At 41.8% G+C, this 1,140,342-nt stretch overlaps 6 protein-coding genes, 1 long non-coding RNA gene and 2 pseudogenes across 19 annotated transcripts; 5 read left to right on the top strand and 4 right to left on the bottom strand.

The window, feature by feature from the left end:
* Positions 1–34,891: 34,891 nt before the first annotated feature.
* Positions 34,892–47,442, bottom strand: THAP10 (THAP domain containing 10). The gene is made up of 3 exons (XM_045810683.2): positions 46,786–47,442; positions 36,772–36,919; positions 34,892–36,663 (listed from the first exon to the last, which is right to left on the bottom strand). The coding sequence occupies exons 1-3, from the start codon at positions 47,212–47,214 to the stop codon at positions 36,467–36,469; spliced, it is 774 nt and encodes a 257-aa protein (XP_045666639.2). The 5' UTR covers positions 47,215–47,442; the 3' UTR covers positions 34,892–36,466.
* Positions 47,443–47,558: 116 nt separating this feature from the next.
* Positions 47,559–202,176, top strand: LRRC49 (leucine rich repeat containing 49). Of its 4 annotated transcripts, none has more exons than XM_045810682.2 (17): positions 47,559–47,847; positions 48,495–48,551; positions 50,481–50,568; positions 54,881–55,078; positions 55,436–55,538; positions 59,367–59,570; positions 65,793–65,859; positions 74,816–74,959; positions 92,781–92,842; positions 148,667–148,721; positions 150,318–150,401; positions 155,427–155,590; positions 169,535–169,772; positions 177,949–178,134; positions 180,863–180,972; positions 191,863–192,016; positions 201,542–202,176. In XM_045810682.2, exons 1-17 carry the CDS (start codon positions 47,800–47,802, stop codon positions 201,743–201,745), a joined length of 2,166 nt encoding a protein of 721 aa, XP_045666638.2. In that variant the 5' UTR covers positions 47,559–47,799; the 3' UTR covers positions 201,746–202,176. The 4 variants fall into 4 exon arrangements, with proteins under 4 accessions (XP_045666638.2, XP_087712943.1, XP_045666636.2 ...); XM_045810680.2 differs by lacking the exon at positions 148,667–148,721 and adding an exon at positions 139,181–139,328 and having other exon boundaries at positions 47,562–47,847; XM_087856817.1 differs by lacking the exons at positions 54,881–55,078; positions 148,667–148,721 and adding an exon at positions 139,181–139,328 and having other exon boundaries at positions 47,561–47,847.
* LOC123800811 (ras-related C3 botulinum toxin substrate 1 pseudogene) lies at positions 69,372–72,636 on the bottom strand (annotated as a pseudogene).
* A 48,812-nt stretch (positions 202,177–250,988) lies between the features above and the next one.
* On the top strand, positions 250,989–797,267 carry THSD4 (thrombospondin type 1 domain containing 4). Of its 2 annotated transcripts, XM_087856815.1 has the most exons (18): positions 250,989–251,243; positions 272,991–273,098; positions 284,967–285,036; positions 331,612–331,982; positions 359,005–359,452; positions 371,313–371,415; positions 496,607–496,743; positions 696,369–696,573; positions 755,735–755,910; positions 758,276–758,372; positions 763,072–763,347; positions 769,514–769,643; positions 770,560–770,764; positions 771,323–771,496; positions 779,825–779,998; positions 786,266–786,445; positions 790,606–790,750; positions 795,212–797,267. In XM_087856815.1, exons 2-18 carry the CDS (start codon positions 273,070–273,072, stop codon positions 795,352–795,354), a joined length of 3,063 nt encoding a protein of 1,020 aa, XP_087712941.1. In that variant the 5' UTR covers positions 250,989–251,243; positions 272,991–273,069; the 3' UTR covers positions 795,355–797,267. The 2 variants fall into 2 exon arrangements, with proteins under 2 accessions (XP_087712941.1, XP_045651248.2); XM_045795292.2 differs by lacking the exons at positions 250,989–251,243; positions 272,991–273,098; positions 284,967–285,036; ... (2 more) ...; positions 371,313–371,415; positions 496,607–496,743 and adding an exon at positions 602,236–602,373.
* LOC148107590 (uncharacterized) lies at positions 594,975–602,205 on the bottom strand. Its single transcript, XR_015722141.1, has 3 exons — positions 602,118–602,205; positions 596,103–596,306; positions 594,975–595,231 (listed from the first exon to the last, which is right to left on the bottom strand). It is a non-coding gene; the product is annotated as an uncharacterized LOC148107590 (long non-coding RNA).
* A 24,136-nt stretch (positions 797,268–821,403) lies between the features above and the next one.
* Positions 821,404–826,337, top strand: NR2E3 (nuclear receptor subfamily 2 group E member 3). Its single transcript, XM_045795307.2, has 8 exons — positions 821,404–821,497; positions 821,972–822,098; positions 822,300–822,403; positions 822,491–822,739; positions 822,825–823,000; positions 823,876–824,122; positions 824,350–824,455; positions 826,205–826,337. The coding sequence occupies exons 1-8, from the start codon at positions 821,404–821,406 to the stop codon at positions 826,335–826,337; spliced, it is 1,236 nt and encodes a 411-aa protein (XP_045651263.1).
* Positions 826,338–830,457: 4,120 nt separating this feature from the next.
* On the bottom strand, positions 830,458–1,113,104 carry MYO9A (myosin IXA). Of its 9 annotated transcripts, XM_045795283.2 has the most exons (44): positions 1,112,359–1,112,437; positions 1,102,129–1,102,193; positions 1,072,298–1,073,208; positions 1,057,369–1,057,463; positions 1,052,312–1,052,374; positions 1,045,843–1,045,942; positions 1,044,303–1,044,359; positions 1,041,056–1,041,153; positions 1,037,326–1,037,452; positions 1,030,176–1,030,265; positions 1,025,589–1,025,705; positions 1,022,162–1,022,296; positions 1,006,537–1,006,658; positions 1,001,123–1,001,264; positions 986,931–987,126; positions 975,754–975,873; positions 962,860–962,935; positions 953,754–953,897; positions 951,904–951,943; positions 947,023–947,145; positions 944,106–944,186; positions 941,553–941,663; positions 940,158–940,280; positions 938,407–938,556; positions 936,574–936,893; positions 934,380–935,984; positions 931,315–931,414; positions 930,595–930,810; positions 922,085–922,197; positions 917,144–917,286; positions 914,378–914,601; positions 913,747–913,863; positions 912,010–912,198; positions 910,685–910,732; positions 885,991–886,102; positions 883,616–883,677; positions 868,513–868,705; positions 866,655–866,783; positions 865,748–865,853; positions 864,808–864,939; positions 863,954–864,077; positions 838,291–838,493; positions 835,856–835,998; positions 830,458–835,185 (listed from the first exon to the last, which is right to left on the bottom strand). In XM_045795283.2, exons 3-44 carry the CDS (start codon positions 1,073,135–1,073,137, stop codon positions 834,722–834,724), a joined length of 7,893 nt encoding a protein of 2,630 aa, XP_045651239.2. In that variant the 5' UTR covers positions 1,073,138–1,073,208; positions 1,102,129–1,102,193; positions 1,112,359–1,112,437; the 3' UTR covers positions 830,458–834,721. The 9 variants fall into 9 exon arrangements, with proteins under 9 accessions (XP_045651239.2, XP_045651238.2, XP_087712940.1 ...); XM_045795282.2 differs by lacking the exons at positions 1,102,129–1,102,193; positions 1,112,359–1,112,437 and adding an exon at positions 1,112,985–1,113,104; XM_087856814.1 differs by lacking the exons at positions 1,102,129–1,102,193; positions 1,112,359–1,112,437 and adding an exon at positions 1,112,837–1,112,903.
* On the top strand, positions 1,008,407–1,008,503 carry LOC123790739 (U6 spliceosomal RNA; annotated as a pseudogene).
* SENP8 (SUMO peptidase family member, NEDD8 specific) lies at positions 1,113,033–1,127,455 on the top strand. The gene is made up of 2 exons (XM_045795290.2): positions 1,113,033–1,113,143; positions 1,126,129–1,127,455. The coding sequence occupies exon 2, from the start codon at positions 1,126,165–1,126,167 to the stop codon at positions 1,126,801–1,126,803; it is 639 nt and encodes a 212-aa protein (XP_045651246.1). The 5' UTR covers positions 1,113,033–1,113,143; positions 1,126,129–1,126,164; the 3' UTR covers positions 1,126,804–1,127,455.
* The last annotated feature ends 12,887 nt before the right edge of the window (positions 1,127,456–1,140,342 follow it).

Raw genomic sequence — 1,140,342 nt, 5'->3', positions numbered from 1 at the left:
GGGGGAGGGCAGGCACGGACGGCACCTTAAAGGACTTCTGTGCCTCCTGGTGTCTCCCCACACGGACCTGCCAAGACGACCTGAATCTCCACCGTTCGTCTCTTTGGCACAATCACTCTCGATTGTGCGCCCTGTGAGGTCAGGGACTTGGTTCCTTTCGTGCCCTAAACCCTGGTCCCCAGACCAGCAGCACCAGCCTTACCTGGGAACTTGAGAGAAAGGCAGATTCTCAGGGCCTAACCAGATCTCCCGAAATCAGGATCTAGGGTTCTGAACTTTGTGTTCTAACAAGCCTTCCAAGTGATGCCGAAGTTCACCAAAGTTTGAAAGCTACTGTCTTGTAGTGCCCTTTGCATTTGCTTCTTAGATTATGCCCTGCATACAGCAAGCCTTCAAATATTGTCGAATGAATAAAGGGAGCTATCGAAATGCCAGTATGTTCGAAAACTCTGTTCATATTCAGCTTTAAGTAAGTTCCATAGCAACCCTGCACAAGTGACCCAGAAACGAGGGACATAAGCATAGACATAAATAAAACCTGAATGTGCTTTCATGAAGCTCTTCATTTACCTCCTTGAACATCATTATTATGTTAATTTGCCAACCTAGGGCTTTAAGCGGACAGAGCCCTGGACCAATATGTTTTGATAGAGGGAAGCAGATCAGAGAGGCTCAAGAAGTGGGGTCTCTTGGAAAGCACCGTCCTTGTAAAAGAACCCCATGCATGGGACCCTGGGGGTCTGGGCTGGGGCCAGGAGAGACCCCCGGGGGGGGGGGTGCAGCAAGGGCAGCCCTTCTTTTTAAGATTTGACTGGAAACCCCTTCCGTGTCTTGGTCAGATTTCTCTTTTGATTGAAGGGGCCAGAGAATGAGTAAGTCAAGGAAGAGAGAGCCCCCTGGGGTCCGTACCAGAACAACTCACAGCCTGCGTCTAAGCTACAGGGAGGAAGGAAGAGGCAGGAAGTCCCCAGGGTCTGCTCCAAGCAAGCGGTGCCTCCCGCCGGGACTGTGGAGTTTGTAGAATGCTCTACATCTGGCCCACTGCGATGAAGATCCGGAGGACAGAGGTTTGCAGCCCTGTCCACACCTCCCGTTCTGATAACCTTAGCTCCTGATTTTCACAAAGCAATCCATATTATCTCATTTAAACCTTCCTGTGTGGCGAAGACAGCAAAGATTATTATCCTTACCCACAATAATGGCTCATATTTGCACCAGATTCTACGGCTCTTGAAGAATTCGTACATACCTATCTCAGAGTTTCCAATTGCCTGATAAGAGTGCCCTGGGGAATGTTCTGAAAATATAGACTCCTAGGCTCCTACTGTTTAAGAACTGGCAGTTGGGGGGTGAATCTTGTCTGCGGCAGTGTGGTATTTGGTTGGAGTTCAGAAAAACTAAATGGAATGATATGTCCTTAGGCTCAAATGTATCTACCTAAGCTGTCTCTGATATTATTTCTTTCTGACTTCTCATAAAAGAATTTTGAATCTAGAAAGGATGTCAGACATCATTCAGTTTTGAGCTCCTCCTTTTAGGGACTGGGGATCCCCAAGAATAAACCTTGCTGCCAGGCCTCCCCTGAGTGAAGAACCATACACACACACACACACACACACACACACACCCCACCTGTTGGAATATATACTTGGAATTGAATGCAAAACTCGCATAGAATTTTTAAAGCAACTTCACATACGTTTCTCATTTGTAGTGATGGGCTTAGCATGATGCCTTGGGGTGGGGAGGACGGACACCCCCATTTGCATTACTGGTAGTGTCTCATGGGAGGAGTCCAGCTCAGTCAGTCACTCTTCAGATGAGGAAAGTGAGTTCTAATAAGGCTCACTGGTATTTGCTGTATGCTTAAACACATGATTCAGTGGGTAAATTTATTCCTGAGAGAAGGACCTCTCTGTCCTTGTTACAGCCCCATCCTGTCTAGCAGAAAGCCCTGCATCTAGAAATGTGTGTTGATTTGATTTGATTTGTCCCACCCACACACCCATTCTCTGTGCCGCTGGTGAAGGAGCTTTTAAAGGGCCCCTCTCCTTTCCAGCTCTTTCCTTCACAGAGCTGAGGCCCTGGCTGAGGCCAGCCCCACCCAGGCCTGTGCTGAGCCTCACTGCGGGGGTTCGCACCGGCATCGACTTCATTAGCAGAATCTCCTTCAGCAAAATCATGACCTCAGCTTGGAGTTGGCACCATTCCCTTCCCCTGGAATCCTGAGGGCTCATCTTTATAACAAACTCCGAGTGGGAAATAGTTTTTCCCCTATGGCTTCTGAAGATGAAACAAAAGGAAATACTAATTAACAAGTCATCGGGACGGACTGAGGTTAGGTTGAAGCAAAAAGTCAACCCCGGGGAGACCTTTTCAGTAAAGGAAAGATTGTTGTTTGAGAATCAACTGGAAATAGTTTTGAGTGTCCCTGGCACTAGAGTTGCAAACCGAGGACTTAGAATAAGATATTGATGTGGGGAAATTGGCAGTGGAGGCTAAGTATTGAAAGGAAAAATTGGTAACATGGGGGTGGGGGCTCAGCAAAGGGTCTGGTTTTAACTGTAGGGAAAGGAGGCTGACTTATTTACTCACGTAATCATTTGTTTCAGCGTGTAACAAACACCAGGCCCCGTGCTAGCCTTAATTTTGTAAAATGACTAAGACATGATCCATGAATACCAGGAGATGGAGAGAGCCTGGAAAAGATGGCCTTCAGTAATAAACGTGTCTCCTGCGTTCAATGCCATGGTGGAAATCTGTACAAAGAGGCCCAGCCAGTGAAAACATGACTGAGGATGTCTTGAAGCTCCCACATCCGCAGTGGTGTGCGGTGGAAACCACTCGCTCCTGAAACAAGTACACTTGGATCCCGCCGCCAGTCTTGCCACGCCTTAGCTCCATAGGCTTTCTGCTGTTCAGTTTTCGTACCTGTAAAATGCTCGGAATGATCCTTACCTCATTGAGTTGGGTCTGTGGGTCAAATGAGATTGAGGAAGACGTCTAGCGCAGCACGTGGCCCGGATTAGACGCTCGGGATCTGCCAGCATACACTGTGATGTGGCCTTCTAAGTACCTCCATACAGGGGAAATCTCAGCCTGAACGGGGAACACAAACACTCCTGTTGCGGATATGTGTCTTCGTCCATTGTCAATTAAGTAATTGGTATTTTGGGGGGTCAGTCTGGCAAACTTTTATAAGTCGAAGTAGCCTCTCAGAGCCAACTTAATTCTGAACACACTGACCAAACAAAGGACCTCTCTGGGCAGGAAATCAGCATGATTCTAGAATCCATTTCTAGCTTCAGTAAGAACGAAGATACCCATCCACGGGCATGAGATGTTTTATGAGACGTGTCCATCAATATACAGTCTCCCTTGCCTAATAAAACCAATCCCCAGTTGTAGATGGATACAGAGCCCCCCAATTAGAGATTACATTTCCCAGCATGCTTTGCCCATCGTTACAAACACACAACTGAACTCCGGCCAATAAGATGTGAGCAAAAGGTTTGCTCCCATTTCTGGGCTGTGTTTCTAGAAATGTGGGTGTGTTTCCCCGGCCTTTTCCCTCTACCTGTAGCTGGAGCAGCCATGTAGGAACCGAGGACGAAAGCACAGGAGCAAGTAACCAGAGCACGTTAAAGACAGCAGAACCAACAGCCAAGCCCTGGGCTTGTTCAGTGGACCATAATCTGGACCTTCATTTAAGAGAAAAGCTCACAGCCTGTTTGATCCTGTATTTTGAGATATTTTTGTTACAGCATCTTAGCCTGTATCCTCACTAATACCTGAGGATTTACTAAGATTGAATGAGATAACGGATGAAAGTACCTAGTTCAGGATCCAGGACATAGTAGCCGCCCAATAAATGGGTGTTGAACTTGAATTTGAAAAATTTGATAACTCAACATGTATTGCATGACGAAAGTATACACATTACGTGGTAAGAACGATGTAAAATTCAAAAAGGAATAGAATGTGGTGTCTCTTTCTAGGAGTTCATATTCTTCTAGGAGAATTGGATTCTTTCTTCTTTCTTCTCATCCCTTCATGACAGTAGCATTACCAGCATTATTAGTAGAAGTCCAGCCATTGCCGCAAGTGGAAAAAACAGTGGGGGCTTCCAAAAGGCCCTCAGCTACTGTCTCCCACTCCCCTAAGTTTGAGGTCCCTCCCCGCCCAAAAGAACCACGTATCAAGTTTGGGTCCCACCATGTAAAACTAACATCTTGCTGTTATGACACATTATCCAATTATGTTGGCGCCGACTTCAGAGAGAGTATTTAAGCTTTGCCTGCCGTGTATGACTTGTGGAAGATTAGCTTGTCAAAGGGATGTGGAGTATGAAGCATTAAAAGTAGATGGAGTTGATGTAGGGGGGAGGGAAGCGAGCACAGGACTAGGGGAGTGTCCAGAAACGGCAGGGTTGTGGTCATTGGCAGAAATGCCAAGAAGCACAAACAAAAGTGCTCATTATCTTATTGAGGAAAAGCCTGCAGAACGTACGCAAAGCTGGACCACACAGAGCGAGCGAGTCAGCTGCATTCTCGCGGAAGCGTGAGCCCACCCTTGGTCCTCCAGTTCTTAAGAAGACACACAGCGGCCAATGCATTTGTCTGATTGGGGTGAGGGCTCTAGGAGGTCAGAGAGCCTGCATGTTAGAGTCACCTGGGGGGCTGTAGAGCACTCTGATGCCCAGACTGCATCCCAATCCACTCAGTTCTGATGCCCGGGCGAGACCCGGGCGCTAGAATCTTTCAAAGCTCCCAAAGTGAGACGTGTCCATCAATCTGATCCAATATGCAGTAAAGGTGGAGAACCTCTGTGTAAGATCTTTCGAGCTCCTGTTCTCCAGACCCCTGGAGAATCACTGGCTACCGGCTCACTGATCTCCAAGAGAAAGTAACCAGCACAGTACAACCTCAGAGTTTTCCTCGAGTTTCCTGAGACACTGGGTGACTCAAAGTTGAATTTCTCTGTTGTAACATTCCTTAGCAGGAGCGGGCTTCAGACCAGGTTGCTGCAAACAGTTGCGTGTGTTGTGCACAGCACAAGAATGCTTGGCGAAGGGGATGAAGGGGCCGAAATTACAGCCTAAACTCTGCTCACCAAGTCGCACCCCTGGCCTTGAACTTGGTGCAACTAGAAAGGGAAAGGGTGCATATTCCTAATTCTCACAAAGGAGCTGAAGGTCTAGTAGAGTTCCTGGTTCAAGCCTGCCCAAGGTAGAGGCAAAGAGAAATTCCAAGACCATCTGTATCATGATTACCTGGGATCTTATTAAAACATAGGTTCCTGGGCCCCCACCCCAATCTAATGAATCAGGGGATGGGAGCCTAGAAATCTGTGTTTTAAACAATATCTGAAGTGGTCTCCATCTGAAGTCAGGTGACTGCTGGACTAGTATGTGGGATGGTCTTTCAACAAAAATAAATTGAATACCACTTGCATGGCAGGCCCATGGCACCTTTCAGGGATTTTATTTTATTTTATTTTATTATTATTTTTTTAAAGATTTTATTTATATATTTGACAGAGATAGAGACAGCCAGCAAGAGAGGGAACACAAGCAGGGGGAGCGGGAGAGGAAGAAGCAGGCTCATAGCTGAAGAGCCTGATGTGGGGCTCGATCCCATAACGCCAGGATCACGCCCTGAGCCGAAGGCAGACGCTTAACCGCTGTGCCACCCAGGCGCCCCAGGGATTTTAGAGCAAAAAAGACCCTGTCTCTTACTCAAGCATCCCCATCTAACGGGAGACATGAGCAGAAAGTGTAGGCCCAAGCTAGGGTTCAGATGGAGCTGGCATATACAGAGAACAGGAGAGCAGACCCAGAGATCTCTCCAGGAGGGACTGAAGCTCCTCCCAGGAGGACAGTCATCCCAGGGAAGAGGGAGCCAGGCACCACAAGCCAGACCCACTAACAAAGGCTCCATTGTCAGAAAGGAGGAGTGAGCGGTGGTGGGGGGGGGGGGATAGCTTAGTGTCTGACGTGTGTTTGCATGTGGGCCAAGGCCCGACTGCCCAACCCTGTTTATGCTCCATGATTATTATCTGAGTATGGATGAAAAGCTGGGGCTTGTGCATGAAAACTGAAAGCATTGAGGGGCGCCTGGGTGGCTCAGTCAGTTAGGTGCCTGACTCTTGATTTCAGCTCAGGTCATGCTCTCAGGGTCCTGGGATCAAGCCCCTCGACTGGCTATACCCTCAGTGAGGAGTCTGCTTCTCTCCCTCTCCCTCCACTCCTTTCCCCTGCCTCTCCCTTCTCTCAAATTAAATATATAAAATCTTAAAAAAAAAAAAAAAAAAAGAAACCTGAAAGGTTTGCTTCCCTGTAACCCATTTAACTATCCAGGCAGAAGGAATATGACTTTAGGACCTCCCTGATTGAACATACACGCAAAGGGGGAGGCAATCTTGCCAAGGCATACAACATCTCACAGCTCTGGCACTTCCTGTGCCCCTCCTTGGCTGCAGGAAGGAGTCTGTGGCACCTGGTGGACACAGCTGTGTCCAGGGCAGAGGGCATTATCTAGCAGAGAAGTGCTGAGACGGTAGAAGAAGGATAATCCGTAGATACCAGGCGATGCCTAGCTACACTTGTCCATTCAGACACGTGAGACACCCCAGGAAATGTCCACAGATACTTGGGGAGTGTCTGAGGGGCTGAGATCCTACTAATCTTTCAGATTTCAGCGAAAATATCACTTACTTGGGCAGACCTTCCTTTCTGGAGTTACCAGTTTAGCGCACAAGACAATAAAATCCATAAACTCAGATGTGGAGAAAATGTAACTCTTTGGGGTGACAGAAACTGAGGATCAGTTTGAGTTCAGGCTCTTCCCATAACTTGAACTTGGATAAAGATTCCAGACAACTGGTCACCAGCCATGTGTTTGCTCAGGAATCTGTCTACTGAGATGTCTGTATCATCAGTCAGGGGCTCTCTTGGCTGCTTCAATGCCAAGTCTGGGGTATGTGGGTCTTTGCTAGGCTCGCTATGATCCCATGTGCCTAGAGTCAACAGCACCTACACACAGTTATCCTCCTTTTTAGTCTTGCTTCCATTCTAGAGGAATCATTTTCTCGTTCAAGGAGAAGTTCCTTCATCTCAAACTCTGTCCTGCTCAATGGTTGCTGGCTTCTTTCCCAAACCTTTGTATTACTTTTATACAGAAAGGTTGAAAGAATAACACATACCCATCCCTGGAAATTCTACTGGATCAAGAATTGTTAAAATTTTGGGGCGCCTGAGTGGCTCAGTCGGTTAAGTGTCTGACTCTTGGTTTCGGCTCAGGTCACGATCTCAGGGTTGTAAGATCGAGCCCCGCGTTGGGCTCTGAGCTCAGCAGGGAGTCTGCTGGATATTCTCTCTCTCTCCCTCTGCCCCCCATCCCCCTTAAAATAAATAAATAGGTATTTTTTAAAAATTGTGAAAATCTTGCCATCATTGTGGCCTGACCTCTGCGCAGTCCAGCCTATGTCTTCTAAAAGGCAGGGCATTTACCTACATAACTGCAACACCACGGCCACATCTAACAAAATTATCTGCAGTTGCACAAAACCACCAAATATCTACTTCATTTTCACATTCCCCTGGAATGTTCCATTCCAATAATTTTTTATGCTTAAAAATAAGCACCAAGATCCAACGAAGAGTCACACATGACATTTTCCCTCTAGGTCCTTGTAGTCTACTTTAATCCGGAAGGTGCCTCCAGCTTTCTATGTTGCTGCTGCTTCAAGGCATTGACCTTTTTAAAGCATTCGGGTCAGTTAACCTAAAGGACTCAGGCTTTTGGTAACAAAAGCCGGAGAACTCTGCTTCAAACTTTTTTTTTTTTTTTTTTGACAGAGATAGAGACAGCCATCGAGAGAGGGAACACAAGCAGGGGGAGTGGGAGAGGAAGAAGCAGGCTCATAGCAGAGGAGCCTGATGTGGGGCTCGATCCCATAACGCCAGGATCACGCCCTGAGCCGAAGGCAGACGCTTAACCGCTGTGCCACCCAGGCGCCCCTGCTTCAAACTTTTTGTGAGGCGTGAAGCGTAAATAACCCATCCTGGTTTTGCCCAGGACTGAGGGTTTTCTCTGACCATGCGACTTTTAGCGCCCAAACCAAGAAAGTGCCACACGAGCAAGGACGAGCTGGTCACACTAGAGGCAAGGAGGCACAAAACTGGGTATTTGCTTGAATGGTTGCGAGGCACAGGGAAAACTCTAAAGACGATAACCCAAACGGTACGGCCACACTTGATCAATAAATGCTTTTGTTCTGTTCTCTGCTGACCCCTTCAGAGAGCTCATGTATAATTTCGACTCCCCGTTTGATGTCTAAAGTTCCCAATAGATAATAAATGCCACGAAGGCAGGGACGTGTATGTCCTCCTCGTGACTCTAATCCTAATATATCCTCATACTTCTGGTACACATTAAGCGCTTATTAAATAGTTATTGAGTGAAGGTATATTTGAATGATGGCAAAGAATTTCAGAAGTGAAGGTACAAAATAAAATTCAACATCTATTTTTGGAAGGACTGGCTAAGAAATTTTTAAACCGTAGGACTGCAAACTCTGGTTGGGAATTTCCAGACCTTAATTACTGAGTATTATGATTAGGTTATGCTGTCTGCATACAAGTCTTTTTTTTTTTTTAAGGATTTTATTTATTTATTTGAGAGAGAAAAGAGAGAGAGAGTATGAGTAGGGGCGAGGGGTGGAGGGAGAAGAAGCAGACTCCTCACTGAATGGGGAGCCCAACGCGGGGCTCCAACCCAGGACCCTGGGATCATGACCTGAGCTGAAGGCAGACAGTTAACCGACTGAGCCACCCAGACGCCCCTCTGCATGCAAATTTTAACAATTATCCTGTGCAATTGTCTTGGCCTTACAGGTGAGACTCTGGAAGTTTAAATAATCTTCAAGATTAAATTCAGACCTTAGCTCCTAAGTTCTCAGAGGCTTCAGGCAATGAGGGGACAGATAAGGGGGGCGAGTATCTGGAAATGTGGAGGCACAACCCATTACTAACACTGGTCCATGTACCAGGGTCCTAAGGAAATCAATCACACTCTAAGAAATTTCCATTAAATCAGGTAGAAATTAATATAATAATTGTCCTCAGTCTTTGTCCTGTTCTCCAGATCTGAACCCCTCAGTGCCATTAAATGTTGGTCCCTGAGAGGCCAAGAAGGAAGGGTTGGAGTTGGGAGGGCGGTTGAAATCTGGTATAATTCTGGACATGGCCTGAGCTTTAGGTCAAGTCTGGCCTTGGGGAAGTCTCCTGGACCAGGGATTTTGAGACAGACTTGAAGTAGCATGGGGTACGTGTTGGTAAAGAATTCAGTTGGCAGCTGAGCTGGGCTGGAACCCTGAAGGCCCAGTGCCCAGGACCGGCAAGGTCCAAGCAGATGACTCCACAATGCCTGCTTTCTCATTCCTTGCTCCCCCCCGACAGGAAGCGTGGTTGCAACCCAGGCTAATTTCTAAAAGGATGGTTTTTTGCAGAATTCTTAGTTCAGATGCTCACCCGAGCAAGAGGTGTTGGGGTCACCGTGAAGTATCAAAAAGACTGATAGACAAGAGCGTTTAGAGAAGAAAAGAACTTCCTCGCTCTGAAGGGATCTCGAACTGCATGATGATGAGATTGTGTGTGTTTTTTTCTGAGGTTCAACAGAATATTTTTTACGGGTTCCCCATACGAGGGCGGGGGCTGACATACTGAGAAGACATCAAGTCCTGTAAGGAGATAAAGGGAATGACCTTTCATGAAGCAATGACTGTCCGCTGCGCACGTGATCTCATTCGGCCCTCGCAGCGGTCCCAATGCGGCACTGTCCAGAAACAGAGGTTTAGCAAAATTAAGTGACTCGCTGAAGGTTATGCGCCTGGAACGTGGCAGAACATGAAGATTGACACGTGTGCTGTCTGACTTTTCCCGCTCTCCCAGCTTGCATTGTTCTAGAGGAACAACGGGGCTAAGGCCCGAACGACCTCGTTGGGGGGGGGGGGGGCTGTGCGGAGGGTCTTATCAAATCCAGGCGAAGAAGACAGCCATAGCTGCCATGCCGTCTGAGGGCACTGGAAAGACTGAAAAGCCCGTTTTTTCTATCGCACCTCCCACACTGCCTTGACATCCTGGCATGCATCGCTTTGAGATGAAGATCGGGGGTCGTGCCTCCCACAGCCGTTCCAAAGAACGAATTTGACTCAGAGGTGATGGGGCGAGGTGCTCTGCGCTCCTCCCTGTCACCTCTATTCTGATGCATTCCAGATGCTCCAGCAGCCCCATTGCTCAGTATCAGCCGTGAACTTGAGAGCATTGTGTTTTTCCTTCTCTTTGGCTTGATTGTCCTTTGCCCTTGGGGGAGGGGGGAGGGTAACTAATGGCCTGGAGGGTAGCCAGAGTATTCCATTTTGCAATCTCCAGCCACAGCTGCTAAAGAAAACTTATATTGTGTTTTCATTCAGCGGGGAAAACATGTTTTGTTTTGCACTCTTGCGTAACCATGAAACATCTGGGGTAACTTAGCTTAAAACTTCCCTCCAGTGTCTCATTTAGGATAAATGATATAGAAAAATGTCCACGTTGAAATGTAAGCTACAACAGTGTAATAAGTCATTATTACATGTATCTGGACGCACACCCAATAGGGAGTCTTACAGGACTTATAACCCGGGCCCTCTTAACGGAACTACTGCCTTTATCCCACGTTATTCTGTTCCTTATAAATGATCAGGGCCCAGAAAATGGCACTCAGAAGGGGGTGACACTTGGGAGGGCTTAGAAAGGGCTCTTCAATGCTTTCAACTGATGGTTCTCAATCTTGACCGGGCATCAGAATCACCTACAGGACTTACTAAAATGCAGGTTGGCTCCATCCCCAGAGTTTCCAACTCAGTAGGTCTAGGGCAGAGTTCAAGGCTTTGCATTTGCAATAAACTCCAAGGGATGCTGATGTTACTGGGCTGGGGACCGTATCTTTAGACTTTGGTCAACCTACGTGAGGAATTAAATACGATACATGGGACTGGCAAAGACTGTATACAGTGGCAATGTCCAGTTTCATGCTTTGTTTTCTTTTTCTTGTTTTTTTAAAAGATTTTATACATTTATTTGAGAGAGAGAGAGCATAAGTGGGGTTGGGGTGGGGGGAAGGGCAGAGGAAGAAGGGGGCTCCCCACCGAGCCGGGAGTCTGACCCAGGGCCTGATTCCAGGACCCCAGGACCCCAGGATCATGATCCGAGCCAAAGCCAGACGCTTAACCAACTGAGCCACCCACACACCCCTGTTTTGTTTTTCTAAATGGGTAAGAGCTGGTGCTAAAATGAGCTGACCACACAGCCATTGCTAATGGGTGGACATGTTGGTACAAGCTTTCTAGAAAACTAATTGGAAGTAGAATAATATTGGGGCACCCTGCTCTGCTGGGAGCCTGCTTCTTCCTCTCCCACCCCCCCTGCTTATGTTCGCTCTCTCACTGGTTGTCTCTCTCTCTGTCAAATAAATAAATAAATCTTAAAAAAATACAAGGAAATGGAATAATATTTATGGGCATTGATCTAGTAATCGCACTTCTAGGTCTCTCTGAGGAAATAATCAGAAATGCGCACAAAGATTAAGGTACAGGAATGTTTATTGCAGCTTTATATTAAGTAGTGGAGACTTGAAAATCACATAAATATGTAATAGTTCGTGTATATATATATACACACAAATATTCATACAATGGAGTATTGCACAACCGTCAAAGTACTTGGAGAAAATTTTTAATGATGAGAGGAAATGCTTATGATATACAACTAAACAGAAAACCCAAGGCACGGAGATGCATATATAGAAATATGAAGCATATTAATACATGTAGACTGTTTCGGTGTTTTTTAGTTATAATGTCGCATCTCTTTTATTCAATCGTAACATAATGTGGTTCAAAACTTAATCACATCTATGGTTTCCTTTAGTACTTAGATGTGTTTGAGCACTGAAGACATTTACTGATTTTAATAGACTTAAAACATTGAAAGTTCTTATTGCCTATTGCTTTTTAAATCTGTATTTTTGGGGATGCCTGGGTGGCTCAGTGGGTTAAGTGTCTGCCTTCGGCTCAGGTCATGATCCCAGGGTCCTGGGATGGAGCCCTGCTTCGGGCTCCCCGGGGAGCCTGCTTCTCCCTCTGCCTGTTGCGTCCCCTGCTTGTGCTCTCTCTCTGACAAATACATATAAAAAAAATAAGAAAAAAAGATGTTTAACCAACGGAGCCACCCAGGCACCCCACCAAAAGGGGATTTTGGGGCTCCCTTCCAGTGATAGATGACTGGACCCTGTATAGACACCTGACCCAAGGTGAACCTCTCAGGGACTCCCTCACAAAACTAGAGTAGTACCCCCAGAAAGTGTTTGATAGCTGTGGGATGGGTACATGCAGACTTAGGGCTGTGGCCATCTCGGGTGGCGTGTCAGTAGAGGGGCTGGCTAGTGCAGATCTCCATATCTGTTAGTATTACGGTCTATAATTCAGGTTCAGTAGCTCAGTAGCACACGCAGGTATGTACACACACACACACACACACACACACACACACACACATTCTCCTTGAGGGGCGCCTGGGTGGCTCAGTTGGTTAAGCGTCTGCCTTCAGCTCAGGTCATGATCCCAGGGTCCTGGGATGGAGCCCCACATTGGGCTCCCTGCTCAGTGGGGAGTCTGCTTCTCTCTCCACTCTTCCCCCCTGCTCGTGATCTCTCTCCCTCTCTCTCTCTCAAATAAATAAATAAATCTTAATTTTTTTTCCTTAAAAAGCACAGTGGGGAAAGATCGTAAATATTATGCTGTAATGCTTTGTCCCTGCTATGCTTCCAATGATCTCCCTTTTGTGCCCGAGCTAATTAGAGAGGGTTTCTTTTCCTTGTAATTGCATCTTAAATTAACAGGTGACTTTTATTTGGGTATTCATACAGGATTGTTTTATCCTAATCTCCCACACTGGATGTATTGCTGCTTTTCTTACAGGAAAATATTGAAATGAAAACACTCAGCTGGGCTGAAAACTAATTACTTACTAGAAAGCTTCCTAGTTGATTACTAGCCCTCACTGACAAACCTTCCTATTTTTGACACTCCGACCTTCAGAGGTTTTCCTGGGTTTCTCTCAGTTTGGTTCGAAACCCAGGGACAGTTAATTTTAAGTTTGGAAATGTCCATGCAAAATTTGTAGCCAGTACTGAGCTAAGCTCTGTCACTTCCCCCAGCAACTCTGAGGATTCCAGCAGCAAAGACTGATGTCCAGTGAAAGATGCAGGGAGTGCATCTTTCCCCACCGCCTTGAAGACCGGAATGGGTGAGTCATCAGCAAACTGAATTGGGAGGGATTGCTGTAGAACAACCCACACTTTGTCATAAAAATTTTACTGCAATATCACACTAGTTCAACTGTGGTTTTTCATTTTTAGAATATGAGTGAATGCCCTAGAGTTGCTTACCACTGTTTCGTGACACGTCAGATTCATGTGAAGTTGTATCAAGCAGCCCCAAGGGTAATACGGTTCAGGACAGGACTATCTTATCTGGAATAAGCCTATTAGGTAATTCTGTTCCCTCTCAAGGTCATCATCTCAACCTCTCTTTTCCACTGGGAATCAAATTCTAACTAACACATGGCTGGAATTGGTTTTCAGAATTTTTTGATATGCTGTGAGATATTTAAGGGAAGGGCTGATTCTTCTACGTTCATTGAATGAGCGAGAAACTATTCATATTGTGCTGAGAGCTGAACTGAACGGGCGAGCACTTGCAAGTAACGGCCTGAGGGGTCCAGGGGACCCAGACTGTGGATTAGAAGCCTGGGATGATGTTGGAGATAAAGTCATACTATAATGTAGGGTTTCCAAAAGTGTGTGCTTTCTGAAAGGATGAGAAGACTGTCAAGAAGGAGAACGTTATTAGCACTTCAGTAAGAGAGGAAATTCAGGGCGCCTGGGTCGGCTTGAGCGTCTGACTCTTGTTTTCGGCTCTGGTCATGATCTCGGGGTCCTGGGATCAAACCCCACATGGGGATCCCTTCTCCGTGGGGAGTCTGCTTGTCCCTTCCCCCTCTCCCCCTCCCCCTACTCACACCCTTTCTCTAAAATAAATAAATCTTTAAAAAAATAATAGAGGAAATTCAGGCAGAGAAGTTAAGTTCCATTGGCAGAGTCTAAAAAAGCTGTCACATCCACGAGGAGAGTGGTCTGGATCTGAAACCATGCAGTGGATCTGATGAGGGAGCAGAAGGCAAGCGGAGAGCAAAGCCCAAGCTGACACCCCACAACCCCTCCCCTCACCCCTACTCCCAGGTGGGATCTGTGTGACATTCCTCAGGCACTCCTGGCTGCCCTAAACCTAAGGGAAGGAAAACAAATGGTTAACTTAGATTCCAATTCTGCAGGACACCAGTCTCCCTCCCTTTACAAAAGTCTTAGTGATTTACAAGAAAAAAAGTATTCTTATCAATAGCCTAACTTCCAGAAGGAAGTGTAGATAGCATTAAATGTCCTTAAAACCTGCAGCCCATTGACAGATACTTGAAGCTGGCAGAGTGTGCTGTTCCTCCAGGAAACTCCCAACTGGCTTCATGGAATGCTCTGCTAGGGGGAAAAACAACCTTAACTTGACAATGGCAAGGCCTCCAGTATCTTGTAGGCCCTCTTTAGCATAGGAAAGTTCTTTTGAAGACCTCCCTTTTTCCTTATCTCCCCCACTTCCCAAGTATATAATCAGCCACCCCTCACAACCCTGGGACAACAGCTCCTTCTGCCCATGGGTCCTGTGGCTGTACTTTCATGAAACCACCATTTTGCACCAAAGACATCTCAAGAATTCTTTCTTGGCTGTCGCTGCTGGACCCCACAAATTCACTAATATGCCAAAAACTGCATCATTTGGCACCCAATGTGGGGCTTTGAGTCTTTACATCTGGACTCAGCTTTGGTACAAACTTGGTGAGTACTTTCTCTTCTCTTCCTTTACTCCCATTTCAGGGGTTTTTCAAGGAGTATGGTCTTATTGACATTGCTCCGGCTGTAATCCTCTAGCCTGTGGCTACTCACTGTGGGGGAGAAGGCCTGCCTTTTGGCTGGAAGTTAGCACCCCGGCTGGGATGGTAATAAGACCCAGAAACTTGATATCCTCTCTTCATTTCTGTCCTTATACAAAGTTGTCTGTCTTGGGCATGGGACACCCACCTAAGTCACCAGGACGGCTGCCAATCTTAAGACTCCTGCGTGAGGTTTCTTCTTCATTGGTCTAATGTGCTCCCCCTCACATTCCTGCTCCAGCTGCTTCTGACCATGAGACATTCACTGGGAGCTGACTGAAACCGGTACCCGATTGAATTACAACCCAACCGGGGACTCTTTCCTTGGGAAGTGGGCTGTAAAGACACATGCGTTGGAATGTCACTTAGACCATAATGGATTTCTATCTTTACTGTCTTCTGTCAATATCCTCTAACTACTTGAGTTACAAAATTAGGTAATTTCCCCTTGTAAAAAGTGCTAGTCTTCTCCACGGGCTAAAAATGGTGGGTTCTTCAAGGCCAGGTAAAATAAGGCATGACCTTCAAGGCACGACCTTCAAGGCACAGTATTTCAGTCCGTATGCCAGGCACCCATTTGTAGCCTAGGATGCAATGGGGAAGCAGGAGGACCTAGCATCCCTCCTACAGGGGCCTTTATCAGCGGTGGTGGTCATAGCAATTTTGTTCGGGGGATGCCTGGGGTTGCTTTGACACCAGCAACCTCTGACATATCCTGCACGTGGGACACCACCTGGGAGTTGGGGGGAATTTTCTAGGTAATGGACATTCTCTACTTTTCTTCTTCTCTTTTCTTCAGTTTCCAAGGAATCTCCCTTGGGGTGCCTTTTAACCCACTGGAAACAATTCAGATTGCAAAATTTAGGAAAGGACTGAGCTCCTGTAACACTGCATAGCCTCGGTGGGATCTATCAGTTAGATCTCTTCTGCAGAAAATAGGGCAAATGGACCTAGAGTATCTTTGATGAAGGATAGTTTGAAGAGGGGCAGGCAGGGATTAGAGGCCCCCACTCTAAGAGGAAATCACCCTTACAAGGATATTACAGCACCCTGGAAGGAGCCCTCCACCCTTTTCCATGTGATAGATATGACAAAGCCTGATTGGGTGACAGGTGCAGGGAGGGTTAATCAGATGAAAACAGCCCTCCAACAAGCCCATAAAAACCCCCAGACTTAGATACTCTGGTGGCAACCCTCTCGGGTCCCCTTCCTCTTCAGGAGCTTTGTGCTATCACTTTGCTGTCACTCGGTAGACTTTGCTTTACTGCCCACCACTCTTCTCATCTACCTCTTCATTCTTCGAAGCAGCATGACCAAGCACAGCGGGCATCGACAGAGAAGAAATCCGGGAACAGCTTCATAGCTTGCGCCTAGGCCTTCGTTGCCCTACACCAGGACCCCAACCTAAGGGCCTCTTGTAGAACATGTTTGGTCAGGAACCAGGCTAGTAAACTCCCTCCTGACATATTAGATGATAATTATCTAAATAGGCCTCCTCCAAATAAACCCAGGCCATCCCTAGCAAAGGGGACACTGACTTTCTCACTGTTCCTCCTCCTAATAGATGTGGGGGCTTCTCCCTCATTTTCTAGGTTAATGGCTATAATTGGAGCCAACTGTGGTTAGTCTACCACAGGACGGGGACTTTAAGGAATATTCCCAAGCAGCGACTGAAACTCCCTTTGTTTCGGGGAAATTCCCCATCTTCTCTGGTCGAGCATGGACTGAATATTTCCACTTTGGTGGAAAAAACCACTGTGTCTGCTCATCTGTCTGAGCTGATGAGGTTTAGAACTGGGAACTCTTTTTCTTTGCCTTCTGGTGGCGTCTCACCTCTGTTGCCTTCCCCTCCCCCTCCTCCTGTTTCTGCCACCTTGGGTGGGGCCAGTGTAGCTGGTCCCTATACCTCAGGCATACCTCCTATACCATGACTCCTACCCTTGCTATCAAGTAGCAAAGAGCACCCTCTGGACTTAACACCCCCAACTTCAGACTTCCCCACCAGTGTCCCAGGTAAAAATTGACAATGGGGAGGATCCAGGTGGAACATATGCAGTATTAGTAAATATTCTTTCTTCCATGGCAATCATAGTCATTTGCATGAGTTCAATAAGAATCTGTTTTCCTTAGCCAAACTATAGAAAGATCCCAGATGTCCATCAACAGATGAATGGATAAAGATGTGGTTCATATATACAATGGAATGTTACACAGCCATCAAAGAAAAAAAAGAAGAAATCTTGCCATTTGCAACAACATGGATGGAACTAGAGGGCATTATGCTAAGCGAAATAACTCAATCAGAGAAAGACAATTATATGATCTCACTGATATGTGGAATTCAAGAAACAAGGCAGAGGATCGGAGGGGAAGAGAGGAAAAATTGAAATAAGATGAAACCAGAGAGGAAGATAAGCCATAAGAGACTCTTAATCTTAGGAAACAAACTGAGGGTTGCTGGAGGGGAGGGGTTGGGGGGATGGGGTGGCTGGGTGATGGACATTGGGGAGGGTATGTGTTGTGGTGAGCACTGGGTGTTATGTAAGACTGATGAATCACAGACCTGTACCCCTGAAACAAAGAATACATTATATGTTAATTAAAAAAATAACATATAAAATAATAAACAAACAAAAAAAGAATCTGTTCTCCTTGTAACAGGACACCATTGGAAACATGGGCTATTTTACCAAGGCTTTGACTGGAATGTTATATTTGAGAGACATGCAGACTTAGATATGACCGAACAGCTTTCAGGAGCTAAGGTTGACTTGATGAAACATAGAGCCAATAGAGCCCCTTGGAACTGTTGGCCTGATACCTTGCAGTATCCCAGAGTTCCCAGCAGCCTCACCAGGTGAGCAAAGAATGTCACTTCCTGGCAGGTGCAGGAACCTCAGGATACTTTGGGGACCTTGAAAAGTGGAATTTGCCTAAATCTGCAGGTATTGCACGCATGTCTGTTGGCAAGTACCTGGCCTGGCTTCTGGCCTGGAGAGGCTACTAAAAGTTCAGCCTGGAGATTCCTTATAAAAAGTTCCAGCAAAGCAGGTTCTAAAAGATTTATGTGATCCATCATTCTTGCTGAGCTTATGAAAATGATTAGGCCAAGTTTGTTAAAACTGGACTTGTTTTGCAAACAAATTAGTCTTGATTTGGCTATCTCTAGAAATGAGGGTTATTTTAGAGAGACAAACTGTGTGTCAATAACCCACCTTTGCAGATGTTAAGTCCTAGTTTGGATTTTCCTTGAGTGATGTTTGCCTAAGCTAGACCACTTGAAGTAAACTGCAGAGCAGTTCCCACAAAGTTCATGTATAGATAATCTTTGCGCTTTTTATTCTGTGAGGATAATAACAGGAGCCCATGGGCATATGATTAAACAACTAGAAACGCAGATCCCCCAACAATTGTGTAACTGTCACTTTGACCAATTCTGTGAGGCTGGGATGACAAAATTGCTGCTTAAAATCCAGAGCGCACCCCACTCCATGGGGTTAACTGTGGACTTGTGGAGATAACGGATGACCCCACTTTCCTCATGATTGGACTGGATGATGCACTTGGGGATGCCCTCGTCTCTTAAGACAAGCCTTCTCCCACTTGCCAGTGATTTCCTTATAATTAGGACACTGTTAAGGCTGGACCTCAAACAAAAAGGGCTTCTTGATGGTTTCGTCCCTCAAAGTCATATTTGTCCTACAAGCCACCTCTATTGATGTTCAATTGCAAACAAAGGTTTTAGCCAAGCATATAACAGCCCTCCTGATAAAAGGAGCCCCCAAACTCACGTTACAATTCCTGACTGTAATGACTTCACATCAGGTCCAGAGTGTCTTAGAGACCAAAGGCCACCAATAGATGATGGGAGGCAGACTTATTAAATACCAGGCAATGCTTATAGATATGCCTGAAATAATATTTAAAACCTGTCGAACTAAACCCAGCTCCCCTTACGCCTGGACCAGGCCATCGTACTTCTATGGGGCATAACTGTGCAGTGGTTATTGATCTTGTTTATTCTAGTCGACCAGATATTTTGTTTGTTTGTTTTAAAGATTTTATTTATTTATTTGACAGAGAGAGAGACAGCCAGCGAGAGAGGGAAACACAAGCAGGGGTAGTGGGAGAGGAAGAGGCAGGCTCATAGCGGAGGAGCCTGATGTGGGGCTCGATCCCAGAACGCCGGGATCGCGCCCTGAGCCGAAGGCAGACGCTTAACGACTGCGCCACCCAGGCGCCGCTCTAGTTGAGCAGATTTAAAATGCAGATGACAGTTGGCTCAGCAATGGCAGCAGCGGAGTTTCCTGGAAAGGGGAACGAGGAAAGCTGGGTGTGCTAGAGTCAAACTCAGTCTGTTGAGGCAAAGCTCTGTCAGCAAATACGTCTGCCCCCAAAGTAGAGTTGTTAGTGCCCGCCTGTGCTTTGCAGTTGGCAAAAGCCTAAAAAATTAATATTTACACTGACTCCAAATATGCCTTCCTAGTCTTACGTGCCCAGGGAGCAATTCCAAGCAAAGGGGATATTGTCAAGCCATAGACCCCCAATCAAATATGGGCCTGAAATTACTACACAAGTCAAAGGATGGCCCTCCAACACCGAGGAGCCCTTGATATCCTGACTGCACTGCAAGGAGGCCCAGTATTAGATGGCTGCCTCCTAACGGGACCCAATGGCTATGCGGCTCTAACTTGTGGCCATGGCCTCCCCCAGGCTGGATAGGCCGCTGTGCTCTGGGTTTTGCCTGGATGCACAGACGTAGTATTAAAACTATTACCAACCCAGCCAAGCTTCCAAATTTAAAATGATGGTGGACATGTCTGATTGGTACGACCACCTAACATCCATTTTTGTTCCCTCTTTGAGACTGGAGGGTATTGTTCAGCACATAGAAACTCTTATTAAGTACATGGTCAAAGCCCTAAATGACCCTCAAAATGACATTACTAAAATACTAAAATACTGAAGTAATACAAATGTGTAAAGCAGCTTTACAAAATAGAATGGCCTTAGATGTTTTAACTGTTGCGAAAAGTAGAACTTATGCTATCGTAAAAACAATGCCGTGTATACATTCCAGGTTACCACGAAATGCTTCTGAGACATCAATGCTCAAATCGGCACTTTAAACAATCTCTCTCTTTCCTTTAATGATTGGTTAAAACTTCTGGACTGGAGGAAAATTATGGTTAACTATCAATGGGTATTTTTATCAGGCTTCTTTTTCTCATTATTAACCTTATTTTGTTGTCTTTTGCGGTGTCTCCCTGCCTGGTGTCAAGACTCCTTCACTGACGTAACTTCCAGCTGACAGATGATCCTTTCTACTCTAGGAGGTTCGTATATGCTGTCCGTGTTGGATTCAGCTGCCCCCAACTTTCATAACTCCCCTATACATTTCCTCACTGACCAATATGGACCCATCAGTAGGGACATCTCTACGCCCCTATTCAGCAGGAAGAAGTTACAGAAGATGAGACCTTCCGCCTTCCACAACTTTAAAGATTTCAGGGTCAAAAATTGTTCAAGGGGGAAATGATGAGGTAGCAGAAGGCAAGCGGAGGACAAAGCCCAAGCTGACACCCCACAACCCCCTCCCCACCCCCACTCCCAGGTGGGATCTGTGTGACATTCCTCAGGCACTCCTGGCTGCCCTAAAGCTAAGGGAAGGGAAACAAATGGTTAACTTAGATTCCAATTCTGCAGGACACCAGTCTCTCTCCCTTTACAAAAGTCTTAGTGATTTACAAGAAAAAAAGCATTCTTATTAATAGCCTAACTTCCAGAAGGAAATGTAGATAGCATTAAATGTCCTTGAAACCTGCAGCCCATTGACAGATACTTGAAGCTGGCAGAGTGTGCTGTTCCGCCAGGAAACTCCCAACTGGCTTCATGGAATGCTCTGCTAGGGGGAAAAACAACCTTAACTTGACAAGGCCAAAGCCTCCAGTATCTTGTAGGCCCTCTTTAGCATAGGAAAGTTCTTTTGAAATCTCCCTTTTTCCTTACCCCCAGCTCCCAAGTATATAATCAGCCACCCCTCACAACCCTGGGACAGCAGCTCCTTCTGCCCATGGGTCCTGTCCCCGTGCTTTCATAAAACCACCATTTTGCACCAAGACATCTGAAGAACCCTTTTTGGCCATCACCTCAGGACCCCACAAACTCACCAACATGCCCAACACTACATCAGAGCTGTGCCTAGAGAGATAGGACTTTAATTCCCAAGACATCGCACCACCTGTGAAAGACACGACCCTTGATGATGGATTGCCAAGTGGAAGGCACCGAAGTCTAAACTGGCAGCTGACCCACTTTAAGAACAGCCATACTCTGCTATTCGTCCCCTTGGGTAAAATACCACATATAGTCAGAACGGCTAACTAAGCCTAGATGATAGAAGATAGGAGGATGGTTAAGACCATGAGGGAACTAGAAAATACTCATTGCCAGTTCTTTAGGGAGTCTTTACCACTGCATATATATGAGAGAGTGTTTCCTCTGTACTACTCTACCCCACAATGTAATGACAAAACACAACCACTAATTTACCTCCCAGTTCCATGGGTTGGTTGAGAAGTTCTGTGTGGATGGGCGTGGCTGATAAGCTCAGGCTCACTCATGTTTCTCCATTCAGCAGGCAGGTCAGCGGTGGCTGGATGATCTAGGATGGCCTCGCACGTATGTTTGATATTTAGATAGCTCTTGGCAAGGGTCTGGCTGCCTTTCCTCTCACCCTCTAGCAGGCTAGATTGGGCTCGTTCCCATGGTAGTTCCAGGGTTCCAAGCACAGCCAGAGGACAGCCCCAGTGCTCCAGCACTTTCAAAGCCCCGGCATGACACCTTTGCTAATATCCCATTGGCCAAAGTGAGTCATATGGCCAAGTCAGGCTTACGGAGTGGACAAATAGATTTCACCTCTTGATAGGGGTAGAAGAGTTTATGACCATTTAAAAAAATCTACCACGACAAGATCATAGGGTCTGTAACGAAAGAAACCAGTAAGTCCTTAGAACGCTAGAGAAATGGTTAAAAGGAGACAGTGCTTGGCTCTAGAAAGTCTTCATTTCCTGGTGTTAGCAAAACAGAAGCCGAGTGTCATTCAGCGCAGCCAGGGAACAGGGTGTTGAGGGATTGCCCTGGGTTATGTTATCTCAGTGCCCAGCACACTTTTGAGCTCTAAATAGAACGTAAACCCCATCTTGGAACAATCCTGGAAGTGTCCTAGATGTCTGGGGTCCTTTGTTCTAAACAAAACATTCATGGCAGCCATACTCTCGTCTCCATTTCGAAGAGGAAAAGACACTTGACGGATATTATAAAAACCTAATAGAAACAGAAACAGGAAAAGGGAAATCTGTGGATAGATGAGAGCAATAGTAAGCAGTAAAGGACAAAGTGACATCAAATTGGGTACATACAGCCTCCAACCTCATTAGCTGGGGAAGCCCCATGGAGACAGCCAGGCTGGAGTCGGATTGAGAGGCCGGGGAGGAGTGTCCTCCCTTCAGGTGAGACGTCTAGCTGACAATCCCCCTAAGGGCCACATTTATAGGGCAAATGACAGGGTCCGAAGTTAAACATCTGTTTGCCCACGTGCAGTTTGGATCGAGCTGCATTCCTATGTTATCCTGTCTTTACATGTTCAAGGAGCCTGGGCTGGGTGTGTTTGCCTCCCCTCCTGGATTCCGTTGGGGGGTGGGTGGGCCCCCCAGCCTGGAGCCTTATGGGATGTAAGGCAAGATTTTCAGCTCTTGGCGTCCAGACCAGAAGGGCCAGTTCTGACCAGGAAGCCAGCTAACGTCAACTAATCAGTTTCCCAAGGTCACTTATGCAGCACAAGTCTCACAATGTCTCACGATGTCTCAGAAACAACATTCTTTAGCCTGCCTGTGTCCCTGCGGCCTGGGTGGTCGTTTATGCAGACAAATCACAGAAACCTCCATCCATATGATACATCCGTCTATTTTGCAACTAACCAGGCAGGGACAATTTCCTTGGAATATCTGAAAACCCATCCCTGCTGGTCCAGGTGGGAAAGAGGATCAACTTTTTCTTCTCAAGGACAGGGATTAAAAACCAGGAGGGGCAGGGGCGCCTGGGTGGCACAGCGGTTGAGCGTCTGCCTTCGGCTCAGGGCATGATCCCGGCGTTCTGGGATCGAGCCCCACATCAGGCTCTTCCGCTATGGGCCTGCTTCTTTCTCTCCCACTCCCCCTGCTTGTGTTCCCTCTCTCGCTGGCTGTCTCTATCTCTGTCGAATAAATAAATAAAATAATAATAAAAAAAAAAACCAGGAGGGGCAAATCATAGATGGGTGAGTAGCAAGGTTGGTTAGTTGTCCTGGAATCAGGAAAGGAAAGATAGGAATGGTAAGCCTGCTCCCAGTGGGAAGTAATAAAAATTAATAATATTCTGGAGAATATGATCTGGAGGAAAGCTTAGGGAACATTTAAAGGACAGGTGGAAGAAATTTGATAGTATTTTGAAGCAGATTGAATTATTTTTTAAGGAAGATAAGCTAAGGGAGATTCTCATCTCAGCTCTGCCACTGACCACTTTATTACATGATCATGGGCGTAGTTTAGTTTTTTCTTTTTTTTTAAAGATTTTATTTATTTATTTGACAGAGAGAGAGACAGCCTGCGAGAGAGGGAACACAAGCAGGGGGAGTGGGAGAGGGAGAAGCAGGCTTCCAGCGGAGGAGCCCCATATGGGGCTTGATCCCAGGACTCTGGGATCACGCCCTGAGCCGAAGGCAGACGCTTAACGACTGCGCCACCCAGGCACCCTGTAATTTAGTTTTTTCATTGACAAAATGAAAATTTCGCCTGGGTGATTTTTCCAAAGTCCTCTCCAGCTCTAACACCTTCACAGAAACCGGAAAAAGAAGAAAAGCATTGATTGACATATACATGAAGGGAATGAGGATGTGTTAGAAGGAATCCCCTTCGGAGATTATTGGAGCAAGTACTAAGGAAGATTTGAAATCTCTAGAACTTTTAAAATGTGATAAATCCCTAGCATTCATTCAACGGATGTTAAGGGGGGATCTACCATAGGCCAGACAGAGCAGTCAGTGAGTGACGGCAGCTTGGTCCTCCTCCTGCGGAGCTTACAGGATCCTTTGGGTTTGATCAAATGATTGTAGAAAATTAGGATTTATAAGCACATCCAGCTTTATTATTCAGTCGTTTCTGATGAAGAGTGGGATTGGGTTTGCCAGAAATGGGGACACGGGGTTGCTGAGACAACGGTAGGCAGGGATTACATCAGATAACTTCTCTGATCCTTAGTTTCTTCATCTGCAAAATAAAAAGGGCTGACTAGAGCATTCCTGAAAGTCTCATTCAGCTCCAAAAATGTTGGGTGCTTTGGCTCAGCAGCCCCATCTAGTGTCACTGTATGAACTTAGTAGAAAATGTCCACTGGTCGTCCTGCCACTGACGGAGGAGGGGCAGTGAAGAGAACAGACCTAGCTGGAGACGGGCTTGAGAATCAAGATACCAGAGTAAAGGAGTGATGGTAATCCATTTTTTAATAATAATTTTTTATTATGTTATGTTAGTCACCATACAGTACATCCTTAGTTTTTGATGTAGTGTTCCATGATTCATTATTTGCTTATAACACCCAGTGCTCCACGCAATATGTGCCCTCCTTAATACCCATCACCAGTCTATCCCAATCCCCCCCCAAAGCCCTCAGTTTGTTTCCCTGAGTCCATAATCTCTCGTGGTTCATTCCCCCTTCTGTTTACCCCCCCTTCATTCTTCCCTTCCTTCTCCTACCAATCTCCCTGCTATTTCTTACGTTCCATAAATGAGTGAAACCATATAATTGTTTTTCTCTGCTTGACTTATTTCACTTAGTATAACCTCCTCCAGTCCCATCCATGTTGCTGCAAATGTTGGGTAATCATTCTTTCTGATGACTGAGTAATATTCCATTGTATGTATGAACCACATCTTCTTTATCCATTGGTCTGTTGAAGGGCATCTCGACTCCTACCATAATTTAGCTATTGTGGACAATGCTGCTATGAACATTGGGGTGCATATGGCCCTTGTTGTCACTACATCTGTATCTTTGCAGTAAATACCCAGTAGTGCAATTGCTGGATCATAGGGTAGCTCAATTTTTAACTTTTTAAGGGACCTCCACACTGTTTTCCAAAGTGGCTGTACCCGCTTGTATTCCCACCAACAGTGTAAGAGGGATCCCCTTTCTCCACATTTGTTGTTTTCTGCCTTGTCTATTTTTGCCATTCTAACTGGCGTAAGGTGGTATCTCAGTGTGGTTTGGATTTGAATTTCCCTGATGGCTCATGATTTTGAACATTTTTTCATGTGTCTGTTAGCCATTTGTATGTCTTCATTGGTAAAGTGTCTGTTCATATCTTCTGCCCATTTTTTGATTTGATTATTTTTTCCCATGTATTGAGTTTGAGAAGTTCTTTGTGGATCTTGGATACCAGTCTTTTATCTGTAGTGTCATTTGCAAATATCTTCTCCCATTCCGTGGGCTGCCTCTTCGTGATGGTAACCCTAAGGAACACGGACATGACGCTTGCTATGCGTCAGCCAGTGCTCTAGGTGGCTACTGTTCATGCAATTCTCATAACAAGCCTGTGATAGAGGTACTAATACACTCCTGCTTTCCAGATGAGGAAACAGGGCACAAAAACATAACTTGCCCAGTAAGTGGCAGAGGCGGATTCAAGCCCAGGTAGTGGTCGCCAAAGGTCACCCTCTTCTCCACCAAATTTTCCCGCCTCTAGCTAAGAGTTGTGGCATGCTTCCCAGGTGGCAGGCACTCTTCTAAGAGTTCTGCATATTCAACCTCATTTAATCCTGTCAACAAAAATATGATGTAGGTACTAAAACCACAGGTTTTCGGATGAGAAGATGTAACCCCAGGGAGATGAAGTAACTTGTCTAAGCTCGTACAGTTGATTAGCGGTGGAGATTAGTATTTAATCAGGGTGAAAACCCAGAATGTCTAGTCACGCCGCTAGAATTTTTCTCCCACTTTCTCATATGTCCCTGCTTCATTATTCTCGGTACAAAAGGGAAGAGGCAAACACCAAATGCCAGGCAAAGCAGTGTGTGTGTGTGTGTGTGTGTGTGTGTGTGTGTGCGCCAATTATCTGAAGAGCCAATTCCTGAATATTCAGAAGTTGTTAATTTGACTAATGGTGAATGCAGGCTTGCATGTATTTTCTTGGTCTCTCCTGCTTCTCATTTTGGAGCAAATTTGCCAGGTAAGTAATGAAGACATTAAGTGCCACAGGATGTTTGTTTATAAGCTGTCCTTTAGGAATCTTCCATCATGGTTTCAACAATCGCTTTTATGTAAATACCTCCCCAGACTATACCCTAAACTCACCACTCTAATCGCCTGAGGAACACATCCCCGTCCCGTTCCTTTATCCTCTCAAACTCAACATTCGGTATGTATTTAGCAAATTCCTACAAGCACAAAACGCAAAACACTTGGGCTCTCAGAACAATGCTTGGCACAGGGGAATACTAACGAAAGATAGTCCTTACTTTCAAGTTTTATGGGAGATGGGTAGACAGTCACAACACAAGGTGATAAATGTGATGGGCTAAGCATGACACTCTTTGGTATATGCAGCGACATTTCTTTTCTTTTCTTTCTTTTTTTTTTTTAAAGATTTTTTATTCATTTATTTGACAGAGAGAGATACAGCCCGCAAGACAGGGAACACAAGCAGGGGGAGTGGGAGAGGAAGAAGCAGGCTCCCAGTGGAGCAGGGAGCCCGATGCGGGGCTTGATCCCAGAACACCGGGATCACGCCCTGAGCCTAAAGCAGACGCTTAACGACTGAGCCACTCAGGCGCCCCTGCAGTGACATTTCATCCAGTCTTAAGACAGAGGTAAGAATTGGGTCAAGGTTGGTTTCTCAGATAATTGACTCCTAAAACTGAAATCAGCATCTTTCTCCCCAGACTGGCTGCTTCTTATCTCTATCATTGTCCTGCCATTTTAGCTACCCAGGCTTGGAAACTCATTGTTTACTCTGTCCTTGTTCACAAATCCAGAGTCTAACCTAATACTTGTGGTCAATTCTTCCTTCTCTGTATCACCTCCTTTCTTTGCCTTCCTCACTCTAGTTCAATCTTTGATCTTCTCAAGCCAGGACTACTGCAAGTCTGTCATCTGAACTCCAGCAAATTCTCTGCTTGCTGATTCTTCCTGCACCACAATCCAGGTTCATTTGCCTAACATCCTCCCCTGCTCAAAAATCTCAAAAGGTCATTCAGGACCCAAAGGATAAAGATCCATCTCTTTGTTCTGGCAGCATTCTGCCCCTAACTTTCTCCTCGTTCCATCTGAATCTCCCACAATTCCCTGGTAAGAGTCTCTCCCTTCAGTCTAATGATACCACCACCATCCCTTCAAGCCACCCACTCTGCTCTTTCTGCATTCATGCCGGTGTTGACTTTTTCTTTGCTCAGATTTTTTTCTTTTTTAATGTAGCATATCTATATCCTATCTCTCCTGAAAGGGCAACTCCAATTTTACCTCTTCTGTGAAGCCTAGCTTGAAAAACTACAGGATTTATTGTCTGTACTAGTCATTTGGCAATTAGCGTGTATTGGCCTTTTCTTTGGTCAACTTTGTAAAGGTATAATGTACACAACTACACAGATATGTAGGGTACAGCATTTACTGTCTCTACAACTACAAGGATACAATGTAACTATCACCACATCAGGATCTAAAACAGCCACGTTACTCCAAACATTTCCTTCTCTCCTTTGCAGGTAGTGTCTTCCCTGCTCCAGTCCTAGGCAACTGCTGGTTTTCTGTTACTACAGATTAGTTATCTCTCACTCTCTCGTAGCAAATGGGAATACAGGATATGTACTCTTATCTGAATCTGGACTTTTTCACTCAGCATGTTTTCAAAATTCATCCATGTCGTTAGAAACGTGCTTGTTGGGGCGCCTGGGTGGCACAGCGGTTAAGCGTCTGTCTTCGGCTCAGGGCGTGATCCCGGCGTTATGGGATCGAGCCCCACATCAGGCTCCTCTGCTATGAGCCTGCTTACTCCTCTCCCACTCCCCCTGCTTGTGTTCCCTCTCTCGCTGGCTGTCTCTATCTCTGTCAAATAAATAAATAAAATCTTAAAAAAAAAAAAAAAAAAAAGAAACGTGCTTGTTCTCTCTTATTGCTGAGATCATTCCATTGTCTGAATATACTGTGATTTGCTTATCCATTCACCTGTTGATGAATACGTGGGTTGTTTTCAGGTTTTGGCTCTTATAAGCATTTGTGTAAAAGTCCTTGTATTTTAATTTCTCTTGCATAAATACTTAGGAGTTGAATTGCTTGGTTGAATGATATGGGTATGTCACCTTTATAGTTTGTCAAACTGTTTTCTAAAATGGTTTTAACATTTTACGTTCCCATCAGCCATGTATGAGAGTTCCAGTTGCTCCTTCTCTATCCAACACTTGGTTCTTCCAAACCCTTTGTTTTTCCATACTGTAAATTGTTTTGATTTTTTATTTTGCTTTGCTAGTATATAGGAATACAATTGGTTTTTATACATGACTTTACTAAACTCACTTATTCTATTAGCTGTTTTATAGATTCCATAGGCATATCTATGCACATGATCTCTATTTAAAAAGACAGTTTTATATCTTCCTTTTAAACTTTTTTTTTTAAAGATTTTATTCATTTATCTGACAGAGATAGAGACAGCCAGCGAGAGAGGGAACACAAGCAGGAGGAGTGGGAGAGGAAGAAGCAGGCTCATAGCGGAAGAGCCTGATGTGGGGCTCGATCCCATAATGCCGGGACCACGCCCTGAGCCGAAGGCAGATGCCCAACCGCTGTGCCACCCAGGCGCCCCCTCTTCCTTTTAAACTTCTATGCATTTTTTTTCTTTTTGCCTTTATTGCACTAATTAGGATCTTCAGCACAATGTCCTTGCCTTTCTCCTGATCCTTGTTCCTGATCAAGTTTTCAGCCCTTGAACATTAACTATGATGTTATTGATGGCTGCTATTTATCACACTGAGAAAATAAGTCCCCTTCTATTCCTAGTTTGCTGAGAGTCTTTATCGTAAATGGATGTTACCTTTTGTCAAATGCTCTTTCTAAATCTAATGAGATGATCATGTGATTTTTCTCCTTTATTCTCTTAATTTGGCGATTGCATTGATTGAATTTTGAGTGGGAAGCCAACCTTGCAGTGTTGAGTTAAACTATACTTGGACATTATGTATTATTCTTATAATATATTGCAGGATAGGTTTACTAATAGTTTGTTAAGGATATTTGCATCTACATTCACATTAGGATATTGCTTTGTAATTTCTTTAATGGCTTTGCCTACTTTTGGTAATAGGATAATGTTGAACTCACGAAATGGGAAGTGTTCCCTAATTCTTTTCTCTTGAAAGAGTTTATGTAACATTTTCATTTTTTCCTTATGTGTTTGGTAGAAGTTAAAAGTGAAGCCATCTGAACATAGACTTTTTTGTGTGAAAGGATTATAATCCAATTCTTTAATAGATATAGAGCAATTCAGGTTTTCTGTTTCTTCCTGTGTCAGTGTTGATAGCTTGTCTCTTTTCAGCTCCAGAATTTCCATTTGGTTCTTTTTTATATTGCTTTTTCTCTTCTGAGATTCCTCACCTCTTCATTCAATATTGCTGTATTTCTGTGTTTGAACACATTTGTGACAGCTCTTCTAAAGTTCTTGTCTGCTAAATAAAATCTTTTAAAAAGTGGAGGGGGGGCACCTGGCTCAGTCGCTTAAGTGTCTACCTTCAGGTCAGGTCATGATCCCAGGGTTCTGGGGTGGAGCCCTGCATCAGGCTCCTGGCTCAGCCGGGGGTCTGTTTCTCCTTCTGTGCTCTCTCTCTATCAAGTTAATAAAAGATTTTTTAAAGAAATAAAGTTCTTGTCTGCTAATTACAAGTTCTGGTTATCCTGGGGTTGCTTCCTTTTTGTCTTGATTATTATTATTATTTTTAAAGATTTTATTTATTTATGTGACAGAGAGACAGCCAGCGAGAGCGGGAACACAGCAGGGGAGTGGGAGAGGAAGAAGCAGGCTCCCAGCGGAGGAGCCCCATGTGGGACTCGATCCCAGCACGTCGGGATCACGCCCTGAGCCGAAGGCAGACGCTTAACGACTGCGCTACCCAGGAGCCCCTGTCTTGATTATTGATCACACTTTTCCAATTTCTCCACATGACTAGTAATTCTGAATATTGTACTGGGCATTTTAGATGATAAGTTCTGTCATCTTATTTTAAAGCGATGGATTTTGTTCTAACAGCCAACTAACTTGGCTAAACTCATAAACTCCAAATTCTGCTTCCTCTATGATGGCTAGCCGCTAAGCCAAGGCTTCCAACTGTTACTTTCTGCTGAGACCCCTGAGGTCTCTCCATGCAACACATGTATACTTCAGTGATTAGTCCAAGATTTGGGTGGTTTGTAAACACATTTGGGTCCTTTCCCTGTGGCTTCTACTTTTCCATGGCTTGCCCCACCACTTTTCACTCCAGTTGCCCTTCATCTTCAACTCTGACTCCTCAAGCCAGTAAGATGGCAACTTTCTGCTTGAGTTCTAGCTGCCCCTCACAGCATGGAATGGGGAGTGCACTCAGGTGGGAAGGCACACAAAGGACATCTCACCCACTGCAGTTCACCTCTTTTAAGGCTGACTTGCTGCTTCTACTTGCTTTTGACATTCCCCAGGTCCATCAAAGTTATTTGTTTTCTATACATGTTATCCATGGGAGGGTTAATTTGATACAAGCTTCCTTGCCACTAGCAGAATAGGAACTGCTCTATTTGTTTCCATGGGGAGATTTAAAAGAAAATGACACCATCACCACCATCAACTCTCCAGAATTACCAGTATTTTCGACAGGACAAGCTTTATATTCACACACTCTTTTTTTTTTAAATTTTTTATAATGATTTTTTATTATATTATCTTAGTCACCATACAGTACATCCCCGGTTTCCGATGTAAGGCTCGATGACTTATTAGTTGCGTATAACACCCAGTGCACCATGCAGTACGTGCCCTCCTTACTACCCATCACTGGTCTATCCCATTCCCCCACCCCCCTCCCCTCTGAGGCCCTCAGTTTGTTTCTCAGAGTCCATAGTCTTTCATGTTTCATTCCCCCTTCTGATTACCCCCCTTCTTTATCCCTTTCTTTCCCTACTGATCATCCTAGTTCTATGTTCCATAGATGAGAGAAATCATATGATAGTTGTCTTTCTCTGCTTAACTTATTTCACTTAGCATTATCTCTTCCAGTGCCGTCCATGTTGCAGCAAATGTTGAGAACTCGTTCTTTCTGATAGCTGAGTAATATTCCATTGTATATATGGACCACAACTTCTTAATCCAGTCATCTGTTGAAGGGCATCTCGGCTCCTTCCACGATTTAGCTATTGTAGACATTGCTGCTATGAACATTGGGGTGCATATGGCCCTTCTCTTTACTACGTCTGTATCTTTGGGGTAAACACCCAGTAGTGCAATGGCTGGATCATAGGGTAGCTCAATTTTTTTTTTTTTTAAAGATTTTTTATTCATTTATTCAACAGAGATAGAGACAGCCAGCGAGAGAGGGAACACAAGCAGGGGGAGTGGGAGAGGAGGAAGCAGGCTCATAGCGGAAGAGCCTGATGTGGGGCTCGATCCCATAACGCTAGGATCACGCCCTGAGCCAAAGGCAGACGCTTAACCGCTGTGCCACCCAGGCGCCCCATGGTAGCTCAATTTTTAACTTTTTAAGGGACCTCCACACTGTTTTCCAGAGTGGCTGTACCAACTTGCATTCCCACCAACAATGTAGGAGGGATCCCCTTTCTCCACATCCTCTCCAACAATTGTTGTTTCTTGCCTTGTCTATTTTTGCCATTCTAACTGGCGTAAGGTGGTATCTCAGTGTGGTTTTGATTTGAATTTCCTTGATGGCTAATGATTTTGAATATTTTTTCATTTGTCTGTTAGCCATTTGTATATCTTCATTGGAAAAGTGTCTGTTCATATCTTCTGCCCATTTCTTGATTTGTTTATTTGTTTCTCGTGTATTGAGTTTGAGAAGTTCTTTGTAGATCATGAATACCAGTCCTTTCTCTGTAGTGTCATTTGCAAATATATTCTCCCATTCCGTGGGCTGCCTCTTAGTTTTTCTGACTGTTTCCTTGGCTGTGCAGAAACTTTTAATCTTGATTAAGTCCCATAAATTCATTTTATCTTTTGTTTCTCTTGCCTTTGGGGATGTGTCATGAAAAAGGTTGCTTTGGCCGATGTCGTAGAGGTTGCTGCCTATGTTCTCCTCTAGAATTTTTATGGATTCCTGTCTCACATCGAGGTCTTTCATCCATTTGGAGTTTATTTTTGTGTATGGTGTGAGATAGTGGTCAAGTTTCATTCTTTTGCCTATAGCTGTCCAATTTTCCCAGCACCATTTATTGAAGAGACTGTCTTTTTCCCAGCGGATATTTTTTCCTGCTTTATCAAATATTAGTTGCCCAAAGAGCCGAGGGTCCTTTTCTGGGCTCTCTATTCTGTTCCATTGGTCTATGTGTCTGTTTTTGTGCCAGTACCATGCTGTCTTTGTGATCACAGCTTTGTAGTACAGCTCGAAATCCGAAATCCGGCATTTTGATGCCCCCAGCTTTGTTTTTCCTTTTCAACAGTTCCTTGGAGATTCGGGGTCTTTTCTGGTTCCATACAAATTTAAGGACTATTTGTTCCAGTTCTTTGAAAAATGTCCTTGGTATTTTGATCGGGATAGCATTGAAAGTGTAGATTGCTCTGGGTAGCATGGACATTTTAACTATGTTAATTCTTCCGATCCATGAGCATGGAATATCTTTCCATCTTTTTATGTCTTCCTCAATGTCTTTCAAGACTGATTTATAGTTTCTAGAATATAGGTCCTTTACGTCTCTGGTTAATTCCAAGGTAACGTATGGTTTTTGGTGCTATTGTAAATGGGATGGATTCCCTAATTTCTCTTTCTTCGGTCTCGTTATTCGTGTATAGAAATGCAACTGACTTCTGAGCATTGATTTTGTATCCCACCACGTTACTGAATTGCTCTATAACTTCTAATAGTTTGGGAGTGGCTTCTTTTGGGTTTTCCATATAGAGTATCATGTCATCTGCGAAGAGAGACATTTTGACTTCCTCTTTGCCGATTTGAATACCTTTGATCCCTTTTTGTCGTCTGATTGCTGTTGCAAGGACTTCTAGTACTATGTTGAATAATAGTGGCGAGAGTGGGCGTCCTTGTCAAGTTCCTGATCTTAAGGGAAAGGCTTCCAGCTTTTCCCCATTGCGAATAATATTTGCAGTAGGCTTTTCATAGATGGCTTTTATGAGATTGAGAAATGTACCTTCTATTCCTACACTCTGAAGGGTTTTAATCAGGAAAGGATGCTGTATTCTGTCAAATGCTTTTTCGGCATCGATTGAGAGGATCATATGGTTCCTGAGTCTTTTCTTGTTGATATGATGTATCACGCTGATTGATTTGCGATTATTGAACCACGCTTGCATCCCAGGTATGAATCCCACTTGATCGTGATGGATAATCCTTTTAATGTACTGTTGGATTCTATTAGCAAGTATCTTGTTGAGGATTTTGGCGTCCATATTCATTAGGGAGATCGGTCTGTAATTCTCCTTTTTGAGGGGGTCTTTGCCTGGTTTGGGGATCAAGGTAATATTGGCCTCATAGAATGAGTTTGGTAGCTTTCCTTCTGTTTCTATTTTATATTCACACACTCTTGATAGTTCTCTCTTTTCTTGCCTAAAGTGCAATGACTTTATGTGTGAATCCAATTATGTTTTTTAAGTGTAAGAAATAAATACTGGCAGATAAGCCAGCCATAAAATACATTTAAAATAGAATTTAAGCCTAGAATAAGATAAAAATTCTTGATAGTGACAGCAAATGCCTTACATGATCTGGTCCTGTATACCACTTCAATCTCATCTCTTACCATTCTCTGCTTAGTTCATTATCTCCAGCCACCCCAGCCTCTTTGTTGTTCCTCAAATACCAGAGCACCTGCCATTCCTATTGTGTGGACTGCTCTTCCTCCAATCATCACACGATTGCTTCTTCTGATCATCAAGGTCTCTGATTAAGTATTGTATCTTCGGAGAGACCTTTCCTGATTACCCTAACTAAAAGAGCAAACCCTCTTCCCCACCCCAATTATGTTCTAACATCTTACTCTGCTTTGTTTTCCTCATAGCACGAATCACTATCTAAAATTATTCATCCATTTCCTTGTTTATTGTCTGGCTCCCCTCTAAAAGGTAAGCACCAAGAGGGCAGAATTTTTGTCTGCTCACCAATGTATACTTGGTGGCTAGAACACTTATCTGTCACAGAGTATGTTTAATAAGTACTTATTACATAAACAAATGAAAAATAATGGCAGGGTTGAGGTATATCTCATCTTCCCCCATTAAACTCATCTGGCAACAAAAGAAATTAAGATAATTGAAAATATGCAAAAAGTAATCAATATTATATAAACTGTAAGTTCCTCACATTTAATTTAAAATAAAAGCAGTGGGGCACCTGGGTGGCACAGCGGTTAAGCGTCTGCCTTCGGCTCAGGGCGTGATCCCGGCGTTATGGGATCGAGCCCCACATCAGGCTCCTCTGCTATGAGCCTGCTTCTTCCTCTCCCACTCCCCCTGCTTGTGTTCCCTCTCTCGCTGGCTATCTCTATCTCTGTCGAATGAATAAATAAAATCTTTAAAAAAAATAAAATAAAAGCAGTATTTCATTTTACTTTAGGACAGTGAAGCATTGTGCAATACATTATAAAACCATGTGAATCAACAAACCAAACATAAATTCTCAACTGGTAAGAGACAAAAACCTAACTGAATAGGAAGGAAGGAAGGAAGGAAGGAAGGTAGGTTATGGTTGTCAAAGTTGTTTAACACATGGAAATGAAGTAAACTCATGGCAGTGAAATTTGGGGATGAATGGGCATATAACATTCATTATAATTTGAATTAAGGCAATAGGCTATTCAAAAGCTCAAGAAGCAATAGATATTTACTGACAGTATTTAGCTTCAGAAGATTTATATTCTTAATTTTAAAACACAATGCTCTCTCAAAACATCAAATAGTCATCTGAAATTCAAGCCAAAGCAGCAATAACAATAATAACAATAACAATAATAGTAATAGTATTATGTGTTTACATAATCATTGTTCAGGCCCACAACTTCTATTAATATTTTATTTATTATTCTTTTTATTAAAATTACACTGTTCAAATTGAGTCACACATGAAATTAGCTTTGGAAGAAAATCACTTTGGTGTATTATTTAAACCTTCTAGGATAAAATGCATGCAAGTTCTTCCAATCATGCGCAACTAACGAGACATGTGAGGTATAAAATGGACATTTATTTTTATTATTCTCAATAGAAGATTAGAGTTATAGTAAGTTTTTCAGAAACAATTGTAACAAATTACTTCACGGTACAAAATTGCCATAGAAATTTTCCTGGTGAATGGCAGATGGGGCAGCTATTTCTCACACACTTATTTCCCAAACGTAGAATTCAATAGAATGGTATTAATAAAGGAAAACCTAATTCTTGAAATGGGGATATGTTAGAAATATAATACTTTTTTTTGCATGATGTTAATAATTTCAATCTAAATTAGGCTAATTGGTTTATTGTAATAGGAACCAATGCAAATAGATTGCATTAACAAGGCAATCCAAGTATATGAAACTCTCTCTCTATTTAAATTAATTCCTTTGAAAATTTTCTGTAAGAGCCATTACTTCACCAGAAATGCTCACAGGGACTGATCCCCAAGTCCAATAGTATTACAAATGGACAAACTAATAAATATACAAGATAAAAAAATAATAATCAAGGATAAGTTTCCTGGCTCCCAAATCATGTAATAGTATCAGACTTGGTTGTGCTTACTATTATCTTCAAATTATTTAGAATAGTGACGTTCTAACCTGTGAATGTCATACAAGTCCCATATGAGTGCTGCTTCTGCAGTAAGCTTAAACATTCTGTGCTTAATCTCCATCTGGAAATGCTGCTATTGTGGTTTTGTCTTATAACTCGATTTCCACCAAAAGGATAAAAAGAAAACAAGATACAAGTCGTGCAAGTGGGGGTGGGGAGGATTATCTTCATTATTGTGGCAGGCGGCCACATTTTTGCCTTAGAGCTGAGCAAATTTTGCTGAAACTCAACTATCCCAAAGTGAAAGATTTACAAGAACAAAGAAGTAATTATGTGAGTGAAGATTTGAAAATCTATAGGACATCAAGTCACTTGATGTTGCAGTTTTAACAAGATTCTTCTTTCACCCGCACAGCTACGTAAGACACATCGCTCTGCTCACTCTTGACATCCCAGTCTGCATCTGGCTCTGAGTCACTGGAGTAAATGTCAAAGAGAGAGGCACTTCTAGACTGCAATCCGTCGGTCTGAGTCATGGCATTACACAGTTGTTTTCCTAACACTTTCACTTTGGCCTGAATACCTGAAAGAGAATAAACACATTTGCTTGTGAATTACATTTTGCTTGTCATTATCTTTCATATACAAAAGATCAATTCAATTATCGATCAGTTGAAGAGTCTAAACATACCAACACTGCGGTGAGGGGGCCTTTTCAGAGACATTTGTGTACTTTTATGCACTGGGCCTTCTTCACAGTGAGTAGGCACTGAAGTGACACCATAAGATAGATTATTAGCAGGGACTTGTGTTTGTTTAACTTCATTTTCACATGTAATCTAAAAATATAAATCAGAGGAGAACTATATCAAAGGTAAGTCTAACTAGTACGGTTTATCTTTCCAAAGTGAGTGGTAAAACAATATAAATAATAGTTTTCAAGGTCACATATTAGGAAGACTGGAATTCGAACCTAGGCAAGCTGGCTCCAAAGTCCAAGTTCTTAAGAACTCTGCCATACTGTTCTTTACTATTTGTAAATCATAAAATGCTAAGCATTCTGGTCAAACAGAAATTTATAAGTTATTAATTTCTTACAACTCATTATTTTCCCCCTAAATCAATAGCTATACGAGATAATACTACTAGTATTAAATACTGGATATCATAGCAGTAGCATTATTCTAGAAAGCCTAATCATTGGTCCTTTATACCTTACAGAGAAACACTTAAATAAAATAATATGATTGCCTTTAATGTTTTTATACTTCCCTGAGAAAAATTACAACGTGAAATGGAAATTTTGATTTGCCAGGGAAGTAAGAGGCAGAAAGGAGGAGGATTTGGATACTTAGAAGGTAACATAAACAATTGTACTACTAGGTATTTATCCAAAGAATACAAACATAGTGATTTGAAGGGGCACCTGCACCCCAATGTTTATAGCAGCAATTTCCACAATAGCTAAAATATGAAAAGAGCCCAGATGTCCATTGACAGATGAATGGATAAAGAAGATGTGGTATGCATATATATGTGTGTCTGCATATATATATGTATGTATGTATATATGTATATGTATGTATATATATATGTGTGTATATATATGTATATGTATGTATATATATGTGTGTGTATATATGTATATATATGTATATATGTATATATATACACACACACACATATATGCATATTACTCAGCCATCAAAAAGAATGAAATCTTCCATTTGCAATGATGTGGATGGAACTAAAGGGTATTATGCTAAGCTAGATAAATCAGTCAGAGAAAGACAAATACCATATGATTTCATTCACATGTGGAATTTAAGAAACAAAACAGATGAACATGGGGGAAGGGAAGGAAAAATTAAATAAGATGAAAACAGAGAGGGAGGCAAGCCATAAAAAACACAAGTCTTAACTATAGGGAACAAACTGAGGGTTGCTGGAGGGGTAGGGGGTGGGGGGATGGGTAACTTGGTGATGGGCATTAAGGACGGCATTTGATGGAGTGAGCATTAGGTGTTCTACGCAACTGATGAATCACCAAATTCTACCCCTGAAACTAATAAACAGCAGATGTTAACTAAATTGAATTAAAATAAAAAATTTTTAAAAAGAAGGTAACATAAGACTGAGTACCTAGAAATTATGTGGAAGACGCTAAGAAAGGATATCTGGAATATGTGAGGAGGCCTGCGGGAAGAAGTAAGAAGTGATAAAGAAAAAAAAAAAAATTAAAGTGCTTTGCAGTCTTATCTAGCGCCCTGGTCGTGGCAACTGTCTTTGAACCAATGAAAAAATATTTAGTTGGCATTCATAGTTGTTGTAACATAGGCTATTATCACCCAAGTTATAGAAACTTCGTGAAAAAACTTCTGTGAAGAATCCCTTTGCTTTTTGTGTTTAAGATTTTATTTATTTATTCATGGGAGACAGAGAGGCAGAGGCTGAGGGGAAGGAGAAGCAGGCTCCCCACAGAGCAGGAGCCCGATGTGGGACTCGATCCCAGGACCCTGAGATCATGACCTGAGCTGAAGGCAGACGCTTACCTGACTGAGCCACCCAGGCGCCCTGAAGAGTCCTTTGGAACAGGAATAATTACACCTAATATTACTGAGGACTTAAATAAAAATATAAGTCTTACCTTTTTATTTGTGTTTGTAAAATTATGACCAATTTCCACTGGCTATATCTACTTCTAAGACAAGCATTATAAAAGTCTAGAATAAGTACATATTTCTTTACAAAATGGGTTTATGCTTTAATTAGGCTATTAAAAATAACTTCTATTCCTGTTAGAACAATAAAACTTTTTATCACTGAGAAAAATTTGCACCATACAGAGAAGCAGAATAAAGTAAAAATTAGCCATAATCTCTTGATCTGTAGTTAACAACTTTGTATTTTGGAACCTTTTTGTTTTTTTCCATGTGTTTTTTTAAAAAACTGGGATCATCTGTTTTGTAACCTTGTTTTTTCCTTTAATATATCATGTTTCTATGTTATTTAATATTCTACATAATTTTTATGGCTATATACACTCTATTGTACCGATACACTGTAATTTATTAAAACAATCTATATTGGAAATCTTTGAACATAAATCTTTTGTGCACATATCTGATTATTACTTCTTCATATTAAAAGGTTAAGAAGCAGAATTTCCAAATATATATTGATCAACTGGAACACGAGTCAAAGAAAATATGTGAAATGAGGCACAGAGAGACAAAAGTTTGGAAAATAAAGAAAAGATCACAAGAGACAAAGCAGATAAGATGAAAAAGTATCATAAATGATATTAATTGTAGTACCAGAGGAAGAGAGAGAAAATGGGACAGAGGCACTATTTGAGCAAATAACATCTGAAAATTCACCAAAATGGAGAGAAGACATTAAGACATGGTTTTACAAAAGTACTATTTGTATTTATCCAAATGAAAACAAAGGAAGCCATACCTATGCACTTTACAGTAAAACTGGACAACAAAGAGAAGACATTAGAAGTAGCCAGAGGAAAAAGATACATTCTCTTCAAAGGGGCAATCATAGGACGGTAATGGCAAAACTCTTAGGGATACAGAAAGATTGAAAATAAAAAGATATAAGAAGACATTCTATGCCAACACTATCCTAAAGAAAGCCGAGGTTGCTATATTAGCACTATGTAACACGAAAACTGTTAGAATTACAAGATCAAATATGTAAATTCAAAATCACAGATTTTTAATATGCCTCTCCCAGTAATTAATACAGTAAGTAGACAAAAATTCCAAAAGGATAGAGAAGCTGTAAACATGATTATAGACATGTACATAACACGTACTCAACCGCAGAACACACATTCATCTCAAGTACATATGGAACTTTTATAAAAACTGACCTATGTTTTGGCTAATACAAGTTTCAATAAATTTCAAAGGATTAAATTCATATGCTGTATATTCTCTGGCCACAGGGTAACTGACTTAGAAATTGATAACAACAATAGAACTACAAAATGCCTGTATGTTTGGAAATTTAAAAATCTACTTCTAAATAACCCATGAAAAGATGAGATAAATTTATAGTGAAAATAAAAAGATATTTTAAGCTAAATAATACTATTCTATATCAAAAACTTGTGGGACTCAGTGAATGCCATGCTTACAAAGGAATTTATAGTCATACGCACAAAAGAGTATAGAAAAATTAATTAGGCTTAATAAATTTAGATTGGAATTATTAACATTGCACAAAAAAGTATCCCACAAAATATTTCTAACATATCCTCATTTCAGAAGTCAATTTTTCTTTTATTAATACTACTCTAGGGAATTCTACAATTGGGAAATAAGCATGTGAAACTCAGATGCCCCTTTGTCCATTAATATGAGAATTCTGAAAACCCATGATCCAATTTAACTTCTCAAGAAGTTAGAAGAATAGTAAATAAAAATTTTAAAAGTAGAGGAACCAAGAGTGAACTATAATGTAAACTATGGACTTTGGGTGATAGTGATGAGTCAATGTACGTTCATCAGCTCTAACAAATGTACCATTCCTGTGGCGTGCTGATGTTGGGGATGCCTACCCATGTGTGGGGGCAGTGGGAATATGGAAAAATCTCTCTATGGTCCCCTAAATTTTGCTGTGAACCTAACATTCCTAAAAAAAAAAAAAAGTCTTACAAAAATAATTTAAAAAATACTGGAAAAAATTTTTTAATGTTATTATTTATTTGACAGAGAGAAACAGAGATAGCAACAGAGAGCACAAGTGGGGAGGAGACGGAGAAGCAGGGTCCCGCTGAGCAGGGAACCAGACACTGGGCTTGATCCCAGGACCCCGGGATCATGACCTGAACTGAAGAAAGACACTTAACCAACTGACTGAGCCACCCAGGTGCCCCAGAACTGGAACTTTTTTTTAAAAATTTAAGCAGCTGGGCACAATTTGAAGTGTTTGGTAATTCAGTGTTTTGTCTTCACATAAGCAAGTTGGTTATTCTTAACAATATTCTTTGCATGAAATACCACATCTTAATATGTAAAGATAACTTTAAGTCAAGTTTTCACTTTTTACCAAGCTTGTTTAATGGAAAAATAGATAAGAAAATATCTGTTAATCATTTAGCTCAGGAATATATAAATCTAATCTATCAACTAAAAAATCAAAGTTGAAAAAATTAGTTAGAGGGAAGGAAAAGTGACAAAAAATAATGCAAAAAAAAAAAATAGCAGAAAGAAGACCAAGAAGGCAGTTTATTTTTTGAAAAGACTAATAAAAACCGATGAATACCAGGTGAAGCAGATCAAAAACAGAATGAAAAAGCAAAAATTACTAAAGATCATATAGAATTTTAAAAGGTCAAAGATTATAATTTTGTGTCAATATATTTGAAAATTTAACAAATTTTTAGAAAAATATAATTTATCAAAATAAGTGTAGAAACAAAAAATTGAATAACCCCATAACTATTAAAAAAAACAGATCCATCATTAAAAATCTTCTCACAAGGGGGCACCTGGGTGGTGCAGTTGGTTGAGCATCCAAATCTCGGTTTCCTCTCAGGTCGTGCTCTCAAGGTCATGAGATAGAGCCCTGCGGCGGGCTCTGAGCTTAGCGTGGAGTCTGCTTGAAATTCTCTCTACCCCTCCCGCTTGTGTGTGAGTGCTCTCTCTAATAAATAAATAAATCTTTTTTTTAAAGATTTTATTTATTTATTTGTCAGAGAGAGAGAGCGCGAGTGCACAAGCAAGGGGAGCAGAGGCAGAGGGAGAAACGGGCTCCCTGCTGAGGGAGGAGCCCCACGTGGGACTCCATCCTGCGACCCTGGGATCATGACCTGAGCCGAAGGCAGATGCTTAACTGACTGAGCCACCCAGGTGTCCCTAATAAATAAATAAATCTTAAAAAAAGTCTTTCCACAAGGAAAACTCCAGGACCAGGTAAGGACTAGGTATCTTTATCATCAAACTCTACCAAATATTAATACCAAATTTATTAATGAATATATAATGTCAATTTATAGAAACATTTCCAGAGAATGCTGTAAGAGGAAATAACTCCAAACTGGTCAGCATAATCTTGATACCAAATCTGAGAAAGACATTTCAAGAAAGAAAAATTATAAACTGTGTTTGCCCATAAACACAGATGTAAAAATCCTAAGTATTATCAAATGAAATTAAGCAATATGTAAGAGTAATACACCTTGACCAAAATGTGTTTACTTCAGCCATGCAAATTTGGTTCTATATTTCAAAACCAGGTAATATAATTCACAATAACAGAATAATAGGCAAAATATATGATCATGAATAGATTCAGAAAAAGCACTTGATATAATTCAACATCATTTATGATTTAAACCTGTAGCAAAAACTAGGAATAGGTGGGAATATTTCTATTTATGATAAAAAGCAGCGGCAAAAAACCCACAAAACTGTAGCAAAAAATGGTAAACTTGTAAAGGCTTTCCCTCTGGAAATAAGAATGAGAAAAAGGATTCCTCATCACCTCTTTGGTTCCCAACACTATACTGAAGTTTCTAGTTAGTGCAGTAGGAATAGGAAATAAAAGCACAAACATCAAAAACTACTTACTGAAATGTTTTAGACATGTAGAAAATTGAAAAATATCAACAAATTATTGGAATAAATAGATTTACACAAGGTTTCTGGATATAAGGTCAACAAAAATAAATTTATCTACATAAATACATAAAAAACAAAATTTTAAATACTGTTCATAATAGCAAAATCTAATAGGAATAAATCAAACAAAAAATGTACAAAACCTTTACATCGAATGCCATAAAATATTTTTACGAGGAACGTAAAAACCCAGATAAATGTAAGGATACACTGTGTTTGTGGACTGGAAGAACTGCTATTGTCAATATGCTATTTCTCCCCACATTCATTTATAAATTCAATGTAGTCCCAATCAAATCCCGGTAGATAATTTGTGGAAATTGACAAACCAATTCTAAGATATATATGGAACTTTAAGGAGCCCCAAATAGCCAAGACATCCATGAAAATGAACAAGGTAAGAGAAATCGATCAATTGAATATTGATTCTTAATATAAGCCACAGTAATTAAGGTACTGTGATAATGGTGCAAAAATACGCAAATGGATAAATGGACAGCATTTTAAAACGTGGAAACAGACTTCATGTCTACATAGAAACTTAACTTATGACAAAGTTGACGCTGTAGGATAATGAGGAAATACTAGCCTTTTCAATAAAAGACGCTGCGTCAATTGGGTATTTATATGGGAAAAAAATGAAACTTAAACCCTACCTCACATCATACACAAAAGTCAATTCTGAATGGGTTGTAGATCTGAATGTAAAAATTTAAAACAAGTTTATAGAAAACAGCCTAATAGAATGTTTAAGCATTAAGCATATAGAAAAATACCGGTAAGTTGGTCTACATTAAGAATTTCAGTACATCAAAAGACACTATACGGAAGAGGGAAGCCACCGCAGGAGAAGATATTTGAAACATACTTAACTGACAAAGGAAGCCAGAATTTATTAAGATCCCAAAACCAACAAGAGTAAGATAAGCCAACAGAAAAATGGGCATATCATCAAAGAGGCTACCTACGTGTTCAATTAACATTTGAAAAGGTGTTCCCTTACTAATTTCATTTACGAAATGGGAAATGCAAAGTAAACCACCACTACACACCTCGCAAAAGACCTCGAATGTGAGTCTGACCAACCAAGTGTAGGCAAGAATGAGGAACAATGTGAACGCTTATACGCTGCTGGTAAATGTGAATTGGTACTACTATTTTAAAAAGTCACTTGGAATTATTTATTGAATTTTAACATACTACTATGTCCCAGCAATTCTAGGTATATACCATCAGGATTGTGTGCACCTATGAAAAAGACATGTTCAAAAATGCTTATAGCAGCATTACTTATAATCATAACAACCCTAATGTCCAAATAGAGAACAGATAAATTTTTTGGCATATTCATACAACGGACTGCTACATAATAATGAAAACAAATTACTGCTATATGCAACATGAATGAATCTCACAAATATAAGGTTGAACAAAGAAGCCAGATGCAAGAAATGCCTACATTTCTTTATACTTTATGAAGCTAAATAAAAAAGCAAACTTGGTTTCTTTGAGGAGGAGGGAAGGCTACAGCTCAGGTGATATAGGGGCCCCTGGATTGCTAGCAGTGTTCTATTTCTTTGAGTTATCTAGGGGTTACACTTGTTCAGTCTGTGATCATTTAATGACAATATTTATGCACTTTCCTGCATATGTTACACTTTGTTTAAAAAATACAGTTGGATAAAAAATAAGAATGCAAGATTAACAGTTAAGGAAAATAATCACAGCCTCATGAAGCAAAATATCAGATCGTGTATAGTGCTCCTCCGAGCCCCTTTTCTCCTGGGAGATAGTCCCTAATCCTTTCTCAAGCTCCCTACAGGTAGAGAACATTCAGTGATATTTATCTATAGAAAGCACCAAGTACCCAGAACAGTGTCTACAACAGCCCTTCAATAAATGTCGTAGAATGCCTGGAAATTTGATTTTTAGTTAGTTGGTCCTGGAATTGGAAACACAGTGAGTGGGGAAAGGAGCCAGAGGTGGCACAAGCAAACGTTCTTAGCAGTTACGGGGGTTCTCAATCCAGACCTGGCTAAAAACGTATTGCTGTCAACTCTAAACTCTTTTTAACCTTATATACTTTTAAAGTAACTATTAATAAAACGAACACATAGTTTCCTAATAAACAGCAAATATATTAATGTAATATGGATTGTTAGAAATGTTGGCTGGACGTATTATTTTAACATATATAGTATTCTAATTGCAAAGTAGGTTTGGTATGTACTCTGGATTTCCTCAAGGTTAGCCTTTGTTATAAAATCTTTGATTGTTTCACTAGCTTGGCTTTTCTTCTCCCAAGTTTTGATTAGACGGTATAATTATGAGGAAGTAAAATGGCATAAAGGCGTGCATGGCATGTTTAATGTTCCTCTCTTTTACTAGATACTTGCATTTGTGTATTATATATGTGCTTAGGTAATGGTTGGATGGGTAGTGATAGTGGACAGATGATTAAAAGAAGAGACAGATGTCTTGACTGGTATATAGCTTGGTGAGAAGGGTAGCTGGCAGAGAACTGAAAATTCTATTGTAGTACAAAAAAGTGTTCTTAGAGTCACATAATCACTCCACAAATATTTATTGAATTCCTAAAATTTGCAAAACATTGTCTAGGTACTGCCAATAATGAACGTGTCAGATAGGATCCCTGCTCTCATGGAGCTTACATCCTAATGTGAAGACAAACATTAAGCAAATGACACAATTATTTCATGACAACTGTGATGCGTTATTGAAGTGTATGTGCTACGGAAGCATATGAAATAAATGAAGAATGAAAATACATCATTAGGGGATCAAAAGGAAAGGATGCTTGAATTGATTTTTAAAGTAAAAAGACTTAATTGATGATTCCAGGGTATTACATGAAACATAAACGAGTGAAGACTTGTTGGTAGGATAGAACAGAGCATGTTCAAAAATGGAAAAGATCAACATGACTGGTGTATACTGAGCAACAAAGACAATGGCCTTGGATAGGCCTAGTATGGTAGGCAGGGGCAAAAAGCACACAGGGACTTGCAGGTTGGGTCATTAATTTTGCTCTTTATCCTAGTAATTTCAGGACACCTTAAGTGTCTTAAGCACCCACTCCCATATAGGAAGCAGGCTGGTATTTCAGAAAAAGTTTTGATCTGGCAGTTGGACCTACAGCAAATATTAGAGGCCCGTGAGGAAATTCTTAATCTCCTGGATTGACATCCTTGCATGTGAAGTGTGAATCTGGACTAGAGGAGCACTTAGTTTCCCTTCAGCTCTAGAATTCTACCAACCCATCTGAATATTCAAAGTCAAAATGTCAGTTACAGATCGCTTCACTTATTGGTGAACTCTTCCCATCTCTAGAAACGAACACCTTTTAGATCCAATTAAAGTCATAATTTAATCTATGTAATGGTGATAGGGCTGAAGTTTGATTATCTCCAAGAAGGATGGGAAGTCTTCATTAAGATGGTAAGTGGGGGAGAAGATAGCAGTGACCGGATGCAAAGTAAGTCTAGTCAATGCTTAAGAGGATTAGTAAGGTAACAGAAGAGCAAGGTGGGAAAATTCAGCTCGCAGCGATGTTTTAACCAACAGGAAGCCAGTCAAGAGAAAGTTGAGGAGCGGGAAGGGATTGTTTATCAGCAATCCCCCTCTTCACCCATAGCTCCGCATTCCCCTTCCCTTACCATTTTGGCGGTTACAATGGACATTTCCTCAAGCTCAGGTACTATGTTATGCAAAAAGTTTCAAGCACCCCTTGCCTTGAGATTTGCTCAGATGGAACCCTTTCTATTTAAAAAGTCTGCGGCGGGCTGTGAAGGCGACTCTAGAATCTAAAGGACGAGTGTGTGTTTGTGTGAGTCTGGGGCAGGAGGAGGTAGAAGTGTAATTCTAGAGTGTTCATGTTAAATGGAACCTGGAGATCGCCGCTACAGCACCCTCCTAATTTTACTGATGGGAAGACAGAACCCTTCGAGGTGAGGTGACCTTCCCCAGGTGACACTAGTGGCAGAGCCGAGCCACAGTCCGGGGGTCCTTCCATGACCCTCGGCAGACTCCTGATGTCCCTTTACCTGTGAAGGCGCAGCCCTCTTCCTGGCCCGGAGGAGCGTGCAGGAGGCTGGCCCCGGGGCGGCTTCTGCCTGCCTGACTGCCTGGGGCGCTCCTCCCTTTTCGGGGCCGCCCGCGTGCTCTCCCTCTTCTTCCCCCTTAGGTGCTGCGGCGGACACCCGGTGCAGGGTGGGCACGGCGCCCGCTACGAGCCGCAGGCGCTGGGAGAAGCGCAGATTCTTCTGGATAACCGAAGAGACGTCAAAACAGGCCGGGGCGAAGTGGTCCGAGCAGATGACAGAGCGGTCATTGCCCCCGTACCAGTCGGCGCGGCGGCCCCGCACAAAGCGGTCCCACAGCAGCCGCACGGCCCGGTCCTTGGGAAAGCGGAACAGTGACTTCCCGGATTTGGTGGTGTTACCGCAGTGGGCGGCCACGCAGCGGGCCGGCATGGCGGCGACCTCGGCCTCCGCACGCCCGCGCGCTCCCAGCCGGGGCAATGCGGTGCCCCTGCGCCGGTCCGGGCGGCGCGGCGCCTCGTCCCGGCCCCTACCTCCAGCCACCGGAAGTGCCGAGCTGGGGCCCCACAGGGGAGTACGCGGTGCTCGGGTGTCGGCCTCCGCCCGCTCGCAGCGGTCCTCCCCCGAGAGCGGGTGGCCGCCGGCAGAGGGATCCAAATTTCGCGCGGGCCGAGCTGAGGTGGGCCGTAAAGAGGAGCGGACCGGAAGTGGTTGTTGTCACAGCTACCGAGGCGGCCGGCCTCCTCCCCGTCTCCTCCCCCCACAGTCCCGCTCCGTTTGTACGAGGCCAGGAAAGTAGGACGAGGAAGTGCGGACGCACCGGACCCAGGCAAACATCACCGGAGGCTCTACCAACCGGGTTGGCCCGTCGATTTAGGAGAGGACCAGACCGGAAATGGTCGTCTCCATGGTAACCCCTGAGCGGGTTGCCTGGGAGATGACCCCTTTCGGTCTCTGAGTCTCCGCTGTATCGTCGCTTCTAAGGCAGCTCTAACAGATCCTGGACTGTCTCCTGCCATGATTCCCGGGAAATACCGCTCTGTATCTGGCCGGGCTGCGAACAACGTAGGTTGGGTCTCCTTTCCCTTTTTTCCCGTTCGTATCGTTCTTTCTGATTGGCGTCTTTGTCCTAGGTGATGGGCTGTATTATTGGGACCAGGACCCGTGAATCTACTTAAGCTATTGTCTGACCGAGGCTTGAGATTCGTGGACTGGACCAAGGCACTTGGAGGGTGTTTAATATTGTATGATGGGTATTCAAAGTCTTGTCCAGGTTCTTGGCTTCCCAGAAGGTGGAGCTGGTCTGCTGTGAAAGGCTAAGGTTCATTTCAATTCTTTTAATCAATCTCTCACCCTTTTTTTAATTAAGAAAAAATATGTATTATGAATAGGCACTTCACCTCCTTAATCTGTCCCATTGAGATATTTACGTAGACTTAAAATGGCAAGTGTCAAAAACCTGAGTGCTAAGATAGAGTGTTAAATCGCTGCAGACATTTTGGAAAATGAATCACAGTGAAATCTTTTAATTCTTAGTCGTGATTTTATTGTTTTCAGTAGATCCTCAGAACATGATCATTTACCACAAACAAAAAGCAAGCATTCTGTTTTCTTCTAAGTGTTTGTTTTATCTTTATCTGTACCAGTTTGGGGAGAAATATGTGTGTATTTAAATTAAGAGCATATTTTATGCTATAATTTTTACATTGCAGGTGAACTGTGGGCTTCATCTGGTTATTCAAACATCATCGCTTCCTGAAAAAAGCAAAGTAAGATTTAAGCAGATTTGTATTTAAATCGAAGATAAATTATTTTATAACGTACACAATTAATAGCTTGATTTAAAGAGTAGAGCTAAAATAATTTTTATTTTCTGCCCACATAAAGTCAAAAAGCCTCTTTAAAAAACTCATTCTTATTTCACCAATTACAAGAGGTGAGTTTGGTTTTTTGTTTGTTTGCTTGTTTTTTTACCTTTAAATATTTCTTAAATCAGGATTCTTCTTAAAATTGATGGCACATCATAATTGAGTTAGGAAAGTTTTTTCTTTCTTAGTAGTCGGTAAAATGATGGTATGTCTTACTACTGATGGCATCTTATAATGGATAAAATGTGATAATTTAGGGGGATACCTCTACACCTTCCATTTAAAATCAGGGGAGAACATAATAGATTAGCAATGAAAATATATTGGGCTTAATGCTATTTAGCAGTTAAGATATGAACATAAGATTCTTTTTTCCCAAATTTGCACACAATATCCCCTGGCATTTCCATTATTTCTAGCTTTAGATTTGATTTTTGAGATACACATGTTTTTCTTTCCCTCCTGTCTCAACTCAGCCCTCATATACTCATCTACCTCCCACGGAACTGTCTCAAGACACAGAACATTTTTTCCCACTTTGCCCAAGTTGGATACCTCCAACCATCACAATTGAGTTTTTTTCCTAAAGATTGTTTAGTAGATGTCACTGGGGGAACTCTAAAGTGAAGGACAGAGTTTACAAACAACAGCATGAGGAGGATAAGGAGGGGCATGAGGAGGGTTGATGGAAGGACACCATTAGTCAAGGAGGCAGTAGTTGATTACAATACATGTGAAAATAAACACTTGGAAAATAGACCATTTGATCGTCTTGAATAAATAGCAATTAGCTAGATTAATTGAAAATATTCTTTATTATAATTGGGCATAATGGATTCCCTCCAAAGTTTTGCTAATTGATTTCAGTGGAAAAATCCTGTTTTATCATTATAATGTATTTCAAGGAACGATATGCCTTGTCCAGATTTTTTTCAAACGTATTTACTTTCTCTAGTGTAGACTTATGCTCTGAGAAAATACCTTTAGCTCATATAATTCGTAAAGCTATAATGCAAGTGCTGTTATAATGTTTACAGTATGGATGAATCAGAAGCATCATAACTCTTTTAAGATACGTACTTAGGGTTTTTTGGTGGCTAATCATGAGTGGCTGTTTTGGTTTTGTTTTTCTCAGTCTTCCTATCAAATAATTTAAAATCAACTTAGAGGAAACCCTGATTAGAAGGTTTAGATATATAATTTTATTATAATTGGATTCTTAAAAGGAATTCTGATGATAAAAACATAGTGTTGTTTTTTTCCAACAGAATTTACTTTTTGTCATATGGTTTTTGCTTTTGTTTTCTAGAAAATGGTTCCTTTAATCATTGTATTTGTGGTGGGGGTATGGAGGAATTGCAAGTGGTTTGGAGCATGGTTTCATCTGACTTCATGAAATTGATTCTGATTGTGTGTGTGTGTGTATGTGTGTGTATGTTAAAAAAACTCATAACATAAAATTCACCATTTTAGCCATTTTAAGTTGTACAAATTAGTGGTATTAAATACATTCACAAGGTTGTGCAGCCATCATCACTATGTAGTTCCAGAACTTTTTGTCACTCAAAAGAGAGTCATTAAACAATCACTCCCCATTCCCTCTTCTCATCCCCTTTAAAAACGACAAATCTGTTTTCTGTCTCTGTAGACCTTTTTATTATCAGTATTTCATAGATGGAATCCTACGCTATGTGCCATTTTGTGTCTCGCTTCTTTCACTCCGCATGTTTTCAAGGTTCATCTCTGTTGTGGCTTGTGTCAGTATTGTACATAATTTTATAATTATCTTCGTTACTTACTATTAAATTTTTCCTCAAATATGTTTTTTAGGTTGAATTCAAGCTAAATAAAGAAACGCCATCGTTCTCTGGTCGACTCTTACAACATGATCTTGAAAGAAACTACTCAAGTAGACAAGGTATTGTCAGCAAGTAGAGATCAGATATGGCTTATCTTATTTGAATAATATTGTTTAATAATCTTGACTACCTAAATCCAAATAGACCTAATTAAAAATGAAATGGTTCATTAAACAATGGTTCATTAATCAAATTGGTTTGGTATTTATTTGGATCAGAATTGATTTTATATACACAGCATAGTAGATTATTTCCAATACAGAAAAAGCAGTTGGACTGTAGTTTGAGGGTGGGCTATGCACAACAGAAGAGGAAAGAAGCTTCCAAATACTGTCTTAGAACTAGGAAAAATAGCTAGTTAATGAGGGTAAGAGTATGGGAACACAGATATCTAGGAAATAAAGAAATAATGGAAAGAGTGAAAAGTCAGGAGTAGAAAAGAAAATCTTTCCCTTACTAGTGCATATAATTGTAGATATTTTATATCAAAGGCCTTATACTTCAGTGCGCATCACCTGAGATTTTATTAGAAAGGCAGATTCTTAGTATTACCCTTCCTTTCTTCCTCTTCCCCATTCTGATTTTATAGGTCTTGAGTGGGATTTGGAAATGTGCATTTTAATGTCTCGAGTCATTCTGATGGATGTGGTTTGTGGATCACCCCTTGAAAACCACTGCCTTATATGATCTGGTTTTATTTCTGAAATGTAGTTTTCAGTCCAAGGAGAAATTTCCTTTAGCACATGTGAGTTGTTAGTTGGTTGTTAAAAACTGCTAGCCATCTGTACTGGGCTAGTGTTAAGCACTATAGAATCCTTATATACTGTACCATCCCCGCCTCCCAGAAGTTTGTATGAGGGGGTTGATGTGTATAGGCCTGTCCAGGTTGTTCATCTCATTACTGCATGAACATGTGATCATCTTGAATATTGGGTTAGTTTTCTTTTTTTATTTTGTTACTTCTGGACTTTCCTCTTGGGCCCATCTAATTTGACATGACTTTTCTCTGGTATTGTACAGTCTCGTCTTGGCCAACTGCTAGGTATGGCATCAGCTTAGCTGCAGTTCCACACTACGGGAAGGCACCTGTCTTGCTCTCTTTGATTCAGTTCAGTACATATTTATTGAGTATACTATGTGCTAGACACTGTATTAGGAACAGAGTTATAGACGTGAACCTGAAAATTTTCAAGTAGGGTTTTTTATGTTAGCATTATGAATTTCCTTTACATTTTTTATAATAATGTATTTGTTTTCTAAATCGTGAGTCAAACTTACATACTTTTCCCAAGCTCTTCTCGAGTTAGAAGAGGAGGTTGTTGTACAGATTTCTGGATGACTGGCTGGGTAAATTTATTTAAGTGCTAAGGTATTACTAGATATTTGCTAATGATTACTAGATATTGCTAGAAATAGTATGAATTTTGTGAACCTAAGAGATGAATAGAGTTTTATACATAAATAATGACTCATGAAATACAGAATTCTTTAGGGAAAAATAAACCTTTTTTTTCATTGAAGGATTTTATTCAAAATCATTCTCTGTAACAGGCTATTCATTTGTGCCCAGTTGTTTCCAAATGTGCCTTCTCCGTAGTTCCAGGCAATTTCATGCAAAGAAGACCATGTGGCTGTAGCTGTTTTTTTTTTACTTCTGTACTCACCATTCTACCTGTAAAGGCATACAACTTTGGAGAAATTATAAGTAGCACTTTATCAGGAAAGTTTGGGAATCTTTCTCTAATAAACTGCATCCTGATACCTAATCATTATAATTTCACCCTATTTCCTTTTTTACTCTATTTTTCCAAAAGTAATTAAACATAATAGTCCATTAGCATAAATTAATCAGTGGTACTTTCAGTCTAAAGGAAAGAAGCTGAATGTTTAGTTAGGCTGGTAAATCTAAAACTTGGCATGTGATTTCTTTTGGGCTTTTTGGATTATTGTTAAGAGTTAATCCCTGTATCCTTGAGATTTGTAAGAGCCAGATATTCCAGGGATACAATAAAATCTCAGTTAACCAGAATTTAATTTATTAGATCCCTTAAGTAAGAATTCTAAAATGTGTATATAGAGAGGAAGAGTCAGTACTTCACTCTTAAGATCATGATAAATCAGTGGGAAATCTAGAATCAGTATCTCAAAGATAAGGCTGAGTGGACACACACCCATCACCATGTACTATATCATCCTTCCACACATTTTCCCATCCATCCACCTACCCATCTGTTCATCCCCATATGTAGGGTGCAGTGCAGTAAAGATTCTTCTTGAGTATAGACCATTATTGAAAGAATCAAGATGATGGAGGTGGGTGAAGAGGGAGAGAGAATCTCAAGCAGGCTCTGAACTGAGCACAGAACTTGACATGGGGCTCGATCTCACGACCCTGAGATCATGGCCCTGAGATCATGACCTGAGTCAAAACCAAAAGTTGGACGCTTAACCAACTGTGCCACTCAGGCGCTCCTGATCAGCATTTTTATACCAAAATACAAGACTTTGATTTTCTTTTTTTTAAAAACAGAAATAGTATATGCAAAATAAATTTCCAATTAACTTTTAGTAAATTGGAGAATCAATTAATTAATTTATTGATCGCTTACTAAATTTGGATTTGGCCAAGAATATAAAGAGATTAAAATGAGGTCTATCTCCCAAAGAGCTTATAAATTTAATTGGGAAAACAGGAGCTTCAGATCTGGTAATTAAATAGTGACATATGAAATAATAGGAAATGTTTCAATTAAAATTTTGCCATATAGTACTGTGGTTTATATAGGGTGAAACATCCCACAAATATATATGAGTGTTTGATATACAAATATATGTGTATATATGTGGGTGTTTATATATCCATATAAGTATGTGGATGTGTCAATCATAGATCACTCTGGTTTCCAGTCATTTAGGGGATATTGTTGTGGGTTTTAAGGCGTTTCTCCCTAATCATTCTCATTCCTTGCTCTTTCTTGTAAGGTATATATCATTACTGACCATGATAGTAAGCTCATCATGGGGTAGGGATTATGACTTTTGTGTATAATAGGAACTGAAAAGTGTGAAGATAAAACTCCTTTAGGCATAAATGAAACTACTCTTTGATTATTTCCTGTATACCCCAAGTCTTCAAGGTTAAATCTGCCTCTTAAATTGAGGATTGGCTTGAAGCCTTAACAAAATGATTTAAAAACCTAACTCTGACGCTAATAAGAGAGATCCAGGTTGTCTGTTGTTTGGAGTTTTACCTTTATCATCTTTAGGTGACGAGTTACACCTTCATCAGTTAATCCTTGGACCAATTTTTGTTTGTTTCTTTTTTTTTTAACCATCTGAATTTTGATTTCCAAATCAGTTTACTGAATCATGGTTGCTTTGGTATCCTGCTAGGAGCTGAATCCTGTCACAAGAGCCGTTCATTGGTGAACATGATGGCAATTCTGAGTGAATATACTCTAGAATATCATTAGTAGTTATCTTGATGTTTCATGATATTTAGAAAAGTGGACTATGAACACTGATTATTTTGCACAAGAGGAAGGGTGTGTGATAATTCGGTTTATGCTTTGTAGACCCATAGAAGCTAGCAAATATCGTTGCTTGACAGCTTTTAAATAGTGCTATAGGGAACTTGGTTTTAAGTTGTCATCATATTGTCTGATGGTCTCCCAGAGAGTATGTTAGCATCCTAGATTTTGTTTTTTCTTTTCACCTTACTGGTCTGTTTAAGCAGAAGAATACTGTGGTAGCCATAGTTTCTATTTTACTGCTTATCGCTCCCTTCAACATCAATTGCTTCTTTCAGGAAAATTTCTCTTTATAGAAGAAAATACGTAGAGTCCTCTGATGTTCAAACTGACCCCTTTGACCCATTACTCAAATCTTACCTCATTTCTGGAACTTTGCAGCATCTCTTCTTGACCATTCTACATTCTTCTGGTTCTTTAGAATAGACCTTAATATCCACCTCCCACCAAACCCATCTTCTTAAGTGGAAAATAACGGTCACATTTATGTGTGAATATATAGCTGATACTATTTTTTATTCTGCATTTTGTTTACATTGTTCTCTATGGGCTATTAATTTCACATGTGTTTGCCAGTTTGCCGTAAGCTACTTAATGGCAGTCAGGTTTATAGGGCCAACAGCCTATAAACCTCGTAGGGGTATCATACACCCTGTGGACCCTAATTACAAATGTACAGTATTTATCCACATCCACTGGTCTCTGCAATATTTCTACTAATAGCAGCTGAACATATAAAGAAAAAGTGATACATCTGCTATCCAAAACTACTTTCTCTGTATTTCCAGTAGCAAAGTCATGTACTGTGTAGCTTTGTGATAAACTTTTTGATATTTTGAAGGAGATGGAAGAGTAATAAGCCCTTCGCCTCGTAATAAATCATCATGCATCTCATCCACGCCAAACGTGACAGAACTATGTGGGCTGGAAATGAAAACTGCCATGAGCTCCTTATCAGCATTTGGAGATTCTTCCATGCAGACACCTTCAAAGTCCAGAATCCGGCAGGGCTGTCATAGTGCTGGCCCAAATGTATCTGGTAATGAGGGACTATCATCTCAGTTTTAAGAGACTTAACATTTAGTATTAGGAGTCAGCCTTATAAAGGGGTAGAGATAGCGCTAGAGTAGTTCTGTACTTTCAGCCGATCTGTAGGGCAAGGGAAAAATGATTTTGTATATACGGAACATATATACAGAACACGGAGTTTAGGGTTGAGGAGGAAAGAAACAAACTCATATATAGTAATTAATTTTAAGTGTAGAGAGTCTATGGAAACTGTACTTTCCAGAAAAGATATTTGTAGATGCCAAAGTTCTCTAAATATAAGGTGACTTTAGTTTCAAGATTTTAAAGGTTTTTCTTAATCAAGTAATTTGTATGTCCTTTTCAATAGGTGATCATATTACTCTGGCAAGCTCATCAATGCCATCATTTCCCATTCTGCAACGTTCTTCTGAAGAGAAAATTCTTTACTCAGACAGGTTGACCCTAGAAAGGTGAGGACAATTTCTTTTCTTTTCGTTTCTTCTTTTGGCTAGATAATACATAAACATGGTACAGGATTGGAAAGATAGAAAAGTCGTTCTCTCATCTCTTGTTCTCCAGCTCCCCAGTTCTCCCACATAGGTGTAATCACTGTTACCACTTTTTTTTTTTTCTTCCAGGGGGGTGGGGACGGATTTTATAGCCATGTAATATAACGGAGCTTACCTATACCCTGAAAGAGTAGTATAGGAATTCTAGACTATGACATTGATAAAAATGGATTTTAGGATAGAAAAATTTATGATATAGACCTCATATGGGCCCTTCTGGGCCCTATCCAGTTGAGTTCCTGTTAACGTCACTGGCCTGACCTCCTAATTTCTCCTTCATTCACTCTGCTGAAGTTACACCTGTCTCCTTGGTGCTGCTTGAATACCGCAAGCATGCTTATACCTCAGGACTTCTGCACTTGATGTTCCCTTTGCATAGAATGCTTTTCCCCCACATACCTGTAGGTTCACTCCCTAACCTCCTTCAGGTCTTTACTCAAATGTCATCATGTCGGGGATAACCTTCCCCGCCACCATCTCCAAAGCTGCTACCCCTTCCACCCTGACACTCCCCCCAACCCCCTTCTCTGCCTTATTTTTCTTTTTAGCATTTATCACCCTCCAACATACAAAGTATTTTACTTATCAGGTTTATTGTTTGTCTCCTCCTACGGGAATATAAGCTCCACAAACACTGAGAGTTTTGTACAGTTCTGTATCCTGAGCACCTAGAACAGAGCCTGGGACAAAATAGACTAAAAAATTGTTGAACAAGTGAATATATTTAGGATTTGATTCCTAGTTTTAAATCTAGGAAGCCCTCGAACCTTCTTACACTGCTGGTGGGAATGCAAACTGGTACAGCCACTCTGGAAAACAGTATGGAGGTTCCTCAAAAAGTTAAAAATAGAGCTACCTTATGACCCAGCAATTGTACTACTAGGTATTTATCCAAAGGATACAAACATCATGATTCAAAGGGGCACATGCACCCCAATGTTTATAGCAGCAATGTCCACGATAGCCAAAATATGGAAAGGGCCCAGATGTCCACCAACAGATGAATGGATAAAGAAGATGTGATATATATATATCACATATATATGTAAAATATATATGTATATATAAAATCCAAACATATATAAAATGGAATATTATATATCTATAATGGAATATTACACAGTCATCAAAAAGAATGAAATCTTGCCATTTGCAACGATGTGGATGGAACTAGAGGGTATTATGCTGAGCTAAATAAGCCAGTCAGGGAAAGATAAATACCATATGGTTTCACTCCTATGTGGAATTTAAGAAACAAAACAGATGAACATAGGGGCAGGGAAGGAAAAATAAAATAAGATGAAAACAGAGGGAGACAAACCATAAGAGACTCTTAACTATATAGAACAAACTGAGGGTTGCTGGAGGGGAGGTGGGTGGGGGGATGGGGTAAGTGGGTGATGAGCATTAAGGAGGGCACTTGATGTAATGAGCACTGGGTGTTATATGCAACTGATGAATCACTGAATTCTACCCCTGAAACTAATAATATAGTGTATGTTACCTAAATTGAATTTAAATAAAAAAATAAAACAAATCTAGGAAGCCCTTGGCAGTAGAATGGTGGATGAAGCACCCTTATCCTATGTTAGTGCTATAACCAGTCTAGAAAAACCAATGCTGCTATGCATACCTTTAGCTTAGCAGTCGTTTCCAAGAGCATATTTGTTTTTGTTTTTTTTTTAAGATTTTACTTATTTATTTGAGAGAGAGAGAGAGAGTGAGTGAGAGAGAGAGAAATGGAGCAGGGGAAGGTCAGAGGGAGAAGGAGAAGCAGAGCTGTACATGAGGCTTGGTCCCAGTACTCCAGGATCACGATCTGAGCCTAAGACAGATGCTTAACTGACTAAGAGCAAATAGTTAAGCAAACTTCTTACATTAGCAGGACACAACTGACAGTGAATTGTCATAGACCATCTGTGTGTGTGGTTGGGAAAAAGCTCTCCGGAGGGTGTGATGTGTTGTGTTGTAGGCAGAGCACCACTTGAGGGCACTAACTCTCATGACAGTTTTGCAGTATTGTTGTTCCAGTATCAAGTAGGATATGCAGAGGCAAAAGTATTGTCCAATATGCATCTGGTATTGGGACAGGAGGTGCCCTGAGCAACTCAGGGATTTTGTAGGCAGAACAACCCCCACCCCGCCCGGCCCCGCCTTACCACCTCGGAAAGCACTGGCTTATTGCGTGTGTGTGTTTGCTTGTTTTACTGCATGGCAGGGACTTAGGGGGTTAGGGGGTGGACAAGTGAGCCTTGCAGTTGGACTTAGTCACTGGATTTGGAATCTAAGAAAGTGACTTTATTTCAAGCTATAGTAACTTATATAAGAGAGAAGTCCGAGATTATTTATTTTCCTTTCTCAGTGATGACTGACTCAAAAATTGGATGAACTAGAAGCTGGGGTATTGGTAAGTTTAACTGAGAAACAGAGGAAGACTGAAGCAGGAAAAAGGAGACAAAGTTATTTGCTAAGCTGATAAAGATGTAAATTTTAAACTAGAATACTTGTCATTTATTAATTTATAATTTATAAGACAAGAAGCAAATGTGGTAGTATTGAGTGCGTGAAATGAATTCTAAATAAGCACACAGAAAAGAATTAAACTCTTGTCTATTATGTTTTACTTTTCTTCTATTTTAAACTGAGTTTTTCAGGATCTGTATTTTTAAACATCGTATCTTTGTCAACTGTTTGCATTCAGTCATTTCTTTGTGCCAGTCATCTTTATAAATGAGGATGATTCTGATCACCTCCACAATTTCACTCATGCTTGTAGCATTCTGATTTATTTTCTTTCAAGGTTACGTTTGCTTGGTTTTTACTGAAAGGAAGTACTAATAAGTCTCTCCTATAGTTGTTCACACACTGATCAATACAGTGACATTTTCCTTGAACACTGTTGAAAACGTCAGAGTGGAATCACTCCTCTCTGGCCATTTTATCACAAGAGTGGAATTCTTAAAGGACCCTGTATGTATTTACTTCACATGTAGTACATAATAACTTTTTGCATAATAGAGGCTTTAGTGTTTCAAAGACAGCTGAAAGGATGTAAGGTTTCATCCTATCCACTAGCATTCTAAATGTTCTGCAAAGTCTAAAGTTAATGTTGAACATGTAAACATTCTTAAAGTCTAAGCTTCTGAGGGAATGTGTTATAAGGACCACCTTTCCATTAATGGATTTCAGGATGCAGCTGTTTCCATCATAGTGAACTGTAGATGTCTGAATTTCTTGCTTTTCCTAAGATGTAGTCCAGCTCAAGAGGCTGTGGTTCTCTGAGAGACCTGTGTATAAATTGTTGTTTTTTCCCTTATAACTTAGTTGCCTGGGCAGTGTTTGTATCAGTGGATTGATAGCAAGGACATCTCTTAGGTTATGTGACATGGCTCTTTGAATCATTGCAGTCTTCAGAAAGCAATTACATTGAGTGTTTTCTGATAAGTCAGTTTTATGTGAAATAACTGATATTGGAGATTTTTTTAAATATAATGAGATCTTAGACTTCATTATAATAATTGCCTTTGTCAAAGTATATTGTCTTTTATAGAAGTGATTTACAATTAGATCTAGGATGCTCCATTCCTGGAGCCAAGAAGTGGTTCTCTTTAGCTTTTTTCTCCTCACAGCATGGGAGCACAAAGATACTATTAATAATATTTGTAATAATAAAAAGAAGAGGCAGGTTGTCACATCGAAACTTTATTAACCTTTTAAAATGTTTTCTAGGCAGAAGCTGACTGTATGCCCTATCATTGATGGAGAGGAACACCTTCGTTTGTTGAACTTCCAACACAATTTTATAACTCGGATCCAAAATATTTCTAATCTACAGAGGCTCATATTCTTGGATTTATATGATAACCAAATTGAAGAAATCAGTGGGCTTTCTACTCTGAGATCCCTCCGTGTCCTTCTGCTGGGGAAAAACAGGTAATCTTTGTAGAACAGATTTGTTCATTTACTCAGGGCTAATATTGAGACTTCTGGTTTAAGATGGCAACTCAGAACTGAATATACTTAAGAAACGAACACACTGAAAAAAAAAACAAATTGACTAAAATTGGTAAGATTATTTGAATGGATTAAGATGCAGTCATAATTTGTTTTACGAGATTCAATCTGACAGTCAAACCAAATAGTATTTGTTGAATGGGTATTTTATTATTTCCATTGCTTCCCAGTGCCATATCTTATATGGAAGTAAATAGCAGACTTTGGCCTTAACTTTATGTTTTCTTGGGCTATCTTGTAAGTGTGGATTCACTTTAGGTTTATGTGTGTTTCACTTATCATTCCTCCCAGTGCTTGACTGCGGGCGGACGTTTGCTATTTCATGTTTGTCAAATTACTGATTGATTCTTGTTTAGATGGTGTTTTCAGTATGAATTTAACATTACATCCTATAGGAACTTCCCCAGTTCTTTTTATAAGGCTGTATTATGTAGTGCAGTTACACAATTTCTGACTAATTTCCTTGATATTTGTCTATGACTTTTCTCTCCATTCTGTTTTGCTGGATAGCTTTTGCAGTGCCTACAAAGAAGGGCTGTTGAGCATACTCCAGAAATAACTTTTATGGTATCAAATGTTGAATTTTAGATACAGCATTATACCCAAGCTTGGTTCCCCTCTCCCCTTCCCCCACCTCCTCCCTGATAGCATGGATCTCGAATTACCTCTTTATTCTCACTGGCCAGTGGTAATATAAGGTACTTTTTCTAAGATCATGCCCCAGAATCCTAGGCTCTTGTCCGTTCTCTGTGGTTTCTTGAAAGTTCCCACCAATGTAGTTTATCGCCTCTACTTGGTTCCAGCGTTACACCGAGCATTATGGTAGCTGGAGGGAATTTGGGGAAATGGTAGGAGCATGGAGTGTTAGAGCAGAAAGTGACCTCAGAGACCAGTTCTCTCATCTCAGAGATGAAGAAATGGAGATGTAAAGGGACTTTTGCAAGGTCAGATATGTATAACCTGTATGCAGTAGGAGTACCCCAGTGGAGCAGTTGAGGGAGTAAAGTGAGAAGTCAACTTTTCATGCATTGAAGGCATTCCCTTCGAGGTGCTCCTGTTCTCTCTCCCAGAGATTTCTTAACTAGTCCTGACCCTTGGAGTTTTGATTTGTTTGAGTAGCTTCCATTCACGCTTTAGCACTATTGCCTTATGCCCTCCTTTCAGTCCCGGAGTCTGTCCTAGTGGCATTTGTGATCTCCTTTGCTGGTTTTAAACAGAGTCTCTAAGAGCTGCTCCTGGCTCCCAGTGTTTTAAATCAACTCAGTCTCCTTTTCTTCCTGCTTCTACTTGCAGCTTTCCTGGCTTCTTGGAAATAACCTCTTTAAGTTTTTTAAAAATGAAGTTGTGGGCTCAAAGACACCAGTCCATCTGACCTTCTGACCTTTTCAGAGGTCTCTTTGCTCCTCCAAGTCTAAGGGACCTAATGCCCTTTGCTGTAGCCTTACCTTGGTCAGGTAAAAGCAACCTAATGCAGTCTCTTCTTCCTCTTTCTACTTCACATTTTTGTTTGTTTTGTTTGCGTTTGGTCATGTTTTACTTTATTTTTTCACAAAAAGAAAATAGCCATTAAGCAATTTTAGAGCCGTTAGTGTACTCGAATAAAAAAGAAAGACAAGTTTCCACATTCTCCAAAATGCGTGTTTCTGAAGTATGCACGGTTCTGAAGTATTAACAGTGCCCATCCGCCTTGTGTTTTTAGGTCAGCTGTGTGAGCCTGGAAGATGCAAGTCTAACCTGAGGCAGTACCTTAGTGAACTTTAGGCAAACCTGGCTGGGAAAGTGCTCAAGGAGAGAGCAGCTCCTTTGCTAGCCTGTCTCCCCTGGTTTGTCTTGGATGAACTGTTGCCCCCTGCTGGGGGAGTCCCGGAAGTTTTCTCCCTCTCACTTTGCAGAGCGCTGCACCATCTTTTAGTCCAAGACAATGGAACCAGATGTTAAAATCAGGGCAACCATATTCTTCTAAGTTCAAGCAGCTCCCACAAAGATTTCTGCCCCAAAGCTACAACGACTGTGCTCAGATTCTGTATGTGAGGTTTGCGTTGCTACCGAGGAACCCCCGGTCCTTCTGTACCACTGCGTTACTGAAGTTCTTGCCATCTCACTCTTCTGCTTTTTGTGTTCCTGTTTGTCCTTATGAGATCTTCTGGTGCCCTCATGATCACAGGCTAATGGGTGGAACTTCTATGTATTTTTTTTCTGATCACCCAGGACTATAGATACAAAACTCTCCACCAGGCTCTGGGATTCCATATTCCTTTCCTATTGCTTCCTTGAAGGTCTCCACTTAAGGATTTGCCTCTAACACCTGAAAAGCTTAGCCTTCATATAGATTCTGAGGTGAGGGCCTCACGCAGGCCTCAGTATCATAACGTAGCCTGCAGAGATGGGCTCTGACGTACCCCTCCGGGTCTGTAACTGCTGATGTGATGGGCGAGGCTTGTGTTTTCCTAGTTTTAGTCCATTTAATGGGAGAACTTCCTTCTAAAAAATCTTTCAGGTCATTTCGGGAACTGACTAGGATTCTGTGGATTCCTCAGATCAATACCTAATCTAAGCAGTGGTCTCCTGGTCAGCTGATACCTTCATCTCCCTCTGAATTCTTTAGAATTGGATCTTTTTTTTTAGGTCATTAGGTGTTGCGGGTGGGGAAAGAATCTGTGATAAAGGTAGTTCACGAAGACAAGACACCGAGATGTTTGATTGGTCTTGGGTTTAACTGACAGCGAGCTACTTACCTATTTTTTTTCCCTATTCACCTGGGCAATCCAAGTCTGAAATGAGAATAATAAAGCCACTATATGTCAAAGCTAAAAGAATGCTTGAAGTCACAATATATAGGAACTGTTTTACTGGATAGCTTAATAGTATGTGAGGCCCTGGTGGAATTCTGTGGGAAGGCTTACTGCACATGAAGGTCTCTGGGATTGAAGTACCTTAAAACTGCCCAGGGTTTCTGATAGATACAGAAACAAAGCATCGATCCTCCAAATCAGAGAACTTTAGGCTGAGACCGTCTCCATCCCTTGTGTATAATTTTCAAAATGTTAAAAATACAATTCTCAGACAAATAGTAATTAACAGGCCAATGTTTTAATTAACTCAATAATGAAGGAACCAGTAGGATGACAAAGCTGATTCAAAAGGAGGATAAGAGAAACTGATCAATGAAAAGTAAAGAGTGCCAGAATACGCTTAGGTTATAAAACAGGTTGATGTCCTACAAAGCAATAAAATCATAACCCTCTGGGTTATTTTTCTAACACAAAGGACTAAATTACATTCCTACCTGGCAGAAATCATCATTATATCTTAATCAGTTTTCTACCAGTTAGTATATAACACTACAGAGTTTGGGCTCTAATCACTAGTGTTAGGTGACCCTTAGATAAGCTTGCTCACAGTGCTCTGATATGAATTGAAAGGACATGCAGTTATTCCTTTGCCTTATTTACACATTTTGGTTATCTATGCTGAGTAGCACTCTTTCTTCTTCTTTTTTTTTTTAATTTTATTTATTTGAGAGAGAGAGATCATGAGCAGGGGGGAAGGGTAGAAGGAGAAGCAGACTCCCTGCTGAGCAGGGAGCCCTATGTGGGACTCATCCAGGACTTTGGGATCATGACCTGAGCCAAAGGTAGATGCTTAACCGACTGAGCCACCCAGGCACCCAACACTCTTTCTTCTATACCCACCATATCACAGTTTACAAAATCGGTTTTTATACTGTGTGTTTTTCACTTGAATATATTTTATTATTTACATCTTCCCATATCATTAAATGTTGTTTGAAAAAACATTTTTTGAAAATACATTTTAAGAGCTGCATAACGTAGATAGATGGATGTGTAATAATTAGTTAATATTTCCATGCGTTAGACATTTACGTTGTGTCCTTTTTCTTTGCTGTGATATTGCTGTGATAAATCTCCTCATCCATAAATCTTTGCCTGTCTGATTATTTCATTAGAACATGCTTTAGGACTTTCAAAGTAGGTGAGTTCATCCTCATGAAACTCATATGAAAAGAGAGTTGAGATTTGGTGACGGAGGTCTGTATTTTAAGGTAATACTTCTCAAAATGTGATCTCTGGCCCAGCAGCATCAGCACCACCTAGGAACATGTTAGAAATGCAAATGTTTGGCCCCTGGCCCAGAAACTCTGGAGGTGGGCCTCAGCAGTCTATATTTTAGCAAGCCCTCCAGATGACTGTGATACTCACAGAAGTTTGAGAACCACCGTTTTAGGGAATGTGAGCTTGGCAGTATCAAAGAGTTGCATAAAAGGCTTCTCTAATAGCTGGGAGGTCAGAGTGCTGTTAGAGAGCATCACTCTTTCCTAAGCCATATTATTAGGGTATTTTAATTTTCTCTAACTGTTCTAGGTATTTCAAGAGCAAAGCAGGCAAAGAACAACTTTGCTAACAGTCTTGTCTCTTTTCCTATCTGATAGTGTCAGCATAAGCTTGAGAAATTCATTTAAACTGCTAAGGAAAAATAGGGATAGGAGGAACAAAAGATAAGATGAGGGGAGTGGTGTGTGTGTGTGAGAGAGAGAGAGAGAGAAATAAGGGGGAGAAGAACTGCTGTCATATTGTGATGGGCCATAGGTGTGTGATAAATATTATTATATACCAAATTGGATTGAATTGGTTGTGGTGATATAGTTCTGGAGTTGGCAATGATGTAAGATGGCTGAGATCACATGGAGATGGAAATTCTCGAAGTTTAAACTGGGATTATGTTTACATGGCAGTCAGCGTATATGAAGTTTGAAGGGATGATCCACGTTCTGGAAACATTTAGGAAGGTAGAAATGGTTCTTTGAGGCAGTAAGCACTGACAACAGAAATAAATAGTGATAGGCAGATGGTGATCGAGATGGATTGCATGAACTTCATTTCTACCCTTTCTTTGCCATTGCTCCTTTCCCTCTACTGAATTATGGCAGTACGAAAAAATAGGATCTGTAGGAGGGAAAACAATAAAAAGGAAGTAGTTTTTGTTTTGTTTTGTTTCATTTTGTTTGAACTGTCCAGTTGGAGGCAGTTGGGTAGATAAGGTAGCCAGAAAAGATAGCAATGAGGGAGACAATGGGTGGGCCCTAATCATTAAGGCATATAAGAAGGAGCATTTTAGAGATAAAATGCTGTGTTTTAAAATTTATAGCAAAGTGTAGCTTTTCACAAGATGGCAAATCAAAAATTCCAAATATTCACAAACTGAGCAGGTCCAGTAGAAAACATTTAACTGGTGTCTAATTTATCTCTGTGATAAATAATCCTCCTATGAATACTCTTGTACATAAAACTCATCCATTTAGTTAGTGTATGTTTATTTATTCATTAAACAAATATTTCTTGGGTTCCTGCTCAGTGCCAGCCCCTTTTATAAGTGCTGGGGATGGAGTAGAGAATATGTTGAAATTTCTGCACTCTTGAAGCTCACGTTTTAGTTGAGGAAGGAGATCATAAGAAGGTAAACACATAAGCAATAAAATTTTAGGCAAAGATAGGTGCAATGAAGTCAATTAAAGCGGGGGAAGGAGAGAGTATTGGAGATAGGAAGGGGGAGTGAACCATGCTAAGTTCTGGGTGAAGAACACTGAGGAAGAAGGAGCAGAAGGCTAAACACCCAAAGGCAGAAATGAACTTGTCAGGTTAGAACTGGCAAGAAAGCCCCTGTGGCTAGAGCAGAGAGCGCCTGAGCCATGGTAGGAGATAAGCCTGGAGGAAGAGTCAGCAGTGGCAAGGTTTAGAGCCTTGAGAACTGAGGTAGGGGGTTTAGATCATATTCTGAAGGGAACTGCCTTGAATAAGTGCCTTGTCCTAAGGCTCTTAGAAGTAGAATTGCTTTTTCCTAAAGATACGACTTTTAAGCTGTCTTTGGGACATTTCCCCCAATGGGATTGCATCTTTAACGTGCTAATTAAATCAATGGGAAATACGTTTTTGTTTTACATATAGTTACATATAATCTCTCTATGCGTGCGTGTTTATATGGAGATAGCTATAGCTATCTCTATGTCTGTCTACTTATCTATAGAGAGAAAGAGTAAATTAAGATGAGTTAAGCCTTAGCATGTTTTGATTTACAATAAATATGATACATCCATATTTCTACTCTACTTATTCTGAATTTCAGAATCAAGAAAATTTCGAATCTGGAGAACCTCAAAAGCTTAGATGTCTTGGACCTTCATGGAAATCAGGTATTGTAAAGCCCTTTTCTTTCTTTTCAGGAAAAAAGTCTAGGAAAATTTGGTATTATAAAATTTTAACAATGATACTTGTGTTGAAGTACTTCAAGAGTTACTTTACTGATTCACTGAAATTTCTAACGTATTAAGCCTGTTTATTTAAGATATGGTAATTCCTTAGCAGTAAATGACAGATGAAGCTTCTAAAACATTTGGAATCCTTAATAGTTATGATAATTTCATTTCTTATTTAGTCTTTTTGAAATTTTATTTATTTTATTTTATTTTATTTTATTTTATTTTATTTTATTTTATTTTATTTATTTGACAGAGAGACAGAGAGAGCACACAAGCAGGGGGAGTGGAAGGCAGAGGGAGAGGGAAAAGCAGGCTCCTCACTGAGCAGGGAGCCCAACACGGGGCTCGATCCCAGGACCCCAGGATCATGATCTGAGCAGACACTTAACTGGCTGAGCCACCCAGGCGCCCCTAGTCTTTTATTATTTTTAAAATACCTGTTTTCCAACCATAGCCCAACAACTTGAATATTACTAATGATTTTTTTCTACTTAGGTATTCCTCCTATATTCTGAGGTCACCACTATCCAGGATTTCACATTTATCATTCCCTTGTGGATTTTTTTTAAGTTGGTTTTATCACATATGTGTGTGTAAATAATACCTTGTTTAGTAATATTGTGTTGTAATTTAAAAAGGTATCATACTATATGTTGTCATCTAGTGTTTGCTTTTTGCATATAACAGTAGCTTACTGAGATTAATCTATTTAGATTAAGTAACTGTAGTTTACTCCTTTTTGCTGTTGTAAATTCCGTGGAATGATTATATGAAAACCTTTTTCTCCAGTTTATTATTAATAGACATTTGGGTTGTTGCCTTTTGTTTGTTTGTTTCCTTTTAGGAATAGCACTTCTGAGAGCATTCTTATATGGGTTTCTTCTATATACCATATGTATTTTAGGGTATATATCTGGGAGTGAAACTGATAGAACAGAAGTTATTTAAATTCTAACGTTAAAAGATAATGTCAAATTGTTTTCCAAAGTGGTTGTACCAGTTTATACTCCCACCAGTAATGCAGGATAAATCCTGTTGCTTCACATTCTTTTCAACATTTGGAATTGTCATACTTTTTTTTTTTTTAATGACTCAAGGATTTATTAAGTCATAGATGCAAAACATACTACCAATTACATTAGCAAAAGATCAATGTAAAAATACCCCACAATTCTACAACTGTCAATTTAAAAAATGTTGTTCGAGTAGTTGAAAGGTCCAGCTTTATATTCTTGCCAGTGGGTAAGTTATACAGAACTTCATTAGCACAAGCACAAGCTTCCAGAACCTCACAAATCCAGAGGAACCTGGTTAGGCAGAGCAGACGGAAGTGTGTGTCCAGGGGGGTGAGACAAAGAGGAGGGTCAGCGTTAGCCAAGGTATGGTGTTGGTGATCTGGCAAGACAGTGATGTGAAGAAAGTTCATAGTCTAGGAATATCTAAAATATTTCAAAAACTGTAAAGCTGCAACATGTAATTTTACACCTAGTTACAGAAAACTAAGAAAAATGCTTATTAGCTTTGAATAAAGTAACAAGGAAATAGGAATGCGCTTTTATTAATCTACAAAAAAAATTTCTAATGCATTATCAATCAGAAAGATTTTATAATACAAGAAGGCATATCGCTCATCAAGAAGGGATTCTATAAGAAAAGCACTAAGTTAGCAACTATGGCAATGACCAGTTCAAAGATTAATTAAATGCCCAATTTCAGGAGGGATGGCCAGTCTAAGAAAAAGCTTAAAACGGTGATAATACCGATCTTTCCTCATCATTTACTGCATTTCACAGAGATGAACCTTTTAAAATTTTATCAGTGACACTTTTACTCAGTTTAATTATGATGTGTATAGTGTAGTGTAAATTAACCTCCATATTTTGTCAAAATAGCTGTCTTCATTCTTTGATCACATCCATGCTGCACACACTCCACCCCAGTGCGCCCACGGCTAGAGCAGATGCTTCATCAGAGGGATGTGGGAGTAAGAGGTCTGTTCAAAATCTCAGCAATAGCGTATCACGAAGTTTTTTTTTTTTTTTTTTTTAAATCTCACCACGGGGGCGCCTGATTGCTGCAGTGAGTTGGGTGTCCAACTCTTGGTTTCGGCTCATGTGGTGATCTCAGGCTTGTGAGATCAAACCCCCAGTGGTGCTCCATGTTCAGCACAGTTTGCTTGAGATTCTCTTTTCCGTCTGCCCCTCCCCCCCCAAAATAAATAAATCTTTTTAAAAATCTCACTACAAAATCAGAAAGATTGATCCAAAGAATTTGGAGTCCTTACACTCATTCCATTAGGACGTAAAGTCCAGTGTTAGGGAATGGATGCAGACTGATAAATTACTGGTACATTACATGGCAACATTTCATGAAGGAGGCTCTGCTGCTTTCTTATCAGAAACTAATTAGGAAGTGTCTGCATTTCCAAACTTGAGATGTTGCAGTCTCTTTTTTTTTTTTAGAAATAAAAATAAGATTTTATTTGGTAATGAAATATACCAAATGTAATCAGGAAATATCTTTAGGTATTAGAGTTTTAGGGGATTTGTTTATTCTCCTTTATACTTTTTTGTGTTTTTCAGGTTTTCTGATATAAACAAGTCTTTTTTTTTTTATTATGTTAAGTTAGCCACCATAGAGTACATCATTAGTTTTTGATGTAGTGTTCAATGATTCATTAGTTGTGTAGAACACTCAGTGCTCATCACAACACATGCCCTCCTTAATACTCATCACCCAACTACCCTGTCCCCCTACCCCCCTCCCCTCTGAAACCCTCAGTTTGTGTCCCGGAGTCTAGAGTCTCTCATGGTTTTTCTCCCTCTCTGATTTCCCCCCCTTCAGTTTTCCCTCCCTTCCCCTCTGGTCCTCTGTGCTATTCCTTATGTTCCACATTTGAGTGAAACCATATGATAATTGTCTTTCTCTGCTTGACTTATTTCACTTAGCATAATCCCCTCCAGTTCCATCCATGTCGATGCAAATGGTGGGTAATCATCCTTTCTGATGGCTGAGTAATATTCCATTGTATATATGGACCACATCTTCTTTATCCATTCGTCTGTTGAAGGGCATCTCTGCTCCTTCCACAGTTTGGCTATTGTGGACATTGCTGCTATGAACATTGGAGTGCATGTGTCCCTTCTTTTCACTATATCTGTATCTTTGGGGTAAATACCTAGTAGTGCAATTGCTGGGTCATAGGGTAGCTCTATTTTTAACTTTTTGAGGAACCTCCGTAGTGTTTTCCTGCAGTCTGTTCCTAAAGTCAAAGATCTTGAGTGGTTTAGAGCCTAGTGTTCTCAGCACAACAATGCAACTTAGTTCACAAGCATTGTGAACTTAGTTCACAAGCATTGTGAACTTAGTTCACATTGAAAAATAGGACTTTAAGAGAGCCTGCCATTTTAGGGCTGAGTTTTACTATAATGTGAATATTTGAAGTCTTACACTTTAAGCAAATAAAACCTAAAAATGATTGATTGGTTCAAAATGGTTTTATGGAAAAAGTAATCTGTAACAAAAACTTGGCACTGTGTGCGAAGGTTCCACCATATTTGAGCAAAGCATATAAAGGTTCCGAGGTGGACAGGGCAGGAGAGGGGCCCAGACATTTGCCGCAGCAGGCATTTTCTCTTCCTCTTCTTGACCGGTGGAGGGCAGAGAATCCTCGAAGAGCTTCATCCGACTCTGCCATGAGGCCTCGCTGCGGGAGAGCTGAGCACTCAGGTGCTTTCCAGCACCGATCTCCTTAGCCCTGGCCAAACCCCGCGGCTGCTGATGGGAGTCAGCTTCTCCTGCAGGTGCTCAATCACGTCTTTGTTGTCCTTGAGATCAGGTTTAGTCTCCACCAGGATGATAGGGGTGTTGGGACAGTGGTGTCGCACTTCAGGTACCACCATGCTCGAACATTTTCAAATGATGAAGGACTCAGGAGAGAAAAGCAAATTATGACCATATCTGTTTGTGGCTAGGATAAGGGACGTAATCTGTCATAATCTTGTCCAGCTGTATCCCATAAGCCCAGATTCACCCGTTTTCCATCTGCCATAACATTGGCAGAGTAGTTGTCAAAGACAGTGGGGCTGTATTCTCTAGAGAATCATTGGTTTAACCGATCAGTAGGCAACTTTTACCTGCAGCTCTGTCTCCCACCACCACACGCTTGGTGGCTGCATCTGGGCCACTTGCTGGGCTGCCGTGGCAGCGGGGTGCTGAGGAGAGAAGGGTGGGCTTGGGGCGTGAGGTGACAGATCTGCTGTCCAAGCCACGTCGCCCTCCCCCGGCGGGAAGCCAGAGCCAGCAGCGGCCACCACCCAGAGCTCCGGAATTGTCATACTTCTTAATTTTTGCCAATTAGATTGGTATAAAGTAGTGTCTCTTTGTAGTTTTGATTTCTGTTTCCGATACTTCATAATCTGGACTCTTTATTCTGTTGGGTCAGTTTGTTTGCCTCTGTCGGTCTGTCTGAATTTTTCTATCTGGTTTGTTATATTCCCCCTCCTTCTCTCTCCGAGCACCTTGACTGTTTTTTAGTCCTTTGCTCTCCCATTGAAATTTTTGTCTTTGAAATGTATTTATTTATGAACAGCAACATGAGCTACATACTCCCGCAGAAGGCAGAGCCTCTCCTGAGGTGGTAAGTGTACATTCTGGAATGATCCATGAGTCCCCGCCTGTTGACTAACAAGATCTGTCACTGCCACCTGCAGCTGGTCAAGTGCAGACTTCAGTGTGATCTCTCTAGGCTTTCTAACAGCTGCTAGTCCCAGTCGTTCTGGTGAAAAGCTAATGTAATGAATGAAAACCTTGATGGATCTAGACAGACCACATCCGCTAGGTTTTAATCTCACCCAGCCCCATCTGTGTGTGTCTGTGTGTGCACGGAATGGGAGGAATGTTGGTGGCTTGGGAACTGTCCAGCTCTGCAGGCTGGTTAGTGTCACTCTAGTAGAGAAGCTAGCCAGTTAGGTGAGGGTGGAAGGGGAAGAAGAATTAAAGAGTTTTGTCAGTAAAAGAATATCATATGCAAAAGCGCTGAGACGAAAACCAACACGGTATTTTTTTACTGCTTGAGAATTTAGCCTGTGTTGAAGAACAATGAGAAATGAGGGGAGAGAAGTAGGAAAGGCCAGATCGTGGAGGGCTTTGTATGCCACACCTGAGGAATTGCTATTTTATCTTGTAGCCCACTATTTTTATTTTATTTACTTATTTTTTATTTTTATTTTTTTATAGCCCACTATTTTTAAAACTATTCATAACTAATTGCAATATTTTATGGTAACGATTTTTAAAGTTTATTTTTCAATGTATATATGATTAAACATATATAGTTTTCACATTATAATATACCTTTAAGAATTCATTTTATTTATTTTTTATCATATATATATACATATATTTTTATTTTTAGGGCAAGAATTGGGGGTGAGAGGCAGAGGGAGAAAAAGAGAGAATCTTAAGCAGGCTCCACACCCAGCTTGGAGTCTGATGTGGGGCTTGATCTCAGAAGCCTGAGATCATGACCTGAGCCAAAATCGAGAGTCAGATGCTTAACCAACTAAGCCATCCAGGCGCCCCTACCTTTAAGAATTCATTGGGCATTACCCAAGATCTGTGAGGGATCCTGGTATATGAATAACATATCACTTGATCTATATGTATTTACCAACCGTTAAGTTGATCAAAAATGTTCTATTCCTTGTTAGCTGACCTGTGTTATGTCATATAATTTCAGCTTTGTGTTTGTACTTATTCCATGTATTGAGATTAAATATTTGTATCACACAAATTATTTCTCAAGGCTCTATAACTACAAGAAGGAAGTTTCACATGAAAATCCAAGTCTTGTTTCAAAATATCTAAATCCACTAAGCAGAAATTTGGAATATTTCAAAGCAAAGACAGCATTGGTGACTTTAGGCTTCTAAAAAGTCAGGAGATAAAGTATTCAAGGTGAAGCAATGTCCAATTCTTAAAAAAAAAAAGCATCAGGTAGTTAAAGAAAATTAAGTGAATATTTTTTGTTTTCGGAGCTTACTTTCATTAGAAATAAAAATGATATTTGGTGTACATTGTGAAATAAACCGTAATTGGTTTCCAGATGTGAGAATAGTCTGAGGAGTGATAATATTGTTCAAGAGATAGATTGGCAGATGGAAAGAGGTGCAGGAAGGCGAAACTGGAGACAGAACAGTTGAGAGACTAATCCAGTAATCTGTGTGAAAAGTGGTGGTGGCTTGACCTGAAGTAGTAACAATAGGGATTCAATAAGGGGGCAGATTGGATAAATATTTAAAAAGTGGAAACATCAAGATTTAGCCATTGATTATATTTGAATAGTGAAGAATATAGAGGAATCTGAGAGGTTGGCTCTCAATTTCTGACGTAGATTTTTTTTTGGTCTTCCAGAATTTGTTCTCTTGGTAAAAGCTTGCTTTAACATGGACACAAATGTGCTTCCGGAAGGATCTGTTCTTTCAAGGCCATCTTTTCCTTCAGGGAGAGCTTGCCCTTTCTGTGACTGCTTGACTGAAAGCAGACACTTGCCCTTTCAGCATTGCTGAGTCGGAAGGTTGTCTTTATCCAGACAGAGCAGTCTGGGTTACTCTTCTCCATAAAGATGAGCCTGGAGTATCCGGCTTTCCTAGATGCATTAAGAAGTCCTGCAGTCTCCTGGAGACCCTCTCTCTGATCAGTATGACCCATGATTGGGCTTTCGGACATTCCCATCATTTCTTCTTCTTGCTATGAAGTTTATTAACTAATCAAGAGCCTACACCACCCTACACCACCTTTCGCTGAAATTTTTATAACGTACTGTGACTTTGTCCATGGCTGCAATGCGTAATAGGCTTCATCAGAGACGTTGCACACAATTCTGGCCTGATTGCAAACCAAGAAGCCGAACAATATCCCCAGTGACTTTTTAAAAATTACTTCTTGATACCCATATTTTAGAATTAGTAATGTTCCTTTTCAGAGTTACCAAACTAAGAAAAGGTAACTCTGCAAGGTAGGCATTCTAATTATCAGTCCCACCATGACCAAGGAATTAGAGTAAGGTAGTTTTCTAAAAGAAATGCCCCAGGTTTAGTAGCAGAAGGGGGAAGACACTCCATGTATGTCATGTAACAAAGGTGCCCCTTCATTCTATATATTTTTATTTTTCCTGTTCTCAGAAAAGTTTTATTTTATGTATTTAAATTTTGCTTTTCCATTTGTGTTTGTTACATCTATATTATTTGTCTTCCACATTCCCATCTTATCTTTTATTCTTCCTATCTCCATTTTTCCTTAGTATTTTAGGAGAATTTCTCAAGCTTATGATGACATTGATTTTTCACAGTGTCTATTTTGCTTTTTGCTGATTCTGTACATTTAAAATTCTATCACTTATTTAGTTTTGAAATGCTTTTGTCCACATCTCATTGTACAGAATTCTATCATCTACGAATACTGATAACCTTGTTTCTTCTTTTATAATTTTTATTTATTTTCATTTTACATTAGTTAGACCAAAAATCTTAGGACAAATTTTAAAGCATGGTCAGATGTCACCTTTATGTATTACTGAATTTATAATAAACACAGGTTTTCCCTTTTGAACCTAGATGGAATCTAGATGGTATTTCTTGAATGTAAGAGAAGGTCCAATAACAACATGCAAACTGGATTATAAATCTAAGCAAACGTTCTTTTAGCCAACATCCGCTTTGAAGTGTTAAATAAAAAATTTCAAATTTTTTCTCATCTGTACCGAAATGACAGTACAGATGAGAAAATCTCTAGTGATGGTGAAAACTTTTTTTAATGTTTGGAAGAAAAGTGTTACTTGTATGACTCATTGTTAACTTTAAGTAGTTGGTTGACGAAGTCGCCCGCAAGGACCCCTACTTATGTGTCATAGAGAACCATCTCGCTGTGCTTGCTCTCTTACACTAGTGGGGCTTAAAATCCTTTGTAGCTTTTCCTTACCCTACCTTACTGTGCAAGTCAGGGCTCCTCAGCTGCAGGTCAGAGTTTGTGTGTATGTGCCCGTTCCATGACTCAAGTCCTCTTGTTCTGAACACTTAATGTCCACCATATTGCACTCTGGCTAAAGGTTATCTGTCTCTTCCCTTAAGCACTTCCACTAATAAAGTATATCCATCCTCACTCTCCACTCGGGATCCTCGCTCTTTGTATCTTTTCCATTTAGACTCTTGACGGCTTTCAGGATCCTGCGGTATAAATGGAATGAACAGGGGGGGTGTGGTAGCATTCCTTTTCCTTGCCTTTCCTCTCAGAGGGCTGTCGTGCTTGGTCGAAACATGGTGAGCTTCTGCCTGGGACTCACAGTAAGTTTTTATTTGGCAGAGAGTTCTTGTCACCTTGATCTAGACCTGGCACAGTATTGGGCAATTAGAGATGCCCCCAAGGATGGCCTTGCTGATTATTTGATAAAATTTACTTCAAACATTTACTGTGGTGCAATTATAAAATATGTTCCTTTAGTTAATTTTCACAAGTTAAATGACTTCTTATCTACAGCAGAGGAAATTGGAAATCCATTTTTTAAAGGATTTTATTTATTTATTTGAGAGAGAGAGCAAGAGAGTGAGAGAGAGCATGAGAGCAGGGTGAGGGCCAGAGGGAGAAGCAGACTCCCCGCTGAGCAGAGAGCCTGACGTGGGGCTCCATCTTGGGACTCTGGGATCACGACCTGAGGCAAAGGCAGGTGCTTAACTGACTGAGACACCCAGGAGCCCCTGGAAATACATTTTTAAGTATCTTCATATAAAACTGTCACTGAATCCAGTGACTAAGTATTTTATTTTTAGGGTTTTTATAACATGCATATATGCGAATTTTGCCTGCTAATCATCCCTTTCTCATTTTTTAACAGATTACCAAAATCGAAAACGTCAGTCATTTGTGTGATTTGAGAGTTTTAAATCTTGCCAGGAACCTTTTAAGTCACGTTGATAATCTTAATGGGCTGGATTCACTAACTGAACTTAACCTGCGACACAATCAAATCACTTTTGTGGTGAGTATTAAAATGGAATCGATATATGATTTCTGCCTTTTCTTCTAAGGAAATGAAATAAATGTTATGGCATTGCTTCATGCAAAGTAAGAATCTATGGTAACTTACATTCTTTTCTGAATTTAATTGTGGATATAATTATTAAGCTTTATATTTTGATTTGAGAAATGTTAAGGTGTTTTTCATTTTAAAAGATAAATGTAAAATTAGAAACAGAAGTATTATCAATAAATGAATTAGCTAATATGAGTAGTGAATTCTTTCCTGTTTTATCATGGGAGTAGAATTAATAAGAAAGAAGGTTATTGGTGACTTGAAGTTGGTAAATTGTTGGACCAGGAGGGAAAAAGGCACAGAGAGGAGAGGCTGAGGGCTGTGAAGACATGCATATCGTTTCCTTTGCCGTGGTGAAAGAGGCAGGCTGGTATAGTGGAGAAAGCATTGCGCAGGGCATCAGAGACTCGTTCTCTCACAGCTTCAGCTCTCATTAGCTGGGTGACCTTGGGTAAATCGTCAACTCTGTAAGTGTCCGTTTACTTTTCTCTAAAGTGACGGCCTTGGGCTAGATTATTTCTAGGATCCTTTTTAGCTTGTTGAATCTTAAGAAAGACATAAAGGTGATCAAGAGATGGCATGTGAGCAGGAGGAAACAAGTTCACACTGTGGGGGCAAAACTACAGGAAGGCGACTCTGGAACTCTGAAGATGAACTGTGTTAGATTTATAGCTGAACTCAAGTTGAGTAACGAAATAACAGCCTGATGCTCGGGTGTTTTGTACTTGTGCACATGTGAGGAGCACTAGAAATAGGACTTTTGGCTGTATGATGTGATACGGGCCAAGAAGACTTCTAATGATATATAAAAACATTTGTTCTTTTTTTTTTTTTTTAAACAAGCTTCCTTTCTTTACGTGCAATAGGAAAATACTAGGTTCTCTGTGGATATCATTCAAGTAGTTTTAAAGGCACAATCTAACTCTTCACTTTTTTGAGACATTGAGTTCCCTAGTAAATAATTAAGTGTAATATAAATGGCACACTTGGAAAGGTTGACGGACAGTTGATGCCTTGTCTCTAGGCCTCATTGTACAGATTGGTTTCATTTTGAAGTTTTCCCAGAAGATCAGAGCTCAGTAATGCTCCTCACATCTTCTCGGAGGTTGGGATAATTTCAGAACCTTTTTCCAAGACATGGATTTATTCCAGAGCCCCTAAATTCTGTCAGGCCCTCCCCAAATTGGATTTAAATATTGGAAATGGCTTGTTTATTTTAAAAGACATCCAGATGGAGTTAATCTGTTACATTGCTGAGAGTCTAGGAACTGCTCACGCTGGACTCGATCTGTCCTCAGGACATTGGGTATGGTAAGAATCCAAAAAGCTTTGGTAGAGTGGGGCACGGACATCTATTGACTTTTGCATATTCCTGTCTTGTATTCTTACATTTGGAAAGTACATAATGTGTATCCAGGAAATTGCTTAGTGAATTTCCCAGTGAGTATGATGTGTGATCATTACTGTTATAGCTTAGGCAGCAGCCAACATCTATGAAAAAGGAAATTGTATTAGCTTCTAAAAGTTAAAAAGATTTAAAAAGTATGATGCATATGGTATCATCATGATGATAAGTATCACGCATATTAATTTATAGGAAATTTGAATATACATGTAAGGATACATAAGACTGGATCCAACTTTCGTTTCTTTTTCAAAGCATCCTTTCCTAAAACAGCCAAGAGACTTTTAAATCTGAAGATTCATTTTTTTTTTTTCCTCCAGTGTCTCTTCTTTTCTCTAGGGTCAGTTATCACACTTATTCTTTTGCTTTTCTTTTTTTCTTTCATGGTTTTGATTTTCTTCAGTGGCTGGTAATCCTTAAATGAAGGACTGTGTTAAGTACTAACTGGGTCTCCTGCACAGTCGAATAGGTCTTTTTAACTCTAAGCTCTCTCCCTAGAATGATCACTGGATTTGTGTAAGTTGTTGAATCCCACACGTTGGCAGGCTTCCCTTTAGAGTGAGCGGAAGGGAAGAGGGAGGCTCACTCTGTAATTGCTAAAATAAGAGAACGACTATTTGGGGGATAGAAGGACTTTACTATCTTCTCTGCCGGGTGAAACTGCCATTCCTTTTCCGCCGCTGGTTCTAATGCAGCAGTTATTAACCGTCTCCATGGATGAAACACCCACACTCTCCATCCTTCCTGGACAGATCCTCTGCTTTGCTGAGAGAACAGACCCCGAGGCTCCAGCTGAGGGTTTCTGCAGCCAGCTGCTCTGTACATTGCCTATGTGTGTGCGTGGCCGGGGTGGGAGTGGGCTGAGGCTGAGGTGGGATAGCTGCTGCTCTGGGAATAGTGGTTGAGTAGACAGACCTTTAATTACACGTCTGCCTAATTAGCCACAGTTAACTACTGTCCACTTCCGCTCCCTGCGTGTACTGAGTGTGAGCACGGGGTAAGACGGCATTTGGTCAGAGAGGACTGCTGTGGCCGAGGTGCAGCATGCCTCTGGCCAGTTCGGAGCTGTGGGTTTCTCGGGGGTTATCGCTGATGAGATCCCGTCTACTTTCCAGCTCCCTGAAATTCACCAAAAGTGGGGATCGCTTAACGATGACTCTCTTGTTTTTAGCATTTCCGTGGATTTACCCATTTTGCGTATTTTTATTGTTGCCCATCAAATCATATAGGAGGAAACAAATGCGTTACCTACTTCACTATCTTATCAGAAAACTTCTCTGATGTTTTTGATGCAGAAAGGTTTTTGTTTGTGTGTTTATTGTAGTTTAAAGTCACTGATCTTTTTCTGGGAGATTTTATAAATTTCAAACCAAATGTTTTTTTTGTTTATATGGTAGCTTTCCCTTTTAAACAATTGTGAAACCTTTCAGACATTCTGAAAAGAATGGGAAATATTACCAACATGGGTGTCTGTCTACCAATCAACTTAATAAATAAAAGCCCTTCAAGTATAGTTAAGGCCTAATGCGTAACCCTCCCCCATCACATTCCCTCCCTCCTTTACAGAGGTAAGCACAATTCTGAGTATGGTGTTTATTCCCATGAATGTCTGTTTCCTTTGCCATAAATGTATGTACCCCTCCCGAAACAATAGCAAGTAATTTTTTGGTATGCTTTTAAATGTTCATCATACCGTACTTTTTTCCTGTAATTTGCTTTTATTAAGATGGTTTGAGATTTGTCTGTGTTATTATCTGTAGCTCTGGTTCACTAATTTTCATTGTTATGTAGCATTCCATTGTAATATTGTAATTAACTATTCATTCTTCTACTTATGGACAGTAGTATTTCCAATTTTTTATTTTTAAAAAGTGTCACCAATAACATTTTTGCACATGTCTTTTGGTGACTATGTATAACAGTTTCTCTAGGACAGTGGCTTTCAGACCATAATCTATGGTAATAAATAAAATTTACATGAAAACCCAGTTATTAAATACCCAGTTATTAAATATTTATGTGGGCACGTTATAAATAATAGAAGCAAGCATTTCAAGAAGCTATGCCTACCCTTGCTCTTCTATCAAAAACTTTGGTTTCAACCTACTGAATTGATTTCTTAACCAATGAAAAGCTGGTCGCAACCTGCATTTGTTGAACAATGAATGCTCAGTGGTAGAGCTTGGGAGAGGCATTGCTGGGTGCCAGGGTTATGCTCATCATTTCATTTTATTAGATATCATCAAGTTTTGTCCAAAACTTGATACAAAAATTTGGTACAACCAAACTACATTTCCATCAGTATTACCTGGGAGTTCCTTTAACTTGACGTTTTTGTTGATACTTGATATTGTCAGACCTTCTATTTTTTGCCAGTCTTTTAACTCTGAAATTACATTGCATTGAGATTTTAATTTGAATTTCCAGTGAGGCTGAATGCCTTCCCTCTTTCTTCTTTTGTGATAATTGAGACTGCTTCTCATTTAGATTGCCTGAACGGTCTTATCCTTTGCCCGCTGGAATGACAGGTGTTTTTTCCTTTTTTTTCTTTTTCTTTTGTTTCTGCTGTATTTTGAGGAACAGAAGTAAAAATCAAATAGTTTTCTTTATGGTTTCTGGTTTTTTTGTTTGAAAAATCCTTCCTTAAAGGTTGAGGACATGAAGATATTTTTCTGTGTTGTCTAACAGAAGTTTTGAAGTTGCTCTTCACATGTTTTATCTATTTGGAAATGATTCTTTTCTTGTGGTGTAAAATTTAAATCCAGCTTTGTTTTCTTTTTTTCTCATATGGATTGCTAATTGTTCCAGCACCATTTATTGAAAAATGGATTATTTCCGTCCTTCCCTCTCCCCTGGGCAGTGTCTCCCTCTAGCAGATTAAATATCCACATATGCACGAGTCTGTGCCTGGCCTCTCTGGTCTGTTGGGTCTCTGTCTAATGTTCCAATATAACACTATCTTAGTAACTGTAATCTCTATTACACACTAAGAACTAGTAGCATGAGCTCCCCAATCTTCCTTTCTCTTCCCTAGCCTTCCTTTCTTCCTTTAAAAAAAAATGTTATTTATTTTCTTTTTCTATATACATTCTCGAAATAGCATGTCAAGTTTCATGAATAACCCTACTGGTCGCTTGATTGGAATATCTTTGAATTTGAAGACAATTGACATTTTTGATACTGAACCTTTACTATCATAATATGAACATGGCATATTAATATGAAGACATATATGAATACAGCATATCTCTCAATTCGTATATGTCACATTTAATGATTTTTGTTCTTCTCTGTGGATAGCTTGTTTTTGTTAGATTTCTTTCCAGATTTATACTTTTTTTTGCTATTGTAAATTGTTTTGATCAGAAATAGATTTCTTACTGTTGTTGCTAGTATATGGAACCACAGTTGGTTTTGGTTCATTTAGCAACCATGCTCTGACACTTAATAATTCTAATAATATATCTGTAGGTTATCTTAGATTTTCTATTTAGAAAATTTTAATTTTTTGTGAACAATTATAGTTTTTCCTTAATCATTATATGTTTTGTTTCTTCTTGTTTGACTGAGCTAGACTGACCTTCCAGTTTGACCATACCTCCCTTACAAAGCTGAATAAAGAAGCAAAAGTGGGCATCCTGGCCTTATTCGTGATTTTAAAGGAAACATATCACTAGCTATGTTTGCTAAATGCCATTTATCAGTCTGAAGAAATTATCCTTTATTTTTAGTTTGCTTAAGTTTATTTATGAATGGTTGTTGTATTTTATTAGATGATTCTTATACAGCTCTTAGACTGATCATATGGATTTTTTCTTCTTTAATTTATTAATTTTGGAAATTACAAGATTTCATAATGGTAAGTCATTCTAGCATTTTTGGTTATTATGTATTTTATGGGCTGCATTTCATATACATTCCTGGATTTTGTTTATTAATATTTTATTCACAATATTTACATCTATGTTAAGTGAGATTTGTCTGTAATTTCTTTTTATTGTTCTTTTCTGATATCAAGGTCACACTAGCGTCATAAAATGAATTGAGTGCCTCCGATTTTAATGTTCTGTGATTCCCTATTTTGGTTTCCTATTTGGTATAAATCTCACTTTATATGAAATTAAAGATGATCTGCTCCTTGTATACTTGGAGGAATTTATCTGTAAAATAGTCTGGGTAGTTTTAAACTATTGGCTGAGTAATAATAGTGAGTGTCAATTTTGATATGTTATAGTTTCCTTTCATCTAAATTCGTTTTTTTTAGCTATTCTCTCTGTCGTCATGTTCCTGTTGTTTCTCATAATGCTTATTTATACTTTATTTCTTGATTAGTATTGCCTGAGGTTTGTTTATTTTACTAGTAGTTTCAAAGAACTGGCTTTGGCTTTTAAAAAATACTATTCTATCGATTTTTGTTCCTAACTCTCTTACTTTCTCTATTTGCTTTTTCTTTCTAAAGTTTTGTGTTGGATATTTGATACATTAGTTTTCAGTCCTTTTTAGTTTCTAAGAGAAGCACTTCAAGCTATACGTTTCCCTCTAAGAACCACTTCAGCTTCTTCCCACAAGTTTTGAAATTTAGTATTTTTATTCTACATATTTTCTAAGTTCCATTGTGATTTCTTCTTTGATCCATGTGCTATTTAGAAGTATATTTGAAAATTTTTGATATGTATGAATTAATTATTCTTTTTTGGTCATTCTTTTCTAATTTAGTTGCATTGTGGCCAGTGAGTGTGAATCATATGTAATCGGTGAGGTTTGTTGAGGTTCGCTACATTGCCGAGCATACATGCAACATTTCCAGTCAATACGCACTATCAATATGTTTCCCTAGTATGTGGTCAGTGTTTGAAGCTGTTTCTAGGTGCACACAAGGTTAAAATTGCTGTATCTTCCTGGTAAATTGTTCCTTTGATCATCGTGTTTTAACTGTCTTTATTACTGACTCCTTCATCGAGCAAGTGTTGTATGAGCATGAACTATATGCATGCCAGGCACTGTCTAACTACGTAGTATAGGTAAAGAAGTTAATCATACTTTTTTGCCTTAACATTTATTTCGTCTAATGTTAATACCAACTTTCTTTTGGTTATTTTTTTCCTGGTTTATTCATTTTATTCTTTAACCTTTTTTAATTTTTAATTTGGCATGATTTCAGAAAAGGATGCAACAGTAGTATAAAGATTCCTGAAATGGTAACATTTTAGTACATTTGCTTTATCCTCTCTCTTTCTCTTTTAAGATTGTATTTATTTATTTGATAGAGAGCTTGCACGTGCACAAGGGTGATGGAAGGGCAGAGGGAGAGGGAGAAGCAGACTCCCCACTGAGCAGGGAGCCTGATGCGGGGCTTGATCCCAGGACCCGGGGATCATGACCTGAGCTGAAGGCAGACGCTTAACCAACCAAGCCACCCAGGTGTCCCGCTTTACCCTCTCTTTTGATTATTCTGTGTGTCCTCTATCTACAAGTCCCTCTCTCTTTTTTTCTGAGCCATTTAAGAGGAAGGTGAGGCATGATGCCCCTTCATCGCCACTTCAGTGGTGTATTTTCTACTTCAGTGTGTATTTTCTAAAAACAAGAAGCCTCTTATATAACCACATTACAATAATCAAAATCAGGAAATTAACACTGATAAGATACTGTTATCTGATCGGTAGATCCCATTCAGGTTTTCTTAATTATCTCACTAGCAGGGATGCCTGGGTGTCTCAGTCAGTTAAGCGTCTGCCTTCGGCTCAGGTCATGATCCCAAGGTCTTGGGATCGAACTCCATGTCATCGTGTTCCCTGCTCAGCAGGGAGCCTGCTTCTCCCTCTGCCTGCCCCTCCCCCTGCTTGTGCTCTCTCTTTCTCTCTCTCTCTCTGACAAATAAATAAAATCTTAAAAAAAAATGATCTCACTAGTGTCCTTTATAGCAAAAGAAAATCCAAGATCACGCATTGCATCCCATAGTTATGTCTCCCTTGTCTTCTTTAATCTGCAAGAGTATGTGCATCGTTCTTTGTATGTCATGACATTGACATTTTTGAAGAACAGTGGTTTATTATTTTGTAGAATGTCCTTCAGTTTGAGCTTGTCTAATGATGTGTCCTCATGATTAGATTCAGATTAGGTACGTTTGGCAGGAGTAGCAGCAGAAGTGATGCTGAGTTCTTCTCATTGAGCCATATTACATATTCTTTTATTTTCAACCTTTTTCTTGTAAAGATGCACAACTTCTTTTTTTTTTTTTTAAAGGTTTTATTTATTTATTTATTCGACAGGATAGAGACAGCCAGCGAGAGAGGGAACACAAGCAGGGGGAATGGAAGAGGAAGAAGCAGGCTCATAGCAGAGGAGCCCGATGTGGGGCTCGATCCCACAACGCCGGGATCACGCCCTGAGCCGAAGGCAGACGCTTAACCGCTGTGTCACCCAGGCGCCCCGCACAACTTCTTTTTTAACTATGAGAATCCTTCTTCTGACTAGAGCCTTTAGTCTATTGTACTAATTGTGATTACTGATAAATTTACCACTTTGCTTTTATTCCATGCTATTTGTTCTGCACTTCGTGTGTGTGTGTGTGCGCACGCGTGCGTGTGTACCTTACTGTGGGTTGATGGAGTTTTCTCTGTTCTTTCTTATTCACTCTAATGGTTACTCTTAACGTTTTAAAATACACACTTGGCTTAAATTATAGAGTTAATACATGTCCCTACCCTTTTCTTAAATAAGGACCCTAGAATCATTTAATCCGGTAACCCTGTGCCGTTTTAGATGTTTTTGTTTCCTAGGCTTTTCTTTTTATCTTTTTACTCCCAAAATTAGATATTTTAATTGTTGGTGTTTTCAGTCAGTGCTTATTTGGATTCACCCACACGCTTGTTTGGGTGTACCACTCTTTTGAAAATATATAATTTAGAAAAATTTCCTTTAAAATGACTCTGGTGGTAAGCTGTCTCAGTCTATGTTTGTCTAATAATGTGTTTATTTTGCCTTTATTCATGATGGATGGTCTGACTTGATTGACAGTTATTTTTCTCCCAGGTGTTTGAAGCTCATGTTTCATTGTCTTTGAACTCTATTGTTATCATTAAACTGTCTCCTATCTTTTTTGTACATGGTCTTCTTTTTCTTTGGTAGCTTTTGAGATTATAAGATTTCTTTTTGAAGTTCTTCAGACTCACTAAGATGTGTAGGGATGTGGAACTACCATATTTCACCGATTTGGAATGCACATTTTTCCACATTTCACCAACTTAGGAATCTGAATATGTTTTAAAATGCATGGCTTCTTAAAATCACTATTGGATAGGCTACGACAATTTCATTGCTAAATATATGTGACCTTGGTCATAACTTTATACTACGCTTGTTTCATGTTATTGGTACTATATGCTTTGAGTTTAATCACTGTTCAAAATGTATTTAAAAAGATTACACCAATGGGGCCCCTTCGTGGCTCAGTCAGTTAAGTCTCTGATTTCAGCTCAGGTCCTGATCTCAGGGTCTTGGGATGAGGCCACCTCAGGCTCCTTGCTCAGCAGGGAGTCTTCTTCTCCCTCTTCCTCTGCCCCTCTCCCTGCCCATGCTCTCTCTCTCTCTCAAATAAAATAAATAAGATCTTTTTAAAAAGGAGTTATGGGGCGCCTGGGTGGCTCAGTCGTTAAGCGTCTGTCTTCAGCTCAGGGCTTGATGCTGCCATTCTGGGATCAAGCCCCGCATTGGGCTCCTCCGCTGGGAGCCTGCTTCTTCCTCTCCCACTCCCCCTGCTTGTGTTCTCTCTCTCGCTGGCTGTCTCTCTCTGTCAAATAAATAAATAAAAATCTTTTTTAAAAAAAGGTTACACCAAGATTTGGCATGGAAATGAAACATTTCTGTATTCAAAAAGGCATGAACAACAGACATAAATCTAATATTAGTGAAATATACTTTTCTTTGGAGGCATAACTGCAATTCCACATTTTCTTGCAAATTAACAATCAAATACTTTAAAAGGAAGAAAACCATATTTGGCAAAGCTGTGTTATATTTTGCTACTGGGATAGATTCAGAGAGTTTGCTTATCACATGCCAAGCAATGCACCCAAAGGCAGGAGAAATTGAGCAAACTCCTTGGAAGAGACGAAAGCATTTCAAAGCAACAGGAAGCTGTGGTATAATTCACACTGGTGTCTCACACCATTTGGGCTGCTATCTATCACAAAATACCACAGACTCGGTAGCTTATAAACAGAGAAATTTATTTCTCACAGTTCTAGAAGCTGGGAAGTCCAAGATCTAGGTGGCAGCATGGTTGCATTCTGGTGAGAGCCTTCTTTCCGGTCCATAGCTGGCACATTTTCTCTGTGTCCTCACATGGTGGAGGAGGCTCGATCTCTTTCATAAGGCACTGATCCCACTCATAAGGAACCACCCTTGTGACTGAAGCCCCTCCCAAAGGCCCCACCTCCTAATACCATCACCTTTGGGGTCAGGATTTCAACATATGAATTTGGAGAAGAGACAAACATTCAGAACACAGTACTGGTGTTTCTTTACTTTAACAATATAAAAATACACAGAATGGATGTCACTAGTTTGGAAGAAAATTCTGTGCACCATATCAGAGCACACTTTTAGGATATCCAGCATCACCAATGTTCTTGATGGCACAGAAGACAATATGGTGTGAAAAGCATGGACATTATTAGTTGAATAGAGATTCAGAAGTTGGACTCTAGGGGTGCCTGGTTGGCTCAGTAGGTTGAGCGTCTGCCTTGGGCTCAGGTCATGACCTCAAGGTCCTGGGATTGAGCCCCACATCAGGCTCCCTGTTTGGTGGGGAGTTTGCTTCTCCCTCTCCTCCTGCCCCTCCCCCTGCTCATCCTCTCTCTCTCTCAAATAAATAAATAAAATCTTAAAAAAAAAAAAAAGGAAGTTGGGCTCTAAATGTGAAGACTTTTCCTCCATACTTTGTTGAGGTGTAATTTGGATACAGTAAAATGCACAAATCTTAACTCTACGGTTCAGTGATTTTTTTTTACATAAATGTACTTTCATCTGACTACCACTCAGATCAAGATAGAAAACATTTCTTTCTCTTCAGAAAGCTCCCTTGTGCCCCTTTCCAGTCAGTACTTTTCCTTGCCCTGGAAGTTTCTGACTTCTGTCTTCATAAATTAATTTTGCCTGTTTTTGAACTTTTCATGAAGTATGTATAAAATATATGTGCTCTTTGTGTACTAAACATGCTTTGATATTCATCCATTTTGTGGTGGGTGTCAGTAATTCTTTTTAATGAACTGAGTTGCATTTATTTTCTAATTATAATACAATTTGTGTTTTCATTCTTCTGTTCATAGGCATCTTTGTTATTTCAGTTTTGGGCCTTCAGAAAATAAAGCTGCTATGAATATTCTTGTAGTCTTTTATTTATACATGTATTTTGGTGGACATGTACCTCATTTCTCTTAGGTGAATACTGAGAGCATCATTACCGAGCCATAAGGTAGTGGATGTCTACATTTATTAGAAACTGCTAAACAGTTTTACAAAGTGATTATGCCATTTTACATTCCAGCAGCGATAAATGGGAGTTCTAATTGCTCCACATCCTTGCCAACATTTGATATTGACAGTCTTTATAATTTTAGTGATTCTATGATTCTCGTTGTGGTTTTAATTTATAGTTCCTTGATGAATAACTAGGGATGCTGAGCATCTTTTCAAGTACTTTTAGGCCATTCTAACATATGAAGTATCAGTTCAAGTCTTTTGCCCATTGAAGAAAAAAATAGGTTATCTTTTTATCATTGAGTTGTAGTAGATCTATATTCTAGCTTCAGGTCCTTTGTTTGGTATATGTATTGGGTGTATTTTCTGCATGGCTTGCTTTTTTGCTTTCTTAATAATGTTTCTGATATGTAGAAGCTTACATTTTAGTGAAGTACGGTTTATCAACTAGTTTTCTTTTATCATTAGTTCCTTTTTTTGCCCTGAACAAGACAGCTCTGCCTATCCCAAGATCATTAATATGTTCTCCTCAGTTTTCTTCCAAAAGGCTTATACTTTTACCTTTCACTTAGGGCCTTTGACCCATCTTCAACTAAATTTTGTGTGTGGTGTGAGGTAGGGATCCTGGTTAATTTTTCCCATATAGGGATGTCTATTTGCTCCACACCTTTTGTTGAGAAGATCTTTCTTTACTCATTGAATTGGTATCTTTGTTGGAATTGAGTTATAATCAAATGAGTCTTTTTGTGGACCTTCTCTTCTGTTCCATCTATTTGTGTACACCATTATGCCAGAACTACATCGTCTAACTTTATGGTAAATCGGGATATTTTGGAGTTCATTTATTTAATGAATTTGTTTTGCTTAATTTTTATGTATGTATAAGGATGATATTTGATTAAAAATATGGTTAGACAAATCTGAAAGAACTCTTTGAGGAATAATGAAATAAAAATTCTAAGTGATATTTTATTATTGGTAAATTATTTTATTATTGGGTGTTTTATTATTGGTAACACCAGGTGTTACTTAAAATAATTTTAAGATGGTATCTTAGATTTGATCAAATATGGTAATTTTACTAGCATACCTAGTATTTGTCTTTCCTGAATTGCAGATTCCTATCTTTTATTAATTATGGGAACTTATTGAGTCTTTATATTTTCAAATATTGCCTCCTTCCATTTTCTCTCTTTCTACTTCTTAAATACCTGCTAGATATAGTATGGACCTTCTTGTTCTATCCTTTTTTTTCTTAAAATTTCTATCATCTTTTTCCTCTCTGCTACATTTCTGCATTCTTTTTACTTCTTTAGTGCTATCTGCTAATTAACTGTCTCTTCAGTTTTGTCTAGTCTGATTTTCAGTCCATCTACTGACTTTTTAATAATGACCATAATTTTTTGTTTCTAGAAGTTCTGCATGATTTTTTTCATAAATGCCCAGATCTCCTTATTAATAGTACCTTATATTTTTTCATGTTTAGATTTCTTTTATTTCTCTAATAATTTTAAACATAGATCTTCCATAGTCTTTATCCGGTTACTATATTTTCTTAATATTTGAGCAGTTCTACATTTGCTGCCTGAAGTTTTTGCTGACTCTTGCTCATACTAACTTTTCCCCATAGGTTAGTAGTTTGGGATAGTCAGAATGCTGTAAACCCTGAGTTGAGTTTTAGGTCTTTCCAGAGAATGTTGCCAGGAGTGTTAGGAGCATGGAATCATTGTTTATGACAAGTCTTGTTAGATCATGCATGTGATGGAAATTTGAACTACAGATTCAAGTGAGCAAAGGCCTATGATTATGAAATTGAGGTCTTTTCTCTTTCCTCATAGCTGTTATATCTAGCTCTCCTAGATTATAAAGACTGGAAATCTCCATATTGGTGCCTGCTTACTAGTCCGGTTTTTAGTTTCCCTCTTTCTTTCCCCTGTGGGGATTAAATTGTGTGTAGAAAAAAATCAGACTGGAAAAATAGCTTGCAACTAGATTGAATATATATATATATATACATATATATACCCCCCCCACACAAAATGGGTGATAAATAAATATAAAAGGATATATATATGTGTGTGTATATATATACATATATATATACATGCTTTTGGTAACAGACACAGAAAATAGACTTTTTTATTTTTTAATATTTTTAAAGTTTTTTTTATTTGAGAGAGAATGTACATGGGGGGGTGGGCAGAGGGAGCGAGGGGGCGAGGGAGAATCTCAAGCAGACTCCCTGCTGAGCACAGGGGTGGATCTCATGACCCTGAGTTCATGACCTGAGCCAAAACCAGGAGTTGGATGCTTAACCGACTGAGCCACCCAGGCACCCTGAAAATAGACTTTTTTAAGTTGGCATTTAAATGTATGATTGAACTTGTTGATATGATGGCTTGCACATATAATTTCTCATATAATATGTTTCTATGTCAAAAGTGATGGCTGTAGCTAGTAGTTATTTTGGAATTAATAAATCTTTTTATAGAAAGAAGTATTTTTTTGCTTTTTTTCAAACTTATTCAATGCTTAATAAATCTCTTTTCAGTTCTCAAAATAATTACCCTATATATTTATGTATTTATTTTTATTTATGACAGAATAGGTAACAAAGTGAGAGTAGCTGTGATGTTTTTTTAGTCCTCTTTGTCCTACTTGATGCATGCCAAAGCCTCCATCTCTTCACCTTTCTTCCTTATTCCTCTGCAGGAAGCTACTCCAAAAATAGCTTCAGTAATAGATGTTCTACACATGGTCAGATTGCTGAATCATTTAGTTCTTTTGTCAAGTTTAAGAATATGGAAAATCGTGTCTAAGCAGAGTAGGACAAGTGTGTTTTTCAAATGGCAAATCACTGTTCTTTTGAAAAAGAAAGAACTATAATCCTCTCAATAATCTGTAGTAATTTTATTGAAGTCTAATTTGAAAGGATTATATTTTAAAATATATAAAATCGTTTTGAATCTTCAAAAAACGTTTTGAATGTAATCTTAGAATTGTGTTTTGTTAAATGTAATTTGAGACTGTGAGCAGATTAATAATACACAAAGTATAAATATTCCCTTATATGTAAATGTTTGATTTTGTCTTGTTTTTATCATCGTAGGTATGTTACCATTGTTGCTACTTTGCAATAGTTTCTCTGCCTCTGAAATAGTTCCCTCCAGAAAAGATTTGTTGGGAGGGCTTAGCAATTGACAATTAAACTAATGTGCTGACTTTCCCTTCAAGTTATGAGGATTTAGCTTTCTTACATTATCCTTAAACCTCCATTTTTCCTTTCCCCATCATTCCAAAATAATTATATTTTTTGGATAAGTAGATTGTCAAATGCTGGCTCGCCCAGAATATCACCGGGATACGTGTTGATAAAGAAAAGCTGAGATTATTACTTACTGGCAAGAAGAGCACACTACCTTGACATAGTCTTAGTGATGTCTTCAAGGGGAAAGCAGGATTTTTATTTATGAGATTTCTTGGGGGGTTTGGTTTAAGGTGGGTCTTTCAGTGAAGGGGCTTGATTCATACTGATGAATCGATTAGGGTTGTCCAGTACAGCAAGGTGAGCTTTGCAAAGTGAATATTGGATCAGGGTATTAAACCATGAGATGTCATCCTAAGATTTCTCTTTGTGTCTCTCCAATGGTGAATCCCCTTCCTGGATCTTACTTATCTCCATCTTTGGTTTCTTCTCTCATATTAGAGGAGTCATCTTCCAGTGGCTTTCAATGAGTCTTTTTTTTTTTTTTTACTGTAAATAACTCACAAATAATTGATATGATAAATATGTTTTCTTTTTGTTTATTATAATGCTAGAAATTCATTACAATGTATATCTTAAAATTGCTGGCAAGATTAAAGTTACAATTTTCTTATAGAAATGAAATTTGGAACAGCAAAAATGATTGTGGGTATTTGCTTTTTAAAGTTCTTGGAAGGGCTATCTACTTAACTGGTTATAGGGATATATGTAGTTAAATTCTAAGTTTAGTTTTCCAGTTTGTTGTAAATATTTGACGAGGGGCTCAGTCTCATGACCCTGAGGTCATGACCTGAGCCAAAATCAAGAGTTGGATGCTTAACCGACTGAGCCACCCCGGTGCCCCTGTTGTAAATATTTTTTATAGCTCTATCAAGTAATGACAGCTAATGATTTTGAAAATTTGATAAAGACTTCTGGTAAAATTTTATTTCATAAATGAAGATAAATACAAAACATTATAATTTAATCAAGTAAGCTTTAAAAAACCTTTTTTGAAGCCTGATGTAATTTGAATTGGCAAAAACTTATGTCTTGTGCGTGGAAATATCTCAGGTAGATTTCAGGAAGAATTTGGGAAAAAAACCCCCGAGAGTACAGAGAGGGCTTTCAGTTTGGCTATGACCCATACTTTTTTTTTTCCCCCCAAATAAATACATATATTTAAGCTTTTCTTTATTTATTTGAGAGATAGGGAGAACATGAGCAGAGTGGAGGGGCAGAAGGAGAGGGAGAAGCAGACTGCCCCTTGAGCAGGGAGCCCCATGCAGGGCTCAATCCCAGCACCCTGGAATCATGACCTGAGCCGAAGGCAGAATGCTTAACTGACTGAGCCACCCAGGCGCCCAGCTATGGCCCATACCTCTAGAGACCAGATAGGAAGCAAGCCACCATTTATTTCTTTGGAAAGTAGGGCCCTGGAATAAAACGAGACCTACCACTGGTCCATCACTCCTCCACCCCACTCTGCTGTCATTTCTGGCAATGTCAGAGAGAGGAAGCTGTAGAGATGATTCAAGAAGTTGGCCAACATATAGAGCTTATCACCCACTGTGGGGAATTTGGCTGCCTTCCTGTTTTCTCCAGACTTATTCCTTGGCCACGGTTGAAAAACTCTAAAAACCTCTTACTCAACATCTATGGAACAGGCTTTTCAGGGGTGGGCCTGAGAATGGTAGTGCCAAGTGAATGGTACACATAGCCCATGTTCTGATCACTGGCAGTTGTATTTGTTTTACGCTGTTTAGGGTCTGCGAGATTGAGAAAGTGTTGGAGAATGGTGTACAGGGAAACTCCACGGGAGAATGTCTTAAGCCAGATTCATTTCTCCTGTGCCCTCTCAAAAACCAGTGAGATGTGGCCGTGCCACAATCCCACCACTTTTATATTTTCTTTGTATAACAAGCTTTCAAAAATAAATAAGTGAGGCATTTTTGGAAAAGCTAGCCTTGGTTGTCATTTTAATGTACTTGCCTTAATTCTTACTGAGGTCTTGGAAATGGTAGTTTTAAAAGGGTGGAAGGAAAAAGGGAAGAAGAAAGATAATGACTCATAGAAACGTAAAACAAGTTTGGATTTGGGTTTAAATATTGGGCACAATAATATGTAAAATATATATATACTTATATTAGCATTATTCCAACTCATTATTGTAAATGATATTGTCCTTAAAAATGAAAAACATTTCTTGTACACCTGAAACTAATAAAACACTGTATGTTAATTATGCTTCAAAAAAGAATCAGTCCTAGGGGCGCCTGGGTGGCACAGCGGTTGGGCATCTGCCTTCGGCTCAGAGCGTGATCCTGGCGTTCTGGGATCGAGCCCCACATCAGGCTCCTCCGCTATGAGCCTGCTTCTTCCTCTCCCACTCCCCCTGCTTGTGTTCCCTCTCTCGCTGGCTGTCTCTGTCTCTGTCGAATAAATAAATAAAATCTTTAAAAAAAAAAAAAAAGAATCAGTCCTAGAGGAAAAAAGAGAGAGAGAGAGAGAGAGAAATGTCTCCCGAAGTTTCATACTCCATATTAACAGCAGATATTTTAGCTGGGTCATCATCCAGCAAATTAAAGTGAGTCTTGAAAAAAAAAATTTAGTGAAAAAAAAAAGAAAGAGAAAAACATTTTATATGAGAAGTGCCAGTGTGTAGAGTTTTAATTGAAGTCAGGATAACAAATCTTGTCCTGTCTCAGCCTCTAGGACACTATGTAGTCCTGGGTCACCTTTCCACCCCACTCCCACCCTGTCTCTGCCACAGCCTCAACTGTTCACTTCTCATGTGCAGAAGGAGGTTGTAGACTAGGTCATCACGAAGCTGCTTACGGTGCTATTACTCCAGTGTATGCCAGACTTTTTGGAAGTCTGTGTCTTTTCATTTAATGAAGCTAGGTAGCTTCGTATTTATTTTAGGATCTAAAAAAAAAAAAGTCATTTGAGCCAAAACATCTCAATATTTGCTAAGGATAAGAGTGCATTTAAACAGCCATGGTTGACTTTGGGACGCCGTACCTAAACAGAACAGGGGTGATTTCCAATCATAAGAATGTCTGATGTTTGCTTAGTTGGAAATTGCCCTTCAGTGACACTCATGATCTGCTTTTCGTTTTATGGGGAAATTGTCAGCATATTGGTTCATTTATAACTGGGTGGTGTGTTTCCAAGGGTTTGAGAAGAGTGAGGAAAATTGCTTTGAAATTCTCAGCACTGTTGTGAAAGCTAATTGCATAAATTTAAAATTTAAAACATTTGAACAGTTTCCTTTTAAAAGTGATTTTTAACAAATGTTTGGTCATACTATATTTGTGCTACAGTTGAATTGCTGAAGTAGCATTTTGGCTTCTTTCCCAAAAGCATGCTTAAAGAGGCTAGCAGCAGCATCTCTCCCTGTTCTCCTCAGTGCTTTTTACCTTGCGAGTGGTGCAGCTCGCTCTGCGGATGAACTGCCACCCTCCCATTTAATCTGCAGTGGAGAAGAATGGAGCTCAACGTCTGGTAGAAAACAGTGCTCTAGCAAGGTTGCCGGAAACAGAAGTGAATGTGTATTGCAACAGCTGAGCAAGAAGACATGTATGATAGTTTTTTTTCTTTCAGCTGATCAATTTTTGCTTTCTGTTTCCTTCTAGAGAGATGTGGATAATTTGCCCTGCCTCCAACGTCTGTTTCTCAGCTTCAACAATATCTCTACGTAAGTGGAAACTCCCAGTTTGTCATTTATTAATAACCTGGCTGTGTGGGTTCTCGTGCTTTAAATGAAGATTGTAAGTACCTTGGAAAATCTTGTTGTCATGTAAGATTTTAAATTTGAAAATGATGGGGCCATATGACAAAGTTCTTCGTGGAAAAACAAAGCTCTGGTGCGGGTGAGAGCCTCTAAAGCTAAAATGATGAAATTAGTATAGCATGTGCTTTTTATTTAATTATACTTTGAGGTTGCTCTTTTGCAAAATGTGTATGTGGAAATGTCAACATATATTTTGCTGTTCTTTGTTTGACACTTACTGCACCAGTCAGTTGAATTAGAATTTCTTCCATAAATTATCTTCTACAAGCTGTGTAGCTACTAAGCAATTTTGATATAGCAGGCTATATTTGTCCCTGAGCCTCTTGCTAATTGGGCCATAACTTCTAACTTGCTATCCCTACTTAGAACTATGGCTGCTAAGAAACAGTAGATCAGAGTGTATAAATACATACCTTTTGTTTTCCAAAGATCTGAAGCCTGTTCTCCTTTACATTGTGATGCTGTCTCATTCAGTGTCAGTGTGGACGATTTCAGAACTAGAGCTGAGACAGGCAGTCAGGCTTTTCGATGCAAAAGGACCCCTCTACTCCTTCCCTCATTCTTTCCTTCTCTTTCCCCCAGCCACTCAGTTTGAACTATGCTTTATAACTGCTCCTCTGTTCTTTAGTTTAACTACAAGGCTGTACTTTGCACCAGCTTTTGTAAGAAGGTAAGAACTGAGTATAAAAGAGTTCAGAACACATCTCTTCCTGAGCTCAAGGTCTATGCTTCTGATTATTAAGGACCAGATTAGGGTCACCTGGCTGGCTCGGTCGGTAGAGCACGTGACTCTCAATCACAGGATCAGGAGTTCAGGTCCCACATTGGACATAGAGTTTACTTAAAATAAATAAATAAAACTAAAAAAAAAAAAAAACCAGTTTAGCTTTCGTGCATTTTTTTTTGTTTGCATATTTTTCCTCCCCTATCAGATCTAAGTGTTAACTCCTTATCTCTGTGCTATCTCTCGAAGTTAGAGATTAAATCCAGATAGTGAACGTTGCATTTAGGCATTATTTCGAAGAAAATACCCTTACTCTGTCTCTCTTCTCTTCTGTGGAAAAAATATTGACGTTTTCTGAAAGACTTTTCATACTCTTTTCAGTTTATGCTGAGTGCTATTCCAGTGGTCTTTGCATCTTGTTGGGAAGGTAGGATTTCTTTTCAATGGCAGTGTAAGGGACACTTAATTTTCTTTAGGGAATTTCTACCTGAAGACCATTAGCAACTATTTTCAGCAGGTAGTTTTCATTCTCACAATATTTGCTGTTTAAGGTGCTGGGCACCCTTAGATTTCCCCAACTTACAGTGGAACACATTGCTTTTGCTTCTTGCCTCGATTGTGTTGAGTATTTAAAGAGAGTTACAAGTTTGGGTGTATAGGGGCTTTGATGTTCCCAGGTCCCCAGGAAACTTGAACTTCTGAACTCCTGGCTCTGTAGGGAGTTGGTTTGAATTGCTTATATAGAGGGAATTTTCTTCCCAACCTGGAAAGGAGTTTTACTCACTGGCAAAATAAAGATATGATTAATGGGATTAATATTGATAACTTTCTTTTTCTTAAAAAACATTTTTAGTTTTATTTCAACCATGATAGGTTTTCCATGAGCTGTGAAAAGCTATGCTACTTGATGATAAACCTATCGGTTCGATATACTGCTTTGTAAATTGGACCTCTGATTTTCATGTACCCCAAATCAATGATCTTTTGTGCCTTAAGGAGAAAAATTACCAGAGGAAAATTGTATCTGTCACATATATAATATATCCTTTGGTCATTGTCACATTGTCATTAAGGAATATTTGCTTTGAAGGGGCAATTAAAGGTAATCAATGCCATATGCTTCACTGTCCTCCTCCCTGTCTTATAACTTTCTTTAAAAAGCCTGATTTCCCAAGAAATTGAGCTAGTAGTGAGTCAACAATTTTAGTGGTTTCATTTTCTTACTAATTGTTTTCTCTGTGTTTCTACATAGGCTTAGCCCTTTACCTTACTCTAGTAATTCCAGCTCGTTGGCTTTTGAGGCTCAGTACATCTTCCGTTCTGTTTCTGTTGACACATGTAGTCCAGGAGATGGCATATAGATTAGATTTGATCTGCTGGGCGAAAAAAAATCAGAGTGCAATCCTTGAAAACATTCTGTTAGCTTTACTCACGACACAGATATCTCAGATAGCTGGGCATCAGATGATTTGTAGTGATAACTGTAGTATCTTTTCAGGGCCCCTGTGTCCTGCTGTAGTCCTGGCGTAATAGATTTGTCTGGTTTTACAGTTTAGTGGCCCAGGAGTGACAGAGGTCAAGAAGAGTAGAAACAGCAGCATAAAGCTGAAAGTACCTTTTAGGACTCCCTCTGGGAAACTCACAGATAATATTAAGCCAATGAGAACATCTAGTTAATTGTATATCCATTTCAGGGAGACAATAATGTATTGACTGTTTTATAGTAGGGCTTCCTAATTTTTGACCAAATTGTTGGATTCTTAGAGGGCCATTTACATAAACTATTAGGTACCTGGTGGAAATTCAGAAAGTTCCAAAATGTGATGGCACGCTGTTGAATACAGAGAATTCCAACATGGGTTAAATAGGTAACTATGTTTAATGTCATGTGTACAGAACCCCTTTTGTATATTTTCCTGCAGCTATTAGAACAGTTCATTTAGCACTAGCAGTAGGCATGAAAGATGTATTTAGAGAACGAATGACATGCATCCATGTCTATGTAGCTGAATAGAACCAGTGCTTCTGAGGTTAAACTATCCCTCAAAGCTGAGGAAGGCAGAGACACAAATAGGTAATTATTATGCAGTGAGTTAAACTTAGTTGTGATGAACTGTGGGGATATTAGAAAATATAAATCAGCCTGAGGAAGGGAAGTGAAGGAAGCCTTCCCAGAGGGAAATGGTACCTGGACCCAGTGCGAAAGGAAGAGTAGGCCTTAGTGGAGCAAAGGGTACTTGGACATCCCAGGTGGAGGGCACAAGCTGGACAGAGTTGATTCAGAAGGCTCAGGGCAGACTCACTACATCTGCCCTCTCTGGACTTGCAGTGAGGTCCTTGCTCTCCCTTTCTCCTGCCCCGCCCGGGCCCTCCTCCAGACCACAGAGCACTGGAGGGACCTGCCAGAGTACATTTTATGATGATCACCCTGAAAGTAATATTCTGTGGTTAATCAAGGGGATCCGTTATATCTAATTCAGTCTTCAGACATGGTCATTCCATTATTCACCTCTTCTTCTGAGGTACTGTTTGTCTGGTTGATTTGTTTTGTTTTTCTTTGCTCTCATGATCTTAGTTTCCAAGCAGTCTGATTGCATTTTTTTCTAATGGCTATTCTTAGTTTATGGATGAGAGAAGGATTTCTTTGATTTCTACAATTTACTTTTTTCCCTCAGAGTTAATCCTGTATTTGTTCTCCAAACAAAACCAAACAAACAAAAATGCTCTTTTTTTTGTTTCTTTATTTCTTTGATTTTTGGGTGGCAGTTCGTATTTACAAGTGAGAGTCTAGATGGATTTTTTTTTTGTCAGCAATGGTTGAAAAAATCACCGTGAATGCAAATTATGAGTATAGGATCTCTGCAGAGGACATAAGATAGGGCGGAGGGAGGATATCAACCCAGTTGGACTTTCCTTTATGATGTGCACAAGAAACTTGCCTTCTGGAAATGGAGGCTCCTTTTTCATCTTGGCCACCAGAATTTACCCAGAACACTGCCTTTCCTTTCTCATCTTGTTCAACCTTGGGACAATTCACAAGGCAGCTACTCTGAGAGTGAGATGCTGGAAAACTTTTACCAAACTCTTCAATAATTACCGGTCAACTGACCCACATCTGCTGCCAACACTGTTGCCTCTGATCTAGGGAATATTCTAAGGTTCTGCTGGCAACACTTACAGTATAAATGATCCTGTTCATTTCAGGATTTTAGCAATTTGGGGTTTTACTGATTCCATCTGCTTTATATCTTCCAGAAATTCCTTAGTGTTCTGGTCTGCCGATGGAACTCTTCCTGGTTTTCTAGTACAGCTATGGATATTTTCATACTTTTATGTTCATTCATTTCAAAGAGATTTTGAGAGGGTGGAGAGAGGTAAGTGCATGTGCCCAGGCAGCCTTTCTCATAACTGTCTTTTCTTTGAGTGATTTTCCCAAATAGGCTACACAAAAATATCCTTGAAAACTTAAAAAATACGTAGTCACTGGTTCACTGCTGGGTAATCTGCTCCAGGAGATGTGGAGTGGAGCCAGAGGTCTGTAATTTTTTAAGGCTTCTCAGAGTATTCCCAATCCCTCGATTTGGGAACCAGTGAGTTACGGCGCCCCGAAATGAGAATACGTGTTAATGTAGACATCACGCAAAATTTTCCTTCACGAGGAAAAGCTTTATAGACAAAAATATTTGTCAAGGATCAAGGAAATACTTGTGACCCTCGGGAGGTACTTTATGATCCTTAGCCGAAAACTGGAGTGTTCCATCAGCTTCATCTCTTCCGCTGAGACGGCTATAGGGTGCTGTCTTCAGCGCAAGGTTAAGTTGGAATTGATTCTTCTCTCTGGTCTCTCTGTCCTTTCATTCTCCAATGTAGAAAGTTTTAACAAGCTTTTTAAACAAACAAACCAAAACCCAAAAGGAAGAAGGGTTTATAATTCTAGTGTCTTGATTGCCTCAACGGGAATGGTTGCCGTTGCTTCTAGAACTGAGGGGAATTCAGTCTCATTGAGTCAAATACTAGTGAGGATCAAATATCAGCTCAGGACTCTTGGTCTTGTGTATTCTTTATTAAAATCGTGGTAAAATACATATAAATGTCCTATCTTAATCATTGTTAAGTATACAGTGCAGTGGTGTTACGTTCACGTTGTTGTGCAGCCAATCTCCAGACCTTCTTCATCTTATGAAACTGAAACTCTGTACCCATTAAATAACATTTCTCCTTTCTTCCCTCCCCCAGCCCTGGCAGCCACCGCTCTGTTTTCTGTTTCTGTGAATGTGATTGCCCTAGATATCTCATCTAAGTGGAACCATACCGTATTTCACTGTTTGTGTCTGGCTCATTTCACTTAGCATAATGTCCTTAAAGTTCATCCATGCTGTAGCATTTGTCACAATTTCCTTCCTTTTAATTATTCTTGAGGTAGTGTGGAACATACTAGAAAAGGGAACTTGCAGAATGAGCCATGTCTACCTCTCCATCCTCATTGCCTTCCCGTAGTGCTCTGGACTCTGTTCCACTGAGCTTCCTTAAACATAGCATGCTCCTCCTTGTCCACTTGCTCTTTGCATCTGCCATGGCTTCTGGCAATAATATTTTCCTGCCTGCTCGGTGCCTGAATAACTCCTGATCATCCGTTAGATTGGAGATGAAATGATAACAAGAGTTCTCAAACGTTAATATGCCTAAGAATTATCTGGAGAGCCTGCTAAAATGCAGCTTTCCGGGCCCAACTTCCATGGATTCTAATTCAGTAGTTTAAGGTGGGGCTCAGGAATTTGCATCTTTAGCAATAATGTCGCTGACTTAAAAATACCATCGGTCTGTGTTTTTCAGTCTCTGGGTCAAAACCCATACGGGGCGGGGCGCCTGGGTGGCACAGCGGTTAAGCGTCTGCCTTCGGCTCAGGGCGTGATCCCGGCGTTATGGGATCAAGCCCCACATCAGGCTCCTCCGCTATGAGCCTGCTTCTTCCTCTCCCACTCCCCCTGCTTGTGTTCCCTCTCTTGCTGGCTGTCTCTATCTCTGTCGAATAAGTAAATAAAATCTTAAAAAAAAAAAAAAAACAAAACCCATACGGGGATCCTAAAATCAATCTCATGGTTAAGGCTGGGAAAATAAAAATGGAATAGAAAATATCAGTTTGTCCCACATTTTCAGGACAAGCATTGTTTCATGAAAATTTTCCAGTTTTAATTACATATGGGTGTGTCTATGCATGAGCTTGTGTGTGTACATTATTTTACTATAGGTATGTGGGGACTGGGTTACAATGTAAATATATTTCTTAGTATGTCTTGAGTTTACAAAGTGAACAATGCTATGGGGTCTTGCTATATGCTTTCCTCATAGCTTCCTATACTTCTACAGGAAGTAAACTATTGCAGTTCCATAGTTTATTGAACTTTCTTTTTATTTATTTATTTTTTAAAGATTTGTTTATTTTAGAGAGAGAGAGAAAGAGAGCACGAGTGGGAGGGGCAGAGGGACGGGAAGAGAGAATCTCAAGCCGACTCCACGCTAAGCTCGGAGCCCTGACATGGGGCTCTATATCATGACCCAGAGATCACGACCTGAGCTGAAACCGAGTCAGACACTCACCCAGGCACCCCTGAACTTTCTGTTTAAATTGTTCTCCCTGCTAGACTGTAAACTTGACAAAGGCAAAGGCGCATATCTAAAGTGCTCACTGCAGTCTCTCCAGCATCTACTTTGTAAATAATATTACTATTTTAGCAAATATTTTTCCGGGAGAATTAATTTAATCCTTCAAGTAGAAATATTTTTCTCTGTGGTTTCCGAACTTGTTTTGGTGGGTCCTCTTTCACGCCATTACTAAGTCGTTTGGACTATGTTTAATGCCTGGACAGGTGAGGTTTAAAGGCTTACGCAATCAAAGTTCTCTTGGCGATCGTTTCTGGCTTCTAGGTCAATCTATTTATTTGTCAGTAAAGATCTTGCCCAGAACTTCTACAATAGAGGAAAATCTGTAGAACCTTCCCATTAGATGAGTTGTAACAAGGGTAGGGTCATGGGTGTCTTCGGCCCCAGGGTACTGGCAAGGAGTTGCAGTATCTGTAGGGCATTTGAAAACAATAATAAAACTGAATAATAAAAACTGAATAATAAAAACTGCCTTTGTGGACCTCTTGTACCTCCTTCCTTCTCTTAGTAAAACAATGCTATTTGGATTCTGCTTTCTCTTTGTGATGTCACTGAAAATTTTAAGCTAGGATTCTATTTTCTTTTGGAGGGCAAGAATACTGTTACAAGTTCTTTAATGATCTCTTTTAGTAATTGTATTACTTAAGTTCACCAGACTGTAAGTTTTTGGGTGTGACTTTTCCTTCATTATGGTTCTTCTCTAGGGCAAGAGTATCCTCTAGGCTATTTTCAATATTTGTGAAAAATGGTTCATAATTTTACCTTTATTAGGAAATCATTCTCTTTGCATTTTTTTCCAAGCTCTATTTCAACTTGGTTAGGCACACCATATGAATTCTATATCCAGGACGAAACCAAGTGAGAGAAACTCAGACTACCCTGCAGTTGTCACTTTTAGTGCCAGTTGATGTTTTAAGGAGGAAATTATTTCACTGACCTTCAGAATGTATTGGTAGTCGTTAGGAACTCAGGTTGTTGCATCAAGTGCTCCTATAGCTGAGGCTTGACTCTCGTGCTTTCCAGGACTGGGGTATTGCTTATGTTACTTTGGCTCGAAGGAAATTGAACTTTCTTAGTTCTAGTATCCAGCAAACTGTCAAAATGGCTTCACGTTTTTTTCCTTTCTGCCTCAAGTTAACAGATAACCAACAATAGGCCTATCTTCTTACTAACCGAATAAAACAGAAATCAACAGAGTAACACAGAAACCAACTATTATTGACAGATCATTTCTGACCGCCTACTAAGAAAAGTTGTAAATTTAAGAAATGACTACATACTTGACAAGGAAATTTCCTATTTGACTCCTCTTCAAGGTGTCTGCCTGATGGCTGACACGTGATTCACCTTCACACAAACTTTAAATTGCATTTTTCTTTTATTTTTTATTACTTTTTTATTTTTTTATTTTTTTATTTTTTTTTATTTTTTAAATTTTTTTATATTATTTTTTTATTATGTTAGTCACCATACAGTACATCCCAAGTTTTTGATGTAAAGTTCCATGATTCATTACTTGCGTATAACACCCAGTGCACCATGCAATACGTGCCCTCCTTAATACCCATCACCGGCCTATCCCATTCCCCCACCCCCACCCCTCTGAAGCCCTCGGTTTGTTTCCCAGAGTCCATAGTCTCTCATGCTTCATTCCCCCTTCTTTTTTTTTTTTTTTTTTTTGATTTTAATGATTTTTTATTATATTATGTTAGTCACCATACAGTACATCCCTGGTTTCCGATGTAAGGCTCTATGATTCATTAGTTGTGTATAACACCCAGTGCACCATGCAATACGTGCCCTCCTTACTACCCATCACCGGTCTATCCCATTCCCCCACCCCCCTCCCCTCTGTAGCCCTCAGTTTGTTTCTCATAGTCCATAGTCTCTCATGTTTCATTCCCCCTTCTGATTACCCCCCCTTTCTTTATCCCTTTCTTCCTCTACTGATCATCCTAGTTCTTATGTTCCATAGATGAGAGAAATCATATGATAGTTGTCTTTCTCTGCTTGACTTATTTCACTTAGCATTATCTCCTCCAGTGCCGTCCATGTTGCAGCAAATGTTGAGAACTCGTTCTTTCTGATAGCTGAGTAATATTCCATTGTATATATGGACCACAACTTCTTAATCCAGTCATCTGTTGAAGGGCATCTCGGCTCCTTCCACGATTTAGCTATTGTGGACATTGCTGCTATGAACATTGGGGTGCATATGGCCCTTCTCTTCACTACGTCTGTATCTTTGGGGTAAATACCCAGTAGTGCAATGGCTGGATCATAGGGTAGCTCAATTTTTAACTTTTTAAGGGACCTCCACACTGTTTTCCAGAGTGGCTGTACCAACTTGCATTCCCACCAACAATGTAGGAGGGATCCCCTTTCTCCACATCCTCTCCAACAATTGTTGTTTCTTGCCTTGTCTATTTTTGCCATTCTAACTGGCGTAAGGTGGTATCTCAGTGTGGTTTTGATTTGAATTTCCTTGATGGCTAATGATTTTGAACATTTTTTCATTTGTCTGTTAGCCATTTGTATGTCTTCATTGGAAAAGTGTCTGTTCATATCTTCTGCCCGTTTTTTGATTTGTTTATTTGTTTCTCGTGTATTGAGTTTGAGAAGTTCTTTGTAGATCTTGGATACCAGTCCTTTATCTGTAGTGTCATTTGCAAATATATTCTCCCATTCCGTGGGCTGCCTCTTAGTTTTTCTGACTGTTTCCTTGACTGTGCAGAAACTTTTAATCTTGATGAAGTCCCATAAATTCATTTTATCTTTTGTTTCTCTTGCCTTTGGGGATGTGTCATGAAAAAGGTTGCTTTGGCCGATGTCGTAGAGGTTGTTGCCTATGTTCTCCTCTAGAATTTTTATGGATTCCTGTCTCACATCGAGGTCTTTCATCCATTTGGAGTTTATTTTTGTGTATGGTGTGAGATAGTGGTCAAGTTTCATTCTCTTGCATGTAGCTGTCCAGTTTTCCCAGCACCATTTATTGAAGAGACTGTCTTTTTCCCAGCGGATGTTTTTTCCTGCTTTATCAAATATTAGTTGCCCAAAGAGCTGAGGGTCCATTTCTGGGCTCTCTATTCTGTTCCATTGGTCTATGTGTCTGTTTTTGTGCCAGTACCATGCTGTCTTTGTGATCACAGCTTTGTAGTACAGCTCGAAATCCGGCATTGTGATGCCCCCAGCTTTGTTTTTCCTTTTCAACAGTTGCTTGGAGATTCGGGGCCTTTTCTGTTTCCATACAAATTTAAGGACTGTTTGTTCCAGTTCTTTGAAAAATGTCCTCGGTATTTTGATCGGGATAGCATTGAAAGTGTAGATTGCTCTGGGTAGCATGGACATTTTAACTATGTTATTCTTCCAATCCATGAGCATGGAATATCTTTCCATCTTTTTATGTCTTCCTCAGTGTCTTTCAAGAGTGATTTATAGTTTCTAGAATATAGGTCCTTTACATCTCTGGTTAAGTTAATTCCAAGGTAACGTATGGTTTTTGGTGCTATTGTAAATGGGATGGATTCCCTAATTTCTCTTTCTTCGGTCTCGTTATTCGTGTATAGAAATGCAACTGATTTCTGAGCATTGATTTTGTATCCCGCCACGTTACTGAATTGCTCTATAACTTCTAATAGTTTGGGAGTGGCTTCTTTTGGGTTTTCCATATAGAGTATCATGTCATCTGCAAAGAGAGACATTTTGACTTCTTCTTTGCCGATTTGAATACCTTTGATCCCTTTTTGTCGTCTGATTGCTGTTGCAAGGACTTCTAATACTATGTTGAATAATAGTGGCGAGAGTGGGCATCCTTGTCGTGTTCCAGATCTTAAGGGAAAGGCTTCCAGCTTTTCCCCATTGAGAATAATATTTGCAGTAGGCTTTTCATAGATGGCTTTTATGAGATTGAGAAATGTACCTTCTATTCCTACACTCTGAAGGGTTTTAATCAGGAAAGGATGCTGTATTTTGTCAAATGCTTTTTCGGCATCAGTTGAGAGGATCATATGGTTCCTGAGTCTTTTCTTGTTGATATGATGTATCACGCTGATTGATTTGCGAATATTGAACCACGCTTGCATCCCAGGTATGAATCCCACTTGATCGTGATGGATAATCCTTTTAATGAACTGTTGGATTCTATTAGCAAGTATCTTGTTGAGGATTTTGGTGTCCATATTCATTAGGGAAATCGGTCCGTAATTCTCCTTTTTGAGGGGATCTTTGCCTGGTTTGGGGATCAAGGTAATATTGGCCTCATAGAATGAGTTTGGTAGCTTTCCTTCTGTTTCTATTTTTTGAAATAGCTTTAGGAGAATAGGTATTATTTCTTCTTTGAATGTTTGGTAGAATTCCCCAGGAAAACCGTCCGGGCCTGGAGTTTTGTTATTTGGAAGGTTGTTTATCACTGACTCAATTTCTTCATAACTAATTGGCCTGTTTAAGGAATCAATTTCTTCCGGTTTCAATCTTGGTAGTTTAGAGGTTTCCAGGAAGGATTCCATCTCTTCCAGATTGCTTAGTTTATTGGCATATAGCTGTTGATAAAAATTTCTAATAATCCTTCCAATCTCAATGGTGCTCGTCGTGACCTCTCCTTTTTCATTCATAATTTTAATAATCTGGGTCCTTTCTCTTTTCTTTTGGATAAGTCTTGCCAGTGGTCTGTCAATTTTATTGATTCTCTCAAAGAACCAGCTTCTTGTCCTGTTGATCTGCTCTACTGTACTTCTGGTTTCTGCTTGATTGATTTCAGCTCTAATTTTGGTCAACTGCTTCCTCATGCGTGGATTAGGCCTGTCCCTCTGTTGCTGTTCCAGCTTCTTGAGGTGAGAATATAAAAACTGCATTTTAGATTTTTCTATTCTTTTGAGTGAGGCTTGGATGGCTATGTATTTCCCCCTTAGGACTGCCTTTGCAGTATCCCATAGGTTTTGGACTGTTGTATTTTCATTCTCATTGGTCTCCATAAATTGTTTAATTTGATTTTTGATTTCCTGGTTTATTGAGTCATTCCTGAGCAGGATGGTTCTTAGTCTCCACGTGTTTGAGTTTCTTCCAAATTTTTCCTTGTGGCTGAGTTCCAATTTCAGAGCATTGTGGTCTGAGAATATGCAGGGGATAATTTCAATCTTTTGGTATCGGTTGAGACCTGTTTTGTGTCCCAGAACATGGTCTATTCTTGAGAATGTTCCATGGGCATTAGGATAGAATGAGTATTCTTTGGTTCTGGGGTGTAGTGTTCTATATATATCTATGAGGTCCAACTTGTCGAGTATGGCATTCAAAGCCTTTGATTCTTTGCTTAGTTTTTGCCAGGGTGTTCTGTCTATTTCTGATAGTGGAGTGTTGAGGTCCCCTACTATTAATGTATTTTTATTTATATGTCTCTTTATTCTGGTTAAGAGTTGGCTTGTGTATCTTGCTGCTCCCCTGTTGGGGGCATATATATTTATAATTGTCATATCCACTTGTTGAATACTTCCCTTAAGAATAATATAGTGCCCTTCTGCATCTCTAACTATAGTCTGTAGTTTAAAATCCAATTTATCTGATATGAGAATTGCTACCCCAGCTTTCTTTTGAGGTCCATTTGCGTGAAAGGTGGTACTCCATCCCCTTACTCTCAGTCTGAATGCATCTTTGGGTTCGAAATGAGTCTCTTGTAGACAGCAAATGGATGGGTCATTTCTTTTTATCCAATCTGCAACCCTGTGTTGTTTATGGGATGGTTCAAACCATTTACATTAAGACTGATTACTGAGAGATATGATTTTAATGATGCCATGTTGCCAGTAAAGTCTTTGTTTGTATTGGCTGTGACTTTCTGATCTGTATCACTCTTGGGGCCTTTTTACTTTTATAGAACCCCCCGTAATATCTCCTGTAGGGCTGGTTTCGTGGTTACAAAATTGGTTAGTGACTGGCGATTCTGAAATGTCTTTATTTCTCCATCAATTCTGAATGACAGCCTTGCTGGATAAAGGATCCTTGGCTGCATGTTTTTCTCTGAAAGAGCTTTAAATATGCTCCCCAACCCTTTCTCTCATTCCAGGTCTGTGTAGACAGGTCTGACGTAATTCTGATGCCTTTGCCTTGGTACGTGAGAAATTTCTTTGCTCTGGCCGCTTTCAATACTGTATCCTTGGATCTAATATTTGCGAATTGCACTATGACGTGACGTGGCGTAGGTTTGTCGTGGTTGAGCTTGGGAGGGGTCCTCTCTGCCTCTTGGACACGAATGTTTGTTTCCCTCGCTAGATTAGGGAAGTTTTCAGCTACAATTTGTTCAAATATCTCTTCTAGACCTCTGTTTTTCTCCACCCCCTCGGGGATGCCGATGATTCTAATATTGGATCGTTTCATTGAGTCAGTAATCTCCCGTAACCTACATTCGTGGGCGTGGATTTTTTTAAGACCATCTTCTATTTTCATTTTTTCCTCTATTAACCCATCCTCCAATTCACTAACCCGTTCCTCTGCTTCTGCGACCCTGGCCGTCAGAGCCTCTAGTTTTGCCTGCATTTGGCTCATAGACTTTTTAAATTTCTGTCAGATTCGTTCTCATTTCTGTCCTTAGGGATTCTATATTCTCAGTAACCTTTTCGTTAATAGTTTTTTCAATTCTACTCATCATTTTGACCATCGTTACTCTGAATTCCATTTCTGATAATTTGGTTACATCCATATCCATTATTTCTGTGGCAGAGGCCACAGACTCACTGTCTTTTCTTTGCTGGGGGGGGCTTCTCCTTCTTGTCATTCTGATGAGGAGAGGTTGTGGGATTTCCAGAGCCCAAATTATTGACTGGGTCCCAGGCCATGCCCCTTGTTTTATAGGGATCTTAGGGATGTGGGCTTCTTCTTTAAAGATTTTATTTATTTATTTATGTGGCAGCCAACCAGCGAGAGAGGGAACAGAAGCAGGGGAGTGGGAGAGGAAGAAGCAGGCTCCCAGCGGAGGAGCCCGACGAAGGACTCCTTTCCCGAATGCCGGGATCACGCTCTAAGCCGAAGACAGGAGCTCAATGACTGCGCCACCCAGGCTAAATTGCATTTTTCTAAATGTGATAGGCACCATCTAAAGAGGACCTACAAAAAAAGTTCCAAAAATAGGGGCTCTTTTCCTTTCTTTTCTTTTCTTTTTCTTTTTTTTTATCCATTGCTGTTTTACTCCTCACAGTGAGCAAAACCCCTAGGGTATGCTAAGGCATAATCCCTTAGCGTCTGATCCTAAGCCCAACTGTAGCTTTTTGGTCCTTTCAGAAAGAAAATAGGTGAACAAAAGTCCACAACTAATGGTTGGTTCCATCACTTCAGAAAAACAGACTTGAAGTAAGATAAATTTGTTTAATCATGTTTTGAGTTGACATAATTATTGGATCTAAATTTAGAGCATAGAACTTTAACTAAAATTTTATATAATCTCCCATGTATACCTTATTTCAGTATTGCCTTATTACAGGTGACTTTTCCATTTAGATATCAAAAGTAGAAATTATTCTAAAACACCATAGAATATAAAAATGTTTAAAATGGATCTACCTTATTTTCTTCATTGTTTTTAGGACAGTTTGTTAGATGACCATGATATTTGTAATACTCTGCATTCTAATACAAAGTCTTATTTGAATTTTTCTACCCTAAGCGAAGGGTTACAGTTAGTTGATTTTCTCTATTATTTTTTTGTCATAGTCAAAATGGCTTTTTCTTTATGTCAGTTTTAAGTATTGGTTGATCTCATGCTAGACAGATTAGTGCCTTACGGGTGGAATATTAATGTTATGATACCATGTACTCTTGTCAAGTGGCAGTACTATTGAACATATTGGAGATTTTTTTCTCATTTAAGGAAACTAACATTACTGCTATTCACACATTGACATTGTAAGATTATCCCATCAGTATTCTATAGATAAAGGAGCATTAGAAACCAGTCTTTTGGGGCGCCTGGGTGGCTCAGTCGTTAAGCGTCTGCCTTTGGCTCAGGGCGTGATCCCAGCGTTCTGGGATCGAACCCCACATCAGGCTTCTGCGCTAGGAGCCTGCTTCTTCGTCTCCCACTCCCCCTGCTTGAGTTCCCTCTCTCGCTGGCTGTCTCTCTTTGTCAAATAAATAAATCAATCTTTAAAAAAAAAAAAAGAAACCAATCTTTTTTATATATGCCTTATATACCTTTATAGTATTTTGTACAGTTATAAATTCTATAATTTTTTTTGGTTTAAGCAGCATTTTTTAGTGAGCAGAGTATATTTGCTTTCTATCTTCCTTTTTTTTATAACGTTTTTTATTTATTTAATCTCTACACCCAACATGGGGCTTGACCTCACGACCCCAAGATCACAAGTCACATACTCTTCCAACTGAGCCAGCCGGGTGCCCCTGCTTTGTATGTTGTAATTTACTACATTGCATATAAATTTTACTGCCAAGGGAAAATTACTCAAGTGACACAAATAGAGATTAAAGGCTTCATTCAGATGTATTGTCAGGAGCACCTGAAAATCAGGTGGCTCTCCAACTGAGGCAGGATCAGAGATTGTGTAGGATTGGAAAGGTGACTATGGGATCTTGCCGTTTTACTGTAGGCAGCAGTTTTCCACTTCACTCTCCACTAGTGCTTGGGGGTTGTTCCTTTCTTCATGCTTCTTGTTTGAGGATTCCATAATAGGCCGTATTTTCTGAGAACTATTTTTGCAAACCTTGTGGTTTATTGGAGAGCCCAAGTTCGTAGGGCAGCGGTGGTAGATAGTAAAGAAGAAAGAAAAGGGGGCAAAGGTACAAGGCAGTAGAGAAACTTGGGACCCTCTATATGTTTGTGGTAATTATTTCTTTTGTATAACCTTTGAAGGAGGGAAGGGCAGAAAAAAATCAAGTGGATAGCAGTTCCTTTTTATTATTATTATAGCCTTATGTTCTTATTGTATTTGTATCAGCATCCATAATCACGTAAAACATCAATTCTGTGGTACAAAAATATATACAACTGCTATCATGGATTTGATTTATAACATTATGAGGAAACTTCACTGGAAGCTTTCCAGATACTTATTATCATCATAAAGTTTGATTTTCATTAGTGTGGAGGTAATATTTGTGTGCATATGTGTGAGAGTTATTCTCAGAGGAATGATTCTTGAACTCACATTAAACTAAGGCCCTGTGAGCAGGTTATTTGCACACCTCATCTCAGTCTGGGCTCACACATAGACAGTTGAGAGGCTGATAGCTGTTTGGGGAAGTGAATCAATATATTTTTTTTATAATATATATATTTTTAAAGATTTTTTTAATTTATTTGAGAGAGAGAGAGCACGAGAGAGCACAAGCAGGGGAGAGAGAGAAGCAGGCACCCCGCCAAGCAGGGAGCCTGATGCGGAGCTTAATCTCAGGACCCTGGGATCATGACCTGAGCCAAAGGCAGATGCTTAACCGACTGAGCCGCCTAGGCGCCCCAGGAATTAATATTTTTAAAAACATTGATGTATCAAAGGCCCTATTGGGTTTTGTTGTTGTTGTTGTTAATGTAATGGTTCTAGAAGTTGCAGGAAAATTTTTGGTGCATATTAGTAAGGGGAATTTTGAGTCTTAAAATTACTTATGATTAAATATTATATTGGGTGGTTGTTTCTAGGTTCAGAAATAAACAAGTATGAGAATTGAGACCAACATGTGCTTTGCGATTTCCTTTTTATTCTACAAATGCAGGGAAATACAAAGTATATTCAGAAACAAACTTAAGGTTATAAGTAGATTAAATCCAAAATGCATTTAAAAATAAATTTAAGGTACGTAAGTAGCTTCCTCTAGTGCTATTCCTTGTACTTGTCTTGTAGAAATATTTCCAAGAGGGGTTTGAAGTAGTTTACAATAAAAATCCCAAATACAGTGAACATCAACATTTAAAACAAAGGTAAATGAACAGCTATTGAAGGGACTGAGCACACTGGTCAGTTCACTTCAGGAAAAAAACCAGTTCAAAATTAATTATGCCAGGGGTGCCTGGGTGGCACAGCGGTTAAGCGTCTGCCTTCGGCTCAGGGCGTGATCCCGGCGTTATGGGATCGAGCCCCACATCAGGCTCCTCCGCTATGAGCCTGCTTCTTCCTCTCCCACTCCCCCTGCTTGTGTTCCCTCTCTCGCTGGCTGTCTCTATCCTGTCGAATAAATAAATAAAATCTTTAAAAAAAATTAATTATGCCAGAACCCCAAATGCCTGCTTCTACCCGGAGGAACTTCTGTTAATCCTTTATCATCCAATCCACATCCCAAACAAGGAGAATTGTTTCCTTTTTCTGATACCTCTACAGCATCTCTTAGTGTACTGTGATAGCTGTTTTTATATGTGTCCCATTAGGCCACGTTTCACTTATCTTTGTATTGGTCATATTTTGCACATTGTAGGCATGTAATCATTATTGTTTTAATTAATGAATAAATAGAACCCAAATCTGAAGCTCATGTTTTCCAATATTCATGGATAATTCTTAACAGCCCTGTTCACTATGTTATTTAGCTGTCCGAGGATTCAGTTTGCAGCTACTTCATCATGGCTGTCCCCTGGGATGCAGACTGCTAAAAAGTAAATAAGACAAGGAAGCCAAGTTAAGACTATTTTATGCAAGAATAGGATGATTAGTAACACCTGTCACAAGATATTCCAGCCCAAAGGCTGTCTTCACTGATTTAAGATTCCAGTGAGATACTTTTTAAAAATTTGAGTAGGTTCAAAGTTGCTTCTTGGAGAAAAACTGAGACTTTGCTTGAGGAAGTTCCTAAATCATCTGGTGCAAAAATAAGATAGCCTTCTATTTGAGCAGAAATATGCACCTGATTTTCATATATATATGAAATATATAGAAATACATATATTAAATAGAGATAGAAATATATATGTGAAATATATATATGGAATCTATAGAAATATATATGAAATATATATGATATGTATAAATGAAATACAGAAATATGTTGTTATTAATCTTGGGTCTTGTATAGGAGCTGCTTTCATAGCTATACGTCTTCTCTTTTAGAGAAGAAGAGAGAGAGAAGGAGAGAGTGAGAGAAAGAGCAAAAGAAGGCTCCTTGGTCAATTACTCTTTAGAATGTAAACATATGACTCCATATTTTATTATTTTTTGAAATGTAAACACAGAGCTCTGGGAGAGAAATTTCTTTGTCATTCCAGAGTTATCTATCTACATAATCACCCTTGAACCCAGGTGCCAACATTCTTTTCTCAGAAGACCCTGGCCATACAGAAACACGAACAGCTTCACCTTGTTTCTCCGTGTAGAGTAGCCCTTACACCTAAAGCATAGCCTTCCTTGGGGCCTCAACTATATAATCTGAGTGTTCAGTGAGGTCTTTTCACTGTGTCTGGTTGGAACCCCAGCGTCTCCCACCTCCACGTGGCCTCTAGGTACTCTCTTCATCTCACAGCCCCTCAGTAGTTATATTTCGCTGGGCTTCCTGGAGCCTCGCCCTGTGGTGGGGCGTCCTAATATTCAGCCAAATACTTAAAAGACCCCAATGCAGATTTCTAGAGTTTCTTTTCTACAAAACTCCCTCTTCTCCCTGCAAATCCCGGCAGCCTCAACAGACCCAAACTCTGATTCTTTTTCATCCACCCAGTGAAACCTCTGTTCTCTTTTTGACTCCACTTCCTTGTGCTGCGATCTGGAAAGTGCCTCCAGGCAGAAAGCCAAGATGAATGTGGCTTTCTTGTTTTTCTCTTCTCCAAGGATCACAGCCCTTCCTGTCTGATGTTCAGTGTTTGCTTCAAATATTTTGTCCACTTTCATAGTTGTTTACATTGGGAGAATAAGTCTCATACCATCATTGCCAAATTGCAAGTTCTTTGTATCAGATTTTCAAATTATCATGTTATGTATCATCTGTCTGGTATTTAAAGGATATGAATTCCCTTTAAATTAACAATACTGTGTTCCTGTAGCTAGGAACCAATTATATAATCTAATCCTGAGTTGACAGGTGTCCAGTTTCTCTGAAAAGACTTCCTGATATTTAAAATGAACAGTTTTGAAATGGGCTAAAAATAGATTTAGATTCTTTAAACTACATTCTAGTATCATATCATTTGTTCAGAAAACTTCATGTTTTGTCTTTATTACTTTATCTTCCTGTAGAAATAGTTTCAAAAACTATGGTTTAGCAGATCCTAATCTTTACTTAAGAGACTGAGGAAGGAACTAATTAAACCAGAAAACTCTGGCTGGTGAAAGATACAGCTGAGCATAGATTTTATTATGGGTCAAAGTGAAAAGGAAACAATACAGATGTATGATCCAATTATTGGGATACTTTTTCATATGCACACACAATAATAATGTCTACACTTAGTCATTCTTGAGTCCATGTCTGAGATTGCAGGATCAATGTCATTTTCAAAAGAAAAGTATTTTCCCTAATAATTTGTGATGGAAAAATACGGGTGGTTTAAAAGCTGTGTTAAATTAGGAGCGAATTTATAAGGATTGTGTATTTCTGCGGAAGCTGCTGACTCTCAATGTTTGAAGGGGTGATCGATAATCATACTCTTTCTCTTCTTCTCTAAGTTTTGAATCAATTGAAAGATGCAGGAATCAGACAACTGGAGTGCAAAATAGCGGAATGTAGTTTAGATATACATCTACAATAAGGCTTCCTAATACGCCTGTCCTGAATTGGATATTTGACTCACTCTGCCACTGGCAGAGGAATTGAAAAACTGAGAGCAACCCCTCTAGGAGGGGTGGAGCTGAAGAGAACACCCCCATCCTGGAGACTGGGTGGCCTGAAAGAAAGAGAATCCACAATTATGTATGCACTTTTGAGGAGTTTATCTTTTAGAAAGTGTGTGTGTGTGTGTGTTTGCGTGTGTGTGTGTGTGTGAATATGTTATTAAATGGATTGAATTAGTTGCTTTCTCCATATTAGTTTTTAGAATTAAAGATGACTTTTATGAAGGGCTGAAATGTAACTTGGTCAGGAAGGAAAATTATTGCTTGATCTTGAAAGTCAGTGGATTTCTAATCAAGCCTTGGTTGAAGGAGGAGGCTATTTAAGAAATCTTGTTTATAGCCAAGTAAGGGAGTTGGGAGTTGGGATTCCCCATAAGGAGGATACTTCTGGATTCTTGCCTTGGAGGGAAGTGAATCAGTTAGCCTTGTTTGTCCTGGGCACATAAAAAAGTATTACACTGACTTACAGTTCAAAACTGTCAACTACTCTCTAAGAATTGTTTTTGGTAAAAGTTCCTTCTTATGGTTTAAAAAGAAATTGACAGTGTCACTTATAGACCTCATGTTAAGGGCCATAGTTTTTAGGTTAGGTATTTCCTAGACATTTTTCACAGCTGCATGGGCTCAGGATCTAGGACTATCTTGCGGCTATCCAGAGGATGGTAGCTAAAAACTGGTCCTCCTCCTCCTCTACAATTTCATTAAAATATCTTCTTCGTTTCTTTCATCTAAGAATTTAAAAATTTTCCCCAGTTGGTTGTTGAACATTAATGATGCAGTTCTGTATGTAAAACACTAAATAAGGCATTGTGGGGAGTGACAGAGACACATTTATGGCTTCTGTTTTCTATGAGTGTATATATAATCTAATGACAGAGAACACACAAAGAACGGGATGATAGAAATGTAAAACAAACGAACCCCGGGGCACTTGAGTGGCTCCCCTTTGCTCTTGCCTGCCTTCAGCTCGCCGTGTCGGGCTATGGCTGGGTGGGGAGTCTGCTTCTCCCTCTCCCTCTGCCGCTCCCCTTGCTTCTGCTCTTTCTCTCTCTCTGTCAAATAAACAAATAAAATCTTAAAAAAACCCCAAATGAACCCTGCATCTCGTAGACAAGCCAACAGGCCCAGAATCACAGTCTAGCAGCTTTGCAGCTCTGGTATAAAGAGCAGTTCTTCCCTGATAACTCCGGCAGGAAGTTTCTGAAGGACCTTAATGTTCACAACTGTGACCCTGGACTAGCGGCATCAGCGTTGCTGGGGAGCTTATTAGAAATCCAGATTCTCAAACCCTGCCCTAGGCCTACTGGATCAGAATTGTCATTTTGAAAAGATTCAAATGTACCTTTCAGCCTGGAAAGCACGACTGCAGAGGATTCTGATGGTGCTTATTCAGGTCAGGTGCCCAGTCAGAAGTCATCACTCTGGCCAGGGGCATATAACGCACTCCGAATGCTCAAGCCTGGGACATATGTTCCCTATTTCCTAGGACAGTGGGGGTGGGATCAGTATGTGGATTGGGTTTGCTACAGAACAGAGGTGTTCTGTTGCTAGGGGAAGGGAAGCTGAGCAGGAAGATAATAATAATAGGTACCCAATAAACTTATTTCCTCTTTCATGCCTATGCTCACATTAATGTTAGGACTAGCTGCTCACTAGCCCCTTCATGTTGGGCTGTTTCATCCCATTGTGTGTGTGTGCACGTGCACGTGCTTGAGTGTTCTACTCCCAGCCTCACCTCACAATGCCATCTGTCTGCTTGGCCTAGATATCAGAGCTCTTTCATTCTTCCACAGCACGGTGCTTCTGCCCCGCCTCAAAAACATATTAACGCTTTAAGGATAAGCACACACGAACCTGTGCCTCAGTCTGACTTCACTTCCTTGCGCTCTCAGTCAGCATGTGTGCCTCCCTCGCTGCCTTTTGACCTACTCCTAGCGTATTCAACCTTGGAGTCATGCCTTTGCAAGTTGTGAACCGTTAAAATGCATTTGTATTTAAGAGGGAGTCATACTTTTAGCCCTAAGGAATTAAAATCCTAAGTGACCACTTTTTAGAACATTTTTACATACAGGGAAAGACAAGGTTATGATCATTTACTATATTCTTCATTTAAAAAAAAAAGATTTATTTATTTATTTTGGAGACAGAGAGACCGTGCACAAGCACAGGTGGTATGGGCAGAGGGAGAGGGAGAGAGAGAATCTCCAGCAGACTCCCTGATGAGTGCGGAGCCAGGCACAGGGCTCAGTCTCACCAACCAAGATCATGACCTGAGCTGAAATCAAGAATCTGATGCTTAACTGACCAAGCCACCCAGGTGCCCCTATTATTATTCATTTTGATGCTCAAATTTCCCCAGAATTGTCAAGCTGGCTCCTGTTGTCTTTTGATATGTCCTTATCATTTCTTAAACTCTTCCTTACTTTCTAGCACATCAAGATATTTCAGGCTTATCTTTTGCAGACCTGGCTTTGGAATCAAACAGTTTTCATTCCTTTTAGTGGCCAATGGTATTTAGAAAGCAAGACTTGAGTTATGATCATGGTTACTGTGGCATCGTTGCTTCTAAGCCTTCTCAGTGGATATTAGGTATTAGGTATTAGGTAGTGTTGTGTGCGTGTGTGCGAGTTTATTATACATCTTTATTTATCTGTCTGTGTATGTTAAAAGCTGTGGCTTTATACTGACACCCTCCATGAATTCAATCACGAAACTTCCAATTACAGTCCACTACCACTGGACTTACTTTAGTCATCCACCATCACCCCCTTTCCATATTTATAATTACTTTCTCTGACATTGACTCCCATTATATATATTTATGTATTTGCTCAACATTTGAATATATAGAAAATAGTTTCAGAATTGCTAACCCATACTTCTCTGGGAGGAAAAAGGCTACTAACCAGGGTTCAATATTTATTTACACTTTTTTATCTTTAGCCGAAAATATAATCAAAGACCTGCATTCAGAATTTGCTTGGGTTAGTTCTCCTCCACTGTTTTCAGGGTGTTCTTCATTTGAACAGTAAAATTTGTTTCTTTTTGTATTTTATTTTTTGTTGTTTTTCCCCTCAACCTTGCTATAATTTGATATATTTATTTTTCTGTTTGTGTAATAAAACATGGTCCCAAAACTCAAAAACTGTACAAAAAAGTATCACTCAGAGATCCTTCACTTTCCCATTCTTTCTACCCCTCACCCAACCCCACTCCTTTCCATTCTGTTTTCGCCAACACCTATAGGAAACCAATCTCATAAGTTTCTGGGTTAGCCTTCTGTTGTCTTTTTTTGTAGAAATCAGCAGATACATGAGTACCAGAGAGGAATTCGCACACGGTTTTTTTAGTTCTTGTATGCTTTCAATATTTGCATTACAGCCGTGATCCACTTGGAGGTTATTCTTGCATAGTGTGAAGTTCGGAGCAAATTTAATTGTTTTTCACATGTCTATTCAGTTGTTCCAGAGCCATTTATTAAAACGCCCATCTTTGGGACGCCTGGGGGGCTCAGTCTTAAGAGTCTGCCCTGGGATTGAGCCCTGCATCAGGCTCCCTGCTCAATGGGGAATCCGCTGCTCCCTCTGCCTGCTGCTCCCTCTGCTTGTGCACCCTTGCTAGCTCGCTCTCGCTGTCAGACAAATAAATAAAATCTTAAAAAATAAAAGCCCATCTTTACTCCAGTGATTTGGGGTTCTCTATCAACTTGTCTAACTCCATTAAGAAGCTTTTGGTATTTTTATTGGGATTGCATTAAAACTATAAATTAACTTATAAATTACAAATTTACATTCTGCTACTTTACTTAATTCTTTTACTGGGCTAGTTTTATCATTGATTCCCTCGGGCAGCACTGTCCAGTAAAACCTTCTGGGATCAAGCCCTGAGTCGGGCTTCCTGCTCAGCAGGGAGCCTGCTTCTCCCTCTCCCACTCCCCCTGCTCGTGCTCTCTCGCTCTCTCTGTCAAAAAAATGAAATCTTTAAAATAAATAAAAACAAATAAATAAAATCTTTTAAAAAAACTTGATTTATGGATACTGAAATTTGGATTTTACATAATTTTCATGTTATGACATGTCAATCTTTTGAGTTTTTGCAGTGATTTTAAAATATAGACTATAATTTATGAGATGGACAAAAACAGGTGCTGGACCATGTTTAGTCCAAGAGCTGTACTTTGCTGACCACTGCTGTTTCTGAAACGCTTTATTTTTGTCATCTCTCTCCAAACAGTATGATGGGGTTTTGTTTTGATAGCCAAATTGAAATTCTTTTTCTCTTAATAAATGAGTTAAGCCCATTGACGTTTATTCAGATGATTGAAGTCTTTCTGTCACATAATCTTACATTATAATTCTAATGTGTGTTATGCTTATACTTGCTATGTTTCTTTGCATGATGTGTTTTCTTTTCTTTTCAAATTTCTTTTGGTATTTGGGAAGTTTTGTATTTTTGTTCTCTTGGTTGCTTTTTACTTAATGTCATTTAATTGCCTTTAGTCCCAGCTATTTTTAACTGACATGTAATCGACATGTAACATTGTATGAAAGTTTAAGTGTACAAAATGTTGATTTGATGCACTTACCTCCTGCAAAACGATTCCCATCGTAGCATTAGCTACAACCTCTGTCAAGTCCCATAGTTATCATTTCTGGTTTTGCGGTGAGAACAATGAAGATCTAGTCTCTTAGCGCTTTCGGTGATTACTTTCACTGTGCTGTGCCTTAGGTCTCCAATCACCCGTTTTCTTAGTTCCTCCTTTACTAGGATGTCATTTTTAATGGTACCCTTTAACTTTTATTGTCCACACAATAATCATTAGCTTATTTTCCTTTCCTCTTTCCTGCTCCAACCTTCCATTTTTTAGCTGCATTACTTGTACTTTCCTGCACATAAAACACGTGGTACGTAATACATAACATCTCGGTCTTCCGCTTAGCTTCCTGTCTTTATTTCACTCCCAGAACGACAGTCATTTCTTGTGTGCTCATCACTAGTCCTCTCACTCAAGCTCACTCAGTCATCTCTCAGCGGGGGCAGCCCAACCAGAATATTCCTCAGCAAGGGCTCATAGGAACTGCATATTCCCATATCTTGCCTGCTTAAAAGTTTGACTATACCTTTGGTACTTGAAGGATAGCTTGTCTGAGCATGGGATTTTTGGTTCACTCATTATGTCCTTGAGTTGTTCAAAAGAATACAGCTGCATTATTTCTTTGCATTGTAAATTGTGCTTACGGCATCTGATGCCAGTCTGAATTTCACTTTTGATCCTTGTGCTTAGACGTCCTAAAGGTTTTTTCTTTTTTTTTTTTTTAAAGATTTTTTATTTATTTATTTGACAGAGATAGCCAGCGAGAGAGGGAACACAAGCAGGGGGAGTGGGAGAGGAAGAAGCAGGCTCATAGCGGAGGAGCCTGATGTGGGGCTCGATCCCATAACGCCGGGATCACGCCCTGAGCCGAAGGCAGATGCTTAACCGCTGTGCCACCCAGGTGCCCCCTAAAGGTTTTTTCTTAATTTTTTTTTAATTTTTAAGTCTAATAATTTGTTAGGGTATGTTTTCAAATGGATCATTCTGGTTCAGTTTTCCCAGGTACCTGTTGGATCTTTTCAACATGCACATTTTGGTCTTTTCTTATTTCCAGAAAGTTTTCTTGGGTTATAGTTTTTTTTTTTTTTTAAGATTTTATTTATTCATTCCACAGAGATAGAGACAGCCAGGGAGAGAGGGAACACAAGCAGGGGGAGTGGGAGAGGAAGAAGCAGGCTCATAGCAGAGGAGCCTGATGTGGGGCTCGATCCCATAATGCCGGGATTACGCCCTGAGCCGAAGGCAGACACCCAACCGCTGTGCCACTCAGGCGCCCCTCTTGGGTTATAGTTTTAAATATTAGTTCTGTTCAGTTGCTTTGTTTTTATATTTAGGATCTCAAGTTGCACGTACGTGTTTTCTTCTAGTTCAACCACTTTATTTATGATCCATTTTATTTCTTTGCTTCATTTTCATTCTCTTGGGTGTTTTTCTGGCTTTCTTTGGTGTTCCTTAGTAACATTTTATTTGTATCTATTCTCCCTTGGGGACTTTGTAATTTAACCTTTGTGTGATGATTTTTTTTCCTTTCATTTCTCTCCTAAGTTCAGTCACCTCTTTTGTCATTTCTTCCTGTTTATTGTCCAAATCTGCATTTAAGTTTTGAATTTCTTACTTAAGGTGGGTTTTCCCAGCTCCAAATGCTTACTTGAGGATATTTAATTCAGTGTGGAATGTTGTGTTACATGTTTCTTTTGGGGGGTGGTGAATTTGATTTCTATTCTTAAAATACTTCGTATGTATTTATTCTGGTTTTGCCAGTTCATTTGTGGGTTTGGGTGGTCTGTAAGAATCTTCCATTAAGGGACGCCTGGGTGGCTCAGTTGGTTAAGCCTCTGCCTTCGGCTCAGGTCGTGATTTCAGGGCCCTGGGATCGAGCCCCACATCAGGCTCCCTGCTGAGTGGGCAGTTTGCTTCTCCTTCTCCTCCTGCCCTCTCCCTGCTCATCCTCTCTCCCTCAAATAAATAAATAAAATATTTTTTTTAAAAAAAGAATCTTCCATCAACTGTGTCTTCTGTCAGTGTAGTGAAGCACAGTTGGTGTGTATGTGTGTGTATAAAAGGAGTTGTATATCTGTTTTAATCTTTAAATTTTTGGTTCTCTTTTATCTTGCAAATCTCTAAATTTCCCCCTTTGCCTCTTTTCACTGTCACCATCCAATCTCCAAAGAGCTCTACTTTCCTTTCTATCTTCTCAAAAGCAATGACTTTTTGAAGACTACCACCCCGAATCATGTGCTCCTCAAAGTCCCTTCCTTGTAGTACGAGCTCAGATCTACCAGTACTCTTCCAATATGGTTGTGCCTACTGTGGACTTTCTGCTGGCGATTAGATGAGTTTTAAAACCACTATTAGCTCCCCTTTTCTATCTGCCTACTACCTACCTAGTGCTAGCTCCCCTTTTCGTTCTTCCACATAATTTTTTCGTATTGCCCTTCCATATTACGTGCTTACAGGTAATTTGATACTTGGGTCTTCTCTGTCTTTTAGTTATGTTATGGGCATTGGTTTTATGTAACTGGTTTTTCTTGGTGGTTCTGTAATTTGCTCTTCTTGGTAGGTATTGTTTTTTGGAGGGTGAGTTTGGGAAATCTAGTTTGTCTCTCTCTATATATATACCTCATGTATATGCATATGTTTGTATACATGTGTGTATATTATACATATATATTCTCTCTCTTGCTCTCGATCTCTCTCTCTCAAATAAATAAATAAAATCTTAAAAAAAAAAAAAGGCTGAGGGAGATGACCATCTACAGTCCAAGGAGAGAGGCCTCAGAAGGAATCAACCCTGCTGACACCTTGATCTTGGACTTCTAGCCTCTAGAACTGTGAGAAAATACATTTCTGTTGTTGAAGCCACCCAGTTTGTGACAGCCCTAGCAAGCTAATACTACAAGGACATTCATCATAGAATTTTGAAATAACAGCTCAACATGGAAACAACACAAGTGTCCAACAATGGAGGCATAAGTTATATTGATCTCTAAAACTGCCTATCCCAGCTGCTCTGGCATTCTCTTTGATGGCAGCAAGGGACAACAAGAGTAGTCATGATGCAGACTGCTGCCATCGGAAGTAACCTGAGCCAAGTCATGAAAATTATTAGAATAAGCTCCACTGTCTTTCAGTTTACGGCTTCCTCTGCGCAATGGGTAGAATAGAAAGGTACCACAGATTAAGACATTAGTTTTATTTGTCCTGATCATGAACATGCCAAAGAGAAAAAATTGGTGCCTACAAATTTTAAACTGCATTGGATCAATATATTCCTTTTCCCCCAAATGGTTTTATTCTCCTTTCTACACAGATTCCCACCAAACTCTACTTCAGAGCGTCCTTTGAAATAAGATTTAAACCATTCAGTATTTTTTTTATCAGTATTCTTTTTTATTTTCTCTCCATTATTATCCATAATTACCACGCCAAGACCAAGATATACTTATTTATACCTGATAGATAATTCTGTTTTTGCCGGCGAAACCTTACAATATAGTCCCCAAAACATTACCACAAACAAATTCTCTGTCAAGTTTACTTCTCATATGTTATTTTTTATAATTTCTCTCCATTTTAATATAGTAGATTCCTCCCACAGATGACTAGAATTCAGCAAGAAAATTAGAATATTCCCCCAAATATTGAAATATTATGCACTTATTAAAAATAATAAGTTGATGGTTGTTTAGACAGTTTGTCATTTTTTATTAGAAGCAATATGGCAATACACATTTTTGTACATATTATGTTTATGAACGTGGGCTGGTATATTACAATGTCACTTTGGAGAAAACATCTTTCTCCTTAGAACTGTGAATGTTAATATTTATTTCTTAGTATTAGTGAGGAACTGTAAGGCCCACGTTAGAAATCTTTAAGGGTGTACCGAAGTTTACATCAGTGATCTCAAACCTGACTCTGCACTAAAATCACTTACAGAACTATTCGAATAATATAACCAGGACCCTGGGGCCCCTAGCAATTTTGGTTTAGATATGGATGGGTTCAAGGTATTTGTGTTTTATATTAAGCTCCACAAATGATTTTGATGCCCAAGTCAGTATTTGAAGCTATTGAAATGTGGAGGAATTAATATTTTAAAATAGGACAAGATTATACGATTTGGTGATATGTAACATTTAGATAAAAAAATATTGGTGAAGATGTGAAGCTGCTAGAGCCCCCATACCTGCCAGTGGAGATGTAAATCAATAAATTATTTTGTAAAGCTCTGGAAGTGTCTATTAAGTCAACTTTAATACTATACTTTATGACTCAGCAATGCCACTCCTAGGTTTAAACTCCACAGAAATGCTTAATGTGTTCACCTGAATGTTCTCATTGCACTATTTAGAATAACCTCACATACAAACAATCTGAATTGTCCTCTCATAGTAGAATAGAGAAAGTGAGTTTAATGAGAGTCCTTGAACTACAGCTACGTGTAATATGGATGAATTTCAAAGCATATGTGAAGCCTAAGAAGCCAGATTCAAGTAAGTGCATATGAATGATTTATTTTACATAGAGTTAGTAGATAGGCAACCCTTATCTATAGTTAGAATCAGGAGAGTGGTTACTTCGGGGAGGCGTAATGGCTGTAAGGGGACGTGGGGGGCAGGGGGACATCAGGGTGTGTGTTATGGGGGAGGAAGAATTTTCTTTCTGCTTTTCTAGTATCTTTTGCTTGTTTAATAATTACATTGACATAAGACAGATTAACAGGAGAAAAAAATTTAATCACATATGTACAGGAGCCTCATGAATATGAGACCCAAAGGCAAATTGAGCAGTAGAGGCTTATATGTCATCTTGAGCTAAGGAATGGGATAGGGGCGTGGGACTTCAGAGGGGAGGAGGATGACTCACAGGATGATAAGAAGAGCAGATGTTTGGTAATTAGATGTTTGCCCTGCCATACATATAGATTTAAGTGCCATACATATAGATATAAATGTTTCAGATAAAAAACTTTCTCTGATAATAGCTCTTTCTGAGCCAGGCCTCTTATCTAAGTTCTTTTAGGGTAGTTAAGGGAAAGGTAAAAGTTTTTCTTGGATCTCGTGGGTCTTAATTACCTTCAGCTCAGAATAATCCATGCACAAAGTGGCATATTTTGGAGTCATGTATTCTGTTCCCCACCAGTCCCACTTTTGAAACTTCTCCAAGAAGTTTCACAGTCCAGAAGTTGAGTTGGTAGATTGGTCCATCTCATTGAACCAGTCCCTTAGTCCTGAGAGTAGGTCAGTTCAGTTAGACAGCTGTGTCTCCGTTCAGAAAGCAGCTGTGCATGTGCGCTCCCAAAGTTAGGTCTGTGGTGCAAGCAATCAGGTATGTAGTAAGAGGAATTTCTATGGAAACAAAAGAAAAACAATTGTTGATGATTGGAGTTCCCAGTTTCTGGGATTCTGAAGGCAGCTAGCCAAGAAGATATGTAGATATTTGGCTCAAAGCAAACATCTTTAGATGTTTAGTAAGGGCAGGGGTGGCGATCTGATAGATTTTCGGGATTTGTAGTTGGAATGTCTGGGGTGATCTTTCTGAGTGGTATAGCAACAGGCATGAAGATTGTCCATACATGTACTGTTGGGGTGATTTCTTTAAAGTTTATATCAAATTGTCCAGCTTTAGTTTACATGCTTCAGAAAAAGAGCAGTTTCAGTTAGTGATTCCAAGTCAGAAGGGTGGGAGAAAAGTTGGAAATGTTAGTTTGGGGAGTTGCAGCTAAATATTGGAAGAAACTAAAAATTCAGGTTCTAATCCAGTTTACCACTAGAAAGCAAAACTTCAAAGACAATTAACAGTTAGAAACTAATCTCCAGAAAGGTGTATCACTGAAGCACAATTTTTCTCTCTATAGTCACACCACGTCAGAGATAGCTTCAATAAGAATAGTGTGTTTGCAAATCAAATGTAGTTTTAGTAAACTTGGCCTGATTCTTTACATATAAATGCAGCAAGAATGATGATGGATCATGTAGAATCTTTTAGTCTGTTCTCTTGGAACTTTTCATAAGGAATCTCAGACTTGTCTTTTTAAAAGCCTTGTGAGGCTAAGAAGCCAAAAGAGGGCTCACCATCAGCCTTTGTGTGCGATACCTATAGATTTGGGTAAGTTCCTCTCCTCATGAGGTCTCCAAAATATCCTGAGGTTTCCGAGTGTGCCAGGAAGTAGCCTTCTTTTCTCACCTAGTGGGACTGCTGGGAACCCTGTAAGAAAGGTACCGGGCCAATTTTTCCAAGGGGTTTTATTGGCTCCATAAAGTCAACCTTAGTTCCTTAAAGCTGTCTGGCATATTTGATTCTGTGCACATTCTCAAAATGACATTCCAGCCAAAGCCTTGGCAATATAACCAATGTTTCCAATTGTGTCCTATTACAAGGAGAATAGATTCTTACTGAATTTATGCAATTAACTATATTGACATGAAAATAAGAATTCTAAGTTTCTCAATTCTAGAGCGATCAGGTAGAGAGAAAAAGTAATTGTTTCATTTGTTCACAAAGATGTATCTTACTGAAATTGTTGATAGCTTAAGAAAAAAGAGAAAAAGTTTTCCTTAAACCTGGAAAAACAAAACATAAAAGAACCAGCAATGTCTCAATGAAAAAATCATAAAGATTATTAGTCATCCTCACCAGCTCATTTAGTCTCGTGTTATTAATTCTTATTCTACTTGAATCCAGTTTTTCCATTAGTTCTGTAAATTGTTACCCAGTTCAGTTTTATGATCTTAAAGTTATTAGAAACCTGTACATATCAAAAGTCCTTTCCTTGAATCTCTTTGAAAATGAAGTACTTTTGAAGGAATGCTTTTGCAAAGCATCAGAGTAAAACAATAATTATCTGTAAATGACAAAAACCTTTAAAATGCTCATTGTTAAAGATCTGACGAAATTCATTTTAATGGAATTGATAAGGAAATATGTTTATTTTTGTGGCTCACAACATTTTGAGATAATAACTGGAATTATGATGATAACATAATCAGCAGTGCTCATACCAAATCTTTACTAGAGTTGCTGTATCCAAGGAAGTAGTTCCACAGATGTTTTCTCCTGGTAATGTGCTAATATAGAAAATGGAAAGGACTCTCACCACTCTCGCTTCCATCAGATCCTGTAGGCAGAAATCTGGGAGACTGACATAGTAAGAATTCTTTTTTTTTTTTTAAGATTTTATTTATTTATTTGACTGAGAGAGACAGCCAGCAAGAGAGGGAACACAAGCAGGGGGAGTGGGAGAGGAAGAAGCGGGCTCCCAGCAGAGGATCCTGATGTTGGGCTTGATCCCAGAACGCCAAGATCATGCCCTGAGCCGAAGGCAGACGCTTAACGACGGTGCCACCCAGGCACCCCTAAGAATTCTTAACCTTATGCTGGCTTTTGTCAGAGGTCCCAGCATCTCTCAGCTACAGTATCTTGGAGCAAGCAATGTCCAGCTAGTAAAGGTCCCTTCATGGTCACCAACTGTAGGAGGAAAAATTTTCCTTCTACCCTGCTAGGTTCTTTAGCTGGTTTAATAATCAAATTGACACAACAGATTAACAGGAGAAAAACAAGTTTACTTACATATGTACAGGAGCCCCATGAGAATATGAGGCCCAAGGGCAAGTCAAGCAGTTGAGGGTTAATATGCCATCCTGAGCTGAGGAATGGGATAGGGGCATGGGACTTCGAAGGAGAGGAGGACGATTCACAGGATAAGAAGAGCAGATGTTTGGTAATTAGATGTTTGTCCTGCCATACATATAGGTCTTAGAGATTAAGAGTTATCTGTGATAAAGCTCTCTTTCTGGTCCAGGCCTCCTGTCTAAACTCTTTTAGGTAGTTAAGGGAATGGTAAAAGTTTCTCTTAAATTTACTGAGTCTTGATTGCCTTCAGCTCAAAATAATCCACATTCCAAAGGTTATGTATTTTGGGGTCACATATTCTACTCCCCATTAGGGTAATAATGTTTTGTTTCTTAATCTGGAGACTATTTACATGGGTGTGTTCCGTTTGTGCAAAGTCATCATGTTGTGCACTTATGATTTGTGGAATTTTTGTATGCATAGTACATCTGATAAAAAGTTCAGAAAATACTGTAAAATCATCAACAGAAGGAAGTTCTTTTATTGAAATACATGAGTATTTCATGTATTTCATGAAATGTACAAAATTATTTCATGACAGAATAATAACTATCCTTCCATTAACTTTAAAAGAGGAATTTGGTCTGCAGTGGTATGCTGGAGCCGGCTTGTGTGGCTCACTAGACCAGTTTATGTGCATCTTTGCAATTCAGCAACAACTTCTTTGTAGCTTGAAATCAGCCATGTTGGGAACATTTACACCATGGAAATTGGCAAATGCTACATCAGTCTGTTGTTTTCCCAGAGAGCTTCTTACCTACACAGTACAGAACTTAGATCTCTTTGCACATGGGACTGTTATTTGGCTTGCATTACAAACAGTGTAATTTTTAAACAATTAGTATAAATGTTGAAAGTGGTTAAGATGAGCATGCTTTTTAGAATTGTTATCACACTTTGAGACTGCAAAGAATCCTTCTCTTTTTCCTCTATAAATTTGAGGAGACTTATTTGCATTCACCTGTCAATTCGTAAGAGGCAATATATCATCAAGAACTTTGTTGTCACTTTAAATTTGGTTTCAGTGTCACAAATTAGCATTACAAGAATATTACCATGACTTGAAATCTACTCTTGGTAATTAGAGTCATTGTAAATCTCCTGAGACTGAAGCTATGTTCCTTTTTTTCTTTTTACTGCCGGAGAATGAATAAGGTAATAGAGAAAGCTAATAGAATTGTCACCTGCAGTTCTGAGATACTCAGTTCTATGCCGGTGTTTTTTGTCATCAGGTGCATTCAGACATAATAGATAGTCTCCTTGTTGAACTGTTGTCAATGGCATCGTTGCAGCAAAAGATGCCTAAAGAGTTTAACATTTTTCTCTATTCTGTTTAATTCTTTATGTCTCTACCTCCTCCTTCTCACTTTCTGTTTGTTTCTGTCTATAGCCATAGTCTTCTATTCATTTCTGATATCATTTTAGCTTCTCAAATATTAAAATCTTTAACACACTGTGACAGGTGGGTTCTAGTAGGTTCCCCAAGGGAAATTTGGAGGTCTTTTTCATGTATGTAAAAAATTTTTTTGATTGTTTCAGTCGTATTTTTGCTTCATGACAAAAAAATAATGGCTTATGATTAGAAAGTGTCTTTAGATTCTTTAGAACCATCTTGTTTCTAAGAACCCCTACTACCATCATGCATTAAAAATAATTTTAGTGACTAAGTAACTAACATTACTTAACAGGTATCAAAATAGATGATTATTTGTTAAAGAGCACCAAAAGAGGGAGACAAGAAAGTGAAAGCATTGTAAAGGGAAGAAAACAGGTGTGCTAGTTTTGCTTACTGTAATGTCAAAACTAGTTATTGGGTTCAGCTGTTGTTCACCTCTTTCATTTTTAATAAAGCATCATCTTTTCAGTGTTTTAGCAGTCATTGATGATCAGTGTCTGGATCCACTGTTTCTTTAGGGATTACAAAATGATGATATTCCATCACCCCTCATCTTTTTCAGCTGTATTTCTTCTATAAAGAAAACTTTGATTGACTTTTTGATTACCCTGAAGGACACTTTATGCGGGAAAGGCATGTAAATGCTTGATTCCCTTTATTTCCATCGACTGCCTTTGACTTCTTTTAGTTTAGTTTTTAAAATATTTTTCTAGTCAGTAGAAGTTCTATGTCTTTTCAGATCTTCTTGGAGTTTACTTATTTTCAAACCTGTTTTTCTTTCTTTTTTTAAAAAAGATTTTATTTTTTATTTAGAGAGAGAGAGAGAAAGAGTGCTAGCAGGGGGAGGGGTAGAAGGAGAGGGAGGAAGAGAATCTCAAGCAGACTCTGTGCTGAATGCAGAGCCCCACCCCGGACTGAATCTCACGACCCTGAGATTATGGCCTGAGTCGAAATCAAGAGGCAGAAGCTTAACCCACTGAGACACCCAGCTGTCCCAACCTGTTTTTATTTCTTGAAATATAGTGTTTTATATCCTATGTTTCATAATCCAATTATATGAAAAAGTCTTAGCCAATCTATGTCACCTGTTGTTTCTGCTGCCTGTCAATCAGTGTTTTATTTCCTTTTGAACTATGAGCTATATATTTTTGGTACCTTATCTTTAGAAATTCTTTGGGGGTCTTTTATGAAGGTAGGTTCCTCCATGAAGGAGTTTCTTTCTTTCTTTTTTTTTTTTAGATTTTTATTTAATTAGTTACTTTCTTTATTTGAGAGAGAGAGCAGGAGCTAGGAGGAGAAGCAGAGGGAGAAGCCGACTTCCTGCTGAGCAGAGAGCCCGATGCGGGGCTTGATCCTGGGACTCCAGAATCATGACCTGAGCTGAAGGCAGACACTTAACCAACTGAGCCACCCAGGTGCCCCCATGAAGGAGTTTCATTTGTTTCTATCAGAAGCCTATAGGCATAGCCAGCTTTAGACATCTTCAAAATATCAGTTCCCTTAAAATATTTTAGACCACCCATTCAGCGTGGATTCAGGCTGCAAATTGCGGTTTGTGGTTACAAGTAATCAAGGAAGAATTCTCCTCTCCTTCCTAGCCCCAGGTTTTGAGATGGGCTATATATCTTGGGTAGTGGGTAGGAAAGTTTATAACTAATTAACTCTATATTGATAGTTTAGTCCTTGGGTCTCAGACTTACGGACAAGTCTCCAGTTAGGCTTTCCAACTTGGGTAGCCCCTGGGATTTGTCTTCTATCCTCCAGCTTTGAAGATTGTATGAACCAAAGTTCAAGTTCATTGGGTTCAGTAAATGCCCTCATAGCAAAAAGGTTAGTTTCAATATTCTGGTTACCTCTTAGGGTTCCCAACTTTACTTCTTCTTCTTCTTCTTTTTTTTTTTTTTTTTGTAACCTGTATATTTCTCATTTTTTTTAGCAGGTCATGGATGCACTTGAGAAGATTTTTAAAATATATCTTATGTAGCATTTTTAGTTGTTTTTAGCAAAAGCCTCAGTCCACAAACTTCATTCTATCAGACATACAAACACCTTCATTATGTGCTCTTTTCTTTAACTGTGCTTCATTCTTTAATCCTTAATTATGTTATTGTTCAGATTTTTCTAGGTATTTTATATTTGTCAGTTGTGTATATTTTAGTTCTTGTGAGAACACTTCATTTATTCTACTGTTCCATTTTATTTCAGCCTGCTAGATACATAGTAACTATCCAGTAAAATTTTCACTGATCAATATAAAATAAGTGAGGTTTTGTTAAGATTATTTTAGAGTGTATGGTACTTAAATGGTATGAAAGAGTAAAACCCTTTTTCTAAAGTAATTGGAGAAATTTAACTGATATTTGGGGATTGCTATTTAAATATCTATGTGGTATACATGCATATATGGGTATTTTATTTTCTCTGTATTTTATTAAGTAAGTGTAAAATGGACTGAAATATGTTCTTTTCCTTTTGAAATGTGAATTTTGGTCAGTAGGGACACATTGTTCCTCTGTAGGTTCTTTAGCAGATAGGAAGCAGATGTGGCATTGGGAGGAGACCACTAGGGGAAGAACAAATGTATGAGTAATCTGGAAAAAGATTAAAGTCAACTTATGAATTAAATGTCAGCCTTTGGACCCAAGCTTTTCCATTCTTGGTACTCAGAAGAGGCAAGCAACTGAGTATTCTTAAAAAGAAAGAGATTGTTCTTAGAAGCCAGTAGTATTTCACTATACTTAACTGTCCTATTTCCAGGTGTTTTTGTTTTTATTTTACAATCTGATTTTGATTTTCTTTGGTTAGGTACAATGTAACCCTTCATTAGCCTGGATTTGTACTTAACGAGTCTTCTTTCATTTGGTTAGAGAATGTCTTTAAAATCATATGTACTTTGTCAGTGCATTTCTAGGAATGTATGGCATGTTTATTAGTCAAATGCCTTGCAGATGGAAATGGAATTTTGTGAGGAATCTGGATCAAATATAGATTTACTTTTACTTGAATAAAACTATTCTAAGCATAAAGACTTTAGTCTGAATATCAGTGCTAGCAGCCGACCTGGGAAGGGTTGCCAGAACAGTACCTGCTAAAGATGGTAGTGATTTTCCTACTCCTGGTGCTTCTTTGGTTGTGCTTGAATTATAGACATAGACCAGGTGGGCATCAGCAGGTCTCCTAGATCTCTGAACAGCTTCATAATGACTACATTCACTGGACATAGTATTTTCTTCTGTATTCACTAATGTGCTTTATATTTTAATCCAGTGAAGATACTGTGTAGTTTTGTGTTTAACACCACCCATTTGGTAATCATTGGACTAATTACATCCCCCAAAGGAATACTTGAGCATTTGGGCTAGGAAAAGCTACAGTCATTTTAGTTTAAAATTATACTTGCAGTAAGAAATAAATCATTGACTCATAGGCGCCTGGGTCAGTTGAGCATCCGACTCTTAGTTTCAGCTCAGGTCATGATCTCGGTGGTGGGATTGAGTCACACGTCAGGCTCTGCACTCAGCTCAGAGTCTGCTCAGGATTCTCTCTCTTTCCCTTTCCCTCTGTCCCTCCCCCCAACTTATGCTCCCTCTCTCTAAAATAAATAAATAAATCTTTTTTAAAAAAAAAGAAATAAATCCTAGACTCTCTGCAGTCCGACTTGTAAATAAATATTAAATAACAATAGGGGCGCCTGGGTGGCTCAGTCAATGAAGCATCTGCCTTTGGCTCAGGTCATGATCTTGGGGTCCTGAGATCAAACCCCATGGTGGGCTCCCTGCTCAGTGGGGACATGGGAGGCTGCTTCTCCCTCTCCCTCTGCCACTCCCCCTGCTTGTGCTCTCTTTCTCTCTCAAATAAATAAATAAAATCTTAAAAGACTAAGTAAATAACAATAAAATCAGGATTTACCTACAATAAAATGAAGTTTTCCAACTTCTCTATGCTTCTGGACATATTTTTTCCACTTTTCAGTACACTTACCTGATTAGTGACAGATATCAGATCATAATGATTCCTGATAACATGATATCTTTTAAATAATTCTAAGACTAATGTAAGAAAAATTATTTATTAATTTTTATATCAAGGATAAGCCTTTTGAAGTCATGTCCATTCTTCATATTCTTTCATTCATTCACCAAAACTTTATCGCACACTTACTAGATGCTAGGCACTGTGTTAGGTTTTGGGATAGTGTTCACAGCACATTTCTAGCCCTCAAGAACTTTACAGTTTAATTCTGTTTAAATATGCTGGGCCATTGAAGGAAATTGCTCTTCAGCATAGAAGGGTTTGCTTGCCTCTACTGGCTCTGTTGCCTCTGCTTTTCACATTACTTAATTTCTTGAAGGTTGAACTTAGTATCCCATCTTGTGGTAGTTGGAGGAAAACTTAATGAAAGCCTTTTTGAAACATGTCCTAATAACCATGGGTCACCATTATAACATACTGTCCAGGGGTGCTGGGGTGGCTCAGTCGGTTAAGCATCTGCCTTCGGCTCAGGTCATGATCCCAGGGTCTTGAGATCAAACCCCATGTCAGGCTCCCTGCTCAGCTGGGAGCCCTGCTTCTCCCCGTCCCTCTGCCTGCTGCTCTGCCTGCTTACACTCGCTCGCTCTCTCTCTCTCTTTCTGACAAATAAGTAAATAAAATCTTTAAAAAAAAACAACAACAACATACTGTTCCAAATAAAGGAGACCTGATATATGAAAAGATGACCTGTCAAATATGTATTTTTTGTATGTTTAAATTTTTGTATTTTTTTTTTAAATGATTTTTTATTATATTATGTTAGTCACCATACAGTACATCCCCGGTTTCCGATGTAAGGCTCGATGATTCATTAGTTGTGTATAACACCCAGTGCACCATGCAATACGTGCCCTCCTTACTACCCATCACCGGTCTATCCCATTCCCCCACCCCCCTCCCCTCTGAAGTCCTCAGTTTGTTTCTCATAGTCCATAGTCTCTCATGTTTCATTCCCCCTTCTGATTACCCCCCCTTTCTTTATCCCTTTCTTCCCCTACCGATCATCCTAGTTCTTATGTTCCATAGATGAGAGAAATCATATGATAGTTGTCTTTCTCTGCTTGACTTATTTCACTTAGCATTATCTCCTCCAGTGCTGTCCATGTTGTAGCAAATGTTGAGAACTCGTTCTTTCTGATAGCTGAGTAATATTCCATTGTATATATGGACCACAACTTCTTAATCCAGTCATCTGTTGAAGGGCATCTCGGCTCCTTCCACAATTTAGCTATTGTGGACATTGCTGCTATGAACATTGGGGTGCATATGGCCCTTCTCTTCACTACGTCTGTATCTTTGGGGTAAATACCCAGTAGTGCAATGGCTGGATCATAGGGTAGCTCAATTTTTAACTTTTTAAGGGACCTCCACACTGTTTTCCAGAGTGGCTGTACCAACTTGCATTCCCACCAACAATGTAGGAGGGATCCCCTTTCTCCACATCCTCTCCAACAATTGTTGTTTCTTGCCTTGTCTATTTTTGCCATTCTAACTGGCGTAAGGTGGTATCTCAGTGTGGTTTTGATTTGAATTTCCTTGATGGCTAAATTTTTGTATTTTTTGATTTAAAAATTGATAGATTGATATATAGTTTACATGTAATTTCAAAAAGCACCCATTTTAGACTTCAAGGAATTTTGACAAAGTACATGTCCTCGTAACCACCACCCAATCATTAACCCAAGAGAGAAACCTGGGTGTTATTCTAGATTCCTCTCTTCCTCACATCCAAAGAGGTACTAGTTTCTGTACATGCTACACCCTGGTTTCCGTGGAACCTATCCTTTCCTCTTTACTCTCATGGCTTCTACCTTAGTTTTTGATATGTTAGAGCCTTTCTCCTTTTTTACCTCTACTTATTGCAATCTCTAATTAGTTTTTTGCTCTTAAATCATTTCTTTCCTTTCTACCTCCTATAATGTTAGTAATTATTCTAATAATTACTAGTTATTCTAATCCTATTAGAACCCCCCTCCCTTGCTTAAAATCTCTTGATGACTCTTCCCAGTTTGTATTCTCAGGCATCAATTTCTGAGTAAGAGATTGTTTCTCAGCAACTGACTTGGTGGTGACATTACTTATCATATAGGAAATATACATAGAGAAGCAAATTTGTGGATGGAAGATGATGACTTCATTCACTTAACACTGTAGAAGAAAAACGAATTTGCCTTGTGTTTCAGTTTTGAAATGTCGGAAGCATCTTTATTTGATTTTAGCTTTATGGAAACAACTGTCAGGGAAGAAGAGAAGCATTTTTTAAACATCCTTTAAACACCAGAAACTATTCTGAGATATTTTATATTGATGGGGGAAAATAATTTTGTTAATGCTAGGTGGGAAAAATTACAATGTTTGTTCAAGTTTATTTATGCTTGTAATAATTGTTAAGTTTCAGTTAGTGGACTCTCATTTTCACCTGTATGCAATGGCCTTTTAAAAAATGTCTTCCCAATTGATACTGTTCAAATGTCAATACTACCAAAAGCCATATATAGATTCAGTGCATTCCCTATCAGTATTCCAGTAACATTTTTTACAGAAGTCAAAAAACAGTCCTAAAATTTATGTAGAAGCACAAAAGACCCTGAAATAGCCAGAGAAATCCTGAGAAAGAATAACAAAACAGGAGGCATCACGTTTCCTGATTTTAAGCTACACTATAAAGCCATAGTCATCAAAACAGTATGGTACTAGAATAAAAACAGACAATTAGACCAATGGAATAGAATTAAGAGCTCAGAAATAAACCTAAGTATAACAGGTCAGCTTATATTTGACAAGGGAGCAAAGACTACTCAATGGAGAAAAGACAACCTCTTCAATAAATGGTGCTGGGAAAATTGGATACTCACATGTAAAAGAATCAAACGGAACTCCTATCTTACACTACTCACAAAAATTAACTCAAAATGGATTAAAGACTTAAATGTAGGATCTGGGGGGCCTAGGGAGTACCTGAATGGCTCAGTTGGTTAAGTGTCCAACTCTTGATCTCAGGATTGTGAGTTCAAGCCCTGCGTTAAAATATGTCACATAAAGCATATGCAACAAAATAAAAAATAAATAAGAAGTACTGCATCGAACTAAAAAGCTTCTACACAGCAAAAGAAACCATCAACAAAGGGAAAAGACAACCTATGCAATGGGAAGAATGTTTGTAAACCACTTATCTGAGAAGGGGTTAATATCACAAATATATAAAGAACTCATATAACTCAATAGCAAAAAAATAAATAACCCCCATTTAAAAATGGGCAAAAGACCTGAATTGATATTTCTTCAAAGAAGATATACAAAAGGCCAAAAAATACATGAAAAGATGCTCAACATCACTAGTCATTAGGGAAATGCAAATTAAAACCATAAAGAGTTATCACCTCATGCCTGTTAGAATGACCATCATCGGAAAGACAAGAGATAACAAATGCTGGTATGGATGTAGAGAAAAGGGAACCCTGTGCACTGTTGGTGGGATTGTAAATTCATATGACCACTACGGAAAACAGTATGGAGGATCTTCAGAAAATTAAAAACACAGCTAACATAAAATGCAGCAATTTCACCTCTTGGAATATACCCAGACGAAATGAAAAATTTAACTTGAAAAGATATCTGCACTGTTCTGTTCACAGCAACATTATTACAGTAACCAAGCCATGGAAACAATTGTCCATTGATGGATGAATGGATAAAGAAGTTATGGTTTATATACATCCATGAATATATACATAAATATATATATCTGAATATTATTCAACCATAAGAAGTAAGGAACTCATACCATTCCGTGGATGGACCCTGAGGCATTATGCTAAGTGAAATAAGTCAGGCAGAAAAAGATAGATACTGTATGATCTCACTTATATGTGGAATCAAAAAGCAAAAACAAAAACCAAGCTCACAGAAAAAGAGATCGGACTTTGTGGTTACCAGAGGTGGAGGATGGGGAAGAGGGAATTGGAGGAAGATGGTCAAAAGGTCCAAACTTCCAGTTATAAGATAAATCGTACTGGGGCACCTGAGTGGCTCAGTCAGTTAAGCATCTGACTCTTGGTTCTGTTTATTGGGTCATGATCTCATGAGTCCTGGGACTAAGCCCCGTGTTAGGCTCCACACTCAGCACGGAGTTGCTTGAAGATTCTCTCTCTCTGCCCCTCCCCCCACTCATGGATTCTCTCATCCTCTCTCTGTCTCTCTCTAAAATGAATAAATAAATCTTAAAAAAAAAAGATAAATCAGTACTAGGGGTGTAAAGTACTATACAATGATCACAGCTAACACTGCTGTATGATATATAGGAAAGTTGTTAAGAAAGTAAATGCTGTGGGGGTACCGGAATAGCTCAGTTGGTTAAGCGCCGGCTCTCGATCTCAGCTCAGGTCTGGATCTCAGGATTGTGAGTTCAAACCCCACATCGGGCTCCATGCTGGGCATGGGGCCTACTTAAGAAAAAAAAAAAAAAGTAAATGCTATGAGTTCTCATCACTAGGAGGAAATTTTTTCTTCACTCTTTTGTTCTTTCTTTTCTTTGTATTGCATCTGTATGAGAAAATGGATGTTAGCTGACCCTATTATGATCATCATTTCACAATATATATAAATCTAAGCATTATACTGTATGTCTTAGACTTATATAATGATGTATGTCAATTATTTCTCAGTAAAACTGGGGGAAAATGTCTTCCCATAATTATCTAATAAACACGTTTCAAAAACCATAATGAGCGCATGAATTGTGAGATTTACCTATTAGATGGTAAAAATAATCTCTACAGTAAAATAATTGATAAGAGAGGATCTTTTTACCTTGAGTGGGAGGAAAACATAGAAGAAATATTTAAATGTGACAATAAAAAAATAATGAACTTTATTCTTGCTATAGACCTTGCCTTGACCTTACTTGTCAACATATTATTTATTTTCTGTACCGTAAATATTCTATACCCTCTAGCTTTTTTTAACACGGGAAGAAGAGACATTCAATATATTGCCTGAGTAAAGGAAGTATTTTTAGGTCTAAATGTTTACATTAGTTATTTGAACAGTCATTGAATGAGGATGATTCTAATATAAATGATTTTTACTAACCTGCTCTGGGATATTATTTAGAAAGTTGAGTAGTCCTTTTAAAAATTGAAAGTCCTCAAAAAATTAAAAATAGAACTACCGTATGATTGAGTAATTCCATTTCTGGGTATTTATCCAAAGAAAATGAAAGCACTAACTTGGAAAGATATCTGCATCTTCATTGCAGCGTTATTTATAGTAGCTAAGATCTGGAAGCAGTCTAAGTGTGCATGGACAGGGGCGCTTGGGTGGCTCAGTTGGTTAAACGTCTGACTCTTGATTTCGGCTCAGGTCATGATCTTAGGGTTGTAAAATCAAGCCCTGTATCGATCTCCACACTGGAGTGTACACTGTACACTGCTTAAGATCCTTTCTCTCCTCCCTCTGCCCCTCACCACCACTTGTGCGCTTTCTCCCTCTTAAAAAAAAAAAAAGTGTCAATGGACAGATGAATGGATAAAGAAAATGTAGGGTGGATGGCTAGATAGATGGATAGAGAGATAGAAAGATAGATAGATAATGGGCATTTATTATTCAGCCATAAAAAAAGAATGAAATCTTGCCACTTGCGACTATATGAATGAACTTTGCGGCATTATGCTAAGTGAAATAAGTCAGACAGAGAAAAACAAATACCATATAATTTTGCTTATATGTGGAATCTAAAGACAAAAACAAAAACCAACAACAAAAAAAGCAAAACAAAGTAATAGATACAGATTGGTGGTTGCCAGAGGCAGAGGGCTGGCAGGGAATGAAATGGATGAAGTCAAAACGTACAGACTTTCAGTTATAAAATAAATTAGTCATGGGAATATAATGTACAGTATATCGACTATTATTAATAATACTTGGGTTGCATATTGGAAAGCTGCTAAGAGAGTAGATCTTAAAAGTTCTTACCACAAGAAAAAAAATTCTGTAAAAAATCTGTAACTGGATGTTATACTAGACATATTTCACAATCTATGCACATTTGAATTATTATGTTATATACCTGAAATTAATAGAGTATATCAATTATACCTCAATTTTTATAAAGTCCCAATCAAAATCCCAGCAAGTTGGTATCAGTGAATGGATTCTAAGGTTTGTATGTGAGAGCTAAGACCTAGAATAGCAACACAATACTGAAGAACACAATTGGAGGACTCACACTAACCTATTTCAAGACTTAATTATTAAGGTACAATAATCAAGACAGTGTGGTATTGATGAAAGAGTAGACATATATATCAGTGGAAAATAATAGAGAGCCTAGAAATAGATTCACACAAATAGAGTCAAGCAATCTATGACAAAGGAGCAAAGACAATTCAATAGAGAAAGGGTAGTCTTTTCAAGATGATACTGGAAATATTGGATATTCACATTAAGAAAAGAATCTAGACATAGACCTTATACCTTTTACAAAATTTACTCAAAATGGTTTGTAGATTAAATATAAGACACAGAGCTATAGAACTTTTAGAAGAAAATTTAGGAGAAAATCTTCTTGGGTTTGGTGATGAATATTTTTTTAAAGATTTTATTTATTTATTTGACAGAGGGAAAGACAGCCAGTGAGAGAGGGAACAGAAGCAGGGGGAGTGGGAGAGGAAGAAGCAGGCTCCCAGCGGAGGAGCCTGATGCGAGGCTCAATCCCAGGACCCTGACATCACGCCCTGAGCTGAAGGCAGACGCTTAACAACTGAGTCACTCAGGTGCCCCTGGTGATGAATTTTTAATAACACCAAGACCATGATACATGAAAGAAAAAATTTATTAGCTGGGCATCATTAAAATCAAGAATTTCTGCCGAGTGAAAGGCACTATTAAGAAAGTGTGAAAAGACAAGTCACAGCATAGGAGAAATATTCACAAATATTATATCTGTTAAATTATATGTATACAGGTATATTTTTATACATATCCATGATATACAAAAATTCAACAACACAAAAACAACAGGTGTTGGCAGGGTGGAGAAAAAGAACCCTTGTACACTGTTGGTGGAAACGTAAATTGGTGCAGCCACTAGGGAAAACAGTATGAAGATTCCTCAAAAAAGTTAAAAATAGAACTACCTTATGATTCAGCAATTGCACTACTACGTATTTACCCAAGGGATACAAAAACAATAATTCAAAGGCATACATGCACCCCTATATTTATAGCAGCATTATTTACAATAACCAAGATATGGAGCAACCCAAGTGTCCATTGATTGGTGAGTGGATAAGAAAGATGTGGGATACACACACACACACACACACACACACACACACACACATATAAAATGGAATATTAGCCATAAAAAAGAAGGAAATCTTGCCATTTGCAATGACATGGATGGCGGTAGAGAGTATTATGCTAAATAAAATAAGTCAGAGAAAGACAAATACCATATGATTTCAGTCTTAATGTGGAATTTAAGAAACAAAACAAGTGAGTAAAGGGAAAAAAGAGAGAGGCAAACCAAAAATAGACTTTTAATTATGGAGAACAATCTGATGTTTTCCAGAGGGGATGGGCTGTAAAGAGGGTTAAGGAGTGTCCTTGTCATGATGAGAACAAGGTGATGTATGAAAGTATTGAATCACTATATTGTACACCTGGAACTAATATAGCACTGTATGTTAACTAACTGGAATGAAAATAAAAACTTAACCATCCCCCCCCCAAAATTCTTAAAACTCAAAAATAAGGAAACAACTCAATGAAAAAATGGGCACAAGAGCTGAAAATGCAAAGAAGATATACAGGTGGCAAATATGCATATTGAAAAAATGTTCAACGTCCTTTGACATTAGGGAATTGCACATTAAAACAATGGGACACCACTACACACCTATTGGAATGACTTATATATAAAAAAAAAAAACCTGACAAATACCAAATGCTCGTGAGAATGTGGAACTGGCAGGAATGCAAGATGTAACAGCCACATTGGAAGACAGTTTGGCTATTTCTCACAAAGCTAAACTTACTCTTACAATATGATCCAGCAATTGCAATCTTAAGTATTTACCCAATTGAGTTGAAAACTTATGTTCACACAAAAACCTGCAGATAAATATTTATGGCAGCATTATTCATAATCACTAAAATGTGGAAGCAACCAAGATGTCTTCAGTAGCTGAATGGGTAAACAGACTGTGGTACATACATACAATGGAATATTACTTAGTGATGAGAGAGAGCGTGTGTGCTCTGAAGACACAAAAAGACATGGAAGAACCTTAAATGCATATTGCTAAGTGACCAAAGTCAGTGTGAAAAGGCTATATTCTGTATGATTCCAGCTATATGACATTCTGGAAAAGGCAAAACTATAAAGACAGTAAAAAGATAAGTGGTTGCCAGAGATTGAAGAAGAGAGGAGGAGGGTTGAATAGGATTGTTTAGGGTCATGGAGCCATTCTGTATGATACTTCTGCATTTGTCAAAACCCACAGAACTTTACAGCACAGGGAGAACCTTAATGTATACAAATTAAAATATTTAGGAGGTTAGAGGATCCCAGGAAGAAATGAGTATAGACTATGACAAAAGAAGCTAAGTATATTTCAACTGTATGAAACAACTATGCTGAAGGGATAGCAGGAGGGGAGGTGCTGACCTAAGTAACATTGGAATGAATGTGTAAGACTAAATGCTAAAGGAATTACACATAGTGGTTGTATTTAATAGTTGTTTCCCATGGGGATTCAGTTTGAAAATTCTGATACCACTACGCATATATTCTGGACTTGAACAATTAAGTAAATGGATGAGAGCTGGTGAGAGTCACGTTTCTCTTTGTTGGAGTAGGAATTTACAGATAAGCAAGGGAAAGAGGCTACAATGATCCTTTTGATAATAGATTAGAGTTGGGAAACATCAGTGTGAACTAATGTTTAGCCTAATATAGACATAGATGGTTACATATCATAGATAATATATATATACACAGGTTAGTGTACACACACACATTTCCTTGCTCTGTCAGGAGAGGGCATGAAAAAAATGACACCCCAGGGACGAAAAGTGTACTTAGCCACCAGATCTTTGGTTCTAATACCATTCTCCAATAAAAGGAATCATGACTCCTTGGAGAAATGTCTGATTCTAGGAGTGGGGTAGGAAATATATGAGTCTAGAGAATCTTACAGTGCCAGAAAGTAAGGAATGAATGAATGGATTCTAAATGATTTGTAAATAATTGTAAATCAATTGTAAAAAATGTACAATACTACTACAAGATGTTAATAATAGGGAAAACTGAGTGCAGAATATGTGGGAACTCTATACTATCTTAATTGTTCTGTAAATCTAAAACTATTCTAAAATAAGAATGTATATTCAATAAATGAAAGTACTGTTGGAAGGTCTCACAATAATCCAGTGGTTTCTGTCTCTCCTGCAGTTTTGAAAGTGTTTGCTGCCTTGCTGACTCTTCTTCTCTCTCAGACATCACCTTTGATGGCAATCCAATAGCTCAAGAGTCATGGTACAAACACACTGTCCTTCAGAATATGACGCAGCTGCGCCAGCTAGATATGAAGAGAGTCACGGTGAGAACTCTTGAAGTGCTTACCATATTGTCTTCCTTACTGTGGATTAGGAGACTGGGGGGCCTATTCTTTGCTTGAAATGCTTCTTAGTTTTAATAAACTATCATAACTATATAATTGACAATTATAATTACACATTTTTTACCACCTGTCCCTTATTCCCAATTTCACTGAATAGGGCTGTTAAGTAACAAAAAATCCAGCTGAGTAAATTAAAAAGATCAAATTGGCTTTATTAGTCAGTTCATGAATTCGGCAGCATCCCGTGTAGCAAGTGGAGGGGTGCTCGCAATGACTACAGAAAAGGAAAGGTTCTTAAAGGTAGAGAGGAAGTGGAGAAAGGGTAATTATTAGCAAAGGATCCATTGTTTTAGGCAAGGTCACCCTCCGGAAGGGAAGGGAAGGGGCCTATCAGTAAATTTCCGAGTCCTGACCAGGAAATTCCCAGGTTGACTGGTTACAGATTACATTTCTGGGCATAGACGCCTAAACTACAGTTAGGTGAGGTAGTAAGTCTTGGTTTATTGGCTTGTGGCCTTGACCTAAGTGGTGCCGTTTTGGGCCTGTGGTTTCCTTTTTAACAGGTTTTTTAAAAAAATTAATTTAAATTAATTAGCCATCATGATTGTTTAAATGAATCATCACGATTGTTTTTCATTCTGGCTAATACCCAACTGAAAATTTCTTGTGGGATGGATGAGTAAGAATGGCATTCATTAAGTTACGTAATGTAATGTTACAGAACAAGGGTGCCAAAGCCAGACTGCTTGACATCAGTCCGGGCTTGACCATTTTCTGGCCAAATGACCTTTGGCCATTTACTTAACCTTTCTGTATCTCATTTTCCTCGAAGTAAAATGGGGGGCAAGGGGGTCATAATTATGTCATAGGGTTGTTGTCAAGATAAAATAAAACACTAAACCTTAGAACAGCATGAGGCTCATAGGAAGCATCACGTGGAGCTGTTGGGCTTGTTATTGGCGCCATACCTCTCAAATAGCTCTTTTTATTCATTCGGTCTGCATGTTAGATATTTTCTGTTCTTCGGGGTTTTAATATGACCCCTGATCTAAGTGAAATGCTGTCTCCACACCTTCTGGGTGCACACTGCACGTTTGCATTTTACAGGCTTCAAGAAGTTCTGTAATAAAGACATTTGCCTTAATTTGTTTCAGTGCATATCCCAGATTTATTTGAATATTTTACTATCTCAGATACCACCTATTAATGATCTCAGTTTGATAATCTCAGAGCTCGAAAAATATCTTAAGCTTCCACTTGTTTTCTAACTTCTAACTCTGTGGATTCTGAGTGGTCAGCTAGGTTTATTCAGTTGCGAATTGACTCATTGCCTGTAGCCATTTTCACAACCTGTGCAATTTACATTTCTGGCTCAGCCTTATCACGGACATCTCAGGTGACCAGCAGATAGCTACAAGTGTGAATGAGTTTGTTAATGCCAGGGATCTTCTGGGGGCTCTGCCTCTTTGTTCCAGCATGGAGATTCAGTTCTTTGTCCTCAGTTTGTTCAGATCTATCCTGCAAACACTGTTTTTCATACTTTCACCCTTATCTCCACGTGTTTCTTTCTTTTTTCCCCCAAAGCTTTTATTTATTTGTCAGAAAGAGAGAGAGAGAGAGCACAAGCAGGGGTAACAGCAGGCAGAGGGAGAAGATGACTCCCCACTGAGCAGGGAGCCCTATGCGGGACTCGATCCCAGGACCCTGGGATCATAACCTGAGCCAAAGGCAGGCACTTAACCAACTGAGCCACCCAGGCACCCCTCCATGTGTTTCTTAATTGAGCATTTTTGGTACTTAATAATTACTCTTCGTGGTGAGGTTGAGATGGGTGGGGTAAGAAGTGAAGCTAACTCATTTATATAAATTAGTACTTAATTATATATTATGTTTCTCATAGTGAACTTATATGTCAGTCTTGCCTACCCAACTGATATATACAATCCTTAAGGGCAGAAGCCATTCTTCTTCCTTGCCTGATATATACAGATGTCCTATACATGTTTATTTCCTTTCCTTCCCTATCTCATACAGTGCTGAGAATGTAGTAATGTTCATTAAAGTCTTAATTGAGTGAAATTTATCTACTTTCATGCCCGAAATAAGGGAGAATGATGCTATATATAATCATTGTCTTTGTACATCCCATGAGTTGTGTTTGCCTGGTGAAGAAATGAGGGAAAATCACCTGGGATGGGAGCAGGGCCTGCTGTTCTGCTAAACACAGAGAAGCAATCCTTGTACATCTTCTCCTTCACAGTTTAATTTGAGAAATTAAAAAAAAAATAATGTCTTACTAAAAGCTTTACTTGAGGTATGATGGGCATAAAATTAATTGCACATGTTAACTGTACAAGTTGATAAATTTCAACATGTATATCACCTGTGAAACATCACCACGGTCATGCTTTTTCATAATCCACCACCAAAAAGAGTTTCCTCATGCTCCTTTGTTATCCCTCCTTTCCACCCCTCCCCATCCAACCTCCATGCCCAAGCAACCACTGATATACTTTTTGTCATTATAGGTTAGTTTCCATTTTCTAGAATTAATGGAAACAATTTCAAAGTTACAGAAAAGTTGTAAGTACAGTAGCAAAAACTTTTTTCTTGAACTATTTGAGAGTAAGTTGCTGATTAGATTACCCAAAAATCCTGAACACTTGAGTATGTGTTTCTGCAAGCAAAGACATTCTCCTATATAAACACAATATAACCAAAGAAATTCGGAAGTAAAAAATGAATAACTACTAGTGTCTAATTCTCACACCACTCTCAAATTTTACCAATTATGTCAATAATTTCTGTGTAGTGAAATGATCCAGTTTGGAATTATATATTACATATGGTGCATTTGATTGTCAGGTCTCCCTCATCACTATTTTTCAGGAACAGTTTCTCAGTCTTCCCTTGACTTTCATGACTTTTAACATTTATGAAGATTACAGGTCAGTTTGTAGAATGACCCTCAATTCAGGCTTTTTGATGTTTCCTCACGATCAATTTTTATAGATTTTTGCATAAATATCACAGAAATGATTTTGATTTTTCTCATTGCATCCTATCAAGTGGTATATAATTTCTGTTTATCCCTTTATTGATGTTGACCACTTCAATTAAGATGATGTCTGCCAGCCTTCTCCATAGGAAGTTTTTCTTTCCCTTTGTAATCCCATTCCTCATAACAATTTCAGTTTATTCATTTATTCATATCAGTATGGACTCATAGTATTTAGTCTTACCTTTTATTTATGACTTTTTAGTAACTTTAGTGTAGAAACAGCATACCTTTTTTCTCAGTAACTTTTTTTTAAATGATTTTATTTATTTATTTGAGAGAGAGAGAGTACGCATGCAAGAGAGGGGAGGGAGAGAGACAAGGAGACTCTGTGGTGAGCATGGAGCCTGACACGGGGCGAGGTCGTGACCTGAGCCGAAATCAAGAGTTGGATGCTTAACCTACTGAGCCACCCAGACGCCCTAAAACAGTATACCTTTTAAAAAACTTTCTGTTAACAGCATTGGCAAACAATGGCACATGTTCTGGCCATGTGTTTTTGTAAACAAAATTTATTGGAACACAGTTGCGTCCCTTCGTTAATACGTTATCTCCATATGCTTTGGTGCTACAGTGGCAGAATTCCATAGTTGCTAAAAGAAACTATATGGCCTATAAGTCTAAAATATGTACCATCTGGCTAAAAAGTTTGCTGACACCAGTTCTATACCAATTTTTGTCTCTTTAAAAATGGTATCTCAATTTTTATGTAATTTACTATATAAACATTCTTTGTATTTGTATAAACATGGATTATACAAATAGTTAATGAATCTCTGTGCACTAGAGCTGTGTGCTGAGGACGCAGTGAACTCGGGCACTGTGGAATATTTATAATTTTCAAGGGAAATGCAGTGATATTTGAGACCTTTGAGACACTGAGAAGACTACTAGCTCAAGGTCATTTACCATTTCAGCATGAGGTCACACTCTGTTTACTTCCATGGCATCAATTCTTTGCAAAGCTGAGCTTTCAGTGGTGGTTTTGCTAAAACCAAATACAATGCCCAAATCAGTATGGAACAGGAAATGAGGATGCCAGGGTCCAGTCTAAATACAACATTTGAGAAGTTGTATAATGCCCTCCAGATATACAGATTTCATTGGTAAGCAGTTGTGGTTCTTGAAGAATGGTGTATTTTTTTCTTTCAATTTATGTGTATCATTATTTTTTTCAAATGGCTCCTAAGTTGCTAGAACACGAGCACTTAATAAGTTGTTTACTAACTACTGAGTAAACAGAGCTATTAACACATTTCAAAAGAAATGTGTTTCACTTAGAAGCACCATGAAAAAATTCCTGAGCATTCTTAGGCACATTGAACTGAAAAGTTCCTGTACTAGGATCTGTATTGGATACTAGAGATGATAAGATCAGAATCTAATTCATGCCCTCAAGTTACTCACTGTCTAGTGCAGACAGGTTATAATGCAAAATGCCAAGCTAGAGAAGATCAACTGATAGATATGTATATGTACGTACACACATTCACATACATGTGCGCATGCACACACGCATAGCGCAGTGACATTGAAGGGTAAAGACACCCTATGTCTACCAGAGAAATAGAAGTTCCAAAGGAGAAAATACTTGACTTGGGCTTGAAGAATGGTTAAAAAGAAGGAGGATATATCTGTGGAGAGTGTTCCAGGGAGAATGAAGGCATGCAAAATGCAGAGAGATGTGAGGGAATATAGTAACCAAGAGCAGTTCAACACGGCTGAGCCCTGAATATACATGGAGGAGGGTAGCAGGACAAAGGGTGTCTGACAGGCAAGGCCTAGGCCACAAAGGGCATTTTATGTCATAATGAAGAGTTTAGCTTTTTGTCTTGGACATAATAGGAAGCCCTTGAGGAGTTTAAGGTGGTTAAATTACATTTGCCTATTAAAAAAATTGTCTCTCCGGATAGCAGCCCAGGGGGATGAATTGGGGAGGATAGGATGGGTGAGATGAGAAGCAGGGAGATTAGTTAGAGTGAGAGTTTTGGGGGGGGGGGGGTGGCCGATCCAGAGGAATGGCAGAAGATAATATGAGGCCAAGAGAGTATGTAAGTTGATGGCCTCAGTTCCCATTTTACTTTTGTTATCTCTGTTAAGAATGGCTTTTAGTCTGTAAAGAGTGAAATAAAAATAAGATGAAGAAAGTGAAGCTTAAGTGAGTAGATAAGTTTGATGTAGAGCAGGGGCTGGCAAACTTCATCTGTAAAGGGTCTGATGGTAAATATTTTAGGCTTTGGAGGCTATACAGTCTCTGTTGAAAACTACTAAACTCACTGTAGTGTGAAAGAAAGCATAGACACTACATACATGAATGAGCATGGCTGTGTTCCAATAAAACTTTATTTACAAAAATAGGTGGCAGACTGGATTTGGCCTGTGGACTGGAGTTTGCCCGTCGCTGATCTACAGCACTGAATAAATGTAGTGGATAAATTGCTAGACCTCTGAAAGTTGTATCAGAGAAGCAGTGTCGAATGATAGAGGAGCTGCAAGTTAAGATGAACTAATCTGTCTTTTTACCATAGAAGGAAAGAATATAAATTTCCCAAATTGTGACAGTAAACTTGATGCTGAGTATGAAAGAAATCTAAATTAGATTGTTAGAGGAGTTGTGAGTATTAAGGAAATTGGTCACTAGGAGGCAGCATTAGTTCACTAAAAACAACTCATGCCAGACACAATTAATTTTCTATGTTAGCTATTGTCAATAGGCCCCCTTAGAGGGGTGTTAGAGATAGTGTTTTGGTATTTAAGCAAAGCTTTTGACAAAGTCTTTTATGATACTGCTTTGAGTAAGTTGTATGACAACATAGTTAAGTGAATTTGTGATTCGAGCCAGCCTCTAGAAAAATCTATATTGGCATGCCTTGAGGCTTTATCCTTGGGCCCCTTTGATTCAACATTTTTGTTAATGACTGAATGAGAATATTTCTGTTATTCTGATAAAATATATGATTGACAGGAACTGGAGAACTTGGAGATCCTGATATACTGGTTAATCAAAACAGAATCCCAAAGTAGCTCAATGATCTACAGCCAGGTAGCCTGTGGACCAAATCCATCCTGCAGACTGTTTTTGAACAAGAGAATGGTTTATATATTTTTAAAGCATTGTATTAAAAAAGTAAAGAAAAACAACATGTGATAGACATCTTTTGTGGCTCACAGAGCCTAAAGCATTTACTCTCTGGCCCTTAAGAGAAAAAAATTGCTGACCTCTAGTGTAGAAAAACAAGCAGAATTTGGCAAGATAAAAATAGATACATTGAAAAGCCTGGACTTTTCTCCATGACAACAAACAATTCTCAGCCCAAATGCAGATTTATGTGAGATGAGACTTAGCAAATTAAGTTCAGATTGAGTTAATTGCGAGAGGTGATCGTTAGAAGTTATACGGTTTAAAATAATATCATTTATCAAAATAGAGAATTCAGAAAAATAGAGACAGTAGTCCCCATTTTTTTTCTTCAATGGTCAGATTATACCTGAGCTATTAATCTTAGAGAGGTGACAACAAACTGAAGTATTTCCAGAGAACCTGGCACAATTCGTTGACAGAGGAGAAGACATAGGAAGATATTATAGTGGTCTTCAAATATATCACAACTATCCATGAAAAAAGACAAGACATTGTAGAGACAATTATAGAAAGAGAGCAGACATTGTATAGACAGTTTTAGGACAGGCAGAAGTTTTTCGTTTTAATTTCTAAGGCAGTATTTTGCTAACCCAGGCACTATTCTCAGAATTCCGAAACAGACACAGTTTCACAATTTCTCAAGTTTTCCCTTCAGATGCACATTTAGTTGCCTTAATATGACCTTGTTTACAATTTCCCTCCAAAAACTGCAGCAGTCTACCTAGGACAGAAGTGAGTTTTCTGTTGCGGCAGCGGTTACTAATGCTCGCCGATACATTTTGATTCTCCTGTTTTTCTCAGGTGGGAGGACTGTATTTCCCTTCCCCTTTGAACTTAAGTGTAGTTGTGCATCTTGCTTTGGCCAATGACATGTGAGCAGAAGTAATGTATGTAATTTTCAGGCAGGAGCGTTTAAAAGCCAATGTGTGATTTTCACTGCTTTTCTCCGGTATGGTGGCCATCATGGGAGCATGTATTGAGTTGGAGATGCCATCGGACCACAGCACCCAGGATTACGTAGGCACTACAAGGAGGACAGCTGCAGGGTTCTTTGCGTGATCAAGAAGTAAACTTTTGTCGTAAGCCAGTGTAAATTTTGAAGTTGTTCTGGCAGCATCACCGAGCTTGTTCTGGCTTTTCCCCCCATCTCATATTTAACAGCTAATATCTCCAGGCCAAGAGAAGTCAGCTGATGTGGCTTCCATCCTTCGCTCTGACATTAACTAGGACCTAGAAAGATCAGTTTTCTCCATTAAAAAAAAAAAGATTGTGTGAATGAAAAATAACGGACTGTCTCTTCTAGACAAAAACTCTGATTTTAGTCTGTTTGAATATTTGTTGTAGTCAGGGAAAACAATGTCTTTTATAACTAACTGTCCTAAAGTATATGGTTAAAAACCCACATTGCCATTTCTTTTCTTTTTAATTCCACATACTAAATTGCTGCGTACTACTATTATTTATTTGGAGCAAAACTTTTTCTCACATAAAATATGCATTGTTTTAGAGCCTTAATAGTCTGCTAACAGAGTATAGTCTAAGTTATCAAACACCTATTAAATCACTGTGCTTATTAATTACTTTGAAATCATTTCTACATTTTATCTTTATAACAGACTGAAGTACGGAAAAAAGATTTTTTGGTCCTAGATAGATCCTTTTGCTTTGCTATATAAAGGGTATGGCTTTTATCCCAGAAATGGAGCTATTATCATGAAGATGCCAGAAGTTTACAGTTTTTTTCCTTCTTACCAACAGATTTATAGCTTATGTTCATAATTAGAGGTTTATTTTTGTTTCCAAGTTTAGTTACTCTGTAATTATTTGGGCTGAATATAGTCATTGGATGTATAAATTCCTTAAAACACTCAATATTTGAGTTGATTTGGCGTGTATCCAGTTTTCTTAGGTTTAGCCTTCCTTTTAAAGTCCTACTGCCTTTAATAGAAGCTCAAATTCTTTTTGAAAATCTGATGAAATCATCTCTTAAGTATGTGTAGGACGTGATCCATACAGTTTCCAGTACTGTTTGAAATTGGCTCTTTGAATAACCAATCTGTTTCTAGTTCACATTTTATAGATGAGTCAACAATTGAACATCAATATATTTTGCTCTTTTAAAAAGTTTGTTCTGAAATAGGTTATACTTAATAGGTACCAAATCAGTACTTACTGAACAAAAGAGTTTAATATAGTTGTCAGTCCAGCTACGTTGTGAAGCTAGAAATCAAGCTTCTGAATGTTTTGTGGAGTTCGCCTCAGAAGCTCTACCTAGCCTTCGAACACCAAGAATAACTATTTTCCATATCGTAAAAGATTTTAAATTCACCACTAGTCACATTCAGTTTCCATTCCCTTTAAAACAATTAAATCATATAGCAGATTACTATTGAATTTTAACCTTACCTTTTATATCTTTCTAAAATCAGTAAAATTCATTTAAACATGTTCTTATTATAAAAAATACAAATTCCATTTCTCACAAGCTATGGCTTCTGGTCCTGATCCTGGCTTTGTCACTAGCTGTGTGACCTTGTATAAATTATTAACCTTCTCAGAGTATTCATTACCTCGTTTCTAAAATTAGAGTCTTCCAGTGGATGCATTTCTAGTTTTCTTTCTAACTTCCTGGTAATTTCTCCTTGTGCATTTTTTAAAAAGAGTTTTTGTTTATTCATTTGAGACAGAGAGAGCATAAACAGGGGGAGAGGGAGAAGCAGACTCTCCATTGAGCTGGGGCCCGGCATGGGGCTCAATCCCAGGACCTAGAGATCATGACCTGAGCTGAAGGCAGATGCTCAACCATCTGAGCCACCCAGGCGCTCCTCTTTGTGCATTTGTTGTGTCCTTCTTTAGTCTAGGACTTTTCTTTGTTTTCAGAAGCATTTATAATGGCTCACCCCCTAGAATACATTTTCATGGCCTCTTTGACCTTTAATTCTAACATGATATATATACTGGTCAGGATAGCCTGGATTATGCTGTAGAAACAACTTCTCTGACCTCAGTGGATTAAAGAAACAAAGTTTATTTCATTCATACTGCCTGCTTGCAGTATGTATGTATGTATGTATGTATGTGGTCTGGAAACTTTGCTGTGTGTTGTCTTCATTCCAGAACCAAGGCCTTGAAAGTACCCATCATGTGGAGCTTTGCAGATTCTATAGAAGAGGTGAGAGAGAGAACAACTATCCCATACATTGTCTTTGAAAGCTGCTTCCTGAATAAACTCCCTCCAGAAATAAACACATGTCGCTTTTGTTCATCTAACATTGGTCAAAGAAAGTCACATGACAGCACCTAACTGATAAGGGGCAAGAATTGCTATCTTACAATATGGCCTGGATGTGGGAAGACACAGGAATATTTGGTGAACAGCTGTTATGTTCTATCTATTATGTACTGTCTAATATGTTTTAAAGCAAATGCTGACTTCTGGTAGGGAGGAAATCAGTACCACACTTATGGAGAGCAATTTGTAAACATATAAAAAGTCCTAGAAATATGTCTTCCGTTTGATTTAGTGGTTCCAGTTTTAGGAAATTGTTGAACAGATATATGAAGATGTATATTTAATAATCAGTTCTTCAAATATACATTTATTGACTATCTACGATGTGCCAGGAGCTGACATGGTCAGCTTCAAGGAGCTCTTGGGGTAGGAGAGGGGAGAGAGAGTAGCAGAGATTAAACTGAAACAGGTTAAGTGCTATAGTGGGGAGTACAGGGTGCTATGAAAGCATATGGGAAGGTTTCTTCTGACCTGTTCTTCAGTTGCCAGAGTCTCGCTTCGGCTGTGTACAATATGGTCTTCAGCTCCCCTCCATTGGATTTTTCATTTCAGTTTGTATAATTTTTCATTTCTGTAAGAGTTCTCCTTCAAATGTGCTAAATTACTTTTTATGGTTTCCTATCTCTGAAGATATTTTCAAGCTCACCTTTTAGGAAGAAATTGTTTTTCTCAAATTGTGACATCATTTTGAATACCTACAAATCTTTTGATATTAAAATTTTAAATTACATGTTTATAATTGACTTTACTAAAATTTGACAATCTTTAGGGGAAAAAAACATGATCCACACTGTATACAGATTGCAACTTGAAAAAATGTGTTTATAGTGAATACTGTAAGATGATACAGAAATGATAAGACGTGAGTTAGCGTGTTGGAATTATGGCTGATTTTTAAAATTTTTTCTAAACTTTAATGTTGTTTTATAGGTTTTAGAATTTAAGAAATTAGACTGGCCAAATCAACTTAAAAACAAAGTAAAAGTAATAATAAAGAATAATTTATTAATATTAGTGGAGAGCTTCAAAAGGCTTTCATACTTGTTTTAGTATTTAAAAAGCTGTGATTTACATCCTAGGTCAAATAAAGGTTGTGAGAGGTATAATCCTTTAGTTTTTATCATCATAGTAGAAAGTTTTAAGTCTTTTTATGTGGAACTGTAGTACATGGCATACAAAGAAAAACTATGTAAACCTTCTCCCCCCTTGCTTCTTGCTCTTTTCCTTCTGTTTTCTTTCTTGTATTAGCAAGGTACATCTCACAACTAGAGTTGGCAGGAGAGTTAAGAACACACAGTTCTTTAGAATTGGGAAGGGAAAAGAATAAAGAGGAAATGGCTAACTTTCTATGAGGGGCATATTTTCGGTTAGCAAGTAGTATGCTTCTCACAAAGGAAACCACACTTGTAGAACCAAAGAAATCGCATAGAAGAGGTTAAACCCTTACTAATACTTGTAAACTTTTTTTGCCTTTAGGAAGAAGAAAGGCGTATGGCATCTGTTGTAGCCAAAAAGGAGGAAGAGAAGAAGCGGGAAAGTCATAAACAGTCCTTGCTTAAGGTACTTTCCCTAATGCCTGCATGCGTACGTGTGTGCGTGCGTGCGTGTCCGTGTGTGCACGCACGCGAGCGCGCGCACTGAAACTAGATAGCTAGTCAGCTGGAAAAGCAGTTTCCCAACTTTGTAAAGTTTTCATTCCTATTGGTAGAATTTTTTTATAAATAAATACCCTTATAACTTTTATAAGTTACCTATAAATAAGCCTGTACTTGTGAAATGCTACATAATGTACGTTATAAAACACATGCAAAAGCTACAGATTTTAAAAGGAAGGGATAAAAAATAGAACACAAGTTACGGTTTTTCTTCCACACCAGTGCCTCACCTTGTGTATCCTTGTGCCATGTGCTCTTCATTTTGGAAATCACCGTAATCGACCATCATCTTTACTGAGATATTTTAATGAGCTCTGATACATGGGTTTCTTTTTTAAAATTGCTTTTTAAATTGAAAAGCTTTCTCTATTAGCTTCTCTTAAATAGAGGTGGTAAAGATTTTGAGGATTTAGGAATTAAAATTTGTTTTAAACTAGTTTTAAATGATTTAGCATATCGTTATTATTTTCCTTAGATAAAATATTTTTTCTCATCACAACTATAGTAAATAAAGACAGCTTAAAGTTTATAGCTTGTATTATGCTCCTACTGTGTTCTAAAACCAAGGATATCATGCTGATTATCAGTACTCATTCTTGTCTTATGTAGGTGCTTTTCTTTTTAAAGTGAAAATGCCATTTAGAATTCAAAAGATGACTAGTAGGGATATGAAGCTGTACAAGATAAACTTTGGAAACAAGGACACTTGTTGGGGCAATGGAAATGTAGATTTTTTTTTTTTTAATTTTATTTATTTATTTGACAGAGACAGCCAGCGAGAGAGGGAACACAAGCAGGGGGAGTGGGAGAGGAAGAAGCAGGCTCCTAGCAGAGGAGCCTGATGTGGGGCTCGATCCCAGAACGCTGGGATCACTCCCTGGGCCAAAGGCAGAGGCTTAACGACTGCGCCACCCAGGCACCCCGGAAATGTAGATCTTGATAGGGGTATGGGTTACAGACGCATATGCCTTCCTCAAAACTGGTCAAAGACTACTTGAATCTGTCTGTTTTATTCTATGAAAACTAATTCTAAATTAACAAAACAGAAAAACAACTGGGTCCCGAGCCCTCTCAGCTCAAGACTACTACTTCAAAAGTATTTAGAACTCTTGACCTTGACCTGTTATGCTACAATTTTCTCATTTGCTATTATTTCTAACCTCCTGACTCCTCCCCAACTTTATCTGTTTTCCCTTATCCCATTAATTAGATGTACTATGCCCCCTCTTGATATCTCTATCTTTATATTGATTTAGATAATAGAGTTTTAGTCTTTTTTTCTACTGGAATATTTCTAAGCGTTGGTCAAAAACACACTTTGGTTTATAGGAAATATAGTTGTAGGCAAAATTTTTAAAATGTGTAGTTATGAGCAAGATTTACCATTGCCAAATAATACTATTGGTAAACTTTCTGAATGGCTCATTTGGAAAAAGTAGTAGAGTTGATCGTTGAACGATATGAGTTTGAACTATGCAGCTCCACTTGTTACACAGATTTTTCTTTCAATAAATACGGTACAGTACTGTAAATGTATTTTCCTTATGATTTTCTTAATAACATTTTATTTTCTCTAGCTTACTTTATATGAATACAGTATATGACGCACCTAATATACTAAGTATGTGTTAATCAACTGTTTATATTACTGGTAAAGCTTTCAGTCAACGGTAGGCTATCAGTAGTTAAGTTTTTGAGGAGTCCAAAGTTTTACACAGATTTGCAGCACCCCTGACCCGACTCCCATGTTGTTCAAGGGTCAACTCTATTTCCTATCATACGGCTCCTATACATATGCTGTGTAAGTGAATGGACGAATAAATGAATAAAAATATATAAGTAAATAAATAGACTAAAGCTCTCAGACCAAAAGAACACTTTTGTATGAGTCCTAGAGCATGGGAAGGAAGGATAAACAAAGAAACTCCATTGGTTTAGCTTTAAAGCTACCAGTGTAAGTTGAGCCCGGTATAGGCAACAGATTGCTCTTGACTCCACCTTTGCACTGAGATTTTTTTCTTGGATACCCAATTCAGATGCTGTTCACTATCAGCATTTTTGGAAACATGCCATTAAACATTTAGCCAACATGGTTTTTCCATGTTTGGAAAATTTGAAAACTTCCAAAAATAGTGAATGCTTCTCTTGAAGTCACTAAATAGAACTCTTTCATTATGGGGGTTATTTAGCTTTAACATGTTTTAATTAGAGGAGAAGCATGGGAAGTCAAGAGACCTGGATTCTAGCCGTAGCCCGGATTTGAGATCATGATACCGAAGACCCTTAGCATTTGCTGGCTATTGTTTCATTTGACGGCACATACTGATAATATATTAAGAAAAGTGGGTGGATGGGTGGTTATGAAGGGACCAGAAGAGTGCATTGACACGTATCTTCTGTTGATTTCTATCTTTCTGTTCTTCTTGCAACCTTGGAAATGAATGGAAGTGATAGTTACAGGGTATACTGGTGCGATATTGCTTGGACTATGAAGAGGAGACTCTAGTGGCAAAACCCGCAAATTTGGAATCTTCTAAAATAATTGTCACCTTAACACAGACTTGGCAATGTACTGTTACCTAGCTTTAGAAACATGACTATAACTGATACACCAAATGCATCCATGATCTTTGAGCAGAGGATTTTCTTCTGTCTTGCAGAATCACTAGCCTTTCTCTGGCTTCTTTTTTTTTCTTGCACCACAGATACCTCGAGCCCTTATGTGGCCCTCTGGCCAGCCAGTGACTGACCCCCATCTGAACCCAGGCTGTACTCCTATTATTTATTTATTTATTTATTTATTTATTTATTTAAGATTTAATTTTTTGACAGAGAGAGAGACAGTGAGAGAAGGAACACAAGCAGGGGGAGTGGGAGAGGGAGAAGCAGACTCCCCGCTGAGCAGGGACCCTGATGCGGGGCTCCATCCCAGGACCCTGGGATCACGACCTGAGCCGAAGGCAGACGCTTAACGACTGAGCCACCCAGGCACCTATACTCCTATTTTAAAATACATCTTCCCTCTTCCTGGCCCCAGTAAAAATATCCATTCTCTTAGCGAACCTGCTGTTTGTTGATCTAATTCCAATAATCCAAATAAAGGAAGCTTAACTTTGGAGTGGTTATAGGAACGCGTTTGTATTTTCGGAGTATCTTATAAATTTGCTAACATACTCAGTGGTATAAAGATACTGTATATCTTTTTTCTCAGCACAGCTATATCTACCCTATTAAGAATCTTTCTTTCTGTCAACTCCCCGTCAGCCAGAAAGCCAAATGCGTGGAGCCAGCATGACAGCCATCTGCCATTAACTCACTGCCCCTGCCTCTTTCAAAGTGGTCTGCTACTGAGCAAAAATGACACTACTTAGGTTAAGAATTGGGTTGTACCAGTTATCTATGAATAACTAACATAGAGTTCCTTAAGGTAAGATGCCTTTTAGTACAGATTTGGGACAAAAATTTTTTTTACAGTAGAATAGCAGGTTCCTACTTGCTTTAGATAGGGAAGACCTACATAAAATGTCCAAAAGTCTCAGAAGTGTATGCATATTAAGTATAACCCATTTAACGGTATAGACAAATTTGAAATACCAAGCAGTAGACAAAGAACCCAAGCTAAAAACATTTTTAAACACAAACAGAACTTTTAGAAAGTTTAGTTTTAATGAAGCTTTGTCATCACTTTTCATTCCTACCCAATGCCACTTTTCCATGCTAAAATTTTAGATACCCACATATAGGCAGAAAGATGGAACTGAAACTTTATTCTGCGTGTATATATGCACTGAGGAAATGGGCAAAGAATTTTCCTAACAGCCCTCCCTGAGTCCGGAGGCAGCCGGTGAGGAGGGGTCAGTATCACACAGTTCATCTGTCATTGGGTGAGTGCTCTTAGTAAAGAGGAAAGGGAAGAGGTCTGTTTTCAGCACTCTGACCATATTGACATGCCATTTCAAGATGTTAACTTTCTCTAATGGACACTTCACCAGAATATTGATTATTTTCCTTATCAGTTTATATAAGCTGAGTAGAAACATTTCAACCTTGCACATTTTCTTTCAGTAGTCTAGATCTGCTTTTCTCAACAGATCTCTGTGAGAGAGTGGAGCTCCGGTACGCTTAGTCAGTGGTTCTCACAGTGAGGTCCATGGAGCAGTAGCCTGAACAACAGCTGGGAGCTCTTAGAAATGTAAATTCTCAAGCTCCTCCTCAACACACTAAATCAGGATGGGGTGAGAACCAGCAGCTGGTGTTTTGATAAGTTCTCCAGGTCATTCGAGGCACCCTAAAGTTTGAAAACCGCTATCCTAAGACATCCATTGCATATAATGAGTTAACTTCTTTCCTATTCATCTGGGATGATAGTAGTTGCCTAGAAATATTTCAACTTAGTGCAATTTCTTTTAGTCGTCTTTATGTAATTATTGGTTTTCAGACATTGTAATTCATGCTCTGAAGCTTGGAACATCGATCGATCCCTCTTCTTCTCCCCACCTCTCAACCGAGATTATTCCATCATACTAGTCTGAATTATTGGGTAGGAAAATTAAAATATTATTAGTTTTCTTCTTGCTATGTTTAAACACAAAGGCATATAAATTTCTTTCAAATTAAAATCTTAGATAACAAGTATAAAAATTTCTGTCAGATTAAACTTTCAGATAGTGAATTTCCATATCTTCAGTGGGACTAATTATTGTTTGTGTGTGATTTTTTCTCTTTAAGGATAATAGATCTCTGTTGAGATGTTTGAATGCACAGGGTAAACGAAGGCTACTTGTATTTTTATGGTACCTATTTGTAGCTAGTTTTAAGGAATAGACTCCTTTTAAAAGTATGATAAGTAGTATAAACAACGTGCTTTGGGGATACTCTCCTGCTACAAAAATTGCATTATATAATTCTGTCACACTGAACTTTTTCATAGGAGAAGAAAAGGTTAACAATTAACAACGTAGCTCGACAGTGGGACTTGCAACAGCATCGAATATCCAGTATTGCTCCAAATCAAGATGGAAAAGTTTCTGACTGTCCTCAGGACCCCTCTCAGCTCCGTGGAAGCACCGTCTCTGCATTTCCAGAGGAAACAGGGTATGCAATGGTCTTCTTTCCAGGTACTAGTGTCTTTGGAGAACTGAATTTGGAGCAGAAATGGGAAACCATTTCACATACAGTTATTTAAAAATAGTTTCCTTAAGAAAACCTACTGAGATTAGAAGTTTAAAAGTGAATATGGAAAAACTGCAAGTGTAAGCTGACCCCTAATTAAAACACCCTTCAGTGGTTTCCTATTTTTCATAGGAAAAAAAAATCTAGGTTACTTCATGTAGCCCAGGAGGCCGTCTAGCCACCTCACCTATTTCATCCCATCCCGTCAGCCACTGTTGCGATGCTGCATCAGTGGTTTGCAGTTCAGTTCAGTCCCTACCTCACAGCCTTTCTCCTAAAAACAGTTGTACTGTCCTCTGCCACTACTTCCCTCCCCCTGCCCTAGCTAACACCCAGCCTTAGCGTCTTAGAGGTAAACCGCACCTCCCCTGAAAAGCCTTCCCTAACTACATCCTGGAGACTAGGCTAGATCGGATACGTCTTCTCTCTCAGTACTGTGTACTTCCCCTTCACAGCACTTACCATAACCATAATTAAATAACTAGTGGGGAATTAGTTGTTTCATATCTGTCTTCTCCATTAGAGTGTAAGCTTGAAGAGGAAAAGAATCCTGATTCTGATTCTCGATTGTCTTGACCTCTTTCGTGTCCCCAGCAGCCAGCATAGAACCTTACTCCTAACTAGTAGTAATTAAGCAAATTTTGGCATAAAATCTGAATAATTACTCCAGTTGTGTTCTATAATAACCTTCTATTCCAGTGGCTCACAACCTCTTTTCTTCTATAGCAAATGTGTCACATAATATATATCCCCTCGTTTATGAGCAAATCTGAGCACACTATGTAGATTTTACATATTTCTCTTCCTCTTAAGAAAGTATATTGGAATCAAGTAAATGAGAGAGCTATAAAGCAAATATATCTTTATAGTTTATTTATAATTTTAAAAATGTATAATAATCTATATATTTATATAATTTAAAACAAAGCCTAAAAATCAAAGACAGAATGCATTTCAGTTTTTTTTTTTTTAAGATTTTATTTATTTATTTGACAGAGAGAGGCAGCCAGCGAGAGAGGGAACACAAGCAGGGGGAGTAGGAGAGGAAGAAGCAGGCTCCCAGCGGAGGAGCCTGATGTGGGGCTAGATCCCAGAATGCCGGGATCACGCCCTGAGCCGAAGGCAGACACTTAACGACTGTGCCACCCAGGTGCCCCATGCATTTCGGTTTTGTTTCACTTGATGAAGCACTGTTATCTAATGACCTTAACCAAATTCTGAAGCACACTTCAAACTAAATACAATGTAGCTTTTCTTTCAAGTTTTCAGGTCATATTCTTTAACCTTTTCATGTACAAAGAATGTCATGAAGAAAATAAGAGGCATTAGACTAATATTGTGGAAGTTTTCTTGGAGTTAGAGAGTGTGACATATATTTAGACAAATATACTTCAAAATTTTAATTATAGGATTAATTTGTATTGATCAGTAAACTTCCTTCAGCTCACTTGGGTATCATATCCACATGTCGAACTTCTCAGCTCTTTGAACTAGCAAAATAAAGCAAAAAGAATAGAAATTTTATTTATAATTTATATAACAAATATATATCATTCTTATATTGCCCTAGAGCTTTATTTAATATCATTTTACTTGGTCAGAACTATAACACTTTATAAAGTTAAAACTTTATAGCCCTGAGCTTTAGATTTATGAAATCCTATACAGGTCAGTTTCTGATTGCTGTTTTCTAAAAAACATTTTTTCCTGTCTTCCTTAAGAAGTCTTCTTAGGTCCAAGTTTATTGAAATAAGCTTATACATTACATTCTAAAATTTTAATAAGGTTTTAAAAGTCCTTTCTACATCAACTTTATTTTTATACATAATGTTAGGTAAGAATCTAACTTGATTTTATTTCAGTTGGTTAATTTGATAATAGCATTTCTTAATTAAAGTATTCTCTTTTTTAATGAGAATGCTGTTTTCATCTTATATTAAGTTCCTATAAATATTTGGATAGATTTCTAGACTCTTTCTTTCTTTCTTTCTTTCTTTCTTTCTTTCTTTCTTTCTTTCTTTCTTTCTTCTTTCTTTCTTTCTTTTTCTTTCTCTTTCTTTCTTTCTTTCTTTCTTTCTTTCTTTCTTTCTTTCTTTCTTTTTAAAGATTTATTTGTTTGAGAGAGAGAAAGCATGAGTGGGAGGGGCAGAGGGAGAGGGAGAATCTCAAGCAGACTCCATGCTAAATGCAAAGCCGGACTCAGGGCTCGATTTCCGGACCCTGAGATCATGACTGGGGCTGAAATCAAGAGCTGGACGCTCAACCGACTGAGCCACCCAGGCACCCCTCTTTCTGGATTTTCTATTCCATTTCACTCATCTATTTATCTATTTTAATGCCAATACCAAAACTGCTTGATTATGGTAGTTTCATAGTAAATTTTAATACCTCTGTAGGGGAAATCTGCTTTCACTATTCAAAGTTTTAATCCTTATACATTTGTTCTTCTGATTTAATCTACTGATTAAAATCATTTAATCTACTGATACAACATTGTATATTAAAGTCATTTAATCTACTGATACAACATTGTATATTAACTATACTTCAGTAAAAAATTATTTAATCTAAGTGGAAATGTTAAGAATTGTTTTCAAATGACACTTCCGTTATTCATTTCAGAAGTATTGACATTCTTAAGATAATAAATCATCACTTTAAAAATCATGGTATATCTCCATTTTTTCAGGTCTTGTTTGGTATCCAGAGGGAGCTAATTAGGGAAGTGTTGAAAGATTGAAGGAAAATTCTGAGGAACTAAATGAGTAGAGACCATGAAATTGTAGCAACTATAGTCAGAATTGTTGAATGAGTATTCCAGGAACACAGAGTAGGTAGGTACAACAGTAGAGAAGCTATTTGTTTGATAAAGAGTAAGGAGAAAAAGGATCAAAGATAAAGAATAAAAAATTCAACTGTAATGATAAAAGAAAGAAATTGGGTCATATGATCTAGGCTAGATTTTTAAAGTATTAAAAAATAGAAGATTGCCAGCAGATTAGGAGAAAATTCAGTATTTCTGAGACTGGAAGTCTAAATGAAGTTGAAGATGAGAAGCATATGAAGGAGTGAGTTGAAATAGTGGGAATTTATGGTCAGACTTAAGTTTTTGCAGTTGGAGATTTTAAAGGTGGAACATACGTAAGAGCAATTTGGAGGCCATTATTGTGGCCATGGGAGTGGGTTGTTGGCGAAGAATGGAAGTAAGAGTCATCAGAGAGAGAGCAGTTGAAGCTATTATTGTAGATATTGAAGTTAGTGATGGTAGAGCTAAGTGTGGAACTAGGCCCAGTGTATTCAACAGTGATCAGCCTTATCTCCTTCTAGTCTAAGCCATGCATCCTGTGCTCTTGTTACAGGGCCGTTCACTGTTCACATTTTACTAGTGTTGGCAGCTACAGTGAGCGCAGAAGTGTCTTTGTTTATTAATTGGCTCTTTACCTGGCAAAACGATCTCTGATAGGTATGGATTGCACACTGTTAATATGATCTTCCCAACACTTTGAACTTTTAGGCAGCTTATGGCCAAAAATTCTGTGACCCTCTAAAATAATTTAAACTTATAGAGTCGTCACTTTTATGGTCTCAAAAACAAGTATTCAGTTCCAAGAGAAAGAGGAAGTATCTGTTAGTGAAAATTGTTATGCCTTGTAGTTACTGCCAAGAGTTTCAGAATTTTTATTAGAAGTTCCACAAAGTCAAAGGCCTTTCAAGCAAGAAGCACAAAGGGAGAGTTTGGGAGAGATGGGAAAAGTGATGTATGGTTCAGTGGAGAGGATGTGGAGAACAGTAATGAATCATTGGAAAGGGATCCACAATTTCTGGCAAAAGATTTATTTTTTACTGATGTAAGTTCAAAGTGCCATGGAGACACCATGACATTATCTTGGTCTGACCCTTTTAATGACTTAAAAACTATGAAGTCAAGGAGGCAAAGATGATATTTGAAGTCAGAAAAGTAAAACTCTGAAGATAGTGAATTATTGGTAAAACTTTAATGCAAAATTACTTATAACTTTTAGTGGGAATAGATGATTTCTTCAATTTAGTTTGTGGTTGTCTAATTCATATAAAATCTCTTACATCAGAAAGAAATATTTCTAAAAGAGCTGATTATACCTTGTACGTGTGTTCACCAGGGACTCTTAGTAGAGTATCCAGACTGACTTCTTGAACTTGGAAGTCCTTATTTTATGCTTGAACCTTCCACACCATTTGACATAGTTGACAGTCTTCATCTGAAAAGCTCTTTGCACTGATTTTTCTTTTTTCTTTTTTTTTTTTTTTAAAGATTTTATTTATTTATTTGACAGAGATAGAGACAGCCCACGAAAGAGGGAACACAAGCAGGGGGAGTGGGAGAGGAAGAAGCAGGCTCCTAGCAGAGGAGCCTGATGTGGGACTCGATCCCAGAACGCCGGGATCACGCCCTGAGCCAAAGGCAGACGCTTAACCGCTGTGCCACCCAGGCGCCCCGATGCACTGATTTTTCTGATAGCACATTCACCTGATTTTCCTTTTACTTATGTGGCTACTGTTTTGTTGTTGTTTTTTTTTAAATAATATCTTGCTAGCTCCTTTTTGACCAAATCTCTAACTGTGTATTATGCTTTCTCAACTTACAAGATTTAGAAAGACTTTTTGCTATAACAGACAAGGATTCACTCACTCACTTCTTATCCCCCCAACGCTATATACCTAGAGTTCTTTTACTGATAACTTCCATAATTTATTATAATTAAATCTCTGTTTCTTGTTCCATGTGCTATAGATAGTAGCTTTCAAGTTTGCATTGTGCAAGATGAATCTACCCTTTACTTGTCCCACTTTTTTGCATTGCAACTTTCTATGAGCTATGTTTTTTTAGTTTCCCTTGTGATTTCTTCCTTGACCCATTGTTTAAGAGTTTATTAATTTCCATACATTTGTGAATTTTCCAGATTTCTCTCTGTTATTGATTTTTAGTTTTATTCCATTGTTTCCAGAGATGTTTTATGTGAGGCTTGTTTTGTGGCTTAACATGTAGTCTATTATGAAAGTGTTCCATGCCCACTTGAGAAGAACATACATTCTAATGTCTCTGGGTAGAGTCTTCTATGTATGTTAGATCGAGTTGATGTATAGTGCTCTTGAAGTCCTCTGTTTCCTTAGAGATTTTTCTGCCTAGTTCTACCCATTATTGCAAGTAGGGTATTGAAATCCCCAACTATGATTGCAGAACTATTGCTCCCTTCTGTCACTTCTTGCTTTATGTGTTTTGGATGTTCAGTGCAATATGTTTATAATTGTCACACCTTCCTGATGGATTGACTCTTTCATCGATATAAAATGTCCTTCTAGGTCTCTTGTAACACTTTTGACACGATGTCTCTTTTGTCTGATATTAGCAGCCAGCCACTCAAGCTCTTTTGGTTATCATTTGCATGGAATATCTTTTTCCATCTTTCCAATTTCAATCTGTCTGTGTCTTTTAATCTTGTAGACAGCATATAGTTCAGTCTTGTTTTCTTAATCCATTCAGCTAATAACCACCTTTTAGTTGGAGAATTTAATCGATCAAATCCTGATAAGAAAGCACTTCATTCTGTCATTTTGCTCTTTGATTTCTGTCATATATCTTTTTTGTTCCTCAATTCCTCCACTACTTTTTTTATGTTCAAGGACTTTTTAGTGTGCCATTGTGATTCTCTTCTCATTCCTTTTACTGCATGTATTTCTTAGCTATTGTCTCAGTTGTTACCCTGGGGATTGCAGTTAACATCTTAATTAATAACAATTTAGTTTGCATTAATACCAACTTAGTTGCAATAATATATAAAAACTTTGTTCCTATATAGTTTCACTCTGTTTATGTTATTATTGTCACAAATTTCATCTTTATACATTAAGTGCACATTAACATAGATTTATAATTATTTTATGAATTTGTCTATTAAATCATATATAGAGAAAGAAGATTTACCAGCCAAAAATACAGTTATACTGTCTTTTATATTTACGTATGTAATTGCCTTTCCAGGTATTCTTTATTTCTTCATATGGCTTTGAGTTACTGTCTAGTGTCCTTTTATTTCAATTTAGGTGACTAGCATTTCTTATAGGGCAAGTGTACTAGCAATGAATTCTCACAGCTTTTGTTTATCTGGGGCTGTCTTACTTTCTCCATTTCAAAGTGCAGCTTTGCTGGATATAGAATTCTTGGTTGAAAGTTTTTTCTTTCAGCACTATAAATATGGCATCCCACTGCCTTCTGCCCTCCATGGTTTCTGATGAGAAATTGGCTGTTAATTTTGAGGGTCCCTTGACCAGTCACGTCTCTCTTGCTGTTTCAAGAGTCTCCCTTTGTCTTTGCCTTTCAACTATTGGAGATGAGTGCTTACAAAAGAACTTAACAAAGCCCTTATTCCCCCAACCATCTCCTTCCTCAGCCTCTTTTCTTTGCCTCAGGCTTTTTGCTCTGTCTGTTGTTTGCCACGTGTGGTGCACCTAAATACACTTTCATGTTTAAGTGTTCTCAACAAATGCCACCTAGGAAGCCACCGCTGCCCAGGGAAAGTTCTGAGACAGATGAAACAAAGGCAAGCTCTTTAGTTGATCCTTCAGGGAACCACTAGACAGGTCAAAACACGCAACCCCAAGTTTTTGAGAGCAAAGTATGTATTGCTGTTTCTGGTACCAGCAACCTGCACAAAGAATATGGGCTCCCATCTTCAACACCGCCGCTGAGTTGGGGAGTAGGGCATGTTAACAGGGTAAGTTACAATTCACAGAACTCTCTTACTGAAATTTGGCATGGTTTTTCTTTGTTACACATTTCTCTGGTGGTTGTAAATTTTTGTTAGATGCCAGAGTTCTGAAAAAGTTGATTCTGACAGCTTTTGCTAGGATATTTGTCGCTTTTGTGAAGGAGAGGAGTTTTAGAGTTCTACTGCTTTCTCTCATTTGGAACCCCAGTTTTGCTATATTCTATGAGCTATACTTTTACATTTCAATTTTAATATTATTTATATCTGTTCTATAACCATAACGTTGTCAACTGGTAGTCTCTAAAGGTTGAAAACCAGTAGCAGTGTTTACGTTGCTGTGCTTATGCAACTGTCTTTTACTTGAGCATTAAGTAGTGTACTGTGATTACGTCTCATTTTCTGCTTCCTAAACCATTCAAGGAAAATACTCTTAGCATCAAATTCAGATGGCCCCCTCCTCATCACACTTCAAAACATGTTCAAAACCATACCACACTTTAGTTTGCTTCCCACTTGAGCCACGCTTTTCTTACATGGTTTGTTTTTATCTGGAGTTTCTGATTGCCTGTCTTTTATTCTTGTTGTTGTTATTATTATTATTTATTAAACAAAGAAATGTGTGCTGCCTTTACTACATTCCAGTTTCTTTGAACTTCTTGTTTATCTGTTGAATAGGGTTTACTCTTCTTGAAGCCTGCTCTCTCCCTGACCTTATAAACTTCCTTTTGGACCATTGTTTACAGTTTATTATTTTACATCATATTACTAGTAGCCTTTTCTTGCCTTATGTATCTTTCTGATATCCTCAAGTACTTCTGTCCTCTCAACCTCTAGATAGTAGAGTTACTCAGATTTTAGTGCTGAGCCTTCTTTTCACTCTCTGCTTTCCCCTAAGCAATCTCATAATGTCTTTGCCTTTAAATAACATTTGTATTTTGAAGATACCCAATATATATATACCTTCTCTTTTATGGTTCATCCATTTGGATTGTATTTAAGAAAAATCAATCCTTTACTACATTGAGATTATAACAATATCCTCCCATTTTGTCTTCCTAAAGGTTTAAAATTTGGCTTTTCATATTTTAGTTTTTATTACACTTGGAATTGATTTGTAAGTTTGAGATTGAGGTCTGATTTGTTTGTTTTTCTCATATGGGAATAACCAATTGCCCCAGTGCTCCATATTGCGTATTCTTTCCTTCTCCCACTGATCCACAATGCCACTCGGCCTGACTGTTTTATTGACAGTGGGAGAAGTAGGTGGTAGGGCCCTTTTACAGATCTTCAATTAAAGCCCCTGTATTCAGTCTTACTTCTACTCCCATCTTCTATCATATCTACTGTTCTTTCCTTTCCAAAAGCCCTCCTGGGCAGTTTGGCTGTCATCTTTGTTCTTGTCCCCAGTGCATATGCCAAGCAATAACTTCCTTTGTTTTTCTTCGTCATTCAACATTCTTTACTTTCCAGCTTCCAGAAGTTTTCTAAACTTACAGCAGATTGTCCCTCCCCCACCCCCAACTGTTGTACTACTCGTGGGTTTACATCAGTCCAGTTACTTTAATGGGGTTTTAGAGGGAGATTTCAAGCACATGTGTTCAGTCTTTGTGCTAGTTTATCTGAAAGTACACAGTGAAGTGTTTTAAGTTTTAGAAGGTGCGTTACTATATTCTCTGTCTTTAAAAATATAATTAAATTTCATCTTTCTAAATGATATAAGCCTGACTCTTTCTGAAAGTAGAGAGCTAGAGGGTCACAAAGTCCCTTCCTTAGGGTTCCAATTTGTTTTTTAATACCGCATAAGTTTTTCCATTTTTAACAATCCCATTTATAGTCTTAAGTTTTTCATAATGCCAAAAAAGTGGCTAATTCTTGTGTTAGAGTGTCTGTGACCTTTGGCTTATGGGTGTGTAACTAAATGCCTGGAAACAAGTACCCATGAAAAAATTATAGGCACATAAAGAGAAGAAATTCTGTAAAACTTTGGTATATCCCATTAATGATTTCACTGTTCACTGTACTTGGGACAGCTCTACAGTAAAGTGACATATTGCAGGTTTCTTTCCTCTGCCAGAAATGGGAAAGTACTTGGTGTAATGTTTTCTTTGCTTACATTGGATGCATGCAGTGAAGCTGGTTTATTTTTGGTCATTTCCTGTCTATGAAGACTGTGGTACTTTAGCCAACACTACCATAATAAAATATAATGCATAAAATGAATTTCCACACCTACGAATGTTGTAATAGAAATTCATAAAATACGTTATTATAGGAATCAGCACCACTTATTCATCGGGAAAAGAATCTTCCGAAATATTTTAAGTCTTTCTGTTCTAGCCTGTTATAGAAAGCCTAAAGATTTTTAAAAACACACCAAAAAACCCCATAATCCTCTGAAATATTGTCTTTTTTTTTCCATTTAGGCGTTTAAGAGTATATTCTTTTTTTCAGCCTGGCTTTCAGGGACTTGTTACTTTATTGCATTAAATTAATTACTCTGTCTTTTCTTAGAGTTCTATACTAATCAAGAAGGCATAGAATATTTTTCTGACCCATTCTGTATAAAGATCAAATTGATTAAATGAACATTTGTACTTGTAATTAACCACTTGATTGTGAAGATCTTGAAGAGAATTCCTATTTGATGGCAGATATTTGAGGTGGGAAATATACATGGAATGTATTGGGCTTCATGGGAAAACAAATTTTAAAACATGGATCCTCCATAGAAGAATGCCACATTTCTTAGAGTTGTTAATTTAGACTAGACAGGGGCTGAAAACTAGACCACTTGACCCAGTCGCCTATTATAAAAATTTGAGCCACATTTGGTTCTTTCTTCTCCTTTATTCCCCAATATCAGTCACTAAGTTCTGCTTTTATTTTTTCTTTAACATGTTATATCATGTTCTCTTCTTTTATTAATAATAGTCACTAAATTGTATTGAGCTGACCATGAGATATGGTTCCGAATATTTCTAGTCTATAACAACTTCGAAAAAATATGTATTATAATCACCATTTACGTACAAGGAACCAAAACTACAAAGAAACTAAATCACTTGCTCCCTGAGTCCTCTGTTTATCAGTGGCAATCTGGGATTTGAACTAGGGTCTGTCTGGTGTTCTTGCCAACTCCATTTCTACTACCATGACCTCCTTTCTGTTATGCCCTTATATGATCTAGTCGACACCATAGCACTGCTTTTCCTATTAATGTCCCTCCATCCAGCCTCTCCCTGCTATATCTTCCACAAAGTTGGCCAATTTATCTCTCCGAGGTAGATCCTTAAGGATCAAGAAATGCCTTGCTCGTCTTTGTAACCAGCACCAGCACCTCGCTCCACGCATGGTGCATTGGAGGTGCTTAAGAATGTGCATCAAATATGGTCCTGTTACCTTTTTATTTTGCTCTTTTATTATTTTTTCTGCCCTTCAACCTTCTAGGATAAAATCTAACTTTTCAGCTTCATCTTCAGCTACGACTCTTCCATGTGTTTCAGTGTTTTAGCCATATTGAAATTGTTCTTAACTGAATATGTTATATGTAATTAGGCTTCTATGGCTTTCTTCATTTAGTTTTTCTTACCTGAAGTGTGCTTCCTCCTTCTACTTCTGGTGAAATTCTACTGTTCATCTTTCAAGGATCAGTTCAAATGCTGCCTCCTTTTGAAAACTGACTTCTCCCCGCTAGAAGAATTCCTTCCTCTGTGTTCTCATAGCATATCATTTAAGTACTCATTATATGAAAATGAGCACATTGTATTACCATTAATATATATATTTGTCTTGTTCTCTACCCTCCATCCATATTGGGAGCTCTTTATTGGGAGCAAGTAAGTCTTAATTTATCTTTATATCCCCAGCACCTATCCTAACACCCAACACATACTAAGCTCTACAGATAAACCTATTTGTTTAAGAGAGGTTGAGGTCATTTCAGTTTAATTATATTTCATGTGTTTATTAAATTAATTGCAGAGTATGATTAGAGCAGTTATATTTATGAGACTATAGCCCTATAAAAGTGAGGAAAAGGTTTGATATACTCAACACTTGCACGTGATCTCTACACTGACTGTCCTTATCAATACAGGTGGGTTAATTGCCTATGCCAGAATCCTTAGCAGTGCCCTGTATATAATGGGCTTTCAGCAAATGTTTGCTGAATAAATGAACAAATGAAATAATATGTAGGTATGAATGAGTACAAAATTGTGGACACACCAACCAAGCATACACGGAAAACTGGAGGGACAATGCCCAACATACACAAGCATTTTTAGCAAACTTTCCAAGTAATTTTTTGTGCAAATCAGAGCATACCTTCCCCCAAGAACAGGTTCCTCTACTCTATATTGGCCAGAGTTTGAGGCAAAACTCAAGCCTCATTCAGAAAACAACTGAAATGGGTTAGCTGTTGTGTGACCTGTTTAACAGGGGCTACATTTCCTGTTGAGAAAGACGAACCTTTCTATAGCCCAGAAAACTCACCATTCGTTTTTTACAGAATGCCCATGTGAAATCTATGTAAGTTAGAAACTACTTCTGCTTTCTTTTGTAGCCATATTACTATTTTGCCGAGTGTAGACTTACTTATTATTTCACTTGTTTTCCCAATAGTTTGCTTGACAAACCTTTATACAAAATAAATAATCCCTTTCTGATGAAAGGCCTTTTATCTTGGAGTTTATATTCTTTAACTTTTAATCATATGGAAAAGAAAAAGAAAGGCAAGACACTTCCAAAAGATTTATTCATAGCTCTGATTCCCCATCGTTTCTACATTAAAATGAACTTGGTTTGCTGGGTATCGTGGCCATTAGGCATCACTACATCAACTAGCTAGGTTTTTTTTTTCCTTGCCTTGACCTTATTTCTTCATTATCTGCCTTTGCCTCACCTGAGAAGACCTTGCTAACCCTTACAGTCTGTATCTGTATCACTGATTCTGCCCCTTTGCTCAAACCACAGCTTATACTTTGAACATCCTTCTTAAGATTCAATAGACAGTCATTAAAAACTTCGTCATTGTCTCACTTCATTAATTCATTCAAGAAATATTTACTGAGGGGCGCCTGGGTGGCACAGCGGTTAAGCGTCTGCCTTCAGCTCAGGGCGTGATCCCGGCGTTGAGGGATCGAGCCCCACATCAGGCTCCTCCGCTATGAGCCTGCTTCTTCCTCTCCCACTCCCCCTGCTTGTGTTCCCTCTCTCGCTGGCTGTCTCTATCTCTGTCAAATAAATAAATAAAATCTTTAAAAAAAAAAAAAGAAATATTTACTGAACACAGCATGTGCTAGGAGCTGTGCTAGGTGCCACATCTACTAAGGTGACGAAGTCGAAGCGCTCAAGGATCACAGCGTTTTGGTAAGAGAGACAGACAAGCAGGTAATTGCCACGCAGTGCAGTAAGTGCTGTAACAGGGGTGTGCGCTCTTTCCAGCAAGCCTTCTGTATTGTAGTGGCAGTGAAATAGAACTCGTATCCTGTATCTTATTCCAGAAATGACTGTCTGCTTTACATAGCTCAACACAAAGCTGGCACACAAAGTACAATACAAGGAACTCTTAATTCTGTCTTATTTTTGTTCTGTTATCAGCCTTTACCTTTATAGGATTATAGGTTATTCAAATACTACTGCTCGTTGAATGTCTAACTACTGTCATATAATAATCATTGTCTTAAGCACGAGTCTGGCAGAAATAAAAAGACTCTTTGTATTTTCTTAGTTGCATATTCACTTCAAATTGACCGTTATTACCTAGCTTGTTACTTTACACATAGATGCGTTACAGGTTAACCAGTGCCTCTGAGAGAAATGCACGTAAGTCCAGTAAAACATAATAGAACAACAAGGCAATGGCGTGTCGGTCTTCTCCTCCAGTATCGGCATTATAAAAAATCTGAAGCTCTTTAATAATTCGTTTATTCAACATACATTGCGAAAAGCCCATCATTACCAGGCCCCAGAGCCCCAAAGATGAGAAAATATAGCCTCTAGCCTCAAGGAATTCACTGATAGAGAAGGCAAATTGTATGTTATGATATAGTAAGAGAAGTGAAATATTGGAGGAGTATATAGAAGTTCATAGGAGCACGAAAGAAGGCAAAGTACTAATATTAGTAAAGGCAAATAAATACTGCTAGAAAGCAAAAATAGCAGAACAAAAACATAAAGAACAAAAGCCAAGCCTTGTTTGAATTTTGAGATTGGGTAAAATAAATAGTTATGTCTCTATTCACAAATCAGAAAATTCGAGTTGGATTGAGCTATTTTTTTTCTTCTCTGGCTATCATTTGGGTACCTTTTGCAGAAAATGTGGCCCCTACTTTGGAAATAGTAACAATTATCATTTTCAGTAAAGTATGTGAAGTGATTTTGTGTATATTATATATGTATATGTGTGTGTATATGTATACATATGTAGAGACAGATTTTAAATAGTGAATTATTTTTCATCATCTTAAGTTTCAAAATGGGGAAGAAATCTTCATTAATTTCACTGCTTGTAATGTAGTATGCAATTGCAAAAGGTCCGACAACATTGAGGTATTCAAAAAACAGGAAGTCAAAGTTACCCCTTTATCTAGCTTCTGAGAGGTAAACTATTGTTAACAGTAATTACGTGTCTTCCCACGTGTTTTATAAATATATTTTTGTATTATATGGTTCTTAATATAGAAATAGTGTTCTGGAAAATGCAGGTTTTTTTTCTGCTAGACAGTGGGATACTTTATAGATTAGGAAAACATATTTGTGCTAACATGAAAAGATATCCAAAAAAAAGAAAAGATATCCATGATATACTAAATCAATTGTTTTAAAACTAAATAAGATATCAATTACCTTTAATTGGTATAAATAATTTGGGTTTAAAGTGGTATTTTTTTGTTCACATGTGCCTCTTTTTTAATTAACATTAAAAACATTAAAAAACTAGAAGAATACAAAACTTCCCAATATTCTGTTGAAATTTAATCTTTGGTGCTCTGGGTTTAATTATTGAAACAAAAAATGGATATAAAATTTCAAATACCTTTGCCAACAGGTTTTTATTGTCTCTTATTTACTTTTCATGATAAGACTTTCATTTAAAATTGTATGTTGCATTTTCCAGGTCTCTGGACTCAGGACTCACCAGTGCTTTACAAGGTTTATCTGTCACAGACACACACCTTGTTGAAGTGGATGGGGACACACTTTCCCTGTATGGTTCAGGAGCACTGGAATCTCTAGATCGGAACTGGAGTGTTCAAACAGCAGGAATGGTGACAACAGTGTCCTTCACCTTCATAGAATTTGATGAAATCGTCCAAGTGCTTCCCAAATTGAAGATTAAATTTCCTAATTCTCTGGTAAACATTTCCTTGTAGTAGTATATTGGAATTATTCTCAGTCATGACGTGCGTATTCAGGCCGAAGACCTGTTTTCACTTTTATTTATGCAGTTTCTATCTGGCCGGGAAACTAAGTTTTTGTGTTGATTTTCCGGATCTGGGATTTAAATTAGTATTCATAAATGGCCTTGCAGTTTTCTGTTAATATTAGAAATTATCTCTCTATAAAATGATTCTTTATGGAGTATAAAGAACTAATATAATTCTATTCAAATTATGTATTTCTACTTTATAAAGCATTCATCAGGACCTCACCTAATATATATTATATATTCATTTATCCTACCCGGTATTAATGGGACATGTACATTTATATATAATTTTTATAGTAGTCCCCTAACAACATCTAAAATAATTTGAGTAGCTCATTTAAAATTAGTTCGAGAAGGGGAAATGGTGGAATAGGAAGATCCTAAGTTCACCTCATTCTGTGGCTACAGCTATGTAACACCCACATCAATGTAATAACCCAGAAAATGACCCGAAGACTGGCAGAACAGACTCTCCGTGGCTTAATGTAAAAAAGAGGCCACATTGAAGAGGGTAGGGAGGGCAGAGATAGGTCGGAAGATAAACAGACCTGCGGAACTGTCCATAGGAGAGGAGAGGAGCAGACCCCATGTCAGGCATCCCAGGCATGGGGACGTGCACTGGGAAGATGAATCCCTATAACATTTGGCTTTGAAAACCAGAGGGGCCTAACTCCATGAATTCTTACAATCAGTGGGGCTTAACACCTGGAAATTTAAAAATAAGTGAACTCGGCTCTGGGAGAAGAGGAAACTGAGTTTCCACCCTTAAAGAAATAGCACAACAAACCTCTCCACTGACATACAGTATAGAAACAGCAGTTTAAAAAATACCTGGGATATATGGGAAGGAGATTTATTTACTGGTCTCAGAGCAAGTGGTGGAGGGGCAGAGATCTTTTGGAGCCCTTTCCAAGAGCAAAAGAGCTGGCAGGTGCCATTTCCCTCTCCCACTCCACAGCCTAGGTACACAGACACCTGCAGGAGCGAGCACAACACTAACACTATCCACGTAGATTGTGAGCGGCATGCCCCATCCCTGCACACTCCCGTGAACATGCCCCCTCCATCCTGGCCTGGGCAGGAGGTTTCCTGAGTGTCAGCAGGTCCCTTCCTGCAGTGGATGGATGCAGACCTTGCTGGCACCATGAGCTCTGTACCCGCACTCTCCTATGGGACCTGCCCCTTCTAATCTACCCTTGACCAGAGCCCATCCAAAGCAGTGCCGCAAGCCTGGTACTATGCAAGCAGCCCCCAAAGGGGCCAACACCACTCCAAAATGACTCCTGCCCTGGGCAGAGGGGAAGATAACCGTACACACAAGTCTGACTGTGACACCAGCAATGGGCTGGAGGCAGATAACGGGTCTGACTGCAGGCCTCACCCACCAATGAAAGCTTCTCAGGGGACAGCACAGGGAAAGTGCCCTGCAGTTCAGTGCTACTGCATCTCTGGCAAGCGCCTGGTCTGACTCAACTCAAGCCCACTAACAACACAGGGACCAAACCCTGCCCATAACAGACAGAGAGAGCCATTGCAGATGACTGGACTGAAGGCAAACACAGCTTAGCCACAATAGTGGGGCACACGCAACACACATAAGAGACACCACTGAAGCACTGGGTTCCGGTAAACAGGGGGCACTGCTCTGCAAGGGCACTACAGGACCTCTCCTTAAGGCTGCTATTTTCAAGAGCAGGAGATGAGCTGACTTTTTCAACACACAGAAACAGACACAGGGAGTTAGACAGAATAGGAAACAGAGAAATATGTCCCAAATGAAAGAACAGGACAAAATCACAAGAGAGCTAAATGAAATGGAGATAAGTAACGTATCTGATAGAGAATTTAAAGTAATGGTCATAAAGATACTCATTGGGCTTGAGAAAAGAGTGGAGGACCTCAGTGAGACCCTCAACAAAGAGGCAAAAAACATAAAAAAAAAAAAAAAAGAACCAATCAGAGATGAAGAACTCAGTAATTGAAATTAAAAATACACTAAATGGAATAAATGGTAGGCCAGAAGAACCAGAAGAACAGATCTGCAATCTGGAGGACAGAGTAAGGGAAAGCAATCAGTCTGAACAGGGGAGAGAAAAATAATAATAAAAAATGGAAATAGACTAAGGGAACTCAGCAACACCATCAAGCATAATAACATTCACACAGTGGGGACCCCAGAAGAGGAAGAGAGAGAAAAGGGGGCAGAAAATTTATTTGAAGAAATAATAGCTGAAAACTTCCCAAATCTGGGGGGAAAACCAGAAATCCAGATTCAGGAGGCATAGAGAGCCCACAACAAAATCAACCCTAGGAGGTCCACACCAAGACACATAGTAATTAAAATGGCAAAAAGTAGTGGTAAAGAGAGAAGTTTGAAAGCAGCAAGAGAAGAGAAAACAATTACATACAAGGGATACCAGCTGATTTTTTTCAGTAGAAACTTTGCAAGGGCAGAAAGGAGTGGCATGATAAATTCAAAGTGCTAAAAGAAAAAAACCTGCAACCAAGAATGATCTATTCAGCAAGGCTATCATTCAGAATAGAAAGAGAGATAAATAAATTCCCAGACAAACAAAAATTAAAAGAATTCATCACCACTAAACCAGCCGTTCAGGAAATGTTAAAGGGGACTCTGAGTGGAAAGGAAAGACAATAAGCAGGAGTAAGAAAAGTAGGAAGCACAAAAGCAGTAAAATTAAGTATATCCATAAAAATCAGTCAAAGACTCCAAAAAAGGATATGAAGTATGACCCAATACACCTAAAATGTGGAGGGGAGAGGAGTAAAATTTTAGTGCTTTTATAATGAGTTCAAACTTAATAGAGACTGCTATGTGCATAAGATATTATATATAAATCTAATGGTAATCACATAACAAAAACCAGTAATAGATATGCAAAAAATAGAAAGAAATCCAAGTATATCACTAGAGAAAATCAGCAAACCATGAGAGATGAAAGCAAGAGAAGAAAGGAACAGGAAGAACTACTAAAACAAACGTAAAACATGCAACAAAATAAGTACTACCCGTCAATAATTACTTTGAATGGGAATGGACTGTGCTCCAGTTGAAAGACATAGGGTGATGGAATGGATAAAAAAGAAAGACCCATCTGTATGCTGCCAACAAGAGATTCTTTTCAGACCTAAAGATACCTGCAGATTGAAAGTGAAGGGATGGAAAAACATTTATCATGCGAATGAAAGTGAAAAGAAAGCTGGGATAACAATACTTATATCAGACAAAACAGACATTAAAACAAAGACTGTAACAAAAGGCAGAGACACTATATAATAATAAAGGGAACAATCCAACAAAAGATTTTAACAGTTGTAAATATTTATGCACCCGACATGGGAGCACCCAAATACATAAAACAGCTAAAAACAAACATAAAGGAAGTAATCAATAGTAGTACAATAATAGTAGGGGATTTTACACCCCATTTACATCAATCGATAGATCGTCCAAATGGAAAATCATCAAGGCTTGGAAGGACACGTTGGACCAGATGGTTCTAACAGATATATTCAGAACATTCCGTCCTAAAGCACAGAATACACATTCTTTTCAAGTGCACATGGAACATTCTCTGGAATAGATCATGTATTAGGCCACAAAACAAGTCTCAACACATTCAAAGAGACTGAAGTCATACCATGCATTTTCTCTGACCACAACACTGTGAAACTAGAAATCAACCACAAGAAAAAATCAGGAAAAGACACAAATACATGGAGGTTAAATAACATGTTACTAAACAATGAATGGGTCAACCAAGAAATCAAAGAGGAAATAAAAAAAATACATGGGGACAAATGAAAATGAAAGCACAATGGTCCAAAATCTTTAGGGATGCAGTAAAAGCTGTTTCTTGAGGGAAGTTTAGAGCAGTACAGATCTACCTTAGGAAGGGAGAAAAATCTCAAACAACCTAATCTTACACCTAAAGGAGCTAAAAAAGAACAAACAAAACCCAAAATGAATAGAAGGAAGCAAATAATAAAGATTGGAGCAGACATAAATGAAATAGAAATAAAAAACAGTAGAACAGATGAATGAAACAAGGAGCTTGTTCTTTGAAGAGATCAACAAAATTAATAAATGTTTAGCCAGATTCATGAGAGAGAGAGAGAGAGAGAGAGAGAACTCAAAATCAGAAATGAAAGAGGAGAAATAACAACTGAAACCACAGAAAGAACAAAGGATTACAAGAGAATATTATAAAAAATTATATGCCAACAAACTGGATAACCTAGGAGTAATTTACAAATTCCTAGAAACATATAAACTACCAAAACTGAATCAGGAAGAAATAGAAAATTTGAACAGACTGATTACCAGCAGCGAAATTGAATCAGTAATCAAAAGGTCCCAACAAACAAAAGTCCAGGATCAGACAGTTTCACAGGTGAATTCTACCAAACATTTGAAGGCAGATGGGGGAATGAACCATGAGAGACTATGGACTCTGGGAAACAAACTGAGGGTTTCAGAGGGGAGAAGGGTGGGGGAATGGGATAGGCTGGTGATGGGTAGTAAGGAGGGCACGTATTGCATGGTGCACTGGGTGTTATATGCAAGTAATGAATCATGGAACTTAACATCAAAAACTAGGGATGTACTGTTTAGTGACTAACATAATATAATAAAAAAATATTTTAAAAAATAAAATGTGAGAATCAGAAAAAAAAAATAAAAACAAGTTAATACGTATTCTTCTCAAACTATTCCAAAAAATAGAAGAGGAAGGAAAGTTTCCAAATTCATTCTATGAAGCCAGCATTATCCTGATACCAAAACCGGATAAATATATACAAAAAAAGAGAGCTACAGGCCAATATCTTTGATGAACATAGATGCAAAAGTCATCAACAAAACACTAGCAAACCAAATGCAGCAATACATTAAAAAAAAGTCATTCACCACGATCAAGTGGGATTTAATTCCAGGATTGCAGGGGTGATTTAGTATTCACAGATCAATCAACGTGATTCATCACCTCAACAAGAGAGAGGTTAGAAATCACATGATCATTTCAATAGATAGAGATAAAGCATTTGACAAAGTGCAACATCCACTCATGATAAAAACCCTCAACAAAGTAGTTTTAGAGGGAACATACCTCAACATAATAAAGGCCATCTATGAAAACCTATAACTCACATCATACTCAATGGTGAAAAACTGAGAGCTTTTCCCCTAAGATCAGAAACAAGACCAGGATGTCCACTCTCACCACTTTTATTCACGAGTCCTGGAAGTCCTAGCCACCACAGTTAGACAGGAAAATAAATAAAAGGCATCCAGATTGGTAAGGAAGAAGTAAAACTTAAACTGTTTGCAGATGACATGATACTATACATAGAAAACCTAACAACAGACTCCACCAAAAACTACTAGAACTGATAAATGAATTCAGTAAGGTTGCAGGATACAAAAGCAATATACAGAAATCCATTGCATTTCTATACACTAATAATGAAATAGTGGAGAAATTAAGAAAACAATCCTATTTACAATGGCATCAAAAATAATAGAATATCTAGGAATAAATTTAACCAAGGAGGTGAAATACTTAGACTCTGAAAACTATAAATTTTCTTTCTTTCATGAAAGAAATTGAAGATGACACAAAGAAATGGAAAGGCATTCCGTGCTCATGGATTGGAAGAAAAGTTAAAATGTCCATACTCCCCAAAGCAATCTACAGATTTAATGCAATCCCTATCAAAATACCACCAGCATTTTTCACAGAGCTAGAATAAACAATCCTAAAATTCGCATGAAACCATAAAAAAACCCAAATAGCTAAAGCACTCTTGAAAAAGAAGAACAAAACTGGAGGTATCACAATCCCAGATTTCAAGATATACTACAAAGTTGTAGTAATCAAAACTGTGTGGTATTGGCACAAAAATACACACATAAATCAATGGAACAGAGTAGAGAGCATAGAAATAAACCCATGATTATATAGTTAATTAATCTTCGACAAAGTAGGCAAGAATATGCAATGAGAAAAAGACAGTCTTTTCAACAAATGTTGTTGGGAAAACTAGACAGTTACATGCAAAAGAATGAAACTGGACCACTTTCTTACACCATAAACAAAAATAAACCCAAAATGGATTAAGGACGTAAATGTGAGACCTGAAACCATAAAAATCCTGGAAGAGAAAAAAGGCAGTAACTTAATTCACATTGGCTGAAGCAACTTCTTTCTAGATAGGTCTTCTGAGGCAAGGCAAACAAAAGTAAAAATTATTGGGAATGCATAAAAATAAAAAGCTTCTGCACAAAAAAAGGAAACATTCATTGAAACTAAAAGGCACCTACTGAATGGGAGAAGATATTTGCAAATGACATCCAGTAAAGGGTCAGTGTCCAAAATGTATAAGGAATGTATACAACTCAACACCAGATGCACAAATAATCTAATTAAAAATGGGCAGAAGACACGAACAGACATTTCTCCAAAGGCAAACAGTAGCCCACAGGCATATGAAAAGATGTTCAACATCACTCATCATCAGGGAAATACAAATCAAAAACACAATGAGATATCACCTCACACGTGTCAGAGTGGCTAAAATTAAAAAGACAAGAAACAAAGGTGTTGGCTAGGATGTGGGAAAAAAGGAATGAACCCTTGCATGCTGTTGGTGGGAATGCAAACTGTTGCGGCCACTGTGGGAGGAAGTATGGAGATTTCTCCAAAAATTAAAAATAAAACCACTCTACGATCTAGTAATTGCACTACTAGGTATTTACTCAAAGAATATGAAAAGACTAATTTGAAAAGATATATGCACTCCTATATTTATTGCAGCATTATTTATAATAGCCATACTATGGAAGCAGCCCAAGTGTCCATCCACAGATGAATGGATAAAGAAGATGTGAGTCCACAGATGAATGGATATGTGTGTGTGTGTGTGTGTGTGTGTGTGTGTGTGTGTGTGTGTGAAAGAGAGAGAGAGAGATGGCAAGATTTCATTCTTTTTATGGCTGAATAATATTCCACTGTGTGTGTGTGTGTATATATATATATATATATGGATATATGTGATATATATAAAGGAAAAAAGGGGCAAATCAAAAAACAGACTCTTAACTATAGAGAACACACTGATGGTTACCAGAGGGGAGGTGGCGGGGGGGTTGGTAAGTGAAATAGGCGAAGGGGATTAAGAGTCCCCTTACTGTGATGAGCACTGAGTAATGTATAGAATTGTTGAATCACTGAGTAGTACACCTGAAACTAATATAATACTGTATGTTAACTATACAGGAATTAAAATTTTTAAAAAATAAGGTTGAGAAATTAGCTTTTTCCAGTTTTTCCAATTTGCTGTTTGTGGTACCATTATATTACTTATTAGTATGTATTTGCAGAAACTGTGAGTTCTCCCTTGAGTTTTTATTATTGTGTTTTTCTCTGTTAGCCAAGTGATTTCCTTCACCTGCCCTCTTATAGTTCTTTCTCTTTTTGCTACATCATCCTCCCTAAAGAAGATAGAAATGGAGACAATATGTTCAGAAAAGAGCATCCAATTTCACAGAAAGAACACTTACATTAGCATTTCAGTTTCAGTGATTTTCTTTTCCCATGGCGAGTTTAACTAGCCTGAATAGCAATTGGCAAGATACAGGTGGTAATGACTAATTAGTTCTTCTCAGAACCATTGTGAGCCCTGTATTTATAAAGCTCTGGAAGTTTTATTTCTCATCTTTCCTTTGTAGATTTAATTTCAGTTTAAAGCATATGAAATTATTGTAATGCCTAAAAGTCTGAATTATTGTATATTTATTTAATTTTAAGGATCTTAGTTTGCTCATAAATGGGGGATATCTTTTGCAGATGGGAAATCACTTCAAATTCAATTCTGGGTGGATTAATGGATTCCATCCATGATGTATCAGATGGACTAAAATTATGTAAGTTTAGTAGATTCAGTTGATTTAAGGTGATTGAAAACATATTAGTTAGGCCTAAAGTTTACAGACTTCTTGGGGAATGATCAGTGAAGCTTTAATGTGAGTATTTTAAGATGCTTAAATTCAATGTTCAGCTCTTTTTTGTGCTTTATTACTGCAGCACCTGAAATTCAAGGAAACAAATCTTGTAATGCTGCAGCAATTTAATGCACTAGCGCAACTCCGCCGTGTCGACCAGTTGACAGTTGATCCTCAAGGAAATCCAGTTGTCAATTTTACACTCTGGAAATACTATGTACTGTTTAGGCTGAGCCATTTTAGTATGCAGAAAATAAACGGGACGGAGGTAAGCTTAAACTTAAGTCAACTGTAGAATTAAAATATTCCTTTTTAGGGGAAATAGTCATAAAAATGGTTAAGAATTTCAGGAACCATGGTGGAACTTTTGAGAAATATTGTGGGTTTTTCCCAAATCTTGACATTTACAATGTTAAAAAGCTAAAAGTCCATCAAAAATCTCTAAAGCACTAGACAGACTTTAAAAATAGCAATGAAATAATGGTGAATAGCAAATACTTTTACTGTTCTTTGTAAACATTCAGAGAAGTAAAAGGTTGATAGGATGACAGTTGAGGAAAAAAAGAACACTTATGTAGGTACTTGATCTTTGTATTCTTCCAAGTGTTTTGCAGACTGCTGGACACATAAGAAGGATGGGGAAGTAGTACCCAAAGGTCAGCTGATAAGGGTCATGGTAGAGGAAGGCAGGAATAAAGTGAGAAAAAAAAGAGAATGTATGCAGGGAAAGAAGAATAATTTAAAAAAGAAAAGATGAGAAAGAGAAATAAGGAAGAAAGGTAAAAGAAGAGAAAATAAAAATGAGAAGAAAAGGTAATAAAACAAGCACTTACAAATGTCTGGACTGCTTTGTTAATAGTTTGTAACAGCTGCCAGTGGATTACCTGCACTGTGTAACTCACCCTGGAATATTATTAGTGAAAGGTTATTTTTCGGATTCATTTTGCTAAGCCTGTCACAAGGGTAATCTTCCTGCTGTCCAAAGACCATGTTCTCTAAATGCTCTTTTGGAAGAAAAGAGAAACTATGCATCTTCCTCTCCTGTGGAATTCCTGCACTGAATTTAAATAATCCTCCAAAGAAAGAAGATCTCTAATATGCTGTTAGTATTATTACTATTATCTCTTAAAATTCAGAAGACCTCCTTATTGTAAAACGCGCTGTAATCAAGTTTGCCAGCATGGTGGTAATAGCCACTGTATTTCCCTGCAGCTGATGCACTGCAAGTGCTCTGAAAATCTAGCAGAGCGTTGAGACACTGGAGCTCTCTGCGTCAGTGTACAACAGCCAAGTGAAATTTGCATCAACCACGGTAGGCTCGTGACCACAGTATCAGCTGTCTGTTGAAGATGCAGGACAAATCTGGAACCTTCAGACTACTAATTTCTCCAGCTAGTTCCCAAGAGATTTGGTTCAGTCTTCTGTACTCTTGTGCGTTCTCTTGATACTTCCCAGAAAGGTTGTGAGTCATTGATCAGACCTAATAATTAGTCCCACATTTTCCAAAGCTACCCTGGACTGGAAGTAGAATAGTTATTTTGGCTCTGGGTGAGTTTTCTCCTTCATTAATGGCCAAACTGTTGACCCCGTTAACCTAAGTAGTATATTTACCCAGACATGGATCACTACTAGAGATGTACTAATTATGGTAGAACCTTGAAATGGGAAGGAATGGTACAGTATAATTACATAAAATAGAGAAGAATTAGAAAGAACCAATATAACTTATTCTGAGATAAAGTTCCTAAAATGTCAATATCCAGGATATTTGACCCTTTATTAACAGCCTAAAATAAAGCTGCTTATCTCAACCTTGACAATATGTAGTTATGTTACACTATATACCTACTTTTCTTTGTATATGAGAGAGAATAATACCACTCGAGGTAGAATTAAATTTGAATTGTGAGCGTCGAGAAGAAAAGATGGAGTAGTGGCCTGCACTGGCCACTAGGTGACTATGTTAGACCAAATAACTTAGTTGTCGGCTAAAGGAAAGAATTGAGGGAACAGCAGCCTCCTAACTCTGAAGGTCTTAGGGCAAGTGTGAGGCCGCCCTGAGTCCTGTGTATAAGATGCTAGTGAACTATGGGTTTATTTTTTGGAAAATGCTGTGAAGTGTATTACAGCTAGTATTAATGAATTTTTTTAAGTTCCAAAATTTAACTCTACCAGGGTTTCTCAACCTCAGCTCTGTTGACACCTTGGGCCAGGTCATCCTTCGTTGTGGGGGCCGTCCTGTGCAATGACGGATGTTTAGCCGCATCCCTGGCCTCAACCCACTAGGCTCTAGTAGCACCCCCATGCCAGTTGTGATGACCAAAAATGTCTTCAGACATTGTCAGATGTTCCCTAGGGGCCAAAATGGCCCCGGTTGGGAACCACTGATTATATAGACAAACGAACAGTATTTAAAATGCAAGCAACCGTTTCTTATATTAAAGAAAATATGCCCAGATAGTAATCCAAGTCCCACTTTCAGCTTTTAGTACCTTCTTGGTTAACATAGGAATAAGCCCTCACAGAGAATACCTGTGACAGTTGTTCCTTGTGGAGAGAAAGGTAGACATAATTTTAGAATGAACAGGAGTATCCTTGCTTATCTAATGTTCCATCTCTCAGAAAGGGACAATGTTATTCTCAATGTTATTGAGAATTTTCCCCCTAAATCAATATACTCCAAGAAATTACAGGCTTTCTGGAAAAAATTCATTAAGAATTTAAGTTGCCTCAAGTATAATTCTCAGGGAACATTGCTTTGAGTTAGAGCTAACTCCCCACCGCGGTCATCCTCCGTCACCATGAGCCACATTGGTACATCTTCATTTCAGTTAAGTTAGGGAAGAAAAGGATGTCAATGAGAACTCTCCTCTTACAGCCCAGGAGAAGGTACTTCCCTGGACTAAAGAAAATACGTTAGAAATTTCTTTGGAATTGTGTTAATTATATCAAGCTAGAGACTGTCATTTTGACCCCTCTCCGTTGCATCTCTTCAGGTGACGCAGAATGATATGATAATGGCTGAAAGGCTCTTTGGAATCCTAGCACATGTCGCATCTTCCGAGTTACCCCAGTACCGTCTGATTTCAATTCTGGGTGATGCCAGGTAATCTCTAATTTCTATCATTTTTATAGAATTTCTGTTGCACTAGGAAAAAGGGATAAATTTCACGCACCTCTTAACTGGCCTTGTGCGTCCCACAAACATGGATCCTAAATTTGTCTGTGGCTGGCGCTCTTCAAAGTGTTGGGGTATAAAAATATAAGACAAAATTCTTGCTCTTCTGTGGCTTATAAACTAATAATTTAAAAGATATATGTAAGCACTTAAGATGTAGACGCCTCCGATTTCAGAGAGGGCTGTGGGGTGTGGGGACCAGATGCACTCTGGAAGAACCTAAGGGAAAGCTTCACAGAAGAGGCAACATTTTGTCTATCTCCTCAGGAGTGAGAAGGAGTTTTTCAGGTAGAGGATATAGGGGAAAGAGATCTGCAAAGGTGCAAGGAATTGTAACAAGCTTGTATAATTGGAGCATAGGATAATTGTGAATAGTGACAGGAAATGAAGCTAGAAAGATTATGGTCTGATTTTGAAGAGCTTTGCAATCCATTCAAAACAAAACTGAATACTTGTGCTTTGTAATTAAGCACAACAATCATGTGATTAGATGTATATTCTAGAAAGGCTGCCATTTGAGCAGACAGAGATGGAAGGACTGGAGACTAATCAAGAGGCTCGGTATAGTCCAGGAGGGAGATTTTGAAGGCATCAACTAGGACAGTGAGAGTGGAGGGAAGGATAGTTTGATAAATACTTAGGAGAGGTGTACCTGACAGAACACACTGAGAAAATGTGCATGGATGCAAGGAGAAAAGTCGAGGATGCTGTCAGTCATGATTCAGTTACAGATAAGAGAATTCACTCTGGCTAGAATAAGCAGAAAACGACTGATACACAAGGAATTCGTTGTCTATAAAATCATCGGAAGGGGCAGGGAAGCAGTCTGATGACTCCCAGAATGGTACCACAGAACCAGCCCAGCAAGGAAGCAGCCACCCCCGCTCAGGCAGCTGGCTGATCAGGACACTGTCATCCCAGTTGCAACCTCCAGGATCGTACCGCTTTCCCTACATGGGGGATCAGGAAGTTCCCCACTCCTGTCCCTGGAACTTGGTTGCAGAATTTACCATTACACGTTTGTAATTTGTACCCCAAAAAATGGTCATCTGTGTGCTACCTCTGCTTCCCCACTTGGCTCAGTTCTGATTTCAGATCCTACCCAAGTGTGTCTGATTGGTAGAATCTAAATCCCATAAAAAACCTATAGAATCACTTAAGAAAAAAAGTACCGAAGGAGGGACTGCTACAAAATGAACAGTGAGCGCAAGAAATAGGAAGCATTGAGTTCAAAAACTGATGGTGTGGAAGTAAGTAAAAATTAGAGGAAAAAAATGAAACAAGACAAAACCAGAGAGGGAGACAAACCGTAAGAGACTCTTGATCTTAGGAAACAAACTGAAGGTGGCAGGAGGGGAGGGGAGGGGTTGGAGGGAGAGGGTGGCTGGGTAATGGACACTGGGGAGGGTATGTGTTGTGGTGAGCGTTGGGTGTTATGCAAGACTGATGAATCACAGACCTGTACCCCTGAAACAAATAATACATTACATGTTAATTTTTAAAAATATGCTCATTAAGGAATTAAAAATTAAAATAATAATAAAAAGTAAAATACAAATCTAAAAAAATTATGGTTATCAAAAAATATTTAGTATTAAGTACAAAAAAAATTTAGTAACCCTGAAAATAAAAGTCCCAGAAATTCTTAAGGGAAAGGAAGTTAAATTTGCCTAAGTTTTTTTCCCCCTTGGGAGTAATAATAGGTACTAATTAGTACCAAAAGTTGATGGAAAAATACATGTTTAACTGTGTATATTAAAATTTTAAGGACTACCATTAAGAAGAAAAGCTAGATGTACAGATTCTAAATCACTAAAAAGAAAAATCTGGAGGGAGGAAAAAAGAAAAAGAAACATGTTAGTTATAATAAATATTAATAAATGGAATTCTCCTATTAATAGATAGTGGCTATCAGGGTTAAAAATTGAGTTACATGTTGTATTTGAAAAATACCCCTGAAGAAAGCAATATATAAAGTTTGAAAATAAAGGGATGAAAATACATAGCAAGGAAATGCCATCAACAACAACAAACAAATCTGGGAATATTAATATTAGTGGTAATAGAATTGGTGGCACCAAAAGCTACAATCTACCAAAAAATATGATAATTATGAAACTTAATGTAACTAAGCTCCTAAATATATTAACAAGTACAAGTATACATTGACAAATTCATAATTATTGTAATAGATATTAATCTAATAGGTCAATATATCAAATAAACCCCCCCAAAAAAAGAATATGGAGGATTTGAATAACACAGTTAATGCAGTTTATCAAATAAATGGATTTATAATTTTATTCCCAGACTCTTATTCCCAATTCAAAACCAAATTCTATTTAGATTTAATTTATTTATTTGACAGCGAGAGAGGGAACACAAGCAGGGGGAGTGGGAGAGGAAGAAGCAGGCTCCCAGCTGAGGAGCCTGATGTGGGGCTCGATCCCAGAACATTTGGATCACGCCCTGAGCCGAAGGCAGATGCTTAACGACTGCGCCACCGAGGCGCCCTCAAAAACAAATTCTATTTAAACACCAATGAAATGTTTGCAAAAATTGGACATATATTAAACTCAAAGAAAATCTCCATGTTTCCCAAAAAACATATGCAAACAGATCACTTTCTCTAATGATACCATAAAATTAGAAAATAATAAGCCAAAATTTTATGCGGTTGAAATTGGAAACACAAACAGGAGAAGCAGTTTCCCGGAAAACAAAATACAGGTGCCTTTAAACTTAAAAAAGATGTTTAACCTCAATCAAAGTCATAGACATGAAAATTTTAAAACAATGAGAGAACCTTGTGGGGGAAAGGCTAAAAGTTTGGTGGTGTACAGCATGTTGAAACAGAACTCTTACACACGGTGGTATAAGTTGAGGCAATTCTTAACAATACCTAACAAATTTTAAATTTATGTCCCCTTCGACTTAGTAATTTCGCTTAAAGGAATCTTTTTCAGATAGTGTTTTTTACGTGAGCACAAATAATGCAGCCAGTGTTTATAATAGCAAAAATACGAAAAGTCACTCGATTTCAACTAATAAAGACCGATGACTTGCAAGTCAAAAAATAATTAGAGGTTCTGATATGAAACAGTCTGTAAGATGTCTTAGAAAATAAAAATGCAAGTTATAGGACAGTTGTATAGTGTGCTGTGATTTATGAGATATGGGGCAGACATTTCAAAGATGTCCTTGTGTAATTTTAAAATATTTGATTTTTTAAAAATGACTGTCTCTAGGAGTTGAATTGAGGACTCTAGGGTTCCAAAGTATGTAGAAGCTTACCTTTTACTGTATGCTTATAGATAACTGCTCAAATTACCTTTTCGGTTTTGTTCTGTTTTGGCTTTTGTTCTTTTTTCATTTTCATTATTATTATCATATTCCTTTTTTAAGGGATTTTAAAGAATACTTTAACTCTTTTGGGTTGAAGAATAAATTAAAACCAAAGTTATAAATAACATAAATGAATTTGGTAACAAGGACACTCTGTGTCACAGCCTGTGGGATTTTGCTAAAACAGTACTGGGAGGAAATGCTAGATCTTCTATATACATGTTAGGAAACAAGAAAGATTAGAAATTAATGAATGAGGCTTTCAACTCAAGAAGCTAGAAAAATACCAAAGTAAAGTAAAAGAAAATGGAGGCAAGAAATTCAAAAAGATAAAGCAACTTTTAAAGAAATAAGAAAGAAGAATCGTTGACTAGTAAAAGCAAAAATTGACTCTTTATGAAGACCATTTTCTAAAGAAAATCCAAGAATTCAATTATTAAACTTTTTTATAACTTATCAGAATATATAACAAGGAAACCAGACACTACATCAGCATACAAAAATAATTGGCATTTCTTCACTTAAGTAGTAAATTCTTGAAAATAGTATTAGAAAATTATCCCATTTATAGAGGCAATAAAAATGATAAAATATCAGGAAATCCACCTGACACAAAGTTAACTATGAAGCAAACAGCGAAATTAGGCGTTAAAAAAAAAGTCTAAAAAATGGAGAGATGTACATTGTTAATGAATTCTGCTTAATAAAAATGTCAATTTATTTTAATTAAATTATGTGGTTATTAACTTTCCAATCAGCAATCCCAGTATGATTTCTCAGTAAACTAAACAAGATGATTTTTGTATCTTAGGAAGACATTCATCAGTTCAAGTTTATAAAAGCATCCTACTATACTTTCTAATACTTTTGTATGATAAAAGACATCATAAAGTCCAAAGACATGAGCAGACAGGGAGAATGTATTTGCAACACATTTAACAGATTTAAGAAGTCCTACGAATTTAGTATTAAAAAGACAATCAACATGAAGGTAAAAGCAAAGGATATAAAGACTTTACAAAAAAAAAAAAAAAGGCCAAATATTGTAAGAAAAGATCCAACTCACTTGTAATCAGAGAAGTAAAAATTAAATTAAAACAATAAGATTTCATTTTTGCCAGTGAGATTGACTAAAAAATTTAAGAACGAATAATATATGCTTTACAGTACGGGCGGACGTATAACTTGATGCAGACTTGTGAAGGAAGCAGTTTAGCAATACCCATCGTATTTTTGAACCCAGAAGTTCCAGTACTAGGAATATAGCCTATTGAAATGCACATATATGGGCACAAAAAACTTATGTACAGGCTGTCATTGCTTTATTGTTTGTGTAACCCAACTTTGGAAAGTACTTAAATGCCTAACAATAGGGAAAGTCAAATAAATCATGATACTTCTAAATTATGAATGTAGTATCTATATGATACCACGTACATTACAGTTATTATAAATCTATAAGAAAAAGAAGAAAAAGGAAAAAAAAAAGATTAAAGTAGATTTTCTGTTCTGATATGAAATGATCCAGAGACAGATTGTTCATTAAATAAAATAAAGTATAAGAGAGCATTTATATTATGACCCGATGTTATTTTTGAAGGCAACAAAATAAATGTACATGTATAAATATGGAGGCATAGAAAGGGAGCTAAAAAGATGAACACCTGGTAGGATGTGGGTGTTAGGAGTGGTGGTTGAGTAAAGAGTGGTTTTCAAGTTTTACTGTATGTATGTTTGTACAGTTTGAAAGTTCTTATTGAGAATACATTGGACTTCTCCAATAATGGTGAGTTAGGTTGTTTTGACAATTCCTTGCACTAAAAACAACTAAAAATTTGGATAAAATAAAAATGAAAACTCCATAAAAGTACTGAAGAGCTGATAAGATATAACATAATTACTAGGCCAAGATCTATGGGAAGAACATTGAGAAGTAAGGTGAGCATGTAGACTGAGTTTAACCTGGAGGCATTTAAGGGAAACTTAAATTTTGCTTTTGTTAGCTGCAAAGAGGGAAGGCTAGAAATCAAAGCCCAGGACCTCCTCTAAAATGGTGACTATAAATTGAGATCTTCCCAAAATTAAGCTAGAATCCCTATGGCTACACCATCAAGATGGTGTCAGAAATAAACTTCCCTTTCTTCACCTGGATTTTCCAAGAAAAGTTGTCATGGTATGAGCAGAAAAGGGGTAAAATTGTCTCTAAGAAATGTAACCAAAAGCCAGTCCTCATATAGATTTGCAGCCTAAATTCATAATGCATGGATAGTTTAAAATAATATCAAAGTTTAAATGTTACTATCTCTAGATACCTGGGAAAGCAAATGCACTTCCTCTCTGGAGGGTTTACTTTCCACCTCTCTCGAAGAATTTCCATAAGTAATTTTTAAGGACAGCGACCAGGACACAATGGAAAAAAAGTAAAAATAACCAAGCACACAAGGAAATAAGCTACCATATAAAAGAACTAGCAGGAAAAAAAAATACGCTACAGAAACAGACCCACAAATACTTTGGATTTTGGCATTATTTCTTAAAGATTATAAAACGACTATGCATAGTGTATTTCATGATATAATAGACAAATTTGAAAATATCTGGAGATAACAAGAAAATTTAAAAAGTGATCCGTCAGGTCTGGAAGGAAGCCAAAAGAAGTTCTGTAAATGAAAAATGCAACAAACACAATTAAAACTTAAGAGGTTTAACAGCCAATTAGACCTAGTTGAAAAGAGAATCAGTAAATTGGGAAATAGCCAAGAGAGAATTTTTTGGGATGAAGCATAAAGAGAAAAGAACATATGGAAAAGCAGTTAAGAAATGTGGGGATAGAATGAATTAAAAGGTTTAAAATATGTTTGATTGGAATTTCAAAAAGATAATAAAGAAAGTGGGGTAGAGGTAATATGTAAAGATAATGGCAAGGAATTTTTAAACTGATGAAATACCCTAATCTATACATTAGACAAGCTCAACCAATTCCAAATGTATTCAATTAAAAGAAATCTACCCCAAGTCACCTCACAGCGAAACCACAGAGCACCAACTATAAAGGTGAAAAATTCTAAAATGGCCAGGAGAAGATTATCTTTAAAGGAGTGCACATCAGCAGTTGACGTCACAACAGCAGCAGTGGAACTCAGAAGACAGGATAATAAATGATATGTTCAATTACTGAAGGAAATTAATTGCCAACAACCTAGAATTCTATACACAGTAAAAATGTCTTTTAAGAATGAAGATAAAATAAAGACACTTTAAAACAAAATAATATAAAACAAAAGCTAAGAGATTTCCTGCCAGTATTACTGCACTAAAAGAAATTATAAAGCCTGTAATTAAGCAGAAGGAAAGTGATCCCAGATAGAAGGTCTGAGGTGCAAGAAGAGCTAAATAAAGAACAAGGAAAATACCAAATTTGTGGGATAAAGCTAAATGAGCATTGACTGTATAAAGCAACAATAATTATGTGTTATGGGTTTTAAAATATATAGAATTAACATAGACTACAACAGCGTAGTGTAGGAGGAGGTAAAGATACGGTGTTCTAGATCCTTGTATTATCTGGGAAGGAGCTATAGTAATTAAGGCTAGATGTTAGTAAGTTAAGAGTACATGTTCTAATTTCTATGGTAACCAAAGAGTAAAGAGTGTACAGTTTCTAAACTAATAAGGAGGAATGGAGGAAATGGAAAAGAAGAGAAAGAGAAAAGAAACACAGAACATGTGGGTCAAAATGAAAGAAAAGAAAATGTCAGATTTAACCTAAATGTGACTGTATCCGCAATTCCGTTCGTACCAAAAGTCAGTGGCTTAGAACAAGAGTCATTTCTCCCGAGTCTGCAGGCCAGCTGGATGGCTGTGCCTTCAGCTGGGGTCCTCACGCATCTGCAGTCCCTTGTGGGTTGGGTAGGCAGCTCTGCTGATCTAGCCTGGGCTCTCGCTTGTTTGGGGGTTGGCCAGCTATAAACTGGTCTAGGGCGGCCTTAGGTATTTGGTCAAGTTGTCTTTGGTAAAGTTTGTCTTAGGTTTTTAGGTAAAGTTGTCTTTGCTCCACCCGGTCTCTCATGCTCTAGAAATCTGCCTGGGTTTGTTTTCATGGGAGAGGCAGGATTTAAAGAGAGAGAGAGAAAACATGCAAGGACTCCTGAGGCCTGGTCTAAATACTGATACTATCATGGAGGTAGTCTGCTTAGCTGCGGAATCACATTGTAAAGGGCATGAATCTAAGGGAGCTCGTAATTATGACCATCAATGTTATCAATGATAAAATACAAAGGTACTAATTGTTCTGGTTAAGAGTCAAAGATTGTCAGATTGAGTAAAAAAATAAAGTTCAGTTATATGTTGTTTACAAGGGACACATCTGAAACATAAGTTACATAAAGTTTAAAAAGTAAAAAAGTGGGGCACCTGGGTGGCACAGCGGTTAAGCGTCTGCCTTCGGCTCAGGGCGTGATCCCGGCGTTATGGGATCGAGCCCCACATCAAGCTCCTCTGCTATGAGCCTGCTTCTTCCTCTCCCACTCCCCCTGCTTGTGTTCCCTCTCTCTCTGGCTGTCTCTATCTCTGTCGAATAAATAAATAAAATCTTTAAAAAAATAAAAATAAAAAGTAAAAAAGTGAGAAAAGGTAACAACATCAATACTAACCAAAATAAAAACAGAGTAGCCATTGAGGACTAAATACACTAAGGTTAGAAGCAACACTAAAAATAAAGAGGATCATGTGAAAATGATAAGAGGTTCAGTTCATCAGAAATAGTCAGATAAATTTGCTAATTTAATTTGTATGTACCTGTTAGCATAACCTTAAAAATCTATAAACCAAAAATTGACATTACTACAACTCCACAATTACAGTGGGAATTAATATACTTTTGAGCTATTAATTTAAAAAGGATATAAAATACATGAACATGATTAACAAATCTGATTTAATGGACATCCAGAAAACATTACCCCCAATAACCGTAGAACACATGTTCTTTTCAAGCATGTGTGGAAATTTATAAAAATTGACCAAATGCTACCCATAAGGCAATCATCCACAGATTCCAAAGAATTTACATAGCCCATGTTTTCTGTTCAAAATTCAATTAAGCTTTAACTCAGTTATTCAGTGTTAACCAGGAAATCTCCATATATCTGGAAATCAAAAAACACATTTCTGAATAACCCACAGATTAAAGACAGTTTTATAATGGAAACTACCTTGAACTGAAATATAACAAAAATACCACATTTCAAAACTTGTGGAATCAAGTTACATGATGCTAAATGAAAGCATTTTAGCCTTTGACATGCATGTATTAGGGAAGAATCAAGGCTGAAAATGAATGAGCTCAATATTTATCTAAAGGAGTTAGGAAAAGAAAATAAAGAAGTTAGAAAGAAAAAAGCAAAATAATCCTGAAGGAAGTTGAAAGAAATAATGACATTAAGAACCAAATAATAAGGGGCGGCTAGGTGGCTCAGTCAGCTGGGCATCCGACTCTTGGTTTCGGCTCAGGTCGTGGGCTCAGGTTCCCGAGATTGAGCCTCAGGTCAGACTCCACTCTGCAGGGAGTCTGCTTGAGGATTCTCTCCACCTCCATCCCACCTCTTCCCCCACTTGCGCACACACTCTCTCTCTCTCAAATAAATAAATCTTAAAAAAAAAAAATAAAAACATTGGGTCCTGCTCTAAGGATTTAGAAAAAGAGATTCAAGTGTTATGTAAAGAGAAGACAGGGATAGCATTTCCTCATTATGGAAAAAATCAGATCCATGATTTCCTTTTTTAATTTTTTTAGATTTTATTTATTTGAGAAAAAGAAAGAGCAAGAACAGAGGGAGGGGCAGAGGGAGAGAGACAAGCAGACTCCCCATTGAGTGTGGAGCCCAATGCAGGGCCAGATCCCGGGACCCCGAGATCATGACCTGAGCCGAAGTCAGGTGCTCAACCAGCTGAGCCACCCAGGCATCCCCAGATCCTTAATTTCTAAGGTAGTGTGGCTTATTGAAACACACAAGGCAATGAAGACCAGATTCTGGAACGACGTGATGCCAGGGGAGGAGAGTCCTACAACTCAACAACAAATCTGTTCTAGGGGACAGATGGCATTAACAGCATTAAAAGTTTATACTCTAGAACATCTGAGTTTGAGATTCTTCAAACAGCAATAGCCTTGTTTCTTTGTATGACAATTAAAGCTGCCTGACAGTGAATAAGGGGAAAAAAAATAAAAATAAAAATAAAAACAGAATTAATGAAAAATGATCATTTGAAAAGACTAATGTGAGAGATATAAAATGTATATTTGCATTGCTTTGGTAATTGAAAAGTCTAAAGAAAATGCAGGTGAAGATCTATATGTTACTTTCTTCTTTATAAAAGTTGAGAAAATTATACTACTAAATATCTAAAACAAGGGCCTGGTTAGGTATATTGATTAACATCACAATTGAATTTTATTCATTCATTCAGTTTTAATGACATAGAAAAATGCTTACTAGATAGCACTGAGTGAAAATAAGTGTACAAAATTGGACGTTTAGTATGATCTTAACTTTTTACAAAAATTCCTAGAAAAAGCTGCAAAAAAATACGTTGAATGTGAACAATGTTATAGTTTATATAGATTTATGAGCTATAGATTTATGGGTGTTTTTTATCTGTTTATACTTTTCAAAATGTGTACTCCTTGAAATTTCTAAAGTTGTTGTTTTATACTTTTAAATTGGGAAAGGAAAAAAAATTTAAAAGAACTATTCCTCTTCTCTTCCCAATCTTTAGTTCAGTTTAAAGTAAAATAGTAATAGCCCTTCACTTAGAGACACACTAAGTCTGGTGGAAACCAGAAATCAACCTTCATGGGAGGTGAGTTGCAGCACTCTGTCTAGGCTTATGGGTCTGCCAGGGACGCTCTGAGCACTGTTTATGTTCTTCATAATCAAATGAAGTTTCCGGTTTCATTATTTACCTCCTACTAGGATCTTGCCCCAGTGTGCTAACACTTTTGTTTTCGGGTTTTGTTTATTTTGGTTTTGCCTAAAGTTAAACCAGTATCCCATTCCGTTTTCTATCTCTGGGTAGTACTACTGAGCTGCATAATGGAATTATGAACTATTTGTGTGATTTGTAAGAGGTAATATATATTTTATGAAAGATAAGGACTTAGAAAGTTTGGGTTGTTTTATGCTCTTGATTATTTAAATTTTGTATTGATTTCTTTAAGGTAGAGTTTGCTCACTCTAGAAGTGGTTGAGACGTTTATGTTGATGATTGGTAGTTATGAAACGAAAGAATTTGAGTTGACTAGCTTAATAGTAGAAAGATTGGGGTATTGACCTGAGTTCAAATAAATAGCTCAAACTCATAAAACAGACATTCCAAAGAGCATATGCTTCCCTCGAAAGTCAACAAAACAATAGGCACATTTTAATAAATCTCATTGGTAACTCTCTACATCTCTTGACTGTCTTTCTACAGAAAGAAGCAATTCCGGTATCTGCTAGAAACCAAAGGAAAAAAACCTGGTCTTGTCAATGAAGAAAACAGCGATAGCAAAAGACTTGTGGGAGAAAACACAAACCGTGCTACACTAAATTATACCACGAGAGACTTTTATAACGAAAGGCTAGAGGTAAAACCACCATCGGTCTTTGGGATCTGGTGCCTGGATATCTCCCACCTGGCGTGGGACTTGGCGGTTGTACATTTCTCCCTTTTAATCAGTGAAGATAACATGTTTGTGTCCTGGAAAGTTAGCCAGCCTTATGTTACATACAGCTGGAGACAGGAGGCACCATGGCCTTAGGAAGAAGTAGAGCCCATAGTTCCAATATCTTTATTTCAGCAGAAAAAAAAGTTCCAAAGAAATCTGTGCCAAAAATTTAGACCAAAGTGGACGAGGGGTTCTGATCTGTCTGAATTAAGACAAAAGATACGGGCTTGCTGTGAGTACCTAGGTAGCCCACGTCGGGTTGCATCCTTGATGCTCTCGTTCGCTGCTTTCATTCTCCTACACCACTAACTTCTGCATCCTTAATCACATGATATCGTTTTAACCTATCCTGTTTCCACTGTAGCTACTTAGCCAGCAAAGCTGGAGCTAATTCGTTACTTCTTCGTGTTCGGAGGTTTGTTGGAGAAATGCAGTGTTAGGGTGCCACAGGAGCTACGAAGAAGGGCAGCATGCAGTGCCTGCCTTAATGGAACTCCTAAGGAAGCTGAAGAAACAAATCCTCTAAATAACAGTGGACTGTGAAGATTCTGCGAGAGATTTTGAGGGGACTGAAGGGCAAAGAGCAAGACAAAGAGAGCAGAAAGCCCTCACTAAGCATCTTTAACTGATGTGCAAGGCACCGTGAGTTATATTTATATAACTCACACAGGTTTTAAATATGTATCATATATATATCATATATATATCATTATATCACATATATCATATATGTATGATATATATCACATATATGACATATGTCATATCATATGATATATATGATACATATATGATATATACGTGATATATGTATATGACACACACACACACACACACATATGGCAGTGAAATGGCCAGGCAAGTGGTTTTCAGATGTTTTTTAACAGCCATGGGACTCTATTCAAACCATATTGTAGCTGAAGCCCCGTACGTCAAAACAAAGCAAAAACTGCAGAGTAGCTGTTGTTGTTGAGGGAAAGGAGGGCTTCAGAGCTTCATTTGATTGGATTGTCTATTATTTTCCTTTCTCCTCATCTTATCCCCAGTCCTGAAGCATCTCTGGAACCCATAGAGCTCTAAGGATTACAGCTTGAAAATACCTTGAAAGCTCAATGCAATCGATATTTTTATAGCATCCTCAAAGATGTTCAGATTCTGCTTTAAATTCTTCTAGTACAGAAATCACTGCTTTGTGAGGTAGCTCTTGATTCTTTATCACTGAACAATTCCACTGGTGAAAAAATTCTTACCCATGTGAAGCTGAAATCTGCCTCCTAATAACTTTTAATTCATGACCCTAGTACCACCTTATGTAGAAAAGAGAATTAGTCTCTTTCTCATGAAAACTCTTTAAATACTTGAAGTCAATACCTTGAAGTCATCCCCCACCCCCACATTCATGCGTTCACTCATTCAAAAATCATGGGTGAGGCCCCTGTCACACGCATTACTTGGGCTGCAAGAAGTCACTGTCCTTATCCTCACGGATCTCACATCCTAACGGAGGAGATACACATATACGGGGATGGTTATAAATCAGTATATCAAGAGAGTACAGGTGGGATATCTCAGCCAGGTCAAGGGAGGCTTTCCAGAGAAGAAGCTTCCTGATACCAGTCTTAAATGATAAAATGTAGCTACACGCAAAGGGAAAGGGGCGATTCTGAGAGAGCACAGTTTGAATAAAAGGCACAGAAGCACAGAAGAGACAAGGAGAGAGCCAGGAGCTATGAGCAATTCACTCTTCAGAAGCACAGAGGTTGAGGTAGATGATGTTAAAAGAAGAGACTAGAAGGGTAATAAGAGGGCTGTGTGAAAGGATTGAATTTAATCTTTGGCCAGTAGGGGCTTCCTGGTATGGCCAAAGGAGGAAAATGAAAGCCAAACCGACAGGATTGCAAGTCTTTGTCTTCCTGAAGGCACTCAGTTCCATGAGCCAAAAGTTAATACTAATTTCAATAAAAGACATTTAGAAAAATATCAAAGAGCTGAATGCAAAACAAGAACACTTTCACAGAGAAATCAACCAGCTCTTGAAAGAACAGACAGACAATTCCAGTGATTTTTAAACTGTGTAAGAGTATTGCAAAGGAAGAAACCTTTTCCATTTTTTCAAAGGCAGACATCATAACATTACCTGCCAGGTTTGGCACAGAAAAAGAAAAGCCAGACCAAAAACCTAAGAATATAGATGGTGCAAAAATCCTTTAAAAAAGGAGGGGGAGAATTTAAAGGAGACTGCAGCAGAACGTTAAATGAATACATTACAGCCAAGTGTAGTTTATTCTCGGAATGCGAGAAGATTCCTATCAGTAGATCGATCTAAGGTGAAAAGTTGTGATTATTTCTTTAGACATTGAAAAGGCATTTCACACAATTCAACATCCATCCTTAATTTTTTTAAATCAGCAAATAAGATAAATAGAAATTGAATAGCAAATGTCATGCTTGATGGGAAAACTCTAGCAACATTAGCATTAATGGTTGGCAGAATTCTGAATGAGATGTCCTCCACGATTCCCACATCCTGGTATCCCTCTCTTCAGTGCCGGTAAAACATGTGACTTGCTTCTAACCAACGGAATAGAGCAAGGGTAAAGGGATTTTGTAAATATAGTTAAGGTCTCTAATCAGTTGACTTGAGTTAATGGAAAGGGAGATTTTCCTGGGTAAGTCACCAGGTCCTTTAAAAGAGGATTCAGGCTACTGCTGGCCTTGAAGAAGTAAGCCATCATGTGAGAGGGTACGTGGGCAAGAACTGCAAGAAGCTTCTAGGAGCTGACAGCAGTCTCCTGCTGGCAGCCAGCAAGAAAATGGGGCTTCAGCTCTACAACTGCAAGGAACTGAGTTCTGTTCAAACAACCACCTGGGTCTGGAAGAGGATCCAAACTTTAGAAAGGAACACAGCTTGGCTGACACCTCGACTACAGCGTTGTGACATCCTGAGCAGAGCTCCCGGCTAAGCTGTGCCTGGACTCCTGGTGCATGGAACCTGTGAGATGATAGATACGTGTCATCTTAAGCCACCAAGCTTGAGATAATGTGCTGCACAGCGACAGAGCCCTAATGCATCACTGAAGTCAGCTCGCGACAAGGATGTCCAGTATTGCATTATCATTTATCAATACAGACAATGCAAAAAGGCAAGAGAAAGAGATTAGTGGTAATTTGAAAGGAAAGGAGTGAACTTATACTTGCAGATGATAGTATCAAATCTCTGAGATTCCCAAGATAATTAAACTATAAAAGCTCTAAGAAAATTCAGTAATGGAGCAGAAATCAACAGCTTCCCTGTAAGTAAATAACCACCAGAGAGAAAAGACCCAGCTCACAGCAGCAACACAAAAAGATAAACTACCTAGTAATAACTAATAAATATGCATGATTTCTGTGAAATAAGCTGTAAAACATTAATGAAGCACACCACAGATTTATACAAATGGAAAAACCCACCATGTTTTGGATAAGAAGGATCTAAAGCAAAATGTCAGTTTCCCTTAAGTTAATTTAAAATTTTAATATGATCTTGGGGCGCCTGGGTGGCTCAGTTGGTTAAGCATCTACCTTTGGCTTGGGTCATGATCCCAGGGTCCTGGGATTGAGCCCCGAGTTGGGCTGTCTGCTGGGCGGGGAGCCTGCTTCTCCTCTCCCTCGGCCTGCTGCTCCCCCTGCTTGTGCTCTCTTTCTCTCTCTCTGTCAAATGAATAAATAAATAAATCTTTAAAAAAATAAAAATTTAATATGATCTTAATAAAAAGGCCAAAAATTTTTGTTGAGGGTTTTTTGAGACAAGTTGATTCTATGGTACATGTGGGAAAATAAGCATAAAAACTCTTTTGAAAAAGAACAATATTGAGAATACTAGCACTAGGTATTAAGGTATATTATAAAGTCATAGCAATTCAAAGAGGATGGCCATAAAGAGATAGTCTAATGGATAGAATGGAAAATTCAAGTGTATATCCAAATACAAAAGAGAATTTATTATCTGATAAAGAATAATCCAAGTCATGTGGACTGTCCAATAAATGATTTAGGAATAATTAGGGAACTGAGGGGAAAAAAGCTAGATTCAGACATTATATCAGCATAAATTCCAAATGGGTCAGAGCTTTTAAAGTTTATAATAAAAGTATAAAGGTTTTTCAAGAAATCCTGGAAAATATGTGTGTGGCGTTGGCATGAAGAAGACCTTCAGTTGGGTAGAATAAGCAAAGACAAAAAAGAAACGAAAAGATGGTTTGCAACTAATCTTCGTAAATGATAAAGAACTTTTATAAATCAGTAAGAAAAGGGGCTGATGACCCAATATAGGCTATGTTACCTATTTAAAAATAAATTTAAAGTAATATACCATGTAGTGTAACAAAAAATACTATAGGAATGAGCAATAAAATATGTATAAGTCCTCTATGGAGAAAATTATGAAATTTTATTGCAAAACATGGAAGAAGAACTAAATAGATAGTTCATGTTCAAGGACAGGAATGTTCTACATGGGAAAGATTCTTCCTAAATCCATCCATAAATATAAGGCAGTTCTAATCAAAATTTGTAGAATGTCACCAGCTGATCCAAAAGTTATCTGATAGAGCAAAGAACCTAAAATACACAGGACTAGAAGTGGGGAGAACTTGCCTCAGCAGATGTCAGGTAGATTGTAAAGCTGTAGTGACTAAGGCAGTGCAGGAATAGACAAACAGACCCGAGAACAAAGTAGAGAGCTGGAGCCCTCCCACGTATATGACATACAGATACCCCACGTATATGGGGATGTAGATAAGAGGTATTGCAGATTAGTACAGACAATTTAATAAATGGTACTGAGGAAATTGAAGATCAAATCAGAAATACATATTGAGCCCTTACTTCACACCAAACAACAAAAATTAACTCCAGGTCAATGGAAACCCAAGTATGAAAAAGCAAAACTTTAAAGTTTTCATTGAAAAAGTAGGTGAAAATCTTTATGACCTTGATTGAAGAGACCGTGATTTTCTAACACCTGCAGGTTACAAACAGAAGAAAAAGATGTCATAAATTTGACAATCAAGATCATGGTTTGTTTGTATTTGAAACAGGAGTAGTTTCAGTGGAGTCATATAAGCAGCATCTCAAAATGGTTTGAGCAGTAAACAAGCAATCAGAAAGTTAGGACAGAGAATGTCGACTCTTGTTTTGAGAAATGTCGAAGGGATTTTGGAAAGAACACTTGGCCGCTAGGAGACCTGGATCTGAGCCCCTGATTCTGCCACTTAATACCTGAAAGACCTTGTCCTAGTCCCTTAATCACTCTCTTGACTTACAGTCTAGCATTCCTTCGCCCAGACCACGCTCCTCACCTCTTGAAAAATATTTATTTTTAAGATTTTATTTATTCATTTGAGAGAGAGAGAGACAGCCAGCGAGAGAGGGAACATAAGCAGGGGGAGTGGGAGAGGAAGAAGCACGCTCATAGCAGAGGAGCCCAAGGTGGGGCTCGATCCCAGAACGCCGGGATCACACCCTGAGCCGAAGGCAGACGCTTAACCGCTGTGCCACCCAGGTGCCCCTTGAAAAATATTTTGATCACTGCAGCATAGAGCGCTCAGTCTCTCTCTCCGGTGTATTCTGAGTTGTTGAGGGAATTAATTATAGTGAGTTCCTCACAAATCAGGCTAAGCAGACCCTTCCATTATACATACGACATGTATAATTATACATACGACATGTGTGATTCTGTTGCTTGGTAACTGCCCATCCATGCTCCTGACTCATTTCAAAAAAGATCTAAGGCAGAAGTCGAGTCCTCGAGCTGAAAGGGACTAATGATTCCAGTCCTGTTCTTAGACAGATGAGGAAAACTGGAGGCTCAGAGGAACTCCTCAGGATCGCACGGCCAGTTACTGACCGAGCTGCCTCTAGAACTCAGACCTCCTGATTGTTGACCTTGGACTCTTTCAGGGCGTATCATGCCACTTTCTGAAGTCTTCCTGACCACAAAGTGCTGTCTCTTTCTGAACACTGATTAGATTTGCTGTCTAAACATCTCGTTCAGCACTTAGTTACTGTTAGTATTTTTTTAGTTAGCTTTTCGTATGTGTAGGCCATCTCTCCAACTAGACTGCGGGTCCTTCAGAGACTAGAGTTTCCTCTGGGAAAGTATTAGTAGTGATGTGTAATCCTGAGCGAGTCTCTCCACTTCTGTTGACCTTAGTTTCCCATTTATGAGATGGAGATACGGATTGTACCCCAGTACAAGTACCATTATAGCCAAAATCGCTCCACAACAAATCCCACCTTTGACCTACTTTTTCCCCCAAACCATCTTCATGACAACAACGTTTTAGTTTGATGAAATAAATAATATTGTACAGAGTTCATCTCATCAGGATTGAACTTGTACAATACTTGCTTTATGAACCCCACAGGGATATTGTGGGATAGGAAAAAAAGAAGTGTATGAAAGCATTTGAGAATGGAAAAAGCATTATTCAACGAGCAATAACTCCTTGACGGGTCAGGGCAAGAGAGGTATCTCTAACGTGCTTTTCACAGGATCGTTCTGGACAGGCAGAGTGAGTCGTCCTGGCAGATACCCGAGGAGTTGAGAGTATACTTCACGGAGATGGGAGTAATTGGCGTGGAGGAGAGAAGAAATGATGAAGTAAAACTGCTTTCCAACTGTTCTGAATTAAGGGTTATTATGGCAGATGCAATTCTGCAGCAACATGTTTATAAAGAAGTAATGGAAGGAGCTATAGCAAGAACTTTTAAAGCACCAAAAATTGCACTATGCCACTTACAAAGAGTTTAATTTATATTATGTATAAATTATTTAACAAAATACATCATTTAAAAATTCTTTACGTTTTTGTTATTCCTTAAGTACTATAAAAATTTTCCAGTCTTGCTGCCAGGACTTTCTTTTTTAAAAAGCTCAAAATTGTGGGGTGCCTGTGGCTCAATCAGGTAAGTGTCACACTCTTGATTTCAGCTCAGGTCATGATTGTGGGGTTGTAGGATGGAGTCCAGCATTGGGCTCGCGCTGGAAGTGAAGCCTGCTTAACATTCTCTCTCTCTCTTCCCCTCCCCCTCTCTAAACTAAATAAATAAATAACTCAAAATTGTGTTTTAAGAAACTCAGCAATGTGTAAAAGAGGCATTCACTAAATATGCTGTGTGCCTTCTGTTTGTGTAAATGTCTTGCACATTGTAAAATATTGCTCGTTTCAGCTCTTGATCGATCTCTGGTGATTCACACTTGTCTCTCTCCCTGGTAGTCCCTGTGTAGCCCAGATTTACTGAGTGTTAAAAGGGAACGGCTCAATGCTGTTCTCATCAACAAGCTAACTTAGTGCAGGTGACTAAGTCCCAGACCATATTTCAGAGTTAAAGAAAATGAGGTTCATCGGAGAAGTAGCCAGCTGGAACCATTTGTTATTTATCGCCCATCACAATCTGTACATATTTTTATGCGAGGTCAACTCATGACCAGTTGTTTTTAGCGCATGAACTAAATCAGGTCGGCGTGTTGACCCCTGAATGGTGAGTGATTATTTAGAGAAATTTTATATGTCATAAGAAAATTTCCAAAATATGCCTGTGTTAGTGACAATTGGGACTCATCATTAACTTACGTTAATTAATCAAGAATCCAAAACATGTTTTGTTGTTTTAAAAATTGTAAAAATTTGGAAAAGGAAGAGAAATAGAAAAAAGGAGGAAAAAACTCTCATGGTCTCAACAACCCAAAGACAATATTAATGATACTTCAATATGGGGCGCCTGGGTGGCTCAGTCGTTAAGTGTCTGCCTTCGGCTCAGGTCATGATCCCAGGGTCCTGGGATCGAGCCCCGCATCGGGCTCCCTGCTCCACTGGGAGCCTGCTTCTTCCTCTCCCACTCCCACTGCTTGTGTTCCCTCTCTTGCTGGCTGCCTCTCTCTGTGTGTCAAATAAATAAATAAAATCTTTTAAAAAAATGATACTTCAATATATTTTCTTCCACTCATTTTCTTTATACTTTTTCTAACTTTTTATGAAAATTTCAAACATAAAGTTGAAAGAATTTTACAGCGAATGCCCATACACCCAAACCTAGATTCTGCTGTTAACATTGTGCTGTTGTGTCCTTGCCTTGTCCCATATCTATACATTGACCTATCCTCTATTCATCATCAATCCACCTTCTATTTTTTAATTCACTTCAAAGCAATTGCAGACATTAGCATGCTTCCTAAGTAATTCAGCATACGTATCATTAATCAGAGTTCAATATTTGATATAGTTTCTTCTTTTGGGGTAAAACGTATATAAAATGATATACAACTCTTAGGTGTACAATTGCTAAGTTTTGACTTTTACATCCATGTGTATAACCCAACCTCTATCAAAATTTTATTTTGTATTTTTGTTTTTCCATTGTGATGTATTTTTCTTGTTATTACAAGTCTTTATAAGTATAATTTTAATGACAATATCTGTTGATATTTTAAATTTAACTCTTTAATTCATCTTGAAATTATTTTGGTATTTTGATTTGAGTTGGAGGTTTGAATAGATTCTTTTCCAAGAAGTTAAACCTATTGTCTCATTGACGTTTATTATCTCTTTCCTCTTTCACTGATGTGAATTTTTCCTATAATTCTGATGGTCTGATCTATTCCATTAATTTTTCCATATCTGTTATGGCACTCTCCATCGTCATGCCTCGATACTCCTCACAAGTATGAAGAGCCAAAATAAATGTTGAATTCTTATATTGAACATACGGCTTTGTGTCAGCCGCTAGGGTGAAATTGGGGTCCAGGGCCTGAATAGCTTTAGGCCCAAAACTTCCACTGTAATGTTTTGGACCCAGATTTTTCATTTGCAAACTTCCAAACCCAGAATTTGAGTGGGAGCACTGTTTCTCTCAAGGCCAAGTTCTGGGTCCTAGGCTCATGTACATTTCCTCTTTTCTTCTTGTACACTTTTCCCCAACTTGGTCCAAATGGTCTAGCTAATGAATCAGTGTAGTGCCGCGACACAGTCTCCTAACATACGGGCTGAATTCAGAGTACGGTATTTCCAGGATGTGTCTGGCTGTTAACTGACCTGATACCAATTAAGATTGTCGGTGTCGGTGCCCTGATACGCTTACCACTAGCAGCCGTGAATCTGCATTCCTCTGTCTTGCGTGAGCTAAACTCCCTTAACTGAGAAAGGAGTGACAATCCAGGTGATCCCAGTAAAGAGACGTCCTCTAGCAGAGCTAACAGGCAGGAGTGGCCTGGGAAGTAGAGAGCTCCTCGCCACTGTCTTTACTCAAGCAGAGCTCTGTGTCCAGAGTGTCTAGGAAACTACCCCTGCTCTGGAGGACTGGGCTCAGGGCAGGTGCTCTCATGTTACTCTCCTTCAGCTGGTGGTGTGGTTGGCTCTTGGATTAATTACGATTCAATGCAAACTTTCCTTTTTTTAACAGGAAATAAAGGAAAAAAAGAAATTCTGCAAGATGTATATGGAGGACCTCGTGAAGGAAGCCACAGAAATCAACATGAAAAACGAGGCCCTGCAGAAACTTTGGCCGCAGATGTTCATCGAGCTTGTTAGGGATGCCGTCATAGAAATCCGCAATAAAAGTTCCTACATGAAGCTCTGCCTACAGCAGATTACTGACCAAAAATAGAAATGACTTTTAGTTCCAGTTGACTTTAGCAGTTTTGTGTTTTTGAAGGTTGAAAACAAGTAGGTTAACCCCGTTGAAGCCACACTATCCTACAAACTAGAGAGCTAGCATCAAAGCACTCTACAGCCTGCCGTTCCCGCAGTGAGAGGTGGGGAAGAAGGAAGGAGGGCAGGGAGAAGGGAGGGTCAGCTTCCTGCGTAAGCTGCCCAAGCAGCGTCTGGGAGCTAAGCGGTCTTGAGAGCCAGCGGGGCCCCCGCCGGCACCGCGCCCCGGCTCCGCTTCGCCCGCCCCTGCTCTGGCCCAAAGCAGCGAGTGCTTGCTCAGGGGTCAGCAGGAGTTGCTCCCACCTACTTGCGGCTGATAATTCCCAGTTACTTGCCTTTTTATTTTATGTCATGATTTCAAAGCCAAAAATACGTTCTTTTTTATGAGTGAAGAATAAACTTACTAATAAATTAGTAAAAAAAGAAAAATGTGTTTGCCTCCTTCGTCCAGTCAGAAGTGGCCTGTGACTGGATGTTCCTCTCGAGCTGAGCGGGAGCCCTTCTCTTCCCTTAAATAGGAAGAGGCCCCATCCTTCCAGGGGTGCGTCCTCAGGGCACCACAGGGCGTCGTGGGGTCACCGCGGATAGAAAATACGAACGTGAGTACAGCGGGCGCAGGAAGAGAATGCTGGGTCTGAAGGGCCCCCAAATTGAGCGCAAAATGCAGTCGCACGTCGGTAAGTCCGCTTCTCCGAAAGGGGTGTCTTTGCGTTGCTAGCGGTGCGGGGGCTCTTTCTTCGGGTAGGCGTGCGTCCCTGCGCCTCAGAAGTACTAGGGACTCGTGGGTGACAGGTTCTCATTTTTCTAATTCCCTTCGAAGATCAAACAGGTAGATAGGACGCAAGCAGGGGTTTGTCCTAGTTCGTGCTGGTGGGGAGGGTGTTTCGAGGCCATTAGCGTAGCTGGAGATAATACAGCTTCAGTAAAACAACCTTCCAGGTCGATAAATAGGAATTTCCCGTCTTGCTCAGATTTCGCCTGGCAGCTCTCACAGCAGCGGGACCGCCCGGGGTGGGACAAGGAGAGTGGAAGTTACAGGACAACGAAGTCATACAGAAATGCTTGGAAGGAAGCTAGGCAAGCTGCTTGTGCAGCTCTCAGGAGCTCCCCCAAGAAGGCATGCTCAAGTTCGATGTTAGCATAACGTTTCAGAATGCCACCTCGTCAGTCCTACTGTCCTGGGTTTGTACCTTGGTGCTTAAGCTTCCAGTTTACTAGCTCGTGACCCGTCTGAACCATACCCGCCTCATAATACAACCTACCTTGAGTAGTGGGGTGAGGAGCGAATGAGATGATGCGTTTAAAGCATTTACCACAATGCCCGGCACACAGCGAACACCGTAAACGAAGCTATTCTTCTTCTAGAAACAGGTGGAACCACAGAAGTGGTGCTCCTGGACAGGAAGAACTCTTAGGGTTTCTTGAGGATCCTTCAGCCTTTCGAAATTAAAACATGAACCATCTCTTACCTGGCTGGCAAAGGGTGATCTCTCCGGGTTTTCTTGTTTGATATGGAAGTGAGACCCCACCTGGAGGGTGATGTTGGGAGGAGAGACAATGATGTCTTGTTCCTGGGCTTCCAGTACTAGGAAAGGCCAGACCTTGTGATGCCTTGGGCACGTGGAGAACCTCACTCAAGGTTTTGCCGGAGAATGGTCTGGCTGTGTGATAGGTCATGTCTCTGGCTTCCTGAATGCTGCCTCTTCTCCCCTAGCCCTCCCATCCCCGATGCTACAGGCATCTGACCCTCATATTCACATGTATTCTTGGCTCTCCCCAGTTATTCTGGGAATTGGAGGGACCTTGGGTCAGCACTCAATGACTTGGCAGCAAGCCTACAGGCCCTGCTGGCTCTACGCAGACCTAGTAATAGGGTTTCTGTCTTGTTCTTGAAACCAATCTTTTTATGCCCCAGCTCTAGTCACTTGGTCTCATATCCTTTTGTACTTAGCCCTCTCTTGCCTGCCCCCACTATCCATAGTAGATGGATTTATACTTCTTGAATCCTTATTTTGCCTGGTCCCAAACTCCCAATGGCTATGTCCTGGACCCCATATAATTCCTATCCCCTCCAGCTCAACTTCCTCCCAACCCATTTTGCTTGCTGGAGTTCCTGGGTGTAGATAATTCCCCAGGTGAAAGGACGAGGGGACCTGAGTGAGGGTGTGGAATCAAGTGAGGGTCTTATGTTGTTAGCGTTGATTCCTGGAACAAGTTGTCCGCTCTACTTGGGGTTTTCCAGGGTCTTTGGGAAAGGGGAAGAGAGGCATACCCCACAGTCTGAGACTATCTAGTGTGTGCTGAAGGATTGCTTTTTTCCAAAAGGAATCTCAAGCAGAAACAGAATATTGTGGTTGCTTCAAAAGCAGAAATGTCCAGTATCCCGCATTTAGGGAGACACTGCCCTCCCGCATCTCTGGTCCAGCAGTTAAATGGTTAAGTGTGCTGCTGGATCTGGGGATGGCTGCTAGGTGTACCATTGGATCTGAGGCTAGTTCACTGTGTTGTCTGAGGATGGGGCTGGTATCCGTCTCCCCCTTGCTAAGCTTCACTCTGCTGGAGGCTGACACGTGAGCCAGCAAAGCCTTACCCTCCTGCGGGCTGTTCCTGAGCAGGGCAGGGAATCCACTGGGATTCATGTTCTCCTCCACTGATTAATAATAATAATCATAACAACTAAGATTGATGAATATCTTGTATTACTAAGCTCTTTACATGCATTATCTCCTTTAATCTCCCAATGTGAGTATATGATAGTTAACCCCATTCGAACATTTGAAAACGGAGGCACAGAGAGGTTGAAAACCTCATCTCAGGTTATTTCAACCAATAAATAATAGAGAGGACCTGCTTTCATAGACACTGTTAGTTTTAAGGATCTGGCATCTGAGTAAAATAAATGAAAGAGTGAGAAGAGAGAAAGGAAAGGAAGAAAAGGAGGGAGAGAGGGTGGGAGGCAGGAGGACAGAAGAACAAATGAAAGAAGAAACTGGCTAGTCAGCAAGACAAAATGCAAAACGGAATACATAGCGACTGCTCAGAAAAGAACGCAGTTGAAATCTTGAAGAACAAAGGTTGGTTTTTGTAACCTGCTTTTCTGGGTCAGCTGCGGATGGAATGGGTGCCATTGCCAAGTTCAGAGCCAAGTTTGAAACCTGATCACAGCAACTGTGGTTAACCAGGATCGATGGAGTATTTATCCTTGATCCTGATGTTTTACTTACGTTTGTGTTTTTCCGGCTCATTGTATATGTCTTTTGTTGCAAGCCGCCTTGAAGCCCTTGTGCAAAGAGGGTAAGGATATATAACAGATCGAAAGTGTGCTCAAAGCTCCAAAGAATAAATGGCTCCTGTATTTCTTGGGCAATAGGACAGTTTGCAGTTTCTCTTCAGGAGACGATGAAACGATCTACCCATCCCGTACCCCAGTGTCTCTAAGCTTGAGCTGGAGAGTTGACTTCTTCTCCTTGTTTCTCTTGAAATATCTCAGCATGCGGAAATGCATGGAGAGTAGTAGTATCTCAAATAAATACCCTGTATCCACCACCCATCATATCAGATATTAATATTTTTCCGCAGCGGCTTCAGATTTTAAAAATAAAACATTGGAAGCACAGGTGGAGTTTCTGTGTGCTTCATGCCTTCGCTGGGGGTAACCCCTGTTCTGAACTTGAAGCTCATGATTCATTCACGTTTCATACCATTTGTGTTTACGCACTTATGCCTAGGGAGTTTATCGAGTAGATTTTTAAAGATTTTCAAATTTTATAGAAATTGTCTCATTCGGTGTGTATTTTTCTGTGCCTTCTTTTTTCCCACTCAGTTTTCTGTTTCTGAGTAGGGGGCTACTCAGGAGCATAACTGATGGGAGTAATCTTATTTATTTATTTATTTATTTATTTATTTATTTATTTATTTTACTGCCGTTTGATACCCAGTTGTATGGCCAATGTGGGGTTTATATATCCCTTTTCCTATTGGTGGGTATTGAGTGATTTCTAGTTTATAACTATTACATGCTTCCTTGAATATACTTGAATATACATGTGCGTTTGGGGAGGTACATAATTACTGGAGTTTCTGGGTCATAGGCGCACACTCAACTGTATTAAATATTGTCAAATCGCTCTCTGAAGTGATTCGTATCAATTCACATTCCCATAGTAGAGAATCCAAGTTCCAGTTGTTCCACATACACAATGAGATTTTCACATCTGGAATCTGATGTATTATGCGAAGGATATGTGTACTTGAGGGTGGCCATTGTGCACAGAAGACATTGCTCAAGGGCTTTTTTATTTTATTTATTTAATTAATTAATTAACTTATTTATTTTTAAAGATTTTATTTATTTATTTGACAGAGAGAGAAACAGTCAGTGAGAGAGGGAACATGAGCAGGGGGAGTGGGAGAGGAAGAAGCAGGCTCCCATCGGAGAAGCCTGATGTGGGGCTCGATCCCATAACGCCGGGATCACACCCTGAGCCGGAGGCAGACGCCCAACCGCTGTGCCACCCAGGCGCCCCAACTTAAGGGCTTTTTTAAAAGATGAAATTTATGTATAATGAAATGCACTGAAGAGTATAATTTGATTAATTTTAAAAGTCTAATCAACATCCCGATTAAGATACAAAACATTTTAATCATATCAGAAAAATTCTTCTGGTCGGTCCTTTCCCTTCCCCATGAGCGACTGCTTTTCCTAATTTCTTTCACCACTGATTAATTTTGTCTGTTCTAGAACTTCAATAAGTGTAACAATACAGCACTTACTTTTTTGTGTTTGGCTGTTTTTACCCAACATAGTGTTTTTGAGAATATCGTTTCATGTATCCGGAATCGATTACTTTTTTATTGCAAAGTATGAAGATACCACAACGTATTTACCCATTCTGTTGGGTAGTTTCTAACTTAGGGCTATCGTGAATAAAGGCATTTTTCACACAAGTCTTTTCGTTCAGTGGACCTGAACGTTTTTAAGGTTAACTTTATAAGAAACTGCTATACATTTTTACAAAGGAGTTGTATAATTTTATACTCCCTCCAACAATGCATAGAGAGTTCCAGCTGCTCCACAGATTTGCTAACATTTGTTATTGTAAGACTTTTTTTTTTAAGCTATTCTAGGGTGGCTTTTTCAGCCATCTTTATTTATTTTATTTTATTTTATTTTTATTTTATTTTATTTATTTTTCCTGGTGTCTACTGATGTTGGTCACATTTGTGTGTGCTTTTTGGTTATTTATATATCTTCTTTTGTGAAGTAAATGTTCAGGTCTGGTACCCATTTAAAAAATTTGAGTTGTCTTTTTATTATTGAATTATATGAGTTATTAATATGTTCTAGATACAATACTTCTTTTTTGAACTATAATGAGGTTCAATTCATCAACTTTTTTATGGCAAGTGCTTTGTAATGTTCTCTCTGAAATGGTTTGCCTGGCCCAAATTTGCAAAGATCTTCTCTTCTGCTTTTTTCTAGAAGCTTTATAGTTTTAACAATTACATTCAGAAATATGGCCCTTCTTGAATTAATTTTCATGAATGCTGCAAAGCAGTGTTCAAACTTCATTTTATTATCCATATGAGAATCCAGTTGTCCCAGCACAATCTGGGGCAAAGAGTGACTTTCCTCCATTGAATTGTTTTGGCAACTTGCTTCTGAGAACCGGTTGACCTGCGTATATGTGAGTCTCTTTCTAAACTTACATTCTTTTCCATTTTTCTATTCTTACATAAATACCACCCTGTCATGATTCCTGTAGCTCTGTAGTAAGTCTTGAAATCAGGTAATATAACTCCTTAAACTTTTCCTTTTACAAAATTCTTTTAGCTAGTCTAGCCCTTTGCATTGCTATATAAATTTTAGAATCAGCTTGCCAATTTCTATAAAGAAAATGACTTTGGGGATTATTATTGGGATTGTATTGAATCAATAAATGAACTGGGGGACATAGACATCTTAATAATATTGAATCTTTCAATTCCTAAATATGAGATATATCTTCATTTATTTAGATCATTTTTCAGCAAAATTTTGTGGGTTTCAGTTTAAATTTTATTCTGAAATAAATTTATTCCTGAGCATTTCTTTCTTTTTTTTTTTTTACATCTTAAAGGTATTTTAAGTTCTCATTTCTAATTTTTTGCTAATATAGTAATAAATTTATTTTTATTTACAGTTGATCCTCATTATTTACAGACTCTGTATTTGCAAATTCATCTCATTGCTAATGTTTATTTGTAACCCCAAAATCAATACTCACACTGCTTTCATGCTCATTCATGGACATGAGCAGAGTGATGAAAAATTTGAGCCACCCAACATGACCTCCAGCTAAGGTCAAGGAAGGCAACATTCTTTTTCAGTTGTCATAATGTAAACAAGTGTCCTTTCCATGGTATATTTAGTGTCACCTTCGTTGCATTATTATGTTTTTTGAGGGTGATTTTGTTATTTAAAATGCCCCCAAGGATAGTGCTGACCTGCTTTCTCATGTTTTAAGTACAAGAAGGTTGTGATGTGCCTTACAGGGGAAATAGTGTATTAGATAAGCTTTGTTCAGGCATGAGTTATAATCTGTTGGCCATGAGTACAATGTTAATAAATCAACAATATATATTTTAAAAGGTGTCTTTAAACAAAAACACATGTAAAATAAGTTTACATATTGATTGATAAAAATTTGCTAAAAGGCTCACAGGAATCTAACCTACTATTTTCCTTAGGAGCAAATGTTCAGTATTCACCAGTTCATTGTTCTCAACAACTTTATAAAACATAACTACAGTGAATAATGAGAATATACTAGATTGACCTCATACCTATGTTCTATGCTATATTAATTTTGACAGTTTCTTTTGTGGATTCCTTAGGATTTTCGACATGAAAAAGCAGTTCGTCTACAAATGCAAAGTTATAACTTCCTTTCCAGTCTTTACACCCTTCATTTCTTTTTCTTGCTTTATTGCCCAGGCTAGGACTCTCAGTTCAATGTTTATTTATTTATTTTTTAAAAAATATTTTATTTATTTATTCGACAGAGATAGAGGCAGCCAGCGAGAGAGGGAACACAAGCAGGGGGAGTGGGAGAGGAAGAAACAGGGTCCCAGCGGAGGAGCCTGATGCGGGGCTTGATCCCAGGACACCGGGATCACACCCTGAGCCAAAGGCAGACGCTTAACGACTGAGCCACCCAGGCGCCCCATCTCAGTTCAATGTTTAACAGAAGTGGTAAGAGTGTACATCATTGTTCCTAATCTTACAGTAAAAGTGTTCCATATTTTACCATTATAAGGTTAGCTGTGGGTTTACATAGGTAGCCTTTGTTATACTGAGGAAATTCCCTTTTATTCTTAATTTTCTGAAAGTTTTTATCATGAATTAATATTCACTTAATCAAATATTGTTCCACATCTATTGAAATAATCATATTGCTCTTTTCCTTCATTCTACCAGCATTATTAATTACATTGGTTGATTTCCTAATGTTAAACCTACCTTGCATTACTAGGATAATAGAACAATATTCTTTAACATATTAGCAGATTTTATTTGCTAGTATTTGTTTTAAGATATTTGTGTCTATGTTTATTAAAGATATTGGTCTGTAATATTTTTTCTGTTGCATCTTTTTCAGGTTTTGATATTAAGATTAAGCTGGCCTCATAAAACAAGTGAGAAAGTGTTCCCCCTACTCTATTTTCTGAAAGAAAAGAAGAACCATAACCTTTGAAATACATTATAAATTTCCTTGTGACCTATTCTTTGACTCAGAGGTTATTTAGAAGTGTGTTGTTCAGTTTCTAAGTATTTGGCCCCATTATGTGATTAATACACCTTTTCATGTCCTGTTAGTATGTGTGTGATGTCACCAGTACCAACATCTGAACCAAAGTCTGGCTGACAGCTCCACCTTATTTCTGAAAGGTGACTATAACATCTGTATATATCAACTTAGGTCAAAATCCTTAAGCATGTTGTTCAAATCATCTATCTTTTTCTTTTTTTCCCTAAGTTTGGCCTACCAATTACTGAAAGAGTCAAAATCTCTCCCTAAGATTGTGGATTTGTCTATTTCTCTTTGTGTTCTATCATTTTTTGCTATATGCATTTAAGGGCATGTTATTAGATGCATACAAATTAAAAACTGACACATCTTACTGGTGAGATGATGTTTTTGACATTATGAGTAACTTTCTTTCATATCTAGAAATCTTTTTTGCCTCAAAGTCTATTTTGTTCAATATTAGCTTTCTTTTCATTAAGATTTGAATGACATTTTTTTTATGCTTTAATTTCAACCTTTCTATATCCTTATGCTTTAGGTAGTGTGTTTCTTGTAACCTGCATATAATTTATATTTCTATCCAGTCCAACCATCTCCCACTTCAATTTGTGCTTTTACTTATTTCACCTATTACATGTTTTGTAATCTTTTCCTTTTCAATTGCTTCCCTTTGAATTACTGGGCATTTTTTAACCACACATTTTCCCCATATGGATTTAGATGTTATACAATCTGTTTCTACTTTTTGAGGGATTTCCATAGAACTTTCAACATATATAATATAAATATATTTGATATTTATATAATAGACAATGAACTGAGAGCTAGAGGTAAAAGCATTACCAGTTCAATAATTTTATATAGACTTGCTAATGTACACACTTCACAGTCACACTTTTATTTTTCATCTGTTCATGTCAAATCATTTTACACGATTCCATTTGCCTAGCATATTCATTTTCTTATCCCACGTTTGCACTGGAATCAGCTCACTATTTAATTTGTTATTTGCATTAGTTTAATATGTCCATCGTTATTCTTGACCTTCAATAAGCCTTTTTTGTGATTTGAAGCTAGACACATCATAATAGAAATGACAAGTATGCAAATTCAGGAAACCCGCTCATTCAGTAGGTATTTACTGAGTACGTATGAGTATACGCTAGGCTGTGCTGTGCCTAGGGTTGTGAGTAAGCAATACGAGGTGCAGCCTCATGAAATTTGTAGTCAAGTGGACAACAGACTGTGAAGGATGAGAAGCTACAGTGGCTCAGAGGAATTATACTGACTCATTCTCAGCAGAAAACAGCTGATGGGAACATAGATAATCTTTAAGAATAAAAATGAGAACATTTCTATACGACTGTGAAAATAATGTTATGTTTCAAATTTGTGGAATATATATAAAAACTTCAAAGTATTTTGACCTGTCTGAATCTCCCAAACTATCTGCAGGCCACTCCTTCAGACTGCCTGGGTCCGCCAGTGGTCTAGAGAAAATGGTTTGAGAAATAAAGTTATAGTTGTGTTTTTTTAAATATTCCTCTCCAGCAGAATTTTGGCTGGTGGGATTGGCTTCACTTCCTTGTTCCAGGATGGGCCTTGATTGGCATAAGCTGGTTAACATAGTTGCATGCCTCTTGCTACAGTCATTGTGTACTGAGTAAGGTCTAAGCTGATCAACACATGGAATTTCTCTAGCATCAGTAACTGGCTTAGGTAGGACCAATCGGAGAGAAGTGCAGGTTTTGTTTTGTTTTGTTGACGTGATTTGTTTTGAATGGTTGGGAACAAGACAGCTCTCTCTCTCTTTTGCTCTGAATACAGGATGCACAAATGTGAAGCCTGGAGTTTCTGCAACAATTTAATACCACGGAAGAGACCAGCCACACCCAGAAGGGAAAAGCTGAGAACTTGAAAAGAAATGGAAAAGGAGTCCTGTTCAAACCATGCTTGAAGGTTTCTCTACTGCTGAACTTTTTCTCTGTTGAGTGGCCTGAGCGAGGACGATGCAAAGGCTGGAGTCTGGCATAATCTGAAGGTTTATTCACTCATGTGTCTGCTGGTTGATGCTAGCTAATGACCAGGACATCCGCTGGGGACTACCCAGATACCCACATATGGCCTCTTCAAGTGGCCGACTGGGCTTCCGCATAGCATGGGGGCTGGGTTCCAAGAGCAAGCACCCCAAGTTCTATCATCTTTTCTGACTTTACCTTAGAAGCCACATAGCATTACTTTCAGATCTGAGATCACAGAGATTCAGCTCTGGACCAGTGGAGTACCAAAGTCATTTTGTCAGAGAAGCGTGTAGAACGAGAAATACTGTTGCAGCCATTTTGAAAACTATCATTTGCCACACATACCATCTACTCGTCTCTAAGGCCTTGGATGTTTGGTAACATTTCCTTCTACCTTTTTCACCTGGCTACACCATACTCAACGTCCTCTGGGTGAGGTGTCCCTATGAACACGCACACAGCACCCTGCATTTCTGTAATAGAGTTTGCTTATCCCTTACCTGCCTGTGTCCTCCACCGTCTGTGAGTCCTCGGCCGTGCATGTTTTCACGTTTCCGTTGTTGTATCTCCAGCATATATAGCAAAATATGTAGATGAGTGATAAAGCTTCATCTAGGCCTTCATGCAGTAAGCCAGTTTCATCTAAGTTGGATCCTCAGCTTAGCAACAGCCCCCCACTTCTAATACCCTTACATCCTGCAGTTTTGAGCACTTTGTGCTGACACCTCGATGCAAAGTTCAGGCTTTTAGAAGCCAGGCAGCAAAGAACATTCCGAGCTACCTCATGGTGGCTTTGCTTGGCCGCCAACCGTTCAGTCTTATAAGCATCACCATGTGTGCACAGCAGAGTGAGTGGAAGAAGGAAAAATATGGAACTCTAATGCTCGTGATAAGAAGTGAAACCCCACAGCTACTACAGCAGAGTCAAAGATGGAAACCATTAAGCATGATGAAAATGCCGTAAAGAACAAGAAAACGACGACATGTAAAGACCATATACAAAATGATGAAAATATATCATCAAAGATAGACTCTATAAGGCGGGGCATTACTAAGGATTTTATAATTTTCTTAAGCTTTCTGGGAATTAAAGCCACTCATCGTATATAAATTCTCCTGGTGAACTTTTGCTTTTCTAGCAGACTTATAGGGACATATTCTGCATTAAAAGAGTGGACTACCTATCCTAAATAATACGTGAAGCCCATAGTTATATTACACCAGCTCTTCAGGCCAAGTCTAAGAGTGTATCCAGGCTGAGACATGATGTTGAATATGGCGATAGCAGCCTATGCGATATGGAGGAAGACTTGAGGACGTGACGTATCTGTGGCTGACATAAGCAGGTAAGATATCTTCTAAAACATAAGCAAAGACCTACTGACATCACTCTGGGAAACGTTTCTCAAAAATGGCATGGGGATGCCCACATCCATTCAGACCAAACCCCTGCAGGTGGATCCCAGCACTTTTTTTTTTTTTTTTAAGATTTTGTTTATTTAGTTGACAGAAAGAGAGACAGCCAGCGAGAGAGGGAACACAAGCAAGGGGAGTGGGAGAGGAAGAAGCAGGCTTATAGCGGAGGAGCCTGATGTGGGGCTCGATCCCATAACGCCGGGATCACGCCCTGAGCCGAAGGCAGACGCTTAGTGACTGTGCCACCCAGGCGCCCCGATCCCAGCACTTTTAATAGGCTCCCAGATGACTCTTGTTCATACCAAATTTTGGACTAATGCTTCGGTAGATGCTGACATTGAGGCAATGAGTCCCTTGGCTTCTTCCTGCAGTCCACTTTAGCCGCATCATCATGAGAAAACCAATCCCCGGATGATATAAGCCCACCCATATGAACAAGAAGAAATGGCTTATAACGAGAAAAGAAGAAGAATCCAAGGAAAGTTTTTGTAATCAGCTTTGAAAATGCTAACTTTGTGCATTTTCAAATGTCTGAGGCCTCTGCCTTTCTCCTCAAGCTGACATTGGGATAGCAGGACTGGGTAGTCATTCTTCCAACAAGTTTCTTTGCCAGAGTGGTCATGCAATCCATCTGAATGGGAAACTGGGCGGTGGGAAGAGACTGGTGGCCAGTGGCAGACCATTTCGTAAGATTGTGAGGCAGAGACTGTAGGCTTTGAGTGTTTGTAAGGATAGTAACACTCTGGCTTCTGCCCTGGGGAATGGATTGCTGGCAACAATGGAAATGGTGACAGGATAGGACTGATAGCTGCGTGGGGGGCAGGTGAGGTCGTTGACTTCCAGGTAATTCCAGCACTTGATGGACAACTGCAGAGATCTTCAGCACTACAGGTTGCATCCAGAAGCTGAACTTACAAAGCCCATTCCTCTCAGATGATCAAAAGATGAACAGGAAGGTGCTGTAGCAAACATGAGGACTCAATGACCAATGCCCCAAAGAATCAAGCAAAACCAAAAATGGAAATACGGTGCTAATCCCATAGAGCTTAGTTCTTCATTTGAGTTCAACTAAAACCCCTCAAATTCTGCTGGTTTTTTCTGTCAGTAAATCTGTGGCTTGGATTTACTGTCTAGGAAAGAAATTGTATGAACGAGCTTCTCTCTCTACCTTTCTGCCTCCTCCTGTCCATTTTTTCCCCTTACGGTCCCCACATCTCTCCCAACTTCTCATATCTTACTGTAAATCCTTTCTCAAAACCAATCATTTTCTTCAGATCTATCTTCTCTCCCTCCATTTTCCCCCTTTTTGTTCCAAATATTTCTGTAATCCCCTCGCTTTTTCCTGCTCCACCTCTCAGTGTTCTCTCTCTTCCCACACTTCTCATCACTAAGACACATCTCCCCCCTCCCTCTCATCCATTAACCTTTGTGTCTTTCTTGCTTGTTTCTGAATGTCCCTATCCACTGTCTTTCTATCTCAGTCTTCCCAGACCTCTGTGGCTATTTAAAAAAAAATGTTTTTATTATGTTTCAGTTAGCCAACATATAGTACATCATTAATTTTTGATGCAGCGTTCAACGATTCATCTGTGGCTATTTTTAAAAATATCTGTGTTGCAGCGGTTAAGCGTCTGCCTTCGGCTCAGGGCGTGATCCCGGCGTTGTGGGATCGAGCCCCACATCAGGCTCCTCCACTATGAGCCTGCTTCTTCCTCTCCCACTCCCCCTGCTTGTGTTTCCTCTCTCGCTGGCTGTCTCTGTCTCTGTCGAATAAATAAATAAAAAATCTTTTAAAAAAATATCTGTGTTGATCTTAATCTCTATGAAGTTATTCTCAGGAGTACTATTTGCCAAGGGAGAGGGAAGAGTCTGACAAGTAATGTCTAAAGCCCGATGGCAAAGAAAGTAGAGACATGTTACATCTAGTTTGTCTCCTACTAGACTGCGAATTCCTCGAGGTAGGGACAGTACTTGGACTGTATTAGGAATATATCTACTTAATGAACTGGTTGCTGTTACTAGGGGAAATCTTAGTATCAGGAGATACCATAAGAAGAGAAAAGCACTGGAAACGATGGTTTATTTTTTAAAAGTCACATTTTCCAGTGCAAATGGCTAAACTGCAATGGTGGAACTTTCACTCATCTTTTATATGCATCCTGCCATGGCCACTATTTTAATCTGCTAGCAAGTAAAAGAAAGCAGGGCTTCCCAGAGGACAGATAGCTGCTTGTGCTGGAAAGGGGCGGCGGTGGGGGGGGGATCAGAATGAGCCTGGAATATCCTGTTGCCACCAGAAAGCAAGAATCTTATTTTTTAAAAATGTTAGGGGCAATCTCAAAAGGCCAAAGGACCCAAATTTAAGGGCTTCCATTGACCAAGTTGTAACAATTTGAACACAAACTACTATTGTTATTATGGTTATCCAGAGCAAGTTGAGTCTATGAAAGAACATGGACTCATAATTATTCTCAAAAGAGAAAAATTAACATAATGAGTACAAAAATAGAGTTGTAATGCAAAAAATTGGATAACCAATTATGGATTTGCTTCTTGTTAATGGATTTTAACAAATGGCTATTGTTTATATATGGATAGGGTGTTTCTCCCACTAAATTACTATTTTTTATAAAAAATATACAAATATTTATGCATATATTTGTTTCTGAGGAAAAAATAAAATTTTGGGACTAAGTAAACCAATAATCTAGGAAAAAACAGGAACTCTATCAAGAAGAGAGAGAACTGGCTTGGTTGGCACTAGGATTAACATATAATAATTTAGGTGGAAAGAAGGTCTAACAATCAGGATCAGTGATTACACAAAATTACCAAGTAGGAGAAAGTTTTAACAGGGTCTTCCAAAAAAGATGAATTAGTCAAATGTCCCAAAAAAGATTATACTACCCAGACCCAATGCCCAATGCCTTATCTCAGGAAATGAACCCACTAGATGGCCCTACTCATTTTAATAAAACAGCAATAAGGACTACGAGAATTTTTGTTAAAGATAACAAACCAAGTCAATATATCACACCAGTAAGCCATCGGGGTTTGTAAATCTGGCAAAGTGAGACTTAAAAGTCCATCATTTCCTGAAAGACACCAGGTTGTAAAAATAAATAAATAAAGCCCAAGTGGAAGTGTGACTTGAAAAATCATGTTGTGGTAACAGCGGACGTTAACGCAGCCCGATGATGAGTCCTGTGCTCAGACCCAAGCTGGATCAGCCAGTCACCCAGGTCCCGAAGCCCGGGCTGAGCTGAGCAAGTGTACTTTTTCTTTCAGGTCTGGTAATATTACTCCACCCCTGGGAAGAAATAAAAATATATTACTGAAACTCTAGGAAGATATTAAAATAAGTATACTAATATCCCCTAGGAAGGTATAAAACAAGCACATAAATTATCAAAGAAATGAATAAGTCCATTGTTCTGAGGATTTAGAATACATTCAAGTGTAAGCAGAATAATAAGCTTTGTAGCCACTGCGTTTGTGAAAGGTTTATGATATTTCAAGAAGTCAGCCATAGTAAACATGTAATCGCATTTTAAATGATTTAAGAGAATTTAATCAAATATAGCTTAACTTTTCAAGATTATTTGTTTTTTAAATAGTTGTTTATTAGGTAGATGAGTTCAATACTTCGAGCATTATACAGAATGCAAGTTTCCAGTTCCTGACGGGAAAATTAAAAAAACCTGGGCTGTGAGGTCCCTTCCCCCCCCAGAATCATCCCAGAGGAAATCAGAGACAGTGATTAAAAACATCTGTGACAAGTTCGAATCCTCCAGGGAGCTTTAAAAACTATTGATGATCGGGGTCCTCCTTGGACCAATTGTATCAGAATCTCCAGAAACAGAGCGTGGGCACTAGCATTTCTAGAATACTCTTTAGGCCCGACTAACACGTAGGCCAGGTGGAGAAACTGGTAGAGGAGAGAAGGCAGAGTCTGTGGGATTCACATACAAACTTTGAGAAGGCTTTAAGGAACCCAAAGACAGTTGCGAGCTGGTGCAGAAGCTCGTGGCGGTATGGGGTGGGGGCACGGAGGGGCAGTGGGTGCAGCTACGGAGGCAAAATTTTGCTGTTCCCCTACATTGCTTGGGCAGGAGCTTTTCTGGCTCTATCACTTCTGTGGGATGGGAATTTGCAAGAGCAGCCCAGATGCCAGGCGTGCATGCGGGGGAAACAAGTGTTGGGGGACGTGGGGAGACTACCAGGGCAGCTTCGGGACCCCACTAGGTTGAGAATCTGGTGAGAACTCATGACTACCTGCGTTAAGGCATTTGCCTCCTTGTTCCCTTTCTCTCCATCCCCTCAATGACAGTGGGCTGTAACCTAAGATAACCTGCTTTTTCCCAAGAATTTAAGGGAGATTCTCTGAATAGAGACAATGCTTGATGAAGCAATGGAAATGGCCTTAGTCTGCAGCATCCTCCTGGCCCACATACTCTCGCGGGACTTGGGAGGCAAGGGGAGCCAATCAGAAAGCGAAGTGATTAAGTCCTTTGTTTCTGATCTAGGAGGCTCATGTCTTCTGCCAGCATTTCTGAAACTGTGACTGGGTACTTGTTAGCTTCCAAGTAGGGTAAAATCTAAGACTCTTCATGATTCTTGCTAATAACTTCTAAAAATCCCTGAAGTCTGGGCACGAAATAGTGTACAACTAAATAATTAGATTAAAAAGGAACTCAGGAAGATATTACAGAAAACAGAATAAACAAAGTATTTTAAGGTAAAATTTATGGACATAGCTAAAACAGGATTTGGAGGGAAATTTATATATGGAAATGAATGTATCAGGAATCAAGAAAGATTGAAAACTGGGGTGCCTGGGTGGTTCAGTCGTTAAGCGGCTGCGTTTGGTTCAAGTCATGATCTGATCCCAGGGTCCGGGGATCGAGGCCCGCATCCGGCTCCCTGCTCAGCCAGAAGCCTGCTTCTTCCTCTCCCACTCCCCCAGCTTGTGTTCCCTCTCTTGCTGTCTCTCTCTCTGTCAAACAAACAAACAAAATCTTAAAAAAAAAAAAAAAGAAAAGAAAAGAAAACTAGTGAGCTAAGTGTTTAATTCAAGAAGGTAAAAGAAAATTAGAGCAAAACTAAAGAAATCAGAAGGAAATATTAAGGGCAGGAATCAAAGTACACAACAAGAAAAATAATACTAATGCAATATATAAAATAACAACAAACCACGGAGATCAGCAAAATTAAAAGCTGTTTGTTTTTTTTTTTTAAAGACAAGTAGGATAGTCTTCTGGAAAGACTGGCCAAAACCAAGGAAAGATCATATAAAGAAACAAAATGCAAAATGATAAAAAAAAAAGAAATAACTACAGATGCATAAGAAATTTTAAAATAATAAAATATTATGGACAACCACAGTGTAACATATTTGAAACTGTAGATGAAATAGACTTTGTTCTACAGGATGGTGTATAAATTAATCCACAAGGCGCTGACTCATCACCATGGATACCGACCAATCAGAAAGGTGCTGCCAGGATGCGCACTGGTGTATCCCGGCCAAATAACACCTCCGTATTTCTGAGATAAAAATAAAATGGCCAATTGGAGAAATCTAAACATTAAATAGGCCAGTAAGCATTAAAGAAGTGAAATGGTAGTCAAAACTTTCCTCTTCCGAAAAGCTGTAGTCCAGAAAGTTTTCTAGATGAAAGCATTACAAACTTTTAAGGGACAGATTAATTCCCTCTCTCATGCATTCTCAATGGGATAAAAATTCATTGGTTTTTGTAGAGGGACAGAAACATCTTAGACATCAAAAGAGTTTGTGGTCCTCTAAAGAGTTACAGTACAGATATACAGGGTGTCTGTGGTATTAAAATTTTATGGTGGGGAATTAGAAAAAAAAAAATCTAAAAAGACTCCAGGAAGAGTGGGAGGCTGTAACGAAAAAACAAGTTGAGACACGCTCCTTAATTTTCTTCAAGAAAATGGAAAAAGAACAAAAGCTTTTCAGATCATTTTAACATTTTAAGAGGCTCGTATAACTGAATCCAAAACTGGACGAGAAGGACACACATGTGTGTATAGACAGTTATCCTCTGCTTCTTGAAAGTTCACGTTACATCACTACGCTTTTATGAAAGATCGACATTAATGCCTGATTCACTAATGGAAAAAATCCGAAGAGGATTTTCACTTTTACAACAAAAAAAAGAAAGAAAGAAAGAAAGAAAAAGAAGGGGAAATAGCATTCAGGGTTCGTTTTGCAGCAGTGGCGCGCACCCAAGGAGCAGCGAGGGTGGCCCCACCAAGCTCCTTCCCTGAAACCACACTCAGCATCCCAACATCAAGTCACCAGAGCTTCGAACTGTGTCTGTGAACATCTGTGCTTTATCCCGATTCATTTTGGGCATTTGTTAACAAGATGTGTGCTAAGCTGTCAGAAAAGCCTAAGAGAGGTTATTTTTGAGGTCTGAGAATTCTCCAAAAAATTTCCATATAAATTAATGGTAAGCGCTTCTTTGCTTTATGCCATTTTGGCATATGAAAGATTTCATAGCCATGTTCTACTTTTGCATAGTGGGGGAAATCTATACTTATAGACACATATGTAGGCATTTATATTCATAAGTGAAATGTGCCTCTTTATATATACAGAGTCATGTTCAGTTATAAAAATGAGTGCAAAAATCCTCCATAAATATTAGTTACATGAATCCAACAGAGTATTAAAAATATATCATGGAACTAGCGTTACCCTCCTGTCTTAAACAATGAGAAAAGCCGGACAAAATATATGGAGCGACTGTTTTAAGATACTAGATGATAGAAAGATCAGGACTGTGATTTCAGAGAAGAGGAAAACCAGTGCGATGAGTCCTGCGGCTTTCTGACTGGAGGTGCGTTCCAGACAGCAGAGCAGCAGGGAGTTCTCAAGCTAAACACAGTGGTCTCTGAATTGAGGGGCAGAGACTGGAGTTCTGGAATCTGAGGTGGCTGGAAGTTGTAGGGCAGAGTTCCAGAGAGGAGGAACCTCGTGGAAAAACAGCTCAGTCTTCAGTTAATGGTAAGATGTGTAGACAGAGTGAAACTGCATATATACACAGAGGGGTGTATAGATATGTATGCATATATGTATACACGTAAGTGTAATATTATTAGAAGGTAGGCTGTGATAATCAAAGCTGTTTACTATAAACTCTAAAACAACCACAAATACAAAACAAAGAGTCGTAACTAATAAGTCCTCAAAGAAGAAAAAACAGATTCATAAAAATATTCAATTAATCTGAAAGAAGTGAATAAAATAGGGGAAAGTTCACAAATAACAGATGGAACAAATAGAAACCAACTAGTGAGGTGGAAGCCTGTCACTAATGGCATAAGATACAGATGGTTGGATTTGAAGGCAGAAACTGGATAACAAAACCACATCCAGCTATATGCTGCCTACAAGCAACCCACTTTAAATGTAAAGACACAATAGATTCAAAATAATAGAACAAAAAGATACACGGAAGTAACTGATCACAATAAAGTGGGAGTGGTTATGCTAACATGAGACCAAGTAGAGTTCGGAGCAAGTCTTAGCAAAGATCAAGAGGATCATTCATATGATGAAAGAATCATTTCACCAAAGGACATAACAATTCTCGATGTTTTTGTACCAAGTAGCAGAGGATCAAAATAGATCATCAAGTAAAAAACCCGATAGACCTGAAAGGAAGAATTGGCAGTTACAACTATAGTCAGAGATTCCAACATGCTCTCTTAATAATTCATAGAATAATAAGTAGAAAACCTGAAGGACATAGAAGACTTGAAAAACACAATAAACACTATACACCAAACTATTTGTATATTGATAGAACGCTCCCCCCACAACAACATAATTCTTTACAGGTGTACAGGGAATATTCACTAAGACACTATTCTGCGATGTAAAACAAGCCTTGATAAATTGAAAATAATTCAACTCATTCAAAGGATGTTTTCTGACTTCAATGGAATTAAATCAGAAAACGATAAGAGAGAAATACCCGAAAAAAAGTCCAAATGTTTGGAAACTACCATACTTCCAAGTAACCCACGGATCAAGAAGAAAACAAAAGTGAAATTAAAAAGTATTTTGAACTAAATGAAAATGAAAACACAACATATCAAATATTGTAGGATGCTGTAAGATAGTGCTGAGAGGGAATGTGTTAGAAAGCTTTTAAATTAAAGACCTGAGTTTCCACCTTAAAAAAGTAGACCAAATTAAACCTCAAAATCAAAGAGAAAACCAATGAAACCAAACATTTGTTTTTTAGAAAGTCAATAAAATGGATGAATCTCTAGTCAGACTAAGAAAAAAGAGAAGACACAATTTATAAATATCAAGGAGAAGGAAGTGACATAATTACAGTTTCAACAGACATTAAAAGAAACACTATGAACAATTCTATACACATAAATCTGACAACTTAAATGAAATGGACCAATTCCTTGAAAGACACAAACCGCAAAAGCTCATTCAAGAAAAGAATTAATAACCTATATAGCCCAAAATTAAAGAAATGGACTTTTGGGGCACCTGGGTGGCTTAGTTGGTCAGTGCCCAACTCTTGGTTTTGGCTCAGGTCATGATCTCATGGGTCATGGGATTGAGCTCCTAGTCCGGCTCTGCACTTAGCAGGGCATCTGCTTGAGGATTCTCTCCCTCTGCCCCTCCGCCCACTTGTGCTCTCCCCCTTTCAAATAAATAAATACATCTTCAAAAAATAAAAATAAAAAAATAAAGAAACTGATTTTTTTACTTAAAATCCTTCCCCCAAAGAAAACTCTCTGCTCAGATGTCAACCCTAGTGAAGTCTATCAAATATGTAAGAAAAAACCCACTAATTTTTTTAACCCCCACTAATTTTAAATAAACTCTTCCAGAAAATTAGAGAGGAGAACACAGTCCCCAATTTAATATTACTCTGGTAACAAAACCAGACAAAGTCATTGTAAGAAAAAACATTACAATCCAAAATCCCTCATGAACATAGATTCAACAAATTCTTAACAATATTTTAGCAAATCAAACCCAGTACTACATAAAAAGATAATACATCATGACCACGAGGGTTTCCTCCCAGGAATGTAAGTTTGGTTCGACATTTGAAAAATTAATCAATGCAATTCGCCACATTAAGGACTAGAAAAGAAAAATCAGATGATATCTGACAGATGCAGGAAAGGAACTTTGTGCGGGAAACATCAGGGAACAGCATCCCTAACAGCTTGGGTGTGACAACAAGAGTCATCCCTCCACGTAGACATCCAGATTGCTCCTGCATTCTTGCCTCTGGGCTGGCTCCAGGGATGGACAGAGAGGGCTTCTCTCTGCCTCATTACCAGCACTTCCCAGACCTGCTCTGTGTGATGGCCCCCCCTGCTTCCTAGTCCATCAGAATTTTAGTCCCTAGTTCAGGCTACTGATTTCATCAACTGACCTGACAGGATTGTAGGGCTGGTTTCTGCTAGGCAGGTGCTTCTCCCCCAGTCACTGGCACTGACACCCCCTCCACCACCACTGAGTACCCCCCCACCCTGTTTGCTTGATGATGGGTGAGCGGTCATTTTAGGGCTTTGCTATATGGCAGATGAATAGTGTTTACCGTTCTACCCACCTGACTCTTTGGTCATCCTGCATGCATTATAAAAGTGGGTTTATAGTTTAGTTCCTATGTGCTCCAGGGCCAGTATCTACCTACCTTCTTGCTTTTACTCTTAAATCCCCCATAATTTTTCACACAGTAATCTCCATACTCTAATATTTCCACGGCATGCCCTCTCTAACCCAAGTTCACTGTTAGCACAGTTTCTTCAGTGAGGAGAGGCAGCCTGCTGCTCTACGTTACAAACCTCGCAAGCACTATTTGACTTTTAAGACTGTATACGTGTGGGGTGCTGGGGTGGCTCAGTCGGTTAAGCATCTGCCTTCGGCTCAGCTCATGATCCCGGAGTCCCAGGATTGAGCCCCGCATTGGGCTCCCTGCTCAGCGGAGAGTCTGCGTCTTCCTCTGACCTCCCCCGTCTTGTGCTCTCTCTCTCTCAAATAAATAAATAAAACCTTTAAAAAACACAAAAATTTTAAAAATTTAAAAAAAGAAAAGAAATATTTTAAAAAGACTATATACGTGTAATTCTTTTATAAAATAAAATAAAATCTAAAACAAAAAAAAGAAAAGACATAGCATACTTGCTGCTCCTCCCCAACCTGGGCCTAATGCAGGCATCACTAATCCATAATGACACTCCTTTCTGCTGACCTCCAGCCTCCCAACCCCTCTTGATACCAGGCAGGCACTACCAATCGAACTAGGGTTGACTTGCAACCAGTTTTCCATTCCTGATCTTTTCCACCGGCTCTGCAAACAGATTTTGCTTTTGCTTTTCTAGCTCTGCTCTTTGCGCCTTTTCCAGAATGACTCCAAGCTCCAGCCCCCGGCAGCATCCACCATAGCATAAGATATATACTGTTCCTAAACCAAGCCATGCCTTACTGCCAGGGAACCTTCTCTGGCCACATCCTGTGGCCTCCCTGCTCAGAGGGGAGGGAGTGTGCAGGAGCAGATTGACCTCAAGAAGTCCAAACCGCCATTACCCCTGAGAGAAAGCCCCTCTGGGAATAGTGAGTGCCGCTGATGGGACACCTTATTGCTTCAAAGTTCTTCAATCCCCTCTCATTGGTCCAGGGAGTGACCTCTAACCTTTCAACACTTTCCTCTTTAAGAGAAGCAGCACTTCCTACAGCCCTTCCAGCGGTGCTTGGCTTACACCAGGTAGGAAGACCTTGCCTTGTATCGGGTGAATGTGGCTGGGGGAAGGGTCCAGCTGTGAAAGCTGTTACCCCTTACTCCCTCCCATCAGGAAGAGCACTGACATCCCCCCCACCCCATTTCCCCTTGCAAATCTTCAGTCTCAGAAGCAAAGCAATCAATCACGTTGTCAACACAAATAGGCCTCATAAAATTCAAAGTTAAGGTCAGCACTGACAGTTTCTTCGCCCATAAAACGAGGGGGTTAGACCAGGTAATCTCTAAGGGTCTTTCCAGCTCTCACGTCTAGTGACTTCATGGCTTCAGTCAACAATATAAAACAAGAGTGGAAAGCAAAAGACTTCCTCTAAAATTTAGCACAGGTTCTGGAGAAAAGGAGAGTTGATTTGAAAGGTAAGAAGCTCAAATGGGTTCTGAAATGGAGCGAGACGATAAGAATGTGCTTGTAAAGTGTATCACCACCCATGTGCCTTCCAACTGGCTCTGCATGATTTTCCAACAGTGGTATCTGACTGATAAGCATCTTTCTTCGTTAGTGTGGTAACCATGGTTTGGTGTGTTTGCCAAAGGTTGGAAGGAAACTGAGCCAACAGCTGGAGGCCAAATTTCCCCGCTCCTGCCCTACACATCGAGACTGTGGGCTTTTTCATTTTCTACTACATTGCAAGGCAAGTAACTCTAATCTTTGCTTCTCTGTCCCCTGTGACTAGGAAACACCACATCTCCATGGCAATCGGGGATGCATTTACCTTTACCAACCCTTCCAAAAATCCTTCTAGAACATGCTATAGCAGGAGTTAACTCTCATTGGGAAGGTTCAGCATGCAGCCTATACCAGAGTGGCTTGTTCCTGGAATGCATACCCCCCTTGAATCCAGAGAGGCAAGAGCCGGCTCGCGGAGGAAGGGGGCGCTGTCCCAATTTTAGTGACAAAGCCGTGGGCGAGAGAAGCTTGTCTGAAGTTTGGCATAGAATTCAGGACCATTGCTTTGGGAGTCAGTGGCCCTGAGAGGGAGCAGAGGCCTCTGGGAGGGGTGAGGCGGCTCAGGGAGAACAGATGTGTGAGGAGAGGAGAGGACCCGGGGCAGGAGGCTGGTGGGGTGGTGCCGTCCAGGGTCTGCTCCCCAGCAGCGTGTCTCCGGCCTCTTCACGCCCCACACACCTGCACCGGGCTGGCGGCGTGTTGCATTTCTTCCGTCGTTACTGAGTTACCCGCTCCGTCGCGCACTCGCTTGTTCCTCCACTCAGGAAGCATTCCTTCAGCACTTCCCTCGTGCCACGTACTGTCACAGGTACTGAGCTCCCACCAATGACTAGGACGCGGTTCCTGCCCACCGGGACCCACAGCCCCGGCTACACAGACAGATGGCGCTCCGCACGGTCCGTGCCGTGGTGAGCAGGCCATGCGGTGGGAGCACAGGAGAGGGGCAGCTAAGCCACCTTCATGAGGGGTACGGTGGGCTTTTCAAAGGAGGGCCTGCTTTCAGGATCCTGAGGATGTGCTGTTGTATTCCATGGGTGAGGACGGGGCAGGGAAAGAGACACAGGATCTTCTAGACTTGGGGGAGGGGGGCGCAGCGTTCACAGTGGCTCAGAGACAAGGAGGAGCATGTGGGGGGCCGAGAAGTCCAGAGAGTTCAGCTGATGAACTGACCCCACGCTTCATGGTGGGCTGGACCCCATCTTCCCTCAAGGGTTTACTGAGCAGCTTCTAGGAAGAAATTGGCTCGCTGAGGCTGGCCACGTGGAATGAGTTCACTCGATTTGATTGTATTTAACTCTACACAGTTAGGTTTAATGAAATGTTGCCTCTTTCAGAAGGAGCGTGAGGATTGATGAGCCAGAGAATAAGGTGAAGGAGTAGTGTGGTCATAAACAAGGCGATTGCTCAGTGAGGGGACTGGAGGCCGAGAGCCCGGGAGAGCCTGGCAGCCCTTGGGAGCGTTCGGAAGGCACAGACACAGTAGGGAAGGGACGTGGTGTTAACTGAGCCCCTGCAAAATCAGGCACCAGGAGAAATGCTACTGACAGGTCACCTCACCACCCTCCCAATAACCTAATGGAAGGCGGTGGTTTTACGCCCACTTTACTACTGAGGAAGCGGAAGGGTGGAGTTTGTCAAAGCCATTGGCCTTGCATGGCTTTGAGAGACTTGCCATGGCTTTCTGACTTGAGCAGAGACTGAGGTAAGTCATCAGAAATAAGACCCCTGTTGGGCGAATTAGCAGCACCACTGAGCGTCTGGTCTGGCGGCGAGCGGCTCAGGATGATGGGATGAGTAGTGGTGTCGGTGTTCAGAGCAGGGCACTCCGGAGTGGTTGGGGGTTTTTAGCACGGAACTTCAATTCACTCATTCGTTCTATTTATTCAGTAAAAGTTCTGCTCGAGTTGCAGCTGCAAAAGCAAACAGAAAGAGACCAAGATCTGTGCCCACATGGAGCTTCCGTCCTAGCCGGGAGGCAGATAATAGGCAAGATCGAGGGATGCCTGGGTCCACTGAGCCTCAGACTCTTGATTTCAGCTCGGGTCATGAGCTCAGGGTCCTGAGATGGAGCCCCCGATGTGGGGCTGCGCTCAGCAGGGAGTCTCTCCCTCTGCCACTCCACCCCTGCTCACACATGCGCTCTCTCTCTCTAAAACAAAAAACGAAAAACAAAAAACAAAACAAAAAACGAGATGAAGTATTTACTCACAGGATAAATGGTGATAAGCACTAGCGAGAGAAATAAAGGAAGGAAAGAAGCACAGAAACGTCAGGGTGGCTGCAGTTTTACATGGAGTGGTCAAGAAAGTGGCATTTGAATAGAGGCCTGAAGAAATGGAAGGAGGAAACCTGAGGACATCTGGGGAAAAGTGCTTCTGGAAGAGGGAAGCGCAAGGGCTGGCGACAAGAGTGTGCCTGGTGAGTCCGAGAGCAAGCCCGGAGCCCCTGCGGCTAGCTGGGAGGGAAAGGGCCAGAGAGAAGAGGCTGGACCTTGCAGGCCTCGAAGGTCATCCCAAGGACTGCAGCCTTCCCTCCAGGTAGGACTGGAAGCCTCTGGAAAGTCCTGAGTGGAGGGTAACCCCATCTGACTTCTCTTTCAACAATGTCCACCTGGTTTCCGTGTTGGGGTCCATGGTCCAAAGGGGCAAAGGCAAAGCAGGGGGAGAATCAGGCAGCAAGTGCAGTGATCCAGGTGACAGCTGATGGGGGTCCGGACAAGTGGGGAGCCATGGAGGTGGTGAAAGTGGTCCAACCTCAGCATATTCGGAAAGTTGGACCAACAGGTTTTGCTCACGGATTGGATATGGAGTGTGAGAGGAAGTGAAGGATGACCCCGGTGTTTTGGTCCAGAACCGGAAGTGATTAACTGAACAAGGGCGGTGGGGTGGGAGAAGAGGAGGTGAGGTTTGGGACCCAAAGCCAGAGCCTCTGGTAAGCTTGGAGCAGAGACGTGGGAGACACAAAGGTAGGACAGCTCCACAGAGGCTGGGGCAGAAGGACTGTGCTAGATCCCACAGAAAAGACAGGGGACATGAGCTCAGAGGGGAGGTCATTGGATTTGCAAATAAACAGCCCTGAGATCATAGAAGAGGCACGCAGTGTGGGGTGTGGATTTCCACCCAGTCCCACATGCCCCATATATACGTGTACGGTTCTTTGGGCCAGTTTCTTTTTTTTCTATTCTCCTTCCCAGCTCTTTTCAGACCAGTGCTGGCCTGTGCCTATCCACTTCTCCAATACTGGCTTTGAAGCCTGTTTAATTTAATGGTCCCTCCAGGGATCTCTTGGTAATGGGTGGGAGGGTACCCTGTCCCCTGCATGGTTTTTTTATGTTCATTTTTATGGAGCATTTATTTTTCATGCTAAAAATATCCTGTGCCTTTCTGGAGGTAGGGGAGGGAGGGAAGTGGAGTGGGAAAATTATTTTAGCATTTCACTTACAAATCTGCTCAGTGGACCAGAGTCCTCACCTACCGTGCGTTTGAGCACTGAGTTTCCATGCCCATTTCTGGATGTCCTCACTAACATATTCCAGCCCAGGCCCTTCCTGTTTTAATGAAAGGAAAGCAGTGCAGTCCCTCCCACTCAACTTCGAAACTCCCTCCGGATGGCCTGGTGAGTTTCCATTCCAGTGGATGGCACGGAACTGAGTTCATGGAGCATGGAGAGCCTGAACATCTGTTTCTACGGGGCTCCATGATGTCATTCGTCCTGAAACACCCCCAGCCTCACACACAGACAGCCCAGATTCTAAATTTGGAAGGAAACAAAAACCAGAAGGGGAATTCCTACTGGGACAATGTTCTGGGTGTGGAGAGGCACCCAAACCTGGCTTCCATGAATGGACTGATTGAGCCAGTAGACTTTAGAAGGCTAATCTCTTCTCACTGCTTCCCTAAACTCCGTCCTTTGAAAAAGAAAAGAAAAATAAACTGGGCGGAGTCATTACTGTGTGAAATGAGCCTGGGGATTAGGATTTCCTTGGGTCTAAGAGCAATTGAGTCATTACCATCGCGTAGATTCAAGGTTGACTTCAGGGTAGTTGAGTTCATAGATCACAGGATATTTGAGAGACCATCTAAAGAAAATTTCACTGTGAACTAGCCTGAGCCAAGGTAATAGTTTGCTTCAGAAAAGCAAAAATAGGTAAATAATGTGTCTGTAGAAGGATGTGGGAGTAGAGACTGTTGTATGGAGAAGAGAAAGCTGTGTGAAGGAGCTTTTATGTGGCTCAGAAGGAAGGGCTTGTCCCTGAGCTTCCCTGTGTGCTGTCCCCAGGAGAGTCCCTGAAACAGTCCTCCAGGGTGAAGAGTGTGACTCTCTCCAGGTCTGGGAACCAGGACTTGGGACCACCATGCTGGGCGTTTTGGTTTGGGGAAGGCTGAGAAAGGGATGGTTTGTGACAGTATTTAGCACTCCGAGTCCCATGGGCTCCTTTAAAGCTTGCTTCAGTGCGGGTCCGCAGTGCATGGTGACGGTAGAGGGCGGGGGTGTGGGCTGATTGGCATGGGTATGTTCTGTTTTGCCAACTCGAAGCACTGGAATCTTGATGACAGTAGCACATGGGGTCCTCCTGGTAGAAAAATATGTCCACATCAATATCTGGAAGAGTGCTTTGCCTTAGGACTTTAAGAAGACAGCAAAGGAATGGTTGATGACATTTGAACCTATACTCTTTTTTTTTTTTTTTTGAACCTATACTCCTGAATGAGAACTTGATGTTGTTACTCTGTGGATGACCTGTTTGATTACATACACCTGGGCAGGAGAGTTAACACAGCCGGCCTGAGACTGCTCTCCTTAGGAAGAGCAAGGTTGCAAGTTTGTCTGCTTGCAAGGTTGGCCCTTGGCTGGCGTGGGAACTTGGCCAGTAAACTGTCTTCTGAATGGATATTAAAGCTTTTCCTAAATGATAAGGGTAGCTCACTGTACCTATCCTATTTATACAGTGGTGGTTTATGCTGAACAGCTGGTTTCCTTCTGGGAGTCTGGAATTTTAGTACAGTTGGGTACCTGTATGACCAGTCTCCAATAAAAACCTTAGACACTGAGTTTCTAATGAGCTTCCCTGATAGATAGCACTTCATATGTGTTGCTATAACTCGTGGCTGGAGGAATTAAGCTGGGCCCCTGTGACTCTACTGAGAGAGGACTTTTGAGAGCTTACACCTGGTTTCCTCCAGATTTCTCTCCATAGCTTTTCCCCTTTGCTGATTTTGCTCTGTAGCCCTTCGCTGTAATAAAACCCACAAGTGTGCTGTGAATGCAACCATATGCTGAGTCCTGTGAGTCCTTCTAGCAAATCGCTGGCCCTAGAGGTGGTCTTGAGGATTCTGACAGAACACTAAACCACTATGTGCTACAGGGTGGGGTTCTAAAATTAATGGCCAGATTCCTCTGCACTAAATAATTTAAAAAGTTCTTGAACCAGGTGGGATTTTAAAGGAAGGTGTTGATTCCAGCCTGGATAGTTTTGTTGACCCTGTTTTTGATGACCCCTACTGATCCTGGCCCATACCTCATTTCTCGAGTGTAATTACGTCCCTGTACTTAGACCTTCCCTCCTGTGTGCACAGCATTCTCAGTCTTGATTTACTTGTCCTGGAGCAGAGGCAGATCAGAGACAAAGAAGGAGTATTGGGGTCTATCAATGGTTGTTGCTGGGAACTCCCTAGCTGCTTGCAGGTCACCTCCTATGCCAGCAGGAGGGTGATGCTGAGGAACTGGCCACGGGAAATGTTCAGGACAGATGCCCTCAGCAAGGCATGGCGGTGCACTTCTCAAGTGTGCCTTTCTCATGGAGGTTTTTCTAGATTCCAAGTTGACCTTCTTCTACTTGGTTTCCACACGTTCTTTCTTTAGATATGCTGATGTAATCAGGTAACTTATACAGAATCTTGCTCTGGCCTGTGGGTTCACCTGCTGTAAGATGGCAACATCTGTCTCTAACCCGATGTGTTGACTTGGCAATTGAAGAGCAACTTGATCCAAGTTTGGGGGCACTCCTCACTCATGGTCCTTTCCCCCAGCTCAGTTACCAGCTTGCATGCAGAATTGCATTGATGCTTGGTGCCCTCTTTGGACATCCCATAGAGAAAAGCAAGTTTGTATAGGCTGTTCTGGGTTAGAAAGCAACTTGCCATGTACCCAATTCTGGGTTCCCATACAGCCACTCAGAGGTGGAGGTTTTCCTGCTGGGACAGGTCTATTTCTCCAGCCTCACCCCCTTCTGCACTCATAGCATACACCAATGAGGATGTGAGAAGGGGGCTTGGGAAGTATGTAGGAGGTAATTCTTAGAAGTATGGAAGATTCGATTATGTTGTGGACCTTTGACTCTGAGGGCTGGTTTTCTGCATTTGCTAGCCCTCATTAGCTCGTCCTTGGGTAAAAAATAGTCCATGGGTCTGACAGCCCTCATAGAGGGTCAAAGAGGAGTGGGACTCCTGGGTATGGAGGTGAAGGGAATAAGGGAGGAGAGTGTGTCAGTGGCAACAGGACCCATGGGAGTGGTGGGAGAAGGAGGGAGACAGTGTCTATGGATGAGGCAGTTCCCAAGGGACCAGGAAATCCTAAGGGCATTTTTTTTTTCCTGATTAAAAGTCTTGTCATCCCACTGGATCATGGGACCATTCATGATTGTTGACCTTGTGTGGACCCTTATGAGTTGCTAAAGGTTGAGTTGTTGTAAGTGGCTTCAGATACAAAGTGAATGTTCTGCTTCAGCATGATGGGTAGACTGAGAGTAAAATTTTGGGGTAAAGTATTGCCCATCCTCCCAACATGGTGAGCTTAGTAGGAAAATCTCATAATCATCACTGCAGGAAGTGCTGGGTGATCAGGGAAATATACCAGAACTCCAGACTTTCCTATATGGGAGCTATTTCTCATTGTTAACTTCAGAAGCCTCTTTATTTGGCATCTAGGATTTGGGTTACAGTTAGAGGCTTTTAAGGGAGCATGATATGAAGAGGGTCTCCTTTCATAACCAAGGGATCTGCTCTTCATCTTGAATGACTAAGAGCAGCAGGCCTCACCATGTCCACTGACATACGTTGGCTACACACCTGGGTGGTTGGGGGAAGCCATAGAGTATTGACTAAGACCTGGCCTCTTTTTTCGGGGAGTTTGCAATCTAACACATTAAGATTGGTAAGTGGGACTAAAAAGAGAGCATATACTTTTTCAATACAAACATCATTATTATCATCAAATGTTCCAGCCTGTGGTGATTTCATTACCAAAATGTTTTGCTTCAATTTTTAAATTTTTTTAAAAATTTTAATTCCAGCGTAGGTAACATACAGTGTTATATTATTTTCAAGTGTACAATATAGTGATTCAACAATTCTATACATGACTCAGTGCTCATCACGGTAAGTGTGCTCTTTAATTTCCATCACTTATTTCCCCCATTCCCCACCCCACTCCCCTCTGGTGACCATCAGTTTGTTCTTTATAATTAAAAGCCTGTTTCCTGGTTTGTCCTCTTTTTTTCCCCTTTGCTTGTTTGTTTTGTTTCTTAAATTCTACATATAAATGCAATCATACGGTACTTGTCTTTCTCTGACTTATTTCGCTTAGCATTCTATTCTCTAGATCCATCCGTGTTGCTGCAAATGGCAAGATTTTCATTCTTTTTTATGGCCAAATGATATTCCATTGCATGTATATACCACATCTTCTTTATTCATGTATCGATGGACACTTGGAGTGCTTCCATATCTTGGAATAATAATAATATAACAATAACAATATAATAATATTATATTAATATAATATAATAATAATATAATACTGCAATAAACAGAGGGGAGCACATATCCTTTCAAATTAGTGTTTTTGGATTCTTTGGGTAAATACCTAGTAGTGCAATTACTGGATCATGGTGTAGTTCTATTTCTAATTTTTTGAGGACCCTCCATACTGTTTTTCACAGTGGCTGCACTGATTTGCATTCCCACCAATAGTATACAAAGGCTCCTATTTCTCCACATCCTCGCCAACACTTGATGTTTCTTATGTTGTTGATTTCAGCCAGGCGTAAGGCGGTAGCTCATTGTAGTTTTGGTTTGCATTTCCCTGATGATGAGAGATGTTGAGCATCTTTTCATGTGTCAGTTGACCATCTGTTTGTCTTCTTTGGAGAAATGTCTGTTCATGTCTTCTGCCCATTTAAATTGGATTGTTTGTTTTTTGGGTGTTGAGTTGTACAAGTTCTTTATATATTTTGGATACTAACCAAAAGGATGCCATATTTTTGAACAGAGGTCAAGTTGGTGAACCAGTCCCAGTTCTCCATGGTTGAGGGTTCCATCCTTCCACGTTTTCCATCCCCAGACAGATTTGTTCAGAAGACTGTGGAAGCTGCGTTAATTCCTCAGAATAATGGCTTTCTGCACCGTCTGTGAGTGTCTTTTAAGCAGGTCTTCAACAAATGAATCTTAATTTCTCATAATTCAAGTCAATCCAACATTTATTGAAGGCCAGCAAGGATGGGAAAAAATGTGTTCTCTGACCTCACGTCCTCTGTGCTTACTGTCTTGGGATTGGCCGTGAACCCCAGATCATTGCTTGGCAGGCAGCACAAAAGCTCCAGCCCCAGCTGAGCCATTTAATAGGTGCTTAAGTTGAATTTGGGGGAATTTTTTAGAAAAAAGAAGCAGTTGCCCTAAGCATCCAGGAATATTTCATGCAGCTATATTTCTAACCTCTGCATTTTTTCCTGTTGCAAAGGATGACCTGTCACTGCCTCTGTTCAGGGCACCCCACCACTTATGCTCAGGTTCTTATCCCTTTTTCCCATTCAAGGACTTTGCATCTTTCTTTTGTATCATTGATTTTTCCATTTCTAGTGTATCATCCCATTGGCATACTAATATATTGTAACATCCCTTCTTATATTTAAAAATAGATCCCTCCTTGACCTGCAGTTCCTCCTTTATCTATTACTTTATTTTGCTCTCTTTATAGCAAAACTCCTCAAAACAGCTGTTGCTACTAGCTTTACTTCCTCTCTTCCTGTTCTTTCTTTGACCCTTATCAGTCAGGCTTTAGTCTCCACAATAATACTGAAACTAGAATTTTCAAGTCACCAACAACCCCTATTTTGCTAAATATACTGGTCAATTCACACTTTCAAATCAGTTGACCTCTTACTAGCATGTACAGCATGTCATTTCCTTCTTCTGGAGACCCTTTCTTTGCTTGAATTTTGGGGTAGCCCATTCCCCTGGCTTTCCTCCTACTCACTGGTCACTCCTTCATGCCCTTTGCTGGCTCCTTCTTCTCTTTCTTTCCCTCTCAATGTCGGGGTGTTCAAGGGCTCAGTCTTCAGACTTGTTCTTTGTCTTCTCTCACTCCTTAGGTGATCTTATCCAGTCTCTTAACCATACTCTAATGACCCCAAACTTTTCTCCAGCCTAGACCTTTCCTCTAAGCCAGCCACCTTCCTACCATGTCCACCTGGATGCTTGTTGGACAGGTCAAAGTTTACATGTTCAAAATTGAATTCTGAATTTCCTGCAAGGCCCCCTCCTCATACCTGTCTTCTATAGTTTGCCCATCACTCAATCAGGAACACCACCATTTACTCCAATACTCAGGCTCCAAGCCTATACACTGTAACTGAATTTTCTTTTTACCCTACACTCCACATCCAAACCATCAGTAAATGTGGTTGGTTCCATCTACAAAATATAAGCCAGATTCAACCACAGCTCAGCATCTTTTGACCTTTACATTGTCACCCATCAGAACCACTGCCATCTCTCCCTGGACCTACTCCAGTAGCCTCACAGTTCATCCCGCTGCATCCCCTGTTGCTATCACTCCCCCAGTTTATTCTCTCCATGGCCAGCCAGGAGATATTTTATTTTTTTTAAAAAGAATTTAATTTAATTATTTGAGAGAGAGAGAGAGTACAAGTGGGGGGGGGCGGGGGCAGAGAGAGAGAGAGAGAGAGGGAGAAACAGACTCCCCACCGAGCAAGGAGCCCAATGCAGGGCTCGATCCCAGGACCCTGGAATCATGACCCGAGCCCAAGGCAGACACTTAACCAACTGAGCACCCAGGCACCCCCAGGAGGTATTTTATTTTTTATTTTTATTTTTTCAAAGATTTATTTATTTATTTGACAGAGAGACAGCCAGCGAGAGAGGGAACACAAGCAGGGGGAGTGGGAGAAGAAGAAGCAGGCTTCACACTGAGCAGGGAGCCCGTTGTGCGGCTCGATCCCAGGACCCTGGGATCACGCCCTGAGCCAAAGGCAGACTCTTAATGACTGAGCCCCCCAGGCGCCCCCCAGGAGGTATTTTAAAAGTGCGAATCAAATCATGTCAAACCCTGCTCAAAACTTAGAATGAAATCCAAATTCCTTACCACAGCTGCCTCTCGCTCTCACCTTCTCTCTTGCCCTCCATTCTCACCACACCAACCTTCATGCTTTTTCTCAACCCACTAACTTTATTCTCACCTCAGGACGTTCATATCTCCTCTACCCACTGCCGAGGGTCTTTGCAGGTCTCAAACACTTACTATCGCCTGATACTATAATGATTATTCATGTGTTTGCTTGTTTGTTGTTGGTCTCTAAGGCGGTAGAATATATATTTCATGGCAAGAATTGAGTCTGTTTTGTTCACTGATATACTGCTGGTGCCTGAAATAGGATCTGACACATGGAAGAGACTCAATAAATACTTGTTGAATGAGTGAGAAATTAGAGGAGCTAGAATTCGTCGAGTATTGGCTGTGTGCCAGGTATCATGATAAGGGCTTTGCATGTCTTGTCTCATTTAGCTCTCAGGCAACCCTATGAGAAGTTTACTATTATTTTACTCAGTTTCCCAGATGAGTAAAACATCAGCATAAAAAGATGAAGAAATTTGCTAAGGTTACACAACTGATGGATGCACCCAGCTTGGTTTCACCGAGACTATACTGCCCCCGATGAAGGCTGCTCTTCGATCAGTTAAAGTCCCAATGAAACCATTTTGAAATCCCCTGCTTATGAACTCTGCATGTGGCCACCATAATGCTCCTTCCAGTCTAATGGCAATGGAAAGAGCTGGCCCTGCTTAGGGAAGAGTTGTGAAGACACTCTCAGCCTCCAGTTCTCCTGCCCAGCCCCTGTAAATGGATTCATATTTCAAATGTGGGTGGGGGAGGGGAAGAGGATGGGCACAGGTGGAACGGGACAGAAGCAGTCTACCCTAGAAGCTCAAATGTCTGATCTTTCAAGTCTAGGCTTTGATGTGGGGCAAATGCCTCAAGTTTTCCTGCTGTCTTCATCCTTGAGCTTTACCTTGCTCCTGCTGCCCTCCCTTCCTCCTCTTCTGGATGGTGGGGCGAGTTCTCTCTAGGAGACACCCTTGGTCCCCCAACCATATGCCCTGGGTCTGCCCTAGAGCTCGTTCCCCACCCAGGAATGTTTTCCTGCCTCTCTCCACCTAAGGGCGGTCTCCAGCCCAGGAGCGCACTCCCTCCTGATGGGCTTTGGGCCAGATGTGTCAGTGCGGTGGCACTACGAGAGTGACCCACCACCACTGAGGGACGGAGTTGGTAGATAGAAACGTCTCCCCTGCCGCCCTCAGCAGGACACTCTGCAGTATGTCTCATAGTTTCCCAGAAGGTCCCCAGCAGGACTGAGCCCCACTTGTCCACAGCAGTCGTCTATTCATCAACACATCCTCCATGGCTTTCCTTTCTTCCTTGTCCCCTCCCCACCCCCTCATGTGCTTCCCAAGATCACCTCCCGAGTAAATTACACATCCTGGACTCCTTGTCTCAGGGTCTGCCTTTGGGGGAAACCCCACCCAAGATAGTGTTTAACCCCCTGAGGTTTGCTTTTCTCTTCTTTTATTATTCCAGTCAATGGCCTTCAAATCATTTCGTCAATGGAGTTTGGTCCATGCTGCAAAGTAAAGAAATAGATGCACTTCAGTGTTTCCTTCTCCTCGGTGAATAGGGGCACCTGGTTCCGAGATTCTTCACATTTCTCCCCTGCTCTCCAGAAATAGGGGTCAGCTCCTGATCCCGGGGTGGAGCTCATCTCCCCATCCAACAGGTCCTCACCGTGGGTCTGCAGCCGGGAAGTTGGTCTGCGTAATGCGTGCATTCGGAAAACGTGGCAGCTACCTGACTATGGCTTCCTCAGGGGTGGAGTGTGTGCTCTGCCCGTTCATGTTGGGTTTTCCCCATGACTCCTTCCTTTGCTATTCCACAATACAGCTGACCTGCCATAGCAACGCCTACGGACAGTGGTTCCATGCAGGCTGTTCCTTCTCAGCTGTGAAATGTTTCCTTAAAGAAACACACACCTGGAAATGGAATTTCTGGAACGATTCCTGGATGCTTTCCAGAGGAACCCTGGCAACATGTGCAAATACCCTTTTATTTTCCAACATGGGAACAAATAGTTCCTATCTTTCTTTAGTGCAGAGGCTGGTCTCAATACCTACCCAGGGGACACGTTTCTGGGTGGCAGGGGTGGGTGATGGGAGTGAGGCTACAGCAATACCTCAGGCTGGGTCAGTTCCACTGGCACTGAGTGGGTTATTCTTTTAATATCCCAGTGGAGATTATGGACTGGAACTCAGGGAAAAAAGATGGAGATGAACATTCTGGAGTTATCTTCAAAGAGAATTTTAAATTATGAGAATGGATGCAATCTCTGTGGAAGAGAAGAGAGAGAGAGGAAGATCGGGACAGATGGGAGGAGATTGGGCTTAGGCAGCTTGATCATAAAACTTGTTGCCCAAACTGGAACAGCTTTGGGAGGGAAAGGGACCACTATTAATAATGACACTGGGACCTAAAACAGGATTGTCTTGGGCACACATATGGTCGCCTGACAGGGTCACCTCTGTTGAAGGGGCTGGGTGATGACTGCCTTTGCCACAGCCCTGACATGTGTTATATGACAGCAGGAAGTGGCGAAGAGGTGGTCACTTGCTATAGTCCAGAACATGTGTCCTTTTGGTAGGGTCTCTGGAGGGGCTATCGAGAACTCCTGCAAATTGTCTTCCCTTGGCTGGCAAAGGTCCCAGTCTTTGGCTTGTTTTCACATCCTTCCTTGGGGATGGGGAAGGTATGGTGAGGAAGGACACAGAGGTGTGTGTGCTCTCCAGATGTCTTAGGGGAAGTGTGGAATAACTATTGGAAAATTGATAGAATCATCAAAGAATATGATTACCTACATAATTTGTTTAACCAAAGTTACAATTGTGTGATAAAAATTAAAATTTTTATATGATATTAAAACTAATCGTTACCACATCTATATAATTCCCCTCTTCCCCCAATTTAATTACAATATACCTTTGTCCCTACTTTGTTTCTAATCCCTCTATTCTATGCCCTCTTACCTCATCTGGGGCCTTGATCCATATTTAAAAAAAAAACATTTTTTTTTTAAAGATTTTATTTTATTTTATTCGACAGAGATAGAGACAGCCAGTGAGAGAGGGAACACAAGCAGGGGGAGTGGGAGAGGAAGAAGCAGGCTCATAGCGGAAGAGCCTGATGTGGGGCTCGATCCCATAACACCGGGATCACGACCTGAGCTGAAGGCAGACGCTTAACCGCTGTGCCACCCAGGCGCCCCTTAAAAAAAAAAATCATTTCTTGACCCTGGCTCTCCATTTTCACTTCTATCTAGAAGAGTTAGGTATGGCACCTTCCATCCCTGCTCCCCCCTCCCCACCCTGCTTTCTCCCTACCCTGTGAAACCTAAATTTACACCATCCCCATTTTATTCAAGTTTATCAGACTACATGGAAGAATTCTAACAACTGACTTCATCTGGGTCAGTATGATTCACAGTAGGCTCACACTAGCTAAGCATTTCTGAATGTCAGGTTTCTAAGGGAAACTAGCTATCATAGTAGCAACTGGATTCCAGGTTGGTTAGAATCAGTTTTTAACTAGTTGTAACCAGGTCAAATCCAACCTTCCTGGATCAAATTGGATAAGGCCAGCTCAAGTAGAATAAAGCATTCCAAGTTGAGACAAATCAAATTGAGAGCAATTCACGCTGGCTGAGACCAGAAAACCTGGTTCCCACTCGTCCTTACTGGGTCAGACCAGCATGAATCACAATGGTTCAGAAAGAGGAAACTGGATTCAGCCAGGTGATACTGTTCTTATTAGGGGAAAATGGTGTAAAATGATTCTTGGCAGAGAGATTAATGATTCTTTTTTTTAAAAAAGATTTTATTTATTTATTAGAGAGAGAGACACAGCGAGAGAGGGAACACAAGCAGAGGGAGTGGGAGAGAGAGAAGCAGGCTTCCCAGCGGAGCAGGGAGCCCGATGCGGGGCTCAATCCCAGAACCCTGGGACCACGCCCTGAGCCGAAGGCAAACACTTAACGACTGAGCTACCCAGGCGCCCCAAAAGGGATTAATCATTCTTAACAAGGGAATTCTAACTAAATCAAACCAGTTTAAAGTCACTTTTGTCAAAGTAGCCTAGTTCAAACTGGATCAAATCAGCTCTAATGTCCATAGTTTTGCTTTTGCGGATTAAAACCAGCTTTGGCCAGTTTAAACCAGATCAATCTGACAGCATTGCCAGATGGCTTCAAAAATATATTAGCTATTTATTGAGGGAAAAAAAGAGAGATGGATAGGTTATAGATGCCATTATCCATCGTATCTTATTTACATTTTGCTTCCATAGATCATTCAAAGGTATATATTGTTTAAAAAATCCAAAGCAAGCCCTTTACTGATTCAGCACATTATTTGTAATGTTCGTTGGTCTATAGCTTACTCATACCATTAAAATGACTTCTTACACTGTTGAATGTCTCAGATTAATCAAATTGGGACAGTTTCTTTGTAAAAACAAAGCAAAAAAATTTTTTTTCCAGATTATCTAGAGATGAGAGTCCATGAGTGGAAATGAACTCATCCCCCCCACCTCAGATTTTGCTTTCCATTACTCTTGGTCACCTGTGGTCCAGAAGCAGATACCCTTCCTCTAATGCAGGTCAGAAGGTGAATAGTAGCCTAACGTTATGTCGTAACGTCTGTCATTCATCTCACTTTATCTCATCATAGAGGCTTTTATCACCTCACATTGTAAGAAGAAGGGTGAGTACAGTACACTATTTTGAGAGAAAGACAGTGTTCACATAACTTTTATTACACTATACTGTTACCGTTGTTCTATTATCATTGTTAATCTCTTACTGTGCCTAATTTATAAATTAAACTATATCATATGTATGTATAGGAAAAAACAAGATATTTAGGTTTCAGTACTGGCATTTCAGGCTTTCCCTGGGGCCCTCGGAACACATCCCTGTGCATAAGGTGTGGGCTACTGTGCATGACCAGGCATCAACCTTCTCACAAAGTTTTTTTGGGGGAAATCTCTTTTTTCATGGGGACAACACTAAGATTCGAATTACTTTATCAAAAGCAGTTACTGAGGAGCCAGATCCACAATAAGAGACATTTTCAAAGAGACAAGATTTCCCCAGCTCTGTGAGGGCTCTGTCCTGAATGGTGCTGTTTCTGTGGAAAATATGTTGACTATATTGACCTGTTAACCATCCTCCCATAATCTGATAATAACTTTCCAAAAAAACACTTTCATATTTTTTTCTTCAAAGAATTTGCAAATTAAATCCTAACTCGAGATAGGGATATTTGACACTTTGCTTAGTTACAGACTTCCTGACCGAGGGACAGTGCAAACAAGAATGAATTCAAAACTATGTTGACTGCCTATATGCCACCTAAATGGATGTATAATCATATTTATTTATCCAAATGGCAAACCAATACAGAAGCAGAAAGAAAAGATGTAAAGAATGAATGAGACTATAAGTTGTACTGCAATGAACAGGAAAATTGAAACAGAAAGGTGATTTATGTGAACCACACTTAAAACAAATATATTTCCCAGACAAAGAAAATGTTGGAATTTGTGTTTCAAAACTGGACACATACAAGACTGCACACCAGGTCTGATAGATCAAACTTGTTTAAACAGTTCTATGCAAATGACATTTGTTCTCAATTGTTTAAGCTAGCAGCTTAATTTTTAATTTTTATTGATTTATCCTTAAGTCATCTCCACTCACTGACTTTATTTCAGTTATTGTACTATTCAGTTCTAAAATTTCCATTTGGTTTATCTTTATATCTTCTTTTTTTGCAGAGACTTTCTATTTTTCCATTTGTTTCAAGAGTGCTTGCCCTTACTTCTTGGAGCATGGTTATAATCACTACTTTAAAAATCTTCTCAGGGTTGACATCTGTTCTTCGTCTTTTCCCTTGTCAGTTGAGACTTTCATGGTTCTTTATATGCTGGGTGATTTTGGTTTATATCCTGGACCTTTTGAATATTACATTATGAGACTCTGAGTCTGGTTTAAATCCTAAATGGAACATCGATTTTTTTTTTTTTAAAGCATGCTGTGGACCAGGTTCTATTCTGGCTGTGAGTTCCAACATTCCTCTGTGGGCTCTGGTTCCAATGTCTGTTCTGTTTCCAAAGTGCAGTGCCATTCAGATGAGTCCTGTGTGTGCACTACCCAGTGGCCAGTCTTGGGCCTGGATCATGGTCTATCCTCTAGTTGAGTCCTCAAAACCCCTGTGGTATGCTGTTTAGGGTCAGATCCACACATGTGCAGCTTGGAGGGGAACCCCCCCCTCCTTGGAGGGGAGCCCTGCTTCCCTTGGGTGGCAGCCCCCCACTGCCACCCCCTCCACTGCTGCCACAATATTGCCTGTGGGCAAGGCTGGAAAAAAAGAAACAAAATCCAGAGGATGTCCCCCTCTCTCTCTGACTCTTAGGAATCCTCTTTCCTGTTTCTTGAACTGGACAGAGAGGACTTCTCTTGGAGCTCTTTCTATCTGCTTCTGGAGCATACATCTAAGTTTCTGACTGCCTTTAAGTCCCAGCTGGGCAACACTGGGGGAAAAGAAAAACGGCAAACTCACTGCTGGTTTAGCGGAACTTTGCATTCTGGTCTCTTTCCCCAACCTGCCTGCTACCTTCTATGCTTTGGAGCCCTCAGATACCTGCTCCATCTATTTTGTCCAGGATTTATAGTGGCGTTTAGTGTGTCTTCCCTTCTTTTAGCTTTTCTAGAATTAATGTCTCCTTTTGCTTCTTAAATCATTGATCATTTGCTATTTGAAAAATGCTATCTTTATATATGGCATTTATTGCAAAAAAAAAAAAGTTGCATTTAAAAAATTTCAGTAATAGCTCTTTGTTATGGCCTAAAAGAGTTAGACTGTCCACATCCTATTTTCTTGAATCTATAATTAGAGACATTTTTTCCCAAAGACAAATTCTCAAAGGAACACATTCACACTAATATTGAACCACAACCTCATTAGGCCTGCAAAATACTTTCAGTGGTTTTTCTTGTTTGTATCCTCCCCTTTCACATTAATGAGGGAAAAAAATGCTCTGAGAAGACTGTAATAACTCTGAGATTTTGAGCTTGAATGACTGGGAGAGGGTGGCTTTCACCCAGACATAGAGTGTAGAGTGGGAAACGGGTTCGGGTGGCGGGAGGGGAGGGGATATGTTCTGTGTTCTGTCCATAACACATCAATGGGAAGAGCCTGCCAAAATATCTAGGAAATGGGAGCCTGGGGTTGAGGGTTAGAGGTCAGATTTGGGTGGCATCAAGAATCACTCCTCAGGAAGTTATTGTGGAAGGTGTGAGGAAGAAAATGCTCATGGGAGGGAGGACTAGCTGGCATGGCGAGAGAGGAGAGGCAGGGACCGTGTACAGGGGTGTGCTTAAGCCTCCCATGACCACGGACTTCACACCGCAGTTCCGGCCTCACTTCTGCCTCACTGCCCTGCAAAGCGCTCTCACCACTGTGCCCTCCCACCCTGAGTTGCGCTGCACTCCCCAGAGCCTGGTGAATTCCCCCTCCCAGCCCCCTTTCAGGGCCCTCTATCTTATTCAAAGGCAGACATGGTATTTTGGTCACCATGGGAGATCCAATTGGGGAGATTTTTCAGAAGCTTCCTGATATCCAGCCCCTGGCGGAGACAATCTGGGGTGAAGCTGCAGCCCTCTGCGGCCTGCCTAACCCATGCGAGAATTTGCTTGGGCCTCCTAATCAGCACAATTAGCTCTGTAGGGTGAAGTGACAAGACTGTTCCAGCACTTGGCCATTGGCTAATTGTGTCTGCAGACACCAGCATATTTTACTGTAGCAACCACCGTAGCGATCACAGTACGCTAGGCTTTGCTGCAGCAATAAGCCCACATCTCAGTGGCTTAACACAACATAAGATGCTACACATGCTTACCCAATAAAGGGTGGTGGGTGCTTTGCTCCTCAGAGACCTCTGAGACCCAGGCTAACCAAGGCCTCATCTTAACCATGGTTTCCACGATCCCAGCACCAGTGGGAAGAGAACATGATTTGTACACTAAGACTTAAACCTTCTTCTAGCCCTTCTTCCCTCCTTCCTTCCTCCCTTCCCCCTTCCCCCCTTCCCTCCCTCCTCTCTCCCTCCCTCCCTCCTTCCTTCCTCCCTCCTTCCTTCCTTCCTTCCTTCCTTCCTTCCTTCCTTCCTTCCTTCCTTCCCTTCTTCCTTCCCTCCCTCCTTTCCCTTTTTAGAAAGAGAAGTCACATTCCATTGGCCAAAGCAAGTCACATGGGCACACTTAACGGTGGGACAAGGGGACAGGGAAGTTAAATCCTCTCTTCCCCCTAAGGGGGACATGTTGAACCTCATTAATGACTATCCAAACCGTGCCCTGAAGAATTATTATCTCCACTTAGGAGTTGAAAAACTCAGACTCCATTAAGTTATTTTTCCAGAGTCACACAGTGAATAAGTTAGCAGAGCAAGGACCCAGGAGCTCGCTTGTTTAACTATAAACCCCCACATCTTCCCTAAGTCAGATGTCTCCTCTTCACGAAACCGTCACATGGAAGATGGTTCTGATTAGCTTCAAGGGAACTTCAGATGCTGACAAGTAAAGAGTTTGAGCCCCAATTAAAGTTAATCTTGCGAAAATGTGTTTCTTTTCTCTCTCTTCTTGAAACAACCTGTAAAAAAAAAAAGAAGGAAGGAAAAAGGAAGAAAGAAAGAAAAAGAAGAAAAGAAAAAGAAAAACAGAAAAGGAAAAAAACCCAAAAAGCAAACAAGCCCTTTGGGTTGACCTCTGACCTGCTCCACGACGGTATCTAATTGCATGTCAGGGTGATTTGGACTTTTCTCACTGCGTGGTATTTTCCACTCATAGAACTGGCTCAGTCGGTTAAGCATCTGCCTTCAGCTCAGGTCGTGATCCCAGGGTCCCGGGATTGAGTCCTGCATTGGGCTCCTTGCTCAGCGGGGAGTCTGCTCTCTCTCTGCCTCTCTCTCTCAATATCTCTCATGAAAATAAAATCTTAAAAAAAAAGAGTACTCTCAACCCATTTCCCCCCTTGAGAGAAGTCAGCAGTGAGTGTTTAGTCCCACTCTGCAGACGAGGAAACTGAGGCACAGACAGGTTAAGTGATTAAACCAGATTGAAACAGGCTGCTATTATTTTTTTCTGAATTGTAAGTTAGTTTCCTGTTCCCTCCACACTGAAGACTTCCATTTACCCCCCAGCTCCTGGGAAACGTGCCCTTAAGTATCCCAGCTGATGCAGGGGGAGCTCTGCCTTGTTTAAAGACGTGTGCCTTCACATGGCTTTTTCTGTGATGGATACAAAACCCGAGAAGAGAGGCAGTAAACCCCCTCCCCCGCTCAGGCAGCTGGTCCCTGGAGGCAGCAGTCTTCCAAACGCTTTAGAAGAAATGCTTCTCAGGTCTCAGAACTCTTCCTTCTGTGTCTCTAACAACAGTCTTTAGTTTCAAATCTACTCTGTCTGATATGAGAATTGCTAGTCCAGCTTTCTTTTGAGGTCCAATAATGAATCATGGAGCATTACATCAAAAACTGGGGATGTACTGTATGGTGACTAATATAACAAAATAAAAATTATTTAAAAAAAAAAGAACTCTTCCTGAACAAGTCTGAAATCCATGGAAAAGTTCTAGAAAGAGTCAGAAAGAGTAGTAGCAACTCATGTCCATACTGCTGGGCTGAGCCTCTGCACAAGCCCATGTAGGAGACTTAGCAGTGTCCCTGCTTTCACCCCAAAAAAGGAAAGAACACCACTCGATTAGATTAAATGTGCCTTGAGTAGGCCCTGGAATCCTCAGCTTCCGTGTGGATGAGATTTGGAACTCAAGGTGATGTTGGTGGTTGTGAAGGCTGTTTCTGAAGGCACGAGAGCCCTAGTTTCCTCCATCCGTGGACTTACGAGGGGTGGAAATGAAAGAAACCATTTCAAATGCAGCTTGAAATTAAAAAAAAAGAAGTCACATACTTCTCTGTGTATGTCATCTTTTCCCAGATGGATCCGAAATGAGCCACATAATTTCCCTGTTGCAGAGTTTCTGAGAGAATCATAGATCTGAGAGCTGGAAGGGGCTTCAAGGCTTGGGGTGAGCCAGTCCCCTTTCCTTCCAACATATCAATACGTTCTTCCCATTTTATAGACGAGGTGACTACAGGTCTCGGCTTGGTGATTGCTATGATGACATGGCCAGTGGGTGATGGTGGGATAGAGGCTGGGGAGCTGAGTGCTTGCTTTTAATGCACAGAACGGCTCCTTGCAGGTAGAAGACTCCTTCATCATGCAGAGAACAGTGACGCAGGAAACATTGAAGGAAAAAAAGAAAAAAAAGAAAAAGGAACATAGGAGCCATGAACATCTTGGCAGCAAAGTCTGGCAAGATGTCACAAGTGGCACCCGATGGGGCCTCTGTATACCGAAGAGAGGCAAGATGAACGTGAGTAGGCAAGGTAAAGCAATGAACTTCAGACTGACTTTGTGAGCCCATAGTGGCCTGGGTTCCTAAACGAACCATGTCTGGCCAGTGGTCGCTGGCTAGGCAGTTATCTCTGAGACTTAAAACAATGAATTAATTCAACAAGAAAGCCAGTTTCCTGAAGAGGGAGAATTGCCAGGGAGGCCAAGGTGACAGCAATTTCAGGCACAATGTAAGCCGATTAGGCTCAAAGAGAGAAGCAGCTTCGTGCACCCCTCACCCCCAGGCCATCTGGGAGGCTTGTAGCACTGGTGGCAAGGTCAGCACGGGCAAGGGGTGAAGGACGAGACCTTAGGAGGAGAGTGTCCCAGGAGGCAGGGGAAGGCAGACAGGGCATTCCTCTAGGATGATGGATTTGTTTTATTTTGCATTTATTTTTTTCATTACAATAGAATTGTGGAATGATGTGTTTGCCTTACCTTTTTTTTTTTTTTTAAATAAAGTGGATTTTTTTCCCTCTCCCTTTGGATAAACAGATCTGATTATGTCAGCCCCTGCTTAAACCCCCTCAGAAGCTTCCTCTTGCTCATTTGAAAATAACCCAACTAACAAAAATGGGCATAAGCATCACCAGACTTTAGCAGATTTGTGCAATATCATTTACAAATGATATACTGCTGTATTGGTTGAGTAATGGCCACTACCCAAAGCTGTCCCTTCCTTCTTCCACTCTGGAACCCCCGGACTCCCCCAATCCAGCTTCTAGGGCAGCAGGGGGCTCCAGGACCCCACTCCTTGTATCTGTTCTGATGGGACACCCCTGTGCCTCTGTGGTGCCTGTAGTCAGACCTCAACCCATCCCCGCGCCGCTTCCCTCCTTTCTTGGGTTCTGAGTCCTGGCCGCCCTCCCCTCCCTTCTGCTCCTTGTGTGTGTCACCCCTCTCCGGGGCCCCTGCAAATGTCTTCCTTCTGTCTAGAACGGTCTCTCCAAACCTGGCTTCTTTTTACTCTGGCTAACTTTTCTCATCCTCCCTGTGACCAATCATTCATTGTTAGCTTCAGTCAGTATAGGTGGGGTGGATGAACAAAAGGATGATCGATCAATCGTGTCCGAGAGGAGGCACCTGCACGTGGACTTCGTCCATAAGTGGTGATTGTCGTCATCTAGGTGATCGGTGCCAGAAGGAGAAAGGGAGCCCGTGACCCTGGGGCTGTGATGTCCACTCTCTTTCGTGCTCAGCGTTGCCTCTCCTGGAGAGAAGCAGCTTCGGTCTGGGTGATGCCTTTGGGCTGTATTATCACTCTCCAAGAGGGAAAAGAGAAATAATCTGAATATTTGGGATTCCAAAAGTTGTCTTGTACCAGGTAACACGAAGTTTCCTATCTCCTTGGTCCAGACATGGGGCAGGAAGGGATAAGAGTGAAGGGAGAGAAGGAACAAGAATGAGATCATCTGAAATGTGGCCTGTCAACTCTGACGCTGGATAGGAAACCTTGATGAGCCATCTAGAAGGCATTTACCGTCTGTCTCCAAGCTGGTGGCCACAGCTCCTCTCTTGCACGCCTGTGGATTACAGGTCAAGGAGGGGGGCAGCCCCAAGCCAGGGGCATGCGAGCTTGGGACTTGGTTTTTGGGTTGACATCCCAGACCCCCTGGAGGAAGAAGAGAATGAAGTGAGTTAAGGAAACAAGCAGGGGAGGAAAGGCTCCTTCATACTCACCCGAGACACTTGGAAACAGCTTAGAAGCAGAGATGACAAGTTTACCAGCTCACGACAGACAGGGTGTGTTGTGTTTTTGCGTTTTTGTGCTTCCCTTATTTCCTTATTATTTGTTGGGCACAAACTTGCCTGGACTTTACAGTCTGCAAAGCCATACAACCAAGAAAATAAAGGAACAATTTTATAAGCATTGTGATGGATCCTGGTACCTCGCTGGAGCCTGAAATTAGGGGTTTGAATGTGTGTCTGTTTCCCTTCCACCTCCTGATGTTGACAAAGGAGGGATAATACAGGGGTTTCCTTCCCTGCTGGGACACAGCCCCCAGAAATGCCATTAGGATGAAAACACTAGTGTTTGTCAAAAGAGCGTAAAGCAGTGTTTTTCAAAGTGTAGTTTTTGGAATTCTAGCCCCAAGAAATGTTCTGCTGGAAAAAGGTTCGTGGTCGGAGCTTATTAGTGAAGTGCAGAAGTTGTGTTAAGTCTCCCCCACAAAGGTCTGCTTGTCCTGGGTTGCCTTCCTGGATCTCTTTTGTTTGTTCGTTTGTTTTTTTTTTTTAAGATTTTATTTTTTTGACAGAGAGACACAGCGAGAGAGGGAACACAAGTAGGGGGAGTGGGAGAGGAAGAAGCAGGCTCCTGCTGAGTGGGGAGGCCGATGCGGGACTCGATCCCAGGACTCTGGGATCATAACCTGAGATGAAGGCAGATGCTTAACCAACTGAGCCACCCAGGCGCCCCAGCCTTCCTGGATCTGTTCACCCTCTGCTCTTACTCCGGTTCTGCACGCTCTGACGTCCCAGGAAGTGGCTCTCAGCGGTAGGCCGTTCTTCCTCAAGGGTTCAGGGGCCTTGACCATGTGCCAACGCTGTGCTGGGGGAATGGCTGGCCGCCCAGGACGCGGCTCTAGGGAGGGGACGCACTCAGCGGGGCGGGGCAGCGGAAGTCCTCTGTGGGATGTTCGGAGCATTTCTCATCACAGCTGAGACAAGCAGCGGAATGAAGGGGCACTGTTAATATTAGTTGAGAATTACACCAGGACCACAGGTATAAACTCGGACTGTCCTACATATCGCAGGGCTGACACATGCCTGAAGAGCTATGTTTTTTGTCTGTCATTTCAGGAGGTATGGGCAGTAGCTACAGAGAATGGTTTCAGTTCAAAATGAAAAGGGGCTTTCTAACAGAGCCTCCGACAACAGTATGAGCTATTTTATGAGGTAGTGAGCACCTTGTCACTGCAGATATGCAAGAGGGTAACTACCAACTCATGCTCCAAGATGTTGTGTATAGAAGATACTGACGTGCCAGGAAGTCACCGGGGCTAGATGACCCCTACTAATCTGAGACACCTGCTCTTCTTTGCCCTCTTTATCGGTAAGGGTTAGTAGCTTATCTCATATGCAAGGACCAAATCCTGTCAGTCGGATTTATGCATGCATACCCACTTGGATAAAAGGAGAAATGCAGCAGGACTGAAAGATGAAACCTGCTGTTTTACCATAATTGATATTCACTGTGCCTATATATAATGTAAATATCTCTGTTTAAAATGAGATTGGATTTCACAGTATAGCCTTGACTTTTTTTTTTTTTAAAGATTTTATTTGACAGAGCACAAGCAGGGGGAGTGGCAGGCAGAGAGAGAGGGAGAAGCAGGCTCCCTGCTGAGCAGAGAGCCCAAAGTGGATATATATTTTTAAAGATTTTATTTATTTATTCGAGAGAGCGAGAGAGAGCACAAGCAGGGGGGAGAGAGAAGCAGGCTCCCCGCCAAGCAGGGAGCCCGACGCAGGACTCGATCCCAGGACTCTGGGATCATGACCTGAGCTGAAGGCAGATGCTTAGCCGACTGAGCCACCCAGCCTTGACTTATTAACATTTGGGGCGCCTGGGTGGCTCAGTCAGTTAAACGTTCAACTCTTGATTTATGCTCAGGTCGTGATCTCAGGGTCCTGGGATCGAGCCGTGCGGTGGGCTCCACACTCAGCACAGAGTCTGCTTGAGGATTTACTCTCTCTGCCCCTCCCCCCACTGGAGCGCACACTCTATCTCAAATAAATAAATGAATTAAAAAAATAAATGTCTATAAAAAATTAAGAGAATATTGTCTGACAGGTAAGCAAAAAACGGTCACTACGATTTGACCAAGTGTGAATGAATCAGATTCTGTTCTAAAGAAGCAGCCTAGGTCAGCCGGGTCAGGTCTGCTCAATAATGAGGGCACTTCGGTTATGCAAGATGTTGACATTAAGGGAAGAGGAAGATACAACGGAATTCCTTATACTATTCCTGCAATTTGTCTGTAAGTCTAAAGCTTGTTTTTACAAAATCCATATCCTTGCTCTAACGGCCCGTTCATACCAGGCCCTGCCTGAAGAACTCCCCTCATCCTTGACTCAGCTCAAGCAGAACATTGTAGATTTCTGCTCCCCTCTCGGATTACACCACCCGCTAGTATAATTTCCCAACTATACGACACCTCTCCCACCCGACTCAGAGCTTCTTTTCGACGGGAACATTTGTTCATCTGTAGCACTCAGTATATGGCTTTTAAATGAATTAATGCATCAGTCCAATTTGAACCAATTTTATTAGTTTGGTTTGCTTTGTTAAAATTGTGGTAAAATACGCATTACATAAAAATGACCCTTTCCACCATTTTTCGGTGTACAATTCAGTGGCATTAAGTACCTTCCAATGTTGTATACATTTTCTATCATTTTAAATGATTTAAACTGGTCAGAATTTACTCGAGCTGTTAGATCCCCTTTATCTGGACTTATGGGACCTGCGACATTGGGCATGAATTTAATCCCACTCACACCAGGTGCCTCCCCTCAAACTCTGCCTGATCAAGTGTGAAATTAGTTCCACCGGTTTGAACCAGCGCGGATCAGTCAGAACTGGCTCCGCCCAGGCTCCTGGCCAGTAGCAGGCGCTCAGAGTTGCTTCTCTTTCTTTGGCCTGATCTCTTGGGTTGCCACCTTATCTTTGTTAATTCTTGCCCTGGGGCTCCCTGCCGCGTGGCTCTCCTTTCTGCCCCCACACACTGCACCCATCCCCGTCCAGCCTGGCTCTGGGGCAGAGAGCTTGCCTCCAGCAGCCACCTTCGTTGTCCCGCTGTGCACCTGCTCTTTCAGGAAACAGCTCCGGCAACCAGGCTTTAGAGGCAGGAGCAGCAAACAGGCTGACTCATACTGCCTATAGCTGGAGAGCCTCTTCAAATGTTTAAGGTCATCCCCACCCCCTCCTGGGAGAGGAGGCACATTTTCACCGCTTCCTACCTCATCAGCTGTAATCATCTTGGTTTGAACTTAAGGAATAGAGCGCTGCGTTAGGAACCACAAAACGGGGCTCCAGCCCTTGCTTCACTCATGCCCTCCTTGGGACAATACTGCCCAATTAGTAAAAGGAAAGCCTTGGATATACAGACCAAAGCTTGATGATGGTGGTGGTGGTGGTGGTTTGCAGCAGGCTTTTTCCTTCCCACACTGGTAACTTGAGTAAGACAAGCAACAATGCTCAATCACTCTGGGGTGTGTTACATGTCTACCTCATGCCCTTGATGAGAACTTGAGGGCACTGGTCCTTTTCCCTTGACTGTTGGAGCCCAGTGAGTCTTAACCTTGTGCGTGCGTGTGCGAATGAGGGTGACTTCTGTGCCCTTTAGAGGAGGGCTCCTTCCCTAACCTTAGAATCATGCCTTCTTCCCTGTTTTGGTTTACTGGGACATTTTGCTTGCTGGCTCCCTGCTTCAGCCTCAACCCCATCCTGTTGCAGCCAGAACGATTGTTCCAAACACAAGGATGCGTCTGTCCCTCTTGGATCTCAGCCCTTCAATGGCCCCCACAAACCTCGGTACAAGATGAAGCCGCAATTCATGGCCTTCCACCATCTGGCTCTCGCTTACCTCCTGGTCTCAGCCCTTTTTCCTCTCCCCCAGCGGGTCCTGGCCGATCCGGACCACACTTCATTCCACTTTCACCACCCTCCTGTCTAGACTGTCCTCCTCTTTACGGGACGATGTCTGTTCTCCCGGTACCCAGGGCTTAGTCCCCCTCCTGTTTGCAAGGGGCCCCTATGGGGTCGCAGGGGTGGATCGGGGGCCGGTCCTTCCCGAGGCGGCCGCCAGGGGGCGACAGGAGCGGCTCCAGATGACAGCGGGAGGCCGCGAGTGGGGGAGGGAGGAGGGACCGAAGGAGCGCGGATCCCGGTTCTCCCGATCGCAAACTCCGAGCCACAGCTTTCCGCGCGCACCCGAGCCGCTGGCCGCCCGCTCAGCCCGACGCCGAACCGGGGCGCAGCGGGAGCCCGTGCAGGGCAGGCGCGGGGCGGCGGCGGCAGCCGTCCATGCGGCGTGCTCGGGGCTGCCCGGCGCCGGGAAGCACGCGGGGGCTAGGCGAGGCGGCCGCCGGCCGATCCGGGACGCGGACCGCCAGGTGAGCAGAGCCGCCCGCGCCGCGCGCCCACTGCTCCCCTTGCGCCCCGCCCGCGCCGCCCCGACCCGGCCGGGCAGCTGCCCTCCTCTCGGGCCCGCTCTGGACCTCGGGACACGATGGCGCGGGCGGCGGGGCGCAGTGGGTGTGTCCGGGGCGCCGGGGGGCTGCGCCCACACCGGACTTGGGGAGCCAGCGCGCGCTATGTCCGTGCCGACGGCTGTGCCGCCTCTCCTCCCGTTCGCTTCGCTTCCCTTCCCTTCCTTCCCTTCCTTGGGGATTTGCTCTGTCCCGGCGCCAGCACTCACCCCTCCACCCTCCAACTCTGAAACTCTAGGGACAGCCAACCTGGAGCCGTTCCGTAGTCGGGGCCCCGCGCTCCCTGGGCCGGGGCCGAGGGGGACAGGCGAGTGCACACCCAGCCCGTGCGCCCCGACCGCAGCCTCGCCTCCCTTCTGCGTCGGGGCGGGAGAGCGGGTCAGTCTCGGTCGGCGCGCATCGAGCCCCAGCCTGAGGCCTCGGCCACGCCGTTTTCTAGAAAGCCTCAAATCCTTGTGTGTGTCTGAGCTAAGCCGCTGCAGCCCAGCGCCTCTGGGAGCCTGAGTGGATGGGTTGTTTCCGCCAATTCCGGACACTTCCTCAAGTGCAACCCAGTACCTGCAGTCCCTTGGCGCGCTTATAGACTTGGCTGTTACAGAAATAGCGCGTGGAGCTTTGGAGATCTGGAAGTTAGTTTTTTTTTTTTTTTCTTTGAAATAACATCAGCCCTAACTTGGGAGTGGGATTTCAGGGCGTTCTCAGGCCCACTTAGCATCTGGAAATTGTGGGTCTGGTGTTTCCTAAGCAGTCCACACCCAGCAACCCCCCCCCCCCCGCGCCTCCCCTACTGCCAATTAAATGTGCATGCTTGCGTCTCTTCAAGTCTCCTTTGTGACACCCCCCCCCCCCGCCCACGCCGCACAGTAAGTGAATCTGAAGTCTTAGACCTGGGTAGCTGAAATGACTGTGGGATGCCTGTTGGAATTGGGAATACGAGGCATGGAGGGAGACCCGAGAGAGGGCCAAAGAATCATCTTGTCCAAGTGTCTGCACAGCTGAAGGCACCCAGGCACAGAGTAATCGTCTAAAGGTTTTTCAAAGCTCACACGGCTCTTAAAACCTGCATACCCTGCGTATGTCTTTACTTCATTGATGAAGGGCTTAATAGGATCTTACTGGGTCTCCATATACAAAGAAGCAAACATTTTAAATATGCGATTTAAATACGGTACTACTCAATTCCTACAGATTTTTGTTGGCACCATAGTTGAATTCCTTAGAAAACAAAATCCTAGCCCTGGAATTAACACGAGGAAGCAGATGCGAGTCCTGGGACTTTCCTATAAACCTCTGCAGGGTTGGAGCAGGGATTTCCCAGAGGTCCCGGCCTGGGAAATGAGTCTGGGTGATCAGAATCCTGGAGCCCCTACGGAATAAGCCACCTGGCCGGCCTCTCTTGAGGAGGGCTGGTCAGATGCGTTCACGTGACCGCCGCCACGCCCAGCCCGAGGCGGGCACCCGGTTCTTCATCATCTCCATGTCAATATCTCCTGACCTGAAGAAATCTTTCTAACTGGCTGCTAGGAAAAAAATGAGTAAAATTAAATACAGTCCAGAGTTTGGGAGTAAGATCAGGGTTGGACGTTTTGACTGAGAGTTTTTTTTTTTTGGGGGGGGGGGGTTGTTTTGCTGTGTTGCCTGGAAATGCTTATTGTGATTGCATCAATTATCCTAAAGAGTGGTGGCGAACTCCCCCTCCCCCTTTCTCACCTGGCATTTCCCTCCACGGCACCATTTGCCTCCTAATTGGCTCAGTGTTTGAGTGCCCTCGATGTCCCCTTCCCGTCCCCCACATTTACAGCGGGTTCATTACCAAGTTCCTTCCACATTCTTTTGTGATATCACAGGAGATCATTTTCCTGTCCCCCTTCCCTCTGCCCCCTCCATAAACCATGTCCACAGTAATAATCTCCCCTCTTGACTCCCAGCCACGAGTCACTTTCCTCATTTTAATCCATCTTCTTTCATGCTGACAGATTAATATTCCTTAAATTCTGATTTCGCCACATCATTCCTCTCAAGAAATCACAATGGCTCCCCAGTATGCACTTCTATTTAATTCTTCTCCAACTCATATCTTTGGGCATCTGTTGTGTTCTAGGGACTGCTACCATGTGCTGGGGCTTAAACTCAGAGCAGGACAATATCCATGCCTAGGATCTGTTGACAGGCTAACAGATGATAAACAGCCACCCTGGAGAGAAAAAGATGTTAAAAAAAAAAAAAAAAAGGTAACCACGAAACAATGCAGCACCTTGGGGACGCAGATGAGGAAGAGGCTTTTTCTGCGTGGGAGGACCTAGGAAAATCACAGCTGGGCTTTGAAGCATGAGGAGGAGTTCAAGGAGATGGGAAAGGCTGGAAGGAGAGAGGGCATGCCAGGCAGAGGGAAGAGCTTGAGCAAAGACGTAGCAACGTGAATGTGCTGATATGGACATGGTAGACAAGGACAAGGTCAGTCTTCGTCTGGGCAGTTGGAATTGTCTTAATTCAAGTTTGCTGATCTAAGAGCAGCCCACCTCTTCCCTGCCTGACATACCCAGCATCTTTATGACGGTCTTGTATGCACTCTTACTGCAGCTCAGAAATTCACACCTCCCCTCTGCTCCTCTCCATTCTGCCAGGAAGTGTACCCAGCCTCTCTTGCACATACCCGTCTCAGTCCTCCCTGAACCCAGCTAAAGTGCTCCCTGCCTCCTTTACATTTACTGTGTGTACAGCCTGGATACGTCCTAGGGGGCCAGCCTCATCTCCCAGGCACCCTGAAGTGTCTCCTGGGTGGCCCCTGGGCCTCTCCTTCCTGAGCCTCTCCAAGCTGTGTAGCCCGGTGCCAGCCCACGGCCAGCTCCCGCAGGCTTGCCAACACGATTGGGTTGGACCTTCCATCCCACCTTCCTTCCTTTCTCTTCTTCTCTCCCCACCTTTTATCTCTCTTTTTCTGTGCGTGCAGAATTGCTATAGGTATTTACATCTGCGTGGTTTTAAGGCTTCCATATGTATTTATTGACTCTTCTCTGTGAAAATAATGGATGAGCCGTGTTAGGCCAGGAGCTGCAGTGTGACATGGGCAGGCGCTGGGAAGGGGGAGCCATGGTGGGGGGCTCTCTGGCTGGAGGATGCTTTGTGGACTCTTGCCCTCTTTCGGACCCCCCTCTTCCCTCCTGCTCTGCAGGACCTGTGGGCTGATGCTGGGACCCCTCCTCACTTCTGGGCCTGTGTTGCCCTTTCTTCTCTCTCCAGCCCTTCAGAGCTGACTTCTCCGGTTTCTGGAGCCTCGCTGGCCCGATGAACGCATTCAGGTCGCGTTTAGTGAGCACTGGGGTGTGCTATGCCTGATGCCTTAACCCTCCCACCAGCCGGTGACGGAGACAGTATAATGCACATTTTACAAGGAGAAAACTCCAGCTTACTTGCCTTAGGTCAACCACTCAGGTTCTGAACTTAAATCTTAGAACCAGCTCTCTAAGTCAGGCGCTCTTTCCACTATCTCACTGTTTCCTGAAAGGATCGTCCGTGGAACATCTGAATCCGAATTCGGATCTGCTGGGAAGACACTCAGATGCCAGGTGGAGGCCTGGCCTGGGAACTGGCATTTTTTGAAGACTGCCTCAAGCGACTGATCGTTCGGGTTTGAGGACCCCTGCCCTGGGCTGCTTAACAGTGAGGCTCTAGTGACAGGTGGTGAGCTAATAAGCCACTTTGTCCCAGGTCACAGGGTCCTTTTTAACAGAGGCCTCGACCTGAACGCTAAGGGGTGAGCAATGGCGCATCGTGGGCCCAGCCAGGCGGGCCCAGAGAGCCCTGTTTTAGTCAAAGGGGTCCTCAGTTCAATCCTGAAAGCATGCTCCCCGTCCCCTCCCTGCAAAGGTACATAAGGCCAGCCCCTACCAGGCTCCCTGTGAATTTATTTCTGGGCCTGAGCAAGGCTAAGGGAGAAGGATCAGGTAGGTTGGTTTCAGAGCCCCAAGTTTTCTGAGGGAAAAAATGGGCTGGGACACCCCCCCCCCAAATACGGCCGAACACGTCACGCCAGCCACTCCGTCCCTGCTGGCGTGGTGAGTCTCACCTCCCTCCCCGGAGCGGGGTCTGGTCGCCCACAGATCTCCTTTATTCTACAAGCCCTTATTTTGCCCTCTTTCTCAGTTTCTGCCATGTGTGACGAAGGGATGGCCAAGGCTTGGGGGGCTGGTGTGGGGACCGGGACGCAGGCCCCCTGAGCATTAGGGAGAGGCCCAGCATGGAGTAGGGGCTCAGTGCCTGTACTCGTCCTGTTTCTCCTACCTTCTCTGTACCTGGTCAGGGCTTGGCAGGCAGTCGGCCCTCAATATGTGTGCTGTAAATATATACATATAATCTCAGGCCCCCTCAAGTCCAGGGGGTTTGTGTCGGAAGGACTGAATATTACAACCTTATATTCCAGCCCAGCAAATCAACACTTGCAGCTGCACAGTAATAATAATAATAATAATAATAATAATAATGAATTATCCATTCAACCTCCTCTCCCCACCCCACTCCCTTCCCCGGTTCCCTTGAGATTCCTCGAGGAAGACCCTCAGAAAGAGATGGGCAGCTGTGTTCTCCGTTGATGGTTAGCTGTTCTGGAAGAGTGGCCTCTTTCTGCCCATCTCTTTCTCTTTTTACCTCATCTTTCCACTGAACGTACTGTGCACAGGGCTGTCCCCTCCAGGGAGCCCTGCAGAAGCAGGGGGTGCCCCGCGGTGTTCTCCCTCAGCCCCTCTCCTCTCGGGCGTGGTCCAGAGGACAGAGAGCCAAGCCATCGATGCAGAAAGGTGACCCTGGGCAGCTCAGGGCCTGGGCTGGGCAGCAGGCGGGCCCGCCCCACCCTCCCCGCCAGCTGGCTGGCTGCCCGAGGGCTGGCCAGCAGTGAGGACCCAAGTAATGAGTGATTAATGGGCGCCCCATCTAATCTCCTGCCAGGGGAAATGAAGGGCCAGCCGTGGGCTGGGGCTCGTCATGACCTGCTCCAGGTGGGCTTGGAATGCACCCAGCTCTGGATGGGGATTAAGGCTTGAAAGACAGAGGAAATGAGATGTTAACCCTTTAGGCCATGGTCCTCTGAGCCCCAGCAGGGAAATCGCCGGGGAATTATCTGCAGGCATCCGATGAAAGGGGAGCATGGCCTTTGATTTATGGCCGGGATGCAGCCACATGACCACCAGGGGGTGGTGGGGGCACGGGGTGACAAGCCACGCCTTTGACGTAACCATTTTTCCTGGAGGCTCAGTCAAGAGAGATTAATTTCCTATGAACAGGGATACATGGACAGCTGGGAGGCTGCTCTAACCTGATTCCTTCTTGGAAACCTTCGATCCTATCAGCAAGTTACAAATTGGTAGTTGCCAAGCAGACTTTTCCTCCTGAAACGCAGTGCCTTTGACCACATGTCACTTCAAGGCAGAGAGGAGGGCGTGGGGCCCTGGCTGGTCCACATCCCTAGTTGTATGGTCCACCTCTTCCTGGGCCGGGCGGCACGCAGGGGTGCTGAGGGTGGGAGCCCCGTGCAGCCAGCTGCCTGCATTCCGGCCTGGCCTCCACTAAGCTGCGGCTTCCTGGACAGTTTCCTTTTGTGCTGTAGTCTTCCGGTGCGTGAAATGAGGGTGATGATAGTGCAGACCCCGGGTGAGATGCATGAGAGTGCAAAGTGCTCACAGCAGTTTTACACCCGTGGCTGAGCCTGGGACCACGGCTCCTCTGGGAAGGGCGCGAGCAGCTTCTCCTGCGGATCTCTAAGACTTGCTGTGGGGGAACTGACAACGCTCTCTCTGATTGATCTCGCTTGTTTGACCCCTGACACTCACATGCCTTGAATTCTGGCCCCCCTCTCCCCTCCCTCTGCTGCTGGCTCTCTGGCCTCCAGATGCCCTTTGGATGACACTGCCCTGCCCCTCGCCCCTTGCCTCCATGCTCTGTGGCCAGCCGTGGTGGCCAGGCAGGGACGCCTGCCTGGTCCTCTTGCAGCCTGCCGGCTTCCTCGCCAGCTCTGCCCACGGCCAGCCTTGGTGTGACCTGATGGCCCCAAGGGAGGCGGCTGAGGGTAGAGAGGGCAGTTGTCTTGTGAACAGAATTAGGAACAGTGGAGACAGTCTGATCCAGATGTAAGTCGCAGCTCTGTCCCCTGTTCTGGTTTCTCTGAGCTATCATTGCCTCATCCTTGATTGAGGCTAATAATAGTAACACTTATCTAATGGTTGAGAGGAGGGTCACAGCCGACACTGGACAGGAGGCCGTTTGGACTGCGGGGGGGCGTTTACTGCCGGTGATGAGGCGAGCCTTCCGCGTGGGGCTGTGTCTTCAAGCTCTGAGTCTCATTACAGGGTGTGCAGTGACATCCTAGCCTCTGGCTCCGTTTAGTGTCTTTGCCAGAACAGACAAGTACCAGGGCCTGCTTGATGTTAGTGATGTTTCAGTCAAGGCACAGGGTTTCATTCTGCTTGAAGTTCAAGGGATCTTCTGGCCTCCTAAGGAGAAGGAGCTGCCACTTACAGAGCTCCATATCAGGTCCTGGGACCTACCTGCATTAATTTATTGCATTCTCTCAATGATTCATGTGAGCTAGACATTGTCATTCCTCTTCTACAGCCTGGAAGAGTGAGGCGCAGAGAGGTTAAGGAACTTATACCTGCATGCACAGCAAGTAGATGTCAGAGTGATGTTTGAATTTCCGGTCATCTGACTCCAGACCATGTGCTCTGGGGAAACTAGTGGGCTAGTTAGTGCCTCGGTCTGATTGTAACCCATGGGCAAGTCTAATGGTAACCACTTAAAAGTCTAATTGTAACCCACTTACAATTTTTTGAAAATGGAGATGTAATTCACATACCATAAACTTCACCATTTCTAAGTGTACAATTTGGTAGTTTTTAGTTTATTCACGGAGTTGTGCAATCATCACCTGTTACGTAATTCCAGGATATTTTCGTCACCTTCAAAAGAAACCCCATACTCCTTAGAAGTCACTCCCCAGCCTCCCTCCCCACCAGCCCCTGGAAACCACTCATCTCTTTCTGTCTCTCTGGATTCTGGACAGTTCAGATTAGTGGAATCCCACAATAGGTGGTCTTCTGCGCCTCGCTTCTCACTAAGATCAATGTCTTCATCCCTCTTGAAGATGGATCAGTACCTCGTTCCTTTTTATTACCACGTAACTCCACTCTTAGGCGATTTTGCTCAGAGAAGGGGGGAGTTGAGCCTCGAAACAGATGCAGCATACGGGGTGCTCATTTTTTACTGTGGGCAGATGTGGGAGGACTGGAGACGTTGGGGCAGGTGGAGCACGTGTTCCTGCCGAGTGTGGATGTGGAGGCAGGTGCAGGCCTGGCTGGCTTCCCGCACCCGGGAGTCCCGGGAGTCCCAGGAGTCGCAGGGATGCCCAGCTGCTCTCCTCCGGGCACCTTGCTGCACTGCCCTTGGCTTATGCGGTCGGTGGAGTCTGTCGGGAGACGTCCTGGCGAGGTGGCGCAGGTGCAGCGCACCTGTGCCCAGGAGAAGCGGGCTGGGGGGTTCGGGAGTGACCCTTGCCGTAGTCGGGCCAGTGTGGGCGCTGCATGGACGTGTTAGTGGCTGTGCGGTCGGCTGCACTTGTAACCCAAGTGGACTGCGGTGACAGCACCGCTGATTTGCTGGTTAAGTTTCTCAATATCAAACTTGATTTTTTGATTACAAAGATAAGGTGTATTTATTGTAGAAAACATAGGAAATAATAGAGAAACACAAACGATCCATAATTCCCCAACCAGCGATGACCATTATTTGTAATGTGTGCCTTTGTAGTCTCTCTCCACACACACACACACACACACACACACACACACACACACACAGTTTTATAAAATTGGTATCATGCTGAACATATTGTTTTGTTCACTACTTTTTTCACGTCACAGTAAATCATAAACATTTTCCTAGATACTAAATAATTCAGTATTCTTCCAAAACATGGTTTTCTTAATGGCTGCAGAGTATTTTTAAAAACGTTACCGTTTGCTTAAACAGCCCCCCCTTTGGAGACATGTGATTATTTTCGGTTTTTCAATATTATTTACAAATAAAACTGCATGTTTGGGGTACTTCTGTTAACGCATTAGTGCTGTTTGGGGGACAAAAGATACAAATACTCCAAAGGTGTATGGTACATATGGGCCAACTGGCCTTCCAGAAAGACTGTATAATTTCTGATTCCACAAATATGGTTTTTTAAAACTTGGCTTTACTGTAATGTAACTTTACCAAAACATCCCCTCCCTCCCTCCTCTTTCTCCGTCTCTTCCTCGGCCCCTCTCGCGTCTGCACAGGACACTAACTGCTTATACCCTTCTGTTTTCTCTTTGATATTTGCCTGGAAGCAGCACATGAACATCTGTCTCTTTTACCGACTATGATTTTGTGTAAACACTTCTCTTGACCTAGTCAGGCTTCCCATTTTGAGGCATAGATGACCATTTCCATCATTTCAGTTTGTGGCCTGGGTTGTTTCTAGTTTTTCCCTAATCAAAAAATTAGTCACTGCCAACGTCACTGTTCAACTTGCAGTCATTTTTCTCCCGCCACCTCACCACCCCCCCAGTCTCACGTTCTGTTTGGAAATTCAGTTCCCAGACACGTAATCACCAGGTCCAAAGCCGGAGTCATTCGCATAGCGTTCCGTGCTGCTCAGGGACGCTTCAGAGAAAATGCACCTGGGAGGCCCGGGTGGGAATGCTGAGAAACAGCAGGGGGCTGTTTTCTGTCTTCCCTTCCTTTCCCCTGTTCTGCGCTCAGGCTGGCACTGGAGGAACTCGGCAGCGCACCCCTAGCAAGAGGCGCGGGGCGGTGCGGACTTCCTGAGTTCCACCCAGGGAATGCTCTCAGTGTCCATACGGTGCTCACCTGGAAATGGAATCGTGCAGTGCGTGCTCTTCAGTGCCTGGCTGCTTTCACTCAGCACCATGGGGTGGAAGGTCTCGGTCATCTGAGATCGTGGTCATCTGCCGGGGGGGTTCCGTATGGGCAGCGCCCTGCCTTGTCAATGGTGTGAATTCCGGTCCTGACTCTGCCACTTACTGCCCGTGCGGCTGGGAACAGCTTAACCTCCTTGAACTTCAGCTTCCTCGCGTGTGAAATGGACCAGGAATCACCGTAGGCGCTGTAAGAGTTAGAGGAGACAGTGTTTGTTCATCTCCGCGATGAAATGAAGGGCCTCCCTGGAACATCTGTCCATCTTAAAAATAAAGAAGATGCCTTGGGGGGTCGTTGCAGCCTTGGGGAGGGGGCAGGCAGAGAGGATGATCGGTGTGATAACATTATGCAGTGGGAAGGCTGGGGGGCCAGGAGAGGGGCATCAGCCTCTGGTGGGAGTTCAGAGACTTGAGGGGGCCCTCACCTTAGCAGGGAAACAATGCCGGTGGAGGGGATGGAAATAGAAGCCTGTTGGGTTTTACGGGAGGGCTGCGTTCTTCAAGACCTCACAGGATTCAGATCTCTCGTAATTGACTTTCTTTGTTCCCATAAAATAAATATAAAGAGCGTGCCGTGTGCTTGACACCTTCTCAGAAAGTGTAGCTTTGCTCAAATGTTGCTTTCCCGCGGAGGGTCAGCATTATCTCCGACGTGGCTCAGTGGGCTTGCTCGTCAATGGCTCGCTAAGCATCTCAGGACGGCTCTTTGGCTCCCGTGAGAGCCATGCCAGTGGTTGTTCACCATCATCATCTTGGGGGGTTTTAATCTGGCACCGCCACGTGACAGAGGGCCTAGATCAGGGCTCGGCACACTTGTGTTTGGAAAGGGCCAGAGAGTTCGTATGTCAGCTCTGCAGGCTGGATGGGCTTTGTTGCAATGAACCACCTTTGTTGCAATGAGCGTGAGAGTAGCGAGAGGCCGTACACACGGGCCAGGCTGTGCTCTAGTAAAACCTTTTTTTTTTTTTTTATGGGCATTGCAATTTGAATTTCATATAATTTTTATGTCATAAAAATAGTATCCTTCTGAGTTTTTCTTTTTTTTTTTTTAAAAGATTTTATTTATTTATTTGACAGAGAGAGACAGCCAGCGAGAGAGGGAACACAAGCAGGGGGAGTGGGAGAGGAAGAAGCAGGCTCCCAGCGGAGAAGCCTGATGTGGGGCTCGATCCCATAACGCCGGGATCACGCCCTGAGCCGAAGGCAGGGCGCCCCCCCTTCTGAATTTTTCTATTTTTTTATTTGAAAATACAACAAAATGGGCAGTGGGTCAGGGTTGGCCTGCTGGTCAGTTTGTTGACCTAGATGACTCTAATGTTTGGAAATTGTTTTAAATTATAAAGAGACTGAATGTTAAAATATCCCGATAGTTGACAAAACCACTTGTAGGAGTTCGAGTGCTAGGAAGAGTATGTAGCTTAATTGACGGGTTCTCGCAAACGATTGTGGGTATTTATCATCTTGGGTGATACCGAGGTAGGCGATTACTTCAACACAGCTTGTAATTCTTTAAGTAGTTTTTGTAACGAGTGAACAATTTTTAATTGTATTATTTCAAAATTTAGGCATCCAATGACTTTATTCACGTTGTTATGTCATTCTGTCTCCTGATCCCCGTTGTATACCACGAAATTGTTAATTATCGTGCACTGTTGTGGCATCTGGCCGTTCTGCCTGACTCTCAACAGCGTGATGACCTATGGTGAGGGCCTTGGAACTTGACTTTGGCTGGAATTTGTACTACAGAGGCCAGGGGAAGGCATGGAAGGAGGACCCAGGCGTAGGTCTGGCCCATGGTGAACGCAGAATAAACTTTTGTTCCCCTGCTTCCCTTTCTTTTCCTCCCCACCCAAAAATTCTGTATATTTGGTCAGCCCCCAAACCTGCTGAGCCTCTTTGAAACTGTTGCTTCGGTTCTTTCCACACGCAGTAAAGTCACTAACCTTTTTAAATGGAAATGAAAACAAAGGCTGTCAGAAAACAGTTTCCCCTCCCGGGTCACCAGCTTTCCCTTGCAGAAGAAGAGGCAGTGCTGTGCTGAGACCACCGGCCGGCCAGCCGGGGCCAGACCAGAGGCCCCAGGTCCGGGGAAGGCGCCTCCAGCTGGGTGCAGACCCGGCTCTCCAGGCAGGAGGGGGGCGCCTGGCCTGCTGGCTGCTCTGAGTTCTGCGGCTCCTGGGTGTATCTTGGTTTCAGGGATTCTAATGGTAGGAAAGGCAGGATCCTCTCCAGATGGAAGACCACCGGCCCCGAAGGTGACCGTGATCCTGTAGTTCTTGGCTCGAGAGTGTGCTTTTGCTGTGTGTGTTGGACGGAAGGCCTGTCTTGAGTAGACATATGTTTGTGTTGTGTAGAGGGTAATGGCGCATAACCACGTGTGCTTTCTGGCCTGGGGTCTGGCAGGACGTGAAAGGAGGCAGCCACTATCCTCTGGCCAGTGAGACTTTTCATTATTGCATTGGCTGGGGGCTGGCATTCTTCCTGTGCTTTAGGAGCTCTTTGGTTCACAGACCAATGATCTTGGAGCCAGGGGCATGGGTGCTGAGTCCTGACTTTGCACGAACCTTCCAGATGACCTCCAGCCATACGTTCTCCATCTCTGGGGTCACAAACTCTTCATTCCTAAGTGAACGGTGACAACCTAGACCATTTCTGAGGGCTCTTTTCTCAGTTGAGATATGTGGGGAGCCTGAACTTTCACTCCCACCCAGCGTCAATAAGACATCCCTCCCTCTCCCCACTGAGGTGTTCAGAGGTAGCCTAGTGCGGAGTCCGGACTCTTCACACGATCTGGTAGTAACGAGGCTATTCGCGTCCCCCTTTCCTTCCCACCAGTGGTGCCAATGGAGGCCACATAAGGCACGGTAGTGAGGCATTCCTACCCCTTCCAGCCAGGGAAGTATCAATGGGACCTGCTGGAGAGCTGGGACTCCCATCCCTGCTCAGAAGTTATGATGTGTCCCCCCCTTCCCCTGCCATTGTCAGTGGAGGCCAAGTGGCAAATTTGGGCTTCTGTCTCCCCCGACCATAACGTTATGCGGTCCTCCTTCCCCTGTGGGAGCGGAGTCAAAGGCAGCCAGATACAACGGGAGGTTTAAATAAGATCTAGAGCCTCATAACATGGTACCTAAAACATCCAGGTTTTGACTGAACATTACTCATAACAAGAACCAGGAAGATCTCCAACTGAATGAAAAAAGACAATCAGTGCCAACACCAAGATGATGCAGACGTGAGAATTATCTGGCCAAGCTTTTAGAGCAGCCATCCTAAAATGCTTCACCGAGCAACTATGAACGTGCTTGAGACAAATGAGGAAAAAATGGAAAGTCTCAGAAAAGAAATAGCAGACCTAAAGAAGAACGAAATGACAGCTTTCGAACTGAAAAATACAATAACCAAAATAAAACCTCATGGGGATGGGCTGAACCGCAGAATGGAGATGAGGGAGGAAAAAAATCACCGAATTTGAAGATGTAACAATAAAAATTACCGGATCTGAGCAACAGAGAGAAAACAGACCGGGGGAGGGGAAAAAAGGGGCAGATCCTCGGGGAGCTGTAGGACTATAATAATGTCTCTGAAATCCTCAGACCGAAGAAGGAAAGTGGGACTGAAAACTACTCAGTGAACTAAAACTTCCTGGGGCTAGGCTAAGATATGAACCCGCAGAATCAGGATGCTTTAGTGAATCCCCAACAGGATGAACCCAAAGAAATCCCTGGCGCAATACATCACCGTCAAACTTCTAAAAATAATTTTGCAGAAGAAGAATGAAGTGAGAGGACTCGGGTCTGCCAGGTTTCAAGCCCCCCGTAGCTGCAGAAATCCAGACCATGCGGTGTTGGCGGTGGGACGGGCACGTGGGTCAGTGACACAGAATAGAGAACCCAGAAACACGCCCCTCTGATGGTTGGAAATCAGAGACACACTCTAACGATCTCAGTGAGGAGCGGGGTGATGCTGGTGGAAGATGGAGTGGAGAGGAAAGAGTCCTGAGATAATAATCAGAGAGGTCAGAGTCCTTCCCCGGCATGCACAGCTCATTCGTGGAGGCAGAGTTATTGTTGGTATTTTTCTAGGCCCAGTTTGGGTCACAGGGAGCTTCAACAAAGCGGACACAAGAGACGGGAAGAGAACAGATGTGCACGGGCATTGAAGTGAGAGAAAAAGGGTGTGGCAACACTTTCATTCTGCTAAGCCCGATTGCCTTGTATTTTCCCCTTGACCTCTGCGTGATCTTTGACTCCAATGACTTGCTTCTCTTGGTTTCCTTAAATATATTTCCTAATTCATGACATGGTGGTCTGTTTCACATTATCCTACTCTTTTAATCACAGCACCTGATTTCAGCTTTACCTAATCCCGACCGGCTCATCACAGAATTGTGGAAAGGAAGTAAGACGAATTTGCTAGGCTTCTGCTTCTTTCTGTGGGGCTGTATGGAGCCTCTCGGCATACACGGCCCAGCAGTGGTTGCTACAAATCATTGACTAGATTTCTATCACTTAAAAAAATAATGACATAATTCGAATGTCAATGCAGAAGCCCCAAGAGCCAAGCAAAAAGAAAAAAGGCAGATCCTTTCCCCTGATGGTCAGAAGCACCAAGCGCAGAGCGTGTGGCTGGCTGATTTATGGTGGCCGAGGCGTACTGAGCCCGGACGTGTTCTGGAAGGGCAAACGCGTGCGGGTACTGAGGAAAGCTCCAGGACTCAAGGCCAAAGCCGCCCCGGAGTGAGCAGGGCAGAGCACAGCCTCACGCACAGCGGCTCCCCCGGCTGGAGCCCGTGCTGCAGACTGCGTGTTGTGCACAGGGTAAGTGTGACCGCGAGCGGCTCTCCTGGAAACGGGTATTTGACGTAGCGTGTCAGGAGGCCCGAGAGCCAGCTAGCAAGTGGCCTGGGTTCAGATCCTGCCTCTCACTTACCAGCTCTGGGACTGCAGACATACTGCTTCACTGCTCACAGGCTCAGTTTCCTTTTCTGTAAAATGGGGAGATCGAGGGCACCTACCTCCTGGGGTTGTCTTGAGAACGTATATAAACATGCCTGATTTTATAGATAACCTTTTCCTGAAAGAATACCATAGGCACTATGTTCTTCCCAGCCCTGAAGTCTCACCTGGACCCATTTTGTAGATGAATATGGTATTTGTCCTCTACGAATCTGTTCTTTTAGTGTTGGTGCATATGGTGCACTCTCCTTCCCTGATACGTGCACACACACACACACCTGTGCGCACAGACGTACGTACACACTGCTTGCTGGAGTGGCAAGAGGTCATTCGCAGGTGGCAGGACCTGAGTTTGTATCAGAAGGAAAGGAGGTGGACCAGGAGGTTGGCTCAGCCTGAGCCAAAGCTGCAATTGGTCCCAGGGCCACCTGCCTTTGACTAAGGTGGGTTTTGAAATGAGCTGGAACATCATCTTGGGAGAGGGCCTGGGCAGCAAATCTGCGGTTCCCTTGCAGAGCTCATCTGTGGGAGTCTGAGCTTGTTTCCTCTGATAACTACAACCCAGGGATTACAAACTGCTCTTGGCAGAGGGTGCTGGGGAAAGATCGAGTCCTCGGAGTGGGGAGGAGGGCTGGGGCTGTCTCTGGGTGTTTTTGATCCCTAGGTGGGGTGGCCGGCAGCCCATCACAGCTGTTCATTTGCATGTTGGAGGCTTCCGGAGGGGGCTGGAGAATATCATCAATAGTGTTAATTTCAGAAAGCTTAGCAGTTACTGTGGAAGCAGAGTGGCTGTTCAGAGGCTGGGCTGGGCAACGTGACCTTGGAAACACAGTGTGGTCGCTGGGAGAGAAGGCCCTCCAAGTGAGACTCAGTGTCAATTCTTTCTGTCCCCACAGAGCACCTGCTGTGCCCCAGGCGCTGTCCTGGGCTTCAGGAACACAACAAATCTTTTAGAAGAGTTGTTATTCTTCTGTAGTCTTGTGTTAGGGGGTTGAAAGACAAACACAAATCACAGGATACACTGTGACAATTGCTAGATTGGAGTTCTGCTGGAGACTTACATTTAACTGGGTTTATCAAGTGCTGTAAATCAAATGACTGAGTAATATTTGGGGGAAGAGCAAAGGTCTTCCTCCAGAAGAATCTCTGCCTTTGATCCCTAGTATCATGTCATTTGAAATCGGAAAAGCAACTTTGTACAGAAGCAGGAACAAATGGCTCATTTATTTTAAATATCTTGCCTTCCCGATTTTTCTGACCCTGAGTATTTTCCTTAGTTACCTGGGAAACGTTTTTTAGGTCTGAAAACAAATGTAAACCCCATCAGTGTTAATGACCCTGAAAATGATGCAGTTTGTATTGAAATCCTTAACTCATCTGTGCTGATTACCAACTCCTCCAGGTAAGAAAGGAGAGGGAGATGTTTTCTTAATTGAGTAACCAAGCCTGCTGTAATGTGTTTGCTTGAAAGTATCCAGGGAGTTTCAATGGCTCTTCAAACATTTTTTCCTAAACCGGATTCTGTGGGTTTGCAGGTTGCTCTGGGTAAATCAGCCAGTTTGCAGAATGGAGGCTCATTGGGAAGTTATGAATTATGTGGCTGAGTTTGCCTATGACCGAGAGGAGAGGACAAGCCCTGCAAGAGGGAGCACAGAGGAGCACGAGGGGAATGTTCCTCTGGCTGGCTTCGCCCAGCTGGAAGAGGCTGGAAGTGTGACCTGGCCAGGGGCTCCCTGGGCCCTGGCCCTGAATACCCTGCTGCCTGGGGCTGGATTCCCTGCAAGGGCTGTGGGGCGTGATGACAGCCACCAGAGGGCTCCGGAGGGTCCACCCCTTTGTGGAGGCAGCACGGGTCTGCGGTGGGTCAGCACCTTCCTTCTGCTTCTAGGGCATTCTGCAGTATTGACCGCGTATCAGCAAGAGCAGAGAGAAATCAGACATGGGCTCTGTCTTCTAAGAAGTGAGAGTCACACATCTCTGTTCTGACCATGTAAGCCAGCCCCGTCCGGATGAGGGTAGAAGGCAATGTCAAATGACCATGTAGTGCATGAAATCCTGGCTGGGGCTGCCTGGGTTTGAGTCCTAACTCCCCCACCTACTAGCTGGGTGGCTTGGAAAAGTGACTTAACTTCTCTGTACCTCCATTTCCCAACGGTACTCCCTTCATGAGACTGTCATGAGGATAACATGAGATAATGTATGTCAAGCATGGAGAACGCCATCTGGCACGTGGGAGCCACTCAGTAGATGTCTGCTAGCATCCTCAGCCTCATGATTATTATTATCTGAAGTAACAGATGACTAAGTGGCTTGTCTTGGCTCACGTTGGTCTAGACGATATTCATGGCACTGTGAACAGTCTTGTCCTGAGGTGTTTCATCTCCCAGCAAATCCGTGAGGCACACCCAATCCCTTAGGAGATCATCCATCCATCCATCCATCCATCCATCTATTTACTAAATGTCTGGCTGAGCATGAATCTGCTAGGTGGGAGGCGGTGAGTCTAATAGAGTGAAAAGAGGACCAGCTCTGGTGTCGGTGATCTGTGCTCAAGTCCCAGGCCTACCCTCCACCCACCGTGTGGCCTCAGCTTTGCTGTGAGGATTACATCGCATGATTCATGTCCCATGTCAGGTGCGCAGTAAAAGCTGGTTCCTGACTCTTCTTCCCCTTGACTGATAATGGAAGACGGTTGTGGGTTGGATACGGGTGTGGGGAGCCTACATCCTGGTACTTTCGTCCACAGACAACTGGAACGTCAGGTAGGGGGCGCTGCAAATGGCCGGCCGCGGTTCTGTGAGAAGAAAGTTGGCAGCAACGGTGGTGGAGCAGGAAAAGGTGTTGGTGACGTTGGTAAAGACAAGATGGGGTGGAACGTAAGCCCAGTGCGGAGGCTCTTGTCTGTCAGGACCTTCAGGGGGCGGCTTTCACAAAGGAAAGGGCAGGTTCTGAGACCTGCCCCCACCACATGTTACTGGGTCCTGATTTGGGGTCTGGAACTGCCTCCTGAAATCTCTGGTCCTCGTTCTTGAGGTGGTGAGTCCCTTCCACTGCCCCAGGGAGAAGGGCTTTTGTTTGTCTCTGCGGTTTTCCAGGGGGAGAAGCCCACATGTGGGGGGAAGGCGGGGAGGTGGAACTGGACCCTGGAGTTGGGGTGTAGCCTCGGGGTGGGCCTCTCCGAACCGACACACAAGAGGCTGAGCAGCTCCTTCTCTTCTGGGGTATGCAGAAATCAGATGGGTTTTTCCAGGAGATCTGGTCAGGCCATGAGAAGAAGGGGCTGGAAAGATGCTCAGAGGTGGGCCTGTGGGGAGGGGCAGCAGAACAGTGCCATTGTCCAGGACACAGTGGCCTCTTCTGGGGTCAGGAGGCATTTTCTGCCTTGGGTTAGATCTGTCATGGCTCCTCTTTCTGTCTCCACCATCCCGAGCCTCGGAACGCCCTGACACTTCCTCCTGGTGTGTGGGGACTGTGCCTTTAGCCTGACCCGAATCAGGTGACTCTTCAGCCTTCCTGCAGGACTTTTATGGAAAGGAGACAGGGTCAGGCCTCCATCCCCCTGGGAGCATAGGTCCTAACAGAAACTAGATTGTTGGATTTTTTGATCACCGTCAAGAAAAGTTATAAATCAACAGAAGCAAACCTCAAAAAGCAGAATCAGCCCCACAGATAGCATGTTTACTCGGCTTGCTAGCTCGGCACAGTGTTGCCAGACGAATTTTCGGGAAACCTCACTTTCATCAAAGCTCCCTGCTCCAGAACTTACGGTGGCTTGTTCTCGGCCATCTCATCAAAATTCTGCTGGTGCGGCTTTTCAGGGGCTTGGATGATGTGGCTTTGCCTCATCTTCGTGATTTTATTCCCCCTGATCAGTTAGAACCCTGCCGTGCCTTCTGGTCTTCCTCAGCAAGGACGTTTAAACAATTCCGTGAGCCTAGCGAGACATGGCAACCCTCGCCGTGTGCGATGGACACCAGGGTATTTCTCTGCTCTTTCGTTCTTTTCTCTTTCCACTTAAAAAGTGCAGGTTATGGGGCGCCTGGGTGGGTCAGTTGGTTAAGCCTCAGACTCTTGATTTCAGCTGGGGTCGTGATCTCAGGGTTGTGAGATCGAGCCCCGTGTTGGGCTCCCCACTTGGTGGGGAGTCTGCTTGAGATTCTCCCTCTCCCTCTGTCCCTCTCTCCCCTAAAATAAATAAATAAATCTTAAAAAAAAAAGTGCAGGTTATGACCCACAAAACTGGTTCCATGACAGACCAAGGGGTTGTGAGCCACAGATGGAAAGGCGGAACTGATTTGACACGATAGTAATCATGGACGCACGAGTGAACGGCAGGAAATGGCAGAGCTGCCATCGAGCTCATCAACCGCATCGTGAGATAAGAGGAGTGATTCAAATCGGATGCAACCGTTGGTCAAGACACATTCTAGGCTAGTGGCCTCCAAAAAGTTGTTTTGATTGCACACTCCATCAGTGAAAAATGTTTACACGTCTAAGTCCCGTGGACTGTTTGGTTATCCTTTTTTAACCAATGTGTGATATGACCACATAAACCATGCACCCCAAATATACATTTTAAAAGGATGAGATTGGGGCACCTCGGTGGCTCGGTTAAGCGTCTGACTCTTGATTTTGGCTCAGGTCATGATATCAGGGTTATGAGATGGAGCCCGACATTGGGCTCCGTGCTGGGCGTGGAGTCTGCTTGAGGTTCTCTCTCTCCCTCTCCCTCTGCCCCTCCCCACCCTGTGGGAGTGCTCTCTCTCTCTCAAAATAAATAAAATAAAATAAAATAAAATAAAAGGATAAGATGAAGATGAAAGAAACCCTATTTTAAGATGACATGCTAATCATGGCGGCTTCGTTCTGTTCTCAGCAAATACCTGAAGGCAAAACACACATGGAGGACGGGGACCATGGTTCTTAGCAGTGGCCGTCAATCTGTTTTCAAATTGTTTTGATAATTGAAGCTGTTTTTTCGGTTGACTTCTTGTCAGATTTGGAAACCATTGCTTTGCAACACACCTCCTTTCCTCAACATTGCCCTTCCTTTCCTGACAAAACCAGAAAAACTCCATTGGTACCTTGTTTTGATACTTCCATCCTCCAGAAGTCTGGAGGGGGTCCTCATTGGCACGTCTCTTTCCTCATGCACTCGGCCATTCGTTTACTGTATTCCGGGGATGTTTTGCTTTCCATAGGGGGTCAGGTCCTTCCATGTTCGCCTTCCTTTGCCATGTTGTGCCAAACTGTTTCCTTCTTCCTCCCGGTTCCTCCCACGCCTGTCCACACGGGGCTCCTTCCTCCTGCGATGTCCCTCTCCGCACCTGGCTGACACCTGCTTACCCTTCAAGCCCGAGCATGACGGTCGCTTCCTCAGAGGGGTCCTTCCCTGATAACTGCCCGGTATGCTTTCTAAGGCACCTTGGTCTTCTTTCCTGGTGCTTATCACAATTGTAATTTCATTCTTACTTCTATTTCGGTTTGTTTGTACAGTCCTTCAGCATCTAGACTCCAAGTTCCCTGAGGACAGAGACCATGGCTGCGGTTCCGTGTGTGTATGTGTCCAGCACCCAGTTCATGCAGTCTTAATAAATATTTAACAACCCTATGGGTAGTTCCAAACAGGATCCCCACTTTACAGATGAGGAAACTGAGAGACAAAGTGGTAATGCCAAAGGTCAGCTGGTTCATGAATGAGGATGTTGGTCTCACACTTGGCCGTGCAGGTTACAGTATGTATACTTTTACGAGCTGCTTGAGATGGTTCCTTTGTAACCTGCATAGACTAAAGGCTGATCTTACATCCCATCTTCCTTGCTGACGTCTCACCAGCCCTCTATAGTGATTCTTCTTTTGAACTAGCTTCATTTGTGCGAAGGGTCTCTCTGTATGACACTAGTTACCCTATGCTGTTCTAGATAACACCGTCCTTTTCTCAGACAAATCTGTCTCCCTAAATCTTATCTACTAAAGCTAGACTATAAAGCCAGACCGTGCACTGACTCATCCTTTTCTTGAATCTCATCATAAGTAAATAATTATTGATCAGTTGATTACCATGAGGAGCTCGGCAAAGATTTTGTCCTACTCCCCAGTCAAATCCTGTCCTTGCCCATACCCACTGCCCAGCCAAGAGCAAGGCCATGCCTTGGATTCAGAGGAGTTTTAACTGTACCAATTTACACTCATTGGCCTTCCTCCTGGTGCATCTCAGTGTAACGTCTGGCTGAGCCCCAAGAATTTGAGGATCTTCAATGCCATGAGTAATTTCACGAGTTGCTGATGGCTAATTAGGGGTGATTACAGTTAAGAGGCTTTACTTTCTTAATAGCCTCCAGAAAGAGCTGGTGGTAACTTTTAAAATCTTGATGATTTTTCCCTGGAAATGGAATGTTCTGATTCTCATGACCATCTTTCCTTAAGTCCTTATAATTTCTCTCCCCCTCCTCTACCCACCCCGCTCCCTTTCTAGTAGGAAGGAAATTTGAAGTCCTGGGAAGAATGTGGAAACCAGTGATTTTGGAAAACTGGTTTTATTGGAGAGGACCCCGGGGCACGCCTTGAAACCTTGCTTCACTTATTTGCCTTGCCCTGAAAGGAGGTGCAGGAGGAGGGGAGGCCGGGCCATAGGTGTTCTGCCCAAGTTCTATTACATTCCAACCAAGCCTCCTCCCATCCCAGGCTTTCTGAGCTGTTTATAATTTACCTTTGAAACTGTCGGCTCATCTGACAGTGTTCAGACATTCTGTTTAGTAAGGGCTTCTGAGTAAAGGGGTAGTTGTCGGCGAGGGATTCTACCGTCCTGTTTTTACTGTGATCACACGTTTGAAGTGTCTCTTGACCTCTTCTTACATCGATATCAGCAGAGCGACTTGGGGATGGGTGTCGCTCGGTGCCAGGCACTGGGCCGAGCACAGCACGTGCGTCCACTCCCGGATTCCCCACCACCTGTGGCAGTCCTTCAGGCTGTATTTTTAAACAGTATCATTGAGATATAATTCACATTGCATACCCTTCACCGATTTAACGTCTACCATTAAACGATTGTTAATACATTCACAGGATTGGGCAGCCGTCAGCACAATGTAATTGGAGAACATTTTTGTCACCCCAGGAGGAAACCTTGTACCTCCTGTTAGCCTCTCCTCACCTTCCTGACCCTGGCAACCGCTAACGTGATTTTTGTCTCTGCAGATTTGCTTATTCTGAACATTTCCTGTAAATGGACTCATGCACGATGTAGTCTCGCATGGCGGGCTTCTATCACTTAGGGTAATGTTTTCAGGGTTCATCACACTGTAGCAGGTATTGGTCCATTTCTTTTTATTGTTAGGCAGTGTTTTTAGCTCTACGGTACAGTTGGGGAAACCAAGACCCAGAGGTGAAATGACTTTCCTATGGTCACGTAGCCTTTAGTAGAGGGAACTGGATTTCCAACACCATCTTTTGCCCACTGCCAACTCTGCTATTAGCCGGACGCTGAGATAATCGTACTAATAGTAATTTATGGAACATCTTTTATGGGTCAATCCCTGTGCTGACTGTCCTATCCATTTCTTACCTCATGTGCGTACACAATCGGATTTCGATTGGGAAATCTTGTAACCATAACAAGGCATTGGCATTTTTGTTTTAATGTCTTCCGTTTGCTCGCTTCTGGTTTCATTGGCCCACTTAGGCTCTAGGATCTTCCTGAGCAAATGATGCTGAAAATAGTATTGTTGTTCGTTCTGTAGGAGCTGGACGCCACATCCATCTGCAGAAAATTGGTAACATCTCAGAGGAGCCCTTGCTTCTTCAGGAACGCCCAGCATCATGGTTTCTCATTTCATGGAGTCTCTCAGGTACGTGGAGAACCTTTTAAAAAAGAAAACAGGAAAATAGGAAATTCGATACTTGCGTGTTACTGTGTAGTCTTTATAGTAACTAGCCTCGCGGGTCTGCACGTCAGAGATCTCTTCGATACACTCTGTAGTACGTGTGGTGAGTTTGCCAATCCCGAGGGCCGCCGAGGCCTAGGGAGCTGTGTGCTGTGGGGAGAGGCGCTCAGACCAAGAATCAAGTGGCTTGTCTTCTACCCTGTGCTCTGCTATTTCCCGGGAGACCTCCAGGATTCAGATTTTTATTTATAAGTAGAGACATTCTTGGATCTGCGGATCACCGGCATTTTTTGTTTGATCCTGATATCAACCTTGTGAGGCAAATAGAACGAGTAGTGGTATCTCTGTTTTGTGCGTAAGAAGACCGTGCGGCTAACTCCTGGGGGCCACGTTCCTTTAGTGCGGGGGTGGGAAGAGAGCGCCGTGGTCTGGAACTGTCGTCGGTGCCGCCAAGGCTGTTTTCAAACTTTTCTTTTTTTTAATTTAATTTAATTTTTATTTATTTGAGAGCGAGTGAGAGAGAGCACAAGCAGGGGCAGAGGGAGAGGGAGAAGCAGACTCCCAGTTGAGCAGGAAGGCTGATGTGGGGCTCGATCCCAGGACCTTGGGATCATGACCTGAGCCGAAGGCAAACGCTTAACTGACTGCGCCACCTAGGCGCCCCTTCCCCCAAACTTTTCTTTAAGCTGATGGACCCTTTTAAAAATTCATCAGTCCAAATGCTATGTAAAAACTCGATATACAAAATGGCCAACGGCAGTATTTCATCAAGAGAAATTTATCTCCTAAGTTTGAATCTGTAACATTTACACATTATGAGATCAATGGGTCTGTTTTGATAAACACCAACATTTGCAATCAGGATTTATGGACGAGAGCTCGTACATCAGCCTCGGTATCTGGATTGTTCTGCCCTTGTCTTAGCTGCGTAGTATTAAGAGAATCTTGATGCCCACAAGTAAGCCCTTGAGTTCCCCGAGGAAGTTCGTCTTGCCGTCTCAAGAGACTCTTTAAATAGACTCAGAATCTAGAAAGCGGGGAAGGAAGAACTTTTTGTTTAAAAGCTGAGGCACTAAGGTTATCTTGTACTTTTTTTTTTCTTTCATAACTATACATTAGCCCCAAATGCTTAGAACTTACAATAAAAAAATAAAATGGTCTCTACTAGGTTATTGTGGTGGTGTCACATATGATTGCCCAAGTAGGGAGCTCGACCATTGCGGGGCGGATGCTCTTAGGCCAACGCCTGGCATTTAATTGAGTGTGTGTGTGTGTGTGTGTGTGCGTGCGTGCGTGTGTGTGTGTGTGTGTGCTTTAGTCTGTAGTTGCTTGTATAATTTTACATGAGCAGACATGTGCAGCTCTGAAATCCAAAGACCCGTGCAGAGCTACAACGTTCTTCATTAATGTCATTCGCAAGCGTGTCACAAAGAGAGAAGGCAGGGAAAGCTCCATTCTGAGATCTCTGCAAAATCCAGCCCTTCACAGGGCAGCCCAGATCTGCTCAGGGTTAGTATTTGGTAACTAATCTAAATCACTGTTTGTCTTTTTAAACCATAGTTTGAAAAACAATTTAAAAGGTATTTCAAGACATGAGCTATGCATCCTGTTTGAGGAAGCTCCGCTATCCCGCTGTCTAACCACAGGGGAGTGAGGGATGCACATGGCCCCTGGGTCAGTTCAGAGCCACAGTATACCTGAGCACCAGGACCCAATGCGGGGCAGAGAAGAGGTCATAGTCACATATCGAACTGGATTGAAAAGAGCAGCAGATGACCAAAGGTGGGTTCACATGTGGGAAGCAAATGTAAGTCTGGCCACCATCAGCAAGGCCCCTGCAAGTACTGAGGGTCCTCAAAAATCTGGCCACCAAGGCACACAAGGAAGGCCACTGCTTGGGAGAACTCCCTTTTGCAAAGTTTTTTTCTTGATGGAATTTTGGAATTTTAATTGATGCCCCTGCAAAAACAGGTAACCTCTCGTAATGACCTGGTCGGTGGTTGGAAGCCATCTGTCTTCGAGGGAGCCCTGGTGGGCTCACCTCCAGGCTGTGCATTCTCTTGGACAAATTGCCCACAGGTTAGAAATGAGCAGGGTGGGCGTAGTTGAAAGCTAGATGTGGCCTTGCTACCCTTGGGATGGAACTCTGGAAGTCTCTCCAGGCTTCCAGCGTTAGGGTCCTTCCGAAGGGGTGGTTTGAACAGGGCTATTCAGTAGGATGTTTCTTCAACAGTTCGGCTGTAAGGAGAGAGCAAATGTGAGCCTTGAGGATGGGTGATTTCTTTGCAAGAGCTCAGCTGGAGCGTTCTGTGAGGTCTCGTCCTTCCAAAGCCAGGTACTCATAAACCATCTGCATTCTGCTTCTAAGGCCTCGTAAATCTACTTTATTCTGAAAGAAGCAAAACAAAACTAGAGTGACTTTTGTATGAACGCTTTAGAAAATGTTCTTGGGGAAAGGGCTACGTTTCCTTTAAGAGCGAGATGTCTTTGATAACATTGGCAGATGACACATACATGCAAACACCCAAATATTAAGGGCTTGTTAATATTTATCGATGCAACCAAGTGCATAGAGATCAATTGGAAAAGCTGGAGGATTTCTCTACGTAAAGAGAAAACAGGTCAAAATTAGAAGTTAGCTCGCCAAGAGAATCCCTGAGAGGAAAAACCATTTAAGGGGATTCGCAATTCTGATAGGCAGGGATTTTGTTTTAAAAAATCCCTCCCCAGTTTTTGCCAAGCCACAGAGAAACAGAAAGCCAGCTTCTCCCTCATTGAAAAAGACAGAGAAGCCCTGAGTATTAACATAGTAAGAGTATCTCTGCCCTGCTCAGAGTCTGCAGTCATAAAGAGAATCACCGTTAAACCCAGGAGCAGAAAAACACACTAAAACTTTAACTCTTGCTGGAGCTCGTTAGTGAGTTGTCTGCGAATGTGGGACAACCCTGGACGCCATGCCAAATTCAGGGCAAGGAAAATCCATTTGGGCCAAAGGGTTGGTCAAGGCTGCATTAGGGAGTCTTTGTCACCTGTTACAACTTAATGAGGAAAGGATACTAAGTGAAACAGAAGTACATACATTTCTTAAAGTCTTGCTCCAAATGGTGCACCTAAAAAAAAAAAAAAATATATATATATATAAAATAAACATAAAAATATATAATATAAATATGAATATATATGTTCACAGTTATAGCTTTATGTGTTTGTTTAGTGTTTGAGTGGAAGCAAACACAATTTTCCGTAGAATCAGTACAAGAGGGAGGACCACCTACCATGGCCAGCCAACAAAAGCTCTCCCGAGCCGGTCTGCTTGGTCAGGGGCTCATTTTATACCTCGCGGTGTGTGTTAGCATAGTCGACAGTGCTGGTGTTCGAGATGAAAACACAGAGGAAAACAAAACGGTTGAAAATGCCAGACAAGTGGTTAAGTTGGCAGGAAATAACATTGACTCGGTGATCCTTATTTGGAATGGTAGGTTTTGAAGAAATGCAGATGTAATTAGAGAGATTACAGAGGGTAGATGGTGATTTTTATAGATCTTATGAAGTAGGGTTCTGGATCGTTTTAAGGGGTTTGCAGGTTGGTGGCCCTAGGTCAAGTGTCTGGTGTTAGTCTTCTGAAACGTAAGGCTTTTCTTTGCCATGATATGCACTTCAGGAAAGTAATATTACTGTAACGCCTGTCAGCTATTTCACTTAGAAATACAACCAGAAGGAACTGAGGAAATGAGAAAGAGAAGGGTGGCCATTTTGGGGGCAACTGAAAAAGATTCCAAATACAGAAAGGAAAAAAGAAGTGGGTTGAGAAGATGTGTTTGTAGGAGAATGCCCAAAACGGTGATGTTTGAGGTATGATGGATCAGTGAAAATGGAGACTCCCCTCGGGGATCAAGAATTCTGTGGTAATTGGGAAGGATTGTGGGCTCAATCCGTGTCCCTATGCCACTGACCAAGAAATGGGGTGGAGGAGGGGAAAATAAGGGAAGGAAGAAGACAAGAAAAAGGAGGAAGAGGAGGAAGAGGAGGGGGAAGTGACAGGGGGAAGGAGGAGGGAAGGGGAGGGAGGAGGGGATGGAGACTGGGAAGGGGAGTAGGGAGAGAGTGGGAGGAGGAGGAGGAGGGAAAGGAAGGTCGAAGAAGGAGGGAGGGCGGAAAGAGAAGGGCCCGGGTTTGACTATTGGTATTAAACTGCTGGTGTTAATAAGGCGGAGAGATTTTGGGTAGTCCTCATCTAAACCGCTCCCCCGTTGTTGCTTAATAAATATTTGTTGACTATTGCATGAATAAGTTAATAATTATCTTTCGTGTAAAAGAAAGTAGAATATTTTTCTTTCCTGATGAGGATTGTTAATTACAAAAGCAGGTTAAAGCAGAAAATCATACAAATGATACACACACACCTTTAACAGTTTATTTTTAACTTAAAACACATGTGCATTCACTCACTATTTTTTGAAGTGGGGCCAAGGACTTTTCTTTGAGCACGAGCCCCTGATGGTCCTTCTTGCCCAGACCACACCCATAAGCATTATCTAAGGTTTCCATTTGTGTTTCTTTAACGTGGAGTGAGAATCTAATGACATTTGCAAAGCAATCCGTGTTCGGATGATGTTCGATTTTTATTATTTGTGCCCCTTAATCATTTACAGTTGTCTCATCCACGCCTAATTTGCCAGCAGTTTTTTTTTTCCTGACTACTTGCCTTATTGAGCCAAAGCATTCAGCTTCATTTTTGTAGAAACAGCTAACAACCCCTCTCTCTTTTTGTGCTGTTTCATGGGCTTGTGTACCATTCGAGTGTTTGTAGGTACTTAGAAAGCCGTTGGCATAAACAGGTTTGGGGACATGGTTGACTCTGTAGGAACACAACTCAAAGTACGAGGGTACCGGGGAAGAACCTGCTGGAATCTTTTATGGGAAGCCTGGTAGGAGAGCCATCTGAATGGTAGGCAGAGAGGCTAGGAGGAAATAAAATCGTTTTTTGGAGGACTGCCCTGGCAAACCCCTACCTATAAAATGATGGCAGGCATTCACACAGTATTGATTTTTCTTTCTGCCTGGCACAGCCCTGCACCTGGATCATGTCCTCTTCACTCAGTACTTGACTGTGGGATTTGCTAGAACATTCTGTACCAAAAAAGGGTTCAATGGCGTCAAGGTGTGATCACTGGGCTGCCAGCGACCCATTCCGTATGGACTCAAGTGGATTGATAGGCCTCAGGGTAATATTGCCCCCTCCCCAGGGGGGCTAGAACCCGTACCTGCCAACGTGTGGAAATCCTCCTTTTAGGACTGGCTTCCTTTTGCCAGTTCTTTTATTTTCCCAGCAGAGAATTCTGGGATGCACTTCGAAAACACTTCCATTGCTGGAGTGTGGCTGACGGCAGCACTTTGCCTTCCTTTCGAGACCGACCATTCGTCCCTCCCTCTGGTTCGTTTTCTCTCTCACGTCATCCCGTCCTTCCATTCTTGCATCCACTGGCGATTTATTGGCCCTGAGCTGGGCCCAGAGCTGTGTCAACTGCCTGCTCGCTGCAAAGATGTACCAGAAACCATTTCCTCAACAGAGCCACCATCGAGGGGGGCATTTACCAAAGGGTGTTGTGTCTTAAAAAGCGGGGCCGTGACAGACACCTCCTTTTCCAGAGGCCCTGGTCCAGAAAACGCAAAGGACCGCAAGAGTCGAGAACCTGGAAATAAGCAATAAAAGCCAATATGCATAGAATAGGTGTCTGTAAATCCAGGCTCCAAATCGGAAACATTCACCGCATGAAAGCCAGGCGGGCCCTTTCCCCGAGGGAAAGGTCTTGCTTTGGCTGCAGGGTGGTTCTGAGGCCAAGGGCGAGCCGAAGGGAGCTGAGTTAGGAGGAACACGGGCCCCTCCATAGCGCACTAAGCAATGCCTGACAGCTGGGAGGAGACAGCAGAGGGCCAACTGCATTCAGGAAACCCCGGACGTCTGCACCTCTCAACCCACCCTGCTCCAAGGCCATCCCCCTGTGCTCCGCAAATGGTTTGACATTCACGCTGATGGTTCGGAGCCATCCAAAAAAGGTGACTTAAGCTCAGCATGCTCCGTAGAAGGAAGCAGGAAAATAAATAGAATGCGCTTTTTGTTTTTTTTTAAGTTTGGGATTGAAATGGTTAGCTTCAATTATTTTAAAATTCAGAAGGTTCTCTAGTGAGGCTGGATAAACTAGGTTTTATCACATGTACTTACTTTCTGATTATTTTTGCAAGCAGGACAGAAAGTGAAACAGATGTGTGAAGCCACAGCCTCCGAAGACTGGGGAGGGAAATCGATGCGATGAAACGCAAATGCTTGGCATAAAGGGGTGTCGTGTTAATGAGGCCCCCGAGCACAGTGGTTAAGCATCCAGGCCAAGGGTCTGACTGCTGGCATCGAAATCAGCCTTTGGCACTTAGTAGGTGTGTGTGGCCTTCGATAAACAGCTTAGCCTCTCTGTGCCTCAATTTCCTCACCTGCAGAGTGGGTATAATAAACGTGTCTGGTAGGATAGTTGTGGAATTTCAATGCAATTATACCCGTAAGCATTGAGATCAGTGGTAAACCATCCAGTTCCTTTCCAATGTCATTTGTAGCCCATCTCCCTCTCTTGTCTGCCTCTACTCTTAACTGCTGCCAGAGGAAGGCCGAACATGGCGAGAGGCATGCTGGCAAACCTTTTTCATCTCCGGAGCCCGGTAGGGGGAGATGTCACTTTAGTGCTAAGATTTTGGCTCCCGTTTGCTAAGGTCAGTATAATTTTATCAGTTTCCAGGTTGCCCCCCAAATATCTCTAGGGTTGTACTAACTGAAGAAGAAAAGAAGTAAGGTTTTTGGGTTTCGGTGGTGGTTTTTCCTGTTTTCCTTGTTTTGTTACTTGGTAGGGTCAAGTGGTGTTGAGTTCATGGAGGTGATCCCAGGTACACGGCGGCTGTGACGGGGTCCACCACCCCTACCCCCGACCCGCAGTTGAGGATGGGTGGTGTGGGGGGTGGGAGGGGTTCACCTAGGCCGATCCAGAAGCCCAGAGGGGAGCCCCAGTTCCATGCTGTAAATCTGGTGTCAGATTTCAAGGAGCGTTATTTTCTACGTGAGGAGATGAGATGATGCAGTGTTTAAAATCTAACACAATACTGGGGAGACGGCATTTTCTACCCCCTGTGTGTTCTGGTGTGAACTGTTGGGTTGTTTCTACTGCAAGGTGAATCGGAAAGTCTTGGTAGGAATGTGGCTTCCCCCGCCGCTTGGAGCGGAGGGTGTGATTTGTTTGCCAAAGGCCCTGGTAGCCTTCAATCTGTCAAAACGTTGCAAGCTGGGAGCAGTTTGCCAAAGCAAACTATCAAAGTGAAATAACACACGAGTTGCACACACACAGACACACACATGCTCTCCCATTCCCCAAACGTTAATTTTGAGTCGGGTCAGGAGGAACAAGGATTTGGGCTAGATTGTTGGTGTTTTGAAGCGGTTGTGGGCACAGCTACGGACTACCAATTACATAGGTATGTGTGAGCAGGGTGGGGTATCCTAAAACAGACTCTGCTGAGCAGGGGTGGGAAACTTCCAGCCCTTGGCAGAGGTTCATCTGGCCCCTGGGGTTATATATTACTCTGGCTGCTGTTATTGCAGCCCAAAGAATAATTTCCCCTCTGGGGGAATTTATTCTATTCCATTCAGAGCAGAGCCCATTTAATAACGAAGAGTTTATTCCAGAATGAATTTTATTGGGTACCCCTATGCATTTTAGTTCCACTAGGACCCAGCTCAGTGAAGAAAAGAAGCATTTGAACATCGAAATGTAATTTGTGTTGCGTTTTCGCAACAAGAAGCAACAACAAAATTTTGTTGACATACCTCATGTCCATCCTAGGAGCATAAATTTGGGGGGCATCACATGGAAATTCAAAAGCACAACTGATTTTCATAATTCCCTCATAAAGTAACTTTTAACAGCTCCCAAAGTGACTCTGGGCATTTTTGAATCTGTTAATTCGCACTATTCCCATTTATCTTGAAATTTCGTAAGTCGTCAGGATGATGTGACATCATGCATTCGTTCAGTAAATTAAGCTTTTACTATATAGCAGACACTCGCTAGATGCTGGGGAGTAAAGTAGGGACAGAACCAACTCCTTCATCTCATGGAGCTTGCATTCTAGTGGGTGGAGGGAGAAGTTTAAATGAATAAAGCCTCAGCCAGTGAGATAGTAAGTGCTGTGGAAAAAAAGAAATAGGTTCTTTTGTGCAGGCCGGGGAGGCTTTATGGAGAACGGACAGCTTTGGGCAGACACCGGAAAAGAGGGGTAGAAGTATCTGGGAGTAGAGTTCACCAGGCCACTTGGAATGCCCTTCTTCGGAGACAGGAACACCCAGAATCTTCCCTCCTCTAATCTTGCACTCCCTGTCCTGCCCCAAGTCCCCTGGAAAGTTATGGAAGTACAGCCTGGGATGAGTGGTTATGCGAAAGTGCTCCTGATTGCATTACAAATATGTGGCTTAGGCGTCGGCCAAGAACTTGGAGGGGCTGAGGTGTAACACGTTTAGGGAGCTGCTGTTTGTTTTTTTAACAAAACCACGCCAATCTGGTTTTTTTTTTAAAGATGAGTAAACAGTGCCAGAATGCGTTGCCGTGATTCAGAGTTGTAGGCACAGGTTCATGAGAGGCTGTCTTTCACCTTGAGTCATTTGAGGGAGGCAGGGCAGGTCATATCGTTCCCATTTTACAGATGGGGAAACTGAGGGAAGCTGAGATGATTTGTTTGTGCAAGCTCATGTAACTAAAGAGCCTAGACTCCCCAACTGTGATGTGCGTGCTCCTTGGTTTGCAGGACAAACCGGATCCTGTAAGGATTCAACTAGAAAATACCTGTTCTCTCCCCACCAGCGTGTTCACACCCACTCCTTAGATGCCCCCGCCTCATGGCTGGAGGACATCTTGGGCAGTTTTCTGGTTTCTTGTAGGTTCATTTGTTTTCAAGTATCAGAAAGTCCAAAGAAAGAGTGCCTGGGTGGCTCAGTCCGACTCTTAGGCGTCCGACTCTTGATTTTGGCTCAGGTCATGATCTCGGGGTGGTGAGATCGAGCCCCGCATCAGGCCCCGAGCTCAGGGGGGAGTCTATTTAAGATTCTCTCTCTCCCTCTACCCCTCCCCCTGCTCGCTCACTCTCTCTCTCAAATAAATAAATCTTTAAAAAGAAAAGGCCAAAAAAGCTGTATGTGTATTAAGGGAGAGCTTGATTGGTTGAATGCCTGTCCTTTTAGAAGCTTTAGTTGTAGTTTTCTTTCAGTAGTTTTTGGTATTCGTCTAAGACACGAGTCCCTTCACCATCAGATCCATGTACCTGTGCACTGGACGGTGCAGAAATAGAGCATTTCCATCATCATAGAACATTCTTCTGCATGGCACTGACCTAGATCCTCAGCAAATTACAAACCAACTCTGATTCTCTTCATGACTGATTTCATATTATATGTTTCTGATTAGATCCCCTGTTTGGAAGGATTTTATATAGAGATATGCCACATTAAAAAGAAAGTCTAGTTAGGGAAAAAAAAAGTCTCATCAGATATAAAAATTTTAGGCTCTCATCCCATTGAAAGTGTCTCTCCTCGCCCAGAGTCTCTCCTCCCCCAGACAGGGAGGGCGGGGCCTCAGACACCTGCCGCAGGAGGAGGGTATGGGCTGGTTTCTTCACAAGCCCAGGTCTCCGCCCAGCCCCTCCCTCGGCCACTGGTGGCTGGAGCAGGGGAGGGCAGGGGAGAGGAGAGGTAACTAGGCAGAGGGTTTCCATGCGCTTGGTGACCCTGGTGATCCGGTGTTGCTGACCTTGGGTCAGCAGATGTCCGAGTTCTATATTCTCCTCTCCTGGGGCACTTTGGGAGACCCTCCCAAAGAACCTCCCCCTCACTTGGGGTCTCCTGCTGCACATCTCTTTATGACCCTTCCCCAAGTCCCGTACTCCATGGGTACCCACCACACATCACCTAACCCCAGCAAGCAGCCTTGATGAGGTTCTTTCTAGAACACCTAAACCCAGCGTTCCACGCACGGTGCCTGCATGCAGTTGACAGGAAAAAGCCAGCATCTTCTGTCCCTGCAAGTTCCAGAAATGTAGGCTGTTCTCCCTCCAGCCCTCTCTCCACTCTGCCCTCCCAGGCACTCCAGCTAGGATTTGTCCTTTAGATACTTTCCAGGGGAGAATCTGGTGCCAGTCCTTATCCCTGACATGGGGGCTCAGGTACAGCTCTCTACGTGGTAGTCCTTGCTGGTCTGGGGAGGGAACGCTGACTTTTCTTCTCCTACAGGAGAGGAGGGGGCTGTGCTCAGCATCCCTGCATCTCTCTACAGAGAAGTCCACACGGAGTAAACTTCTCTCATCCTCCGCCCGCTCCTTGTACAGGCTGGAGGTGGTGAGGGGTGACAGTATGGGATGAGGGTGGGGCAGAGGGGGCCCCTCCTTTCCTGGACCTCAGTAGATGGTGCAGCCCTTCCTGTTTGCAGTGGGTGTGTATGTACTACCCTTGGGCAGCCCCAAGTCCTAGACAACCATGGAGACAGGGCATCTGACGCTCATTACATGTTCCCTTCCCCTGCTTCCCTCCCCATTTCCGTCTCTGACCAGTCTGTTCACATCCATTCTGGGTGGTCTGCCAGGGCCTGGCTAATTTTCATACAAAGAGGGGCTTAGGGTGGCATTTAGGATACTTGGACATGGTGGGAGCCTTTTCTAACTCCACACGCCCTGACCCCCATGTTCAGACAGGTTTCCTCATGTTCACCTCCACACAGTGAGTTCTGCTTGGACTGGAGCAGGGTTTCACGTCTCACAATTGTGTCGGAAGCCTCAAAAAAGGGTGAGAACCACCCGGGTCACTTAACTGTCATCAGGGTTAAACCCTAAAAAAGGACCCAAAAGACAACTAAGTAGGACAAGTGACCTCTTTGCAGGGATGCTTCAAACAATGGCGTTGGCGATTTCAAGTCCGGGGACTTCGGGTTTTAGTTAATTGACAATGTTTGTCTCTCCTCTGACTAACCAGCTCTGTGGGTGTTTCCACCTGTGTCATCCTCAGCGGTCCTTACAGAAGGTGAGGACATTGAGGGTCAGAGACGTTAGCTTGCCCAAGTTCACCCAGATGGGAATGGTGGAGTTGGGATTCTAGCCTCAATGTGTTTGAATCAAAAGCGTCTTCCCTCCCAGCACACCCTGCCGTGTCAGGGCCAGCTGGCTCCTGTTCCACACCTTCCCTTTATTTGATGACAAGTTCTAATCAGGGCTGGTGACAGTAGGGCTTAGCACAGCTAATCCCGCCCATGGAGAACATCTGTGACACTAGAGGGCCAAGAATGGGCAGAGGGAAGGTTCCAGGGGAAGCATGGGGTGTAGGAGAGGAGTTTCCCTGGCCAGGCTCAGAGCCCCACACGTAGCCTGACCTGGCCAGCTCCACTAAGACCAAGCACACACTAGCACTTTCTCTGCGTCCGTCCTCCCCAAACGTCCGAGCCAGCTTCTGTTGTTGGCGCCATCTTACGCGGGAGGAGACTGAGGCTTCTGAGGTTACATGTCCTGACCTATGAACCCTGCTGGTGAGTTGGAAAAGGTTTGATCCCAGATCTGCCCCCTGCCTTGGCCCAGCCCACAGCCCTGTGCTGCCTCCCCTCCCTTGAGGCTGAGCCTTGGCACCTTGGCTGGGTCACATCCCCGGATAGGGGTGGGTTTGGGCTGTCCTCTCCTGGTGAGGAGGGGGAGCCCCTGCCTTGGCTGGATGCTGCTGCCAGCGACATACTCATAGCCCTGCCTGTTGCTGTTTTTCCTTCTCAGCGTCCTGGGTTCCCTCCTGCTGCTTGGACTCCAGCTCGTCTGCCCACAGCCCTCCACTGAACACAGAAAGGTAAGCCATGGCCATTCAGAGGCTTTGCTTCTCTGCACAAGGGGCTGGGGGCACACCACACATCGCCCTGAGTTTGGTTCTCTTTGGAGGGGAGTCGCCGCTAATCTTGAGAGGAAGCACCATTTACAGAATGGTCACCAGTCCTCCTGTCCCTCCTAAGCCCTTGGAGCTTAAAAATGAAGCTGGTGCCCACAGTCAGTGGCCAACCTGAGAGCATCGCTGGTGTTGCTGGCTGTGTCCTTGAGAATGGGACCACGAGGGAGAGGCCGGTGAGAAGACGACCCACCCGGGAGTGGTGGAGCCCCAGCATGGAGCTTTGACCCCCTCTAGGGGCACCGTCAGGGGCCGCGGGTACTGATGGTTACAGAGAGAGCTCTAGCAAAGCCGTGGCTGTGGCTGGTAGCTATATGCAAGAGGAGCCCCGATGGGGAGCCCTGAACATGGGGAGCCCTGAATGTAGCCCCTGGCAACCAGCAGCCAGGCAGGGAGGGAGCAGAGAAATAAGGACCTGGCCCTCTCTTTCCTTCCCTCCTCCATTTCCAGCTGGGGACTCCCTTGAGCTGAGCCCAACCAAAGGAAGACAAAAATCCGTTGGTGCGGTCCTCAGAGGCCAGCCTCCGAGGCAACAGGGCTGGATGGGAAAGGGTGGACAGAACATCCAGGGGGGACATACGGACAGCATCAAACATGCTCACCTTCAGGCTCTCTGGGTTTTGTAGCAGGTGAGCTCGTCACTGCTGCCGAAACCAGACAAACCAGAACAGGTGCACAATAGACGATGCCTTAGAAGCACATGCATGAGGCGACTCTGAGAAGGTCCCTAAGACCACTTTCTGCTACCTAGGAACTCCTCCTGTCTACATGTCAGGAAACGCAGACACTTCTGGGAGGAATGGTAGGTCAGGCGTTTGTATCTGAGCGTGACCGAGTTGGTTGGACGCTTTCCCGAGCGAGGGATTTCATAGGGGAAGTCCAGGAGAGAAGGGAGCGGACAAGAGTATGCACAAGGGTTTGCCTGGATGTGACCCTTCTTGCAAGAGCCTTAATACTCTTGTCTGAACCGTCGAACTTCTTTCAGGTCTGTGGCTTACATTCTGGCTTTGTTTTTCCGGGCCAGATATGAACCTGTATTGTATTGTGTGCCCCACTAGGATGTCAGCTCCATGAGACTGCTGTCTTCCCAGCTCCTGGAATATACAGCCTGGCATGTTGTAGATGCTCGATAAAATACTTGTTGAGTGACCAGCTGAATGAATGAATGAATGAATGAATGAATGAATAGAAAACCTGGCCAAGGTCTAAGCATCATTTTGTTAGCGTCACTGGAAATTTATATCCCTCTCACTTCACTGCATTATTTGCATTCGTAATTTCAAGAAGTCAGAGAGGACCACTCCTGTAGACTGAATGTTTGTGCCCCCCACCCCCGAATTCACGTGTTGAAACCTAATGTCCAATATGATGGTATCTGCAGGTGGGGCCTTTGGCAGGTGCTTACGTCAGGGGAGGGGAGCCCTGATGAATGGGGTTGGTGCCCTTATTAGAGTCAGGAGAGAGCTTGCTGCCTGCCCTGGGAGGATACAGTGAGAAGTCTGCCGCCCAGAAGCAGGCACCGTGATCTTGGATTTCTAGCCTCCGGAGCTGTGAGGAATAGGTTTCTCTTGTTTATAAGCCACCCCGTCTCTGGTACTTTCTTTTAGCAGCTGATTCTGACAAAAACAGGCACTGAGAAGTGGGGTGCTGCTCTAGCGAACGCGTGACATGGCGGAACTGGCTTTGGAACTGGGTGCGGGCAGGGACCAGGAGAATAGGGAGGTGCGTGCTAGGAGCAGCCTACGTTGCCATGAGTGGACTTTTCAAGGTGTTTCCGGTGCAAGCTCAGAAAGGGAAGAGGAGGGCTATAGAGAAAGCCTCAGCTGCTCAGAGAACAGGGACCCTGAACAGAAAGGTGGTGGGCTGCAGATGGCGAAGGATGGGGTCTCAGACAGAAATGAGAACATGTTTTTGGAAACTGGAAGACAGGCCATGTTTGTTATAAAGTGGCAAAAAACAACTTGGCTGAATTGTGTTCGTGTTCTCGTGTTTGTGGAAGGTAGCACTCGCAAGCATTGAAATGAGGTATTTAGCTGAGGCGATTTCGAAGCAAAATGTGGAAGGAGTGGCCTGGTTTCTCTCGCCTGCTTGTGGTAAAATGTGAGAAAGGGGAAATGACTTAAAGATGGAATTGTTAATTGGAAAGAAAGCAGAGCACAGAACTTAAAGATTTGGAAAATTCTCAGCTTATCCATATTGAAGAGAATGAGAAAGACTTCAGGAGAGAACACTAAGGGTGTGGCCAAGAGACCTTTTGATAATGAGACTAGTCAGCCATCTCACAGAAGCCGGGAACTGTTTTCCAGGACAATGGGAGAATGCAAAGAAGGGGTTGCTTGTGCTTGACCCTCCACGGACCTCCTCACTGGGTGGTCTCCACTGCCAGCCCTCCGTCCTCGGCTGCCCCACGTGCTTTTCCAGCAACCGGGTCAGGCGCGGGCTGCATCCAGCGAGCCTCAGGGGCATGGCTGCCTCCATCTTGGTTTCAAAGGACCAGGCCTCCCAGCAGAGCTGTGATCCCAGGCCCTAACCCTGGAGAGCCACAGAGGGGACAGGGCTGCCCAAAGCTGTGGGGGCAAGGCAACCAGGAGCCTTGTAGCCTCAACCTTACTCAGCAAAGCTGTAGGCAGGAGCACTGTCCCACTGAGTCTGGAGACCCAGAGCATCAAGGCAAAGAGAATATTATTCTTGAGCCTTAAGGTCTAAGGGAATTTGCCCCCTTGGGTTTTGGACTTGCTTGGGACTTGTCACTCCTTTCTTCTTTCCTCTTTCTCCCATCTGGAATGGGAATGCATGTCCTGTGCCTGTTTCACCCCTGTATTCAGAAGCACGTGACAGGTTTGACTAAGCAAGTTCACAGTTGGAGAGCAGATTGCCTCAGGACGAGTTGTGCGAATTTAGGTGATATTTAGATGGGACTTCAGACCTAAACTCTCAAGTTGATGCTGGAACCAGTTAAGAATTTGGGAGCTATTCAGATGGAATGAATATATTTTGCATACAAGAAGGACATGCATTTTGGGGGACGAAGGTGGAATGTGCTAGACTGAACACATCCCCCCAGATTTTTATGTTGAAACTTAATCCCCAGTGTGATGGCATTTGGAGGTGGGACATTTGGGAGGTGATTTGGTCCTGAGGGGATTATTACCCTCCCCAAGAGATCCCTGGCCTCCTCTGCTAGGTGAAGGTACAGCGAGAAGCCTGCTGCCTATCAACCAGGAAATGGGCTCTCCCAGACACCAAATCTGCCAGCCCCTTAATCTCAGACACCCCAGTCTCCAGAACTGTGAAAATAAATGTATGATTTTCATAAGCCCCCTACCCCTGTCTATGGTATTTTTGTTATAGCAACTGTCATGGACTAAGACAACTGTCTTTTCATTACTAAGTTATATTATTACTGTTTAAAAGTATCAGGGTTGTTAATCCTAATAGTTGAGTTTTTGAGTCAATTATTGAATGAATTGCTGAATGAATTGTTGAATAGTTGAATCAATTTGTCAGTGTTTTGTTCTTGTTGCTCAAACAGACCATCATAGCTGAAAATATTTATAAATGATCAATTTACTTTGCTATTTCTCTAAATTTTTCAAGTTAGCCTGATGATATATATATCCTGAACGAAAGGTTCACAAATGGGTGTTGCCTTCATCTTTCTTAAGTATTTGTTCTGAGAAATGAAAGGAAAAAGGCTTGTAAGTTACTTTGGAATGTTGAATTTTATTTTGTTTATTTACTTTTAAAGATTTTATTTATTTATTTGAGAGAGAGAGAGAGCACGAGTGGAGGGAGGGGCAGAGAGAGAGGGAGAAGCAGACTTCCCACTGAGCAGGGAGTCCGATGCGGGGCTCCATCCCAGGACCCTGTGATCATGACCCCACAACCCTGAGCTGAAGGCAGACGCTTAACTGACTGAGCCACCCAGGCACCCCTAAATGTTGAATTTTAAAATTGAGCAAAAAGTCTCCCATCTTGGCATATGGTACCTCCTCAAAATATTTTAAGAACTTTGCAGTAGAAAGATAGATGAATTTTTTTTCAAAATCATTTACAGATTAATTTACTTGGAGAACTTACATTTTAGGACAGTTCTCAAATATAATTATATGCATTTTGGCTGCCAGAGTCATTGTCATTCACCCTAGAGAAGAAAGGATTCGATACTTTCTTGGGCGTTGAATTTCTTCTTGCTGTTTCATTAGAGCTTTGTGGAGCTCTGGCTGTCATCCTGGCTGCTTAGATCCTAAAAATCCTGGCTGAGCTACTGACAGTGGTTGCGTCCATTTATTTCTGCAACATGAGAAATAGGTACTTACTAAAACAGGGGTCAGAAATGCTTTTTCTGGGGCGCCTGGGTGGCACAGCGGTTAAGCGTCTGCCTTCGGCTCAGGGCGTGATCCCGGCGTTATGGGATCGAGCCCCACATCGGGCTCTTCGGCTGGGAGCCTGCTTCTTCCTCTCCCACTTCCCCTGCTTGTGTTCCCTCTCTCGCTGGCTGTCTCTCTCTCTGTCAACTAAATAAATAAAATATTAAAAAAAAAAAAAGAAATGTTTTTTCTATAAAGGACAAGTTTTAGGCTTTCTGGGCTACAAAGTTTCTGTTATAACTACTCAACTGTGCTTTTGTAGCACAAAGGCAGCCATAGACAGTAGGTAAATGAATGTGCGTGACTGTATTTCAATAAAACTTTATTTACAAGAGCAGGAGTTTAGCTGCACTTGGCCCATGCCCACGGTTGGCAGACCACCACTCTGAAGTCTGATAGAGAGGAGTTACCTGCACGTATATGTGTTTTGGAATTTGAAGTTGGAAGTTGTCTCCTCCCGGAACTTGAAGGAACACAAAAGATTGGAGAAAAAAGTCTATTTTTTCATTAAAACATAAGAATTATGACTGCTATCAAATTGCTTTCATTGCTTGGATAAATCATAATTGAATTCCTGCTGACCCATTGTGTTAAGACAAAATCCACTCCCGATCTGTAGCAGAGAGCGGCAGAAAGAATTAGAAAACCATTTATGGTAAATTCTTAAGGGACAGCATTACTAATTTGTGCATATTGCAGTTTAGTATGTATATGAAAACTACCCACTAAAAGACATATCTTTTTCTTTTTCATTACAATAGCATGTCCAACTTTAGCATATGGAAGCATTTCTGCAGTGTATGTTATTCAGAGGAAAAGACATAATTTGTAAATGCTGTCAAGTAAACTATGCTTTTCTAAATGCAGCTCGGGTGACTGGATACATCTCTGTCCCATAATGGTGCAGGAAAAGAGGACTCTGGCGCAGAGTGTCAGTAGCTCTTTTCAGATATTTCTATCCAGATGTCTTCCTCTTGCTCCTGCAACAAGGACAGTATCACAAAAGATTGCTCAACCTCTGTTCTTGGTAATTTTTAATGACACTTGGCAAATCATTATATTTTTAAAACTTTCTGCGGCTTCTTTTGCAGATAAGGTAAGACCAAGAGCAGGAAAAAAAAAAACTTGATCAAGACTTTAATAAAAACCATACGTTATTAATAAGGGAAACTATGGAGATTGTAGGAAGCTTTTAAGTTAATGAAACTGTTCGACTGTGTCTGCCCAACAGACATTGACCGTGCAAGTTGCTTTTATAAGTCATAATGTGTATAGTCAACATAATCTGTTTAGGAAAGAGCTGTGAAACGTCGTATTTTATTCCTACAAATGCAAAAACATACGTATACTTTCATCGCAACTGCTCAATGTGGTTTTTTTTAAGTTTACTTTTCAAATTAAAAGTATGCACATGTATTATAAAGAACTTAGAAAACAATGAAAAACTAGAAGAAGGAAATAAAAACTCACTCCTTGGGCCCCCAGCCAGAGAAAAGTGCTCTTCAACCTGTTATTTATAGAAACTCTCAAACAAAAAGAACAGAGACACTACAGAATGAAGTAAGGGTGAAGTAAAATATTTGTTTTGCTAACTGATTAGCAAGTCATGATGTGAACAGCAGGGGCCCTTGTAATGGGTTTAGAGCCTACTATTAGTGTAGTAGGATGTGCAGCCAATGACTTCACATTGCCCGTTGACAGTGTCATACAGTTGGGTATTGAACGGAAGGCCGATAGAAAGGCAAAAGAAATTTTTAGGCTACATAAAATTTCTCATATCGTTGATGCCGTATTCAAAAAGGAAGGAAACAACAGTAATGCTTTTAGAAGAAAATATATGAAACTATCTTCATGATTTGTGGTGGGTAAGAATTTCTTTAACAAGACCCCCAAAGAACTGGGCTACGTTGAAATTGATGACTTTTGTTTATCAAATACATCATAAAAAAAGAGTGAAAAGATAAGCCATAAACAGGCGAGGATACTCTCAGTAATATATTTGGCGAAAGATTCATGTTCAGAATACATATTAAAAAAAACCCTACTGACCATTAAGAAAATTAAGCAATCCAATTTTATCGTGGACCAAAGACTTGAAAACACACTTCACGTAAGAGGATATTCTTATGGCCAATAAGCATGTGAAAAGGTGCTCAATCAAAATCATTAGTCCTTAGGGAAATACAAATTAAAATGAGATACCACCAGAATAGCTTCAAATGAAAAACACCAACAGTACTAAGTACTGGTGAGGATGTGGAACAACTGGAATTTCTGTACAAGGCTGGTGGGAGTTTAACATAGCAGACCCCTTTGGAAACTGTTTGGCAACATCTCTTAAAGCTAAACATATACCTATTCAGTGACCTGGCTATTCTACTCCTGAGTATTTGCCCAAAGGAAATGAGTGCATGTATCCACAAAGATATGCATAAAAATGTTCAAAGCAGTTTCATTTACAATTACTCAAAATTGGCAATAATGCAAAAGTCTATCAATAACAGAATGGGTAAATAATTATAGTGTCTCCATTCAAGATAACACTAAACAAAATTAAAAAATAAACCTCTGATTCCAGCCAAGATGGACCAACAGGTATTGGATTTACCCTCCCATCAGGGACACGAGCAAAATGGCCAGGATAGAGCAACAGGGACTGGATTTCCCCTTCCCTCTTCCCTGAAACATCCCAAACAAAACATGACCAGACAACATATATGAAGCACTGTTTTGCAGAACTATGGATATTGGTCAGCATAAGACCATGATATCTCAGAGATGGGAAACAAATGGGTTGAACCCTAAAATTTCCCCAGGTAACTGCATTGAGAGAAGGCACCTTGGAGTGAAGTGGACATGGGAACCCAGGCAGAACCTGTTGGACTCCTTGATTTGAGGAGCTTGAGAGTCCAGTGAGACCATGGTGGCAAGAATCTGCAGGACAGAGTACCAGAGAGTGGAGTGACACTGAGAGAAGACACGGAGACTGCAGGAGTCCTCCTCAGGGATGCAGCACAGGACCGAAGAGCACATGCATGGGACGCAACCGCCTGAGACTGGGAAAGAACCGTCCAAAACAATTGAAGGGAACAGTGTCCAGCACTCGTGCAGTACCAGAAACAGTGACTCTTCCTAACAGGCGGACTTGTAAAACTCACAGTCCAGGGGACATTGGAGAGAATATTCAGGAAACTCTTGCCCTGGTCCTCGGGGAATAATTGACCCTAGAGTGTGTATTGCTCTGGGCCTAACTAACAAACCATAAATGTACTACTGGAAAGGATCAAACTGTTGCTGAATGATGTAACTATTCTAGCACAAAGCTCATGAATATAGGAATATAAAAATATCTAGCACCCAAAAAAGGTACAATTCAAGATGTCTGACACTTGGTCAAAGATTACTGAGCATACACAGGAGCACAAAAATAGCACTGTTCTTTATAAAGAGGAGAACAACCAATTGAAGCCAACTCAGAACTGACACAGGTTTTAGAATTTGGAAAAAAGGATATTGAAAGTTATTAAGGCAATATTTCACAGATTCAAAAAGTTAAATAGAACCATGGATGATATAAAAACCCCTTATCAAACTTCACAGGTTGAAAATGACAAAGTCTGAAATGAAAAATGCACTGGATAGGATTAATGGCAGATTTGACAGTGTAGAAGAAAGATAAATGAACTTGAAGATGTAATACTAGAAACTTTCTGAAACAAAACACAGAATGAGACAAATTTTTTTAAAAAATGAATAGAGCATTCATGAGCTCTGGGACAACTTCAAGTGGGCTTATATCTGTACAATTAGAATACCAAAAGGAGAGGTGGGGAGGGGGTGACAGAAAAGATACTTTTTTAAAAATTAGAAGATGTTCCAAATTTCATGAAAACTATGAACTCAGGAATATCAATGAATTCCAAGCACTAGCAACATGAAGAAAATAGCACCAAGTCACACCATAATCAAGTTGTTCAAAGCTAGTAATAAAGAGAAAAAAAAATTTTTTTTTTAAGATTTTATTTATTTATTTGACAGAGACAGACAGCCAGTGAGAGAGAGAACACAGCAGGGGGAGAGGGAGAGGAAGAAGCAGGCTCCCATCAGAGAAGCCTGATGTGGGGCTTGATCCCAGAACGCTGGGATCACGCCCTGAGCTGAAGGCAGACGCTTAATGACTGCACCACCCAGGCGCTCCAAAGAGAAAAAATTCAAAAGCCCCTGGGAAAAAAGAGACACGTTACACACACAGAAACAAAGATCAGGATACAGCAGATTCCTTGGCTTCTGTCACTCGTGTGAGGGAAACAACATCTTTAAAGCACTGAAGGAACAAAACTGTCAACCTAGAATTCTCCACTCAGAAAAAATATCTTTCAAAAATAAATGTGAAATAAAGATATTTTTTCAGACATACAAATGCTGTACTAACACTTGCATCTCTAGAATTGTTGTAGGAAGTTCTTTAGGGAGAATGAAAATGTATCAGATGGAAATATGGATCTCCGCAAAGGAAATGAGTGCACCAGAAATGATAACTACATGGGTAAATGTATAAAGTTTTAAAGATTTATTTATTTATTTTGGGGAGAAACAATGCACGCACGCAAGCCAAGGGGGAGTAAGTGGGGGGGGGCAGAGAAAGAGGGAGAGAGACAGACTTCCCATTGAGCGTGACCCTGAGATCATGATCTGAGGCAAAATCAAGAGTTGGGTGCTTAACTGACTGAGCCATCCAGCCGCCCCAAGAGGGACTCATCCAGGATTTGAATAAATATATAAGGTTTAAAAAATGACTCAAATCTCCTTTAAAGATTGACTCTTTAAATAAAAAAAATAATAACCTGTTGGGGAGTATACGTATAAGTAAAATGTTAATGCCAGAAGAGGATAAATGGAAATACAGTATTGTTAAGTTTCTTATAATATATGTAAAGTGGCATCCTATTACTTGAAGGAGAACTGATGAGTTAAAGATGTCTGCTATCAACCCTAAAACAACCATTAAAGTAACAAAACAAAGAACTTTAGCTCACCAGTCAAAAAAAGGGAAACAAGAGAATTTATTATTATTATTATTATTACTCTCAAATAATTCAAGAGAAGACAGAAAAAGGAAAAGGGGTCAAATAATAGATGGGACAACTAGAAAACAAATAGCAAGCTGGTAGACTTAAAAGTGATTATATTAATATTCACAAAAACAACTCAACTCAAAGGCAGAGATTGGCAGATTGGATAAAACACGAGACACATGACTGTGTACTGTCCACAAGAAACACACTTAAACATAAAGACACACATAGGTTAAAAGGACGGAAAAAGATAGACCATATTAACAGTAGTCAAAAGAAAGCTGGAGGGACCTTGTTATCATCAGATAAAGTAGATTTTGGAGCAAAAGATATTACCAAGGATAAAGAGGGTCATTTTATAACAAAAGGAGTCAATTTATCAAAAGGACATAATAATCCTAAACATTTATGCACCTCATAATAGAGCTTCAAATTACTGAAGCAAAGCTGATGTAACTGCAAGAAGAAACAGACAAACCTGTGAGTGTAGTCAGAGATGTCAGCACTCCCTTTCTAATATTGATAGCGTGCATGGGCAGAGAAGTCAGTAAGAATGCAGAAGACTTGGGTGACTATCAACCAGCTTGACCTAGTGACATTTGTAGAACATCCCTCAAAGAAAATCAGATATGCATTCTTTCCGGGTGCATGATGAACACTTATCAAGATAGGTCATATTTTGGGCCCTAAGACAAATCTCAATATAACAAGATTCAAGTCTCAGACAGTTTGCTCTCTGATCACAATGGGATCCAATTAGAAATCCATAACAGAAAGATATCTGGAAAATTCCCCCAAATTTGGAAATAACACACTTCTAAGTATGATCCATGGGTCAAAGAAGAAATGAAAGGGAAATTAGAAAGTACTTTAACTAGAATGAAACTGAAAACACGAAATATCAGAAATTGTAGAATGCTGCTAACACAGCATGTAGGGGGAAATATATGTAACTAAATACCTATAAAGATAAAAAGACCTCAAATCAATGACCTCAGCTTCATAACAACTAGAAAAAGAGGAGCAATTAAACTCAAACTAAGAAGAAAGGAACCAATAAAGATCAAAGCAGAAATCTATAAAATAGAAACAGAAAAACGATAGAGAAAACCATTTAACCCAAAAGCTGGTTCACTGCGAAGACCAATAAAATGGATAAATCTTGAACCAGGGTGATTGGGGGGGGGGGGGAGAAGAGGAATGAAGACACAAAGTACCATTATCAGGAGACAGAATGGTGACGTCACCACAGAGTCTGTAGCTAGTAACAGGAGAATAGGGAAATGTTATGAATACATTTATTCCTATGAATTCAACAACTTAGATGAAAAAGACAAATTATTTGAAAGCTACAAACTACCAACGTTCCCTCAAGAAGAAATAGGTCAACAGTTTAGTTCTACACGGAATAAATAAATGGAATTTGTAATTAAAAGTCTCCCTCCAAAGAAAATGCCAGGTCCTGATGTCTTCACTGGTAAATTCTCACAAACATTTAGGGAAGACATAATGCTAATTTTATACAATCTCTTCCAGAAAATTGAAGAGGAAGAAAACTTCCCAACTCATTGTGAGACCAGTATTACAGACCAAAGCCAAGTAAAGATACTACGAGAAAACTATAGGTGGTTATCCATCAGGAACATAGATACAAAAACTCTGAATACAATTTTAGCAAATTTAGTTCAACCTTACAGGAAATGGTAATGGTCACGGATAAGTGGGCTTTATTACAGAACTATAAGGTGAGTTTAACATTTAAAATGAATCAATGCATTTCGTCATGTTATCAAACAAACAAAAAAACCCAAACACCATACGATTATCTCACTACGTGCAGAAAAGGTTTGACAAAATCTGACTTCCATTCCTGATAAAACTTTCAGCAAAGTCGAAATAAAAAGAAACTTGCTTTATTTATTTATTTATTTTTTAAATTTTATTTATTTATTTGACAGAGATAGAGACAGCCAGCGAGAGAAGGAACATAGGCAGGGGGAGTGGGAGAGGAAGAAGCAGGCTCATAGCGGAAGAGCCTGATGTAGGGCTCGATCCCACAACGCCGGGATCACGCCCTGAGCCGAAGGCAGACGCTTAACCGCTGTGCCACCCAGGCGCCCCAAGAAATTTGCTTTAATCTGATAAAAGACATACACTAAAAACCTAGAGCTAAGCCTACTTAATGGTGAGGGACTGAATGCTGTCCTTGAAAGACCAGGAAAAAGACAAGGATGTCTTCTCTCCCCACTTCTATTCTACATTTTACTGGAAGTTCTAACCGGTGAAATCAGGCAATGAAAAGAAATATAATGCATCCAGATTGGAAAGGAGAAGTAAAACTGTCTTTACTTGCAGACAGCAAAATTGTATACAATCTGATAAAATCTGTAAAAAGGCTACTGGAATGAGAGAGTTTAGCTAAGTTATTGGATATAAGATCAATATGCAAAGAATCAATCATATTTCTACCTACTGCCAATGAACCATAGAAAAATTAAATTGATAAGAGCGTGAAAAATATGAAATATGTAGGGCTAAATCTAATAAAGAGACGAAAGACCTGTATACTTACAATGTTGAGAGAAATGACTTAAAAAAGTAGAGAAGCATACCATGTTTATGAGTTGAGAAAATCAACATTGTTAAAATAACCATTCTCCTCAAATTGATCTCTAGATTTAACACAATTCCAATAAAAGTCCCAACAGACTTTTTGCACAAGTTGACAAACTGATTTAAAAACCCGTATGCAAATGCAGAGGATCTAGAATAGCCAAAACAAATTTCAAAAAGGAGAACAAAACTGCAAGAGTTATACTACCTAATATTTATACCATTATAAAGCTACAGTAATCAAGATAGTGTGTTACTGGTGTAAGGATAGATAAATAGAGAGTAGAACAGAATAGAGTACAGAAATAGACACACAAAGAGATGGACAACTTTTTTTGGACAAAGATGCAAAGGTCATTCAGTAGAGAAAGGATAATCTTCAACAAATCGTGTTGAATCAATTGGATATTGGTAAACGAAAGAATGAACTTTGATCCATACCCTCCTTGTACAATATATAGAAATTAACTCAAAATTGATTACAGATCTAAATGTAAGACCTGAATCTTTAAATCTTCTAGAAGAAAACAAAGGAGAAAAACTAACCAAAGATTTTTGTTTCTAGATACAGCTCCAAACTCAAAATCCATAAAAGAAAAAGTTGACCAATTGGACTTGATCAAAACTAACTTCTACTTTCTAGGACACTCTTAACAGAATGAAAAGACAAGTCACAGACGGAGAGAAAATATTTACAAATCAATATAATTGATAAAGGACTTGTATCCAGGATATATACGGAACTCCCAGTAGTCGGAGTAAGGAAAAAACAACCCGATACAAAAGCAAGCAAAAGATTTGAAATGACGCTTCACCAAAGAAGGTAAATTGTTGGCAAGTGAGCTCATGAAAACATGCTCCACATCTTTAGTCATTAGGGAAATACAAATTGACAAAATGAAACCACAATGAGATATGACTACACACGCAGTAGAGTGGCTAAAATTAAAGTAGACCGATCATCCCAAGTCCCGATGGGGATGTGGAGGACCTGGTTTCCTCGTACACTGCTGGTGGGAATTAAAAATGGTAGATTACTTTGGAACACAGTTTGGCAGTTTCTTAAATAGTTACGTGCATATCTATCAGAGGATCCAATATTGACCCAAGAGGAAAGGAAATTTGTGTCCATACATAGATTTGTCCATGAATGTTCATAGCAGCCTTATTTGCCATAGACTGGAATGAACCCAAATGTCCATCAACAGGTGAATAAATCAACAAACCTTAGTTTACCCCTACTAAGAAATAGTGCCGCACGATGAAGAGGTAGGCGCTATTGGTACAAGCTGCAACGTGGATGGATCTCAGTGTAAGTATGGTAAGTGAAAGAATCCATACAAAAAAGCAGACATACTGTATTAGTCCATTTATATAAACTTCTAGAAGATGTAAACAAATGAGTAATGACAGAAAGCACACCAGCGTTTGGGGGGATAAGGGAAGGGGAGGAAGGGAGGATGGCCAAAGGGTACAAAGAAACTTGTGGGGTGATGGATATGCGCATTATCTTGAGGATGGTGATGGTTTCATGGTGCATGTGTGAGTAATCTCATCAAGCTGTACACTTCAAGTGTGTACGATTTATTGTGTGTCCGTTACACCTCCACAAAGCTGTTAGAAATAAACGGACATAAGCAACAACTGAATGATTTCACGTGAATTCCTTCACTGAACTCACTGTACAAGTTTTTCTTATCGAGCGTACGAAGCCAACCACAAAATCACCTATGGGATGACTCCATTTATATTTATTCAAGAACAGGCAAAGCTAATTTGTGCTGAAAAGAAAATCGGAGTAATGGATAGCAACAGAGGGGGGTCAGATTGACCAGTGAGGGGCACAAGGAAACCTCCCAGGATGTTGGAAATACTCTACTTCTTGACCCAGGTGGTGGTGATTTAGCCCTTAAAAGTATACAAAGTCATTTATTTGCAGTAGTCGTACTTTCTGCACTTTATATACGTCATACCTCAATAAAAGGAGGAAAAAAAGGAAGAAGCCATGACACAGTGCATCGAACTGCATGTGTGGAAGTGGTGATGGGAGGCTTTGGAGCAGCGTGGGACTGTCCTCTGAGAGCAACCGGGAAACAAAGATGCTCTTCAAAGAACAGCATAGGGCACATTCGTGAGTGTCCAGCACAGAACACTTCCAGAACTGGGAGCCGACTCTAAAGCAGGCACTGTGTTGTTCCCAGCTGGTATTTGTCAGGCCGTCTGTTTCTAATGGCATAAATATAACTGCGGGCTTCTGAAAAATTGGGAGTATTTTTACTTATGAGCAATGAAGAAATTAAAGTAAAAAGACCTTATTAAGGACTGGGAAGAATGTCAGTGTTCACTAATTTATGCTGGGCCAGATCTCTTGGATTCAAATCCCAGGGCAGAAAAATCGCATTTGCTTCTGTTACAAATGGAGCTGCAAGCTTCAGACTTGGTATTTGGAAAGCCCTTTGCAACAGAGCAGAAAGAACACATCGTCGGGGTTTGGTTTGGGCGCGATGGGGCAGTCCTGGCCTCTTAGCCTCTTCCTTGTTTAGGGCCAGGATGCCCCTTCAGATCTCTGATGTTTTTCTGAGTATGTTTATTACCCGTGGGTAGGTGGCATGAAGTGGAACATAGAGTAAACAAGTCTGCCTGGAACCTGGCTTTGATGTTGGCCGGTGCTTACTGACTTCCTTGACGGTGGACAGAGTCAGCCTGCGTGGCCTTCGACGACCTCTTTGCCTTCTCTGTCCTTGGAGGACTGAACTCGAATTGGTTTTTCATCCTCCCTGTCTTGGTGCTGGCCATGTCACCGGCCCATGCCTGGTGCCCGGAAGTCTAGAAGGAAGTCCTAGCCATCCTCTTCCCCGGCCTGGTGGCTCTGCCCTCAACTGTTTTGTGAAACTTTGCCTGCTTCAGATCCCTCCATCTCTAGATTTGAAAGGAGTCGTTAGCTTGAGGGAAAATGCTGAATCAAGAAATGAAACATGAAAGACCTAGAAAAACTTGGGTCACACACTATTTGCAGAAGTTTGTGACGATGCCGAGGGACCATCAGAGGAAGCAGTTGCTGGGGATAATATAAGCTGGGGAAACTGAGGCAACCACCCCACATGTTTAGTGGTAAAATGATACCCACTGAGTTTTGAGTGTTCCTTCTCCATGACGCCCCCTGCCCTAATTTCTTTAAATAACTCTTTTGGTGTTTACCCCTAAGTTCAGGGGCAAAAAAACCCCTTCGTTTTCTATATTGTGAATATTTCTTGTGTTCTAAGTATTTTTCCTGCTTCACAGAAACACACACAGCCCAAGTTTATAAATTCTTTCCTTTGGAAATTTCTAATTGCATTTGTACTAATATTTAAAAATGTTTGTTATTATTGTCTGAACAAACTCTAATACCCATATCTCAAATGTGATCTTACTATAAACAAGCAGTTATACAGAATAGATTTGTGTGTGTGTGTGTGTGTGTGTGTGTGTGTGAGTGTGTGAGTGTGTGTGTTTTTGACCCTAACAAAGTGGCTTTGGGACTATAAAAGGTCCTAAGAAAAATGAGTATTTTATGTACTTTGATTCTTTTTTTCTTGAAATTTCCATTCCCTCCTACACTTATACACACAAAACCCAAACCATAAAAAGGTGTTTTTAAAATAACTTCTAAATTCCCCACTATGTTATGTTTCCAGGCCAGATTACAGTTAAAACAAAGCTTTGACAGACAGAATAACTTATCACTCAGGCCACAAATCTTGGTCTTTGGAAAAGAAAACGACTCAGCGTACAGATCTTCCTTGACTTACAATGGGGTTACGTTCCGGTAAGCCCATCCTAAGTCAAAAGTGCATTTGATACACCGAACCTACCGAAAGTCATAGCTAAGCCCACCTTAAAGTGCCTCGAACACTTATGTTTGGACAAAACGATCTCACACAAAGCCCATTTTATAAGGAAGTGTTGGATATCTCACGTAATTTATTGAATACTATACTGAAAGTGAAAAGCGGGATGGTTGTCTGGGTACAGAATGGTGGTAAGCTGTTTATCCTCGTGATCTTGAGGCTGATTGGGAACTGCCCCCGCCCCTGCCCAGCATCACGAGAGAGGTCTGTGCCTCCGATCACTAGCCCAGGAAAAGATCAAAATTCAAAATTCAACATACAGTTTCTACTAAGTGCATGTCTCTTTCACACCATTGTAAAGTTGAAGAGTTGTAAGTAAGGGACTATCTGTAAAGTCTTAAGGCACTGTCCTTGTGTGTATGTTAGTGGTTCACCTTCTTCTTGGAATGATGATGCTACCTGATTCTTAATGATGGAGGAATTTCGCAAGTGGAATCCTTCCCATGCCAGCTGGCTTCTTTCCTCACCACAGGATATTCACCCCTTGGTTAGTTTGGAAATAGAGAAGTCAATGTCCTTTTGTTCATAATCGTACCCTCTTTGTGCTGTTTATATATTTGGTGCATGTTTTTACTTACGGCCGAGTTCATTTTTTCCCTATGGACTCATCAGATACTTATCAAGTGCTTGCTATGTGAACTTGGACTCTGAAGTCAGAGTGCCTAGTTGATATCTGCTGCTTGCTTAATTCTGAACCTTGAGCGGGTCCTGTGCCTCAGTTTTGTCATTCGTAAAATGGGATGATAATAGTACCTATTGCATCGGTTGTTTTAGAGGATTACATGACTCGTAGGTGAAGAGTTCAGGATGTTGTCTGAATCATAGTAAATACGACGGAAGGGTTGTTGTCATTGTTTGCTGTTGTTATGACAGATGGCAGCCTGGTGCTTCATGCTGGGTACCCAGACATGCTCCTTCTCAAAGTGTTTTCCTTCTAACGTCACGCATGGCCACCATCTCTACCCAAGCCTGATTTATCTAGCCGGGGGTTTCTTAGCCTTGGCTCTGCTGGTATTCAGGGACAGATGATTCTTTGTTGTGCGACTGCCCCGTGCACAGCATTCACTAGACGCAAGAAAGATGCTCCTCCAGTTAGGACAACCCAAAATGTCTCCAGACATCCTCCTGCAGAGGCGACACTGTGGCTCCGCCCACTTTCTAAGGAGCCTCTGGTTACATTCTCTGTTGTCATCTTCTCCCTGAGCTTGCATTTGAAGATCCACGTTCTATGTGCCTCTTACCCACATGTTGGGCACCCCAGGGACAATTCTGTTGTTACTACTGAGGCCTCCTTAGCAGGAGGGCCTCCTCTTTAAGATAGCCTCCTCCTTCTCAATGTCTTGGGCTTCTTTAGAAAGAGAGTGGGGGACATAGTCTTCCCAGCACTTCTGTTCAGGGCTGCCCTTGAAAACAAGCCCCCAGCCCTTTGCCGCTGAAGGACTGTGCCGCTCATCGCTATGGACGGGGTCGCTGGATCGTAGTGTGTGAGATCGCGTGGCCGGGCCCTTGGTCCATGTCTTCCTGCTTCCTGCGCCCAGTGGGCACGGATGGCGAACAGTGAGAGAATACTGCACACCAGGCTCTGCACTGAGCCCTTGATGAGGATTGGCTGTCATCGTTCACACTCACCCTCGAAGGCAGATTTTTTTTTTTTTAAGATTTTATTTATTTGACAGAGCGAGAGAGCACTAGTAGGGGGAGTAACAGGCAGGGGAGAGGGAGAAGCAGGCTTCCCGCTGAGCGGGGAGCCTGACATGGGGCTCGATCCCAGGACTCCGGGATCAGGACCCCAGCCGAAGGCAGACGCCTAACGACTGAGCCACCCAGGCGCCCCTCGAAGGCAGATATTTTTATTCCCATTTCACAGATGAGAAAATGTCAGCTTTGAGACCACGTGCCAAGTAGCAGGGGCACAGAGTCAAAGCCAGGTAGCGGATTCCAGAGCTTGTAACCCCTGCAATGCTTGTCCTCGTGTCAGCTCAGGTGACGGCTCCCCCTGGTCTCTAGAAAGCAGTGTCTCACTCCTGGCCTGTCCCCTGTCTGAGCCCTGACTCCTAGATCCCATCCTGGTCACATACAGCTGTCCATCAGTAGCCTCATGCTGTGACAGGAGTGGTGAGGTTTGGTTTTCAGGTTAGTGACGTCACACCCGAGACCTGCCCTTCCCCCAGCCCTCTTGCGTCACTCCCCGTGCTGGAAACCATACTCTTTTCTTCCCTGCATGTAGGCTGACGATGGGCTTCTGCTGTCAGGTCTCAGGGGCCATAAACTGACCTTGTTAACTGGATTTGAATTTTTCAAGCTAAGCCCTTAGGCCACAGAACTTACCTTGCTGGCACCAGGTGTCCTCACATCAAAATTTCCTTAATGCTAATCTCTTTAAAATGATTAATTCTTTTTTTTTTCCAAAAAAATTTTTTATTGTGTGTTAGTCACCATACAGTACAACCTTAGTTTTTGATGTAGTGTTCCATGATTCATTGTTTGCGTATAACACCCAGTGCTCCATGCTATACGTGCGCTCCTTAATACTTGTCACCGGGCTAGCCCATTCTCCCACCCCCCTCTCCTCTAAAACCCTCAGTTTGTTTCCCGGAGTCCACAGTCTCTCATGGTTCTAAAATGATTAATTCTATAAGTAAAAAGTGATCGCTTTGAATATACCTTCAGTTGTGTCCCAGACACAGGACTCCCTATAAGCCAAAAATAAAGAACTTAACCTAATTGAAAGGGCCTTTACTAGAATTTCATTTTATCGAACACTGTGTTGGCCACTAGAAGGTATGGTGTCTTTTTCCCCCCATTACATTGATAGTTTATGCTACCAAGTTATGATTTGGGCTATAAATTCGTATATCACCTGATTCCTTTTTGGCCTTCCTTGCTTTCCTCCCCCCGTTCCCCACCCCCGCCAAGGCCACATGGATCTGCTTTAAGTTTCCACTTTGTATTTAAACCCTCGGCTTGAAGACCATTGTCCTCTAACAGTTTTAGTAAAAACATAAGCATCTGTAGAAAGCACTCAGAGAAAATGAAGGTCATAAAATGTCAAAATACAAATGAATAATGTAGAATCTTTGCCTGGGAATATTTCTGAGTAGCATAGAGAACATCCTGTTCTCTTCTTCTCTTCTCCTCCTGCATCCTTCATAGGGAAGACACGGCACATACACAGACCCACAGGAGGAGGGCTTACAGATCGCTCTGGAATTATTCACGATTCAAATAGTGCAGGAGGGTTATTGACCACCTGCCATGTGCCAGGCCCTGTCCGACGAGGCAGCAACATATGGGCCCCTCCCTGGAAGAGCTCAGCCTAATGGGGGAGAGCAAGAAGAACCGGCTGCAGGTGGGGGAGATGCTGTGATCGAGGCTGGCGTTGGGCTTGGGATCACAGAGCAGCACGTTGCTGGTGGTGACAGCTAACATTTGCTGAGCACGCTCTATGTGCTTGGCACTGTGCTTTCTACACCTTTATTTTTTAATCCTCACAACTGTGTGAGGTAGAGGTCCTATTATCCCCATTTTACTGTCGAGGAAATTAAGGCTCCAAGTTCCCTAAGCTGAGTTGTGAAAGCCAACTAAGAATTATGTAGGAGGAAGAAGGAGAAGGCAGATATTCTGGAATGAGGGAGCAGCAGGTACAAAGAGGGGTGTGGATGAGATGATCTCTGTGTATCAGGGGGGCATTGGGAGCTGGGGTCACACCATCCACTTCTGCCCATGGTTAAATGATTTCAACCGTGGGACCAGTTTTCAATGAAAAGCAACCTATGTCTCGTAGCACCCCACTCCCCTTAAACCACGCTCAAGTGACAGGCCACTTAATTATGTAACGCACCTATGTGGCTGGGGTGAACGACTGCACCTCGAAGGGCTTGTTCATGTGACTTTGAACTTGGGCCTGGGGCTAATGACACCTGGGGCCTCTCTGGGCAAGTCACAGGACAGTCTTCCAAGCTGGACTTCAAGTGGCCTTGGGCAACTCAACCTCTGTGACATTTGCTTTGTCCCTGGGACACTCAAGTCCATATCTCTGGAAGCTACTGCAGAGACTAGTCCTTTATAATCCTTAAAATGGGAATGCCAGTTATTGCAAGGCATTTCGGGTGATTGATTATAGTTAAATGAAAGCCTTTAAACTGCTCAGTGAAAGGTAAGGAATAAATAAATAATCCCACTTCTCAAGATTCCTTAATTAACTCGTCATCGCTGGTCTAAGTCCTTATGTGTAGAGTTGGCCGATGTACCAGTTGTACTAGGAAACCCATGTTGGCCTCCGCTCCATGCAATTTTAGCTCACAGCGGGTGGGGACAAATGAGAGCAAACCAGAGGTGGAATTTTTTTCCATACCTGGGGCATGCCCTAGTGGAAAAGCAGCCTTTCCAGCAGCGGAAGGCACGTTGCGTGTGCAGCAGGACGGAAACGCCCGGAGTCCCTGACTGTGCCTTGTCTGATGGCTTCTTTGCAGGAGCTGATCCCTGACACTGAGTGGGGGGAGGGTGATGACCGCATTGAAGTATCCGCTAATAGGCAAGACCCTGCCTTCCTCCACACCCTCTCTCCTCTTCTAAAGACTTTCTGGAAAACAGAGCAAAAACAATGAGGCGACCCCAAGGGTTGATGAGAATTGCATTCCCCATGCAGCCCCGATTACCCTGTGCCTTTGTGCCTGTGGACTCCGTGAAGGGTACGGCTGTCAGGTGTCTCTCCTCCCCGTGCAGGGTAATCTGCACTGATTGACTTGTCCATTGTCCTTCCCCTGGAGCTAAAAACAAAACAGGAAAGGCTGCTTGGTGGGGATAGAGGGGAACTTGGTGGCCAAATGCTGTTGATTTCCAGGCGTTGGACACAGGCTCATTCTCTCTGAGAAACTTACATCCAAAGGCAGTGACTTTGAAAGGACCGTGGCTGGGAATTAGAGACAGATGCTTAGCTGGCCATGAGTAGATATTAAATTGTATTAAACTATGCAAACCGCATTTCTCATGCAAGGCCTGTTTCAACCTTACATCAGTCCTTGGGCTGCATTTGCATTTCTATAGAGAACGAAATAAAAGCAGCATGTCACTTTCTCATTTCTATTCATAACTGTGGGCTGTTATTATTCTAGCTCTCGTCTCCGTCTCCCCTACACAGCACGGCCAGATTAATCTTCCTAAACCTCCATCAAGAGCTAGTTTAGTTCCCAGCATTTCACTTTATCAACTCATGTTTATAAGGCCCAGGCACTGAGAAGAATTTAAGGATGCATTAGATGGGGCTAATTTTAAGGTCACCAGACATCCTGCTCCGTCTGGGACAATCCTTGTTTATGCCTGTTATCCTGATAAAATTATTACTAGTACCCCGTTTCACTCTCAGAGGCGATCCGGTTGTAACGATGAATTACACTCATGCCTGTCAAGGGCCTAGAAGGGGTGGAGAGTATGAATGGAAATAATTCCAGAACGAGGTAGAGTCTGGAAGCAGAGGAGGGGAGACGGTGGAGGAGGGCTGCCGCCCCAGGGCTGGGATTGACAGGAGAGGCCTGTGCCCGCCTGGGCTTCAGAGGATGGAAGGACCCAGACAAAGGGGGAAGGTGAGGGAGCAGCGTGAGGAGAGGTGTGTGTTCTGGGTTGTTAGAGGGCCACAGAGACACAGACAGGGAAGTTTCTTTCAAGGAGGGTGGGAGGGACAGATCTGGGGGCTTAAAGGGCAGGTGGGGAAATGTGAGCTTGACCCTGAGGTTAGAGGAAGCAAGGCACTGGCATGAAGAGCCCCAGGTGAGTAGGAAGTTCAGTGGTCCTGGTTGAGGGCTGGCCTCTCCACGATGAGTGGCTGATGCAGCCTTTGGACCGCGGAGGCTGCCCCTGGACCATGCTCCCCACCATCCTGCCTGCCACTCTCCCATGTCCCGCACGATTAACGAGGGAAATTGAAATTTCCACACATGATGGGGTGAGGCAAATGGGTGTTCTGGTGTTCTCTCTACGCAGAAGCCTCCAGCCAAGAGCTGACATGAGCTCGCTGTTGTCACATCAGTTAAATTACGTTAGTGTAATCTCTGACAGGAAAAACCCAGAAGCTTGCGTTTGCAGGAGCAAGCTGTGCAGTTAGGACAGGTACAGTCCTTCAGGGGCCGTCAGAGAACCACGCAGCGTGACGTGTTTGTCTGGGCTCCGGGTGGGTCATCCTTTCACTAGTAATTTCACTGGACTGCAGTCAGCAGTAGGGCTCCGTGGTGCCGCACGGCTGTTCATTTTGTCCTGTGTCTGCTTCTATCTCCTTCCTTCATTCCTTTCTTGGTTCCAGTGCCCAAAACATGGCCATACTCTAAGCTTGCTGTTGTCACGACAATCCAATCCCGTGAGATCAGAGCCTGCCCATTCCACAGATGAAGAGAGTGAGCTTTGGAGAAGTTAAGGCAGCTGGGCATGGTGACCAGCCAGGTGTGGTGTTGAACCCCCTCCCGGGAGGATTATCCCCAAGCAGGTGTCTGTGAATAGTCTGATTATTCCCAGGGATGCTGTTGAGGAAATTCCACAGCAGATAGAAAGCAATACCAGGTTAGTGGTGCCCAAGCCCGAATGTGCTTTAGCACCCACTGGAGAAGCTTAAAAAAATCCAGGTTCCTGGGCTCTATCCGCCAGAGATTCTATTTTGGGTCCTGGTGAGCTTAAGAATCTGTGTGTGAGTGTGTGTGTGTGTGTGTGTGTGTGTGTGTATGAATGTGTGAGCGTGTGTATGTGTGTGTGAGTGTATGTGTGTGTGTGTGCATGTATGTGTGTGAATGTGTGTATGTGTGTGTGTGTGTGCGAGTGTGTGTGCGTGTGTGTTTAAAGTTCCCTAAAGTCCTGGTTCTCAGACTATAGATGGTTCAGCATCTCCTGGAAGGCTTGTTATAACACAAATGCTGGGCCCCACCCTTAGAGTTTCTGATTCAGGACATCTGGGAGGGGGCGTTGAAAATTTACATTTCAGGTGGCACTGCCACTGCTGGTCCGAGGAGCACACCCTGAGAATCGCCGCTCTAGGGGTGGCCCATGCTCATCCAGGCCGGGGGCTGCTGTACTGGGGGTGGCTCGTGGTTTCTGGCTGAGGCCCACATTGCCTGAGTCTGTGTTGTGGAGGTCATAAGAGGATGGACCCAAGATGCCCACCCAACCAGCCACTTCCCCTTCCTCCCAACCTGGGAGATCACTGTGCCCCTTTCATCTGAGTCTGGACGTGGGCTCAGGATCCCTCTTGTCTCTCTGCAGCCTGCCAATCCCAACCAAATGGACTTGGCTCACAGGCTGAACTGATTTTTGTTTGCTAAGCTGGACAGCCTAACCGGCATCCCCCAAGTCAATGATTTAAAAAGTCTGTTTGTTTCTGGAACTTGTGCCATCTGTGTTCATTAGAAGGAACCCCTCAGGGAGTGGTTAACCTTGGTTGAGCAGTAAAATCACCTAAGAAGTTACAAAAAATAACTCCACTGTTGATGCTGGGCCCCCTCGCAGACCAGGTCGATCGGTGTGTCTGGAGGTGGGCCTGTGCCTTGAGAGCATCCCAGGTGATTCTCAGGTGCAGTCAGGAGCCGGCTGTTCTGTCAGGCCCCTAATTAACCAGGTGTCATGCAAACTCCCCATGTCTGCCTGCACATTCCCCTTGCACAGCGCCCCATCTCTCCCTACCCCATCCCGCACACCTCTTCATTTTCCTGCCACACAAAATGGCAGGGGAAGCGGCCAAAGGCCCACCAACACCACTGTTGTCTTGGAGGATCCCTGACAAGTGGCCAAGATGGGTGGTGGCCACTGTCCCAGAGTGGTCAGAGGAAGCTGTGTTTCTGGAGCAGTGCCAAAGGAACCAAGCTCCAACCCAGAAGGTGTCGCTTCTCCTCGCTCACCTTATTTTACGCGAATCCAGGGATGCGTGGTGACCCCTGGAGAGGACGTGTTTCCATGTAGAGACCCTCCGGTTCTCAGCCCCTTAGTTTGCTCTCTGCACTCACGTCAGGCTCCTCCCGCCACCTGTGTCCAAACACTCTCTCCCTCAAGGCTGCCCCTCATGCTTCCCTGAACGGCCTTTCCCGAAGTCACCAGCACGCTCCTACGTGGCACTGCTCCTTCTGTTTGCTCTCCCCGAATCACCTCTATTGGCCACTCTCTCCTCCCCCAGTATCCTAACTTTTCTGCCTCCTCTTTGTTCCTTCTCTGTTTTCTTTACTAACTTCTTCGCCTTCTCTTGCCCCTTAAATGGGATCATGTCCCCAATGCTGCCATCTTGGACCCTTCGCACTTCTCTGCACATCTTGGGATTTCTTCCCCAGACTCAAGGCACTGGTCTGAGCTATGCTGAGTACCATTCTCCCAACAGAATCCATAAACAGAAATGTGTCCACCAAATCAACCCTGTTTTCCCTATTTCTATCCCAGGTGCCACTGTCCCTTCTGATTTCCCAGGTGTGGGATCTCACGGGTACTGAGCTCTGTGATCCACCTGGTAACTGCATCTGGTCCACACTGCCTTCCTGAGAGGCCTCTCGCTATGGCCATACATACCTTTGCCTCTGCTACTTCGTGCTGGATTATTGAGATAACCTTCCAGCCAGCTGCCCACTTTTCCGGTCTCACTCCCCTCCCACCCGCACACCGTTCTTAGAGACCCACTTCCAGTATGCCCTTCTTCCTCTCTCTGGCTGCAGATGTCCAGGAAGCATCTGCTATGTGCCTGGCACAGGGCTGAGCACGCTACATCTATGCCCATTTCAAACTGACAGCAAACTCAGGGATCAGTAAACACTTATTATCCCTCTCCCGCGTGTAAGGACTCAGATTCAGAGATGCGTAGGAATGGGGCCAAGGCTCCTAACCACTGACAAGCGTGGAACAGAAATTAAAACTCAGTCTCCTCTGAGCCCTCACTCTTAACCACCATACCCCGCTGTCTCTCCCCTGACCCCCACTGCTCCGCCGCTGCCCAGCGCATGTAAAATAAAGACCAATCTCCTTGGGTCAGCAGATGAGGCATTTCTAGATCTGCCCTTGCCCACCTTTGTGGGCTTACCTTCTTTTTACTCCTGCCCCCCCCCCCCCCCGCCCGTCACTCCCTCATTCTCTTCTGTATGTCTTCGTCCAGACTTTTGGTGACATCCAGTACCCCAGGGCAGGGCCCCTCCTCGAGCTCTCTTGACCTTCTGAATTTCAGAAGCCTTTGTGTATTCTCGTATTTTATTTAATATGACAGTGTCGTGGACCCCTTCTCGGGTTTTTCAGTGTAACCCTCACGGGTTCTAAACCCTTGAGGGCAGGAACCGCGTCTCGGACATGGCTCGGCTCCAGCAGCTCCCAGCACCCTTGCTCGCAAGCGGCGCTGGTGCGCAGCCGTGTTGGGTGTTTGGCCATCTCTCGTCCCTTCCGCGGCCTGGGCGGGGCCCCGGGAGTAAGGCCGTGAGGTGCTGCCCGCCCTCCGGGAGCTGTTCTGTGAGGGTGCCCCGCTCCCCTACCGGCGCTCTGCGCAGCCATAATCGCTTGTTAGATTAGTTTTCCATCCTTCATGGGAATCGTTTTTCTTCATACGTTTCTGTTTTTCAAGTTTGAATAAAATGGAGACTTGGCTGTACACCAGGGAGGTGCAGGAGAGAAATGAGCAGGGGGAGCTCCCCAGCCCAACCTGGCTGCAAACCGCCGACGGCGCAGGAATACAAATGACTTCCGGCGGAGCGCGCGGGCCTCCCGGGGGCCCAGCCGCCATTGCTGCTTTGGCTCAGCGCCTGGGCCGGCAGGCGGCTCTGTCCTCGCGCACGCCTGCGGAGGGCTCCCTGCTGAGGGCGAACTGAGTGTCCCCAGTCAGAAGGGGCCACCCTGGCTTCAAACGGCCTCTCGCTGACGGGCACAAGTGGGTGACGGGCTGGCAGCGTGGGACGCGAACATACGGAACTATGTGAGTAATAGTAACGAGCCCTGAAACAGAGATCAGCCGTAGGGACACAGCTCACCTGGAGAGCTGACGTAGTGAAGCGAACATCTAGGTCCGATCGGTACGATTCTAAGGTTCCTTAACTGCCAGGATTTCTGGATCCTTCTCCGCCTGGATTCTGGTTCTAGGCCAGTGTCACACAATCTCAGCTACCTAAAGGAAAAGCTGCTGGGGTTGGTGAGAGTGCCGAGGGGCGGTGAAGGACATAGGAAGGACATATGCCGTCTCTGTGTCTCTGTGCTGTTTTTTTCTTCCCTTTAATGATGAAAAGTGATACCCACATCCCTGTCCCACACGCTGGGGTTGCTTGCTTTTCATGCCACTGAGTAGAAGTCGCCTCCTTTGACTTAGCCCCAGCTGGCTACTAGCTGTGGCAGCTGAGGAGCACGGCCGCCCACAGCCTCGGCACTAAGCACAACGTGGAAGCGTCTGGAAATAGTCTGCCGTTTCCACCCTCTGGACCTGGGGGATGAATTTAGCCCCTCGGGGCGCCTGTAAATGGCAGGACCAACAGTTAAACTCAGCACAGCCTTCTTTCAAAGCCCAGGCTGAAGTAGGTGGGGGTTTCTATTATGAATTTGGGGATCAAATTAGGGGAGTTATAATCCAGTTGAAAGGAAGGGTCAGGAGGGGGATTGGAGGAATCAAGAAAGCTTGAGAACTGACCAGGTTTGAGGGGGCCAAGGACCCTCAGAGGGAAAAGTCATGACTCCATTTTGTAGTCTTGGCTATTGGCTGAGAGGCAGGACAGCCCCGGGCCCCCAACCCCCAGGAGGAGGCAATCTGGAGGGGTGAGGTAGAAGGTATTGAGATGAGTTTTGGAAATGTGGCGATTGGAGAGTTGCAGACATACCAGGTAGCCATTGTCTGTCACATCCTCTGACTCACATTCTAGATACGCTGTGAGTATGGATGAGCAAAAACACAGGAAAAAGAAAGCCTCTTAGGTTGGGAGAGACTCTGGAGGAAGTAGAATGAGGGATGGCAGTAGAAGTAGCTGTCAGAGAAGTCGGAAGAGGAATAAAAATGGTGTCATGGCATGCATGGCAGAAACCAGCAGGGAGCTGGTTCCAAATGAGTTGTCAAGGCCGCCCTACAACGTCAGAGAAGTCAAGATGGATGCCCCTGTGTGGACTTGGGAGGGCTCAGTTCAACCCAGGCACGTTCACTAGGAAGCTTTCACAGGCCCGGCCTTATGTTTGGTGCAGGGGTAGAGAAAGGCAAGTCTCTGCTCTCGAAAGTCTCAGGAAATCACCTTGAGACAGACTTGAGTTGAAATGTGTCTTTTCCACTTAGCCCAAGATTGTCATTCTCTGAGCTTCTGGTTCCTGATATGTAGAACGGGCACACTAATCCCGGCCCCCAGGCAGGTACTGTGGCTGAGGATGTTTCTGGGACTCCGAACTGTTGCATGTACAATACTCACACGGTGCTTGGAGCTTAATGGTGCTTGTTCGGTTGTGCTTAGGACACGTGATGACAAGAGAACAAAGGGCAGTTTCTGGGGGCCTTCCTGCCAGCCGCACGGAAGCCTGCCTTCCTCGGGAGTGGCATCCTTTCTTCAGTGGTTTGGGCTGTTGAGTCAATCATGCCTGATTTTTGCCGCCTCATGTGGCTTTTCAGTACTAAAAAGAATCTCCTATTTCTAGAACTTTCCGCCCTTTAATGTGCTTTTTGGCCCAGATGTTCTGACACAGCCCTCTTTCATTTTTCTTCTCCCCGCTCGGGCAGAGACCGGAGGCCCCTTCTGTTGGCTGGTGGTGTTCTCGCTTGCCCCATCACGGGGAAAACACACGGTGTTGTGCTCCATAGCAGACGACAGGGTTCCTAGATGGCTCTGAAGGTTACGACACCACAGATAACCTGTGGGGACTGGCCCCTCACCCTCTGGGGGGCCGGGGGCTGCAGGGTCCAGTGCGTATCTGCCTGGAGGCCTTGCTGCCTGCCTGCATCCTGTCTGTCCCCCCCGTAGCCCTCCTAGGAACTGGGGGGTTGGGAGGTGGTTAGGGATATGGCCCTATGTGTGTTTGGCACTCTTAGGAGACTGGGAAGTCCATGTTGCAAAGATAGGGCTCCTGGAGAAATACACGTGTGACTTAGAAGCTGGAGGATGTGGTGGGGGAAAGAGGTCAAAGCAGGGACAGGAAAAACCAACAAGGTGTGGCCCGTGAGGCTGACATAGGTTGTGCCGCCCCAGTGCTGCCTCATGCCCGGCTCCTCCTGGCAGGCTGCTCTGCTCCATGTGCTTGAGATCAGTCTCCCCTGGGCCTCCATCCAGGGCACTGAGATTCTTTTTTTAACAGATTTTATTTATTTGTCAGAGAGAGAGACAGCACAAGCAGGGGGAGCAGGGGGAGCAGCAGGCAGAGGGAGAAGCAGGCTCCCCACTGAGCAGGGAGCCCAATGAGGGACTTGATCCCAGGACCCCGAGATCATGACCTGAGCCAAAGGCGGACGTTGAACGGACTGAGCCACCCAGGCGCCCCAGGACATTGAGATTCTTGTATGTCAAACTGGGAGGGCCTTCTGGGGTCAGCTGTCCCCCCTCTCCCTCTGTCTTCCCCACAGTGGGGCGGTTGCCTCTGTTTGCCTGGATGGTTGGAGGAAGGTAAATCACAGTGTCTTGGTGTCATAAACTTGGGACTAGGAGGGCAGTGTGGATCAGAAAGACGCTCACATCCAGGGCAGGAGGCTTGCTAACTGGGCATGGTCGACCTCTTCTACCTGGCCGGTATCCCTAGCAGCCAGGAAGGCCAACCGGGATGTGCAGGCTCTAGATAGGGTTAGCTCTGTTGGCCAGGCGTGTGGAGGCACACTGCCATCCACTGCTATGGGTGACACGATCATTCCTGCCTCAATCATTTAATGAGTCAGAGCAGCATTGCTTTCCATCCCAACTGACCAGTTCCAGTCGGGGTGTCTCCCCAATTTAACCTCAGGAGTAACAAGTTTAATTAACTGGCACAAGAAATTCCCCTATTAATAGATTCACTGGAAATCCCCTGATGTGTCATCTTATTCATGATCTTGTTTGAAATGAGCCCATGTCAACATTCACGAGTCACGAACCAAGAACCACACTGACCTACCCAGGCTGTTTGCCCGGGTACCATGACGCATTAGGGTCAGGGCCAGAGGTGCCATCTGGGGTCCCACAAAGACACTCCCACATTCTCATTCACTTTGGACCTTTGCTCCCTCTCGCTTTGTGCCCCACCCCCTTCCTCCTCTCAGTTCTAATGCCGATAGTTCTGGGGACTGGATTCTTTTGCTCTGTATCTGCCAGAAATGGGCCTCCGCAGAGAAAAAGCCTGGGAGGGGGCTGTTAAGGTGTCCCTGGCTTCCTCTAGGGCAGGGTTTCTTTACCTCGGCACCACGGGTATTTTGGGACAGATAACTGAGCAGGGGGTGGGGAGGGGACAACTGTCGTGTACAGGGTAGCTTCTAGCAGCATCCCTGGCTTCTGTCCACTAGATACCAGTAGCTGCCCCCACCCCTCCGCTGTATTAACTAAACATGTCTCCAGGCATTATCTGATGTCCCCTGGCAGGCAGAATTGCCCTCATTGAGAACCACTGTTCTAGAAGCGGCAGCAGCAGTAGGTACAGGAGGTGTAGAGGCTTCTGGAACCTTCCCCACGTGTCTCCTTCAGTTGGGAGTTTCAAGGGCAGCTCCTGCTGGGGGTGATGGAGGGCAGTTCCTGGAATTCTCGCCATATCCCTGGGCCTAGCGTGCTTCTCTTCCATTTCTGTGGCTATTTTTTCAGCCAGAAACCCCCTCACTTTTCACATCGTTCTGTTGCTCGCTGAGTCCCGGTTGTGCCGGACAGGCCTGTGGCAGCATCGCTGACCTTGCCTGTCAGGTTGACTGGGAGGAGGCGGTAGACAGAACCTGAGAGATCCTGGCTCGGCCCCTCCCTGGCTGTGTGACTTAGGGCACTTGGTGCATCATGTCAGCCCTGTGTCCTGGTGAGCTCGTCACATCACCCAATGATATGATAGCCAGAGACCCTGAAATGCCTGGATCCTGCCTGTGGCCTTCCCAGGGGGGAGAGGGCCCAAGAACACTAGCAGATGGGTGACAAAGTATGGTGTGTCTTGTTCTAATGCATTAGTTTTGTCCTGGCAAGTTCTTGTGCTAAACATCAGTGATCAAAGCCATTATTCCAAAGGAAGTAAAGGATTAAGTTTCCTCAAGAGTTTTATGCTTGCAATAACAAAGTCATTTCTTTCTGTAAGAATGTAATTAATACAATGTTTGTAATGGCCACAAGGTATATTTTGGTAATATTTTTAGGCCATTGTCATCTAATCCATTGTTGTAATCAAGAAAGTACAGAACTGAAATAAGACAGCGGGGGTGGGGAGCACAAAATCAAACCCCAGTGCAGCTCCATTCATAACCACCACCAACAGAAGAATGAGACGCCGTGTTGGTCCCCTGTTATGGGAGCCGTGGTTTCTCCCGTGCCCCAGGCTGGCTTCCCACAGGAATCTCACATGGCCAACATCTGGGCAATAGTGTTTGCGCTCACTTTTAATCATTCCTGTTATACCCAGTTCACAGTGTAAAGATTTATGTTGTGAGTAAAATGCCAGAAAACATTTTATCTGGGTTAGCGCCCCATGACTCCCAGTGCAGAGTTCTGATGAAGCTCCAAGGTACAGCTTGGCCGTGAGGCCTGCATGGAGCCTCTGACCTCTTTGAACCCAGAGCAGTGACCCGCACTCTCAGGTGATTGTAAAGAAAGAGATGGAGGATCCCATGGGGTGGAGGAAACAGCCAGAAGGATGGAGGCTTTCAAAGGGGCACTTCTGGTGGCTGATAAATGTGGTCCAGTCGGCATCTGGGATTCTAACCAATTCGATTAGCAACCTTCCTCTGACTAAAATGAGGACGGTGCTGCTATCACAGGCTTGGGGTGTGGATTAAGTGGCCTTGTACACGGACCAGTGTAGTAGTAGTCTTAACTTTACACGCTCAGTTTCAAGGCTCAAGCGGCTAAAAAATGCAGAGGTGCCTCTAGTTTCCCCAAGCCGGTACTGCCTGCACAGGGCAAAATCAGCTTGCCCTCACGGGGCTCCCAGCAGCGCCTCTGCTCTCCCATGTAATTGACTGTGAGCATTGGAAATAGTTGTGGTTTTTAATACAGTGATATTTCCTCTTCAGAGACTCTAGCCCCTAGTCCAGTTTCAACAACTGCTAGCTTGGTCCCAAGACGTGGTTCTTGTTTCTTCCTTGTCTAGTGGAGAGAGTGTTTGCATTTGCACAGGGTTTTAATGGGCTGTAAGCTGTTGGCTCTGAGAGGGATTCTTGGTTCAGAGCCAGGGAGACTTGAAATGTTTGGGGAAGCCTCCTAGTGCTACGGAGAGGGCTTCCTTCTCTACCACACACACGACCTGCGCCAGCATGGGCAGGTGCTGCTCCTGTTCACCTGATGCTCAGGGAGAGCTCCTCTGGTGGGATGGGCACTGCTGGAATGTTTGGTTCCCTGCCAGAGCGAGGACTCTAGACCAGGAAACCTTGTCTGCGACTATCCGGGGTGGAAGTTTCTGATCAAGCCAGCTACTATAAAGAGGGGCCCTTTTAAAAATCATTCCAGAAACAATGGGGGGAGCTCTCAATTTGGCTGCCATGGGTGGTCTAGACCATAGAGTTCTTGAGACGGAAATAATTTCCAGAGATTTTCTCTTTCAGGCAAGACCACACCTATGCCATCCCAGAAAGACAAATCTGTTCTATTTTGAACTGCTCTGGGGAGGAGACTTTACAGCCATCCCTGGAAGCAGAGTCTATTTTTAATGATGTCTGTGCTTTTGCCTTCTTGCTCAAACCCCGTCAGCTGAGGTCTGGTGACCTTTCTCTTTGCCAAACCGCCCTTCATGGCCGTGAAGGTCATCATTGAGGGTGGTTGTCCCTTGATGACTTTCCTCTCTGCGAAATCATTTCAACCCCAGCACTTTTGGGTAGCAGCCAGCATAGTTCAGGCTTTCCACATGTCTGCCATACCAGTTTTCCACCAGCAGAAGAGTGTGAGCATATGCACACGAGTACACACCCACGTACACACCCACGTATGCATACAGCCTTTGGGGTAGCCTACTGAAGTCTCAACATCTCCCTGAGGTCTGTTTCTTTAAACATTCATGCAAATGTGGCATTCTGTCCCAAAATATAACTGATTGTTTTATTTATTTATTTATGATTTCATTTATTTACATGAGAGAGAGAGAGCGAGAGCGCACATGAGCAAGTGGAGGGGCAGAGGCAGAGGGAGAAGCAGACTTGCCGCTGAGCGCGGAGCCTGATCTGGGATTCGATCCCAGGACCCTGGGATCATGACCTGAAGCGAAGGCAGATGCTTAACCGACTGAGCCACCCAGGCGCCCCTGATTGTTTTATTTTTATTTTTTTTAAAAGATTTTATTTATTTATTTGACAGAGAGAGAGACAGCCAGCGAGAGAGGGAACACAAGCAGGGGGAGTGGGAGAGGAAGAAGCAGGCTGCTAGTGGAGGAGCCTGATGTGGGGCTCGATCCCAGAACGCCGGGATCACGCCCTGAGCCGAAGGCAGACGCCTAACAACTGCGCCACCCAGGAGCCCCAATTTTTAAAACAATACTTTAAATTACTTAACATCAGGACAAAATTCACATGAACACATCCCCCCCCCTTTTTAAAAAAATAATCCTTGAGGAATTGATAGTTTGAGAAGATGCCACACATTTTTTTCTGGGATGTCTGGGGCCCTTGGCACACGCTAACACCTCCAGTTAAAGAAGCCTAGGTGGTGGGCATCCTGACTCCCAGAGCAGGTAGATCTGAGTTTGAATTCTACTGATACTGCTTCCTAGCTGCATAACTTTCGGCAGATTCTATCAGCTTCTCGGTTAAAACAGCAGGGTAGTATTTCCTACCTGACATGGGTGCATTCATTCAGCAACCATTGAGCAGGCTCTGTTATAGGGGTGGGGAATAGAGGTGAGAAAAGCTCCACAAGGACCTTCACAGAAAGTGAGGCATTTCCATTCCAGATGAGAGGAACAGATAATAAACAAGTATGCGAGTAAGAGCAATTCCAAGTAGGATAACTTCTACGAGGAGAATGAAATAGGGCAATGTGATAGTGACTGGGTGTGTGTGTGCCTGCCCATATGTGCTCACAACTTTAATTGGTGTGGCTCGGAGGGGTAGGCTCTTCAGGGAGGTGAGATTTGGATTAGGATTTGGTTGATAAGAGGAAGCCAGCTTTGCAGATTAAGTGAAGTAAGCTAGTAAGTGCCTACCGCGTGGTAGGGGCTTGGTAGACACTAATCACCTCTCTTTCTTCAAGAATCAGAGAAATACTACTTAACCATGGGGAGGTAGGTGTTATAAGTTGTTGGAAATGACTAATATGTAGCCAGGAATGTGGATTTTGGAAAGGATACAGCGAGAGTTTGTTTGCATCCCCGATTCTCACACCCCATCCAGAGACAGTGGCTCCGTGGTGCTCCCGAGTAAGCAGAGGGCTTCTGTCACTGCCTTCCTCCCTCGGGCCCTGATTATCTGCATCCTTTTCTTTGCTGCAAAAACCTAAGTTTTCTGCTCACCTGTTGCCATCACCTGCTTTCAGGGAGCACGTAAATAAGATCTTCACCTTCTTAATACCAGGTTTGAGTTCGAACCTATTCAATATATGGGAAGAGTGGATAATGAGTATTTCCTTAAAGAGGCCTGATATGTGCAAGATCGCTGTTTCCTAAAGTATACCAGCTTCTTTTCTAAAGTATTTTGTCTGTACATATATGAATATTAATGACCAAACCCTAAACCAACCATCGTGTAGGACTTTATGGCTTACAGAGTCTTTTGGTACCCAGGAAGTGGGCCTTACAATCGCATTCTTGAGAATGAAGCACCATGGGGCAGAGAGAAGAGTTTGAGCTTTGGAATCAGCCCAACCTGGGGTCAAATCCTGGCTTTGAGCCTCATTCTGTAAAATTAAAACTGCATTTTAGAAGCTGAGGGCCCATAGCCTCCTGGAGTCTTGGATGTGTTAGATTATGGTTTTTTTAGTTTAGCATTTTCATTTGGATGACAACCTAGAAATATTGGCCAATCCAAATGACAGTTTATTAATTGAGTACTTTCATTTTGGTGAGAAGAGATTTTTACATTTTTGAATCCTAAAAGGATGCGGAGATTGAAATACCATGCAGGGTCCCCATCTCCAAAGACCCTGTCCTGTAGAGGTCAGAGCCGTGTCCACCTTCAGCCGTCATGCTCGGGTTCTGTCTCTGTGACCCAGCTCACACTAGCTCATTAGCAGCAAGTAAATGGTAGTGAATTGTTTTCATTAAGCAGTATTTAAAATGTTTCAGCCTTATAGATTGGCCCTTCAACATCATGGGTTGATGGCTTAAAACAAGTTTATTTTTCAAAAGAAAAAATAACTAAATTATGGTCCATTGTGCTCAAATTCAAAAGAATCTAGAAAATAAATGTAATGTCAGAGTCTTCATTAATTACACCCAATAGTCACACCCGGCAATGTCTACTTAATTTTACTAACCATCATGTTAAATTAATATTGTGAATTTGACTTTTTTTGGTTTTCAGTTTTATACTTACTCTATTTGTAAATCAGCATAAAAAATTTAGACCTGGTTTTGTTTCACAACTTGGGGTACAGGACACATAAAAGCAGAAATTATAATGGACTATAGTAAAGTGTGCCCCAAAAGCTGTAGGTGCCTAAAGGACAGAGCCATGGTCCCTGCCTGGGGAGTTCGGGCAGTCTGCAAAGAGGGTGTACCATTCAGTAGGCCTTGAAGAATGAGCAGGAGTTTATCAGGTGAAGTAAGGTTGGGGTGAAGCAGGGCTTTTGAGATCAGTGACGTGGGTTGTATGAGGCTCAGAGTAGTTTAAAGGCTTGGTATGGTTGAGTGAGTAGTTAAGAATAGGGAAGTGCGGGCCAGAGGCTGCAGGGACCAAAAAGTGAAGGGCAGTGTCAGCCAGGCTGGCCAACTAGATTGAGTCCTGGAAGCAGAAGGGACCTCAGGGAGATCAGTGAACATGGGACTTGGATGATGTGATTTTTAAGAATGTAATTCTGGAAATAAATAGTGTGAGAAGGAATGTTGGATGGACAGAGACTGGGTAAGAGCAAATGGGAATGAGGCCATGAGCCAACTATGGGCTGTGAGGTTAGAGACAAAGGGACAGAATGCAGAGAGTTCTGTGGTAAAACTGTCAGAATTGTGTGCCTAGTTGGAGGAAAGGAGTATGGGATGGGACCACATCTGCATGAACCAGAAGATAGAGCGGGTAGTCAGGTTCTGGTTACATGACACATTGAGTATGGAGAGCCCATGCATCATCTGGGTGGATGCGTCCAGTTGGTTACTAGGAATGTAAATCTAGAGCTTGGGAGTCTCTTAATAAGGGAGACATCAACATGAAGATTAATTGCTGACGCTACAGTATTTCTCTGTAAGAAATTTTGGGTAAGATTGGAAGGCCAATAATGGAACCTTAACACTTGAGGAGCAGATAGAAGAGGAGAAGCCAGCAGATAGAAGGGTTATATAGACAGAAGAGGAGAAGACAGCTAGAAGTTGAGGAGGAAAACCAGGATCGTATGGTGTCCTGGAGTCAAGGAGAGAGGAAGTTTCAACCAGCAGGAGATGGTCAGAGGAGCAAATACTGAGGGCATGACTTTGAAGAGACAGGAGAACTGTCATTCAGATTGTCAGCCTCTTGTCGTTAAGGGACATGGAAGGAAAATTTAAGCATCAGAGACCAGCCAAGTGGCTGAACAGCCATGCCATGTGCTGCTGTCGAGAGAGAGGAAGGGTTTGACATTTAACAAAGCAAATGGGCTAGGAAACTGAGCAGTTGGTACATTTGTCATTCATTCATCCATGTGCTCATTCATCCACCCATCAAATATTTCCTGAGGGCCTGCCAGGGGACAGACTCTGTATGAGGTGCTGTTCGCGTAGATGGAACACAGAGATGAAGAAGACAAAATCCCTGCCTTGGGGAGTTCAAAGTGTTGTTGGGGGAGATGTGTATGTATATAGATAATTATAGTGTCAGGTGGTGCGTGCTAGGGAGAGATGTGTGTGATGGCCCCGGAGCAGGGAGAGAGACCCCTGGATGCGGGTCTTTGGACCTTGGACCTGGTTGGAGCTGAGTAGGAGTTCACAGGCAGAGCAGAAGGGGAGAAGGGAGAGAATATTTGAGCTGAGAGCACAGCAGGGTGAAGGCAGGAGAGGAGAAAGGGCACATCCTGCTTCGTGGATGGTGTGAACTTTAGGGGGGGTGTCGGGGGAGCAGTGGTAGAGTTCAAGCCAGAAAGGAAGGGTGAGCACAGATGATGGAAGGCTTGGGACGCCACAGTGAAGAGCAAGTTTGGATCTCATCTTCTGGAGAGTGAGAATTCCAGAGACATTGGTAAGCAAAAGAGTAACACAGTAGGGCTAGATTTCGAGAAAATAGTTTTGGTGGCACGGGGAGGCTGAGCGGGCAGGGGAAAGCCGGAGGCAGGGAGTCCGGGTAGTATCCAATCTCAGGCCATTTGCACTGTCACTCATTCAGCGAAGTATTTATAGAATGCCTACTGTGTGCTCTACCCTGTGCTGGATGGTGATGTCTTCCAGGAAAATCCTTTTGAATCGCCTGTCTTGCAGGAGCCTGCTTTATCTTAACCCAGATGCAGATGGCCAACGCACCACCAGGCAGAATTCTCTGCTGGAGAATTGCTGATCCCCCAAGTCAACCTCTGGGTCCGGAAGCCGGCACTCTTTACTGTGCGCATTACTCATTATTTTGACTGTCCCAGTTGGCTTGGGTTGCAGATAGGCGATTGCTGTTGAGCGCAGGAGGCCAAACGGACCAGCCACCAAACAAAAGAACACACACACACACATGCACTGCACCCAGACATCTGCTTCTGTTTCCCGAGTAACTGCGCAGCAACGCAGGGCGGACTCGGTACCCGGGCACATGCTCTGCGTTCTATTCTAGTTATAAGTTGAGCACAGTTTCCATGTGGCTGGTGATGAAAGAGTCAGGTCAATTTCATAACGGGGATTGTTTCCGATTATGCAGATCACATCCAAATATTTACCTCATTCCATCATTTTGGCCGGGCCCTGCCTTTGAATAGCGTGGAAAAGCATCCAGGCCTCTTTTGCCCTGCCTTTAGGAAAGGAGATTTTCTGTGCCTAGAGCCTGCTCTTTGCTGGCAGTGGGGAACCCGGGGCACAACCTGTGGGCTTGCCTCCTTGTGTTGTGGTCCTCAAAGTGAATCAATACGTGGCAAGGAATGTCGGAGCTCTTCCAGGCAAAGTCAGAGCCTGTTAGCACTGGAAGGGACCCTGGCCCTCATCAAGCCCAACCGGCTCATTTTACTGATATGGAAACTGAGGTCCAGAGCCGCAGACTGACTTGCCCCAAATCACAGAGTGAGCTAACAGCAGACTTGGGACTAGATCACAGGGACCCGTCCAGGGTTTCCCACGAGTCTTCCCTTCTCCTCTTTCATCTTTCCGTACTTCCCGCTGCTGCTCTGCTTCTGTTGTTAAAAGTACATTTCAGATGGAGTCCGCTTCATTCACGTGTGAGCCCCACACTGGGCAGGTGCCATTCCGTGAGTGTTTTCCTGTCTCATACGATAAACTCCAAGCTGGCCTCAGCTTGAATGGCTGAAGTGGAAGGGGTGGGCCAAAAAGCAGGGAATTTGAGGGTAATAAAACAATGTGGCTAGAGCATATGGGGCTAAGCACGTAGCAGTGTAGGTAGAGGTCCCAGGCCTAGGGGGTAAGTTGAGTGCTTTCCTGTTTGAGTCTCACCTGGAGGCATCCAGTGGCCAGTGATTCTCCAACCAGAGGATGCATTCAGATCACCAGGGGAGCTTATTTAAAATTCATATTCCTTCCCCCCACCTCTCCCCGCCAGAGGTTCTTATTTACCAGGTGTGGAGTAGGAGCCAGGACTCTGCATTCTCAGTAGATGTGAGGTTGGTTGTGCGGTAGGTACCCTGTGGGTCACACGTGGGGCAAGAACACAGACCAGGAGTAGGAGGAAAAGGGTATGTCTGTGTTCTCCAGTGTTTGGGCCAGAGTGTATATACTCAATATTGCATAAGCAGGTGAATGTGGAAGGGTTTGATGTGTCTGAGATCGTTTGCTGCAAGGATTCACCAACTATAAGGACACTGTATTGAGAGAGAGCCTTAGGGCTGGGCACACAGAGCTGGAATTTGCAGGGCGACCAAACTCACACGTGCTTAGCTTTTGAGTGACTGCATGACAATGGTTTTTCCTCTCTATGGCTCTGGCTTTTGCTAGGGCTTAGTATTACTCTTTCCACCTATCTCTGCCTCTCCTTTGGCCTCCACTTACTCCTCCTTTGTGATGGCTTTGTGCAAACGCCTCCTTTTAACTGTTCCTGAAATGCATTTGTAGAACTCATTCCGATGAAAATTACCGTGTGGGGAATTTGGTTACAAGGATCAAGGCTGAACACGTTTTGCTCCAGTCTCCATATATGGGGGGGTTCTTACACTGATTTTTGCAGCTGTTGACATTGATATTATGCTCAGACATAAGGCTAGGGGGCCTTTACAGTGTGTTGTCGGAGTCAAGATAAGTGATGAAGATGTAAGGTTGAATTTGAGAACACCGTTGTGGTGGTCCTTCATTTAGATCTGGTTCGAGTTTGGAGCTTCTTTATCAAAGTGCACCGTCCTCCCCGTGCTCCTGCCCAGGGTCCCAGGTTAACAGATGCCCCGCTGAGCTGCCGGCTATATGTTCCTGCTCCCGTGTGCTCTCAGCTGTCCAAAACTGTGCTCTCTGGGCTCAAACTCCAAGGTGTATTTTTGTAATTTTTGCATTAGGGTGTTGACTTGGTTATGTGGCTAAAACCAAACCTACTTTTTCCAGCCTCTTCTAGAATGAGACTTTAGAATTTCAGACTTTGCATGTGACTTGTTTTCTATGAAGAACAGATGGTGGGTTTAATTTCACAGTAAGAAAATTAGAAACCAGTGAAATCTTACATGATTTCACATTAGTACTGAAACCAAATACATTCAGAGCTGTTCCTAGTTACAGATATACTGGTGACGATGAGGAATTCCCAGGGCTTTCTCTGACAAGGACTGCCCCCAACTCTTGGTTTACTACTCGGTGCCTCCCTCCTCCCATAATCTGTTCTGAATCTTTTTTCATTTAATCTATTTATTTTTATTTATTGAGCCAGCAGTATTGTAACCATCACTGGACTTTTTTTTTTTTTTTTTTAATTGCAAGAAAACCTACCCTGGGTCCAGCTTCAGTAACACGTTGTATGTTTTCATTTTTCCACATCCCCTTCCAGGCTTTGTTTAGTATATGCCTACAGAATCTTTACATTATTGTAATCATGGTCTAGTTACAAGTTTGTATCTGGCAGTTTCCACTTACTGTTCTATTACAAGACTATTTCCATATTGCTCTGGATTGCTCATGGTTTTGATATTTCACGGAGTTTATCAAGCCCTGGTTTGTTCGACCATCCTTCTATTTTGGTCATATGTGTTCATCCCGCTTAAAAACATCACAATGAAGGAAGACGGCCCCAAATGCTCGGATTATTTCTTCTACTCTTTTTGGAGCTCACACGCTGTCCCTGTAAACCTCCTATTCTGTCAGCCCATCCTGTTTTAGGGAGACCTCAGTTCTCTGGTTACACTGACTGTGGTCATCTGTTGTCTCCATGAATCCCAGAGCCCTGGACTCCCCTCAGCCCGAGGCTTTTGCCAAGTCTGGACCACTCTGGTCATCCAAACCGCTGCTTTCTCTCCCCCAAATCCTGTGCCAAAGGCAGACCCAGTTTACTTCATATTACCTTGGTTACCACACTTGACATTATAATGTTTATAATCGTTTGGCTATCATTTAGGCTTCTTCGCTGCAAGCGACAGAATTTACTGGAACCAGCCTGGGAAGCAGGTGGGCATTGAGACATGCCAGAAAACAAAAGAAATGGTCTCAGAGCATAAGCAGTGGGGTCAGGATGAAGGACTGCAAGCCATTTGTGGTCTCTTGGCCCTTTTACTGGATATTCAAATTTCAGGGAGGGAGCATTCGATTGGCTCACATTGCTTACCTTGGCTTCCGCTGGCAGGGCGCCTGAATGCATTCCCACCACACTTCATCCAGCGTGGAGGGGTGATTTCCTAAAGGACCCAGAGAAAGGGGAGTGACTGCCAGGCTGCCCTACACACACGTCTTACTGTTGATATACATTTACACAAAAATCCCTGCCTAACATTAACTTCCGTACGATTGATCCCAAAGTTTTGTTAGTACAGTGTCCGGCTCCAAACCCAAAGTCTTCGGGGGATTTCAGTTCTCCCTCTGGTTCAGCTACCACCTCTTCTCATGCGTGGCCCAAGCTGAGTTAAATAGGAATGTAACCACCCCGATGCTCTCACTTCCCTGAATGCCTTCCCTGGTTTCCTGCTCCCTGGCTCATGCCCCAGTATTGACTAGTTAGAGAGGCACCATAATATCAAATAGTCACTTTTAGATGACGAAGGGGATATGAACAGGTCTGGAGGATTTTATCCAAAACGCACCTTTCTTCTTTGACCCCTGCCTCCTTCCGGGCAGGACGTGTCATAATGTCTGGGGAAGGGGCATGGCATGCCATATGTACTCTGAGAAGCTTCTCTTTTAATTCTTTATCTCACCCCTGCAGCCACCCTGCCCACCCTTCAGAACCTCCAGTGGAACTGGAGCACGGGTTAGGTTCGAGGATTGGATCAGCTTACACATTATAAAACTTTCGACTGGTGATGTAAATGCTTCCAGGGAAGGGATGAATGGAGGGCTACCAAGCCCCCGCTGGGTGACTGGGAGTATGCTAGATGATTTATTTACTGCATTTCATCTACCAAACAGCGTTGTCAGATTTGCACTATTTTGTCTCCTGTATGTATTTTCAAAGCCCGTGTTTCATCCATGAGGACGCTCTGTACCTCAACGACCACATCTGCAAAATGGAAACAAAAATCCTTGAAATGAATCTCGTCAGTTTCAGATCGGAGCTTGTGTTAAAGCGGTTCAGGCAGATAAAGCATATTTCCTCTTCCTGATCACCTCTTCTTTCTATAAGCCTCCAGTGTATCTGTCCCTTCTTTCACTGGCAGATCTTCTCTCTTTCATACAAGGCTGAGGCCATCCAATACGGACTGCACCAGCCACTCCTTTCCTTACAGCACAATATGGCTGTCTGTCTGGAAGATCAAATGTCAGCAGTTGTTTATATTTCAGCCTAATGCTTAGAGAGAGATCTGTAAATAGATTTATTCTTCTCTACTTTTTGGTATTTTTTTCACCAATTAATATGTCATGGAGAGCTGTCATTTTAACACGTATGAATCTACCTCATTCTAACAGATAACTTGTATTTCATTGTTTGGAGGGATCAGATTCCATTTAACCAGGTTCCTCTACATGGATATTTAGGTGGTTTCTAGATTTTGTTGTTGTTGTTGTTTTGCTCTTTACAACAAATGATGCAATTAAAGTCATTTGATGTACAACTTTACGCACCGGTTTTAAGTATATCTATAGGTTGAACTATTAGAAGCAGAGCCGCTGGGCTAAAGGGAATGTGCATTTAAAATTGTGACAGGTATTGCAAAGTGCCCTCCAAAGAAGTTGCCCCGATTTAGACTCCCACCAGCCGTGAACGTTCTTGCCGCATCAGTATTGTCAAACTTTATATTCTTTGCCAATCTGGCGGGCATGAAATGGAATTCTGTTGTTTTGTTTTGCATTTGTTTGATTATAGGTGATGTTCAACAGTTCTCATATGTTGCATTTATTTCCCTGTTGTACTGGTCAGCCCGAGCTGCTATGACAAAATACCACTGACCAGGGGGCTTAAACACCAGGCATTTCTTTGTCACAGTTCTGGGGCTGAGAAATCCAGGATCAAGATTTGGTTGCCCCTGAAGGCTCTCTTTCAGGCTCGCAGACACTGGCTTCTCACTAATGTCCATGTTCTCTCACATGGAGAGAAAGAGAGATTCCTGATCCTTCTTCCTCATCTCATAAGAACGTGAATCCTGTCATGGGGTCTTACCCACATGACATCACCTAAATTCAAGGAACTCCTGAGGCCCCACCCCCAAATACCATCACATTGGGGGGCAGGGCTTCACCATTGGAATTTTGAGAGGGACACAAACATTTAATCCCTGAGGACTGTAAACCACCCGTTTATGCCCTTTGTCCCTATTTCCATTGGGTTGTTCATGTTTTTCTGTTTGGTTAGAAATCTTTTTAAGTAAGGAAATATAGCAGTTTGGGGTTTGAGAAGTGCCTCAGGTTTTCTGCTTCAGTTTTTTTTTTTTTTTTAGATTTTATTTATTTATTTGACAGAGAGAGAGCAAGAGAGAGTACCAGCAGGGGGAGGGGTAAAGGGAGAGGGAGAAGCAGGCTGCCCGCTGAGCCCGGAGCCTAATGGAGGGCTCAATCCCAGGACCCAGAGATCATGACCTGAGCTGAAGGCAGACGCCGAACCGACTAAGCCACCCAGGCATCCCTTTCTGCTTCAGTCTTAACATGACATGTGTGTCCTGGGGAAGGAGCAATGTGCTGGCAGGTTATAAGGCTTTAAGGTTCTATTCTTTCTTTGTTTTTTTCTTTTTCTATTCTATTCTTTCTTTGGTTTTGTCCAATCATGATTTAGTCCTTGGTTTTGATGCTTGTCACTAACAGGTCGTGTTAGTTAGTCATGATTTGGGGAATATTATATCTCAGGACACTTGAAAGTTTTCCCATCGTGCCTCCCAGAAAACTCCTAGACTGTCAGAAAACAAGGAGGGAGGTGGTCACCAGGAGGGCTGGGGAGGAGCGGGCCTAGGATGGGGGTCTGATGCAGCTGGAGGCCCACATCCAGGCCCCCTTCACTTTATTTTTTCTTTTTTTTTTTCCCTTTCTTTCTCTTTCTTTGCATTTCCCCTCCCTTCCTTCCTTTTTCCCCCCTTGTCTCTTTTTTTCTTTGTTTCTGGCTGCGTACTATAAAAATACAATTTTGAAGCATGTGGTTGGATTCCTACCATGGGGATTGAGATGGAATTTCAAGTCACTCACCATAATTCAACTATAAATTAGAGAATTCTTATGAATAGAATAGGATGGAATGTGGTTTCATGTTTTCTTCCCCCAGGGACCCTGCCCAATTTGGCAATGGGAAGCTCAATTAAGGGTGGGATTAGTTCTAGGAAGTGGAGTTTCAGTGTAGCGGCATATCTCATGCAAATGTTAGCGACAGTGCCTTCCTTCTCTATATTCATGAGAAATCAGGAGGTCCTGGATACCTGGAATTCCCGGATGTGCCAGACACGTACTTCTGCCCTTGTTTGTTTATCCCAGTGATCCTTCTAGAACTATCAAAGGGGATTTATTTTGACTCATTTTACCCTTCGATTTTCCACCAAAAGCAGTCAGGGAGGCAACATGCTGCAAGGGAAAAGAAAAAAGAACCGGGGAGTTGGAGTGAGCAGGCTTCAGCGTCGGTGCTGCCTGTGCCCCTTACCAGCCTGCGTCTGGGCAAGTCACGCAGCCTCTGGAGGTCCCAGTTCTTTCCCGGAGAAGGGACAAAATGACCCCAACCCCTCAGGGTGGCTGAGGTGCCCTGTAAATTGTGCCGCGGAGCTAATGTTGCCTACGCCAGACAGCCAGTCCCTACGTGAGGCGTTCGCACAGTGCCAGACCCAGAGAAGGTGCTCAGCAAATGCTGGCCCACTTTCCTTCCTTGTCCCGAAAGTACCAAGCACTGCGTTAGTGTCCTTGGGCTGTTGTAACAAATTACCACGAACTCGATGGCTTAAAACAACAGAAATTTCTTCCTCACAGTTCAGTAGGCCAGAAGTTCAGTATCAAAGTGTTCCTAGGGCCATACTCCTTCCAGTTACTGGAGGGACATCCTTCTGCCTTCTCCTAGCTCGTGGTGGCTGTTAATCTCTCCAGTCGGCCTTGGAGGTCACACAGCCTTCTTCTCCTCTGTTTTCTCTTCTGTGTCTTATAAGGACACTGGTCATTGGATTTAGGGCCTGTCTGGAAAATCCAGGATGTTCTCATCTCAAGATCCTTAACTTAATTACACAGAGAATGACCCCTTTTTCCAAATGAGGTCATATTCACAAGTTCTGTGGATTACGGTATGGGACATATCTCTTAGGGAGGGCCACCATTCAACTCACCATACACGCTTCAGTGATTACTTTCCATATCAAGACTGTGGCCCTGATGAAGCGCATTTTTTCACAACCACCTCAGTGAATCCATGATCAGTTTGATTTTTAAAAATCAGGACATGTAAGAGAGGAGAAGAAAGAACAAAAGCTTGTTGTTTTTTTTTTTTTGTTTTGTTTGTATTTATAAGCAGGCAAGAAGCCTTCTTTCCTGGGTCCCTGACTTAGTAGCGATGCGTTGAACGTGTTCGCTATTCACACAGCCATCCACCCTGCTGCTGCTCACATCCTGGTGGTAAGGAATCGTAGCCCTCCTGTCACAGAACCTTCTGTCTTGCCCTCGCTCTGACCCCATCTCCTGCTGGCTCCAGCTCATGGTACCTCTAGCCTTTTGCCTTGGCTCTCTGAACATGGCTCCCAAAGGCCGGCTGTCTGATGTCCAGCTCTGGGCTTAACCCTCTGGTTAGGTGCTTATTTCCTCCCTGGGTTCCCTCAGCTCTGTCTCATCCTGCCTTGGTTGCTAGAACCTTCAGGAACTCAACTTCAGCTACAGAGGTCATCCACAGACGACTCTGCATTGGAACGTAGTCAAAGGAAAATGGCCTCAATTAAACAATGGCTTCAGGGTGACTGACTGCCTGGGGGCAAGGACTCTAACCAAGGCCTGAGCCCTCACTTTTAGTTAAGACTACAGTGCCAGCTACAGCAGGGACCAATGCTTCCTGAGCACATCAAGTGGGTTTCCTCATCAAGTCCTTACATCCCTCCTCTGAGGTAATCTTAGCTCCGCCTCTCATTTCCATGTGGTGTGAAGGGGCTCTGCCTTCTTGGATTTGTTCCACACAAAGGGGAGGATGGTCCTGGACCTTCTCACAGCTCAGTGGTACTGTGGGGACAGAGGACTTTGAGCTTTGAACTTTGGGCCAAAAAATGCTGTCAAAAACCAAGATCTAAAAAAAAAAAGAAGACCAAGTTAATCATGGCCTTTTGTACTTCAGATGGAAGCATGAGGTTCACTGAAAAACTCATGTTCTAAGGAAAGTTACAGTGTTGGTCAGTGCCCCACAGGTAAGGAGGACATTCTAGTCGAAGGATCCAGAAACACAAGGGCAGACTGCTAGGGGAGAGCAGGGAGTGCTGGAGCTGTGGGACTGGGAGTTGGGTGCATTTGACTCCAAACCTGGCTGCAGCAGCATGACTGGGGCAGGTCACACGTCTCTGAGCCTCAGTTGGCAAACCTCCCCTCTGAGAGGTGAGAATGGTAGCCATCAAGGCCACGGTGAAGCCTGGAGATTACATGTGTTACCTGGTACTAATGCACACCGGCCTATTACAGCTATTATGACTCCTCCTCTGAGGCCTTCTTAATCCCTTTCCCCTCCCCACCCACCCAGCCCAGGCAGCCAGTCCCCCCAGGAGGCTCCCCAATCTTGTGCTAGCTGCATAGTGCTCTTCCGTTGGGGCCAGGCCATTTGTGTGGATCTGGGGTGCTTTTCTCCTGGTCCTCAGGGCCTACCTCTGCGCAGGGTCTATAGCTGGTGCTCAGGGCATGTCTGCATAATGAAGGAACACTGTGTCCCCACACTGAGCGCCATGTCTGGCATAGTCATTCTCTGTGAAATGACCGGTTAAAGGAATAGGAATGCACAATCACCCTCGAGGTAGAACTTTAAAACTTTCTGACATTTCTCACTTCTTCTGATTTACCAGGGAAGCAGGAAAATCATCATTATGGTTACTTAACAAATATTTAGTGCCAGGCTCCCTGTTCTGCACACGCATGACCTGACTTAAAGTCCTTATGCCCCGTGAGGTAGGTACCATCCTTCTTTAGAACACAGTAGGGCTCAGAGAGATTCAGAAACTTCCTACTCACACTGCTAGAAGTGGTGGCAGGGAGGTGACGTGAGGACAGGGCCTCTAAACTGCGGCGTGCCATGCGGCCTCCCCAGCAGCTTAAGGGAAGTCCAGTCCCTCTGGCCTGCATCCTGAGGACCTAAGTTGGAGGTTAAGGGGGACTTCTGAGGGGTAAGCCTCAGTAAGAGCTGAGGGCGCCACACTGAGCTCTCCAAGGCCGTGGCGTGGAAGCAAGGACCCTGTGAGCCTTAGGCACTTTGATCTTTGTGTGGCCCTTCCCCTGTTAAAAAAGTTCAAGTTCTATTTTATGAGTGCTTTGGTATAAAGACGAATATAACCCAGGCTGGATTATATTCATTTCGTTCTTCTGATTTGAATAACAGCCCCGTGCCTTCTAGTGCCTAACGGGTGGGCTTTTGGGTTATCCAGAGCCTGGGCGGGTGACGCAGGAGCGGGCGTTCGGCCCCCTAACCGGCCTCTGTCTCCGCAGGTCCCGCAGCGGATGGCGGCGGCCCAGGGCGTTCCCGAGGACGGCGGCGGCGGCGGCGCCCCGGGCGTGTGGGGCGCCTGGGGGCCCTGGTCCGCCTGTTCGCGCAGCTGCAGCGGCGGCGTGATGGAGCAGACGCGGCCCTGCCTGCCAGGCTCGTACCGCGCGCGTGGGGCCCTGCGGCCCGGAGCGCCCCCGCGCGCCTTCGCAGGCCACGTGGTGTCGGCCGTGCGCACGTCGGTGCCACTGCATCGGAGCCGCGACCGCGAGGAGCCGCGCGCCCCGGCCGGCCCCGACGCCGGCCGCCAGGGCCCGGGGCAGCGGGGCAGCCGGCACCCGCAGGCGCGGGTCCGCGAGCCCACGGCGGAAAGAAGGTACGCGCCCCCGCCCCCGCCCCATGTCCCGGCGCCCGCCCCGACCGGCCGCGCGCTGCTTGGCGACCCGGCCAGCGCGGTGAGCGCATGGCTTCTGCCGGCTGGGGAGGAATTCTTGGCTCCGCGTATTTCCTTTCATCTTTTGATTTATTTTGCAGCCCTTTAAAGCGTTCAGGCCACTCCCACGCCACTCTGTGGTTCTGAATAGTCTTCAAAGTGAAGCTAAATCCGAGAAGGCCCTTCGGCATCAACCTTAGGGAGGCCCTGTGGAGGGAGGGGTGAAAGAAGGCGGGCAGTGGGGAGCCCTCCGGGCCAGTGCGTGCTGGGTGCAGGGGGAAAGGGAGGTCCCTGGCCGCTGGGGGCGGGGGGGGGGGGGATGTGAGCAGAGGACGCAAGACAAACTGCCTTCCAGTGCCGGGGTTGATACGAGTTTCGAATCTTTGGACAAACAATGTCTGGAGTCACACGTGCTCCCAAACCGTTGGTTTCAGGATGCAGTTTTCTAGGTTTCTCCAGAGAATTGAGTGAACTCGCTGCTTTGAGGATATGTCTAATGAAGGACCTAGACATTTGTTTGCAGTCTGCGTAGTCTGGTTGCATGGCAGCATTAAAACAGTTGTGTAGCTCTAGAATGCCTCCCGTGGCTAGGCCCTCAGGAATATGCCAACTGGGCTGTGCCCAGGGGAAAGGTAGCAATGTCAATGAATTAATCAACAGATATTTACAGATGACTCAGCATTCATTCAGAAGTATTTATTGAGTGCTCCTAGGTCCACGATAGATTCTGAGAGCTTATTAATACAAAGGCAGGAACAACAATAAAGGAACAGGGGAAGAACGGGAAGTATAAGATATGACCCCTGTGCTTCGGAATTGTGTACTTTAGTCATCAAGCCGAGTTAGTGTTCATCCCAGGCAGGGCAGGTGGAATGAGCTGTCAGGTGGGCTGCCTCACCCCTCCTGTCACTGTGGTTCAGACATCAGCCTCGGTGACCACCCTTTCCCACTGTGACTAGATGCTTCAGGAGGGTCCTTCTCAGCCCAGTGCAGTAGGCTGTCAGTGCCAGCCACCTGGAGGTGTAGAGGAGATGGAACCCAGCATGCTCCCAGCCACATGCTCTTGACATGGTCAGTAGGAGTTCAGAGAGGACCGTTTCACAGGGAAGGTGCTTCAGCCGAGTTCTGAAAGATATACCGAATTTGGGTCAATAGAAGGGAAGAGCTGTGGGTTCTGAGGCCTGGCATGGCCTGTCAGGGGAAGGGGAAAGAGAGATCCACTGGAAGGATGCTTCCTTCCTTTTATCCGATCACAACCCCATGAAAGGATAGCTCCCCATTCCCTTACCTGAAGTCCTATGGCCAATGCATTTTAGAATCCAGAACTTCTCAGATTTTTTAAAGGTAATTCAGGGCATATTTCACGTATTAATGGCATTCCTTCTGTGGTATGGGGCAGCGTCCCATAATTGACTGCGTTATTACTTCTGCAGTGAAACATCTGAAAGTTCGTATTAAGTAGGAAAAAAAAAGATCCTGCTAGTCTTTTGTCCCTTAAGGTCAGGTGTGCCGCCCAGTGAATTTTGGTACCAAACCAACAAAAACATAAGGAGAAAAGGAAAGACGAAAGCTTGGTTTTCAAAATCTCTTGGTTTGAGGTTTGCAGGTTTATTAACAGCTAAGGTCTATTGAATGCCTCTTCTATAGCAGGCACTGTTCTTGTCCCTTGACATTGACAATTCTATGAAATAGCTCTAATATCCTCAGTTTAGAGGTGAGGAAAAGGAGGCCCAGAGAAGTGGAGAAACTTGCCCAAAGCAACACAGCCAGTGTGTCAAGAGGTGGGATTCAAACCCAGGCAGTCATGGCTCTAGGGACCCAATCAAGTAGCTGTTACACACGAGGAATCTGAGGGCCTACGAGATGAAAGGACTCCCAGAGCCCTAGAGCGGTGGAAAAGCTAAGAGTTGAAGGTGCCCTGGATCCTGGGTCCCTGGAGTGCTCAGGGCCTTCTCTCAGAGCCCCTGTGGTCGAGAATCCAGAGGGGCTACTCAGGGAACAGGCTCTCATTGGCTGCAGGCCTGTACTAGGGGCATTCTGGCCCCTGTGTTTTGGCAGCGGGAGATTTTTTTCTCCTAACATATTGACAGGGAGCCAGTTACTGTTTACTATGAAGTTCCTACAAGTTTTTATCATGCTCTTGTAATTTGACAGTTTCAGATGGAACAATCCAAATATTAGGCTGGGAGGTCTGCGCTGCCGACAACTGTCACGCTCTTCCCGGCTGATGAGAATCATATTTGCTTATATTTATCAGTCATTAGGAACTTGCATAGTATATGTGACCCCAGAAGAAATGTCAGTGTGTTCGCTGGATGGCTGTCTGCCCCACTTTCTGTTTCAGGTTTGAGGTTTGAGGCAAAGGCTGTTAAGGCTTAGATGTTTAAGAAACTGTTAGGTTGTTATGCTAGGCAACCGAGAACTTAATTGGAGCCAGATAACAAATAAAACAGAACTATTCAACCTTCCAACAAATATTTATTAAGTATTTACTATGTTGTAAGGTCCCGGGACAGACACAAAGGTGAATGAAAGCCAGGTTGGGGGCCGAAAGCTCTTACTGACAGGCTAGACCAGCTGTTTGCAAACTCACTTTTTTTTTTTCTTTTAGCATAAGAGTCCTTTTGTAAAATCAGTGTCATAATGGGGCTCAATTTGTCACAGAGGGCATGCAGATGGACCAGTAATTTTCAACCTTGGCCGACTGACCGTTAGAATCTTCCGTCCACCTTTGAGAAGTCTCAAAACCCTGGTCACATCCCAGACTGACATCTGAATCTCTAGGAGTTGCAGTCCAGCCAAGGTTGGGAACCACGGGTTTGGAAGTACCTCTTTGGAACCTTAGGGTTCTATGGGGAAAAAAATTTGGAAGTTGAATATTGTCTAGCTGAATTTTCCAGGCTTGGAGAGCACATGTCAGAATCACTTGCAGTGGGCTAGGGAGGCTTGTTTAAAGTGGAGCTGCCCAGGCCCCACCATCTCCGCTGCCTACTGGGGATTCTGTTTTGTAGGTTTGGGGTATGCCCTAGGTAGCTTCATATTAGGTGATTCTGACAGACTCCAGAGTTGGAGAACCACTGATCTAGAAGGTTAGAAAAGACATGCATGTAAATGCCTTCCCTGTAAGACAGTGTGATGAAATAGTAATAGTAATGATGCTGGCTACCATTTTGGATCATGGCTTATGTGGAGGCACTATATCGAATGCATTGTAACATTTACAGTTCACACAACCCGATGAGGCAGGTGTATATTCACATTTTTACAGATGAGGAAACTGAGGCTGGGAGGGATGGAGTGACTTGCTCAAAATCACCTGCTTCAGGAGCGACAGAACCAGAATTCTAAGTAGGTCTGTTGGGGTCTGGCCCTCAGGTTCTTTTCGCTGAAATGGGTATTTTGAAAGTGAAGCTGCTCACTTTCAGCAGGTGTGGTCAAAGAAGCTGCTGGCAGCCTGGACAGTTTGAGCCACGTCTTGAAAAGTGGGTGGGATTTGGAAGTCACGGCTTAGAATGAATTGCATCTCTTCCTCACAGGGTTCAGCTCTTGTAGCCGGGAAATCTTTGCAGCAAGGGGGTTCAAAAAATTTGGAAATAACAGTCCCTGTCCTTGGTGGCCTGACACTGTGGTGGTGGATGAGTGGCAAACCCACAAAATGCTGCACGAGCTGGAAAGCTGTAGAGATAGGGCCAGGGTTCGGAACACGGGACACCCTTGCGGGATGGAACAGTCAGGGCAGACCACACAGAGCAGGTAGGATTTGAACCCAACCTTGAAAAATAAGTAAAATGCACTTAGGTAGGATATATTTAGGAACTTCTTGAGTCTACTTGCTTCTGTGTCAGACCTTTGTCTCATTAAAGCATACACATACATACTGCAAATCACACTCTAAAAAGCCTTAGAAATCATGGGGGCGCCTGGGTGGCTCAGTCGGTTAAGTGCCTGACTCTTGGTTTTGGCTCAGGTCATGATCTCAGGGTCATGAGATCATCTGCTTGACATTCTTTCCCCCTCTTTCTCCCTTCCCCTCTGCTCCTCCCCCCACTCATGTTCTCTCTCTCTTTCTCTCAAACAAAATTTTTAAAAAGATTTTATTTATTTGAGAGAGAGAGTGGACAAGTGAAAGAGAGCAGGAGTTGGGGTAGGGGCAAAGGGAGAGGGAGAAGCAGACCCTCTGCTGAGCAGGGAGCTTGATGTGGGGCTCAGTCCCAGGACCCCAGGTTCATGACCTGAGCCCAAGGCAGACGCTTAACCGACTGAGCCACCCAGGTGCCCCAATACATAAAATCTTAAAAAGAAAAAAAAAGAAATCATGTCAGTATTTATTAGAGGTTCCCCAAGGATCTGATCCTAGTAAAGCTAATAATTTTTCTGAACCTCAGGGGCTTCATCTTTCAAATGAGAGTAATAACAATGCCCAGCACATGGGATTGTTGAGTGATTAAATGAAATGATGTGATCATATTTCCTGGCCTGTAGTAGGTGCTCAGGAAATTGTAGCTGTAACTCCCTTTAGGGCTTAAAGGCTGGGTGTTCATGCGTTGGAGTTCCAGTTAGTATTCTGGTTCCTCAGGAAGGATCAGGTGGAGAGCTGGGGCCACAGAGGAAGCCAGGGAGCCAGAAACTGAGGTCTAGTCCAGGACGGCAGGACTCTGGGCAGTACAGCCCGGGTACAGCCAGGATCCCAGGGCCAGGGCACCCTGCCCTTTGCCCTCTCTTGGTGTGACCTGCTTAGAAAAGCTTTCCACAAAGTGTGGCCTCCCCTGGGATTTAGTCAGAGCACTGGCACCTGGGGAGGCCCTGAACTGGGCAAGTTTAGCCTGCGGGTCTTGGCCAACAGATTCCCCAAGTCTTCCCTCTCTCCATATGGAAGGCCACGTCCTGGTGATGGCTGAAGGGGGAGGGGTGGGGCGAGGAGGGCACTCGGTGAGCCCGGCCACCTGTGCCACAGTGCAGCCACTTACCTGTGCAAGTGAAGGGCCCCTTCCCCCCACCCAATTTCTGGAAATGGGAGCCTGCAGGCTGGAGGGAGCTGGAAGGAGCCCCTGTGACTATAGGATTTTCCCTTTCATAGTGCTGAAACCAAATGGATTTTTTCTCATTCCCAACATGTCTGGTGATGATGAAATCCAGAGAGCATGCTGCTGCCTAGAGTCCAAGTACACAACCCAACAGAAATCTGTTGCAAATGTCTATTGGCCAGTTTAAGTCAGCTTCCACAAAGACAGGATATAGGAATAGACCCCACTCCTGTTTGAGGACGACGTCAGATAACTCTCCCTGCTCTGGTTGCTGGAGAGCCTGCTAACAGGCGTTCCTTCCCTGTGGGCTTCCTAAGGCTCACCTACCTCAGCCAGTTTTCCTCATCACTGCACATGGGAACCAGCTGGAATCTGGGGACTGGGATGCTTGATGGCTTTAATGCCGAGATTTTTCAAGATAGGAAGCACTCCTCCTCTCCACCAGTGGGCATGGCCAAGTTGAGAACTTTCATCCATTGGAGACAGTTGTAGGAGCCAGGAACCATGGATGTTACAATGGTGAAAATCATGGCCAGTGTTTCCATTGTGTGTGTGACACGCCGAGTACCCCAGCCCTCAGATGTCAGAAAGGTCGGGAGGGCGGCCTTCTCAGAACCTGCTGGAGAGGTGGAGCTAGTTTCCTGTCGGGAGGTAGTCTGGCTGGAGGAGGGGGGGTGCCCTTGCCCATACTTCGCACACTCACATCTCAGGAGCAGTTTGTGGCTGGTACTCAATTATTGCTTTTTGTTTTGTGTCCAGTATTCGTCTTCAGTCTCAACAAACATTTGTTTTCAGTCTCTTAACCAGACCTTCAGGTGACAGGTGGGAGCGGGAGCCCTCACATCTCGAGAGGCCTGCGTGGCAGTGAAGAGTTTAGCTCTGGAGTTGGCAGGACTGGTTTCTCTGTCTAGCCCCGCCACTTCCCAGCTGTGTGTCCTGCCACATCGCTGTGCGTCCCCCCCAGGGGGATAGTTACGCACCTGCTTCGTTGGGCTGCTGTGAATGAGATAATTCATACAAAGTGCTTATGCACAGCGCTGGGCCACTCCTAAGCACTCAGGAGAGGTGGCAGAGCCCCTGCCCCCGGCCAGGCACATCGGCTGGCATTTTACATGCAGCATTTTATCCCGTCCTTATCACAGTCTTGTGTGGTAGACTGGTATGGTTCCCAGGGAGGGATGACAGACTCGAGGGTCAGAGAGAAAGTGCTAGGTTAAGGTCACACAGAAGGAGAGCAACAGGGTCAGGGTTTAAACCCATCGGGGCTATGTTATGCTCCTCTCAGACTTGTACTTCTAGAAAGTCTTTTTCAAAATTAAAGGTAGCACTGATTGATTAAGCTAAGGTTTATAAGCTAATACCTCTCTGAGATGAGGGAAAGTGGGATCTTTCTCCAATATTTGCTCTAAAATTTTTAGTATGGTTGTATATAGAGAGTTATATAACTAAATATCTATATCTATATAACTAAAAATATATAGTGTGCATATATATGTGCGTATACGTTGTATATATACACTGAAACTGTCTCCACCATGAGCTTTAAAGTCTACGTGGGAAGCCCAGGGCAGACACCAACTAGGGACAGTTGGCAGCTGGCCAGACAAAATCTTAACATAAATGTACTTTCTTTTAAAGGCTGCTTCTGGATTGAAGTGCTTCATCAGTAGAGATGACCTAGCAATTATGTTTTTTTTCTTTTTAAAGATTTTATTTATTTGAGAGAGAGATTGAGAGCACAAGCAGGGGCGTGGCAGAGGCAGAGGGAGAAACAGACTCCCTGCTGAGCAGGGAGCCTGAGATCAGGACCTGAGAGGAAGGCAGATGCTTAACCGACTGAGCCACCCAGGTGCCCCTAGCAATTACCTTTTGTGTTCTGTTTCCATTTTAATTCAGCCAGCATTCTTTGTGTATTTGCTGTGAATGAGGCACCCTGCTAACAGAAAAGGGATAGAAAGGTGAAGGAGGTGTGGTTTGGAGGAGCTCCGTGTTTGCTGAGGAAGTAGCCCAGGGATGACCACCATGATGGAGTATGATGAGTGTTTCACCTGTGGGGGAGCAGAGGGCTGTGAGAGCACAGAGGTGCAGCTCATTCTTGGGGAATCAAGGTAATTTCATGGTGAAGGATGATTTCCTTAAAGGATGGGTTTGCATCTCTCGGGGGAAGTTGCTGGGAAGTACTTTATGGATGGGGTATGGCAGTGGTTTGGTGACACAAGGGGAACGAGAAAGTCTCCTTGTTCCCAAGGGGCTCATGCTGGTGGGGTGGAGGAGGAAGTCAAGCAAACAGACATTTACAAGCCCAGGAGGGAAAGGGAAAGGGAGAGGACTGGAGAAGCCAGGGAAGGCTTCACAGAGGAAGTGATGACTGAGCTGAGCTGTGAAGAAGGATTTTAGCAGAGCCCAAGAGTGAGGAGGGCGTTTCCCCCAAAAGCAAACTGTAGGGGTGGAGACCTGAAGGCATGTGTGAGCCTGTCACGTTCTGGAAGTCATAAACAGTCTGATGGGGCTGGAGCTCAAGCTGTATATGAGGAACATCCAGGCAAGGCCGGGGAAGTCCAAAGCCTCCTTTCTAGGGAGAGACTGTCAAGCAGGACTACGCGGATTGCGTTAGATTGTCTTTGAGAAAGATAGTTCCTGTTAATACAGATGACCAACACTTTTCTGTTTTAAAGCCTGATGATGTCTCCACTGTATAGTCAGCCTAAATCTCTCCTTCATGCCCTGGTGATTTCCAGAATGGCTATGCCACCCCCCCACCCCATCTTCATTCAGTTCAAGGAGCCAGGGTTTACTGGTTGGGGAGCTGAGACTTGAACAGCACAAATTTATTCTCGTACAGTCTGGAAGCCAGAGGGCTAAAATCAGGGTGTCAGCAGGGCTGTGTTCCTTCTGGGGGCATCAGGGGAGGATTTGTTTCCTTCCCTTTCCTTTCCTAGAGTCTGCCTGCCTTCCTGGGCTCATGAGCCTTTCCTCCCACTGCTCCACCTCTCATCAGCTTCTGCAAGTGTCAGCCACCTCCCCTTCTTGTAAGGACTCTTGTGATTGCATCACACATGCTCCAGTAATCCAGGATTACCTCCTCACCCTGAGATCCTTCATCACATCTGCAAAGTCCCTTTGCCACATAACATTCACAGGTTCTGGGGGTTCAGACGTGGGCATCTTGGGGTGGTGGGAGCACGATCCAACCTATCATAAAGTACTTGCCTTTTGGGGGTCTTAATAACACCCTAGTCATAGGACAGTTTTTGTGTTAGCAGGACCACCGGCCCCTGCCCCACATCGTAACTGATAATTTCCGTGGGAAATTTAGCAGCACTGTTTCCCAGAAAAAAAGAAGAAAATCCATGCTTTCCCCACCCCTCCCTTAAGTGTCCTTTGGACATGCAGTATTAATCAAGGACAGTGACATTAATCAAATGAAAGGTAAGGGATGCCCAAGGCAACTGGTGTGGAATAAAGGGCTCTGTCGTCCAAATCTAGAGTCCAAGGTCCAGTTCCCGTTTCTCATGAATGCTTTTTTTTATCTTTGGGCAGGTCACGTCTCTGGGCCTAGCTTTGCATATCTGTGAAATAAAGAGATTCTATTCCAGCCGTTAGGGTCTCCCGCTCGGTATTGGCACGTTCCCGAGGCCCAGTTGCTGTTTTAAATGTTCCCACCACTATTCTGCCATGCAGAGTAATGGAAAGAGAAGAAGGTGGCTGGAAGACACAGCTCTCAGTCATGTTTCTAGATACACTCAGGAATGTGATGGTGTTTCTTCTCTCTAGATGCATCAACCGCGCTACCCTTCAAAGCGCTCCGCTGAGACTTCTGTCTCGTAACATGACTTTTTCTTAAGAGTGCCATCCACATGTCTGACCTTCTCTTGGTGGTCTCTCCCTGGGGCTCGGCCCTTTTCCATTGAAAGCATTCACATTTCTTACCTCAGAGGGAGGAAGCCAGGGGCTGGGAGTCATTAGACCCCCCTTTCTGTCTCTACTCCATCATCTGCTAACTGGATGACCTTTGGGAATCACTTAATCTAATCTATAAAATGTGGATAATTATATGTCCTCTGTCTACCACACAGGCCTGTTGAGAGGGTCAAATGAGGTAATAGCTGTACAAATACTTTGAAAAACATAAGACATGTTTTAAAACATCATGTCTCTTTCTATAATTTCTTATACGTGTGTGCACATGCATGCATTTGTGTTTGCACGTGCGTGTGCATATGTGTGCGTTTTTACTGGGAAGGTCCATTAGTTTGGGAAGAGGGCAGACAGGATCAGGCCTAGATCACAGGCTTTCCCTACCATTTCCAGCCTCCCTGGGGAACTGTCCTTGGCTGTGGGTAGGAATCATTTGTTTTTTTTCAACTCTTTCTTTCCTGCCCACCTTCTTGGAGGCTATTTGCATTTCATCATCAATAATTCTGGAGCAGTATGTTCTTTCTGTCCTGAGGGCCCCTGGAGCCCAGTGGACCCCTTCATGATGCTGGATAAGAAAACTTGCTGTTAATTAAAGTTCACAAAGCCACATGGCATTTTCCTGACCCTCAGTTGTTACCTAGGGAGTCTTGTTACGTACAGGGTGGCAGAAACCACATGGCAAGGAAAAGGGAAATCTTTGGCCTTGTCTGTGTTTCTTCTTGGAAAACCTCCCCGCTGATCCTGAACAGTTAGCAGAGCAAGCGGGTATGTCTGTCCGAAATGCACACTCTGCATTTTTCGTGCTCTTTATTTCCTCCTGCAGGGAAAGTTTTGTTTCTTTACCTTCCGAAGCAGGATTTCCACTTAGTCCCTGAATTGTTTGACAAGAGGTTACCCGCTGATGCTAACCAGATAAACGGTGTTTTAATACGCTTTGGTTTCTAAATCATAAACCTTGGCCCTTTTCAGTCAGAGAGCTTTGTAGCAGAGCCGGGCCCACTGGTATGTACATTTCTGCCTGTAGGTTAGGAAAGATTGGAGCCAGATTTTAAGCTTGAGTTACTCTGATCTCAGACAAGGCTCCAAAGAGCCCTTGTTCATTTCTTGTGGCATTTCATTAAGTGTCAGAAGTATTTCATTAGTTATCAGAACAAAGATCACATTCGCCATAAGAATGCTGCGTTGAACTTCCTCCAAGTCATTCATAACTCCAGGTTCCAGAAGAAAGATATGATGGGCTATGGAAAAAATCTGACTACAATATGTACGTCCCAAAAAGGGGATCTCAATTTTGCAACTGGGACCCCTAGGGTTTCTCCTTGGACGCACGCCTGGTGGCAGCCAGAGATGCCTTTGCGTGAGGACAGGGATGGGGGACACATCCTGATGCATGGGGTACTGTTGTCTCCTTTACAGAGCCTCCCTGCACATTGCTGATTCAGCCGTCCTGATGACGACCATTTTAGGGCACCTACTATGTGCCACGCCATTTACATGTGTCATATGAGCCTCAACCAGCCAGCCCCATTTCACAGTTGAGGACTCTGAGCTGAGGTAGAAAACTCCCCAGCATCGTGGTCCTCCTGTAAGGGGCACAGTGGGGTCTGAAGGCAGCGTTGCCTGACCCCCATGTCCCTACTCTTCCCACTGTCAATCCAGACTGTGGGACTGTCCCACACACTGTGGCACCAAGTGATTTAGCTGTAGGTGAGCGGGTTTGGGGCCCAAGTTCTATGGCCTCTCTGTGGGTTCTTGTGGCCAAGTGCTCACCGCTCCTCACAGGCTTCTTGAGTCCTCCCTTGCTTCTCCATCCATTGGCTCTTTCCCGAACGAATAGTTCTTCTGGTTCTCCCCTCTGTTAAGCGGAACAGGAAGAGTCACAGCTGGTGTTTATTGAGGGTGGGCTGTGTGTCGTGGGCTGAATAAAGGTACCAGGTCCTCATTCCTGGAGCATGCAAATGCCAGCTTGTTTGGAAAAAGGGACGTTGTGGATGTGATTACGTTAAGGATCTGGAGATGGGGAGATCATGCTGCCTGATACAGGTGTCCTTATAAGACAGAGGCAGAGGGAGATTTGATACCCAGACACACAGCAGAGAAAGTGCTGTGAAGACAGAGAGAGACTTGAGGATACTGTCCTTGAAGGTCGCCATGTTGGGGCCCCTGGCTGAGGAACCCTACAGCCACAGAAGCCACAAGTGGCAAGGAGACAGATTCTCCCCTAGAACCTCCTGAGGGACCACAGCCCTGCCGACTTCCCATTGATACCGATTTTGAACTTCTGGCTTCCAGAACTACGCGAGGATACATTTCGGTTGTCTTAAGCCACTGGGTTTGTGGTAGTTTGTTTTGGCCGCCATGGGAAACGAGGTCTATAACGCTCGGAGCTAAACCTCAGAGGGCCCTTGTGAGTCAAGTGTCCGTATTGTCCCTTTTCTGTATGAGTCGAACTCTGTACTGGAGAGTCGAAGGACGAGCCTGGGGCCCAGAGCTCAGAGGCTACAGAGTAGGGACTCTGAGGAGAGTCTGCCTCCAAGCCCGTTCTTCACCACTGTGTTTTTCTCCCTTCCTGCCCCAGTTCTTCTCTCACGCCAATGACCTTTAGGTCAGGCCTGGGTCAAGATTAGGACTTACCCCTCGAGCTTTCCTTTTCCTCTTTATGGTTTGACTTCCAGGTGCACAATACTGTCTGTATTCCCTCCCGAATCTCCTGCCTACAGAAACATTTGGTCCCCTGTGGGCCACGTGCACCCAGGAGTAGTGAGCTGAGATTTCCCTTTCCCTCCACGACTGGAACGCAGGTCATTGTGGGCTTGTGCTGAAAATGTTTTCTTTCTGGATTTGGAGGGAAACAGTAATTTCTTCCCCCTGTTTTCCAGTAAATTATCATTCCAAACAGTCCGTCCCCCTAATCCTTTGTGAATGGCATTTGGTATTTATAAGCTATGCTGTATTGCAGCTGTTTGAGCTCCTGAAGAGCTTACCATTCATTCACTCGGTCACATTTGTTAATATTACAATAATATCCGTTCATGCAGACTTACAGCTTGGACAGGTTGTTTAATGTCTTGTGGACTCAGTTTCCTTGTGTATAAAATAGGAGTAATGACCCACTTGGCTGTTTGCAGTGGTGGTTGAATGGGGTAACGTGCATAGACCATTTGTCGGGCGTTCTGTAAAATCACTGCTATCTGAATACTGAGTTTATGTAAATACACGATAGTCAGTATTTTGGGGGATGGAGTAAAACTGTAGAACAAATCCCTCTTTCTTCCAGTTAACTGAGGGTAACAGACTTGCACCTAAATAATTTCCCCTAATGCAAGGAAGAAAGTTATGCATCATTTTCACACATGGTTATTATGCTGGAAATATTTCATATTTATGATAAAGAAAAAAAATGAAGTGGTGTATGGTATGTGGCTACATAGAAAGTGGCTTAAACATTTGGAGCAGGAGAGGCATCCAGAATAGAGAGAAATACCATTGCTTCCTTCATGGGCCTTTCACATAAAAGATGTTCAAGAAATGTAAGTTGCATTATAATCACGATTGCTGTTATATTAATGAATTCAGCAGGACTTAGAGAAAATCGTTCTTCAACCTGCTCCAACCTGCTGGGGGTCAGCCTCTGGGGCGGGGGGCACTGTTTGAGGGTCCCTGGGGGAGAGGGGTTAGGATCTCACATTTGTTTAGCACCTGCCCGGGCCCGGCACTGTGCCCCACAGGTAATCTCACTGGGTTTCCCCTAAGCCCCTGAGTCCTGGAGGGCAGCTCAGGTTCGGATTACATCCCACACCAGCCACGGGTTTGACTCCCAAGAGGACTCCTCTCAGTTACGCTGGAGAAATGAATGCATTGACTGTTCTCTCACACAAAATCAGCTCCGTAACCACTCAGCCCACATTTGGCTCTCTGCCTCCACGGTGACCGTCATGTGTCAAGGTCGGAGGCTCTGTGTCTCTCACCTTCGGGAAGTGCGGCCAGCATGGTAACCGCCATTTACGGAGGGCCACTGAGGGCCACAGCCTGTGCTAGTCACTTTCCCTTCATTATTTCACTGCCTCTGCACGCCAGCCACTGAGATGGGCACTGTTAGCCCCATCTGAGTGCTGGGGATGAGATGCGGAGTGACTTACCCATGATCACACAGGTAATAAGTGGCTGACCCGGCTTGTTTGATGGAATACCTGGGCTTTTGTCCCAGTTGATCTCTTACCCTCCTTGCTTTTCAGGGATGCCCTGCCCAAGAGGGTGGCGCTGTTGTGTCGGCCCTGAGTTCTCTAGTGTTCACTTAGCCCCAGCTGGAAATGCCTCTCTGTTGGACCGTCACTAGTTCATTTTTCACTTTTATGTGAATCTAAAAAGATTCCCCTTCCTCTAGCCAGATTCTTCTCTCCACTGGTGGGGGGGGGCACACTGGATTTCAACCCCCAGATGTCCTTGTGCAGTGAATAACCTGCTCAACTGTGAGTGGTGTTCCTCTAGCCGCTGGACACCGTTGCTTTCTGTTCGTCTGAAATTGGTTTGCTTGAACACCCACTCAGTTGCCTTTATTCTACCCTGTCTGAGTCCACACTGAATAAAGCACTTGAAGATTGGTCCTGGCCACCCAGGATCACTCAGAGGCCCAGGGGCACCATTGAGCACAATGATGACTTACTCCTGGGGACACTCGACTGATTTTCAAACACTCTAAGCAAGAAGAAGCAGCCTGATGATAATATCCTAAATCAGAATCTAAGTCCTTTCCCAGGATTGCCCTAGAAGGGCTGGGTCTGTTCTCAAGACTTCTCCTCAGTTTTATTTTTAGGGGTGTGTGTGGGGCCGCCCTGTGGATCTCCCCTCCTAGGAGACTAGTGAGTGTGTCACTGAGGATAGGGTCTTCTTGAGGCTTGGCTTCCTGGTACAAAAAGAGCCTTTCAAACTCAAGACTCCTCTACAACCACCCTTCGGCATCCTGTGCTAGCTTGTTTGCTTCTTGGCTCCTGGTGGTGTTGCTGAATGCCTTTGTGAAAAGACTTCTTTCCTTTCTCTTGTTAGCACAAACTCATCACTTCCCCATGTCCCTTCTCCCTCTTCTTCCCTCTGTCTTCCCTCCCCCATTTAGAAGCCTTCCAGATCCTTCTTTCCCGAAGGCCCAGAGCAAACCTGTCCGCTGACTCTCACGCAGGTCTTTAGCTGGCGGTCTGAAACACTTTGTGAGGCCCAGCAGCAGATCTGTTCACGCTGGCTAATGTCTGTGACAGTGTGTGCCGCACAGTAGGCTACCAGGAAAGCTTTTGTTTTCATCGTCTTAATTTTTATTTTCCTACGTGGTCAGAGTCTTGCCTCTTACCTTCCGTAGACACCAGATCATTTATTGCCCGGAACAACTCTGGCAGGAGCTACAGTCTTCTGAACCTCTAAGAAGACATACGCACTCAATCTAAACCACTTGTTCACAGCCTCTTTGAACTTCACATGTGCTCTCCTCTCTCCCTTTGGCAGGTTGCATTGTTCACAATGGGACGGGGTGAGTTTCAGGACCCTGGGCCTCTCTTTCCGGTTTTAGATGACTCCTTTTGGTCCAGCTTGCCTTGGACCACATGGCTTCTTGGTGAACACACAGTTCTGCTCTCCAGGGGCTGCTCCCTTGTGTTCCTCTTCCCCTGCAATTCGGGCTCTTGGGGTTTTCTCAGTGGTGGCGAATGGTAACCAACTTTCAATTTCACCAGCTCCCTTTGCTTCCCACCAGATGTGTGGGGCTGCCTTGCTTTCTTGTTTCCTGGAACTCAGAGCCTTTTCATCTGTACTGATTGATCCAGAAAGGTAGGCTTTATTGACGCATTGGTTAGAATGTTGAGCAGTTAAGCTGTGGTCTCTCACATATGTTATCTCAGCAAACGTTCACAGAATGTCTGGGAGCAGAGCTGCTGCTGGTCTCAGGGATTATCCACACAGCGTAAGAAACTGGGTAAGCGCTGCTCTGAAGAACCAGAAGACTCATGAAGGAGGCAGGCCCCTTGCCTAATGATGTTACCCAGATGCGGTGTTCCTGCAATGGCAGGGGGGTATGCCACCTGAGCCCCCGAGTGCACTAAGTGTGTGGGGCGCCTCGGGAAGCACGCGAGGCGCTGATATTTATGTTGAACTTGGAACGCTGCTCCAGTGCAGGAGCAGGTAGCATACGATTGCAGGCAGGGCCTTCAAGGCACAGGAGCTCAGTGTGTTGGGGAAATGCAGAGTGATCCCTGATGCCTGGAAAGTGTAGGGTTGGGAGGAGGCGGGGGAGAGGGAGCTGAAGACTGGAGTTAAATCAGGTAAGACAGACTGAGACCAGATGATGGAGAGCGGAACAGGGCACCAAACTGAATGTACCTTCAAACCGCCTAGGTTTGAACTTTATTTTTTCTAGACAGAGATGAGCCATGAGGGTTTTAATGAAATTGAGGGTAATGACCAGGGCCGTGTTGAGAAAGACAAATCCAGTGGAGAGAGAAGTCAAAAGTGCATGAGCTGGCTGGTCCTGACTTGGGATGTGTTGGGCAGCCTGGGAATGTGCACTGGCGTGTTTGTCATCACCGAAGTACCAGATAGGCGTGATCGTCGCTGCCGTTCCTTACAGACTGTGGTGCCCGAGACTCCAAACAAGCTTCCACCTGGACGTCAGGCTGGCCATGGCCTCCACTGATCTCAGATCTTTCCTGGGGTATATGACTTTTCCTATATGGACAGTGACATTTCAGAGGAACCTTTGGTCCCCTGATGATTTCTGCCTCTTCGGTCTCTGGGGCTCACAGCCTGCTTTTAAGTGGGTATTTTACATCCAGTCAAAATGTCTGCATAATTAAGTATTGAGGGTCCTGATTTGGTTTCTCTTTGTGATTTTTAAAAAAAGATTTTATTTATTATTTATTTGACAGAGAGAGAGCACGAATAGGCAGAGTGGCAGGCAGAGGGAGGGGGGAGGCAGGCTCCCTGCCGACCAGGAAGCCCAATCCCAGGACCCTGGGATCATGACCCGAGCTGAAGGCAGACCCTTAACTGGCTGAGCCACCCAGGCGTCCTTGTGATGTTGTTTGTACAGCAGATGCAGCCTTAGCGAGGCTGAGGGGAGGGTTCTGTATTTGCTCCTTACGATGCTCCCACATCCATACACAGTTATGTTCTAAAAAATTCAGTGGAAGAACAGGTTGGCATTTTCCTTTCTATATTGCTTCCGTATATTGAAAGCCTGTACAAAGGGCAGGAAAAAAAACATTTTCTCAAGTTTTTATTTTAATCCCAGTGTAGATAACATACAGTGTTAGATTAGTGGCAGATGTGCAATACAGTGATTCAGCACTTCCATACATCACTGGTGCTCGTCGCGACAAGTGCCCTCCTCCATCCCCATCACCCACGTCACCCGTCCCCCACCCGCCTCCCTTCTGGTACCCACCAATGTGTTCTCTAGAGTTCAGAGTCTGTTCCTTGATTTGTGTCTGTCTCTCTCTTATTTTTTCCCTTTACTTGTTTGTTTTATTTCTTTTATTCTGCACGAGTGAAATCATATAGTATTTGTCTTTTTCTGAACTATTTCACTTAGCATCATGCTCTCTAGCTCCATGCACATCGTTGCAAATGACAAGATTTCATTCATTTTTTTTTTTTAAGATTTTATTTATTTATTAGAGAGAGAGAGAGTGCACACGAGCGGGGGTTAGGGCAGAGGGAGGGGGACAAGCAGACTCCCTGCTCAGTGGGGAGCCTGACATGGCCTTGGATCCCAGGACCCGGAGATCATGACCTGAGTCAAAGTCAGATGCTTAACCAACTGAGCCACTAGATGTCATTCTTTTTATGGCTGAGTAATATTCCATTGTAAATATATATCCCACATCTTCTTTAGCCATTCATCAGTTGATGGACCCTTGGGCTGCTTCCTTATCTTGGCTATTGTAGATAATGCTGCAATGAACATGGGGGTGCATGTATCCCTTTGAATTAGTGTTTTTTTATCCTTTGCGTAAATACACAGTAGTGCAATTGCTGGGTCGTAGGGTAGCTCTATTTTTAACTTTTCGAGGAAACTCTATACTATTTTCCAGTGTGGCTGCACCAGTTTACATTCTCACCAACAGTGCAAGAGGGTTCCTCTTTCTCTGTGTCCTTGTTGACTGTGTTGTTGATTTTAGCCATTCTGACTGGTGTGAAGTGGTATCTCGCTGTAGTTTTGCTGTGTATTTCCCTGATGATGAGAGATGTTGAGCATCTTTTCATGTGTCTGTTGGCCATCTGGACGTCTTCTTTGGAGAAATGTCTGTTCATGTCTTCTGCCCATTTTTAAATTGGATTATTTGGTTTTTGGGTGTTGAGTTTTGTAAGTTCTTTATACATCTTGGTTACTACAGAAAAGACATTTTTTTATGGTAGTACAAAGGGTAAGAAATGACAAATGAGTCTGTCTCGGCTCCTCCACTCCTCTTTCTTGAGCGATTCCCCTTCAGAAATGTGTCCTGCCTATGTGCATTTTCATATACTATGTACATTTTTTTTCTCTGTTCTTTTTCTTCTTTTTTCACACAAACAGGAGCATGGACATCCTCAGTTCAGTGTCTTTGGCATCTTGTTCTTTTTTACTTAACCGTGTTTTGGAGGCCACTCTGTCTCAGTATATATGCATCTGGCTTGTTCTTTTAAGCAGCCTCATGGTCCTCCAGTGCCTACATGTACCATCATTTAACTCTCTCCTCATTTCCCCATTTAAGGACGCATGGGTTGTGTTTCACATTTATCATTTGTTTATTTGTAAGAATTTATTTATTTATTTGACAGAGAGCAAAAGTGGGAGGGGCAGAGGGAGAAAGACAAGCAGAGTCCCCACTGAGCAGGGAGCCCAATGAGGGACTTGATCCCAGGACCCTGGGATCATGACCTGAGCCGAAGGCAGACATTTAACCGACTGAGCCACCCAGGCGCCCCTCACATTTATAATTTATAAGTCACAACTCAGATACCCAAAATGCAGTTGATTTTTCTATAACCAGACTTGGTTCATGAGCCCTTGTTTCAGGACAACTGCCAGTTCTAGGAGACCCCGATGCTCAGACACTCCGTGTTCAACATGATCGGTTCAGGGTTTATGTGAGGATTCTCCCCCTTCTTTGCATTCTAGCCTTGCCCCTGGGGGGGGGTGGGGCTCCTGGATGAGGGGTTCGCGCACAGTCTTGGTGAGGGGAGCATGGTGTCTGCTCTGTCTCACTGTCTGCTTTCCACCCTTTTCAGTAACTGCTGCCAAAAGCCCCACAAACTCTCCTTTGGGATGGCCCCTTGGGTGGGCCCCTCCGCCATGACGCCTCTCTCCCGTGGCTTGGTCATGTGGGTGGCATGTTGGACGAGGGCTTCCCCACAAAGCTGGCAGGTCCCTTCTGTCTCAGGCTCCTAGACGGATCTGGAGTTTGTATCGTACCCCACCCCAGGCCAGAGCTTTCCGGCCTAATCCCTGCTTGCTGCCTCTCACTTCCTCCCTCATCTGCCTGCTATTCAAACTCATCATTTCCTTTGGTTTGAGAAGATAATTCCAAGGCCCTAGCATCTTCTTCATATTCATAACCTATACCTCTGCTCTTTATGCCCCACACTTCGACTCCTGACAAAGCTTAGCTTTTCAGATTCTCTCCCGGTGGTGATCTTCGGGTTTTCTCTGGTGCTGTGATCAGCAAGGTCATTCCAGAAGCACTGTATGGAAAAGAAGGGATTACTAAGAGGGAGAATTGCACTAGGGGCTGGTTCCGGAAAACATTGTCCTACCAGGTTGTTTCTGGTGTCCTGCCGTTCACCACGGCTGCAGGGAGGACCCTTGAGCCCACGTCTCTGTGTACTTTTTTTTTTAAGATTTATTTATTTATTTGAGAGAGAGAGTGTGTGTGCATATGTACGCAAGTAGGAGAAGGGTCAGAGGGAGAGGGAGAGAATCCCAGTCTCCATGGCCAGTGCGAAGCCTGACACGGGGCTCGATCTCACGACCCACGGCATCATGACCTGAGCCGAAACCAGGAGTTGGGACACTCAACTGACTGAGCCACCCAGGCGCTCCTCCGTCTATTTTATAAGCACGTGAGAAGATGACTCCTACATATGATTCCTACTGCCCAGTATCTTCTTAAATGTTTTTAAAAACCTCTTCAAAGATGCATTTGGTCATACCAATGGATTTTGGAAAAAATGTTTCACTTGATGGTAATTGCAAATGACAGCTCCTTCCCTCTCTCCCGGCTTAAGGTGCCAAGTGGAAATGCCTTGTTTCCTCAATGAGGGGAGGAAGGGAGGAAGAATGTGTGTATCTGGGGGGCTTACGTGGAGGCAACACCCCCCATTTGTAACCAGGAGTCCATGATACTTAGTTTTGTATTTCCTCAGGCCTGTCTCAGGTCTGGAGATGGGCCAGCCAAATGTGCCCCAAAACATTGGCTTTGTAAGAGTTTCGTTTTGATATGTAGTAACAGTGGCAAGTGCGAATATGGCATCAAGGATTCCTTAAAATCATGTGGAGATGATTTATTGGATGCAGTAGGAGTCCGTAGGAGCTCAGACTTTCTCAGCAGCGTCTGGCATGGGGACTCCCCAGCACCCCTGATTCTGCCTGGCATCTCCAGCCTTCAATAATCTCCCATCTTCCCTACAGAAGAACTGATTTCTGCTTCCCTAGCGGTTTAGCTCAGGTACCTCAAAGGAATGCCACTTCTCTAAATGCCGTGAGAGTTAGAGTCCCTGGGATCAAGCAGGGCAGGGAGACCTCCCCCTGGAGCAGGGGGAGCTGGCCTCACTGCCAGCCTCCTTCGTGGAGGTCCAGCTTCCCCACGGTGCCCGGGCTCAGACTCCCGGGGGCTCCTCGCTGGCCCATCCCAGGGGCTGCTGCTCTGCTGGCCGCGGTGGCCCGTGTGTGGTTCATGTTAGCACAGCTGAGAGAGGCCAACCCCTCACAGAGACTTGTTTGAGCTCTGCGGCCAAACAAAAGGGAAATAAACATGCAGAGTCTAAGAAACGCAAACAGCCTGGCCCATCCTACTCAGTGCTCAGCAAAGAGGAGGCAAGCCGTCCTGTGGCCACAAGCAGCTGCCAGCCAGCCTTGCCCGCTGGCTCTCCAGCTCTGATGGACAGGCGTGGAGGCGCCCCTGACCCCTGACTTCTTCCCTCCTTTTGAGGATAAAGGCCGAGTCCCAGCCCCTGCTGGGTCCCTCTTTCCATTCCTATAACCTGTTCCTTCTCCAGGGGGTTGAGACCAGGAATGACGTCTCCCAGCAGATGAGACTTTTATTCTTACGTAGAAGGAGGTGGCCTTATCCTCAGCACCACACCAGTTTAACAGTCTTTTCATAAAAGACAATATTTTGTAGAGCAGAAATAAAACAGATGCATTAATGGGAAGGGGGGATTTTCCTTCCTTTGGTAGTTGTGGTATGAGCCATTTATTCCTTCCGTATTTCAGTTCTTCAGCACGTCCTATGTCATTGTGCCAGGTTCTCGTGGTACAGGACAAGAGGCATCCCCTGCCCCTACGGAGCCTGCAGCCTGGTAAACTAAGGCAGACGAAACAAATCATGCTGAAACTAAACAGTTACATGGGGTCCAATGGGAGGATGACAGAAAAGGAGGTGGATTTGAGGCAGTGAAGGGTTGGGGCGGGCTCGCCCCAGGAAGAGCATTACTGGGGAGGTAACGCTTCAGCTGAGTCCCGGAGGGGGAAGAGGTCGTCAGTCCAGGACGTGGCGGGGGAGAAGGCAGCCTCGAGAGCAAATAGCACGAGCAGAGCATGAGAAATGAGTGCACGGAGTGTGGTGTGGGTGGTCCGTGTGGTGCTGGGGTCAGGACAGGAGAGGCAGCGGGAGCCGTGTCGTGCAGGCTGGATGGCAAAGCCAAGGAGTGTGCATTTGAAATGAAGATGTAGGGAGAGTGGACGAGCCAGCCGACTTCAGGGGGTGGTGGGGTACGTGGGGCTGAAACAGAGCAGTGGTTTTCACAGCGTGGTCCCCAGACCACTGGCATCAGCAACGCCTGGCAGCATGTTGGAAATGGAGCTTCTCAGATCCCACCCCAGATCTCTTGGGTTAGCCTCTGCAGATGGGTGCAGTGGCCCGTTTTAACAAGACTTCCTGGTGATCCTGATGCTTCCTCAAGTTGAGAATTGCTCAAGTGGAGACTAGAGGAACAACTAGAAGGAGAATAGTCTTGTAGGGGGAAAGGTGATGAATTTGGGCTTGAATGTGTGGTTTCAGATGTCTCTGGGGATGAGTAGGCAGAGTGTGGTCCCAAGACCCACGGCATTGGCATCACCTGGGAGCTTGTTACAAATGCAGAACAGAGGTCCAGCCAGACCTCTTGAATCAGAAGCTGTATCTTGATAGGACCCTCAGGTGAGAAGCAGACTCTGTAGTCTAGAGGTCAGTTGGATATATGCGGTTAACACTCACGAGAAGGGTCTGGGCCGGCAGGAGAAGTGTGGGTGTTGTCAGTTACGGGTGACAGTTGTAATGACACATTTCCCGGGCACGTGCATAGGGTTGAGAAGAAGGAGACTAGATGTGGCGTCTGTGCTGGAGTCATCACACTGGCCGGGATGAACGTCACCAAGCTGCACAACCTCACACATAATGAGGCCCTGGATGGCAGCCAGCCTGTTGTAAGGAAGACATTTTATGTGCTTGTTGCCCTTTCCAAAATGCTATTTGCAGCCACTATCTTGAGAAACAACAATTTCCGAGACACCCACAGTAGGTCACCCACTGGAAGAACTGGGACCGGAACCTGGTGTCAGAGCCCTGACTGTCAGGTTCTTGTCACTGAGCCATCCTGTGGGGGAGGGAGGCTCTGCATTTACTTCTGTTACCAGGGCCTGAAGGGTGAGCGAGCAGAGAAGACATCACACGTGATGTTCGATAGATGTTCGTAGAATCTGCTCAGTGAAGGTTTCTCGATGGTTGTTGGAGCAAATGATGGAAAACGAAAGGACAGAACTGCTTCCAGATTAGAAAGTGCATTCCTATTGGTAACCTCAATCTGATCCTTAAAACATCATTATAAGTAGATAACGCCGGAATTATTCATGGTCTAATTTTTTAAAAAGTAACAGCTTTATTGAGATATAATTAATATGCCATAAAGCTAATCATTTACAGTGTAATTCAGTGGGGCGCCTGGGTGACTCAGTCAGTTAAGCGTCTGACTCTCAATTTCAGCTCAGGTCATGATCTCAGGGTCCTGGGATCAAGCCCTGTGTTCGGCTCCCAGCTCAGCAGGGAGTCTGCCTCTCCCTCTCTGTGTGTCCCTCCCCCTGCTCTAGTGCTCTCTCTCTCTCTTTAAAATTGATAAATCTTAAAAAAAAAGTGCATTATTCAGTGGTTTTTATTATATTCACAGGCTGTATTACGATCTCCACTGTCTAATTATAGAACATTTCCATCACCCCAAAAAGAAACTCCATACCCTTCAGCTGTCCTTCCCTATTTTTCCCTCCCCCAAGCCCTGGCAATTGCTAATCTTTCTTTTTTAATTATTATTTATTTTTTTAAAAATTTAAATTCTAGTAAGTTGACATACAGCTCAATATTGGTTTCAGGAGTCGAGGTCAGTGGTTCATCACTTACATACAACACCCACTGCGCATCACAACAAGTGTCCTCCTTAGTGCCCATCACCCATCTAGCCCATCCCCACCCACCTCTCTCCATCAAGCCTCAGTTTGTTCTCTATCATTAAGAGTCTCTCATGATTTCTCTCCCTCTCTTTTATTCCCCCCTCCATTTTGTTTCTTAAATTCCACATATAGTGAGATCATATGGTATTTGCCTTTCTCTGATTGACTTATTTCACTTTGCATAACACACTCTAGCTCCATCCACCTCATTGCAAATGGCAAGAGCTCATTCTTTTTTGATGGCTGAGTAGTATTCCATTGTATATATACCACATCTTCTTTATTCATTCATCAGTAGCTGGGCATTTGGGCTCCTTCCATAGTTTGGCTATCGTGTAACCCACTTTCTTTCTCTGTGGATTTGTCTCTTCTGGGTAGTGTGTATCAATAGGCTATGTGGCCTTTTGTGTTTGTGTTCTTTCACTTAGAATGTTTTTGAGGTTCGTCTCTATTGTAGCATATCTCAGTACTCTGTCCCTTTCATGGTTGAATAATAACCCGTTCTTTGGTTATACGATGTTTTGTTTGTCCACTCATCACTTGATGGACATGGGTTGTTTCTGTCTCCTAGCTGTCATGAAGAAAGCGGTTATGTACATTCACGTACGCGTTTTTGTGCGGACATGTGTTTTCATTTCTCTCGGGTATATGGCTAAGATTGGAATTACTGGGTCGTGTGGTAACACTACATTTACCTTTACTGAGGAACTTCCAGATTGCTTTCCAAAGGGTAAGAATGTCGAAGACATTCCCTCCTGTTCTCTGCATCTTCTCCCACACTTGCTGTTATCTCTCCTCTTTATTACAGCCCTCCTAGTGGGTGTGCTCTCATTTTATAGGTAAGAAGATGGATACTGCATTGTTCACCGAAGTTCATAGAGCTAGTAAGTGGCCAAGTTAGAACTTTTTTTTAAAGCAAATACTTATATGATGCATGCTCTGTGCTAGGCATTCTTTAAGTCTTTTGCTCTTACTATTTATTTTTTACAACAACCTGTAAGGAAGGTACTATTATCATCTTGGTCCCAAGAGTGGGGGCCCTTGGGCACAACGTTCAAGGAGACAGCACTCTGAGGTTCCACCAGCACCTGCACGACCCTTTCGTGCTGCATCCTGTGCACCTCACGGTCCTCATCCACGTCCTGGCCCCGTGTGAAGAAACTGACGCATCAAAAGATGGAGTAACTTACTCAAAGCTGCATAAGTTAGTAAGTGGCAGAGCTGGGATCCTAGCCCAGGAAACCTGGCTTCAGGGCTCAAGTCAATAACCTCTATGCTGTGCTCACGCCTAGGCCTTTGATGGCCAAACTGGGCTTTTTTTCTATTTCTTTCTCAAGACCTACGTTCCCCAAATTTGACAAGTGAGGAATGCAAAGTAAAATCCCAAAGATGGATTATGGGGAGACCTAACAGAACTAATGGAGCCTGTAGCCTCCCAGGTACCTATTGCATGTTCCCTGGAAGGGTTAACTAGCCACACAGTTTCCCTTGGCAACATCTGTGCTTATTATCCCCATGCTGCATAAATCTGCCTAGTTCGTGTCGGCCACCCTGCCAGTGTCCAGATGGACTCTGTCCTGCTGGGGAAGAGGCCATCCTGAACCGTCAGGATGATCAGCTCTGCCCGCTGTAAGAAAAACACATGGTGTCTGGGCCAAGGGGGGGATGAGTCTGCCCCTCGTTCCAGTGTCCTGACTCAAGGATGCAGAAACCCCGTCTTGCACAATCACACCCCAACCCGCTGCTCATTCTCGTTGGCCTGTTCATCAGAGGTAGTTGCTCGTTTGTTTTTGAAACATCGTCTTTCCAGCAGTGCTGCTGTTCCTGTGGGTTGTGCCTTGTTCTCTAGTTTAGGCCGAGATTCCTGGAACGCAGTGTGGATATGAAAATGTCCATTGGCACGTGTGTAGGTTACCTCCTTGGGGTGATGGGCGGCCTTTGGAAAGACGCTTACTCAAGTCATCAGCCAATAGTAGGTTCTCCCTCTGCTGCCTCCATCCCTCAAGAGCAGGATCAAGTCAGTCCTGATTCAGTGGCTCATCGCAGCGCTGCAGTGGGGCCCAGGCCAGCAGATTTCTGTTATGTCAGAAGAAAATGTTATAGCTCTTGTTCTCCATTGAAAATGATCACTCCTGGGCTGCCTGCATGGCGCAGTCGGTTAAGCGCCTGACTCTTGGTGTCGGCGCAGGTCATGATGTCAGGATCAGGAGATCGAGCCCCTCTCCAGGAGTCTGCTTGAGTTTCTCTCTCCCTCTCTCTCTGCCCCCTCCCCCACGGCTCTTACACTCTCGCTCTCTCCAATCAATCAATAAATCTTTGAAAAAGAATGATCACTTTTATGGTTGCACTCTTACCCTTTGGTTTGGAATTTCAGTTCCTCAAAGCTGCGGGACTCGGGACCAGCAGCACCTGGGAGCTTCTTGGAAATGCAGAGTCTCAGGCCCCACCCCAGACCAACTGAATCAGAATCTGCCTCTAAGGAGATCTCTAGCTGATTCCTGGGCACGTCCAGGTTTGAGATGCACTGCTCCACGTGTCCTCATTTCTGTATTATCTTCAGCTGGTGTCTCCGCCCAGCCCTTACTTTGAGGTTGGAATTCTTGGTAGGCTTTCAGATCTTAAAAAGAAAGACGCACACACATACAGAAATTCGTTCCCTCGCCCTTACATTCATTTTACCTGGCCTGCCACAAGAGAGAAAAAGGCAGATTACATCCAAGTTATATATATATTTAAGACTAACTTCTTAATTGCGTCTCTTAAAGCAGCACGCTGGATCCCCCATCATTAACAGAGTCCTAAGTGTTGCCAAGATTAATCGAGAAATGCCTCAAGGCAAAATAAACACTAGCACAGTTTAATTCAAAACCGTATCAGCTAAGAATGAAGGTGCAATTAGTGATAAAGATGTTAATAATTAGTTGTGGTTTGTTAAATTTTATATTCAGTGGTTACATAGAGTGAAGAAAGAATTTCCTCATGAGGACAGAAATTAATGTTTCACCTTGATTGCTGTTTTAATGTGCTTATTTTTAATGGGGCTATCCTGTAGAAACCCTTGGGCACGTTTCCAATTTTACATAAATGTAGAATTAATTATTATGGAAGCATATAATTTTAGAGCTGGAATGACCTTCATGGTCATTAGATCCAGCTCAGACATTTTACAAAGAAGTAAGAAATGATTTCTTCAGGTCCTTGCACAGAGTATCGGAACCTTGCTCTCCAACTCGGACCAGTGACAGTGAAACCCTTTTCACATCCCTGCAGACAGAAATGCTTCCTCTTGCCTCAGAATTACCAAATTATCCTGTGTAGTTGCTTGCAAGGCCCTTACCCCACCTTGCGTGATGTTCTGGTTGCTTTCTGTTGTGAGGCTGGGGATTTGGGAACCATATCTGACTCACTTTTATATTCTTGACCATTCGTAGCTCTGAGTTTTGTAAACAGTAGTCGCATAATAAATTTACATCCAATGTGGTGTGCTGGAGCTGTTCTCTCCCATTCACTAGAGCTGATTATGTCTTCATGATGGTGGCTTGTGGTCGGCCGTGGCCGAAGCGTTTATACCCTGCATGTAGATAAATGTCACAAACCAGGGCTCCCCCCCCCCAGAAAACCAGTCATTAAACATTTACCAGCACACAACTCTTTATGTGATTTTTCTAAGGTCTCACAAGGCAACAGGTCTTAAAATCTAAAGATTCTACCAACGTGAAGATGCTGGTTCACCCAGCGTTCCGTGTGGGCTGCCTCAAGAGTGATGGATAGCCAACTGTTTGACCTCTTTTAATTTCTTCAGGGATTAAGTTTGACCCAGTGCAGGTCAGGCCTCAGGGCAGCATTAGGGTGTGGTTGCTTAGCTAAATTCCACTTACCTGGAAAAGCTATTTGGGCATGAACGGTAATGGAAACCGGTCTGAAATATCAGGCACAGTTGAGTGAGAAAAAAACCCCACAGATTATTTTCAGAGAAAACAAATGAACAGGAAGTTACTGTAGCCGAAATTACAATTATGTCCTTATACTTCTCAAAAAACCTCAGTGGCTCCCTACAGCCTACGAACTGGCCCAAAGGCCCTGCCGTCAATCACATACTGACCACAGTTTATGGTTCCAACCTCATTTTCCACCACTCACATGGCCCACCTTCATTCGACTTTCCAGCCTCCGTGGAGCCTCTCTGTGCCAGCTTCCATTACGTCCCCTTCTCCTGGAATGCCCTCCCTCTACCTCCCTGTTCCACCGTAGGCTCTCTTCCAGAGTTTCCATCCCTGTCCAGTCCCCTCCACCATGGACCACAGCTTCCGGATTAATATGGAACTTCTATGACTCCGTTCATCTAATCTTTTGTGTCTTTCTTTAGGAGCAGGACCCGTGGTCCCATCGGCCCTGGCAAGTATGGCTACGGTAAGGCCCCGTACATCTTACCACTGCAGACGGACTCCGCACACTCGCCGCAGAGGCTTCGGAGGCAGAGGCCCTCGTCCGGACATTCCAGGTCGCAGGGGCCATCCGGTCCTAACCACAGCTACAGCCTGCCGGCCCACCGGGCCCCCCAGCATGGGCCTTTGTACCAGAGTGACAGTGGCCCTCGTTCTGGACTGCAGACCTCCGAAGCCTCCATCTACCAGCTGCCTTTGACCCATGACCAAAGCTTTCCTGCAGCTTCCAGTCTCTTCCACAGCCCGGAAACCAGCAGCAACCATGGCATGGGGGCCCCCAGGGCAGCTCAGAGCTTCTCACAGCCCGCCCGGTCTGCAGCCATCTCCTGCATTGGGGCCTATCGGCAGTACAAGCTGTGCAACACCAACGTGAGTACACACTGCCCCACGCAGGGCCGGGACGGCTGCCCCTCCTCCTCTTTCTCCTTTGCCAGTGAACACGTGAAGACAGCAAGGGCCCGGTCCTTTAGGCCATGTTAACGCACCTGTATATCTTCTCACCCTCACGCTTCTCTCCATGAGCTCTCCATGGATGCTTCTCCTTTTCCTAAGGTTGTGACTTCAGTAACTTAGGAATAACTTCTTGACGGTTGCTGTTGCCGCGTATCACACAACCTCCACGTTCTCAGGGACTTTATATCAACAATATTTATTCTTTGTGCACTGGTCGGTGGGTCAAGGGCAGTTTGGCTAGTTTGGGGCTGTCGGTGGTGCCCAAGACTTGGCAGTTGGGGGAGGTTTGACCAGCATCTGTATGTTCCACTCAGTGTCCTGCCATTCCAGGCGTGAGCACTTTGGATAGTGTATGATGAAGTCTGAGAGTGAATGACTTGCTGAAGATTCCATAGCTAATCAGTAGCAAAGCAAATTATAAATGGGAACTACCCAGGATGACCAAATGTGGTTTTTAAAAAAATATATCAGTTTAAAGACTATATGTAAAGGAGAAAGGAGTAAGAGGATGTTCAAAGGTTAAATTTCCAAGTTGCTATATTTTTCATTAATAATTTAATCTGCCTTAATACTCCGTTACTGGGCAACAGGACAGCTGTTACATATTAGCTTCAATTTCCTCATTAAAAATATATTTCCTGCTATAGAATCCATAGAAATGACTTAATTTGTGATTTTAATAATTCCTCTGAATGCCTGGATTGCTTTTGAGCCTGTTCTTCCACTGACAGTCTTCAGGAATTATTAATTTCTGTAAAGCAGTAATTTTTCTAAAGCCATTACAAATCAGTCAGCCATTAAGTCTTAATTAAGCATCACTGCTTGTCTTGTAACGGACCAGGTGCCATGGAAGATGAAAGAAAAGTCGTATTATCTGTCTTGTAGAGTCGTTAGGAGGATCAAATGAGGTGATGTTAAGACAAGGTTTTATAAAACGAAAAGAAATACTTGTGCCCGTGATCATACATGGTCCCTATTCTTGAATATCATCACTATCCTTTAAAGGATCCTTAAGATTCAGGGGCGCCAGGGGTGGGGGTGGGGCTCAGTCAGTTAAGCGTCCAACTCTTGATTTTGGCTCAGGTCGTGATCTCAGGGTCATGATCTCAGGGTCCTGAGATCAAGCGCCGTTGGCTCCATGACGGGCTCCGCACTGGGTGTGGAGTCTGCGTAAGATTCTCTCTCTCCCTCTGCCCACCCCCTCACACACTCTCTCTCTCTTAAAAAAATTAAAATTAAAATCTTTAAAAGAATAAATAAAATGAAATGAATTCATCTCTAATGTAGAACACATTCTCCCATTGACTAGTATGTTTCTTATTTTTGAAGACCACATAATCATGAAGAAAAAGAAAAAGAGTGAGGGCATTTGGCACATATGTGGACCCGATATCTACTTAGTATTTCTGTCACTTCACCTACATTTTTCAAGGATGCACATTTTGCTAGGCCTGTACTGCTGACAGCAGGGCCACCTCTCTCCATGTAGACATTGTGGCTTCTCTGGGTGCTGGGATGACTCCACTACTATAGACATTGAATCACAAGGCACCTTAGAAAATTCCTATGAATTTATGATGGCTGCCATCATTTGGCAGTGGGCAAATTAACACCTCAAATCCAGGACAGAGAGGTGAAAGCTGACAAAGAATTATATAGCTTTAGTTCCTTTTTCTTGGCTGTAACATTTCACAGTGTCCTCCCCAGTGCACCCCATCATCCCAAGTCCCATCCTACTTACCCTTATTGAGAGATGCCATTCCTTAGAGGTCCCATGACTGCCTGTCTTCTTTTTATAAGCCCGTGGCTTCTGGGCACTTGGGCCATCCCCTAACCTCCATTTAAACTCCTACCATTAGGGTCCCTAAGACCTCTCCTAGGTTTGATGATTTCCTGGGAAGACTCATAGCTATGATTTATTACAATAAAAGCAAAATCAGTGAAGAGAAAGGTACATGGGGCAAAGTCTAGAGGAAAGCAGGCACACGCTTCCAGGAGTCTTCTCCCAGTGGAGTCACACAGGATGTACTTAATTCCCCCAGCCATGAGTTGTGACAACACATGTGATGTGTTGGCTATGAGGGAAGCTCATTAGAGACGCGGTGCCCAAGATTTTTATTGGGGGCTGGTCACATAGGCACCCTCTGCCTGCCTCATACCAAAATTCCAGACACCTAGGAGGAAAGCAGGGGTTGAACATAAACTATATTGTTAATACAAATAGTTTGGGCATAGTGAGTCACTCTTGTCACTCAGGGAGTGATGGAAGCCCTTTTGAAATCCAAGTTCCCAGATGCCAGCCAAGGCCCAATCTTTCAAGCAGGCCTTTCTGAAGAGAGCTGTTTCAGTCCTGCTGTGTGGACTCTGACTTGCACACTTCCTGTGCGGACCTGTGTGCTCTGACACCTTAGCGTGGATGACCTCAGGTGGACATTTATGTACCCCTCCCCCAGTGGGCAACATGAAGAGATAACATGAATCACCAAATTGTATAAATCTTCCTACTCCAAGAGGAAAGAGGTGAAGGGAAGTATTGTGAAAAATCGTACTAGTCAACTAGGGAGTACAAATTATCACTTTTGTCCTCTCCAAAGATTAAAAAGGAATACATGCATTTAGAGATCTCTCCCAGTTTCTATCTGGGAGAAGAGAAAGAAGGGAAGGTAGGCCAGGGTGGGTTGGAAAGATCCCCTGATTTCAGAACTCCATCCTTTAAACTAAATGCCCAGTAGATCCCACACAAGTTCTCGATGGAATACCCCTCTTTCTAAGACTGCCCCCACAGGAGAGGTCTTAGTTGTGAGATGTATGGTAATGCATATGAGGGGTGGTGTGAATTAGGGGAAATGGTCTGGCAGGCTTCCAGATCTGGGAACACTATCTCATCACTGCTCACAGTCCCTCCTGCAACACCCTTGTGGTCCAGGGGTAGAGATGGTGCCCAGTGCCGCAGCCTGGACATCATTGCCCTTGGTGCTGGAGCACTTGGGGATGGGGAAGATCTCTGGGAGCATAGAGCAGGAAGCCAGTGGGTTGGGGAAGACTCCACTGAAGAGGGAACAGTTGAGCTGGGCTTCTAAGGATGGCCAAAAGAGAAAAGGGCATTTGGAGGCAAAAGAAACAGCTTAGTCAAAGACCAGGAGGCAGGATTGTGCCAGAGTCTCAGGGCGCCCCGACACCTGCCAGATCGTAGGGCCCCTCCTTCCTTTCCCTCTGGCCTCCTCCTATCCACTTTAAATCATCGCAGTTCTAGTGGGCATTTTGTTTAACATCTCACAATACAGAGATTTCACATAGGCCTTGCTTGACCTCCATACATGAGATAGATGCGTGAGAGCCTTTGAGAAACACAGTGCAGAGTCGGAAAGCCATCTACTCAGCTGGTTTAATTGGAGGTTAGTCTGGAGGGCGTCTGAAATAGTGGGCTCGGGGAGTGGCTGTGCGGGATGCGAGCCCCGGTTTCCTCGGGCGAGGCACTAACCCCCTGGGAGCATCTGGGAAGCGGGGGTAATAACAACACCTGTTCCACAGGGTTGATGGTGCACACCAGGAGCTGACACATTCGGAAATGTGGCGTTTTGATCTGGAGAAGCAAATGTGGCTTCTGTGCCTCTCAGGAGCTTGGAGCAGGGCAAAGTCTGTCCATGTCACTGTCCAAATGCTCAGTCACGAAATTGTGGTTGAGGTGGTCAGACTTCCTCAGAGTCTCCTTTTGTCCCCTGGATTAGGCGGGGTTCAGAGTCCTTTCCCTTTGCCCAGCAATAAAACACGATTGCCGGGGCACCTGGGTGGCTCAGTTGGTTAAGCATCTGCTCTCAGCTTGGGTGACGATCCCAGGATCGTGAGATCGAGCCCCTGTCGGGCTCCCAGCTCCTTGGGGAGTCTGCTCCTCCCTCTCCCTCCGCTGCTCCCCCTGTTTGTGCGCTCTCTCTCTCTCATTCTTTCTGTCAAATACATAAAGAAAATCTAAAAAAAAACCCAAAACAAAACACGATTGCTGAGAGCCCCAACATGTCAAGTGTGATGTAGCTTCCGTGCAGTCACCCTTGGGTCAGGTGTAAAGTGATGAGAAAGTGAAACTAGAGATAAGTTCCTGCCAGTGAATGCTTAACACCCTCAAATGTGCATGTTTAATGTGAAGCCCTACCTTGTGATGTCATCTGGGAATTTTAAACATCTAGTGTGTCTTTAGGATTGTTTGGCTCCTATTAAGTTGTCCTCTATGAAATACTAGAAAATAAATATTTAATAAATGCAGTCCTAATGATCTCTCCCTGTAGACTTTAAAGATAAGGAAGGGGTTTTTTTTGTTCTATTTTTTGTTGTTGTTGTTGCTTGCATTGTATGTGAGAAAGTTAAGGTGACAAGCCCCAGTTAGAAATAGAGAGTCTTAGGGTCTTTTAGAGCAGACACCAATCTTCGACATCTACTGGTATAACACGCCAGGCCACTCGCTAGTGTGGGGTCTTACTTGGAGTCCATAAACAGCATTGACATTGGCGGTGGGGTCAGGTGGTAGGCTGTGGGTCAGGAACACTGAGATGAATGCAAGCTCCGCCTCTCAGTGGCTCACAGGCCAGTGGGAGAGACTCATAATCAGGTCATGACAAGTAGAGAGCACAGTCACCCCTGCACGGGCTGGGAGGCACTTTGAAATCCCCCTGCAGTGGAAATGAGCTTGGCTTGGCTTCCTGGAGAAGTGCAGGAGGGTTTTCTAGGGAGGGCAAGTGACAGGGGTTCCCAGAGGGGCTGAGGAGCAAGAAGGGGACTCTTGGGGGACTTCTCGGTAGAAACAGATGTGTTTCCTGTGATTGGTGGCTTCCCCTGTGAGTGTGTCCTCCAGAGCAAAGGGGCAGCATGGGGAGGTCTCTGTGGTTTATCCACACCCCTGCGCTTTCTCAGCTGTGGCTAAAAATAATGAGCGCTCAAGGAATCAAGTAAATAGATTTCTTCTTCATGGAAGTTCATGGACAGCCAGGAGTTGGAAGCCAAAGAACTTGAGTCTTTATAAGGGTGCCACGGGGAAAGAGAAAACCAAATCTCAGTCCCTCTAGTGCCTGAGGGGATGCTGTTAAAATCATTCTACTAGCCGTTTCTGGGGTTTTGTATTATTATTTGCTAAATGCATTAACAAACAAGACTGTTTATGCCGTTTGTTTGTCGGGAGGCTGAGGTGTCTCTCTCCCCACCTTCTTCTCTTAAGCACTCAGAATTCAGGCTTTCTCCCTCAGGGACACGGACACTCTGGCTCCTTCTGGAGAAAGGAGGCTGGAGTGAGTCAGCTGGTGCAGGGTGGGGACGGGGTTATGACTTTAAAGGGCTTCACTGCCAAAGGAGACGTGATCCTGAGTTTAGACAGAGTGCACTTAACGTTGTGGGGAAAAACCCTTGGGGCTAAAAGCAGCTTTTAGCATACACCAATGCGATGAGTTCTGGTATCAGTGACTCTCTGGTTAATTTCCCTGGAGTGGGACTGCCTTCAGACAATGGATTTGTCCGTGTGGAGTTGTTTCTGTCTCCAAGTAAGTGCAAATGAAGGGAAGATGTTGGACAAATCCCAAATATAGCTAAGCTCTCTTGAGACAGGATCTACTTCTATCCCATTTCTAGTCTCCTATTGAATGAAAGAGGAGCTGACAGACAACCTCCTGACTGTACTTTAAGGAGGAACTTAATAAATAAATGGGCCAGGTCAAGAATTCAGAACAATTCTGTAAGATGTGAAACTTGCCAGGAACGATGGGGTCATTTACGGGATGGACAGGCCATCTAACTGGAGGCTCAATGTAAATTTCTCCTTATCATGAGGTTATCACCAGCCTCTTCATCTGGGAAATATATGTGGTGTCAGCGCTTTTTTGTATCAATTTCTGCTTTCCATCTCCTCAGACCACTTGGGATTTCCCATAGAAAGTTCTCTTACTGACTTATTCTATCAGTGACCTTTCATAAATACATATGAAATACTTATATGAATATATGCGAACATATAAATAGTAAAGATATTTTTTGTATGTACAATATTTACATGTTTCATATAAACATATTTCATATATTTTCATATTTCTTCTATTTGAGTAACATGCATATATATAAGCCTTAGAAGTTGAGCTACCTGTATTAAATATCTTAAGCTATTTCACAGTATTCACGAGTTATCATTGTTTTACAGTTTCTAGATTGAAATCTACTTTGTTAGATAGCCTGGGACTCCTGCAGTTACCAAATAGAAGCCTTTGCTCATCTGATTTTAGGATCATGGTAAACTCCTTGAAGATATACATGTGAGTCAAACAGACACACATACACATATATATGAGTTGTTCCCAATTGTCACTTCTAATAAGTATAAAGAGTAGTGCAAATAGTAAGAAACGTCACAGTGGCAGAGAGAGCTGTATCCCAGCCCCTCTTCCTGGATATAATTGCAGTCATTTTTAATTTTTAGTTCCTAGGGTCATTCTCCCCATTAACTCTAATAGCATACTAATACCTCTGCTTCTTGATACATCAACTTCAAATTTTCTCTGTTAGCTCCTCACTCCAAAAGATGAAAAATGACCCCTCTTTCCTCCCACACTGCCGATCCCTCTTAGCCATGTTTTTATTTTCTGTTATATTTTTAATTAGATATAGTATGTAAACAATTTCTATTTTCTTGATTTATCCACATTAGGGAGGATCTGTTAACTCCTTGTTTTGCAAGATTAGAAATTTAGCGCCCGGTTTGCCAACTTCTTCTCATTGCATTACATGTTTCCACTGATGTATTTTTCTCCCCAGGGCCTGTAAAATCCCCGCAAGAGACTATTAACGAGGGCTTCTTCTCTGTCTCCTTGATAGTCACAACACCTGATGCACAGTAGTAGGGGTACAGTGAATATTTGGAATTTCTTCCCCTGTCCTAGCAGATGGCAGAGGGTCAAGAGGCCACTCTTACTAACATGATCTCCAGGGTAGCAATTAGAGGGGAGTAGAAGTCTTAAATGTTTTAAAAAGTTTACATTTGGCCGTATGCTTTCTGATTAGTTAGGAGAAAGATGTTCTTGTTTAGATCCTCTTATAAGCATAGAAATATATAAATCTAAGGAGGGAGAAATAAATAAGCAATCCTGGGATAGGCCTAGATTTGTATGAACATTTATCCAGAGTACTTAAAAATATGTGGTTTTTCTGGGTGAACAGATAGGCTTAGTCATCTTAATATCCATTGGGTCTTTGATGGATGTACTGAATGAGAGAAACACCTTTCTCTAGGAGAACATTATGAACTTGGATGGGGCAAAAAAGGTGTTTGAGGACTAAGAAAACCTCAGGATTCTGGAGGGGTTTTTTGTTGTTGTTGTTTTAAATCCAAAACCTTGACCCAACTCTTACTGACTGTCCAGAGAACGCTAGGAGTGGTAGCAGGTGGCAAGAGTTTTTGCGAGGTTGAATTTGTTCCAAGTGACTTGAGAAAGCAGATATGAAACATATTTGAAAAATGTGCTGGATAATTTCTAAGCAATTTTGATCCATGGTTGTATTATCCTGCAGCTGGAAACCCAAACCCCTTTTTCCAGCTGGGAAAGAGAGAGGAGGACATTGCTCAGAACACCTACCTGTCAGTCACTGGAAGCTTCTGGAACTGCTGGGGTTATCTTTGATGTCCACTTAGATTCCAGCTCAGCTAGCATTTACTGAGCATTATTACGAGCTAGAAATTTTAATGTATTACTAAGCCGGTCTTCACAAAAAGTCCCTGCGAGTGCCGCGGAGCTTGCTACCAACATGCAATAATTTCGGTTTAGAGAAGTGAAGTGCTTTGCCCAGGGACACACAGCCACTTTCCCCTAGCAGTTCAGGGATGTTAAATACATCATATGTTGTAGGCTGGTCTCTGGTCTTTTGATTGAATCCAGAGCAATGCAAAGGATAAAAATAATGCCTGTCGGACCCAGGCAGACTTCAAGGTCATGTTCCTTGGTGCCACCTTCATTGGGTATGATGCCCTTCCCTTGACTGAAGAACTGAAAGTAATTAATTACCAAGAGATAAGTATGCAATCACCAAGAATGGCCTCTTGAGCAATGAAGTTAGGTGCAGGCACTTGTCATCTCACATTAACCGGGGTCTCTAGGAACATAGCCCGAGTTTCCATAATACTCTTTGTAACTCATAGCAACCCTGGGCAATTGTCTAGATGGAACATTGGATAGGGTCTGAAGTGCTTTATAAAGATTCAGCTCATTATATTAAAGTACATCTTTATTCCTTTTCCCATAAGAGACCAGTGGAAACATTCCTCCCTCTTTTGGGTGGAAGGAAGTCATTTGAAGGGAGGTTATCTCCCAGAGGCATTACATGGAGATGAAGCTCCGGGCTTTGCTAGCCCCATCCTGCATGAGCCTGATCTCTATCTACATGGCTCTTTCCCTGTCCCACTTTTCTGGCCTGAAGATTATAAGAATCTGTGTCCATGGAAAGGATTAGTGTCTGCAGGAAATCTGCCCAAAGCCAACTCACAGTGTAAACTAGAGACAGCTACTGATAAGGTGAGGCTGAGTCAGTCTATGGCATCAGGAAACAGCCCACTTAAAATGTAACAAATGTAAAATGATCTGTAACCTGGAAGTTTTAACTTCAGAGAGTCTGTTAAAATGAGAGGAGATCGTATACTGATAATAGTATGACAAGTACAAACAGATGTAACCCACAAAAGACATGAAGCCGCGTTTCCCTAGCCTGCTTGGTTTTCGTCCTCAATCTGCAACTGCCTGATCTTTACAGCCAAGGTCACTTCACCAGGCCTCGTAGGCTGAATCCGACCTCGGCCGCTAGGACTTCTCGGGCAAGGCGTCAAAGCCCCCTTGTCATAAAGCCCCCCTGCCTCAGGAGAGAACTGGGCCAGGCTCAGATATAAAGAACTTGTTGGTGACCTGGGACAGGATGCCCTGAATGATCCCTCACAGGTGACTGGTTGGCTTGGCGGATGCATATGGATGGAGTAAGAGCATTAGTGGGGCATCAGAACATACCCTAAGATTATAAACTACAAGCACGTGTAAAGCTGGCGAAGGGCCAAAGTGTTTGGAAGGACTTAGTAATGATACATGTTTATTACATAAAAACTACATATTTATTGCAGAAAAATTAGACAATGCAATACACAAAAAAGCTTTCTTTTCTTGTGAAAAGAAAAAAATCTATAACCCACCTTCCAGAGATAATGCCTTTAACCTCTCTTTCTCTGTGTGCACACGCACACACACACACGCACACACAATCAATTAACACTTTTTTTTGCTTAGTGGGTTGTGGACTACGTTCCATGTCATGAAATATACATTTATATCATCAAGTACTGAGCAATTCAGAATGATTCTACAGATCCATTGGTTCATGGTCCAGCCTCTTGGCATATTGTGCTGTTGGAAGAGAAAGGGGTTAAGCAGACTGGCTGAGTTTTTGTGGTCTGTAGCTTCCAATTCTGATAACTGCTACCAGACTAATTAAGGGTGGCTTCTGGCTGGAGCCTCACTGCAGAGCAGCTTGGCTTTCCATAGGTGTGGCTATTTGAGGAACAGGACATTTGCCCACTTGTTCTGGTCTGTTTCCAGTATGAAAAAATGTAACCCAGTAGCTAATCTCTAGTTTCTGATTAGGGCTAGAGTGGGTGGTCAGTGCTCTGGGCCCTGTCCCTCTGTCACTGTGACCTCTGGCAAGCTGCGCCACTTCTCCAGGCCTCAGTGTCCTCATCTCTAAAGTAAAGGGTTGGATTTGATTGTCACTACTCTAACACTGTGGCTGCATGTTAACCAACACAGAGTAAGACTGAGGCTCGGGTGTGGCCTTTCACTGCTGCTGTGGTCTGGTGCCAGGCTGGCGGGGCCAGAATCAGCAAGGGAGTTCTTCAAGTATGTATTCCTGGACCCCTTCCCTCCCCTCCCACTGGGGTGAGGCCTGAGAATCTGTATGTTTAAAAGATTTTATTTATTTATTTATTTGAAAGAGAGAGAGCACCTGTGAGTTGGGGGAGGAGCAGAGGGAGAAAGAGAGAATCTGAAGCAGACTCCGCACTCAGCATGGAGCCTGATGCGGGGCTTGATTTCACGACCCTGAGATCGTGACCTGAGCTGATGAAGAGTCAGATGCTTAACTGAGCCACCCAGGCACCAAAGAGAATCTGTATTTTTAGCAAACCCCTTAATGATTCTTTCTCTTTGCAAGGATGGTGACTTCTCCCAAGTCACCCAACGGATCACATCCTTGTCAAACTCTGGATCTGTCCTAAGGGTGGTCAAAAAAATCTCAGTGCCAAATCCTTCATGGAGACAGCTGGTATTGCTGGACGCCTACACGGTTCTGGCTTGGGGGCTGCCGGCAGCCTGGCTTCCAGAGCCCAAGGAGACAGGCTTCCCCGGCCTGTTGGCTTCTCACTGATGGTCACAGCTCAGCCCACCCTGTCCATCCACCGGGCCCTTTTTCCCCCACCAGTTTCTACCACATTCTGCTTCCCATGGCTTCCTGCTCCATATGGTTTGGTTCAGGCTACAGCAGCGTAATGACCACCCGCGTGTTTGTAGCAGCAGCCTTGCCTGACTGTCCTTTATCAAGCAAGAGACACTTTTCCTTCACCAGGTTTTATTCTTCCCTTCGTTCCCTCCTCTTCAAAAGACCTGATAGATACCATAGATTTCTTTATAAATCCTTCAGGACTTTGAACTACCTTATTAGCAGTTTATTCCAGAGACCTCTTATACACAGGGTTTTTAATATTTAAGAGGCCAGATTCCTTTTCCTCCGATTATTAAAACACACACACACACACCCCCCACACTTAAGTAAGAGCGTACTTAGGTTTTAAAAAGGTAGATCATGCTTTATCCATGATTTGAATTAGAGATTCTGATCTCATTATTATATTTCATATTTATTTCTTTCATGTCACACTTTGCTCATATTTATCATTTATAAATAAAGAAAGAAACCACAGGGAGCTGGATGTTTTCTTTGAGTAGTGTAGTGTATCAGAATTACCTGGATAATTTGATAAAATATAGATTCCTGGACCTCATCCCAGACTTACTGACTGACCATCCTTGGGGGAGGGAAGGACTTTGCATTTCCCATGAGATCTCTGGGTGATTCTTTTTCATGCTGAAGGCTGGGTGCTGTGGCTTTAGATGGTGGAGAGAATTTAGACAAGATAGGACGGACGCTGACATGCAGCCTGGTGGCCACCAGACCACTTAGCCTCAACTCCAGCCTCTGTGCCTCAGTTTGCTCATCTGTGAAAAATCTGCAAAACTAGCGGGTTGGCCTCATTGGTCACTGTGAGGATTAAATGCATTAGTAAGTGTAATATGTTTAAAGAAGTACCTGGACATGGTAAGGATTCTGTACATGCTTGCTGTGAATATTATCCCATGTCCAGAAATGGCACGAACAAAGTCAAACAGATGGAAATGGATGGCCTTTGTGGGGGAGGTGAGCAGACCAATTTGTCAGGAGCAGAAGGTTTCGGTTAGTGGTTTTCAAATTATGGTGCAAAAGCTTAACCTGGGGAGCTTGTTAAAATTTTAGTGTCCTTCCAAAGATTCTGATTTAGTAAACTTGGACTGAAGCCTTGAGATCTGCATTTTAAATTTTTGATGCAGGTGATCCGCACAGTTTGAGAAACACTGCTTTTGGTGGAGGAGGACCGGCATTTAAAGTTGGAGAGGTCTCCTGGGGTGGAGCTGGGGCTATAAAAAGATGCAGACATTAACTGCATATTTAATACCTGCTTTATTAGGTGTGTCCAGAAAGCAGTAGAAGTATCCGGGAGGTCCAGTGTGCATCCTACAACAACAAGCCATTCATGGGCCGCTTCTATGAATGGGAACCATTTGCAGAAGGTAAGACTAGACCCAGCTCTGTCCAGAGGAGTTATTATTGTGATTCCCCAACCCTGTTCCTTTCTGCCTGATGCTGGAAGAATTGTGATCCTGATTCGAGTGGCAGTAGGGAGCAAAGTATGGCCCCAGGATGCAGGAGAACCAGCAGGCAGTTTAGCTCAGAGGACCCTTGGACCATCAGTCAGACAGATGAGGCATTGATAGAAAAGAGTGGCATCTGAGGATGACCAGGTGAGTGGGACAGAACAGCGTTTGAGGAACTGGGGGGAGCGAGAAGTTCAAATCAAGGTTGTGAGGATTGAGTGGACAGTTTCCCTTTCCCTTGGTTCCTGCTCCAGGCTTGTGTGGTGGCTTCAGAGGATGCATAGGGTTGTAGAGTTGCCAGTTGTTTGGCTTTCGTGAGTGTGTGTGTGTGTGTTGGGGCGGGGGGGGGGGGGGCTTCGCATGCTGTTTCCAAAGCTGAAATGCTATAGGCAGGCATTGTCCTTGGTACCAAGGTTCCTGCCATTTCAAAATGGCAGCAGATCTGATGTTGATAGAACTTGGTAATACTGCTCTGGATTCCAGAGTCACTTTTCTTAGTTGAAACTGAGGTGATGACACGCCTTTCGAACTGAGAAGTATTACATTTTGGGAGATTCCTTCCATTACAGAGAAAGTGGGCTCCAAAGAGAGGATGGGTCAACCAAAACTTGTGGGGTTAAGTACTGGCAGTCAAGGTGACCAGAAGGGGAGAGTCCAGCCACCCTCAGTGTCCACTGTCGGCCCAAGGCAGTTGTCGGGATCCCTGGGATTGGCCAAAACCCAGAGTGCAGAGCACTGCCGCCACATTCAAGAGCTGGAGAAATTGTCCTGGGAGAAGGCTTCATAGTGATTTCATCACAAAACCAGTGCCTGTGGAAGCCAAACTGTGGGAAGTCGTGTCTCAGTGGGGACCCTGGGGGAAGAGGGAGGCCTTGATATCTGCTCTGAAATTGGATGCAAAATGGTTTTTGTCTGTGCATTTTCTTCAGAGGAGAGTCTGTAGCTTCTTGTGGATTCTCAAAGTGGTCCTATGACCTCAAAACTGTTAAGAACTCACTTCACTAAAAATTTGGGGTTACCAGATCCAAACAGGAAGGAAGAAGAGATGAAGCACAGAGTCAGCTGGATGCAAATGTGAAGCGGCCTGAGAGGCTGGAGGGCGAGCTCGGGAAGGATGCCTGCAGTGAAGTTTTGATGCCGTGAATCAGAGCTTGGCCGTGGCCCTTTTCATTCTGAAAAGCATTGTGTTAAATGCAAGCTGGTATCCTGATTTGGATCTCAGAACAGGAAAAGGGCATGGGTGGGAGACCTGGTGAAAGATGCATGAAGTATATAGTTATGTCAACAATATTGTCCTCGTGGGAATTTCTTAGTTTTTATAAGTGTATCATGGTCTTATTGGATATTAACATTAGGGGAAGCTGGGTGAAGAGCATACAGGAACTCTGTATGATCTTTGCAACTATTCTAGAAGTCTAAAGTGATTCCAAAGTAAAACATTTTTTAAAGGGCATTGTGCTCCCAGCTAGGTCTTAGATGCATTCTGATGAAGATAAAGTCTAAGAGTTGCTCTATATGGGTGAGTAAGAGCGCCCCAGATTGAAAGTTGTGCTTCCTGGAACCTCAGAATGTGTCCCCATCTGGAGACAGGGTTCCTGCAGATGGAAGGCGTTGAGGTCCTCCTGGAGTAGGGTGTGCTCTTAATCAAGTAACCGATGATCTTATAAGAAAACAAGAAAGGACACAGACTTCCAGGGAGAGAGCCAAGTGACAATGAAGGGAGAGATTGGGGTGATATGTCCACGAACCAAGGAGGGCCAGCAACCACCAGAAGTTAGTAGAGGCAAGAAAGGATCCTGGCGTAGAGTGGCCTGCCAACACCTTGCTTTTGCACTTCCAGCCCCTAGACCTAAAGTCCTGGGAGTATACTTCTGTTGTTTTAAGCCACCAAGTTTGTGGTATTTTGTCATGCAGCCCTAGGAAACTACTAGAAGGAGGAAAGAACTAGGTTCTGGAGTGATTGAGGTCTGCCCACACGAGTAGATCAGAAAGTGGGGGTGGTCCGAGCAGCAGCGGGGGAGGCCCAGAGAAGTGAGGCACGGATCTACGGTGAATGAGCATCTGATGGGTCCTGTCTACCTGAGGCTGTGCTTCTCAGCCCGAGCTGATCACTAGAATCATCGAGGAGCCTTCCGGAAATACTGACGCCTGCGCTCTGCTCCCAGAGACTGTGATTTCATCGGTCTAAGGTGCAGCCTGGACACCAGCGTTTTTCTAAAGATCCCAAGTGATTCTGATGGGCAGCCGGGGTTGAGAACCTCTAATCCCAGGGGAAGGCAGGACCCCAGAAGTGGTGGTGGCTCTAGCCTAAATGAAGAGACAGAATCGTGGCTGTGTTTATAAACTGTGAGAGATATTGTTGCGTCAGAACAGTGGTAGTTGTCAGTGAACATTTAGAGAAGAGGTAACCCAGGCCTTTGTCTGAGCCACACCCGCACTTTATTGCCAGTCTTTGATAATAGCTGCTTTATTGGGATTACCTGGGAGGAAGGGCAAATTCTTCCAGCAGGGCGATGTCTACTCCATTGTTTTGCCTGGAGCTGAAGTACAGGGCCGGACCTTGTCTGCATAGTTCGGGCTGGTCATCTGCCAGCCATGGCTGTCCAAGGCCCCCTGCTCCTGTCAGGCCTTCATAGAGCCAGGTCTCATATCCAAAGCCCTGCGTATTGCAAAGAATTCTTGCGCTGAAGTTTTCATGTATTATAGCTATGCTCTTTACATGTCTGATATTGTCTGGTTTATGATAGATTCTGCTTCTTTTGTTCCTTGGTTTGCCCTGATTTGTGCTGGACTTGAAGTATGAGGCCTGTGAGATTTTTTTTTAACACTTGCTTTAACATATGTAGACAGAGAGAGAATAGGTTGATAGTTGATAATAATAAGCTCCTTTACTTATCACTCAATTTCAACAGTTATCAGCTCATGGCCAATCTTTTTTACATATACCCCACCCTCTCTTCCCCACCCAGATTATGGGGAACTATTTGAATTCACATTATATAGCACTATTCCTTGGTAGATATATTAATTAGAAGTCTTGGTTGTGAGTGACAGAAACCCAGTGGAAAGTGGGGATTGGGACACAGAAAAACAGCTTTTTCAAAAATCATTACATACTTCTTGATCATAAGCCATAAGATTTTGAATGAACCAATTAGAATCGTGGTGTTTTACAAAGTAAAGGAAAATGCAAAACAGCAGATTAGAGAAATCATTTACCATCTGCGATGTGTTACTCTGTCTAGAAGATTCAGCATTCTTTGAAAATATTTACCGACATTAATATGTCTCGGGTGCCCAGGAGAGGAGGAGCCCATGGTTCCTGATATTGCATTTACTTTGACTTTGTTTCCATCATTCTTTCTGCTACTAAGATTGTTTTCTTGATTTTGTCCTCCTTCCTTGTAAATGACTCCCAGGCTGACCTGCGGGAGGAAGGCGCTCTTAATGCTTCTGCACGGTGCTCAGACTTCCCGGCTGGATTTTGCATTGGGCTCTTGGTTTTGTTTGCGTGTCTACCGCTATTCGCATGTGCCTGCTTAGAGAAACAGCTGCGCTCACTCAGTGCAATGCCACATAGAATAGTAAAAGCAGAGTGCACTCTGATAAACACATTAATTTTACCACATGCCTCGGCTTCAGCCTTTAGTCACATTTCCTGGATATGGCGATCTCTCCCGAGATAATGCCTCTAGGAATTTTTCTCAAACTCCTAGACCTCAGACTGTAGAGATGATGGTGTTAGAGTTAGGGTGCCTGGGACAGCAGAGTTTTATACCTGTTGCCCAGTCCCCTTTCACTCTCAAAACCATCTGGGACAATAAATTCTGCCGCCAGCCTAGCCAGCATGAGCCGCAGTAATAGGAAGACTCTTGTTTGGATGCTGACAGCGGGGAACGTGGTACTGCTTTCATGATTAGGGCGCTGGGGTTGGGCAGCATTAGAGGCCGAAGTTTTGCCGGGTCGCTCTGGGCTACCCAGCAGCAGGTATCAGTCTTCATCCATGAATCAGGAGACAGCTTTGTGTGTGGGTAGCTTAAGTCCACTTTGTGGCCCTGAGGGCTGAACTCAGCAGAGGGGAAATCTCGAAGCCAGAGGTGAGGAGGAGTTAGAGTTGGAGGTTGCCAACCGGTCATGGGGTCGGGGCCGCGGTATCTGTCAGGATTGCCTAGACGGTGTGCAGTAACAGAGAACCCCCCAGTCCCAAGGACTTCACGAAGCCCCGTTGGTCTCTTGCTCATGCTACACATGTAATGGAGTATGTGTTCTGCTCATTCGGGGCCCCAGGCTGGCAGAGGCTGCCTGTCGCCCTATGCTCCCACAGAGGTGGGGTCAGGGAACAAGTGAATCATGCACGGATTCTTGAAGCTTCTGCCAGAAGCCATCCCTGTTGTTTCTGCTCACATCTCATTGGCCAGAGCAAGTTGCCTGTCACACTGAACTTCAAGGGCAGCAGGGAGGTGCCATCCCACCCTATGCTCAGAGGAAGAGAAATGGAGTATCTGTGACCCGCCCTCACGACTAGCGCAGGCAGGAAGCTGCGACGCAATTCCCCGAATGCCTTCCTTAGACGTCCAGGGGACTTCGATCAGGCTGCTTGCAAGACTCGTTGGTTTTGCTCCAGGGAATATTAAAGGTGCCACACAGCCTCTCATAGGCACAGGGCCCTGAGCCATTGAGCTCAAGTTCTTCCCCTTGAGTAGAGCTCGGAGGTGCAGAATGGAACATTGACGCCCAGGTGCCCAGGGGTGCTGCTGCATCCCCCGCCGGTCCTGCAGGCTGCCCTGGCACGGACACCACGTTCGGGCATGGGGCAAGGGCTGCCAGATAAAAACACTCACAGTGTAATCAGAACTGTGGGACGTGAGGTGCAAAGGCTTGGGACCAAGTCCTGCTGGACCCGGGATGAGGATGCTTGTGTTTTAATGAAGCTGCTTCCTTCCCAGGTACCTGCATGTTCACCCCCGCAGCCCACCCCTCCTGCAGAGTCTGTAGTCATTATGAACCTTTCCAGGTGGACAGGACAGGCCGTAGGGAAACAAGAAGAGTATTCCAGTGATACCCTAACAAGATCCGTTCTCAGGCTCTCTCATACAGGTCTAGGAGTAACTGGCAAGACTAGGCCATATGTATTTGGTATATGAGTATATCATTGAGGACAAAGAGAAATCCTGAGGGTAGCCTCTTTGTGAAAACAAAACAATGATTTCAGTTTTATACATGTTGAGTTTGAATGGTAGCAAGATGTCGAGCAGAAAGTTGGGGATGAGACACTGAAATTTAAGGATCGTCGACCTGTATTTGAAGTCATTGGCCTTGGTGTGATAATTAAAGCCACCAGAATGGATGAAACCTTCAAGAGAGCATAGAATCATAAGGACAGTGACGTCAAGGAGGCAGCTTTGCAGTGTGTCCGTATTAAAGAAGCAAGGGAAAGAGGCTCAACCATTAAAGAGGGCTGCAAGGGGAAGGCATCATAACGCCATGGTGTCATTTCTTGTATTAATGAAGTCAACCATGCTTTATAAAGTTCTCTTATTACATACACCACAGTGAGGATCAAATAAGATAGTAGAGACTGCTTGTCTTTATTGAGCATTTACTATATACCAGGCACAGTTGCAGGTGCTAGCTCATTTAATGCCCACAATAACCCTGTGAGCTGGGTCCTATTATCAGCCTCATTTTACAGAAGAAACAAAGGCACAGAAGGGTTAAATAACTTGCCCAGGGTCGCCCAGCTAGCAGGGGATAGAGCCAGGTTCAAACCCCAGAGTCTGGCTGTGGAATCTCTCCTGTCAATGAGTATGGAAGCCAAGGGGAGGAGTTGTACAGTTGTGAGCATTTAAGACCAGTCTTTGGCTACCTGTTTTCACAGTAAAAATTAACTGAGTAATTAAAGTTCAGCTTTTCTTATAAAGCAAGATAGGGAGAGAAAGAGCGAGTGAGCACCAGTCAACACAGCTGAACACTGCAAGAGGTCAAAGAGAGAATGAGAAGTGAAAAATAAAACCATGGTAGGCTGTTGGGAATACGACTGGGAATTTTAAAAAAATTGCCATGAAAAAGGCGTATTTAGAATGTTTGCTAGTTTAAGGGGAGAGAGAAAGGTTTGTTTGGAACGGTTGAGAAACAAGGGTGTGTGCAGATGGAAAGAATGAAGCTCTTGGAGAGGGAGTCGGGGGTTAATAGAATGGTATCTATGAACCTACCCTGTCCTAAAAGAAAAGTAGGCATTTTCTTTTTCCCCTGCAGAAAGTATATTATTGTTTCTCTGCAAGGTATTATAATAAGAAAGCTTCTTCAGCATTTAATAAAAATTCATTTATTCAAGAGAAATGAAAGCAGTCATATGTCCATAAAAAAGATTTGTTTAAGAATGTTCATAGCAGTGTTTTCCTAATAGCCCCAAAGCTGGAAACAACCCAAATATCCATCAACAGGACACTGAGTAAACAAACTAAAGTACATTCATACAATGGAGTATTACTCAGCAGGAAAAAAAAGAACACCCTACTGATATGTATAAAAACCTGGATGAATCTCAGAAACATTAAGTTGACCAAAATAAGCCAGACGCAAGAGTACATTCTGTCTGATTACATTTACATGATGTTCTAAGAACAGGAAAAATTAGGCTGGGGTGATGGAAATCAGAACAGTGTTTGCCTATGAGAGTGGGGGGCAGTCAGCTGGAAAGGGACATGATGGAACTTTCTAGAATATGGCGATGTTCCTTTCTTTCTCCTTTCTCTCTTTTTATTTTTCTTACTCTTTCTTCCTGACCATGGAAGAACAAGAGTTTTAGGAAGAATAGACTCAGATGCATAGTATCATTTTTAGAATCATCTAGAATTACATAGGGCTTTGTTGGGCCTGGAAATCCTCAGATAGGTCCAGAAGCTAGACATCTGTATTAGTTAATATTCTTTTTTTGCAAGCAACAGATACGCATTTTGGCTAAGTCAAAACAAAAGGATTTTTTTTGGAAGAATATCCAGGAGGTCAGAGAATCAACAGGAAGTGTGCAGAACCAGGCTTGGTGAAGGACCGAAATCGAGGAAGCTTCTGGGGGTCCAGGTGGATAGAACTGATGGTCTTCCTTGTGTGCTACTGCTGCAATGGCTAAGTTCCAACAGGTTTCTCCATCCAAGATTCAAAGCCCTGGAAACAACTAAGCTTTGTTGGTTTGGTGTAAATCACATGCCTCCCTCTTGGCCTGAGGGGTGAGGGGTGGGTCCCCTGATTGGCATTCCCACCAAGACTGTACACAGGGGGGGGTGGGAATTAATTCCCCAGAAGAAAATCCAGATGCTGAACTAAAAGAATGAAGGGCGGATCCTGAATGGCCCCAACCAAGGTCCCTAACAGAAACTCATGACAAGTCAAGGTACCCACCTGACTTGTCAACCCTCATTTCATCCATAGGCTCACGGGGCTTCTTAATACCTTTGAGGAATTATTGGAATTGGAATATAACATACGGGTATCACTCTTTCATTCTTGTGATGTTTACATTTCCAAAGATTTCTACAGATAGGCCCCCTTATGTATGCATGACCTGTAACTGTGTGGATCCCCCTTGCTCCTAGACATTCTGCTAACATGATTCAAGTTGATCAGGGAACATTTACACAGGGGCATGGGAGAGAGGCTGGGGTTCTGTGGTGCCCTTTCCACCCCACTGCGTCCTGTGTCGGGGGTGATCTCAGGGAGAAGTGAAGGGCTAGTAGTGACTCTTCCTACCACCCCCGATCTCCACAATCTGGGTCACTGGGCTAGCCTTCCTGCTCCCCAGTAGGATTATGTGCGTGCGGAACATGGCTGCTTCTCACAACCATGCTGTTTTTCCCTCTCTCTCTCTCTGAAGAGTAAGGAGAATGTAGGAATGGCGCAAATAAGAATCACACCTCCCTGTTCATCTTTTCCATGGGAAATTTAAGATTTCTAAAAGGAAAGATTGTTTGAGGGAGAAAATCGTCCCTGCTGTAGGGTCTTCCAGAAAGTGCAAATGGTTCCTGTAAAAGCAGTTTTCTTTCCTGGCTCTTGAGCCAGTGTCATTCTGAGTAATTAGTAAAGAAGAGCCTCAGGGTATATTTCAACATCTAGTGAGCAGATTCATCTGAACATGGAATAACTTTAAGGATTTGAAACCTAGTGTGGAGCTTAAACCCATTGCAAAATATTAAATCATGAGACTCAGTCCTATTATCTCTCTCTTCCCAGAAGCTGTTTTCCACGAAGACGGTCTCCGTCCTATAGTATGGCTGGGGGGGGGGGTGGGGTGGGGTCAGGGGTCACTGCTGTGTGCCTATTCCACAGATGCAGGAACTGAGTCTCAGGGATGGATGGTCTGCCCCAGGGCGCAGAATCATATAGAAGTATCAGATGAAAAAAGGACTTACATAACACAGCCCGCTGGGCTGGGAGCCGTGCTTTGCCGCAGGGGCTCCGCTCTGTGTAACCAAGCTGGGACAGATCTCTTCCTCTAGAAACAAACAAATGTGTTTTTACAGCAAGACTACCAAGACTTCTCCAGGAAATCCTGGGACTGTGTCTTCGTCCTCTGTTGCCCCCCTGAGCAGAGGGGGCTTGTATTATAGATCGGTAGGGGCGTGTCCTGAAGGAGCAGTCGGGACGTTTTGTTGCACCTTGCGCGGACATTGAGAAATTAGCTCTGGGAAGACATCGAGAGGTTTGTAGACTTAGAGGGTTTAGGGCTAGGAAGTAATCAGTGAATATGCAGTTTATACTGAAGTTGCAAATTCAGCCTGCCCTTTTCATATTTACTGAAGAAATTCTCCCCTATCTGCATAGCCCCTCCCCCACAGCTATTAAACTGCAGCCGTACCTACCTGTCCATCTCTATTTCTTAGACATCTCAGTGAGAACATTCCATGGATCAGTGGGCCTTGTTTACAGAGGATTAAAGGAAAAATCTGCGGTTGGGCGGGAGGAAGGGAGAGAGCGTGCATCAGCTCTGCCTCTTTTTCCCCAGTCTGCTTTATCTACCTCCTCATACTGCCTGCGCTGCCTCAGCATACTCTTGTGATGCCACCATTGTTTACCCGGGAATGATGCTTATTGCCTGGCTACCCTCTGGAACCACATTGAATGAAAGGCCCAGTTTCCCCCTTCAGATATTTGAAAGCAGCCACCTTGTCCCCCGGGACCTTGCTTGACCAGCCCGTTGAATACTTGTTTCCTCCCATTGATCCCGTAGGCGTTGGGGCATATGTTTGTTTATCAGTGTGGCTGTGCTCTTTAGAATATAGCATGTGAGTTCTACCAAGCAGGTCTCCTAGCCTGTGCCAGCCCTGGCCCTGGCTGAGTGTAGCTGTGCTGTGCTGGACTCAGGAACGAGGGTGTCATTGCATGGGCTAGCAATGTCTTGCACAGGTACGGAAGGGAGATGGCCACGCATATGCTGCCTTGTTGCTGTCTGCACCATTTTCCAGTCTTTCAAACTGTGGCTACATAGGTGCCAATTAACCCTTTTAGTTGCTTGAAAGTTTGGGATGAGTCCCTGTTCTTTATTGAAAAGAGATGAGGTTCTTGAAGCCTTCATAAAGTGTACCAAGCATTGCATAGGTGTTCGTACAAATGCCTGTATAAATCTTCTCTAATCAGGGAAACGATGCAAATAAATGTGTTGGACGCATATCATTGTATGTTATCTCTAAAATATGTTCACATTTAACAAGTAACTAAAAACCAAACAATAGGTAACTGCTTATAATTTTCCAAGAGAAGACTTTAGGATAGCTGCAGTAGTTGGGGGCAGGCCTGATTTCCAGAATGATCCTTTTTTTTTAATTATTTTTTAAAGATTTTATTCATTCAAGAAAGAGGGAGCGAGAGCATGCACAGGGCAGGGAGGGACAGAGGGAGAGGGAGAAGCAGACTCCCTGCTGAGCAGGGAACCTGATGATGATGATGATGATGATGATGATGATGATGATAATGTGGGGCTTGATCCCAGGACCGTGGGATCATGACCTGAGTCGAAGGCAGACACTTAACTAACTGAGCCACCCAGGTGCCCCTGGAATGATATTTTAAAATAGGGGTATCATTTTAAAATAAAGTATCATTTTAAAATATCATTTTTAAATGATACTTTAAATTAGGGGTTCCTTCAGGGGTTCAAAGTATCTAGAGGTGGAGAAATTAAATCAGGAATAATTTCTAAAAACTGGATTTCCTGCTATCTATGTATTAAATAGTTTTCATTCTGTTTTTGGAATTGAACTTCCTGTCTGTATCTGAGACTGTGTCTCCTCCAGCAAAACAAAATTGCAATAGAGGCAATTATTTGTGTCCGGATTATCCTGCTTCCAAACCCAGCTATCTTCAGCCTGAACTGTGGAGAGCACTTGTCATCAGATCCAGAGTTCACATGCGTTATTGTCACACCTCTTCACTGCAAACCCAGGCTGCAATAACAGCTCACTATTTGAGATCCTTTCAATCACAATACTCTGCCACTGAGTATATCCTGGGATATGTTTTTCTTTAAGATTACTAATTGTGGTATATATTATTACCCTGAAATATAAGGCTTTTGTTCATTCACAACCATTTCTGTTCATGTAGGAGAAATGTCTGGATTTTTACTTGACCCTCTCTTTTCTGTTCGGGGTTGTCTCTTCTCCATTCTTGCCCCTGATGGCGTCCAGTGATCTCTGGGCAGCCCACTGAGGAAGATGCACCTTTCTGGGCCTGTGGTACTGGGACTAAGACGGTGGAGGTTCAGTAGCTCCCCCAGGGCAAAGCCGAAGGGGTCATCACTACTTCACGATACCAGCTTCCCCCTGTTCAGCTCACCCTTCCATGGGCCGTGCCTAGTTTTTTTAATCTGGATTTTTTTTCATTCTCTGCATTGAGGTGTCCAGATACATACACACCACCACACCACCCAACAACTGCTGTGAAGAAACCATGTCAGCCCTGTTGCCAGACTTGCGTTTGGATATGTTTAATTGGCCCAGAAGTAAAACAAGGGCCCCATATGAATTCTAGTTTGGAACTAAAGGCGGCAAAAAGCAGGGAACAGTTTTGTAAATGGAGGTGATTAATAACTGAACAGCAGCTTTGGATTTGGTCAACAGAATTTCCAACTCAAGATTGCTCCTTAGTAATTAATAAGAAAGGCTTAGGAAAACAAAGTTCTACGTTATGTTCAGTTACTTTATTTTCTCTTAAACCTTGCTACAGACAGCATTTCACTGGGAGGCGAGGAGAAGGGTGAGTGGTCCTTGGCTGGGGGGGAGGAGACTAAGCAGCATCAGGTTAGGGGTGGGGAGAGCCAGCTCTAGCCGGGGTCAGAGGCGCGAGGCAGACAAGCCGTGCCCTTTCGTGAGGCTGGAAGTCAGCAACAGACAGAGCAAGAGACTGGCAGGGCGACCATAGATTTCACGTGGTTACTAAATTAACTTTTGTTTCAAAATTTTATGGAGGGAGCCCTAATTTATGGGACTGAGTCAAGTTTTGTCCAGGGGAGTGATGTGAAGTTTGGGTTAATCCCTGAAACAGTTTTCATCTAAAGGCATGCTCTAACAAATGATGTTTTTTGTTTTTGTTTTGTTTTATTTTTAAATTGAGCTGCCCGTTAAAAATAGGTCAGATGTAAACAGGACAGTGGGGCTTTCGGTGTGGGGGGAAACTTACAGGAACTTGGATGAGATGTCTGCTGCGATCATGAGGCCTGCCTGTTACAGGGAAGGGGAGAAAATGGAGAGGAGGGCTCTTGCCTTCCAGTCCATACAGGTTACTTCTCGATGCCAACTGTTTAGAAAGGGAAGCAGATCAGATGCATACAGCCCCCTTTCCACTTGTCCTTAAGGTTACGCAAATACTCATCACGTAAGAGCTTTGGCCCTTGTCTGGTGAGCGTGTAGCTGTGGGCGCCTTGGCGTACTTAATAGCGCCCCATCCATCAGGCGTGATGCCTTGTCCTACACCTGCTTGCCGTGTTTGTTTAAGCTGGCTCTAGAGGTTGTACAGAGATCAGGAGCAACCTGCTTGCAAACCCTCAGTGAGAAATGCTACCTTTCAAAAGCCCTTCAGCATGTTCTTCAGATTCAGAGGAGGACTCAAGCCATTGACATTTACGATGGTTATCCATTCTTCTCCTGAGGCTGTGCTCATGACGTCTCCAGGCGGGGAGTGCCGTGGGACGTCTGGGTTATCAGCTCCCACCCCAGCCCCCTGGACCCGTGGGGCTTCTGCCTTTGGAATCAGCTAGTGTGGTGTCCTGCCTCCTGGGCCCTGCCGAGGGGCTACCCAATGGAACTGTGCTTCAGAACCGGACGAGTTCATGCAGAACAGGACAGTGCACCTTTTCTCCTTTAAAAAACATTTTTTCTGCATCACGTTGGCATTAATTTATGCAGCCACCTTTTGTTCTGTGTGAGAGAGAGAGCCTTGGGGAAGCAGGAAGAGAGTGGGCAAAGGACACAGCCCTAGAGGCACCAGCTCCAGCCTCCTTGGACCACAGTCAGAAGTTACTTCCTCCTCTTGTGAGGATCCAGTGACTTGATGGGTATAAAGCACATGTATAAATGTTGCAAAGTCCACTACTGATAACCAAGTGCCTGCTTTGTGCCTGGCATCCTCCAGGTGAAGTCTGGAATGGTGAGGAGGATGGGGCATATGCAGATGTCAGGAAAGGCATTCCAGACAGAGGGACTAGCGGGAGCAAAGGTGCAAGGACAGAAAACCCAGAATGTGTGCGGGGGAACATCAGGGACTGTATTTTGGCTGGAGCGAAGGATGTATAAAGGGAAGAAGAGCTGAGTAAGGTTGGGCTAGAAGTTTGGGGCCAGATTATGGAGGGCCTGAAACAGGAGGCTAAGGAAATTGGAGTTCATTTTACAGGCAGCGAGGAGCTATTGGGGTTTTTTAAGTAGGGGAGTAACTTGATCAGAGTTGAGCTTCAGGAAAATTAATCTGGCAGCAAAATGCTGGAACAAGAAGGGGTATAAATAAATAAATAATTTGAAAATCTGGCAGTAGTATTTTCAAATATGTTCTGAAACGTATAAGCTGTATATTTTGAAATGATAATGTCTTTCTTGTTCTTTTTTTTTTTTTTTCTCCTGCACGGCAGCCAATTTTTTTTATCCTCTTCTTTCTTTCATTTCTCTTTCTGTCTCATTCACTCATGCTTTCCCTTTGTCCTGCCTGTTTTTCATGGTTAGTGGTGTTTTGGGTGGGGGTTTCAACTTGTTCAAGCTTTTTCAGTCAGAGGCTGAGAGTCTCAGGACAGTGCTTTGAGAAGGTCCGGCTGTCAGGCTCTGTGTCCAGTGTACCAACTGTGACCCGGTTCCATTCTGAAGGCAGAGAAAGCATCCAGCTGTGATTTTCACCAACCCCAACCACACAAAGTGTAGGTATTTTGAATGAGTGGGCAAATTCCTGTCGTTCATGTGGCCAAGGTTTTTATAATCCCATTTTCTGGACTCATCACCAAAATGCTCAGCAGAGTTTTGAAACTCTTGGGTTAGCAAGAACAGTGGGATTTCTATGGATTTTGTAGATATGCCCCTTTCCCCCGCCCATGCAAACTTCATAAATGTGTTTAGATCCTAGGTGTTCGTGGGTTTAACTTGCAGGTTTGTGACTCTCTGTGAGTTCCCCTGAGGGCCCATGGCACAAATTTTGACTGAGATATGGCTCTGAAAAGTTATCTTGCAAGATACACGTACAGAGAAGGGCATTTAGCTTTGCTGTTCCCTACTTACTTGTGCATTGGCAATAATACTCATTAATTAATTAGAATTTTTCTTTTCTGTGAAAAATGGCAGCCAAGTGAGAGATATACCTCAAGTGAAATGTGAAAGTGTGATTCATTTGTAGTGTGTAGCGTAAGGCTCGGAACAGGAAATTTATATGACTCTCCATGGAAATGTGATTCGCAAGAAGCTAGGAGCCTCTATAAACATTTTTGTATTTGTGAATCTGGGAATTCAAGAAGGTTCCGGATGTGTGCCTCAGGAATGTCAAGAGTGTGCTGTAAATCCAAATTCACAAAACAGATAAATTGAGTGACTATTCAGATTGCAAGATGATTTTTCATTTTATTAACTATTTATTGCTTGTTTACCTTAGAGAAGCCTTTCAGTAAATGTTGTTTGATTTACAGAAATTCAATGTACACAACTATTTCTGGATAAATGTATTATGTTAAGTGGAATCTCGTTTTCATAGCATTAGGAAATTTTAAGATACTCATTTCTCCACTTGAAAAATTAATTTGCATTGATGAAAGGTATTTATTCAGTAATTACCAATTTGTTTTTTACCACAAGAAATTTCGTATTGGTGATTCTAATTTTCAAAGCTGTTTAATAACAAAGGTTCTTCTTTGTTGTGCTTGGTCATTACCATATTCACTGTCTTTTGGCTTAAAATGTAGAATAGCCTTTAAAACCCTGACTCTGATGGTTACCTGCTCTGGGACCAAAGGCCTCAGATTCTCCATCAAGAAAATGGGGATAATAGTAGTATCCCCTCAAAGGTCTTTGGAAAGATTAAGTGACATGATCCATGCATCTTGCACCCAGTAGGTACTCAAATAATGTTAGCTATTATAGTATTACTCTTATTTTTCCAGTCCCAGAGATGAGATCAGTTAACTCAAGCTGAGCAGTTTTTTATTTTCAAATGAATGTTTTTTATTCAATTTCTTTTTTTTTTTTTTAAAGATTTTATTTATTTATTCGACAGAGAGAGACAGCCAGCGAGAGAGGGAACACAGCAGGGGGAGTGGGAGAGGAAGAAACAGGCTCCCAGCAGAGGAGCCTGATGTGGGGCTCGATCCCAGAACCCTGGGATCACGCCCTGAGCCGAAGGCAGACGCTTAACGACTGAGCCACCCAGGCGCCCCTTTTTATTCAGTTTCTGTTCTGTATCTAAACTATTGTACATTTCCCCAAATGAGGAAGTTTTGGGCATTTCACTTAAACTACTGGTGTCTAGCAGTTATCAGGAGACGATACCATTGATGGAAATAGGAATATACTATTGTTTGGATATTTTAAATTTTGTGTTGAATAATAGGTTCTGGTTCCAGACAGCTTCCCCTTCTTTCTTGGTGTGATAATATTTTGAAAACTTAAACTCATACAAATAAATGTTGCGGTACTGTGTGGAGGGGCGGAGATGCCCAGAATGTTGCCAAAGAAGTGTTTCCATGCTACATTTTTAGGCTGCAGGTGATAGAAGTTTCAGTAAGCAGTTCTTGCTGGGAGTTCTATAATATGGTGGACCCAAAGCATTTTTGAGCTCAGTGATGGAAAAAACTGGTGTTCTTTGTTTTGAGAATTAATGTAAATAAACTATCACAAAGACACATAGTCTCTGGGATCCATGCTCTTCATATAACTCAAAACTTTTTTTTTTGCTGGAGGTGCCTGCCCTGCCTTGTAATGGTGAGCTGAGAGATTTCAGCCATGAAAAAAAGTTTCCTAAATAAGTCACCTTGTGAATATGAAAATAATTCAGGGTATCCAAGTCTTTTCCCTTTATTTTGAGGAAAATTATTCCTCCATTAAGAAAAACAACAATTCAATATTTAGTGTAAGAACACTAGCCATGATCTTTCTCCCCTCCCCCATAGCTGGGATTCAACTGGGTAATAGAGCTTTTGGGTGTACTTTTTATTACACTGTGTCTAGAAAAGTTGAATAGTCCACAGAGTGCATTGCATTCTCTCCTTTTACGAGTGAGCTGTTCTCTGTGGAAGCCCCAACATTTTAGGGCACAGTCACCGGCCCCCGTCCTGGCTGCCCTTCTTAGTGTTAGGCATGGTCTCTACATTTTCAGAGACCTGAGCGCCATCCTTACTATGAATGGGATGGAACAGAATGGAATGGGATGAAATAATCTTCCCTTATTAAAAATTACTTTTTCAGATATCCCACAGCTAAGCATTTTGCACATTAACAAGCCTTTACAACAACATTATTAGCAGAACAAGTGAAGACCATTAAATGCGCTAATCTTTCATGCCAAACTTCTCAGCTGGCTGGAGAGTCCCTTCACTGCTCCTTCATGTGTGTCTTAAGTGTGTTGTTTGGTTTTTAGCCTGGCTATCTCTTTTTGAGCCAAACAAGAAAAGTTTATGTGTACGTAGTATCAGGGCGTCGCCAACGTGCTCTTCATGGAGCTTTGTTCACCTCTAAGGGGTTTCTGAAACTGACCCCAAAGGAAACTTCAAGCTAATTAGTGCTTCATGAATCAGATTGTCCAATGGATTGTTCCAAATCCCAACTTCTCTGTTAAATTGAAAAAAATCTGGGGTGCCTGGGTGGCTCAGTCAGTTGAGCATCCGACTCTTAGTTTCAGCTCAGGTCATGTTCTTACAGCCCTTGGATCGAGTCCTGTATCAGACTCTGCACTCAGCATGGAGTCTGCTTTAGATTCTTTCTCCCTCTCTGCCCCCGCTGCCCCTCCCCCATCATGAGCAGGCACATTTGTGTGCGCGTGCTCTCTCAGATAGATAAATAAATAAATAAATAAATAAATAAATAAGTATAATATAATATTTTTAAAAATCCTAGTGAATTTTCTTTAAAAACTTGCATAGTTTTTAAAATAAATATCATTGCCAGAAATTATTTTCGCAGCTGAAAGTCAGATTTTTTTCCTACCACAATTAAAAAAAAAGGTCAGGTTTAGGCCCGTTTGTATCTCTGCAATGGTAAACTTTCATTTGACATATACATAGGACGCATTGTTAAAAGTTGACATGTACATATAAGGGCATCCTTTGCATTTTAGATTAATTGTGACCTGTTTGCTGTAAGTTGGGTTTGGGATCATCCTGTTATTGTTGTTGTTGTTTTGCTATTGTTATTATTATTTCTTGTTGATTTTATAGTGAGAAAATCTCAACTTGTGTTGATTTCAGATCATTTTGATCTGAAAAACTTCCAGGTTTCTTCCCTCCCTCCCTCCCTCCCTCCCTCCCTCCCTTCCTTCCTTCCCTTCTCTCTCTATTTTTAGGTGTTTTTTTTTTTTAAAGATTTATTTATTCCTTTATTTGAAATAGAAAGAGAGCATGAGCGGGGAGAGGGGCAGAAGGGGAGGGAGAGGGACAATCAGATTTCCTGCTGACTTCGGAGCATGATGCAGGGACTCAGTCCCATGACCCTGAGATCATGACCTGAGCTGAAATCAAGAGTCTGGTGCTCAACTGCCTGAGTCACCCAAGCACCCCAAACCTTCAGTTTTTAACAAATGATTGCCATTTCTGGGCTATGTGGACTCTCATTTGAGAAGCATGACATTAGAATTAAAGTCATAGTCACAATTAAATTAATACTAAAAATTGTGACTTCCTAGAACGTATCCCAGAGAAAAGGAAATATTTAGGAAGCAAAGGAAAGGTACACTTTTGGGTGGTTGAACACAGCAGTGTCAGATGCTTGTATTTACAGAAGGAAGTGGAAGGAATCTCAGCATCTTAAAGAATACCATGTTAATATTTAATATTTAGAAAATCATAATAGTATCCAAGAAAAACTGAAAATAATATGCTTATTATCCCATAGTGTTTTTATATAAACCTGCAGGCCTAGAATTTTACCCATTGTGCTATCTGTAATAAGCATTATGGGATAATATTAATGTCCTTACATTCTTCTTTGATATGCATGAGGATATTTTTAAATTTAGATGTTTTATATCCAAAGCAGTTCCAGACAGTACCCGAAAAAACAATCAAATTTCATGTGGTGAAGAGAAATAGGAACATGTCCCTGGGAAACAGATAGATAGAGACTATAAAAACAGCTTTGAGTGAGGCAAACATAACTTGTGGAAAATAGTCTCGCACGCTTTTGAAATTAGGACGAGCCCCAGCCACATAGGAGGCAAGGACCACTGTGGGGTCAAATGCCAAGAGGATGAACTTGCATATTTCAGATGCTTCATATTTTGCGTTTGATGTTCTGAGCTGCTGGAGTTGGGTGCAGCCCTTAGGTTGATAAACTGTGTTAGGAGATGTTGAGTTCAAGAAGGAATTTTAACCCTTCTATGTTTCAAACTGAATGACTTCTATAGCCAAGGGCTGATACGATCCCTACAATCAAGTCGGGAAGACGTTTTGAGAAGAAATCAACTCCCTTCACCTTTGGGCTGTTTTATACGATATATGCAGCACGCCCCATAAATACAGAGAGGTCACCTACAAAGTGCACTGGCTGATACTTCCTACTGCAGACGCCCTTGTTTATGCCCAGTGAGACGTACACAATGTTTAGAAAAAAACTGAACTCTACAGTCCTGCCTGTTTGCTTGGTAGTTACTAAATGCAGTTCTGGGTTTCGACGATAAAAAGGAGTCAGTCCATAGTAAACACCTCATGTGGAAGGAGATGAAAACAAATTGGAAACTTTTTTTTGTCTTGTCGTTTTGATCCACTTTTTTTTTTTTTAAAAGATTTTATTTATTTATTCGACACAGAGAGAGACAGCCAGCGAGAGAGGGAACACAAGCAGGGGGAGTGGGAGAGGAAGAAGCAGGCTCAAAGCAGAAGAGCCTGATGTGGGGCTCGATCCCATAACGCCGGGATCACGCCCTGAGCCGAAGGCAGACGCTTAACCGCTGTGCCACCCAGGCACCCCATGTTTTGATCCACTTTTGAAGAGGCATCCTGACAGCAACGAGGGAATGTCAGCTTGGAATTCATCCCTGTTGGATTTGGCAGATGTGAATAACTATTCTTTCCGAGGATCTAAGAAGTAAAAACAGCAACTGAAAAGCACCTCAGAGATTATCTTACTAAATCCTCCATTGTACAGATGGGGAAACTGAAGTCTGGAGGTGTCTCAGGACCAGCCAAGGTCAAAGGGCAGGTGAGCGTGAGGGTGGAGAGAACAAATAGCTTGACTTCTCTCACCATTGCATCTCCTGTTGGTCAAGTCCAACTAGAAGCCAAAGGGCAAAGGCTCCTTCCTGAGACACAGAGCAGGACAAAGAAAGGCCGAGAATGGGTCTGGGAAGGCAGGCAAAGAATGACCAGCATATCTATTACATCCTTAATGAAAACAGCTCCTTTGAATGGAGAGTCAGCTCATTGAGTAGATTTCAGTATCTAATTAATCACAACAGCATCTGCATACTTTTGAAACAGTGCCTTTGCACATGTGTGAAATGTGTTATGCACATAGTCTGCTGACAACCCGTGGTAGAGCTCATGTATTCAGGCTCCCCTCACCACAGTACCAGATCCTTCTAGGGGTCTGCAGTCTTCTGTGTGGGGGATAACCTGCGTAAAGGAACGAACACTTTCAGTGGGCAAATCCCCAACTGGCATTGGTCTCTATCTGTTAGTGCCGCTTTTTGAAAATAAAATCAGCTCTGCCTTTTAAGAAGACAGCTAAATATTCCCAGAATTTTTGAATTAGGACTTTGATGGTTACCCAGACACAATGTGAGGCATCTTACCTTCGATTCTCTTGGCTACACCTGAGGGTCTTGGCTCAGTCACTGCCATGCCTATCCCGCTGTGGACACCACCCAGCAGCTCCCAACTTCTCGTCTGCCACCCTGGAGCTTTCCTGTCCACTCTGAGGGGGAGACTCCGAGGAGCGCTGAGGCATGTGCCACAGAGAATGTGGGGAGGTAGCATGGCGAGAGTGACCCTCTCCTGGTGGGAGGTGGGTGTCCTCCTGAGACACATGGTTCATACTGTCCCTAGGGATCTGGTTCTGCATGGTCCTAGGGTGAGTTGCACTGCCTGGCAGGCAGAGGTCAGCTTGGGAAGACGCCCCGTCTCATTTTCTGTCTCTCCTTCCCTACCTCACTCTGAGTATCCCCCCATTCCAAATAAAGTAAGTAGCTCTGCTTCAGGTAACCCAGGCCAGGATAGAGACCTTTGTGCCTTCCTTTTTGAGGTCCAGTTTTCAAAGGAACTAATTAAGCAATTGTTAAATGAGTATGAAGGACGTTAAGTGGACCGATCAGAGGCCTAATTATTATGAATAACCGGATGCCTCTGTGACTCAGAAAACAGACAAACAACGACCTATCTTAAAAACAAAGAATAATAGAAGGTAGAGTTCTAACCCATCTGGCATTGCCTTACCCTGACAGCTTCTTAGCCCTTGTTTGGGACTCATCTTTTATCACAAGTCTTATCTCTTGCTTCCTCCTGACAGGGGACGAATGACCAGACTTCACTTTCCTATTTTCCTAGCTGGATGATCCCTCCCTGCCAAATAATCCAGAATAAGGGGATGGTGCCAGTGTGTTGGGGGAGTGCCCACACATGCTGAACACCTCCTCCCCCACTGTTCCCCAGAGCAGATATGCAGCAGACTTCCCCCCCCCCCCCCCGCCAATATTGACTAGTTCTTTCTTTCCAGCGATAGAGTAGGGAGAAGGGCGTAAGTTCTGCTCCGGATCAGACTGCCTCAGTCCCTTGGACCATGCCTGTCCTGCTGGTAGTCCTGAAGGGGCCAGCTATGCATCGTAGGGCCAGGGTATGTCGTCTTAGGGCTTCCCAGGAGCAGGTGCTGGGATGGCATGGCCTCTGTTCCTGGCTGAGTGGCTTCCAAGCTGGCTCTCCTGGAGATTCTGTCAACTGCCTAATATCGTCGAAATACCTTTTCTGCTTAAACCAGCTAGGGTGCGTTCTGTGTTCACAGTAGCACAGCAGAACACTTTTAAAATCCATGAACAATGCTGCCATTGGAGGTTTTAGCTGAAGTCCCAGGCTTTCATTTATACATCATTTAGACTTTTCTCCATCTGTCCTATAACGTCTTTTTGGGACCTCCATGCGTATCAACTTACTGGGCTGCTTTTAAAAATGATCTTGTTTACAGAGACATCCAACACTTGGAAAAGCTCTTTGCTTCCAAGAACTGAATTCCGAGAAAACTGAATGCGTGGTAATTAGATTTATTTCAGGCTTTGATTACCAAGAAGAGCCGAGCTACATCATTCATTAGTGCTTAATTTCAAAAATATTTATATTATAAAAATATCTATTTTAGTCATAATATAGAAATTAGTTAACTTCATATTTTGTTTAAAACCTGTAAAACTCTTGACTGCACAAAAAAGATGTTGGGTGCAAATAAGTAACCTTGTCATCACGTGTTAAAGGTGGCAGGAAGGTTTGTTTCTGCTGCCAATTCCAATCAAGTTATTTTTAACGTGTATAATCATATCCTAATTGATCTGTCTTGAAAATCTGGTTTCCTTTTTTTCTTCTTAACTTTTATTTATGAACACATGCACATAATTTAAAACTCAGATAGTTCTAAAAGGCTTATAATGAAAAACAGTATTCCCCCCAAATCCTAGCCACTCCTCAGAGGCATCTCTCTTCAGTTTCTTGAGCTGTTTCTTTTGGCATTTAACTCCATATTTCTAGGCAATGTGAGGTATCCATTTTGGATATTCCTTCTTGACTTCTTGTAAGGGAATTGGATTTAACAGTCTTATACCAGCCACCCCCAGCTTCCCTTCCCTTCCCTAACCTGCTCCATGTAGTTACAAGTGAACTTTTAAGTAGTCATTATTTACATGATTATGACTATGGAAATACCGTTCACTACACCTCTTTCATGTTACCATAGTATTTTCTAAATAATATATCTGTACTAGTCAGGAGTCTCCGGAGAAACAGAACCGATAAGATGTATGTATACATTTCTGTATGTGTGTGTATGTTTACTGTGAGAAATTGGCTCGCACAATTATGGAGACTGGAAAACCCCAAGATGTGTGGTTGGCAAGCTGGAGACCTAGGTAAGCCAATGGTATAGTTCCAGTCTGAAAGCCAGCAGGCTCAAGACCCAAGAAGAGCTGATATTTCTTTTTGGCTCCAAAGGCAGGAAACAACTGGTGCCCCAGCTCAAGGCAGTCAGACAGAAGGGGTTCCTTTTTACCACGAAAGGTGGGGGTCAGCCTTTGTTTCTGTTTGGGCCTTCACCTGATTGGATGTGGCCCACCCACAGTAGGGAAGGGAAGGTGATCTTTTCTCTGTTCTATTCAGTCTACTGGTTCAAATGTTAATCTTATCCAGAAACACCTTCATAAATGCACCCAGAATAACATTTGACCAAATATCTGGGCACCCCATGACCCAAGTGAGGTGACACATAAAATTAACTCTAGTGATATTTTTCTGACATCTATCAGTTTTTCCAAGTGCTCATTTACATTTCACTTTCTCTTGGAGACCTTATCTGACTTGGTCTTCCTCCTCCACCTCCTGCTCCAATGTGGACTGGTTGTGTTCTAGGCTGGGGGCACCACTAGCATCCTCTGTTGTGATAGCCCCTGTCTACCATATCCCATGTCTTCTGCTTTCTTGGTTTACTCTCTTGCTTGGCTGAAACACATCCTTTAGCAGCTTTCTAAGGAAGAGTGCAGGGGAAATAGTTTTGGTTTTTGCATATCTAAAAACTGTATACATTCCACCCCCATAGTTGACTTATAATTAAACTAGTTTTAAAAATCAGTATTGGAAATCATTTGTCTTTGAGAATGTCCCTTGTGATCTATGCACACGTCGTGATGGGCCTTTCAACCTAGAAACTCATTCCTGTGTAGTTTCTTTTAATATTTCTTTGATGAGTTTCTTCTCTGTATTTACTCTGTTTTTTGATTTCTGGAACTCCTTTTTGTCTAGTGTCTCAAATTTCCTTTCCTGTTTTCCATTCTTGTGATTTTTAGGTCTGTTTTCTCAGGAGTTTGTTTGGCTGTCATTTAGATTCTCAGTCGAGCTTTTTAATTTTTATGATTGTGTCATTTCCAAGAGCTCTTTCTTAGTCTCTGATTTTTTTCTTTAACGTCATATTCTGTTCTTGTTTCATGGATGCGATATCTTAATGTATTCACTCTCTAAGAAAATAATAGGATTTTAAAGGCTCTTTTTATTTTCCCTGTATTTCCTCCACTTCCAGGTTATTTTACTATTTCTTTTGACTGTTCCTTTCATGTCACAGGCTTTCCCTGAATGTCTGTTGACCATAGTAAGTATTCATATTTGACAGTAAGGCACTAAGACCCAGGTTGTAATTTCTTTTCTTTTTTTTTAATAATAATTTTTTATTATGTTATGTTAGTCACCATACAGTATATCCTTAGTTTTTGATGTAGTGTTCCATGATTCATTATTTGCGTATAACACCCAGTGCACCATGCAATATGTGCCCTCCTTGAATTTCTACGTGCATGGGTGGGGTGGTTGGCTGATGAGCCTTCCTTGAGGAGAACAGAGTTTGAGCTGCCTTTGTTTTTGAAGCCTCACACACAGATGTCAGCATCTGGCTATCTTTCCTCTGAGATTGTTCTTTTTCTCCAGAGAAGAATCCTTTAATCTCCTGCCTGGAGAGATGGACGTGTAGCTGTGTTGTGGGAGCCCCTTGCCCCTCACCACTGTTCACCAAGTCTACTTGCTGAGTGTGCAGCCCCTCCTCAGTTTCTCCAGAGGAGACACCTCTTGACTGCTTGGAGAAGAGGGTGGGGTCTGGCCACTTAGAGGGTGCTCGGTACCTGTGTTCCGTCATGTACCTGGGCGCCATCTCTCATGAAACCGTGCCTCCAAGGGCTGAGCTGCTGGGTGATCAGGCCAGTTGGCGCTGGCCCCAGCAGGACCCTTCATCACAGACACTGAGTTTGCAGCTTACTCCCTTACAACTGTTCCATCCGCTTCTCTCCAAGTTTGCTGAAACCTTGTGTTTGCTGGTGTCTCCTTCTGTTGCCTTTATCCTTGTGGTTTAAATGATTTGTAATTGTTTTACTGACATTTTAGTAGGGTTTGGGGAGGGAGAGAAGGTAAAGGCAGATGGGTACTCCTGTGTGTTTATTTGGAAGTAAAAGTCTAGGCTTTCCCTTCAGGCCTGAGAGGTTCACAAGGAACATACTTCTGGTGGCTGCCGGGGGGATGTTTGGGGGACTCTGAGGCCCACCATGAATCCTAGGTGGGGTCATTTGCAGCTCATTTGCTAAATATTTGCCATTCCTATTTTGGATGTTTGTCGTCCTAGCCTTTGCTTTGCTTCATATTTTTCCTGCCTTACTCCTTTCCCCCTTCTAATTCCTTCTGTTCTCATTTATGCTCCGCTGCTGCTTAAAATTACATTTTCAGCAAGTCTTTCACACCTCTCTGAGCTAAATGCTCTCAAGTGAAGCTTGCCTTCTGCCAGCCTAAGCCAGCTCCACTGTCGTGAGCCACGTGCCTCTGTTTCCTTTGTCTCCTTGCCTGTCCCAAATGACCTTTTGCAAAGAATGCCTGTTAGTCACTGTCTGGTTCAGTTACCAGGCGCTGACTGCTCAATGACACAAACAGGTTCCTCCAAGAAGTCAGATTTCCCTTGGAATGAATACAGCAAACCCACTGTGGCCTAAGCAAGCAGAGTTGGACGGATCCCTTCGTCCCTTCACCTTCTGCCACGTTGACATTCTTATCCGATCGTACAGGCTGAGAGCTTAGGATCCTCTGAGATGGAGTCAGTGCGGGACATACCAGCGTTTCCATTTTTTCTTCTAATAAAGCATCCTGGCCTAAATGTTCCCTGACACGGGCTGCACGTCTCTCTGTTAGTGCCGAAGCTGCCGTGACCTGTCTTGGTAACTCACGGTTCTCGGTCTGTGAAGTCTGTATTCACATCAGGGCTCTCTGATTAGTCCATAATGTAAACGCCTGGCCCAAAACTTATGGCCTGAGTTTATCCAAGGCCCAAACAATTACCAAACATTCCTCTTAGATAGAATACAGATTTCTTTCCCTTGGCAAAGATTTTCTGCTGAGATATATTACAGGATGTTTTACATTCTCTTGGTCTTGTAATAACACCACGCCCAATCTAGTATTCGATGCGTCGGTGGCCACTTGGAAAGTTGTTATTTTTTAAACATATATTGTTCTCAGTCTGGGGCTGTCGTATCTGTAAAGAAATACAATGCCGTCTCCCCTTTCCAGAGTTTTATGACACCTGGGAACTTGGATCATGCTGGGGCTGGGACCAAGATCAGAGGGTGCCTGCGTCAGGGAACCTTGAAAGGGCCTGCGGGTGCCCAAAGGCTGGAAGGGATGCTCTAATTGTGGCATCTAGATAAGCAGATTGGGCCGGACATCTGTGGTTTCAGTTAGGCAGGGAGGAAGTCATCTGGAATCATCTCTTGCCCAGATGACTCAGTGTCTTCCTTACCAGTGTCATGGTGATCCTGGAGGGTGATGTTATCAGCTCTGTTTACAAATGGAGGAATAAGATGAGACCCAGGAAGACGGAATGACCTGCCCGGGGTCACCATTAACTTTGGGGGTCAGGATTGGAACTCAGGCCTCCTGACTCCAGGCCCCTGGTCCTTCCACTGCCTTCCAGCTGCTTCCTGAGCCCCTTTCCTGGCTCGTTCAAGCAAAACAAGCTGGCTTCCTGCTATTTGTGGGGGAAAAGGGTTTAGTGGGGACTGACTCATTGAGGTTGGCTGTCCCCTTTGAATCATTTTACCAGGTCATCCCCCAGCCCTCCATTTCCTTATGCAGAGATACAGATCAGAGGTCTTCTGGCTCTGTATAAACTCACTTTGTGACCCTGGGTGAATCATTTCCCTTTCTGCGTTTTAGTTTCCTCTTTGTAAGATAAGTGTATTGGAATTCAGTGGCTCTCCAATCTACTGGTAAAGAAACGGCTCTGTTGAGGTGTACTTTACATATTATAAAATTTACCCATTTAAATTATACAATTCAGTTGTTTTTAATACATTTACAACTTGTACGACTGTCCCCATTCATAGGTTTTAGAACACTTTCATCACTCCAGTACCATCCCTCGTGCCCCTGTGAATCCCATTGTCATCCCCCGCCCCTGTCTCTACAGACTTATCTTTTCTGGACGTTTTATAGAAATAGAACCATACAATATGTGGTCTCTTGCATCTGGCTTCTTTTACTGAACGTGAAGTCTTTCAGGTTCATTGATGTTGCCATATGCATCGGTATTTTGTCCCTTTTTAATGTACACTGCGTTTAGCCTGTCCGTTTGCCAGTTCATGGACGTGGGGTCCAGCTGAAGGACTTAGCAAACAGCAAGTAATGCTGCCCAGAACATTCATGCACAGGTTTTCGTGGGGATGCATGTTTTCATTTTTCTTGAGTATGTACCTAGAAGTGGAATCGCTGGGTCATGTGGTAATTCTGTGTTTAACTTTTTTGGAAACTGCCAACCTGCTTTCCAAAGGGGCTGTTCCATTTTATGTTCCCACCACCAATGTGTAAGGGTTCTCCTGGGGAGCTTTTTAAAAATTCTCATTTCTGGGCCTTACTCCCCAGAGATCTTGGTCTGGAGCGAGGCCCAGGAATTTCCTAGGTGACTCAGGTGCGTCTGGCGGGTGGATGTGTGGTTAGATCCACTAAGACCAGATAACCTCCGAAGCTTCCTGGAGGCCAGTTGTCTCTGTCAGTTGGTGCCTCTGGGGCAAGATGCGTATTCCTGCCAAGTCTTTCTTGGTGTTTGTCTTTGGATCAGGGAAGCAGTGATGCAGAGTGGGGTGGAGGGAGTTGGCCAAGCAGCATGCATAAATCTGTGAGCACCTGTCCTGCATTATCCTTAACACGGGCCAAAGCTTTGTGTCCATGGCTTCACAGACATAAAATTTTATCACAGGTTTTTAGGTGTTATCACACTGTAAAAGTGCCATAAAATCAAGGGTGCAATTTTCAGTGTGTCTGAAAGTATCCTATTCCTTTAAGTCAGGCTCTTGGCGCTGCCATTTTGGTAACTTATTGAGAAGCCTTGTCCCAACCTTGCCATTTAGGAGGTGTGACGAGTTCCTTCATGGCTTGGGGTCTCTGTTTCTTATCTGTACAATGGGATTAATGATATCGATATCAGGGGTCTCCGTGAGGATTCAATGAGATAACATTTGAAATGTAACTAGAATGGGCCTTTCCTCCCTCTTTCTTTCTAGTACTAGCACACCGGTGCCCTCTTCCATTATTTTTTAAAATTGTATTTTGTTGTAGCAAAAACACGTAATATGAAACATACCCTCTTAAATTTTTATTTTTATTTTTTTTTAAAGATTTTATTTATTTATTCGACAGAGAGAGACAGCCAGCAAGAGAGGGAACACAAGCAGGGGGCGTGGGAGAGGGAGAAGCAGGCTCATAGCAGAAGAGCCTGATGTGGGGCTCGATCCCATAACGCCGGGATCACGCCCTGAGCCGAAGGCAGACGCTCAACCGCTGTGCCACCCAGGCGCCCCCCTCTTAAATTTTTAAGTATGTGGTAGAGTATTGTTAATTACAGAGATTGTGAACTTACTCATCTTACGTAGTCGAGACTTTATGCCCATTGATTAGCAACTCTGCATTTCTCCCTCTCTCAGGCCCCCGGAAACCACTGTTCTACTCTCTGATTCTGTGAGTTTAACTCTGTTAGATATGTCCTATCAGCACAAGCATGCAGTATTTATTCTTCTGCGACTGGCTTATTTCACTTAGCATAATGTCCTCCAAGTTCATTCACGTTACCACACATTACAGAATTTCCTTCTTTGTCTAAGTTTGGGTAACATTCCATTGTATTTATATACCACAGTTTCTTTATCCATTCATCCATCAGTGGGCATGTAAATTGTTTCTACATTTTGGCTATTGGTGAATAGTCCTGCAAGAACAGGGAAGTACTAGTGTCTTTTTGAGATCCTGATTGCATTTCTTTTAGACACAGACCCAGAAGTAGCATTGCTGGATCATATGGTAGTTCTGTATTTAATTTTTTTGGGAATCTCTGTACTGTTTTCCCCAGCAGTGTACCATTTTGCACTCCCACCAACAGGGTGCTAGAGTTGCAATTTCTCCATGCCTTTGCCTACACTTGTCTTCTGTTTTTTTGAAAATAACCATCCTAACAGGTGCAAAGTGATATCTCATTGTACTTTTGATTTATATTTCCCTGATGATTAGCGATGTTGAGCATCTTTTCGTGTACCTAGCTGACTATCTGGGTGTCTTCTCTGAACAATGTTTATTTGAGTCTTCAGCCCCAATTTTTAATTGAGTTATTAGTTTTTACGCAAATGAGTTCCTTATATATTCTGGGAATTAATTCCATATCTAATATATGGTTCACAAATATTTTCTCCCATTGTATAGGTTGCCTTTTCACTCTGTTGTATGCTTTGCTGTACAGAAGCTTTTTAGTTTGATGTAGTCTCACTGTCTATTTCTGATTTGTTACCTGTACTTTTGGTGTCATATCCATGAAATCACTTCCAAGACCAATGTCATATAGCTTTTCCCCTATGTTTTTTTCTAGGAGTTTCATAGTTTCACTTCTTACACTCAAGTCTTTAATTCGCTTTGAGTTGGTTTTTGTATATGGCGTAAGATGAGGGTCCAGTTTCGTTCTTTTGCATGTAAATATCCAGTTTTCACGACACTATGTATTGAAGAGACTAGTCTTTTCCCCTTATGTATTTTTGGCACTCTCGTGAAGGATCAGCTGACGATACATATGCGGTTTGATTTCTGGACTCTCTATTTTGTTCTGTTGGTCTATATTATGCCAGTACCTTACTATTTTTTTTTTAATATTTTATTTATTTTTTTAATTTATTTGAGAAAGAGAGAGAGGGCAGGGGAAGGAGCAGAGAGAGAGGGACAAACAGACTCCACACTAAGTGCAGAACACAACACAGGGCTTGATCTCAAAACTCTGAGATCATGACCTGAGCTGAAATCAAGAGTCAGATGCTTAACTGACTGAGCCACCCAGGCGCCCCACCTTACTATTTTAATTACAGTAGCTTTGTAATATATTTTGAAATCAGGAAGTGTGATGCCTCCAGCTTTGTTCTTTCTCAAAACTATTTTGGCTATTTGGAGTCTCTTGTGGTTCCATGTGAATTTTAATACTGTTGTTTCTATTTCTGTAAAAAAAAGGTAAAAAAAAAATGGGATTTGGATAGGGATTGCACTGAATCTGGAGATTTCTTAGTGTAGTGTGGACATCTAAACAATATTAAGTGCTCCAACCCAGAACACAGAATGTCTCTCCATTTGTTTGTGTCTTCCTTAATTTGTTTCATCAGTGTTTTGTAGTTTCCAGTGTACAAGTCCTTCATCCTCCCTAGTTAAGTTTATTTCTAAGTTTTGGGGGTATTTTTTGGAGCAAATGGGATTGCTTATTTTCCTTTTCAGATAGTTTATCGTTAGTGTATGGATATGCAACTTATTTTTATGTATTGATTTTGTATCCTACAACTTTACTAAATTTATTTAATAGTTATAACAGTATTTTGTGGAGTCTTTAGGCGTTTCTATTTGCAAGATTATGTTATTTGCAAACAGGGACACTTTTACTTCTTTCTTTCCAAATAGGCTGCCTTTAATTTCTTTTTCTTGCCTACTTGCTCTGGCGAGGACTTCCAGTACTGTTTTGAATAAAAATAGCAAGTGAGCATCCTAGCCTTATTCCTGATCTTAGAGAAATAACGTTCAGTTTTTCAACATTGAGTATGATACTAGCTATGCGTTTTCCACATATAGCCTTTATTATGTTGGGGTAATTTCCTTCTATTCCTAGTCTGTTATTGAGTTTTTACAATGAAAGATGTTGAATTTTGTTAGAAGTTTTTTCTGAATTTCTTAAGACAATCATGTGACTTTTGTCCTTTATTCTGCTAATGTGGTGTATCACATTAACTGATTTTTTTTTTAAGATTTTTATTTTTATTTATTTGACAGAGAGAGACAGCCAGCGAGAGAGGGAACACAGCAGGGGGAGTGGGAGAGGAAGAAGCAGGCTCCCAGCGGAGGAGCCCGATGTGAGGCTCGATCCTAGAACGCTGGGATCATGCCCTGAGCCGAAGGCAGACGCTTAAGACTGAGCCACCCAGGCACCCCACATTAACTGATTTTTGTATGTTGAACCATCCTTGCATTCCAAGGATAAGTCCCATTTGGTATGATCCTTTAAATTTTGGTAGTGTTTTGTTGAGGATTATTGTATCTGTATTCATCAGGTATATTGGCCTGTAATTTTATAGTCTTGTAGTAGCTTTGTCTGGCTTTGGATATTAGGGTAATGCTGACCTCATAAGATGAGATTGGAAGTGTTATCTCCTCTTCAGTTTTTGGGAAGGATTTGAGAAGAGTTGGCATTAATTTTTCCTTGACTGTTTGGTAGAATTCACTGGTGAAGCCATCTGATCTTGGGCTTTTCTTTGTTGGGAGGTGTTTTTTTTCCTGCTTTAATCTCCTACTAGTTATAGGTCTGTTCAGACTATCTCTTTCTTCATGATTCAATCTTGACTTATGTGTTTCTAGGAATGTATCCACTTCTTCTGGGTTATCCACTTTGTTGGTATGTAATTGTTCACAGTGCCTCTTATGATTCTTTTTGTTTCTGTGGCATCAGTTGTAACGTCTCCTCTTTCATTTCTGATTTTATTTGAATCTTCTCTTTTTTTCCATTATTTTTTTAAAATGAGGTGAGATTCACATAACATAAACTTAAGCAATTTCCTCCACATTCTCACTGCACTTACTATTTTCCCTTTTAAAACAGATTATAATATCTTAGTGTATGTGAAGTGGTATATCATTGTGCTTTTGATTTACATTTTCTGAATGACTGATGATATTGAGATTCTTTTCATGTGCCTACTGGCCATTTGTATATCTTATCTTAAGAAATGTTTCCTCAAGTCCTTTGCTCATCTTTTAATTTTTTTTATTTGTCTTTTTATTGCTGAGTTGTAAGAGTTCTTTATATATTCTGAATACTAGACCCTTATCAAGTGTATCATTTGCAAATATTTTCTCTTCTTATTCTTTAGATTGTCTTTTCACTGTCTTGGTAGTATCCTTTGTTGCAGAGAAATTTATAATTTTGATGAAGTCCACTGTATGTATTTTTTTTTCTTTGTTGCTCATGATTTGGGTGTCTTATTGCCAAATCCAAGGACATGAAGATTGACCCCCATGTTTTCTTTTAAAAGTTTCATAGTTGTAGCTCTTAAATTTTAGGTCTTTGATCCATTTTGAATTAATTTTTGTATAGAGTGTGAGATAGGGGTGTAACTCTTTTTCGCATGTGGCTATTCAATTGTTCCAGCACCATTTGTTGAGACTATTTTTTTCTCTTTGAATGGTCTCAGTACCTTTTCCAAAATCAATTGACTGTATGTATACAAGTTTATTTCTGGACTCTTGATTCTATTCCATTGACCTATATGTCTAGCCTTATGATAATACTGCATTGTCTTCATTACTGTAGTTTTGTAGTAAGGTTTAAAATTGGGAAGTTTGAGTTCTCCGATTTTGTTCCTTTTCAAGACCCTCTTCCATTAGTAACTGGCCATTCCAGTATTCTGCAGTACCCACTTAAAAACACATTTAAAAAAAAGCTCAACACATTCATTATTTTGCTACTGGACCAGGGTATCGGCTATGTGTACTGTAAAATCAGCTACACATGTCTGATTTCACTACTTTCTTTTCACCTGATGAGGCTTCATTTCTTCTCTTCTAGGATCCCCTTAGATATTCCTTCCTTCAAAATGACGGACTCCACCTCTCTATCAATCTGGAGTTTTACACCTAATTTTGTTTTAAGGTCCTGGTCCTCTTTAAGCCTTTTTAAGCCCCTGCTGACCTTTTTATTTTGATCCCCACCATGGTTGGAGAAGCAGAATCTTTGTTGTTGGGTTTCAAGGATGACTTTGGCTTCAGGCCTCAGTTCTCCCCTTGTGACCATCCAGCCTGGTTAGGGACCCTTATCTCAGGAGCCCTCTTCAAGGTGTCCAAGACCCCATTCAACAGCTTCTACCTTCCTCACTTTCCCTGATACTGGTGCTCCTCCCACAGACTGGGCACCTCTGCATCAGATCTCAACGAGCCTCTTGGGTTTTATTATAATCAGAATTGTCATTTTTACTATCACTGCTCTTGTACCTTCCGAATTGATCCACATATGTACTGTTTCCCCCAGAGAGATCAGGTGACCTTCCCAGTGAGGAAGAGTTGAAACCCATGATAGAACCCTGGTCTCCTGATACCAAGTTCAGTGACTCTGCCTTCTTTCTCAATGGCTATGTTTTCTGTCTGTCTCTTGAGAAGAGCATGAACACAGTTCAGACAAATGTAGGTTTGATTCTAGCGAAGGCCCTTGCTAACTTCACAAACTTGAGGCCATTTCTTAAACCCTGGGAGCCTCAGATTCTTCATCTGTAAAATGGGGGTAGCCGAGCTGACTGTGCAGGATTAATGCTCAGATCAAATGAAATAAGGAATGAAAACTACCTAGCACAATACTTGACACAGGTGCTGGATATCTTTAAAGGACTCCAACCTCCTTAACAATGATGTCTCCATTGTGTGGACTTTCCAAATTCCCACAGCGTACTGCGTTACTTCACAGATGGCCTTCAGTCTACACACTAGCCAGTTTGGTGCCAGACATCTCCATCATCCCTTCCCTCTGCACCAGCCTGGAGCTCTCAGATTCTGCCCTGGCCTTCTGTGAGTCTCTGATCTGAGTGTGCTTCGTCCTACTGAGTGGGACGGTGGGGATGAGAAACACAAAACAGAACAATAATCGAAATAGGGGGATTGGAGTTGGGTGACTTTTATGGAACTGTTTTAAATATTTTACTGTGTTTTCTTATTATTAACATATAATGTATTATTTGTTTTAGGGGTATAGGTCTGTGATTTACCAGTCTTACACAATACACAGCGCTCACCATGACACATACCCTCCCCAATGTTGATCACCCAGCCACTCCATCCCACTCACCCCCCTCCACTCCAGCAGCCCTCAGTTTGTTTCCTGAGATTAAGAGATTCTTATGGTTTGTCTCCCTGTCTGGTTCCGTCTTGTTTCATTTTTTCCTCTCTTCCCCTATGATCCTCTGCCTTGTTTCTCAAATTCCACATACCAGTGAGATTGTATTATAATTGTCTTTTTCTGATTGACTTTTGCTCAACGTAATACCCTCTAGTTCCATCCACGTCATTGTAAATGGAAAGATTTCATTTTGATCACTGCGTAATATTCCATTGCGTGTGTGTGTGTGTGTGTGTGTGTGTGTGTGTGTGTGTTCTTTATCCATTCCACTGTTGATGGGCATCTGGGCTCTTTCCATAGTTTGGCTACTGTGGACATTGCTGCTATAAACATTGGGGTGCAGGTGCCCCTTTGGATTACTACATTTGTATCTTTGAGGTAAATACCCAGTAGTGCAATTTGGTGGGTCGTAGGGTAGCTCTATTTTCAACTTTTTGAGGAACTTCCATATTGTTTTCCAGAGTGGTTGCACCAGCTTGCATTCCCACCAAGAGTGCAGAAGAATTCCCCTTTCTCCGCATCTTTGCCAACATCTGTTGTTTCCCGACTTGTTAATTTTAGCCATTCTGACTGGTGTGAGGTGCTATTTTCATTGTGGTTTTGATTTGTATTTTCCTGATGCTGAGTGATGTGGAGCACTTTTTCATGTGTCTGTTGGCCATTTGGATGTCTTCTTTGGAGAAATGTCTGTTCATGTCTTCCTCCCATTTCTTGATTGGACTTTTTGTTCCTTGGGCATTGAGTTTGATTAAGTTCTTTATAGATTTTGGATACTAGCCCCTTATCTGATATGTCATTTGCAAATATCTTCTCCCATTCTGTCCGTTGTCTTTTGGTTTTGTTGACTGTTTCCTTTGCTGTGCAAAAGCTTTTTATCCTGATGAAGTCCCCATAGTTCCTTTTGGCCCTTGCTTCCCTTGCCTTTGGCAATGTGTCCAGGAAGAAGTGGCTGCGGCTGAGGCCAAGGAGGTTGCTGCCTGTGTTCTCCTCAAGGATTTTGGTGGATTCCTGTCTCACACTGATGTCTTTCATCCATTTTGAGTCTATTTTTGTGTATGGTGTAAGGAAATGGTCCAGTTTCAATCTTCTGCATGTGGTTGTCCAATTTTCTCAATACCATTTGTTGAAGAGACTTTTTTCAATTGGCTATTCTTTCCTGCTTTGTTGAAGGCGAGCTGACCGTAGAGTTGAGGGTCCATTTCTGAGTTCTCTATTCTGTTCCATTGATCTATGTGTCTGTTTTTGTGCCAGTACCATGCTGTCTTGGTGACTACAGCTTTGTAATAGAGCTTGAAGTCCGGAATTGTGATGCCTCCAGCTTTGCTTTTCTTTTTCAACATTCCTCTGGCTATTTGGGATCTTTTTTGGTTCCAACATTTTATTGTATTTTGAACGTTTTTAAAACTTAGGTCCTGTTAGAGTTCTTATTTTCAAATGTTCAGTTTCTTGAGGGGCGAACTAGGGACTGTGTATGTTTTGATATTCTTCAAATATTTGTTCCATGCTGTTTAGAGGAGAAGCTGATCTGAGTGATGGGGGAGAGAGGAGGACCACTGCGGGGCAGCAGCTCTTTTGTTGTTCTGTCTGTTTCACTGCTGGCCTCAAACTTGCCTGCCACACTGAGCAAAATAAAAGTGATGCCTTAAACAGGAACCACCTACCTGACGAAGCGTTTTGGTGACCAGCTACTGTCACCTAAGCATTCTTCTTGTTGTCATGGCCACCACTGGCCCCTTCCTCAGACAACTTTCAACCATTTACAGATCCTCTTTGAAAGAAGTTCTGGCAAATACTATCCCCCCCCCCCCAGTTAGGTTTTCCTTATATATTGCATCTTGGCATCTTCCTGGTTAGCCTGCCCCTTAATCTGGCACTAGAAGAGACCCTTACCTTTTTAAAAAGTAAGTTTTGAAGAGCATTGTAGCTGAGAGCCCAGGATGGGGGTAGGAGATTCTATAAGAGAAAATTGCTGAATGTACATGCTCTCTAGACCCAGAAAGCCCTAAACTAATGGAGGTTAACTCTCACACTCCCAGGGGATAAGAAATGGAATCTTCATGTATGTGCCTTTTGATAGTTTTTTTTTTTTTTAAATCTCTTGGGAATATATTCTTGCACATTGGAGCAGTCTATAACATACTGATGAATTCTCACCCCTGTAGTAAAGTGAAGGCCAAGCTTTCATATAAAAAAAGGTTTTCTATCCATAGATGTTTTCTTCCAAATACTTAATAGAGCCTTTTCTTAAATATTGTTTTTATGTACTCTGTCCTCAAGGATACACCACTCGTGTGTGTGTGTGTGTGTGTGTGTGTGTGTTTTCCTTCAAAACCTACCCAAGTTAACAGAAGAACAGCACCTTTGATTGGAATCCGAGGAGTATCTCTCCAGGACAAGGATTTTTTTGTCTAGAAGGAGGTCTCAGAGCTGCACGGGATGGCTGGGAACTTGGGATGGATTAACTAATGCTGATTGTTAGAATTTGGCTTAGTTGTTATTTCTGGACCACATGCTGTGTTCTTACAAGTTTCTCATCACTTCACCCACTAAATCACTCAGTGCCTATCCTAGGCAGAGTTAGGCTTTTTATAGCCCTAACACTTATCAATCCCCCCAAATTATCCATGAACTTAAAAGTATAAGAGTAAGAGGTAACAGTATAAACCTAGAGAGTATAATGTGCTCTTTTTGATTGCTTTTTCTGCTTTCAGCTCTGTGTGTAATGTCTGGCAGTAGTGAGAGCATATGAAAACTCAATTAAGTTCCAAATTAAGAAATCATAAACCAGATAATAAAATAAATGGATCGTGCTGGCAAGCTTTAAGAAAGCAACAAAGAGCCTTGATAAACATCTTCTTCCCAGAGAACCATCTCCCACCTTCTGAATCGCAGCCAGGGGAATCTCTTTGCTCTGAAATTTTACCATTGTCTGAAACAGTATCTGTTTAATTGGATAACCCCTTTTAGGACATTTGGGGTCTTTTCTGGTTCCAGTATTTTACTGTATTTTGAATTTTACTGTATTTGAGTTAATTTCTTTTTCTTTCTTTTTTCCTTCCTTCCTTCCTTCCTTCCTTCCTTCCTTCCTTCCTTCCTTCCTTCCTTCCTTCTTTCTTTCCTTCCTTCCTTCCTTCCCTCCTTCCTTTCTTTTCTTCTTTTCTTTTCTTTTCTTTTCTTTTCTTTTCTCTTCTCTTCTCTTTTCTTTCTTTCCTTCCCTTTCTTTTCTTTCTTTTCTTTTTCTTTTCTTTCTTTCTTTCTTTCTTTCTTTCTCTTTCTTTCTTTCTTTTTCTCTCTCTCTCTTTCTCTTTCTCTCTCTCTTTCTCTCTTTCTCTCTCTCTTTCTTTCTTCCTTTCCTTTCCTTTCCTTTCCTTTCCTTTCCTTTCCTTTCCTTTCCTTTCCTTTCCTTTCTTTCTGATGGGGGCAGTGGCAGAGCGAGAGGGAGAGAATCTTAAGCAGGCTCCATGCCCAGAATGGAGCCCAGTGTGGGGCTTGGTCTCTTAACCCTGAGATCATGACCGGAGCCAAAATCAAGAGTCAGGTGCTTAACCAACTGAGCCACCCAGGTGCCCCAGGAGGTAACATTTTCTAAAGAAGATAAAGTCTGGACAGAGCTTATTTTATTTAAACTAATCTGTGCCTTTGCTGTAAGACAAGGACAACTTCTCTGCCCTGAGGTTATTTTCCCCTAAATACCTAAAAGTTTTCTTTCATTAAAGGTTGGGGGGTTTTTTGTTGTTGTTTGTATGTGTGTATTTTGTTTTTTTTGTTTTTGTTTGTTTTTTTAATAATTTTTATTTTGTTATATTAGTCACCATACAGTACATCCCCAGTTTTTGATGCAATGCTCCATGATTCATTATTTGCGTATAACACCCAGTGCACCACGCAATAGGTGCCCTCCTTACTACCCATCACTGGTCTATCCCAATCCCCCACCCCCCTCCCCTCTGAAGCCCTCAGTTTGTTTCCCAGAGTCCACAGTCTCTCAATGTTCATTCTCCCTTCTGTTTACCCCCCTTCATTCTTCCCTTCCTTCTCCTACCGATCTTCCTATTTCTTATGTTCCATAAATGAGTGAAACCATATGATAATTGTCTTTCTCTGCTTGACTTATTTCACTTAGCATAATCTCCTCCAGTCCCGTCCATGTTGCTGCAAATGTTGGGTAATCGTTCTTTCTGATGGCTGAATAATATTCCATTGTATATATGGACCACATCTTCTTTTTTTTTTTTTTTCAAAGATTTTATTTATTTATTTGACAGAGATAGAGACAGCCAGCGAGAGAGGGAACACAAGCAGGGGAGTGGGAGAGGAAGAAGCAGGCCCCCAGTGGAGGAGCCTGATGTGGGGCTCGATCCCAGAACGCCGGGATCACGCCCTGAGCCAAAGGCAGACGCTTAACCGCTGTGCCACCCAGGCGCCCCTGGACCACATCTTCTTAATCCAGTCATCTGTTGAAGGGCATCTCGGCTCCTTCCACAATTTAGCTATTGTGGACAGTGCTGCTATGAACATTGGGGTGCATATGGCCCTTCTCTTCACTACGTCTGTATCTTTGGAGTAAATACCCAGTAGTGCAATTGCTGGATCATTAGCCGTCAGGGAAATTCAAATCAAAACCACCTTGAGATAACACCTTACACCAGTTAGAATGGCAAAAATTGACAAGGCAGGAAACAACAAATGTTGGAGAGGATGTGGAGAAAGGGGATCCCTCTTACACTGTTGGTGGGAATGCAAGTGGGTACAGCCACTCTGGAAAACAGTGTGGAGGTCCCTTAAAAATTTAAAAATTGAGCTACCCTATGATCCAGCAATTGTTTGTATGTTTTTAAGCAGAAATAGGGACTGAAGGTAAAAGAGAAAATATCAGCTCTGATTCCATCACTCAGAAATAACTGCCATAATTATTTTATTTTATAGATTATTTAACTTTTTAAATTAAAACTGAGATCATATTATTTATAATGTTGCTTAGCCTGTATTGCTAGGTCCACAGAGAGACACTAAGATCATGATTTTTTGGTTGCTCCAAGTACCCCCATTTAATGGATAGGTCGTCACGTTTTATTAATCACTTACTGATGGCCGTCTAGGCTGTCTGTAAGATCTTGCTATTTAAAACAAAGCTTCAGTAAACATCTTTGAACATACACTTTTGTGCATTGGGGATAATCATTCTTTTCCATCTTTGCTGTTCTAAAAATGTGGTGTTTCTTAGTTTCTTTTTGAGCACCTTCCCAGGTCTTCTGGACATTTATATTCTACTTTTATGAGTTTTGTTGGTTAATGTTTTTTGATAAGTACAACTTCTCTTTAGATTTCTATTAAATTTTTATTTACCCTCATTTCTCGGGGTGGGAGATGAAGCCTGGCTCTCTTTGGATTCCTCTACCTGGCTCTGAACCCTAGCCCAGAGGTTCCTAAACATGACCGAACACTGATATCAGTTTCCTGGCGAGTTCTGCAGACTGCAGCAGCCCGGCTCCCACTCCCAGACACTGATTTGGTGGGGATGACATGGGCCGCTGCTCTGGGGACATCAGTCATCATGCGTGCTTCCAGGGATATGTATATTTTTCCAGTTTGTTCCCTTTATATTTTGTCTCGAGTTTACTCCGTGTCTATCTTTTATTCTGCCTTTCTAAAGATTTCATATTGCATCATAAGCCATTTTCCAAACTGCCTCTTTGTTTATTAACCATCATTTTAGGTCCACACAATACCATTTTGAATTTGTTGACAATAACTTATTTAAAATTTGTATATATAAAGATATATACTTTAAAATTTTTTCACATTTATATTATATGAGATATATTTTTAAACTGTCTCTTGTAATAAATAAACAAACAAACAAAACTTTTTAAAAATGGGGTGCCTGGGTGGCTCAGTTGGTTAAGCATCCGACTCTTGATTTTGGCTCAGGTTGTGATCTTAGGGTTGTGAGATCAAGATCGCAGGGTTGTGAGATTAAGATAGCGGGGTTGTGAGAGGGAACCCTGCATCCGACTCCATGCTGGGTGTGGAGCCTGCTTGAGATTTTCTCCCTCTCCCTCTGCCCCTCCCTCCCTCCCCCTCTCTAAAAAAATAATAAAATAAACTGTCTATCGCATCCACTAATACAATTCTATTATAATTCTTTTGTACTATGTGTTAATATCTGGAACAATAGATTTCCTTTTATTGCGCTGCCTTTTCCAAAATTCTCCTTGCTGTTCTTGGGCCATCCTTTTTCCAGATTGACATTAGAGTGATTCTTGTGCTTTCCTTTGAGAAGAAGTTTAATATTTCTTTTATAGCACTTTTTCTTGGGGCTACCTGGAGATGTCCTCCAGTGATTTGAGGAGACTCAGTTTACAACTCAGGGTCTCTGATTTTAATGTGTGCTTCACCATAGCTGAACTGTATTCTGCCTGGACACCTGCAGGGTAAGTGTCCACTCTTCTAGCCAGTGGAACTTGGCAAGAGCAGAGGATACACCACTTGCTGTTTGTAGTACACGACATCAGAGTTGTGGGGTGCCTTTTGATCCCTCTTTCTGGGGGTGGGGGTTGTCGGGAGCTGACCTCTGCTGCCTGATGTCCACACGGGTCTGCCACAGAAATTCCAGGATGCTCTGATTTTATATGGTCAAGCAGGAACTGGACGGTGTGTCTGTGGGAGCAAGGTTAGAACTGGTTTGTTTTGGGACACATTTCTGAAGACTGAGGTTCAAAGTAGTAGGTTCAAATCCAGAAAATCTTTCCACACACAATTTGTAAGCTTCCAAGTATCATTGTCTGAGTCTCCCTTTCCTGGCAAGATTTTCAGTCCTTATTTTGGATGGAATTCCATGGGCCTGAGACCACACAGACATTGTCTTCCCCAGGTTGGAGAGAACACCAGAAGTGGCAGAAGGTGGGGGTAGGCAGAGCAGAGCTGAGACCCAAATAGGGAAGCCAAAGTCTGATGACCTCAGGAGGGAAGGCCAGTGAGTCACCAGAACCAGGAGGTCCAGAAACAGGCACGGAAGCCAGAACACAGCTGGAAAGGCCATAGTCAGGGAGGTGAGCCAGGCCAGCAGTCTTCTCCCCAGGGGAGGCGCTGGGCCGCTGCTCAGAGCAGGCCCCATCTCTGGCTTCATGCACACCACCTGCAAAGGGCCTGCCAATAACCAAGACCCAAGTGGGATGGCCTGGGGATGCCCAGGGGGAATGAGCCAAAGCCACAGGTAATGAAGATGCAGGGCTGCTGTCTCCAAACACACTCATACCCGTGCTGAGCCCAGTGGGCACATCCCTTCTTTGGGCCAGCCGGACATCCCCTTGGCTGGAGGAAGGTGGCACGGGATGATCTGTCACTTCCCCTCATCCGATCGAGATTGTACCCCTTCCCCCCTTATTGCAACACCGTGGCCCCCTGACGTAAGGTCTGCATTTATGAGTTGTGTAGTTGTGTACCTGTTACAACTCCCTCACCTAGAAGGACACTCTGATCTGCCAGTTCGGGGGAAACAATGGTATCTGTGTTGATGAAGGCTCCCCAGGTGACTCTGGCAGTCAGCACGTGTGGGTGTCACCAGCTGCGGCACCAGTACCTCCCCCGTCAGCCGGCACAGAGACTGAAGCTCCGGCAAGGCCCCCCAGAGCCTCAGATGAGAGGGCTGTAGGGCAGGAAGCGGGCAGTCAGCATGCGCTGGTTTTACAAATCTCTGGCAGACAGTCTTGTCGGCTTTGGCTAAAGAGGGAATGGAGAGGCAAATGATAAATGGCCTCTCAAGTTGTCATGAATAATGTGATATGTGCTAGCTTGGCAATGTGGCACTCCTACAAGCCAGGTCTCTGGATAAAGCAAGACATTTTAGATGGGTTTCTGCTTGTTTGTTTTTGTTTTTGTAGGAAGGACCACGGCTATGGGCCTGATAGCAGTTGGTGTTGGGTCTTGACTGTGTCACCTCTTCCAGAACGTTCTCTTTCAGGTTTTTCCATGTTACTATCGAGACTCCTTCCGTGGAGTCTTGCGTTTAGTGCCATTCATCTGGTGGACACTGCCTCATCACTGGCTGCGGTGCTGGTGCCTGGGGTCCTCAGGGAGGATATTTTGCTGGTGTTTGGGTTAGTCTGAGCCTGACATTGTGGTGTGGTTGCTGCAAGGATGTTTACCTAGAGAACAGCACCAGGCAGCTGCAGAAGGCCTTCTAATACTCACTGGGGCTGTTATACTTCCAGACTCCTCTTAGTTGCTCCTCACACTAGAAACTTTGGGCAGCTCCACCTTGGTTCACAAGGACCCCTTGGCTTGGACCAGGAGCAGGTTCCTTTGGTTCCCTTTTCCTGGTTGGTTCTAGATGGGCCTTCAGGATCAGATAGCAGAAATCGAGAAGGGCATGTTTCTGAGGAAGAGCACTAGGGACTGAAGAGCAGAGCTGGCCCAGCTGCCATTCCATTTATTCCATCTGTGGGTAGAATGCCTCCCACAGCGGCAGCTCATCGCAGAAGCCACTCAGGAGGGGAACTTCCTCTAGAAGGCAATCCAAAAGGACTGTCATGCAAAGGCTGGGACCTCTCGTGCTTTGTGAAACATGAAAAAGCCTGCCCGGTCAGGCTTCCATCAGACTCTTCAGTGGGGACTGTCTAGGCTGCCCCTCCCAGGTGAGGCCTGAAGGGAAAAAAGAAAGCCTTCTGCTCCTTTCAGAGGTTGGGTGGTGCCTTGACAATTGTTCCTTCGGACCATAAATCCTCCTGGATGGCCTTCAAGGGGGACATCACTTATCCTGAAGTTGGCCATATAGAGAACAGCATTTCTATTCCAGTGTATTCCAATGTATTCTATTTCCAGTGCAGTTATAATGTATGGTATTATACTGCATATTTAAAAATATGTTTGGCAGTAAATTGTTTAGTCTTATCACTAAAATTTCAGCCCAAATTCTCTTTCCTCCTTTTTTTGTTTCTCACTCAGTTTGATGATTATAGCAATATTTCCCCTTGGGAAAACATAAGTACATTACCTAAGAACCTTGAAATTATTCTCCAAGAACTCAGGTGCTGCTAATTTGGAAAGAACCAAAATGCATATTTGCCCCATTTCAGATAATTAATCTCCCCAACAGACGTGTGGATTTATGCAAAAAGAGTGGTAGGATATAAAAGATCATTAATCATCCTGGCATCATGATCTCATGTTGTTATGAAATAAATATGCTTACTAAATGGATCCAGATGCTATCAGATACGTGTGTCCAATGAAGACTATTTTCTTTCCTTGGCTCGGGCAATAAACACACCAGGCTTGTTTGTAACACCTTTCTTCCATCTATCACCAGTGGTCCCACACATATTTTTTGAACCTCTTTCCCCAACTGCTCAGTTGCTGGTTAAAGGTGGCTAAGTGTTTTCTGATACAGTTTCTGGGGAAAACTCTAAGGAGGTAGGAGACTTTTCCCCATGACCCGGAGCTGATGGATGATAGGGGAATGAAAATTACATGGCCAGTCATCTACCAACCTGGAACCAAGAAGTTTTTCTTCATCAATCTTCTTTCCTAAAACATCAAAGTACAAATTCCAGCTGAAGACATTACCAGTCCCCAGAGGACATTCTTGAGTCTTCGAGGACCCCCTGCAATCTGCCGTGTAAGGATAGAATGATAGAAAGATGAAGACGTTTTCAATTATCAGCCAACACCAGGTTCTTGATGTGGGTGAACTTTCCTCCTAAGACCACCCCCAGGAGTTGGCTGCAGGACTGCAAAGCAGAGGGGCCCACAGTGAGAAAAGCTGGAGCTCATTGTGAGTGGAGGGAATTTGAAGCCGGATACATCCCAGTTCCAAGCTTGTGACTTTCAAAGATACTCTACCTCTCTGAGTCCGTTTTCTTTATTTGTTAACTCTGAGTTGCTGGGAGAGTTAATGAGGTTGTTATTAGAAGCTGCCCAGTGCCCAGGATGCACCTACAATGTGGTAGCTCTTATTACCCTATTTACAAGACTACCGCTGATGCAGAATGAGGTTGTCCAGAAGTCTATGAGTGAAAGCTATTTAGTCTAACAGCCGAGTGATGCTTACATGTGCCACTAGCCACAGGGCCTCCTCTGCTGAGAAAGGCCTCCCCTCATGGCCAGTTCCAGATCTGTCCTGGAGTTCCCACTCACTGTCATCCCCAGTGTCCCTGGTTCTCTGGGTCCTGGAGTTGGACAGGCTGCCACCACTGCTATGATGGCCAACGTGCATACCTTCCCATTAACACTGGAGGAAGTATGAAGATGCCTACTTTGCCCCTCAAACAGAGCTATAAGATCTTGAAGTCTCAAAGATAAGGAGGGAGACAGAGGGAATTACATATTTATTGTTACCTTCTCTTATGGTCAGCCCCTCACTAGGTAATTCAAAAATTTTATCTCATTGTTACCCTCCTAACAACCCTGAGGAGTGTGATCACCACATCTGGAGAAACTGAGGTCACACTCAGGTTTATCTTCCTTAAAAGCCTGCACTCGTTCCGACATACCTTCCCGCTTCTCAGGTGCTTTTACTGAGAACCTGAGGTAAGCAAAGCATCACACGTGCAAAAGGGTTTCATAGGAGAAAGTTTTGAAACAAACATGCTTGTGTTTTGCTGAGTATGGGTTTCCATTTCCCTGGATGAACAGTATTTCTCAATCTGGTGTTTGATCGAGTGGATCTCTGAAATCCTGCTTGGAAGGGAATTCTGTGGTCTGATACAGTTGGGAGTGCTGCGTTATGTATATAGTCCTACCTTGACAATTCATCTTGCAGATTAGCATGTTGAAAGCTCTGAGAAAGTCCTGCAGTTAAAAACAACAACAAAAAATAGTTATAATTGTTTAACCCACTGTTTTCCAAAATACTGTAGGTCTCTGTGAAACTCATATTAACATCCTGTTGCACTTCTCCTTCACAGATCATTCTATGGAAGTAACGGTCTGAAGTACAAGCATAAATTCCTTAGATCTCTAAGTTGGCACTATTTTCACGTCTGGAAGGATATTTAGGCTCCATGCCAGAATTTTCTCCCTATGCTCTCTCCTGGTCTTGTTCTGTGGCCATCCCTCAGATCCCACTCTTGAGGAAACCACGTTTCTTCCAGGCTTTGGGATAACTTTGCCTCCTTTGTTTCTTGATGATTCTCTGGAGTTCTGGTCTGTAAACGTTGCTCTTCTCAACTGGGACCCCTTTTCCAGTAGCTGGTTGTTAAGGCTGGCCGAGTAAATGTGTTCAAGTCCTCGACTCAATCCCTAGGTTGCCATCTTGCCCCAATTACAGCTGTGGCCTCCATGTCAGGTTCCATCTTTCCCTCATGTTACAGAATGTTGAACTCAGTTTCTGCACCTATGTGATTTGCTTGTACGTTAAGTACACTGGATGTGCCACATACTGAACCTTCAAAACTCAATGTGTTAGGGATTCCCAAGACCCCCCTCATCTTGGGAACAAACCTTGATGGTTTGTTGGATGGAATCGCTGCTGGATGGAATCGCTGGACTCAGGAACGCTGTCATATTCACAGTGATGGTTTATTGCAGTGAGAAATTACAGATTAAAAGCAGTGAAGGGAAAAGGTGCCTGGGGTGAAGTCCAGGGGAAACCAGGAACAAGATTCCAGGTATCTCCTTCCAATAGAGTTATGCAGGGATACACCTCATTCTCCCAGCAAGAATGTGGCAACTCGTGAGAAGTGCTGCCAACCTGGGAAGCACAATTCAAGCTTTGGTGTCCAGGGTTTTTATTGGGGTCACTCATGGGGGCATACAGCACCTACATGACTGACCTCAGCTGCTTAGACTTCAGCACCTGCCCACTCCCCCTCCCCAAGCAAAAACAGGCATTCATCATGAAATCACAGTGCTAGGATAAACTTGTGTGGTCACACTGTACAGTACGGCCAAGGCCTCGGGCATATGTAAACACTCTCATTGGAATATATTCCAAGGGCTCGGGGCTTATCTTCCAAGGAGCCTGGCCAAGGGCCAGTCCTTAAGGCAGGCCTTTCTCTGAAATGTACAGAGTTGGGGCATCACAGGCCTCCTGAGGGAGCCCTTTCTTAACCCTTTACTGCCTACTAAGGTTTAAATTGTTCCTGTAAGTTACTACTTTGTCAGAATGACTAAATGCTAGTAAAATGACAGATACTTCACACTGATTTTTTTTTCTGCCTGAGTCTTATTGAAATATGGCAGAGACCATTTTTGGCCTTGGTTTGAAGGTCAGGATAGCCCTGTCTGCTTTCCTTCTCTTTATTTATTTTAACAGATAAAATGCACAAAATGTTAAATTCACTCTTTAACCGTTTTACAGTATACAATTCAGTGATTTATAGCATACTCACAGTGTTGTATAACTATCATCACTACCTAATTCCAGAATGTTTCTGTCATCCCCGAAAGAAACCTCTTATCTCCCACTTACCCTCTCCTCCTGCCTCTTGTGGGTACTAATCTACCTTCTTTCTCTGGACATCTCATAAATGGAATCATACAATATGTGGTGTTTTGTGACTGGCTTCTTTCCCTCAGCATAATATTTTCAAGGGTCTTCCATGTTGTAGCATGGCTCAGTTCTTTATTTCTTTTTACTGACAAATGACATTCCACTGTATGGATATGCCACATTTTTATCCATTCATCTATAGATGGACATTTGGATTGGTTCCACTTCTTAGCTAACATGAAAAATACTGCTGTGAACATCCATGTACAAATTTTTATGTGAACATGTGTTTTCAATTCTCTTGGGTATGTACCTAGGAGTGGAATTGCTAAGTCATATGGTAACGGTAACTCTATCATTACCTTTTTGAGGAACTTCCAACTGTTTTCCACAGCAGCTGCATCATTTTACATTCTTACCAGCATGTAAGGGGGTTCTGATTTCTCCACATCCCTGTCAACATTTGTTATTGTCAGTCTTTTTCATTTCAGCCATCCTAGTGGGGGGCGAAGTGGTATCTCATTGTGATTTTATTTTGCTTTTTCTTAAGAATGAATAATGTCGAATATCTTTTCATCTGCCTGCTTCACATTCGTGTATCTTTTTTTTTTTTTAGGAATATCTATTCAAATCCTTTGCCTATTTTATTTTATTTTTTTTTTAAGATTTTATTTATTTATTCAACAGAGATAGAGACAGCCAGCGAGAGAGGGAACGCAAGCAGGGGGAGTGGGAGAGGAAGAAGCAGGCTCATAGCGGAGGAGCCTGATGTGGGGCTCGATCCCGTAACACCGGGATCATGCCCTGTGCCAAAGGCAGATGCTTAACCGCTGTGCCACCCAGGCGCCCCCCTTTGCCCATTTTAAAAGTGTATTGTGTTTTTATTGTTGTAAGAATTAAGTTGTAAGAATTCTTTATGTAGTCTAGATACTTATCAGTTATATGGTTTGCAAATATTTTTTCCTATTTTGTGGGTTGTCTTTTTGCTTTCTTTATGGTGTCTTTTGAAGCACAGAAGTTTTTTATTTTGATGATGTCCAGTTTATGTATTTTTTTTTTCTGTTGCATGTGCATTGGGTACCATATTTAAAAATCCACTGCCTAATCCATGGTCATGAAAATTTATACCTATGTTTACCTCTTTCTACCTTTGGCTCTTTGATCCATTTTGACTTAATATTTGTAAATGGTGTGAGGAAGGAGTCAAACTTGATTCTTTTGCATGTGGATATCCAGTTGTCCCAGCACCATTTGTTGAATGGATTATTATTCCCATTGAATGATTTGGTGCCTTTGTTGAAAATCAGTTGACCATAGATATATGGGTTTATTTCTCCTTTTTTTTTTTCCCTATCACCTTTCTTCTTTACAAAAAGCTATGCTTGACAGATGAATGGATAGCATGCAGGCCCCTCTACACTGACAATACAGGATACCCTGTCAGCCCAAATACCGATCTCCTGCTTTGCTCTCTGATACATGTACACTCAAACAGACCTCCAGCTATTGATGCCTCCCCACCTGTGTAGCTTGTCCTAAATATTTACTCTTTATATGACTTCCAAAATATAACTGTTATCAGCTTTGGGGGAGAACTTTAGCTGGTAGACCATAGAAAGATATCAGTTCAATAACTCTAGCATCACTGTCATTCAGGGCAGTGGTTTTCAAATAGTGGTCCTTGGAGCTCTGCCCCTTTTAATCTAAATAGTTCTGCTCTTAAAATTTTACCTACCTGTCTACCTAGCATGATTTTATCATTGGAACCCAGCACTCTTGTATACCATGGGATAGGGAGAGATTCTTTGGAAACCAATTGTCACTAAATTGAAAGGATGCCTGGAACAGTATGTAGTTGCCTCCACCACAGTGTGCCAATGACTATCCCTCTCACATTGTATCAGCTCAGATTTAGTTCAGTGTTAAGCACAGACTGAAACGAAGTGGCTTAAACAAGATAGAAGTTGATTTCTCCCTTACTTAAAAGTCCAGAGGAAGAGAATCTGAATCTTCTGGCATGATGGCTCAGCTCCACATAGTCTCCAAGAGGTTCTGGAACCTTTCACCTCGTCACAGTTCCATCCCTAGAATTTGGTCCTAATTCTTAGATTCCAAGAGACAATTAGAGTTCCAGCCATCATACTTCAATTCCAGGCGGCAGGATATTGAAGAAGAAAGGAGAGTAATGAGCAAAGCGCATAGACCTGCCTTTTGACGTTAGATATCCAGGAAGTTGCCATATGACACCTCCACTTATATTCCATTGGCCAGAAAGGCATCTTGTGGCCACACCTAGCTGCAAGGAAGGCCCAGAAATGTAGTCTTGGGAGGTGGTAGCCTTAAGCTCATCTAAAAATTCTATAATCATGGACGATCATGGGTTTTGGAAGACATCCAGGATTCTCTGGCACACCCATGATTTGAGTAACTCCTAGAATCCAACCTCTTCCAAGAAATTGTTTGAACTGATTAGAAAAGTACTGTGCTCTGACCCTTCTTAGTCTGATTCAGGGATTTCCTGATTTGCTTTCTAACTGGCCACTTGGCCCTGCTTTGTATCTTCACACATCTGTTTTCGAGACTTCTGATGATGAACCTAGCATCATGTGTTGAAGTCACTTTCCTCTTTTATGCATGTGTGTAATATAATAAAATCTGCTTCCATCTCAGTAAATGGCATTACTGCCTACCCAGTTGCTCAAGCTAAGCACTTGGGAGTCAAGACTTGGGAGCCTTAAGGCCAGTCTTCCTCTCATTGCTCCTGTTCAATCCATTCACAAGTCCTATCTTCTCTACCTCCCACATACATTCTGTATCTGGCCTCTTCACTCTAGCTCTGTGCCTCCTCCCTGGTGCACACCATCACTGGTTCTTGTCAGGGTTGCTGTAAATACCCTCCCACATGGCCTTGCTTCCACCTACAACAGCTGCTCCCCACAGTCCGTTGTCCACACAGCATGGCACGCAGTTACTGTTTGTGATGCTACCCTGCTTCAGACCCTCCTTGGCCTTCCTGGGTACTCAGGCGAAAATTCAGAATTCTTTTTGTTCCTGTGACCTCTACTGTGGGCAGAATTATTTCCCCCTGAAATTCCTATATTGAAACCCTAACCCCCAGTAGCTCAGAATATGACTGTATTTGGAGATAGGGCCTTTCAAGAGATGAAATTAGGATGAGGTCTTCAGGGATGGGCCCCAATCCAGTCTGAGTGGTGTCCTGATAAGAGATTAGGACACGTGGGGAGCAATACAAGTGGATGCGTATGCACAGAGGGACCGTCCTGTGAAGCGGCATCTACAGAGTGGACATTGGCAAGCCAAGGAAAGAAGCCTCAGAGGAAACCACCCCTGCCAGTATGTTGATCTTGGACTTCTAGGCTCCAGAACCATGAGAAATAAATTTCGGTGGTTCATCCCCCCCAGTCTGTAGTGTTCGTATGGCAGTCTCAGCATGCTAATGTAACCTCCTGTGCACACATGATCAATGCCTCTGGCTTCGTACCTCTTCTCCCTCTCTCGCTCTCCTCCAGCCACGCTGGTGTCTTTCTGCATTCTCCTGGCAGGACCTTTGCACATGCTGCTTATACTACTTGGCATGATCTGACCTCCAGATCTTCTTACAGTTCCTTCTGTGTCATTCAGGTCTCACTTCAAGTCACCTCCTATCAGGGGCCTTCACGATCATACCCCACCACTCTCTAACACATCACCCTGTTTATTTTCTTCAGAGCACAGGCAACCGTCTGAGATTTATAGAATGGGTTTACTTATTTGCTGGAATGAAAGCCCCATGAGAGCAGGGACTTCCTCTGTCTTGTTCGTTGCCATATCTCTACCAGCTAGAATAATGCCTGGCACATAATGGGGGCTCAGTAAATATTCGTTGGAATGAATGAGTAGAAGTATGATAAAATTAGTTTTAATGTAAGAATAATTTAAAAGTTTTAAAGATACTGCTTTGAGGGAGGAACAAGTCCACCTTTTTGCAGTAGTTTCTTAGGAGAGTCAGGTCATTTTTGACTTCCGATTTGTCATACTTACCCTTGTCCCCACGCAACTGACCTCTTGGCTGTGGTGTACACACTCCCCTCCATCTCAGCAGATTCGTACTGACACCCACTCTCTGAGGCTTTGATGCTGTTACTAGTATCGTTTTTCTGCACGACCATCTCTTTAGCTGAAATTTCTCTATTAGAACAAAGACTCTGGTGGTGAGAAAAAAACATAGCACAGGCGTCTACTAACAAAAACAAATGAAATCTATCATTTAAGTGAGCTCTGATGTTGAATCACTGTATTGTACACCTGAAAATGCTGTATCTTAATGGGAATTAAAGGAAAAACTTAAGAAAAATCAGTTAGCTCTAAATGTCCCAATACAGGTGATGAGGCATATAGAGGGAGATTTACTGGGGAATTCTTTCATTTCGAGGGGCTTTGAATACAAACTTGCTGAAAGTCCCATGCTTTACCCAGTCTTTAGAGACTGTTGACCCTAAGAATGTTTCTGGGTGAGTTAGAAAGGATCACTTTAGTCATATGATCGTAACTCTTTTTAAGGGTTTGGAAACAGTCATGATTTATTGAGAAAGATTGAATGTCTCCCCTTGAGAGCAGGGAGGCCTTGTGTGTTGTTTGTAAGTGTGTTTGTTTTGAACAGGGGGATTTAGTTTTAGATATACTTAATTGGAAGTAAAGTTGAGATATTAAAGAAGAGCTATTGAGCAGAAGCTGGAAATCTGAGAATGAAAAGCAGGGTAAAGGCCAGGAATGGCAACAGGGATCAATTTCTGCATTGGCAGAACCAGGTTATGGATGGCTTCAGTCCTAGCCAAGAGCCTGTCTTGGAACCAGATTCCCATACAGGCTGAGTGTCAGACCTGAGAATTTTAGAAATGTACCGGTATGGTTTACCAATAAATGCCTACCTTTGTTATTTTTGTTCTGTACCACCAAGGATGATTTCTGCCTAGTATGGAAAACCATTGGTTTGTCCCCAGAGAGTTTTATCTCCATTTCCAGACCAGTCCCTGCTTGAAAATGGCCTTTGGGTCTACAGAAAAAAAATAACTTGAAATCAACATGAAAGTTAGCTTTCCCTTATTTGAATTCCATTAACGCTACTTTAATCACAACTATTCGATGACACTGTGGCTGAAGGAATCCATCCTCTATACAAGTAAGAGACACTGAAACTGTTCAAAGCAACTTTCATTTTGAAATTTCATATCTAAGTTTCATTTCTAAGTTGGATATCTTCATACTTTTCCAGCACCACATTTCTGTTCTTTGGGGAATTTAAGCTATTGTGTCCTTATGAAAAATGTTCAGAGCAGGAATCGTGAATAATGTGATATCCATCCATTATCTTGTACACTTTCAGGATGGCAGCATATTTGGGTGATCCTATTGGAACCCTCGTTATCCCTGAATACGTTTTCCAAGAAAGGATTGTATTGAAATCCATGATTAAATATTTACATGATTGGCTCTGATTAATTGGCTGATATTTAGTTACATCAAAGCTTGCGGGGATATCTTGCAGCACATCTTCACTTTGCTGTTCAAACAATTACTGTTTAAAGGTTCTTTTTGTTAACAACCCCAGAATTTGTATTATGGCTTTTTGATAGATTTTTTAGGAATAAAGGACCAGATGTATAGAAAGGAGAGAGATTTTGAGAGCCTGCTAAAAATTTCTGGGCTGAATTATCTTTTTTATGGTATCAGGATGAAGAATAAGTAGAATTACGACCATGAGAAAGGCTTTGTTTAACACGTTCTAACAGAAACTACCTTTCTACTTTAGCAGCGATGGTCCTGTGTAGCTGTTGAAGGAGAAGTAAGAGGTGCTTGTTGACGCTTGTGCCAGCTAATTTGTGCCACCATCTTTTTGGTTTGTGGAGTCAGGTCCTGCCAGGTTTGCAGATGTAACCTAGAAGTGTCATATGCCTTGCTGGGCTAAGGGGTGGTACTGTGTAATGGTCGCTCATACTCCATTGTGAGCCCCGCTTCCTCTGCGTGGACCATCTTCTTTCTCTCCACTTGCCCTGATTTCGTAGTCGGTGTGCTAGACCTGAACAATATAGCAATGTCGGAATAGGAGAAAGGGAGACCGAGCAGCTACTCTGACGGTACCCTTAAAAAGAGGATGCTTGTCTGAACCCAGCATTTACAAAGCCTGGTTCTCCCCTGTGGAAGGAGGCATTGGATGTTAGTGACTTGGATTACATGAGCTCTAAATTATTAAGAGTAATTAAATGTATCTGCCATGTGACCTAAAGACTCAGGGTAGTGAGTCCCCACGTTCTTCTCCCTGGGGGAATATGTGTAGGGGAAGCCAGTTATTATTCTCGTTGAAGAGCAGTTATCCTAATATGATGTAATGAACATGAACTGTTTTGCTGGACAAGGATAACTTAAACATAAGTTGGCAACGCAGCCCTACCATTTACAGTGTGCAGCTTTGTGTAATCTTATTAAATTCACAGAACCTCAGTTTTCTTATTTATAAACTAGGGTGGCAGTCATTCATTCTACTGAATTGTACTGAGGATTACATAACATATGTAAATGCCAAGCACCAGGGTCATTACCGATATTGCAGTGTTTTATTAAAAGGTCGCTTGACCATTGAATTTGAGCAGAGGCACCCTAAGAGGGTATCATGTTTTGGAGTTTGATGTTTCTTGTTTCATGATCCGAAAGCCTGTGTCCAAAAAATAGACACTCATCCGATTTGCCCAGGACGTGCTCTCCCAGGGTGCAGCTGGGGGTAATTCATGCTCCAAGGCCTCCCCTTCCTGAGACTCCAGGTGGACAGGCCCCCTTCTACAGATGCAGACCTTCTGTACATCGTGAATTGCTTTTCATAGACCACTTTCAAAAATAAATTTGGCCAGGTTTTACTTCCAGTTTTGATAAACTTCCTGCCTTTAGGGTAAATTATGATTAATGCGGTCTTACTCAGTTTTTTTTTTGCATTGGTTGTACCAATTTATGCTTAGAGAGGGCTTTACTTACAATAATAAAAATAGTAATTATAATACCTGTCATTCATTAAGCAATTATGACATGTCTGCATTGTGCGAAGTGCTTTACATGGATTATCTCATTTAATTCTCAAAACAAACCTATGAGGTAGATATTCTCTGTATTCTCAGAGTGAGACAAAGGGGCGTAGAGGGTTGGAGCAACAGCTGGTAAATATGGCAGAGCTGGTGTTACTGCAGACCCACACTACTCCCATGTTTGAGGGACACACTTGTCTTTGCCTTATAACTTGGTAGCTGCATGTAAAAGGTTTATCCATTGATTTGGACCTTTTTATACTCTCATATTATTGTTATTCAAATTAGAACACTTTAAATGTAGAGAAAAGTACAGAAAGTAATACAATGTGGCGTACTCACCACTAATATTTAATTCATGCGACCATTTTCCTGTATTTAACACAAAATTTTAAAGATACAGAAGTAACTAAAGCTGCCTCATCCTTTCTTCATATTCCTTCGTCTCCTCAGCAGAAACTACTGTGCTGAAGGCAAGGAGTATTTTCTCTGCATGTTTTTATGGTTTATGACTTGTGTACATCCCTAAACAATAGGTGGGGTATTTGTTCCATGTGTTTTAAAAATGATGTCATGTTGTATGTTACCTTTTGCGACTTTCAGTTGAAATTTGCCTTTGTCGGTACATGCAAACCTAATTCACTCCTACCATGTATATTCTAGTGTGTAAGCGCTTCACAGTTCATCTCTTCCCCACACTGACGGGCGTGTGCGCTGTGTTCATTTATTAGCCCCTGTGGACAATGCCTCCTTACACGCACGCATGAATTGAACACATACTAATCTTTGGTCAGTTATGTGTGTTACAGATAATTTCCTCTAAACCAGGGGTCAGCAAGCTCTTTTTGCACAGGGCCAGCTAGTAAATGCTTTAGGGGGGGTAGCCCGCAGAGTCTCTGGGGCAACGATCCGACTCTGTCATTACAGCGTAAGAGTGGCTATTGGCAGCAAATGGACATATAAGCTTGGCTGTTCCAGTAACACTGTACTCACAAAAAACAGGCAGAGCGCCAGATTATGGCCCAGGGGCTACAGTCGGCTGGCCCCTGTTCTAGATTATCCTTACCTTTTTGTTTATGAAGCCTTTTGTTATACTGAACTCTTTATTTGAATGTAATCAGTTTTCTTCCGGTCTTTTCCTGTTTGGTTGTGCTTTTGTGTCCTGATCAAGATACTCTTCCCTACAGCTCGTATTAAAGACTTTGTCCTATTTATACCTCTGAAAGCTTTAAGTTTTGGTTTTTACATTTCAGTTTTCAGTCAGCCTGGAATGTATTTTTGCACGATGTGAACTATGAATTCAGGTTTTATTTTCATCTTCTGGGTCACTTGTCCTAGCTGCTGATTGAATGGTCCATCTTCCTTCACTGATTTGTCAGACTGCCTCTGCCTATACCCATTTGTTTAGATATAACCCTTATTAAGTTCTGCAGAAACAACACTAAGCTGCTACCCATTGGTTGCTATTTACATGAAGAATTAAGCCCAGCTTGAGACCTCTTATTTGGGCAAAATTTAAATACCCTGTTGAGAGATACTTCCTTAGGATCCTTGCCCGAGAAACAAGGTATAATTAGTAACTTAATCTCATGACTGAATGCTATCACACACAACCCCCAGATCTCAGTGGCTTACCCCAATCAGGATGTATTTCTCACTCACATCACAGACCAGGATGAGTAGGTGGTGGGTAGGTGGGATTGCTCAGTTCCACAAGGTCGTTCAAGGACTTTAGCTCCTTCCACCTTATGGATTCACTATCACTTAGTGCCTGGAGACCTCCAGTGGGCGCTCTGCCAGAGGACTGTTTATGATGGAAGAGAGAAAGCATAATGGGGTTTGGTGGGAGGTTTCATCTGCCAGGTCTGGAGGTAATGTACATGGCTTCTCCCCACATTCCATTGGCCAGAACTCAGTCAAGTCATGTCACTGCACCCAACTATGGGAGGTCCTGGGGAATTTAGTTGAGACCCAGATACGATTCATAGTAAGAGCAGGACCATATTGGTTATATCCCCTACATTTAAAACAGTGCCTGGCTTATGGTAAGGATTTAATAAAAAGGAAGGAAGGAGGAAGGGAGGGAAGGAAGGAAGAAAGGAAGGAAGGGAATGAGGGATGGAGGGAGGGAGGAAGAAAGGAAAAAAGGGTAGGGGAGGGTGGGGGGGTGGGGGAAGGAGAGAGGAACGGTAGATTGATAGGAGAGTGAATGAATGAATGAATGAATGAATGAATGAATGAATGAATGAATAGGGAAGCCCAACAAGTCACTGAGGTGATTGTTCCAGACTTTTGCAGAATCTGTCAAACACGGGTCTACCTTTATGAGCGCAAGTGGTAGTGAACTGTGACCCTGCGGGGCCTGGATATCATTTGGCTCTTTAAATGCAACACACCCCAGTCTAAGCCCATTGCAGTTAGGGCTGGGGACCCACCCTGCTTCTAGGCTTGGTTCCCAGGAGCTGAAGGACTGAATAGGAGGGAACCTTCATTTCTAGCTGCCAAGCAGAGTGGGGCTCCCTAGGCCTAGGGCATCTCCTGGGTCCCCAGTGAGCTACAGAAACGGCCTGGAAGTCTTATGTTCCAAGCCTCTCAGTGGAGTTCTAAGAAGACAGTGTAATGGATGATAGGGCCAGAATCTGAGGATTCTCAGATAAACCATTTTTTTCCTGCCTCTTCTGGGAGAGCCCATGTTGGGAAAATACCCAAAGTATTATACTTTGTAATTATCAGTGGGACCTAATAAACCATTGCCAATCTGACATTTATATTTTCATGCAACCCACAATGAGCCATGGGAACTGCTTTCCATGGCCCCTTCGAAAGTGCTGGCAGAACCCAAGGTTTTTAAAAGATTGGGTGGGATATAAATGTTTGGACAGATTAGATTACCTAAGTGTTTGCTGTGTATAAGAATAGTCTGAATAAACCGCGCAGGGGTAGTTCTCAGGGTTGGGTAGGAGTGTCTAAAGCAGCCGCTCTGGAAATGACTAGCTCTCTAGGCTCTTCACTTCTGAAGCAGACTTGTGGTCCAGAGAATTAGGAGTGACGGAAAAAAGATGTTTGTCTTCTGTGAACCCATTTCTGGGTACATACAATGGAAGTTTGGGGAAGGTGATAAAATAGGCCCTTTGGGAAATTTGCTTTTCCTTAAGATTCCAAGGGAGAGGTTGCCTGCAAAAGGGGGCAGCTGAATAGTTGAGGACTGGGGATGGTCTGGTTTCAAGTCCTGGACCCACCAATTAGCACTGACATTTGACAAATTGTGCAGACTTTCAGAGCTTTCTTTTCCTCCTCTGTACACATGGGGGAAACCATAGTGCCCACCTTCACAGGGCTCTTATGGTGTTGAGCCCCTTGTCGGCCACCTCAAATACTTGATGACCAAAATGCCTGATAACATCCCAAAGCCCTTCTTGAAATTTCCAGGAAATACTTTTACCTTAATTCCAGAGTAAAACCACTCTTCCTTAAAGCATTTAAGAAAATAGAACATTTGTTCTTCCTCTTTATTTTCCTTTGTCCTGGTTCCAGAGTGCCCAGTTGGTGGTAGTGCCCCATTAGAAATCCATTAGGGTGGCCCTGAATGTGAGTTTTACGAGGTTATGAATGAAAGCTTGTTTTGTCAACAAATTACAAACACGATCAAACAAAGGTGAGCAAATTCTTTATTATAGGACTTCTCAGAGCTTTTACTGTACTAATGTGGATTATAGATTTTTAAGAGGATGATATAGTAAGTGGACTTTATCAAAAGGGTCACAGAAACTTTTTTAAATTTGGAGGATTTTTTCACAGAGTTCTGTTGGTGCTGACATTCTTGAGAAAGTGCTTTGGGAAATGCTGACTCAGGGATTCATGTTTGCTGAGCTCAAAGTTGGCTGGGTCACCCCTAAATGAACTCCCAGTTTCTTGAAATTGGCTTTTGAATGAATCGCCTTCCCACATCAGGGTGAACTGCGTAAGGGTCATTCTGCTGTCATTCATAATAACCACATCACAGTCTAACGGGATAATGCCATAATGCCTTACATTTGGTGTAAGATTTGAGTTCATAAAACACTTTTTTATATTTGGAATGTACTAAAGACCATCAGTTATCCCAGACTGGAACAACCTCTACATTATTTCTGAGTGTCTCTGTATTGCAGCAAATCCCCTTCTCCCAAGCTCTTCCCTTTTCCTCTTTCCATGGGGGAGCCACCTTCTAGCAGAGGGGACTCTCCTTTGCAGCCACAATTACTCCCCTTCCCAAAGTCCTCTGATATTACTAAGCTTTAAAATAGGGGTGCCTGGCTGGCTCAGTTGGTTGAGCGTCTGCCTTAGGCTCAGGTCATGGTCCTGGAGTCCTGGGATCAAGCCCTGTGTGGGGCTTCCTGCTCAGCGGGGAGTCTGCTTCTCCCTCTCCCTCTGCCCCTCCCCATGCTCCTTCTCTCTCACTCTCTCTCTCTCTTGCTCACTCTCTCAAATAAATAAATAAAACCTTAAAAAAAAAAATAGATCATAGATCAGCTCACATTTCTGGCCTTTTAACAGAATACCTTCCATCTTGGATTGGTAAAGAGACAGCACATAAAAGAGAAGATCTGAAGAGCCAGGAAACCTGTTCCTGGAATATCATTAAACGTTTTGTTCCACGACATACCTTACACCGGGTTTTCAGAAAGTATGAGACTACTCACTGTTGGCAGTAGCTCGCCCTTGACTTTAGACGAAACCAGAAACCTTATTAAACGACACTGAATCATAGAGTGAGAAAGTCATGCTTTCCAGTTCTCTTTCAACCCCATGCTACATCTTTTTTTAACATCAAGAAAAATACCTCAGTTGCGTACCAGTTATGCCTTTAACAATTCTCAAACTGGGCCAGCGTTCAGTAGCGTTTCACTAGAATTTGATAACATTGCTGGTTTTCTTTTGTATTTATTTTACTGTGACGTCTCCTTGATGGAAAGGGACATAGGTTTTCCACATACTGTGGTAAGATAACATTTCTCTTGAAAACAAATTTTTAAAATTTTGAACACATAGAAGTCTGTGTGACGGCAAAAGATGGTGACGATAGGAGCTGCTGTCATAACAGTTGCCATGTGACCTGAATTTGGCCCCACATACAGGACGCGTCATTTCACAGATGAGTAAACAGACTTGGAGCTTCGAAATGACTTTGACTCAGTTACTTGGCTAAGATGGTCAGAGCTGGGACCGAGATCTTCTGAATCTCCGTGAGTTCTCATTAAAAGCTCTATATCAGCCCTTTGTACTAAAACAGAAGCTTGAAGTAGTCTCTTAAAATAGTTTTTCTTCTCCCCACAGTGTTTTGTAATCATATTCCAAGAATAGATTAGAACTAAATAAAGTATTAAAATATTAAAAGCAGCTATGAATGTAAAAGCACGGGAATAAATGTAATTGCATTCTTCAGATGCTTTACTGTCAGAAGATAATTTTTAAGTGAAAATATTTAACCAAAAAACAGCTGAAACGACTTAAGACCTGTTAAAACAACAAATGGGCTAATGAGAGCAAAGTTGAAAAGACTCTTAAAATATTATAGTCAATTTAATATGGGCAAAAAAAATTGCTTCCTTAAAACCCTGAAAAGTCGCTAAAACAAATACAAGCCAGAGTCAACAATTGCAAATGTGAATAACAATCAAAGCCCGTTAGAATGAAAGGGCAAATTTAGAACTGAGTAAAGTGATAACATAGATTTCTTTTTTGGGTTTTAATATGGGTCAGATAATCAAGCCTGGAGTATATTACAATGTACCTACTAATGGTTTTTAAAAATCCACTTCAAGTCAGGTCAGACAGTGTTGTGGAATTCTGCCTGGAAGGCATGGATGCCTTTTTAGGAACTTGGAGGGGTTGTACCCCTAGACTGCCTGATTTCTACCTATTGACTTACTTGCTGGCAGAGAGGGTTTCTATGAGGTAAAGAGACTGGGAGGCTGAGACTGTAAGTGGGCTGACAAACTCAGGGTCTGCTGGAGAATATTTGGTCATCAGAACCACCCAGGAAATAAAAAGGTCAGGAAAAAGTGAGGAAGTTTAGTCTAGGGAAGAGACCAGAATAACTTATTAAGACTGATAGAATCATTGTGATTTCCTCTTGTTCTAAAATTGGTAACCCTGTTTCAGGTGGTACTGTGTAGTAGAATTCTAAAAACACAAATGTATTAAGTACCTATCGATGCATAACAAATTCTCCCCAAGCTTAGTGGCTTCTGACAAAAGTTCTGTGGGTCAGGAATTAATCAGTGCTTGGCCCACTGGTTCTGGTTGGTGTGGCTTATGCGGTGGCAGAGTCCAAAGTTCGCTGGGCTGTAGTCATCTGAAGGCTTGACGGGGGCTGGGGGATAAACATCCGAAGTAACTCCTTGGAGGGGCTGGCAGTTTGGTGCTGGCTTTTGTCAGTCCCTCTGCACGGGGGCCTCTCCACAGCGCTGCTGAGCATTTTGCTCACACGGTTGCTGGCTTTCCTCAAAGCAGGCAGTGGAAGAGGCATGTGGAAGGTGCAACACTGGTTATGTCCTCATCTGGGAAGGTGTAAAGTGTTACCTTTATCATTCTTTGTGGTTACATAGACGAGTCCTGATTCAGTGTGTGGGGAGACTGTGCAGTGGTGCAAACAGAAAGAGGCACTGATCACGGGGACCATTGGAGAGGCTGCCTACTGCAACGAAGAATTAAAGGTCACAAAGACAGCAGAGAAACCCCATGTTTGCTCTCTCCAGCCCTGCAGAAGGAAGAGGTCTATGAGATAGACAAATGGTGGCAGCCTGGAAAAGGGGAAAGAACCAGCTAAATCCCAAAGAGGCCAGTTGGAAAGAAGACGGGATTGTTCGGACAGCCAGCGAAGAGTTGAGCGGGGAGCATAGCAGGAGAGGGGTGGGAAGTGGGGCAGTTAGAATAGTCCGTTCAGTTCTCTTGGATTCCCCGAAAACTTACTGCAGGGCTTCGGGCCAGTTTGGGTCCCGGGAAGGTCATCTTGTGCTGAAAGCTTTGGGCTTTGGATGCCACAGTGGATCCTTACAGTTAAGTTGAATGAGTGTCCCCAGGTGGCAAGAGAAAAGGTAGAAAGAAAGATTGAGGATGAAGCAGTAAATATCAAGGGCTCTGCTGTTCCCTCTGGTTTAGCATAAGACGAACAATAATCTGATCCCTAGAAACACATACAGAGACCTCATAAGGAATATATTTTTGGTAGGAACTTTAAAAAAATGCAGGTAAACTAAGAAGGTCAAAGTAATCTGTAATCCCACTACTCAAAGAAAATTATGGTTTCTGTTTTTCCCAGGGACGGTATGTATCTCACCATCCCTGTGTGTGTGTATGTTGGCTTTGTGTGTATGTGTTTTTACCAAGGTAGTGTCATGCCTCTGCAGCATACTTTTCTCATGTTATACTCCTGTTTCATGTCAATCCATGTCATGATTCTACTGCGGAAGTGTTTCTCAACCTTCTCTTAATTATTGCTGTCCTCCAGAGCTCTTTTAATACCAGCATGAAATTTTAATACCACAGACACACTGTATATCTGTTTATATATTGTTGTCCTTTGGAAGGAGCAAATAATTTGAACGTCTAAATTTTTTTTTAGAAGATTTTATTTATTTATTTGACAGAGAGAGACACAGCCAGTGAGAGAGGGAACACAAGCAAGGAGAGTGTGACAGGGAGAAGCAGGCTTCCAGCCGAGCAGGGAGCTCGATGCAGGGCTCCATCCCAGGACCCTGGGACCATGACCTGAGCCAAAGGCAGACATTTAACGACTGAGCCACCCAGGCACCCCTAAGTTTTTGGTGTTTTTTTTTTTTTTTTTTTTACCTCCAAAGAACAAATGTTTGCCCCCTTTGACACTGCATGCACTACAGCAACATTTTCTATAGCTTTATGGTGTTTCATTATGGGAGTGTGTAATTTATATCGCATCCCTCAGTACTGAAATGTTTTACTTGTTATATACAATGTTGCAACAGACTCCTCACACATGTTCAGGTATCATTTCTCTAGTGCAGAGGAATCAGACTTTTATCCATAACCTCCAGTGTGATTTCCCCCTTTCCTTCTGATTTCAGCACCATGAGTTTTCTCTTCATTCTTCAGTTCAGTAGTGCGTGAGTGCCTACCTGGTGCCAGCCAGTCCTAAGTCTGGCACTGGTAATAGAGAGATGACTGAGAAGCCCATTTGATCTGTCCAGAGCCCATGCCCACTGGAAGGAAGCAAGCAAATGTGAAGGTGAAAAGGAGGCAGGGAACTTGGGTGCCCAGAGAAGTCCTCAGAATGGTCTAAGGGGTTCAAATGGGTGTTGTCATAGCTCCAGTCCTCCTTGGAACTCAGGTCAGGGAATAAGATCACATAATTTGTGATTGTTGCAAATTTCAATTTCCACATCAGTAAAATGGGCTAACAATACTGCATAGTGATTTTTTTCAAGAAAAAAAAAACCTGCAGTTGGGGTTCAGCTGCTGAAATGCCAAGCCCAGAGCAGAGGGAAGTCAGAGGAAATGCTAAATTAGGGCCCATTTGACTCCTGAGTGTGACATTAATTAAACAAAAAACTCTCTAGAAACTCTGGATAGTTTGTCCAGAGGGACACTGGAGTTTATGATGACATCAAAGCCAGAAGGAAATAAAGATTTTCACTGGGAACTCTTTTCCCTCTCACCCCTGAGTAATTCTAATGATATGCATGTAAAATACATTATGGCAAATCCTCTAACAATTTCCGCCTCAGTAATAAATGTTGCGTTCTAGTAGAGCAAGAACATCTGCTTAATAATTTCATGTAACTGCTCTGCAGAGCTGCCAGGGGTAGAATTTTGTCAGTTGGGTATAGCATGAAGCGGATGGTGTGGGAGAAGGAAGGACACAGTTTGAACCCAGATTCAACCACTGTTGTGACCTGGGGCAAGTGGTTTAACTTCTCCAAGCCTCAGTTTCCACATCCACAAAGTAGAGATAAAAATGATATTCATATACCATATAGGGTTGTTGTGAGGATTCTGTGAGTCAATGCCTTTCAAGGGTTTAGTGTTAATACCTGCTCCAGAGCCAATATCTGGTCCACAGCAAACACTCAAAAAATTGTAGATAACGATGATGATAGTGAGAGTGATGTTGATGATGGTGGTGGTGGTGGTGGTGGTGGTGATGATGATGGTGTGGTGATGCTGCTGTTGGTGGTGATGATGATGGTGGTGGTGATGATGGTGGCGGTGGTGGTGATGTGGTGGTGATGCTGATAGTGGTGATGATGATGGTGGTGGTGATGATGGTGGTGTTGGTGGTGATGATGGTGGTGGTGATGATGGTGGTGTTGGTGGTGATGATGGTGGCGGTGGTGATGATGATGTGGTGGTGCTGCTGATAGTGGTGATGATGATGGTGGTGGTGATGATAGTGGTGTTGGTGGTGATGGTGGCGGTGGTGGTGATGATGATGGTGGTGATGATGATGGTGGTGATGATGGTGGTGGTGATGATAGTGGTGTTGGTAGTGATGATGGTGGCGGTGGTGGTGATGATGATGGTGGTGGTGATGATGGTGGTGTTGGTGGTGATGATGGTGGTGGTGGTGGTGATGATGATGGTGGTGGTGATGGTGGTGGTGGTGGTGGTGGTGATGATGGAAAAGTGAAAACTATATTGCTAATATGAATCAGGAGTGTTTTTCTGGTATTGAAGCTGTAGCTGAAATACAGGGACAGGGAAAAATTATAGCAGTTTCTTTTTGGACAGCATGAAACTCCTTTGGCAATGGGAAAGCATAGAGAGAGGAAAGAGGTGGGAGACTGACAGACTGAGAGCAGCATTTTGCCCCTGACCCTCATTGGCCCTGTGGTGTGTAGGAGAGGATCTTCAGTTGTCCTCCTTGAAATGTGAACAGGACCTTCCCTCAGACTGCAGTGATGGTGAAGGAGCTAGTACGTGTGAAAGCAGGTGGTGGTGGGTGGGCCCAGTAGACATTAGTTGTGTTCATGAAAGGGATATTCGGTTAATAACTTGAACACGCCTATGGACCATTCTTTTTATTCCATTTCCTCCTTTTAATTGTTTATGGTAACCTTTTATTCCTCCCGTGAAATGCATGAATTCCCATGCTTGTGGAGGGGCTCACAGTCCGGCCACCCACCATTGTTTCAGGCATCTCCTGCCAGTCCAGATCCTAAGCCTTCCTCTATCAAATTCTGGTCACCTCCCTCAGGAAGCCCTCCCTGACTGATCTGACCCACCTAGAGCTCACTTTCTTAGGACTTTGCAAGTCACGCAATTTATATATCAATTCACTAATGCTTTACTATGCTAAGTATGTATATTTATTTTATACATAAATGTGTTTGTTTTGTCTCCCTCATAAATTAGAGCTCTATGAAGTCAAGAGTTCTATTTATTTTTTGAATCTCATCTGCTTTCTCTTACCCCAAATCCCAACATCCCCCTGCAATCCTTTATAGTGTAGTGCTAAACACATAATGGGCATTCAATAAATAAAGCCATATTTGGATTTCTTTTTTATAAATCCTTTTTTGTCTTGCTGCTTTTTCTTCACCTCATTCCCCATATCATGTGCCTTAAAATATACACAAAGACAACCTTTTATGTTTATATATTTAGTGACCTGCTTGTGAAAATAAATGTGTTACAATGTGGAGCCTGGGACACCTGATACCATTTGAGCCTCAGAATATATTAATTAATTCAGCCGTGCCTGTGAGAGAATGGTGATTTCTCAATTTAAACAAACACACTGTAGCGAGTACAGCCTGTTGTTACTAAAATGAGGAATGGGACAAAAAAATAAAGCTATGCTCTTAACTGCCTCGCTGATTGGCCGTGTTTCCTCCTCCCCGAACCGTGATGTGATCTGACTCTGAGAACATTGAGAATGCCGGCTCAGGGGAGAGGCCTCGGTTCCAGGTTTGCATTCTGCCGTGGGATCCAGTGTGACCCCTCTGCTATTAGCAGGCTTTCCAGTGTATTTCTGGGTTCTTCCTGGTTTATGCCTCTCCTTCCTATTTCTTTTTCTTTTTAATTCAGTCTTCAATCATACAGTCTCACCATCTATGTGAATGATAGTGACCATTTGCGCATTTCAGGCTGCCTTTTATTTCAGCCCAGGCAAAACCCCTTTATCTGATTCTCCTAAAGGACATCGCTGGCCACATACCTTGGTGGAAAGAAGGGAAAAGGTTAATCTCGCTTTGTTTCACTCGTGGCTTTGTTCTCCCCTACCTACCAATAGCCCGTTCCAGCCTGAAGCTTATCTTTCTCATATTGACTCATTTGTTCATTTATTCGGTCAGTCTGCCGTTTAATAAATATTTATCATGTTGTCGATTCTGAGCCAGGTGCTATTCTGGGCTCTGGAGCTAGAACAGTGAGTAAAAGTGATAATGCCCTCCTCCCCAGGAGCCAACATTCTAGCAGGGGAGAGAGAACAACATACCATGCTGGCTTCTTTCAGTTGGAACTTTTTTTAAACTCTGAACCTTGGAAAAAGTCCACTTTCCATGGGCTTATTAAATATGCTGAACCAGACAGTTACTGCTGCTTACTGGAGATCGGGGTTCAACAAACTTTAGCTTCATGACCTAGAGCTTTTGATTTTATGATTTATAAAAGAAAACAAAACAAACAAAAAAACGTTGGCCCTCTGCAGACATCACATCAGATTTGTTCACTGTGTTTCCCAGAGGCAATGTGGTGTCACGGTAAAAAAGCCAGCTTTGGGGGTTCTAGTCACTCCTGCTCCCCGGGCCTCAGTTTCTTCATCTGTAAAATGGGGGGGGGTAAATATCTGTGGTTCCTTCCAGCTCTCCAGTCTCATGCCTCTAGTCCTGTAAGATCAAGATCCTTTTCCTGAAGAGCGGTCTGTCTTATTTTAGCTTAAGGCACAGCCAGGGCATCTGACAAATACCGAGCCTCCGTTATGATGTGTCACCATGAAAACGTTGGCTGCCCTTTGGACGTAACTGCTGGTGCTGGGGCCCAAAGTTAAATTTAGATAAAAATCAGTTAGGAGCTAAAAATAGTCCTGGTTTTCCTGACAGGTTGTATTCATCATCATAGGAGGAAAAATAAGGAACTGGCTGCCTGGCGACGGGGAGTGGGCCAGGCTGAGTGTGAGTTCAGGCTTCGGCTAGAATCTCACTGACTTGAAAGACCAGAGCCGCATCCTGGGAAATCTGAGGCCGACCGTGGGAGGCTTTGGCCTGAGGACAGTTCAAGTTAGAGAGAATGGTGGCAGGGCCTCTGGGTGACCCTCACTGCCCAGAGCTTCTAGAAGGTTCTTCTAGGGACTCCTGTTCAGAATGAAATCCAGAAACTTCCTTTGCTGCCTCCTTAATCACTTGCCTTAAAAGGGGTTCTTCAGCCAAAAGACATATTTTAATTGAGCAGAAAGGTGAAGAGGGTTGATGTCGTGGGTTGATGTCATGTCCTGTAACACGCCATCTTGGCAGGCAGTATGGCGGACCTGAGGTAAAACTCCAGTTCTGCTCAGATGATATGTGTAGTTCTGCCTTTCTGAGCCTCGGATTGTGACATTAAGATAATGCCACTTACCTGACAGGGCCATGGTGATGATTTCATGAGGGCTGGGTTTCGTACTGAGGACATTTTAAGTGCTCAGTATCATTGCTAGTAGTATTATGCCCTCCTGGGCCACATGGGGAGTGCCTGCAGCTGCCCCCAAGTGCACCCATGAGGAGGACTCTTGGTGTCTGGAGTCACTTAGTCTTGCTTTCAGCTGTGCCCCCCTCTTGCTCACTATATGACCTTGACTAAACTCATCTTTCTGAGTCTTAGTTTTCATGTCTCAGAAATGGGTACAACACAGTTTTGTAAGGTTATTGTAAGAAGTACATGAGCTCAGCCTGCACAGTGGGCTTTCAGTAAACACAGGTAACGGTTCGTTGTTTTAGTTAATAGGGAAAACTGTCAAGTTAGACTGACTTAAAATCCAGGCTTGACCAGTTATTCGTTGTGAGGCCTTGGGAGAATTGCTTCACCACTCTGAACTTCAGTTTCTTCTTCTATAAAAAAATGATCATAGTATCAGCCATCTAGAGTCCCTGCGAGGGTCAGATGACATAACACAGGTAAATCAGTTAGCCCAGTGCCTGGCGTGCGGTGAAACCCTCACTGACTGTTAGTTCTTTCCTTCCTGCCCTCTCAGCTCTTCTGGGACCCCATTGAAGAGAGTGCTCCTGCACTGTGCTCCTTCAGTCCTCAAATACCGTTTTATAAACCCACTCTTTCTTTCCCTCTCACACTTTCTCTGCCTCTGCTGCAGCTGTTACGGGGCCATTGCTCTGGTGGCTGCCAAGAGTGAGAGAGAGGCTAGTTCGGTGAGTAACTTAAAATAAAACAGACAGCCGTTGACACATCAGAGGTTGGAATGGCACAGACCCTAACTAGCGGCATCGCTGTGGTCTGGCCCTGGCGAGTGGGAGGAAGTCCGTGCTCATTTGTTCTCCCACCTGTGTGTCTCCTGGGGTCGAGTCAGAGGACTGAGCTGGACTCCCTGCACTCGTCTCAGTGGCCTCTGGCCGGCAAAGCTCTTTGTCTCCCCTTCCATCTGTCTGCTACAATCATTCAGACAGCGTTGATTGGTTTTCCTGCGGTGGTGTTTGGGCGTCTCCCCCAGCCACCTAGGTGTTTGGCCTGCGATGGTGACGGAGGGGTGGCTGCCCTTCATCAGGCTGCTCCTGGCACAGGGGAAGCAGCTCTGAAATCTCCGACGGGGGCAGGCCAAGAAAATTTGGATGCGGACACACGAACACTTGGTTTCATCTGAAGACAGTCGGGTCTCAGGCGGCCAGATCACTGGGAAGAAATGTGGCTTTGCATCTGAACTCCGCATTTGGGGAAACTTGGAGTTATCAGTCTCAGCTGGCTCTGACTCAGAGTGGATTAGCTTTTATGAAATGATTGTCTCCAAACACACTTACTAAATGCAACGACCTGCCGTGGCCGCGCAGGCACCGTGGGGCGCGCTGAACCGCAGAGGCGCGCTCCGGCCGGGATGGCTCTGATGCGGTCTGGCTCTGGAGCACGGTGGGGCGGGAGGAGGAATCCCAGGCTCAGATGCTGAAAACCTAGGCTTTAGTCTTGGCCCACTGCTAATCAGCTGTGGGACCTGCGGAAAGGTGTAGGGCTTCACAGCAAACACCCTGGAGCCCATCCCTGGGGCTCTTCCTGCAGGGATGAGCAGCACCTCTGCCGCTTAGATTCACGCGAAGAGCCAATACCGAATCATTTCTCTTTTCTCAGCCCCTGTGTGACACCGGGCTGGTCCTTGTCCCTTGAATTTCAGCCTCCCCATCAGTAATACAGAGATAATAAAATTCTGTTAGTCAGGGTCTTGCAAGAAGCAGATACCAAGACAGGATGAAACGTACAAGGAATTTTATTAGGGGAAATGGGTAGGCTAGGAGAATGGTCAGATAGCAATGTGGATGCGTCCTTGATTGACGGAGAGGTGGAGGGAAGGCTGGGGGGAAGGGTCCTAGATTTCCACCGAGGGTACAGCAAGGCCGCATGGGGAGCCCTGGAGTCAGAGTTGGCTATCAGAGGTATCCACGTTTCCCCGGGGAACAGTCCTGTCTCAGTACCCCTGCTGGGTTCAGCCCTTGGCCCCTGAGAAGCTCAGCCCAGTGCCAGTGCTCCCTTCAGTGATGGGTTTCAGAGCCCAGCAGCTGGGGCCTTTCGTCAGTTATGCCCCCTGTAGTTGGAGGTCTGCCCAGGACATTGATTCTCACAGGAGCCACGAATGGCTACACCGTGGGGTGGCTATGAGGATCCGAGATCAAAGATGTAGAGAACGTCAGGTCTTATTTTAAGGATGGCTACGTGGGCATGGGTACAGGCATGGAGGGAAACTCGTGGCTGTAGGAGGTAGCAGGAAGAACACCAGGCTTGGAAGCAGGAGGCCTGGGAGGAGGGAAAGAACCTGCTCAGGGTCCTTCAGATTACTCCTTAATTTAATTCTCCGCACAGACCCAGGGAAGTTGGGTACCCAAGGTCCCAAAGTTAGAAGGCACTGTGCCTGGGATTTTAAGCCCTGTTCAAATCTTGTGACAGTAACATTTTATGACCCAGTGGCTGTCACAGAGTTAAGGTAGGGATCATCATCCTTGATGGCAACTGGGATTCTTGTCTGTTTTGTTTGTGCTGTGTAATCAATACCTAGAACTTGCCTGGTACACACATGATTCTCAGTAAATACTGGAGGGATGAATCCATTGACTAAAACCATTAGCTTGGTGCCCAGTCTAGCTCGCCCAGATTCCATTTGAGTCCCCCCACCCCCACCCCATTAGGCCTCCCTAACCATGGTGTTCCTATGGGGAGCTAGGGGTGCTTGGGTGAGGGGGACTTCTTCCCTCTTGGCTGGCTGCGAGGTCGTAGAGGAGAGAGCCATTACCATGCCTTGTGCTTTCTGCTTCAAGAAGTAGGGTGTGATGCAAGCTTCAGCAGCTTAGCCCAAGAACTCGAGCTTCCTTCCTCTGGGATCTCCAGGCTTAAAGGGCATCCGGAGAAGTGTACCTAGGCTTTGCTTTCAGATCAAGTATGGTCTCTGTGGGGTGGGTCCCAGCCAACCTAAAGCCCCTTTGTTACTGTGCTTGTGGCCATGAATGGGAGTGGGAAGTAGCCCACCGAGATTCCAAACAGCTGCCTATGTTAGCTTCCCGTTTTTGGCGTGTGGGCCTCTCAGACTTGAGTTTCTCACCCTCAACATGTTGTCATTAGGCTGAGCCTTTGTTTTTTTTTCTTGGCCATGAGCCTTGTCATTCTGGCGTCTATAATTTTGGACAGGAAAAGTGTGGGTTTGAGTGGCTGGCAAGTGGTACAGTGCAGAAGGGCAGTGGTATTAGGGGACATTCCCATGGCATCCGTGTGGGCATTTCTATTTTCCCAAGAATCAGCCAGACCAAGGGTGCTAGGCATTGTGGCTATCATTGAGGACACATAGTAAGTCTTGGTTCAAACTTGACTTAGTGCTATTTTCCTCTCAATAGAAGTAAGTCACATTTGCATCAAACACCCGATTTTTAAGAGGGCACCAAACAGACACAAACTGTTCTTTTTTGCAGGGCTTAGTCGATGCTTATTGAGAAAGTGTGGACTTTTGTTGACAAGATACTGCTGCAGAACCTTGTGGCTTCTGCCTTCCTCCCCCTCCTACCCTTTGGTCCTTTATCCTCAATTAACATTTCTCTCCTCTTCTATGCCAAATCTGTGGAGCTCAGAGATGAGTAAGACACAACGTCTGTCCTCAAGAAGCTCGCAGCCTCCCAGCCTGCTGTGTCAGTTGTGAATTCAGCTGACGAACGTACTTAAAGAAAGGCAGTTTTTTAAGCTTTAGAATTCCCAGTATGGAAGAAAGTGTGATAGGACGCATCCAGCAAACAGGAAGCCAGAGTAGTATGTCAACAACTAGAAGGGTTTCAAGTGAGAACTTAGCTAGCTCTTTCCACAAAATGGTCCAGAGTATGTTCACGTGGATCGTTTCTCTTCGTGATATAAGACATGTGACAAACAAGGGGAATTGGCTCCTTGCAAGTGGGGAAACAGAGGTAAAAGATGTCTTAAGAATCCTAGCTTTAAAACCAACACGTGATCTCTTAGAGTCTTTCTCCAAGAGAATCAGCAGCAGCCTTTCTGAATGAACAGGTCATAGAAAAGTTTGGGGATTAGGCATGAGAGTGCTGTGTGGAGGCTTTGGCACATTTCCTGGGCACTAAGCACCCAGTAAAATTGGTAACTCTCATTTTTATTATTTTTATCGTCATTCTTGTTATTTTCTCATTCCTCAGCTCTGGGGGCAGCTGGTGCAAGGCTGTTACCCAGGATCCATGGAGAATCCCCGAGGGCTGGGATTGGCGCTGGGATTGGCATTGGCCAAATCTATGGCCAAATGCTGGCCCGTGGGGGCGAATGATCCAGTAGGCCAGGGTCTGACCCAGGCCTGGGAGAAAAAACACAATAGCTTCCCTCTCTCCAATTCCCTGAAATTAAGCCCTTGGCATCTTCTGGATTTGTTGTTAGATAGATTTGTGGCCCTCATGGCTTTTAGAAATGTCAGCAGATAGGGTAGATGGAAGAAGGAAAATGTATGTTCTTCTTAGAAGCTATGCTGTCCATCTGGGGCAAAGGCAGAATATGTGACAAAGTCTGCTGCTTTTTGAAGCTGCACATTCAGAAATAGAATGTGGCCAAGTGACAGACTGGAGCAGATGGGCCAGGGCTGCCCTGGATTTGAGAAAGGCCCTCCTTCTTGAGCAGAATTAATGGAGCTCAGGTCCTGGGAGGGTGAGAGCACTCTTGGCACGCAGCTGTCCTGTGACTGTTGCTACATTCATCTGTGAAACATGTTGGATCTAAGAAATGAGTCTTGGATCCTGGGTCAAGTTAACATCAGAGCCATCTTTTATTAATTAAATGAGACAATACGTGTGAGGTGCTCAGAGCAGTGCCTGGCACACAGCTCATAATCACTTAATGCAAATAATCATGGGCACCAGCATCTTCTTTTAATTGATGGTTCTTTGCTGAAATCAAGGTTGTTGGGCTCAGATACGATACTTCAATGAAAGAGAACTTCCTACTCTGTTTAGGATTTGAACAAAGTAACCCCTTCCCCATGCCCCATGAGGATTTTTGTATAATCCTCATCTCTTAGCGTCTAGACTCCCCTGATGGCGAGTAGATTTCATCTGGTGCTATGGAGTCTGGCTGGAATCCTTTGTGAGAAGAATTCTGGGATTCAGGCTCAGAGGAAAAGGATAGAGTAATTGATTAGTGATGTCTGTCATGGGTGTGGGAAAGGGAAGGAGTGTATGCCATGCTTTTACTATCTCTCACTAAACAAAGGGAAGTTAAGGCCCAGCCTTGTTGAAAATGAGCATGAGGCTTGCTTCTGAAGATGTTGCCATTCTGGCAAGCAGCTGAGACCTGCACAGCTGTTCATCTTCCCGGTCATGTTTCTGGTTTCTGGCTGTTTGTCTTTTAACAAGAGGTCAGTGATCGAGGGCTCTGCCACATCTGTAGGGAGTTTCCTGCAGAATTAGGATGTGTAAAATAAACCCACGATATCAAAGCCCGAAGCAGATGGGGGAGATTGTTTCCCACTTGAGGTCATCCTTCTTCTCGAAGGGTATGGGGGGGTGGGTTGTAGAGGAATGGTGTGCAAAGCCACACTAAGGAGCTGAACTATAACAGCACAATCAATAAAAAGGAAAAAAAATTCTCCAGTTGTGACAAAATCATTTCGGTGGATGGCCTTTCAGCTGTAATCCGTTAGGGAGGAGAAATAAAGCTATGGCTGCCATATTTCCAACACGTGTGAGACATGCATACGCACACTCTCTCCCTCTCCCACAAATGCACAAGCTTCTAGAACTTATGTAATCGGTTAAGTGATTTAGGGCAATTGCTTTTCAACTTTTGATATAAAAATAAAATTTACAGCCTTGGTCGTCGTGGTGAGAGCCTAATGATGCATGGAAAGAAGTAGTATCCAATAAATATATTAATACTCTTGATTTTGTTAAACCCGAAGTGCAGTTTCCATTTAAGCATAAAAGAAAGTTAGTTACTGAAAAGTTAAAATTTCTGATCAGCAATATTTAAAGCATTGAATTTTATATTTTGTCCTTTCAACATTTAAGGGAAAAGGTAGAGCAGTCATGTGGGTGTGATCGTTTTTCTTAAAGTTGAAGATCAGTATTTGGAACAGTTGGCGTTACCACTGGCCATTAATTATACTCCACATTTAACCATGTCTCCGTTTGTCTTGAAGTTCCACATGTGCAAAGAAATAATTGCTCTCATGGAATTAGACATTTTTAAAAGGCATACAAATATTACATTTCTGTAAGACATGCTTTCAAAATCCCAGTCTACAGTTCATTATTTCTGGTCCTCAAAACATCTTTTTTAATTCATAACTTATTTTCTCATATTTGGTAATTCTGATGCAGTTTCCGAGGCAACAAACACATTGGACCCCAGTCTCATTTTTCTGTAGGAAGTAGGTGAAATTCTAAGAATGACACACAAACCTGTCAAAGTGGGCGAGACAATGCTATTTATTAAGGTCAGCTAGAGGTGGCTTTCGTCACAGGGCAGCATATACGCTAGGACCTCAGAGGGCATGCTGTTTGCGTGGGCGTCATTTGCTTGGGGGGCCTTTTGTGATCTGACCGACCCTTCCAGACCTTAAGACAGATGAGCGTGGGGGCCGCCCATGTGTCTGCCTGGATGGGGCGGCAAAAGGGGAGAGGAAGATGGGTATAATCACCACCCTGGTCCTGGGCTGATCAGAGGCCGTCTGTGGATATGGTGCGGCTTGACTGGGTACAGCACTAAATTGCTTCTCTAGCCCCAGGAGAACCAGCAGCTGCATCAGAGCCCAGGTAGCCCTGAACGGAGCCGGGCCAGCAGGCCCTTGACAGACTCCCAGTGAGGAGCAGGCAGAGGGAGGAAACCTGCGGCTGGAAGGCTTGGCCCTATTTGTTCAGTGTGTGTTGCCCCAGGAGAGAAACCACAAATAGTTGCCTTGTGAGCTAGACCCTGCAAGAATTGACTAGTTAGCATGTAGAAAGTTGTCCTCAACGGGAACTGGAGAAACTGGTCGCGCCTGATACAGAACGAAAAGGCTTCCCAGCCGGGGCTGGGCTGAGAGAGTCCTCCGACATTCTGCCTGGGCAGGCGGTCCAGCCAGCAAGTCTTTATTCAGCCCAGGCAGGGCCACAGAAGCCCAGGCCCTCGGTGGTAGGCACCCCAGCCAGGCTGGAAGAGAGGGCCCTGCTTGCACATGCAGAGGCCTTTGGGTGCCACAGATGAGCCCGTGAGAGGACTGAGCCACCCAGGAGGGAGGCGTCCCTGGAAGACTCGAGGGTTAGTGAAGGGACCCCTGCATACAATGTCACGTCGGCAGAATGGCCCGTCCCGAGGTCAGACAGCTCTGCTCTGGCCTCTCATTCACTCATTCGCTGTGGCCGAGCGTCTGGGCCTTTCTCAACCTCAGCTCCCTCCCTGTATAAATAAGTCAGTGGTACTGAGACTGTCTTCCTTGAAGGACTCTGAGGATTCATCGAACTTTGTGTGTCAGTCACCCAGCGCTACCTCACCAAGTCTGGTGCCCCTATTTCCCTTCTTTGCGCTATTGTTAAACTCCCTCACACCCCACCCCAGGTTCTGCCACCTTATTTCCCTAAGAACTGGGTTCACAGTATGGTTTTCAACACTGACGGATCAGAAGTGTGAGCTTTGACTCCGAGAGGTTCCCTCCTTCGCTGAGCGGCCCGGAGCCAGTCCTGCGATCCTGGCGTGCCTTGCCACGGGAGGACTCCTTGGGCAATGGCCCCTCCTACTCTGACCTTCCTTCTGGGCTCTTGACAGCACAGGAGAATCCGCAAGCAGAGTCTCCTGACGTGTTGCAGTTTTCCTTGGAGCTGTGTCTGAACTGGCCTCAGATATCAGGGAGTTGCTCGTTGTCCCGGTTAATACTCACGTGTGGAACCTAGAATCGGGCTGTGAGGTAATGCAGAGAGTATGCGAACTATTATAAATTAATATGCTGAGCTGCGCCCCAGCGAGGTTCCTTCGGCTCTGATTTCTCCTTTTATGGTGTCTTTGGAGAAAGGCAGGGAGGCCAGGAGGCAGTGGCCTGAGGAGTTAACAGAGGCACGTGTGTGCAACAAGGCAGGCCTGGGGTTTAGCTTTTTGTTTTTGGGCACGTTCTGTTGTTTGGGTTTGGTTAATCCGTCTCTGAGAACTGGGGTTATTAGAAGGACTAGGCTAAGCAGCCTCTTGAGGTGACAGGCACTTGGTGGGAAGTCGGAGGGGGGGAAGTGGGACAAAATGGAAAGGACCCTCCCGCTCAAGCCACCAGAGTGGGCCCGGCAAAGTCTCCAGTGCGGCGCGGCCAGAGTCGTCTGGAAACACGGGCTCTCAGGAAAAAGCCATCTGCCCTGGGGGCCTCTGTCCTTCGTTCCTATGGGAAGGAACCACAGGAGGCCACATGGCCGCTGTTTGCAGGATGAGTGCTGAGCTCCTTGCAAGGTGGCCTCACCATGTCTTGCAGCTGCTGGCCCTCCCTGTGGCTCATCTCTTCTCGGGCCGTCCTGTCCGGGCCTTGTCCCGGGTCTTCTGGTCAGCCGCGCTTCCAGCCCTCAGGTGTCATGCCCGCTGTGTACTCCATGCTTCTCTGCCCGCCATGTTACCATTCTTACTACTTTGTCTCCAGTAAACTTTTTTGATGTCCTGTGCTGTCTCTTGGGTTTTTGTGTTTTTTTGTTTCTTTCTCTTTTTTTGCCTCTGCCAACACAAACTATTGCTTCTGTCTGGGCCTTGATGTATTTTTTTAACCCAGAAAAACTCCCATTCATCCGTAAAACCAAGGTTGGGTTTCATCCCTCTTAGGAAATCTTTCCTGACCCTCTCAGATCAGGAAAGGAAACAACGATTTGCCCCCAGTCACCTCTGTACTTTGCACACGTGTCTCGTTCAACTGACGACAGCGTATGCTTTTATATATTTTTCCGTGCTCTGTCCCTACCTAAAAATGTAACCTCCTTAAAAATGAAAGCCACATAATGCGCGTTAGAGTAGGCATAAGGTATAGTGTTTAGGGGATGGATTGACTGAATGAAAATCATCGTGCTGCCATTTGCAAACTTTGTGATTCAAGGCAAGCTCCTAACGTTCCATGCCTCTATTTCCTCGTTTATAAAATGGGAATAAAGTATCTACCTCCTAGGGAAGTTATAAGGATAAAATGATAAATATATGTAAAACACATCATTGCTCAGTAGGTCTTAATTATTATGATGTTGATCCGAGTTTCCAGGCTCCATTACGGCTTTGGGGCTTAGTGCGGGCTCACTGGAACTGTGCTGATTTCTCTGCGTTGCGGGTCTCTGACTGGGCTGTGTGCTTGCTGAGGAAGGGCAGTGGGGCCTGTCTTTTGCTTGTACACTTGGGCTCAGCACCTTGCTGGAGTGAGTCTCCTGTCCCCGTTTCATGGATGAGGAACCTGAGACTCAGAGAGGCTTGAACCAGAGAGTCTAAAATGTCATCCTTGGCAGCCTCCATAGACTCTTCATAAGCTTTCCCTGGGGGTTCTCTTGGGAGAATGGGATGGGAGGGCCCGGAGTTCCTAAATTGGGTTTGCAGGTAATGGCTTCACCCCTTCTTCCCAGCACATAGCTTTCTGTCTCTGCAGCTTTGCTGTCCTTCTCTTCCCTCTCCTCCCTTCTCTTTTCTCCCCTCCCCTTCTCATTCCTCTCCTTCTTTCTTTCTTTCTGTTTATTTCCACTTACAGCCTTTTTTATTATATTTCATTTAGAATAATGACCTCAATGCCTTAATGTTTTTTTCTAAAAGTAACATGTATCCAAAGTAAAGAATTCAAACGATCCAAATGAGAGCCAAGAAGAAGGTAAAAAATCAGTCCAGACCTCACCACTGAGAGCTGGTTCTCGTTAACAGTAGGTGAGCATAATTGCAGACGTCTCGACATCTCTAATGCATGTATTTCTCTCCCTCTCTCTCTCACACACAGAAGGATGGATGAGTGGGTTGATTGTTGGATGTCCAGATGAAGAAACTGATAAATTGATTTGAGTGAGGTGCTTTTTTATAAACACAGTTGAGTAGATGTTCTTGAAGAAGTGCCAGAAAGATGTTCTTAAAGAACATCTACGAATTCCATTTTTTTCCTGGAGTTTAAAAATAACATAGCAGATGAGATTTTAAAATATGGGCTGGGAAGCTGTAAGGGAGTGGCCGTTAGAGTTGTAGAGACTGGTATGGGAGTGCAGAGTATTCATGGCATGCATAGCAAATTGAATAAAGCAGTGGGGTGCCATCCTGAGCTCGGGCATAGGTCCCTCTCCCTACAGACCCTGCAGAGAGCCCCAGTCTGAGGACATCGGGGAATAGGAGAGAGGAGACCACGGAGGTGGAGTGTCAGAACACGTGTCAGTCCTTTCTGTGCCCTCCTATTGAACTGATCTCTGCACACTGTAACATCTCCTACTCCCAACATGCCTCACCTGCCTGCCTATGTCTGTCACTCTGTCCCCTTGCCCTGTGTGCTTCAGCAGGGACAGACTCTGTAGGACTACAGGGTGGCCCTTGGGTCACAGCATGGTGGTAGGAGCTTTGGCTGATTCTCACCTACCTGTCTTTTGTTATCAAAACAGGTGGCTGTGTTGGATGGGGAGCCAAGCCTCAGCCATAAGCAGAACCTGAAGGGGCCCTGGCTGCCCACCCAGGATACCAGCCAGGTGCCCCTCTCCTCCTCATGCTGAATTCCCTTCCGGGGCCTTTGGTGTCAAACCCTCTCAGAAGCTGTGTGAGGTCCCAGCTTGTTCCAGGGCTTTCTACCTCTTCTCTTGTTTTCCGGTTGTGTGGATAAAAGGGTCTCATGAGAAGTAGCCATACTAGTCTTATGTTATGATAACTGGGAGGTAAAAGATTTCCTCTCCGGACAAAGCCCACCCCTAAAGAACCTGCCTTACCTACTACATTGGTTTCCTAGGGTTGTTGTAACAAGTAGCCACAGATGGGATGCCTGAAAACAACCAGAGTGTACTCTCTCACCATTTCTGAGAGTGGAAGTCTGAAGGCAAGGTGTTGGCAAGGTGAAAGCCAGGTGTCAGAAAGCAAGGTTGGTTCTGGAGGTCAAGGAAGAATCATTCCATGCCTCTCTCCCAGTTTCTGGTGGCTTTCCTTGGCTTGTGGACACATCATGACTTTGACATATTCGAAGAGTGTGGGTCCTCAGTTTGGGTCCATCAGATGATTCCCTGTGATAGAGTCAGGTTATGCTTTTTTGCAGGAAAATCACAGAAGGATCGGTGTGTTCTTAGTACATCCCTCCATCCTAACAGGTGGCACACGATGTCCATTTGTTCCTTTATTCTGCCCTTTTTTTTATATCGTTATAGACACACGGGTTTCTCTTGTACTCAGTGGGTTATGATCCATTGCTATCATTCCTTACTCTGAGGCTCAGATTGTCCCAGTTTGGATAGCAGTAGCCCTCTGAGCCTGGCCTGGTCCTTTCTTCGTGTCTCCACCATTCTTCAACTACTTCCTCAACTTCCTGGCACAAGATATTGCACTTTTTATACAAGCTTATATTGTACTTTTTGAGTCCCAACCCTGGAATCAGCCATTTTTCTGAGGAGACCTGGTTCGTTTTAGTGGGGAATAGTATTTAGAAGCCAAGATCTGGAAAATAGGTATGCCTGTTGCCATTGGGGTGTTGCTGCTGCCAGGCCCTCACAGTGGACAGAGCTTGGCAATATACACACATATTTCCATCTATATTCGTTTTGCATTGATCTATATATATACTGGAAATTGTGAGTTCCCACTCAAGCTTAAGTTGCAATCTAACATCATAAGGTTCATCTTAAGTTTTCTTTCTCTGCATATTTTAAAGATTTTGTTTTATTTATTTGTCAGAGAGAGAGAGAGCATGAGCAGGAGGAGAGGCAGAGGGAGAGGAAGAAGCAGGCTCCCCACTGAGCAGGGAGCCTGATGTGGGGCTTGATCCCAGGACCCTGAGATCATGACCTGAGCTGAAGACAGATGTTTAACCAACTGAGCCGCCTGGGTGCCCCTCACCCTAACTTCATTCAGCTGGACCATCCAAACACTTGACGGTCCTTTAAGTCCCTAGCCTGCCTTCATACCCACATGGTAACCACTTCCCTAATCTCACCTGTTAGTACTTGCTTATAACACCCTTCTGTCCATCCTCATTGCTCCAGACCATCCAGGATACGTGGTCTGCAAATGCAATAGAAAATTAATACTGAGTCCGTCATAGAAATTCTTGGACTTATAGTTGCAATAGTTGTAAAATGAGCATAATCATACTCCTGTTTGTCTGAGCTTTTGAAGAGCTTGCTTTTTGGGGCATTCCTGGGAATCTTGGTTCCAGGCTGTCTTTCCAGTTCCTCAGTACCTAATCCCTGGCACAGGGCTTTCTCCTCCAGACTAGCTTGTCAAACTTAAACATGAAGCAGAACCACATGGAAATGTTATAAAAATGAAGACATTCTGATTCCGTAGGCCCGAGAGTCTGCATTTTAATGAACTTCGGTGGGTGCTGATGTGGCTGGTGGGGGACCACATCAGCAGGTCCCGGATGTCTGAGATGCCAAATCTCAGAATGTCAACACTCTCTTGTTTTCCCTTTGTCTTCCCTCAGAACACCCGCTCACCAAAGCCTGATGCCTAGATGAGTGCTGTCTTTCAACAGAGATACTCTGAGAGTCTGTCCTCCACTGATAGCCCTACTCCAGAAAACAGCTCAGAGCTTGGCTCTTGCATGTGTGCAGAGCTATGCAGACCTATAGTAGATACAGTCTATTTTGCAGTTGCACCTAATCATAATGGCCTTTAAATAAAATGTACGCTTCCCACTACAACCTTTTACTCCAGATTTGGTTCCAAAAAATGAAGAACTGTCACCACCAAGCTATTTAAAGGAATATGCCACATGTTCCATAACTCCATTTTTTAAAAGATTTTTATTTATTTATTTGAGAGAGAGAGCAGAGTGGGGGGAGCAGAGGGAGAAGGAGAAGCAGACTCCCCTCTGAGTGGGAGCCTGACGTGGGCTCAGTCCCAGGACCCTGGGATCACGACCCGAGCTGAAGGCAGACACTTAACTGACTGAGCCAGCCAGGTGCCCTCCATAAGTCCGTATTAACAAGGAGTCATATAAATGTTTTGAGTGGCAGCAGCATCTTTGCAGTGCATGCCCAGTCTCCAAAGGTAGGATCTTTGGAAGGGGAGTAGTGCTGCAGCTTGGATAGGCAGGTTTTCATGTTGTAGTTATGAAATTTGCTTTCCTTTACAGTCCTGTCTTATATTATAGTTTCTGTATCTATCCATTCTGGATTTCGGACATAACTACTCTTTTTCTGGATCTTTCTATCAATGAACTCGAATCCATCCCATCCCCCAGGACTTTCTAGAATGATGTGGTAGGGAAGCCAGGAAATGAGAGCCAGGCTAACCTGGGTTCAAATCCCAGGTCAGTGCTTCTGAGCAGTAAGATCATAAATAAAATATTAACTTCTGTGAGCTTCCGGTGTTCTGATTTAAAATGAGGCTACCCTGACATGTGGGGATTAAATCAGATACCATGAGTCCAAAGGATAAACTGGATGTAGAAGTGCCCAGCAAAGCACCCAAAAATATCGTTTCCTTTTCTTAATTGGTTCTCTCCTTAGTTATTGACCCCTCCCTTGCTCGGTTCTTTCCTTCTTCATTCAAATGTGCGGCTGTCTGCGATCTAGAAAATGCCGAGGACTTGAACTGGCTCACTTTTCCAGATGCTGTTTCATCTCCCCACCTCCCTCTGTTGATAGACTTCTCGAAGACATGCCCACTAACTGTTCTCACCACTTCCCTGCCCGCCGAGCACCTGCAGTGACCCCGACCCCGGAGTGCAGGCCCTTCCTTGGCCTTGACAACCCTGTATTTTCTCTGAGCTGCTCACCTCGGCGAGGGGGCATGGCCTCTTTTCCTCACTTCACTCGATGGCATTCTCACAGGTGAAGGTGGGCCACGGCCAGCACTGGCCAAACACTGATGTGCAAAGAGAAGGATTGCCGAGAGATGAATCACAGGGGCAGCTTTTCGTTCTGTTTTGCTTTCGCGTGCTTTGGAGAAACAGGACGAGGCTGTGGGTGTGTGTGTTTGGACTAGGATAGGGGTCCTTACTCTTAGAGGCTGCGGGGGCTTTGTACTTGAGGGGGAGGTTCAGTGTGGGCCCATCCGGGGAGCAGCTGGTCTCAGGAAGGTGTCTAGATGGGAGAGAAAGACAGGGTATGGTCCATTTCACCAGGAGCAGGGCTTACAGTCCATTAATTTTAACGTAATGCAAATCGGTTTATGGAAGTGCTGACACGCTGTTATTTAAAAGGCCTGAGTAGCCTGATAATTAAATCCCCGTCGATATTTTATTCTAGCACATTTATAGTGTACCTTGCCCAGCTGGTGTGATAGATTTCCAGTCTTACAATTATATAAACTGCAAAGTACCAGCAAAAGGGGGGGAAGTGAACGGCAATGCCAAAAGCAAGGTGGGGTATATTAACTTAAGCTTCATTATTTTAAGCTGCACTTTGTTTTGTCCCCGAGTTTGACCACATTTACTCCCTAAAAATATCCTCAAGTGATGCTTTCCAGTACATAACAGAGGGGAGATTGGTGTCTGTTTAATATTTCCTTTTGGCACCTTGGCTTTGAAGCACGCACTCTTGGTGGGGAGCCGAGTGTCCTAGAGCTCAGACGGTCATCCACGGCCGAGCAGAGCAGTGGAACAGAAAGGCACCCTTTGCTGGGAATCCAGAGCTCTGAGTTCTGCTTTGGGGCTAACTGATCGATGAAGTGACCTCCCCTCTGGGTCTCTGTGACTTCAGGAGCCAAGGCGCTGTAACTTCTAGCGTGAACATTTTGTGACTTGAAGTTTTTTCTTTTCTCATCCCTTAAAATAACAATCTCCCCATGTAGCCCTTTACACAGCTCTAAAGTTGAATTTCTTCAGTTCCAAAAAACGCTTAACCAGTAAGAATGACCAACATGCTTGAGATGTCCCTGGAAGATTAGGAAGAGGGAAGGGCAGGTAAACTGATGCCTTTCAGGAAGGGCAAATGGGGAAGAGAACAGAGTCGGGGACGAGGGTGTGCCTCCCCCAGATTTGGGGAACCTCGTCTTTATAAGTGCAGAGTTGCAGGCAAATCATGTGGCTGCATTTCCATCGTTTTCATTGTATTAAGTCTGCTGGTAATTCAGCTGCACAATACCATGGGGAGGTTCGGCGGTTGCATTACCTTTAAGCTGATCTGATATGTGAGGCCACTCGGGTCCCTGCGTTCAAGGAGCATAATCAGACACGTCTGTCAACAGGCTGCAGTTGGAACAGCTTTGCTGTGAGCACCGGCTGGGGTACCAATTACCTCTGTTTGGGAAGTGCTTCCCAAGCCCAGCTGTGGTCCTGGGGTATCAGGTGAGTGGTTGGGGGACCACTGGGGAGCAGTAGAAGGCCGTGTGTGCGCCGTAGGAAACCGGCCCCGCGTCATAGTGAAATGTTGCATGGGAAATCAATCACGGGATGTGAGCCCTGCAAGAGGCTTTAGAGATCAGCTAGCCCAAGTCTGTCTTTTGTGGAGGAGAGGCCCAAACTCAGCCAGGGAGGGGCAGAGCCAATCTGTGGACCGGGTGCTGAGCTGAGCTGTCTGCGTTCCCTGCTGTAACACACACTATATATGTATAGATGTCACTGTTACAAAAAAAAAAAAAAAGAAGAAGAAAAAAAAAAAGATCCCTTCTTTAGGGAAAGTATACCTAAGTAAGACAGATATGTATAATAGGCCCTTAAACTATATTGCTTCTGTGGGTTGATTTTACCTGCTAAATACCGTTTTTTGCCCCTTAACGGATTTCGTGAGACTTCCAACCTTGCTGCTTCTCCCAGCCATCTGCTCCTTCAGTTCCACCTTCTACAAAAACAAAACCACCCTTTTACAGCCTCAAAACAATAATTTAACATTTCTCACATGCGCTCTTGCTCTCATGATCTGTGGGGAGGCCGCAGGCTATTTCCAGAGTCTTGCCGAGAATCTCACCAGGGAGTGAAGAATTTTCCCGGTTCCTCTCCCTGGGCTGGTGATGGTTCTTTCCATGGCCACACTGTACTGGAAACAAGGTGGAGCCCAGTTTCCTTTCTGCAGAGCATCTCCCAGCTGGGTCCACGCCTTCGCTTCTGTCTGTCCACTCCCTTCCCACGGCCACACTGAGTCAGGGGTCGGTTCCTGAATTGTGGGGACGTGCCACCTCTGGTCTGCATTCAGGAAGCCCACTACCTGCTGTCATTTGGCTCTTCCCTCTGACAGGTTGCCTGCACTGGTTCTTTTGGAAGCTTCTCTCTACATTTGTGCGGCTAACTGCTAAAAGCCCCTTTCGAAGAATCACAACAACCCTGTACTTTTCACATCTTCCCTCTTTGGCTTCCAGAGGGTCCCAGTTAGTTAAAAGAAGAGATTACTGTGTCCATTTCTTTTTGGCAGGTTGGTGATTCGAACAGAGTTGATACTTTCCTGTCCTCTCTTTTTTCGCATCCTTTCCCAACCAAGAACATGTTGAATGTTCATTTGGAAAGGCTGAAACTTCCAAGACTGTCACGCCTGGTGTTCCTGTTTCTATTATGTGCAGCCCTCAGCCAGGTTAAGCTTTGATGATCCGTCCACAAGGTAAACTTCTAGCCGAAGGCACATGGTCTGCATTTATCCGAGTTTAGCCCTGATGGTTGCCAGCCATGCTTTCTGAGGAGCAGACGTGTTTCTCTCCCTTGGCGATGACTCTGCCTGGATATAAATTACAGGATGGCCCCATGACTGAGTCACAGGCATTACTGTTTCTGCTCGGGCAGTTGTGAACGGGATTGAAAGGTACGCGTCTTTTAAAATCGGGTAAATCAGAACATGCTTGGACTTGATTAAAGCTTCGAGACACCCTGGGACTCCGAAAAGAGTTTGAGAGGATTTGCTAGTGTTGTGGAGTTCATTTCAGAGTGTGGATGGACATCCTCTGGTCTCCTAGGATTACACATGTTGGAGCTAGGGTCCTGTCCCTGGGAGCTGACGTACCACGCCTAAGAGATGAATAAATGTAGCACAGTATCATAAGTGCTATGACAGAGTTTAAGCCACAGGCTAAACATTACAGGCTCCAAAAGGAAAATGAATTCCAACCAGAGTTTGGGTAGACATGGAGTCATGGAAAGCTTAACATTTAAGCTGGGTCTTGATGGAATTTTCCATATGGACACATTGGTGGAAGGGCATCCTAGGAAGAGGGAATATCATGGGTGAAGGCCCAGAAGTCTGAGCTCTGGGAAGTGCTCCTTAGTCTGTGTGGCTGGTCTAGAATTGAGTAGGAGGAGGATTTGGACACGAGGCTACGAAAGTGGGCTATAGCCAGCTTTCCAAAGACCTTGGAGGCAATAACTCACATTCATTCAACACTCTCTCAGGTACCAGACCCTTCGGTGAGTACTCTGTACTTGGTATCTCATTTAGTGATCACAGCATCTCCACCAGATCCTTCTGGTGTGAACAGACACATGACACATGAGGCAGAACCAGCGCCTCTCTATTTTCTTCCAGGGCTGTCACAGCTGGAAGAGCAGTGGGGCGGGAAGGAAATAAGATCTTCATGTCACACAGTATCTTTGATTGGTTTAGATCCTAGTGACGTTTTTTCTAACAAATAAGCCATGGTGACAAAATCAGGTGTCCGGTTTTTATTAAAAAGTACGTAATCCGATCTCAAAACAATCCATGATGTGAGGCAGTTTTCAGTTTACTTACTAGAGGCAAGTCGGAGCAGATGAGAAAGAACACCTAAACTGTGGTTTTATTTAATGTATTAGAGGCTCCTGGGTGGCTCAGTCAGTTAAGTGTCCCGACTCTTGATCTCAGCTCAGGGTCATGAGTTCAGGCCCTGCATTGGACTCCATGGTGGGTGGAGCCTAGTTAAAAAATAGAATAAAATAAAGTACGTCAAAGATATTTTCTGTCTTTACATGACTGGTTCTTATTTTGAGGTCCCTGACCCAGAAGGAGCCATTAATGAGCTTCAGGGAGATCTAAGACACTCCTTAAATTGTATCCAAACGTTTCCTGTGCTAACACATTCATATGTCAGCTCTATGGGGAAAGTCCCTGCTTTTATACAATTTCAGAAAGTTCATTGGTCCCCGAATAATAGGAGCCACTGAGTCATAGGTTATCTGTGGAATGTAATGTTCCCACTAGTTCTTCAGTGCCTGAATGATAAAATCCCAGCTTTTTGGTGCAGGAGGCATGGAGCTGGGACTCAGACAGGCGTGGATTCAAATCTTGCCTCTTCCATTAGCTGCTTATGTGACCTCAGCTTTAGTGCCCTCCCTGCGAATGTGGAAAATATGGGAGCAGACACTGAGATCCATACCCACGTAACATAAAGAGAGTGGACGTGATTGCAAGTGATTGAGGAGGGAAGGAGTTGAGGATGGAACCTTGCGGAGCATCTGTACACAAGGGGCTATTGAGAAAAGGGAACTGACAAAGGGGACCGAGGAGAGGCCAGGGACCCAGGAGGGAAACCAGGAGCTCAGAGTGGCCTAAGACTAATCCAGCTGGAAAAGAGATAAGGACTCAGAAGGCACCTTTGATTTTTCATTTCGATCCCAGATCACACTGCTCCAAAGTGTGCTCAGGAAATAGGTGATGAGCCAAGGACTCCTTTGTTAATTCAGCATCAATCTACTGAATGCCAGTTGTATACCAGGCAAAGCCATCGGTGCCACAGAGCTGGGTTCACGAGGTCTGACCTTTAGAAACGTTAGGCTCCAACGTGATTTCTACCCCCCTCAGTTAGCAAACATAGAGTGAGGCCACCAGACAATAACGTAGGTCTGCTCTGTGGCTCTGTGGCCTTGAGTGGGCCACATGATCTCTCCAGGCCTAAGGGTTGGAAAGTGGATTATCTGTAAAGTTTCCCCAGTCTAAAATGAATCCTACAGCACTACCCAGTCAAGATGGGGGAGGGGTGCCGTATGATTCTCCAGTTGTACGTCAAGCATGTCATCCTGTAGGCTGTCCCCCTATAAACTCCTCCCTCCTCTTGTTCTTCCTTGCATTTCCCATGCCCATGCTTGGCAGACGGATACATGCATTGCATATGAGGATTGCTTTCCTCCCAGGGAATGCTGTTGTTTTCACACGAAAGTATTACAGATGTTCTGTAAAACAAAAATAACATTTCCTAAATGCCAGCCACGAGCTGGGCCCGGTGCTGGATTCTTTCATGTACATGACCTTGTTTGGGGAAGAGTCTGCTTTATGGAGATTTCAGTGCCTTGCAGACCAAATAATATTGCAAATAAAGGTTTTCCTGGAGCAAAACCACAAGCCACAAAAGACTGATCAAACTTGCTTCCTGCAAAAGGTGAATGTTAATCCTGGCTGCCTCACACCCTGCTAGCTCACTGAGCTCTTCTCTGTTTGAAACTGGCCTCCAAACCTGGGTGACTTTCTGGGCAAGACATGCTTTCCTCCAGCTGGTTTGAAATTTGCCTCTTTCCTCTGTGTGCATGTGTGCGCATACTCAAAATAGAAGCTCTCAACGAATGTCTGTTGGTGTATTGCCCTCTCCACCTGGAGATTTATTTCTTGTTTTTGTGGCGAGTGTGGACTTACAGCCCCGAGTGTCACTGGGTTATGTATTGTTCAGTGGTGCCTTGAAAGGAGGGAAGGATCACGAGGTAGAGAAGACTGTCCTTCGCTGCTGGCTCAGGCCCTGCTCATCCGGGAACGTGCTCTTGGGCCGCTAAGCCTGGGCCTCGGGGAGCTGAGTTCTCGGATGCCCGGGCCCAAGGAGGATGCCATTGCTCAGCGGAGTCTCCGTCAGCAGGACCCAGGCTCTAGGCATGAAGTAGTATTTTCTTCATGTGCCAAAAATGGAGTCTTACCATAAGGCTTTCCCCAGTGTTCTGATTTTGGTTCTTCTGTTTAGTTCTAATGAGTGTCTTCTTCCGACAAGGCTGGTGACTACCCCATAGGTAGTTGCTTCAGGAACCCAAACACTTTCCATGAGCACTGAGTCCAGAGTGGCCATGCAGTGACTCCCTGTTTGGTCCCCCGTTCCAGCTCTCTCCATCACACCTATGACAGTCCAACATGTTGGGGGACATTTGTTTCCTTACTTATTTACTGCCTGTCACTCCCCCCACCCTCAATAGGGCATTACTTGGTGAGAGTGGAGACCCATTGACCTCCTTCTCTACTAGGTTTCTAGAACCTTGGTACCTAGTAGGTGGTTAATGAAAATGTGTTGAATGGATGAGCAGCAAAGTAGAGGGAAGGAAAGAAAGGGAAGGAGAGAGAGAGGGAGGGAGGGAGGAAGGTAGGTAGGTAGGTTGGTTTAGCAGGGACAGTAACTCTTCTTGTAGGAAGCAGTCTGAGGTAGAGGAGACCTAGTTGTCAAAGCTCTGGGGTATCCTGCTCCCTTAGTGTGGTTCACCTAACCCTGGAGCCCACAGTGCTGTCCCAGGCCGGAGAGGAGTCCGCCATCACCATTCAACTCTGAGGGCCTAGAACTGCCCTCTCCTCCAACCCCAGCTTCCTCTGCCCTCATATCTCCTTCCCTCTGAGGGGAGCTGTGTTCCCAGGACATTAACAGCACCGAACACCCCAAAACACCAAGGAGCAGAGTGCAGGGAGGCAATCAGGTCTTGCCTAGGGGGGCCCAGAGAGGTGCTGGGGCTGCACAGCTCAGCCTCTGCTCTCCACCGCACAAGTATGAAAGAGAACATTATCCTTGTGCTTTTGGGGTCACAAGAGCATGTCCATGTCAGCACTCCCAATGCTCAGTGGGTGCACAGGACGTGGCATCTGCTCCGTGTGTGTCCTGCACCATCTGGGTGGGGGGCTGTTACTTCCGGCATGCTCCTGCTCATTGTTGCACAGCAGGTGGAGAGAAGCAAAGGAAGGCCCCCTTCTCCTGCTGTCCTGCCTCCCACACTAGCTGGCTGAGGGCTCACAGACCCTCAGTTTGGTGGCTGCTGCATGTAGGCCAGGCAGTGTGCCATGGGACATCTGTGCTGCGCTGATGAAGGTGTTGCTGTCCCCACTCCCGCTCAGCCCAGGAGGCGTGCATTTCCTTGGCTACAGCTCCAGGCCCCGGGGTGGGAGCTGACATGCTCCTCACTGTGTATTTCAGCAAGTCGACCTGGTGGGACGGCCTGCAGGCCCACTTTTTGGAGAGGGCGCGGGCTGCACAGCCCAGAGCCGCGGGGGCTGCTGCCAGGTTTTGAGAAAGTATTTGAGGCATCGAGGCCATGCAGGGCCCCACGCCCTCGCTCCCTCTCCCCTCCTGGCTCTCAGGCCTGCAGTCTTAATATGGGCGGGGGCTGGATTGAGTGTCTTGGCCAAGTCCAGCAACCGGAGTCCTTTCTGGCAGAGGATGGGAGTGCACATCAGGATCACATTCTAGATGCAGGGACAGAGATTTGGGAAGGATAAAGCAAAGAGAGTGAGAAAATTAAATGTGGCGAGAAATGGATTTTCCCTTTCTGCCGTCTGAAAATAATTGAGTTATGTTATTTTGTAAAATAATCTGTTTTGAGGTTTTTCCTGTTCCCCATAATACTACCAATTGCCTTACTGATTTGAAGAGGGGAAAAAAAAAGCATTCATTTTGGCCCTGTGCTGTGATTCCTACCAAATACCTCAAACTTGGGCCAGGTTCTAAGAGGTGGCTCTGTCTGTTAAGGCTGGAAATGAGAACCAGCAGGCCTCCGGAGGGAGGAAGTGGTGGCTGGCTCCTCCCACTCTTCCAGACAAGCACCCCATAGCATGGCCACCCCCTGGGCCTCCCTTTCTCTGGGCTTTAAAGGACTTAGTCACATTTGGCCAGAGACCTCAGAGGGGCCTGTCTCGCCTCCTGATGTCTTGTCCGAGTTTCCCCGTCCCCCTTCTTCTCAGCTATCCCTTGAATTCTGCTCCTGGCCTCTCCTTGTGGTGGTTTAACCGGGGTGGTGGTGGGGGGGAGGGGGAGGTCCCCACAACAGGGTTGCCCTGACAGTGAGATCTCTTTATTATCACTCCAGGGAATATTTAGTCACTGTTAATAGCTGGACTTTAATTGTAGAGTGCGATAAGGTGGGATTTCAGGCAGCTGTCCAACAGAAATCACGTTGGATTGGTGTCCACATAGAAACAGCTTCACTGGGTGACAGATAGGAATGAGCATCGGGCTTTCAGGAGCTTCAGCTCTGGAGCCAGATTTCATAAATGTATATCCCGGCTTAGGGGCTTATCAATGGGATGGCCTTGGGCAGAGACGGCGCTTCATGGTGCTTCAGTTTCCCCATCTGTGAAATGGGTGCAAAACCCATATTTACCTCTGGTTGCTGTGAGAAGTAAGTGAATCAATACACAGAAAGTGTTAAAACAGTGCTCGCTGCTGCTCAGCTGGTATTACTTAGCCTCGTCGGCATGGCCATCGTCCTCTCTATTTACTCTCTGGGGGCTTGGGGCAAGTTTGATTCTCCATGCCTTCTGTGTAACATGGGTATGGTATCAGTAAGATTGTCAAGAAGATTCAGAGAGAATGTATGGGAGGACTCTTAGCCCAGGGCTTGACAACCAGTGGAAACTTGGTGCATATGAGTTCCCTTGTCCTCTCCAACACAGCCTGCCTCTATACAGACTGTCAGCTACTGGGGTAGAGGGACCTATTTGATTATAATGGGGCTGGCAGTGTGATGGCAAGTGGAGCCCTTTTACGTATTTTAATAGGGTGCAAGTTACCATAATCTTCAGTGTGAACAGCCAGCAACTTTTCCCACCTCCAGGTCTCCCTTCACATCTTCTCTTCTGCCATGAATCAGTCAGGCAGTTAGTCTCAAGGACGTTGTATGTGTCCACGGTACAGCTAAGCGGCTCAGAGTTCACAGGAGATGTGTGAGACTTTCTCCTTGGATGTCAGACTCAATGTGCCTAAAACTCTTTCCTGTATCATTCGTGTCCCCATCCTCCCAGTCACCCTGAGTGAAGGCCTGTAGTCACCATACTAGGTGACTTCACTTTGTCATCTCAGCAGTTTTCACAGTAACTGTGGGAGGTAGGAACTGTAAGCTTCCCATTTTACAGATGAACAAACTGAGGCTTCATGAGGTTAAGAACCTTGCCAAAGGCCACTCAGTAGTCAACTAAGCTGGGATTGAAAGCTAGGTATGTGAGAACCCATCTTCTGCACTTCCTTTCTGCTATCTTGTATCTGCTGGTTTCTTTATGTTTTGGCTATTTCTGGACAGCAAACCACTCCAAAACTGAGTGGCTTAAAATGACAGTGTATTTTATTATTGTTGTTGTTGTTCATGGTGCTGGGGAGTGGCTGCACCCTACTGAGTGATTTTTTTCTTTAAGATTTTATTTATTTGAGAGAGAGAGAGAGAGAGAGAGCACAAGCAGGGGGAGTGGCAGAAGGAGAGGGAGAAGCAGGCTCTCTGGCGGAGCAGGGAGCCTGATGCAGGGCTGGATCCCAGGACCCCGGGATTGTGACCTGAGTTGAAGGCAGACGCTTAACCAGCTGAGCCCCCTAGGCACCCCTCTAATGAGGGCTTCTTGCTTTGTCTCTTCTGTACTCACATGCAGATGGTGCCTGGAATTGGAATTATGTAAAGGCTTCTACACTCACATACTTGGTACCTGGGCTGGGAGGAGCTGCAGCCGATCAGGTGTCTCTCTCCCTGTACGCGGAGAGCTTGGGCTTCCTTACAGCATGGTAGTCTCAGAGTGGTCAGATTTCCGACAGAGCAGCTGACTTTCCCTAGCACGAGCTCTAAAGGATCGATTGGAAGCTGCGAGTCTTCTTACGGTCGAGCTTTAGGTGTCCTAGACCCTTACTGCCACCGCATTTTGTTGGTCACACAAGTTACGAAGGCCAGTCCGGATTCAATGGGACCGGTTATTAGGCTCGATCTCTTGAAAAGGGAAGCGGTATGTGAGTACGGTGAAGGAAGTGATTGCTGATTACCATCTTTATCTGATCAGTCCCCAAGATCCAGCTGTGTTTTGCTTTAAAAAAAAAATCCCTCTTAGCCGTTCTGCTCTACTGCACTACCTTAGTGGCCTCCAGTTTTGTTGTGCTTCATTTTTGGTTCAGAACAAGCATCTCCTAATTGGTTTCTGACTCTCTGCCCCACGCCTAATCTTAAGTATTTTACTAGTATACAGAACCTCATTGGATGCCTCTTCCACCCGTTGGTTCATATATTCATAGATCCACGAGGGACTTTACAAGTCATTTAGTCTCCCCATCTCCTTTTACAGAGGAGGAAACCAAGACCCCAAGAGGGTATATTCAAAATTATATGTTTTTTTATGGAGTTTCAAGTCAGTCAATGCTTATAAACTATCTTCCTTAAGCTAGAAGAACAAGGAGAGAGAAGACCCAGTTCCTGCCCTTGAAGAGACTACAGTTTAATAGGAGTGATGGATACCTTAGAGATCATTTTAATAGACATTTACACATGGTCCCATAGGAGCACGCAAGAGAGGCATGTAATCCAATTTGCGGTACAGGGAAGATTTCTTTGGAGAATGTGACCTTTAACTGAGTCTTGCTTTCTACAGAAGTTATCTGGGCAAAGAGAGGTAGGAGGCTATTGGGACAGAGGAAATGGCCTGAGAGACAAAGGTAAGAGGCAGGAGCTTGGGTAGGGTTGTGTGGTAGCCTGTGCTATTTGATATTTCTAGAGCATGAAGAGCCTTGAATGTCCTACTAAGGGGCCACGACTTGATTTTTTAGGTAACGGGGAGCCGCTGAAGAGTAAGGCCTACATGTGGCCCTTTAGCATGGTGCATTTATCTGGGAAAGAGTTTAGAGGCTTATTTACTCACTGACTTCTCTGCCTTCAGACTCGATCATAGCCATGCCAATTTGGATGGATTTTAACACCCCCCCCCTCGCCCATAAAAAAGACCAGTAGCCCAAAAGTAAACGGACCAAAAATACTTGAATATCCAGTTCTTAAAGATGCAAATGATTTAGCTATATGAGAAGATGTTCAGTCTTATTCGTAATGAGGAAAAAGCAATTTTAAACTGTATTAAGATACTACTTGTCACGTCTTAGAGCAGCAAAGACCAGAAAGGCTAATATCACCTGAGCTGGTGAGGGTCTAAGCTTCCTCATACATTGCTAGTAGAAGTGTAACTTTGGTCCCTTCTCCGTGGAAACAACATGGCAATATCTGTCAAAATTATAAATGCACATATTTTTTGATCTGGCAATTCTACTTTTCCACCTACAGCTATTCTTATATTTAGAGGAAGCAACAAATGCATATGCTTATTTATTGTAGTCCTGTTTGTAATTGCAAAGGATTGGAAATATCTAAATGCCATAGAAAGAAAACTAGTCAAATAAATTATATTTCATCCATACAAAGGAATGCTATGAAGTCTTGAAAAAAGACAGTGAGAATTTCTGTATATACTGATCTGGATGGATTACCAAAATAAAGTATTGGTTGAATAGAAAAAAAATGTAAAAAGAGAACAGAAAAATAAATATATATACATACTTGCTCAAATATATGTAAAATATCCCTGGAAGGAGACATAAGAAGTTTATATTGTTCCTAAAGAGTAACTGGGATACGGAACTAGGAAGGAAATATTTCATCGCTTAATCCTTTGTACATTTTGAATTTTGAACCACATGAATCTTATTTTAAAAAAGTTAAAAATGAAACCAAACAAAAGCAAGAAAATCAAACAAATAAAAACCATTACCACTACCGAGAGCTTCTTCAGATCAGGGGGTAGAATAAATATTCCACAGGTCCTCTGCATTTTACAGTCAGTTAAGGAGAGAGGAAACCCAGCTGACTCTTCCCAAATTAAAAAAAAAAAAGACCAGGAAAATAAAAACTGAAGCAAATGTGAGAAAATATTAAAGTGAGTTGAGCTGAGTCTATAAGTATTTCATACTATCTTCCAATATGCATGAGTTATCTTATGTTTCATAATAAAAAGGAAAATTATAGTAAGTAAACAAATTAATCATTTACACGGTATGGCTTTGGTGTTTATTTTGGAATTATTGACGGTAGTTAGTTCTGTTTTCTTGCATACTCAACGCCCATTCTCAGGGTCCACACGCGGGGACCCACTTTATTTTATTGTCCTTTTTGTAATCTCACCTATGTATATTCATGACTTCCTTCCGCAAGATTGTAACTTCCATGTAGGGCAAAGATTGTGTCTAATTCAGAAGTCAGGAAACTTTTTCTGTCAAGGGCCAGATAGTAAATATTTTAGGTGTTGTGGGCCCATCCGTCTCTGTGGTGATGACTCCGCTCTGCCATAGTAGCACAAACGCTCTAGAGAATACATCAATGAATGGATGTGCCCATGTTCCAATAAAACTTTATTTATAAAGAGCAGTGCTACGCCAGATTGGGCCCAAGGGCTGTAGCTTGCTATCACCGAATTCACAGTTTTCTAACATTGAATTCATTGTTGTGTTCCCTTTCGCTCTTTTCCCTTTCTCTGCCCTCCTCTAGGAAAAGGCTGATGTTCCTGGTGTCCATGTGCATGAGTTTGGTATATACATATGCGTGTGTGGTCCCTGGGAAGGGGGAAGTGAGAAAGGAAGGGAGAGAGACACAGAGTGTTTCTAGATTATTGAGGCCTCTAGGCTTTACTAGAGAGTGGCTCAAGCAGCAGTGGGAAAGGTTAAGGAATCACTTTTTAAGAAAAGGTTAAATCATGACTCTCTTTCAAATATGAAGTGAACAAATCTTTGAAGTGTCAAAGATTTTATTTAGCCCATTAATTAGTGAGGGAATCAGTATGTTGTTACGACTGTTTCAAAAGGAGAAAGCAGGCACACAGAAAGGCCGTCAGGAGTGCTGAAAGGAATTTGCTATCCTTGTAAAACTGGCCTCTTGGGGAGCAAGGAGGTCTTATTATTTGCCTTTCCACCGACAAAACTTATTTCCATTACTATCAGTTTTCTACAATTTCTAGAGTTGCACAGTAGCTCAGCCGCACACAGTGAAAGGTGCAGACCTATAAAATTAGATGATCCTGAAAAGGTTTTTAAGCAGTACCTAATTATTGCCTGGAAAAGATACTCTGGAATCTTTTTTTTCTTTTTTGCTCTTTTCAAAGTTTTCCATGATTTTGTGTGTTAGAAGTAGCTTTCAGTAAACTCTAAATTATAGAAGGTCTTGAAATCCAGGTAAGAGGTTTTCAAGCTCCATTTGATGGGTAGTGGCAGTCATAACAGATTCTGGAGCCCATGGAAGAGCAAGGCCAAAGTGCAGGAGGAGAGAAGTTCCCCAGCACGACTTGAGAGGGGAGGACTGACCTCGGGCCAGTGGAGGTGGGCTGGCATGGACAATCCCGGGACTATTTCAGAAGAGGCAGTGTGGTGACATGGCATCACACAGGACTGGACTTAGGGTCCTGAATCTGCGTCCCAGCCGTGGGACTTACCACTCCTGCAACATTGGGTGAGACTGGACCAGCTTGCTCACCTGCCGTTAGGGGGATACTGTGAACTGTCTCAGAGGCCGTCGTGTTAGATGAGAAAGCATCGTCTCAATACTGAGCACTTTGCCTGCGATAGCAGTTGTAATAACTGTTAGTTTCCCACTTTCCATGTGGGGCGCTCACGGGACACTGTGTGCCCTTGGGCAGGTTCCTGCAGCAGTCTGAGCTTTGGTTTCCTTATCTGTTCAAAGGCAGAGAATGATACCTACCTCGCAGTGTTGCTAAGAGAATTGGCAGGTAGTATTGCCAGGAAATACTAGTTTCCCTTTGAGGGTTCAGGAAGGCCTCACAGAGGAGACGACCACTAAGTCAGATCTTGATGGATGAGTAAATGTTGAGAACATCAGCATTTCCAGATTTCCTAAGATTTCCCAGTGCAGTAATTAGCATTTATAGAATTCAGTTTTATTTTACTTATTTTGATCACATCATTTGGGATCATTCATGTTTCCTTTTTAGCCACGTATAGCCTGAGTTTTAAAGCACATCATGGTAAGGGCCATAGTAAGTGGGAAACAGTATGAAATTGTTTGACGCTTATTTGGTGGTGGATTATTAATGGCACATTTATTGTGCATATGAATTCATGGTTATTTAAGGGGGATAGCCCTAATTGCAAATATTTTGATCTATTGGTTCCACCAAAACAATAAGGTATCTTAGGAATTCTATTATTTTGACACTTAAACAACATCTCTCAGATTTTCTCTTTCTCCCAGAACAGTACAAAAATCATTTATAAGACCATTGGAAAGGATGCTCACTTTATGTGTAGTTAGTGAAATTGTGTGTGTGTGTGTGTGTGTGTGTGTGTGTGTGTGTATGCGTGCACATGTACCCATGCACGAGGGGGCGTGCAGTGAGGGAGCCCACCAGCCATGGCCCACTTCGTGTAACAACTTAAGGAATTTGCATGAGGATTTCCAGGTGAAGCAGAGAAAACTCCAGCTCCTGGCTTTCTTAGCTTGCCTCCTCGTTGTCAGTCTTCCATACTTTCCTGTTGCTGATGTAATAGTAACACGACCACCAAAATGGTGGTCCAGGCAGGACTCCAGAGTAAAAGCCCTAACTCTAGGGTACCCTCTCTAATCCATCAAGCTCTCTTTCTGCCTCAGATTCCTACCCTATCGTCCTTTAGCTGTGGTTGCTCTAACTTTCCCCTTCTAGTAAAAAGCCACCTTCCATCCTTGTAAGTTTCCCAGAATCCTTCTTCTACCATGTTTCCCTCTTTCCCGGTGCCAGTCTTCAAGAGCACAACCTGCTGATACTCTATAGAAATAGAGGGGAGCCAGGAGGGGGACAAGGAAGCGGTTTTATAAAATGAAACGAGGTCTCTTTTGCTCGTTGGCTTCCTTTGGAACCCTTGATGTCATAGCAGCATCCCGAAGTGGTCCTCGTTGGCATGCAGATATAGCTTGTAAGTTATACAAGCTGCAACCAGCAGGTTGACCAGGAGACTCCGTGGGACATAATGACAAGCAACTCTTTTCTCTCTCTCCCTGTCCTTCTCAAAGCAGCTCAGCAGGAGAAGTTCTTCCACTGCCCTTGGTTGAAAATGCAGGTCCCATGACTTTTCTGATCACTCTCAAGTAATAGGAATTCCTAGGGCCCCTGGAAGTTGACTACACAGTCTCAATTCAGTTATTTAAAATGTCCAGTCTACATAGTCATCAAATTTCCGACTTGCTTTAGAGTTACACCTTTTCCCCTCTTCAAGCTGGAGCCCGCTGCAGGTGAAAAGAGCCAAACTTCCTCTTCGCTCTCCTCTCACGCATCCTCTCCCGCATTGCTGACTGGGGTTTCTGACTCTTCTGGGTAGAGAAACAGGGAGGAGAAAAAGGCAGGGAAGCTTTTACTCAACAAATCCTGTAGTAAGATGTCTTCTCTGGGTGGGCCTGGAAGGTCTGTAGAGCTGACTCCTCTCATAGATTTTTTGTGGGTTCTCCTGAGACCCTTACTGCGAATATCGACCAATATTTCCCCTGATGCATGTTGCATTTTCCTTTCCCTTCCCTTCCCTTTCTTTTGAGAGTGCAAGTGGGGGAAGGGCAGAAGGAGAGAGAGTATCTCAAGTAGGCTCCACCCACAGCAGAGCCTGACGTGGGGCTCAGTCTAACGACCCTGAAATCATGACCTGAGCTGAAATCAAGAGTCACACGCTTAACCGACTGAGTCACCCAGGTACCCCTGTACAGAACTTTTCTGTTGGGGTTCTGTCACCTTCTCACGGAGTCCTCTTAGGTGGGATTTAAAATAGGTCCAGGGGCACCCGAGTGACTCAGCCAGTTGAGCATCCAACCCTTGATCTTAGCTCAGGTCTTGATCTCAAGGTCATGAATTCAAGCCCTGCATTTGACTCCATGATGGGCATGGAGTCTACTTAAAAAAATAAAAATAAAATAAAGTATATCCAGACGGACTGCAGCATGTCTTCTTATCTCACAGAAGAAGCACCCACAGGTCATCTACCCTGACAGTCTCTGGGAGAACAGTTCCCCACAGACACCTCTCCTTTGCTTGTGTCATTAGAGCATCTAATCGTTCAGATTTCCCAGGCAGGAATTGGACCCAGTGCCTGTGTCCAGTGATTATAAGGAGACCAAATCCAACCCTCCAGGGATTGCCCTGAAGCTCCTTTCTCTTCTCCTGAGGGAAAAGTGCCCCGCCCCTTTTCTGGGGAGGGGGAAATGCTGGCATGGCTTTTTGCAAAGAAATTCTCTTTTGTAGCTCTATTTTCTCAAAACTATGCTGTCCTCACAGTGTGTCAGGGTTTCAAGGGTCATGTAGTGAGGTTTTGTCTTTCAGCTTTGAAATTTTTGTACGATAGTGTCTTCAAAATGTACCATTCACTGTTTTAACATCTTAGCTGAAAAGGACACAGGAACAGCCCCATTTTAATATCCAGTTACACAAGCTTAGCCTTAATGCTGTTATCACGTTGGTTGAACAATCACTCTATGCTAGACCTTTTTCTCGTTATCTCTCAATCCTTGCAACAACCTCCTTTTGCAAAAAGGAAACTGAGATATGATACGACATATCCAGAAGTGTTCAGATAAGTATTAGGACAGGGACTGAGAACAATTCTTCTAACTAGTTTATAATTTCAGTTTGATTGCCTCTTTAATCAAAGAGTTATTTAAAGGAAGATAACTTTTAAGTGGATAGATTTCAAAGTAACTCTTTATTATCTAGTGTTATTGTTTGTTTTGTTTTGTTTTGGTCAGAAATATAGCCCTGAATGTGTTCCAACTTTTAGAACATAGGTTTGTATGGTGGCCTAATACATGGGCAGTTTTAATAACTATTCCATGGGTATTTGTAGACAAATGTGTTTGCTTTTTTGTTGTTGGGTTCAGAGTTCTCTGGCTTTCTCTCAACTCAGACTTCCCTGGCCCCTAAGTCAGGATCTTATACACAGGAGAGCCCACCAGCTGAAACGAAGACATTCAGGAGGTGCTTAGGACCAAACTAGCAAATCATCATTGAAAACATTTGCATACCTGAAACTCAACTACTTTTTTGTTATTGCATTCCCAGCCAAACAGGAAGTCTTTTCTAGATCCCTAAGATCCGGTGGTGAGTTTTTTTTTTTCCCCACTTCTTATACAACTTTGGATGAGAGGCAGGACCTGTGGGTTCTGGGCCCATCTCTGCCACTAACTTGCACCTGGGCAAATTGCCTCTCTGTGAAGTACAAGGGTCAAGGCAGATGTTCTCATGGTCAGTTCTGCTTCTCGAAGTCTGAGACTTTGCAAGGTGGGCCTCTGGCTTTCCCTCCTGAGGGTCACAGGCAGTTCATGAAAGAGGGTGTTCCCACTGAGAGTGAGTGTTTCTTGGAGAAAGTGTTGTACAACGGCAAATGCTGTACACCGGTCCCTGGGAATTACAATATCATTATTTTTAAAGCACTGGAACTGCTGGTCCGTAATCAGTTGTAAAAAAAAAAAAAATTTAAAACAAACCCAAAGAACAAAAAACAAAGGTAACCCTTTCCTTGGTAAGTGATATGAACACTAGACTGAGTTCAAGTATAAACGAGGTCAGAGGGTAGACCTGGAAGGGTAGGCACAGGCTGGCTTGTGTTCTCTTTGTCTGGAACAGCCCCACACGGGCTGGGTGATGTGTCTACTCCCGGAAGGTGATGCAAACGCTTGTTTCCAGCCCTCGCTGTGGCACTTTCTCCCGTGATGCCCTTGACCGTGGGGCGAGCAAAGCTCTCAGGCAGGAGAAGCAGAGGGAACCTAAGTAACCTCCTGTACGATACACTTGGTTTATTTTCTTCAGTTCAAATGCACCATTGAATCAGTACTTTAATTATTTCATTCATTTCCCATCTGTGGAGCATTCAGTACGTGCCAGGTTGTGTTGTCTTCTGTGGAGACAAGGCTGGGCCAGCGGGTATTTGTCACTTCTTATCCCACCTACAGTGAGACGTGAGCTGAATGCATCCTAAATACAAATAAATGGGTGCGGTAAGAGAGGAAATGTGGTGGGAAAATGTCCATCTAAATTTCCAAATCAAAACGTGGTGGTTCTCGGGGGGGAAGGAGTCATGGTCTACCAATTCAGCAGTCAGAAAATGCTGCCCTGACCTCGTCAGAGCGCTGGGCCTCCCTCCAGCTTCCTCAGAGGCTGCATGGGGGAATGAGTCTGGAGGGTGAGCAATGGCCCTGACCCTCCAACTTTGAATTCTAGGAAAGACGTTGCTTGCAGGAATGAGCTCAGCCTAATCACTTGAAATTAAGGCCGCAGAGGAAAACGCCCAATCTCTGTTTATGAATGTACAAAACAATTTGCTCGACACAGCTATTACTCAAGCAGGAGACTGTTCACAGATGGTGGCTTGGGCTGGGGGGGATGCAGAGGCAAGGACCATGGGCCATTAATCACGGGCTGCAGATACGCAAGCCAGCATCCCGGGCCATGGCGGGGCTTATGGGCGGTGCTGGATGGCGAATCCTCTGTCTTGCAGGTAATTAGAGAAATCCTCACAGCCACAGAAATCGCCAAAAGTCCATGGCAGGGGGTGGGTGGTAGTTTCGGGCCAAACCCGCTTGTCCTCACGTTCCTCTCTTCTCCTCTGCCACGCCTTCCTAAATGCAGAACACTTCCAGCCCGTTGCAAATGGAGGCGTTCATTCAGGGAATAAAAACGTCCTTGTCGGCTCGAGGACAAGCACCTGCAGAATGCCTGTGTAGATTAAAGATTTATCTCTTTGTCAAGGGGGAGGTCACTGTCTAGACATGGAGATATGGCAGAGTGTGTGTGTGTGTGTGTGTGTGTGTGTGTGTACACATGTGTATGTACAAGGTAAACACTCAAAGGCGGCAAGTAAATTTCGTCTCCCTCTTCCCAGCCACCTCTTCCTTACCTTCAGGCCCCAGCGGAGCTTCTGCTGTCCTCTGAGCAGTCTGCTCTGACCTTCCAGGCCTGGGTGGGTGAGGTCCCCAGGGGCTAAGCGTCCCCACAGCTGCTTGTGCCTCCCCACTCCCACAGTGAACTGTATCTGCCTGTTAAATTATTCGTGACCTCCCTTCCCCATTCCGTGACTTTTTGAGAGTGTGGACTTCTCCTGTGTCACTCCCAGCAGAATACATGGTGATCGACAGATTGTATAAACAGTATTGACGATGTTCTCTGAGACTGGGTTTGGAAGAGGGCATTTGAAGTTAAGGAGAAGGGATTCCAGCTGGCCCCAAGGGTTCAGCCCACACCTCCTAAATCCGAGACTCTGGAGGTGGGACCTGGCAGTCTGGTTTCAGTAAACCCTCCAGATGACGATGGGGCACATCCGATTTTGAGAACTACTGACCTAGCACCTTGCAACTGTACTAACGTATTATTTACGTCTGTGAGCGTTCACATAGATTTGGCTCTCCCTGTGAATTTGGGACCAGGCATGACAAGTAGAATTGGTTTATGTGCCACTTTCCATTGATGGGCACTGGCTGTCTGGTGATCTGTGAAGGATTCTGAGGCTACAGCTGTGTCTGGGGAGAGGAAGTGCCGTAATTGATTAGTGATGTCTGCGGTGGGTGCAGCGGAAGGGGTGTTCGTATCCCTTGTATCTGGCATCTCCGAGGGGAGCCATTCCTGGATGTATGCAGCACATGATGCAGGTGGTGTGTAGGGCTGATGGTTTGGCTGCCGGTTCTGTTCTGACCTTCATGCTCTGGTTTTCTGGGACCCAGCCTCCTTCCTTATGACCCAATGTGGGTGTCCTGCCCCTTGACACTAATCTCTCCATGATTGGGCCTTCGGTACCAGCCACTGGACCTCCTCCATACTGCCCAGCGCCCCTCTTGGTCTTGACTGGTGGCCTGCCCTCTCACTGTTTGACCAGATGCCTCGTTCTGAATTGGGACCTTTTTTCTAGCTGTCCCCAAGTCTTCCTGTGGCTGGGTTAGACCATTTTGTTTTTGCCCTTGAACATATGCAATTCTGGTATGCCCTGAGAAAAACTGATCTTTTCCCCTTGCTCTCATTTGCAAACTCAGTCTAGGCCAACTAATGTTCACAAACCCTCAGTCCTGGCTGTCTCTGCACGTGGACCCACATATCCAAGGAAGGGTTCCAGGTGGTGGCACCAGGACAGACTAAGGCTCGGAGGTCAGAATGTAAAAATAGGGTCGGGTTCCATGAGAAGACCGTTCTGGTGGGTTAAGAACCCATGCCAAAGCACAGTGGATTGAAACACTGGCAAACACGTGGGAAGATCAGACTGTGGAAGGTCTTAACCCCCCAGCTCTGGAGCTTGGCTCCGGATTGGGGAAGGTAGTGACACTTACATGAGGTGCTACAGGCATTCTGATGTCACTGTTGCAGGGTGATGGGGGGTGGGGGGCTGCCATGACACTGTGGTGGGTGCAAGGAAGCTGACCTATGAAAACACTGCTGGAGACACTCCTGACGAGGAGTCCACTGAGGGGGACTGCTGACGTCATGCAGGGGGAAAGGGACAGAGAAGAGTCAAAGGTGACCCTGCTTTGAACATATGTGACTGGAATAACAAGGGCCTGGCCCCAACATTTGAGGGAAGTCGCATGGGGAAGAAGAGGTAGGAGGAAGTTGAGAGTTTGAGTTTAGTGCAAAGGGAGTTTGAGGCAAAAGTACGACACCCCAGTGGGGACGCTGAGTGGGCAGATGCTGAGCCAGGACCGAAGGTAGGGTGCAGGTGGGGCAAACAGGAATGTGGGTGTTCTCCATCCCAGGAGACTGGTGAAAAGAGAAGAGTGGAAAAGGAACTTTGGACTCTGAGAGATGACTCTCAGAGAATGTCTCCCTTGGGGTGGAGGAGGGAGAACCAGGGAAGGAGTAGGGCACAGGCAGAGCAAGCAGGAGATGGCAGGGGCAGGGCCAGTGGTGGACAAGGGTGCACCAAGGGAGAGGTGGTGGGCTGCAGAGTGTTAATGCTGCAGAGAGCACTGGGACTGAGCAGACCTGACTCTTCTGAAAGCCAGCATGAAAGCAGCAGAACATAAATTGTTCTACCATTTGCCGCCAACTCATAGGCTCAGTTTTTCAAGGCTAGACACACAGATGCCTGAAAGAAATCATCTGTTTTACACAGTTGTTCAGGTTGTGCACTGCACAGGTTATGTTCTCTAAAGGGACAGCATTTACATTGTAGTTATCTTTATTATTTTGATTTTCTTCATATTTTTATTATGACTGTGTTGATTCTAAAGATGAGTGACTTGCATATTTACTCGATACATTATGACAGTTTTTTAAATTTATTTTTTATTTTTATTTATTTGACAGAGAGAGACAGACAGTGAGAGAACACAAGCAGGGGGAGTGGGAGAGGGAGAAGCAGGCTTCCCGCCGCCGAGCAGGGAGCCCAATGCAGGGCTCGATGCGGGGCTCGATCCCAGGACCCTGGGATGACCTGAGCCGAAAGCAGACACTTAACGACTGAGCCACTCAGGCGCCCCCATTATGACAATTTTATATCAAGGGGAAGTAAAGTGTGTTGAGGAAGGAACACCTTTTTACTTCTTGTGAAGGCACCATGAAGGAGACCTGCAGAGCTCCTACTCGATGAATGAGGGGCCCGCACTTTGGCAAGTCGATCACCAGTCGTCTTCTTTCCACTCATGGAGAGCATGGGCCCTGGTATTTCTCGAATACCTGTGTGAGAGAGGACCTCTGTCAGGGCTCCAGGGATGGAAAACACTAGGTTCCACCATCCTCCAGGAACTCAGAATCTAAACGGGGCACAGGAAGAACAGTGCCACGCAGTGATTATATGCCTACAGTGCTGGCGGCCTGGACGCAATCCTTCCAGAGCCCCTGTTCCCCTCCGCTACACTTTTCACTTTTAACGGAACAAGCTTAAATATTAACCGTATTAATCCATTACTTTAAAGGATCTTTTATTAGTGGGAGTCACTGCTTAATAAACCTAAGTATTTCTTACAGGCAGAAGAAAATCATTTGTTTTATGCCATTTCTTGAGATGGAAAGCTTTTGAAGGCTTCTGCCCCTGGACGGGAGCTGTGGAGAGAGACCCAGACGGAGAGAGTCAGGGGAGACAGAGAAAGGGGGGAGAAGGGGGACGGTCTTGAGCTTTTCTGACGTCTTCCTTCTCCGGGGGATTTTTTAGCTGAAGGCCTGCCTGTTCGTCCCCAGGAAACTTCTAAGTTTCCTTCAGGCAAGAGGAAGGAGAACTAGGTTCTGGGGCTATCTGACACCTGTGTTCTTAGACTCAGGTGCTCTGGTATCGGGTGTGTCCTTAACCAGCCCTCCATCCTTAAGAGGAGGACGCAGTTAGCCTCGCTTTTATCTCCTCGCCAGCCTCTGACGCTGTAGTCAGGGGTGTAGTCTGTGAGAGGCGGCTGAAGCAGCCCTGACTTGACTTGTCGGGGCCTCTTGTTCCTCCGACCTTCGGCCTTTGGCCTTCGTAACTAGCGCGGACTTCAGGGAGCAGCCCAGCCTCCCCACTGTGCGGAAAAGGGAGGAAGGCCACACCGCGACTTCAACAACAGCAGGCGGGATGGATGAACAGGCCTGTCCCTGGGTTTCCTTGAGAGAAAGGAATGGCAGAACAGAGACGGAGCTCCAAAGGAAGAAGAGGAAGGTGGTGCTGAAGGAGTGAATAAAGACGCAGAAATGACAGGAAAGAAGTCATGTATGTCCCAGAGGCACTCATATTTCCTGGGGCTGTTCCCTGGGTGGGTGCCCGGCCGAGGGGGACTGAGTGCCCCCGTACTGAGAAGTGAGAACCTGGCGGATGCCAGAGACGAGAGAGAGAGAGAGAGAGAGAGAGAGAGAGAGAGAGAGAGAGAGAGAGAGAGGCGCAAACGCGGCCTCGCCCTCACTGCCTCAATGGTTGTGGGTTTCTTCATTTTTAAAATCAAAGACAAAATAGGCAGCTCTTGCACAGTGTGCCCAGCCAAATGAAAGAGCTCTTGCTGTGAACAGCTCGGATCGTAGTTCAAAGACATGCCAGCCTGAGGGCCACAGGAGCCCCTGACCTCCAGGTCAACAGCGTCCACATTTAGAGACGGGTTTCAGAGCTGACCTAAGGATGCAGAGGCTAAAGAAAGACGGACGGGACGTGCCCAAACCCTGAGACGGGACTAAGCTGGGGCAGGGGAGGTCCTGCAGGTACCATGGAGTTAAAGTCCACGGGGGCCCCCGAAGTGAAGGAAAACAGGCAGATGTTTAAAATAAAATGGCAATAGGTATAAACAGGAAAATGGACATGTACATTTGACCTAGATTTATAGGTACATAAAACAATCGTTATCCGCCTTTAATGCAGGCATCTGACTTTCCAGCAGATGGAGATGTTACCACATGAAAGAGAAGTGGGGCCAGGTGGGCTGGGCCCCTGACTCCCAACTTTTCAGAAAAGGATGGTTTGTTTCTTGAGAGTGAGACACAAGCCAGGACCCCTAAAATACGTAGACTCTGATCTTTAGGTACAAAACATGTTTTACAAAGAAAATATAGGCGTTACCTAGGTTCCTAATTCAGGGGGTAAACTTTTAAGTTCTGAGAGCCTTGGCAGGTTGTTTCCTCCTGGATTTGGGAGGATTTGGCAAAAATCATCTGTTTTCTAAGCTTTGTGTTTGGTAACCGTAGGCAGAAAAGGGTTCTGTTTGCCTTCTAATCAACATTCATTTGCATTACACTACTTGCTACTTTAGAAGTCAAGGTTTGGGGTGATGGGTGGGGGGGTTGTTTTTGTTGTCTTTTCTTTTTTTCCTGGTCCCTAGAGATTCCCTGGCGGCCTTGGGCAGAGGGTCAAGTTGTTTTCACAGCTTGCTTGCATTTTGTTGGAGGCTTCTGAGGACTTGGGCAGGATGCTTTTATCTGCATTTGAAGAATTGAATAGCTGTGCACTGCAAGCTAGCTGCTAGGCATAACTCATTAACATTAAAAAAAAAACCTGTCTGAGTGGCTATAGAAGGGGATCTTTTTGACAGACAATGTTGTCTGGGTGATCTCAGGTATTAGAGAAACATTCTCAGATCAGCGGAGGATGCTGTGCTCCGTGATTGTCTCCAAACCAAGGAAGTGGTACCCATGAATCAGGGCTTCCATAGAGGTTGGCCCTAGATAGATTCCATGGCCTTAGGTGTAAAGGGAGTAATGTTTTATTTCCCCCAAAGTCTTTTTCCTAATGAGTTTTTTTTTCTTTTTTAAAGAACTCAAAATTTACTCAAATACATCTTCAGGAAAACCGTAATATGTTCTACTCTTCATTTAGATTTTAGTCTCCGAATAAATTCCAGGAGGGGGATGAATGGGTTGGTGGGCATGAATTATGTTGCCTGGTATCTGCCTTATTTCCCCCAAAAACATTGGATTAGTCATACAAAGACACTACCTTGACCTTGAATTTGCTTAATGTGTTATTATTGAAAAAAAAAAGGCGGGGGGGGGGAGAAACTTTTTTGTTAATTAGCAGTACGCACAGCAAAGTCTTAGAAGTAAATATTATGGTCCGGTCGGGGAGTTTCAGGCATGCGGTTTAGAGTCCTCCCGGTCAGCACAACTTAGAAGCATCTTGGAGATTTTCTTCCCAGCCCAGAACCCCTTCTCTACATTCCTCTAAGTTCAACCAAAGGTTACCCTCCGTTGGCCAGGGGGACCTCTCGCAGCCTGCCAGCCAGGGATGTCTGGATCTTCTTTTGATCTCCCCCCCCCTTTTTTTTTCTCAACCCAGAGCTATTTAATCTCTCCTGGGAGAGGCAGAGGCATTTGCTATTTGGCTGTCAACAGTGAACTGCTTCTGTGCCATACACACGTACCCAGAAGGCAGGTCAGCACTGCACTCAGGGTAGCACGCATTCTCAGTAAAACCCGAGACTTTCACAAGAACTTACTTTGTTTCACATCAATCATCCCTTGAGTTTGTCCAGAAAGAGGCAATCGATTTGTGTTTTTAACACTCTTGAGGGCTTCTTACATTTCTGCTGTATCGCTGCTTACCTCACTCCCCCTCGCCTTTCTGTGATTCCTTAATTTGCTCACCAGACCCACACGGAGTACCCACTATGTGCCAGGCACTTTAACATCGGGGAAGGTGGGTGGAGCGATGAATGTATCCCCAGTAATGGGGAACACAGCAACCTTCAGGTTTCAGGCCTGCTTTATTGGTTTTGGGTCAGTAATGTCATCTTTGTTTGCAAAGAACGGCTGATTTTTCCATCTAACAGGATGTGTTCCCTTCCAGAAGGTTTTCTGTTGTTCCTCTATGCCCAGCTTCACAGGAAGAGGGGAAAAATAGAAACCAGCCGGCAGATCTTGGTAGGGCAGAGTGGTCTGGTAGGAGATCATCCCCGTTACGGGAATTTGGCCACCAGTTTTAGTTAGAGTTTCATTTGAGTGTTGATTTGATTCCTTGGACTATCACTTGGAAGGTTCGTATGAATTCTGGCATATTGGCTCCATGGTTTTTATTTTTTTTTAAATGTTTTTTTATTATATTATGTTAGTCACCATACAGTACATCCCTGGTTTCTGATGTAAAGTTCGATGATTCATTAGTTGCGTATAACACCCAGTGCACCATGCAATACGTGCCCTCCTTATTACCCATCATCAGTTTATCCCATTCCCATGGTTTTTAAAATGATGGCAAAACACACATAACAAAAATTTACCATCTTGACTATTTTTAAGTGCACAGTTCAGTAGCGTTCCGTACACTCACACTGTTGTGCACCCCATCTCCGGAACTCTTCGCATCCTGCAGAACTTTCAGCAGTCGGCCATAGCTCCCCATTTCCCCACCGCCCCACGCCCTGGAAATATTATTCTATTTTGGGTGTGCTTCTACTTTTTTGGCTCTTGGGAGTGATGCTGCCGTGAACACCAGTTTACAAACCTCACCTCAAGATCCTGCTTTCACTTCTTGTGGATATATACTGGGAAGTAGAGTTGCTGGTTCGTATGGTAATTTTATTTTTAATTTTTTGAGGAACCACCATATTGTTTTCCATAGTGACCACCCTGTTTTACACTCCTACCAACAGTGTGCAAGGCTCCCAATTTCTTCAGTCCTCCCCACCTATTTCCTTTCCTTCTTTCTGTCTTTCTTTTTTGACAGCAGCCATCCCAATGGGTGTGAAATGTTGGTCCTATTTTTAATAATAAAACAGAATGAACAGCATATCCTAAGCAATGCCTGCATTTTCAGATAAAAGGATACAAATCAGGAAATGCTGTTTGCCGTTATATACCTAGTATCAAAAACCAAACAGGATGGGCCCAGTGGAATCTAGGGCAAAGGTTTAAGGGAGCTTATATAACATTTCCTCTCTGTTTATGTTATCTGGTTTGATTGTCATGAGACTGTCTGTTTTTGGTGAACTCTTTGTATGGCTTTAACTGGACAAGGAAAGCAGGGTCGGGGGATTAGAGAGGACTTAGAAATATGGGTAGAACCACTGGAGAATTTCCGGATTGCATAGACAAACTATGGAAAGTTTGACTTTCCTTTACCGAGGTCTACAAGATTAAATTCAATGGTACTTATTGTGCCTCCCTATGTCTACTCTCATATAACCTTCCCCTGACCTCCAGCTCTCTGAACCCAGGGAAAAGACCTTGAATGTCCTTGCTCTAAGCTTGTGTTTGCCCATTTGTCAGAGTTGTGCCCTGAGGAGTGGTTTACTCTTTTGGATTGTCTAGGAATTTTTCTTGGAGCCCGATCAGAGTGTAGTGGGACGGGGGTAGGTAATAACTTGGATCACCCAGTTGAAAAGATCACATCCTTTCATTTCAAATATATTGGGCATTTAAGGAGAATGCTTTTTCTGGTCTCTCCCCTAATTTTTTCTAGTAATTATGGATGGCCAAATCTATCCAAAGGAAACCAGAGCTTCAGGCTATAGCTACAAAGTCAAGGTGAAGTAAGGGACTGAGGAAAAGAGCCAATATCCCAAAGGTTTACTGGCTATGGCTACAGTTGTGGCACATTCTTTCCAGGTATCCACTTCTGTCCTCACAGATTTTTCAATGAGTCTTAGCATGCTTATGGGTGAGAAATTTTACTGAAGGCCTAGTTCACTCACTAAGACCTGTGTGTGTCAGCGGATGGTGGTTGAACTGCAGGAGAGTGTGGCCCTTCAGAGCACAGGAGATTCCCAGAAAAAGGAAGAGGAAAACCATTTCTTTGTGCAGATCCATTAATGAAACGAAACTTGCAAGTGGCAATTTGCAAGAGTCATAAGGAAGAAAACGGAATAACGAGTTCCTGAATGGCATCTCCAAGGTTTGGCTACTGAGGCCTGAAGGGCCACCGAGAAGCATGGAACCACTCTCTCTACTCTTCTTCCAGGCACATTTTAGCTTGGCCATGCTTCTACAACAATTATCAAGGACAATTCCAAGAACAGGCAGCTCGGAAGGGCTTTGGGGAAGGCCAGCCATCAAGGAACACCCTGCAAGCAAGGGAGTACTTTTAATAAAGCCTTGAGACGGCTGGGGACTACCACTGAGCCCATCGTTCCACTGCCAGGGGTTGTCACACTTGGAGAGGTAGATTATTTCTATGTCTGCAATTCTTATAAAGCTTCCCAACACAGACATTCCGCCACTTCCCAGGGCCTCCAGTTTCAGGGGAGAAGAAAGGAAGTGAACGTTTATTGAGTGCCTGCGCTTTTACAAGCTTTCTTTTGTGTGATTGTCAAGCAAGTCTGCGAGATAAGCATTGGAACACTTTTTTAAAAGAGAAGAAAAGCAAGGCTCGGAGACATAATTTGTCCAATGACACAAGCTTCGTATGTGATGGAACTCAGATGCAGACCCAGCTAAGGACGTGCAAGAGCCATGCTCGCTCTTCTGCCTCGATGCCTTTTAGTAGATTTGCAAATGCTGGCTGGTTTGCCTAAACGTCTAACCAGCACCTTTTCTGCCGCATTTCTCTGAATACAGTTGCGTTTCGAAGGTCCTCATGGACCCAAAAGGCCTTGGCTCTGGAGCCCTAATGCCGGCAGCAGCAAGTTCTGCAGAACGGCTTTGGGTCTCCACGAGATTGAGAGGAAGAAGGCTACACCTCATTTAATTCAGTGGCCACCATCCAAATTGTCCCACAGTCAAGAAGTGGGCTGCTTTCCATGCTGCCTCTGTACACATCTTTTGTTTTTCCTTTTTGTCACTGCCCATCCTTTCCCCCAAATATCACAAAACACTGTTGCAGCCTGAGGTTTCAATTAGGTTCTGGCATGATGAGCTCATGCCCCGCTTTGTGTGGCCACGGCTAGAACATCCTTCCCGGTGCTTTCTTTGAGAGGCAGCCGGAGCTGCTGAATTCGCTTTTCATCCTTCCACAAGGGAACCTCCGTTTCTCATTTGTCCAAATCCTTGTTTGTCTTCGGAAAGTGAAATGCTTGCATTTGATTGTGATTGGGATGGATTGACGTCTTTTAAAGTCTTGGAATGAAAGCCAAGCTCACTCAGGGGGATTAGCCCCTGCATTCAGGGGAGTTGAATGTGGTGGGCTGCATTCGTTTGGTAAATAGTGGTGGAGGGACCGCCCTGCCTTTTTCTTCTGGTGGTTGTGCATATTTGGATGGAACGTGTTCTGCCTGCAGAGAGGGCCTGAAAAAAAGTCTCTTAGCAAATACGCGGGGCCTGAAAGGGACAAATGAGGCTGGCTGGTGAATCCCTTCAGGGTCACAGTTTTCATCCTAAGGTAAAAATGATCACTTTTCACACATGCCATGGAAATCCAATGGGCCACCAGGCAGGAGTAAATTCACCAAGCCAGCATGGAAGAGAGCCTTGGTTCTGGGCTCTTGTAGAATCTCCAGGAAAAGGCAGGAGTGTAGCTGGTTGAAGCAGCCACTTGCTGGGGTCCTTTGTGTCTGCGCCTGTGTTTGTGCATGGGCAAATGGCCCCTTCTCTGTCTGGCTTGCTGTTTATTTTGTTTGGAAAGCTCCTGGCTGTCTGGGGTTGTGTCTATTCATCCCCCTCTGTACAGAGGCATGTAAATGAGCTTGTTAATTCAACTGAGCAATTGATTAAGCTCTTTTTTAATGTGCTCAGTGCCGTCCTAGGCACCGCAGGGAGGCGTGGAAGAAGCCCCAGTGGGGTCTCTATCTATGACTTTGAGCAGCTCCAGGTGCCTTGCTGAGTAAACCTCCTGTTCTTGTCTGTAGATGTAGAAGGTCAGATTGGCTGGTTTCTAGAAGGACTCTTCCTGCTCTAAGATTCTCTGATTGAAGTCATCAGAGAGAAAGACATCAAGCCAACTAAAAAATAAGACCCGTTGTGATTAAGAACACAAACGAGTTATGTAGAAAATATGTCCTTTGGTTACATCCAGAGTAAGGTTGCTAGCAAATAAAGAAGTCTCAGTTAAATTTGAATTTCAGATTTACTGAAAACTTTTAGTGTAAATATGTCCCATGTAATATATGTTGTATATCTGAAAATTTTTTCTGGCATCCTGTATTTTATCTAGCAACCCAATCCGGAGAGATCACAAGAACTGTGGACTTAAAGAAGAGCCACCTCTCCAGGCTGGCATACTGTCTGCTGTCCAGCTACAACGACTTTCTTTCTACTCCACCTCCTGCCACAGGGCCTTTACACAGGCTGGTAGCACTGCTTGGGACAGTTTCCTTCCTAACCCCTCCCTCATAAACTAACTCTTCCTTTAGGTTTCAGTTCAAAAGGCACTTCCTTAGTAAAGCCTTTCCTGATACCCGAAGCAGAGTCAATTTTTCTGTTTCATATTCCCTGGAGGTAGGGGGGAGGCAGGGGTCTGCCTCCACTTGCCACAGTTTTTATGTTTGTGTATTTCACAAACATGTGCTAAAGGTGGGGTTTGTGTAGGTATATTGGAATATCAAGGACATTCTGGAGAGGCAAACAAAAGCAATAGAGCCACAGAGGTGAGAGTGCCCATGGTGCGTTTCCAGAACAGTAAAAAAGCAGTGGAGGAGTTAGAGACCCAATCGTAACGAACAATATCGTTGAAACCCATCTTAGGACAGCGAAGAACTCGTGTTGAAAGTCACTCTTTGGTGAGTGTTATTAAAGCCTGACAGGGAGAGCTGAGCCTAGAGCCCCCGGGGGGCTGCGAAGGAATGTGCCACGAGAGAGCATGACATCAAGAAATACCTGCTGAGCTCCCTCTGCCTCCTGGGCACAGAGTGTGTGCTGAGCACATGCAGTTCACGAAGACTCAGGTGAACCACAGCCAGTGCCCAGCTCCCTGGTTTCTGTCAAAAGTGGAGACAAGATTAGCTGGAAGCCTTGCGGTTTTCCCCCGAATTCTGAGAATTTGTCATACTAAAAAATTCCTTCCCTGAAACCACCAGAACTTTCTTCCTGCTGAAACCTCTTTCCAGTGTTTTCCCATGTCTGCTCTTCAATGTTTAGAAGACAGAGAGGGTTTTTGTTAGAACCACTGCTTGGCTTTCAGGCATGTGGATTTTTCTGCTGCTGCCCACACATTCATGCAGTAAGTTTTTCCGCCTTATGAACCAGCCCGCATTGGGTTCTTATCACTGTTGATTGCTTTGGCTCAGTGCCAACAGACTGGAAGATACGTGTGTACACACAAGCACACACACACATATGCACACACATGTATACACATACATGCACATAACATACTCCATATATAAATAAACTTACATATATACCCATGTATTTGTGCACCCAAGGATATACGTTATATACACACACTGACATAATATACACGCAGCACACACACACATGCGCACACACGCACACATGCGCACACATACATACACACATATGCATGTTTTACGAAGGCGATAATAGTGGGGGATGGGAAGTCAGGCCACCTTCCTCTGGCTGTTGCCTGCACTGGCGGCACCCCTTCCTCAGGCTCTGGGTTCCCCTGGCTTCAGACACTTCTAATTTACATGGCATTTGTTCCAGAGTTCTCTGCCCTGAGTTCCTGCTCAGAGCTCTCAACATCCTTCGTTCTTGACAAGAAAAACCCCAGCCACCTCATTTTTCTGGAGGATCTGTGTATATTCCATTTATTACAATGTCCGTATCCGCTCAGAGAGATCTGTGTTCTCCCAAGCTCTAAGAAACCGGTTATGACCTCCCGCGTCTAGTGCAGCTGTCAGCCTGCTTTCCTGACAGTTGGCCAAACTGGCTTTCGACTGACAGAACCCCCTTCAAATGTTTATTTTTTATTAAATGTAACATGTTAAGATGTAACAGTACATGTCACACAGCTTGAAGAGTTCTGAACAACGTGGCGTTTTTTTCCATAACGGGGTTTGTTTTTAGTCCCTTTTTCTAGCCATAGATTGACTGTGACGTGAGGGGAAAAAGGAAACCTTTCAGAAAGAGGTCAGTCACTCGGGCCTCGTCGGCCGATCCGAATCCCAGGAGACTCAGCGTCTAGCAACTTGCTCCCAACAGGAAGCTACTGCCGTTCTGTGTTCTGCTCTCTGGAAGCGTGTAGGCAGTGCAGGCCACGCTGCGTCGTAGAGCTCTAGACACGTGTGTTCTTTCTGTAAGAACGATGGTGTGGCATGGCCTGGGTCTGCCTCTGCGACCTCACCTCACATCATCTCCCCTCACAAGCTCTCCCCTCACATCATCTCCCCTCATGGTCTACCTCAGCCACCAAGGTGTCTCTCACCCCTTGAAGAGGCCACATTCCTGCCTCTTGGGTATGGCCTCTGGTATACCTCTGCCTTGAATCCTCTTCTCTCCTCTCTGCCCCTTCACCTGGTCAACTGTCCTCCTCGGTTATAGTCTCACGTTTGATCGTGGGGATAGCTAGTGAGTGGTGCCTTTCCTGTGAGGCTGGGGAAGGACTTGGTCTTGCACTAGGTCAAGGACTTGGTCTCTTTTTCTTATCATTTCCTCGACACTTACTATGGTACCCGGAGTAAGGTAGACTCGCAATAAATATTTACTGAGTAAGTGAATTCGTAAAATGAATGAGTGCTGATTGTCCCATGACAGCAAAGACTCTGTCTTACTAACTTGCTTATACCTAGATCCTGGCACAGTGCCCGGCACACAGTAGGTGCCTAATAAGTGTGTTTTGGGTGAATGAATGAGGATTGCTCCATACGTGATACCCTGTGAAGTACCATTATTTACCTCAGGGAAATAAGTTTCTATTTAGGGACATAATTTGTACCCAGGTGAAAGAAGTAAGGGTTCAACAGGCAATGAAAATAAGGATTCTGCTTCTGGGTCAAAACTGGATTGGAACCGTGCTGGCTTCAGCACTTTCTAGTGGTGGGGGTTTTAGCAAGTTCCTTAACCTCTCTGAGCCTCAGGTTCCTTGTCTGTCAGATGAGGTCATAACAAGATCTCTTTCGCTGAGTTGTGAGGATAAGATGGAATAATGCCTATGTGGTGTCTCACACAGGACTTGGCATACTGCGACCACTACTTAACCAGCCATGTTAGGGATCATTATTATTAATTCAGAAAGTCCCTCTGCATTTTAAGTGTGGCGAGGTCATTGATGAACAGCATGACCCCAGGCAAATGTGTTCACTTTTCTGAGCTTCAGTTTTCTGCTGTGTAAACTGAGAGGAGTAGGTGACAGGTTCTTTCTAGGTGTGACATTCTATTTAGAGTAGAGATGCTAGATCAGTGGGGCAAGTATGGTTAGGGGAATCTTCTAGGAACAGGTGGACTGAGTCACATCTGGAAGGTCAAGTAGAATTTGCTTGAGCAGAGAGTAGAACCTGAGGTATACCAGCCAAGGGGAATGGCGTGTGCAGAGCCATGGTGGTAGGAGAGCCATGGGGCATTTGGGGAAAGGGTGGAGTGGGGAGGGTGGGCATTTAGTTTTCATGGGAAACAAGTGTAGGGCTATGACAGGTCCTTAAGAGGGGTACCCCTCTCTTTCCTGAAGAAGGACGTTTTTGGGGGTAATATAGCTTAAGCTGGATGAGTGAAGAGAAGGTAGGGAGCTGGAATCAGGGAAACCAGCCAGGAGACAGTCACCCTTCTGGCACAAGCTAATGAGGACCTGGACTGGGGTTGGGCAGGAGAAGTGAATGGGAAGAGAAGAGTCCAGCATGAATGAATGACACAGCCTGGTGGCAGAGCAGATAGAGGGAGTAAAGAGATTTCTTGAATGCTTGCTGCACTGACAGAAATGTGTCCTGTTCTGAAGAAAATTGGGTTGTGCTCTAGAAAGGTGTATCAATGGCTGTCAACCCAGAAGAAGACCCGGCGTCTGCCAGCAGAGGGTTTGACCCTCCTCATTGGAAGCTAGTGGCCATGGGGAGAAGGCAACCACCAAGATCTGTTTCTACTCCCAACACTTCTGAAACCAAATGTGTGAGTTTTCCACATCAAGCAATTCTCCAGGTCTCTGTGGACACCAGCCATATGTCCTGCAATTTAATCCAGCTCTGCCACTAATTACCCAGAGTGAGTGTAGACCCTACAAGTTAGAGGCTGTCCTGCAAGCCTCCCCCCCCCCCCCCCGCCGCCCCGGCCCAACTTCAGACACCATTTACAAGTAGTGGGTTGCAGAGAAGTTACAGAAGTTACCTTCTGTCCAACTTGGCTCTGAGTAGGAGGTTGCTATGACCCCTCCTCAGGTTTGATACATTTGCTAGAATGGCTCATGGAACTCAGGAAAACAGTTTACTTACTGTTACCAGTTTATGATAAAAGATAGAACTCAGGAACAGCCAGATGGAAGAAACGCATAGGGCCAAGTATGAGGGAAGGAGCTCAAGCTTCCAGGCCCTCCAAGGGCATGCCACCCTCCCAGCACCTGGGTGTGTTCGCCAATCCAGAAGAGTTCTTTTTTTATGGAGGTTTCATGACATAGGCACAAATGATTAAATTATTGGCTATTGGTGATTAACCCAGTTTCCAGCCCCTTCCCCTCCCCGGAGGTCAGGAGGGAGCTCCAGCTCCAACCCTCTAATCATGCTTTGGTCTTCCAAAGTCCCCATCCTGAAGTTATCTAGGGCCTACCAACAGTCAGTCATTAGCATAAGCTCAGGTATGCTTGAAAGGGGATTGTTGTGAATAACAAAAGACCCTGCCTCTCATCCCATCTCTCAGGAAATCACAAAGGTTTTAGAAGCTCTGTGCCAGAAACTGAGGTCCAAAACCAATGTATTTCTGATTCTATCATGATATTACAGCGGGAATAGAAGGAGAGGTCGACAGGCAGCGCGCGTGTCCAGCACCAGGGCAGAGCTACCCAGTTCTGCACAAACGCCACGGGACTGATACGAGCATGCCAGGAAATTGGGCAGATTAGGGGCTTAGGCTTCGAAATCCACAACAGAAACAGAAGCTACTTTCTGGAGCCGCTGGAGTGAGGCAGGAAAACGGACTTCTGTTAGCTAGCTGTCTGAGGGGAGACCCACAGTCCTTGGGGAACCAAGGGCTGCAAGCAGGATAGAGCCCGCCAGGTAGGTAACTTGGCTTCCAGTAGGTGACTTTGGAGTGAGTGGTGTCCCAGCTATAATCCACTGGCAGCACAGCAGTGGGAACCTCTGTTTGGAAGAGGTTTGGGCTCCAGCACAGAGTGGGAGGGTGGAACACCAGTGCCTCGGAGTTCCACAGCCCCGGGCTCAAAGCTGAGCTCTACCGCCTACCACCTTTGCCTCGGGAGCCAGTCACTAAGCTTGCGTGGCCCTGGGTGTCCTCATCCTCCATAGGTGAGGATTAGCTGGGTTAGTATCTGTGTGAAGGGTCTGGCATACAGTAGGTGCTCAATAAACAGTAGACATAAAAATTCTAAAAGGTGGGAAGAGGTTAGGCAGCCAAATCCAAATGCAGATGCTAAGGAAAGAGAAGCTCCTTTTCCTGCCCCTCCTGCACAGCGTGGGCTGCACCTGACAGCTCAGCAGGGAACTTCCTCCTTGCGAGGCCTCCTGAGGGTTGCAGTCTTGACGGGTTGGCTTGCATGCCTGGAACTGGACCATTTATTTAGTTGGCCATGCATCATTTTCTTATGGCAGCTTTGGCAATTCATTCCGAGGGTGTCAGGTAGTGGTCTGTTTATGGCCAGGTCTCCTTTCTCCATCCTGGTTCAACAGCTTCAGTTAGAACAGTGGTTCTCAAAGTAGGGTTCCTGGACCAGCATCAGTGCCGTCGCCTGGGAACTTGTCAGAAATGCACATTCAGGGGGCTCCACCCCAGACCTGATAAATCAGAAACTGTAAGCGTGGAGTCAGTCCATCAATCTGCACTCTGACAAGACCTCCAGGTGACTCTGAATACACTAGCATTTGAGAACCACTGCCTTGCAGATTAGAACTACGTTTAAGTGTGAGCGATGACGCTAAGAGGAATTTACCACCTGTGGAACATCGAGCCAGTAATTTTTCAGCATTTCCAAAAGACATTTCTGTTCACTGTAAACAGTCTAGATCTCTAAGCCTGTTAAGACTGTCGGTGAAATAAGATTGAGTGGGGCACTGCATGTGACCTTCTAAAATTTAAATTACATAGGAGTCACAAGTGTGGGATTGAAGGTTAGGGACGTTAGCGGTTGATACGCTGCATGTTTTTGCATTTGAGTTTTAATAACAATGCGCCCCAAACAATTTCCTTTCTAGAACGGGAAAAGCTAAGAATTAGACAGTCTCGTCCCTCTTCTCTTCTGATTTTTTTCAGAACAGTTTTCTAATTCCAGAGAAGAGTCTGGGCTCTTAGAGGCATGCTCCTCATCTTATTTTCCATAACTTTGTCCTGGAAAATGCAATCTGGGGGGAAGGCAGTTTAAAGAGTAATCATCCGCGTCTAGTCCAGAATGCGGAGTTCAAGGGCAGGCAGATCCTTTGTCATAAACGGGAGGAATACTCCCTCGATAATGCAGGCAGGGGTCAAGCCTGGCTTGGCTGGTCCCCTGGATTATTCACCCCCCAGCCAGTGCTGCAAACTGCCCCCCTTGCTCCAGCTTTGGGCCAAACCCTTTTCGTTTATGTAAACCCTGCCCATACACTGAAGACATTGCTCCACGTGTTTCTAATTCATTTACACTTCACTCATCAGCATGTGTTGGGTAAGCACCCTGCCACGTCGGAGTTTTATGAGCTGCATTTACGAGGCTGCTTTTCTTGCACAGGGATATCATATATTCCACCAAAAAAGAAAAAAGAAAAAGAAAAAAAAACAAAAAACGAACTTGAGCCTGGGAAGTGAAGGTTTCGGTGCTAAACTTGGAGTGAACTTGTGAAGTTTGAATGGAGCCGAAACTAACCACAGATGTCACCCATTCTCTAAGAATAGCCTTGTGTATTTATGCCCAGGATAGCTCCGCTTTTCTTACCTGAAATTTTCTCCCTTCTCACACGAGGACGGGAGAATGTGCGGTTTGGGCAAGGTGTGAACCTTGTTTCCTGCCACTCTTGCTTCCTAGCTAGCGCAAACCTCAGAAGTTAGCAAAGCTAGCTAAGGTCCAGAGTCTCGACACTACTGCAGTGTTTTGCTTTCCTAGAGAGCAGCATTTTGTTTTGCTGTCCCACTGATGCAAAATTCTTGAAAAGATAGCGGGGAGTTTGACAGTTTTGTGTTAATTTTGAACAGAGATGGGAGGGAGCCTACCATTGACGGAAATTGCAGAAGGATTCCGTTTCTGGGAACTCGAATTGTTGAACCTGAATTTTTGCCATTCTTTTTAAAATTAACTTTCATCATTTGATCCAAGTTATGCAGACATATATTTTACAGAAACAAATAGTTCCACAAACTTTACCCTGCCCCCAGTATTTCTTACTCCCCCACTATTTTAGCTGTTCTTTTGATGTACTTTCATATCTGTAAATACTGCTTATTTTGTTGCTTCTGAATTTTTCAGTTTCACATGTGTTCTGTTGAAGATGAGGATGGAGCCCACTTTCATCATCCTCTCCTTCCACCTCTCCACACGTGCACACTTCCCATCCCATACTCTCTCAGTGTAATTATGTTTTAGTTTTGGTTAGATCAGTAACCACTGTTTACACTGTGGATGTGTGTGGGCTCTCACAGCTGAGCCATATGGTACTAGCTTAGTTCAGGTCTCCAGGATGCTGAGCCTGAGGCAGAGATTCGTGCCCGGTGTTTACCGGAGACTCATCCCGGAACAATGCCTGGGGGGGGGGGGGCGGGGGGGGGAGATGCAAAGTGGGACAGCTCTGCGCTGGACTAGCTTGCAGAGTTCCCCAAAATTGAGACCCACTCAATCTTTGTGCAACCACATGGACCAGTCATTGGACTCTCCCTGGGGAGGAGGCTTAACCTGGCATGAGTCAGCTCCCTTAGGCTGAGGGCAAGTTCCAGAAAGACACAGTTATGAGCTACCAGCAGGTGCACTCCCAGCTGCCAGGGGAGTTCTGACCTGGACTGGGTGGTGCTAGTGGGTAATCTGGGCTTCACATTGTAGCATCCGTTCCAGGTGCTGTGATTACTTATCTCTCCCTGCAATCCTAATTTTCTTTGTTGTTAATAAATAGCTTTTTCCTTTTAGTTTGTCTGCTTTTCTGTGTACTTCACGCTAAGGCAACCTCAAGCACTTCTAAATTGTGTAAATATTCTATAGATAACTGGATATCTCAATATACTAAAATATCAGAATCTTAAATTTGATTGGATATTTTACCCATTTCAGCTTCTCCTTGACACCCCCCCCCTTTTTTAAAGTAGCATGGAGCCTAACCTAGGGCCTGAACTCACAGCCCTGAGATTAAGACCTGAGCTGAGATCAAGAGTCAGACACTTAGGTGACCATGAGCCAGTGCCCCTCTCCTTGACCCTTCCAGCCTGCTCTAATCCTAGCCTAGTGCACATTTGTCTTGTCAGGGTCCCCTTTCACCCTAGTCCTGTGATTCCCTCTTGCTTCTCCCTTGGGTTAGATCTATTTCCTGGATCCCACACCTTCTCCTTTTTTAGTCTGTTCTTTCATTGTGGTAGAATACGTTCTCTAGGAAGTGTGCATGAGAGGGAAATTGTGCAAAGAACTGAATTTCTGAAAATGCCTTTATTTTTTCTCAAAGGTTGATAATTTGACTTGATATAGAATTCTAGTGATTGATAGAAAATTCTAGAAATGACTTTCATTCAAAAATCACAAGCCATTTGCTCACTTATCTTCTCGCTTTCAAAGTTGTTGAGAAATCCAACACCATTTTATTTGTTTCCTCTTTGGTAGCCTCTTTTACCTTTTCTTTGTCCCAAGTGTCTTAAAATTTCACAGCCACGTGCCTCGGTGTTATTCATTATCATCCATGCATTGGGAGACACTTCTTATGTTCCTGCAGGTCTTGTGGAGTATGCCAAGAATGCAAGGCCTTGCCCACCCCCAAACCAGGTCATTTCTCAAGGGCGTGTTTGCCATGAGCAACCTTGAAGGATGAGCTACATCTCCACCCAGGGCAAAGAGCAGGGCTCCTTAATGCTTCTCCAGAAATGCAGCAGGTTCCTCAAGCAAAGTGTCCCTCCACTGCGTGTGCAGTATCCATCCGGGCCCTTGTGCATCGCCTCTGTGAGACTTGGGGGCAAGGGGAATGGTATAAACACGCTGATGGGTATGCTGCTGGCTCTTCCAAGAGCAATGAAGTCCGTTATCTCTGACTCAGGGGTCTCGTATCCTCCATCTGTAACCACGAAACAGTCAGGCTAACTTATTAATTATAAGTAGGATAGAATCAAATCTTACCCCTAACACCACTGTCCTGGGCACTTGGTGGAGTCCTTCAATCTGGAAACAGAAATTTTCTTGAGTTATTTATTTGATGATTTCCTGGAGATCTAGGAAGCTAACTGCTGCTGTTTCTTCTTCTTTTTTTTTTAAATAATAGCTTTATCGAGATAGAATTCATATACCATAAAAGCCACCGAGTTAAATACTACAGTTTAGTGTTTATTGGTGTATTTAGAGAATTGTGCAACCATTACCACTGAATAATTTCAGTATGGACCCCAAGAAGAAAGTCCATACCCATTAGCATTCTCTCTCCATTCTCTCCTCTGGGAATTGCTAATCTACTTTCTACCTCTATAGATTTGCCTATTCCGAACATTTCGTATAAATGTAATTAGACAATAGGTGACTTTTTGTGACTGGCTTTGTTCCTTTAGTGCAACGTTTTCAAGACTCACCATGTCGTAGTATGTATCAGTTCTTCTTTCCTTTCTGTTGTCCAATAATATTCCACGTATGATAGACCACATTTTTTTATTCGTTCATCAGTTGAGGGACATTTACATTGATTCCACTTCTTAGCTATTGTGAATAATGCTGTTATGAATATTCATGTACAAGTTTTTTGAAGTACGATTTCATTTCTCATAGGTGTATAACTGGAAGTGGAATTGCTGGGTCATATGGTAGCACTGTGTTTAACATCCTGAGAAACTGCCAAATGTATTCTGAAGAAACTCTTTCATTTTACAGTCCTATCAGCATTGTACAAAGGTTCTGACTTCTCTACATCTCCTCTTATTGTCTTTTTAATTTAAGCCATCCTGGTATGTGTGAAGTGCTATCTCATCATGATTTTGACTTATGTTTCCTTAATGACCAATGATATTGAGCATCTTTTCATGTGCTTATTAGCCATTTATATATCTCCCTTGGAGAGACGTCTATTCAAATTCTTTGCCCATTTTTTTTTATTGAATTGTCTTTTCACTATTGAGTTACAAAAGTTCTTTATAGAGTCTAGATACAAGTGCCTTATCTGATATATGATTTGTAAAAATTTTGTTCCAGTCCTTGCATTATCATTTTATTTTCTCAATGGAGTTCTGTGATGAAGCCCAGTTTATCTATTTTTTTTCTCTTTTTCTTGTGCTTTTGATATCATATTATCTAAGAAACCATTGATGAATCCACTATCATGAAGACTTATGCCTATGTTTCTTCTAAGAATTTTTTAGTTTTTTTTTTTTTCTCAAGATTTTATTTATTTGACAGAGAGAGAGAGACAGCCAGCGAGAGAGGGAACACAAGCAGGGGGAGTGGGAGAGGAAGAAGCAGGCTCCCAGTGGAGGAGCCTGATGTGGGGCTTGATCCCAGGACCCCGGGATCACACACTGAGCCCAAGGCAGATGCTTAACGACTGAGCCACCCAAGCGCCCCAGAATTTTTTAGTTTTAGCTCTTACATTTAGGTTGATGTTCCCTTTTGAGTTAATTTTTACATATGGTGTGAGGTAGGGGTCCACCTTTATTCTTTTGCATGTAGATATGCAAACTTGTCCCAACACTATTTATTGCAAAGACTGTTCTTCTCCCTTTGAATTGTTTTGGCACTCTTGTCAATGACCAATTGACCATATATATAAAGGTTCATTCCTGGAGTCTAATTCTATTCCATCAATCTATATGCCAGGCCTTATGATATCAAACTGTCTTCATTGCTGTACTTTTGTAGTAAGTTTCAAAATCAGAAAGTATGAGTCCTCCAACTTTTTCTCTTGCCAAGGTTATTTTGGCTATTGGTTTCTTGAATTTCCATATCAGTTTTAGGAACAGCTTGTCAATTTCTGCAAAAAAGACAGCTGGTATGTTGATTGGTATTGTGTTGAATCTATAGATCAATTTGGGGAGTATTGCCATCTTAATAATATTAAGTCTTTTGATTTATGAACATGGGATGTCTTTCCATTTATTTAGGTCTTTCTTTCAAAAATATTTTGTAGTTTTCAGTGTATAAGTCTTTGTGGTTTTCAGTATAAATCTTAAACTTCTTGTGTTAAATTTATTCCTAAATATTTCATTCTTTTTGATGCTATTGTAAATGGAATTGTTTTCTTAATTTCATTTCATATTGTTTATTGAAATATAATTGATTTTTGCATATTGATCTTATATCCTGTAACCTTGATGAAATTTTTTATTAGTTCAAATAGTTTTTTGGTGCATTTAAAAATTTTTCTATATACAAGATCAGGTCATCTGTGAATACAGATAGTTTTACTTATCCTTTTCAATCTGGATGCTTTTTTCCTTTTTTTTTTTTTTTTGTCTAATTGCCCTGGTTAGAAGTCCTTTTTATTTCTGTATAGTCAGTGGCAATGTTCCCTCTTTATTCCTGATTTTAGTATTATGAGCCTTCTCTCTTTCATTCTTGGTCAGTCTATCTAAAAGTTTGTCGGTTTTGCTTATCTTTTCAAAAAACCAGCCCTGAGTTTCATTGATTTTCTCTATCGTCCGTACCTTCTTTGTATAATTTATTTCCATTCTAGGTTTCTTCCTTCTGTTGGCTTTGGGTTTAGTTTGTTCTTTTTCTAGTACTTAACATGGGAGATTAGGTTATTGATTTGAGGTCTTCTTTTTAACACAGGTATTTATAGCTATAAATTTTCCTCTAAGCACTGCTACAGCTGCATCCCATAACTTTTGATGTGTTGTCTTTTTATTTTTGTTTACCTCAAAGTTTTTTCTTATTTTCCTTCTGGTTTTTTTTCTTGATCAGTTATTTAGATGTACGTTAATTTCCACATATTTTTTTAAATCTCCAAATTTCTTTCTGCTTTTGATTCCTGGTTTCATTCCATTGTGGTGAGTGAACATACTTTGTATGATTTCAGTCCTTGTAAATTTATTAAGGCTTGTTTTATGACCTAACATGTGTTCCCTCCTGGAGAATGTTTCATGTACACTTGAGAAAAATGAGCGTTCTGCTGTTGTAGGGTGGAATGTTCTATAGACAACTATTAGGTCTAGTTGGTATATAAGGCTCTTCAAGTCTTCTGTTTCCTTGCTGATCTTCTGTCTAGTTGCTTTGTTCATTATTGAAAGCATGGTATCAACATTTCAAACTGTTATTGTTGAATTGCCTATTTCTCCTTTCAGTTCTTCCAGTTTTTGCTTCATGTATTTTGGGACTCTGTTGTTGTCTTCCTAATGGAGTGACTCTTTGTCATCATAAAATGCTATCATTTGTCTCCAGTAACAAGTTTTATCTTAAAGTCTATGTGGTGTGATATTAGTATAACCACTCCAGCTGTCTTTTGACAGTATTCTCATTGCTCTTATGAAGGAGTCGATTTTCAAAGGCTTTGAGCTAACCATTCTGGAGAGTGGAATCTCTGACTACTTCTTAACCACACTTACAGATGATTTTTCCGTTTTTAGGGCTGCTTTCTGCCCTGTTTCCAAAGTTATCTCTTGAAGATGCAACAATATTAGGTGACTTGGTTGCTTCAGTTTCTGCTTAGACTCAGTTTTCTTGGGTCTGCTTTGTCATTTCCATGGGTCCTTTTGCTTCCTACCTTCCAAATTTTGTAAGTGTTATCTCCTTTTCTATTTTCTTTGTCCTTTATCACTTAAAAAATGTCTTTACTCTTGGGGTGCCTGGGTAGGCTCCATCAGTTCAGCATCTGCCTTCAGCTCAGATCATGATCTCAGGGTCCTGGGATTGAGCCCTGCATGGCTCAGCCCTCCCCCTGCTCAGCGGGGAACCTGCTTCTCCCTCTCCCTCTGCCCCTCCCCCCGCTCGTGTTCCCTCTCTTGTTCTCAAATAAAGTCTTTCTTTAAAAAAATGTCTTTACTCTTGTATCAGTGGGTTTTCCAAGGGAACACAGTTCAGTGAGTGACCTGTATTTGAGGGCAGCTTTCTCTGTTAGCTGCTTTCTTCTAAGTCACCTGAATTTTCTTGTGTAATCTGCAGCACTTTTTTTTTTAACAATAAGAGGGCTTTTTTTACTATCAGGGATCCAGATAACCGGCAGTATTCTTAATGTGATTACAGATAGTGCTTACATTACCTTTGAAATTTAGGTGTGGAATTTGAACATCTTGGATTCAAAGTAAGAATAGTCAACTGCCTCCAAGCCTTTCACTACTTGATTTTCCTTAGAGCTGTGGCTCCAAACTTGACTGCCCCAGAGTCACCCTGAGGTCTTGTTAAAATACAGCCTGCCAGGGTTTCTCCTGTAGGAGCTGGAGGTGAGGCCCCAGGATTTGCATTTCCAACAAGTTTCCAGGTGATGCTGTGCTTCTGGTCCCGGGACACACTGAGAATCTCCCCTTCTGTGTGTGGAATATAAAGGTGTTCCCTTTGGAGGCGGGGAGGACATTTGGGTAGCAGATGAGAGCAGAGAGGGAGAGCATTAAGAGAATCAGGGAGAGAAAGGTGTGCCCACTTTGCTCTCAGCCCATTGCTCCCTGCTCATGGACACTCTTCTGTTTTCCTCCTCTGTCTGCACCGATACAACCATGATAAAATCTGCTTGGAGAAGAGGCTCTTGGCATGAGAATTGTAATTGTATTCATGGGAAAAAAAAGGAATGAAGTGATTATCCATGAAAAACCTTAATCTGAGGCCCGACAAATGTATTTTTATGTGGAATTTTAAGGTGGCTGGGAAGTGTATGTGGGGCTGAGAGAAGTGAGTCCTTATGCACTTTCATGAGACACACCAGGTTGAGTATTGTTAAGGCAGCAGGATTCTAGGCAGTTGTGTTAGGCAGTCCCTTGTCTGCAGGTTTCAGTTCTTTGCTAGAGCCCCCTTTTCCCTTCTTGCAAGTCTGAGAAGGCGGGGACACTGTCTAAGCCACATAGGCAGAGGGTCAGACCTAGGGGCTGGTTTGGAACACAGGTAGGAGGAGCCCAGACTTAAGGCCAGTCCTCCAGGTTGCTTTCATGTAGCTGTTCAGAGATTCTGCCATAATTGTCTCACGTTCGGCCATATCTTTTGTTCTCAGAATGTTCTTCTGTAATACCATTGCGAATATTGGGAAATAAAATTGTGGCTGCAAAAGATAGTATCCCAAAGGCTAGAGGTAGTTGGGAGAAAGCCAAGAGAAGTGAGAACTCCAAACCCTTGCCCCGTGTGAGGCTGCCTTTCAGACACTCTTATAACTTAAAATGTAATGCACTTGGACAGTTCCTGCTGTCACCTCAGAAGTGAGGAGCTGGGAAGGAGGAAGCAGGGTCCGGGTAGATTGATGACCTGCGAAAGCAAGCTTTGGAGACTAGTTTATCCCTTCCTTGTCACCTCCTTTCTTAGGCCTGCTGTGGCATTGTGTTTTCAATCCATGAAAAGATGGCTTGGTTTTAGATAACTCCCAGAGGTACTTTTCCATCTTTGGTGCTCTTTGATTTTCCCGAGATCACGTCTTATATCTTTTGGGCAGCCAGGGTAAGAAAACCTGTCTCTTGACTTCTAAGATAGAGCTTGGAGTACATAGAAGATTCAGCGTTCCCTAAACCTTGTGGTCCCGGAGGCTCCGTGTTATTTCCTGTTAGTGGTTTTCAATGGCTTTGGAGTGAAGTTCATTGCTATGACAGTCAGGCAGCCACACTGGGGAAAATATGATGTATTGTGTTGTGTAGGAAAAAGTCAGTGTTATCCAATCCAGTAATCAGATTTTCAGACAAAGGCATGACCCTGGAACATGCTGTCTATGACTGAGCACAGCATTCATCTTGTCTCCAAAAACAGTTAAAAAAAAAAATCAGTGTGTACTTGGCTCGTCTCTCTGTTTTGGATATGGAAATATATCTCGCCTGAAAAAGTTTCTCCTTCTTATTTTGGAGGCAGCTAAATTGCTCAGAAGGTGTTGGTGGTAGCAGTCATTAATTTAGCATTTGTTAAGCACTGACTGTATACCAGGCTCTGTGTGAAGTAACAGAAATTGAGAGAAAGACTCCATGGTGGAATATATCTGGTCGGGGGAGAGGAGAGAAAGCCAAAATAAATAAATAGTAAATAAGTAAAGGCCACTATTTACTTATTCATCCCTTCTTTTTTTTTTTTAAAGATTTTATTTATTTAACAGAGAGAGAGACAGCCAGCGAGAGAGGGAACACAAGCAGGGGGAGTCGGAGAGGAAGAAGCAGGCTCCCAGTGGAGGAGCCTGACGTGGGGCTCGATCCTAGAACTCTGGGATCACGCCCTGAGCCGAAGGCAGACGCTTAACGACTGAGCCACTCAGACGCCCCTATTCATCCCTCCTTTTATTCCTCAGGGGTTGTTAGAGCATTTGCTCTGTGCCCACCTCTGTGCTGTGCTGGGGATACAAAAGTGAATATGACAGACGCATCCCTGTGGGCCCTCAAGTTTGGTTAATCTTATCGTGGAGGGGGCCGAATCAGATGGATGGGTGTGTAGGCAAGATCAGGATCCATGGAGGGCTTCCCAGAGGAGGTGACCTGGGCACTAAAGCCAAGTAGAAACAGGTACTAGCTAGTGAAGCAAAGGCAGAAGGAACAGGTAAGCACTAGCCGGACAGAGGAAGTGCGGAAGTGCTTAGCTGGGAACAGAACAAGGATTTAGGGAGGAGCAGTAGGAAAGGAGACTGTGAAGGTAGGCAAGGTTCAACTCTTGAAAGATGTTTTATCTCTTGCTGAGGACTTTGGATTTCCACCTAAGGTGATGGGGAGACCACTTAAATATCTCATAGTGGAGAAATTATTACAGGAAACTCCAGCCATTTAATAGAGCATAAAGGTGATATAACGGCATAGATATTCAGTAAAAAAATTTTTTTTTAAAGCAGAACATAAAAATTCTGTGCTCAGTGTGATTGCCGTAAGATGTAATTACGACGGTGTTAAAGCATGGGAGGATTTCTTAGAGTCTATTATTTGCATTGTGAGATGCATTAAGAATCCCTTTATGATATCTGCTCAGCATTGAATCTCTGTTATAGGCCAGTAGATCAAGACCCAATCCCTTCCCTCAGCCATCAAATATGAGGAGATGTCACAACTTCAGCACAGTTTTAAAAAAATGTGTGATTATGGGGCGCCTGGGTGGCTCAGTCAGTTAAGCTTCTGCCTTCTGCTCAGGTCTTGATCTCAGGGTCCTGGGATCGAGCCCCACATCAGGCTCCCTACTTAGTGGGGAGTCTTCTTCCTCCCTTTCTCTGCCCCTTCCCTCCTCGTGCTCTATCAAATAAATAAATAAAATCTTAAAAAAGATGTGTGTGATTACAAAACATCCAGAATAGGCAAATCCAAAACAGAAAATAGACTGGTGGTTGCCAGGGTCTTGGGGGGGAGTGACAGCAAACAGGTCCAGGGGTCCTTTTTGGGGTGAAAGAAATGCTCTGGAATTAGTTAGTGGTGATGGTTGCACAACATTGGGAATATACTAAAAACTGCTGAATTGAACACTTTGGTTAGAATGGTTATTTTTATGTTACGTGAATTTTATCTCAGTAAGGAATACCGGAAGCAAAAAAAAAGATGCTTTTTTTTTTTTGCTTCTTTTTTTGGTAGTAAAGGGCAACCGGAAGTGTGAGTTGAACTGCCAGGCAATGGGCTACCGCTTCTACGTCCGGCAAGCTGAGAAGGTCATTGATGGTACTCCCTGTGACCAGAATGGCACGGCCATCTGCGTGTCTGGGCAGTGCAAGGTAAGTGCCCCAGACTGGGTGTCTGTAGCGCGTTCTCCGTGTGATTGATCTGGAACTGCCGATTCCATCATGTGTGGCCAGGCTGTGGCCTCTTCCCTCCCCACGGCCCACGGAGCACCGAACCACGAGTTCTGGGACAAGTGGGCTCAATTAGGGCAGCTTGGTCCTCTTCTGTGTGTTTGATTGTAGGACGTCTTCCACGGCTCGGGCTGGCATTTCAGGTATTAAATGGTTTATATTTACACCACATGCATCAAAGGGGACTCAGCGATCCTTCCTTCCCTCTGAAGTGGAGATTATGAAAAAGGCACTGCTGGATCCGTGAAGAAACTGTTCGCATCACGAGGGCGACGGTGGCATTTTAAGGGCAAGGTGTAGTTTATCTTGCCTCCCACCAGATGGGGCAGGCTTCCAAATGAAATGGGTTCAGTGCCTTCTGTAGCAGAGTTGTACCTTAAACAGGAAGCGTTCTCGGCCTCTTTGGACTTGTGAAGTCTGTTCCAGGAACTCCATGCCCCACATTCTGCAAACACTTGGGGCTTGAGAGCATCCTTGTGAGGTGCTAACCTGTGCCAGGAAGAACCCTTCGGTTAGCACTAGGCACCTTCGATGAGATGGCACAGATTCCATGGCCACATGAATTTGGGCCTGGACTGCCACCCTTCTTGCATCTGTAAATGTAGGAGTGGAGCTAAGACCCTGGCAGGTACATGACTCTTTGGAGCCCAGACTAAAACGCCATCTTAATTAACGCCCAGTAGCTGGCAGGCTTGATTTTCACAAAGGAGGAGCTCTTTTGTTATCACGTCTGAAAGTTCCTGTTATACCAATGACCTGTTATGTCATTGTTTAGTTTAAGAGCTACTGATGTGTGATGTATAAGTACAGTCTTCCCCTGCCAGACTTTTTTTTTTTAATGAGGAGGTTTCAAATAGGACGCAAAATGACTTATTCAAGCAGAACAGATATTCTCAGATTTTCAATGAAAGTGAAGAAAAGAGCAGCTGTCATTGGCTATCTGATGGGTGGGAGGGATCTTTGGAAGAGCAAAACCCCAAGAGAGGTAGGGCGTGTCATGGAAGAGACAGGGGAGCGTGATGGGAAGCACAGTGGGGGCTCAGTCCTGTCTGGCCACCATTTTCCACCCCATCTGGGGAACTACAGAGTTCCACATGCGCTCTCCGTGCATCGCTGACCTCGGATCATACCCAAGAGGGTTGTGTTAGAGGTTTTGGTCTCCAGCTCATATGATCTCTGCTTCTAAATGTGAGCCTGAAATGGTGGGCAGTACAGCAACCTAGCTTTTTCTTTTAGGCCCTGAATCTGAGCTGTTTCATTTCCTGGATACAGGTGCACACTGCCAGGAGGGGGTGGAGTGTGATGGTTAAAAACATGCCCACGGAAGTCAGACCACCTGGATTCAAATCCTGCCTCTTCCACTGTGTGATTTACTGTGTGATTTTGTGCAGGTTACATAAGTGCTCTGTGCCTCTAACACATGAGGAGGGCGTTACCTACCTCCTCGTCTGGCATTTAGTAAGCATGCTGACATTTATTAGTGTTAATACATTGTGTATATCCACATATGTCCTGTTGTATTTGAGTTTCCTATGCAAAAGCATCTTCTTTGTTCATTTGTTTGTTGGTAGATTACAGACTCGTGAAACTCACATTGTCTTTGTGAGAACACTGTACGGTGAAATGCCAGGGCATTGCACATGCTAATTCGGCCGGTCTGGGGAAGGGACAGTCTGCCTTTCTAGCAAGCTCCCAAGTGATGCTGATGCTGCTGGTCCTCAAGTAGCAAAGTTCTAAAGAACACTTTGATAAAAATACAGTTAATCAAAACTCAGAAATGTACATATGGAATGGTGTCATGACTTGGAAGGAAGATGAAATGTGGGCTCTTTCCACTGGAGGAGCATGTTTTCCTAGTGTTGCATTAAGTGTCTATGACCTGATGATATGAAAGAAAAACAAACACTTGTAAGGACGTGGGTATGGATACTTACTAATTGTTGAAAACCATTCAGACTATAGGGCGGCATAGTTTGCAGATGATAATTGCTAAAAGATCGGGATAAACATTCCCCAGGATGTGAGTAGATTAATAGGAATTTGATGTTAGAAGGGCTGCTTTGATATTACTGCGTATTTGTTCTCTGTGCACTTGCCTGAAATTTCCCTCCCTTGCAGTTGTTGGAATCACTGACTATCCCGTCCACTTTAGAACTTCAGTTTAGAATAATCAGAAGTACATTTGCTTCCCAGGCCCAAGTTTTGTTTACTTTGCAGTTTTCAAAGGGTACAGTGTCCTTTTTTGAATATTTGATTGGAAGCCCAGAATTCAAATTGATATCTCTGCCTTGCTGACTTGTGGCTGAGAGAGCTGTCACTCGCGGACATGAGCGTCTCTATCTGAAATGGCTCCAGAAAGCCTCCGTTGGCCACATAAAGTCCAAATGCAAACCCAGGTCTGCAACAAAAGTTAATGAAAGGTGACGAGCCTCAAATAAGAATATGAGCTAAACCCACAAAAGAGTAGCTGAGAGAGAAGGGTGTTGTCCCCCTTGACACCAAGCCAGAGAACGGCCCCAGGCCCAGCCCATGCAAGCTGCAGTGTTCTGTTCCTGGGCTGGCAGAGCACCGGCTGGCCAGCCTGTGTTTACCCTGTTGCTGGAACTCCTCTGTGCTTTAGATCCAAGAGTTGGAAAAGGGGCAGAAAGAATATAGACGTCCTAGGACTGGCTTGATGAGGGGCTGAGGGCCAGACAAAATGCGGGCCCCTCTACAGTCCTTCAGTGCTGGGTTAGACTTTTTTTTTCTTGACAGGGACAGAAGGATCCCAAAAGTTGTCTTCAGGCTCAGGACTGCATATAGATAGGCTTTGAGGGGAAAGAACTGCCTTTTCCTCAAGCAAGAGAACGTATCTGGAGCCTACAGAGACCTTCCCCTCCTCAACTCGACCCCTTCCCTGTAGACATCAAATAGGAACATCTGGACATTCTTCAGAGAAGTCTCTGAGACACTTCTAGCCCTGCCCAATCATTATTGTCATTTATGGGAACGAAATAGCATTTATATCTAATTAACAGAGAGCACAGTAACAGTGTCTATCATTAAGCATCACATTAACTGTGCTGTGATTTTTTTTTTTCTTGCTTGATCTCAGCTCTGTCTAAATAACTCTGGATTTTAGTAGTTTGATGACACATGTATTATTTTTGCTCAGCACTTAATAAACCTAGATGAAAGTTTCTCCTCGGTGGCATAGCAGGCATTTGAAAGAACGGGGTCACTTGGACAAGGAAGAGAAAAAAAAAAATACTCTCAACTCCCTGGAGACCAGGCTTACAGAAGCCTCAGACTCCTAGACTTGAATGACCCTGAAAGTGAGAACCACCCCAAGACCCCCCCACCCCCACAAAGAGTCTTTGGTGGGGAAGGAACAGGCTTTGAGGAAGTGCCTTGTGATGATAAACAGGCCGATGGGAAACCTCAGAGGAGCAAGGTGTTGGAGCTGATGTGGCCAACAAGGAGCCTTTTCTGAGAAGACCAGTTCCAGACACTGCGCTGCGTGCTTTACGTGCACGATGATATTGACAATCCATCTGTCTTTGCAATGGCTTCCTCAGTAGGAGTTATCAGTCGCCATTTTACAGAGCACTGTGAGGCTGAGCTGAGTCAGACACATAAAGGGTCACACAGAGGTTGACTATTCACATTGGTGTTTTAGGCTGAAGTGTTCATCAGAATAGGAAGAGTAGTTTATAGGTGATGGGAAGAAACCCATGTGCTTTCTTTAGGTCTCTCTCCTCTTCAGAGTTTATTGTCCTCACTGCCTCCTTCCAAAACAGACCGCCTTTTCAAAACATGTCTCAGGACATGTGTCTCTTTTGCTTAAATTCCATCTGTGGCTCCCGCTCCCCTGTGGAATAAAGTCCAGGCCCTTCCTCATCTGTCTCCTGCCTGGCCTCCCTGGACACCCGGTGCTGTCCGGGCTGGGACGTGTTACTTCCTGAGCCAGCTGGCCTGCAGGGTTGTGCGTCCACGAGAATGTACACACTGTCCCCTCAGCCCCCAGTGCCGTTCTGTGGCCACCCTTGTCCACTGGGTGGACTCTGCTCAGAAGCCATTGGCTGACCCCCTTGAGCACTGTGTCTATTCTTCCATTCCCGCTTCTTGTAACTGTTTGTTCCCACTGCCCCCACCTACCACCCAGCAAGCTGGGAGCAGTTCCAGGCACTTCGCTTTAGCAAAATGCCTACCATTGAATAGGTGCTTAAAATAAATGTGTAAATGAATTGAGGTCTCGGTGACTCAGTCTGCTGGACTTCAGCAAATGAAATTAGTCTTGAAACCAGCACAGAGCTTTCTCATTTTTGGCTGGGATGGGCAATTGAGTGCAGATAAAACAAGGACATGAAGCCCACTTGGCCGCATCCCCAGAACCCCAGGCCTCAGAGGTCGGGGAGAATTCTTAGCATCTGCCAAGCTCTTGATCCCTCGTCTTGTTTTATTTCGCTCACTCTGAATTTCTTGAGTCCCTTCAGAGCTAAGGCAGGAAGACGTAAGCAAGTGAGAGAGTATGCATTCCGACGGTGCCTTCCATGGAGGGAGAAGCCCTCCTGCCCTCGAGCTTCCGCCTCTCATCCCGGATCGGTCATCACCTTCATGTGGGGCGACTCTTGCGGCGCCCCGTTGGCCCGCACTCAGCAGGGATCTTTGCACCTCCTTTCCCAGCTGGGACACTGCTTGCCTTCAATCTGGACATAGCCGCAGACACTTTCACATTTATTCAGTGAATTAAAGCAAGGTAACCGTTTCCAAATGTTCAGAGATAAGCTCTGGAGCAGCGCGCTGCCCTGACGGAGCAGGATGACATAATGGGTGTGTGCACATGTGTGAGTGTGCCTGCCTGTGTTCAGGCCCGAATTCCTGTCACCCTCCTTGTAACCCACTATTGTGCTTTCCTGAGCCAAATGGGAAGACCCTGCTCACTTCTCTGCCTGTTTACCCTAAGTTGCATTTTTTTCCCCTTTTGGTTGCTGGCTCTATTTTGTGCACTATGCTTAGAGTTCTGTTGCCACTTGAGTGAAACCAAGAGAATAATTGTATTGGGTAAAGTATTCTTCCCTTCGCTGGACATCTGCATGATTCAGCCTTGAAATAGGGTAGAGAGCTTTTACTTTGCTTGAATGCTAAGCTTATGTGACACTGCGTGGACTCCCTCTCGTATTCCCACCCCCAGCAAACTGTTCTAAAAACTCTCTGCTTGTGACTATTGAAATGCTTATCGTGTTATATTATAGTTATTTTGACATGTGTCTGAACGCCTATAGGAGAGGGAATGAGAGTCGTGCGTATCTGTATCCTCAGTGCTTAATTAACATGTTAAGATTATTCCATAAATATTCTTAAAATGTATGAAAGAGTGAGTGAAAAAACAAGTTAGAAACTGGCTGTGTAACCTCCTTTCCTCCAAATAATCAAGAACAGGATTAAAGAAGCATTGAAATGTTAGATCCCAGGCCCTGTTCTCAGGAGGGCTCTTGACATCTAAAACTGATACCTAAAGTAAAGCTGATGAGATTTGCCTTTTTATATGTACTTCTTTTCCATTATCTATACTTTTTCTCACCTTCAATCATTGGGACTGCTATTAACGTAAAAATTCTGGCTAGATTTCTTAAAGCATACTTACTAATTAAGTATTAACAGCCTAAGCAATATTATAGGATTGTTAATTAATTCAACAAATAATCTTAACTGCTCACTGCTGTGCAGTGTGCCAGATATGGGGATAAAACAGTGGAAAAGATGAGCATGGTCCTACCCACATTGAGCTTAAAATCTAATGGAAAAAGTAATAAAGAGAAAAGGTCGGTTAAGAGGCAAAAGAATTATGAATTTTGACGAGCATCATGAAATTGATGGGGGAGCTGGGCTGGCGAGCTGGCGAGGAGGCACACCCTAGATGAACTATAGGGGAGGGCAGGGCTCGAGATGTTACTGACCCTGTAGGTCCCCAGGGATGGCCAAAATTTCACGCCAAGTCTCCAGCCCAGGACCTAGTACCTAAGCAGTGCTCCAGAGCTCATAGATACGGAGATGAACCCTTCGTGTCTTCCCCCTGCTCTCTGCCCTTGGGTTAATCTAGTCTCCTCTTGATGGTGCCAGACTTGGTTCCTCCAAGGTGCCCACACATATTCCTGAACACATGCTGGCTCTAACAGTAGAGAGACCTCCATGAAGTCATTCTGTGCACCCAGAAAGACTCTCTTGGAAACTAGATGATATTAAGAGCAAATTTTGGGGTCAGCGAGGATCTCCAATATGAAAGCAGATGACAGATGGCTTCCCAGGTAAGATTGGGGTAGGGTGTCCAGAGCTTCAACCTGCCCTTCCTGGTGGTCCCTCCTATACCAGAAAGAGGATTTTAGGGCTCCTTCCCCCTAACTTTCTGAAGGAATGGGCAGCATTCCCCCAAAGGGAACTTAAAGAAGTGTTCTATCTAAACACGCAGGGGTGGTGACTGGCACTTGTAACTGAGACCTCAGAGGAAGCTTCAGCAGTGTCCCCTGGGCCAAATACCTACCTCTGCCCCCATGTACCCCTATCACCACCCCTAAACCAATCAGACTAGAAGCACCGTCTGGGTATGACCTGTTACGTACAGACGCTGCAAAGTTATGCAACACTCATCTCACACAAGCTCGACCCCACAAGCGGTTATTCCACAAGGCACGGAATAGCATTTTAGGGATGCAGAAAACCGTGCTGCATACGGAAACCCCAGGCAGTCTCTGTTCAGACTCACAAGGCTGAGGGGGGCAGTCGTCTGCTTTCCCTTTGGTCCCTCTGCACATTCTCGCTGAATCAGCTCATATTCTTGACTGGTGATGTTGATGTAGGTTCTGACATCTTCCTTAATGGAGGCTGCTGAGCCTGATGATGACTCCAGTAGAGCCAAAAGTCTGAGTGAAGATATGAAGGGGAAGCCCATCATCCTAACTGTGAGTCCGGGCATCTTGTTTAAATTTCTGCCAAAAGTTAGGTCAAACTGAGTTGTGGGTTGCTCTGCTAGCTTCACGTGTCAGACATCTAGGTGGAAATAGGTATTTGAGGATACAAGTGCCAGGTGAAAATACTTAAATTTTGTATTTCATATTTTTAATAGATAAATAAATTCACATGACTTAGACATCAAAAAGTATGATCCCCTGTCCCCTATCTGCCCAGCTCCCCATGCTGAAAATAATCATTGATCATCTTTTTTAAGGCAGATATTTTTATGTATGTATAAGCCCATGATTTATTATTTTCTCCTTCTTTTTGACACATAGAGCAGCTTATCACACACATGGTTCTGGACCTTGCTTTTCTTATTTAACATACCTTGGCAAGCTTTTCATTTCAGTGTCTGAATGATGTCCTTCTTGCCTTTATGGCTGCATAGCACTGCACCGTGTGGATTGCGCGTGGTCTGTTTACCCATGATCACGCTCATTTGGGATGCGCATCCAGTCTCACCGTTACCAGCAGATCTGCAATAAATACACTTGCGTGGGGGTCATTTTACTTGTTTGCAAGCATCTGTAAGATAAATTCTTAGAAGTGAGTCAAGAGTCCATATGTATTTGTGATTTTAATGCTTAGTGGGTAGCAAATTGCTCTCCAGAGTGGTTGAAACAACTCACATTCCCACCAGTGATAACTGTGGGTGGTGTGTTGTCCAGCATTGGATTTTTGCCAATCTGATAAGTGAAAAATAATATCTTGGGTAGTTTTCATTTGCATTTATCTTATTTTGAGTGAGGTTGAGCATCTTTTTGTATGTTTAAGAACGATTTAGGGGCCTGGAGTAGGATGAGTGAGGTGCCTTGGATGCAGAATTTAAGGAGGTACCTAATGAAATTAAATTTTCAGGGCCTCCTTAAGTTTTGAGCCTTAGGCACCTCACCTGCCCCTCTCTAATCCCTCCTCCCAATAGCACTGCCTTCCTGACCCAGGAACCATTTATATTCCTTTTCTGTGATCTGGTTTTTTATTGGGTTGTTGATCTTTTTCTTAATTTGTGGAGCTTTTCATACATGAAAGAGTTTTTTATTATATAAATTGCAGGTGTTTTTTTTTTTTTTTTCAAATAGCCTTTTGACTTATGCCTTTGATCATAAGGTTTTGTTTATTTTTTGCCATACAGAAGTTTTAAATTTTTTAAATGGTGAATTTGGCAATTCCTTCTTTTATAATTCTAGATTTAGTGTCATGGAAAGACCTACTGCATGCACTTTGAAGCTTAAAGACATCCTTCTATGTCTTCTTTCACTAATTTATGGCTCTGTGCTTTTACATTTTTACATTTTATATTAATCCATTTGGAATTTACCCTAGTGTATCGTGTGAGGTATGGATTCAGTTATACTTTCTTCAGATGGCTACCCAGTTATGCCTTACCATAATTGAATAAATCTTTCCCTATTTTGAAGCTCCCTCTTTATTACTATGTATATGTATGTATGTAAGCATATATTTGGTTTTTTAAAATTCTCTTCCATTAGTCTGTATGTCTATTCATACATGAATACTGGAACATACATTTTTGAGAGAAATAAAACACACCAGCATTGAAACAGGGGAGGAAAATTTTATGTTGGGGAGGAAAAATTTTCTCCTATCCTTCAAGATTCTTCTGCCTGATCTAAGAATTAAATTGACCTGAAACAGATTCACCGGAGAAATTCAAATTTAATTATGTATTTATGGGAAATCCACATAAACATGAGAAATTCCAAAGACAGTCAGGCAAAATAAAATATTTATGTCATTCTGGACCAAGGAGAAGTAGGTACAGGTCTAGGGCTTCAAAGAGAAAGAAGGCAATTCACAGGAAGAAGGAAAGAGTAAGTGTTTGCTGGGCCATCCAGAAACAATGGGACAGAAAAGACTGCTCAAACAGGCCTTGCTAGGTTCCTCCCTGTCTACCATACCTCTTGTGTATATCAGTCTATAGTTATCTGTGGCAATAGCTCCCTTCCTGGAACACTTCCTCTATCTAAATCCTTTTAGGCAGTTAGTAGGAATGTAACAAAGAAAAACTCCTTGAGTCTTCTGTTTCTTAAAAATAATCAGTCTAAAATAATTCACATGCCAAAGAGACACATTTTGTGGTGGCAAATTTTTCTCCCCTGAGCTTATGAAAGGTAAGCTTGCTCTTTGCTTGGAAGTAATACACTCACAGACTTTGAATGGAAACCTTTCTCTATCACTTGGAAAAGCCATCTGTGTTCAGGGGCTTTAGCAAGACTTCATATTAACAACACATTTTTACTTAATGGGGAAAAAATGAACGTTCCATGATTTTAGGACTGGAATAGCCAAAGTTACAATCATAAAAAGTACTCCCAATGACAAAACCATGGTAGGCCAGGTCAAGTTCTCATGGATGGTTGGAAGAAAGCAAAAAAAAAAAAAAAAAAAAACAATTTATTGACAAACACAAAGCATTCAAGCAGCTATTTACTTTTAGAATTAACTGGGTTTGACAGGGAAAAAAAGTTGCTGCCCGTAAGAGCAGCCCAGCTCTCGAGGTACTATCTTCTGTCATTCAGTAAATTGGTAATATCTTCTACAAGTTTTATATTATTTTTTATTTTACTTTTATTTTTTACAGGTCCTACCAATTTCTTAAAGTTTATCAGCCCGTCTCCTGATGGTTTGAAATTTAGTTTATCCTAATTATTTTTCTTGGGTCTTATTTTCACAATTCTAAGCAAAATGCTAACAATTATAGCATTCAAGGATATTTTGGATCCGGTCTCTTAACCAAATCTTGAGAAGGTGCCAGGAGAAAAGATTCTTTTTTGCCCTGCCTCCAAACTCACCCAAATGGACTAAGAAAGAAAGATCAGTAATGGCCATGATCGCCAAGGGACTGAATATAATCATGTATGTAAAAAGATCTTGGACTCAAACAGTTGGTGTCCAAATACTAGCCTTGTTTTCTTAAAACTATACTTGACAAAGCTGTAAAGTATGTTTGTCTCCCTTGTGAGAAGGCTGATTAGCTTTTTCTGAGTGAAAGATCTTTATATTCTTTGGGTTTCAAATTAGTTTCTAAAAGCCTAATCTAAATATTTCACATGCGCAATGTGAGGTTTCAAATATATGATATAAAGTACAATGCCTAGTGTTCCAGTGGTGCTTGAGGTGCTTTTTTTTTAAAAACAGATTTATTTATTTTATTGGAGAGAGAGGGAGAGAGAGAGAACAAGAAAAGTGTGGGGAGGGGCAGAGGGAGAGAATCTTAAGCAGACTCCCAGTTGAGCTCAGAGCTGGACTTGGGGCTCCATCCCAGGCCCTGAGACCATTACCTGAGCTGAAATCAAGAGTCAGAAGCCAAACCGACCAAGCCACCCAAGCACCCCGCTTGGTGTGTTCTTGCTATTATTTCTCCCTTATGGAAAAAATGGGGCTATAGGGGGCGTTTTTTGGATATTTGAGCCCTTCAAAGTGAGGCCACAGATCATACAATATTTTTTACATAGGAATCTTATTGCTGTTTTCCAGTTTTTATAGGTTATGTAGTACGACATCAAGTAAATAGGACTTTAATATTTCTTGGTGATGACTTTTTCTGATGATACTTTCTGAAGGGCTGTTTTGCAGAACTGGTTGATAGTGACACCTAGTGTTCGGTGTTGAAATTACATGTCCTTTTAAAAAGCAGCTCCTAAGGTAACTAGCGTAAATTATGGTTAAATTCAGAGCTGACAATAGGCTAAACAGGCCAAAATTAAAATAAGTGGAAGTGGAGTAATGCAGGCAATCGCTGGGACACATGTGAATAAGAAGGGCGATTTCTCCTTAATGACAACACCCAGAACCGTACGTAATACTGGGGGCAATCGTGTATGGATGCACAAAGTGAACTGCTGTTTATTTTCAGACTTAGGTCTGAATCAGTTGTGTTCATTCCGTCTCTCTGGCTCTTCCCAAACCAGGCACAGGTGTGAATTCACTAAACAAATTGCCTTGAGCAAGTCCTGACATTTCCGTGAGACTCAGTCCTGTTAAATATAAATTAGAGATGCTGAGACCACCTCATAAAATTCTGGGAGAATTAGTATTGTTTCATGTATAAAAGCTGATAGTAGCAGTGATGGTGTGGCAATGTGTCTGGGGGCTTATCTACACGGATCTTGATGTCTGGGGGTGGCGAAGACAGAGGGGGACAAGGTATAGAAATTGTCCGGGAAATTATACCTGGGTCTTGGTTGGGAACAGCAAGCCTTGGGAGCCATGTCCTGACATGAACAGAAAATGTGGATTGAATGAGGCTCAGAGGAAGTGAACCATGGTCCCCGAAAAGTCAGTGGGTTTGAGAAAACTACTGCCCAACTGACCTGGGGTAGGGGGTGTGGGAGAGCGGGATGGAAGGAAGTGCCAGGCGTCCTCAGGGAGTGTTTCACCAGCAGGGCTCTAAGAAGATACACAGAAACAATTACTGACTCCGCCACTCACCAGCTGGGTCTCTGTTGTTAAGTTTCTTGGCTTTTCTGAGCCCCCTTTGCCCCTTTTGTGAAGTGAGGACACCCCCACTGACCTGGCGAGGCTGCAAGGGTTTGAGGAAGAGATGCAGATAAGATCCCTAGCACCACCCCTGGCCTGGCTTAGTGAGCTCTCAGTTACTGCTAACTCTTGCTGCTCTCGAAAGAGGACGTGGAAGCAGAAGATTAGAAATGGGACAAGCAAAATCTTTGCAGCCCTTGGACACATGACTGGATTTCTCCTTGTCTTTCTACCCTGCTCCCTAGATAAATCCTTTTCTTCCTCTATGTCCCACATAAGTCACCTCTGAGAAGCATTCCCGGACCCTGGGGGGCACCATCACTGCTCGTACTGTGTCCCCAACCCCCGTAGTACCTTGTCCTGACAGCCTTTCTGCTCTCATCAGATGCAGTGTCGTTATTTGTCTACATATCTGCCCTCACTGGCCCACAGTGAGCCCCCAGAACAGACTGACTGAACTTGGGTGCTTAAGAAGTGTTGATAGAATCAATGGATTCCAGCAAGAAGGAGAGGAGAGAGTGAAACAGGCTTGGCGAAATGTGCACCGAATCTAGGGGAAGGGTGTGAGGATGTTCCTGGAACTGTTCTTGCAACTTTTTCCTTTAGGTTTGTAATTCTTCAAAATATAGGTGTGGAGGGCAAAAAAAGCAAAAGATTTCCCGTTTTCCTTTTTGCATTCAAAGCACTTCTTTTGGATGAGAGTGGACTGGGCTTTGACATCTGCCCTGTTTCCGCTTTCCATGCCCGGCCTCCCTGGGCTGCTAGGGCTCCTCATAAATACTGTTCCTGTCCGGAGGGTGAGGCTGTCCTTTGCCCACAAGTCTCTGCTGGATTAGGCTCTGATCAACTGGGGTTCCATTGGTCATGAAGAGTAAAACTTCTCTTATGTTGCTCGAAAGCTACGATGTAGTTTGGAATTTGGGGGGAGAAGGGAGAATGTTAAATTTTGCAAAAAGAAAGCATTGAAACAGTCTTTTGAAAATGCGTGTTCAGTTCTGAAGGAAAAGAAAAACCCAAAAAACTATACGGTGTCACTTGCAGTTCCCCCTGCTGGACATTTGAAGAACTGCGGCATTCCGGCTAACTTGTAAAAAATTCCTTACCCTGTGCTCTTGAAAAGCGTCAAAGGTGCACGCGGGTTCAAAGCTGTCTTCTATCCCATTCCCTTCCGCAGCAAGCGCTGGTTAAAGTGTTAAGCTCGGTATTGAATTAAAGCTCAAGGGGCGAATGTAATTTCAAAATGAAAACCGTGTAAGAAGTGTTCTTCAAATCCTGCTATTTTATTTTATTATTTTTATTTTTATTAACTTTTTTTAAGAAGAAAGTGCCTGAGGCAATCCTTGAAGTAAAGACTGCCATACATCCCCTCTGTTCTGTGGATTGCTTGAAGAACAGATGCCACGATTATCCAAGGCTGAGGTGGTGTTTTCTGATATTTTCTAATAGAACTTTTGTCAACATTACAAAATAGTTCTGATACTGGAATGGCCCATTTCGCATGGTAATGCCTTCCCTAGAAAACACACCGTGAGTGCCTAGTCAACGTGTGATGAACGGGGCAGATTGGGCAGGTAGGCCCAGAGAGAGACGTACAAGCGAAGTGTGGACAAGCTGATAAACTGGTGGGGAAGAAAGGGTGCTTGAATTGGGTGCAGGTTGGGACAAGATCACCTCTGTATCCCTTTCTGTGTAAGATATTGCAGCTCAGACATTCTAGAAAATGGAGAGCGGGGAGCGCTGAATCAATTTGAAATGTCCTAGACTGACACCATCTCTTCTGTGGCCACAACTAACATTCCTGACTTCTCTGGTTGTTAAGCAGTTTAATTCTTCATCAGATGACAGACATGTGCTAAGAGAATTGATGTATATCAAGTCTTCACTCATTTGTTCTTTGGACCATTGAAGACTTTCCTGATTGGTCCTCCTGCCTCTTGCCCTGTTCTTTCAGTTGACCTTTCACTTTGCTGCCACCGGGATTCTAAAATGTAAGTCAGAGTGGATTACTACCCTGCTTCTGGGCCCATTGTGCCTATCACCACCGTCCACAGATGGAGTCCAGACTCCAGCATGGCATTCATCGTGCACCATGACCATCCCCAACCTACCTTCCCTCTCTTCAATCATAAACTCCAGCCATGCCAAACCAGGTAAAGCTCTCTGAATATTCCACACCTCTGTTTTATGTGCTTCTTCTTCTGCCTGGAACATCTCTTCTCCCCTATAGCAAATGGCAAACAGCTGTTCACCAGGCAAGACTCAGCTTATATGCCATTTCCCCTATAATTCTCTTACTCTTGATCCCAGGAGAGGGTGGATGCCTCTCCCTGTTGTGCCTCAACTAGACTTCTGTCAAGACACCTGTAATTCTTTCATTGCCCTTTTTGATTTACAAGTCTGCCTCCCCGTGGATGCCCGGAAATACCTTGAACTAGTGACCAACCTTGTCTTACTCATCTTTGATCCTCCATTATGTAGCACAGAGAGTTGGCACATCGTACTTATTCAAAAGATGTTTGTTCAGATGAACAAATCCATCTGTTATTTAGCCGGCCATGGAATTGTTCAACACTGTTCATCTGAAGCTGCTGACATCATACGATCTATTCGTTCTTCACCAGGTCTTATCTGGGGATCCCCTGAACCCACGACCACACAGTACAAGTATGTCACATGTATAGCAACACCTCCAAGAGTCCATGTTCTGAGCTGCACATGTGATCACCAGGAGCTTCTGTGTTCTGTCAGGTGATCCTCCAGTCTTTCCCCATAATGCTATGAAGTAGGCAGCTGGATATCCAGGTCTGAATTTCTGGGACTGATCAGAATCATGATTTTGACTGACTAGGAAGAAGCAATGATTCAGCTTTATGGCTACAGGCTCAGAAAGTTCTTTTCAAAGTTGTAGGACTCAAACGTTACCCATGGCAGCGCACAAGCTCTTTATGATATTGTGTTTTCCTTGTGCACAAGACTATCAAGCATGGGGAAATTTGGCCAAGCTCGATCATGGAGACCAGCCCATACTTCACCCCCTTTAGCAACTGTACATGGGGTAGCTCCACCTATACGTCCAGCAGGGACCTCAGACTTTGGGATAGTTAAAATGGAATATTTATCATGTCCCCCCAACTCCTCCAATAGAAAGTAACTTTGCCATCACAGATGCTTTCTCCCATACCTCCATGTGCAGCACCCACCTGGTTACCTAGGTCAGAAAGAGGAATGCCATCTTCCATTGCTCTCCCTTCCCTGCACCGCAGCCGGTGGCGGCCAGAACCGGAGGAAACTGCCTCCTTGATAGGCTTCTGTACTTTGTTCTTCACCCTCCTTCTTACCATCACTTCCTCTCTTCAAGTCTTCACCATCGCTGGGGCGGATGAGTAGAGTGACCTCTATGATAAGGTCTTCCTGTCTCTCGTGTTGCCCCTCCTTATACAGGACTGCCAATGTCATCTTCCAAAATATGAATCTGAAAGTGTCACTCCCCTGCTGGTAAACTCCCATGAGTTCCCCGCTGGTCCTTGGGTCTCTGCTTAATTTTGCCCTGTCCTCTCATCACACGACTCTTTGACCTTCCACGTCGGTCTTTACTGCCTGCGGTTCTTAGAACAGGCCATCCTCTGTCATGGCTCTCATTCCCTTAGTACATGCGCTGCTTCTGCCTAGAATGCCTTTGTAGTGGGAGACTTTGGGCTGTAGGTAACAGAACATGCATTCCAGAAGGGTAAAACACGAAGAGCATGTTACTGAAACATATAACGTGGAGCGCCTGGTGGTTCTGGGGTTGATTAACTCAGCAGTTTACTGGTGCACTGAAGTCAAGGTTCCTTTCGTCTTCCCACTCTGCTGACTGCATGGACTCCCTTCCCTTGCTTTCAGGATATCTGCCATGGGCAGATCTCGAGCCAACACGAGGTCCAGCAAGAGAAAGAAGAGACTACTCTTTCTTCTGCACCTTCTTTGTAAGAGTGAAGGAAATTTTTCTAGATGCCCTCAGAGCAGAATGTTTCTCCTGTCTTATTGGTCAGAACCAAGTCTCCTGCCCACCCTCAACCAATCATGGGCCAAGGGACTTAACAAAGTCACTAGCGGGAGGGAAAGAAGGACACTGGAATGAGAACGAAGACACTTTCAGCATGGAGGAAGGGGGAATATAGCCCTCTTTTTCCTTTTTACCAGGTTAATTCCGAGTGATTTCCCAGGCTAATTCTTGAATACTCAACTAAGGAGTCACCATGGGGGGAACCTCCCTGACCCCCTCCCTTGCCTCTGATGCCCTCCGATGAGTTACACTGCCCCACACCTTATCCCACCAGAGCGCAAGTGCCTCAAGGCTGGACCATTTCGTACCTGGCACACTCACTGGCATGTAGTCCCAGGCACGTACTCTCATAGTTTTGTTGAATGAGAAAATGAATGACAAAAGTGGAGTTGTTGTGTCAGGGATGACTTTCTGCTTGTCAAAGAAACCCAACAGTTGTGGTTTCACCAGGTGAAGGGCTGTTTTTCCCGTGGAGCAACAACTCCAGAGCAAGAGGCCCTCACCTCAGCGAATGAAGATGTTCTTGCAGCTTGTCAAGGACTCAGGCTCCTTCTGGTGTCTTGTTCTGTTCTCCTGACTTAATGTTCTCATGAGCACAAGTTGACTACTCTAGTCTACTGAGTCCACGCTGCAGGCAGGCAGGCAGGCAGGCAGACGGGCTAAGTGTACCTGTCAACCAAATCTGTGACTTTTCCTCAAGCAGTCTCTCTCTCAGCAGCTCCACCGACATGACTTCTGGTTCCATCTCATTAGCGAGACCGGGGTCTGGTCTTATGGGGAGGTTGCCAACACAAACATTGTCAGGGTTCTGTTAGTTAGGAAAAAGGGGAAGCGGAAGAACGTGAACGTACCTAGGCAGTGCATGCCCAGTCACCTCCAGAGCGTCTCTAGGTAAATTTATTCCTTATTGGTTGTTCCGCCTGCCGGCTTGAAACAAAATAGCAGCTGTTAAAAAGCTGTCAGGTGGAAGTATTGTGACAGCCTAGAGCTGGGCCTTGTAAGAATGGCATATATCACGCTGTCCAACATCCTCACTGAGAATATCGAGAGGACAGTGTTGAGAGAACTGAGCCCCAGGGACAGGCCGTTTGCCCAAATTCAGTCAGAAATCTGGTAGCAGAGGTTGTCTGGGGGAATAACCCATCCTTATCTTATATAAGGGAGTTTTAACTCCCTTAATGTACTGGGCATTTTTAGGGATTTCAGTGCCTATGATCTTGAGGTAATAGATTTATTAACTTCTTTTTCCAGTCGTACATAACAGAGTCTGCAAAAGCCGAAATGGCGTTTGCATGTTTTGCTGGGTATAATGCCCAGTGTAAAGTCATGTTGCGAGGATCTTCATGCGATCCTTCCTGCTTCCTCTGCAAGGGCTTCTAGAAAGATGTAGGAAAGAACAGCGCAGGAACCCACGCTCCTGCTGTGGCCTGCAGTTACTGCCACTCACACCTAGATGGCGCTCGTACATTGATCGGGAGATGGTGGCCTGGTAATAATAACCGCCTGGTAGAAACTGACAAATTCTTGAATCAAGGTGGTGAAAAGTTAAATATAGATGGCTTTCAGGCGTGGCTGGGGGAATGGACTGGTTAAAGGAGAGGTGGTGAAAACCAGGGACTGGCTGTAAACACGTTGGACGATTACACAGAAAGCTGCTTGCCTTCTGTTCATGCTTCCAGTCCCAGGTCCCTGCTGGGCCAGCCACAGCAGGCACACCCAGAGGCAGACTGGCCGGTCTTACCTGGGTGTGCCTGTCTGACCCACGCGCGGCCTTAGCACTGCCCGCAGAGGACCCCGGGCAGCCTCTTCGTGTGGGTCACAGACTCCGAGATGACCATCACAGAAGAGACTCAGTTGCCAAGCCATGTCTTCATGTCACATGGAGAAGGCTTCTGTGTGGGGTCGGGTTAGTAAATAGGGTGATTGGCTTGTAAATTGCTCTCATAGACACAAGCACATATGCAATTACCCTTCAACATCACTGGCATCAAACTCTTGTTCTCCTGACTGACCATATTATCCCAAAGAGTATTGGACACTGTTTCCGTGTGGCTGTACAGTAGAGAGGTGAAGACCAAGGGCTTTGGAGTTAGGGCGACCTGGTTTCCTAGTCTAGGTTCTATCACATACTACTGTGTGGCCTTGGGTAGATCAGTTAGCACCTCTGTGCCTCAGAGAAGTGGACCTACTTCCCAGAGTCATTGCAAGGATTGGATGAGATAACTCCGTGTAAATCACCAAGCACAGTACCTGTCTGTACTGTAAGTGCTCCAGAAAATGAGCTCTTCTTATTGCCATTAATCCACACTCCTGTAAGTCACAAGGGACAGGGAGGTTTACCAGTTGTTCCCAGTCCCTACAGACATTTCATCACCAATTTAACTTGAGTTGTGACAAGTGTTGAGAACAAAATTGGTAGAATTTGACCATGAAACCTTTTCTGGGTTCAAGTTAAAAAAGCATTTTAGTAATAAGTAGGTTTAATTAGGGGGGACTTGACTTGCATCAAAAATTCCAACCCTTAACTACTAGAAAATGAAAGGTAGGCCATTTTATCATCCACGGGTATCTGTAAGATTTGCTGGTCAAAGTAAGTGCCTAGTTCTCTGGGTAGCTTTCACCATAGATGCATACTAGGATTTGTAGACACTTAGGAAAAACCCATTTGGATTCAAAAGTAGGACAAAAACTGCTCCCTGCATTAAAGCCATATGACTCTGATAACTGCTCAGGGTGGACATGATGGCCCTAAGAGGTGTGAGGTACAAATCTGGTTGGAATAAAAATGAAGAGCCAAAGAGTGGAGGGTCTTGGTGTTAGACAGATACCCTGGTCCCGCAGTGTGTGTTTGAGAACTTGAGGCGGACGGCAGATCTGTTGCCTCTCTCTTAAACCAAGTCAGGTGGCGTCACTGTAGTTCACGACTTGGGTAGTTGTGTGTCTACGTCACCTCATGTGTTCCGCTCACTGGGTGGTGTTGCTGCCTGTAGGAAGCTCAGGCCTGGGGGAGAAAGTGAAGACACATCCCGTTTGCAGAGGCAGCTGAGGACCTCTTTTCTTGCCCTTCATTTCACTCCGGAGAGCTGTGCCCACTCAGAGGGGGTGGGAGGAGAGTGTGCACATTGAACAGAGGCGCCGCAGGTCCCAGTTCACATCCAGCTTCCATCTCTTATGAGTGGCGTGCCCACAGACATTGCTTTCACTCTCTGAGCTTCCGTCTTCCCATCTGCAAGTGGAAGTAGTGAACCTCGTAACACCCAACATTTGTGAACAGGTACAAACGAAGCAGCCACAAATGGGAGTCTGCGGATACATGACTTGCTTCGTAACTGAGCTCCAGTTGTTCACAAGGCCACTTTCACTTAGGGGACAGGGATGCCCAGGGCAGGGGGTGGCATTTCATCTTGTCAACGTCAGTCACTCTGGTTTAGAAGTCACTCAGGGTGGGGGTCTCCCAGCTCCTACTTTCCCACCTGGGGAGGACAGTACACATTTCCTTGGCATTGGGTTCCCAGCTCTTTTTGGAGGCTTCTATCCCTACGTTCAGTGTTTCTGCTCTGGGCTGGTCAGGCGCTGCATGTGTCGAAGGAACAGGTGCCACACTTGAAACCTCAGCCCCTCCCTGCTTGGTCTCCGCTTGCTTGTCTCCCAGCTCTTAAAGACCCTTAACCCTGCTCTGGACTGAATTTTGGCCCTTTCTCCCAGAATTAATATGTTGAAACCCTGACCCTACTATGGTGGTATTCGGGGGTGAGGGCCTTTGTGGTGTAAGTAGGTTTAGATGAGGTCAGGAAGGTGGGAGCCTTGTGATGGGCTCCCTTATAAGAGAAGATACCAGAGAGCTGGCTCACTCCCTCTCCACACAAACACATGGAGGACAGGCCCTGTGAGGACACAGCAAGAAGGCAGTGTAAGCCAGGAAGAGAGTCCTCACCAGAAACTGACTCTGTGAGACCTTGGTCTTGGATTTCTAACCTCTAGAACTGTGAGAAAATAAACGTCTCTTGTTTTAGCCATGCCATGTGTGGTATTTTGTTGCCCCCCCCCCAAGTGAAGACACCCCCTGTCCCCTTGTGGCAAGACACTGCCCCATGTGGGAGCTTGCCTTTCATTTCCAGGCATATCCTGTGCTCAGCCCCCAACTTTGGGTGATTTTGTAGGCCAAGCCCTTTTGGAATTGAAACCCAAACTTTTTAACTCTGAGGTACCTACTTGTTGCAAAATCAGCGTGTTCTGCTGTCAGACTCTCATGTCTAAGATGAGCCCTCTTGTCTCCTTTGTACTTCAATGACTCAACAGATGGAGGGCGCTGGACCAATGTGGCATTACCTACCACGAATGAACAGTACATTGGTGACATGAGCAAATGTGAAATTGTTGAGTAGTATTGTGCCTGGCAAACAATTGGTATACTCAGTGAACGTTTCCTGAATTTTTGACATTGAGTAACAGCTGTGAACTTGAGTGTCCTGAAAAACAAAGCTGAACCACACTAAAACAATGGTTGTCTGCTCGTTGGTGGCTTTGTCCCCTGGAGGCATGACATTTGGGCCTGGAGGGATGTGGGTGAGTACAGTTGTGAAGATTCTCTGATGGGAATCTAATGGATAGTACAGCAAAAAAAAAAAAAAAAAAAAAAAAATCCAGCATGGTGGTCCTTGCCTTCTTGCAGAGTGACCGTCGGGGCCAGGACTGGCAGCCCCCAGAGGCAAGGAACTCCAGCTTGGGAGTGTGGGATAGTGGATGTAAATGAGCCTTGCTGCCCACACGGGATGAATACCCTTTAGAATGAAAGCACCGCCTGGAATATGACTCAGGATGAATGTCCACTTAAAACTACTCTTTCCTCCAGGAAAGAAATGAAAAAAAAAAAAAAAAAGAATAAAACTTGATGTTTAAGTCAAACAAGGCCGTTTCTGTACATCGCTGTAACTGGATAGCTTTGGGAAGGAGGGCGGGATCATCCCTGGCCTGGGTCTTGGAGCCAGGTTGCCAAAGAAAGAGGCAGTCTGGCCTCTCTCCCAGCTGTGGGGCTCCGGGGCTGAGGAGCCCGAGGCCCCGCGTGTGACACCTCACTCTTGAGATACTCTAATTTATAGTTAACGCCTTTTAAGCAAACAAGAGGGAGAAAAAAAAAATCTGGTTCATATTATGGCAACTCGCAATGAAGGGAAGTCTGGGAGTTCAAAGAAAAAATGTCCCAGGAAAAGCATAGCCCGTTAAAATTCATTCTAAATGGTCAGGAAGGTAATTGAAAAGAAGGCTTTCTCCATGCAGTGTTGGCAGCCCAGTCCCCTCCCTCTGCCCCTCTCCTCCTCCCCCCCCAAGTCATCTCTCCCTGACACGAAGGTCATTCCAAAGAGGAGCAAAATTAACAAGAATGGATTACTAAGACACGCTAAACTGACTACACAAGTAAAAACCCCAGAGCTCAGTGGACAGGATCAAGGCGGGAGGAAATACGCTCGCCTTCCAAAGCCAGAATCTTCTCTGGTTCGATCTGAGGGCCAGGGAAGCTCCTCCGCTTTCCTACCCTCACCTTTGCCATCCAAAAATATCTTCCTCCCTTGCTGATCATGTGGGGCTTGGTTTTCTCCCATCTGTAAGTTCCTAACTGGTTTCTCTGGGTCAGGACAGCCTTTGTGGCTCTCTGTGCTTGCCAGAGGTCTGCCGAGCAGGGTGGGTAAGAACCAGCAGAGAGGGGAACTGCGCTCCCCCCGCCCCCTCCCGCACCGAAGCCTTGGGCCTCTCCAAGCTAGAAGCTTCCATACATGATGCGCAAGGGCACCACAGTGACTGAATCAGAAGGGCCTGGGCAGGTGGTGTCACGGCGCTCATCTCACAGCTGTGCTTACTGTGAAGCCCGTGGGTTTTGCTCAGGCTCTCAGCTGAATTGGAGGTGTGGTGGGTGGGCATGGTTTGAAGACGCACTCCGCGGAGGTAACATCCTTTATCCCCCCCAGCCATCCCGTCGGCCCTGCTCTTCTGTGGATGGGGGAGACTCCTCGCCCCAGCAGCCATCGCTCAACCCTCTGGGGCAGCCTGGCCCTTCAGGCGGGTCCATATGCCATCAGCATGTCCAGCATTAGGCATTCGTTCCTTTGACCTAAGGAATTGGCCTGTAATAAAACGCTGTTCTCCCCTGGCGGCGTGACACCCGGGCCTAGTGTGAAAGTGAATTGGTGGCAGTAATCCGTTCCAGATGAACCCCAATTTGGTTGAGAGGTAGGGGGAGGAATGAGGAGGACCGAGGAAGGGGGCAGAAATTTGTCACAGTAGATGCTGAAAGGGAGGTGGGAGGTGTCAGAGACAAAATTGCCCTCTTCCACCTCGGGGTGGCCCTGGATTGCAGCAAGAAGGAGCATGATCCTTTGTGCTTTTCACGACAATTTTCATAGTTTCTATTGTTTCCTTGAGCAACAGAGGCTGTGGATGCCTGCCCTGTCTCATGGAGGTCAGTTTTCTCTCTTTCTGAGCCTGCCAGAGAGTCAAGGGTCAAGCTCAGCCCAGTTTGACCCACTGACTTTTTAGACTGAGCCCCTTTTATAAACAAGTTCAGGCCTTTTCCCTCCCTTAATTAGAATCCCTTCGTATGAATGGCAGTGTTATTTTGTGGTGTTTGGTTTGGGTATGAGGAAAGAACGTTTCTCTTCCTCTCTTTTCCTCTCGTGGTTTACTTTTGGATCACTTAAATAAATAGATGAAAATGTCCCCAGTTAAGCATCCAGGGAGCGCCAAGGCAACATGCCATGTTTATCTGCATATTTGCCAGCCTGTGTATTCCCTTTCAGCTCAGATTTTAAGGCAATCTTATGCATTTCTTTTTCCTACATAATTTCTTCCATTTCCAGAGAGAATTTTTTGCCAGTAGCAAAAAGGAGCTGCCTTCCAGTGTCAGTAAGGTAGGGGAAATGCTGAAATGATTATACTTGCAGAACAAGAAAGGAATAGCATTGTGGCATGCACAGTGGAGGTGAGCAAGTTTCTCTAATGAAAGCTCATTGCGAAGCAGGTTCGATCAGGATCTGCCGTTTATGCCCTGGGAACCTGATATATACGAGGAGTTGTACCCGGTTGGCGGCTGAGGCAGAAATCACCTCATCTGTAAGCCTTCTGGGTCCAAGAGCCCCATCCAGAGGTTACACTGTTTCCCAGTATTTGCTTCCTGCTCAACAAGCCCTAATTAGAAATGGAAAGGGAGTTGGGGTGGAATGGGGAGGCAAGACAGCGGTGGACAAGGAGAGAGCCTCACGGACATCCTTTGGACCAGCATGAAGGCCGGGGGTGTGTGGAATTCCATCTCAGCCTCTCCCGGAGCTGGCCTGGGAGCGATGGTGTGTCCGTGTTTCCAACTTGTGCATTCAGTCTGGGGTTAGGAGGTGGGGATTCGTCACCTGCAAGAAAATGTGAACTCCAGCTGTGGACCACCGAGTGATCTGCCCTCTGCCCCCTTCCCCTGCTTTACCCTCCTCTCCCCTGCTCTCACTCAGCATCTGCCACCTCTGCCTTCTTGCTCTGGGGTCTTGCCAACCTCTGCCCATCTCAGGGGCTGGACACTTGCCATGACACCTGCCTAGGGCACTTGACTCTGCGATTTCTGTAAGGCTCAGTCCATCACGTTTTTGCATTGCTCTCAAAGGGTCTTTTCACCAGCCTTGTTCCACTCGACCTCCCCTGCCATACTGTGCTCCCCCTTACTGCCTCATTTTCTCCATAGCACTGTCACCCGAGACAACAGTATTTATTTGATTATATGTTTATGGCCTGTCATCCCTGCCAGGACGTGAGCCCCATGCATGTAGGGTCTTTACTCCGTCTTGGTCCCCACTGGATTCCTTCCACCATTACGGTGCCCAGAACATAGGGGTTCTGTGGTATCTGCAGTTACCAGAATCCTTTACCAGAGGATTTCTGGGCTTTTCTAGTTCTGGGATGAATGATCAAAAGTGACATAATGCTGTGAAAATCTAATCTTGTTATAATACATCTCTTTCGTATATGCATTAGTTTAACATTTTAATGACCATGGGTAAATCGTTATAATTTTATGAATATTTCTCTTTCACAGATGATGAAACTGAAGCTCAGAGAAATTCTTTGACTTGCCAAAACTCATATAGGCTTTGAACAAGGATTTTATGATATGAATACACATGGAAATTTAATTTGTACATCTGTTATATAGTGGAAAAGCCTAGAGTTTTGAGTCAGAAGGTTAATGTTTTACATTTTGTTGTGCTTGTATTTTAACATATTTATAGCAATATTATCATAGGCAACATAACTCCCTTTTAAAAAAAAGATTTTATTTATTTATTTGACAGAGAGAGAGACAGCCAGCGAGAGAGGGAACACAGGCAGGGGGAGTGGGAGAGGAAGAAGCAGGCTCCTAGCGAGCAGAGAGCCCAATGTGGGGCTCAGTGTGGGACTTGATCCCAGGACCCTGGGATCACGCCCTGAGCCGAAGGCAGACGCTTAACGGCTGAGCCACCCAGGTGCCCCAACATAACTCCCTTTCTAAACTTTAGTGTTCTTGTCTGTAAAATGAGGAGAATAAATTTAAAAATCAGGACTTCATTAGACTACCTGTGATGGAGTATTGACGTCTTTAGTAAAGTCCAACATACCTGTTACACACTCATTAAATGCTAGTTGACTTATACACACCTATTTCCTCAGTTATAAAATAACATACCTACCTCTCAGGGTTGCTATTAAGCTCAAAGTAAGGTACCAACAGTAGTTCATGAACTATAACACATAATACAAATGGCTTTTTCAAAAAAAGATTTATTTATTTTAGAGAGTGAGAGCATGAGCAGGAAAGGGCAGAGGGAGAGAGAGAGAATCTCAAGCAGTCCCCACACCCAGTGCAGAGCCTGACACGGAGCTTAATCTCGTGACCCCGAGATCATGACCCGAGCTGAAATCAAGAGTTGGACACTTAACCCACTGAGCCACCCAGGTGTCCCCATGTTGCGAATGTTAACTAATCATGTAACTGTCATGTTTCAAAACACTAGACATCCTAGAACTTTCTAAAAGAGAAATAATAGTGATGAAAATATTCTATTCGTCCTTACACATTGATGGAAAACTGTTCAAGGCATTTATGTTACTGAGAGAGAGTCATTCTTACCCTGTGAGGTTTCTGCAGCTTTATGTTTCACTCCTCTACACAGAACTTTTTTAGAGATGCTTCACAACAACCTTGGCTCTACCGTTTGTTTACAGTGGTACTACGTGTAGATGGCCCAGTCACAAGATCTGTCATTTGCTGGAGGCTCAGATGAGACCTTTTCTGCTGGAATCCTTAACTCTACTGCCATGAGGATCTTGGATTTCATTTGAAAATTACATTTGAAGGACTGACAAGGGATTCTTCAGACAGCTTTCTCGTGCATCCTAACTATACCTGTGTCAGTTCTCTTTGGGTCTTCTGTGGTGGGCAGGCTTTTTCATTTTCTCTGTGTGGTCCCCATGCTTCTGGGCTGGTCACTCAGCAAAGCATTCAGCACTGTTACAGGTGGAGTTTGGGTTTGCTCACCTTGCTTGGCTCTAAGTGGACTGCAGTATTTCTTCTGTTTTCTTCAGAAAGTTGTATCTCTTGCATTTGATAGACTGTTTGAAGCAAGACTTATTTATTTCGATTCCTTTCCTATTTGAAAAATTCGAAAAGACATACATGTACTCTCAAAGTAAAAATCACCATAGTCCTTGAACTACAACAAAACATAAATGTATATAAAAAGGGAATATATATAAACTAGGGAGTTACGTAATAACTAATGCTATTTCAGACAGACAGTTCCGGTTTGTGAGAGGGTAGCCCACTCTGTAACTGTGAACTAGAGGTTGTCAGGTGGGTGGGTGACTTCTGGAGGCACATTTAGGCCAGTAAGCTTTACAGGTTTTTTTTTTTTTTTTTTTGAAGATTTTATTTATTTATTTGACAGAGATAGAGACAGCCAGCGAGAGAGGGAACACAAGCAGGGGGAGTGGGAGAGGAAGAAGCAGGCTCCCAGCATTGGAGCCTGATGTGGGTGGGGCTCGATCCCAGAACGCCAGGATCACGCCCTGAGCCGAAGGCAGACGCTTAACCGCTGCGCCACCCAGGCGCCCCTACACGTTTTATTTTTTGTATTATGTTCTTAAAGGCCATGTAGGCAGTCTAACACAGCCTGGATCTATACCTTGTCCTCTGCAACTATACCCTTTTTTTTAAAGATTTATTTATTTATTTGAGAGAGCACACACACACAGAAGTGGAGGGGAGGGGCAGAGGGAGAGAATCTCAAGCAGACTCGCTGCTGAGTGTGGAGCCTGACATGGGGCTCAGTCTCGCAACCCAGGAGATCATGACCTGAGCCAAAATCAAGAGTTGGACACTTAACTGACTGAGCCACCCAAGCTCCCCTCAACCATACCTTTTGTAACCCCAGAGTGACCAGCACTGTCTAGCTCTGGGCCTGCCTCCAAGTTTCTACCTCTGGCCAACTGATGTCTCTCCTATAAGAAGTGCCATGGTCCTTTTTCGTGTGTTTCTCTGGAGCAGTTCCCTCTCTACTTGGTCTCTCTGGCCCACCATACCGATGGTAATTTTCTTTCTCAGGCACGTTCCCAAAGGATTCCCTAAGGGAATAGCTAAGAGGTTGAAACTCCGGGCCAGTAGTAGTTCTGAGCCAATCGAAGAAATAAATCACTCACCAGCATTAAAGAAAAGTAGACGTAGATAAGCAAGGAGAAGAAATACAAGTTTCCTATTTTTGTAAGCATGCCATTGACCCCAGATAACCCCAAGAGTAGATTAAATGGCGTATTAAAAGGCACTTAAGTATCATGGCTGTTCTCCCTTAATGGATCGGAGTATATTCTCCATTGGATTTATTATGCCTGCCAGCAGGGCTGGATGGCATGTGGACGTATTTTCGCATTGTGGAAACAGCTTGGTTTAGGCTGCTCAGGTCCTGAGCTCACATCAGACTCTGACAGCAATGCCGAGGACTCTATGGGAGCTGATTTATCCTGGACCATTTCAAGTCTTCAGACACTTTCTCTCTCTGAGTTCTGGCTTTTCCCTCATGGGGCTGGTGGCTGTTCCTTTAGTGAAAATAGAAAAAGCTGCCTTATGACAATGAATGTTCCCTCTTGGAGCACAGTTCAGCCACCTTTAGTGTTTAAGGCCAAGGTCATTTTTCCTTGCTGGTGTCTAATCATTGCCACCCGGCTAGACGGGGCTGGAAATTACCAGAGTACAGTTTGCTACAGATGCTTATCTAATCATTCATTGTACAGTATACTTGGTCCTGGAAAGACAAATGAAATCTGTGTTTTCTCTATGGCTTTCCTATGTCTTCATTTTATCCATGCTTGGTCCCCTCAGTGAGGTCCCTCACTATTATTTAAGTGTGACAAAGAATAACTGAGTTTTATTCATTGCAGATCTGTGTTAATTCACCTGTGTTAGTTATCTCTTACTGTGTAACAAATTTCTTTAAAACTTAGTGACCTGAAAACAATAATAAAATTTATTATCCCACGAGTTTCTGTGGGTCAGGAATTCAGGAGCTGCTCAACTGGGTGCTCTGACTCGGGGACTCTCATGAGGTGGCAGTCAGGATGTTAGCTGGCTTTGCTGTCATCTAGAGACTTGACTGGGGCCAGAAGATCTGCTTCCAAGATGGCTGACTCACACGACTGGGAAGTTAGTAATTGTCATTGGCAGGAGGCCTCAGTTCTTCACTGAACGTGCCCCTATCCAGTGTCTGTACAATATGGCCGCTGGCTTTCCCAGATGATCCAAGAAAGCCCAAAGTAGAAGCCCTAATGCATTTTACAACCTAGCCTCAGAAGCACACCTTCACATTTCCACCATCTTATTGGTTACACAGGTTAGCCTTATTCCATGTGTGAGGGAACTACAGAAAGGCCTGAGTACCGGTAGGCCAGTATTATTGGAGGCCATGTTAGAGGTGGGCTACCACCTTCTCTAGAGCCTTTCAGAACTTCCAGTCCCCTTTAGTGGAAAATTTCTGTAGTGCTGTTTCCAATAAAGAACCAAAAGGTGCTCTTGGGATCTGTAGGTTCCATCAGTATTAAATATGTTTAACAATATCAGTATTATATTGAGTCCTGTTAAAAGAGGCATTCACTTCCAAACATCTCATTCGATGTTTGTTAAGAAACAAAAACACGGTCCAGAAAAGTCGAGGTCAGAGTCCACTTTTGATCACGGTTTCCAAGCAGGATTTTCTTCCACCACGATGAAGCCATATGGGCACTGTCAGGTTCCTTTTCTTTCCTCTTGTTTGCATTGAGGAAAGTTAAACAAACAAATCAAAACTGAACCTCTTTTCACAAAGTTACCATTTCATGGATTGCCATGCAGAGTGCAGGCCAGGTTCTTTTGTTAGCTCCTGCTTTGAAATCCATAGCCAAGATTGCCTGGCGCAAAGCTCTGGTGTTGGCCAGCCAACTCCAACGAGTTGGAAGCTTTGGAGCTAAAGAAACAAGACCAGCAGCAGCACAGAATCATATCTCTTATATCCTTATTGTCGGAAGAGATCTGAGAGACCTTCCAGACCTAACCTCCAGTGTATACGGGTATATATCCTGAACTACTAAAGATATGGGAGATGATCGGCCTACTTCTGCCGTAATAGCAGCAATGAGAAAAAGCTTACTACGACTACCTTTGATTGTCCGAGAGTTCTCATTTTCTGCTTGAGCCGAGTTTTATCTCTGTGTATCTTCTAACCAGTGACCTTCAGTTTTTCCCCCTCTGGAGCAAAACCAAATGTGAAATTCTTTCAAATAGTTGAAAACCGCTCTCATGTGGGTCTCCTTAGTTTCTTCCAGGTTAAACATTTCCCTGTTTGTTCAGCCTTCTCTTCTGAGAACAGTCTCCAAATCCCTTACCATCTTAGTTTCAAGGTCCATCTGAAAATGTGGTATCCATTCATTTGTGTGACAAGTATTTGTTGAATGCTGTCTGTGGGCAAGGCACCGTGCCAGTCCAGATGTCGGAACAGGACAGAGTCGAGTGGGACCATTTCTTCCAATTAATTTGGAGGTTGTATTTCTCCTGATGTAACTAAAGATTATATTAGCTTTTTTTTATAGCCATGTCAAACTATTGCATTATTTTTGGCTGTGATCAACTGAGATTATCAGTTTTTGTTGAGGGGAACTAGTCTCAGTTCAGGTCTTCCCAACCCTGTGTTCGTGTAATTGATTTTTTGAATCTAAATGAAAGAATTCACATTTATCTCTATCCTGTTCCACCTCGTGGGTCCAGCTCATTGTTCCGGTCCATTGAAGTCATTTTGATGTTTGCGAGCTCTTAAATCTTGATTTCATTGCATTGGGTGTTTCTCAAAGCTTTGTGTCATCTGCAGGTTTGGTGAGGATTCCTTCTTTGTATCCAGTCACTCAGAGTAATGAGGAGTAGAATAGGACCAGCGACAGAACCATTTGGCAGGTCACTGGCACCTCCCTTCCCCCTTCCATCAGCACTATTGGGGAATAGGTTTTCAGCCAACTATGAGTCGCCCAAATTATACTGTCATCTGGTCTGCATTTCTCCATCTTGTCCACAAGAATTTCCTGAGAGACTTTGCCAAGTGCCTTGATTAATCAATACATTCTGAGTCTCTGACATTCACAGTTGTCAGTTATAGGGACCTGCTTCTCACTCCACAGGAAGAAAGCGAAGGGGGCAAGATGGGAACTGTTCTGTCCTCTGCTTGTGCTCTCTAACCAGCAAACTCCTGGGCCAGTCTAGGGGACTGCCAGGTTCCTGGAGATATGTCTATTTATTGACCCTTTGTCCTGACCCTTTAAGACCAGGAGACCAAGTATGACAAACCTGTTTAGAATCCAAGCCTCTTACCTCCTAATCAGCTGCTCTTCTAGCTATCCTGGTTTCAGCTCGTCCTCCCCGTTTAACCTCATTTGTCTGTTCTCTACTGTGCTTCCATCCTCAGATTCATGGATTTTCATAATTCAAATCAACAAATAGTTGAGGACCTAGTGTAAGTTCCTGTGCAAGACCTGTCCATGTCATGTCAGTACTTTCTAATGCACCTGCACAACTACCCAAACTAACCCAGGTATGGATCTGTAACAAGCCATCCTGGTCAGTTGTGTTCCACCTCAGGAATTCCTACAAACTCATGCCAGTTCCCCTCCAGCCTAGCCATCCAACCTTAGGTATTAGGGCCTGTGATTTCTTTGTTCTTTTTGGCTTCCTGCCCTGGCTTGCACGTGTTTCCCCCTAATTTGTGGTTATGAGTCCCAACTGTCATTCTTGGTGATACCAGTGAAAAGGTACTCATCATCAAGGGTCACAATTCCAAGCTGCCTGTGTTACCCACAGTGTGTCTCTCCGTTTGCAGGCCCTTTCAGTTATAAGCAGCACACTCCATCAGCTTGCCCTAAGTTTTTCATGGAAAATACAGAGCGTTGGTACTTTTCTCCATTATGTCAATGGGACATACTCATTGTCTTCTGGTGTAGTCGTAGAATCTCATCTGAACATTTTCCCCTCTAAAGCTGAAGCTTAAAACTCTCTAAGATCAGAAATTCCTCTGCCGTATTTTCCCCACTCTCGGAGGTATACACTGTTTCTTTTTTTCTTTTCTTCATTTTTTAGAGTTTTGTTTTGTTTTTTCCCAGTTTTATTGAGGTATACTTGACATAAGACATTGCATTAGCTTAAGGTATATAACATAACGATTCGATACACGTATATATCGTTAAATGATTATCACAGTAAGTTTAGTTAACATCCATCATCTCACATAGTTAAAACTTTTTTCTTATGATGAGAACTTTTTAAATCTATTCTGTTAGCAACTTTCAAAGGTACAGACAGTATTGTTGACTGTGATTGCCATGCTGTATATTCCATCCCCAGAACTTTTTAATCTTATAATTGGAAGTTTGTACTTTGACCACCTTTACTCACTTCCCCCATCCTCCCCCTGCATCTGGCAACTACCAATCTATGCTCTGTTTCTATGACTGCAGTTTTTTGTTTTTAGGTTCCACATATAAGTGAGAGCATAGAGTTATTTGTTTTTCTTTGTCTGATGTCTCACTTAGCATAATGCCCTCAGATGCCATCCATGTTGTCACAAATGGCAGGAATCCCTTCTTTTTTATGGCTGAATAATATTCCTCTCTGTGTGTGTGTGTGTGTGTGTGTGTGTGTGTGTGTGTGTGTGTGTACACATATACATACAAAGTTTTCTTTAGCCATTTATCCATCTGTACACACTTAGGTTGTCTCCATGTCTTGGCTATTGTAAATAATGCTGCCATGATCATATTTACACTCTAAACACCTCTTTGAGATATTGATTTCGTTTCCTTTGGATAGATACCTAGAAGTGGAATTGCTGGATCACATGGCAGTCTTTTTAATTTTTTCAGGAACCTCCATACTGTTTTCCGTAGTGGCTGTGTCAATTTACTAATTCCCACCAATAGTGCACAAGGGTTCCCTTTTCTCCACATCCTCACCAACACTTGTCATCTCTTATCTTTTTGATGGCGGCCATTCTAACAGGTGTGAGGTGATATCTCATTATGGTTTTGCTCTCTGGTTCCCCTGATCATGAGTGATACTGTGCATCTTTTCACATACTTGGCCATTTCTATGTCTTCTTTGGAAAAAATGTCTATTTGGTTCCTCTGTCCATTTTTTAATCTGTTTACTTGCTATTGAGTTGTGTGAGTTCTTTGTGTATTTTAGCTATTAACCACTTCTCAGATGGATGATTTGAATATTTTCTCCCATTCCATAGGTTGCCTTTCCATTGTGTTGATGGTTCCTTTGCTGTGCAGAAGCTTTTTCATTTGGTGTAGTCCCAGTTGTTTCTTTTTTCTTTCCTTCCTTCTCTTTTCCTTCCTTTTCTTTTCTTTTCTTTTCTTTTCTTTTCTTTTCTTTTCTTTTCTTTTCTTTTCTTTTCTTTTCTTTTTTCTGTCTTTACTCTTGGTATCAAATCCAAAAAGCTCATTACCGAGGCTGGTGTCCAGGAGCTCACCCCTGTGTTTTCTTTCAGGAGTGAGATACACACTGTTTCTACCCAGGAATTCAGAGTTCTCACACGAGCTCCACGTAGGTAGCCTCCTGCCAATTTCCTATCAGTTCCATGGTCTTCCAAAACTATAATCTTAAAATGAAGTAAGAGATGAAAACTTCACCCCTTTCCTAAAAATCTTTAATTCCCTTCTTAGGGGAGTGAACATATGCATTTTTAATGTCAATGGAGGTCCCCTAAATGGCAAGTGAAAATGAGCATTTAAAACTTTCTGAATTAGGTAAAATGTGCCCTTGTGTGTGGCCCTCACCTAAGTGATTTTTTTTTCCTTGGTGGGTGGGTGACTCGTAATAGAACTCAGGCTCCTGGCTCTCTCCCCCTAAACCCTAGGAAATCTGAGCTTTTAGCCACTGAAATTCTTTACTAAAGGAGCCTATTTATACACATTTTCAAATGGTACTAATCTTTTCTTGCGTTTCACTTTGAAGAAAACAAGGTTTTTATTAATTGAAGTGGGATCTCACAGGATGTGTGGTGTGACTGCTCGTCATTACATAATAGTTATAAACAAATGAGTCCTCTTTGAACTCCCCTGTTCAGGCTCCTACTGCATCTTGGCTGTGGTTCCACAGTTGACACTTGTGCCGCAGTTAATTAGGGTGGCTGTGAGGGGTAGACAGGGGCAGAAAAAAGGCAGGATTTAAAAGCTGTTCCTGCTACCTTTTGGGGAGTTTCAAGTCCTTTCTACATTATAAAGCTAAATGATAGATTTATGCTTTATTTTCTCCCTGGTCTCCCTCCTTGGCTTCAGACTTAATGAACCCAAAGGAAAGGGGACTCATTATTTAAAATCTGGGAGACGTGCATTTAAATTTAAGATTTGTATTTGCACGGACTTTTTATCCCTGAGACCCAAGTTACCTACGTATAAATCAAACTTCATCAGTCACATTGTCGGGCTGCATCTCCCCTGTTGGGAAAAGCTTAATCTAATGGGTTATTTCCCCAAACTAGCTTTGTTGCTTGCTTATTTGTAAAGCGTATGGTATCAGCTGGTGTGGGAAGGGAGATGGAAAGAATGCTTTGGTCACTTTACATGAGTTTTAAAATAGTGGCCAATAAGAAAATGCCTATTCACAGTGTTTATCAGCCATTCTGTTGGAGGTGGAGGGGGGTAGGTGCTAAAGTTTCCTGCGACAGCAGAGTGAAACATCCAGAAAGCAGGGCTCAGGCTGAAGTTGACGCAGGGAAGAGGATCTGATCTACCCTTCTTTGAGAATTCTAAGGCAGTTTCTTCTTCCTCTTCTTTTTTTCCCCCTCTCCTATTTAGATATGGGGGAATAGAGGCCTGGAAAGGAGAAGCTGGACCAGGGAAACGGGGTTAGACTCAGATGTGCTGTAGACCCTCACTGCCCACCGCCCCCCCCCCCCAAGCCCTCCAGCTTGAGGCCCTCAAAGGTCGAAAAGGTCATGTCCCTTATCTGTCAGACCTCCCTTCTCTGGCCCTGAGGCAGAAACCTCCAAGTAGACTCTGCTCAAGTTTCCTTGTCTTCCTCCCTCAAGTGTTTATTCTGCTCTCTGGGTCTCTCTCAAATGCTGTGCCACTTCCGGTCCCCTGGGAGAAGCCGCCATTCCCTCTTGCTTGGATTATGGCAGTGGTTTGGAAACGGACCTCCCTGCTTCGTGCTGGCAGCTCCCTGATCTGATTTCTGTGCTGCAGCCAGGGCTCTCTTTCCAGAAGGCAACGCCCACCTCGGACTCCTCAAATGAAACCCGCAGGGACTCCCTCCTCATTGCCATTAAGATGAGATCTCCCCGGCCCAGATCTCTGAGGCCCTTTGTGACCTGGCCTCTGCTTATCGTGCAGTCCTGCCCCCATACCCCACCCGGCTCCAGGTCCACTACAGTATGACCCTGGCCATGAGCTCTCTGGCTTCTGGCCCTAATTCCTCCAGTCCTCTGGGCTCAGCTAAAACGGCTCTCTTTACCTGGCCCTTAATCCAGAGTCCCAAATAACCCCCCGGGGAATCTCCTAAAATGCAAATGGAAAGCCCTAAAAAATGCCAAAACATTTCCCATGATTTCCTGAGACTTCCAGGGCATTTTTTGTGCTTCTGCCTCTTTATTTCCACATCCTCACGTGCTGCCTTGGTTTCTGTCCTCGTTAGTCGAGCCCTCAAATCCAGTTTCCACAAAAATCCATGTAGCATGCCTTTACTTTTCAGGAATGGGCTAACTTTACTGAAGATTAGGATGATCATGAGAGGTGACTTTAACAGGTGATTGGCCATAGGTTCCATAGTCTTCACTGGCTCAACGCTTATCCCATTCCCTTTTTCCTATTCCCCATTACATTAAACTCTCATAGAAAACAAAAATAACTGCAGTGACTTAAAGGAGTCTGTTTCTGTCTCACATTAGGAAGTCTGAGAGTGGTTGGGAAGTCTTGTTGTCTGCAGAATGAGACTTTTTCATCTTATTCTTTCATAGCTGGCTCCCAAGATCATCTCAGCAATCCAAATGACTGCTGCAGCTCCAGCCATCACACATACATTCCAGCCAGCAATAAGGGCATGCACTCTCCCTTTAAGACTATTTCTCAGAAGTTGCACATACTACATCTCTCTTTCTTCTGTTGGCAGAACTTAGTCACATGGCCACACCTAGTTACACAGTAGGCTGGGAAGTGTAGTCTTTATTCTGGGTATGCGTTGCCCAGCTAAAACCTGGGGAATTCTATTACTGTGGAAGAACGGGAGAATAAATATTGGAGGACATCCTGCAGACTCTGTTACAGCTATAATAATAAACATCCACCCCTTTTTCTTGCCCTGCCTACTTTGACATATGATCAGCCTCCCTCCAAGCTTCATAGTTGACCTAGGACCTTGTTTGTATATTTTTCCTAAACACCTATAGCACACTTCCACAGAGGAAGTGCTAAAAAAGATTTTCTCCATCTTACAAACCATGCCAGTTTCCCGTGTCCTGCATTGCCCTGGCGCCATGAGGTTGCCATGGGTCTGTACAAGTGGGGTTCTTTGGAGTGCACTCATAGGCCCACTCAGCACACATCCATCATGGTTGCAGCTGACTGAGGACACAGTTTCGGATTTACCAGTTCTCAGAATGCAACAGCAGGTTCACAGGTCCATAGCCAGGGTGAAGAGTGAAAGAGCTATGCAAGTTGTCCTTGGTGTGGCTCTCCCGTACGCCACAGGTACACACACAGACACACACGCACACGTAGCTGGTTTCAAACTGAGAAGCTACCCACCGTTTCTTCTGCTAGCCCCCTTCCGGCGAAGCAAGGCACAGGTGTTATTTATCTACTAAACAGCACCCATATGAATACGTTTAGCTGGATGTGTATTCAACACATGCTCGACACATCTGCTTCAAATACATCTTTGGAAGACTGCCCCGTATGGGAAGGAAGGTAGTAAATTCATAACCGGGTTATCTCCCTTCCCGTGATCCCCACCACACTGGTCTTGCTCATTGCTGTGTCCTTCCTCAGTGTCTCACATGGTGCCTGGCATACAGTAGGCTCTTCATAAATATTTGTTAATGAATAGATGAGTGAACAGCACGTGCTAAATGATGGCAATCCATAGATCATTGAAACATGGTCTTTGTCCTCACGGCTCAAAATCCAGTGAGGGAAACTGACCGTAAGCAATTATATTAAGGAGAAAGGTATGCAGTATAAACGTATGCACGGTATCAGAGTGGCATAGAGGAGATGCCTGGCCTGTGTTTTGTTGTATAAGGAGGAGTTGATTAGGCCTATGGAGGTAGAGATGGAGGCCTTATGGGCAGAGAAACTGACTGGCACAAAGGTGTAAAGGCATGAGACATCCTCACGTGCTCAGGCAATAAGTGTAGGAGGTCCCCCAACTTAAAGACCTTGTAGTCTTTAAAGTCGTTTTTTTGGTAAAACTAAACTTTTTTCTTCTAGAAGTGATTCATAATTACTACTAATTTATCAAAACTCAAGAGCTTTGATTTAGGATGATTTGCATCTAAAATTTATGGAACAGGATCTGCTCATTTGTTAGCGTTTTATCCGCTCCCTACCCAGAGTCACCAGTGAAACTGAAAATTTTGATTTCTTTCCTAGAGGTTGACTACTTAATGAAAGCTGCACTCCAGTCATCTCAATGTAAAGATATTTTATTTTTAAAGATTTATCCATTTGTTTTACAGAGAGAGAGACAGAGGGGGGTGAGGGACAGAGGGAGAGGAAGGGAGAATCCCAAGCAGACTCCCAGCTGAGCACAGAGCCCGACATAGGGCTCGATTTAACCCTGGGATCATGACCTAAGCCAGAAATCACAAGTTGGGCACTTAACTGGCTGAGCCACCCAGGTGCCCCAATGTAAAGCTATTTTAAAACTCAATCAATAACCACAGCTAGAAAACAACAGTTGCTAATATTCACATGACAGGGGACCAAGTGCCAGTCTAAGCATTTTGTATGTACTGACTCGTTTAATTTTCATAATAATCTTACTAGGTAGGGACTAGTATTACCTTCATTTCATAGATGAGGAAACTAAGTCACAGAGATTTAGTCACTTGCTCAAGGTCACAAAGCTAACAAGTGGCTGAGTTGGGACTTTAAACTCTTATCCGGTTCAGAAGTTTGATCGTGTCTTTAAAGTTACCAGACTGTTTATCGCATTATTTATTTTTGGGCTTTTAGCTGAGTGGAGAACACATTATGGGCAAAACCAGAAAGAACTTGCTGGTAGTGGGGATAAGGCCTTGGGCCTTGACATCTGGAGAGGAGTCCCTCCCCTTCCTGTGCTATAGGCCCTGGACTTTGTTGCCCTCCTTCCTCTCCATTCCTGAGTCCTCTCCAGCTACTCCCCTGTGGCTCACCCTGGCCCCCACCCTCTGGGCATGAGCATACTGGCTATCTGCATAGTGAGGTTCAGAACTAAACACTAGGGCAAGCAGGTGAGAATATCCAAATATCAGACCCATGGAAGAAGTTGGGACAGAGTTCCCAAGATGTCCTGCCCCCTCTGAGATGGTAAGCATGCTTAATCCTTTCTGTTTCATCTCTTGAGAGCAAGGTTTATCACTCTCACCTCTTGAGTGGTCCCTCTTGCTCACCCAGGCCAGCCCTGAGGTGACCTACTGGTCTCCCGTAGACAGAATGCTCCTCTGCGGCCTTCTAGCCCACCACTTTCCATTCCCCACTGCGGCCTCACCCTTGTCCCATTTGTTTGACCTCGGTCAGATATTTGCCTTTTGCGATGTGAAGGGAGAAGTTCGGTCTCGTGGTCAGGAGACATATGCCTAGCTTAGCGACATACTAAGTATGTCCCCTTAGGCACGTCCCCTGAACTGTGTATTTCTCAGTGTCCTTATCTATAAAAGGGGGGCAGTTAAGACCTTCCTTGCAGTGTTGTCATGAGGATTCAAGTCAGATAGTCAATAGGACTCAATAACTTTGGCTCCGAGAAGCCATGTGTGCGGTGGTTTGGAGCCTGGGCTCTGGAGTCAAACACAGTGGGTGTGAATCCCAGGTTGGCCACTGCCTAACCGTGTAACTGGTGACCAGGTGACTTTTCCTCCTCTGTAACATGGAATAATAGTGGCATCCATGTTAAAGGATTGTTTTAAAGATTTCATGCTTGTAGACTTAATACCACAAAGTACTCAGCATGCACATAGTAGGTGTTCAAAAAATACCACTATTGTTTGTCACTGATAATCATCATCACACCTGTTGGAGTTAATCCATTCAAGGGTAATCATCCTGAATATCTGTGAAAGGTTCATCTGAGCAGGATCCTTTCCAGCAAGGCTCCGACTGTTCTTGTAAGCCTTCACTTCTACTCTCACTCAAAGTTCCCGGTTAGAACTTTCCCAGTTGAAGCCTTCTTTGCTTTTCTTAGCAGACAGAGGCTTGGCTGCCCCCACAGGCAGAGTTCCTCCGCCGACAAACTCAGATCGTCTCCCCAAGGAATTTGCCTTCATTCCAAGATGAATGTTCCAGAAACAACCCTCTCTCGATGCATCTTTGGAAGTCCCGTTTGCTGACCTGCTTGGAAATAGGAATCTTGATTTTAAGAAAGGTTGCTTTTGCAGGAGGTTGACTGTATGTTATTCTCATAAAGCACATGTCATCTTAATGAAACTGCGTGAGTGGTAAACTTCGCGTTCTAAATTTAGAAAAACAGCATTGGGAGGATTTGTAAGCTCTGAGACAGCGGAGGAGTGAGTATGAGTCGTTTTATGTACCTCTGGCGAGGAGAATACCGGGGTTGTGCAGGCCAGCTGGTTACAGATGCTGTCACTGGTGAGGGCCAGTTTTTTTAAAGATTTATTTATTTATTTTAGAGAAGGGGGAAGGATGAGAGGGAAAATCGTCAAGCAGACCCCCCGCTGATCACGGAGCCCACGTGGGGCTCGATCCCATGACCCTGAGATCATGATCCAAGCCAAAATCAAGAGTCGGACGCTTAACCAACTAAGCCACACAGGTGCCCCGAAGATGGTTTTTAAACAGTGCATTTGTAGGGAGGTTTTGGTTTTCTAATTTTCTCACATTTTTTTATTGACTGTATTCAGCTTTGTGAATCTTAAACCTGTTTTTACTTCATTCAGTATTATTTTAAGAACCACAACCCTTTCTCCAGGCTACACCCCAGCCAGGACTCTAGATTACGGAGAGGTGTTACTATTTCCCAGTCTTCAAATCCATGAGGTGGTTTGTTGGTAAATTGTAATTCTCTCTAATTATAGTAACCGCCTCAGCACTAATGCCTCATAGCACCGTCACAAAGATGGTCTCGCCACTGTACCTCCAACCGCACACAGAGAAGAGAGGCAGGGAGCTTCCTTCCCCTTTGTCACTGCTCCTGGGGGGGAGCAGGCAATGGGGTGCCAAGGATCCTGCCCCATATTTTGGGGGGCTATTGAAAGTAAAGGATGTTGAATTCTGGAGAAGTTTGAGTGGAACCCGCAAAGCCTCTGTGGATGCCGCACAACGCACAGTCATGGAGGCTGCCACCTGTTGACGGCCTTCCTCAGGAAGTGACCGGCGCAGGGCAGAATCACCTGGGACATTCCGAGTTAGCAGCCCGGAACTTCTAAGATCAGACCCATGTGATGGTTTTCAGAGCTTCCCTGGTAGTTGGAGTGTACGCCCAGGCTGAGACCCACCCCAGCAAGGTCCCTCAGTACGGTTGACATGAGCAGGTGCAGCGGTGGTCACTGGTCCTCTCCCAGGTCCCCTGGTGCTGGACCTTGCTGGACGTCTCTTGATGCTGATAGCTCGTCCCCACGTGGTTCTCTGGTCAGGCCTGACTGGCCCCTCTGACCTCTGCCACAGTCAGGCTTTGCCCACTCATGGAATCCCAGTGCCCCAGAGGCAGAGGCACCCACTGTTCATAGCCCCTTGTGCCCTGACAGGGGTATTCTGCATTATTCAAACATAAACATTACAGTGTTCACGGTTTGGCACCTGCTGCTTTGTTCTTGCTCATGACTACAGAATTCTGCCTGGCTTCACGCAACCAGTCTGCTCTTGTACCGCATATTTTCCTCTTGCCCCTCCAGACCCCTCAGCCACCCTTATCCGTCCTCTCTCCACCTGCAGGAGACTCTATGGATCACATCATCAGACCTCATTTCCTTCTGGATTCCTGTGGGGGTCAGCCAGTGGGAAACCCAACATGAGACAGGAAGGAGGGAAGAGAGTGGGGTTGGCTATTTATCCCCTTGCCTTGCTCCTTACAAGGTCATCTTAGGTGTTTTCTCTACGTTTTCTCTCTCTCTCTTTCTCTCTCCTTGCCCCATGGGGCCTGGAGGCGCCTCCTTCATTCTCACTAGTCCTAGTTTACTTCCCTATGAAAGTGAGTCTCGAGCATGGCTGCTGGGCCTGGGAACTTAGACATGCAGCTTTCTAGGCCCCCCAGACCTAGCGATTCAGAGACGCTGGGAAGGCAGTTGGGCATCGGGACAAGCCCTCCAGGTGATTCTGGTGGACACTTAAGTTTGAGAATCACTGCACCATGCTTTCCTCTTTTGCTTTACGCACAGCTTTGCTGATAATCCCTTTTTCAAGTCCTCCTCAGATTGTCTTAATAAAGGGAAGGTGTATTTTAAGTTTTGATAGATATTGCCCAATTATTCCCCAGAGAGCTTGTCCCAATTTGCTATTTTCTAAACTGGTCTCTAGTTTTTTCACATTGTGTCACCTCTCCCATGACAGCGAACTAACCAGACCATGGCATTGTGTTAGGGTCACCCTTCTCAGACTTGGGTGCACACAGATCCCCTGGGGGGCTTGGTGAAGTGCAGATTCCGATTTGAGAGGTCTGACATGGGGCCTGAGAGCCTGCATTCTTCACAAGCCCCCTGGTGATTCTGGTCTGTGCTGGTTCTGAATAACAGGGGGTTAGAGAATAAGCATAAAGAAATGGCTAAGCAGTGGGTTGGGCGTTCAAATCCCCATTCAGCCATTTAGTAATTGTGACTCTGGGCAAGTTGCTTAATCATCTGGAGCCTCAGTTTCTTCATCTAACAAATGGGGATTGGATCCCCCCGTAGTGGCCTATGATGACCAAGTCAGGTAATCTATGCATGTGCAGGGCTTGACTTGACACATCATTGCCATTCCACAAATGGTAACTCACACTGTTAGATGCTCTACCCCCTGTCTGTTCTTGACGCTCAGCTGCCCTTAGCTCCCCGCAGACGGCTTCCAGTGTCCCGGCCTGGCAGGGGATCCGGAAGGCCCCGCTTGTCTTCAAGGCAGCCCCCAGTCCAAAACGGTAGCTAGGACACTGTGCTACTCTCCCCTGGCACTTCTGGAAGGGAGCTTGTGGCACAGCATTGTCAAACCTGCCCCTGGGCAGTCATTCCAGGAAGCACCAGCTGCCCCATCCATCCCCCAGGCATCGAATTGTTCTTTTCTTTAGGATGGTCTTAGTCCTAATGAAAACCGTTAGCGAGTTCTCTGACCCTGCTTTTCTTCAGGATGAGCTTGAGTGAACTCTCGATGGCATCCTCCCGTTTGGAATAGGGGTACAGCTCCTCACCGCCTCCCAGCAGTATCTGAACTCAGGTTTCTAGGAGCTTGGCCAATGCCCACTCCTGTCTACACATACCTTCCTTAGCCCATGGGAATATATATGCGGATGGGTCCCCCAAAATAGCGCCGTTCACCAAGGTAAACATGCAAATCATTTGTAGTCCAGATCCTGGTTTACAAAGGAACATTTCAGAGCCCAGAGCCATGACATCACAGCTTCAGACCTGCTTGGAGCCAGCCAGAGCCAGCTGCCTGAGAGTGGGACACGCCTGGCCCCCGTCGAACGTGACCTCATGCTTCTGTTTCCCATGGAGTTGAACATGAGCAGACAGCTGGTGAAGCTGTGAGCATATGGGTGGAAAATGGCGTTTAGAAGTTGCCCAGAGGAGCCCGGAGGTGGAGGAAGTGGGTGGGCTGTCCTGCAGGCCCCGGGTCTTGAATTCATTTTCCCCACACTGAAGGCAGGGCTCGTGCCCGGAGGATGAAAGGACAGGCAGATCGCAAGAGACACTTGAAAGGTGCAGGGGCAAGATTCGGGATATGGAGGCCACATTGGGAGCCTCACTCTGCCTGTGATGGAAAAAGAAGAAGAGCTGCCGCTTCCTTTTCTTCTTGAGCAACTCTCATCTGTGGGTCCTCAGCCCCTTCTGTTTAACACCCCCCCCCCTTAGCTGGGTCGGCTCTTCTCCCATTCTTTCAACCTGCCCTTCATGCTGGGGAGTCTTGTCTTCATCACCAGCCCAGATCTCCCTCCCAGCCCCCTCCTCGGCGTCTCCAGCTGAATGTCCCCACTGTCCACATCCCTAAAACTGCCCTCCTCGCCCGCTGCACCAACCCTGCTTCGCCTTCTGTGCTTCCACTCCCAAGGAAGTCTTCGCTGGAAGACAGTGTTTCTGCAGCTTAAAGAGTGGTTATGAACAGTCGTTCTGCTTGCTCCCAGATCTGTCCCGGGGGCCGGTGCAGTGCAGCAGAGCTGTGTGCCCAGATTCAACTGGTCCGGTCCCAAGGAGGGGGGCTTATGCTGTCATAAGGGCTATTGTAAGACACAGCCCCGGGAGACCACTGGCCACCTGGGTGTAACATTTTCCTTGAAGATGTTACTCTTTGCATCCCAAAGCGGCCTCTTAGAACCCAAGGGAGACATTTCCCTCAGGTTTAGCTGAGTGGAACTAGCTGTCTCTGTCCTGAGCAGGCAGCCGGCTCTGGTCTGGTCCCATGAACCCAGTGTCATACTACCGCTCACGGCAGAGAGCAGAAGGTATGATATGTGTGGTATGTTAACTCCACGATAGACTGTGTCATGTCTTCATCTAATTTTCATTTATATTATCTTGTATTATTACATATATTTATTTATACCTCCTATAAGATGGGATCTAAAATATTAGAAATTATACCCACCATTCTCATATTTTTATAAATGAACTCCTATACATACAGTATCTGTAGAGATATATTTATGAAGTAGAAAGATGCAACTTCTAGTGGAGAACATGATTTGGTAGATTCTACACAAAGGGTATATTAAATATATTAAAGTAACAGCACTTCTAGAAACCCATCATAAAATAATGCAGCATGGTGAAGAGAGATTTGGATCCTGAATTCCAGCTGGAGAGAATTGGGGTCGTAGGTAGCAACCAAACTTCAAGTCACTTTTATGTGGCTTAAAACACACACACACACTCACTATAATTATGTAACACGTAACAAAAAGCTATTGGGGACCATTTTCTGATAATGGGAGGTCCCTGGCAACCACATGAGTGATCTCAAGGAACAGGAACCATATGGGCCTTCTTCCAGACACTGGGCCATGCCGCGAAGTGTTCTGAGGACCTGTTCGTCCCTGTGCTCTCCTAATAGGCCATTAGAGAAAGGGACTATTTGCTGGTTAACAGAGATGAAAGTTTCTGTCATTTTTCTGCAAGCGAACAGGTCTTTAATATTTCCTGAAACCACAGGTCTGCTTCGTGTCTTATAACTGAAACAACTATAATCCTTAACACCAGAGAGCAGTGGGCCCCCGATAGCGCTGTGGCAGTCGAGGGGAACAGAAACACCTGCGGGAAAATTAGGTGGAACGTTTTTTGCAAGCCACGTCTGGGATCTGTAAATGCTAGCTGGTCACTGGCAGTTTTTTTTTTTTTTTGTCAAATGTTTTCAAAGACTCCCCTCTACCTGGGTGGGGTATTAGGTGGACATAGTTCACAGAAATTCCCAGTAGACTTACAGACCATCCTCTGTGTCCATTTGTCCACGTTACTGATCATGTTCATAGCGTCTGTTTCTGATACCAAACCTTAGTCCTTTTAATTGGGTAAGCTTTCTCTTTCCCTGACACTAATGACATGATTTTCATTAGAGTCTGCACTTTCTTAATCATTGCCTCTGGATTGGGGGTTTTATGGGAAAATCAAGGATAAATCATCAAGAGTTGGAAGGGGAGATAAAGGTTAACTTTACCTTTGGGAAACTGTATGAGGGTTAATTCACAGATACGCTACTCAAAGTCGGAAACAAAGACTTGTCATTAGTAGATGTAAGAAACAGACAAATTTGGGGAACAAACTGGGCTGGTTTGGGTATGTTGATGGGAATTTGGTGTAAGTTTTGAAGTATACTTCAGCCTTTAGTTGCCAGGTTTTGAAAAAAATATATCTTTAACTACTTAGGAGAAGAAGAAAACTTTTTTTCCTATTAAAGGCTGATGATATCTGGCAAATTATAGCCAGAATTATGTGTTAAGTTTTAATTGTTTTTCTAAATGAAATAATTGTTTTCATTCTGACTTAAAATTATTTTTTAATACAAAAAAATACAGATGTTTGTAAAGAAGAGGGTGAAAACACTTATATTCTTACCACTCAGAGAGAAACACTGATAAAATTTTGTGTATTTCTCTCCAGGCTCTTTCCTGTTACATGTAAACACACACACACACACATACACACACACACACACACATCATACATATGACATATATAATATGTAAGAAAGGATTCATACTATACATACACATTAAAACTTGCTTTTTCTTAATCTATTTTAGGTATTTCCCAATATGTATATAGAGCATTATCATTAATAATAGTGACTTTAATACTCCATTATATGTATTACAATTTATCTAATTCCCTATTTTTTGACATTTATGTTGTGTATTGTCGAGTATAGTCATAGCAATGCTGCATAACACACAACCATGAAATCTCAGAAATAAGCACTTACTTCTTCCTCTAGAGTTTGTAGAGTGGTGGGTGTTTGTAGAACAGCCCCTGATACTTGATGAGGTGGGTGGGGAGGCTGTGCTCCACAAGTCTCTCATCCCTTCCTGGGATCTCGTCTCATACTGATGCCACCTAGTTATGTATGTTCTTCTCATGGTGATGACAAAAGTGTAGGAATGCAAGCCCAGTTCCATAAATGCACCATCCAGGAATACGGAGGGACCCAAAGGGGAGATACACAGGTCAAGTTTGGCTGATTGCAGTCTCGAGCCCCACACACCACTACATGGTATCAGACACCTCACTTCTTAAGTACCCCCTTTAAGCTTCCCCCAGATTTTACATGTGTGAATATATGTAAATTTATGGTCTGTATCTTATCTGGTATCTTGGTATCATACTGGATAAAATGTTATTAATTTCTAATATTGAGGCGTATTTGGCTTCTGACTGGACGTTTGATTCAGGTGAGAGTAACGTTCTCAAACTTGGTCACGTGGAATGAGAGGCAATGCTGTGTCATCAGAAGAGCATTCAGTTGGTTGGCGGTTTACTGAAGAAAGTAACTCGAACTTGACCTTGCACAGCTCTGTTTCTTCTTGTTGGGGAACGGAGTCAGCATCTGCTCTGCCTCCCTCCTGGGGTTGGGAGCAACAGATGAGAAGGTACACCGTAAACAACGAGGCCCTTCCAGTATGTGTTAGCAGAGTGGCTAGTTCATCTTGGGCCCATCAAACAGCTTTTTTCTGAACCTGGGCTTTCTCAGCATTTAAGACAGAAGCAAGACCGTTAATTCCAGAAGGAAGCTGCAAAATTCCTAATGCTCTGACAACTGGGGAAATTCTGTCTACTGATTTTATTGACTCCACTGGCAGAGTTTATTTTATTTTTTTAATTTTTAAATTTTTATTTTTTAATAATATTTTTTTATTATGTTATGTTAGTCACCATACAGTACATCCCTAGTTTTTGATGTAAAGTTCCATGATTCACTACTTGTGTATAACACCCAGTGCTCCATGCAATACGTGCCCTCCTTAATACCCATCACTGGCCTATCCCAATCCCCCTCCCCTCTGAAGCCCTCAGTTTGTCTTCCAGAGTCCATAGTCTTTCATGGTTCATCCCCCTTCTGTTTATCCCCCCTTTCTTCTTCTCTTTCTTCTACCGATCTTCCTACTTCTTATGTTCCATAAATGAGTGAAACCATATGATAATTGTCTTTATTTTTTTTAAAGATTTTTTATTTATCTTTTTGAGACAGAGACAGAGACAAAGAGAATGAGGGGGGGGAGGGGCAGAGGGAGAGGGAGGAGCAGACTCCCTGCTGAGGGGAGCCTGACATGGGGCTGGATCTCAGGACCCTGGGATCATGACCTGAGCGGAAGGCAGATGCTTAACTGACTGAGCCGCTCAGGTGCCCTCCACTGGCATCGTTTCATCATGAAGAACATCCACGGACAGTGGTTCTCCTTTTCTAAATTAGCTTTCAGAAAGCCCCGCATGCTGCTGTTCCCACGAGTAACATCAGAAGAATAAATTGGCTTTGGGTCTCTTCCCAAATTGTTTTTCCAATGAGATAGGTACTATTATTATTCCCAATTTAAATTTGAAGAAGCCAGGACTCAGAAAGATGATATGTTTTGCCCAAGATTGTGCAGAGCCTGGCTTTCAAACCAGACCTGCTTTGTCCGAAGGTGGAGCTCTTAGTCCCAGCTCCAGTCAGGGGTCAAAGGGAACATCAGCAACATCAAGGTTTTCCTCTTATTCCTCCTTCTACTTATCCATTAAGCACACCCTTTATCATCTGTAACCCTCTTCTCAGCCCTGAGGTTCACTGAGCTGTGAGTTTATTAGCCCCAGTTTGCAACTGAGGCATAGAGACAGGAGGTGTCCTCTCCTTGCTGCCACAGGGAATTCATGATGGAGGAAGTGAGACCTGAGGTCAAGAGGCTCCCTCCATGACACTGAGAAACATTTTCATTTAAAAGAGCTTGTGGGTTACAGACAGAGGGTTCAGTCCCTACTGGTAAAATATGCATTCTTGCTGAATTCACTTAAGGTTTCCCATCTTCACAGAAAAAGACCTTTGACCAGAGTCCTCTGCTGTCCTCTTGACTATTGCTGACTAGCCCGCGTGGCCTTCAACAAACATTTCAGCCAGTCTGTGTCTTCAGTATGCCATTTCTCCACTCTCTTTTCTTCAGCTGCTCTAGAAGCTCGTGTTTCCAGATTTGGAAGAGAGGGCAGGGCTGAGGAAGGGTGTTTGGTGAGTAACCACCACCTCGGCTCCTGCTATCCTCATTAACGTTAATGGCTTTTTCTAGGCCTCATTAGCTCAACAGCTGTAGATGTATTTCTGCCATGATTCAGCTGACCTGGTTCTCATCAGCATGGTATGGAGCCCTGGATGAGGAACTGGAAGATACAGATTCCGGGCCAAGGTCCGCCCTTAGTGGCGATCGTACTCTCCATCTCTGGACCTCAGATCCTTATCCGTAAGCTGAGGAGGTTGAACTAGAAACCCTCTAAGGAATTTTTCAGTGATTCATTTTCCTCCGTGGGTAGAGTTACAGCTCACCATCACTGACCATTTTTGGCTCAAAATGATTGTGGTTCAGTGGTAGAAGAGGAATTTACTGCAAATTCATCTTTAAAATGTTTTGAGACCATTACGAGAAAACCGAGCTCCACGTTGCCTCCAGAGCATTCAGTGTTACGAGCCGTGCCAGGCAGAAGGAAGTTTGGGTAGAGTGGCATTTGGAGTTGGAAATGCCTGGAAGATGCTAGACTCCTTCTCCCACCTTCTGCAGAAGGGGAGACTGTAGCCTGGTTAACTTGTCCAGGTCGCCACCCCACTCTTAAGAACAAAATCGAGCGTGAAACTGTTTCCCGCCTTATTTTACAATACCTCTCATAGAATGGCAAACCTTTATTAATGTATATTTTCATGTTATGCGTATAAAATTAGTGACCACGTGTGATCAGCAATGCATATTTTCTTTGTGGTCGAACCCAGTTACTACTACAGTTCAGTGACAAGCTCGTTTGGGGGTCTGTGGAAATAATTACATCGTCAAATACCACTTCATGATTAAAAACTTTTCTAACCAGGAATAGCTCCCACTTCACAGTAATTACTTGTGGCAAATATCCTTTTTTTAGAACATAAATGCTGAACAAATTGAAGTCAGATCATTTTTCTCCTCTCCTGCTAGAATAATTGCGTGCATAAGGGCAGATTCCAGTTTGGAGACGTTATTCGTCGTGTTACACGTTGCCTGATACTTCGTCTTCAGCATCTTTACGCGTCAAAATATTTCTCTTTCTCACAGAGGGTGAAAGCGGTAGCCACCTTCCTTTAAAGTCAAATGTTCTTTCATTCTCTCTCCTGTCCCCTTGGTGACACGGAGCCCTCAGTTCCCCCTTGTTTTCCCTCAGCAGCTGTCGTTGCTCCCTCCTTACTGGGTTGGGGCCCCAATTCCAGTCGTGGGGGGTGAGCTTGGGTGAGTTAAACCCTCTGAGGCCTGGGGGAAAGAAATGGGGATACTTACTTTGCCCCACGGGGTAGCTGTTGTGGGAATTATATGAGAAAGTAACGTTTTAGGATGGTGCCTGCTACGTGAATAGCTCTTAATAAGTGTTCATTCTCCCACTTATTTATTGTTTTTCCATTTTGGCTTACAGCACGCAGGTATCGCTCACATCTTACCGAAACCTTCATTGGAACCAGTTGTCTGCCTCCCTGATGCCAAGTTTCTCTTCTGGTTTTTGTTTTTTACCACTCTTTCCTCTAACTCTATAAACATTTTAGAAATAGTTTTTGGAAGTCTCTTTCAGCTGGGCCTCTCATCTGCAGTTTCTGGGTGTGAATTCCTTGGTGCGCTGAGTGTTGACATGGGCTCGTGGTGGGCTGTTTCTCCCATGCTTTGCAGTTTTGGAGTGTGAGCCGGTTGAGCAGGAGTCCTTTTTCCTGGAGAGACCCACCTGCCCTGGGTTCAAGAGAAATACCTATGAGAAGAGTTTGAAGTGGCCTTTTTGGGATGCTACAGATTTCTCCAGCGTTTGGTCTTGTTTTAATGTGAACGTCTCGGTTTTAGAAGATACTACCAATTGAGTAGTTTCCCACAGTTCAGAAAGCTTCCAACTTTCTGCTGAGAAAACCCCTCAAGTCCAGCTCCCTTTCAGCTGGAGAGCGCGTTGGCTGTAGTCTCCGTCTGTAGTAGACTGTATTAAAATTACTTTAAAAAGTTGTCCCTACAGGTTGATCAGGGTCTGGTACCGCTGTAAGAATTTGGCATTATGCCAGCAACAACATGCTGACTTTGCATTTCCTCCTTATTTTGGATGCCTTAGGATTTCCCTTTCTTATTCAGAATTTGGATATGTGGGATTTTGTGTCTCTATATTTTATTTAATTTATCTATGTAGAAGATCCTGGAAGATGAACTCCCTGTAATCCAGTGGAGAAGTTCTCTTGCTTTCTTTCGGCCCAGAAATAAGTGGCTTTTGCTAAGGACTGCAAGGCTAGTTTTCAGCCCCACTACTACTTTCTCCAACTAACCTCTTTGTTGTTAAATCCAGTTGCCTTTTCTGAATCTCCATATACATAGATTTTAAAAAATATTTTGATAGTTGTAATTGCAAGAAATTATCAATAAGAATATGAGGTCCCATGCAACATGGTATGGAACAATTCTTGTTTGACTTATGTTTGCAGTCTTCCTGAAGCCCAGCACAAAATCTTGCATGTAGAAATTCGTCTTGTTCCAAGGGGGAAAAACTGTTGATACTTAAAGATCGTGTTAAATGTATACAATTCAAGAACATGGTATGACTTCCCATTTGTTCAGATATTCTTTTGGGTCCTTCAGAATATTTTAAAGATTTTTTTTAAAGATTTTATTTATTTGAGAGGGAGACAGCACAAGCAGGGGGGGCAGAGGGAGAAGCAGACTCCCCACTGAGCAGGGAGCCCTATACGGGGCTTGATCCCAGGACCCTGAGCTGAAGGCAGATTCTTAACCAACTGAGCCACCCGGGCACCCCTATTTTAAAGATGTTTTTAAGTGACTTCCACATTCCTTAAATTGATTTCTGTGTTTTTTGTCTTTTTATTGCTGTTGTAAATGGGATCTTCCCCCCACTATATCTTCAATCTGATTATTTTTGTAAATATAAAAGTTATTGAATTCTGTGCAACTTTTCTACTTTATTATCTTCCTATATTTTAATTATTTCAGTAGTTTTAAATTATTTTTCCTTTTGGGTGTTCAAGGTATATAACCTTATCATCTGCAAGTAGTGATAATTTTACCTCCTCCTAATCAATATTTTTGGCTTTAGTTTCTTTTTCTTGTCTAATTATATAGGCTACTACTTCTTATACAAAGTTAAATAAGAGATAAGTCTTTGTATCTTTGTTTTCTTCCTGACTTTACTGAAGATGCTGTGTAGGTCACGTGCTTGCACGAGGGGCTAGAGTCAGTTTAAAATCCCTGAAGGCCAGTTTGCCAAACAAATGGACGCCAAGGCAACAATACCATGAAGTGGTTCAGCTAAACTCTTGATAGTTTAGTATTTTATTCAGGATTTTTGCCTGAATAATCATAAGAGATGGTCTGGGACTTTATTTTTGAAATCTTTGTTGCATTCTGTTGTTGCACACTTCAGGGAATTTAGTTCTCATCAATTTTTATATTCTGGAATAGTTTAAATTACATTGGGATTTTCTGTTCTTTGAAATTTGAAATTTGGTGGAAATCTTATAGGCTACACTGGATCTGGTACTTTTTAGGAGATGAGGCTGTTTGTGAACTTTCCTCACTTTATTCCCCATGAAAATTGGTCTGTTTAGATTTCCTCTTTTTCTGGTATCAGTTTAGGTAAATTATATTTTCTTCAAAAATTGCCTATCTAGGTTTTCAAATGTATTTGTCTTGAATTTAGCAAAGTAGTCTTTTATGGTTCTTTTAGTTTGCTTAGATTTTGTAGATACTTCTATATTTCTTACTTTGTATATTTACTGTTTCCTCCATTTTTTCTGATTGAGTTAGCTAGCATATCAACTGCCCACCCCCCAAAAAACTTTTAGTTCTACTTGTTCTGCTATTTTCAGTTTTCTAACTTGTACCTGCTTTTATTTTTATTAATTCCTTTCTTTGGTTTCTTTTTCCTTTTCTAACTTACAATACTCAAATTTGTTATAGTTTTAGTTTTATAGTTAAGTGTGTTCAGAGTGCCCCAGTAGTCATTCTGATGTGGTTTCCCCAATCATCTTTTACTTGGCTATAGTTCATCTTGTACAGATTTCCTCAAAAAGCTTGTGGGAACAAAATTATTATCCTGTGAAGAGGTGATCAAGGACTATGCAGCCAAAAAATATAAGGAAAGAAGGTATTTCGAGATGGGGTGTCACGATATTGTAGAGGTGGGTCAAGCAGATAGTTACAGTTAATTATTAGAAACATTATTTTTCTGGATCTTGGTGGTGTGTGTAGAATTTATCAGCTTAAAAATTTTACATTTAGTACCCATTTTTTGCTTATTCTAAATAAATACGTTTGTACCTAATTTTGTATTTAAATTGTATGATCTGTCTTTAAAGAGGACCCACAAATTGCATGAACTTCAGGCCTATGACACTGGATCTACTCCTAGCTGCTGCCCAGCTCGCCCCCATCAGTGAACCCTTCTTGTAGACGATGGGTCTGCCTTCACCCCTCAGGAGTGCCCATCACCCTTTAGAAGTGCGTTGTTTTGGGTCTCTGAAACCTGCTGCTCTAGACTCTCCCTCCTCTTCTCTATACTACCTCCTGTGTAGCTCCAGGGAAAATCTGTTTGCTTTTTGTGCCCCTTACAAAAATGTTGTGTTTGTCTCCTGGTTTTGCCAGAAATGGAAGATGGTGAGCTTTTTCTTTTCGTTCTCATATTTGGATTATATTCACAAGCAAGAGGGGAAGAATGCTAGCTTATGCAACTATATTCATACCAGAAGTCCAATTCTGTCATTTAAAACATTTTTTTCTATCTTAAAAATAAAACACATATATTATAGAAAATTCAGAACCTGAGAAGTATAAAAAAGAAAATTCAAACCATTACTGTTAAAATCCTTGTGTATTTCTTTCTAATCCTTTTTCCATGCTTCCATATTTTTTCCTTTAAAAAGTTGGGATCACTCTAAACCTACAGTTTTGTATCCTGATTGTTTTTCACATAAGTGTTTTCTCAAATCACTAAAGAGAAAAAAAGGTGTAATAGCTGCATGAAATAAATTAGTTTACCATTTCCATATTGTTAGACATTAAGTGATTCTGGCTTTTTAAAAAATTATCATTATTATTATCAATGGTACTATATGGGTTTGCAAACCACAGTCCGTGGGCCAAATCTAGCCTGCAGTTACTTATTTTTGTAAATAAAGTTTTATTGGAACACAGCCATGCCCGGTTAGTTACAGTCTATGGCTGGTTTTTCCCTCCAGTGATGGAGTTGAATAGTTGCAACAGAGACTGACTGGCTTGCCAGGCCTATAATATTTATAGTATCTGCTCCTTTGTAGAAACAGCTTCCCACCCTGCTGTATTATAGTGAACATCTTTCCATGTTCATTTTTGTATGCATGTATGTTTATTTTCTCAACATAACCCCTAGAAAAGGAACTACTTTGATCAAAGGAATATGAATATCTTTATGGCACTTGCCAAGTCATCCACCAGAAAGGTGAATTCACTGTTCCACTACTAGTATAGTAAAGTTTGCCTTTTCCGCCCACCCTTGATATCACTGGACACAACCATATTCTTTGAATCTACACATTTTGTGAGGTGAAGAATGGTATCTTATCTTTGTTTGCCTGTTTTGACTTCTAGTGAGGTGGAACATTTCTTTCTAATTGTGACTTCCATCTCACTTTTGAATTGCCTGTTCATGTCCTTTGTGCATTTTCCTTTTGGAGTGTTTGCTTTTCCTTCATGATCTGTGAGACATATTTAAATATTACAGATATTGTACACTTAATGCTTTGGATGTTGACAACTTTGCTTTTTTTTGAAACAGTGTGTTCTCAGCAGCATAGCTATGATGGTGATACACTGCTAGTCTGAGGGAGTCTGGTAGTTCCTACGGTCTTAAGTTCTGTTCTAAAGGGAAGTGTATTTGTGTAGGAAAACAGAGTAGCTAGGACCTGGCTTCACCTCCCTGAGCGTGAGAGAAAGCAAGCTACCAGAAGAGAAACCTAGCAATTTTAGGAAGCAAACCCCTCTTTCTTTTCTTTTCTCAGGCCCTGAGTTAACCCAGGGTCTTCTTCAAAGTGGAAAATTCCCCATTGTTCTTAAATAAGCCCCTAAATCAATTCCATACTCATGGAACCTGGTAGCAGGAATTGATTTGTGTGTGGCAAGCATTATTCCTGAAGCATGCCATGTTTAAACCCTTTGCCCTCCATGAAATGTCTTTTTTATGTTTTTCAGAAACCGTTAATGAACTGTTGAAAAAAGGTTAATCACTATAATGCGTGAAGTAGCCCCTCTAAAAACCACACCAGCCATCAAACTTTCCAAATAAAAGTTTGTGAATTCAGGTGGGCATCTTGGCTGGGAGGAGGCAGCAAGAGATATTTCTGAACCATATGGTCATTCCTTGGTCTTAAAATAAACAAACCTGCTTGGGTTACTCAGGGTAAAAATGGTCTGGGAAGACTTGGTGGGTTGGCATAAAAGTACAAACACTAAGCCAGCTCTCACGTCATCGCATTCCGTGTGCTCTATGAGATGATGGCAGGTTTCTTGAGATGGCTGGAGAGTTTCACCTGTAGCTGGGGAGACTGCCTTTGGGCTCTTCTGAAACTTGGCTGACAAATCCATGCTCCCTGTACCTCTCACTCTGATACTCCTTTGATTTTTTAATAAATTTTAAATAATTCCCGCTGAGTGAAGGACTGGTGCCATCTGAAACGTAGTATTAGCCTGTGTGTGTCTAGTACCCCGCAGGTGCAATGAGTTTCCTTCCTGTGATTGTTATCAGCTGCGAGGAGAATGGAGCTGACCATTATCCCCAGTTTATAGCTGCATACACTGAGGCTCCAAGAAGCTTAATGTATTATGTATGAGTCATATGGCTAGTAGGCCTCAAAATTGGTATATAAATGCGAGCTCTAATTTTACTCCAAGAGCTCCACCCACTTCGATGTGAACAAAGAACACAATTGAATTGGCCTGAAATTGCTGGCATGAGTTCTCTTGGTCTTAAAGACAGCTTCTTTCATCCAGGGGACAAATGTTGGTTGAGCTCACACCATCCACTGTTCACTCTGCTAGCTGTTTTACAGACCGTGTGTCGAGTCAGCCACCTCAGCCTTGTGAAGAAAGGGCCATTGCCTTCATTCTAACTGGGGGAAGGGAGGCTCAGAGTGGCTGCCTTGCCCAAGAGCACAGCATGGCTCATCAGAAGTCGCGCTGGATGGGAACTCAGCCCTGTACCGCCCCAGCACTGGTCCTGGGCTAACAGCATACGGCTCATGCTGTGAGTGCTAGCAAGGGCAGGGCTGTACCTAGCAGCCTTAACCCACACCTTCCTAGTTCACAGCATTGCTTTCAGGTGGCATCTCAGTGATGGAACACCCAGCCATAATCCAACTTCAGTTTGATAAAGACAGGGAGGGTCAGTTTCTAAGGAAATGATGCCTACCAGTATGGGCAGGCTTTCAAAATCACACCCGAACCTTTATAAATGAAAAAATTTAGGGAAAACTATTTTTCAATTTGCACCTCCTATTTTTATCTGCAGACTGAGCTTGTCGGGAGGAGGACATTATTTTTGTAAATTATAATAAAATAGGTGAATGCCAACATTAAAAAAAAGGACTGAACTTATTTCTGTCCCCATCTTTTCCTTTCTGATCTCACCTTCCAAGCTGAGAGACCTTGTCACCTAAATGCAACAGAGGTCCCAAGTCAGGATCAGCCCCAGAGTCTCATTGCAAAGGCTAGCACAGAGCACAAACAGCTCTCCGGCCCAGCGGGACACTGACTGTTAATTAAATATTTTAAAAATCTTTCAAGCAACCTAAGTATATATTATACAGTTTCCTCTTTACTCTTCCATGTTCTGACTCCCCCCTCCCCCACCACACCATGGACCCCAAAAGAAATACTGTCTGGATTCTTGCCCATAGTGAATTCAATATTTTTCTTTTAAGTTCTGTTTCAGCTCAGGAAGAAGAGTGGCTTTATAAACCATTACCAAATCAAAGCCCCATCAGAGGAGGACAGAAGCCCCCATACATTGGGATGAATTATTTTCAGCTCTTGATTTTATGCCAGTGCTAGTGAAATTTCACAGCTGGTTATTAAAAAATCCTGGGGTCAGGGTTATGTGCTATTTATGTCACAAGAAGCAGGAGAAATAAAATCCCCTAAAGATATGAAAACATTTTGTAAATCGACATATTTTTGGCATATGTTTCTCTTTCAGGGCCTAGGAAGCGATTTATGTGCTCTGATGAAGTGCTGGTAGAGAGACCTCCACTGAATCCCCACTTAATGGTCCACGCACCTTCCAAAGTATTGATACAGCTGACCTGGCTAAGGCCCATGACGGGTGAGAGGAGGGAGGCCTGGGACATGTAGACAATATATTGCTTTTCGAAAAGAGGGAGAAGAAATGGTATGAGTGACCTAAGTCACAGTTCCCTCGAAAGGTAGAAACTGCTAACAATTCAAGTTGACAACTGCCAATAGCAACGCAACTTCGCTTTCCTCACTATGAACTTGAATCGTTGGGTTATTTTGGAGAATGTTAAAATGGAGCGCCCCCCTCCTACTGCTTGGAGCAGTTCCAGCCCTACTGTGAAGATCTAGACAGGAGGATGGCCCATTAGCCAGCCCCTCCCAGAGCAAACGTCTGCCCCAAGAGAGGAGTGGACTTTGAACACCCCATTGTGATTAGCTGATGGTCCTCAGTATCCAGCCCCTCCCAAATTACAGCCTAAACGAAACTAAAATACTAAAAAGTATAGTGTCTCTTTATTAGATATACGATATAAGAGAAAACAAAGCATTTTTTCTTTGCTCAGGGGATCTGATACCCAACAAATCAAGTAGGACATGCCCAAGCTGTTGGTTCAGGAAACTCACAGTCTACAGAGGTTGTAAAGGATTAAAATGAGGGTTAACGTTGTTATCATTGTAACAGAAAAGGATTTGGCTTTAGAAACCTCTCACATGGGCTATAGAGGAGGAGGTCTAAAGCCTTATTTCACAAACACATCTCACTACCCCCAGCAACTCTCCCATGGACCCAATCCATCTGTTTCTCAGTTTTTTCACGAGGCTTCACTTCTGAAAAGGAATGTGCATCTTGTTTAAGCCTGTGGTAGAATCACTAGAGGGGCCAATGAGAACTTGAGGCTCTGGAAGTATGCAGGACAGAGCCTCGTCAGTGTGTCCTCCAGAAGGGTGACTGGGGTTCACACTCATGTCTTCCCTGCACAGTAAACCACCAGCCCATGTGCTGGCCCAACTTGTCGCAGAGGCTTGGCAGGGGAATGGATGATAGCTAATACCATCCTTTGGTTTCTGAAGTTATCTATCGGTCTGGAACATCACTGGTGAGGTGTGAATCTGAGATGTTTGTTGGTTAAGCTGAAATGAGATAATTTAGGGATGTGTAATGATACCTGAACTCCAACTTTGGCTTCCTAATGTGACCTCTGGTATTAAAAAAATAAGTTTTTCATATTAAAAATTGACTTTGTGTATGATAAAAAAAAGTGTTGGGATGAAGTCTTACATTAATTAGGATTAGAATCAGCTGCCTGAACAGAAGACTCAGAATAATCATGGTATAATCCCAAAGGGGTTTTCTTTTTTTTTCTTTTTTATTTTTTGCCACTTCAAAGCAGTCTGGATGTAGGCAGTGAAGATCCTAAGTTCCTCTGGCTTTTTGTTCTATCACCCTGGGCATGCAGCTTTCATCCAGGCTGCCTCAGGTTCCAAGGTGGCTGCTGGAGCTCCTGTTGACAGAGTTACATTCCAGGCAGTGGAATGAAGAAAGAGTAGAAGGGGAAAAAGGTATATTACTGCATGCTCTTCCTTAAGGAACACTCCCAGAATGTCACCCTACAACTTCCGCTGACATCTCACTAGACACCCCGAGCAACAAGAGAAGGTAGAAACTGTAGCCATTTAGCTAGGGCACACCAATGCATAAAATAAAACTGGGGTTCTGTCCTAAGGGAACAATGAGAGAGTAAGTATAGGTAAGTGACCCAGAGTGTCTGTCACAAGCTATACTGGAGAAAGAAAAAGACTGTGTGTGTGCCCCCACCCCCTTTCCACTTGGGGTATAGCAGCCTCAAATGAGAGAAACCACTCCTGGAGCATTTTCTGGAAGCTTTGTGCCTTGAACAGGGTGATGAATTAATTATCTTTCAATAAGGAGAAGAGAAAGGGAGTATGGCTATATGTATGAAGGCATACATGTCCATGAAATTTGTATATACGTCTAAATAATATATGAGCATACTATTTAAATTCATTTTATAGGGCATCCTACATTGCTTCCTGATTCAAGGAGTCCTGTCTACAGAGATCAAGTTGAATCTCTTTGGACTGAAATTCCCTGAGGAAAAGCAGTACTCGTCACACTGGGGTGGAAGGTCTCCAGGTGGGAAGGAAGGTCTCCAGGCCATTGCAGTCTGTTGCAGGTGTTTCCTTCCTGTTTCTCAGCATATGCTTGTCAGTCTTTGACCATACCCATGGGGCTGGAAAGACTTCTCATTTGTTGGATAGGCATATTGGGTTTTGAAAGCCATTGTCCAAGAAAAAAAAAAAAAGGTTTTGATGCCCTGAGAAGTAGAATCTAGACTATTGCTTCAGGATCATCAACGGGGTGTGCTTCATGGATAGACTGTGTAGTAGACGCCAGTGGAAATGTCAAAGTGAGGAATTAAACATATTTGCGTTTCAATTATATTTAAAAGAAACTTGGGAGAGGGGCACCTGGGTGGCTCAGTCGGTTAAGCGTCCAGCTCTTGGTCTTGTCTCAGGTCATAATCTCAGGGTTGCGAGATTGATCCCCATGTCGGACTCCCCACTGGGCATGGAGCCTGCTTAAGATTCCCTCCCTCTGCCTCTCCCCCAGCTCGTGCACCCGCGCATGCTCCCTCTCTTTCTCTAAAAGTACATATATAAATACATAAATAAATAAACAAAATTAAAAAAATAAACTCAGTTCTTCACAAGGGAAGAGTGGGTGTAGGTTGATTTTATAATGATTTAGGTGCTTAGCCTAACTGGGAATGGCATGGAGCCAGCATGGATTGGTGATGGAAATCTAATACTCACTCAAATTTAATAATTAAGTAGTTTTTAATAGATAGAAATTCTGCTGGTGGATTATATTACTGAAAACAATATTAAATTTTGCAATACCCTCTAATCAGAAAGAATCCATGGGAATAATCCATATAGTATCGTAATTTATCATGCTTTAAGAGGGGGAACAACTCATTCTTCTTGAGAAAGCTGATTATTTCTCACCTAATTAAAACACCAGCATTTTTGGGCCCATTGCAAGTTGAGACCCACAAAATTCCTGCTGTGAACAAGTGCCTTAAATGTATTTTAGAATATTTTAAATTTTTTCACCCCAGTCGTGCTTGTATGTTGATAATATCTTACTGATAGTGGTGGGGAATCAGTATTTTCTGCTTGGGGACCAGAGAGTTTCTCACTCCCTATCTTTTAATCCCGTGACTGCCTCTCCTAATGCTCCATTCCTTAGGCTCTCTCTAGAATCATTACTTCCTCTCATGCCCGTGACCACTGACCACCTCCCCCCCACTTTCCAGGTGTCATCCCTCCTTCCTAGACATTGCAGTGGCCACCATGAGCGCCCCCTCTGCCCCTGGTTCCTACTTTCTCCATCCATCCTGTACCTGGCAGCCAGCTTAATCTCATGACGTGACTTTGCTCATTTCTTGACCAAGTTCAGGAACACCTTTTCCACCTTGTTTCTCATTATTTCCAAACACAAGCCCTTCACTGTTCTGATCATTATAATTCCTGATGCTCAGAGTTGCTTGTCCCCTCCTTGCAGCCTTGTTCTATCTGTGAAGCAGTGGTCTGGAACACTGAGTTTTTGAAGCGCATATTGTCCTTGATGTTTTTTTGCCGTGTCACCTAGGATACCATGTACAACATTTCCCATATCTTTATCTGCTAAGCAACTTGAGGGCCAGGTGCTATATGTCTTAGGTGACTAGCGCCAACTTTTCAAATATATAATACGATTGTCAGTGTTGATGAGATGGTGTGAGAATCAAAATCACCAAAGCTGTGAAGTGTTCCTTCTTTCTTTTTCTTTTTCCTCTTTTTTGTTGTTGCTTTGTTTTTATTTTGGGGAGATAGGAAGAGAGAAAGAAAGCAATGAACACATATTTGACACTTTCGGTGTACCAAAAACTTTCTATTTTGATTATTCTGTACAAACTTATGAGGTAAGTGTTGGTTTCCCTCTTTTGCAAAGAAAGAAGCTGGGACTCCCATTGAAAAACTTCAGTTACTAAAGGTCACACAGCTAGTGCACGGTGGTGAGTGGGTTTGCCCCCAGTGGACTTGATTGGCTTCCAAGCCTTTGTGCTGTTTATTGCCATCGTCATCCCCGCCCCCCTTCTCTTCTCTCTTCCATGCTTGTCTTTTCCAGCCCTGCCAACGTGAGCTGTTAGCTGCCTTCATACTAGGGCCAGGGAATGCCAAGGTCATGATTAGCCATCTTTGGAGGGGGCATTTCAACTCGGCAAGGGAATTTCATGGCTGAGCTGATAGAACAATCCAGTGTCCAATGGCTCAATTCACTAAATCTTGTGAGTCTCTTTTGAATAGCTGATAGTTGAAGGCAGATTTGAATTTAAAGATGCAAACAGCCTTTTCCAGTCTGACACCTTGCGAACCTCCAAGATCATTTTTGTGTTGGTGTCATGGAGTCATCGTTGTGGCTTCCCTTCCTGTCTCTGCCACCTCTGTTTAATTTGTGTTACATAATTTCTGCCATCAAAGAAGGAACAAATCATGCAGAGAACACATCCATTTAACTGTGTTTAAGATCTGCCCAGGAATGTGGAACATGTTTAAATATAAAACTGAGAATGAGGCCTTTGACATTGATTGATTTTAGGAATAAAGTAGAACTAATCCACGATACCGATCTCATAGAGAAATATTTTCATAAAATTCCAGAACATTTGTGGGAACTGGACCTTAATTAGAGCCCCATTGTACAGGGATAAATAGCGTGATCGTTAGAGTTGATGTAGTTACTGAAAGGAATGGTGCATAATCAGGGCAAGTCTGTGTGTTTAGTACCATAGATGTTTAGAGGTACTTGTATAGAACACGGGTCAGTTCAGAAGGCATTTAAAAATACATCTCAACACTTCTTATGTGCTATTGAAATTAATCAGGAGCACGGAAGTTCATGAAAATTAGGGTGGGGAAATGAATGAAAATAATAGGATGTGTTTCTTTGTGAATTTCTATGGAGGAAAACAGTTTGAGGTCGTCATGGATCACAGATGAACAGGAACACACTGTCTCATCCAAAAGCAAGTACGGAGGACTGAACAACTGTGAAACCTTTTAAAAATCTTCCAGCTTGAAATTAACTGTGTACAATAATAATGTATCAAGTTTTATACTTCACAAGTTAGAGAAAAGAAGGAATTTTGAAAGAGGGTAGGAAAGGACAAATATAATTAAAGCATTGGAAAGTAAAATGTAAGAAGAGCCAAAACAGTTGACCAGAAAAATAATAGATTGGATCATAATATATTTTATATTATATACATTTTATATTGAATAGTGGCAAGATGTTTTACAGAAGATAATTTTAGGTTCGTGTCCATCTTTAGATAGAAAAAGGGTAGAGAACATTTTACGTGAGAGGTGGAGAAAGAAGATAAATCATTTTATAAATGAGGTCTTCCCAGGGCCACCTGGGTGGCTTAGTCGGTTGAGCGTCTGACTTCGGCTCAGGTCATGATCTCAGGGTCCTGGGATCGAGCCCCACAGGGAGTCTGCTTTTCCTTCTCCCTCTGCCCCTCTTCCCACTTGTGTTCTTTCTCTCTCTCTCAAGTAAATAAATAAAATCTTCAAAAAAATAAATGAGGTCTTTCTGACAAATGGCTAAATATTGGAGTCCTCACTCCTGACACCACACATGCTGTTCCTTCAGGCCTCCTCTGTGCCACGTGCCAGGTCAGAAACCTGCTGTCCTACTCAGGGAATTTGTAGTCAAGTAAATTAACATGCTGTTCAATGTATAGACTATAATAATATATGGATATGTGCAGTATGGATAGTAATATATATAGTATATATTGTAGGATATATGGTACATATAAATAAATAAACCAACACAGTCTGAGTTGCGTGAGCATATTTAGTTCAGAAAAGCACAGGGTTGGGGTGCCTGGGTGGCTCAGTCGTTAAGCGTCTGCCTTTGGCTCAGGGCGTGATCCTAGGGTCCTGGGATTGAGCCCCACATCGGGCTCCCTGCTCCACTGGGAGCCTGCTTCTTCCTCTCTCCCACTCCCCCTGCTTGTGTTCCCTCTCTCTCTCTGGCTGTCTCTCTCTCTCTGTCAAATAAATAAATAAAATCTTAAAAAAAAAAAAAAGAAAAGAAAAGAAAAAAGCACAGGGTACCAAATACTACAGGAGATGTGAGCAAAACCCCAGCACGCTGGGGCAGAGTCTTCCAATAAGGGTGCTTTCAGTGTTCCTGAAAATCAAGCAACTGCAAAGCCAGGAATCTGTTTTCTGGTGGGCTCTAGTAGGTTACGGCGTCCAAGTGAGCATACCAGGTTTGTGGAGGACCCTGGCTTCTCTCTTCACATGACACCCTTTCCTTGGGAGAAATTGTCATAAAGTTGTGGCACAGACTGAGGACAGTTCTGACACTTCTCACCTGTGGTGGGCATTTATGGGAGTCGGGTGACACGGTTTCCCCCTCTAAACAGGTGAATGCAGGGAGCTTTTGTAGTTACGGCGGAGCCCACTATCCCTCACGACTGCTTTCACTACCAGGGAAATGAGTGCTCATTCCTGGTGCTGCTTCTTTTTTGCCACTACATCAGTTACTATCATTCCTGATTTTTTTTTTTACCATTTTACCGTGGATCAATGTCCGTCTAGTTCTCATCTGTCTACCGTGGATCAATGTCCGTCTAGTTCTCATCTGTCTACTGATTTAAGACCCTCCGTTGGTTAGGATTTGTTTGGCTGCAAGTAATAAAGACTGACTCGTTTAACTACACAGGGCTGAACCAGACTGGGATTCTGTTTTTCTCACATAGAAAGAAGCCCTGGGATAGGCTGTCCAGGGCTGGTGTGCTGGTTCCATCATGCCGTGAGGGACCCAGGCTCCTCCCGCCTTTCCCCCCACTCATCCTTAGAGTGTGGGCTTTGTCTTCACACCTACTGCCGTGTGATCCCAAGGCAACTGTCCTTCAGCGCTGCAGCTGTGTTCCCACTGGGAAGAAGAGAAAGTGCAAAAAGTACCCTCCAGCAGTGTGCTCCCACGTGAAGATCTTTCCCGGAGGTCCCACTTAGCCATGTTTACTTACATTTCATTGGCTGGAACTGTATATGGCCACTGTGAGCGCAAGGGAGGATGGGAAAGGTCAGTTTTTAGCTGGGCACATTGCGACACCAGCAAGAACAGTGTACTGTACTGTTAGTGAGGAAGACGTCAAGAGAGGTCATTGTGTAGGCAGCTAGCCATACCTGCTCAAGACCCCTCGCTTCACTTGACCACCATCACATTTTACAGAAAATCTGACTCCCATTTATCTTTCTGGTCCCACGTACTGAATGTAGCCTGCTCTCCCCCCTGCTTCCTCAGTCCCCACTTATGGTGCAGTAGTGAAGTCCCACCTCAGGGCTGTATCTAAGCATTCTCTGAGTCCCCAGCATCTGAGCCCTGACTCCTGGCTATCTGAAGCAGCTCTCCCTTTGGCTCCAATAGCAATAGGCCTGGGGATGACTAGCTATGGCCCTTAGGAGTCGTGTAGCTTTATCAACTAGAGACTTCTTCAGGCCCGGCCTTGCCCTAAGGAAAACCTGTAGACCGAGGAGAAGTCCAGCCTTTAAAAGCCTGGTGGAAATTTCACACACACCTGGGATATCTTTTCTTGTTCTGAGGTTTGCTGCTTTGGGAACCCTGCCCACATTACAAAAGATGAAGATAGAGGAGGTCTCCAACTAGGGGAATGTCACTGAGTTCCATCGGCTCATCTCAAACCCTAGCTCAGATGGGGCAAGGCATTGCCAGCATTTTCAGCAAGAATTCAGCCTCTGATCCAAGTCAAACTTCTTACGGGCATCCCACGAGTGGTGCCCCGGTCACCTCTTCTGTGAGAACCCCATCTCAGCCCTTAGAGTGATCCCTGCAGAGACCAGGCAAGTTGAGTCTGGAAATTGGTAAGGTAGGGAGCCCTGAGCTGTTGTAGGCAGGGGAAGGCCACACACCCACCCCCATTTATTCTGTCTGCCTCTCTTAAGCACACAGCTCAACCTCTGTAGCCACCAGGATGCCTGCCCCCAGAGAGAGAAGGAGAATCCTCAGAGTTAACTTGAGTCAAAGTCTTGTTGATTTTGAGGGATACTGACTCCAGACCTCTCTCCTGTACTTGAAAGCCACATACCCAGTGGTCTGCTGACCAGTATCACCTGCATGTCCCACAGGCACCTCAGACTCACATGTGATTGGCTCGTTGACCCAGGTGCACACTGCTCTTTACTATCCTTCCCAGGACCCCTCAGCTCAGGCCTCATGACCTGGCCTTTCTACGGAGCTGTTCTGCCATGGGATTGCGAGCCCACCAGTTTGGAGTTTGCTCCATACATGAAAACGAGGCAGACCTCCCATTGTCATGGGAAGACCTCAAGCCAGCAGAGCTCCATTAGCCTTCCCCAGGACCCAGCTCAGGGCTGCTGTATCCCCACCCATGCAAGGAGCTGCGACAGCTCCCCAACTGTGGTGCATTTTCAGTGACTCTCTCTAGGGACCTGTAGCCTCCCCTTCCTCCGAATGCCACCCTCCAGGGTCACGGCCTATTGATTTGCTCCTAGGCCCCGAATTGAGAATTTTGAGGGACAGACGGCACAGTAAAGCTGGGAGAAGCACTGAGTCCGCCAACCCTCCCATCTTTTTCAACAGAGGAAAATCATACACAAAACAAGAAAATGGAATCTTTGTGCTATAATTTCCTACCTTAAGTGACCGTAAAAAACCAGTTCATACTGGCGCTCACCATGCAGACAGCCTGTGGAATCCAGTTACTCAGTCAGTTATGATTTTAGGGGGGCATAAAGCATGGTCTTGGCTTAGGGAGGAAAGGGAGAGGTAGGAAAGAATGGTGGGAAATGGGGTGGAAAGAGAAGGCTTTCTGAACAGCAGAGCAAATCATACGTTTCAGATTCAGCAAGGCCCCTGGGACATGCCCTTGTTTTATGATGAGCAAGTCATGAAGAATTTCACCTTTCTTTATCTTGATGACTTGAGGACAGGGACCCAAAGTCACCAGTGTATCTGGAGGGTAGTTCAGGGCCCAGCGCATGAGGCACTGAATGAATATATACGTGCAGGGCTATGGAAGCTGAGATGATTAAAGGGGAGGATGGCTGCTGCTGTTGATTGGTGCGGGAGAACCGATGAAAGATACAAGGACTGCTTAATCAAGTCATGTGACCTCAGGAGACCCAATTTTGGAAACGTGAACACTGAGGTCACATGTCCATCTCACAAAGTACGCAAATAATCATAGAAGATGGAGAAAAGAAAAGATTTTTAAAAATGGAGCCAGGGGTTCAAGCCCAAGCACAAGGAGTTTGAGAATAACTTATGGTTTGGATTGGGTTTTTAAATAAAGTTTTCTGTTTGGACCAGTTGCAGACTTACAGAAAAAGCACAGTGACCCTGCTTCACCTATTGCCGGGGTACATTTGTCAACACTAAGAGGCCAGCGTTGGTACGTCACTCTTACCTAAACTCTAGACTTTATTTGGATCACCAGCTTTTCCACTACTGTCCTTTTTCTGTTCCAGGATCCACTCGAGCATCCCACATCACATTAAGTCCCCGTACCCCTTAGCCTCCTCTGGTCTGCGACATTTTCTCTTGTCTTTGCTGTTTTTCATGCCCTTGATGGTTTTGAGGAATATGGTTAGGTATATTGAAGAAGGCCCCTCAAACTGGGTTTGCCTGAGATTTTCTCATGGTTGGATTGGGGTTATGAGTTTTGGGGAAGACGACCACAAAAATGAAGTGCCTCTCTCGTCACATCCAGTCAAGGGGGGAGCATGAGAGCCACATGACCCCACTGGGTATATTAATCATGATTAAATTTTTTTGACCACAGTTTTTGCCTTTACCCCAACATGTTCCCATCCTTCCGGCCAACCTCTCATCCTTCCAGGCTCACGTTAAATGGTATGGAAGTTTTGTACGGAAGCTCCTTTCAGACATCCTCAAAACCCTCTTCCTTCATCCACTGAGACGCTACTCCCGTGATTACTCTCTTTTGAGTTGGTAGCAATAATCTGTCCTCTTTTGGAGGTTGGCTATCTGTTCAGTATCAGTTTAAGCATCATGAGAGGGATTGAATGAAACAGATATACACTTAAAAAAGACGTTCTTAAGGGTTCGGGGAAGGAGACCAAAGAGCTACAATGCAAAAGTCGATCTAGAAGAAGAGAAAGATGAGAGGAGAATGTCAGCCAGAAGTCGACAGCCAAATCAAACAGGGGCAACGTTTGTGATTAAAATAGCAAAGGCAGAAATGGAAAAGTGGTGCGCAGAAGCAAAAGTTTAAAAATCAAAACTTTCCAACTTTGAAATGAAATTTTGCAAAAGTAGAGGAAATTTAAGTGGTTCGAGTTTGTATGGGAACAGAATCATAGATGGAAAAATATGTTTCAAATAGGTAAGGCAAATTTTAATGAACAGCCAAATAACACAGTTATCTGATCTTACAAAAGGAAAGTACCGCAATTTGGAAAGGGCAGGAAGCTTCTGGCAGCCCCGAAGTGATTAATAACGATCAGCTTGGGCTCAATGATGAGGTCCAAAGAGGACTGTCCAGAGGGCTCGAATTTGGGCCTGTTATTTTCCTTGTATAAACAGAATCATCTTGTTCTGTGAGGCAAACAACAAAGACATCTGAAATCCTTTTTCGAAAAAAAATTAAGTTGGTCAAAGGGTTTTTGTGTGTTTGCTTGCTTTTGAGAAAGAAAGGGAAAAAAAGCATGACTCTGTTTACTAAAGGTGGCCCATGCCCACGATGTCCTAGAGAATGTTTTCTTTCCCTCAAAAGAATGTAGTGTGCATCTTCTCTGCTCAGTGTCTCAGTGTCAGGAGTTGGTCCCTGTGTAAGGTCTATGATTAGTTAGCATAGACCCATTTTATTCCTTACCTGCACATTTGCTGGGTTAGGTCTTGGGAGTCAAATCTGTTTTGCAAGCAGGATTTGGGTTTTTGCTTTTTTTCCTTCTGTAGCCCAGATCATTTACCAGGTCACTGAGGACAGTGTACTCCCCATCGGGATGAGTAATACGCCTGTTCAGCGCCTCTCCCCACCCCCTCTATTGAGGCCCAGGCTAAGTACTGCTTGTTCCGATCCCCTCACTCTCACTTTCCCCTGTGCGTGCAAGAGGAGCAGCCCATGAACATGGAAGAAACAGTAAGGTCATCTTGATGGGGTGGCTGTATTCTATAATTCCCATGCCAGACAAGCCTAGGTTTGTCCAGACTGTGGTCCCATGCGGCACAAGGGCCAACACTGGGCATTCCATCCCACACAAGAATGTCAACACAAGGTTATGAAAAATCTGTGAAGGGGCGACCGGGTGGCTCAGTCAGTTAAGCTTCTGCCTTCAGATCAGGTCATGATCCCAGAGTCCCAAGATCGAGCCCCACGTCAGGCTCCCTGCACTGCAGAAGAGTCTGCTTCTCCCTCTGCCCCTTACGCCGCTCATGGTCTCTGTCTGTTAGTCTCTCTCTCTTAAATAAGTAAATAAAATCTTTTTAAAAATCTATGAAATCCACACAAAACAATACAATACGTTTAACCTTCAGGTTGCATGTAGGAAACAAACGTCCCAGTATATCCCATTATCTGCATTATTTTTTAGTTTTCTCATTTCCTCCACTTCTGGTTGCTTGAAGAACAGGTTGTCTTTCCTGGGTAGAACCAACCCAAGAACCCCTGCTGCAGCCACATCTCTCTGCCAGCTTCCTGGGCTTTGTGTTCTAGGCTCAGCCATCTGGGAGGTGCAACCGATGCTGTGATAACTCATGTTGTTGTGACACTGGCTCATTCACAAATGACTGGTAGCAGAAGGGATGATGTCACTGTACCATGGAAGTTAGATCGAGTCATCTGTGATTTTTCCACGGCTGGAGGAGATGGAATCATGGAGGTAGAACTGTAAACTTCCACAGGACCAAACAAAAACCAAACCAAACCAAAAAAAAAAAAACCAAAAAACCCTAAAACCAAAAAAACGCCAAAACATAAAACACCAAAACCCTTCAGTAGAGTGCTGCATTGGCAGGAGCTTTTTGAGATCTATCGAAAGCAAATTAAAGATGCGTGTCTGTCTCGGGCCCCTCCAGGAGAAGTACGCCTTCAGCCTGGGGGGGCTCCGGGACCCCGGGAGTTAGTTGTACTTCTCCTGCACACCCTTCAATGGCTGTCCTATGGCTCAGAGCTCTGCTTTCTCATCTTGCCTTAACACTCACAAGTCAGCAACGCCACTCTCTGCTCTTTGTACATTTTTAATATCCCCTGAGGCCGACTCTAGAACGCTAAGCTTCCTGCTTGGGATATTAAATTATATCCCAGGAACCAATTAATTGTTTTTCTGACTTCCAGTTACAAAGTTGAATAAGTTTTAAGTGGTCAGTCCTTAGTTTTCCCATCAATTATTATTTTTAGGACATTATAGAGCAGAACACAAGGATTTTTGGGAGTGCACATTGAAAACTTATCCTCAGCGGTTTGTTTTCCTTCCAACCACACTGAGATTTCCCTCTGATGTATTCTCAGCCGGGGACACTCACTGCTCCCTCCATTGTCCCAAAGTTTGAAAGGTGGGGGCTGAGTCATGCAGTCCCCAGTAGTTACCTCAATGAATTGCCACTGCAGACTTCATCTGCCTCCCACTAGACCCCCAGCCCCATGAAGGAACGCTCACATCTTTGGTCTTTATAGCCCTCCTGCCCAGAGGAAGGCCTAGACTCACTGTTGGAATGTTAACTTGAGTTGTGTATAGCAGGCATCAGAAAGCTGGATGCTCTCCCCAAATACACTCCCCATGGAAGCAGGACCAGATTTGTTTTGTAAGACTTTAAGAGATAAACCCCAAGATGCTCCAACCAGCCTACTCTAACACAGCTGCGCTAATTGACCAATACCCCAATTAGATCTTTTAATAACTCACATTGGGCTGCTCTCTTGAAAGAAGGAATGGCAAAGTCATTGCTACCAAAAAATTGAATAGAAAGTGTGGGGTGCAGAAATGTCATTTGAAAATAATATTGGGGGAAGAAGAGAGAGATAAGTACGTGCCTGAGAAAGACACGTTACGTGAACTGTGAACATTGCTCGGGGAGCGGCAGGACCACTTAATTATCCAGTGAAATGGGAACTGTCTAGACAAGTAATTCAGATAGCTCAGGCTGAAGCCAAGCCTTCAGGAGTTTGTGCCAGAGCCCAACCTCAGTCCTGCCTACTGGAGTCTCAGGGCTTTGTTTTGCCTTGGGTTAAGCCACATCTCCGTTGGCTGCCAACTATTAACAATGAGTGGCTTACCCTAAGCGGCTCAGGCCTAAAGGAATTCATCTTCTCCCTCATGTCCGCCGTAGTCATGGGCAGATGAACTTGAGTCCAGCTTCTAGCAGTCATTCAACATGCAACAACTGCTTTGCCCAAGTTCAGAGTGTCATGGTCACCCTGGCCAGCCCCTCCACGCCCAGCCCTGCTGCCCCTTGCAGATCCTCTGAAGGCAAAAGCCACAGCACTGGAAATCACAGGGTGTGAATCCAATACCATCTCTGCAAAGGGCCTGCCAAGGGCAGTGAGGGAGGCCATTGGGCCTGTCTGCTTCCCAGTTCCTCATCTGCGAGGTGAAGGGGCTGGCCTAGAGCATTGCATTTTTTTCTCCTGAAGAGAGGTGATAGCACACCTTTTCACTGCAGCATTTGTAAAACACAGAAAAATGCCGTGCATATGTAAAGTATTTTCAGATATTAGAAAACAAATTAGGATCCTGCTTTTGTACCTAACGTTATATGAAACACTTCTCCATTCATTAAAGAAAAACAATGTGTATAATTTGTCAGTAGCTTCCTAAACTTTCACAAGCATTTGTTTTCCAAAATGCCTCCCATCTCAAACATTTTAGAATTCTTGGAGTGGTGCTAGATTTGGAAAAAAAGAAAAAAAAAAAAGGATGCCTTTCTGAGAGAAAGAGAGGAGAGAGAGAGGTAGCATGTTTGGGTACCAGGTTGTGGACACTGTGGGGCATAGTTTAATCATATGAATATTGGGAGGCAGCCCTCCATGGCTCCCTCACGGTCTTATGTGTCTATGCGAAGAATATAAGGCCATGACTGCTTTTGACTTGAGCCATTCTTCAGGGTTGGGTTTTCAGTGAGCAGCCCTGAGAAATGAGGTCAGGGCTACATCCAGAACAAAGGGCAGGCTTGCTTCCTGCTTGCTTTAAAGGCAGTGCATTCCCCAAGCTCAGTGTCCCTCAGCGGCAGTGCGAGGCCACTGCATGTGCAACATCTCTCTGGACCCCTCTGCCTTGTCCCTGTGGGCTTGGGCCTGAGGGTAACTGATGGAAGTGCTCGTGTCCACACTGCTTGCTGGGCTGAGTCATGACGTCTGACACAGGAGTCACGTATCTTCTGCCAGCAAGGATTTAACTCCTTAGCTTAAAAGTGGGACAGAGTCAACCCCTGGATCAAACAATTATTCCATGTTAGTTAAATGAGGGCAATTGAGTGGCAAGGACACTTAGACTCTAAGAAGTTAAGCATCTTGCTTGACTTTACATGGCTGATGGGTGGCAGAGCTAGAAGTCGATTCCGTTAAATATTGATTGCGTGGCTGCTACAAGGACACAGCCTGGGTCTGTCGGAATCCAAGCCCCATATGTTGTATTGGCTGCTTTCACCACTCAGACGCCATACCATATCCTCTAGTCCGTAGAAACCACTTGATATGAAATCAACTGAGAACTTCAAAGAGATTCTTCATTAAGAGAAGTAGCTGGTCCCAGTTCGGTGTGAAGTCTGAGGCTACTTTCCCCAGAAAGCTTACCATCTGGTACCTATTTGGAGGGCTCATCTACCAAGCTGCAGAACTGGTTTATTTAGATTAAATGAAAGCATTTAAATCTGGTTGTTGTGGTGTTTTACTGGCTTTGAAAAGCATTTTTTCTCCAGCAGGCCGCAGTGCATAAATATTACAGATATTCTTAAAAATGAAATGAACACAGTAGGAATCATTCTAATACCTATTTTGGCAGAAGTAATAAGCTTCCCATGCTGGTGAGAAGAGAAGGTAAAGTAATAACCCTGGGAACATGTGTCACTGCTATCCTGGGGCAGGAAACTTTTTTTTTAAGACTTGATTTTTTAGGGGCTCCTGGGTGGCTCAGTCGGTTAAGGGTCTGCCTTCAGCTCAGGTCATGATCCCGGGGTCCTGGGATGAAGCCCTGTGTCAGGCTCCTTGCTCAGCGGGAAGTGTGCTTCTCCCTCTCCCTCTGCTCCTCTCCCCGACTTGAAATTTCCCTCTCTCTCTCTCAGAAAGAAAAAAAAAAAAAAGACTTAATTTTTTTCAAGCAGATTTTGATTTACAGCAATATTGAGAAGAAGGTACAGAGATTTCTCATATACCCCCCCCCCCCACCACCACCACCCATGCATGGCTTCCCTCACTATCAACATCCCCACCTGGTACATTTGTTACAACTAATAAACCTGCATTAACATATCATTATCACCCAAAATCCATAGTTGACGTTAGGGTTCGCTGCAAGAGACTTTCTATTGACTAAAGATGGAATATTACCCATTGACAGAAAATGTGTGTGTTGATGGAACACCCGAGGAGCTTGCTGAAAGTACTCTCAGCACTCAGTAATTGGTAGACATTATGATTAGGTACTCGGTAAATGCTCTCCATACATTCGTTCATCCCATGCATTTATTCCGTAAGAATTGATTGTGTGGCTGCTACAAGGACAGACACTGGGAATACAGCGGTGACCACGTCAAGGTCCCTGTGCTCTAGAGGCAGACAGGGTGTCAGTGATGGTAACTGCTCTGAAGAAAAGTTGAACAGGAAGAAGAGGCAAGAGAGAGATGGTGTGGGTGGTGCTCTGTGCGATGTGGTCAGAGGAGGCTTTTGCACAGAGATGCTATCAAGGGAAGGCATGGGGAGCAAGCAGCAGGAAGGTGTGGGTGATGCTGCCTGGGTTACAAACAGACATGAGGGCGATGTGAAAAAGAGCCAAGTTTCCTTGTAGCCCAGCCTCACGTTCTGTTTTGGACCATGGTCTCTCCCTGGGCCCAGCTCACCTCCAGCCTGGAGAGGATCCTCATGGAGAGATAGCAAGCAGAGCCTTTGCGTTGTGAATGGATGGCTAGAGTGCTCATCATTTACCACAGCTGGCCATCAAAGAAGCAGAAAGTTTTATTTCTATTTGAACAGAATGAACATCTATTTTCCCACATGCCAGGCTCTGATACCAGAGGAGGAGTGTGATTGCGTATAGTGGTGTGATGGAGTCACAGTTTGTTCTGAGGAGCATGCGGAGGAGTGTGGGTGGGGGTGAGGAGAAATTCAACATGGCGGCTTTGTCCAGTACAACCAGTCAGATGAAGAGGGGGCCAAATTCTGGGAAGCAGGGGGGACATGGAGGAAGGGAAAGAGAGTCGTGCTGGTTGTGGGTAGTTTATGGAACTGGCCGCCGGGTTGGCCACAACAGGCATTTTCAAGGACATTTGGTATTGGGCCAAGGCCTAGTGTCTTTCTCTCAGCTTTTGGCTTAGAGCCTGAAGGAAGAGTAGATTCCCTTCCCTTCTTAGCAGAAGTTGGGAGGATGAGGAGACTTTTAGAAGACCCAGGTCTTCTCGCTGAGTTGGACCACACTCCTTTTATTGTCATTTTCCCTTCCTCTCAGAGGGAGAGACAGATTTACTTTCATTGCAAATATACAAGCATTTGTTGGGTTCACTTACACAAAAGAATGAAAACGTGGGAAAACCATATCCCCATCCCACACCCCGCCACCCCCCCACCACTGCTTTCATTTTGGCTTTTGCTTAATTTTGTAACATTAATTCTTTGATCCTTCCAGCCATAAATCATTTAAGTGACTTTGATTAAATAACTGCTTAACTTCCAAAATTCTTTGTATAATGATTGCATTTCTTGTCATATTCTGTACAATTACAATGAGGTTTTACAAAGCAGGTTCAGATGCCAACGCACCTGGGCTCCTCTTGGCGTGCCGTGATTTAAGGCAACTTATTTCACCTCTCGGGGCTTAGCCTTACCCATTGATAAGAAAAGCTTGGTATTTAATATACATCCCCCATGGAGACGGTGTTGGGAATTTTATTCACTTAGTGTTTATAAAGGATCTTTATTGGCGACCGCAAGGAGGGCGATGCCCGTGAATACTTTAATATGCAATAGGAAATCTGCTGTTTGGACCATCCAGCCAATATTATATAATGACCTGGGTTTTTGGCTCCACGTTCCCTACCGAGACCTTCTTCTGGCTTCTCTGGAGACGGAATTTTGCTCTTTTCCCTGGAGGCTGAGAGACCAGGGGTGTGGTCACATGGTAGATTCTTGGCCCCGCATGTTCTTCCTTTGGTGTGGAGGCCCGGATTCTGTCTGTGTCGGACAAACGCTAACGTCTCTCGTTTGGAGGCTTAACTCGTATCTGTGAAATGCAAGACCCCCACCCACCCAGTTCAGCAAACCTTCTAGCAAATTCCTCTTCATTTTACTCAGTCTCTGGCTTTATTAGTAATATCGGTTGACTCCCGCTGACATTTACGTGTTGTTGTGTGACAAAGGGTGAACAGTTTCGATCAGGCAGTGTTTTCCTACAACCCCTGCGTTTACAGTAACTATTAAAGACAACAGTAAAACGTATATAATGGACATTATTCAGATATTCGCCGCTGCTTCTGAAATGATTATTTCTCTACTAGAGCAAGAGACCAGTGAAATGCGGGCATAAGGACAGGCAGCCACCAAAAACGGGGTTTTTTAAGTTTACGCTGATATTTAACGTGAGATAAGGGCTACTGATAAATATTGATTTATCTCCCCTCCTATTCCCCTTGGGGCTTCATCTCACAGCTCAGAACATTAAATAGTTGTTTATTATTCCACTGGTATTATAAAAACAATACTAGAATTCTTCTCCTTTCTTTGTTTTGTTTTGTTTTTTGGTTTTTTTTTTAAGAAATTAAAAGCACCTAATATCCCAGCAGGACAGAGCAATGCCTCTGTGTCGAGTGACACAGCCATGCGGGAATAGGCCTGGCCCGGGCTCCGTTCTTTGCAGGGACCTGCTTTTTTGCCTGGCCTGGGCCCAGATTCTTGCCTGTAACAATACTGGAAAGAGTTCTTTTAATTGTAGGCTTTAAATAAGACGAAGAGGATTGGTGGGAAATCGTTGACACCCCACCAAGTAGCCACATAAGGCATCTAGAGCCATGTTGTCTGATAAGAATGAAATGATAGACGTGTTTCCACACCTGCACCGTGTGATGACCAAGCACCACGTGGGGCTACTGAGCACTTGAAATGTGGCTCATGCCACCGAGGAGGTGAATTTTCAATTTTACTGCATTGTGGCTGGTGGCTGCCATATTCACACAGATTTATAGTTTCCCAGGAGTTAGCTTAAGAATACATATACCCCCACGACAAAAGTAGAACTGAAATCAAGAGTGGTTTTGATATTGCCTTGAACCTCTCTGTCGCCAGGTCCTGGGACAGTCTGGCCTTCCCTTTATGGTTGAACTTTGTCCCTTCTTCTCTTCTGTATTTCACCTTGCCAAGTCCTTTTTTTTTTTTTTAAGTAACACCTTTATTGAGATGTAAGTCACATACCACGCAATTCACAGATTGAAGGTGTACAATTCAACAGTTTGCACTACATTCACCAGGTTGTGCAACAATCACCGCTAAATGTTTGCTAACATTTTCATTACCCCAAACAGAAAGCCGGGGCAACTGGGTGGCTCAGCCGATTGTGCGTCCAACTCTTGATTTCGTCTCAGGTCATGATCCCAGTGTCCTAGGATCGAGCCCCACATCTTCTCCCTCTGCCCTTCCCCCTGCTTTCTCTCTCTGTCAAATAAATAAATAAATAAATCTTTAAAAAAAATTAAAGAAAATAAGAAAGCCTGTAGCCATTTTCAGTCACCCCCCACTTCTTCCCAACCCTCACCCCCAGCCCCTGGCACCCACTGATCTCTCTTCTGTCTCCATAAATTTGCCTACTCTGGACATTTCATGTACGTGGAATGATGCAACATGGGGTCTTTCGTGACTGGCTTCTTTCACTCGTCACGATGTTGTCAGGGTCCAGCCACGTGGTCATGGATGTCGGTGTGTCATCCATTGTTAGTGCGGAATCACATTCCGTTGTATGGACGTGCCGATTTCTTTATCCAGTCATCGGTTGCTGGTCATTGGGTTGTGTTCCCTTTTTGGCTATTACGAGTACTGATGCTGTGCACACTCGTGCCTGAGGTTTTGTGTGAATGTATGTTTTCATTTCCCTGAGATACGCATCTAGGAGTGGAGTTGCTGGGTCACGGGCTCACGCTACCTTTAACGTTTCATCAAACTTCCGGGCTGTTTTCTGGAGCAGCCGCACCATTTCACACTCCACGGGCAGTGTGTGAGGGTTCTAACTTCCCCACATCCTTGACAGCATTTGTTACCGTATGTCTGTCTGACTACGGTCATCCCAGCGGGTGTGAGGTGGTGTCTTACTGGGGCGCTGATCTGCGTTTCCTTGAGTCCCTTGCTCTTTGCCCCGCCCCACAACGAATCCATTCATGTTCTGTGTGGGCCCCTCCCACAGGTAGATTTGCCCCAGGGATGCTGTTTTGGAAGAAAAGGGCAAGTTGCATTTTAGTTGTTTGTTCTGAAATAACAGAGGTTACTTCCTGGCACAGTTACACACTGAAACCAGAGGTGATCGTGTGTAACCATTTGGCACCCAGTTAGACATTGGATACATTTATACTTTTTCTGGGTCACATTCCTAGAAACCATCTCTGTAAGTAAGAGCGGTTTGAGCCAGTCCTAAGGGAGTGCTTTTAAAAATTTCCTGTTACAAAGGTATTTCCCCAAGAAATACTTTTCCTTTCTCAAGCAGGCACAGAAGACTCTGAGATCGCCTTCAAATTGTAATGGTTTAAGTGATGCAACAGAAGACTCAAATGTTAACACAGGGTGGAAGCAGAAAGAAAAATCCAGGTGTGCAGGCCCTGACGCACAGGGGCCATATTTGCCTGCAGGAGCGGCGCCCCCCTCGCGCTGCCTGTGTTCACGGCTTCATGCATCCATTTCTTTCAGGCCCCACATTCGGTGCTTCGATGTGCTGGACACAGCTCTGGGGTTAGAACTGTGCACAAGTGGCCCTGGTTTTCGTTTGCACGGATGAAGCAGATGGTAGTCAGACCGGCCAGTGTGAAGAAGGAAGAGCACAGTCACACTGTGGTTGGGACCATGTGTTGCTCGCTTATGTGGTCTTTTCCTGTGCTCACCCCAGACAACATTGCAGGGGGAGATACACCATCCCAGCATGACTGACCTACACATACGTTCTTTTTTTATTGTTAAATAGCCACTACTTTATTTCTTTATTCCTTTCTCTCTCTCTCTATTTTTTTTAAACATTCTTTTTGACTTAAGTATCATTTTTAAAACGAACTTGTTTCTAGCATTTTCGGAGATTGAGGGTTTGGTGAAATACATTTCTGTTGACAATGTTCCCTATCTTCCTTGTCTGTCTGTTAAATTTCTAATTATCCTTTAGTGCACTGCTCAAATACGATCTTTCCTTGAAAGATCACCATCACTGTTAATCCTAATGGCCTCTGGAATGAATATTGCATTTCTCCCCTAAACTCCTATAGCACTGTGCACTTGCCTTATAACCCTTCCCGTTTTGTAGAAGGAAGGTTCTTTACCTGTTGGCTTTCCTCACCAGTCAGTGAATATCTCAGAGTAAGGATTTGTGTCTGAAGCTTATTTATTTTCAGCCCCAATCACAGAAACTCACATCTAGCAGGTGGTCAGTAAATGCTGAGTGAGTAAATGAATGAATGAACACATAGAGCAGTCAAAAAAAAAAATTACATGAGCCCAGATTCTGTCTTCTAGCTAAGAGTAACTTGCCGTTCAAACAGCAATGAGCTGTCAACTCTTGTGATCCTTGCTTATTATTTTATACTAATCTTTTCATTTAATGGGGAAAAATATAAATGCATTTTCTTGTTGGAAAACTTATTTAAAAAACAACAAAAGCTAGGTGGGGGAAGCTGATAGGAAGTCAGTTATTAAAGACCTTGATGGCTAAGGCCATGCTAATATTTTATCCTGGGAAACAGAATTGAGCTCTTACCTTACAGACATCCTGGCAATATTATTTCTGGGTAAAAAATGAGGCACCAAGTCTGGTACATCATGGGCAAGCCCAGATATGCAAAGAATAAAGAATGGGCTGGACCCAGGAAAGATCCAAGGGCCCGAAGCCACATAAACAGGCCAGAGTACGTGAACCTTTTGACTCTTGGTATAAAAGCAAGACCATGCACACCAGGTGGGCTAAGGACAGGACTCAGGATAAACGAGAAGTCACACAAGAAAATAACATAAACCATGGTTGTAAGAAGCTCAAAACCCAGTATTTCAGGAACAAGGAAAGCAATCGGAGATCAGAGCAAAAAAATTGATCCAACATCTAAGAGAAGATGAGGGAATGATAATCATGACATGAGTTGATGGGGAAGCAGGGTTGGGGAAGATGCAGAATCAAGAGAATCCGGTGGTAGACCAGCAGTGCCGGAGACTTTCCAGGGTTGGGGGACAAAGCCAAGGGCTTCCTGTCCTCTGTGTCCATGGAGGATGTGTCATCCTCGCAATGCTTTTAGCCCCCATTTTACTGTTCCTTACAAATAGCAGATTGTGATTTTTACTAAGGAAGGCCATCATTAAAGGTTATAGACTGTCCCAGCATTGTCTACTTTGCTCCTTACCTTGAATGTTTCAGATAGGTAAGAAAGTATTTTTAAAACCATTTATGTGACAATGGACTTACAACCAGAATATATAAAGAACCCATAGCCAATAATAAAAAGGCTAACAAACTGTTAAAATGGGCAAAAGGCTTAAATTGAAACTTAGCAAAAGAAGATCTATATAAATAGCCAATAACTACACGAAGATGCTCAACGTCATTAGTAATTAGGAACATACACGTTAAAACCTTCACACAATACCGTGAATACCGCTTCACTGATGATACCAAGTGTTGGTGAGGAAGGAGACAGAAGCCTTTATACATTGCTGGTGGGCGTGTAGAATGGCACAACCACTTTGGAGAATTGATCAGCAAATCCATTCCTAGGTATTTACTGAAGAGAAATCAAAATACTTGTGCGCACGCGTACACACACACTCACACACACACACACACACACAGGACTTGAACAAGAGTGTTTATAACAGCTCTATTCATAACAGCCCAGAACAGAAAACACCCATCAACAGGTGAGAGGATAAACAAATCTGAGTATATTCACGCAACAGACACGTTCAACAAAAAGGAACGGACTACTGATCCAACAACATGGCTGAGTCTCAAAGACATTATGTTGATCAAAAGAAGCCAGACACAGAAGAGCTGATCTGCAGGAGTCGGTTTCTATGAAGTTCTAAGACGGGCAGAACTAAGCTTTGGTAACAGAAATCAGAAAGTGGTTGCTTCAGTTTACAGAAATTGACTCGAAAGGGGCAGGAGGGAACTTTCTGGGGTAATGGAAATGTTCTATAGTTTGACTTAAGTGGCAGATACATGAATGTAAATATCTGTAATGTTTGTCAGTGTTTGTCAAAACTCGGAGAAGTATACACTTAAGGCTTGCGCATTTTGTGATGTATAAATTACATCTTTACAAAAGAAGAAAATCAGGTTCAGAGAAGTGAAGATACTTGCTTAAAATCAGGCAGCAAATACATGGCAGAGCCAGTCCTTGAACCTAGGCCAGCTGGTGTCAGAGTTAAGAGCCGCTTTGGCTGCATCACCTTCTCTGAGCATACATGGAAGGTGAAGAATAGTCGAGCACATCTGCGAGGGAGCAGAAAGAAGACTCCTTGTACCAGGGGAAGAAAGGGCAGTAGTCACCGAGGTCACATTTCTGTCCTGGGCATGAGGCTCATAATGGCCTGTGATGGAAAGAGCCAGTTCCATCTGGCCACCTGCAGGAGTAATTAGGGAGGCTTGACAGATGCTGGAGCAAAGATAAGCATCACCATTCGGCCCCTGGATCCTGCCAGTAGAGAAGGTATTAAGGTTATTCTTTTGTGGGTATCCACCTTGGGTAGTAAATAATCATCCTGTTTCACTTGTGAAGACCTTTCAAAAAACTTTTTAGGAATTAATACATTTCCATTACAAGAAAATAGACGCTACAAACAAAAGGAGAAAAATTCAGCACTTCCTAGGTCCTTTTAATGGGTGGTAATCTTAGATATTTTTTATTGCTTGCTAATAAACAGAAAGAGTTTATTCTAACAACAGTGGAATCATTCTATATATGCCGTTTTGTAATGTGCTTTTTAAAGACAGTCTCTCTGTTAGGAGATATATATAGAAACCCTATCTCTTGAGTGCTTAACATCCCGTGAACGGGTATATCCAAGTGTGTTTCACCAAACCTTGTTGTTGCTTATGTTATTTCCAGGTGTTTTGCTGGAAACCTGTTGTACGTTGCATGTTTGCTTACTTTTTTAGTGACTTCCTCAGGGAAAGTTCCTAAAAGTAGGAATTCTGGCTCAAAACTGAAGTTTGGACATCTCATGCATATTGTTGTTTTTTTTCTTTTCAGAATGGTTTTTGCCAATTCACATTCTCACCAGCAGCGCGTTTGTGTGTTGTCTGGGTCACCCGGATGCACGCTGCAACCTCAGGCCCGGTCTTACCTACCACCTCTTTTCATGGAAACGTGGTCTGCCAGGGTTAAAAATTAACCTTTGATGTTGTGAGGCTCTCTCTCCTCAGCAATGCCCGAATCCCCTTTTGGATTCCACTGGTTTGAAAATGAAACCTATTGCTCTTAAAACGTTAATTTGAGAGCATGATTGATGTTCGAACGTAGTCGAAAAATTAGAGGAGCTGGAGAGAGAAGCGATCCAGGGTCCAAACAGCTCGGTTTTACAGCTGGCTGTCTCATCACCTATCGCTGTGTGCGATCCTGGGCAAGTTTCTTGCTTGCTCTGCCTGAGCCTCTGTGGCCCTGTGTCGGAGACAAGGGACTAAGGAGGACCTGATCTCTATGTTGTCCTCACTTATGACATCCTATAAATCATCGGCTATGTAAAGCATTCCTCTCAAAGGCTGGGTTTGTAAATTGCGAGTGTCAGACCTTTGAAATGCAGCTTGTGTGGGAAAGGAAAAACCCAGCATCTACTTCGCTGCTGGGTCAGAATTCTATGTTCTTTGTGAAGTAATAAATTGTGTCTTGGCTCCCGGATTATTCCAAGTTGCCTCGGGTTTTGTGGAAGTGGCTTTTTCAGGAATTGTTCCCATTGCCGGAAAGTGGGTGTTAATTTGTGCCTTGGCTGTTTTTCAGGGCACACTCTGGCAGAGACCTGGCAGGTTTTTTTCAGAGGATCAGCAGAAGCAGGGACAGGGTTGTTGCTCTCCTTGCACGATGGCATGCACCCTCCGCTAATAACCAGAATTAGATCTATAGTCCGAGGCCTCGGTTTTATAATGGACCACTTACCCTGGGCCTCGGCAGGGGTTTGGGACCAACTGGAAACACTCTGGTCAACGTACCACAGGAAAAAGGGCAGCCAAAAGCATAGAACTGCTTCGTATTCCTGAATGAATTATCTGAGATCCATTGAAATGGGGTCCAGGTGGGGTCCTGGAAGAGGAGACCAAGCTGAGAAAAGTGAGGGGGGAACAAAATGGAATAACATTGGTATTTGATTCTCCATAGTTTGCAGCCTTTGTTGCTCTGCCTTATTCATGCCACACGATATCTCTGGGGTGTGGGTGTCATCGGCATTGTTGCCCCCATTCCACCCAGCAGGCAGATGCGAGAGTGAAGTATTGGTGGTGAGTGGCCCAGTCGCATCTACAACAAGCACAGAGCGTGGCTCGAATTCCCCTAAATCTCTGCTCTCTTGGCAGGTTTTTGCAGTCTCTCACCTCCTTCCTCTTCTCTCTCACCCATCTATGGCAACCATTGAAAAACAGCTCTTCTTTCTTACCCTGTGAGTCTGTAAGTCACAAATTAAAGTCATTTGTCAACCTGCAGCATAATGCGCTTGGAAACCACCCCCAGTCGAGTAGCCCCCAGACTTCCGTGATTTGGTCATTCAGCCTTTGTAATTTATGCCGTGTTCGTGTACCACGTGTACTATTATCTCACATTTGTCTTCGAATAAATGCACTATTTCATTTTCTTATTCCAAGCACTACAATATCTGTGAAACTATCCATGTGATGTGCCAGATAATAGTTTTCTAATATATCTTCAAATAATTTGCTAGTATTTTTAAATGTTCATTTAATTTTAGAGCTGTTAAATTTTTGAGGTTGGTCATTTGTATACTAGGAGTATGTCTTGTTTATACCCCCTTTGGTATACTTACCATCCTCTGAGATGTTAATTAACATTACATAACAGTTAAGACTCAGTTCCTTGGTTGAATTAGCTGCATTTTAAATGCTCAGTAGCCACTGTGGCTAGTGGCTACCAGGTTGGACAGACAGAGAAAATTGTACTGGATGGCTCTGTCTGCAGTTTGTCCAGGGCACGTTGACTGCTTTCATTGGCTCAAGCTAAACTACTATATGGTAAGGTTACCGAAAGAACTGTGAATAGTGGTTCATTTAGGAGGAGCTAACAAAAATGCCAAGTAATAGTTTATTCCAATGACCATCGTCCAAGTAAGTGGCAAGGCAGGTAGACGCATTCAAACTCAAGTGACATCCACTTCAGTCTGCTGTAAGCCACCTCTCTCTGCAGCCCTTGCTGTCCCTCCCTCCCTGCCATCACACTGTCCCCTCCCCAGCCTCCCAGTCCATCTCCCTCCTCTCCTTGTGTGGCCTCATGTGTGTTTTCTGCTTTCCTGGTCCTTTCACCTCTTTCTCCACCTCTGCGTGTCCTAGCCTCCCTTTCACTCCCAGCCTCCGTCCTTTTTCTCCCTTCTTCTCTAGGTTCCTTTTGCCTTCCCAACTGGAAACTTCCCTCATTCAAAACCCAAGTGTATTTGGATTTCGTTTTGTAAATTATTCATCAACTGCAGTAATTGCAGGCCAAAGGACATTGTCGGTTGTAACACGAATAAGGGATACCTCCTAGCGGTCTCGTGGAGCTGTGGCCAACGGCACACTGGACCCCTCTGCTTAGAAGTCCACTGGCATCTCATTGTCAGAATGCCTAAAACATTGCCCACACAAACCCCCGGCTGCCCCTCACCGACATAACTGCACCCAGCCACTTGCTTTAGCCTACTCTTCAAGATCCAAAGCCACCTTTAAAAGAATAAGAGAACTTTTGGGGCGCCTGGGTGGCGCAGTCATTAAGCGTCTGCCTTCGGCTCAGGGCATGATCCCGGCGTTCTGGGATCGAGCCCCACGTCAGGCTCCTCTGCTAGGAGCCTGCTTCTTCCTCTCCCACTCCCCCTGCTTATGTTCCCTCTCTTGCTGGCTGTCTCTGTCAAATAAATAAAAAATCTTTAAAAAAAATAAAAGAATAAGAGAACTTTTGATCACACTTCTCTTCAGGGCCATAGAAGAGGAGCCCAAAGCTACCATTGGTTACCTTGATCGAGTAGGCTAAAAGCTGGGGATTGCTTAAAAACTTGATGCGACTTCTCTTAAAATTTAAAAAAAAAAAAAAAAGACTCTGCATAGTGCTGGAAAGCTTGAGAGGATCCCGAGGGAGAGGGAAATGCTGCATGGACATATGTATATTTTTCTGTTGGCCATGAATGTTGAGGAGAACAGACCCAGACCCCTTTCTCCTTATTTTAATTATCCAGAGACCCAAGAGAGGAGAGCAAAGGCAAAGTTGGACCCGAGAGCTCTGAGAAGTGCAGGATGCAAGGGGAACACAGATGCATTCCTTGATTGCACAAAATAGACCCTTGCTCAGGAGGACAGAGTGGAGACTTTCTCTTATTCCTTGCAGGGAAATGTGTTTTCCCTTTTCTCGTCCCTCATTCTAAATGCATTCAATTAAGCTACGGAAAATTTAGTTCCTCTTGCTAATTTATACAAGAAGTTATGATACCTTGGGATCCTTCATCTGTCAGCTTTAAACCTTAAATATGGGATTGATTATTCCCAGGAAAGTGATGTGAAGATCTGCTCTCTTTCTCAGACAAAGGGAGGCATTTGTCCAAAATGCGGAGTCCCTACCTGGGTGGGAGTCATGGAACCATCCTTCTGGCTAGGTTCTCTACTGCTCCACTCTCTGAAAAAGAGGAACAGATCCAAGTTTAACAAACCTTAATCTTACTAAAATTTAAAGTCTGCGTTGTCCTCAGGCTAATAATAACCATAACAACTATTTGTTGAATGCTTGGAATTCAGCAGTGTGTTAGCTGCTGTAGATGCGATCTTATTAATCCTCATCACAACCCTGATGGTGTGGACCCCTTTGCCCATATTTTAGTGTGAGGAATTTTGAGTCTGAGCTAGGTAAACAAGTTGCAGCCAATAGGTGGCTGAGCTCAGATTCAAAGCCAGTTCAGTCCAATGCCAGAGCTCTGTGGTCTTTGGACCCTGTAGTTCTGTGTTCATTTGGTCATCAGATATTTATTGTGGGTTACTGTGGGCCAGGAATTATTCTAGGTTCGGGGGATTCTACAATGAACAATAAAGAAGAAATCCCTGATCTTATGGAGCTTATATCCTAGAGAGGAAAGACAGGAAAAGAGTAAGTTAGAAAAAAAAAAATCTAGGTTATTTCAGATGTTGGTAATGCCATAAGAGCAATAGATTGAGTAAAGAGATAGTGAATGTGGGGCTACTTATGCTGGGAGTTCTTAGAAGGATTTTCTGACAAGATGACCTTTGAACTCAGACCCGAATGACATGAAGGATCCAGAAAGCAGGTGTTGAGGGCAATGGAAACAGCAAGTGCAAAGGCCCTGGGGTGAGAGTGAGTGTCAGCGTTTCAAGAACCACAAAGGTCAACATTGCTATGTAGTCAGTGGGAGTGAGTAAAAGAATATATGGTCAGACATGTAGACAGGCTTTGGGTTTTGTTCCAAGTATAACAGCACACCACAGAAGGGTTCTAAGCAGAAGAAGAACAGGATCTGAATTAAGTTTTTAAAAGATGATTCTAGTTTCTGTGTGGGGAAGGGTGGGTACAGGAGCAAGACAGGAAGTGGGAAAATGTTAGAAGAATGTTAACTTTAGAGGGGCTGGAGGTTTTTGAGGGAGGACGACAGTGCCTTGCAAACAGCAAAGGGGGTAGTTGCAAGATAGAATTTATTCTACCTCCAGCCCAGCCCTGAGAACCTCATGATGTGAGGAGGGAGCCACAGGGGCCAGCCAGGTCCAGAGGCTGAAGGGCAGGGAACATTCAGAACAGACGATGAAGCTATAAGGAGCTTGCTTCACGTGCAGTGGTGGCCAGTCACGGTAATAAGAGTTTTGTGGCTCATGTGCCGTGTGTCTAGCAGTATTTTAAATGCTTTTTGTGGAGTAACTTCTTTAGTCCTCTCAATGATCCTGAGGTGTAGGTACCATTTTAACCCCTACTTTACACAGGAAACTGAGACCCGGAAGAGTTAAGACACTTGCAGCTACTAAGTGATACAGCCGCCATGACAGATTCTTAATTCCGGAGGTCAGAGCGGCAAGGTTCGGGGGTTGTCGGAGAAGGTTGGGGAGTGACCTCACTGAAGGAAGGGTGCACTGGTCAGGAGATGGGACCCAGATGACATAGGTGATCTGGGAGGTAGTGATAAAGGTAGACAGGTCTGCTCCGCGATGCCATTTGCCCTGCCTGACACCAGAAGAAGGTTCCCGATCAGCACACACTGGAAGCCTACAGCCCCTGGCAGCAGCTTTTTCCCACAGCTTCCTGTGGGTGGAGTGGAGCCACAGGCTGAGCCAGGGCCTCCTCCCTGGGATTGCTTTCTTAGGCTGCTTGTGGGGAAAGAGCAGTGTCATCTGAACAAGACGGTGTCTTGACCTCTTGAATCCCACTGCTCTTGGGCGGGGAGAAGGCTCATACTTCCACATTCCTGGGGTGTTTTACTGTGACTCTCGTTTGGAGGTACTAATCACTGACTATGGTTAATTAAGCACGTACTCCCAATCAGGTTCTGTGATGAACCCTTGACATACGTTATTCCTTCTGTAAACAGAACAATCATGATATAGCTGCTCTTCTCCCCCCCTTTTCAGATGGGCTGACTGAGCTCAAGAGGGGTTATATGACTTGCCCGAGATTATAGTGAGATCTGAGCCCTGGCGACCTGGCATGTGAGGTCAGTCCTTAATCACTCTGCTGTAGGTCAGGGGCATAGGTGTGCCGGGTTGGGGCAAGTGTTTCCCAAGAAGTCTCTGTAAACCCCAAAACAAGGAGTGAGTGCAGCAACACAGAGGCGGAGGAGAGAACCTGGGAGCAAACGGCTCAGGTCTTCCATGACCACACTGATCTTGAAATGTCAATAGACCAAACGTCAGGATCAGGGAGCACCCTGAAGGTGATGGACTTGGGGGAAACACGGGTGGGAAAGGGGAAGTGGATGTGAATAGAGAGAAAGAAATCATCACTCTACTTCCTTGTCCTCTACTAAATTTAACAGTGTCACAATTCAAATAATACCTTTCCCCCTCTTAATTCCACTCAATGAACCCCTTAAAAGCTACCCACTTTCCCACTCTCCACCCTGCCCCAAACAAAGAAAGTGGTGGGATTATGGATAATTTTTGGTAAGGTATTTTAGTTTCCTGTGATTTTTAAAAGAAAACAAATATGCAGGGTATTTTTAAAAGGAAATCGTTTAAATAAATGAAATAAGGTTCTTTAGGCATCATATTTAATTGAATTCATTTCATCATTCTGAAAAATGTATTTTCTTTGACATTCATCTATTCCTATCGAAAAACATGGGTGGATACTCTGATCTCAGTTTTCTCAGGCTCACTGATCTTGGCTTAGTCACTTCTTGATCATATGTGTGTTTTTTTCCAACCTGAAAATACCTAGACTTGCAGGACCAGTGGAAGGGCCACGACTGTGTCTGCCAAGTGGCCATGAGCAAGAAGGGCCTTGTAGGTTGCTCTCTGTCCTTCATTTGTATTTGCAAAGAATTCATTAACCTGTAAGTCAATTTGTTTTCTTTTGATTCACCTGGTGGATCAGATTTTGTTCTCACTAAATGTTCCTTTGAGCTTCTTGGAGAAAAAGGTCATTAGCAGTAGACCTTTGTCGACTTGTTTTGCAAAAGTGTATTGCATACCTATTGTGTTCCAGCCTCCAAACCTCAAAGAACAGACAAAATGAGATCCTTGTTCTTAAGGGATCATTCCTGTTTGAAGGAATTATTCCAGAAATCAGCAAGGGGCAGCTGGAGCCACTTGCGTGGAGAGCAAGTCTGTATCTCTTTGTGTGACAAATTGCTTGAGAGCTGGGGCCTAAGTCTTGAACACGTTCACATAACTTTCAGAACCTCCTCACTGGACACACTGTTAAAATAATGTAGTCCTACACTTAACATGGGCTTGGGCTTTGCCAATCACTGAGGCCTGCCTACTCTTGAGGATGGAGTGATGGCATCCAGAGAGACAAACCAAGTGGAAAATGGCAGAGCCAGGCCTTGGACCTTAAATTCCAACTTGAGCGCATTCTTTCCCCATCTAAAATAAAATACTTTGTGTTAGATGTACATTTTTGTCTACATGTTTACACCTCCCCAAATTTATTAGTATTATTATTTATTTATTATTGTTTATTATTGACAGCCAGTATTTATTTAGATTAGCCAACAAGTTGTACTATAAGATCTTGGTGGAAGTGAAAGCAAAACTGTCCTCTGGGCTGCCTCTCCAGTCCAAGGCATGTAGAGACCACCCATAAAAGATCGTTTTCTTGGAAGGTATGGTGTTAGGAGTCAGGGTGAAGGAAATCTAGGACTTTAATAAAAGGAATGTGTAGTTTTAGGCTGAGTGTTTGGGAAAGCAGAAAATGTTGCTCATTAATTGAAAGATATATTCAGAATTTCATGCTTACATGTGACCAGTTCTGGGTATAGTGGTTGTCACTTAGTATGTGCCTAGTAAACAGTGGTTGAATGAATGAATGAATGAATGAATGAATGAACGAACGAACGAACATGAGAAAGAGAAATACAAGCAAAGACAATAAGAAAACCCAGAATCTTCGTTTACTTTCTGTGCATCCCCTGGAATATGTGATTTAACATCTTCATGTCTTTAAGTAGGACTGAAAATTTTCAGCGGCAGAGTTTATGGATGTTGATTTTCAAATGCTGTCTGGTGGGGGAGAACAGGCATGGTGGGAGTAGATCTGGGAGGTGAAAAGAAGGCTCTAGAAAGCTCCAAAGTTGGGGGCTTCAGAGCCAGCACCTTCATCAGACTCCAGTCTGGAACCTGAAGCAAGGGCAGCCAGCCTTCTAGAAGCCTCCCTTGTACTGTCACACATGGATGGACCACCATGATGGCCAGGCTTTGTTATACGGCATGTGACGGGAACAGAGCAGTCAACGCTTTAAGGGAAATTAGCACTGGCTCATGTTGTGTGAGTTTTGGAGAGGACTAAACAGATGTCATGATGATTGTATCATTGCTTATGACTGCACAAATTACCACAAACATGGCTTAAGACAACAGAAATTTATTCTTACACGGTTCTAAAGACCAGACAGCCAAAATCAAGGTGTCAGCAGGGCTGTACCCCCTCCAAACGCTTTGGAGGAGAGTCAGTCCTTGGCTCTTGCAGCTTCTGGTGGCCCGGACGTTCCTTGGATTGTGGCTACATCACTGTAATCTCTGCCTCCACATGCACCTGGCCTCCCCTCTTCTCTCCTATCTCCCCTCTCTATCCCTGTATGAACACTTGTCCTTGTGTTTAGGGCCCACACAGATAACCCCAAATGATCTCATCTGGAGATTCTTAATGACATCTGCCAAGTCCTTTTGTCCAATTGAAGTCATGTGGGGGAGAGAAAAATGTCTTTCCCTTCTATCCTTCTAAATTCTTGGCTGGGACCCTGACAGATGAACAGAGACAGATTCATAAGAGGAAAGCATACATATTTATTTGATACAAGTTTTATGTGACATGGAAACCTTTAAGAAAATGAAGACCCAAAGAAACAGGTCAACCTGAGCACCTTTATACCAGATTTGATGAAGAGTTGAGAGTTGTGGGAAACTGGGACAGAGTAAAGGGGCCTGAGAGTGGGAAACTGGGGGAAACTTAGCAAGGCCTGTTTGTTGAGACTGCTGTGGGTGTTCCTTCATCTTGGGGATAAAGGTTCCCCCTTCCTCTGGGTATAGGGAGGGCACCTCTCACATGAGTGTCTTAGAACCTATTTCAGGAGAAGATCAGAAAGTATAACTATACCTGCCGTGTCTCCAGTTCCTTTAACTTAAAATCTTCAACAAGCCAGGTTGACATATTTTGAGGTAGTGTGTCCTGAACCCCATCATTCACATTCACCTTCTGGGGGTTCCTAATTCCCATAGATGTATCATTGGGGGACCACCATTCAGCCCATTACAATGACATGGGTGTATTGGGAAGGCAATTTGACAGGGGGAGAGGGGTGGCAAGGGACACTGGGCTCACTGGCTGCTCGAGCCTTAGTCCAGGATCAAGGAAGTGAGCAATTGGATCAGGGCAGAGGCTATGGGAGTGAAGAGAAAGAGGTGGAATCAGGAGACATCTGATTAAAGAATTTGCCAGGACTTGGTTACTAATTGGTGTGATGAATGAGAGAAAGGGACATTTTAAATGTGACTCTAAGACGTGTTTCCCAGAAATGTGTGCTGTAGAATACTGGATCTTGGAGTATCAATAGGTATCATTGGGGGCGGGGGGTATGGTCTTAGAGACAAACAACATTTGGGAAGCACTGCATCAGACAGTGTCAAACAGGCTTCTCTTCTGCAGGAGGCCTCTAAGCCTTTAGCATGCTCATGTACTTTGTGTGTCTCTAAAGGCAGTTTTATGGGGGACAGCCTTTCCCCAACATACTCAACTGTGGACCTCTTCTACCTGGATTATCCTGAAACACCAGTGATCCACACACATCTGGAGAATATTGCTCTTAGATTCTGCACCCTCCGAGACAGGGACAAGGGAGAAAAGAAAAGGTAAGGGAGGGCCAGGAGGATGGAGTGAAGAAAACTTGAGTCAGGTGATCTGTTGGGGGCCATGTTTGTTTTCCAAGACCCCCGCCAGCAACAAGGATAGTCACGAGGACTGGCAGCAGTTGCCAGAAGTCACTGGAAGCCTTATACAGCCCTCTTTTTTTTTTTTTAATTTCTTTTTTTAAATGATTTTTTATTATATTATGTTAGTCACCATACAGTACATCCCCGGTTTCCGATATAAAGTTTGATGACTCATTAGTTGCGTATAACACCCAGTGCACCATGCAATACGTGCCCTCCTTACTACCCATCACTGGTCTATCCCATTCCCCCACCCCCCTCCCCTCTGAGGCCCTCAGTTTGTTTCTCATAGTCCATAGTCTCTCATGTTTCATTCCTCCTTCTGATTACCCCCCCTTTCTTTATCCCTTTCTTCCCCTACCCATCATCCTAGTTCTTATGTTCCATAGATGAGAGAAACCATATGATAATTGTCTTTCTCTGCTTGACTTATTTCACTTAGCATTATCTCCTCCAGTGCCGTGCATGTTGCAGCAAATGTTGAGAATTCGTTCTTTCTGATAGCTGAGTAATATTCCATTGTATATATGGACCACAGCTTCTTAATTCCAGTCATTATACAGCCCTCTTTGACTTGAATCGTCTGTGGGACTGTCCTGTAGTTTGAGTTCTTCCTTCACTGGTACCTTCTTCTAGACAGGAGAAGCTTTCACTTCTGAGACCATGTGGCGTGTAAGTTTCAACCATCGTGCCAGCTCTGATCCAGGGGATGGCGATTCTCCTGCTGCCAGGAGAAGGACGCCAGGAGGAGTCGTATGAATGACTAGCAGTATCTGCTGTGAGCACAGGAGGAGGGTGGGGATGAGCTGCTGGGAGAACTGCCTTTCCCACCTGCCTTGCCCTCCCTCTCCATGTATGGAAAGGGATCATTCAAGAGCACAACCGAACCCCCACCATTGCCGAACCCCTACCACTGGACCCTCCAATCTTTAGCATCCTTGTCTCAGATAGAGAATGGTTGGCACCAATGGCAGAAATACAGACATCAATTTTGCAATGAATAGTAAAAAGAGTGACCATCTACTGAGCTCTCAGTATGCATCAGACACCACATTAAGTGTCTTACATGGACTATCTCATTTAATTCTCAGGCTAGCCCTAAGAGATAGGTACCATCAATCATCAGATTCTTATAGATGGGGAATAAGAGGCACATGGAGACTGAGTAATTTGCCCAAGGACACACAGCTAGTGTGCAGTACATCCAGAATTCGACTTCAAGAAATGTTAAAACTGACATTCATAACCAGCAGATTATGAACTTAATTATAGATGTTTTGAATTTCAAATGTTGGTAAGACTTGGACATGGAACTATGCAGAAGGCAGTGGAGGATATAGAACCGGACGAGGTCAGGCCTGGGCTCAGAGCCATCGGGAGAGATGGTGGTTGAAAAGTGCCCATGGATAAGTTTATTCAGACTATGAGGTCGAGAGCCAATTAAACAGATTTACAACGCAGAAAGAACTTCATGCGAAGATTTTATGTATTAGTGGGATGTTTTCCCAAGCAATGAGTTAGAAATAACTGACTACTATTATCACAGTCCGTGGACAGAACATTCCAGCTGAGGAAATGGGACCCAGACTCAGAAGTCTATGTCCTAAATCATGCTGAAAAGTCAGAGCAGTGGGGAGTTTTTGAGCAGCAGAGAAATCTCTCTGGCCCCGTAAATGCGGGAGAAAACCATGGTCCTCGGTGGGCACTGGTGAGGAGATCTGTCACTCTGCAACTCTGTGTTAGACTCAGTGCCCTCCCTGTCCCCTTGAGACTTGGAGACCCCGGAGCAGGGACTGCACGAGCTTTTAGCACCAGGCGTACTACAGATACCCCGGAAACAGAGCTGACTCGATTGAGGCAAGGAAGTGAGAGCCAACCCCATTCAGCCACATTCTGCTCCTGGATTCATTATCAAATTGTAAAGTGTTTTCACTGACCCATCACCACGTCATTGCAGATGTCTGAATTTTCCCTCATATACTGGGGACAAAGCCACGAAAAATTGCTACCCACTTGCGCTGAGTTTCATTTTGTTCTGATTCATGGCTCACTTAGGGACCTTCTAAAATCACCATTTATGGACTCCACATCCTGGTGGTTCCCAGAGATAAATGAGCCTGGATTCCAGGGAATGCAAATGTCTTCAAACTTGCAGCCAGCTTCCCGGCTCCCTGCAAAGGTCTCTTAAGCCCCTAAGTATTTCCTCTCTTAAATCACACATCACTGGCACAGGCAGAATATTTTCAAGTTACTTCTTTCTCGTTAGGAGACCGTCCCTGAAAGGCCTACCGAGTACAGAAATGCCGTCATTCTTGGCAGTTTTATGGTGCTGTGCTTAGGTCTAGTTAGAGATTCTTTTTTAAAGCTGGGTTTGGTGGGTTGGTTTTTTTCATCGGGGCTGCACTTGAAACATGACGTTGGATCCCTCTTGGCATGCTTATGGGCTGGGTGAAGGGTTGTGTGAAAGGGAGCTTCGGATCCCACTTGTGCAAACGTCAAGACTTTTATATTGGACACATTTCCAGTTAGCCGACGTGAATCTCCAGAGCCCGCGATGGGTTGGTGCAGGGCCGCGGAACCTAAGTCTTCTGCCAAATGTTGCTGTGGATGTGAAAGGCATTTTTGCTTCAGCCTCGAGTAGATTCTCTTGCAGTGTCTGTCGGACGTGGCAGAGAATGAGGCGCACTTTTCTGTGCTTGAGAAAGAGGCACGGCGCCACATCGAGTTAGCCCTTGTGGAAAAGGGCCATTTCTTGAGATGCACAAACACTTCTTGGGAATATAAAAAAAAAGCACGTGGTTCAGGGTGGTAAAAAATTTTTCTCCAAAGGAGGGCAGCAAAAGTGAATCATGTGACAATTGTGGGGAGCCTTTGGGACTTCCTGAAACTTTGTTTTTCATAATCAGTGTTTACCTTTAAGGCCCTTCAGATGCGCAGCCAAAAATTCGAGTATTTGGAAGTGCGCTATGGACACACACAAAAAGGTTACAAACCGCTGATCTATTCCCCAGAACATCAGTTACAGACTCTCACACGCACACACACTTCAGTTCACATTTATGGTTCTTCTTTTGGATTTTCTTCCAATTTTGCTGCTTTTCTTCATTGAGATTATTCAGATTTTGTTGACTTCCACCCACGTTTGTGTTTATACTGTAATATTTTGCCTGGTATCTCCTACTCACGAGCCTAGGAAAATTGCTTTCAGTAAGACTGAAGCATGCCAACGTCTCTTGTTGTCAGGCAAATACCCAACTCTGCAAAGTGAAAACCACCCAAGTTGAAAGCAGAGGACTGCAAACTTGGAAACACCCCTCCCCCTTCCACCCTGTCAAGGTCAGTGATAAGGCTTAGAGGCAAGAGCCCTGCTCCATGTGTTGTGGGTATTGTGGTACATGGGGCTCCTTAACGCTGAGAATGGTGGCCCTGAAAGATATGGGGAGCTGCCATGGAGGGCTCCCCATTTTCACCTGCGAGCTCCTGGCTCCGAGGGAGCATGTTGGAAAGTACACAGACCCAGGCAGCACCTAGACTGGGTCCACTTCAGGGAGAGGTGCCTATTCTGTGAGCGTCAACCTCCTCCTGGTGGAAAATGGAATGAAATTCCTTCCTCCGTGGTTATTAAAATTAAATAAGATAATGTCTGTTCAGCGCCAGCTAGAGCAGCCACTTGATAAATGTTCATTTCTTTGCGTCTCTTCACCCCGTAATATGAGCACTAACTCTCTCACTGGGCTGCATCTTCTGCTTCTGGGTCCGGAGTATCCACACATCAACTGATGGGAATGGTGAGACCTGCTTCTTTGGCACAGTCATCAGATTTCTTGGCTGGTCTTAGATGAAGCAGGGGCAGGGAGCGAATCTGGAGAGATATTCAGCCTTCTAGATCGCAGGGAGCAAGCCTGGGCTGTCCGGAGTCACCTTACTAGAAACATATATCACACTGTACACAATACAGGTAACAGTGATGAACTCTCCCCGTCAGAAGATGCTGATGACTGTGGCACACTGTTCTGTGCATGGCCAGACCAAGCACCTGCCTGGGCCCACAGCTGGGTCATATCTCCCCGCCTTCTTACAGCTGAATGTGGCCAATGGAAGGTGGCCAGGCCTGGCGATCCTCCACTTTCTCCCCTCCCCATCTGCCAGACGGATGTCCGTGTCCAGGGCAACCCTGGACACCACATGCTGAAGGGGGCAGGCCCCCTGACAGCCTGGGTCCCTAAGTGGCCATGTGGAGCAGTGCACCACCTGCTCCACCGTCTGGACTTGACCCAGACAAGAAAGAAACGCTGTGTGTATGAAGCCATTAGAACCTCCAGGTTGATCTGTTACTACAGCTAGCCCTACTTTAACTAATAATCTTAATGAGACCAGAGGTACATTTTTAAAACTTTCCTTTATGATGGCACTTGACATTCTTCTGAACATGACAGCACCATTTTATATTTTGTTACTGGGGGGAAAACAAATTTCATAATTCCTTAAAAACTAACCACTTGGTCTATCCATTCTAAAGAGACTGTGTATATTGATCATAAGAAATATGGAACAAAGTTCTCTTTCAGCACGGAATCTATTTGATTTTTTGCCTAAGAGTTTCAGCCGAAAGCTGAAGTTAGTGATTAACTACATTTATTCCGTTTTAAATTAGATTAACCACTCCTGATGCCAGGTGCTGGGGTGGGAAGGGGGAACTCAGTAAAGACAGAAGAAAAGATAATTATGTTTCTCTAAATTATTAGAAGTTCAGAAATTAGAAAGCTAAAATTTGGGGGCACCTGGGTGGCTCAGTCATTTAAGCAGCTGCCTGCAGCTCAGATCATGATCTGAGGGTCCTGGGATCGAGTCCGCCTTCAGGATCGCTGCTCAGTGGGGCGCCTGCTTCTCCCTCTCCCTCTGCTTCTCCCCCCCCCCCCGCTTGTGTGCTCGCTTGCTCTCTGAAATAAAAAAAATAAAATTAAAAAAAAAGAAAACTGAAGTTTTTCTAGAAGATCCTACATACATCTGTGTTTTCTTACACACAGTGTAGTGAAGATAGTTTTACTTTTCGCAGTCATCAGCTTCATCGATCATAAAATGAGGGGATACATAATCCACAGGATTTGAGGATTAAATGGGGATCGTGTCGACCTCCCAGCCTAATGCCTGGCACAATAAATATTAAATAATACACACAATAACTGCTGAAACCTTGACCTCTTTCTTAATGATTTGGTTTATTGGATTTTGCTTTGGAGCTACCCTGAGGAACATGAATTTTCGCCCTCGGAGACTTGTAAAGTATCCTTGGCCGCCTACCCAGACATCAGCGGGAGCTACAGGGCCAAGCTTTGAGTTGTGGTATCTACTTTTACAATTTGTACTGCCTTCTTCTTGCCACGTTTTACTGACCACACCTTCAAGTTATCTTTGAATCTTTTTCCCCCCTATGGGGAGAAGAAAATAAAACACCCCTGGCAGAAATGATTGCTAAAAAGTGAACAAGCCCTGTCTGCAAGCTAGGGAAGGCTCTGGCGGAGCAGATGACTAGCCATCAGAAGGGCTGTTTCATGGCTTGGGGGCCGTTAGAGTCAATGCCAGATCACTGCTGGTTCCAGCAAGCTGAGGTTAACACAAGTCACAACCCCAGCCGCAGTATGGCCTTGCTGTTCTTCCTGCCAGCCCAGCTCCTATGCTGGGAGGAGGGAGGGAGGAAAGAGAGGGAAATGGTAAAGAAAAGGGGGAGGAGGGGGGACTGAAGGAGAAAAGGAGGCCCAGGGTAAGAAGTAACTCGGTGGCTCTTCACAGAGGTGGCTGGGTGATTCGTGTGCACATCCAGTTCTTACAGCACCTGTTGTGGTTTTCGTTCTCACACACCCCATGTCACACTGCCCGCCTCCCTGCACTCCTGCCTGTGATAGCTGTTTGCCATTCACCAAAGGTATTTGCCAGGGCATCATGTGAACCGGGCATCAAGTTCGCTGATATGAACGTAATACTTTGGTTACTGCTGATGTTAAATTGTTGTTCACATTCCGTTTTCATAGTGTGTTTGCGTATCTTCGTTTGTGAGCTGACTCTTCACAGGCTTTCCCATTTGTTATAGTCACCATGTCTTCCAAAGGAAAATAATTTTGTTTTTCTTACTGTATTTATTTTTCTGCTGTTCATTGTAGAAAAAGAATAACTAAATTTTCCTAAGCATAACTAAATTTTTAGGAATAAGAATGTGATAAATCACCCTTTCTATTTGCCCAAAATATAATTATATTAAGGGTGCCATATTATGGCCTACTTTTTCTTTCTTAATTCAAGTTAGTTAGCATATAGTATATTATTAGTTTCAGGAGTAGAATTTAGTGATTCATCAGTTGCATAGAACACCCAGTGCTCATCATATCACGTGCCCTCCTTAATGCCCATCACCCAGTTACCCATCCCCCCCACCTCCCCTCCAGCAACCCTCAGTTTGTTTCCTAGAGGTAAGAGTCTTTTATGGTTTGCCTCCCTTTCTGTTTTCATCATACTTTATTTTTCCTTCTCTTCCCTTCCCCTATGTTCATTTGTTTTGCTTCTTAAATTCCACATATGAGTGAAATCATATGGTATTTATCTTTCTCTGACTTATTTTGCTTAGCATAATACCCTCTAGTTCCAGCCACGTCATTGCAAATGGAAGATTTCATTCTTTTTGATGGCTGAGGAATGGCCTACTTTTCATTATTTTATTTTGTTTTTTTTTTTTTAAATATTTTATTTATTTGAGAGAGAGTGAGAACATGAGGAGCAGAGGGAGAGAGACAAGCAGATTCCACGCTGAGCATGGAGCCTGACACTGGACTTAATCTCACGACCCTGAGATCATGACCTGAGCCAAAACCAAGAGTCACACATTTAACTGACTGAGCCACCCAGGCACCGTGGCCTACATTTTATAAATAAATATTTTTTTAAAGATTTTTTAAATTTATTTATGTGACAGAGAGACAGCCAGCGAGAGAGGGAACAAAGCAGGGGAGTGGGAGAGGAAGAAGCAGGCTCCCAGCGAAGGAGCTCGATGTGGGACTCGATCCCACAACGCCGGGATCACGCCCTGAGCCAAAGGCAGACGCTTAACGACTGCGCTACCCAGGCGCCCCACCTACTTTTTAAAAAAATAGCATTAGTAAGAAATAATTCACATATACCATTCACCCATTAAAAGTGTACAACCCCATATTTTTAGTATATTCAGAGTTGTGCAAACATTGCCACAATCTAATTTTCAGAGATTTTCATCCCCCTTAAAAGAAGTCCTGTACCCATTCGCAGCCCTCCCCGTCCCTCATCACACATCTTGGGCCTAGGAAACTACCAGTCTACTTTCTGTCTCTATTAAATTTGCCTCTCCTGGACATTTCATTTACATGGATAATAAGTGATTCTTAATAAGTGGCCTTTTGTGACTGTCTTCTTTCACTCAGCATGATATTTTCAAGGGCCATAGTTTCTCTTTTTTGCCAAACAATATTCCATTATACGGGTATACTACATTTTATTTATCCATTCATCATGTTGTGGACACTTGAGTTGTTTCCACTTTGGGGCTATTAGGAATATTGCTGCCACGAGCATCCACGTCCAAGTTTTTGTGTAGGCCTACATTTTTATGTCTCTTAGATATATACATAGGACCAGAGTCTCTGAGTCACGCAGTAACTCTACATTCAACTTTATGTTGCAGATGCCCGAGTCCACAGTGGCTGCACCATTTTACATTACCACCCGTAGCACGTGAGGGTTCCAATTTCTGCATATTCTCACCAACATTCTTTATTACCTATACTTTTGACTAGTGGGTGTGAAGTGGTTTTATGGTGGTTTTAATTTTCATTGCCCTAATGACTAATGATGGTGTGAGCATCTTTTCATGTGCTTATTGGCCATTTGTGTGTCTTCTTAGGAGAAATGTCTATTCAAGTCCTTTGCCTATTTTTAATTGGATTATCTTTTTATTATTACATTGTAAAAATTTTTGATATATTCTGGATACAAGTCCCTTATCAGACATATGATTTGTGAATATTTTCTCCCATTTTGTGGGTTGTCTTTTCATTTTCTTAGTGATATCACTAGCAGCACAGAGGTTTTCAATTTTTTTTTTAAGATTTTATTTATTTGAGAGAGAGAGAGCACAAGTGGGGGGGGCAGAGGGAGAAGGAGATGCAGGGCTCGATCCCAGGACCCTGAGACCATGACCTGAGCTGAAGGCAGATGCTTCACACACTGAGCCACCTAGTGCCCCAGAAGTCTCCAATTTTGATGAAGTCCCATTTTTTTCCCTTTGATACTTGTGCTTTTGGTGTCATATCTAAGAAATAATCATGACCCAAGGTCATGAAGTTACTCTGATGTTTTCTTCTAAGGGTTTTATAGTTTTAGCTCCCACATTTGGATCAGTAACCCAACACAAATTAATTTTCTTATAGCTCTGGAAGTCGGAAGTCTGAAAAGGGTTTCAATAGGCTAAAGTCTAAATGTCAACAAGGCTGCATTCCTTGTGGAGTCTGTAGGGAAGAATCCCTGCCTTCTTGCCTCTTCTGCGTTCTAGAGGCTGCTCACCACTTTTGGCTCAAGGCTCCCTTTCATCTTCAAAGCCAGCAATGGCATGCTGAGTTCTCACTTGGAATCACTCTGACTTCCTCTTCAATCTCACTCTTCCACATTTCAGGACCTTTGGGGTTACATTGGGTCTACCTGGATATCCCAAAATAATCTCCCTCTTTCAAAATCATCTGATGAGCCACCTTAACTCCCTCTGCTCTCTTAACTCCCCTTTGCCACGTAATGTAACATATTCATTACCCTGCCCGCCACAATCTGTGATCCATTTTGAATTAATTTTTGTGCATGATGTTAGGTTCTTTTGCAAGTGGATACCCAGTCATCCCAGCACCATTTGCTGAAAAAACTGTCCTTCCATTTATGTGGACCTATTTTCCTCTTAAAACAATATAACATCAAAAGGTGCCCATATCCATGACTATATGACATGGTCATTTTAAATGACTGGATAAGATTTCACTTTTTGAAGATACCATAGTATATTCACATTGCTTCCAGGCTTTCACTATTAAAATTGTCTCTATCTGATATATGGGTTTTTTAAATACATGATGGGCATAAACCCTTTTCCATTATCTCTGTTGTAAACTGTCATTGAAATTACTCACTTCTTTCCACCGTCCTGGTTTAAGCTCTTCTCCCTTTCCATCCAGACGATAGCCTTCCGCTCCTACCTGGTCTCCCAGTTTCCAATCTTGCCCCTCTCCAACCCTTTCTCCATTACAGAGTGGCCTTTTAAGATGCAAATCTAATCATGCAAAGGCTGGCTCTGACCTTCAAAATAGATTCTCAATAGGAAAAGGACAAAACTCTTTGTCTCAGCCCCCTCTTGGCCTTCAGCCTAATGCTGTGGGGTGCCCCTGCTTGCTCACTCTCTCCATCCCATGCACCTGCTTCCTCGCAGTCCTCAGAAAAGCCATTCACTGCTGTTGCAAGTGGTTTTATCATGGGTTTGATTTTCTTCAAAAACTGGAAGAGGATTTTTTTGAGACTTTTCCCACCTATTCCATTTTTCCCCCACCTTTCCCTAATGAGGACGGGTCTCTAGCTCCCCACACATCTTTCCTCTTCAGCCCTTTCCACATTGCAATTTCAGATTTACTTTTTGGGTCCCATTAATGTTGGCGTCCTGCACCTGCCAGTAAGGTCTGTGAGGATAGGAATGGACTGTGCTTTTGCTCATCACTATACCTCCAGGTTCCAGCACATGATAGGTACTGATATCTCAGCAAATAAACAAGAGCAATACATTTTCTACTGTGTATTTGACTTTTAATTTCACTTACGCTATTTTTAATGTACAGAATCCTAAAAATGTGTATAAATCTTTCCCTTTATGACTTCTGCCTTTGTTAGAGCCTTGTTTAAAAGTCCTTCCCGGCTCCAAGAATATAGAAATGTTGGCCTGTATTCTTGTATTGATTTCATACTTCTATTGTTTGCATTAAAATCCTGAATCTACCTGCCTTTTATTTTTGGCATATGCTTTAAAGCAGGAGAATAGCTTTATGTACTTGCCAGGTAGTTAGCAGTATTCTCAACCTTTGCCACCCTTTATGCTGACTTGAAATGACTCGTTGGCTACCCATTAAATCCTTTCCATGTTTAGTTGTGGAAATAATCCCGTCTTTCCTACTCCTGTTAGTATTTGCCACTGTTTTAACTATTACAGCTCTAGACTGTGCTTTAATATCTAATAGTCACATTTGCTGAGAACACTTGTTTTTATAAAATAATGTTTTTAAGTTCCACAACTTGAATTAAGGGCTGCTAGACAGAGAAGTGGGACTTGGAGCAGGTCTCAAACTTTAGTGGGCCTCACAGGTTGTTACAACACAGATCCATGGCCCGCAGCTGCTACCGATTCAGTAAGTGTTTGCATTTCCTTTTTTTTAAGATTTTATTTATTTACTTGAGAGAGAGGGACAGAGAGAGCACAAGCAGGAGGAGAGGCAGAGGACGAGGGAGAAGCAAACTCCCCACTTAGTGAGGAGCCTGATGCGGGCTCGCACCCAGGACCTGGAGATCATGACCTCAGCGGAAGGCAGACACTTACCCAACTGAGCCACCCAGGCATCCCGGTATTTGCATTTTTGACAAGTTCCCTTGCAGTGTCCATCCAGGGACCACGATGTGAGAAGCTCTGCCATGGACTGAAGATGTGAAATAAAGACTATGGTCAAGCCGAGAATGGCCCTGATGCCTTCTCTGTATTAACTCCCCAGCGTGCTCTCAGACGTGGGGCGAACCTGCCCTGTGCGCTTTGTGCCAGCACCGCCCTGACAGAGTCTCTGGCCCTGCTCCTGGCACTACTTCAAAGCCGACCCAGGGAACATAGCCCTCCTTTCAGCGACCCAGAGAGGTGCTCAGCCTAAGCGCACAGCTGCCCTGTTGGTGACAGGTGTCGTGCAGCCAGGCTTTGGCCCCTTTCAGGCAGAAACCAGAGAAAGGGAAGGATGCGGTGACTCCCTTTGCTTTAGGCTCTCATGACTTTCCTTCTGTTCAAGGGCAGTGGGACCGAGAATGCCTCTTGGCTTTGCTCATTTCCCGCTCCCTCGGCTATTTAATGGCTCCTGGGTCCACACAAAGGGAGAGTTAATTACTAACACCTGCTTCTGCTCCCAGACCCATGGGCAACTCCTCGACGAGCCTTTTCCCACCTATTCCCCACAATGGAAGCATATTTGAGGAAGTAAACATAGTTTTAACAGCTTAACCATATAATATATACTTCTGTGGAGAGGGCTGGGTCTCACCTCTTCCTTCATAAAGGGACAGACATTTTTGAAGGGAAGTGAAACACCCTTAGAGGTGCTCTCTGCTATGGGTTGACTATTTTGTTGTTGTTGCTATTTAGACGGAAGTGCGTGATTACATTTTACACGAAATGTGTGGCTTTAGGAAAACATTTGTTTCCCGGTTTTTTGATACTCCCATGTCCTCCACTCACTTATATTCTCCCTATCCCAAGAGGTCACCCCAAAATTAGGTTGGAAATTATTTGCGTTTCTTTGAGGGATGCACCTTCTTAGAATTTCTCCTCTTCGTTTTCCCCCTTGTGGTTTCTGAGACGCGCCATCAGAAGATCTGCTGTCACAAGCTGACGAGAGTTTCCCATTGGACCCTCCCCTGTATCCATTCCCTGCTCAGCAGACACTGAATAAGGCTGACCATGTGCCGTCTTGGGAACACAAAAAGACAGGTCTTCTGTCATCAAGGCCTTGCTCTCTGTTGGGGAAGGCAGATACATTAGATAACAATTACAGTACAGTAGGACAGACATAGTGTTGAAGGTCATCAGAAGACGCCTGAGGACAAAGGCCAGGGCCACTGCCCCCAGCTTGGCAGGGAGCCTAGCGAGGCACAACTCTCAGAAAAGCTGACACGTGAGCAGATCACTGGGGGGGGGGGGGGGGAGGATTTGTGCATTTATTTATTTATATCATTAACTGTTATTATTACCGTTACTTCACTTTTATTTACTTTTGGAATAGGAGTTGATTCACAGGTTTAACAATTCAGTAAGTATGAAAAGGTTATTGAAGGGCTAGCCAATAGAAGATGGAATGTGATTTAATATCTTCCTAGTAGCCGCACTTTTTAGAAGTCAAACAAAACAAGGAAAACTAATTTTAACCCTATATCTTATTTAACCCAATATATATAAAATTATCATTGCATCATCTAATCAGCATAAAAACTGTTAACGAGATGCTTTACATTCTTTTTTTTTTTGTACCAAGTCTTTGAACGGGTACAAACTGTATCTTACATATAATGCGTCACAACTTGAAACAGCCCCATTTCAAGCGCTCAGTGTCCACAGGTGTCTGCGTGACTATATAATAATCAGTTGCCCTCTCATTTCTGCCCTGCAGCTGCTGACTTCCCCGCCCTAGAGGCAGCCAGTTTTTGCTAGTCTCTAGTGTGGTCTTCCACAGATAGTCGATATGTACAGGAGTGATCATAAACGTACGTGTACAATCACATCGTTGTGCGTCCTGCTTTTCTTGCTTAATAATAGATGTTGAAGGTGTTTCATATTACATAGGAAACAAGCTAATTTTTTTTCTTTCTTTCATTTGTTTATTTTACTGCTGTAGAGTATCCATCTTAGGAATGTCACAAATTATTCATTTAGTCTTTACTGCTGAACATTTAGGTGGTTTCCAGTCTTTGGTGCTTATAAACAATGCAAGCTGAGTTTTCAAAGAGGCAAAGAGTGTTGGAGCTAACCCAGTGAAGACGGGGAATGACAGTCTAGAGAAAGGGACCAGCATGAGGCAGGAAGGCCCAGAGCACAAGGACACATGGCATTTGAGGATAATTTCTTGTATGTCAGGATGTCTGGAGAGTAGAGTGTGTGTGGACAGAAGAGAGAGGCGGAGAGGCTGGAAGGGCAGGAAGAGACCAGATTGCAAACAGCCTTGCAAGTGTCATACTAAGGAGCTTGAACTTCTTCCTTGAGCCATCAAAAGGTTTTAAGAAGCAGGGAAGAATAAATAAATGATTGAATTAATAAAGGTGGGAGGAGGAACAAATCTTCCATCCTGATGAATTCTGATTAATAGATATGTAGAAGGCATGAGGGAAGCAGAAAATTGCCATTTAAAGCACTATAATAATAATCGCTACAGGCAAGAGCCACTGATGAATATTCAAACTGGTGGGCACAACTTTGAGAAATGGGATATTTGCATAGCCTCAAAGTCTCTCTCCCAAAATACGTATTAATTATTGTGATGGTTTTAACATCTGTCCAAACATGCTTTGATGCCCCCTCCAGGAAGTGGAGCTTAATTCCACTGGACTTACTGACTCACTTCTAATGAATAGGGTATAGAAAAGGAAAAATAATAACTTTACAGTGAGCAAACCTGGCAGACACCACCTTAACCAAGTGATCAAGGTTAACGTCACCAGGATGTCATGTTCATAGAAGGTACCCCTGACAATTGATGGGAAGGGTACTTTGCCTCCATGGTATTCTTCCCCAAAATCCATAACTTCAGGCTAATCATGAGAAAACACCAGGTAAAAACCAAACTGAGGGACATTCCACAAAATTCCTGACCGGTACTCTTCACAAGCGTCAAGATCATGAGAAACAATGTGTGAAAAACTGTCACCGACCAGAAGAAACTAAGGAGACACACGGACTCAATGCAGCGTGGGATGCTGGGTTGGGTCCTAGAACAGAAAAAGGACATTTGGGGGAAAACTGGGAAAATTTGAGTGAAGTCCTTATGTTAGTTAATACTGGGCCCGTGTTAATGCCCTATTCTGAATAAATGTATCATTGCCGTCTAAGACATTAACATTACAAGGAGCTAGGTGAAGATATACCATGACACTCTGCTGTCTTTGCAACTACTCTGTAAATAAAATTATTTCAAAGTAAAAAGTTAAACAAAAAAGAAACAGAGGAGTGACATGATTAGATTCACATTTTAGAAGAATGCCAGTGGTTGCAGTGGGGAAGAAGGCTGGAAGGGGAAAGACCAGGCTACAAAAAGTCAAGAACAGATGGTAGAGGCCTGGATGGGAGCAGGGGCAGCAGGAGTCTGAGGCCATGGGCAGGTTGGAGAGATCTCTAGAAGAAAACTCAATCAGACCAGGTGATGGTTTAAACAAGCAAGTGAGGCAGTAGGGGGGCTCAAGGTAACACCCAGTTTTCCACCTCTGGGAATTAGATGGGTGATGTTGTCATTCACTGAGATGGAGATAGCAGGAAGAACACGGGTTAGGGAAGCAGTTCAGTCTTGGACCTGTTGAGTTTGGGGTACATTTGAGAGATCCAAGTATGCATTAGGCAGCTGGATACATGGGCTGGCAGGTCAGCGGGGAGAGCTGGCTGTAGACTGCTGTGGAGAGCCATTGGCATATAAAGAGTGGTTGAGGCCAGTGAGAGGGTGACATGACCCAGGGAGAGGGGATAGAGAAGCGAGGGTGTAGAACACAACCATTTAGGGGATAGGCCCAGGAGGTAGCAAGGGGACTGGAGCGTGTCCAGAGAAAGTGGTGACAGCTCCACGTAGTCCTTGAGAGCTAGGTCCTAGAAGCAGGCTGCCACGGCCAGAATATTGGCTCTGCCACCTGGCTGTTGTGTGACATGGGACAAGCTATTTAATCTAGTAAGGCTGTTGTCAGGATTATGTGACACACTCTATAGAAAGTTCCTAGAATAATGCTGGGCTTTCAGTGTCCAAAGAATGTTGGCTAATTGTAGGTAAGGGAAAATTAGAGAGCGGTGGTCTGGAAGCTAAGGGAAGAGAGTGGTTCAGAAAGGCACGCCTGAAGATGGCTATTATCAAAAAAATGGAAAATAATAAGCATGAGAAAGGATATGGAAAAATTGGAACCTTCACACATTGCTGGTGCAAATATAACATGATATGGCCACTGTGGGAAACAGCTGGTTGTTCCTCAAAAAGTCAAACATAGAATTACCATATGATGCAGCAGTTCCCCTTCTTGGTATGTGCCCCAAAGAACGGAAGCAGGGACTCAACCAGGAACTTGCACACTCATGTTCATAGCAGCACTATTCACAAGAGCCAAAAGGTGGAAACACTCCATGTGTCCATCAAAGGAATGGATAAAGAAAATGTGGTCTATACATACAAGGGAATATTACTCAGCCTTAAAAAGAATGAAGTACTGATACATGCTATGACACAGATGGACCTTGAAAATGTTATGCTAAGTGAAATAAGTCAGACACAAAAGGATAGATGCTTTCAATGAGGAACCTAGAGGAGGCAAATTCACAAAGATAGAAAGTCGCGTAGAGATTACCAGGAGTTTCGGGGAGGGGAGAATCAGGGAGTTATTGCTTAATGAATGCAGAGTTTCTGCTTGAGATGATGAAAAAGTTCTGGAAATGGGTGGTGGTGATGGTTGCACAACGCTGTGGATGTACTTAATGCCACTGAATTGTACAAGTAAAAATGTTTAAAGTGGTAACATTTTATGGTATGCATATTTTAGCATAATATTAAAAAGTCGAGGATATGGTTAATGCTGCAGAGAAGTCAAATAAGATAAGCCCTACAAATTAGCCTCTGTGTTTTATGACACAGGGGTCATCAGAGACATTTCCAGAGTCCATAGTAGAGCAGAGGTCAACAGTTGGACTGCAGTGGGTTGAAGGACAATTGGGAAGTTGTCTATACCAGGGGCTGGCAAACTTACAGCCAAATCTGGCCTGTTGCCTCTTTCTGTAAATAAAGTGTTTTTGGAACACAGACCCACCCTTTAGTGTATATTTTGTCTCTGGTTGCTGGTATGCAACAATGGCAGGGTTGAATAGTAGCCCCAGAAACCATATGGTCTGCAAGGCCAAAAATATTTACTTGATGACCCTGTACAGAAAGTTTCCCAAACCCTGGACCAGACAAGGCCCCCTGATCTTTCGAGAACATTGGCTTTCTTAAACAATGCCTGCATTTCTGGGGAAGTTGTTGAGTAGATGACAGTGCCCCTCCAGCCAGCTAGCAGGGCAGACCCAAGGCTAACCAGTAATAATAATAATGAACAAGCAAGAGGTAGAAGAGGAGGAGGGGGAAGAGAAGAAACTCCGTCCTTCCTTTCTCTCACTGGAGATATTATCTCCAGCATACTTGCTGTCTCTTCTAGCCTTGGAAAAAGGGATTCTAAGTCCCTTCACCCAACCCTCCCCAAAAAACAATCTGCTAGTAAATTGTCATGTGACTGGTGATAATAAACATTTTGAGATGGTTACAAACTACAGTTGGTTTAAAGTTTCCTATTTAAGGCAAGAAAAATGCTCACAACCTGAGGCTTTTCAAGTATTGATTAATTTCGTTTCTGGGATGGCGTGTCGATGTTTATTTGAGATCAGAGAGAAAGCTGATATCTTCGGCACTTACTGTGTGTCCAGAACTATGCCAGGTTTTGTGCCTTGGTGACCTCATTGACGGTCATCAAAACCATCAGATGGCCCTTCCCCATTTCACAGGTGGGGCAGTCGGGGCTCACTGGAGTTAAATACTCTCCCATAGACCCACAGGGAGTGAGTGGTAGACCTGGGCTTTGAACCGACGTCTCCCTGGTTCCAGGGCCCAGGCTGTTCCCCTGCGCCATGCAGGCATCCTCTCTTTGGCCTCAGAATGCTTTCTTGAGCCCATCCTAAGCAGAAGCTAATACTTGGTGGGTTCTCCACCTATTTTAGACAGTGGGCCCTTCTATTTCATAATAAGAGGTGGCCACTTAGGGTGCATCTCAGGGGGACTGTAGGCTTTTGCAAGACCCACTCCCCAGCCTGTTCCCTATGTCCCCAAGCCCCACATTGATGGTCAATTGATTATACCCAGAGTTATTTCTTGAAAACCATCCTGCTTTCCAGTGCACTATGCCAGCGCCATCTAGCACCCGGGTTTCACTTGCTCCCACCTTATCATTTATTTTTACATCATCTGCAAGAATTCCTCAAGCTCTTGGTTAGGCACAGTGACCCATGGAGGTAGCAAGAGGGGGATAGAGTGGCATCTTCGGTCCCCATCCATTCATGCCTGTATGGTCAGTGCATAAACACAGAGCACCCTTGTGACTTCTTTCCCCTTCGAGGCTGCCCTTAATAGCGCAGCCTTTGCCCAGATTTCTACAGCCTTCAAGTCAGAACTGAAAGGGAACTCAGAGGTCATCTACCCAGCCCTTGACCATACCAGTGAGAAACCCAACTGAGGCCCAGAATGGGTTGGCAGCGTACCCTGGCAGACAGCTTGTCAGCGCCAGATCCTGGACTAGGAAGGCCTCAGGTCTCCCAGGTCTCCCAGCTCCCAGCCTGGAGCTCATCCCGCTGCAGTTCACTGCCTCCTGATGAAGCAGGGATCTTCCCCCTGCACGCGGAGCGCTTACCTTGGAGCCCTTTTCATGAATGAGACCAGATGCAGAACTCCACATTGATTTCTGTCCCTCCCCTTTCTGCTTTCTGTTCAAGGCAGCCCCCCAGCTCCCAGCTGGCTCCTGTCCCCTCCCCCAGCCGGGAGAAGTTATTACATGAAGAGATCAGCTTACCAGTTTTCTTCAGAGCAGAGGCTGAGCTCGGAGCTGCGGTAGTACAGTGAGGGAGAGCAGAGGGAACCAGCGCGGTGCCTAGCGGAACTCCAGGGCTGGAATCCCGAGACACAAGTGCATCTGCTAGCTGTTAGCACTTGGCAGACGGAGTTCTCCTCTAGGGTAGTTCTAACTTTGGGTAATAATGTTTGTCAGCTACCTGATATTAACATTGCTCCACGTTCAAACAGCAGTGTTAGCAAGACCTGGGGGAGAGGTAAGCCAAATAAAATATCTTGTCAAAGTTGTATTTTTGTCAGCACTATATTTCTTTTTCTATCTACCAAGAGGGATCAGGGAACGGGTTTTTTATGGTGTGCAAAGAGTAATGCTTTATATTGCGTTTTCAGGCTTGCTTTGCCTTTTCTTACAGAAAGACTTCTGTTCTTCTTGAAGAAGCCCGTCATTTCTAAAATCTCACTCGGAGGTGGTCTGTACAGTTGCCACACTGGGGAGTTGGCATGGCCTTGGTGACAGATGCCTGGAGGGTGCACATTTCTCCTGCCGTTGTGGAAAAAAAAAATGTGCACGTCAGATTCCGATAGGGACCGTTACCTTTTGAGAATTTTTCTCCAGTGTTGCAGAAAGGATATGCATGCTAGAGGAAATACTTTTCTTTACTGCTTTTGCATCACATTGGCCTCCCTTTTGCTTTGATGTGCTTGGAAAAATCTGTGTTTAACTTTAGATCATACGTTTGCAGCGGGATAGTGATACATGACAGGGCTAGGAATATGCCCAGAGCTACTAAGGCAGGGAGGCATGTTTAAGGCCCTCGAGGATGATTTATTCTTATGGGTTTAGCTCATAGGTTTGCTGGATACATTTCTGAACACCATAGATGCTCTGGGAGCCAGTTCTTGATGCAGGCAAAGAGATGGGGGGGGGATGGCGCTGTGGCCGGGAGAGGGAAGGACTTAGGTGTAGCCACCCTCACCTGCAAATAAGGCTGCAACAAATTTGCCTCATCCTCTCCTTTTACTCCTTATTCTGATGAAATATCTCAAAGACTGATGCCCAAGTAATGAATGGAAGGACAGTCTCTTACCGGAATCCATCTTCCTCCTGAATAGCCAAGTGAAAAGTCTATCTCCTAAAAAGGCCAGGGGCCGCATCACAGCTTTGCCTTTTGTTAGTATTGTCAGGACGGGTCAGGCTCTGAAAGCTTCATGTAATGACTTTCCCTTCTCCGTGAGTGGAAGCAAGAGCGGTCCCAAAGCCAGGCTGCAGGGCTAGCGGTGGGTTCAAAATGGACATGTGGCTCAGAGGCGTGCAGCAACGGGTCATTTGTTTCAGGCTTTTAGCCTATTAGTTCGCCGTGTCCCCTGCTCTTTGCAGATATTCTCTGGGCCTGGGGCGGAGGGGGTGGGGGTCGAGGGCTTGAATGGGAGCTGGAGGAACTGAATGGGTTTGCGATGCTGATGCTGGAAGGCTGAAAGCAGACCATTGCCCTCTAGTTGTAGCCGGGGTTTGCAACTTCCCCGTTGATTTTTTACTGTGTAGAGTAAATGACAAATGGGCCAGCCTAACTCAGCCTGGAGCACTTAAGCATGTGAGAGGAGAGCTCATATGGAAAATATTTCTATCACCGCTGCCTGCGCATATGGTTGGGGAGACCCCCGTGCAGAGCAAATCACAGCGCTCCAGCAGCCCCTCGGTGGCGTGCCAATTACTCTTATTAACAGCAAGGCTAAGGGCAGACTTCAGTTACCTGCACACAGCTGGCTCCCGGGGAAGGCCGCTCTGGAATGTGTGCGCCTCAAGCCTTGTGTCACATGCAGAGAGGCGGGCGGCCCTGTTTCTCTTTACAGTCAGCAAAGCAGATGAAAAATGAAACGGGATGACACTGGCTCACCCAAATCTTGATGCTGTGCTGCCCGCACTTAGCCCTTGGGAGAGGAAGGCACAACTTCTGTCTCTGGAGTTCAAGTGTGAGTGCTTAGCAGCCAGAAAACCCCATCGGAGGTGATGAGATGCTTGCTCTTCTGCTCCTTTGTTCTGTCCTGACTCGCTAAATACAGACCCTCGTGTGCCTTGTCCCTTTTTCTGTTTTCCTGCCTCTGAGCGCGTGTGTGCGCATGCGTGCGCTCCTGCACACGTCACCGCAGGGCCTTGGCTTTGTAACTACCGTGCTCCTAGGAAATTGTACAATTAGGATTCCTTTCCCCTTTGCTGGAAATGAAATGATGAGGAAGGAACGTGAGTATGCCAGTAGCTCCCCCTCCCTCCTTAAAAAGAATGTCGTTTATATAGAGCTTTGAAGAATGTGGCATTTATTTATAAGAGCCTCTTTTTTTATAGCCCTGTTGCTTACAAGACTCGCCCATAAACATGTGGCGTCGTCCCCAAGTCACCAAGGTTTTCTTTCTCACTGCCAGCCGGTTTTCTTGCAGGTTTTAATTATCTTCCCCTTGGATGTTCATAAAAACACACAAGGAAAAAGAAAAAAGGGGCAGAGAGGGTTGCCCACCTAGTGTTGCTTAGCTGCCTGTGGCTCAGCGTGGGGCTGGAAGCCGGGCAGCGAACTCTGGGTAGAAGCTCAGGCTTCGTTTTCTAGGGTGTGAAGTCCTTGCAGATAAGTAGGGGCTGGCAGGTGGTGGGAGGAGGGTGTGTTATTCCAAGCAAGCCTCATTTGGCGTCCTGTTGCTGGCAGTGTTGGCCCCGGTAACTGTGAACTGAGGACAAACCACCTGGTATGGTGCGGGTGCCTGGGTTTGAGAACAAACACGGGGAAGGACTGTTCCTTCCTTGATTTTCCGGTTGCAGGAGCATTCTGTTTTCAAGACCTCGTAAGAACATTGAGGTCGCTGGAAAGCTTTTGGCCTTGTCAAAATTAGGAGCGCAGCAGCGTTCACTTGTAGAGATTGCATGTGTCCCCCGAAGAATGTAAAGCACTGTAAAGGCAGGCTGGACTTGTGGTGCGTTTGCCAGGGTGCGACACGCCGGGGTCCTGTTTGTTTGCTGTGGGAGTGGAAGTGTGCGTTTTCTTTCCTGAACTTGGACTTACCTCCTCAGATAAGACCGATGAGATACTGTTATGTGTGAGGAGGGGGAGGGAGAGGCAACTTGGAAATCAAAACAGTTCTAGACGTGGGTCAAAAAGATGTTTATGTTAATTTTGATGACGCAATTTGGCAAAAGCTATCAACATTCAAAATTAAAAATCAATGTAAAGGGTACAGAGGTTTTTTTTGTGGTGATGGTCACACAATCTTGTGACTACTAAAAAAGCACGGAATTGTACCTTTTCAAAAAGCAAATTTTACGGTATGTAAGATCTCAATTTTTGTTGCAACAAGCACCCGTGTTGTACGGAAGTGTGGAATCACTGTATCGTACCCCTGAAACTAATATTGCACTATATGTTAACTGACCGGAATTTAAATAAGAACTTTTTAAAAACATCAATTTTGGGGGGCGCCTGGGTGGCTCGGTTCGGCTCAAGTCTTGGTCCCGGGGTCCTGGGATTGAGCCCCACATTGGGCTCCCTATTCGTGGGGAGCCTTCTTCTCCCTCTCCTCCCCATTCATGCTGTCTCTCTCTCAAATAAATAAATAAAATCTTTTTTAAAAAGATCAATTTTTTGACATTAAAAATAAATATAAAGAGCTCTTTGACCCAACGTCTCAATTTCTAATACTTTATCGTACAAATCTACTCCAAATGTGCCAATTGCTCTCTGAACCATTTTTCCGAATTAGTTTGTTGCAAAAACCTAAATGTCCCTTGATCAGGGACACTAGGCAGGTGTTCAGAAAGAATGATGTGGTTCTGTATGTACTGGTAGGAAATGAACACCAGTGTATGTTGTGAGGTGAGAAGAACAAAGTTGCAGAACGACATGTATAAAATGCTACTCTTTGTGTAAAATGAATGAACATATTTGTGCATCCCCTCCCTGGAAGGATATCCAGGAAACAGGAAGAGAGGGGGTGGAGGGGGGTGGAGCGCAGCTGAGAGACTTCCATTGCACCATACGCCTGTGTACCTCTCGAATTGTGTACAGTAAGCCTGTCTTAGCTGGTAATAATAATAACAATAATGTACACAATCTAAAAAAATCACTTAGTAGTGGCGTATAATCTGTGATGTAACCCCTCTGCGTTTTATTTTTACAACGAGGATAGTAATAGCTACTGTAAGAGGTGGTTGGAAGGATCGAATGTGATAGTGTGTGTAGAGCTCTTGGCTTGGTGTGTTAGGCATGGTAAACAGCACTTACTGGCGATTACTATGGTTACTGTTGCAGATGCGGCCAGGGTGCGCCAGCTAGGCGCTCAGGAAAGGGAGGTGAAAAGAGAAGGTCTTTGTCTTTGATGAGCTTACGCTTGAAAAAGGGCACAGAGTGCAAACAGTTAATGATCGTGCAATACAAAATTCTCTTTAATTGCAAGAGCGGAGGCAGAGGGGCAAAGAAGCAATGAAATCTGCCTAACGAAGTGAAGAGAAACCCCATGAACAATGTCATATTTGAACTGAGACTTGAAGGGTTGTGTATTGGGGTCTTCGAGACAATCCCCAGGTTCAGTGATGCACAGGGATTCAATAACTCGGCGTATAGTTGCACTCACAGCTGTGATTTATTATAGGGAAAGGCTCCAGAGTAAGGTGCATGGGTGAAATCTGGGAGAAACCAGGCACAACATTCCAAGGGTCCTCTCCCAGTGGCATCATGCGGGGCACACCTGATTCCCCTAGCGATGAATTGTGACAACATGCGTGAAATGTTGTCAACCGGGGATGCTTGTTAGAGACTCAGCACCTACAGTTTTTATGGGGGGCTGGCCACATAGGTACCCTCTGCCTGCTGTGTACCAACAGGACAGATCTCCAGAAAGTAAGCAGGGTGTTCAGCATAGACCTATTGTTAGTATAGTGTAGGCACAGTGAGCCACTTTTACCAGCTCTGGGAATGGTGGGAACCCTCCCCGAATCCATTCCCAGGCACCACTCAGTGGCCAACCTCGTTAGCAGATCTTTTTAAAGGCGAGCGCTCAGGTCTGCTGTGTTAACTCTTTTCTTCACAGATGGGTAGGCATTTTAAGTGGAAAAAGAGGGAGGGAAGACATTCCAGGCAGAGGGAAAACATCTATAGAGCCCCAGAAATAAGAAAGAACATGACATATTCTGGAAACAATGCTTGGTTCAGATTACAGAAGCATGCGTTGTGAGGGGATGTGGCAGGAGGAGGTTTGTCCCTGGATCCCTAGGGTTGGGGTTTTTTTCTGTGCTTTTGAGAGTTCCAGAAATTACATATCTGCAGTCTTAAGATTAATTTTATCTTTTATGACATGCCATTTAGGTTACTATTGTGGGATATTTTCATGGTCATACGTTACTGAAATTGTTGTTTAAGGATTAAAATAAATTAGGGGCGCCTGGGTGGCACAGCAGTTAAGCGTCTGCCCTCGGCTCAGGGCGTGATCCCAGGGTGATGGGATTGAGCCCCACATCAGGCTCCTCCGCTGGGAGCCTGCTTCTTCCTCTCCCACTCCCCCTGCTTGTGTTCCCTCTCTCGCTGGCTGTCTCTATCTCTGTCGAATAAATAAATAAAATCTTAAAAAAAAAAAGGATTAAAATAAATTAAATAATGAATGTAGAGTTGCTTTGTAAGCGGTGATGCCCTTAAGCTAGCCATGATTTTAGTCTATTTAGGTTTGTTTTGTTTTGTTTTGTTTTTTTGCTAATAGATTTTAGTTTATTTAGTTTATTGGTGGCAAGTAGAAATGAAGGATCAATACAGTGCCCTTAATGACCGATTCTTTGGCACAATTCTCAGTGGCTCGACCTTTCTTTTGCTTTCTGATGTCTAAAACGAAAAACCAACTATGTGGAACTAACTCGATAATGCAAGACCTGAGTTTGAGCCTTGGGTCTACCATATCCAGCCATACGACTTTTGACATTTTGAATTGTTTTTCTTCTAAATTAGGAAAGCTATTGTTGTTACAGAAACAAATTCAAGAAATGCAAAGAATAAAAAGTTAAAGGTTCCTCTTTACCCTCACTCCCTTCCCAATCCTTCCTCCCTCCCCAGATGAAACCATTGTTAACAATTTGGCATTTGTTCTTCTGGAACCATTCCTACACATTTTTAAGCACAAGGGTGTGTGCATACGTGCATGTGTGTCTACGAGTGTATGTGTGTATGTGCCTACACACGCATGTGTGTATATGTCTACATACGCCTGTGTGTACATGCCTATATATGCATGTGAGTATATGCCTATATACTCATGCATGTATATGACTATATGCACATGTGTGTATATGTCTACACACGCATGTGTACATGACTACATACGCATGTGAGTATATGCTTACATACTCACGTATGTATATGACTACACACACATGCGTGTGTATATGTCTACACACGCATGTGTGTGTATAAGCCTACATACGCCTGTGTGTATATGCCTATATGTACATGCCTCTGTGTGTATAGGCCTACGACTTGCAAATAATAACAATTCTGCTTCTTCTTTTCTGATACCTGGTACTTCTTGTTTCTATTTCTTGTCTTCTCGCAATTGCTGGGCCTTCCAGTACACAGTGTTAAATCAGAGCAAAGAAAGTGAACATTCTCATCTTCCAGACGTAAATGGGAAAGCTTCTACTTTGTCATCACTGAGTGTGATGCCTGCCAGATGTTTTAGGTAGATCAGTTTTATCCAGTGACAATTTCCTTTCTAAGTTTTATCAGGAATGTTGTTCAATTTGAGCAAACGTTGTTTGCCTTCACAAAGTTCTGATGTGGTATTCTCCTTTAATCTATGTAAAAAGTGAATTATATTAGTACATTTCTTAATGTTGGACTCTCTTTGCATTCTTGGAACTAACTATCTTAGTCATGTTGATTTATTCACTAAACTCACTATTAGATTTGATTTGTGAATATTTTATTTTGAATTTGGGGGTTTTAAGTGAGTACTATTTGTTCATGGCTCTCCTTTATTGTGCTAGACAAGAGTTTTGCTAGTTTTATAAAACAAATTCAAAAGTTTCTCATCTTTTAGTGTGCTTTGAAACAGTTTAAGTAACAGAGGAATTAGCCTTTTCTTGAATGTCTGTTGAGCTCAGTCATAAAGTCGGCCCTTTGGGGAAGATATGGTTTAAGTACCTGTTTTATCTTCTCTTCTATTTCTAAAAAAAGACAAAAGTGTAATATTTGTTATATATAGGAAAATGTATGTATTATATAAGCAAGTTATGAAACAAAATAATAAAACAAACACCTATAACCTACCACCCAACTAAAGAAATAAAATACGCCCAATACTGTATGCTAGTGCCCAGGTCTGTCCTCCTCTCTTCTCTCCCAGAGAGAAGATGGTTGTCATTTCCTTGTCTTTTTAAAAAATATATAATTGTATCATATACATATGCATCTCTAAGAATATATTGTTTGATTTTATTTCATTTGAGTGATATAAACGTAGTATCTTGTTTTCCTTTATTCAACTTGATTTTTCATTCAACACAAGGATGCATATAACATTCATTCATTTTTACTGCTACACAGCATTCTTGGTAATAAACTGTCTTTTCTCCTGTTGATAGATATTTGAGCTCTTTCTAGGTCGGCTTGTTTTCTGTTATAAACAATGCTGCTGTGAGCCATTTGGAACATGTCTATTCCCATGTATGTGCAAAGATTCCTTTAGGGAGTATACCTAGGAGTTTGATTAGTGGGTCATAAAATATGTGTTTGTTTAATTCCACAAGATAGTTTTAAGTTGATTTCTAAAGTGGTTATATCAGGTTTCACTCCCACTAGCCTTGTTCGAGTGTTCTTAGTTATCTATCTCCTTGTCAATATTTGATATCATCAGACAGATTAATTTTTGTCGGTATAACATGTTACTAGTGTGTGTTGGTTGACATTTCTCTGATTCATAACTATTGCTCTCGGGTGATATTTACATGTATACAAACTATCCGTGTTTCTTCTCCCCTGAGATACCTGTTCATGTCCATTTCCTGATTGTAGATGTGGTTCTTCACTTTTTCCCTACTGATTTAGAACTTTATATGTTCTGACTATGAATCCTTTGTTATCCCATGTAATGCTTTCCAGTTTGTCCCTTGAATTTAAAATTTTGTAGTATCTAAAGATAAACAGAAGTCCTCAGTTTTAGTGTGTTTGAAATTAACGGTTATTTTATATTAACACTTTCTCTGTCTTCCTTAAGAAATTATCAATCCCAAGCTTATAGAGATACTATTCTTTATTATTCACTTATAAAATTATTGAAGTTTTGCCTTTCACATTTATGCTTCTGATACACTTAGAACTGATTTTTTTATATGAATAATGTCTGAATAATGTGAATAACTGACCTAACTTCATTTCTTCCACATACTGGTAATCAATTGTTGCAGGACCATTTATTGAAATCTACTTATTCTTTGGGAGTGTGTTAGCTATTCTTAGACATTTGCTCTTCTTTGTGAAATTTGAACTTATCAATTTCCCTTGAAAAATCCTTTAGGAATTTTCATCAGAATTGTATTGAATCTTTAAATCAATACTGAGCCATTCTATCCATGAATATACTATAAGCTTAACATTTATTTAGGTTTTCTTTGAAGTTTTTCAAGGAAATTGTACAATTTTCTACATAAAGGTCTTGCACGTCTTTAATTTTAGATGTATTCCTAGCTATCTTGTTATCATCTGATATGGTAAATTATATTTCTTTTTATTAAATTTATTTTATTTTATTTAAATTCAATTAATTAACATACAGTGTATTATTAGTTTCAGAGGTAGAGTTCGGTGATTCATCAGTTGTATATAACACGCAGTGTTCATTACACCACGTGCCCTCCTTGATGCCCATCACCGAGTTACCCCATCCCCTCACCCTCTCCCCTTCAGCAACCCTCAGTTTGTTTCCTAGAGTTAAGAGTCTCTTATGGTTTGTCTCCCTCTCTGATTTCATCTTATTTTATTTTTCCTTCCCTTCCCCTATGTTCATCTGTTCTGTTTCTTAAATTCCACATAGGAGTGAAATCATATGGTATTTGTCTTTCTCTGACTGGCTTATTTCACTTAACATGATACCCTCCAATTCCATCCGCATCATTGCAGATAGCAAGATTTCATTTTGATGGCTGAGTAATATATATGTATAGATTTCATTTTGATGGCTGAGTAATATATATATATATATATTTATTTATTTCATTTTGATGGCTGAGTAATGTATATGTATATATATATGCACACACACCACATTTTCTTTATCCATTCATCTGTCAGTGGACATCTGGGGTCTTTCCATAGTTTGGCTTTTGTGAACATTGCGCGATAAACATTGGGGTGCATGTGCCCCTTCGGATCACTACGTTTGTATCTTTTGGGTAAATACCTAGTAGTGCCATTTGCTGGGTCATAGGGTAGCTCTACTTTTAACTTTTTGAGGAACTTCCAATCTGTTTTCCAGAATATGTTTATATTTTTAAAGTAATTTTTTGCTTTGCTTTGGCTTAGAAACACAAATGATCTTATGTCCAAACATTTTGCTAAACTCACTTATTAATTTAAATCAATTATCTGTAGGAACTTTTATGATTTCTAAGTATATAATCATATATCATCTGTGAATAATGACCTTTTTGAGTTTTTCCTTTTTCAATTCTTAAACCCTTTTTTTAAAAAAAGAAACAATCTTATTGCTCTGGTGAGGACCTTCAGAAGCAGTGTTATATTGTTCCTGATTTAAAGGGAATGCTTCTACCACTTTGCCATTAAAAATTAAGTTAGCTTAAATTGAATTTAAATTTAAAAAAAAAGAAAGCTGCTCTCTACCAAAAAAATGAAGTTAGCTTTAAAAAATGAAGTTAGCTGCAAGTGTTTGGTGATACACTTTATCACATTGATAAATCCTTTTCTATTTATGGTCTGCTGAGTGATTTATTTCTTAATCATAAATAGGTATTGAATTTTATATAATGCTTTATCTCTGTCTATTGAGGGGAACATATGGTTTTCCTTCTATACTCTGTTAGTGTGATAAAATTCAGAGCTAGAGAATATAATGTTAAACCATCCTTGCATTCCAGAGATAGATCCAACTTGGTTTTGATATTTTTCTGCTTTTATTAAATAGATTAATGTTAAATCTCTGATTATCTTTCCACTGTCTGTAGCACCTAGAGGTGTGTCTGGAGCTGCTACGGACATCCTTTGCTCTCTCCCCATTCCATTTCATTGACCATTCTCTCCAGAAGTCTGTCAGTTTTATTAGTCTTTATGAAAAAAAGCCAACTTTTGGCTTTGTCATTCCTCTGCATTGAAGCTTTGCTTTCTGTCCCATTCAGTTCTGCTCTTCTTTTTCCTTCTTCTTTCTTTGGAAGGATTCATCTGGTCTTCTTGTTTTTTTCTTTAACTTTATTAACTTTGTAAATTTATGCATAGCCCATTGATTTTCAGATTAAAATCTGTTCAAATATGAACATTAAGGATGGTGACTTTTTCTTGAAATATCACTTCTGTTGCATCCCTTAAGTTTTGATATATAGTATTTTTATTATTATTTGGCTTTAAGTAGTTTAGAAAATTGTCATTATGATATTTTCTGTGACCCATGCTTTCTTTAATTATATTTTCAGAAGTATGGCCCAAGTTCATTTCTCACTTGATTGTATCGCAGTGGGAGAATGTGGTATCTGTGAGGTTGACTTTTTGAAATCTATTGAAACTTGTGTTATGACCTAGTATGTGGACAGTCTTTGTCAACATTCCAAGTGAGCTTGAGAAAAATGTTCATTCCTGATAACTGGGTACAGGAACTTTTTATATAGCTACTGAATCAAGGCTGTAGATTGAGTTGTTTGAGTCTTTTATATCTTTGCCTGACATTTGCCTGCTTCATCTATCGGTATTTGAGACAGACATGTTGAATCTCCCACCAGCTGCTCTCTTGGCCTCTGGGGGAGATGGGGCATGACTCATCTCACTGTTCTTTAGGCAGTCCCGTCCTTGACATTAATGACCACTCTGACTTGATGGCAACTCCTGCTCATTGTATGGTTTCAGAGTTTAGAATGTTTCCAACTCTGTAATAGTCTGTTTTGGTGATTTCTTCTTCAGTGGTCTCTTGCCAACATAAGCTTTCTAATATCCAGAAATTCCTCAAAAAATTTATCTGTTGATTGTATGCTTTCTTGTTTTATAGTTGTTGTTGTAACATGTGGATCTTTTCTGCCATTTGAATGGCATTTTGGAAAAAAAAGAGAAAAGCAAACGTCTGCTCAGTCTGCCATCTTTACCCTTTGTAAGACACATTTTTATCCTTTCTTCTTTCCTTCCTTTTCCTTTTTCTCCTAACATATGTCTGCTGGGCACATAACCTTTCTAGACTTCTATTTCTTCATCTATAAAATGGGGATGATAATAATATTCATCTTGATAGCATATGAGGAATATTAATAAGATAACGTCAACAAAGTGCTTTGCAGAACTGTTAGGATCTGTACAAATGCAAAGGATAACCTTAGCGCCTTCCTTTAACTTCCCTTTCCTTTTCTGTAGCTAATGTGATTAAGCAGCTCAGCTACATTAGAGAAAAGTGATTAATTATGCTTGGCAGGTCATGAGAGGCTGAAACAAAATTTTATTTGACACTTTTTGAGAAAATTTGCTTGCAAGAAATTATTGAGTGCTGTAATAGAAAGTCACAAAATAAATGGAAAAATCTATTTAGTCTCAAAACGAACGCTGTAGCGGGTGTTTTCCTATTTTCTTGCAATGTGTTGTTGGCGTGCATACTCAATTAGGCACTTCTCCTCTAAAAATATTTTTTTACTTAAAAAAAACCATATTTCCTGATTCAGCATATTCATAAATTTATTTACTTTAGCTTAGAAAGTTAATATGAACTGACAGAAAGAATCTGAAAATTTCAACCCAGGCATATTTAAGGGACAGAATGAGTAATTGATGTAAAAGACCAAGTGCTTTGTATTAGAATGCACTAAAATCTGCCCATCTACCATTTTTTTAACTTCTACTTTGCACCAAGGCAAAATACACAACTCTCAAATAAATTGAAAACTGTGTATTGAGGGCTATTTTGTGTGTAAGGTTTGTGCTAAGTGTGGTGGTATGAAGAGGTGAGACCCGCCACCCCGCATCTATCCTCTAAATGTGGACACCAACAAGTAGGTTAGTTAAAGCTAAGATATAAATTACTCTAATAAACACATCACATTGTGAAGATCGGGAACAGACATATAACATTCAAGATGGGATTGAAAAATGTTTAGGAGTTCCATAGACAGATAATGGAGCAAGGCATCTCAAGTCTCAAACACAGTATGAGTAAAGAAAGGTTATTCAGTTGGGAAAGATAAGGGCATATTTAGCCTGAGGGGCAAATAATTTTGTTTTTCTTTTGGCTAGAACATCAAGTATGTGTGGCGGAAGATAATGCAGCTCAGGAATATACTGTACACAAGACAATTTTAGCCGTAGAAAAAGGCTCGAGGTTTTCTTTGTCGCCAAATATACAAATTTTTGTAAATGTTCCATGGAAGCTTGTAAAGATATACTTACATTTTTATTATAGATGTATATAATATGCGTGCATTCTTCCATGTAATTGTATCATTCCTTCCTTCTGTGTGGGTATGTTCTTGTATTTCTTAGGTTCTATTGGAAGTCACTAAAACTTAATGATTTCTTAAATATGTTCCAACTTTAAAAATTCTCTGAATCTAAGAGTGACCACTAAATTGCAAATGCTTATCACAAACCCCTAAACAGGGTTAATGTCTTTAGCAGAGTACGAGAAGACCCACGCATGGGCTTGGAGACACACAGGCCTGAGGTTGAATCTCTGGTCCTGCATGTACTCACTTGGGCAGGCTGACTTCCCTAAGCATCATTTTTTAAAAAATATTTTATTTATTTATTTGACAGAGAGAGAGAGAGAGAGAGAGAGCACAAGCAGGGGGAGGGGCAGAGGGAGAGGGAGAAGCAGACTCCCCGCTGAGCAGGGAGCCCAATGTGGGGCTCGATCTCAGGACCCCAGGACCACGACCTGAGCTGAAGGCAGACACTTAACTGACTGAGCCACCCAGGTGCCCTCATTTTTTCATCTTTCAAATGTTGAGGAATATGTCAACATCATAGAGTTTTAATGATGATCAAGGAGGTGATTTCCAGAAAGTTCTTGGTGCACGGCAGAGGCCCAATGCATGGCAGCTGTCCTTGTCGTAAAAACTTTCTCAAACCTAGTGGAGAAGGGTTCTTCAGTGAGGCCACAGAAGAATGACGTGAGGCCACGAGGAGGTATTTGTCACACTCAAGCAGAACATAAAGGGAAAGGATGAGAGGGGGCGAAAATGGAGTTGGGGGATTGTGCATGAAAATGAAGAGAAGCAGGAGATCCTCCAGAGGGGAGGTTTACAGTCGAGGATCCAAAATGGCCCCAGATTCTTTCACCAGATCTTAAGGAGTCAAGGCCTCAGGGGAAGAGGAAGGAGAAGAAAAGATGTAGGGTGCTTGACAATGGGAAGATGGGTATGGGCAGTTGAGAAAGGAGAAGGAGCAAACACAAATACCTAAAGCTGGAGCAAGCTGGCCACACCTTCCCAGTTGGTGAAGGAGGGGGCCAGGAGGTCACTGTGGTTTTCTCAGCAGAAGGGTGGGTCTGGGGCTCAAATAAAAAATAATCTGTCTTCCCGAGAGCCAAAAAGTAGTGTTAAATACCAAATTCCAGTCTCTTGAATCACTATTTGGGAAGGAACCTTAGTGATAATGTAGTCCAACCCACTAATTTCACAAAGAAGGAAAATGAATCTTCTAGAGGTTATGTGGCTTGCTCAAGACCACACAGTTGCTCAGCCCAGAGCTGGAGGGCAAACAGCAGCATGCTGGGCCTCGTTGTCGCATCTGCGAGCTTGGGCGAGTGAGGTCTTGGGGGTAACTTGAAAGACAGTGGTTGTGGCTTTCAGTCTTCATGGCAGCAACAGTTGAACCAGATATGTTGAATGTGTTCAAAGCTATTTGTAAGAGACCTCAGCTGTATACAGTTTGTTCCCCAAGTATGCTGACCCCGTAGTGATGGTTAGATTTGTACATCAACCATCTGAGTCTGTTGGAAGGTGGTAGGGAGATAGGGGAAGAGAGGGGACCCCAGGCCTCCACTGCATTCATCAACACTTCATTCACGGAGAGCCTACTGTGTGCCAGGCACTGTTGTAAGTGGTTGGCGTGTTATCAGTGAGTGGGCCGATCAGACGAAGATTCTGACCTCACACTCTAGCATTCCTGCCCCCAGAAATGGAGCAGAAATACAGGGCCTGGATGTGGGGCTGCGTCAGTTTCATCACACCTCCCCCTTGCTGCCCATTTCGATCCCACCTCTTCCAGGACACCCTTGCACACCATCTGGTCCTGGAGCCACGTCTGCTTTGGCACATTCTAGAACATGAAGCCTTGGATCCAGTGTGACATCGCTTGCTCTAGTAAGAGTTTCCTGCATGAACATCTGGTCTCCCAGGGAGCCCGTAAGCACCGCGAGGTGGGGAAACAATTCCTACATCCTGCTTTGTCCTGTGGGGCATGGCACTGAACACCAGGTGCATGCGAGTGTGGCACACGTTTATTGAGCCTTCGTGTCAGACTGGAGCAGAAAAGCTGTGTCAAGACTGATGAGGATACCCTTCAGAGACAAGAGGTGCAGCAGAGTCTTGCCAGGGGACCCACTAGTGAAACCACTCCAGGAATCTCCCCCGCGAGGCGCAGGTGGTGATCCAGTGAGGATCCCGGAGGCAGCTCCTTTGGAACCATGTTTCTAAATGCTCTGGAAAACCCATTCAAAGGGAAACGAAATCCCAAATGCCACTGAAAACATCTAAGAACTATGAGTAAGCACTTGGGATTGTTGGATGAAGGGAGCCATCTAATCATGAAGCATGTTGATGATTAACAGAATCCTAAGCCAAGGCTTAAAGCCGGATACACACCATAATGGTTAAGCCAAATAGCGCTTAATTATTTTGGCTTTTATTCCTGAGAAAGAAAGCACACCGAAGTAGAAAGACACACACAAAAAAAGTCCACATATTTTTATTGGGTTAAAGTAAGTACTACATGGCCTCTGATTTCCATGTTTTGTAGTATAGCTGTCTGTAACCTCAGTAGAGACGGCTTTGTCCAGCTGCAGAGAAGGATGTATCCTTCCTATCCAGCCAGGAGCTCCTTCTTCCCGGTCATGGCTCCTGTCTCCTGTAAATGGATCCAGTCGGAGGGTAAACTCTTCATCCCACGTGGTAAATGTGTACTGCGGCCGTGCACCAGACCCCAGAGGTTAGCTTGACTTGCACGTCCAGGCGGCCCTGACTCGTTAGTGATGGGGGCAGCGGGGAGCCCTGTCCGTCACTCGTGTTGGTTAACGTGCCCATCAGCCGATTCTAAAGTGAGTGAGTTTTTCTTTATTTTGCGTTTCTATATCGATGGCAAATAGGGGTTTGCAGCATCACAAAATTGATTAGAACTGAAACATCTGCATCGCAACGTACAGAACTGGATTAATGTACTTCCAACAATCCTGTGGCATTTCTCCCCTCTCTTTAGGAAGTTGTAGAGGTGAGACGCCCCCACTGCCCTAGGCTTATGTTGGGCATTGTATCTGAAACTGAAGATGTGAAGATTTGTCCCTGCTCCCAGGAGTCCACGGGGGGGGGGCGGGGGCAGAGGTGCACAGAGAGAGCCCATAATGTGGTATGAACTCTGCAGTGGTGTAATGTGTGTGGCTTGAGCACCATTGGAACCCAGATGAAAACATGGCCAGTTATCCTGAAGAGAGTCAGGGAATGCTTCACAGGGGAGAGGACATTTAGGTTGGGGCATACGGAATAATGAAGAATTTGTCAGTTGAGGAAGATGAGGAGAGGGGTGCTGAAACTTCCAGGTAGAAACAGCAGTGAGTGCAAAGGCAGGAAATCTGTGCAAGTTATCTCAAGCTCTTGGGGCCCAGATGTGTTTCATGATGTGGTCATTTTTTTTTATTTTAGAAGGATAATATGATACATATATTGTGTATTACATAACACCCCCAGTAGGGTTCTAGTTAAATACATATACATATCCAGAACAAAAAGTTGGATATTCACACTAAGTGGGATTAATTAAAGACTATTATTAATAGTATCACATTGGTTAAGTCACATTTTGCTACCAAAGAAGCTTGAATACCGAACTTAGCCAAAAAAAAAGAAAAAAAGCCTTGGGTTTTTAAGCTTTTTGGCTTTTAGAATCTTGAATCAAAGGGTTGTGGCAATGATTCCAACACAATCCTAGTGCTAACTCTCACTGGGCTGGGCCAGGTCATGTGCTCGTTCCTGAGCCAATCACTGTAGCTAAGGGGACACATATGTGATTGGCCAGCTCAAGTCCTGGGCCCCCACCCACCCCTGGAACTGAGTGACTTGTTTCAGCCTGCCTGAATCACACAGTGATGACAGGTTGGTTGTTTCCAGAAAAAGGAGTACTTGGCAGGTAAAAGTCACAGATGTCCATTATATGTGCATGGCAGATGTGCCCACGTTATATGGCCCAGGTCACACAGTCCTATTCACGGAACCAGGATTTGGACCCCCTTCTGTCCAATTCCAGAGCCCATGTTAGACTAGGCTACTTGCCAGTGAATAGAGTCTTCCCCCGTGCAACCCACTGCTCAATTATATGATGCAGGCAATTAGAACCTAGCAGAGTATATAATAAGGCACTAATTACATGGAGTACAGGGAGCCTGTTAGTTGAAATGACTTAGAGAAGTAAGAGATGTTAATATGTCAGAGCTTCAGAGCAGCAAAGTCTGAGCTGAGCCTTGAAGGATGCGTTGGAAGTGACAGGAGAGGGGCTCCTGGGTGGCACAGCGGTTAAGCGTCTGCCTTCAGCTCAGGGCGTGATCCTGGCGTTACGGGATCGAGCCCCACATCAGGCTCCTCCACTATGAGCCTGCTTCTTCCTCTCCCACTCCCCCTGCTTGTGTTCCCTCTCTCGCTGGCTGTCTCTATCCTGTCGAATAAATAAATAAAATCTTAAAAAAAAAAAAAAAAAGGAAGTGACAGGAGAGACCTTATGTCTCTGGTCTCAGCTCCAGAGACTCTCTTGTAACATTAATGGCCAACCAACATTGAATTTGAGGACAGAAGAGGCAGATTTTCCTGGGCCCTAAATGAACCTCTGAGACCACAGGACATAAATCACAGGGAATGGTAACAAGAGGAAAAACATCACCCTGTAATTTATTGACAGGGGAAGAAAAAGCAAAGGACTCATTAAGGTTTAGACGCTCTAAGCCAGGCTCTGAGGTGCTCAGGACACAAGTGTGATGATGACAGACGGAAGTAACTCTGTGGCCACATAAAGAACTCCGTTCTCTGCTTTCCCAGGGGGTCCTAGAATTAAAACAGACCCAAGACGTGAGCAGGCTCGTCAAGTGCGTCTGGCCCTGTGCCTCGTGCTGTTAGTTATGGGAAATCTGAGGTCCAGGGAGACGACTAGCTTGATAAGGCCACAGCCAGTACTTAACAGGCACGAGCAAAGCATTTCATTTAGTTCTGTGTGAGAATTCTTTTGCTGAAATTCAATAGCGGAGTCAGGAACACTTCGGGCATTGTTCTTCCGTAACAGTGCGTGGTTTGAATGTTGTGTGTGTTTTCTCTTTACGGAATGTAATCAAATAAAAATGCACACGAGTTTTGAAATAGCTACGAGTAAAAATACCCGCTTTTTAAATGTTGAGAGGCTTGTAGTCAGCGATGTCTGTGGATTTCCTTAATTCCGGAGCAGTCAACAGATTGTGACATCAGTATTTACTGAGCATCTACTGGGTGCTCAGGTGTTGGCCGTTCCCATTTAATCCCCAGCAAAACCCTCTGTGATAGGGATTGTTATCCCATTTTTGGATGAGAAAGCTGGGCTCAACAGGTTAGTAACATGCTGGACGGAACTGGTTAAAGGCTACAGCCGGGATTTTTCTTTGTTCCCCAGCACACTGAGATTCTGTAATACCGACCTGATCCGTCAAACCATTTTGCCCAATAATGCCTTCCTGCCCTGCAGCCAACGTTTGTTGGTTATAATCGACCCGCTTTGCCTCCAGAAGAACCCGCTGCTTCCTTTCTTGGTTTATAAATTGCCCTCTTCCCTCGAGGCCCCCCCTGCGTCTTGCTCCCTCCATCCCCACGCCCTTCCTACCTGCCTGGTCATCACACGGAGACTAACAGCTGTTGCACCCACTGACTCTTCTCTCCTCCTGGGCCCCTCCTGTCTTCCAAGCCCGAGGGCTTCCACAGAACAGAGTGAGAGTCTCTGAAAAACACTGTAGCAGGGAGCACTGTGATTTTTTTTCTCCCTAAAAACTTAAACTTAGGTAGGTGTGGCATATTTTATATCAAGGCATCTTAGAACCAGAGGGGACCAATGGGCCACCCTTCTCTTGTAGGAGATTAGAAATCTGTGGGCACATAGAGTTTTTGGCTCAGCCTTGCACAGCAGTGCTGGAAGTGGGTTCTATCGAGTGGACCTCCCCGGGAGCAGTAAGTGGGTGGCCATCGGCATTGATCGTGCAGGACTGCCCTTGACTGTGTTTGAGGTGCTTGTAAGAGGCAACACATGACAGTCATCATTAAGTTGACTGCATTTCACTAGATCCCATGGTGTGCCTACCTTGGTTTGGGTCCCCCAGACACAGACCCTGAGCCAACACCCGACTGCAAGTGGTCCATTTGGCAGATAGTCTGAGGAACCTCAGTAAGGCAGAGGGGAAGTGGGACAGGGAGGGGAGGCACCCAGTCCAAGTGTGTTCTCGGGCCAATGATAACACATTTAATATCAGTCATGACCTCTGCAAGTCAGTGTAGCACACAACTCAGAATTATCCAACAGAGGAGCAAGAAAGCTGGCGCCCTTGTCCTCCTTAGCACCAACGAGGGCTGCTCCAGCAGCCTTACCTCTCCAAGTCTTCCAGCTCATTCCGACAAGAAGGAAGCATCCGGGGGGCAGTCACAGGTGTTCCCAGCACATCACCTTTAGAGCAGCAAACTGAGTGTGGAGAGGAGGCGGAAGGGCACAGGCAGACTCAGCAGCAGTCCCTAGGAAGACTCTCGACCAGCAGTCAGAAGGCAGGAAAGCCAGGACACATGGTGCGCCCGTGCTTGCGTGCGTGCTTGCGTGCATGTGTGCCTGTGAAGGGGGACTTACAAACACCAATTTTGATGGCCCATCGTGCTTGCTTCTCAGTCTTGGCAGTTTGGAAGCTCAGAACCAATTTATAGCCTCCCTCCAGCTATTGAACAAGACCTTCCAGGAGTGTAATCTCTGTACCAACCTTACCCTTTTATTTCCTTTCTCTTACCCATTTTGCTTCTGCCTCAGCTTTTGGGTATATTTATTCTTATCTTATTTGCGTATGCCTTTAAAAGCCCCCCGCCCCCCGAATCTCTGTGCTGGAATAAGTTGGGCACAAATAAATACAAAAACACTTTACTCAGTTAAAAAAAGACAAACCTGGAACTGGTCATAAGCACCTGCCAGGTTGCTTTCCCTAAATGAGATTTTTTTTATCAGAGCTTCCTGGTCTCTGGAGACATGAAGGTCCCAACTGCGTGGGAAACCACAGAATTCTCGCTCATGCATCAAGTTTGTCATGAGTCACCAGAGAACTGAAAACAAAGGAAACTGCATGTGTTCTTCAAAGTGGCCACAGAAAGAGGAGGTTCTTCCTCCTCACGATGCTATAAAATTGGAGATTCCTGCATCACGTGGGGGATGTGACTCAAGGTCCCCAAAGGCCAAATTAGAGCCCATGATTCAAAGTTTTGCTGAGTCAGGATGTGGGACCCTGTTCCTACCATGAGCAAAAGAAAAAGTAAATGAAGGCAGGTATAGCAGAAGCTGCCTCCAGAGCTTTTAACAGCTGTAATTGTAGCTCCTCCCTGCTCGTCTGTACAATATATGACAAATTTTCTTCAACGAGCGTGTATTTTAAGTGAGAAGATAAAAAAGCATTTCCTTTCATCTGAATATTCTTTCATCATGACATTCCCCCCAAATGTCTTGTTTTCTAAAAATAGTTGTTTTGCTAGAAGCATCCGAGGTAAAATGTGGCCTGCCACTTAGAAATCTAAGATTTTGATTGTTTTCTTTGCTGGTCAAAAGCCCTGAAGAAATGAAGATTCTGTCCTCTGATATTCATGGTTGTGAGTGAGACCCACACTAAGTATTTCTTTGCCATTTGGTTTCCTGTTTCAAGGAAAATGTTAAGCCAGATGTCACAGTAAAAAGGAGGGAGGGAGGGAGGGAGGGAGGGACGGAGGAAGGAAGGAAGGAAGGAAGGAAGGAAGGAAGGAAGGAAGGAAGGAAGGAAGGAAGGAAGGAAGGAAGGGGAGAGGGAGAAAGGAAGGAAGGAGGGAGGGAGGGAGGGAAAGAGGGAAGGAAGGAGGGAGGGAGGAAGGAAGGAATCCTAGGCTCTCTTGTTTGTTACAGTATTCAACAATGTTAACTGTGCATCTCTGGAAAGTTATTTATTTATGACTCCTTCATTCTAAAAAGAATTTAAAATAACCTAAAAAGTTTAGTGAATGTAATGTACAAGGTAACAAGTAAGGGAAGAAAATAGAGCAATGGGAAACCTTGGGATGAGAAAAATAGAAGGAATAAGGCTGACGTCTAAAATCCATGTCATATTAAGTCCTCCTGAGTCTGGGTCAGAAATTTTACTCCGAGCTTCACAGCAGCCAAAGCAAAGAAGGAAACACAATCAAATAAGTGACTCATAGATTTTTAAAAAAGCTAATTCCTTTGGGATGGGTACTGAGTGAAGTAATTGGTTAGAATATATACAAAGAGGAGAAAAGGTATTAGCCCTTGAACTCAGAAAGTCAATGCCACTATTCATGCAGACAAACAATAATACCCACGCAAAATGGGTGAAGAAGACTAAGTACAAACTTCTAGTTATAAAATAAATAAGTCACGGGGATGAAAAATACAGTATAAGAGATATAGTCAATAATATTACAGTAACTTTCTTTGGTGACAGGTGGTGACTGTACTAATGGTGAACATTTTGTAATTTTACACTTTTCATAATTTTTAAGTTTGTAATTGTTGAATCACCATGTCGTATGACTGAAACTAATATAATATTATGTGTCAACTATACTTCAATTAAACAAGAAAGAAAGAAAAGGAAAGGAAGGGAAGGGAAAAGGAGGGGAAAGGAAGGGAAATTCAGTGACAGTTTTACCAAAAGATGCACTGCCTTAAATGAAACAAGAGCATCTGGTAACTTTAACGTAAAAAATAAGTTATTTTTTCTAGGCACAATACTAATTCTCTAAGTAAACCACAGTGGTTTTGCACTGTTAATAGTCTGTATAATAGCTACTTTACAGGTAATATTAATTCTGTAAATACGACTCAACAGACAGGTGATTTGTTTCGATATTCTTGGTAATGGTTGTTTTTATGCCGGTGAGAATGAAGGTTGTTGCTATTTTTAATGAGCGTAGGAACAGCTAACATCAGTGCAGTATTCCACACCCAGCACGACCCTCACCTGTGTAACCACCGCACGCGCACCCCATATGTGAGACACAGCTGCTTATATTTGTGAAACTAGAACTGACGGTTCACAAAGGCCTTCCCATGTGTCTTCTTACTCAACTAGTCACAACAACTCTGTGAGATATTGGTGAGGAAGACATTATCTTTCCATGAGGAAAGCAAGGTCACATAGTTAGTAATGGGCAGGCCTGGACTATAAATTCAGATTTTTCGGATGAACCTTCTCCATGACGTCATGATCTAGGGGGCAAAGCCGTGGCAGTGGGAATACGGATATTGGCCTCTAGGATGTCAGGCTCAGTGCATGTGAGGTATTTAGACGCCGGCCCGCCATTGACTGGCTGTGTGGCGTTGGGCAAGTCTCTTCTTTTCCCTCGGAGCTGCAGTGTCGTCCACTGGAAAATCAGGAGGTGGATGACTTGTCTGGGAAGATTCATTCCAGCTGCAACAGGCTGTTCATCGCTGGGTTTCTGCGGCTCCAGGCGGTTTCCCAGACTACACTCCAGAGTGTTCCTAGTCATTTTCGCATTAGCAGTTGCTCTGTGGTAGCTTGGCTGTGCCTCTGGGGGTCATTCACCCTTCCCCGCTGTCCCCGCCTGCTTGGGGCCAGGCCTTGCGGGCTGCGTCTTCAGGCTGAGAAAAGACAGAACTCCCTTTGAGCCCAAGGTGTCCTATAGGATGTTTCCACAGTATTAGCAGCGTTCTGTTGTTACTGATAGAGACTTCATTTTCTGTGGATTTTCTGAGGAAGATTCGAAGTGTGGAAAGTGCCTAAAGTTTGATCCAGACCTGGTGAAGAACTCACTTTTCCCCCTCTTCCCTGTTAAGCCGCTTTTGAGCCCAAAGACCCCATGTACACGTCTTGGATTCTTCCAAGTTAGCCATGTCTCCGTGGAGGGCTTCCCTGGGGGGTAGAATGTTGTGCGTTAGTTTCCCTTGCCCAAATAAATAAACCCTGTCCGAAGCGCTAGGCTCCAGGTTTGTTTCTGGCATCCCTTCACCTAAAAGTTTCTGTATTGAATAAAACAAAAATGTTTAGCAAATCCCAAGAAATTCCTTATTTAATGGAAAAAAGAGATCCCTGAGCTTATATTTCAAAATGTGATTTCCATGTTCCCGTTGCATTAAGGCAAGCTGGCCTCACCAAATCCCCAGATGTCTGGTATGCCTTTCTGGAAATGCCTATATTTAGCCCCTAGAATGCACTTGAGTACATGTCGTGGACAGGATTCTCCTCTGAGCCCTGTAGGAGACAGAGTCTCCGAATGAGACTCAAAGCCCACCTTATAATTTAGTTGTGAAGGCTACATTAAAATCTGTAGGAAGTTTCAGCATTAGCCCGCAGACAAGCTGTCGTCCCTGCGTTTGGATCTTTTGTGCTGTGTGCTACGGCACCTCTATGTGGCTGTCTGTCCTTCCCATGGTGATGGAAGTTCCAGCTCTGGGATTGGCCACACACAGCTTATCTCATGAGCTAACTTGACATCTAGGACCTGCCTTGGCTATTTCTCCATGATTTGTATTCTCTTTCTTCGGGCATCTTCAAAGATTGGGTTTTTTTCATTTGCTTCTCGTCTCTGCCAACCCTAAATTACTCTCCCTCCTAAAATGTTTGTCTTTTATTATAACAGTAATTTGTGTTCATTGTTGAGAGACAGAGACAGAGAGACAGAAACAAAAAGAGACAGATTGCAGAGAGAAATGTAGAAAAAAACAAAATAAAATCCCACTGCAACAAATTAATTGCTGTTAATATTTTGGATTTACACAAGTATGTTTGCCTGTAGTTATTTATCCTCAGCCTTTGCCAATTATATGGATTTCCAGTTGGGGGATAATAACGATGTTAGATAGTGAGCAAGGTTCCTGAATCATCAAATAGTCCTCAAAACCCCGACTGCTAATAGCTGCGTAATATACAGTTGTATGGGCAAAGGGTTATGGTAAACGTTTCCTTTGTGCTGGCCTGTAGATGGTTTCCACACTTTTACTTCCAACCCAGCTTTACGGTGGTAACTGCACCGTGGTAGCCACTTACAGAGTATCCAGCTCATTCCTGGCCCTGGGCGGGGTCCAGGGATAAAGAAAGAGAGGCCACCGGCTTGCCCCCAGGGAAAGGGTTAGGGAGCGCAGGCCCTGGGCGTTCAGCATGTCTACTAATGTGATACCTGATATTAGGAGCCATCCCCTTGGGGCACAGCGGAGTCTGAAAGGGCTTGCTGAGCCATCGAGTACAAAGTCATGTTCAGTATAATCTTTGTTGTTTTCTAAGTCTGAAAAGTCTTCTTAGGGGTGGCGGTGGGGAGAAAGCTCCCCAAGAAGCTGACTCAAGCTACTTCTTTTTTTTTTTAATTTTTTATTAGGTTATGTTAGTCACCATACAGTACATCATTAGTTCTTAACGTAGTGCCCCATGATTCCCTGTTTTCGTATAACACCCAGTGCTCCATGCAATTCGTGCCCTCCTTCACACCCATCACCGGCCTATCCCATTCCCCCACCCCCTCCCCTCTGAAGCCCTCAGTTTGTTTCCCAGAGTCCATAGTCTCTCGTGGTTCGCTCCCCCTCTGTTTACCCCCACTTCATTCTTCCCTTCCTTCTCCCACCGATCTCCCTGCTATTTCTTACGTTCCATAAATGAATGAAACCATATGATAATTGTCCCTCTCTGCTTAACTTATTTCACTTAGCACAATCTCCTCCAGTCCCGTCCATGTTGCTGCAAATGTTGGGTAATCGTTCTCGAACCACTTCTTGAATGACAAAGTGACACGGATGAGGGAAGGATGGTTGGGAGGGGGAAAGGAGAAGTCATTCCAGGAAAGGCAAACAATGCCAAGAAAGGTAGCTTGGCAGGGCTGGGCACATGCCGGTGCTTTGTTCCGGCCTGAGTTTAGAATCCTGTGAGGGCATGACAGAGGCGGCAGCTGGGGGACCCACAGGCAACACATCCTAAGAAGCTTTTGATGCCCCACCAAGGAGAGTAACTTCATCCCAAAGACTTAGGGAGGCCACTAAGCCTGCACATAGAGGCCTGAACTCAGCAGGCATGCCCTTTGGGGAAACTCACCGTGGCATCTGTAGGGGGGACAACAGACTTGGGGGCTTCTGAGGACAGTCAGTGGGTGAGGACTGTGATCCTCCTGAGCACAGGAATTGTGACTTCTGTTTACCACTGCCTGGCATACACTAGGCGCTCAGAACTTGTTACAAGATTCCAGGAGGAAACGCTGAGGGTGGATGCACTGAGAATGGAGAGGTCCTGGAAGAAAGATAGATAGGAAGAGACATGAATGCGATTTGCTGCTTTTAAAGCCAAGGACCCCGCAGACCTTACTTTATAGCCCTGAGCAAAAACTAGAATGTGGTTTTTGAAAAAAGTATTTGACTTAGGAACCAATCAACCAATGGAATGTTTCTAGACTTTTCGGAACTTTACTCTCTGCTTTGTGAATTACATAGTTTGGTTCTATTCAAAGGGTCCCTTTTTTCCCCGAAATACCACCTGTGAAATAAGTTAAACACCATACTGTTTTAATGTAAAAATATTTCCTCAAATCCACTGTATAAATTAATTACTCTTCAGGGAATAGGATAATCTAATTTCCCCTATACAATGTGCTCCATTCACGTGCTCCACCTTGCTGGAAGGGTAGGTTATGAATCTACTGTTTCTGAAGGATTATGAGCCATAATAAATGTCAGTATGAGCTCTGATTGATTTCCTGCAACCTCACTCGTTGTGACTTCATTTAGTAACTTAATACTAATTGTGTCGCTTTGATTACCTTTGATTCCCCTGCATCCGCAGCACTTACTAGAGTGCCTAGAGCACGCAGGGTGCCCCATAAATGCCTGCGAAGTAAAGGAGGACTTTCAGTCCTCTAAAAATGCTCCTCAGAGAAATTTCGGAGAGGTCAGAGAGAACTCTGCGGCTCAGGTGGGCGTGGACGTAAGAGGTGACATCACAACTCAGTCCCTGAGAAAGTAACACGGCCCAGCTCCGACACACCAGTTCATCCCGGTGCCCTCGCACACAGTACGCACTCAAGCCCTGCTTGCTGACCGACCAGCCCTGCTCTGGCAACGTCTGCTGGTGAGCCCCAGCTCTTTGTTCAGGCCTGTGCCTTGGACAGAAATGCAGCCTTTCATGTATGCATTCAGCCTTCATGGAGCATCTGCGGTGTGCCAGCACCATAGCAAACACCCGTAGTGTCTCTTCGATTCAGAAGAGCGCCCTCCTTTTGAACCTTGCAAACGACCCTGGTGGATATTGTCCTCATCTGCTTGTGCACATGCCATCAAAGGGGGGGCTGCCTCTCTCACCTGCGTCCTCATGGTACTAAAACCGGCTTTTGGATCTCCTTTTGCAAATTAAGTAAGCAGTGGCGGCAGTGAGGTGGGCCGTCAGCGTGGCGAAGCCCCCCTGCTTTTCTGCTGTGTGACCCTGAGCCGTTCCTTCTTGTCTCTGAGCCTCGGTTTGTAGTGCCCAGGTGAGTGGTGATGGGGTACCAGGACAGATGGACAGCAGCAGCTGGACACAAGCGTGTGAAGGAGGAAATCTCCTGGACAGGATGAGGGATGCAAGGTGCAGCAGGAAAGAGGGGCTGTATAATCACAGCCATTCATTATTGCCATCGAGTGTACAGGTCAGCTGGGGGGGGGGTGGCTTCTGCCAAGCTGGGCCATGCATGCTGACCTTGGCTGGCTCATGCATGCTCTATGGTCGGCCCGGAGCTGGCTGAGCTAAGAGAGCCTCTCGCACAAACCTGGCAGTTGCCTTGCTATCTACCAACGCTGCACTCATCTTCTACCAGGCTAGCCCAGGCTTGGTCACGTGGCGGTGTTAGAATTCCAAGATCGTGAACAGAAACATGCAAGACTTTCAAGAGGTAAAGAAATAGACTCCCGTCTCTTCATGGGACGAGCTCCAGAGTCACATTGCCAGGGGCTCAGACACTTGATGTGAAAAAGTACAGCCACAGTGATTGCCTGAAGCTGATGAAATCAGTCCACCTCTCTAGAGACCCTAGAATCGCTGCAGATAGAGCCAGACTGGCAGAAACTCCATACCCGAACTGCAGCCTTGTTGGATTAAGTGATGTTATACCTTGACTAATGGCTTTAGTGACGCATCAACCATATGCAGAGGAAATTACAGAAAACTGGACTATATAGCTCGCTTTTATTTATATTTATGTATTTGTCACATACATTGGCCATGTTAGGACATGTGGGAGAGATTCCTGTCTTGTCTCTGTATTAGGCACAGCTGAGCTTCTCTAGAGCTAGACTGGTTTTGAGTCTTACAGATTTATGACTCGGGCAGCTAATGAACTTCTCTCCAAGTTGCCTACTAGAAAGCTCAGAACTGAACGTGTGATCCACTACTAATGAATACAGAGACCTCGTGACATATATTTTGGTCCTGATTTCACTTCTAGGTTCAAATTATTGTTTCTTTTAACATACCTCTTCCCTCCTAACTTGTGGCATGTTTTGTTTGCTGGCACTGTATATTTTTGTAAGTTTTGAATATAGTAGATGATAAATAAAATGAGAGAATGAGTGAGCAAGCAGAGTGCCCATATACCCAGAAATGTACTGGAAATCAGGATGGTTTTTTCTATTGGTTTATTTTTAATAAGTTGTATTAGAAGCCCTATACGAGCCGCAATTCATATACCTGGACATTGCATCTTCTAGAAAGATTTACATTTTGGAATGCCTGCAGTTACCCTTCGTACCACTAGATGACACCCCCTCATTGTCATCTCTAAGGTGGCTGTGGCTGTAAGGACCCCACAGATGACTGTGGGACATTTGTGAATGGCCCCTCTAAGGCATAAAACTTGTCTTTTCTATAGAGTTGGATGTGCAGATATTTGGCAATTGAGTGGAGAAGGTTGAGGGGATGGTATCACTGTGTGTGGGCTAGCCCCTGCCTGCAGGACGCTTACAATCTAGGTCAGAGGTTCCTACGCTCCTAAATTCCGTTTTCCGTGGCCCTGAGCAAAATGTGGAAGTAAAGGCAACCGTACAAAGCCTTGCACGAAACTAAATCTATTCATTTTTTCTAAAAGTTCTCTTTTTCTCCGATATCATGTCCCTTCTACTTCTTTGGTGTTAAAAAGTCTTTTTTTAATGAAATGACGTTAAGAATAGATAACAGGATGCCTGGGTGTCTCAGTCAATTAAGCATCTGCCTTCAGCTCAGGTCATGATCCCAAGGTCCTGGGATAGAGCCCGGCATCAAGCTCCCTGCTCATCGGGGAGCCTGCTTCTCCCTCTGCCTCTGCCCCTCCCCCTGCTTTCTCTCTCTCTCTCTCTCTGACAAATAAATAAATAAAATCTTTAAAAAAATTATCACGTATTTAAGCCTTGTTTCCTTATCTAGAACGTGCCCTGCTGTGGCAAGCAATTTTGTTTTGTGTGTTGTTTTAAATCCCTTGTAGTTTTAAGAGCAGTGCCAGTACATGAGGAATGTTCAGTGTATACGTGCTGAGTGACTAATCCACTGATTTGTGTTCGGGGGGAATCAGAAAAGCTTTCCAAGACGAGATGCAAGCAAATGGGCAGAGAGGAGGATATTCACCCGATCTGTGGCTTCTCAAGTTTTAAACACGATGGCTAAGGTCTCTAACGTTCTGGGACATTACAGTCTTGGTTAAGTAGGAGGACAGGAGACTGGAAGGTGGTGAATGACAATTACCAGATACACGGAGGTAGGAGTAAATGTGGTATTGTGGAGACGCTTTCAAGATGGAGAAAGGCTTTGTAAACTGTGAAGTGCTGTGTGATTAGACCTCTTTGGTTTACAACCATTTGGCTTGACTAAAACTTCTGCTCTATGCCCCTGATTTAGCTCCGAGGGGGCTGTCATGGCTGTCAGGAAAGCCAGGTTGGATTTCACCTTGAGAGCCGCTGTGGCGTCCAGATGGTCATCTGGGCAGTGGGGCAGTTGGTACCAACACCTGGCTCAGCACGCTCCTTTCAGATGACTCGTGATTTACTAGTCATAGCAGGGATGCTGTTCCTGATGATGCCGGCTTGTCCAGTGACCGTGATGTCATTGGCACTGTGTTCATTGATCTATTTTGACTTACCATTTTTTTAAATTAGAGGTTGAATTATTTAAGCTTCTGGTGTTATACACATGTTTTGTTTTTTTAGTCTAGTCTTTTTTTTTTAAAGATTTTATTTATTTATTTATTCATTTGACGGAGAGCAAGAGAGTACAAGCGAGGGGAGCAGGAGAGGGGGAAGCAGGCTCCCCACTGAACAGGGAGCCGGATGCGGGACTCAATCCCGGGACCCTGAGATCATTACCTAAGCCGCAGGCAGATGCCTTAACTTACTGAGCCACCCAGGCGCCCCTTTTTAGTCTAGTCTTAAGTATACAGGGGTAATAGCCTAAGGAGAACAGATAAACAGCTATTTGTTAGACTAACTAATAAAGAAAAAGCACTTGGTTAAGTTATGTTATGACACTGATGTTTTCTGGCAGACTAATTAAGACCATTTAGCAATATTTGGTATTGTCTTCGCATACACTGATTTAATTTGGGGCTCTGGATTGTGTTCATTTTTTTCTTATGAAATTAGTGGCTATTATTTTTTCAACATAAGCTAATTTGCCCTTATAAATTGGGGATGAGCTGAATTTAGGTAAGGGGATATTATTACGTTATTTCTTTTACATTTTCCATAAGAGCTGGCTGGTCATAGGCATCCAGTACCTGCTGTTCACTTGCGTGAGGCCGGCCAGCATTTTGAAACAGCATTGTCTGGAGCGAGCTGTCCTTTTGAAAGGGGTCCCAGGCCTGCTGTCATGCCCAAGTCTATGGAGGTCATGATGACATAAAGGAATTAGAAATACGTTTGGATGGGGTGCCTGGGTGGCTCAGTCGGTTAAGCATCCAACTTTCGATTTCAGCTCAGGTCATGATCTCAAGTCATGATGTTGGGTCACGATCTCAGGGCTGTGGGGTCGAGCCCTGTGTCGGGCTCCATGCTCAGTGGGGAGTCTGCTTGAGGATTTTTCTCCCTCTCCCTCTCCCCCTCCCCCTCCATCTCTCAGGAAGGAAGGAAGGAAGGAAGAAAAGAAAGAAGGAAGGAAGGAGGGAAGGAAGGAAGGAAGGAAGGAAGGAAGGAAGGAAGGAAGGAAGGAGGGAAGGAAGGAAGGAAGGAAGACCGGCCTTTGGATAAACAAGTGCCCAGAAGAGGGAAAGCATATGTGTGAAAAATGATAATTCAACCATCTGGACTCACCTTCTCAACCTGACGCATTTCAAAACATTTGTTATTTTATCCAAATAACCTCCCCAGGAAAAGACGGTTACTGTACTACCAAAGCATGATTCTGCTCTCCTCTGCCCCACCAGCCGCCACGCAGTGAATACCCCCCCACACGTTAGCTCCTTTATCTCTCCCTACCCTCAACCTTCGTTTGTATTTTCCAGTCATAACTTCTAAAGTATCTGAGCCACCATGACTAGGAAGGTAAAAACCACAGCGAACGAGAGACACCCATTTTACAGGCAGAGGGATGGAAAACCTAGCCAGTGGCTCAACCTGCCAAGTCTATGTATATTTCTATCAGATTTCTAGTGCCTTGTAACAAATTACCACAGACTTAGTAGCTTAAAACAACACAGATGTACCATTCCATAGTTTCTGTATTATATACAGAGGCATATACATTACAGGAATGCATGTGTATCGTGCATTACATCCTCGTGTCTGTAGGTCCGAAGGCTGGACACAGCATGGCTAGGTTTTCTGCTCAGGGTGTCACGGGGCTGAAATCAGGGTGTCCCCAGGGCCGTCGTCCTCATCAGGAGCCTGGAGCGATCGTCCGAGCTCCCTGGTTGTTGGCAGACTTCATCTCTGAGGTCCCCATTTCCTTGTTGGCTGTCAGCTGGGGGGCTTCTGCGCTCCCACATTCCTTGCCACGTGACCGCTCCATCTTCCAGCCAGAAACAGCGTGACAAATCCTTCTTATGCTTCAAATCTGCTACCAGCCAGAGAAAACTCTCTGCTTTTAAAAGGCTCGTGTGATTAGGTCAGGCCCCTCAGATAATAACCCTATCTTAAAGTCAGCTGCGCCATAATGTTACCTCATAATGAGAGTAAAATCCATCACATCCCCAGTCCCGGGAGATTGTCCAGGGCGTGGGGGGGGGGGGGCGGGGGGGTGTCCTCTTAGAATTCTGCCTACCACACTATTCTGTTTTCCTCACGGAGCTGTCCGCATCCCCTGAGGGAGGCTGCGGGTCACAACCAACAAGGATCAGGTCCACTCTGGAGGATGTGAAATGCCCATAAACCCCTCTCTGCCCCTTTACAGTTTGCGAAGCACTTCCACAGCTAAGATCTCACTTACCCTTTAAAAAAAAAGAAAGCTCTACCACAGTTTCATTTCATATGTGAGGAAGCTAGAGTTCAAAGAGGTTAAAAGATCAACCTGAGGTAACAAACCTCGCGACTTGGAGCTGGGACTTCTGAGTCCGGGGTGAGCTCCTCTGGCTCTCAGACCAGAACTTTCGCTGTGATATTGTTCCAGCCTCAAGAATCTTGTCCCTTGGGAACAAAGTGAGACCAGAAAGCCATTGAAAATTAAACAGTAAATATCATAGTGGTGTTTTTAATGCAGCTTAAGTTCGAGGGCAGTGTGGGGTGGGGGTAGCCTGGGATCCTTGGTGGGGAGATGGACACAGGTATGCAGTGGGGAGGGAGACGGGGCGGGCAGGCGGGGCTGTGTAGCAAAGGCAGGAACGAGCCAAGTGTGCAGTGGGGCAAGAGAGAAACCTGTCAAAGGGTTAATGACCTGTCAAAGAGACCCAGGAATTTGCTGTGGGGTGTTAGACATTAGGGAACTGCTGTGTTTTTTTAGCTGGGGAGTGATTTAAAATAGCAGTGTTTAATGGGGAGTTGAAAGTTCACATAGCCCTCCATCTACTCAGCAATTCCATGCTTGGGTAGGTGCCCCAGGCCCATTAATAGATCATGAAATCAATTTAGTGGGCTTTGACCAGCATTTAAAATATCGAATGGAATAGATTATGTTAAAGGACAGAAGATGCAGTAAGGGTAGTATTTCTTGAAACAGCTCCACCGTGTGTGTGTGTGTGTGTGTGTGTGTGTGTATGTGTGTGTGTGTACGTACATATTTGGTGTTTCGTCTAGTATACCCTGATATAAGAGATATTTCTTATTGTGGGCTGCAGTCAAAAGAGTTTTAAAAATACTGCCTGGAGAAATCTTCCACGTGTGCACTCAGAGTCAAGTACAGTAATATTGCTAGCAGCACCATTCATAACCGTGAATCATTGGAAACACCTTCGATGTCATCCTCAGGAGACTAGATCAGACTAGATCAGTAAATTGCGGCTTATGCATGTAATGAGAGCAGCACTTCAAAACATATCATCGTGGACCAAAAAAAAAAAAAAAAAAGAGCAAAGATGGTTTCTGAATTATATATGTTTATATCATTATATAAACTTCAGAAACGTACGAAACAAAAAATACGTTATTTATGGATCTGTAAAGACTAGTAGGCATACGTATAAGCATGCATGACAAGAATAACACCTACTTGAGGATGGGGCTTCTGGCTGATGAAGGAGAGAGGAGAGTGGGATCAGGAGAAGGACTTCCACCTTTCTGTCGTGCTGAGTCTGGTTGGTGGGAGCACAAGCGTCTGTGATAGCATCGCCTTGATTTGTCTGTAGGTATGAAATAGTCTGTAGTGCATTTGTTTAGAACAGAATTATAGATAATTTGTGAGCCAGCGCTGAGCAGAGACTGATGGGGAGACTGAGGCGATGTGGCTCTGGACCAGGCACGGGGCGACAGCAGGCCACCCTCATACAGACATGTGCACGAGAGCACAAGAATGAGGCTTTGGATGATGGAGGGGCTTTTCAAAATCGGAAAGCACTTCTGCAGACATCTTTTCCTTTTGTTGTCACAACATAGGTGGGGCTGTCATTTATTATTGTAAACCTCAGAATACTGAAGCTGAGAGCCTTTGAATGACTTGTCTAAGGGGAGGCAGGAGTGTGTAATGAGGTGGGGAACTGAATGGCTCTGCCTGTGGTCTTTTCAAGCTTTCAAGACAGGTGCGTTGGCCCACCTGTGACCAAAGCCCAGGTGTCATTCTTTAAGTTTCTTTTTCATTGCAGTGTGTCACAGACACATGACCATGTGATGAAAAGATGTTTCTCGTGGAGACGTGAAGCAGGAACACTGCTGTACCCATCGTCTCGGCCCCCTTCCATTGTCAAGGTGCGGGAGCTGGTCATCTGCCAGCCTTCCCCGTTGGGCGTGTGGCACATCCCATGTGTGACAGATGACACTGAAAGGGAGACATCCAGGGTGAGCACCTGGTGGGCTCATGAGGACAGAGCATCGGGAGTCGTCAGAGGGCAGCTGCCGGGGACCTGGGGCCCGGCACGACCTTCCGCAGGAATGTTTGCACCAGCCCATTTGCGGCAAGAGAGGCTGAGACTGGGGCCAGATGTTTTCCTTAGCAAGAAAACACCAAACCCAGACGTCTTCCATATCCCAAGAACTAACAAACAAAAAAGTGGTTGTGTAACAAGCAGAAGGCAAGTCAATGTGAATGGTATTGTTCAGAAGTGGTTTCACGGGATAAGTCATGGAAGAAAAGACGAAAGCAAATGTTTGTGGACCTAATGTGTGATCGGCCCTGTGGTAGGTTTTTATGAACATAATCTCATGTAATTTTCCCAGCATCCCCGTGAGGCAGGTGTTAATATCTCTGAGTTTAAAGGGAAGGAAAGGAGAGCTAAGACATGAGCTTATTGGCCCGAGGTTACAGGCCAGTAAGTGATGCAGCCGGGGTTGGAACCAGGGTTTTGCTTCCTAGCTCAGTGTTTCCTCCATATCATGCAGCAGTAAGAATTGAAAGAGAGGAGAACATGCATTTAGAAGCCAACATGTGGTGACCAGGTGAGGAAGTAGACTCTGGAGGGCCTGGAATACTGGAAGAGGGAATTCGGCAAGGAAACCATTCAAGGCTTTGAGCAGATGCTTTGCCGAGGCGAATGTTCTGTTCCTGCATGTTCCATCCAGCAGTGAAATGCCCGAGGGACAGGAGCTACAGGAGGCGTCAGGGGCGCGGGAGGCTCTGGTGGTCCCGCAGTGCCCTCCCTCTGCCACCCTAGGAGCCTTCTGGGCATGTGCACAGCCACACGCCCCTGCTGCCCAGCAGCCGAGCAAGTGTGTCTTTGTGGAGGACCAGGGAGAAGCCATTTGCCTGGCATCACAAGCTGGAACTCAGAACACAATTTCCTGCCCCAGCCGTGTCCTCCCTGGGGATTGGGTTTGGCTTGCAGAGCATTGGCGGAATCTACTGTGGGCTGGATTGGCTTTTATGGGCAAGTCTAGGGACCCAGCCACAGGGAGAACATACGTAGTGTAGGAGAATGTGTTCGTGGTTCACCTTTCAAATGGGCATTTGGGACATAACCTGTGATTGAGCTTTGAGGTGTCAAGGGTCAGGTTCCAGTGACTGAGGGAGGGGACGGGGAGTGACGCTGAGCGAGCCCTCGCAGGCACCAGAGGCTGTTTGGCTTGAATTCTGTGAGGTCAGTAGGAGCGTCCTCATTTTAGTACAAAGGAATTGGACTCTCAGAGAGGTTAATTAACTTTTCCAAGGGTATACAGCTGGGGAGAGTTGAGGTCTGAAGTTGGAGTTCTTTCCAGAAGGAGTCAGATCAAATCTAGATTGAAAGAAGAAGTAAGTGGAGGTTCTCTTCCTGTCCCCAGCCTTTTCCATTAGCGTCACTGGGATCGAAAGAGCCTGCAAGAAAGCCTTACAGGCGGCCTTTTAAAAACACACTTCGTGGCTGAAGCCCGGGTAGCACCAGCAGGATGGAAATGCCCCTCACCCCTGCTCCTGCCCCTTTCCCAACACGCTGTCCTTCCATCTCCCTTTCTCTCCTCTGTGCTTAGCTGGAAAGTCTTATACCCAATCAGTGACTGTTTAAAGTCGCTGAGAGAAGGAGCCACTGGGAAAGAGGGAAGAGGCGCAGGTACTCAAGGTGGGAAGGTCATAAGAATGTGGTGAGGTGGGCATATGGAAGTGAGCTCTGTGGGGTGCTGAGCGCAGCACTGTGAGGGTTGCCGTTCCTGCCAGGTGCCTCATCTGTGCTTTCTGCCCCAAAGCCCAGGGATCCACTGGACTCTGCTGTTACCCTTTGCTCTAGTCCATCCCTAAGACGCAGTCCATGGGATTTCTGCCCCCTGTGAGCCAGCCTCTGCCCTAGTCCAGGAGGCTCCAGCCTGGCCTGGGTGTGAGCAGGTGATGCAGGCTTCCCCAACCAAAGAGGTTCCCACGCTGCTGCAGATGGTGCTCTGAGGCCTCCTTCTTGGAATCTCAGTGGCCCCCGTGGCTTTGGCAGCAGGTGCGTGAGGGTGGGATTGCCGCTTGCCAGTACTCTTGCTCTCGTTCACCTGGCCAGCGTTAACCCACTGCTACGTTGTGTGGTGTGCTGGTGCATGAAGGGAAATAAGATACAGGCATGGTCTGCAGGAATCCATCGTTGAAAGAAAGAAATAAACTGAGTATGTATTATGCACAAAGAGCTTGGGAATAGGTAAGTCAGTGGCTAGGTCTCCTTGGGGGGGAGGGAACTGGGAAATCCTTCTCTGAGGAGGAGACTTCTGAGCTGGGCATTGAAGCAGAGGAAGCATTTACCAACTGTGTAGGGGCACAAAAGTCCCAGTGGTGGCAATCGAGTGGGAAGGTGTGGTAGGACCAAGAGATGTCTGCTACTGTCAGAGCACAGAGGACAAGGATCGGCGTGGTGATGCTGTTACAAACTTCTCTCTAACCAGACTGGGACTGGAAGCCGCAGCACAGACTGGTACTCCTGTGTAGATATTGGATGATGCTGGGAAGACGCTATGGGCAGAAGGGCCTGGAAGTCAGGCACTGTGAATCCTAAAAAATTGTTCTAATAAGCAGCATGGTTAGAGTTTTGGAAGTTCAAAGGACCTAAAATTGCATATGTGTGTGTGCAAGTCCCAGGGAAACAGATAGCATCCTTGACTGGTTCTTGTATTTCCTTTTTCCAAAGAGTCCTGTTCGTAATTAACTACAGTTGTACTGCAGTGGAGAACATTCCCCCTGAATTATTAGAGCAGAAGAATCCCCTCACCGTGTTGTCCCAAGATCTGCTAGTTCAATACCCTCCTTTTAAAGATGGAAGGTACTATCCTACCCATTCCATAGATGAGGAAACCAAGACCCAGAGAGGCTAAGAAACTTGCCCAAGGTCAGCCTAAGTGGCAGAGGAGGGTACGAGCCTGTGTTTGCGAAACCGCACACAGTGTTTTCACTGCGAGAGAAGGCACAGCTGTTTGGACATCCCCTAACCCTTAAAGTAGGGACATGTGTCCTTCTGTCCGACCTCATCACCACTCTCCTTTTCCAAAAAAGGTTCTGTTTAATTTTTGTTTTGTTTTGTTTTTCAAATCACAACCAGAATGTCCTTGAGGTATTCCTTGTTTGTGTTTTTGTTTCTTGTAAGTATTCATTCCATCCTTTATTAAAAACATGTCTTGGACAAGTCACTGAGTGATGAGTGAAACATCGAGGCAACTTCTCTTTTGCTGACTGGTTTGAGGGGAGAGTGGCCTTCCACAAATGACATGGTTTGTGCCACCCCTCCCTGGGTAGATGTGTAGTCAAAATCACGACGTTATTGCGGTTTTCTCTCCTCCTAACTCTTTTCTCCAAGTACAAACACAAGATAATTATCCAAAGCCTTTTTTTTTTTAATGGGGGGAAAAAATCTTCTACCACATTCCAGAAGCAGCCATTTGTTTCTCTCACCCAATAAAGGGATCAAGAGCCCACCTTCCAGAAGGTGATGTGAACGCTTATTGCTAAGAACTTTGTATTTGTATAACCTGAGTTGCCGTTCGGATGGGCCACGGTACCTGCCTAAGCCTGGCTCCCTGGGAGCAAGCTAAGAGATTTCGTTCTATCTAGTGACTCCACATTGAGACGCAGGTGGGGACTCTGGATTCTGAAGTTTCCTGGTGTTGAAGTGGCCGAGCGGGATGCTTGCGTGGGCAGTGCTCTTTGGGCTCAGTCTGGACCACCTGTTAGTGATGGGATCTCTTTCTGCCCGTTTTCCGGGGCGCGTGGTAGAGGTGGAACCCTGCAGGCTTCCGGGAAGGGCAGAAGCAGAGGGAGGTAGAGGAATGGTGGGGGTTTGTTGGGCCCTGGGGTGACCCTGGCCCTCCGGGCTTGGAATGCTATTGTTGAAGAGTTGCCACCAGAGAGGGGGGTGGGGCCTAAGGAAAGCGGCCAAGAAACACCGCAGCCACAAGCTTTAGGGAACAGGGCTGGGTGAGGCAAACAGGAACTATTGCTAAACCAAAATATTTGACTACATTTCACTTTTTTTCTTTCAGTCCAAATTCCTTGCTTGAAGGTTGAGCTTTGAAGTTGTTTCTTTTCTTAATGTTCAAACAATATTGTTCTTTTAATCTTGTTTTTGGGTGGAACATAGACTATTTAGATTATTTCTAAATTATAGCATCAGATTTCTCAGATTTCTGGCTACGCTTCCGTCATAGGCCTTCTTTGGGGCTACTCAGAATCTCCTTTCTCAAAGAGGCAAGCCTGTGTAAAAACAACCTGGCTAAAACAGACAGTTTGGATCTTTAGCATCTGGTATATATTTTGCAAATTTCCAGAGAGTCGCGGAATAGATGTTATATATTTACAGTATATGCAGCTCTTCCCAACTTCTTAATACAGAATATGTATGCTAGTTCTTTCAATAAACAACACACACCGTAAAAAAAAAAAAACATAACAGGGGCACCTGGGTAACGCAGTCGTTAAGCGTCTGCCTTCGGCTCAGGGTGTGATCCCGGCGTTCCGGTATCGAGTCCCACATAGGGCTCCTCCGCTGGGAGCTTGCTTCTTCCTCTCCCACTCCCCTGCTGTGTTCCCTCTCTCGCTGGCTGTCTCTCTGTCACATAAATAAATAAAATATTAAAAAAAAAATTTAAAAAAAAACAGGAGAAGTCATTATAAGGATGGTAAGATGTATAGAGAAAAAACTTTTCACCAAAAAACATGTTTACAGAGAATACATCTTTTATATTTCACTTGGAAGGACAGGATGAACAGCTCCCTGGTCCAACCACTGAAAATTATGCAAGTTTCTCCTGTATCCCCCCCCCCCCCAGCCATTGGATGGTACTTATGGGTTTTTAACAAGCTCAGTACCCCACGTAAGAGGGGCCTCTTCCATCCATGGTCTCCTTGGGTGGGAGAGCCGATCCCACCACCCAACCCCCAAGCCCAGCTTCTGAGCCCCCAGGGCTGTGCAGTGCATGTCGCCAAGCAACAGCTCCAATGGGAGTGAGTTCAGGCACCCCCTTAAATTCCCTTGAATTGTTTTTCATTCTTCCCTCAGACATTTAGGGAGTGCCTGCTGAGAGCCAGGTCCCGTACTGTACCCCAGGGTCATCCAGGTGAATAAATCATGATCTAGGCCTTCAAGGTGCTCCAAGCCTATCTGGGGAGAGAGAAGTGCTCATTAGAACAAACAAAGCTGGGCAAGGAGAATGGAAAAAGCGCTATAGGAAGGGCTGTTCAGAAGGTGGAGTCACAGGTTTTAGCAAAGGCTTACAGAGCCAGTCACTGTGAGGTTAGTTCTTGAAGGAATTGGTCAGGTAGGTGAAAGATGAGGGCCTTCTAGGCCAGGGGAGCACAAGGGCAAGAATGAAGGGCAGAAGGTATCCATCCCATGGTATGTTTGGAAAATGGTAGTTTGGCTGGTGGGCTACATCAGGAGGCTTGAGAGGTCCGCCAGGACACTTGCCAAGGCCAAGAGTTTGACCTTTAATCTGTAGGCATTGATGGGTATTGAGAAGAAGAAGGCTGGAATGTATACATGACGTCAACTCTAGCAAGCCAAGTGATTCTTGTGAGGGCCGGGGTTTGACTGAAGGTTGAGGAGAGGGGTCAGTATTTTGTTGAGTCCATTTGCCTCCTGCCCTGTGGCACTCGCCCCTCCCGTGCTTTGTGCTGGAGTTTTCCACTCACACCCAGGGACTCAGATAGTCTTTTGAATGTGTTTGAGAGAACCCCGCCACGTGCTCTGAGGAGCACTAAGATGCTACCCCTCGAAGGCTTCTCTGTAATCCATGTCTCTGCTAATTGAGTTGCTTATAGTCTTCAAGATGGCAGATGTCTCAGGCTAATGCCAAGAACAGGATTTCCATAATTAAGCTCCCAAGTGGGAGAACAAATCTCCTTCATAAATTCTTAATTTAGTGCCAACGCACCATAGATTCGTTCCATCGAATGCTGCTTTTTGCTCTCCATCCCTCCCAGCCGTAGAATTTATGCAGAATCTGGAAGAGCCATGTTATTCTGAATATACTTCTGAAATAACCATATTTTCATAATACCTAGAAGGAGAACAGGGCTCAGGCAAGTGTACTTGTACAGCTGTGTGAAGTTCCAGAACAGCTCTGGGTTCAAATGCTCTCTCGCCTCTGACTAAGCAAATAACCCGGGATAGCAGCCATGTCACAAGACCGCTAAGGGCTTAGAGACAACCTATAGACAAAGTTCTTCCTGTTTCTCTCAGAAGTTATTTTTTAAGCATGGGTGGAGGTACGTGTCACCCCTGTCAGGGGCAACCTAGCTGAAGTTTCGCCCCCGTCGTGACATCGTTTTCAGCTCCTCAGACTTGGGCTGACCTTTTTATTTACTCTGAATCCCACTTGCACTCGAAGTCAATATTTACAGCTGAGACCACTTGAAAACCTTCGTAAAACCCTAAATGGTATTGGGTACAAGTATGTATTCCATGTGGCTTAGTTTTGTCTCCCAAACTAAATTGCAGATCTCTGACATCAGGGACCGTGTTTCATATTTCTTTGACTCTGGCCCTCTGACTGGAGGCTCCATGGCGTAATGCTGGTTGCATGGTATGTACAAGATAAATACTTAACTGATTGATTTGCTGTGGGGTTTTTTTCCGACCAAGTGGAAATATGGATGCTCGTCCCTGGGGAGAGTCCAAGTCCTTTGGGCTGATGTCACACACAGAGCCCACTTTCTGTCAAAATATTTCTTCACATCGTCACATGCCTTCAGACACAGACTAAGCCCCTGCTGTGACAGGCCTGTCTCATACACATCATTTAGGCGCCCTGCTAGCTCCTGAATTTGACGTGAGGCAAACTGTTCACTGTTCTGATCAGACCTTGTTCATCACCTGCGTGGTCACAGACATGCTGTGGAATATCTCAAGGGTAGCAAGGACCTAAAACCAGGAAGCTTGCCCAAATCCTAATGCAGGCTAATGACACCCCATCAGTCTGGTGGTATGAACCCCACACCCACCTCGCCCTGCTCCATCGATGAGGACCTGATGAGCAGCATTTTTTAAAGTCAGAACTGTTCCTTTCTGCCACTCAGCTGCTCTGGTGGATGCTGGCCACAGGCCCGGAGGAATGTGTGTGCATTCAAGGGCAAATGTAGCCTCCCTGCATTGTGTGGGGAGGCTTCCTTTGTGCCTAAAGACTGGGAGCTGCATAAAGCCCCAATGTCTTCCCCACAAAGCCCCCTAGTATGAGAAGGCCCTTTTCAGCAGCAGAGCCACAAATCTCGCTGATGTACTTTGGCTCTCTGTTCTCCCGAAAGCTCTCACGTCTCAAATTCTACACCATCCAGGCTTGGTTAGTGTCATCTTTCTGTTATGACTCCATCTGGTGAAAGCCTATTTAACCGCCCTTCCAAAGTGACTGATTTGAGCAGCAAAAGCTTTTTTTTTTTTTAAGACGAAAACAGCAATTATGATTTTATAGCAATGTGGCCTTGGGAAAATACCACTAATTAGCTACAGTCAATTCTGTGGATTAGATAATATTCTGTACAATATTGCCACTCAATATCGCCACTCACACAGAAAGTTCTGTCTGGATTTCAAAGCCTTGCCCTCTTCTTGGACTGCCATCTCCTAGCCTTCAAATCATCAAATTTTATCGTCATCTTTGCTAGCTCGGGTACCACCTCCTCCAGGAAGTCTTCTCTGATTTCCAGTCCTCTACACACTTCTCTTCTGAATTCCCATAAGACTTCTCTTATGAGAAGACTATTCGCTCTTCTCTTGGAACTCTTTTCCTTTTCTTCTTTGTATTATCTTAATACATCCATTAGTGCCTTTTACTTTTCTGTAAGATTCTTGAAGGAAGAATCCGTGTCGTCTTAGGCATAATTTCCTTAGTACCTAGTACAGGGCTTTACACCTAAAAGTACTTTCTGAATATTTGGGGCACTGGAGTAGAAAAGGAATGACTGGGAATTATTTGAATTAATCATACTCAACCATTTTCGTTTGGTTTTCAGTTTTATTGAAATGTAATTGAAATATAACATTGAATTATTTTAAGGTGTGCAGCATAATGATTTGGTATGTGTATATAGCACAAAATGATCAATAAGTTCAGTTAGCATCCTTCACCTCACGTAGTTACGATTGTGTGTGTCTTTGTGTGTTTGTGTGTGTGTGATGAGAATGCCAAAGATCTACACTCTTAGCAGCTTTCAAGCACACAATACCGTATCGTTAACTGTAGTCACCATGCCATCCCCACAACTTTGCTATCTCATAACTGGCAGTTTGTACCCATACTCAGCCATTTTTAATGACCTCCATGCGTGGTTTGTGAGTATGTTGCCTAATGAGGAGGAAGAGGGGGACACCTAAAATAGTAACGAGGGCCATCATTGGCTGAACAGTTATATTCCAGACACTGCGGTAAGCGCTTTCCGTATTATGATGCCCATCTTAATGATGAGGAAATGTGGTTTTAGAATAAATAACTTGCCCAACCGAAATGAGTAAATGATGGTCCGAAATGAGTAAATGATGGAAGCGAGATTGGAACCGAGGTCTGTCTGACTACAGAGAGAGAGCCATTAGCTACTCTGTTGTGCTAAGGACTGTCATTGAACAATTCCTACTGTGTGGGAGGGTAGGCTCTTTCCCTTTATTCCCTCAGGGGTGGGTAGGGGAGTGGGAAGAACTGATGCATTTGTGAAGTCAGCCTGGAAAGAGAGCATTTCACCGCTAGGAAGAGCATTGCAGGTCAACGTCCACTTGTACCCCAGCCCCAGCGATTGCCCCTCTGGCCTCCATGCTGTTTCCAGGACAGGGGAATGGAAAACCGGGTGAACATTCCCAGGCCACTGGACCTCACGAGCCATTGTCTTGGGCCTGCCAAGCTCTTTTCATGTTGGCTACTTTATAAATGACTCTAATTGCACCAGGCTTTGGTGGAAGACTTTGAGCCTAATAAAAATGTCAAACTCATTAAGAAGGTTTCCAAGACCAAATAAACTCTGAAGAGGCTGTAATCTTTGATGGCTCTAAATTTACGAATCATAAGAATGTGGAAAAATATCGCTGGCATGTACAGGCTACTGAAATGTCACTGTTTATTGCTTAAACGTCATCTCGTAATGGAGGTTTGGTTGCAAGATCAGAAATTTCTACCGAAAATATCATAGCGGTGTTTTTCTTGATTGCGACAAAACAGCTGTGGGTATGAGCAGCCCTGTATGTGTCACAAAGCAAAATCTAGAATAAACACAAGTCTGATTAGTTTGGAGTTGTGGCCAGAATCTCACTCTATTGGGAATGTTTCGAGTCAGGCTGAAAACATGAAAAGGCTTTTTTCACTCTTCATGGTAGCTTAGGAAAACCATAGGGAAAACAGAAGTTACACCGGGGAAGTTTCACATGTAGGAGGTAGGATTTCAGCTGGATCTTAAATGTGGGGTTTGGAGAGGCAGGTATCTGGGAGACTCAAATGAGCGGAAGGGTAAGGACAGAGAAGGCAAGGTAAGGACAAGTGATAAGATAAGTTGGTTGGAGCCAAGGGTTTCATCCGGAGAAATCTGAGGGAGCCCGAGAAATAATTACCACACTATTAGTAACTGATTAAATTCCTCTTCTATACCAAACACTGAGCTAGAAGCTTTACGAACATTGCCTCCGTCCCCACGGCCGTCCTACATGGTAAGTGTTAGGTTTGGTGTGGAGGTAATTAAAGCCGAGGCTAATGCAAATTCCGAGACAGAAAGCAGCTGGGAGAGGGGGGAGGGGGAGAGACCGATAGAGCTTATGGGGTTTCTTTTTGGTGTGAGGAAGTGTTCTGGAATTAAGTCATTATGACTTACTGAATTGTATAGTTTAAAATGGTTAATTGTATGATTTGTATGATATGGTTATGTCTCCAAAAGGGGGGGTGTGCGGAAACCGAGGCTCGAAGAGATCAAATGACATTCCCAAGGTCGTGAAGCTGGAGGTCAGTCTGCAAACTGGGATCTGGATCCAGGGCTTCCTGGTTCCAAAGCTTGTGCTCTTCCCTCTAGACTGGGCTTCCTTCTGGCATTTCTGTCAGGACCCTATGAAGGCATAGCCATGAGGTTAGCCACAAACTTTTGATCAGTGAGCAAAATGTAGTTTTACTACAAATGCAGTAATACTGTCTGACTGATACCGTGGAGAAGCTGTGGGTCAGGAGATGCATGTAAAGCTCTGAGAAGGAGGTAACACAAGATACTGGCTTTGAGGGTGGCAGACCAATCCTGGACCCCACCCGACGTCAGGCCGGGGATCCTGGTGTGCTGGCTCCCAGGGGCCCAGGGACTACGTAGGCCTCATGATGGGGTATTTTGGGAGCCTGCCGCAGCTTTGACAGGTAGGCCTGTGGGAGGGGCCATTCTACAAAGGGATAGAAATGCCCTCCCCTCTAATGGGGGAATTATAATGTGGTGCAGTGGGTAGTGGTGCATTAGAGAGAGAAGTTCTTTGGCAGCTTACAAGAGTAGCTTCATGTGAAGGTATCGTGTGTGCGTCAGGGAGGCCAGCTGTGGCCATCTGGGCATGAGTTGGGAAGAGTGTGGTTCAAGGTTTTGGTATTAGAAATGGAGAAGAGGAGTGAAGCAGGGTGATATTTAGGGAGAAAAATGGCAGCCTTGGCCACAGATGAGGGTATGTAGTAAGAGAGAGCTCTACTTTCTTTCCTTTTTAATTCCTGGATTTACAGCCTGGAAGACTGGAAACTTGAAGGTGCTAAGGATGGACATGAAATGGAAAGGAGGCAAAGATAATAAAATAATTTGGGGACCTGATGAGTCTGGGGTAGTGACATAGGAACAAGTATGGAGAAGCCCTCATCCCAGACACATGCGGCCCTTCCTCTCTTCCTTCCCCTTTACAGAGGCAAGTTCCGAACACTGTGCCAGCGGGAAATACAAAAGAGTAATAACACTGGCAATCCCAGGCATTTGTATAACACTTTATAGTTTACAGATTATTTGGCTATCTTTTATTCTATTTATTGTGACAGTTTTATCATAATCCTTCCCCGATGGTGAATTTGCCCTGCGTGAAACTGCATGGTTGGATTTCCTATGACATTCCACTCAGCAGTTTGAGGGTTTCAGATCACATGTACTTAAATCCGAGAGGTGACCTCAGGTGAGTGACATGGGGAGTCCAAGAAGAATCAGAAAGGCCCTGAATGTTTGGATGCAAGATGAGACACCCCACTGGTACCTGGTGAAATGGGAGGTTACTTGCATCACATCAGCAAATGCCTCAGTGACACAAATGGGAGCTCCAGAAAAGTTCTAGCGAGCAAAGGCTGGGAAAGGTGTATATATTATTCAGTATCGATCATTTACTATTTTTTTTTATTTTAGGTTCCAGTGTAGTTAACATACAGTGTTCCATTAGTTTCACGTGTACAATATAGTGATTCAGTACTTCCATACAACACCCAGTGATCATCTCAAGTGTGCTCCTTAATCCCCATCACCTATGTCACCCATCCCGGGCCCCTCTGCTAACCATCAATTTGTTCTCTACAGTAAAAAGCTGAGGTGGAGAAGATTCTGGGAGGAACAAATTGGGGAGGGATGATCAGGAGCCAGCGTTTTGGATTGTGAGGTTTGTAGCACCTTTTGAACACCCCAGTGGAGATATCGGAGAGCCAGCGGTAGGGAAGCCAGCGGGTACAGAAGGGAGGGATGTAAGTGTAGCATCTCATGCCAGGAGGCTGGATGAGCCTACCACGTACAGATGGAGGAAGGAAGGTGGTCAAAGGACTGAGCTCTGGATGCTGTGATGTTTGAAGTCGATGAATTGGCCAGGACAGTGAATAAGACTGAGAAGCCGCAACCAGCGAGACAGACATGAAACCAGGAGAGTGCGGTGCTAGAGGCCAACTGAAGAAAGTGTTTCAAGGAGTTGGGGAATCAGCTGGGTCCGGTGGTTTTGTTAGGTCAGGTACGATGAGGACTCAGAATTGGCCATTAGATTGAGTCACATGGCAGTCCCTGATGACCTTGACAGTGGGCATGCATGTACATGGGGCAGAAGCCGGGTGGTAGCAAGGTCAAGAGACACTGCTGTTTCTGTTTTTGTGGGCGTTTTTTGGTTTGGTTTGGTTTTTCCTTTCCCCACTCTCATACCCCCCTTCGTCCTTGTGAAAAGCAAAACACAAAGGAAATTTCTCCAAGAGACCTCTTCTATGCTACTTTGCGCAGTGGCTGGGCAGAGAGACCACAGAAGCTATGTGGCTTTCTGTTGTTGACATCTGGCTCCTTTTGGGGGCGGGGGCACTTTGCAGGGGCGCTAGCTCATCTTCTGTTCCTTGTCACTTAAGCTTCTGCGGCAAATGAATACAGTTTAGGGGATGCGGACTCCAGCAAGGAGACAGGATAAACGGCGTAAAGAAGCAAGACCTCCCAGAAATAGCACATTTCAAGAGGCTATTGTAATGTGGTTATCCTTAAAATTGGGGGATGAAATCTGAAAACATTTCGGAGGGGGAAAAAAAGGCAGTCCTAGTTGAGAGCTTGGCTTTGGGGGAGGCATGAGAGGGAAAAGAATCACCAAAGTTTCTGGGGGTAGCCAAAGGCTGAGCAGTGCCGTAGCAGAAATGTGTTGGGAGGAAGAGGGGCCAGCTGGGGGCAACATGGTAAGTTCACTTTAGGACCTTTGCAGGAGATACAAATGGAGATGGTCCATCACTGGCTACAGCTCTCTGAGCCCAGAGAGCCAGTATGGCTCCATGTGGATCCAGGAGTCCTAACTGTGTCAGAGGCAGTCCTGTTTCATAGAAAAGGTGGGATTTAGGAGCCATTGCGAAAGTTGGAGAAAGGCAACTTAACAGTCTTGGGAATAAGGAGTAATGGGGAAGGTCAAAGACACGTGGTCCAGCTTGCAAAATAGCTCATTGGTGAGGATGGCACTTATAAATGACAAGGACCTTGAGAGGTGACCAAGAGGAGTTAAGATGTTGGAATAATAGCATTTCACTCTTGCACTCATTTGACTAACTGCTAAGACCCAAATGTCATGCCCATTACTGAGGATTCAGAGGTGAGAGAGGTACAGTGCCTATACTGGATGTAGTCCCCCTCCTTGTCATGTTGCTGAGACAGAAGTGTGTGGTCATTATAGCACGAAGCTTGATAAGCGGCGTAACTGGGGAATGAGGAGGTAGAACCTTACCTAACCCCAAGTCTCAGTGGAGGTTTGCACTTAAGATTGTGCTAAACAGGGCTTAGCGAGGTGTGCGTAGGAGAAACCTGCAAAATTTTCCAACACGGACAAACTCTGGGTGCGTGGAGGAGCATAAGAGGTCAGGGGAGGTACGGGGAGTTCGGAAGTATGGGAGCACCTAGAGTCCCATCCTAGCCCGCGAAGGGCTGAGGGCCAGCTCAGCAGTGGCTTAGTAAGCACGCCAAGGGGGAGGAGAACGGGACTGATGCTTATGGGCCTACAGTGTTAACTCACCCTTGTTAAGATTTTCATATTTTTAAGTGTAGTTGTGGTTTTTCAATTTTAAAAAAATGTGCTCCTTGTAAGAAAATTGTAAAACACAAGAAGTGGAAAGAAGAAAACAAGCCTTCATTGTTAGCACCCCAGTGTACTTCCTCCTGTTGTTATATAACTTCTCGTCCATCCTTTTATCACTGAACATTTTATCTTAAAAGATTTATTTATTTATTTTAGAGAGAAAGTGAGCAGGGGGAGGGGCAAAGGGAGAGAGAGAATACTGAAGCAGGCTCCCCACTGAACAGAGAGCCCACTGCAGGGCTCGATCCCAGGACCCCAAGACCATGATCTGAGCTGAAATCAAGAGTCAGCCGCCTAACCAACTGAGCCACCCAGGCACCCTTATCACTGAACATTTTAAAGGGGATTTCCCATATTATTAAAAATTCTTTATAAACATCATGTTCAGCACTAATATTTTGTCGTGTGAATATGCAATAATTTATTTGATCATTCTCCTAGCATCATGCATTTGGGTTGTTTCCAGTTTTATGTAAATATAAATAAAGCTGTGATAGTAAGCATCCTCGTGTATAAATCTTTGACCTTGTTTTAGATTACACCTTTAGGATTGGTTCCCGTAATTGGAATGTCTGGCTCAAAGAGCACAAGCATTTTAAGCCTTCTGATCCCTATTGCCAAACGGCTTTCCAAAAAATCCTTCCAATCTCTATTTCAACTGGCAGCATTTCACCACATACTCTCCAAAAGTGGATGTTGTCATCAAAAATTTGCTATCATTTAATACTCATCCTAGTCTCATAAAATGAATATTATCCCCAATTTACAGATAAGGAAAACTGAGGCCAACAGGTTATTTTATTAGCTCTGTGTCACATAGCTAGTAAGGCACAGAGACAGAACCAACACCAGGTCTGGCTCATTGGAGAGCCGCATCACTCTCCCCGGGCAGGGAAGGGGCCTCACTGGAGATTTTAAATCCGGAGAGTGACATGAAGCACAAGGTCCCCTTGGGTGCTATTCCCCGTGCTGCCTTGTCTAGTGGTGATGAGGCTAAAGGAGGTTAGCTACCAGTAACACGAGAGAACTCTTTCTTAATACATTGCTGCTTGTTTTGGGGGCATTTATGAGCTGAGGACTGATTATGTGGAGAGGGGGAACAAAAGAACAGAAAATGTAATGTAGGTTATTAATGTTAATAAGTAACATGTATATGAGTTCATACAAGTAAGTTCACAAACAGGACCCACCGCTGTCATTTCTACACCGTGTGATGTAGTTACTAATGGTAGAAGGGGTCATTTCGCTGGGAACGAAGTTGAGCTGTTCTTAGCTCGACCACGTCTCTAATTCCTCCTGAATCTCTTCGGCCCCCCCCAGGTCCAGGGTCTCCTCAGGATTTAACTTAGGCTGTAACTCAGGCTGTGGTCAGCTTAGCCACGTGGATTCGATTTGGTCTCTTGAAAGACCCAGATTGGCCAGTCATCTCACTTGCTCACACTTGGGGAGTATAAGAAAAGTAACAATCAGAACTACCATTTATTGAGTGCTTACTGTATGCCAGGCACTTAGAGAAAATGAACTCCCTTAGGCACGTTTGGGGCCCAATAAGCAAACCAAATTAAAGACAGGCTCCCGCGCATGGAGTCCAAGACTGTCATCAGCAATAAAGAGGTGAAAACTGTTTGCGGAGGGATTTAAATAATCTCATGCACGTTCCTTCCCTAACGTAAAGAAGAGCACGCTGGTATTGAATAGGGGAGGGCCTCCGACGGACAAGTAACTGATAATGGCAATAACTCGCATGTCTCGGAGGAAATCCCTGCTGCAGAGAGGCAGAGCCCGGTGGTGGCACTTCGCCCAGAGGGACGTGTCACCCCCAACCGCAGGCCCCTTCATTCCACCTTCTGCCGTCTCTCATCTCCCCTCTTGGTTTTTATTCATTGCTCCTGTCATTAAGAGAAAACAGCATGTTCCCTAAGTACGTGTGAACTGTAGAGATGGACAAGTGTCCAGAGAATGGCGATCCTTAGGAAAGCATGGGGACATTCTGAAGGCAATGGTAATGTGTTCATGACAGAGCTCCTGTGCAAACAGGGCTCACATTAGCAAATAGACTGCCCGTTGAGAAATAGTCCGTCCTGAAGCAGGAGGGAGATTACTGTAGGGGGAGGGCTCTACTTAGCAGGGTCAGGTGTGCAGGACAGTCCTGGTTCCGGGAATTTACTGATACTTTCAAGAGTATACCCGGATGGAGAGCCTGGGTGGCTCAGTCCATTAAGCATCTGACTCTTGATTTTGGTTCAGGTCATGATCTTGGGGTCATGAGATGGAGCCCCATGTTGAGCTCCGCACTGGGCATGGAGCCTGCTTAAAATTCTCTCTCTCCCTCCCTCCCAACTCTCTCTCTTTCTCTCAAAAAAAGAGTATACTCAGGTGATTTATATACATTTATATTCATATTTCCTGGCATATACCCCATATTAATAGACTCTTCTTCCCCATGTTGTATTAAATGCTAGTCTTTTTTTAAAAGTTTAATTCCAGTATAGTTAACATACAGTGTTATATTAGTTTCAGGCGTCCAGTACAGTGATTCAACAATTCTATACATTACTCAGTGCTCATCGTGATAAGTGAGAGTGTACTCTTAATCCGCATCACTTATTTTACCCATCCCCCCACTCACCTCCCTTCTGCTTTGTTCCTATAGTTCTCTACAGTTAAGAGTCTGTTTTTTGGTTTGTGTCTTTTTCCCTTTGTTCGTTTGTTTTGTTTCTTAAATTCCACACATGAGTGAAATCATATGGTATTTGTCTTTCTCCGACTTATTTCACTTAGCATTACACCCTCTAGATTCATCCGTGTTGTTGCAAATGGCAAGATTTCATTCGTTTTTATGGCTGACTGACATTCCATTGTGTGCCCACATCCTCTTTATCCATCCATCTATCCATGGACACTCGGGCTGCTTCCCTAACTTGGCTATAGAATGCCAGTCTTCGTATCTCTTTGCCCACCTAAGGGAAAGTAAAACTTTGACAGTCACTCCCCAAATATAAATTGGAGGGGAACAGAGAGCATGGAGCAGACAGAACAGTTACGTCGTGGGATTGGGGGTCTGAGAGGAGCCCCTGGGTGGGTGTGTGTACATGCATCCGCATGTGTGTGTATATGTGTGCATATGCATTTATCTGTGTTCAAGTACATGTGTGTGTACATGTGTGCATATGTATTTGTGTGCAGGTACATGTGTGCGTACATGTATGTGTGTGTGCATATGCATTTATCTGTGCAAGTACATGTGTGCGTACATGTATGTGTGTGTAGAGAAAGCGCCAAAGAGAAGGGCTGGAGTGTGGGGAGGATCGCGTGGATGAACTGCATGCTGACCTCTATTCCTAGCCTGCAATTACTTACAGAGGCTTTGGCAATTTGAAAAGTGCACCTAGGTGCCTTAAAAGGAAAAGCATCAGACTTACGGCCAGGACTGTTGGGCCCGGGCCTCCGTCATACCACTTTACCAGTTGTGCAGCCAGTAAATATGCTAAGTATCAATGGTAGTTAGTCCCGTGGATCGATGGCATTGCCCCTCTGTATTCCTGAGCCTTTCCGTCTCCTCCTATTGCTGTAACGATCTCCTGTTTTCCATTTTGCTGTTACCTACCTTCCACTGACAGCATTTCCTGCAGAAGCTAACTCCCTCAGCAGCCCCTGTGCCCAGCCAGGGCCAAAACCCAGCAGTTCTTTTTTTACGGTGAGCCCCCTACGGACACTTGCTTTGACTGACTGTTGTTTAACGTGATAGGTGAGCCATTGATGTTATGTGCAGAGGAGAGAGAAGGATGAACCCGGCCTGGGGAGGTCAGGGGAGACTTCTGAGGAAATGGACTATCAGTTGGAAGTTAAAGGATGATCTTTGTTTGCCAGGCCAATGAGGACAATTGAGGCAGAGCCTGCAGCATGATAGGATGAAGGGACAGGGATTCGTTTGGAATGCCAAGATCCCTGGGAGTGCTGGAGGAGCATGAAGTTGAGGAGTAGGGAAGGGCTCTAAGTAAAGTTGGAAAATCAGGCAGGGGTCAGGTCTTAGAGGCTTTGAGCTGAGCAGAAGTTGAGTGAGTGAGCACTCTTCGCCAAGAACAGCTGCTATACAGAGACGTTTCAGTCGGTGAGTGTTGTGTACCCTTTGTGGCCAAGATACGTGGGCTCCCAGGAGCGCTGGTCGTTTGAAAGACAGCCCCTCTCAGCTAGTTCTCTGGAAATGGACAGCCCTCAGAGACGGAAAGCACCAGCTGTGTGGTCAGGGAGGGGCCAGAAAGCCTGGAAGAGCTTTGGAGAAGGGTCAGGAATGACGGAGACCTTTGTGCTTTTGTCAGTGTCGTCACTAAAGGAGGATTAAAGCCTTTTGTAAAAGAGGTAATGAGGCTTTCTTTTTGTTCCCCCATCACGGTAAGTGTACTCTTTAATCCCCACCCGCTACTTCCCCCATCCCCCACCCACCTCCCCTGTGGTGACCGTTGGTTTGTTCTCTAGAGTTCAGAGTCTGTTTCTTGGTTTGTCTCTCTCTCTCTTTCTCTTCTTTTCCCTTTGCTCATTTGTTTTGTTTCTTAAATTCCACATCTGAGTGAGATCACATGGTGTTTGTCTTTCTCGGGCTTTTTTTGCTCAGCATTGTACTCTCTAGCTCCATCCAGGTCGTTGCGAAGTAATGAGACTTTCTAAGGTTGGATGAGCTCGCAGTGTCACCTAATCATCCCCCAGTGGGGCCGATGCCAGACTTCGTCTGCGGGTTTCTTTGTAAGGTGGCGCCTTGAAGTGAAGACTTTCTAAAAACAGGTATTTTGTAGAGAAAATGGTTGCACGGAGATGGAGGATCTGGAACTCGAAGGGCAGGCTGCAGGAAGCCAGAATGATGTCCCAGGCTCTGTGAGGTTACTTGGGTTATTAGTGCGTGAACCTGTGCAAGGTTTTCCATGTCTGTTTTCTGGGCCAACCCCTGTGAAAAGGCGTGGGTCCCCTGGCTGCTGCTGTTGACAGAGAAAAGAAGGATATGCAGCTGCTTCAACTTTTGACACATTGCTATGGGACTGGAATGGGAGGCCATTCAACTTCCTCTCTCATGTCTGCTACGCCTTCTGGATTCTACAATTGAAAAGGTCACACTTAGAAAGAGGCCCCAGCTGTGAAATTATTTCCCAGCAGAGAGCCAATGCATTGATACGTTCCAAAGGCCCGACCCAGGCTACTGCAGCGAGCTTAGAGCGAGGTGGATGATTGTTGTAGCTGTTGGGAAGTTTCTGGTTGTTGCTGGATGTGGCTAAAGACAGAAGGCTCTTGCCATCCATAGGAAGGAGTTAGCAAATTCCTAAATTATGCTTTTAGCAAGAATTCTATCTTGAGGGGTATTGTTTGCTTAATAAAGGCCTTTGTCAGGTGGTCACATGAATAACCAAGGTAAAGCATTTGTGGAGTCCGCTTCTTTAATTAAAAAGCATTGTGAAATCACCTCGCCGTATAGAAAAGCAGATGCGTTTTCATTTGCAGTGGCCATAGTTCGAGGCATGGCGTTTGCATAAGCGGAGTGGGTGAAGAGCAGCCTTTCCTAAAGCATGTTCCGGTACCTTCAGTCCTGTGAGAGTCCTGCACAAGAAGGGTTTTATACGTGAATAAATTCAAGAAATGCTGTGTATTATATACCCTCCTTAGACATTCACAAGGCCCTCTGGCATAGTAAAGACTCTAAGATAACTTACAGAAAGGAAACCTGGTTAACTCCGTATAATTTAACGTTTCCCAAACATGTTGTCCATGGAGCCATTATTTGGGGTTTTTTTTTTTTCCATTTCTAACATCTTTTAAAATCCTGCATATTCAGAACTACTTTAGGAAAGGTTGATTTGGAGAACTAAGACATTAGTAGGAATAGGATTTATTGATTTATTAATTGTCTTTCCCTACTTTTGACAAGGTTGAGCTGGTTCATCTTTAACCAGAAGACAGATATCGAGAGAGAGAGAGAGAGAGAGAGAGCGCCACATACGTAAATGAGTCATAGTCTCTCTCTCTCTCTCTCTCCATACCTCCCCTCCTAATGGAGACCCTCTCATTTTTATAACTCCCCACATCGACCCAAACAAGACTGGCCTAGACATGTCAGTTTTTTCCTCTGCAGCCTGTTTATGAACCTATGTCCACACCAACCATTGTGCTCCGAAGGGTTCTTTTACCCACATGTGGGATCCTGTCCCATCTAAACCACTAAATCCATGCAGAACCTATGTACTCCAATAAACCAGTCCTGATTAGGTGAAATGAAGTATCACATTTGGACCAAATTCCCAGCTGACCAATATGCCTCCTTTTATGTGGGGTGTAAGTATAGCTCACCTGGGCTTTGCGTATGCGTAACTGATATCCTTTTGTGTTCTGACTGGGGGGTTGACGCATGTAGACAGGACCATAAACTCACTGAAGAAACAGACCGTTTTCCCTGTCTTCCTCATTCTCCAGGGAATATTTATTAATGCAACTCGTAACCACAGAAGCCAGCTTCAGACATGGAAATTCTGTGGTTAGGGCTGGACATCAGAACGGTAGAATTGAAATGCTTGCTCCCAAAACCCAGCCACTCCGCTTTGGCTGGATATTTCTCTCTCTGCTCCAGATAAAGCACTTCTTCCCAAAAGTGTCTGGGAAGAACTCTACCCAACTCTTGTATTTCCTTGCCACCATCTACTTCGTTCTATTACCCATCCCAGGCTGGGTCTCAAGGACACTGGTAACCGCTTGATTACCATATCTGACTGCCGTCCTCACAGGGGTTTTTCCCCCACCTCCTTGGAGATTTCTTGAGAATTCAGTTGTCCTGACTCAGAGTCACAGGATGCTGAGTTCTTTCGGTCCTCACACATCATCCTAAAGCCCGCCCATCCAGTCTCCCATCTTCCACATGGAATGTTCCCATTCACTTATCTCATTTATTCCAGCTACCTGGTGCTTGTGGTCCCACCTCCGATTTTTGGGGAATGCTGTGGGGGATAAACAGACAAGCAAACTGAACCTGTTGCTTCCTGCAAATGTTACTGTTTCTCTAAATGGGATCATAAATTTCCCAGGAATGTTGAACCTAAAACATCAGGATTATCTTTGACTTCCCTTTCTCCCCGACCTCCTGTGACATTTGTGACCATGTCATAAATGAGGAAGCACAAGGGCAGATCTGTAAAAGAGCATTTATTTCTTCTGTGTCCTGCTCAGATAAATGGAATTTATTTAACTCATTTTGGTTTTATGCTGTGAAGCTATCCTGCTCTCTAATATTCTCATACATTACTTCCAAATGCTCCCTGGCTTTAATATGTACCGATGGGGTTTGGTCCAGGCTTCCCAGAGTATGTCACCTTGGCATATTGATTATTTTGAATTAAAGTTACTTAAGAAATAGCCAGCACTCTGACCTCTGTGACTCCCTGAAAGCAGGAAAAAAATCTCCCAAGTGGAAGGTACCCTCCCTGTACCAGGAGAAAGAGAGGCATCCTTATCACCAGAGATAGGGAACCTAGGATGGAGAAGGCTGTATAAACAAACCTTGTTACTTCCCTAACTTACCACTCCACCCCCAGACTTGTCTTCTCCATTCTTCATAAATTTATTGTTTCCTTGTCTTAAAAACAAAGGTATAAAAGTTGCCTGCTTTGGTCACTTCTTTGAGTCTCACAGTGTTATGAGCTCCTGTACCTACAAAGTTAAATTTGTTTTTCTCCTGTTTATCTGTCTTATGTCAATTTAATTATTAGGTCAGCCAAGGAATCTAGAAGGGAAGAAGGGAAAAGCTCCCCCACCACACCTCGTGCTTTATCATCTGATAAAACGTGTACGTTTTATCAGAGCCTTTTATTTATCTACAGTTCTGGTAGCCGTCTTGTGGTGAGTGGTCATGTCCATTAAAGATTTTTTAAGCCTAGAACAGAGGTTTACCTTACTGCCCGGCTCCACCTTGTACTGGGTTTTTGAGACAAGCGGAGTAAGATTTGGTTCCGACTTTACAAAGCATCATCTCACTGGAAAGAAGAGCCATAAACCTGAAATGTTTAAATACTGGCCTCTGAAAATATTTAATTAAATCCAGAAAAGCTTAGTTGGAAGACATACTTCAAGGATAAGAAGGAGGGTGAAAAGTTAGTGTTGGTTAGGGTCATCATGGAAGGTTCCTCAAAAAGATGAAATTTTGAGTGGAGATGAAGAATATGTAATGTTTGAAGAGAACAGTAATGGAAACAAGGAAGTTCAGGGCTAGCTCTTCCTCCTTTTAAAATGGAAGAGAGGGAGAGATGCCCCTTCAGTGTAGATGACCGTGTGTTCCCATAGCAACTTGTTCCTGGGCTGTTGGAACCTTCTCTTCCCTCATGGGACTCACCTCACTGGATAGAGTTCCTCAAGGGTAGAGACAGTGTCTCATTCAGTGCCGTTCCCAGCTCCAACACAGCATCTGGCTCAGAATAGACACACAACACAATGTGCCAGTTGAATGTGCCAAGATTGGAATGGACAGATGTCTACATTTTCAAAATGAAGAAGGGTAAAATTTGCGAACTGCAAATATCTATACTTGATGATAGTTCAAAAAAAAAAAAGAATCTGGAATAGACATAAATGGCTGGATTGAAAAAATCTGCAATTCATCTGGACATGATGAGGAAATTTGAACTGACCTTCATTAAAACCACTAGTGCAACAAAAAGATTTTCAAAGAGAATCTAATTGCATTGTGCGTTAATAGAGATACAGTGTCGTGAGCACTCATGGTCCTTTTGTGTTTTGCTGGACAGACCACAGTATGTTCTGTTCTGAGAAGTTCATTTTAAGAAGGGTACACCCCGGGGCGGGGAGGGGGACAGGAGGGTGACCAGGGCTCGTCATTAGTGTCCCTGTCAAATGAGTACAGTTGAGAGAGTTGGCATGGTTTAACCCCAGGGAATCCTCAGTGGAGGTAGGCAAGAGGAGGCAACAATGCCATCCTCAAAGCCTGGGAAAATAGATGTGGATCTCTCCTCTACCACTCGCAGGGGCACCTGAGGTGGGAGGAATAGGGGGCCCAAATTCAAACACCAGAACTGTGCTGCTCCAGCTGCAGAGAGCTGCCTTCATGGCAAACGTTCCACAGCAGTGGCTGGCCTGACCTGTTTAGGGGAGCTGCGGGTGGAATTCCTGCACTGGGCGAGAGGTTTGAACTGGGTGGTCTTCAGCTCCCAAGAATCCGTGACGGTCCCACTTCATTCATCATGAATAGAATGGGTGCTCTTTAAGAAACCTTGCCAGACTAGAGCCGCTGCACAGCAAAGCCCCTTGGAGGCTCCATTCACATTGCTTTCCAGGTCAACTGCTCAGGGTAACCCATGCCTGTAATAGGGGTTCGAAAGAAGTTTTAACCATTAACTAAGTAATGTCCTACCTGTCACTCAGGAGTGACCAGTCTCTCATCACTTCTCGTTAGTAGAAGATGATTTGTAAGTTAGAGAATTGATTGACATCGTATCGTATAATATCATGGCCCACGTCAGCAGAAGTTTATCGCGGTAAATCACCTGACGGAAACTCCACTCTGAGATGTCCCGAATTCCTCAAATTCCCTATTTCATATCCCTCTCCTCCAGTTGTTTTTAGAACAATGAATAACAATCCTCTACTTTTTAAATAAGATCAGACACAAGCCAGAAATAAATGAGGGGAAGTACATGAAATTAGACTATAAGAATTTTTCTTAAATTATTTTAGTTTACAAATTTTTCCACCACCATTTGGACTTAATGTCTGTGTTTGTCAGTAATTTCTCACTGCCTGCCCCTTTTCTTCTCCTTCCTGTCTTTCATTTCCTTTCATCTCCTTTTCCTCTAAGAATTTAAATTTTCTGAACTTTCCCAGGACTCAATTAACAACACTTAAAAACATTTTTGTGGGACCAGTGAAGTTTTGGAGCTGCTGCATTTCATACTTAGCCGAACCCTGGAAACCAAATCTGTACCAAACATTTGGCTTTGGTTTAGAGGCAGCAGTCGAAAAAGGGAATTGATATGCAGGTGTGGTGCAAAGCTGGTCTTAAAAATACAGATGTTATTACCTCTGTGCCCTAGGGACCTGAAACAGAATGCAGTGAGCCACCCCCAGGGGTGAAGCAATGGTCATAAAATGGTTTCTCAATCCATGAGTTTTGCTGAACTGTCTCTTTGCAACATGTAGTGACTACTTAATAACGCCAACAGCTCTTTCAGCGAAATTGCTAACATTTAGGGAGCAAGGTTATGTAAAACAAAATTGAATTATGAAAACAATTTTCCAGTTAGCTCTGACATTTATTTCTGTTTATCTTTGTCCTCAAAGGAGCCATTTACCAGTTCCTACCCGGCTGGCATGAGCTGATGTCCACAGACCCCAAACAATCAGCACACACCTCTCAACAACAAGGGTCCTTATTTTCCATCCCTGGTCCTAGCCCAGAGCTTGGAAACACATTCAGTCATGGAAAGATCTAAAACCAAGAAGTACCGAAAGTGGTCTTTTGAAGAAAATTATGATGCTTGTTTAACCCCACTTAAATTTTCATAGAACTTCTCTCGCAGCCTAGTGCTGTTGGAGGTAGTCTTATTTAGATGTAGAAATAGCGTGTATTGATGAGCGAAACTTAAAGACAGAGGCACGTTCCAGTAAAACTGAAAATGCACACACCATAAAAGCAAGCAATTCCACTTCTAGGTATGTACTTGAGGACAACGCTCCCACATGTGGGCACTTAACAACAGTTAAAATGAGTAAACTAGATGCATATGTGTCCACATGGATAGATCTCAAGAACACAGAGTGAAGAAAGCAAGCTACTAAAGATACTGTTACCACCACTGCAAATTTTTAAATAGAACACAAACATACAATGTCAGAGCGTCGATATGCCCCAGCTTCAAAGACCGCCTCTGGGGAGGAGACGGGAGTAAGGAGGGATATCAAAGCCTCTAAAACATTATCAATAATGTTTAAGTGCAACATTATTCATAATGTTGTATAGACACAACATTACTGATAATGTTGAAGAGGCTTTTATATATATATTTATCCATATATCTATCTATATATAATAAATATTGTTAAATATATTTATTTATTTAACAAAAATTTGACTCAGTGAGTCCTTGGGTATTATTTTTTATACTTTTCTGCAGCTCTACCTATTTGACAAGTTAAAAATAAAGCCCAAACTAGGATTTGAACAGTAAGGATGGACGTGCTGTCAAGCACCCAGGGGGGTCTCTCTCCAAACCCAGCAAATGGGGAGAGTTGGCATCTAGGAAAACAAGCCGAGACCCTAGTCTTTGCAGAGGACAGAAGTACCAGGAGTGTTATGCTCAAACCGGTTCATTCTTTTCTTTTCTTGCAACCTGCTCGTAAGACTCCGTAAATGCTTCTCGTTAATGACTTCACTTCCTGGTCACATTCTACTTGCCTGGCACAAACTTTTATTCCTACTCAGTGAGAATATAAATCGAAATTTACATTGCTCTTATTTATTCTGTTACTCTGTGGCCCAAGTTACCTCTTCTCTCTGTATATTATATTCAAATGTATAGACCCAAACAGGACATATCAGTGAAGGGCACAGCCAGCTCTCTATTTCAGATAGAACTTCATTTCCTGAGTGGAAATAGGTACCTACACATGGAGGGAAGTCCATTTGACGGGAGCAGTTCGCTTTCCCAACTCAGTTGGAAATTCCAACTCATTTTTCTAATTTCAGATCAGAGATGCTGACCAGGGTGAGGTTATCTAAATGTTATGTAATATTATTTCTGTTCGGCTGGGCCCTACTCAACATCCTCTCTATTGAGAGTGACCAGCCTAGAAGACTAGAATTAAACAGAGCTCTTTAGAAATTCATGTGCATTCCCAGAAGTCAGCTTGAAGAAAAACATTGGATACACTGCACGTTGTATTGATGCTGAGGTTCAGAACCTTTGAGAGGGCAGAGGGGAGGCATTAAGGAAACAACCCAGGGTTTGGGGTCGGACAAGTGGGGCTTTAGATCCCAGCTCTGCCACTTTACCACTTGTCAGGTCTTAGTAAAGTTGCCTAACATCTCTGATCCTCTGTTTTCTCATTCAGAAAGTGAGGTTAGTACTTCCTACCTTATGGGGTCCTTAAGAGAGAGAAGTAATATAAATTGCTCATTATGGTGCCTGACATATGGTTAGTATTTGAAAGCATAGCTGAACTTTCCCCTTCCTTGTCCCTGACATAAGACACAGGTAGAGATATGTGAGTGCTGCACTTCTCTATAAAGACACATGGTTTTCATGCAGTGCTTTAACACAGCAACAGTGCTGGCCCAGGTTGGTCAGATTGGCATATCCGGGTTTTGCCTGGGGATTGTAACCATCCACGTGAACTTCACCAAACAAAGTTCATCTTCTTGCATGATGATTTGTCATGGGGAGGACATGGGATTAGCTCAGTGTTCTAGCCAAAGAACTCAGCTGAAAACCCTGGTGATAATTGTGGTATCCAATGAACATAATTAGATCTACGAATTCTGTGTGTAACCTTGTACAACTTGAGAAGTGGAGCCTTGGCCTGTGCCGTGCCTTCCCTCCAGCCAGCACTCAGTACCCTAGTGACCCTGTTGCTGGTGGGGACACATCATAGCCCTCAGGTGGGATGAGAGTTGAAAAGGTTACTAAGCAGCGGGGTCGGCGGGCTGGAAGTCCAGCCTGTTTCCAGGCTCCCTGTTAGCTACCCGCCATGGTGTCATCTTGGGCAAATAACCCCCTGGCTGTAAATCTCTGGTCTTTAAAGATGGGAATGCAAGATGTTAGACTAGATTTCTGGAACCCTTTGCGGCAGTATTCTGCATGTTTATGATTTCTTGTTCTTTCCAAGTATGATTAAACACTAAAACGACCATGTGTTCTATTCTAAAATCACTCTTTTTTTTTCATATTTTACCATCTAGGACATCAGGGTATAACTGAAAATTGATGGCAATTTAAAAGGTGAAAGATTTATGCCATCTGAAGAGAAACCAGAGTATTAAATTGATGGCAATTTAAATTGCTATGAAATATGGCACTGAATGCGGGAGAAGTGCTCGTAATAAGTGCTGTTTTGCCAAGAGTTTCCACAGGAAAAATCGAAAATTGCTGTCCAAATATTGACTGAAAATGAGAGTGTACAGTCCTCGTCACTTCAGTAGAGAATGTCAACAGAAAACAACGCGGGAGCTGCTAGGACAGTTGTCCCAGAGGAGGGATGAGTTTGGGTGTCCCCGAAGGTCCCTTTCAGCCCTGAGATGCTCTGACATACTAACTTTATTTCTGCTGTCTGGTTAGTTATTTTGTGTACTCATGAAGTCACTATAGAGGGTATGGGAAAAAAGCGGAAGATGGTTTATGGGAATGACATGGTAAGGTACCTATTAAACAGTTACATGTAGATTTCCCCTGGAATGTTTAAGTTCCTGATACTCTGATCAGCTGAGCATTACTATAGCCGTCACCCATGGATTATTTTCAACTAATATGTTTGGACACTAAAATGATAGTGAAAATAATTTCGTATTTGTTGATGACTTAAAAGGTCCTTTAGATTCTTCTAGGAACTCAAAGGTTATTTACTATGAGCATAGTGCCATATAACAGAACATATTTATTCTTTGTACTCTAGATAAAGGGAACTTCCATGTTAATTCTTATCCTAGTTCTAGAAGCGATATTACTTGATTATAACTGTTAGTGATTTTTGGTTGCTGTTGAGCTTATATACATAAACAGAAGCCATTAGTTAGTTATGGGTGACCTTTTGCTGGATTTATCGAGCCTTCATAGTGATCACAACACATGTTGTCTGTAGTCAGTCTCACTGTGGCTCTTAGTGTGGCTGAGAACTAAAGGAATATTGACTTGACTGTCCCAAGAATACGGCCCAGAGGTGTGGTGCAGTTGATCTTGGAGGAGCTGTTTAAAAAGTAACTCCCAATGCCAAGATCTGGGATCAGTTATCCAAAAGGCGGTATTCAAGGGCTGGGTTTGATTTCTGCATTTCCCTAATTGACAGTAGAAATCTCAGTTTATCGCATGTGCCATGAATTTGTTAGTCTGAAGGAATTAATCAAAATGCTGTTTCTATAAACATTTTTATTGATTCATCATTTCTGAAATCATGCAGTTTATGAGTCGGTCCTATTTTGGGTAATAGCAATTACTTATGAAAGCTGCTAGATCGTTTCTGTCAAGCTTAATTAAACCTTTTCTGCTGGGAGACTTTTTAAAGAGTTTGTGAACTGTTGACTGTTGATACCATGCTCCAGATATTACTCATAAAATGGAATCTCTACCCGTAAAAATAACTCAGAGGCATCAAACCTCCAAATCTGGAAGCCAGTCGACTCCTTCTAGACAAATTCCATATGTCTTATTACCTCATCACAGTTCAGCATTTGGTCTTGTGTATTATTTATAGGTGGGAGTCATGTTTTTTCTAAATCTTTTTTTTTTTTTTTGAGATGTCTACTCCATTTTTTACTGTCAGCCTTTTGTAAATTTTAATGATGTGAAATGCACTCAAGGATCAATGGAGACACTCAGAACAGCAACCTTTGTAGGAGTTCTTGATGAAGAGTTTATCAAGGAATTTTTTGACCCAGTTATGAAACCTAAGGAAAATCTAGAACTTTAAGGATATCTATAACTATGCAGTATTGGAAGCATGGGAGAATGTTAGGGTAAGCAAAGGTTCAGGATAGGAGTAGCTATGGACTTAAATTGAAAGGAAATTTGATTGAGGGGGTCCGCTTCGCGCTGCTCCCGGTTTGGATTGATTAAAAAAATAATAAGCGAGAGGGATTCAGACTGAGCAGTGGTTCAAAGACGATGAAGAAGAGTCTTCTCCATTGGAACAATGGTTGGATGACCATAGCGGTGCCCGTTGGTGAAGGTCTTGGTAATTCGGCGTCCCTGAAGAATTTTGAGTGGAGAAGTGATATAATGAAAGCAATATTGTAAGAAAATAATTCACTAACATTGCATAGAAATGGAAGGAAGGAGTAAGGATAACGAAAACTGAGATGCAGGAAGACTGGTTTCTATTATAATAGCAAGGAATGAGGTGATGGTTGAGTAATGTAACAGTGAAGGTCACCAGACTGGTGCCAGTGCTCTGGCATTAATAACAACAACAACTACCATTTATTGAATGCTTATTACGTGCCAGGCATTGTTGCTAAGTGATTTATGTTGATTATTTCATTTAATCATCACAACAACCTTCTGAGATAAGTACTATTATCAATCCCATTTTATAGATAAAGGAACTGAGGCTTAGAAAAATTAAATGATTTCCCCCAAGTAATTGGTAGAGTGAGAATCTCCCAATACCTGAACCCATGTTATAAAAGAAGGAAATTAGAACCATGTGAATGGTAGAAATGAGAACTAGCCAATAGTATTTATTTTGCGTTGTACTTGGTTTTAGAACATCTTAAGTAGTTAAGACCTAGTATTTTAAGAGTTTAAAACCCAACCAGAGAGTCATACAACGTGAACCAGACAGATGTCATAGGTTGGGTTCCCCAGGAAACAGACTTTGGGATTTGGATGCCGCAGGCTTACTGGAGAGAGTACTTGGGAACAACCTCCATGAGAGCGGAGGGATGCAGGAATGGGCAGAGGCTTCAGCCGATCTCATAGGGAGCTCTGGAGCTAAACTGACCCTTCAGATTATCCCAATAAAGGCAAGGGGGCCAGGCCTCCTTCATCAGGCAGTCAGTGGATGCTGGCTGCCCCAGGAAAGGAAGGTCGCCTTGGAGCAAAGGAACTTGCTTCTGCTGCTGACAGGTCTTGGGGAAGGACTCGGCTGTGAGTCCCTAGCCTCAGTCCGGAAGGGAATCTGGCCAGCACACCACACAGCATCCACTACAACGAAACGTAAGAACAGACTATATTTTTTAATTATCTGTTCTTCAGTATGTAAACACCTTAAGGCGTATTCTTAAGGAATACTCCCCTTTAAAGTACTTTTCGGTGGAGAGGAGACACCCAATAAATCTGTCAGTACATTTCTTTGCCATGGAATGGTGGCCTTAGTTCTAGCTGAAAATAATCAATATGGGAGGCATTTGGTGTGTGTGTTTTAATTGAAACACTGTGTTTTGGACCCATTTGGTGTTAATGTGTAAATCCAATATTGTTTTCACACCTGCCCTCTTTTTTATGATGCTTGTTCATAAAAGAAGTGTAGTCTGGATTTCTTGCTTCAGACTGAAGAAAGGGCAGGGTCAACACTGGCCAGAAATCCAGCTCAGATGGTGTCGTGAAGTCATCCTCCAAGCCCATCAAGAAGACCTCACTGGGCTTTGCCTGCAGAGAGGAGGCGTGTGGAAAGACCATGTGCTAGAATCACCTAGGGAACTCTCCATTATACCACTGCAGATCTTGATAAATATTAGGTACATATACACAAAATACATGCATACTTGGACTTCACCTCCCTAAAGAATCCAATTCCTGGTGGCTGGAGTGGGATCCAGGCATACTTACTTTTTAACAGCCTCCAAGGTTCACCAGAGTTTGAGAACCCCTTTCTAGCGGGCCATGGAGACTCTTGATAAATCATTCTGTTCTGTGGGAGTCTTCGGGAATGAGGTCAGCTATTGGATGTGCTGGAGCTGTTCAATCGGCTAACTCTCAGAATGAAAGAGCTTCTTAGAGGAACTGGGGACTATCATCTAAAAATAAGAAAGAAGGTAAAAAGATGTTTGAAAACTCTGCACTCTAATAAAAAAGAAGAACAAAAGGACACAGGACAGAATTAGAAAATAGAGAGCAGGCATAGAGATTATGAAAAACCACAAAGATTCATAGATCTTCTTTCACTTCCTCGTATTTACATTCAGTACCTTACCCATTACTCTTAAATGAAGATGATCCTTGTGTTTATCTTGATGGATAGCAAATAAGTGGGAGCATGCAAGCAGGGGTCTTACTCCTTCACACAATAAGCCTTAATTGAGCAGTTACTATATTCCAAGCACTGTGCCTTCAGGGAGCTCGAAGTCGGAGTGAGTGGAAACTGACAGATGATAGAGCTCTAACGTAGAAGGGGGCACAGCGACTGGGATAGTGGATAAACCTGTCATCTGCAAGCAGTGGCAGTCTCGTCTCATCTCTTCTAATCCTTATATTTATTTCCTTTCTGGTTGTCGTTGCCCTGGCCTGAACCCCCATCTCTTATTGAAGAGAAGCGGTAATTGTAGCCATCTCTGTCTTCTCCCAGACCCTGAGAAGAATGTGTCTCAATTTTCTCTTTTGGGAGTGATGTTTTCTCCAGGTAGGTTTTGGTAGATAACCATTTTCAGGTTCAGAAAGTGCTTTTCTATCTCTAAGTTTTTCTAGAAATGTTTGATCTTAAGTATGAATTGAATTTCAACAAATGCTTTCTTTAAATTGCATCTTTTGAGATGCCCATGATTTTTTTCTTTAGTACCAATGATGCAACAAATACATTGATATATTTATCAAATTTTGTGCCATCCTTACATTCTGGGATACAATCACTTGATTATACTTATTACCATTTTAATCCACTACTGGATTCCATTAGCTAATATTTTATTCAAGATTGTGCTTCTTAAAGTAGGGAGCATAGGTTTATTATTTTCTGTCCTCTTTCATTGTTCTTCTCTAGCTTTGGAATCAAGGATAGGCTAATGTCATTAAATGAAATGGGCAGCTTTCCTTCTTTTTCTGTACTCGGGAGTGACTTATGAAGTGGGGATTATCTGTTCCTTGAACATTTGGTAGAACTTACCCATAAAATCATCTAGGCCTACTATAGTGGGGGAGGGAAATGGGGCCATAGGGAGATTCTTTATTACTGTATCAGTTTAGGTAGTGGTCAGTGGTCTATATAAGTCTTTTGTTTCTTTTGTGTTGGTTTTGACACCCAATTTATTTAGATGCTCATGGTGAAAAAGAAAGGTATCCACCTGGGTGATACAGAAGGAGAATAGTGCCCCATGAGCAATACAAGGACTAAGAGCCATCCTATCTCAGAGCCAGAGGACTATCAGAATACACTGTCCGTGAAAAGGGGACTGAAATGCCCCCTCCTCTGACCAGTGTATTCTATTTCTTCTAAGAAGGGGGCCTCAAGAGGCAAGATGCTCAACCCAGTGGGTTTGTGCAGGGTGAAAACTCTCTGACGTCTTCCTCTGTGACTGGTGTTCAGAGTTCTTCATCCTGGCATTGGCCTTTTCTGGATCATTGACTTGGGCTTCAGGCAGCAAAAGGCCAACTAAGACTGAAAACCCTCTCCGGGAGAGTCAGAGCTTACATGTAAATCCTTTCATGGATAAGAAATAGGGTTAGCTTTTAGGACACATATATATCAAATAGCCAATAACTGGCCTTCAGAGGAGCTTGACCAGGGTTGGGAAGGGTCCAGAAATCTGTGAGGGCTACCTGTTGGAGTTGGGCAGGAAAGGATAGTAAAGGACATGACAGGTGTGTGTTCTTATATTTACAGCAGCCCCATGGAGCAGGCCAGGTTATTGATTATTTCCAGTGTACTCTGTAGTACCAGAAGGATCTTTCTGGTGGCACTGTGAGTCCTCCGTTGCTAGAAAACGTTATGTGGCATTTTCAAGCAGAGCATCTCCTGGGGCAGGGCAGGAATTCAATTTTGAAAATGAATTTGAAATTCAAGTGAGGGTTGCTAGCACACTGTGCACTCAAGAAGACGTTTTAGGAAAGGTCCCATGTGGAACATTCCCTGGGCGCTTCCGGATTCCAGATTCTGCACTGGATAGTCTTATACCCACAACCTCCTTAAGGCTTTGTAACAACCCGGTGCATTACTTATCCCCGTACTAAATCGGAAGACACCAGAGACCCAAAAAATTAAATAATTTGCCTGAAGTTGCCCAACGCGTAAGGAGTAGAACCAGGATTTGAACCGAGGGGCAGCAGGGCTGAGCCCATTTGGACAGAGACCAGGGCTGCTCCCACTTCCGCGCGCCTACGGGAGTCTCCTGGAAAACTTGTTAAAATGCAGATCCTGTTTCAGGAGGTCCCGGGTGGGGCCTGAGGTTCTGCATTTAACAAGCAGAACCTGGTAATGCTGACGCAGCTGATCTACAGGAGACACTTTGAGTGTTGTGGGTATAGACAATCTTGATAAAGTTGTTCAGGAGTCGGACTACACATGAATTTGATGACTCTATTTTCCAAGTAAGAAAACCAGTTCCGTGGTGTCCGCACATGTTTGGGAAGTCTCTACCCATGGGGCTGGCAGTGACAGAAATAGGGTCGGTCATCTCATTGTTCAACTAATATTTATTGAGTGCCCACAGTGAGCTGGAGACTGTTCTAGGCACTTGAAATGATAAGATAAACAAGGCACTTTTATAATCTAGGGGAGTGAGCCTAAACCAAAGCAGTGATCATGGGGTTTGGTTACATGTCTACCTCACAGTTTTCCTGGCCCAAACCCTTGTAATACCCTGACTTTTCTCACTCTGTCAGCCTCTATGTCCAATCTGTCACCAGGTTGGCTCACTATGAATAAACAGTGCAGCAGAGCTCCCAGAAAACGAACAGAGGCTCGGTCTGCATGAATAGACATGTCCTCAACGAGCTCTCTCTGCCCGGTCAGCCCGCAGTGGGATGACTGGCTTCAGATCTCTGGGACCGATCTCAGCGGGAACTGTGACAAATTGGCCCTCATCCAGGGGAGAGCAGCCAGACAGGGGAGGAGACCTGAGCCGTGTCACATCAAGCACTGACAGTACTGGCAGAGTCGATCCTGACTCAAGACGGAGCACCCGGGGGACCCTGAGGGCCTCCCTCAGCCGTCCCTCTGCCTCTGAGCCCCCTCCATGATCCTCCCAGGGATGACTCCTATCTCTCAGGCCACACTCAGACATCACCTTCCCTGACTAGGCACGCTAAAGCAGCCTCCCCAAGTACTCCTCACCACAGGTCTGCCTTTTCGTTCCTTCATAGCTCTTGTCACATCTCTGGTGTACCTCCATTTCTTATTTCTTGGTGAGGGCAGTTAGAGAAGCTCAGCTTTAGAGGCTATGATACATAAAAAGATTCTCAGGACTTCCCAGTTATTCCTCTGGGACATTCGTCCTTAGGTTTGCCTTTTCTCATCCATCCTCTGGCCCACCGACCTCACATCCCACACCTAGACTGTTGTGTCAGCCTCTCTGTAAGCTTCTCTTTGTTTACTTACTCCCCACCCCGCCCCAAGCAACCCCGTCCCCGCAGGCGGCTGCTAGAACCGTCTTTCTGTCTTTCTGAGCACTTGCCTCATGAGGGGTACTTTGGTGATATTTTCAGCTCCCAGGGGCCTGTTTCCTCCGGCTGCCCTGCCCATGTGACAGGGGATGGCTGGTTCTGGGACCCTTCATGGCTCCTTGGCTGACATGGTCATGCCCCGTGTGTGCTCAGAGAGGGGCCTCCATCCCCCCTGGGCGGCTCTCCTCCTCCTCCTGCCTTAAGTTACAATCTTTCAATAAAAGCGGGAACGCTTTCCACGCGTCAAACTTGTGTCTTTGTGTTTTGGCTCGCAATCACTTTCTGACTTTTCTGAAAATGTGTTGCTATCTAACCACAGTTTAAAGTTTCCCCAATTCAAAAAAAAGAGAGAGAGAATAAACAGACAAAACAAAACAGAGACCCTCCTTTAATCACTGCTTGCTGAACTGGCGCTTCAGACGAGCACTTCTGAGGCGAACGGATGACCACATGGATATTTCCAAGGGCGGGGCAGGGGATGTGGAATTGGCCCAGCGTTCTGCTCGGCCTGTCACGGCACTGCCTTTGATCTTTAATTAGAGCCATTCTGGGCAGGGCTCAGTACACTCTGAAAACACACTTTGTGATTAAAAAATGTGCAGTACATCAGCCAAAACATTTGTTTATATTTTACCCCCATTTTCAGGGTTCTTGTTTCTTGTCATGCTTTCCCTGAGAACTTTCTTTATGTAATTAAAGAGGTGCAAGTACTCTAGCAGAACTCCGTGTGGTAGAAATACAAAGCGGGATCCCCTCCCCTGAAGACAGAGAAAGGTTTCTTCCCACCTTTCAGGCACAAAGTCCATAAGTTGATGGCAAAACACCCTTCGCTGTAACGTTTCCAGAACGGTAACAACAGTGGGGCTGTGTAGGAAAGAAGGAGCCTCATAAAGAATGAGACCTTCCAACCAGGGCCTCTTGCAGTGCTGGGGATCCCCTCTGAGGCTCGAGGGTGTTCAAATGTACTAGTGTGTGTCTCCAGTTCTGATGGAACGGGGTTTTTTCGACAGCAGCACTGTTCACTTTTTGGACCAATCATTTTGGCTGGGGGCTGTCCTGTGCACTGTAGATGCTTGGTGCTTGGTGGCACCCCGGCCTCTACCTGCCAGATGTCCGTGGTACTCTCCCCCTGCCTCCACCAATTACACAATCAAAAATGTCTCCAGACAGGGTGCCTGGGTGGCTCAGTTGGTTAAGTGTCTGTCTTTGGCTCAGGTCATGATCCCAGGGTCCTGGGATGGAGCCCTGCATCAGACCTCCTGCTCAGCGGGGAGCCTGCTTCTCACTCTCTCTGTCTCTCTCTCTAAAATAAATAAATAAAATGTTTAAAAAAAAATGTCTCCAGACATTTCCAAATGTCCCCCGGGGGAGAGCACTATCTGCCCCCTCAGAGACAGACACTGCTGCATGAGACAGACTTGGAAAGTGGTCCTTCTAAGAGGCGGGGTCTGTGGGACCCAGAGCAGCAGATGCTAACATCATCTGAGTTGCAATGGCCAGGCCCATGCCAGACCAAGTCAGTCAAAGTCTTGGGGGTAAGGCTGGGAATCCAGAGCTTTTAAAGGCCCCCCAAGTGACTCTAATATACACTCAGGGTTGAGAGAGAGAGAACTTTATAAGGAGGGACTGTTTCATGACCTCCATCGAAGGGGTGAAAGAAGTGGTGGCCCTGGGAGTCAGAAGGGAAACGCCAAGACCAACAAACAACCATTCTAAGTCTGCGATTGCTCCTTATGTCTTCCTTAGTGGCTGGTAGAGCTCTCAGATGTGCTGGGAAGGGCTGGGGAGGCTGGTAACGCCCACAGCCAGCTGTGAGAGGAGGAATCCTAAGTAGTAGAAGGGCTCCTGGAGATTTTAAGAAGGAAAGGAGGCTGAGACTTTGAGGCCTGTAGTTAAAGGGAAGGAGGGAAAGATAGGCCAAGAAGGGAAGCAGCCCCCTGAGGCCGAGAAGTCAGTCCTTCGTGGCCACTTGGCTGCAGTTCATCAAAGGTAGGGAAATGGTTTCAGCAGTATAGGCTTGGGGTCTCATGAGGTCCCTCCATTTTCCTCTGTGGTACATAAATCCTCTGCTAAAGGGATAAGAAAAACAATGGGCTGCTTTAATGACAGACTTCAAGGTTTCAGTTCAGGATGCTGTTATCTCACCTAACATCCCAAACTAGAAAGTCTCCCGACATTTTGCATTCTGATTCCTACTACAGAAGGGAGATTAAGGGCATGAGCTCTAGGAGTCACTAGGGTTGTATTCAGTTCTTGACTCCATGTCTTACTAGTTGAGAACTCTTAGAGAAATAACCTCTTTTACCTCTCTGGGCCTCAGTGTCCTTATCTATAAAATGGGGATAATAATCATGCCTACCTCATAGACCTGGCACAAGAATGAATGAAGTAACCCGTGAAATCATTGAGTGCGGTGCTCGCTAAATATTAGCCACTGTCATTATTTATTCTGTGGCCCCAACATCTAGTGGGTCAAGAAGTCCTGTTTCCTGTTCCTTGGAAGTGTCTCTTGACAATATGGCACCCCCTTCCCATCTCTTTTGGTATTGAGTTCTGTGCCACTGGCCACCCCTTCTGGCAGGTCGGCCTTGCTTTGCCACCCAGCTAACGTCTCTCAGGAGTCACTAGGCTCATGTGACTCCTGATTAAAATTTCTAGGGGGTCTTTGCAACCAAAAGGGTGAATTCCAAAAGTCATATGGCCAGAACCTACTTCATTGGCCACCCTGTGGTTTCCCAGTGTTTCAGAATTGTTAGTTTTGGTTCCCACGACCAGAGAGTGTTGACTGGCTTCCCTTGCTTGTGTTTTAAATATCTGCATGTTTTCAAGTCACTCTAAGTATTAGTTGAATGAACTCCCCTGTCCACAGTTTATATATCTTGGACTGAAGTGTTGCACATTTTTTTTCCTGTTATGTTTTAAATATAAAGTTTTGTTTTCCCAGCAAGTACTGTAAGTGATTTGAAACATTGCCTGGTCCCGATTAATTTCTTTTTTGCATCTCATGTAGGGTCTTGTTTATTTATATTAATAAGAAGACTATACAAACAGCTTACATGTGAAATTTTCTCCTGAGGACACAGAGACTGATGATAAAGGCTAGTTCACGAGTGAGGGGAGATTGAAATCTGTGTTTTGTTCAGTTCTTGTCCAAGTCTAGTGCTGCACCACGTCTCCCCATTACTGTGACACCCACTTCATGCCAGGTCTCCCCAGTTTGGCAGCTTACCTGACAGCTTGCCCTTTTCTTTAGGGGTCAAGATGGGACATGAAAGGAAAGAGGACTTAAGGAAGAAAAGCAACCAAAAGACCAAAATCAAACTCTTTGGAAGCCCTGGGCATTTGTTGAATCTCAACAGGAAATTGCTTCCAGGAATATTCTGTTGCATTGCCCCCAAAGTTGGACTCTTCAGGTTCTTGTTCTAAGTCAGGTGTACAGACGACCAGCTCCACCTGTGACAATGATTCCACTGAGGGGAAAGACAGGTATAGTTGGAGAAGCATGGTGACTTGAATCCAAGAACAGTATTTCTATTGAAGAGACAAATTTCGATTCCTTGAACATACAGCTGACCTGGGTACTGGCATAGATTTTTAATAGCTCTCTTCCTATTAGTTCGGTTTCCTGCTAAATTATAATTGTCAATAATTGTGAATTTATTTGTCTATTTCCCTCCATAGACTGGGAGGCAAATGATGAGAGAGGAAAGTCAGCACAGCATAATGGACAAGGCCGTGGGACTTAGCAACAGATAAGCCTGATTTTAGTCCTACCTCTGTGCTCACCAGCTCCCTGGCTGGGGGAAAGTTGTCTGATTGCACTGTCACTCCAAATCTAGTTTTATCAACCGTCAAATGAAAGAGTAATAGTAGCCACCTCACTAAGTTGTTTTGGGGACTAAGTGGGATCACATAAGTAGAGCACCTACAGAGTGCTTGGCCTACCCAACCCAGCTCAGCCAGCAAGGACAGGGATGGCTTCTATAAGTTCCTTGAGAACATGGAGTCTTCTGTCGGCATCACCACCTTCTAGATCAGTATCTAGAAATGAAAGTGTCTGAAATGAATCAGTGAACTTCATGCCCACATGTTCAGGTCTTGGCTATCTTCAGTATAAGTGTTTAGGTAAGTAGGAGCACATCTGCAGCCCGTCGGTGCATTGGGTACTTTGGCCACAACTGGACAAGTGACAGTCTTAAGTTCTTATATGATTCGAGAAAAGGAGTCTCCCTGGGGAATAATTCACATGGCAAATGTGAGAGGAGAAGAACAGTGACTTGGGGACTGAGGGGATGGGAAGAACAAGTTGGAGAAAGATTGGTCAGAACTGAGTGGAAAAAGCTAGCCTCAGAGGTGAAGGGCAGAGTTTCTTGAAGGATTTGATGCTCCGGTGTGGCCAGGGTAGCAGCAAGTTCAAGGGGAAGACCACTCTAGGTAAACTGTACAAACACCGACGTGGGGGCCACTCTTTTGGGTATCCAGTTTTATTATAGTTACATCACGCCATAGTCCATGTGCCTCCATTTTGTTGAGTGGTGATTTAAGAGCCTTTACACACCACCACAAATGAGAACACCATTCTAATGGCTGTCAGCTGGGCTGTGGTTTGCTCGCCATTGTTTGCACACAAAAGCCTGATCCCATTAAGATGGTCAGAGATTTCCTGCCATCGCATGGCCTCGTGCTCACAAACATTTGATGCTATTTAAAGCCTCTTCTCTGCAAATATGCTTTGGTCACATTTGTGCAGTGCCCATTAATTAAGGCCAGATTTGAAGCTCTCACAGCTGTCATTTCTATTAACTGAGTGCAGAGAATGTAGGACTTTATTTTTCCAGGAGATAATTTGGACATAAGAAAAAAGCCAAGAGATCCTCGAATCCCTGTGGCACTTACCTTGACTTCCAGGCTTCTAATGAAAAAGCTTCTTAGACAAAAAGGAACACAAAGACCCTTTCACAGAAACCATCAACACTCTCTGCCAAGCAGGAGATTTATAGGGTGGGAACACACAAACGCGCGCACGCACACACGCACACACACACGCGCGCTTTATTTGAGGCACCCTGGAAAATGAAAAGCTATCTGGGAAAAGTAATCATGTGAGAAGATGGTCTGACGATAGCAGCTTGGTTTTCTGAGAGTGCAAAAATGGACCAATTTACAACCGTGACTTTGCTAGAAGGCTGAAAGGCTTGTCTATTTTCTTTTCTATCTACATTGTCTAAAGGAGACACATCATAGATTCGTTGGAACACATGATCTTCTGGTTACCAAATGCTTGAGAATCAAAAACATATTCTATAGAGATTGCCAGTTATCAGAGAAGTAAACTCCTGATTCTTTCCCAGCAGTGTGATGTGGAGTAGGAGCATAGTGGTGGGGTGATACTGAAAATAATCACCACCATCATATTAATGGAGTTAATGTTTATTAGGTGCTTTACTATGTGGCACTTTAAGTGTATGCGTTTTCATGTATGACCTCATTTGACTCTTAAAAGACTATGAAGTAGGTGCTACTATATGCCCATCTTATAGATAAGACAACTGAGGCTTCACCAGCTAAAGGAATTTGCCTAAGGTCACCCAGCTGGGAAATGGCAGGGTCAGAACTCAGATCTCAGTGAGGTCTGTCTACCCTGAGGCTTCCACTCATCACCTTCTGTTATCCAGGGAGCACGGAAGGCACATGGGCTTTGCAGAGAGACCAGGGTTTCATCCGGGTCTGTCATGTGACCTTCACCAAATTGCTTAACTTTTCTGAACCTCGGTTCTTCCACTGAAGTAAAATGGGAAACAAATAATAGCTGCCTCATGGCTAGTATAAAGATGAAATGAAATACTGATAAATAAAATACAGAGGGGCTCAACAAATGTCGGTTGCTACTCCTCCTCCATTTCATTTCATTCCAGTTATTTCTTTTTCCCATCACTGGACTGAAGCTCCCACCATCTTCTACATTGTTCCTGAATTCTTGGCTTTTTCTTGGCTCTTTGTCGTGGAGCCCAGCACAGAGACATTTTCCTTTGCTTAGCTCTTGCTAGCAGTCCAGCAGCTGTGCCTTCCATCCCCCAACCCCAGCTGGTTCCCCAGGAATCAGGAGCTCCCAGCTCTCTGAGACTCCCATGACATCAGTGAGGGAAGGAGGACCTGCAGGGGCGAAACCTGCAGGCTTGATTGCTGGCCTGGCTCTCCCTTCTATTCAGGGATTTCTCACCTGTAAGCAACTTCCTAAGAAAAGAGCTCTGAACGACAGCAAGTCTCTCCCTCAAAACTGCTTTCCAGATTTAGGTTTCATTCCTTGAAAAATAAGGGTGGGGCACCTGGGTGGCTCAGTTGGTTGGACCTCTGCCTTAGGCTCGGGTCATGATCGCAGGGTCCTGGGATAAAGCCCCGCAACAGGCTCCCCGCTTGGTGAGGAGCCTGCTTCACCTTCTCCCTCTGCCTGCTGCTCCCCCTACTTGTGCGCTCTCGCTCTCTGTCTGATCAAATAAATAGATGAAGTCTTTAAAAAAAAAATGAGGGCATTCCTTCCTTAGTATCTAATTCTGAGTTTCCTGGAGGATGAGTAAAAAAGAGAAAAGACAATAATTAACAGAATGCTTTTCAGATATAACCTGGAGACTTTAGCTGGAAAACAACAACACCTAAAGGACTCCTTAAGATAGTGATCTTTTGAATTAGGAGTTCAGGTGAGAAGAGTTAACAATAGGATGAGTTTACCGATGACAACAGAATAAATAGAAAACTGTTGAAAGTAAATGGTTCTCTTGGAAGAGCACCCACCATTAGGAGGCAGAAGGGAGTCAGTGGATTCACTGCTATTTTCAAGTCTGATTAACTTTTTTTTTAAAGATATTAATCTATTTATTTATTTATTTATTAGAGAGAGAGAGAGCATGAGCAGGGCGGAAGGGCAGAGGGAGAGTGAGAAGCAGACTCCCCACTGAGCAGGGAAGCCTGACCCTGGGCTCAATCCCAGGACCCTGAGATCATGACCTGAGCTGAAGACAGATGCTTAACCAAGGGAGCCACCCAGGCGCCCCTAATTAACTTTTTTTTTTAACTTTTCATTATGTTATGTTATTCACCATACAGTACATCCTTAGTTTTTGATGTAGTGTTCCATGATTCATTGTTTGCGTATAACACCCAGTGCTCCGTGCAATATGTGCCCTCCTTAATACCCATCACCGGCCTATCCCAATCCCCCACCCCCCTCCCCTCTGAAGCCCTCGGTTCGTTTCCCAGAGTCCATAGTCTCTCATGGTTCATTCCCCCTTCTGTTTATCCCCCTTCATTCTTCCCTTCCTTCTCCTACAGATCTCCCTGCTATTTCTTACGTTCCATAAATGAGTGAAACCCTATGATAATTGTCTTTCTCTGCTTGACTTATTTCACTTAGCATAATCTCCTTCAGTCCCGTCCATGTTGCTGAAAATGTTGGGATATGGACCACATCTTCTTTATCCATTTGTCTGTTGAAGGGCATCTTGGCTCCTTCCACAATTTAGCTATTGTGGACAATGCTGCTATGAACATTGGGGTGCATATGGCCCTTCTCTTCACTACATCCGTATCTTTGGGGTAAATACCAAGTAGTGCAATTGCTGGATCATAGGGTATCTCTATTTTTAACTTTTTGAAGGACCTCCACACTGTTTTCCAAAGTGGCTGTACCAACTTGCATTCCCACCAACAGTGTAAGAGGGATCCCCTTTCTCCACATCCCCTCCAACAATTGTTGTTTCCTGCCATGTCAATTTTTGCCATTCTAACGGGTGTAAGGTGGTATCTCAAGTTGGTTTTGATTTGAATTTCCCTGATGGCTAATGATTTTGAACATTTTTTCATGTGTCTGTTAGCCATTTGTATGTCTTCATTGGAAAAGTGCCTGTTCATATCTTCTGCCCATTTTTGGATTTGATTATTTGTTTCTCATGTATTGAGTTTGAGAAGTTCTTTATAGATCTTGGATACCAGTCTTTTATCTGTACTGTCATTTGCAAATATCTTCTCCCATTCCGTGGGCTGCCTCTTAGTTGTTTTGACTGTTTCCTTGACTGTGCAGAAGATTTTTATCTTGATGAAGTCCCACAAGTTCATTTTTTCTTTTGTTTCTCTTGTCTTTGGAGATGTGTCGTGAAAGAAAGTTGCTGTGGCCGATGTCAAAGAGGTTGCAGCCTATGTTCTCCTCTATGATTTTGATGGATTCCGACCTCACATCGAGATCTTTCATCCATTTGGAGTTTATCTTTGTGTATGGTGTGAGAGAGTGGTCAAGTTTAATTCTTTTGCATATAGCTGTCCAATTTTCCCAGCACCGTTTATTGAAGAGACTGTCTTTTTTCCACTGGATGTTTTTTCCTGCTTTGTCAAAGATTAGTTGCCTATAGAGCCGAGGATCCATTTCTGGGTTCTCTATTCTGTTCCATTGGTCTATGTGTCTGTTTTTGTGCCAGTGTCTTGGTGATCACAGCTTTGTAGTGTAGCCTGAAATCAGGCAACGTGATGCCCCCAGCTTTTTTTTCTCCTTTCCAACATTTCCTTGGCGATTCAGGGCCTTTTCTGGTTCCACACAAATTTAAGGGCTGTTTGTTCCAGCTCTTTGAAAAATATCATTGGTATTTTGATCGGGATGGCATTGAAAGTGTAGATTGCTCTGGGTAGCATAGACATTTTAACTATGTTTATTCTTCTGATCCATGAGCATGGAATGTTTTTCCATCTTTTTGTGTCTTCTTCAATGACTTTCAAGAGTAATCTGTAGTTTCCAGAATATAGATCCTTTACCTCTCTGGTCAAGTTAATTCCGAGATATCGTATGATTTTTGGTGCTATTGTAAATGGAATCGATTCCCTAATTTCTCTTTCTTCAGTCTCATTGTTCGTGTATAGAAATGCAACTGATTTCTGAGCATCGATTTTGTATCCTGCCACATTACTGAATTTTTCTGTAAGTTCTATTAATTTGGGGGTGGATTCTTTTGGGTTGTCCATATAGAGTATCATGTCATCTGCGAAGAGAGACAGTTTGACTTCTTTGCCGATTTGAATACCTTTTATCCCTTTTTGTTGTCTGATTGCTGTTGCAAGGACTTCTAGTACTATGTTGAATAATAATGGTGAGAGTGGACATCCTTGTCGTGTTCCTGATCTTAAGGGAAAGGCTTTCAGCTTTCCCCATTGAGAATGATATTCACTGTAGGCTTTTCATAGATGGTTTTTATGAAATTGAGGAATATACCTTCTATCCCTACATTCTGAAGGGTTTTAATCAGGAACGGATGCTGTATTTTGTCAAATGCTTTTTCTGCATCACTTGAGAGGATCATATGGTTCTTGACTCTTTTCTTGTTGATGTGATCTATCACACTGATCGATTTGTGAATGTTGAACCACACTTGCATCCCAGGGATGAACCCCACTTGGTCATGATGGATAATCCTTTTAACGTACTGTTGGATCCTGTTAGCTAGGATCTTGTTGAGAATTTTAGCATCCATATTCATCGGGGATATCGGTCTGTAATTGTCCTTTTTGATGGGGTCTTTGCCTGGTTTGGGGATCAAACCTCATAGAATGAGTCCCTAATCTGGCAAAGGAAACAAGCATTTGTGTCGAAGAGGCAGAGAGGACCCCTCCCAAGATCGGTGAGAACAGACCAACACCACGTCACATGATTTACTCTTTTTAACCATGGTTTAAAGATCTTCAATTTCTCATTTACTTTCAGAACACCTGCATTCAAAATTTTAGATGAAAACTAAAACACCTCTACTAACAAATTCTTAAAATGTTTGGCTTTCAGGAAACATCTTGAGCTGCGTACACTGAGAAAGTGCAGCCAAGAACCAAGCCTTTGGAAGCCCACAGTTAGGAGACAAGTTAAGGAAAGCAAGGAAGGGGAACGTGGAGGGCCAAGGTGGCTGCTGAGTAGTGCTTTTGCAAGCAAATAGGACCCCATTTGTTACGGGGAAAATAAAGTCATGAGTGTTTTGAAGGGAGAAAATCTCTGTAACCTGGTGAGGGTGAAAGTCCATGACCAAAGGTTAAGGAGACATGATTGTGTGAAAATTGGTGAGATATTTGGTAGTAAGAGGATAACAGCCAAAAGTAGAGACAGCATCAAGTTTGGGGCTTCGGTGAAGGTCAGGATTGTCAGTGATCCCACGTGTACAGTCCACTTTTGGCAGGCCACGGTTACTGTCTTGTAGCATCATGTTGAGCTGATAATAAGCAGTGTGGACAAGTAAATGCAGGATTCTCCAGGCTGTATTTTCAGAAGATTGAAGGCCATTTAGATCCTTGAGGGCCTGTTTCACTCTGGCTTTGCATGATACATAAAAGGTGTGATAAAATGTCCTGTAGATGCCCCACAGGGTCTTTCAAGGGGCTTTCCAAACTATGTCTCATAACACAGAAGCACCGAGTCAGAGGGTAGATTCTGAACCCTTGAAGGCTAACACTATGCATGAAAATCATGAGCTGCATATGGGATTGGCAGATAGCATTCTGTATTTATTAGCAAATTGTCTTTTCTATACAACTAAAAAAAAAAGTCTTTTTAAGCAATTCCCACTACTCAGTTTAAAACTTTATTATTCTCATAGTCATAGTACTTTTCCTTTAAGATCTATCAGTGCAATAGTACACTTTTATTCAGGCATTACAAAGAAAGAATTCAGAACATTGTTTGACTGCATTGACGTTAGAAATTAGTATGATCTAGGGGCGCCTGAGTGGCGCAGTCGTTAAGCGTGCGCCTTCAGCTCAGGGCGTGATCCTGGCGTTATGGGATCGAGCCTCACATCAGGCTCCTCCGCTATGAGTCTGCTTCTTTCTCTCCCACTCCCCCTGCTTGTGTTCCCTCTCTCACTGGCTCTCTCTATCTCTGTGAAATAAATAAATAAAATCTTAAAAAAAAAAAAGAAATTAGTATGATCTAGACTTTGGGACGGAGCAGGAAATTCTACCTATTTTGGCTGTAGATTTAAGAAAGAACATAACCAGGGGGCGCCTGGGTGGTACAGCGGTTAAGCGTCTGCCTTCGGCTCAGAGCGTGATCCCGGCGTTATAGGATCGAGCCCCACATCAGGCTCCTCCGCTATGAGCCTGCTTCTTCCTCTCCCACTCCCCCTGCTTGTGTTCCCTCTCTCGCTGGCTGTCTCTATCTCTGTCGAATAAATAAATAAAATCTTTAAAAAAAAAAAAAAAAGAAAGAAAGAACATAACCAGAAGTTCTGTATCAATCAGATTAGTCTGTGTTATGTTTGACCAACAATAACAAAATATCCGTCCTCTAGTACTTCACTCTAGTACTTACAGGGCCAGAAGGGGTTCTTTTGGCAGTGGCACCACCATCCTTAGAAGCTGCCATCTCCCCAAGACTTGCTCTAGCAGAGGAAGAAAAGGTGGAGAGTTTGAGCACCGGCAATTAAATGCTTCAACCTGGAAGCGACACTCGCCACTCCCACTCACATCCCGTTGGCCAGAACTATTCACATGGTCAGGCCTCACTCCAGAGGGACAGGGACCGTAATCCTCCATTTACTTACAAGTGCAAAGAACCAAAGACTGAGAAACGTCAGTAATGTTGAGCAGAGGTTTATCTTACTTTTCCCTTTGCCGTAGAAGAAGAGATGAGCATTTTCATCAACCTTGGCTTGTAGGACGGTTGTGATGTCATATTCCTTAAGTGTCAACTTACCTTTTAGCATCAAATCACAGAATGCGAAAGCAGAGGAGGGTGTGTGTATGGGGGGGGGAGACATGGATGGGAGTGGGTAGGGTAGGGTTTGGATGGTTGGGGTGAGGTGAATCGTTCTTCAAGAGACCCTTAAGTCTCACTGCTACATTTTGCAAATAAAGAAACTGACTTCAAAGAAGGAGAGTGGCTTGCCCAAGGTAACATGCAGGCAGTCCAGAGGAACACAAGATTGGGACCTAGCTAGGTCTCGCCCCTTTTCCACCACCACTTTCTTTCAGGACCCTGAGGTCATGACCTGAGCCAAAGGCAGATGCACATCCGACTGAGCCATCAGGCACCCCCCAGTTCATTTCTGAATTTTGTTTCAGTTTAAGACTGTTGAGGAGTTCTTGATTAAGGCAGACAACAAACTGCAAATTTTAGACAGGTAATCTCTTTGATTACAATAAAAATGGGAGCAGTTTTCCGGGGGGCTGCATAAAAATAAGTTAATACAGTAGCATCTGGTGTATTAGGTCTGTACTCCAGTTGACGATGGTGTTTCTCAAGCTCTTCCTATTTTCAAAATATGATTTAAGGATTATGAAAACATTAAAACCTTAAAATAGTTTGAAAATTACTGATCTATCTCATCTAGCAGACACATTTTATAAGTTAAATTAGTCCTGTGCCCTGTCTAGGGTCTTGGCAGGGAACAACAGTTCCTAGGCTGACTCTGGTATGGAACTTGACCCCTACGGCACTTCCTCTGACCTTGGTTAGACCACGTGCCTTCTGTGATTTTTTTCTATTCCCAAGATTCTGTGGTTCCAGTATGCTGCGTTTAGTGGAAATAATTGCTAAGAAGCCTGATTTTACTGAGAAGCCTCCTCCTCATCTTATTGGTTGGGCCATTTTGTTTTTCTTTATATTACAAAAATCTGTTAGGAAATGAAATTTCAAAGTTCTATTTTCTGAAAAAGATAGATGACCTTTATTTCAAATCCATTTTAGTGATCTTTGTATAAAATAAGGAACTGTGGTCTTCTACAGCAAGGAGAGTGAATGGTTGTGGCTGACATGCACTGGTACCCGTAAGGTTCAAATTTATAAGGAAATCCAAATTTGATTTTATGGCCGGCTAGATCAATGCCCTGTACCACCCTCGCATGTGTTCTATTCCCTGACATTTTAGCTTCTATCAAAAAAACTGGTTCAGTTTGGTGATGACTTTGAACCACAGCAGAGAGGAAGACAAACATCCTCACCTCTCCTAATGACATGGTTTTTGGCCATCCTAAGAAGCAAATAAATCATTTTGCTAGTTACTATCTCAATAGCTTTGTGTCAACCATGTCACCGTTACCAACTTACTGGAGGCAAGGATTTTCCAGTGTTCAAGTAGACACTTTCTCTAGCAGTCCAATTCACTCCTTATCTCAGTGTTCATGCCTCAGCCAACTCCCAGAACCCACAGGAGGCATTAACAACTCAAAATCAATGTTCTGCAGCAACACCTATTAAGCTATAGGTTTATAGCATTCCTGTGCTCAAGATTTCCAGAAGTTCCTTTATCTTAGAGGGAGTAGGCTGTTTCCTATCATCATTTAAAAACACAAGTTAACAAAATTGAAATTATACAGTGATTTCTTTGCAGCCCTCAAACCGTATCCTACGGTCACAAAAAGGGCGACCTCAGATTTTAAAAGGATTGAAAATCCCCAGGATCACTAGCACGACCCGAATAAGCCCAAAGGAAAGGTGGTCTTAAGGGAAACCCTGACCTATCAGCTCATATTTCTCTTTCTGCTCCTCAAAGGAGAACATTCTAGAGGCCTGAGGCTGAGGGAGCATCATAGGAAACAGAAGTCGCCCAAAGGATTTCATGTCCCCAGACCTTGGGTCTGCACTGGAGAGAAAGTCTCTATCAGATCCTTTTGTTACAACAGGAAAAAGTGGCTGGGAGAATTTTTAGTGCCAGGGCTTCCAGCAGCCTGTGGGGACAATGTAGAAGAGAGAACTCAAAGCTTCTGGGAAATCGGAGCTGTCCCTTGAGTGCGAAGTGGAAGTCCAAGATGATATTAAGGTGACTCCTTTCCATGAAATAACATTGATACAGAATCAATTGTTAATCCATAACATGGAAGAGCAGGCACTCAGAAGTCACCTTTCCAGCCACCACCTGTCAAACCCAAGCTCATGTCCTCACTCAGTGGGCACTTGCTGTTGTGGCCCCTGTGCTCACCCACTTCAGAGCGGTTCCCGCCCCCTCCTCTTGCAGCCCCTGCTCCTCACTTGTCAGCATGTGCTATTCGCCACCACAATCCCTGTCTCATCACTACATTCGCCTCACCTGTTTGGCCTGCATCTTATCACCTTGCTCCTGGGTTCTTGAGCTCAATAGACATGAGCTCATATCCTGATGCCTCGCTGTGTGACCTTGGGTGAGTCACCGAACTTCCCTCTTCCCTCTTCTGTTAAAATGGTAAATATTTTCACCCGAGGAGATTCTCAACAAACACCAGTTCCCTTTCCTTCTATTGCTTTTCTTGATGTACATGGGAACTTCTGTAGACCTCTCTGAGTCACGAGAGCACACCTTTCTCGTGGGGCCCCGGGAGTCCATCGGTTGTCAAAAGAGAATTTTTGACTTTTTGACTCTTTGACTTTGGCTCTGGCTTTCTTTTAACTAGGGTTTATTCTACTCTACCAGAGAAATGCTTTTCTTTTTACTTCCATACTTGCTGCCATTCCACAGTCTTTAAAGTACACTAGCAGGCTGTTCTCTCACTAAATAACATTCTAAGGCGGCTATTGTCTAAGTTAGGAACAAGTATCATTTGTTTGTATTTCTTTGAATGTACCTTCTATGTTATCTTTAACTTGACTTTAAATAAAACATAATATGTATTGGGTGACTTCCATGTGTCAGATGCTTTTTGCAAACTTTATCTGCCTTTAGCATCGCCAAACCAACCCAATAAATTAGAATATATCATTAATAATTAGTGTTCCTAATTAGCATGTACTGTCACTTAATGAAGTACTTTTGTGGTCGAAGCGTAAGGAGGCTGGATTCTTTTCAAAATTCCTACTTCACTCGGTTTTCCACACCTGGGGTAGAGAATTTTCTTGAGCTGCTACAGCCCCAGGTGCTCCTTTCCACCTGGAATCAGGGACTCAAATATAGGCCTAATGCCTGGGAGGAAATAATCAGCTTGTTTAAGTGACAGCTGACATCAGGAAGCCTTTTGAGCCAGAAGAATGACATGATGACAGCAGTATCTTGGGAAGATAAATTTCACAGCCACATGCAGGATAGATTACCTGAAGCCACAGCATTAGCCTTTCTTACGCTGACACATCTGGAGGGTATGATTTAAAAGCTCATAAATATGATCTGTTTAAAGACGGGACTGGTGAAAATTAAGAATTTCAGGTTCCACCAAAGAAGGTGAAGGAGCAGTATTTATCCAACTGGTTTGCATGTCCTAAATATTTGTGTACAGAAGTGCATAGTGTTAATGCGGTCACTTGGAAGCCATGTGTCATACCTGCCACTGCCCTACCTTTTGGCTTACGGTTGCAAGAGTCGAGGAATTCTCTGCAAGCATGAGAATTCTTCATCTGGCTGCCACCTGAATTATTGTTATGGAACACATTGAGTTTGACAGATAACCCCGTTCTTAGCCATCCTTCTAAAGAAGTGTGAAGGAGCCTTCATGTTTAAATATTTCAGCCCAATTTCTAACTTCTGAGCATGCGTGGAACACACAATGTCTTTATTTCTTAATGAAATGAATATCCAAATTGGATGCATCGATGGTTAGAAGAGAGAATCAGAAGAAATTATCCTGATTTGATTTCTTGCTCATTCTAGCACCAAAAAGGAAGCTCTCGGGTGGGGTAATCTTATCTCCTGTGGAACAGGATGCTTTTCCTTAAGTCATAAATATTTCGCAGCTTGATAAACCAGCAGTTTCCATTCCCAGGAAGACAAATAAGAAACACAGTTATGATTTCAGTGAATAATTTTGGGCCTAGGAATTTATTACAAAAGAAAGGATAGTGTTATAGATGTTACCTCCCTTGGATGAATGCACACTGAATGAAAGGAGACAACATGGGAGAGCAGGAGAATAAAGAGAAGCTCTAGGAGATACAGAATCAATTGTTAATCTTTGTGAGAGAGGAGGCAACAGACTACAGGTAGAGCCCACATGGAAGGGTTTTAGGGAAAGCCAGAGAACACCTCCCAGAGATATGAGCAATAAGAAGGAATTAACCCTGTTTGGTTTCTTGGTCATTCTAGCTCTTGGTATATGTGGCCCTTGGCCACAGGCCCTGTTCTTACAAGAAGGGTTTCCCCTGGACTAAGGGACTATGCAATCAGCAGAGGAGAGAGAACCTGGGCTTTAAAGCCAGAAAGCCTTTCATTTGAACCCTCTATCACACCTCTGTATGACCTTACCTTCTCTGAGCTTCGATAAAATAGCAAGAGTCAAGATTATTAAACAGGCTAACATATAGAAGGTGCCTAGCCCGTGGTGAATGCTCTCTGCATGATAGCTGTCACTTACAGACATGGTGCTTCTTACCGCCTGGATCCCTGCAAACTGCTTGCATCCCTGCTTGCCTCTGCTTTCCACCCACAAATCCTCTAAGACTGTGCTCCAGTATGCCCAAGCTGTAAGCTCCATCCATAGCCGCCCTTCCTGTGTTTCTAAAATGAATGTAACTCCTTTACAATTTTTGAGGTTTTTCATAGCTGGTTTCCAACTCAAGCAGAAAAGACTCACAAAATAAAAATATTTTTAAAAAACAGAGAGGTAATAAATTTATAAGTAAATCTCTGAAAATCTTGATCACCATTGTTCCAGAACATCGTGGAAATGGGAATGATCAGTTTGAATGCGAACGATCAGGTTTAACAGCTTGCCTGTTAAAACTCTGGCTTCAAACACCACCTGAGAATCATGCGTAAATAGAAGTGAGATTTCAGTGGACAGTGCAAACAGACCAGGCTCCTCTGCGAGTAGAGAGATGTGTGTGCCTTGTGTTAGAAAAAGGATGCCTGCGTATGCCCAGGGACGGGTCACTTGAAATGGGACAGACACACCCTCCAGGAGGAAAGCACACCAACATTTTCCCAGCCCCTATTCTATGCCAGTTCTAAATAGGTGTCTTCATCTGCATGTTCTCATTTAATCCTCACAAAGGATTTTTGAGAATTATACCTTAATGACTTTGTTTAAGACTCAGAAAAATGATGTCATCTGCAGGTGTAGAGCACATTAGGGATGCTCTCAGGCAGGTATGTGTCTAGAAGAAAAGACTTTTGAAGACAGGGAAACATAGAAGAGAAATTTCAGATGATGGAAATGGAAAGAAGGGGGGGCTTCAAGGAGTCTAAGCCAGGAATCCTAAAGGCAGGAAAATAGGCATAATGCAGGTGTAGAACTTCAAGAAAGACGTGGGAGGGCCAGGAGCAGAGAGAGGTTTAAATCCCAGCAAGTGAGCCTCAGGTGCAAGGTCAGTTAACAGCGGTCCTCCCACCCACTCAGGGCTTCTGGTTGGCTCTCCACCATCTCTTAGCTTCTCTCCTGCTTTGTTCCTTTCTTCTCTCTCCAGCCCTGGAAGCAAAACCAGACTCCTCCCATTAGGCCGTATCTCAGTTTGCCATTATCTCTTGTTGCCTTGGTTTCTGTCGACCCCAAGCAGTTTATCCAATATTTTCACAAAGACTTTGTTAAAAGGAGTTGCTCTTCTAGCTGGTAGATAAAAGCATTCTCACATGGTTATGGGGGCATCATAAGCACAAAGGAAAGAAGAGGGACCATTTGAGGTGAGGAGACAGTATCACCCTGCCTCGGCAGGAGCTGGAGGGCATCTCAGTGTCATGATAAGGGGTCCCTAGCAGGAAGTCCTCTCTCTGCTCTCCCAGGACTTGGTTCTTCATCTGTGAGGCAAGGAGCTGGGGGCCCCAGAGCGTCTCCTGCTGTCCAACACTGGGATTCTCAGGAGACTCTGTGTGAATGTGTGTCTTACCTCCACCCCAACCCCCCCCCTTAAAAAATCTCACAGGGAAAGGCTGTCCGAAGGTATTGTTTCTTTCCAGTTTGTAACCGAAAGGGTGGTAGTATCGCACTTTGTTTTGCCTAGACGGGAGAGTTGACTGTCACTTGGGGGTTGGTGTGCAACTTGAGAAAAGTAGAAAGAACATGAAGTAAACAAAAAGTGACCCCAAAAGCCAAGGAATCCCAGATTGCACGGGAATCACCTAAGGGTGCTGCTCAAACACAGATTTCAGTTCAGGAAGCCTGGGATGGGGGCCAGGATATCCAACAAGGTCTCAGATGATGCCTGTGCTTGCTGGTCCCTGGACCACACTTTGAGTAACAAGGGTCTAGAAAAGATCAAATAATGTTTATTATTCTTGATTTAAAAAAAAAAAAAAAACTAAGACAAGGAGAAAAAATATATACTTTGGAAGGATTTCCATCCAAAAAGCCTAAAATGAAAATGTTTAGGGTGTTAGAGGAAAGTTCCACCCAAAGAGAGAGACTTAATGTGAACAAATCCAATGAACGAATTAATGATCGCCAAGATCTACACCTTGATCCTGGCTCTAAGATGACTCCGTCACGGGCCTGTGCACCCCCACCCCCCACCCCCACCCCTTTACAGCATCGGTAAGGCTTCTGCCTGAAATAGGCAACATTTCTGTTTTTCCAGGTTCCCACACCATGGACCTGGAAGTCTTCCCTACTTTGCCTTCGATAGAGCACCCTTCTTCAGTCCTTTGGCTGGTCCTTCGCGTAACATCGTCAGTGTGCCTTTGCCCTCCATTCTAATGCCCTCTTTCCATCCAGGCCCCCTTCCCTCTGTGCCCATCCAAATGTAGCTGTCTTTGTGCTTCTCGAACTCCCAATCTCTCCATCTCCACTTCACACCTGTGTCTGCTAAGCATCTGCCGAAAACAGCATTTCCATGTGTTGTTCCCGACTCCATAGCCTTGGGACTCAAGCCCCCGAACTTTTCCCTCTTCATGTCCCCACCCACCCAGCCAGCCAGCCAGTCTTCTCAGCCATCCCTGGAGATCATCCAGTGACATCCGAAAGCCCATTAACTCCCAACGTTTAATGCATTTACGCAGATTTCTAAGCATTGTCTTGAACAATCTGGAAATAAAAGGCCTGAATTGTTCACTAACATTTTTAAATGCTCCACAAAAATGTTTTGAGAAGCGAAAGTCCTATCTTAGCAACCATAAATCAGCCTGAATTGCTGAGCCCACCCTTCTGGTGTTTCTGAACAATTACCCTTTAAACGTTCAACCACTCTTTCCTGTCCCTAAACTAGTTGCTTAGGTGAGTGCCCTTTTACCAAGGCTTCTAGGTGCCATCTTGTGGAGAGAGATGCAAACAGGCACGTTTGGAGAGATGCTGTGCGTCAAGGAAATGACAAGGATGAAAGCAGGAGTCTTCCTCACTGCATTCTGATTGGTGCTCGATTCACCCACAGTCCTCTGAGGGCCTTCTGGTCCACACCTGCAGACTCAGGCTGCCTGAGCCCAGGAGGCTGTAGAAATGAGGCCAGGGTACAAGAAGCCTCCATCCAGGGGCGCATTCATCAACGCAACTCACTGTTGCCCTTTTGCTAATACTTGCTTCCAGAACTTCACCCTATAGAATGTAGACAGTGTCTCTCTGCTCCTTTCTTCAGAAAACTTCCTGATCCTGACCCCTTCGCTGCCCAAGCCATAGTATCTGACAGACCTGCCCCGCATGGTATGGGCCCCTCCTGGGCCCTGTAGAGCTTCCATACAATCTGACCAAGTATTTGATTTTTTTTCTAAATATATATACAGGGGTGTTTTTTTTTTTTTTTTGAAGTTTGATTCTTTTGAATCACTTTTCTTTTTTTCCCATTTTTTAAAATTTAAATTCAGTTAATTAACATACAATGTATTATTGGTTTCAGAGGTGGAAGTCAGTGCTTCATCAGTCTTATATAACACCCAGTGCTCATTACATCACGTGCCCTCCTTTATGTCCCATCTGCCCACCCCACTCCCTTCCGGCGACCCTCAGTTTATTTGCTGTGGTTAAGAGTCTCTTATGGTTTGTCTCCCTCTCTGACTTCGTCATTTTATTTTTTCCTCTCTTCCCCTATGCTCCTCTGTTTTGTTTCTTAAATTCCACGTATCAGCGAGATCATATGATAATTGTCTTTCTCTGACTGACTTATTTAGCTTAACATAATACCCTCTAGTTCCATCCACATGGTTGCAAATGGCAAGATTTCATTTTTTTGATGGCTGAGTAATATTCCATTGTATATATGAACCACACCTTCTTAATCCAGTTATCCGTTAAAGGACATCTGGGCTTTTTCCACAGTTTGGCTATGGTGGACATTGCTGCTATAAACATTGGGGTGCAGGTGTCCCTTCGGATCACTACATTTGTATCTTTGGGGTAAATACCCAGTAGTGCAATTGCTGGGTTGTAGGGTAGCTCTATTTTCCGCTTTTTGAGGAACCGCCATACTGTTTTCCAGAGTGGCTGCACCAGCTTGCATTCCCAACAACAGTGGAGGGAGGGCTCCCCTTTCTCTGCATCCTCGCCTTCATCTTTCATTTCCTGACTTGTTAATTTTAGCCATTCTGACTGGTGTGAGGTGGTATCTCATTGTTATTTCTATTTGTATTTACCCGATGCCGAGTGATGTTGAGCATCTTTTCATGTGTCTGTTCTGACCAAATATTTTAAACAGAATTCTTTTTAAACAGAGAATTTACCATACAGCCTTACATTTTAGGATTAAGGTGGAGGGACTTCTGGGTGGCTTAGTCAGTTAAGTGTCTGCCTTTGGCTCAGGTCATGATCCCAGGGTCTTGGGATCGAGTCCCGCATCGCATCGGGCTCCCTGCTCAGCGGGGAGCCTGCTTCTTCCTCTCCCTCTGCCTGCCGCTCCCCTTGCTGTACTCTTGCTGTTCACTCTCTCTCTGACAAATAAATAAAATCTTTATTAAAAAAAAGGATAGTGGACGTCCAGAGGTTTCTACTATTCGATACAAAAGTATATACACTCTATTTTTATAATAAAAGCAGTTGTCATTGTCATTTTTCATTCATGCCCCCTCCCATTTTAAAGCATCGGGAGGAAGACCATGAAAGTGAAACATTGGAACTTTACAGTTTGGAGCACCCCCACTCTCCACGGAAGGACGACCCTCATGGCAAACAGGGTGGTAATCCTCTTACAGTGTGTGAAATGTTTCCCTCTCAGGGCTTTCATCAGATTTGTAAACATCACTGCAGCTGATTCTCACCCAATTTTATCCGACGAGCGCGCCAACATTTCTTCCAGTTAAGTCACTGGGTAAAGGTGCTCTTCTCTAATGAAATAGGATGAGGTACTGAAAAGCGACAACCATAATCTTGATTAAAACCAGATCACTAGGTTCACAATTGCCTTCGTTAGGGAAGCCAAAATACCTTTCATCCCATGGACCGTTTCTTCTCTTCAAATGAATGACAGTGTCAGTTTGTTTCCCATGGATTCCTGTTTCTAATTTAATTTTGTCGACGTACAGCAAATTCCTCTGACTTTAGACATGGCAGGATTCCTCACACTGGGGCTGTATCTCTCTTTTTCAGAAACAGTTTAGCACCAGAAGACACTTTAGAGATGATCCAGTTGAGGGAGAAAATTGGTCCTATAATTCTGATCTCTTGATGCCTCAACCGGCTGCTCTTTCATTCAACGAACACTAACTGAGTACCTACTGTATACTGGGCACCCTGCTCTTTCCAGTACATCATCCAGCTCACACGGAAATTAAGCCAAATGGCAAGCTTAGAGAGCCCGAAGATACTGGTTGGTGTGATGGCAGTGTGGGGATGGGTTTTTATTTTTACCGGATAATTAAGTATTCTTTCCTCATTAGCTTCTGACATGGACAGAGTGATGTTTGGGTGCCTCTGTGGAACTGCCATTGTTCTCATTCTTTCTGGGAGATCTATCGTGCTCTTCTCTGGTGCCCCACGAGCTATGGATTACGCCAGAGGGGTGATCCTCAATCAGTTGGAGGTGATTCCGTTACTACGGGGACATTTGGCAATGTCTAGATACATTTTCGTTTATCCCACTGAGTGGAGGGATGCCACTGGCATCCAGAAGCCCAGGGTGCCGCCAACCATCCTATAAGGCAGAAGACAGCCCTCACGCCCAGGAATTTTGTGGCCCAAAATGTCCCTAGAGCCATGGTTGAGAAATCCTGGCCATGAGGGAGAAGGTAGGAAGTTGAGATGCTGAACTTCCAACCCCTGCCTCATTATTTATGTTGGAGTTCTGCATTTCTGCATCAAGTTTGGTTTGAAAAGTATGTTTTTTCTGCTTAAAAAAAAAAAAAGCACAACTCTTTCCCCTCTGTTTTAGGGTTGAGACAGATTGGGACAAGTCAAGTGGGTGGCATACAGGAAATAGGTGAGGGCAATCCGGAGTAAATCTGGAAGCATCGGCCTGAGCCTCAGTCTTGGCCACACAGGGCTCTGCACATCTCCCTCCCGCCTTGATATACTACACGGAATCACGGGATCCTGTCCACCTTCCAGTTTAGTCCAGAGGTTGGCATTTTCTTCTATAAAGCACTAGATCATAAGTATCTTGGGACACCTGGGTGGCACAGCGGTTAAGCATCTGCCTTCAGCTCAGGGCGTGATCCTGGCGTTATGGGATCGAGCCCCACATCAGGCTCCTCTGCTATGAGCCTGCTTCTTCCTCTCCCACTCCCCCTGCTTGTGTTCCTTCTCTCGCTGGCTGTCTCTATCTCTGTCGAATAAATAAATAAAATCTTAAAAAAAAATAAGTATCTTGAGTGCTGTGGGCCATACTATCTCTGTCGCAACAATCCAACCCTGCTGTTATAGCACAAAAGCAGCCCTAGACAGTAAGTGAACAAATGGGCATGTTTGTGTTTTAATAAAGCTTTATTTACAAAAACAGGCTGTGGGCCACATTTGGCCTGTGGGCTGTCATATGCCAACCTCTGATTTAGACCCTAAGTAGGAATCATGTTTGTTTTACCCTCATGTCTCCCTGCCTACTCCTTATTGGCACATAGTAGGGTTTGCCTCGGGGAATATTTCCTGAACTCTATTGGGGGTCAATTGTGCAGGCATAAGTGCTAGCAGATTTTAATGAGAATAACAACAGGGGAAAGACCCATCCAGCATTTCCCAGAGAATTTCTATGTATTGTTTAACTGTTTTCCTATGTTGGACACTTAGGATGTTTCTGGGTTTTTTTTAATTAATAATGACAACTGTGATGAGCTGCTTCCTACAGAAATCATTGGTCTAATTTCTTATTTCCTTAGCGTAAATTCCTAGAAGAAGAATTAGGGTCAAATAGTGTATATTGCTAAATGGCTTTCCAGGAATGGAAAATAAAGCTAAACGGCTTTCCAGGTATTGGTGTACATTCCCAACAGTAAGAAGAGGGAGAGATTTATCATTATGCAAAGGACTTCTTTCAATAGAATGTCATGAATAAAAGTCTTGGCATCCATATGTATCTCTACAAATTAGCTTACTGCAAATAAAAGTAAATTGGTGTTATCTACTAATCATTTTAATAATAACATTCTCCCACACTGTTGCGACAGCGGGATTATTAAGGCACGTTGTGTTACCTGTCCGTGTCATCTGGCCAGCCAGTTGAGGTTACCGTATCTGGTGTGTTTATTGAGCACACACAGAAACATCTGCTTCCCATTAGGGAATTAGAAGCTCCACTATCTGTATGCCTGGCACAGGCCTCCCCTGCCATCCTGTACAGAGGCCTCCTCCCAGTGAAATCCACCAGCAGATATGTCATGCAGATTGCCCATTTCCCTCGGGAAATTTCATTTAAGTTCATTTCAGCACATAATTGGGGGCAATTCTGGAGCGATTTCTCTTGTGATGGCATGCAACATGTAAAATTTTCCTACAACATGTTGCACAAATCACTGGAAGAATCCTAAGGATGTCTGATAGTTGTCCAATTGCCTTTGTAACAACAAGAAATCTCTCTTTTGAACTGCAGTGCATGGTAAAAAAAAAAAAAATGAAATAAAGGTAGATCAAGGAGCAGATGTTCATTCTGACCCTTTTCACGAGGTGCTGTTGGAACTGGAAGGGTGAAGGGGCCACGCAGGGTGCCTTACCCTTATGGTGAACGTTGGCCTTTTCTTAGCTCTTTGGAATTCTCTGACTTTCTTCAAATGAAGACGAGAATATCTGTGACTGAGAAGTACTAGAGAGTGTTCTAGAAATAGGAGTGGGTCCGTGCTTACGTGATGATGGAATTTACTTAAAAATGGATAGGTTCCCGATGAAACCCGTATATGAAGACAATAATTAACAAAACCCCATGTTTTCTGAGAAGTCGTCCTATTCCAGCATTTTGCTACATGCCTTCTACGTTTTCCTCATTAGATCCTCCCAGCATTGCTGTGAGATGGACAGTGTACCATCCCCAGCCACAACGAACCGGAGGCTCAGGATGGCTAATTAACACACCCAAAGATTAGCGCTTCTAAGCGGCAAAGCCAGCACAAAACCCGGGTCCACTCGGGTGGCGCACTTGAAGCCCCCACGGATGGCGCTTGGGTGGCGCCTCTGAGTTTGGAGACATAGACCAGCATTATTAAGTCATCCCCATCAGAGACCCAACCGACCAGCTTCCTAAGGTGCAAGCCAGGATTCAGGCCTGATTCACTTCTGGGCATAGTCCCCTGAAAGATCTGGGCGGTGGTAGAGATGCTTTCCGTGCTGACCCCAGAAGGAAGTGACCATCCAGCCCCGAGGAGGCAGGATGTCACCTTTAGTTCTTGGCAGCACTTGTTGATGAGGCTACACGCTTCACTGAAGCCAACCTCCAGGCCATCTGGACGTCGGTCAGGAAAAACTGCTTCAGCCCTCCCTCCCTGTGTCTAGATTCCTCCAGAGTGGCTGTGCTATGCAGGAAATCTGGCGTGTGGGGGTGGCATGCGTGGAACTGTGCAGAGCATTTTAATATGATCTCTGTTTCACAAGATAAAATGACATTTAGGCTGGCTGTGGTTGTCTGAAGCCAACCTTGTGATCATCCCTTTCTAATTGGGCTGGGGGCTGAGGATTCAGGGGATGTCTGTCCTCATCTTCGACGGCTCTCATTTGTCCTTGAAATATCCCCGACACCCTATTTAGAAGAGAGAGACTCACTAGCCTGTCTGTTCTTCCTACTCTGGGACCCTCTGCACAGCAGCCAAAGTTATCATCTGGAAAACAAATCCGAGCATGGCCCTCCCTTTCTTGAGACAGCCATTGGTTGCTGATGCCATCAGATAAAATTCTGATTCTTCATCCTGGCGACCAAGATTCTTAAACACTTCAGCTGCATTTCCAGCCTGATTTCATCCCTCCCAGCAACCCTACACTTGAGCCGTGTCGTTCCACCAACATGCTTTCCTACTTCCTAAGTGTTCTTTCCTATTTCATGCCTTGTGCACAGCATTCCCTTTACTGGAGTGCCCCACGAGGATGAGACCAGTCTGGGACAAACTAAGTCCAGGGGCAGCAGGAATGGAAAGGGAGGAGAGTGGGGCAAGGACTGTGTGCCCATCTGCTTTTCTCTCCATCTTCTCCATCAGTAACAATCAGACACATGTCCTTAATTTGGTGAGAATCTTGCTTTGGCAATGCGGTGTTTTGTTTGTTTCTTGCTTTCTTTCAAAGCCAAGGAGAACCCAAGGGGTCAGGGATGGAAATCATGCATGGAAAACATTTTCCTTATTTTTGTACTAAAATGTGCATGGGGCAGGGGCAAGAAATATTTGAGGGAGGAGAAATACATAGCAAACATGGCATTTTGAAAGGTTAATTGGATGTGGATGAACATATTGAGATGATATTCTGTTGTTGTCAGGGATAATGTTTTACGGAGAAGCTATTTGTGAAGAGAGACCAGTTATTATTGACGGACTAATGTGCCCTCAGGAATACGGAAGTAACAATGCAAAGGTGCAGTGCCTACAGAAAGATGTCAATCAAGCGTGAGGTTGGAGGGGAAGCCTGAACACCTTCTGATTTGACTCTGCGTATAGGATTTGACCTGTAGGGCCCCCATGAACAGACCCAAGGGTACTTCACAAAATCGAAAGTGGATTTCAAATGGTTTGTTGACCACTTTGCCCCGAGATGTGGTCTGATGATTGCTCTTAGAATTCGAGAACCAACACAAGCCCGTAATTCAAACATGTGTTTTAGAATCCCATTCTGATTTCAAGTGTCATTCCTGATCCCCAGAACCCAGTGAACAGATCCTGTCATCCCAGGACTTCATTGTCCAGACTATCATCTGCTCCCTTCCATCTGCCCATAGAAATGTGACAGAATTCTTTGCTGAGACCACACGTCCAAATTTTAGGTTCAGGAAGCGTGATCGTGAGCCCTATGGGATCAGCTCTGGAAGTGGGAAAGGATGGCATGAAGATAATGAACTGGTTTAATTTCGTTCCAAGGTTTAATTTTTTTTTTATGCAAAATAAAATTGCCCCAACAGAAAACAAGAACAGGGAGGAGAAAGATAAAGCGAAAAGGTCTAGAATGAGTAATGGGAAGAATCTTTTTGGGGGAAATTCAGGAAGGTCAATCGAGTTCCTTTAAACACCGATAAGCCTGCCTGAACGAGGACCATGCCATTATTTATTTAGATGCGGATCATCGGGTTTGCTGATGTTTCTGGCCGTCGCCTCCCTGCACCCTTTTCCCCTGGGAAAAATGCTTTGGGGGAGCCAAGCAAAATCCTGCTGCTCCAGGCTCTTCAGAGCCCTAGTGACCAGTGGAGACCCAGATCTCAACCAATTTGATTTAATTTCCTAAGACCCTGGGCCTGTGATACCACTTCTGAGGGTACTTTGCTAAGTGTTTATACAGTCTGTCATTTAGAATGCAGGACTTGGGGACAAACTCCAATTTTAGATACAGTACTTACCATGTCCCAAAGACCTTTATATAAAAATCCCAGATGGGGGGCACCTGGGTGGCTCAGTCAATTAAGCATCTGCCTTCGGCTCAGGTCGTGATCCCAGAGTCCCAGGAATGAGCCCCGCGTTGGGCTCCCGGCTCCGTGAGGAATCTGCTTCTCCCTCTGCTGCTCCCCCTGCCCATGCTGTCTCTCAAATAAATAAATAAAATCTTTCAAAAACAAAAAAAACCCAGATGGTCTCTCCTCTCTGAGTCCAACAGGGGAATGGATTTGCAGGACAACTTCACTGTCCAACCAGTGTAAACAAGTGACCGGTCCCCACCCCCTCCCTATTCCTTCTCTCTGCATTACTTTTCTCCTCACATTCGCCACCACCAAGCATACTGTTTGATTTACTTGTGTATACTGTCTGGGGCCTGCCCCCCCACCCCTAGGATGTACATTGCCCACATACCTTGAGAAGAAGTTCCTTGCCCAGAGTGGGTGCTTTGTGACTCTCTGTCGAGAGAGGGAAGAGTGCGCTTGCTCACCTGCAGGAGCTGAATGGGGGCAGGAGGGAGGTCGGTTCAAGACCCACCAATAGATCTCCCATCGCCCCCTCTCCCCATGCCCCCCACCCCCCGTGCTCCTGGGATGTGCTCCAAGAGTCTTTTGTTCTCCACCCCTCTGCAGAGCATTGGCTGTGACGACTACCTGGGCTCAGACAAAGTGGTGGACAAATGCGGGGTGTGCGGAGGCGACAACACAGGCTGTCAGGTTGTGTCAGGCGTGTTCAAGCACGCCCTCACCAGCCTGGGCTACCACCGAGTGGTCGAGATTCCCCAAGGAGCCACCAAAATCAACATCACCGAGATGCACAAGAGCAACAACTATTTGGGTAAGTTTGGTCTTTTTCCAAAGGAAACCGCCTGTCACTCTCGGATGATTCATTCCTTCCCAGGACCGTGACACAGCAGTGTCCAGACGTCCTTGGACTTGGAGAGGGTGCCACTGGGGAATGCCAGAGCACCGCTTGGCCTCCTCCTTGACATGAGAAGCGTGGGTGGAGGAAATTTTAAAAGTCCTTGCAAATAAATATTTAACATCTACACATTTAAGCCAGCCTTTATTCCTTCCAAGAGAAACATGGTTATGCACTAGATGCTGGACTAAATTGTTTCTCTGAGATGGGGGAGGCTCTTCAAAAAGCCAAGGTACGGGCCAGTCTTCTTTCTGTTGGAGTTCGAACAGGGGCCATCAGTGATCCCGTCTGAAGCGTCATTCCCTACAGGTCTGGAGTAACAGCCATGTTTTCTCTTCTTTCTGCTTCATTTGCCCAGGGCAGCGGCGTATGTGTATAGTGTGTGTGTATCTTCTGAACAGCTGCGGTCATTTTGGGCGATATCATCAACATCGAGAGGCCATTTTTACCCACAAAATGTTAGATCTGTCTTGATTCTTCCTTCTGGGTTGCTGGCTGATTGCATTTCATGCAAAGCAAATCAGATCATACGAATTCATTTTGACCGATTTCTAACTCACGTAAGCATGCACAGATTAGTTAACAAAATAATACAGGGAAAGCAATTTCTTCAAGTCACTTAATGAACAGCCATATTCCTTTTCATTTTTTAATGATTTCTTGAACAGGAACTTAAATAGCACAGAAGCTATGTGCCAGGCACTATTCTTAGCACTTCTCACATACTAAATTATTGAACCTTCTCAACAACCCTAGGGGAGAGGAGCTGTTCCCATCCCCATTTTATAGATAAGGAAACAGGCACAGAGAGATTATGTAAGTTGCTAATGTCACACAGTAAGCGAAAGGTGGAGCTGGGATTCGAACCCAGGCAGTCTATCTCCAAGTGTGGTAGTCTACCAAGATATAATTCCCATGAGCAATTCTCAGAACCCGAGTTCTTCTCTTACACCATTGGCCATGCAGCAGTCAATGGCTGCAGCAGTTGAGAGATGATTAATTTTGCAAATTTTGAGTACCAGGAACACCCCAGAAGATAACTCCAGACCTGATCATTCCAGGTGCTGCGGCTCTTCTTTCTGCACCCAGGCAAATGCAACCAAAATTCACTTCACCTGGGTTGATTGGCAGGAGGAGGAAGGGATGGCAGATGAGGCCCTGAGACAAGTCCAGTTAAAGGGGAAAGCTGTCCCATTTGCTCCCAGCAAGGCCAGGTGCCACCAAAGTGGCAATAAGCCTAGTTTGCCCAATGAGTGGTTTGTGTGTTATCTTTAGTATCGAGAAAATAGTCTTTGTGTGTTTCCTTCTTTTTTTTTTTTTCTGGAATATTAGAAAATCACATCTCCATAATTATCCCGTCTTCTCAAATGAAAAGTATTCTTCAGGGGATTACTCAAAGTGCAATTACATTCAAATGCACCAGCAAATAATGCCACTTTTTATGAACTTTCTGTTGTTTTTGGTTAATTTTCCCCTGCTCAGCTCAGAAAGCTGGTTTTAAGCTGTGTCCTCCAATAAAAGCCTGGGTGAATATCCACTGGGTGGATGGATGGAAACTGCTCTCATAGCCTCAGTGTTTTCCTCTAGAGTAGGGGAGGAAGACTCTTGACCTTAAAGTATTTATGACAGTCAGTAGGATAACAGATATTCAGAACCCTGTCACTTATTAGCAATTAACAAACAGTCATTCCCTTTCTTTTGTCTCAGAGAACTTGTCAGTACACCAAAGCTTTGTGGAGTCAAAATTCCCTGTCCCCCTAAAAAAGACTCAATGGGAGACTGATTCAGAAAGTCAGATTCACCCTTGTAGATACCCAGGGACCAGTGGGGTACCTGAGAAATCCAGAGTCCATCGGCAATATTACATGATGCCCCATGGGCACAGGAGGGAGAATGGAAACAGAAGAGCAGACTATGGTGGAAGGTTCCAGAGGGGATGATCGGGAGCTTTTGTCTGTAGCACTTAAATCATTTAAAGCACTGGAATGCTCTTTTTGTTTCCTCCTTTTCTCCTTTTGATATAATTCATGTATCATAAAATTCAGCCTTTTAAATGGTCTTTTTTTTTTTAAGGGTTATTTATTTAAGAGAGAGAGAGTGAGTGGGGGTGGGAGGGAGAGAGGGAATCTCCAGCAGACTCCCCGCTGAGCACAGAGCCAGATGCAGGGCTCGATCCCAGGGCCCTGAGATCACAACCTGAGCCGAAACCAAAAGTAGGACATGGCACCGACTGGCCCCCCAGGAGCCCCAGATAGTCTTCTTCTCATCACAGGTGTTCTCTCTACCTTTCTCCTCCATCCTGCTAAATCTCCTATTCTGTGAGGTCTGTATATTTTAAAAGTTAAATTGCATGGGATTGCTTGAGATTATAGGTAAGCCATTAGAGCATGGGGTCTCTACCTATTTTTTAACTGTTCAAGGACTATTTTTTACCTTACACATTTTCAGACGCTTAAATCTTTTTCAAATAGATATGTGGTGGGTTTCTCTACAGTTTTCCAGGTAATGATGAAGGTTTCAGTGTTCTTACCTTGCATTCCTGGCTAGGAAAACTATTTTACCTAAAAATGTGACTTGATGCACAAAATTGATTTGGCTGTTCGCATACAGCTGTTCCGTAGAATTGACATCAGACAAGAAATGAACGGTTCAGATTTGTATCATTGCTTTCAAAAAATGCACAACTTTTAAAGGTTTTTTTCGGGTGCCGTATTGTTTCCCAGAATTAGCTTTAGTTATTTGTAATGCAAATCAAACTTTTTCTCATGAAACACTTGGTATCTTTTGATGACTTATTCTCCAAACTTGATAGAAACAGAAAGTAGATTTCTGTGAAAACAGAAGGACTTGTAATATCAGTGCTGAGAAAGATAGTCTTATCACTTCATTTTAGAAGGTTTTTTAAAACCCTCAATATGTAAGCGACGTTCTCAATATGCCAGTCACCTAGTTAATGACAGGAGTCATGCTCCATGTATAGTAAGTACCTTAGTCTCCAAGCATTTTGACGTGCATGGCCTTCTGATTTTTCAAATTGGACATTCTTTACTTTGCCTGCTTGAAGAAAGATCTAGCTTTACTAAAGATGCAGTTATAGAGTGAGGATGTGAATATTGACATTTAAAAATCAGAAACCACGTATGTAGAAGAAGGAGGCATGCATCCACCAAATTTTGCCTAATATGTAAATAGTAATGGTGCATCCCACCTGACTCTGAGTTATGGCTTAATTTGGTTTGACCATCGAGAACTGGACGTGCTAGATTCAGATTCCGAAGGCCTGAGTTCTGGCCCCAGCCCCGCCATAATTCACAGGGGGACAGACCCGCATGGAACTGGGGCAACGGGCCAGCTCAGCGCTTGAGCGTGCTCACTCTTCCCTGAGCAAAGCTCGAGAAACCATGACCTTGAATGGTGCACGGATTTTGGAAGATAGAATCCTTGTCTCATTTTAGGTTGAAAACCAATGAAATTCTGCAGACTTGAGCTCCACTTTTCAGTGTTTCTTTAAATTTGTTCACATGCTCCAAAATATCGACTAGTCGGTGGATTATAGATTCCTGGATACATGTTTTTTTTAACAGGTAAGACTTCGGAACCCGTGTATCTGCTAAAGCCTACGTAGTCTCCTTTTGCGTGAGTTTCTCTGAACACTGCTCTTCGGGAATAGAAAGTTCAATCTAGTTTTATTAAAATGATTGGTATTGTATATTCCTTACCGCTTCCTTAATAAGACGTTGTAAAATTATTCTAGCTGAAATTTCAAAGTTGGCGCAGTTCAGCTAGCTCGGTTTACTAATGTCATCATGTAACAGTTCAGAAATCAGACATAAAAGCATACCAAGCCAAATTGATTCTACAGGACGTGTTCTACCTGCCAACATGTAACACTGTCACAGAGCCTTCGACTTGGAAGGCATTTTTTAAAGGTCTGTAAGCTTTTAAACATAAACTGGCAATAGCTTTACTGTTAAGCACGTTTTCTTAAAAGTTTTAAACAATAATAATAACCACCAGCATTTCAAAAAATCAGGTATCATGGATCATCTATAATTTGCAAGACTAATTTATCAGTTGAGCAGCTCTCTGTATGGGAAGGATTGGAGTCTTTAAATAATAAGATGTCTTATATTTGTATGACAATCCCAAAGATTTTTCATATGCATTGTAAAAATTTTGAGCAACACAGATGATAATTGAGCAAAAAAGATGAGATTCGTTCTGTGTGCCAGCCCCACACCTGGTCCACTGGCTTCAAGTGTTAAGGCAGATAAATGACCACTCTTAGCCGTTCTTTGTGAATCTTCCAGTCCTTTGTGGAAGTACAAATATATATCTTCTAAAAGTGGTGTTGCTATACATACTTTTTGCAATTTGCTCCTTTATTTTAATATTATATCATACATTTTCATATTACTGCATAAAGCTAATTCATTATTTTCTGAGTATAGAGTATTCCGTACATCAGAGGGAACATAATCTATTTAAGCAGTTCCCTTTTGAGGGATGTTTAAATTGTCTCGTTTTCTAATATCGCAAAGAATACGTTCGATTTGTGATTCAAGATGGCAGACTGAGTACATGAGTTGGTTTTTTTTTTTTTTTTCCTCCTTCCTCCCAAGATTCCATCGAAATGAACCTAGAGGAATAAGACAGGATATAACCTACAACCACCAAGAAAACAAGAGGGGGGCGTCAGTGAAATGATTTTAACAAATTTCTGGAACAAATTTCTGAAAGCAGATGGAAGAATGTTCACTAATAGAACAGAGGAAATCACAGCCTCGGTAGCAGAGGGGACTGTGATGAGGAGGGGCCAGCCTGCGTGCAGAGCCCAGCAGCCTCTGGGTCTGGGGTCAGCAGAGAAAATGGACGGTGGGAGGAAAAATGGAACTGAAAAATGGGGGAATATATGAACAGGCTCCCCGGCACACACATTCGGAATGCTGGCATCAGCCTCCTTATCTAAAACCTGATGGGAACTAGGGCATGGTTGTGAGGATGGGTGTCCAAGATCTCAGTCATTGTGGAGTTGGGGGAAGAAGTGGCTCAGTGACTGGTGTCCCATTCTCTCACCCTCTAAAGGTTGGCCTGTTAACAAGCTCTGCAAGTTTGTTATAGAGTTCTCAGGTAGCCGTCCCATTGCTTTCATCTTAAACATCAATGGGTATAACATAAGTGGACAACCAAAGATCAGTAGACATTTTTCTAAAGCCTATATACCATGAAAGAGAAAACCCGAGATAAATAACTGGAAAAGTTCTTTCTAGAAGAAACAGAGCAAATTCTTGGAGAAGAAAACCTAAATAAAAGTCCTCTTACAAGTAATGCTGCCATGAATATCCTAATAGGTATATCCTTTCTTACTTACATAAGTATTTCTGTAGGACGGATTCCTAGAAATAGAATCGGTAGGTCAAATGGAATGAACACTTGCAATTCTGAGAGATGAAGCAAGATTCCTCTCCAGAGCAGTTGTACCAATTGGTACCCCCACCAAAAGTGCCTTTCTCCACACCCGTACCAACGTAAAATATTATGAATGGGCTTAACTTTTACTATATCTTTTTTATTTGCATTTTCCTGACCACTGATTTGTACTCCTGTGAATTTGCCATTTTTAAATTGTTTGTGGTTTTCTTAGTGATTTTAAGACCATCTTCTGCTCATATATATATATATATATATATATATATATATTAGTCTTTATCTTATGTTTCAACTATGCTTATGATACCTATTTTTCTTTGAAGAAAAATTGTAATCTTTTTTGTCAAATCTATTTTTTTTATAGCTAGCGGGTTTTATTTTACTTAGGAAGACCTGCCCGTATCCAGCATTATAAAGTTATTCTCTAATAATTTCTTCTATTATTTTTATACTCATTTTGTATATTTAAATATTGATTTATTTGAAGTTAATTTTTGTGTGTGGTGTGAGGTAGGGATCTAATTTCCTTTTTCCAAATAGATAAACAGTTGTCACAACACTATTTATTAAATTTCCCCCACTAACTTGAGATGCCACCTCTACCATATATTAAATTGAAATGTATATAGATATTTGGATCAAATACCTGGATTCTTGATTCAAGTCCATTGATCTGTTTGGCTCTTCCTGCTTTGGTACCATATTGTTTTCACTACTGTAGTTTTATGTTGTATTTTTTTACAGGTCAGCTTTCTATCCCCTCCCCAGTTCCCTACCCAAACACTTTGTTCTTTTCCTAAATTTCCTTGAGTCTTCTTGTACATTTGTTTTACATACTCTTTAAAATCGGTTTGTCAAACTTCCATTGAAATTTTAATTGAGATTGCAATGAATTTATGGATTAATTTTAAGAGGAAAACAGATATCTTAATAACATTGATTCTTTTGATATGGGAGTATAGTGTATCTTCCCCTTTTGCATTCTTTAATAAAATTTCTTTATCTAGACTTTGCACATGTTCTATTAGGTTTATGCCTAGATATTTTATGGTTTTTCTTAATATGGTAGAGGATCTTTCTTTCCACTATATTTCCAATTAGTCATGTTAGTATGTGTTAAATCAGCTTATTTTATATATTTATTTTCTACCTGGATATCTTGCTAGACTCCTTCAACAATTCTAATAGTTTTTCAGTTATTTGACATGGATTCTTCTAGATGGAAAATCTTGATATCAATAGATAATAATGCTGTCTTCCTATGATATATTCTACCTCTTATTTCTCTCCTGTCTTGTGGCACTTAAAGGCTCAGACCTCTAAAAAATTTTAGAATAATAACGTTAGTGGGGTTTTTTATCTTGTTCCTGACATTGGGAATGCTTCTAATAGATGTTTGCCAAGTTTTCTGATATATAACTTTTAACAGAGTAAGGAATTTTCCATTTTTTAATTTAAATTCAATTAGCCAGCATATATAGTACATCATTAGTTTTTGATGCAGTGTTGAGTGATTCTTTAGTTACTTAAAACACCCAGTGTTCATCACATCACGTGCCCTCCTTAATACCCATCACCTGGTTACCCCATCCCTTTCCACAGACCTATTTGTTTCCCAGAGTCAAGAGTCTCTCATGGTTTGTCTCCCTCTCTGATTTCTTCCCATTCCATTTTTCCTCCCTTTGCCTATGATACTCTGCACTATTTCTTATATTCCACATATGAGTGAGACCATATGATAATTGTCTTTCTCTGCTTGACTTATTTCACTTAGCATAATCCCCTCCAGTTCTATCCATGCCAATGTAAATGGTAGGTGTTCGTCCTTTCCAATGGCTGAGTAATATTCTATTGTATATATGAACCACATCTTCTCTATCCATTCATCTGTTTAGGGACATCTTGGCTCCTTCCACAGTTCGGCTCTTGTAAAGTAAGGAATTTCCTTTCTGTAACCAGCCTTTAACAATTTTTATTAGAGCTTGCTCCTGTTTCTTTTTTCTCCCAATGTCTGATTTTCCTTATTTCTCAATTTATATTTATAAAGTTGATGGATATTTGCTTATTAGAGATACATTAAGTGGCTTTCCTCCAGTTACTGCAGTGGCCTGAATGTTTGTGTCTCCTCCAAATTCATTTATTGAAATCCTAACCCCCAAGATGGTAGTTTTAGGAGATTAGGCCTTTGGGAGGTAATTAGGTCGTGAGAGCAAAGCCCTCGTGAATGGGATTAGTGTCCTTCTAAAAGAGACCCGGGACAGATCCCTGACTCCTCCAGGGAAAAGACAACCATCTAGGAAGCAGATTTCTTTACCTTATGCTTCCCAGCACCCAGAGCTGTGAGAAATCAATGTCTGCTGTTTACAAGCCACCCAGTTTGTGGGGTTTGTTATAGCATCTGAAATGAACTAAGTGACGTCTGTTTCTGTAACAGGCCTTTCCTTCAAATGGAGATGACCCACTATGGTGTCAATGTCTGACAGGTCTCCTCTGAGTGTGTGTGGGCAAGGGGTAGATACGTGCCCACAATCTCTTAGAGATATGCAACGATTCATTAGGATAATAAACACGAAGCATCTAGTGTGCTGGTCCATATTTTCTCTACCTTATACCAAGACTGTAGTTTTCCTGTAATGGCTAAATAGGAAATAGCCTTCTCCTCCACCCCATGGCTAGAAGCTTCCAGGATTATCCCAGCTGGAGTGTAAAATTTGCTACCTTTCTTTGTAGACATCCAAAGCCTACCTGAGCTAACTTAATTGCTGTCCTTATGGCTTCTGCACCCCACTGTCTTTCTGGGAGTAGTTCCTTTTCCCCATAGAACAAAGAGAGAGACAAAAGTGGATATGTGTGTTTAGTCTCTCATGTGTGCTGACCTCATTCTAATCAGAAAATGGCTTCTGGGCGCCTGGGTGGCTCAGTTGTTAAGTGTCTGCCTTCGGCTCAGGTCATGATCCCAGTGTGGATCCCATGATCGAGCCCCGCATCGGGCTCCTTGCTCAGCAGGAAACCTGCTTCTCCCTCTCCCCCTCCCCCTGCTTGTGTTCCCTCTCTTGCTGGCTGTCTCTCTGTCAAATAAATAAATAAAATCTTTAAAAAAAAAAAAAGGAAAGAAAATGGCTTCTGTCAGGTACACATCTGTAATTGTGGGCTCCCCCCTTCCACCTCAGACTTCACCATGGGCTTTGAGTGCCTTTTTCTGCTCCACTCACCCCCTGTCTACTCTCCAGTCCTTGACTTTGTCTTCCATTTACAGTCCAGCACTGGCCACTGAAACTGCCCTTTGCAGAGCTACCGTTCTTGGCTGGTATGCTCTTGGACATGTTCCTTAACTTTTCTGAGATTCCCTTTCCTCCTAGGTGAATTAGGAAGAGAATTGTAGTTTCATGGAGCTGTTGACTTTAAGTGAGACATATGTAAAATCCCTGCCATCTTAGAGGTACTCAATAACTCTGAGTTCCCTTATCTTTCTAGATCAGTGGTTCTCACCCTGGCTGCACATTGGAATCACAGGAGGCGTGTGTGATATTTGAGGCCCATCTGAAATATGCCGATGGCTGGCTCCCACCTCTCAGTTTAATTGGCCTGGCGCACAGCTTGGGTATCGGATTTTTTAAGCTCCCTAGGTGACTCCAATGTCCTTTCAGGCCAAAAGACCATTTCCATATTACAGTGGGTCTTGACTAGGAGCTATTTTGCCCCCCAACAGGAGGAGAGGCCAGGGATGCAGCTAAACATCGTACAATACACAGGACAGCCCCTAAACAGAGAACTGTCCAGCCCCAAATGTCAGTGGTACTGAGATGAGAAACCCTGGCCTGTGTGCTCACCTAGATCTCTTTGGGGCTAAAGCTTCATGGGTCACTTACTAAAGAATGGTGTCTTAATAATAAATGTCTAAGGTGCTACTGCAATGACTATTCTATCTACCATTACATTTGAGTTTATCCACTCACTATGAATTCTCAGTTTGCAATCCAAGCCCCCCCCCTTCCACTTCCCTTCAATATTTCACTCAACCTGTTGGCCATGAGCCCCTGAGTTGCAACCCCAGCAACAGAAGTTCCAGCTTAGAGCACCTTCCTATAGCCTGCGTTTCAGGCATTCAGAGTCCTTGCTTGCTTTCTTAATACATGGCTGAAGAATAAAAGACGAGAAAAGGAACAGCAGAGAGCTGGATTTTTCCTTTGGAGTCCCATAAGACTTTGATCATATCTCCAGTTTGGCACTTAACCATATTTTACTGTAATTTATCTGTTCATATGCCTGTAGTTAGGCTGTGTACTCCTTGAAGACAAACAGTCCAGCTTTAGACATTCCTTCTCTCAAGTACCCTTTGTGTGCTAGCAACCATGCTGAGTAGTGGGATACAGAAATCAAGCCTTTCCTGAGGCTACACCTGTGCTGTGCAGCCCACTTTGGGGGCCTATGCTCAGACACCTTTAGCGCACCTTGATTACTAGATCTCATTCATGGTACCAGAGCCCCATGTTACTCCTAGGCTGTTGGAATCCTGGGTCCACCTCCTTCGTGTAACACAGCACATGTGTGACAACTGGGGAAGGGGGTGGGGTGTTGTATCAGCACCTGCATTTAGAGCTGAGGACACTAAGCCCAGCATGGTTGAGGGACCTGCCGAGGTAAACAATTTATGAGTGGTTGAGTCAAGGACTCAAATCCAGGCACAGTCCTTGACCTGTATTCTACGTATATACCCGTGGCCATTGGGAAGAAAACCGTGGCCAGGGGATAGGAGGTAGGGGAGACACTGTGCCTTCTCCCTCCCCGCCCCCAGCTATAGAAATAGAAATAATTCCTTGTGCCTTTTTGTCCCCTCCACACTGTTTCATCCCCACCCCCACTACTACCTCCAACTTGATGAGTGTCATGGCACCTGCCCTCGCACCGGGAGCCCTTGGGCTAGGTTGCCATGGTTCTATCTTGGTCACTAGACCTTCACCACCTGCTTTAGCAGAGCTCTTCTGAAACCAGCATCTACAAGAACGTCCAGCTCTTAAAAAGAGTGGAATATTTTGGAGACATGAAACATCATTTCTTTTCTTTTTTTTAAATTGTAGTAAAAGATGTATAAACATAACATTTATCATTTTAATGATTTTAAGCATATCGTTGAGTGATATGAAATACATTCATGATGTTGTACAACTATCACCACTCCCCATTTCCAGAACTGTTTCATCATCCCCAAAGCTGTACCTAATAAACAATAATCCCCCATTTCCCCCTCTCCTAAATCCCTGGTAACCTCTGTTCTACTTTCTGACTCAGGAATCTACCTTTTTTTTAGGTGCCTCATACAAGTGGAATCATTACAGTATTTCTCCTTCTGTATCTGGATTCTTTCTCTTAGCATAATGTTTTCAAGGTTCATCCATGTCATAGCACGTGTCAGAAATTTGTTCCTTTTTGTGCATTATTATTTATCCACTCATCGGTTGATAGACAGTTGGGTTGTTTCCACCTTTTGGCTATTGTGTACAAGTAACTATTTGAGTCCTGACTTTCAGTTCTTTGGGGTAGGTACCCAGGAGTGGCATTGCGGGTCAGATGGTAAGTCTGTGTTAAACTTTCGAGGTAATGCCAAACTGTTTTCCACAGCGGCTGCACCGCTGTCTTCCCGCCAGCAACGCACCAGGGTTCCAGCCTCTCCACGTCCTTGCCAACCCCTCAAGCATGTTTTTAAGAGTATTTAAGCAGATGATATGACATGCCTCGGTGATCTGCTTTTGGGCATCAGAACAGGGGGCTGAGATGGGCTTGGTGACCCTCCTCGGTTTCCTGCTGCAGGTAGTGGCAGCCCCGGAGGTGGTCAGGTGGCAAACATCTCATGGCTGGATGTTCCTCAATGCCGTCATGTGAGCAAAGATGATCACTGTTTGATTTTTTATTTGGACTCAGCTCTCGCCTTTTCTTCAGCAGCAGGCTTGTATGATTCCTGTCCAAATCTTTGCAAACAAAGGTCCCGCGCCAGAGAGCCTGTGCCGTCTTGCTGTGCTTTGGGAAGATGCTGTTGTTTGTGTTAGTGCTCCTGGACTTGCTTTCGCACTGTACACTTTCCACCTGGCGACTGACAGCTCACGTCCCTTTGATTTCGAAAAGCTCTGCTGTCCTTGCATCTGTTTACGCAGACTTTTCACTTCTGGGCCATTCTGCCTTGAAAAGCTTTCACATACACTGGAACAAAATGAAATCAACTCTGCCCCATTCTCTTATGCCCATTACTGTTACCCATTTTCTGCTTTTTGGTCAGCGCCTCGTTGCCTGGAAATGTTAAGACCGAGTTGCCTGTCTGTACTTGGGTTTGCCTTTTGCTTTTTGGAGAAGAGTTAAGCTGCGACTTTTTTTTTTCTTTTAATTGTATCATCTGTCTCAGACATATGCAAAGCGCCCACACCTGCTTTTTTGTACCTAATGGGAGGCTTTCCTCAAATGCAGGAAACAGCTGCTGAGTGGGCTGGGTCTTGGATTTTTATGGAAGTGATCTGACAGCCTTGTCCCTGCAGGGAGAATAGTATTCTCCCCCAGCCCACTCTGGGCAGCAGCACCTCCGAAGAACATCTTTAGCAGGGCTGCTAATCGCTCCCAGGTCTCCTACCCGGATTAGGGCAATAACTCAGAACCCATGATCTCTGAGTCTGGCAGGGATAATGCCTTCCCAAATCTCCCCATTCCCTAACCCACTTGGAAGTGCCGCTAAGCCTTCCCTCTTTGAATCAAAGTCTGGCTTTTTGCAACCTGTTGGATTGCTGAGCCTCCATATTAGGGAATTAATACAAGATGAGGAAGAAATAGCTAAGGCTTTGAACAACATTTATGAACTGTAGTTGACTTAACAAAAGAGAAGCGACAGCTGAGGAAAACAATAACTTCAGAACTTCCTTAACCAGTAGCTGGGGCCACGCATCCTTAGCTGCTCCGGGGTCAAGCCATCTTTTGGGATGTGCCTTACTTTCTTTCAAGGGTTAGAAATCTGCCTTCCAGGACTGTCCTCTCCTCTCTCCGGGTCTCACCTTCCCGTGGGAAAAACTGAGCATCCTTTTCCCTCCAGTCAGATTCTGCTCTTCTTCTTGCTCATAAATCCCTGAAGGGGTGAGCTTTGAAGATAAGCCTCTTTCCTCCTTCCACTGTGGGTTGCCTCTATTAGCTCTTCTCCAGCTGTTTTAGCCAAGCATCAACAGCTCTCAGAACCACTTTCCGCCTCTCCTCATTCTGCCCTACCCTTTCCCCGAGCCAGACACTTGAATTAGAAACTCCTTGAATTAGAAATCATATAAATGTCAGCATGGGAAAGTTCTACTGCTTCTGAGTTCTAAGTCAGTATTCATGTCTTGCCTTGGAAAATAGCCTTTCATAGAGCCTCCTCTCCCACCTTCCTTTGTGGCCTGGAAGTCATACCTATATTTATTATGCTTTGGGAACATAATTTGTCTCCTCGACCTGTATTTACTTCTCCCTTTACCTCATAGTTCTATAATCTGATTAGGTAAAACACTGCTCTTTATCTGAGTTAATAGTCGATATTCATTTCAGTGAATATCTCTAAGCAACTACCATGCACGGCAGAGATGTGAAGTTGAACAACACACGCTCCCTGCCCCACAGGCGTCTGCAGTCCATTTGAGTTTCCTCTGATGACTTTGGTAAGACACCCAGCACTATGGGACTACGAAGAATGGAGAAATTACTGCTAACAGCATAATCTGAGGAGGAGCATGAGGAGGTGGTGTTTAAACTGGGCTTTTAGAGAAGGGATTAGCAGCCTGCTTTTAGCAAGGGCCACCTAGTAAATATTCTAGGCTTGGCAGGCCATTTGGCCATGGTGGCATCTAGTCTGCTGTCGTAGTGAGAGTGCACCGTGGACGATATGTGAATGGATGGGTACAGCTGTGTTCCAGTGAAACTTGATTTACCAAAAAAGTCAGTTGCCAAATTTGATCCCCATGCTGTAGTTTGCCAGCTCCTGTTTTATAGGATGGTTAAGCTTTTATCAGAAAAAATAGGGGAAAGAACATTCCAGTCCAAAGGAGCAACATGAACTACAAAGGAGGAAGGATGAGCCATGTCTGCACACGGCATCTTATAAATACGTGAGGGCAGCCTTGATGTCTGAGGCTGCAGCTGTAGGACGAGGCCAACTGTGGAAGACCTTTCATTCCAAACTCCATCCTTTGGATTAATCTTTGGGCCTTGATCAGCCACCGAAGATGCTGGACAGGAGGAATGTTGTGACAGGATCATACCTCTGCTCTATAGACATTTTTTGGCAGCCGTAGGGAAGGAGAGGAACAAGAAAGCAAGTGTTTCAGAAAGGCCAGGTCTACACCAAGAGTCTGAAAGACAGGAAATGACTGATAAACAAAGGTATTGGTTTATCAGTGGGCTCAGTGATTCCAAACTATAAGACGAACCTTAATTGAAAACTTGAGTCTAAGTACATTTCTTCAATCCCTGACTATAGGCTAAGCCTCTTATTATACAAAAACATGATACACATCAAAGTATTGCTAGATGATAGGATGATAAAGTGCATTTGGCATTTCGAGATGATCTAAAGCAAATGGAAGTAGAAGGGACGGATGAGTAGTTTCCAGAGTTGGAAATGTAAGTGATCAATCCTACTTTAAAAGACAAAGAGGGGGAGATAATATGCAAAGGGATATCTGCGTTGTATTTGAGAGAAGCTAAGTTTCTTCCCTCTTCTCTGATAATAGCGTTCTGGAAACCTAGCTCAGTCTCATCTTCCTTGTTGGTGAGTTCTGGGGACGCCAGAACTAAGTGGTCATCTTGACCTTCACCCCAACAAGGACCTAATCCTTTCAGCAAGCTCTCATCAGGCAGCAGAGAGCCTGCTGTCCTTCATCAGTACTTTGTTTAAATTGAATTTCTCTATTTTCAATTATCCCTAACACATCATATGTCTGATAAGTTCCCAGAATTACTGCAAGAAGACCAGTATCAGCCCTTAAGATAGACTTTTTACTAGTGTGGAAGAAATGTGTACATCAAAGAAAAGGATCAAATCAACTGATTAAAGTTTTCTTCTGAATGAATACTCCACGTTTTGGTCAGCCTCTTCTTTACTTACAAAAATGTGAATGGTTAAAACTAACTTGGAATTTTAAGAAAAATCGGAAGTCACCAGCGTCACTGGCAAAAGTACCCAGAGTACCTTCTCAAAGTCTCAAACACACAAACAAACAAGATCTCAAACATTTCAGTACAAGCAGGATTGTGCAGGTCGTACAAGGTAACTTTCTGGCTCTGTGGCCTTCAGCCGGTTACTCGACCTCTCCATCCATTATTTGTTTCCTCTATAAAATGAACTGACAGTAATGCTTATGGGTCATTGGGAGAATTTAATAAGATACTACTGGTAAAGCACTTAGCACAGTGACTGGTAGGAAATACGTACTCAACAAGGGACAGATGTAATGATTGCTATTTTTGTTGTCATTACCATTATATCAACTAGTCCAGGATTGTAAGCTTATAGAGCCGCATATTTGTGCTTTGAGATTTTATCTGGACAATAAATACCTTTCCAAAAGCAAAAGACCTTTTTTCTAACCATATCAAGCCAATAGGAAAATCACAGTGTTAGGGCACATGCTTTGATAACTGACAGTGAACTAGATCAAGAGGTGATTGGTTGTATCCAGTCACTGGGGTGTGGCCTGGCTCAGCTCGCTGGCTGGAGGTGTTACCAAGTATTCACAGACGCAGTCAGATGGTGACCAATGCCTGTATTTAAGGTCTGGGCAACGAACAAGGAATGGGCTTTTAGACATTCTGCTTTTAATGTGAACACTGACTTTCTATTGTATAGTGTGTTAGCCTTTAAAATATCCAGCCACATCTCAGAGGCCCACAGAATAATGAGATTTCTACTATGAGCACATGAGAACTAAGGGCTCCAATCCTCAGAGCTGCTCAGCGTGGGGACTCCCAGAGGCCCCGTGACACAGACCCCTCCTGGAAGGGCTGAAGACAGTTCAACCCGAAGTCTTTCTTTTTTTTTTAAAGATTTTATTTATTTATTCAACAGAGACAGAGACAGCCAGCGAGAGAGGGAACACAAGCAGGGGGAGTGGGAGAGGAAGAAGCAGGCTCATAGCGGAGGAGCCTGATGTGGGGCTCGATCCCATAACACCGGGATCACGCCCTGAGCCGAAGGCAGACGCTTAACCGCTGTGCCACCCAGGTGCCCCACAACCCGAGGTCTTTATTGGCCTCATGAATTGATTACAATTAAATAAGTTTAGCTTTTCTTCACAGACCTTTATCTCCCCTTCTCAAAGCACAAGTGAAAAAGAAATGCATGTTTTTTGTTGTTTTGTTTGTTTTTACATTGCAAAACCACGTTTTACTTCAAACCACAAATACATTACCATTTACAAACAAATCATGGCATGTGACTGGACAGAAATGCATGTTTATATACAGAAAGCTTAACCTTGGCCAGAGCCATCAACTAACTGGCCTAACACTTACTCATTTGTTCAATAAGCTTTTGGTTGAAGTATTAAATATAATACATAGGAAAAGCCCTCAGTTCAAAATCGTACAGCTTTGATGAATTTTCACAAAGTGAACACACTACCATACCTAGTATCCAGATCAAGAAATAGAACTTCATTGACATTCCAGGGGCCCCTTAGAGTGCCCCCCACCGCCACTGATCTTCCCCACCCCCAAAAGGAACCACTACCCTGGTAATGCCATAGAATAGTTTTGCCTGTTTTTATAAAACCTTATCTAAATGGTATGACACTGCGTATACACTTTTGTATCTGGCTTTACTTAGGGTCGGGGGGTTGCTAAATGATTTTACATTTCACTTGGAGTGCTGCGTAAAATGGGAATAAAGATTCATCTCTAATATTTAGCCAATTTTCCAACCCAATTTGTTGAATACTTTGTTTATATAACACTGGAAAATTAGAATGCGCTAGGTCCTCATATTTACCCTCAGTCTGTTCTGTGAGTGTTCCGTTCCAGTTATCTGTCATATAATTTCTGTACCACATTCAGACTATCGCAGCTTTACAACGTGCTTTCATATTTGGCATGGCAAGCTACCTCTTATGCTTCTTTTTTATTATTTTTTTAAATTTTATTTATTTGTCAGAGAGAGAGCGGGAGAGAGCACAAGCAGGGGGAACGGCAAGCAGAGGGAGAAGCAGGCTCCCCGCTGAGCAGAGAGCCCGACTCGGGGCTCGATCCCAGGACCCCAGGATCATTACTTGAGCCGAAGGCAGACGCTTAACCGGCTGAGCCACTCAGGCATCCCTGTTGTGCTTGTTTTTAATAATTTTTTAGGCAATCCAGCGTATTTCTATTCCAGGTGAATTTTGGAACCATTTTGTGACATCCAAGAAAAAAAATCCTATTGGTGTTTTCATGATTGTGTTAAATCCACTGGATAAACAGACCGAGCACTTGCTGTGTGCCAGGCTCTGCTCTAGGCACCGGGAACACCAGGCACACACACCACCCTGATGATTTACACTCCAGTCCGGGAGACTGGAGGCGAGAGAACAGAAACATAATTTCAGATGGTGATTTGCGCAATGGAGAAAATAATCCAGGGAAAGAGGAGAACAGCTGCCTGGCTGGAGAAGCAGGGTGCTGCTTGAGTTTAGTGGTCACAGAAGGTTCTCACACTTGAACTGGCACCTGCATCCCACCAAGAGATCTATAAATCTATAAATTTTAGATCTATAAATCAGTTTGGGAGGCATAGACATAGTTAACACCTCCAGGCCAAGCACATAGCATTTATTTCCGCTTACTCAAACACTTTCCATCAGCCAGTAAAATTTTGAGATTTTTCATGTCGTGTTTCCGTTTTAGTTGTGAATATTGGTCTTAAGAGTTTACTTGTATTTTGTTGTGGGATGATGATGATGGAGGATGAAATCTTTCTATTTTATTTTCAAAATTGTTATTACTATACAGAAAAGTTACAGATTTCTATAGGGCACCTGAGTGGTTCAGACAGTTAAGCGTCTGACTCTTGATCTCAGCTCAAGTCTTGATCCCAGGGTTATGAGTTCAAGCCCCATGTTGGGCTCCATGCTGGGTGTGGAGCCTACTTAAAAAAAAAAAAAAAGAATTACAGATTTGTTACATTTATCACTATGTGACCACTTTGTTGAACTTTTATTAATTCTGAGTATTATCAGTTGATTCTGATGATTTCCTAATGACGTGATCATATCATATAGAAAAAATAATAAAGTTGCCTCTTCTTTTCTGATCGTCATAACTCTGATTTCTTTTTTGTGATATATTACCAAAAGTTTACCCCAACTTCTAAATGAGTGATAGCAGACATCCTTAACCTATCTCTGATTTTAATGTGAATACTTCTGATTTTCACTATCAAGAAAGATAGATGTATGCTCAATAAATATTTTAAATTAATGTATGATTACACGCTTATTATCAGATGGAGAAAGTCTGTTTCTAATTTTGTAAATGTTTTTACCAGGGTGAGTTTTAAATGTCGTTTTGGCATCTATTTAAGTTATTTTTTCCTAAAAATCTCCTATATTAAATCATCCTTGCATTCCTGGAATACAACCTGCTTCATCTTCCTCTGTGCTCCTTTTAATGTTCTGTTGAACTCAGCGTGCTGGTTCCTGACTTAGGATTTCGCAAACCGTTATTCATCCGTGAGATTGGCCCGTTGCCTCCTTTCATACTACCTCTCTGAAGCTTAGGTTAGGTTAACTTTCCAATTTTTGTATGCTCTGGAAAAGTTTATATCATTACCTAGTCCTTTAGATTTTGATGGAAACTCACCAATAAAAAACATCTGGCCCTAGAATCTTTTTGGAAGAAATGATTTTTGGTAACTTTTAAAAATTCTTCTACAGTACTATTCTATCCCATTTTCTTATTCTTTTTAAGTCAGTGGGGTAATTTTTTTAGAGTATCTTTCTCATGGAGAGTTTCACGTGTCATAGTATAGAAGTACATGTAAAGTGCACCTATAATTTAGACGTCCTCTGATGCATTTTTCTTTTAGTGGTAATATCGTCTACTTGGGCTTTGTTGCTTTTTTTTCTTTATTAAAGTTGCTTATTAAAAAAGTAACTTCCAGTTATAAAATAAGTCATGGGGATGGAATGTACAGCATGGCGACTATAGTTAGTAATGCTGTATTGCATATTTGAAAGTTGCAAAGAGAATAAATCTTAAAAAGCGCTCATCACAAGAAAAAAATTTTGTAACTATGCATGAGGATGGATATTAAGTAGACTTATTTGTGGTGATCATTTTGCAATATATACAAATATTTAATCATTATGTTGTACCTCTGAAACCAACATAATGTCATTTATACTTTGATTTTATATTTTTAAGATTTGTTTATTTATTTATTTGAGAGAGGGAGGGAGAGTACAGAGGGAGAAGCAGACTCCCTGCTGAGCAGAGAGCCTGATGTGGGGCTCAACCCCAGGACCCTGGGATCATGACCTGAGCTGAAGACAGACGTTCAACCAACTGAGCCACCCAGGTGCCCTTATACCTTGATTTTAAAAATGGGTCCAGTCATAATCTTCAATTAAAAAAAAAAATTTCTTTGAGGAACCAACTCTTAGTATCTAATGCAAGTTGTTTTTTAATTCATAAACTAAGATTTCTACCTTGATTTCCATTTTTTAAGAAATACAAGTATTGATGGCCTTGACCGCATCCCATAAATTCAATATGTGTCCATTATATTTTTATTTTCTTAGTCAGTGATTCTCAGATGTTTTGGTCTCAGGACCCCTTTACACACTCAAAGTTATTGAAGACTCCAAAGAACCTTTGTTTATATCAATTGTATGTATTGATAGTTACAGTATTCAAAATTTAAACCTAAATTTGAAGATTATTTATTGATTCATTTTTAAATAATAATCATAAACTCACAAAGTAATAACATCTTTTTTTAAAGTATTTTAAAATTTGAGACAAAGACAAAAATTTGAGAAGAGAGGCATTATTTTACAATTTTGCAAATCTTTTTTAAAGTCTGGCTGAATAGAAGACAGCTGGATTCTCATATCTGCTTCTGCACTCAGTCCGTTGTGATACGTTGTTTTGGCTGAAACATATGAATAAAATCTGGCTTCACATAGATACGTAGTTGGAAAATGAAGAATGAAGTTTAGTAAGTCTTTTCAGATAATTGTGGATCTTTTTCTTTGGTACTACACCAAACTGGAAAAGTGGTTGTTTCTTAAAGATTAATTGCAATGTGGAATCAGAAACCGTATCAATAACCTCTCGTGACCTTGATGTTCATGAGAGAGTAAGAGGGGGGAAAAAAGACAAATAAGATCTTAGCATTATTATGAAAACAGACATGATATCACAGACCCCCTGGCAGGGTCTCAGCAATCACACTTTGAGAAACGCTACTCTAAGTAAATTAGAGCATGTATAATTTTTTAAAACCTTTATTGTGAAATAATGTTATATTTACAGGCGAATTGCAAAGATAGAACAGAGTTCCCATATGCCCTTAACCTTGCCTCCCTAATGTTAACTTTTTTTAAAATGTAGAATATATATAACATAAAACTTATCATTGTAACCATTTTAAGTATACGGTTCAGTGGCATTACGTGTAATCACACTGTTGTGCAACCATCACCACCATCCAGCCCCAGAATTTCTCTTGTCTTCCAAACTGAAACTCCTTATCAACTGGATATAATTTTGACTTACTTTTTAATCCAAATTATTAATGGTGTTTATTTACATGTGTAAGGGTTATATGGGTGCTGTTAATTTCTGCTCCAGAGAATGTGATTTTATTGCTCTGGTGAATGTGATCTGTATAATTTCAGGAGTTGGAGTGAACAAGAAAAGTAGGGTAATTGTTCTACTCTGTACTGATTGAATCAGAGCTGTAGGGTTTATGCCAAGCAAAAAGGGTGACAGCTGTCCCTCTACGTAAGAGTACCTTTGTCTTGAGATGGCCAGAGCACTCTTCCTTCATCACTTCATCAGAACTTGTGTTTCTGTATAAACCATGAAACCAGAACACATTGGGGACAGAGAGAGTGATGGCATGGCCTTTTGTCCACAAATACCAGGTAACTAAGCTTAGGTTGGAAGGACAGAGAAAGGAAAAATCCCTGGGGCCATGCTTGCTAGAAAGTGAAGTTGTGGTGGTGGTGGTGGTGGTGGTTGTAGTGGTGGTGACGGTGTTGTGCTGGTGGTGGTGATAGTGGTGGTAGTGATGGTGGAGGTGATGGTGGTGGTGATGGTGGAGGATGATGGTGGTAATGGTGGGATGTGATGGTGACGATGGTGGAGGCGATAGTGGTGGTTGTGGTGATTGACAGTGGTGGTATGGTGATAGTGATGACATCGGGGTGGGTGGTAGTGATGGTGATGATGACTTCCACTGTTTCACTCTCCGGAGAGAAAAGGGCATTAGGGTAAGGGGAAGATTTCCAGCACGACTATACTAGGTTTTTTTCCTATAAAGGCCAGAGAGTAAGTACCTTAAAGCTTTACGCACAGTATGCCCTCCACCACAGCTACTCAACTCTGCTGTTGTCATGCCAAAGCAGTGACTGGTTTCCCATAAAACATTATTTACAAAAACAGACAACAAGCCACATTTGGTCTGTGGGCTACCATTTGCCAACCTGCACTAAATGAATGCCCCGTAGAGCTGAAAACTAGCTACGATTTAGATCTCATTCTTCACCCGAAGTTGACCATCTTAGAGGAGAATGCTGCCATCACATACCCTGCCTGTTAACAAGTACCAGGACTGGGCTCCTTCCTCATTCCAACATTTAGTTGAGAAAAGTTTCATGGTCAAGTCTAAGCTTAAGAGTAGATAGTGGCGAGCAACCATTAGGAAATAAAAATTAAGCTGCCCACGTCTTACTGGGTGTTCATTTTCTTTAATTGCTTATTCTTTAGGACTATTTAGTTTATCTTTTCATGTTTCTCTGTTCTGCTATTTTAAATAAGAATTTGATTTTACAGGGGCGCCTGGGTGGCACAGCGGTTAAGCGCCTGCCTTCGGCTCAGGGCGTGATCCCGGCGTTCTGGGATCGAGTCCCACATCAGGCTCCTCCGTTATGAGCCTGCTTCTTCCTCTCCCACTCCCCCTGCTTGTGTTCCCTCTCTCGCTGGCTGTCTCTATCTCTGTCAAATAAATAAATAAAATCTTTAAAAAAAAATTTGATTTTACATGAGAAATTATGCTGATCTACTTTAGTTTTTCAAAACTCTGGGGTCTTGGCTGTTTGGACCAGGAGGCCATAACCAGGGCATCATTGCTTCTCCCCACTGGCACTTTCTATTTTTAGGAAAAGGCCATCAGAGAAAAATGAACCACCATTTAAAGGACAGAGCTCACAAACCAACCTTAACAAATAACATCTCAGAAATTCAACTGTATCAACCATCAATCAGTCAAAAATAATTGAGTGCCTGTATGCAGATTACACTCATTCATTCTTTCTTTTATTCATTCATTCATTCATTCATCCATGACTTAGGCTACAGCCATGACTTAATCATAGCTTCTTGTAAATGTTTGTACATATTCTGTGTAATAATTTCTTCTGTGTTCCCTTTTAATAATGAAAGCCCCTTGAGTGAAAGTCTATTCCCCTTTTCTTCACGATGCTCTACATTTGGCCGTTCTGTAAGTAGTGAGCCTCTTAGCACGTGATTTTGATTTACTGACTGGTGGGAAGCCTTCAGAATCCAGGCTTCTGTCTTAAGCCCCATCCAGATTGCTTCCCTGAATTTTCCTATAGTTTAGGCGTTTGTGTAGAATTACCAGGACCCAGACTTCACCCTAAAGATGAGCGTATCTGCTCCATGCTCAAATGAAGTAATCCTGAGGTAATATCTGAATCGCATCCTAACTTTTAGAGGCTCCATATTGCGTTTGATTCATAAAATTGAAAGTAAAATGCTAATGTGTAAAAAATGTTATTCCAGGTAATAAAATCTGTTCCCAGCCTTTCATAATCAGTTCCAGCCACGTCGACAAGCTTATTAGCAGAAATAATGGGGGGAAGGGGGAAATTAAAACCTTTATAATTAAAAAGAATAACGCTTTTCTATTAAGTTACCTGTTTAATACTCTCGGTGGTTTTTTTTTTTTCTTCTTTTCGTGAGCTGCCTATAATTTTTAAAAACTTACTTTTGAGGGCAAAATGTTAACATCTTGGAATAATCACCCCCTGTCCGTTATTTCTTTTTAGTCATTCACTTTGACATTTCCATTTCCAGTTGTGACGGCTGTTCCCGAACCACATGCATCTGGCTCTTCTGGAGAGCAGGGTCATTTACCTGCCTCCTCTCCCTCCCAGCCAGTCCGGGAGGTAACGCACATGAACGTCTTCTGTCCATCCGTGGTGCCAAGCAAGTGCCCGGGATCCTACACTCTGAAGCTCTGCCCTCAAGGACATGCAGAGACCTTCGGTGTAATTCCTCCTCACTGAGATTCTGGTAGTGTCTAAAATGACCCCCAAAATAATCCTCCTCGTCCTAGTGGCAATTTCTGCCAAGTGCTTTGAATTCTCAAAAAGTGTTTAGCCTTTTAGTATCCTCACGTCGATGCGTACAGTCAGATCAGGGATGGATTTTGGAGCTGGTGTGGACTTCCAGCTCTGGAAGCCACCCCCGGGTTCCTCGGGGTGCTTGGGAGCACTGGGCTTCCAGAAGCAGCCTCCGAGAAGGGGCAGCAGAGAGAGAGCCCCAGACTTGGAGCCATAGTTGGCCTTTGAATTCTGTATCCAGCCCTGGCGGCTCTGTGATCTCGGGCGTGTTATCCGAACTCTTTGACTCTCCTTCTCCTCCCACGGGAATGTAGAAATGGTGAGAGGTTTAAAGGAGATGTTATAGAACGCTGCCTCCGCCCTCAGGGCTATCATAAACATCAGTGAGCCACGAAGGAGAGCCAAGAGCATCCAGCCCTCACACCCAGCCAGAAAGGTGTGTGGGGCCTGAGCACTGGGAGCCTGGGCTGTCCTCCTAGCACTGCGTACCCGAGGACAAGCTGGGGCGATGTCTCTGTGCCTCCCCCTCGGTTTCCTTAGCCATAAAGTGGAGCAAATACTATCACCCTCACTGAGGTCATGGGGACTAAGAATAGGGTGCACGTAAGAATGCTAGCGCCTCTAGAGAGGATTCTCCAGGTGCTGCTTCTCTGCATTTGGGTTCTGAGTCTAGAATCCTGTCTGGAGCTCTGCTTGGACCCCAGTCCACCACCCCTGCCTTCCCTGAACACAAACAGAGGCACAGAGCTGATTTCCTCATGAACAGCTCTGATTGTTCCAGTCTCTTCTATTCAACCAAAATCTGCCTCTTGGACCTTCCCACTGGTGATCCCTAAAATGGGATAAATGCCCAAGCCTTTCTCCAATTAAGGTTTTTTTTTTAATGCCAGTTGAATCAGATTCAATTAAGCACCGAAGTCAATCTTAAAGGGAAAAAGAAAGAGAAAAATAAATCAAGAGGGCAGCCATTGGGATATTTGCAAAAGGGCTCTCTCCCCACCCTTTGTCTTGGCCCTGGTGGTATAAATGGGGTTTTGTGATGGACGCATAATTATGTATACGTCTCTGAGCCTCCTTTTTTTTGGCTTTGAGTATTTTTTTTATTTTTTATTTTTTTTAAAGATTTTATTTATTTATTCGACAGAGATAGAGACAGCCAGCGAGAGAGGGAACACAAGCAGGGGGAGTGGGAAAGGAAGTAGCAGGCTCACAGCAGAGGAGCCTGATGTGGGGCTCGATCCCATAACACCAGGATCACGCCCTGAGCCGAAGGCAGACGCTTAACTGCTGTGCCACCCAGGCGCCCTTAAGTATTTTTTTTAATTGAAATATAGTTGACACACAATGTTCCATTAGTTTCAGGTGCACAACATAGTGATTGCACAAGTCTATCCATTGTGGTGTGTTAGCCACTGGTGTAGCTACCATCTGTCACCATGCAACACTATGACAGTACCATTGACTAGAATTCCCTGCTCTGGACCTTCCATCCCCATGACCTTTTCATTCCGTAACTGGAGGCCTGTATCTCCCACTCCCCTTCACCCATTTTTCCCAGCCCCCCAGCCCCACAACCATCAGTTTATTCTCTGTATTTATGGATCTGTTACCACTTTGTTCATTTGTTTTGTGTTGTTTTTTGGATTCCACATGTAAGTGAAATCATATGGTACTTGTCTTCCTTTGTCTGATTTATTTCACTACCCTCTAGGTCCATCCGTGTTGTTGCAAATGGCAAGATCTTGTTCTTTTTTCGGCTGAGTAGTATTCCAGTGTGTGTGTGTGTGTGTGTGTGTGTGTGTGTGTGTGTGCACACGTACACACACACTACATCTTTATCCGTTCTTCTATCAGTGGACACTCGGGTTGCTCCCTCATCTTGGCTATTATAAATAATGTTGCAATAAACTTAGGGGTGCATATATCTTCAAATTAGTGTTTTCATTTTCTCTGGATAAATACCTGGTAGTGGAATTACTGGATCATATGGTATTTCCATGTTTAATATTTGAGGAACCTCCATACTGTTTTCCACAGTGGCTGCATCAATTTATATTCCCACCAACACTGCACGAAGATTCCTTTTTCTCCATATCCTCGCCAACACTTGTTCTTTCTTGTCTTTTTGATTCTAGCTATTCTGACTGGTGTGAGGGGGTATCTCATTCTGATTTTGATTTGCATTTCCCTCATGATGTTGATGTTGCATTTCCCTCATCCCAAAGATGTTGAGCATCTTTTCATATGTCTGTTGGCCATCTGGATGTCTTCTTTGGAAAAATGTCTCTTCAGGTCCTCTGCCCATTTCTTAACTGGATTATTTGTTTTTGTGGGTTGAGTTTGATTAGTTCTTTATAGATTTGGATACTAAGCCTTTATCGGATATGTCATTTGCAAATATCTTCTCCCATAGTTTGCCTTTTAGTTCTGTTGATTGTTTCCTTCACTGTGCAGAAGCTTTTTATTTTGTGTAGTCCCAATTGTTTATTTTTGCTTTTGTTTCCCTCACTGCAGGAGACGTACCTAGAGAAATGTTGCTAAGGCCAATGTCAATGTCAAAGAGATTACTGCTTATGTTTTCTTCTAGGATTTTTATGATTTCTGGTCTCACATTTAGGTCTCTAATCCATTTGAGGTTTTTTGTTGTTGTTGTTTTTTGCCTTTCCACATACATTTTTTTTTCAATTTTATAATTTTTTTATATTATGTTAGTCACCATACAGTACATCCCTAGTTTTTGATGTAAAGTTCGATGATTCATTAGTTGTGTATAACACCCAGTGCACCATGCAATACGTGCCCTCCTCAACACCCATCACCAGCCCATCCCATTCCCCCCCCCACCTCCCCTCTGAAGCCCTCAGTTTGTTTATTTTTGTATATGGTGTAAGAAAGTGGTCCCATTTCGTTCTTTTTCATATCGCTGTCCAGTTCTCCCAACACTATTGATTGAAGGTGTTGTCCCCATTGTATATTCTTGCCTCCTTTGTCATAGATTAATTGACTACATACATGTGGGTTAATTTCTGAGCTCTCTGTTCTGTTCCGTTGATCTGTGTGCCTCTTTTTGTGCCAGTACCATACTGTTTTCATTACCAAGGTTTTGTAGTATATCTTGAAATCTGAAATTGTGATGCCTCCAGCTTTGTTCTTCTTTCTCAAGATTGTTTTGGCTATTCGGGGAACCTCCCATTTTTAAGACCACCTGGTGGAACTCTCCTCTTTGGCGTCACTGACTCCGTCTCTGGGATGGTTATGCACGAGCTCAGAGTCCTTGCTGTAGAGCTGGGTCCCTACAGAGCTGCAGCTACTGCTCCTCTCTGCTGCGATGATGCTAGAATCTATATTTATAGACTTTGACAAAGTTGTCTAGCAGGGTGAAGCAGGGGTCAGGACACATGCCAGAGATGGACATGGGGACCCAAGTGCCACCATCATCCAATCTCAAGTAAAATTGTGAGGAGGCAGAACCGTATTGATAGGCCTCCCAAAGATGCCCACATCCCATTCCCTGGAACCCATGGACATGTTAGGTTACTTGGCAAACGGGTATCGAAGTTACAGGTGGAATTAAAGGTTTTGATTAAGATCTGTGACAAGATTACCAAGGTGGGTCCAATGTAATCGCAAGGTCCTTGTGAGGAGAGCGAGGCAGACAAGTTGGAGTCAGAGATTTGGAGGTGCTTCATTGCTGGCTTTGACGATGGAGGAAAGGGCCCTGAGCCAAGAAGTGCAAGAAATGAGACTGTAGAACCTGGAAAAGACAAGGAAATGGATTATTCCCTGGAGCTTCCATAAAGAAGCACCTGCCAACACCTTGGTTTTAAACCGATGAGACCCATTTCAGACTTCTGACACTGCTCGCCCCCGCCCCCCGCCCCGGTCCCGGGGAACTGCAGGGTAATAAAGGCGTGATGCTTTAAGCCACTAAGTTTATAGCAATTCGTTACGGCAGCAGTAGGCAACTAATACACTCCCCGTACTTGATTATCAACCCATCCTTCCCCACTGTGGGTGTGTCATTCTTTACTGTCAGCTGGCTAGAGATGTGACTGCCGAGGTGTTAACTTATCATTAAGAGGCAGTTTGGAGAGAAAGAAACACATTGAATCCAGGCAGAGCTGCTGAGTTCCAGTGTCATGACTCCCCGCCTGCCCCGTCCCATTCAAATGGCTTCACCTCTCTGACCTTTATTATCCTCATCTATAAAATGGGGATCATGAAAGTATTCATAGTGGAGTACCTGGCACCTCGTGGGCTCTCAACACATGACCTCTTTTACCACTGAGGGCTTGACCTGGGCCTCTTTCTCCTCCCTTCCGAAAGAGTTTCCCTTTTTAAGGGTGTGGGAGATGGACATTCTCTCCCCTGTCTAGTGCTGAGTAGCCTTGTTCTGGGGACTCCTGGTGATGGCACTGCAGGTTGTCAGACCACCAGTTGGACTTAGGGCAGCTGGACAATCTCTTCTCCAAGGGCAATGAATACACGGAGTCTTGGCAGTGTTCATCCACAGGAAGGTCAAAGTCAAAGAAGGATCAAGATTCCCAAAGATCACGTTGTCCAGGTGAAAGTCTGAGTAACTGAAAGTGGCAGTGTGGTTGGGCTGGAATGCTTGACCTCCCCATGAGGGGTAACAAAATTCCAGCTGGGACATTCACCAGAAGTAACATGGTTATGTTCTTTTCTTCAAGTGACCAGAGCCTTAGTAAAGTCAGTTTCCCGTATAATTAGTTTAAAGGCAACAGAATACCAGGACATTAATATATACAAATGAGTGTTCCAGAACATCCAGGCACAAACTGATAAATGACACGTGGGTGTATGTGCACATGTAAGAGAACATTTGAGTCTAATTTTGATTTTTCCATTATTCTAAGCAGAATTGCTGCTTTGGGTTTTGAGAATTAATAGAGATTATGAGGTCATCTTACTGGAATTATGCTCCCAGGCCATCCTTCAGAACACTTCAGAACTTTTTTTCCCCCCTTTTTACTTTGCTGGATGCCAAGAAGATTTAGGTAGACAAAAGCTGCACTTTACGGCAGGACACATTTTCTTCCAGTGGATTTGTTTTTTTCCTTCCCTGCGTCGTGAGATTTAGCTCTGCAGCGTGTGGGGAGGTAGCAGTGGTGAGCTGGGGGTCAGGAGCTGGCGAGGCGAGCTCAGCGCAGCAGCGAGAGCCAGTCTGTCCAGGTGCCTACCCGCCTCCGTGTCCTCTGCGCCTGGGGGATCTGACAGGAGCATCTCTGGGTAGCTCTGGCATCTGAGGGTTTCTTAGGGAAGCAGCAGTAGGTGGTGTGGAGGAGAGAAGTGACACTCGGTGGCTGCAGACCAGGTTCACTGGCTCTGCTCCCAGCAGTAAAAAATCCTGCTGCGTCCCAGTGTCTGGAGGGACTTGTGTTCCAGGGAAGACAATTTGGAAACGCTAACCGGGTGACATTTCATATTTAAATCTACCTTTTAAGTAGTTGGATCAACCTTCTTTACAAGTCACTATCCTGAAATTATAATTCCATAAAACCTCCAACTGGGGGGAGAAAACGCTTAAGGAAGAGAGGACAGTTTCCTCAACCAATAATGAGAGTGAATTCAAAAATGTCTCAAATTTCTTGCTGTGGGTCTAGGTGTTTAGTCATAGGTTCGTTTAAAGACTGACTCAACCCTGATGTTAACCATGATTGATTTCAGGATGTGAGGATGGTGGAAGAAACCACAGCCTATGCGAGAGGAAAAGCAAATCCCCACCCCCATGGATACACTCAGTAGCTAAGCATTTCTCATCGCTATCAAAGACGTGGAAGGCCAGAAAAATCCCTTAGCAGGAAGCATCGTGGGGTGATCCACACATCCATACGTGCTTTCTGGTGGGACAGCAGGGCAAGGAGGGCTGAGTCCCAGGGTCTGTCTCCTTGGGTCCACTGGCAACAAAAGACTTTGAATTGGAGGGAGAAAGGAGAGGGACATGGCCAGTGTCAAGCATGGGGCTCTGAGCAGGGACACGTACAGAGATCTTTCAGATGAAGGCTGACCCTTTGGCAAAGACCACCTGGGAAAGGCTGTCCCTCAGGTGCTCTGTTCGGAAAAGCCATCACCCATTGAATGGATGTTCGTTTATGTTCTGGTGACTTAATCCTTCTTGGACTGTCACAGCAATTCATCTCATTCTGGATGGTTCCATTTCTCCTCTTGCACTTTTTCCTTTGCGTGATACTTCACCCTACAATATGAATTTTGATCTGGTTGGCTTTTCATCAGTTGCTTCCAGAGCATGGTTTCTGCTGACTTTTCACAAAGGCCTGACACCCTCTAAGCATCACTTTAGGTTATCACCTTTTCTTTTAACATGGTGAAGCTTTTCCAGAGGGCACCTGGGTGGCTCAATCAGTTGAGTGTCTGCCTTCGGCTCAGGTCATGATCTCAGGGTCCTGGCATCAAGCCCCACATCGGGCTCCTTGCTCAGCAGGGAGCCTGTTTCTCCCTCTCCCTCTGCCCTTCCTCCCTACTCATAATCTCTCAAATAAATAAAAATAAAATCTAAAAAAAAAAAAGCTTTTCCAGAATTATACCTTTTCCTTCAATTGATTCAACAGATTTCCTCACAACTTCTTTTTCCCTACCTCTGTTTAGTTTAATGAAAATTTTGACTGAAATAATTGTGGATTCACATTCAGTTGTGAGAAATAATCCAAATATTGCAGTTTTTAATGGAAAACTTATGCTGCCAAACAAAAAAAGCCGTTAAAAATGAAGAGACAAATGGAAGAGTCTAATGTTAGCTGTAGGCGTTCTCCTGTCCCAAGGAAACGTGCATATGTTCTGGACTTGCATTTTCAGAACATGCTGCCATAACGATGTGTTTGTCGGGAGAAGCCCAACTCGGAGCAGCCCACGGTGCTGCAGACCACCCAGTAGACCCCACAGGACCACGGCAAGCTACGCGGAACGCTCCATGGCATGCACATAGAGCCGTGTGCACTGGCGGCCAGGATAGCCCGTAGCTGGAGCAGGTCAGGGGAGGCAGAGAGGTGCATTAAGCAGCGTGTGTGTGTGTGTGTGTGTGTGTGTGTGTGTGTGTGTGTGTAATTGCCAGCCACCTTCATGTCTTAATTTAAACTTTTCCTTCTGTACCCCTTGAGCTCACAGACCATTCTGTATCTTCATAGCTCCCATCCCCCACCCACCCACCCCCAAATCCCACAGAACAAGTGTATAACTCAGTGGGTTGTTACACAGTAAAGAACTACAGGTGAAGTCTGCCGGTCACCGGAAGCCCCTCCATGCGCCCTGTCGCGGTCTCTGCTCCCCCGCTCCCTCTCCTGACTGGTATAGAATCACTTCCTTACGTTGGTTTATGATTGCGTTGCACAGGTGCACATCCCCCGACCTGATTGTATTGCCTGTTTCTATTTAGGTCCTTCAAGCGTCTCTTTCTCTGCAGATTCTCTCTTCTATATCATTCATCTGTTGGGGACCCAGGGTGTTCCCGTAGTGGTACGTTTGCCGATGGTGCGGTCACGTGCATCTTACTGTGCCCCTCTGTACGCTGTATTCTGCCGCTTGGCAGCTGGAGCGGAGGCGAGGTTGGAGTCACTTCCATCCCCTGAGTGAGATGCTGGTCCTCATTGCTATCTCTCCAGCTGATCAAGCTCAGCCAAGAGGCGCACTGGAGCTTCTCCCTTCCAGAAATCCCCTTTAGGCCCCCTCCTGTGTCCGTTGCCCCATGATGGCCATTCTAGGAGAGGGGCCCACCGGGACATGCCCCCAAAGAAGGCAGAGCACAGCTCTGTGAAGTCAGGGCACCGTCTCACGGCGGGAAGGAGGACTCCAGACAGGCCGCACCTCTGCTATCTCTGTCCCTGTGCTTGGGCCCCCTTCTGAACGGAGACGTGACAGGGACCACAGCAGAGGCTGGTGAGAAGGCGGCCTGACTCCCACCCTGTCTAGAGAGTCACTGTCCACACGTCTAAGAGCAGCTTCAGCACTCACACCTGGGATCCAGCACACATGCTACTTTCTTCTTCCTTCACAAGGGGGGGAAGAATGGCTTTGGAACCAACATCAAGCTCCAGCTATTACGTCTCAGGAGCTCTGTGACCTTGAGCAAGTTACTTTGCCTGTCTGAGCCTCCACTTCTTCATCTATACAGTGGAGCTAATAATGCCCACCTGGAGACTTTGTGAAGATTCTGCAGGCTAACGTAAGCAGGCTGGGCAGGCAACTCAGGTGCTCTGTAAAATGTGAATAGTAGAGGGACCTACTTGCTATGGTGGTGGGATAGTGACATGAGTTCATACAGGAAAGCATTAAGGATGTGCCTGGCACGTAATAAGTCCTCAGTAAATGTTAGCTAGTTTTACTATTATTATAGAAGCATCTGGTCTATTGAAACAGTTCTTTTATGGTAGCTATTATCACTTACAAGAAGAACAGACTAGCTGAATATAGTGGAGGCGGCTAGGTGCCCACCTCCCAGTATTTCCTCCACCAACGATATAGACCCTCAGGAAAGGGAAAAACAAAACTACACAAAAATCACACCCTTGGTATAACTTGAGGACAGAGAATACCCAAACATTAAAATAAGCATAACAAAAGGAGAGAGAACACCAGATTCCCAGTACACCAAAGCTCCTGCTTCCTCTGCCAAGTCACGCTGCCTTGTGGCAAGCAGAGACGCCCAGAATCTCTAGGCAGGAGAGAAGGGAAGAGGCAGGGAGGTCTCAGGTTGGTCTAAAACCACTCCCAGGCTGAAGAAGTCCCCTGAACCAAGTGTCCAGGTAGATCAGAGCACAGACTCACGGGGAATCAGAAATGCATGTGAGTTGAGGGGCGGTCTTCAGAATGCAGAGATTCTGGGGGCAGAAGAACGGGAAAGGCAGAAGTGCCCTCTGATCATCTGGTGGTAAAGGGGGAAGGAAGCAAAAGGGGAAATTAAGGTAGCCACTGTTAAGAGCAGAGCCACAAGCTGTTATGTGCAAGCAAAGGGGAAGTACAAGGAGAGGTATGCCAGGGAGAATTCCAGAAGGAATGTTACATTGGAGAGCTTCAAAAGAAACACTCGGGAAAACTAGATGGCCAAGCTGTCCCAGAAGTGTGCGATGGGAGCGTGGAAAAGGAGGCTGGAGGACAGTGATGTGAACGGGATCTGTGAGAGGGGCATGAGGAAGGGAGCTGGGAACCAGCCAAAGGGAGGGGAAGCGTACTGGGACACAGGCTTCCGCAGTCAAACTCCCGCGTTCCTTTGAGGAAAATGAAGGGAAGCACCTGCTTGGGGAAAGTGGGTGCGTAGACAGACACATAGACATAAACACACCTATTCTCTGAGCAGACTTCTGCCAGAGCATCTGGGGCCGACCCGCAGGGGAGGGGGGCCAGTAAAATACCGAGAGAGGCTCTGCTCTCAAGAAAGAATATGTATTTAGGACCTAGATGAAAAGAGAAAGAAAAGTGGTGACTACGGACGCCACAGAATAAGGATGATGTAGAATTCAGGTCCCTGGGGTCCAAAATGCACCATGTAGAATGAGAGAAGGGAGACAGCGCAACCTTGAAAACACTGAGTAACCCTTGGGCTTTTGCAAATTATGATGTTTGCAAAACCTGCATTTGAGTTAAGTATTTGAGGGGAAAATATTATTGGGTATTTAGGAACCATCACATCTTTCCAGTTATAAGATATAAATTCATTTTGTGGCATAAGATGGGGGATCTCCTCTGAAGCTTTTAAAAAGCTAGACTGCTAGTATTTTCTCTAGAGTGTCATATTGGAAAGAACACATTGTGGAAGTGAGAACGTCTCTCACCAGATATCAAAAGTTTAGAAGCCTACAGCAATTAAAACAGTATGGGGCTGACCCAAGGATGCCAAAATGATTGCAAAGAAATTAAGTAGTCTGGAAGTAGACTGTAAATATAACATCATAGCATATGATAAAAGGTACATTTTAAATAATCAAAGAAAGTTTGGATAATTCATAATCAGCCTTGGGATAATTATGAAGGGAAAAGTAAAATTAAATTACTCTGTCACAATCTATACCAATTTAAAAACTACAAATATACCAGAAGTAAATATAGGATAATAAAATCTGTAAAAATACCTGAGTTAAATATTTTTAAATCATGTAGGGAGGAGAGATTTCTAACGAGATTCAAAACCCTTTTTGCCTCTGTAAGTATTAATAAGGTTTACAAATTTGATGTAATAAAAATTAGAGGCTTCTCTATGTCTAAAGACTCAACTGAAGACAAGTGATAGACTGAAAGATAATATCTTTGATATGTAACAAAGGGATCATGACTAATATCCTTAATATTGGGGAAAGCTCCTACAATTCACTGAGGAAAGATAAAACAACCCAATGTACAACAAGCAAATGATATAATCAAGTGATCCCCGGAGGGAAAAATGCCAGGGATCTAAAACCATATGTAAAGATATCTAACCCCAACAGTAATCAGGAAAATGCAGTGTCACAGTGCAATTTTTGCAGATTGCAGAAATTTTAAATGTGGGTACAAATATGGTGTGGGAGAGGAGGCACAGCTAGCTGGTCGACTTCAAGTGTGTAGTACCACAGTTTGCAAAGCCTTGACTTAGCGGTTCCACTGCTGGGGACCCTATTAAAATACTCCTTTAAGATCATAAAGAAAGACCTGAGCAAGAATGTCCGTTGCAACCAGTTTTATAAGCTGAAAAAAATTAAATGCAAACTAACCACCCAACAATAGGAAAGTGATTAAATGCCACATGTCCATCCTATGAAACACTCTTTAGCCATTAAAAACAGTGGAGTCACTCTACATTCCATGACATGGAATGAAGATCCTTGACAGGATGTTGGGCTAAAAAGAAAAAAGAAGTGATGGTAGGATCCCCTTTTTGTATTAAAAAGGTACTATATGAAATTATACATAGTTTTATATATACGTCTGTGTCTGCACCTGCACAGAAAGGTCTGGAAGGATAAGCACCAAATTGGCAAAAGCGGCTGTCCTCATGGAGGGAAGTGAGGTTGGGGTTAAGGGGAGAAGTGAGAACATTAGCTTCTTTTATTTTTTTAAAGATTTTTAAAATTTATTTATGTATTGAGAGAGCACACACGAAAGCGGGGGTGGGGAGGGGCAGAGGGAGAGGGAGAGAGCATCTCAAGGGGACTCCCTGCTGAGCGCAGAGCCTGCCTGGGGCTCCATCTCGCGACCCTGAGATCATGACCTGAGCCAAAATCAAGAGTCAGATACTTAACCGACTGAGTCACCCTGACCCCCTGGCTTTTTACTCTTAGAATGCTTAATTTTTTTAAATGACTTACTTCAGTGATTTTTTTTTAAAAATCAGATCGTTCTGATGAAAAACATGTGGAAAATAAAACTGCCAGAGGTAACACTCGTGTACAACCAATAAATCAAATCTGAAAAGTGTCTTCAGACCAGGTGTGCCCTGCCAGCCCCCCCCCAAAACCGCCACCCTCCCCCATCTGAGGTATTCTGAACTGTCAGTCTTCCAAAACGTGGCTGCTGGGACTTTCGTCCCGGGTTCAGGTTCCACCCACTGCTTAAGGCTCCTCCCTGAGGGCACTGTTTCATCCACGGCCTCTCGCCACCCCTGTCACTGCAGGCTGGAGTGCTGTCACAGGCCCAAAGAGAAGGCAGGAGGAAGCAGCCCTTAAGTCTCTGGAGTGTGTCATCCTATTTAAACTCCTAGTTAATTGATTCATGTCATCATTTCAAACTCATTATTTTAATTACATTTCATCTTTGAAGGGAAATTTTCACTCACAGGAACATTGGAGATCTTTCAGTTCAATCCTAACATTTTATGTATGAGAAATCGGAGGTCTAGGGAAGGAGCATTAAGAAATTGTATTAGATGGAAGACCCCAAATTTGGGGACTTAGCCTTGTAAGTTTCTTGATTCTTACGAGAGCCAACTCCTGCCCCTCTGCTACCAGGTGAGAATGTTTTTGCCATCCTCCTGCCTGCACACCTCCAAAAGGGTAACCACAGTCACCTCTCTTCATGAGAAAAGTCATCAGCCAGCCCTCTTGTCATGTCTTCAAACCAGGTTCTTCTGACCTTGGGGCCTTTGCAGAGGCTATTCCCTCTTTCTGGGATGCAGTTGCCTGTTTTTCACCAGGCTGGCTCCTTCCCCACATTCAGGCACCTCCTGAGAGAAGCCTTCTTTGACCATCACATATATAAACTCGACCCTCCCTTTCAGCAGCCGTTTCCCTCAAAGAAAGCAGACTCCGGGTCTCCCTTGCTGTGTTCTTACTGCCCGTCATGGCCCAGGGCACACAGTGGGTGCTCAGAAAGCATTAAAGTGAATGAACGAGCGAATCTGATACCTATTTTTTAAAGGTTCTCTGGCCGCTGCTCTTATGTGATTGTCTCCTCATGTAGCCCAGGAAATGTGTATTAGGATTTGATTTTTTTGGAAGTGAAAAATGATACAGCTTTATTATTTTAATTTGTATGCATTCCAAGGGAGTTGAACACATTTCCATTAGCTGTGTCTTTTGCTCAGCTGTCCATTGACATCTGAATGTTTTACTCAGTCATTCCTTGGGTGGTGGCCAGAGCCAGCAAGGAGTGTGAGACGTTGTAACCTGAGGCACGAGGCAAAGAGAGGGGGTAGATTTCAAGGAGGTCTTAAGTAGCCAAGGGCCAGGGCCCCCAGGGTTTGTGCTCTGACAGATGCCTAAAGCCAGCCCTGCCCTCTGACTTCTTGCTGGTCTTTCCACAGAAGACAGCTCATCTGGGCCTGCAGTGTAGACAGATGGTACAAGAGAAATGGATCCTCAGTGGGTCTGAAGTGAGGGCGGGTCTTCAGCACAAATGTGTGTCAAAATTCCACTGCCTGGGGGTGTCGAGGGAAGCAACCCTAATTCTCAAGACCCTCCTCCATTTCTTCCTTGGCAGGGTGTGTTCTGCCCTCTCTGGTGAGGGGCAAGGATCTTAGCAAATTTTCGCCAGTATTTAATGAAAAACTTTTTTCACTTAATGAGAAAGTTTTTGACATAACGTAAAGTGATTTCACCCTAAAAAAAAAAAACAAAAAAAATTTTTTTTTCTTACAGTGAAATTGCCAAGTGACAAGATGAAGGTTGTGCATAAGGTTAAACTCAAGTTTTGAGAGCTAAGCATTTATTGAGTATTGTGTATTTATCCAGAAGCCCCTTGCACCAGGTACCGGACTCGAGATCCAAAGGCTATGTTGCTACAGCCCCTACCTCCAATGACTCCCGTGATGGAATGGGGAGATCGTGATGTTGTGAAAGTCCCAAGAGCTCTGGGTCCCAAACCCGGCTTTGAATCCAGGCCCCGAGGCCTGTTAGCTATGCAAATATGATGCCAACTTCATGGGCTCTGATTTAAAGAGCTTGGCCTGGGGAAGGTATGAGAAGTCCGCTTTGGGTTTTGAAAACAGAAAGAAAACAGTGAAGTGTAGAGTAATTGGGGGTGGGGCAACATGGAGGAACATGGGCCAAACCTTGAAGAAAGGGAATCTCGAGGGGAAAGGCAGACACCGAAGGGCACAGATAATCCCAAGCCACGGAAGGGCAGTCAAGGAGCTGGCAGGACAGGAGTGAAGGGTCCTGCTGGGAAGAAGCAGGGTCAAGAGGGTGGGCGCCCGGGACCAGGCAAAGGCCATCCGTCCCTCAAACTGAGTCTTCAAATACTCAATTTTCATTTCGAGGCTGAGCCCTGAGTCAGAAAAGGGAGGCTGATGGTGGCAGTGCCTCAATTTCCATACTCTAAACTAGCAAAACTAAAACCCCAAAGATAACCAGACCCACTTTCTGTGGAAGATATCTGAGTGGCTTCCGTTGTTAATGAAGGGTTGTGTCGTGGTGGAGGAGGGGTCTCCTCTAACCCAAACTGCCTGTCCAGGGTGTGGCCTTACCATACACAGGAGCCCGCGAGGAGTTGTGACTAAAATTTCCTTTGTCTTCTGGTCATATGTCGCAGTCCTAGAGATGTCTTAGAGTTCCTTACACATTAACGCCTGGAGCAGCTGCCAGGCCTCCTGGCTCCTGATTCTAGCTCTCAGGGCAGGCCGGCTACTCCAGCCTTATTTCGCGACAGCTGCCAGGAGAAAATTAGAAGCTATTGTGAGTTTTCATCAGGCCATCAACGACTATTTCATGGAAGCCTACTCTACACAAGAAGGATTTAAAGAAGAAAACACTAGACACCTGCCTTTTCCCTCCAAAAGCGTGTGGTCAGTTCATTGAATGGGGCAGATAAGAAGTAATCAGTGATAAGTTCCCTCATGGAGATATATGAAGTGTTATAGGAATCCAGAGGGAGAGACGTTACTTCTAGTTGGGGTGGGGCAGGGAGGGAGACGGAGAAAGCTTTGGAAGGAGGCAGCAGCTGCCATGAATCTTGAAAGATAAGTAGGCTGTGGACATATAGACCTGGTGAGGAATTTCATCCAGAGAATCACAAAGCTTTAAGATTGCCTTTCTAACCCCTGATTTTGCATGTGAGGATACTGAGACCCAGCCTGGAAAGGGGCAGCTTCTGTCCACACGGTGCTCTCCTCACAAGGGGCAGGCCTTCCAGACAGAGTCAGTGTAGGCAGGGGCCTGGAGGTGTGGAAGTTCTGAATGCATATGGTGGAACAAGATTCGCAGTTTGCTCGGGAAATAAAATTTTGTAATTGATTAGACGTCGGAGCTAAAGGAAGAGCTGGGGAAAAATAGAGGTGTCTGGCCCAATGACTGGGAGGTCCCCTGAGCCAGGACAGGAAGGAAGCAGGGCTGGGAGAAAAAATGGTCTGAGAGGTTTGGGACATGTTGAACTGGAGGCCTTTATGAAATGTACCAGGGAAAGTTCTAGCAGGCCGTGGGAAACCCAGTGCTGGAGTTTCGGAAGGAGGTCAGGACCAAAGATATACATTGGGAGTCATCTCTTCAGAGTGGAGAGTTTGTCCAAGGGATAGAGTGGAGGGAAAAGAGGAGCTGACCAAAGACCGTAGCAACAGCTCCCTTTGGAGAGCAGGAGGTAGAGGAGGACCCAAGGTGTGGTCAGAGGAGGCAACTTCTGGGAGGTGAGGGGTGGAAGAGGTTCCTCGGGGAGCGGTTTCTGCCCTAGCAGAAAGGGTTAACATGCTGCAAACACGACACAGCTGGATCCAGCAACTAGAACTTGACTCCTGACCTTTGCAGGTGCAAGGCAGCCAGAGTCAATGTTATTTAGGAAATTTGACAGTGAAGAGGAAGAGAGAGATTAAGGGGTGCCAGGGCTGAGGCAAGATGTGGTTTTCTTTCCTTTTTTAAGGCTAGGGTAGACTTACACATGTTTCTCGGAAGATGGAGAGGAGCTGGCAGAGAGAGGGGGAGATAAGAGATGGAAAGGAAAAGGAATGCGTGGAGGGCGGGTGGAAGGAGGCAGGAGGGATTAAGGTCGAGAACTTTACCTGTTGACATTTGGAATTAAAGTCTCTGAGCTGAGGTGGGAGGGCCAAGCTAGGGAGTCACACAGGAGTGAACACTGAAGCCCCACCAATCCATTTGGTCATGCAGGAAGAAGAAAATCAAAGGACTGAGGCCAGAACCTTGGGAGAAACCCAAAGTTGAAGGTCAAATAGGCACCAAGGAGGGGACTTACCAGCTGGTAAACATAGTCGGGACATCCAGAGTCCCAAACAAGTCAGCCAGTGGTCCCCAGCCCTGAAGACAGGGCCAAGGGAGATGACTAACAAGGATGTTGTTTGCTTTTGAGACAGGTTAGAATGATCAAGCTCGAGTCCATTAGCAGCATATCAAGCGCATGATTTCTCTGTTTACACTGGACTTCCACTTCCAAATACCTTAATTAAACCAATATGTGAATAGTGAAGACATCAAAAGAACAAGGACATTATTAATTCGAGAATCAAGGCAACTAATCACTTTATTCCTTTTAGTCATTTCCTCGTGTAGCAACATCCTCGGTAACAAACATTCCTGCAACTCCGCGATAATGTTCCTGGACCTAAAACCCAGTTTTGTTTTTTCCTCCCTCAGGGACTTACTTCTTATCTCTTGGGTCCTTTTGAAATAGGCAGTTACCAGATCAACCTTTAGCTCACTGGCCTTGAGTTGAATAGGTAATTTCCCCCCCAAATCACAGGCTCGTAAGAATTCAAGCCAAAATTCCAGGCTGGCTTTAAGCAAGAAATACTGTAATTAACTTCTAACCAGGCAAGCTAACATTTTGCTTGGAGAAAGCATGGTTTTCTCAAACAAATGCCTTTCAAATAAAAACAATTTCATGCCCTCTTTTTGCAGCGTGATACTTTCCAGTGCTTGGAAATAACCAGTATCATCTAAGAGTATGTTCTCGGAGGTTTGTAAAATCCCGTTTTCTCTGGTTTTCAAGTTCTGCCATGTATATTGTTCCTAACAGAGTTAACTGAGTTCCCTTTGCAACTAACGGTGCGGGAAGTTCTGTAGAAGCCTTCCTGAGCCTGTTAGATGTGACTTCTGTCCTGCCCAACAGTCAGGACAGAAACGGAGCCCAGAAACGTCTGTGACCGAACGTTACGGGAGGCACACTGCGGCGGGCAAGGGGGGTGGGCACGCTCCCACCCAAGAGTGGGTAGTATTTCATCATGGTGATAACAAACAGCATCAACTGCTAGATGCTTTCCGTTTTTGTGGGGTTTTTTTTTAAGATTTTATTTATTTATTTGACAGAGAGATAGCACAAGCAAGGGGAGCAACAGGCAGAGAAGAGGAAGAAGCAGGCTCCCTGCTCAGTCCCGATGCGGGACTCGATCCCACAACCCTGGGATCATGACCTGAGCTGAAGGCAGACGCTTAACCGCCTGAGCCACCCAGGCGCCCCTAGATGCTTTCATTACCGTGGATTTAATTAAACCAGTCCTCTACAGACAATACACACCCTTCCTGGCTGCCCCTGGGACAGAGCGTGCCCACAGCCCAGCCTGCGGGTGTCACGCTGCCTTTAGTCCAATCAGTGAAATAGGTGACATGAAGACCCATAGGAGGGTCCGCAAGGGGGGTTTGAAAGGAGAAAGTCCTGAGACTATTCAAAGAGCCACGAGAAAACCAAAGTCCAGGGTCGGAGCTGAGCTGAAACCACGAGGGCGTGCAGTGGAAGTGCGAGCTGCTAGCAGAGATTTTGTGAGCTCCAGGGCAAAGGTTAGGCGGGAACGGAAGACGACGGTGGCACCGTGTATGTGCAGGAAGCAGCCATCAGGAGATGGGTTATGAATTTTTGCCACGTGGGTTGCCCGTCTCTGGCCTGGGCTGTTTTGGGTTTGGGGCAGGGAGTGGTGATTTTTTGGTTTGGGTTTTGGTTTAGCCGCGCACATAGCAGGTCTTTCTCCAAGGAGGTTTTTAAGCCACCACGTAATTTGTGTCAGCATTTGGATGGCGGGGGAGGGGAAGGCTGCCGGAAAGCCGGCCTTAGTCTCTGGACGCGGTGGCAGAGCCCCCGTGCTGCGGTGAGGCTGCTGCACGCTCGCGGCGCGGAGAGCCTGGGTGGCCCTGGCGCCCTGCCACGCCGAGCAGCAGCCGCACCGGAGGTAACATTCCATGTGGTCCTGGTCCCGGGCTGCCGTGGACTGTGCAGTTCCGCGGGCGCTCGTGGGGCCTGGCGCCCTGATCGCTGACTGCTTCAGCGGGAGCCCTGCAGGACGCCCCCGGCTCCATTCGCCACTTAACTAACCTCGGGGTTTGGGGCACGTCTCTTCCTTGTTGGAAAACTACCTCCTGCAACTGACCGAGATAGGATTGGAATCAGGACAGCGGAGAGGGAGGAGGGATTGGAAATAAAGTGTGTGAATGTACTTCGTGAACCGTAAACGGCGGAGGGATGTACGGGTGGGTTGTCCGCAGGCTCTGCTCATTGGGTTTCTGGCTGTCATTCGGCCACGGTCAGTAATTAGTCATTCGTGTCCAAATGCAAGGGGATGGGGGGAAGGAGCTTACCAGCATCTTTGTGAAAGAGACTCTTTATCAAACCACCCATGTGCTGGGGCTACGTAAGAGAAGCAGGAAACCGAGTGGAGTGTGGAGAAGGAGGGATACCTAGTTCTACTCCCATGTGATGATCGAACCCATCCTCGGGAATTGCATTTCAGTGAGGCACCTCACTAAGAAATACAGACCCGCCAGATAACAGGTGGTGGTAGCAGGAGACATCTGGGGAGCCCCAGGACTTTAATCAGAAGGGGAGAACTCCGGGAGGAAAATGAAAGCTGCCTTTGGGTTATGTAAATATTCTTACCGAAGACGGATTTGTCTGGTGACGTGTGTCTTTCTAGAGAAGTGTGAGCACTTCACAAGTACAGCTCATCGAAGGCAATGTTTCCCAAACTTTGCTGCAAATTAGAATCACCTAGGAAACTTTTAAATCTCCCATTCCCAAGGCTGCATCCCGAACCAATTAAATCAGAGCCTCTGGGGGTAGGGCCCAGGCATCAGCATTTTTAAAAACTCTCCGGATCCGGGTGATTGCAGTGGGCAGGCAAGTTCACCAAGCAGCGATCTGCAGAAAGACGGAGAGCCTCGGAGCTAAGCACAAAAGCGGGCAGGTGCTAGAGATGTGGAGGGTCCCTGCCATCGAAGCTGCTCAGACCCAGGCTTCTTGTCACCTGGTGGTGATGAGCTCAAGCCTTCCATGATGGCTAAAGTAGACAAACCTCAAGATCCCTCCCATCCTGAAAGGCTGAGTCAGGGCTCTGAGGTGAGGGGGTTTTCAAATTCCCATTACAGTTCCAAGGAACTGTGTGTTCAAATGAAATAAAATATTCTAAACAAACAAAGGAGGAAGGAAGTGGATTCCCCACAACCCACCCACCCACCCAAGACCATTCGACCCCTGAGGAGACTCCATGGAAATCTGGGAACTTAATGAAAATCTCTAGGACTCCAGGGAACACAGTTTTTAAAAACCACCAATTTAAGGGAAGGGAAATAGGACTTCCGCAGAAATGAAATTTGCATTCGGCCATCTGTAGTTGGAATCCTGATTATTTTGATGACTAGAAGGAGCAAATTCCAAATGGAGGAGAGCCAACATAAATGAGCGTGGACCTGAACTGTGCTGGTTGGGAACGCGAAGAGCATCAGCCAGTGTGTGGTTAACCCAGGGCCTTGGAAACTAGACCCAGATCTTTCCGCATATTATCTCAGTGCCACACTTGGGATATAAGAACCACCTCCTCCGGCTCACCAAGGTATTTCCAAAAGGAAGAATGCTTAAATATTATATGTTGAAGTTTCCCAGGCTTTGAATTGCACAGACTCTAGTTTCTGTACCAAAGCTCTAACTTCCATGTGAAGAACGAAAGGCAGCCTAATGGAAGGGAGAGGAAAAGGAAGTGAGGACAGATAGGTGGAGTGCTGCTTCTGCTACTGTCCAACTGGAGGAATGCAGACAAGTTACCCAACTCACCCATTTCCTCCTCTCTAAAATGGAACTCATCATACCCGCTGCCTATTGTGGATTGTGAAGTTAAAAAAAAAAAAGCCAAGGTCATATGCTTTTAAGTTATATAAAATATGCATGGTGATGGACAGCAAAAATTATAACATTGGAAGGCTCTCAGGGGATGTAGATATAATACAGTGGCGAATATGAATAGGGGAGGGTAAAAAGGACCTATATGTTTTCAAGTACTCTACATTTTACTTGAAGTGGTAAATATTAACTTTAAGTAAACTGTGACAAATGAGGCTTGTTATTATAATCCTTAGACAACAACTAAAAAATAAACATAAGAGAGGGGCACCTGGGTGGTACAGTCAGTTAAGCATCCGACTCTTGCTTTCGGCTCAAGTCCTGATCTCAGGGTTGTGGGATCGAGCCCTGCATCGGACTCTTGGGTGGAGTCCGCTTGAGATTCTCTCTCCTTCTCCCTCTGCCCCTCCCGCTCGTGTGCTCTCTATCTCTCTTTCAACTAAATAACTCCTTTTTTAAAAAGTACACAAGATATGTGACCAATCAATAGATAAATTATATGAAAATCTAAAAATTATTCAAATCCCGAAGAAGGGGGGAGAGGGTGAACAGAAGAACAAAAGGGAAAATACAAAAATAGATCCAGAAGAAACAAACAGAACACTCATAAAATAGTAGAGCTAAATCCAATCAATAGTTATGTTAAATAAAACACCAAACAGAGATAAATATTGTCTGATGGAATTTTTAGCAAATGCTATCTACAGAAACCCACTCTGAATGTAATGATATAAGTAGACTAAAAGTAAACGGTTAAAAAAAAAGAGATGCCATGGAAATACTAACCCAAAGGAAGCAGAGTGGCAATTTCAAGATTACACAAAGTAGACTTCAGTACAAGGAAAAATTATCAGAGATAAAGTGGGAAAGTACATAATAATAAAGGGGAAAATGGCCAAGAAAACGTAACAGTGATAAATGTACATGTGCCTAAACAAAAGCCCAAAAACATATAAAACAAAAACTGATAGCATTGAAAGGGGAAATTGAGTATAATCCACAAATATACTCAGAGACTTTAGCATTCCTCTCAAGATCATTAATAGACCAAGTAGATAATGTGGCCTGATTGGCAGTTATATAACCCTTCGTCTAACGGCAGCAGAAATACACTTTCTTTCCAAGTATACATGGAACAGTCACCAAGATAAACCATATTCTGGGCCACAAAACAGACCTTAACAAATTTAGTATAATTGGAATCATATAAAATATGCTTTTTTTGACCACGATAGAATTTAACTAGAAATTAGTCACAAAGAGATCTGGAAATTTCCCAAATAACTGAACTAAACGACAATGGAAATGAAACATGATAAGTCTCACAGAACTTAGAAAATATTTTGAACTGAATGAACGTGAAAATACAATGTATCAAAAATCCGTGGGATCACACGTCTCTTGTACATAACTTACAATACAATCTGAAAGCAGAATTAATAAAATTAAATATAGCAACAAGGATGCTTCAGTTTTGCCTAGGGATTTTCATCTGTTTGTATCCTACTGTTTATATCAAGCTTGTATCCCGTTTTTTCATGTAGAAATAAATTTTTAGTCTATTTCAAATAAGGATATGCTGATATGTAAGTGTGTGTGTAGACGCATACACATGCATGTACTCACACACTCACTCATACCCACAGGTATTCAGAGAACGTAGATTGGATATCATATCCCTGATTCTTGCAGTGGCCCGTGTCTCAGGTTAGCCTAACCTCTAGAGCAGTGCTTATCAAACTTGAGTGTGGAATAGAATCACCAGGAGGCCCCACTTCCAGAGATTCTAGTTCAGGAGGTCTGTGGTGGGCCTGAGAGTTTTCATTTCTAGCACTTTCTAAGATGATGCTGTTGCTGATGCTGCTGGCCCAGGGATCAGGCTTTGAGCCATGGCACTAGACCTGTGCCACCCTACGGGACTCTATCCTTGCTTGGTGCCCAAAACCCTAAGTACAGCAACACTCGCCAAATGGAGTTAATTCCATTCTGAGCTCCCCATGCATTCCTTAACCCAATTTGGAAATGGAATTCAAGCAGAGAAGTAAAAAAATCGACTATACTCCTGGAGTCTGAACTGAGTGAATACTTCCAGGAAGAAGAACAAATGACATCTCTGCTCCCCCCCCCCACCCCACTCCCCACCCCCACCCCCGGCTCCAAGAGAAGAGTTGAAAAGTAAGAAAGGTAAGGAAGCAGTTAGAGAGATACAGATGGAGAGTGGCTGAATGTTGGTCATTCCTTATGCTCGGTGATGGGGACATGAGATTTTATTTTAGTGCTTTGTTTATTTTTAATATATTTGACATTTCCATTTTTTTAAACAAAGTGTTTTTTAAGAGAGTAGACTGCAAGTATGAACTGGAGGGGCCTAACAGAAGATGATTGTGTGCTAGAGGAAAATGTAAATGCTATTTTCAAAATCTCAAGATGGCTAGAGAGCCATCCATTTCATTAGGACTTCTTAGACTTTCCCTTCAAGCCCGACTAGCCTAGGAAAGTTAATCCTTTCTAGAGACTAGGGAGTTAGCCCAGTGTTGTTCTACTGCAAGTCTACGTGTCTTTGAAATTTTGCTTTCTCTCCCAAATGTGATTTTGCATGTTAGTTAATATCCACTAGGTTTCATCTAAAGATAATGTGTTTAATTATCATCAAAATGTTTCCTACTTGCTGGACTAATGAATGGACACACTGTCATCATTAGATATGTAACCCTTAGAACTCCAGAGACCTAAGTGGTTCAGTCTTAGAGGAGTCTCCCATGCAAGAATCATGCTCAACAGTCAAAATAATTAAGCAGGAATTTCTTCCTGTAAGTTTGCTTTCCAGGGACATCAAAACTGATAGGCAATTATTGCTGAGTTCTCATACTCAAAAAACATACCAAGGTTTAGGTTGCTTTGTATCCATGGAATAAAACCCTTATGCTAAATTAGCATCTAAGTACATTCTCTGTTTTTTTAGATTAACGGCTTTTGTCGTTCACTAGTTAGGGATGAATCAGTGCTGTCATCTGATCAGTCGTTGGGAAAGTCCCTCACATGCTCCAGTCTTTTCATTGGATTCAAGTTATGCTTCAAGTTTCCTATTTTTGGTCACCAATTTTTTTTTATTGAAGTCTAATTAACATACAGTGTTGTATTAGTCTCAGGTGTTATAATGATGCAACATTTCTATATATTACTCAGTGCTCACCATGTCACCATACAAAGTTATTACAATATTATTGACTATATTTCCTATGCTGTACTTCTCATCTCCCTGGCATTTTTTTACTTTTTTAAAGATTTATTTATTTATTTATTTGAGAGAGATGGAGAATGAGCAGGAGGGGCAGAGGGAGAGGGAGAGAGAATCTCAAGCAGACTCCACACTGAGCACGGAGCCCCACGGGGGGCTCGATCCCAGGACCCTGAGATCACAACCTGAGCCAAAACCAAGAGCCGATGCTTAATCAACTGAGTCACCCAAGCACCCCCTTATTGTTTTTATAAATAGAAGTCTATATCTCTTAATCCCCATTATCTATTTCACTCATCCCCCCACCCACCTCCCCTCTGGTAATCACCAGTTTGCTCTCTATATTTAAGAATCTGTTTGTTTGTGTATTTTGTTTAATAGATTCCACAAGGAAGTGAAATCATATGGTATTTGTCTTCTCTTTCTGACTTACTTCACTTAGCATGATACTCTCTAGGTCCATCCATGCAGTTGCAAATGGCAAGATCTCATTCTTTTTCATGGCTGAGTAATATCCCATTGTATGTTTATATGCACCACATCTTTATCCATTCATCTACTCATGGACACTCAGGTTGCTTCCATATCCTGGCTGTTGTAAATAATGCTGTGATAAACATCGGGGTGCACATATCTTTGGAATTGTGTTTTTGTTTTCTTTGGGTAAATACCCAGTAGTGGAAGTACTAGAGTGTATGGTATTTCTATATTTAGTTCTGTAAAGACCGTATTTTTAAATAAGCTCACACTCACAGGTTCTGGATGGACATGACTTTTGGGGAGACACTGTTCAGCCGAGCAGTGTCTGTGGCTGTGCACACGTGAGGCATGCACAAAGGCCCCGTAGTATTCACTACATTCTTCTTTTGTTCATAGGGCACTTTCTGTTTCACGGAGTATGTGTGGGGTGTGTGTATGTTTTGGTTGTGTTTCTTTGTCGTGGTTGTTTGGGGGTTTTTTGCAGTCTAGTGACCAGTGCTATAAATCTTGGTGGCCTGCTTTTGGGGTGGTGCCAGGCCAGCAAGTGGGCTAGCCTCCCACATACACCTGACTGCCGTGGCCTTCCTCCCTCAAACCAAGCAGGTTACATTTCCTAGGGTTTCACCTCTTACTGTATATGCAGGATGCTCCTTTCTTATGTGCTCTGATCACCCACTTGGAAGCCTGTAATGTAGGGTCCTAACACAACTCCCTGAGGTCACCACAGATATTCCTCAGTGAGGATGTTGGGGGCAAAGCTGACCAGAGCATCCAGGGGGCAGAGGAGGCTGAATTCTAATCTCACCTCTGACATATTTTTCTTCTGACATATTATTTTTTAGACAGCTCCAATTTTCCCTGTTTGTGCCAGGGGGTGGATGCATTCTTGCAGATATGTTGCTTTCTTTTACTTACATGTGTGGGCCTGGATAAAATACCTCTCTTCTTACTAGTAATAGGGTAGCTGTTTTTTAAAATGGGCCTTCTGGGCTTTGCCAACTAATACTCATTGAGTTTTTTCTAAATACCAGCTCTTTGCTGATATTGTGAATCTTAAAAAGAAAACCAGTCCCCACAGGACAAGGAGATCAGATAAGTACACTGAGGCAGGTGTATGCCATGGAATATTGTGCAGCAGTTAGAAAACTCTGACCGTCATTACAGAAACAAAGGTAGACTTTAAAAGCAAAGGGTTGTTGGAAACGTGGTAAATTTATGTGAATTGTACATACACATTTATATCACTTCAGGGTCGGTGCTTGCTGGGGTGGGCAGGGTGATGGCAGTGGGAATCCAGTGTGAAGGGAAAAATAAAATAAAGCAAGAGAGGTCTTGCACAGCAAAAGTGTGACCAGCTGAAGAGTTTGATTAATTCAACTGTCTGCTCCTGAAGTTAAAAATATCTTGCAAAGTTTAGAATCAGCATTTGGAATAGTAAAACAATGAAGACAGCAGTGGGTGAAGTGTCAGAAAGCAGGGCATAGACACTAAGAATAGGGTTAAGAGGTTAGAACCAGCAAATAGTGCTGGAATGGGACCCTCGGGCTGAACAGGGGACACTAGCCGTACTCAGCAACATCTGAGTACCTTTCTGTCAAGTGCTAAATAAGACAGGGCTCCTGCCCTATAAGAAATCACAACTGGGTTTGTTTTTTTTTAAAGCAACATACAAATTTCTGACATTTTCCACACTTGCTTGAATGCCGACAAGGGGCTGTGTGAAGTAGCTGAAGGTAGGGGCGAATCACACAAGACCTTGAGTGTGAATCTTGGCTTGGAAGTTTGGGGTTCCGGGGGAGACAGGAGGAAAGGTGCACTTCGTGAAGGTGCACTCTTCAGCTAGAGTGGCATGCAGGCAGATGCACGATTGTCGCAGTGGTCCAGCTGTGAGGCAAACAGATAACAGAGACAGGAGGTCACTGGGCAGGAGAGGGATGGAGGGGACCACAGTGGCAGCCAAGGGGGTGATACGCCTGATGGGTGATCGGGTAGCAGGGAGAAAGATAGGGAAGAGCAGAAGATGGTTGCCAAACCTTGAACCTGAGCAATGGGAGACAGTGTTTTAAATGGAGGGGTTAGAAAGCAGGCTCGATTAGGATGAGAAAGATACTAGGTTTATCCCTAGATGAACTGAGCTATAGTCAGCAGTTATACTTCCGAAATTCTTTCTAAAGGAAAGTGCTAAACATGGTCCTTCCCTGACTCCAGGGAGTAGACAGTGGACCCGGGAGAGGGAGAGTGTCCCTGAGACCCCCCAGGGCCGCTGTGGCAGACCTGCTGCCCCCGAGGGTGGAAAGAGTCATGGTAGGTACTCAGCAACTGTGGTGTCAGTGAACTTTGGGACTTCTGATCAGCAGCCGGTTTTACCTCCAAACAGAGTTCCGCTGTCACTATCCTGATCAATGGCTCACCAGGGCCACAACCCAGCCCCACAGTCAGCCCAAGGTCTCCCCTTCCCAGCTCATGTCCAAGGCTGTTCCCCACACACCCCCACTCCACTCCACCCCCCAGCACCCTCGATGCCCTGGCTTTAGCACCCCACACTGTCCCCCACCCCTCCAAGGTCAGACCCGTTCCTGCCCCGGCCTTTGTCCACACACTGCTCTCTGCCCCCAGATGCCCTCCCCTGTCCTCTGCCTGGTGAGCTCCTCACCCTGCCAATTCCTGCTCAAATGCCACCTCCTCTCCAAAATCCCCTAAGTGCCCAAGGAAACTCTGACAGCCCCTCTGTTCACATGTATTAGTATGTGTCTGAGCTCCCGAAGTTTTGGGCAGTCATATCTTTGTAACCACCCCCCCCCCCGCCCGCCCCGTGCCAAAGTGCCATGCCCAGCTTATTTTCTTACTTAAGTCCTAGATGGTATCTATTTCATATAGCATTGTTTGGGGCTTAAAAACACACAGAGTTTCTTTATAGTTAGTAAGTATTCAAAGGAATTTGGAGTCAAAATAAATCAAATGGCAATATTTTAAAGAATGAGAATTTGACATACTTAGCTATAATTTAGCAATGAAATAAGAACAAAGACTTGGCATTTCCCTTTATTCAACCTGTGATCATAGCATGCCAAAGGGAGAGCCAACCTTCTTTCTCTGATACTCTGATTTTCAGTCCAACTGTGTTACATCATGTTTTAGAAAATCATACAGGCTCAATTCTTTCCAAACCCAAAATGCCAAAGCAAATCTGAACTGAAAAATTACTGTGTGATATGTACGTATATTTATTTAACAAAAACCGTAATTTGGATACTTTATCAAACTGGACCTGGATCTCCCTAAAGAGAAATTCGTGTGTGTGTGTGTGTGTGTGTGTGTGTGTGTGTGTGTGTGTGTGTGTGTTTAAACACCATTTTTATGCATCACTGCGTTTATTTACCATTGTGGTTGGTCAGGAGGCACGGAGGTCAGTTTTGAGATTGAAATTCTTAAACAGGATTATTCAGATATAAGCAGGACTTGAAGGAGTTTCCAAGAATCTCTTATCTCAACTCCAAAGTTAAAATACGATAGATGAAAACAATGCAGCTCATAACTTACTTCTATTCAACAGGCATTTGTTAAGTGCCAATCAAGTGCCAAATAGTGGGCAAAAAGGTCTATGTCACAGTATCTGCCTTTATAGCTCTCATCTTCTAGCAAGGGGGTGCATATGGAAATAGGGAAGTGCAGGGAACATATATAATATATATATATTGTATATATACATATTGTACAGATATTATATATATATATATATATATATATATATATATATATATATATATTTATAGGGCAGGGAAATAAACTTAATAGAAACCAACCATAACATATATGCTTGTATATAGGCTACTTCCTTCTGTCCCCGTCAAATTTGGACTCTAAGCATTCTTCATATTCAGATCCTAAAACTTACTCGGGCCCACTTTTGACCTTTGGCAGTTGTGTGGGGCATCACGGTGACAGGGTCTGTGGCAGGGTTCAGTGTGAGCGGAGCACGCGGCCTGCCATTAGCTGCTTATGCGAGGCAGTAGAAGTTCAAAGCATATCAAAGAACTGGGGCTTCATCTCAATTTGTTGTTTGATTATACACATTGATATCCGTTAATCAATTACGTATTTCTAGCAGTTATCCCCTAAAAGTTAACTTGAAGCTTTTGAAAAGTCGATGTGGAGATTAAGAGAGAGGTGTCGGTCATACCTGTTGCTAGTGGCAGGTTTCTGCTTGCTAGCGCTCTTGGCAGACAGCCAGGAAACGCAGGCATGTATATATACACGTGCACACATAGATATAAAAATGTGCGCACTCACACACGCATATAAGTGCACATATAAATATGCACATACACATACATAAGTTCAAGATGGTGAATTCACACTCAAAGTCACGTCCATCCCCACAGGGCTCTGTCTGGCCTTCCTCCATTCCATTTCTATGTCTCCTTCTCCACGGTGACATCCCTGGCTCCCAACATCAACTCCAGGGTACAACCACTTTGGAAAAATGTTTGGCAGTGCCTACTGTAATTAAACATATATATATATATATATATATATATATATATATATACCCATAATCCAGTGATTCTACTTCTGGGTAAACCGCCAGTAGAAATGAGGACTTCATATCCAGCAAAATCATACACAAATGTTTATAGCACCTTTACCCATAAGAGCCAAAAACTAGAAACAAACCAAAAGCCAATCGATAATAGAAAAAACAAATAAATGGTGGCATATTCATATAACACTAAGTTGCTATTGAGGAAGAATGAACTACTGATAAATACAACAGTTTGGGTAAATCTCACGGGCATGAAGTTAAGTAAAAGATGTCCAGCATGAAAGAATATGTGCAGTATTATTCCATTTCTTTGAAATACACAAATGAGCAAAAACTATAGTTCTAGATGTCAGAGTAATGGTGAACCTTGGGTCTTGTAGGGAGAGAGTAATGACTTTGAGGGGGCAAGGGGTTGCCTTCTGGGGGTCTAGAATGGTCTTTATCTTTATTCAGGTAGAAGTAACACAGGTGTAATACAAATATAAAAAATCATGAGGCAGTGCACCTGGGTGGCTCAGTCAGTTAAGTGTCTGCCTTCAGCTCAGGTCATGATCTGGGGGTCCTGGGATCAAGCCCCACAGCGGGCTCCCTGCTCAGCGGGGAGTCTACTTCTCCCTTTCCCTCTGCCACCTCACCCCTGCTCGTGCTCTCGCTCTCTCTCTCCCTCTCTCTCTCAAATGAATAAATAAAAAAATCTTTTTTTTCCCCGGAGATTTTATTTATTTATTTATTTATTTATTTATTTATTTATTTGACAGAGAGAAAGAGCACAAGCAGGGAAACAGCAGAGGGAGAGGGAGAAGCAGGCTCCCCATGGAGCAGGTATCCCAGTGCGGGGCTCTATCCCAGGACCCTGAGATCATGACCTGAGCCGAAGGCAGGCGCTTAACCAACTGAGCCACCCAGGCACCCCCATAAATAAAAAATCTTTTTAAAAAATCATTAGTTTATACACTTATAATTCAAATACTTTGCTATATGTACTATATCCTAATTTTTTAAAAAAATTAATACAGACCTGTGCCTGGGTGACTCAGTCAGTTGAGCAACCAACTCTTGGTTTCAGCTCAGGTCAGGATTTCAGGGTCATGAGATCGAGCCCCGTGTTGGGGCTCTGCCCTCTCTGGGGAGTCGGCTCGATATTCTCTCTCTCCCTCTGCCCCTCTCCCTTCTCACATGCTGCCTCTCTCTCTCACTCATAAATAAATAAATAAATCTTTAAAAAATTAATACAGCTACAAATTGGGGTACTAGAAATTCGTTCAACTGAAATGATTTACTCAAATGAATCTCACATGTGTTCAGGGAGTGACAACGACCTCAGAACTTAGTCATCTGCCTGACGACTATTGCTTTTCTGTCCTAAGACACGTGCCGCGTCCGTCATGTGAGAATGGGGAGAAGTGTGCATCCTCGGATTTAAGACTGCAGTAGGTGTGCTTACCCGGTTCTTGAGGTCATTTATCGTTGAGCTGCATTGGGCTCTCTTTTACACCCCGCCCTCACCCAGGCTCAGTCGCCATCCAAACCCTTAATGGGGTCTGCCTCGTGTATAAAGTCACACGATTCCAGGCGCCCTCTAGGACTGACTACTGGTCACGAAATCCCTAGGAATGTTGACTCTGGGAATCCTAAATGCCCACAGACCGGGAGGGCGGGCAGGTGGTGAGAGCTTCAGTGGTAGGATGGAATGAAAGCCACAACCCCCAGAACAGACCCTTTGTCTTCTCCGCCCTCGGGGTCTGTTCCATTGTCCAGGCAAAGCCAGATCTGAGAAGTGAGACCATTCCTCCCTTGATCAGGACTCGAAAATAAGATGGTTATAACAAAAATTAAAATATAATAAAATAAGAGTGGTTTTCCAACTTGAAATGCACCATAACCCCTGGAGGCCTTGTTAACCCCGGATGCTGGACCCCACGCCCGAGTCTCTGAGCCAGCCCAACCCTGTACCTCTAACCAGCTTCCAGGGGATGGGTTTCCACTGGTCCGAGGACCCACTGTCTGAGAACTACTGGTGTAACAGGAAGAAGATGAAATTAGAGCATCAAAGTTCAAGTCCTAAACTACTAACAATCTGTGAGCTCGAGCAAGCAACTTAATCTCTCCGAGCCTGTTTCCTCACCTGTATAATTAAGGTAATATGTGTCCTGCTTGCCTTACGTGACTGGCTGTTGTGGTATGTGAGTTCATTTCTGCTTTGAAAACCATAAATCATTAGACCAGAAGTGCTTCGCTTTTTTGTGTCACGGGCTCCCCCTGGGTAAAATATGATGCAGAAGAGTACAAAGGAAACCGATTATATTGAAATATGATTATCACCATATTTTTAGAAAACAAATTTGCTTCTTTGTAATTTTTGGTAGCATGTGCTTCTTTAACATTAAAATAGGAGATCTCATGGAGGGTCTAATAATGACTGCCATTTCAAGATAGTGATGAGTTTTTCAATAACATTTCAAAACACCAGAGCGCCTGGGTGGCTAAGTCGGTTAAGCGTCTGCCTTTGGCTCAGGTCATGATCCCAGGGTCCTGGGATCAAGCCCTGTGTCAGGCTCCCCGTTCAGCGGGGAGCCTGCTTCTTCCTCTCTCCCCCACCTCCCTACCCCTACTCATGCTTGCACTCTCTCACTCTCTGAAATAAATAAATAAAATCTTCAAAAAATATTCCAAAATACCTATAGCAGCTGTAATGTCCTATGAATACATATGCGATTTCTGTTGGTGACACAGTCACAGTACTGCTCTATTATTATGATTGGTTGCCAGATTTATAATAGAAGGAAGGCAACGATAAGAATGTAACTGACAGACCCCTCCAAGCTGGTCATATGGCGTGAATAGGTGTGTCTCATTTTCACGATATCCACATTAGCTGACATATTCTGAGACTCACTTGGGTTTGTGCCCACGTGTGAGCTTCCGTGAAAGCTCATAGTAGACGGAGCAAAAATGGCAGGGCTGCAACCCTCCAGCTGGCCTTGTGGTGGCAGCCAGTGAGTCTGTCTGACCCCTTCGCCTTCGAGCTCGTTATGCTACTTCCCAGATAGCTTCTCAGAACTGCTGAAACTTGGAATTTTGTTAATGGGAGGAGCTCAATTTTCATTTTCCAAAGGAAAAAACAGGGACACCTGGATGGCTTGGTCGGTTAAGCATCTGCCTTCGGCTCAGGTCATGATCCCGGGACCCTGGGATAGAGTGCTGCATCGGGCTCCTTGCTCAGTGGGGAGCCTGCTTCCTCCTCTCGCTCTGCCTGCTGCTCTCCCTCCTTGTGTGCGCTCTCTCTCTCTGTCAAATAAATAAATAAAATCTTTTTTTAAAAAAAGAAAAAACAGATGTCTAGATCACAGTGATCTGTTGGCTGTATAGAAACCATCTTTTTTGTTTGGATGCAGGAACCAGGGGTTGGGTCAGCAACAGTGGGCATTAAGATTGTGGAATAAAGTGTCTGAAAAGCAGGGCTTGGATGAGTAAGCGATTCCTATATGAGTCTAGGAGAAGGGCATTGTTGCTGCAGATAGGTTAGGCCAAATACAAGTGCCCAGCGTTGACAGCTAGAACGAATAAAATCCACACGTCAGGCGAGAGTGGAGATTTCGTCATACTGACGTAGCTGTGACAAGCGTCGCCAAAGCTTGACCTTCCATGAACACACCCACTAGCAAGAGCTGTGAGTCACCTGCACCTTTTTGTGGGGTAGTTCTGGACACCACTACATAGCCCTGGAACTGCTCACAGGCACATAAATCGTAGGTACAGCTGCTTTCACTATGCAAGCCCAGGTGGGGGCTAATGCGGGACCTATTCCAGAAGCTAACCTGTGGGCATATGGAACCAGGCCCGAGTCTGCTAATAATCTCATACGGCTTTTTTTTACACTTTGCTATTATATGGTGAAAGATTCATCGAAACCCCGAGAGCGGGTGTTTGGGCAACAGTAGGAGACGATAAAAAGATTCGGGGTTCCCGTGTTTTATTTCCTGGGAAGCCCATGCAGTTCTCTCCTGTGCAGTATTTCAAATGGTCTTTTAATGGATTTTTTTGCTTTCCAAATAACAACCTCTTCTACAAGATTGCCATTAAGAGCAATAAAATGTTAGCCAGAACCTACCTTAGTTCTGAGGTTTGGGTGCTCTGAATGGGATTTTAAGAAGAACAAATAAAGAAAGGGAAAATACGTATATCCCTCGGGAGTATTTCTGCTTGTACTGTGTCCTTTATGTTAACTAAAAAAGATTCAAGCTTTAAAAAAGGTGATATATGCGTATGGTAAAAACAAGTTTTAAATGGCAATAAAGAGATATAAAACGTGAAATAAATGTTTCCCTTCTCATCTCCCATCCCAACCTAAACTCTACTTCCTGTCCCCAAATGTTAGCAGTTTTACGACTTTCTCTGAAAAGTTTAATGCATGGGCGTACATGGTCTTACTTAAAAGTATACACAAATGATCTCATACCAAACACGCTGTTCTGCATTTTTGTTTCATTTAAAAACTTATCACGGAGTTTTTCCCATCCCGCCACACACAGACCTACCTCACTGTTTTGGGGGCCACATGGGTCCCACCCATGGGCTTTCAGTATGACCGATAATGGAAGTAATCCTCTACGGTGGGGTATTTAGGTTGTCTGGGCGTTTTCTCTATTTAAAAAGATCTGCAGGGAATATCCTTGTTACAAACACTTTTGTATACTTACAAAAGTATATCCGTCAAAGTAGTTTCCTACAAGTACAATTCTTGGGTCAAGTGTATAGGCACTTAAAGTTTTAGCAATATAACCAAATTGCCCTCCGCTGTGGTTGAATTGGTTTGCCTTCCCACCGACAATGTTATGGATGCTTGCTTACTCACACACCTGCCAATTCTGGCAATATTAAATATTTTCAAACATTTGTCAGTCTGGTGGGTCGAGAAGACCCCATTGCAGTTCTGATTTGCATTTCTTAAATTACAAGTAAGGCAGAACATCTTTCCATTTGCTTACGGAGTATTTGTACCTGGTTCTCTTTGAATTGCCTGTTTGCCATTCTTTGCCGACTTTTCTTTTCAGCCGGTGTCTTTTTCGGCTATGTATTTTTGTGTTCAGCGCATATGAATTCCTACTATATGGTAAGCACTGCACTGGTCTCTAGACCTATAACAGTGAGGAAACACCTTTTGGAGCTTGCAGTGCCCTGGGAGACAAACATTAGTCCAGTCATGCTCTGGAAGGACATGTGCAGACAGAGTTAAGTGCCTTGGAGGAGAGGCTTTTGCATCTCTTAGAGCACGTGAAAGAAGAAACAGGCCTAACTGGGGGTTGGGGAAGACTCCCCTAAGGAGCTGACATCTAAAGGACAAATATGATTCGAGGTTCCGAGAAACATGTCTGGAAGAAAGAACGGGTGGTGGAGGGAACGTGGTCTATCAGATGAGCTAAAAGCGGCCAGGGAGCAGAGCACAGAGAGGAAAAACATGTGGTGTGTCATGAGGCTCCATCACATCACCCCGGCCCCCAACCCATTACGGATTGGGGGTTTCTTCTACAGAAATAGAAAGCCATTGAAGGGTGTTGAGCCACAGCTGATGGCCAAACCTGCGTTCCAGAGAGATTACTCGGGCTGAAAAGAAGGGAAATAGGTAGATCAGTTAGAAGGTTTTCGAGTTAGTCCAGATGAGATCTGGTGGTTGTCTTGCCCTGGATTATGGTCGTGAATGTGGAGAGAAGTTGATGGGTTCAAGAAATATGGAGGAGGTCAAATAAAATTTGATGATTGGATTGGATATAGGGGATAAGGAAGGGGGAGGGGTCCAGGATAATTCGTCCATTTCTGATGAAGTGAATGGTAGTACCACTTACTGACATAGGAGACACTGGAAGAAGTCAGGGGTGAGTTCGGTCTTAGGCATCTTAGTGAAGCTGTCAAGTAAGCCATCAGATAAAGAAGTCTAGGACCAGAGGAGAAATCTGGATTGGAAACAAATTCGGGAGCCAGCAGAATACAGCAATTAAAGCCATGGCACAGATGAAATTGCCCAAGAAAGTACAGCACCCAAATCGGGTCTGCTCTTCATCCTCAAGGAACGCTAATACTCAGTAGCTGAGTAGAGAAAGATGACACAGGAAAGAAAGAACAGACGAGCAGCCCGAGAGCAGGAGGACAGCAGGCTGACTGTGGTGTCCCAGAAACCAGAGCAAGAATGTTTCCATTAGGGTGGCGTGGTCAGCCGTGCCAGATGCTGCTGAGACGTCTAGCAAGGGAAGGCCTGGAAAATGCCCGTTAGATTTAGCAACATGGATGGCTTGGTGACATTAATTTGAATTGTTTCAATGGAATAATGGGAGCAGAGGGCAGGTTGGAGCTGGTTGAGAAATGAATGGGAAGTGAGGAATTGGAGAGACCGTACGGACCACTCTCAAGTGTGATTTTTGAGAGAAAACGGCCCCAAACCCATTCTTCCTCAGTCTCTACTCTTGACCACCTTCGCCACTCAGTAAACTGAAGCGATTTTATAATTCGGTATTCCGTGCTCCACAGCTGTGGTCTCCCAGTGGCCATGGCAACCAGCCAGCCAGGGATGGAGTCAGCGGGGTCCCCTGCTCTTAATAGGAAGCTCCTCCACCCCGTGGAGCAACTCTGACTCCACCGGCCTCCGGAGACCCACTGTAGAAATGCTGCTGAAAGTGGGTTTAAGAAACAAAGAGTCCTTATATTTTAGAGACACCTCCTGAAAAATGTAAGGACAAATGGGGTCTGGGATTTGCAGAGTGAAACAGGATAAGCCATGAGTTGATAATTATTGAAGCTGGGTGATATAGACACAGAGGTTTATTATACTATTCTCACTGCTTTGGTTTATATATAAATTTTTCCATAATACATTGTACTAAATTAAATTTAGTAACTCTGTGCAAGCGAAGTTGCCAAGAGCCAGTGACCATCACAGGCCCACTATGTATATGACACTTTACACTGGATGTCTTTTATTGATTTATTTTTTAAGATTTTATTGATTTATTTGACAGAGAGAGAGCCAGCGAGAGAGGGAACACAAGCGGGGGGAGTGGGAGAGGAAGAAGCAGGCTCACGGCGGAGGAGCCTGATGTGGGGCTCGATCCCAGAACGCTGGGATCACGCCCTGAGCCGAAGGAAGACACTTAACGACTGCGGCACCCAGGCGCCCCTGGATGTCTTTTAAACCCAATCCGCCACTGGCTTGGGGGTTTCAAGATGTCGGATGCCTAGGGAAGAAAGTCAGCTCTCGCTTGCTGTCCTTTCTTCTCTCACTAACTGAACACTTTGTTCCTTGCCGCTCTTCTCCTTTCTTACCTCCCAAGTGTAGACACAGCTCTGTTACTTCTCATCTTCACAAACTTGAACAAGTTCCCTCTCATCCCTGAACCATGCTGAGAGACGGGGACACGCACCTGCTTGTGTCCCGAGGGTCAGTTTTGACTGTGCATGTGGGAGCGTCTAGCGTGGCTCACTGCCTCAAAAGCCCACAGAAGTCAGGAAGGTCATACAAATGAATGAAGGTGATCAGGTAGGAGAAAATCATGGGACCCGCTTGACCTATCTGTAGCTTTGTCGCTTTCAGTAGACCTACAAGTAGAAAGAACTGTAAGAAAATTCCTGTTCTGTGAGACAAATAACAATGCAAGCCTCATCATAGATGGAATAAATAATCCATAGTCATAAAAGAATGGGCAGTAAACTGAAGCTTAGCCTCAGTGTTGGGGAGTCCTGGGGAGCGGTGGGGCTGGGGCACACCAGAGCCCACAGATCCCCTCTAATGGAGGGGGGGGTTCCTCATCTCCAGCTGGTTGCTGCCGTGATGGGATGTCGAGCCAATGCTAACATGTCTTCTTGTTTTACAAGACAAGCTAGAAGTGAGAGAACCCAAACTGAGTTTGGGTTTAATTATTTGAAAACAAAACAAAACACCATGAAGGCCAAGCTAAGCTTATCCTTGGGCCAAAATCAGCTCCCGGGCTGCCCAGGTGCAACCTCTCACCTAGATAATGGGCTATACCACAGGTCCCCTTCCTCTCCTTTTCTCTTGTTCCTCTTACTTTCTATTTCCACATCCTTCTCTCCTAACCACTCCCACTCCTCCTTTCTCTACTAAGTCCAAGTGGTGGAAGGGATTGAAGGGGTTGGAGAAGTGGTCGTGCCCTAGATGCCTTGCCCCCCTCAGGGCCGAGCTCAGTGCTTGGCAAATAGTGGATCATCATAGTGGATCCTCAGGAAACACTTTGATGAGTGAATAAGCCAGCTACTGGGGGGAGAGGGGGGCCCGTTCACTTTCTTGTGCACACCCTGGGCTTACTCGAGGAATTGTCTCGTTGTTCTTGACAGCTTTGCGAAGTCGTTCAGGCCGCTCCATCATCAACGGCAACTGGGCAATTGACCGGCCAGGAAAATACGAGGGCGGAGGGACCATGTTCACCTACAAGCGTCCGAATGAGATTTCGAGCACCGCCGGAGAATCCTTTTTGGCTGAAGGCCCCACAAATGAGATCTTGGACGTCTATGTGAGTTTAGATGTTTCTGGACTGTTGGAATTTTGCATCTTGTTTCTTCCAAGGACCACACTTAGTACAAATAAGCAACAAATCATTGCCCGTGCTCAATAAAACCATTCGAGCTGAGCCTTTCGAGATGCCTGGGTGCTTGGCGTTCATCTTGGCCATTCACCCCTGAATGTACCTAGCTCTTAGAAACCTTAAACTCTACCAGATGCTTATTACCCTGAGAGTTTATTGACCCCCTAAAACCATTTTTACTTGTTGAACCAAATCAGAGGCAAAACATATCCTTGATTTCATGAGCCTTGGCTCCCCTCCAGGCACTTTTCTCCTAATGCTAATTTGGCATTTTTTTTTTTATGGCAAAAGAAAGCAAATGCCTAAAGCAAGACAAAGCCGCTCAAGTTCCCAGCCCTCTTCAAATTCTATTAAAGCGAATGAAGAAAGGAGCGCTCCAGAGTACTCCAGATGATACAGTAAAGCTTGGAGTAACAGTATAGAGGTTTACTATAAGTTCCTTGCCTTGCAGAAGACACAATTTGGGATTTATTTTACAAGAAACTAAATTATGAAGTCACCCAAGCGTTTTAAATGGTCCTTATTTTTAAAAGAAATCACTAAAATCCGGTCTTCTTAAAAAGATCAGGAAATTAAAAAAAAGTGACAAGAAATAAAAAGCTCGAAATGAGGTTTTGATAAAGACGAGCTCACCCACGGGTCTGCATTCTCTTACCTTCCCCAGAGCCATGCGAATCTACATGCTAGTTTGCTGTGTTCGAATTTTATAAATATTAGTTCTCCAGCTATATAGTCACGTGTTCATGCCCGTTGGGCCTTGTGGCTCGTAGGCTAGAAACTACAAGAGGAGCCTTGTTACAGTTAATTTTGGATATTTTTTAAGACCGTCCAGTTGGTTGTTGGACTCCGGGTAAGTTTCAAATGGCATCAGGGGTAAAAACCCCGGTCGTTAAGGGCCCACTGTGGGTGGTCTAGGCTGTGGGGGGCCAACAATAATTTCATAAACAAGACAAGGCTTGCCCCGGCAGAATGCTCTGCAGAAGAGGTGTAGGAGAAGCGAGGAGGGTTTCCGGCCTCAGACCCACTGTCAGCATATGAGAAAAGAGAAGCGAGGGAATTAGGGGTAAAGAGTGGGAACCGGAGGCCACACCCCTGCATCCCTCAGTGGTTCTCATGTGTGCCTTCCCTCAGGTGATTTGTGCAATGTAGGCCCCATTTCCCATCCAGAGAGCAGGTAAGGGATGATGGCGGACAGAATGGACACTCTCGTGAACCAACAGGACCCACCTTGCAGGGGTGACTGGGAGATGCTTGTGGCTTTAAAGGACCTAAGAGACAGCCGTGATTCTAAGCTCCTCCTCCAGGGGAGGAAATCAAAAACTGTGAGGCCATGGGACTTGCTCTAGGTTCTACTACTGGTCAACAGGAGAGCCCCTTTAGAAAGCAGTAGAGACAGAAATATCAGAACGGGACGGCGTCTCCTTGCCTGGCTCTTATTTACACTGTAGATTCCCGTTCTGCTCTCCGTTTAACCCAGCACCCTGCTTCCCACCAGGAAGGCCATGGGCACAAAGGACGGTGTGTTCTGAAGCCAATAGGGAGGGATTTATTCTGCAAAGCCGTGCTGACTTATGTTGTGTTTTCTGTCCCAGACGATGTTTAATTCCTGACTTCTGCAGACTTCCGCAGCTTCCTGCTTGATATCCTGCTTTTGTCATTGGTTCCTGAGAGAATAGGAACCAGGGAGACTTAGTTCCCTGACACTGGTTGTCCTGACCCCATCTCTTTGTGGTTCTGGAACTTTCCATGGATGAGAGGGGATGAGACCCAGAAAGTGGACGAGGGAGAGGGTGGGGCAGACCTTTCCTGAGCCAGCCTACTGGCCAGGAAAGGTTCTTTGAAGGAACCTAAACTATCACAGGCGGGCTCTGCCCAAGAGGGCTGGCTCTTCTTTGCGTGACTCTATCTCGCCACCTAGTGTTCAAATGCGTTCCCCTGGAGCATACACATGGCCACTTGGAGAGCACTGAGCAAAATCTAAACCATGGCGTGAGACGGTTGAGAGCCCAACAGAAAGGCTCTGCTGCCATTGCTCCCATGTTCCTATTTGGAATGTGCAAAATCTTGACTTTCAGACTAGTTTTCTTCTAAGTTCTTCATGCTTCAAAAGCAAATAACAAAATACCATCTGGGAAGAGCTTGCCTTTAATCTGTCACAGGTTCACTAATACGACGAGATCTGAATCAACCCACTCGTCTATAGATAGTGCCATGTATACCGGGGAACCCTGGGCCAGCAGGAAGGGGGTGTGAGTGTGTGCCGGTGCAATGACATTGACCTCTGTGTTGTCAGATGATACACCAGCAGCCCAACCCTGGAGTCCACTATGAGTACGTCATCATGGGGACCAACGCCATCAGCCCGCAGGTGCCTCCTCACAGGAGACCAGGTAAAAATCTCTTGTTCTACTGCCAAGTACACCCCCCCTCATTTCTTTTTAAAGCCCTCTATCTCGTCTTGTGCATCTCCCTTGTGTCTCTCAGTCATCACAGAGAAAACCCATGGATGCGCCCTTGACATCAGAGGATGGCTCAGCATTTATCTGAGCCTTTGCTGACAGAGCGTCCCATTCACTTGATTCAAAAATGAGGTGAACATCCTGAGTGTGTCTTCGAGGTACCTGATATTAGTTTCCTATAGCTGCCATATAATAAATTATGTCAAACGTGGTGGCTTAAAACAACACACATTTGCTCTCCTACAGTTTGGGAGGTCACCAGTCCAAAATGGGTTTTGCTGGGCTAGAATCAAGGTATCGGCAGGCCATGCTCCCCTGGGAGGCTCTAGAAGGTTCTGTTGCCCTGCCCTTGTCACTTCAAGAGGCCTCCTGCTCTCCTTGCTTCTTGGCCTCTTCCTGCGTCTTCTGTTCTAGCTGAACAGCACCTTCAGATCTCAGGCTCCGACCCCCTTCTTCCATCGTCACATCTCTGGGCCCACCCAGACAACCCAGGACGATTCTCCACCCCCAGATCTTTAACTTCATCACATCTGCAAAGTCCCTTTTGCCATATATGGTACCATACTCACGGTTCCAGGGATTAGGATGCAGACACCTTCGGAGGGTCATTATTCTGTCCACCTCCTGCCTTTTCTCTTGGTCCCCTCTTGCTCCTATTGACACTACTTTGACTTATAAGAAAAGAATAACGAGTTCGTGCCTAATCATCTACCTCTTTGCTGTGGGCTCTGCTGATAGATACAGCAGGCAGCCCTCTGGCCCGCAGATATTTCTTTACCAAATGATAATGGAACCCACCACCCAAATGGAAACTGTTTTCCCCATCGTTTGAACAGGAAGGTCTGCATAAATATCAATGATAATATCACTCAGACGCACGGAGTCCTTGCTGGGTGCCGGACACTGCGGAGCCCTTCACGTAGATGAACTCATCAAATCATCACGACAGTGCTCAGAGGAAAGTGCTGTTATTAGCCTCATTTTAAAAATAAGGAAATAGAAGCTCAGAGAGATGGACTTACTGCCCAGGTCCCACGGTGACCTCAGTCCCTTGTCTGTTATACCACCAAGGGTTCCCTGGTCTGACATCTGTCCCAGGAAGCGAGGGCACCGAGGTGAGGCCTGGCCTGCCAAATGCATAACCGGGTTATCTGACTGTCACAGGTCAGGGAGGAACCACCTGGCTCCTGGAGACAGCAGGGTGTGTGCCGGGCACGTGGGCTGCCCGTGTGGTCTAAGCTGCAAGTCAGCATACTCAGCCCGACACGACGTTTAAACCATTCGCAGGAATGATACAGAGTCTGAGAAAAGAAGCTCAGGTGGCAGAATATTGAGGTTCCTGAGATCTGATGCTGATGGACAAGGACAATTGGACGAACTACTTGAAATCTTACAGCGTGACGATGACTGATAACAAGTCTGATGGGTCTCAGCTAATGGGTAGCATGGGATTGGCTACCTGACACAGGGCAGGCCCAGAAGGAGTCAGTTGTAAAAGGGGCATTCTGGCGTAGGCTTTACCCTCCATGAACTCGAATCCAGCTCTGCCTCTTTCTTGCTGTGCACCCTCAGGCAAGTCAGAAACTTCTCTGAGCACATTCCCAGTCTACAAAATAGTCTACACTCAGAGGTATTTTTCTGGAGGGGGCAGGCGGTGGAGGAGATTGAATACAGGGGTCCATCCCAGCGTAGTGCCCGGCACATGCAAGGTGTACAAAAGATTTTAAATGTTTTGTCTGGTAATATCTCAGTCCCACTTACATCGGTATGCCTCGTCTTGACTCCACTGATGTACATCGTATTTAATATTTTAAGCCATGAAGAGTTGTAAGTGGTGGAAGGTGGGGAAAGCCTTAAGTTTTAACTGGATTCTACAGTAACTCTGGAATTTGCCTCCTTGTTTTGTATCAAACTAGTATATGCTTGAGCAATATTCAATCAAAATAGAAATATACAAAGTAAGATGCAAGTGCCCCATAATTGCCCGAACTTGGAAGCATCCAAGATGCGCTTCGTGCGGTGAATGGATGGGTAAACTGAGGTACATCCAGCCAGTGGAATATTATTCAGCACAGAAAGAACTGAGCTACCTAGCCATGGAAAGACATGGAGGAAACTTAAATGTGCATTATTAATGAAGAAGCCGATCTGAAAGGTCACCATGCTGTATGATTCCAAGTATATGATACTGTGGAAAAGTCAGAACTATGGAGACAGTAAACAGATCAGTGGTTGCCAGGGGCTAAGGAGGGGGAGAGAGGCAGACAGAGAGGACTTTTAGGGCAGTGAAACTATTCTCGATGGTACTGTAATGATGGATACGTGGCATTCTACATTTGTCAAGACCATAGCATGTACACCACCAAAATGAGCCGTAATGAAAACTATGGGCTTTGGGGGATAATGATGTGTCAACACAGGTTCGTGGATGGTAAGAGATGTGCCGTTCCGGTGCGGGACCTTGATGGGGGGGTAGTACATTATGTGGGGCCAGGAGAGGCATGGGAACTCTGTACTTGCCACTTAATTGTGCTGTGTACCTAAAACTGCTGTAAAAAAGAATAAAGTCTACTTAAAAAAAATAAGAAAGAACAGTATGTCCCAACCTCATCCCCCGACCCCATTCCAAGAGAGAACATCTCTTCATGATTTGGAGGGATTCCACCCAGCCCGTTCCTGTGCATGTAGAAACATGCGTATAACCAATTTGAACCTTTGTCTGCAGTCTAAGTGTACAGGGAACATTGCGTGCCAGTCTTTTCCAGGAGTCTAACTTAGATCTTGCCTCAACTTCAGATTTCCTTGGCACTTGTAGAAAGCTCAATCTCAGTCAATACAGGGGCTCCCCCCACATCCCCCCAGTATGAGTAAAGATCCCTGCCTGGTACAGGTGAGGTCGGTGGTGCTCAGGAAACTCTGGCCCTCTGACTTCGGCCTCTCTTTGCCTTGAAAACATCTCTCTTTCACTCTCTCTCTCCCTCCCTCTCAAAAAATGCTCTCCACTTTTCCCTCCTCTTTCCTCCTCCTTCCCATTGGCTGGCCCCAGTATCTGGGCCTTATTATCCTCACTGAGAACTCAGACTTTCACTGTGAGAAGGAAGAGCCATTGACTTCCCCCAGGTTTTACTTCCTTACAAAAATCCGAGTCCAGAAAACCTAAGGGCTTGGCCACTTGGCCTGGGAGATGAGGGACAGACACAAAGGGCAGAACACAAATCTAATCTCTCGTAAGGGGTCCTGCCTCACCTGTGTGGATGTATATACAAAATGAATTCTGCTATGCTTTTTTCTTTCATCGAACTACGTATCAGTCATATCTCCATGTCACAGCATATATTTTGCTTCATTCTTTAAAAGAAAAAAAATAACAGCATCCATTCATGGTTTTAGTACGATGTATTTTAACCAGTACCCTGGTGGACATTTAAGTTCACTCTACTATTTGGCTATTTCAAAACACTCTTTAGTAGCCATGCTTGTACATACAGCTTTGGGTAAAAGAATGGGAATATTTGTACAATAAATGTCCTAGAAACTGAATCACTAGGTCAAAGGGTATGTGCATTTAAAACTTGGATAGAGGGTTGCTGGAGGGGAGGCGGGTAGGGGGATGAGGTAACTGAGTGATGGACATTAAGGAAGGCACGTGATGTAATGAGCCCTGAGTGCTCTATGCACCTGATGAATCACTGACCTCTACCTCTGAAACTAATAATACCTTATATGTTAATTAATTGAATTTAAATAAAATAAAATTTAAATCAGTCAATCAAACAAACAAACTTGGGTAGATATGGCCAAATTGCCCTCCAAGAATTTGTGTCCATCTGCAGGCTCCTCCTCCCCAGTTTTCCTGTACCTTCACTGAGGGGTTTAGGGATTTAAGGGTCTCCAGATTTTCTCATCTTTATCGTGAGGCTAATAAAGTTGTGGTGGTGGTTTTTGTTTTCACATGTAGTTCTTTAATTACGAGTGAAGTTGAGCATTCTTATGTGACTTTGGGCTGTTTGTATTTCTTTTAATGTGATTGGCCTCTTCCTGGCCCTTGCCTGATTTTCCTACTGAGATATTCATCTTTTCCGTATTCATTTTTAACAATGTTTTGAATATGAGGGAAATTGGTATCTGCATGTTTAAAATACATGTGCTGTGAATTGGGAATGACCTCATGCTACGTAATTTCTTTTTTTTTTTTTAATGATTTTTTATTATATTATGTTAGTCACCATACAGTACATCCCCGGTTTCCGATGTAAGGCTCGATGATTCATTAGTTGCGTATAACACCCAGTGCACCATGCAATACGTGCCCTCCTTACTACCCATCACCGGTCTATCCCATTCCCTCACCCCCCTCCCCTCTGAAGCCCTCAGTTTGTTTCTCAGAGTCCATAGTCTCTCATGGTTCATTCCCCCTTCTGATTACCCCCCCTTTCTTTATCCCTTTCTTCCCCTACTGATCATCCTAGTTCTTATGTTCCATAGATGAGAGAAATCATATGATAATTGTCTTTCTCTGCTTGACTTATTTCACTTCATGCTACGTAATTTCTAATGTCGAAGGGATCTCCTCAGTAGGACCCTGGGTCCAGACGAGTCTTACTTCTGTGTGTGCACCTGCCTTTCCTAGGGGAGCCCTTCAACGGCCAGCTGGGAACAGACGGGAGGAGCCAGGAGGAGGGAGAAGAGAAAGAGGGGGCCGAGGAGAAGGAAGATATGCACGGTGGGGAGCCCGAAGTGTTCACCTCAGAATCGGCACAGACCTTCCCAGTCAGACATCCAGATGGATTTTCTTCCCATCGACCGGACAGTGTGGTGCCGGTGGCACCGCAGCCCCCACGGCGGAGCCGGGACCACAACTGGAAACAGCTCGGGACCACAGAATGCTCCACAAGCTGTGGGAAAGGTGAGCTCGAGTGTGGGCGAGGAGGGTCTCTGCAGACCCCCGGGCAAGGAATGGGTGGCTGGGCTCGAGGGACATGGCACACCTTCCCCTCCTTGAGCCTGACTGGGAGGTGGCTCATTGGTGTGATATTGTGTCGAGGGTCCCCAGACCACCCTCAAGCTTGATGATCCACAAGAAGGACTCAGAAGAGCTGCTGTGCTTGTGGTTACAGCTTATTACAGTGAAAGGATACAGATGGGTATCATCAGGGGAAAACGCACGCGGGGCCAAGTCCAGGAGAAACCAGGGGCCCGCTTCCAGGTGTCCCATCCCAAGAGAGTTGCACCTGGGTGCACTGAATTCTCACAGCTGTGATGGGTGACAGCAAGAGCAAAGCACTGCCAACCAGAGAAGCATCTTGAGGTTTGGGGTCCAGGGGGCTTACTGTGGCTCAATCACGTAGGCAGGGAGCCCCCACATGGCTCACATTAGCTACTCAGCCTTTAGCACCCAGAAGTCAAACTGATAGATAGAACATGGCCCAAGACCTCGGACCCACAAAAACAGGCATTCAGCCAGATCGCATTGCCGGCATAATCTATCTGTCAAGCTGATACAGTGTCGTCCAAGACATAGAAAACACTCCTACCAGCAGAATATTCCACGGGCTCAAAGGTTGTCTCCAGCCCTGCTTCAGGACCCGTCCTTGAAGACAGGCCTTTCTTGGGGTGTGCAGAGTTTGAGCACCCCAGGCCTGCTCTGAGTCAGCCCTCTCCTGCAGAACACGCTCGTGAATAACCACAGAGTGTGTTCGCCAAGTTTAAGATCGAGAAGTTGAGGTGACTCACACAAATACCAGGTAAAACTCATTCTCCAATCTAAGAGTCCAGAAAAAGCACACTCATAGGGCTTGAGGTGTTAGCTGGCTCTTGTGCTCACCAACGCTCACAGCTCCCCACTGTTCTCTCTGTAAAATCTTCACCCTGTATCATCCCATTCTCCGAACCCCATCAGCTAAGACCCCAGGGACGAGGCTGCAGCCCAGCCACACCAGCTACAGGAAGGGGGACCACACACCAGAAGGAACAAATGGTGTCTCTCCAAACAGAAGAGTTACAGGATTTGGGAGAAGGGTAGGTGGAGCTCAGGTGAAATTTAGAGAAAGCCGGGTTTTGATAGGCTCAAAGCAAAAAAGCATGGCTGTGTGCAGAGGGGTCAATATCAATATCAGTCTGAACTGTGAGGTGGATCCGGGGCCCTATTTCCTTGAAAACCCCACAGGTAAGGTAGGTGTGGAATGTGGTGTCCAGAAGGCCCTTATCGAACGTCTGGCACGTGGTTGGAAATTAATGCTGTTTCTCAGTTTCAAGGTGGCCTAGCTCAGTGCAAGGATCTGTCCGTGACCACTGGGAACTATGTCTGCATAGTAATCACCTCCCGTTTGTAAGGAAGTCCTATCTGTGACCCTAAAACCACTGTCCTTGGAGAGAAGGTGGCCTCGGAAATGGGAAGGCTGTATCCCAAGAAGGCCCTGCTGCTGGGAAACTGTGATACACTAAGAATATTGGTTTGGGGACTTTTTTTTTTCTTTTCTTCAAGAGACATGTACCTGAGGGTACAAAATTCGGGAACTCTGACATAATTTGCACCCGGGAAATTTTGACAACCTCCTCTAAAGCCTTTATCTTTCTCCCAAGAGCATTGGCTTCATGGATTTTGAGAATAGAATTGAGGTGTTTGGTTCTTCTTGGGGGCTGGAGCGTCTCCTGCCTGGACCCCCAGCCAGTTCCACGATGATGGATAACTGGAGCGCTAATTTCTGGAGCTGACACTGTACAGATATTAGTGGGCTTTTGCTTAATACATGTGCAAAGAATGTGGAAAGGAGATTCATTAGCCTAACCTCTTTTTTTAAGTTTTCGGAGGGAAAATGAAATGCCCGTAGAATGTGTCTGAACAGAGGCAGAAAGCTAATTACACATTTTAGTCAGGACCCATCCCTGGAATTAAAGAGGTGAGCAATGGGGCGCCTGGGTGGCACAGCGGTTAAGCGTCTGCCTTCGGCTCAGGGCGTGATCCCGGCGATCTGGGATCGAGCCCCACATCAGGCTCTTCTGCTATGAGCCTGTTTCTTCCTCTCCCACTCCCCCTGCTTGTGTTCCCTCTCTCGCTGGCTTTCTCTCTCTCTGTCAAATAAATAAATAAAATCTTTAAAAAAAAAAAAATAAAGAGGTGAGCAAGATGAAATGCAGTTGACATAGAAACCCAGGGTCCAAATGTGTGATTATGAAGTTTCCACCATGGGGTTGGTGGTACGAGGCCTGCCAGACGACCCAGACACATTTGTGCTAGGCCCAAACGAGGGAAAGTCATAAAAAGAAGAAAAATTGCCATCCTGTGGTTTTATATCAAGGATGGCCGATGTGCAGAAGATTCTCTTCCTTCTCCTGTCCGTAAGTGACCTGGCCCCACCTTTTGAGTAGGGTGAGATGTCGCCGTGTCCAGAAACCATCGGGCATCGCCTCTGGACTTTAATAGGATAAGGACGAAAGCAGTTGCCGTTGCCCGATCGCCCTTCACGCTGGTCGCACAGCCCCGCATTCACTGAAGAGATGCCACGTACCCCAGGGGTCATTCAACGGGTCATTCAAGGCATGATGGAGGGACCCCATTTCCCAAGATCTAGGTTATCTTTCCCCTAGCCAACCCCAGTCTGCGTGATCCACACTGAGCTAAAACACCTGCCTCCCTTACTATATCCTCTGGCGTGGAGCCATTAAACCGCTTACACTCCCTGAGCTAGCTCAGGTGTGTCTCCTCTGTGAAGCTGTTCCTGATTCCGCAAGGCACAGGGGGGCACTTATCCCATGGGACCGCACAGCAACTCGGGACACATTCTTGTCCCAGCTCTGCTTGGCCTAGCTGTCCCCGCGCACGGACACTTCGCGTCACCTGCCCCGGGATCCTAGCCAGCACACAAGGAGATGCTCTTCAAGTGTGAAGAATATATTGTCAAACGAGGTGTATCTGGCTATTAGAAAAGGTGTAAGAGTGGTTTTTACATCATCGCATCCTGGATGGGCAAGGCTGTTACTGCCTTACTTAGTAGCTTAAAGAACGTGGATTTATGTATCTGAAACGGAAGAATCTTTTTCTCTAGATTTTCATATGATTTTGTTTAATGTTCTTAATACAGTCTTCCTCCTTCGCCTTGTGGACACACACACACACACACACACACACACACACACGGTATCTGCGGCTCGGATGCCTGCAATGACACGCGCATCCTCTTCTTTACCCTGAGAAGGAGCCCGGTTTCTCCAGTCCAAGAGCTACGGAAGAGGTGCCTTGGAAGTAAAACAAGAGCAGAGCGGTATTTTCCCCCAGCCCGCCCCTCTCTCGTACTCCTAGCCCCTTGCTCTTCTCCTGGACAAATGGCAGCAGCCCGTGGACGGCGCTCCTCTGCTCCCTGTAAGGTTTGCTCCCGGCAGCAATGGCTGGATTGCAGGGCAGATGGGGCCATGCGGATGCACCATCCATGTCGAGCTCAGCAGTAGTGACAAATGTACCAGGACGTCCTGAGCCTACTGGTGCCATCTTGCTCTTGCATGCACAACCCACATCCATGCCCCCTGTGACCTCACCGTTCCCCACACAAGTCTTCTCCCATCCTTCCTTCTCCCATCCACGAGCTCGGCACGTGTCTCCATGCCTCTCAAGGGAAAGCCCCCTCACGGTATCACCGTCACAGAGAGGGGTCCTGCCACCGGCAGCCCAGAGTGGCTCATACTCCATCTGGCCATTGCCCAGAACTCTGTCTGGTCAAACCTTTGGCTTGGCTCAGTGGATTCCTGGAGTTCCAAGACTCAGATGATTTCCTTTTTTTCTTGCTCCCTATTTTGTCCCTCTCTCCACAATGCCGCACCAGCCTCTCTACACTGTCCTCCGAACTCGCTGACCTGCCTCATTTAATACCTGCAGATGACCTGCGGGACGGTTCCCTCCTCCAGTACAACATACCTCTGTTCTGATCAACACGCGCAACATAAAACCCAACTAAAATGATCCCAGATTTTTCCTGCTGCCTGAAGCCCAGCCAGCACCTGACCTCACCACCCCATTCTCGCTTGCCAGCAATTAGAGGCCGAATGGAATGGCGTGCTGTACAGTGAAGAGATGGCCACGTGCCATTTTGAGTGACAGTCTCGGTCTCTGCAGAAATCAAAACTGACCCAAAGAAAGAAACCATTGTGGTCATTGAAGTCAAGAATTACAGTTCTGGTGTTTTCTCACCATCAGAGAGTGAGCCTCTGAATTTATGTCCTTGGCTGAACCCTGGAGCTAGACCAGGGATGAGTGTAGTGTAAAGGCAGTAAGAGGGTGAGGAGGGTCCGAGGCCACGTGCAAACAGCCCTGAGCAGGACCCATCTCTCCAAGGCACAGAGCAATCCTATGGTAGCCTGTATCCTTTTAGCTAAAGATGTTAAATTGCCCCCTCATTCGAGTGACATGTGGTTAGAGTAGGAACTTTTGCTTTCCAGTCCGCAAACTTGCCAGCAGAAAAGTTAAACCCACATGGTCTGAAGGGATAAATAATAAGATTTTTACTTAATCCCTTAATAGCGGGGTCCCAAATGGGTACCCTCCAAGGCATGAACGGAATCTTATCATCGTACGCGAGCACGAGGTGCTTAATGTTTGTGGAATTTAATTTAAAAAATCTCTTCTTCATGGAAGCAGATATGTCACCAGACAAAATTTAATTCCACAAAAGTTTTTGCTTCTTATTAATTTTACACTTTTTTACGCCACTAATAATTATACTTCATTGGAACATTAATTTTAAATAGTCGTCTCAAAGTTACAGCTACATTATGAATTTTTACTGCCAGACTAGTTTTGAAACAAATGATCATTTCAGATTCAGAACTGCCTTCCAATCTGTCAGGTTTCTTACAAGAACCACCCTCTGGCTCAGGGGTCTCACAAGATCAGCTTCAACAAGCACTGACACACTCTTCATGGCCGATGAAAGTCGGAGACATCTATGTGAAGAGTTATCCCTCCCGTTACAGTTAAATTGTAGTAAGTCGGAAGTTCAGAAACTCCAAATGCCTGGCCAATTAACAACAGAGCTAAGACAGAACCGTGGAATACGCGATCGTGTTCTGCCCAGCAGGAATTGGCTAGCGGCCTAGACTGGGGGTCGACGGCGGGGGGGGAAGGGGGGACAGACAGTTACTTGTGAAGAAACATCTTATCTTTCAGACAGTTGCAATGGCCTGTTCCTGGTTACCTTTCTCACTTTGTACACACCCGTTAGCAATACTCCTGTGCTGCCACCAGGGGGTAGCAGAGAGAGGCAGGCAGCGTTGTCCGCTTTTTTTTTTTTTTTTTTTTTTGCAAGTTAGAGATTCCCTTTAACGAATTCTGACTTTTCCTCCAAAATACATGTATCCATATTAAGCCAGTGAAACTCGGCTGCATATTTAAAACAAAACAACAACAACAACCCTGAGGCAGTTAGTATTTTTTTTAGCAAAGTAATGAAAACAAATATGAGCCCTCTGATAAATACCCATTCAGCATTTTGTTGAGTGGCTGTTACTGTGCTAGGTACCAGGGTTACAGGGCTGAACAAGAATTAGTTCTGTCCCTGAGAAGCTCACGGTCTCATGGAAAGCAGACATCTATTCAAATAACTAAAAATACCGCTGGATCAGTACTTTATTAGGGGAATGGGTAAAATGCTTTACAGAGAAATCGGCAGCTTTTCAAGCCTGGGCTGAATCTTCAACCTGTCTCTCACACATTCCAGTGTGTCGGGCACTTTTGTTCTAGTTCGGCCACCTGGACAGCGCCCTCTCTCCAAGACACACATGCCCACAGCTACCCAAACCCCACCCTTCTCTAGGATCCAGCGGGGCCCTCTAGGACCGTTTCTCTGTGATGTCTCCAGAAAACCTCCAAACAGGTATTACTCGTGCTCATTTTATAATCACTCTTCTGCCTTGTAATATCTTGAACTGTTACGATAATCGTTTTTATCTGCCTTTAGCACTTTCCAACTGTGTCCGCAAAGAGATGATAAGCTCTTGGAGGGCAGGAACTGTTCCTACACTTCTTCGCACCCATCATTCAAGTGTGTGGGGCTGTCCTTGAGATGTTCTCCTTGTCATTGCAGGATCGCAGTTCCCTATTTTTCGCTGCGTGCACAGAAACACCCACGAAGAGGTTCCCGAGAGCTACTGCGACTCCAGCATGAAGCCCACCCCCGAGGAGGAGCCCTGCAACCTCTTCCCTTGCCCAGCCTTGTAAGAGGGCCTCTCTGCGGAGGCCGCCTGTTATCGGGTCGCTTCTGGGTGCTTGTGCACAGGACCTTAGTGGCAGACATAAGATCAGATATAGAGACACGAGACTGCAGTCTGTTCAGCAAGGGCACCGGTCTCTGGGGATGAACGCAGAAGCTTGTACCTTTAGCACAGAGCACACGCCTTTGGTAATTTGGAGCAATTGCGTGTTAGCCTGGTGAGGAAAGCGAAGAGGGAAGCTGAGAATTACAGTCCAGTGTGGCCGGTGTTGTAGGTGAGCTGTGAACAGAGAGAATGAGGAGAGTCACACGTACATGGGCAAGAAGTCGGGAAAGGTGTCTCAGGAGAGGTCTTGGGCTGGTTATTGAATGATAAAGAGGACACTTCCAGAAGAACAGGAAGAAAGGCCCCCCGAAAGGGTCCCAACATAATTTTCTAAGTATGAGAAATTTTCTCCTACGTATTAAGTGTGTGCTGATGTCTTAGTTAACTAAGTGACAAAGCAGGATGACAGGGGAGGACCGTGAAACAGACAAGTAAGTAGCTCATGAGCAATAATGCTGGAGAGGATTTCTACGATCCAACATGAGATAATGTTCTGCAGGGTGATGATAAAACTAACGTTTGGAGTTTGGGGCGTCCTTTAGATAAAAATCATTTGCACCTTCTCGGTTTTCTTTAATTTTCTAAAACTGGGCTGTCATCACTGGGAAAGAGCATATCGGTGGAGTTCCATTCCTTCACAGAGTCTGACGGCCCTTACGCAGACCGTTAAGCTGTGCTCGGGGTGAGGACCACTCGTAAGATGCTGATGGTTCTGTGCGAGTTGGCTCTCGGGGTCGTGCGGGCTCTCGGGGTGCTGCTCTCTTCGTCTGGCTGAAGGTGACCTGTCCCTCTCACTCTCTCGTTCCCGAGCTAGCTGGGACATCGGAGAGTGGTCTGAGTGCAGCAAAACCTGCGGCCTGGGCATGCAGCATCGCCAGGTGCTGTGCCGCCAGGTGTATGCCAACCGCAGCCTGACGGTGCAGCCCTACCGCTGCCAGCACCTGGAGAAGCCCGAGACCACCAGCACCTGTCAGCTCAAGATCTGCAGCGAGTGGCAGATCCGCACGGACTGGACCTCGGTAGGTGGGGCTGGCAGCCTGCTCCGGGGCACCCCCTTCCAGACTCGCTGCCGTCCCCCTCCTCCTCCCCACCAAAAACCCGACTCAGGACAGCCTAGAGGGATCCCCCCCGGGGGGTTCTGGAAGGACTGTTTTGCAAACCATAGGATGTGCCGGTAGCTGGATAGAGTTCAGGCTGGGGTGTCGCAGTCATCCACAGCCAACTTTAAGGGGGAGCCCATGGGAGTCACATGCATTGGGTGTCATCTCTCTTGTGGGTCCGGAGACATCCGCTCCTTCCAGTCTTGCTCCTCTGTTTTACAGATGGCAGAACGGAGGCCCAGAGCCACAAAGTAGGCAGGACATCCAAGAAGGTCTTAGAGACAAGGTGGTGGTGAGGTTTTCAGGGCTGGGGAGCTCCCCAGGTAGCACCCCCGTGCAGGGGACACAGAGCCACCCAGGGGGTCTCACCACAGTCGTCCGCTCGGGTGGCAGGTGACAAGGATGTGGGCGCCGGGGCCGGAGACGCGCCCTCGAGGGAATGCTGCCCGTTCCACTGCCATATCCTTGCTGTTTTAGTGCTCGGTGCCCTGTGGAGTGGGACAGAGGACCCGAGACGTGAAGTGTGTGAGCAACATCGGGGACGTGGTCGATGACGAGGAATGCAACATGAAGCTTCGGCCGAACGACATTGAGAACTGCGACATGGGGCCCTGCGCCAAGAGCTGGTTCCTCACCGAGTGGAGTGAAAGGGTGAGCGCCAGGGCGGGCAGAGCGGGTTTCCTGCAGCCGGGACCAAGGGCTGCGGGGCCGATGCACAGGTGCCGTGCGTTACGGGAGCCCCACCGCCTCAAGGACAAATCACTAGCTGAGAATCGCAGGGGTAACTTCTATCCTTGTACAAAGACCGAGGGGCTGCAAGCGTGAGCAGTGGGTGCGTACGAATTCGTTCTCCTTCGCACTCCACATGAATATTAAATCATGAAATACCGAACCTCCTTCACAGTGACATCACACCTCTCGTATGTTGTGTGAGTGCCTGGCATCATGAAAGGCACTCAGCAAATGGCAGGTCCTTTCCTTCCTTCTTACTAACTCAATGCGTTTCACAGACTGTTCCCCTCCCAGGAGCCCCGCCTCCCTTGGGGTCCCTGGTGTCAAAGATGAAGTCTGAGGCGTGTATAGTTAACTGTTAGCCCACCGGTTACCTGTGTGCAAGGGAGACCAGCAGGAGACAGAGTTCATCTATGAAAGACAGAATTACGAGCGCCTGGGTGGCTCAGTTGAGCATCCGACTCTTGATTTTGGCTCAGGTCATGATCTCAGGGTCATGAGATCGAGCCCCCTTCAAGGCTCCACTCGGCGTCGAGCCTACATAAGATTCGCTCTCTCTCCCTCCCCCTGTTCCTCCCCTTCCTCGCTCACATGCATGCGTGTGTGCTCTCTCTAAAAAAAAAAAAAGACAAAAATGGGATTTATAGGGATTCTGGAGTTGGGTCGTGGTGATGGTTGCACAATAGTGTAGATGTAATTAATGCCACTGAAATGTACACTTAAAATGATTAAATGGTAAATTTTATGTTACATGTATTTTACCACAATAAAAAAAAGGCTTAGGGAAAAGTGCTAAGCCAAATTACAGAGTGTACCTTGGGGTGGGGAAGAGAGAGGGGAAAAGAGACAATGAGCTTCTTCCTTTTCTTGTGGCAATGGGAGAGGCCATCGGGGGGATTCCTCCCAGGGCAGCGGACTGGCCCCCATACTAATGGTTTCTGGGTTTCTGGATTCTCTAGAGCACTTGCAAGTTTAATTAGGATATAGACAGGCTGTCTCTGTCCTCAGTGTCCTCCTCGCACCTGGGCCAGGTGGGCACCATTTCCCTTATCAGAATTCCTCACCGTGCTCCCAAACTGTATAGTGTGCCTACAGGTCACCTGGGAACCCCCACAAGGTGCCAAGTCTGAGGCCGTGCCAGGAGGTGGGCCTGGGAGTCCGCCTTCCTAACGGGTTCCCAAGGGGCACTGAGGCCGCTGGGCCAAGGGTAAGAGAGGACCAGGCAAGTTCCCAGAGCTTTAGGAAACACTGAGTTTGGGAGCGTCCTCTCCCCCCAGCATCATGAGAACAGCAGGACGACCTCTCAAGTTCAGAGGAGTAAACTTTCATGCGTAGCCATCCCGCCATGTGGGTGGATTCCTGGGCCAGCATCCCTCCGACTGGCGAGAGCCCACCATGGTGGGGTTGTCCAGTATTCTGAGCATTCATACGGGTGTCCACTCCATCCGGCGCTAAGACACCCCTTAATTTCGTCCCCATCATCACAATAACACTCCACCTCAGGGGGGTCTTGTTAAGGAACAGACCTGCAAACACAGCCTTCACCCCACACGCACAAATCATCCTGGAGATTCTCATCAACTGATTGATCTGCTGTGGATTCCTGACACCTCATGGCTTACGGCCACGACCCCTTAGCCCCAAGATGGTCCCCAGGTAGACAGCCCATATGCAAACACTGAATTCAGGACAAGCAGCTAGCTGTGCCTCTATCCCAGGAGCGGGCTGTAACGGGCACCGAATTAGCCCTCAGGAAGGCATTGACCCAAAGGAAACAAATGGAGAGTAGGTGCCCACCTAAAGGTGTCCGTGGACTCAACTTGGGCCCCCGAGGCTGAGCCAGCAGGGCCCCCCCGCCCCCCCATCCGCACGTCCCCTCTCCCCCCAGCCACGCCTCCCAGCACAGACCTCAGCTCCTGGCAGCGCCCAAACAGTCCTGGGAGGCCATCCGAAAGCCACTGTGGCAGCCTCCCTGCCAGCATGAGGAGCCCTCTGCAGGGTCCCTGACTTAGCCTAATTCCTTTCCAGAAATGCACGGCACATCGGGGCCCAGGGTGTCCAGAGGGTTCCTTTAGCATGGGACCAAAATGTGTCTTGCTAACTCCCACTCCTGTCCTGTAGAACTTGGGTGTTCCTCCTTACCCTGCAGCTCTACAGATATTTGGAGACCTCTTCGACCTCTTCTCCTCAAATCCCAATTACTTCAACTGATTCTTCTGTGTTTCTGGATTTCTAGCCATCCCAGAACTCATTTGTGTTCACGGTAAACTCGGTGAAATTAGTGTGCAAACAAATGAATAAAAAGGATGCCAGGGTTTCATTTTTCTATTGGGAAGACTTTTTTAAAATAATTTTCGACGAAAATTATTTTTGTCAAATATACATAAGACCTTAAGCTAAAAGGTCTGTGTCCTATGATATAAAAGTCTGTGATACACAGAATTTGTAATACCAGTTTGTTGTGAAACAAAAGGAACAAGACCATTTGAAGTCTAGAGCTTAAACCCTTTTAATTCTTAATGCATTATAGGAAATCTCGTAAAGAAGAGGAAGAGCTTAAGGTAATAATTTCTTCCATGAATATTCAATGTATGTCCAAGTAGACTTGCTTGGGATTTTTTCTAAAAGTTCACATTCACTAGAGGAAATTAAAGTTTTAGAATGCTCATGTAAAAGTTAAAATAGCTGAAATTATTTTCTCAGTAAATGCTTCCTCATCTTCATCAACCATTATTCTAAAATATGAAGAAAATTAGGGGCGCCTGGGTGGCACAGCGGTTGGGCATCTGCCTTTGGCTCAGGGCGTGATCCCGGCGTTATGGGATCGAGCCCCACGTCAGGCTCCTCCGCTATGAGCCTGCTTCTTCCTCTCCCACTCCCCCTGCTTGTGTTCCCTCTCTCGCTGGCTGTCTCTATCTCTGTCAAATAAATAAAATCTTTAAAAAAAATAAATAAATAAAATAAAATATGAAGAAAATTATTTATATAACACGAACAATATAATTAATAAAAGGCTATATGCAAAGATAAGACAATGCAAGAAAACTGAGTTTATAATGCATCTGAAATATTTAAAATATTTAATCATAGTTCTTTGACTATACACTTAATAACTTATCTCTACTTAACAAAATAGGAAAAATGCCGTTTTCTACTTTTTTAATGTGCATTTGCAAACATTTTTTCTCAAAGAATTTTTCACTTAAATAATATGCATTTCCAATTAAAGATCTAATGTACTTATGGATAAAAAAAATAATATTCACTTTTTCTGGTCGTAAAGTAATATATACTATTATAAAAAATTGGGAAAGCATACCTATAATCTCTTCACTAGCAGATAATATTTTAAGATTTTCAAGCTATATATCAAGCTTTTTTTCTACTCATACATACTTTACATACATAGCTTTTTTGTACTCATACATATTTGAAGGATACAAATCATAATACTATATATGTATATTTGGTGACCTTCCTTTTTCCCATATGTATTAATTACAAACATGTTAATGGCATTAAAAACCTTTAAAGCATGAATTTTAATTAGACTGAGCTATTGTTTGCCTACTATAACTGAATCAACCCCTATTCTTTATTTCCCCTCCAAAAAACACTTGTAAATGCCCCCTTTAGTGTAAATTTGCTTTGCATTTTAATGTAAGTACTTGCTGAATCAAACCCTTGTCTTAAAATTCTAAATAGAGGGAAGATGGGCACTTTATTCTTCAGTTCAGAGAACTTCTTTGTTCTTTCTTGGAAAGATGTTTCAAGCCATGTCAGTTTAGTGCTCTGATGTAAATAAATAGGTAATTGTGCTTTATCAGCCCCCATAACATAACGTTATATTATTCCCAAATGTTCATGCCTGGAGTAGATGAGTGGGAAGAGGGCACAGGTGGTTTTCGGGAAGGTAAACTGGCTTTGGCAGCGCTCTCCCCAGGACTTATTTCTTCCTACGCCTCGAGCAGGCTGCCGTCTGACCCTCAGTTTCCTCATCAGTAACATTGCTGAATGAGCACGAGGGTAACATATTTGAAACCATGACCTTGATGAGATTGGTACGATGGGGTGGGCCTTGGAGTCCCCACTGCGCCCCAGGAATGACCAGTTGCTGGCAGTCTTTCACACGCGAGTAGTGGCTTTGTCTAAAAATCAACCCTGTTAAGCTTTAGGCTGAGCTATGCCGTTTCTTTTTTTGCAACTGCAATAACCGTGTGCGGAGCACCTGACAACGTCAGGCATGAACGAGATACGGCCTCCGTGTAAGGAGCCCAGGGAGGAGAGATTTGAGAAAAAGTGGTTGAAGTGCACAAACACTGAAGGATCCAGGATACGTCCTATTGCCCAATTTAAAATAAACTTAATCTCTACCTAATTGAATTGAACTTGTAAACTCAAACCCGTATCTTCTCTTAAACGTCCAGGGCTATGTAGTTTTTCAAACTCAAGGACTTATCGCTAACACATCCTTGCTGCTACCTTTAATTGAGGGCGGGCCTTATCTGACATAGGCGTCGTTTACTTTTTATTTCTGTAAATCAATGACAGGTTTAAACACACGTGCAATATTTAGTCACACCAGTAAAAGAAAAAAAAAAAAGCTTTAGAAAGTCCACAAGCCTCAATTTTGTAACACCTAATATCTAAGGATGTTTTCCAGGAGAAGAAATAAGAGCTGAGCTTTTTGTTAATTACGGAAGATGAAACATGAACTTCAAGTTCAGGAATAGCCATTAGAGCAGAGCCTTGAAGTCAGTCCCTCAAGGGCTGATTGGGCCAAATTTAGCATCCAGCTGTCTCTGGAGCGAGAAGACAGTCCTCACCACACAGTTGCTTAGAAATTTCATGCGTCTCTGTGTTTTGTCAGCCCAGAAGTTCAGCTCGGAGTCCAGTCCCTTTCTGACTACCAGGTGGATTTGGTCCTTTCAGGCACATGTTTCAGGGACAGTGAATGGGTGTGTTTCAGTGCCTGGAACTGGTCCCTGCTGCCTGGTAGGGGCCCACTGTTCCCCTCATTCCTGCTGACAGGCTTCCCAAGCCAGGGCCGGTGTGGGTAACTACTTCCAAGTTGAAATGCCTTGTGCTGTTCGCTGCAGTTGTGTAATAAAGAGAAGTCCCTCTGTGGGGTTCATCCCTGTAGTGTTCTCTCATTGGGCACTTGGCTTGGTCCTTAACATTCTTCTTTTATATGAAGCACATGGGGATATGGTGAAATTTTCCCAGATGTGAGGACATTACTTGGTTTGGAAAGCAGAAATTAAGTTAGTCAAATGGAAATTACATGGGAAGAAATATTCTTAGGGTTTGAAACAAGAAGATAACTTAATTTGCCTTGTATTCTTCAGGAGGATTTAAATATCTTGAGTGTTTAAAGCTAGGAAAGAGAACAGAAACTATATGGCTAAAACAAAAAAACTTTTAGCCCTAGAACATTCCAATTATTGTAACAAAGGATTTTGTTGTTGCTGTTGTTGTTGTTGTTGTAAAAAGGACTGATTCATTGGCTCAAGTTCCTAATAACAATGCAGATAGAGTATAAGTCGTGCCAAGTGTTTGTGAGCCTGGAGGGAAGGAAGAAAAACTTTTCCTATATCCTCTTAAGTTCTGCAATGGAAACCTGCAAATTAAACTGACAAAAGCCAGATTAACAGGAGAAAAGCCAACACGCTTGATTTGATGTTAATTTTTCTATATGGCATAAGGAGCCTCATAAGAAAGAAGGGAAAATCCCACAGAAGCAGTTAGGCTTGGACGTTTCTATGCCATTTGAACAAAGAGTGATCAATTTTGAAGAGGTGGCCAAAACAAAAGGGGTTGGGGCTTCTAGGGGCAACAAAATATAGGGAAGTGGCTGAGAAAGATATGGGGGAAACTAATGGAAGATAAGGGTTATTTTGGTAAAGTGTGTTTGTATAGACTCATCTTGGCATCAGCTCCCCAACACCAGTTATAAAAATGTTGTCTTCTTCCTGATACCAGGTGGAAATTTCCCACAGGAAATTTATACTCTGCTTTTAGGCAGGGAGGGGAGGGCAGAGAGCCCTTCCTGGATCTGATGTTTATCAGTCACCTTCAGTTCAAAATATGTCAAAGCAGCATATCTGGGGTGGCATGTTCTAATCCGCTTCAGGCTCTTTGCTCCAGAGAGTTTCTTTCCTGAGGAGTCAGGCCCAGCCCAGCAGTGGTCATGTAAATGTTTGCTTATTCATCCGGGCTATTATTTTACAAGACTAGATAGCAATGTACGAAAATGGAAATTTTGATAAGGAAACGGGGTTGTATTTTTTCTTTTCTCAAATTTTATTTCACTTATATTGCTTTTACTTATTTTTTTTAAAATAGTAATGTTGGTAAAACAAACAAAAACCATTGACTCTGTTTTTAAGGGAATACCCAGCAGAAACCCTTAGAATGGGCTTTGGTTGTGCTCTAAAGGGCCACATTCAGAGTTGGAACATGCTGGTGGCAGAAGAGAAAAGAGCAAGGAAGGACCCAAATCTGTATTCATTTATCCAACTGATATACATGGATTTGCCCATGGGTAAGGTGCTGACCTGAGAAGGAAGGAAAGATGATTCAATCGTCCCTGCCTTCACTGAGCCTACTTTTATAAAGGAAAAAATAAAGTAAGACATAAGCAGCTTTAATATAAAGGAAGATAGTAGGATGCACAGTGCCTTGAGAATTCTGAGGCTGGAAAGAGTATATTGAATCGGGCAGTCAAGGGACTTTTCACAGAGGAGATGGCATTTGAGTTGAGCCTTAATGGATTTCAATGTGTCCTGATGAAGGGGAAGAGCACTCTAGGCAGATAGAAGGAACAGCATGGACAAGGCACAGTGAGCACTTCATGCAGTCGGGAGATGGAGGGCCCTGGCTCTGTCCAGCGTGAGCTGTGTGGGAGAGAATAGTGGGAAGTTAGCCTAGAAGACTGAGGTTGACTGGGGTCGTCTTCTGCGAGAGCTTGAATGCCAGGTGCGGAGGTCCTTGTTGGACTGGGACAGCGTCAGAGGGATTTTCAGCATGGCGCTCCCAGCAAATTAGTAATGGTGGTGAGGTTGGCCAAGAGGCGATGACCAGAGTCCGGGGGAAGAACATCAAGGGTGCTGGGAGCCATGGGCAGAAAGAAACAGGACAGGAAAAATGTGGTGAAGCCAGAATCTGTGAGACCTGAAGGTTGGCTCAATGGTTGGAAGCAAGAACTCAAAAGAATAGTCAACTTTTGGATCTTGGTAGAAATGTGAACACAAATTGGAAAACCAGGAATAACAATGGGGATGGTGATGAGGGGGGTGCTCCATTGTATTACGTGGTGAACATGAGGTATCTGGGAGCTCTCAGATGAAGAGGTCCGGAAAGGTCTGAACAGATAGGATGAGAAGCAAAATAAGGTAGCATTCTGGAGTATTTCAAGACAGATGGAAAATGCTCTTCAAGCTTAGCGGTATGACACGGGCATGTGTTTAGGAGGCCCTAGATGAGGACAGAGTGTGATTGTAGGACAGAAATCACTGGTGCTTACATAATGGCTTTAGTTTCTCTACCTTAGAGTGGGGATACAGGACTTGACTCTTTCAAGCCCCCATACCATTTATCGAGCACCTGCTGTATGCAGAGCACATTATTCATTACCTGTAATCCTGCCAGGAATGTGCTGTCCAGATGAGCATGCCAAAGTTGGAAGGGGCTGGGTCCCTTGCCCTAGGCCACCCAGCTAGTAGGGATATTAACCCGGTGTGTCTGGTTCCCAGGCCAAGCTCTCCCTCTATAGGAAGCTGTCTGCTAATACTGTCACAGCTGTGGCCTTCAAGGACTGGGACCACTGCCTTACTATCAGGCAGCAGTGTTGAGCTGACAGACTTCACTTCCCCAGCTCCCTCAGAACAGCCCAGACTCGGCTACCAGCAAGTAGACCTGTGCCCAAGTGTTCATTCTCTCATTCTTCTGTTGCTGGATCTGTTTTCAAAAGCAAAAGTCGAAACAGGTTTTCTGACAAATGTAAGCATATCAGTCGCAGCAGTGGGACAGGATATTTGGAATGAAGACTGTTCTAGAAAATTTAAGATGGGGGTTTGCCCTACTGATGCCCCATAATGGAGTAGGCTGTGTGTGAAAAGTGGTCAGAGACTCCTAGGGGAAAGAGTTGATGAGGAAACAAGATGGCCAGTCCTTCACGTCATTAGAAAGTGGCCTCAGAGCCTGCAGGGGGCCTCCCCTCTAATGTGCCCATCTTCTGTCTTGCAGTGCTCAGCAGAGTGTGGGGCTGGAGTGCGGACACGGTCCGTGGTGTGCATGACCAACCACATCGGCAGCCTGCCCCTGGAGGGCTGTGGGAACAACCGGCCGGCGGAGGCCACCCCGTGTGACAATGGGCCCTGTACAGGCAAGGTGGAGTGGTTTGCAGGGAGCTGGAGTCAGGTGAGTGGCCAGAGCTGGCTGGGTTCATCTACCCCTGGTAAGAGAGCGAACACAGCAGAGGCGCCAGGAAACAGGACTTCGCGTATTCCAGGCATCCTGAGTTTGAATCACAGCCATGCCTCCCATGGCCTTGGAGAAACTGCTTATGCTCTTGGAGCCTCGTTCAGTCAACAGTGTTTCTTGAGCACCTACTATGTGCTCTTCTAAGCACTTGGAATACGAACGTCAATGAGCAAAGCGAATATCCCTACCCTCGGGAAGCTTATGATCTAGCATGGTACCTTTGTCTATAAAACACTGTTAATATCCGTACCGTGTGAGGTTATTTTTAGAAGAAATGAAGTAACGTCTATGAAGAATGGAGCGCGGTGCCTGGCATACAACACATACACAACAAATCATAGCTGCTGCTGCTATTATTTTGTTCATGAAGCCAGTGTGGTCTGTATTTGAGTGTCAGAAGCACAAATAGATATGATCCAGCAATCCTGCTTGTGAGGCTATACCCAGAGGAAACAAAATCAGGATCTCAAGGAGACACCTGCACTCCCATGTTCATAGCAGCACTACTCCCAATAGCCACGGTCTGGAAATAACCTAAGTGTCTATTGATAACCTAAGGAAGATGTGGTGTGTATATATACATATATCGTGTGTGTATATATATAATGGAATATATAAATGATTTATGTATATGTGGTGTCTATGTGTGTGTGTGTGTGTGTGTGTGTGTGTGTGTGTGTGTGTGTATACTATATTGGAATATTATTCAGCCATTAAAAAAAGAAGGAAATCCTGCCCTTTGTGACAACATGGGTAGACCTGAAGGACATTATGCTAAGTGAAATAGGCCAGACAGTGAAGGACAGATACTGCATGGTATCACTTATATGTGGAATCTGAAAAAAGTGGAACTCAGGGAAACAGCCGAATGGTGGTTGCCAGGGTCTGAGGGGTGGGGACATGGGGAGAGGTTGGTAAAAGGGTACGAACTTTCAGTTATAAGATGAATAAGTTCTGATTGAATGTATAACATGGTGACTATAACTGGTAATACTGTGTCACTGAAATTTGCTCAGAGAATAGAACGTAAGCATTCTCACGTCGACACAAAAGAGGTAACTACATGAGGTGATGAATGTGCTAATTAATTTGATTGTGAGAATCCTTTCATAACACATACGTACATCAAATCATCATTTGTACATTTTAAATATATCACAGTTTTATTTGTCAATTATAGCTCAATAAAACTGAGGGGGGAAATCGAAGCAGATACAGGAGAAGTTGAGGTTTTCCTTATAAAGAACAGATAATACCGAATACTTGAATAAAGTAACTTCGTCGATCAATTGATTTTTTTCCTCAGTGTTCCAAAATGGAGCACAAGCCCCTAAGAAAATGTGGAAAAGATCATTCCTTCTTACTGCCCTGTTATGATTGCCGTTAGTATTTTGAGTTCTAGCGTTTGGCTCTCAGGGCTGGCTGGTTCTCCAAGGACTTCTGGCTGATGATCATGATTTATACATTATCAGGACCTCTGGCTCCATATAGGATTTGATTTCTTCTAAGTAGCTCTAAAAACAGACCCTGAAAAAATAGGCTGCCCCGTCCTGGTAAGCTGATACGACCCCTTTGGAAAGCAATTTGGCAATAAAAGTCAAGAACCATTAAAATGTTCATTTGCCTTAACCAGTCACTCTACTTCTGGGGATTCATCTTAAGGAAATAATTAACAGGAGAAAAAAAGGCTTTTTTGACAGAGGTGTTCATGACAGCAGGGCACTTAGGGATATTATAGTATATCATAACTCATTAAAATGTTATGTAACAACAACAGTGATAATTAGGGAGATGGAGAAAGTACACATGATATAGTGCAAGTGAAAACAAGAATATGAAAATACATGAACTTTATCTCAGCCCCCACAAAGAATGGGTTTTCAGGTGAACAACATGGGGAAGTGCTTTCTTCTCAAATTTCCTCTAATGGTTTTATAATACAAACTGTAAAATATAGAAAATTTGAAAAGAAAGAGAATTCAAGTACTCCCTGTGCTACCCGCGTGGATATCAGAGTCAGACGTACCTGATAGCCGGTCCCAGCTCTACTACTCTTAGTTCTTCTGACTTGGGGCAGGCAACATAACCTCTCAGAGCCTGTTTCCCCAACCAAACATGAGGATGAGAATACCTACTAATGCATGTTAGTTCCCTGTTCCCCATGTTTATTATTTTGTCCACCAGCTGTTTCCACATCACTATTGGTAGCAAAGCACCTAGGACCTGAATCCCGAAGATAATTCAGAGTGGACTGTATTATACCAAATACCCACAGAAACGAGGGAAAGGGAGGAGTCACCTGGGAAATTGTGGCGGCTTCCACATGGTGAAGATAAGCGGTCCAATTCAACTTGAACGTCCACCCAACTCGGAAGCAGGAGTCAGGGTCTTTTTTGCTTGCAGGCCTCCTGTTGACTCAGGCCTACTAAGAGAACTGAGAGTAGTGTGAATCTGGGGGAAGGCAGTGTTTGTTTCCGCCAAGATTAGAAACATGGAATTTATCGCCCTGTTGTCCAAAAGGGTCAGGACATGATGGAAGGTGACATGGTTTTAGTTCTGGATTTATAAGGATGTTGGAGCCTGCTGTCTCCTCCCTACCCTGGGAATCTGACATTATCCCCAAAGAAAATGAAATAGAGCGTGCTTATATATTGGAACTAGAGTGAAAATAAATGTTCCTTCCATCCATGCGGTTTGAATGGTAGTTGATATCTGGAACACACCACAAGCCTGGTCACAGTGAACTGTCTGGGGTGGACATGGAACCCAAGCCAAGCCTAGCAGAGTCCTTCCCTGGGACTTTCAATGTAGACTTAAGGGAGGAGACTCTCTGGGAAGTTGTGAGCACAGTTGCGGCAGTGACCTTGTTGAGGCTTGTGGAGAAGGCCCCCCAAGAGAATGAGACCTATCGGGCTTAAGGAGTCTTTTGTCTACCTGGAGCCAAAGTAGCCCAACTGCACTCATAAGATATTCCACCAATATCTAGATTGGTGCCTAGATTGATGTACAGATGTTTCTTTTCTTCCCTGCCAATTCTGGATTTACTTCACCTGTAGATTGTCTTTGTTCGGGGGGGGGGGGGGGTCTTTCACAGTCTCTACCATTGAGAGCCGCCCTGTTGTCTGCCTGTCTGCCTGGATTTATTTTCACTGAAATCTGAGCAGACATTTCCACTCTCATCTTGGATCAGTCATCCACCAAGGTACAGCTGCAGAAATTATTCAGGTGTAGAAACACACATAATTCCACTGCTCAGTGGAATTATCCCTATTAAATATCACCTCGGTCTTCTATGTTTTGCATTACTCTGATTATTCATTGTTGAGTTTCACCTGGCGTATCTTTGTCAATTTTTTGGGATTTTTTAAGATACGTCTTTTGTATGCAGGACTATTTTTGTCTTTAATTTTACCCAATTTGCAAGTGTCTGTTTCTTAATTTTAGCCATTCACATTTATTGTGATCACTTACATGCTTGGACTTTTCCTTGCCATCTTAATTTGTGTTTCCTGTTTAGGTTATTGCCATGCGTTCTTGGTCTATTTCTTCTTTCCTTTCTGCACATTTGCACAGATCAGGTTTCCTTAGTTCCATTTTTCTCCCTCTAACATTCTGGAAGTTATAAATCCTATTTTTATTCATTTAGTGATAACACTCAAAATTTTTAGCACAGAGTTTTAAACTTTCATGTTTCTATCTGTGTCAAGCTATCAGTAGTCACATCCTCCCCCAAAAGCAGACAGAAGTCTTCAGTCTTCATTTATTTACCTCCACTTTCTCAATCCCCAATATCTCCAAAAAGAGGTTGAGATCATCTGGATGTAGCTCCATATTAATGTTAATTAATTTTACAGAAAATACTGATTTAGGTTTAAAAACAGCTTTCTCCCCTCTAAAGGTTTTTTTTTAATTGAAATATAATTCACATGCCATAAAATTCACCCTTTTAAAAGTTTACGATGCATTCACAAAGCTGTGCAACCATCACCACTGTCTAATTCCAGAACATTTTCATCGTTCCCCAAATCCCTGTATCCATTATTAGCAATAACTTCTGCATACTTCTGCTTTGTGTCCTTCCTGGTTATGTCTTCTTCCTGGTTCTTTTTCATTTTATTAGAGACCACTACCCTGTAAGCCTTTCAAATAGGATCGTGAGTGGTAAGTTTCTGAACCCTTGAATATCTGAAAACATCTTCTTTTTGCCCTTTGATAGTAGGGGCAGATGGTTCATTTCCCCCTGCCGGTCAGGCCAGCCCAGCTGTTCCAAGTCGGTGCCTTAGCTGGTCACTGACTCACCATCCCCAGGCCTCCTTCCTGTTCCTCATATTCCTTCTGTGAGCCTGAAGCTCTTGAACTGCTTCCTCTCCACTGGGCGTCCTCCTCTATATGCATTTTGAACTATGATGTGCTCCTCCAAGTTAATCTCATCTGCCTTTCATCATTCAAATATTCCCCATAATTTCTGGTCCACCAAGGATGAGTGCCCTTTCCCGTTTTCAAATGCAATTTCATGTACACACACATATCCCCCCACCGCACACACACACATCCATTCACTTTTCCTAACACACATATTCAGCCATTTCTGGGCATTTAGGGTAGAAGGCTGAGCTATGTGCTCATTCTCCCTTAATTACCTAATCTCTTAAGGACTTCGTCAAAATAGCAGAAAATAGCTTCAGGTTTTGGTCAGGGTTTGTCATCTGCTGTTCTGCCAAACACTCAGTTCAGACACAGCCTCCCAGAGCAGTCGCGGGTCTTTCAGATCAGGTTTCCAAACCCCCACTTTGCAAGCGAGACAGTGGACACCTGGGGAAGTGCAATATCTTGGCCAAAGACATGGAGCTGTTTAGTGGCAATGTCTGGACTAGTTTCCATGGCTCCTGTTCTCCCCCTGCTGCCCCCTGGAGCCTTAGCACACTCTGACTCCCCTTGCAGGGAGGCCAGGCCTTTACCCGGCAGCCGGTCACCCCTCTCCTGCCTCCAGTGCTGTCGTTGTCCACAGCATTTGAAAGAAAAGGACAGAACCTGAATACACCCCCAAATCAATCATTAACTCACTTGGAAGAAAATGGAAAAAACAAACCAAGAGGACTTGTTCTCCAGAGGTCTTATGAAGATGTCCCCCACCAACAAAGAGCACCAAGTGGAAATTGATGCAGGTGATGCTTATTGTGTCCTGTGTGACTAATAGACCATAGCCTATTGGTTTGGGGTTTGCCTTTTTTTTTCTGTAGATATAGTGGGTTTTTTTCCCTGTTTTTATTTGACTACGTTCCTGCATTCAGACAGCAAAGCTAATATTAAGAGTTTTAACTAAAGAAATTGTTAGGGGCTTTTGTAAAGATAATAGATTATTTAAGGTCTCTAGAAGTTTTAAAGTATTAAGAGTAAACCAACAGCTTTAAAATATTAAGAGTAAACCAGACGTGAACAGGAAACATTTTACAAAGTAATAGATACTAAAGAGAATAAGTTGTGGGCTGTTATACACATCATGTTTCTGTAAACTAACAAAACAGGTCAACACATGTAATTGTCTGATCGCCCTCTTTGTGTGACTGCCCTCTCAAGCTTCCCACCAAGCTGGCAAGTGAGAGGCTTGGACTCCACAGTCAGAGGCTTCCTTCCGGCCACCTGTTGGGAGGGGAGGGCTGACCATTGGGACATTGTCCCCAGTCTGGGATCTTCTGAGCTTTGTGCGCCCGAAAGAATTTTAATGTAGCCCCTAGTCTACAAGTGTGCAGGCTCTGAGAGACTGATTCATTCCCAGTGTCAACCCACTGAGACCGGCAGTTCAACCAGAATGATAGTTCATTGTTTTACAGTGAGAAGTATCAGAATCTACTGGACAAGAACAACCAAATTGACAGGCTGATGTGTCCCTCCGTGTGTGCTGGGGGAGGGGGCGTCTAAAGAAGTGGTCTAAAAGAAACCATTTCAGTCTCACACAGAGGGCACCATGATCTGAATGACCAGCATCCTGGTGCTGTGATAACTCAGGGCACTCGCTCTCCATTCCCAACACTGAGCTCTTAGCAAAACCAGCATCCACCTGCGACATCCTAACCAGTAACATTTTCCAGGTGCCCCTGGGCTCGTCCTGACTGAATGGATGCTAGAAAGCACTCATAAACATCCCTTGATGTTCTCGTCCCCTTTCCATCATGTGACACCCATCCTTCTCTGATTTTTCTCCAGTGTTCCATCGAGTGTGGGAGTGGGACCCAACAGAGGGAGGTGATTTGTGTTAGGAAGAATGCAGACACCTTTGAAGTGCTGGACCCCTATGAATGCTCCTTCCTGGAGAAACCCCCCAGTCAGCAATCATGCCACCTCAAGCCTTGCGGGGCCAAATGGTTTAACACAGAATGGAGCATGGTAAGTCATGGCGCTCTTGATAGAGATTGCATTAGTACATCATTCTTCTGCTTTCCTCCCAGAGACAGCCAGACCACCTACTGTGTGCCAGGCACTGGGCTCAGCCCTCGACCGGATTTCCTACAGTGACCTACTCTAGACCGTCCCTGCTGGAACACCCCTGAACGCAGCCTGCTTGATGGGAGGAGCTGGAGGCTGGGACCATCTTGATCTCTAAACTGAAGAGGCCATAGAGCAGTGACTCGATCTCAGTGTGCATAAGAATCAACTGGGATCTTGTTTGAAAAGATGGATTCTGGGTCCACCCTAGCCAAGGAATTTGCATTTTGAACAAGCTCCTTAGGTGACTTGGATGCAGGTGTCCTTGGACTGCGTTTGAGAAACGCTGTTGCAGAGGGTTAACGGCTGAAGGGATTTGAGGATGCTCTTGAGAGGCTACAGCATGCAGCGATCTCGTTGTAAGACTCACGAAGGAATTTCTGTCAGGCCTCGGGAACCTGCGGGCGTGTGTACTTTTTTCCTAATCCCGTAGACACTGTGGATTGTAGGTTATGGGATTGATCCCGTTTTTCTCTTTGAATTGGCCGCTTGGAAACTCAGAACCAAAATTGTGGCCCATGTCTAAGAGAGAGTTTATCAGACCTTACAGAGTGGATTTTGTATGCTAATGTGCCCCAGCTTTTCTCTCTTTTTCCTGCTTTTACCTTCTTTTTTGCTCCAGTCTTCTCACCTTTTTTTCCTTAAATCTTTTAAACCATTAAGTATTTCTTAAGACCTTTCAAATCCTTTCTGTGAGGAGGGAAGGTAATGTGTAAATGGAGAGACAGAGTTAATACAAAAGCAGGTAACTAAGGAACAAAACGGGAAAGGATGAAAATAGGGATAAAAAAATATTTTTTCAAAAACCTTCCTAAAATAGAAGACTTCGTAGGGCTGGTGACCATGCCCTGGACACGTGAGGGGGCGGCAGGGGTTCCTTCTGCCTTTTGTCACTGAAGATCACCAAGCAGAGCCTGCAGCTGAGGCCAGAGTAGAGGCCAAGCCTTTCTCAGAATCATGCAAAGGTGATGAAAGGGATTTTGCTTATGAAATATATGTATAAAAGCTGAGAGTTCCGTTTCCCAACAGTGTACATCTGCTCCAGTGATAACAGCCTTTGGGCACAGGGTAAACCACACTTCAGAGGCAAATGGGAACAAAGGAGGTGTTGAGTTTGACAGGTGTTTTGTCGACTCCTGGGAAATGGAATGCAGTGGTTTTGGTATTGGCCACGGCCTTTGAGAATGCAAGAACAGATAGATCACTGTGTTATTTTGCCCTTTGGAGGGTCTAGAAAGGGCCAGAATTCACCAGGCCAAGTCAGAGGCGATGACATCCCAAACACCTGGCTGGAAACAACCCAGATGTGCCCCCACGGGTCAGTGGATGAACGCACTGCGGTACATCCAAACCACGGGAGAGGACCCAGCAAGAAGAGCAAACGAACCGACATGGTTGAACTTCAGATGCACTTTGCTAAGTGAAAGAAAGACCCCAAAAGCTACATATGGCATTGATACATTCTGAAAAAGAGACAACCACAGGGACAGAGATCGCATCGGTGATTGCCAGAGGATGGGGTGGGACGCATCTCGCTACAGAGGGGCAGCGCAAGAGGGTCTGCTGTTGGATGAAGCTTCTAGATCTTATTTGCAGCACGAAGTACACGACTCTGTGAATGTGTCAAAACTCCTAGAACTGGGGGCGCCTGGGTAGCGCAGTCGTTGAGCGTCTGCCTTCAGCTCAGGGCGTGATCCCTGCGTTCCGGGATCGAGTCCCACATCGGGCTCCTCCGCTGGGAGCCTGCTTCTTCCTCTCCCACTCCACTGCTGTGTTCCCTCTCTCGCTGGCTGTCTCTCTGTCACATAAATAAATAAAATCTTAAAAAAAAAAAAAAGATTCACCTATTAAAAAAAAAAAAAAACTCCTAGAACTGTGCACCACCACAAAAAGCAACTTTTTCTGTAAATTCAAAAACAAAGAAACTGAAACAAATACGAAATAAATGGTTATGATAACAGCAAAGACCGTGAAGGAAGCTTTGAATATGCCTTGTTTTATAAATTTGAGTAAACTGATATTTAGATAATTCTAAAACAAATTATATTTGAAAAAAGCAATTTCCAAAAATGGAAGATATAATGAAACACATTCACCTAAACACGTATCCAGTTAGCAGCATCGGCACTGATGCAAGTGGCTTTAAAACACAGTAATTTGGGGCATCTGGGTGGGTCAATCGGTTAGGCATCGACTCTTGATTTCAGTTCAGGTCTTGATCTCAGGGTTGTGAGTTCAAGCCCCATGTTGGGCTCCACACCCAGTGGAAAAAAACAAACAAACAAAAAAAACAAAACAAACAAACAGAAAACAGTAATTTGTCCATCCCTAAGGAGCAAGAGAATTGTTGGAAAGTGTTGACAGTGTTTGCAATGATTATATTTTCAGTGAGAGTAGTGTACTGTGGTCTGAGTTAGTTGGGTGGATAGTGTGTGACAAAGTAAACAAGTAATTTACTTTATGACAATATATATGATGGTATATATGATAATATGGAAATATCTATTTTCCCCAGTGTCCTTGAGAAATAGGATTCTCAACTTAGGAAAATGGAGATACAGGTGAGATAGAAGAGGTTTAAGTGAAAATCCTGTTTTCCTGAATTTGAATTCGAAACATTGTGAGTATGAACTCACAAATTATCTTAAAAAAAAATTATTTCCCAGTTTTACCCATTTACCCATCGAAAGAGCCTAGAAACAATGGCCAACCCAGTAGCAAAGGGCATGCCTATCAGCCAGAGTGTGGTTTCAAAATACCACTCTCCAGTAAAAGCAGCCAAGAATTCTTAGAGAATAGCTGATTCCACGTTTGGGACTGTATATGTATAAATTAGGTTGGAATATCTTTTTATCCCACACGGCAAGGAAGCTTAAAGACAATTGAGTTCATGCCCAAAGTTTTAGGGGCTCAGACTAGCCACTGAGGAGACATCAGTGAGCATCAGTAAAGAGAATAGTTGCCATAGATTGAATGAAATACATCATATGTGTTTAAACCCATCCATTTATAATAAGTGTATAATAATTTAAAAAAAAAACGAATTGGAGGATCCACCATTAGGAAAACCATCTCATTATTCTGAAGACTGATAAAGGAAAGTAATCAAGCATTTACCCTGTCTTTCCTAAACAAGCTGTATCACTGGGTGTACCAAAGAGCAAATCCAGGCAGGGATGGGGCAGAGATTATTTTCATTTCCTGGCTAATAAAAGAAGAAGAGGTGATAGAGTTTTACCAGCATTGTTCAACCACAAGTGAATTAATGCATCCGGACGTGTCACATCCGTGGCTGCTGACATCCCCCAAAACAGAGACAACCACACACATCCAGTGACGCCAGCTCACCACCAAAAAAAAAAAAAAAAAAAACCAAGCCTGCACCTGTTAAGGCCTTTTCTACACCCAGCTTACTATTTACAGGAAATGCAGAGGACAGAGAATGATGTTAAATCATACGATGTGGATGCAGTCAGCAAAATCCTGACTATGGGAAACTCTCTGGGACAAATGACTCAGTTCCTCCAGACAATAAAGTCCAATGGGGGGAAAAGGCAACAGGAGCAAACCTGTGGACTGAAAAGAGTCCTGAACGGTCTGTCGACCAACTGCAATGTGCAGGCCTGATGAGGGTCCTGATTCAAAAAAAAAAAAAATATTAAAAACTTGAGCTTCACAAGAGAAGTGGAAATGGGAACTCTGAATATATTTTTGAAGATAAGGATATATTGTTAATCTCTAGGTGTAATAATACTATTGTGGTAACTTTGTAAGGTTTTCGTCTTTTAGGGCTACAAACTGAGATATTATAGGAGAAGTGATGTGATGTCTAGATTTGCCCCAAAATAGGAGTGGAGTGGAGTGGAGTGGATGTGGGTGGGTATGGATGGGACATGATTGGCCATGAGTTCATGGTTGTTGACGTTGGTTGATGCATGGGAGTTTGTTTTAGTATTTGGTCACCTTTTGAAGATGCTTGAAGTTTTCCAGTATCTGTCCCTCCTATGTGCTGAGCTAATGGACAGCCGAAAATCTTCCTCTCTCCTTTTGTCACCACGCAGTGCTCCAAGAGCTGCCAGGGAGGCTTCCGGGTCCGCGAAGTACGCTGCCTGTCCGATGACATGACCCTAAGCAATCTCTGTGACCCTCAGCTGAAACCAGAAGAGAAAGAATCTTGTAACCCTCAGGACTGTGTCCCTGAAGTCGGTAAGTTGGGACTCCTATCTTGAAGAAGAGATACACCCTTCTTAAACCCCAGCAAGTTCCCTGGTATGAAAATGCCAAGCCCATCCAGGTCTCTCCGTGACCTCGTGCATAGTCATGGGGTTCAGGGGTCAGAACACTTTCAGTGTGATAAGTTTCATAGTTTAAGATGACTGTCCAAAGCATGGGAGGTGATCCGAGCCACCCTCCACACTTAAATGTGAATTGATTAAAATGGTAATGATTTCAGAGATTTGGTTCCATTATCTCTAAGGTCAAAGTAGTGAGATTTCAACTTTTAATTGTAGGTGCAAAACAGTGGAAGGAAGAAAATTAATAAGGAAGGTCTACATCTACTTAGAAAAAAGCTGTTAAATAATAATTAAAAATAAGAAAATCTTAGTATAGGACATAATAAGAAATGTGAATGGATAGAAAGACTAACTATTCCTGGATGGGAACACTTAGTACTGTAAAGAGGGGGAGCCCGGCTGGCTCAGTCCATGGAGCATGCGACTCTTGATCTTGGGGTCGTTCAAGCCCCATGTTGGGTGTAGAGACTACTCAAAAAATGAAATCTTTTTTTTTTAATTCTGTAAAGAGGATAAAAGAAGGTTCATGAGGCTCAACATATAACATGTTCAAATATATTGCCTTATCATATATTTGAACACATAATAAAATACAGAAATTAAAACTATACTGGGGTCAGGAAGAGACAGGGGTATGGGTGTTACAATACAGAATTCTGATATACAAGGGAAATGAAGTATGATAAAGACCTAATTTCTTTAATTTATTTTATTTATTTATTTGAGAGAGAGTGCACACGTGCATGAGCGGGGGGGGGAGGGGCAGAGGGAGAAGCAGACTCCCCGCTGAGCAGGGAGCCCGATGTGGGGCTCGATTCCAGGACCCTGGGATCATGACCTGAGCCGAAGGCAGACAGTTAACCGACTGCGCCACCCCGGCACCTGATAAAAGTCTAACGTTAAGGAAGTAGGGAGAGGAGATCCACTGTATTCAGGTGATCAAAGATCCATTTGAAAAAACAAAGCAAAACAGTTTAAATCTTGCTTTATGCCATATATAAACATAAATGCCTAAAGGATTAAAGACCCTTGCATAGAAAACACACTGTAAAAATACCAGAAAAGATACATATCCCGGGGTTGGTTAAGCCTTCATAAGCTAGACGCAAAACTCAGAGGCCGTGTTGCTGAATGTAAAAACCTAACATAATAAATTAAAAACTTTTCTCCTGTTAAGGACATTGTATTGGTCAAGGTTCTCTAGGGAGCCCAAACCAATAGGATAGATGGGTGGATGGATAAAGGGGTAGGTAGGGAAATAGAGGATGGTAGATAGATGGGAAGAACAAAGGGAGGAAGGGAGGGAGGGAGAGAGAGAGAGAGAGGAGAGAGAGAAGAAAGAAAGAAAGAAAGAAAGAAAGAAAGAAGGAAGGAAGGAAGGAAGGAAGGAAGGAAAGAAAGAAAGAAAGAAAGAAAGAAAGAAAGAAAGAAAGAAAGAAAGAAAGAGAAAGAAAGAAAGAAAAAGAAATTATGACGAATTGGTTCCCATGAACGGAGAAGCAAAGTCTCACAGCCTACCAGTCACGAGCTGGAGACTCAGGAAAGCTGCTGATGTAATTCGATCTGAGTCTTGAAGGCCTGAGAACCAGGGGAGCTGATGGTGTAAATGTTGGCCCGAGGGCAGGAGAAGATGACATGAAATGTCCAGCTCAAGCAGTGAGGCAGGAAAGGGGCAAATTCCTCCTTCCTCTGGTTGATGCTCTATTCAGGCCTTCAGTGGGTGAGGCCCTTCTCCACTGGGGAGGGCCACCTGCTTTACTGGGCCCATCAATTCAAATGCTGACCCTATCCAGAAACACCCTCCAGACACACCCAGAAATCATGTTTCATCTGGGCATCACCAGTAACACTGACACATAAAATTAACCATCACAGACATCGTAACCCGAGTTGGAAGAAAAGAAAGAAGGAAAACAGGGAGAATGAGCAAGGATTGTGAGAAAAATCGGAAACATACCTTACTGGAATGTGATAAAATCAATATAAGAAGAAAATGTCTGGCCAGGAGCCAGGAGGGAAAAATAGTGAGAGAAGTACCGTTCTTGTACACAGGCGTGTTCCATCTAGATGTCCCCTCCATTTACTTGTTACATTGGCAACACATAATTAGAACTTGATTGAAATGTGCATCCCAAATTGTTACATGAACTGTTTTTTAAAAGAGTACACTATAATGCAACACTGGAAAGAGAAGTTATATAGATAAAGTTGTCTCCTCGTCTCTGGCCAGGCCAAGATAATTAAAGACAGTCAGAATGACCAGATCCTTAGAATTGATTGTGCAGCTTGCAGAGCTGGGGGTGATTGGGCTAACCAGCCCGTGCGTTCTGAAGAGAACATCTCCTAGTTTCCTAACTAATGCGATAAGATAGAAATTGTTTACCAGTCTGCTTCTGTCTTCTTCGCTCGTCTATGGTGTTTTTTCAAGAATAAGAAAGAGATTACTTAGCTTCCAATTATAGAAAATTCAATTAAGGAAAAAGGGAAACGATGAGATTCACAAAATAGAAAATGTAAGCAAAACCGTGGTATTGTTTGATATGCCTCGGATTTATACCAGCAGACCTAGCGTTACTAAAACTGTCCAGGCTGTGACACAGCCGGAGTTCTGAAGCACAGAGTGGGTCCTGGGTGGTTGCTCACAGCAAGTGTCTACACGGACTCACACAGCGAAAAGGGCTTGGGTGCACGTTCAATTATAAAGAAGAAAAGCAGACGTGAGTACATGGGCCCGTGTGTGCTGTGACCAGTTTCTTTTTTATCTACATACATTTTTATAATCTTTCATATAACTACAGAGAGCCATTACTACGTCTGACAATTGATAGTATCTTAGAATCCAAGAAATGCCATTCAGTCTAGACAGGGCTTCTCATAGAAAAATCAGACAGACTGTGTCTAAGCTTTACACAGAAGAACAAGAGCAAAGACCCAATAACAGCCAAGGTAATTTGGGTAATGAACAATGTTGGGAAGTGTATCCTACCACGTATCAGGACATACTGTACAAGGACAGACAAACCAATGGAATGGGATGGAGTGCCCAGAAATAAATCCGAGCATATTATGGCGCATGATACAGGGTCAAGGTTGACAGTATGAATCTGGGGGGGAACATGAATGTTCAGGGAGTGGTGATGAGACAATTGTTTATCCATATAGGAAAAAAACAAATCGAATTCCTACTTGTCACCACTCACACACACATCAATCCAGGTGAATTATAAATGTGAAGAGAAATTTTTTTAACTTCTAGAAGAGAATATGGGGAAATATATATATATTAGTGTAGGGAAGGATTTCGTAAATGAGAAATACAAGTACCAAAACACAAAAGAAAATATGAATACATCTATTATATTAAAAATAAAATCTTTTTAACAGATAACACTGCAGCAAAGTGATAAGAAAAACCACAGGTGTGGAGAATATATTTGCAACACACCTAATGAACAAAGGATCGGATCCGTTATATATAAAGAATTTCCATGAATCATTTATTTCAAGCTAAATTAGCAAGTGGTCAAAAGATAGGAAAAGCAATTACTAGAAAAGGAAACTCAAAGGGCAAATATACATATGACGATGCGTTCAACCTTCTTTGAGGGTAAGGTCACAGCCACCAGATCTGCAAAAAATAAAACATGCAGCATGAGCAAGAGAAAGCAAAAGCATTCTGCACCACTGACAAAATTATAAATTGTTGCCCCCACTTCGGGGGGCCATCTTACGAGACCCAGTAGAGCTGCATGTGCTTACAGCCCAGCAAGACCCAGAGACAGCATGCGTAATGGCTGTTTCAAGGGGCAACGTCGGCTGTTGTAAAAAACTGTCAGTGGAAAATGGATCAATAAGTTGTGGAATGCACGATGGAATACTATTCAGTAACGAAAATGAACCCCCTAGAGCATTTGTTAAACGTGGACGCGTCACACAAAGTCAGCATTGCCAAGGAATAGACACGATCTACATCTTTTTTTAAGTTGGAATGCCACATAGTGAATAGGGTACCAGCATTCACAGTTCAAGTATAAAGAAAGGATTGGGGATCAGTAACAGCACATGTGGGGCTTGATTCCCGCGGAGCCAGGAGCGAGGGGAGGTGGTGGCGGGCAGAGTACACTCTGGGACTTGTGTCTGTGTTGGTGAGCAGCGAGACCACAGTCCGTTGAATTACTCTCTACGCCTAATTCTGTTATCACATTTAAAAGAAAAGAAAAAGGGTGTAAGCTCTTGCCCCCCCCCCCCCCCACGCCTCCAGTGGGTATTAACGCGGGACCAGGATCAAAAGCCATGCCCCGCGCCCTTCCTCGTCCCACCGGCCGGGCGGGCTCTGTGCTCAGAGCGTCTTTTCGGTTCTGTGTTGCTGCAGATGAGAACTGCAAGGACAGGTACTTCAACTGCAACGTGGTGGTCCAGGCGCGGCTGTGCGTCTACAACTACTACAAGACCGCCTGCTGCGCCTCCTGCACCCGCGGGGCCAACAGGCACGCGGGCTTCCTGGGCAGCAGATAACCCCCCGCGCTGCAGCCGCGGGGCAGGTCAGGGAGGCGGGGGCGGTGGGGCCGGCTGCTCCACCAGGGGCTCCGGGCCCCCGCACCGCGCCGCCAGCCGGCGTCGTCACCACCCCCACCTTCGGGAAAGCGCCCACGTGGAGCCCGGAGCCAAGCCACGGTTGTCCTGTAGCATCGCCATAAACCGACGATCCCTGCTCCAGGAGCCCGCTAAGGTGCTGTCTGAACCCAGGCGGTGGGGGGCTCGTAGCTCTCCGAAGGCTCCCGCGCCAGCCAGCACTTCCTAAGTCAGCCGTTGGGCCCCCAGGCGGCCCTGCCTCAGCCGAGGTGCGCCTGGCCTCTTCCATATCGGGGTCCCTTGGAGAGTCCAAGAGGCAGCTCCCACCCCGGAGCCCCACGAGGCCTTGCTGAGACACCTGCTTCCCACGGTTACCTCAGCCCCGCGGTGCCTGTTTCCATACTCACAGACAGAGGCTTTTTCCTGCCTTGTGACACAAATATCTCCTGTCAAATAGTGCTTTATTATGTCGCAGGTGTAATCACAGATCCTAGACGGTTAGGGGCTCACAGAGTCCCAGAACGGGAGCCAGGGGCTGAGTCATTATCCCCATTGTGCTGACAAGGACACTGAGACTCAGTTTAAGGAATTGACCTGCCAGGTATATTCCACTCACCTGTTCGGTGCCAGGGTTGAGTCTAACCACACAACTCACCTGCCCAGAAGCCTTAGGTCTACAGGATGCGGCTTCATTTCAGACCAAGCGGCCGAGAAATTTCCCGCTCAGCAGTCAAAGCCCAGCTCTAGAATTCTTTCCTCCGGCCAGAGGTCAGGACAGTATCCGCGGCACTCAGTTGTTTCCCACATCTCTTTCTGTTGATCTCTTCCCCGGCAAGGTCACAGATCCTGGTTACAGGACTCTGTGCAGGTTTTGTTAAACCCCATCCTAAATGGAATTGTCCTTGACACAACAAGAAAGCCATTGGCATAGCAAGGTGATGCCCGAAATTCTGATTCCACTCCCAGTGATATGTGCCCCCAGGGAACTGCACCCCGGGGGTCCTCTGGCCATGGAGCCTCTGGTGTCTCTGTGCCCTGGGCTCTCCCGCGTCCGCAGCCACCTGTCCTGGGCTATGCGCCACACGTCACCCAGTAGACCAACCTGTCTCAGCATAAAACCTGTGTTTATATTAGAAAGAGTCTCCCTTTGGTTTTTCCAGTTTGGGTTATGGATTTCTGTTTGTGATTTCTCATTCCTCCCTCCCTATGACTCACAATCTGTATCCCACCATCCCAGACTCGAGCACTAAGATCTGCATTCATGCCGCTAGCCAGAGAGAGAGGGAGAGGGGCCGCGGGCTCCTCCAGTGACAGCCACAGCAGCTGGGTCTTCCCCGACGCCCTGCACGTAACTCTGCGGTTCCAGAGGCCTCGGGCTGCAAGGGGATGCAGTGCGCACTGAAAGGTCAATGATCTGAAAGGTCAATTAAAACGAAAGAATATGTGTGTGTGTATGTATATGTGTGTGTGTGTGTGTGTATATATACACACACATATATACACACACATATACAGTTGACCCTTGAACAGTGTGGGAGCTCAGGATGCCAACCACCCCCTACACAGTTGAAAATCCATGTATAACTTTTGACTCCCCAAAAACTTAGCTCCTAACAGCCTGTTATTGACTGGAAGCCTTACCAAGGACATAATCAATCGACACATTTTTTTACATGTCGTACGTATTTTATAGTGTCTTCTTACAAAAAAGTAAGCTAGAGAAAAGAAAATGTTATTATGAAAATCACAAGGAAAAGAAAATACATGTACAGTATTTATCTGGAAAAAAAATCTCTGAAAAAAAAAAAACCCATACCGTTCAAACCCACGTTGTTCAAGGGTTTTATATATATATATAACACACACACATATATATATGTATGTTCTTTCACCAATTAAGAAAAATATCAGCCTAAACAAATTGTAAGCTTATAGAAAATCTGTCATATTACCATGGTCCTGGGTCTTTTTCTCCTTTAAAGCAAGCCTGGATTCTTAGTAATTATTTCTTCCATGAGCCCTTTAACCCGAAAATCTGCGAATTTGATGATCGCTTGAAATTTTTGGAATCAGTAGCGCCAGCTCGATCTGACACACTGTTCAGTTCTCAAACCCTTGGGCTTTCAGAAATTCTGTCTGGCCTCTCCGCGGGTGTTCTTGAAGCGGGAGAGCTAGGTTCTTGTCTCACGAGTCGAAGAATGAATCTCGCGGGCGAAGGGGAGTGAGTAAAGCAATAGAGTTTTATTAAGTGAGGATACAGAAAAAGCTCTTAGGAGTGAGAGGGGTCCCGCCAGGGTTGCCAGCATGGGCCTCCACGGACAGTCTGTTTAGAACTGATCAGGGAGCCTGTGGCCTTATCACTCTTTTGACGTCTTGGTTTGAGTAAGGACTAGTGATAACATCTTTAATGGCTTACTTCTTGTTTAGGGTCTGGTTATTCTTTGTTGGTCACAGGTGACTGTCATAAAATAAATAAATAAAAGCCCCGCCCCTGACACCTGGGCAGGGTGGTCTAGTGCGTTCCTTATCTCTGGTTTCCTTACACCTCTGCATTTTTGGGATTTCTGTGAGCCTGATCACGTAGCCCCCTACCTGTCTCTCCCTACCTAGCTCTGCCTGGGCCTTACTCATTCTTCTCTTCTTGGAGAGCCCAGCCGCCATTTTGCAAAAGCACACCCATCTCCTCTCCTTTGTACACAGCGTAACTTATGCAATATGGCAGCCAGCAGAGACCCTGATTCCCATGCCCACCATGCAAAAAAAGACCAGAGAAGCCAAACAGATGGTTTCTGTCCCATGCCCTCTCTCTCCCTCTCACCGCCTGCTTTTGCTTTTTGTCACAAGAGAAGCGTTGCCTTTCTGTAGCTACTCTCAGATCTTGCTGAACAAGCCATTCACTTGAAGGATTCCTTGGAGGAGGCTTTCTTCACATGCTGGTCGGGGGGACAAGGTCAATGGGTGGAAGAGAAAAGAAAGGCTGATTTCAGCTCACATTGAGGGAAAACCTTCGAGCCATCCAGCCTGCCCAACAGAGGTCTGGGACACTCTACATGGGCAACGCTCCGCCCTAAAGGGGATTTCTTCCATCAAGCAGGAGGTGAACATCCCAGGTCCTTCCAACCCGGGATTCTCATGACTGGGCTGGCTTAATGCTGGCTTGGTCTCTTTGACAGCTCTTTGGTGTCCTGTGGCCCCCAAATATTACCTAACAGTTGTTTAAAAAGGACAGGGATCTTCCCATGAGAATGGCCATCCTGCCAATGGCGGAATTGAGTAGGAGAAATGGGTTAGTGCTGCGTCTTTAGGGGGAAAAATTACCCAAACTAAGGTCTTTTTTCTCTTCCAACAAATAGTTGAACTGTTCTTGGAATCTACTCATCTCTGGAAAGATTATAAATTACTAGAATAGGCGTTTTAACAACTTTTTTGTCTTTGAAATCCAGTTTTTGCTAATTTCCTGGTTTGTTATGTCAACATCTAAATGTCTTTGTCCTTCGCACAATTCGTCTGAGAAGGCCTCTCAGTGTTTCCAGTGATGGGGGTTCAGAGAAACCTCGCCTTCAGATGACTCTCCCCGTACAGATACCTTTCTCCCTTCCTTCTCTCACCCTTTCTTTGCCATGATCTGCCATTCCTTCTCGCCCCCCTCCATGTTCCCTTAACCGGCCACTTGCAGAATTGAAAGTTACATTTTAATGCTGTTGTACTTTTTTCTGTATCCTGGCTTGTCTCATTCCCAGCTCCAGATTTTAAAATTCGATGAACTGAAGGTGTTACATGTTTTCTCACAAAAGTCAACAAAGCTCCAAACAGAAATAGTTGGCTGTTTTGCTTTCGCTTATTGGAAAAGGAAAGTGTGCCCCTTGTAGCCCAGGCTAACCCTAACCCTGCGCTCCAGCCTCCCACCCTCACGCGGACTCGCATTTTCCCCCAGATGAAAGGAACAGCCTGAGACACAGTAAAGAAAGCTTATAAACCCGGCCACTAGATAGAGTCGGCAGTCCTCTGAGTTCATTAAGGCACGGTGGCACCCTGTGGCAGAGAGAAAAATCCAGATAGTACTAGTACCTTCTTAAACCACTACCTTCCTAAACCAGTGGCTCTCTCTGTTATTTTTTTCTTTTTTAAATACAGCCATTTTCAAATTTGAATACTGATTTCCTAATGTAGAAAGCATAAATATAAGTGGCAAAAAGAAATAGGGCTACGTATTTTATAGTGTCTTCTTACAAAAAAGTAAGCTAGAGAAAAAAAGTAGCTTTTCTTAAAACAGGCTGAAAATCAAACCTGGAAGAAACTCTATCAGCCTGGCAGGTGGAGGCCAACACCTGACCCTTGCCGTACAAGACATCTTTAATATGGCGCTGATGGAAGTTGCACCTTACTGATGAAATTGGTGGGTGACCTGAAATTGGAGACACTGACGGGTTCAGGATCCAAAGAGATCTGGGAAATTAGACCAAAACCTGGATCTTAGAAATTCACCAGGAAGCAAAACAAAACCAAAACTATACAAATACGAGTGGTGATGTAAGGGTTTCAGTTGACTAAGCTCAGTGTGAGTCAAGGAAGTGGGATGAAAGTACTCCCTCCAAACCTCACACACACACACACACACACACACACACACACACACACACACACAAAATGAGGCACTTAGCCTGCCTAAGGAGAAAACACTGGGGAGCGTCCTGCCACATTGTGGTTGTGATTGCCGAACAGCGGTTGAAGAGTACTGCTGGCGGGTGGCATTCAGATGGTCATGCCCAATCCCGAGGAGGGGTGCGGACAGTTCGAAGCGCTGGAGAGGACTTCATGAGAACGTTTAGCCTGGAGAAGAAGAGGTGGGGGCGCTGGCACTATGAGAGCGACCCTGAGGCCAGGAGGTAAAAGCTACAGGGAGACACTTTTGCTCCTGCAAAAGAACCAACTTTCCACAGGTGAGAGCCCCCCAAGGGTAGAGGGCGCTCTCATCACTGGAGGTCTCAGCAAAGCCCCAGTGGCCATTTGCTGGAGAGGGGAGCCAAGCACCCAGCTGGGGCAGTATGACTTTTAAGGTCCCTTCTGAGTCTAGGCTTTGGTGGTTCTGTCAGTAGAACAGCTTTGAGTGATTCGCCTCGTCTGGGGTACTTCCTGTTTCTGTGTCCGCCATTTTGATCTCAGTGTCACATCCCTCAGCTGGGATGAATGTGGCCTCATAGCTCAGAACCACTAGCAACTTGGTCAGAGCTATCCCATTGGGTCCTGCTTTGTAGATGAGTAACCCGACATCCCGATGGCTAGTTCCCTGCCGAAGGTCACACACTTCCATGGGCAATACCGTGACTAGACTAGGACCCTCTAAATACCTTCTCTCTTGCTCAACTCACCTCTCTTTGCTGCACCTTTACTGGTGCAAAGTCATTCTCTCCATCCCGAACCATCCCATACTCCTGGTTCTATTTGGTGGGTACCAGAGAGTTCCATTGATGTGCTGAGGAAAAGTGCCCACGAGAGAGTGGGAACTCCCAGCCTAGTTTCTCAGCATCTTCCGGACGTTGAACCCTTTGCCTCAGTGGGAGGAAGGCTGTTCTGTTACATAAACTAATTTCCAGCTCCTTGACCCCCAGTTCAGCTTGACAGAAGGATATACTTTGTTATAACTTATTATTTTGTTCTTTGTAAATACAAAATGTGTATAGGAAATGTGTATTCTGAACTGTATGGGCAGAATGAGTCACTACACCAAAATAGTTCTATTATTTAGAATATGTTAATTTTAAAGGGACCTAATAGGTATTTATTTACATATACAATCCACATTTGTGAAAAATCATTTGATCGTACTAACCCGGCTTCCCTCAAAGTCGCAACATGATGTCCTATTCTAAGTTCATAGTTACGATTTAGTATACTGACTAGCCAAATTCTCTGGGTTTCAAGATCGAATAGAAATTACTCTGCTTTTCAACTCGTTCAGGGGCTCTTATTCCTGGCATGGTACCTGGAACAGGTCTGTCGGCATCGCCGCCTTTCCACCTTAAATATTATGTTTGCTCATATAACCTGCCCTCTCGTCACCCCCAGTTCGAGAAGGACATATAAGGGTCTTTTTCATCCCTTCTGTCTGTCTGGCCCCCGTATTAGGATCACCAGCACTAAGGTGCTCGGGAGGCTTGGTCAGAGCAGTGGGTGAGGCAGGGTCCGCAGGTGGGGGCTGGGAGGGGCTTCGGGGTTCGGCTCGTTCACAGCCCTGACCACACCTCCAGGGGCTCCGCTGGGCCTGCTGGAGCGGGGGCTCTGGGTTGTCCTGTCACCTGCACAGCCAGGAGCAAGGACCCTGCTAAGTACACCACTGCCTCCCTGTCCCCCTTAGAGGGTTAAATTATTGTTGAAGGAGGTCGGGTGGGGGTGGAAGGTGAATTCTGTGAGTAAATGCGGTCTGTTTTCTCTTCGGCAAAAATGACAACTATTTTTGTGTATGACTAATTTATTTTTATGATTGTAAAAATACAATAAACTGGTTAAAAGATCCGCTTTGTCAACACATCTGTGTTTTCTTGGGCCTTATTCCATTTCTACTCACGCTGCCTCCAACAGCCCCCTCCAGAAAGAACCGAGCCCTGTAGAGGTTGGCTGGTTAGACTGGCTCGGCGCGTTCCACGCCGCTGGGGGGATGCAGAACACCTTCGGGTGTGGGCATCACCCCCAGGAATGCACTTGTACAGAAATTCCCTTCAACCTCCCCCAGAAGGCAAGAGAGGCTGGGACCCACTCTGCCGATTCAGTGTGGCTCAGGTCTCTGAACTGAATCAAACTTCCAACCCCCTTGGGCCGATTTCCCCTTGGTCCTGCGTTTAGCAAAGTGTGTGACAAAATCTTTCAGGCTACCTTGGTGCCTAATAAAGTGAAATATGACCTAGGTCCTCGTGCCCATTGAAAGCCATCCTGCACTGGGGACAGTCTCGGGTGGAGTCTGTCGTAGACTCTGTCCCGTGCAGTGTTCCATGGGTAACTCTCCGAAACCCATTCTTGTGCCGAAAATGTGCTTCCTGCCCCTCCCACCCACCTTCTCTCCCCGGAAAATCTCCACACGGTCTCTTTTCTTTTTGGTTGTGGTAAAATTCACTATATTAACCATCTTGAAGTGCAGTGGTATTTAGTACTTTCACAGCATCATACAGCCATCACTGGAACATTCTCGTGAGCCCCAAATTCCATTCTGTCTTCAACACCCAAGTCAGTGTCAGACACTGTGCTGAGTCTTCTTACCTAATCTTCACAGCACACCTAGGAAGTGGCGATGTTATCCCCTTCTGGAAACAAGAGCATTGAGACGCAGAGTCTCCAGCGAAACCTTGGTGGCTCTAGGATTCTACAGTCGGCTCCCCATCGAGGTGGGCCTGTGTCTGTCCCAGCTCCGTCTCTCCGGGGTCTGGCGTGTTCTATGGTCCTTGCATATGTGAGTTCCAGTCTCTTTCTCCACATCAATTCCGATCACTGGACATAATTGCACAAGCACTGGACGGCGTGCTTAGCTGTTGATGAAAGAGTGCAGTGCTCTGACCAATCGGACCAATCTGACCGTGGGCTACATTTGGGAGAGAGAGGCAGCAAGCCTGCTCTGTCAGGGGTCAGACCCAAGCTGGAACCCTCGATCTCCCAATTTTAAACACCACACACACATCATACAAGTTCATCCACCACCAGGAAAGAGTCCAGAGGATGGTGGCCAGGATGGGGGTGGGAGGGATCCGGAGAGGAAACTGTCTCCAGACATCTCAGGGACAGCCAGGGGCAGACACAAATCTAATATAATAAAAAAATATAATAATAATAAAAAGAATCTGGACATCTGCGGGAGATCAACAAAGAGAAGGGACAGTGAGATACTCAACGAAGAGTGATCAGCATAGGGAAATTTTAAATATGGACCGTATTTAAGATGATGCAATTGAATCCTTGTAACATCCTCGGGTGTGCTGGTAGCGTTTGGTCGAGCAGGAGTACATGCCTGCTGCGGTATTTAGGGATGAAGGTCACAAGGTCTGCAATGCACTTGCACGTAGGTCAGTGAAACTGTGTGCGTGCACACGTGTGGAGAGAGAGAATATGTGCAAATAAAGTAAAATGCACCTTGGTATGTGGTGTTCTTGACACTATCTTTTTCTGAGGTTTGAAATTTTCTAAAATAAAAAGGGGGTGCAGATAAGGAACAAAAAGAGGATAAGGAGAAGGACCCACATATTGGCAATGTTTTTCAAATTTGTGATTGGGGCACCTGGGTGGCTCAGCCGGGTAAGTGTCCAACTCTTGATTTCAGCTTAGGTCTGATCTCAAGGTTCTGCGTTCAAGCCCTTCATAGAGCCCCCTTAAATTTTTGTTTTTTTGTTTAATGATAAGAATCACCTGGAGCGGGGCGCGTCTGCCTTCGGCTCAGGGCGTGATCCCAGCGTAATGGGATCGAGCCCCACATCAGGCTCCTCCGCTATGAGCCTGCTTCTTCCTCTCCCACTCCCCCTGCTTGTGTTCCCTCTCTCGCTGGCTGTCTCTATCTCTGTCGAATAAATAAATAAAATCTTAAAAAAAAAAAAAAAAAAAGAATCACCTGGAGCACTAATTCAGCCCTCCCCACCACACGTGCGTGCCTCCCCCAGAGGAGAGCATAGCGGTCTGCACGGTTAGCCCGTGCCGCAGAGGATCCTTGTCATCACCAAGGCTGGGAAACCCCAATTTACTGAGCTCCTGCTTTGTGCCAGGCATTATCCACATCCTTTGCATAATTCAACTTAATCTTCACAGCAACATTTATGAAGCAAGCACTTCATTTTGTGACCACTTTATGGATAAATAAATTGGGATTCAAAGAGAATAGGTAACTTGACCAGAGACATGGCTCTCCAGTGGCAGGGGCTGTCTTGGGTTTTCATGAAGCCTCGTTGTGTAATGAAATCAACGGGGACTTTTTGTTTAAGGGATGTGGGGACCCCACTCCCAGATATTCCAGTTGATTGAGGTGGGGGACCAGGCATTGGTGGTTTTAAAGCATTTCCCAAGAAATTCTAGCCAGGAGTGAGAACCACCGAGAAGGGCGTGTCTCACTCTGGAACGTGTACATGCATCACCTGGGATCTTATTAAACTTAAGACTCTGAGTCGGTGAGTACTGGGTGAGACCTGAGATTCGGTATTTCCAGCAAGTGCCTGGGTGAAGCTGCTACTTTGAAAATGAAGCATTCAACACTAAGAAAGTTGCAGGTTTTCTTGTTTTTATTGAGAAGTTGAGCACATGACCCCTGAGATTCTTTATAAAAGTCTTCTTTAAAATTCAGATTCTTGGACTTAATCTACCAGTTTACCCCTTCGATCAAGGAAACGTAGAGGCTCTGAAACTCTTTTAAGGACCTGTAGTCATGTGTCATATGTGACTCAATTTTTTCCAAACAGAAAAACGGACCACCTGTGTATTATTCAGGGGTTCGTTGGCCACACGTGAAAGAAAGCCTGACTATCCCGACTTGGGGATTTTTTTTCTTTTACATCAAGAAGTCTGGCTGGCGTTGCTTAGTGAGTCCGCAGTTGCGGGGCCAGTTTCTTTGCGGTTCTCTTGGCCTGTTCCTCGTGGTTACAAGACAGTGTCTCCTGCTCCAGCTATCACATCCATCTTCAGGGGAGGAAGGAGGAAGGACAGTAGCAGCTGCACTGGCCTCCGTTTACCAAGAAAGCTAACACTTTCCCAGAAACCCCTCCCATGCCCAACAGGCTTCCACTTAGATCTCATTGGCCAAAATGGGCTCCATGGACGTTCCTACCTACAAAGGAAACTGGGAAGACAGGGAAAGATTGTCATGATTAGTGTGAACCAGTCAGGATCCACCACCAGGTCCGAGACTCACAGCTGCTCTGGGCACAGTTGGGATGTTGTGAGCGGAGACGCAGGAGGGGACGAACATGGATGAGGCCACCAGTGATGTCTGCCCTTAGCAAGCGCCACCTTCCGGACAGGAGCGGTCAAGGTCAAACACCACAGCCTCTGCTCGTCTTTGGCCTGTGGAAGAGCTACTCCTTCAAATGCGTTTAGGCCGTCCATCGCCCTTTATTCAACAAGTATTTCTTGGGGCGCCTGGATGACTCAGTCGGTTAAGCCACTGCCTTCGGCTCTGGTCATGATCTCAGGGTCCTGGGATCGAGTCCCGCATCGGGCTCCCTGCTCAGCCAAGAGTCTGCTGCTTCTCTTTCTCTCTGCTCATGCTCTCCCTCTCTGTCTCTCTCAAATAAGTAAATAAATAATTTAAAGTAAAAAAAAAAAAAACAACCAAGTATTTCCTGAGCACCCACGGTGCGCCAAGCCCCGCTTTGGGTACTGGAGACACGAGTCCCATGGACTTTACAAAATGCTGTGTGTTTGCAGACAGGGAGACCCCCAAAGGGGTCAGATGGAGGGGACGCAGCCAGGCTTCTGACATGCACGACAAATAAACGGGCATCAAATGTGGCTGTTTTCTACTAGCTGTAATGAGTGCTGCTGTCCGGATCGTCTTTATAACCAGCCGGCTAGGGCACTCACACGTAGAGAGCCTCCTCCGGGCGGCCGTGACAGCTGGGGACTCCTCTCTCCCTTCTACAGCTGGGAAAGCCAAAGTCGCACCAGATCAGGAAACTTACTCGCCATCACACAGTTCCTGGTGGCCAAGAAATGCGAACCCGGGTCTGTCTAAGCTTCTTCGCCTGTGACTGTTCCACCGCCTGCTACCACCCCCTCCGCAAGAACTGCAGAAATCCAAGCGCAAGACAAAGATTCCCTTTAAAACTAAATTCGGGCCAGAACGCATCCCGCGAGCATGTGGTGCCCATTACAGAAGTTGTCGCTGCTGATGGCTTCACAGGGATTCTCGGGCTGGAGGCGGAGAGCCCACGGGCCACGGGCAGCCCGCTGCTCTGATACCCACAAACACACACGCACCGCTGCGTCCGGGGCCAAGGCTTCAAGGATCCGCCTGCCCTTCTCTGCCCTGCTCTCACAAGCGCTCTGGGCAACCCAGAGTCAGTCCTGGCTGGAGGCTGGCCAGGGTGGGGGGCCCACGGCAGCGAGACACAAAGGGTCAAATCCGCCTGAACCTGATCCCCTGTCAGTCTCGCCTCTCACCCGCCCTGAGTCCTGGACAAGCCTCCCGTCGAACTTTCCTGTCCTCTTTGCCCTGTGGCTCCCCTGGCCTCTGACTCAGGGCCCCCTTACACCCAATGTACACCCTCGGGAAATGACCCTGTTTGTCTTCTCTGTTGCTGGGTAACAAACTCCCCCCAAAACTCAGTGGCTGAAAACGGCTCCTTTCTTGTCCACGTGATGTCCCCTGGGGCTGGATCACCCCACATGGCTCTTCACGTGACGCCTCAGCTCTCCCGCTGGAATGGCTCGCCTCGGATCCAGTATCTGGAGCCTCAGTTGTGTGTTGGCCGGATTCCGTGCTTCTCACCCCTGGGTTCTCAGGGCCTCTCCCTGCGCACGTGGCTCCTTCGTGTGGTCTCTCCTTGCAGCGTGGGCTTCTCAGACGTGGCGGTGGAGAAGGAAGGGCATGCCAGAGGAAGAGAAAGCCGCCAGGTCTCTTAAGGCCGGGGCTTGGAAGTCCCAGACATCCCTCTGCCTTGTCCTGTCGGTCAAAGCCAGTCGCAGGCCTACTCGGGTTCAAGAGAAGGCAAATACGCACATCCCTCGACCTGCTCGTGACCTCAGAACTCCAGCGTTCTCCCTTGGAATTCACTTTCTGTCACCTGCCTTGGTGGCTCCCCAGTCACGACGCTCACTCGCTCCTTCGAGAAGGGCTTCTCGAGCACCCAGCTCTGTGCGCGACACTCTGCGAGGCTCTGAATAGGCCGCAGTACCAACGGGGCAAGACCGCCCTCAGAGAGCTGCCCTGCTGGGGGGGGCTGAAAATAGAGCCGTGGACCAGAAGCTTCTGTGCGGCACGGCAGGGGGTGAGCATGTGAGGCGGGAAACAGCCAAGCTGGGAAGATGGGTGACGTGTGGTGGAGACGGGCAGGATATGTGGGTGAGGTCTGGAGCCTACGGCCAAGAAAGAATTCTTGAGTGTCTTTGGTGCAAAAAGGTGATTTTGTTAAAGCACGGGGACAGGACCCCTGGGCGGAAAGAGCTGCAGCCCTGGGTTGTGACAGCTGACTGATGATAGACTTGGGAGCTGGGAGCTAGGGGAAAGGGAGGTGTCCAAAAGGCCTTTCATATGCTAAAGAGACTCCCCGGATCCTGGAGGCCTCGGCCGGTTGTTTTTCCTTCCAGTAAGGCCTTAACGTTAGGACGTCCGGAGCTTCCTGGGGGAGTGTCATTGTCTACCCGTCTCAGGTCCTTGTCAATGGTCATCAAGAAATTCAGTTTGGGGGGCACCTGCGTGACTCGGTCAGTTAAGCGGCTGCTTTCAGCTCAGGTCCTGATCCTGGAGTCCAGGGATGGAGCCCAGGGGTCAGGCTCCCAGCTCAGTGGCGAGTCTGCTTCTCTCTCTCCCTCTGCCCCTCCCCCCAATGCGTGTGAGCGCGCACGAGCTCATTCTCTCTCTCTCAAATAAATAAAATCTTCAAGAAAAAAAAGAAATTTAACTTCGTTTACATTCCCCTCTGCCTCTGTTTCCCACATCACTTTTAGAGGGGAGGGTGGTGTCAGGGCTCCAGGAAATTGAGTTCCAGGTCTCCGAAAGCTAGGCTATTGATAAGAATGCTTTTTCTCAGTGTGGAGGTCCCTTAAAAAGTTAAAAATTGAGCTACCCTATGATCCAGCCATTGCACTACTGGGTATTTACCCCAAAGATACAGACGTAGTGAAGAGAAGGGCCATATGCACCCCAATGTTCATAGCAGCAATGTCCACAATAGCTAAATCGTGGAAGGAGCCGAGATGCCCTTCAACAGATGACTGGATTAAGAAGTTGTGGTCCATATATACAATGGAATATTACTCAGCTATCAGAAAGAACGATTTCTCAACATTTGCTACAACATGGACAGCACTGGAGGAGATAATGCTAAGTGAAATAAGTCAAGCAGAGAAAGACAACTATCATATGATTTCTCTCATCTATGGAACATAAGAACTAGGATGATCAGTAGGGGAAGAAAGGGATAAAGAAAGGGGGGGTAATCAGAAGGGGGAATGAAACATGAGAGACTATGGACTCTGAGAAACAAACTGAGGACTTCAGAGGGGAGGGGGGTGGGGGAATGGGATAGACCGGTGATGGGTAGTAAGGAGGGCACGTATTGCATGGTGCACTGGGTGTTATACACAACTAATGAGTCATCGAGCCTTACATCGGAAACCGGGGATGTACTGTATGGTGACTAACATAATATAATAAAAAATCATTTAAAAAAAAAAAAAGAATGCTTTTTCTCCTTGTAAATCACTAAGACCTCGGTAACCTGGTGGAGACTGTGATCTTTATCAGTTAACCATTTGTTTTCCCTTCCCTTAGCTTTAGGGCAGCCAGGAGTGCCTGAGGAATGTCACACAGATCCCACCTGGGAGTGGGGTGGGGGGAGGGGTCGTGGGGTGTCAGCTTGGGCTTTGCCCTCCGCTTGCCTTCCGCTCCCTCATCAGGAGGTACAATGTAATTTTTAAAAATATTTTATTTATGTATTTATTTATTTATTTGAGAGAGAAAGAGCAGGGTCAGAGGCAGAGGGAGAAGCAGGCTCCCCCCACCCCTGCTGAGCAGGAACCGGACATGGGGCTCGATCCCAGGACCCCAGGATCATGACCTGAACTGACTGAGCCACCCAGGCTCCTCTAGGAGGTACGATTTTAAAGGAGGTGGCTGGGGGGACAGGAGCAAGCCGGCCATGCGACTGCCTGGGTCAGGACGTCCCCCTCCAGAGCACAGAGTGTTCAGGAAGTGGGGGAACAGGGGGAGCAGGAGAGGAGGCCGGGTGCCCCCGGGGGCCTGGGGAAGACCTTGGCTTCACCGTGAGTGAGAGGAGAAGCCAGTCAGGGATTTGGGCGAGGAGTGACGGGGTTTGAGTGGCATGAGCGTGTGCGGTACGGTGCCCAAAACACCTGTTTCCTGGGTTAAACCACCCGCCGTGGAGGCAAGCTGAGAAATACCATTTCGGTGAAAATGAAAATTTCACTTTCACGTTGATTTATGAAAGTCCACTTAGCACAATGTAACAAGAGCCATAAAGCTGACCAGAGACCCTTGCATTTAATAATTCCGTGACTGGGAATGCATCCTGGGGAGAGAACTTAATGAAATGGTGGGCTTTTTTTTTTCAGGAGTGTTTTCAATAGTAATTTTTCATTTTGTGTTTTCACATTAATAATAATCTTTTGAAAATAGACATGTACATATACTCATCATCTGATTGGCTTCCTCGCAGCCCAGCACCACCACTGGGTCTGGCACTGGCGACGTAAGAAAGACGTCGGGGTTTGGAGCTGACCGCCAAGAATTCTTGAGATGTCTTGGGTGCAAGAAGGTGATTTTATTAAAGCACAGGGTTAGGACCCGTGGGCAGAAAGAGGTGCAATGGGGTCATGAGGAGTGGCCCATGATATTCTTCCAAGTTGGGAGGCGGTTAGGGATAGTGTAAGTCTCTAAGGAATTTTGGAAGCAAGGTTTCCGGACTTTGAGGGGCTAGCTATTGTTGGAAAGGTCATTTATTACCGTCTAATAAAACCTGAGTCGGGAGACCCTTCGGATATATATCGGCGGGTCATCTGCTTGGGGATGATTGCCAACACATGTCTTGGGGCGTTTAGAGATAAAGGAAATTTCTAAAGGAATTTTTATACTTTAAAGTAGACTTACAGGATCCTGGGGGCGGGGGGGGGGGTAGGGGGGTCAGGCTAGGATTGCCGTTTGCCCTTAGCAAAGTGTCAACATCGAGGCAGCTGGGTCCCTAGAGGAATGTCACTCTGCCTGTTTCAAGGACTTGTCAGTGGGCTGTAGGTAGTAAGGAAATTCAATTTTTCTTCTGCCTTTTTTCCCCACCTCACTGGGAGCGGGTGGTATAGCTTTAATTGTCATGAGTGGAGTTAATATGGAATCAGATTTAGTACTAAAACGTGGATGCCCACAAAGCAGAAGCCGGATTATGTCACAGACTTGCTGCAGTAGAGTGCCGAGTGCCACGCCCAACCCAGAAGAATCTGCACCGTGCACTTGGCTCCTGTTGCTGTGCCCCGAGTGGCAGCTGGCTTTCAACAAAGCATCATCTAGTCTATCAATGCTCCTCTTCATTCCGTTTGCTGGCAGTAGTGTTTTCACTTAATTAGCAATTTCATGTTGATTTGTAGTTCTACAAGAGTTCCATCCTTCTAGTAGTTCAGTGTTCGTAACATTATAATTAGACGCGAAGTCACTGAATCGACATTGCAGGTTAGTGGAACAATGATCTCCCTTTAAAAGGTGGCTGAACATTCCTTGAGCTCAGCTTTCCAGGTGCTGTTTCACTGGTCACCCCCTCAGGCGGGGCTGCAGGCTCCTGGGCCCCGGCAAGAGAGCGGGAGAGTGGTCAAGGTAGCAAACGGCTGGTTAGCACCCCCCCCAGGTGTCGTCCTGAAGGTCACCAGGGCTCCTCCACAAACAGGCCCCTGAGGGCTTGGTCCAGCATGGGTTCAGGACCGTTCAGCTCATTTATCCTGGTACCGACCAAACTCTGGGGGAAGTAATGGGCAGGTCTATGTTCAGAAAGTTCCCTGGCTGCCAAGCTCAGGGCATCCGCTCTTCACCATCGCTCAGACTCTCTCCCAGGTGATCTCGTCATCCTCTTCTGTGCAACCTGCTCAGAGCCCCTCCCCAGCTTCCCTTGTCTCCGTGGCAACGAGCAGTCAACACCCTAGTCTCCTCCAGTCTTCGGGCCTCCGCCCCTAACGTCTGCTGAGTAGGACGGGACCTCTTGGACCCAGCTGTCTTTTTGCCTAATCCCATGACTTTCATCCGTTTTTTATCCCCCACCAATACAGTATGACACAACAAAGATACCTGACCGAGTCCTAATACGGAGAATGTCCTTCCTGCTCAATGCCCAGCCCCCCCCCCCGGTAATCTGGCCCTCGAGGCAATCACCTCCAAAATACAGAGAAACCAAATGCCAGCGAATTGCCCCATCACGGAAGCTCCTCTCTGATGCTCTGGGAGAAACACAAAGCTGTGCGTTACACACTGAGTAACTTGGCCGGGATTCCTCGCTACAAGATTTTCAATCCTCCGCCTGATGTTGAGAGTACTGAAGATTTTTTTTTCTTTTCTGTAATTTCAAAGAAGAAATTCCCAAATCTCTCATGCTGGAACTTGGAGAGTGAACAGTCCACGGAGCAGGCAAAGCTTTCTCATGGAGTAACACCTACATCTTGTGGCCTTTCTGGTTATTGCGAGTAGATGGGCTGCCTGTCACATGCTGACTAGGGCTACCATCACCATCACGGACCGTAGACCCTGGAGAGAACTTGAGAAGGCCTCCAATTCCATTTCTTGTCTTCAAACAGGCAAGGTATTAGTGCTACTATTTCTTTATTGTAACAGCCCAGAGAGGTTAAGAGGCTTGTCCCAGGTCACACAGCCGTCACACAGCAAATACGTAGAGTATCTTACCTAAGGCTCCTGCAATCCTCTGGCAACTTTTTAGGAAGAAGAAACCCTCTTCAAACTAAATTCTACCAATTATAGAACACGAAAGTGAAGGTGTTCTGGTTACAGGGCCAGCCCTTTCTCTCCGCCCACTTTGAAAACCATGGTCCCATACCCAGGGCTGCTTCCCTGGTGATTCGATGCGGAGACATTGTTGGAACCTGGGAAAGATCCCTAAGAAAATGTCATTCCCTTCTGAGCTAGTTTATCTGACTGGTTTCCTGTTCTGACCAGACAAGTCCCTTTTATTAAAACGCATTTTCTTCTAATGATTATTAGCAGCTCTTCATTCTTACATCTGTCTTCCCAAGAGAATCTAAGTTGATTCTATTGCCATTTCAAGTGAATGTTTTAAACGTCCAGTGATAGAATCAGTGGCAACATTGGCCTTGGGGGGGTGACAGCCCCAGGAAGGCCTGGGGGAGCCTCCGCCATGCCAGGCTCTGACATGGGAGCAGATGGGTCTGATGCAGAGAGAGGATTCTAGCAGAGGCAGGAGCTGAGGGTCAGAGAAAGCAGCAGCAAACTGCGGGGAGGTCGGGGAAGCTTCGGTCACACATTCAGTAGATCCAGCTCGTTCCCTGTGTCAAGACCTCTCTGGTCTCAGAAAGCTTACGGTCTGGTTGGGGAAGACAGACCCTCCCAACAAAACAAAGAGATGAATAGGGTAGTTTGTGATCGTGACCGGGATGTGGGGAGCAACGTTAGGAATCTGGTCTGAGGAGAGGCAATGGAGCCGTGTCTGGAAGTATGAGAAAGAGTGAGCTAGAGGAAGACGGAAAGCGGCCATGTTGGTCAAAGGGTACAAACTCCCAGTTACAAAATGAGTAAGTCCTGGGGAGCGAATGCAGAGCACGGTGACTGTAGTGAACAGTACCGTACTCATCACAGAAAAGCAGGGTCGTCCTGTGAGGCGGTGAGGGCCTTAGCCAACGCTACTGTGGTAATCGCTTCACCAGACATACGTGTATCAGCTCGGCACGTGGTGCACCTTAAACTTACACAGTGTGATAGGTCACTTATACCTTAACGAAGCTGGGGGGGATGTAATAATAAATAAATAAATAAATAAATAAATAAATAAATAAATAAATAAATAAATCACCAAAATAACACCATAATTTTTTTTTAAAGCCAAGCACTCTTATTCACAAAGCTCAAGGGCGCCGCTGCCTTTTTCTCCTGCCAGGAGGGGGCGCTGATGCGTACAATAGCCACACAGCCTCCCCCCCCTCCCCTCACCCCCCCCCCCCCCCCCGCCCATGCGGAGCGGGCACTTGGAATTTTCCTCTATGGCATCACCCTCTTCAACTTAGCTCCTCAAAAACTACACAGCAAGATCAATATGGTCAGTGAAGACAGATTTAGGGTGGAGGTGGCGGAAGCAAAGGGAGAAAAAGAGAAGATTTAAGCTACAGAGAATGTCCAAAGTCATCAACTGCATTTTTGGGTTTCATTTTTCATGTTGAAAATATGTATGTATTTTTAAATTAACGTTTTATTATATAAAACTTCAATCACAAACAAAATTATAGAGCTAATAGTTCAATGAAATACCGTGGACCCATCGCCCACATCAGCAAACACCAACTTCAGTCATTCCACCTCATTTATTAAACAAAATTTTTGTGGTGTCGTTTTTAAAAAGCGAATCCAAGACATTGAATCGCTTGACCAGTAAATACTTTAGGATATGTCTCTAACAGACCAGGATTCCTTTTCATTGAGCATAAGCACAATACCATTGTCATAGCAAGCTAAAATTAAAACAAACCCTTAACATATTTGGTTGTTTTTTTTATTTTTTAAGATTTTATTTATTTATTCGACAGAGAGAGAGACAGCCAGCGAGAGAGGGAACACAAGCAGGGGCAGTGGGAGAGGAAGAAGCAGGCTCATAGCGGAGGAGCCTGATGTGGGGCTCGATCCCATAACGGTGGGATCACGCCCTGAGCCGAAGGCAGATGCTTAACCGCTGTGCCACCCAGGCGCCCCAACATATTTGTTTTTTAACATTCTATTTTTGAAATAAGTTCAGACTTCCAGAAAAAGTGTTTTATTTTATTTTTTAACTTTTTTTTAAAGAATTTTATTTATTTATTTATTCAAGAGAAAGAGAGCACAAGTAAGGAGAGCAACAGGCAGAGGGAGAGGGAAAATCAGGCTCCCCGCTGAGCAGGGAGGCCAACTCGGACTCGATCCCAGGATCCTGGGATCATGATCTGAGCCAAAGGCAGACAGCTAACCAACTGAGCCACCCAGGCATCCCCAGAAAAGTTATTTTAAATATCAATGTACTTAGTCAAGAACCTCACCTTAAAATCATGTCTGGGAATAAAATGATAGATCACAGCCCTAATTAGAAATTACTTTTTGGAAACAGACTGTCTAATAAATAAATAAAGATGCCGAAGAAACAGTATGACACCATAAAAGATCAGTAAAATAATGCTAATTTCTATTCAATGGTATGTTACGCTAAAGGTAAAAATAAATGTAAATAGGTTACATTTGATATCGACCAGAGTGCCCCGACTTAGCAGAACTACTTTGCTTTTGTGTACAAGTGCTAGCGTGTCTGCAGTACATTGTCTCTTGCTCCTTCCTCGTGACATTTTCCATATAACCCCTTCCGATGGCAGAAGAATTGCCGTCTTGGAAATGTGCCATAACTTATTACATTAAAATACATACTTAGCTGTTTCCGATGCATGCTGGCTGACATATCACAGTGCAGTGTCTGGGTAAGAAATTCTACTAAAGAGCAGGTCTTCCAAACCCCTTGGGAGGTAACTGGGGAGCCAGAACAGCATGTGCAAAGTCCCCGTACTCGAGGGACTGTGCTGTGATCTGGTATCCGAGACACATTCGCAGCCCATGCAGAGCAGGGCAGGGGTGCAGCCCCGCTGATGGGATGGACCCCCTCTGATACCATTACATCTTAGGGAGAATTGCTTGGAGCGTATGCATTTTCTAAAATGTCGTTCTGGGGGTGCCTGGGTGGCTCAGTCGTTAAGCGTCTGCCTTCGGCTCAGGGCGTGATCCCAGTCCTGGGATCAAGTCCCACATCGGGCTCCTCCACTGGGAGCCTGCTTCTTCCTCTCCACTCCCCCTGCTTGTGTTCCCTCTCTCGCTGGCTGTCTCTCTCTCTGTCAAATAAATAAAATCTTTTTTAAAAAATCTTTAAAATGTCATTCTAAAGAATACACCACTCATCTCTGTGGGGAGGCACTGGATATCTGTTACCTCAGTTTAGCATTTTCACCAAATTAATAAATATAGCTAATAAGTAAGGTCAGAAATACAGCTTATGTCAATATCAAAAGTCAGGAAGGCAAATGTGCCAAATTCACCTTTGAACAGTGCTCATCTAAATCTTTTTGGACAAATTCTAGAAGCTTGTGCAGCTGTCATGACGTTGTCTGGGATCTCAAGATTAAATCACAACAGACACGGGCAGAGACAGCATCTTTGTGCCGATAGAGCAAATCTCAGCCTACGTTTGTCACAGGACGGCCGGGTTCTCGCCACAGACACACTCACACCTTCACACACGCACACGACAAGTAATCCCCAGACATCCCTGGTGCGGAGCCATCCCCGTTAAAAGCAAACACAGAAAACAAAGATGTTTTCTGGAGAATAATCCTTTCGCTTTTATCTATAAATGTTATTGCAATTTGAATCTAAGAATCTGCATCTTGTAGAAAAGCTGAGAACAGAAATGCCAGTTCGAAGTGGCTTTCCAAAGCCCAGAATACCTGCTATTTTCTTCTAACTTACCTGGAGACAGAAAATGTGTGGAAGAGATTTTCTTTACTAAATGCAGGAAGGTTGTTTTTGTACATATGATGTTCCCATTTTTCATTCTCTTACCTTTGGGCAGATACATTCTCCTCACATAACCACCCTCTCTGCCTGGGTTTGAATCCCAGCTCTGCCACCTACAAGCTGTGTGACCCTGGGCGAGTGGCTAAACCTCTCTGGCATTCCTGTTTGTAAAGGGAGGACAATAGTGATAATGGCTGTCTGATGGTGGTGTTGTGAGGATTAAGTAAGTTCTCACAGACCAACACTCAACTGCGGCTGCTACATAACGATTTCTTAATAAATATTTCTCATTGTTATCATTACGATCATAGGTCATATTTATTTCAAATTAGCCAGTCTCTTTTAAAAACACAAAAAAGCCTTATTTTGATTACAGTTATAATACATGTTCATTATTCAACATTCAAACAACATAGAAAAACATAAAGAAGAAAAGAAAACAGTAAACTTCTCCTTCAGAGAAACCCCTGTCAAGGCTTTGAGCATCCTTCCAGATAGTTCCCGCGTCTGCATACCGAAGATAATGTTACATGCCTGATGGCCTGGGGCTCCTCGCGGACATTTATCTTGGGCAGTGTGCTTCCTGTAAAAACACGCTTGGCGAACCGTCTCCAAGAGAGCAGGAAATAACACGGCTTAGACCGGGGGTTCCCAACCAAGAACAAGTTTGCCCTTCGGGGGACATTTCTGGCAATGTCTAGAGACGTTTTTGGTCGTCACAATTGGGGAGAAGGGGCTGCTTCTGGCATCTAGCGGGGAGAGGTCAGGGCTGCTGCTGAACACATACAAGCACAGGAGCTCCCACAACAAAGAATTTTCTGGGTCAAAATGTCAATAGGGCCCAAGTTGAAAAACCCTGCCTGACGTTTCATTGCTAGGAGATGATAAATATTAGAACCGGGAGGGTCAGTCAGCTAGAATACCCTGGTATGATTATACCTGCTGTTAAACTTTTAAAATACTTCTGTACTGGTTTTCAAAGAGCTCCCCACAATCAGGGTCTCCCCTCCCCAGGCCCTCCCCCAGCCTCTAGCAAGCCCCCAGCACAGCGTGGAAGGGTCTAGAACTGGTGTAGACGGAAAAGGGGCACCTCCAAGACCAGGCTGCTCCCGGCCGGGCTCAGGCCTGACCCGCTGTTCTCTTGAGATGCTAGCCCTCCCCTCGGGTGATGAGGGAGCGAAATCAAAGGCAGGAGAAACTTCTCACACGAAGAAATGCTTAACAAGCTCTTCATAAATATTTCCGATTATTATTGTTAATAGTAGTAGTAGTAATATTTATTTCAAATTAGCCATCCTCTTTTTTTAAAATGAAAAGAGCTTTATTTTATCCTGCTTATAATTGTAATACAGGTTGATTATTAAACACCCAAAGACAACAGCAACATTTCTGTTCGTGGCATCTTTATAATACGTCTGCTGGACGTGGGAGAGCCCACCTCCCAGCACAGGGGGGAAGCAGTTGAACAGACATCCTTTGCCCGGGACAAAGGAGGAAGGGGGCCGACCCCAGCGTGGAGGAGCAGATCAGACGCGGGCCACCTGGACAGACTGCCTTTTGTCTGCTCCCCTAGGACGGAAGGAGGAGCCTCTCCAGTTCTGCTCAGAACTTTAAAATAATTCTGGGCGAAGGACTTCACAAGCCGAGGGCTGGGAAAACTATGCAGGGGAATATCTGATTATTTCTAAATGTTATCTTGAAAAGAAAAGAAAGAGGCTTTGTTGAGAAACTTTCCGGCTGGTATCTGCCTCTGGGAGTCCTGAACTTTCCACGCACCACCGCTCTAGAGAAAGAAACTATTGATGAATTTAGGTCCTACCAAGGTGAAAGGAGTCCCATGATCTTTGGCCAGCAAGTCCCTTGAGACACATGAAATCAGACATGCTGCTTTGTAGCCGGCTTTCGTTGAGTTGAAACACTGCGGGCATACTTCCATGTATGAGAATATGGAAACTCGACCATTTGTGATGGCTGCCTAGCCGTCCACTGTCGGGATGGAGCACAGTGGGTGTAGCCAGTTGTCTACAGATGGCCGTTTTACTAAAAATTGCTGCAGGGAACAGCCCTATCATTACATCTTGGTGAAATTTTCCATGGGATCGTTTCCTGGAAGTGGAATTGGTGTCCTGGTCTCCAGAGCCCATGCACACATCACTGGCTAGCCCTTCTCCAAGATCGCAAAGATCCATGGGTGGGGAATAAAGAGACTTTTTAAGAAATCCCAGAAAATATGTTCCCAGGACCAAATGCCACGAATGAGGCCTGTCCCAAACCGGAAGCCCGAGGCTCCTGGAACTGCAGTGTTCAGCCCAGCCAACCTGACCTCGTCCCTAGAACCATTCCTCCTCCCTCTGACAACACCCAGGTCATCTCTCAGGCCTGGGACCCGGTGACACAGGATATGACAGGCCCCAGACAGTCCGGGGCAGGGGGCTTTACCTGCCAGAGAAAAGTCAGTTCTGTAGCCTTTTTCTTCCATTCCCTCCCGGCCTGCCCCACCTGCCCCAGACCTCCAGGGAGTCAGGGGAGTTGCTGACCTGTCCCCTCGGGGAATAATTGTATTAGTGATAAGGTGGCCTCTGGCGGCTTCGTCAGCAGATTCAAGGCTTTGGGCTGGGTAATCCTTTGGCGTCTGCCCCAGCAGCTGGTGGTCACAAATCGGGAGAGAGCCCCTGCCCCCAGCCCTTCTGGGCTGTCATCCAGCACCGTCCTGGCTCTGGCCGGGCCTGACTTGCCAGGGCGAGAGGAGCTGGGCTGAAATCAAAACGTGAGGGGTCAACATGATAAAGTCCCAACAGCGTAAGAACAGGCACGTCAAACACTGCTAGTGTCTTTTCTTCTGAGGGGTTTATTTTTTCGCCGTCCTAAGTAACACATACCCACTAGAGAATATCAGGAAAATAAAGACAAGTTAAAAATGAGCTACGGTCCAGGAAGTGCCTTGTCATCCACACGCCCGGCTGACCTGAAACTCTGAACCCAGTCTCTGGAACTTTCCAGCGGCTGAGGAGAGAAAGGTGACCTGGAGTGAGGTCCAACCCTGAGGACAAGATCCGGCCCTGGAGTTTCTGCCCGCCCGCCCCCCGCGGCCTGCTCCCCCTCTCCTGGGGAACAACGCTGTGGGCACCAGCTCCCTTCTGCTGCCGAAGCCCAAGAGAGGCTCAGGCTTCTTCAGAGAGCGCCACGAGGGAAAGCAGCAGTTTGGGGAGCCCCTGACTCCACCCCAGCTGCTCTCCCTCCCTGCAGCTGTGTGGCCTGACGCGACGGGCTTGCCCTCTCTGAGACTTTCCTCACCTGTGCGTGCGGGTCGCTGGGCGGTTGGGTATGATGGTGGGAGCAGCTGTGTCAGCGCTCCCCTTGCTTTCTCCTTCTCGCTGTTGGTGATGCAACGACAACGAGGGGACACCTGACCTGGTTGCCAGCTCCATCCTCAAATCCTCCCCTTCCCTTGCTCCCATGACCCACGCTGTCCTGATTTTCCCAGAGGCTCTTCCTTGGCCCAGATCTCCAGGGTCCAAGGCCCTCAGCTCAGCCTTGGGCGCTTTCCTCCCTGCACGCACACGTGTGCTCAGGGCTGCTCCTCAGGCCGGGGGCTTCGGTGACCATCTCTGTGGACAAGCTGGGGACGGGCAGGTCCCCACACCTGAACTCTGGGTGGGTCTGTGGATGGAAACTCCGGCCCAGACCCAGGCAGGGGTGAGGGGGTCATGGAAGCCGGGTGTGTGTGCGAGATCGCCCAAGGAGAGCTGAAAAGGTCCTCTGGCGTCCACTCTGGGGCACCCTGAGGTGAAGACCATTGTGCAGTGAGGGCCCAGAGGACTGCCTGTCAGGAGGGGTGCAGGTGAGCGTAGAGGCAAGGGAGGTCAGGTGTGGGGCCTCCGCCTGGCGGCCTCGATCTTCTGAGGCCCCAGAGAGCGGATTACCCCCAAAGTCCCTGGAGCTGACTTCCCAAATCCCCAGTAGTGCTTCCCTGTCACAGTGAGGGTTAACCCCACTTATATAAAGGCCCCGCCCCTCCCCCTCTGTCCCCTCCACTCCATGATCCTTCCAGAAATTTCTCACTGTCCTCCTCCCCCTTGGGCTCTAAGCCTGAGCCAAGTGCTGCCCCCCAGCCCCAGCGGTGAGCAGGTCTGCTAAGGGTAGGTGGTGCCTTCCAGACCAACCAGGGTGCTCTCTGCTCTGTCCTGGGCAGGGGGTGAGAGTAGGGGTGGGGGCGGAGCAGGGAAAGGAAAGGCAATTTCTTGAGGCCTGCTCTGTGACCTTCTCAGAGAAATCATCAGAATAACAGCCCCTATCATGTATTATGCTCTTACTGAGTACTGGGCACTGAAAGTTTTGATACCCCTTTTCACAGACTCGGAAACTGAAGCTCAGAAAGGCTAATCCCTCACTCAGGGCCGGCTGTGTGGCTGGCCTGAGCAGGAGCAGGGATTTAAATTTGCCTCTGTCTGGCCTCTCTCCACACTCCCTCTGGAGCGGGGCCTTGGTCCAAGGAGGCCCAGACTCCTCCTTTGGCCTCCTCACCTCACAACCACACTGAGCTTGAGCTGGGAAGACAGCAGAGAGGCCAGCCCGCCTGGGACGGTGAGGCCGGGTCGGGGAAAGTCCGGGACGCTACCAGAGGGCCGGGAGCTGTGCCCTCACGCCCTCCCATCCTGCAGGCCCCACACCCCAGGAGCCTACAGCTCTTCTTCGGCTCCTCACAGACCTGAAGGAGACTCTCCACCTTGGGCCCCAGGCCTTCCTGCCGCAGGCCAGCCTCCGACCCTACATTAGACCCATTCCCATGTGTGATGGGAGCCACCTCTGTGCTGGATACGTGGGGAGCCCCCTTCCAGGATTTGAGGGTCCTGGGCCCTAAGTGGTTCCTTATCAAGGGCTCAGGTGGGAACCACGAGGGTGGAAAGCTGGAGCCACAGTGAACACTGTATACGCGGACACACACACACACACACACACACACACACACACACACATCTCCCCAGACATACACTTGCTCCCAGACACACGCCAAGCAGCTCAAGAAGATTGAATGTCTTGGGGGACCTGGACTCCACACCTCCCTTCAAGATTTGGCATTGGATGGCCAGCAGGTTGAGCGCACCGGGCAGAAGGGACAAGGAACACTGGGCAGCGGGGGGGGGGGGGGAGCAGAACCGTCAGGCTCCGGGGGCACCTTGGTCACGCTGCAGGTGTGGCTGGTTGATCCCCTGTGGAGACACTAAAGATTAAGGGGATCATAAGCTGCGTCCAGCACTGCCCCGGGAGAAATCTCCCAGAGCCAGAGCCGCTGCTGTGAGGGGAAGTTGGGGCAGCTCTGAGTTCAGACAGAGAGACGGGAGGCAGAACAAAGAGGAGAGACTTGGGAGGAGGGAGGAAGACCACCAGGGCCAGGGAGGGGGAGAAGTAAAAATAGGAGACAGGGGTACCAAGAGAGGGACAGAGGTCAAAAGAGGGAGGCCAAGGCTGGGTCCACTCGGCAGGCCTCCCCCAGGAAGGAAGGTGGAGGCTGCCCTGGGACCCGCTAGCACTGGGCCCACCGCCCGAGCATGAGCTCCAACATGGCTGCAGGTGCGCCAGCGACGGTGGCTGCTTCCAGGAAGGAGTCTCCGGGCAGATGGGGCCTGGGAGAGGAGCCGCCAGGTATGGCTTTCCTGGAGGTAGGGTCTGGGCCCTTGGGGAGTGGAGTGCGGACCAGAGGTTTGCAGGGACCATGAAAGGAGCTCCGAGGGCTGTGGGCAAGAGTGAGGGAATAGGCCGGCAAGCCCAGAATCCTAGAAGCATGGGGGTCAGCAGAGCCAGGGTGGGACCGCTGAGCTGATGGGAAAAGAAGGAGAGAGAAGCAGCCTTCGGGTTGGCCGCAGAGCTCCCCCGGGGTGTGGCCCAGGAGGTTTCTGGGGGACACGGAGCCTGAAGCCACCTGCCCAGAGGGAATGGAGGTGGACAGGTGGAGGCAGAGAGGGGACCCTTGTGGCCAAGCGGGGGGCAGAAGCCGGTGGGGATGAGAGAGACCGGAGCGTGTCTAACTGCGGGTGAGACCGGGTACGGGAAGGAGGGCGGCGGGCTCGCTGAGAAGGCGGACGAAGCGTGCGAGCCAGGCCGGCCCCTGCCCCTCAGGCGTGGGCCCGTCGCTGCAGTGCCGCGTGTGTGGGGACAGCAGCAGCGGAAAGCACTACGGCGTCCACGCCTGCAACGGCTGCAGCGGCTTCTTCAAGAGGAGCGTGCGCCGGAGGCTCATCTACCGGTGGGGGGCGGGGCGCCCGCCCGCCCCGGCCCCGCCCCTCCTGCCCCTCCTGCCCCTCCTGCCCCTGCGGGACCCTGGGGTGGGGGCGGTGGGGCGGAGGATGTCCAGGGAAGAAGGGACTGGGCCAAACATGTCCAAACCCCACAGTCCAGGGCCTGGGGGGCGGGACACTGACACCCCGGGGCTCGGTCCTGCCTGCAGGTGCCAGGTGGGGGCGGGGATGTGCCCGGTGGACAAGGCCCACAGGAACCAGTGCCAGGCCTGCCGGCTGAAGAAGTGTTTGCAGGAGGGCATGAACCAGGACGGTGAGTCGGGGACCCAACCCCGAGAGGAGTGACAGCAGGGTGGGGGCCCGGGGCCGAGGGGGGTCCTGACCCTTCCTGCCTCCCCAGCCGTGCAGAACGAACGCCAGCCGCGAAGCACGGCCCAGGTCCGGCTGGCCAGCACGGAGTCAGGCCCGGAGCCCCGGCTGGAGCCCCTGGCGGGCCCCCTGGCTCCAGCAGGGCCCAGCCCACGGGGCCCCACGCCTGTTTCTGCAGCCAGAGCCCTGGGGCCGGGGACCCTCACGCCGCCGGGGCACCACCACTTCATGGCCAGCCTTATAACAGCCGAAACGTGTGCTAAGCTGGAGCCGGAGGATGGTAAGTAGGAGGATGGCTGGGGCCCTGAGCATCGCCTGCCCCCGCCCAGACCAGGAGCTCATGTCCCCACCTCCTCCTCCAACAGCCGATGAGAACATTGACGTCACCAGCAATGATCCTGAGTTTCCCTCATCCCCATACTCTTCCTCATCCCCCTGTGGCCTGGACAGCATCCAGGAGACATCGGCACGCCTTCTCTTTATGGCTGTCAAGTGGGCCAAGAACCTGCCCGTGTTCTCCAACCTGCCCTTCCGCGATCAGGTGTGTTCGTCGGGGATGCACTTGAGTCAGCTGCGCTGAGAGCGCACACACCCCCGTGCAGGGGATGACTGGGGGGCCCGAAGCTTGGGGATGGTGACAGCGGGGGTGCACATGTCTCGGAGTCAGTGTTGCTCAGGGATACATGTCTCGGGGATGTGACCATCGGGGGCGCTCCCATCTCTGGGCAGAGGCGATAGTGGGCTGTGCACCTCGGGGACGATGGTGGCCAGGGCCACACAGGCATTTGAAGGCAGTGCCTATGGCCCCCCGGGTTGTCTCTCCTCCTCGACCAACCCTCAGGTCCTAGAGTCCCTCTGTATGTGACGGGGCAGTCTGCACCCCCTGAATAGAGCAAGTGGGAGACTCTGGCTCTCTGGGAGCACGAATGCCTCTGACTTCAGGGCTCGAGTTTCCGCCTAACCTCTTCACCGGTAGGACTTCCGTCTGAGCCTCTCGAGAGCAAGCCGACCTGTTACGAGAGACGCAGGAAGAGAGGCACCTGAGGGTCCGAGCCCTTGGCCAGTGGTTTGGAGGGAGCAGCTCAGAGGGCAGGCTGAGCATACTCGACTCGGGACGCTCGTGGGGACCGTCCCTGAGGCTGCCCGACTTCCCCGGCTCTAGGCTTTCCTAAAGGCTCCAGTTGAGGCTCTGGAGGGAATGCACAGAGTGTCTTGGAGCCTAGGCAGTGGGGCCAGATCATACCAAATCCCAGAGCTGTGGGCCCCTGGCTCCATGTCAGGCAGAGGTCAGGAGATGGCCTGGGCATCCAGGACCTGCCCTTCCTTTCCTGGGGCCCCGGAGAAAGCGACAGAGGCTCAGGCTGAGCCAGAGACGTGGGATCTCAGCCATCACGCTCGCTCCTTCCTTGAGCACAGGTGATCCTGCTGGAGGAGGCATGGAGTGAACTCTTCCTGCTCGGAGCCATACAGTGGTCTCTGCCTCTGGACAGCTGCCCGCTGCTGGCCGCGCCGGACGCCTCGGCTGCCGGCAGCTCCCAGGGCCGGTTGGCACTGGCCAGCGCGGAGAGCCGCATCCTGCAGGAAACAATCTCACGCTTCCGAGCCCTGGCGGTGGACGCCACAGAGTTCGCCTGCATGAAGGCCCTGGTCCTCTTCAAACCGGGTAGCTGAGTCTTCGCCCAAGCCTTACAGAAACATGGGGTTAAAGAATGGGAATTCCAGTGATTTCCTCCGCCTCTCCCTCCGCCTCCATCACCCCACAGAGACCCAGGGGTGTGCAGCCTTCTTCCCCGGGGAGCGGGAGGAGTGAGGTGCAGGGCCCTGGCAGACCGTGGTGGGGGCGGGCAGGGCGGGCTGGCAGAAGAGCTCACTGCCACCGCTTCTCTCTAGAAACTCGCGGCCTGAAGGGTCCTGAGCACGTGGAGGCCTTGCAGGACCAGTCCCAGGTGATGCTGAGCCAGCACAGCAAGGCGCACCACCCCAGCCAGCCTGTGAGGTGACCCAAGCACGCGGGTCCCTTCGCCTCTTCACCCGCCCCCCGCCCCCACCTCTCGGGCGCCGTCTCTGCCGTCACTGATTAGAAGGCCCGAAGGTCTGAGTTCAAGCCGCACGAATCCAGCATCTCCTGTGGGCCAGGTCCCAGGAGTGGGGACCAAAATGGGCAGAAGACAAAGTTGCTGCTTTCCCGGGAGGCCCGGTACAGGGACCCCACTACAGATGAGAACCACCCCCATCAAATATGAGGGTTCGGATACCTATATCCATATGTCTGTGTCTATGTAGATACCCAGGGTAGGAGCCCGGACTGGAAGGCATAACAGATTGTTGCCAGGAACAAGGTGGGAGATTATGCTAGAACAGCGTTCTGGGGCCAGCCTGTCCAGGACTTGGAAAGCCAGCCAAAGGCTGTATGTGATTTGGTAGGCAGAGGGGGGCCCCGGCACGTTTTTGAGCAGGAGAGTGCTGGACACAGAGCTAGACTGAGTCCAGAGTACATGACCAGGGAGGGAAGTGCGCACAGCCATCATCCAGGGAGTCCCTGGAGTCCTGCTCTCTGGGAGTGGCTATAGGGAATGAAAGGGAGAGGACAGTTGCAGGGGACTCTGGGAGTCAGAACGCGTCCGACTTGGCACGTGGATGGACGTAAGGAGCAAGAGAAGGGGTGCTATTTGGGAGAAGAGAGAGTCAAGAAATAATGAGGGAACATGACCAGGTCTGTTGGGGCTGCAGGGGAACATCTCGTAGGGATGCACTTGGCTAAGCCACATGCGTGGAGAGGCTGAGAGCGTGGCTGGTGGTGACCCACTAAGTTTAATTTCAGATCCACTAGAGGATGAATTCCTGCAGTTTGAAAGCAATTTCTCTACTTGACTTTCTGGTTACATTTTCCTGAAACTCCCTAGCTCAGAAAAACAAGAGGGGAAGGACTAAGAGAGAGATGCACAATTTCTCTGTCCCACCCACTGGGCACTTGCAAGAGAAAGCAAGCCCCTTAAGTTGAAAAAAAAAAAGGGCTGCAGATAACTGGGAGATGAGGGAAGGCCTCCCACAGACCCCACGGTGGGAGTTGAGCATGGAGCTGCCCCACTTTTGAAGTGGCCTCCTTGATGTTGGGCACTGACGTCTGCTGATCCCCCCCAACTGTCTTTTGGGGCTTCAACATCTAGCTTCTCTGCAGTGTGGACCCTTGCCTTGGCAAATGGTTTGTTCAATCGAGCGATTCACTCACTCATTCATTCATTCATTCATTCATTCATTCATTCATTTAGTAGGCTCCACACCCGGCGTGGAGTGCTAGATGGGGCTTGAACTCACGACCCTGAGATCAAGACCTGAGCTGAGATCAAGAGTCGGACGCTTTACCGACTGAACCCTTTAAAAAAGAAATTTTTTTTAATGGTTCTTATTTAAAACTGCAGTTGCTTTTCTTTGGATGAGTATCTCACCCACAAAAATTATGCTTCAACTTCAGAACGCTCTCAGTAATGGCTACTCTATCATCCTAGGGGGCTCACAGAGGGGAATTTATGTTCTTATTCAAATACGCATAGTAGTAATCATCTCATAATTATCATAATCATGTATATGATGAACACATTCTGTGTAGAATTAACATAAATAACTTCTCACGTTACAATCTTTGCACGTAATAGACAATATTTATTCACTGTTTTTATCCCACTGCCCCCATGACTCACGCTCAGAAGCTGGTAATAAAATTGATGGTGTCTTCTCTCCTGTTCAGGTTTGGGAAATTGCTCCTGCTTCTCCCATCTTTGAGGTTTATCACTTCTGAACGAGTTGAGCTCCTCTTTTTCCGCAAGACCATAGGGAATACTCCAATGGAGAAGCTCCTTTGTGATATGTTCAAAAACTGAGGGAGGTGGAAGTAAAACGGGTCCAGCTACTTTGGAAAACCACCTACTGAAGCCCCTCAATTGCCTGCCCGGTGACCCGGCAATTCCACCTGTGGGTGTGGGAGTACCAAGCAGAAATGTCCACCAAAAGACATTATAAAAATATTCACAGCAGCTTTATTCATAATAGCCCCTGACTATCGGCAGTAGGATGAATTAATAAATTGTGGTATATTCATTTTAATGGAAAACAGCAATCAAGAAGAATGAACTACCAACACATGTGACAGCATGGATGAATTTCTCAGACACAGAAGTAGAACGAAAGAACTTTGCCAGGCATAGCTTCTGCTTACACAAAGTTGACGAACAGGCAAGACTAACCGGTGGTGGCAGAAGCTGGAACAGTGTTGATCTCTGGGGTAGGGAGGTGGGGTGGTCGGGAAAGGGCCCAGAGGAGCCTCTGCTGGCTAGAAATGTTCTTGATTTTGACCTAGGTGGTGGTTTCACAAATTCACTCATTCATAAAACTTAATTGAGCTGCGCACTTAAGATTCGCGCGCTTTACTGTATTATGTTAAATCTCAATAAAAAAATGAAAAAAAATAAAACCAAGAAAACAAATGCGTTAAAGGAGGACACTGAAGGAATGAGTGAGGCTCTTGGGTTCCATCTGGGTAACATGCCAAGGCAGAGTCCAGGAGCCACAAATTCAAGCCCAGCTTCACAATCTCCCACAGGAGTCCAAACCCGGCCTCTCTCCAGATGGGGCCCACCACCCCACGGGCTCTCTCTCGGTGTTTCTCTTCCTGCCCTTGCTCACCCCTCTGTAAACAAAGGGTGAGCACATCCGACTCAACGCCAGGCAGCTACAGGCACCTTTTTAGAAGGGGAATCTCTATCACTTCTTAATCCCTTAGGGAGAGATGCTCAGACAAACTTCCTCCTTTGCAAAGACAGACCCCAAAGCCCGAGGAAATGACAGTAATGCAAAAAGCGAACTTGCGTGGGGCACTTGATGCCACACCAGGCAGTGGACTGAGTGCGGAATGGGCATTGTCACTCAGTCCTCAGATTAGCTCTGGGACAGGGACCAGTCATCCCCAGTGATAAATGAAAAAACTGAGGCTGGGAGAGAACTTGAACCCTGGTGTGACTCTACTTAACTCCGCTGAATTCCGGCACCGCCATCCCTGTCCCAGCCCCCCGCCCCTCCAAGAAGAAGTGCTTGAAGTCACAAGAAGAAGGCCATGTAAAAAATCTGTGAAATCCCGGGAGTTTCTTGCCCTTTGGCCTGTGTATGAATCCTCCCAGCTCACAGAGCTATCCTGCCCTGATGGAAGGAGGTGGTTCGGGACACTCTGCTCTGGAAATGACAGTAGCTAGGCTGTTGCCTGAAGAGACAAGAGTATGGCCAGTATTGCCCGGCTTGAGCCCTTCCCACTTGAGCACTTAAACTATTCTTGATCTGCTTTATATACAGATACAGAGATAGATATACAGATAGAGCAGGGAGGAGGGGCAGAGGAAGAGGGAGAGAGAGAGAGAATCCGAAGCAGGCTCCACGCCCAGCACGTAGTCTGATGCAGGGCTCAATCCCACAACCCTGAGACCATGATCAGAGCCAAATTGAAGAGTCAGACTCCCAACCGACTGTGCCACCCAGGTGCCCCATATTCTTGATCTTCTAAAAGCAGCAGCCTTGCCTGTTAGTCAAGCCATCTAATGTCTATAATGCCATTATACAACCAGTCCCCTATCAAAATTTCACCCTTCGGGTTTAAAGGCCTGCATGTAGAAAGCCTGAGCAAAGGCGCTGTAGCAAGAAAGAGGGCTGAACTAGGACCAGATAGGCCCTGGGCATTACCCTACAGTCATGCATCTCAGAACACAGGTGTGCAGAGGTGGCCTGGTGAAGCCCACGGGCTGGTGTCTGGGATGTGTGCGCACAGCAATTCCACACTGGAAGAGGATCCCCAGGAAGAAGTCTTGGAGACGAAGAGGAGGTATATAAACTGGATTAGCTGCTGTCAACCTGGCATCAATACCACCCCCTTCTAAGGGCTTGTCTCCACTGCAGAGATGCCAGGAACTGAGTTTCCCAGGATCCTCTTCCCCCTATGGCTCGCTAATGGAAGTCAGGCACTCACGTGAGCCTTGGAAGGTAAGCGCTGCAGTCATTCCTCTCTGGAGGCTGTTGAGCCAGCTGTGTGGGAAGGAGATTTCAGGCAGGCTTCTTTATTTCTTTTTTTTTTTTTAAGATTTTATTTATTTAACAGAGAGAGACAGCCAGAGAGGGAACACACGCAGGTGGAGTGGGAGAGGAAGAAGAAGGCTCCCAGCGGAAGAGCCTGACGTGGGGCTCAATCCCAGAACGCTGGGATCATGCCCTGAGCGGAAGGCAGATGCTCCACGACTGCGCCACCCAGGCGCCCCCAGGCAGGCTTCTTTAGAACTGCAGTAGCTTCCAGGCAAGCTCTTCACTTTGGATCTTTCGGCTGAGATCTGTGTTGGCTTTCTCAACCTTCTGCGAGAGCTCCTCTGATCTTCATTTCTCTGGTTCTTCCAGTGTGTATTGTTAAACCCCTAATTCCTGTATTATGTCCTCTCACCTGAAATACACAAGTGTCTCTTATTTTCCTAATACAGAGCTCAGTTGATCTCAGGATTTATTCAACGTTTTGCTGTAAATTGGCCCCATTGAAATTCGAATGGATAACAGCTTTCATTGCATTTAGGGCTGTTGCTAGGAGAGGGGATACTGTGAAAGCTTTTTTGCCCTCAAAGCCAGAAATGTCTTTGGTTATGAAGCACACAGAGACAGTCTCTGTGGACCTATCTGGGCCTTTCTTTTCAACTGCAGTTTTCAGATTTGTGAGACAGTCATCCTCTTCCACCCTAAGGGACTATTTGGTGGTAGAAAATGCAGAGAGAGACCCAAAGATGCCAAAGAAGCATTGGGAAGGTTTGTTGTAGATTTGGTTACCACAGGGGTACATTTTAAAAATGGCATTTCTAGATTTTACTTGGCCAATTAAAGAAACTTTAAGAATTCACTATCCTTATCATTTTGACGTAAACTTAATGCAAAAATGTAAACAATGCAAAAAAGAAATGGGAAAATGACCTCAAGATTTTAAAAACTGAATAAATTTCCATTTCACTTTAGACCTAGTTTGGCATTTGGGAACCCCCAGTCTCATTCAACCTGCTCATCCAGTATTTAAGCAAGGGCACCTTTTATTAGGTACTGGAGATCTGAGTCAGCAAGATAGCACATTTCTTGCGTTGGGAAGTTTATATCAAACAGTTATTTATTTATTTATTTATTTATTTATTTATTTATTTGACAGAGAGAGGAGAGAGAGAAGAGAGCACAAGCAGGGGGAGCGGCAGGCAGAGGGACGGGAGGAAGCAGGCTGAGAGCCAGCTATGGGGCTCGATCCCAGGACCCTGGGATCATGGCCTGAGCCGGAGGCAGACGCTTAACCAACTGAGTCTCCCAGACGCCCCTGTTTTTTTTTGATGCCACAAATACTGAGCACTGCTGAGAACACAAGACATCTAATCCAGTTCAAGGGGGAAGAGGAAATTTCCAGTAAACTGCCTTTTGCACTGAGACCTGAGAGTCAGTAGGAGTTACACAGAGAAGTAAACCTGAGGAGGAGAACTCATTTCCAGATGGGAAAACTGACACCCAGAAAGGGCTCACGACTTTCCCAAAGTCACACAACATGGCAGCAGAATGAAAATGACAACCTAGGGATGAATTCCTGGGCCTCTACTAGCAGCTGTTGCTACTTCCTCATAGGTTTCTTGGTGAGGATCCTAACTGTAGACTTAACGTCTTCGCTGTCCACCTAGCTCTAGCTGATTACACGAAGTCTTAACAGCCAGCAGCTAGCATCTATTACAGAAAACTAACACCTTGAATCTCACCTTCCCTTGAATTCAGTGGAGTTCCAATAATCACTGCTTCTGTACTTTATCACTTTGGGACTCAGTCCTTTCCTTAAACAAAAATCAGCTTAACAAACAAAAATCAGTTTAACAAACAAAAATCATTGCTGTTCCTTGGAGCGGGACTGGAGTGAGTTGGGGTGGGAGCCAGGATGGTCAGAAAACAAACCACACGTATTGCTGCTTCTGGAAGCTTTGTTCTTTAATGAGCCATGGAGTGATTTGTTCATCAAGCTGCTTTCGTTAGCTATACAGTGCATATTTTGAGTGACACAAACTGCACTTTACACAGATGATGTCTTGCTCCCCCCTCCAAAAAAAAAAAACAAAACCCAAAAACCAACCCAAAAGGAAATTACAAAGTGCCTGTTGATTGCATCAGGAATGGAATCAGTTCCGTGGGTGAGATAAATCATTCTTTTTATAGAATTATTCTGTTAAACAGTAAAATGATATTATATTTCACAGGATATGTCCTTTTACAATACATAGTCTTAAAAATTTACACTCAGCATACTTATAAATTACTTTAAATCCATTAAAATAATATAATACTAATCTGTAATCCACACCTTTCCCCTAGTAAATACAATTACTTGGTTCAAAAGGTGCAACTTTTATATGACCTAAGAGGGCTGATAAATAGGTATTAATTATAAATGAATAGCAAGGTGATAGGCCCCTTCGTGTGGCTTTTTTGAAAAGTTTTAACCAAGAGACCAACATGACCTAATAGATTCATCTCCACAATCATCATTTCGCTGTTACCTTTTCACACCGAATCAAATGTGGGAGTGATTCCAGAGAAAAGTGGTTAAAAGTATTTGAGGGGCACAGAAAGGCCCAGGACTCCCTCAAATACCAAGGACTTTTACTACCAAGGCTAGCATGGTGTTACTGGGGGACAGTGCTGGGGAACTGTCACAAAATTATGGATAGACATAACGCACTTGTCAACACAGAATGATGCATGCCCCATGCCTAGCTCCCCCAACAAGCGGGAAAAAGAGGAGAATGAGGAAAGCCATCTGGATGATATTTCTTTTTAAAATCAAAAGTCTCTTAGCTTTGAACACATCCTGAGAATTTCTTCTCTAGTTCACCAAAGTGCTTGTGAAAGGTACACATTCGTTATAGTTAAAAAACAAAAAACAAAAAAACATGGCCCACAGTCCCCGAAGTGGGCCTGCAGAACCTTGCTGGACCTCTTCTTTGCAGCATGTTGCTTCTAGGATCCCCTCTCTTGTCTTTGACAGTGAAAACAGCCCCACGGTCATGGAACACAGAAGTCTCCACAACCCTCCAGCAGCAGGGTAAGAGCCGCAGCTGGTTTCCAAAGCATGAGGAGGTAGGGCCTCTCTGGTAGCCCGGCCCCTGACTTCAGGTCCCTCTGTCTCTTCAAGGCCCATACTGGGAAGTCTGCATCTCCTTTGTGTTTACAGAAGCCCAGAGTGACGAAGGAATTAAAATGGCAGGAAGTACATTACAAACTAAGTATGTCTCCCTGATCCTTGCTGTTAAACAGATTTGCTTCACTTAAAGACACACAATGTACCCTTAAAAGTATACTTCCCTGCTTCTATTACAGTTTCCATGATAAGGGATAGTTGGCTCTAATGTGGAGAAGTGAAAATTCAGGCTTTGTTTGGGGCCGGGAATGTGTGATATAAACAGAATTCTTCTGTATTTTGGAGTATGGGCTCCAAATGTGGGGCTGCCCCATTGCTGCACAGATGCAGGGATTTTGTCTGTGGCATCTGAGATCAAAGAAAAGCAAGGGAGAAGCAATGGGCAGCACAGCTGTGACGTATATGAACGTTAAACATCTTCATCCTAAGTGATTATAATACAGCATCACTTGGTGGTGACATAACTTTAACCATGGAGGGGACCAGTTAAGACCAGAGGGAAGAAGATACAGCACTTGGTTCCGACAGTTTTTAAGAGTTATGGCTTCATCTCTTTATCAGGCCAACAATACTTGTTATCCTATGAGAAGAAAAGCTTTCTTTCCTTCAAAGGGAGGGTCTCACACTTGCTCTCCATTCTTACGATTGTGTGGATCTCTCCCCCCCACATCCCTCCCATTCTGGCAGTTTGTTAAAGGACTAGAAATCCACAAATCTAGCAACCAAAAAACAAGGTTTTTTTTATTTAATTTTATCCAAGTTCAGGTTTCAGGTCCCTGAGAAATATAAAGTCTCTTAACATCCATTGCCTAGTTCCTATAAAGTGACCTATAGTTTTGTTTTTTTAACTGCCAAAAACTTATTTTCCAAAGAAACAAAAAAAGAAAATCTGCAAAAATATAGAAGGGAGAACATATGCCAAGATGTGTTCTCCAGGCTGTTCCTTGGGGCCAAAGGAAATTATCCAACAGAGGTCATCTCTTTCTCGTACGGTATTGAACCAATGTCGTGGAGCAAGTAGAGAGTAGCAGTCAGTGTCCAGCAGGAATACTGAAACAGCCTGCACAGCCCAGCTTGGGGCCCCGGGGCCCCAGAAGTCCCACTTGGACCCAACCATGCTGAGGGGCTGGATTTTCCTCTAGGAGATTCTCCAAAGTTCTGATTTTTAAAAGGCTTTACATTTATGACTCCTCAGCAGGAACAAGGTGGCAGATGTTTGCGGGACAGAAAATGTAACACTTACTCACAACCATCATCATTCTGGAGATTTAAAAAGATTCCTTCCCCTAGCTCATTTCTGAAACCAAACCAGGGAGAGGTAAGACTCCTGCTACCTTTAGCTGCCGCTCAGAATGATGTTCTAAGCCTGACCTCTGGGGCTTGACAATAACCACTGAGGCAGTGACATGAGGTTCAGTGTTGTGTAACAGGAGAGAATCTGCCTTAACAAAAGTCTTAATATTTCCACAACTTCAAATTGAAGAAGTATGAAAAGAAAGAATAACCAAAATTCAGGTTACAGATGGTAAAGGCTCTTTTTCAGAACAGTGCACGTGGTAGTTAGACAAGATGCATTTAGTAACTTTAAAAATAAACATTTTCACATACTTATCTCAAGAAAGAGTATCATGTTTCATCTTCCATATATCATAAATAGCAAAAACAGATTTCTAATCGCACAAATGCTAAGAAGCTTAAAATGCTCTTATAGCTCAGGTGTATGGAGACACCCAGTGGTGGAAAAGATGGTCTGATTTCCCCCTCAGCCCAGGGATAGTGGCCCTCACCCCTATCCCAACAGCCCCTAATCTGTGGGAAGAAATCCACCAGGAGGAGGAAAGCATAAGGTTAAAAAGAAATATGCATACTATACATATGTATTTACAGTAAACTTCAGAAACCAGAATATTAACAAAAATAGCTTCAAGTAGTCCTTGATTTTTTCATCTATTTAATACTGATGGTCTGAGGAAAAGAAGATACTAGCTAGATGGTTATAGTAAAAACTCTTTTATGTTTTTGGCAGCTTTCTGTTAACACTTATCCATGCAGTGTTGTGTATGAATGTTCTGGGAGAAGTGATTAGATGGTCACATTACTTGGCTGAGTTTGTGGTGGAAACCCACCAGCAGACAAGCAGGATCATATGCAATCTTCAGTGTAATCTATACAAAGAGGAGAGTCTGGGTGGATTAGGATGAGACCCCCTGTTTAGGGATCACCATGTCTCTGAGATACTTAAAAAAATTAGAGGAACCTAATCCTAGGACCAGGAAGTAGGAGAACAGTAGGGCAGCTGCAACTCCAGCCCATGCAATATATTTGGCAGGAACTAACGAGGAGTGAAACCAGCATTATTATGACACTGAACACCATCAAAAAACAAAACATATACTCTTTTCTTCATCATGTAACCAGATGTCTGAGACATGCTCTGATGGCTTCATGGAAACAATTACTTTTTTACTTTCCCCAGATTATAACATGGAGTATTTTTCAAAAATCTTAAAATAGAGGGCTTAGGCTTTTTGTTTATAAATCCTTGGAAAAAAATTATATTCTACCCCAGCTCCTAACTATCCCAAAATAAACCCAAAGGCTTTTGCTTTCACGGTTAAGAAAGATTTATATGTTTTCTTCAAATGTCAAAAATCAGTGGCTCCCTCAGGCCCACCATGTCCCCCCTCCAGTTCAACACCCACATCTGGGAAGGAAAAGAGGATGGAGGAGAGGCAACTTGGAAGACCTCCACAACTGACCCAAATCCCCAGGTCCCAGGTGGCTCTGTTTAGTGAAATCTCCAGTCAAATACAGCAGCCAAGGCACAGCTGGCACCATCCCCAGCAGGCTTCAAAGAGGCCTTTCTGCTTCTTCAGGAGGCCCAGGAAATTAGCACACAAGTTCTTGGTCGTATGCTTGGGCAAGAGGCAGGACCACAATGACGGTGGACTATTGTGGACGAGGGGATGAGAAGAGGCCTCAAAGATGAGAGGTGTTTACCACTCTGTAGCCATGAAGGGACACACAGCTGCCAGTTCAGACCATAAACTCATTATTTCCAAAGAGAGCTAGCTGTTGGGTGGAGCTGGAGTCTGGGTCCACAGTTTTCCTGCGGCCAGACACGACTGTCCCCTCTGGGGTCTCTTTGGTTTTCTGAGGTGAGTTTTTCACATTCTTTAATTTTTGTTTGCCCTTTTCAGGGTTGAAGGTTCCTCTGCTGATGAATTGAGGCCTGTCTTCCAGGGATTTGGTCTGGCCCAATGGCCCTTCCATTCCCAGGGCCTCTCCAGCTGAGGCAGCTCGGTAGAATGGAGATTTAGAATAAATCTGAAATCGTTTTCTGGTCCCATGAGAAGATGCAGCGTTAGACGAACACAAAGTAGAGACTGAAGAGTCCACTGAATCCAAAGAGTCTTGCTGCTTTTTTAGCTGCTTTCGTAACTTGCTTGAAGGTTCACATTTGCCAGCTGCCTTCAAGGAGCTAAGGGCTAAGCTTCTCTCTGATTCAAAAGAAAAGATCAAAGCTATAAATGACAATTTCCTCGAAGGCAAATCGTCCCACAATGAATAGGTTTCATACCATTCCCATGTGATGGGCGGGTTGAGGTCTGAAGGGTGCAGGCTGATCTATACTCTGTCCACAGTTATAGCCTGAGAAGTTATCCATTTCTACATATATCATTTAAGAATCAACCCCAAGAAGTCTGGAGTTCCACTACGCCATTAGGAGAGGCCTACAGCTGTCACTATCATTTAAAATACTGCCAAGATATGTAGTAATTCTATGTCTCCCTGAGACATGTCAGGTAGTTAAATACCTCCTTTGGTATAGGCCCATCTCTCAGCAGGGCGCAACTCCTATCAACCACCTTTAGAACATGGATCAAGGGTCAGTAAGACAGCGTATGTTGTGATCATTGGGTTTTCTCTGTGGTAAACAGAGGAGAAAACATTAAATTGACAAAAAACTGCATTACATTAAATGTTTGGTCTGATGAACAATATATAATGGAAGCTTCGCAAAGATCAGTATATTTTAACTCCTTAGGACTTTGTCACCCTCTCACATAAGGTCAGGCATTCTTGAAAAGGATTCTGTTTTAGCTTGGGAATCTTTATTCCTCTCTTGCAAAACAAATCTGGAGTCTTTGGTCTAATATGTTCATTTACCTGATTTCTCAGAGATGGCACCTTCAGACTCAATATTCAAATTTTCTGAGCTATCAGCAGTCCCAATGGAGGCCTCAGACTCAAGGGTTTCATCATCAGAAGCACGGGGTTCTAGTACAAGCATCTCAAACGTTAGCTCCTCCCTGTAAGATATAATCAAGAAATCCACTAGCGTTTGATAAGAAGAGGAAAGAAGACAACAGGAAAAAAAGACTTATGATGAAAGAAATTTAAGTAGCAAAACAGTCACATTTCCTACTGTTTCCATCCAACGTGGTGATAAAGACTGGTAAGCCACAAGGCTATAAACGCAAAGGCTGGGACCTATATTAGAGCAAAGAGTGAGGTGGGAAAAGATGCTGCAGCTGTAAGATATTTTGGTAAAATGAACTCTGGGCTGATAATAAAGAGATCGGGGTTCTAAACTCACTCTAAACTCATACATAATGCATTGGGAAAGTACTTTCCTCTCCCTGAACCTCAGCCTCCTCATCCACAAAACAGAGAGATGACATGAGATAATCTCTAAGATTCCTTCCAGCTCTTTAACTATTTTCCATGAACCCCCGGCACTAACTGACTACCGACGATATCCTCTACCGTAACCACAGAGAGACCTCTGACGAAGTAAAACACTGCTGATCTTTTCTGTCCTTTGCTGCTTACGCCACGTCCACTCACAGCATTCTCTACTCCTCTTCATCAGGCACCCACCTACCTCTCAGTTGTGCCCCCTTGCTCCCTCAAGTCTTGGTACTTGGTTCCTAAATCTTGCTTTCTCACTACTACTTGATGTTACCCTGATCTATGTCAATAAACACCTTCGTAAAAGCTCACTTCAGTACTCTCACACCGACGTGTCTTTGTGTCTGCTACTTCTAACCACCTTTCCTTCGTGTTATGTGGGCAACTTTCTCCAATGGGCAGATCTTAGAGTTTGTTGCTACCTGGAAATATACCAGCTCTGAGTCCCAAACTGTCCACAACCTCCTTATCCTTCCAATTCTTACTCCCTTTCTCATCAAGTCTCCTCTCTTTCAGAACCTTCTTAGCTTTGCTTCTACTCTACCTAGCTCAAACTATTCATCCTTCAATACCTTCAATACCATTTTCATCAAAATGGTAGTGCGGTCCTCTTTTCAAATCAGATAGCTAGCCCCTAGTCATTGTGCACCACTTCTGCCTTACTGTGTTCTGCACAGGTGAGCCCCAGCTGCTTTTTTATCTTAACAAAATTCTAAAATCAATCCTGAACGGCGAAAAGTACTTTAACAGACTCATATGTCCCCTAATGCATCAAGCTCTCAGACCTGGGATCCTGGAACTCAGGAACAAAAATCCCCTTAAAACTTTAAAGAGTCTCTGTTGTCAATAAGAACCAGTACACACCTCAAAAAGAACTGTAGCATGTCCATATTATCCCCAAGATGCAGCGTTACCGTTACCTACCCTTGCTCCAGTGATGGTAGAAGGCACAGAGCGGACTGTCTCTCTCCTAAATTGCAACCAATTTCCCTACCTTTATCCCAGCACCACTAGAATTGCTGCCTTACCCTGACCATCCAGTTGGTGGCCCCACGGCTATACTGATCTTCAGATAATAACCTTCTTTAGGGAGTTCTTTTTCTTTTTTTAAGATTTTATTTGTCAGAGAGAGAGCAAGCGAGCGCAAGCAGGGGGAGCAGCAGGCAGAGGGAAAAGCAGGCTCCCCGCCCAGCAAGGAGTCCCATGCAGGCCTTGATCCCAGTATTCTGGGATCGTGACCTGAGCTGAAGGAAGACACTTAACCGACTGAGCCACGCAGGTGTCTCACTTTAGGGAGTTCTGAATAATACCCATTCCTGAAAGGGACTTTGTCTTAGCTCAGGAATCCTTACTCCTCCTTTTAAAGACCACTCTGTTCAATGAGGCTGGTCTCAGACCTGTCAGGAATCCTGGCTAAGACTGACACACCTTATCCCAGCCTTCTCCAGCACTTTCACTGAAGACGCTTCAGGTCTCCCTGCTCATGGAGCTTCCTTCGCTAACATGACAACTCTTCACGCTATTACCTGACTCCAGGCAACATGTCTTTGCCATCTTTGCATCCCCTGTATTACCTGATACAGTGCTTGACACAAGGGATATTTAATGAATAAGGAAAAATCAAGGGGCGCCTGGGTGGCTCAGTCGTTAAGCGTCTGCCTTCAGCTCAGGGCGTGATCCCGGCGTTCTGGGATCGAGCCCCACATCAGGCTCCTCCGCTGGGAGCCTGCTTCTTCCTATCCCACTCCCCCTGCTTGTGTTCCCTCTCTCGCTGGCTGTCTCTCTCTCTCTGTCAAATAAATAAATAATAAAATCTTAAAAAAAAAAAAAGGGAAAAATCAAGAGAGCACAGAATGAAGAAAATGAAAACGGGTAATAACTGGTAGCTCCCTTTCCTCCTGGAAACTCACTTCTCTTTCTGTAGGTTCTCGATCTGCTCAGTCAGTACCCTCTCCTCTTGCTGCATAGCTGCCTGCTGCTGTTCTGTGATATCAGTCTCCATAGCTGCTTCACTAGTCAAGGTCTCTTCTGGGACATCAGACATGGAGGGCAACCGAGCTACAACAGGAGAGGATGGACTTGGATAGTTTCCTCGACGAAGTCGCCCCTTACCCTGCAAAGAAAAATACGTGTTAGCAAGTAAACTGAGTGACCGCATTTAGGATAACAAGTGTACTTCCATCACACCAGGTGAAGGGTAGGAATAAATGGAAACATTCTGCAAGGCCTCAGATATTTAGAAGATACTGTCCATCAAACACATTTAGATTAAAAATTCCTTACAAGAGCACTGGAAAATGGACACTTCGGTGGATTGGGACTATAGGAACACATTATGCACTGAGAGGAGATTATTTATTTAATCTAAGCTTTGTCCACTCCAAACTAAGTATCCACAAATAGCTATTCAAATTTAAATCAGTTAAAATTAAATAAAAGCAAAATTTTAGTTCTGTATTCATACTAGTCACATTTCAAGTGCTCAATAGCCACAGGTGGCTAGTGGCTACCCTACTGAACAGTGCAAGATACAGAACATTTCCATCATCCTACAAAGTTCGACGGACAACACTGCTCTGTAACTTTAACCTTGGAATGCACAATCTCTCTAGGAAGACTACAGAAACATGTCCTGAAAAGTCAGTTTCATTAAAAAAAAAAAGTCGTTTATATATCACAGGATGCTAGTGAGAGAGATTCTCTGAGAGCACCTCAAGAAATTTCCTTCTTGAGATCAGAGGGGAAAAAAATCTCATTGCTTTTAATTTGGTTACCTTGTATATGACGTTAGCGTCTGATAATACCAGACTAGGTATTTCAGATTAAACCTCCTGCTGAGAGCAACTGGACCAAACATAAAAAACCCAAAATATTCTTGAAGGCACTACAGAGCTAGTTAACAAAGCAAACCAAAGAGAGGCTAGTTCGGCATTCAGGGCTAATCTAAATTTAAGAAGAGGTGGCTGAGAATCTATGCAGAGCTTCTGACAGACTACAGCAGGGGTCAGCAAACTATGGCCCTGGGCCAAATCTGGCCTTGTGCCCGATTTTGTAAATAAAGCTTTACTGAAATATATTCATGCTCATCAATTCACACGTTGTCTAGGCTCTTCCCACGAACAACGGCAGCATTGACTGTTGCATCAAAGACTGTATGGTCCACAAAGCCTAAAATATTTACTCTCTGGTCCTTTACAGAAAAAGTTTGCCAGTCCCTGGGGTAGAAATAAAAACTGGAGTCCAGACCCACACAAGGGTATGGACTGCTGCCTGGTAAATCCTCCATGCCTGACACTGGGATCCCCAAGGTTTGCATCCTAAACATAAGTGTAAGCTGAAATAACAGTCCTTGCGGACACTGTCGCCTAGATTCAAGTCATTTGAATGGTCCAGAAAACTGTAATTCCTGAAACTGGATTAAAGTACCCCAGATTGCTAGTGCCCTAAAACAGAAAAAAATGAAAACATGCCTTGGAGGAAAATCATATCCTCTCAGGCCTCAAAATATTTTTACAAATAGTTTTTCAAATATTATTTATGACACATAATCAAAGGTAACCAAGCACAAAAGGAGACAAGACAATGTAAATGAAAACTAGTGGAAACAACAAAACCCAGAAACCCTCAATGACTCCAGATATTGTGGCTACCAGACAGACTTAAAATAACCATGCTGAAGGAGATAGAAAGACATAGTTGAAATAGTAGACTGGAAGTTAAGTCAGAAGAAAATACAAAGAATCAAACAGAGAAAACAAAATTTTTCCTGAAAAAATTCAGAAAAGAAGGTAAAAGAGAGGACACAGTAAAAATATCTACCACATGTAAAAAGAACAGAAGACGAGAGTGATCCTGTAGAATACTGAAGAGATAATGACACAGCATTTTTCAAAACCAATTAAAGATATCAACCTACTGACTAAAGAAAGCCTTCAAACTCTAAGGAAGATAAATAAAAAGAAGTCCATACACAGACACAACTGCTAAAAATTAAAGGCAAGACATAATCTTAAGATTTATTTATTTATGACAGAGAGAGCAAGAGGGTGAGCAGGGGAAGGAGCAGAGGGAGAGGGACAAGAAGACTCAGTGATGAGCACAGAGCCTAATGTAGGGCTCAATCTCATGACCCTGAGATCATGACCTGAAATCAGGAGTCAGAATGCCTAACTGAGTCACCCAGGCACCCTAAGGTAAGAGATAATCTTAAAAGTAGTCAGAAAAAAAGTACACCTGCAACAAGGACACAGAGTTAATATTCAGAAATCAGTTAAATTTCTATATACTAATAATGAAGTAGCAGAAAGACAAATTAAGAAAACAATTCCACTTTCAATTGCATCTAAAAGACTAAAGTACCTGGGAATAAATTTAATGAAAGAGGTGAAAGATCTGTACTCCAAAAACTATATAACGCTGATGAAAGAAGCTGAAGATGACACAAGTGGAAAATATATTCCATGCTCATGGACTGGAAGAATTAGTATCACTAAATGTCCATACTACTCAAAGCAATCTACAGAGTCAATGCGATCTCTATCAAAATAGCAAAGCATTTTTCACAGAACTAAAACAAATACTAAAATTTCTAGGGAATCATAAAAGACCCTGAATAGCCAAAGCTATCTTGAGAAAGAACAAAAAAACTGGAGGTACCACAATTCCAGATTTCAAGATACTACAAAGCTGCAGTAATAAGAAACTGTATGGTACTTGCATAGATCAACGGAACATAACAAAGAGTCCAGAAACAAACCCATCTCATATGGTCAATTAATTTACAACAAAGGAGGCAAAAATATACAACAGGAAAAAGACTGTCTCTTCAACAAATGGTGCTGGGAAAACTGGACAGTTACATGCAAAAAAATGAACTGCACCACTTTCTCACACCAGACACAAAAATAAACTCAAAATGGATTAAAGACCTAAATGTGAGACCTGAAACCATAAAACTCCTAGAAGAGAACACAGGCAATAATTTCCCTGACATCGGCCATAGCAACATTTTTCTAGATATGTCTCCTAAGGTAAGGGAAACAAAAGCAAAAATAAATACTAGGACTACATCAAAATAAAAAGCCTTTGCACAGTGAAGGAAATCAGCAACAAAACAAAAGGGGTTAATATCCAAAGTACAGAAGGAACTTACACAATTCAAAACCAAAACACAAATAATCCAATTTAAAAATGGGCAGAGGACCTGAATGGACATTTTTCCAAAGAAGACACACAAGTGGCCTACAGACATGTGAAAAGTTGCTCAACATCACTCATCATCAGGGAAATGCAAATCAAAACCACAATGAGATACCATCTTGCACCTGTCAGAATGGCTAGAATCAAAAAGACAAGAAATAACAAGTAGTGGAGAAAAAAGGACCTTCTTACACCACTGGTGGGAATGTAAATTGGTACAGCCACTTTGGAAAACAGTATGGAGGGTCCTCAAAAACTTAAAAGTAGGACAACCATATGATCCAGTAATTCTACTACTGAATATTCACCCTCCCCAAAAAATGAAAACACTAATTTGAAAAGATACATGCATCCCTATGGTTATTCTAGCATTAATTTACAATAGCAAAATTATATAAGAAGCCCAAGTGTCCATTGATTGATAAATGGATAAAGAAGTAATGGAATATTATTCAGTCATAAAAAAGGATGATATCTTGCCACTTGTGACAACTGGATGGAACTAGAGGGTATCATGCTAAGTGAAAAAGTCAGATAAAGACAAAGTCATGATTTCACTTATATATGGAATCTAAAAAACAAAGCAAATGAATAAACAAAAAGCAGAATCAGACCTATAAATATAGAGAACAAACTGATGGCTGCCAGAGGGAAGGGGGCAGATCGATGAGTTAAGGAAAGTGGAAGATCCAGGCTTCCAGTTATGGACTGTATAAGTCACGGGGATGGATGGTACAGCACAGGCAACGTCGTCAGTGGTACCGTAACTACCCGTAATAGCACTGCATACACCTGTGGTGAGCATAGAACATATACTTGTTGAATTACTATGTTGTACACCCAAACTAATGTAACACTGTGTGTTAACTATACTCAAAACAATTATTAACTGAGTTATGAAATGGAAAACTATATATACACATGCAAATAAAAAAACTATGAGGTTCAAAGATTACTTTTCAACAGAAATAATGGAAAACAAAACACAACAGATGGTATGTTTACAGTGATGAAAGGAAAGAAACTGCCAATCTAGAATTCTACGCAGAGCAAAACCACCTTCAAGAATGAAGTTGAAATAAAGACATTTTTAGACAGACTAGGACAGAATGCGTCACCAACACGACTGCACTAAAGGGCATATAAAAAATGAAGAGAAGCTAGGGTGATAAATGAAGAGGAAGGAAAACAAAACATGTGAGTAATTTTGAATGAATATTGATTACATAAAACATAAGAATAATGTATTGGATTTAAAGTATACAGATAATTAAAAATAACAACAGCAACTATACCACATAATAGCTGAAGCATATGAAAGTCCTTACATCATCCGAGAAAGATAAAAGTACAAATTAACAGACTTTGATGTCATAGATTTATGTCGTAATCTTTAGGTTAACTATTAAAAAAAAAGAGTAAAAAAGTGTAAAACTTGAAACTAACAAGAGAAAAAATGGAATAAAAAGTAATCAAAAGAAAAAGGCAAAACAAAAAAACCTAAAAAAAAGGCAATAAAGAAAAGGAACATGTATCAGGAAGGAATAAAAAGCACAAAATAAAATAGATTTAAATCCCAATATATCAGAGATTACATTAAATGTAAATAGCGTCAATGTTCTAGTTGAAATCTAAAAACCGTCAGACTGTCTTAGTAAAGAAAACCCAAGTATATGAAGTTTATGAGGGACACATATAAAACGTAAGAATTCAGAAAGGCTGAAAGTAAAAAGATGGGAATAAAAGACACAGCATGTCTAATCAAAAGAAAACTGGTGTAGCTATATAAATTATAGACAAAGTAAACTTTAAGGTAAGAAGTGTTACCTGTGATGAAGAGGGATATTCCACAATGACAAAAGCTCAAATTATGAAGAAGATAGAAGACTTCCAAATTTGGAAGTACCTAAGAAATGCCTTCTGAAAATTTAAAGTAACGTACTGACAGAAATACTCAAAGAAATAGACAAAGCTATAACTAGCACAGAAAAAACAAATGGGTACACACAAACCAGTAACGCTACAGAATGGAACCACTTGATAAATATAAGTGATATAACAGACATAAAGAATTCAGTATCTAACAACCTCAGAATATTCTCTATTTAAAAGCACATACAGCAAGAAAATAAATTTCCAAGGGGTTAAAATAATTTATCTGACCTTTACAGTAATTTAAAATAAATTTCCTGATAGTATCACCACAAAAAGAAAACTAAAAATCCCTATATATTCAGCAATTAAGAAACAGACTTTAAAATATCCATGGACAAAGAAGAAATCACAATGGAAATTAGAAATTATTTTGAACAACAGTATCAAAATACGTAAGATACACTTTAACACTGCCTACCTTAAAGTTATAGCCTTACGTGCATACATTAGAAAAGAAGAAAGATTAAAAATTAAAGAGATAAGCATCAATTTCAGGAAACTAGGTAAAGAATAACAAAGTAAACCAAAGGAGAAAAAAGGAAACAAAGATAAGAGTAAATGAACATTAGAAAAAACAGGATCAAAGCCAATATGTAACTTTTTGAAAAGACTAATAAAAAGTTTAAAACCCTAGCAAGACTGATGAAGAAAAAATAAGAATTCACAGATAACCAAAGGCAGGAATGAAAAAAGGGACACTACTACAAATCTTGTAGATATGAAAAAGTTAAGAGGCTACTACGAACTACTTTGTCAGTAAATCTGAAAGTTTATATGAAGTGGAGAAATTTCCACAAAAATCCAAGTAATTAATAATGTCAAAGAAGAAATTTAAAAATGTGAAAAATCTTATAAAATGAATCTATAATTTAAAACTTTTCCAGAAAGAAAACTCCGGGCCCAGATGATTTTACTAGCAAACCACAAGACAAATTCTTCCACAAAAGTTTTTTAAAAAAGAACTCTTTCCCACCTCATTTTTAGAGGCCAGCATTACCTTCATATCTGAACATAACAAGGATATTAAAAGGACTATTACAGGATAATTTTACTCACTACCACAGGTGCAAAAATCCTAAAAACTATAAACCTAATCAGGCAATATATAAGAAGGATATTGGCACAAGACTAGTTGGTTTATTGCAGTGATATGTAAATGATGGTTTAACATCAGAAATTCACTGTGTGTGTGTGTATACATATATTTTATTGATAAAATAGTCTAATGAACACCAAATTACATATAGTAACAGCAATTCATAAAATTCAACATAAAATCATAGTAACAACTCTTAGAAAACCAGGAATAAAAGCGAACATACTTAAAAGCATCTCCAAAAACTCTATAGCAAACATCATACTTTGTGATAGAAGACTAAAAGCTTTCCCACTGAGTGTGGGAACATGCCAAGAATGATCCCTATCAGTACTTCCTTTCCACATGGTACTGGAGGTTCCAGCTGATGTAAGAGAAAGAAATAAAAGGCATAAAGACTGTAAAAGACGAAATGAAGCTATCATTATTCAAGAACAATATGATTCTAGTGGTAAAAAATTCAAACAAATCCACAGAAGAATTATTAGGATAAGTGAGTTCAGAAAGGTCTCCAAATACAAGATGAAAAATACTAAAATCAATTGTATTTAATGAGCAACAGATAAAAAAAAATTAAATAACATTTATAATTGTATTAAAAATATTAAAATCCTAGTAATAATTCAAACTAAAGATATGTAAAACAGCTACACACAAACTTTAAAACATTTTTGAGAGGAACTGGTCTATATGGAGAGAGAAATCATGTTCATGGATGGGAACAATATTGTAAAAATGTCAATTCTCCCTAAAGCAATCTATTAATTCAATGGAATCTCGGTAAAAATCCCAAGAGAATTTTTGTGAAGCTGATTCATAAAGAGCCAAGAACAATCAAAACACTACTGAAGAAGGAGGTAGGATGACTTGTTCCAGCAGATGTTTTTAGAAAGCTATAGTAACTAAAACAGTGGTATTGGTACAAGGTCAAAACAGCAGAGAAACTGATCCATGCATATACAGACTCTTGATTTATAATAAAAGGGGAACTTCATGACAGTATGGAAAGAATGTTTTTTATTTTTCTATTTTTTATTTATTTCATTTTTTTTAGAGCAAGACAGCAAGCACGTGGGGTGGGGAGGGAGAGGGAGAGAGACAATCTTAAGCAGGTTCTTGGCCAGGTGTGGAGCCCGATGTGGGGTTAGATCTGACAACCCCGACATCATGACCTGAGCTGAAATCAAGAGTCGGACGCTTAACTGACCGAACCACCCTGGCGCACCAAGAATATTTTTTAAATAAATGGTTCTGGAAAAACTGGATATCCATGTGGAAATATAAAGATAACTGCCTTCATTTTAGCACATACAAAAATTGTTTCCAGGTGGACTGGATACCTAAATACCAAAGGCAAAACAATAAAGCTTTTAAAAGATAATAAATATGATCTTTATCAGGTAATAAAAAAAATTCTCACACATGACCCTAAAAGTAAAGACTGATAAATTCCACTACATTAAAATTAAGAACCTCTGGTTAATCAAGATACCTTTAAGAGTGGAAGAAAAAATCTGTAACAGAAGTAACCAGAATACATAAAGAACTCCTACAGATCACACAAAGACAGCCCAATTAGAAAAATGGGCAAGGGATGTGAATAGGGTCCTTCACAAAAGAGGATACCCAAATGGCCAATATACTTATGAAAAGGTGTTTAAGCACATTAGAGTCACAGCATAAATGCAAATTAAACCACTCTGACACACCCATTAAAATGGCTAAAATGAAGGAATCTGGCGATATATGTAATGGAGTAGAACAAGTGGGAACCCTCCCTCATACACTCCCAGTATAGTACAACCATGTTGGGAAAAAAGTTCACTATTATGTAACTAATGTTGATGATACATGTTATCTGTGACCCAGTAATTCCACTTCTATGTACCATCAACAAAAATATGTGCATGTCTCCATCAAAACCACATGTGTCAGAACGTTCATAACGGCATTATTCATAATTCCCCAAAACATAAGCCTAAAGTCCTTCAACACTAGAATGGATACACTGTGGTATACATATATACTAGGATACTATATAGTTAACAGCAATGAGATGCAACTAACTACCAAAATAGGGATAAGGCTTACACACATAACACTGAGTAAAACAGATCAGATATAAAAGAATACATGTTATGATTCCATTTTTATAAACTCCAAAACAGGCAAAACTATAGTGTTCAGAGATACATACAACAACAAATAGAACAGAGAAAGTGATTAACATAAAACTCAGGTTATTGTTTACCTTGGGAGGGCGAGAAGGGACTGTGTTTGGAAAGAGAAAGAGGAGAGCCTCTGGGGGTGCTGGCAATGTTCTATTTCTTGACCTAAGGGTGGTATTTAGATAGTCCCTTTATAATTCATTAAAATATGTATGTATGCTTCTGTGCTTTTTCTGTGTTTTATTTCACAATAAAAAAGATATTTTAAGAAGTCCTTTTCAAAGTTAGCTATTTATGCAAATATACCGGTATCTTTTGAATAACATGGGAAAATAAACTGACAGATTTCTGAGTTGATTTTGGGAAGAAAGGAGGAAGATATGCTGTCTCAGAAACAGAAACTGATGTCTATAGCCCAGGTGGTGAGGTGAAAGTGGAGGGCAGCTCTAAGGGCATTCAGGCTAACTCTTCTAAATTTATGCATTTTAAAACATACAGCAGAATGAAAATCTTGTATTGGATTTAAAGTATACAGATAATTAAAAATAACAAGAGAATTACAAGATTGCTATTCCACTTTCAGTTCTGAGTTCAAAAAGTAAAGGATATATTAAGAAAAAGGCCCTCAAAATAAAAGATCAGTCTGCAAATTTAACAAAGGATGACTCAGAAGAAGACGGCACTGTGGAACTGAGGAAGAGAACAGGATTTGGAGTTAGTATCAACACAGACTCCATTATAACTGGTCACAACCACATTATACATTTTAGGACATCTTGATTTTGACTATTTTAATGAAGCCAAATGAATGACTAAAACATAATGTAATACAAATGCCTCAGGGAACTAGAAAAATCTGAACTTATTCCTACTACACACTTACCAGTATTCAATAGAAGAGTTGCCTTTGTTCAGTGTTCATACTATCATCTAGCCGACTAAGTAGTTCAGCATGGGTTAGCTAGGAATTACTTAAGAGAGCAAAGAAAATCAAAAAGGCTATTCAGGCCTACGTTCTAATCAGCATTAAACAAAGATGAAGGAAAAGTTGAAACCCCTACAGCTCAGTTCTCTTACAAGGTCAAAGAAAGTCCTTTTTAAAGTTGATTACATACAGCTTTTAGAAACATGGAAATGGAAAACTGCTAATATTGTGTTAAAAGTTGGACATAAATTTGCATACTGTATGGCTTTTTTTTTTTAATCTGCAAACATACCAAATTATTAACACTAGTTTGAGTGGAATAATATCCTTTATTCTCTATACTTTTCTGTACTTTCAAACTTTCCCATAATCGGCATGACTTTTTTTTTAAATGTAATTTTTTTTTCAGAGCAATGTTCACTTGCATATTCTCTTTTAGTGGTTTTACCCGTAACTGGTTTTCTCCCATCTATGCAAAAGTCAACCAGGTGAAAAAGGCAAATGTTTTCCTGGCATTAGAATAAAAATATATTTGACCTCATGGACTCTCTGAAGAGTCAGGAGTTAACACGTTAAGCAGCGGTCAGTGAAACCTTTGTTCGTTTCTCACTAGGTAAGAGGTCTTTCCCTATTTATTTACAGGAGGAGCTTCTTATTAATTTAGGGAAAATCAGACCTTGTAACATGAGTTGTAGATATTTTCTTAGGATGTGTCATTTCCCTTTTGCCTTGCTTATGGTCATTTCTATCAGACGGTAATACTTTGTATCTATCTATGCTGATGAACTACCAACTTTTCTTTTAATGGTTTTGTATAATAGCAAAACCTCTCTACTCCAAGACTACAGTATATTTTTCTATCATAATAGGGATTTTATTGGTTTGATTGATCACACACTTTCTGAACAATTTATACACAATTCTTCAGGCAAATTCCAAATATAAAGTCAAATTGCAGTCCTTTTCTGAGAACTTAATTCAATGATTTTCCAGCTTAAACATCAGAGATAAATTATTCCTAAAATCAAGATATCTACTATAATTACCTGCAGATCTGAAGTCTGACTAATCCAGGTTTCAATATCATACATAATATTCAAATTTCCAATCCAAGTTCTAGGAAAAGCTGGACTACCACTACCAAAAATGTCACAGAAAACACACAATTCTCACAGATCAGGGAGTAGTTTAAGACATTATAGAGAGTTAACTATTTTCAATTTTTAAAAAAATTTATATATTTTCCTGATCTTAAGGGAAAGGCTTCCAGCTTTTCCCCATTGAGAATATTTGCTGTAGGCTTTTCATAGATGGTTTTTATGAAATTGAGGAATGTACCCTCTATCCCTACACTCTGAAGGGTTTTAATCAGGAAAGGATGCTGTATTTTGTCAAATGCTTTTTCTGCATCTATTGAGAGGATCATATGATTCTTGACTCGATATGATTTATCATACTGATCGATTTGCGAATGTTGAACCACCCTTCCATCCCAGGGATGAACCCCACTTGGTCATGATGGATAATCCTTTTAATGTACTGTTGGATCCTATTAGCTAGGATCTTGTTGAGAATTTTGGCGTCCATATTCATCAGAAATATCGGTCTGTAATTCTCCTTTTTGATGGGGTCTTTCCCTGGTTTGGGGATCAAGGTAATACTGGCCTCACAGAATGAGTTTGGTAGTTTTCCTTCTGTTTCTGTTTTTTGAAACAGCTTCAGGAGAATAGGTGTTATTTCTTCTTTGAACGTTTGGTAGAATTCCCCGGGGAATCCGTCAGGCCCTGGACTCTTGTTTTTCGGGAGGCTTTTGATCACTGCTTCAATCTCTTCATAATTAATTGGTCTGTTTAGAAAATCAATTTCTTCCTGTTTCAGTCTTGGTAGTTTATAGGTTTCCAGAAAGGCATCCATTTCTTCCAGGTTGTTTAATTTATTGGCATACAGCTGTTGATAAAAGTTTCTAATGATCCCTCCTATTTCATTGGTGTTGGTTGTGACCTCTCTTTTCATTCATAATTTTATTAATTTGGGTCCTTTCTCTATTCTTTTCAATAAGTCTTGCCAGTGGCTTATCGATCTTATTTATTCTTTCAAAGAACCAGCTTCTAGTTCTGTTGATCTGCTCTACTGTGCTCCTGGTTTCTACTTCATTGATCTCTGTTCTAATCTTGATCAACTGCTTTCTCGTGTGTGGGTTAGGCCTATTCTTCTGTTCCAGCTCCAGCTTCTTGAGGTGAGAATATAAAAACTGCATTTTAGATTTTTCTATTCTTTTGAGTGAGGCTTGGATGGCTATGTATTTTCTGCTTAGGACTGCCTTTGCAGTGTCCCATAGGTTTTGGACCAAGGATGCCCACTCTCACCATTATTATTCAACATAGTACTAGAAGTCCTTGCAACAGCAATCAGACAACAAAAAGGGATAAAAGGTATCCAAATTGGCAAAGAAGAACTCAAACTGTCTCTCTTCGCAGATGACATGATACTCTATATGGAAAACCCAAAAGAATCCACCCCCAAACTGCTAGAAGTTATAGAGCAATTCAGTAATGTGGCGGGATACAAAATCAATGCTCAGAAATCAGTTGCATTTCTATACATGAACAATGAGACTGAATAAAGAGAAATTAGGGAATCCATTCCATTTACAATAGCACCAAAAATCATACGTTATCTTGGAATTAACTTAACCAGAGACATAAAGGATCTATATTCTAGAAACTACAAATCACTCTTGAAAGACACTGAAGAAGATACAAAAAGATGGAAAAATATTCCATGCTCATGGATAGGAAGAATTAATATAGTTAAAATGTCTATGCTACCCAGAGCAATCTACACTTTCAATGCCATCCTGATCAAAATACCAATGACATTTTTCAAAGAACTGGAACAAACAGCCCTTAAATTTGTGTGGAACCAGAAAAGGCCATGAATCGCCAAGGAATTGTTGAAAAGGGAAAACAAAGCTGGGGGCATCACAATGCCGGATTTCAAGCTGTACTACAAAGCTGTGATCACAAAGACAGCATGGTACTGGCACAAAAACAGACACATGGACCAATGGAACAGAATAGAGAACCCAGAAATGGACCCTCAGCTCTTTGGGCAACTAATCTTTGACAAACCAGGAAAAAACATCCAGTGGAAAAAGGACAGTCTCTTCAATAAATGGTGCCGGGAAAACTGGACAGCTACATGCAAAAGAATGAAACTTGACCACTCTCTCACACCATACACAAAGATAAACTCCAAGTGGATGAAAGATCTTGATGTGAGACAAGAATCCATTAAAATCCTAGAGGAGTACATAGGCAGCAACCTCTACGACATCGGCCAAAGCAACCTTTTTCATGACACATCTCCAAAGGCAAGAGAAACAAAAGAAAAAATGAACTTGTGGAACTTCATCAAGATAAAAAGCTTCTGCACTGCCAAGGAAACAGTCAAAAAAACTAAGAGGCAGCCCACGGAATGGTAGAAGTTATTTGCAAATGACACTACAGATAAAAGACTGGTATCCAAGATCTACAAAGAACTTCTCAAACTCAATACACGAGAAAAAAATAATCAAATCAAAAAATGGGCAGAAGATAGGAACAGACACTTTTCCAATGAAGACGTACAAACGGCTAACAGACCCATGAAAAAATGTTCAAAATCGTTAGCCATCAGGGAAATTCAAATCAAAACCACATTGAGATACCACCTTATGCCAGTTAGAATGGCAAAATGGACAACGCAAGAAACAACAAATGTTGGAGAGGATGTGGAGAAAGGGGATCCCTCTTACACTGTTGGTACAGCCAATCTGGAAAACAGTGTGGAGTTCCCTTAAAAACTTAAAAATTGAGCTACCCTATGATCCAGCCATTGCACTACTGGGTATTTATCCCAAAGATACAGACGTAGTGAAGAGAAGGGCCATATGCACCCAAATGTTCATAGCAGCATTGTCCACAATAGCTAAATCGTGGAAGGAGCCGAGATGCCCGTCAACAGATGACTGGATTAAGAAGATGTGGTCCATATATACAATGGAATATTACTCAGCCATCAAAACGAACGATTTCTCAACATTTGCTGCAACATGGACGGGACTGGAGGAGATAATGCTAAGCGAAATAAGTCAAGCAGAGAAAGACAATTATTATATGGTTTCACTCATTTATGGAACATAAGAAGTAGGATGATTGGTAGAAAAAAGGGAAGAAGAAATGGGGTAAACAGAAGGGGGAATGAACCATGAGAGATTATGGACTCTGGGAAACAAACTGAGGGCTTCAGAGGGGAGGGGGGTTGGGGAATGGGATAGGCTGGTGATGGGAATTAAGGAGGGCACGTATTGCACGGTGCACTGGGTGTTATATGCAAGTAATGAATCATGGAACTTTACATCAAAAACTAGGGATGTACTGTATGGTGACTAACATAATAAAAAAATATTATTTAAAAAAAAAGAAATGTGAACATAAGCACTGAGTCCAGCAGTGCCCAATAAAATTTTTGAGATTAAAAAAATTATATATTTTTAATTTTTTCCCCAAGTTTTTATTTATATCCCAATTAACATATAGCATAATATAGTTTCAGGTATAGAATTTAGTGACTCATCACTTACATACAACACCTGGTGCTCAACGCAAGTACCCTCCTTAATACCCATCACCTATTCAGTCCCCCCACCTCCTCTCCAGTAAGCATCAATTTAACCAAAAAAAAAAAAAAAAAGAAAGAAACAACAGGTGTTGGCAAGGATGTGGAGCAAAAGGAATCCTCGTGCAGTGTTGGGATTACAAACTGGTGTAGTATAACCACTGTGGAAAACGGTATACGGGTTCCTCAAGAACTTAAAAATAGAGTTACCCTATAATCCAGCAATCGCATTACTGGGTATTTACCCAAAGAATACGGAAACACTAATTCAACAGGAAACATGCATCCCAATGTTTATAGCAGCATTATTTCCAATAGCCCAGGTATGGAAGCAGTCCAAGTATCCACTGACTGATGAATGGATAAGGAAGATGTGGTATATAGATACAATGGAATATTTAGCCATTAAAAAGAATGAAATCTAGCCATTTGCAATGACTTGGATGGAGCTAGAGAATATAATGCAAATGAAGTAAGTCAGAGAAAGACAAATACCAAATGATTTCACTCATATGTGCAATTTAAGAAACAAAATAAACCAGCAAAGGGGAAAAGAGAGAGACAAACCAAGAAACAGACTCTTAACTAAAGAACAAACTGATGGTTACCAGTGGGGAAGTGGGTGGGAGGAATGGGTGAAATAGGTGATGGGGGTTAAGGAGTGCACTTATCATGATGAGCCCTGGATTAAAATTAAAACTTAAAAAAGATAAGCCTCCTTCCTTGTTTATGAAAATCTGATCTTTGGTCAATGTTGTAGCTGCAGGATCCCTGGAAACCTGGTAACAGCATGAAAATGATGTTATTAAATACACTGCCTCTGGCAAAAATTACCTTGATTGGTAAACTGCATCTAGAGAAGAAGCAATGATAAATAAATTATAAATATCTGGTCAAAAGCCATTTATCTGGACTTCCCTGAGTGTGCAGTCTATTGTAATTAGACACATTCCTCGCAGGGACCTTGGAAACTATGTCTATGGAATTTTACAAAAGACACTGATTTCCATGGAGGCATGAAACTTCCAAGGCAGATGGATCTGCACTCACTAAGTTTGGGTCTCTTTTTTTTTTTTTTGCACCTGAGCTGTGACTTGGGAGCTAAAGATAACTAAGTCCTTGATGGTTGTATGGCAGCATGGACTGCTACAAGGACTCTGGCACAAGAGGAAGACCTTATGCTGTCTGCTGGCATGCTATGCTTCCTGTCTCACATCCTTCTAAGTGATTCCGATGCCAAGTGAAGCCCATGGTAGCCTTACAAGTCTGAAATTAAAGTCTAAGAAGATACCCCTTCTCCGTGCTGTTGGGTATTAGAACAATAACAGAACTGCAACAGAACAGAAAGAACTGACACCCCTATAAAATTTAGTCTTCCTTTCCAAATGCAATTGTTAGAGCCTGCTTTTGTAATTCTTGGGGTTTTAAGACTTTCTTGGTATTTTATGTTGGTTTTATGAACCCTACATATACTGTATTTTTTCCCATACATACATTACAATAATAAAGTTTAATTTATAAATTAGGCACATGCACATGCACACACAAATACAAATGGGCATTTTTCTTCCATTATATTATCCAACTGGTTGCATATATTAAAGTTATTAACTATTAACTGTGCCCAGACACTCTACTGAATTCTCTTAAAATCTGTAAATTGTTTTTTAGTTTTCTTGAGTCTTATATACAATTAGAATAGATATAGTGATAATTACAATTCTTAAGTTCTGTACCCCTGATTCCTTTTTATCATCTAGTTGCATGAGCTAGTACCTCTAAACAATGTCAAATAACAGTGGGGATAATGGACATCCTTGCCTTTTCCTGATTTTAATCAGAATGCTTCCAGTGTTTCTCCACTAAGTAATACGCTGGCTTTGGGGTTGAGACAGATATATTTTACCATGCTAAGGAATTACAGATATACCCCTATTTTAATAAGAATTTAAAAAAATAATACCTATATAATTATATCAAATACCTTTTAAATATCTAATCAGGATCAATTAACATGGTGAATTATGTTAACAGTTACCCCAATATAGAATCACCCTTTCATTCCTAGGTTATATCCCACTTGGTCAAGGTTTATGTTTATGGGCTACTGAGTTATGCTTGCTACTATTTTAACTTGCAATTAACTTGTAATAAATGAACCAGTTCTAAATTTATATATCAAGTATCTTAATGATACACACACAAACACACACACAAATCAATGTGTCAAGTGCTGTTCTTATGACTTTATGAATATGAACTCATTTAACTCTGTGAGTTTGGTACTATTAACCCCAATTTATAGATGAGAAAACTGAGGCATGGAGATTAAATGACTTGTCCATCACACAATAGCTAGTAAATTGGCGATGGGATTCATACACAAAAGTCTAATTCAGAGCCCATCCCGTACTCTGTTGCCTTTAAATTTTTTGTGTGCAAAAGATTAGCTAGATTAGCTAATGATTTGTTTTTCAGAGAATCAACTTTATTAGTTTCACCAATTTTTGATGTTTCTAATGTATTTCCTGTTGTTACCTTATTTCCTTCTTTCTCCTTTCCTTAGGTTTATTTTGTTGTTCTAACTTCTTCATTTAGATGTTTACTTTTTCTTGTTAAGTTCCAAAGGCAAAAAAACTTCCTTTGAACACTTTAGCTACATACCCCAGGAACTCAGGATAGTGTTTTTATTGTAATTTCTAAATTACTCAATAATTTCCTCTTTGTCTTTGAGGTTTTTCTTGTGGCCTGATTTTTTCCCAAAGACTTGTTATTTTATTTAACTTTTATTATGAGATATTTTATACTTAAAGATAATACAAAATTTACAAGTACAGTTTCAAAGATAATAAAACAAATACCTGTGTGGCCACTATCCAGATACTGAAGTGTTGTGGCCCCATTTTAGAATATTCCATGGGCAGCCAAAAAAGTGTATATTTTCTCTTTGTGGATATATAATTACACGTATAGTAGTACCCCCTTATTTGTGAGGGATACATTCCAGTGCCACCAGTGGAGGCCTAAAACCATGGATAATACTGAACCCTATATATACTATATTTTTTCCCATACATACATTACAATAATAAAGTTTAATTTATAAATTAGGCACAATAAGTGACCAACAACAATTATAACAATATACTGTAATAAAGTTATCTGAATGTGGTCTTTCTCTCTCTCAAAATATCTTATTATACTCTACTTACCCTTTTTCTTGTGATGATGGGAGATGATAAAACGCCTATGTGATTGAGATAAAGGGAGTTGAATGATGTAGGCACTTTAGCATTGGGCTACTACTACCTTCTGTTATATGTCAGGAGGATCACCTGCTTCAGGACCATGGTTAACCATGGGTAACAACCACAGAAAATGCAAACCACAGATAAGCAGGAACAACTGCATATACACATTAGACCAGTCATTAATTATTTTATTTAAGCCCATTCACTTTAAACAATCTTTTCCTGGTGCCAATTATTCCCTAAAAAGGAGGACATTCTGTGGCTAGAAATAAAACTTCCATTCCACCCCAGAAGATTGCCCTAAAATCTTAGGATACATTCTTTAGTAACACTTACTGAGAAACCTGAAGGAGATCCAGGAGAAAATTTTAATTTAATGGTTGAAAAACAAACACTGCCTCTCATTCCCATAAATGTAAAAGTAAGATATAAAGTACCAACACTTATGTTAAGTACTAAACTATGTATGGTGTGAGACCTTATGAGTCCTAGCTTACCCTCATGGCCCCACAGTGCTAATGTCTCAGTATGCTACAGAACAAAGCCTCTTTTGGTTTTAACTTAAGGCCTCCCTTCTGTGTAATCACATATCCAAGTTTCCAGCAATTCCTAGTTATACAGCTTTTCCCAGAATTAAACCAGGTATGTTTTGTACCAACATGTGTTTCATCTGGTTAATTCAGACTCCTCCCTTAAGATCTAGCTCATGTGTCACCTCTTCTACAGGCCTTCCCAGTACACTGGCAGAATTAAGTACTTCTTCCTGAGTACTCTCACCATGCAGTACACATTACTATGTGATCCCTCCCTCCCTTCCTTTTAGAACATTCTAATACCCACAAATTCAGTCATCTAATCATATAAATTTGCCGTATGTTATCTGAGAAAGTCTATATGATTCTACTATCTACTTTTTCTAAGAATGATATTCTAAAACAAAGATCCTTAATTATTTGATTTGGGTCAGAATTCTGCGACTCTGTAATAAGCTTCCCTATTCTGTGAGACCAGTCTATAAAAAAGCTTCTTACCGTAACAAAAATATTGGGAACCAAATGCTTTATTGTGGAGGATCTAAATGAAGATACCCTTTGAGGTAATCTTCAGTTGGGCCCACATTTCCATTTTCTCCTAAGGCTTGAAGAGATAACAATATGAGTAGAAGGTATACCACCAAAGTGTTAAAATGAGTAAGGCCTATGAGAGTTTCGATGTCTTCTGAAAATGCTTTAAGGGTCACAATGGAGGAAGCATGTGAAAAGGAATGGCAAGGCACAATCGATGGGACACAAAGAAATTCAACACTATGAGTCAAAGTAAGCCCGAAGAGTTAAAGACAGATGAAGACAGAGATACTTGTGGTGGTTATGAAGGACTGGATTGCATCGCCCTTAAAAAACCTGATGGCTATGTAGGGAAAAACATGTACTACCCTCACCAGGGAGTTATGATACTTTATGAAGATCCAAAGTATATGCAACTAGGTTGCCAATGGGTTGAATATATAAGAAGAAAATATGCATCATCTAGACAGGACTGCATATAACTAACTAAAGCAAGAATTTCAGATTCCTTATGAAGAAATTTTACCCCAAAATAGTACTTTGGGCCAAGACAGAAGATCACTATTGTGTCTTTTGTTAAGTCACAAAAATAGGAAGCAAGGAATTGAATTATCAGACCTCCTCTTGAGGAGCCTGCTTTTCTGGTTAGGGACAGGTCCTATAGCCAAGGCTTTCTAGAATACTGGTTGTTTTGCATGGTGTTATAATTAGGTTACTAAGCTTGATAAAAAAAAATTCCAATGCTTGTAATTATGGCTCATCAGATAATGAGAATTAGTAAATACTTTAAACACAGCCAGCCTGTGTTTGTATTTATGTCTTGCACATGAAAAGGAATCATCCACATCAAATATTTCTGTACAATGCAGTGAGCCAGTAGTAGTATAGTACTGTAGAGTAGTGGCTCCCAACGTGTAGTAGACTGTGGATTCCTGGCAGGGGTTATGTTATATCTCCAAGCCCATTTAAAAAGGGTCTGCAATGGGACACCTGGGTGGCTCAGCCGGTTAAATGTCTGCCTTCAGCCCATGTCATGATCCCAGGGTTCTTGGATCGAGTTCTGCATTGGGCTCCTTGCTCAGCAGGGAGCCTGCTTCTCCCTCTACCTGCCACTCCCCCTGCTTATGCTCTCTCTCTCTCTGATAAATACATAAAACCTTTTTTTTTTTTTTTAAAGAGTCTGCAATGTCAAAATCATGACATCTCCTTGTAGCAGCAAAAATTACATAGGAAGCCAACAGCAATCATTTTTGTCTAGCATTTTGTACTTTTTATTCTCTAAACATACAACCTCCCAGGATCACTCTACTGTTCGTAAACTCTTCACTTTCTCATCTCTGCCATATAGCCTATCATCCCCAAACCACAGTAATCCTTAATATTTTCTCACTTCCTATCTTCTGCCTTTTATTCTTCAAACCTAATTGTTAGGCTTCCTGAAAAGGATTAAGTTCCTTTCTCAGATATTACTGTACTTCTTCCACTCCTATGCAATTCTATCTATAAGAATTCCCTACATAATTTTTCTTATTTGTCCCCATCTAAGAGAATAAGACAATTCCAAGGCTTTGAAAGAGGTGCTTCTTTCACAAATACACAAAGAACACAAATACTGTTCCCCTTTTGCCTACTCTCCCAAAAAGGTCCTATGCCTAATCCTCCTTGTCACTGGCCTCGCACATTTACTGCATGCAGTTGTAGGTAACCCCTCTTGCATACTATAACTATCTCTGAAAAAGGGTAAAGGAGAAATAGAAAGAGTAGGGTTCTTCTGGTTACGGTGTTATCAAAGATAACACTACAAGTTCTTACCACAAGAAAAAAAAATTATAACTCTGTGTGGCGATGTTACCCAAATTTATTGTGGTAACCATTCTGCTATATATACATATAGCAAATCATTATGTTTTATGTCTAAAGCTAACACAATGTTAGATGTCAATTATATCTTAAAAAAAAAAGATAACACTACAAAAATACCTGCAGGTCAGTACCAGACACAATAAGAATGCTTCTATAATTTGAGAAAATCTTCACTCTCTGAATTTGATTCCTATTATATCAAGTCTCCTGACTGTCAATGGTAGACTTAGATACCATACATTAACCTAAGGAAATGATGAAACCCTTTGCTAGAGTCAAGCAAATCCACACTTGTTTTGTTTTGTTGTTGTTGTTTTTTTTAAGATTTTATTTATTTGACAGAGAGAGAGACAGCCAGCGAGAGAGGGAACACAAGCAGGGGGAGTGGGAAAGGAAGAAGCAGGCTCCCAGCGGAGGAGCCCGATGCGGGTCTCCATCCCAGAACGCCAGGATCACGCCCTGGGCCGAAGGCAGATGCTTAACGGCTAAGCCACCCAGGCGTCCCACAAATCCACACTTGTAATACCTCTCTCCTTTGGAGGTATTTAGAGCTGCCACTTTTTTTTTTCTTTTGTGGATTTTCTTCTCACTTTCCTGATGGTGTCTTTTATTTTTTATTTATTTATTTATTTATTTTTGCAGGTTTGTGTTTTTTTAATGTTCAGTTAGCCAACGTACAGTACCTCAATAGTTTCATCAAAAACTAATGATGAGCTGCCACTTTTCAACTGATTCTTGGCTTTCCAATTATTAATACTTAACTTTTGGAGGGACATTTCTAGCATCTTTTTAGTGCAGTCAATTGCAAAGCTTAACCCCGCAGATCTACATATCCACATTAATACAGAATTGAAGGTATGCTCATTTCTAACAAAGGCATGCAAACGAGTTCTTTAATGAGCCTACAACATGCAAAATTCACAAGCATTGCCACTATAAGCACAGCAGTAAAATCTTGAAAAGACTTAGAGCAATTTATAAATTCCAAACTAAGTAAATAAAAGTAGCAACTGATATATTTAAAAAATTAGAATTTTTTTTTAAATGCTTTTCTTAGGATGCTTGTTCAACCAGATATGTTATGAAGAAAAGCATTCCATGGTCAAAGTTTTGGAAGTGCTACATATTATATCCCAAACTTTGTTTAGCTATGGAAACCTTTGTGTATAACATTTTTCAAGAGGATAATTTGTGAAGGTTTTATAGATTAATAAAATTTATTTCAAATGATATTCTTCATATTATATTAGCTCGAATAGTGCTAAATCAACATTTATGCCTAGAATTTACCATAAATAAATAAAAAACCATTTGTTACAGGAAAGGCGTAACTGGATGAGACTATGAGCATTTCATATTCTGAAATCCTAGTCTGGGAGTATCCTAGTCAAGGATTATGCTCCATAAACCTAATGACCTTCTTTCTGCATGGTGGCAGAAGAGATATTCTCAAAATCATTTCAAAATGAATTGATCAGGATTCAACCTATTTCAGTGATTTTATGAGTCAAGAGCCTCCTGATATATGACTGCCATTCTTGCCTATCTCGAGTCTATTCTTCTTCAAAATGCTACCAGTTATCTTCTAAAAGACACACTGATAGTGACTTAAAAACCTTTCCATAGCTCCCAAATTTTCTTTCAAAGCAGCAAATCCAAAATTCTTAATGTTGCACATCTGGTTCCCATCTACTTTTCCAAATTATTCTGCCACTTTCACACTACCTGTTCCAGTTCTAGCTACACAGGGGAGTTATTATTCACAGATTATTATTTCATGCTTCCTTCCCTCTGGAATTCTCTTTTCCCTTTCTTTTCTCCATTTGTTAGATTACTGCTCATCTTTCAACATCCAACTCGAATGGCTTTTCACATCGGCAATAATACAACATACTTTTCATAAATGCATTTTACTTTTCATTTCAGAAAAGACTACTGTATTTAATTATGGAAGAGTAGTGTTTTTCATCTATGAATACATGAACACTGTTGACTTTGATTGTATTTGTAGTGGATAGTCTAAAAACTCACTGCTATCTCTCACAGATTTAATTCTTAGATTCAATTCCATAGATGCTTACTAAATATGTGCGAGACACAGTTTTGTTCTTAAGACTGGGCCTACAGCCTTTACTACAGCTAAATGCAAAAGCAACAGTATGTTAAGTGGGATTTTTCCTCCTGTTCCAAAACTGTGGCTAAGGCCCAAAGCTGAGGATAATTAAGTACCCCTTATTCTAGCTTAAGAAGCCAACTGTAGTTGGTAACAACCTATTCTCTCAGGGTTTAGTGAGAAGCACTAGTTTACTGAACCAGCTCCTATTGTAACAATGATCATAACACTTTCCCCTCAATGTGAATCTAAAAAGGTTAAAAAGAAAGAGGAGGATATTGGGCTTTAAGGGGAACAGAGTCTTTGGAGAAAAAAGAAGTTGTCATATCTGAATCCAGAGGGTAAGAATCAAAGTTTGAGGTTATCTAAAAGAAAGACAGACCAGTATTTTATTCCCTATTTGGTTACCTGTACAGGCAAATGACTTACTGATTTGCCCCCCTGTTATACACACAAGGGAAAAGAGAAATAGGGAGAAAGTATGGTGGGGAAGTGTCAGGTAGAGAGACAGGCAAGACTACGGCCTGATTCCTGGGGCCTGGTTCCAAGAGGTATGAAAAATGTAACCTTTCCCCCAGTGTGCCTGCAGGCCCTAAAATTGGCACTGGGAGGTAGATTTGACTGTAAAGTCTTGAGGCAAAAAAAGACAACATATCAAAGTCCCATGGTGTGAATGCCATCATTAGCCCAAAGATGTAACCAAATCTTCCAAGGGATTGCCAATGCCTATAAAAATAGGATAGGATTGACCTCACTGTTAGCAGGATAAATGGAAGCTACCACTCATCTACATTTAGGTTATTGACAATGAGCTAGAACAGCAGGGTTGAACAACCAAGAAAGAGGACTGCCATCTCAACAGGGAGATAGCATGTAGAATTCTGCCTCCACTAACACTCCTCCGAGTTTCAACACCAGGAAGAAAAACAACAAGAAAAAGGGAGGGCAGACATGTGTGACAAAAAGAACTTACTCACCCACCCCTAAAGTTTTCATCCCCAGATTAAGGGGGATGTCCTATTCTGTCCTAGGAAAAAGAGACAAGAGTACTGAATCAACTCTGTGACTCAAGTTATAAAACGAAGGGAACTAATTCATAAATACTGGCATGAAACTAGAGTGTTTAAACATTGCAGAATAGTGACAAGATGCTGTGAAAGCAATTGACATCCATTCGGAAAGGGGAGTCAGACATGGTGGAGTTGGCAGGCAGTTACTAGGTAAAAAGCAAAACTGATCTGTGTTTAGATCACAGTAAATTGAGATCCTCAATGAACTAGTTACACATAGATGGAGAGCCTCTGAAGTTAGTTTCCATATATACTGGTGTTCTTAGCTTTCCATCTCTCCATTCCTTTTTCATATAATAAATGAAATCCTGGTATGAGCTCTATTATACTATGATATTTAAGTCTAGAACCGGTCTATCAATTTTCTCACTACCATTTGCTGTTCTTTCTGAAAAATGGTAAGCAGATAAGAGCTATACTTCTATATGAATGGAGAAATAAGCATTACTAAGGATGGAGGAGGCTAAAAGTAGTAACAGGTTTTTCAAGTAATAAAGTGAAAGAGACTGATGAGAACAAAGTTCTTGAGCAAAAATTAATTTGATACCTCAGTGCTTTCAATGTTCACCTTTTAATGATCCAACCAAAGAAGAAATCCACAAAGTGGCTTATCTGACAAAGAGCAAAAACTAGTATATTGTAAATGGACACTATTCAATTGTATGATACAGAGGAAGACAAGTGAAGGTTCTAAAGAAAGAGAGTAAGAGAAAAACAAGTGAAGGCTGGTCAGAAAGTGGGGCCTGAACTGGGGCTGTACATGGAGGGTGAACAGGCATGGATGATAGACAGAGCAGAACAACTCCTAGATGGATGAGAGACAATAATGTAAAGTGGCTGTGACACAGTGCAATATTAATACATACCGAGACTGAATTGCGGGTAATGCTCATAAATCTAACTGCAATTAGTACAGGTTTCTGGATTAGGAAGGACATGAAAAGGAAAGCAGAAGGTTAGAATGTACATGTCATTGCCCCATTAAAAGAGAAGGTTTAATCTTTCAATGGACTGAATATATCCGTCTTCTGCAGCATCAGTTTAAAAAAAAAAAAAAAAGCACAGCGTGTCTAGCTGCTTTGAAAAGTAGCTTAAGAGTAAAAGGTCTCTTCCCTTTCTTCTTCTAAATTGGGCCTTTTAGAACTGAGCTCCTGAAAATTCAGACTACCAGAAAGGGTTTCACTTTTAAATGGGGTTTCTGTTTTCATTTTCTAGGGAAAAGATTTTAAAAAGTGTCCTACAATTAACTTTATTTAATACCTTAACTGCCTGAAAAAGTCTATGTTTATGCTTGTTTTTAGAGAAGACCCTTCACTAATTTAATCAACGGACATATTTGTTAGGATTTATTCTGTGCCAGGCAGTTTAAGTACTAAACAAAGAAACTGAGTTATTTTAATCTAAGTATAAATCATGAAGATATGGATGAAGTATTGCTGGGTCCCTGGAAAAGCATGAACATGATGACAGGGAAGCCTGCTTCTCTTTAGAGACTTCCTGGGGATCTAACTGGATCTTCATTACTACAGTTTTGTTTTACAGTTGAGGGGAAGGGTAGCAAATGATTAAACTTTAATGCAGCAGTAGTTTTCCAGTAATCCAGACCCTACCAATCGTTGGTCAGTAAGAACTGAAGTTGTTTATGTATAGGTCACCGGTTACAAAGGAAGATATTAAACAGAAAAGTGGGCAAATGGAGAAAATAAATCATCATTATTGTAAGGCTTTCCCCAAAACCTAACAATATGCCCTTAAAAATCTTTGTTTGATAATAGTAGACTCATAGATGGAATTCCATTTCCTTACAAATCACATTCTTGCATATGATTAAGTTCTCTACATCGAAGGAGTATTGGCAGGAAGATCAAAGGTGACATGGTTGAGGGTGGAACAGATGGTGGAAGGAAGTAGAGAAAAAGTTAGGATAGATTAAATTTTCATAGAAAGGACAGAAAAAGAAAACAGGACAGATTATTAAACCACCAACATTTTACCCAAATACTTGATTTAAAAATTCTGCACATTTAACTGCATATATTCTGTACATGTAACTAAAGAGGGCTAAAAGATCAAACAAGAGGCAACCACAGTACCCTGAGATAAAGTGGTTTCTTTTTAATGTTCCATGTGAAAAAGATCTGGAGAATAATCTCTCTTTACACCATAAATGCACACTTAAAACCTCAGGAAGGCTCCCATTTTCCCCTGGATTCCACATCTTACATCTTACCATTGATCTCCGAATCAGTGACAGCCTGGTCTTTGCCTTATTCTCAGCAAATTCCAGGCTACTGATGTCTTTGAGACGAGCCTTGTATTTATTCATCTGTTCTACAACAATCAGCTCCACACAGCTGAAATGGGAGGAAAAAGAGAAAACTGTTAAGAGCTGAAGTAAGCCAAATAAAGTGTAGCTCTCCCAGACTGCTTTTCAGCTAAATGTGGCAGACATTTGGAGGATGAAAGAAAAATCAACATTCCTTATTTTATGAGCTCTAAGACAAGGTTTATATAATGGTGGTTCACAACTTTGGCTGCACTTCAGTATCCATCTGAGAAGCAATTGTACGTTGCAATGCCCAGGCCACACCCTAAACCAATTAAATTAGACTCTCTAGGGATAGGACACAAACACCAGGATTTTTTAAAGCTTCTTTTGCAGCCAAGGTTAAGAACCATTACTCTAGAAGGAAAGCAGAGGCCCATAAAAAAAGGCTAAAGTGAAATACAGAAATATTGAAGTACTAAGGCCAAAGGGATTCAGAGCCAGTTAGACTAGATTATAGGAAGTGACAAAGTACATGTAATTTGGTAAAATGGAATTTTAAAATATTTTTAGAGACTATAAGCATTCCTAAAGAAAAGCTAAATTTAAAAAGACCCTTCAAAACAAATGATGTCTAATTGAAGAAAAGCTAAAGAAAATTTTCATCCTCAGCATAAGAAAACGCAACAGTGTCTAGTAATCTTCTTAAAAACGTCGGAACTTTTGAAATCATTCACTATGTCTGATATCTGGATAAAGTGGCTACACTGACTCAGAAGTCCCTGGGGTCTTGTGGAGGTGATGGTAACTGGCCTTACGTGGTAGTCTTACTGATGTCTTGCACGCTTTGTAGTGGGTCAATGGTGTCAGGGCATCGAAGAATGCAGGGAGCAAACACAATGGCCAAAGCATTAGCAGACATTCGATTAGTTTCCTCCTGTAGAGCAATCCTAAGGAATAAAAAAACCAAGCGAAGTGGGGATTAAAAGGGAAAATAGTAAGGACATAGGCAAAGGACATGAGAGAAAGAAGACATACGACATCAGCTGCAGAGTACTGGAAGGATAGTCATATCAGTTGAAAGGAGACACTTGCAGACTTTTCCCAAAGCTGTTCCTTTGCCTCTGGAAAATGCACTTCCACTCTGTTCCTTACTTGAAGCAATACAGGCCAGCAGATAGCTTATCAAAGGAAATTTCTGACCCACTGCCATACCCCTGATGAACGTGTCTAAGGAACACCGAGTAGAGACTTTAAGGCATTCTCAGACAGTCATAGCAGATATTCAGCTAACATTTATGTAATATTTACCAGAGATTTATCTGATCACAATAAAGATGGCTTTCTTCCCAACCACTGCAGATATTTATACTCAGAGAAGAGAGACCACTCCTGAAGTCTCTTTGGTCAGTCAATTCTCGAGCACCATCTAAACCTACCTCCTATGAATTAGGTTATGTCAAGACATATACACCTCCTTTCTACTTTTTAGTTTCAGGAATGAGAACAGGCTCGGCTACACAGTGCCACCATGAGGCTGAAGTTGTTACATGGCTCAAACAGGGCAGAGAAGTCCCTGCCCTGAAGTCCAACTCAGCCGAGGATTTCTGCTGCAAGGAATTGTAAGCACCTGTTTGAGGCATTAACTTTATAAGCAGGAAAAAGAAGATCTGTCAGTTTTCCAAATGAAGGAGTTCTTCACTTACTGAAAATAATCCAAGAAAAACTATTATACATTCCCTTGCTCCTTGAAATTACCTGACTAGATGAAAGATGAGGCGTTCCAGCGTGTTGAGATGAGTTCGGGAGAGTTGGTCAATCACAGAGTATACACCACGGATTGTTTCTTTCCTCTCCTGAAGGCCTAAAAAGATTAAGGACAGCCAGTAAGATTGAATATCCCCTCCAGTATGCGACACCTTCCTTCTGAACAGATAGTAGGTAGCAAGGGAGCCTGGCTCTAAATTTTAAAGTTTTAGGAGAGGCAGGTGTATCTGTACGGCAGGAAAAGAGCAGGTCAGTTACCACTAATCTTCCTTTGCTTGAGTTCTATATTCACTAAGCAGTCTCCTGAGTTTTAATCTATACCCCAGTAATCCTACTACAACAGAGGGAAAGAGATGTCCTAGTTTTTTAAGGCATTTTGTGGCAGACTGATTCCCTATTAAAATTAATTAATTGCCATGTAATTTATAAATTGGTCTTATGGGAATTTGAGGAGTCATGCCTCAGGGCCTAAACACTTTTAGGCAGGCCTCCAGCAACATTCTACACATCTGTAGCACTGAAACAACTCCATCACCTGGTAGGCTTTGCATAAAATAGAGTTCTTGCCTAGATTCACAATTTAAATGAATATAAGCCAGCCCTTAAATCTATTTAGTCTTTTAATTTATTTATAATCTTAGTTTTGAAATCTCTTTGTGAGAAGCAACGAAATGACCTACTCAGAAAACTTTTAGGATACTGACATTTTAATGAATCTCTCAAAAGTCAACATTTGACTAGGTGAAAGTACACCAGCAGTTCTGTATTGACTGTCAAAAGCTTATTTTTGGATCTATATGGATTAAACCATTAGAGGATGGCTAAATAATCTATAATGAAGACAGCATTCCTTTCCCAAGTGTAGACCTTCCCTCAAATCCAGGAAGCCTGCACTTACCCATAGCTCGAAGAAACTCCTCATAGAGTTCAAAGGTCATGAGTGGATTAGGCAAATCTCGAAGCCATTGCTTGAATACACTTGCAATGACATGTATGTTATAGTCATCCAGGTTTACACACTCAGCATCTATTTAGAGACAAGAGTTAGACAACAAAGCCAAAACATGCAAAGAGTTTCAAATAATTCACTTTAGAAACTGTCAGCACCAAAAGAAGCCTTCATGTTCTTAGTCAAACTAATATCTTCTACAATCTAATTCCATGCTTTGGAACAGCACTTGTAACTGTGGTAAAGGAACAGTTTTTTGTTTTCCAAATCTCTCGTAGACTGAGATATGTAAAATAAAATACCATATGCTTTCATGTTAAAGAACTGTTAAATAACCACTATAAATGTTTCTAAATGTTTGCTCTCAATTTCTGTACTTATATTGTGTATTGATCTGTGAACCACACTTTGAGTGGCAATCTTTAGGATGGCAGATGGGAAAAAGGCCCAGAGGACATTTTCTAAAAATAAGGCTAATTTTAAGTCATTTTTAAAGGTGAACGGACAGTAATAAGTGAATACAGGAAATGTAATGAACATACCCTTACTCTGTTTCACTTATAAACTCCCCAAAGTTATACAAAAGAAATGATTTGGAGGATATAGGATGAATGGTTTTTCACTTGTGCTGACCCAAGGTACAAGAGACCAAGTGTCAACTGCCTTTAACCTGGAGTAGACGGAATTTCTGGTAGGCAGAATGTCCTGCTTGAGTTTTACCAGGCATTTTCTGTTGTTATTTCCATATTGACTAATCTCTCCCTGATTTGCTCATTAAAAAAACCAAAACAAACAAAAAAACTATAAAGAAAAAGCATGTGGGTAGTTCTTGGAGACACAGAGATAAGCTTTGTATCTAGGTGTGATTCAAAACAATCTATTCTGGGGCGCCTGAGTGGCTCAGATGGTTAAGCGTCTGTCTTCCGCTCAGGTCATGATCCTGGAGTTCTGGGATTGAGCTGCACAGCAGGCTCCCAGCTCAGCAGGGAGTGTGCTTCTCCCTCTGCTCCTCCCCCTGCTCGCTCGCTCTCTCTCTCTCTCAAATAAAGAAATAAAATCTTTAAAAACACAACAACAGCAACAACAATCTATTCCTTCCCTATAGTGGTAAAGAGTAGAAGTTGACAATGAAACCAAAGTCCAACTCTTGCATATATATTCCAGGGTTGAGGCTATACCTCTATACAGGTACGTGTTCAATCCACCAATTAACAGTTTAAATAACTATGTCATGAATGTAAGAAGGTGAGAACATGCATCAGAAAGACACCTGAAGTCAGAGTAATAGAGACCAACAGGCGATAGTTTAGATTACGAACGCAGAACATCTGGGGTTAAATCCTAGCTTGATCACTTATTGGTGGTGCGTCTTTGGGCAAGATCCTCTGTAAGCATCAGTTTCTTTCTCTGTAAACAGGGATAATAATCCCTAATTCATAGGATGTTGTGAGGATTAGCACACTGCTCTACATCATCATCAACAGATTACCATTTAATCTCCCTGAACCTAAAATTTCTTAATTACAGATATCACGATCTTACCAAACCGTTAAGATTTTAAATGAGAGCTGTGTGAAGTACCTAACGGTGCCTTGTACAAATGATATACTCAATATATATGTGCTGAATTGACCACACAAAAACAAAGACTTTTAGAAAGCCACAAATGATTAATAAGCACCACAGAAAAGATGGCATTCTTCTGGCTGCAAGAAAAAGATCAACATGTAATGAAAACTTAAAAAAAGCATGAAATGATCTATTTAAATAAAAGCACTTGGTCTTGATTTGGAGAGCACCATCTTACCTGTATCTAGACCTTGTCGAAGCTCCTTGATTTTATTAGTTGAACCAGACTTTCGATAAATACCTTCTGTGTACAGTCCATGCATTTCAATGTAGTTTATGAGCTTTTCCACCACTAAAGGAACAGTTCGTTCTTCACTGGTCAAACGGGACAATTCAACCCCAAATTGTCGAGATGACAGCTCTGGATCATACTAAATGGAAGATAAATTTTTGTTTCCAAATACATTCAAACATCTTTAAATGTGTTTAACCAGTTATTTAAGAGGAAATATTTTATATTTCCCTGAAGTTTCATGCAAAGTTATAAGAGTTGGAGGGAAAGGGAATTATGGTTAACGCTGACAATATATATCAAGTCAGATGTTAGTTTCAATCCTTTCCCACTAGGAATCCCCTCAAAATATAAGAGGGTAGAGAATGAAGGCAGTGGCCTTCAATGCTCATGTAAACTTTGGGGATGTTTAACTGAACAATGATATCATAGCTAAAGGCAGAGGCACACACAGATTGGCCCATGATTCGTGTTCGAGCCCTTTCTTATTTACTTCAGTAGTGTATCTGATATCATAACCTTACTTACTATAGTTTATGTGACTGCAAAAGAAGAGCTTATCCTGAAGATTATTCGAAGTAATTCACAGAAAAGAAAAATACCAGGTATTACCTCTGAGACTGAAACCTTTTTTGTAAATCTTTTTTGTCTCTTCCTTCTCTTGCATCATTCTCCTTCTCTAACACAACATGCATTCTCTCCCTCAGTCCGCATCCAGTCAGTGCCAAGTTCTTGTGGTCAGTCAGCACACCCTATTTTTTCTTTTCTGTTCTATTGCCACCACCCTATTTCAAACCTATATGTCTGCCCACTTTAACTATTTCCAACAGCTTCTTGGTGAATTTCCCCACATCCATTTTCTCCCCTTTTAATACATTGTATAGTATATATAATCTACTTTAGTATCCAAAAAAACCTTCAGTGATTAACTAGTATGTATCAAAGTAAGGTACAAACATTCTTGAGTCTAACACTGAAGATATTTCTTGAATTATCTTAATTTCCCCTTCCAGTCTTATGTTAATACATTTGTCATTTATGTGCTAGGTAACAGGAAAACAAAATCAAGTAAGAGAAGACAGTCTTTACCCTAGGACTAGTGCTAAGACTAGCAGTGTTAATGTGTGGCGATAAGTAAACAGTAAAAACAGATTTATTAGGTAATATGGAGTCACGGAAATAAAACAACTAGATTGGGAAGGATTGGGCTGGGTAACAACTAATGACCTTCATTAAGACCTGATGCTTAACCTAACCGTTGGAAAGCAAATAGTACATAAGAAGAAAAGGCAAGAACCTTTTAAGCACAGAAAACACAGAAAAAAGTTAGGCAAAACAAACTAAAAGTAATCTGATATGGCTGAACTAAAAATGAGAAAACACTAGACAGATTACAAAGGGCTTCAGGTACTAAAGCACAAACTTTGGGTCTTGTCCTGACAGCTAACGAAATTATTATGCAATTTCACCTATATATACTCTGCATTCCAGCACTTAATTCTTAAGAGAATTAACAGCACATCTACTTTGAAGCATGTTATCTTAATATAAGGCAGTATCTCTGAAAGTTTCTCCAAGTCTGAGGTAGAAGAGAAAGGACATTTAATCTTAAAATATTTAGAGGATGCAAATTAAAATTTTGCCTAGGTTATTTACGTAATTTCATATTTGCAATAGAAATATCACTTTTCTACCTCACAGGGTACCACGAAGATTAAGTAACAAATGAACATACATAGCACAGTATCTGATACATGGCAAATGCTCAATAAACTGTTAAATACTGCTCGCTGCAATGATTAAAACAAAATAAACTTTACCCAAACTTCTTGCTATCACTGTGGCACAAACATGTGTGTATGTGTATGTACACATACACACATATAACCTCTTTATTTAAATGTTATGGCTATCCCCAGAGCATTAGGCATGTTAATAAAGATCTGTGAAAGCAGAAAATCAAAATACTTGATGGTATTAACAAATTTTTTAAATCATTTGATTTGAAACCAACTAATTTAAAGCATATATGCTAAAAAATTCTATTTCTTGAAATTAAGAGAAATTAATTTCACTATTTACAACTGAAAAAAAATTTGAGTTTTCTTTGTAAAAATATGTATTTATAGTTATTTTCCCTCCAAACTACCTTATATATTTTAAATAAAAATTCATTGAAGTATATGACTTACATACATAAAGGTGTACAAACTATTAAGTGTACAGCTTGACAGACTTTGACAAAGTTGATACACACTTGTTATCAGGACCCAAGTCAGGAAATAGAATACAACGAGCAGTATAAAATTCTCCTCAAAACCATCCCAGCCACTATGTATTTTGATAAATAATCAGCATATGTACGTCTATCAGTATAAATTAGTTTTACCTACTTTTCAACATTTATTAATGGTATCATATAATATGTTTACCATGAGTTACTTTCAACCATTCTTGAACTTTATATAAATAAAATAATATGGTATGTGCTCTTTTGTTTCTGGCTTCAACATCTTGTCTGAGTAAAAATAGCTTAAGCTCATATAGTATTCCATTATATAAATAGTTGACCCTTGAACAAGGGTTGAATCATGCAGGTCCAATATATGTGGATTTTTTTTCGATAAATACAGTATAGGGGCACCTGGGTGGCTCAACTGGCTAACGTCTGCCTTCAGCTCAGGTCATGATCTCAGGGTCCTGGATGGAGCCCACATCAGGCTCCCTGCTCAGTGGGAGTCTCCTTGTCCCTCTCCCTCTGCTCTTCCCCACTACTCGCACTCTCTCCCTCTCAAATAAATAAAAGCTTCAAAAATAAACACAGCCCTGCAAATCTATTTTCTTTCCTTATAATTCTCTTAATAACATTTTCTTTTCTCTAACTTACTTTACTGTAAGAATAGTATATAATATATATAACATACAAAATATGTGTTAATCAACCATTTACGTTATAGGTAAGGCTTCCAGTCAACAGTAGGCTATAAATAGTTAAGTTTTGGGGGAGTCAAAACTTATAACACAGATTTTCCACTGTGCAGTGGCATGTTGTTCCAGAGTCAACTGTATACCATAATTTATTTATACATTCTATTGCTGATGGACATTTAGCTTTCTTCTAATTTGGGGATATCTCAGTGCTGATATGAATGTTCTTTTATTTGTCTTTTGGCACAAACATTTATGTATATTTGCTGGGTATGTATCTTGGAGTGATACTGCTGAGTCATTAGAAATGCTTATGCTCAGATTTGATAAAGACTGCCAAAACGTCAAGATTACTTACGCCAACTTATACTCCTACCAGTAATGTACTAAAGTCCAAGCTGCTCTACAACCTTGTTAGGATGTTTTCCATTTAATCATTCAAGTGGGTATATATTTCACTATGGTTTCAATTTGTATTTCCCTGATTAGTGAAGGTGGACACCTTTTCACGTCTACTGGTCTTTTGTCAAGTGCTTGATTAAGCCATGTGCTCATTTTTCTACAGAGCTGACCATCTTTCTTACTGATTTTTGATGCTTTTTAGATATTGTAGATCCAAGATGGTTGTATGGATTGCAAATGCATTCTCCCACTCTGTGGTAGATTATTTATTGGTGGTTTCTTTGAATAATGAGTGGGTTTTGAATTTTATCTAATGTTTCTTCTCTTTAAGATAAACATATTTTTTTATTTGTTCAATGTGAATTTTATCACTTTTTATTTTTTTCAGGGAGAAAATTTTTCTTATTAATCTTAATTATGGTATAGTTAACATACATTGCTATATTACTTTTAGGTGTACAATATAGTGATTTAACGATTCTACATACTACTCAGTGCTCATCATGTTACGTAAGTGTACCTTAAACCCTCTTCACCTATCTTACCAATACCCCAACCAATCTCCCCTCTGGTAGCCATCAGAGTTTGTTCTATATATTTAAGAGTCTGTTTTTTGGTTTGTCTATTTTTTTCTTTGTTTTGTTTCTGAAATTCCACATATGAATAAAATCATATGGTACCTGTCTTTTCCTGACTTACTTCAGAGTTAGAATTATACTTTCTAGACCCATCCACGTTGTGGCATATGGCGAGATTTCATTTTTTATGGCAGAGTAATATTCCATTGTGTATATATACCACATCTTCTTTATCCATTCATCTATCAATGGACATTTATTTTGCTTCTATAATTTAGCTATTGTAAATAATGCTGCAATAAACACACGGGTGCATATATCTTTTTGAATTAATGTTTTCGTATTCATTGGGTAAATACAAAGTAGGGGAATTATAGGATCATGTGGTAATTTTATTTTTAGCTTTTTGAGGAACCTCCATACTGTTTTCCACAGCAGCTGCACCAGTTTGCATTCCAACACTGCACGAGGGTTCCTTCTTATCCACATCCTCACCAACACTTGTTACTGCTTGTGTTTTTCAGTTTTAGCCATTCTTTTTTTTTTTAATTTTTATTTTGTTATATTAGTCACCATACAGTACATCCCCAGTTTTTGATGCAATGTTCCATGATTCATTATTTGCATATAACACCCAGTGCACCATGCAATACGTGCCCTCCTTAATACCCATCATTGGGCTAGCCCAATCCCCCACCCGCCTCCCCTCTGAAACCCTCAGTTTGTTTCCCAGAGTCCATAGTCTCTTCATGGTTCATTCCCCCTTCTGTTTACCCCCCCTTCATTCTTCCCTTCCGTCTCCTACCAATCTTCCTATTTCTTATGTTCCACAAATGAGTGAAACCATATGATAATTGTCTTTCTCTGCCTGACTTATTTCGCTTAGCATAATCTCCTCCAGTCCCGTCCACGTTGCTGCAAATGTTGGGTAATCGTTCTTTCTGATGGCTGAGTAATATTCCATTGTATATATGGACCACATCTTCTTAATCCAGTCATCTGTTGAAGGGCATCTCAGCTCCTTCCACAGGATACAGTTTTAGCCATTCTGATAGGAATGAGGTGGTATCTCGCTGTGCTTTTGATTTGTATTTCCCTCATGGTGAGTGATGTTGAGCATCTTTTTCTGTTTGATGGCCATCTCCATGTCTTCTTTGGAAAAATGCCTTTCATTTCTCTTTTTGTCTGATTGCTGTGGCAAGGACTTCCAATACCATGTTGAATAAAAGTGGCGAAAGTGGACATCGTCTTATTCCTGACCTTAGGGGAAAAGCTCTCAGTTTTTCCCCATTAAGTATGAGGTTAGCTGTGGGTTTTCCATATATGGCCTTTATTATGTGGAGGTATGTACCCTCTAAACCTACTTTATTGAAGGTTTTTATCATGAATGGATGGGATACTTTGTCAAATTTTTTCTGCATCTATTGCAATGATCATACGGTTTTTATACTTTCTCTTGCTGATGTGATATATCATATTGATTTGCAAATGCTGAACCACCCCTGTATCCCAGGAATAAGTCTCACTTGATCATGGTGAATGATTTTTTTTAATGCATTGTTGAATTCACTTTGCTAATATTTTGTTGAGGATGTTTGCATCTATATTTATCAGAGATATTGGCCTGTAGTTCTCTTTTTCTATACTGCCTTTATCTGGTTTTGATATCAGGGTAATGCTGGGCTCACAGAATGAATGCGAAAGATTTCCTTCTTCTTCTTGTTTAGAATAGTTTGAGAACAGCTATTAATTAATTATTCTTTAGATGTTTGGTATATTTCAGCTGTGAAGCTGTCTGGTCCGGGACTTTTGTTTGTTGGAAGTTTTGTTTTGTTTTGTTTTTTAATTACTGATTCAATTTCATTGCTGGTACTGGTCCGTTCAAATTTTCTACTTCTTCCCTATTCAGTTTTGGGAGGCTATACATTTCTAGGAATTTATCCATTTCTCTAGGTTGCCCAATTTGTTGGCATACAATTTTTCACGATGTTCTCTTAAAAGTTTATATTTCTGTGGTGTCAGTGGATATTTCTGCTCTTTTATTTCTGATTTTGTTTGAGTCCTTTTTAATTTTTTTATGAGTCTGGCTAAAGGTTTATCAATTTTGTTGATCTTTTCAAGGAACCAGCTCCTGGTCTCACTGATCTCGTGGTTTTTTTTAGTTTCTATTTCATTTATTTCTGCTCTTTCTTTCTACTAGTTTTGGGTTTTGTTTGTTGTTCTTTTTAAATTCTTTTAGGTATAAGGGTAGGTTGTTTATTTGACATGTTTCTTGCTTCTTGAAGTAGGCCTGTACTGCTCTCAACTTCCTTCTCAGGACAGGTTTTGCTGCATCCTAAAGATTTTGGACTGTTTGCTTTTCATTTTCATTTATCTCCATGTATTTTTTTAAATTTCCTCTTTGATTCCTTGGTTGACCCATTCATCGTTTAGTAGCATGTTATTTAACCTCCAGGTATTTGTGTTCTTTCCAGATTTTTTTTTGTTGTTGATTGCTAGTTTCACATTGCTGTGGTCAGAAAAGATATACAGCAGGACTTCAATCTTTCTGAATTTGTTGAGACTTATTTTTGGTCTAATATGTGATCTATTCTGCAGAATGTTCCATGTGCACTTGAAAGGAATGTGTATTCTGCTATTTTAGGGATGGAATATTCTGAATATATATTTTAGATCCATCTGGTCCAAGTGTCATTCAAAGTCACTGTTTCCTTGATTTTCTGTTTGTGTGATCTATTCATTAATGTAATGGGGGTATTAAAGTCCTTTACTATTATTGTATTACTATTGATTACTTAATGTTTGTTACTAGCTGCTTTAATGTATCTTGGGTGCTCCCATGTTGGGTACATAAATACTTACAATTGTTATATCTTCTTGTTGGATTGTTCCCTTTATGGTTATATAGTGTCCTTCTTTGTCTCCTGTCTTTGTTTTTTTATGATTTTTTAAAAAGTTTTTATTAATTTTTTTAGTAATCTCTATATGCAACATGGGGTTCGAACTCATGACCTGAGATCAAGAGTCACATGCTTCTCCAACTGAGCCAGCCAGATGCCCCTGGGTGGCTCAGTCGTTAAGCAACTGCCTTCGGCTCAGGGCGTGATCCCGGATTCCTGGGATCCAGCCCCACATCAGGCTCCTCTGCTGAGAGCCTGCTTCTTCCTCTCTCACTCCCCCTGCTTGTGCTCCCTCTCTCACTGGCTGTGTCTCTCTCTCTGTCGAATAAATAAATAAAATCTTTAAAAAATTTTTTAAAAATCTGATTTGTCCAATACAAGTATTGTTACCCCGGCTTTCTTTTCACTTTCATTTGCATGATATATGCTTTCTATCCTTTCACTTTCAATCTGCAGGTGACTTTAAGTTGGAAATGAGTCTGTTGTAGGAAGTATCAACATGGGACTTGGGTTTTTTTTAATCCATTCCATCACACCACGTTTTTTGATTGGAGAATTTAGTCCATTTGCATTCTAAGTAAATACTGATACGTATGTATTTACTGTCATTTTGTTAAACTTGTTTTATGGTTGCTTTTATAGTTCATTTCTGTTCCTTTCTTCTCTTGCTCTCTTCTCTCATGGTTTGCTAGTTTTCTATAGTGATATGCTTGTATTCCTTATTCTTTACTTTTTGCATATCTGTTACCGGTTTGTAATTTGTCATTACCGTTAGCTTTATATATAACACCTTATGCATTTAGCAGTCTATATTAAGTTGGTGGTCACTGAAATTTGAGCCCATTCTTTACTCCTCACCACTCCCCATGTTCTAGGTATATGGTGTCACATTTTACATCTTTTGTTAGTCCCCTGGCTGATTTTTATAGGTACACTTGTTTTTACCACTTTTATGCTTCCTGTTTTTCTTTTTCTTTCTTTTTTTTTAATTTATTATGTTATATTAGTCACCGTACAGTATATCATTAGTTCTGATGTGGTGTTCCGTGATTCATTGTTTGAGTATAACACCCGGAGCTCCATGCAATACGTGCCCTCCTTAATACCCATCACCGGGCTAGTCCCCTCCCCTCTGAAGCCCTCAGTTTGTTTCTTTTCTTTTTCTTTCTTTTTTTTTTTAATTTATTATGTTATATTAGTCACCGTACAGTATATCATTAGTTCTGATGTGGTGTTCTGTGATTCATTGTTTGAGTATAACACCTGGAGCTCCATGCAATACGTGCCCTCCTTAATACCCATCACCGGGCTAGTCCCCTCCCCTCTGAAGCCCTCAGTTTGTTTCCCAGAGTCCAGAGTCTCTCATGGTTCATTCCCCCTTCTGTTTACACCACTTCTTTCTTCCCTTCCTTCTCCTACTGATCTTCCTGCTATTTCTTATGTTCCATAAGTGAATGAAACCATGTGATAATTGTCTTTCTCTGCTTGACTTATTTCACTTAGCATAATCCCCTCCAGTCCCATCCGTGTTGCTGCAAATGTTGGCTAATCATTCTTTCTGATGGCTGAGTAATATTCCATTGTATATATGGACCACATCTTCTTTATCCATTCGTCTGTTGAAGGGCATCTTGGCTCCTTCCACAATTTAGCTATTGTGGACAATGCTGCTAACACTGGGGTGCATATGGCCCTTCTCTTCACCACGTCTGTATCTTTGGGGTAAATACCCAGTAGTGCAAATGCTGGGTCATAGGGTATATGCTTCCTATTTTTCTTACTACTCCTACTTATGGTCGGTCTTTCCTTTCCAGAGTCCCCTTTAACATTTCTTGTAGGGCTAGTTTAGTGGTGATGAATTCCTTTAACTTCTGTTTGTCTGAGAAACTCTTTATCTCTCCTTCTATTCTAATTCATAGCCTTGCTGGATAGAGTATTCTTGGTTGTAGGTTTTTTCTTTCAGCATTTTCAATATATCATGCCACTCTATTCTGGCCTTCAAAGTTTCTACTGAAAAATCAGCTGTTACCCTTAAGGGGTTTCCTTGTATGTATCTGTTTTCCCTTGCTGCTTTTAAAATGATCTCTTTATCAATAGTTTTGGCCATGTTAGTTACTGTCTTCGTGTGTACCTCCTAGGGTTGATTTTGTTGGGGCCTCTCCGTGCTTCTTGGATCTGGATTTGTTTCCTTCTTCATATTAGGGAAGTTTTCAACTGTTACTTCCTCAAATAAATTTTCTGCCCTCTTTTCTCTCTCTTCTCCACTGGGGTCTCTACTGTGTGACTGTCATTAAGCTTGATGGTGTTGCAAGTTCCCTTAGTCTATTTTCATTTATTTTTTTTTTCCCTCCCCTGTTCAGTTTGATTGCTTTCGATTACTCTGTCCTCCAGGCTGCTGACCTCTTCTTCTGCTTCCTCTAGTCTCCTATTTAGTCCATCTAACGTATTTTTAATTTCAGTTATTAGGTTCTTAATCTCTGGTTCTTTCCCAAGTTTTCTTTTGAGGGTCTTACTGAGGTCCTCCACTCTTATCTCAAGGCCAGTGAGTATCTATATGACCATTACTTTAAATTCCCTATCAGGCATATTACTTCTCTCTGCTTCATTTAGTTCTCTTGCTGTGATTTTTATCCTGTTCTTTCATTTGGGTCACATTCATCTGTCTCCTCATTTTGTCTAACTCTCTGGGTCTGTTTCTATGTGTTAGGAAAGTCCGCTACATCTCCTGCTCTTGAAAGTGGTGGCTTTATGAAAGAGAGGTCTTATAATGGCCTACAATGCAAAGTTCCCTGTTCACCAGAACCTGGTGCTTCAGAGGTGTTTCCTATGTGTGTTGTATGCACCCTGTTATTGTGACTGAGTCTTCAGTCCAGTCATCTACAATGGCTCTCTCTGCCTGTTGTGGGCAGGGCTTGGTCCCTGTGTTGTTAGTGGGCCAGTCTGGGGCCACCATGGGCTTAAGTAATCAGACCAGGAGTTTGCCAGAGATGCAGCAGCACTGAACTACTGGGTACTTTCCCTGTGTTGTCTCCTGAGACGCTTTTGCTGGTGGGCAGGGCCTGCAGTTGGACATGATGTCTGTCCCTAGCCCACTGCTGGGGCTGCAATTTATACTGGTATGTGTTGTTATGTTTCACTCTCTCCAGAGCAAGAAACACTTTGGAGTGGTGCTGGCTCCTGTCAGGGCCACTTGTACACTACCAGGCTCATGGTACCACTTTGGATGGTCTCTGGCCAAGGGTGTACTGGAGGGGCCGTTTCTACAGGAGAACACAGGGGCAGATGCACTGTTAGCAAGCTAGGTGGAGAGTGGTGTTGCAGCACTAGTTATTGTAGACGGCTGTGTATCTAGGCTGGCATCAAGGAAGGAAATGGCACCCACCATCTCTTCTGTTCTTGGAGAAGTCCCCAAAAGATCCCTGCCTCTCCATATTCTGAGATTAGGAAATAAATCTCCTTCCCATATACCCCAGGCATTTTTCAGAAACTGCTGCTTCTATGCTGTATCTCAGCAGGACTGTTTGCTATTCTGTCTCTTTAAATGTGAGGGCTCCACCTTCCTGGGTCCCCCAGAGCCAAGACACTGTTTTATTTCCAGTGTTCGGATGCCTGGGTGGCTTAGTTGGTTAAGCATCTGTCTTCGGCTCAGGTCATGATCCCAGGGTTCTGGGATGGGAGTCCCACCTCGGGCTCCTTGTTCAGCGGGGAGCCTACTTCTCCCTCTGCCTGCCACTCCCCCTGCTTGTGCTCTCTCTCTCTCTCTCTGACAAATAAATAAAGTCTTTAAAAATAAATAAATAAATGTTTAGTGTTAAGGCCCACTGATTGTTAGGTCCCTCTGGTCTTCAAAGCCAAATGCTATGAGGACTCTTTCCCATGTGAGTGCCCCAGACCTGGGGTACCTGGTGTGGGGTCCGGTCCTCTCCCCTGTGTCTGTGCAGTCCCTCTCTCCCACACAGTCCAGTGGGTCCATTTAGCTCCCACTGCATGTCCTCTCTTCCTACCCTCTTCAATGTGGCCTATTCTCTACATTTAGCTGTGGAGAACCTGTTCTGCCAGTCTTTGGGTCATTTTTCTGAGTTATTTACACTGATGTGGGTATTATCTAGTTGTATCTAGGGGACAAGGAGAGCTTAGGATGCTCCTATTATGCCGTCTTCCCAGGAAGTCCACATCACTTGATTTTTGAATGATAAACCACCTTTGTATTCATAGAATAAAAACCAACTTTATCACAAGGTTTTTTTTTTTCATTTTTTACCATTAGCACAGATTCAATGTGCTAAGAATTTAAGACTTAAATATCTATGCAATGATATAGACTGACCTACAATTTTCCTTTATTGTAATACCCCCTTCATGTTTGACTTCAAGGTTTCACTATCTTCATAACTCAATTTTGGGGGAAAAATTTATGACATATTCACTCCTCTACTACTCTCTGGCAGAGTTTATAGAAAATTAGTGTTGTTTCTTTTTTAAACACTGGGATGTAGTCAATGATGAAACTATCAGGCCTGGAATTTCTTTGTGGAAAGATTTTCAATTACTAATTATTTTAATTGATATGACTCTTCAGATTTTCTATTTTTTCTTAGTTTAGCTAAATTGTATTTTTGTGGGAATTTGCCTATTAAATTCTCAAATTTGTTAGTATCATCAAGGTATCCCCTAATCGCCTTTAATTTCCTTTCTAACATATATAGCATCTATACTGATACATGAGTTTTTTATGACAATTTGTTTTTTAGAAGTTCTTTTTATTGATCACTCTTGCTAAGAGTTTATCCACTATTTTAGTCTTTTCAAAGAGCTCAAATTTGGCTTTCTAGATTTTTATCTCTTAACAAATGCTTTTGATTTCCTTTATTTCTCTTTATTATCTTCCTTCTACTGCCTTTGGATTAAATTTGCTAAGATTATTTTTTCCTATCTTCTAGAAATAGAAGGTTAGACCATTTTCTATCTTTGTATCCTTTCTAACTGTATACATTTAAAATAACTATAAATAGTCCTCTAATCACAACTTTTGCTATACCCACACTTTTGTTCCTAGTCATACTTTTCATCATTTAGTTCAAAATGTCTTTTCATTTTTATTGTAATTTCTAAGAATACTGCTTAAATTCCAAGTATTTGAGGATTGTCTAGTTATCTTTATGTTGATTTTTAGAGCTTTATTTCACTCTGGTCAGAAACTGTACTCTCAATATTTTCAATCCTCTGAAATTTGTAATGACTTGCTTTTTGACCCAACATATGATCAATTTTCTCAAATGTTCCATGTGCACTTGAAAAGACTGTATTCAGGCAGTTGTAGGAGGCAGGGTTCAATACATATCAACTAGTTCAAGTTTTTTCATCGTGTTTTTCATATCATTTAACATCCTTATTAAATTTTTGTCTGTCAGGTATCGAAGCAATAATGTTAAGACTCTTATAAAGTTAGAATTTTCATATCTCCCTGACAGCTTGACCATTTTATCATTACAAAACACCTTTATCTGAAGTAATGTTTCTTGCCCTAAAATACACCTTACTATTAGTATAGCTACACCACCTTTCTATAGGTTAGTCTTTGCATGCTATACTATCCTTTTGCTTTTAACCTTTCTGTGTCTTTATATTTAAGTATGTTGCTTGTAAACAGCATATCACTTGAGAATTTCAGTTGGTTTTAACCTAGTCTTTTAATTGAAAGTATCTTGCCTATTAACATTTAAACTAATCACCAATATATTTGGAGTTATACCTACTAATCTATTTTCTTTTCTGACCTAATTTATGTTTGTTTCTCTCATTTCTTGTCTTTGTTTATATTAATCAAGTATTTTTTTGCTTTTCCATTCTCCCATCTTTATTAGCTTTTAAGATATATATTCATTTGCTATTCTGTTAGTGGTTACTACAACAAATATCCATAACATATTTAAATCTAATGTATTTTTAACACTTTAACCACTTCCCAGATAACCCAGAGACCTTAGAATAGTTTAACTCCATTTACCCAACTACCTTGTGTGTTGTTGTTGTTGTTGTCAGGCATTTTAATTCTATACACAATTGGCCCTTAAACAATGTGGGAGTTAAGGGCACCAATTCCCTGTGCAGTCAAAAATCTGCATATAATTTTTGAGTCCTCAAAAACTTAACTACTAATAGGCTATTGATGACTAGAAATCTTACTTATAACATGAACAGTCAATTAACACATCTTTGTATATGAATTAAATGCTGTATCCTCACAATGAAGTAAGCTAAAGAAAATGTTATTAAGAAAATCAAAAGCAAAATACATTTGCAGAACTATATTTATCAAAAAAAATCCATGTAAGTGGATCCACGCAGTTCAAACCTGTGAGGTTGGTCAACTCTAAATTTTAAGTGTCACAAGACATTATATTTTTAGTCAATATTCATTTAAATTTACAAATATTATTTACTCTTTACATTTCTCTTTATTCTTTTCTACATTTCTGTTTCCATCCAAGATCATGTTCCTTCTGCCTGGAGAACCTCCTTTAGTATTGCTTTTAGTGCAGGTCTGTTGGTGACAAATTTTGAGTCTCTGTTTGGAAATGTCTTCACATCATTTTCACTTTTGAAGGCTACTGTCACTGGGTACAGAATTCTGAGTTTGCTTTATTTTCTTAAAACACTTAAAATATGCCAGGCCACTATCTTTTGGCTTCCATCATTTCTGTTGAGAAGTCAGTTGTCAGTCTTTTTCACCGTTCCTTTAGCAGTGTTTCTTCCCCTCCCCCCCATTACTTTTAAGAAGTTTCTTTTTCTTTCACGTGTAACATTGTGCATTTGGTGTGGCTTTCTTTGTAATTTATCCCACTTTAGGTTAAAAATAATTCATGAACCTGTGACTTGATGTGTTGCCCATTATCTTTTAAAATGCTGCTTTTCCTTCATCCTCTTTCCTTTCTTCTTGGACTCCTATTACACACATTTAAGAACCTTTCATCCTTTCCTGTATGTCTCTCATACTTATTTCTATATTTCCCCATTCTTTTCCTGCTCTCTGCATTGGATATTTCTACTATCTTTCAGTTCACCAAATTTCTCTTCTCCTATGACCAATATGCTGTTAAGCTCATCTTCTGAATTTATAATTCTAATTGCATTTTTTATTTTTAGAATCTCCATTTGCCCCATTTCCATTTTCTGATAAAAAAGAAATTTTCTTTTTATCTATTATTTCAACATATTAGTTAAAAAAAATTTAAGTTCATGTCTGATAATTCAGCAACTGGGTCATCTATGAGTCTATTGATATTATCTATTCTTTTATCAGTCTCATTTCTTAATATCTGATATTATATATAAACAAATTATAAAACTCTGGATGATGCTTTCTCTCTTAGGAGAGGATTCACCCTATTCTCTCTGGTGGGTAGGCAACTTAAGGAATGGATCATCTTAATCTAATCATGGACTGCCTCAAAGCTAGTTTTCAGGTTTTATGAAGTCCCGCCTATCAATGATTCACTCCCTTTCCTAGAGTATAGCTCTTTAGAGGTCTCACTGAAAGTATAGGGTATTCACTAGGGTCCCTCTTTAAAGGTGGATCATTACATCTCCAATTTTTCTTTCCTTAGCAATGTGAAACTACAGAAAAATCTAATCTTTTTTTTCTGTTTAGCTTCTTAGCCTTTTACCCCATGTAGCTTAAGAATTCAGAAAGTGCCTTGAGGGAAAAACCTCTAAATTTCAGGGTTATATATGATTATATATCAATAAAAGCCTGAAAGCTTTCAAAAATCATTGCTTCCCTGAAGATAAAGTATCAGAGTACATGTTTAATATCTTTTAGATCTCTGTGTATCCAAGTGGAAATATGTAAAAACATCAATGGATTTTGCTGTTAATGTTAAAATCTTTAGTTATAGCCTACCACTTTCAAGACAATTCCTAGGAAGACTTATGAACATTTAATGAAGTAGGAAATCTTTAAAAGCAGTGTTTTAATAAATTGTCAGCAGTGAAACCAGTTTAGTAGCTCTCCCAAGTAGTAAAGGTAAATATAGTTCCAGGAAAATCAATTATACAAACATATCCATATATATATATATATATGCTGGATCATGACATAAAATGTATTTCTGTGATTTGTGGTCAAAAAGTTTGAAAACCACTGCTCTATAAAACCATCAAAGAGGACTTGATTTCCTTCACAAGGCAGAAAAGATCAACAGACCTGTTATTTATTACTCATAGATGGTAATTTCTTACCTTTTTAGAGCACTTGGCTGTGGTTTTCAGACAGCATTTCTTATGACAAGCATATTTGCATACTGAAAAACAGGATAAGAATGCAGCACTTTTAGAAGTCTGTACATCAATGGCAGGAGCTTAAAAAGTTTACAACTTTATTTTGGACATAAATTTTTTTCTTTAAATCTGATAATATCATATACATACGTGGTATGGTATTAGAATAAAAAAGGATTTAACCCATTCTACTTAGAAAAATGAAGTTGAAAAACATGCCTAAAATTTCTAACTACTGTCTATGAAAAAGCTTTGAATCTTTCAAGACTGTCTGTTCCTCCTTCCTGCTCCCACTACATTCCTACAGAATACTTTCTATCTTTCTAGCTCGATTCACAAATTAGTCTTTATGCTCCTCGAATATGCCTCTCTACAATCTATTAAAGTGCCAGAATTACCTATTAAGAATCATTCCAATGGGTAAGAAAGGCATTACTGCCAAAGACCCTTACTGAAATGAAAACAAGGTACAAAGCACATTAAGATAGAAGTAAAGCCTTATTTTCTTAGAAAGGCCAGAACAGAGCTCTGAGGAACCAGAACATAAACAATATCAGTTGTGACTGGGAAGACAAGATAAAGAAAATGTTCAGAAGAGAAATTATTCCTTGGAGTAGCAGAGAACAGGGTGGCTAGGCAGTTGACAGGCGGGAAGAAGCAGTGAGAGGGAGAATACTGAAATATATTTGAACTAAGTCATTTTGTTACACCAGCTGTAGCTCCTGGATATCAACACCTAAATATCCTTCTTGAGTTTCTAAAGTATAACTTGTGGGGTTTTCAAGGCTGAGAGGGAGGCCATATCATTCTGCTGATGAAATCACCAGTATAATCACAAAGAAAGTTGGTTAATTCTATTAAGAAATCAAATCAAGCCAACCAAAGTCATAAAAAAGCAGAATTTTTACATTTTCAGTTTCAAAACACAGAGAAAATTATGCCAAACCTAAAAGATTCAAATTAACATTAAACAGTCAAGTTAATGGTAAACTACTTCCTATTTTGCTCTCAATATAATTTTTTAGACTACTGGTAATAAAACAAAAAAGAAACCACTGCTGAACGATAGAGCAAATGAACATTATCTAGCAATAATGGTGATTTCACTATGGCAAACATGACTTTCATCCTTGTCCTACTGGACAAACCCTTCCTAATATTTCATTCATTCAGTTCTGGCCCAGTAGTAACCAAACCTCACAGAACTACTGAAAGCACCAGAGTAGATGTATGGCATGGAGACATAGAAGCTAAATGTCCTCTGTAAGCCAGAACCAAGGTGACCTAAAAAAAAGTCTCAACACCCATTCTAGGATTTATATACTCTAATGAAAAGATTACAGTAGAAAAAAGTATCTTTTTTGTTATAATCTAATTATTTTTTTCATTAATTCATCCATCCATCTACCCAACAAAAACTTATCAAAACTTGTAATACCAGAACTGTTCTAGGCACTGGTGATACAGAAGAAACGATTAAGCTTCCTGATCTTACAGAGCATACATTCTAGTGAACAGATTGACAACAAGAAAACAAACACATACTTAATATAATTTTGGGTAGTGATAAGTGCTATGAAGACTATAAAGCTGAGTAAGGGGACAGAGAATTAAGGGACCAAGTGGCATTTTAGATAGGACAGTAAGGAAAAAGTTCTCTAAGAGGTAACATTTGAGTGGAGACACAGATTAACTGAAATAGTCAAGCTAGTATCTGGGAAAAGAGCATTTCAGATAAAGTATGCTGCAAGTACAATGAGCAAATAACACCAAAATACCTGGTTTGGCTACACAGAGTAGGGTAAAGAGTATAGTGAAAAGAGGCTAAAGAATCAGGAAATGTAAACTACTCCTTTCATGTTAACAAAGACATGAGTAAACTTAGAAAATAGAAATGTCAAGTGGTTAAAAAAACTCCTCCAAGATCACTCATACTGGCTAATAAATACAGTAACAGTATGGTGAGAGGGTAGCTGTCTTCCCTCAGAGCAGCTCTTCCTCTGGCTTCAGAGAAGCTCAAACTGAGTCCTCAGGCTATTAGATGTGGATAAAAAAACTTCTAGAAGGGTGGCTTGACTGTGAGTCCAGGGAGCAGGGACAGGACCCTTCTTAGCCACAAGCTTAAAGTGGGACCCCTGGGAACCTGGGGAAGTCAGTTCAGGTCTCTGGACTTGATTTTGTGCTTCAAAGAATGGCTATATGGGGATCTCACAAAGTACATGGGTTCTGCCAGATGTTACAAGAGTTTTATAAGCAAAAAGAAGGTTCATGGTGAAATGTCTGCAATTGCTGCAATGAATTCCTTTAAAAAAAAAAAAAAGATCATTCATACTTACATTTGCAAACAGAGGCTCGGTCCATTATCCATATCAAAGAAGAACAGTACTCACAGTATGTAGGGATGCTATACTGGGTAGCCTTAAAGATGTGACCATTGTGCTCTTCCACCTGAATGCAAAAACATAGTTATTTATGTTAAAGCCAACATAGTAAATGCTGCCCTAACATGGTCAGCCAAAGGGAAATCCTTCAATCACTTGTTAAGTCTTCAATGGACACTTATTCCAGGAATATACACAATCTTCTGAGAAAGTAAATAAAAGCAATACATGTGGTCCCTGCTTTCAAAAAGCTAACAATCTGGTAGAGAAACAAGACCAACTTGTATGAAAATTAGAAAGCAATGCTATTAACATATGAGAGCTGTCTTATGCGACTCTGAATCAGCATGTAAAATAATAAAAGAAATGGTCCTCAAATTTTATTTTAGCCTCAAGAACTTTTTACATTTTTGAAAATTATTAATGATCTCAAAGAACTTTAGTTTCTATGAGTCATACCTATTGATATATATTGCATTAGAAATTAAAACTGAAATAAATTTTAAGTATTTATCCAATTCACTTAACATTAACATTAAACACATTACCTGCTAACATAAGTAACATTTTCATGAAAAACAACTATATATTTAAATCAAAGTGGTGACAAAAGGGGTATTATTTTATGGTTTTGTAAATCTCCTTTATGTCTGGCTTAATGAAAGAAACACAGATTCTCATATTGATTTCTACATTCAATCTGTTGGCACTACGCAGTTTAGTTTGAAATACATGAAGAATATCCACCTTCATACAGACATAAAATTGGAAAATGGACAATTTAATTGTCCTTTCAGATAATAATATAACATCAAAACTCTACAAATGGTAACTTAAAGGTTAACTGAAATATGGAATCTAAAGGCACACCAAGGAACTCTTCGTAAAATCCATTGTTGTATAACTTTTACTTTGAAGTAGCATTAAAAAAATAAAGATAAGCCACAGACTCAGAGAAAATCTTTGCAAATTGTTTCTTTAATAAAGGACTTCTATCTAGAATATATGAAGAACTGTTACAACTCAATAACAAGAAGATAACTTGATTTAATAATGCACAAAATAGAGGCCCATGGGTGGCTAAGTAGGTTAAGTGGCTGCCTTCAGCTCAGGTCATGACCTCAGGGTCCTGGGATTGAGCCCGGAGTTGGGCTCCCTGCTCAGCAGGGAGTCTGCTTCTCCCTCTGTCCCTCCCCCTGCTCGTGGTCTCTCTCAAATAAATAAATATAATATTTTTTTTAAAAAATGGACAAAATAGTTAACAGTTTATCAAAGAAGTACAAATGGCCGACACACAAAAAGATGCTCAAAATTATTAGTCATCTAGGAAATGCACGATGAGAGACTACTGCATACCCACTAGAATGGCTATAATTAAAAAGACAACAACTATCTGTTGGTAAGGATGTGGAGAGACTGAACCTCTCAGATACTGCAGGTGGAATTGTGAAATGGTGCACTCACTTGGAAACAGGTAGTTTCTGAAAATGTTAAACACAGAGTTATGATATGACCCAGAAATTCCGCTCTTAGGTTTATAACTAAGAGAACTAACTGAAAACATATGCCTACATGAAAACCTGTATGAGAATGTATAGCAGCATTATTCATAATTGTCAAAAAATAGAAATGACCCAAATACCCCATCAAATGATAAAAGGATAAATAGAATATGGTATATCCATACAATGGGATAGTACTTAAGCACTTTTTAAAAAAGACCAAACCACCGATACACACATCATGGGTGAACCTCAAAAAAACATTATGCTGAGAAGCCATATGCAAAAGACTACACATCCTATGATTCCATTTATAGGATTCCATTCTACAGTAAAACTATAGAAACTTAGCAGTTGCCTAGAGGTGGGAATGGTAAAGGGCAATGACTGCAAACTGGCACAAAAAATCCTTTTATAATGATGCAAGTGTTCTAAAATTGGATTGAGATGATGGTTGTGACTGTATAAATTTACTAAAAATCACTGAATTGTAAACTCAGAAGGGATAAATTACATCAGAAGTACATTCGTCTCAAGCTGTTTGAAAAAACCTTTTAGTCTATCCTGTACTTCAAATGGACGTTTTCACCTATACATGATTTTATAGTGTTAGGCGTTGGTCATCTGGAAAATACTGGTTCACTGAGTTATGCAACTCTTCTAAATGTTGACACATATACCCTTTCAAAAGGTCATATTCCTTCATATTACCACCAATCTCATCAGAAAATTCCTTACTGGAAAGCTATCACACTCACAAGTTTTCCACAATTCTAATTTTTGCTTGAAAGCTTAAAACTTTTCCACTGTTAACAAATACTGTTAGGTGTTTTCCTTGAAGTGACAGAGTCGCTTAATTCATTTTCAAAAAATGTCTGCCAAGTCCCAAAGTCTGAATAAGTACAGCCCTGTCAATAAAGTAAAAGTGATGTTCTATGAAAAAAGTTGCTAGAAACACATGTTGATATAAAACTTGTACACAAATGTTCATAGCAGCATTACTCCTAATAGTCAAAAAGTGGAAAAACCCCAAAGGCCAAAAACTGACCAATGGATAAATAAAATGAAGTGTATTTATACAGTGGAATATTATTTGGTTATAAAAAGGAATGAAATATTACACATACTACAACATGAATGAATCCTGAGAACAGTATGCTAAGTGAAAGAAGACACACACAAAAGGCCAATATTTTATGATTATTTTTTTACCCATAAGTAATGACCATAAAAGGCAAATCCACTTGGATAGAAAGTGATTGGTGGCTGTCAGGACTAGAGAAACAGAGAATGGGAATGACTGTTAACGAGTACAGACTTTCTTTTGCAGGTGATGAAAATGTTCTAGAATTATATAGTGGTGGTAGTTGCCCAATATAGCCAATATACTAAAATCCACCAAAGTATATAATTTAAATGGTTGAAATAGTGAATTTTAGGTCATATGAATTTTGTCACAGTTTTTTAAAACTTTAAAAGTTTTTTAAAACTAGATCCGTTTACAGCTCCACTGTACAAGTGATCTTTTTTGAGACAACCATCATATGCAGCTATAGCATACTTCCCGTTCCCATTTGGAGAAGCTGCCTTGATTTGTGCTAAGTTGTCAGCAGTTCACTCATGATTTCTTTTGTTCAACTCAGTGAAAAAGGGAAAATAATGTCATTATTATTATGAAAATAGCTTTAATTTTGCAAAATCCCTGAAAGTATCTCAGAAACTCCTGCATATCACCTAGAAAACTACTAAAGAGTTTATGTAAGTACAGAAAAAGCATAGAAGGATATACACCATACTGTTAACTACAATGATTATCTCTGCTGAGATAAAACACCAAGTAATAAATATAGCATGAAATAATAAAAAACCATATATGAAAAGCTTTAAAACCCTCTTAATGGACACAAAAATAGACTTGCACAGATGAAAAGATAAAAAATCATAAAGATGTCAGTTCTCTGTATGTTAATTTATAAATATAAGGTAATCTAAGTAAAAGTACTACTAGATTTCTTCCCCTCAAGCCGGACAACTGAATTCAAAGTTAATATGGAAAAACAAGTAAAAATAGCTAGAAAAGATCTGAGAAAGAAAACTGGCCCAGGGCGGGGGCGGGGCACCTGGGTATCTCAGTTGGTTAAGCATCTGCCTTTGGCTCAGGTCATGGTCTTGGGTTCCTGGGATGGCCCCTGAGATGGAGACCTGCATGGGACTCCCTGCTCAGCAGACAGTCTGCTTTTCCCTTTCCCTCGTCCTCTCCCTCTGCCCCTCCCTGCCAGCTCCTGCGTGTGTGCACGTACTCTCTCAAATAAAATCTTAAAAAAAGAAAGAAAGAAAGAAAGAAAGAAAGAAAGAAAGAAAGAAAGAAAGAAAGAAAGAAAAGGGAAGGACTTAGCCAGATAATAAAAGCTCAATAGTTAAGGTAGTATGGAACTGGCTCATGAGTACTCAGATCAATTAATGGAACAGGATAAAAAGATCCAAGATAAAAGAATCCAAAAACGGTAACATCTCAAAGTAGATAGGTAGAGCAGACTTTTAAATAAATGATGATGGGTTTGGGAAGAGGTAAAATTAGATGTGTAATTCATATAATACACTAGGATAACGCCATAAAGATCAGAATTTAAATGTAAAAAAATGTGACCATCAAAGTATTAGAAGAAAAAAACTGAAAATTTCTTTATAACCTTTGGGGTGGGTAGTCTGTGACCCAAAATTCAGAAGCTATGAAAGAAAAGTTTGGTAAGTCTAATTTCATAAAAGTAAAAATTTTCTACATAGCAAATAATATTAAAAGGCAGCATCAAGTAACAACTGGCAAACTGGGGAAACATATTTACAACTCATATCACAGACAAAAAGTAATCTCCCTCATATATGAAGTTCCCAGAAATTGAGAAAGAAGACTAAACCCCTACAAAAACAAGCAATGAACATATATATATATGCTACAGGAGGTAAAAATGTAAATGGTACTGAAGCATAAGAAGATACTCAAACTCATTGATAATAAGAGAAAAGCAAACTAAAACTACAGGGAGATATAATATTCTTTATCTACCAAACTGGCAAATCTAAAAACTTAACAACCCACTTTCATAGTTGAAACAGAAATGTGATTATTCCTGCAGGTAATATAGGCAGGACCCTATGACCAGGAATTCCAATCCTATGAATCCTTGTCCATTCTTTCTCACACACACGAGTTATTCTTCATGCCATTATTGTTTTTAACAGAAAAAGAAGAGAAACAACCCAATGGTCCAGAAAGGAATATTAGACAGATTTCTAGAACTATTACTTTAGTCTTCTATTGCTGTTGTAACAATTTACAATAAACTTGGCAGTTTAAAACAACCCCCATTCATAACCTCCCAGTTTTGTAGGCTAGAAGACAGACACAACTCTCACCAAGCTAACATCAGGTATTGTCAGGGCCATGTGCCTTTCAGGAAGCTCTGGAGAATAATCTATTTCCAATTTCATTCATATTGTTGACAAAATTCAGTTCCATGCAGTTGTAGGATGGAACTCCTGACTCCTTGCTGGCTGTTAGCTGTTCTCAGCTTCTAACAGAAGGCCATTCACATTCCATGGCTAACGGTTCCCCTTTCTCCATCTTCAAAGCTATCAAAGCGGATTGCATCCTTCTCATGCTTCCACTTTCTCTGACTCCTCCTTCTACCTATGTCTTCTACATCTTTCTTCAACTATATCTCTCTGACTGACTCTTACGACTTCCTCTTCTGATTATACTGGGCTCATCTGCACAATTCAGGATAAACTTTTTATGTTAAAAACAGGAGGTGATTAGCAATCTTAATTCCAACTGCAGTGCCTAGATTAGTGTTTGGTTGAATAGCCAGGGGACAGGAACCTTAAGAAGGACTTCTTAAAGATTCTGTCTACCAGAGACACAGAGTGATTTCCTAAATATATTGTTCAATGATAAAAACAAGACACAAAGGAGTATTATATAATTATATAATATGCTAAATTTTGTGTGAGAAAGGATAGAAAATAAGCATATGTCTTATTTCTTATATTGAATTAAGAAACATTGGGAAGATAAATAAGAAACTAACAACAATATATACCTATAGAGGACAAAGAGGGGAAGGGGCAAAGAGGGGAAGGGGACAAAGAACGGGAAGGGGCAAAGAGGGGAAGGGGCAAAGAGGGGAAGGGGCAAAGAGGGGAAGGGGACAAAGAGCAGAGAAGTACACACACTTTTCAAAAGATGTTTTAATAATATAAATGTATTACCTATTAGAAAAAATACTCTTCAAAAAGAAATTATATTAGTACAGACTCACAGATTCTTATTTTATCCAGTGGATTATAATCTTTCCCTGTCCTTTATTTCAATGCTCCAACTGTCACAAATTTGTTCAGTGGGAGTCGCTTGAGGCTATAAATTAGAAGGAAAAACTCATCTTTAAGGCAAAAATTCAACTAATGAATACAGAATGAATGATGGAATTTAAAAAAACAGTATTTGGCAACCATCATAGTAATAACTGATTTAGTCAAGAATCATCAGGGGAAATTAAAACTAGTGGGTGAGAGTTTGAAAGACTAGAAGGACATTTACACAGTCTCAAGTATCTTCCCACAAGATACTCATCAATTACAAAGGAAAATAATAGTAAATTTGCTGGGGTTTTTTGTTTGTTTGTTTGTTTTTTGGAAACACCCTTACAGACATCAAATGTAATGGGACAGATAGATATCATATCTCCTGACATCAAACACTGAGAAAACACAGCATCTCTTCTGTGATAGTCCATGCCCAAAATGCATAACATGAATCTAATCATGAAGAAATATAAGACAAACTCAAACTGAGGAACAATTCTGAGTAACTGGTATATGTTCCTCAACAATGTCAATGCAATGAAACCTAAGGCTGTGGAATTGTTTCAAAATAGCCTAAAAAGGCATGACAACTGAACACAACAAAGATCTTTTGCTATAAAGAGACAATATTGGGACAATCGATGAAATCTGAATAAATCTGGGTGAAGAAACATAGGGTTCTTTTACTTCTCCTGCACATTTTCTGTAACTACAATTATGTCAAAATGAAAAGGGAGAGGGTAGAAGAGAAGGAAGGGAGGGGCATGCAGAGGAGAGGGGAGGGGAAAGGGAATGAAACGAGAAGAACTGGTCTAGGTGAATGAGAAGACAAGCAGAGAACAGTGATAAATAAGGCTAGACAAGAGTACAAGGGAGATCACGCAGCTCCTTCAAATCGCTCATGCATTCACTCATTCAATTAAATATTTATAGATGCTTACCATCTGTTAGGAACTGGAATAAGTATTTGCTTGTAGAAAAGAATGTTAACAATATCCATTAGAAAGAATTTATTTTAATATAGAGCTGCAAAGCTCTAGCTGGGCACATGACTGTTCATCTAAAGTTTACATATTCCAGCTTCTTTTGCATCTACGAACAGCCACATGAGTGGTTCTGGACAATGAAATGTGACTGTAAGTGGTGCGCGCCACTTGTAGTTCATGCCTAGAGTTATGGGCTCTGTTGCCTTTTCCCTATCCCTGCTGGCTGAGATGCAGACCAAGAGATTGAGACCTGAAGCAGTGACTCTGAAAACAGGTATTGAGAGCAGATGGTAAAAGTTCCACAGTACAATGGAAACAAACAAAAAAAGTAATTGTTTCTATAGATGAAAAGATGTCATGGAGAGGGGAGGAGGTAATGATTGAGTTGAATAAATGGAATTGAGTAAAGGCACAAAAAAGAACAGTATGCTTGAAGGAAAAGTAAGGACTTTTATTTTTTTTAAGATTTTATTTACTTATTTGAGAGAGAGAGACAGAGAACGAGCAGGGAGGAGGGGCAGAGGGGGAGAGAGAAGCAGACTCCCTGCTGAGCAGGGAGCCCAATACGGGGCTGGATCCCAGGAACCTGAGATCATGACCTGATCTGAAGGCAGCCACTTAACTGACTGAGCCACGCAGCCACGCAGGCACCCCAAAGTACTTTTTTTTAAGCTGGGAAATACACAAAAATAGCCTTCAACAAATTGCAGAAGAAATACTCAACCATGTTTAGAAATTATGCAAAGAAATGTTCTGTGATCACTCAAAATCCAATTGGTAAAACTTAGGGGAAGTACAACTGAATTACAGTTTAACTCAGAAAACTTATATATTAGTAACTATATTTATTCTATCTCAAGAAATGACATGTTAACAGGATAGAGTTAATCTTCATGAAAAGCTTGGCCAGAACTGAGCTTATGTTTCTCTAACATTGTCTAGAGGCAAATGACAGCCAGTTCACAAGAATGAATCTCTGGTTTTTTCTTCTGATGTTAATAGGTACCAATACAAATCAGAGAAAAAAATTAAAAGGGAACAAGATTTTAATAGTGACTATTTCTATTAATGATTTCTTTTATTCTTTACTATTTTCTCTATATTTCCAATGTTTCTTAGTAAATATGTGTTAATTTAAAAACGCAAATGTAGGAGGACTCTGAGCTCATCCTGTCCCATGCGTACAAGTAGGTATCACCAGTATCCAAGTCAAAACACCAGAGAGTGAACTGAAGACAAGCAAAACAAACTCCACAACTAAATATAGAGAAGAAGCTGCATTGAAGGGTTAAGAAAATCAGAAAAATAGGGGCGCCTGGGTGGCACAGCGGTTAAGCGTCTGCCTTCAGCTCAGGGTGTGATCCCGGCGTTATGGGATCGAGCTCCACATCAGGCTCCTCTGCTATGAGCGTGCTTCTTCCTCTCCCACTCCCCCTGCTTGTGTTCCCTCTCTCGCTGGCTGTCTCTCTCTGTCAAATAAATAAATAAAATCTTTAAAAAAAAAAAAAGAAAATCAGAAAAATAGAGGGAGGCTTCCCACAGGAGGGAAGGAGATACATGTGTAGAGAAGGCAAAGAAACGGGTCCTCACACCAGGCAGCTCACATGGGGAAGAATAATGCCCATAACATCTAGCTTAAAAACCCAAAGGAGCTGAATTCAGTGAGTTTGGAAAACCAATGGGACTTGCAGACTGGAGCTTTAAAAGTCATCTGACTCAGTACTGGATAAGCTGGGAGGGCAAGTGATAGCTGGGTCGCTGCCCTCAAAGAGACAGCAGCCTATGTGGAAAGGCAACATAAAAATGGCAGTTTACACAATGCTGGGGGCAAACAGGAGACCTATATGTTAATGATGATTTGGAAGGCTTTTAGGGAACTTCTTTGAAAACAAAGGAACCTGCAATTTACCATTTTTCTCCCCCTCACCCCCAGCAAAAACACAGAGCCACCTGGGGTAGGTGGGGCTGCAGACACTTGTAGCCTTGGCCCATGGATCAGGGGGAAAAAACTTTTTTTTAGATTTATTTATTTATTTACTTGAGAGAGACAGAAAGAGAGAGAGAGAAAGCAAGACAGAGTGCACAAGCGGGGGAAGAGGAAGAGGGAGAGGGACAAGCGAACCCTCCACTGATCAGGGAGCCCAACACAGGGCCCGATCCCAGGACCCTGAGATCATGACCTGAGCCAAAGGCAGATGTTTAACCGACTGAGCCACCCAGGTGCCCCTCACAGAAAATTTTGTTAAAGCTGCATGCACCCTGCCCAGCCACCACCACGTATGAGGCCCATCACTGCACTGTCACACCCAGCCTCATGCCCCCAGCCATCACTCCTGTCACATCCAGCCTCATGCCCCCAGCCATTGCAGCGCTTCACGGATCCACCATAAAACTAGTAGCCCAATGCCAATTTTGCTAACAATGCGCCCTGCTCCCAAGTTCGCTGGTGGACATGTCCTGTCAGAACTGGCCTGTCTGGGTCCCACTAGCATCACAGAGAGTAAGCACAGCTCACAACAGGCAAGGAGTCAGTGCAGATGACTGCACTGAAAGAAAAAGTGACTCAGACACAACAACAGCAAGGTGTAAGCCACACACACAGGATATTCTCCTGAGGTGCCAGGTTCTGGTGAAGAAGGGACACTATACTGTAAGGCACTCTGGCACCTCCTCTTTGTTAAGTCACTACTTTTCAGAGCAGAAAACATAAGTGACATTCTAGACATAAAGAAACAGACACAGAGATGCAGACAAAATGAGGAGACAGAGAAATTTATCCCAAATGAAAGAATAGGACAAGGCCATGGCCACAGATCTAAGCAAAACAGATATAAGTAACATGTCTGATAGAGAACTTAAAGCAATGATCATAAGGATACTCACTGGACTTGAGAAAAGATTGGAAGACATCAGTGAGGCCCTTACCACAGAGACAAGGAACAACAAAGCAGAAGTAAAGTCCTCATTAAACGAAATAAGAAACACACCTGACAGAATGAACAGCAGACTGGAAGAAGCAGAGGACCAAATTAATGACCTAGAAGACAGAGTAATGTAAAGTAATCAAGTTGAACAAAAGAGAAAGAAAAGAATTATGCAAAACAAGAATAGACTTATTCTAGGGAAATGAGTGACTCCATAAAACATAGTAACATTCATATTACAGCAATCCCAGATGAACAAGAAAGAGAAAAGAGGACAGAAAATTTATTTGAAGAAATAACAGTGGAAAACTTTACTAATCTGGGAAAGAGATACTGAGATCCACAGGAGGCACACAGAACTCCCATCAAAATCAATAAAAGCAAGGGGGGGCCGGATGGGTTAGCCCAGATATGAGTATTAAGGAGGGCATATGTTGCATGGAGCACTGGGTGTTAAACACAAACAATGAATCATGGAACATCACACCAAAAACTAATGATGTACTGTATGATGACTGACATAACATAATAAAAAAAATCAACAAAAGCATATCCACACCAAACCATATTATAATTATATTTACAAAATATAGTGATAAAGAAAAAATCTTAAAAGTAGCAAGAAAAGAGAATTCAGTAACTTACAAGGGAAAACCCATAAGGCTAGCTAGCAGAAGATTTTTCAACAGGAACTTTCTAAGCCAGAAAGGAGTAGCATGATATATTTGAAGTATCCAGCAAAGCTATAATTCAGAATAGAAGGAGAGATAAGGAGTTTCCCAGACAAACAAAAACCAAAGGAGTTTGTGACCACTAAACCATCCCTGTAAGAAACATTAAAGGGGACACTTGGGAGTGGAGAGACCAAAAGTGACAGTATAAAGGTAAGAAACACACAAGTAGTAAAAATGAGTATTTCTGTGAAAAATCAGTCAAGGAACTCACCAAAAAAAGGACACAAAATATAACATATACCTAAAACATGGGGGAGAAGAGAAAAGAATGGGGTGAAACCTAAATGATCATCTGCTTAATACAGACTGCTATATGAAGAAGACTTTATGTACAAACCTAATGGTAACCATGTATCAAAAACAACTAATAAACATGCAAAGAATAAAGAGAAAGAAATCCAAATTAATCACTAAAGAAAATCAGAAAACCATGAACGTGAAAAGGACAAGAAAGGATCAGGTTCAGAAACAAGCATAAAATAAGTAATAAAATGCAGTAAGTACGTGTTTGTCAATAATTACTTTGTATGTATATAGACTAAAAGCTCCAATCAAAAGACACAGGGTGTCAGAATGGATTAAAAAAAACAAGACCCATCTATATGCTGCATACAACAGACCTATTTTAGGCCTAAAGACACCTGCAGATTGAAAGTGAGGAGATGGACCTAAAGGAGCAGAATACACATTCATATTGAGTGTACATGGAACACTCTCCAGAATAAATCACATACTGGATCACAAGTGAGGCCTCAATGAGTATAAAAAGAGATCATACCATGCATATTTTCCAACCACAATGCTATGAAACTTGAAGTCAACCACAAGAAAAAAATTTAGAAAGACCACAAATACACGGAGGTTAAAAAACATCCTACTAAAGAATGAATGGGTTAACCAGAAAATTAAAGAAGAAATAAAAAAATACACGGAAGCAAGTGAAAATGAAAACACAACAGCCCAAAACCTCTAGAACACAGTCATAAGAGGGAAGTATATAGTAATACAGGCCTACCTCAAGAAGCAAGAAAAGTCTCAAATACAAAACCTAACTTTACACCTAAAGGAGCTGGAAAAAGAAAAACAAATAAAGCCTAAAACCAGCAGAAGGGAAATAATTAAGATTAGAGTAGAAATAAATGATAAAGAAAAAAAAAAACAGTAGAAGAGATAAACAAAACTAGGAGTTGGTTCTTTGAAAAAATTAACAAAATTGATAAACCCCTAGGCCAAACTTATCCAAGAGAAAAGAGAAAGTAACCAAATAAAATCACAAAAGAAAGAGGAGAGATCACAACCAATACCACTGAAATACAAATAATTCTAAGAGAATGTAATGGGGGTACCAAGGTGCCTCAGTAGGTTGAGCGTCCAACTCTAGATCTCAGCTCAGGTCTTGATCTCAGGGCCAGGAGTTCAAGCTCCATGCTGGGCTACATGCTGGGTATGGAGCCTAGACTTTAAAAATAATAAAGGGAGAATATTATGAGCAATTATATGCCAACAATTGGGCAATCTGGAAGAAATGGATAAATTACTAAGAAACATATAAACTACCAAAACTGACATAGGAAGAAATAGAAAACCTGAACAGACCCATAACCAGCAAAGAAACTGAATCAGTAATCAAAAATCTCCCAACAAACAAGACTCCAGGGCTGGATGGCTTCCCAGGGGAATTCTACCAAACATTTAAAGAAGAATTAATACCTACTCTTCTGAAGCTGTTTCAGAGAATAGGAATGGAAATTAAACTTCCATACGTGTTCTATGAGGCCATCATTACCTTGATTCTAAAGCCAGACAAAGACCCCAGTAAAAAAAAGGAGAATTACAGACCAATATCCCCAATGAACATGGATGCAAAAATTCTCAATAAGATACTAGCTGATTGAATCCAACAGTACATTAAAAGGATTATTCACCATGATCAAGTGGGATTTATTCCGGGGCTACAGGGGGGTTCAATATCCACAAATCAGTCAACATGATATACCACATTAATAAAAGAAAGGAAAAGAACCATATGATACTCTCAATAGATGCAGAAAAGCATTTGACAAAATACAGCACCCTTTCTTGATAAAAACCCTCAAGAAAGTAGGTAGAAGGAACATACCTCAACATCATAAAGGCCATATCCGTAGGACCCACAACTAATATCATACTCAGTGGGGAAAAACTGAGAGCTTTTTACCTAAGGTCAAGAACATGATGGGGATGTCCACTCTCACCACTGTTGTTCAACATGGTACTGGAAGTCCTAGCCTCAGCAATCAGACAACAAAAAGAAATAAAAAGCATCCAAATTGGCAAGGAAGAAGTCGAACTTTCATTATTCACAGAAGATATGATACTCCATGTAGAAAACCCAAAAGACTCCACCAAAAAATTGCGAGAACTGATACATGAATTCGGCAAAGTCACAGGATATAAAATCAATATACAGAAATCTGTTGTATTTCTATACACCAATAATGAAACAGCAGAAAAAGAAATCTAGGAATCAATCTCATTTACAATTGCACCGAAAACTATAAGATACCCAGGATAAACTTAACCAAAGAGGTAAAAGACCTATATGCTGAAAACTATACAACACTTATGAAAGAAATTGAAGAAGACACAAAGAAATGGAAAGACTGAATTTCATGCTCATGGATTGGAAGAATAAAAACTGTTAAAATGTCTACACTACCTAGCGCATTCTACACATTCAGTGCAATCGCTATCAAAATACCACCAACCTTCTTCACAGAGCTGGAACAAATAATCCTAAAGGAACCAGAAAACACCCTGAATAGAAAAAGCAATCCTGAAAAAGAAAAAGCTAACCTGAAGGCATCACAATTCTGAACTTCAGTTGTTTTACAGAGCCATAGTAATCAAAACAGTATGGCACTGGCACAAAAACAGACACCTAGATCGATGAAATTAACAGAAAATCCAGAAAAAAAACCCCACAAACATATGGTAAATTAATCTTTGAAAAGCAGGAAAGAATATGCAATGGGAAAAGGATAGTTTCTTCAACAACAGGTGTTGGGAAAACTGTACAGCTGCATGCAAAAGAATGAAACTGGACCACTTTCTTACACTACACATAAAAACAAATTCAAAATGGATTAGAAACCTAAATATGACACCTGAAAGCAAAAAATCCTAGGTATTGGTGAGGATGCAAAGTGGGGAACCCTCTTATACTGTTGGTGGGAACGGAAACTGTTGCAGTCACTCTGGAAAATAGTATGGAGCATCCTCAAAAACTTAAAAATAGAACTACTCTATAATCCAGCAATTTCACTACTAGGTATTTACCCAAAGGATACAAAAATACTAATTCATAAGGATACGTGCACACCAATGTTATAGAAGCATTATCAACCAATAGCCAAATTATGGAAAGAGCCCAAATGTCCATCCACTGATGAATGGGTAAAGAAGATGTGGTTCTTACTCAGCCATAAAAAAAACCAAAATGTTGCCATTTGCAACAGTATAAATGGAGCTAGAGGATATTATGCTAAACAAAGTAAGTCAGAGAAAGACAAATACCATATGATTTCACTCATACGTCAAATTTAAGACACAAAACAAATGAGCAAAGGAAAAACAAAGAGGAAGAGGCAAACCAAGAAAAAGACTCATAACTGTAGAGAACAAACTGATGTTACTGGAGGAGAGGGTGGTTGCAGTTGGATTAAATAGGTGATGGGGGTTAAAAAGGACACTTGTGATGAGCACAGGGCATTGTATGGAAGTGCTAAATCACTATATTGTACACCTGAAACTAACATAACACTGTATGTTAACTAATTGGAATTAAAATAAAAACTTAAATACACAAAAAACATGGGGGTAAATATGTACATATATTTGATAAAACAAGAAGTAATTTAAGAGATTTGATACATGCATAAACAGATCAATGAATAAAAACAGAAAATGCAAAATTAAATCCAAATACATTTGGAATCAAGTATATAATAAAAGTGATATTTCAGTGAAAAAGAAATGTATCCATCAACAGTGTTCAGACAATTGACATGCTTTTAAAAATAAATCAGACTTTGATCCCTATCTTACTTGAGACTAAAATAGATCCCAGATGATTACTGTTTTTAAAGGCAACAAACCAAACAATAAATGTATGAGCAAAAGACATGGGAAAAGTAAAAGAAAATTATTGTAATAATCATATAATTATTTGTCTAAGAAAGATAAAACCTCAAACATATAGAAAACTAACAAATTTACATTCCTATAATAAAACAAATCAACTATAAAAGAAATAAAACAATTTCACTCAGTATATCCTGAAAAAGGAGGGATAATACATGTACATTTAAATGCTTATAAAGGCACGGAGTATTTCTGGAATTAAAAAAAAACTGGTTGCAGTGGTTATCTCTAGGAAGAAGGGCAGAGAAAGAAGTTTACTTTATAATGAATATCATTTTTAATTATGTTTAAATGAATTTCTGATTAAAAACAAAAACTAGTTAAAAATTTAAGAGATTATGGAGAGCGGACTGTGATCCCTCTGGTCTGAGACAGAGGCTGGGATTCGGCTACTGCTACTCTGACTCTCAGAAGAGGCACAGCAAACCACCAGGGAAAGCCGCCAGAGAACAAAAGCCTGGAAATACCAGCTCACAGTGTGCCCATCCCCATCCCCCCTCGCAGGGGACAGGGAGACTCTACCCAAACAGGGTTGCCTGAGTATTGATGCGGCAGGCCCCAACCCCAGAAGGCAGGCTGAAAAATCAAGAAGCCCACATCCTTAAGGTCCCTATAAAACAAGAGCACACTGCCTGGGTCCCGGTCAATAATCTGGGCTCTGGACAACCCCACAACCTCTCCTCATCAGAATGACGAGAAGGAGAAATCCCCCCCAGCAAAGAAAAGACAATAAGTCTGTGGCCTCTGCCACAAAACTGATGGATATGGATATTACCAAATTATCAGAAATGGAGTTCAGAGTAACAATGGTCAAGATGACGTGTAGACTTGAAAAAAATATTAACGAAAATATTAACGAGAATACAGAATCTCTAAGGGCGGAAATGAGAGCAAATCTGGCAGAAATTAAAAATACTATGGATCAAATGCAGTCAAAACTAGATGCTCTGATGGCCAGGGTAAATGAGGCAGAAGAACGAATTAGCGAATTGGAGGATGGGATCGTAGAAGAGAAAGTTAAAACAGAAACTTGGCTCAAAAAAATCCAATCTCAAGAATGTAGGTTACAGGAGATTACTGACTCAATGAAACGTTCCAATGTCAGAATCATCGGCATCCCCGAGGGGGTGGAGAAAAACAGACGTCTAGAAGAGATTTTGAACAAATTGTAGCTGAAAACTTCCCTAATCTAGCAAAGGAAACAAGCATTCATGTCCAAAAGGCAGAGAGGACCCCTCCCAACCTCAACCATGACAAACCTACACCACGTCACATCATAGTGCATTTCGCAAATATTAGATCCAAGGATACAGTACTGAAAGCGGCCAGGGCAAAGAAATTTCTCACGTACCAAGGCAAAGGTATCAGAATTACGTCAGACCTGTCTACACAGACCTGGAATGAGAGAAAGGGTTGGGGGGGCATTTTTAAAGCTCTTTCAAAGAAAAACATGCAGCCAAGGATCCTTTATCCAGCAAGGCTGTCATTCAGAATTGATGGAGAGATAAAGACCTTCCAGAATCGCCAGTCACTGACCAATTTCGAAACCACGAAACCAGCCCTACAGGAGATATTAAGGAGGGTTCTATAGAAGTAAAAAGGCCCCAAGAGTGATACAGAACAGAAAGTCACAATCTATACAAACAAAGACTTTACAGTCAATGGCATCATTAAAATCATCTCTCTCAATAATCACTCTCAATGTAAATGGCCTAACTGCTCCCATAAAATGCCTGCCACAGGGTTGCAGATTGGATAAAAAGACATGATCCATCCATTTGCTGTCTACAAGAGACTCATTTTGAACCTAAAGATACATCCAGACTGAAAGTAAGGGGATGGAATACCATCTTTCATGCCAATGGACCTCAAAAGAAAGCTGGGGTAGCAATTCTCATATCAGACAGACTGGATTTTAAACTAAAGACTATAGTCAGAGATACAGAAGGGCACTATATTATTCTTAAAGGATGTATCCAACAAGTGGATATGACAATTATAAACATATATGCCCCCAGCAGGGGAGCAGCAAGATACACAAACCAACTCTTAACCAGAATAAAGAGACATATAGATAAAAATACGTTAATAGTAGGGGACCTCAACACTCCACTATCGGCAATAGATAGATCACTTAAGAAGAAAATCAACAAAGAAACAAGAGCTTTGAATGCCATACTAGATGAGTTGGACCTCATAGATATATAAAGAACACTACACCCCAGAACAAAAGAATACTCATTCTATTCTAATGCCCATGGAATATTCTCAAGAATAGACCATGCTCTGGGTCAAAAAACAGGTCTCAACTGATACCAAAAGACTGAAATTATTCCCTGCATATTCTCAGACAACAATGCTTTGAAATTGGACCTCAGTCACAAGGAAAAATTTGGAAGAAACTCAAACACTTGGAGATTAAGAACCATCCTGCTCAAGAATGATTCGATAAACCAGGAAATCAAAAATCAATTGAAACAATTTATGGAGACCAACGAGAATGAAAACACAACGCTCTAAAACCTATAAGACACTGCAAAGGCAGTCCTAAGAGGAAAATACATAGCCATGCAAGCCTCACTCAAAAGAACAGAAAAATCTAAAATGCAGTTTTTATATTCTCACCTCAAGAAGTTGAAACAGCAACAGAAGAACAGGTCTAATCCATGCATGACAAAGCAGTTGATCAAAATTAGAGCAGAGATCAATGAATTAGAAACCAGGAGCACAACAGAGCAGAACAACATAATTAGAAGCTGGTTCTTTGAAAGAATAAATAAAATAGACAAGTCACTGGCAAGACTTATCCAAAAGAATAAAGGACCCAAATTAATAAAATTATGAATGAAAAGGGAGAGGTCACAACCAACACCAATGAAATAGGAAGGATCATTTGAAACTTTTACCAACAGCTTTATGCCAATAAATTAAGCAATCTGGAAGAGATGGAGGACTTCCTGGAAACCTATAACCTACCAAGACTGAAACAGGAAGAAACTGATTTTTTAAACAGACCAATTAATTATGAAGAGACTGAAACAGTGATTAAAAACCTTCCAAAAAACAAAACGCCAGGGCCTGATGGATTCACCAGGGAATTCTACCAAACATTCAAAGAAGAAATAATACCTAGTCTCCTAAAGCTATTTCAAAAAACAGAAACTGAAGGAAAAGTACCAAACTCATTCTATGAGGCCAATATTACCTTGATCCCCAAACCAGGAAAAGAACCCATCAAAAAGGAGAATTACAGACCAATTTCCCTGATGAATATGGACCTCAAAATTCTCAACAAGATCCTAGCTAATAGGATCCAACAGTACATTAAAAGGATTATCCATCATGACCAAGTGGGATTCATCCCTGGGGTGCAAGGGTGGTTCAACATTCGAAAATTTATCAGTGTGACAGATTAGATCAACAAGAAAAAAGTCAAGAATCATATGATCCTCTCAACAGATGCAGAAAAAGCATTTGACAAAATACAGCATCCTTTCCTGATTAAAACCCTTCAGAGTGTAGGGATAGAGGGTACATTCCTCAATCTCATAAAAACCATCTATGAAAAGCCTACAGCAAATATCATTTTCAAAGGGGGAAAGCTGGAAGCCTTTCCCTTGAGATCGGGGACACGACAAGGATGCCCGCTCTCACCATTATTATTCAACATAGTACTAGAAGTCCTTGTAACAGCAATCAGACCACAAAAAGGGATAAAAGGTATCCAAATTGGCAAAGAAGAACTCAAACTGTCTCTCTTTGCAGATGACATGATACTCTATATGGAAAACCCAAAAGAATCCACCCCCAAACTGCTAGAAGTTATAGAGCAATTCAGTAATGTGGCGGGATACAAAATCAAGGCTCAGAAATCAGTTGCATTTCTATACATGAACAATGAGACTGAAGAAAGAGAAATTAGGGAATCCATTCCATTTACAATAGCACCAAAAATCATACGTTATCTCGGAATTAACTTAACCAGAGACGTAAAGGATCTATATTCTAGAAACTACAAATCACTCTTGAAAGACATTGAAGAAGACACAAAAAGATGGAAAAATATTCCAAGCTCATGGATCGGAAGAATTAACATAGTTAAAATATCCATGCTACCCAGAGCAATCACACTTTCAATGCTATCCCGATCAAAATACCAACGACATTTTTCAAAGAACTGGAACAAACAGCCCTTATATTTGTGTGGAACCAGAAAAGGCCACGAATCGCCAAAGAATTGTTGAAAAGGAAAAACAAAGCTGGGGGCATCACAATGCCGGATTTCAAGTTGTACTACAAAGCTGTGATCACAAAGACAGAATGGTACTGGCACAAAAACAGACACATGGACCAATGGAACAGAATAGAGAACCCAGAAATGGACCCTCGGCTCTTTGGGCAACTAATCTTTGACAAACCGGGAAAAAACATCCAGTGGAAAAAGAACAGTCTCTTCGATAAATGGTGCTGGAAAATTGGACAGCTACACGCAAAAGAATGAAACTTGACCACTCTCTCACACCATACACAAAGATAAACTCTAAATGGATGAAAGACCTCGATGTGAGACAGGAATCCATCAAAATCCTAGAGGACAGCATAGGCAGCAACCTCTTTGACATCGGCCACAGCAACTTTTTTCATGACACATCTCCAAAGGCAAGAGAAACAAAAGATAAAATGAACTTGTGGGACTTCATCAAGATAAAAAGCTTCTGCACAGCCAAGGAAACAGTCAAAAAAACTTAGAGGCAGCCCACAGAATGGGAGAATATATTTGCAAATGACTCTACAGATAAAAGACTGGTATCCAAGATCTACAAAGAACTTCTCAAACTCAATACACAAGAAACAAATAAATCATAAAATGGGCAGAAGATATGAATAGACACTTTTCCAATGAAGACATACAAATGGCTAACAGACACATGAAAAAATGTTCAAAATCATTTGCCATCAGGGAAATTCAAATCAAAACCACACTGAGATACCACCTTATGCCAGTTAGAATGGCAAAAATGGACAAGGCAAGAAACAACAATTGTTGGAGAGGATGTGGAGAAAGGGGATCCCTCCTACATTGTTGGTGGGAATGCAAGTTGGTACAGCCACTCTGGAAAACAGTGTGGAGGTCCCTTAAAAAGTTAAAAATTGAGCTACCCTATGATCCAGCCATTGCACTACTGGGTATTTACCCCAAAGATACAGACGTAGTGAAGAGAAGGGCCATATGCACCCAAATGTTCATAGCAGCATTGTCCACAATATCTAAATCGTGGAAGGAGCTGAGATGCCCTTCAACAGATGATTGGATTAAGAAGATGTGGTCCATATATACAATGGAATATTACTGAGCTATCAAAAAGAACGATTTCTCAACATTTGCTGCAACATGGACGGCACTGGAGGAGATAATGCTAAGTAAAATAAGTCAAGCAGAGAAAGACAATTATCATATGGTTTCTCTCATCTATGGAACATAAGAACTAGGATGATCGGTACGGGAAGAAAGGGATAAAGAAAGGGGGGGGTAATCAGAAGGGGGAATGAAACATGAGAGACTATGGACTATGAGAAACAAACTGAGGGCCTCAGAGGGGAGGGGGGTGTGGGAATGGGATAGACCGGTGATGGGTAGTAAGGAGTGCACGTATTGCATGGTGCACTGGGTGTTATACGCAACTAATGAGTCATCGAGCCTTACATCGGAAACTGGGGATGTACTGTATGGTGACTAACATAACATAATAAAAAATCATTAAAAAAAAAAAAAGAAACGGGGGTAATCAGAAGGGGGAATGAAGCATGAGAGACTATGGACTCTGAGAAACAAACTGAGGGCTTCAGAGGGGAGGGCGGTGGGGGAATGGGATAGGCTGGTGATGGGTATTAAGGAGGGCACGTATTGCATGGTGCACTGGGTGTTATACTCAACTAATGATTCATGGAACTTTACATCAAAAACCAGGGATGTACTGTATGGTGACTAACATAATTAAATATTATTATAAAAAGAATTTAAGAGATTATGCTGACAAAACAGAACCAGACCAAGTATATCATTGATGATGACTGGCAACACTACCTGTTATTAAAATATATTATAGGGAAGGTTGCACAAACTTCCAGTTATAAAATAATTAAGTCATGAGGATGTAATGTAGAATATGGTGGCTATAGTTAATAATACTGCATCACATATTTGAAAGTTGCTAAGAGAGTAGATCTTAAAAGTCCTTATCAAAAGAAAAAAACTTTTTGTAACTACAGTTGTTGTGATCATTTCACAATATATACAAATACTAAATGACTATGTTGTACACCTGAAACTAATGTTTCATGTCAATTATTCCTCAAATTTAAAAGTTAAATAGCATCATCTGGGTGGCTCAGTCAGTTAAGCATCTGACTCTTGTTTTCGGCTCAGGTCATGATCTCAGGGTCATAAGATCAAGCCCCATATCGGGCTCTATGCTCAGTAGTCATTTTTGTCTTAATAAATTAATCAAATAACCAACTAAATAAAAAAAAATTCAACTCAGACAGCTCATCCCAGTTTCATAATATGGCCTTGTTCTGTGAGGTCTCAAATATTCCCAGATACTAACATTTTATCTCACAGATTCCCTCTATTCATAAAATTGTAAATCACACACAGGCATATTATTTTCTTCCATTGGAACTCTAATATTAAAGTTGGTTTTATTAAAAATTATTTTATTCTGAATGCATCAAAAGGTACAAAATAGAATCAACAAAAGATAAGCTTTTCCTTACTTCTGGATTCTGTCTAGTTTCTCTTTCTAGAAATAATCATTGATGTTAGTTTCTTGTATCTAATTCAGATATTTTGTGTGTATAAGTACAGATATAAAAATGCTTTTTTGTCTTTTAAAAATAGGCATGGAGCACTGGGTGTTATATGCAAACAATGAATCATGGAACACTACATCAAAAGCTAATGATGTACTGCATGGTGACTAATATATCATAATAATAATAAAAAATCTTTTTTTAAAAATAGACAAATAGTAGCTTTCTATATAGTGATTAGCTCCTTAACAAAAATCTTGGAAAATGGCTTCTTTACTTTAGTGTTAAAGCAGCATCCTTTTTCATGTGTGTATCTAGTTTATTTAACCATTTCCTTATAAATTTAGGTTGTTTTCAGTCTCTCACTATTACAAACTCCTCTTCCATAAAAAGCCTTGTACATCACAGCACGAACAAGTGTGATATATCTACTGGATAAGTTCCTAGTTGTGGAATTGCTAGGTCAACATTTTTGGGTTTTTTTAAAAATATTTGTAAAACGTTAAATACATGATTGTTAAAGCACCTTCTCCAAGAAGGTTATGCAAATGACTCCACAAGTCACACACTGAGAAAAATCTATATTTATATATCCTTCCAAATTAGGTAACTAATTCATTTTCAGTTTTGCCCACTGATGAATGAAATAGGAAATCACTGTTCTTTCATTTTAATTTGACTAACAAGTGTATACATTTCTTTGTGTATTTCTTAACATTTCTGATTTATCATAGCTCCTGAAATAAAATGGCTGTTGAATAAATGAATTGTCCTGACTGTCCTTTTTTTTTTTTTATTAATAATGATTTTTTATTATATTATGTTAGTCACCATACACTACATCCCCGGTTTTCGATGTAAGGCTCGATGATTCATTAGTTGTGTATAACACCCAGTGCACCATGCAATATGTGCCCTCCTTACTACCCATCACCGGTCTATCCCATTCCCCCACCCCTCTCCCCTCTGTAGCCCTCAGTTTGTTTCTCATAGTCCATAGTCTCTCATGTTTCATTCCCCCTTCTGATTACCCCCCCTTTCTTTATCCCTTTCTTCCCCTACTGATCATTCTAGTTCTTATGTTCCATAGATGAGAGAAATCATATGATAGTTGTCTTTCTCTGCTTGACTTATTTCACTTAGCATTATCTCCTCCAGTGCCGTCCATGTTGTAGCAAATGTTGAGAACTCATTCTTTCTGATTGCTGAGTAATATTCCATTGTATATATGGACCACAACTTCTTAATCCCTGACTGTCCTTTTTTTGAATGTCAGATGCTTTGCCTATTTTTATCTTGAGGTATTGTTCTTTTCTGTATAGACATGAAAAAGACTATTCTTGCAAGGCTATAAGTGTATAAAGTGCCTAAACACTACCCCTTAATAACAGGTCCTCTACCTTCTCTACCCTTTCCTTAGCATATAATCTCATTTAACCTTCACAAAAGTCCTCAGTGGTAGGTGGCAAAATTCCTATTTTATACATGAGTACACTGAAACTCAGAAACTAAGCTAAGGCTACTCAATTGGAAAATCCTCCTTCAGAGAACAAAAGCAAGCCACACTAAGGGCTTAGATATAAGCATATGTCCCTTTGTTGCGCTGTGCTTCACTGGATTTCACAGATTCAAGGTGTGTGGCAACCCTGAAATGAGCAAGTTTGTCAGTACCATTTTTCCAACACCATTTGCTCACTCTGCGTCTCTGGTGTCACACTTTGGTAATTCTCACGATATTTCAAGGTTTTCATTATTATATTTGTTAGGGTGATCTGTTGGGATTAGTGATCTCTGACGTTACTATTGTAATTGTTTTGGGACACCACAAACTGCACCCATCTAAGAGAGCAAAGGTAATCAATAAAAGGGTGTGTCCTGACTGCTCCACTGACCAGCCATTCTCCTGCTTCTCTCCCACTCCTCAGGCCTCCCTATTCCTTGAGAAACAATAATATTGAAATTGGCTAATTAAAGCCCCAAGTATATACATGAAATGAAGAGTCACATGCCTCTCACTTTATTATTATTATTATTTTTTACATGTCTCTCACTTTAAATCAAAAGCCAGAAATGATTAAGGTTAGTGAGGAAGGCATGTCAAAAGCTGAGACAGGCTGAAAGCTAGGCCTCCTGGGCCAAACAGTTAGCTAATCTGTGAATGTAAAGGAAAAATTCTTGAAGGAAACAAAAAGCGCTGTTCCAATGAACACGTGGATAAGAGAGCAAAACAGCTTTCCTGCTATTACAGAAAAAGTTTCAGTGGTCTGGGTAGAAGACCAGACCAACTATAACATTCCCTTAAGCCAAAACCTAATCCAGAACATGGCCTTACCTCCCTTCAGTTCTATGACTGAGAGAGGTGAGGAAGCTGCAGAAGAAAAGTCTGACACTAGCAGAGGTTGGTTCATGAGATTTAAGGGAAGAAGCCATCTCCATAATGTAAAGGTGCAACGTAAAGCAGAAAGGGCTGATGCGGGAGGAGGATCATTTGCTTCCAGACTGACTGCCGGTAAGTGAAACTGCAGGGAAGGGAAATGGTGGAGAGGGGGGACTACTACACTCTTTCCCTTTGGCTAGATACTATCTGTCTAAGCTACTACTCCTTTGTCAAGAACGAGCAAAAATGTCTTTTGTAAAGCTTTCCTTCATTTTCCCTTTCCATAATTCAACAGACTTTGTACTACTTTCTACTAATGATTTTTTAAATGCCTGCCTTCACTGGTAAATTATGAGCTCCTCTAGGGCTTAAGTCATCCTTGTAATCACAAAGATTATTGTAAAGTATACAACAGAGATACATAATACAATAGATAAGAACATAAACAATGGTAAAATATGCTGGAACGCCTTTGGGAATGTCTTTTGAATTATAAGTAGTTATATCTGTAAAATCTTAAATAGTCCTTTTTTTTTTTTAAGAAAGAAGGGAAAGTTAAAAAGCTCCTATGTCTGAGAAGAGATCATATTTGTACCTCTCATGAGTAAATATTTTCATGTTTCTGCCATTTTAGAAAGCCACCACTGATAACAAGTCACAGAATTCAAGGTATGTCTGCCATTCTAAAGTTTGGTAAAAACATAAATAATAACCCCTTAGGCATCTAAAAATTACTTCTTGCTAACATAAGAAATAGATTATAACTTACTAAATCAGTTTCTTTTTTCCTCCTTTTCTTTCTTTCTGTTTTTGGTACCTGGTGGGAGAGAAATGAAGAAACTGTGATATAACAAAGATGAACATACTTTCTTACTTCATTGCAAATGCTGAGATTTTTGCTCAAGATGTAATAGTGTAAGCAGCTTTTTATTGTTCAAAAGAAAATGTGCAGTGCTAGCAAGCAAATACAAGAAAATTTTAAAATTCAGTGAAACACAGTACTCATAAAAGCAATAGAATAAAAGGATACTTTAGGGATTCTTATCTTTTTAAACATCATTTCTGTTCAGAAGCCACTCCATATTAACTTAAATGATTCTTTTATTTTAGTCATTAACTGAATGATTACTAACTTTTAAGACTGCACTTTCCATATTTTGGCTCTAAAATACTCTCCATCCCAGAGCTAAATATAAAAAGGTATCACGTGGGACATAGAAGGCTCTTTTATACATGACATTTCCTAATAACCAGAGTACAGAACAATCCAAACCTAACCTTTAAGATCGTAAACAAAGGCAGTATATGCCTACTAAAAATCTTCCTCTGTATAACCGAGACCTAGAACAGAAGAACTATCACGGATTAATTTATATCTGACTAGTTCAAAAGTGAGTTAAAATGGCTTGTAAATCTAAACATATATAAACTAGAATAACTGAAAATAAAATAGGACCCAATCAATAAAAAGGATTAATAGTATTCCTGATATCTAATAATCAGATACCTTACTACTTCAGCTGGGGTACTGAAAGGAAACATATAACACATAATTTTGTCTAAGCTTGCTATCTCTTCTGTAATATGGACTTCATAATAGTTATTTAATAGGACTGAAGCAAGAATTAAATAAAATATGCAACACCTAGTATAATTCCTGGCACTCAATAAATAAATGTTATTATTACTGTTATACAGATTTCCAGAAACACACGTTTTCCTAAAACCTAATTCAAGAAGAAATATAATTTGTGGTTCCTTATAGAAAAGCCATCAAATGATAAAATGAATTACACCTTTAATTACGATTTTTCAAAAGGAAATTCATGTAGTGACCTCTATCAAAGTGGAGGGTATAATGCTGAGGACACAACATTATATTTTAACTCAGCAAAGAATATATTAATTGCAGAAGGTTTAGATAATATGGTCTGATAAAGTTGTAAGAGAGAATTAAGTTTGCTGAATCTAAAGCAGTGCTAGGTTGACATGTTCCCTGTAATGTGTTTTACAAATATCAAACACTGTCCCAAACAGACTCTTAAAAAGAATTCTTAATGGAATCCTTTTAGAAATCAAACATATCATATTTACCTTTGTGGGGATACAATCCAAAGTCTTGAATTCATTCATATATTCATCTAAAAATACTTTAAAAGTGTTGACCCAAACTCTGACTGGAGATTCACTCCAATCACGCTGCTCAAGCCTCATGGTCTTTTCCAGAATCTGTTCAAATAGTGCGTAGAGGTCTTTATACCGTATGCTTTTCCCATCATCTATCTAATAAACAATAAGAGAAGACATGTAAGGTTCTATAAAGAAATTCTCTAAACATAGAAGATTGATTCAACTTGCACTGGGTAGTGTTTAGAATAAAGATTAGGATCCTTTCTAATGGGCAAGCCCATGAGGTCATGTAGTACCTATAAATGCCCTCTTTACTGTGGAATTCTGCAGAATAAAACCTATCAAATTTTAGCAAAATACCTAAGTTTAAATAATGTAACAATTTCAGAAAGCCCTGGAAACTTCTCCACAAGTCTGGCTTTTAAACCATATTTAGCTTTAAAGATTATCTGCATCCCACTTAATTACCTATCGCCTCAGACATGAACCTTGTTTAGATAGTTCCACTCTAAAATTGAATGAATACTTGATCCTTGCCTAATGATACATTAGGTAACCATTATTTTATTTTTCCAAAGAAGAATGACACGTCCTGAATAACACTGTATTACCTGCAAAGGAATCTACATGGGATTACTTTCGACTTATTTAAATAAGCTCTGCAATTTTTGTGAGAGGAAAAAAAGGGGGGGCTTTAAATGACCAAAAAGTATTATATATTTAGAATTTGTTTCTGCTTCACTTCGTCAAAATAAGTTAAACATTTTTGATCTAGGGTTAGAAAACCACTATTAAGTTCTACTTTATAATTTTGGCTCTTCCTATGTGATTTAAGTGTATTGGAGCACCCAGCAACCCGGAGTCCCTAATCTAGGAAATACAGGTATGAAGCAGAGAAAGACATGAACATAATAAGCAGCTGAGCAGGATCAGAAAAATACAGCCAACGTTGTCTCTGTGCAAACCTAGTCATTTGCTATAGCCTGATTACTACTCTTATTATGGTCGTGAAATTCCTATTCTCCCAGACTGCATGGTTCATGTTTTTAAAAAAGCAAAAATTCTTATACTGAGAAAGAAAAAGTAGAGGATACACAAGAAAGTTCTCCTGATTTCTCTTTTCACAATGAATTATAGACTGAACAAAGAAAAATGATTAAATACAAATTATTTCATAGAATATGAAAATTTATAGATTCTAGAGATCAAAGCATTAATTATTATCTACTTTAGCATGAAAATAAACTTTCTAAAACATGACCAATGTCATATAAAATTGTAAGGTAAATCTGAAAGTGAAATAAACTGATATGTATAAATCAGTGAACATAAACTGCTCTAATTCCACTGGGGGAAAAATGTGTAATTCCACACATATAAAAATTAGAAGCCAAAGCCGGAGCTAAAAGGATTATGAAAGGTCAAAATACTAGAGAGCCACAGAATCACATTTATAATATGTGAATTTATCATCCTATAAGAAGATTCAACATCGTAAGAGGGGAAAAGCACTACTCAAGGAAACTGAAGGAAGGTATTAATCTGAGACCAGTCAGTATGCTTTTCCCTACCTATTCCTAAAATAAAAACAAGGAATTTGAGTAATCTCTCATTGAACACAGCCTCCGTATTATCTTCTACAGCACTGCCAAATTTTTCATATGTTAACTACTGAAGATCTCCTAAGACAGTCCAACTTACCGCCAAGGCAGACGAATAAAAGCTGAAGATATTCTGCCGAAATTCTTTCAGGGCTTTTTTAAATACAACATCCACTAATGTGTCTTTCTTGCTGTCTTCATTATCTAGGTCATTCATCTGGGGGCCACAAAAAGAGTTTTTGTACACAATCAACTAATTAAAAAGAGGTAAATACAACAGTGATACTGATTGGTTCCTCAACAATGATGGTCCTGACGGTCCTGAAAGTGCAAGCCCCTGCTATCATGGGACCGAGGTAAAAGCATGACTACAGAGCCAACGTTTTATTATTACCAGATGATTTCTAAGGTCCTTCCAATGATGTATTATTCTATCATTCTGTTACCAGAGAAAAAACCCCAAGTATGCAATGACAAGCCTCACCTTAACACAGGGAATATAATGTGACAATTACAGTAAAATCCAAGTTAACAGTAAAGCCTAAAACCTTAACTCTTGCCCATCCAGTCTGAGTAACGCATATCCTATTAGTTTATATTTTTCATAAAGAACAGACTACCTAATATACTGAAACATATGTAAACTTGATCAAGAGGGACCATATTCTGATAAAAGCAAGTATTCCAGAGTCAAGGCCACTTATGGGCCTAACTCAGCATGCAGAGTGTACCTTTTTCAGAAGAAATTCATCCATACTTTTTAAATCACTGACACTTGCTATGATCTGGACAGAGTCATTTTGCCAGTGCATAGACTCCAAAGCCACACTGCTGATCTTCACACTTCGCTTCCGCTTTGCCTTTGGAGAAGGTTCTTTGTTCTCTTTAAACTCCTTCCGGCAACTACCAGGCAATTCTGGGCTCAAAGGAGGTGTCGGGTGATACTGAACTAATTCTATAATTCAAGATAAAGTATCCAAAAAAATATTTTAGTGAAAATATTGAAATCTCCACATTCTTCTTTTTAAGTTTAACTTCCTTTAGTAAGTCACTGAAGGAAAAATATGTATCTGAAAAGCAAAGTAACATTAATGTTTGTGGTCAGGCAGTTAAACAATAAATACAGACTGCACAACTGTACAGAAAATGTATTTTTAAAATTACCACTTTTCAATGGAAAATGCCATTATGTCACCCAAGGGGCTATGGTCTGTACTGAAAACCTGGATGGAGGTATCTTATAGAACTGAAGCCTGAATCCCAAATACCTCAGTCCCAAAGGAAAAAAAGAAGAGTATATGTAACCACCCTAGCATGTTAAATGCTGACCATTAAGCCAGTCATATAGCTTTACTATATTTGTTTGAAAGAATATTTGGCTATATACGAATGTGACAAACCAGTGAAGTTTGATAATTATTATTATTTCATTACTAGGGTCTAAAACCATAAATGCTTCAGTGATATTATCTGTAATTATCCTGACAACCTGTCTAGGGAGCCAGGTAAGTCAACTAGCTCACTTCTTGGTCTCCTTAGTATTTAGGATTTTCTTAAACATCTCCCAAATAACTGAATTTCTCAGAGAATTCCTGGAATGCATTACCTTTGTATGTTAATATTGGAAAACACAACAAATCTCTCTTTACAACAGGGAAATCGATTGCATGTAAGTCCATCACAATCCAGAACTACACTGGGTTTGCCAAAGCCCTACCTGGGGCTTGATAAACGTGTTGGCCCTTCTCACTTCACATATCTATTTGTTTCCCCCACATGTATTCACCTGTCCAATGCTATGTCCTCATTCCTTCTAAAAGCTAATTCTGATAGTGGAGAAAAGTAGCCTCCTACATGCTAAATGCCACCTCAGGCAGAAAAGAAGACAATCTCAGATATGGTACCAGAATAAAAATTATAAAGATATAGAATATAGGGGCGCCTGGGTAGCACAGTTGTTAAGCGTCTGCCTTCAGCTCAGGGCGTGATCCCAGCACTCTGGGATCGAGCCCCACATCAGGCTCCTCCGCTAGGAGCCTGCTTCTTCCTCTCCCACTCCCCCTGCTTGTGTTCCCTCTCTCGCTGCCTGTCTCTATCTCTTCAAATAAATAAAAAATAAAAATCTTAAAAAAAAAAAAAAGAATTAACCATGGAGAATAGAACTGTGAAAAATGAAACATTTAGAATGATTACTATAAACCAGATTAGATATAGGAAATCAATCCTCTTAGTAATGTAATGGTAAGGATTTCCCAAATTTCCAAACTGAACTTGTAGTATTTACTTAATTTATTATTGATTTCATCCATATCAGTTTGCCAACTCATAGGAGCAAAGCCACAAGACACAAAAACAGGGCTCTAATATAGGGCTCTAATCTACCATTTTTTTCTCTAACACACAGATGGACTCTGCTTTGGCTTATCCATTCCTATGTGAAGCTTGATAATCTTATTCTCCTTGTCCCTGTGTCTTATCCTAAAGATGAGAAGTTTTGTTTCCGTATTGTAACTGGGCCTGTTCTATCTTTCCTTTAGAGATAACTTTCTTCCTAGATCCACTTTCTATCTTATTCACCTACCCACTGGTATTTCACCCACTCATTACTACACACCCACCTCTGATGTCTATCCATCCCATCACTGTTGAAGATAGCTGCCATCTTTGCATAATGATTAAACACTCTCATACATGCTTGAGCAAAGGGTTGGGGAAAATGGCATAATCATCTAATGCTGGAAATACTGGAACCCTTAGAAAGTTAGTAATTCTAGCATTTAGAAAGGCCAGTTTTCTCAACAAATGAACTATCTGTTGAGTATGTTCAAGTGTGTTACGATTGATGCCCCAAAAATTAAAATAACAGCTACAATTATAAAGTCAGTATAGTATAGCAAATACTTAATATATAGTAGGTACTTAATATATAGCACAGTGGTTAATAATGTGGCCTTTGGAGCTAGGCTACCTAAATTCAAATCTCAGCTCTGTCAACTACAATAAGTGCGTAAGGAAATAACTTGTCTGTGCTTCAGCTTTCTCATCTATAAACTGGGAATAATAATCATACCAACACCCCCAAAATTGTGATGATCAATTGAGTTAATATATACAACATGCTTAGTACAGTGCCTTGCACATGGTAAGCACTCAAATATTAGCTGCCATTATCTTAGTTTTTACTAATAATACATATTTGTTAAGTGAATGAATGACAGCTAAATTTTTACACTTTGGAAAACTGAGGCTAACTGAAGATTCATCATCCTTCTTAAAGTTGTTGCTGTTTCACCATTTTGTACCACACTTCCTTGGAACTTCTGTACAATGTAATTTTATAATTATCTTTTACTTAGGGAAAGATTTTACAATTCTGGTCCTATTTCATTAGACTATCTGGCCAACAGGATTGCCATTACAAATACTAGAAGAAGAATGAACTCTCAGAAAGAGTGAACAAACTATAAAGACTATCTCCATCCTCTGTCCATTTTTACCATCTGGAAACTGATGAGCTGGAATCATATCTGAGCCAGCAAGGAATCCTGGAACCTCTGACTGGGTGGCAGCTTTTGCTCGGCTGGTCTTCTTCTCCCCTTGTTTCCCTTTGGCCCAGAATCTCATCTTAGCTCTCTGAGGTCTATTTTTAAAAATAAAGGTAAAAATGGAAATTAGTATGTTGCAATGGCAATATTGGTATATCACTTTGAGCTATATTAAGACCGACCTTTCATGTGTATGACCTCATTTAACCTTCACACTTAAGTTTAATCATATTTAATCTTCAATTTCATATTTAAATTTCAATCTGGAAGGGAGACAGTTTTCTCATCTTGAATACAAGAAATAGTAAGTCCCAAAGATGGTAAATAATTCCCCAAAATGAAATGGCTAAAAAGCAGTGAAACTAAAATTCCAACTCAGGTTTTCTGATTCCTAAACTGCTATCTTTTCATTCTTGTCCTCCTTCCGGCTTGGACTTATAGCATATAAACAACTAACAAAAACAAAAATACTTTTTAAAACATCACTGATATCGCATCACTCTAAAACATATTAGTTTACCTTTTGGGGGAGGGGTAATTTCCTTCCATTCTTTATTCATAAGTATGCCCATTTTTATATCACTGTAATCATGATGAAGATACAATTTTAAACCTTCCCACTTACCATTATATAATAACGGTTTTAATGTGACTATTTTATATTTAGAGGTTATCAATATTATTAATTAACAAAAGCCACCATTTATTTGAGTTGTTATTTTGTTATAGGCACAAGTGCTTAAATTGGCTTACTTTATTTATAAAAACAACTTTACTTTCAAACTACTATAACCATTATATATGTGAAAACCTGGAGGAATAAACATTAGGTAACTTTCCCAAAATTACACAGTGAGTGATAAAGCTGAAAATGCGTAACTTTGATATATGGCCTCATTCTTAGTGTTTATATACTCTTTCCCATTACATAAATCAAAAACACACCTTAAGATAATAATGACAGCTCACATATACTGACCATATATCACGTAACCTAACCCTATACTAGGAGCTTATTTGTGCATTCGTTTTTTCCTTTGTATATTTACTCAGTCAATCAAAAAAAAAAAAAAAATGAGCATCTACCAGGAGCCAGACACTATGCCTTTATGATATACCTAATTTTCATACCTACTGTGGTAAATAGCTCTTATTGTCCTTACTTTTTACACATGAGCAAATCGAGGCTTAGAGGGTTGATGAAGCTGGAAGTTAAAATCAGGTCCATCCAGTTTTGAAACCCATATTGTTTTTTTCGTTGTTCCTTCTTTTTTAAAAGCCTATTACTAAACTTATACATCTCAAGAGTGTAAAGAGAAGTTGTTCTACAAGGCTTATTACAAATGACAGCATCCTTCTGCCATTCTCATTCCTTTTCTGTTCCCTGGAGGTACAGAATTCCTTTTGAATTGATTTAACTGACTTTTTAATATTAACCATACTTATATTGCTGTCATACTTGCAACGCAAGTAATGATTAAGCATGTTCCAACACTTCTGTTCTCCACCCTCCACAAAGACAGGTGTACCCCCAAAAGAATCAAATGGTAATTTCAGTTATCTCAATATACAGTACTTTCTTATAGTAACAGTCACTATTTATTTCTTTTATACAAGTAATATTCACAATTGAGGCACTCATTTCCCTGCATAACCTATTTTCTTCTAGAGTTAATAAGTGTTTTGCTTTACATTTACTCACTTATCTACATACAATTCACCTTGAAATGTTTTCCTTGGTGTACATCTCCTTTCAACATGTTCAAACAAAATAGGTACTCCATTTCTTTAAGAGATCTCTCCCAGAGCTTTCTAGCCTGCTCCAACGGGCATGGTTTCCCTCAATGCTAGTTATACAACCATCATTTGAAAAACTACTTTCACCATCATCATTTGAAAAGCTACTTTCACCATCACCATCATCACAAATTCCTTTTGTCTCTATTGTTTTACAATGAAATGTCTTTTATAGTATGGGTCTGTTTCCGTCCGTTATATTGGGCAATCACTGGGGCCTTTGAATCTGGAAACTCATGTCCTTCAGTTCTATGAAGCTTATTTGAATTATTTTATGAATGATTTGTCTTCTCCATTCTTTGTTCTGTCCTTCTGGACCTCTCATTAGTGGCTCACCGGATCTCCTGAACTACTCCTCTATTTTCTTTTTTTATTTAAATTCCAGTCAACATACAGTGCAATATTAGTTTCAGGTGTACAAGAATTGTGATTCAACATTTCCATACAACACCCAGTGCTCATCACAAGTGCCCTCCTTCATCCCCATCACCTATTTCACCCATCCCCTACCCCCCTCTCCTAACCATCAGTTTGTTCTCCATAATTAAGAGTCTGTTTCTTAGTTTGTCTCTCTCTCTCCCTCTCTCTCCTTCTCCCATCTGCTCATTTGTTTTCTTTCTTAAATTCAACGTCTGAGTGAAATCATATTGCATTTGTCTTTCTCGGACTTATTTTGCTTATTAGCACAGTATTTTCTAGCTCCATCCACATCACTGCAAATGGCAGGATTTCGTTCTTTTTGATGGCTGAGTAATATTCCATTGTGTATATATACCACATCTTCTTTCTCCATTTGTCAGCCGATGGACACCTGGGCTGTTTCCATAATTTGGCTATTGTAGATAATGCTTCTATAAACATCAGGGTGTATGTGTCCCCTCAAATCAGTATTTTTGTATCCTTTGGGTAAATACCCAGTAGTGCAATTGCTGGGTCATTGGGTAGTTCTATTTTTAACTTTTTGAGGAACCCTGATATTGTTTTCCAGAGTGGCTCCACCAGTTTCCATTCCCACCAACAGTGTAAGAGGGTTCCCCCTTCTCTACATCCTCACCAATACCTGCTGTTTCCTATGCTGTTGATTTTAGCCATTCTGAGAGATGTGAGATGAGATCTCACTGTAGCTTGATTTATATTTCCCTGGTGACAAGTGATGTTGAACATCTTTTCATGTGTCTGTCGGCCATCTGTATGTCTTCTTTGGAAAAATGTCTATTCATGTCTCCTGCCCATTTTTCAATTGGATTGTTCATTTTTTGAGTGTTGAGTTTTATAAGTTCTTTATATATTTTGGATACTAACCCTTCATCAGATATGTCATTTGCAAATATCTTCTCTCAGAACTAACAAATTCAGTAAAGTCAAAGGACACAAAACCAGTGTACAGAAATCTGTTGCATTTCTATACACCAGTAATGAAGCAGCAGAAAGAGAAATTAAGGAATCAATTACATTTCCAGTTGCACCCAAAATAATAAGATACCTAGGAATAAACCTAATCAAAGAGGTGAAAGACCTGTATTCTGAAACTATAAAAAAATTTATGAAAAAAACTGAAGATGACACAAAGAAATGGAAAGACATTCCATGCTCACAGACTGGAAGAACAAATATTGTTAAAATGTCTATACTACCTAAATCAATTTTCTTTTCTTTTCTCTTCTCTTTGTCTTTTTGCTCAACCTTCTAAGATATGTCCTCAACTTTCTTTCCAACTATTCTTATTGTTTCTTTATGCTATCATATTTTTTATTTTCAAAGGCTTTTTATACTGAATATTTCTCTTTCATGCAGTTATATTTATTTATGCAGAAGGTCTGTTGATTAGTTTCATTTGTCCTTCTGTAAGTTTTCTTTCCTCTGCATAGTTTATTTCTTCCAAGTTGTATTATATCCATTAGTTTTAGTTTCTTTGATATAAAGTGTTTCTTCAAATGTGGTCAAAAGTAGGGTTAAAAAACCAGACACTATTTGGGAAGTTCTCGTATACACTGGTGGAGCTTCCAAACTGATTTTGCTTGTGTGATTATCAGACTAGTCCATTTTGTAGGGAGAAATTATGATACCAATATCTCTAGGTCTTTCCCTGAGGGTTGTACAAAAGTCCCAAAGACCTTTTGAACCATCTACTTAGGGCATACGTGTAATGTGAAAACTGAGTGGAAGAAAAAAATAGGAGAATCTTAACATTCAGTATGTAAACATTCACTAAATCTTATTCCAAATATGTACCTAAGTCCTCAAATGTATCTGAGAACCTTCAAAAATAGAGATCTTCTATTTTATCCTTTCCAGAGAATAAATCTCCAGGTTTCTGCTAGGATTGGGGAAGATCAGTCAGCCAGATGCTTCTTTCTCATATTTACCCAGTTGGTTTAGGATTCAGCTTTCTTCTATTAAGACATTTAAAATCTGTCTGTTTACTTTTTGGATTCCACAGTTTTATTGTTGTTGTCTCCAGCTGTTTTACTGTTTGTTATTGCTTGTCCTGCATAGGTTTTGTCATTTTAGTGATTTTGGAGGAAGAAGTAGAAATTAAATTTATATATTTAATCTGCTATCTCCAGCCATATGTCTTTCTAGTATGGTATATGTTTTTCCCAAAATTTGATCTCTAGCATAATCTGGTCTGGATTTGCATTATCATGGATTATGCCTCTACAGACATTGAGGAAATGGCCTTTAATAGGATTAAGAACCAGAAAGATTTCAATGTAATCTTCAAGTGTTCAGTGAGGGTTAAATTGCCTTATATAACACAATAAAAGACAAAGATATTTACTTGACAAATAAGAACTCCATATTCTCTCTTAAAGGGAACAGAATTATTTCCTGAAAGTCTTTTTTCCAGTTCCATTTGTAAAACACTCATCTCAGAACAGAATCCTGGGAAATATTTTCACTCTCATCTGACTTAAGCTCCTTTCTCTTACAACAAAAAACCGCAAGTGATATAATGATTTAAAGACTTCACCCAAATCACATTGCTAAACATACAGAAAGATAAAGCTTGTCATGTAAATCTGAATTATCATGTGCCTGTCACACAGCAGGTACTTAATATTTGTTGAAAAATAGATAAATTTCAAATTATACCTTATATCCGAATCTGAAGTCTTCTGCCTCACTGCCAATTTTGTAATCTCTCCTTGAGACATAGTCTTATGAAGCTTTGCTTCTTCATCAACTGAAGAAAATCGCTGTGATGTCTGTAATAATTACATATATGAAAGACTTTAAAACCAAGTAACTATATCATAACTCTGTAATTTAAACTCAAGTTATAGAATTGAGGATTACATCTATTAAAAATATATAAAAATATATTCACACTGTTCAGCCACTCATTGAAATAAAAGAAGCTACTAAAAATTTTATTAACTTCCTAGAATAATCTGAAGTAAAGAGAACTTCGGCAATGAAATGCTGAATAGGACCTACGAGTTCATGTTTTCTGACAACAGTATCAAGTGCAAAGGTAAAAAAAAAAAAAAAAAAAAGGCCAAAGCCAACTAAAGATACAGACAAAGGATCCAGGATCTGATAAATCTAGAGCACTAAGTGTAGTTTTTCATGCCTACTTTTATGTGTCCCTACAAGTAATAATTACTTTTATGGCCTAACTTGCTACTTTAGATTCTTATTTTACCTAGTCAAGGATTTAAGAAATTTATTTTTATAAATTTATAAATTTAAGAATTACGGCCTAACTTGCTACTTTAGATTCTTATTTTACCTAGTCAAGGATTTAAGAAATTTATTTTTATAAATTTATAAATTTAAGAATTACGGCCTAACTTGCTACTTTAGATTCTTATTTTACCTAGTCAAGGATTTAAGAAATTTATTTTTATAAATTTATAAATTTAAGAAAAAAATAAATTTAAGAAAAGCTAGAACACAGGAAAATATAAAAAACCAAAGGACCAAACAATTAAAGATCATTATCACCACTAATGGTCTAAAATATAAACAACTTACATTAAACTGGGACCTGAATTTCAATTGGCAATTTTTGTTCCATTTATTTACAATGTGCCCCTTTGAAGAAAATCCCATTCGGAAGAGAAAATTTCTTGTTACCTATTCAAATCCTTTCCTAACATTTCATTTTCTATAATTATAATATCTTTTCTTTAGCCTTTAGTCTGCTAAAACAGGGACCTGTTTATCCTCTTGCCTAAAACAACCAAAAATAAAAACAAAAACAAAACAAAAACCCAGACAAAATAGTAAGAACCAGCAGTTATCAAGATGATGGACAGTTATCCTTGGGAGAGGGGAAACAAAGGAAATGAGTCCTTCTTCTGCCCCAGCTTAGTGACTTGAGACAGTTTCCAGGCTGTGACACAGAAAGGGGGTTCCAGGTGAACCCTGGCAGACTTTCTGAGTTGAACACACGAAGTTGAAAGTCCAGAGAGACTAGAGACCAAAAGAGAGAGAAAGAAAGAGTGTACTGAAGAGGGAAGAGATGCACAAATAAAGAACTCTGGAGATCTTCAGAGGGTATTTAGCTGAGTACTTACTAATCAACACTTCTTTGTCAGACAACTACCCAAGATCAGGCAAAGGACCACCTGAAAGGATTCAAGGTAATAGTGCCCAGCACTTACAAAGTGCCTGTGCCCAAGAGTCCGAATATGTAACTTTATGATTCCCAGGGTATTGGGTGAACTATGTAGCAGGATCTTGCCTCAACAGTCAAGAGTAAGTGATAGTCAAAAATAAGCCCTAGGTGAACAACTGCTCTGTTTGGACCTAACAAATCTTAACTTAATAAAAATTGTATATAAAGTGTACAAAATGATTTGATTTACATATACATATTAAAATGATTACTGCAGTCAGACTGATTAACATAACATCTCTTCCCATTGTTTCTTTCTTTCTTTTTCTTCTTTTTTTTTTTTGGTGGTGACAACACCTGAAATCTACTCTTAGAAAATTTCCAGATTCAATACAATGAGAATAACAAATATTAAAAGGAAGACCTAATTGCTTAGGAACAAACTGCTTCCAGAACCAAGCTCTGAAATATTATTGGAACATAACAGTCTCAAGAATATTAATCAAATACAAAAGTATCCAGCACTCAACAAGACAAAGTTTACCATGTCAGGCATCCAATAATAAATAACTAAGCATGCAAAGAAATACGACTGGCAAGGAGGAGAAAAAGTCACTCTATCTATAGTGACTCAAAACGGACACAAATATTGAGTACTAGGAGATCAGAGAACTAACCAAAGGGAAAGGACTTAAAACTGCATGTGATTCAAGGGGACATATTTTTAAAGGCACTGCTTCTGAGGAAAATGAAGGTGAAAAGGAATGGAGAGGTGCCTTTGGACACTGAGTAGTGAAGAGGAAAAGAAGCAGAACAGGAAAATTTAGAATCTAGCAAGGCAAAACAGAAGCAAAAATGGAGGACACAACATTGCCTCCAACACACAACATTGCCTCCAACACACACACACACACACACACACACACACACACACACACACACACACAGAGAGAGAGAGAGAGAGAGAGAGAGAACTAACAGACTCCAAACAGGCTGCCTGCAAAAGAAACTTTTCCTTTTTACACTGACAGAAGGAAGAGGAAGCTCTTGAAGTCAAGTTACTTATAAACTATCCCAAATGCACAACATGAATAAATTAAGACAAATAAAATCTACACAAGCTACAATAAGAAAACAAAAAGAAAATTAGAACCAAAACAACTTAGATAATTAACCCATCTCCCACCAAACAAACATACACAAACCAAGCATGAAGCAGAAAACTGTAAATAAAAAATGAATTAAATCAACTCATATATATGAAACACCATACTGAATCAGAAATTCAAAACTTAAAAAGAGAAACAAGCCCCTCCCAACTTCAATAAAAACCAGGAACAATGAAGGGAATTGAATGAACTCAGGAAAGAAATCACAAGATAGTGAAGAATAACTCAGAAGATGCCCAAGGGAGAAAAAATACAAATGCAGACTTAAAGGGGCTGAACAAAGGCAGGAATATAATAAAGAATGCAAAGTAGTATAAAGAAATGAATAAAAAAGAGTCAAGAGAGAAGGTAAGATTGAGATGGTAGATGGGAAAAGAAGGAAAACTTATTTATAATTGGGAGTTCCTAAACAAGAAAAACAAAACAATGGGACACAATATTTAAAATTGTAATCCATGAGAGTATTTCAAAAATAAGGCAAAACCAGATTTTATATATATTTTTTGTGCATTGGATCTGTCTTATATAGAGAATGTTGTGTTGAAGTTTCCTCTTATTCATTCTGAATTGTGGCTTTTGGTATTAAAAGTGTCCTTTGTTACATTCAATGCTTTTGCTTGAATTCTACTTAAATCATAATATCACAGCCTATGTTTTCTTAATTATTTCCATTTGCCTGGAATACTTTGTCTCACCCTTTTATTTTTAGCCTTTCTGGATACTTTTGTTTTACATGTGTTTTGTACGCAGTATAGTTGGTTTATTCTGTGAGCCAAATTAAAAAAATTTTTGCCTTATCGATTGAGTTAAATCTATTCCTATTTATTGATATAAATGATGCAGTCTCAATTATCTTTCTTATAATTTTATGTTATTATTATGTGTCATATTAAATTTGCTGTATGTTACTTTTTTTGCTGTTTTACTTTTTAAAATTTTTGATATGGGGGTTTTCTTTTTCTGTTGGTTTGTATATGACTTTTAAAAATGCCTTAATTTACTGTATTTTAATTTAACCAATTATTCTCAAGTTAGTCATTTATAATAATATTTTTTAATTCTCACCTATTTTGACACAACTATTGATGAATTATTCTTGTCTCTACTTTTCCTCTCCCTTCTGTTTTTTAGGCTTTTATTTCTACTTTGTCAGAACATTTAATTTTACATATTATTTTACTCTAGTCCCCACCTTTGTTTTTTGCCTTAGATTGATTAAATATATTAAATGATCACAGCAAATATTTTGCTCTAGTTTCTGTATTTATCTCTTGATTGGATATAGCTCTGCTTTTAGTACATTACTCAGGAAGGCTCATATATATGGAATTCCCCAAGTTCTTTCTGTAGCGTTGATATTTGAAGGGACATCTTGGCTATGTATAAAATCCTTGATTCATACTTTAATTCATACTTGATTCATACCTAAGTTTTTTGAAAATGCTATTTTATGTCTTATTTGTTATTTTTGTTAAGTCTGTTACCAGTCTAATTCTCTTATGCTTATGAAGAGTTATTTGATCTTTTCACTTGGAGACTGTCAGAATTTTTTTCTTTATATCCGAAATTTAGGATATGTCTTCAAGCCTATCATCACAAATGAATTATCCCATATACCTGCAGGGCCGTGTGTGTGTGTGTGTGTGTGTGTGTGTGTATACATAATTAAATTTATATATCTTCTAGAAAAATAAACACTTAATACACATCAGAATAAACAAGATACATCTGAAGTAGTGATCAGAAGAAAATTCACAGCCTTCAAAACCTGCATCAATAAAAATAACTTAAATAAATGAATTAAATTCCCCCCACTTAAAAGGGAGAAAATACAGTAAATTTTTTTAAAAATAAGGAAATAAATAATAAAGGTAAAAGCAGAAATCAATGGAGAATGGGTATGGGGGAAACTAGGCATAATAAATAAATCAAAATCCTATTATTTTGGAAAAAAGTAACAGCAAAGACAAATGACTAGCTAACTTGAAAAAAAGGGAAAAAACACAAATGTACAAAATATGAAATGACAGAAGGGAAATAATCATTGAAACAGAATTTTTAAAAATCATGAGACTAATTTCCAGACTTCTATGCAAATAAATCTGAAAAGTTAGATGAAATGAGTAATTTCATAAGAAAAAATTATTTACCAAAATTGACTCTATTAGACAGAAAGCTTACAAGACTAATTTCTCTAGAAGAAATACAGTTAATTACCAAGGAATTACGCCATAAAAAATCCCAGATGGTTTCACAGGGAAATTCTACCAAATCTTTAAAGAGCAGAGAGTTGTGATGCTATTAACCTCCCCTAACTTTTGGGGGGAGAATAAAATACACATATAAATATTAAGTGTAGGGGCACCTGGGTGGCTCTGTCAGTTAAGCATCTGACTTCAGCTCGGGTCATGAGCTCAGGGTCCTGGATTCAAGCCCTACATTGGGCTCCCTGCTCAGCGGGGAGTGTGCTTGTCTCTCTCCCTCTGCCTCTCCCCCTGCTTGTGCTCTCTCTCCCTCTTTCAAGTAAATAAATAAAATCTTTTAAAAAGAAATTAATTAGGGCTCATGGTGACTAATGTAACATAATAAAAAATTTTTTTCAAAAATTATTTTAAAAAAGAAATTTATAGATAGATAAATACTAAGAATATTCAACAGTACAGCTGCTGCACTGGGAATGCCAATACAAATCTTTTATGTCATAAACTGTTCAATATCAACCAGATTTCCAATTTGTAAGAACTTTCTCAAAATCACCAGCCCAGGTTCTAAAATTCTATAAACATCCTCTCTTTGCTTCCCCATTCTGAGAAATTCCTAAGACCTGGTCAAGGTAGATTTCCCTACTGTAAAATAAGCTAAAAAACTTAGCCTTGATCAATCAACAGGTTTTTCTGGCAGTTTTTTGTTGAGTGAGCAGTGGAGAGAAGGAAAATTCAACACAGATAAGGACTGGAGAATATTTCAGATAATAACAAACAGAAATAGGAATATAAGAAGTGACAGCAACAAAATAAAAATTATTTTTAAAAAAGTGATGGCAGTTTGGGGGATAAAATGAGAAATTTATCATTCTGATGATAAAGAAGACAAATTGTGGGGAGAGCTACTTGGGAGTCATGACCATAGAGATGATTGCTTTCTGTCTAGGGATGACAGAGGAATATACCAATATATACCAATTCTACTAATGATGCTACCTATACCAACTCCACTAATAAGGAAAAGAAATGATGTGACTAATTCACTTACCATCTAGAATACTGAGAGACTAAAAAGCTATACGAAAACCACCTTAAAAATATTATGTGGCAGAACATGTCACTCTTCTTGGGTAAAAGCCAACAGAGTGGATATAAGAACTGAGTAAGAGCAGCATCTGGAGATTAAAGTTATTCAAATGGCCGAATTAAAGGCAGAAAGTTAAAAAAAAAAAAAAACCACCACCAAAGTTATAAGGAAGGAAACTGCTACTCTTGTCTCTACTCCTCCTACCGGTAACAACTAATTAATGACTGATGAATTCAGGAGGTAATGCTTATCAAATCCTCTTCAGGTAATTCATTTGTAACTATCTTTATCCCATTAGATCAATTACTTCACAACTGGAAAGGTCAGATGGCTTCTTCCAAGATCAAATAACACTCTTTTTAGCAAATGTCAGAGTGACAGGATCACTTTGTCCAGAAAAAAAAAAAAAAAAATCCAGTTTTTAAAAATCCATGTGCCTAGAAAATCAAGCGTATTTAAAATCCTGGAGCTATCTGAATTTTTGACAATTCAGTAGATCCCATTTACAAACAATCAGTCTTTACAACATCAGAGAACATTAGAACATGGCAAAATTTCAAGATAAACAGAAATACACTTTAACTGTTCCTACCCTTTCCACCCCCCCCAACCCCAGTAAGTATCTATCAGCATATTCTAGAAAGCAAAGCTTCTTCATGCAAGTGTCCACCAGAAACAAACACCACCACCTGTTCCTAAAATCGCTAGTGATGAAACAGAAGGACAGTGAGGAAGCTGGAGAAGGGACTATACACACTGTGCAGGGAGGCAGAGTGCTCTACAACTACTGGCATGCAGTGACCGTCAAGCAGGTGAACAGAATCACAGGCAGAGGCTACCAGCTAGAACCCTTAAAGGGGCGGAATGCTCCAAGCAAAAAGCCCAACTTCCTGTTTATCTCATTAAGAGTTTCCAGTGAGGAAGAATTCTACCACCAAAAGGACTAAGGTTTGTAACAAAGAAAACTCTCAGGAACAAAACAGCAATTACAAATGCTAAGTTCTTCCACAAATGAAAAATCTATGTATACTTTAGAGAATAATTTAAGTGTACTCCCTATTTACAATAAAAAAAAGCAATACTTTTTGTTAAAATTAGTTGTTCTATAATATAATTTCATCTTTAACTACTAATCATATTGTAGAGTATGTTTCTTTATTTATAACTCAAAAACAGGGCACCTCCAAAATGGAGTTTATTTTACCCTACACCGAAGACAGGGCTTTGGCTCTAATTACATATATTAATGGATATACATATTATTTCCAATTTTTACAATCCCACAGTTTAGCTCAGGGTAATGACTCATTTATCTAATTAGAGAACTTGTCATACATTGTTCTGTTTTCCTGTTTTCTTTTTCTTAGAATATCTCATACTATCATTTAGAAACGGGATATTTCTAACTGAAGATAAAGACAATGAGAGCATTTTGGAAATTAGCAGAAAATTTAATTCTTTGGCACAGTTTAAAACAGTTCAAAGATAAAATACCTAATATGTCAAAAGAAGACCAACCTAAAATTTTCCTACCATAATGAATAGATACTAAGGAAGAACATTAGAAATCCAACTTAATTAAGGATATGCATGGAAATAAAATGCATACATCACTCCACTTGATCAGTGATGTTTTTAGTACATATTAGACATACAGAGTCCTTATATTATGTATTTTCCAGGACAATTCCAAAATCAAACATTTTATATCCATACATACATTTATACTTGTCGAACTATATATTCTTATTTTGGTTGAAATATGATGATAAAGCTATATCCTTAGTCAAATATTTTGACTAAGTGCTTTATTCAAATATAATTCCAATGTTATAATTTGTGGTTAATACAAATTCACATTATATATAGCCTTCTACCTGACCAGGTTGGTCCAAGAAAACATTTTTGGCATTGCTCACTAAATTTTTTTTAAAATTCATGTTTATCTTCTATTACTAAAAAAATGGGGGAGGGGAAGCAAGTTTAAAGGAAAAAAAAAAAAGGAAGAGAGAGTACCATTTCAGTTAAAAGCAACTGGATTATTTAACATATAGCCTATTCACTAGACCAAGGATCAATCAGCAAACTATGGCCAGCACATCAAATACAGCCCACTGCCTGTTTCTGTAAATAGTCTTACTGGAACAAAGCCCTGCCCATTTATTTACTTATTGTCTATGGCCATTTTCACTCTACAGTGGCAGAGTTAAATATATGGAATAGAAACTACAGAACCCACAACATCTAAAACATTTACTATCTGGCCCTTTACAGAAAAAAAAGTGAGGGCCCTTGCTCTAGACCTCTGAAGATACAACAGAAAATGTCTACATTAGTGCTAAATTAAATAACCTTAATTTTCCGTAATTTACGATTTGACATATACTGTTAAAGTGCCCTTTATCTGAATCCTATTAAATTAAGGTTTAGCTTTGTTGCTGTGTTCACTGAGGTTTCCCATGTACAAACCATTATACGAGGAAGAAGCTGTGAAGGTTAGCTTTAGATTAGCAAAGGCTATTCACTATTCCCATCAGATTTGTTTGTTGCCTATTTTTCTTATATTGCCGTAAAATTACCATTTCGGAGTCACTGTGAGAGGCCTGACCCAGGCTGGATGCAGGCCCTAGCTCACAGTGAGAAGCTTGGTCAAGGGAGAGAAGGGGCTCAATAATGTCATCGTAATCATCTTCCTCTGTATCCCCCTCCCCATCGGCAAAAGTACCTCTAGTCAAGAAATCGGAGCGCGTCCGCGCCATTCGAGCTTTCTTTTTATGGGCCGGTCTGGCAACCTGCTTGACCAAATGATAAAACAAATAACACAACAATGTTTTGTTTTGGTTTTTTTGGAGATGATGCCAGTGAAAGACAGAGAGCTCATGAATTTCTTGAAACATCCCTCCACCCCACTAGTAGCATCCTTTCTACTAGAAGTGACGGAGATAACCAAAAGCAATCTATATACATTACTCTGGACAAAGGACAAAAATGGAAGCTAAATCTACACTGTTCTTCATGGCCAAGAAATCATCTTTCACTGCCATAATATGTCACCAAAGCCACTTGCATAAATTGCCTTCTTTTTAAGCAACATCTTTTTTGAAAACTTAATCTGGGATTTTAGTCAACATTCCCTCCCTGAAGTACACCTCCTTAAGTATAACAGACTTAACTCATGGCTTCTTTCGCATAAACACTTAGGAGTAAATGCATAAATGAGGGCTCTACCTATAAGAATAATAATTTCCAAAATAGGTGCATCTATTTTGCATAAAAGATAGATAAAATCCAATACTTACCTCTCCTTGGCCCGGCCCAGTTAACTTCACAGGTTTCCAAGTTGGTTCATCTTGTTTACGGAGTTGAGGATTTCCACTGTTTAAGGCTTCCTTGTTGACACTTAGGATAATAAACAACAGGATTACAATTCAATTCCTAGCAGATATCCCATGGCAGCAGTCTTAAAGTACAGCATGAAATATAGCCTAACAAGCCAAGTCAAAGAATTCTAGCAAATTACATAAATATTTCCAGATCTTATTCAATTCCCAAAACAACATATCAATTTTTTTCTACTTACATATTACATAATTAACAGTATTATCAAGAATTGACATATGTGACTGGATTACTAGAGGTCTGTCCCTGATAATCACTGGGTATATTCCACTACGACATATGTTTAAGAATAGCAGCAGCAGAAATAGCTCAAGAAAAGGAAGGGATTTGATGATAAGGGAAAACGCTATATCCCCAAATCTTTAGAATTAGTTTTAGAAGGACCTTTTATTCTAATCATTATAAAATACCTGATAAGTAACTATCAAATGATATAGATCCCATTACTTTGTTTTATACTGAGATGGTTCCTATTGGTTAGCAAATTTTCTTTCTGAAACCTCTCTGCAGCTTCCATCTACTATCTTAGTTTTAAAACTTTGTTATACGGAACAAAATCAACACTAGCAGGATAACAAATTGTTATCAAGTTAATGGAGTTATGCCATACAGAAGTGTTACCTTGTGAAAACTTAATTTTGCTTGAATAACCACACAATGTGACTACTTTATCATTAAATTCTTTGTTGAAATGGATATCTGATGAAAATCTGAATAGAACCCAGAACTTTCATGGCCCCAATTACCTATATTTACTCAGTACCATGAGTCTTAAAATTTATCAACAACATATTGCTAATCTCTCCTTAGCAGAACTATAAGCTCACTGAGACTCATACCTTATCTTCTAGCATAGTGCTGGGTTTAAAGTAGACACTAACTTATAATACAAGTTGGCAGACTAATTGCTCTATCATTCAAAATTTTCCATTTAATTTTTACAAATGAAGACCTAGGGTTGTAAGAGGTTATCTTGTCCTTTGCCCTATGCAACGAATCCTAAAACAAACCTAAATAGATGGCAATCTTTCCTAGCTACAGGCTTCTCAGAGATTTCCCTTTTTGACCAATGTATGATTAAATCTAGCAATCCTAGGCTCTCCTAAAAGATTCCCTTTTATTAAAATCTCTTTTGCCACAGTTGAGCCTATTGGTCTTTGCTTTGTTCTCAAAAGAGGGAAACAATTAACAGGACCTTTGACAGCACCTGACAACCCTAGCCAACTTTAAACTCACAGCATTTTCTTTAGATTTCTCCATGATTTCCTTTTTGTTCTCCTTCATTAACCAGTTGAAGACCACTATGCACTCATCTATGGCATAGTAAGAACACCAACCTTACTTCCTAATCATGAAACTCAACAGTGATTCCTAATCATGAAACTCAAGTTCTATTCCCAGCTATTTCTCAGTATGTCACCTTGAACAAGTCATTTCACCTCTGTGGGCCTCAGTGATCTCATCTATAATATGTGGGAACTGGACAAAATAATTGAGAAACACCAACATTTATGATTCTATAAAATGTAACAAGATTTGAAGTATGAATGCTACGTAAGCTTTCACATAAAACAACCTAATATATAATCATTTTGAAGATAAGTAGATCTTAATGAAGTAAAGCAAACTAGATCAAGTAGCCTTAAGACTGTTTATCTTTGAAAATGATAAAAGGAGCTTACAAGAACTCACGAGAATGATTAATGTTTTTGAAATCGATAAGTAAGCCTTCTACAGAACACATTCATGGATCCTACACACACACACACACACACACACACACCTCACATCACTAAACTTAATCAGAATGACAGGAAATAATGTTTTTAACACTGTGATGGGCTTATATATGCTACACAAGGTCTGTGAACTTTGGGGCAATCTCTAGGTTAATGGGCAAGTATAGGACCTCAAACTGTCATTTAGTCCAACTGCATTTCATAATACCATACAAAAATCCCTGACGGAAAAATATCAATGATCTCTTCCTTGTACTTACAAAAGGTCTATAAAGTATGTACATAATTTTAAAGACTGAAAGATTAAAAGCTCAAGCTATGATAAGAGAGAAAAGGTTATTTTCACAGTAAATGGGAAATTTAACTTTTTTTATCCCTAAGATATACATACCCTCTTTTTACTTAAACACTGACATTCTCCCACAAGAACTAAAAGAATCCACTATATACAAAGACTTAATACAAATGTCTTAAATTTTATCATCTTTGTTTTTATGTTCCACCTAAAAAGGGCTTTTCTCATGGTGACCACTAGTTAAGAAAATTTAAAAGTATAAAGAACTTCCACTTATATGAGCCATCTACTTAAGTAGTCAAACTCTTAGAAAGTAGAATGGTGGTTGCCAGGAGCTTGGAGTAAGGGGAAAGGAGAGTAGCTGTTCAATGGGTAATCAGAGTTTCTTTTGCAATATGAAAAAGTTCTAGAGATCCAGCGCACAACAATGTGTCTACAGTTAACACTTGTCCTGTACAATTAAGAATGGTTAAGATGGTAAATTGCATTCTTTTTGTGTTTTTTTACAACACAAAAAAAGTATAAAGTACTTAATGAAGACCATAAATAGGCTAATCACAGGGACAAAGTACATTAACTTTAAAGACTGACACTAACAAGGTTGGACTTGCCACACCTGAGAGATCTAGGGCAACCAGCATTTGCTGAATGCCTGCTGTTTACAGGCACTGTACTGCCCTTCACAAATGCTTTCTCACTTAATGAGGAGGAACCAAAAAACTCTGTGCTTAGTCAAAGATTTCTATGGTATAATTATATTCAATTTCAGGTACCTGCTAGAGTCAACAATTAAGGATTTTTTTTTTTACACAGAGAAAATGGCTAATTTCAGTAGCACCCATACAAATAGCTGAGGTAGATTAAGGCACCTTAACAAAATTCTCCAAAAAGTTTCCCATTTATACATAAAATAAATAAGCATTTCACTTACAGGGAAATACTCATATTATCCTTTGGCGTGAAGAAAATAGCCCTAGTAGTTCCATCTCTGGAAGGCTCATCAGATTTGTGGCGATAAGACTGAGTTGGTCTATGGTGTTCTCTTTTTGAAATACGATTATTAGAAAGTTTACAGGCTACATTCAGTTGGGTGCACATTCTGTCTGTCTTGGATAATTCCTTGGTAGTAGCAGATTGGCATGGGCCTCCTTTCCTCTCAAAGAACAAGGTGACAGGTCGGTCCTTCCGGGGTAGGTGAGCAGAAGGACTGTCTCTTGGACGAAGAGCTACATCTTTTACAGTTACTGATGGAGGCCCTACTACATTGGGTTCTTCCTTATTTGGGGTATTCAGAATGAGAAGAGAGGATGGCCTCTCTACTCTTTGCTCTGATGGATGGAAAGATGGTGCCAGGAAGGACTCCCCAGTTCTTGGCTTTTCAATTGTCTTGAAGGCTTTACGCTCCTTCTCTAAAATATCTGTTTGCTGACGAATCTGTTCCATCATCTCTTTTTCATTCTGTTGCTGCAACTGCTTTTGCCTTTCTTCCTTCTCAATGTTTAGCTTTTCTAACTTCTTCAGCACAGTATTAGAAGAATCTGTATTCAATGATGTAACAACTTGATTTTCTCCTGGGAAGTGGTACTTTCTGGATTCCCTGTTGATATCCAAAGTAAGAGTTGAAAGTGTTTCTTCACTTTCTAATAGCTTGTTTCTCTGGATACTTGTATCTAGTTGGGAACTTGTTTTCAGTGGGTCTTGTTGAGGAATATAAAAAAATGTAGGCAAACTATTTGAAATAAAGGGGTCCCTCAGCTGTGGCTTACAGGTAATAGATTCAGAACTGCAAACCAGTTTTTCCTTCGTAGTCCCATTCTTCAAATGCACTGAGTCAGAGGGTGCCCCCTTTTCAATCAATGTATAGTTAGTCTCACTTGAGGCACTGAGGGCATTGTTCTGTGAATCAAATTTTGGACTGCTAGATATTTTAGGTGATTGAAACTGCAAGTCTCCTTCATCTAAAATTATGGACTCCAGTTTGCTCTTTTGGCTTTCCTCACAACTCAGAAGTTCCAAGCTTCCTTGAGAGCTCTCACTGTCAGGTGTACCCTGTAGAGACTGAAGGCCTTCAGGTATCAGTTCTGTAGACCATCTACGTTCCTCCGAAGGAGACATGCCACCAAGAGAACGAACTTTCAACAATTCTAAACTAAATATAGCTTGCTCTAGTTCTCTCATTCTCCGACTTTCTCTTTTGGCCCGACCTACTTTTTTCTGGTGGAGATCCTCCAAGGACTTAGGTCTCTCTCTTACAATCACTTCTTCCTGCAAGTCTACACCACTTTGGCTTCTGGCTCTCTCCTGTCGCTTGTTTGGGGACTCTTTCAAGCAGTCCATTGAACTTTCCTGGCTAATTCGATTACTCTCTATCACAGATTTACATTCCTCTATAGCTTTTACTCTGTTGTCAAAGGAACAATCCTCCCATTCTGAAGGGTCTGAACCCTGAATTTCCAGAGCTCCAGATGGCTCAGTATTTGCCAATCCAAGTTCTAGTTTTGCTTCTTTCAGTCTTTGTTCTTTTAAAACTTTAAATCTATATAAAAACAGGGAAAAATGGGTTAGAGATATCTTCTAGTTACTACTGGAGAGAATACATTTTACTGAGAATTTAAGAAATAAATGGAAAGTTTCAGATTTTTCTTCTTAAGCTAACTTGGATGCACATTTCATAATTACATTTCTATGAGTGAGATGATATTTTATTAAGTGCATTATTTCTAATAGGGCACTCTAGTCAAAACATAAATTAACTCAGAAGTAAAGCTCTCATCTAAAAAATATCTTTTAAGATAAACTTTAAAATGAAATTAAAGTTTCTAAAGATAGAAACAACTGAATACTGCCAATTTTTAAAGACTCAACCGAATGTAAAAGTTAACTCTTGGCAGTTGTAACCACAGACCATGTAGGTTTTCAATCCAATTTAATTCAATAAACATCTATTTGGCTTCTATTATAGACCACACAATGTGGGTTAAAACAGCTAGGAGTATCACAGCCTAGTGGAGAAGACAAAACATACATAACCAATTCTAATAGAAGTTAGGCAAGTGTTAAAGCAGAGATATAAACAAAACACTTGGGAAGAGAGAAGGAGAAATTATCATAGCAACAAAGATTACCTTTGTCTTGCTCTGAATCCTCTACATATTGATTGCAAAAGGATAATTTTGTTCCTTTGTTCTTGATACCTCTTACTTTCCCTATAGCCTTTCCATCTTGCCTGAATGCAGACAGCAGCCACGTGTCTCCGTCTATAATGTTCCTTCCATCTCTGCTGGATGATGATGGCTGCAGTCCGGAGCTCCAAATACCGTTGCCTCTCCCAGTGAGCGCGCCAGGAAGCCTGGAGAAGAGTGGCCGCACTAGCCATAACTAAAGCATCTTTCTGCACAGCTACATTTCTGACTTGCTTCTGATTCAGGTAATTCTTCCAGAATCGCTGTGGGGAAAAAAATAAAAACTGTTTTACTTTATACCATATTTTCACAGAAAAAAAGAATTATGATGTCACAATTAAGGATAAGAGGCTAAAGAGTTAAACTGTGCATGATTAAAGTAGGAAAAAAAAAGTTTTTCTTTTCCAGATATGCTTGGCTAAAACAACTATTTTAGAAAATATAACCTCAATGAAGTTAATTACAGAACTTAAAATAATTTAAAAATTTTTGATGCTTTATGGGGTGCCTGGGTGGCTCAGTCGTTAAGCGTCTGCCTTTGGCTCATGGCGTGATCCCAGTGTTCTGGGATCGAGCCCCACATCAGGCTTCTCCGATGGGAGCCTGCTTCTTCCTCTCCCACTCCCCCTGCTTGTGTTCCCTCTCTCGCTGGCTGTCTCTCTCTGTCAAATAAATAAATAAAATCTTTAAAAAAAATTTTTTTTTGATGCTTTAAAAAAAAGAAAGAAATTGAGCAATTATATGCCCAGCTCTGTGCTGAACATTGTGGGATGGAGAAATAAAAATTACAGCACGTTATTCCTGACTTCAGGATGCTTGCTATCTGTGGGCAAAACTAATACAGAACAGTTGAAATGATATAATACAGGTTATAAGCAAGGAAAAAATTGCTTGCTCAGAACTCACTTTAAAGCTATTTGGTCACTGATCAAAATGTAGTTTCCCAAATGAAAAAAAATTTTTTTGATGCTTTAACAAATTACATTATCTTCTCATGCTACAGTTTGCCAATATTAATGGGTTTAAGATCAAGAGGCACACATTTCAAAGATTAAGATTCTAAAGATTTTTCTTGTATAAACAAAAAAGGGCCTACGGAGGAGAACAGTCCTCATAAAAATCAATGAGGGAGAAAATAAAACAGAAAAATAAGAAATAAGATACCTATTACCCAAGATGAGTACAGAGCAACAACAGTGTATATATAACTCTCAAACATACTCAGGAAACTATCAAATAAAAATACGTCAACAAAAATTAAGGCACATAACTCTTTTGCCCCGATCATACCTTGGTAAGACATTATAGCTATAAATTCAATTTAATTGAAATTCAATTCCATCAATATTTATCAATAGTCTATTATTATATAACTATTATAATAGGTAATCTGTTGGGTGCTACGATCATTTCAAAAATGAATAGCAGTGGCGCTTAGGTGGCTCAGTCGGCTAAGCATCTGACTCTTGGTTTCAATTCAGGTCATGATTTCATGGTCATGAGATGAAGTGCTGTGTCAGGCTTCACACTCAGCAGGGAATCTGCTTGACATTCTCTCTCTCCCTCTCCTGCTGCCCTTCCCCCTGTGCGTTCCCTCTCTCTCTCTCTCTCTCTAATAAATAAATAAATAAATGTTTAAAAAAGATGACTAGGACACATTCTCATCTCTGAAGAAGTTTATATTCTTATTCAAATGTTTCACAGTAAAATTCTAGTTACTAAAATAAAGGCCAAATAAACTAGCAAATCTCATGTGAGGATACTTTTGCTTCCAACCTGGATAATGATGGATGCCTGTCTCAGACGGAGGAAATGCTGCCTACACAGCAGAACCCTGAACCATCGCTGCAACAATATGATTCTGCGGAGCACCTCTTGGTGAAGCAGATCTTGTAGGTGCTGTCGTTCCTGCTCCTTCAGGAACACCTACCAAAAGGAAGAAAGACGTGGAATACAGCTTAAGAGGAAATGAGAAATTTATTTCATGAATCATCCTTTATGTGATAAGCTTTAGAGAAGAATACAATGGTAGACATGAAAAGCAGTACTGATGAATATTTCTACCCATTTATCCAAAGAAGTCATTCTCAAATTAAGAGACATTAGAATACAGAAGGGGAAATGGAAAAATGAACATGAATATAAAATTCGCAGTCTCAGAGATTGTGAAATATTATTCCCTTGGGAAATTCACCGTCATCATGAGCCAATGTACCACTGGTAACATGTCATCTTTCCTATTTTCAAGGATGTTAGGGTGGGGGAAAAAAGTTGAAAACCACAGATCTTGAAGTTTGATGATAATATGAATAAGCCAATAATAACAGTCTTTTTGAAACCCAGTAGGCATCAAATGTTTCTTGCTACCCAAGGCTATTAATCAGTTTATTTACTCTTTCATTCCATTAATAAATCTTTGGGGATATAGGGGAAACAAATATAACTAATATAACTTAGACATAGACCCTCTGGAAATAGGATTTGCACTTTACCATTAAGAGCAGGTAGACAGAAACAACTATATATATTTAAGGTGTACAATGGGTTATTTTGACATATGTAACCACTGTGAAGGAATCACCGCAAACTAATTAACATATCCATTACCTCCCACGTCTGTCAAAAATTTAAAACTATTAAAAAAAAGAAGAGATAAATATTAGATACGTAAAAACGGTATCTATACTGGAAAACAGCGAACTATAAAGGCAAAAGACAGGTGTCTACCTGAGCAGAACAAGGAGTTGGAAATAATAATAAATGTACATGGCAGTATATACAGGGGTCAACAGAACAATTAATCTTCATAAAGAAGATATTAAATGGTGTGAAGTCATGGTATGGAGTTCTTGAAGAGAAAGATGTTTGAATTTAATAAGGAGGTTATCATGGGATTACTATTAAGCAGGAAGCCAACATAAAAAAAGAGGTATATTAAGATGATGATTTTGATACTATGGGTAGAGTTAAACAGAACGACAAACAGACTGGAACCAGATGAAAGATCTGTTTACTGTAAGAGAAATATAAGTGGGTGCTAAGGAACAGACTAAAATGCAAGCAGTAGGAATGAAGAAAAAGGGAGAGATGTGAGAATCATTTGTGAGGAAAAAAGAAATAAAACTTTGTAAAAGGATTAAAGTGACGTGTAGGCCAAATATCATTACAGTTTTTAGCCTAAGAACCTAGAAGAAGAATGACAGAGAAAAAGAACAGTTGATAAATGAAGGACAGTAGGGGAATCTGGGTAAGATCCCCTACTGGGTAAGTTGAAGATTACAGTAGAATACCTGGGAAGAGATTATTTCTAGGCAGTTAAAACTATAGGCAGTACTAGAGCACTGGCCAGAAGCTCTTTGGTTAATACTGACTACATTAAGTAAAAATCTTGGCCTAAGCAATTTCCTTATGATATCTGGTACACTAACTTTTTCATAAATGTTCTTATGGACAAAGATTGCTATTATCATTTAAATATAAAAATGCACTCAAATTTGACAAGGACTATATGTATATATTATACTTACCATGGATTTTCCAACCTGATAATTATCTGAATTAAGATTTATTTTCCTGAAGAAATCCTGAATGTTAAATCTGGATGGAACAATATTTCGGGGAAGAAGTACGTGGAAGTGGCTCACAAAATCCTACAAAATGAAAAGAAAATTGTTGTAAAATCGTAAGAAGATTACATGTAAACACGGCCCTAAACTAGCTAATTATCCTTTTATTGATCCTTTCCTCATCTTTTAAATGGACTGAAACCAAGAAATTACTTTTTTTTTTTTTAAAGATTTTATTTATATTCGACAGAGATAGAGACAGCTAGCAAGAGAGGGAACACAAGAAGGGGGAGTGGGAAAGGAAGAAGCAGGCTCATAGCGGAGGAGCCCTGATGTGGGGCTCGATCCCAGAACGCCGGGATCACGCCCTGAGCCGAAGGCAGACACTTAACTGCTGTGCCACCCAGGCACCCCTACTTCTTAATTTAAAAAATTACAAAGCAGTTAATTTATAAAATGGGGGTGGAGAGAAGATAGTGAATTCTACATATTTTGTTATCCAAGGGGAACGGAAGAAGAAAAAAGCAGAAACTAGTAATCCCTTTTGAGAAAGCTGTATTAATGACCAAATAAAAAGTTATTTAATAACTGAAATTTTTAGCAGAAAAATATGCAAAGGTGTCAGGCTATAACTGAGAATGAAGCTTTCCCTCCCAGAAATAGCAAAGAACTTGCTCAGCTGCTGAAAATCTTCAACATAATTTCTATACCCATAGCAGCAATAGCAAGCCTTGGTGGCAGCTTACTATGAAAGAAAATCTTGCTGAGATAACTTTACAGAAAACTAAATGGAATCTTTTGAACAGACAGTTCTGATTGAACTATTTCAATTACTGGAGTAATCAGTAGAAAGAACTACTGTGTTGTAAGTAAACTTAGTATTAGCAAACATTCAGATCAAATGAGAATAGCCAGGAACTGGAATTTTATCATAACACAAGTTTAATAAGACTGTTGCCATTCGGGGCGCCTGGGTGGCGCAGTCGTTAAGCATCTGCCTTCGGCTCAGGGCGTGATGCCAGCGATCTGGGATCAAGCCCCACATCAGGCTTCTCCTCTAGGCTTAGGAGAAGCCTGCTTCTTCCTCTCCCACTCCCCCTGCTTGTGTTCCCTCTCTCGCTGGCTGTCTCTCTCTGTCAAATAAATAAATAAATATTAAAAAAAAAAAAAAAAAAAGACTGTTGCCATTCAATAAGTAAGTACTCTCTACCCCTCTTCAATTCTGTATACAAAAGATGGAAAGAAAATGAAAAAACAGGAGAAATTAACAAGTGAGTCCCAAATAAAAAATAAGCAAGACACAGGAATAACTTACTTAAGTGTATATACATTTAAATATCACTATAAAAGCACAACCTGGAAAGAATATTTGCAGCTGTATCCGGATTGGCGAATTCGAACTGTCTCCAGCATCCCAGTATACCGAAGCTGTCGAAGTACCAAGGCATCGTTGAATCTTAACGGCAGCTAAAACAAAGCAAATGGAAAAAAGATTAATCCAGACTAAGAAATATACAAATTAATGTTTCTCTTGTAAGTATGGTTAACTTTTGAATATCTAAAAATTGACTGGAGATTTTCTGGTTAAGACACAGCAGAGGCGACAGGAAATCTTACCTCCCCAGCTGGTAGCTTCAGAAAAGTTCTAATTGCCTGACACTAGGGAAAAAGGAGAAACCAAGCTTCCAGGCTTCTGTAGTTGCAGAGGGAGAGATCCTTCAAAGCTAAAAAGAAATGTAGTTGTCCACAGGAGGAGGCCACATAGTCTAGCCACTATAGAAATCTATAACCTACTTATATATAATCAAGAGGGTCTGTATTTTTGTTTTTAATTAAGATTTTCTTTATAATCTCACTCAGAAACCACCTACCCCACTCTACCAGTTGCCTTGGTTTACTGAGAGCTGACAGATTCTTCTTTCAATGACTAGTACAAGCTTAAGAGTACCTTATCTCCTGTGGCACCTGGGTGGCTCTGAGGGTTAAGGATCCAACTCTTAGATTCAGCTCAAGTCATGATCTCAGGGTCATGAGATCAAGCCCTGCATCCAGCTCTGCACTCAGCAGGGAGTCTGGTTGAGATTCTCTCTCTCCCCCCCTCTGCCCCTAACCCCCCCACTCTCTCTTGCTTTCAAATAAATAAATCTTTAAAAAAAAGAGAGAGAGAGAGAGAGAGTACCTTATTTCCCTAAACGCTTTTTGCTGATGATACTGGTAGGACACACTGAAAAACAAAAAATTGCTATAGTCCCTAAGAACTGATCTCACTGCCTAGGCACTGATGAGGAAGAAGCTAACGGGAGGTAGTCATTCATCACCAGTCACAACACCCTGTCACTTGTAGGTATCTCAGTAGGCATGTTTTTAGATATTCCAAAGATATATTTGGAACTTCTGATATTTCTCCCTGTTCTGAAATACTATTTTCAATAACCCCCTAAGGCAATCCCAAACATTTTCCTGCAAAGAGATGGGACATACCAGCTATCAAGCAAAAAAAATCAAATGGGCAACTTATGTTACATAGTAATAGCAGTCAGGACACCTGGGTGGCTCAGTCAGTTAAGTGTCTGCCTTCAGCTCAGGTCATGAGCCTGGAGTCCTGGGACTAAGCCCTACATAGGGCTTCCTGCTCAGCGGAGAGCCTGCTTTTCCCTCTCTCGCTGCCCCTCCTCCCTGTTTGTGTTCTCTCTCTTTCTCTCAAATAAATAAAATCTTTAAAAAATAAAAATAAAAAAATAGTACTAATAGCAGTCAGTTTATTTAGTACTTATTCTATGCCCTGAAATACTTCATTAACTGTTAAACTTTCTGTATACCAAGGTCTCCATTAACAGGACTCAAACTTCTATTTAACTGTAAATAAAAAGGTTTCCATTTTTGTTACTCTAAAAGAATAGCTAACATTTGCTAAATAATTAGTATGGGCCAGGAACATTCTAAGTACTTTGCAGGTATTGACCCATGTATATACTACACCAACACACTATTTAGGCTGGTCCTATAATTATAGTATATTCCTTTTTTTAAAAAAAAAGATTTTATTTATTTGACAGAGAGACAGCCAGTGAGACAGCCAGTGAGAAAGGGAACACAAAGAGGGGGAGTGGGAGAGGAAGAAGCAGGCTCCCAGCGGAGCAGGGAGCCCGATGCGGGGCTCGATCCTGGAACCCCGGGATCACGCCCTGAGCCAAAGGCAGACGCTTAACGACTGAGCCACCCAGGTTCCCCTAATTATAGTATATTTTTACAAAGATGAAAATATAAAAGCCACAGAAACGGTAAGTTCACAAAGTTTGTAAACTGCAGAGCTGAAGACTGCTTCCTAAAAATTAAGAAAGCTGGGCATAATTCATGCTATATATTTACAGTACTATAGAACTATACATTTTGGTGTTCAGGCTGGGAACTATTTTTTCCTTTGATGAACATAAAGAAATATGACAAATGTTTATACTTATTAGATATATTTTACAAAGCTCTAAATAGGAGACCTATCATAAAAAACAGGAAGGAATCAAGAACGTCCACAGTACCTTCCTTATTTAGCAGAGACAAAAAGCTCTAAACATAAAAAATGCTAAGCAAATTCTTTAAGAATGACAGCTTATATGCAAATACGATTAAATCTCGGGGTAACAAAAGTTGCATAGAACTCTTTTTTATGATGGAATTTCATTACGTATTTGCTTCTCAGATTCTTAGGAAACATTAAATCAAGGCTATATAAATATCAAAAAGGCAGGTAAGTACAGAAATTAGAAGGGTATCTACAGAAAATACAGAACACTGTTTTCCTTAAAAAGATTATAGATAGCTCTTCCCCTCTACTTACTCTCCTTAAAAAAAATGTAAAGCCTGATTTGAGGTAAGCAGAGCTAGAAGCTCTCATTTACAGGACATTTTTACCTTTTCAGCATTAGAGCGAATGCATTTTACAAAATAAGGTTCTGCCTGACCAAGTGTCTCCATCAGCTTGCTTAATGAGGCCTGCAATACAAAGCAATATAATTAGCATTTTCTCCCATTCCAAACTGGCAGGAAATAATTTATAAATACAAACAATAATGTTGCCAAACTATGCTGAAACAATGGTATACACAGAAACAGCTTTCTTTCTCAAAAGTGAATCGTGTATATTCCCATACTGATTAAATTAAGAAGAAGGATGGTAGTTTAATCTTAAAGCTCATAGTTAAGCAACAGTAAATATTGCAGATATAAATTTTCACTTTTTTCTTCACATTTCATAAAACAATGTATTCAAACTCATACGTTCCTAGAACAACGTTGAAAATCTCCAGTAGGGTATCCACTAGCTAGTATTTCCCCACTTTCAGTGTTCATGTAGGCGATGTCCCCTCTTTCTTTCCTGATACGGTTAATTTGTACTTTACCTCTTTTTTTTTCTGATTAGTCTAGTAGAGGTTTATAATTTTATTTTTCAAAGAACCAGCTTTTTGGTTTTGTTGATTTTTCTCTATTATTTTTGTTTTCAATTTCATTGATTTCTGTTTTTATCTTTATCATTTTATTCCATCTGCTTGCTTTGGAATTAGTATGTTTTTCTTTTGCCAGTTTCCTAAGATAGAAGCTTATGCTATTGATTTGAGACCTTTTTCCTTTCATTAAAAGCATTTAATGTTATCAATGAAACTTGGAGCACTGCTTTACCTATACTGCACAAACTTTGATATTCATTTAAAATATTTTTAAAATCTTCCTTCCTCTGTGACTCATGTATTATTTAGATGTCTGCTTTTTATTTTCCAAATATCTGGGGATTGTTATCTTTCCTTTATTGATTTCTGGTTTAATTCCATTTTATGGTCAGATAACATATTTTGTTTTTTAGTACTCTATTTATCTTTTGGCTTCTCTATTTCTTTGTAGTATTTTTTAGTGGCTGCTCTAAGGATTATAATATGCAAACTTAACTTGTCACAGTCTATTCAGAGTTTATATTTTAGGACTTCAAGTAAAACTCAGAAACCTTATGACCATCTAGACTCCTACTACTATTGTCATATATGTTATAGCAACATACTACTTTTTTACTTTTAAGTGCTCTTTTTTGTCAGAAATGTTTACTATAGTATAAAATACATAAAATAAAATGCTTAAATCATAAGTATACAGTTTGACGAATTTTTACAAAGGGAACACACTCTTGTAACCAAAGCCCAACTCAATAAACAAACTATTACCAGAACCTCAGAAGCCCCTCTTTACCCCATCCCATTGAATTTAGCAAGGTCACTGTACATAAGTTACCTACCTCCACACCTGAACCAAGGGTAACCATTACCCTGACTTCTAAGATGGTTGGTTAGTTTTGCCTGCTCTATGACTTCATATAAGACACCAGTACTAGTACTAGTACATAGACACTATGTACTAGTTTGTATTTGTTGCATATAATTATATTTCATACATTTTCAGTGCTATACAGTAGTAATCCATTATATGACTATACCACAACTAAATAATCCATTGAAGATTTATCTGTTCCAGTTTGGGCTATTATGCATAAAGCTGCTATGGGTATTCTTCTACACATCTTTTAACTGTTTTCCAAATACCTGCATCAGTTTATATTACAATAGCAGTGTATAAAAGTTCTGGTTGCTCCACATCCCCGCAAATCTTTGTATTATCAGTCTTTTTTATTTCAGCCATGCCCACAAGTATGTAGTTAATTTGCATTTCTCTGATGACTAATAATGTTGGGCAGGTATTTAATAGGCTCACTGGCCTTCTGGATTATATCTTTTGGTATCAGACAAGTTTTGGCTGTTCAAGACTTTTGCCCATTTCAATTAGGGTATCTGTCTTTTTAAAAATTGATTTGTGGTTCTTCATATATTCCATATACAAGGTCCTTTTCAGATGTATTGCTAGTATATTTTCATACCTTGCAGCTTGCACTTTCATTCTCTTAATAATGACATTTTGTTTTTAAAAATTTTATTGAAATACAACTTAAATAATATAAAAACGTACCCATTATAGTCTACACATCAATGATTTTTAGTAAGTTTATATAGTTGTACAAACATCACTATGAGTGAGATGTAGAAATCTTCCATCACCCCAGAAATTTCCCTCCTGCCCATATGCAAGTAATAACTGCTCCTGCTCACAGCCCCAGGAAACCACCAATCTGCTTCTTGCTGCTATAAACAAACTATCTTTGAAAAAATAATCCTTTTAAACACCTTTTCCTCTGATTATAAAGCCAATATGTGGGTATTGTAGAAAACTTAAGACACAGATGCATGTTCAGAGAATAAAAGTCAACTTGACAGTTATGTAATTGTTATTATGATCACATTTATTGCCAAATGCCCAGTCACAATAAAAGGAAATGGATTTCTATGTATATAAAACTAAAATAAAACCAGAAACTACCTAAAATCCCATTTAGTTAAATAAAGATGGCAGTAGCATGAAGTTTAAAATATATATAGACAAAAACCATACACATTATGTTAACAGTGATTGTATCTGGGCAGTAGGCTTAAAGGCAGGTTTTGTTTATAGTATCAATTTTCTGCTGCCTGTCTCCTCACACTGAAAACAATGAATTACTCTTTGGGATATCCACTACCCACATATGAAAGGATGAAAAAGAAAGGCAGCTGACTTTTTCCACCCCTGTTACTTCTCTCTAAAATGACCACTATAATATGGCTTTTAAGTCATATGAATCATTTTCCATTCAGGTATCTTGCAGATCATCTTGACTTTTCAAAGCCAATCTGAATGAAACAGATTCCTCTTTCTAAAAAACCTTTTTTTATAAAAAGGTAAAATAAGAAATAACCTGAAACTGGGCACTGATGCTGGGAGGTTTCTTCTTCTTGTGCAAATGAAGAAGAGACTTGGTAATGCGATCCTGTAGCGTCAGTCTTGTCAGGTGCTTTAAAGAATTTACCTCTAACAAGTGCTGAAATGAAGCGAGAAAAATCAAATTCTTCACATTAATTAATCAAAGAACAGGAAAAACAAAATTATAAGCCAGTTTTCATTATCACCTAGGTATAATGACTGTGGAGACTGGATATTCAACATCCATCTTACCCTCCTGTTTTCCTGCAGAAGCTTTCCAGCTAAAAAGAAAACTGCATTTCTCAAACTCTCTTGCATTTGGGTTCCCGATGCAATTTAAGTTTATCATTTAAAATCCCACATGTGAATCTAGGAAGATCTAACTGAAACAGAGACGTTGACTACTAGCTTCTGTTTCTTCTGACAACCATACACATCAAAGGACTTTAGCTTTTTGTGATCCCAATGTCCAGGTACTACCTTTATGAGTTGAGAGGCAGAGGAATTTGTATGGTCACTGAAACTCTAGGAAATGCACCTTAGCCCTGGACCCAATAGTTGTAGCAGCTCCTTCCTCATTCCTGGATCACACCACAGGTAGTATGTGCCTGGAACCACCAGCTAGAATGGCAGTTTCCTGCTTTCCTAGCTGACTGCAGCTGGGGTCAGTTCTGCACTGCTGTTTTAATACTCTGAAACTCTTAAGACTTCTAACGATTTTGTAAGCTCCTCTTTGAATTAAGTCCTTTTCTACTTAAAAATACCCACAGTAATTATTGTTATCTGTAACTGAATCCTAACTCAGAGAGACAATAAATTAAATTCAATCCTATGGCTACAGCACCTAAGCCAGAAATGTACACAGAAAAAAACAAAACATCAACCCTATCAACCATGATCCTGATATACTAATCTTGATAATAAGACAGGAGTTATACATAAAGCAACTAAAGAATACAAAATAGGATATTAATAAAGTATTTGAGAGCTTTTGTAGCCAATCACAATTTTTAAAACCATACCATATTTATGGCAGAGTTTGTCCACGGAAAGAATATATTTACACATATGTACAACTATATAATGTCATTCAAAAAGTACTAAAAATTTTATTGTATGAAAAGCACAGAACTGAGTTAAAAACATGACAAATTTAAGAGTCTAAAAATATTAATTTTGACAATATAAACACTTAAAATATAAACTTTCAAGTGGCAACAAGTACAATACATATTTTAACAAATGCAACTAAATAAAATTTTTCCAACAATGACAAAAACTTATTATCTGTACATAAGAACTATAAAAAACTACTTAAAAATTCATCCCACAATTACAAATGAACAAAAGACTTGAAACAGGCAATTTTCAAATAAAGTATAAATGACAAATAACATAATGACAATTATTCAACCTGACTTATAATCAAAGAAAAGTACATTTCTTTTGAACAAGAGATTTGCTGGTGCACCTGGTGGCTCAGTCGGATAAGCGTCTGCCTTCAGCTCAGGTTGTGATCTCAGGGTCATGAGATCAAGGCCTGCCGTTGGGGCTCCCTGCTCAGTGGGGAGTCTGCTTCTCCCTCTCTCCCTACCCCTCCCCCCACTTATTCTCTCTCTCTAATAAGTAAATAAAATCTTTTTTAAAAATTAAAAAAATAGATTTTCTGTATGTCAGACTGACAACATAACAAAGACTAACGAAACCCAGTATTCACGAGATTGTAAAGAAACAGACCTATTTATGCACCATTCTTAGGAATGCAGATCAGTATAACTTTTCTAATAAACAATTTTACTTATACGTATTTAAGGAGATTATCAAAGAAGATCTGAAAGTTATTTCTGACAATGTATTCAAAAAACAGTGAAAAACAACAGAGATATGCAATTATATGGAATTATTTTCATAAAGTATGCTTTAGCCACACAACTAAATAGTATACAGTTCATAAATATACTGTAACCTTATTTACTGACACAGAAAAATATTTGCAACTACTCTGACAAAATACCCCATATAATCAGGAACAATGTCCTCTTGTCAGTACTATTCAACACAGTACTGGAAGTCCTAGCCCCAGCAATCAGACAACAGCAACAAAAATATAAGAGGCATCCATATTAGTAAAGAGGAAGTTAAACGGATACTATTCACAGATGACATAATATTATACATGGAAAACTCTAAAGACTAACAAACTATTAGAAGTAAATGAATTCAGTAGTTATAGAATATAAAATATACAGAAATCAGTTGTTTCTATACACTTATAATGAGAAGCAGAAAGAGAAATTAAGAAAACAATTCCATTTGCAACTGCACCAAACAGAATAAAATATCTTCAAACAAACTTAACAAGAAGGTGAAAGATCTGTACTCTGAAAACTAAAATACACTGATGAAAGAAACTGAAGAGGACACAAATAAATGGAAAGATATTCCATACTCAAGGATTGGAGGAATTAATATTGTTAGAATGCTCATACTACTCAAAGCCTTAGCAACATTTTTCTTGATATGTCTTCTTAGGCAAGGGAAACAAAAGCAAAAATAAACTACTGGGACTACATCAAAATAAAAAGCTTTTTGCACAGCAAAGGAAACCATCAACAAAACGAAAAGGCAACAAAGTAAATGGGAGAAGATACCTGCAAATGATATATCCATTAAGGGGTTAACAAAAGTGATGCAATTAAAAAGTGGGGCAGAGAACCAAAGAGACATTTTCCAAAGAAGACATATAGATGGTCAACAGACACATGAAAAGATGCTCAACATCACTCACTATCAGGGAAATGCAAATCAAAACCACACTGATAGCACCTTACACCTATCAGAATGGCTAGCATCAGAAAGACAAGAAATAATAAGTGTTGGTGAGGATGTGGAGAAAAAGGAACCCTCATGCACCACTGGTGGAACCTAAACTGGTACAGCCACTACGAAAAACAGTATGGAGGTTCCTCAAAAAATTAAAAATAGAAATATCATATGCTCTAATAGTTCTACTACTGGGTATTTACCCAAAGAAAACAAAAACACTAATTCAAAGAGATATACGGACCTCTATGTTTATTGCAACATTATTTACAACAATTTATTGCAACATTATTTACAACAATTCAGTGACTGATAACTGAATGGAATTTTTTACTTCAGGAGGAGCCAACATGAATATTTTTAAACCATATGAAGTTTAAAAAGAATGGTGCAAATAGCTAGACCCAGTGGTGGCATTCAAATTACTAAAAGTTTAATTATGGAAAGAGCTCAAATGTCCATCACCTGATGAATGGATAAAGAAGATGTGATAGACAGATAGACAGACAGACAGACAGACACAATATTACTCAGCCATCAAAAAGAATGAAATCTTGCCATTTGCAACGCATGGACAGAGCTAGAGTGTATGACGCCAGGCGAAATAAGTCAGTCAGAGAAAGACAACTACCATACAATTTTACTCATATGTGTAATTTAAGAAACAAAACAGCATAGGGGAAGAAAAAAAAGAGAAGTGGGGGGAAGCAAACCATAAGAGACTATTAACTATAGAGAACAAACTGAGGGTTGACGGAGGGAGGTGAGTGGGGATAAGATGATGTGTATTAAGAAGGGCACCTGTGATGAGCACTCGGTGTTCTATGTAAGTGATGAGTCACTAATTTCTACTCCTGGAACCAATGGCACACTACATGTTAACTAACTAGAATTTAAAAAAAAACTTGAAACAAATACAAAAGGATAAAGAGACAGTGAACGAAAAAAGAAACACATGAAAAGATAAGATGTTTGATAATGAAAGTGGTATCCTTTTTCTCTACATAACATCTTTTCATGATAAGAATATAATTACAAACCACTTAACATAAATTTTCTTGTGCTTTGTGGTTTAAAACAATATTTACCACTACTAGAAACCACATAAGCAGTGCATTACATTTTCTTTGGAAACCTAAGACGCTTAAGTAGAAGAAATAATAACCTCATATTTTTTTGTTTTTTGAACTAGAGAATTGTGAGAATAAACAGCTCTTTCTCAGTTTTTTAAAAATTCTGGAACTCATCAAAAAGTTTACAAGTGACAGGATCCCTTCTGTGGGATGGTAAAAGAGAAAGAAACAGATTTTTCTTCCTTTAGTAAATTCAATAAATATTTTTGGAATACCATCCAAAAATCTACTATGTAGATCATGGTAGGCAAATTAGAGCCATGGGCTAAAACCTATCCACTGTTTTTATATAGTTTATATGATGGGAAAAAAATTAAAATAATATTTAATGGCCCGTGAAAAATTATGTGAAATTCAAATTTCAATGTCCAAAAATAAAGTTCTACTGAAATATAGTCATACTTATTCAGTTACATATTGTCTATAGCTGCATTTGTGCTACAATAGCACAGCTAAGTAGTTAACAGAGACTATAGGACCGTGAGCCTATCTGGACCTTTACAGAAATCCTTGGCTGACTAGTGCTAATGATAATGAGTTAGATAAGCACTAATTAGAAATTATTTAAAATCAGGTAAAATTCAAAATTTCACCTTAACCTGGCTTAAGGATAAATGAAAAGATCTTATGTAAAGATGCAATTACTTAACAAAAATTAACATTTATAATTCAGATGCTTTTCAAACACTAGAATACGAGATATATCACAAATATTTACCTGAACCATTAAACGTGGCCATTTCCTCACATCCAGTGTTATTTCTAAAATGGATTTAACTGATTACACAAAATTAATACCTATTTTGGGTACAAATAAGGTATTGCTTATCTTTGATTATTTATAGACTGTTTGCATGAGTAAGAAAAAAAATAATTATGGTGTAGGGCACCAACAGAAAAAAGTTTTTCATAATACTCACCTTTGGAAGGCCAGGCTTGGACTTGAAATTTTTGTTTCTCCTATACAGACAAATCATTACATTTGAAAAATTAGAAATTATTAGAAAAAACTACTGTACAGATGAATGATTTCCAGGTCTCTATTAAAACAACAGACTATATATACCCATTTCCAAGATACAGGTCCTCTATATGAAAATACTCATTCAACTAAGCAAGCACCATTGGGAATGAAAAACAAGCAAGGAAAAGAGAACGAGAAAAGAAATGCCTGCTCTGTAATGTTGGTAGAAACAGATTTAAGCCTGATAATCAGTACTGTAATGTTGTACATTCAAAACTAAAATTTTGTTTTCTTTTGGACATTAATAAAGTTTCACTTTCTTATACCTATGGAAACTTTGTTTCTGTCATTTTAAGACTTTAAATAGATGCCTAATTTCATGTATTTTTAAAATGTATTTACCAAAATACTTATGACTTTCCCATTATACAAATTTAAAATTCTTGGGATGCCTGGGTGGCTCAACCAGTTAAGTGTCTGCCTTCGTCTCAGGTCATGATCCTGAGGTCCTGGGATTGAGTCCCACATCGGGCTCCTTGCTCAGGGGGGAGCCTGCTTCTCCCTCTGCCTGCCACTCCCCCTGCCTGTGTTCTTTCTCTCTCTATCTGACAAATAAACAAAATCTTTAAAAAAAAAAGAAATTAAAAATTCTGTTTTTCTTCTTTATAATTCAATATTATATTTACATCAGGATTTTTTTTTAATAGATAAAGAAAAGGAATAATGCCCAAGACTTATGAACATGAGCTGGGGAGTCAGAAAGACCTGAGCTTGAATCTACACTCTACCTAAATCTAAAGCCTACTGGAGTAAGATTTTTAACTTTTCTAAGTCTCGGTTTCTTTAATTCACATTAATGTAAAATAATGTAGAATGTAATAATGTAAAATGAGGATGATAATACCACCGTCTTAAAGTTATTGTAAGGATTAAATGAGTTAATTTACAATTCTGAAGTATAGCAAGACTTATACAAATTGAGCCCATTAGCACTGTTAAGCATTGACTTAGACAGGGAATGAAGAATCCAATTCAGTCATAGATCTAGCTAGTGGCCCAAAAATATGCTTTGAAATAGTGTCTGAAATATGTGGATACAGGGAGCTAAGAACTTTTTACTGGTCGAACCTGCATAGTTATATCTATGCCTTCAAAACAGTCCTATAATCAGGTCATGAGGAATGTCAGGCTGGATAAAGGTTATATGTCACTATATGGGCTCCCAGTCACCATTTTATTTTTTTCCATGGTTCTTTCAGTTTATTGTTTGGTAGAAACGCAGGCTCTTGAACTCTGTATAAACATCTCACAAAGTGCTTCTTGTAGATTACAAAAAGTCAAAGCCAATTTTCTTTGAGATGGGGCCCTTAGATCTGACATTCAAGTCACCATAACAGAAACAGGAGCTGTTGTACCTGACATTCTGGAAGGCCCAGTCACCATCTTATACGGGATTTTACTGTCCAAATTGTTAGGATTGTCCAAATTAAAGGACAATTGTGGTTCAAGACTGGGAATCCTAAAAAGATGTAAAGCTTTTTTCTCTATTTGGAGGTAGGGTCTGTCAAAGAGTAATAATCATCTCCATGAGTACATCCAACCATGATTCTCCTGGTGAGATGAAAACAAACAAACCACCAGCTTCATAATGAATGAGATTCACAGCTCTAAATACGACTTTTGATTCACTTGTTTCGCTCAAAATTCTCCTCATGAAAATGATTCACCATCACCTGTCTCTTCTTTTTCAGCCAGAAATTTTAAACCAGTCATAAAAAGCAATCCACATTTCTGATCAATACTAACATGAGAATTCCATGCGCTCTTTCCAAGAGTTTGCTGCTAGCTGAATTAGCAAATATCCCATCCTTATCCAGCAAAGGGGTGCTACTTGGTAGTCTGCTCTGACGAATCCCAGTTCTGCCGTTGCATGCAATATCAAATGTATCTCTGTAAAATTAAGTACAATTTCCTTTAGTTAACTGAGACACATCTAACATTCTCCAAATTGCTTAAATAAGTAAAATCTAAAACTAAAGTCAAAATTTAGAAAAAAAGCTGAACCAGCAAAAAATAATTTTATCACAGAGATTACCAATCAATTTGGACTAACCTTTTCCTCGTTCAGAACAAAGAATTCCTATGGATTCTGGTACATTCAAATACAAATGTGCACGTAGATGAACATATAATACAGCTAATATCTTTAAATTTATTAAACTATTTACAATCAGTAAATAATATAATGTATTATACATAATGTGATGGTTTTTGTCTTTGTTAGATTTTAGAACTTGCAAATAGCACTGAAGGAATTAACAATCCTAATAGGCTGCCCCATTCTATGGAATATTTCATTTCTTCCTGGGAGTTCACACACTCACTTCCTATACACATATCCACCAAAGTTACTAAGCATCTTTTATGGGCTGAGCACTACTATTCTAGCCACTGGAGATAGAGGAGTGAACGAAACAGATAAAATTATCAGTGATTAAAATATGAAGAATTAATAGGGGGCTTTCCAGGTAAAGATAACAAATTGGTCACATATTTGGATTCCTCCAGAAACCTGTGAGAATCAATAAAATAATTTTTAAGGGAATAAACACTTATATTCTTATATACTAAGAGACAATAGTAACACAGTTTTGAAATATGGAAAGCAGATGGATATAGAAAGCAATCTATACTTTCTGGCTGTGGAAGAAGACTGAGAAGCATCCATATTTACAAAACTCCCAAAGGCTCCAGAGATGGTCGTACCAAGTACCTGTGGAAGTGGTAGCAAAGGTGGGTTAAGAACAAGAGCGATAGGTGAAAGTCAGTTTAAAAGCAGTTAGAACTCCATGCAGCCTGATGACCATTCCTCCTTTATCTAAGCAAGAGGATGAAAGAGAAAGTCCATGGACTAGACAGCACCAGGCACAACTGGGGATGGGTATACTTAACAAAAGTCAAAGAAAATACTGAAAATAGACAGTCGGTCCTATTACCCCACTGGCTCCTGAATGCTGGCAGCTGGGACTAGATCCTTCAAGAAGAAAATAAAAATAAACTTCTGTGTGGAATCTGACCAGCCCAAGAGGGAAGACCCAAAGATATACTGGTATATTCTAGACATTACAACACATCCAACTAATCAGATTCCAATTAACTTTTTAGTGTTTCAATATGAATATGAACAGCTGACCAAGGTTCGCTAGACATCTGATGAAAGCCCCTAGCATGAAACAGAGACCAAAACAATCATGGCATAAACAACTTGAAGTAAAAAAAGATTTTTTAAAGCTGTCAGTAATATTTTTAGAGAAGAGAGAAAGTATTGCATCTATAGAGTAAGATACTATGAAAAAATTTAAAAACTGAGAAAACAAAATAATGAAAAGCTCCTAAAAATTAAAAATTTAACACCGATGAAAATGCAGAATATATCCACTCATTCAAAAATATCTATTGGGCACCAACTAATGCCAATTTTTTTCTAGCATCTTCACATTACTTAAATTCAAATGGAAGAAAACAAACAATAAACACATAAGAAATATACTGCATGTCAGATAATAGGTGCTAAGGAGAAATTTTAAACATATAAGAATAATGCCAAGATGCTAAACTTTAATAGGGAAGTCAGGAGAGGCCCCACGAATAAGACTCCATTTAAACAGAGATGTAAAGGAGATAAAAACGCAAATCAAGCAGTTATCTGGAAAAAGAGCATTCTACTCAGAGAGAAGAGCAAACACACAGTATGGGAGGCAAGAATTCTGTTGATGAATCTGAGATATATTAAATAAATCAACAATGCTGGAGTGGAATAAACAGAGGAAAAATGGTAGACCACGTCAGAGAAGGAGGAGGAAGCCATGTTACATATACCCTCTAGGATATGTAAGAATTTTTAGCTATTTTTTAAAAAGATTTTATATATTTATTTGAGAGAGAGAGCATGAGCGGGAGGAGCAGAGGGAAAGGGAGGAGCAGGCTCCTTGCTGAGCAAGGAGCCTAACACACCTGACACCGGGCTCCATCCTAGGACCCTGGGATCATGACCTGAGCCAAAAGGCAAGCGCCCAACCCACTGAGCCACCCAGGCACCCCAGAATTTTTGGCTTTTAATGGGAATGAGAAAGAATGACAAAGAAAGACTTTTAGCAAAACACTGACATGATTCAGCTTTTTTATATTAAAATATATTTTATATCTTACATATTTATATATTATATTACAATAATGATCTGGTTGCTATATTGAAAACTGTTTGAGGGACCAAGAATAAAAGCAGGGAGATTATTTTAGGAGGCTATTACAGTAATCCATACCAGGGCAACAGCATTGGAAGGAATAAGGAACACTGAGATTCTGGGTATCATTTTATAGTAGTCAATGAAACTTGCAGATGGACCAAATGGGGAATGTATGAGAAAGCGGAAATTAAGGATTACTTCAAGATTTTTCACTAATAACAGATTTAGAGATGAGGAAGTAAAAGGATTATTTCTTATAAAGCAAAACAAAACAAGATGAAAAGTCATAATAAAACAGATCAAGTAGACTCAAGACCCAAAAAAAGAGTTTCTACACAGATCCTACAAGATTCTGGTACTTAAGTACAGAGGAGAGATGTCACATACAAAGGATCAAGAATCAGAAAAAGGGCATCTATTAAAAAAACACACAAAAAAATCATGCTTAATGATTTAAAAAAACTGGAATATTTCCCACTAATATCAGGAATAAGACAAGAATGTGAGCTCTGGCCACTCTTATTCAACACTGTACTGAAATTTCTAGCCAGGGCAGTAAGAAAAAAATAAATAAAAGACATCCAAATTGGAAAGAAGTAAATTTATATTTATTCACATATGACACATGATCTTACATACAAAATATTTGAAGAAATCCACTCAACAACTTAGAACTAATGAATTAAGCAAGGTTTAAAAATTCAATTATATTTCTATATAATAGCAATGAACAATTGATTATAAAAGCAAAAAACTCATTAATAACAGCATGAAAATAATATAATACTTAGAGAAGTAAATTTAACAAAAGAAGTATAAGACTTGTACACTAAAACTAAAAAATATTGTTGAAAGAATGAAAGATCTAAATAAGTGAAAACATATTTCATGACAGTACTCCCCAAATTAATCTACAGATTCAACACAACCTCTAGCAAAAACCACAGCTGCCTTTTTGCAGAAAATAACAATAACCTTTAAGTGCACATGGAAATGCAAAGAACCCAGAATAGCCAAAACTTGAAAAGAACAAAGGTAGAGGAATTATAGTTCCTGATTTGTAAATCTGTTACAAAGCTATAGTAACTAAGACAATGTAGTACTGGCATAAGGAAAGACATATATATCAATAGAATAGAGTTGAGAATCCAGAAATAAACACGTCTATTTAGGGTCAATTGACTGATAAAGGTATTAAGACAATTCGACAGGGGAAAAAAAACAGTATTTTCAACAAATGGTGCAAAGGTGACTGGATATCTACATGTGAAAGAAGGAAGTTGGATCTCTATCTCTCAACATATAAAAACCAACTCAAAATCATAGATCTAAATTTAAAAGCTAAAGCTATAAAACTCTTAGGTAATGATTTCTTAAATATAACAAAAGTATAACAAAAAAGAAAAACAGATTTCTTTAAAATTAAAAATTTTACATTTCAAACAACACCATGAGAAAAGTGAAAGGACAATTCCCAGACTAAAAGAAAATTTTTTCAAGTCCTCCATCTGATAAGGGATCTAGATCTAGAATATATAAATAACTTACACCTCAACAATAAGACAACCCAACTAAAAAACAGATTACTCAGAAATAAAAAGAAATCAACTATTGATACGTTTAATAACCTAACAAATTAAGCCCCATGTTTAGTGAAAAGAACTAATCTCAAAGTCATGAAAGGAATTAGGACACGTCACCCCAAATTATGCTACTTTCACATAAGGGAACCAAGAAGAATCAACAGATACAGGAAGAGTCAGTTCTCTCTCTACCCCTTAACCCCCTAAAAGCAGGGCATAAATTTCCCTTTATGAAAGTCCTTCCCTCTCCCCTATTAGGAAAAGGAGAGCAGCTTTTATCACCTGAGGTAAGAGAGTAGGAACTGAGATAAGTTTACTTAAATAAGCCTCACTAAAATAACCCTCATCTTCCATTAGTTCCCCCACATATTCCCTAGTCACTTCCCCACATTTTACCATCCCTTAAAGCCCAAACCCTCTTTCCTTTATAAAAAGGGTATATACGCCCCAAAGTGTGAAACCGCTTTTTTGAGTTTCACTTCTCTTCTGTGAATACTCATGCACATAAAATACTAATAAAAATTATGTGCTTTTTCTCCTGTTAATATGTCTCTTATAAGTTTAATTCACAGGCTCCCAGCTACTGAACATAAGATTTTTCTCCCTAACAGTGTCATCCAACATGATTATATTTATATAACATTATCAAAATAACAAAAGTAGAAAAATGACTAACACACTAATGGTTGCTAGAGGATAGGACAGGGACACGGGTAAATACAAATAGGCAGCATGAATGAATTTTGTGATGATGAAGGAGTTCTGTATCTTGATTGTGGCATTGGTTACATAAATGTATACATGGGGTACAATTGCAAAAATCTATATAGGGACACACCTGCAGATTTCTAAAAATGGTGAAAACTGTAGCCTAGTTAATATTAATGTGCCAATGTTAATTTCCTGGTTTTGATAATGTACTATCAGTATTTAAGATGTCACTTAGGGATGCTAAAGGCAAAGCAAGTACACGATACTCTATGAACTATTTTTTCCTCTGTACTATTTTTGAAACTTCCTGCTTTTGAAAAATGGAATGGAACCTTAAAATATTTTTCCATAAGTTCTTTTTAAACTATGCTTTTCAGATGGGCAGGACAATATCTTTAAAATTTTATTGTAACTTGCTTCTTTCTGGTCAACCTTTTAATTAAGAAGGACAGAAGATACTAATCAAACAGGCAAAAATTTAACTACAAAAATTCTCATCAATATAAAAAAATTTAAAAACAACCTAAATAACCAGTAATTGGAAACAGGTGAAATAAATTATGTTACAACCACCCAATGGAAGTCTATGAGGTCATTAAAAATCATGTTGTAGAGGCACCTGGGTGGCTCAGTCAGTTGAGCATCTGACTTTTGATTTCAGCTCAGGGTCATGAGAACAAGCCCCATTGTGGGGAGGGGGGCTCCGTGCTCAGGGGGGAGTCTGCTTGAGATTCTTTTCCTCTGCCCCTCCCCCTGCTCGCTCTCTCTCTCTCTCTCTGTGTCTCTCTCTCTAAAATAAATAAATAAATCTTTTTTAAAAATCATGCTGTAGAACAATATTTAATGGCATAAATGATGTTAGCATGTATTATTATATTTAAATACAATAGTGTTTGGTAACAGTTTTGTTAAAGACAATTATATTTTTATGCTTAGAAAGAAGAATATATGCCCCCCCAAAATTTTCATGAGCAAAGGAAGCAATTATTCAAAGAAGATATATGAATCACCAAAGAAGATATACAAATGATCAATAAGCACATGAAACGATGCTGAACGTTGGTAGGCATTAGGGAAATCCTTTATCAAAACCACAATGAGCTACAGTTAAAAGGACAGTCAATAACAGATATTGGCAAAAGAGAAAATGGAACCCTTATCTATTACCAGGGGGAATGTAAGATGTCACAGCCACTTTGAAATATAGTTTGGCAATTTCTCAAAACGTTAAACAAAACACAGAGATTTGACCCAGAAATTTCATTCCTAAGTACATACTCAAAAGAATCGAAAACATATATCCACACAAACACTTGTACATGAATGTTCACAGGAGCATTATTTTTAACAGCCAAAAGGGGAAAACCTGAGTGTTTGTCAGCTGATAAATGTATAAACAAAATAACCATACAATGGAATGCTCTTCTGCCATAAAAAGAAATGAACTACTGGCACATGCTACAATGTGGGTTATCCTTGAAAACAAAATGCTAAGTGAAAAAAGTACCACACAAAAGGCCACATGTTGTAAAATTCTATTTATACTAAATTTCCAGAATGGGCACCTCTGTAGAAACCAAAAGTGTATAAGCATTTCCCTACCATTGGCAAGAATATGAGGAATGGAGAGAAACTAGAGAGTAGGAAGTTTCTTTTTGGAGCAATTAACATACTCTAACTTAGATTTTAGGATGATTAGCCAACTCTTAAATTCACCAAACCCCACTAAACTATATATTTTAAATGAGTGAAACTTTGTGGTATGTAAATTACATCTCAATAAAGCTATTTAAAACAAGGCCTCAGAAATTAGCAAGTTAGAACTAAAATGCAATGTAGCAATGTCTTCAAAATTCTGAAGAAACATTATTTCTGACCAAGAGTTCTATACACAGGCAAATTATCAATCAAGTGTGAGGTCAGAATAAAAGCATGTTTAGTTATGGAGGAACCAAAATATTTTCCTCTCATACTTATTTTCATAGGGAGCTACTAGAGGATATGCTCCATAACAGTTTACAAAGTAGACATAAAAGAGGAAGAAATGGTAGAAAAAAGTTGATGCAGAAAGAATGACAAAAAGAATGCCCAATACAAAGGTAAAGGAAGATATCAAATGTGACAAACCTAGGTTAGAACACATTAAAAAAATGCCAGGACAGATTTGCAGGGGAAAATAAAACTGAGTCAAGATGCATCTGTTTAAGATTAGAGGAAATTCAGCTTGGGGTTGAAATGGTGATAAACATTAGAAAATTTTAGAGGGAAATCTGGCTGGATGATTTGGGACTATGGAAGAATTTTTAAAACAAGCTGTAAAATGGACAAATCAGAGACAAAAAATATATTTAACCACATTAAATTTAAGAATTTTTGTTTACCAAAAGGCACCATTAAAGTAAAAAGATAAGCTACAAACTCAGAAAACACATTTGAAACATATAACTGAAATGGGACCAGTACATAAAATTTATAAAGAATACTTGTTAAGGAAGAAATATGGGCAAAGAGCATTTCAAAATACATAAATGGCTATAAAATATATAAAAATTGTTCAACATCATTAATAAGCAAATTTTAAGATACCATTTCATAACCACCAGATTATCAAAAGTTAAGAAGTCTAACCATCAGTTGTGCTGGCAAGGAATAAGCAAAGGGAACTTTCAGCTGCAATTGTTAGTGTACATTAGTACAACTACCTTGGAAAACAATTTGGGATTATCTTATAAAACTAACATGCACATATCCTACTGAACTAACAGTTCCACTACTAAGTACATATCCCAGAGATGTAATAATAGGTGAACCAGAAGACTGGTATGAGCATGTTTAAAGTAGCACCATTTGTAATGGTAAAAGAACCACCCACATATCCACTGATGGGCAAATCAATTATGGTATATTAATGCCACATAATTATTTTATTGTGATTTTTAAAAAAACCACACACACATAATAGGTGCCTGGCTGGCTAAGCTGGTTAAGTGTCTGACTTCGGCTCAGGTCATGATCTTGGTCCTGGGATCAAGCCATGGTTCAGCTCTGCGCTCAGTGGGTGACTGCTTATCCCTCTGCCCCTTCCCCTTTCCCCGGCTAATGCTCCCTCTCTCTCTCTCTCTCTCAAATGAATAAATAAAATCTTTAAAAAAAATACATAACATAAAACTTACCATTTTACTTTTTTATTGAGAAATAATTGACACATAACATTTTGTTAGTTTCAGGTATACAAAAGAACTGAATATTTATATATACTGCAAAATGATCACCAGAATAAGTGTAGTTACTATCTATGACCACGCACAGTTATAAATTTTTTGTTCTGTGATGAGAACTTTTAAGATTTACTCTCTTAGCAACTTTCAAATATATAATACAGTATTATTAACTATGGTCACTATACTACACATTACTTATCCAGGACTTATTTATTTAGAACTGGGAGTCTGTATCTTTTGACCACCTTCATCCATTTTGCCTATACCCTACCCCAGCCTTGGGCAACCACCGATCTGTTCTCTGTCCATTTTAATATTTTCAATGTACACTGAGTATACTGGCATTGAGTACATTCACACTGCTCTGCAACTATCACCATCACCACTATCCATCTCCAGTTTTAACCAAACTGAAACTCTGTACTCATTAAATAACTTCCCACTCCTCCACAGCATATAATACAGCAACAAAACAGAAAAAACGACATGCAAGAAGATGGATGAATCTTAGATGAATATTGGTGAAGGGGAAAAAAAGTCAAAGAAGACACCATACTATATACCAATATTTCTGTAAAACTCAAAAAGTACAAAAGACAATTTATTGCTTAGAAAAACATACATTTACTGTAAAACTTTTTTTTAAGAGCACAGTAATGATAAACATAAAATTCTGGGTAGTGAGGGGAGAGAGGACAGAGTGATTAGAAAGTAAGATAAAGGAGGTTTCAGTAATACTAAAATCTTCTGGTTCTGAACTTGGGTGATAGGTTCATTTTGTTGGTATGCTTCCTAATGTACATGTGTGTTTTTGTATATTCTCTTATATCAAATGCTACCTGCATTAATGTACAAAGACTGAATAGGAGCTTCCCATTAAACATGTTTATCAAACTTACTATGTACTATTTCAAATCCTCTCAGTCTTACCTCTTACTATAGCTAATGCTGCTGCAAACAGTACTGTGACTAGTTACACACACATTATTTAGTCCAGTATCAAACCTTGTCACACTATTTTTAAAAGCATCAAGAAACAAAAACAAACTAGCCCTGATTTTCTTCATATTTTTTAACACAAAAAAGTATTAATAAGAATTCTCATTATTTCTTCTATACTTCCTTGAAAACATAAACCAAACATACTTACTGTTGGTTTTTTTCATTTAGAGTATTCATGCCCTGGAGATCAGAAAGAGGTGTTCTGGGATTTTTCCGGGTTATACCTAACAAATAAAAAGCAGACATTTTCAAATCAATACTAAAAGAAATTAAACATGAAACAATTTTTCTAAGACAAATAAAATTAACGTGCTTCAATAGTAAATATTTGCTAAACACACCAGAAATGTCTAAATATTAATATGAACCAAGTCCCATGACTGTTACTTACAAATCTGACTTAGCCAACAATAAACCCATTAGGGAATTAAATAATAAATCTTCTTATTTCTTCTCTTATTTAAACATTATTAGGAAATGAAGGATAACTGGGTTGAAGGTCTAGAAATACACAAGCTCATTATTTTAATATTCAAAAAATTCCTAATGATTCCTTTGCATCATTTTTCAGCAATAAATATACTGCTGACATGGACTATAGATTTCAGAGGTCAATTAATTTTACCTATAGACACTGAGAATCAAAAACAACAAATTATTTTCTTATTAAGTATTACCAATATTTTTAAGTTATAATTTACTTTAAATCATATGATAAATGTTGAAGCTCTATACACATAAGGCCATGAATTTTCATAACACCATATACACACAAACATTTAATATAGGTAAGACACACTGGAAAGGAAGTCCAAGTATCTATTCAAGAACAATCCTGTATGTAGAAAATCCTAAGTAGCCCACAAAAAACTATTAAGACTAATAAAAGAATTCAGCACAATTATAAGATTTAAGATCAATATTTAAAAATCAATTCTATTTCTATACAATAGCAATAAACAACCAGAAAGTAAAATTAGAACAATTCCATTAATAATAACATCAAAATAATACAAAAAGAATAAACTTTAAAAAGTATAAAAGGTCTATACTGAAAACTACAAAACATGATTAAAAGAAACATAAATAAATGGAATACCATCCATACTCATGGATTGGAAAACTTAATTACTGCTAAGTTAGTGATGCTCCCTAAATTTATCTACAGATCCATGCCATCTCTATTAAAATTCCAGCATCATTTTTCTACAGAAATGAATAAACTGATCCTAAAGTTAATATGGAAATGCAAAGGACCCAGAATAGCCAGAACACTGCTGAAAAACAAGAACACGGTTGGAGGACTCACACTTCCGAATTCAAAACTTATTACAAAGATAGAGTAATTGATACTGTATGGTACTGACATAAAGAAAGATAAACAATGGAAAGGAACTGAGAATACAGAATAGACCTTTACATTTATGATCTAATGAGTTTTGACAAAGGTGTCAAGACAATTCAATGGGAAAAGAATAATCTTTTCAAAAAATGGTGCTGGGAAAATTAGATATCCTCACGTAAAAGAATGAAGTTGAACCAAAAATCAAAATGAGTGTTGAAAGTATAAAACTCTTAAAAGAAAATATAGGAGTAAATCTTTCTGACATTGAATTAGGCAATACAATTACTTAGGTATATCACCGAAAGCATAAGCAACCAAGGAAAAAAATGGACCAACTGGACATCATCAAAATTTAAAACTACTGTGCTTCAAAGGACAACAGATCAAGAAAGTAAAAAGACAACTCACAGAATGACAGAAAATGTCTGTACATCAAATACATGATAAGGAACTTGAATCCAGAAAATAAAAAGAACTCTGAGAAGTGAGTAAAAAGACAACCCAATTTAAAAATGAACACAGGATATGAACAGATATTTCTCCAAAGAAGACATGCAAAGGGCTAATAAGTTCATGAAATCATGGATGCTCAACATCATTAGTCATCAGAGAAATGAAAATCAAAACTACAATGAGATACCACCTCATACCCACCAGGATGGCTATAATCAAAAAAGACAGATAATAATTGTTGTCGAGGACATGAAAAAATTGGAACCTTTTATATAACTGCTGAAATATGAAATGATACAGTCACTTTGGAAAGCACTCTAACAGTTCATCAAAAAAGTAAACACAGGATTACCATCGGACCCAGCAATTCTACTCCTAAGTAAATTCCCAGGAGAATTTCCAGTACTGTTACTGGAAATATATCTTGTGATCAACAAATTCAGTTAGAACTTTGAGTAACTTTATAAAGTTACTTATATACTGAATTGTTTTTATTTTATTTAATCAGTTCCTTAGTTATGGGTACCAATGATCCCTATGACAAATTATCTTTTTCTGTTCTCCGTATCTATTCTTTTCTTCCATGTATTGAAACATAATCATCTCAGGCCTTTCTTCAATATTAGTAATTCAATTTTCAGCTATTTTCCACTATTTTTTGAGCTCATACAGATGTAGCTTTATGCCTCTGAGTGCTTTAGTAGTTCAATACCTCTTTTCAATATCATTCTGATATTTTATAGTCTTAAATTTGTGCTACTGCTTTACTGGATTCACGTTCTAAAATTCTTCTTACTATACTGTAAAGTACTCAGGAAATTTTCTTCTCGGAGTATCTTCCCTGCAAACACAATAGGGTGTTTCTTTGAGGGTAATTCTTTAATGCGTATTATTTGACTTTCTTATTTCCCTCGGTGTGATGTTTTTCAGCATCAATTATTAAATATTTTAAACATTAAGAGGGCATAAGGACTAATATACTGAACATTTATAACTGATCACTCAGAAAATGAAGGCTTGTGCACCTCTCTTCTGATCCCATTCTAACAGCTTCAGATCCCGTCATCCCCCAACTTGCTAGGGTTAACATAAAAAAAAAACTTTAAAATGGCTATCATAAGTTCAGTGACTTAAAGTAGAAGATGGTCTTATGAGTTAACAGACAGCAAATCTCAAGAGAAAACTGGGAACTGTAAAAAGGAACCAAACAGATATTCTGGAACTAAAAACAAAAAATTCATTCTATGGGTTTAAAAGAATTTAAACAGCACAATGAACCTGAAATCAATAAATAAAAATTATCTAATCTGAAGAATGAAAGAACAAAAATAAAAGAAAAATGAACAGAGGATGAGGAATCTCTGAGACAATATCGAATATTCGAAAAACATGTAACTGACATCCAGAAAGAAAACAAATTGCAGCAGAAAAAATTTCTGAAACAATGTTAGCCAAAAATTTCCTAAATTTGATGAAAAACGATTGAAGCACAGGTCCAAAAGGTACAGCAAATCCCAAAGAGGATAAATATAAATCATATCTAGGAACTCATAAATTACTAAAACCCAAAAAACAAAGAGAAAATGCCTAGCACCCAGAGGGGAAAAAGGTACATTAGATATGAAAGAATTATAATAGGATGATATCTGAGTTTATCATCACAAATAATGTACGTCAAAAGAAAATGAAATATCTTTAAGGTACCAAAGTTTGATACTTCCTAATGACATTAAACATATCTACTTTACGACACAGTAACCAGCCATAAGTTTTACTTGAGGAATGAAAATATATGTACACAAAATGACTTGAACAAGAATGTTTATAACAGGGCTCCTCGCAATAGCTTAAAACAGTATCACAATAGCTTAAAACAGTATATAACTCTTACATCCATCAAGAAACAAATGATAAACACAAAGTTGTATATACAATTGTTTATATATATATATATACAATAACTCAGCAACAAATTAATTGTATATGAGACATAGATGAATGTGTTTATCATTATATTGCATAAGAGAATCAGAACACAAAAGAATATACACTGTATGATTCCATTTCTGTAAAATTTTTAGGAAAGGCAAAAACTAATTTATAGTAACAGAAATCTTAACAAGACTTTCCCAAAGGAGGTGGGAAAATGTACAAGAGAGCAAAAATAAATTTTCTGATACACTTTATTCAATATTTTATGTTGAATCTGTGTTCATATGATTCAGGTTTTTCTCTTATAAATATCTTACAATTGAGTTTTCTTTTTCTTAACTGCATAGCCTGTTTTTTAACTACTTAGTTTGGTTCATTTTAATTTATTGGTATTACAGTTGCTTCTGGTTTTTCTGACTTATTTTATGCCTTTTATCTCACTAATTATTACATGCCTTTATCCAGACTTCTACTGAATTATTTTCCTTATATTTTGGTTTCTTTTGTTTCCGAAATTATAAATACTCTCTTCTTTTATTATCCTTGAATTTTTAGTATACCCATGAATTCTAAACTGAATTCTCTCTCCCCTTTTGCTAAAGAGTACAAAAACCTTTGAATGCTTTGGTTCTAGTTATCCCCTTCCCATCTCAGATGTTGCTACTCAGTACTTATTTTTCACCTTGTTTTCTTCCCATTAAGCAAATTAAACTTTTTTTTATAAAACTACTAAGTTTTATAAAATAATTGTTTATTTAGATTTATACAAATATTTATCATTTCTTTATCAGATCTCAAAACTTTCCAGTGAGTTCAGGTTCTTTCTCAACTAAATTTTTTAATAAACTTCTATCAGTGTAGATCTGTTCAGATTAGTACCTAACTTTATTTATTGCTATTGTTCACCTTTGCCTGGTATACGCTTGTCCATCCTTTTATTTTCATCATTTTAAGAATCTTGTAGATATGTGCTGCCTGGGTGGCCACAGTTAAGTGTCTACCTTCAGCTCAGGTCCTGATCCCAGGGTCCCGATTCCAGAGTCCTGGGATCAAGCCCCGCCTCTTCCTCTCCTCCCCATTCATGCTCTCTCACTATTTCTCTGTCTCTCAAATTAAAAAAAAAAAAAAAGGAATCTTGTAGATATTACTTAATAGAACTTCCTGAAAATTCATTTTGAGAATTTAATTGATGAGGTTAATCTATTTTTATTAATTTTAAATAGCAGTACTTGTTTCATTCAGCATAATATTGTAACAACTGATCTATAAAAGTATTTGGGTGAACATGTTTTCATTTCTCAGGTAAATATCTGGGATTGGTATTAATGGAATACATGGAAAGTATATGCTCACCTTTATAAAAAAAAAAAAAAAACAACACCTGAAAAACTGTTTCCCAAAATAATTGTACTATTTTACACTGCAGTAGAGTATGTAAGTGTTCCAGTTGCTCCACATCCTCATCATCAGTTAATACTGCCAATATTTTTTTTAAATATTGTCAACTTCTTAAAATTTAGCCATGATACAAGGTGTTAATGTGACCTCCTGTGATCATAATTTGCATTTCCCTAATGACTAATGAAACTGATCATCTTTCATGAACCTATGGATCATTAATACAGCTTAAGCTGTATTAATGTGCTTAAGCACGAGTTTAAATCTTTAGGCTATTTTTAACTGAATTGCTTATCTTATTAACTACAAGAGTTCTTAAAATATTATTTTCAAGTCCATTATCAGTTATCAGTATTATAAATTATTACACAAATTTTGTTTCCCAGGGTGTGGTATGTTTTTATTTTTCTTAGCAAGATCTTTTTTAAAGCAGAAATTTTCAATTTGATAAACTCCATTTTATCCTTTTGCTTTTTTTAAACAGTTCATGCTCTTACGACCCATCTAAGAAATTTTTGCCTGTCCCAAGATAGCAAAGATTTTCTCTCAGGTTTTCTTCTACAAATTTGATACTTTTACTCTTTCTGAAGAGCTACATGACCCACTTCGAGTTCAATCTTACGGATAAAGTCAAAGTCCTCTTCTTTTATAGGGCTACCTAGTTGTTCCAATGTCATGTGTTTAAAAGACTATACTCAACCCCACTGGATTATCTCGGCACCTTTGTGGAAAATCAATTGACCTGTATGTGTAGATTGTTTCCTGGATTTTTATTTGGTTCTATTCATCTCTTGATCTTTACACTAAGAGGACAATGTCATGATTACTTTAGTCTTGAAATCATATAGTGTAAGTTCTCTAGCTTTGTTGTTTTTTTTCAAAATTGTTTTGTCATCCTAGATAGTCTACATTTCTACGTAAATCTTAATTAGCTTGTGAATTTCTACCAAAAAATCTCTTCATTTATTTAGATATTTTTCAATTACTCTTAGTTGTATACAGGTCTAACACATATTTCATATTTCATGTGTGGGTGGCTCAGTTGGTTAAGCATCTGACTCCTGATTCCAGCTCAGGTCATGATCTCACGATAGTGAGATGGAGCCTCCCATCGGCTCTGTGCTGGGTGTGGAGTCGGCTTAAAATTCTCTCTCTCTCTCCCCCTCTCTGCCTCCCCCCAAAATTTATTAATAAATAAAATAAAAATTATCCCTAATTATTTCATGTTTGGTATGTATATTATTACCCATTGCATATTAAAGCACTTCAAAACCTAGCACTTAAAATGACAGTTATCATAATAATTGAGATTCTACAGAAACAGATTTCAAGAGCTGCTTAGCTGGGTGGTTGAGATAGAGTCTCTCATAAAGTTATAGTCAACCTGTTGGCCAAAGCTGTGGTCATCTCAAGACTGGAATGGAACTGAAGGATTTGCTTCCAAGGTCACTCACATAGTGGCAAGGATCAGTTCCTAACTGTTGACTACAGGCTTTAATGGGATTCTCAGCAGGGCTACTCACAAACGGCAGCTTACTTCTCCCAGAAACTGTGATCCAAGAAAGAGCTAGCAAGTGAGAAATTATCTAAGATAGACACTGCAGTCTTTCATAACTTAATTTGGAATTGACAGACTATCACTTCTGCCATGTCCTATTAAGTCACAGAGACGGAGACTGGTAAAATGCAGGAGACTACACAAGGTTGTGAATACCAGATTATGAGAATAACTGGAGAGTATCTAGGAGGCTGACTGCCAAAGATGTATAAATGAAATTCATAAATTTCATTTTCCATTTGTTCATGGCTAAAATATTGACTTAATTTTGTAAATTTACCTGGTATCCTGTGAGATTATTAGAACTTACTTTCTAGATCAAATAGCATATTTTAAACTCCTTAGCACTTTTTATACAGATGATCATGTTGTCTACATCTTCCTTTTCAATCTATGCACCGTTAAATCTGAGTGGCAAAAGCAGACATCTTTGCCTTGTCTCAATGTTAGAGTAGTATTCAATCTTTGATCAGTAAGTATGAAGTCTGCTGTAGGATTTTCATGCATATTCTTTATGAGGAGGCTGCCTTCTATTCCTAGGCTCCTAAAAGTTTTTAAATAGGAATGAGTGAAGAATTATGACAAAATTTTTTTACCCAACTACTGAGATATCATAAGCTTTTTTTTTTTTTTTTAGAAGGATAACATGAGTTACATGGATGCCTGGATGGCTCAGTAGGCTAAGCATCTTTCGGCTCAGGTCATGATCCCAGAGTCCTAAGATCAAGCCCCGCATTGGGCTCCCTGCTCAGCAGGGAGCCTGCTTCTCCCTCTACCTGCCACTCCCCTGCCTGTGCTCTCTCTCTCTCTGGCAAATAAATAAAATCTTTAAAAAAATATACAGTGAGTTGAATGATTTTCTAGTATCAAACCAACCTTTCATTCCTGGAATAAACTCCACTGGTTATCAAGTATTCTCCTTTAACATACTGGTGAATTCAGTTAGCCCTTATTTTGTTAAGGCTTTTCATGTCTATCACTGTGAGGTATGTTGGTCTGTAGTTTTCTTGTAATGTTTTTGTCTGGTTTTGGTATTAGATTAATAAAACTGGCCTCATGATATGATTTGCATAGGGTTCTTGCTCCCATATTTTCTGAAAGAGTTGAAGAGAACTGGTATTATTCTTTCCTTAAATGTTTCTTAAATAAAATTTACAATTGAAGCTATCTGGGCCTGGACTTTTTGGGTGTGGGGGAAGATTTTACTTATGAATCCATTATCATTAATAGATATAGGAGTGATCAAATTTTCTCTTTTTCCTTGGGTCAATGTAGATTGACATTCAAGGCATTTGTCCATTTCATCTAAGTTGTCGAATTTATTGACATAGTGTTCATAATCTCTCCTCAATCTTTTGACGTCTACACCATATGCAACTGTGTCCACTTGCTCATTCCTGATAACAGTATTTGTGTTTTCTCTCATATTTCTTGATCAGAACGGCTAGAACTGCACTATCTAATACAGCAGCCACTGGCCACATGTGGCTTTCAAATTTTACTTGATTGAATCAAATTAAACCTTCAGTTTTAGAGAGCATAGCTGGAGAACATTTTCATCTTCACAGAAAGTTCTACTGGACAGAACTAGAGCTTTATCAATTTCATTGCTCCTTTTGAAAAATCAGCTTTTGGTTTTCACTGATTTTCTCTACTGTTAAGTCTGCTTTGTATTCACATATTGTAGCTCTTCACTTCTCTCTACTTATTTTGGGTCTAAGGTGCTCTTGTTGTAGCTTCATTAGGTAAAAGCATTGATTCTGACTTTTTCTAATACAAGGAATTAAAAGCTATCAATTTTCTTATAAGCATTTCTTTAGTTGCATTATGCAAGTTATGTTATTTCCATTCTCAGAGAAACTATTCAAAATAGTTTCAAGTTGCCCTGATGAATTCTTCTTTAACTCATGAGTTACACATATGTTCATTTTCAAAATATTTGAGTATTTCTCAAGGGGGCGCCTGGCTGGCTCAGTCAGAAGAGCAAGAGACTCTTGATCACAGGGTTGTAAGTTCAAGCCCCACACTGGGTGTAGAGATTACTTACAAAAAAAAAAATTGGAAGATTTCTCAGATATCTTTCTGTTACTGATTTCTATTTTAATTCCATTTGGGTCAGACTTAAATTCCATTTGGAATTCCACAATGGAATTCCATTAATTGCATTTGGTCAGATTAAATTTTCAATGATTTGTGGAACCATACAGAGGCCTGAGGTCAGGGACATTAAGACAGGCATTGTCAGCAAGGTAAAAGAATTAAGTTATATCAAGCCCATAGCACTTCTCTGACAACTGCTGATCCTTCACCTTCTTCATAAACATGCCATGAGTATAAACTGAAGGTCAAAAGTATGGGTTCAAATTCAAGTGAGATTCTTCTCTTCTACCCTATATCTCTCTCTTCCTCCTACCATCTTATTCCTTTTCCTTACCAGGGCTATTGACCTTTGCAGAAGTGGGGCTGAAGGTCATGCTTCCAAGAATCCCAATTCCTCCCCTCTCCTCTAATTTCCTCCCGACCAAATCTCAGAGAACAGTCACTAGAGAGAGAAGGTGGGAGCAACAGAAATGAAAAGGAAGAACCACAATACCTTTTATGTCTTAATCGTGAAGGCCACACATTGTCACTTCTGCCATATTCCATTTGTTAGAAGTGAGTCATTACAGCACATGCCTTTTGAACGGAGGAGTATCAAAGAATTTGTGGACACATTTTAAACCACCAGAACAATGTCATAGTTTTTACTTTAAATAATCTTTTTAAAAGAAATTGAGAAGGAAAGGAAATATGTATAGTCATTTATTTTTATACATAGTTATTATTTCTTTTTCTTTATTTCTTCTAATAATTAATGAATCAGCAAACTAAGTCCCTGGGCCAAATCAAACCCACTGCCTGTTTTTGCATGGCGTGAATGCTAAGAAAATGGTTGAGGTTTTGGGGAAAAAAAAAATCAATGGAAGAATATTTTTGTGACATGTGAAAATCATATGAAATTTAAATTTCAGTGTCCGTAATAAAGTTTTATTAGAACACAGCCATGCTTATTTACTTATGTATTGTCTATGGCTCCTTTCACAGTAGAACTGAGATGTTTCAACAGAGACCATAGGACCACAAAGCCTAAAATATTTACTATCTGGACTTTTGCAGAAAAGTGTACCAACACTTACTATTCATCCGAGTTACCATCTGATGGTAACTTTAGCCCTTAGCTTAAAGAACTTCCATTATCAGGGTGCCTGGGTGGCTTAGTTGGTTAAGCATCCAAATCTTGATTTCAGCTCAGGTCATGATCTCGAGGGTGATGAGATCGAGCCCTGTGTTGGGCTCAGTGCTGAGTGTGGAGCCTGCTTAAGATTCTCTCTCTTTCTCTCTCTCCCTCCGCCCCTCCCCCCCCACACACTGCTCACATGGCTTCTCTTTCTCTAAAAAAAATTTAAATAAATAAAATAATAAAGCTGAACTTTCTGATTAAACGAAAGAATTTCCATTATCATTTCTTGTAGAATATATATTATAGTGACAAATTCTCTCGGATTCCTTTTATCTGAAAACATCTTTATTTCAGGTTCATTTTTTAAGAATACTTTTGTTAACTGATAGTTAGACTGTGGAAAATACATTGTAGCAGCACTAAATTCTGTTACATTTTTTTCTGAAAACTGTTGATTTTTCTTCTAATAGGTAGTTAACTTGTCTGTACCCAAACTAAAAATATAGAAATTTTGCCTGAAAGTTGGTTTTGTTTGGCGGGGGTGGTGTTTTGGTCTGTTTTGGGGGGAAGCAAGATTTTAATTATGATTTTTGGATATCTTTCTGTCTCCACTGCTTTCATAAGTCAGGTGTTAATCATATCATTATTCCCCTGTATTTAATGTGCCATATTTTCCCCTGGCTGCTTTCAAGATTTTCTCTTTATCTTTGACATTTGGCAAACAATGTGCCTAATAATGGTTTCCTTTTTTATTTATTCTACTTGGAAGTCACTAATCTTCTTGGATCTCTAAGTCAGTCTTTTTTTTTTAACCAAACATGAAATGTTTTTGGCCACTATTTCTTCAAATATTTCTCTGCCTCTTTCTCTCTCCCCTCTACTTATGGGATTCCAACTAAGACAGCAAGACTTCAGATTTTGTCCCACAGGAGCTACGGAGATACAAAAAAGCCCTCTGTCAAAAAAGCAGCCAACTTGCAAATCTCACCTATTGCAGTTGTATCTTTCAAAAGTCATTCCTATTTGGTTTGCATTGCTTTGTTGACCAGCTTCCCTAAGTACTCACAGCTCTCAGCCAGGTATGGTTGGCAGAATTTATACTCTAACTTTGGGTTTTAGCCCTTTGGCAGCTTACTCAGTTCCAGGATTTTCCTCCTAAATTGCAAGTTGTTTTGCCAATCCTCAACTTTGTTCTCTGATACCTCAAGTCAGTATGGTTGTGGTCCGCTGTCTATCAGGCAATGGGAGCTGGGGAGCACCTTGTTTAAAAAGCCACAGATTCACAATTCTTATCCACTACTTTACTTACTTCAAAGAATAAACTCTCCTCTGGTTACTGCTTCTTTCTGGTCTTTCAGTGTTTTTCATTTTGTTTTGGTTTGGTTTTTTGGTCTTTTCCGAGTGCTTTCAAATCATTTTGTTATTTTTAAGTTTTTTCCAGGTTTTATCGTTGTTACCTGTGAAAGGGTTCATTCACCTTCCCAATTATCCATTACCTAAAGCTGGTAGTCCCCTATTTTTTTAAAAGCAGTCTCCTAGACTTGAATTTGTAATTTTATATATTATAAAATTTTAATTACTGGTAGTACTATAATAGACAATGGAATAAACTACCTAAAATAATGGAAAAGCTCCAACTTTCATAAATTTGCATGTAAATATAGATAAATGTATAATTTCCTCATGCAGCCTATGCTTTACATGGTGTGCCCTCCTATTCCGAACCCATATATATTAAACTGAAATGCGCTGAGGGTCATAAACATCAACAAAACAAATAAACTATTTGCAACTATTTAAAAGTTGAAAACAATTCATTTAAACTGCCAAAAAAGAGTTGTAGGCTATTTTAAATAACGTCCCATGGATTAAAAGATTTAGAAAAAGAAGATAGGTAACTGAAATGAAGACTTATTGCATACCTTTTAGAAACAGCAGCAATAATTAATAGTAACACTTAAGGATGGTCTTTTTAAAATGAAATACTTACCTTTGTTCTTTCTAAAATGAGAAAACATTTTTAATAGTATTTTTCAAAATGCATTACACGTTTTCTTATTCCAAAACAGTGAAAGAAAAACTGAAGAACCCACAACATTGCTTTTAGAAATTCTACTTACATTCTCCTTTCACTGATAATTGGATTCTAAAATTTCATGGAATTTCAATCACAAAACTGTGAAATTAACAAAGTAAATCTGTGGCGATTTGTAAAAAGCTCAGAGTATGTAAGTAATTTAGGTCCATTATATGCAAACTGCTGAGTTGGGCTTTCAGTATTCTAAAGAATCTCTTTATCCACACTATAGCAGTAGCCAAATAACTATAATCCCACAATAGGCAAAAGAACCCATTTTCATTCAGAATGAGTGTAACAAATAGAAAGGAGGAAATGGAGACCAAGGGCATCTTTTCACACCAATTTTATAAAAATAAAAAATTATAAAAAAGAATATCCACTATGATTCTCATTCTTCCTTAAGCCAAAACATTAATGTGGTGGCCTTGCTCTAAACCAGACACAGATAGGCCTGATAGGAGAACTGCAATCAAACTAAGTGGATTAAACAATGATACACAAAAGCAACACTGCTGATGTTGAAATTCAAGCATAAGCAAGCATAAAAATCAGCTAAAATTAGAAAGGGGCAGAGGAATCTTTTGGCAGTGCTGGATATGGTATTAACTAGATTGTGCTAATTATTTCATAAGTGCATATATATGTCAAAACTTACCAAATTCTACACTTTTGCATGCAATTTTACCTCAATTAGATTTCAATAAAGCTTTTTTAAAAAAAAATTAGGAGGAAAAAAATCATTACTCGTTTTTAACCATCACTCAGCTACTTTAAAGACAAAACTGGAACCCAATTCAGGGTCTAAAACCAAGTATAATTAACAACTCAAGGATCACAGGTAAATAGTCATCCAAGTTCAAAGAAGAGGCATATCAACTTTTTTAAAAGAAAGAAGAAATAAGTCTCAATCAATGGAAGTATCCTGAGACTGATCAAAGATTATGGAGGTCACATTGCCTATGCAATTTATGTCCCACCCTGGTGCAGAATGCTCCTGGTTTCCATTTCCAAACAGATATGTGATGACACAGAATTTATCAGGATTTGCAGCCTTACTGTACTTCTCTTCCTTGCACCTCTGCAGAATCTCTAAGCTCCTCTGGTGGACTGGGTGTTGGAGAAAGCTAAAACTATCCATACTTTTCAAAATTGCACATGGCGCTGTATCATCGTGTCCTTAGGAAGCAAAAGAAAAACAAAAAAATGGAGAAAAGAAAAAGATATTATATAAGCCCAAACCAACAGAGAATCAAGGGCAATGCTGCCAACTATCTTAAGAATATATAAAATGTATCAAGTAGTATGGGTTAAATGTGAATAAATTTTCTAAACTGATTTGAGGAAATCACACAAAAATAAAAGGAAAATATAAAGGTCTTTTTTAGGTATTCAAAGCATCTCTTTCAGTATTGAAAGTATTGTGAGTTAATATCATACTAAAAATTTCTAATTTAAAATAATAGGGAAATTTCAAACAATTTGAATGCTTATTTTTTTTAACAGACCGATTTTTTATCAGGTCTGAAATATAATTAGCGTATAGTTGGCAACAATGCAAGGAACAATGACAGAACCCCAAAGAGAAATATACCCAAAACAATTTACCAAAAGTTAAATAATTCCTTCATGAATCTTGCAATTAACCACACTTGTAGGAATTCCAACAAGTGTGTCAATGTTTAAAGAGCTCCAGGAAGAAAAGCACCATAGAGCAGGAAAACCCAGCAGCACTTTGGTATTTATAAATCTGAAAAGAAAGTTGGAAAATGTACCTCACCACCACTTAGTCAAATAAGGCAGAATCAACTACTTGTGGGAAAAGGAAGAGAGCATGTTCAAGTAAGGACCAAAGCCCCAGATTAGTGCTACTGAAACAGTGAGTCACTCTAACAATAAAGGGGATTGCGGGGAGGTGAGTACCACTAATATTAGCAACAGATGGATTTAAAAGAGAATAGGCATCTCCAGGTTTGGGGAGGGGGTGAGTATCATTTACTCAAAGAACATCTCTAGAGTTAGGATGTTTAGTTCAAATCTGTGTAGGTTTGCCTTTAAAAAACAAAACAGAACAGTTTAACAATAGAGACAAAGTAAGCAACACAATGAATAAAGCTTCATTAGGGCATATTTACTGCATAATTAGGAATGAGACACTATCTGAATAGTTCTCAATGCAGAATCATTTAAAAAGTTAAATAGATGCAGAGTAGTTCAAAGAGGTTTGCAAAGCAGGGTTTACTCTCTAATTCCTTAAACTAGATTACTGGATCCAGACAACAAGCATCCACATTTTAGCTAAGGAGATGGAATCTTCTATCAGATAACAATACACTTACAAATAGCAGGTTTTTAAAAATAAAATACATTTGAAAATCACTTTCATATCCAATATTGAAAAAGTAAACTAATAAAACACTATCTCATTCATCCAATGTGGTGAGACCATAGCTGCAAATGTTCAATGTTTCAAAAAGAGACAAATATTATCAAGTCACCCATCATTTCTTAGTTGAAGACTACCTTAGTAAAAATATTCTGTGCCCATTATCAATAATGCTCCCCACCATCTTTGATGGGCTGCTTGAAGAAAGAATGCTCAGGCTCAGACTAGCCTATGCTTGGTTAGTTGGTGGTGCTGGAAGGTAGGTATCAGTTGAGGGGCACCATTTGAGGGGGAAAAAAAAAACAGCCTGGAAAGTTCTATTTATACTCTAACCAAATTGTAATTTTAAAAAGTCAGGGTGCCTGGGTGGCTCAGTCATTAAGCGTCTGCCTTTGACTGAGGGCGTGATCCCAAAGTCCTGGGATCGAGCCCCACATCAGGCTCCTCCGCTGGGAGCCTGCTTCTTCCTCTCCCACTCCCCTGCCTAGGTTCCCTCTCTCTCTGGCTGTCTCTCTCTCTGTCAAATTAATAAATAAAATCTTTTAAAAAAATTTTTTTTAATTTAAAAAAAATAAGAAGTTATCACCACAGTTTCAGGCTATCTTGATAATCTGCCAGTCAGAAATAATTCTAAGGAGATTATGGTATTAAAGTGTTTTATGTAAAAGTTCAGGATATTAAATATACTAAATTAGTAAGCAGTTTGAAGAAATCACTTGACATTACTATAGCCACTGCACTCTTTTATCTAATAAATTGTGGCAATGATGTTTGAATATGGGTAATTTTGTATTTGTGACTGTTTCATGTCTCATCATCATACCTATCTTTTTTTAAACTTCCGTTCTTTCATTCTGCTTTCTACGCCTTCTTTTAACTCTTTATTATTTTAGACTATAATACTATTTCCAAACCTTAAACTGATCTTCGTTCCATTTGCTGTAACAACTCCCTGTTAAGGTGGTTAGGATTCCTAGGATGGTTTATAAGTACATTTTTAGGGAGGAGTATTGTCTAAGGAGTCTCATAAACTCACAGAACATGTTTATTTAGTGTTGGTTTATGCTAGTTCCTGGTCTAGTTTTGTTAATTTCTTACCTTGAGATTATGCACCAAAAATACAACATAAATTCAGACCCCACATCTATGCATGGTAAAGATATGGGGCACTGATTTTTTTAAAGGTAGTTTAAGAAAAATCTTATCTAAGGTCTTTTTTTTTTTTTTAAGATTTTTATTTGACAGAGAGAGACAGCCAGCGAGAGAGGGAACACAATCAGGGGGAGTGGGAGAGGAAGAAGCAGGCTCCTAGGGGAGAAGCCTGATGTGGGGCTCGATCCCAGAATGCCGGGATCACACCCTGAGCCAAAGGCAGACGCTTAACGACTGCTATCTAAGGTCTAACACAGATTGCTAAGGTCCTTCTTGTTTCTCTGCTCAAGACCAATGGACAGAATTTTTCAACTATCTTTACAGTGACAGAAAAGTCCAAGCTTTTTGAAGATACTACAACACGTAACAGAACTCAATCCTAGTTGATCATTCAAACCTGAAGCCATTTCTCTGATACTAAAGCAGTTTCTGTAATGCCAGCTTCCAGGCCCCATGGCCATTAAAGGTATATCTCATACACAGTAACCCACCAATTTCAAGTACAAATTTGATGAGCTTAAAAAAATTTACATCCAAGTAATCCTCAATCAAGATATAGAACATTTCCATTATCTCAGCAAGTTATTTCACCCCTTCCTACCAATACTACCCTTGTCTTTGCAGAAGCAATCAAGTTATGATTTCTATCACTGTATGTTTTTTTTTGCCTGTTCTTAAACTAAATGAAAGCATACACTATGTATCCTTCCATGTTTGGCTTTTTTGTTCAATATTTTTTGTAACTCATTATGATACTCATTATGAGAATCAATAATTTGTTCTTTTTTACTGCAGAATAATGTTACATGGTAGGAATGTATCACAACTTGGTTATCTTTTCTTCCACTGATAGATTTTTGGGTGTTTCCAACTGAGGGCTGTTAAGAATAAAGACACTATGAACATTCTTTTTTGTGTTTATGTATAATAGTTCCATTGAAATATAAACCACATACTATACACTTCACCTATTTAAAGCATACAATTCAATGGTTTTTAGTGTAATTCCCAAAGCTATTGAACTATCACCACAATCGATTTTAGAATACCTTCAACATACCAAAAAAAAACCCTAACTTTTTTAAACTATCCTTTCCCTCATCATCTCCCAGCCTGTCTACTCCAGCCCTAGGCAAACACTAATCTACATTCTACCTCTACAGATTTGCCTATTCTAGACATTTCACATAAATGCAATCATACATTTGTGATTTGTGATACATGCAATATGTGGCTTTTTGGGTCTGACTTCTCTCAGTTAACAAAGTGCTTTCAAGGTTCATCCATGTTGTAGCATGTACTAATACTTCATTCCCTTATATGGCGAAATTACATTCCACTGTAGAGTATACCACATTTTGTTTATCCATTCAATAGCTGAGGGACATTTAGGTTGTTTCCACTTTTTGGCTTTCAGGAATAATGTTACTAGGAGCACTGTGTACAAGTCTTTGTTTGAACACCTGTTTTCAATTCTTTTGGGCATCTACCGAAGAGCAGAATTGCTGGGTAAAGTAACCTCAAGGCTGTTTAACAAAGTGGCTACACCATTCAACATGTCCACCAGTAGCATACAAGGCTTCCAGTTTCTCCACATCTTAACCAACATCTGTTATTATTTGTCTTTTTTATCGTAGCCATCCTAGTAGAGGTGAAGTGGTATTCACTGTAGTTTCCATGTGCATTTCCCTAATGACAAACAGCATTGAGCATCTTTTCATTGTTTGACTATGCGTATCTTTTTTGAAGAAATGTCTTTTAAGAACCTTTGCCCATTTTTTGACTGGGTTATTAGTTTTTATTATTGAGTTGTAAGAGTTCTGTATATATTCTACATACCAGTTCTTGATCATGATTCAAGAACATTTTCTCTTATTCCATAAGTTGTCATTTCAATTAATATTGTCCTTTGGGGACAACATTCATCCATTTCTCCTTTGGTTGCTTATGCTTTAGGTGTCATATTGAAGAATCCATTGCCTAATATAAATTGGGAAGTGTCAGTCCTCCAACTTTGTTGTTCTATTTTTGGATCCCTTTACCTATCAATTTTAGAATTAGCTTGCCAATTTCTGCATAAAGGTAGCTGAGGTTTTGACAGGGACTACGCTGAATCTGTAGATCAAGTATTAACATTTTAAGGCTTCTAATGCATGAACATAGGATAGCATTCCATTTATTTAGGTATTTTTCAAGTTTTTTTCAACAGTGTTTTACAGCTTTCTGTGAACAAGTCTTGCACTTCTTTTGTTAAATTCATTAATAAATATTTTACCTTTGTTGGTGCTCTTGGAGCACTAACTTAATTTTGTTTTCAGGTTGTTCATTGCTAGTATGTAAAAATACACCTAATTTTGCATACTCATCTTGTATTCTGCAACCCTGATGACCTCATTTATTACCTCTAATAGATTTTTGTACAGATTCCTTAGGATATTCTATACATAATATGTCACCTGCAAATAAAATGGTTTCTTCTTTTCCAATACGGATGTCTTTTCTTTTTCTTTCCTAATTGCTCCTACCAGAACTTCCAGGAATGTTAAAAAGGTAAAAGCAGACATCCTTGTTTCTGATCTTTGGGGAAAAGCATTCAGTCATTCACCATCAAGTATGATGTTAAGCTTTTGATTTTTCACAGATCCTCTTATTAAGATGAGGAAATCCCCTTCTATTCCCAGTTTGTTCATTGTTTTTATAACTAAAAAAATGGAAAGCTGTTAGCTTTCATTAAGTGATTTTTCTTTATGAGGTGATCATGTGATTTTTGTATTACAGTGATTTGACTTTTTTTAAGTTAAAACAATCTTCATTCCCAGGTAAATTCTACTAGATTGTGGTACATAATTCTTCTTACATATTGCTGGCTTTGGTTTGCTAGGAATTTGTTGAGGGTTTTTGTTGGGGAATTATTGGTTTGTGGTTTTCATTTTTGTGATGTCTTGTCTGGTATCCAGGTAATATAGGCCTCACAGTATGAGAATTAAAGTATTCCCTTATCTTCCATTCTTTGGAAGAGTTTATTAAAGTTTTGGTGTTAATTCTTCTTTAAGTTTTTGATAGGATTCATCTGTGAATTCACTGTTCCTTGGCTTTACTTTGTGGAAGGTTTTTGTTGTTGCTACTAATTCAGTCTCTTTTGTTACAGGCCTGTTACTTTTCTATTTCTTCTGGAGTCTGTGTTGGTTGGTTGCACCTTTCTAGGAATTTGTCTATTTCAACTGGCTTCTAATTTGTTGCCATGCAAGTATTATAATCCTTATTATTTCCATCAGATCAGTAGCAACATCCCCCATTCATTCCAAAAACTAGTAATTTGAGTCTTCTCCTTTTCTTGATCAGTCTACCCCAAGGTTTATCAATTTCATTTATCTTTTCAAAGAACCTACTTTTGGTTTTGTTTGTTTTCTTTATTGACTTCTATTCTCTATTTCAGATCCACTCTTTACAATATCTTTCCTATTCCTTGCTTTGGGTTTATTTTGCTTTTTCCCCTAAAATTGTAAGGTAATGCATTAGGTTATTGATTTGAGATCTTTCTTCTTTTTCAATAGAGCTATTTGAAGCTATAAATCTCCCTCTAAGCTTGTATCAGCTGCATCCCATTAAGTTTTGGTCAGTATATTTTCTTCCATTCATCTCAAAGCTGTTTTCTAATTTCCCTTGTGATTTCTTCCTTGATCCACTGGTAATTAAGAATTGAGCTCCTGTTGCTCAGTGGGTTAAAGCATCTGCTTTCAGCTCAGTTCCTGATCCCAGGGTCCAGGAATAGAGCCCTGCGTCAGGCTCCCTGCTCCCCCTGCTTTTGCACTGAGCACTCTGTCAAATAAATAAAATCTTTTTTAAAAAAAAAACAGCGTGTTGTTGAGTTTCCATATAGGTCTTCTTACATATTATTTTTCTTCCTCTATTCTTTCATTACTGTCTTCTTTTGTATTAAACAGATAAGTTTTCTAGTATATTCTTACTTTCTTGTCATTTATATTACCATATTATTTTTTAGTTAGTTTCTTAACAAATGCCAAGGGAATTATAATTAGCATCTTATAACAATCAAGTCTGGATTTAAAATTACTTAATTCCAACAGTATATAAAAGTGTTTCTCTTATATAGCTCCATTCTCTTCCTACTACTTTATGTTGTTAGTCATACAAATTATACCCTTAAAATGTCATGCCCATCAACAGAGATTTATAATTTCTACTTTGAATGGTTGTCTTTCAAATCAGATTTGAGAAAAAAAGTTACAAAATGTAAAAAAATAAATTCATACTATATTTTATATTTAATTCTATAGTTGCTTTTATTGGCACTCTTTATTTCATGTACTTTCAAGTTACTGTCTAGTTTTCTTTCATTTCAGCCTGAAGAACTCACTAAAGTATTTCTTGTGGGGCAGATCTGATAGTAATACTAGCTCAGGATTTGTTTATCCACAAATGTCTTAATTTCACCATCACTTTGAAAGGCAGTTTTGCTGAATACAGAATTCTTTATTTATTTAATTTAAATTCAATTAATTAACACATAGTATTATTAGTTTCAGAGGTAGAGTTCAGTGATTCATCAGTCTTACATAATACCTAGTGCTCATTACATCACGTGCCCTCCTTCATGTCCATCACCCAGTTACCCCATCCCCTCCCCTCTGTTTCCTATGATCTCTTCTGGTTTGTCTCCCTCTCTGATTTCATCTTGTTTTATTTTTCCCTCCATTCCCCTATGATCCTCTGTTTTGTTTCTTAAATTCCACATATGAGTGAGATATAATTGTCTTTCTCTGATTGACTTATTTCACTTACCATAACACCCTCTAGTTCCATCCACGTTGTTGCAAATGGCAAGATTTCATTTTTTTTTAAGGTTGAGTAGTATTGCATTGTATATACATACCACATTTTCTTTATTCATTCATCTGTCTATGGACATCTGGGCTCTTTCCATATTTTGGCTATTGTGGACATTGCTGCTATAAACATCGGGGTGCAGGTGCCCCTTCACCCTTCAGATTACTACATTTGTATTTTTTGGTTAAATACCTAGTAATGCAATTGCTGGGTCATAGGATAGCTCTATTTTTAACTTTTTGAGAAAGCTCCATATTGTTTTCCAGAGTGGGTGCACCAGCTTGCATTCCCACCAGCAGTGTAGAGGGTTCTCCTTTCTCTGCGGCCTCACCAACATGTCATTTCCTGACTTGCTAATTTTAGCCATTCTGACTGGTGTGAGGAGGTATCTCATTGTAGTTTTGATTTGTGAATACAAAATTCTTGATTGACTCTCTTTTTTCTTTCAGCACTTTGAATATGTCAAGTATTGCCTTCTAACATCAATGGTTCCTCATGATGAATCAACTGTCAATCTTGCTGAGGACACTTTGTATATGAATTGCTTCCCTCCTGATGCTTTCAATATTTTCTATCTCGGGACAATTTAATTATGATGTATGTAAGTATGGATCCCTTGCAGGTTGTTGACCTTTTTGGATATATAGTCTTGTCATCAAATTTGAAGAGTTTTTGGCCATTATTTCTTGAAATATTCTTACTACCCCTTTCTCTGTCCTTCTAAACTGCCAGAAATTGGGGTACTTTATTGTGTTCCACAGGTCTAAAAGCTCTGTTCATTCTTATTCATTCTTTTTTCTTTTTGTTTCTTAGAATGGATAATCTCAACTGATCTGTAGTCAAGTTCACTGATTCTGGCCTCTGTCTGTTCAAATCTGTTGCTGAACTCTTCTAGTGAATTTCTCATACATATATAAATTCATATTCTGTATTTGGTGAGACATTGTTCTCATACTTTCCTTTAGTTCCTCAGATATGGTTGCCTTTGAACATATTTAAAATAGCTTAAAGACTTTATACAGTTCAAGGTCTGGCTTCCCTCAGCAATAGTTTCAACTGATTCCTTTTTTTACGTATACAGGTCATATTTTCTTTTTTTTTTCTTTTGCATGTTTCATAATTTTGTGTAGAACACCAGATATTTTAAATAATACAACATGGCAAGTCTGAAAATCAGATTCTCCCTTCTCCCAGGATTTGCTATTTCATGTAATTGTTGATACTGTCTAGGACTTTCCTAAACTAATTCTGTAAGGTCTCTTTGCTGACCAGACAAATCATTACTATTCCTCATTCTATGTCCTAGTAAGGCCAATATGTAGCTTCACTCAGTCTGCCTACTTATATAATTCCACTAAGAACACTGCATAGTTTCCTGATCACCATAATATATATTACACAATTATAGCAAATTTATTTTGAATTAATTGAAAAAAATTGAATTAATTGTTATTTAAAAGCCTTAAATGGCACTCTGTCCCTTAATATGGAAGTTTCTTAAAAAAACAGTCAAAAAGTAGATTTTAATTTGATATTATTTGTACTTGGATGGCTTGATGAAGAAAAAGAATGTCAGGGAATTCCATAAGAAAATCCAAGACTTTTTAGTTCACTATCAAGGTATTTATTAGCAATTTAGCTGAGGCACTAAAATTTTTTTAAAAAGATACTCTCAAAGAAGTGAAGATATATTGTACATCTGCACCCTACATCTTCTTTCTTCCCTAAAGTATTATCTTAGAACTCTTATTCTCATTCAAAATCTGAACTTGATTACCTTCTGCCTTTCATATATGCCACTTCTATTTAAATAATCTCAAATTCCTATATTTCATTTTCATTATTTCTGCATACTATTTGTGGTCATTTTAAAGGTTCTGAATCTACTATTTATCCATTTTCACAGTTATTGTTAGTTTTTATTTTGCAATGCTACAATGGTCTAATTTTATGGCACCCTTTTAGCCAAATCCATGCAAAAGGAGCAAAAATGCTAAATACTGGCACTGACAGTAATATACTATAATACAACTATTTCCTATGACAAATCTGCTCAATCATTGCCTCAAAATACAAATGAACTATAGTTTTTCTTTCTCTTGATAAAAAGTGAAATTTAAGAAGTTTATCCAATGAGACTTCTGGGTTCTTGGTAATATTCTACTCCTTAATCTAGGTGGTAATTCCAGGGTGTTTTCACTTTGTGATAATTAACTGAGCTATCTATACATTTTGGGGGTCACACTTTTCTGTATGCATGTTATATCCCAAAATAAAAAAGTATTCAAAAAGTTTATTATATGGATGCTCTGTGCTGGCCAGAAAGAAAAACTAGATTACAAAACAAGAAGAATCTAGAAATGATCAAATTAGAAATAATACAGTATCACTTTGTTGATCATTAATAACATTGTGTATCTTTGTACCAACTGACAATAATAAACATACAACCAGCTTTCACAAATAATATCTTAAACGCCAAAGGAACACAAGAACAATGTGAATAATCTTTACAGAAAGCAGTATTTTCAATAGTAAATACAAGAAAAGTTTCTTCTCCTAGTTACATCTTAGCAGGATACTTAACCAATTTTTAAAATTTTCAAAATTGGTAAATCCATTGTAATATATAATAATGTATCTTAAATGAAAGAACTTCTTAAAGCTTTTTACAAAGACAGCCTCTTAAAAATAATTTTGTAAAAGGTAAAGCAGGTTTAAGATATTCCTTTTATTTTCCAAAAAACTGTATTTCTCCCTATCTACAAAGGCCAGTTGTACATATTATAATTTGAAAAACAGAGGCTAAGTTCAATTAGCTTTTTCCTCTCGTTTTAGAAATACAATCTCCCAAATACATGTATTCATTTGAAAAGCTGAACTTAAAAGTTTTACTGCTACTGCACATGCCAAAAAGCCATATAAGTAAATCTGGGAGTCCTGAAAGTACAGGTGTGTCCTAGCACACTTTTACTGAAGCTTCTCTGGGCAGAACACTTTATGTTAAATGGCTACATATATATTAGTAAATCCTCACTATGCAGAAATGGTCTATCTAAGGCTAGAGCTACAGCAAACAAGTGTGGTTTCCATTAGGTAACAAGTGCTTATGAAGGTAAGATGCTTTCCCACAGATTGTGAACTACGGTATTTCATGATTTAAGGGGAAGAGACACAGAAAAAGTATGCTGCTCCATTCGTTTCTAAGTTTCAAAGTAAAATCCAATGAACGTGTTAAGGGTAGGAAGAAAAGAAAATTAACATTCATAAACAGATACATGTATTATTATCTGGCTTTACCCCACAATTTTGAAGGCAGTATTTTGAAGAAAAACTATTAATAGTCACAAAATCAGTCAAAAGAAGATGACTGATTACTGAAGTCAGGTTATCTCCACTAGACTGCCCTACCTGCATCCCAATTTTTCTATCTCCTGATTTATGCTTCCACATTATGTTTCACTTGTATAAAAACTATTGCATAAGAAGAAAATAAAGAAAGGTATCAATACTTAATTCTATATAAGTAAATGGTAAAGTATCATTTCGGTTTTTTTGTATAAAAAGTTTACCAATGTCTTACTAAGTGCCTATTAAATATCAGATGCTTTACATACATTACTCCTCTCAGTATTTATTAATAAAAATGTACCAATACATATATACACACAAACACCATATATTCACTTAACTCAATCATATAAAGTACACTGGAACTAATCAGATCTGAAAATGATGTTAGGATATGGCAAGAAAACAGAAGAGAACAAAATTATTATGTCTCTACTCCTTAAGAGAGGTAAAAAATTAAAAGATGAAGTATGGTAGAATACTAGTGTCTACTGCTTACCAGTTTTTCTCTGAATGTGTCTTTTCCCAGCTTCCCTGAAAGCAACCATGGCTCTGAAAAAAGCTCTGAGAACTGCCCATCGGAAAACAGCTACGGGATCAATTCCAATCATCCCAGAGATAAATGCATTCTTGCTACTTCTTAGAAGAGCTACAATGTCAGGGCGCATATGATCTGTATTTTTTTCCCGGAAATCCTACATGAAAAAAGTACCAGTGTTATTTTTGAAAAAATTATTGAACCAAGAAGATAATGGGTGACATGTTTGAAAAGTGGCTTAACAAGGACTATAAAAATGATTTCTGTTCTAGGTAGCTAACTGGACCAGATACCTTCTATAAAGTCCCAGCCAACCCTAAAACTATTGAATTCTATAATACATTTAAATGACAGGAATATTCCACAATGTTATTGCAGCTTGTTAAATAGAGAGCCTCTCTGAAGGGGTATCACATAAAATAACCAGACAGCTAAATAACAGAAAGGAGCCGGACATGAGAAGACAAGGAACAGCGTTCCGAACAAAGAGAACACAACACCTACTACCTAATAGGTGGTAGGACAAGTTAGGAGACAAGCAGTAAGACCAGGGGCTGGAACATTCTGGGCAAGGGTGAGAATGGTGGAAGATTTGGCAAATAAATAGGCTATGCAAGCCTGACTTAGGAGTTTGTGGATTTTATTCAAGCATAAAGGAAAGCCAATGGAAGCTAAATGATGTTTTATAAATACCACTGGATGCTGCAGAGGGAATGAATTTATCCAAAGGATGGAAAAAGGGAGACTAGTTATTGCAATATTCCAAATAAAAGGTCATGGCTACTTAGACTACGTTGGTGGTAACAGCATAAAGGGAAAATAGTTATATTTGGGATATGTTTTGGAAGTAAGGCAAAGAATTTGATGGTGTATTAGAGCACGGTGAGAGAATGAGAGAATAAGGTTAACGCCTTTATTTTGGGTTTAAGGAACTATGTGGAGGTACCATATTGATATAGTGACGTCTAGAGAAAAGAGAAGGTTTAGGGATAGGAAATGAGATCAAGAGATCAGTTTTGTGCAAGTGAAGTTTGAGATGGTGAGGATAACAACAGTAGCAAGTAACATTTATTGAAAGGTTATTATGCGTGTGCTACTATTCTAAGCATTTTACATGTGCTCTCATTTAAGCTCATTTCATCCACCTACCAATTCCTTAAGATAGATATTATTAGTATTCCTATTTTACACATGAAGAAACTCAGTCATGGAGAGGTTAACTATCTTTGCCCCTACTACACAGTATGTAGAACAGGGGTTCAAAAACTGCCACTCATTACCACTATACTATTTCTGCATACAGACATCAAGTAGGAGTCCTACAGAGACTTCAGAAAATACATGTATTACCAAAGCACCGTGAACAGGCAGTACAAACCACCTGCCAATGGGGGACAGAGGGGATATAACAGAAGAAAATGAGTTAAAATACCCCACAGAAAGACAAGGAGAACAAAAAGTTTACACACTCACAGAAGAAGGTTCTAGACTGATATGTATAATCTAGGCATTTGACTATAACCACACCCAGATAAGAGGATTAAAACTTGGTAAGTAAATCACTCAGAGTTGGTGCAACTTCACAGAACAGCTCTAACTCAGAATTCTATGAGGAACATGCCTAGTATGATGTTTTCCAGAAGGCACTTTGGACTCCTTTAGGGGTTTCCTTTCCTATTTTTTGTTCTCCTAAGAATAGGGGAAAAGGAGAAACAAGCCAGAAATCTTGGTTCTTGGTTTGTCCCTAAACACCCTTTGAGCAAACGTATATATTAAGACTTAGTAAAACTGATTAAAAATTTTCAAATCCAAATCACTACCACCACCATCAGCAGCTAATACCTACCAAGGGCAAACAAGATGTCAGGCACTAAGTTAAGCACTATACATAACTTATTCAATTCTAACAATTACTTAATATAGCAGAATAATTACAAACCATACTTTACTGGTAAGTAAACAGAAAGATAAAAGAAGCTTGTCAAATGTCAAACATAATAAGTACTACAGGAACTGAAACGTATATCTGTTCTACACCGAAGACCATCTCATCCTATTAATAACTATACTATACAGAGTAAAACTCTAGAATTCTTTCCCATGATGACTGTCAAATGTTGATGGAGACCTTTATTTTCCAAATGTAATGGTCTCATCTGTCTTCATAGTTCCAGATTTTTAAGTACATTTCATAAACTAATCACATCATTCTTCTTGAAAATTTTCTCTTGGTTTCTATTAACAATACATTTTGTGATTTACTACTTACCCTACTGCTGGTTCCATATTTGAAATTCTTACGGTTTCGTCTTACATACTCTTAACAATTTTCACTCAATCATCTTACATCAGGTGATCTCAAACATAGTACTGGCTTTAAACACTATCTATATGATGAGGCCCAATCTATATTTCCAGTTCAGATCTTTCTTGTTATGTCTGAGATCCATTTATATATCTTAAAGGTATCTCAAACTTGAAAGAGAATGCATAAGACTAGTATTACTGAAATGTTTGAAAGCATTCGCCAGTGAAACCATATAGGCCTGGAATTTCCTTTGTGGGCAAGTTTAAACTGCTGATTCAAATTATTTAACAGAAATAGGAGTCTCAGGTTTTCCTGTATTTCTGGTGTTAGTTTTGATGTGTGTTTTTCATGGAACTCTCCACTTTATCTATGTTGTCAAATTTATTGGCAAATATGTTCAGACCCTTTTTAATATCTGTTGAGTATGCAAGTCCCCTTTTTCTTTTCTGATACCTGTATTTTTAAAATCTTTTTTTCTATTATAGATTATTTTCTATTACCTTTTATTCTTTTCTGCTATCTTTTCAAGGAACTAATTTTTGGCTTTGTTAATTTCTCTTATTGCACGTTTGCTTTCTACTGCATTCATTTCTAGTCTTCCCTTTATTATCTCCCTCTAATTTGGGGGGGGGTCAATCTGCTGTTCTTTTTTCAGTTTCTTGAAATGGAAGCTTAATTACTTTCAGCCATTCCTCCTAATATCTGCATTTAAAATTATAAACCATTGCTTTAAATGCAACCTACCAATTGCTACAGATTCTGCAAATTTTAGTATGTTGTATTTTCATTAATGCTCAGTTTAAAATTAGCATTGTAGGGGTGGCTGGGTGACTCAGTCGGTTAAGCATCTGCCTTCGGAGAAGATATTTGCAAATGAGACTACAGATAAAAGACTGGTATCCAAGATCTACAAAGAACTTCTCAAACTCAATACATGAGAAACAAATAATCAAATCAAAAAATGGGCAGAAGATATGAACAGACACTTTTCCAATGAAGACATACAAATGACTAACAGACACATGAAAAAATGTTCAAAATCATTAGCCATCAGGGAAATTCAAATCAAAACCACACTGAGATACCACCTTATGCCAGTCAGAATGGCAAAAATGGACAAGGCAAGAAACAACAAATGTTGAAGAGGATGTGGAGAAAGGGGAACCCTCTCACACTGTTGGTGGGAATGCAAATTGGTACAGCCACTTTGGAAAACAGTGTGGAGGTCCCTTAAAAAGTTATAAATTGAGCTACCCTAAGATCCAGCAATTGCACTACTGGGTATTTACTCCAAAGATACAGACGTAGTGAAGAGAAGGGCCATATGCACCCCAATGTTCATAGCAGAATTGTCCACAATAGCTAAACTGTGGAAGGAGCTGAGATGCCCTTCAACCGATGACTAGATTAAGAAGATGTGGTCCATATATACAATGGAATATTACTCAGCCATCAGAAAGAACGATTACCCAACATTTGCAGCAACATGGATAGGACTGGAGGAGATAATGCTAAGTGAAATAAGTCAAGCAGAGAAAGAATTACCATATGGTTTCACTCATTTATGGAACATAAGAAATAGCAGGAAGATCAGTAGGAGAAGGAAGGGAAGAATGAAGGGGGGGTAAACAGAAGGGGGAATGAACCATTAGAGACTATGGACTCTGGGAAACAAACTGAGGGATTCAGAGGGGAGGGGAGTGGGGGACTGGGATAGGCCAGGGATGGGTATTAAGGAGGGCACATATTGCATGGTGCACTGGGTGTTATATGCAAATAATGACTCATGGAACACTACATCAAAAACTAAGGATATACTGTATGGTGACTAACATAATAAAAAATTATTTAAAATAAATTAATTAATTTTTTTTTAAAAAGCATCTGCCTTCGGCTCAGGTCATGATCCCTGGGCAGCCTGCCCAGTGGGGGGCCTGCTTCTCCCTCTCCTCCCCGCTGTTGCTCACTCTCGCTATCTCTCTCTCTCTCTTTCTCTCAAATAAATAAGTAAAATCTTTAAATATAAACAAATAAATAATAAAACTAGCATTGTAATTGTGATTTCTTTTTTGACCCATGGGTTATACAGAAGAATTGTGTTAAACACTTGAAGACTGTCTACCTATCCTTATGACATGTCAAGTAGGTCAGTTTTTAACAATGCTATCCAATTTTTTAGTTTTTACTGATTTTGTTTCTTATTTTGTTAGTTACTGTGAGATATGTATTAAAAATCTGCAACTAGATGGGATTTTCTAGTTCTGATTTTGTTCTCCCTTTGATTTTTATATGTTGAAGCAAATCATGAAGTACATACAACTTTTGATGATTGTGTCTTCCTATCAAACTGGCCCCTTTTATTGTTATGAAAATGCCTCTTTATCTTTTGTAATACTTCTTGCCTTAAAATCTACCTTATCTGATAATAATTTCTTTTAGTTAGGGTTTGGATGGTATATATTTTTCCATCCTTTTACTTTCTACTTGTGTTTTTTCTATATATATATTTTTTTCCACTCTTTTACTTTCAACCCATCTAAGGATGATTAGTCACAGGCACAAGTGTACATATTGTATGATTCCATTTACCTGAAATGTAATAACAGTAAAACTAAGGATAAAAAATAAGGATAGTGGTTACCTCTAAGTGGGGTAGAATGAGCTAGGAAGGGGCATGACAGAAATCTATACACTTTAGATTTATGCACCTCACTGTGTGATTTTATAGCTCAAGTTTTCTTGTTTTTATTTTAAACCGCATTTTTAAAATCTTTATTTTTTTTTAAGATTTTACTTATTTATTTGAGAGAGAGAGAGACAGCGAGAGAGGGAACACATGCAGGGGGAGTGGGAGAGGGAGAAGCAGGCTTCCCACTGAGCAGGGAGCCCGACGCAGGGCTTGATCCCAGGACCCTGGGATCATGACCTGAGCCGAAGGCAGACGCTTAATGGCTGAGCCACCCAGATGTCCCTAAAATCTTTTTTTTAAATTGAGATATAACGACATGTAATGTATAAGGTGTACAATGTGTTGATTTGATACATTTATACACTGCAATATGATTACCACTATAGCATTAGCTAATACCTCTACCAGGTCACATAGCTATCATTTCTTTTCTGTGGTTAGAACATCTAAAATCTGGTCTCTTGGGGCGCCTGGGTGGCTTAGCCATTAAGCATCTGCCTTTGGCTCAGGCCATGATCCCAGGGTCCTGGGATCGAGCCCCACATCAGGCTCCCTGCTCCGCAGGAAGCCTGCTTCTCCCTCTCCCACTCCCCTTGCTTGTGTTCCCTCTCTTGCTGTCTCTGTCAAAATAAATAAAACCTTTAAAAAAATAGAATTAAAATAAAATAAATTCTGGTCTCTTAAGAACTTTGAAGATAATGCTATTATCAAAATGTTAATTATAATCACAATGCTGTGCATTAGATCTCCAGAACTTATTCATATTCTAACTGCAAGTTTGTATCCTTTGCCCAGCAGCTCCTCAATTCCCCCATCCCCTGAGAACCATCATTCCACTCTGTTATTCTTAATGTTTGTTCTAAAATTTGTCCCTTTCTGCCTTTTCCATCTCAGGAAATAGCACCTCAAATTCACCCACCAGCTATAGCCAGAAGTCACTTACTTAGCTAGGATCCATCAATCAGGTTCTACCAATTATACCTCCAAAATACATCTCATAATCATCTACATTTCCTCCACCTCTACTGTGGTAGAGTTTATCTTAAACTGTGGTTCAGTTTATCTTAATATTTCACCTCAACTATTTTAAAAAGCTCCTAATTATCTCCCAGTTTCCACTCTCATCCTCTGCTGTTCCTTCTCCTCAAAGTAATCAAAGCAATATTTTAAAAAAACACAAATCAGGGGTGCCTGGGTGGCTCAGTCATTAAGCGTCTGCCTTTGGCCCAGGGCGTGATCCCAGGGTCCTGGGATCGAGCCCCACATCGGGCTCCCTGCTCCCTGGGAGCCTGCTTCTTCCTCTCCCACTCCCCTTGCTTGTGTCTCTCTCGTAGGCTGTCTCTCTCTCTGTCTAATAAATAAAATCTTTAAAAAATAAAATTAAAAAAAATAAAAAATAAAAAAACACAAATCAAAACCTGTTTAAAATCTTTTCATGGGATTAGCGCCCTTCTAAGAAAAGGCCAGAGGGCTAGCTTGGGCCTTCTCCACCGTGTGTGGCCACAAGGAGAAGCCAGCCATCCGTAAACAGGAAGAAGGCCCTGGCCAAGAACCCAGTCGAGCGGGCACCCTGACCTGTGAGAAATGTGTGCTGTTGGGAGGAGTTAAGATGGCAGAGGAGTAGGAGACACCTTTTTCAGCCGGTCCCCCGAGTCAAGCTGGATAGGTACCAGACCAGCCTAAACAACCATGGAACCAGCCTGAGACGCAGGAAGACGCATCTGGATCTCTACAAATGAACATCTCCAGCGCTGAGTATTGAGGTACGAAGCGGGGAGCCATGAAACCGCGCACAGATATCAGAAGATAAACGGAAGGGGGAGGGAGCCACCGCGTTCGGGCGCCGGGAAGGGGTAAGCCACTTGCACGGGAGAGCGGGCAGGGCTCGCAGACGGCACCCGCAACTCAGTGAGCCGGGTGCGAGCGCCACCAGGCATCTCGCGGAACACCGGAATCCCGGTGCGCTCACTGGATCCAGACTGAGACCAGGAGCTCCGGAGCGGGGTGGCTGGCGGCGTTAGAAACACAAAGGACAGAGACGCGCCGGCCCTGCAAGTGAGGGCTGGGATGCCGGGTGTGGGGCGCACATCCCGGGACGCTGCAGGGTTGAGCAGCACCAACAGAAACAGAGTTAAAGTGGCCAGAACATTAGTAGAGAACGGGCCACAATCCCTCTGTTCTGTGACAGAGGCTGAAATTCGGCCGCTGCTGCTCTGACTCTCAGAAGAGGCACAGCAAACCGCCAGGGAAAGCCGCCAGAGAACAAAAGCCTGGAAATACCGGCTCAGGGAGTGCCCATCCCCATCCCCCCTCGCAGGGGACAAGGAGACTCTATCCAAACAGGGTGGCCTGAGTATCGGCGCGGCAGGCCCCTCCCCCAGAACACAGAAGGCAGGCTGAAAAATCAAGAAGCCCACAACCCGGGGGCCTGGGTGGCGCAGTCACTGAGCGCCTGTCTTCGGCTTAGGGCGTGATCCCGGCGTTCCGGAAAGGAGTCCCTCATCGGGCTCCTCTGCTGGGAGCCTGCTTCTTCCTCTCCCACTCCCCTGCTTCTGTTCCCTCTTTCGCTGGTTGGCTGCCACATAAATAAATAAACAAAATCTTTAAAGAAGAAGCCCACATCCCTAAGATCCCTATAAAACAAGGGGCACGGCCTGGGACCCAGTAAATAATTTGGGCTCTGGACAACCCCGCAACCTCTCCTCATCAGAATGACAAGAAGGAGAAGCCCCCCCGCAGCAAAGAAAAAACAGTGAGTCTGTGGCCTCTGCCACAGAAATAATGGATATGGAGGTAACCAAAGTATCAGAAATGGAATTCAGAGTAACGATGGTCAAAATGATGAGTAGAATTGAAAAAATTATTAACAAAAAGGTTACTGAGAATATAGAATCCCTAAGGACAGAAATGAGAGCGAATCTGACAGAAATTAAAAATTCTATGAGCCAAATGCAGGCAAAACTAGAGACTCTGACGGCCAGGGTCACAGAAGCAGAGGAACGGATTAGTGAATTGGAGGATGGGTTAATAGAGGAAAAAAACAAAATAGAAGCTGCTCTTAAAAAAATCCAAGCCCACGAATGTAGGTTACGGGAGATTACTGACTCAATGAAACAATCCAACGTTAGAATCATCGGCATCCCCGAGGGGGTGGAGAAAAACAGAGGTCCAGAAGAGATATTTGAACAAATTGTAGCTGAAAACTTCCCTAATCTAGCGAGGGAAACAAACATTCGTGTCCAAGAGGCAGAGAGGACCCCTCCCAAGCTCAACCACGACAAACCTACGCCACGTCACGTCATAGTGCATTTCGCAAATGTTAGATCCAAGGATACAGTATTGAAAGCGGCCAGGGCAAAGAAATTTCTCACGTACCAAGGCAAAGGCATCAGAATTACGTCAGACCTGTCTACACAGACCTGGAATGAGAGAAAGGGTTGGGGGAGCATATTTAAAGCTCTTTCAGAGAAAAACATGCAGCCAAGGATCCTTTATCCAGCAAGGCTGTCATTCAGAATTGATGGAGAAATAAAGACATTTCAGAATCGCCAGTCACTAACCAATTTCGTAACCACGAAACCAGCCCTACAGGAGATATTACAGGGGGTTCTATAAAAGTAAAAAGGCCCCAAGAGTGATACAGAACAGAAAGTCACAGCCAATACAAACAAAGACTTTACAGTCAATGGCATCATTAAAATCATATCTCTCAGTACTCAGTTTTAATGTTAACGGCTTAAATGCTCCCATAAAATGCCACAGGGTTGCAGATTGGATAAAAAGATATGACCCATCCATTTGCTGTCTACAAGAGACTCATTTCGAACCCAAAGATGCATTCAGACTGAGAGTAAGGGGATGGAGTACCATCTTTCACGCAAATGGACCTCAAAAGAAAGCTGGGGTAGCAATTCTCATATCAGATAAATTGGATTTTAAACTACAGACTATAGTTAGAGACGCAGAAGGGCACTATATTATTCTTAAAGGAAGTATTCAACAAGTGGATATGACAATTATAAATATATATGCCCCCAACAGGGGAGCAGCAAGATACTCAAGCCAACTCTTAACCAGAATAAAGAGACATATAAATAAAAATACATTAATAGTAGGGGACCTCAACACTCCACTATCAGAAATACACAGAACACGCTGGCAAAAACTAAGCAAAGAATCAAAGGCTTTGAATTCCATACTCGACGAGTTGGACCTCATAGATATATATAGAACACTACACCCCAGAACCAAAGAATACTCATTCTATTCTAATGCCCATGGAACATTCTCAAGAATAGACCATGTTCTGGGACACAAAACAGGTCTCAACCAATACCAAAAGATTGAAATTATCCCCTGCATATTCTCAGACCACAACGCTCTGAAATTGGAACTCAACCACAAGGAAAAATTTGGAAGAAACTCAAACACTTGGAGACTAAGAACCATCCTGCTCAGGAATGACTCGATAAACCAGGAAATCAAAAATCAAATTAAACAATTTATGGAGACCAATGAGAATGAAAATACAACAGTCCAAAACCTATGGGACACTACAAAGGCAGTCCTAAGGGGGAAATACATAGCCATCCAAGCCTCACTCAAAAGAATGGAAAAATCTAAAATGCAGTTTTTATATTCTCACCTCAAGAAGCTGGAACAGCAACAGAGGGACAGGCCTAATCCATGCACGAGGAAGCAGTTGACCAAAATTAGAGCTGAAATCAATCAAGCAGAAACCAGAAGTACAGTAGAGCACATCAACAGGACTAGAAGCTGGTTCTTTGAGAGAATCAATAAAATTGACAGACCACTGGCAACACTTATCAAAAGAAAAGAGAAAGGACCCAGATTATTAAAATTATGAATGAAAAAGGAGAGGTCACGACGAACACCATTGAAATTGGAAGGATTATTAGAAATTTTTATCAACAGCTATATGCCAATAAACTAAGCAATCTGCAAGAGATGGAATCCTTCCTGGAAACCTATAAACTACCAAGATTGAAACAGGAAGAAATTGATTTCTTAAACAGGCCAATTAATTATGACGAAATTGAACCAGTGATAAACAACCTTCCAAATAACAAAACTCCAGGCCCGGACGGTTTTCCTGGGGAATTCAACCAAACATTCAAAGAAGAAATAATACCTATTCTCCTAAAGCTATTTCAAAAAATAGAAACAGAAGGAAAGCTACCAAACTCATTCTATGAGGCCAATATTACCTTGATCCCCAAACCAGGCAAAGACCCCCTCAAAAAGGAGAATTACAGACCTATCTCCCTAATGAATATGGACGCCAAAATCCTCAACAAGATACTTGCTAATAGAATCCAACAGTACATTAAAAGGATTATCCATCACGATCAAGTGGGATTCATACCTGGGATGCAAGCATGGTACAATATTCGCAAATCAATCAGCGTGATACATCATATCAACAAGAAAAGACTCAGGAACCATATGATCCTCTCAATCGATGCGGAAAAAGCATTTGATAAAATACAGCATCCTTTCCTGATTAAAACCCTTCAGAGTGTAGGAATAGAAGGTACATTTCTCAATCTCATGAAAGCCATCTATGAAAAGCCTACTGCAAATATTATTCTCAATGGGGGAAAACCTGGAAGCCTTTCCCTTAAGAACAGGAACTCGACAAGGATGCCCACTCTCGCCACTATTATTCAACATAGTACTAGAAGTACTTGCAACAGCAATCAGACGACAAAAAGGGATCAAAGGTATTCAAATCGGCAAAGAAGAAGTCAAAATGTCTCTCTTTGCACATGACATGATACTCTATATGGAAAACCCAAAAGAAGCCACTCCCAAACTATTAGAAGTTATAGAGCAATTCAGTAACGTGGCGGGATACAAAATCAATGCTCAGAAATCAGTTGCATTTCTATACACGAATAACGAGACCGAAGAAAGAGAAATTAGGGAATCCATCCCATTTACAATAGCACCAAAAACCATACGTTACCTTGGAATTAACTTAACCAGAGACGTAAAGGACCTATATTCTAGAAACTATAAATCACTCTTGAAAGACATTGAGGAAGACGTAAAAAGATGGAAAGATATTCCATGCTCATGGATCGGAAGAATTAACATAGTTAAAATGTCCATGCTACCCAGAGCAATCTACACTTTCAATGCTATCCCGATCAAAATACCAAGGACATTTTTCAAAGAACTGGAACAAATAGTCCTTAAATTTGTATGGAAACAGAAAAGGCCCCGAATCTACAAGGAACTGTTGAAAAGGAAAAACAAAGCTGGGGGCATCACAATGCCGGATTTCGAGCTATACTACAAAGCTGTGATCACAAAGACAGCATAGTACTGGCACAAAAACAGACACATAGACCAATGGAACAGAATAGAGAGCCCAGAAATGGACCCTCGGCTCTTTGGGCAACTAATATTTGATAAAGCAGGAAAAAACATCCGGTGGGAAAAAGACAGTCTCTTCAATAAATGGTGCTGGGAAAATTGGACAGCTACATGCAAAAGAATGAAACTTGACCACTATCTCACACCATACACAAAAATAAACTCCAAATGGATGAAAGACCTCGATGTGAGACAGGAATCCATCAAAATTCTAGAGGAGAACATAGGCAGCAACCTCTACGACATCGGCCAAAGCAACCTTTTTCATGACACATCCCCAAAGGCAAGAGAAACAAAAGATAAAATGAATTTATGGGACTTCATCAAGATTAAAAGTTTCTGCACAGTCAAGGAAACAGTCAGAAAAACTAAGAGGCAGCCCACGGAATGGGAGAATATATTTGCAAATGACACTACAGAGAAAGGACTGGTATCCAAGATCTACAAAGAACTTCTCAAACGCAATACACAAGAAACAAATAAACAAATCAAAAAATGGGCAGAAGATATGAACAGACACTTTTCCAATGAAGACATACAAATGGCTAACAGACACATGAAAAAATGTTCAAAATCATTAGCCATCAAGGAAATTCAAATCAAAACCACACTGAGATACCACCTTACGCCAGTTAGAATGGCAAAAATAGACAAGGCAAGAAACAACAATTGTTGGAGAGGATGTGGAGAAAGGGGATCCCTCCTACATTTTTGGTGGGAATGCAAGTTGGTACAGCCACTCTGGAAAACAGTGTGGAGGTTCCTTAAAAAGTTGAAAATTGAGCTACCCTATGATCTAGCCATTGCACTACTGGGTGTTTAACCCAAAGATACAGACATAGTGAAAAGAAGGACCATATGCACCCCAATGTTCATAGCAGCAATGTCCACAATAGCTAAATCGTGGAAGGAGCCGAGATGCCCTTCAACAGATGACTGGATTAAGAAGTTGTGGTCCATATATACAATGGAATATTACTCAGCTATCAGAAAGAACGAGTTCTCAACATTTGCTACAACATGGACAGCACTGGAGGAGATAATGCTAAGTGAAATAAGTCAAGCAGAGAAAGACAACTATCATATGATTTCTCTCATCTATGGAACATAAGAACTAGGATGATTGGTAGGGGAAGAAAGGGATAAAGTAAGGGGGGGTAATCAGAAGGGGGAATGAAACACGAGAGACTATGGACTATGAGAAACAAACTGAGGGCCTCAGAGGGGAGGGGGGTGGGGGAATGGGATAGGCTGGTGATGGGTAGTAAGGAAGGCACGTATTGCATGGTGCACTGGGTGTTATACACAACTAATGAATCATCGAGCCTTACATCGGAAACCGGGGATGTACTGTATGGTGACTAACATAATATAATAAAAAATCATTAAAAAAAAATCTTTTCAGGGGCGCCTGGGTGGCACAGAGGTTAAGCGTCTGCCTTCGGCTCAGGGCGTGATCCCGGCGTTCTGGGATCGAGCCCCACATCAGGCTCCTCCGCTATGAGCCTGCTTCTTCCTCTCCCACTCCCCCTGCTTGTGTTCCCTCTCTCGCTGGCTGTCTCTCTCTCTGTCGAATAAATAAATAAAATCTTTAAAAAAAAAAAAATCTTTTCATGGTTCCCCATAATAATTTCAATAAAAACCAAACTCCTTCAACTTGGTCTAAAAGCCATGAAGAATTAACTTGCTATTCATTTTCTAAATTCGTTTCATGCCACTACCTCCCTTGTTCACCATAATCTAGTAACACTGGCCTGTTTTCAATTATGTTAACATATTAATTCTTTCCTATCTCATGGCCTGGAATAGTCATCATCTCAACTCCTCACCACGGTTACACTTGCTTCAGGTTAACTCTAAAATTTAAGTTCCCAGGGAGGTATTCACGGATCTCCAAATTCAAAGTCCACTATTTCACTACTTTCTTTCCTAGAACCCATTCATTTATTTATAGCAATATCCCATTTATCTATATTACACACACAGACACACACACACACACACATGTATATACTGAGCCAAGAACATGGCTGTCTGGTTTATCACTAAATCATTCCAAACACCAAGCACAGAGTCTGACACATAATCTGTATTTAAAAGACACTTACTGAGTAAGTCAATCAGTGACGAATGAATGAGTGATTTTAGTTGTGACTCTCACCTCAGGGCCTAAGAGAAAATATATTGCTCCACTATTCTCCACACCATCACTGCCTTGCCTGGGAAATTATCTTATTTAAATGACAGCTTAAACATCAAGTAGTTGAAGGGTAACAGGCCCAACAATTACAAATAAGAAATGAACACAATTATGAAGATCCCCCTCCACAGGAGTTACAAGTTTCAATATACTCATTAGGAGTGCAAGCTCACAAATACCTAATGGTGCATAAAGACACCATGAGGCCTCTGTTAAGGCTCATGGATGCAGAGAAGAGAAAATTTCAACAAACTACATAATGAAATAGTGGGTTTAAGATATACTGATGCTATCCTTCAGATTTAAAAAAACTATTAGAAGGGACTGATATTGATTTTATCTATAAGAGGAAACCAACGAAAATATCACATAAGAGTAATATGTTGCAAGGTAGAATCTGAAAGTTAGTATCTTTATAAAATGTCTCCGTCTCCAACCGTTACTGATTAAGAGCCTCCATAAACTACAGAGAAGGCAGTGTGACAGGGCTGATAATATATATAGTAAAGAAAACACTTTTACCCTGAAAGCATATTAATGAGAAATTTACTGACCTTTACCCCATATTTTACTTTCCCAGCATAATGCTTTATGATGAAAGCAGGCTCCATCACGGCTGGAAATTCAATGTAAGAATTCTCTTCATGTTGATGCTTAAATTTATCTAGCAATGTTTGATTTGTAGCCTGTGGAAAGCTGAATTAAAAACAAAAAACAAAAATACTAAAGAAAGATGCAGCTGTTAATACAGTCTTTTTTAATACATTATAATCATATTGCCATCTAAAACATTTATAGCAAATTACAATGAGTTTTCACTTACGTTATCTAATCTGACTCTCCTAACAAGCTAAAAAGTGAGTATAAGAAGGACCGGTGTTTTATAGATGAGGGATCAAAAGTCACGATTTGCCCAAACTCACACTTTGCAAGAAGCAGAACTAAGAAATACTTAGCTCGGGTTGCACTGTGTGGCACTTCTGTAAAACCCATAGGATAATAAAACTCAAATGATACATTGTTTGAGGCCAAGAACTTCCAAACAAAAAATGATCTCTCAATTTGGACAGGTCTTAAGCCCATAGTCATTTTCTGTTTTCCTCTTTCTTCGTATATAAATTAAGTAGCAATTTTCTTACCTGTACCAGTAACTACATAATTTTATACTATATTATTATTTCAAATATGTCTCAATGGGTTTATACTCATTGATGAGCATTTTATATCTAGGGATTATTCAAGTGATACCTATTAAGAAACAATTACATGATAGCAAATACAGGAATATAAAAGTTTAGGGGGCACTTGGGTGGCTCAGTTGGTTAAGTGGCTGCCTTTGGCTCAGGTCATGATCCCAGGGACCTGGGATTGAGCCTCTCATCATGTTCCCTGCTCAGCAGGGAGCCTGCTTCTTCCTCTCCTCCCCACCCGTGCTGTCACTATCTCTGTTGGTTTCTCTATCTCTCTCTCTCTCTCAAATAAATAAATAAATAAATAAATAAAATCTTTAAAACTTAATTTCCAACTCTTGATTTCAGGTCGGGTCATGATCTTGGGGTCCTGGGGTTGAGCCCCACATCAGCTCTACACTCAGTGCAGTCTTCTTGTCCCTCTCCCTCTTCTCTCTCTCAAATAATAAATAAATAAATAAATAAATAAATAAATAAATAAATAAATAAATAAATAAATAAATAATTTTTTTGAGTTCAGAAAAGGAAAAAATCACTAGTGGTTGGGAATAATGAAAAGATTCAAAGAAGAGATAGGAGACAATTATGAGCTAAATGTTAACCGTCGGGTAGGAGTTTCAAATAGAGGAAATATCACTGACAGAAAAAGGAGAAAGTAAGAATATTTCAGAGACTAGTTTCATTTCATCACAGTTGAAATAATGAGAAATAATGTGACATGAGGTTGCAAAGATGCTGAATACAAAATCTGTGTAAAAATGAATTCCAAAATTACAACAAAAATAGTTAATTACGTTGTATGTCTCAGAATCAGGAAAGAGAATGGCCTTTGATGTCAGATGGTCATAGTTTTGATTACCAGTTCTGTATGTGACATACGGCAAGCTTTAAGAACTAGTTTCCGTTAATGAGTACAAGGAGGTATCGCAGTGTTAACAGAATTAAATAACACTAGTAAAAACATCTAATAATAGGGAGGACATCCTATATGGAGGACATAAATGTTACCTACTTTCTAATGCTGCCAACACTGACATTTTCCTATTCATCTAGGCCTGTTTTTAAATTCAAATACCCTTCCTCAAAACATCTGCATCGTCCAGCTCTCCCTGTCCATTCCAGAACTCTAAAGCCATTCTAGAAGGGACTATCACTTTGCGATTTGAAACAGAGAGTACAGCAACAGCCTCTGCAGTAGTCTCAGTACTCTAATCTTACCTTGTTTCAAGGCATCAAGTCAAAATATCAAAATTTTCCTATAATACTGCTTTAATCATGTGCCTCCCCTACTCAGAAAAATTTATGGATCACCAAGGCAGAGACTGAATCAAAGCTCCTAAGCCTAGACCCAACTCAACCCCTGCAAACTTATGCTTCACTACTTCACAGCAGGATGCTCTTCCTCAGGAAGGATACTCATCTCATTGTCTCTAAGTAATCCTCTGAATAATCAAAAAGCTTGTGATTTCTTTTTCTCTTACTTTTTCAAATGGAGAAAAGAAATTTTCAAAGAAAGATGTATATGAAAACAGTTCTTATTCCAAAAAAAGGAAAGCTCTCCATATGTCCTATGTTCAACAAACACTTGTGGATACACACTACAATATCAGGCAAAAGAACTTGGAACAGAGGCAAATTAGACATTATTGTGCGTTTCAAAGCTCTTCCATCTAGTGTTCCCCAAAGGCTATCTGCCAGGGTAGCCTTACATTAATGTTTCTTTAGCGTTCAAAAATACCAATACCTGGGGCACCTGGGTGGCACAGCGGTTAAGGGTCTGCCTTCAGCTCAGGGCATGATCCCGGCGTTATGGGATCGAGCCCCACATCAGGCTCTTCTGCTATGAGCCTACTTCTTTCTCTCCCACTCCCCCTGCTTGTGTTCCCTCTCTCGCTGGCTGTTTCTATCTCTGTCGAATAAATAAATAAAAAATCTTAAAAAAAAAACAAAACCCAATACCTAGACCCCATTCCTGTGATTCTACTGAAGTGATGCTAGGCTAATGATGATCAGTACTATTTCCAAGTTCCCCAGGTAATTCTTATGAGCAGGCAAGACTGACAAAATGCTGTCCTATATGAATGCTCTGATCTTAACTTCATTTTGTTAAGTCTGGAGTGGAAGTCTGAGATTCTGCATTTCTAACAAGCGTCGAGGTGCTGCCAGTCCTGCCGTCAACAGATCACACTTTGAATACCGAAGGAAAGACTGGTAACACTCCTAACATCCTGCTCATACCTAACTTTGCTTACTCTACTCCTTCTTTCTAAATTTCATGCGGCATCCTTTACAATCAAGCTTAAATACCTTGCCCAAGGTCAAACAGCCAAGAGATAACAGACAAGATTAAACAAGACTTCTAACCTCAAACCCATGCACCTAAAGCACTATAAACAATACTGAATGAGGTAGGAACACTGCTAAGGATATATTTCATGAAATATATTTCCTATAGAACAAAACCATTTTTAGAGGAAAACTACTCCAAGTGGTTCCCAAAATAGCTCTTCCTAAATGTGACCAATCTATTTTCAACCTATCTCTGGCAGAGAGAAAACATCTCATTCATTCTGGAATGTTAAAGCGTAGAGCAAAGTGGTCCATTTACAAGAGGAGGTAAAAACAACAGGACTGACACATAAAGTGAAGAAAATAATAATAGAATTTATAAAAAGTTTTTTATGGAGGACTGAATATAGACACATAATTGAAACAACAATTAAGAAGTTGTTCAGTGCAGGGGTAGCTGGGTGTCTCAGTTGGTTATGCATCTGCCTTCCGCTCAGGTCATGATCCCGGGGTCCTGGGATCGAGCCCCGGGTAGGGTTCCCTGTTCAGCAGGGAGTCTGCTTCTCCCTCTCCCTCTGCCCCTCCTCACCACACATGCTTGCTCTCTCTCAAATAAATAAAATCTTTTTTTAAAAAAAAGAGGTTATTCAGTCTAGTCTCCTACCAACAACAATACCCTGACAGATGATACAAAAGACTTATATAATGGGAAATTTTATCACTTTATAAAGCAGCTGCTAATCAGCTCTAATGATTAGAAAATTCTTTCTTACACTGAGCCAAAATCTGTCTCTCTGTAATTTCTGCTACATGGCTTACCCCCAGGAACTTCTGGGTAATGGCAGAGTTGATATTCTCTTATTGGGCAATATTTATATCTATGTGAGGTAGCAAGTGACCAGGGAAATAGTCTTTGTATTATAAGATGTGAACTTAAAATATTTTACGTAAGGAAGGACAGGCCAGACAAGAACCCTTTCCTCTATTCATGTTTTAATTATATACTCAACTACCTCAACTGCTGCTCACAACCACTTTAAGATATACAGCAGACAGCATTATCATTTCTCATTATCATTTCCTTTTTACATGCAAAAAACTAAGAACCAAGAATATTCAGAGATTTGCCAAAGGTAGCTAATAGAGATGGAATGCAACCCTGAACTTCTGACTCTATAGCCTATTACAGAGAAACATTATAGGACAATACTTCAAAGCACAAGCTAATCAGTCCATCACTTACTACCTATATGATCTTTTTCTAGACTTGCTTAAACTTTGTTCTTTTTGTTATCATAAAATACCTCAAGCAAATAGAACTGCTTAATATTTTGACATCAACCACAATAATTCTCAACACTGAATATCAAAATCACTGATGAAGCTTTTCAAAATAAAATACACCAGAGGTAAGGTATGTGAGCAGTTAAGAACCACTAACTTTACAATTTTATAAAAGATAGTAAGTTTTCAGGCATATAGAGCAATACAAAAAAACTTTTACATGACTTTGTAGATAACATATTTTGTGTTAATTGCATTTTAATTCATTTAGATTAATGGAAATAGAGTAGTGACAGAGTGGGTAGATGTAACTGTTAGCATTCTCCTTTTTAATACATTTTGCATTCTACCATATTACTTTATATTTTTAGGTAGCAATTTCTATGTTTATGGCGTATTAATAGGGTGACATACAACTTATCATACAAACCAGCATATTTGGGAATAAAAGTAGGCACCTTTAATAACTAAACTGGACAAGCATAAACTTTAGTTTGTCCCATTCAAACCTGATAACGTATGGTCATCCCACCTATGACAGTGAATCCTCAATATTTTATATCTTACTTCAATGGGTATAATATGTATAGCTAGAAATCAAGCGACCTAATTCAGCTACTTAATATTTTGGTAAAAAGTGACAGAAAACTCACACACTCTCCATCACTTCAGTTTCTCCAGTCCTAGATTTGCCATCTTATAGGATAATTTAACTATAAATAATACTTTATAGAGCACTGAAAACTTTCTGGAGGATGCAATATGAAGTTTTATTTCTGAAGCTTATATATACGTTTGGTAGACTACACAGGGCTAACAAAGGATGTCAAATACTTGCCATATGTTGCTACTTACCACCTGCACAACTGTGGCAGACATCACTAATCTATCATGATATTCTTTTCTGCTAAACATGAAAACTACAAACACATCTCATATAAAACTCAATTCAAGAAGAAAGGAACATGCAACAATAAAAAAAATATGCCAATAAATTTAACATCAGAGTAACTCTGTAGAAGAATCTGGAAAAAATGCATTCAATATTAAAGTTCACCCAATTTTCCTAGAAACATACACACATAATAAAATGCACACAAGGGAAACTCTGGCTCCTTATCTGATTATGTAAGAAGAAAATTCAAGACTTAAAAGGATATGAAAGCCTAAATGGCCAATAACAAAATTAAAAGAATCATACTCACTTGCTTTCTTCATCCAAAAGATGGAGCAGACCTGTTGGTTTCTTGCTAATAAGATTTATGCAACAAGTATTATCAATATAATCTATATTGTGCCAGCTGATACCTTCAGTTCTATACTCTTCCTAGGAAATAAATTCACAATTTATTCATCTTGCAGAAAATAATAGGTATACGATAATAAAGACTGAAAAGCTTTTGACAGGCTTAAAAGAACAAAACTTTTCCCTTTTATTTTTTTTTAAGATTTTATTTATTTATTTATTTGACATAGAGACAGCCAGTGAGAGAAACAGCCAGTGAGAGAGAGACAAGCAGGGGGAATGGGAGAGGAAGAAGCAGGCTCCCAGCAGAGGAGCCCAACGTGGGGCTCAATCCCAGAACGCCAGGATCACGCTGAGCCGAAGGCAGATGCTTAACGACTGAGCAACCCCGGCGCCCCTAAAACTTTTCCCTTTTAAATCACTAATCTACACAATGAAGAATGTATAATTTCAGTTATATTAAATCTTCATTACAGTATATGTCTATTTTCATTAAAAAGTACATACAACCAAGTTTTTTGTGTTACAATTCTATTTGTATGCTATTCAGGTGAAAATTTAGGGCTAGATTTGTTTTAGCTGCACTATCTCAGGACTGCACTAAAGAAAAATATAAAATGAAGCCTAATTTCTCCCACATGACCCTAAACCATCAAAAAGGACCGAATATTTGTTGGATTATCAACAATGAATTTAATGAAACAGTGTCTGGGAAAAGTAAAAACATCACCTCCAGTGATCACTGATATCATATGGAATTCATACATACTTCGTTTGGCAAAATAAAACCCTCAGGGGAAGAAAAAAAAAAAACCCTTAGAAAATGTTTTTTAAAAAAAGTTTCAAATCCAAGATTTTAAAAAGTCAAAGCTCAGGCGTTGAACTATTCAACTATTAAGCCCCTATTGTTGTTTACTTCTTCTCTGTACTGGGAAATAATCTTATATTCGTACTTGTGATGCTTTTATTTTATTTTATTTAATGATTTTTTATTATATTATGTTAGTCACCATACAGTACATCCCCGGTTTCCGATGTAAGGCTCGATGATTCATTAGTTGTGTATAACACCCAGTGCACCATGCAATACGTGCCCTCCTTACTACCCATCACCGGTCTATCCCATTCCCACACCCCCCTCCCCTCTGAAGTCCTCAGTTTGTTTCTCATAGTCCATTGTCTCTCATGTTTCATTCCCCCTTCTGATTACCCCCCCTTTCTTTATCCCTTTCTTCCCCTACCGATCATCCTAGTTCTTATGTTCCATAGATGAGAGAAATCATATGATAGTTGTCTTTCTCTGCTTGACTTATTTCACTTAGCATTATCTCCTCCAGTGCTGTCCATGTTGTAGCAAATGTTGAGAACTCGTTCTTTCTGATAGCTGAGTAATATTCCATTGTATATATGGACCACAACTTCTTAATCCAGTCATCTGTTGAAGGGCATCTCGGCTCCTTCCACGATTTAGCTATTGTGGACATTGCTGCTATGAACATTGGGGTGCATATGGCCCTTCTCTTCACTACGTCTGTATCTTTGGGGTAAATACCCAGTAGTGCAATGGCTGGATCATAGGGTTGTGATGCTTTTAAACTGTTTTTCAAAACAAGGCCGCTGACAATCTAAAAAAGGTAAGTTTCTACACTGCAAGAATATTTAGGCACCAAGTAAATACCCCGGTTGGCTGAGGACTTTAGTATGCACTGATAACATTCGCACACTTCTCTACAAATATGGTGGTTTTGCAAATTAGTGATTTTTTTCTTATTAAATAAGACCGGTATAATATAAACTGTAGTTACTCTAATTTGGAAAGGTAAATGTCTGTGTTCACTTCAGCAGCACATATATATTAAAACTGGAAGATCAGCATGGCACCTGCACAAGAATGACACACAAATTTAGGAAAGGTAAATGCTTAATTCTTTTCTTTTAATTAATAATTTCACAAGAAAGGAGTTGCTATATAAAGGTCACCCTGTGCAATACTAAGAAAGTTTTTTTGTCCTGTTTCTTCTTTTTTGTAGCATGGTTAACAAGCATATGCATTCTTATAGACGTTAATACAGCAGTCCAAAATCCTTTCTCATCTCCTCTTCCCAATGACAACTCACACCCCCTTGCCAAAGTTAACTATTATCCTAACTTCTAGTAACACTAATAAGATTCATCTGTTTATAAATCTAAACAGAGCCATACAATATATATTCTTTCCATTTTGCTTTTTTTTACTCAACATTAGTTTCAGAGACACATCAAGGTTATAGAATGCATCTGAAGTTCATCCATTTTTTAACCCTTTATTTACATTCAATTTAGTTCATATATAGTGTAGTATTAGTTTCAGGGGTAGAATTTAGTGATTCAACAGTTGCATAAAACACCCGGGGCTCATTACATCAAGTGCCCTCCTTAATGCCCATCACCCAGTTACCCCAGCTCCCCTACCCACCTCCCCTCCAGCAACCCTCGGTTTGTTTCCTACAATTCAGCATCTCTTATGGTTTGCTTCCCTCTCATTTCGTTTTTCCTTTCTTTTCCCATGTTCATCTGTTTTGTTTCTTAAATTCTACTACATATGAGTGAAATCATGGTATTTGTCTTTCTCTGACTTATTTTGCTTAGCATCCATTTTAATTGCTGTAGGGCAGGGGCTGTGGAACATCATATTCACTCATTTATGCTTTATCTATGGCTGCTTTCTCAATGTATTAGTAGCATTGAGACTATATGGCTCCAAAATCTTAAAAGACTCATTTGTCTGGTCCTTTACAGAAAAAGTATGCCAAATCTGTGAAAGAGTATTAGTTCTCAAACTTTAACATTCAACAGAATCACATAAAGGATTTATTAAAACACAAACCACTGGGCCCCAGGCCCAGAATTTCTCAATAGGCAGGTTCAGAGTGAGGTCCAACATTTACATTTCTAAAAAGTTGCTAGGTGATGCTACCAGTAGGGATAGGAGAAAAATACTCTGAAAACCAATGCTGTGCAGTATTTACATACAATTTATTCATGCACTGCACTATTGATAGACATTACAGTTATCTCTAATTTTTAGCCATTAAAAGTGCCATTACTAACATTTATGCTCAAATCTTTTAGTGTGTATTTATATGCATTTTGAGAGTGAAAACACAGGCTTATAAACTACACATGTATAACCTCAGCAAATACAGAAAAGGACCTTGCTAAAGTACATGTACCACTGTATGCAACCAACACCCGTGTATGGGACTTTCCCATGAACAGTATCTCTAATATCTGTATTATCAGTTTTTTTCATTTCATTCTCATGAATGCCTAGGGGTATCTCACTGTGGTTTTAATTTTAATTCTCTGATGACTAATAAGTGAAAAATCTTTTGCAATGTTTACCATCCATTTGGATGTCCTCACATGTCTATTTTCATAATAAAAACTCTGAGGAAAAATCCCTGCTTTATTCTCAGTCTTAGGGGGAAAGCACTTAGTCTATTTACATTAAGTATGATATTTATAGATTTTTCTAAATGCTCTTTATCCGGAAGTTCCCTTCTATACCTAGATTGCTAAGGATTTTTTAAAAAATGAATGGTTATGTAATTTTATCAACTGCTTCTATTGAAATCACCATAAGATTTTTTCCCCATTTTGTTAATAGATGAATTAAATCAATTGATGATTAGATATAAAACACACCAGGAAAAAACTCCACTTGGTCTGATATATTATCATTTTACATATCTTGCTGGATTTAGTTTGCTAACATTTTAGAATTTTTTAATCTATGATATACTGTATGGTGACTAACAAAATAAAAAATCTTAAAAAAATTTTTAATCTATGCTTATGAGTGAAACTGACTTTAATTTCCACTTCTAATAATATCCTTAACAGATCTGGGTATCAGTATTATCTTAGCCCCATAAAATGCATTTGGAATTATCCCCTCTTTTTCAATTCCACATAAGAATATATCTCAAACTGATACTAATTCTTACGATGTTGGCAGAATTCACCAATGGAGCCATCTTGGTTTACAATGTTTATAGAAAGGCTTTAATTACACATTCAAAATTTTTAATAGTTATAAGAATCAGATTTTGTATTTCTTCTGTGACAGTTTTGAAAATATTTTTTTCATATCATTTCATAAGTGCAGTTTATGGACATAAAGCTGTTTAGTGTATACTATAATCTTTTTAATGTGTGTAGTAGCATCCACAATGATGTCCTCTTTATAACCGGAATTCTGGTTATTTATATCACTGTCTTTCTCTGGCGCTCCCTTGGATGAATTTTGTGAGGGGTCTTATTAGTCATTTCAAAGTATTACTTTTGACTTTGTTGATCTTCCATGGAGTATTTGTTTTCACTCTTATTTAATTTCCTCTCATATCTTCATTATTTCCTTCTTTATACTTTCCTTTGGTTTAGTTTACAGATCTTTTTCCAATTTGGTGGGATGGATATTTATACATATCGTTGCTCTTCAATTTTAAAATATTCTAACAACTACAAAACTTTCCTCTATATACACCTTTGCTAATAATCACACAAGTTTTAAGATGCAACATGTTCATTCAGTTCAGTATATTTTATTCAACCTCTATGTAGAAGTACATTATTTAATTTTTACCCATAAAGGTACTTTCCAGATCTCTTTTGATTGTTGGTTTCAGGCATAACTTCTTCTTTTTTTTATAATAATATTTTTCTATTATATTATGTTAGTCACAATACAGGACATCCCTGGTTTTTGATGTAAAGTTCCATGAATCATTAGTAGCGTATAACACCCAGTGCACCATGCAATACGTGCCCTCCTTAATACTCATCACCAGCCTATCCCATTCCCCCACCCCCCCCGAAGCCCTCAGTTTGTTTCCCAGAGTCCAGAGTCTCTCATGCTTCATTCCTCCTTCTGAATACCTCCCCTTTCTTTATCCCTTTCTTCTCCTACCAATCTTCCTACTTCTTATGTTACATAAATGAGTGAAACCATAGGATAATTGTCTTTCTCTGCTTGACTTATTTTGCTTAGCATTATCTCCTCTACTCCCGTCCATGTTGCAACAAATGTTGAGAAATCATTCTTTTTGATGGCTGAGTAATATTCCATTGTATATATGGACCACATCTTCTTAATCCAATCATCTCTTGAAGGGCATGTCGGCTCCTTCCAAGATTTAGCTATTGTGGAGACTGCTACTATGAACATTGGGGTGCATACGGCCCTTCTCTTCACTACATCTCTATCTTTGCGGTAAATACCCAGTAGTGCAAAGGCTGGATCATAGGGTAGCTCAATTTTTAACTATTTAAGGGACCTCCACACTGTTTTCCAGAGTGGCTGTACCAACTTGCATTCCCACCAACAATGTAGGAGGGATCCCCTTTCTCCACATCCTCTCCAACAATTGTTTCCCGCCTTGTCCATTTTTGCCATTCTAACTGGTGTAAGGTGGTATCTCAGTGTGGTTTGGATTGGAAACTCCCTGATGGCTAATGATTTTGAACATTTTTTCATGTGTCTTTTAGCCATTTGTATGTCTTCATTGGAAAAGTGTCTGTTCATATCTTCTGCCCATTTTTTTATTTGATTATTTGTTTCTCATGTATTGAGTTTGAGAAGTTCTTTGTAGATCTTCGATACCACTCTTTTATCTGTAGTGTCATTTGCAAATAACTTCTCCCATTCCGTGGGCTGCCTCTTAGTTTTTTTGACTGTTTCCTTGGCTGTGCAGAAGCTTTTTATCTTGATGAAGTCCCACAAGTTCATTTTATCTTTTGTTTCTCTTGCCTTTGGAGATGTGTCATGAAAAAGGTTGCTGTGGCCGATGTCAAAGAGGTTGCTGCCTATGCTCTCCTCTAGGATTTTGATGGATTCCTGTCTCACATCGAGGTCTTTCATCCATTTAGAGTTTATCTTTGCGTATGATGTGAAACAGTGGTCATGTTTCATTCTTTTCCATGTAGCTGACCAATTTTCCCAGCACCATTTACTGAAGAGACTGTCTTTATTTCACTGGATGTTTTTTCCTGCTTTATCAAAGATTAGTTGCCCAAAGAGCTGACAGTCCATTTCTGGAGTCTCTAGACTGTTCCATTGGTCTATGTGTCTCTTTTTGTGCCACTACCATGCTGTCTTTGTGATCACATCTTTGCAGTACAGCTTGAAATCCAGCATTGTGATGCCCCCACCTTTGTTTTTCCTTTTCAACAATTCCTTGGCGATTCGGGGCCTTTTCTGGTTCCACACAAATTTAAGGGCTGTTTGTTCCAGTACTTTGAAAAATGTCATTGGTATTTTGATTGGGATAGCACTGAAAGTGTAGATTGCTCTGGGTAGCATGGACATTTTAACTATGTTAATTCTTCCGACCCATTAGAATGGAACATTTTTCCATGTTTTTGTGTCTTCTTCAATGTCTTTCAAGAGTGATTTGTAGTTTCTAGAACATAGATCCTTTACGTATCTGGTTAATTCCAAGATAACGTATGATTTTTGGTACTACTGTAAATGGGATGGATGCCCTAATTTCTCTTTCTTCAGTCTCATTGTTCGTGTATAGAAATGCAACTGATTTCTGAGCACTGATTATGTATCCCGCCACATTACTGAATTGCTCTATAACTTCTAGTAGTTTCGGAGTGGATTCTTTTGGGTTTTCCATATAGAGTATCATGTCATCTGCAAAGAGAGACAGTTTGACTTCTTCTTTGCCGATTTGGATACCTTTGATCCCTTTTTGTCGTCTGATTGCTGTTGCAAGGACTTCTAGTACTATGTTGAATAATAATGGTGAGAGTGGGCATCCTTGTCTTGTTCCTGATCTTAAGGGAAAGGCTTCCAGCTTTTCCCCATTGAGAATGATATTTGCTGTAGGCTTTTCATACATGGTTTTTATGAGATTGAGGAATGTACCCTCTATCCCTACACTCTGAAGGGTTTTAATCAGGAAAGGATGCTGTATTTTGTCAAATGCTTTTTCTGCATCTATTGAGAGGATCATATGATTTTTGGCTTTTTTCTTGCTGATAAAATCTATCACACCGATAGATTTGCGAATGTTGAACCACCCTTGCATCCCAGGGATGAATCCCACTTGGTCATGATAGATAATCCTTTTAATGTACTGTTGGATTCTATTAGCAAGGATCTTGTTGAGGAATTTGGCGTCCATATTCATTAGGGAAATCGGTCTGTAATTCTCCTTTTTGATGGGGTCTTTGACTGGTTTGAGGATCAAGGTAATATTGGCCTCATAGAATGAGTTTGGTAGCTTTCCTTCTGTTTCTATTTTTTGAAATAGCTTTAGGAGAATAGGTATTATTTCTTCTTTGAATGTTTGGTAGAATTCCCCGGGAAATCCATCAGGCCCTGGCGTTTTGTTTTTTGGAAGGTTTTTAATCACTGTTTCAATATCTTCATAATTAATTGGTCTGTTTAAAAAAACCAATTTCTTCCTGTTTCAGTCTTGGTAGGTAATAGATTTCCAGGAAGTCCTCCATCTCTTCCAGATTGCTTAATTTATTGGCATAAAGCTGTTGATAAAAGTTCCTAATGATCCTTCCTATTTCATTGGTGTTGGTTGTAAACTCTCCCTTTTCATTCATAATTTTATTAATTTGGGTCCTTTCTCTATTCTTTTGGATAAGTCTTGCCAGTGGCTTGTCTATTTTATTCTTTCAAAGAACCAGCTTCTAGTTCTGTCGATCTGCTCTACTTTGTTCCTGGTTTCTAATTCATTAATCTCTGCTCTAATCTTGATCAGCTGCTTTCTCATGCATGGATTAGGCCTGTTCTTCTGCTGCTATTCCAGCTTCTTGAGGTGAGAATATAAAAACTGCATTTTAGATTTTTCTGTTCTTTTGAGTGAGGCTTGCATGGCTATGTATTTTCCCCTTAGGACTGCCTTTGCAGTGTCCCATAGGTTTTGGACCATTGTGTTTTCGTTCTCGTTGGTCTCCATAAATTGTTTAAATTGATTTTTGATTTCCTGGTTTATCAAATCATTCTTGAACAGGGTGGTTCTTAGTTTCCAAGTGTTTGAGTGTCTCCAAATTTTTCCTTGTGACTGAGGTCCAATTTCAAAGCGTTGTTGTCTGAGAATATGCAGGGAATAATTTCAGTCTTTTGGTATCAGTTGAGACCTGTCTTTTGACCCAGAGCATGGTCTATTCTTGAGAATATTCCATGGGCATTAGAATAGAATGAGTATTCTTTTGTTCTGGGGTATAGTGTTCTATATATATTTATGAGGTCCAACTCCTCTAGTATGGCATTCAAAGCCTTTGTTTCTTTGTTGATTTTCTTCTTAAGTGATCTATCTATTGCCGATAGTGGAGTGTTGAGGTCCCCTACAATTAACGTATTTTTATCTATATGTCTCTTTATTCTGATTAAGAGTTGGTTTGTGTATCTTGCTGCTCCCCTGCTGGAGGCATATATGTTTATAATTGTCATATCCACTTGTTGGATACATCCTTTAAGAATAATATAGTGCCCTTCTGTATCTCTCACTATAGTCTTTAGTTTAAAATCCAGTCTGTCTGATATGAGAATTGCTACCCCAGCTTTCTTTTGAGGTCCATTGGCATGAAAGATGGTTTTCCATCCCTGGATGTATCTTTAGGTTCCAAATGAGTCTCTTGTAGACAGCAAATGGGTGGGTCGTGTCTTTTTATCCAATCTGCAACCCTGTGGCAGGCATTTTATGGGAGCAGTTAGGCCATTCACATTGAGAGTGATTATTGAGAGATATGATTTTAATGATGTCATGTTGCCTGTAGAGTCTTTGTTTCTATAGATTGTGACTTTCTGTCCTGTATCACTCTTGGGGCCCTTTTACTTTTATAGAACCCTCCTTAATATCTCCTGTAGGGCTGGTTTCGTGGTTGCGAAATTGGTCAGTGACTAGAGATTCTGGAAGGTCTTTATCTCTCCATCAATTCTGAATGACAGCCTTATTGGATAAAGGATCCCTGGCTGCATGTTTTTCTCTGAAAGAACTTTAAAAATGCCCCTCCCCAACCCTTTCTCTCATTCCAGGTCTGTGTAGACAGGTCTGACGTAATTCTGATACCTTTGCCTTGGTACGCAAGAAATTTCTTTGCCCTGGCCGCTTTCAGTACTGTATCCTTGGATCTAATATTTGCAAAATGCACTATGACGTGACATAACGTGGCGTAGGTTTGTCATGGTTGAATTTGGGAGGGGTCCTCTCTGCCTCTTGGACATGAATGCTTGTTTCCTTTGCTAGATTAGGGAAGTTTTCAGCTACAATTTGTTCAAATATCTCTTCTAGACCTCTGTTTTTCTCCACCCCCTCGGGGATGCCGATGATTCTGACATTGGAACGTTTCATTGAGTCAGTAATCTCCCGTAACCTACATTCTTGAGATTGGAGTTTTTTGAGCCAAGTTTCTGTTTTAGCTTTCTCTTCTACCATCCCATCCTCCAATTCGCTGATTCGTTCTTCTGCCTCATTTACCCTGGCCATCAGAGCATCTAGTTTTGACTGCATTTGATCCATAGTATTTTTAATTTCTGCCAGATTTGCTCTCATTTCCGCCCTTAGAGATTCTGTATTCTCGTTAATATTTTTGTTAATATTTTTTTCAAGTCTACACGTCATCTTGACCATTGTTACTCTGAACTCCATTTCTGATAACTTGGTAATATCCATATCCATCAGTTCTGTGGCAGAGGCCACAGACTCATTGTCTTTTCTTTGCTGGGGGGGATTTCTCCTTCTCGTCATTCTGATGAGGAGAGGTTGTGGGGTTGTCCAGAGCCCAAATTATTGACCGGGACCCAGGCAGTGTGCTCTTGTTTTATAGGGACCTTAAGGATGTGGGCTTCTTGATTTTTCAGCCTGCCTTCTGGGGTTGCGGCCTGCCGCACCAATACTCAGGCAACCCTGTTTGGGTAGAGTCTCCCTGACCCCTGGGAGGGGGTATGGGGATTGGCACAATGTAAGCCAGTATGTCCGGGCTTTTGTTCTCTGGCGGCTTTCCCTGGTGGTTTGCTGTACCTCTTCTGAGAGTCAGAGCAGCAGTTGCCGAATCCTAGCCTTTATCTCAGAACAGAGGGATCGCAGTCCGTTCTCCAATGAGCTCTTCCGGCCTCTTTAACTCTGTTTCCGTTGGTGCTGCTAAATCCTGCAGTGTCCCGGGTTGTGTGCCCCTCAGCCAGCATCCCAGCCCTCACTTCCAGGGCCGGCACGTCTCTGTCCTTTGTGCTTCTAACACCGCCAGCCGCCCCCACGCGCTCCGGAGCTCCGTTTCAGTGTGTTTCGCGAGCACTCCGGAGCTCCGGTTTTCAGACTGGGCACACGCGTTCCCGGGCTCACGGTCTCAGTCTGCTCTCTCACAGGTGCTGGTCTGCAAGTCCGCCCACTCCCCAGTGCAGGTGACTACCGCTTCCCAGTGCCCGAATGTGGAGGCTCCGTCCCCCTTCCATTTATCTTCCAATATCTGTGCGTGGATTCACAGCTCCCCACTTCGTACCTCAAAACTCAGTGCTGGAGATGTTCATTTATATAGGTCCAAGTGTATCTTCCTACATCTCAGGCTGATTCCGTGGGTGTTCAGGATGGTCTGGTACCTATCCAGCTCAACTCAGGGGACCAGCTGAAAAAGGGGACCCCTACTCCTCTGCCATCTTAACTCTCTTCTCAGACATTACTTCTTTACAGTATTTAAGTATGTGTGGTTTCAATCCTTGAAATTTGATCCTTGTGTTATGGTCCAGTATACGAATAAATTTTACACATTTCGTAAATATGCAGTTATCTATATATGTCAAATAAGTATCTGATTTAAAAATCTTTTAGGGATGCCTGGGTGGTTCAGTCAGTTAAGTGTCTGTCTTTGGCTCAGATCATGATCCCAGGGTCCTGGGACTGAGTCCCTGCTCCTTGATCAGCAGGGAGCCTGCTTCTCCCTCTGCCTGCTGCTCCCCCTGCTTGTGTGTGTGTGCACTCTCTCTCTCTCTGACAAATAAATAAAATCTTTAAAGAAATAAAATAAAAATCTTTTATATCCAAAAAAATTCTTCTATATCCTTATTTGATACAGGCTTGGGCCTAAGGAAACTGGCATTCTAAACTAAAGGCAGGCAGGACTGGGCATCCACAAAAGCACGTGCCATATCCTCTAGGTACTTTAAATAATCTATACCTGGACTGATTTTTTTCTTTTCTCTGCTTATTCTGGTAGCTATTCAGCAAGGTTTGTTAAAACATTCCACAACGATTCCACTATAATTACATGTTTCTTTTTTAATTTTATTAATTTTTGTTTTATATACTTTGAGTCTCTGTTACCAAGGAACCTATAAATTTGGAATTGCATACTTCCTGATCAATTGATCCTTTCACATTATCAAATATTCTTCTTGAAGTCTGGCAATGCTTGAAGTATGATATTAATATAGCTATACCAGCTCTTTTTTGGTTCAGGTTTACTAAGGCCTCTTCTATCCTTCTATTTTTAACTTTTTTATATGTTTATAAAGTATCTTTCTTATAAGTAGCAATTTACTTTTGTTTTATATCCAGTCTGACAATACTTCATTTTTACTTGGAGTAATGAATCCATGTATATTTAACACAATCACTGATATTTTGTGGGATTAAATCAACCATCTTACTATTTGCTATTTGTCCTGCTTTCTTGATATTGATTTTATTCTTCTTTCTTGCTTTCTTTCGGACTACTAGAGTTTTTACTTTACTTGTTCCCTATACTAACTTGACAATTTTATATTCATTTACTATTTGGTGGTTATCCTAAATTGTAACACATATCTTTACTTATCAATGTCAAACAGAAAAAAAAAAAATCTTCTAGAAATTGGCATTTAAGATAAAGGTCTTAGGATACCTTAAATTCCATGTACTATCTCCCTGACTTAAATGCTATTGTACTCATTTTCATTCCACATAAACATTAAACCATAAAAGATATTTTTATCTTTGCCTAATTTAGTTAATATTCATTTAGACTCACCACCACCACCCCGTTTTTACAATGTTCCCTGCTCTTTATTCCTTCCTGCATCTCTGGGCTGCTGTGAGGATAATTTAGCTACTGCCCAAATAACATACTTCAGTTTTAAGGAAAATACCCACTGTCTTCTGTCATTCACTGCTTGCCCTATAAGCCTGAGTTCCAGTCTTATGGTTGCTTCTTTAAGAGTACTGCTCGCTGCTGCCCAGTCCCCAACCTCCAGATGCTTCTCAGATGTTTTCATTGTCTTTGGTTTACGTACAACTGTCTTTGTACTTCCAATGCTTTGAATTTGTACAGCTTCTCAAACGTGTGCTTTTTGGATTTTTTTGTTTTGTGTTTTAAGTTTTGGAAAAATTCTCAACCGTTATCTTTTCAAATATTGTATCTACCCTATTCTCTCTTTTCTCACATACTTCCTTCCAGAATTTCTCTTACACATATGTCAGACCTTTTCACTATGCCCCATATGTCTCTTATACTATTTATATTTTCCTTTTTTCATCAGGCTGGGTATTTTCTTCTGGCCTATCTTCCAAATTACTAATCCTCTCTTAAGCTATATCTAACTGTTTAAAACTATCATTATGTTCTTAATTTCACTCTACCTTTTACTTCTAGATTTTTCTAAACTTGGCGTTTCTTTGTAATTCTTTAGTAAAAAATATTACTTTCAAAAATGTTTCTTGAAACCACTAATACTTTAAAATTCATTTCTGTTAACATTATTTCCTGGATTTCCTATGGTACAGTCAGTCTACTGTCTCACTTCTCTTGGTTCTTACTCATGTTGGTTTCTCTCCATGTTTGTCTTTAAAAAAACAATTCTCAGTTAAAATTTTGAATGCTGGGGATGCCTGGGTGGCTCAGTCAGTTAAATGTCTGCTTTCAGCTCAGGTCATGATCCCAGGGTTCTGGGATCAAGTCCCACATGAGGCTCCTTGCTCAGCAGGGAGCCTGCTTCTCCCTCTGCCTGCTGCTCCCTCTGCTTGTGCTCTCTCTGACAATAAATAAAATCTCTAAAAAAGAAAAAAAAATTGAATGCTGGATCCTATATATGAAAAATCATACAGATAATTTTAGCCCTAGGATGCTCTCTCCCTTCACTGGACAGTGAATTTGCTCTTGGCAGGTGGCTAAGAACATTAGGAATTCTATACTCTTTTAACCCAATTGGAACTGAGAAGATTTTAAACTGGGCTTCAGTCCCTAAGTTACCTGATCTATTTCTGGTTTATCTTTACTTCTAAGATGTAATCTTTTAAGGTCTCAAGCAGAAAGCTTATAGGAGTTACCAGTGGGTTCTTCCTTATTGTTGAATCTGGAGAAAACTCTGTTCATCTTCTCAGATTTTCAAGCCTGGCTCTTTCAGAATCAGCAGCCCTCCACCAGAATAGAGAAATGTCTTTAGCAACAAAGCAGTCCAAAAATGCTGGGCTCATCTCCCTGGGTTTCCTTCGTGCAGATATAAGCCCTGCAGAACTTCACTTATTTAGATGTACCCCAATGCCTTCAAATATATTTTGTTCATTGTTTTTAGGTGTTCTGCAAGGTAATTTGGTTAAAATTTCCTAGTCTGACATCCCCAGAGTGACAGAAACAAAGAAAAAACTCACTAGATTATAAACTCCTCAGATAAGATCCCTACACTCTAAATTTTGTCTTTAATGCCTAGCACAGTATGTGACACACAACTGTTATTCAATTTAGTGATGAGCCAATGACTTGAAGGATAATTCTGAGCAAGTAAAGGAAATAAGAGAGCAGTATTATAAATGACAACAGTAAATATATTTTCAAATCACAGAAAGTTCTTCTGGTCTGTCTCTTATTCCACATTATCTTTACATACACCTTAATTCGGGAATCAGAATCACACACTCACACTACTTCAACTGGCTTATGGATTATGTCTTTCCCTCCAGGTATTTTACCCTCTTTTCAGTCCGTCTTCCATAGTTCAAATCCTTAGCCAAAAATATACTTCAAATTACTCATTTTCTAAAAGAAAAATTCCAATCTCCTCTACATAACATATAAAGCCCACAACTATATGGCCCTAGGATATTTCATAAACTTATCTCCCTCCCTGTTTCACTCTTACATCATGTATTTTAGCTATACTATTTTTAGTTCCTCAAAAGTGCCATGCTATTTTACACCTCACAATTTTAAGGATATTGTTACCTTTGTTAAAAATATCTTCTCCCCATTGATGATCTGGTAAACTCACTCTTCTATTCCAAACTATAGTTCAGAATCACCCCTGGGAAATCTTGGTAGACTTTTAGGAAGGTCTTTATCAACTTCATCCTTTATATCACTACTTTAACCTTCTTTACAATTTTGGCATTTATCATCCTGCAGGGTAATTATTACACCTCTCTCCCATCCTGTCAGACTGGATGGGACATTTTTGGATGAAATTTACTTTAGAATTCAAAATTTTCAAGCTGTTTCCAATTTTGTTAACCGATTTTGTATTCAGTTGAATTTAACAAATACTCATTGCATACCCATCTCATTCTAGGTACCAGAGATACACAAATAAATAAAACAGTTAATATTTAAACTGCCTTAAATCTCTTCTTTCCAGCAATTCTATTTTAAGTGAAAAAACGAGACGGGAGAGAAAGGAAGAATAAAATAGATGAGATGGCAAAGAGGTGAAGGTCTCCAAACTTTCTATACATTATAGCAAAATCATACCCACTACATTAAATTACAGAAGAGAATACTGAATCTTGAAAGGAAAAACAAGACGTATCTTAGAATCTAAGTCTTCTGATCCATAATTCCACTACACTGCCCAAAATTATGATATTCAGGGTAGCAAATAAAGATCACCCACCACCAAGTAGTTCCAAACACACTTTCCATAAACTGTAAGGTTTTATTTTCTATACATGTTTTTAGGCAAAGTATTTCTTATGGCTCCTCAATGTCTAATCTACACTTCTAGAAAAGGTAAAAATAATTTCAGTAATAGAGAATACCTTTTCTCTTCAAAAGCAATTTACTTACTCTTCTGTTTAATGATCCAGAGAGCCACCGACACTTTACTTTGTAAAACACAGCACACAGTCAACAAAATGCATTTCTCCACCACTCCAGTACATATATTTGCAAGAGATAAAAAATACTAGTTTAGCATGATCTAGCTAAAAGAACACTGGGGGGTGCCTGGGTGGCACAGCAGTTAAGCGTCTGCCTTCGGCTCAGGGCGTGATCCCGGCGTTCTGGGATCGAGCCCTACATCAGGCTCCTCCGCTAGGAGCCTGCTTCTTCCTCTCCCACTCCCCCTGCTTGTGTTCTCTCTCTCACTGGCTGTCTCTGTCAAATAAATAAATAAAATCTTTAAAAAAAAAAAAGGAAACCCTGTATCATATGGCTCAAAAACTATACTCTGATTTTTCCTTTGCTAACATTGACATGAAGACTACAATATCTGCATGGAAGTAAAAGATTTAAAATGTTTGTAACTGTGACTCAAAAATTTATATATGTGTATATGTGTGTGAAGATAAGTAGGTGAAACAACAGGAGGGTAGAAAGCATATATGCATTTAAGTACTCACTTGCTCCAATTTAAAAATATGCTGATTGAAGTAGTGTTGTAAACGTTCATTAGCAAAATTGATACAGAACTGTTCAAAGCTGTTATTTTCATAATCTTCAAACCCAAAAATATCAAGAACACCAATGGACAAAGTCTGTGAAACAGGAAAAAAATCATCATGGTTAAAAAATGATGGTCAAATTTATTTCATGAATAATACCCACAATACAGGTAACAAAATGCTCAAAGTTCTTCTACAGCAGTGGAGAGGAAATTTTGGGGAGCTAGCCAAAATATTCCACAAAATAAAAACTATGTTTTCTTTATTCTCCTCTTTTTCTTTTCATCCCAATTATAAAATACAACCAAAATTTTAACACATGTAATACACTGTTTACAGAAATGTTCGAAGCAGGGTTAGTCACCTGTTATCTCAATCTCAGAAATCCCTAAATTCCAAGAGACAAGGAAATAGAAAGAATCACCTATGGGGAAGTAAAAAATAACTTAAAGCTAGGTTTTTTCCTGGCTTTCCCAGGTTATGCAAAGAACACCATTCAAGTTTTCCTATTTTTCACTTCTATAGCCCAACAGAATTCTGCTTTACAAAGCAAGCTAACTAGTATGTTTAATCAGCCTTGTGCAAGCTAAGGATGAAACTGGATATCAGAATATGTGGCTTCTTCAATTTTTAAAACAATCTTTTTAAAGACTTATTTATTTATTTTAGAGAAAGAGAGTGGGGGGAGGGGCGGAGGGGAGAATCCTCAAGCAGACTCCCTGCTGATTGTGGAGCCTGACACAGGGCTCAATCCCACAACCCATGAAATCATGACCTGAGCTAAAACCAAGAGCTGGATGCTCAATTGACTGAGCCACCCAGGTGCCCCCAATTTTTTTTTAATTTTTATTAAAAAAAAAACTGTACAGGGCGCCTGGGTGGCGCAGTCCTTAAGCGTCTGCCTTCGGCTCAGGGCATGATCCCAGCGTTCTGGGATCGAGCTCCACATCAGGCTCTTCTGCTGGGAGCCTGCTTCTTCCTCTCCCACTCCCCCTGCTTGTGTTCCCTCTCTCACTGGCTGTCTCTGTCAAATAAATAAATAAAATCTTTAAAAAAAAAAAACTGTACGAGGTTTACAATGTTAAGAGTTCTAAAAAATTATAACAAAAAACAACAATCCCTTTTTCATTGTCAATTTCTGCTCCCTAAAGTCAACACTCAAATCTTTTATCTATTTGGTATAAATAGTACAGTATTGTATACAAATGCTTATTCCTCTATGTCTTGATATTTTGCTTCTACAAACTATATTCTAACTTCTTACTATGGATAATAAGGATTCAGCTCTAATATTCCCAAACCAGCATTCTTCTCACCACCTTACCTCATTCTTAAAATACAGCTACATGACAATTTTGGTTAAATGAAAACAATTTTTCTCCACTAGTACTAAGAGAGACACTGAGCAAACTAATGTGATAAATACTAAGAGATTATTTTTAAAGATTTATTTTTTTATTTGAGAGAGAGAGAGGGAGAGCACGAGCAGGGAGAGGGGCAGAAGGAGAGGAGGAGAGAGAATCCTTAAGCAGAGGGACTGCTGACCGTGGAACCTGACCCAGGGATCAATCCCAGGACCCCAAGACCATGACCCAAGCTGAAACCAAGAGGTGGCCGCCCAACTGAGCCCAGGTGCCCCAATAGTGAGAGGTTTTTTTTTAAAGTCTCCATTAAGAGTATTTTCTTTGGGACACCTGAGTGGCTCAGTCAGTTAAGCCTCAGACTCCTGATTTCAGCTCAGGTCATACCTCATGGGTAACAGAACCGAGCCCCACGTGGGGGCTCTGCACTCAGCAGGGAGTGTGCTTGAGATTCTCTCTCTCCCTCTGTCCCTTCCCCTGCTTACACTCGCACTTTCTCTCTCTCAAATAAATCTTTAAAAATAAAAACAGTATTTTCTTTGATTGAGTCTGCTAATTCTAAGCCCTTAATGAAAAACAGTGAAAGTAATGACCTCCAAAAATAAGTCAATTTAGTAAATAAGATTCCTATTACAATTTTCTGTAGGTTTACTCAAACCATGAAAAATTAATGTTAGAACCATTTTATATTTAAGACAGGAGGATTAAGTAATAAAGATAACATATTTTAATCACCCTAAAGATGCAGACTATTCCATAAAAAGTTGCTGAGAAATAAAAATAGATTTCAAATGATTTAAATATCTAAAATCTGCCATATTAAAAAATAAATTCCGGAGGCACCTGACTGGCTCAATTAGTGGAGCACGTGACTCTTGATCTCAGGGTTATGAATTCGAGCCCCACATTGAGTGTAGAGATTACTTAAAAATAAAAATCTTAAATTAATAAATAAATAAATGAATCCCAGTGGGGGGGAAAAAACCCTGAATATAAAAAATTAAATTCAAAAAGTATGAGTATTTTTATAATCTTGGGCTGAAAGAGGCCTTCTTACATAAGAAAAATAAATAAATAAAACCCAGGAAAATAAAGGAAAAGAATGGCAGAATTAACTGCACAAAAATTTTAAAAATACAGGCCCTAAAACACAACATGAACAAATCTTAAAAGTTAAGAGAAAATATATGCAATATATATCAAACTATGAATCTTTGCAATATCCACAGTGACTCCAAGAAAGAAGTAACAAAAAGACAAAACGAACAACATAAAAATAAAAGAATACATAATGAAATGATGAAAAAACATGAGAAGATACTCAACTTTAATTCTATCATTGAAAAAACGGACAATAAAATGGCATCGTCCTCCCAGAGTAGTAGATGAAAAGACTGATAATGTCCAATGTGAGTAAAGGTGTAGGGACATAGGCATTTCCATACACTACCAATGGAAGTACAATCTTTTTTTAAAAGCAATTTAGCAGTAGCTAACAAAATTCTAAAATGCGTATATTCTTAGATCCAGCAATTCATTTTAAGGATTTTATCCTAAAGAAATGTACACAAAGAATATTTGTTACATCATCATTTATAACAACAAAACAAATGTAATATATTTTTATGGGGAAATTTATGGTATATAGGCGTAATATATAATATTACAAAGTTATTAAAAATAATGAGGCCCAGACCTATTTCAAGACATATCAGGTAAAAAAAAAAATACAAGTTAGAAACAATAAAGATAACATAATTCTATTTTTAAGTTAAAAGCAACTCTGTATATGTACATCCACAGAAATGTACATAAGAAAAAGGTCTGGAAAGACATATAGAACAAAAGTTTCCCTGAATAAGGTAATAAAAACATACATAAGGAGGGAAACAGTAGGGAATACAGATAAAAGGTGATTCTTATTTATTACTCTACATAATTCTGTGTTTTTAAATTTCATTTATTAATTATTTTATTAAAACAGTTTTCCAGGACAAATATATAATAATCCAATGTATGTCTACCTTTGTATTTTGCTCCAAATCTTTACTATTCAGAAGTGCATGATTAATCCGAAAAACTATCCAGTCAAACAGGGCACTATATAAAGACTTAGCCATGGAGTTCCTCACTGTCACAGCCTGAAAAAAAAAGAAAAGGGTTGGAGACCAAATGAAAATGGCAACAATCTAAGATACTATGACAAAGTGTATTTTGCTCTCAACTAATAAAGAAAGCTTAATATCCTGGATTAGAAATTTAATTTTCTCTCAATTTAAATAGCCTTTAACTGAAGTTTTCCATATACCCATACCCATTAATCTAGTCTCAACTGTAATCTAGATTAAAAGGAGAGAAACAAAATGTAGGTCACTCAGTTCAAAACAGTTTGACTGAAAATTGGGGTATACATTTTACCTAGTAAAGAAGGTATAATAGGAGGTTTACAAACAAATCAAACTTGCCAGCAAAAGTGGGGAAGGCTATACCAGGCAGAAGAATAAATCTGTTGGCAAACAAGCATCAGTTATCTCTGAATCCTAGTTAGAGTCCTAAAAAATAATCATAATACCACCACAATTACATTCCTGGTTGTCTTCAACTTGTCATCCATCGTAACCTCAAGGATTTCTCCATTCCCAGATAAGAGTAATAATTCTTTCATTATGGAGTAATACAATTTATTTTTTCCCCTCACTTCAAGCTTTTCCCAGTTTATGGAAACTCTGTACTATCAGCTCAAAATTTCTGTAAATCTGAAATTGTTCTAAAAAATAAAATCTATCAGTTAAAAAAAAAATCAACATTTAGAAAGTACTACAACCTAGGGGTGCCTGGGTGGCTCAGTTGTTAAGCGTCTGCCTTCGGCTCAGGGCGTGATCCCGGTGTTATGGGATCGAGCCCCACATCAGGCTCCTTTGCTGGGAGCCTGCTTCTTCCTCTCCCACTCCCCCTGTTGTGTTCCCTCTCTCGCTGGCTGTCTCTCTCTGTTAAATAAATAAATAAAATCAAGAAAGAAAAGAAAAGAAAAGAAAAGAAAAGAAAAGAAAAGAAAAGAAAAGAAAAGAAAGAACCAAAACCTAAAAAAGGAGGGGCACATATTTTAGAGAATTGAGTCCTAGCACTTAAAGAATATAAGTCCTAATTACTTACATATTTATTATCTAGGGACTTATTTTGAAGCTTTATATACAGGTACATATTTGTAAATCTGTCCTACAGTTTAGATGAAATAGAGAATAATGATTAAAAGCTAGGCTGTCTTCCAATCCCAGTTCCTCTACTTATTCTAGGTATGTAACCTTGACCCAAGATACTTAAACTATTAAGCTACAGCTTATACATCTGCAAAACGTAGATACTACAATTTACCACATGAATGATGAATTTCTGAATTTCAGTGAACAAAAAAACGAAAGCTTCAAGTTCCTAGACCAAAAAATAACTATCTAAACCATTACCTGCACAGGAAAGAGAAGACGCTATCAAATTCTCTATCTTCAACACCAGAAACTTAAAAATAATTGGAAAGTGTTCACAAGCTCTGAGAGAAAAAGGATTGTGATCGTAGAATTCTGTACGTAGGCAAGTTATCAACAAAGTATCTTTAAAATTCAAAAAGAATCAATAATATAACATATAGTGAGAACAATCATTCTATTTTTCTCCAGAGGGAAGAATGAATACAATCTGATCTAGTTCAGCAAAAGTAAGATTTTAAAACTAAATACACAAACATAAGACCAAAAAAAAAAAAAAAAAACCCTACACACACAGAAAAAGAAAATATAGTAGCATAAAAAATACAAATGGGTTGAATTTTTTATTGAGAAGACAGATCTTCATATTAAATTAAAAACTATAATCCACGTACTTATGGTTTACATTGAGCACTATTTTTATAAAGTACCAGGAAGACAGAATCCAGATATAGCAAAATATACCAATACAATACTTTTTTACTCCGTAACTCCCAAAATTATACTTTTGAAAATTTATACTTCTCTGAAATGTGGTCCTATCACAGCTTAATCTCAATAAATCCAAATACCAATTAACATTTTCCCACCTAAACAAGATCTCATTGTTTCCTATCTCAATGAATGGTACCAATACTCTTACAGTTGTGTGAGCCAGAAAATTAGGATTTATTCTTAATATTTCCTTTTTTCTCCTTGCTTCCCAGTAAGCAAATCATTGCCAGATCCTGTTGATTTTACCATCTAAATTTCTTTCTTTTTAACTATACCCATTTCTTCCTATCAATATGTCACTATTTTAGACAAAGCAACCAAACTCTCTCTCTTCAGGAGTCCTACTACAGCCTCTAAACTCATCTTTCCACATTCACTCTTGCCCTCTGTTAGAACGCTAAGATGGTCACCAAGATTCCCATTCCCTTGTATACATGTTGTGTATAAGCCCCTCCTGTTAAGTGTGGACAGGACTGTAAATATGATGAATTTCACTCCAGTAACTACCTTATATTATGGCCCAAAATCAGCTGATTTTTTAAATTAATCAAAGGAAGATTATCCTGGGTAGAGCTGAGTTAATCAGAGAAATCTCTTAAAACAGACTGAGCCTTTCCATCACAGAGTCCCCTGCTGGCCTTTGAAGAAGCAAACTGCCATGTTGTATACAGGACCACAAGCAGATTCCACTGAGCATGGCCCCTGGCAGCCAACAAGAAATTAGGGCTCTTAATCCTATAACTGCAAGGAACTGAATCCTGTCAACAACCTGTGAACCAGGAAGAGGATGCTGAGTCTCAGAAGAGATCACAGCCTTTTCAAACATCTTGACTTCAGCCTGGTGAAACCCTGAGCAGAGGACCCAACAAACCTGTGCCCAGATTGCTGATCCATAGAAACTGTCGGAAAATATTAAGTCACTATATTTGTTTCACAATTATCAAAAAGCAATACACTCTCTTCTAATTGGTTCTTTACACTGACGCAAGAGTGATCCTTTAAAAAAAAAAATCTAAGACACCTTTTTCGCTTAAAACATTTTAAGACTCTTCCATTGCTCTTCAGGTAAAATATTAAAATCCTTAAGAACTGCTCCTTATTTTACCCCAAATGCCTAGTACAGTTCTGGACACAAAGAAGATTTTCAAATATTTACTACACAAATAAATAAATACACCAAACAGATGTAAACAAAAATAAATCAGGATCAGGGATGCCTGGGTGGTTCGGTCAGTTAAACGTCTGCCTTCAGCTCAGGTCACGATCCCAGGGTCACAGGATCGAGTCCACATCCAGCTCCTTGCTCCGCAGGGAGCCTGCTTCTCCCTCTCCCTCTGCCACTTCCCCTGCTTGTGTTCTCTCTAACAACTAAATAAAATCTTTTTAAAAATACTGTTTATAAAATAATAATAATATAAATCAGGATCTACAAAAAATCATCTCAGAAAGTTGAATTTAAACTTAAAAATGTAAACAAACATAAGGAATTTTTTTTTTTAAGAGAGTGGGAGAGGGGAGGGGCAAAGGGAAAAGGCTCCACGCTGCCCTGTGCAGAGCCTGACACAGGGCTTGATCTCACAACTCTGAGATAGTGACCTGAGCCAAAACCAAGAGTTGGACACTTAATCAACTAAGCCACCCAGACGCCCCAGGAAGTATTCTATATTGAAAAAAGTTATAAAGGAAAATATAAAAGTACTGAGAGTTTAAATAAAAGAAGGGCAAAACTTTTAAAAAGGTTTGGTTTTTCTGTTGTTTAGAAAGGAGCTCTCAAATTTGGAGATTATGACATAAGACACATGACATAATGAAGAAATGCAGACTTGATGGCAGTTAGGAAGAACCCAAAAAAATAGGATAAATGGATCACTGTCAGCCAAAAAAGCATTCTCTACAGTTCTATCACTATTTCCCTCCTCTGTGTCTTCTAATCTGAAATTCCTGTCCTATTTTTATAACTGTCATAGTTTGATTTCTCATCACTGTCATTAAATTACACTACAGAACAGTAGGCTTTTCAATAGTTTTCCCATTCATATACACCCGAGAAGTGTATTATAATTATAATAATGGCAATGACAGCAATAAATCTCATCTGGAAGCCTCAGTATACAGATGATACTTAAAGCAATGGGACTGTGTGAGATAATCTAGATAAGGAATATAGAGAAGAAAGGACAAAGACGGTGTAGTAGAGAACTACATTTTTAGAGGTCAGGTGGAAAAGAAAGAGCAAACAAAAAGAATTACAAATGAGTGGCCAAAAATGAAAAAGCTAACCAGAAGAGTATGACGTTCTGGAAGGTAAGAAACTGTCTGAAGAAAACTAATCAACTGATTCAAACACTACTCATTTGTAAATCCATCTACTACCTGTTCACCTCATATTAATAATATAAAACTTAAGAATGGTTAACAGATTAAGATCTCAGAAAGAAACATATGCCTATTGCTTAAAATCACATTTAACTTTATATTTTCAAGCTGATGGAAAGTTCACAGCTGATTTTCAAGGGCCCAGAAAATATTTCAATCAACACTCTTTGTTGTTATTTTCATTCTGTTAAAAGAAAGAACACAAACTCAAACTTCTAAAACTGTTCAGAGTAGTATGATCTCAAGAAAATCTATTCATACCTCTGCCAGCTTATATGGCAAAATAAGCTTTTCTCCCACTGTCACAGTCTTCCTTGTAACTAATGCTTCAAATAGCATCTCTTCTTTAACCTATACAACAGAAAAGTAAATTCAGTGTATAAGATTTATGACAAGAAGCTGAATTATTTATTGAAAAGCCAAATAAAGAAAAAAATGTTTAATGAGATTAGCAAATATACAATAGAAAAAACGAAGACAATACATTCAGCCATTTAAATACTGGCCAAGGTGAAAGCTAAACATTCTACTCACCCTACTTCCCACCACCCCCCAAAAAAAGAGAGGGTAAGTAAGACAGATGGGTCTTTCTAGATAAAGTTTTCTTTCCGATCATAATGGAGAAACGTGTTTCTTTGTGCAAAATATGGAAAATATAGAATAGTGCAAAAAATATTTTAAGATGATCAACCATAATCCCACAACTTGCAGACAAGAATTAAAAAGTGACAATACTTCTTGAATTCCAGGAACATTACAATGAGTACTTATTTATGCTTCAGATGTTTTATATTTATTTACACATTAATTTTAAAATAAAGTTGATGCTTCCTTTGTTCGCATTCTCTCTAGAGGTAAATACTATCATGAATTTGACATGTTATCTCAGTTCAGGTTTTTACACATAAGAAATATATATATATTAGATGTATTTGTAAACACTACATTATACTGCCAAGTGTATTTAACTCTTATCTGTATGGAATCATATTGTCCATACGTTTTTGAGATTTAACTACGTTGATAATTTAGATCAAGCTTATTCATTTTAACTACTATATACCTCCCCAGTATATAAATTACTACACTGTGTAATCCATTCTCCTATGTGTAGGCACTTACACTATTTAACATTTTGCACTATTAGGAAGTAAACTTAATATTTTTGCATATGAGTTTAAGAATTTCTCTGAATGGGGCGCCTGGGTGGCTCAGTCGTTAAGCGTCTGCCTTTGGCTCAGGGCATGATCCTGGCATTCTGGGATCGAGCCCCACATCAGGCTCTTCCGCTATGAGCCTGCTTCTTCCTCTCCCACTCCCCCTGCTTGTGTTCCCTCTCTCACTGGCTGTCTCTCTCTCTCTGTCAAATAAATAAATAAAATCTTAAAAAAAAAAAAAAAAAAGAATTTCTCTGAAGTACAAACCTAAAAGCGGAATTACTAGGTTATAGCATACACATTTTCATCTTTAAAGGATATTGCCAAACTACTCTACATAGTTCTCACCAATTTGCTCTCTCATCAGCCCCGAACATTCCTATTTCTTCAAACCTTGACTATACTTGCTATTATCAGACTACTAACTATTGCCACGCTGAGGGGCATAAAATGGTAAAACAAGGGCATATTATAAAAGCATCCAAATAAAGATATAACACTCAAAAATTTTAAGTAGATAATATGATATAAAGTATACCAAGCAAAAAAGATTCAATTATAAGGACAAACTGAGTTACAAAACAACAAAGTGAAGCATCACCCTGTCACCAGCAATTCATAACAGATCAATCATCTTTTAAAACATGATGATACCATAAAGGAAATCTACCTTCTTTTGGAGTACTCACTGCTCAATCTTCAAATTCAAAACAAATTGGAAAAAAATTGAGGAACATTACCTTTACAAACTACAGTAAAACTAAAAATAAATAGCCAAAGTTTAAATGTAAGACCTCTAGCTTTCACATCTATTTAAAATATTTTGAAAAACAAAAATTAAACAATACCAGATTACACAAATATGACAAAACTAATAAAACTAAGAAAAAACTTATGTGATAAAAACCACTGTTATATTGTGAGTTAAGTAATTATTACTAAAAGTGAATATTTAAATAAAATGATCAAGTTTTAGAATGATACAGTAAAACATAAAGTATAAAAATATATAGAAAACTATGTATTCTTATATAAACATCCATCTATTCTGAAAATATAAAAACAAGAATGAGAATGATAAATACCAAACTCACAGTAGTGTTTGTATCTGGGATAGCAGAGTACAAAGTGAGCTACAATTATATGCAATATTTTATTCCATGAGTGGGGTTGTTAATAGGTGTTTATTATATTGTTTTCTATATATTGTATATTGAGAACAATTCATAATTTAACAGAGAAAAATGAAGAAAATATGTTAAAACAGAAATCAATACATATTAATTAAAATGGTAGAACTGATAAATCTAAAGTTCAATTATTTGAAAAGAAGAAATGAAGGACAACTCACCAAATCAAAAAAATTAAGAAATACAAACAGAAAGCTAACACCATAGAGAAAAAGGTTTTAAACATTAACAGGATATTTACGAAGAATGCCAAATAATAAATTTTAAACATTTAATCAACACATGATTTCCTAGAAAAACACAAATCACCAAAATGAACTCAAGGCAGATTTGAAAATCCTAAAAACTTAGTTAATACAAAACAAACTGTAAAGACATCAAATACAGTTGATCATAAGATTATCTCTCAAATCGTTAAGGAACATATTATTCTTTGCTAATGATTCTTCTCTTAAATGCAGGAAAAATTTTGAAAAGATAAAAAACTACCCAACTCATTTTAAGGAGTTGGCTTAATGCTGGCACTAAAACCTAATAATGATCGTACACACATCTACATACAAAATACACTAATCTTGCTTATCTTTGATAAAATCCTGAAGAAAATATTACTGAATTCATGATATTTTAATCAACTACCTCTATAATTTCCCAAATGTCCTTAGTTGTACATATATGACTTTTAAAATTAAAAAAATAAACTTTATTAACACAAAATAACTAGGAATGAGTTCAATATCTAAGTCTACAATGTTTCTCATACTTAATTGGGAAACTGGTATGTGTTAAAACCCCATTCTTTATATTGTTTCAACAGATGTTAAAATATATTCAAAATACATAAATCTGTTAAAAACTGAACAGTTTTTGATAATGACAATGATTCTAATATGCCCCAAAATATGCAACAAAAATATGTTCCACAATTACCCACAACTAATCTACCAGACCTTGTTCATCTTTCAATAATTTCACAAGTATACATCTCAAATAGAATTCAGTAAACAGAATCCTCAAAATATTTGCTGCTGCCTGAGGTAACTACAAAACTATAAAAATAATTGAAAAAATAATTTCAGAAACATTTGTTCTTAAAAACTATATATTTATCATTGAGCTGAATCATTTTGAGCAGGAGAGGAATTAAATTAAATCTTAGCTAAAGAGTTTACATTTTAATTAAACCAGTTATTGCTCCTATCTTTGAATTGTATCTCAACAAAAGCCTTAAGGTTGCAATTATTATTACCAATTTTAAACAATTACAGGAAATCATTTATTTTTTTATTTTTTATTTAAATTCAATTAATTATCATATAAAGTATTATTAGTTTCAGAGGTAGACTTCAGTGATTCTTCAGTCCTATATAACACCCAGTGCTCATTACATCACACGCCCTCATTAATGTCCATCACCCAGTTACCCCATCCCCCCATCTCTGTCCCCTCCAGCAACCCTCAGTTTAGGAAATCATTTTAAAAAATAATTTCTAAGAACTAAATGCAAGCAGGATACTATTAGATAGATCCTGTCAGTACTTGTCTAGCTCCTCAACTTTGAAGATAACTTCTTCCTATTTATTACCAAACTTCCATTCCTAGAACTGGTCCAGAAGTTAAGGGGTGCCTGGCTGGCTCAGTCGGTTAAGCATCCGACTCTTGATTTCAGCTCAGGTCATGATCTCAGGGTTGTGGGATCAACCCCCATAATGGGCTCCTTGCTCAGCAGGGAATCTGCTTGGGATTCTCTCTCTCTCCCTCTGCCCCACTCCACACTCACGTGTTCTGTCTCTCTCCCTCAAATAAATAAAATGCTTTTAAAAAAAGAACGAAGTTAAGAAGCTTGGGTTCAAAAGTGAGATTTGGTATCAAATCACAATTGCAGTTAAGTCTAACTCTGACACTGGTAAGCCCGATTCTGAGAACAGGATTTCTCCTTTTTCACCAATACTTGGTTCCTTTTAGAATTACCTGAATTGCTCTTACCAGTCTCTAACTAAAGAAAGAATACTGCACTAGGACCAGAAGCTTTGGAACTTGCTGAATGCCTGAACTTATAAGTAAAACCACTAGCTACAATGCACTATTATTACCACAATACCAAGTCTTTCTGTTGACTAAAATATCACCTAAAATGCCTGACTGAAATACCATCTGTTCTCTGACCCTCATGACCTTCAAAATTACCACCTTCAGATACCACATTCCATCCACATCCTGGTAGAACTTCTTTCCAATGAGTGAGTCTAGTTTCAATTCAATGTATCCCCTTCTGCCCCGTCTACCAGACTAACTCATTTCATTCAAGTTAATAAGCAACACCCAAGCATGTGCAAAATAATAAGCACCATAAAGTTTGATAAATAAGAGGCATCCATTGCTCTCAAAGAGCACTGCCGCCTTATAATGGACACAAACTAGTAAACAATTAACTTTCTGCTACAAAATCAATATTAAATTTATGCTAAGTAGACACAAATGTTCTACCCTGATGGAGTCAGTTTAGACCGTTTAATAAGGTTAAACCCTATTAAAGAGGCAATGAACCAAGATTTGAAAGATGAGTAATATTTTAACAGAAAAAAAGACAGACTACTCATAACTGCAAAAAAATGGAAACAACCAAGACGTCTTTCAATAGGTGAATGAATAAACGAACTATGGTACATCCATACAATGTACATATTGTACAGCAATAAAGAGAAATGAGCTATCAAGGCACAAAAAGACATGAATGAATCTTAAATGCATATCAATAAGTGAAAAAGTCAGTCAGAGAAAAGGCTATATACTGGGGCGCCTGGGTGGCTCAGTCATTAAGAGTCTGCCTCCAGCTCAGGTCATGATCCCAGGGTCCTGGGATCGAGCCCCGCACCAAACCCCCGCAGCGGAACGGGAAGCCTGCCTCTTCCTCTCCCACTCCTCCTGCTTGTGTTCCCTCTCCCGCTGGCTGTCTCACTCTCTATGTCAAATAAATAAAATCTTAAAAAAAGAAAAAAAAAGATAGAGGGGCGCCTGGGTGGCACAGCGGTTAAGCGTCTGCCTTCGGCTCAGGGCGTGATCCCGGCGTTATGGGATCGAGTCCCACATCAGGCTCCTCTGCTAGGAGCCTGCTTCTTCCTCTCCCACTCCCCCTGCTTGTGCTCCCTCTCTCGCTGGCTGTCTCTATCTCTGTCGAATAAATAAATAAAATCTTTAAAAAAAAAAAAAAAGAAAAAAAAAGATAGAAAAAAGGCTGTATACTATATAATTACAATTATGCTACATTCTGAAAAAAGCAAATCTACAGAGGTAGTAAAAGATCAGTGGTTGCCAACGGTTTGAGGACAGGGATTGAATAGGTGAAGCACAGGGGTTTTTTAGGAGTGAAACTGTTCTATACAGTACTATAGTGGAGGAACATGACATTATGTGTTTGTCATAACCCATACAGCACAAAGAACAAATCTTTTAGAAAATTATTTCAGACATTGAAGGATTCTAGGGAGGAATTCAGACCATAACAAGAGAATCTAACTGCTTGACAAATATATGAAACAACCTCAATGAAGGGAGTGGGAGGAAAAGTTGCTAACCCAAGTAATTTTGGAAATTAATCGGGTCTGAAAAACTAAAGGCAAAAGGAACACTATACTCTCTCTATACCCTAGTTGATAAAGTCATTTCCCATAGCAGTGCACACATACATAAATACATGTACATTCCCATACATATACAGTTAATCCTTGAACAACACGGGTTTTAACTACACGGGTCCACTTACCTGAGGGGTTTTTTCAATACAGTACTGTAACTGTATTTTCTCTTCCTTATGCTTTTCTTAACATTATCTTTTCCTAGCTTAATTTATTGTAAGGATACAGTATATAATGTATCTAACATACAAAATATGTTTTAATCAATTGTTTATGTTATCGGTAAGGCTGCTGGTCAACAGTAGGCTATTACGTTTTGGGGGAGTCAAACATTATACACAGATTTTTGACTGCCCAGGGGGATTGGTAACCCTAGCCCCTGCATTGTTCAAGGATTGACTGAATACTAAAATTGAATAATTAAGTAAATGAATAGCAGAAGGTAGAAGACAGCTTCCTCACTGTTAAAATGGGAGTTTATAGATAAGGAGAGAAGGCTAGAATGATACACGTGATAATGTATTAGTTAGAAACATCAGCAGGACCTCATGTGTATCTTTATATAGCTATAGATGGATATATAAAAATATTTGTAACCATCAGAGCCTCTTCATCTCAGGAACAAACTGAGGGTTGCTGGAGTGGAGAGGGGGGTGGGAGGGATGCGGTGGCTGGGTAATGGACACTGGGAAAGTATGTGTTACAGTGAGCACTGTGTATTGTGTAAGACTGATGAATCACAGACCTGTTTCCCTGAAACAAATAATACATTATCCATTAATAATAATAAAAATCAATCAAATAAATACATAAATAAAACACTTGTAGTATGTGAATACACACAGGTTAGTAAACACATATATATTTCCTTGCTCTGTCAGAGGAGAAGGACTAGTAAAAATGATGCCCCTTTGTAGATGAAACTGGCAAGATGAGAAGCTGGGAAAACATGAGAAATCATCACTCTAGAAAGAAAGAATGAGGTAATACAGACCTTGATTATAGGAAGAAGCATGGTAGGAGATGAAGACCTCTGGCACTTATTTAGACATGAAGAAAAAAAGTTAGTACCCTTTTCTCTCCACTCATCCAGATACCCCATCTTCAGATAAATAATCTAATCAAATTCTTAGTATGAGAAGAAATCTCAAATTACTAATGGCTTCGAATATGACACAGTCTAGAGTAAAATACTCATTTTACCCAGCAAATTGAAGGATTATGGATATCCAGGCCAAAGGGAGGCAGGCAAGAAAACCCAAGCCTTCCAAAGGTTCTGGCAAAATCAACAGCAAAAATTCCATCTTTTGGAGAAACACTATTAATAAAAAGCATTAATCCATTTACACCTAACCAAATAATTACACAAAATTAAAAGTGAGAAGTTACCCAGTATTTGAGAAATGACAACTGAAATACAATCACTCACTTCTAATAATTCTGAGACAATAGGCAGAACTTCAGGATTACAGATATCTATGGAGTCATCCCGATATGTCTTCTTTTTATAACAGATATTACCCAAATGTAGTATTGCTGAGAGAAGAGAGAAAATCCTGTGAAAATAAAACCATAAATTATAGCTTGCTTATGAGCAATCTCCAAACTTACCTCATTGCAAAATTCTAATCAAGCAAATTAACCAGTACAAAATGATGTATTTAGTCTTCATAAAAATAAAAAATACAGTAATAATAACTATAATAACTAAAATTTATGTATACTATGTCAGGGACTGTGCAACGTGCTTTACATAACCTTACTTTCAGTACTGTGCCACTGGACATAGTTGTCTGAAGAGGATTTGCTATTGTCTGAATCTGTATAGTGTTTCAAAGTCCATACCTTTCTAAATGCTTTTCATCCTGTCTTGAATGCCCTTTCTCTACGTTGTCTATTTCCGAACTACTGAATCAGAATCTTTAAAGCCAAGGCCTTGGAATCTGTATTTTCTTAACCAAGTAGCCTAGGTGATTTTTTATGATATATATATTTAAGAAATGGTTTTCCTACATCATACTATGGTGCCCTTGATAAATGCTTTTAAAATAAACAGTATGAGGCCACTGGGGTGTATTACCGAATATCAGGCCCCATCTGTAAAACATCTACAACTGGACCCTCCATTCCATTCTTCCCTTCTGTCTTAGAGGAACAGATGATCTTCCTCCAATCAAACTAAACCTCTACTTGTGCTCTATATCCTGTGAACTTCAGTTTACTCAGGAACCTTATTATACCTATTTCCTATCTCTTACCTGAATCCACAAGAACTTCTATCAAAATAATATCAACTTCACTTTTCTCTTACTTTAAACAACCCATCCTAGATCCCACATTTCTTCTTAACTTCACAAACAAGCTTATTAAACTATTAACTTATACTCCTTTTCTTCACTTTGTCATTCCCTATTTCTATCATATCCTGACATCTGATCCCATTAAAATATCTGAGAGACGTTGCCAAGGACCACCACGTAACTAACGAAAATATATTATATCCTACCTTACCTGACCTCTCAAAGGCATTTAACACAGCTAAACACTCCATCTAAAAGCCCTTCCTGGAAACCCATACATACATATATATATATACACACATCTCTGTGTCTTGTCCAATTATTTCCTTATGATGAACCTGTTCTACTTATAAAATTTTAACTATGCATTTTCTGAAAATTAGAAAGTATTCTAAATAAAATAAAGACACTGCTTTAGGAACCAAACAGCCACACTTTCAAAGGGCCTGAATCAATGGATCTATCTATCAATGGATAGATCTAATTTTTCAAATAATTTAAAATTGTAAACGTTTGAATCATTAACATGATTCAAACAAAATACAAGTCAATTATAAAGGAATAACTCATAAAAGTACTCTGGGTAAATTAGAGAGGAAACTCAGTATCAAATGAATCATTATAAAGACTAATGGAAGCCAAAAGATATAAAAACACAAATTCATGGGCCATTAAAAACTATTTTTAGTAGGAGTTTTTATGGTTGTTAATTATATCATTTCAGAATCTGGGGTTCAACAATCAATACATTAATGTTTCCTCACACACAAACATGTGATACATAGTCTCCAACAATAAATGTTATATAAACAATCTAATATACTGTAATAACTCAATAAAAAAAATTTAAAAATATGAATTAAAAAATCCCTCTTCTCAAAAAGCTTAAAATCTTGTATTAGGAGATAAAAAAAAAAAAACCTACACTACAAGGCAGGGTATCTTAAAATACTAAAAGTAGAAACAATACGCTGTTAAGAAAAATTTCATCAAAAAGGTAGGACATGAAAAAAAAAGGTAGGACATGGGGCGCATGGCTGGCTCAGTAGGAAGTGTGTGCGACTCTTGATTTTGGCGTCATGAGTTCAAGACCCATGTTAGGTGTAGAAATTACTTAAATAAATACATAAGCTTAAAAAATTAAAAAGGGAGGACATGAACAGTACTCTAAAGCAAACAGGTTTCCATTCACATATCAAATTTTAGGATGCCTGCAAGGTTGTATTAAGAGGAATTCTGGGTTAGATCTGAGTGCAGTCGAAAGGAATGTTGTCATTTATTAGCACAATCATGGTCAAAGGAGAGGGGAATAGCAGTACATATGGTATGTTATTGAAAAAAAAACTGGAAGTATTTCAATGAGTAAAAAAGAGAGAAAGATGGGTCCTTCAAGGAATGGGGAGAATACTGGACATTCAGAATACAACATAATGTTTTAGAGGATACTATCAGTCTACTTAAAATGCAAAACTTGCGTTAAGGAATATCTGATGATAATATCTAAAAGATAATGAAAGGTCAAATTACAGGTCAGGCTACTAAATATATTACATATATTTTCCAGTGGTTTCCAATATGGGATACAGTGATATCAGAAAGTATAAAAGACACACAGACCCCTTGATGTATGAGAAGTACATATTTTATTTCCAACTTATGTTATCTAAAAAAATGAAATTATGTTTCACTATCATTTAATATATAGATTGACACTTTGATCCATGTATGTCAATAAGTCAGGTGTCATGTGAAGTAAAGGAAGTATGTCGAAGAGAGAATATAAGTAATATAGCATGGAGGAAACTATAGGGTTACTCTCATTTACTTAGTAACTTTCAGTGAATTGCAGTTTATGTAATCAATTAAATGGGCTTGCATATTTACATCTGGTTTTAATTTCTCTTTCTTTTTTTTTTTAAGATTTTATTTATTGGTCAGAGAGAGAGAGCCAGAAGCAGGGAGAAGCAGGCTCCCCAATGAGCAAGGAGCCCAATGTGGGACTCAACCCCAGGACCCTGGGATCATGACCTGAGCCGAGGGCAGCTGCTTAACCAACTGAGTCACCCAAGCATCCCTTAATTTATCTTTCAAAAAAAGATTTTGGCAAATAATCTGCTAACTCAAGATTCATAGTAATCACAAGCAAACAAGAAAACACCAGAGCTGTTATTCTTCTACTTTTAGTATGACATTAAAAGTTGACAATATAATCAGATCTGACATAACTAATTCCCTTTCCAAAAAAATAGTTCTGTTACTTTTTTTTTCTGGTGAGAGTCAAGGTTATTTGTGTCTTTAATTTTAAATAGTTTGTTTCATTTTAAACATAATTTACTACATCTTTATCTCAACCTTTTTACATTTCTATTTTGTTTATAATAAACAAAATACGTTTAGTACAATAGTACAGACATAAATTTATACAGGAAATACAGGGAAAATTATGCTTTGCTGATAGGTAATGCATGCCTTAATAAGATTAGAGACCAATGATACAGAAAATAAGAAGCTATAAAACTAGTGTTAAAAAGCAAGTTTCTAAATAAGGTCTATGGACAGGCTTCAGGAGCACCATGAACTCCTCCAACTGTAGGCAAATATTTATGGATACACAGTTTACAGGAAGAAGAGCTCCAACTTTCACGAGATTCTCAAAGAATTTATAATAAAAAAGCAATTCAAAGCATGTCTTCTAGAAAAATAAATTTTCAAAACAATGCTTAATAAGGAAGGAGGAGGCGCTAGATCAGGAATATCTGTTAGAAAATTCTCTCAAAGGACCAAGGAAAAGGACCTTGTGAAACACACATTGTGATTTGTTCTCTACCAAGGGTATAATAATAAAATAAATAAACTCACTGTCTTCGTGTCTTGGGAAGAAATCCTACCATTTCCATGGCCAGTTGTAAGCGTTCAAAATCATGCCTCAAATCTTCCCCCTCCACCGAGAAGCAATCCTGCTTATTTAAGAAATGGGGAAGAAATCAAGATTATCTATTGAAAAGTAAGGTAAGCCACTCAGAAATAAAGTAATTCTAGGTAAGTAAACCTGAGTATAAAAATTAGAGCTGGTGAAATATTTAGAGAATTCTTATTACAGGTATGCAAACTGAACACATACCTACCAAAATCCCAGTAAGTTACCTTTTTTTCTCCCTTTCACAATCACCAAGGCAAGGAGAGCTAACAATATTATAAAATGTTCTGATACCAAGTTTGATTTTGAGTGGTGCTGAAGAGTTCTGAAGATCCAAAGCATTTAAGAGAGCTCAATTCCACAAACAAATGTTTTTATTCAACAAATATTTAATAAATGCCTACCCTTATGCAAGGCACTGAACTAGGTCCTGAGACACAAAAATAAATTTTAGAAGAGGCAGTAATTTAGTTGAGAAATGGAGCATAATTTTTATAATATAAAGATGTTTATATCAATATTAGATATAATAAAAATAGTTCTTAATGAAATCATAAAAACATAATTATCAAATAGAAAAAGAAAGTATATGTGAAAATCAAAAATCTGCAAAAAACACACGTTAGTAAAGATAGCCGTGAAGTACCAAATTAAAAAAATACTATTTTTAGAGTAACCCTTGCACTTCAGCTCCCAAAGAAGTCAAACATATACATAATCTTTATCTTTAAAATGACAAGTAATTTTTTAAAAGCCCTTTAATATATGTTCTCACAGTCCCTTACAGCTACATTTTCAAAAACTTCCTCACATGTATTTACTTTTTAATGCCTATCTTACTGTGGAATGTTGAATCAAGTACTCAATAAATTCATTAACTGTTATCTGTTTTAATCACTGCTGATCTCCAGCATCAAATCAGTGCCAAGAAGAGAGCAGGTAATTACTAAAGTAAATATACAATCACTGAATTATTGAATAACTCCTGAATTAAATGAAACATTTCTTTTTGAGAAAGTACTCATTTATTTTTTTAAACTATCAAGTATCTAGCATGTAAACCTGCTTTTTGACCCTGTAGGAACGAGTTAATGAATAATATAGATATAGATATAAAGTTTAAAATTAGATATAAACACAAGGAGATAATTATGTATATAATTATATATACATTCAACAGGAAAGAAAACAGGCTCAGAGGTTAAATAATTCACCTAAACGACAGGGGTGGCAAAACGAAAATCTATCCAGTTCTAAATCCTCTGCACTCTCCCAGGCAACACCAGTTGCTTGAGCTTATTTATTTAATAGGATAACCCTTAACAGGAATTAAATCAATATACGATAGGCAACAAGAGGTCCCTTGTTAAAAGCAATTTTCTCACCATATAATTCCATTACATGTATGATAATATAGGAAAATTACAGAACAGTACCTAACAATCCTCTCTTCTTATCATGCTAAGTCACATAAATTCTCATAACTCAGAGGGAAACAAAGTTTAGTTTGCCCCCAAATCAACTCTGAGGAGCTAAAAGGAAAAAGAAAACCAAAAGATCCTCAGATTGACTGCTTGCTTTCATTAACTTGTGAGAAAAAGCAACAGAAATTATTCAGAGTTCAAACTTGATTGAAAACACAATAAGTGAGAGGCTAGTGATGAAAGATACAAAGGGAGTAGAGGAATATGGGTACAAAACTCTATAAGGAAAAGATGGATAATGGCGATTTCGATGGTGGCAGCAGCTCTGGGAACATGTACTGTATACTTACTAAATACTAAACACTCTATCAAGCTGTTTAGATGCATTGTCTAATTTAATTCTCACAAAAGTTAAAGACCATTTTTATCCAATTAAATAGATGGTGGAAACAAAAGAATTACGTGACCTGCTCAGGTTCTCAAAACTAGTAAGTGGATAAGCCAGTATTCAAGTCAGGTCTGTCTGCTTCAGAGCCCAAATTCTGAAGCATGACTTAGACTGTCTACATAACAGCAGACCCGTTCATAATATCACAATAAGCTCTGTACAGACCATCAAGTCTTACATTTGCCATATGAGTATTACCAGTCTCTTACCTACTTCCCAATGAGACTCAGTCACTTGAGGTTAATAGGTAAAGGATGGAAGCTTCTCAAGAGTGGCAAACAGTGTAAATTTTTCTACTAAAATGTATCAGAATCTATAAATTTAAATGTCTAAAATATTCCAAAATGTTAACTCTGAAACCATAAATTACTTGATATATTATTAAAAGGTAACGCAATTAAACTTTGTATGAAGGAAAAAATTCCTGATCCTTCTCAACTCCGAAACAGTCTAGTTTTGTAATTAGTGGAGTATGTAATCACACAGTGAAAATTAAAGTCATAGTTATTTAAAGCAAGAACCAAGACATGTTATGTTTCCAGAAGGAATAATTAATAAATTAGTTCATTAGTTAATTAATAGATATAGATGACTGCATGTTTTCAGCCTTTACATCTGACCTCACTACAAAGGGAAGGAAAAAGATTTTTTGTGTCCTTTTTTGATTACCAACTTTGTCCTTATAAAATATAAAAATAAAGCTAAATTTACCTATTCATTTTATATTACATCATATATGCCCTTAAATCACTCAATTAAAAACATAAAATAATCTTATTTACAGGAATTTCAATTCTTAATTTTTAGAAAATTATATAAAGATTACAGCCTCTCTTGCCACTAAAAAAATTTCAAAGAAAAATGCACATGCATTCATCATGTGAAAAGACTGTTAAGTGACACATAAAACAAGAAAGTTATACCTTTTTGAGACAAAAAATACATACTACTCATAACATGTAAGTAATGAAATCACTAAAAAAAAAAAATTGAAAAAAAATACACCTCAAGAAAACAACCGGTAGCTCAAAAGAATCCATAACAATGCTTAAGTCAGGAATGCAATTAATTTATTGTCAAAATAAATATAAACTAAACATAAGCAACAAAATAAACTTTTTAAAAATTGACTGGTTTTAAATCCGCAAACCATACACATACAAATATATCAATTCAAATAAATTAAAATTAATTTTTCTTCTTTCCTAGATTCTTTGTATTTCAGCTGATTTTCTTTCTAAGTCATGAGATAGGTGCAAATGAGCAAGGTGAGTGAGGGTCCTTTAACAGACAGAATATTTAGGTACTTGTACTGACCGGCTCAGAATCATAGCAATAATCATCCCAGCTCTGTCTGAGGGGTTTCTTTGTTATCTGAAAGTAAGGCAGATTAGTTAGGTAGAAGTAAGGGTTATCACTCTTCTCTAATCATCTCTTAGATGGTAGTATTCAGTTAGCACTGCTGCTACCCAAAGAAAGTTATTTCGTATAGCAGCATAAAACAAGAAACAACTAGGTAAATATTCAGATTCTGGGAGATCATATATTATTACAACCAATCCATACTTGCTGTTTTACAGTGACTTTGAGATTTGTATTAACTGCTCAGTCTCATATTCTATGAATACTGACCACTTTATGACAGGAATATGTATGGTGTGGCCATTGATAACAAAAAAATATCTGGAAGAAGAGTAATAAGCTCGGGACTATCAGCTCATTTATGAGCAATTATTAGTTTTTAAAAATGAAGTATTTAATCACCCAAATATCTGCAAAGAGTTTAACAGGGAAAAGAAAAAGCTCAGAAGCTAAATCAATTATTTTTTTAAATCTACTTAATTTTTTATAATACAAATGTCTAGTATTATATCAAGAAGTGATATTTTAAATAATTTTGAAATCGATACATTAATACAAAGTTTTATTAGTTTATATAAATACATAGTCTCAAAATTAAGAAATATCAGTTACATAACATCCTGTGTATCTTGGGAAAAGTCTAGGATGTTACTTTCATAACTTTAAATATATACTGTAACCTTTGAACCATCATCAAAATGTCAATTTCCTCACTAAACCTTCATAAGGATTTTTTAAATTACCATAAAGGCATTTATTTCCATGGATATTACATCGTGCCTCAAACAATCAAAAAACCAAGAAAAGACAATCTGTTATTTAAGTGATCTACTGTCATACCAATTCCATTAATATCAATTCTAGAATTTTTATTAATATGAGAAATAATAAAATTGGAGAAACCACTATAATGAAAAGCTGCAAGAAATTACCCCTTATTATAGAAATTTAGGAGTGAATTTTGAGTTTCACAGAAAGATACAATCCCATCCTTTTGATGAATTTCATATTGAATAGGATCATTTGCTAAATTATAAAAATAATCATATTCTACGTTAGTATCATAATATCATGCAAAGAGGTATATTCATTAGACTTCAAAACATTCAAAAAAGGTTTCAAGTAATCCCATGCAAAGGGCAAGCATTAATTATTAGTAACACTGAACATGCTCTTTTCTTTAAAAGGTAAATCACTTTGAAAAGACCAATCCATTTTTCTAACATATAGGGACATATATAAACAGTTTATTATTCTCTTTCAGAGTCTCACAAAAAGCAAAGGACACACTATACTAACCTCTTCCAAGTCATATGAGTAATAATGATTTTCGAATTTGAGAAGTACGTCACATAAATTTTTAGACTGCATGTATGAAAATGCTAGTTAATATCCATTACTAGGGTTGGGGAACAAAGTATTAGGAAAAAAACTTTTCTCAAGAAGTAAAATTTAATAATGCCCTACATTTCAAAATATATTTCATGACTCTCACCTGATTGAGATAATGATACTCTTCTGGTTGTTTAAGATGGAATGCTAATCTTTCTTCTTCACTTGCTCCTGCCAGGAGGTAATAAAATACATGATAGTTCCTGTTGGAAACAAAGAGTATGGCTTTATAATGAACATGATATATGGTTACCATTTAACAGAAGAAACAGCAAACATTAATTAGTAAAATGTTTCAACTATGTTTCATTTTTTAATACAAAAGTGGTAAATTCAATATTTCAGGTACTATAAAATAAAATGATTTTGGATGCTAAATTCAAAAGAGAGGGGTGAAGGCAGCTATAAGGCAAAGGTTAAGACCTCTGAAAATTCTCTCTTCCATAAAACCAATTAGAAAACTGGCAAATTTGTCAGAATAAAGTTTTTCAGAACTCTAAAAATTAACCAAAAGCTTATAGCAATCCAAGGAGTGTTTACATTAGAAAAATAGCTCAATCCCAGTTAAAAAAAAAAATGCAATCTTTGTAGCCTTTTAACTTGCCCTATTCCATCTCCTGTTCACCAGATCCAGGATAGCCTTCAAAACCAAGAGGTTATAACCACGATGGACACCAGAAGCCTGGCAGCCATCACAAGAGGGCAAAAGAGTGTTGAAGCTCTTCAGAACCTCATTCCCTAAGAAATATCATTACTTGAACTATCTAGTGGTTCCCTGGAAGACTCCACGTTCAAAACTGTCTTTATTGACCTGATTCAGAGTTAGCCCAGTGTGAAAACCTTTTCCCCAGGTGCAGGTGTAGAAAATTATAGGCAATTTTTTAAGATGTCAGCTACGTGAAGCAATGGATAAATGTTAGGGCAAACAACAGGCTAACCAAAAAATTTAGAGGGAAATGTGATCTCCACACAGGGTTTTAAAAGCTTCAATATATGCCTGGGAATCTAGAAGGCCATGCGCATGCATAAGGCTGTGCACATGCCCAAGGCTTCAAGCCTTCTCAGCAAAGACCAGAGAAGGTACTAAACTCTCACCTCTGGCTGACCTTGAAGGGATGTACGAGCAGGAAGTTAAAGTGAAAGCAGAATTATAAAATGCCTACCTGAGTGTTAAAGGTATGGCCCAATACACACAGAAAGCTCTGAGGCAAAGACTAGGAGATTCACTCTTTCCAAGCATTTAAATGAATCTCTGTTCAATCATTATCTGACAACTGAGCTAACCAAGCAGATACGTGAATGGCCACACTTGAAACAGAACACAGACTTAACAAAATTAGTTAAAGAAAGTCATGATACAAAAGAAACAAACAAACAACAACAACAACAACAACAACAAAAAAACACAAACCCTGGGAAAGGAAGAATCTCATTTCCGGAGCTGCCACATGATTATTTTAAATGTCCAATTATTATTTAAAATGTCCAATTTTCAACAAAAATTTATGAGGCATTAAAGAAACAAAGTATAGTACATACAAAGGAAAAAACACAATAGTAACCATCCTTGAGGAAGCCCACGCATTACTTAGTACACATGATTCTTAATTAACTGTTTTAAATATGTTCAAAGAACTAAAGGAAACCATGTTTAAACAACTGAAGTATGAGAATGATGTCTCGTCAAATAGAGATTATCAATAAACATACAGAACTCACTAAAAACAATCAAAAAGGAATTAGAAAGTTGAAAAATATAGTAACTAAAACGAAAAACTACCTAGAGGCACTCAACAAGAGATCTGAGTGAGCAGAAGAAGGCATCAGTGAACCTGAAGACAGGTCTTGAAACTTGTCTGAAGAGAAAGAAAAATGAATGAAGAAAATTGAACAGGCTTCAGATATCTGTGGCACAATAAGCATCCCAAAAGGAGAGGAAGGGAGCAAAAAGAATATTTGAAAAAAATAATGACCAAAAACTCCCCAAATTTGGTGAAAAAACAATCTGCACATTCAAGAAACTCAACAAACTCAAAGGGAGAAAAACTTAAAGAGATCCACACTTAGATAAATCAAAACTATTGAAAAACAAAAACAAATTTTCAAAGCACCAGGAGAAGATATGCCTCATCAAGGATTGCTAATAAAAGATTACCAGTTGATTTCTCATTAGGAGCCATGGCAGAAGGATAACATACTCAAAGTACTGAGAGGGGGGGAAAAAAAACTATCAATCAAAAATTATACACCCAGCAAAGCTGTCCTTCAAAAATAAAGGAGAAATTAGGATATCCCAGTAAACAAAAATTAAGAGACTTTATAGTAGATGGGCCCTACAAGAAAAGCTAAAGGGACTTTTTCTAGCTGAAAAGAAAGGAAACTAGACAATTTTCAATTAAACATGGAAAAATAAACAGCACTAGGAAAGATAACTATGTGGCTAAATATAAAAGATAGCATAAACTCACTTTTTTATCTGTAACTTTTTTCCCTCCCATTGGATTTCAAAGATACCAGAAAAAAAAAAAACAATAATGACTAATCTGTATTGATGGGTCTACTATTAAAAAGAGGGAATTTATATGACAATAATAGTACAAAAGAAGGGGAAAGGAACAGAGCTACATAGGAGCAAAGTTATTTGTACATTATCAAAATTAAGTTGTTATTAATCCAAACAAGATTGCTAAAATGTTAACTGTAATTGCCAGGGCAACAATTAAGGAAATAACTCAAGAAACATGTAATAAAAGAAATGCCAATGGTACACCAGAAAACATCTATACATACAAAACAAGGCAGTAATAGAAGGACTAAAACATCATAAAAAATACATAAAACAAATAGCAAAAGAACATTCATAAATCCTATCTTAGCAATTATATTAAGTATAAATGAGTCCGAAGGTGAGTAACTGGCAGGATGAATTAAAAAGAAAAAAAAAAAAAAAAAACCAACTACATGCTATCTACAATAGACACACTATAGACTCAAAGATACAAATAGGTCAAAAGTAAAGGATCAAAAAAATACCATGCAAACAATAACCAAAAGAAAGCTAAGGTGTCTATAGTAACATCAAATAAAATACACTTTAAGACAAAAATTGTTGCTAGATGCAAAGGACATTTTATAATGACAAAAGGGCCAATTCATCAGAAAGATATAACAATTCTAAATGTAAATGCATATAAAAACAGAGCTCCAAAATACATACAGCAAAAACTGAAAGAACTGAAGAAAGAAAAAAACAATTCAACAATAGTATTGAGATATTTCAACACCCTACTTTCTATAATGAACAAAACAAGAGAAAAGATCAACAAGGAAAAAGAGGACTTGAAAAATATTAAAAACCAACTACACCTAAAAGGCATCCATAGAATATTCCATCCAACAACAGCAGGATACATATTTTCTCAAATATCCATGGAACATTCTCCAGATTTTTTAAAAAGTTAAACTATAAGACAAGTCTCTATGTAAGGGGACTGAAATCATACAAACTATATTCTCTGATGATCTTACAATGAAATTAGAAATCAATAACAGCAATTTCCAAAGCGCACAAAAATATGGAAATTCAAAAACAAACTCCTAAATAAAAATGCGTTCTAAGAAGAAATCACGTAGGAAATCAGAAAATACACTGAGGTACATAAAAACCAAAACACAACATGCCAAAATATGGGAACCACTGAAACAGTGTTCAACAGGTCTTTATAGTTGTAAACCCATTTTAAAACAGAAGAAGGATCTCAAATCTAACCATTCACCTTAAGAAACTAAAGAATTTTTAAAAATTTTTAAAAAGAGCAAACTAAACCCAAAGCAAACAGAAGTGATAAGCATGAGAAGAGAAATAAAATAGGGAACAGTAAACAAATACAGAAAAATCAACCAAAACTTAGTCCTTTTAAAAGAGCAACAAAATTAACACATTCTTATCTAAACTGACCCAAAAGGTGGGGGAGATGGCTATGGTCTGAATATGTGCCCCTCAAAGTCCTACATTGGAATTCTAACCCCAAAAGGTAATGGTATTAGGAGATGGGGGTTGATTAGATCATGAGTGGAGCCCTCACGAATGGAATTAGTGATCTTATGAAAGAGATCCCACAGAGTTCCCTATCCCATTCCACCATGTGAGGACCACGCAAGAAGGTATGAGTTATGAATTAGGAAGAGCTCTGACCAGAATGCAACCATGCTGGCACCTTGATCTCGGACTTGCCAACCTCCAGAACTCTGAGAAATATATTTCTGTTGTTTATAAGTTACCCAGAATAAGGTATTTTGTTATAGCAGCCCAAAGATAATAAACCTCAAATTCAGGAACAAAAGAGGGAACTTTATCATCAACCTGTCAGAAATAAAAATTGTTATAAGGGAATACTATAAACACTTTTTTTTGCCAACAAATTAGATGACCAAGATGAAACAGAAAAATTCCTAGAATGACAAAAACTACCAAACCTGGCTGAAGAAGAAACAGAAAATTCACAAAGACTTATAATAACTAAAATGTTTGGGGAATCAAAATTCCCCACAAATAAAAACCCAGAACCAGATGGCTTCTCAAGTGAATTCTGCCAAACATTTAAAAAAGAATTGTTCCCAAACTTTTCCATCTCATTCTATGAACCAGTATTATCCTAATACCAAGATCAGACAAAGACATCAGGAGAAAAAAAAATAAGTAACACCTTAAAGCAATATCCCGTATGAACACAGACACAAAAAATCCTCAACAAAATATTAGCAACCCACATTCAGCAACATATCAATATATATTATACATCCATTCACAAACAGAATCCAGCAAGATAATAGAGAATCAGTTTTTAAGTTCCAGATCTTCACCTCCTACTGGGTCTTTGAAACCATGCTATATCCCTACCACTCAATTAAAATGTGTTAGGAAAAGATACTAACAACCTTCTAATAACAGTATCTTTAACTCTACGAAACTGTATGAAGTTATTCTCTTCCTTCATTTCAAAAAAACCCTCTAATTTAGAGTTCCTCATCTAGACTAGCCACAAAAATGAACAGGAAAGTCTTGAGTTCTAGTCCTAACATGGCAGGTATTTATTAGATAATGTTAGCTGTTACTTACTGAATATAATTATAAGGACCACACTAAGCACTTATAAATGTTATTTCATTTATTTCTCTAAACAATTCTAAGACACTTTTCTATCTGTAAAATGGGAATATATATTAAAGAAGCAGGAAAGTTAAATGAGATGCCAAAGCCATATTCAATATTTGAATGTAGGTCTCTTTAACTTCAAACTCTGGCTCTTTTTTTTTTTTTTAATTTTTATTCTGTTACGTTAATCACCATACAGTACATCTTTAGAGGGAGTAGTTTTCTAAATAAAAGCTTCTTGCAGCAAACTCTGGCTCTTAACTTTAGTCTCATTGCAGCATGAAGCAAATCATTTACCTCTCTGACATTTGGTTTCCTTTTTTTTTTCCCCAACATTTGGTTTCTTCATCTGTAGGAGTTACATATATAATCTCTAAAGTCCTGTATACCTCATTACAATATAATGAAATTACGTGCTTTATTAAAAATTTTCTCGGGGCGCCTGGGTGGCGCAGTCGATAAGCGTCTGCCTTCAGCTCAGGGCGTGATCCCGGCATTCTGGGATCGAGCCCCACATCAGGCTCCTCCACTAGGAGCCTGCTTCTCCCTCTCCCACTCCCCCTGCTTGTGTTCCCTCTCTTACTGGCTGTCTCTGTCAAATAAATAAATAAAATCTTTAAAAAAAAATTTTTTTTTCTCAAATTAGAAACAGAATACTAAGACATGGGAAAAAGCCCAAGGCACAATGCTCATGAAAAGCAGTAAGATAAACACCTGAGCTACCACTGTTTTTCTGTTTCGAGAATTTGCCAAAAATTTAGAAAAGGTAACAGTTGCATATGCAGGCATACCTCAGAGATAGTGTGGGTTCAGTTCCAGACCACTACAATAAAGCAAATCTCAAAATAACATGAGGCAAATAATTGTTTTGGTTTCCCAGTGCAGATAACAGTTATATCTACACCTGTAGTCTCTTAAGTGTGCAATAGGATTATGTCTAAAAAACAATGTACAAACCTTAATTTAAAAGCAATGTATTGCTAAAAAATGCTAACCATCATCTGAGCTTTCAGCTAGTTGTAATCACAGATCACAGATCGCCATAACAAATATAAAAATAATATAAAAGTCTGAAATATTGCAAGAATTACCAAAATATGAGACAGACACAAAGTTACCAAAGGCTGTTGGAAAAATGGTGCCAAAAGACTTACTCAATATAAACCAATTTGTAAAAAAACACAACATCTGCACAGTGCAATAAACAAGGTATGTTTGCACTTATTAAAAAATCTTCTAGCAGCCTCTGAAAAAATACAATGTTCTGCCCATGACAGAAATAGCAATTATATGGAAAGTGATGCACAGTGTAAGCTGAATTAAAGATCATAATACACAATATTTCTTTTACTCATAAAAATCAATCTGCATAATACAAATGTTAACTTGATCTAATTATACTAATAAAAATATGTACCGTTCATTATGCTCTTGATAAACGAGTCTGGACTTCTCCAGTAGATATTTTTCAACATAGGCACTAGAAGAAAAATAAAATTGGTTGATATAAATAATAAAGCTTACGACAGATAAATATTTTTTCAGAGAAGATCCAAAAGTATAAAGAATACTATCCAGATCATTTTAGTGCACTTACCATTATAACTGTGTTATAAATGCTGTTATCTGTGTTAAATTCATAAACTCTTAAGTCTTTTTTTTTTTTTTGGCTTTCAATAAAGCAAAATAAAGTCAGAAGTTCAAAACATGGCACACAAGACCCACCCATGGCACAGGCTTTACTTTCTTTCCAGGATCATATGCCACTACACATTCTTTCAGATATTGTACTTTGGCCAGGTGACTACATAAGGCTCAAAGACATACTTTCTTAACATATTCATGCTACTGCCACATTCTGGAATCTATTCATTTATTATTTACTGATTTATTCAATAACTGTTCATTAACTGGGCACTGTGCTAAGCACTGTTCAAATATGGAAATAAATGATACACTATCTGTTCTCAAGGGGCTTTCAGACTAGTGGAGGAAATATGTAAACAAGGGGCTATCATACTGAGTTTATATAGGATTTACTATAGAGCAATGACCAGAATATTATGGCTATACCAAGGGAGACAGGTAAGATTCAATCCAAGAAGGAAAAAATTATATAAGGAACAATTTCCAGAGAGGTGAGTACAAAGCACATAGTAAGCATTCACAAAATCTATTTGGTGACTGACTGAGTAAATGACTCTGAAATCTGAAATACTGACCAGAAGAAGGCAAGGAAAACTGCTTTATGCAAAGGCATAAAAGAAGGAGGGTACTTAACCTCAGGGAAGATAATTACTCAATATGGCTAGAGAATGAGATAGAGAAGGAGGGTACTTAACTTTGGGGAAGATAATTACTCAACATGGCTAGAGAACGAGATAGAGAATGAGAGAATGAGATGAGGACTAGTTGAAGAAGGACCAATATACTATGTGCCAGAAGAATGGAATTTATCCTGAAAGTAATGAGGAACTAAAACATAAATTGTATTTCTGGATATGTCATTCTCTTTATCTAGACTGTACCTCTTCAAGTCTTCAATACCTCTCGCCCAAATTGAAGCAATCAGTTAAGCTCCCACAGGAAAAGAGGATCCTACCGTCTGAAATTTAAAAGCTTTAGACTATTGAATCCAAATTACATAGCACAAACCTCTGTGGAGTCAAAATCTGACTTTTGAGCTTTTATTCCCATCAGTTCCCTTCTATTGCATGCTCAGTATTTCAGCTACTCCTAAATACAGGTTATTCCCTCAAGCATGCCATTCACTCCTGGCTACATTTGTCTGTGCTCTTCCTTCCACTTCTAATTCTACAGTCTATACCCACTCTCTATCCAACAGGCTCCATTCATTCATAAAATGAAGCACAAATGTGCCATTTTTGCAAACCCATTACTACCACCACCAGTAATTAAAATGTATCACCTCCTCTGAATTACCATCATCACCTCTAGTCTAAACTACTGAAACAGGTTCTTATCTGTCTAAAATGGGAGAAAGGGAACATAAACTAATACGTTAAATTCTTTTGAGTATAGCTGACACACACTGCATTAGTTTCAAGGTGTTCAGGTATATAACGTAGTGATTCAGCAAGTTTACACACTATACTATGCTCACCACAAATGTAGCTGTCATCCTTCACCATGCCCTATTAAAATATCATTGACTACATTCCTTATATGGTACCCTTTATTCCCATGACTTACTTATTCCATAACTGGTAGCCTGTATATGATACTCCCCTTCACTCATTTTGTCCATTCCACCACCTTTCTTCCCTCTGGCAACCATCAACTTGTTCTCTGTATTTATAGGTCTAATTCTGCTTTTTGCTTATTCATTTGTGTTTTAGATTCCACATAGTATGTTAAATTCTTATCCACCCTGCATAGCAAATATTACTGTCTATTTCACAAGTGGAGAAACCAATGCTTAAAGACATTAGGATCATGTAGCTAGTAAACAGCAGAACCATGATTTGAAGCCAGGTCTATTCAACTACAAAGGCTCCCTCTTTCAACTATACCAACATACTCCTAGACATCTCTCCTTCCTCCTCTCCAATCCATGAGTTATACTGCTGTAAGAGTTATTTACCCATAAAATAAGATTTACTCATGTTATTCCTCTACTTTCACTTGCCACTCATACTAAAGTACACAAGGGTAAACTGATGTTACATCTACCTGGGATTGTCTTGTTTTTTTTTAATGCATCAGCACAGAAAAAGAAAAATAGATAGACAAAGCAAATATGGCAAAATGCGATAACTGTTGAGTCTAAATGGGCATTCCTTCTACTATTCTCTTTACTTCACTGTATGTTTGACATTTGTTATAATAAAATTTTTAAATCTGCTTCCCAATCAAGAGGATAAATTAGATACATTAGAGCTTTATTCACAATCTGAAATCAACTGAACACTATGTCCTTAATCTGAAGCCACTGAACTTACCTCCTCAAGTACACCAAGATCCTGTTATGATTCCATTCATCTGCTAATGCCAATTCCTCAAATGATAATGTGATTTCCCACTTTTTCTCCTTACAATTTTTCAAGACCCAAGATAAAAATCACCTTTTATTGTGAACTTCTCCAGACACATGCTTCAATCACTGTACTTGTCTCATTTACTGCAATCCTCTTACACAAACATATCTTCCCCAAAAGACTATGAGAATGTTAATGGCAGAGAACATGTGTACATTTTTTTTGTCCTCAACACTTAGCCCAGTGCCTGGTACTCCATAAATGTTTGCCTAATGAATGATAAAATGAAAGATGAAAATGTTTAATATATATTTGCTAAGAGTTAAAATTTTTCAATACGAAAAAAAATTTTTTCAATATGTATGTGTTGACTTACTAATCAAGATGAAGATTTTTGGTCATCACTGTTACAAGAGAATGTTTAACCTTTTCAGATAATCGCTTAACATGGAAGAGCCAGCATTTCATTCATAAAATGGGAAAATAAACATCTGCCATTCCTAACTCATGAAACTGTCTTAAGAATCAATGAATATATATAATGATACCTTGTACATTACAAAGCAACATATACAACTGTACTTATTATCAACATCTCTTGTATCACAACCATAAATACTAGAAAAGTGCAACTTGACAACTTGGCTGTATCCCATTTTTATTAGAAGTACCATGGTTTTCAAATCAGAAAGGAAATGAGGTATGAAACTCACCACTGAAGGACTTATCCTTCTTGTTTTGTTTTTCTGGGGGGGGGGGTAGGATATATATAGCTTTGGTCAAATTTTTAAATTAAAAGCAGAAGTAAAAAGCACAATTAAAATAGCATAAAAAGGAAAAATACTAACCAATCTCACTTACTAATATGGATGCAAAAATCATAAAAACTAGAAAACAGAACAACCAATTTATATGTGCGTGTATAAATATGTGTACATATGTAGGTGTGTGAGTGTATCTTTGTACGACCAAGTGGGATTATTTTCCCAGGAACACAAAATGATTCAATATTAGAAAAATAATGATAATACCGACAGCTCTCAAAATGAAGATCATGCTAATCTTCACAGATGCCCAAAATACATTTGATAAAATGCAGTATTATTCTGTTACTCAAAAAACCACTCATAGAAAATTTAAATCGATGCCTAACTCATTAACATGGTAAAATGTCCTAAAATCAGTATTTTACTTAGTGGAGAAAAGTAAAGTCATTCACATAAAGGTCTGAAACAATATTATTTGGAATCAGAGGAGAGAGAAAATAATTAAAGATATAAGAACAGAAAAGCAGGTAAAAATATCTATTTTTGCAGATATACTAAGAAAGGGTAAAAGAAATAATAGTAAAACTAATGCAAACAATAAAATAATTCGGTAAGATAACAAGATACAACTTAATATAAAAATTAATAAATTTCACATATACAAACAACTAGAAGATATAATGCAAGAGAAAAATCACACTTTTAATAACAAAACATTAAAAGATACTTAGATAAGATACTTAGATAAGATACTTAGGAATAAACTCAATATGAATACAAAAAATTTTAAAGCATTTCTAAATTGCACAAAGATGTGAATTATCCCCAAATTAATATATACATTTAATATTATTCCAATAAAAGCAAGCCATGAAGGCATGGAAGAAAATTTAATACATAGTGCTAAGGCAAAGAATCCAAACTGTAAAGACTATATACTATATGGTTCCAACTATAGGACATTCTGGAAAAGGCAAAACTAGGGGTACTATAAAAAGATACATGGTTGCCAAGTGTTATTGGGTAAGAAGGGATGAACAGGCAAACCACAGAGGATTTTAGAGCAGTAAAACTATTTCACATGATACTGTAATGGTGAATACATGTCTTTATACAATTGTCAAAGCCCACAGAACATACCACACAAATGGAACACTGGGGGATAGGGTGAAGAGGTATATGGGAACTCTCTGTACTTTCTACTCATTTTTGTTGTGACCCTAAAACTACTCTAAAAATAAAGTCTATTAGATGCTTTAAAATTAGAAAGAATATTGCTGGAACAACCAGAAGTACTCTATTTACAGACTGTAATAAGAAATGTTATTGTAACAAAATTAAATTTCTTGAATATAACAGCATTATGTAAGAAAATGTGGCTGTGATTCCTGTGGGGAGTCAAATTATATGCCCAACTTACTCAAAAACAATTTTAAAAGTGGATGTATGCATAATACAGAGAAATAAAGCAAATGTAGCAAATTGTTAACAATTAGCAAATCTAAGTTACAGATGTATGTGTTACACTATTCTTTGAACTTTTCTCAGGCTTCAACTTTTCCAAAAAAAAAAGTTTAGAGGAAGAAAACTGAATGCAGACACCAATGTCACTATTCTCATTAAAGAGCAAATGAACAATCTGGATTATGAAGAGACAATGGTGAAAATAAAAACATACTACAAAGCCTGCTACTGCTATTGCTACTTACCCAAGTACAGTGCCAGTTTCTTGGTAATTTACTTGAATAAATTTGCCAAAACGACTTGAATTGTTATTATGAGCTGTCTTTGCATTTCCAAAGGCCTGTCAAAATAAATAGTCTCATTAATTTCATTCTTGCTTAGGTTGGCTCAAAGAGACAAAATGCAATTCTCTTTAACTTCAGACTCATATGGTTCAGGTAAAGTAAAAGAGAGCAATTAATAGTTGAAATAAAACCAAGTAGAAAGTACTTTATGCTTTTCATTAAAATAAATCTTAATTTTAAAAACGTAACACTCCTTAAAGTTAATTTAACTTTTACATTCAAGAGCCACCAAACTTTCTTAATATATTTATAAATTGTTTAAAATCTTGCTAAATTAAATAAATAGAAGCTAGAGACAGAATAATTACATCAAAATAATTGCAATTTTAGAATAGTATAAATGAAATAAAATTTCACTATGTAATTTATTACACTTTATCACATCAACTTAAAACAAAGCTACAGTACTACTTTAAAAAGAATTAAAAATACATAAGCTGCCTAAATTGTTACCAAAGTATACACAATGCAATGAATGCTACCCAGCAATAAAGATAAACTGGTACATACATCAACATTAATGAATATCAGAACATTATGACATGTGGAAGAAACCAAACTCAAAGACTACATACTGTACTAAGAAATTTTAGAAAAGGCAAAACAACAGTAACAAGAAGAAGACAAGAGTTGTCTGGGAATGGGGGTGGAGTTGGGAAATGTGTAAAAGGGGTACAAGATGTAATAAAAATATTCTATAGCTTCACTGTATGATGGTGGTTATATAAGTGTATATACATTTATCAAAAACCCCACTATAAATTTATTGTAAGTTATATATCCCAATAAAATTTCTTAAAATAGAAATTTAAAAGCATAATCCCCAGTTGAACTCACATATTCAACAATTTGAATGAATTTCCAAGACATAATGCTAAATGAGAGAAGCTATTCTCAAAACTTTACTTAGTATATGATTCCATTTCTGTGACATTTTGGAAAAAAAAAAAAAAAAAAAACAATGGAAAACAGACAAGTAGTTCCCATGAATTAGTATGGGAGAAAATAAAGAGGATATGAAGATAAAGAATAGCGTGAAGGAGTTTCAAGTAGTGGAACTTTTCTGCATTTGGATAGTATAGAGATGGTTACCCAAATCAATGTTTTAAAATTCATAAATTTTACTGAAATTTTAATTCTATTTAAATTTAATTCTCTTAATTTTAATTTAAATATCTCCTAAAAAAGGTAAATCACTCAAAAATTAAGGCCAAAAAAAGACAATCTCTGATATGTAAATCTGAAAATTTTCATCATAAGCCAGCCCACACTAAAAGGAACATTAAAGGAAGTCCGTCATGCAGAAGGAAAATATCATACTCAAATATGGATCAGTGTAGAAAATGGAGAACAGCAAAAATGGTAACTATAAAGGTAAATATATAAAGTATTTATTACTTAAATCTCTTGAAAAGATCATTAAAACAGGTCACAGAAAATGATAAAGATCTCTGAAAAATCCTTTCTTCATTAGAGAAATAAAACTAAAAAAAAATTACCCAAATCAACTTTTTGACAACTCTAGAAATTAACTAAAAGCTTACAATAATCCTTTGTAGGGGAACACTTAATCAAGGAAAACAGCCAAATCTCAGTAAGAAAAACAGGCATTGTAGCATTTTAACTCACCCAATTACCATATCCCTCTCCTTAGCTCCATGCTGAAGGGAAATGCAACACTCTATAATTACAGTCTGTTTAAAAGGCAGCCTAGTAGCCATTGAAAAATCAAAACAGGATTATAGCCAAAGCCTCATGCCACAGGTAACTGTCAGAATTTGAGCTATATGGTATTTCCCTGGAAAACCTTACTCGAAGGATTATCTTTACCTGACCTGACTTGGAGCTCACTCACAAGAGACAGCCTTTTCACCCATGTATGTTTGTTAAAAAAAAAACAATCAGAGGCAATTGTTTAAACACTGCAACTGCCTAAGGTAGCAATAGGAGAATGAGGCAAAAAATGAGAAAACCAAACAACTTAAAAGGAAAACGTAATGAATGATTTCTACAAAAGGGGCATTTAAAGATCTGAAATAGGGATGCTTAGGTGGCTCAGTCAGTTAAGCGTCTGCCTTTGGCTCAAGTCATGATCCCAGGGTCCTGGGATCCAGCCCCGCGTCAGGCTCCCTGCTCAGCAAGGAGTGTCTTTTCCTTCTGGCTTGTGCTCGCTCGCTCTCTCTGTCAAATAAATAAAATCTCAAAAAAAATAAAGATCTGAAATATTCCAGGGAATGTAAAAGGTGTTATGCCTGTGCAGGACTGTGCACATGCCCAGAAATATACACACGCTCAGTAAAGAGCTGAGATCTCTGGTTGATATTTAAGTTCTATGAAAATAGGAAGTAAAAGGTAAGGCAGATTTGACAATTGCCTGATTAAATGTTGACAAGTATCTAAGAAGCACGTAAAACTTCACAGAAAAAACTAGGAGCCTTATTGCTCCAGGGCATTTAAAAAAAAAGAAAACCTTGTCCAATTATTATCTGACCACTAAGCTAAATGAAGAAAGAATGTAAAGGCCTCACAGGAAAAAGAACAGACTTCACACACATATTCCAAAGAAGCATAGAACAACCAAACAGCAATAACAAAACAACCACTGCAAACCCTGGGAGGAGGGAAAAATCTCATTTCCAGAACTGCCACACTGTATTAATAAAAATGCCCACTTTTCACCAAAATATTGTAAGACATGCAAAGAAGAAAGAAAGTATGGACCGAGAAAATTTTATAAAAGCAATAAACAGAAACTATCCCTGACAAAACCCAGATGTGAGAGCTCCAAAGCCAAAACTTTGTACCAGCTATTTTAAATATTTTCAAACAACTAAAGGAAAATACGAAAAGGATGCCTTAACAGCAGAGAATATCAGTGAAGGGGTAGAAATTATAAAAATTCCAGTATTGAAAAGTACACTAACTAAAATGAAAAATTCACTGGAGGAGCTCAAGTAGAGACATAAGCAAGCAGATACAGTAGAAAACACAAAATGAATATTTCAACAATGAAAGGCCCAATACTGCCCAAATTTCATGAAAAACACTAATCTACAGATCCAACAACCTTCACAAACTCCAAGCATGAAAAACTAAAAAAGCTCTGCACCTAGACAAATAATGATCAAATTGCTGAAAGACAAAGAATAGTTCTTATATGGTCCCAGGGTCCTGAGATGGAGCCCTGCATTGGGCTCCCTCCTCAGCAAAGAGTCTGCCTCTCGCTCTCCATCTGCCTCTTCCCCCACTTGTGTTCTTTGTCTCTCTCAAATAAATAAAGTCTTAAAAAAAAAAAAAAGAATAGTTCTTATAAGCAGTGAAAGAGATGAAGCAACTACCATATAAAGGTTCCTCAATAAGCCTAACACCTAATTTCTCCAAGTAAAACATTAAGAATTAACGACAGTGGAGTAAATATATTCAAATTGCTGAGAAAAGCCTGTCAACCAAGAAATCTGTGTCCAGTAAAACTATCTTTCAAAATTAAAGGAGAAATTAAGACATTTAAATAAACAAAAACTGAAAGAATACATTCAGCAGATGGGCCTTACAAAAAATACTAAATGAAGTAATTCAAGCTGAAATGAAGAGACACTTGATAACAAAGCAAATCTATATGAAGAAATAAAGACCACAAGCAAAAGTAAATGTAATATAAATACAAAACAGAGTATAAATATTTTGTTTGTAACTTTTTTCCTTCTACCTGACCTGAAAGACAATTCCATAAAACAATAAATATAAAATTGTGTGTATGGATATACAATGTAGAAAAACGTAATTTATATGAAAATAAAGCACAAAAGAGGGGGAAAGGAACAGAGCTATACAGAAGAAAGTTTTTACATATTACTGAAATTAAATTGGTAGTAATCCAAACTGAATTGTTATGTTAACTGGAATGCTCAGGAATACCACTAAAAAAAATAACCAAAAAACCCAAGAGAGAGACAACAAAATTAAAATGGTACACTAGATAACATTTCCTTAACCTAACAGAAAGTAGTAATAGAAAAATACAGGACATAAAAAAGCATATTAAAAAAACAAATGGCAGGGGCGCCTGGATGACCCAGACGCTTAAAGCGTCTGACTCTTGATATCGGCTCAAGTCACAACTTCAGGGTTGTGAGATCAAGCCCTACATCAGGCTCTATGCCGGGGGAAGCCTGCATAAGATTCCCTCTCTCTCTCTCCCTTTGCCCCTCACCCCAACTCATGCACTCACTCTCAGGAAAGGAAAAAAAATAATAAAAATGTGCAGGCATAAATCCTACATTATGAGTAATTATATTAACTGTAAACGGATCAAACATTCCAGTCAAAAGATAGATAACTGGCAGAATGGATTTTATTTCTATTTTTAATGATCCAATTCCATGCTTTCGCCAAGAGACATACTTCAGGTTCAAAGTCACAGACAAGTTCAAAGTAGTTCTATATCTCCTTTAAAAATTGAAACTTTGTTTAAAACTTTCCTGCAAACTTATCAGATAAAATATTAGTATCCAAAATCTATAAAGAACTTATCAAACTCAACATCCAAAAAAAAAAAAAAAAAAAAAAACTCCAGTCAAGAAATGGAAAGAAGACATGAATAAACATTTCTCCAAAGAAGACATACAAATGGCCAACAGACACATGAAAAAATGCTCCACGTCACTTGGCATCAGGGAAATACAAATCAAAATCACAAGATACCACTCTCACACCAGTCAGAATGGCTAAAATTAACAACTCAGGAAACGAGATGTTGGTGAGGATGCAGAGAAAGGTAGCAATGCAAACTGGTGTAGCCACTCTGGAAAACAGTATGCAGGTTCCTCAAGAAGTTAAAAATACAGCAACCCTATGACACAGCTATTGCACTACTAGGTATTTACCCAAAGGATACAAACAGTGATTCGAAAGGGCACATGCACCCCAATGTTTATAGCAGCAATGCTCACAAGAGCCAAAATATGGAAAGAGCCCAAATGTCCATCAACAGATGAATGGATAAAGATGATGTGGTATATGGGGCGTTGGGTGACTCAGTCGCTTAAGCATCTGCCTTTGGCTCAGGTCATGATCCCAGCATCCTGGGATCTAGCTCTGCATTGGGCTCCCTGTTCAGCAGGGAGTCTGTGTCTCCCTCCCTCTGCTCTTTCTCTCTCTCTCAAATAAATAAATGTTACACACACACACTGGACTATTACTCAACCACCAAAAAGAATGAAATCTTGTCATCCGCAACAATGTGGATGGAACTAGAGGGTATCATGCTAAGTGAAATAAGTCAGTCAGAGAAAGACAAATACCCTATGATTTCACTCATTTGTGGAATTTAAGAAACAAAACACATGAACATAGGGGAAGGGAAGGAAAGATAAAATAAGATGAAAATTGAGAAAGAGGCAAACCATAAGAGATGCGGAACTCTAGGAAACAAACTGAGGGCTGCTGGAGGGGAGGGAGGTGGGGGATGGGCATTAAAGAGGGAACATAAATGGAATGAGCACTGGGTGTTACATGCAACTGATGAATCACTAAACTCTATCTCTGAAACTAATAAATTTTTAAAAATTTAAATAATAAATTTAAAAAAAACTCTTCCTGCAAAGAAAACCACAGGCCTAGATTGTTTCATATCAATCCTAACACTGATAGTAGGGGGAAAAAAAAGTTCTACACAAACTCTTCCAAAAATATAAGACATCCCAACTCATTCCCATGAGGGCAGAATTATCCTGATACCAAAAAAAAAAAGAAAAAAATATTAAAGAATACAACATATCAAAAATTTTAAACAAAATTTAAGAAAACCAAATCCAGTAATACATTAAAGGATAATAATCATGACAAGTGGTGTTTATCCCAGGAATGCTGAAATGGTTTACCAATCAAAAATCCATTGATATAATTCACCACATTAACAAACTATTCTTTGTAAACCATATGACCATCTCAAATAGACACAGAAAGAGCATTTGGCAAAATCCAACAATTCCTGATAAAAATTCTAAACAAAGTAGGAATAAAAGAGAATGGGCCTCAATCTAGTAAAGAGCATCTACACAAAACCAACAGCTATCATCATACTTAATGTTTAAAGCTGAATGTTTTCCCCCAGGACAAGAATTTGCTTTCACCACTTATATTCATACTGGCATAATCAGTGAAATCTGCAAGAAAAAAAAAATCCAGATTGGGGGGAAAAAATGCCTTTTTATTCACTAATAGGATTTCCTATGTGGAAAATCCAATGAAAACTTTTAAAAAGTCAGAATATTTATATCTAGTCAGTTTGTAGAATATAAGATCAAAGTGCCAATATCAACTATATCTCTATATATTAGGCACTAACAATTGAAAACTTTTAAATACCATTTATAAAAGCATCAAAAAATACTGACAAATACGGGGCACCTGGGTAGCTCAGTCGTTAAGCATCTGCCTTCAGCTCAGGGCGTGATCCCGGCGTTATGGGATCGAGCCCCACATCAGGCTCCTCCGCTGGGAGCCTGCTTCTTCCTCTCCCACTCCCCCTGCTTGTGTCCCCTCTCTCACTGGCTCTCTCTCTGTGTCAAATAAATAAATAAAATCTTTAAAAAAAAAAATACTGACAAATATAACTTACTATAGATGTTAAAGTCCTTTACATTAAAAACAACAAAATACTACTTAGAGAAATTAGAGACGATCTTCATAAATGGGAAAATAAACTTGTTCATAGGTCAGATGACCCATGTTCTAAAATTTATATGGAAATGCAAAGGACAGAATATCCAAACAATTAAGAAAAAGGATTAATACAACCTAATTTCAAAAATTATTATAAAGTTATATAATGATAGTATAGCGCTATCATAAAGACAAATGAATCAATAAAACAGAAGAGAGAATGCAGAAATAAATCCACATACATATGGACAAAAACTTCTTGACAAAGACTAAAGAAAAAACAGTCTTTCAACCAAAAATAGTCTTGAAACAAGTAGATATTCATAGGAAAACACTGGATCTATACCTTATACCATATACAAAATAAACTCAAAATGGATCACAGACCTGAATGCAAAACCTGAAACTATAAAACTAATGAAAAACAAAACAAAACACAGAACATCTTTGTAACCATGGGTTAGTCAGTTTTCTTAAATATGACACCAAAAGCACAATCCATAAGAGAAAAGAAATGGCTAAATTGGACTTTATCAAAATTTAAAATTCTGCTCTTCAAAAGGTACTATTAAGAGAGGGTTAAATCTGAACGAAGTTTCACCAAGGTGGTGAAAGATCTGTACAATGAAAACTATAAGACACTCATGACATACTGAAGAAGACACAAATAAATGAAAAGGTATTCTGTGCACATAGATTGAAGAATTCACATTGTTAAAATGTCCACACTACCCCAAAGCAATCAACAGATTCACTGCAATTCCTATCCAAATTCCAATGGCATTATTCACTGAAGTAGAAAAGACATTCTAAAATTTGTATAGAACCACAGAAGACCCCAAATAACCAAAGCAATCCTGAAAAACAACAAAGCCAGAGGCATTACACTTTCTGATTTCAAATTTTATTAAAATCTATAATAATCAAAACAGTAGAGTACTGTCAAAAAAGCAAACATATATAGATTAAAAAAACAAACAACAGAATACAGAGCCCAGAAATAAACCTACACATAAATGGTCAATTAATCTGGGACAAAGAAGCCAAGAATATTCAATGGAGAAAGGACAGTCTCTTCAATAAATGGTGCTGGAAAAACTGGACGGCCACATGAAAAAGATTGAAACCATGTCCTTCTCTTATACCATACACAAAAATCAACTCAAAATGGATTAAAGACTTAAACATAAGACCTGAAACCGTAATAACCCTAGAAGGTAAGACATCAGTATTAGAGATGATTTTGGGGGATGACACTAAAAGCAAAGGCAACAAAAGCAAATATAAACAAGTGGAACTATACGAAACCCAAAAGTTTCTGCACAGCAAAGGTAACCATCAACAAAATGAAAAGGCAACATACTGATGGGAGAAAACACTGGCAAATCATGTACCTGATAAGAGGTTATATCCAAAATATATTAGGAACCCAAACAACTCAATAGCAGGAAAAAAAAAAAGATTTTTTTTGTATAGAAGATCTAGAAATGGAAAAGAGGTATGAAAAGGAGCTCAACATCACTCATCATTGTGGAAATGCAAATCAAAACCACTATGAAATATCACCTAATACCTGTTAGAATGCTTATTATCCAAGAGACAAGAGGTAACAACTGTTGGCAAGGACATGGGAGAAAAAGTAACCTGTGTATATTGGTCATGGAAATGTAAACTGGTGCAGACACTCAAAAAAAAAAAAAAAAAAGAAAGAAAGAAAGAAAGAAAGAAAGAAAGAAAGAAAGAAAGAAAGAAAAGAAAGAAAGAAAAAAGAAAACCAGTATGGTGGTTCCTCAAAAAATTAAAAATAGAAATACCAGGGACGCCTGGGTGGCTCAGTAGGTTAAGCATCCAACTCTTGATTTTCACTCAGGTCATGACCGCAAGGTTGTGTATCATGCTCCATGCTGGGTGTGGAACCTGCTTAAGAGTCTCTCTCTCCCCTTCTCCCTTTGCCCCTCCCCCCCACTCACACACACTCTTTCTCTAAAAAAATAAATAATAAATTAATAAATAAAAATAGAAATAGAAATACCATATGATCCAGCAATTCCGCTTCTGGGTATATATCCGAAGGAAATGAAATTACTATCTCAAAGAGATATCTGCACCCCCATGTTCGCTGCAGCATTATTTACAACAGCGAAGACATGAAAACAACCTGAGTGTCCACTGATGAATGAATGGATAAATGTTGTATGTATATACGATGGAATATTATTCAGCCATAAAAAAAAATAAGAAAATCCTGCCATTTGCAACAATACCTTTGAAGGCATTACAAGTTAGATAAGTTAGACAAAGACAAATACTGTATGATCTCATTTATATGTGGAATCTAAAACAAAACTCATGAGAGAGGACTGGTGGTTGCCAGGGAGATAGGGGAGTGGGGAATGGGTGAAGGTGGTCAAAAGGTACAAATTTCTAGTTGTAAGATAAATAAGTTCTGAGACTGTAATGTACACCATGGTGACTATACTTACCAGTACTGCATCATAAATTTGAAAGTTACTAAGAGAGTAAATCTTTAAAGTTCTCACCTCAAGAAAAAAAAAAAACTGAAATTATGTCAGGTGATAGATGTTAACTAAACTTACTGCGGTAATCACTTCTCAATATATACATATATAAATCATTCAGTTGTACACCTTAAATTAATACAGTGATGTATGTCAAATATATCTCAATAAAACTGAGTGGAAAATTTTAAATTCTGCTCTTCAAAAAGTAATATTAAGAAAGAGTTAAATCTTGGAGCACCTGAGTGGCTCAGTCATTAAGCATCTGCCTTCAGCTCAGGTCATGATCCCAGAGTTGTGGGATTGAGCCCCACATTGGGCTCCCTGCTCGGCGGGAAGCCTGCTTCCCCCTCTCCTACTCCCTCTGCTTGTGTTCCCTCTCTCACTGCCTGTCAAATAAATAAATAAAATCTTTAAAAAAGAAAAGAAAAGAAAGGGTTAAATCTAAATCAAACTGAAAACACAACCGTCCAAAATCACTGAGACACAGCCAAAACAGTTCTAAGAAGGAAATATATAGCGATACAGGCCTACCTCAAGAAACAAGAAAAAGCTCAAATAAACAATCTAAATGTACAACTAAAGGAACTAGAAAAAAGAAGAAAGAAAGAAAGAAAGAAAGAAAGAAAGAAAGAAAGAAAGAAAGAAAGAAAAACAAAGCCCAAGGTGAGAAGAAGGAAGGAAATAACAAAGAACAGAGTACAAATGAATGACACAGAGACTTAAAAAAGCAACAGGAAAAAAAAAAATCAATGAAACCAAGAGCTGGTTCTTTGAAAAGGTAAGCAAAATTGATAAACCCTTAGCCAGACCCATCAAAAAAAGAGGAAGGACCCAAATAAATAATATCAGAAATGAAAGAGATGTAACAACTGACACCACAGAAATAAAAAGAATTGTAAGAGAATTCTACAAAAAACAGTATGGCAACAAACTGAACAACCTAGAAGAAATCTATAAATTCCCAGAAACATACAATCTTTCAAAACTGAACAGGAGAAATAGAAAATCTGAACAGACCCACTACAAGTAACAAAACTGAATCAGTAATCAAAAAATAAAAGTCCAGGACCAGATGGATCCACAGGTGAATTCTACCGAACACTTTAAAAAGAATTAATACGTATTCTCATCAAACTATCCCAAAAAATACAAGGGGAAGGAAAGCTTCCAAATACATTTATGAGGACAGCATTAACCTGATGCCTAAACCAAAAAAAGACACCACCCACACACAAAACAACTACAGGCCAGTATCCCTGATGAAGATAGATGCAAACACCCTCAACAAAATATTACCAAACCATATACAACAATACATTACAGAGATCATTCACCATGATCAAGTGAGACTTGCTCCAGGGATGTAAGAATGGTTCAGTAATCACATATCAATGCGATACACCACGTCAACAAAACAAAGGATAAAAATCATATGATCATCAGTAGGTGCAGAAAAACCATTTGACAAAATTCAAATTCCACTGATGATACAAACTCTCAAAAAAGTGGGGTTAGAGGGCACATATCTCAACATAATAGAGACTATATATGAAAATCCCACAGCTCATACTCAATGGTGAAAAATTGAGAGCTTTTCCTCTAAGATCAGGAATAAGACAAATATGTCCACACTTGCTACTTTTATTCAACATAGTACTAGAAGTCCCAGCCACAGCAATAAGACAAGAAAAAGGTATCCATGTCATGACGGTAAAGAAGCAACTAAATTATCACTATATGCAGATGATATGATACTATACATAGAAAATCTTAAAGACTACACCAAAAAGCAACTAGAAGTAATAAATGAATTCGGTAAAGTTGAAGGATACAAAATTAACAACCAGAAATTGGTAGCATTTCTATATACTAATAACAAAGCAGCAGACAGAGAAATTAAGAAAACAATACCATTTACTACTGCACCAAAAAGAAGAAAAGACCTAAGAATAAACTTAACCAAAAAAGTCAGAGATCTGTACTCCGAAACCATAAAATACTGATCAAAGAAACTGAAGATGACACAAACAAATGGAAAGATATTCCAGGCTCATGGATTGAAAGAATTACTATTGTCAAAACATCTATATTACCCAAAGCAATCTACAGTTTCGATGCAATACCTATCAAAATACCCAAAAGCATTGTTTTAAAAAACTAGAATAACAGTAAAATTTCTATGGAACCAGAAAGTACCTGGAATTGCAAGAACAATCCTGACGAAGAAAAACAAAGCTGGAGGTGTCACAATTTCACATTTTAACATACACTACAAAGCTGTAGTAATCAAAACAGTATGGTACTGGCACAAAAAGAGACACAAGGATCAATGGCACAGAATAGAGAGCCCAAAAATAAACTCACACTCATGCAGTCAATTAATCAATGGCAAAGGACGCAAGAATATGTAACAGGAGACAGTCTCTTCAATAAATGATGCTGGGAAAACTGGACAGCTACATGCAAAAGAATGAAACTGACTGCCTTGTAACACAAAAATAAACTCAAACTGGATTAAAACCTAAATATGAAACCTGAAACCATAAAAATCCTAGAATAGAACACAAGTAGTAATTTCTCTGACATTGGCCAAAGCAACATTTTTCTAGATATGTCTCATAAGGCAAAGGAAACAAAAACAAAAACAAGCTATTGGGACCACACCAAAAAAAACAAACTAACAAAAAAAAAAAAAAAACACTTTCACACAGCAAAGGAAACCATCAACAAACAAAAAGGCCACCTACTGAGAGGGAGAAAATATTTGCAAATGATATATCTAAAAAGAGTTAATATCTAAAACATATTTAAAAATTCTACAACACCAAAAAAATAATCCAATTAAATTGGGCAGAGGACCTGAATAGATACAGATGGCCAACAGACACATGAAAAGATGATCTATATCACTCATTATCAGGGAATTGCAAATCAATGAGATATTACCTTACATCTGTTAGAATGGCCATAATCAAAAACACAAAAAATAACAAGTGTTGGCAAGGCTGTGGAGAAAAAGGAACTCTTGTACACTGTTGATGGAAATTTAAACTGGTACAGCCACTATGTAAAATAGTATGGGGGTTCCTCAAAAAATTAAAAATAGAAATACCATATGATCCAATAATTCTACTACTGGGTATTTACCCAAAGAAAATGAAAACACGAATTCAAAGAGATATATGCACTCCTATGTTTACTGCAGCATTATTTACAATAGCCAAGATATGAAAAAACCTAAGTGTTCATCAACAGATGAATGGACAAGGAAGATGTGGAATGTATATACAAAGGGATTGAGTTCACGTCATTTGAAACAACATGGATGGACCTAGAGGATATTATGCTAAGTGAAATAAGTCAGACTGAGAAAGAAATATACCATACGATTTCACTCATAAGAATCTAGGAAGAAAAAAAAAGAAACAAATAAAAAGCAGAATCAAACCTATAAATAGAGAACAAACTGATAGTTGCCAAAAGGGTAGGGGTGGGAGGTTGGGCCTAATGGGTGAAGGGGAGTGATAGATACAGGCTTCCACTTACAGAATGAATAAATCACAGGAATAAAAGGCGCAGCATAAGGAATATACTTATGATATTGTAATAGCAATGTATCAGGATAGATGGTGGATACACTTATGGTAAACACAGCATAATATTATAAACGAGTGGAATCACTAAGTTGTACACCTGAAACTAATATAACATATTATCAACCATATTCAAAAAAAAAAAAAAAGAGGTGGTTAAATCTGACAGAAAATGTGTGCAAGCACATATGTGATAAAGAACTTGTATAAAAGTTCTTTCAAAACACAGTAAGAAAACCCAGTAAAAAGTTGGGCAATAGGGGGGCGCCTGGGTGGCACAGCGGTTGAGCGTCTGCCTTCGGCTCAGGGCGTGATCCCGGCGTTATGGGATCGAGCCCCACATCAGGCTCTTCTGCTATGAGCCTGCTTCTTTCTCTCCCACTCCCCCTGCTTGTGTTCCCTCTCTCGCTGGCTGTCTCTATCTCTGTCGAATAAATAAATAAAATCTGTAAAAAAAAAAAAAAAAAAGTTGGGCAATAAATTTTGACAAACATCTCACCAAAGAAGATACGTAGAGGGCAAATAAACACATGAAAATATGCTCACATAGCATTAGTCATTATAGAATGCAAATTAAAACCTCAATGAGATACCACTATATATGTATGTGAGTGGCTAAAATTTAAAGGAATGACTCTATCAAGGGTTAGCAAGGATGTGGAGTAACTGGAACTGACACACACTGCTGGGTGAGAATATAAAATGGTGGGTACAATCACTTTGGAAAAATTTGGGAGTTTCTTAAAAAGTTAAGTATATACCCTATCATATGACCAGTCTTTCCACTCCTAGGTATTTACCCAAAAGAAAGTGTATGTCCACACAAAGACTTATATAGAGTTTTATGCGTAATAGACAAAAACTAGCAACAACCTAAATATCCATTAACAGGTGAATGGATAAACAAAGTGTGGTATACCCAGACAGTGGAATTCTACCTTAGCAAAAGGAATGAATTACTGACAAATACAACAACATGGACGAATCCTGAAATAATTATACCAAGAGAAGTCAAACATAAAAGAGTACATAATATATGATTCCATGTATATAAAAATTAGTTTCTAGAAAATACAAACTAATCTATAGTGACAAAGTAAATGGTTTCTTGTAGATGACTGAGCTGGAAAAGGTGAGAGAGTAATTACAGAGGTATGAAGAAACTTCAGGGATAATGGATATATTCAGTACCTTGACTGCGGTGGTGGTTTAATTAGTATATATACATGCCAAATTTTATCAAATTGTACATTTTCAATATGTGCAGTTTAGTGTATCGCAATTATACCTCACAAAATCCCTTTTAAAAAATAAGTAATATGGGGCGCCTGGGTTTCTCAGTTGGGTAAGCATCTGACTTCAGCTCATGTCATAAACTCAGGGTCCTGGGATTGAGCCCCACTTTGGGCTCCCCACTCAGTGGGGGCTCTGCTTGCCCCTCTCCCTCTGCCCCTCCTCCCGTTCATACATGCAGTCTCCCTCTCTCTCTAATAAATAAAATCTTCAAAAAAAAATAAGTAATATTACCTTTTCCTTTCATCTCTAAAACAAAAATGGTGTATTTTCTTTTCTTTCTACCTTTGGTAATATTACTTCTAAAACATTATAGAACTAAATTTTTTCCCATATTCTTTACATTTCCAAACTGAACCCTTAGAATTCGATACTAGGCACAGATGTTCAAGTTACAAGGATGCAAATATATTGATAAGAATATTCTCCCCAACCTAATTACAGACAGGAGTTCTGCCCCTGCTATTTCCCTTTACAGGGGGATACATGATTCCAATCATCTTCTTCATCACTAACCCAAAAACACCTTTGAAAAATATACTTCCACTGTCACACCTTTTAAACTTCCACATTGCCTTTTTTGCTTTCCATCTTCCAACTTTCCTTGATGACTAAAACCGATGTCTATACTTCTAAGCTTCATTTTCCCACATCTACCAAATTTTTATTTTTTATTTTTCAAAGATAAACATATCAGTGTATATCAGTTTATATCTTATAAACATATAAGAGTAACAAAAGTATTTTCTACACACTTACCTCAAGTACTGGTCCAGCTCCAAGAATAATTTGTTCCACTCCACTGGCAAATCCCTTCTGACTGAGAGCAGTAAGGTGGTGAATAAGAAAGTTTGTGCTTTGAGTCTTCCCAGAACCACTCTCCCCTGAAATTACGATGCACTGATTCTTCTTGCGCTGAAGCATGGCATGATAAGCTACATCAGCCACAGCATAAATGTGGGGCTCCAGTTTTCCCAATTGGTGGTTATCATACATTTTGACATATTTGGGATTATAAATAGGAAGAAACTTGAATGGGTTAATAACTATTAGAATACTGCCAACATAGGTATAAATTTTTTCATGCTTAAAGCGATTTCGTAGGTTTTCTAAAAGAGTTTTCTCATTCAAATCAGGTAAGCTACATAAATCATCGAAGTCTTTCTGTTGAGGCTGTGGGAGAAAACCCCGTTCCACCATCCTGCGGCGTTCTTCTGTTACCCGTAGCCATGACTGCAGGCTACCATAATGGATTGATCCATCAAGGTTTTTTTCTCTCAGAAGAAAGCGATAGTCCTCTCCACTCAGGCGATTTTCTAGAGCCATTCGGGGCCATAACATCATTCGCTGAACTGGACAGTCTGTTGGATTGAGTATCCATTCTTCTCCACCAAACTCCTTTACTTCTGCAAGAACATAACATTTCGTTTTGTCCAGATGAAGTCTGTTTATAAGAGAGTCAATCACCTCAGCAGCTGTGGAGTTTTTTCTGGCAGGAATTGGACAGTAGATAGTCCCTTCTGAAATTGTCCCAGGATATATATGTAATGTATGTTCATTATCTTCAAAGCGTCGTCTTCCTCCATCATTTATATTCATATTGGACCCTGTCCCATCAGCATGGATAGTATGTGTTCAAGACCGTGCAAACCATTTTCGTGGCAAAAGAACTGTAACATAAGAAGTGTGAAACATTTAGAAATCATATTACACAATCTTCAAGAAAGAAAGGCTTATATCATTTGATTACATCTTTTAGAACATAAAATCCTAACTCTTAGTCTAGAAACAGTCTTGAAAGCAGTCTCATCAAGACCACATAATATTACATTTTATTGCCCAAATCTGGATACTTTCTTTTTTTTTTTTTTAAAGATTTTATTTACTTATTTGACAGAGATAGAGACAGCCAGCGAGAGAGGGAACACAAGCAGGGGGAGTGGGAGAGGAAGAAGCAGGCTCATAGCGGAGGAGCCTGACGTGGGGCTCGATCCCATAACGCCGGGATCACGCCCTGAGCTGAAGGCAGACGCTTAACCGCTGTGCCACCCAGGCACCCCAAATCTGGATACTTTCTAAAACAGCAACTTGTCAAAGATTTCTTCCATGTTTTATTATACTAATAATTTAAAATCCAGAGTACAAATAAAAATTTTTTTGTCCTCTACTATCTCAAATGTTTCTAAAGTACCTGAGATTGGAGTCAAGTTCTTTCTTTATATTTGAAGAGCCTCAGCAAAGGCTGAATTAAAATGGGCAGAATAATCATGAAAACCTAATCACCCTGCACCCAAAGCTCTTATGGATAAAGCAAAAACAAGCAAGAATGCCATCAATGAAGCCAAATTTTTCTGAAATTAAAAACAGTAAGATGAAATTAATAACACAAACAACAGGTGTTGGCGAGGATGCAGAGAAAGAGGAACCCTGTTATGCTACTGACGCTAATGAAAACTGGAGCAGCCACTCTGGAAAACAGTAAAGAAGTTCCTCAGAAAGTTAAAAATAGAGGGGCGCCTGGGTGGCACAGCGGTTAAGCGTCAGCCTTCGGCTCAGGGCGTGATCCCGGCGTTATGGGATCGAGCCCCACATCAGGCTCCTCTGCTGTGAGCCTGCTTCTTCCTCTCCCACTCCCCCTGCTTGTGTTCCCTCTCTCGCTGGCTGTCTCTATCTCTGTCGAATAAATAAATAAAAAAATCTTTAAAAAAAAAAAAATAGAACTACATTATGATCCAGCCCTACTAGACATTTACCCAAAGGATAAAAAAATACTAATCAAAGGGATACATGCATCCCGATGTTTACAGGAGCACTATCAACAATAGCCAAATTATGGAAAGAGCCCAAATGTTCACTGACTGACAAATGGATAAGAAGAGGTAGTATGTGTGTATGTGCATATATGTATATATACAGAGAGAGAGAAAGAGACAGACATATATATGTATAATGAAATAGTACTCAGCCATAAACAAGAATGAAATCTTGGGGCACCTGGGTGGCTCAGTTGGTTAAGTGTCTGACTCCTGATTTTGGCTCAGGTCATGATCTCGGGGTCCTGAGATCAAGCCCCGAGTGTGGCTCCCCAATCAACAGGAAGTCTGCTTGAGATTCTCTCCATGTCCCTCTGCCCCTCTTCTACTCATGCACACTCTCTAAAATAAATAAATCTAAAAAAAAAAAAAAAAAGAAGAAGAATGAAATCTTGCCACTTACAACAACATGGATAGAGCTACAGAGTATTATGCTAGGTGAAATAAGCCAGTCAGAGAAAAACAAATACCATATGATTTCACTCATGTGGAATTTAACAAACAAAACAAACGAAGATGGAGGGCGGGAAAAGAGAGGCAAACCAATAAGCAGACTCTTACTTATGAAGAACAAGCTGAGGGTTACCAGAGGTGGGGGGGGGGGGGTATGTAGATGATGGGAATTAAGGAGGGCACTTGTGATGAACACTGGGTGTTGTATGTAAGTGCTGAATCACTAAAATCTACACCTGAAACTAATGTTACACTGTATGTTAACTGAAATTTAAATAAAAACTTGAAAAAAAGCAATAAGATGATGAGATCAAATAAACAGAAAAACTAAACTAGATGAAATTATAACTAAGAGAATAAGAGAAACCTGCTATAGAATAGATATATTTTCAAGGACTTTTGGGTTCTCACTCACAACCTCTAATAAGTGGCAAGGTAAGGCAGGCAACAATAAGATCCTGCCACTGGCTTGCTGAACAAAGCTGATAAAATTATACAGCAAAATACTACTATAAATTTTATTCAATCTTCCCTTTTCCTTCAAGGCTACTTTTTTTAGCTAACCTTATTTCATTCCTTACAAATATTCTGCATATCCTTCCAATCTTCTCAAACCCCACATATATAACACCTTGAGAATGATTTCAACTTTGGTAACTCACTGAGAAAACAGTGCCTTTTCCAACTCAAAATGTATTCCTATTTTCATCTCATCTCTGCTTTTCCATTCCAGTCTACGGAAAATATATTCCACATCCTCTCCAGGGCTAATAAAACCCATTTCTTATCATCTCCATCAGTAACTTGCCCCATCAAAAAACCATCCTCGTGTTATCACTCTTCCCCTTTTTACTTTATTTCATCCTTTAACGTGAAGACACCATGTTATTTTTTTTAAATACCTTCAGTTACTTCTCTCTCATATTACTACATATTTGTCCAAGTCCTCAAATGCAGAAACTGTTTCTTACCTTTTTCCTAGAAGATCTTTCAAAGACAGAATATTATGGAACATATAAAAAGTAGTCATACACAGGAAAAAATGCTCAACATCACTTGGCATCAGGGAAATAAATCAAAACCACAATGAGATACCATCTCACACCAGTCAGAATGGCTAAAATTAACTCAGGAAACAACAGATGTTGGTGAGGATGCAGAGAAAGCAGAACCCTCTTGCACTGTTGGTAGCAATGCGAACTGGTGTAGCCACTCTGGAAAACAGTATGGAGGTTAAAAATACAGCTACCCTACAACCCAGCAATTGCACTACTAAGTATTTACCCAAAGGATACAAGCACAGTGATTTGAAGGGGCACATGCACCCCAATGTTTACAGCAGCAATGCCCACAATAGCCAAAATATGGAAAGAGCCCAGATGTCCATCGACAGATGACAGATGGAATGTGTCACATACACACAATGGAATATTACTCACACATCAAAAAGAATGAAATCTTGGGCGCCTGGGTGTCTCAGTAGGGTAAGTGTCTGCCTTTGGCTCAGGTCATGATCCCAGGGTGCTGGGATCAGGCCAAGTCAGGCTCTCTGCTCAGTGGGGAGTCTGCTTGTTCCTCTCCCTCTGCCCCTCCTCCTGCTCATGCTCTCTCTCTCAAATAAATAATCTTTTTTTTTCTTTAAGATTTTATTTACTTATTTGACAGAGAGAAAGAGAGAGTGCACGTACAAGCAGAGGGAGAAGCAGCCTCACTGCTCAGCAGGGAGTCCAATGTGGGACTCGATCCCAGGACCCTGAGATCATGACCTGAGCTGAAGGCAGCCACTTAACCAACTGAGCCACCCAGATGCCCTCAAATTAAACAAAAAAAAAAAAAAAAAAAGGATGAAATCTTGCCATTTGCAATGACGTGGACAGAACTAGAGGGTATCATGTTAAGTGACATAAGTCAGTCAGAGAAAGACAAATACCATATGATTTCACTCATAGGTGGAATTTTAAGAAACAAAAGAGATGAACAAAGGGGAAGGAAAGGAAAAATAAGATGAAAATTGAGAGAGGCAAACCGTAAGAGATGCTGAACTCTAGGAAACAAACAGGGTTGCTGGAGGGCAGGTGGGTGGAGGGGATGGGGTAATTGGGTGATGGGCATTAAGGAGGGCATTTGATGTAATGAGCACTGGGTGTTCTACGCAGCTAATGAATCATTAAATTCTACCTCTGAAACTAATTTTTTTTTAAAAAGCAGTCATATATCTACCACCCAATTCAACAAGTTTGAAAACTGCTGTTATTACTCCAGATCAGTTTATAAACAAAATATCAGAGATACGGTTAAAGCCCTTTCCTTTGCTCTGCAGAGATAACCACTAACTTGAGCTTGAAACTATTTCCATACACGTTTCTATATTTTCATTACATTTGTGGGTCTCCATAATTACAGCTGTTTCACTTTTTTAAGTTTTAAAAAATGGTGTCATATCATACTTAATAGTCTGCATCTCACATTCTTGTTTATATATGCTGATGCATGTAAAAGTCCATTAACTGCCAAATAATATGCCATTGTATGCAGGTTCATTAATTGTAACAAAGGTACCACAGGGTGGGGGTGGTGGGATGTTGCTAATAGGGGAGGCTATGCATATGTGGGGGCATACACACAGGGTGTCTAGATCTCCTGTTCAAATTTGCTATAAAACTGCTCTAAAAAATTAAGAATTTTTAAATCCCACTGTATGATTATACCACAATTTATCATCTACTGTCCTAGCAAACACTAAGAATGTTTCCAGTATTAACTATTAAAACAACGCTGCAGTTCTCATATATGTCTCTTCCTGTGCCTCTGCTGGGCTTTACACCTAGAAGTGGAACTGTCCGGTTTTAAGTATCTCCAACTTTACTAGGTATTAACAAAATACTCTCCAAAAAGGAGTTGTACCAACTATGTCGCAGCCAGTGTAGAAAAGTGCTCATGTTTCTCTGCCTCCTTACCAATAAGTTAGTATCTTCAGACTTGAGTTTCTGCCAGCGTTAAATGCAAAAAGGTATCTCATTACTTTAATTTGCATTTCCCTGATTACTAGTGTGACAAGTGCAACACTTATCCTATCATTTGTCATTTGGACTATGTTGCTTATTCATTTCTGTTTTTTGAGTTACCTTTTATTGGTTTGAATGAGTTTTCCATATATCCTGGGTATTAATCAATTTTCAGTCAAATGTGTGACAAATATCTCCTACCAATCAGTGCCTTAGCTTTCTATTTTGCTTACAATACCTTTTGTTGCAGAGTTTTTATTTTTAATAGTCAAATTTATCAATCCTTTACAGGTTATGATTTCTTTTTTAGTAAATTACAGTAACAATAACTACAGTTAGCTCTGAGTATTTGTACTTGTCATTTTTCTAAGCATTTCACATATTTTATTTCTTACAATTCCTCTCTGAGGGCTATTTTGTTGTTCTTTTGAGAGACCACATGCACAAGAGAAGGTCGCACAAGCGAGTGGGGTGGGGGGCAGAGGGAGAAGGAGAGAGAGAATCTCAAGCAGGCCCTCCACGCCCAGTGCAGAGCCCGATTTGGGGCTCAATCCCACAACCCTAAGATCATGACCTGAGCCAAAATCAAGAGTTGAACACCTCACTGGGTGTTATACACAACTAATGAATCATCGAGCCTTACATCGAAAACCAGGGATGTACTGTATGGTGACTAACATAATAAAAAATCATTATTAAAAAAAAAAAAAAAAAAAAGAGAGTTGAACACCTAACCAATTAAGCCACCCAGGCATTCCTCTGAGGGTTTTTTAATCATTACCATCATCCTCATTTTACGAATGAGAAAACACAGAAAGATTACATAACTTGCCCAAAGTCATAACCAGAATGTGATAAAGTTGAGATCTGAAGCAGGCAGTCTGGCTCCAACAGCTACATAGCATTATCTCCTGGTATAGCTTCTAAAAATCCCTCTTCATCCTGAGGACAGAAAGTTATCTTCCTCTATTCTCTTCTAAAAGAGAGGAATTGTTCTAAATTGTTCTTTTCTCTTTTAATACTTAAGCCATATAGAATTTATTTTCATAGGGCTCTTAATTGTTTTCATTCCAATTCAGATTAACAATTTAATCACCACCACAAGAGTCCAATCTCTCCCTTCTGATTTATAATGCCACCTTTGTCATGTAGCAAATCCCATATAAATATCAATGTGTTCTGGGTTCCGTATTCTCTTCCACTAGTTTTTTTGTCCATCCCTGAACCTATCTTAATTACTGTAACTCCATAGTAAGTTTTGATATCTGGAGGGCATATCACTTAAATTTGTTCTTCTTTAATGTTACTCTGACTTTTTACCATAAGAATTTTAAGATCAGCACGTCCACTACTATGAAAAAACCTTCTGACATTTTGATCAACACTACTCTGATTTCATAGATTGATACTGGAAAAGAGACATCCTACTGACTTCCCATTTATCAACATTATGCTGTTGTTTTAAATTACACTAGCTTTCACTTACAGAGTTTTTGTCATTTTCATAGCCACCTGATCTTTTTTCTGCCTTATGCCATAACTGTTTTAATTTAAGGGATATTACTCATCTCCCTGAAAATACTAAATATAAAATTTGATATTTTCAGACTAGTATTTTAATGTCATCCAGAATAAACTGCTCTTCGGATTTTATTTCATATTCTCAGCATTAGATGGCTTAATTTGTTTGTAAATTTAATTTACAGGTGTACTTTCTGATGGAAATTTTGTTTTTCATACAAACATTTACCGAGAACCTACTATTTGTTTTTTTTTAACATGACCACAATACCATTAATCACACCTTTAAAAATTAACAATTTTTAGTATTACTGGTCAGGATTCAATTTTCCCAGTTATCTCATAAATATTCTTATAGTTGGTCTGCTCAAATCAGATCTGTCCTGCACTAACATTGAGGATATGCTCTGAGATGGTAGGTTCCTAGCTGAAAAGCTGTTTGTGTTCCCCTGAATCCCTAGGTATAAGAAGGCTTCATATAAACTGTGGTTTCTGGCAGCAGTCAGCAGCAATACTGATTACAGCCAAGCTGGATGGGCCTGCATTACTCCAGTAGAAGCACTGCATAACTATAATCTGATTTCTAAAGGTGTACAATAGGGCAGCCCCTCGAACTAAACTCAGAAGTATCTTTTTTAACAGAAGAGCCCTATCCATCCTGCCCCATGGTATCCAACAATGAGCTCAATTTCAACACTTCCCCATTACGTCAAAGAAACCCAAATCTCAGCTGCTTTACCTTCAGGGTCCCAGCCACAGCCCTACTCACTACTTTGTGTTCTACTGCTTTTCTGAAACAGAAATGCTTATCGTTTTTGCACCCCATTTTCTCTTTTTACTTTAACAATCATTGCTTTGTGTTTGGGAAAGAGGGGGTGCCTCAAAATATCACTCACATATATATCCTGATGGTAAGCCATTAGTGTTTATCAAAATCATCTGGGCAATGTTTCAAAAATATACATTTCTAAGCCCAATAATGGTTCTGAGGTTGGGAAATCTATGGAGTTCTGTTGTTGCTTGTCCAAAAAATAGTATTTGAGAATCAATGGTTTATATTCCATTTTCCACTCTTCCCCCATAGCAAGCTCTGCCAATATTCTTTGAAAATGTCACTAATTACCATAAAGTTGCCAAATCCAAAGGCCTCTTCTGAATCCTCATCTTAACATGCCACACTATAGCATTTGACCAAGACAGCCATCTTCTCATTCTTGAAACTGCTCTCACATGACAATTATTTTTCTTGTAATCTTCCTGATAGGCTCACTCCTTTTCTGACTCACTCTCAAAGCCCCTTTTCCAAGACCTCACTTTAAAAAAAAAAACTCCCAGTTTCTGATCTCAACCCAGTGCTCTTCTACCTGGAAGACTTTTCCTAATTCTCTATCTGTAATTTATACCATTACCTGTTATCTATGGAAGCTTCTGCACTAAAATGACAGAGACCATGTGGTTCACAAAGCCAAAAATGTTTACTAGCTTGTCCTTAAAAGGAAAAGGCTGCTGACCCCCTATTCTAGGGTAACCACTAAAAAAACAGAAAAAAGTATAACTTCGCAATTAACAGTGTGGAAAAGATGGAATGATTAAAAAATAATCAATTCAAAAGAAGGCAAGAAAGGAGGGGGGTCCTAGAGAGAGTCAGAACAGATGAAACAAATGGAAAGCAAACTACAAATATCAGTAACCATATTAAATGTAAATGCTCCAGTTAAAAGACAAAGATTGCCAACAGATTTTTTTAAATCCAACTATATGCTGTATTCAATAGACACACATCTGGATACAAGATCTGAAAGTTTAAAAAAAAAAACAAAACATGTATCCCATGTAAATTCTAGACAAAAGAAAAATTGGTATAATCAAAATTGCACCAAGCAAAATTTAAAAAGAAAGCTGAGCTAAATATCTCTTAGGTCCCTTTTAACCCTTTAATATTGTAATTCTAGGTTTAAGCCTGAGACAAAGGTCTCTGGATATTATTGGTGACTCTGAAAAGTAGGAAGTAAGAGGTTAAGGAAGGAGTGGCAGAAGATAGATTGGCAAGTAAGTTAACTAGTGGACAATGGTCAAATCTGCTACAAAGGAAAAAAAAGAAGTATGAGTGAGAGGCACCTGGGTGGCTCAATCGGTTAAGCGCGTCTGACTCCTGATTGTGGCTCAGGTCATGATCTCAGGGTCATGAGATCAAGCCCCGCATCAGGCTCCGACCAAGCTCAGCACAGAGTCTGCGTGTCCCTCTCCGGAACTCTTTTCTTTAACCCACTTGCTCTCCTTCTTTCTCTTCCTCTTATCTCTCTCCCTCTCTCTCTCAAATAAATAAATAAAATCATTAAAGAAAAAAGGTATGAGTGAATCATTTATTAGAGGGCTTGGGAGCAGTCTTTATGGCTATAAATAGAATCAAGTAGAGAAGCAAAAACTGAAAACTTAAGAAAATGAAGGTCTATCTGACGAGCCAAGGTTCTTTGGTAAGCAAGACTAAATGAGATTTAGGTCAAAGGCAGACAGGTGCCTCTCTCAGAAAGTAAAAAAACACTATTTCTTTCTCTTCAAGAATTAAAAAAAAAAAAAAAAGGCTGAGAAACAGCTTTACAGGTAAGATGTGACCAAAGTGCATGTTAGCTGATCTTCATTACTAGATAATAAATAGGAGCCCAGTTTTACCTATAGTAGGTCAATACCAAGTATAAGTCAAATTGAGTGCTGAAAGAAAATACATTTTGTAGTATTTCAACTAAAGAAAAGGTGATGGAAGAAATTACAATACACTATAACACAGGTACAGGGACAGCTAACCAGTTTAGCCTGGCCCTTTTTCCAGTGAAAGTATAGTATTGTTTTTGCCTTTGAAGAACAACCTCCCTTGTCATTTGACACAGTTTGAATGGACTGACCTCATCCCCCAGTTAGGGGGGAAGGGTAGTATTAGTTGTGACCCAGGCCCAGCTAATCAGTTTATTCCATTCCCCCTGGCAACAGAGGTTGTTCACTGAAATTCCATACTGGAACTTTGCTGCAACTATTAGGAAAGAAGCATTTTCTTTTCTACTGGCTGGTTATCTGGAAAGATGTAAATCTAGAACTGTTCACAGCCATCTTTCCTGAATGCACAGAAGCCTCTATGCAGTAAAAGAAAGTGAATGAATACATATAGCAAAGCCTTACCAACATTGTTTGGGCCCCTGAATCTAGCTGTGCCTCAAATAAACTCTACCACTGAACTTCCTCATTAAGTGTGACAATCAATTCTTTTTATCCTGAGCCACTCTGAGTTGTGTTTCTGTTCTCTGCAAAGGAACCTACTACAATAGGTAGCATTTCAGTGCAATACGCTTTGACAATCTAGTTATTCCTTGTTATTCAAATTCCTGATATCTAAAAATTTCACAGTCTAAACTCAGGAATCAAATATAAAACTTTTAGATACTTTCTTCACAATCATGCTATTTGCTTTCCAAACTTGGGGAACCAAATAGATTCAAACAGAGCAGTACTCCCTGACATCCAAATTCATTATCCAAACTGAAGACTGGATAAAACAGATCTGGATGGTGAAGGATACTTGCAATGCCAGGCATGCAGAAATATAGCAAGGGATATGCAATATATGGTCAAATGAGAAAACTTAAAATATAAAATTGTATATAAAGGCATACATATATAAAAAAGGACAAAAATATTAGACTTTTGAGTAATCTTCAAAATTTCCATTTTTAGTTTTCATCAAAAATAAGTTTGATGTGCATTACTTCATTTGAGTTGAATAGGAAATCTGAGACAGGGAACAAACTAATACCTTTCAAAGTAGCAAATTAAGGCTTAAAGAGCAAAAAAAAAAAGTTTATGAAAATTTACCTTATGATAAAGATGGCATCCAGCAGATAAAAAGATTATGATAAATGACTGATTGGGAGAATAAAATAATTTAAACAATCCATATAAAGAATTAAGCACATTACTGGCACTTATATAGCAATTACACATTGCTCTATCTGTTATAAAGAAAATTACTTAATACTTTTTTTCCCTATCCCAAAGTAGTTATTTCAAAAGTATATGCTAACAGAGAGAAACAATGCGGTGAGACAGTTGCTGTGGTCGGTAGGGTGTGGTTCAGAATAGGTCAGCTTATGCTGTTATTCACTGGACTGAGTTAGAAGAGACTAATTATAGAGGAAAACTGTGGTGAAGAAAGAAAACACAGTCAGAGAATACAGAGTTTCCTTTAAATTAGAAGTTCAGTTAAAAAGATAAAAAGAAGTAACCAAAGATTTTTAATGCCATATTTTGTATCTGTGCGCTAATAAAATTTAATTTTCAAAAAATGTTTATGGTTGCTTTTACTTCTTTACCAAGTTCTCAAGGTTACTTCCAAGAAGAAAAAAAAGAAGTATCCTTTCTCTTTACACTCACTTTATCACAGGGATCTATTGATGAATGTTAGTAAGATCATATATTACCATTCAGTAAGAAGAGAGTAGAAGAATAAAAAGGCAAATTCATACCTAAAAAATAAAAATCTCATTTCACATAGAGAAAACAATTCAAACCAAAAATCTCACCAGTACATATTAAAGGAAAACATTCTACCATCAAGGCAGGGTCCATTTGAGAAACAATACTGATTTGTACACAGCTGTAAAAGTCATGAGAGAGCTATTAAACATTCTGAACTTATTTTACAAAAATAACTAAAAGTGCTGTTCAAGAGCTAATATTCATATTTCTTCATTCTTTAGCACTTACAATTAAATTTACAAATAAATATGTAACATTTAGATATGTAAATATTTTTATTTTTAAACTTTGCAAACTATGTATTTTATAACTTTTTTTTTCAAGTCTCCAAATACTCTTTTTACAAACCCATTTCCTCCTCTTCCTGGGCACAGAGCTAGACTATATTTCCCAACCTTTCTTGCAGTTAATTATATGGGACCATGCAACTGAATCCTTGGCAATGTTATGAGGGCAGGGGTGATGTACATCCCTTCAGGCTGAACCAATAAGAGCCCCTTAAAAGGAGGGGGAAGCTGCCTTTCCTTGTCTGCTGGAAAATGGAGAGGATCCAGGGGAAAGCTCTAAGGTCCTATGAGATACAGAGCCACTAGATGGAAGAACCCTGAGTCCCAAATGACCACACTGAGAAGAGCGCTCACCATCACCCCATCCCCATCCACCTACACTGGACTTTGATGTAAATAAGAAATAAAAGTTTATTGTGTAGAGTCACTGATATTTGGGGGTCGTTTAGTAATAACAGTTAGCCTACCCTAATGCATTATTAAAAAAATTTTCCAACCTCCCCCATAAGGAAATTCCTCAATATCCAATCCAACAATAAGTACTATTGGTCTGCCTTGAAATATATCCTGGGGGCGTCTGGGTGGCTCAGATGGTTAAGCATCTGCCTTCCGGCTCAGGTCATGATCCCAGGGTCCTGGGATAGAACCCCACGTCAGGCTCTCTGCTCAGCGGGGAGCCTGCTCCCCCTCTCCCTGCCTCCCTCTCTCCAATAAATAAAATCTTAAAAAATAAAATAAAATAAATCCTGAATCTAACCATTTTTTGCCATTCCCATCTCTACCACCTAGTTCAAGCCCAATATCAATCTCTCATCTGAATTAGTGAAAGAGTACAAAATGCCTATTATCATTGCTCCACTACAGTCTATTTTATACCCAACAGGAGGAGTCAACCCTTTTTAAAGATAGATCATGTCACTCTCTTATCAAAACCTTTAATGGCTCTCCCTAACACAATTAAATAAAACTGCAACCTCTTACTGTGGTCTAACTTCATCTTTCCCTCACTCCACTCCACTGCAGCCTCACTGGTTTTTTGTTTGTTTTTCAAGATTTTATTTATTTATTGGACAGAGAGAGACACAGCAAGAGAGGGAACACCAGCAGGGGGAGTGGGAGAGGGAGAAGCAGGCTTCCCCCTGAGGAAGGAGCCCAATGTGGGGCTCAATTCCAGGGTCCTGGGATCATGACCTGAGCCGAAGGCAGACGCTTAATGACTGAGCCACCCAGGCATCCCTCACTGCTCTTTTTCTGAATTTAAGCTTATTCCTGCTTTAGGACCTTTACACTTCCTTCCTACACCCTCTACCTGGACCTTCCTTCATTCACTGAGGTCTCTGCTCAAATGCCAGCTCCTCAGAGAGGATTTTCTTTACTACCCTATCTAAAATAACCCTCTTTCCCCATTCTATTCTCCTTACCCTGATTTATTTTTAATCGGAGAACTTGATACACTACCTAGAATTATATATTACTATTTATTTGGGGGTTTTGTCTATTGGAAGACTTCCCTACTAAGAGGTAAAAGATTTGTCTTTTCCATCATAGGTATCCAAGCTCAAAAATATATTTGTTGAAGAAATAAATTCACATTGCATTAATTCATGTATTTTAGAAATCATTTTTATTGCTTAAGGCAGTCATTTTATTAATAGTTTTTTCCCCCTTTTTCCTACTTTCTCATCCATTTTCATCTGTATACACCACTTTATTTGACTTCCTGTAAGAGCTGTTTTCAACAATAATTTGATAATGTCTGGCTTTAAAAATGCGCAAGTACGGGCACCTGGCTGACTCAGTTGATAGAGCATGTGACTCTTGACCTTGGGGTTGAAGTTCAAGCCCCATACTGGGTGTAGAGATTACTTAAAAATAACATCTTTTTTAAAAATTAAATAATTAATTAATTAAAATGAGCAAGTAATCAAATTTCTTTCCTAAGCAGTTAATCAATTTTGCTGATATAATAAGTGTGCCTAGCAATATATATGGAAGATGGCTCTTAAGAGGATATCCAAAAGGCCAATAAGGATATGAAAAATAATTCAACATCTGTGATGGATTAGACTACTGTTCAAAAATATTCACTATCTATCCTCAAGTCCAGTGGAGTACACCTCCTCATCCCTTAAACTGGGCTAAGCACATGACTTAATTTGGAGAGTCGGAGGTCAACAGACACGATGTAAACAAGGTCTCAAAGTATGCTAGCCCAGTTAGCTAGGCTTTCTTGCATTTGTGCCACCACTCTGAAAACATGCATTATCTAGCCTACTAGTCCCAGTAGGAAGATGAGATACACAAAGCAGAGCTTTGCCAGCAGACCCACAAAATCATGACCAACAAACACTTATTGTTGTACAGCACTGGCAATTTTCAAGTTGTTTAGCAGTATTAGTTGACAAACACAATTTCATTATTCATCTGAGAAATGTGAATCAAAATCACAATGGGAAACTACCAAACCTCCACCATAATGGCCTATGTCCACTAAAAGATATGTATGAGAATGTTCATTGCCACTTCATTCATAAAATAATAGCCAAAAAGAAAAACAATCAAAATTGCATCAACAATAAAATTAATAAACGGAATACAATACAGTATTAAAAAAGAACAAACTGCTGATACAACATAAATCTCACAGACATAATGCTGAGTGAAAAAAGCCAGATACAGAGAGATATAAACTAAGCTATCCAATTTATATGAAGTTCACAAACAAAATAAATCTATTATTATAAACTTCAGAAGCATGGTTCCCTTAAGGAGAGGGAGGCAGGGCACAAAAGGAACTCTTATAGAATTTTATAAACAGTCTTCATCTTGATCTGAGTGGTGGATTAGCAGGTATATACATGATGTTTAAACTGTGAAAACTGAAGACTTGTGCACTCTACTGTATCCTCAATAAAAAAAAAGAAAGGAAAAACTTTAGCATAACTAATAAGCTTAGTTATTTGAAGCTAAAGTGGTATTCCAAGTAATAAATATTATCAGCCCAGAATTGCAATTATTACTGTATAACTTAAGAATGTCTCAAAATTACACTTTACTATATCACTAAATAGCTGGGTAAAGTATAAAAATTAGCATCTAGTTTAAATATTAATCCAAAGACTTATTTTTTAATTACATTATTTTAATAGTTTCAAAATACACTGACCTTTTCCCTTCCTATTGGGACACCATGTAGAGACTAGACTATGACCAAAACATGAATCTTAATTTAAAATCTCTCCCTCTACAAGACAGGATCTCCGGTATTTGTAAATAAGATTTTTTCTTAATATACCTATATAATATGGATGGTGTAATTATGACGTTTCTGTGCTCTTATCCACTTAAATTAATAAAATTCCAGAAGTTTCAAAATGTTTACTCATTCTAATAAAAATCTTTTAAGGCTACAAAAACAATTGTATATTGTTTTACTCAGCAAATTTTCTACTCTGTAGAAAACCTCACAAGTTTATTCATAATTACTATACAATGAAAAGTTTGACAGATTACGAATCTTACAATTCTTTAGAATTCTTAATGAAAATACAAAAATTCTATCTGTTCTTAGAAAAAAGTTCTACATGATTTTTTCTACGTCATTTATTCTGAGATTTCATTTTACTAGCTCAATGATATTTGTCTACAAGACTATCAAATTACGCCTCCATTGTCCTTACAGGAAGAAAACTGTACTTCAAACAGCTTTCTCCCTAGGTTCCCAATCTCTAAATAATTAATGTATTAAGTGAACACGCATTTAATGGCTCCTGTAAGCTCCAGAATGTGCTACATCTCAGCAGCACTTCACGTCTTTAAAAGTCTAGAACATTTTCATTCTCAGCTTTAAGAAAAATAACTCCTCTTTACTGAGAACATACAGACACTGCGTTGTATATGTGGTATTCATTACCTCATTTAATAAGAAATATATTCTATTATCATCTTTTACAGATGAAGAAACAAACTCCAAAAAGGTTATGTGATGTTCCCAAGATGATGTAACTAGTATGTGGATGATCTGGGGTTAGAAACCAGGTCCCAATTTCTTAACCAATACACTACACTTAGCACAAATAAGAAACATGATGATGACAATAACAATAGCAACACACTCATTTAACACTTACTATGTGTTTAAATCATTTGATCCTCATAACAATCCTAATCGAATGTGTATTATTATCCTCATTCTACAAATCAAGAAATTGAAGCACATGGAGATTGCCATTTGCGTTAGGTTACAGGCCAATTAAATGGCAGAGCCAAGATTTGGGTTCCTAAACATTATGCTACTTTGTCTTCCATAAACTACTTTATGTTATAGTTGATAAGGCACATGTCGTATTTCCTCTATGAAATCATAAACTTTTATAGAGCAGAGATCAAATCTTCTGATCCCACTACAGCTCAACATTGGGTTTTCTTTAGCATAGGGACCAGTAAATAATAAAGGGAAACTAGGAGGCACCCGGGGTCCGAAGGAAGGCTTCTTTGCAATAGTTATGTCTTAGCTCAGCCTTGCCACTGATCTCTGAAACTGTATATCAATTGCTTAGTCCATATTTGCCAGTTTCCCCTACTTGTCTATATGCTTGCTGCAGCAGAGTGTTTTTGTTTTTGTTTTTTTTAGAGGTCAGGGAGGTAGAAAAGGAGAGAGAGAATTTCAAGCAGGTTCTCTGCCCCGCATGGAATCTCATCTGGGGCTCTATCTCACAACCCTGAGATCATGACCTGAGCCAAAAATCAAGAGTCACCGCTTAACTGACTGAGCCACACAGGAGAAGCAGGGTATTTCTCTGTCTTTGTATCTGCTACACAATGTTTGGTATCTAACAGAAACTCAAAAAATATTGAATAAATATGTGAAACTCTATTATGAAGGGCTTTACCTCATGATAGCCACTATCAATAGAATCAATAATATAAAAGAGATTCGTAAGCAATTATATAATTTGTGATAAACCACTTACCAGGCTTTTGAAGTAAAAAAAAGAGCAGGGAAGAACAGTGATAAGACAGTAGAAACATATAAGACAACAGGAACATGTATTATTTACACCCAGCAGTAAATATAAGAACAAAGCAGAGACACTTTCTTAATTTACACATTCATAAATTTTTATCCTTCAGTTCTTTCAAGATACCTTCTTTTAAGCACTTCTTAACTTTCAATAAGAATTAGAGACTTGGGGCATTCAACTTCATAAGTGTCCACATATTTTCAAGTCTTGTTGACAAGACAGATATGCTCAATGACTGTAAAATATACAATGTACATCAAAATGCTGAGACTCAGAATCACTTTCCACATTCTTAAACCTCAGCAACAAGAATTCAGCACATATTTAGAAGCATGACCTAGAAGTATCTTTCAACTCTACTACTTTATGAAACATTTCCATAATATGACATCTTTCAGGTACTTAACGGCTTTTCAGATATGCACACTCTTAATCACTTGCGTAGTTTTACAGGTGTACTTTAAACTCACATTTGAATCCTCCGTATGAATGATTCTGAAGACTTTCAGAGTCATGTAGGCAGGAGAGCCTTCTAACAGACCATCTCTTCTTGTCCACCTTGGGAGATGTCCCACAGACTCTTTAGTCTTTGTCCCTACTACATTTTTTATTTGTCCTATTTTTCTACTCTTTTAACAATAACCCTAATGTCCCCTTTATTAACTACTGCTCAAGTTCTCCATTCCAGATAATTTAACCAATGTTCCAAAACTCTTACAATTAAGCATTCTGAGGACAAAAACAAAACAAAACAAAACACCAAGGAAACATGAACAAAAGTAATTTTGGATAGCAATAGGTCTTTTTCTAGAAAGAGCCAGATAATAATTATTTTAGGCTTTGTGGGTCACATAAAGCCTCTGTCACATATTCGGGGTTTCTGTTTGTTTTGTTTTACTCTTTTAAGTGTTTAAAAATGTAAAAACCATTTTTAGCTCTCAGACAGAACAAAAACAGGCCACCTGCCGGATTTGGCCTGTGGATAGCAGTTTGTCTATCATTATACTAGAGGGCTTACATACGCTATTTTAGTTATCAGTAGCACACAGTGAAGCCTCAGGGAGGTGGTGAAAACCTGTATGAAATGAAGGAGCCAACTATGATAACATATGTGAGAAATACTCCAGGCTAAGAAGAATACATAACGCGAAATGCTTAATGAGAAACAAATCTGGTATGGTTGCAGAAAGTTAGAGTGGCTGATACAAAGTATTCCGAGAGGAAAATGGTGAGAGAGATGAGGTCAGAGGTAGAAAGGGGTTGAATGGTACCTGGGATTTTATTCTAAATGTAATACAAAGTCTCTGGGCATTATTTTATTTTGCTGTTTATATACAATGAATAATATTACTGATTTGTTTTTAAAAGTTACTCCAGTTCCTTGAAAGAGAATGAATTAGGAGGGAAGAAGGAGTAGAAGTAGGGAGACCAGTCAGAAGATTGTTATAGCAGTCCAGGCAAAAAATAATGGTTGTTGAATAGAGTAGCAGCAGTGTGGATAGAAAGAAGTGGACAGATTGGGTATGTATTCTGCATTCACTTATGGATTAGATGTGGGAAAAAACACAACACTTAGATTATTTGACTGAAAGCAGCTAGGTAAACAGAGGTTCTATTTACTAAAATGAGAAAGCTGGAGAAAAACAAGTTTGTTCGTGTTCATTTGTTGGTGGTGTTTTTTTGTTGTTTAGGGGGGAGAATATGGCTTAATATGTCTTTGGCCATGTTAAGTCTAAAACATTTACAGGATATGCAAGTGAAAATATCGTGTAAGCAACTGGATATACAAGTCTGGAAAACAAATGAGGAAACAGCTAAAGATAAGTACATCTGGTAACCATCAGCATACAGATGGCCTTTTAGGCAATCAGACTAGATGAACTCACATACGAAGAGACTATAGGTAGAGAAAAAGAACTATGACCAAGCTGTATGGGTCACCAATGTTTAGTGGTCCAGCAGATAAAGAATGGGAGTCAAAAGTAGAGCTGCTAAAGATTTTAAAAAACACAGTAATAACAGCAGTAGTACTAGTAACAACAGTAATGAAGGTTAACCCTTAGAATACTTAATATGTGCCAAACTATTCACCTGAGTCATTTAATCTTAGAACAATTTTATGGAGCTAAGCAGCACTATTATCACTATTTTCAAACAGAGAAACTGAAGAACAGAGGATAAACACCCTGCTTTAGATAGCACATCTTAGCAGAGGAAAACCACCAGACAAGTGAAGGCTCGTGAAAGAAAGTATTTCAAGAAGTGGCAAATGAAGTCAGACAAGAATAGAGAAATTTCCCATGGATATGAAACCACGGAAATCATTTGTGACCATTTCTGCATTTGCTTTTATTTTATAGCTAGTTAAGTCTGGGCATATACCCCAATCTCCTCATGGGGTTAGTGTGAGAGATAAATAAGTTATTACTGAGTATTCCATTACCTACCTATAAACAGACATCTCATCTTTCCTATTATAAATCATTCATGGTTAGTAATCTATTTTTATAGTATCATTCTCTAATAATATGAATATTTAAGATATTGTGGAGATACAGCAAACCATTTGTTCCCAGAAGTTAAAGCTAACCCACTACTAACCACCCAATAAGAGTGACCTTCCACTGAATTTGTATTTACCTCTAAAGAGATACCGATATCAAGATCAACAACTTGCAACATTTGCCTCAGATACTTAGAAATTACTGCAAGTGACTCTTGTAACTAGTATGAACCAGAAAGTGTACCTACCTCAACCAACTACCACTGCGGTAAGGATCCATGGAACATGAAAAAATCATAGCCAAGTAATGAATTTGGCTACAGCCATTAGATTTAAGTGTACCCCAACTCTAGTAAACTTATTCCATAGAGCCAACATATCACTTTTCTTCATACCTCAAGGGAATCTAAATTAAAATATCAATGACAGTCTCGTGATAATATAAAAAAAGAAATTTAGATTAGGAAGAGCCAGAGAAACCATGTGTTTGATTGAAACAAATACATAAACTAGAGCTGGGATTAGCTGTTTAGCAATAATTCACCAAGGCATTGATTTTATAGCAAAAGCTCCCTAGGGAGCTAAAAACAAAAAACAAAAACAAAAAAACCCCAGCACTGATAAACAGTAATCTTCCTCAATTTGGAGAACTTTTACAGATGGAGTTGAGGTGCCTAGTAACAAAGCAATAAACAGGAAATGCTAACAATGACAAAGTAACATGTAAACCTGGTACCCCAGTCTGCTGAAATTAAAAGGCTCTCCAAAAAGTTATGAAAAATGATAGCCAAAAGCAAAGTAGCTGTGTGACCCAGAACAAGCTATTTAACTTGCACTACTATTCACTGGCATTTAATCATGGTCTGTGCAGGGGTCTGCAAATTTCTGTAAAAGGCCAGACAATAAATATGTTAAACTTTGCATGTCATATGGTTTCTTTGCCAGCTACTCAACTCTGCCCTTATAGAACAGGAACAACTATAAACAAAAACCTACCCTTACATCACCTGCCCTTTATTCATAAAAGCTGAAATCCAAAATTAACAATGAAAATTTAGATATGACCTGACATTCCTGTGCACACTCCAAAATTGAGCACACTCCATATAGTTTATATCATCTTCACTAGAAATGAGAAGGAAAGTAAAGCGTAAGGCACAGAGACATACCAACAAACTTGTTAATGCTATTAAGTAATTAAGAGAACACCACCTTTTCAATCTGTACAAATGAAGAAAACAAATACAATTTTTACCTAATTTTTTAACTCAAATTTCAAAACGTTTTCTAAACCTTTAAGAATAAACAGCCTTGGCATAAATTAACATTGGACACAGATCTTTATCTGTAAATATTTCCACACCTATAAGAAATTTTAAATTGCTCAACTGTGACTGGGCAAGGAACAAGCACTATTTGCTGATTTCTGTTTATCAATAACTCTATCCCTACAATGATTACGGTATTTCCATTGCACCCTCCTCTTTCTCTACTTAGCTGACTCCTAGATACCCCCTCCAAAAAAACCCCACAAAAAACCTAGTATAGGGTCTGACACCCTGATAGATACTATAATAGTGAAGTTATAATACAACATTCAACAGCATCATTTCTGATTTCTACTCTTAGTTATTTACAACAGTCATCTGCTTTCCAGCACACTGTCAAATACGTAATCTGACATATTTGCCAGTCGCCACTCTGACACCTTCCCCTCCCCACCCCCAATCAGCCCTTTACCATCTGCTTCACATATACTTCTCAGCCTTGGCACTACTGACATTAGGCATTCAGAAGCATCACCGACCAATGAGAGTAATTCTGGTCCATGAACAAAACAATAACATGCTGCTTTCTATTATTCATCTTATTGCTCACACTAGTAGGCTATCTTTTGCAGCTGTTCCCTGAGTTGGGAAAATCCAATGTTTAATGTCCAATGTCTATGTAGCTTATTAAAGTGAAAACTCTGCTCTTCAAATACTATCTAAAGATTCCAGCTTTGTGGATTTCCATCAATAAAACATGTGCTAAGAGTTGACTTTTCTGGGGCGCCTGGGTAGCACAGCGGTTAAGCGTCTGCCTTCGGCTCAGGGCGTGATCCCAGCGTTATGGGATCGAGCCCCACATCAGGCTCCTCCGCTAGGAGCCTGCTTCTTCCTCTCCCACTCCCCCTGCTTGTGTTCCCTCTCTCGCTGGCTGTCTCTATCTCTGTCGAATAAATAAATAAAATCTTTAAAAAAAAAAAAAAAAGAGTTGACTTTTCTACTTATATTAATAGGTCTGTGCTCATTTATCCAGTTATCCAGTCTCCCTTCTCTGACCAACAATGCGCATTTCTACAAAGCAACAGCACTCCAAAAATAGGAGTATGTTTAGAGAATGGAGTATCCCTTACCAACTTACTCAAGAATAAAGCCTAAAACTTTGTTCTTATTAGAATAGTACACTGAACAACTAACTTAATGCTTCAAAATACTCATCAAATATTGCCTTACTGCCTCAGTAAGAAGCAACACATTATGGAAAAATATATTATTTTTATTCCTTCAGGATCTTGATTCTTATCAACACAAAACTGTCAGACCACTTACGGAAAAGTTTAATCTTAAAAGTTTTCTTGGGTTTTGATCCTTTTAAAAAGGAATTCACTATGTGCCAAAAACTATATCGTGCCAATGACTCTAGGTGGGATTCTAAACAATCTTACCTCTACTTTGTTACACTGTGAGGTAACAATGCTAAATTAACAATTTACTATGAATAAGTATTCATAAGTTAACAGTTTTATGTAAAATAAAAGTGCAAGTTAACCATTATTTTACTGCATAGCAATTAGATAATACAGCAAGTCACGAATTACTTATCAGTACACCAGTAAAATCTCAGCTATTCTGATTTTTTTAGAAGTCATTCTAGAGATTCAACTTTTCCAACCCACTGGAATTTCAGCTCTTTAAGGATTAGAAGTTATTTTCAAATACTCTGGATGAAATTATTTCCACAACATATTTCTAACTTTATTTATATTTAAGCAGAGTATACTGAATATAATTTACATATTTCTGAAGAATCTGGAAATCTTGTAGTAAATGTCAATTTTTATATGACAGTGGTATATATAGAAACTACTGATATACGTAAGCATGGTTCTCTGTCCCTATCTCAGTATCACCAGATTGGCTTACTTTTAGTTTATAGAAAAGCTTTTCATGCTGTTAGCCTAACAACCTACAAATGCCCCTCTGTTCTCATTGCTGCTTCTAATCCATGTGACCTTAGAAACCAAATACTTATTTGAATTGTCTAAAATAAGACTAACCTCTAAATGAAAGCCTAAGGGATTCTCATACAAGTACAGAAACGTTAACCATACATTTTCATAAAATCTCCATTAACCATTTAGAGACTTTTTTCCTTTTTTGCACACATTATTTTATGGAGAAAATATGGGCTTTATAGTCACACGGGGGTTCAGATCCTACTTTTAGGATTTATTAACTGTATAGTCCTTGGTAATAATAAACCATCTTCCCTAGAAGTTTGCATACTTGTTAAAAGAAATCACTGTCATCACCTCACAGTTGCTATGAAGTTAAATGTGATACTGGATATTAAAAAACAATGACTCTTACAAAGTAGGTGCACAATTAAAAGGTCTACTTTCATCTTTAATTCTCTTAATATGGCAAATTTGCTCAATTTTATCACCTTTATATAGTCAACAAAATTTTCCATTTCTTTTTCAACATTTTTAAGTTCTCTAGTATCTATATATGGTGTTAGTTTCTCCCACCAAATAGCTTTTGAGTATTTTATGCCTTTCTTGTCCTCTGTAACTGAGACTTCGCCTGAATGGCCCAAGCAACTGAAATCCTAAGACCGTACTGGGAACAATGGGGGGGGTATATTGGGAACACGGGAAAGAATGTGCAATCCTAAGTGCTCACGCTCTAGATCATGAATAAATTTTCTGAAGTCAAAAGTCTCTGTCTGCTACTTACTAGTAATATAACTTTGGGGCAAGCTAGCCTATCTCTCTGAGACTTAATTTCTTCATATTCAAAAAAATAACATCAATATCAACCTCCAATAATATAGCCAATTATTTGAAACAAAACATTTTTAAAAACTAAATAAAACAGAAAATACATATTCTTAAAAGTATCAAAAAGCTGACAAAATAGTACGGAATCATAAAGCCAAAACATAAGAAAGGGCAGGAATTCAGAGAGGAAAATAGAGTGCTAAAGCCAAGTTAGCCCCTAACCAAAGCCAAACTTGGGATTTGATTATCACAATCTCATAAAGATAGAAGCCAAGCCCAGGGCTCACCCTAGGCAGTAAGTCTGACAGAAGACCCTATACCATACAACTGGAATCCATAAAATCAACCAAAGAAAAACTATTCCATTCTAACCCACCCCTAAGAACTATAGGGAAAGTTGCTTTGGCACTGAACTGTATAGGAAAAGGGGAAACGAGAGTTCCTGTCAAATTGTAACTTCAGGAAAGAGACACATACAAGTACTTTAGGCTCTGGAGGCCAGAGATCTCTGCTGCAACTACTCAACTTGCCATGGAAACAGCCATAGACAATAAAGAAACAAATGAGCATGCTGCGTTTCAATAAAACTTTATTTATGGACACTGAAATTTGAGTTTCATATAATTTTCACATGTCACAAAATATATTTTTGCCAATCATTTAAAATCTAAAAACCATTCTTAGCTTGCAATCTTACAAAACCAGGTGGCACAGAGCAGTTTGCCTTGAGCTGTAATCACAAGACACTCTACCACCTAAGCTACCACTATCCTACATACACAGATTTGTGGCCCGAATTCACATCACCTGGATGACAACACGAAACAAAACAAAACAAAACAAAACAAAACAAAACAAAACAAAACAAAACAAAACGGGTCAGGCGCCTGGTGGCTCAGTTGGTTAAGCACCTGCCTTCGGCCCAGGTCATGATCTCAGGGTCCTGGGATCCAGTCCCACATCAGGCTCTCTGCTCAGGGGGAATCTGCTTCTCCCTTTCACTCTCCCTCTGTGCTCTCTCCCTTTCTCAAAGAAATAAATAAAATCTTTAAAAAAAAAAAAAAAACTAGGTTACAGGCATTTAGAACATGCCTGTACAAATGTCACAAATAATGTCCCAAGAAAAGGCATTATTTAGATCGAGCACAAAGAAAACAAAACACCATGAATGAGAGCAAACAAAGGTTAGAAACAGATCTAAACAAAATGTCAAATATTGGAAACAAATCTAACAAAAATGTCAGATATTGGAAATGATCATACACAAAACATAAAATAGCTGCTCACTAATGTTTAAAACAATAAACAAGACTGAAAATATTTGAAAGGAACAAGAACCATAAAAAATGACTTGGAAGATTTGGGAAACAACTTCTAAAACTATAAAACACAACAACTAAAAATGAAAATAAAATGGAACAGTGAAGATGAAATTACCCATAATGATAGAAGAAAAATATAAGAAAAACAAGATGAAGAAACATTTAAGAAAAAGAGAAAAATCAACATATATAAATTGGAGATCCAGAGAACAAAGAGTACTGAAATCATAACATTATGTTCTTTGAAAGCAACTAGAAATCATTAATAAAATGATGACTAGGAGTAACAAATGGTATCTTTAACACCAACATACACCCCATCCCACACACCCTTTTACGATGTAATGTTTACACTCTTACCTACATTGCTCCCCACTGAACTTGGATGGACCTTTTTAACTGTCTCCACCAACAAAATGCAATAAAGTGAGGCTGTATAACTTCTGCAGTTAGAACATAAACACTAACATGGCTTCTACCGAGCACTTTCTTCAGAACTCAGGAATTTCAAAATTCATAACCAGAACAACACTTTAAAAGCTCCATGGAGAACACCTGGGTGGCTCAGTCAGTTAAGCATCTGCCTTCACCTGAAGTCACGATCCCAGAATCCTGGGACTGAATCCAACCTGCTTCTCTCTCTCCCTCTGCTGCTCCTCCTGCTCACGCTTGCATGCACACATGCTCTCTCAATAAATAAATAAAATCTTTTTAAAAAATTTTAAAAAATTTAAAAAAAGCTCCATGGAAAAATCCACATGGAAAGGAACTGAGGCAGAACTGCCAAGCTCAACTGCTCCTGAATTCCTGACCCACAAAACTGTAAATGATAATAAGCCACTACGTTTTGGGCTTAACTTGTTACGCCACAATAGATAACTAACATACAAGGAAATCCTCACAGAGTTGTAAACATAGTCCTAGGGCACCTGGGTGGCTCAGTTGGTTACGAAGCTGCCTTCAGCTCAAGTCATGATCCCAGGGTCCTGGGATCAAGCCCCACATCTGGCTCCCCAATCAGCAGGGAGTCTGCTTCTCCCACTCCCTCTGCCTCCTCCCTGCTTGTGCTCTAACAAATAATTAAAATCTTTTAAAAGAAAATAAAAATTAAAAAAATAAAACATAGTACTAAATAATCCATGTGACAAGTAAATAGAAAATATGTTGAACTAGACAATAACAAAAATACTTGTGAGATGCAGCTAAAGCAATACTTGACAGGGAATTTTATAACTCTAAATAGGTATAACAGAAAAAAACAAAAATTAGGGAACCATCTATTCAAGAAGATAGGAAAAGAACAGCAAAATAAACCCAGGACAAATAAAAGGAAATAATAGAAATGAGAAATAAAGGAATTTATTAGAAAGGCCCAGGTGTGCCTGGGTGGCTCAGTTGGTTAAGTGTCTGCCTTTGGCTCAGGTCATGATCTCAGGCTCCTGGGATGGAGCCCCACATTGGGCCCCCTGCTTAGGCGGGTCTACTTCTCTCTCTCTCTCTCTTTCTCTCTCTCTCCCCCCTGCTCCTCCCCTACCCTGCTCATGCTCTCTCTCTCTCTCAAATAAATAAACTCGTTAAAAAGAGAGAGAGAGAGAGAGAGAGAAAGGTCCAACAAAGCCAGAAGTTGGGTCCCTGAAAAAATTATAAACTGGCAAACTTCTGGCAAGAATGATGAGGAAAAAAAAGTGAAAGGGATCAGGAATGACAAAAAGGGCAAAAACTACTACAAATGCTGCAAACATTACAACAATAAAAAGACTTTTTAATGTAGATGAAACTGAAAAGAAATCCTAAAAATATATATAACTTAGCAAAACTTACTGAAGACGACACAGAAAACTTAAGTGATCCCATTAAAATAAAACACAGAGCCATACTGCTTGACCAGCAAGTTCTCCCAAATACTCATGGAATAAATAATCCAACCTTAAATAAATTCTTCCGAATTCTTTTTATGAAGCTGGCATAACTCTCAAATCAAAAATTCTGGCAAGGACCAGACTAGAAATAGAAATCATAAGCCAATCTTACCCCTGAACTTGTATGCAAAAATTCCAAACAAATATTAGCAAACAAAAACCAGCATTGTAAGTATAATATACTATAACCAAGTTAGGCATATCCCAAGAAAGCAAAGATAAATCCGATATTACTAACAGATGGCCAATTATTCTAATCAACCATATTTTAAGAAATCCCTAAAAATTCAATACTTATTCATATCTCAAAAGGAGTCTTCACAAACTAGGAATTGAAGAAAACGTCCTTAATTTGATAAAAGGTACCTACAAAAACCTACAGCATAGTTATTGGGGAAAGCCTAAACAGTTTTCTTTTGGTATCAGGAACAAGATAAAGATGACCCCTATCTACTTCTATCAACATTATACTACTGGTGATCCTAAGCAGCATCAGAAGCCAAGAAAAAATAATAAAAGGCATAAGGATTAGAAACAAGGGGCGCCTGGGTGGCACAGCGGTTAAGCGCCTGCCTTCGGCTCAGGGCGTGATCCCGGCGTTATGGGATCGAGCCCCACATCAGGCTCCTCCACTAGGAGCCTGCTTCTTCCTCTCCCACTCCCCCTGCTTGTGTTCCCTCTCTCGCTGGCTGTCTCTATCTCTGTCGAATAAATAAATAAAATCTTAAAAAAAAAAAAAAAAGAAGAAACAAAACTGTTCTTATTTGCATATGACATAATTATGTATATGGAAAATTTTAAAAGAATCTATAAACTCTGGTTAATTTTATAATTTAACAGTTACAAATTGAGGACCTAAACAGACATTTTTCCAAAGAAGACATACAGATGGCCAACAGACACATGAAGAGGTGCTCAAATCACTAATCACCAGGGAAATGCAAATTAAAACTACAATGAGGTATTACGTTATACTTGTCAGAATGGCTAGAACCAAAAAGACAAGAAATAAGTGTTGGAGAGGATGTAGAGAAAAAGGAATCCTCGTACACTGCTAGTGGGAATGCAAAATGGTTCAGCCATTGTGGAAAATAGTATGGAGGTTCCTCAAAAAATTAAAAATAGAAATACCATATGATCCAATAATTCTACTACTGGGTATTTACCAGAAAGAAAGAAAACAAAACAGTAATTTGAAAAGATATATGCACCCCTATGTTTAGTGCAGCACTGTTTACAAGTGGCCAGGATATGGAAACAACCTAAGTGTCCTCAATAGATGAACGAATAAAGAAGATGTTGTATACATATGTGTGTGTATGTGTGTGTGTGTGTGTGTGTGTGTGTGTGTGTGTGTATAAAACAGAATATTATTCATCCATAAAAAAGAATGAGATCTTGCCATCTGGAACAATATGGATGGGCTTAGAGAATATTATGTAAGTGGAATAAATCAAACAGAGAAGGACAAATATCATATGACATCACTCATATGTGGAATCTAAAAAAATGGACAAACAAAAAAAAAGCAGAAACAGACCCATAAATACAGAGAAGTGGTGGTTGCCACAGGGAGGGGGTTTGGGGGTTGGGCAAAATGGGTGAAGGGGAGTAGGAGGTACAGTCTTCTAGTTACGGAATGAATTGTCACTGGGATGAAAGGTATGGCAAGGAAATAAAAAGAAAAAAGAAACATATAAATTGATATTAGTTTCATATTTCTATATACCAGCAACAATTAGAAAATAATCTTTTAAAGATTTCACTACTTAAAATTGCATCAGAAAATACGAAGTGCTCAAGAATCTAACACATAATGGACAAAGCATCTACTGAAAAAATGAGACTTAATTATGAATCATTACAGAAATGGAAAGACACCCATGTTCATAGACTCGAAGACTCAATGTTGGAAAAATGTCAGTTCTCCCCGAATTAATCTATAGAATCAATTAAGTCTCAATAAAAATCCCAAATGTTGTTTTTACATTGGATTATTTAGTGTGTGTGTCTGTGTGTGGAATTTGACACAGTGATTCAAACATATACATATATGAAAGTGCAATGGGCCAAAAACAGCCAAGACTCTCCTGATGAACAAGCGCAATGTGGGGAGACTTGCCTCACCAGGCTCCACGCCCAGCACAGAGCCCCACACGGGGCTCAATCTCACGACTCTGACATCACGACTTGAGTAGAAATCAAAAGTCGGATGCTTAACCAATGGAGCCACTCAGGCCACCCTGAACTCAATTTTTTAAATCACATAAAATATTATATGAAGTTCAAAAAGCAAAACTAAACTATTTTGTTTATGAATATGTAACCTGAGATTCAAAATTACGATGCAAAGCAAAAAAATGATAATCAAAAAATTAAGGCATGGGGCACCTGGGTGGCTCAGTCGGTTAAGCGTCTGCCTTCAGCTCAGGTCATGACCGCAGGGTCCTGAGATCCAGCCCTGCATCAGGCTCCCTGCTCAGCTGGGAGTCTGCTTCTCCCTCTCCCTCTGTCCCTCCCCCACTCGTTCTCTTTGGTTTTCTCTCTGGTTCTCTCTCTCTCTTACTCTCTCCAAAAAATAAAAAGAAAATCTTAAAAAAAAAAAAAAAGTTAGGGTGTTAACTACTTCCACAAAGGGGGAATGTATATCAACAAGAGGCACCTGGGTGGCTCAGTCGTTAAGCACCTGCCTTTGGCTCAGGTCCTGATCCCAGGATGCTGCGACTGAGCCCCGCATCAGGCTCCCTGCTCAGCGGGAAGCCTGCTTCTCCCTCTCCCACTCCCCCTGCTTGTGTTCCCTCTCTCGCTGTGTCTCTCTCTATCAAATAAATAAAATCTTTGGGGGGGGGGAAAGAGCAAGGGAAAGGAGAGGTACGGGGGAGGCAATCCTGGTTTGTTGGCCTGAGTGATGACAACACAAATATTTACTTCACAATTTTCTTTAAACTGCAAGTTTTATTCACTCTCCTATATATATGAATAAAGAGGAAAAGCCACAACTGCATACAACTACTATGGTAATTTAATAAAGTAACCTATGTAAGTATGGTACCTATTGTGCATTAAAAAAAAAAACTACTATAATTATATAATTTTTTTATCCTCCGAAGTTGCTTATGGTAGATACTCAAATCACTAAATGAAACAAATTCGGATGGTAAATACACTTACCATGGTGAACACTGCCTAATGGGTCATGTATAGAACTGTAGATTCCCAATGTTGTACACCTGAAACTAATACAACATTGCATGTCAACTATACTTCAAGTTAAAAAACCCAATAAATGAAACAAATTACTTTCAATCACTGGAGTAAAAGACAATTTAAATCTGAACGGCTAGGTCCCCTAACTTCTAATTTCTATTTCATAAGCCCCAGAGCTTGAATTCCTTCTATTCTAACAGGTACCCTTTCCTCTCCCTTTAATATTCCTGATCTCTTACTCTTTATACTCATAGTATACATCTTACTATACATCCGACCGTCAGCAACTGTCACTGAATGTTTGGGATCTAAAATCTGAGAGGTTTAAGGCAGAAAAGAGGAAGAAGAAAAGCTAAAGTCAGGGAGAGGGAAGTTGTGGAAAAAAACAGCGGAGACAGAACTTGAATTATCCTTACATGAAAGCAGGCAGGACATCAGATCTTTAGTTCTAATGCTTTAAGAAGCCAAGAAGCAGAGGGAGAAAAAACAAGTAAATCATCTATTGTCTGACCCAGGTTTCATACAATTGAAGCAGAGTAACACTGAGACCAATTACCTAATATTTAGGGGCAAGAAAGTGTACCTATGTCCCAAGATATATCTACTTCTGAAATTCTCTTAACAAAAAAAATAAAACAAAACAAACAAAAAATACAATAAAGCCTCCTCAAATTATAGGCTCTCTGGAAAAAATCAACTCCTTCTCAATTACTTAGGGGAAGAAACTTTATTTTTTAATTAATTTATTCCATATGTATTACTTATTAATCTAAAAGATTAAACACAAATATCAGATCCAGATTCATTCATAAAATTATGGTATATCAACACAGCAGAATATTATGCCTCCATGAGAAAGATGGGAATGTACCAATATGGAGTGCTCTCCAGAATAGTTTAAGTGGAGAAAAAAAAAAAAAAGAGGTACAGAACAGTATATATAGATAGATACACACACATATACACATACATACACACACACACCAACCTTTGGCATATGAAGGGAGAATACATATATACATCTTATTTTTGAAAGAAAAAAAATACTGGAATGACTGATCAAAAACTCACAAAAATGGTTACCTTTATGGGAGAGCAAGGAGGAAACAGAGTAGAAGAGAGAAGGGGTGAAAATGAGATTCCTACATACACTTTTTCATTTGGTTTCTCCTTTTGAACTATGTAAGTATTTCATATATTCAAAGGGCAACATTAAACCAAAAAACCGAGGGAAGCAAACCCTAAAATGAAAAACAAATGGATCTAACTACATACACATTAAATTGGTAACGATCACACTGAGAAATAATTATTTCAAGTGACTTTTAAATATAGTATTAACAAAAAGTATATCCTTAGTAGGATACATTCTAAGGACAAAGTGAAATGCAAAGAAATCTTAAGCTTCACTGAATAGGTTTATTTATTTTGAAACTACTTTAGGTATAATTTAAATAAATAGATTGAGATATATATATATCTCAATTCTAATAAAAACTAAGATTTTCAATGTAAAAGAGATTAAAACCGAACTTTAAAAAAAAAAAAAGACTGAAGAAAGAAACCCCACAGTGTTAAATTTGAGTTAAAATCAATAATGACCTCATACTTTTATCCCCCTCCAGACAAGACCTAGAAGCAATGACAGCCCCAGAACAAGGAGCGTACTTAGCATCCAGATACTGGTTTCTAAATATCATCCTCCACTGTAAGGAGACAGAGCTCCTTAGAGAAACTGCTCATTGCAGTCTAAAACAGGAAAAGGCCATGGTGAGCCAACATATCTTATACCCAAAAGTAAGGACTCACTCAAAGACTAATAGTGCATTTATGCAAAAAGAATTGAGGAGGGGCTCCTGGCTGACTCAGTAGGTTAAGCATCTGACTCTTAACTTCGGCTCAGGTCATGATCTCAGGGTTGTGATATCAAGCCCAAGTCAAGCTCCACACCTAGCACGGAGTCTGCTTGAGATTCTCTCTTTCCCTCTCCCTCCGCCCCTCCCCCTGCTCGTGCTCTCTTGCACATACCCACTCTCTCTCTAAAATAAATAAATAAAATCTTAAAAAAAAAAAAAAAGAACTGACGAGTATGCTTGGAGGGGCTCCCAATGTTCTTATTTGAGACAACTGCAGCATCAAAAAAACAATGTCTGTAACTCACTATAATACAACAAATAAAAATCCAAGAGAACATAAAACCATTCATTGTCACCACTGTAGATCACCATTAGACCAACCGCTCACTCTGAAAATTAGATGAGAAAGAATTAAGCATTTATTTACTCTGCCCTTTAGGAGGAACTATAGTTCACATCCAGCTGATGGAAGGTTATAAGCTCTTGTTAACTAAAGAATGATAGCTAATAAGCGTAAAAGAATTACAGAATTAGAAAAATCACCAATTTTCAACCTTCAATTAAATAATTGATTTGCCTAAGGTTCAATAAAGGATGCTAATATTAGAAGGTAAAGCATACTTAAGAATGGAATTTTATGTGGTATTAAAGTATCACCCCCACAGATTATTGTACTTGATGATCATAGCAAGAAAAATATAATTCTACAATGGACAGACAGCAAACACCAACCTTAAACTTCATAAAACTTCTATCACTAATAGTGATAGTATGTACCCCCCATAATATGTAACATGAAATATAACATCACCTATGATGTATTCTTGCCAAAACTTTTTTAACATGCATCTAATCAAGCCTTTAAAATATAACTTCCAGTTTATAAGATACACAGTGAACGAAGGAACAAGTAAAACAAAAGCACAAAGAAACAATCAGATAACTCTAGAAAGCAGGCCATTCTACAAGAAAATGATCTGATCTTCTCAAAAGAAATGTCAGTATCTTAAGAAGAGGAGTGGAGGAAGGAGCTTTTCTAGATTAAAAGAGACTAAAAAGATAATCAATTGCAATGCAAAAATCTTGACTGAATTCTGGTCTGAAAAAAATAATTTTATGGAACAAATGGAAAAATTTAAACATAGACTATTAAATGCTACCAGGAAATTACTGTTATTTTTCTTAGGTGTTGGTAATGGCACAGTGGTGTTGTGGAAAATATCTATTTTCTTTTTTTTTTTTTTTTAAGTTTTATTTATTTAAGTAATCTCTACACCCAACCTTGGGCTCATGACCCCAAGGATCAAGAATCACAAGCTCTTCTGACTGAACCAGCCAGCTACCCCAAGAATATCTATTTTCTTAGGAGATATATACTGAAGTATTTTGAGGTAAATATAATATTCGCAGCTTTCAAAAGGTTCAGTGAAAGTATACAAGTGCACATACATATAGAAAACAATAAAGCAAATGTGGATGGCTATTGGTAACCTGAATCTAGGTGGCAGATACATCAATGACCTTTGTTCTAACTGTTCAACTTTTCAATATTTTCTAAGTGTTTTATTATTTAAAAAAAGAGGGGAGAGGCAGCAAGGGACCTACAAGCAAGGAAAAAATATGATCTTAAAATCGTTTATAAACACGTATCTACACAGTCACCTGAAGAACTTTCTCCCTTACATTTAAAAAAGAAAAAAATCCAGAGATTACTCAGCCCACTATCATCTGATCAAAGTAAGTAAACAGATTTCAAACAAATACTCACATACTACAAACAGCAATAGTACTACAATCTGTCAATGATTTAAGGAATGTTTGTCATTGGCAAACAGAACATTTTCTTATGATACCTCACCATGAGTCAAAATACATTCTAAAACATCTATTAAACTATTAGTAAAAAAATCAAAAAAGCATTTCTTTGAAATTTCTTTATTTCAAAAGTATGATCACACTTGAAAGACAGCTAGCCAACTATCTTTCTAAGATTTACTTCTATTAGCAACAAACTTTGATTAGCCATTTATTCTAAATGTCACACAATGAAATTCTTTAAATTTCTTTTTTTTTTTTTTTTTTAAAGATTTTATTTATTTATTTGACAGAGATAGAGACAGCCAGCGAGAGAGGGAACACAAGCAGGAAGAGCGGGAGAGGAAGAAGCAGGCTCATAGCAGAGGAGCCTGATGTGCGGCTCGATCCCAGAACGCCGGGATCACGCCCTGAGCCGAAGGCAGACGCTTAACCGCTGTGCCACCCAGGCGCCCCGAAATTCTTTAAATTTCTGATCTCCTATTTAAATATGATAATAGACACATTTGCGGGGGGGGGGGGGAGAAGACTTGTTGAATATCAACTATGTGCCTACTGTTTTACATCAAGTGTTTAATGATAATCTTGTCTCAGGTAAATATCTCCAATTTGAGAAATGAACATTCTTGAAGCTCAGAAATGTTAAGTGACTTGCCTATAAATGACAGCTTATAAGTGATGAGGCTGGAAGTTGAATTGAGGTCACTGGAAACCCAGGTTTGAAAGTCTGTACTCTTTCCACTTAACTGGCCTTAATGGATTTAATATTTATAGACAGAAAAGTCCATCTAAAGAAAAAGTATGTTTAAAAAAATACCTTCAGATTCAAAGAGCTACATAATGTTAAAGAAAAATCAAAACTGAGAAAAAGAAAAAATACACACTAAAATTATTGCTGGTTGTAAAAAAGAACAATTCTTAGCAAGCCAGCTGTCTATGACATAGGACAGCTAGTACTTTCCTCACCGTACATGTAAAATTACACTCCAGTTGCCCGCTGGATGACCCCACTGCCAAAATATGTTAGCAACATAATTCACATTAAAACTCAGAGGCCAAACACCATTTGGAAAGAGCTTTACATGTTTACTATACACATCTCCAGCAAGTTCACCATTCAAAATTAACAGGCGATTTTCAACAAATATTCTTTGATCTATGATATTTTTTGGCACTCTAAAATATTAAACTTATAAACAAAAAAATCTACCTAAATACAAAAATCCCACAACTGAATATTAGAATATTAGTACAACGCGATTTTAAATTTGTCTGCTGCATACATGTATGCTAAAATTACACTTCTACAACATAACTTACGTTTGTTCTTTCTATAGGATCAAAATCCCAATATCTGTCTCTTTTATGTCTAAAGATACATACAAAATATGTAGAAAAATATGTATGTTTAAGAGTTTTTCCCATTTAAAATTAAATCCTCTTTGAACTGGATTAGTGACTAGAAGAGGGCATGAGGTGGCTTATGGAGTTGTAATATTCTGCATCTTAATATGGGTGTTGATTACATTGGTGTGTTTACTTGGTAAAAATTCATTTAAGATCTGTGTACTTTTTTGTATACTTTATAATTATAAAAAGCTTATGTATGTATTTTAAATCCCCAATCTAAAAACCTTCCTTCCTATAGTATAGGGATACCAAAGAAGTTAAAGCCCAGTGAAGAAAATAGACAAGTAATTAGGAATTTCATTAGGGAGCTATGACAGAAGTAGGCACTATGTAAGAGCATACAGGAGTGGCATCTAACTCAACCTAGAGGAGGTTAAAGAAAAAACGCTTCCTGAAGATATAACTGTACTGAGTCCTGAATGGGAGAAGGGAAAGACAGGAAAGGAACAGAGATGCAAAGACAAGAGAAAAAGTACTTTATCTGAGCAGAAACCTCAGTTCAATAAGGGTGGATCAAAGAATTAAGGAAGAGAGCAAGAAAGGAAAGCCTAAAGAAGTAACAGGTCAGGAAGAATCTCATACATGCCATGCCACAGTTAAGCTTTATCCAGAAAGCAGTGAGAAAGCACTAAAGATCTTTCAATAGGAAAGGACTTGATCAGATTTGTATTTGTACTACAAATGTCAATTACAGTGTGTGCCATGCTTGCAATCCCATTTTGCGAGAAATCAGCCTGCACACCAGCCCATGCTTTTCAGCATTATGATCCTGCCCCACACCCACATGCACAAATAAACACATGGTCAACACTAAATGGCCAGGAGTGATCACATGACCCAAGTATACAAGCTTGCTAGCAGCCCATGAGAAAAAGAGCTGAGCCAAAGAGATTGCTTCTTAGGAATTCAAACCAGAAAATCCCAGGGAGAAGGAAGAAGTTAGCAAACAGGAGCTCAAGTTAAAACAAGAGCATCCAGGAGGCAAAATATTGGCACAGGAGTGACACAGTAGTTCTAAGGAAGCAGGAGTTAGGAATAAATGGAAGCTGGGAGATAGAGGAGGAAAAACTGGAGTAACTGAGAAAAAGTTAAGTCAGAAAGAAATAAAGTAGCTAAGACAAGTTAACCGTAGAACACTAGAGTGAAATCTGTCTTTTCCTGCCTCTAGTTTTATTTATTAAACTCCTGTTCTTAAGTTGTTTAACTTTTCCTATGTTCCCTTGTGCATGTTTCCTTTCAAAAAGCACTCTACTACTCACTGTAACTTGAGTCTCTTCTTTGCAAATGAAAGAGCCTAACTAAAAGCATTTTAGAACACCTAATCTGGCAGTAGTGCAGAGAATGAACTGGAGGGTAGGGCAAAACCAGAGGCAGAAAACAGAAAGCAACAAGACCACTTAGCAATACGGGAGCACAACAGACATCTGAGGTTAAAATAAAATAGAAACGGAGTGCCTGAGTGGCTCAGTCGGTTAAGTGTCTACCTTCAGCTCAGGTCACGATCCCAGAGTCCTGGGATTGAGCCCCACTTCGTGCTCTCCACTCAGCGGGGTGTCTGCTTCTCTCTCTGACCCTCCCCCCTTCTTGTGCTCTCTCTCTCTTACTTGCTTTCTCTCAAATAAACAAGCAAAATCTTTTTAAAAAATATAGTAGAAACAACAAAAATAGCAATAAGAAATTATCTGAAATATCATGAGGGAGAATGTACAGGACCTAATGATATTGATAGTAAGGTACGGAGTGGAGGATGATTCACAGGTTCCTGAAGACTTCTGGAGACAAGAGTGGTGCAATTCATCAAGATAGGAAATCAAAAACAAAAATTTTTGTTGAAGTTTGTCTCCCTCTACCCCCTCCTTTTTGGAAGGAAGAGAAGCAGAGAAAGAGTTTTATTCTGTACAAGGCTGAAGTGCTTGTGAAATGTAAATCCAAGTGGAGAAGTCCACTAGCAGTGATTCACAGGGGTCTAGAGTTAAGGAGAGAGATCTATCTATACAGCAGCTCTAGGCTGAGGAATACATAAAGTTGATGTTAGATTTTAAAACATGACCCAAAATTCAATGACTAATATTTATTTTAAACTAAGTTAATATAATTTAAAAAATCATGCAAACTAAGAAACTTGGTATTTTTGGCAACCATATTTTCAAACATCCTGTACTTCTCCACAAACGATGACTGAACCAACTTCTACAATAGCAAAATCCAAATGATTAGAAAAGATGGGTTTATAGTACTAATTTCTACTGAAGTTTTACTTTAAAAAAAATCTAAGTTTATTCCATTTCCCTCATAAGCTATTTACCACTAACGTTAACTAAGAGAAAAAACTTAAATCACATGTTAGACAGTGAACCTCACTATTGATACTTGAACTATAATAAGATTCTTTAAAGAATTTAATCACTTAATTTACTAGCTTTAGACATTCAACTCTACCTACACTGTAAATGTTAGATATCTGTCCTATAATCTTTTCTTTTCTCATTTATACCTTTTGCCCCCAAAATCTATTACTACCATTCCAGAAGTTGATAATGAACTTAAGCCACAAATCCAGCTGCCTCTTGGCCATCAAGCTCTGACAGAAGTATAATCAATCACCCAAAGCCACTTGTCACAAATTAAATTCTTCTTTCTTGACAAAAATAAAAATAAAAATCCCATTCCTCCCTCATATTGATTCCCATTTCAGTGAAAGGTACAAGCTAGAAACCTAAATCTTCTATGAACCTTTTCCCTAAATCCGAAATCCAATGAAATCACCAAGTCCTGTCTACTTCCAATACCCAAATCCAGACCCACTATCATCATTTGCCTGATACTCCTGCCTTTAGTCTTAGACTACTCTTTAATCCACTCTACTCACTGCAGCCACAGTGACCTTTTAAAGATGCCAAACTGATTTCAGTCCCCTACTTTATATCCTTCAGTAATCTATTTGATAAATATCATAGTCATCATCAAAGCTAGTCACTCCATGGAAGCTCAGAAGTTCAATGAGAACTTTAGTTACATCCTTTTTTGTAAATTCAATACAAGACAGTCACCAGAAAATTTGAAATCCTGATAATTACTTGGGACTCACATTTCAAAGAAAAGCATGTAGCGTTGTTTGTAAAAGCAAAGACTAAAAATAATCTCAAGATCATCAAAACAATACTATCCAGCCCATAAATGAGGCATTTCCATATGTACTGTTGTTGTATGATTTCTAGGATCCATTATTAAGTAGGGGGTGGAGGAGGGGGGGAAGCTTTAGAGTGTACAGGAGGCTATAGAGTATAAAGTATTTGTGGTGCTTTTCAAGAATATAAATATATTTAAGAATATAAATTTGAGGGGCGCCTGGGTGGCTCAGCCAGTTAAGCATTTGCCTTCAGCTCAGGTCATGATCCTGGGGTCCTGGGATCAAGTCCCCTGTTGGGCTCCCTGCTCAGCGGGAAGTATGCTTCCCCCTCTACCCTTCCCGCCCTGCTCGTGATCAATCTCTCTCTCTCTCTCAAATAAATAAACAAAATCTTAAAAAAAAAAAAAAAAAGAACAGAAATTTGAGAATGTATAGGTTTGTATATGCTAGAAATATCACAGAAGGACCCACATAAAGATGGAAATAGAGGTTGCCTCTAAAGAGTGAAAAGGGATGGTTGGCGGATATAGGGGGAAGAAAAACTTTTTACTGCATACTCTTTTGAATCTCTTGACTTTTATACTATGTCTAGTTATTACCTATAATTTTAATATGTTCTCCCTCCTCAGCTTCATACACATAAAATAAAAATTTTAAAAGTACTAACTACAAAAACCTCACTGTACTTCATCCCTATACCGTTAACATTAGGTACTGATCATTTAATATAACATTACGTTTCCTTCTTGACAACTCAGAAGTTCAACTTCCACAAACAAAATTTTATTCCTATTTCACTACTGCTGAGGAGGCTGTTGGTAATGACATCAGTCAACACTACATGATAACTGTACTTGGTCCTTAGAAGAGCAAGACAGCCGCACCAAGGAGCAGAAATTTATTATTAAATTGACATTAAAATCTTCAGGGATTAAGGAAACCTACAGAACTTATTTTTCCAGCAAATTCAAAATAACACATTATAAAAAACAATCTCCCGGTATCATTCAAAAATAGAGAAAAAAAGGCGTAAAAATCTACAGGAAGGTGAAGCAAATGATATGACATGGAGACACTGTCACATCCCTTAGTGTAATGTGATTTAATCCTTACAGAGGTCCCTAAATGTCACACATTCTACAGAAGAGACAAGATGAGAGGCAGGTTGTGTGACATTCTCTTAGCACACACACCTTCTACCCTGGGCTTCCACACTCTTCCCTGTCCCTCCCTCCTCGGCCACCAGATTAAACCCTCCAAACACGGGTGTCAGTTGGTCCCCTTAAGCCCCACGGGCGGGGGGGGGGGACACTAAATTAAGCAAACATCCCTTCAGGATTTAATGGCAAGCCCTTTCAACCAAAGAAAAGAGAAAGATAACAAGGTCAGCCCGCGGGAAGGGCTAGGCAAGAGGCTGCTGTCTGATGGTGTCTACAGAGGGGCTGACCAGATCCCCTGGGAGGTGAGAGCATCACCAAACAGCCTACCCCAAAGCCGAAGTGGTGGGGAGGGCTGACGGGGAGCAAACTGGGAGGGAAGGGTCAGCAGGAAGGGGGTGGGCTGCGATGGATCTGCCGTGGAGCTGGGGGTCGCTATGGGTTAGGGGGCAGCCGCGACTGGGTCTCGGAGGAAATGTGACCGGGTCAGCTTACGGGAGGCCGTAACGGAGTCTGGAGGCTCCATTAAGAGTCCTAAGAGAGTCCGAGGGGATTTCTAATGGGCTGTGCTGGGGTGGTGGGCCCGTGACAGAACCGCCGGGGGGCTGGCGGGCCGGAATGCTGTCTGGCCAATGGAAGATACGATGGGTGGGGTCTACCAGGGACTCGGCTAGCGATCGGGTGTCTGGGAGGCTCCCGGGCAGACCCGCTCGCGGGGCGTCTCCGCTGGGGCGGGGCGGGGCGGCCCCGCAGGAGCCACAGAGCGAGACAGAGACGTGGGCCGGGCCGGGAGACAGGGCCGCTGGGCGGCTTGGGCGGGTCTTACCTCGGGCTCCGCCGCGGTGGCCACCACAGCCCCCTCCTCTTCGCCAGAAGCCACCTCCCACCCGCGGCCCCAGGGCCAGGCCGCCGGAGACAGCAGAGACTGAGGCCACCGAGGGTCGGACGGTTCCGGGAGGGTGGGCCCAGCAGCCTCAGGGTCTGGGAGAGCGGCCGCCGCGCATCCCCCGCCCTGTCAGAGAGACTCCGCCCGGCCCGGGCAGGCACATCCCCCGCCGCACCCCGCCCAGAGAGCACGCGTCGGACCGCCGCCTCAGCCGCTGTCGCTGCCTCTGCTGGTGCCGGTGCCGGTGCCGCGGGTGCCTCCGCCGCCGCCTCTCACAGTCCTTGCGGTACTCTCAACAGCCACCGCCAACCGCCGCCGAGTCCTCGTCCGCTCAGGCCCGCGCGCCCCCGACCCCGCGCACGCGGCCCCGCCCCGCGCGACTCTCCGGCTGCAGAAGAGCAGGCGCGCGCGCACTTACCTCCCACGCCCCCTACCGCCTGCGGGAGCCGGCCAGCCTGCTGTCCCAGCCCCCGCACGTGACGCCGCCAGAGAGTAACGCAGGCGCTTGCGCGGGCACGCCCCATTCGTCCTCCCCAGGCGGCCCCGCCCAAACTTTTCTTCCTCACCTTACGGCAGAGCTCGGAACCGTGCCTCAGAATCTCACTCCAGTAGAGAAAATGTCGCAAGGCTGGGGTAGAAAACTCTGGGTTTGCGACTGTAGCTCTCGCTTTCCGGCCAATACAGAGGTGCCTGAAGGCTGGTTGGGGTGGTGAGGCCCGAGGCAGGTAAGAAGCCGCCTCCCCACTTCGGTTGGTCAGGCGGTCTGTCCAGGCAGGGAGCCGCTTTTCAGCCCTCGCAGATTTAGCATATCCTTGCCCCCTCCCCCGTTCTGGTGCGGGGTTCTCGGCTCCGCCCCGCTTAGCCCCCGCCCCTTCCCACACACACGCCCTCTCCCCTCGCATTTCCCCGCCCCCGACCTCCGTTTCCTAGTCTGACTTTCCATTCATTCCTCAGACTTTTTACAGAGTGCTTTCTCGTGCTTCAGACTCTAGGAAGTCAGAAGCAAATGAAACAATTTCAGCTTTCTGAAGTGCGGTGTTATGTGGGAGACGTTGAGAGAATCCGCAGTAGTAATAAAGTAAAAGTATGACCAAAAAAAGCACAGGACCCTCTGAGCGTAGAAGGGCCCCTGATTGTGTGGAAGGACTGGGGGAACCCTTTCCAAGGTGACCTTTGAGTTACTCCTAACTTGTGTTAAAAGGCTACTGAGCAGTAGCTGGTCGAGAAATATGAGAGGAGATAGAAGCACAGAGAATGACGGGTACAAAAGCGTAAGACAGTATTGGCTGTAAGAGTAAAAAGAGGAAATAGAGTTGATGGAGGCCATAGGTGTAGATCACCCTTTAAAGAAGCATCGTTGTAAAGGGTGAGAAAGATGAGGAGCGAGAATGTGGGCTGAAAGAATGTTTTCTTTAAAGATGAGAGATTTAGGCATAAAAGTGTACCTCGAACCCAGAAGTGGACAATTCATGGATGAGGGCGGCTAGTTTATAGCATCAAGAGCACTAGTAACTCAACCTTGTGTGCACGTTAGAATAAGCAGAGAAGTTGGTTTTTGTTTTTGTTTTTGTTCTTTAATAAAACCAGTGCTGTTGTTCCAATTAAACAAACTCTGGGGTTAGGGCCCAGGCATCAGTATTTTTTAAAGCTCCTCATGTGCGCTGAGGTTGAGAACCACTAAAGGAAAGGAAAGGATGGCAAGTAAGGAAGGGCAGGAAGTTGATGGCGTTGTCTCTGTAACATTAAGATGGAAGTCATTTGATGAGAGAGTTGGGGATGGGATGAGAAGCTTGAGCAGAGTGATGGAAGTTTAGGATAACTACTCTTGGCAATGGGAAGGGCGTCATTTCTGCCTTTCCCTTCAGCACAGTTTCATTCCTCAATCTTAATGAAGTCACCTCAGGGCTCTCTTTCCCTTTCCCTACCATCCAGCATCTATGAACTGGGGATCCAACCTTAGGGTTCAATCAAGGGCATCTTCATTTCTGTCCCCAAAAAGAGTTAAGTCAATTTGAGATTCAAAGACTAACTTTACTCCCCTAGAGATTGCTGCGTACAGTGCCTTGCCAATTTAGAATCTGTTTTCTGTTATTTTGCAATCATTTAAGTTAGGAAAGAGATATAAAAACAGTTAAGATATAGCCCTATTAAGATCTCATACTATAGGGAAAACAAACCTTTTAAAAGAACAATTCCCTTGGCAGGCAGAGAGCTCTCTATAAGGCAAAGCCAAAGCCAGTGTGTAGCTACTGTCTATTAACTAGGGCTAATCCAAAAACTTGTGTATCTGCCTCCAGATAAGAGAGTTACTGTTGTCTGGTATGACTAGGGCTTAATATGGAGAGTAAGGGTGGGGCAGAGATAAAGACGATAAAGTGGGTGTGAACAGATTAGAGGAGCCTTGAATTCCATGCTAAAGTGTTTAGATTATCTATTATAAGAAATTAATAGGTATAAAAAACAGAGATAAAAATAAAATAACCTTTTTTTACACCGTGGACTTCTTTGGCAACCTGGCCTATGGACCCTATCTCAGAATGTTTTCAAATATGAAAATAAAATACATAGAAACAAAATCAATTTTATTGAGAGTTTTAAAAATACTTAAACAAGTGTATGATATAGTTATATATGTGCTTTATGCATTAACATCTGGCAGCAAGTAATTTCAAAATAGTGATGTATAAATTACGTTTTGAGATACCTGTGCAACTTCAGTGTGATATGAAAATGTCATATTTCTATTGGTGACAAAGATATAGGGACTGCTAATACTACTGTGGATTTTTGCCTATACTTATTGAAGAAAACACTAGATTTCAGTTAGATATTATGAAAAATCAAGATGCAATTTTTTTCCCCGTCCAAGTTCATGGAACCTTTAATTCTAACTACATCCTGGCCCATGGACCGTAAATTTATTAAAAAGCTGACTGTAATGGTTTTAAGAAAGAGCATGACAGATCAGATCTCTGTTTCAGAAGGTACTGGAATAGTGTTATCTTCCCAGCCTCTCTGTGGAAGTACAGAACTGGCTATTTTCTTCTCCTCTTGTACTTAAGGCCAGCAACCAGTACTAATCCACTGTTGCCTAATAATTTGGGCCTACAAGAGTACTGATCTTGTGGCTATATATGCAGGAGTAGTACTAGGAAGTAAATTGGGAAAAATATGTTGGGGCTCTTTTTGTGGAAATCATTGAATGCCAGGGTATAATTTGTACTTAATTTGGTAGATAATGAAGAGATGTTAAAATTTTTGGTGTAGAATAATGTAGTTAGAGTTCTGTTTGAAAAATTAATCTAGCAGTAATATATAGATTGGATTGTCAAAAGAGAAGATAGGAATGGAGAGTCTGGACCAATAAATAATTTAAAATTTGTTTAACTAAATTTTACTATAAAGTGATCTCTAAAGGGTCTGCTAAGTTACTTTGTTTCCCCAGTCTGACTGACTAAAGAAACAGATTGGACTAAATCACATACCTTTCGATAGAGATGTACAGATCCGTGTGGAAGTCAGTTAGCTTTTTACATGGTCAAGAGGCTAGCCCATTCCTTTGTATTATAAGTGATAATGTTAGTACTTCTGACAGGCAGTGGCTTTACCATATATATAGGTTTGCTAAGGCCTTCCTTGGTTAAATTTCATCTACACCTGTAGGTCCTGTATTTCTGACTTTTTATGGTCAAAATTGCTCTCTGTCAATCCCTTAAACCTCTTGGATGAGTAAAATGCATTAGCAAACAAAAAGGAAGTCCTCAAAGCCCAGATAACCCATCTCTTTAGAAACTGATCAATACCAGACTATGCAAAACTCACTGCCCAGATTACAGCTAGTGCCCAACTTACATGCTTTGTTAAACATATTCAAAAAATTAATTATGGGGTCCAAGTATTACTAATCCAAATAAGTAATGTAAAGTTAACTTTTTGAATCCGTTCCTCTAAGGGGCTAGCTTCTTCAGCATGGTTAGCCTATATTGATTTTGTCCATCTAACTACTGGAGACCATTTGGGTAGTGATATGGTTCAATAGAGACTGAGAATCAAGTTTATATAGAGGTTGAGGTTCATCTATCTGTCTTCTTTTTAGGGGAATGGGGAAACAAGTCTATGCAGCAAGAGTACTTGAAACTTTTAAGAATCTTTATTACTTACAAAAGATCTCTGAAATTTCCTTTCTCTGGCTTCCAAATAAATGGCTACCCCTTCCACACCTTCATCTGTTAGAAAAGCACTAGACCACAGTCCTGAAACTGAAAAAAATTGTCCCAATTACAATTATTATTTTTGAGCATTTAGGTTATAGGTTTAAAAACTTGAGGCCTTCCGGGGTACTTGGGTGGCTCAGTCGGTTAAGTGTCTGCCTTCGGCTCAGGTCATGACCCAGGGTGCTGCGATCGAGCCCCTCATTGGTCTCCCTGCTCAGAGGGGAGCCTGCTTCGACCTCTCCTCCCCGCTAATGCTCTCTCTCACTATCTCTGTCACTATCTCTGTCTCTCTCTCAAATAAATAAAATCTTAAAAAAAAAAACAAAAAAAAAAACCTTGAGGCCTTCCTTCCCTTATGGCCAATGAATAAATACTCTCTCAGAGTACCGTGTAGGTTCAGTTCCTTCAAAACAATAGCTTGGGGATTTTTGGCCTTAGTTGGCTCTAATATTCTCACTACTATTTATCGTAGCAACTTGGCAGTTTACGTTAGCAGCTAAAATAAATAGTTGCTAGAAATGTTTAGCCCTACTTAATAATATATAATTCAGGCTTGGTCAGATAACTCACAAATATTTGTGTTAATCAACATTTAAAGGCCAATTGCTACAACAAAATTCCTTACGTGTAATTGGGCCACTTCAGATCTTGTTTTCCTATGAGCACAATACAGTAAAGCATAAATTCATTATTTCATTCATTAAATATTTATTGAGCCCCTACTATGTGCCAGCCATGTTTTTGAAATCCGTTAATTAGGAGTTTATAATAACAATTTACCTCTTAACTATTTATGAAAAAATGATTTACAAGGCTTTGAAATCTACAGGACAAGTAAGATTAAAAGATGATGGGTTTTGGGGTGCCTGGGTGGCGCAGTCGTTAAGCGTCTGCCTTCGGCTCAGGGCGTGATCCCGGTGTTCTGGGATCGAGCCCTACATCAGGTTCTTCCGCTGGGAGCCTGCTTCTTCCTCTCCCACTCCCCCTTCTTATGTTCCCCCTCTCGCTGGCTGTCTCTCTCTGTCAAATAAATAAATAAAATCTTTAAAAAAAAAAAAAAAGATGATGGGTTTTTCATACTCTTTCAAACTATGTTTGCATACAGCTACTGTATGCTGAACACAATAGTTATTTTTGAAATCAGGCAGATTATAACTTTAGCTTGATCACACTTTATTAGCTTTAATTTGTTAATGCATATGATAAAAATCTGTCCACTCCTTTATAAAAAATTATCTTACTCAGACCTCTCATTGAACCTATTGGCCTCCCCACACACTGTCTTAACAACCCCAGGTATTTTAAATTTTGCAATTGTATAAAGTCTTTCTCAGAAAATTCTCAGCAAAGCACAGTTTAAGAAAAGGCTGGTATTTACATCAGGTTTATATGAAGAAAATGTGGTACAATTATAAATAGAACCTTTGAGTTAGAAATGATAGACTGAGAATAAAATTCTTTTCACGCTCAATGACACTTTAGCCCTTGATAGCCATACCTAGTAACAGAGCAGTAAATAGAGAACCTTGGTTCTAGAAGAAATCCTAAATAGTCACCTAGTTTATCTCCCTGGCCCAAGGCAGGACCAAATGGAATTTATGGTAGTAGAGTTAACAGGCATCATCACCATATCAAGTAGTTTTTCTACTTTGAGAGCTGAATTCCTCTACGTCTAAAATATTGATATCAGAGGAATATTGTTCAAATTTATAAATAGTTTATGAAATTGAGAGCTCTTCCTATGTTATAACAATTTTGTTTTTAGGAGTTTTTCAAAATGCATTTTACTTCTGTATTTTGTTCAGGAAAAACATTTATTAAAATTTCTCCAGTTTGTCAAGCACTAAAGAAAACAGGGATGAGAAAAATCTGATAATCTCTGCCCTCAACAGGGATATATAAATCTTGATGGTAATTTTTACATTTCACTTTATTCAAATCTTTGGATGGTTTAGGCTAGCATTAAAAGGAAATGTTTAATAGGGGGAAATTGAAACCAAAAAAAAAAAAAAAAAGTTTGAACTTCCTTCCTGAAAATATTTCTGCTTATGCTGCCATGAAAAGCACATTTGGTCTTGGATTTTTATTTTTTGTGAAATCGCAAATGGAATCATACATTAGAAATTGGACATAATCTAATTTTAGTAAAAAGATTAATTTTACATCTTTGTGTTTAAAGGTTTATAGAAGAGAGATTAGACTTTCTCTGTTTTTTTCCAGAGGACAGAAGTGAGACCAGTGAGTTGAAGAAACAGACATATTTTAGGTCAGTGTAAGAGTGGGAGGTGGTACATCTTTTTTTTCCCCTGAATGGAAATAGCTGTATTCACTGGTTATATGCTCATTATAAAAAGAAAGGGTGAAAAAATAAAGCAGACAGTATCAAAAGTTAGAAAGAAAAAAGAAGTACTAATAATTCTCTTTTTAAGATGATATTTAAACTTTGAATGGCTATCATTCTTGATTATTTTTGTGTATTTTTCTTGTACATATTTTTATATAAACTTCCTTTGCATAGCATATCATGAATATCTATGTCAATAAATTTGTATCTACATCTTTATTTTGTAATGGCCAAAAGTATTTCATTTTATGAAATCCTGTTATTTAAATTTACCAGTCCTCTTTTGAACTTTCAGATTCTTTCAGTTTTTCTGTTATAAACATTGCTGTGATGAACATTCTTGTTAAATTTTTGCACACATCCTTAATGTTTCCTTTAAGATAAATTTCTGAAAGTGTAATACCTACATGTAGATCTTTCTTAAGAATTAAAATATAATGGCAAATTACCCTTCAAAAAGCTTGCATTTGTTTATATTCCTATAAACAATGAGAATGCCCGTTTTCCCATGGTCTCTCAGCATTGCTAGTTATTATCAGTTTTCCTCATCTTTGCTGATTTGATAGGTAAAAAATGAAATCTTGCTTTAACTTGCTTTCTTTTGATTACTAGTAAAGTGTTGAGTTTCTTTACATGTGTTTATTGGCCAGTCACATAAGTGTATTAAGCTCCATTTCCTTCTAATATTTTTGTTTCCTTTCTTAACATTTTAATTTTATTCCACCTAAAATATAATTTGATATAAGGTATGAGGTAGAGATCTAACTTCTTTTTTTATCAAATGTGTAACAGTTTTCACAGTGCCATTTATTAAATAACTCAGCAAGCATATCCTAAACTTCACTGCACAGACAATAAGGTATCAAGAGATATTCTGGTAAAAAAAAAAAAAAGTGCCTCATGGTCAAATGAGTTTGGGGGAAAAAATAAGACCAAGAAAAGTTACTTTTATTGCAGAACTTCTAGCCTCTAATATGCTTGTGTGCCTTATGAATCTCCAATAAGGAGTTTTAGGATGCAGCATTTCCCTAACTTATTTAGTCATATAATCTTATTTTTTTTCTTTCAAGAAAGAGCTATGAAATCTGTGGAACTGTGCAGTCCAAAATAGTAGCCAACAGCCACGTGTAGATATTTAAATTTAAGTTAATTAAGATTAAATATTTAGTTCACACTAGCCACATTTCAAGTGCTTAGTAGCCACATGTGGCAAGTGACTACTGTTTTGGATATTGCCAATAAGGAACATTTCCATAATCACCAAAAGTACTATTGGACAGCACTCCTTTAGAACATAGTTCATTGAAACTGACTCCCAACCTAGTTAGTGTTTTTTTCTACTGAATCAGCAGGTAATCAAGTTGGCTCCTATTGAATAACAAATTTTCCCTATAAGGTGGTTTTTATTACCTTTTATGTAATTACCTTGTTTTTTATAACAAGTATTCAAGTGATATACTTGGGTTTAAGGATTTTAAGATTAATATGAAAAAGTAGTCTCCTCCTTTTGTTAAAATTAAACCTTTGTTTAGGAAATGTTCTATGCTATGGTTTCAATTCAAATAAATTGTAATTGCAGGACTTGTGTATACTGACAACACATTAACATCATCGCTTTCAGGTGAAGAGAACAATTTTCTCTGGAGTTAGCATTCACTCTTCTTATGCCAAAGGTAAAGCACAGAGCAGAGTCATGCCCTAGCTAGGTCTATCCTTTATGACTTTGTGGCTTTATAAAAAAGACAAACATGCTTTATTTTCTTTTTTCTTTTTTTTAAGATTTTATTTATTTATTTGACAGAGAGACAGCCAGCGAGAGAGGGAACACAGCAGGGGAGTGGGAGAGGAAGGAGCAGGCTCCCAGTGGAGGAGCCTGATGTGGGACTCTATCCCGGAACGCCGGGATCACGCCCTGAGCCAAAGGCAGACGCTTAACGACTGCGCTACCCAGGCGCCCCAAACATGCTTTATTTTCAAGAAATTTCTGGGGCATCTGGGGGGCTCAGTCGGTTAAGCATCTGCCTTCAGCTCAGGTCATGATCCCAGTGTACTGGGATCGAGCCCCGTGTCAGGCTCCCTCCTCCACAGGGAGCCTGCTTCCCCCTCTCCCTCTGCCTGCCTGTTCTCTCTCTCTCTGTCTCTCTGTCTCTCTTTCTCTCTCAAATAAATAAATAAAATCTAAAGGAAAAAAAAAAGAAATTTCTGAGTCCCATTATTACAACCCCAAATATAGGGAGCAGGGAAGAAAACTCTTTTTGAGAGCCTGATGTATATCAGATGACAGCTGAGTGTTTTCACTCATGTTTTTACTTTGTGTTACAACCCTGTGAGGCAGGTGTTTTTATTACCTCATTTTACAGATGAGGAAAATGAGGCCTTTCAAGAATAAATAACTTGCCCAGAGTCACATAGATAGGCAAGTGGCAAAGTCAGAGCCTGGACCCAAAGCCTCCTAGCCCCAAAACATAAAACTATAGTATAATATGTAGGACTTTACAAATAGAATTAGGAGGTTATTGTCTCCCCAGTTCACTCCCCAATTTCCTTACCAGCCACCAAGACGAAGTACGTAGGTCTTATTTCTGAAGGAATTCACTGTTAACAGAAGACAACAGAAAAAACACAAAACCAAAGCAAAAATGGGGATGTGAAAGAGAGTACAAACATCTTAAGAGAACTTATTTATCTTGTTGTCCCCAATCTGTATGTTCTGACTCCTTTTTTGAAGTGTTTCAGTCATCTCGCAAACATTTACTGTACCTCAGATATACCAAGCTTAGTGCTCACTATATAGAAAGGAAATATCCCTAGAATGGTTCTTGGTTCTTTTGCTATGTCCCTTTCTGTCTCCCTTTCCCCTACCCCATTAATAATGGGATCATCATCCTTTCAGTCACCCCAACTAAAACCCACCGACCATTTCCTTATTCTTCTCTCTTATCCACTATTCTCTGATCACTTACTGAGTCTCTGTCTACAGTACCTTTTCCTCCTTGACTCCCCATTTCTATTACTGTTTTGCCTGATTTAGGTCATTTCCTCCTATACCTTCACTTTCAATAAAAATCTACTTGATCTCTTCCTCCAAATTCTCTCCCTACCAATTAATCCTAGTACCATAGCTGAATTAGTAAACTTCCTAAAGCACCAGCCTTGCCGTAATGGCTTCCCATCTCCTCCAGTATAAATTCCAAACTCTTTCACATGGACTTCAGTCTGTTACCATTTAGCTTCTATTAATCTTCCGCTACCCTCACCTGTACCCTTACTCTTACTTCATTCCAGCCAGACTGGACCACCCTTCTTTTTTTTTTTTTTTTTTTTTTTTAAGATTTTATTTATTTGACAGAGACAGCCAGCGGGAGAGGGAACACAAGCAGGGGGAGTGGGAGAGGAAGAAGCAGGCTCCCAGCAGAGCAGAGAGCCCAACGCGGGGCTCGATCCCAGGACCCTGAGATCACGCCCTGAGCCGAAGGCAGACGCTTAACGACTGAGCCACCCAGGCGCCCCTGGACTATCCTTCTAAAGGCACTTCCCTTGCCTCTCTCACCTTCTTAATGCCCTTCTCCATGCATCCAACTCTACTTGCCTTTCAAGAGCCCAATCTTATATCACTTTCTCCTTGAAGTCATTCCTGACCTCAGCTCTCCTTCACTTTCACCCTCTTAGCCAAGGGTGATTGTTCCCTCTTCTGAATTTCCATATATTTTACTTCTGCCCCTTGTGGGTTTCTTATCTCATTGACTATAAGCAACCTTGTACATCTTGGTAACTCCCACAATAGCTAATATTAGGTACTCAGGGGCGCCTGGGTGGCTCAGTCGGTTAAGCATCTGCCTTCGGTGCAGGTCATGATCCAGGGTCCTGGGATCAAGTCCCACATCAGGCTCCCTGCTCAGCCGGGGGTCTGCCTCTCCCTCTGCCCCTACCTCCTGCTCATGATATCTCTCTCTCTCTCTCAAATAATAAAATCTTTTTTAAAAAATTAGGTTTTCCCTAGGTTTTTACTGACTAAAAGAATTGTATATTTATGATGTCTTCATTATAACATAATAGGCTTAAACTCAGTCAGAGTAGGAACTATGACTATTTCATTCCCATTCTGTATTTCCAACCCCTAGCACAGAAGAAACACTCAATAAACATTTGTTAAATGAAAGACATCACAGTTACCAGTTATTGGGATATAAATTTCTTCATGACACAGTGGATGTCTGGAAATACTAAATACTACTTTATGTTATATTTTTAAAAATCTTAGTTATCAATGTTTCTTCATTTTATATTGACAAATACTCTATGATAAAGGTCATGTATTAATATACTCACTTTACAGAAGAGGATACTGAGGCTTAAAAAAATTAGCTTATTTATGATCACATGGCCAATGAATAACAGAACTGAGTCTAAAATTCTAGTCTTCAGATGTGAAGTTTAGAGTTTTTCTTGGCTAATGATGGTTTGGCCAAAGGCTAGTTTGGTTCCATTTGCTTTAGGATTGTTGGGGTTAAACTACTGCAGTCATGCAGTCATTCCATCCAGTGGAATAGAGCCAGATCCTTGATTGACCCATCGTCTGTATTTTGGATATTTTCAAAATCAAACAAAACACAAACTTTTTGAAGGAAATCTTGACCACTTTGGTTACTCCCTCCCAGATGAGATGCCTGTCTTTTCAGGCACTCTTCTCCTTGTAGACTTCTATCCCTAGTTGGTTTGGCTGTTAAGATGTGGGTCTGATTTCAGCTGACAATTAGAGAGTAGGTCTCCAAGTGTTTGCCAGGCAGTACAGTCTGGCACTTACCACTACATAGTATTCATTGAAAGCATGGGGAGAGATTGAGGGAGACTAGATTGATTCACAAGCAGTCATTCCCTTTTCATATTCATTTACTCTTAAGTCAGGTCAGCAGCAAGCTGAGTACCTAGCCTCCATAGACTTGCTTTTACTAGATTGCTGTTTATTCACTCGCCATCAGGCGGGATATGAAGGATCATTATAAGAAACAATTCTCTGAAACTACTTCATCTATTATAAAAATATTGTGGGACATTATTCATTATGATACACTCTGTCTTTTATGAAAATTTCTTGAAAGAAAACTGTCTAACCTTAATACAAAGACTGCTTTTACCTCTTCTGAGCAATTGCTTTGTTTTTACCTTATGGACATTGTGAATGTTTAACTTAACGCTCTCTGGTTAGCTGCCAAAAAGCTTACAGCCAAATTTGTGGCCCACCCATAGCAAATGTGCTCTATGCCTCGTTAACTTTGTTCCTGGCTCTAGTTGATGTCTCTGCTGAAGTTATTCTCGCTTCTTAAGAAAATCTTAATTCATGCCATCTTATTTTGTATATCTATATTAATATGTATATTTCTTTTCTCATAAACAGCCTTATATTGTTTCTGGGATAGTTCAGATTATGATAGACTGTATGCACATAAAACCATCTTTGGTGATTCTTAGTTACCTCATTTACTTTAGGCTTTTTCTCTTGAGGGGTACATTTATTTTTCTTACAGGTTTTTGCAGGGTTTTGATTACAGGAAAATGGTTGTGCCACAAAATTTTATTTTTTTAGTAGTGTAATCAGGTGGTAGAAACCTGGTCTAATGGCCAGAACTGATTAAATTGATTATTCTAGCCCAGTCTTTAACAGAAATGGTTACATTTTCTTACAATATGCTTTGTTTTGTACTCTCTATCTGCATGTGACTGTTTATTGTTTTGTGATTTGTAGTGATGTTGTAATGCTGCCAGGTCATGAATAGCAGTTAACTTTCTTTTGCTCAAATATTATGTTACCTTCCACACTGATCAGACTTCTTGTGTTTGTTAGCACCTTACTTTGGGTGATCATGAGTTAATATCTTACCATATAATTTGTCTTGCTCTACTCTAAATTTAGTCATGCTTTTGTTGGGACAAGATAATAGGAATAGATGTTTGTTTCCAAACCTCATTTGCTTTCATTGGTCTAGATTTTCTGATCACCTTACTAATATCAATCAGTAATATAAATACTATTGGCACAACATTTTATATTCTTTTAGTACCTTCGAGTAAAACTATTTGGCCTTTTCTACAGTTCACTGAGGCATGTAAAGCAGATGTATACCCTTTTTATAGACAACAAAAGCAAGGACAATGTCATTTAAATTTTGTGATAGGACTGGGGGCTAGATCCAGGTCTCTTGATTGCTGTGCCTAACTACCTTTCAATTTACAAAAGAATTTCTAACATATATATATATATATATATATATATATATATATATATATATTTTAAAGATTTATTTATTTGCGAGAGAGAGCACAAGCAAGGGGAGAGGCAGAGGGAGAGGGAAAAGCAGATTCCCCTTTGAGCTGGGAGCCCGACACGGGGCTCAGTCCCAGGACCTGGAGATCATGACCTGAGCTGAAGGCAGATGCTTAACCACCTGAGCCACCCACGTTCCCCTAATTTATATTATAAACATTACATAGTCTTTATCTTACCACTTGAGGTTAAAGATGGGAAATGGACTAGGACATATTATATCACTCATGCTCACAACTTGGGCAGAACCAGGAATGGTTTTCATTTGTGTTACTCTCACATTTTCTGTTCTTGAAATTGTAGTTCCTTTTAACTACGACTCTAATCACTGTCACTTTCCATTATGGAATGAGGAAGCAATATTTTTATCTTATCTCTTGAAAATTAATGTTGAAATGGAAGCTATTTCCTTTGTTAATGAGCAACATTTTTCTTTAGACTCTTTGAAAATTCACTTTAATGTAAAAATAACTTACCATTATTATCATGCATAAAGGGCCAAATAAGTATATGGTTAGTGCTAGGAAGTTTCATAAATGTTTGTTATAATTTTAACAAAATTTTGCACCTAAAGAGAAAGTTGCAAATTCATGCCCATTGTTTCAGCATGAAAAATTTCCAAAGTTTTCATTCTAACTAATTGTTAATATACAGCACGTAAGTTATGGTCTCTTGAATGTTTATTCTTGGCCAGGCGTTGTTGCTGAACACTTTTCAATTATATTTAAGCTTTACCAAAACCCTATGAGAGTAGCTCCTATTTTATGACCCTCATTTTACACCCAGGTATCATATTGAACAGTAAATATTATCTTCTGCCTCTCCTTCAGCTTCTGGAATTTCTGATCAACCCTGGTCAGTACAAGATGGACCCTGTAGTCTTGAGTTACATGGACAGTCTACTGCGGCAATCAGATGTCTCACTGTTGGATCCTCCAAGCTGGCTCAATGACCATATCATTGGATTTGCCTTTGAGTACTTTGCCAACAGTCAGTTTCGTGACTGCTCTGACCATGTCTGCTTCATCAGCCCCGAAGTTACCCAGTTCATCAAGTGCACTAGCAACCGAGCGGAGATTGCCATGTTCCTTGAACCCCTGGACCTCCCCAACAAGAGAGTTGTATTTTTAGCCATCAATGATAATTCCAGTGAGGCAGCTGGGGGAACCCATTGGAGTTTGTTGGTTTATGTTCAAGATAAAAATAGCTTTTTTCACTATGATTCCCATAGCAGAAGCAACTCAGTCCATGCAAAGCAGGTAGCAGAGAAACTGGAAGCTTTCTTGGGCAGAAAAGGAGACAAACTGGCCTTTGTGGAAGAGAAAGCCCCTGCTCAACAAAACAGCTATGACTGTGGGATGTATGTGATTTGTAACACTGAGGCCTTGTGTCAGAACTTCTTTAGGCAACAGCCAGAATCACTGTTACAGCTACTCACTCCTACATACATCACAAAGAAAAGAGGAGAATGGAAAGATCTCATTGCCAGACTTGCCAAAAACTAGCTATCAAAGTATATCTGTGACTTTTGCAGTCTCTTTTTTCTGCCCATCCCCATTTATTGGATGGCTGCAGTCTCAGTGCCTGAAGGGAAGATACCTAGTAGAGGGAAGCTTAGTGTTCTTATTTTTCCCTGGAAGAACGTCATCCTCTGCATCATCCACATGGAAAGTTTCAGTTTAACCCTAACTTGAAAGCAGTGTGCTCTCTGAAAGTGTCTTGAAGTTACGTATCAAAACCTTAAAACCATGCTATCTTAACACTTATTAATTCCCTTTTTGTCTCCCTTATCCACATTGGCTTACTCCAAAGGAAAAGCAGTGATCTTTAAAGACATGAAGTACATGTGAAACCTAGAGGAATGCAAGAAGAACGTTATAGAAGGATCAAAAAACTTATTGCACAGAGATCAACTGGCTTGAAGCAGGTCAAGATCTAACCTAATTCAAGATCTAAATATTAGGAGAATCAGATACTCATTTCTGTGGTATCTCTTCCATTCACCATGCAGAGGCTTTCCTGGCTAACTTTGTAACCTTTGCAGATATTTGATAAAGATGATGTTAGCCCATCTTCCCCCATCTGATTCCTGGACTGTTTTAAGAAAGGGGGAATCTTGAGTAACTTCATTAAAGTATATGGCTGTTGGACCTTTTAGTTTGCGCAGTGAATGGGTCGACTTGCTGCTCTGCATTGATAACAGCTTTTCTTCACTTCATCTGTTAGCCATGCATACACTCCTTCCTTATATCCAAAGTTCTGTGGTTTTAAAACTCATAGCTGATAATTTCCCAAGGTTACCTGTTATTTCTAATAAATATTGCTGCGTTCTGATAGTCATAGTTTTTCCTTTCCTCTCTATCCGTAATCTGGCAGAATTGTTTTCAGTTATGTCATGGTGATATCAGGGTTGTTAGTGTATCTAAAACGTGCAGACTGAAAGTTGGTTTGTTTTTGCGATTATAAAGCAGAAAAAGTGACCTTTCTCAACCCTTCCACTTAATTCAAAATGCAGATGTTATTTTTTAAATATGGAACCAAGAATAAAAAGAAATGTTCTCCCTCCTAAATAAATCATTGATGTGTTTTTTCTGAGTTTCAAATAATTAACAACCAGATGATATGTTGGGTACACACATTAATTCTACTCCTAACAAGAATTAGATTGCAATGCATATGAGGCTTGAAAACCAAAGATTAGTTTCAGCTGTGAAATTTATTTCACCTCCCTCCCCAGCCTACCTTTGCCCCCAGCCCTCATGGCCCAAAATAACCTCACCACTCAGTAACCGCAAAGGCAGTAACTCAGTTCCTTTTAGTCAGGGAGGGAAAACACAGTGTAAGTAATACAGGTTACATAGCAAGCTGAGTGAACGTGAGTTGAAACTGAAAGTCCAAGAAAGCTACAAAAAAAGTTTCCATTTCAAATCAGTATGTTTTGGATTAAAAAGAGACCTAATAAAAATGGGAGCGGGAAAATAAAAGATTAGGAACTCGCAATCAGCCATAGAGGTGAAATAGGGAGGGAAGGACAGCAAGAGGAGTGACATAGATTGCTGAGGCCATACGTGTAGATAAAGATAAGAAGGCAATATTTCAGTAACTGTTGACTTAGGTATCTAGACTATGAAAGACTCAAAGGCTCTCTGGGAAAAGTTTTTCTGATAACGCAAAGTATGTCTGTTTAAATGTCAGTTTGTCTCCCTCTTACAAGTCAATCCATATGAGAGCAATCTTTCCTGACTCCCTAAAAGTTGCCCCAGAAATAAACTATTTTTTGAACTAAACTAGTAAAGTCTTAAAAAAAAAAAAAAAAGAAAATGTAAGGTCTCCTTTTCCAAATACATAACATGGTTGGACTGTGCCACACGTTAATCTTCTGTAAAACTTTTGAGTATGCCATTTCTTAAGTGTTAGCATTATAAATGACAGGAGACTAAGAGTTTGCTTGTAATATTTCCCTAGGTACTATAAATACCCATAGGTTATGCACCTGCTTGACCATACACTTCTGATGCTACGCGATACAAAATCGGGAAAAGCTGTTTTGTGGTACTGTGTTTCCTTTTCTCTTAGAGTCAGAAGAATCCAGTCTGCAAAACTCAGCTTCAGAATATTCAAAAGGAAAGCAGGATTTTCAGAATTGGATTGAGCAATTATTATACTGAACTTCCCTGCTTTCAAATACCCTGAAGTATTGCTCCATACCATAGTCGGATTTATCCAACCTGTGTCTCATGGAATTTGGAAAAGTCGCCATTTGTAAACCCAGCTGTAGATGGTGGTCAAAAATAAAAATAATTATCAGTGGGCTTTCTTTTTTTTTTTTAATTTGAGTATAGCTGAAAAAGTTACATTAGTTTTGGGTATACTCTGGGCTTTCTATTTAATACTGTTCAAATCATAAATATTTCTCCCCTTTGTCTAGATAGCTATTAAAGTTTATATTCACTAGTCCTAATTGGGTCAGAAAAATTTACAAATCACAAATGGATTATATTTCTGATACGTACCTTATTGTTTTTACTGTAATCTTTATTATTTCCATATTGACCATATGTTTTAATACAGTTTTATTGAAATGACAAAGTAGAATTTCTCAATCACATGGTTATTTAAGTTTTTTCTCTCAGCACTTAAAATAGAAAAGGAGAAAATACAGAAATTGACATGTTGTGGGTGTGGGAAAGAGCATGAACGTGTTAATCAAATTCAAGCCCTACCTGTCATAAATGTATAGCCTCAGACAGGTTTCAAATTGAGGAGCTCATCTGCGAAATCAAAGTAGTAGTCTGTTTAAGCAGGTACTATAAGGATTAGATATTATATGTAAAGCATACACTGTAACCTATTCCCATTCTGTCTCACTACCCAGTTCCATTTTAAATTAGCAACAAGTTTGAAAACTTAGTTTTTATATCGTGACTAAACAGCTGTGTAAAAAATAGCCTGATTAATTCTATTATGTACAAAAGAGAAAACTATTCAAGGATTACAATCCTTACAAATGGCAACAACTAATCTTTGTATCACATTATAATGTCCAAGTTACTTTATATGTGTTACTACATATTAATATAATTATATAATCTCATTTAATTGTCATGTTTTGCCAGCTATCATTATTCTCTTCATAGATAAGAAACCAGCTCAGAAGCTCAGTCACATGATTGAGTGACAGGGCCAAGACTCACATGCAGGGCCTCCAGCTCTCTCCTCACACTCTCCACCTATTCCTTTCTCCCTCTCCCAGAAATGGTGGCCAGAACTCCTTGCTCGAATATTTTAAATAATCTCACCTCACCTTATAAATTTCATAAATTCAGCCAGCCTATCAGAGAAAGCAATAGTGAGAAATTGTCATCTCAATTGACTGCTAGGTAGCAGAACCTCTGTAATAACTGGCTTTGTTTTATATATTAGGTCATACCTGGATCAGCTCCTGACATTGATCTACTGATCCAACGTATTTTAAAAGCCCTACATTGTACTTCCTTTCAGATTCCTCGTATATGAAAGTTGGGAAGTAGAACAAGAGCAGTAGCCTGGGGAATCTCATAAAAAAGAGAGGACTTAAAGGAATTTCGTTTCATATAGATGAAACTAAGCACAGATGCAGCACTTCGTGCAAAAGCAGGGGAAATGAGACAAACAAAATCCTCTGAGGCAAGATCAGGTGCTAAATGCATGTAAACGAAGTTTTTGCAGGCAGGGTAGAACGAACATATCAGATTGTCAGAGGAAATGGTAGCCAATTTCGCTGTCAGTAGTAGGAGTTACCAGTAATCTGGATAAAATTAATCTTAGATCCTGCAGTTTGTGTTAAAAGACAAGAGAATTACTTCATGGCTCTTTTCCCTCTGTGCACCCAAATGAAGCATCCTGTATTTGGAAGAAAACCCTCTCCCCATGACACAGGCTGGAGAGGTTTTCTACAATGGGTTGTGCTTCGCTAGCTGGCTCATAGCCGGCTCTCCACTGCTGCTATCTCAGTCTTCACTCCTCAAACCTGCAAAGCCCTTACCTCCTCCTGCACTCTGCAACTTCAGAGAGAAAATAGGGACTATCGTGAACTCCTCCAACTTTGCTGACCCCAAATCTACAAACCTACCTGTACCTGTACCCATTTTTGAGCATTCTTCACTCCTGTTGCAATGACCCTCCTAGCAAAAGGCTAATCCCTTAACCTATGGACTGGACCTTGTGCAAACAACACACACACATACACACACACACACACACACACACACACACCCCATCATCATCACCATCATCTGCTTTCTCTGCTGGATCCTTCCCTTCAGCATCTAGATGTATAGATGTATTAAATCTCTCCATCCTTAAAAATAAATAGAAGCATGATCTCATGTCTTCCTCTAGCTATTGACCTTTTGCTTTCCTCCTTTTTAACAGCCAAATCTAAAGTGTCACAATTTCTCACCTCCCTCCCACTTCTCAACCCACTTTAATCTAGATTCTGCTCCACCACTGTACAAAAAATGCTCAGTAAGATCGCTTATGGTTCTTGTTTTACTAGTCTTCCTAGCAAGGTTAAACCTTCCTTTTCAAACCACTCTTCCTTTAATTGATGTGATACCTAGTTTTCCTAGTACATCTCTGACCACTCTTTCTTATTTGCCAGTTTCTTCTCAACTTCATAGAGATTCTCAGGGTTTTGTCCCAAAAGCCCTCTTCCCATTCTGTACACACTTCCTAGGCTCTCCCAGCCATCCCCCAGGCCAATGATAAATCTGGACACTTCTGACCTGTACTTCTTTCCTGAAGTCTTCCAAAATTCTACCTGTATATCCTTTTACTAGACATCTTCCCTTGGATAGTTCATAAGCAACTCAAACCCAACAGATCCTAAGGCTCAACTCCTCTTCCCCCATCATCAGACCTGCTTTGTCAGTATTCCAGACCTCAAGAAGTGACACCAATGCCCACCAAGTTCTAGCCAGAAATCTGGGAGCCATCCTTGACTTGTCTCTTTCTCACACATTCCACATCTATCAATCTCCTAATCGTGTTTGTTGCACATCTTAAATATCCTTTAAATTTGTGTTTCTCTATCATCAGTGCCACCGCTGTAGTCCAAACGACCATCAGCTCTCATCTGACTGCCACAATAGCTTCCAGGGTAGTCTTCCAGTATTCATGCATACTCTCCACCCCTCAGTCCATTTTATATTCTGCCAATATCTTAAAGCTCAGCGTAATCTGGCTCCTTCCTGCTTTTCCTACGTCTCTATGACTAGACCACCCTTGCCTTAGTTTGCTGCGCTCCAGCTCTGCAGAATTTGTGTAGTTCCTCTAACCCAACCCATTCTTTTATTCCCTTAAAGCCTTCCCACCTAATGATCTCTCCCCCTCTAATTCCCACACGCTCTTCATCAGGGAAGCTCCTGTGTAATCTCTTCCTCAGGGAAATCTTCCCCGATGCAGCAGACTAATTTGCTTTCTGTGTGCCCAAATCCCATATAATTTTTGGTGTTAAATCTCTCTTCCCTCTAAACTGTAAATGCCCTGGAGGCTAGGGACCATGTCTGATTTGTTCATCATTGAATCCCTGCTGCTTAATATAGTGCCTGGCGCATAGACACTGGTTGTTATTTGTTGAATGAAAAGATGCAAATATAGAGGCAATTTATCAGAAAGAGCCCATCATCCCTCCGTGGCATTGCAGCAGGAATCAAAATGCCATGTTGTCAGCATAACATTTCATGCTTGCATAAGAGCAAGCTATCGTGGGGGAAGGGAGGTTGATGAACTTAAGCAACCTGACAGAAAATAAGAAACTCACAAAACATGTAACTCTAATATGGACATCTCTTCAGTTTATTTGCTGATTTGAGATTTTCACATTTTACATAGTTGTAATCCCTGTGTAAGCACTTCTTTCCTTTTTTTTTTTTTCTAAGTAAACTCTACATCCAACATTGGGCTTGAACTCACGACCCCGAGAACAAAATTTGCATGCTCTACTGGCTGAGCCAGCCAGGCGCCCCATGTGTAAGCAGTTTTAATTCTGCTTTTTTACAAATCTCCACCTAAATCATTGTCTACTTGTTATATTTAAAGGCAACATGGGATTACTTCAAGTTAATAGGTCATGATTTTCTTAGCCATTTCCCCACTGCTAGGCTTTTTGGTTAGTTCTGATGTTGCTATGAGTAACAGTGCTACAAACACTATTCATAAATAACTTTTTCATTTCAAATTATCTCCTCGAGGAATATAAGAGTGGAATTAGGACATCAAAGCATAGGAGCAGTTTCTATCCTTTCAGAGAGTTCTCAAAAGAAAGAATCAATGTACAGTACCATTAAGAATATATAATACAGTAAAGTATTATATAGTCAGTAAAGCGTCTGACTTGGTTTCGGCCCAGGTCATGATTGCCGTGAGATTGAGCCCTGCGTGATTTTCTCCCTTTTGAGATTCTCTCCCTCTCCCTCTCTCTCTGCCCCTCCCCCTGCTTGTGCTCTCTCTCTCTCTCTAAAATAAATAAATAAAATCTTCATATATATATATATATGCTATGTATTATATGCAATATATAATACAAAACCTTAATCGAATTCCATGTAGCCCTACCAACATTGGGTTTTATGCTTGTTTAAACTTATCTCACGAAGTTTAAAAGATAATAACTTTTACTGAGCTCCTTCTATGTGCCAGGGACTTCAAAGGATTTGATACGAATTTTCCCATTAATAATCACCATAAAACTGTACAGTAGATACTAGCTCCCTTTTAGAAATGAGAAAACTAAGGCATCACCCGAGTTAAGTAACTTGATAGGGTTTAAATGTAGATGTACTGATTCCAGAACTGTACTCTTAACCGCCATAATGTTTGCTAGTGATCGTGTTTTTTTTCTGTTTTATTTTCTCAAAAGGAATAACCTCTCTGATTTCAGGAATATGGCATAATGTATTTCTAGAAAGTTTATTGTTTGTTGAGGTAAATATCTAAAGAAAAGTCAACTCCCTGGGGTTGGCTTGAGTGGGGGGGGGGGGTACAAAGGAAGATCTGTTACTCCAAACAACAAAATGAAAGAAATTTGAATTTTCATTGGATGCCCTAGAAAAAGAGAATGAGGCCTAGGTAAGAAAGAAGTGGAGGGAGATTGATGAAAACTAAGATGGGATGCCCACCAGAAACATAGCAGGAGGCAGGGGCCTGCTGGAGATGGCCAGTGAGAAGTTTCCCAAGATAGTGGAGAATGGCTTTCCATTTCTGTAAGCAGTCATGTATGACTTTGAAGTTGTTTTCTGCTTTGTGCTATAGCCTGCCATTAACTCTAAACCTTGTGTGCAATTTGGATACACCCAACCATCTTGGTGGTGGGTCATTTGGAGGAATGAAGGAAGAGGACAGGCACATGATGGGCAAGAGGGCAATAGCCAAAGGACAAGCAGGCTACATCATGGTCTGACCCAGGAGATAGAGAAGCAACTTGGAAACAGGGAAATTGAAGTCTCAGGACTTCCCACAGTGGAAATGGGACTGGGGCCATTTATGTATTGAGAGAATGACCCTTAAACATCAAATCGTTTGGAGTTGCCAGGTCAGAAACTTTGGAGTTGCGTTCAAGTGAAAAAGTACTTTTGTTGAGACACAGTAAAAGAAATATGATTTATGAGCAGCATTTGTCAGTCCTTGATACATGGTAATTCTGATCTCTCATTGACAGTGTGCCACACGGCTCAGACCTCCATCCTCTCCTCTGTGGACAGGTTCAGTCCCTTGGTGATATCTCATCCAGTTTCATGCTTCTAGATACCATCCCTATGTCGACAGTTCCCAAATTTATATCTCCCAGACTTCTCTCCGGAACTCTAAACCCATATAGCGTATTGCCCACTTGACATTCCCCCTTGGATGTTTAAAGCTCAGCTCAGGGGCGCCTGGGTGGCTCCGTCGTTAAGCGCCTGCCTTTGGCTCAGGGCGTGATCCCAGCACTCTGGAATTGAGCGTTTCATCGGGCTCCTCCACTGGGAGCCTGCTTCTTCCTCTCCCACTCCCCCTGCTTGTGTTCCCTCTTGCTGACTGTCTTTCTCTCTGTCATATAAATAAATAAAATCTTTAAAAAAAACTTTTTTTAAGTAAAGCTCAGTGGGGCGTCTGGGTGGCACAGCGGTTAAGCTTCTGCCTTTGGCTCAGGGTGTGATCCCTGCATTATGGGATCGAGCCCCACATCAGGCTCCTCCGCTATGAGCCTGCTTCATCCTCTCCCACTCCCCCTGCTTGTGTTCCCTCTCTCGCTGGTTGTCTCTCTCTCTGTCAAATAAATAAATAAAATCTTTAAAAAAAAAAAAAAGTAAAGCTCAGCTCAAACTTAGCATGTCCAATATTACATTTCTGATATTCCTTCCTCAAACTGCACCACTCATGGCTTTCTCCATCTCAGTCGATGGCAACTCTCTCCATCCTTTCAAGCTAAAACACAGAGTCATCCTTTATGACTCCTTTTCTGTTATACCCCATTCCTACAATAACAGGAAAGTCTGTTGTTTTTACCTTCAGGATATATCCAGAATCTGCCCATTCGCACCATCTCTACTTCTATCACTCTGGCCAGAGCCACCATCATCTCTCACCTGGATTGCCACAGAAGTCTCAGACTGACCTCCCTGCTTCCACCCCCCCCCCCCCAGCAGCCAAGGGTGATCCTTTTAAAACCTGTATAATAAAAGTTTGTTACTCCTCTGCTTCCCATTTCATTCACAGTAAAAGCCAAAGTTCTTCCAGTGGTCTTCTGTGACCTCCCCATGCCCTGCCACCCTGCCCTGCCCCACCATTACCTCTTTGATCTCACGTCCTCATCCTGCCCCCTTGCTGTCTCTCTTCAGCTCCACCTGCATCCTTGCTGTTACCGAACAAAGCCAGGCACCTTAGAATGTTTGCACTGGCTATTCTGCCTGGAATGCCCCACGAAGTGTATTCTCTCACTTCTTTTACATCTTTGCTTAAATATCAACTTTTCAGTCAGATCTTCCCTTAACCATCATCCTCTTTTATTTTTTTTATTTTAATTCCAGTATAGTTATATGTTTCAGGTGAATAATATAGTGTTTCAGCAATTCTAGACATTACTCAGTGCTCATCGTGGTAAGTGTACTCTTAACCCCAACACCGATTTTACCCATCCCCCCACCCACCTCCCCTCTGGTGACCATCTGTTTCTTCTTTATAGTCAAGAGTCTGTTTTATGGTAGGTCTCTTTTTTAGTTTGTTGGATTGTTTCTTAAATTCCACATACGAGTGAAACCATATGGTATTTGTCTTTCTCTGACTTATTTCACTTAGCATTATACCCTCTAGATTCACCCACGTTGTTGCAAGTGGTAAGATTTCATTCTTTTTTATGGCTGAGTAATATTCCATATGTGTAGGGAATATATATACACACCATCTCTTCTTTATCCTATTCATCTATTGATGGACACTTGGGCTGCTCCCACAACTTGGCTATCGTAAAAAGTGCTGCTATAAACATAGCAGTGCGTATATCTTTTCAAATTAGTGTTTTCATATTCTTTGGGTAAATACCCAGTAGTGGAATTAGTGGATTATATGGTAATTCTTTTTTTTTTCCAATGTTATGTTAGTTACCATACAGTACTTCATTCGTTTATGATGTAGTGTTCCATGCTTCATTGTTTGCGTATAACACCCAGTGCTCATTGCAATACATGCCCTCTTTAATACCCAACACCATGCTAACCTCCCCACCCCCTCCCTTCTGAAACCCTCATTTTGTTTCCTGGAGTCCATAGTCTCTCATGGTTCATCTCCCCCTCTGATTCCCCCCCCCCTTCATTTTTCCCTTCCTTCTCCTGATGTCCTCCATGCTATTCCTTATGTTCCACATATAAGTGAAACCATGGATCATATGGTAATTCTTTTTAATTTTTGAGGAACCTCCATAGTGTTTTCTGCAGTGGCTGCACCAGTCTGCATTCCCACCAGCAGCGCATGACCATCATTCTCATTTAATGCAATATCTCATCGGCATTTCCTATCCCAATTCTCTTGCTTTTACACTTTTTCCTTTAGCACTTAATCACCTTCTAGCATACTATATAAATTATTGTTATAATTAACTATTGTAATTTATTTTCTTTGTTGCTTGTTGTCCTATCTTCCTCCACTCACTGCTACAATGTGTAAGCTCCATGAAGCTGAAGATCTCTTTGTACCTTGTTCACTAATATATCCCAAGCACTTAGCATCATGCCTAAGTCATTCAATGCCTAACTCACTGAATGATAATTATTTGAGTGAAAAAAACAAATGAAAATCTGTCATCCCCAGAAACAGAATGAGACTCTAAGTCCACAATTTCATACAACATACACATTTTCCTTTAGACCAGGGATCAGCAAACTTTTTTTTTAAAGATTTTATTTATTTATTTGACAGAGAGAGACAGCCAGCGAGAGAGGGAACACAGCAGGGGGAGTGGGAGAGGAAGAAGCAGGCTCCTAATGGAGAAGCCTGATGTGGGGCTCGATCCCAGAATGCTGGGATCACGCCCTGAGCTGAAGGCAGACGCTTAACGACTGCACCACCCAGGCGCCCCAGGAAACTTTTTCTTAAATATTAGTAAACATTATAGGCTTACAGTTCATGTGGTCTCTATTATAACTACACAACCTCACTAACTACGTCTCTCTAGGGTGGCCAGAGACTGTATCTAAACACATGGGCATGACTGTGTTCCAATAAAACTATTTACAAAAATAAGCAGCCAGCCAGTGGGCCGTACTTCACTGATTCCTCCTTTGGACAAAGACATATCTCACTAAATCATAACTCTTCACTGGCAGGCTAAGCTCTACCCATCGACTTTACTAATTGCCAAAAACAAAGTTTTGGAAAAGTGAATGCAAACCTGGAAAAATTACAGATGAGTAGCTTCTCTGCCTGCAGAGATTGGGCATTCCTTACTCAAAGTGGCTGTTGAGCAACGTAGGACTTGGGGGTGGGAGGTAGGGAGAAAAATCCTGATATCAGCCACTTTCTGGCTAATGAGTATAGAACACATTATCTGTAGCTTTGGAGTATCCTCTAGAGGTTTCTAATGTGCAGAATGATCTACTTCTGAGACCTCTTTTCTCTAGGCCATTAAGTTCTTTGGCATTGACAATGAATTTCCTGTGGCAAAGAAACCACTTTTATTTTTGTCAGCTATTCTAAAAGTCAGTAGATTGACACAGTGGTTGTGAAAATACCTGCTAATATGCTGAGGCCCGAGCCCTCATCTCCTGCCATCAAAACCAGTGATTCCCAAGCAGGGGTGGTTTTGCCCCGCAGGGGACATTTGGCAACATCTGACGATGTCTTTTGTTGTCACATCAAGGGGCAGGGGAGCTCCGGGCATGAGGCGGGCAGAGGCCGAGGATGCGGCTAAGCGTTCTGCAATGCACAGAAGAACGCCTAGAACAAAGAACTCAGCAGCCCAAATTCTCAGGAGTGCTGAAGCTGAGAAACCACGATCTAGACTCTCCTGCTGGACTTTTAATCTGCTTTGTACTCCGCTGCCAAACCAGTATTCCTAAACCACCGAATTTACCTAAACATCACTCCTAAGCTTCAGTAGCTCCAGTTGTTCCTCGTTGCCCGAAAGATCAAGTCTTTCCTTCTCATCCTGGCATTTACAGCCCTCAGGATTTTGCCCACTCATGTGTTCATTCCCCAGCAGGAACTCTGCTTCGCACAAGCTTTCATCTGCACCGCGTTCCACACCATAGTCCTTCTAGCGATGTTATCCCTCACACACGTACCTTGTGAAGGTCCTCCCCACATCGCTTCTCTGATCCAAATCTTACTCATTCTTTGAAGCCCACACATGCTGCACACCCCTTGCCAACGAGTCTGTCCCCTTTTGCACCACTCCCTTCTGTACTTATCCTGGGCTCACGTGTCTTACGCTGTTATATAGCTCTTCCCTCTACCTTGTTTCTCCAGTAAACTCCTTGAAGGGTTCCATCTTGTCGTTCTGGCCTTTCGGTCTCCGTTTGCACAGCATAAGGTGTGAAAACTGTATTGTTGTATTGAGAGATCCTTGTATTAAGAATCCAATGACATGAGTATAAAAAGCACCTTGTACACGGCCTGGTACCCTGTTAAGTGCTCAGAAAATTATAGTCTCATAGTATCTATAGAAACATATAATCAGGAGCCCACAGAATGTGCTTAATAAATCTTTTAATAGTAGTTACATACTGGAGAGAGCATGCATTCAGACTAGCCTGGTATTTGGAACTAACAGCAAAGAAAAACTTGCATCAGAAATTCTACACCAATTAACACGCCTTCATGCTAGAGTGAATCCAGGAGCAGTGGGTGTCACATTTTCTCCAAGTGGTGCCTAAGCCAACCTTTCTGCATTTAACAAGTTAATGAATAGCTTATGAGTAACACTTTGCCCACTCTGGCCCAATTTAGAAGGCTGCCAATAGGATAGGATGTCAATATGCCACACTCGGCTTTGCGGGGGTCCCAGCTGCATCAACCCTAAGTGATTCGGCTCTCAGCCGCCGGAGACTCTGATATCCCTAGAGAAGTGGGCACCAGCGGGTTGAGGCTGCAAAGAGGTCCTGGCCTTTCCCCAAGTGGAAGAGAACGTTGTCTCAGATCCTGTGAGTGAAGGGAGTGGGGCCTGGTATTCCGAGCAGCCCAGATTTGGCTTCGGGCCAGGCACTGAGTGGCAAACAAGAAGGAACACATTCCGGGAAGGCAAGGAGTGCTGCCAACGCAAAGGCGGCCCGGCAAGCTGGGCCTGCTGGGCGCCAGGTGCTCCTTGGCTCTGTGGAGGTCAGGCACGCAGGGAAACGCACTCGGGTTTCTCTGAGTGATCATTTCAGAGGCTTAAACACCTCCTTCCCTCTCACTTTAGGTGGACAAAGCAGGGTTAAACCTCTAAACCCGAATCCTCTGTCCTCTGGGGTCTAGCCTCCCATCTCTGAATAAAGGTAGGAGGGGAAAGAGCGTTGTGGCCTCCTGAGATGGCGCTCTGCTGGAGCCAGGTTTCTGTAATTATGCGCCCTGAGTAAGGGAAGATGCTGCCGACAGCAAGGGCAGGTCAAGGGGAAAACCTGGGATTTCTATGTCCTCGTTGGAAGAGAAGCTGAGCTTCCCACCCACCCCCTCACCGCCCCCACACCCACAAACAGCACATGCTGGTTCTTCTCACACCTGCCAGTTCTGCCTCCCTACTGGCCTGACCTTCAGGTCTGGAGAGCCCTTGGGAACTGTTCCATTCTCGTCCCCACCAACCCCCCCCATGAAAGAAGAGGGAAAGGCAACGAGAAAGAACCAAAGGAGACCGTGGAGAAATGGCCACGGGAGCTTGCCAGAGCTTCGTTTCTGCCGCTGGATAGGGAATGCACTGGACTTGGAGCAGACCTGGCCCGTTTTCACCCCACAAGGGGACAGTGGGGGGGCTTTCTTTGACCAAGGAGGACGAAGGCTGTTCCTCGCCTCTGTGGCTCCAGCTCCTGCTGGACTTTGCTGCCACCTAGTGGCCCAGG

The sequence above is a fragment of the Ursus americanus genome, chromosome 28 (genome assembly GCF_024610735.1).
Source record: "Ursus americanus isolate L20-20 chromosome 28, mUrsAme1.1.p, whole genome shotgun sequence".
NCBI classification, from domain to species: domain Eukaryota; kingdom Metazoa; phylum Chordata; class Mammalia; order Carnivora; family Ursidae; genus Ursus; species Ursus americanus.
This window is presented reverse-complemented; position numbering and strand designations above follow the sequence as displayed.

Coding starts and splice junctions, on each gene's coding strand:
- SENP8 (XM_045795290.2), top strand. CDS start 1,126,165: ATGGACCCTGTAGTCTTGAGTTACATGGACAGTCTACTGCGGCAATCA.
- THAP10 (XM_045810683.2), bottom strand. CDS start 47,214: ATGCCGGCCCGCTGCGTGGCCGCCCACTGCGGTAACACCACCAAATCC. Junction 36,920..46,785: donor AGAGGGCTGCGCCTTCACAG/GTAAAGGGACAT, acceptor TTATATTTTTAG/ATTACATGTGAAAATGAAGT. Junction 36,664..36,771: donor GCCCCCTCACCGCAGTGTTG/GTATGTTTAGAC, acceptor ATTCTCTTTCAG/GTATTCAGGCCAAAGTGAAA.
- LRRC49 (XM_045810680.2), top strand. CDS start 47,800: ATGATTCCCGGGAAATACCGCTCTGTATCTGGCCGGGCTGCGAACAAC. Junction 74,960..92,780: donor ACAATCAAATCACTTTTGTG/GTGAGTATTAAA, acceptor GTTTCCTTCTAG/AGAGATGTGGATAATTTGCC. Junction 139,329..150,317: donor TAGATATGAAGAGAGTCACG/GTGAGAACTCTT, acceptor TTTTGCCTTTAG/GAAGAAGAAAGGCGTATGGC.
- THSD4 (XM_087856815.1), top strand. CDS start 273,070: ATGGTTTCTCATTTCATGGAGTCTCTCAG. Junction 273,099..284,966: donor CATTTCATGGAGTCTCTCAG/GTACGTGGAGAA, acceptor TTTCCTTCTCAG/CGTCCTGGGTTCCCTCCTGC. Junction 758,373..763,071: donor GCCTCCTCACAGGAGACCAG/GTAAAAATCTCT, acceptor TGCCTTTCCTAG/GGGAGCCCTTCAACGGCCAG.
- NR2E3 (XM_045795307.2), top strand. CDS start 821,404: ATGAGCTCCAACATGGCTGCAGGTGCGCCAGCGACGGTGGCTGCTTCC. Junction 821,498..821,971: donor CCTGGGAGAGGAGCCGCCAG/GTATGGCTTTCC, acceptor CCTGCCCCTCAG/GCGTGGGCCCGTCGCTGCAG. Junction 822,099..822,299: donor CGCCGGAGGCTCATCTACCG/GTGGGGGGCGGG, acceptor TCCTGCCTGCAG/GTGCCAGGTGGGGGCGGGGA.
- MYO9A (XM_045795282.2), bottom strand. CDS start 1,073,137: ATGAATATAAATGATGGAGGAAGACGACGCTTTGAAGATAATGAACAT. Junction 1,045,943..1,052,311: donor TATCAAGAGCATAATGAACG/GTACATATTTTT, acceptor TGTTTCCAACAG/GAACTATCATGTATTTTATT. Junction 864,940..865,747: donor CTCATCTTTCATCTAGTCAG/GTAATTTCAAGG, acceptor TTTATTCCTTAG/GATTGCTCTACAGGAGGAAA.